Source organism: Prionailurus bengalensis, chromosome D2 (assembly GCF_016509475.1).
Source record: "Prionailurus bengalensis isolate Pbe53 chromosome D2, Fcat_Pben_1.1_paternal_pri, whole genome shotgun sequence".
Taxonomy (NCBI): domain Eukaryota; kingdom Metazoa; phylum Chordata; class Mammalia; order Carnivora; family Felidae; genus Prionailurus; species Prionailurus bengalensis.
Genome location: NC_057351.1, coordinates 10,913,467 through 12,066,899, shown reverse-complemented (window position 1 = coordinate 12,066,899; position 1,153,433 = coordinate 10,913,467). Strand labels below are relative to the sequence as shown.

Sequence of the window (1,153,433 nt, the reverse complement as noted above, 5' to 3'; positions counted from 1 at the left end):
AAATCCCAGTAGTTCAGGATTCAGAGAGCTTCTAGGTTAGCAAGCACATCCACGCCGGAGGGTGATGCACCCCAACTCCATGGAGGGTCCTGTGCTTGGGACCCTCCCAGACCTCCCCCATGTATCTCTTCATCTGGCTGTTCATCTGTATCCTCTATTATATCCTTTAATAAATTTTATAATATCCTAAGTGTTTCCCTGAGTTCTGTGAGTCACTCTAGCAAATGAATCAAACCCAGAGAGGGGGTCATTGCAACTTCCAATCAATAACTGGTTGGTCAGAAGCACAGGTGACAGCCCAGGTTAGCAACTAGCATCTGAAGTATGTCTATGGGATGGGGCAGTCTTGTGGTGCTGAGACCTTAACTGTGTGATCTGATACTGTCTCCAGATAGATAGTGTCAGAATTGAGCTCAGTCAGAGGACACCCAGCTGGTGTTGAAGACTTGCTTATTGTTGAGAAAGCCCCGCACACAACTGGTGACCAGAAGTGCCAAAAGTGAAGTGTTGTGTGTGAGAGGAACACACAGGAAAGAAAGACACAGTCTGGAAGACCTGGCTTTTTCCCTTAGGAAACTTTTTTTTTTAATTTTCTGTTTCAATTTCTGTTTAATGTCTGTTTTTAATTTCTATTTAATATTTGCAGAATCTGGTATTTGAGACTTGGAAAATGGATGTGAAAATGTTGATACTCTGGTTACTTTATTGTTGTGAGCAATAAAGTCCTTTATCTCTGATCCAGTGGTCTCATGTCTTCTGCCAGCATCCGTGAACCTGAAGCAAGGCCAGATCATTGACTTGCAAATAGGGTAAAAATCTGCCATTTTTTACTTCCTGACATCCATCCTTTACTTTTAACCTTTTTGTGACTTTGCATTTAAGGTGAATTTCTTCCATCTTTAACAAAATGCAAGGGGAATCTATGGAATGAGAGACAATATTTTTAAATCATGTAACTGATAAGGGATTAATATCTTAAATATATAAAGAGCTCATATAACTCTACAGCCAAGAAAAAAAAATTTGATTAAAAAATGAGCAGAAGAGAGACATTTTCCCAAAGATAAACAGATAGCCAACGGGTCCATGGAAAGGTGCTCAACATCATCATCAGGGAAATGCAAATCAAAACCACAGCAAGATGTCACCTCACACCTGTCAGAATGGCTTGTATCAGAAAGACAAGAAATAGCAAGTTTTGGCAAGAATGTGGAGAAAAGGCAATGCTTGTGCGCTCTTGGTGGGAATGTAAATTGGTGCAGCCACTATGGAAAAACAGTATGAGGCTTCTCAAAAAATTAGAAATAGAATTACCACATGAGCCAGTAATTCATTTGCTGATTGTATGGCCCTTTGGAATGTCAACTCTTCAAGGAGGACTCTTGCATTTGACTTTCTCTACCAGTGTCTCCTAGCCTTTGTCTTTTGTGCTTTGTGCCCTGCACGTAAGTCCATGAGATCCCGCTCTTTTCTTTTGTTTTTAGCAAATGTCCTCAGGGTGAAATTTGGCTTTAGATGTTAGTATTACTTCTCATAGCTCCTACTTTGAATTAGTTTGGCCTTCTGGTCATGTTTTACTTTATTGCCAGTTCATCCCTGTGTGTGCAGAGATGTTTTTAAATATTTCATCCAGTCTACTAATTGACTTATGTGATTGAATTTCTTTCAACACCCTGCCCTATTAGAAAAACTTCAACATTTCACAGAAGGGAGAGTGAGGTGGATGGAAGAGGACTTCCATCGTCTCATAAACTTCACTAGACAGGCAATTATCTCTCTCTATAAACAAAACCCATCCTGTCAACTTCTCAAAAGTACCTGTTCTATTACCAATGGAGTCAGGATGATCCCCTCTCTTAAAAGTGGCCTCTCTATGGTACTAAATGTTTATAAACATTTTTTTTTTGCATATAGTATGTCATTTGCTTTTTATAATACTCCAGTACTCCCGGTAAAACATGTGAGGCAGAGATTATTCATATCTTACAGCTAGGGAGGCGGAGGCTTGGAGAATAGTTTGTCCAGCATCACACAAGGAATAAGTGATAATGCCGAATTCTGAATTCTCAAGTGCTGGTAATGTGAGATGTGACTTCGATCCTTACAGGAAGTAATTTGTGCAAATATGTCTCCAACTTATTTACTTATTTTTAGTTTAAACGCATTACCTGGTTGATAGAGTTCAAAGGTTTATGATCAATACTATAGCACAGAATGTGCAAACACAGTGTTTCTCCAACTTTGTTGCACACACAGGCCTGTTAATCCTGTTAAAATGCAGATTCTGATTTGTGAGTTCTAGTCTGCCTATGGCTCAGCCTGAGGCTCTGCTGTGTAAGAAGTCCCCAGGTGAGGTGTGGCTATGGGTCCAGGAAGAACTGACCATTCTTGGAGTAGCAGGGGTTCAGCAATGTTTGCAAAAGAGCAGAAGTTACAGCATGAGGGGCAGGAAAGAGTGGTTACAGTGTCCTGGGCTAGCAACCGGGTAACGTTGCCTCTGAGCTTAAAAGAAATGCTTGGCTGCTCTATGCGTGCCCCTCCCACCCTTGTGTCCACCCATCACTGGCCCATGAATGAGGCAGCAGCTCCCTCCTGGCCTGATGATAGGGCGCATTGCATGCAAGGGCAATGAAAACACCTACATCAACTCAACCAACCAACCAACCAACAAGAAGGCACTTGCAGGATGCTAGAATTTGAAGTGACCATAGAGGTTTTTCGTTTTCTGTATGTATTGAAATCTAGCTCAGAGAGGTAACGAAAGCTGCCTGCAGTCCCATAGCACAGCCGGGACCCGGGTCAGCTTGCTCTAATTCCAGTTTGTCTCTGCCATAGCACACCGCTTCTCCAGGCGGCCGTGATGGTTCGAGTGGGGGCAGGCCCCTTAATTTCTCGGCCTCAGTATCCTCATCTGTGAAGTGTGAGAGCTAGACCTGATCCCTAGAGTCCACTACCTCTAATTCTTTGAAAGTCGTGTCTCCTTTGATTTCCCAGATTAGAAGAGAAGAAGAAATGGGTCCCCCTCCTTTCGACCAAAGGCAATTAACCCAAGCACACAGTGGTGTTTAAAATAAAATTTCAAGTGGGAATGTACTCTTTCTGCTCTTAGAAGCGAGTTTCTGATTCTAAGACTCTATCAAGTGAGAAAATTGCATTGCCTTTTGCCTCATAGCACTGTCTTATTTTCAGCTGAGCTGCCTTAAGGACTAAATTACAGGAGGGACTTGGAACCTAGCTTATCTCTGTGACTGAGAAAACAACAAAAACTCATCATCCTGTCCCTTTATTATCATCCAATCCCCCAGGAGGGAACTTTAATAGCTCCTCAGTTGTGGTCTTTCTATATCTTCTCCACTGCCTGGCTTTTTATTTTGTTCAGACTCTCAGGGTCCATTATGAGGGATTGGGAAAGAGATACAGTGTAATGGGTCTTTAAAAAGATGCATTTGAAGATTTCTTTCTGATAAAGGAAATAAAAATTCCTAGGGATTATATGATTTTTTGAGAAAGCAAGCATATTTTGTATGAACATTCAGAAAAAACAAATTGCATTACTCAACACCCCATACAAAATAAAGAAAATGACAATAGAACAGGAAAATTTCAGGCTTTCTGCCAAAGAAAAGCAACCAGCCTTTTAGTATATTCAGTAGATCCATAGAACCTGATTAAATGCAGACTAACAATAACTATTTTTTGAATCTCTGCTGGTAAAGGTTGGTCCCACCACTAGGCTGTGTCCCGAACATGGGACCTCACCTCTGCAAACACGCTTGAGCAGGACATTAGCAACGAAGCCTCCCAAGTTTCCTGACCAGACCTCTCTCCTGTGTTCCAGATCACAAGCTGAGTCTGACTATTGGACATGTCTTAAGATGAATTCACCATCTTCCCCGCTCCTTCCCCATACCCGCCCCTGTCCTTCCTCTGTTGTCTCAAGGAATAGTACATATACCCACTGACCAAATCAGGAACTAGGAAGGAATCTACATTCCTTTCTCTCTCTTCCTCTGTCTCCACTTAATCCATTAAAATATCTTCTTCTACTTTCCAAATGTCTCCCAGAGCCATCCCGATTGTCACTGTCCCGGCTGCCCCTTGGCTGCTGGAATGATTTTTCTTTTTTTTTTTTTTTCAACGTTTATTTATTTTTTGGGACAGAGAGAGACAGAGCATGAACGGGGGAGGGGCAGAGAGAGAGAGGGAGACACAGAATCGGAAACAGGCTCCAGGCTCTGAGCCATCAGCCCAGAGCCCGACGCGGGGCTCAAACTCACGGACCGCGAGATCGTGACCTGGCTGAAGTCGGACGCCTAACCGACTGCGCCACCCAGGTGCCCCTGGAATGATTTTTCTAACAGAATGTTCCAGTTATGATCCCCCGGGCAAAATCTCCAGGGGGTCTTCCTGACTTACAGAACAAATCTGCACTGTCCAGTGCAAGACGCCACCTCAGGTTTGGACCAGCCCATGTGCCCACGTGTCCAGTTGTATTTCCTGCTCTGCCCCACACTGTCACCTCACATCAGATTCTCATGCTCAGGGCTCTCTACCAGGGCTCCATACCTTTGCCGGCGTTGTTCTCTCTTCCTAACCACCGACTTCAGCTTCTGTACCTGGGAAACTCCTGCTCATCTTTCACACCTCAGCTCAAACCCAGCCTCCTCTGAAAAGTCTGCCTTGTCTCACCTGAATCCTGTCTTCCCGTACACCTGCATGTTTGCATATATTTCCATTACAACTATTGAATTATTGTACTGCAGCCCTTCTGTTGTGTGATTCTCTCCCCTGCAGTCTGTGAGCTCCTTGGAAGATAGCAATTTGTGTTGTTCTTGGTATCACCAGCACGTACCGTGGTCCTTGATACTTAGAACAGACTCAAAAAATAGTTGCTGAATAAAGAAGTGAACTTTTTGACCTGCCTTGTCCAAATTGTTTGGCTAAGCCAGAGGTGATTCAAAGACAATTTCTGTCTTGTTATACTGGAGTATTCTTAAACTGGAGTGGCCCAGGGAGGTGGGTCATCCAAGAACAAGAGTTGAACCTCCTTTCCCCAAGCACATGTTTGGCAAATTCTTTTGCCTTGGGTTTCCTTATGCTCTCTTGGGGAGAATCACTAGACTAAATTCAAGAATTGCATCAGAGGATATTTGACCAACCTGGATCAGAATCAACCAGCTAAAATGAGATAGACTCAAAGGGCTAAGAAGTTTGAAATCAGGCAGATATATATTTGAATCCTAACTGCAGTATTTACTACCTGTGCACTGATTTACTCATTGATTTGACAATCATTCCTTTTAATGGTCTACTTACATGCCAGAGGCTGTCCTAGATCCTGGGAATAATGAAGTCTAATATTACTGACACACTTTGCATGTGCCTAGCATGCCCTTGACATGTGGTCAATATTATCAGTACATTCTTTACTAGTTTTGACATCTAAAATTCAGACACTGACACCCTAAGGGATGAAAAATATGTCAACATGGCATTTAAATGTGGTATTTGGTATGGCACTAAATACATACAGTTTTTGAGGAATTATTCCGTCACCCAAGTTCCATCAAAATTATAAAACATGCAAAAGTCTTGGCTCACCTCTTTCACTTCCTCCTTGTTCCCTTCTAGCACAGTGCTCGCCCTTTATCTCATATCCTACATTCCCACCCACCATAGCATTCTCATTTTCCAGAAGTTTAAATTAAATCAGACTACCTAGAGCCTAATCTCAAATTCACCAAATCCATCTTGAACGTTGCCTGAATGAAATAAATGGGTGTTTGCGAACAGTCCATCAACCCTGTGTATCATCCAGCGTCCCAGCCCCTACGGGAGAATGCCCTCCTGGGGCTAACCTGGATTGAGTGGATTTTGAGGGGCAAGTCTGGCCAGGAGAGGGTCTCTTCCTTAGAGATTCAGATTTGCCAAAATGGAGAATAGGGGAAGTGGAGTCGGATGGAAGGCAGGGAGTCCAAAGGCATTGCCCAAACAAGGGCAAGGAACTGAGGCAGATACCAAGGGTTGGAGAAATAATCCAGGGTGTGAAGGAGCCGTGGACTTGAGTCTAGTGCCTGGTGGACTGAGCAAACGGGATGTGACCTCCAGGAATGCACGAGACAGGGCTGCTGCTGCCCCGGTGCTTTCTGAGCTGTGATGTGAAGGTAATCTGCAGAAACAACATCTACATCCTAAATGGTCCTCCAGTTAGTGGACTATTTGGGACATAAATTTTTGAGCAGATGGAATTCTGATATTCCTTGCCTTCTGAAATTTCAGGAGGACACATATCCTTCCCCTCTCTACCCTTCCTACATACACACAAAGACTGATGGTCAAGAGGTTAAATAAACATTATTGAGACAGTGCTGCCTCTAGGAAGAATGATCTGCCTGAAAGATATACAGAGGTATATGAGATATAGTCTATGGCCGTACCACCCTCAACGCACCAATCTCGTCTGATATGCAAGATACAGTGTTACAGTATTAAAAAAAAGAAGTTGCATACGGTTCATGTAGCTTAATCCTATCTTAAGTTTTGAAAAAATAATACTCAGGTTATGTGAATACGCATACAAAACTCTGAGAAGGTTCCACACGAATCTGTCAACACTAATTGTTCGTAGGGTTAGGGAAAAGCATTCCATTTATAAATGTACATTTATAAAAAACAAACAAATTGAAATACCCCAAAGCACTGTTGAATAGCTGTGTCTGCACCCCACCCCCCTGTCCTGTTTCACTTCCGTGGGGGACTCCGAAGCTTGGGCAACTCAAGAAAACTGTAAACATCATCATCAACAGAAAAGAGGATGTGGGCTGATGCACTAACAAATGTGGAACATGCCAAGGTTTCCTGTTGTTTTACGTCTGTTCTTAACAATAAGTAACAATAATTGTATTGGATTTTATCTTGTATAATTTTACCCACACGGCTTTCTGGTTCTGTGACAAAAAGACCTAGGTGTCTTAACTGACGGTAAGTTCAATAGAAACCAGCTGTAGGCGGACAAAAAAAAAAATCAAATGCAAAATTAAGCTGGATTAATGGATGTGATGTTTGGTTCTTGATGGTGTATTGTTCTCTGAGCTGGTGAGAGCACAGCTCGAGCGATACAAGCTATCATTTATTATAAATGTAACATGTGCCCATGGTAAAAAACAAACAGTTCAAAACTCTATGAAACAAATCGTTGAAGTTCCCGCATCTTTCCACCCCCTACCTATTCCCCACGGTTCTCTGATAGGAACAGTTTGGAGTGTTTTCTTCTAAATGCAAAACATTTTATAGACATATATAATTTTCTTCCACAAAAGCCATCACTTTTGAAAATTGCCTTTCGTTTCTAAATCACAGACATCAAAATTGAGAGATTCAGCCTCCTACACACGGACATTTGTCCATGTCTAAAGGGTAGATTCACAAAAATACAATTTCTGGGTCAAAGCGTATATTTATAATTTTTGATAAGTACTAATAAATCCTTTCCAAAAAGGTTGCATGGAATTCACATTTTAGAAACCTGTACACACACACACACACACACACACACACACACACACGAGTGTGTTCAGAAAAACAGTTAAGAGGGTAATATGACATAGCCGTTGAATGTATGGGTTTTGTAATAATCCACTTCATGTTTGAGCTGTGTGACCTTGAACGAGTTCTACAACCTACAATCACAGCCCCTTTCCTCCTGGGTGGATGAGCAGATTTAATGGACACTTTCTATAACAAGATTACCACAGTGTTTATCACATCAGGAGCCCTTAATAGATACTATTAATGTGGGAAAATCTGGAAAATAAGTGTCACTAGATAATAGAAACAAACTTTCTGTGTGTTGCTTATTGTCTTAAAATATTTGAAATGTGATCATGTGGAATCAGATTAGACATCTTCTCTACAGCTCCAGAAGACAGACAGGGCTACTAATGGGTAGAGACGACCTCACTTTTCCCAAAAATAAGATGAGTTCAGAGGCCCATAGATTATTCCATTTGGTGGGCCTATGTAAGAAAAAAGAACACAAAATTATGAATGCACAATTTGGTACAAAGTCTTTGAAAGGCCATACAAGCAAAGATCTCTCTGAAATTTAAGATTCAGTGAATCTACTTTTCGATAAGTCACTTTTGAGGTGGTGAGTCTTCTGCGACTAGAAAATTATTTTCAAGTCGTACCAGCCATCCCATAGGTCTAGAAATAATTCAGGTAAGCAAGTCAAAATTTTTTTCTTTATGGTATTCTCCAGTTGATTCCTATAGTGGGTGGGAGCTGGAGTAGCTAACATCGAATAGATCTGAAATTCCTCAGTTTCTATGAATCTAGAAGTTATTACCCTATATAAAAATGGCCTAAATGTATGTATTCAGAAAAAGAAAGAACAAGTAATTCACAATGTTAGTTATTATCTTATACAATCAGTACGAAATCAGAGTTAAGTTTTTTTGGGGAAGCAAGGATTGTGTGATTGCAGTGAAACAGGAGATTGGAAAGGGGACTGGGCAGGCCCAAGAAAAGATGACAGGAGGAGACAATGGAAGGAGGAAACCAGGAAGGGAGGAAATGAGTAAGGTTGGAATATCATTGGCAGGCTATTTGGATTCTTGAAGAGAACGTGATTCTTGAGCCATGGGATTTTTCGTTAGCTTGAGGCGAGAGAATGGCTGGTGAGAGTTAAGGCAGTTGACCTCAAAGAAGCCTCGATGAGAAGCCTGTGAGAATGGACACATGCCTTCTCGCTGTGGTTCTGTCGCTGGTTAGTTGATCTCAACCAGATCCCAAGAGTGCCTGGTAGTGTTTAACAGCAGTCCTGGGTTCAACTTCTGTTTCTGACAACCGTTAGTGATACCAGTCCTGGGTTCAACTTCTGTTTCTGACAACCGTTAGTGATACCATCTTGGGCAAGTCACTTAATTTCTCTAAGCCACAGGTTTTCCCTCTGTGAAAGGGGATAGTTATACTTACTTTGGACATAGGTTTTTGTGATATTTAAATTAGGTAGCATCTGAAACATTTTCAATAGTTCCTGACACAAAGCAATTAATATATGTTGACTGTATTTATTGATTTTTTAAAAATTATGGACACCTACCAGATACTGTTTTTTTTTTTTTTTTTTTTTTTTTTTTTGTATCAGGTGTAATTGGTATTCCAAACAGTATAAGATAAGTCCTCTAGGGGCGCCTGGGTGGCGCAGTTGGTTAAGCGTCCGACTTCAGCCAGGTCACGATCTCGCGGTCCGTGAGTTCTAGCCCCGCGTCAGGCTCTGGGCTGATGCCTCAGAGCCTGGAGCCTGCTTCCGATTCTGTGTCTCCCTCTCTCTCTGCCCCTCCCCCGTTCATGCTCTGTCTCTCTCTGTCCCAAAAATAAATAAACGTTGAAAAAAAAAAAAAAGATAAGTCCTCTAGGAGTATATAATCCAGTGAGTAAAATTATATATTATTATTTGCCATTCAAAGCAGTATTTGTTAGTTACATATTAACAAAGCAGTATTTGTTAGTTACATTCTAAAGGTTATTTAGAATGCAGAGGTGACTCACTTCGGGCTTCAATTAGCAAGCGTTGTGTTAGAGGAGAAGGCATTTTGGATGAGTCTCCCAAAAGGGGCAGAATTTTAAAATTGAAACTTGTAAGATATATTGAAAGAGCTACCATTGATAGATACTGAACCAGTACAAATTATTGAGGCAACAGGGAAATACACAGGTAATTTTAATTGTAATTTTTTAAAGTTTATTTATTTTGAGAGAGAGTGAGAGAGTGCAAACAGGGAGGGGCAGAGAGAGAGCGAGAAAGAATCCCAAGCAGGCTCCATGCTGACATCTCAGAACCAATGTGGGGCTCAGTATCACGAACTGTGAGATCATGACCTGAGCCGAAATGAAGTGTTGGGTGCCTAACTGACTGAAGCACCCAGGCACCCCCAGAAAGTTTTCTTATGCCCCTTGTAAGCCTCCCTCCTCACCCTAGCTTGCATTTTCTGGAATTTTATGTAAATGGAATGGCTGAGCTATATGTAGGCATATGTTTAATTTTTTAAGAAACTATCAAACTGTTTTCCAAAGTGGTTGTACCATTTGATATTCCCACTGACAACATAGGAGAACTCTAATTCCTCCATGTTCTTGCCAACACTTGACATGTTCAGATTTCTTAATTTTAGATATTTTTATGGGTGAAGTGGTATCTCATCATGCTATGTGTGTGTGTGTGTGTGTGTGTGTGTGTGTGTGTGTGTGTGTTTAAGTAGGCTTCACACACAGTGTGGAGCCCAATGTGGGGCTTGAACTCATGACCCTGAGATGAAGACCTGAGCTGAGATCAAGAGTTGGATGCTTAACCAACTGAGCCACCAGGTGCCCCATCACAGTTTTAATTTGCATCTTTCTAGTGACCACTGATGTTGAGCATTCTTTCATGTGCTTGGTTGCCATTAGTATTTGATGAATTATCTGTTCAAGTCTTTTGTCCATCTTTTCACTGAGTTGATCATTTTCTTACTGTTGCACTGAGTTGTTAATATACTTTTGGATATAAGTTTTGATTCAATATATGATTTGTAAATGCTTTTACTATTTTTCCATACTACTGAGTTCAATCTCTTAATATTTTGTTGAGGATTTTTGCATCTGTGTTAATTAGGGAAATTGGACTGTAGGTTTATTTCTTTTTTTCTTGTTTTGTTCTTGTTTGTTTCTTTTGGTTTGGTTTGTTTTGCCTGGATTTGGTACCAAGATAATTCTGGCTTCATAAATGAATTCATAAAATGAAATGTTCCTCTCTCTTCCATTTTCTGGAAGAGATTGTGTAGGATTGGAGTTATTTCATCTTTAAATTTTGTTAGAATTGTCCAATAAAGCCAGCAAGGCCTGGAGATTTCTGAAGATGATTTATTTTTTGCACATTGATCTTATATCCTGCAGCACTGATAAATCCATTTATTAGTCTAGTAGCTTTTTTGAAGAACCCACTGAATTTTCTACATTTTATTCTGTAATAATTATTATAATAATAATTATTATATTTATATTATAATTATTATTATAATATAATAATTATTATTATAGAACTTATTCTATACTAATATAATAATATACTAATATAATAATATACTAATATAATATACTAATTTACTAAAATATATATAATATATATAATATATTCATTCATTATATATAATATATATATTATTATATTATATTATATTATTATATATATTATTATATTATATTATATTATATATGTTATAATGTATAATATATATAATATATAATTAATATATATAATATAATATATATAATATATAATTAATATATATAATATATACAATATATATAATAATATACTAATATAATAATATACTAATATATACTAATATAATAATCCTAGAATAATAATGATTTATCATAGAAATGAAATAAAGAGTTTTATTTCTTCTTTCCTAATTTGGATGACTTTTTTTCTTCTTGACTGATTGCCCTGGCTAGAATTGGTAGTACAATATTAAAAAAATTTTTTTAACGTTTATTTATTATTGAAGACAGAGCATGAGCATGGGGGGGGCAGAGAGAGGGGGAGACCCAGAATCTGAAGCAGGCTCCAGGCTCTGAGCTGTCAGCACAGAGCCTGATGTGGGGCTTGAACCCACAGACTGTGAGATCGTGACCTGAGCTGAAGTCAGACGCTTAACCGACTGAGCCACCCAGGAGCCCTGGTAGTACAATATTGAATAGAAGTTGTGATATCAGATACACCTGTTATGGTCCTGACTCGTTTTTGTTTTTAAGGAGAAAGCATTCAAGTTTTTAATAGTAAATTTTATGTTAGCTATAGTTTTTCTGTTCTTTTTTTTTTAATATGCCCTTAATTAGCTTCAGGAAGTTTCTTTATAATCTATTTTGCTAAGAGTTTTATCAGTAATGGATGTTGGATTTTGTCAAATGCTTTTTCGTATCTATTGAGATAATCATGTGGTTCCCCTTTTTGAGTCTGTTAATATGGCAATAAATCTATCTGTTTTTATAATCCAGCAATTCCACTTCTGGGTGTTTATCTAAAGAAAATGAAAGCACCGATTTGAAAAGATATGTGCACCCTTGTGTTCATTACAGCATTATTTCCAACAGCCAAGATACGGAAGCCACCTAAGTGTCTACTATAGATAAATGGACAAAGAAGATGTGATACATATATTTTTAACAATGGAATATTATTCAGCCATGAGAAAGAATGAAATCTTTCCATTTGTGACAACATGGATGGACCTAGTGGTATTATGCTAAGTGAAATAAATCAGACAGAGAAAGATACATACCATATGATTTCACTTACATGTGGAATCTAAAATCCAAGCAAATGAACAAACAAAACAGAAACAGAGTCATAAATATAGGGAACAAATGGGTGGTTGCCAGAATGGAAGGGGGGAGCATATACGTAAAATAGGTGTACAGGATTAAGAGGTATTAACATCAGTTTTCAAATAAACAAGTCACAGGATATAAAGTATATGGTCAATAATATTGTAATAATTTGGTATGTTGACAGATGATCAACTAGACTTAGCATGATGATCATTTCACAATGTATATAAATGTGGAATCAGAATGTGGTACCCCTGAAACTAATATAATATAGTCTGTCAACTACACTTCAATTAAAACAATAAAAATTGATTGATTTTTGAATATTCAAACCACTCCTGAATTCCTGGAATAAATCCCACTTGATCATAATGGATCCAATTTGCTAAAATTTTGTTGAGAGTTTTTGCATTTATTTTCATGAGAGATACTGATCCATTGCTTCCTTATACTATTTTTGTCTACCTTTGGTATCAGACTAATACTGGTCTCATAGCATGAGTTGGAAAGCAGTCCTTTCTCTTTAGTTTCCTGGAATTCTTTCTTAAAAGATATTGATTTTGATAAAATTTACCACAGAAGGCATGTTGCCCAGAAGAGATTTTATGTGTGTTTGGGGTGGAGTGGGTGGGAGAAGTTTTAAACTACCAATTGAGTTTCTTTAATAGATACACAGCTATTCAGAATTTTTATTTCTTCTTGAATGAGCTTTGATAGTTTGTGTCATTAAAGGAATTTTTTGATTTCATTTAAGCTATTGAATTTATTGGCATATAGTTGTTAGTAATATTCACATATTATTCTTTTAATATCTATAGAATCTTGAATGATGTCACTTCTTTCATTCCTGATATAGATAATTTGCATTCTTTTTTTTTCTTTTACAATCAGTGTGGCTTTAAGTGTATCAATTTTATTGATATCTTTTGGTTTCGGTGTAGGCTTACTGATTTTATAAATTTTCCTCTACTGGGTTTCTGTTTTACATGTTTTCTCAATTTCTACTTTGATCTTTATTATTTCCTTCTTTTGTTTACTTTGGGTTTACTCTGATTTTTTTTTCTAGTTTTTTAAGGTGGAAGCTTGAGGTCATTAATGTAAGATAGTTCTTTTCTTTCTTTTAAATTTTTAAAATGTATTATTTATTTTTGAGACAGAGAGAGACAGAGCATGAGCAGGAGAGGGGCAGAGAGAGAGGGAGACACAGAATCTGAAGCAGGCTCCAGGCTCTGAGCTGTCAGCACAGAGCCCGATGCAGGGCTCGAACTCACGGACCGTGAGATCATGACCTGAGCCAAAGTTGGACGCTTAACCAACTGAGCCACCCAGGCGCCCCAGATCATTCTTTTCTAATATAAGCACTTAGGACTACTAATTTTCCCTTAAGGACTGTTTCAGTGGCACCCCAAAACTTCTGATCTATTGTGTTTTCATTTTCATTTAGTTAAAAAAATACTTTCTAATATCTCTTTTCATTTCTCTTTTGATTTTTTGGGTTACCTAGATGTTACTTAATTTCCAAATATCTGGGGATTTTCTAGAGATCTTTTGTTTACCCATGTCTAATTTAATTCTATTGTGGTCTGAAAGCATACTTTGTAAGACTTGTATCCTTTTAAATTTATTGAGAGTTGTTTTATGGCCATGAATATGATCAATCTCACTGCTCATGCTGGTTTTCCATAATCCCCAAGTTTCACAGATGTAGCCTGTTCCCACTGTGTGAACAGTGCGTTTCATTAGAAGAAAGGAACACTGAACTTGGGGATTCATGACTTTTATAGCAAGAAGCAGCAAGACTGCTCTTTGTTTATGGGTAGACATTACCTCATCTGTCAAGGTTGCCCATTGCAAATACAACCTCGAGAAATGGCCTTGATAAACTGCTGCCAGGGTCCTACAATTTTGGCATACCTGTAAGAATATGTAGGCATCCTAAGGACCCCGGTGGATCACCCCTCCAACGATGTCACTGAAACTCTTTTCATTCTTTTGGATTATTTTTTTTCTCTCTGTATTTTGGATAGTTTCTATTTCCATGCTTTCAAATTCACTAATCTTTTCTTTTGCAATGTCTAATCTGCACTTAATCCCACAGTGTATTCTTCATCTCAGATATTGTAGTCTTCATGTCTAAAAGTTTCACTTAGGTCTTTTAAAAATATCTTCCATGTTTCTATTTAACTTTAAATTTTTAAAAAATGTTTGTTTCTTTTTGAAGGAAAGAGAGAGACAGAGCATGAGCAGGGGAGGGGCAGAGAGAGAGGAAGACACAGAATCCCAAGCAGGCTCCAGGCTCTGAGCTGTCAGCACAGAGCCCAGCATGGGGCTGGAACTCACAAGCCACCCAGGTGCCCCTCTTTAACTTCTTGAATATACAGAACATAGTAGTAATAACTGTTTTAATGTCCTTGTCTGGTACCTAATTTGTGTGTCAGCCCTGGGTCAGTTTTGATTGATTGTTATTCTCATTATCATGGATGATATTTTTCTCTTTCACCTGAGGGAATCTTTGATCGCTTGCCAGATTGTGGTTTTTACATTGTTGGGTGCTGGATATTTTTGTATTCCTATAAATCTTCCTGAGCTTTTGTTCTGCGATGTAGTTCAGTTACTTGGAAACAGTTCAGTCACTTGGTAACAGTTTATCTCTTTGGGTCTTGCTTTTGTGATTTTTATGACTGTTTGATGATTTGCTAGTCTGGGTTAGAGTCATGCTCATTCTAGGAGTAGCCAAGGAATAATTAGTTCCACAGTACTGACACAAGTCATTCCCAAGTACTCTACTCTGCTCCACTGCTCTGTGAATTATGAGTCTCTGCCGTCCGGTGGTTGGAGCAGACACTCGCCTGGCCCTGTGTGAATGCTGCGCAGTCTTCCCCTTACTCCTCTGAGATGGCTGTCTCAGTATATCATTTAGTGTAGGGGTAATTTCCCCCCAACTTCTGAATACTCCATCTGATGCCCCGTGAATTGTGAGGTTTTCCACTCTGGCTAAGGAAAACAGGAACGACTCAGGCCCTTTATGAATTCCAAGGACCATTGTTTCTGGGTCTTTTGGCTGCTTCTTTCCTTGGCCTCAGGTATTTTTCTCCCATGCATTCACTGATCGGACTAGAGGGACAGTCTCTGGAAATCTCCAGGGTTCTCTCTTTTTGCAGCTCTCTCCTCTTCTGTAATTGGGTCTTGCAAAATCTAGCCACCTTGGTCTCTCTGAACTCCCAGCCTAGTGAGACCATTGAACTATGCGTGGGTCCCCTTTTATTGTATTGCACCTTAGAATCTACCTCTAGGCAATAAACTGGGGAAATCACAGTTTTCATGTTTTTTTTTTTTTAATTTCCTTCCATCATCCTCCTTCTTTGCCTGATGACCAATGTCTTGAAAATCTTTGTTTCATAGATATTTTTTCCCTTGATTTTGGTTGTTTCAGGAAGGATGGTAAATCTGGCTTTTATTCCATCTCATCTGCAATCTGAGGTTCCCCAGTTAATTTTTTTAAGACTAAGATGACAGTTTTTATCATTGTCGATACAGTTTCTAATTGTTAAAGTTTAGTGGCAAACTTGTTCAGAGAGTATGACTTTAATGCAAAATATAAGCTTAAAATCTTAAATTTAAATCCAGGCAAATTAGTTCAGTCACTGTTTCCAAGAGTGCTTATTCCTTCAACAAATATTTGAGCACCTACTAAGTAGCAGACATCCTTCCAGTTGCTGGTAATTCCGGCCGTGAGCAAGGCAAAACTTCTGCTCTCATGGAGTTCATGTTCTTTCTAGTGAGTATGTTTCACAAAATGTTAATGCAGCATATATGCTACTTTGTCAAAGTCTTTTTGCAAAAAGCTCAAAATAATAAAAGTAAGTGGTGTAAAAATTCTGAGGAACAATGATAAATCTGAGCATAGTTTCAGCCTGAAACATGTGAAGAAACTAAAAGCTTTTGAATCACAAACTGCTATGGAGCGTCTGTGGGCAACTTTTATTCAATTTGGACATGAACTTCAGAAGGCACGTTTCCTGCCTATCAGCTCACATCTAGTATCCCAGTGTCTGGATTACAGTAAGCGCTTAATAAATACTCGGTGAAAAAAAATTTCAACCTGCTTGTCCCAAAGGACCTCACCTCGGTTCCTCCAGGGCAGAACCGATAGGGAACAGCTAACCAGAACCACAGGAATGAAAAGGCTTCTGTGCAACATATCAAGGCGAGTTTTAAGTGTAACATGAAGCTGGCTGCTCGTCCTCCATTGTCAGTTCTTTTAAATTTATGACTGGCAGCTGAGAGCTGATACTTCCCGCCTTTGGTTCGGTTCCTGACATTTTAACACGGTTGATCCAAGTCCCCGGCCTTGATTTCCCCCAGGTGAGGGCGGGTAGAAGAAAACGAGGGGACGCTGTAGCTTTTAAACTTTACTTTTCAGGCGTGTATGTGCGTGTTATCTATGGAAATACGTGGAAAACGTGAATATGCAAATGATACGTGGAAAACTTGGATGCGTTGGAGGTGGTCAGGGATCCCGACCATGGGTGCCCCCGGCCCGGCGGGCCCGCGTACGCCCACCCCTCCTCCCCTCCGCCCCGTAACCGGCTCAGGCGCCCGCAACCGAGCCCGCCGCCAGGCAGAAGGGTAAGTGGGAGGCGTGGGCTGGTGCATGCAGGCTCCGCTCGCGGCCAAGGAGGTTTGCTGCAGCCGCGCGATTGGGGACCCCCAGCCGCCCCGCGTCCCAGCCCGCCAGCACGTGCTCGGCGCAGCGGGGGCGGGGGCAGAGGCGGGGGCGGGCGGAGGGCGGGGCGGGGGCGCGGCCCGGCGGCCACGTGACGGGCGGCGCGGGTATTAAGCGGCGCGGCAGCTGCTCGCGGCTCGAGCTGGTGCTTCGCCCGCGACCCAGCGTCTAGGCGTGCCGCCCCGAGAGGAGCCGCGCGAAGGTCACCCCGCGCCCGCCAGTCCGCCGCCCGCGCCTCTGCCGAGCTCCGCGCGCCCGCCGGCCCCGCCGCGTCTCCGCCCGCCCGCCCGTCCGTCAGTCCGTCCGTCAGTCCGCGCGCGCCCCGCCGCAGCCCCGGCCCCCCGAGCGCCATGAACCAGATAGAGCCCGGCGTGCAGTACAACTACGTCTACGAAGATGACGAGTACATGATCCAGGAGGAGGAGTGGGACCGCGACCTGCTCCTCGATCCGGCCTGGGAGAAGCAGCAGAGGAAGGTCAGCAAGGGCCCCGTGCCCGCCGTCTGCGGGCTCGGCCCGCGCGTCCGTGTGTCCCGGTCCCCCCGCGGGCTCGCCCACTGCGTGCACCTGCGAGTGGGCGCGTGGTGCAGGTGTTGTGTTGTCCCGTGTCATCGTAGCCCGCGTGCCCCGTGAGGAAGGAGAACACGTCCAGGGACGGGCACGAACCCGGGCGCCCTGTGTGTGTGAGCGCGCGCGCGAGTGTGCGTGTGTGTGTGTGTGTGTGTGCGCGCGCGTGTGTAAGTAACTGAAGAGTCACAAAACGAAAAACGTTAAAAGGGGAACAGTGTGTGTGTTTCTGCTTTAACCACTGTCAGACCAGAACCTGAAAGTCTCAGGTCGGTCTGCTCCTGACCCCTGGAGTCTGTGACCTTCGCCGCAAGAGTTATACTAACCTGCACCACTGTGTTCATTTGCCCCCAGCCCATCTCTCCTCAAATAAAAATGTCAAGTGAACATCAGCGTCAATGGGATAGTCACAGGGCTGCCCGAAGAGTAGATTTGCAAATCATTTCTTAAGTGTTTGGGGCTCCTAAGAGAGGGATGCTGTGTGGACACTAGACATCCACCAATGAAGTAATAATTATTTCACGCTCTATTTGTGGTTCATTGAGGTAAGCACACAGGGACGAGGGAGTCAGCCAACTCTGAAAGCTCCCAGCCCAACTTGGTTGGCGCTGTGGGGGCCCAGTGGAATATTCCACTATTTCAAGGTTTCTTCTTGATCCCCTTGGCTGGAACACGTAGAGAATGTTCACCAGGAGGCTAAACCCACCTCCTGTTTGACTGGGCACAGAGCCTGGTGGGGTCAGGCATGCCATGGCAGACCTGCGAACCCAACTTTATGATGACAGTGTCATGACAAAAGCAAAGTGCCCTACACTCCCCCCTCCCCTATTTTTCTGGGGGTGGAGCAAAGTGGATTTCCCTTCTAAGGACCTGCTTTGACATGAATAACCTCTGTTGACCATATGTGTGCATAGGAAGTGTAGCTGCCACTGTGAGTGAGTGTGCTGTATTACTTGGTGAATTAGTGTACGACCGTGGGAAACACGTACATCTGTACTTTCTCTCCCAGTGAGCAGTGTTAGCGAAGGATCTCTCCTGGAAGGATCTCTCCCTATTTGGATAATTGTCAAATAGCCAAGCATTGTTTTTATATCAAGATTCCTATTTGGTCGTCTACCCTCTCTGGTAAAAATACATTTAGTGTTACTACTTTAAACCTCAAATTTGGCTATATTTCACCCTCCACGTTAGTTTCCTAAGACTTCCACTATCCCCCCCTTTCTTGGAAACCAGAGAATTGGAAGTGATAAATATAAAGGAAAATAAAATTTCAAATCTTCTACAATTTTTAAATGACATTGTGAGGGAAAACACATGGATTATGAACGTGTCATCTGGACTAGGTGATGCATTGTCAAACAGAAGTTCAAAAGTGACTTTAATTTTTAGCATGAGTGTTTCCCTTTAAAAAATTTCCCCAAAGTTTTGATTGGTACATTTTCATGGTCATGGGTTTTTGTTTTTTGTTTTTTTTTTTTGTATGGGAAACAGTAAATAGCTAAGGAATGGGGCAGATAGTCTGCCCATCATTTTTAGGAATAATAGTCTGATCACAATGGTGTTTGCTTTTGTTTTTTAGTTTTGGATAGAGCTGATGTCAGTTTCCAAAAGCCACATTGACATATATCTCTTGTCATATTTTTTTTAATGCATTCACAATATTTTTTGATATAATGGCATTGTTGTAATTTTTGTTTTAAGTTTGGGATACCTGCATGAATATAATATGATAATTGGATAGCCCTTGACATACATTATTATACTTCCTGATCCCAATTCAAAAGAATGCTAAGTTTAAAGTGAGAATTTATTTTTATTTTTATTTTTAAGCTAAATCTGAGCTCACACACAGATCTTGCGGGTGTGAGTGGGGAATCCACTGCATTAGGACACAGGTCTGGACAGATCCAGAAGAGAACTCTGTTTCTACTTTTGGTATAGAACCTACTCAGGTCAATAAAATAATATCGAGCTGTGAGCTCAGTGTAGCCAGAGCAGTGGCCTCTATTTATGTCGTATGAGACAAACTGTTGGAACAGGACAAGGGTAAAATGCCATTGTTTCTATTGTGGGCTACCTTCTCCACACTTGCCATTTCAGAGATATGCTGGGTATGAGATCTGTCAACAGATGCTGGTAACACACGATGACGTGTGTAGCGTTATAATGGATGCGGTGCCTAATTATATCCACGGTTCAGAGAGTCTCATGGGCTGTGGTAATCCTTGCTCCCTGGTGTGGAATTCCTTGCTACAGGAGGACTTAACAAAAGTAGAGTGCTTGTTTCTTTCTTTCTTTTTTTTTTTTTTTTGATGATTTTTACAAATTTTGGTAAGAAACATATAAAATTGACCATCTTAAGCATGTTTCAGTGTGCAGTTCATCGGAGTTAAGAATATCCACATTGTTGTGTTATGCAACCAATCTTCTGAACTCTTTTCATCTTCCAAGACTAAACTCTGGATACCCATTAAAGAATAAGTTTGCATTCTCCCCTCTCCCCAGCCCCTGGCAACCACTGGTCTACTTTCTGTCTCTAAGAATTTAACTCCGCTAGGGACCTCATATAGGTAGAATCATAACAGTATTTGTCCTTTTGAGTCTGGCTCATTTCACTTAGCATAATGTTCACAAGGTTCACCCGTGTTACGGGCTGTGCCAGAATTTCCTTCCTTTTTAAGGCTGACCGATATTCCGCTGTATGTATCTTCCACGTTTGGTTTACTTATCTGCAGGTGGACACTTGGACTGCTTTTGTCTATTGTGAATAATGTTGGCATAAACATGGGTGTACAAATACCTTTTCATGACCCTGCTTTCAATTTTGCTGGTTTTATACCCAGAAATGAAATTTCTGGATCATGTGGTAGTTCCATTTTCAATTTTTTTGAGGAAGTGTAGTGTTTTTTCCAAAAAGAGGCAATTTAGAAGACACTGAATTTAGCATAAGTATGTGCAGGCATTTCGAAGGGCTCCCTTTCTCTTTCAGGGGTGTTTAGTAACAGGGGTAGGGATATACATATTCATGTAAGTTAGGCTGTCTTCAGTGGACTTTTGAAACTCCTAGAGCTTTGGTATTTAGAAGCAAGCTTCTCTTGGAACCAAGGAACACATTCAACCTTCAGTTCAACGGAAGCCTAATCAGGAGGTGACTTGTGAGAACAGCAATGCTGAATATGTGTGCTATCTCTGTGAGCTTGGGGCGCTGTCCTTCACTCTGGGAGCCTCGCACAGGCCTTTTAAGGAAATGACTATGTGTTTTGAAGTATAAAGGGTCCCTACATCCTTAATTTGTTTATGGCTAGAGGACGGATAAACTTTTGTACCAGTCGTTGGGAGAATAAGAGAGTGGTTCATTTATTCTGTATTCGGAACTCTCACTGGTTTTAATCATTCTGGAGAGAAAGTCAAGTTGTTTTGCATGTCTGTAATTTAGAGGGTCCGATTCACCATTCACCCTGGAGCAAGTCTGCCACCCAGGCCAAAGTGTCGCCGTGTCAGCTCAGGCAGCATGGACGGACATGTGTGGGAGCAGCTGCCCACAGGGTCCAGGTTAAACAGAGAGCCCAGGGACCTGAGAGTTCTGTGTTCTGAGGAGAGCAGCTGCTGGTTAAGGGCACAAGGTGAAGGCTGCTGGTTAAGGGGCGCTGCATGTTGCAGTCTGCCTCTGCCTGATTATTTCCCTGGAGAAAAGGCACTGTGTGTTCCAACAAGGTGAATGGTTAATGAAACGCTTGTGAACTTTCTCAGATTGATGAGACCTAGAGGAATCCCAGTGCTCCCTGGTACTCTCCGACCGCGATCAAGTCCCTAAGCCTTCAAGTTTCTGTTTCTTTATCTAGAAAATAAAGACGTGAGACATTTCTCACCTCGTCATGCTTTTCAAGATCCAGTGGTTAAATCAGTTTACGTTGAAGGGGCTTTAGACACTATACATGTTCAAATGTTATTACCTTCATGTGGCAAATATTTGTTTTAGCAACTGGTGTAATGGTGGTTAGCTGTGCAGTAGGTCTGCACTTGGACTGCTAGGGGACAATGAAGCACAGATTTGTTCCTTAGTGACTTTACTGTACTTTTGTTTTTTTATTGCGGAGAAATATATATAATACAAAATTTACCATTTTAACCATTAAAATGTTTTTTAGTGGTTATTTTTGAGAGAGGGAGACAGAGAGAGACAGAGCACACATGGGGGAGGAGCAGAGAGAGAGAGAGAGAGAGACAGAACCCAAAGCAGGCTCCAGGCTCTGAGCTGTCAGCACAGAGCCTGACATGGGGCTTGAACTCACGAACCATGAGGTCACGACCTGAGCTAAAGTTGGTCACTTAACTGACTAAGCGACTCAGTTGCCCCTTAACCATTTTTAGGGGTACGATTCAGTGACATGAATACATTCACATGGCCATGCAGCCATCATCCCCATCCATCTGAACTTTTCCAGCATCCCAAACTGAAACTCTGTGCCCACTAAACACTAATTTCCCATCATCCCCCTCCCCTGATATACATTTTTTTTTAAGTTTATTCGTTTATTTTGAGAGAGAATGAGGGTGTAAGGGAGGGGCAAAGAGAGAGGGAGACAAAGAATCCGAAGCAGGCTCCAGGCTCTGAGCTGTCAGCACAGAGCCTGACTCGGGGCTCGAACTCACAGACCACGAGATCATGACCTGAGCCAAAGTTGGATGCTTAACCAACTGAGCCACCCAGGCACCCCTTGGTGTACTTTTAAAGAGTGGATTTACACACTTGAACGCTTAGAAAATAAGACGTTGTTTAACATTAAGTGCCAGAGCTCATTGTGTAAAGAACAAAAATTATGGGAGGTCAAATCAGGAAAGTCATCGTGGGTGAGAATAATGAGGAAGTAGCTTTGTAAAGGAGTAGGACTTGGGCCAGGCCATAATTTAAGTAGTAACTAAGTATCAGCTGGGTGGCCAGTCACCCTTTTGTGCTATGAAAGCACCCTCACCCTTTTATTTCCTGGACCCCCCTCACCACCCTCTGACAAAGGGCTAAGGGAACAAGCTTAGAGAGTGAGAGCCTGAAAGGAGAAAGTGGCCAATGTGACCAGCCTAGGACACCCAGCTCCATATTCTTGGATGCGTCTGCTGCTTCTGATGTGCTTGAGGGAGCAGGAAGAGACAGGCTTAGCTAAAGCTCAGGATGCAGGTTGAACTTCAGAGAGAAGAGAGAGAGGGCCAGCTTACAGGGGACCCAGGCTGCAGGTGATGGAGCTCCAAGGGGCCGTGCTTGAAGAAGCCGACTGTTGGCGGAATGAATCGGATGCAGGAGGACCTGAGGCCAGGAGACCCAGGCAGAAGCCTGAGATGAGACCCGCAGGGTAGAGTGGCCAGGTTTAGATCTAGGGGCTGGTAGGAGAAATGGCGAGGAAGGCATCAATTTGAGAGTGGTCAGGAGGGATTATAGAAGTATTAAATGGCCCTGTGCTGTTCCACGGGAGGCTGCTGTATAAATCCAGTTAAGCAGACATGATCCCGCCGTCAGAGCTCCTGGACTGGAAAGTCAAGACCATGGTATTGACAAGGAACAAGCAAACTGATGAGGAGAATCGGTTTACCTGCCAGGAGATAGAAAGTGGCATATTTACAGGGCATGTCATCCAGGGCAGGGGTGTGAGCTCCAGGACTGTGGGGCAAGTCATGTGTTCCCGAGGCCATCCATCACTTGAAGGGAGGGCTGGACTTCTAAGGGGCCTCTGATGTCCAGAGAAGGATGCCGATGGGTAGGCGTGGAAAGGCAGAATCTAGTATGAGCACCAAGACACCTCTGACCCCGGAGGGACGGTTGTTCTAAATACACACTTGGTTCGAGTGGTAAGGCAGAAAAGTCACTTTTTGTCTTCAGACCCTCCCCGAGACGCTGGGGCCCCACACCTTCAGCCAAGTTCACCAGGGAAGAAACTTGAACTCAAAAGAAGATTCTACAAGGGTGTGGGAGGACGGATATAATTCTTAGCTGGGAAACTTAATGAACGTGGCTTCAGAAAGCTGTCAGAAAGCTGCAGTCAGTGGCTGCAGCTGGGAGACACCTACAGAAAAGGCACAGTCCCCGAGTGGGCGGGGGAGCCACCATGATGAGCAGAGGAGTCGGTACGGAATACGTTGGAGGACAGTCAGAATTGTACCGCTGTTTCCCTGGGAACGGTACTAATTCTTCCAGAAAGAACAGAGAGCAAAGATTAGGGGGAGCGTTTGCTAACTGCTGTGCTAGACAAATTCCAAAGGAAGGAAAATCTTGAGCGCAAGGGATTGGTCTTTCCAAAGAAGTCTGGGGGAACATTTTCTACACAAACGCACATCTGGGGGCACGCACCTGTCCCCCTCCCCGCAATTTTCCAGATCGGAAACGTTCTTTGCTTTTTTGTTTTTTGTTTTTTTTTTTTATCTGCCGCCCTACTGAACAGCAAAATCTAAACGGACCACAGGCACGGTCATTCTTTCTTTCATTCGTTGGACGTTTTTCGTGTCCAGGGATAGAGAATTGAGTTGACACCACCTTAGGCCTTAAGGAACTTACAGCCCAGTTCAAGAGACAGAAAGGTCAGTGCGAAGCGCACAGGAAGGACACCCCATTCCACTAGGCTGGTGAAAGAAAGGAGAGAATATTTCCCGAATGTCCCACCTGGGCGGTTTCCTGTCATGGTGAACGGAAACATCTTCCTCCGTGTCACCCAGGCGGGATCCTGGGAGTTATCCTTGGTGCCTCCCTCCCTGTCAACTCTGGTGGAGCCCATCTGCTGAAGTCCTCTGGACCCTGCCCCTTCCTCCTGTTATATACGTTAAGGTCTTCAGAGCTTCTGTGTTTCCTGCCTCGATTAGGGTGGTGGCCTCCTGTGCTGTCACCCTCTCATAGCTCATGCTTCTCTGCAGGCTTTTCTCCATGATCCTGGCAGGAATGATCTTTACAGAACACAAGCCTGGTCATGGTATTTCCTGCTTAAAGTTCCTCTGTGGTTTTTTTTAATTGCCATCAGGAGAGAATTTGAACCCCATGCCGTGGTTTGTGAGGCCAGGTCTCACCTAGCCTCTGTCTACTATTCCATTTCTCCCCCACAGGTTCAAGGTCCAACCCTGCAAAGTGGTATTCACCCCTTTGCCTTATACCCAGCCCCTACGTCCTCTGCTCATTCTGGAGTTCCTCCTCCATCAGGCCCCTCCTCCAGGAGGCTAGCCTTCTAGAACATGGGTCACCTGGTAGTGTTTTGGTCTCCCTCTGAGGGCTGTGGGCAGACACTCTCTGGTTCCCAGAGCCCTGCACTGAGCCTGCTCAGACTCGGAACTCATTTGCGGAATGAAAAAAGTTATGAGTTCTATTTCCAAAAGGCATTTAGTACAATTAAAATTTTTAAATGTAATAATTAACAACCTAGTTTTGCAGTCTTTATAACTCCTTGAGCTATCTATGTATTAACTCCAAATCATGCTTACTGTCTAGTGCTTTTAAAAAATATTTTCTTGGGGCGCCTGGGTGACTTAGTTAAGCATCCGACTTCGGCTCAGGTCATGATCTCACAGTTCATGAGTTCAAGCCCTGCATGGGGCTCTATGCTGACAGCTCAGAGCCTGGAGCCTGCTTCAGATTCTGTGTCTCCCTCTCTCCTTCTGCCCCTCCCCTGTTCATGTTCTGTCTCTCAAAAATAAATGTTAAAAAAAATATTTTCTTAAAGTGTTTTTCTCAAGTCCTCAACATGATGGAGTTGTCTGACTTAATCCTTAGTCTAAGATTGAGCCTTCAAAGACAAGCTGCTTAATTTAAAAATAATTGGAATTTAGAGATTTTTGGAATTAAACTTTCATACATGCAGATTTATTTAAATTATAATGTGTCACCATCTTAATGAACAAAGTTTCTGGTAACCTAAATTTGATTTGAAATGACCAGTTTTATTTTCCAGATTGAAAATCTTTACCCACTTAATAAAGAAAATTACAAATTCACTTATGATTCAGATAAGTATAATTTAAATGTGTGTTTTTGTGGTAAAACCAATTTTTTTGGAAAATGTGCTGTACTTCCCAGTAGAACTGGATAAGAGAGAATAGATGTGGGTGATTCTGAAGAATATATGTGTCCAGGAAAGGACAGGCCAAGTTCAAGACTAAGACATTAGCATGACTTTGGGTTGTCTTGCTTTGTTTGTTTCTTTTTGCTAGCAGGTAAATTTGTTAGTTATAATCCCTATAATCTATAAATAGATTCTTAATAGTATGTGACAACCTTTTCATTAAAAGGCATGCTATCTTGGAAAAATCTCCTTTTTTAGTGATTGTGAGGACCAAATGGACAAAGAGGTGAATATACACTTATTTGGGGGCAAATGAGACCTATATTGAATATGAACCTGTGATTGAGTCTTATATAGACAATTATAATTGAGACTGGCAAACCAAGAAATCCTACCTTTTACAGTCGTAAGGAATCTTTAAGTTATTTCATGATAGTCAAATAAGATGTGAAAGTAGTATTTATTAAAGTTTATTTATTTATTTTGAGAGAGCGAGAGAGAGCATGAGAGAGGGAGAGAGAGAATCCCAAGCAGACTCCAGACTGTCAGCACAGAGCTTGACACGGGGCTCAATCTCATGAACCATGAGATCATGACCTGAGCCAAGAGTTGGACGTTTAACCTACTGAGCCACTGCTCCATGAAAATAATTATTTAGAAGTTACAAATGTCATTGCTCTTTATTAGAATTTTGAGTTATTTTACACGTATTAGGATGAGCGTATGAAATTCTCGACATTGACCACTTCGACTTCCAAAAATTGCAATTTCTTCTGTTCAGCCCAGTAAAACTATGTTACCACTATGTCCCGTTGTATTTGAGATCCTTGACCAATACCATGCAATAGCCAAACCATAAAACTGAATTCTAATCATTTCTAGCCTTATCTCTAATGCCTTTGGTGTTCATTTAGGGAAGTAAAGGGATCGTTGGGTTTCATAGAAGGTAAAAATGGAAGGTTTGGATCAAGAGCTTGATATTCAATGGAAATATCAAGGAGAAAGGTCAAGCCTGGAGGTTTAGGTGTAGCAGTTATCTGCTCCTAGGCAATGGTTGAAACTATGGGGAGGGGAACATGGGAGAAATCCGGAGAAGACAAGAGGACTCTAGATGGGGGGTGCCTGGGTGGCTCAATCAGTTAAGCATCCGACTTTAGCTCAGGTCACGATCTCATGGTTTGTGGGTTTGAGCCCTGCGTTGGGCTCTGTGCTGATAGCTCAGAGCCTGGAGCCTGTTTTGGATTCTGTGTCTCCTCCTCTCTCTGCCCCTCCCCGACTCACACTCTGTCTTTCTCTCTTTCAAAAAATAAATAAACATTAAAAAAAAAAAAGGGCTCTAGAGGAAGCAGTGTCATTGCCTGCACCTGGGAGCATTGCTCCTCTGCATGAAGATGGGGACACATCAGAGGACTTGGAACAACTCGAACTGTCACAACGTCTTTGATTTTCTTCCTGGAGAAATCTCACCTTGGTATTCCAATGGAGCTTCGCCAGTCTGAATGTGGCATTTGAATTGATTTAGTTGCTGGAAGAGAAACGCAGGGATTTGGCACCGTGGGATGGGATATCTTTTAGCCGATGAGCTGAGTTATGCTTTCAAAGGAGGTGAAAAGCTGTAAGAAATTATTTATGGTGATGTGCTCAGGTCTGTGGCATGAAACGCTTACTGCAGTTGAAATGGCCAGTGGTAGGCTTTCCTGAGGAAGACTATACTAAAATGTCATGAGGATTGCTGAAGACAGTAGAATTTGTTTCATCTTCTACTAAAGGTAGAATTTAACCCCCAGATAGGTTTCCTTTTTTTCTATGTTATCATTTATATAATTAAGGGAGTGGAATGAATTGTTGTCCTCATTTAGATATTTGGTCTTAAGGATTTTAGAAAATATTATTAGTATTTGGGGTTGGGAGAGTATTGGTCAAGAAAATGATGATGGATGTATTCAGAATTGTAATCAGTTTAGAGGTCACCCACAGAGGATAATATTTTTCTATTTTGAAACACATTTTTGAGAGGAGGCAGGGGTGAGAGGGTGAGCGTCAGATTGGGCTGGGATGTGGGGAGAGATTTGTTGGAAAAAGGCAAGGCATGCTTTTTACATTTTGCAAACTGTGTAATTTCTGTCCTATTATTGGAAATTTATGAAATAGGAAGTGGCTGATTATTTTATCGCATACTTCGATCTATTCTGTTAAATTTTGAAACAGAAGAATATTTACAAAAAAAAAATTTGTTTTCAGTATAACACCAAAACAAAAAGAATTCCAAGACAGTAAAAGTGATACTTTAGTATGTGAAAGATTAAGAAAAAGGGTGGGGAAGGGATTTGGTCTGTTATCCTTAGTATCCCAAACTATTCACTGTGCAGGGCAGAGCAGTTATTTATTGAGAATTACTAGGCGCTGTTTTAACCATAGATATTATTTTATTAAATCTTCACAACAACCTTGAGAACGGAGTATTATTATTCTCCTTTTTTTCAGCCAGGGAGGTTAAGTGACTTGTCCAAGGGTTGTTGAGGGTGGGGAAGTGTAGCCAGAAAACACACACACACACAGAATTCTAGATTACAAAGATACAGTCCTGTCTCACAATGAGAGCTTTGTCAAATGCAGAGATGCTGATATTTTATGGCATATTCTGGTCCACCAGGGACGGAGCTGAGTTTTAGAGCCATACTGCTTAACTCTGAAGACTGTGCTTTGAACTACTAATCGTTTTCTGCGGTTTTTCAATTGCTTTGTACTCAGACTTATCACCTACAACTCTGAGTAGAATCCTGGGATTCTGTATTCCTAATTTCTCACTTACCAATAACCTGTTGCCTTTGTGGAAGGCTGTGTGTGCCTGTGAATTTTTCGTTCCACAATGTGTACAACTGGGAGCGTCTGATGAAATGAGAGAACTGAGTTTTAGGGCATGGTAAATACTGTCATTCAGGGTTTTTTCTCCAGGTCAGGCTGTGTAGCAATTGCTTCGTCCAACAGAGATACCTACAGGAGGAGAAAAGGCACCACAGGGAAAGCTAACAAAACCCTCTCAGATGGAGTTTAGTAGGACACGCCATTAAGGGCATCCCTTTGGAGTTAACTGCTGGTCTGACTCAGTTCCAAAAGAAGCCAGAGTTCATGATGCCTAAGAACTCGAGTCAGCTCTCTTTTGGAACCAGCCAACGAGACTCCAGGAGGCAAGAGCACAGATAAGTTCTCCCCGTGCAGGTGTGCTGTCTTAGTGCAGGAACGCTCTCTAAGATTTGGGTCCCACCAGGATTCAGCATGAATGTGACATCGCAGTGCCAAGGACTCTCTTTATATTAAAAAAAAATTGCTGGGGCTCTTGGGTGGCTCAGTTGGTTAAGCATCTGACTCTTGGTTTAGGCTCAGGTCATTATCTCAGTTTGAGTTTGAGCCCTGTATTGGGCTCTATGCTGACAGTGGGGGGCCTGCTTGGGATTCTCTCCTCTCTTTGCCCCTTCCTGGCTTGTTCTCTCTCTCTCTCTCTCTCTCTCTCTCTCTCTCTCTCTCTCTCTCTCTCTCTCAAAAAAAAAAAAAGATTAATTTAAAAAAAATTAAAAGAATTCTGCTTTTCTTTAACTTCACATTATGGAAAGTTTCAAACATACACAAAAGCAGGGAGAATGCAGAATATAGTGAATCCTTCTGAACCCAACTGGCCAAGGAAAACCTGTTTCGTGGATAGGGGATGTCTGATTCTTCCCCCCCCCCCCCCAGCTTTATGGAGGTGTAATTGATTGACAGATAAAAATTATAGATATTTAAAGTGTACAGGATGTTTTGATATATGCATACATTGTGAAATGGTTACCAGGGATGTCCACCTCTAAAAGGGAAACAGTTTTTATGTTCAACAAGTGTTTTATTCTGTAAAAAATTTTTGAAAGATTCAGCACAAAGCAGAACTTTGAAGGAGGTCATTTGTCACCTGCCCCCTTTAATCTTTTTTTTTTTAAGTTTATTTACTTATTTTGAGGGACAGAGAGAGTGAGGGGGAGCGGGGCAGAGAGAGAGGAAGACAGAATCCCAAGCAGGCTTCGCACTTTTCAGCATGGAGACTGATGTGGGGTTTGAATCCATGAACCGTGAGATCATGGCCTGAGCCGAAACCAAGTTGGACACTTAACCGACTATGCCACCCAGGCGCCCCTCACCTTCTTCCTTTAAACGAAAGATTCCCAAGACCTGCCTTTCCAGACATCACCCGCGTTTTAAAGGTAACCTTTCTAGGATGATAATCCCGTTGTCTAATTCCAGGAGGAACCCTCAGCATAGATTTCAGGCTGACAAGAGAAGAGGCTGGCATGGTGTGAGGCGTTTTGGGCAGAGGCAAAGTCTCTTAGCATCCTGTAAATGTGAATGGTTCACTGCTACGAGTTTGTGCCCGTGTGTCTGTACTGATAGGGTGTGTGCTGTGTCTAAGGAGTCTCTCTCGCCTCCTGCTGCAAACTGATCTGATAAAGTGACCCTATAACCTCTTTCAGGGTTATTGGTCTAGTTCCCTCTTAGTTCGTATGACCTCTGCTTTCACCGCGTTGGACGGTGAGCTTGGATCAGAGACAGGAGGTGGGAAAGATGTCTGAGGATGCTGAATTTGATACATCTGTGTCTTTATTTCCTCCACCACCCCCAGAGTACAGCCGGAGGAAGGAGAGAAGAGACATTTAAAGGGTTCTTGGGGAAAGGTTATTTTTAGGGGCAGTCTTGCCAAGACTGCTTCCGGGGATTTTATTTAGACCTAGATAAGGCCCTTGCCTGCTTACATGTGTGCATATCTAGGGGAGTCCTGGAAGTGATGGGGGGGGGGTGGCTGCATGCATGCCAAGTCCCAGGCTACCTCACTCTGTGCAAAAACTCACTTTTATTTATTTTATATCCCTCCCCCCCAGCTTTACTGAGATATAATTAACATAACATGGGAATGCAAGCTGGTGCAGCCACTCTGGAAAACAGTATGGAGGTTCCTCAAAAAATTAAAAATAGAACTACCCTATGACCCAACAATCGCACTACTAGGTATTTATCCAAGGGATACAGGTGTGCTGTTTCGAAGGGACACATGCACCCCCATGTTTATAGCAGCACTATCAACAATAGCTAAAGTATGGAAGGAGCCCAAATGTCCATCGATGGATGAATGGATAAAGAAGATGTGGTATATATATACAATGGAGTATTACTCGGCAGTCAAAAAGAATGAAATCTTGCCATTTGCAACTACGTGGATGGAACTGGAGGGTATTATGCTAAGTGAAATTAGTCAGTCAGAGAAAGACAAAAATCATATGACTTCACTCATATGAGGACTTTAAGAGAAAACAGATGAACATAAGGGAAGGGAGGCAAAAATAATATAAAAACAGGCAGGGGCACAAAACAGAAGAGACTCCTATAAATATGGAGAACAAACTGAGGGTTACTGGAGGGGGATGGGCTAAATGGGTAAGGGGCACTAAGGAATCTACTCCTGAAATTGTTGCACTGTATGCTAACTAATTTGGATGTAAATTAAAAAAAAATAAAAAATAAAAATAAATACAGTACAATTAAAAAAAAAACATAACAACATTGTATAAATTTAAGGTGTATGACGTGGTGTTCATTTCTTAGAGCCTCTGTTCTTCATGAAGGGATTTGACGAAAAGGTGGAGTAAGAGGTAGGAAGCCCACATCCAAGTCTGCCCAGAAAGGTCCCACTGGGGGCTGTAGCAATAACCACGTTTCCTCGGACTCTCAGAAGTGGTCCAGGCTAGATGCAAACTCTGAGGTCCCTGTGTTCCGAGGACATACACGTAGCAACCTCAGAGCATTAAAATAATGTTGAGACCCAAGTAATGTATATATAGGATAGCAATGCCTTTTCTCAAAATACAGGCCTATTTCTGAACTTTAAAAAATGCAGATATTGGCGAAGTGAGATTTCTTACGTTTTGAACAGATTTAAATACCAGAGTCTAGTAATTTCCAAATCTTTTAATTCATGTATCTTTTAGAAGGCCAAGCCTTCCAGAGAGCCATGGGGGTGGAGCCCTGTGTGTTGAGGGACACGGGGCCACTGACCCCCCACGGTGGGTCAGGCTCCCCTCTGAAATGCATGCCACCATGTGCTTTTGGTATTTGATATGTTATCTTTATGGTTTCATCAATAGTGTGTAGATTCACACTTCAGACATTTTGATATTAATATGTGCTGTGCTTTAAGAATGCTTATTTTGTGAGTCTGAAAAACGAAGGGTCACACGTTATTTAAATAGGTAGCGCGGTCACCAAAGTCAAATTCTATCTATCTTTGTTCTTCAGACAGTTTAAATTTTATATATTTATGTTTATATTTGAAAACATATATATATATATGTAAACTCTGGGAGTGCAGCGATGATAATAAATACATTTACTGTGTGATAAAATCATGCTTCCTGTAAAAATTCCCCGTGTTTCTATAATCAGACACAGGTGGGGCTGTCACTGGCGGAGTCCTTTAAGGACTTGGTAAGGAGGCCGGAAAAATCCTGTCAGAAATACCTGCTGTGTGACAGTGGGTTGTGTTGCTGTGACTGGCATCTGGGTAACTGGATATTATGGACTCCAAAGGATTTCTGTTCTGCGATCCTAGAACTTGGACAGCGCGTACCTTCTCCATCAGGGTTTTGAAATGTGATGTCGAAATAGGGATTTTAATATGAAACTTAAAAAAAAAAAAATCCTGGAGGAGCCCTCCGTTGGTTAACTTCAGAAATCTGGGGTTGCTTAATTATATGCAATTTAGGCAGTTTTTCTTTTTCAGGGAGAAATCTGGAGGATTAATGAAGTAAAGCTAGCTTAACGTAATTACAGATAACCAGGATGAAGACCAAAGAATCTAGGCTAACACGTTGTATATACTTCCCCGAGTTACTTTTTTAAGATACATTTCTGCATAAGTCATACACGTTCCCTACAGAAAATATGGATAAGAAATTTTTAAAAGTCACAATCTAGAGAAAACTGGTGTTAACATTTTGCCATATCGTCTACTAGAACACTTTATGCTATAGTATGGAAGCATATGTTTATGAATTTTGTATCATAGTATGTAATTGTCTGAAATGGCTCACGATATGGAGGCTTCATCATATATTTTTGTGAACACTGTCCACTCAGCATGAGCCCTAGGCAAGAACTTTTTGAAGGAGGAAATCGGAGCCTGGTTCCCTCAGGACGGAGTGAGCAGGAACTTTGGAAATGGCCGGCTCCCCTGTTTTTACCCCTTCTGCTAACCAGAGGTTTCCCCGTGTGGAGAGGAATCCTGTAGACGTACCTGATGGGGACTGTTTCTAGTTTAGGATTGCGCTCTGGCCCCAAACACCAATGCAGAGCATGTGGTGTCTTACGGAGAGCTGTTTCGTTCTAAATGAGCGCTTTAATCCCTTATGAGGCAGCCATTTATTTGGGTCCCTGAAAGTAGTAACATTACGGTGAACTGTTCCTTCAGTTCCCTGGATGGGCCGAGGAGGGAAACATCAGTTTGCTTTTCTAAAGAAAAGCCTTGCATTCATCCTCAGGAACAGAATAATAAAAGTATAATAAATGTTGCTGTTGCCTAAAACCAAGCAACAGTTGGGTTTGCCCTGTCACTGAGCCACATCTTGCACATAATTACCCAGGCTGCAAGGGAACAAGTTATTTTGGGAAGCATAGCTCAGGATCAATCATATGTAAGGCTGTTTGTTGGGAGCTGTAGATGCTTGCTTACCAGAAAGTCCTCAAAGGAATTCTCCACATAGCTCATGCCAGCTTGGGGGAGGCAGGTGTGACCCCAGAGAACTCCCAGCCAGGGGCTAAGTCAGGCTCCTGGCCCGGGAATTGCTCTGTCTTGGCTGACCAGGCACCTGAGAGCTTTCATGTGGTTCTTTGAGCTTACCCCCACCTCCTTTATTTAAAAAACAAAAAAAAAAAAACACACACAAAAAAAACAAAAAACCTTTTAGAGCAAGAATGACTGAGACTCTGATATTGAAGATACTTGATCTGATTAGTTTAACACATGCTTCCAGCCCTAGAATAGTTTGGGTAGAATCTGCGTATTTCTAACCTCTGCCTTTTTCCATTCAACAGTTAAAACGGGGGAGTTTCACCAAGATCATTTACTAACGGTCCTTTAGAAGAGCTAGGACTTTTTTTAAATAAAAGGTTTTAAAAATAAGTTTTATAAATTTTTATATAAAAATTTTGTTTCCAAAAAATTCAAAACAATTTTTTTTTTTGTTTCAAAACACGGAGAATTGGTGGAGCAGAGACGTGTCTGATGTTCTTGCTTGTTACTTTACGTACTTTGCCGATAATAGGAATGTAGAGATGAGTAACTGTAGCTGAGAAATGAAAATCAAGAGCATGAGTAATAAAGACTCCTGTAAGTGGTGATAAAATGTTTGTGGGAAATTTTCTTGAGCAGGGAGGAAATTAACAGATGGAAATACTTTAGCTTCTAGATAAATGTAAGATCTTTATGAAACAGGGAAACGTGCTAAATAATTCAACCCAAATTTAGTATTATTTATGGTGATTCGTATGAGAGGGAACATGGGGACACGTATTAGACTTTAAATGGAGGCTTTGACATGGAAAAGGAATCCAGTAAGCTGAGACTTAGGACAGTTGTCATTTTCACGGGACAAGGGAAGCGTACCGTCACTTAAGATCAGCAAAGGATAGACTTCGATTCCGCAGATCATTCTTGTCTTCACTGAAATCAATAACATTTTGATCGGAATAACGAATATTTTAGCGTGTTTGAGGGTTGACCTGTCTTTAGAAAATGGACCCTAAAGCCTGAAGTATGAAAAGACAGTTCTTAAATAAAGGTAAAAAGCGTGACTCTCACACAAACATAGAAGCGAATGCATGTTGGGGCGCCTGGGTGGCGCAGTCGGTTGAGCGTCCGACTTCAGCCAGGTCACGATCTCGCGGTCCGGGAGTTCGAGCCCCGCGTCAGGCTCTGGGCTGATGGCTCGGAGCCTGGAGCCTGCTTCCGATTCTGTGTCTCCCTCTCTCTCTGCCCCTCCCCCGTTCATGCTCTGTCTCTCTCTGTCCCAAAAATAAATAAATGTTGAAAAAAAATTAAAAAAAAAAAGTGCATGTTAAAGATGTTATTTAACTCATTAAAGAAAAATGAAGAGGAGTTAACAAGCAGTTCAAGAGAAAATCCAAAGAAGAGGCACATTTATTGGTTAGGAATAGTGACATGAACGTCCACAGGGCAGGAGACGTTTTTCTATGGGAGGAAGGAGGATGGTCCCTGTACAGAACAGAATGCCTTTCTTGTCTATAGGCAAGAATGATTTGATTGCTCTCCTTTATCTATGATTTAGGAGTTGGACAATAGCATAGGAGGGGTGCTGTAGACAAGGCACAGGTTTCCTATTGAAGCCTAGACTTTTCCCGATACAAAGTAGCCTTATTAGTTGTCCTTACCCCTTTCCAAATTCGTAACTTTAATCTGTCCCGTCCTTTTCTGGAAGTTGTGGAGGAGAGTCCACATACTGGAGAGGCCATTCCTCAAGCCGGAATCAGTCTGGGCTAGATTTGGCTTTGTGAAAAAACCTAAAAACCATTTTTTTTTTTTTTCCTGTTAGCAGCCTTCGGGCTTTACAGAACCTTTCTTTCTGTATTCTGAACAGCCCAGGACCTAAATGGAAGTCAGTCTTAGGAGCCTGGTGACTGAAGCCCAAAATTCACGGTTCAGAATTTCTGATGAAAACCAGACATGGGTGGAACTCTCTTTCCAAGTGCTGGGAGAGCCATCTTTAACCTACCCACTTAAAGGATCATCCATTAGCCTGATTCTATTTTCGGATACCCTCAGCCATGAGGTTGTCTTTTATTTTTTACAAGGGTTTTTTTTTTTTCCTTCTTTTTTTGGCAAGGTTACAGAGTCTCTTTTAACATTTAAGGATTCCGTAATGAAGTTTGACACGATAATTTTTTAAAAACCTGGAACTTGAACAGATAGCAGATTTTAAACTCCTCAGTCTTTTTTATTTTTTCAGTAAAAAAAAATCTGACTGCTTTCGTCTTTACTAACTGTCCCAGAAAGTCTGGCAAATGAGATCCTATTGAGCAAATACTGAGTGCTAGTATGTTCCAGCCACCTGTCAGGAGCACAAAGCAAAGACCCCCGCTTATAAGTGTATCACTTACACCAGCATTTTATTTTATTTTAATTTTTTAAATATAATTTATTGTCCAGTTGGCTAACATACAGTGTATACAGTTGCTCTTGGTTTTGGGGGTAGATTCCCTTGATTCATCACTTACATACGACACCCAGTGCTCCTCCCAACAAGTGCCCTCCTCAATGCCCATCCCCCATTTTCCCCTCTCCCCCGACCCCCCATCAACCCTCAGTCTGATCTCTGTATTTAAAGAGTCTCTTACGGTTTGCCTCCCTCCCTCTCTGTTTGTAACTATTTTTTTACGTGGTGTGCCACGTCAGGTATTTCTGACAGTATTTTTTCTGCTTTCCCACCAGGTCCTTAAAGGACTCTGATAGTGACAGCCCCCCTTGAGTTGTTCGTAGGCTACCCTACCCCCCAATTTGAGATTGCCAGACATCCTAACTTTGATAGAAGAGACCACCGAACACTGCTTGCTGACAGAACTTGGGGGGGGGGGGGTGGGCAGTGAATCATCAGTGGAAAAAGACTTCTTCTTTTTTCCCCAGTTACTTTGTCTTTGAGTAATTAAATTTGTATTTCTGAGTATCCCTGGGATTCAAGTTAAAAACAGTATTTTGGGGGCACCTGGGTGGCTCAGTCGGTTAAGCGCCTGACTCTTGGTATCAGCTCAGGTCATGATCTTATGGTTGGTGAGTTCCAGCCCTGAGTCAGGCACAGAACCTTCTTGGGATTCTCTCTCCCTCTCTCTCTCTGCCCCTCCCCTGCTTGCTCTTTCTCTCTCTCAAAATAAATAAATATTAAAAAAAAAAAAAAAAGCAGTGTTTGGTACTGTTGAGCTTCCAGCTTACTTATGACTGGAATTGTCACCATTTCAAGTGTTGAAAATTCAAATAAGTGCTAGTCCTCTCTGTGTGAATCCAGGTATGCCTGGTGGGTGTTGGGTTCTGTGGGTGATACAGAGGTAAGACAGGATTACTGTGGTCGTTTGGTGTAGGCTTGCAGGCATATGAAAGTCTGAGAAATCAGGGTGTGTCTGCCATTTGCAATGGGATGAAATGGGATTTGCCTTTTTTTTTTTTTAGAGGGAAAGTGATTCATCTTTATTTCAAGGATTTGCCTTTTTATAAGAGTTAATTTTTAAAAACTTTTTAAATGTTTATTTACTTTTGAGAGAGGAGCAGGCAGAGGCAGGGAGAGAGGGAGACACAGAATCCGAAACAGCCTCCAGGTCCGAGCTGTCAGCACAGAGCCCGACGTGGGGCTTGAACTCGTGAACAGTGAGATTGTGACCTGAGCCAAAGTCGGACGCTCCACCGACTGAGCCACCCAGGTGCCCCTTACAAGACTTAAATTTTACGGGCGCCTGGGTGGCGCAGTCGGTTAAGCGTCCGACTTCAGCCAGGTCACGATCTCGCGGTCTGGGAGTTCGAGCCCCGCGTCAGGCTCTGGGCTGATGGCTCAGAGCCTGGAGCCTGTTTCCGATTCTGTGTCTCCCTCTCTCTCTGCCCCTCCCCCGTTCATGTTCTGTCTCTCTCTGTCCCAAAAATAAATAAACGTTGAAAAAAAAAATTTAAAAAAAAAAAGACTTAAATTTCAAGACTCTTTATACTTAGTGTATTTGGAACCAAGTCCTGATGCAAATGTAGCCCTTTATATTAATTGTCTCTTGGGAATACATTAAAAAAAAATTACACAGGCATAATATTTTTTCCTGCTATCAGCCAGAATTAATGTTCTGAACACCTTGTGCCTTGAGGGAGTGAAGAGATGCGAACGATGTTCTTTGTTCTCTGACCAGTGGTGTGAGTACTTGTGGAAAACCCGGAAAAGATGAAGACCTGACATCTTTCCGGCTTCTTGGATCCCAGACCTTCTCGCCTCCCTTTTCTGTCTGTATTACTGTAACAGTTTATGAACTGTGCTAAGCAACAGCTTGTTTATGCTTAGTTATTGGAGGTGGAATATCTCTTATGCTCAAGTAGACTGAGATCGTGACTGTAGGCTGTCTGTTTTTCTATGCAATGGTTTAATTCCCTTTTAAATTAAACCCCAAAGCACCTCAGCTCTCTCTGAATTATTGCCATCACTGAGTGCTGTTCTTTTGTGTTTCTACATTTGTGACATATCTTGCGTTCTCTTTAATTCATCACGCATCACAGTCAACTCGTTGAATTAGGTCAACGGTGCATTCCTTAGGGGAAGAAACAAGCCCCAGGAGAGAGGAGCCGACTTGCCCACACCAGATGCTGAGCCGGTCACAGAGCTAGGCTTCAGATTTTAGGGCTGCTGTTCTTCAGCGACTGCTGACCTTAGCTGTTGCACGCTGTGTTATCTAGCAGGATCTTGGAGCTCTAAGCTGAGGACTGCCCACTGTGTGCTTAGGTCCCTGGTTAACATTAGGGCTCCGTCTTGCAATTGGTTGTAGCACAGGCAGGATCCTTACAACTAACCCTTTAATGCTTACGTACTTCTTTCTCTGGTTACATTTTTTTGTAATGTTGTGTGAGTATGATGTCGTGTGGCAACCTCGAAGGTTTGGGATTTTTTTCAAGATCAGATGATTATGCTGACCAGTCAATATTGTGAGTGACTTCTGGGTCCACAGCACTTCCTTAAATGTTTTCCAGGATGGTTATATGTCTGAATATTTAAATGTAAGGCTATGTTGCTGATTTCTGGTGTGATTCTGGAGTGGCCCATCGTATGGATCGCCAAGCGCATGTCCTCACGTGGTGTGTGGACTGGAATCTCTCTCTTGGCTGAGGGGATGGTGAAGCTTCGTGGTGAACCAGAACATTCTGCCTCTGCAAGCCACAAGGGGCAGGAATTTCTGCCCTCTCTGTCAGTGGGCTCCCTGCTCTTTGTGAGGGTACTGTCTCCTTTTTAAACACTAAAGCTGAAATCACGTTTACTCCAGAGGAACAGCTCTGACCTCCTCTCCTGCATTAACCAGAGATTTTATAAATCTGTGCAGCTTTCTAGATGCTCCCCACCCCTTACTTTTCAAATATTAAAACACACACACACACACACACACACACACACACACACACACAAGTGATTAGAAGAAATCTTGGCAAATTGGGAGTCTATGGAGTGGAAAAGAACACACCATTAAAGTGATTATTGTAAATAGAAAAATAAATGGAGCATTTTTAGAAAAATCAACTTAAACCACAGAGTGGTTTCCGGTAGGTGTACATGAGAGTGTGTTCAGAACCAGTGCAGTAGGTAACGCTGGCTGACTGGCTTTCACAGTTCTTCTCTTCCTGATAACTTTTTCAACAATTTCATAGAGTTGATCGTGACAATTATCCCGTGTTTTTATAGCTGGGAAAGTGTCAGGGCATGAAGGACAAACAGTTACATGGAGTCAGAGTCAGAAATAGAATCTGAGTTCTGAGCCATGACTGCAGGCTGGGCCGGGCTTGACCTCCGCCTCTCCTGGGACCCACTGTCCCCGCTTACCTGGGGCCAATTCGTCCCACCCCACAGGATGCGGGCCAGGATGGACACAGCAAGCCTCCCGGTGTCTCCACTCGCTGGGGAAAGCAAGCTATGGGCAATCTCAAAGTCACAGAGCGCTTTGACAATGCCCCAAACTGATTTGGATCTGACAACAGTACTGTTTCATAATTGGTGGGCTTGAAAGCTAAGACCTTTCTACCCCCTGAGCCTCATGCAGTGGGCCTCTGCCCAAATGTCCCAGCCCTTAGCGGGCCCTGTTCTGTTTCATTCAGAAAAATCCCATAAGCTTTTCTGAGTACCCGTTTCAGGAAATGTGATCTGAAATGAGTATTTTATGGCATTATCATCATCAGTTAAAGCTAGTTTAACAAGCGTGAAGGAAATGTATAGGTGTTGTCTTGCCATATTTTTGTTTAGTAAATTGAACAGTTAGTCTTACAGGAGGCAGGCCACACCTAGAACCAAATTGCTGAAAGAATTAATAATTAACTGATAGCATGAAATAGACTGCTATTCAGACAACTATGTCAGACTCAAGGTGGATTTTTTTCCTTTGGTCCTTATCTGGGTAATAATCTCTTCCAGGTAGAGATATGAACTTGTGTTATGTCAATAACCGTAGTTATTACGCATCTTGATTAAAAGACCTTCCCTTTTTCTCTGTGGAAAAGTCTACAATATAGGTGTTTGTGTCTATAGGCTTAATTCATTGAAAAAGAAACCAAATGCAAATGTATAGCCTTCAGTAACACAGGCTTATCTCAGCATTTCATGTAGTACTTTTTTTTGTCATTTAGCACAATGTGCTGATTGGCATAGGATTTGTCTTTGAGAAAGACAGTGGTCAGTCTTACAGTTCTTGTGGACTAACTAGGGGCTTTGCCGGTACATTCTTCATGAAGAAGGAGTGGTCTCGCCCACTGCTGAATGGGACCGACAGTTCTTGGTAACAGCTACTCCTGGGAAACTCCTTCAACAGATATTGTTCTCAGCCACCATGTTTCAGGGGTTAACGAACATTTTCTGGGTCTCTCGATTACGTTTCAGAATATAACAGAGGAGGGACTGCTGATAGTTTGAATATCCTTCAGGCTTTCTGTGTGAAACCTCCTCCTAACAAGCCATGGGAACACAGCCTTCACCTCTGGGCCCTTCTCCTTTGCACCCTGTTTCTGAAGAGTTTTTATGCCATGGCCAGGGCAGGTCTGTATTCAGGAAGATCAGTCTGTGCCCCCAAGACTGCCCATCCTGGCCGGTGCCTCACAGGTGGTGATTCCTTCTCTTTTGGGAAGAGATGCTGATATTTGCTCCTGTTGTCTCAGGAATATACATGTCGAGACAGTGCTTTCCACTGCCTTCCCGCCTTTTCCTTTTGTTTTCATGTGAGCTTCTTTGGAAGGCGGTAAGGACTTCAAATACTATCAGCCTTTCCTTTCTGGAGATACAGATCTTCCTTGACTTCTGATGGGGTTACATTTGGATAAACCCATTGTAAGTTGAAAATACCGTAAGTCAAAAATGCATTCTCTACAGCTAACTTCCTGAACATCATAGCTCAGCCCACCTGACTTTCAGCGTGCTCAGAACACTTCTGTTAGCCTGCGGTTGAGCAAGAGCTTCTAACACCACGCCTGTTTTATAACAGAGTGTTGACTGTCATGTAGTTGAATACCGTACCAAAAGTGAGCGACAGAAGGGCCATGTATATGGGTGCAGAATGTTGGTAAGTGTATCAGTTGTTTACCCTCGTGGTCCTGTCGCTGGCAAGGAGCTGCTGTCCCTGACCAGCATCACAAGAGAGGACCCAGCACATAGCACAACCCTGGGGAAAGCTACAGATCCAAAATTCCAAGTATGGTTTCTACTGAATGCGAATGGCTTTTATGCCGATAGGAAGTCAAAAATTAGAAGTCGGACCATCGTAAGTCAGGAACATCTGTAGATGGTTCTGTGGTTTCCTGTCTGGTTATCTTTGGATTTCCCTGAAAGTTTTTTTTCCACATGCCTGTCTTTGAGCTGCAGAAAGCATTGGTACTTATCGCTAGGTGTAGAGGCGTGGGGAATGAGCTGTTCTCCAGGAGGGAGGTAGAGGAAGCAGGAGAGGAGGTTGGAGAACCTCACCTGTGACTGAGCAGTTTCTGGGTTGAGCTGTGACCTGTGGAGACTGTGGCCTGTTTCCTTGTTGGACTCTGTCTAGTTCATAGAGCATCGTTTTTCCTAAGAAAGGACATCTGGCTTGGTAGTCTGGTTTGACCCAAGGAGCCTGCCTCAAAAACCGTGTGGACCTACCCTCATTCCACGCTAGTCCTCCCAAGATTTAGTTCCCACAGACTTTAAAGATGTGCGTTGCTATCAGCCAGCAAGACAAGCCACAAAGAAGCCTTCGGGTAAGATGTATGGAGGTTTGCTCTGGCTGTTGTTGCTCTGTCTCCTCCATAATTAGCAGGCTTTTCCGAGAAACCGAGGACGATTGGAAATGCATTAAGAACAGTCTCTATAGACCGTGGTAATTAAAACTGTAAATAGAATGAAAATTAAATGTTCTAACAAAGCTTAAAATTCCTTTTCAGAGTGCACTGGCCTCTTTGCAAGCTATTATCTCAGAGCTGTTGGGGTCCTTTCTTCACATTCCAATTGGTTAGTTACCACCTTTATTGGCTCCTTGGAATGCTCATTAAAGATAGGGACCCTTCATTAGACTTAACTAAATAAATTGACCTTTTCGGTTAGATTCATTCTCTGGATTTGCACAAAGGAATAATTACCTCTGGGAAATTACCTTCCCTGTTATGTATACCTATAAAAAGGTAGGATCAAACAGACCTCCACAGTGTTGCATAGAGGGGTCAGGAAGCTTGCACGGATTTCATGAGCAGCTTTGGGGTTCTATCCGGGAGTGTTTCTGATACTTTTATTATGAAAGGACTTAAATCATGTGGTAACAGGATAAGGTAATTTTCACCAGCAGTAGTTGCTCATTTTAAGTTGAATCTGAACAAAAACAACTCTATAAATATTTTAGGTCATGATATTTTTTGCCTGTCAATTCAATTTTTAAAAATCATGACCTACAACAGACACATGAAAAGATGCTCAATGTCACTCCTCATCAGGAAAATACAAATCAAAGCCACACTGAGATACCACCTCACATTGGTCAGAGTGGCTAAAATGAACAAATCAGGAGACTATAGATGCTGGCAAGGATGTGGAGAAACGGGAACCCTCTTGTACTCTTGGTGGGAATGCAAACTGGTGCAGCCGCTGTGGAAAACAGTGTGGGGGTTCCTCAAAAAATTAAAAACAGATCTACCCTACGACCCAGCAATAGCACTACTAGGAATTTATCCAAAGGATACAGGAGTGCTGATGCATAGGGGCACATGTACCCCACTGTTTATAGCAGCACTTTCAACAATAGCCAAATCATGGAAAGAGCCCAAATGTCCATCGATGGATGAATGGATAAGGAAGATGTGGTTTATATGTACAATGGACTACTATTTGGCAATGAGAAAGAATGAAATCGTGCCATTTGCAACAACATAGATATGGAACTGGAGGGTATTATGCTAAGTGAAGTAAGTCAGTCAGAGAAAGACAGATGTCATATGTTTTCACTCATATGTGGAATTTGAGAAACTTAACTGAAGACCATAGGAGAAGGAAAGGGGAAAAATAGTGTCAAACAGAGAGGGAGGCAAACCATAAGAGACTTTTAAATACAGAGATCAGACTGAGGGTTGATTGGGGTGGGGGGAAAGGGGAAAATGGGTGATGAGGATTGAGGAGGGCACTTGCTGGGAGGAGCACTAGGTGTTGTATTAAGCAATGAATCACGGGAATCTACCCCCAAAACCAAGAGCACACTGTATACACTGTATGTTAGCCAATTTGACAAAATATTATATTTAAAAAAATCATGGCCTGTTTTCTTGTGCCTGTCCCAACAGGTTAGATATATGATTAATCTCAGTATTGTGAGTTAAAAAAAAAAAAAGAACCAAAACCCAAACCATGTTTAAAGTAGTTTTTCTTGCTGAAAATGGGGCCTGGGATGTGTTTTACTGAAGGATAACTGTCTGGAAACAGCTTAACTGTCCATCCACAGGGAGCTAGTTACATAAAGTATGGTATATGCACTACAGGGAAATACTATGCAGCCATGAAAAGGAATGATCTGTACTGATGCAGAATGACCCCTAGGTTATATTTTTTAAGTGGGTAACAAAAAAATCCAGGTAGAGAACAATGCGTACACTCTGATTTGTATTAAAGGGACAAAAAACGATGTGTGTATCTGTCTCTATATCTGTCGAAGATCATTGAGGAGATACACAAACGAATGTGTGTGTTCCCTCTGGGGAAGAAAGCTGGGTGGTTGGGAGTAGGAAGAAAGGGATGCTTTTCACTTCATACCCTTTTGTACCACTTGAGGTTTTTTTTAAGGTTTTTTAATTTATTTTGAAAGAGAGCAAGTGCACACGCGCAAGTGAGGGAGGGGCAGAGAGGGAGAGGGAAAATCCCAAGCAGGCTCTGCACAGACAGCACAGAGCCCGATGCGGGGCTTGAACCCATGAACCGTGAGATCATGACCCGAGCCAAAGTTGGATGCTTGACCGACTGAGCCACCCAGGTGCCCCTACGTGAAGTTTGAACCGAAGAAATTCATTACCTATTCAAAAAGTAAATAGACAGGGGTGCCAGGGTGGCTCGGTTGGTTAAGTGTCCGACTTGGGCTCAAGTCATGATCTCATGGTTTGTGAGTTTGCATCCTGCATCAGGCTCTGAGCCTGCTTCGGATTCTGTCTCCCTCTCTCTCTGCCCCTCCCCCGACTCATGCTCGCTCTCTCTCTCTCTCTCTCTCTCTCTCTCTCTCAAAAATAAATAAACTTAAACTAATCACTTCTCGGCCTTTTGGCTAAGATCAAGTGTGAAAAAAAAGTAAATAGATAAACTAATATTGAAATAAATAAATGATGGACTCTTTGTAACAATCTTAGTTTCAAACACCAAAGTTGGGTTATCTAGAGTAACTGTCCCATAGAGCTTTCCATGATGCTGGAAATGTTCCGTATGGGCACCATCCAGCTCAGTAGCCACCAGCCACATGTGGCTTTTGAGCACTTGAAAAGTGGCTGTGCCCAGCAAGAAGTTGCCGTGGCTGAGGTCAGAGAGATTGTTGCCTGTTTTCCCCTCTAGGGTTTTGATGGCTTCCTGTCTCACATTTAGGTCTTTCATCCATCTTGGGTTTATTTTTGTCTGTGATGTAAGAAAGTGGTCTAGTTTCATTCTTCTGCCTGTTGCTGTCCAGTTCTCCCAGCGCCGTTTGCTAAAGAGATGGTCTTTTTTCTGTTGGATACTCTTTCCTGCTTTGTCAAAGATTAGTAACCAAGAGCACACTGTATACACTGTATGTTAGCTAACTTGACAATAAATTATGTTTTAAAAAAATAAGGAAAAGAGAAGTGGCTTGTGCAACTGAGGAACTAAAATTTTAATTTCTTTTAATTTTTATTAATTTACACTTAAATAGCTACCCATGGCTAGTGGCTGCCCCATCGACTGGGGATAGATCTAGAGTATATGGTTTCAAGTTGTTCTTCTGTTTAAAGCTGACTAAAGTTTAGATGTGTTTTGGGAGACCTAATTATTACTGTAGGCTCTCCGAGTAAAATGAATTCTTCTAAGTCCAAGAAGACGCCTACATTTTTGCCCTTGAACTTAATGCCATCACATATTTGTTGAAAAAAGTGACAATCAGGTTTTTAAATCTTCTTTATTACTCAGGAAAATCATTTTTATGGAAACTATGTCTTTTTGTGGCGTTGCATGAAAGCTATTTATTTTTTAGGTATTCATTTTGTCATCTAGAACACAGACCCTATCTGCGTGTCTCCCCACAGAGTAACGTGCCGGGCATTTTGTTCTTGAGCCCCACAGCTGTTGTGAGACAAGGGGACAGTTTGCATTCTTAGCCAGCAGCTGCCAGAAGCACTTCTAAAATGGTTTTGGCAGGAAATCGTGCACAAGTGGAAGCCAAGTTAAATGCGGCTTGAAAAATAAACAGAATGACTTTGGATGTCACTTCATATATAGTCCATCTTTCCACTGAAGATTGTCTTTGTAATTTGTTAACCTGACTAGGCTGTATCTAATGGTCTTTGAGATGCAGGGTCTAGCTCAGGGCCTGAAATATGCCAGCCAGTAGGAAGTTATTGTTACTATTACTGTTATCATTATTTTTAATGACTGACTCTACTGCAAATCTGTTTAATTAATTTAGTTACTGGCTTAACATTGTTGTGCATTCAGGATAAGCTAGATGTAGGTAATTAGTGGTTATGGGTCCCCTCCTCTCTTCTCCTTTCTGCGACACAATACCGCCCACCCTCTGCTCTAAAGTAAGACATTATGAACATTCCTGAAACATTATTTATTCATCCGTTCTGCAAGCAAGCTTATTTTTGTTGCATGCAGGGAATAAGCACACACTAATGTAGTCTGTATTTCCTACAAAGTAAGAGGTTTTCGGAAGGCATAGGTGTGAACATGGTACCTTTTTTTAAAGTCCATTTATTTTGAGAGAAAGAGCACAAGTGGGAGAGGGGCAGAGAGAGAGAGAGAGAGAGAGAGAAAATCCCAGGCAGGTTCCATGCTGTCAGTATAGAGCCAGACACAGGGTTTGATCCCATAAAATGTGAGATCATGATCTGAGCTGAGATTGAGTCGGATGCTCATCCTCCTGAGCCACCCCAATGCCCCTGAACATGGTACCTGTTTGTTTGTTTTTTTTAAATGTTTATTTTTGAGAAAGAGACAGAGTGCGCAGGGAAGAGGCAGAGAGAGATAGAGAGAGGGAGACACAGAATCTGAAGCAGGCTCCAGGCTCTGAGCTGTCAGCACAGAGCCCGACACAGGGCTCGAACTGACCAACCGTGAGATCATGACCTGAGCTGAAGTCGGATGCTTAACCAGCTGAGCCACCCTGGCGGCCCTGGACGTGGTACTGTTTTAAACAGAAGGCACAAATTCCTCAGGCTGGCATATCAAATAAATGATTTTCTTTTGTCCCTAAAGGGGAAACTAACAAAATCTTACTTTAGTCTTTCAAGTCGTTCTTTCCACCAAATTCTCCCCAAAGGAGTTCCAGCCTCTTAGACTCCCCAGAGTGCATACGATGTCAAGTGTTGTCTGCATGGAGGGGGGCTGACCGCTGATGGGTCTGTGCCCAGCAGTGTCTGGTTCTCGTTGCAGACCTTCACGGCCTGGTGTAATTCCCACCTAAGGAAAGCTGGCACCCAGATTGAGAACATCGAGGAGGACTTCAGGAATGGCCTTAAACTCATGCTGCTTTTGGAAGTCATCTCAGGTTGGTCCTGGATATTGCATAGCCGTCCTACCCGAATCCCGTGCGTCCGCGTGTGAGCACTAGATATGCGTCTAGTTAGAGATGACTGTATCAGAAATTCCCTTTGAACCTGGCTGGGCAAGAACATGGTATTATTAGCAAAGAAAACCTTTCCAAAGAGCAGTCTGCCTGGACTTCTTTTTCTGCCCTGCATAAGGAGTAAATTCTGCTTAAAACTGACTAATTAAAATCATGTTTGTACCGCCCACCTCGAAACAAAATAAAAGAAAAAAAGTGACGTTTATGTGACTACCCACCAAGCTGCCCTCTCTACTCTTAGCCCAGCTAGCGCATCTCCCAAATGTTGTCGTTCATGCAGCCAGCCGGTGTATGTGTTGGCGTAACTCGGAAAACATGAGCTCAGATCCCAGAGGGGTTGTGTTTTGCCCTGAATTTCAGTTGGCTGGATTAGAGTTTGGATGAGAGGAGGGATCACCCTTGAAGAAGTGTGACTGGGAGGGCGATGGCAAGTCTGCCCCGATCCATATATCTTCATAATCAGGTGTCTCAGCCCTGGCAGCCACCGCGGTGATTTGGACTAGGCTCTCCTGACTTCCTCTAATAGCTAGTCGGCGGCTCCAGACGCTCCCAGGATACCAACCAGCTTTTCTCCGTTCTCCTTTGTAAGTTGGCTCGTATGTGGACCAAACTGGAGTCTCCCGGCAGATCTGAAAAGCATATGGCTCCACATCAGTCCATTGGTCTTGAAAGTTTTTTTGGTCCGTGTTCCTCTACACTGTGATTTACAGAAGCCAGAGACCCATCAGAAATAGTCAGATACCGTGCTTTCCATGTAAGGAAGCACCGACTCTGAATGTTGGCATCTTGGTTCCACGTCAAGGAATTAGTTTCTCTGTGCCTACGCTCTTCTTCTTTCATCTGACAGGGGAAAGGCTGCCGAAACCTGACCGAGGAAAAATGCGATTCCACAAAATTGCTAATGTCAACAAAGCCTTGGATTACATAGCCAGCAAAGGCGTGAAACTGGTGTCCATCGGGGCTGAAGGTAAATGAGGTGTGAGAAGAATAACCTTGGCTGCCACACTGATCTCACAGTGGGGGGCAGGTGTGCCTGCTGCCGGATGGATTCTTCCCTCCCTCCCTTCTGTTGCTTGTGTCTGCTTCACGTCAGGCTCTCTGGTAGGCTCTGGTGTCTAGAGATGAGAATAAAAGGTAGCATGAATGGGAGACCAGGCTCCGAGGTTATCCGTAAAGACGAGAGTCAAATATAATGCTGTCTTCTTCAAACCGATTATCGGCATGAGAAAGACCTTAACCTTCCCAGTCACTCTTAAAAAGAACTAATTAATAGGAGGAAAGTGACCTCTTCATTCTCTGGGACATTGGGAACCCTGGAGAGTTTGGTAGGAGCGGAGACTCCCCTGCTTCTTAGTTTACACAACTGAATCCTGTGAACCTGCCACCTGGGGACCACTGGAAGGATCGGGGTCTAAAGAACAGCCTGTGTTCTGTGTATCTGATGACTTAGAACCCTAGCCCATCTAGTCTTTACACTTTGGAAACTCTTGGGTTGTTTTTGGTGATTATGCATTCGCAAGATTTGTGCGTATGATTAACTCAGAATTCATTTAATCTAGAGACATTTGGTTATGAATACTGTATTTATAACTAGACACGCTGCCACACTTACAAAAACCTCAACTGGTCTTTCTGCGTATGGATGTAGTTTCCGATAGCTCGGGAGTCAAAGCTTAGGGGAAACGTACAAGTTATAGGAGAAGTTTATGCACCGGTTATGTTATCACGACACTAATTTGTTGTTGTGTGTTCTCACCTAAAGAAATTGTGGATGGCAACGTGAAAATGACGCTGGGTATGATCTGGACCATCATCCTTCGCTTTGCTATTCAGGATATTTCAGTTGAAGGTAAGAGACATGGTTGAAGATCTGATGGTAATAAAATACTTGGAGTGATTGTGTAAATTGAGTTCATAAAGTCAAATTTGAATAGGGCTTTTAAGCTGGAAGTGCCATTTACATGATTTAAGGAAAGATATGGGAGTTGGGTTTTCACAGGTTTTATATTTGTATGGGAAAAGACCCCAGCAATACTGTTTCATTCACGGGGGTGGAGTCATTTGGGGAAAAGATGAGCACGTGTTCAGAACAGAAGTCGCTCTTTAAAATGAGCATTTTTTTTGAGCTTCTAATTGCTTATTATACTAGTAGGTTCACAACTAGAGCAGTGCTGTTAAGACTTAAAGCTGAAACACTTTTTTTCAGGTGCAAAAAAACAGTTGCAACCTGAGTTCATTCATTCACCCTCCCTCCTTCCCTCCCTTCCTCCCTTCCTCCTTTCACTGTCTGTTTCTGTCTTTCTGTCCCTCTTTCTGTCTTTCTGTTAACAAAATCTCTATTGTTATTGTATCTTTCGGCCCAACAACTGTTCTGTCACTATAATAGAATCGTAATCCTTGGCGTTCCACCGAAGATGAAAATCTTTAGTCTTTTACGCCCACTGTACTCCTAAATATTTTGATGAATTCAGCACTGTTGAAAAGTGTCAAATTGACATTCTCAAAATTAGAACTTGGCCTGTTTAGGCTTCACATCACAAAATGTATAGCCGCAGAACATATTTAAATAAGGCGGCGTGAATTGTCCAGCCAGTCAGCATCCTGTCATTTGTCACCTGACAGGTAACCAGGTACCTGCATGGTGAGGGGGGCGTTGTTTATAATTCTGCCCAGGATGGAGTCCCTGTTGACGCTGGTTTTTCAGATGACGTCAGTTGCTAATCAACCAACAAACACTAAAAAACCACTAATTTATCTACTGCTGGACCAGATGGCCTGAAGCCTATGGTATTTACCCTTAAGGAGTTTCTTACCCACTTAGATTATTCCCGTCTGGCACTGAAGCCCCACTTGTGTCATCTAAAAATCCAAGTAAGATATGATGTATTAAAATCTCAATAATTCAGGCTCAGAAATGACAGCCAGCTTGAATTAATAAACAGCCTGAATTTGAAAACTTCCATAAATGTACTTTTATTCAAGCACATTTCTTTCATTCCGGCGAAAATAACAAAATGCTTCTTAAAAGTTCTCACTGTATTAAGAGGCGGTAACTCGTAATAACTTTACCAATTTTGTGTACTTCCAGATATACATATTTAAACAGTTAAACCCACCTTAAAGAACAAATATGAATTTTTTGGTTTTACTATTTTAAAAATGTTTACTTATTTTGAGAGAGAAAGAGAGAGTGTGAGCAGGGGAAGAATAGAGAGAGAGAAAGAGAGAGAGAGAGAGAGAGAGAGAGAGAGACAAGCAGGCTCTATGCTCAGTGCAGAGCCCAGTGTGGGACTTCATCTAACTAGGAGATTATGACCTGAGCTGAAATCAAGAGTCAGACACTTAACTGACTGAGCCACCCAGGTGCCCCTATTTTTATTTATTTTTATTTTCTTTTACTTTTTTAATGTTTGTTTGTTTTTAAGAGAGAGATGGCACATGAGCAGGGGAGGGGCAACGAGAGAGACGGAGACACAGAATCCAGAGCAGGCTCCATTCTCTGAGGTGTGAGATCATGACCTGAGCCGAAGTCGGATACTTAACCGACTGAGCCACCCAGGTGCCCCAGTGACTGGCAAATTTAAATTTCCATAGCAGTTGTGAGATTTTATTCATCTACTTTACCTCTGTTTGCCTTGCTAGCCTGTTTCATTTAAACTTTGTAATGTACAGTACATTATTTCCTCCTGGCGTACTTTTTCTTATTAGTTCTATTGGCCAGGACCACTAGATAGGGAGTTTTCCTTTGACACCAAAGCAGGAGACCTTCTTTGGCAGAGGTTTCTGTAATGACAGCCAGCATCTGTACAGCATCTGTACCAATTAATATTTGAATGAGGTCTTAGAACTTTCAGTTGCTTTTCCAAACAAGAATTTTCTAGAGAAGAGATGTGAACAGGAATCATTGAAGTTATTCCATAGCACATGAAATTTTGGGAGTGTGTTTATTTAAACTGGGTTATAGGTCAAAAGGAAGTCAGAACTAGAATGGATAATTTAAATAAATAATTATGGAATACTTATTTTGATATTAAAAAAATAAACTTCAACTCTAACTGAAATGGGAGGCCAAGTTCCAGTGTTAGTCAAGAGTCCGTGTGTTTACAGGGGTTTTCTAAACTGTTAACACTTAAATACAGACAGAATCCTAGATTTTAGGAGCGGGTTTGAGGAACTGTTTGGATATACGTAACTTTGGGTTCTCCAAGAAGCAAGTGCCAGGTGGGTATTAGATGCTGTCTTAGTCTGCTCAAAAACACCATAGACTGAGTGGCTTGAACAGCAGAAATTTATTTTCTCATGGTTGTGGAGGCTAGAAGTCCAAGATCAGGGTGCCACTGTGGTCAGTTTTTGATAAGGACCTTCATTTTGGCTTGTAGATGACCACCGTCTTGCTATGTCCTGTATCTCTTCTTATAAGGGTGCTAATCCCATCATGGGAGCCCCACCCTCGTGACCTTATCTAACCCTAATTGCCTCCCAAAGGCTCCCTATCTAAATAAGGTCAGGGCTTTAACATCAGAATTTTAGGGGGATAGAAACATTTAGTCCAGAACAGACATGCAGGAGATTTGGGGGGGAGGGGGTGGAGGGGAATGCCTGTGAAGAACAGGAAATGGCCAGTGCGCTTGGCCAAAACCCATGCTGGAGAAGAGAAGGGAAGGCTTGGGGGAGAAGAGTCTTACCTGCAATGTGGTCCTTAGGTCTGTTCACAGGCTGGCGGGGAGCCCCTATGCCTCAGTTGCTCTTAGAGGAGCCCCACATGCACAGGATGGCCCAGTTCTAGGGCCCCTCCCTCGCTCAGTCTTTGGCTGGAGCAGCTGAGGAAGTATGGCCTCTGGGGAGTGAGGGGTGGATTCAGAGTGCCACCTGGGACCTCTGTGAGCTGCCCTGTGCTCCCAGCAGCAGGACATCGGAGCCTCACAACTTCATGGCTACCACAGGGGGGTGGTGTTGTTTCCACTTGGTCAGAACTCAGGTGGCCAAACCTGAAATGCACTAATGAAAGCCTTTCAGTATTATAAAAATCACTGGGTAAGGGAGTAAATCTGAGACACTGTGGCCTCTAGTGAATTCCATTTACCCAGGATTCCAAATGGTAAGTGAATTGAAGGACAGGTTAGTGAAGTCATAAACTACACACAGATTTTAAAGTTTCCTTTAAAAATGGTAAATTGGGGCGCCTGGGTGGCGCAGTCGGTTAAGCGTCCAACTTCAGCCAGGTCACGATCTCGTGGTCCGTGAGTTCGAGCCCCGCGTCGGGCTCTGGGCTGATGGCTCAGAGCCTGGAGCCTGTTTCCGATTCTGTGTCTCCCTCTCTCTCTGCCCCTCCCCCGTTCATGCTCTGTCTCTCTCTGTCCCAAAAATAAATAAACGTTGAAAAAAAAAATTTTTTTTAAATGGTAAATTGCCCAAATCCCTGAAGTCTGGTTGTTTGATACTTGTGGTATCATAACTTGCAGTTGCTCCTACATTGTCCTTTTCAGGTCTCTCTTTTTATTGTTTAAAGTTTATTGTATTTATTTTGAGAGAGGGAATGAGGGAGGGGCAGAGAGGGAGAGAGAATCCCAAGCAGGCCCCACGCTATCAGCATGGAGTCCAACGCGGGGCTCGAACTCATGAACCGTGAGATCATGACTTGAGCCAAAAATCAAGAGTCAGATGCTTGACTGACTGAGCCACCCAGGTGCCCCTCCTCTGCAAGTCTCTTAAGTGTCATCACAAGGCAGTCCCTGGGCACAGGGTTCTGGCTCCCGCCCTTCTACAGAGACCACAGGAAGAGAGGATGTGTTTGATGGTTGCCCACCCCCCCCCCCAAGGACGTCTCCTTTTAGAAAGTGACTGGGAGTTGGGTGCATTAAGTAGTGAGTATTTCCACGCGGACACTTTTTCCTGGCTGTCATTACAGAAACCTCTGCCAAAGAAGGTCTCCTGCTTTGGTGTCAAAGGAAAACCGCTCCTTATAGAAATGTGAACATTCAGAACTTCCACACCAGGTAAGCAGCCAGGGCCCTAGGTTCTTACATTCTTACTGGGATCCTTAGATGGCAGGGAGGACAGTGGTTCCTTATACTGGTGTCTTCCTGCTCCTGTCTGAGCCATGTTTTATGTATGTAGAGGAACCGAGGCCATAGAATCTCTAATGCTTAAGATCTCTCTGGGGGTGGGGGGGGGTGTGTCTGATTAAGGTTTGAGGCATTGGTAGAACAGCTTGGTATTGATAAGTGAATACCTTGCAGCACCTGAATGGGGCTTCACAGTTTGGGGGTGTAGGACTGCACCTCACCGTTGCCTTCACCTGGTGTTGGGAGGAGGTGGAAGGCGGGGCTTCTCGGTGAGAAGGCCACGGAGGCAAAATGCGTGTTCCCACAATGGATCGTCTGCACACTGATGCCTCCCTGTGTTCGACGGGGAAAGACGCTTCATCGGCCAACTTCGTATGCTGGGATTCGAGAGAAGTAGAACACTCACATTTGCAGAATGACAGGAACCTGGAGAAATGAAAGCTAAATGCCATTCGAGAGCACGGTTTTGTCACGTGCTTCAGTATTCTACCTCATGCAGGTCTTCTGTCATTGCTATCTGTGGGTAGACGAGCTGTCTGTATTGTCGCCCTTTATACCGTGGGTTACCTATGAATATAAACGAGTCCCCAGCCACTGTGGGTAATCAGAGAAGTGAAAGGTGAGGATGAGCCACAGGGGAAAATCGGGGAGGTTCTTCTGGGGAGACAAGTATCAGTAGAGTGTCTACCAAGCGTCAGGCACCGAGCCTTGAGGGGCAGAGGTGGGAAAGAGGACTTCCTGTCCCTGTAACACGCAGTCTGGAGGGCATGAGGAGCCACCAAGGGCTGAGACCTTCTGCCAGCATAAAAGTCAACCAGTTCCAGACTGGCTTTTCATTGACCTTCTTGCTTTCCTCCTTGGGCCCAAGATTGGCCCAGGCACTTCAGCTGTGTTGCCCCTGGGGCTTCCCTCCTGCCCTGCCTCCCCTTCCTTCCCTGGAGGAACAGAACTCCAGCTCCCAGCCCTCAGTGAACCCTTGGTCATCGCTGGGAGGCTCACCGCCCTAGGTTGTCTGAAGAATGGTTAGCGCAGGTGTCTCTGGGGAAACAGACTGGAAGCCCAGGCCCTCCTTGCTAAGTCCCTCAGGTGCTCGCTTGTCTTTGCCTTTTTAAAAACATGTAAAGAACCTTATGGGGAAAGACATGGGAGTACCTGGGAGCTCATGGTGACTTTTCAAGTATACTAAGAATCTTGGAGAGAAGTATGTCGTGGACATTTCGGGGTAGACATCCTCATGTGTGTTTATTGGGTAGACCCTGGCACTTGGATCCACATGGGAGACTTGGAGGAGAGGGAGGAGGGGTTTAGGATGGAGGGCACTGAACCGGGAGGAGAGCAAGACACAGTAGAGGGGCGTCTTCCTTCTCGTCACTGCCGGGTCTCCCAGCCCAGAACCAGAGTGGGCTGGCAGGACGGGGAAGAGTCCTGGGCCCGAAGCTATAAATGAAGAAGAACCGAGGACCCTAGAAACACCCCGGAAAGAAGATTGGTGTTCAAGGAAGGGACCACAGTATACTGGGTTGGGTAGGGAGGGAGGTACATGGGGCCTTTGGTGCATTAAGTCAGACAGAAGGGCGTTAGGGGCCATGCGTCCCAAATTTCGGGGCTCCATCTGACCCAGGACTGACCCTTGCTGCTGCTTTTTCTCCATTAACACGTGTTCCTGTTCTTCCTGACCATCATGCAGCTGGAAAGACGGCCTCGGACTCTGTGCGCTCATCCACAGACACCGGCCTGACCTCATTGACTACTCAAAGCTTAACAAGGTCATTGTGGGGACCTGGCATGCAGCGTCCCACCCCCCCGCCCCTCAGCATGTTGTCCTGAAATGAGCACATCAGCACTGAACTCACACGAACACCCAGGCTGCCACCAGCATCGTGTCCCCAGCTAGCCTTGCACGTAGTGCAAATGGGAAGGGGAGCCAGGAAAATCCTCTTATTAGCGATTAATTAATTATTAATATTAAATCATGAAGATGGGACAAGACCCAGAGCCACATCAGCCTTTTGGCCCAAATTAAGATATGTTCGTCCATTTGGCTTGATTTACTTTGAAGGTTTTTAGAGATGTGTCTCAGAGATTTTACACTCCCAGATTGTAAATATGAGAAGTGAAACATCTATGGTTTGGGGTAAAGAAGGGTTCAAATACCCTAGGCCTTCCTTTCAAATTCCCTTTACCTTTTCTGCAGGGTTGAGCTGCAGACATTCTCACTCAGAATTGGTTAATTTCTCACACAAGGGACACTCCATAATCATCTTGCCATTGACCGAAGGTATTAGCCGTAGCCTCGGAAAAGGGTTTCTGTCGTTCAGTTTTGCTCTCTTTAGAAACTTCAGCTGAGGAAATTTTAATTCTCTGTTTAAGCTTAAGCTTCAGTTCGCTTAAGTTTCTATTAGCATCAGAATCCTTTCTTTAACAGTGGTTTAAAAACGTGAATCTGTGACAGAGAAAAGAATGCCAGGCCCCTTCTAAACCTGGCGGTAGGTAGTCCTGCTGCCCTAGACTTAACGATGTGTGAAGATCGAGGGCTAGAGGCATTGCCTGCCCCGAAGATGCTCCCCCAAGCGATGGTTACGGCCCAGTTCCTCCCAGTTGCTGGTGTGCTTCGTGGCCTTCACGTTGAGTCACGTGTTTTGCTGTGGAACTGTTCCTGCTGCATGCTGCCCTCACCTGTGTGGTGCACACGGTCATGGGAAGAGTGTCCTGGCTTTTGCCACCTTATTACTTTTTTGCAATTATTATTATTTTAATGGTTGTTTATGTTGTTGTTTGTTTTAAAAAAAATTTTTTTTAACATTTATTTATTTTTGAGACACAGAGAGACAGAGCATGAACGGGGGAGGGTCAGAGAGAGGGAGACACAGAATCCGAAGCAGGCTCCAGGTTCTGAGCTGTCAGCACAGAGCCCGATGTGGGGCTTGAACTCACGGACCGCGAGATCATGACCTGAGCTGAAGTCGGACACTTAACCGACTGAGCCACCTAGGTGCTCCTAATGGTTGCTTATTTTTGAGAGAAAGAGGGCGCCAGCAGGGGAGGGGCAGAGAGAGAGGGAGACATAGAGTCCAAAGTAGGGTCTAGGCTCCGAGCTGCCAGCACAGAGGCCGATGTGGGGCTTAAAGTCACGGGCCGTGAGATCATGACCTGAGCCGGAGTCCGACACTTAACTGACTGAGCCACTCAGGTGCCCCTGGCACCTTTTTAGCTGTCACCTGCTCACCGCCTCCCTCCCGGCCTGTCTCCGATGACAGTTACTCCTGAGAAATTTACTTGTACCGTAACGGAAGGTTGCCTGAGTGCCTCAGCTTTTCAAACACATTCTCTTATTCTGGAGTTATTTTGAAAAGTTTCAGACTTGGAGATAGTGTATATTTTTTTCAGTGAATCTCCATCTTGTTTGCAAAATGAAGCGATTGTTCTAGATCGAACGAGTTTCATTAGCAATTTACGGTGGTCGATTTTTATTACCAATGGTCCACAGACCTGTGGTAATTTGCCATGTCTGATGAGTGAAAAATGATAGCAATTAACAGTAGCAGTTAATACTTACACAGCTCTAGATTAGAGTCGGTTATAAATAAATACGTATATTTATTATACACATACGTATGTATTAATATGTAGGTTGCACATGCATAGATATCACACATATATTCATACATGTACTAATATGTATATTGTGTATATATATTATTTTGTGTATGTTACATATACATGCATAGTCATTCAGTACAATGCACAGTAAAATATAATGCACTGATGAAGTAGGTACTATTATTATCCCAGTTTTATAGATGAAGGAAGTAATGGAATTCAGAAATCTGCCCAAGGTCACATGGCCAGTAGCTGAGCCAAGAAAATACTTAACTGCCACATTTTCTCTCTCTCAATCACAGTATAAATGAGGTAGTTTTCACAGAGTTGCAGAATCATTGTTGTAATTTTTTTGAGAGCGAAAGAGAGAGAGTGTGCAAGTGAGTGAGGGGCAGAGAGAGAAATGGGGCTTACACGATGTATGACTTGAACTCACGAACTGTGAGATCAGGACCTGAGCTGATGTCAGGTGGTTAATGGCTGAGCCACCAAGGCGCCCCATGATTCTATTTTTAATACTGAAATTTTTCTTACGTGTTTAAAACAAAAAGAAAGATACTTTTACTCAGCGATTTGGCTTTATAAATAGATGCATAAAATACACAGGTAAGACTTCCCTTGATGATAAGGCTGCTTTTAATGAAATGATGATATGCTTTGTTAAAACATTTACTGGAAAAAATGTTTTGCCTGAAATATATATATACTCTGTGAGGCCAGGAAGCTTAGTTGGGTTTCTTTGCTGAGCCTCGCGAATGTGTTTTTGAAGGCTGCCCTTCTAAAACTGCTTCAGCATATGAAACTCATTCTACTCCTGTAAGCCGTTGCAGTTTCTAAAATGTTTAAATGGCTTTGATGTTAAAATGCATTCGAGCGATCCCAGGACTAACACTACTTTTCAGTTTGATTTTCTATCTTACCTACCCCCATCCCATTTAAGGTTCCTAATACTCTCTTAAGTGGATCAAAACAAGAAGTGTTAAATAAGTCCTTAAATTTTTCTGTGTTTCAGATATACACCTCTGGTTAAATTTATTTTGTTATGTTATAAATTAACACACACACACATATAATTTAACCGATCTTACTGTGAAGGTAAATGTAATCTTAAGAACAAAAATTTCTTCACAGTTTTCATAATTTTAGTCTTTAGCTTCCCAGAAGCATACTTTTTTCAAATTTTTTAATGTTTATTTATTTTGATTATTTATTTTGAGACACAGAGAGCGTGAGTGGGGGAGGGGCAGAGAGAGAGGGAGACAAAGAATCCAAAGCAGGCTCCAGGCTCTGAGCTGTCAGCACAGAGCCCAACACGGAGCTCCAACCCACAGACCGTGAGATCAGGACCTGAGCCAAAGTAGGACACTTAAGCGACTAGGCCACCCAGGTGCCCCTAGAAGCATAATTTTTGCTCTTGGTAGCCATCTTGGTAGCCATCTTGCTAAAGGGTAGCCACCCTTGCTTCTTTAGGGATCCAGATGTTTCACCGGCCACCATGTTTTCGTCCTCTTTACCCCTCAGCTTTCTTACATCTAAAACAAAGGTGTTAGACATTCTCCATGATGCCCTTCCAGATCTGGAAAATGTACGTTTCATGATTTCTTCTGGAATCATTTAAATGTTATCAGTAGAGTTGAAAATAAGCTTGGAGGTCTTCAGGCTTCTTTCTGGTCCGTGAGAGAATATCTGTCAACTTTTCTGTCTACAAAGCAGTTGGCCTCTTCATTTGGCTCACATCTTATGATTTGCAGTGTGCATGGCTCGTGTGGCTTTCACATCATTTTTGGTTTTTCTCTAAATGTTTGGAGGGATTGGGAAAAGATAAGAAGGAATATTACTTAGACTCTCATGGTTATGTGGTGGGCATGCGAAAGTCTCCTCTGAAAAGTAAGGTATGTAAAAAACATTACTCGTAACCCCTGTCCAAAAGATACTTTCAAAAACTGGCTATGCTGTGTTTCACACAGGATGACCCAATAGGAAATATTAACCTGGCCATGGAAATTGCAGAGAAACACCTGGATATTCCCAAAATGCTGGATGCTGAAGGTAAGAGGAAAATTGTGTTTACCGACTCACATAAAATCCGTGGACTGTGCATGCTATGGCCACGTGTGGGGGTTTGTAAAACTTTATAGCCAAGTTACATCTGGAGTACTTAAGAATCCGAGGAAGTTTCTGTCCTTGGCCACAGGAGGGTTAAGGGAATTTTCCTTGTACCTGGCTCTTGAATTCTTTTTAAAAATCCTGCTCAAAACCACGTAGCAAAACTATAGTGAAAATAATTTGATAAAAGGTTCAGCTTTGGCAAAGAAAAGGCAGAATGCTTTGCTTTGTGATTTGCTTTGTGATTTTTATTTTTGTAACAACACATCGTTATTTCTCTTAACAATGGAGACAAGTTTAGCAAAGAAATCTTGTGAAGTGTCAGGACTTCACAAGGGAAAAAAAAATCCAGCCAGAAGAAGTTGCAGAATCGAAATACACAATACTGAATGTTCAGCCATCAGTGTGCCTCTCAAGCTTCCACGTTTCATTTTGGGTCTAAATTACATTTAGTTAGATCTGAAAGAAGCTAACTTTCTCAGCAGTTTTTCAGCTGAGCACCATTCATGCTGGGGACTGGTTTCCAGTAACTTCTGTGCTCTCTGCATGTGATGAATTTGTGTGCATTGTACCTATGGCACACCATTGAAAGGACAGATATGTGGAGACCATCCATTCAATTCACTTGTTTGTGATTCTCTTCTCACTCAACAGACGTGTATCGAGTGCCCACTGTGTGCAGGACCCTGCTAGGTCCTGCAGGAGATCACGAGGTGTGGAAGGCAGGGTCTTACCCTCAAGGAACTTCTATTACTATGTTTGTTGTTGATACTATTCTTCCCTGATGGTCCATTTCTTCCCCTAATTGACATGGTTGGGGGAAAGCAAAGAACTTGATTAGAGGCAATTGTCAATCTTCTGATCCTCCTTTTTTTTTGGTGATTGCATTTTGAATTCTAAACCAGGTGGCTTGAAACAAAGCAAATGTATTCTTTCATGGTTCTGTAGGCTATAAGTCTGGAATCGAGCCGTTGGAAGCCTCATGGTTCTTGCAAAATCTGGAGAAGAGGTGTCTTCCTTCCTCTTCCAGCTTCAAGAAGCCCCAGGCATTCCTTGGCTTATGGTATCATCCATCACTCCAACCTCTGACTTTGTCCTTACATGACCACCTTCTGTCCATGTCTGTCTCTCTATCTCTTTCCCTCTTCTTATAAGGACACCAGTCATATTGGGTTAAGGATCTTCCCTACCCCAGCATGACCTCATCTTAACTTGAGTATATTAGTGAAGGCCTACTTACAAACAAGGTCACATTCTCAGCTACTGGGGGTGGGAGTTAGGACTTCAGTATATCTTTTTGAGGGACACAGTGCAACTCAAAACAGTGATCTTTGAAGTAGGGTTCTAATTTTACCCACTTATTTGAGCATTTAAAGAAATGTTTATTCATTTCGAGAGAAAGAGTGTGTGTGTGCGTGAATGGGAAGGGGAGAGAGAGAGAGAGAGGAAGAGAGAGAGAGAATCTCAAGCAGGTTCCATGCTCAGTGCAGAGCCTGACACAGGGCTCAATCTCATGAACCTCAAGATCATGACCTGAGCCAAAATTAAGAGTCAGATGCTCAGCCGACTGAGCTACCCAGGCGCCCTTTAATTTAATCATTTTATCAAACACCCACATTATTGGGTGTTAACACTTGAATATACTCCTCCGAATCTGTGTACGGTTTTCAAAAGCTCTTTAGAGAGAGAAAGTAATAAAATAATGAAGTAGCAATGGAGAACAGTTGCTTTTCCTTTTTGTCTGTCTGTCCTCTCTAAGCCAAGTTTACATTTGTGCGATATCTCCTTGGACCTTTCCATAGAGTAAATAACTACCCAGAGTTTACCCACTTGAGTTAATAGCTAGAATACTAAAGGGAGGAAAAAACAGGAGACATTTAGCTAATTAATGCCTCCTTAATACACTGCAGTTGAGGGTGAGTTCAGGGTCACCATCATTATTCCTCTGGCATGCTGACATGCTTCTTAGTCGGTAGATTTTCCCCCTTCGTTTCTGAGTCCTGGTCTGGGCGTGTATCCATCCTATGTATCCTTCCAGGCCAGTGAGATGTCCTGGTACGCCTTCATTTCCTCCTCCCTTGTGATGCATCTTGGTCTATTCCTTTTCTTTTCCTTTCCTTTCAAATGGTTCAGAAAAAGGCTTACATACTATATTATTTTCTTTGTAATTTCTCACAGGAATCTTCTAGCAGCGTCGTGAACTTGACTGCCTTGAGTGTGGGGCATGTTGTGATATGACTGCCCAACAGGTCCCGGGCTATGTGACTGACCCTTTGTCCTTGCTACCTGCGCTCAGACTTCTCACCACCACAGCACTGTATTAGCATGTCCCTGTTTTGGCCACAGCACGTGCTGGCCGCCTCCTCTCAGAACGCCCACCCCTCTGGTGAAGGCTTGCCTTCCTGCCTGCTGCTGCTGACCTCACTTCCTGTCATTTGTGTTGGTCTCCGGACCCTATGTGGGGATTTTCCAGTGGCTACTTGGGTCTCTCTCCCGTGAACAGGTTACCTGTAACAAACACTGGGGAAACTTTTCTAATCTTACCCGTCTTCCCTGCTTTTAAAACATTCTGGAAGTTGTTTCGCTATTTTCCTCACAAACCTTTCCTTAAGGTGAGCACCAGGCTTCGATTCGTGGGTGCGTATGTTCTGTGTGGATCTTGGTTGACCATGGGGCCCTCCTTGCGTACCGCGGTGGAGAGTCTCTGGGAATGTGCTGTTGTGTGCATTCTGTGGAATCCTGGAGTTCTGATTCTGGCTGTGGATGTGACTTCCTTGCCAGTCTAGGGGTCTTCTGCACTAGCCGTGTTCTTCTCTTTGGCAATTCTCAGAAGTATACAGAGAGTAACGACTTCTTTGATTAGAGCCAAAGTTTTGACAACGTAAGTGTGTGGGGGTGAGGGGGGGAAGATTCATTGCTTTGGCTTCTCTGAGGCCGCACTTGGCAAAGCCCGTGGGTACTAGAACATCCGAGTAGTTAACCTTCTTTTCTCCACACAGATTTAGTATACACTGCCAGACCCGATGAGAGAGCCATAATGACTTATGTTTCCTGTTACTATCATGCTTTTGCTGGTGCACAGAAGGTGAGGATGTAAAACATGAGTCACCACTCACCCTTCACCTTCTGTGTCTTAATTTTTTTTTTTTCCCAATCATTTTTCTCTTTCCCCCTCTCCTCTGAGTAAGGAGACCTGTCTGGTTCTGAGAAGGCAGTCATTTGTCTTTTTTTAGTCTAGTTTTCTTTGAAACTTCCTTTCTGTCCATGCAGTAGTATGCTGTTCGTGTTTGTTTTCCAGAAGACTCCATACTGTTACACAACCCCCGCATCCTTTCTATTAATACCCTCTGAAAACCCAATGACTAGGTTTTCACCCTTAGGGAATTACAAGGTATCTTTTTTTTTTTTTTTTTCTTCAACTTCATTTTGTCCAGTGACGGAACGGAGTTTACAGGTAAAAAGCAATTCAGAAAAAAAAAAAAAAAAATGGTGTTGCCAAGGTGAAGGAAGAAAGGATGTGTGTTCACACGGTTCTGTTTTCTCTCTTCCTGTTGGTTATTTCGGCAGCTAATGCAAACGCTAGCAAGAGTCACAATAAGTACACGCCGCGTATATCCTTCTCTTTAGATGTTTTGTTACCCATGGTGATTTCTGTAAATGGCAAGGTAAGTACGCGCAGAAGGCATTAAAAGCCATGCCCTCTCCGGTGAACATCCTCCTTACAGGATCCAGAAAGCCAGCAGTTACAAAGGTGGGGTGGGAAGGTGGCAGGAGAGATGGGGCCTCGGAGCGCTGCCCGGATTCACAGCATCTTGCGAGGTCACATGCGTCGCTCAGAGCGAAAGCGGCAGATGACCCGATGTGGTCAAAAGATGAGCGGACGTGGGCCTCACACGTCATTAGGAAGTGATAGCAAGCCTTGAGGTGCAGCACCCAGTCCCCCCCAGTTAATGCCTCACCTGTACTTTTACAAGCTCATCACGGGGCAGGGGAGGAGGAAAGGCCCTCCGTTGGATTGTTTTAAAGCCATGCCGGTCCAAGTCGTTCTGTTCACAAACCACGTCAGGGCTGGAGAGCCTTCCTGAGCGCCGGCACTGTGGGCCCGAGAAACACACAGAAAATGGATCAGTGTAAACCAATTTGTTCTTCCCTTTGTTCACCCTGGTTTCTACTCTTCATCTGTGTGTGTGTTTGTTCTCTGTGTTATTTTTCCCTCCCTTCAGACATTGTGAACACTCCCAAGCCCGATGAAAGAGCTATCATGACATACGTTTCCTGCTTCTACCATGCGTTTGCGGGCGCGGAGCAGGTATTCAACACGTGTCGATCTGGGCTGCTGTTCTGCATCGGTTTTAGTTGTGTGTGTGTGTGTGCGCGTGTGTGTGTATGCGCGTGCGCCTACCTGGGCGTGCATTTGTACGCTTCACATCTTACCCTGGAATCCTTCTAAGTGTTTTGTAATGACCTAATATGGCAAGTTCCAAACTGGGAATTGTTTTTGGTAATAGCTTTAACTTTAGACAGTTCCTGAAGGTTTTAAAAATTTTTTTTTTATCTTTCCTCCTTTTTAAAAAACAATTTTTTTTTAATCGTTTATTCAATTTTGAGAGACAGAGACAGAGTGCAAGCTGGGGGAGGGGCAGAGAGAGAGGGAGACACAGAATCTGAAGCAGGCTCCGGGCTCCCAGCTGTCAGCACAGAGCCTGATGCACGGCTCGAACCCACGGACCGTGAGATCACAACCTGAGCCGAAGTCAGACGCTTAACCGACTGACCCACCCAGGCGCTCCTATCTTTCCTTCCTTCTAAGCTCCTGATTTTATTTCATTAGTAAATTGTGGGAAACATTTGTGCTTTAGGAAAAAACAGGTGCCTTGAAAATGGCGCCACGTTCATTGAACAGTGAAGGGGACATTTGTTGAGGAGAGACGAGCACCTTGCTGGTGTCCCTTATTCTCCTCTGCCTAGAGACTGCCTTCACTGCTCAGTGATCGGTTCTGACATCCTTCAAGACTAATCTTAATTGAAATAGCAAAAGGATAGTAAGGCTAAAACCTCAGAAAAATCCACATTTCTTAAGACACACGTTGTGGGTGATGGTCCCTCAGCTACCTCCATATGCACCTGTCTCTTGCCCCTTCACCTGTCTCTGCTTGGAGAAAACCGATGGATTGGGGTGACAACATAGTATTGTTTTCTGTGATTTCTTTATGACTGTCACCAGCACATGATGCTAACTGCAGATGGGCCCTATGGCGGGCTTTAGAGGCAAGGCTTTGGGACAGATTGGGGGGCCGGGGGGGCAACTTGGCTCTTCTTGATTCATCACATGGTCGTGGTTCGGGGCACTTTGCCACTCCTGGCCCAAGTGCCCCTCCACAAAGTGATGGCCGAGAATTACGTACACCTCAACCACTTCTCATGTACATTAAACAAATCTCGCTCTGTGGAAGGATCCCACCTAGCAAGATCCACATATTTATTTTAGGACAAGAGGTCTTCTGTTAATTCGGTGCAATGCCAATATATATTCAGGAACCAATTATTTTTTGCTTTGATTTCCAAAGGCTGATGGTATTTAGAGAGTTCTCACCCCACTGTCAGGAGGTCAGTAGAGTACTCGGGTGGACATTCAGGGACGGGAGAATTTGGCTTCCTTGACCCATTTATTTCTGTCACTAACTTGCTTGCTGTTTTACGAAGCTTCTGTTTTAGACTAATGGTATCTCCCCGTTACTCCCCACAGTACATTCAGCCTGCCGTGTAAGTCTGTGTAACAAAAGGTGTGAAACGATCCATAGTGTTAAACAGCCATACCCTCAGCCTTCCTCCACCCTAACTTTGAATCTGCACTGTTTACAGCACGCCATCACCTCATCCCCTCTCCTGCCCTCTCACGCTCCGTTCTGTGCATGCGCCTCCCTGTCACAGAGCTGTCCTGTTTACCTATTGTGTTTTACAGGCCGAGACAGCAGCTAACAGGATATGTAAGGTTCTTGCTGTGAATCAAGAGAATGAGAGGCTGATGGAAGAATATGAGAGGCTAGCAAGTGAGGTAAAGGAAGCGGGTGACCGGCAGTCCTGTCCATTCCCACCCAGAGGGTGAGGCACGGAGGGTGAACCCCGACTGTCAGTGTTGCCTTTCTTTGCATTTTTCATCTCAGATGGAATCAAAAGTAGGGAGCTACACTCGATCTCAGAGGTGGTTCGTCTCGTAACAACTTACTTACTGGCCCAAAAGCAATCCTGATGGGCTTCCCAGCCACCCCGAGGCATAGCGGTCGTTTGTGTGTTTTAAGAAGGGGGGGTGTGTGATGCCATTCTCAGCTCTGCACCCCCAGGGTCGGACGCCCCCCGACGACTCACTTGCCTTACTTGTTTTTTCTCCCTGCTTCATTGGTTACTGACCTCACATAGGGTACCCTGTGTTATTCAGAAGCCCTGCTCGACACAGTGACCGAGCATCGTAGGAACTGTTGTGAGACGAGGCTCAGCCTTGTGTTGTCTATGAAAACCTAGAGGGAAACGTGGGGGAGACAGGGCCCTCCATCCAACGTGCTTGCACATGAGTTTCCACGATGCCTCCTGCAGCTCTTCAGCCAGATTCTCGGTTACAAAAGCACTTTCCACGTCGTTCTTCTTTCTGTTCTGATTTTGACCGAAGTAGCAACTTGCACAACCTCGTCCTGCCGCGACGTGGCTTCTCCCATACAAGGGACGGGCTGAGTGCCGTGCACGGCCACATACCCCTCTGGCTTGATCTCCGTGACAGTGACGCATTATCACAGACCAAATCATTTTCGCTCTGACTGAATTTAGCTGATACGTGGTCCGTCCTGGCAAAAGTGTCGGGATCCTGGGAAGCAGTCTTCCAAAGGAGTGTTCATGGTAATCCCGCCGGATGGTGCCGAGTTTCTATTTCCCTCCTGCTGCGATGGGAAAATGCAGTTTGTCAGCAGTGTTTAACCCCAGCAGCCCACTTCAGGCACCACCAGGATCACAGGACAGATACTCCTCAGCAATTACATCCTTCCTTTTCTCCCCTGGTCCTTTGTTTATCCTCCTCAGACCCTTAGACTGCCGGTGTATCACCGTTTTAACTAGCTTTCATTCTCACCTGCTGTCATTTTCCGAGTGATCATAAATGCAAATTATTAGTGGCCTTTCAGCTTGTCAGCAATTTAAGAGAAGGGGCTATATCACTTCATGCTTAGAAGTTCACTACCATTTTCACTTCGACCATGTGGGTTTCCTTGAAAGCTAGATAACAAATCAAAATATACATTGGTGGGGAGTCGGTCCCAGATTGACAGTCCATTTCTCTGGTGAATAGCTGCATTAGATTTGAGCTTATTCAAAAGAGAGTTACATTTTTAAGCCAAACCCAAGTCTTTGCTGATTTTCCATTTCATCCTGTCAGGTTTTTGTTTTTCATTTGAAAGCTCCATCCAGCATTTGTCTGCTAATGTCCGGTCCCCGAATTTCCTGTTAACGTCCCATTTTTGTGAAAACATGACTCGTGCTGACTCTAAGTTTCCGACCCGTGTGTGGCATCGTTGGGGTGATCGCCAGTGGCCATGGTGGGAGGGACATGGAAGTTTTCATTCATGCCGCTGTGCATTGGGGTGCCGTTTTATTTTCTCCTCTCGGTCGAGAGTTACTGTATTCGTAGTCTGTAATTTTAGGAACGTTAGGTGAATCCCTGCCAATTGTTAGGTGCTTCTGTTTTTTTGTTTTTGTTTTTGTTTTTTAACGGGGGGCAGTTTGCTGGTGTTTTCAGCAGCGTTTCTGTGTTTTGGGAGCAGCTGTTGGAATGGATTCGTCGCACGATCCCCTGGCTGGAGAACCGGACCCCTGAGAAGGCCATGCACGCCATGCAGCAGAAGCTGGAGGACTTCCGGGACTATCGGCGCAAGCACAAGCCGCCCAAGGTGCAGGAGAAGTGCCAGCTGGAGATCAACTTCAACACGCTGCAGACCAAGCTTCGGATCAGCAACCGGCCCGCCTTCATGCCCTCCGAGGGCAAGATGGTGTCGGTGAGCGCCGGGCCGGGTTCCCCCTTTTGTTCAGGGAGCCTGTTCTCTGATGGGCCGCCCACAAGGCCGCCTTGACTTCTCCAGTCCTTGCAGCTACCAGATACAACTTTGGCCCTGTAACCCCTTCCTTCCAGATGTCTCCTCCCCACCAGCATGCAGGTCTCTACCCCTCACTGCTCCAGGTGCGGGGCCTTGCCAAGAGCAGCCTCTACCGCCCTCCTCCCCTCCCTGCCCTCCTGCGACCTGGCCTCGTCTTCCCAGGCCTCCTAGCATCTACATCTCGTTCCCTCTCTTCCCTGTTCTTACGACCCGGCACCTTCCCGGGGCTGGTGCTACATGCGTATCCCTCCCTGCACCTTGGCTTCTCGGCTCCGCTGAGTCACTCACACCAGCACACGGGGGACTGGAAAATCCCAGACACCACCGCCTTCGCTGCCTCCCTGTAGCCCAGGCCTGCCCTCGGCTCTCCTCGCAGCAGGCAATCCAGAGGGAGCTGTCAGTGGCAGCCCTTCTCCCCTCCTCGCTGCTTCTTTACTCCTTCTGCCCTTCACCACGCGGCCACCTGGCGTGTCCCCTCCTGAGACCGTTCCTGTGCAGCTCAGCGGCGTCCGTGGTGACATGCTGGTTGTCACTTTTATTTTCATACTCTCTGCTGCTTCGACCCCATTCACCACACCTCCTCCTTGACACTCTTTCCGCCCTGTTTCCTTCCCACTCCATCCAGGGCTCGGCTCAGAGCTCGGCCGCCTCCTGCCCCCTGCCCCGGGGTCCATGGGAGGACGTCTCTCGGGGGTGGGGCTGACCCTCTTCTCCACCTCCGTACTCCCACGCGATCTCCCCCTCAGCACCTGAACGCCGTTGCCTCCCAAGCTGTCCATCTCGAGCTTTGATTCCTCCCCGACATCCAGGTTCACGTACCCGCATGGACGTCTCAGAGCACTTTCAAAGCTGACCTGTCCCCGAGCCCCTCTGTGGCGTACTGTCTTAGCAGATGGCATCACGACCCCCTGAGTTACTGATGCCCCAAACCCAGGCCTCATCCTGGACTCTTCCTGTCTGTCACCTTCTCTCAGGCAGTTGTTCAGCAGTCCCACCGGCTCTGCGTCCAGGTTCCAGATTGTATCTTGTCCGTGCCCTGGCCTGCACCTGCACAGCCATGCTGTCTGCTAAGCCACCTCTCTCTCTTCTAGGGCCCCCCGTGGTCCTCCTCTCCCTGGCCCCTAACATTCACTTTCGGCACAGCAGCTGCTGGGCTCTTTTCAGAATGTAAACCAGGATGTGTCTCTACTTAAAACGCTCCAGTGACTTCCTAGAATATTTCAGCTAAGGTCCAGATTATATTATATATAATATATAAGCCTATATTATAGGATCCCATGTGATCTGACTCTCTTCCCACCCAGCTGATCCCCACTCCATGTTGTGTCATGTGCCCTTGGTGCTGTTCCCTGCACACAGGGCCATCCCCGCTTCAGGCATCAGTGCTGACTCCCACCTCTTCATGTGACTGGCTTTTTCTGTCATTGAGATCTTGACTAAAATGCCACCTCCTTGGATGTGTCTTCTCCAAGTGACCTACCTGAAGGAACACTGCCCCCCCCCACTAGTCTCTCAGCATCCCTCAACCCCATTTTGTTTTTTACCTCACAGCCGATCACTTAATTATAGTTGTCCCTTGCACAACACAAGTTTGAACCAAACAGATCACATGGATTTTTTTTTCCAGTAAATACAGGACGGTACTGTAAACGTAGTTTCTTTTATCTTTTTTTTTCTTTTTTTAATGTTTATTTTTGAGAGAGAGAGAGCACACACAAGTGGGGGAGGGAAGAGAGAGCAGGAGACACAAAATCTGAAGCAGGCTCCAAGCTCTGAGCTGTCGACACCGAGCCCTACATGGGGCTTGAACTCACGAACTGCGAGATCTTTACCTGAGCCAAAGTCGGAAGCCTAACCGACGGAGCCACCCAGGTGTCCCTCCTTTTGATTTTCTTATAACATTTTCTTTAGTGTGCTCTATGGTAAGAATATAGTATATAACCCATATGACATACAAAATATGTGTTAATCAGCTGTTGATGTTACCAATAGGCCTTTGGTCAACAGTAGGCTATTGATGGTTAAGTTTTGGGGAAGTCGAAGTTTATACGTTGGTTTTCACCTGTGCAGGAGGTTGGTGCTCCTGTGTTGTTGTTCAAGGGTTAACCGCACTCACTTATTCTTTCCTTCCCGACAATCATGAAAGCTACTTGGGGCAGGGAACTTCACAGGTGTTGCTTACTCTTGTACAGAAGTTTCTCCCTAGTGCCTGGCACGCAGGTGTTGTCCAGGAAATGATTGTTGGCGGCTGGCTGGCTGATTGAGCACAGTCACTGAGTAGTAGTCAATTTGAATTGAGTCACCCCGCGGCTTCATGTTTTTCTAGCCAGAAAATTCAAGCCCTGTAAGCCTCTGTCCACATCTGGACGAGTGTCGGGCATTTACTGGCTGATACGAACAACCATATGGGTTGTAAAAGGCCCTGGTGAGAACGAAGACGTTTAAAAGCCAAAGCAGTTGAACAGTTAGTTATTTGGGGATAGGGAGGGCGGGTAGCAAGGGGAAGAAAACGCTGTCGGACTCGTAGCAGAGGGGATTTTATAGAGGATCTCAGAACGTAACCTGCGTTTTCATCCTCGAATGCCCCCAGGATATCGCCGGCGCCTGGCAGAGGCTGGAGCAGGCGGAGAAGGGCTACGAGGAATGGCTACTCAACGAGATTCGGAGGCTGGAACGCGTGGAGCACCTGGCGGAGAAGTTCAAGCAGAAGGCTTCGACGCATGAAACGTGGGCTTATGGCAAGTACACTAGCCTGGGGTTGGGTTTGTCAGCACCGGACAGGGCCACACCGTGCGGTCTCTGCTAACCCTGTCCCTAATGCCGGTGACCCTGTGGGCAGGTGTCCTCACCTCGCCCCACCCTGCTGTCCCAGTACTAAATTTCTTCGGGAGGTGGGCGTGAAGGCGTATTTTCTAGTTGAGCAGATAATGTGCTTTTTCACAAAATGGCACTCAAAAATGCATTCTTCCCACGCTTCCTTATGTAAGTCCCGGCCTCCTTCTGTCTTCCCCCACTTTCTTTCTGTTTGATCCATAAGTATCTGTTTATTCCCTGTCGGTCAGACAGCCCTGGCCCAGATACTGGCTCCTGCCACAAAGCAACATAATTTCCCATTTAGAAGATCTGCTTGGAAGGAGGAATGCCCGCGATCGTTTTCTATGGTCTTAGCTTCCTGATTTCACTGGATTCATCTATTTTCAGCCCTTGCAAATCTTTCCACAGCCATGACACCATGATCATAATTTTGCTGAGGTAGAGGAACAAAACCTTCTCCCCATAATCTATTTGGAGAAAGGTCAGGGAGGTTCCCCTCACCCTTTGGTTCCTTTGGCTTTAGTGTCGTTTGATGGTTGATGTCGCACAGCACGATGGTTGGAGGCGTGGGCCTGGAGGCAGGGAGGTGGGAGGCCCAGCTCAGACACTTCCCAGCTGTGCCCTTTGGATGAGCTCCCGACCTATCAGTGCCTCAGTGTCCTCTTCAAAGTGGAAGGGCAATGATACCTCCAACACAGGCCTTTGATTTAATGACGATTTAATGAGTCCACATTATAAAGTATTTAAATCGGTATCTGGTGCCTAGTAAGTGCTATGTTGTCACCGTTAAATATATGAACATTTGCTTTCCATTTGTAGCTGTATAGAATTAAATCCGTTAGAAAGGTTTTGTCTTATTTATTTATTTTGAGAGAGACAGAGACAGCGTGAGTGGAGAAGGGGCAGAGAGAGAGGGAGAGAGAGAGTCCCAAGCAGGCTCTGTGCTGTCGGCACAGAGCCCGATGTGGGGGGCTCGAACTCATGACACTGCAAGATCGTGACCTGAGCTGAAACCAAGAGTCGGATGCTTAATTGACTGAGCCACCCAGGCGCCCCTGGAATTAAATTCTTAAAGGTCATCAACTGGGGAATAAATGTGGGTCCGGTTATAACTGCAGCAGTTGCTTGACTTAAGAAATACTTGTGGGGAAATAGGTGGAGGTTCAAAGAGAAAAGCTTCTCATACTATTAGGAAGGAAACCACAGGTTATATTTAACCAGAGAAAATGAGGCTCTTAAGCATTAAGAAGTGGGGTCAAGGTTGAACCCGAGGGTGGGCCAGTAGAGTACAAGTGTGTCCAACTATCCCAGGTAACTCTTGAGCGCTAATCATCGCTAACTTAACCGAGCATCACGATGCACAATCAGTTACTTGTTACTCAGGGTTATGGAGAATGTGGCCCTGTTAGTGTGGACTCCACATGCTTCCCCTCTCTATGTGTAGACATGAGCTTTTAGAACACAGAGGGGCTCGGGCAGCAGCATTAGCACAGCTACAGCCTGGAAACCGATTGAAACAGCACCTCTGTGTCTTCGGTCCCGTCATTCTCGGTCCTTCTCTTGGTTCTTTGGAGTCATAAGGATCGCCGAGAACTTTGCAGGTGCAAGGAAGCCGATGCGTGACATCAGAGTAGTCATATCCCCTTATGCAACCTTTGCAGGCAAAGAGCAGATCTTGCTGCAGAAGGACTATGAGTCGGCCACGCTGACCGAGGTCCGGGCCATGCTGCGGAAACACGAGGCGTTCGAGAGCGACCTGGCGGCGCACCAGGACCGGGTGGAGCAGATAGCGGCCATCGCGCAGGAGCTCAAGTACGTGCTGTGCGTGCTGTGCGTAGGCGCGCTGCTCGCGTGCAGCGGTGCGGCTCCGCCGGGGCCAGGGGCGCGCTGGGAGGATTCCACCAACAGCTTCCCCCGGGGGTTCCTTCCTTGTGCTCAGTTTAGGGGGAACGAAGCTGGAGGCCTCTGTGTTTTTAAACAGATAAACAGGCTTCCCCTGGGGTTCCCTGGCTGCGCCGGATCCCGGTGCCCTCCCGGCCCCTTCCGCAGGCGGCTCTGCTTCTCAGAGGAGGGAAGTGAGTGGGGGGCGCGGCAGGTCCAGACACCGAGACAAAACAAATCCCTGCCTTACCTCCCTGCCTTACCTCGGAGGAGGAGACGTGATGGCCCCGCTTTTTCTTTGTCGACACATAAGTGCTTTCTCATTGCCATGCTTTCTGTTTTATGGGAGGGACCCAGCCTGATTTAAGTCTCGAGGCCCACGTGCTCCCGGGTGCAGCGTCTGTCTGTGGCCGCCCTCTGGGGGAGACCCCTTCCTGTAGTCTTTCTAAGCCTTTTTGGTTTTTAATTTTTTTTTTTAAGTTTATTTCCAGAGAGACAGAGACAATGTGAGTGGGTGAGGGGCAGAGAGAGGGGGAGAAAGAGAGAGAATCCCAAGCGGGCTCCACACTGTCAGCACAGAGCCCCATAGGGGGCTTGAACTCATTGACCATGAGATCATGACCTGAGCTGAAGTCAAGAGTCAGACACTTCACCGACTGAGCCACCCAGGTGCCACGAGGGGGGAGGGTCTTTAAAGAGGTCTTGGAAAGGGGCACTTCTGTGGCTCTGTGAGTTGAGCCTCCAACTCTTGATTTCGGGTCAGGTCATGATCTCGCGGTGTGTGAGTTGCAGCCCCGATTCGGCCTCTACGCTGCCAGTACAGAGCCTGCTTGGGATTCTCTCTCTGTCCTCTCTCTGCCCCTCCCCACTCACGTGTTCTCTCTCTCTCTCTCTCTCAAGAATAAACTTGAAAAACAAAAAAGTAAATACACTAACTCTCTTGATTAATAAAATATTTCATTCCCTACTCCCGTCCCACTGATACAGTTGCAGAAGTTTGAGTGCCTAAAATCACATAATGATAACTGTCACAAAATTTTTAAAAACATATAATAAACATTTACTACCTTACATTTTTATGACTTCCGTGTTCCTCACAACTCGTTAATTACCAGCGACGGCCTCTTTTAAGAGTATCCTACTGTTTTTTTAGCCTTGGTAAATAAACTTAATTATTTGTGATCTTCATAATCCAATTTGTACACTGTATTTGTGGTCTTGACGTGATCTTCTTATGGTTCTCGAAGATTGGGTGCATGGCTGCTTGTTAACAATTACAATTAAAATAAGGGATGAAAGGAACTCAAGCTATTTAATGCCCTTTAACCACTCCTGTGAGTCATTTGGAATGCTTTTAAGTGTTGCCCATAACATTTAAGTAGTAATTTTGTATCATTATTCCTGGTATCCCCAGTGACTGTTTCTCCACATGGTCAAAAGAGGCAGCACATATAAAATTTAAATCTGCATTCTTCTTTTTTTTGTTAATTTTTTTTAAAAGTTTACTTTTGAGAGAGAGAGAGAGAAGAGTGCAAGTGGGAAGGGGCGGAGAGAAAGGGAGACAGAGGATCCAAAGCAGGCTCCGCACTGACATTGGAGAACCCCATGCGGGGCTTGAACTCATGAACCGTGAGATCATAACCTGAGCCCAAGTGAGACACTTAACAGACTGAACCATCCAGGTGCCCTCGTGTTCATTTTAGTGTATTGCTTCTTTGTCCTTTTTACCTTTCCTAAAATAATAAAGTGTTTGTGCAGCTCTCAAAGTGTGCACAGTTATGCAAACCCCTCACTCCTTGAGAGCAGGTATGTATGGAACTCTTACGAATGAATTAGAAAAAGGAGAAATGTATATACCCCTTAAAGGTAATTATGGAGAAGTGAGCATTGGTGTCTCCATCATGGGATCTGTAGGATTCAGTGTTTCGGTTTTTGTTCTCGAAGCCTTTATTCTCTTTAATATTTGCACTTTGAAGAGCCATAGCCTTTTCCCTTTGTATTCAAGGCTGTGCAAATTGGTGGTGCATTTTGGGGTTTTTTGGGTTATAGCAAAGAACACAAGAAGTTAAGTCTGTCTCAGACTGGTGACGTGTATGTGTATGTAAAAGGCTGCTTGTAAGAGCTGGACAAGCTTTACCCACTGAAAAGAACACTCAGGTCACAACCACATGCATTCGGTGGCAGAGGCAATAACATTCAATAAGGACAAGTTAATATTATTTAAGAGGAAAAGAAAAGCACAGGGTGAACAACCATTGCCTTAAGGTCAGAGAAGAAATAAACAAGCTTAAGTCTCAGGGAAATGAATTTGGCTGGAGGGGAGGGATTTTCCTTAAAGCTGTCTTATCTTGGACTGTTCATGACAGAGGAGTCCGCTAAAGGTGTCTTTAAACCTCTGTGAATCAAATTTTTATCTTAACTGAAAGGGTGATTACATTTTATACATCATTCCAACTTTTTATCCCCAGCAATACTAGGTTAACCTTCTAGTTTGAAATTTGTTTTAATGCTAAGTTCAGGGGCGCCTGGGTGGCTCAGTTGTTCAAGTGTCCAGCTTTGGCTCAGGTCATGGTCTTGCGGTTCATGGGTTCAAGCCCCGTGTCAGGCTCTGTGCTGACAGCTCAGAGCCTGGAGCCTACTTCCGATTCTGTGTCTCCCTCTCTCTCTGCCCCTCTGCTCACACACTGTCTCCCCCTCCTCTGCTCACACACACACTCTCTCTTTCTCTCAAAAAACCAAAAAACATTAATCCTAAGTTCAAATTACTTCACCTTACAAAGGAGAGGGGGTTGGTGAGGAAGAATAGTTATTTAGCAAGAAGTCATTTTGTTCTTACTGTCACACGGGTGGCATTAGACAAGTCAGAACTTCTGTCTGGAAGAGGAAGGGCTGTGTTCTGCTAGTTTTTCAAAGTGCTCGCAATGCTAGATAAAGTCACAGCGCCCCTTCTGGACTCGGTGCTCCATCCCAGCAGCAAGGCCTGTGCCCTTTGAGGGGAGCCAAGGACACAATGGGGTGCAAGCTGATACCTCCCTCCCCCTTGACTCACTTTGGTGTTCCAGTCACTGTGGCTTCAGGCGGCCCACAGGACTGTCCTCCAGGTCAGATGGTTGGCTTCATTTACAGGTACATCGCCACTTAAAAATAATACTCTGGGGGCCTGGCCAAGAAAACCAAGGGAGAATGGAGTTAGCTTGGGGCATTGGGAAGACAGCATTTCTGTCTATTCAGAAAACTGTTTGACCAGCAAGAGTTTTACTAATTTTTCTTGTAGTCCGTCGAAGAGTAATGATCCTGTTTGCAGTGGTGGCAGTTAATAAAACCCCAAAATACTCTGCCATTTTTCTATCAGATCTTTGATATTTAAAAAAAAAAAAAAATCTGTTTATTTTGAGCCCATGTCCATTTTCCTCATAGCATCAGGGAAAGTTAATCTTTGTTTTCGCTTCTAACAGTGAACTGGACTACCATGATGCCGTGAATGTCAATGATCGGTGCCAGAAAATCTGTGACCAGTGGGACAGATTGGGAACGCTTACTCAGAAGAGGAGAGAAGCCTTGGAGGTGACGCCTGTTGACATGAAATCTTTTCTTAGAAGCTCTTAAGATCCTGTTTTTGTTTTTCCGTGGCGTGATGTGTGTAAAACACAACAGGTTGTCTCATGAAAGGAGCCACCACAGAGAATATGAAAAATAGGAGAAAGTGGGAAATGTATAGTTGGCTTTGTACTGTATTTATCCATATAGCAGTGAAGCGTGCTTTTTTTTTCCCCCCGGGGAGGCATACTTTCTATTTCCAGTGAAGCATTGGTTGTTTTTGTTTTTTGTTTTTTCAGTGAAGCATACTTTTGAAATAAAAAGAAAAATCCAGGGGTAATAAGATTATGGTATAAACCCATTTTGTATCAGGTAGTGATTATAGTGAATTTCCAAAGGGCCTTCTCTAAAGAGTAAATTGAGCTGTGATGCAGTCAGGAAATCAGGAAGAACTTCACTTGCAGGTGGGCAAAGGGAAAATGGCAACAAATGTGGGAGGATAAAGGGAAATGAAACAGATCCAGGATGAACTTGGCCTTATGCAAGTAGAAGAGTTGGATAAGCAACAGGAAGTGGCTGGTAGGTGGCTGTGCCCCGTTGTCTCTCCCCACGGAAGACGCACACGTACGCTGCCAAGGAAGGAAGCAGTGACCAGTTTTCTGAGTCTGATGAAACTTTTATTATTATTATTTTTTAACATTTTTTAATGTGTATTTTTGACCGACAGAGCATGAGTGAGGGAGGGGCAGAGAGAGAGGGAGACACAGAACCTGAAGCAGTCTCCAGGCTCTGAGCTGCCAGCACAGAGCCCGATGCGGGGCTCGAACCCATGAACTGTGAGATCATGACCTGAGCCAAAGTCAGACGCTCAACCGACTGAGCCACCCAGGCGCCCCTGATGAAAATTTTATAATATGTGATATCAAGCTTCCTAGATGCCAAATGACTGTTAGCATATCCATCTAAAGAAAGGAAGGTTGAGGGAAGAACCATCAGGCAAACAGAGACCCCTCCAAGATTTTAGGGCAGGAGGGAAAAATGAATAACTATGGAACATCTCTAGAGAGGGTATGCTTGTTTTCCCTGTCTGCCTCCATCATCTCTGTCAGATGAAACAGTTACAGTGTTCTCTGTGGCTCGAAGCCAGGTGCTTCCCCATGCCCAGAAGGGCAAAGAAGATCTCTGTATTAAATCCCGAATGAAGATTTGAGGACATTAAATTGTAGTTCTTCTCTCGTCTTCACTTAGGCAGGTGACTTCTGGGAAAGGCGTGCATCTTCTCTGCACACCGTTGTGTATAAAATGAGGAAGATGCCCTGAATGTTCTGGTTAACATCATTAGGGAATCAGATCTAACCTTAAAGGTACTGCTTTAGCTGAAAGCAAGTTACTATATCCCCCATACGGATTCTCAGTTTTCAAAAAAAAGTAGCACTTAGCAGAGCATTCTTTCGAAACAAGGCTGCACTGGCTGTTATTCAATCCTTTTTTGATTCGGAAGGCACTTCAGAGACCCGCAGGGCTCAGGCTCCTCCTTGGACGTTGGCTAATCTTTGGGATGCACGAGCTAGTGGTGAGAGCGTGTTGCGATGAACACGATGTCAGAGGAGAGTTTATTGTCCTGGAATGCATGTTTGTGTCTTCGGAGAATAGTTTTTATCAATCTACGATAACACTCCTATTTCACTGATCTCCAGAGAACTGAGAAATTGCTAGAAACCATCGATCAGCTTCACCTGGAGTTTGCCAAGAGAGCTGCCCCTTTCAACAATTGGATGGAAGGAGCTATGGAGGATCTGCAGGACATGTTTATTGTGCACAGCATCGAGGAGATCCAGGTAACTGAACCCCCTCTCCCCCAAGCCCCCAGACTCCTGCTGTACTAGAAATGAACTGCAATTTTGAAAACTTAGAATTCTTTTTTGTTTCGTTTCTTCTTCTTTCTTCTTTTGTTTTTGTTTTTTGTTGTTTGTTTTTGTTTGTTTTTGTTTATTTTTTTCCCCCTGAGGAAAATGTAGCTAGGAAGCCAAAATTACCCCTTGATCTTTAGCTTAAAAATGGGTATACTGCTATTGGCTGCAGCTAAATTCATATCAATCAGACAATGGCGAATACATCTAAAAGGGCCTGTTTTTAAAACATACTGTGGAATCATCGAGCAAAATAGACCTGTACGCTCTTGGGAGGTATCCACGGAAAGTTGTGAGTTTATTGGCTGCTGCGTTAAGTACTTTCTTATTTTTTTTTTTTAACATTTATGTATTTTTGAGAGAGAGAGAGGGAGAGAAAGAGTGTGAGCCGGAGGGGGGCAGAGAGAGAGGGAGACACAGAATCCGAAGCAGGCTCCAGGCTCTGAGCTGTCAGCACAGAGCCCGACGCGGGGCTCGAACTCACAGACCGCGAGATCATGACCTGAGCTGAAGTCAGACCCTTAACTGATTGAGCCACCCAGTCGCCCCAAGTACTTTGCAAATATATCCACGCGACTGTTTATTAAGATCTGTATACTTTTGCTGGGTCATAAAGCAAAAGAAACCATGAAGCAGCACCTCCTGTCTCCCACAGACCAAAATGTTCTGCTTCTGATTTCTCCTGGAACTTCAGAGTTTGTAAATAAGACTTTTCAGGAGTCACGTGAGGGAGGAGAGTTACTCTCAAGGACCCAGTTTATTGAGAGACCAGTGTACCATGAACTTGATGTGCAATGGAATAGAAAGGGAAATACTTCCAAATTCTTCTTTCTGTAAAATAGTCATCAAAAAGAATCCAAATATAAAGAACGCTAAAGGTTGGGATCTGGACCCACCTCTCCCCACTCAGGAGCGTTCTAGAGTGTTCTATTTGCACCTGGGTGGAGGGGGAAAGAAATTACTTTGTTGAACATTGCGTTTTTTGCATGAGCTCTGAAGCAGAGGTTAGCAACCTGAAATCCTTTATTTTTGGAATAAGTGAGATTTCTAAGTGTCGTGGAAGCTCTACCTGATGCATGAAGCAGTTTCTTTGTTTAGTGAAAGGTCACTCTACATTGCAGCGCCTGAAGCGACCGTTAGCATGGCAGACAGTGGTTTCCATGGCACCTACAGACACCAGAACCAAGGGGCTGAGGTCTTACACCTTAGGGCCAGAGGAGAGGCTTTTTTTTTTTTTCTTTGAGAGACAGTGTGAGTGGGGGAGGGGCAGGGAGAGAGGGAGAGAGAGAATCCCGAGCAGGCTCCACACTGTCAGCACAGAGCCTGATGCGGGGCTCGAATGTGTGAAAAGAGATCATGACCTGAGCTGAAACCAAGAGCTGGGTGCTCAACTGGCTGAGCCACCCAGGCATCCCCATGGAGGTTTTTAAAGACATAGAGGAACAAATTGGTTTTTGCCACCTTTTCTTTTTGAGAGATTATTTCCTGGTGGTCTTTTTTTTTTTTTTAATTTTTTTTTTTTTAATGTTTATTTATTTTTGAGACAGAGAGAGACAGAGCATGAACGGGGGAGGGGCAGAGAGAGAGGGAGACACAGAATCGGAAGCAGGCTCCAGGCTCTGAGCCATCAGCCCAGAGCCCGACACAGGGCTCGGACTCACGGACTGCGAGATCATGACCTGAGCTGAAGTCGGACACTTAACCGACTGAACCACCCAGGCGTCCCTCCTGGTGGTCTTTAAATAAAAAGACAGCAAATGTTATGTTCTCTTGTTGGACTGCAGAGGTTAGGAAGGGCAGCTAAGTTCTGTTTGTCAGTGGAGGGTAAGACCTAAATAGTAGCTGGGGAAGCAGAAGTGATGGCTCAGCTGGTTAAGCATCCCACTTCAGCTCAGGTCATGATCTCGTGGTTTGTGAGTTCGAGCCCTGCATCAGGCTCTGTGCTGACAGCTCAGAGCCTGGAGCCTGCTTCAGGTTCTGTATCTCCCTTTCTCTCTGCCCCTGTCCCACTCATCTTCTGTCTGTCTCTCTCTCAAAAATAAATAGACATTCAATAAAATAAAAAATTGTGAACGCAAACATGATTTTTGTTTAAAAAGAAAATGATGGTTTTTTTTTTTTTTTTTTTAAGACTTTGGATTACTAGCCATCACTTCATCATCCTGGTGTCTTTTTTCCATTTCTGAGGAACTACCGTGCACAAAATAGCATCTTTAAAACATCCAGAATTTGTTTCCCCGCAGAGATTCCTGCAATTAAAAAGGGCATTTGCACGTGTGCGCAAGGGAACGTCGCAGCCTGTAACATTCACGCTGTAAGAACGTTTTCCCCGCTTTTGTCTCCGGGTTAGAGTCTGATCACTGCCCATGAGCAGTTCAAGGCCACGCTGCCCGAGGCGGACGGTGAGCGGCAGTCCATCATGGCCATCCAGAACGAGGTGGAGAAGGTGATCCAGAGCTACAGCATCAGAATCAGTTCCAGCAATCCCTACAGCACTGTGACCGTGGATGAGCTGCGGGCCAAGTGGGACAAGGTAGGTGACTGAGGACCGGCTGTGGGGCAGGGTGGGCACTCCGGAAGCCGAGGCTGAGGGAAGAGGTAAAAACTTGGGGGAACCAGAGTGACTGATTTGCATCACGATTGGGGTTTTCCTTTGCCCCGAATGTCACAGATGTGTTTGAAGGTAAACTGAGGCACAGTAAAAATTTAAGAGTTTATTTGAGCCAAAATCGATTCGAATCCTGCAAACATCCCATCCGGCAGCTACAAAGGAGCTCTGGGGAGCTGTACGAAGTGAAAGACTTTTGAGGGCAGAGGGGAGCGGGAACAAGGAGGTTATACTAGGTGAAAAAAACTGGTTGGTTATTGCAAGGTTACTTTCCTTCAGGGGATGGTGGGGGTCTGTCTGTCAGCCGATGACCTCACTAGTGCGGGTCAGGTGATTGACCAGTTTAAGATTCCATTCCTGGGCAACCTGAAACTGTAATTGAGTTCTCCAGTTGGTGACATGGGGCTTAGCCTAAGTAACTCCATTTTGGGCTAGTTGTCTTGTTTCTAGCAGATGAAATAAGTTAAACTCTTAAATGCCACTCGGCAGTCTTAGGTTTGTAAGGAAAGAAAGCAGAAATGTTTTTCTTTAAGGAAAATCTTACAAGATGTTGGCAAAATCAGTACAGGCCAGGATGCTAATACCATAAGGGAAACCATTTTTAAAACCCCAGCTGGAAATTGGGTGCACTCGAGCTTGCCTACCGTAAGAGAACTTCATTAAAGAATTTTTAGAATGTGGGGTAGACATTTCCCAAATGTGTGTGAAATTTTAAATGCAGAAAAATTGCTCAGAAAACTAGGGAGGGAAAGTATTCCTGCTAACTTGCAGCCCTTTAGATTTTGGGAAACTGTCCACAGATTTAATTATAGTCCAAATGGGATCATTTGAGCCTTTTTGTCTTACTCTTAAGAAAGATTGATTTTCACGGTTTAAACGATAGCCCAGCTATCTGTGTGTGCCACTACGTGGCCTCCAAGGAATAATTCCACCAAGTGGATCTGAGGTGGCTTCGTACAAAAACACGCGTACGACAATTGTATAATTATCAACAGTGCAAAAGAGGAGAAAAACAGGTGTGGAAAGGAGAGCGTTTATCTGGGAGACAGGGACTGACTTCACATTTAGCTGCGGCCTTCTGACAGCCGACACGGAAAGGGAAACATGTTGAGCTAAGCAGTTCCCCTGAAGAGAAGGGAAATCTGTCATTTCTTCAAGTGGGGCAAACATTTCTCCCAGCGCGAAGTTAAAAAGCAAATTGGACACATGGATTTTTGTGAAAGGGACATTATGAATGGTAACGTCTGTGGGAGCAGTTTTGCAGAAGACCCAAAAAAGACTTCTGAGGTAGCTCCTTTGTGGATTCACAGAGAACTCATGTTATATGAGAATGTCTGTGATTTCTACTGTGATCAAGTCACAGTACTGCTAAATACTACTGTGGATTTGCTGCCCACATTTGTAATCGAAGGAAACACTAACTTTCAATTAGAGATAGTGAAAATAAAGATGTCCGCTCTCCCTCAGTCAAGTTCACAAATCCTCTGCAGGGAGCCCCTGGCTGGAGGAATGTCCGTGTCCCTAATGCAGATGCACCCAGGTTTTCAGCAGGCACTGGGGGGGTCATCAGGACTAGACTCCGCCCTCTCTGTTTCCACCCCTCCGCTCTCTCTGTTTCCACCCCTCCGCTCTGGACTATCAGCACATATCTCCGTCACTCCTGTTGGAAGAAAGCTGGTGTCTTATCCCTGTTGCCCTTGGTCCCTGACAGGTGAAGCAGCTTGTGCCCATCCGGGATCAGTCCCTGCAGGAGGAGCTGGCCCGTCAGCATGCCAACGAGCGTCTGCGTCGCCAGTTTGCTGCACAGGCCAATGCCATCGGGCCGTGGATCCAGAACAAGATGGAGGTAGTGTGGCGCCCTTCACAGAGAGCTTTTCCCCATCCTCAGAATTAGTCCCCGAGTTGACCCAACGATGACACCTCTTCTGCTCCCGGTTGCTCCACTCAGGGCTGTGAGGGCCCTTCCTGTCATGCTGGGCTTTGCTCTTTTGGGCCCCTGAGCTTTTGTGGCCTGTGGACACTGGTGCAGTGTGGGGGGGGGCACACTAACGGGGACCAGGCTGTTCTTGCTGCCATTCGTTCATTGTGTCATTAAAAAGGATGATGGGGCTCTTTCTCAGTGTTTAGCTTCTACGGGACCTAGATTTTAAACCATCCATCCCTAAGGAGGACATGTGAAGAGTCACAAAGATTGCATTTTCAAGGGCACCTGGGTGGCTCAGTCGGTTAAGTGTCCAGCTCTTGGTTCGGACAGATCACGATCACATGGTTTCATGAGTTCGAGCCCTGCCTTGGGAGCCTGCTTGGGATTCTCTCTCACTCCCTCTCTACCTGCCCCTTCCGGATTCATGCTACCTCTGTCTCTCTCAAAATAAATAAACTTAAATTTAAAAAAAAAAAAAAAATAAAGCAGATATTTTGCATTTTCAGAACATTTAAGGAAAAGTGATCTTTGAATGACACTGATTTCTGGGTTCATTTTATCCCTGAGAACAGCCAAGAGACATATATTGCCCTTCTTGTGTTTCTCCCAACCTCCCTATGGTGGTAAATTGTTACCTTCTTTCTTAAAGGGAGAACATATAAAACTGTAAGAAATTCTTTTGACTCTCCAGTGGTCTTACATCTGTCCACAGCTCGTTTCATGAAGAACATCACACCGCTGCCTCCAGAACAGGGCAGCGCTGACCCAGGCAGGCTTCCGTCTTTGGTGGAAGGAGGCTGAGCTAATGCTCACCCCTCTTCCTGCTTTGCTCTTTCGGCTCTCGGTTGATTTTTCCCCACCCTGTAGATGAATCATAACCAGAGCTGCTTTCACACTGTGGTCCTGCCCCGTTTCCCACCCCACCTGAGAAAATCCCGTGACTCTGGCTGCAGCTGAATGCCAGCATGGCGTCTGCAGCAGCATCAGGGACTGGGACTCCCACATGGTCATCGTAGAGGCCCACTCACCCGTTTCTTCCCTCCGCTTGCCTCCGTCAGGAGATTGCCCGGAGCTCCATCCAGATCACAGGAGCCCTGGAAGACCAGATGAACCAGCTGAAGCAGTATGAGCACAACATCATCAACTACAAGAACAACATCGACAAGCTAGAGGGAGACCATCAGCTCATCCAGGAGGCCCTGGTCTTTGACAACAAGCACACCAATTACACCATGGAGGTACAGCGGCCACACAGGCGGGGGTCGCTGTGGCTTTTAGTTGTGACCATCTCACCTTCTCTTGGGGTGTTTCCCCCCCCCCACCCACAGTTGTCTGTGTCTGTTCCTGTGAAGTTCTGCACGGCGGAAGTTAGGGATCTTCAGGCCTTCCCCATCACTCTATGTGAAAAAGCTTTGTGAACTAGATCAAGCACTATAAAATTGTTGGTTTCCACTGTCACCACCACCATCACCATCATCATCATCATCATCATCATCATGACAATGAATCCAGTGCACTGCTTTGAAAGCTAAAACATATGGTTAACGTTGCTACCAGTTTGGCTCAATTTCCTGTCCTTGGAGTGAGCAGGTGCAATCCAGGGCCCTTCCTGCTATTTGGTAAATGGAAAGATATTTGTAATGACAAATAGACTCTGTATTGTATGTTTTGTTTACGAAGTGCCAGTCACCACCGTTAGAACCCCCACTCTCACTTCTGAGCACTTCCTACTACAGAGTCTTAGGAAGAGTGAAAAATTAGAATGGAATAATGAAAGTTTTGTAAGCCCTACTTACCTCCCTTTGAGTCTGCTCTCCGGCTATGAAAATGAGGAGGCAAGATTGATGGGCTGATAAGACCCAGGGCTGATCATTTCCTTTTTGCTTTGGTAGCACATTCGTGTTGGGTGGGAGGTGCTGCTGACGACCATCGCCAGAACCATCAATGAAGTGGAGACCCAGATCCTGACGAGAGACGCGAAAGGCATCACCCAGGAGCAGATGAATGAGTTCAGGGCCTCCTTCAACCACTTTGACAGGGTACGTCTACCTCTCCTTGTAGTTACTCGAAAAGCAATACTGGGGACGTTAAAAAGTGCATTTGAAATAATATTCGTGCTATTAGTTTAAGTGTTAATGCCCAACAGATATTACAGGGAAACCAGATAATTAATGCCAAATGAAAACAGCCACCAAAGATGATGTGCTAGGCTCTGACGTTGTCCAAGGTGATTCGAAGTCAAGGTTCACATGTGCCTTTATGCAGACCACCTGACGGATGCCTTTGTAGTTGATGGCAAAGCTAGATTTGTTCCAAGTAAAAGTGTATCCTTGATGAGATGTGGTTGTTGGACTTAGATCTTTTCTAAAGACTCAAAGACAACATTCTGAGATACTTTTCCTAAGTAACTACTTAGATAAAGCGCCTAATGAAAACTTAACCTACCATTTTGACACATAAAACTTAATTGGTTTGCTTGTTTTAATTTTTTTTAATTAATAAAACTGACTCACGACATGTTTTAAGGAAAATGCACCAACAGAATGATGATCATTTGCATGGTACAGGCATATAAAAAGTTAAGTGCTGTTTCTAAAATATTACCTGGTATTTTATTTGAATAATAGCGAGTAAAACCAATTATAATTTTTTAAGGTTTATCCATTTATTTAGAGAGAGAAAGTGTGGGTCAGGGAGGAACAGAGAGAGGGAGAAAGAGAGAGAGCGAATGCATGTGGGGATGGGACAGAGAAGGAGAGAGAGAGGATCCCAAGCAGGCTCTGTGCTGTCAGCATGGACATTGACAGTGGCTGGAACCCACAAACTGTGAGATCATGACTTGAGTGAAAAGTCTGACGCTTAGCTGACTGAGCCACCCAGGTGCCCCTAAAACCAAGTCTTTATAAGAAAATTCCCAGTTTGCTTATCGTAATGGCTAAAAGAGACTTCTAAGGCCACATTTCGTTTGGTAAAAATCCCGTAAAAAAGGATATCCCAGTACTCTGAACAGGACTCTGTGTATGCTTTACAGTTTTCAGTAGATGGTTCTTAAAAATGCCTCTGGGCTATGCACCTGTCAAAGAGTTCAGACTGTAGACCTGTGATCGGGGCCTGAGGCATAATAAAGAGTGAAATACAGAGATGAGTACAGAAGTTAGCATGTTGTGAGCGCTGCTTTATTGCGTAGGAACATGTTCCACCGCTGACCCGATCCATACATTCAAGTGCATGTCAGGGATCGCTGTCCCCGCACAAACCCAGCCGGGCTCCTTGGAGGACCTCTCTCCCTCACTGGGGCCACCTCACAGGAAAAAGCACATTTATTTGAATCCAAGATAACGAGATGGTCTTTTGCAACTAAAGTCCAAAGGAGGGCAACACAGGATGTGCCAAGTTTTTTTTCTTTTAAGGTTTATTTGTTTTTGAGAGAGAGAGAGAGAGAGAGAGAGAGAGAGAGAGAGAGAGAGAGAGAGAGAGACAGCATGAGCAGGGGAGGGGCAGAGAGAGAGAGAGAGGCTCCATCCAGGCTCTGAGCTGTCAGCACACAGCCCGTCGCGGAGCTGGAACTCCCAAACGGCGAGATCGCGACCCGAGCTGAAGTCGCACACCTAACCGACTGAGCCACACAGGCGCCCCAGGACCTGCCAAGTTCAAAAGTTCGTGTAAATGTTAAGAAGTGTATGTCCTGGGGGGAACGACGTTTGCTTGAACTTAGTGGGGAGAGGTGTCAGGAATGTGGATCCACTTTGCTGAGTCCTCTCATCGAATAGTAAGGGTTAGGAATGGCAGAGGACCCAGCGGATGTGCCCTGAGGGAATTCTTGCGGGGCTTTCAGAGCACAGACGTAACCTGCTCGTGGCTGTGCTTCAGAAAAACGTGCCTGGCGGCAGTGGCTACGATGGACTGGACTGGATGGCAGGGGGCGGGGAGTGGAGGCACAGACCGGAGGCTTTTGGAGAAGGGAGAGGAGAGGAACGGGAGTTCCTGGGCGGGGGCATAGCAGAGGTACAAGTGAGGATGAGAGGGCAGAGCTGAGATTCGCTGAGACAGAAATCGGGGAGGACGTGACCACAGGATTGGGGGGCGGAGGAGAGAGAGAGATTACAAATAACGTGGATATTCTAAGCCTGGAGGGCATGAGAACAGGAGGGCCGTGCAAGTGGAGTGAGCATTATGTGAAGAGGTGCCCTGGCCAGCTGGCAACCCAGCGAGGGTTCAGGGCTGAGCCCTGCAGGGGTCCCCACGTGCTGGTGTTTGTGGCAGGGCAGCCTGGAGAGCAGGAAGAGGGAAGGGCCCAGACTGTGGGGAATTAACTGTGTGTGAAGGAGGCAGAGGAACCAGAGAAAGAGAACTCAGGAAAGTCAGCCTGAAATAAGTGTCAGTGAGGTAGGAAAGCATTGCACTAGCGGATGTCCCCAGGAGGGCAGGTCAGTGACTGAGCCCCAGGCACAGGCATGAGAACAGACACGTGCAGTTTCCATCCATAGGAAAACAGAACTTGCCATTCGCTTCTGGGACGGGCCATTTCATGGGCAAGTGAAAACATCAAAAAATAACCTTAAAGGCGTTTTCTTATTTTTAGGTTCATAATGATGCTGAGCCTTAGCTGTCTCCTCAATACTTGCAAGAAAATCTTCAGCACGGCACACACTTCCTATCACATCCAGGGCTTTGTGGCGACACCTGGGTATCTGTAGAGTTGAGGGCACTGTTTGTCCTGACCCGGCCTTTTCTCGGCTGTGACAGCCGTCGTCCCCTTGGGCCTTCTTGCACGCTGCTCTGGACAGACGCCCACTGCATTTCTGAGCATGGCTGTCTGATGCGTGGGAGGGCCGCTCCATCCTGGCCCACGAGCCAGAGAGTGATTTGGGGGTTGCTGTGCCATTGTGGGAGTTCCTAGGAATGCTGGTGTCTTCCGGGAGCTTCACAAAGAGGACTTCCTGGGGCCATGAGAGCGTGATCATTTCTCTGGACCATTAGTGATCTGTCATCAGTAGGTGGCAGTAGTTAGTTCCTGACCGGGCCATTCTCTTGGCACTAGGTGGTTTTTTTCCTGCTGCTTTCTTGCATGTGTAATCTCCTTTAATTTTTGTCTGGTGGTTATCCCCCTTTCCTCTTTTTTCCTTTTTTTTTTTTTTTTTTTTTTTTTTTGTAATTTTATTTTGAGACCGAGAGAATGAGCAGGGGCGGGGGGCGGACAGAGAGAGAGAGGGACAGAGGATCCGAAGCGGGCTGACCAGAGAGAGCCCGACATAGGGCTCAAACTCCCCGAACCAGGAGATCATGACCTGGGCCGAAGTCAGACACTCCGCCAACTGAGCCACCCAGGCATCGCCCTCCTTTTTCCTTTTTAAGAAACTGTTTTGTAACATTCCCGTGTTAGCCCCATCCCCTGATAAATAGAGTGACCTTTACAGTCTCTTCGGCAGGGCTCAACATGGCCCTTCTCTTACTGGATTCTTATTTGATTTGTCCCTAATGTTCAGCTTCTCTGTTCATTTTCTTTGTTGGCAGAGGAAGAATGGCCTGATGGATCATGAAGATTTCCGAGCCTGCTTGATTTCCATGGGTTATGATTTGGTAAGACAGAAGTGAAAATTTTACTAAGATTTGATATTTTATTGGCTTTGGACTTCTAGGAGGTGACTCACTTAAATCATGATGGCACACTTGGGATCAGTGCACTTTCATCATATAGGGTATTTTTGAAGGCTTGCCTGCTGCTGTATAGAAAGAATTTCACAGAGCCAGAATATGTGTGTTTATTCAGGAATTGGTCAGATTTTGATTTTCTAATAAAAGAAGAGAACATGAAGTTTTCTGATGATTTTTTTTTTATTCTTTAAAGTTTTTTTTTTTTTAAGTTTATTTATTTGAGGTGGGGGGGAGGAGTTGAAGGAGAGCATGAGCAGGGGAGGGGCAGAGAGAGAGGGAGATGGGGAATCCCAAGCAGGCTCCACACTGTCAACACAGAGCCCAGCATGGGGCTGGATCTCATGAACCGTTAGAAGGAGGTGAGATGGAGACCTGAGCTGAAATCAAGAGTCGGATGCTTAACCAACTGAGCCACCCAGGCACCCCTTCTGATGATTTCACATGTTGAGATGTAATTCATATACTGTACAGTTTATCCTTTATAAAGTGTATACACTTGAATGGTATTTAGTAGCCTGATGATTTTCAAAGTGCTTTTCCCACTAATATCTTAGAAGGTAAAAACTTTTTTAGTAATAAATCAGCTAAGAAAATCTTACATTTACAGTATACCCCGGCTTCTCTATTACCCGTCAATGTGGATTTTGAACATGAGCTACTTTGGTTCTTCTCAGACCCTTAAAATAAAAATCGTGAGAGCCACGTTCTGAACTGCCTTCCATTTAGCAATGTTACTCTTGTTGATTGATTGGAGTCCGAGAAAAGGCCCATCTCTCTTTCTCTCTGAATTCCTCTTCTGGAAATATGTTAAGGCCTGAAGGCTACATGGGTCAGAGGGAGGAAGGAATTCTGACCTTCAGCAGCTTCTGGCCTGATGCTACAGCAACTTGTAACATCATTTCATGGCAATAAACTTAAGTCGCTATTTAAATTTTCAGACGCTAAGGAATTTGCATGTCGGGAGGTAAAAGGGCCTCATCGAGGGTTGTGTCCCGTTGAATTACATGTTTCTTTGCAACCTTGCCTCAGGGCGAAGCTGAATTTGCCCGCATCATGACCCTGGTGGATCCCAATGGACAGGGCACCGTCACCTTCCAGTCCTTCATCGACTTCATGACTAGAGAGACGGCGGACACGGACACGGCCGAGCAGGTCATTGCCTCCTTCCGGATCCTGGCTTCTGATAAGGTCTGCAGTGACAGATTTCCTTCTGCTTTTGTGGTAGTCCGTGCATTGATCTGGTAAAACAAGAAACAGCGTTGCCAAGTAAAAACCATTTTGATATTTTGTATCACATCAGCATTGAAATCAAAAAGCAGCAAGTAAACCTAACAATGTCAAACACAGAACAGAGAAAACACAGACATTCTGTTCTTGGCACTTTGTGTGGGCCTCACCGTGAATTTGACAGAAGGAACCAAGTGCATATTCTGTAGAGTTTTTTTCTGTGCTTCACTGGTTAAATGCCATTTTACATTCTGGGTCAGTAGATGCCCCACAAATCAGATACCGTGGAACCGGGAACCTTTTCTTAAGGATCAGTGACCTCAACTTTGTGCCCAACCACGGGAGCAAAGTTAAATATAGCCATTCGGTCATTTAAAATATTGGCAGGCTTTTCGTTATGTGTGGGCTAGAAATGAAGTAGGAGTTTAATTGCATGTTCAAGATTTTTGAATCTCATTCCCCAAACAATAACATCTCAGTATGTATAAATTCAATGTGGGACATGATTCTTTTACTCTGTGTTCTGGCTGAGAAGGAAGAGGAATTTAGGGTGTTAAAACATCAGCATGGCTATGCTTATTACCTTAAAACATCAGATAAGTTAAACTATCCTGAAAACAATAATGTTTATTTTAAATTTCATCCTGTTCTCATGCGAGTGGGGGTAGAGGGAGAGGAGGTAATAAAGCAAAGCTCATCTAATGCACCCACCCCATAAGAAACCTACTATAAGTTATAGTGTATTTGCTATTTATTTTTTTGACTCTCACCAACCAGTCTGGTTTTTTAAATTTTTTTTTAATGTTTATTTATTTTTGAGAAAGAGAGAGTGTGTGAGCAGGGGAGGGGCAGAGAGAGAGGGACACACAGAATCCAAAGCAGGCTCTAGGCTCCAAGGTGTCAGCATAGAACCCGGTGCGGGACTTGAACTCACAAACTGTGAGATCACAACCTGAGCTGAAGTCAGACACTTAACCAACTGAGCCACCCAGCTGCCCCCAGCCAGTCTGTTTTACTAGAATTATGCTGTTTGCTGTTGGACATTTGACATTTGCCAAAAAAAAAAAGAAAAGAAAAGAAAAACAAATCCATTGCTAATGTGAATTTTATTTTGCTTTAGAAAGAGGTTTTCTCCAGTGGCAAAGTTAGCTTTTTAATAAACTGAGTAGGAAAATGACTCCATTTCCTAAAAACACAATCACATACGTTAAAAAAAAGAAAACGTTGATCACGTTAAGTAACCATCCCTATATTCTCATCAGTGTATGATATAAAGCAACTGTCCCTTTATCTTTCCAGTGTGAATCTTAGGCTGTAGTATTTTCCCCTTGCATTATGGCTCATTTTGAGAAATACCGGTGATAGTCCTCCCTCTGCCTTTATGAAGCGTATTACGATTTCCTGCTGGCCACAAGACAAATCACCTTGCACATACGCTCTCGGGAGTGAAACGCAGCCTTCCGTCCATTGTCTGCTACCGCCCCTGTTAGACCCCCCGACTTCGATCCTTTGTTTAAATCCAACAGATGCAGGCGATGTGTAAGTATCAACGCCACTGACATTCCTGTGTTTTCTGCCGCTGATCTTAACCGACACTTGTGTGTTTTTTTTCCAGCCGTACATCCTGGCAGAAGAGCTCCGTCGAGAGCTGCCACCAGATCAGGCCCAGTACTGCATCAAGAGGATGCCCGCCTACTCCGGGCCAGGCAGCGTGCCCGGCGCCCTGGATTACACCGCGTTCTCCTCCGCCCTGTATGGGGAGAGTGATCTGTGATGCTGGGGCCATGTAACCACTGATCCCATCAGAACGCAATAAAAGCTGAAGTCACAGTTGGTTTCTTGGAACCTTTGACAAGCTTTATTAAGTTAGGAGAGAGAGAAAGAAACACTTTGCAGCTCAGTGATTGGCAGCAGTGTAACTTGGCTGAGATTAAGTTTCTGCAGTGTATGAGGTAGCGTGCTTTGGAAGTAGGTTTCTTTATTTCTGGATTTTTAGGTAAATACAAGGAGATAGCAGGTTTTTCTTGTTTTCTTTGATAAAGCAAAGCAAATTACTTGTGTAGTATGAAATTAGGAGGCCCCCGGGACAGAAGAAAAGTAAAAAATGGGAAATTACAAAATAACCCAGGATTCAAGATCGGGGGGGAACAAAATCACCAATTAGGTAAACGTTTGATACTTTAAAAAATATTCTTCATATTTAACGTGTTTACGTGATTATCCCTAGGGGAATATATTTGGGCTATTAGCGTTTTACTTTACTGCTCATCCAAAGATTAGGTTTATTTGAATTTAATACTGTCCAGGGAACAAAAACAAACTACTCGAAAGATCTCTAGTACTGAAAATTTTTTAAGTAGAGATTATAGTCAGTTCTTCATTATTTAGGATTATGTAGTCAATTAGTGGGTCTCAATGCCTTACAATCGTCCAAACTAGGGACCTCCTCAGGAAATACGAGAGTCAGTTTAATTGCCAGAGAGGAAGAAAAAAAAGCACTAGATAAAATGAGTTTTTAAGGATTATTTATTGAGTCCAGGTTTCTGTGCTTTTTCTAGAGCTTGTGAGTACAGGTCCTCCATCCGTAAGTGCTCGGTTTTTAAACAAGTGTCTGTGGTAGCAGTTCATAACCGGGGACAGGTCAGAGACTAGAACCCTTCCAGCTCTCCAGGCCGAACTGCCTTACGCCTCTGGTTTTACGACCTGGGAAGAAGGAGTTCTTAGGAAAAAGTAGGAAAGGCCTAACTCTCAACAGGGGCAGAGGTAAGTTCTTGCATTGCAGAAGCTTTACATATCTTCGGGTAAATGCATTCTGCGCAGCAGGTGTTTCCGTGAGCCCGTGGTGTGCATCCACCACCGGGATTAGATGTTACGTCCTGACGGGTTGGGAGTCTGGCACTGTCTGCATCTGAAGCCTCCTCACAGAGGACACCCCGTCGTGTGCCCAGTACCGCCTTGGTTTTGTCAATGTTCATCCATTTTTCTGCTTGCGCTGCGGTGTGCTGTCACCCCCCCTCTGCTCCTTCCCTCTTGTTGATAGCTTCTAGAGAATAAAGCAGGAATTCTTTTTGTATCTCGGTCCTCAACGATCAGGAAATGAATTATAAACAAGCAACAACAGTTGCAAACAGCAGTTAAAGTGTTACTAGAAAAGCAGTAATGTGCTCATTACCTACAGTCTGTTTCCTCAGATTTTTTATAGACTTCCATCAACAGAAACATGGTATTTTCCATTCATAACTGTCTGGTAACTTAACACTTTTACGGCATTGGCCCATTTAGAACCTTCAGCCTTTATAAATTTAATTGGATGGGCTTCGTTTTCGTAGGTAGCTGGTAGTTTGCAAATTCCTGAAATATCTGAGTCCATGAGTTTAATCCCAGACACCTTTGGGGTCATGTTTTTTTTTTGTTTTTTTTTTTTTTTAAATTTTTTTTTTCAACGTTTATTTATTTTTGGGACAGAGAGAGACAGAGCATGAACGGGGGAGGGGCAGAGAGAGAGGGAGACACAGAATCAGAAACAGGCTCCAGGCTCTGAGCCATCAGCCCAGAGCCTGACGCGGGGCTCGAACTCCCGGACCGCGAGATCGTGACCTGGCTGAAGTCGGACGCTTAACCGACTGCGCCACCCAGGCGCCCCCTTTGGGGTCATGTTTAAGTGAACTCTGAGTCCCTATTTTATTTCAACCAGGTGCTATATTCCAGCCATAAACATTATGGAAAAACTGGGGAGGCGTTTTGCCTTCGAGGCTACCAGGGGATTTGTGGTGTTTTAGGATGGGAATAGGTAGCTCATCTACCTAAAATTTTAATTTCTTTATAACATTCAGGCAAGAGAATGGATCAGCACTGTATGCAAAGAAAGAAAGAAAAGAAATAAACTCTGAAAAACACTCACTAAACATATTTATACTCTTCATTTCAGAAGTTATTTTTATTCCTGAAGCTGAATTATCAATTAAACTTCATTTGGAAAAGGAAAAGAAAAGAATCCCTGTTTTTTATCACTCCAAACAATAACCCGTTTCTTTGGTTGACCACAAACTTCATCACTTAAAATCTCCATCATATTTTAAAACCCTTGTTTGAGTTCGTATTTGTCTGCCTTGAAGAGTCAGAGATGGGCTTTTTGGGTAGAGGGTGAATTTGAGATGAAGAATTTAAGGTTGACCCAGTTAGAGATGAGTGGACCAGGAAACTAAATGGATTAGGAAGGAGTTTTTACCTAGGAGCTCACTTTCAGAAAGCTAATAGGTATTTTTAAAATGTGTGCATATCCAGCTTTCACCCCAGAGTTTCAAGAAGGTCCAGGTTAAGACCTGGACATCCTTATGTTTTTAAAAGCTCCTTGGAGGATTCTCATAACGCTTAATTGAAAACCGCTGGATTAGGGGTAAAGGAAAGGATTGTTAGAATTAAAAAGTCTAAAAAATTAAAGAAGCTCTTAGTGGAAAGGTAAACAGTAGGACAAATATAAATGGCCAAACTCCGGCACGGTCTGGTTGCTGACCTAGAAATGCCTGGCAATGACTTCGTTTTAGATGGATACATTTGGCTTGGGATTCTCTCCTGCTGTGTACCTGACTCATGTAGGTTCATGGAATACGCTGGAGATGACCTCCCTACAGTCCTTAAGTGAAAGGACACGAATCTAAATGATACAAAGTTAGAGGCTTGAACTTTAAGGCGAAGTTGCCAGTTGTCAACAAGCTGACAAAAGTTCACCCATAGTTTCCCTGGATTGTTTGACAGGAAGACACTGTGTCCTTGAGCGTTCTTTAATACCCAGGGGCCTGTGCAGTGATGATCCTGTCCTGTGTGGGGCATTTTCATGCTCTATACAGAACCAGCATCGAAGGAGACAGGTTTTATTTCCCTTTTACATTTATTAACAACTCAATACTTAAGAAACTGACAGACCATCATTCATTTCAAACCGGGAGCTGGAGGCGGTGGTGATTTGTCAGTGGGGATCTCTGGCCAAGGATTCCCCAGGGCCTTCAAGTCTTTCTGAAGTTATCCCCACAGCAGTGCAGACATCCCCACTGATAAACATAGGAGGAGAAGAAATGCCTGGGGGTCCACCAAGGTACACGTTGCAAATCCTTTTTCATGGCCAGGAAACCACAGTGGCAAACACACCGATAAAAAGTCACGGTGCGTCCTTACATTACCAGAGATGGAGAAGGATTTGCTATAGAAACAGTCGTTGTTAAGAGAAAGAGACTTTTTGAATACTTGGTATGAACAACAAAATGGGATTATGGTCAGCATTTAAGTGTGTAATTTCAAAATCACCTGGGTGCCCAGTGGCCAAAACCAAGCATGCCAGCCCTCATCAAAATTACCTCCCCGCTCCGGGGCGTACCGTCTGCTCCAGGCCCCTTCTTGGTGCTCAGAGCCCTTGTGCTGCCTTAAAATTCAAAGGTCCTGTCCGTGCAGCATTGCTGGGGACATTTCCTTCCCCTGACCTGTTTTTTTCCTCAACATGTCCCACTCTTGTGCCTCCGCTCCAGATGTATGTGAGGTTCACCAAGGATGCTTTTTTAAAATAACCGATGCCGGGGGGCACCTGGGTGGCTCAGTCACTTAAGCGTCCGACTTCAGCTCGGGTCACAATCTCGCGGTCGAGCCCCGCGTCGGGCTCTGGGCTGATGGCTCAGAGCCTGGAGCCTGCTTCCGATTCTGTGTCTCCCTCTCTCTCTGCCCCTCCCCCGTTCATGCTCTGTCTCTCTCTGTCTCAAAAAGAAATAAACTTAGGGGCGCCTGGGTGGCACAGTTGGTTAAGCGTCCGACTTCAGCTCAGGTCACGATCTCACGGTCGAGCCCCGCGTCGGGCTCTGGGCTGATGGCTCAGAGCCTGGAGCCTGCTTCCGATTCTGTGTCTCCCTCTCTCTCTGACCCTCCCCCGTTCATGCTCTGTCTCTCTCTGTCTCAAAAAGAAATAAACTTAAAAAAAAGTTAAAAAAAATAAACATTTAAAAATAACTGATGCCAGATCCCACCCTAGGCCGCCCAGATCAGAGTTCTGATAGCGGTGGAGGTGGGAGAATCCAGTCCTCTGAACCACTGTTTCCCCTCGATCCATCTAATGTATGTATGCTTGAGGCTGAGAACCACTGCTTTCTCTGGGCCTCAGGACTCTGTGCTCTGCTCGGGTGATGGTCGCCAATGGGATAGGCAAACAAATACAGGGAAATCGATGCGTTAATGTCCGTGAGTGCCCGTAGGGGACCAGCCTTCCCTCTGGCCACTGTTCCCACAGGCACCTCGTACCCACCCATCCCTGAGCAGTGTTATTTCCAAAACCTCAACGATTCTAACAATTGGGTCAAGTGTCTCAGAGGTTGGGGAGGGTCTTTGCTCTTCTCCAGGTGGGGCAAATCCAATCATCCTTCCGGGTCTCTCTCCTCCTTTGTGAGGTGTTCCCTGGGCTAGCCTTAATCTCCTCTACATCCGGAGCTTATTCCTGCTCCCGCTTTGAGTCTGTCACATAGTGCCCTGGGGTGGTGCTGTGCTGAGGTCACCGAAGGGCAGGGACTTGTCTTCCCCGTGCAACCTTTAGCACAGGACCCGGCACAGGGCAGGTAGTAAGCACTGAATGAACAGTTTTGCATGGTTTCGCGAGTTTCCGTGTCATGGAATAGCATGCACAGGAATGAGAAAAGGTGGAACTAATCAGGCCGGAGAGGGGCAGGAAAGAACTCAAACTGATCAGTGACTTCGAGTAGCAGCCTTCCAGCACAAGTCCCTGTGCGTGTGAAGATGTCCAAGTACTTCGTGGACATGGGCGCCTTTAATGCATTTCTGGATCTTCAGCTTCCCAGATGTCCTCTTTCCTGACATCACAGGGTCTCCTTTGTCACTTTTGCTTGTAGGACTCTCCTTCTCCCACTTCTCAAAAGGAAAGCACACCCCTCACCTATTCGAAATCTAAGGTGCACCGACCTAAGGTGTAAAAATCTCCAGGGCTCCAAACAACGGGATCATTTGAACCGTTATTTGGGTGTGCTTAGTCAAGTTGCCATACTCCCAGCTGTAAAACTTTTTACCTTTTCTTGTCTTAGTCATTGCTCTGCTGAAGGTGAACTGGGGCTTCAGGCATAGAACACGCTGGCCCTTGTGGGGACTTTCTGAAATCAGATACGTGTATCGTAAAGTATGGGCAGTGCCAGTAACGCCGGATTTCACTTACAGACCTCCCCTCTTCCACTCCTCAGTTACTGCCAAAAGAATGAAGTACTCATGAGGGAGACTGGAGATGGAAAATCAGAGCATCAGTAAGAAAGATTAACCATCTAAATGGCACTTTTGGGGGTCCTGTATTTAAAACACAAGCGACTCTTTTCAGCTACTCTCTAGACCAATCCTTAGAATGAGCTCGCTGGTTTAGAAAAACACCACCCAACAACCAAAGCAGCACAGGTCGGTACAGGAGAGCTTTCTGACTTTTCACATTTCACCAGACAAAATCTGCGGTAAATTTTTACGTGACTTCTTTGAGATTTGGTATGCATGACACAAGAAGCTATTTAAGACATATTTATCCAGGCATCTAAAATATTCCAGTTACAGTCCTGAACTTAATTCATCTTATAAAATGTTTAATATATACTATTTCATGTTAGAAAAAAAATCCAATTTATACTAGATATGAGACCAATTGACTTTGACCAGTCTATATTTACTCTCATTAATCACTCTGAAAAAGTTTGATCAGTGTGTCTAACAAAATTAATGGAATTACTTAATTTTAGACATGATTTGTGTTTATTTCCAAACACCAGAGTTCGGTATGCATATGCGCACACGTGTGCCAAAGGAGTAACATTCCTTTTAGCATCCCCTCTGCTTTATGAATAACCTAAGACTGTAGCTGCATATTATATTGCATAAGTAAATGAGAAAAATTTACAGAATGAAAATGTTCTACTACATTGCTGTTCTACAACAGCATTTTAATCTTAACTGCTTCTACAAGATTTGTTGCATCATTTGTCTCTCGGTAGTTTTTATTCTATTCCTCAAAATATGTTAACAGTTTACTTGAATTGAAAAATAAAGTCACATTTTTTTTTTAATGACAGAAAGGAAGACTCATTGAGTTAACCGTTTAGCGTGATTTTGGTAATTAGGTTGCATGGGAGACATTTTCCATTTTTTAAATTATCTCAATCTGCAGCTCCAGTGTTTTGATGAAAATATAATTAAAGCACGTAGTAATAGAAATGCATTTTTTACAAAAGATTATTGGCAAAGGTGTGTTAAGCGAGTTCCCCCAACACTTCCTGAGTGTAATGGACTGAACAAGGAGTCCTGAGGAAAGAGACAGCAGGCATTACCAACAGTCAGTTGTTAAGTCCGAGGGGTGGAACAGCCACAGCTTAGAAGACATCTGGGTCCTTGTTTGACAGATCTGTGCCTGTGACATGGGCTCCTCACCTCAAGACTGCCATGGAAGGAGACACTTGGATAGTTGACCCTTGAACATACGGGTTTGAACTGCATGGATCCGTTTACATGCAGGGTGTTTATATATATATATATGAGCAGAACTGAGCAGAACTAGAAATGTATTTTCCTTATGATTTTCTTAATAACACCTTATTTTCTCTGACTTACTTTATTGTAAGAATACAGTATATAATGCATGTAACATACAAATACGTGTTAATAGACAGTTATCAGTAAAATTCCAGTCAGCAGTTAGCTACTAGTAGTTAAGTTTGCAGGGAATCAAAAGTTATATGTGGACTCTTAGCTGCGAGGGGGGTTGGCACTCTTAACCGCCACGTTGTTCAAGGGTCAACTGTGTATGCTTTAAGCCACTGTATTTAGTGTCTCAGTTTTAGCAGCCTAGCCTTACCCCAAATAATAACATTATGAACTTTTACAAAAATATTTACTGGGGAGAGCACAAGCAGGGGAGGGGCAAAGAGAGGGGGAGAGAGGATGGGAAGTGGGCTTTGGGCTGACAGGCTGACAACAGCAAGCCCAATGTGGGGCTCGAACTCACAAACCAGGAGATCATGACCTGAGCTCGAGTCACATGCTCGACTGACTGAGCCACCCAGATGCCCCAATAACATCATGAACTTTGACAGCTTCCTGACCTGGTTGCACACCTGTGTTAAATATAGCTATATATATATATATATATACAATAGTATACATACATATACTGTATTAATATACTTACTAATATCTTTCATATTATGGTATTTTAGATTGTCCTAAACGCTTCCACTTTTTTTTCCCTGTCAACTCATTTTTATAGACGTTTCATAATCGAAGATAGTGACATTTTGTACCAAACTCAACACATCTATTCATTCATTCAATCCATTCATTCATTCATTTGCAACCACTGCATATAATTTAATTTGAAGCACAATTTTCAGACATTCTTTGTTTTCATATGCTTTAGTCCTCTTTTTTTTTAATTTTTTTTCAACGTTTTTTATTTATTTTTGGGACAGAGAGAGACAGAGCATGAATGGGGGAGGGGCAGAGAGAGAAGGAGACACAGAACCGGAAACAGGCTCCAGGCTCCGAGCCATCAGCCCAGAGCCCGACGCGGGGCTCGAACTCACAGACCGCGAGATCGTGACCTGGCTGAAGTCGGACGCCCAACCGACTGCGCCACCCAGGCGCCCCTTTAGTCCTCTGTTTTATATACAGTTTCGCCATTCAGCACCCCTCTGACTCTTTGCCATCAGAGTGAATGTCAGCAATTTTGCCGACACAGAATACTTCTATCTCTGGGGGTAAGGTTCTTTGTCTTCTTCCTGTCCCCACTCATCCATTTCTTCTCTTTAAAATAATTTCTGTCCTCTTTTGAGAACATTGTTTGATCAACAGAGACCACGTGATATGGCTCTTGAAGGAGAAGCATGTTAAATGTCTTACCTTCCACCTGGACCTTCCATTATGACATCACTTTCTTACAAGAAGATTCACAGATGGCATCAGGGGGGAAAGGCTCCTGCTCAGCCTTGCCCCCCGCCTTGCCATTTTATGTTTCTGGTCCCTGATCACCACAGCGTTTGGGATGCCGGTTATATGGGGATGTCAAACCATGTACAACTTGGCTGGCCACTCCTGATGCCCTCTTGCCACTGCAGTGCTTCTGAGCCCAAGAAATCAGCCACAGGGTGTTAAGGCTAATGCCTGTTCCCTCCTTCTGCTGCAGTGGGCCTCCAGGGTCTGGGGTCCACACAGCAGTACCAGACTTAGCTCTCTCCCCCTTCCAGCTGAGGGGTCTGTTAGGATTCCTCCAGAAGCTCACATGCTGAATGAGTCTACATGCCCGAATCTCCCAGTGGGCAGTTCTGTGTGTACCAAGTTGTTGCTATGGAATTAAACTTGTATTGCCTCTTCTTCCTATATCCCACGGCCCCCAAACGGTTATAAAACTAACTGTTCATCGCCTCACTTACTTTTGATAATCACGGAAAGCTGTGGGGTAGCGTCTTGAGAGGCAGCTGGGGTTTGTGAGGCCGAGCAAACCTGACTGCAGGCCGCAGGCATATCCCCTTAGCTGTGCCGGCCCTGTTGTCAACTCTACCTTGTCTGCCATAACTATTAAAATATAGGATCTCCTGGGGCGCCTGGGTGGCTCAGTTAAGTGTACAACTTCAGCTCAGGTCACGATCTCACAGTTCATGGGTTCGAGCCCCACGTTGGGCTCTGTGCTGACGGCTCAGAGCCTGGAGCCTGCTTCAGATTCTGTGTGTGTGTGTCTCTCTCTCTCTCTGTCCCTCCTCCACTCATGCTCTCTCTCTCTCTCTCAAGAATAAATAAAAATTTTTAAAAATTAAAAAAGTCAGGAATATCCTATCACATTCCCTCCTGAGAAACATATTTTGGGAAATACCGGCTTAAACATATAAACAGGATTTCAGGAAATTATGGGCCCAGCGATAATCTCATCCAGATTCCTTCCTTTCATAGAAATGAGGCTCAGAGAAGAAATGTGATAGCCACGATCACAGCTCCTCACAGCATTCCCCTTGAATTCACTATGATCCTCATTCTATAGAAACCTGAGACCACCTTGGCTAAGTGACTATGATCACCCAGCTAGCAGAGTTGGGACTTCCAGAACTGTTCTTACCTGTTACCCTAAGATGAATTTTGAAGGTAGGCAATTCTAAGTCTTATTCTAATACCACACATAGGCCACATTCCATTTCCTTCCACGGTGTAGACTGTAGGAGCCATTCTTCAATATATCAAAAATCGACACTTTTCCACTTAGGGGCTGGGTGTCTGAATCAACCCAATTCTGTTCTATACATGAAATGTTCCATCCCGAATGGTTCAGGAGAAAATAAGATATTAAATGGAAATATGCATAAAATTTGCAAAACCAAATGAATCCCCAGCCTGCTGGAGTATTTATTTAAGCAATAAACATATAAGAAGCGACTATTTGTTTGCTTCAGATGTATGAAAGCCCTGAAGACTCCGGATTTAAACGTAAAACACTGAATTTACATTTAAGATTTATATTTATGTCCTAACATATGTACTCATTCAATATTATGATGAGGTTAGAAATGAAACAGGTTATTATAGTCTGCAGACAAGGGACAAACCAAATCTTTCATTAAAAGCCCAGTACCCAATGAGATCAACTGAATTAGAAATTCTTTATTCCCGGGGCACCTGGGTGGCTCTGTCGGTTAAGCGCCCGACTTGGGCTCAGGTCATGATCTCACGGTTCATGGGTTTGAGCCCCACATCAGGTTCTCTGCTGTCCGCATGGAGCCTGCTTTGGATCCTCTGTCCCCCTCTTTCTCTGCCCTTCCCTTGTTTGTGCTCTCTCTCTCTCAAAAATAAACATTAAAAAAAATTTTTTTTAAAAGAAATTCTTTATCTAACATGACATAATGAAGCACAATGACGGGAAAACAAAATAAAACAAAACATGATCATCTGAATTGATACAGAAAGAGAATACCATAGGGGTGGTGCCTGGATGGCTCAGTCAGTTGAGCGTCCGGCTCCTGATTTCAGCTCAGGTCATGATATCACGGTTCCTGAGTTTGAGCCCCACATCAGGCTCTGTGCTGATAATGCAGAGCCTGCTTAGGATTCTCTGTCCCCTCTCTCTCTGTTCCTATTCCGCTTACATGCTCTCTCTCTCAAAATAGAGAAACTTAAAAAAAATTAAAAGAAAAAGAAAAAATATGGTAACATTCAACACCCTTCCATGATAAAAATGCTCAGTAAATAGTAGGTACTCCCTCAAGATGATAAAGACCACACGAAATACAGAAATACAAAAAAAAACCTCACAGCTAACATCACATTCAATGGTGAAAGGCTGAAAGCTTTTTCTCCAAGATCAGGAACAAGGCAAAGATGCCTGCTTTCACCACTTCTATTCAACAGAGTACTGGAAATTCTAGCCAGAGCAATTAGGCAAGAATAACAAGTAAAAGACATCTAAACTGGAAAGAAAGTAAAAGGGTCTCCATTCATAGATGGTACGATCTTATATATAGAAAACCCTAAAGAATTCACACACAAAAAATTTAGATCCAATAAATGAATACAGTGAGGATTCAAATATAAAATCAACACTCCCGAATCAGTTGTATTTCTATACATTTGCGGTGAACAATCTAACAAGGAACTAGTGAAAATGACTTCATTTACGATAGCATTAAGCAGAACAAAATACTTAGGAATAGACTGAATCAAGGAGGTTAAAGACTTGCACACTGAAAACTACCAGACGTTTCCGTGAGTTGAAGAAGACCTAAATAAATGGAAAGATATCCCACATCCGTGAACTGGAATATTGTTAAATGTCAATACTCCCCAAAGCAATGTACAGATTCAATGCAATCTGTATTAAAATCCCAATGGCCGTTGAAAAAAAAAAATTAAAAAAAAAAAATCCCAATGGCATTTTTACAGAAACAGAAAAACTCACCCTAAAATTCATATGAGATCTCAAGGAATCTCAAATAGCCAAACTATCTGAAGAAAAAAAGAACAAAGTTGAAAGATTCACACTTCTTCATTTCAAAACTTACTGCAAAGCTAAACAGTGTGGTGCTGGCATAAGGAGAGACATATAGGCCAATGGAATAAACTACAGAACCCAAGAATAAACCCTGACATGTATGGTCAATTGATTTTTGACAAGGGTGCCAAGACCATTCAATAGGGAAAGAACAGTCTTTTCAACAAATGGTGGTGGGAAAATTTGGATTCCACATGCAAAAAATAAATTTGGACCCTTATGTTACACCATATGCAAACATTAACTCAAAATGAATGAGAGACCTAATCTTAACTACAACTACAAAAATCTTGGGAGAAAACATAGGGAACGTAGTGGGAAATGTTTATGACATTAGATTTAGCAATGATGTAGTGGGTATGACACCAAGAGCACAGTTCACAAAATGAAAAAATAGATGGATTGGACTTCAACGAAACTAAGGGCTTTTGTGCCTCAAGGGACACCATCGAGAGAGTGAAAAGACACCCCACAGAATGTAAGAAAATCTTCACAAATCGTGTATCTGGAAAGGGGTTGATATCTAGAATACATAAGTAACTCCAATACAACAAAAAATAAATGACCCCATTCAAAAATAGACAAAGGATTTAAGCAGATATTCCTCCAAACAAGATATACAATGGCCAATAAACACAGGAAAATTGCTGGACATCACTAATCATTAGGGAAATGCAAATCGAAACTGCAAAGAGATATCATGTCATTCCTATTGAGATACCTTTTATCAGTAAAATGAAAAAGTGACAAGTGTTGGCAAAGATGCAGAGAAATTGGAACCCTTGCACGTTGCTGGTCGGAATGTAAAACACTACAGTCACTACAGAAAATAGCTGAGCAGTTCCTCAAGAAGCAATACGTAGAGTTACCAAATGATCCGGCAATTCCAGGTCCTAAGTTTATACACAAAGGATTGAAAGCAGGGGCTGGAGCAAATCCTCGTATGCTAATGTTCATTGTAGCATTATTCACAACGGCTAAAAGGTGGAAACAATCCAAGGGTCCATGAATGAATGGATAGGTAAACAGTATGTGGCATATTCATAAGATGGAATACTATTCAGCCTTAAAAAGGAATGAAGCTCTGATGTATGCTACACATGAGTGAACCATGAAAACATCATGCTGAGATGACTCATGTACAAAAGGACAAATGTTATATAATTCCAATTCTGTGAGGTACCTAAAGTAGTCAAATTCATAGAGACAGAAAGTAGATTATAGGTTACCAGGGACTGGGGCTTAATTGTTACAAAGTTGCCATTTGGGGTGGTGAAAAAGTTTTGGAAATGGATCACGGGGATGGTTGCACAATACTGTGATTGCAATGAATGCCACTAAATTGTATACTTAAAAAAGGTTAAAATGGCAAATTTATGTTATATATTATACCACAATTAAAAAAATTAATAATGTGGGACACCTGGGTGGCTCAGTGAGTTAAACGTTTGACTTCAGCTCAGGTCATGATCTCATGGTTCATGGGTTTGAGCCCCACATCGGGCTCTGTGCTGACAGCTCGAAGCTCGGAGCCTGGAGCCTGCTTCGGATTCTGTGTCTCCCTCTCTCTCTGCCCCTCCCCCGCCCCATGCTCTGTCTGTCTCTCTCTCTCCCTCTTTCTTTCAAAAATAAATAAACATTAAAAAATTAAAAAAAATTTAATAATGTAATACACCAAAACCCATTGAATTGTACACCTTAGATGAGTGAATTGCATGGTATGTGAATTATATCTCAGTAGAGCTGTTAGAAAGAAAGACAACACAGCAAACAATTTTGAGGGGAAAAAGCTGTGATTCAAGAATTTCACAGGCAATCAGTCAGTTGTTCAAGCATATGAGCAGTAGAAAGACAAGTTACATATGGCAGAGTTTATAACATCTACGATCTATGTGTCCTTCAAACAATTACTTGCGACCAAGGAATACCCTTTCCAAAGAAGCTGTCTTGGGCCTCTTTTAGAAGAGCCCTATCCCATCCACGAAGGCTCTACTGTCATAACCTAAGCACCTTCCAAAGGCCCCACATCCCACCACCATCACATTGGGCATTAGAATTTCAACATACGAATTCATGTGAGGTGTAGGCATGGCGTAAACATGCATTTTTTTAAAATGTTTTATTTATTTTTGAGAGAGACAGAGACAGAATGCAAGTGGGTTAGGGGCAGAAAGAGAGGGAGACACAGAATTCGAAGCAGGCTCCAGGCTGTGAGCTGTTAGCACAGAGCCCAACGTGGGGCTCGAACTCACGGACCGTGAGATCATGACCTGAGCTGAAGTCGGACGCTCAACTGACTGAGCCACCCAGGTGCCCCATAAACTTTCAGCCCATAAGCACCAATTTTTTACATTGTAGTCCAAACCCATCTCCTTCCTTCAATCCTTCTCAGTTCTTTATATTTTGAATGAACTTCCTCCTTTTCTCTAGTCGGTAGCTTTTCATTTGTACTTCCCTTATTCAATTTCTGCTTTGTCTTCCTCATTTATTATCTCTCTTTGATCTTTGGGGTAGAAATCCTGTTTTGAACATCTCCGCATCCCCCGCAAAGCACCTGACACATTACTTATCTAGTTCAGGTAGTTAATTAGTACTTGTTTTATTGACTTTCTAAAGCTCTGATGTCAATATTTTTAAATTTTATTTGAGAGAGAGAAGAGAAAAAAAAAAAACCTCAAGCAGGCTCCATACTGAGCCCCTGAGGCAGGACTCGAACCCAGGGCCCTGGGATCATAATCTGAGATGAAATCAAGAGTTGGACGCTCAACCGACTGAGCCACCCAGGTACCCTTCTGATGTCAATATCAATTATACATTTTGATAATCTGAATAATGCCATGGGTTTCAATTTACTTGAAATTAAATTAGTCCCTAATAAAAACATGCCAAGATTTAACATACTACAGAATTAACCCTGCACTGTAAATTAATAGCGTTTGACCAATGGAATAAGTAATTGGTGATTAAACATTTACTTGAAGAAAAACATACATTATGTAACTTTAATGTCTTCAGGCAATATTTCATTTTTGAGAGCTATCCAAATTAATGGCTTTAATAAGGACTTTATATCAAGGTCCTTAATACCAACCGGCCATCCAAGTATAAAAGGTTTGTCAGATATTATTAGAAGTGCTTGATACTTACACATGGGTATTCTTAATGGTATACCGGTATATTTATGTCCCACTTTAAGTAGAAAGAGCTTACATGTCCCAGTATGGTTGTCTGTCCCCGGAGAAGAACTAGCTGGCCACCCAGGCAACAGCCAGATGACTCTGAAGGCTAGTGGTCTCAAATCCTGATAGCCTGAGGCATGGATCTCCTACTAGTATAGAAACCCACTACACCAGAAACGGTTAAAGATCCCATTAGCCAGTCGGACATTCCTGCGTCCCTTCTCTGTGCCTCCATTCCTAAGCAATATTCAGCTTCACCCAGTGCCCACATTTTCTGAGGAACACAGTGTTTCTTTACCAGGATTAGTACCTTTCATTGAATTACAGTCAGCTTGATCTGGGGATTATTTTGCTTTATTTAATATTAACCTTGTGAGATTTATCTTACCATTGGAAAATGAAAGAATCCTATCTCCAATTTTAGAGAATGATTACAACTTTTAAGTATATCCTTGTAAAAACAAAATAAACAAACTCCTCTCTCTTTTATAGTCTGCTGTGAAATTTGAGCTAGCAGTGTTTACGTGATAAGATCTGAAAAATGGTGACGGCCATATGTCTCCAGTAATTTATTCTTTTTAAAAAAGATTTTATGTTTTATCTATTTTTATTTTTAATATTTAGTTATTTCTGAGAGAGAGAGTGTGTGTGTGCACACACGCGTGCACCAGTGGGGGAGGGGCAGAGAGAAAGGGAGACACAGAATCGGAAGCAGGTTCCAGGTTCTGGGCTGGCAGCACAGAGCCCGACATGGGGCTCAAACTCACGAACCGTGAGATCATGACCTGAGCCGAAGTCGGACCCTTAACCGACTGACCCACCCAGATGGCCCTTAAGGTTTTATTTTTATGTAATCTCTACACCCAATGTGAGGCTCAAACCTACAACCCTGAGATCAAGAATCGCATGCTCTACCGGCTGAGCCAGCCAGGCGCTCCCCAGTAATTTCTTCTTGCAAACATTTATTCACTTGCCACTGTGTGCCAGTAATTAGACGTTGCTGTAGATGTAGTTGAGACCAAGCCAGAAAAAGTCTGTACATGAATAAGACTTTCTTAAACGGAATAAAAGACTAAATACACAAGGCAAAAGGACAGGCAGAGTAGTAGGCAAGGTGCCTGACCTACCAGACCTCAGGAAGGTCTTGTACTAACACCTTGGGGAGGCCGTATGTCGAACATCCTTTGAACATGAAATTTTTGTCTCGCCCCGAATATCTCCCATTGAAAACGTAGCAGAGTAAAATCCCACGGTTTCAGGAATATGAATGGCATTTATTTAACTACTAAGAGAGCAGCAATGTTTTGTAAGCTCATGCTATATTGTAAAGGAGGGCCAGGGATTCTGTGTAACAGCTGACATTACAAGCGATTCGGGATGTCCACTTTTCTGGGGGAGAGGGCTCTTGCATGAACCGCTCAAAGGAAAGTCTTAGCTTAGTGACAAAGTGCGTGAGTGCTGAAACCAGTTTTCCAGGTTTGAGGACCAGCTGCCAAGTACTGAAAATGTGACCTTGGGTTTAACTCTTGCCTCTTCTTCCTTTTCCTTTTCATTTAGGTTAATCAGTAAAGAGTGCAGGTGCAGAAGGAACAAAGAAATCTGTAACTGGTCGTGATCAACTACATGTAAACAGGACTGCAGTCTCATCAGCCAACTCCTCTTTCCCTTGTTTTTTTTTCATCCTAAAACAAGGATAATAAGAGCACCATGGCACTAATCTTGCTTTATAATGATATAATTGATTATCATTTTTCCTACATTCTAGGCAGCAGCACCTGGGTCTGTCTCATTATTTTAGCTCCAGTGTCTGGCCAGTGTCAATAAATATTTGCTAACCAAAAGAACAAATAATAATGACAACAATTCACAGGATTTAAACAGATTTTTAAATGCCATACACCGAGAGTTCTTATTTTTTTTTTTAATATCTCTGAATTATGTCCCAAATACCGTAGAAATTCTAGATTTCACCCTGATTATCTTACTTGGACCTTGCCTCCCTGCCGCCCAGGCAAAGCCAGAAAACAATGTTTCAAATCATCCTTATTTTATTTTTAATTTTTTTTAATGTTTATTTTTGAGACAGAGAGAGACAGACAGACAGAATGCAAACCAGGGAGGGGCAGAGAGAGAGAGGGAGTCACAGAATCCAAAGGAGGCTCCAAGCTCTGAGCTGTCAGCACAGAGCCTGATGAAGGGCTTGAACTCACGAACCGTAAGATCATGACCTGAGCCAAAGTTGGATGCTCAACCAACTGAACCACCCAGATGCCCCCCCCCACCCCATCCCTATTTGAAAATTTGCCCATTAAAGGAAACCAAAACCAAAATAATGGCTTAGATTGCTGAAATCTAAAAAAAAAATTTTTTTATGTTTATTTTTGAGGGAGAGACGGAGACAGAGTGCAAGCAGGGGAGGGGCAGAGAGGGAGGGAGACACAGAATCTGAAGCAGGCTGCAGGTTCTGAGCTGTCAGCACAGAGCCCCATGCAGGGCTCAAATCCATGAACCAGGAGATCATGACCTGAGCTGAAGTCAGATGCTCAACCGACTGAGCCACACAGGGGCCTCTAGATTGTTGAAATTTTTAAGCACTGAATCTTAACCAGTTTCCTTTTGTAGTTATGAAAAAACAACTTGTTCTGGGGTGCCTGGGTAGCTCAGACCGTTAAGCATCTGACTCTGGGTTTTGGCTCAGGTCATGATCTCACCGTTCGTGAGTTTGAGCCCGAGTCAGGCTTGTGCCGACAGCTCAGAGCCTGCTTGGAATTCTGTCTCCCTCTCGCTCTCTGCCCCTCGCCCACTCTCTATCTCTCTCAAAAATAAATAAACGTCAAGTTTATTTATTTTTGAGAGAGAGAGAGAGAGAGAGAGAGAGAGAGAGCACAAGCAGGGGAAGGGCAGAGAGAGAGGGAGGCACAGAATCTGAAGCAGGCTCCAGGCTCTGAGTTGTCAGCACAGAGCCTGACTTGGGGCTTGAACCCCAGGAACCGTGAGATCATGACCTGAGCTGAAGTCAGACACGCAACCGACTAAGCCACCCAGGCATCCCTGAAGTTATTTTACTGTCATCAATAGCCCTGAGGAGGCCTCGCTTTTCTCCTGCACTGAGAGAATTAGCATCTCTCTCTAGGCCTTGACACCTGGGGAAATCAGTTGGCTCAGTCTCTGCCGCCTGCTCCACTGACTGCAAAAACAGCCTTAATTATCCAAGGCAGTTCACCCTTGACCTGCCTAATTATGCCAGCACCTGTATGCAGACATCACTTAACTAAAATGCAAACCATGGGCTTGATCTAGTAACATCGGTAAGACTAGCTCTCGTGTGTTGAACTCTTCAGTTCTTATGAGCAAACTCTTATTTTAATTTTCATGCTTATAAAATAGGATGCATATATTTGTTCCTCTTTTAAAGAGGCAGAAATTAAGGAAAAAGGAAGCACCCAAGGGCTCACACAACTAGAGAGCAGTAGAGTGGGGCCCCCAGCAGCCCAACACCAGCATCCGACACTGTAAGTTATGCGTTAGACAAAACTTAATTCCAAACACTGAAAATATCATCATTCAGAAGACAGAGAGGAGAACATTTATAAATTTAATTGCAAGGATATTTAAAACTTTTTAAGAAAACCCAAAGCGTGGAGGGGGTTGCTCTAAATCTGCTTTGAGTTGGATTTTTGGTTTTGGGTTTTTGGGGAGCTGTCGGTTTGTTTTGATTTGGTTTGATTTTGCCTATGAGTACCAATATTTTTGTTTAATAAACAGGAATGTGGTATTTAATCTACTTAAGATGATGAGCTGAGAGCTAAACTTTTAGCTAACTGCTAAACTTTTACTTTTATCAATGAGATAGAAGGGAAAGTGACCTGATAAACACTTTGTAAAGTCTTATCTTTGAATTCTAGAAATTTCTTTTTTTTTTTTTTAACATTTATTCATTTTCGAGAGTGAGAGAGACAGAGCATGAGGGGGTGAGGGACACAGAGAGAGGGAGACACAGAATCCGAAGCGGGCTCCAGGCTCCGAGCTGTCAGCACAGGGCCTGACGCGGGGCCTGAACTCATGGACTGTGAGAACAAGACCTGAGCTGAAGTCAGATGCTTAACCGACTGAGCCACCCAGGTGCCCCTGAATTCTAGAAATTTCTATTCTAGACATGAAGGGGAATCAGAAGTAATTTTTATTTATTTATTTATTTATTTATTTATTTATTTATCTATCTTATTTTTTTTTTCTTACTTTATTCACAGTTTCCAATTTATGATGAAAGAAAGAGGGAGTAGTACCTATTCTTTTTTTTTTTTTTTTTTTCAACATTTATTTATTTTTGGGACAGAGAGAGACAGAGCATGAACGGGGGAGGGGCAGAGAGAGAGGGAGACACAGAATCGGAAACAGGCTCCAGGCTCTGAGCCATCAGCCCAGAGCCTGACGCGGGGCTCAAACTCACGGGCCGCGAGATCGTGACCTGGCTGAAGTCGGACGCTTAACCGACTGCGCCACCCAGGCGCCCCGAGTAGTACCTATTCTTGATCAGTTGTCCTAGCCAGTCAGAGAGAAGTGGGTGCTCTCAGAGCACGCCAGAAATAATTTTTAAACTGAAAAGTTAATTAAGAACAAATTCTTGGGGCGCCTGGGCGGCTCAGTTGGTTGAGCATCCAACTTCGGCTCAGGTCATGATCTCGCAGTTTGTGAGTTTGAGCCCTGCGTCAGGCTCTGTGCGGATGCCTCGGAGCCTGGAGCCTGCTTCAGAGTCTGTGTCTCCCCCTCTCTCTGCCCCTCCCCTGCTCATGCTCTGTCTCTCACTGTCTCTCAATAATAAATAAATGTTAAAAAAACTTAAAAAAACTTAAAAAAACTTCAGGTTTCGTTTATATTCTTTTTTACTTCCCTGTACTTGGTGACAAGACTGTATATCACAGACTCAGTAAATGCAGCTCAATTAGTGCAATCCGTGTCAGTAATCAAAGTGCTTGTTGACCTCTGTGCCTCTGAGGATGGGTCAAAATCTTGAGATTATGAAAGGATTTGAGGGAGGGAGGACAAAGTCAGGGATCTTCTGGGGAAAGCCGATGATCACCTTGACCACACCCCAGGGCAAGCAATACCTTGCTCCAGAACTGGCTCTCAGTTTACAGTCTCAGGACTCTCGACTGGCAGGACACCAATGCAATCTAATGGGGTTGACATACACTATCAAGCCCATAGAATAACGTATAAAGCTGGAATACAGTTTACCCCTGGTGTACGGTTAGATTTGGATATACAGCTTCACCAATCAGAACTTCTTTCTCTGTAAGACAAACCCACTGGGAAAGAAGCCCAAAACTACCAAGGGGAAGTTTGGAGCCTTACCTCTACATAATGGGTATGATGGATGAGCTTAATGAGAGTCGCGGTGAAGATGGGGGGTGGGCTAGCAGACTGTCATCAGAATAAGACAATAGGTTCTTTTCTACGGAGACAGAGAAATTGAGGCTTTGCCTTGGTGGTCTCACCTCATCTAAAGATGTATTTGTATCAGTTTCTTAGGCTTGCTCTAACAAAGTACCACATAATTGGGGGGTGGCGGTTAAAACAACTAAACTATTGTGTGCCCGTCCTGGAAACTACAAGTCTAAAACCAAGGTGTCAGCAGGCTATGCCAACCTCAGCTTTTGCTGTCACATGGCTGTTTTTTCTCTTGTGTGTTTCTCTCCTCTTCTAATAAGGACACCAGTCACATTGGGCTAAGTGTCCCTTCCACTTGGACCTCATCTTAACTTGCCATATGTGCACCAAGCCTATTTCCAAGTAAGTTCATATTCTGAAGTGTTAGCGTTTAGAGGACTTCAACATTTGTGTTGGGGGACACAGGTCAACCCCTGACGGTATCCTTGGAACTTTTCTTAAAGTTGTGTGAGTTTCTGTACTAGTAATTCACTGCCCCTTTAGTCTAATTTGTTACCCCTTTAAGACTAAGAGAACACGGGGGGCGCCTGGGTGGCGCAGTCGGTTAAGCGTCCGACTTCAGCCAGGTCACGATCTCATGGTCCGGGAGTTCAAGCCCCGCGTCAGGCTCTGGGCTGATGGCTCAGAGCCTGGAGCCTGTTTCCGATTCTGTGTCTCCCTCTCTCTCTGCCCCTCCCCCATTCATGTTCTGCCTCTCTCTGTCCCAAAAATAAATAAACGTTGAAAAAAAAAAAGAATTAAAAAAAAAAAAGACTAAGAGAACACTGGATCTGGTCAGTTTTAGCTGACAAAGCAAGTATCTGATGACTTGTTAAAAATACACACTTGATACACAATTCCTGCAATTTCTAAGACAGAGGATACTAAGTAACTAGGTACCTAAAAGATTATTTTTCAAGGGACTCATCAACAAACTGACAAGGGGAATAATTTAAAACTAGCCCTTACAATCTTAACAAGATCTTCAGCTGTTCAGGGCCATCCTATCCCGCCCACACTCTCCTTTGTTCCATTCACTCCCCACCCCCTCCGATTTTCCCATCTCCAAGTATGACCATTGTTGGTAAAGATGCTATACACATTGTTATAATTTTTACATTAAAAAAATTGAGGTATAATTACACACAGTAAAATGAGAAGGGCAGGCAAACTTGTACTTTAAAAAAAAGCTTTGTGAACTTCACAATTTGGTCTCACTTTTATTTTTCTAGATTCATTTGCTTTGCTCCCATCTACCAGGCTCTTCCTTACAGAGCCGTCCTTTATTTTCAAATTCTCTCAAGTACTGTGTTCCACCCAGGGAGTTTGTCCCAACAGGAATGGCCTTACCTGGCACACACTTCTTACTCTTCAAGACTCAGTTCCTTGAAGCTTCCCCCCAACAGCTTTAGAATACTGCAGCTCTTTTGTATCCATACATGGTTCTCTTTTTTTCCTGCTCAATTTAGTTTTAAGTAGGTTGTGAGTTCCTTCTCCAAGATGGAAGCATTTCTTTGCATGCCCAATGCATGATACATAATAAGTGCTCAATAAAATTTCACTGTCAATAAGTGACAATTAACATGCCTATACGTACTTTACAGATTTCACAGCGCGTTCACACTATCTCATTTTCTCCCTACTACAACCTTATAAAATAGCAAAACCTATCATTTCATGCTTAGAGAGTGTAGAGTGGTGTTGCCTCAGATTAATTATTTTGCCCAGCGCCAGTCAGTAGCAAAACGTGACTGGTACTTCGTCTTCTGACTCCACGGTCCTGTCTCTTGACACCAAAACACGTTGAAAACCATCGTCAACTTCGCACTACGACCTAAACTTGGAGAGGTCACTCTGGCCGCGCTTCTGGATATGGGGCTTGGAGACGAGCAAAGCCTCCTCTGGGCTCTAACCAAACACTGACCGCCTGGGATCCTGAACTACATCTCCCAGAGAACCCTGGGGAGAACCCTCAGGTGATTGGTTCAAACAGATCAGCCAATACAGCCGTGACGTGCTCGTACAGACCAATCACGGGCTGGAAGGGGCGGGACCTCCCACGCAGAGGCTAGATTGAGCTGAGAAACTAACTGCGTTGTAATGTGTCCCACAGCCCGAGGCGGCTGAGAGCTTCGGTCCCGCGTCTCGGACGCCACGTTGTCCTCCTCTTCGGTTTCGGTCCCGGCCTCGGGCCGCCCGTGTCTGGCCGCCAGCCCCGCGCGGAGGACAAGCCGGGTGACCGCGAAGAAAGCACGTGCTCGAGCGTTGTAGCGGCCGAGGGCGCGCGTATCATCCCCGCGCCGCGACCAGGTCCTGCGGGGGCACCTCCCGCGCGGCGTGCGGTGCGCGCAAGGCCCGGGGCGCGGCGGGCTCCAGGGCCCTTGGCGCTCCCAGCGACTGGGGCCTCAGGCAGGCTCCCGGGCGCTGGCTGGCGTTGCTCTTGGCCGTCTCCTGTGCAGAGCGCGACTTCCCGGCTTTGCCGCTGGCCTGAGGAGGAGGAGGAGACTCGGCGGCATGTCACCCGCGCTGCCAGAGCTGACGCCTTCCGGTAACGTTGCCACCCGGTCTCAGCGGTTCAGTTGTTTATTGACTCCTGCTGTGGGCTCCTAATCCCTAGGGTGATTCTCCTCCCCAATTGGAGACGCGCGACCAGGTTTCCCCGCGGGCGGGCGGGCGGGCGGCACCTTTGAACCTGCGGAGCAGCCCTGAGGTCCCACGTTGTTCTGCTTGGTTCCTTCCACACCTGTACCCCTCGCTCCTCAGACAGACCATCAGCAGCCGCGAAGCACCTCCCTGTCCCCGCGTCCTGTCCCTGAAACACGCTCTTAAAATGTCAAAGTAAGGAAACTTTTGCAGCTTGGTGCACCATATTCCAGCAGGGCGCTTTGGAAGTTTTGCAGGAGTTAACGTTCTTGTTCAGTACTTTTTGAGCATGTGCTCATCCAAAAGAAGTCCATGTGCTGAGACAGAGAGCAAACCCAGAGAACTATTTGAAACTGCAGCCGAACGTTTCTTTTCCACATCAGGGTTAGAGCAAACTCCAGTGTGCACAGAATTGTCACTGTGTAAAAAAGCAGATAGAAGGTCTTGATGGGAAGTAGTAATCGCAGCTGATGGTGATGCTGGGGGCTCTGAGATTAACTTTGAGAAAAAAACTAGCTCAAGAACTGAAAATAATTTCAGCTTTATAATGAGCTCTGGGTCTCTAAGGTCGTCCCTGGTTAAAATTTGTGGTCAAATCTACCCATGAAAACATGTGAGCTATGAGGTAGGCAATGTAGCAAGAAGAGAACCAGTGATAAGGACAGAACAGGAGCTGCCTGTGACAGAAAGAGGGTGTTCATCTTGGGCAGGGGTGAATACTGAAGTCCTAACGCAGAAGGAAATTTATCACAGGTGAGCTAGTGAGCCTGTTGACTCTGGGGTTCTGATGTGGGTGTTGAAACCAGTGGAAATGTAACTGAGAAACATTTTGTCACTGATGCTGTCAAATAAGATGTACAGAGGCCTATGTTACAGCTCTTTAAATAATATCTCTGCTTCATGACTTTTTTTTTTATTAAAATTTTTTTAACGTTTATTTATATTTGAAGGAGAGAGAGACAGAGTGTGAGTCGGAGAAGGGCAGAGAGAGAGGAGACACAGAATCCAAAGCAGGCTCCAGGCTCTGAGCTGTCCGCAGAGTCTGACCCCCAGGGCTCGAACTCAACACGAGAGCATAACCTGAGCCATAACCTGAGCCGAAGTTGGGCGCCCAACTGACTGAACCACCCAGGCGCCCCTCTCTGCTTCATGACTTCTTACTTTCCCCCTTCCCATTTAATTACAAAAGGAAATACGTGCATTCCCTTTCATCTAAATGTATCAACAGCAGAAGGCCTCAGCTAAATGGAGGAAGTGCAGAAACTCGATATTTCTGTTTCCACTGTGAGAGATGTTGGGGAGAATGTGCCCTGTTAAGAACCTGACTAGTCAGGAGTAAAATGTACAGGATGTTCTGTGCATAATGAACCGAACGCAGATAAGCACGAGTGTATTTTGGTTATTGTTGTTCTTCAGGGAAGATCTCAATGACCGTTTATCCTTGCAAGGGAAAGGAGAATTCTTTTTTTTATTTAAAAAAAAAATTTTTTTTTTTCAACGTTTATTTATTTTTGGGACAGAGACAGAGCATGAACGGGGGAGGGGCAGAGAGAGAGGGAGACACAGAATCGGAAACAGGCTCCAGGCTCTGAGCCATCAGCCCAGAGCCCGACGCAGGGCTCGAACTCACGGACCGGGAGATCGTGACCTGGCTGAAGTCGGACGCTTAACCGACTGTGCCACCCAGGCGCCCCAAGGAGAATTCTTAAAGTGACTTTTAACCCTTACGAGAAGGTTCTGGAGGGCAAGGTGATTAGAAGCCAGTGAAAGATAATCCTCTACTGGAAAAGCATGAGGATTACAAAAGATAAGAACAGTGAACACTTAAACCCGCAAATCTGGGAGGAAGACCTCTTCAGGTTCTCTCCAGAATGGCTGTCTGTGTTCCAGCAAGCATACTTGAGGGTTCAGATTTTCTTTGACGTTATCCAGTCTTATAATTATTGCTCATCTATTGAGTGTAAATAAGTATCATCTTTTTTTTTTTTTTTAATGTTTGTTTACTTTTGAGAGAGAGAGAAAGAAAGAGACAGAGAGTGAGCAGGAGATGGGCAGAGAGAGAGGGAGACACAGAATCCAAAGCAGGCTCCAGGCTCTGAGCTGTCAGCACAGAGCTGGACGTGGGGTTCGAACCCACGAATTGTGAGATCATGACCTGAGCCAAAGTCGGACGCCCAACTGACTGAGCCACCCAGGCACCCCTAAGCTTGTTTTAATTCACATCTAATCGCTAATAAGCTTGAGCATTTCTTCAATAGTTGTTGAGTATTATTTTATCCTTCCTTGACTTGACTATTCACATCTTTGTCAGAGTTCCTTGTATGTTATAGATGTTAGTCCCTTTCAGTTTTAGACATTACCGAACCTTCCTCCAATCCGTAATCTGTTATTTTTGTCTATGGTGACTTTCATTTAATAAGAATCCTTAGTTTTTATGGAATCAAATTCATCATTTTTAAAAATATTATAGGTTGGGCTTTTGAGCCTGAAGTCATTCCCTATTCTAAGTAATGAAGATAGCCTATATTTTATTTTTCCTTATGCGAATATAGTTTTATGGTAGACTATTTAGTGGGCCAAGTAAACTCTACTTTTTCAAAGTTAATTCAGCTTTTTTTCTGGGCTTTTAGTTTTCCACATAAATTATGGAATATGTCAAGTTTCTCATAGAAAATCATGTTTTGTTTAGTTAAAAAAAAAAACTTTGATCTCTTGCGTATATGAAGACTCCTTTAACAAGATCTCAGAGTTTGTATATGTGGGGGGCAAGGTTGTTTTATGGTAAATAGTAAACTGACTTAAAGACCAAGAACAGTTTGTGTATTTCTGGATTAAAAAGTGAATACAGTAGGGACCCCGTGGAAGAATGCTTAGACTTTTTATGAAGATGGGAGGAGGAGTAGAGGCACACTCTGTGGTCAGATCTGCAGTGAGTGGAGAAGTGCTCCCTCCCTAGGTGGAGAGAGAAGGAAAATGGAGTGAGCCAAGCCGTAAGAGGGTTTTGAGGCAGAGGCGGGTGAATTTTGGAGCTCCCAACAGAAGACTTCTTTGGGCAGGATTAGGTAGAATCCCCTACAGAGGGAAAAGGACTTGAAGCTAAAAGCAAGCAGGTTTGGGACAGCAGATACGGGACATGTTGAGGGCCGCCAGGAAAAGATGAACCAAGGAGGAGGCTCAACAGGGAATTTTCAGGGACTCCCATAAGTGTAGTTCTGTGGCTTTTCAGTAGTTCTTAGAAACCTCCTCCCCCTGTCTTTTTCCGCTTTCAGTTTTGAAAGTCAGATTTTCACTTTCTTTAAAGCAGGTGTGAAGAAATCCCTGCGGGATGAGATCGAAGCCCTTCTGCGGGAGAGGATTATGGTGCTGGATGGAGGGATGGGCACCATGATCCAGCGGCATAAGCTAAGTGAAGAAGACTTCCGAGGTCACGAATTTAAAGATCATGCCAGGCCACTGAAAGGCAACAATGACATTTTAAGTGTAACTCAACCCAATGTCATTTACCAAATCCATAAGGTCAAGTATCCCCAGGGTCTTCTGTGTTCATTTGATTATTCTGTAAGTCGTTTCGTGTACGGAGGGCAGACCACTGTCCCCTGTGTCTGGAGGGGACAGAGGAAAGAGGTGGTTTGTTCACAAAGAAGGCTTGTTGGACACCAGATAAAGGTCATGCGCTGTGATGAGCATTCAGGATAAGGAGTTCAGAAAGGTAGTTTTTCTACCTTCGAGGCATTTAAAGTCCAGTGAGAAACCACAAAGATCCTGGACAAATTGGGGTATTCACATATGCTATCCTACTTAAGTCACCACAACAGCCCTGATGAAGTGAAATCAAAGGTAGTTATTCTTATTTTGTAGATTTGGAAGTTGAGCCTGACAGAGGTTAAGGAACTTATCTGACATTAGGGAGCCTCCCTGACTTGAAATCCCATCCCCTTTCATTCCATTTTTCTGTGTCCAATAAAAATGGTTAGTCAACATAAAGAGATCAGGAGGAGGTAACTGGGTATGATACATTTTTATAACTTATAATTAAACACAGAACGAAATTGTTTTATAGATTATCATAGGAATTACACAGAACTGTGACTAGAAGAGGTATTAAGATGATCAAATCTGTTTGATCAAATCTGTTTTCCTGGTCTGGATTCAGTTAGAAGGGCAAAGCGTATTTACCAGTTAAGCGAGAGAGTTTTATTTTCTGGAGAGGGGCATTGTTACAGGTGTTTCAAGCTCTTCTTAAAAAAAAAAAAAATGTCTAAACAAGTGATTAAGTGTTCCAGTGAGTATGGAAGGGATCATTTTATTGCATGGTCAAGACTTTTTTCTAGGTAAGGTGAAGGATAGCATTCATTTGAAGAAAATGCCTTTCCTTTGCTCATAATGGGAATTCTAGGTACCAGAAGATTTAGAATTGGTCCTTGAAAAGGTGTTGGTTCTGCAGGAAGAATGGTACCTAAGTTTTTCTGCTTGGCCTTGAGGCTGTGTAGTTAAATCCCGTCAACTACAGGAATGCCTTCATGGGTATGAATTGCTTGTTATGGTTACAAATACAGTTCTTATAATGCAACTGATAAGATCATATGAACTACCATGCCATGTAGCTTCGTCATATTGTTCGTGTGGATTATCATTAGATTATCAGCTTCTGCAGGACAGGGATTGATGCCTGTTTTTCATTGCCAAATCCCTACTGCCTAGAGCATCTCACACGTAGTAAGTACTCAGTAAATATTTGTTACAGAAAGAATCCTTGCCGTCTGTATTAGGTAGGCATCTAGATAGAACTACAAGGTACCCACAATAGGCACATGAAGCAAAAATGGCTGTAAATACAATAAAGTGTAGGTGGGTGTCCCATTTCTGGGGGTGCATTTTCTAGCTAGAGTTCTTCGAGTGCAGAGAACCTACCACATTTTTGGATGAAGAAAGGAAACACTGGGTTGTTTTCACACTTGGCTGTTTCTAGTGGCGTTAGTGACCACGGATCAGATCCCCTGATGGCTAATTTTAATGGAATGTCTCGGTTATGTTTGTAGTGTAGGTGCCCGACCCAGAAGCTTCTGTGATTGTAATGCAAGTGCCTGACATGAAGCTTTTGGCTGCCAAGATACCCATTTCAAAGACATCCATCTCATATTTAACGTACTACAGCTACTGACTAAACACTTAGATAAGAAACCAGGCTGTTCCCACCCATGAAGTTCTGCTTTTAGAGAGTCCTGGGTGACCCAGACAGCCAGCTATTTGACCCCATTTTTCCCCTTTCCACAGCCTGATTCCCACTCATGTCTTAAATTTGGCAATAAAGAGTGAAACTGCGAAACCCCAGGCACCCCATCCCTATAGCCCGGAAGAGGCAGAACCCCATGCCTGTGCTTCCCCCCCCCACCCCCCACCCCATGTGCCCCTCACCCCTTGCAGTGTGGCCCTGGGCATGCCTGTACCCTCCAGGACTTGGGAGTAATATACCTTTTTCTCCCCAAAGTGCCCTGTGGTTGTTGCTGAGATGTGTTTTGCGGTTATAAGAACCACAATGGCTGGTGTGGCCACAACTTAGGTTCTGCCCAGGGAAAGTTTGTGGGAGCTGGCCACGAGGACTACCCTGCCTTAAGTATCACTGTCACAAAACAGAATTCAGCACCTCTGTTAGCCTCTACAAATGCTCTCCTTAAAGTCCTTTAGTCTTTTTTTTTTTTTAATTTTTTTTTAACGTTTATTTATTTTTGAGACAGAGAGAGACAGAGCATGAACGGGGGAGGGGCAGAGAGAGAGGGAGACACAGAATCGGAAACAGGCTCCAGGCTCTGAGCCATCAGCCCAGAGCCCGACGCGGGGCTTGAACTCACGGACCGCGAGATCGTGACCTGAGCCGAAGTCGGACGCTTAACCGACTGTGCCACCCAGGTGCCCCAAAGTCCTTTAGTCTTGACAGCTTTCTCCAGGAGAAGAGTGAGGAGCAGGGACATTATGCAGCTTGCCCCTGATCACATGATTTCTGTCTAGGGCCCTTGAGTGGGATTCTGAGCCAGGAAAAAAGGTGTAGAGAGAGGATGAAGAGCCAGAAGAAACACTTTTTACACTGTGTACAATGGACATTTTCAGATCCACACACAATTGGAGAAAGCTGCGAAGTTAGAAAACTTTTCCCCCTAATTGTAAAGGCAGTACATGTTTATTGCTTAAAAGAAGAAGTAGCTAGAAAATAGAAAACCATAAAAGAGAAAATCAAAACCAGGACACATCAACACCAATAAATAATTGCTAGTCACATATTTTAATTTATATTTTAATCTAGTTTTTTTATACTGGGATTACTTTATACTGTTTTATAATTTGGATTTTTTTTATCTGTATACATGAGCATTAAATGTTCTTAAACATGGTGTAAGAACTTCATAATATATTCTGTGTATATGTTACTAATGAATTTATTTATTCCTAGGCATTAATGTTGTTTCCAATTTTTCTTGCTCTTTTTTGAAAAATTAAATACAATTTGCTCTTATAAAACAAAACCCGTAGGTAAGAATAAATTTGCTTTGACCACTACTCCAAATTTCTATTTTTTCTCCTGACCTAACCACTTACATTAGTTAGTGTGTGTCTTTCCAGATCACTTTGTTATGCATTTATATGTATGTATATATGTGTGTACATACATGTATGTGTATGCATACATATCGGTAGAAAATTCATACTGCTTGTGTACGTGTATGTTTTAAACTTCATGATGTCATACTTTACACATCAGTCAATTTTTGTTTCTACTCAGTGATACTTTTTGGAGATTTTTCCATGTCGGTATATGCAGATACAATGTTTTTTAGCTGCCACAAAGCATGTTATAAAGTGGATTAATTCTAGCTTATTTAGTTTTTCCCAACCGGTGGATATTTAGGATGTTTGTAACTTATAAATAGGTAAATCTTGGTTTTCATTTCCTAGCTGTTCTGCAAACAGTGTTGATCAGTTTGGGAAGGGTTGTGTTTACTCAGTACTGGGAAGTCAGGGGAGCTGAGAGATTCTCGAGTGTTCATCAGATTGAGGTTGAGAAGGTGTTGTCCAAAGAGTGAAGTGCGGAAGGTAGGTTGAGGACAGGTTGATGCTGAGACCCTCAGGCTTCTGCAGGAGTGTAGTTCTGGCTCAGAGGGACCGGGAAACTGGGGTGGAGACAGCTCCCGGCAGAACTGGGATCTCATAGTGTGGTTGTCAGTGGGAGCCAGCTTGTGCTCAGGCCGGAGAGTGCTGTTCGGGCCAGAACTCGATGCTTGTGTTTTCATACAGCCACTGTGAAGAGTTAGATTCTAGTCTAGGGAGGAAACTGGAGTCTAAGGAACTTGATTCAGTTCGTACAACTTAGTATGTGAACTGTCAGTTCAGGGTCTGAGTTTGTTTAGAGCGCATTCCTTTCTATGACATCCTTATGTCTTTTTGTACCTCTAGCCTCTGGTGTAGTGCCGGCCGCTTAGTAAGTGGTCCCAGGGTGTCTGGTGGTGGTGCCAGTGGAAAGTCCTATTTGTTGCTGGGGGACAGGGGTTCTCAAACTCACAGCATTGACATCACTGTCTCCTGTTGCAGGATTACTTGCTGGCTGGAGCGGATATCATTGAAACGAACACTTTCAGCAGCACTAATGTCGCCCAAGCTGACTATGGCCTCGAACATTTGGTAAGAACTCCATTGTGCCTCAAGTCTGAGACATTTCTGCGCGTTTGCTGCCTTGGTGGTAGTTGCTAGTGAGAAAACCACCAGAAGCGCGGAGTCCAGCCAGTGCCTAGATGCCTACTTTTCGTGGTCAGACTTGGAAAACAGTTTGAATCTCTTCTGCTTCTGAACATGGCAGACCGTTCATTTTGTAACTGGTTTCTTTTATGGGCACGTAATCAAATAAAAATGATACTTATAGTGGCTGCTGATAAAGGCATAATGATTGGCTGTGTGTGCAGTTTGGGGAGGCCTTTTCATGTACTGGGTGGTAGATTTGATTTTCTTTTTTTTTAGTTGTGGGGAAACACGCGTAACCTAAAATTGATGATCTTAGCCATTTTGAGCACGCACTTCGGTGACGTTAAGTACGTTCATGGTGCGCAGGCATCACACCTCCCATCTCTAGACTCTGGTCATCTTGTGGAGCGAAACTCCGTAACCCCCGTTACCCTCAGGAACTCCCCGTTCTCCTGCCACCCCCCTACATCCCGGAAACCACCACTGTACTTTCTTTATGAATTTGACTCCTCTAGGTGCGTGACGTGAGTAGAATCATAGTGTTTGTCCTTTTACAACTGGCTTATTTCACTCAGTATAATGTTTTCCAAGTTCACTCATGCCGTAGCCTATGTCAGAATTTCCTTCCTTTTTAAGGCCAGATCATGCTCCATATTGTGTGTTCGTTCATTTGTTGGGAACACTTGGGTTGCTCCCACCTTTCAGTTATTGTGAACAATGCTACTACTACGTACCCACGATCTCCTTGCTTCCCTGCTTTTGTTTCCTGAGATTCTGTACGCAGAAGGGGAATTGCTTGCTTCATACGGTAATTGTGTGTTTCATTTTTTGAGAAACCACCATGCTGTTTCCCACAGTGGATGCACCATTTTGTATTCCCACCTACAGTGCACGAGGGTTCTGAGTTTTCTACGGCTCTGTCGACACTTGTTAGCTTCTGTTTTTGGGGTTTTTGAGTTTTGTTTTATGAAAGTAGCCATCCTCATGGGTGTGGGGTGGAGATCTGGTTTCTTTTGATCAACATGATGCCCCTTTTCCAAATTTTATAAAATGTGGATGATGGGAATACGTAGTAGATGCCTTCATTCCCCTTTTTGCGTGGGATTTTTCCAGACACATTCCTCTGTTTTCATGCAGGAAGTCCTGGTGCGCCAATACTGATTTTTCTCATGATGTTTTGTGAGATCTTGTGTCTTTTGGGTTATCAAGGGAAAATGATGAGTTTCGTGTGATTATTGGGCAGGAGTTGGCCAACTTTTTCTGTAAAGGGCCAGTTAAGTAGATATTTTAGGCTTCGTTGGTCATATACAGCAACTCCTCAACTCTGCCATTATAGTGCAAAGGCAGCAATAGACAACATGCAAATGAATGAGCTTGACTGTATTCTAGTAACATTTTATTTATAAAACAGGCTCAGGCTAGATTTGCCCCAGGGGCTATAGTTTGCCACCCCGTATTTTAGGATATTCTGGCTTCGTAATTACTAACTCTGCGGATACATGGCACATAGGATCTTAGAAGGGACCCTGAAGACCACAAGTCTAGGACTTTCTAACCTGTGAAGCGGTGTCTGTGAACCCCTTTGAGGAGGCCTATGAACTTCTTTAAATTGAGGTTTGTGCATACTTTTTATTTCCCAGTGAGAGGGTTCATGGCCCTTTACGAAATTCTAAAGAGGTTAGTGATCTGTAGAAAGTTGGGAACCATTGAGTTCAGCCACCATCCAGTGAAGGAAGTCACGGCCGGAGACACTGCAACAGGAGCGGGCCACACAGGCTCTTGGGACAACCGGTCCTCCAACCCAGGCCTCCTGTCTTTTCCCATCACCATGCTTTTCGCTGATTCGCAGAGTATGTAACTTCATCATCTTACTCGTTGACATACCACATGTCCAGGCATTGCCCTTTTTATCATTTAGCTTATAGTTTAGGGGAAGAAGCTAAAACCAGGTCTCAAAGACTCTTGTCTTTCCTGCTGTCCTCACAGCTGGGGCAGCTGATAGGTCTTCTTGGCGAAGATTTCATTCAGAGCTTCTGTTAATTCCCTCTGTACTTCCTTACTGAATAAAACTGGGTTTTTGAAGGTCAGGAGTTCTTACTCGTATGGGAGGAAAAGAAGAACGAGCTGACGTTTGCGTTTGATCTGCTAGGCCTACCGGATGAACAAGTGTTCTGCGGCAGTGGCCAGGAAAGCAGCCGAGGAGGTGTCTCTCCAGACAGGTAAGGAACGTCATCCTCCCGGGTTCACGGAGATGCTTCCTTTGAGATTCTGAGTTACAAGGTGCTGTCTTTACGGCCCTTTTCCCCCTGTGACCATCAGCCTGCTGGCCATGCCACAGACGCTGTTTTGTACCTGTGTGCAAGTTACTCTCTGCCCTTCCCTAAGAAGCCGCTCAGTGTCTCTCTGGATTTATTCCATGCCCATGGGCTCAGGCTTGACGCTGTGTTTGCTTTACTGGGGGTTACAGCTTACCTTTGTAGCTAGGACCGTAGCTTCCTTGCGTATTTGCAGCTAAAACGAGTTTTCTCCCTTTGGAAGCATGTCATTAGGTAGTTAAGGTGACAGCTGACTGGTTATCATGGTTAACATTAAGATACCTGATCTTATCCCTTTAAAGCTACCTCATCTCCATGACTGGCTTATTTAGGTAAAGAGATACTGCCTTTTGAGCATTTTCTGCTTCATACCACTGATGTCCTTAAAGGCTTTGTGCTGCACACCCAGGAGTGTGGCATTAGATTTAGTCTTGCTGGGACTTGAAAAGTGGCTCCCTGAAATAACTAACCTTCTGGCTGGCTGCCATTCACATGACTTGGGCGCCAGCTGGTGGGGAGGCTTTGAGGGAGGGAGAGGAATAGAAGAAATATGTGGAGCCCCTAAAGATTTGGAAATGTAAGATTATTGCCAACAGGAGAAAATATAAAGCAGAATTGTTAGGAAGTTAGACACAGCATACTAATGAAGACTGAAGCAATTCACGGGAGCTCTGCTTCTGAGAGATAATGCTTAAATCCAGGGGCACGCACAGACTGTCAGCCCGACAGGGTCGCAGGTCAGAGAATGTTAAACACGCTGAAGCGGGGAAAGAGAAGGACCTTTTTCTTATGTCCTCATTATTGTTCAGCTTTGGGAAAGGTAACCTGTTCATAGATTGGGTTATCCACTGGTCAGTGGTCTTCTCCAGTTAAATGATACAGCATAACCCAGGTTACTGAGTGGTTACTGTCACCAAAGGCAAGGGGCAGTGCACCCCTTTCTCGGGCTTCTGTCATGACATGTAAATGGACATAACATTGGAGGCTCTTTTAGAAGCACCTGGACTCTAGCCTGGAGGAAAAGTTATTAAAGGATTACTAAAAGAGTGGTTAAGATTTGATCTCTCATACTTCAATTTAGGCTTTATAATTGTTAATCCTGACTTAATATCCTCCCACAGTGACGGGCCTGAAGCCCAATGCTGGAGAGCATTTCAAGTTGAGTGTTTCCATGAGGAGCTCTCACAGATTCTGTGTCAAGTTCAGGACCTTTGAGATTTCTTAAGAATAAGGGGAGATGATTTATCCAAACACGGCTGTGGTGATAGAAGAGGGGTTACTCACTGAAACACTTTGAAGCCAGATATGCAAGGATTCAGAGTCTTTTGGGTTGGCTTGGCAACAATATGTGCACATCCCCTGTGGCTCATCGTTTTCCTGGTGGGGGCCGCGATAACCAAACGCATGTTTGCAGTAAAATCTATGAATTGTCTCACTAAGTGCGATAAAGACTATAAATAGCCCCTTGTGGTTCAGGAGAGGTCACATCATGTTTTGTCGTCAAATGAATTAAGAACAGAATTTGTGCTTTTGTGCTTTTGTCTTGTAGAGTTGTAGATAAGGGGTTATAGACGTGTGTTGGAGGGAAAAATCTTAGAGCCTGTCGATTCACAACACAAAGTTCAGCCTGTTTAGAGATTTTACGCTTGTTTTTCTTTTCCCAAAGGAATCAAGAGGTTTGTGGCAGGAGCCCTGGGTCCAACTAATAAGACCCTCTCTGTGTCCCCATCTGTGGAAAAACCAGATTACAGGAACATTAGTGAGTATTTCTGGTATATAATCTTTGACCTGCCAGTATGTCTGTGTTTCAGTGATCCTAAAATCTGTAAAATGGGACGAGTAACAGGATCTTCCTCAGGGTTATTGTGACTTAATTGACATAAAGGGCTTACAGTGATCCCTGGAATGTAGTTAACCTCTAAACAAAGAGCTCTTGTTTTTATTACTGTCATCATCATCATTATTATTGTTACTGAGTTTGTTTTCAAATGTACATGGTATTGTGTTGGTGCTTCTTTATCTGCTGAGGAAATAAAACCAATCAAAAAAAAAAAAAAGCTTTAAACGGAACATTTGGGTAGGTATGGACACCAGGCCTTGGTCTATTACAGAATAACTCACTGAATCTCCGTTTCATGTCAGAAAGCAGCCCAAACCATATGAACATACTAGTACTGTCGACATTATAAACTAGCATATATAAACACTTACATTGAGATTTTATGAAAAATCTGTAGATCTAGGTCAACTTCTTAAACATCAAGACAATAAAAAAACAAAAAGAATGAAATTTAGCTGAATAATACTGATACTCTGTATGGTAAAGAATTTTGTATAGATAACAAGTTCAGGCAAGTATAGTTTGTAGGCTTTTGGTTCTAGAACTTTCCATGTAGTGATACCATGCTGCTTCACCAGGGATTGCTCTCTCATACTGGGCTTATGCCTGGCGATGCCCTCTTTGGTCTAACATGACAGCAAGGGGCTGAGTTCTCCTTTCTCTTGTGCTGTATACAGCAAGCATAAAGGTACTGTTGAGGTTTCTCTCGGGAATGTCCAAGCTTCTTTCTTGTTTGGTTGGGAGGTGAATGGGGAGAGGGATGACCTCTCAGACAGACATGGACAACTCAAGATGTTTCTAACAGAAATCTTACGCAACAGTGATTGAATTGAACACTTTGGTTACAGGCTGAACCTGCCCTTCAGGCAGGTTTCCTCTCTGGCAGAGTTGGTGTCAGAGGGCAGGAGTGAAGTCCACGGGACTGTGGCCTCTCACCAAGGCAAGTGTGAGGGAACGGGACGAGGCCTGCGATGTCTCCATGTCAGTGTGATATGTTTCTATAGCTGTCCCTCACACTCATCCCTTAACTGTCTGATTAAAACCACCTCTGGAATGAATGATCCACTCTAAAGATGTTGGAAGTAAGGTACGGGGCTCAAGAGACTGTATGCCTGCCTACTCACTCACTCATTCTCAGCTCGTATGTGGTGTTTAGTAGGAGCAACTGTGTTCGGTTTACAGGTGTAATTTCCACCACGGCCCTATTCCTTTATTTGGTTTCTCACAAAAGGTGATGTTGTCCTTAAATTAAGCATCATGAACCAGCAATAGTTACTTGACGGTGCAGGCCTGAACACATGTCCTGGCCACCGAGAGGATTTTGATGACTGAGTCCTGGATGTGATTTATTTATTCTTTTTTGCAGCATTTGACGAGCTTGTTGAAGCATACAAAGAGCAGGCCCAGGGGCTCCTGGATGGTGGGGTTGATATCTTACTCATTGAAACTATTTTTGACACTGCGAACGCCAAGGTGAGTTAAGGGAGATGAAAGGGACGGTGAGTGGGGTGGGGCTGTGATGATCGCCCAGTGTGGCGAGAAGACCGTCACAGCCATTGTCAAAGTTAGATAGAAGTCTTCTGTTCCATTCTGTTCTTGAACATTTCTAATTGCGGCCAGTGGAATGAGAAAAATTTCAAAAGGTTATCTTGTGAAGTTTCAAAAAAAATTTTTTTTTAATTATGAAAGTAAATATTTATAGGTACAGCTACTAGGTACATGTATGCAGATGTAGTAAATACACACACATGGTTCTAAATGTGAATGATACGTAAAAATATGGAGTGAAAAGCAATATCCTTCCTTCTCTTCCCTGGGATGCAGGTTTTTCCTGGACAGCCACTGTTAACCAGTGTGGGGGCCTGGTAGAGATGCTGTGCAGGTGTAGAAAGTGTGATAACATTCTTTAGATTATCGCGGGACTGGTTTCCCCCGTGATGCATCTGGGATTTTTTTTTTTTTGATAAAGTTTTTTGAGATTTATTTATTTCGTTAGGAGGGAGAGTGAGTGTGTGTGTGCATGAGCAGGGGAGGGGGAGAGAGAGAGAGAATGTGGAGCCCGATGCGGGACTTGATCTCACGACTGAGATCATGACCTAAGCTGAAGTCAAGAGTCAGATGCTCAACCGAAATCAAGAGTCAGTGAGATGCTGGCTGAGTCACCCAGGCACCTCTGGAATTTATTTTGGGGCGAGGAATGTGGTAGAGATGTACCTAGTAGTCTTTTTCTCTAAGGTGTACCTAGTTTTTTCTTAACATCGTCTGTTAAATAACCTGTTAGTTCCCAGTGATAGGAATCATGTGGAATGTCACCCAGACCATCCTAAATTCAGAAGCGCATCTGGGTAGAATCTGTTCCAGTAATCTGTCAGATGTCACGCTCCCATCCTGCTATTTTCTGTACATTATCATTAAAATATGTCTGAGTGACTGGTAGGCTTTTATTCACCTCCTTCCCGGAACCTCTGTTTTTCCCTCAGAATTTTCCTGGCTATTCTTACACATATATTTTCCATGAGATCTTTAGAATCAACTTGCCTAGTTCTGAAAAAAAAAAAAGAAAAAAGAAATTCTCACACTGTCGATTTAGTAACCTTTTATGCCAGAGAACCTCACCATCACAATGAAGATCTACGTTGAGTACATGTTGCATTCTGATTTCCGAAAATTATGAAAATGTAAACCTCTTAGAATCAAGAGATGTAATGATGAAAAGAAGAAGATCAGTTCCCTGGAACTTAATAAAACATGGGAGTGTACACAGTAACTTGGGATTTGTACCTTTACAGCACATTCCAAGCTCACACTCTTTTGCGGTGATGCACACTGTTAGTTTCTGTACCTACTGTGGATATATGACGGTGTGGAAGGTGGAGGCATTCTTATGTATTTAATTATGTAATTAAAAAAATTTAATGTTTATTTTTGAGAAAGAGAAAACGAACAAGTGGGGGAGGGGCAGAGAAAGAGGGAGACACAGAATCGGAAGCAGGCTCCAGGCTCTGAGCTGTCAGCACAGAGCCCGATGCAGGGCTCGAACTCACAAACCATGAGATCATGACCTGAGCCGAAGTTGGACGCTTACCCGACTGAGCCACCCGAGCACCCCGTTCTTCTTTATTTTTAATTTTGATTAGGAGAAGGAAGAAAGTGTAGCTCTTAAGCTCCTCTTTGGAGGGAATATCTGTTCGTAGGTAAACTCTGAGCCAGCATTTGTTTTGTTTTAATGTGTACAGTGTTATACTTGAGAAACGTGTGTCGGGATTGCACCTTGCAGGGCGGACATGCTTCTTCCCCAGAGATTGCGACGTTTATCTTACCTAGCAGGGTTTTGGAAAAGGGAGACTTCTGATGAGCCAGTTAGACTGACCGGGGACACAGTCTCTCAGAAATAAAGATGTTCTTCTTTTTACCCCCAACAGGCAGCCTTGTTCGCACTCCAGCAACTTTTTGAAGAGGAGTATTCCCCCCGACCTATCTTTGTAAGTTCTAAAATTTGCATGATGTATCGTGCCTTTTATTAATACTGTCATCTTGAGGGCAGGGTTTTGCCTTTCCTTGCCCAGGACAACTATCTTTAGTGTCTTTTAGCCTCCTCTGTTCACCTTCCTCCTACCACCAGCTCTAGACCAGTAGCATTCTGGAAATGCTAAGAAAATGAACCTAGAAGTGGTTGGCAGAAGCAGACCATTCCAAGGAAGCATGGCCGAATTGGTCCCCTGGAGTCCAGGGCTTAGGGACTCCTCCTGAGGAGTGGACTTGCATGCTGACTGACAGGGCCAGTGCTGACGACACCAGCCTGGAGTAGGCAGACCCACGGGAGAGGCCGAAGGCTGATGGTGGGAATAGAATAGAATGAAATCAAGGGGTGTTGGATGAACCAGCTATGTATCAGCCAGGACAGCCAGAGGTCTCTGGGAAGGCCTTCTGCTGTGGGACCGGATGTGTGAACTCAGAAGCTTTGTTGGTCACTGGGTTTGCCTCAGTGACTTTCCCTGTTTTTTTGTTTTTATGGCTTACTAGCTCCTCCCCACAGTCACTTTACCCACGTCCTTTCTGACCACGATGGTAAGTGATTCCTTTTGTTAGAGCTCCACGGTTCCCTTCCTCGTGAAAGAACAAAGTCAGCGTGCTCATTTTATTTCACGTTTGTGACCATATTCTTAATTTGAGCCTCTGTCGTTGACGGAGTTTACTTTGTTAATTCAGATTTCAGGGACAATTATCGATAAAAGTGGGCGAACTCTTTCTGGACAGACGGGAGAGGCATTTGTCATCAGTGTGTCTCATGCAGACCCACTCTGGTAAGTGCTCATTCTTTCCTTGACCCCATTCCTTTTAGGGGTATCTTTTTGGATGGCTACAGAATGGGGCCTGGGAGGGGACTGGTCCTGCGTATTTCCACTGAAAAGCTTGCATGGGACGTTGGCTCTCTGGGAAGTACATTCAGACTTTTCCGACGGGCGTCAGAAGACCACTGTCGGAATGGGTCAGTTGGAGGGGCTGGGCTCGTATCTCCTGGATCGGGCAGATGGTTGCCTGTTTGGCTGTAAGCGTGCCCCTCACAGTTTCAGGCTGTGCTTGGCGCAGTCCTAATTCTGCAAAACTATTACCAGCGCTTACGTTGGTAGGACAGGGCTTTGCAAGGTGTTTTCTCCCCCCAGCTTAGGGAGCAGACGGAAGCAGTTCAGTGTGGGATCAGATGGGAATTCTCTAGCTCAGATTTTTATCTTTAAATAAAGTTAACCTGGCTTTTACGTTCTATTTTAAACTATCTCCCTATTTTTCTTATCAAAATGTTTTAAATTACATACCACAAGTGAAATGGAACCTCCCAGAATATATACTCTTTTCACCTGTGCCTTTTTTCCACACATGCCCTGTTCTTCCTGCCTGGAAGCTGTGCCTGCCGCCTTCTCTCTCTCTCTCTCTCTCTCTCTCTCTCTCTCTCTCTCTCTCTCTCTCTCTCTCCCCCTCTCTCCCTCTCCCCATCTCCCCCCCCCCCCCCCCAAACTCTGCTGACTCCTTGTTAGCCTTTACGAATCATCTCCAGAGTCCTCTCCAGGGAACTTTCCCTCTCTGATTAGCTCAGGTTGATGTTTTCAGAGCATTCTGTTTACTTTTATTATAGTCTCTGCCATAAAAATAATAGTAATAGACATTTATTGAGAGTTTTCTGTTTTAAGTGCTTTCTGTGAGTTATTTCTTTTAATTCTAGCAGCACCACCTTGAGGTAGGCACTGCTGTTTGTGTCCTCATTTTAATGAGACTGGAACAGAGACTCAGAGGCTGTAAGTCAGTAGGTGATCTAGGGATAGGAGCAGCTTTTAGCGACTGTGGTTCCACATTTCATCAATTATTTTCTTGTTTTATTCATGTTTTAATGTTTCTAATTTCATGACACGTCTTACAGTTGAGTTAATGTGGCAGTGTGATTTCTTAAAAGCTGCTATTAATTTAGAGTGCATTGTTATACAATTGATTGGGACTGATAGTTAAGAAAGTAACTGTATTGAACTTGACTGTGATTGATTGAACAGCTCATGAGCTTTTCCGGAGCAGTCTCTTAATCATCTGCACATCTCTCATGCTTAATAGAGTCCTTGGTGTGTAGAATGGATGCAGTAAATGTTCAACCGAAAAACTGAAGGATAGGAAAATGTAGGGGTCTCTGAAGACAAACTTTATCTAGCTTACTTTGGAATTTTTTGTCTTTCCTTAAATATTTAAAAACCTTTTTTTAAAAATGTTCATATATTTTTGAGGGAGCGAGCGAGCAGGGGAGGGGCAGAGAGAGAGGGAGACAGAGAATCGAAGCAAGCTCTGAGCTGTCAGCACAGAGCCCGACGCAGGGCTGAAACTCGCAAACCGTGAGATCATGACCTGAGCAGAAGTCGGATGCTCAACCAGCAAGCCACCCAAGTGCCCCTGTATTTCCTCAGATATTTTTGAGTATTATTCTATTGCTCTTTTCCCCATCCCCTTTACTCTTAATCATGATCTGGTCGCATCCCTCGATACGTAGGTGAAACCCCTACATTGGCCCGGGTGTCATCTTGGTCTTTGTTTTGCTGACCGTTCTCAGAGGACACACTTAGAGGGCGTTCTCCCTGCCCCTGCCTCACCTGCAGGAATCCAAGGAGGATATTTTTATGGAGTTTCGAAGATACATATTTCTCTTCCTTCAGCAAACATGCAGTTAATTCTGACTTTCGACCCACTCAGCGGTTACTTTTTTTTTTTCCATTGTTACCCTATAATTCTTTCTGTGTCTTCAACGTCCATCTATAGCCCACTCACAGAGAGAATAGATCTGGTCTCCAATTTGTTATGAATCGTACAGACCGAAGGGGCGGATGGACAGGTAGAAAGCAGCCCAGGAATTGGAGAGTTTTATCAGATCCTGTTTGTATTGTTCTGGGTTTGGAACTCTGAGTGGTACCCAGCAGTTTGCTTTCTGGTTCAGGACTAAGAGTTGATCTCAGTATTGAGGAGGCTGGTTGACAAATCTATGAGACTTTTTAAAATACACACACCTATACCTGTGTGTATATAAGCAGATAGTATGTTATAAGGTGACTGTAAGAAACCGTTGCTTGCTGATTTTGATCATCACAAACTGTACATGTGTTAACAAAGTACAGTGGGACAGTGTCTTTGTATCATTATTACTATTAATTATTAATTCATTGAGCATTAATGGAAACCCTGTGCCCCGGAATACAGGCAAATGTGAAACAGTCCACAGTAGGAGAAATTCGTAAGTAAATTAAAATATAAAATGTCAACTGCTCTACAAAAGTATGAACAAAAATCTTGCAGTAGATGGGTTGGAGTGATGGTGTTCTCGTGGGATTCAAGGACAGCTTTGTAGAGAAGGTGACGTTGGAACTAATTTTTATTTTTATTTATTTTTTAATTTTTTAATGTTTTTTAATTTATTTTTGAGAGACAGAGTGTGAGCAGGGGAGGGGCAGAGAGAGAGAGAAAGACACAGGATCTGAAGAGGCTCCAGGCTCTGAGCTGTCAGCACAGAGCCCGACATAGGGCTCAAACTCACGAGCCGGCAGATCATGACCTGAGTCGAAGTCAGATGCTTAACCGACTGAGCCACCCAGGCGCCTCTGGAACTAATTTTTAAAGCCTGGGTCAGAGTTGGCCTGGCAGAGGCATATGGAAGTATCAGAATGAGCAAATAGCAATATAAAGACTATTTTTCTGAAACATTTTCATGTATCTTATTTTACTTTAACATTCCTGGGATCCAGATTGCTAGTTAGGCATAACTTCCTCACGCAGCAAATGAGGAACTGGAGCCACCTAACTGTTGAAGAGAGGAGTTAGGATTGGAATGAAGTTTAGAAAAAGTCCAAGGTCCTTTCTTTTTATTTATTTATTTTTTAAAGTTTATTTATTTGTTTTGAGAGAGAGAGTGCACAGTGGTGGAGGGGCAGAGAGAGAGAGAGAGAGAGAGGAGAGAGAATCCTAAGCAGACTCCATGCGCAGTGCAGAGCCCAACGAGGGGCTTGATCTCATGATCAGGAGAACATGACCTGAGCCAGAATCAAAATTTGGACATTTAACTGCCTGAGCCACCCAGGCGCACCAGGCGCCCCAGGCTGGGGTCCTTTCTAATGATAATGTGGTGATGTAAAACATTTTAGTTTATTACCTGGTGTTGAGTGTGGATGACGTAGCATAAGATTAAAAATAGATTAAGAGTGTTCCAAGTGGAGCTGTGTTCAAGGGTTGTGACTTAGCCGGTGCGTAGGACCTAGCAATCTTTTTTTTTTTTTTAAGGTACAGTTGACTTAAGATATTATATTAGTTTCAGGTGGATAACATAGTGGTTTGACATTTGTGTACATTGTAAGACGATCACCACAGTAAATCCACCATGCAAAGTTGACATATATTACCAACTGTATTTCCCAAGCCTTGCATTCCATCCCAGTGACTTATTCTTTTATAACTGGAAGTTTGTGCTCTTCGATCTCCTGCACCCAAGTCACCACCCCCCACCCCCAAGCCCCTCCCTTCTGGCAGCTCTCAGTCTGTTCTGCATTTGTGAGTCTGGGTTTTGTTTGGTTTGGTTTTTAAGTTCTGTGTGTAAGCCAAATCATGTAATATTTGTCTTTCTCTGACTTATTTCACTTAACATGATACCCCCAAGATCCATCCACATTGCTACAAATGGCAAGATTTCATTCTTTTTTATGGCTGAATAATATTCGTGTGTGTGTGTGTGTGTGTGTGTGTGTGTGTGTGTGTGACATCTATCCATTCATCCATTGATGGACACTTAGTTGTTTTCATATCTTGGCAATAGTAAACAATGTTGCAATGAACATAGGGATACATACATTTTTTTTGAATGAGTGTTTTTATTTTCTTTGGATAGATACCTGGTGGTAGAACTGCTGGATCATAGGGTAGCTCTAGTTTTAACTTTTTGAGGAACTTCCATGCTGTTTTCCACAGTGGCTGAACCAGTTTATATTCCCACCAACAGTGCACAGGGGTTCCCCTTTCTCCACATCCTTGACAACACTTGTTATTTCTTGTCTTTTTGATATTGTCCATTCTGATTGGTGTGAGGTGGTATCTATTTGTGGGTTTGATTTGTATTTCCCTGATGATGAGTCAGTCGTGTTGAGCATCTTTTCATGTGTCTGTTGGTTATCTGGTTGTCTTCTTTGGAAAAGTATTCAGATCTTCCCATCTTCTAATTGGATGTCTTTCATTGTATTATTGAGTTGTATGAGTTCTTTATATATTTTGGATATTAACCCCTTATCAGATAGATAATTTGCTCATTATCCTTGCTCAGGGGCCATGTTAATGTTCTCTGTATCATTCCAGTTTTAGTATATGTGCTGCCAAAGTGAGCACCAGGTATACGATTTACAGGTACCTTCTCCCGTCCTGTAGGTGCCTTTTTGTTGTGTTGACGGTTTCCTTCACTGTGCGGAAGCTTTACAGTCCGATGTAGTCTCAATTGTTTACTTTCTTTTTTTGTTTCCCTTGACTTTTCAATCTGATCCAAAAACCAACAAACAAACAAAAAACACCGCTAAGTACTCCATTGTGTATATAAACCACAGTTTCTTTATCCATTCATCAGTTGATGGACATTTAGGCTCTTTCCATAATTTGGCTGTTGTTGAGAGTGCTGCTATAAACATTGGGGTACAAGTGCCCCTATGCATCAGTACTCCTGTATCCCTTGGGTAAATTCCTAGCAGTGCTATTGCTGGGTCATAGGGTAGGTCTATTTTTAATTTTCTGAGGAACCTCCACACTGTTTTCCAGAGTGGCTGCACCAATTTTTACTCCCACCAACAGTGCAAGAGGGTTCCTGTTTCTCCACATCCTCGCCAGCATCTATAGTCTTGTTATTTGTTCATTTTGGCCACTCTGACTGGCATGAGGTGATATCTGAGTGTGTTTTTGACACAATGGAGTACTACGTGGCAATGAGAAAGAATGAAATATGGCCCTTTGTAGCAACATGGATGGAACTGGAGAGTGTGATGCTAAGTGAAATAAGCCATACAGAGAAAGACAGATACCATATGGTTTCACTCTTATGTGGATCCTGAGAAACTTAACAGAAACCCCTGGGGAGGAGAAGGAAAAAAAAAAAAAAAAGAGGTTAGAGTGGAAGAGAGCCAAAGCATAAGAGACTCTTAAAAACTGAGAGCAAACTGAGGGTTGATGGGGGGTGGGAGGGAGGGGAGGATGGGTGATGGGTATTGAGGAGGGCACCTTTTGGGATGAGCACTGGGTGTTGTATGTAAACCAATTTGACAATAAACTTCATATATTGAAAAAATAAACAACAAAACAAAACACCACTAAGTTTGATGTCAAGGAGCTTACTGCCTATGTTTTCTTTCAGGAGTTTTATGGTTTCAGGTCTTACATGCAAGTCTTTTTTTTTTTTTATGTTTATTTTATTTATTTTGAGAGATAGAGAGTGTGTGTGAGCAGGGGAAGGACAGAGAGAGAGAGGAGGGAGAGAATCCCAAACAGGCTTTGCACTGTCAGCACAGAGCCTGATGCGGAGCTCAATCTCACAAACCATGAGATCATGACCTGAGCCAAAATTGAGAGTAGGGTGCTTAAATAACTAACTGAGCCACCCAGACACCCCTTACATGCAAGTCTTTAATCCATTTTGATTGATTTTTGTGTATGGTATAAGAAAGTGGTTCAAGGTCATTCTTTTGCTTGTGGCTGTCCAGTTTTCCCAACACAATTTATTGAAGAGACTGTTCTTCTCTTGGATACTGAGAGCAAACTGAGGGTTGATGGGGGGTGGGGGAGACGGGAAAGTGGGTGATGGGCATGGAGGAGGGCACCTGCTGGGATGAGCACTGAGTGTTGTATGGAAACCAATTTGACAATAAATTATGTTAAAAAAAAAAAAAAAGAAGAGACTGTCCTTTCCCAAGTGCATATTCTTGCCCCATTTGTTGTAAATTAATTGACCATGTATGCATGGGTTTATTTTTTTCTATTGATTTGTATGTCTGTTTCTATGCCAATACCATACTGTTTTGATTACTCTAAGTTTGTAGTATAATTTGAAATCAGGGCATGTGATATCTCTGGGTTCGTATTTCTTTCTCAAGATTGCTTTGACTTCTGAGGGTCTTTTGTGGCTCCATAAAAATTTTAGTATTATTTGTTAGTTCTATGATAAATGCCATTGGAATTTTGATAGGGATTGTCCTGAATCTGTAGATTGCTTTGGGTACTGTGGACATTTTAACAATATTCTTTCATTTCATGAGCATGGATATTTTTCCATTTCTTTGTGTCATCTTCAGTTTTTTTCATCAGCATCTTATAGTTTTCAATGTACAGTTCTTTCATCCTCTTGGTTAAATTTATTCCTAGGTATTTTGTTTTTTGATGTAATGTGTGCGATGGTTTTCTTAATTTCTCTTTCCAATAGTTTTAGTGTATAGAAATGCAACATTTTTTATATTAATTTTGTATCTTGCAACTTTACTTAATTAATTTATTAGTTCTAGCGGTTTTTGGGGGGGAGTCCTTAGAGTTTTCTACATATAGTATCCTATCATCTGCAAATAGTGAGTTTTACTTCTTTCCAATTTGGATGCTTTTTATTTCTTTTTGCCTAGTTTCTGTGGCTAAGACTTCTGATACTGTGTTGAATAAAAGTGGAGATGTTTCTGACTCTGTGTCTCCCTCTCTCTCTGCCCCTCCCCCGTTCATGCTCTGTCTCTCTCTGTCCCAAAAATAAATAAAAATGTTGAAAAAAAAAATTTAAAAAAAAAGGGGCGCCTGGGTGGCGCAGTCGGTTAAGCGTCCGACTTCAGCCAGGTCACGATCTCGCGGTCTGTGAGTTCGAGCCCCGCGTCAGGCTCTGGGCTGATGGCTCACAGCCTGGAGCCTGTTTCTGATTCTGTGTCTCCCTCTCTCTCTGCCCCTCCCCCGTTCATGCTCTGTCTCTCTCTGTCCCAAAAATAAATAAAAATGTTGAAAAAAAAATTTAAAAAAAAAAAGTGGAGAGAGTGGGCGTCCTTGTCTTGTTCCTGATCTTAAGGAAAAGCTTTAGCTTTTCACTGTTGAGAATGCTGTTAGCTATAGGTTTGCTGTATATGGTTTTTATAATGTTGAGGTATGTTCCCTCTGTACTCACTTTGTTGAGAGTTTTTATCGTCAGTGGATGTTGAAATTTGTCAGTTGCTTTATCTGTTGAGATCATAGGATTTTTATTTTTCATTCTGTGCATGTGGTATATTCCATTGGCTGACTTGCAGATGTTGGACCATCCTTGCATCCCTGGGATAAATCCCACTTGATCATGGTGTGTGATCCTTTTAATGTAGTGCTGAATTCTGTTTGCTAATATTTTGTTAAGGATTTTTGCATCTTTGTTCATCAGGGATATTGGCCTGTCATTTTCTTTTTTGGGGGTGTCCTTGCCTGGTTTTGGGTATCAGGGTAATGCCTCGTAAAGTAAGTTTAGAAGCATTTCCTTCTCTTCAATTTTTGGAAGAGTTTGAGAAGGATAGATATTAAATCTTCTTTGGATGTTTTGGTACAGTTTACTAGTTAGGCCTTCTGGTCCTGGACTTTTATGCTTCAGTCTCCAAACTAGGACAATAATTGGTCTGTTGAGATCTTCTATTTCTTCGTGATTCAGTCTTGGAAGATTGTAAGTTTCTGGGAATTTATCCATTTCTTGTAGGTTCAATTTACTGGCATATAATTGTTCATAATAGTCTCTTATGACTTTTTTGTATTTCTTTGTTATCACTTGTACTTCTCTGCTCTCACTTCTGATTTATTTGAGTCTTCTCCTTTTTTCTTAGGTAGTTTAAAGTTTTGTCAATTGCATTTATCTTTTTAAAAAACCAGCTCTTCGTTCCATTGATCTTTTCTATTTGTCTTTTTAGCCTCTATTTCATTTATTTTTACTCTGAACTTTATTATTCCCTTCCTTTTGCTAACTTTGGGCTTCGTTTATTCTTCTTATTCTAGTTCCTCTGGTGTAAAGTTAAATTACTCATTTGAGATTTCTCTTGTTTTTTTGAGGTTGACCTCTGTTGCTCTGAACTTTCCTCTTATAACTGCTTTAGCTGCATCCCACAGATGTTGGTGTGTCATATTTCTCTTTTCATTCGTCTCTGTAGCTTTTTAATTTCTCCTTTGATTTCTTCTATGACACAGTAGTTGTTCAGTAACATGTTTAATCTTCACATATTTGTAGTTTTTCCAGTTTTCTTCCTGTAATTGATTTCTAGTTTTATATCATTGTGGTTGAAAAAGATGCTTGACACGATTTCAGTCTTCAATTTTTTGAGACTCATTTTGTAGCCTGACATGTGTTCTAGAGGATGTTCCATGTATACTTGAGAAGAACCTGTTTTCTGCTTTTGGGTGGAATGTTCTGTATATATCATTGTTAAGTCTATTGGTCTCATGTATCATATTAAGGCTTCCTTATGGATTTCCTGTCTGGATGATCATCATTGATGGAAGTGGTATGTTACAGTCCTGTATTGTTGTATTGCTGTCAATTTCTCCCTTTAGGTCTGTCAATAATTGTTTTATGTTTTTTGTTGCTTCTGTGTTGGGTGCATATGTATTTATTGTTGAATTTTAAGATTTTGTTATCTTTTAATTACCATTCCTTTATCTGATATGTGTTTTGCAAATACTTTCTCCCAGTCTGTGGCTTGTCTTCCCATGATAGCGTCCTCTGCTTAGCAGAAGTTAATTGTTAATTGTAGTAAAGTCTAGCTTGTCAGTTTTTTCTTTCATTGATCTTCCTTTCAGTGTTGCCAAACTGACGACCACCTAAGTCTTCTGTGTTATCTTTTTTTCTTTCTTTCAAGTTTTAATTTAAATTCCGGTTAGTTAACATACAGTGTAATATTAGTTTCAGGCTGTGTTATCTTCATATATATCTTTATATCTTTAATAGTTTTGTAGTTTATATTTAAGTGTGATCCATTTCGAGTTAATTTTGGTGAAAGTTGTAAGATCTTTGTGTCCTTGAATTCTTTCAAATATGGATGTCTCATCTTTCCAGGACCATTTGTTGAAAAGGAAGTCCTTTCTCCATTGGTTTGCCTTTGCTCCTTCATCAAAGATCACTTGGCTGTATTTGTGTGGTTCTTTTTCTGGACTCTCTTTTTCATTCCATTGATTTATTTGTCTCTTCTTTCACTGATACCATTGATTACCTTCGCTTGTAGTGAGTCTTGAAGCCAGGTAGTGTCAGTCCTTCCATTTTGTTCTTCTAATTCAGTATTGCACTAGTTATTCTGGGTTGTTCACCTGTCCATGTGAACTTCAGAATCAGTTGATTTGTAAAATAACTGGCTAGGATTTTCATTGGGATTGTGTGAATGAATATATAAATTATATATTATAAATAGGGATGAATTGGTATCTTAACAATACTGAGTCTTCCTATTCATGTACATGGAATATCTCTCCACCTATTTAGATTTGCTTTGATCTCTTTATTCCAAGGTTTGTAGTTTTCCTCATGTAGATCTTGTACGTATTTTGTTAGAATTACACCCAGGTATTTCATTTGTTTTCGTGCTGACGTAAATGGTGTTGTGTTTTAATTTCTTTTTTTTTTATGTTTATCTTTATTTTTGAGACAGAGAGAGACAGAGCATGAGCAGGGGAGAGGCAGAGAGAGAGGGAAACAGAATCAGAAGCAGGCTCTGGGCTCTGAGCTGTCAGCACAGAGCCCGATGCGGGGCTTGAACTCGTCAACTACGAGATCATGACCCGAGCCGAAGTCAGACGCTCAACCGACTGAGCCACCCAGGCGCCCTGTGTTTTTAATTTCTAATATCAGTTGCTCATTGCTGGTATATAGATAAACAGTTGAATTTTGTATATTAACCTTATATTTTGTGACCTTGCTATATATAATTACGTATTGATACCAGGAGTTTTTAGTTGATTCTTTGGGATTTTCTACGTCGACAATCTTATCTGTGAACAAAGACAAAGTCTTCCTTCCCAATCTGTATACATTTAATTTCCTTCTCTTCTTGCATTAGCTACGACTTGCAGTACGATGTTGAGTAGGAGATGAAAATGGACATCCTTTGTTTTGTTCCTGATATTAGGGGGATATTAGTTTTACATCATTAAGTATGATGTTAGCTATAGCTCTTTTGTAAATGTTCTTTATCAAGTTGAGGAAGTTTCCCTCTGTTCTTAGTTTCCTGAGAGTTTTTATCATGAATGGGTATCGTGTGTGTTTGTTACATAAACTTTTTTCGGGGGGTGGTAATTTCAGATTTATAGAAAAGTTGCAAAGATAGCAGAGAGAATTTCTATATACTCTGCATCTAGTTTTCCTGAATGTTACTATCTTACATAGCTATGGTCCTTTGGTCAAAACTAAGAATAGTATTGCTATTAACTAAAATCCAGACTTTATTTATCTTTCAAGTGTTTCCACTAATGCCCCCTTTTCTGCCTTAAGATCTAATCTAGTATATACCGCATTGCACTTAGGAATCATAGCAAAAGAAAAAAAAAGTGAAATATGAAAAACTAAAAGATCTCCTAGACTAGTAGCTTCATAGTTAATTTCTGAATTCCTGAAGGCCTTAGGGGCCCCCGCTGAGAGTGGGATTGGTGGGATTACTTGTTAGAGCAGCTCTGCTTAGATCTGTGTTATTTGAGTCCACAGTAAGTTTCATTTGCAAAATGAAACTTCATTTTATAGTGAAGAAATTAGCTTAATTTATAAGAGGACAAATTATAAGTCCAAGGTCACCTTGCAAGTCGGTTATAGAACAAAGACTAATGAATCTTGGTCTTCTGCACTCCCACAGTGGCTTCTATGTGTCATTAATGTGCCTTCTACCTCCATAATTGTCCTTTTTCTTTCTCTTATGTGTTGATTTCAGATCAGATGTTTATTAGCAGTGGTAGTTTGCAGGCATTTCTGCTTCACAGGATACCATTAACCAAACTGTGAACTTATTCGAGGAGATATCCGAGGCAGGGTCCTTTAGCTGTAACATCACCTGACGTGGGAGACGTAGACAGAAACATTCAGTGCTTCTGGGGACTTTGGTGAAATGGCTTTGTTTATATCTGAATGGAGGTGCTAAAGCTGAAGTGGAGATTTATTATCTGCTTGGTTTTAGATATAGTCCTTTCTTTATTGTGACTCTTTTTTAAAAAAAAAATTTTTTTTTAACGTTTATTTATTTTTGAGACAGAGAGGGACAGAGCATGAACAGGGGAGGGGCAGAGAGAGAGAGGGAGACACAGAATCGGAAACAGGCTCCAGGCTCCGAGCCATCGGCCCAGAGCCCGACGCGGGGCTCGAACTCACGGACCGCGAGATCGTGACCTGAGTCGAAGTCGGACGCTTAACTGACTGATCCACCCAGGCGCCCCTATCGTGACTTTTTCTATATGAAGATATTTTGTGTGCAAGATGATGCTCCTAATATCTTTTTGTTTTTACAGCATTGGATTAAACTGTGCTCTGGGTGCAGCTGAAATGAGACCTTTTATTGAAACAATTGGGAAATGTACAACAGCCTATGTCCTCTGTTACCCCAATGCAGGTGTGTATTTCTAGGGAGTTGCACCTGAGGAAATCCAAATACACAAGACAGGGATAGGTAGGGTTAAAAGAGTTTATTTTGCAGGTCTTGGTATATAGTTGACATTCAGTGGGAATCTTCTAAATGAAAATACAGTGGGTCTAGACCACTGTTTCCCTCTAGACTTGAAGGAACAGTTTGACTCAGCCTGAAAGCCTCGGAATTGGACAGAACTTTGGGGGATGAATCCCAGGTACATAGCCGAGCAGAGCCTTGCTTTTGGTGACAGTGCTGGCCGAGTGAATGTGGCCAAAGAGAGGAGTGCAAGAAAAAGAGGAGAGGGAGCCCTCCTGTCCATTCCGCTGTATTAACAAGCTGTGTGTTAGATTATTCCTTTCTAAAAGTTAGCTCTTCTAGTTTACTATATGTAAGAAATTTTAAGATATTTATAGGCAGTTCTCAAACTATCCAATTAGAAACTGGTAACCCATTTTGGATTAACCAGATTTCCTGGTGAATGTTTTTGAGCATTTCCTTAGCTCCTTAGGGGTAGACATCATTTTCCAGCTTTCTTTCCCAAAATATATACATTTTAATGCTTAATAAATTTTCTTTCCCACCAGGAGAAGAAAACTAGAAGGGGATAATAAATAAAACAGGAAATTGGTTAATTAGATGCTAAAGTTTTACTGGAAACTTTTATTTGGAAAAATTTATTTGAGAGGTGATTGGTTGTGTTTTTTTTTTAATTTTATAGCCGGTGCTCTCATCAATTCAAAGGATATGTAGTACTCTCCTAACCCCCGCCCCCAAGCAGCTAGCTGACGAGATTGAGTTTCCTTCGCGGGAAGGGGCTGGGGTGGTGACTCTTCTTTCAGATGGAAGAGAAATAGTCTCTGTTTATTTGCCTCTGTGGTTTTTTGGGGGGCGGGGGTGTGATACCTTTTCATTTACTGTGTTCATTATTAAGAATTATAGTTTGATTTTGCAAACAATCATCATATAATTATAAACTTTTCTCACTTTTAAACCTAAAGCCTTCGGCGACATTAGTCTGCACGTCAAGGCGATTTTCAATAACGCTTGTGATCTGCTTTCCTAGGTCTTCCCAACACTTTCGGTGACTACGACGAAACTCCGCACATGATGGCCGTGCAACTAAAGGTTAACGATTCTCTTTTCCTTCAGTTCTTAAGAGATAGAGAAATGAAATCTTAGATTTACAGTATCTAGAGAATATTTAGAAAACTTAAAATTTTCTCCTAAAGCAATCCCAGTGTATGTATAACAAAAGCTGAACTACTCTGGGTGCCTGGGTGGTTCATTCTGTTAAGTGTCCGACTCTTGATTTTGGCTCAGGTCATGATCTCACAGTTCATGGGATTGAGCCCTGCATTGGGCTCTGTGCTGACAGCATGGGACCTGCTTGGGATTCTCGGGCTCCCTCTCTCTCTCGCCCCTCCCCTGCTGTCTCTCTCTCTCTCTCTCTCTTTAAAAAAATTTTTGTTTTTTAATTTTTATTTCTTTTTGAGAGAGAGCATGAGCTGTCAGCACAGAGCCCGACGTGGGGCTCAAACTCACAAACCACAAGACTGTGACCTGAGCCGCAGTCGGACGCTTAACCGACTGAGCCACCCAGGCGCCCCTCTCTCTCTCTCAAAATAAATAAATATTAAAAACAACCAAACCAAAAAAGGCTTAACTACTCTGAATTAAGGTGGTGGAGGCAGAGGGAGGGGCTTGACGGCAGCATTTTTCTTCCCATCAGGCACTGGTGTCTGTTGCAAAATTCCCAGTCAGGTCCAACCCGAACTACTTGAAACTAGGCTGTTCTCTGCAACGCCCTCACGTGGTGGCTCCCCTCCCCCACTTTGCCTCAAGCATACTGTTGGGGAGCATTGATGTCTTCTTGCTCCCTGTTGTCACAAGGATACCTTCTTGCCCACATACCTCCCACCTTTGAATCCCAGGTCTTGGGACCGTACCACCCACTAACTCCTGGGTCTCTTTTCCTCATTCCTTGAAGTTTTAGCTTCTGGCTCATTAACATTCTCTCCTAAATGATTTCTGACTTAATTCTTGAGACTTCAAGACCTTTCTAGTAGGTGATCTTTCCAGTTCTCCGACTTGTCAGTTCCTTGACTTCCTGTTTCAGTTACTGTCCTTCCCTAACTAGCTTGTGGTTAAATTCTACACCACACTGTCCAGTATGCAGCCACTGCCGTGTGCCGAGAGCTTGAGATGTGACTGAGGAGCTGAATTTTTAATTCTTTAAAATTTTAAATTAATTAAAAAAATTTTAAATGTTGATTCATTTTTGAGAGAGAGACAGAGCACGAGTGGGGGGTGGTGCAGAGAGAGAGAGGGAGACACAGAATGCGAAGCAGGCTCCAGGCTCCGAGCTGTCAGCACAGAGCCCCACGTGGGGCTCGGACTCCCCAGCTGTGAGATCGTGACCTGAGCCAAAGTCGGATGCTTAACTGACTGAGCCACCCAGGCACCCCCATAAAATTTTAAATTAATTTAAATGTAAAAGCTGGTATGTACTTTATGTGTTATTTGATGTGCTATCCAGCTCATCATGTGATTCCACTCAGCATATAGGTAAAAAAAAAAAAAAGGTCTTTATTATGTCCAAGTAGGCAAATGGTTACATCTTACATTTTAAATGGTATAAAGGATTTCATAGTTATCTGAGTTATGTTCCCTGCTTTAAACCTATCTAAGGCATGTGAAAGCTTTGTATCTTGGATTATGTTTAACCCTCTTTTTAGTGAAACGTTCATTTATGAAATGTAGATCTCTTTTCCGCTGAAGGGGTGGTGGTGAATTTTGAATTCAGATGGACTCTGAAACTGTTTCTTTTCCTAAATGCAGGGCTTTGCTGTGGATGGCTTGGTCAATATAGTTGGTGGGTGCTGTGGTACGACACCAGATCATATCAGGTGGTAATCATTTCTAAGTATTTTACCTTTTGTTGTGGGATGAATTGTGTCCCCACCCCCCAAAATTCATATGTTGAAGTCCCAACCTCCCAGTTCCTTTGAAGTGACTGTATTTGGAGATAGGATCTTCAAAGAGATGATTCAGGTGAAATGAGATCATATGGGTTGGCCCTAATCCAATATAACTGGTGTCTTTGTAAGAAGGGATAAGGACACAGTTTCACAGAGGAAGGGACCCTGTGAGCACATAGGGAGAAGAAGACATCTGTGAGCCAGAGAGGCGACCAGCTCTGCCAACACCTTCTTCTCAGACTTTTAGCTTCTAGAACTTCGAGAAAAAAATTTCTGCCATTTCAGCTACTCAGTCTGTGGTATTTCATTATGGCAGCCCCAGCAAACTAAGATACCTTTATACTGTGACAAATTTCAAAAACAAAAGAAGATTAATAAAATGAATCCCCATGTGCCTGTCACAGAGTTTCCATAATTTTCAGTATTTTGCTTTTCTTTTTTTTATCTATTTCCCAATTTTTTCCCCTTAGAACATTGTAAAGCAAATTCCATCACGATATTCTATCCATAAATACCTGACTAATATTTGGAAAGTCAAGGAAGGACAGCTCATATTTCCTGTGGGCAAACACACATCCCCATTAGTTCTCTCATGGAAGGAAAAGATGACAAGACAACCAAGCTCCTTGAGGTCAAGAGAAGTCGCCTGGTCATTGGCCTAACCCGTGTTGTTGAGCGAGCATCTGAGGGACAGGGTGTGAAGGAGAGCATGTGTTCAAGTCCTTGCCAGTGTGTGGCTTAAAGAGGCTTGCAGTTCAGTGAGATAGGATACAGTTTAGGACTGTTTGTAACTTGCTTTTTCCCTAGAGTGACGGTCGATTTTGAGCCAGTCATCCCACTGTGCTGAGTCTGTGCACATGATATGTCCACTGTTCTGATGTATCTAACATTTCACTCTTTTTGTTGGCTTCTGTGATAGACTCTGTTAAGAACCTATATAATTTTTATTTTTATTTATTTATTTGTTTTTAATGTTTGTATTTATTTTTGAGATAGAGTGAGACAGAGCATTGAGCAGGGGAGGGGCAGAGAAAGAGGGAGACACAGAATCCAAAGCAGGCTCCAGGCTCAGAGCTGTTAGCACAGAGCCTGACGTGGAGCTCGAACTCTCAACCATGAGATCATGACCTGAGCCGAAGTTGGACGCTCATCCTACTGAGCCACCCAGGCATCCCAAGAGCCTCTGTTATTTTTTTTTTATTTTTTTTTTAAATGTTTTTATTTATTTTTGAGAGAGAGACAGAGCATGAGCAGGGGACAGGCAGAGAGAGAGGGAGGCACAGAATCTGAAGCAGGCTCCAGGCTCCGAGCTGTCAGCATAGAGCCCAACATGGGGCTTGAACCACGAACTGTGAGATGACCCGAGCCGAAGTCGGACGCTTAACTGCTTAACTGACTGAGGCACCCAGGTGCCCCGAGCCTATGTAATTTTTAAAACATCTTTTAAATAATATCTTAAAGCTATCAGTAGTTGAATATAGTATATCTTTCGGCTTCCTTTTGTTTTTAAAGTTATCCTCTCCTTTTTAAAAAGAGTTGTTTTGTTTTTATTCATTTATTTTTTAAAGTTTTATTTAGAGAGCATGAACAGGGGAGGGGCAAGAGAGAGGGGGAGATAGAGAATCCCAAGCAGGCTCCACACTGTCAGCGTGGAGCCTGATGTGGGGCTCAAACTCATGAACTGTGAGATCATGACCTGAGCCAAAGACAGATGCTCAACCGACAGAGTCACCCAGGCACCCTGAAAGAGAGTTGTTTTAAAAATACCTGTGGGGTGGGCCGCCTGGGAGGCTCAGTCAGTTAAGCGTCCAACTTCAGCTTAGGTCAGGATCTCACAGTCTGTGAGTTTGAGTCCCACATCAGGCTCTGTGCTGACAGCTAGGAACCTGGAGCCTGTTTCAGATTCTGTGTCTCCCTCTGTCTCTTCCCCGTTCGCACTCTGTCTCTGTCTCTCTCTCAAAAATAACATTAAAAAAAAAATACCTGTGTGATTGTGTGCATATACATGTAGGCGTATATGTTTCTATCTCTGTCTACTCACCTCTGTGTGTGTGTGTGTGTGTGTGTGTGCACGCACACGCTCTCCTGCTGCTTCTCCTGGGGCATCTGCATACTAATCTAGGTCAGCAGAGTGAGCAGTTCATACAGGTCCTGATAAATTTAGTGGAGTAGCCTGATTTTTCCAAGTTGATCTAAGACATGATTTACTACAGCCAATAAGGTTAAGAAGTGTGTGCACAATCAAAGCAAATTTTTGAGAGTAATTATTTTTGGGGTTTTAAGTGATTTCTTACTATATGCCCTCCCTACTGTGTGCCTATGCTTAGAGAAAACAGACCTAAAACACAGGCCTGCACTCGTGGCTCCCCGTCTGCTGTGTGCTCCTCCTCTACGAGGAAGCCTTTTTTCTGTCAAACTACCAGGAAGCAAGCACATGGTTCATGGACGGAAGGCCCCATGTGGGTTTGGGAAAGGAAGGAGGGGATTTGCTGTTGGCATCTGCATAAACCATCCCATCCGTCTCTCAGTTTGTATCTCTGAGCGCAGAAGCTGGTACAGTCAGTGCCCAGCAGACTGGGCAGGTAGAGAGAAGTTCAAGTTTGTACGTTCGTTTTCGGCCTTGCTGAGAGAACTGAAAGGCGTAGCTGCTGCCGCATGTTTGGAATTAGGTACATAATTATGTGCATAATTATGTTAAATAGACTTAATTTCATAGCTGGAAATTAGCTTAATTCAATTTATTTTCTTCTGAATTAATGGATGTAGTGTTTTGTCTTTTAACTCAGGGAAATTGCTGAAGCTGTGAAGAACTGTAAGCCTAGAGTTCCACCTGCCACTGTTTTTGAACAGCATATGTTACTCTCTGGTAAGTGGTGGAGACACGATTGTTAGGATTTCAGAAACCACTTGTGGGTTAATTCCGTACGTTTATTCTGAGCGGTGGTGATACGTGTGCCAAGTAACTTGCTTCTTAGGTCAAGAGGCGTGCGTGTTTTCTGGCATTTAAGTGGCTTCTAGTGGAGAGTAGAGGTGGGAAATGTGCAGAAGGCACAGGTGGTTTGCCCAGGTGGGGTCTCTGCTCAGAATTAGAACTCACACAGTCGCAGCTCTGTTACGCACCGCTTTGAAAACACACTCTCGGCCACAGGCTAACCGTTTGAATCGTCGGATTTGCCGTTAGTTATTGAAAGTTCCAAACCGCCACAAACAGTGGTCTGTAATGACGGCAGCCTCTTCCTAGGAAATCGTTTGCTTCTATGATATTCTTGCCATGATCCTGCATTTGCTGTGTGTTCAGGACTTTACAAAGAGGTGTAGTTACTGTTCTGTTGGGTGCTCATCAGTCCTGTTAGGTGGGCAGCCTCCCTTTTCTGGAATGAGTTTTGATGTTCAAATAAGGAACATCATCAGTAAAGTAGTCCATTATGCCGACTATTAGAGAAATAACTTTAAGTTTTATATTTTCTCCACAATACTAAAATGACATATTCTTAGATGGTATTTTTAAGCAACAACAACAAAAATGTGTGTGTGTGTATGTATTTATAGATATACAGATATATGTATACAATAACAGATTCTTAGAGAATCTGCAAATAGTGCACGTGGGAAATTATGCACCCTAATAACTTAGAATTTAACATTTCTCAAAATTGAAATATGTGTGTTCCTTATGTTCCTCTAAGGAAGTTGAAATAAAATCTAAGGACAGCAAAAGCAGCACCTCCTTTTCTCAATCAGAACATATTTCATAGAATTCATCCCAGTGAGTGAGTGTGAAGTTGGGTTAAAAACCCTCTGCAGTCTTCCTGGCTTTCTGTTCATTTTCCAGAAGACGGAGAGCAGGCCTAGAGGGAGTGGGATTTAGGGGGTGATGGCACACTCCTTACCCCCGAACGTGGCTTCTGCCAGGGAGAGGTGTGGTAGGATAGTTGATTTCATCCTTAGATCTTAAGACTACTGATTGACTTTGCCAAGATTGAAACAAGAGAACCTTTTAGATAGGATTTTTAAAAAGAATTTATGTGGAAGAATCAAAGAAGCCTCTTCTTCCAATTTGAATTTCCAATGCTATTTCTAAATTGCTTTTAAAAATCACCTTCAATCAGATCTTAAAAGAATGACATCCAACACACTCCTTTAAATGGTTCTTTTATAGATTGCAGACGTAAGAAAAATGTAGCTTTTATGTCAGATACCTCACATTGATAATAGTTGAGAAGCACTTTGTATACAATGCTTGTAGGGCGATGACGCAGGGTGCCCCTCAGCATGTAAATGTTGGCACCCCTGTTTGCCTGCCCTGCGAACCTTGGCGTCTGCCTCCGGATCAGGGGTACCCCGAGGTTCACGTGGAGAGTCACTACCAGTGGGAAGAAATCAAGACAGAACTGGGAAGGGATGTCTCCCCAGTCTGTTAACCAGTCTGGAAGACCTTCATAATTACTCATCTTGTATTCATTATTTTCCTCTCCCTGATATCTTGTTCCTTTTCAACCAGTGCTTTGGCAAAGGACGCAAAAGCCATTTTCTCTCATTAACAACAACAGCGATGACTGCAGATGCTAATTTTATGCTTATCAGTATTATCTAGTCTCGTTTTTACAGTATTGCTATGAAATGTATGAAAAAAGTGTGAAAAAACATCCTTTTATGTCTCTCTTTTATAAAATCAGAGGCCACAAAAGAAGCGGCCCTGGTCTGTGTGCTGAAATAGCTGGACGGGGCTTGGAACCCGGGGCTGGCCGTCCCCAGATCCTGCCAGACCCTGTCTCCTCGTGCTTTAAATATCATTAGAACAGAAACAGATAACAGCGTTTTCTGTAACGATAACTTTGCACCGCCTGTTGCTTTTTACCTCGGTTAATGTGTTCCTAATTGTAAAGCTGGTATTTGCCCCTAACGTGGCCCGTACCAGGGGAGATGTTACGTCCCCTTGGCAAATAAGGCAAGAGGTGCAGACAGCCCGAGTTGCATTTCCCAGAGTCCGCTCACGAGTGGAGGGTGTGCCGTGGCGACTCCGGTCTCCCAGGGCTCATCCTGGGTCCTTCCTGGTGACCCAGTCCGACCTTGCTGGTCCCGGGCTCTTGGCCTCTGGGTCAAAGACAGCAGGTAGAGTTCTGAGCACGCTGCTGGGGGGATGAAGGAAGCTTGCCCCGGCTGGCTTCCCGCTGATCTCCAAGTGGCCAGCTGCGAGCAGTCCTTTGGCTCCTGACCTCCCAGCCTTGGCCCCACACTCTTGGTGAAATAGGGGTATGATGATAATTTTTCCTTGTTTATCAAAGCTGGTATGATGCAGTTCCTTCGAAAAATTTTGAACTGAAAAGCCCTGAAATACTTCTTTTGAGAGTTGTGGTTGTAAGTGCAGCTGTAACATACAGCCTTTGTCATGTTTAAAGATTTCTGGGGGAAGAAGGCCGTGGTCCTTCCTCACCCCGCGTTAGGCGTCCTGTGTAGCCAGATGCGCTGTGCCGCCAAAACTTCTTTTCTTTCTCATGAAAGCACTTGTTTTCTGTCTGTCTCATATCATCATGTGAATTTCCAGAAAATTCTCAAAATGCTTCTCCTTTTAAGGTCTAGAGCCCTTCAGGATCGGACCGTACACCAACTTTGTTAACATTGGAGAGCGCTGTAACGTGGCAGGATCCAGGAGGTTTGCTAAACTCATCATGGCAGGAAACTATGAAGTGAGCATCTTAGTAAGACCCTTGAGGCATCTGCCATGTCGTCGGCTAGACGGCGTGTCAGTGAAACCGCTCTGCCTCTGAGAGAGTGATTTGCAGCGCGGTGGGGACTGTGAGGAGAACGGTCATGCGTGTTAGCAGCGGGCTGGGCAGCTGGGAGGGGAGGCTTCGGGAGACCGAAGCCGTTCTTACTAACGTTGATTGAAAAGAACCTCACTGGGGATGTGAAGTGGGGTGAGATGGGAGGGATCCCGGTTCCCACCTTTTCTGTTAATTGTGAGATAAATTTAAAAATTTGAGGGTACTCTTCATTTTGGCTTCTCACAAATCCTTCTAGGGAAAGAGGAAGCCGAGAAAATTCCTATCCACTTCCTCATAACCACATCAACCAAGTGACTCGTAGTGTTTCTGATTCTGCTGGCTCTGGACTGACACAGACAAGCAAACAGAAAAGAAGGACTAGGCCTCTGTCTTGGAAAGTTTACATGATAGTTTAGCCACAGTATTTTCAGGCTCAGTCACCCCGTGCGTAAGCAAAATCTGATCCCAAAACTGCCTCCCCTAAGCATCTGGATAGATTTTTTTTTTCTTATTAAAATCAGAAGTTAAAATTGGAGGAGTTTAGTCTGATTTATCTTATCATCAGCTGTCACTGAGGTTTTGCGTGCTTTAGGAAGTAGGTCTTCCAGAAACCAGTATCAAACCGGACTTAGTTGTACTCACCGAGAAAGGGCCCGTCTGTCATCCTTTGCGGCCCTCCAGCCGAGCCTCTTAGCCGGTTCCTGGCCATCGTGTCAGTCTTTTTCCCTGTGCTCCTGCTGCTGCTCGCTGCCACTGTGTGCTTCTGTCACCCCAGGCCAGAAGCTGCCACAGGGTGACATTTTTTTGCAGATGGGATAAAATCCAAACTCCTTAGGCCACTATTCAGTTCTCTCCATGCAGGCACCAGACCTCCCTCATACCCTGGTCTGTCATTCGAATACTCCAGGAGGCTTGCTTCTGCCCTGCCCCTCCCTCCCCCATGCCGTGCCTTTTTTTTTTTTTACATGTCTGTTCCCCTCTAAAATCCTCATGAGCCTTTGTGGTTCTATGGCGTTCTTCCATTGGCCATGTTTCTATTTATGTTTTGATTCTTAGGGTCATTCTGTAGCATCCCTTTCAGCCCTCAGATTTGACAGATTTGACACGGAGAACAGAGGGCGTTTTAGGAAGATGTAAGCAGATGGGGGTAACAGTGTCTAGCATTTAGGGGCGCCTGGGTGCCCCAGTCGGTTTAGTCTGACTTCAGCTCAGGTCATGATCTCACGGTTCGTGAGTTCGAGCCCTGCATCGGGCTCTGTGCTGACAGCTCGGAGCCTGGAGCCTGCTTTGGATTCTGTGTCTCCCTCTCTCTCTGCCCCTCCCCCGCTTGTGCGCACTTTCTCTGTCTCTCAAAAATAAACAAACATTAAAAAAATTTTTTTTTAAATAGTGTCTAGCATTTAGTAAGGTCTTACTATGGGCCAGTCGTGGTGCTCAGCACTTTACGTCACTGTTGAACCCACACAGACCTGTGAGATGGGTATTATTATTATCCCCATCTTACCGATGGGCCTTTGGGGCAAGTTAAACTACTTGCCTGTTGTTTTCCGTCAAGTAAGTGATAGACCCCCAGTGTTCTCTGCTGTCTCTGCCTAGAGTCCACAGGACGAGGAGGTGGTGGAGGCTGGAATGGGATCAGTAGGGGTGACTCCTTATTTGATTCTAATTTCCCTTGAAGTAATGATCCCTCAAGGCTTTGCGGTTTGCTGGGAAGAGCACTGGCCTAAAAGAAACCCCAGTGCTGAGTGTTGCTCACCTTGTACACATGACTTCATCATAGTGAGCCCGTGTGGGAGACTCGGACCTCCACGCTCTCACTCCATGACTCTTCTGGAATAGAGAGGCGGGGTGTTGGCATCTCTGCTGTCCAACTCTCTTGATCGCCAGTCTTGCCAGGTTGCCCCCGTCTCCTCTCTGCTTCCCCCAGTCTGTCCCCCAGGGGCCAGCCGAAGACTCTCCCTCTCGGGTGGCTTCCTCCATTTCAGTCCGCAGAGACCTGGCCCTTCCCTGCTGCTCGTGCAGCCTCGGCGCTGGACTCACCCCAAGTGGGGCAGCACTGCCAGCTGTTCTGTGGGCCGGTGTCGTCCGCCCCCGGCCAGGTGCAAGCCCTTCCAGGATAGGGATGGGGACGCGTGCTGGAAAACACTTTTTGGTTTTGATTTTGAATTTTGTTGTCGTCTTTTTCCCGTGTAACCTTGGGTCATCACGAATGGTCTTTCCTCGGGCAATGCCAGAGGCTCCCATGTCTGCTCTATCATAGTGATGGCTTGACAGTTTCTATGTGGCTTGCTTAAGCCAGGGAAAAATTAGGACAACATCAGAAGCTACCGTTGATTTTATCCTTACTTATTTTACTGTGTTATGAAGTGGACTGTGAAGACCCAAAATAAACTCTGTTTTATCAATTAGCATTTATAGAACGTGTATATTTTGCCCAGCATTGTTCAGAGGAGAGCAGGAAAGCAGGACCTTTCTAGAGTCCTAAACACTTAACGCTCTATTTTGAGGAATAAGCTGATACTCCTGAAATCACGAGGACAGGATGATGTCGTAAACCATGCCATAATGATCACAGCTGTCACAGAAGTTGGGAGGCGGCAGAGCGTTGTGGAATAAGCAGTGTTTCCCACCTGAAGGATGTTCTCTGGAACACTGATCCTACAAGATATTCCTTAAATGGTCGTAAATGGGAAATGCCGCGTATTATATCCTGTTCTTGGATATTTGCAGTGCGTAATAGTGTATTACAGGATTTGAAAAGCCTTCCAGTATAAAAATCTGCTGAGTTTTATTTAACTCCTATTTCATGTAACTCTTACCAATAGCCGGCAACATGCTTTGCATGTCTTGGCAAACACTGAAGAGTAACAGAAGTTTTGGATGGTGTCTCTGAGGACTTCTTTTGGAGGAGATGGGGCTTGAGCTGGGTCCTAAACGGTATAGAAGGGAAGGAGATTGTATTTCTTTTAAAAAAAAATTTTTTTTTCAACGTTTATTTATTTTTGGGATAGAGAGAGACAGAGCATGAACGGGGGAAGGGCAGAGAGAGAGGGAGACACAGAATCAGAAACAGGCTCCAGGCTCTGAGCCATCAGCCCAGAGCCCGACGCGGGGCTCGAACTCACAGACCGCAAGATCGTGACCTGGCTGAAGACGGACGCTTAACCGACTGCGCCACCCAGGCGCCCCAAGGAGATTGTATTTCAAACAGGGGGACAATGTGACCTGTGACTCGGAAGTGGAAAAGACGTGGCTGGGTGAAGGGAACCAGGAGGGGAGGAATGGGGAGTTCAGTTAGGTAAGAAGACAGGGCCAGGTCACGGCGGGCCTGGGACACCAGGCTGGGGAGTGTAGCTTCTCTATGGCAGGAAAAACAGCGCCTTGGTGGATTCCGAGTGATGAAATGATGTGATGGAGGAGATGTTAAAGAAGGGTCAGTCGTCCGTCTGTGATGATTGGTGGGAGGAGAGCGGGCCCAGGGTTGGGGTGGCTGGCCAGTCTAGTCTGATTTGGAAGGACTGCCGGGAAGGTAGGGATGACTTTGGCCTGCCTTCTCTCGGGTCGCCCTCTCCTAATGCTGCCTCCTCTGGCATTCTTTCCTCAGGAAGCTCTGAGCATTGCCAAAGTGCAGGTGGAAATGGGAGCCCAGGTGTTGGATATCAACATGGATGATGGGATGCTGGATGGTACAAGTGCAATGACCAGATTTTGCAACTTTATTGCTTCTGAGCCTGACATTGCCAAGGTTGTACAAAATGTTTATTCCCCAAGGGAGTTCACCTGCCCTCACTCTGTCACTCATTTAACCTCGTCAATTGTCCCATGGGTCTGTCCTCTCATACACTGGTTTTCTGGTTTCTTACGGTGAACACCCAACAGTTTCTGATTGTCAGTTTCTCCTTTAATGGCAGCCTTTTGATATAAACCAGAGAGAGCTGTGACCTCAGCTCGGCTGTTTCCAAGGCTTCTGGAATTACTCACAAGAATTGAGTTTCCTCTGATGTCTGGATGGCCTAGGAACCTGCTTACCGTGTCTCCGAAGGATGCAATTACCCGCTTTTACCAAGTCATGGGTTCCATTTCTAACACAGGGCCGCTCAGCCAGTTCTTCTTTATTGCAGGAAGAAGAGACCCGTTTGGGCTTATCAGAGTAAACAAAATTATAGAACAAGATTAAATTGAAGCATTCTATGTGAGCTTTTACATTTGTTCTTTAAAAGATGAAAGTTAATTGTGTCCAGTTTTAAAAATATTTTTTAGATGGATTCTAAAATCTTTAAAAATTTTACTTCATTTTCTACCATTGAATTTGTGGTGAGAAGTGATTTGTGAAGTTCTTCTTAAAGGAAACTTCCTAGTGCTTTGAGGGACGAGGCTGTCTGCCTTTCATTAGGCCCATGGCAAACGCTTAAGTTAGACATCTTGTGGTAAGCAGTGAATTACATCGACCCGTCTTTCATTTGTGTCTTAAAACTCCTCAGTCAAAAGCCCTGTCACTCCTCTGGGAGTAAATATTTTGAGAATTTAAGGTGCGGAGAAACCAAATGACTTGTTCCAAGTCCATCAGAATGAGAGGGGGAGCAGCTTTTTATCTGCTGAGCGGTGGGAAGGGGGCCCTACTGGGGTCGGAAGACTCTCCTCACGGTCCCAGGCAAGTCCGCTGACTGTTGACCCGCGTTTCTTTCCGCTGCTTTGTCTGACTCGTGACTCGTGAACATAGGAGTGCCTCAACAAGGAACAGCCTTAACTAACCGAAGACCTTATGAATCACTGTTCTGATTTCTCCAGTAACTTTGTCTTGATCTCTCCTGGTTTTGACCTCCTACCACAATTTACTTGAGACCAAATTATGAACAACTGGGGTCGAGCATAAAAACGTGTGACTAGCCCATGTTTACCAGCACAGCTGGGACACCAAACTTAGCCAGCGGTTTAGAACGTGGGCCTGGTATCGTCACTGGTGCCTGACCCCTTTCCTAGCAAACCTGTCATTGCCAGTGTGGTAAGAAAGAGCAGAGTCAATGGCTCCCTCGTTCCATCATGCTCTGCTTTGGAAGAGTGGCCTACGGACGAGCCGACTGCCCTGAGAACCTTCCCTGCGTCCTCCCGCCCTGCTCTCTCTCTGCCCTAGGTGGGGCGAGGTGCCTCCGAGACATGCTGCTCACCTGCCCCCGCGTTACGCACACTTCATGGCACTGTGTGTCAAGTCGTTTATCTTAACAAGCTTGGGGAAGCCCGGGAGCCTCCTGCTCCATCAGTGCCCCCCAGTCTAGCACAGGGCCTGACGTGGGCGTCACTTTAAGTAATGGAGCTTAGATCAGCTGCCCTCTTTCATTTCTTTGCTTGAAGCTAGTCCTGCCTTGGAACCCTTACTTACTTTTACTTTTCCTGGAACAGAGGCATGAATGCACAGAGACTGTTAAAAATGAACCCGTTCTCATCTGTGCGTTCCAGTTTTGTCCTTTATTTTAGTTATATGCTTTTATTAAATATTACATCTTTTCCTTTCTAATAGTAAAACGCTTCTACTTCTAAAACTCTTCTAGACACCCCTGCCCCCAGTCAGGAAATTGATTTTCTTTTCTTTCTCTTTTTAAAAAAAATTTTAATGTTTATTTATTTGTGAGAATGAGTCAGGGTGTAAGCATGGGAGGGGACGGAGAAAGAGGGAGACACAGAATCCGAAGCAGGCTCCAGGCTCTGAACTGTCATTGCAGAGCCCGATGTGGGGCTCAGACTCAAGGACCATAAGATCATGACCTGAACTGAAGTCAGATGCTTAACCGACTGAGCCACCCGGGCACCCCAAGAACTTGATTTTCTAAAGGGAAGATTGAATTTGAATAACTTGGCTGGAAGGCTGTTCCCAAGGGTGTACAAGGCTGAGCATTAACCCCAGAGTCAGATCAGGGATGTTCTGAATCCTGTTGGAGATTTAGTTTAGGCACTCGAAAGTGTAACCTGGAAATGAAGCCGGTGAGCTGACCTCAGTGGTTTCGTTCCAGTGGTTAGTCGTGATCTTTGATTTATAAATTTCTGGTTCCTACGTGGGGTCTCTTGTAAGACTGGAATTACTCCCAAGTATTTTGGGCTTTAAGAATGAGTACCTTAAAATCCTCTTTCTTCTACACTACTATTATTTGTTTGTTGTTTTCCTAAATAAGAAATAAGGAATATTTGGGAGCCCTTGGGTGGGAGTTTGTAGTGACTTGTAATTTTTCTGTGACTTTTCTTGCCCTTCTGTTCTCAGGTGCCCTTGTGCATCGACTCCTCCAATTTTGCTGTGATTGAAGCCGGGCTGAAATGCTGCCAAGGGAAGTGCATTGTCAATAGCATTAGCCTGAAGGAGGGCGAGGGCGACTTCCTGGAGAAGGCTAGAAAGATTAAGAAGTTTGGAGCTGCTGTGGTGGTCATGGCGTTTGATGAAGAAGGGCAGGTGAGTGAGGACTTTTGACTGAGCTCCATCGCGTTACACGGGCTAGACCAAGCAGCAGAAGATAGTAGAGTCCAGAACACCATAAGTACCATGTGGGTGTGCACGGGTAGATACACACGTCATGCACGTGTACAGATACTCGTCGCTACAAATAGGAAAATCTGATATATTCTGAAGTCATTGTATCAGTTGAGGAAAGTATTATTCAGTGAATGCTATTAGACCGACTGGCTGTGCGTTTGGAAGAAAATAAAGTAGAGCCCTGTTTCCCACCGTATCCTAAAATGCAGCCTACGTCAGTTAACGATCTTAACGGAAAAAACAAAATTCTGAGGAGTATATGGGCAATTACCCATCTAAACTTGGGAAGCCAGGAGGAAAATTAATAGAGGTATCCACCTGAAAATGTTTAACTTTCTGGGGTGAAGGACATGGTACCATCTGCAACATGAGTGGTAGCAGTGGGTTAACATCCCCAACATGCAGCATTTCTGTAAATTGGAAAATAAAACACCCAAATCAAGCCAAAAGAAGTCTAGACAAAGGAAGTGAAAAGCAGTTTATAGAAAAAGAAAAGCAAAGAGCTAATAAATCTAGGAGAAGATACTATACTTTGTAATGATTAAGGAAATAAAAAATGAAGCATTAATAGGATATTTATTTTTTTAATCAAAGAGAAAAATCTCTTTTGCACTCTTCTGGATTACTTGAATTTTTCTCCTAGTGAAAACATATCTTTTGGACAAAATCAGTAACACTTTAGTCACAAGCAATTTTACTCTAAAACTACAAAAAGCAGAGAAAGGAAAGAAAATGGACATATAATTCCACTACTCGTCAGTCATACAAAATAAGAAGTCAGTGTGTCCCGATCTGAAACCACGCCTACCCTCCAGTTAACTGGCGTTTTTTTCCTCAGCTTATACAGGCGTACATGTATCCACATAAGTCTTGTTTTATTAAATAAAACCGGGATCATGTTGTCAAATGGCTCCTCTCGTCATGTCCCTGCCACGGTATCAGGGAGGGGCAGTGGGAAACTTGAAACATAATGTCAGGCGAGCAAAGGGTGTGCAGTGATTATGTTGTATTGATGCTTTATACCTCAAGTGACTTTTAGAACCATTTTTGTGTCTCTTCAGTATTTTTTAAAAACAATGAAAAAAAATTCCATCCCTTGTGAGTCAGCCCCCCTCCCCCACCCGACCCCAGGAATGTCATAATAGGTCGATACGTGAAGGTACGTGTTCAGGCTCCTCGTGGTGTTATGGTCGGAGAAACTGGCAAAGAGTCTGACAGTCCATGAATAGCGGATGCCGCACAGAGCACTGCGTACCGGCTAAACAGGAAGAGGTGTGGAACCAGGTCTACAATATATCGAAAAATGGGGAAAAAAGGCAGCATGATCCCGGTTTTATTTAATAAAACAAGACTTACGTGGATACATGTGTGTCTGTATAAGCTGAGGGAAAAAAATGCCAGTTAACTGGAGGGTAGGCGTGGTTTCAGATCGGGGCACACTGACTTCTTATTTTGTATGACTGACGAGTAGTGGAATTATATGCCCTTTTTCTTTCCTTTCTCTGCTTTTTGTAGTTTTAGAGTAAAATTGTTTGTAACTAAAGTGTTACTGATTTTGTCCAAAAGATATGTTTTCACTAGGAGAAAAATTCAAATAATCCAGAAGAGTGCAAAAGAGATGATTTTGGTAATGGACATGTATCGAACCTTGACTCCTACCAAGCAGGCATGCTACGCATGTTAAATCAGCTTTTTGCCCCAGCATAGAAGTGTTGGCTACGTTTTATTATTTTTTTCGTATTCCACGTGAGGAAACCAAAGCGCTTGAGTCCCTGTTGTCACACAGGTGGCTGGTGCTAGGATTTGAGCCCGGATCTGGTATCATTCACCGGCCTCTTTGCTAAATGGTCGGGTGAAAGAACCCAGGGTAAGGCTATCCGGGGAAGAGTTGGCTGTTTTACAAAAAGCCACCTCAGAAAGTCCTTCTGAAGAGGAAACACATTAAAAACCTGAACTAAACGAGAAAGCCATGGGACCATTTAGGGAAAGAGGAGAAGTTCTCGAGAATTAAACATTTTATATAAGTGAATTTACACCTGCCGTTCTGGAACCTTCCCCCGACTCGGCAGAATATTGGCATCTTCCTGTCTTGGTAAATACGAGTTATAAGTCCGTCTCTGATGGTTGCGTTAGATTCCAGGATTGTGTGTTTTCCTTAGTCTGATATTGAATGACATTACAGTTGTTTCTAATTTTTTAGTGAAAGGAACGTGGCCGGCAAATTCCCGAATTCATTCAGCTATTTCCTCTGGGAAATGGTTGTCCTCGGATGTGCGGATGTTTAACATTTGGACACGTACCGTTAAGTCATCCTTTTGCAAAGTTGTTATCCAGGCCTCTTCCCCTGCCAGTTCAGTGTGGTGAGACCTTCTGGCATTGTTTTTATTTTTACCTAAGATGTCTATGTAGGTAGTTACAGAGGCAACTACCGCTGTGTGGGTTTTTCTAAAACCCAGAAGCCTCCAGCCCTCTAGCCCCCCAGCGGCAACCATGTCAGCTTTTATCTGAGACTCACAGCAGTTCCCTCCTTGTCTTCAAATCCCAGTTTTAGGTATTATTTATTGCCTCTCTATAGTGGGGATGAGTTTGGCGTTTTTACTATCCTCTGTACCCCCACTTCACACATCTTTACTTGTATCCCCCCCCCCATCCTCCCACTACGGTTAATTTTAGTCGTGACTATTTTCGGTGCTCACATCACTAAGCAACGTACAAGCCCAGACATGTGGTCGTATGCGACAGTTCCTTTTCTTTCCTGCACCCTGTTTGCTTTCCGTGAAATCAGTACTTTCCGTCTGCTTTGTTTCTCATACAGTTTATTTTCAAAATATCCTCTAGTTGTGTAAATTTCCAGTATCCAGTGTATCCAAACACAGTCAGAAGGTGGTCATTTAAATTTATTGAGGAATGCTGTCTTCAGGTCTTCTGACACAGTCTGGGAAGGTCGTAGTCTGACTGACAGCTGGCCCTGTGAAGCGTCCCTCGCCGTCCTCCTGGGTATTCCTCTTACTCCTCCCTTAGATTTTTAGATCTCCTAATTGCCTCATTCTTTTTTTTTTTTAATTAAGACTTTTTTTTTTTTTTTTTTAATTTTTTTTTCAACGTTTATTTATTTTTGGGACAGAAAGAGACAGAGCATGAACGGGGGAGGGGCAGAGAGAGAGGGAGACACAGAATCGGAAACAGGCTCCAGGCTCTGAGCCATCAGCCCAGAGCCCGACGCGGGGCTCGAACTCAGGGACCGCGAGATCGTGACCTGGCTGAAGTCAGACGCTTAACGACTGCGCCACCCAGGCGCCCCAATTAAGACTTTTTTTAATGTTTATTTATTTTTGAGAGAGAGAGAGAGAGAGAGAGCGAGCAGGAGAGGGGCAGAAAAAGAGGGAGACACAGAATCCAAAGCAGGCTCCAGGCACGGAGCTGTAAGGACAGAGCCCGATGCGGGGCTCTAACTCACAGACTGGGAGATCATGACCTGAGCCGAAGTTGGACGTTCAACCGACTGAGCCACCTGGGTGCCCCTGCCTCATTCTTGGTTTGAGCTCTCCTGTGGTGAAGTGCATTCTCTGTCACCTTCCTAAGAAAGAAAACATGGCGGTAAAATTTTTTAAACCGTATGTGTCTGAAAATGGTTATATTCTACTTTTATACTAATTGACAGTTGGACGGGGGTATAGGATAGAAGCTTGAAATTCTTTCCCCTTTGCTTTGAAAACATGGTCTTCTGGGGCGCCTGGGTGGCGCAGTCGGTTAAGCGTCCGACTTCAGCCAGGTCACGATCTCGCGGTCCGTGAGTTCGAGCCCCGCGTCAGGCTCTGGGCTGATGGCTCAGAGCCTGGAGCCTGTTTCGGATTCTGTGTCTCCCTCTCTCTCTGCCCCTCCCCCGTTCATGCTCTGTCTCTCTCTGTCCCAAAAATAAATAAACGTTGAAAAAAAAAAATTAAAAAAAAAAAAAAAAAAAAGAAAACATGGTCTTCTGGTTTCCACTAGGGCTGTTCTAACCCTTCGTTCTTTATTGTGAAACCTATTTATTTTCCTACTTTCTGGATGCTTCTTGGATCTTCTCTGTCCATGGTGTTCTGAAATCTCTTGATGATGAGTCATCTCTCATGGGGTGCACCCAGTGGTCTCTTTTGATTTGGGAAACTTGAGGCCACAGTTGCAGCAAGTTTTCTTGAATGTTTTTATCTTCTCTTTTCGCACATGTGGTGTTCAGATATTGCATGTTTTGGAAAGATTGCCTAATTTTCTTTTCTTTCCTGTTTTTTTCAGCCCTAGCATTTTGCTGTGCTCAGTGTGAGATTTCTACACCTGTATTTATTCTCCAGACTCTCTATTGAGTCTTATTTCTAGGAGCTTTTTTTCTTTTTGTTATCTAAGTGTTCTGTAAGAAATTGGTATAGACATCTGTTATTAGTTGATGGAGGCAGATACTGGCTTTAATTCTTTCAAGTGCATCTTGAGGCCCTGGTGTGTGCCAGGCCCTAGGAAGATAGCAGGGCATAAAACCTAGTCCCTGTCCTTGTGCAATGTGTATTTTTAGGGTGCACAAGGAGTAAGAAATAAAAACACAGGTCACACACACCGTTCAACATAAACATGTTGCATGTACAGTACTTGGGAATAATTTGTACATAGGTGGGATTTAAAGCAGGGAGACTGTGTCTCCAAAGGAATGACTGTAGAGCAGAAGTCCCAGGACCAAGTGCATCTTGGAGCTGCAGTGCTCAAGGCTGGGGAGAGGAGGAGACCCCATGAGAAGAGTTCGAGGAGGAACAGCCTGTTTGTAGGAGAGGAACCAGAAGACGGGTTTCACTGGGAAGCCAAGTGAAGAACAAGCAAGAAGGGCCCGATGAGCTATTTTAAAGAGCTGTGGTTAGATCAAGTAGGATGAGACAAAGAATTTGTCACTGGATTTAGAACTGGGGTAGTTGATGATCTTGCTGTACTGTTTCCAAGGAGATGAAAGCTTAATTGGAGTGGGTTCAAGAGAGAATAGGAGAATTGGAGGCAGCAGGTGTAAACAACCTTTTTTGAGGAGTTTTGCTTTAAAGGGGAACAGAGGAATAGTGTGGAAACCAGAGATGGGTAGGGGGTTAAGAAAGGGCGCACGCGTGTGTGTGTGTAGACGGATAATGTGATGATATGTCTTTGCAAGCCGATGGGATTGATCTGGTAGAGAAAGAGAGAAGAATTAATGCACCAGGGAAAGGGGGTGTTTGCTAGCTCTGTGACCTTGTAAGTGGGGAGGGCCGGCAATCAGTGTGCAGGTTGGGGGGGGGGGTGGCCGTGTGCTCACACTGCGGGAGCGAAGTTGGAAGCGTGCAGATCCAGAGGCACGCTGGGCGGTGTTCTGGGGCGGGTCTGTAACTGCTTGTGTTTTCTCAGTGAAGCAGGCAGCAAGGTCAGCTCAGAATGGGAATGCAGTGTCGTGTGCTTTGCCAGCAGTGTGTCTGTGTGTAGCCAGCAGTGTTTGTAGCCAGTCTGTGTGTAGCCAGCAGCCTCCATGGAGAAGGGGTCTCTGCCGGGGCTTTTAAAAACCATGCACAGGGGCGCCTGGGTGGCGCAGTCGGTTAAGCGTCCGACTTCAGCCAGGTCACGATCTCGCGGTCCGTGAGTTCGAGCCCCGCGTCGGGCTCTGGGCTGATGGCTCAGAGCCTGGAGCCAGTTTCCGATTCTGTGTCTCCCTCTCTCTCTGCCCCTCCCCCGTTCATGCTCTGTCTCTCTCTGTCCCAAAAATAAATAAACGTTGAAAAAACCATGCACAGCCCTGGACTCCACCCTTTCGGTTCCTGGCTTGTGTGGTCTGGGGTGAGACCTGGGCTAAGTAATTTTTAAAAATTTTAAATTCCAGTACAGTTAACATACGGTGTTACATTCGTGTTAGATGTACCATGTAGTGATTCGGCAATTCCGTACATCACCCTGTGCGCCTCGCCTCGAGTGCCCTCCTTAATCCCCATCACCTGTTTCACCCGTCTCCCCACCCACCTCCCTTCTGGTAACCGTCGGCGTGTTCCCTGTAGTTAACAAGAGTCTGTTTCTTGCTTAGCCTGTCCCTCTCTTGTTTTCCTTCCTTGGCTCATTTGTTTTGTTTCTTAAATCTGGCTTCAGGAATTTTGAGGCCTTAGAGGTGATGTGTATACTGTGATTGGAAACCAGCAACGTGTATCTCGGTCCTCGTAGCACCCACCTGGGGGTAGCTGTCCTCCCATGTTAGAGTGAGTCAAGGTCAGATGGTTAGGACGTGCTGGAGCCAAGTTCGGATCCCTGATCTGCCAGTTTGAATACTGATGCGTGTTTCCAAGTCCTGTGTAACTTACCCCATGCCTTGTCCGTTCGCATTGCACAGTGTTCGGTCTGGTCTGAGAACGAGCTTTCCCAATGTAGATTTGAATGTGACTAGAAGTAAAAAGCAAGTGTAGGGAAAGAATCGTTTTAATCTAGTTACGAAAGAATGCAGATTAGAGCAATATTAAGGTAATGTTTTATCTGTACTAAGTCAGTAAAAGTAAACTTAAAAATGATCAAAGCCCATGCTGGTGCAGCAGTAGAAACAGAAAGCCTTATTCATCCTAGAGCATAGTATCAGGCTGGGACGGTCCTTTTGAAAGATGCCGTAATGCCTGCCAAGACATATAAAAATGTTCATACCCTTTGAGCTAATGATCTCATTTCTGGGAAATTATCCCAATAGAAGAATTCGGCAGCATTAAGAACACTATATACGCAAAGATTTTTCACCAGCTTTGTTGAAGAAAAAGACACGTAAATGCCCAACTGGAGAGAAATCTTTAGCTTAGATTACATCATTCTGTTGGGATATTATTCAGAGTATTCAAATATTAATTACGAAGATTATGGCAGGGTGACAGTGCTTATAAAATGTAAATAAAAACATAAAACCAAAAATTATTTAGACACTGTATACATGACAGCATAAAAACTACATTTAATAAAGATCAGAAGAAAATGCTGTAAAGGAAAATAATTGTTACTATAAGGCAGTAGAACTAAAGATTCCTTTTAAATACTGCTTTCCCTATTTAAAAATAATTTTTCTGTATGATTGTAGACATATATGTTTACTGAAGAATTATAAGAAATTACAAAGAACAACACAAAAAAATTCACGTATTTGCAAAGCTCAGAAGCCAACAATACAGATATTTTGGTTATTCTAAAGGCATGTCTTCTGTCAGTGAATTCTCCTCACACTCTTGGGTGTAGAAACAGTTAAGAACCAAGATTTGCTTTGCTTGGATGACATGGTTGCTTCTAAGGAGAAAGCCGTTCTCTTAAATATTTGTTTTAGAGAGAGAGAGAGAGAGAGAGAACGAGAGAGGCAGAGAGAGGGGGAGACAGAATCCCACGCAGGCTCTGCACCATCAGCACAGAGCCCGACGTGGGGCTCGAACCCCCATGAGATCATGACCTGAGCTGAAATCAAGAGTTGACGCTTAACCAACTGAGCCACCCAGACGCCCCGAAAGCCTCTCTCTTAAATGGAAAAACTGTTGGAACTGAACAGAGGGGGGATCTCACACCTGCTTTTGTTGCAGTATCTGGCTGCCGTCTTCGGTTTATGTTTGTGATTCATGTTGCACTGAAAACTGCGAGGTCAATGTCAGATGTGGCTGAGGGGGCTCTGGCCCTGAGACTTCTGGAGTAAAAGGCAAATAAGGAAGCGTTTCTTTGTCTTTTGCTGATGTTCATAGTTTTGATTGCCTGTTATTTTAACTCCTTTATCCTTGAAATTTCTATGGGAAAATAATGTTATTACTACTACTAGATTTAATTTTCCTTTTCTAATTGAAATGATTATTTTGATAGAATAATTTTTGATAATGTGAGGTTTCTTAGAAATATAATTATCACCTAAAAGGATGGGCTTATATCATTTTTGTTTGCATGTGTGCAAACTAATTTAAAAGGATCAGTATCCTATAAATGCATCCGTTATATTCACATTTTCCTCTGTTAAATGATTTGAAAATAATTTTCCAACTTATGGAGAAATAAAGCCCCATTGGGATATTGATTAAAATTTAACCCTAACCTAGAGTATGATGATATCTTAGCAATATTCCTAGTTGTCATTTAGGAGCATAGGATGTCTTTCCAGTTATTATTAATGAGGTTTTATAGTTTTTCTTAAATAGAGAATTTCGGGAACCTTCCTAGGTGTTTTGTGTCACTTTGTTGTTGTGTTGTGATTGGCTTATTTTTTCCTTTCGTAAAATTTCTCCTTTGGTAATGATCTTTTAGATTTTTATTTCATGACAGCTTCTCTGTTGAATTTAGATAAATTGATACCGTTTTTCGGTTGAATGTCTTGTATTTTCCAGGAAGCTATGCGCCATGGTATCGTAAATGGTTCTAGGAAAGGGAAGTAATAGTGAGTTCTCAGTTTTCCCTTTATTTTTACCTTGCTGAAGGTAGTTGACCCACGCCTAGGAGCTCATTCTCAACGTTTTCTCCTCTGATCCTCTCCGAGCTTTGTTAACATCCTACAAGTATTTCTGCATTTCAGAGGCCTCCTATTCAGTGGCTATGGAGAGGTCGCCACTGCCCAGTTAAACTTACGTGATTGGATATTTCTGTTCTTGGGCCTTTCCTTCTCAGGTGGACTATAGGTCTGAAGTCCTTGCAAAGACTTCTCCAGATTGCTTTTGGAGGCGGGAGTTCATGACAGGGATGTGAGGAACAGAAGGCCTCCACGCCTCTCTTGGTCCCCAGGCCTCCACGGAGCCTGGGATGCTCGTTACCTCACAGGAGTAACAGCACAGCTGGGGGACCTCCAGCTCAGGCTCTGGCTTCCCAGCGCGCCTGGCTTTCCTCTTTGTGACGGAGAAGATTTGAATGGGGTCGCTTGGCCCCAGCTAGGAAATGGTGCTGCTTCACCTGGGCCTTAGCATTGGCCTTGCAGAGTACAGTTTTCCAGCATGTGGCTTCTATCTGTAGTTTCTGGAGAAAAGCCACGGGCAGGCGTTGGATCATGATGATGACTACACAAATGAGTCTGGCCTCTGATTTCCTCATCTGCTGTGTCCCCAGTGGTCACATCTGAGACCCTGTCCTCCCTAGTGTTAGCATACTGTGGAGATTGTCTCTGTGTCTCATTGCCCTGTCTCCCATCTTGTCCATTTCCCCTTCAAAGTCTGAGTCCCTGGCATCCAGATTTTCTGCCTTGAGCATGAGCTGTGCCAGGGGCACCCCTCCCTCCCTTCAGGCGAGGGGTGAACCAGGGGCCCTCCAGGTTGGCCTTGCATTTCCAGCGACCCCAGTGCACTCCTCCACCGTGGGCAGGGTCTCCCCGTCTTCACCCCTGGCCTTCACTTCTGCCCTCGTGATGCTGGGTTTCCTAACACCTGCCCGTGGCTGCCTGTGTCCGTCCGCACATTTGCCACCATGCAGAATCCACTCAGAAGGCTTCTGAACTAAGCCCACGCCCTCTGTGGTTTTGGAAAGCCAGAGTGTTTTTCCTTGTAAACTTCTTTCTTCAGGTTTCTTCCTTCTGACTCATCGGTGCCCTGCTGATGGTGGCACCCATGTCCCTATCACTTCTGGTTTGGATTTTGTGGCAGCGGGATGGGCCTCCTGCTCATTCTTAACTAAAGCATCTGCCTACTGATGGCTGTCTGGCTTTCTGCAGCCTAAGAGTAAATCGGGTAGATGGCGAGATCATAAATGGCCTTTATTCCTTCCTTCTCGACCCTGAGATTTGTGGACTCATCCCTGAGGTTTTCTCATCGTTTGACCTGAAAAGGTGCTGCTTCACCGATCCAGGACCCCAGCTTGGCTTTACAGGAGAATTGCCAGGGGCTTCTAAAGATATCGTTGCTTAGCTCTCTTCTCAAGGTCCTGATCTAACCGGTCTAGGGGGAGGTCCAGGTATTAGAAGACAGACAAGGAGCCCCACAGATGACAATGTGTGACCAGAGTGTAGAACCCTTGCGAACAGAGGGAGGCTCCCATTCTCTTCTTTCCCTGGACCTCTCTTCTGGATCCTGTGAGATCCTCTGGCATGACTGCAGCTTGCTAGCGTGTTAATCTCCTAACCCTGGTTGAGGAACATGACAGAAAAAATCCTGGCGAATCTAACGTGATATGACTTGCTTCTGGCAAAGGTCTGCACACCGAGCCTCTGTTCATTATGAGATTCATTTGTTTATTCAATGGCCGGGAGTTGAGTGTCTGTTAATGTGACGGGACTATTCCAGGTGCTACAGGAACAGTTTGACAAGGATGTATCCTTACGAGGCTGAGAGTTGGTGATTCTGTTCTGGCCCGAATAACAAATTCCTACCCTGTGTGGACCCTCCTGCTTGTTCCGTGGGCAACGCTGCCTGCTGGCACACGGCTGGGCTTCCCTGCTTGCCTGCGCACGACACCCTAAGCCCTCCACACTTGGCCACGTGTCATTCGTGGCTCAGAGAAGTGAGCAGGACCTGGATCTCTTGACCTGCCAGTCAAACTAGGCTGTAAGAGACACTGGCAGTGCTGGTAGCCCCAGGCCCCTCTGCCTCCTCTTTTAAGGAGCTTGGGTGGGCCATGAACCTAGAAGCTAGAACCCTTATTGGGCTCACTGGTGAAGGGTGAACCAAAGTCCAAGACTAAAGCCAGCCCTGGATGGCCTGCTCCTGACTGCTTTCTCCAGGCCTACATCTTGGCCTTAACCTTGTCACTCTAACTGAAGGAGTAAGTTGTTGAAGAAATTCATTTAGGGAAGAAGAGAGCTTGCCACCTTCCCTAAAGCCTGGAGTGGTGGGGCCACAGAGCCCACTCCTGTCTCCCTTTCCCTTGGCCCTTGGTGCTGCTGAGTCATGGGGGCACTGAACCAGCTGAGGTGACATCTAACCCCACCAGCTGCAGGACGCAGGGAAAGATTGGAAACCAAAGGGAACAGTTGAAAGAATACCAAAGTAGGCAAGCTATTGAAAGCCTGGATCTAAGGGTGAGTTCTTTGTGTAATTCCCGGCCGTGCCTTTTCTGGGGGGTGGGGCCTCTCTAAGTACGCTCATCTGTGTGCTCACCTGGAGAGCTTACTCTCTGGAGGTCAGGATACTTAGTGCCCACGTCTAGGCAAGGGCGCCCTCCCTCAAAATAGCTTGTAGACTCAACACGTAGTTCAGTGGTGTTGGCCGTTTGTCAGTAACATTTTGCACACAGAATTGTGTGTGGCTTATTTTTTTGGATTGTCATGATAGCAAGTGTTCAGTTTTTCTTCAGAGCAGATTTGATTTTTTATGCAAGAAATCACTTGGGGCACCTGGGTGGCTCAGTCAGTTGAATGTCCAACTCTTGTTTTGGCTCAGGTCACGATCTCACTGTTTGTGGGTTTGAGCCCTGCCTTGGGCTGTGTGCTGAAAGTGTGGAGCCTGCTTGGGGTTCTCTCTCTTCCTCCCTCTCTCCCTCCCTCCCTCTCTCTCTCTCTCTCTCTCTCTCTGCCCCTCCCCCACTCACACTGTCTCTCAAAAATAAATATTTTAAAAATATTTAAAATAACTCAGAATGTAATTTGTTGAATAAGCCCTGTGTTGAGGCTGTAAATTTGGTCTGAAGATAGTCTCCATCACAAAGTTCAGAAGGGCTTTGAGTAAAAGCAGTGTTGATTCAGTAAACGGTATCGAGCACATACTTTGGCAGGCACAGCTCTAGGCACAGGGGATACAGCAGGACTGGTGTTCTGGCTCAACAAGTTAATAAATAATAAAACATAAGAATAGTAAGTTGCCAAATAAATACAATTTCTAGAAAGAGGTGCCACGAGGGGGATGGGATGGGGGAAACAGGCAGGGTGGCAGAGGGGACGGTAAGGAAGGCCAAACTGGGAAGAGCTGTCTGGGCTGAGACGTGTGTGATGCGAAGCACAGAGCCATGTCCCTGTGTGTCCCCGGCAGTGGCAGCAGTGCATTTCGCTCTAACGTAGAAGCTTGGCAGGTGTCCAGACCATCAGAGGAGCAGGGGGAAGAGTCGAGTAGATGAGAGCAAACGTTAGGAAATAAACCCGGAGATGTGAGCCCTGGCTGTAAGGCTTGAGGGGCAGCAGCTGGGAGTTTTGAGTCTTGCTGGAATCTGTTCCTTGCTTTCTAGTGTCACCGTTCTGAAGAGTAATATGGATTCTATTTACATTTATGATTTAAGGCACACATTAATTAGCCAGTGCATGGGGGGTGGGGAAGAAGGTGGGGATTCTTGGATCTTTGTGGAGTACTGGAGCAGGAAAATGCCAGAAACCTTCAGAAGTGTTGCCTGGGTGATGAGTTAAGGTGCTGCAGGCAGATCTCCACAGGAGGGACGCTGACTCGTTAATTTGTTCCTCAGCAGCGTTTGAGTTTTTACCGTGTGTGTATTTTTTAAGAAGCTTATTTATTAGTATACCACATGCGTGTGTGTGAGATTTTATTTTCACGGACTCAGTGTAGCTGTTGTGCTGGCGACAGTCTGTAAAACCCAAGCATTGGTACCCAAGTGCCTTCGACAAGTGAAATGTGCTTCTGTTTTCATAGATAACACTTCATTTTTCTATCTCAAATTACGTCTTTTCCTCCCGTCCCCAGGCGACAGAAACGGATGCCAAAATCAGAGTGTGCATCCGGGCCTACCATCTACTTGTGAAAAAACTGGGCTTTAATCCAAATGACATCATCTTTGACCCTAATATCCTCACGATTGGTACTGGGATGGAAGAACATAACCTGTATGCTGTTAATTTTATCCATGCCACAAAAATCATTAAAGTAAGTATGGATGTTTTCTCTTTCCTCCCCAAGACATCACTCACATTTATCCCATGGCTCCAGTGAGTAGTTTGAGCTACGTGATTATTGGCTGGGAATGTCGACATTTTACTCTTAGGTAGTAAATTGGTTTTCGGAAATTTAGGGGCCTTTTTAATTTTTCACGTATGTGTTTTACACTATGGAGTATAACATACCTACTGGAGAAAATATATAAAAGGTACAGAGTATAACAAATAAATATGAATCACGTAGTAGTTTTTACATAGGTCATGAAATAGAACGTGCCTCGTGCTCCCATGACCCTCCCTTTCAGATTACGCTCTCATTCTGAATTCTATGATGTAACCATCATCCTGAATTTCATGATACCACTTTGTTGCTTTTCTTTGGAATTTTATCGCTTCTGTACAGTCTGTATTTGCAAATTGACCCACTTGGTAAAATTTATTCGTGACCCCAGAATCAGCACTCACGGTACTTTTGCAGTCGTTCACGGACATGCCCGTGTGCAGAGAGGTGAAAAATGCAAGCGGCCCCACCTCCACGTTCCCAGATGAGGTCAACAAGGACATACTCCCCTGCTTTTCTCAGCTATCATCCTGCAAACAGGCGTCCGTTTCGTGGTCTATTTAAGTGCTGTGTTTTTCACATTTTTGAGCATTTTCTTGGTAACTTCTTTCCCTGTTTCAATGGCCCCCGAGTATAGTGCTGCAGTGGCATCTAATGTGCCTGAGTGTGGGAAGGCTGGACATGCTTTGCAGAGAAAATACTTGCATTAGGTAAGCTTTGTTTAGATGGGACTTGTAGTGCTGTTGGCTGTGAGCTCAGTGTTCGTGAATCAATACTATACGTTAAACAAGATGTCTTTACACAAACACACGTAAGACAAGTTTATATATTGATGAGTAGATGAAAATTGTGTGACCGGAGGTTCACGGGAACAGAACTCTACTTTTCCCTCGGAGCAGTGATTCCGATATTCCTGGATTCATTGTTCACGGTGACTTTATGGAACAAAACTACCACAAATAATCAACTGTGTACCCAGTGCTTTGCCTAGTTTTGAGCTTAATATAAGAACCTTGGGGCCGCTGGGTGGCTCAGTTGGTTAAGTGTCCGACTCTTGATTTTGGCTCAGCTGACAATCTCGTAGTTTGTGAGATTGAGCAAGGAGCCTGCTTGGGATTCTCTCCTTCTCTCTCTCTCTCTCTCTGTCTCTCCCTAGTTTGCACACGTGCTCTCTCTCAAAAAATAAACTTTAGGGGAGCCTGGGTGGCTCAGTCAGTTAAGTGTCCGACTTTGGCTCAGGTCACGCTCTATCTCACAGTTCATTGAGTTCAAGCCCCACATTGGGCTATGTGCTGACAGCACGGAGCCTGGAGCCTGCTTCGAGTTCTGTGTCTCTTCCTCTTTCTCTGCCCCTCCCCCATCCCTTCTCACATTCTGTCTCTCTCCTCCCCCCCAAAAATAAATAAACATTAAAAAAAAAACCTTTAAATAGAATCTTAAGATTTGTATGTCTCTTTTCCTTACCCAGACTTACTTAAAAGATTCTTCTATGTTGTCATTATACTTTGTTCATTTTTATTGATGTATAATATTTTATTGTGTAACTGTTCCACAATCAACTGTTCTGCTGTTGATAGACATTTGGTTTGTTTCCAGTTTTTGGACCATATAAGCAGTGCTGCTGCGAACATTCTTGTACGTGTAACTTGGGTGCACGTGCATGAGTTTCTTTATAGCATACACCCAGAAGTGGGGTGCTTGGGTCACAGCAGTAGATAAGGCGAGCTGTCTCCCTAAGTGCTTGAGCTGGTGTGTACTTTGACCAACGTAAGGAGGGGTTCCTATTGTTTCACATGCATGCTCATGCTTGATATTGTCATCACGTGTGCTGGGAGCCTCAGTTTCACGTTGTGGTATAATCAGCCAAGTTTATGGTGAACTAGGGAGTTGGTTGATTTAGGCTACAGAAGCCTTCGAGTGAATGACAGACTACTCTGTCTCTCTCTGTGTTTTCTGTCTCTGATTGTTTCTTTTCTCTGTGATTTATTTGGCAAGTATTTTATGGCACACTCACCATGTGTTGTGGCCCCATCCGGCTCCCTGTAGAGATGAAACGGATACAGCAGAATCTTTTATCTTCCCATAGGGGATTAGAGCGTAGGAGGAAAGACCGTCTATATGAAAGAGCTCCTGCAATGTCGTGGTAGGGCAAGTTGAGTCTACGTCTGGCTCCAAGTAGCTCTGAATTACTCCGAACTTCACGTTTTTTACTTTCCGCTCTTGTATATGTAGCTTGAGGAGTGTGATTGCTACTTTTGGCAAAATAGGGTAATCTTTTCACCTGTTAAATTTTTTGCTAGGAAACATTACCTGGAGCCAGAGTAAGTGGAGGTCTCTCCAACTTGTCCTTCTCCTTCCGCGGAATGGAAGCCATTCGAGAAGCAATGCATGGGGTTTTCCTTTACCATGCCATCAAGGTACAGTACAACACCTGTTTGCACTTGGAGCCAGTTTTTAATCGGGGCAGGGGTTTGCAGATGTGGGGACAGACTCACGCAGCTGGCCTGCTGCAGCTTCTGTGGCTAACGTTTTATCTGTGCTTTATACATCGTCTGTGGCTGCTTTCATGGTACAGTAACAGAGCTGAGTAGTTGTGATGGACACCGTGGTCTCAAATATTTTCTACAGAAAACGTTTGCTGACCTCTGAATTTCCCTGGAAATTCTCATTTTTTTTTTTTTTCTTTGTATTGCCCTTAGTTTGGTATGGACATGGGGATAGTGAATGCCGGAAGCCTCCCTGTCTATGATGATATCCATAAGGAGCTCCTCCAGCTCTGTGAAGATCTCATCTGGAATAAAGACCCCGAGGCCACTGAGAAGCTCTTACGCTATGCGCAGGTAGAGACAAAAGTGTTCTGACAGATGGCTTTTCCTGTCTGAGCTCGTCACTCAGGTTCATTAGACCATCGTAGACTAGAAGCAAGTGTCTAATCCAGTCTTTGGATCACTTAATTTCTACAGAGAGTTCCAGAGAAGGTGTCTTAGTTAAGGGTAAGGAAGCAGAAGCAGGCCATACCCAGCCTGCTTCAGTGTTCTGAATTTAGGCTTCTGTACATTTATTTTAAAATGTACAATTAGGGGCACATGGGTGGCTCAGTCAGTTGAGTGCCCGGCTCAGGTCATGATCCCAGGGTTGTGGGATCGAGCCCTACATCAGGCTCTGCACTGAGCTTGGATTGTGCTTGAGCTTCTCTCTCTCTCTCTCTCTCTCTCTCTCTCTTTCTCTCTTTCTTTTTCACTCTCTCTCTGTCCCTCTCCCCTATTTGTGCTCTGTCTCTAAAAAAAATTTTTTTTAATTTTTTTAAAAAATCAAAAAAATGGTGTATTTGTAAAAAAAAAATAAATAAATGGTAAAATTAGTTTTTTCTCATACCAAAGTCACACATGTTAATTCTAGAAAATTTACAAAATACAGATAAACAAAAGAGGAAAATAAAAATCAGAATCCTACCATCCAAAGTTAACCACTGTTGAGATTTTGTTATAACTTTCTAGTCACGTTTCCATTTTATGAGATATTTTTCTTCCTTGTAATTTAAATTAGCTATTTTGGATTTTCCTGTGCGGCTGTGTTATTTCTGGGTTCCCACTGTGACACGTTTATGTCTGTGTGCCTGTTGATACTAGGGTCTGGTCCACCTGTGGCAGCGTTCTGCATTTGAGGGCTTGTGGTCTGTTCACCTCTGATCTATAGACATGAGAATAATTAGAGTGAGTCTGAAAATCAGTTCCTTGTTTCCCCTTATTATGTGTCAGGCAGTCCTGGGTACATTAAGTATGTGTCATGGGTGTGGCTTCCTACAGTTCTAAGAAAGATGAGATCTTTACCTCAAAAAAACTTGCTCATTTATTTCTGAAAGTGAAGGCAAAGGAGGACGTTAATGTCACAAAGCACGTTGTGAAGGTGGTAGAGTGCTCTCGCGGATGTTGTCTCCCTCGTTAACGTTTTCTGTGTTAAAATCTGAATTTAACTCTGGCAGAGATGCTCACTTTGAGCTTCCATCGAAGAGTGAGTACTAAAGAGCTCTGGAGGAAGGCTAGGAAGGTTCAGGGTTAACTGCCTCCATGTCAGCTTACAGGTGACAAGACTTAAGTTTCTGAAATTGCTGTGGGCTCATTGAAGCTCACGGCGTTCAGACTGTGTGCCAGTGAGCACAGGCTCCTCCTTCCCGTTCCTTAAACACATTTCCGATTTCTCTCGTGGGCCAAGGCCAGGATGGATCCGGTCTTGATTACCGCAAATATAATCAAGTTGTGCTTCTCACCTCATTGCATACGAAACAGTCTCTGGATCGCCCCCACCCCCCCTTTCCAGGACTGTTTCTGCTCATCTAGACAGAGTGCTTAGCCCTTTAATAGTCTTCAGACATCAAGAACCTGAGTGTGGAACGCTATTCAATTTTCTTCCGAGCCTGTCTTCCGCTGAGTGGGGAGACCTGTCCGTTAGTAACTCGGGGTTCCGGTGAAGCCAAAAGGGCATCCGAGTTTCTATAACCATGAAGTTATACCAGAGTGTTCTCACCCACACAGTGATGTGCTGTTTCAGTTTTTCCTTCACTGTCCAGATGAGCCAGCTCTCACGGAGGATAGGTGGGAATCCTTGTGTGTAAGGCTGTTGTCATTTAAGGTTTTGTTGACTTTGTAGGTGATGTCAGTCCTTCTTTTCCATCTGTGTTTTAGAGTTTGCTTACAGATTTTTGTTTCTGTGTATCCTGCTGAGCTGTAAAGAGGTTTTGCCCCTGGGGCACAGCCAAACTGAGGGAGATCTTAATAGCAATTGCAAGAGCTTAACAATCCATCATGTAAGAAATTTCCTCCCTCTTAATGTAGCCACAAGGACTTACTACAAGCCATTGACCCGTCTGTCAAGTAGGCTGTCTACCTTCAAGGTGACTTCTGTTACCATTAAGGGAATTAATAACCAAAACAGGTATACTTTAATAAGTCCCACGAGTTGCCAGCTCTGTAGCGATTTCTCAGGATGTACCAAGTGCAAATGGAGCATAAAAAGCAGTGATATTAAGGGGCAAGTAAAGGTTGAAGATTTTTTTTTTTTGTAAGAAAATGATTATCTCTTTTTGTTATTAAACGATGCAGCCTGCACCCAAGTCCCTGTGTGATACCTTGTTGAACAGGTGGAAAGCATCTTCTCTCTGATCTCCCTAAGCTCTCTAATCCCACTTTGGGGGAGTTAATGGGTTTGTTGAAAAATAATTCTTTTAATCGGGTGCAGACTGACCTGTGATGAATAAATTATTTTTGGTAATGACATCTGGAGATGGCATGGTACCATGTGATCTTTGAGCAGTTTCCTTACCAAGCAGTACCCTAATGGAGGTCATGACCCCTTTGGGCTGGAAGGATCTCTGTTCTGAACATAGTCATTCCTGAATGACCTTGGATTGTGAGACTGTCTTGATACTTTTCTGTGAAAAGAGTTATCTGATCCTTCATCTAGCCTTCATCTTCCTCATTGCCATTGGAGGTCGCCTTCTTCTCTGTCTTCCTCTGGAGCAGTTTACTCCCCTTGATTCCAGAAACGAAGCAGCAATCACCGTGAAGACCCTGTGACACAGAAGCTCCCCTAGAGCGGTAGATATGGATATAAGGAACAGCCAGATGGACATGACAGTTGATTGGTCGCTTTACTTGGTAGCTTTGTATTTGCCGAGCTTCCACAGTGGGTCTTGTGTGTGTTTCACCTGTGAGGCATTCTGTGTTTCGCTCGTGGTGAACATCCTGTTGAGTAACTAGTTGGAGAGCAAGGTGGACTCCGCGTGGCGTGTTGTGCTTCTGAAATAGCCGCCCTCCAGTGTCCCTCTTGCTTGAAGCACTGATTTTCTGCAGCACGTTCATTGGGTGGGGTAGTTTTCATTTGCTGCAGCCGCCAGCACTTTGGTGAAATCCTCACTGGCCTTCCCTGTGTCCTCATTGGCCTCTGTTTGTAATCACGTTCTGTCTGGGCCCCTCCCCACCACGTAAGTGCCGCACACCGTGGGGTTTCTGTGGACACACCAGGTCCTTGTTCCAAGAGTGTTTGCAACACTGCCCTGTTTTCACTCCTCCAAGTCCACCCCGCAGGCAGGAATTGTCTGATGGCTCATAGAGCAAATGGGGTGTTCTGTGTGTCAGGTGACATGAATGTGAGCTTTAGCGGGGCTTTGTCTTTTCTCTTTCTGTTTCTTTCTGCAGTGCCACACAGCTCTGGTTTTGTGGGTTTTGCCATCGTCGTGGCTGGACGGTATGACTTCGTATGCCTCTGCCACATTTTCTGGATCTATCCACCAGCGGACATTTAGTTTGCTTCCGTGTCTCGGCTCCCGTGACTCATGCTGCAAACTATTCTTTTTAAATCGCCATCTTTAGTTTTTCCGATAGGTGAGGAGACCCTTGTGCCATCGTTACTGCAGTGAGCACCCCAGCCCTGCAGTTCTGGGGTTCTCCCAGGTCCTTCCGTCTCTGCTTACACATGGTCTGTCGCTTAATGTCTTTGTGTTTGTCTTCTTCCTTCCTGTTACCAACATTGTAGTCCAGGCCTTTATCCCGGACTGTTAAAACCTCCCCCTTCTGGGCTTCTCTTAAAAATACTGCTTCGTTATTCTGCAGCTTCAGAACTTTGAATTTTGTCCTGCGCCCCCACCCCTTACCCCTGCCCCACAGTTGCCTGTGAGGTTAAATCCAGGCTCCATCACATGGATTTCTGGTGCTCCGTGACTTGGCCTCTACTGTCGTGTATAAACACTGCTGCAGAAATTCTGGTTTTGTTCAGCATTAAACCACTCAGCCAGTATTTACTGAACTCTCGTTCTGTGCTGTGTACCTCACTGAGCCTGGAGGATCCAAGTAGTAAGAGAGACGTGCTCTGCGGTTGAGTGAGACGCACAGAAAGGCACAGCACAGGTGTAATCCAGCGCAGTGAGTGCGGGACGCCGTGAGAATGCATAGGAGGGACACTGAACCTGAAGGCGTACAGGTGGTCAGGGGAGGCCTGGAAGCTAGAGAGGAGCGAGCCGGCGGGCGAGGATTTGGTGTTGGAGTGCGGTGCTGGTGGTCCCCCGGGGAGGGGCATTTGCATGTAGCGGGTGGGGGGCTGGCCCATAGGTGGGTGCTGAGTGAATGCGTGTCAGGTGAATGACTGTGAAGGCCCAGGGGCAAGGGAGATGATGGGGAGTGTGAGGAGCTGCAGTGTTTGGGTAGCTGGGCTCGCTGGGCCGCTGGGCCGGCGGGGCAGAAGACGCAGCCGATGCGGTCAGGGGGAGAAAGCCAGATTGGCGCGTGGCACGGCCCGGAGCGGAGCCGTGGCCAGAGGTCCTTGGCCTAGAAAGGGAATATATCCCTTGGCCTAGAAAGGGAATATATCCCTGGAAGAATAGGACACCTACAGTGAATTTTTTCACGGGGGTGGGGGGCAGGTGGGGAACGGGGAGGGGTGCTTCGTGATTTGCATTTTAGACAGGCCCCTCTGGTTCCAGTGCAGAAGGTACACTGGGGTCGGGGCGGCTGTGGGCTGCAGAGACCAACTCACGGCTCGGACCTTGGAAGCGCGGAAGCACGGCGGGGAGAAATTAAAAAAAAATTTTTTTTTAATTATTATTTCTGAGACAGAGCATGAGTGGGGGAGGGGCAGAGAGACAGGGAGACAGAGAATCTGAGGCAGGCTCCAGGCTCCGAGCTGTCAGCACAGAGCCCGACACGCGGCTTGAACTCACGAACCGTGAGATCACGACCTGAGCCGAAGTCGGTCGCTCAACCTACTGAGCCACCCAGGCGCCCGGCAGGGAGAAATTTTGAGGGCTTGGTGAGTGACTGAAAGAGAGGAAGGGATGAATGTTCACAAATGTACTTAGATTTTTGGTGTGGGCAAGTGATGCCACCACTTGAGATGGAGAAACAGATAAGGCCACGCAATTCACCTCATGGACCACGGTCATTGCGCTTTTTGTCCCTTTGCCGAATCTGTCCGTTTCCTCAAAGTCTCTCTCCCCCCGGGTTTGTGGTGACGACTCATTCCTCGAAACCCTGGGTCTGGTTTGTAGCACGTAGTTGTCTGGATCATCTACTCATCCAGCCCCTGGCACGTGCTTTCTCTGCTGGCTCCCCTTCCGCCTCCTTACAATGTGGTGGGGTCCTTGGGAGCGTGGGCCGTGTCTTGCACCCCTTGGGTGTGCCCGCGTCCTGGGTGCTGTGTGACTCGGCACATGACGGCCTCTCCACACGTATTTGTGGGTAGTGATGCTCCACGTGGAGGCCTTCGGAGGCCCAGCACATGTGGGAACAGCTTCTCTTTCTGCCTGGCCATACTTCGTTTGAAATTGCTCTCTTAGGAAAGGAGGAACGGAGCCTCATTTTGTCCTTCCACCACAAGCTTAAATCCTAAAACACCTCTCCTTGTCTCTGTCCTTCCCTCAAACATTAATTGAGATCTTAATTCATGCTGGACACTCAACTAGGCACCAGCGATATAAAAGTAGAATAAGCCATAGTTTTCTGCTGTGAGGGCTTGTTGTACCCACTCTCTGTCCTAATTTCAACTCAGACTCATGGCAAAGGAGGGAAGAAAGTCGTCCAGACTGACGAGTGGAGGAACGGCCCTATTGAAGAACGCCTCGAGTATGCCCTTGTGAAGGTGAGCTGTGGGAGCACGGGGTGAGTGAGAACAGGCTGGCTGGTGGAGCCTTGCGGTGGTTGCTGGAGGGGAGATTCCCTAGACCACTCCTGAGCAGTTTGGACACTGTCCCCCTCCACGAAGCACAGTTGGCGGTGTCTAGAGGTAGTTTTGGTCGTCACAGTAGGGGGTGGGAGGTGTTCCTGGCATCCAGTGGCCGGGGATCCCGTAAACCTCCTCTAGTGCACAGGACGGGCCCGCGTGACAGAGAATTATTCAGCCCAGAATGTCCGTACTGCCAAGGTCGGGAAATGCTGTTCTAGACCAAGTTGCCGTCATTTGATCCACGAGCAAGTCCTGGATCTTCTGCTGATAATTTGGACTTCAGACAACATAAGCTCTTGGCTTCGGTGTCCTCGTTTGTGGTCCGGAGAACTTCCGAGTTCTCTTTTTGGCTCTCGAATTTAACTTTCAACCCCTTGACACTTTTTTGAGTGGTTTGGAATCACTGAGCCACATTCAGGTTGTGGAATCACTGAGCCACATTCAAGGGACCTTGAACTGGGGACACCGAGGATTAGGGCTTGATCAATGAAGGCTGGGTGAGTGAGCAGAGGCTTTGTGGGTTTGGACTTCGCCTACGGGTCCTGCCCACTGTCATTCCTCCCCAGCCCCAGAACTTTACCTTGACAACACACACTGCTTCCACAGGAGGTCATTAGTAAGGCATACTCTGCTAAACGTTCAGGTAGGACGCAGTGTATTTTATGATGAATTTGGACTTTACTCACAGTATTCCTTCTTTCACTTCTGCATACTTTTAGGGAGTGCTTACCTTGTATCAGTAAAGCCAGCTGAGCACTTGACATAGGTTATTTCATTTAATTCTCAAAACTAACCACATGAGGCAGGTACTGTGTGACAGTTTAGGAAACTGAGGCTTGATAAATTGCTGAGATTAGTGAGCCAGGATTTGAACCCGCGTACTCTAATTCCAAAACCTGTACTCGTAAGCATTTCTATGATTCATTCTTTATTGACTGGCCTTAGGCCAATTTTTAATGTGATTTTTATCCTAACTTTTTTTTTTTAATAGGGTATCGAAAAACATATTATTGAGGATACTGAAGAAGCCAGGTTAAACCAGGAAAAATATCCCCGGCCTCTGAATATAATTGAAGGGCCTCTCATGAACGGCATGAAAGTTGTCGGTGACCTTTTTGGAGCTGGAAAAATGTTTCTGCCTCAGGTTGGCAAAAGATGGGGGGTGGTTTTCACAATTGAAAGAAAAAGACTTTGTCTTTTAGTAAATAGTAAGTTCGGGTAGATTTCTCAAGTTTGAAGTTTGACAAGAGCTCGTGGGCACTGAGATGTGGTCATTCTTTCTGTAAATGTCCTACGAGTGACGTCCGGGAAGTCCGTCTTCAGGGCGATGTGCAGGCTAGAGGTTAGAGGTCATCTGGAAATCCTTTACTTTGTGAGGAGGAAGTGCCACCACATCTTACTCCCAGCACCTATCTGCTCTTCCCCCAAATTAAAATAAAACCCCTGCTTCATGTAAAGTTAATAACGTCAGCATTTGATTTGACCAGCCAGTATTCATTTTGAAGGATGCGTTTAGAATAGTGATAAACATTAAATTTTATGTTTCGAGAAAACCAGAACTCTTATTTTGATTTATAGGGGATACTAACCATATCAGTTAACAAAACGTCTGTGGGGCCATCAGGGTTGGGGCTGCGAGTCATACGGAACAAGGCCCTTTTTGGTTTTTCTAATTACTCTTCCTGTATTTAACTAAATGCCCACTTTCTTTCATAACATTCACCCTTTCTCTAACAGCTTTTTTTGTTGTATGATTAACATACAATGAAGTGCATGTTTGTGGAGGAGACAGTGTGAAAAGTGTTCACACATATGCACCAGCCAAACTACCACCACACACGAGACGAGGAACGATTTGTGGTCCGGTCTTCATCTCCTCCAGCCTGTGACAGTTCCTCAGTCTTTGTTTTTCATGACGTTGACTTACTTTTAACTTTGCATTTTTAAGGTGACATTAGACAGACACACTGCAAACGTACCCTGAAAAATGGCTTGTATATCCCTCCCCCAGCTTCTTCCCCAACGGTAAACATTTTTCCTTGACCTGAGTGCAGTTAACAGCGGTGTAATGCTGTTAAATAAAGACCTTGCTCAGATTTAACCAGATTTTTTTTTTTTAATGTTTGTTTATTTTTGAGAGAGAGAGAGGAGGCAGAGCATGAGCTGGGGAGGGGCAGACAAAGAGAGGGAGACACAGAATCCAGAGCAGGCTCCAGGCTCCAGGCTCCAAGCTCCGAGCTGTCAGCACACAGAGCCCGACACGGGGCTCCAACCCACCAACCTCGAGATCGTGACCTGAGCTGAAGTCAGATGCTTAACTGGCTGAACCACTCAGCTGCCCCAGATTTCACCAGTTTTCCCACTACTGTTTTCTTTTTATTCCAGGATCCCACACTGCTCTTATCCTGGTCTCTCTGACAGCTCCTCAGTCTTTCCTTATGACCTTGATTTTTGAAGAGTGCAGCACAGTTTTTATATAGCTGCCACTCAGTTTGGGTTTGTCTGATGTTTGCTCATTTTTGGCAAGCATAAGAGTGATGCTGTGCCCTTCTCAGTGGATCCTATGAGGAGGCCAAGAATGTTGCTGTGTCTCATTACTGGTTATATTAACCTTGATCATTTGGCTAATGGTGTCTGCTGGGTTTCTGCTCTGAGAATTCACTTGGAGACGGTGCATCGTACTCCCACCCATGAATATTAGCATACGTTGATGGATTCTGTAAAAGGCCCCGTTCTTGCTTCAGCATAAGCCTTAATTATAAGTGAATTGTAGTGCTGGGGAGCAAGACGGGAAGGCTGAGAAGGGGCTCTGGTGAGTGGAAAAGGGCACACAGAACTTGGAGAAGTGATGGGCGGCCTTCTAGGCTGAGAAACAATAGTGTGCAGAGAGGTTCAGAGGACAGGAATCGCAGCACGGGGGTCCTAGCCTTGTTTTCCTTCTGTGCCTCATTCATTGTCATTCTCCACGAGGAACTCATTCCTCATCCTGTCTGCTGTCAAAAGTGGACTCCGGTGTGGCTGACCCGAGGCCGAAGCTTGCGTTCTTCATTTATGCTAAATTAAGAGGCTACAAGGGGCCAGTAGCAACCGTTCGGGGGGTTTGGTAAAAGATGGTGGACTCTGTGTATTTTTCCTAGGTTATAAAGTCAGCTCGAGTCATGAAGAAGGCCGTTGGCCACCTTATTCCTTTCATGGAAAAAGAAAGAGAAGAAAATAAAACGCATGCTGGCATAGAAGAAGAGGAGGCAAGTCATTTGTCCAGGCCGGTGGGCCCTGGGAGGAATTGGCCTCAGAGACGGTTACTGCGTTGGGGTAGGGACCACGGGGCTTGGCTGTGCCTGTCACTGATTGATAAAATAGAGCCGTGATCTCTTTTACCAGATATCAGAATACCCTGGGATTTTCCTCTGAATGTGGCTCTCTGAATTTTTAATATGAGCGTAGTTTTCCAAACCGAGCCCGTGATTTCAAAACAAAACCACTCTGTTTATCTGTTGACCGTTCACAAGGCTCCTACTGTGTGCCAGATGCTGTGCTAGACACCGTAGCTGTAGAGATCGGTCCCTCCCCTTGAGGTAACTGAGTCAGGATTGGCTTTGGAAAACCTCTTCACTGATTTTTCTCTGTATACTGGTAATGTCCTTGGCACTGTTTCCGGATCCAATTTAAATCTTGTTGGCTGTGCCGCCAGAGTCAGTCATGAAGCTTTGACCTTGTTCAGCTCCCCGAGAAGCTCAGCCAGCTTTGGCCCGTGGGATTCTGAATCCTTAAATTGGTGTGAGCTTGTGAATGGCTCCGACAGACCTCCCACTTGCCTTGTGTGCCTTTTCCTTTTCTTTTTAAAAATTAACTAATTAATTGAGGGAGGGGTTGCTGGCAGGGCTTAGGACAATGGTATTGAAGAAACAAAAGATAATTAAATGCTGTTGAGATGGTGGTTCAGATTCTGATGAGGCTTCTCCCTCTGTTCCCCGCCTCTCCCTTTTCTGCTCACAATAAATATTTCTCAGACGGTGTTTTTGCAGTTTAAGATCTGTCGTTCAGCTATGGGACCGTGTTGGATTCGAACTTAAACTGTTCTTCGAGGTGATGGAACCCATGCTTGAAGTTCCCTGAGCTCCCCTGCTAGGCAGGCTGCCTTGGAACTGCTCGGGGGCACAGCTTTCTACTTGCGGAGCATGTGATGTGGGTTCTGGGTCAGTCTCTGGGGTTGTCTTTGTTGTATTAGAGTGCTTTCTGTGGCAACACTTGTCTGCTTCTAGAGATTTAAGTTGGTCTGTGCTAAGTGACCACAGCAGCGCTCAGCTGCTTGGTTTGCTCCCCAGGACCCCTACCAGGGCACCATCGTGTTGGCCACCGTGAAAGGGGACGTGCACGACATAGGCAAGAACATAGTTGGCGTTGTCCTTGGCTGCAATAATTTCAGGTGAGTCAAGACCCACCTCTCTCATCCCCTTTCTTATTCAAAAATTAAAGCATTTGGAGCAATGATTCTGTATTGGTTGGGAGGGGTAGGGTCCAGCCGTGGATGTTGGAGGTTATTTTTAATTTCTGTTTCCTGACTGTTTTCACACTTCCACATTGAACACACCTTTTCAAATGAAATAAATGAGTAAGTTTGTCACCTGTTAATCTGGTTGAAAAGGACAAAAGGAACAGTAAAAACTATTCAAGCCAGATCAGAACAACCAAGAGGCTTCTTGAGAATTGACCTTGGGCCGGAGGCTCTAATTACTAGAACACTGGGCTCCTGCCTGCAGCCCGTGGCCTAGAGCGGGTTCTCTTTTTCTCCTCAGTAAACGATGGCAGTCTTAGAGCGGAGATCTTAGAGCTGAGACTTTGGCTAAATGGGGTTTTATAAGAAGGCTTTGACTGTACAATTCTCTCCTTCCTCTGCTTAGAACAGCACTGTGCATGCCTCTTGGAAATGATGAAGCTAGATTTTGGAATGTACAGAAGTAAAATCTCTTGCTGATGTGTCTCTTTATAGTGGATAAATATTCAGCACTAAGTTATTTCCATGTGAGAGCTGATGACCTATAGTAAGTGTATGTTTTGCTCAGATTTCAACATATCTTTATGATCCAACGCCTAATACAACTAATGCCTTCTCTGGTCCATGTCCAACCACAGTCCCTGTGAGTCATGGACTTCCTTCCAACGTACTCTGTCCTCTCTGAAGAAGAGAGCCAGGCCTGTGGCGCAGCCGTGGCCCCTCACGGGTCGCTCCGGCTGTCCTGTGACAGTTACCCTTCCAGCCCCTCCCTCCTTTCAACTTGGTTAACCATCTCTGTATTCGAGGCCAATTTAATGCAACCAAGAAGCCCTCAGGCAGGCTGGAGTCAAGGAACGAGAACGGTGTCAGGATGGCACTTTTGCCCCTTTCTTCACAGACATTTCTGTTTTCTGCCCACTCACTGTCAGAACACTTAGTACTGTCTCCCAGTCTTGCAAATGAGGAATTTGGGGATGTATTTATTCTTTTTTAAAAGGTAAATACATTGGAGGTGTTGTCATGAGATTTCAACTATAGAGTAAGTATTTGGATAAGGGGTTTCCTTCCTGAAATCTACAAGATATCTCTGCTCTGGTCTCACCTTTTCAAACCTGATGTCGTTGGTTTCTGTTTGCATTCATCATAATTAGTCAGCATTGAATTCAGCTTACAAATGTTTATAGATCGTCTGCTATAGACCACACATTGCACTAGAGACACCAAAATGATTTAGTTGACTTCTCTCAAGAAACTCAAGAAATTTACTATTTATGAGGCTAAATAGCCAGGTACCTATACAGTTGTGATTGTGGTCCAGAAACTATTGAAAAAAAGCAGCTTGTAGGTAAACTTCTTAAAGCAAATCTTGAGATATTTATTGTCATGAGTTTATAATTTTTTATTTTCAGAAAATGGATAAGTAGCCAAAAGAATCACACTAGGAATGTTTTTTCCTCCAGTTAAAGACGTTTTAAGAGGCCGGGGAGAACTGTGGCATTTCTCCAGGGTGCTGCTCCAGCTGAATGTCAGCATCTGTGAAACCTGCTTATTAAACCCGAGGCTTTCCTCCAGCACATCCAGTTCCTCTGTCCTGTGCATTGAAGGGGTGCTTGTCTTTGCTCATAAGTCTAACTGGAGAAACATCTGCTAGTGAAACTGTAATTATTCCTTTTATAAAAACATGAGTGAACATACAAACCTTTTCTATCACGACAGACGCCCTCTTGGGTCTTGTGTCTCTTAACACGTGGCCCCCTGATCAGTTTAATTTTATGGTGTTAGCTAGTAGGCAAGTGCCCCCCGCCATCTACCTTATGTAGTTAAATGTATACTTTTGCTGAGCCTCCAGGTTCTAGGCTGGATCTGGAGTGAACCACGCAGCTAGTGAGTGAGTCTAGCAAACCATCCAGAACCGAATCTTAAGGCAGCTTTCTAGTTCCAGGCTCATTGTCATCGATGCAGAAAATCTCATAAGGTGGTAAGGATTTTTTTCTTTTTGAAGGGAAAAGAAGTCAAGAGGACTAAAGATGATAGTTCTGTCCAGACAGAGAACATTTTTATGGGGATGATGCATTAGATTCTGTGATCTAGTAGAACATGTAAATTTGAGAATTTGAATAGACCTGAGGGATAGATCCACCAAGAGGCCACTAATACCTAACATTTGGTTACCACTTCACAAATGAGCTAGTGCTTTTACATCACTGATTTTTCTGTTTTCTGTCTTCTTTTCCTGATGGCTTTCTTTTCCTTTCTTTTCTTCCTTCCTTCCTTATGGTTTTGATCCTGTTCTGCCTGCTTCAATTATTGTCTTTCTCATTTTACAGACGAGGAAACTGAGGCTTAGAGAAGTTCAGGAGTTTCTTCATGGTCACACAGCCAGCAAGTGGCAAGCCATATACTCAGGGCTTCTGATTCCAAAAGGGAGGACTCTGCTCTCTCAGTTTATCTTCCACTATTGATTATAAAGTTAAACAACTTTAATGTTTAATGTTAACATTCTAGTTAAATTCCTCTTAAGTAATATAAAGTATTTAAAAATGTTTTTTGATCAGATAGTACCTGAAAATGGATTTTAAATAGGCTCCTTAATAATTTTTATATAAAAAGAAAATGTGGGAGCACCTGGGTGGCTCATTTGGTTGAGTGTCTGACTCTTGATTTCGGCTCAGGTCATGATCTCACGATTTGTGGGTTCAAGCCCTGCATCAGGCTCTGCGCTGACAGCATGGAGCCTGCTTGGGAGTCTGTCTCTCCCTCTCTCTTTGCCCCTCCCTGCTTGTGCTCCCTCTTTCAAAATAAACAAACATTTTTAAAAAATGCACACTGGTAAAGCACAGGTAAACACACACTGTAAACACAGTTAATGCACATTGTTTGTGTAAGAAAAAGTAGGATATGCCAGCAGAAAATTTAAAATTAGATATCCTATATTTGGGTGCCTGGATCGGTCAGTCGGTTAAGTGTCCAACTTCGGCTCAGGTCATGATCTCATGGTTCCTGACTTTGAGCCTCACGTTGGGCTCTGTGCTAGCTGTGTTAGCACAGGTCAGAGCCTGGAGCCTGCTTTGGATTTTGTGTGTCCCCCCTCCCCCCAGCCTGCCCCTCCCCTGCTTGTGCACTGTCTCACTCCGTCTCTCAAAAATAAATAAATGTTAAAAAAAATTAAACATAAAATAAAATTAGATATCCTATATCTAGTACTTTAAAAATATGGATCTGGCGAATCAGATAATAATAACAGAGGCCTGTTTATATTTAACCAGTTGTTGCTAATCTGTCTAGTATGAGTAAAAATTAAGCAATATACAGATGGCTATAAATGAAATACTTTCAAACTGAATAATATTAGAGTGTTCAGTTGAGTGAGAAAAATGACTAAGTCAAGGGCAGACTAGTCCAGTCCTATGCTCCACACATGCCCACTAGATAATTATTCAGAGATTTTCAAGCTGATATGTATATATAGGTGTGGGGGGGTGTTACACAGTTTTCCTGGTTTATTGAGATGTAATTGACCTAAAACATTGTATAAGTTTAAGGTGTACAACGTATTGGTTTGGTACACTTACATACTGCAGTGTGATTACTGCCATAGTGTTAGCCAACAGCACTTTCACTTCATATAGTTACCGTTTCTGTTTTTATGGTGACAGCATTTCATCCACATCCTGGCCAACACTTGTTACCACGCGGCTTTCTGATAACAGCCATTCTAGCACATTTGAGGTGATATCATTTTGGGTTTGATTGGCATTTCCCGGATGATGAGTGATGCTGAGCGTCTTCTGATCTACGCTGCTGGCCCTTCAGATGTCTTCTTTGGAAAAATAGCTATTCGGTTCCTCTGCCCAACTTGTTATATTTGAAAGGGAGACTTTCCAGAATTTGTCTCATTCATTGTTTTAAAAAAGGAGAAATGGAAACAGACACTGTCAGCACCGCGTAAGCACAGATTGGAGACTTTGGCTGGGGACTGCAGAGTGGTTGGGTGCTTCCATCTAGTGGTAGCGTGTGTGAATTGCAGGATCAGAGACAAATGTCATCTTCAGTTCTCTTCAAGAGACAGCAAATGTGAAGCATTTGATGATGGATGCAGGTGCATGGCTTTGATTTTCCTTTTTAATTTCTGTAGAGAGTAAAAGGGACTTCTTATCTATTATAATATCGTATGTATTCTCATCTAGTATTGGATGCCTTTGCTAAAGCATCGAGTGCAGCTTACATTTTTTTTTTCTGAATTAAAAGCCCAAAGTAAATGCTTGTGTTTAAAGCTCTCTTATAAACACTTTGGAAAGAGGATTCCTAAAATCAGCATTTTCCCATAACATTAATTTTTTATTCTCTGTAGTCTCTCCTGTGGCATAATATAAGAATGTGGATTAGAAGAGGCCTGTGGACATGGGCACATGGCTTCAATTGAAGAAACCAGGGGAAACCAGGGGGAATGGAGATGTATGTGGGGGAAACAGGAAGTTGCAGTAAAGCAGAGGGACAGTGGAAAGGGATGGCGGGAAGAATGGCAGCAGCCATAGAAGGCCCCCCCTCCCCCCCCAACTCTTCAGGTCATTTCCTTCAGCTGAAGTTCCCCAGGGCCAGCTGGTTCATCATTCTGGACCTTTAGTGCCAGTCTCTGTGTAGACTACCCTCTTTTTTCCTTCATTGAGCTAATACCTACTTACTTTTTTCAAGATTCAGCCCAGGTATCCCCCCTCCTCGGATGCTTCTAATGGTCATCAGTTTAGGTGACAACACTCCACGAATGTCACACGGTATGCATATTCCGAACCTGCCAATACTTTCTCAGCCCAGATGTGTGGGGAACATCCCTTTTCCCTTGAGGGTGGGGCTGGGGGCGGCCTCTGTCTGGGCTTGCTTGTCCCTGATGGTGAGCAACCACCTCTATGCATCTCAGGGCTGTAAGTATTACTCTCTGTGCCTGGAAGGTCAGGAAGTACGCCCCCGATGAATGATCTGTTTGACTGTTTCCCAGTATTCTTAAGACAGGCTAATAAATTGGAAGTTGAACTTGTGTCCCAGTCGCCTCGCCCACTGTTTTCAGAACTCTTCTTTCCTCACTCGTCATGGGTTTTCTCTCTTTTGCTGATTTTTTCTTCTCTGTGCGACCCCCAAATAGGGAAGTGCTCCAGGGCTCAGGCTTTGGACCTCTTCTGTGTCCTGCCACCCACAGTGGTGCTTCTCAGACTGTCATGTGTCTTCCCCTCCCCTGGGGGTCTTGTTAAAAGACCCGATGAAAGTAGGTCTGGACCCAAGGCTCTGAGTTTCCAGGGGGCACATCCAGGCCAACAAGGCCCGGGACGGCCTTATCTCATCCAGTCTCGTGACTTTCTAACACCTTGGTGCCAGGTGCCAGGTTCTGTCTCCAGCATGGACCCCTCACCAGAACTCCAGACTCACGTATCCAGTCGGCTACCTGAGAGCTCCATTTGGATATCTAAAGAAATCTCAAACCTGGTATTTTGAAAATTTCACTAGTTGCCCCCCTTAAGATGCCCTCTCTGACCTCTGTGCCTACAGTTTCCCCCTTTCCACATTTCTGTCCAGCCACAGGGTCTCCTCAATGTCCTCAAACAAAGCAAGCATGTGTAAGATGTTCCCGAAGGACACACTGCTTAAAACAAGAAAAAGGAATGAGAGCAAGTTGATTCTCGCCATCAGACTGATGATTTGTAATTGAATTTTGAAAATACCATATGACGTTGAACACAGCTTTGAAATGTATGCCGTCTTGTCTCGATTTAAAAAGCAGTACGCTATTGTACTTAATTTTGTATGCAACAGTCTATATTTAGTCCTAGTTTAACAAAAGGTGTAGTTACCAGCCTTTCCTAATTTGCTAAAAACAAAAACGTGGCGTCATCTCACTGTTGTTAGGACCTGCCGTCCCACATCAGTAAAACGCAGAGCATTTACTCTCTGCTGGGTTAGTGCCGACAAAGCTGAGCGTAGTTACCGTTGATTTGAAATTGTCTTGCTTTTTACTGGGGATTCATATGGGCCAGTTTTTTTCTTTTCTTTTCTTTTCAAGTAACGATGGGAGCAAGCTAGAAAGTGAGTATAAAAAGATACATAGTGAGAAGCAAGACTCCTTCCTGTCAGGCATCCCCTCTGACCAGATGATGGTGTGTCCAGTAGTAGTTCGTTGATTTTCTTTTTTTTTAAATACTTTGCCTGTTTTATTAAAAAAATTTTTTTTAAATGTTTATTTTTGAGGGAGACAGAGTGCAAGTAAAGGAGGGGCAGAGAGAGAGGGTGACACAGGATCTGAAGCAGGCTCCAGGCTCTGAGCTGTCGGCACAGAGCCCGACATGGGGCTCGAACTCACGAACTGTGAGATCATGACCTGAGCTGAAGTCAGATGCTTAACCAACTGAGCCATCCAGGTGCCCCCAATTATTTTGCCTATTTTAATTGTTGACATTATGAAAGAGGTGAAAATCATGCTGTGAAATGCATACTCATGATGAAATTAAATTGTAAAAATGACCACCATGATGGGTGCTTTCTAAATCTCGAATAGAGGAGTCGTACATGGAACGTTGTCCAGGGTGGGAATCCTCTTGAGTTCAGAAAGCGCCTCCTCTATCAATTGGAGCCCCTCCAGTCTTACTGTGTTCCCACAAAGCGGGCCCCTGCACTTCTGCTCCGTGCCCGCCCTCCATCTTGTATGTGGCCCTCAAGCCCTCGGGTCAGCTTTTCCTTTGAGTCTCTTACCCTGTCTCCCTCAGTGATTTGCTCCCTGGTTCTGTCTCCCTCTCCCGTGACTCAGTAACCAGATTCTCATATTGTCCGCTTTCCGTGAGCAGGAACCGACCTTCCTGATGGTCCTTCACATTGGCTTCCAGCTAGTCTCTCCTGTTCAGTAGGTGTTTACTGAGTGAACTTGCCCAGTGTTTTTATTGGCCTCAATGGCCAAGAGAATGGGTTTTGGTGTCAGATCGTGGTTCTTGTCCCAAATCTAGTGCTAATTAGTTGTGTGGACAAAGTTGCTTAATGTCTCTGGGCCCTTCTTCAGTAAAATGGAACCCATGGTGGTACTTGCCTCCTGGAGCCGCTTTGAAGGTAGAATGGGATTGATGATGCAAAAAGCTCAGCATGGTGGAGACGGCCCACGTGTCCACTGACCGGCGAGCGAATAGGCAGAACGTGTGTGTCCATTGTGCTAAGTGCAATAAGCCAGATATAAGGACAAATGATGTATGAGTCCACTTACACAAATGTCTAGAGTTGGCAGATTCACAGGGACCACTGGGAATGGGGAACTGTTGCCAGATGATTAGAGTTGCTATTTGGGGAGATGACCGGGTATTGTGATGGTTGCACAGCACTGTGACTGACTCTGATTAGGGCCGCTGAATTTTAAACTTAATCGTTAGAAGGGCACATGGTATTTTATGTATTTTACTAGAGCTTAAAAAAAATAATAACGTAGGGGTACCTGGGTGGCTCAGTCGGTTAAGCATCTGACTCTTGATCTCGGCTCAGGTCATGATCTCACAGTCCATGAGTTCAAACTCTGCACTGGGTTCTGTGCTGATGGTGTGGAGCCTGCTTGGGATTCTCTCTCCTTCTCGGTGCCCCTCACCAGCTTGTTGTCTCTCTCTCTCTCTCTCTCTCTCTCTCTCAACATAAATAAATAAACTTAAAAAAATAATGTAGTATGCCAAAAATAACTGAACCATGTATTTTGAATGGGTGAGTTTTATGCTGTATGAATTGTATGTCAATAAAGCTGCTTTAAAAATCTTAGCCTGGCACCCGGCCTGTGGCAAGTACCTAATAAATGGTAGTTGTAGTTGTCATTGTCCACCCTTAGTGAGTCACTGTGATTCCAATTTCCATTAGAGGGGTATTTGATGGCTAAGTAAGGCTTTGTCTCTCTTGGCTTCTCCCCAACTTTCTCACCTCTCATTTCTGTACCTCAGAGTTATTGATTTAGGGGTCATGACTCCCTGCGACAAGATACTGAAGGCTGCCGTCGAGCACAAAGCAGGTACTGTGCCTCAGACTTCTGGGCCCTCCGAGTGTCCTTTCCCCCGTGTCTGTCTGTCAGTAAGTGGTGATGCCCCAGCCTATCCAACAGGTGCCAGCTCCTGGGGGGGGTGGGGGCCTGCTTTCATTGTCATTGATGGTGGGGGTCGAATCAGTGAATAGGTGACTTTGAAACTCCTTGCAGCTTGGAAGATGGGGAATGAAATGGGCTTCTTATTACAGGGTTGCATTAGATTTTTTCCTCCACATCTCATCGTTTCATCGTTTTTAATGTTTCTTCAGACACCGTGACACGTCCAAGTCTGGGAAATCATGAACAATGTATTTTATTTGCATGGCTTCCCCCAACTGTGGAAAGTACACTGTTGTAACGTTAAGTTACAAATCCCATTTATTATGCAAAGCAAACAAATAGTAAATCGAAGCTCCCCAGTCAGGAGAGACGTCTTAGAATTAGAAATGGGGAGTCGATGTTAGTTAGGTCTCACGGTCTTTATTACAGAGTTGCTAAAATGAGTCTTCCATACTTCTCTGCTTTTGTCTCATCTTCATCCTCACTGTCCTTTCTTCTTTTTTGAAATACTAGATATAATAGGCCTGTCAGGACTCATCACTCCTTCCCTGGATGAAATGATTTTTGTTGCCAAGGAAATGGAGAGGTTGGCTATAAAGATTCCGTTGTTGATTGGAGGGGCGACCACATCGAGGTAAGTCATGCTAATGAGCTCCTTGCTGTCCTTTAAATTCATTTAAATGCCAGTGTTTACAAACAGTGATGAAACCTGGGTTGTTTTTTATTATGCTTAGCTCATCGGCTCCTTGTTCTATAAGCTCACGAGCTTTCAGTCTTCACTTGGACCAGAGCCTGGGCCAGGACACTTCTGCAGCACGCTGTAGGAAACTTCCTCTGTGATCTCCCCGCCCTTTGCCTTTTTTGGGATTCCTTTGGCTTGTCATTGTCTTTTCCTTAATCCTCTCCCCTCCCATTCAGTTCCTGAGATTTCTGTTAAACTCTCCTCTTGAAATCAAGCCAGGTGGAGAAGGTGTATTTTTTGGCACAAAGACATTTCTTGAACTTTAGCCCACTCTCTGTCTTGAAGCAGGTGTCTGATTGAGTAATTACAGGTTCCCTTGAAGAAACTCCAACCTGGAAATAGTTGAGGCAGAAGGCCAGCCTAGCAAGAACGAATCAGAGAATCACCTTGGGAAGTTGTTTCCGAAAGGGGGAACCTTTTGAGAACCTTTGGATTAAACAGTTTAAAGAGGAGAAAGTTCTAAGTTGGTCACATGGCCATTACAGAGTTTGTCAGATTTTTTCCTGAGGGTCATGATCATAATGATGTTTGGGGGGAAATATGTTAATTATGGGCACTGTTAGACTTTTTATGACATATTCTTTATGCCCCATACTGTTTACTTTGGCAGGGAATAATGCCCAGGGGGAACACTGAACTTGATCCTACACTAGAAATGACTGTGCACTAAGCCGGGTTTTCCAGAAAAACAGAATCTGTAGGTTGTGTATATATATTTTCTTTATGTAGATTTTATATATCACTTTGTATTATATTATTAATATAATACGTACACAGAGAGATGTATTTTAAGAAATTGGCTCATGTGATTGGGGGGCCTGGGAAGACTGACATCTGCAGGGCAGGCCAGAGGGCTGGAGTCCAGGCAAGAGCAGATGTTGCAGTCTTGATTCCAAAGGCTACATGGAGGCAGAATTCCTTCTTTCTCAGAGGACGTGAGTCTTTCCTCTTAAGGTCTTCAATTGATTGGACGAGGCCCACCCACATTGTGGAGCATAATCTGCTTCACTCCAAGTTTGCTGACTTTTTTTTTTAAGTCTATTTTTATTTATTTTGAAATAAGTAAGTGGGGGAGAGGCAGAGAGAAAGGGTGAGAGAGAAAGAATCCCAAGCAGGCTCTGCACTGTCAGCCCAGAGCCTGATGTGGGGCTTGAACCCACAAACTGTGAGATCATGATCTGAGCCAAAACCAAGAGTCAGACACTTAACTGACTGAGCCACCCAGGCACCCCAAAGCCTGCTGGTTTAAATGTTAATCACATCTAAGAATCATCTTTACAGAAACATCTAGATTGGTGTATGACCAAAAACTAGATCATGTGGCCTGGCCAAATTGACACATAAAGTTAACCATCCTCCCATTTATAATCTGAATGGATTATTTTCACAAGTAGTAACAGTGTTATATGTCATCTATTCACTAAGTACTTTTCATGCTTGAAGGACTTAATAAGGTGGCTGTTGTCGCTCACCTTGGAAAGCTGAGTTTGTTTTTCCCACCAAGGACTTACCCACTAGGATGTGTGGCAGATTATTCTCCAGGCATGTGACCAACCGTTGATAGCTGGAGTTTCAATGAGCATAGTCTTGGGTAATTGATTATTTTAACGTGAATATTCATTAGCTTAGTAAAGAGAATGATAAGAGAACTCACAGACCTTTATGAGCATGAAATGCTTTTGGGATCATGGTTGTAAAACAGAATAAATAAATATTTAAAGAAGCAGATGTAACGAAACGTATTATGAGCTAGGTAAATGTGATGTGCAAATTGGAACATTACAAAATAGTCCATTCTGTTATATCTCTTACCAAGTAAAAGCCACCAGATTAAAGAGGTTTTAAAAAAAAAAAAAATATCCAGAGGCAACATAACTACTTTCCTAAGATCCATCATAAGCAGAATTAGCCATCAGTGCCTCCTCACAGTTATAAGCTGGGATATCAAGTCAGAATTCATCAGATTGGAAGTCACCCACTGTCTCTCTGTGCGGTTGCACAGTTTCTGTTCTCGGGGTCTGGGGAAGGGCGCTGGGACAGCTGGGTCCCCTGACCTGCCAGAGTTCCTTCTTCTCTTTACAAGGTCTGCCTTCTCTGGTTCTGTTCTCTTCCATGCCTGTTGCTGTTTCCAGGAAATTACTTGGAAAATAAAAGCTAGTGGCAGTCCTGCCAGATAACCATTCCCTTCTCCATTGCGGTGCCAGAAACGCCTGTGCAGAATAGATTTCCTGTGCAATCTCTCCGAGCCTGGTGTAACCCTCCCCCCTTCTGACTCCGTTCTAAAGTAGTGACAGTGGGTGAGGCCTCACTTAACGGTGCTTAATCAGGCCCTCATATTTGAGTAAGCCCTTTGACTGAAATGTAGCAGGCATACAGAAAAGTGCACAGATCACAGATACACAACTTGATGAACGTTTACAGAAATGAACCCCCGGTAATATTGCACTCTGGGAACTTTGCTGGGTGCCCCCACCCAGTCATCCTTTACGACAGAAGTAACCACTGCCCTGTCACCGTAGGTTGGTTCTGCCCGCGTTTCGGCTTCATATAAATGGAGTCCTGTGGCGTGTACTGTCTTGTGTGCAGTGTTCTACCTGGGAGGCCCAAAGCAGCGGTTACAGTGGTTGCTGTTCCATTGTGGTGCAATATTCCGTCGTATAATACACTGTGGCTTAGTCATCCATGTGACTGTTGGCGGGTATTCGGTTTTTCCAGTTTGGGGCTGTTTGGAAGAATGCCACTTGCTGGGTCATACGCACGTGATCATTGGCGTTAGACGTTGCTGGGTAGTTTTCCAAAGGGATCATATTAATTTACACTCCCACCGGCAATTATGAGAGTTCCAGTTATTCCACACCTTTTTCAATTTTATCCATTTTAGTAGGTATGTAATAACATCTTGGTATGGTTTTCCTTTGTATTTTCTTGCTGATTAATGATGCTGAGTACCTTTTCATGTGTATGTTGGCTGTTAATCTTGTTTTTGGCTGTAAGTTGGCTTTTTTGTTGGCTGTAAGTCTTTTTTTTTTTTTTTTTAATTGGGTATTCTGCCTCTTTTCTTACTGACTTATACATGTTTTTTGTTTATATTGGACGCAAGCCCTTTATTAGAAATATATATTGCAAGTGGATTCTTCCATTATGGCTTGCCTTTTGCTATCTTAGTTGTATTTTTAAATAACAAAGTTTTTAATTTTCATGAAGTCTGATTTATCAGTCTCTTCCTTTACAGTTAGTGCTTTTTGCATCTCTGTAAGATGCCGTCTACTCCTGGGAGAGTCAGCTTTGCTAGAAGGCGTTCAGAGTTTGAATGTCTCAGAAGCCCTCTGAGAGCCCTTATTATTGCCTCCTGTAGACCTGTTGAGAGCTCAGCAGTGTTCGGTTTTTTCCTTTGCTAACTGTTATTTGAGCAGATGGCAGCTCAGGACTTCCAAGTTGTCATGAAAGATGATAAGGAGGTAGAACTCCATGGCTCTTCCAGATCTCAGTGGCCTGTGGTGGCGTGATAGAATTAGAATTGTACTCCCAAGACATTCACAGTGAGCCTTAAGGCTGTCTGATGGATCCTTGGAGAAGCCAAAAGGACTGTACCGATTAGGGGTCATGTGGGCACGGAAATAGGCCCAGAGTTCCCTTTTGAACCCGTAGCTGTAAGAGAATGGAAAACCGAACGTTCTCCTGTCTGTAATGCGTATGGTTTTGTATCACAAACTGGAATGGCAATCTGGCCCTGTTAGCTACATACCTTCTCAAAGACACAAGTGTGGCAGTTAGCTTTTCTAAGTGGTTTAGAGCCAATAACTGCAAAGTGTCTTTTTCAGTTATTTTTTGTGAGTAATGGAGAATTCAGAAGGAATTCAGTGCCCAGAAATAGAGGTAATTTTCTGAACTTAAATATTTTTTAATTGTTAGGAGGGAAGATGCTGAGTGATATAACTGTACTGTTTTCCTCTTTGAGTTGGCTGCAGGGAAGTTCGAAGCTCAGGCCTGGGTGGTGTAGGATTTCAGGGACCCGACTTCTCCGTCTGACCCACTGCTCAGTGTTCGTGCCTTTATTTCCTCTCTCGTTTTTCTCACCAAATTCTAAGGTTTTATTTCTTATTTATTTGTGTGTGTGTATGTGTGTGTGTGTGTGTGTGTGTGATGCTGCATTTAGGTAAAACATTTTAATTCTGGAAGGATAAGGCATGAAATAAATGCTTGGAGTACTTGTTCTTTTTCAGTGCTTTTCAAAAAGACCTTCTAAAGTTAACCCTGTCGTGCCCATTTGGCAAGTATGGGAGGCGACTAACTGGGTCCCCGGCATTGGGGAATGACTTAGCAGAGCCAGATTTGAGACTGAGCCTCAGGGGGCTAGCCCCGTGTTGTTGGTTTGTAGGAGGGCAGGAGGGATTCCAACATTATATATCTTTTCAGACTTCAGACAGAAGTCTGCCTCCAACTGGAGAGGGCCGCATAAATGGAAGCTTAGGAGAAAGTAGAATCAATATCATACCGTTTTATAAGGAAACCAAAAGTACTCTTGATGGCCAAGCAAGCACAGATTTAATGGCTGTCCTCATTTGGCTTTGTCATTTTTTTATGCTGGAAAGCAACACTTTGCTTTTATGTGGTGGTGGTAGTGTTTTTAAAAAGTGGAACCCATTAGTTTCTTCTTGGTACCCTTGTCCAGAGATCACCAGTGTGAGAATGGCCGGAATTGCACAGAGAACGCTTGGATGCTTAATAAATACTAACTATGTTGACTTGAAGGTTTAAAACTGTACTGGTTCTCTTTAAGAGAAATGTCAACTAAGTCACATTAGGCTTAGTGTTTCCTAGAGGAACTCCATGCAGAATATACATTGAGGTACATTTGTGTGCTTGAAGAACTGATCACCTAAAGAAGAGGAAGCAAACATAGTCTCACTTATATTCTGTTGTCAAACTGGAAGTAGTTTCTTCTTTAAAATTTCCTGGGGCGCCTGGGTGGCTCAGTCAGTTGAGCATCTGACTTCAGCGCAGGTCATGATCTTGCGGTTTGTGGGTTCGATCCCTACATCGGTCTCTGTGCTGACAGCTCAGAGCTTGGAGCCTATTTCAGATTCCATGTCTCCCTCTCTCTGCCCATCTCCTGCTTGCGTGTGTGCTCTCTCTCTCTCAAAAATAAACATTAAAAAACAATTTTTTTTAAATTAAAAAAACAAAAGTATTCCTACTATTTGAAAATCTACCCCTGGCGTGCCTGGGCAGCTCAGTAGGTTAAGCGTTCAACTTTGTCTCAGGCCCATGAGTTCAAGCCCTGCGTCGGGCTCTGTGCTGACAGCTCAGAGCCTGGAGCCTGTTTCAGATTCTGTGTCTCCCTCTCTCTCTGACCCTCCCCCATTCATGCTCTCTCTCTGTCTCAAAAATAAATAAACATTAAAAAAAAAACTTAAAAAAAAGAAAATCTTCCCTTTGTAGAATACCAAAGATATTTTCAAATCTTTGGTCCCTGGGCATGCAGCGGACACAAAACACTCCCTCGGGACGCAGTGGAGTTGGCGTGGCTGCTTCAGGACTACGGTCTGGTTCTCCCTGCTGCTCTGCGCCCCAGCGCCCGACTCTGGAAGAGTCTCTTGCACTCAGTGGCTTAAGCCTGCACTTCCATTTGATGGCTCACTTCCTGTGACTTCCGGCTTCTGTCCCTTGCTTCCTGTCTGTGTGTGGAGATACTTGCACAAAGGGGACAGGTGAAATGTCAGTCTTGTCTGTCTCACCGCAAATGAATTTTTAGTCATCCCTCAGAAGTCTATTAAAAACACGCACATACATCAGTCTTCTCATATCCTCTTGGTTTTAAAAATTTCCTCAGTAGTCCACGCTTACTATTAGAACACATCAGACACTTCAGAGGAACGTAAAGTAAAATTTATTCTCTCCCTTCCCGTTCTCCGTTCCACCTCCAGCCGCTGTGTAACCAGTGTTGACATCTGATGTGTATCTGGTTTTGGGTAAATGTACGGAAACTCCTATGTAAGGTTGGAGGGTTAGGGTGGGTTGAGGGTGGTAGTGTGGTTTTTAAAACACAAACGTACTGTTTGGTATTTTGTTGTTTCCCCACATAGTAGCATAGTCTGGACATTCTTCCCAAATGAAATGCATTTGGGCCGAGGGGGAGAATGTGAAAGCATCTGACGCGGGGAGGAGCTGCCTTGGGGGCGAACGTGGGTCCAGCAAAGACCGACAGGGATGGCCCCCTCCCTGCCCGTCCTGGGGGAAGTATGGCTGCCGCCCTTGACGCGGCACTGCGGCCTGTGCTCAGGGCCCTGGTTTAACCGCAGTCGGGAGGGCACGCGGGTCCATCCTCACCCCTCACGTAGTGGGCCGTGTTCTGTGAGGAAAGAGCGGGTGTGTACCCTGTGCGGTAAGACTGAGTCTCCAGAGACGGCTTACCGCGTACTTCAGTCAGGTCGTCTCAAGGACTGAAGCGTGTTCCTCACCGCTGATGTTCCCGAGTCTGGCAGGAGGGGTTTGGGGCCGAGCCGACGTTAGTAGAAGACTGTTGCTGCTTATGCCTCTCGGTTCCTTCGTGCCAAATTTATTCAGGGTCCGGGGCCCCTTATTACAAGTGCGAGGTGGGGTCAGGGCTGAAGAGCGTGGCCGGTGCGTCCTGGGCCCGCCGCCTTGGGTCTGGTTTCCCGGGCGCCCTGGCTGCCACCCCAGCTCATTTGGGGGAGGAAACGCAGTCTGACCTGTATGGCAGCCAAGGGCAGTCACCTGGGCTGGTGAGCTCCCTCGGTTCAGGCAGGCTGATAATGAGTGCGGCGTCACGGTCTCATTCCCAAGGGCAGAGAGCTGAGGACAGGGTCTTCCGTGTTTTGTCAGATTTCTCGTAGCCTGAGCCGACAGACCCATGTCTTCTCCCCTTGGATTCCCCGTCTTAGGGTGGGGAGGAAGTCAGTCTTGTTTTACGAGGGACACGTGAAGTTCGTTCTCTGGAAAGCACCCTGTGGAAACACGTTGTCTCTGATGGTTCCAAATGGGGGTCATGTGGGAGCTGTCAGCACTGATGGATATGTTTTTCTTTCTGACCCCTCTTTTTAGAACCCACACGGCAGTTAAAATAGCTCCAAGATACAGTGCGCCTGTCATCCACGTCCTGGACGCGTCCAAGAGTGTGGTGGTGGTAAGTGTGGGGCCTTCCATTATTTCCGCTACGTAAGGAGAGGAGAAAAGATTGTGTTCTGAATAAGGGGTATTTCCCAAGACGGTCTTTTATTTTTGTCCAGTTCTACTAAAATATGTGAAAGAATGTGCGAGAGCTTGTTAGGATGGTGTCACTGTGGTCGTCTGCACTGCTGGAGGGGGGCCAGGTGAGTGTGTCCTGTGCCTTCAGAGACCGCGTCCGAGTCACCGAGAAGCCCTGCCAGGATCCCTGTGACCTCGACACCAACCCAGAGGGAGAGAGATTTCAGCCACTTAACGTATATTTACAAGTGTGAACATACATTGTCTTAACTCCATGCCAAGGCTAGAAGGAATGTGGGATTTTTTAAACGACCTGTTTCCAGATAGAAAGACATTTAATCTGGAATGGGCCGGTTGGCCCTACCCAAAGAGAGAACGTTCTCTAGATGTTCACAATCCAGAATAATAGATTCTTCTTCTCGGTGAATGTAATAAACCACTTTCCTGAGTGGTCTTTTAGGTTTTTCTCTGTCACTGAAGCCTAATGTCCTCTCTCGTTACATGTTTCGTTATTTTCATTGACTAAGAGGACATAATAGCTGGAGGGAATCTGAACGACCATGTGGTCCAGTGGTTTCCAAGTTTGTTTTAGTGACAGAAAGCTTGTCTTCCAGCGATGTCTTACTTGGAAGCTCAGTACAGTATGAGTTAGAGCAGCCCCTCCTATCCGTCACCCCACACCTAGTTCTTGAAAGAGCACAATTTGAAAATTGCTAGTCTATGGGGGCGCCTGGGTTGGTTGAGTATCTGACTCGCTTTCGGCTCAGGTCGTGATCTCACAGTTTGAACTCGAGCCCCACGTCAGGCTCTGTGCTGACAGTGTGGAGCCTGCTTGGGATTCTCTCTCTGCCCCTCCCCCGCTCATGCTGTCTCTGTCTCTCTCATGTAAATAAATAAAAACTTAAAAAAACACAACCAAACCCGCTAATCTAGTCCAGCCTTCACATTTGTAGGCGAGGAGGGTTACCAAGGAGGGTCTGGGGATTTGTGAAACTATCAGGTGACATGGTGCAGCCCGAAGCTCGGGTGGCCACATTGCCTGAACTGTTTTCCAAAGACATCCTTCCAGATCTGTGAATTTATTTATATGGAGGTTGTACAATAATTGCTAACTTTATTAAAAATCGACAGTGTGCCAGACACTGTGGTGAGTGCTTTCCCTGGATTTTTAATTTAATCTCCATGAAGCAGATACTCTCATTATCCATGTTTAGAGTAGAGGAAACAGGCACAGAGAGGTTAGCACCTGTCTTGAGGCCACACGTCCATCAAGCGGTAGGGTAGGGCGTGAAGGCCGGTGGTCTTACTCTCTGCTGCACGAAATGTGCTCCCATTAATGTTCAGTGATTCTTATTAAAAAGAATACAATCATTGGCTCCCAGGCGGCTGAGTCTGTTGAGCATCCAGCCTTTTTTTTTTTTTAAGAGAATTATTGTTGTTTAGTTTCTATTTTTAAATTGTTATAAACTTTAATTATTTAATAATTAGCGTGAATAATTTAATATTCATGCATCCTCTTCTGTGAACTGTCAAATCTTACTGACCTCCTTATGGATATTTATAAACACTCTATATACATGACTCTGTACTTTTAATACTGTATGCTTCTTTTGTAGAAAGAGTTTTCTTTTTCTTTTTCTTTTTATTTCTGTTTTGAATTTACATCCAAACTAGTTAGCATAGAGTGCAACAATGATTTCAGGATTAGATTCCTTAATGCCCCTTACCCAATTAGCCCAGCCCCTCCCACAACCCCTCCAATAACCCTCTGTTTGTTCTCCATATTTAAGAGTCTCTTATGTTTTGTCCCTCTCCCTGTTTTTATAATATTTTTCTTCCCTTCCCTTATGTTCATCTGTTCTGGAGCATCCAACTCTTGATTTCGGCTCAGGTCATGATCTCGGGGTCGTGGGATTCAGCCCCATGTTGGGCTCTGAGCTGGGCCTGGAATAAGATATATTCTCTCTCACTCTCTTGCTTTCTCTCTCCCCTCCTTCCCCCTGCCCCTCCTCTGCTTGCACTTTCTCTCTCTCAAAAAAGAAAAAAAAAAAGATACGGTTAAATCAGACTGGAATCATAAAGTCACATTTTTATTTACTCTTGACGTAAACTAATGTGTAAATAAAGTAGGTGTCTCCAAGTTAGTTTCAGGACAGTTTTTGTATTTTATATTTGAATTGTGCTTCATAAGGAGCTTGTATGGAGTTCATAGTTGACTAACCAGTGGACCTCTTTTTAAGGCTTGTTGCTATTTTCAAATGCTAATGAATGACCGAACATTTCTCATATGGAGACCAGGCCCTTGGCCCTTTTCAAGTACATGGTGCTAGCATTGCATCAGGGGAGGACTTTGGCTGGGAGGAACCAGCCTCTGGATTCCATTTTGAGTTCCCTCCTTCGCTGTCTAGAAGAGCTAAGCAGTAAGGGCCGAGCTGAGAGCCAGAAGATGAGCACGGCACTGGTGCTCCTTATGGGTCCGTCCAGCTGGACCGCCAGCAGTGGTTAGTGCTTCTTGGGTCCAGAGAAGTGGCCGCCTTCTGAAATTACTCAGACATAAGTCCAACAGTAAGTTGTTTGGGTTGTTGCTAGTGACGCTTTTCAGGATCAGTGGTGCAGTTTGTTTAGGCTGATTGTTGGTTCTGTGTCTTCGGGCTCGGCTGTGAGACACGTGCCAGCAGCCTGTGCTCTGGGTCACTGGCGCAGGTGTTTGAAAGATTCCCAAACATGGCAACGACCTGGTAGTTGGAGCTTTAGACCTCAGGATGCCCCTGCTTTCTTTCCTTTCTTCTTTTTTTTTTTTTAAATTTATTTTTGAGAGAGTGCAAGCGGGGGAGGGGCAGAGAGAGGGGGGCCGAGGATCCGAAGCGGGCTGTGCAGCAGTGAACCCGATGTGGGGCTTGAACCCACACACCGTGAAATCATGACCTGAGCCAAAGTCAGACGCTCAACCGATTGAGCCACCCAGGTGCCCCTTCTTTCTTTTTAAATAAACGAGGTGCCAGTATTTAGTCCTTTCTAAATTATAAAATATATTTTCAACTTATTCCCTCTCATTCACTGCTATTGTCACCAAGAACAAAGAATAAAAGGAGGAAGAGAGAAACTGTGCTGTGTCCAAATGGTTGGCATGAAGACACGTGACTGGGCTGTGGTTTTATGGTGGAAAGATCATGAAGATTAGCCTGTATAATTGACCACGGACTTGTTTCCATCAAGCAAGTCAGACTGGGCATGGAGGGACTGGCTTGTCCCTTTGGCTCTGGGAACAGGGGGCCCCCCAGGGTGTGTTCCGTCTTCCCAATAGTCGCTGTGGCAGCGTATGGTTAAGTTCTTTGGATGTTTAGAAAAGCAGGCTTTTGCCTTCTCAGAGTCTAAAACCTAGCAGAATGCAATATTTTAAACAATATTTTAAGACACTGGTTGCATGTACTTTGGGGAGCTGTGGAGTAGGCATCCCTTTGCTGTTTTCATTGAGCTCTGCTGGTTTTCCTAAACGGGGACTCCATTGAGCCGAGGTTAATGTAAGGCTGGGAGGTACCCTGTGGTGTGAACACCATTCAGGAGCCTGTTTTTAGGCTCACCGCAAGGGTCTTTTCTGATTAGGTTCCTTAAGAAAGTGGTCTGGCTTTGTACTAACTCTTCGGGGATTGGATTGCTGGTAGAGATGCTTAGAAAAGTCACACAGAATCATAGACACTTAAAGCCGGTGGGTCCTTGAGCCATCGTCCGGCCTGCCTTGCTCAGTTTCACTTCATGGTTCTCGGCTTCCCTGCCCTCGTGTGTGTGTGTGTGTGTGTGTGTGTGTGGGTGGGTGGGTGGGGGGGTGGCAGAAGTCCAGCTGGAGGCGCAGGGGTGGGGCGGTGCCTCGTCGTGAAGTGATCGTGATCAGGAGCAGCCATTTCTTGTTTTTGAGCTTTGGTTTTGGCTCTACTTCCACCAGCTTGGTAATGCTGGTCACAAATAATATTTTGCAGATCCTAGCTTTACAGTTTACCGAGTAGCCTCGTATTTGTCAGATGACGGGTTTCTGTTTTTTCTTAGCCAGTCATAGTTGACTGTGAAGATTAGCCTCATTCCTTCAGCAAGCGTTTAGTGAGGAGGCGCCCTGCACGTGCCAGGCACAGAACTAGAAACCAGGGACACGGAGTGGTTAAGGCGCAGCCCTGCCCTCAAAGGGTATGTCCTCTAGTGAGGCAAGGAGGTACGTAGACAGGTACTAAAAGCCTGAGGTAAATGCAGTGATGAAGACGTGAACCGGGTATCTTTGAAACACTGAAGAGAGGCGCCTAGCTAGTGTGCTGTGTGGGTCCCCAAGACCACGCTCCCCTTCAGTGATTTGCCAGAAGGACTCACAGAACTCAGAAACACTGTTATAATCATGGCAGATGGCCACGAGTCAGCAAAGGATGTAAAGGGTGGAATCCAAGCAGGACCAGGCACCAGCTTCCTGGTGTCCTCTCCTAGCGGAGTCACGTGGCCAGTGCTTAATTCTTCCACCAGTGATGAGTGTACGGGGGGCATTGCCAACCAGGGAGGCTCTCTTGAGCCTTAGTGTCCAGGGCTTCTGTTGGGAGTCAGTCACGTAGCAGTGCTTTAATGACCTGACTGACCTTAGTAACCAGAGCCTTAGTTACTCCAGAGGTCAGACGGATACAACATGAACAAGGGGGCCCCCTTCGTCCCTGGTCACGTTGTTAGTTAGCATAGACCATCCAGGGTGGCCCAGGGCTCCATGTAGACGAAGTGTCTCATCAGGCAGGACATTTCAAGGGCTTAGAGCTTATCTCTCAGGAACCATGAAGGGCTTTCTTTTGAATGTGTGAGATTTGGACATCCTAGGTCCTCCGAGGCAGCTCTTAACTGCACACCCTGGCAGGAGTTCACGAAGCTGGTGAAGGGAGAGGGGATGACGTTGACAAGGGAAGCTTCCTGAAGGAGGTGTTGGCAGCACTGACCAGTGTTGTCCATATTTTATTTATCTCCTTTTGCTCCTCTGTGGTTCTTGAACTTTGATCTTGCGTTTTCAGTGCTCTCAGCTATTAGATGAGAATCTCAAGGATGAATATTTTGAGGAGATCTTAGAAGAATATGAAGAGATCAGACAGGACCATTACGAGTCTCTCAGGGTAAGTGACAAATACCTGCTAGTTTGGGTATTAAACCGATCCTGCATTTTTTTTTAAAAATGTGACTTCATTGTTTAAAGGAGGGCAACAGGTTTAGCATCATTTTAGAGAAGCCTTGTTTTCATGTTCAGATCAGAATTCTCTGGTGTCTAAGTTCCTGATAACTTGGGGTTATACTAAAATTAATTTCATTTATTCCACCAAACATTTATTGGGTACACAGTAGGTGTTAGGTGCTGTGCTAGACAGCAGAGCTATGAGAATGAATAAAACATATGCAGCGGGAGAACGGGAACTGAAGCAGCGTATAGAAAATGACTCCCACGGATCCTCGTTCTTGAAATAATGGAAGAAAATGACATTAGAGGGGACCGTTGTCCGCCTCTCTCCCTGACTGCCCAGCACGGACTGTGCAGAGCAGTGTCTCAACAACTGCCCTTCTCTAGATAAGCTTCAGGGGTTCCTTGGAAAGGAGGCATAATCACTCTTTAGAAGTCACTGGAATATTTCTTCCCGGTTCATCTGCCTGTTGGGCCTTGTGCGTAGAGGGGTGCATTTGGGGGGTGGCGAGGCAAGCGAAACGAGACAACAAACAGCAGGAAGAAAAGAGGTGTTTGTGAGATGGTGACCAGCCCAAGATACTGTGGCTGGCGTTCCGCCTCTTAGGTTTGCTCACAGTTGAAAATTTCTTAGTTTTGCCCTCTGGTCCAGGGGGCGGTCAGCGGCAGGCCAGATAAGCCTGGCCTCAGGTATTCTAGAAGCACCGGCAGGACACCGCTCTGAGAAGGGCACGGGTCAGCTTTGTATCCACCTATCAATATTTAATGGATATTTATTGAATCTTTACTCTCCATTGTTCTGGTGCTGATGTGAAGCCCTCACATTGGGTGGAAAAGGAGGAACTTTTCAGGATATGAATTTTCATTAATGAAAGCATTTGTGGGTTTTTTTTTTTCCCTTTTCCTTTTTTAAATAAAACTCATGCACTAGCTTTTCAGACCTACTTTCATAGTAGCAGCTGAAAAACTAAGAGTCTCTGACTAAATAACTTCTCTTTTTTCATAGGAGAGAAGATACTTAACGTTAAGTCAGGCTAGAAAAAACGGTTTCCATATGGACTGGCTGTCGGAGGCTCCTCCAGGTCTGTTTGACTGTCAGTTGGAGAAAGGCTGTGGGTGATAATGTGACTGGAGAGACGTTTGCATTCAGCTGTCTGGGAATCAGGCAGCTGGAGATGCTTTATCGTGTCTAATAATGGTGATGAAGGACATTGATGATTGAAAATGAAAGGAAACAGGTACCATTTATGGAGGACCAAACTATGTCCTGAGACCGCTTGGAGTGTCTGAGTGCTTGACACAACCCCGTAGTGAATGTGCTGTTATCCCCGCTTAAATGTGAAAACCCCGAATTTCGGGTAAGAGCCTGAAAGGTTATTGGGTTCTATCCCTGGTCTGCCCCTTCTAACCCACACTCCCTCCTCTGTGCTGTGCTCAATTTTCACCCCCCCTCCCCGCCCCCCAAGCCTGACGCAGGTTCTGGGTGGTATAGTCACTGAGCGGCCTGGGTCACAGGCCAGGCCCCAGGGCCGATGTGTAGTTCTGAGATTGAAGATGCCCTCACACTGAACAGACCTTTAGAACATTCCGGCAAAGCTGGAGCTCCTGTTTCTTGTTTGCTCTCTCCCATTCCCTCTCTGAATGCTTCCCTCTTTCTGTTTCTTTTATTTATTTTTTTTTTTTTCCCCTTATTTCTAGCCAGCTCTCTTGCCTGATAGAGGTGTTCACGAGGGAGTAAAATCTGGAGGATGTTTGACACGCTCAGAGAGGCATGAGATACACACGCACAGCCCAGACAGGGTGAACAGGGGTTGTATTCATTGAATCTGTATCTCCAAGGTAATACCTCAGATCCGCTCTCCTTGCTCACAACATCTGTGTTCCGCGCCTCCTTGGCTGACTTGAGAGCATTAAATTGGAAATGTAGGTGAGCTCGGTTCTGATTTCAGTCCTGCTGAGCCCGCTGTGGTTTAGTAGGAGGAATGCCACGTCAGGAGTCAGGAGGCCTGGTTCTCACCCCAGTTTGCCTCCCGGCTGCAAATCACTGACCTTGAGCATCCTGCATCCATGTTCGACCTCTTCTGATGTGTAAGAAGGAGTCACCCTGTGAAAGGTTGTAAGGATAAGAAAAGATAAACCTTCGAAAAATGTAAATAACTAGTCTATTATTTTCTCTTTACCTTTCACTGTGAAATTAGAAAAGTCTCATAAGGGAAGTCCATTTTAACCAAGTCAAACATCCAGACACAGTTCAGTGGGGACGTTCCTCTGAAGGCCCACGGTGCCAGGCAGCAGTCGAACGGCCACTTGTCCCCAGTGCGGGGCCTCTGTGAGGCTCTGGACCTGCTGCTTGAGAAGATCAAGGCGCTGACGTACAGCCCTCAGAAGTGTTTTTGAGGACACCCCAGTCTTAGACTAGTTGCAGGAAGTCAGGAAAGGGAGACAGAAGGGTTCTGTCAAGGTCGTTGGCAGTAAAATTCAAGACTGACATCCCTCAGTGACTGTGACAGGGCATTTCTCCCTGCCTTTCTAGGCAAGAGGAGACATTCATCAGGAGGAAATCTGTAGTTTCTTTTATCCGTCAAACGAAGCAACATACTGGAATATGATGAAGAAGTGATTATTCTCAATAGTAAAAACACGACCAGGAACAAATGAGAAAGAGCTCCTGCGAACATGTGTGAAAAGATAGCGATTTCCAGGCAAGACTAAGCAGCAGCTCGCGCTTTTCCTGTACTCCTGCCTCACGTCCGCCTCTTACTATCTGACGAGACAAAAGTGCTCTTGGGACTTCGGTCCCAAGCACCTGAGATGGGCAGGATGGTGTAAGTTCTCTGACCCTATTTACAGACCAGGAAACTGAGGGCCAGGAAGCTCGTGTGTGGGCATCACTTCCGACTCCGGCCCGACCCCGCTGACCCCGCTGCAGGCAGGGTGCCGGCGTGCTGCTCTTCTTCATTCCTCGTCATTATTTAACTCGGGTCCTGTTTTACACTCACGGGGTGTGAAGCACAATATGTCGAACACCCACGAATACCGCCAGCCACCTCAGAAATAACCTGGTGCCCATTTTAAAAACAAAGCAATGCCGGGGCGCCTGGGCGGCTCAGTTGGTTAAGCGTCAGCTCTTGATTTCAGCTCAGGTCATGGTTTCACGGTTCATGGGTTCGAGCCCCATGTGGGGCTCTGCACTGACCGTGTGGAGCCTGCTTCAATCCTCTGTCTCTCTCTCTGCCTCTCCCTTGCTCGTGTGCTCTATTTCTCAAAAATAAACATTAAAAAAACCAGTACATAAGTGGTTGAAGCTGCTTGTGTGCCCCTCCCTCCCCTGTACAATCCTGAATTTGATGCCTTGTTTCTGTGCATGTCCTTATACTTTGCCCATATACATATGTATCAGTGGGAAGTAGAGATTGCTGATTCTTATTTTCACACCTCTGGTAAGTGGTTTACCTTATGTGTCTCTCTACAGTGGCATTTACTTTAGTATTGTCTCCATCTGTACAAGTGAAGAGAAACCCAAGTCTTTTCTCTTTGACCAAAGGGCAGAGGGAAGAATTTTTAAGGGCTGGTGTAGACAGCTGTCTGGGAAGGGTAGTTTTATTTAAGATTTACTGCAAAATTTACAGTTCCCCTCCTTGTAAAGCAGCTCCTGTGGGTGACTGCGGGGAGAGAGAGCGTGGGGCCCCCGGAGCAGTACAGAGCTGGCCCAGGAGGCATGGCACAGACCCCTGCCGTGCACGTTAGGCGCTTAGCCGCAGGCTGCGGCATCCGTGTGACATCACTACTTCACTTTTACAGTGAAGCCCACGTTTCTTGGGACTCGGGTCTTTGAAGACTACGATCTGTGGAAGCTGGTGGCCTACATCGACTGGAAGCCTTTCTTTGATGTCTGGCAGCTCCGTGGCAAGTACCCGAATCGGAACTTTCCCAAGATATTTAAGGACAAAACTGTAGGTTCGTTCAGCAGACCCTTCCTTTCTGCACTGATACTCCAGACACAGTGTTGGGACTTTGAAGGGGAGAACAGGTGGAGAGCCGAGAGTTCAGATGCTGTGGGAGATGGTTTCTCGTTGTGGTCTAACGTGTGGGGTGTTGTTTACCTCTTCGGTGGCTTGAAGCTGCTAGATGGGTCTTTATGGACTGTAGTTGGCATTTCATTGATCTCTTCTTTAATAAGCCAGGCTCTTTGTTGGGCCCCGGGAATAAACACACCCCTGCCTTCTGGGATGTGGCCAGTAGCTGGCATAGCCGACGGCGATGGGTGGTTCTCACATGGCATGCCGAGCTCCTGCCGTGGGGCTGAGCCCAGGGCTTCTGTGGACCCAAGATGAGACAGACCTCAGACTGAAAGGTCAGGGGAAGCTTCCTGGGGGAGGTGGTGTTTGAACTGCTTTTGGAAGAGCACATGGGAGTTACTGAGGCTGGGACTGGGGATGTGAGACAGCACTGGAGAAGAGGACGTCCCAGGCAGAGGAGACAGGACGGAAAGGCACAGTCACAGGTGCCCATTTGGGGAAATGCCAGGAGTCTCTTGCGCCTGGAGCACTGGTCAGGGGAGGGGATTTGGGGCGATCAGCAAGAGAAGTGGGGGTGAGTGGAGTTGTAGCCCCACCCCTAGAACCTGCCCCCAAAGGCCTGGGTTCACGGTGCCAAGCCAGTCAAAGGATCAGGAAAGAGCCCGATGAGAGCAAGGTGGCAGGTGGCCTCCTGGAAGTGTGGGGTCAGGGCAGTCCCCACTGTACGGGGGACAACCTGTGGGAGGCCCCTGAGCTGGGGCTGTCTGTGTGTGGTGCTGAAGCCACTTAAGAGGGCCTGGGCCACACTTGCCTCTGCAACCTGTCCCACATCCCCAGAGGCCCCTGGGAGGTCGGTGGGGTGATGGGCACACGAGCAAGGTCGGCGAGGAAGGGTCTGGGCTGCCCTGTCTGGTGACTGTGCTGGGAGCCACACGTTAGGCTCTCTGCCTCTTGCCGCCTGGAGGCATGTCAGTGGTTTGTGCTGGGGAGACAGGCGGGGCATGTGGTCAGCAGGAGCCACCAGCCCCCTGCCGCTCCCCTTAAGTCTTGATCCTCACAGGCAGCAGTGCAGTATTTGAGGGGAAAGGAGGGTGACCAGAGACGATGGCTCAGGAGGGGTGGTGGCTTTAGAAAGAAGTGGTTTTCGCTGACGATCATTGGCACTTTTAGGTGAATTCTTAACGGTGTTTTCCTAATAGGTGAAGAGGCCAGAAAAGTCTATGATGATGCCCAAACCATGCTGAAGGCGCTGATTGGTCAAAAGAAGCTCCGAGCCAGGGGCGTGGTTGGGTTCTGGCCAGCGCAGAGCGTGGGAGACGACATCCACCTGTACGCGGAGGGTGTGGAGCCCCAGGCTGCAGAGCCCATCGCCACCTTCCACGGGCTCAGGCAGCAGGTACAGAGCCGCACTGACCACCCCGCTGCTGCTGCTTTCGTGGAAGCACTGAAAAAGCGTAAATAAGAATTAAATAAGTCTGAGCTTTGTGCAAATGACAGGGCTGCCCCAGCTCCCCCCCAAATGACCATGCACAGGCCCGAGGCCAAGGCGTTTGTGAGGACGATGGAGAGAAGCAGCCAGTGTGGGTGGAGAGGCTGGCCCCTCGGGCACCGGCGGGACTCATGGGTGAGAAACACAGCCATTGCCTCGGTCGTCACACACAGACACACATCTTGTTCCAAAACCTGGGTTTGCAGGCATGCGTGTTATTTAAAACAGGCTGGGGGCTCCCTTTCTGAAGGGGAAGACGGGTGGGGACAAACATTTGCTGCATGTCTGGGCGGTGCCAGGTGCTCTAGAGGTGCTGGACGGCCCATCGTGTTTCACATCCACATGGTCTTGCTGTGGGCAGTCCGCATCCCCCCCGCCCCCCCGCCTTGCTGCGGGCAGTCTGCGACCCCTGCCTGCCCTGCTGTGGGCAGTTCGTGTCACCCCCCCACCTGCCATGCTGCGGGCAGTCCGCATCCCCCCTCTGCCCTGCTGTGGGCAGTCCGCGTCCTCCCCCTGCCTTGCCGTGGGCAGTCTGCATCCCCCTTCCTGCCCTGCTGTGAGCAGTTTGTGTCCCCCCCCCGCCCCCAGGTGCCTTGCTGTGGACAGTTCACGTGCCCCCCACCTGCCTTGCTGTGGGCAGTCCGCATCCCCCCCTGCCTTCCTGTGGGCAGTCCGTGTCCCCCCGCACCCGCCTTGCTGCGGGCAGTCCACATCTCCATCCTGCAGGGGCAGGAACGGAGGCCGATGGGATGGAGCTAAGTGCGTAGCATCCAGAGCGTGAACCCGGCCTGTGCGCACTGGCTTCCCTCGGCACTGCCACTTCTCATGCTCACCCTGTGACAGTACAGATGTCCTGTGCGTGTCCCATAGCTGCTACAAAATACAGTTGTTCCCATCCAGAATTGGAACCAGGATGCACCAGGGTCGTTAACAAAGGGTTGCGGTGAATTACCCTGTGTCACTACCGTTTCGGGTCGTTCAGAAGCAGAGCAGTGTTACTGCTTTTAATCATCACCGCAATGTGTTTCATAACGATAGTGTTTTAACGGTCACCGCATCTGAAGGGCTTCTTAAACTCGGGACGTGAAATGATGCCACGATAGGATCACCAAAGGCAGCTGTACCATTCCTGTGTGCACGGGGTGCCAACACCATAGGCCACAAGGCAGCAGGCTCCACGTTCCCGCCCCTGCTCGCTAGGGAGCTGGTCGCTTGGCTTTCTCGGGTGTGATTCGGCTCGAAGGCCTCCGCCCGGTTTCTCATCCTTCAGGTCCTGCGTCCTCTGATCTCTTGTTACGTCCAACCATTCATGTCCTAACCAGGCAGGATGTGTCAGGGCGTTTAGTGTAATGACTTCTCAATGTGCATTTAGTACCCATTCCGATAGCTCTTTCTTCCAGTGCTCCGGAAGATTCTGGCTGCTCTGGGAGTCTTCTGTCTCAGTGGCTCTGGTGGCTGTCTCTTCTTAAGTGCTGTGGGGCTCTATGACCTGTCTCCTCTTGTGGGGCCGGGAAGCTTTGTGTCTCCCTCTGGCTTTTGTTAGCAGAGAATGTACAGCTGGAAAGCCGCTTCTCCCCGCATAGCCGTCCCCGTCCCAGAGCTTGGTGACATTTCCACAGGCTGTTATCAAACACCTTCTGGCCTGCAACCGTTTAACCACTTCCTGCCCAGCGTCGGTGAAGCTGTGCTTGTTTCCAGGGCCAGCAAGCAAGTGAGCCCTGTAGCTTCTGGTGCCGCCCACCGAGTCCCTGACTGGTCCTGTGCCCTACGGCAGTCAGGGGTATACAGTGCGGTGCCGGACCCCGCACCTGCCGCCGTCTGACCCTGGGCTACCGGTCACGCTCTGTCTGCCTCAGCTTCCTGGCTGTGAAATGGAGCTGGTGGCATCACGTATTTCCTTCACACGGTTGTTGACAGCCTTAAATCAGTGAATTCCTGTAAAGCACCAGCCAGGAGTGTAGTGAGCACTCAGTAAATAGCAGTTTCATTGTTTACCTTCTCCGTAAGTATTTGTGGATTGTGAAATGTGTTTGAGACCTGATTTGTCAGTGGGGTGAGAGGCGAGACTCTCAGAAGCCGGTCCGGCTCAGTGCTCAGTTTGGTTCCAGGCTGGCCCAGGTGCGTCCTCGGCCATCTCCTGAGCCACTGCCACGGTGGGCGGTACGTGGCCCTTGGCTGGTGGCCGGGAGCTTGTCGAGCTGCGTCCGTCAACGTGAAGTAGAGGCTTGTGCATTTGGTGGGTCCCTTTTGGATGCCGCTTCAGGGTCTAGTGTTGATCTGGAATTGGAAACACTTGTGGGGAAATTTTTTCTGATATGAATGCTTGAGGTTCCAGTTTCTAGCACGGTGCCTGGAGGCATTCGGGAAATGTTTGGTCCACGTGTGAGTGAGCAGATTCAGTGGTTTCTTGACCGTATGTCATGTCCTGTCTTGTGCTTTTTCAAAATCTAATTTCATTTGTTTATTCAACAACTATTTGTCGAATACTCACTTTGTATCATGCCCTCTTCTAAGTGCTGGGGGTGTAACCGTGAACAAGACAGACACCCCTGTTTGAAGCTTAGGGCCATCTGCAGAGACCAGACTGCTGTCCCGTGCTAATCACCCATCTGGCCACTGGTTGCTTTTCAGGCCGAGAAGGACGCCGCCAGCACAGACCCCTACTACTGCCTCTCGGACTTCATCGCGCCGCTGCACTCGGGCGTCCGCGACTTCCTGGGCCTGTTCGCCGTTGCCTGCTTCGGGGTGGAGGAGCTGAGCAGGGCCTATGAGCGGGAGTGTGACGACTACAGCAGCATCATGGTCAAGGCCCTGGGAGACCGGCTGGCTGAGGTAGTGCCACAGCGCTGGGTGGGGTGGGGAGCCCCAGTTCCGTGCCGTCGTTTGTAGCCGTCCTCGGACCTGTGACCTCTTTGCTGCGGTTCTTGTCTCTCCCGAGGAGCCTGAAAGATTCAGAACCGCTTCCTGTGTCAGGGCCCCTCGCTGTCACGTTGGCATCCTCTGTGGCTTCCCCATCTTCCTGTGCGTGGTGGGGTCACCTGAGCCATGCAGAGGTCCCCTTCTCTTCCCGAGGCTGACGGCGGAGGACCTGGAAGCAGTAACTGGCTTCTCCTCGTGGCCCCTGTCCGCTGTAGACCATCAGGGAAGTGTTTCAGTTCAAGGGCCTGGAGTCCTTGGACCGTTGAATATGATACGTCAGAGCCCAGGCTGAGGCCAAGGCCGGCCACAGAGCAGCCAGTGAAACGACAGGCGAGCCGAGAGCCCAGCCCGTCCGCTCTTGCCTGCTCCGTCCTGGTGGCGGTGCAGGGGGTGGGGGGAGGGGGAGGGGGGCACCGGGGGGCCCCGACGTGGGGGTCCCCCGCCTCCGCCCAAGCACGCCTCTCCCTGGCTGCAGGCCTTTGCGGAGGAGCTCCACGAGAGGGTCCGCCGGGAGCTGTGGGCCTACCACAGCCACGAGCAGCTGGACGCCGCCGACCTGCGCAGGCTGCGCTACGAGGGCATCCGCCCGGCTCCTGGCTACCCCAGCCAGCCCGACCACACCGAGAAGCTCACCATGTGGAAACTGGCCGACGTGGAGCGCTGCACGGGTACGTGCCTGGAGCTGGCGAGCGCCGTCCCTCGCCGCCAAGGACACGGGTGTGCGGTCACCCCCGTGACGCACAAATCTGGAAACACAGAACCCCGTCCTTTCTCACTTCCAGCTGTGTGTCATAGTATTTTATGTCCATATCATTATGCCACAGTCCTTAAACGTTTTTTTAATGTTTATTTATTTTTGAAAGACAGAGAGAGAGAGAACAAGTTGGGGAGGGACAGAGAGAGAGGAGACACAGAATCCGCAGCAGGCTCCAGGCTGTCAGCACAGAGCCCAGCATGGGGCCCAAACCCATGAACTACGAGATTTTGACCTGAGCTGAAGTCAGACACTCAATCGACTGAGCCGCCCAGGCGCCCCGCTCCCCCATCTTTAGGTCGATCACTTTCAGTTGCTTTCTCTCCACCGAGGACAGAGAATTTAGCTCGTCATACTCCCCCTGCATCCCTCCTGCCCTGTTTCCTGTCACAGGACCGTCACTGTTGTTGTCTCCAGTAGCGACCTGCGTGACCTTTAGTACCATAGTCCACACCACCTCCTCCTCCTCCTCCCATCGCTCACAGACTGTGTCTCTGGACACTGGTCTTGCAATAGGCCCAACCCGCCGCTCAGCTCTTTCCTCTCTTGGCTTTCACTCTTTATTGACACAATTCACAGTTTCAGTGGAATTAATCAGTAATCAGAAGCATGCCATCAGTGCCGATGAAGTGACAGGAACGTAGGTTTAGGTGAGGGACGGAGGCATTTGGATGTGGGTTGGCAGGAATGGCATGGACTCCCGGAGCCATAACATATGGATTTGAGTCCTTCCCTGCCATCAGCTACCTGCTGATCTCTGGCAGAGCATTTCCCCTCTGCCGCTCTGTTCCCCGTCCGTGAGATGCATGGCTTAGAGGACGTGGACAGCCCTGGTGTTCCCCCGGAGTTCCCAGCTCCTAGGAAGCGTCTCTTCTGAGTCCTGCCATGGGCTCATTCTCAGCGTGTGGCTGTCCAGGAGCCTGGGGTTCAGATGGAGCGTTCCTCGCGGGGTTGGGGCTCCTCGTCTGGGAGCCCAGGTGGAGGAGCAGACAGAGGCCTCTGTAGTCGATCCTGGAAGATTGAGGGGGGCGGGGTACATCCACTTGGCAGGAATTGCCACATATTTCATGCTGTGTCATGTGTCCCCCTGGAAGGCATGAGCTCACTTCCATTCACGTGTTCAGCAAGAATGGCTGATAACTTGCACGGGGCACTGAGGCAGTGACCGTGTTTCCCACATTGCTCTCTCTAGGCATCAGGTTAACAGAATCTTTAGCGATGACACCTGCTTCAGCAGTATCTGGCCTCTACTTCTCCAATTTGAAGTCCAAATACTTTGCAGTGGGGAAAATTTCCAAGGACCAGGTGAGTTAGCTGTTCCATTGTGTATGGCTTCCCTAGATGCCGGTCCTGTTTTAAATGGAACCGTGGAACTGGTTTTATTTCACGTGGGAATGAGAATACTAAGGGGAGAAAGTGCGACGAAATTTACTCCAGTCAACGTCTTAAATTGTTTCAGCCCATTACCCCGATTCTCGCCCTCCCACTTACACATAGACACCCCCATGCCCAGCACTCATACCCACAGTCCAGCCAGCCTCCAAGCACCACATACGCACTGCATGTTGTTTTCTGCCCAGAGAATAAGGCGACTCGGTGAACAGATAGATCTCCATCCCCGTTGAACTCCGGAGATTGCTATTAAGACAAGAAATGGAAGGCATTTAATGTTTCTTGGCAAATCCCCTGGAAACTTCACTTCAGAAGGTCTTATTGTTGTGGTTTGATACGCTGCTTTTAATCTTTTGCAGATTGAGGATTATGCTTTGAGGAAGAACATGTCTGTGGCTGACGTTGAGAAATGGCTGGGACCCATCTTGGGATACGATACAGAGTAACTTCTATTTAGAAATCCTTTTTTGCACTTGATCCTCACGGAAATACAATCTAGAGTGCCTTTAAAAACAACAGTAGCAACAGACAAGCGGGTCTCAGGTCTCTGTCCTGTGACATTTGTTCTGCCTCAGGGTTCGGAAGATTGACTGGTGGGACCGTGTGGAGGATCAGGGCCTTCCTGTGTCCTTGGGAAACCAGGGTCTTTTCCGGAGACCTTGACTGAGGAGCAGTAAGCCGGTGTCTCCGGTGGTGTCCCTGGTCTTTCAGGGACAAGGATAAGCTGGAGATTAGAGGTCTTTTGCATTTCAAAGCAAGGCAGTTTGCTTGTTTCATTTTTACTTTGGGTTGAGAAGGCCTCTTATTTTTTTCTTTCTCTTGCTCTCTTAGAAAAGAGCCTGAAGCTTAGCTGAATAGAGAAATGTATAGAAGAATGTGACCCCGGGGCAAAATCACGCTGTGTGAAGTGGGGTGTTTTAATCTAGAAGGGTGCAGCGATGAACTGACAGGGAACGCAGTGCGACCCTGTGCTCTATCAGGAAGACCCCATCTTCGAAAGTCGTGATTACCGTGGGTGCAGAGTCCCCTTGGCAGGAGGCCGTTGACTAGCCCGTTTGCCCCTGTGTGGCCAAATATGGTGGGTTCTCCTACCATTTCCGTCTTCTAATCCCTCATTCCCTTGCCCCGAGGGGGAAGAGGAGATAGGGAGAGAGCGGGGCTGCTGAGGGTCCTAACATCTCAGAGCTGTTTTCTGGAGCGGAGCAGGCTTCCTGGCCCAGGCGTCCTGGGTGGAGTTGGATGGGTGAAGAGCATTGTGATCCCACTCAGTCTGTCTGCACTAACCCAGCTGCAGGTTCCTGCAGTGTAGACCTGGCCCCCCAGGGCTGCTTGCTGAACGGTAGCCTCTGTAGGGTTCAGGGGGTAGTGCCCCGAGCTCGGCACGCAGTGAGTCTTCCTGGAAAGGGTGGCAGACTGACGGGGGTGGAAAGACACTGGGGAGTGCGGGTGGTGATGGCGGTGCTGACTGCACGAGAGGCCCTTTCTGGGATTAGAACCCCGTTTACACTGCGGCTGGGACAGAGAGCCTGCCTCCCGGGTCCTGTGAACCTTGGTACCCATTTTCTGTGTGACGGCCACCTCCCTTGCTCTCGGGGGGTGAGCCGGCCCCGCTTCCCAAAGCAGCTCCGTCAGAAGTGCATTCAAGGACCTTGGAGGTGAAGGGGGAACCGTAGGAAACGAGACCCCCATGCGTGTGCAGCGTGCACACGCGGACGCACAGAGCCGCCCCCCTGTCAGCCGTCCCGGGCCCACGAGGCAAAAACAGCCATGGACTTTACGTGCACTTACTTGGTCTCTTGAGTGAGCATGGGACTCGGTTTCCCCAGGCACTTAGCTGGAGGACTTACTTTCGGTTCCATAGCAGGTGTGTCATTCTTGGTACATTCTTCTGTGAGAAACAAGACCTCCTCCGGGTAGTTGAGTGTATTTTGTCAGAGTTAGAGTTGTTAAGTCTGATTTCATTCAATATTTGCCATCTCTTCCCTCAGCTAGTTATGTGGTAGAATGGCTTCCTTTTTTGTTGTTGTTGTTGTTGCTGTTAAGTTTATTTATTTATTTCGAGAGAGAGAGGGTGAGTGAGTGTGAGCGAGGAAGGCCGAGAGCATGACCCAAGCTGAAAGACGCTTAACCGACTGCCCTTAGAATGGCTTCCTTAAATGTACTGTTTATATAATCCCATGACGGATGCCTTTTTTCCTAGAGACAGAAACAATTGGTGCGAGTTCGAGTGCCTGTAGGTTCGTGAAAGAATATAAGCTACAAGTTGAAAACCCCTCCCTTCATAAATGTCAGGCGACTTCGAAGGCAGGGAGGTGGCCGTTCTGAATGCGGGGTCTTTTCCGTGTCGGTGCCTGCATGTCCAGAACCTCTTGTCACCATCTGTGGGCGTCGTCATTTCACTGAGGATCCCACCTTATTTTTCCCTCTAAAGAGGCCCTTGCTTGGAATCTTCCCCTCTCTCTGCTGCACTGAGGAGTCTGGTTTGTCAGGTGGTGGTTGAGAGCAGGTTTATGAAACCCCACTTCCTCCTTTGAGATATTCTCCGACATCCTGTCTACATTTATGGTTGACTTCACATAGAGAGTAGTCCGCCTTCTTTCTGGTTCTCTCTGGTATGCGTTCGACATATGGTGTCTCCCACCTTCTCCCCGCTTCTCTCCTGAATCCAGTGAGGTTAGGTTTTTACCTGCCTCTCCTGGCATCAGTGACCTCTCGGGTCAGACCCAGTGGCCTTCCCAGTGATTCTCATCCCTGTGGGCTTGAACAATACAGACCACTTCCTTCAACACCCTCCTTTCCCTGCTTCCCCCCTTGACACCACTCTCTGATTCTCCTTCTGTGTCCCTGATCACTTCTCAGCCATTTTCCTAGTTTTTCTTCCTCTGCCCATTTAAACCCTGGTGTCCTCAAGGGCCAGTCATCAGCGACCTTCTTCGCCGGTATAGTTTCAGTGGACGACCTCACGGACTCAGTATCTCCATCTAAGCTTGTCCTGCGGAGCACAGCATACATCCCACAGCCCCTTCCAGGAGGGCATACAGACACCTCAGACCCAGAGTGTCTCACCTCCTCACAAATGGTGAGATTCAGTCATGAACAATAGTGCTGTCGCTCCAGCAAGAGCCCTCACAGTCAGCCCATATCGCCTTTGGCTTAGACTGTAGCAGGTATCTGAAAAGTTAGCACACAAAAGACGCCGAGCCTACTTTAGTGGGGATGGTGGTAGAGATATCTCGGGAAGGCGATGCTTAGACGAAGGCCTGATCTGGGACCTGTGGGATAAAGGTGGAGACGCAAGGTAGGAACAAGTGAAGAGCCGTCTTTGTTTGTGAACAGGAATATTAATGCGGTATAGGTATCACATCTCTCCAGACTGGTCTATAGGTTCAATGCCATTTCCAACAGAAATTACAGTAGTGGTTTTGTCACATGGGACAGGCAGATATTTAAATTTATGTGGAAAAAGCAAAGCACTCAGAATGACTGGATGCTTCTAAACGGGAAGCAGAGTTTATGAGGTAGTGAGTTTTGTCGTATGTGGTGCCGAGATGGGCATGCTGAGCAGTGCCGTGAAATACGGAGCCTGGAAAATAACCCTTCTGTGTGTTGACCTTCGAGACAAGGCAGTGGTGGCTGGGCGCATAAGAGACGGGCAGGATGACTCCATCTGTGGCGCAGAGCTGTGCCTACCGTATGGGAAGAGCGAAATTTGATTTCTGCCTCATGTGTTGTTTAACAACCAATTCCAAATATATTAAGGTCTTAAATACAAAAAAAAAAAAAAATAGCGTTTACACGAGCAAACCTTAGGGCAGGAAAGAATCCCCTGAGACATAAAGGACTAATCACAAAAGAGAAGATGATTGTATCAACTTTTTAAAATAAAGACTTACATTAAGCTGATAAACCACTTAAAGTAGGGAAAAGACAAGTCCTGACTAGAGGTGTTTATAATACAATTAATTGACAAAGGATTAGCAAACAGAATATATGGAGGGTGCCTATTTAAGAAACAAACCCAACAGAAAATTAGACGGAAAAGGCATTTCACAGAAGAGGAAGTACACATGGCTTATAAATAAGTAGAAGGATGTTCCACAGCAATGGAGATCAGGGAAATACGAATTAAGACCACAGCAAGATCCTGTTTTGCATCCATAACATTTGCAGAACTTGAGCTTGACAGGACCAGGTGCCAGAGAAGTTCTGTGAGAGCTCGCATGGTGTGAGCGCGTGAACACCTCTGCCTCCCAGAGTTGAACCCTTGCATGCCCTAGGATCTGGCTTATGGCTCGGACTGCCCCTTGGAGATCCAACAAACTCTTACCTGTCCCAGGAGGTGTGTGCAAGAGTGTTCATAGTAACACCTTTGTGGTGGTCAGTAACCAAAAACACCAAAACGTCCATCTGTCTGTAGGAGAATGGTTAAGTAAACTAGGTATAGTCACGCTAAAGGGTATTGTTCAGTAGTAAAAACGGGTGAACTGCAGCTGTACCTGACAATCAGAGTGAATCTCAGGAAATATTACCAAAAAAAAAAAAAAAAAAAAAAAAAAAAGCAAGCTCCAGGAGACCATATATGCTATGATGCTATTTTTATTGAGCTCAAAACCAAGCAAAACCAAAGAGTGTATTGTCTAAGCACAGGTAAACAGTAAAACTATGTTGTAAATGAAGAAAAAACAAAATTCAGCAGAGTAATTAACCCTGAGAGAGGGAAGCCGAGCAGATCTCAGAGGGACACATCGCTGGATGCAGGTTGTTAGTCAGATTCTGGTTCTTGGGTTGTATGGTAGTCGATGGCTGTTTGTGATATTCTTTATAATGTAACAGTTTTATATTTGTGAAATGTATTTAATGCATGTATTAAGTGTATTATAAAATAATAAAGACAAAATAATAAAAATCTGGAATGGTGACTTTTTACATAATACTGCGTATTTGTTAAAGCTGTTTTTTCAGAAAGGAAGGACCTTTCGGCCAGAGTGAACAGCCATGCAGAGGCAGGGGCGGAGGGGGTTTATGTGCACGCAGTGGTGCCGTGGGGCAAGGGCCAGCGTGGCTTCCCATGGCGGGCTTTGGTGAACAAGTGCACGGCAGCATCATTTGCTGTGGCACAGGATGGAGGGCGGGGGAAACAAATTTGACATTGAACACAGGCACTTGGATGCGTGCCTTTGGAATTTAGGAAGACTGGCCTTAGGATTGGGAGGCTTTGGTATGGAGGTGGAGTTCAGGCTGCAATCGTGGACGGGCAGCTTGTGGAGAATGTGAGGAACCCGAGATAGGGCTGGACCCCAGGACCAGGAGCCACAGGTACAGCTGTGGCATTTTAGGGGCTGCAGGGACCATTGGGGGACCGTGTTGGGTTGATGATTGAATGGGAGGTGAGGAAGCTCTCTGTTATTTAAAGAACATTGGGTGTTGAGTTTGATAAGTTGTTTATAGATTTTAGATACTAACCCTTTATCAGAGATGTCATTCGCAAATATCTTCTTCCATTCCATAGGCTGCCTTTTAGTTTTGTTGATTGTTTCCTTTGCTGTGCAGATGCTTTTTATTTTGATGAAGTCCCAGTAGTTTGTTTTGCTTTTTTTTTTTTTTTCCCCCACATACCTCAGGAGACATACTTCTTACTAAAGAAGTTGCTCCGGCCGAGGTCAAAGAGGTTGCTGCTGTGTTCTCCTCTAGGCTTTTGATGGTTTCCTGCCTCACATTTAGGTCTTTCATCCATTTTGGATTAATTTTTGCATATGGTGTGAGAAAGTGATCCAGTTTCATTCTTCTGCATGTTGCTCTCCAGTTTTCCCAGCACCACTTGTTGAAACTCAACACCCAAAAAACAAATAATCCAGCTAAGAAATGGGTAGAAGACATGCATAGACATTTTTCCAAAGAAGACCTACAGATGGCTAACAGACACATGAAAAGTTGCTGAACATCACCCATCATCAGGAAAGTACAGATCAAAACCATGATGAGATACCACCTCACACCTGTCAGAATGGCTAAAATTAACAACACAAGAAACAACAGGTTTGGCAAGGATGTGGAAAAAGGGGAACCCTCTTGCACTGTTGGTGAGAATGCAAACTGGTGCAGCCACTCTGGAAAACAGTATGGAGGTTCCGCAAAAAGTTAAAAAAAAGGATTACCTATGATCCAGCAATTGCAGTACTAGGTGTTTACCCAAAGGATACAAAAATATTATTTCAAAGGGACACATGCACCCCGACGTTTATGCAGCCTTATTAACAGTAGTCAAATTGTGGAAGGAGCCCAGATTTCCATTGACTGATGAGTAGATAAAGAAGATGTGTATAATGAAATCTTGCCATTTGCAACGACATGGATGGAGCTAGAGTGTATTATGCTAAGCAGAATAAGTCAGAGAAAGGTGAATTACCATATGATTTCACTCATGTGGAATTTAAGAAAGGAACCAGTGAACATAGGGGCAAAAAAGGCAAACCATAAAAGATACTCTTAACTACACAGAATAAACTGAGGGGCCTTGGGTGGGGGGATGGGCCAAATGGGGGATGGACATTAAGGAGGACACTTATTGGGATGAGTACTGGGTGTCATATTTAAGGGATGAATCACTGAATTCTACTCTTGAACTAATATTACACTATATATTAACTAACTGGAATTTAAATAAAAACTTGAAACAAAAAACTAGATTGGAGCAGAAGAAAGAATGGAGATAGTATTTTGATATAGAAAAGGGCTTTCATGCCAAGGGGAAAATACAAATTAAGAGGGTTATAGATAGTGCAGAAGTAAGAAAATACCTATCTTTTAACCTAAGTCCAGAGAGACTTCCATCTCACAGCCCCCCACATTTCAAACCTGGGCGTTGTCCCTGCCCTCTCTTTTTCTGAACCTTCACATCTAGTTGGTTGCCGTACCCTGATGATTTTACCCACTAAATACCTCTCAGTCCCTCTCTCCTCCCCTGCCCAGGCTAAGATTCTTATTTCTCCTCTGGACTCAGAACACCAAGAGGGTATCCTGGACTCGAACAGCTGTTACCATGAGCTCTCGGAACCTTTATGCCCACCTGGCCCTGTTCCCCAGATCAATATGTCCCCCTCGCCAAGGATATGTCCAAGCTCCTTACACACTTTCGATAATCATCTCCTGCATGCCCTGTAGGAGGTATCTTCTTACGTGGTCTCCTCCCCCTGACATAACTGCCCCCCCCCCCGCCCCACTCCATCCATGGGCTTCAGGAAAGCTTTCAACCCTCCCTGCTGCAAAGCTACATGACCCCTCTTCCTTCCTGCAGTAGCACTGTGCGTATTTCCCACTGCTGTCATGGTGACAGAATAATCTATGTCCCCATTAGGCTGTGATTCTTAAAGGGCAGGTTGGAATCCTTGTTCATCTTGGTATTAGTGTGTCTCACTAGAGCTTGGTTCCTGATACGTGCTCAGTAAAGGTTGGCTTGAGTTGACGAGCAGACTCTCTCAGGGGGACAGTGTTTTGCAGGGAGAGCATTCTGTGAAGCTCCATGGGGGCGGGGTTCAAGGCTCACTGCCTGGGCTCCGAACCCCCAGAACCTAGCCCAGCACCGGCCGTGTGGTTCCCTACATGGAGTGTTCTAAGTGAGCAGAGGGAGAACCGTGGTGATTTTCTCTTGCTCAGGAGACTGGGACATAAACAGTCTAGTACCCTCCACACCCACCTTCAGGATTTCGTCATAGCAGAAACAGCCCTGCTGATGCTCTCTTTACTGACCCTTGAAGACAGCACATGGGCAGCCTGCAGAAAAGTCACCTCACTTCAAGCTCACGTCATGGCCACACGTCAACTGTACGTGTTGTCCAATTACAGAACACAGGGTATATTAGAATTCCATATGTGTGTGTCTAAAAAAATGCTAGTATGTGCAGTGAAAATACCTAGAAGGTTATACAAGAAATTCTTAAGTGGTTACTTTTGGGGAATGGGACTGGGGGGCCAGCGGGGAGGGACTCAGGGTTTGGGTATTTCTCATTCTTTCTACACGGCTTCAGTTTTATAACAAGCATCTATTGTTACCCTTTTAAAAAAAGACGAGCGTGGCAACAAAGCCGGCTTGAAATAGATGTGATTTTGAATAATCTGAAAAGTTAGGATTTCAATCAATTCAGCCCTAGACGTGGTCCCATTTCTCAACACATGGAATATCTCATTCCATTTACATACTCCCTTCAAACTGTGAGTTTCAAAGATATCTTTTGCCTCATTCTTTGCTTTTAAGTATTATTACAGCCTTTTGGAGACTCACAAAACAAGTGATTTTCTGTAATTATTGCCTAGAAAAGGGTTGGATCAAATGATTTTTGAGAACCTTAAGATTAGATGTTGCACGAAATGGAAGAAACAAAAACCAGACAGATTGATGAATGATGTTTATCACAGTCTCTGCTTTCCGTGATGCAATACATAAGTCAGCCTGTAGAGTGTGAAGCTGTTGGCAGCCGAGGAAGGAACTTTGAACTTTTTACAATCCTGTTTGTTCTTTTACCCAGAGGGAAACTCAGAAGAGAGAAAAGTGACATTGCCTTCTGAATTATCTGAAGGAATTTCAATGCTCACCCATCTATAATCACGTGGGATTGTTTATTTTATTATAGAAGACCCATGTATTTTGTGCATGTTTTCAGTGAAAACCTGGGAAATCCATTTATCTTGGTGGATAGTGCTAAATATCATTAATGAAACACAGTTTTCCCTGATGTGATAGATTGTTTTTCAACTGTGTTGAAATGAGCACATCAAAAAAATCTGAGGAATTTCAGTGAGGGGCTCCTGGGTGATGCAGTCAGTTAAGTGTCCAGCTTCAGCTCAGGTTATGAACTCGTGGTTTTTGAGTTCGAGCCCCCATTGGGCTCTGTGCTGACAGCTCAGAGCCTGGAGTCTGCTTTAGATTCTGTCTCCCTCTCTCTGACCCTCCCCCACTCATGCTCTGTCTGTCTCTCAAAAATAAATAAACTTTAAAAAAAAAAAAAAAAGAATGTCAGTGGAAAATACCCGAGTGTCAGAAATGCTCGGTTATTTTTTTAAATACTGCAACTCTTTTGAGAAAAGGGAGTAGTTAGCGCCAAGTCCTGTTTCAATGGCGTGTCTCCTCTAAAACTGTTCAGTCATCATCGGTTTTCTCCGTGCATTGCCGTGGGCAGGCTGTAACAGATCTGCTCAAACTGCTCAGGAAGTTGAAGCTAAGTGAGAGTTTGGTCATTAGCAGAGCCAGTGTTGTTTCCTGCTTTGCAGAATCCCATTTCCCCCACAATGTGCCATCAAGTTAATTAAGTTTTGAATACAGTTAGGGATCAAATGTCAACGAGTGAATATATTCCGTCCCACCCCCAAATTGGTGAGTTATAATGGAAGGGGGTTGGTACAGTTAGAAGTTGGGTCCCTCTCAGCTTGGCATAGGGATGGGTTTGGGTACAATTCTCTTCTATAATTAGAAAAATGATCAGTAAATGGAAAATATTCATGTTTCCCACTCTGTGCCTTATTACCCACCAGACTAGATGAGTTGAGAGAAGAACCCTATGAAAACTTACGAGCCCTCCATCTGTCTGCTGTAATTGACCATCATGAAGAAAACAGGCAAAAACAAACCTTTATCAGAAAGTTGGAGGCAAGGAGGCATGGTACCTATTCTGTTTGCTGAGCTACTCAAGGAAGAAGAGTATTTGCAATAGTTAATGCCAGAACCAAACATTTAGAAATTCTGTCAGGCATGTAGTGGGAACTTAAATATTTCTTGGATGGATGAAATCGTATTAAAAGCTCAAACATCAAGAAACCAGCTAGAAAGGGAGATAAATCAAAGAAAGACAAATAGCATATGATACCATTTGTATGTGGAATTAAAAACAAAGAAATGATACGTGACATGATAAAGGTACGAGCTGAGCTACTGTAAAAATCCTACTATAACATATAAATGTATCAAGCCACACATGGTGGGTCTTAGACTTCCACAGTGTTACATGTCAGTTATAGCTCAATAATAATAATCGTAGCTAGGACTCCCTGGAGCTTTTCCAGACACAGAGGTTTGCTGCACCTGTTCAAGGCAGGGAGACAATTGGGCAGAAACAAAACTGATGCATCCACCGGTGGCCTTTCCAAAATCTACTACTCCGTGATCACTGATCTCCATCACGATGAGTCACAAGTATTGCAATATTCCTGCAGTGCCTTCTGAATCATCAAAGACTTGTTAAAATTCAGTATGACTTCAGTATTAAGTACACTTTAGTGCGAATTACTATATTTGAAGGTTGGCCACCCAAGTGTGAGAAGTGTGATCCTTCTCCCTTAACCAGAATAGACTAAGAAGAATTCTTCCCCCATCGTGTCAGATAACAAGAGTATCTTCTTCTGCTATCACTGTGTGGCAAAAGAGCCAAGCCTGACGTTGTTTAGCCCAGAGAAAGGGTTGCTGAAGTGAAGGAGGTTCATCAGGGTGTATGAAAAGATGCAGAAGAAATGTGGTTACAGAGTGAGGGAGTGTGTCGTGACAAGGATGTCAGCACATCCCCTGGAAGCTGAAGGGGCTGGTGCATGGCAAGGTTGAGTCATTTAGTGCCGTTGGCATTGAGGAGGGAGGAAGATGCTAATTTGGGATGGTTTGTATCAGATTGGCAAAAGTAGCTGACTCTTAAGAAAGAGTAATTAATGGGTTTTGTTTAGTGAAAAGTTTATTAGCTTTGGATGCCACCTTTAAGTCTGTGCTCAGTGTGTAGGGTTGGAGCGGATGTGGAAAGGTGATATTTCTGGATGTGGGAAGCGAGGGTAGAACTTTCAAAGAGTTGGATAATGGAAGGAGCAAACATTTGTGGGCATATTTGGGAGGGGGCAGGGAAGAGGTAGGAAAGAATAATGACGGCCCAAACAATGGGGAGAGAGCACAAGGGACTTTACCCAAATATTTTCTTACCAGCATTAGAGGGATAAAGCCTGCCCTCTATAGGGAAAAAAAAAGTGGGTGAGGCTGTGTTGCTAATCGCTTTGATGTGAATACAGTCATTTCTATCACTCCTTTCAGATAAAAATATGAAAAACTTCTATTATTTTATAGATGTGATTGGTACCTGGCTCTCAGGGCCCTGCTAAGATTTGCAGCCATTTACGTGTACCTTTTTCTTCTCTCACGAGCTCCAACAGTGCTTACGATCTTACAGAGAGGAGGTGCTGGCTGGGCAAGTGACCTCTCTTTTGCTTTGGCTGAGATCCCCAAGAGGGGAAATGTATACTGTGAGATGACATTTATGCATTCACGCGTATTCATTCAATTCATCCGTTTATATGCTCATTCATGAGTTTATGTATTGGGCGAGGTCCTGTTCTGGGCATCATGTACAACAGTAGCAAGTGAGTCAGACTCCCTGGGCTCGGGGAGAGTAACATTGTCTGCAGAGTTTGTAGCAAGTGGACTCCCTCCAGTACCTTGTGTCATTCGCATCTTAAACTCAGAATCTCCACTGCAGATTTAAAAACTGGGGAGCCATCCGTCTCCTGTCTTCGTCTCAAGGGCACGGCTTGGAGGAGTATTGCATCACCCATGTAGGTTTCAGGCCTCTTTCCCAAGATTTTCCTGGTGCTTCTGAGTGCAACTGCTGGCCGTTAGGAAACTTTGACCTTGGGGCACCTGGGTGGCTCAGTCGGTTGAGTCCGACTCTTGGTTTCAGCTCAGGTCGTCATCTTGCGGTTGGTGAGATCGAGCCCCGCATCGGGCTCTGCACTGACAGCTCTCTCTCTGCCCCTCGCCTGCTCATGCTCTTTCTCTCTCTCTCTAAAACAAAAATAATAAATAAACTTAAAAAAAAAAAAGGCGGGGGGAACTTTGACCTTTTGCTTTGTCCCCTTACCACCCCCAGTTTTAGACCTCATCGAGTAAGCTTGGTTGCCTTTCTAGCTTAACCCAGCTAGAAACCAGTATGCCATGTAGTGCTGTTGAAAACACGGGTGCATTCCCCGGTGACCTGGTTCTGAACATTAATGTCCTTGTTGCTATGCCAGAACCGGGCACGATAAGTGCATGTGGGCACGGCCAAGCGGCCTCCTCCTGTGTTTTAGAGGGACGGGCCTGTGACCAGCCACGAGCACAAATGCAGCTCAGCGAATACAGATCCAAGACCAGCTGTCAGGCTTCCCTCCTCCTCATCACACCACGGCCTCCGGGGAACAAAAGTGCCCAGACATCTCCCCCCAAAGATTAACAAACTGTGCTTCCCAAGAGTATTTAATGATAAACATCTGCCTTCCAAAGAGAAACCACTTATTTAACCAACTGCTCTTTAGAGATTAATGACGCAGCCTGCCTTCCTGCCATCGCTCTCAACCACGATTCCCTTTTTTGTCCTCCTCTTTGTCTTTCCTAAAAATTTGCTTTCTGAGCCTCGGTGCAGAGGAGGTTGCAATTGCACAGTAACGTAAATTTTAAAAAGCCCCTGCCTTACTTTACAACATCTTTTTGGTTCTGCCATGAAAGCGTATTTATGGTGAGTAAAATCTGTAGAACCCTGGTTTATCACGCTAAACCACTCTGCCCTCAAAGATAAACGCTCTTAACCAGCAGATCCCCTTCTGTGATGAACGCCAGCCTCAGTTCACGTGTCTTGGCCCTTCATCGGTCACTCGTGTGTGGCTCTTCTGAGATTACATACTGCTTTGTCACTGTATTTACATCACAGGCTGTATGTATTGTCTCCCCAATTAGATTGTGGGGTATTTGAAAGGACAAAACTCTCTCTTCTGCTTTCTTTGTGTGTTTGGAAACTTTGAAGAGAGCAGGTGTTTGTTAATGAATAATCCCCCCAAGATGACCAGTGGTATGAGCGGACTTGGGTTGGACTTTGTCTTCTCAGTGGATAGATGTGTGATGAATTACAGTGTATATTCCGTGTTGCTTCATAAATACCTCCCCCACCCCCACCCCTGCCAACTCATGCTTCCAACAACTACTAGCTTGGGGGTGACTTTGGTCAAGTTACACGACCTCTCCAAGCTGCAGCTTCTCCATCGATAAAACGACCATGATGCCAGTGCAAGAACTTGAATGTGGTACTCTCCAGAAAGCATCCAGCTGTATGGGATGTGCCAGAAGGCCCTGAATGCCCATTAATCACGATCTCTGGAGAGTAGAGATCCTGTCTTCCTGCCATATTCCCAGCAAGCAGAATACGTAGAGGGACACGTTGTTCAGCACTCAAGGTCAGAGGCCCCGGGGGTGGTCAGTGTGAAGCATCTCCTTTGCAACGAAGAGTGTGTGGATGGCAGGCCTTGATCTCCTTGGAACACGGGCTGTGCCAGGAGGGAGAGGCCAGAGGCCGCTGCTGGGGTAGTCGCTGCGCCATCAAAGCTGTCTGCTTGCCGATCTCAGAGCAGGTGCCTCATGCGGTAGGCTGTTCCCAGACCCCCTGGACATAAGCTCCCCCAGTGCACCTGTGTCCTGATGGCTGTCTCTGTGTCTTGTCTTCGTCTCTCTGGACCAACACCTGCCTGTGGCTGAGCGTCTGCTGGGATGTGGTGGCACACTTAGCACAGTGCCTCGCTTCAAAGAAAAGAATCTTCACTAACTGAAGAGTGATGGTGTAGACCCTTGGGGGAGGTTTAATTTTCTCACTTTTTCACCACGCTACCAAAATAATGGATGCAACACCACATCACACCTACCTCATTTACAGACAATGTGTATAAATCTAATTATGAATGCTAGTGGCCCAGGAGGAATTCAGGGAGGAGAGACCTGACTGTGGTAAGACTGGAAGATTTCCAGAAGGAGCCATAAATATTACAGACGAGCCAACTGGGTGCAAACCAAGGCCATGCTGGGAATTGAGATCTGGGTTTTGCGAAATGTCTTCTAACTGCAGCATCACATTTGTGTATATTAACCTTCCCTATAGAGGAGTTTTATTTTAATTTTGACTGGATTCATTCCTGAGCAGAGTCATAAGTGGGCAACTTATTTTGCTTCTACATTATAGACAACATTCGTGTTAGGGGATTGACATCTACAGATGGGTTACTCTGGTCGTCGGGAGAGTTACACGAGATTTAGTGAAATCCAACCCACAGCTGGAAAAGCACCTCCAACACACTGAGCTATATCTGTATTTTAAAAGCCCTTTTAAAAATAAGTAGTATTCAGGGGTGCCTGGTCAGTTAAGCATCCAGCTTCACTCAGGTCATGATCTCACAGTTCATAAGTTCGAGCCCTGCGTTGGGCTCTGTGCTGACAGCTCAGAGCCTGGAGCCTGCTTCAAATTCTGTGCCTCCCTCTCTCTCTGTGTGACCCTCCCCTGTGTTTATGCATGCGCGGTCTCCCTCTCGCTCTCTCTCTGTCTCTCAAAAATTAACATTAAAAAGTAGTATTTTTTTTTATTATAAAACTTGTTCATTGCAAAAAGCATGTTAGCTATATAAAAGTATACAGAGGAAAACGATTCATGATTTAGCTACTAGTAATGTTTCATGACATTTCCTTCTGTTGTCTTTCTTCTTTCTTTCCATCCATGTGTGAGTAGGCGGAATAATGGCCCCTAAAGACAGCTGTGTTCTATGGCAAAAGGGTGGATGTTACCTTCTGTGGTGAAGGATGACATCAAATTAAGAATCTCGAAATGGGGAGATTATCCTGCATAGTCCAGTGGGGCCGAAATGCAGTCATAGGTGTCCTTAGATGAGGGAAGCAGGGAGAGATGTGATGCAGAACAAGGCAAAGTCACCAGTGAAGCAAAATGCCACTGGCCTTGAAGATGGAGAAAAGGACCGTGAGCCAAGGAATGCAGGCAGCTTCTAGAAGCTCCAGAAGCCAGGAAATGGATTCTCCCCTAGAGCCTCTGGAGAGACCCCAGCATCTGACACCTTGATTCTGGCTCAGTGATACTGATTCCTGATTTCTGACCCACACAACTGTAAGAAACTATGACTTAGTAGATACCAAATTTATGGTAATTTGTTATAGCAATAATAGGAATGAATACACCATAAATCTTGACAGTTTTTGTACCTATTAACCTACTTACCGCATACCTTTTTTAATACAATTTATGTTATATATGTATACAAATACGTATATAACAATAGATACAATATACATTATGTATGCTATGTGTTAATATGTTTTGTATATATTGTATATATTCATGTATGCATTATTTATTGTGATAAAATATATAAGACACAAAATTTACCATTTATTTATTTTTTTTTTAATTTTTTTTTTCAACGTTTTTTTATTTATTTTTGGGACAGAGAGAGACAGAGCATGAACGGGGGAGGGGCAGAGAGAGAGGGAGACACAGAATCAGAAACAGGCTCCAGGCTCCGAGCCCCCAGCCCAGAGCCTGACGCGGGGCTCGAACTCACGGACCGCGAGATCATGACCTGGCTGAAGTCAGACGCTTAACTGACTGCGCCACCCAGGCACCCCCAAAATTTACCATTTAAATGTACAGCCCAATGGCATGAAGTACATTAATGTTGTGCAACCACACCCCCATCTATCTCCAGAAGTTTTTCATCTTCCACAGCTGAAACTCTCTCATTTTTTTTAAAAAAATTTTTTTTTCAACGTTTATTTATTTTTGGGACAGAGACAGACAGAGCATGAACGGGCGAGGGGCAGAGAGAGAGGGAGACACAGAATCGGAAACAGGCTCCAGGCTCTGAGCCATCAGCCCAGAGCCCGACGCGGGGCTCGAACTCACGGACCGCGAGATCGTGACCTGGCTGAAGTCGGACGCTTAACCGACTGCGCCACCCAGGTGCCCCATCCTCATTAAACACTAACTCCCCACTCCCCCTCCCCTGCCCCCCCCCCCCAGCCCCTGACAGCCACTGGTCTACTTTCTGTGTTTATTGATTTGACTCCTCTAGGGGCCTCATAGATTTGTAACTCTATGATATTCATCCATTTGTGATCGGCATTTCACGTAATGTCTTCAGGAGTCATTCATTTTGTAGCATGTGTGAAGCATTTCCTTCCTGATTAAGGCTGGATAATATTCCACTGTACTGATAGACCACATTTTGTTTATCCGTTCATTTGTCAACAGACACTCGGGTTGCTTCCACATTTTGGCCATTTTGAATAATACTAACAATATAGATGTACAAATATCTGTTTACATTCCTGCTTTCATTTCTTCTGGGTACATACCCGGGAATGGAATTGCTGAATCATGTGGTAATTCTGTGTCTAGTTTTTTGAGGAACCTCCATACTGTTTTCCACAGTGGCTGCACCAGTTTACATTGTAATCAACAGAGCACAAGATAGTTTCTCCATCTCTTTGCCAACATTTGCTATTTTCTTATTTTTTCTGTAACTGCCATCCTAATGGTGGTTTATACACATATATTTTTATATTACCTTTTTTTCCCACTCAGTTTTCTATCAGAGCCTTCAAAGATATTTTTGAGGCTTTATGACAATCTATTCTAACTGTGTACTATAATTTATATAACTATTCCTCCTTGTGGAACATTACGCCGTTTCTAATTTTTTGCCATTTAGATTACAAAAGTGTGAGCCTAATTGAGCACTAAACCTTTGCTCACGTCTCTGAGAAGATCCTACGAATGAATTACTCAAGGGAGCATCACATTGAAAACTATTGGTGTGTTTAACAAAATTACTTTCCAAAAGGATGTTCCGATCAGCAGACCATGAGAGTACTGAGTAACCCATTTTTAAAATGTATTTTTTTAGGTGCAGAGTATTTCTACAATACAGATACAGATAAGACTACCTGTGGACTTGAACAATCATACTAGCAGAATCAACTTGTTTATTTGGGGGCAGAAGGCTCAGTTTTCAGTGTTGGAATGTTGAATTTAAAGACAGACCTGGTTTTCCCCCTTAGAATTCTGAAGTGAGAGAAGTACCATATGAAAAAAAGGCTGTTGCTAGAAGAAAATACATAATTTGCAAGCAAGTCATAAGACCTGAGCTCTGTTCTGGCTCAGCCACTGAAAAACCACGTGACTTTGGCAAGTCATTAAAACATCTGGGTTTCGGATGGTTCATTTACGTGTGAGTGGGTTCAGTCCTCACATTTCTTTAAGTATCATATATAATTATGGGTTGTGAGCTCATATCTGGTGGAGTTTTATCTGCTGGAGTCCTTTAGGCTTCGGTTAAAGATGTGTCCCTCTAACTAGTTCTTTCCTTCAGGCATACCAAGGGTATTATCAGCCTGAAATGACTTTTGTATGTGAATCTTGCAACGTAGAAATCCCTACACAAATGTAGTACAAATGTGTGCAAACATAGGATAGAAAAGGTCCATGGACAAACTCTCAAGGTAGTATTGATTTTGAAGACACTTAGACTTGAAGCACAGGATTAAACCAGAAAGCTCTCTTGTTACCTTGCATTGCTGACAGGCCATATTCTTAATTCACGCTTTTACTGGGGACGTCAGCCTGGAGGGTCTGACTCTTGTTGAGAACTTCTGCTGCATTTTCCTACCATGGGTCTAAGTCTTTATTTGTTTATTTTTTTGTCCTAACATGGCTATTAAAATGATAGCTGCTTGGCCATATAGGGGCCAAGGATAGTCCCCCCGCCGACCAAATGTGCCATTTCGATAAATTGATGATTTTAAATTAAGTTACTTAAGAAACAGCCGGTGCAGAAAGGACTCTGAGCCCCCTTTGTCTCCAGAAAGCAGGAAATAAATTTCCCACGGAAAAGGCACTTTCCCTAAAACTGGAAGATAAAAAGACATCCTAATTACTAGAGGCAGGGAATTCAGAGTAGAGACGGCTGTATAAACAAGTCTTGTTACTTTGATTACTTCCCCTGCCCAAATTCTAGGATTCCTTAGTAATTAAAGCACCTGAAGTAAGTCTTCTTTGTCCTACAGTTCTTCACAGATTTATTGTCTGTCTGTCTGTCTGTCTGTCTAAAAAGTATAAAAACTGTCAGCCTCAGTCATTTCTTTAGGTCTCGTGGGCTGCCATGTGCACTTAATTAATCTTTGGGTTTTTTCCTCCTGTTAATGTCTCGTGTCAATTTAATTTTTAGATGAGCTGGAAAAGTCTTGAAGGATAGAGAAAAAGTCTTCCTTCCCCAACAGCTGTCAAGTCCAGCAGAATTCATGAGAGCTGTTGGAACTTCTGCTTTTTGGTTTTGTTTCTGGCTTTTCCCTTAAGGATTTCCCTTACTTTCTTGCCTGTTTAGTTATATATTTATTTATTACTTTTTTCTCTCTTTTTAAAAATCTACATCCAAGTCGGTTAGCATATAGTGCAGTAATGACTCAGGAGTGGAATCCAGTGATCTACCCCCTACATATAACACTCAGTGGTCATCCCAACAAGTGTCCTCCTTGCTGCCCCTTGTCCATTTAGCCCATCCCTCCCCGCCCAACACCCCGGCGGCAACCCTCAGTTCTCCGTATTTAAGAGTCTCTTGTGTTTTGTCCCCCTCCCTGTTTTTATATTATTTTTGCTTCCCGTCCCTTATGTTCACCTGTTTTGTATCTTAAATTTAGTTGTATATTTAAAAGGATGTTTATTATATTGTGTGCAACATTTCCAGGCGGGAAGATTCTCAGTTATTGTAATCTACCTTATTGCCAGAAATAGAAGTCGGCTGTTCTATGATTCTGTGGGTGTTAACCACTTTCTCCCATTTAGCTAATTTGGATATTTACCTTATTTCAACTTTATGAATTGAGTGTTGAATCCGTCCATCATGAATCCATGATGCGTTGGAACAATCCTGACTCAGTTCTCTTGGAAGCATCTTAGTAAGAGACTGCCTGAATGCCCTAGAAGAGCTGAAAGCTGAGAACTTTAACTTCGATCTGAACTTAGCATAAAGCGATGCAATTGTCCTCCCTCAAACATTTCAGCCAGTGTCACAATATTGGCCATCAAGGTCACTTTTGTTTCAGTGCTAAGCAAGCATGTGTACTGTGTTGGGAAGGAACGAATAGCATTGTGCATCAGCAAAGTCCAGTCAGTGGTTAAGCTAAGGAGACCCGAGTTTCCTCTGTGGCCAGCACTGGGGGAGGTCTGATTGCACTTTGGATTCAGAATACTCTTGGGTTTCTTAGACTCTGGGGATGGAGGCACCTCAAAAATGTAAAAGATGGGCTACTAGTCGGCCTACAGATTATTGAGCCACTAATTGGAAAAATAAAGAATAAGTGACTATGTTTCTATCTAGATTCGGTAGAGTAGTTCACACCAAACTCTATTTTTTCTCTTCCACCGATTTTCTCATTTAAGAAATGGAAATTTTATTCTGGAATATCTCAAACTTAACACAGAAGTGGAATGAATAGTGTAATGACCCCATTGTCATCATCACCCAGTGTTAGGAGCTGAATTGTGTTCCCTCCAAATTCATATGTTCGGAGACATGACCGCAGAATATGAATGTAATTGCAGAAAGGTCCTTTAAAGAAGTGAGTAAACTAAAATGAAATCATACAGGTGGTCTTTAATCCAATATGGTGGTGTCCTTATAAAAGAGGAGATTAAGACAGAGACAATTCATGCACAGAAGAGTGGCCATGTGAGGACACAGGGAGAAGGTGACCACCTGCAAGCCAAGAAAAGAGTCCTCAGAAGAAACAGAACTCGTTGACACCTTGATCTCAGACTTGTAGCCACTGGAACTATGAGGAATTAAATTTCTGAGGTTAATCCATGTTACTTAGTTATGGCCTCTCTAGCAAACTAACGTGCTCAACTTCAACAATTGTTAAAACATGGCTAATCTTTCCTTATCTAACTTCATCTAACATGGACTCCATATTGTAACAAGTCCCAGACATTATTTCATCTGTAAATTTTTTAGTATGTACCTCTACAAGGACTCCCCCCCCCCCCACAAAAACATGACCACATGGAAATGCAAACAGGTGCAGCCACTCTGGAAAACAGTATGGAGGTTCCTCAAAAAATTAAAAATAGAACTACCCTACGACCCAGCCATTGCACTGCTAGGTATTTATCCAAGGGATACAGGTGTGCTGTGTTGAAGGGGCACGTGCACCCGATGTTTATAGCAGCACTGTTGACAATAGCCGCAGTATGGAAAGAGCCCAAATGTCCATCAACGGATGAATGGATAAAGAAGATGTGGTATATATATACAATGGAATATTACTCGGCAATCAAAAAGAATGAAATCTTGCCATTTGCAACTACGTGGATGGAACTAGAGGGTATTATGCTAAGCGAAATTAGTTATAGAAAGACAATTATATGACTTTGCTCATATGAGGACTTTAAGATAGAAAACAGATGAACATAAGGGAAGCAAAAATAATACAAAAATGGGGACAAAACAGAAGAGACTCTTAAATATAGAGAACAAACAGTTGCTGGAGGGGTTGTGGGAGGGGAGATGGGCTAAATGCGTGAGGAGCTTAAGGAATCTACTCCTGAAATCATTGTTGCACCATGTGCTAACTAACTCAGATGTACATTATAAAAAGTAAATAAATTATAGAGAAAAAAAATGACCACAACACCATTATGACACCTAAAATTTAAGAATACCCTAATATCCAGTTGGTATTTACATTTTCCTGATTATCTCGTGCTATTTATATTCTTATGGTTTGTTGAATTGGGATACAGATAAGGCCCATATGTTGTAATTGACTTAATGACTCTGAAATCTTTATTGATTCTCCCTCGTTTTCTTGTGTATTTTTATTGTAATTTTCTTTGAAGAAAGGAACATGTTTGTCTTACAGATTTTCCTTGGTCTAGATTTGGTCTTCGTCCCCATACTACTGTTCATCGTGTTCCTCTGTTCCTTTTGTTTCATGTAAATTGTCAGAATCCCTGTGTATTTGAAGATTTTGTTTGTTGTAGTGTTGCACAACCACCGAATGGGTGGTGTTGGGAATGTCCATCAGGAGGGATATCATGTCTGGAGTCTCTCTTTTTTGTGACGTTACCTGCCATTGATGACCAGCGTCTAGATCTTTTCATTCATTAGGAGCTACAAAAGGGTGATAGTCTCATTCCGTCAGCTCATTATCTCAGCTCAAGTACTAATGCAGATAGAAACTTGTTCTCTTCAATTATTTGGTTACAGTGCAGATAATATAGAAACAGCAAAAATAGATACTTCTTTTACCTTATTTGTCATATTTCAAATGTTTCCAGTCTCCAAAGTTGACCAATGAGGCTTGTTTGAGGGCACTATGAACTAACTCATAGACACTAACGTATTTGAAATGATTTCCTCCATTTCATTTATTGTTTTATTTTGCTGTTCAGATTTTCTTACCTTTGACCAGTGTGGTATTACTCATTCATTCCTGAGTCCCTGTGATAGAAGTATAGTGATCTTTAGTAGTGTCCTTGCTCTTGTGTGATCCAGGCTTATCTTCTACATCTCCTTCCCCTTAGAATCAGCCACTTCTCAAAAATCCCTTTTAGCGGGAAATCGTGTTTAGAAACCACAATCTTGGCTCAGGGGTGCTGATCACTACTGGGTTGATGCATTGATTCTTGCTTTATTCAGTGGGAAGAGCAAGGAAATATGATTTTTAAAAGTCTTTCCATTGAAACACAACTTAGATGCAAAAATGGCACAAATCTTAAGCATGCAGCTTAGAGAATTGTTACAAATGTATACACCAGTGTAACCATTATTCAAATCCAGGCACAGTAGATCTACAAGCATCCGAGGAGCCTTCCTTTCATTCCTCCCCAGTTACTGTCACTCCCAAATGTACACATTCTAAGTTCTAGCACCATGAATTATTTTTTGTATATAAATGGAATGCTAGTGCGTGGGCTCTGCATTATATTTCTGAGGTTAAAGCATGGTGTGTGTCATAGTCGTTTTTGTTTTTCATTGATGTATGCTATTGTTTGAATATACTACAATTTGTTCTTTCTACGGGTTGGTAGACATTTGGGTTGTTTCCAGGTTTTACTGTTACAGTGAAGCTTCTGTGAACATTTTTGTGCCTGCCTTTTGGTGCGCATATGCGCTCATTTACATTGGGTATATTCCTAAGAGTAGTTAGAGGGTATTTTCGGCTTTCGTGATCGTTCCAAAAGCATCTTTCAAAGTAATTGTACCAGTTTACACCCCCACGCAGTTTATGAGTTCCAGTCGGTCCATTTAGTAGTCACTCTGGGTTGTAGGGTGACTGACTGACGGACCCTGACTTCTAGCTGCCAGTGTCATCATCTGTCTCCGCTGCGGGACTTTCTCTGAAGGCTGGGGCCTGCTGCGCCCATGCAGATAGAATCCCGGAAATACTCTAAGGTTACTGCCTGCAGGAGTCGCGCTAAACCCATAATTGACAGCAGTTGGTGTATAACTCCTCAGTTCCCTCACTCCTCAAGTAGGATAACTCTGAGGTGAGTGTTCTACAGTGTCTCTCAGAGTTCCCATGGGATTAAGCTTCAGTTACCCCCGGTGGGATGTGATCCCAAATAAATTACCTGCCCTTGAAACCTTGTCTCAGCATCAGCCTTTGGGGGAGCTCAAATACTGGTCTTCCACATCCTTGTCACTCTTGTACTGCCAGGCCTTTAAAATTTTAGCCATTTCGTGTATGATGGTACTATGACATTGTGACTTCAATTTGCTTTAGCGTTATGACCATTGATGTTGAGAATCTTTTCATATTCATGATTTTATTTAAGATCATTTCCTCAGCACCCGTAAGTGAAGTTGTTCTTTAGTTTTCTTCTTAAAACAATCTTTATCAGAATTTTGTATCCCTGTGGCTCAGTTGGTTGAGCGTCTGACTCTTGATTTCAGCTCAGGTTGTGATCTCAGGGTTGTGGGATGGAGCCCCATGTGCTTTAGATTCTCTCTCTCTCTCACACACACACACACCCTCTCTCTCTCTCTGCCCCTTCTCCAGTTCACACACTCTCTCAACCTCTCTCTGTAAAATAAATACATTTTAAAAATCACATTAAAAATTTTTGTGTCTATATTATTCTTGCTTCATAAAACAAATTTGGTTTCTGTTCTACAATAATTTAAGTCTAATTGGGAATATTTGAATTTTGAAAGCTTGGTGGACATACCCTGAGAAACCACCTATGTTTGGTTTCTTTATGTTGTGTGTGTGTGCATGCATGTGTATGTGAATAACCATTTTATTTTTTCTATGATAGGTAATCTATTAAGACTTTCTGTATTTACTGGGACCAATTTTTTCAAATTGAAAATTATCCTTTAAAAATTATCCTTTTCATCTAGTTTTGTTTTTTAAGTTTACTTATTTATTTTGAGAGAGAGAAAGAGCACGAACAGGAGAGGGCAGAGAGAGGTTGCAGAGAGAGAGGGAGGAGAAAGAATCCCAAGCAGGCTCCACACCATCAGCATGGAGCCCGACGTGGGGCTGGAACTCACAAACTGGGAAATCATGACCTGAGCTGAAATCAAGAGACAGTTGCTGAACAGACTGAGCCACCCAGATGCCCCTCATCTAGGTTTTAAAATTATTTGTAGAGAGTTGTGCAAAGTAGTCTCATAGGTTTTTCCTTACTTCTTTCTCCTTGTTGGTTATTCCCATTTGTCACAGATACTTTGATATATTTATGTTCTATTACTTTTTGTCTTGATCAGCTTAGCTAGTGTTTTGCCTATTTTGTTGAGTCAGCTTTTTGATTTGTTATTTCTGTTGGTTTTCTGTTTTTTAAATCATTAAGTTTTGTTTGTATATTTCTTCTGTCTTCCACTTTCTTTGGTTTTTCTTTTTTACTTGGGTGTTTAATTCATTTTATTTTAAAATACTTACTGGTATGACATTTAATGCTCTGATAACTGCTTTAGTTTTATCCCACAGATTATGATATATACTGTTCTTATTATTGTTATTTAAAAAGAATTTTGCTATTTAACTTTATGTTTCACCTTTTACCCAAAAATTAATAGCATTTTTTGCTTGTGACCTAAACTCTGACTAGTATTCTTGACTATTCCATGAACACTTGAAATGGATGTGTACCCCTTATTAGTAGAGTTCAGAGTTAGGTATATATCTATAAAATCTATCTTGTTGATTGTGTTGCTTAAGTTTTCTATAGTTTTACTGATTTTTTAATCCATTTGATTGGTCTTGGACTGACAGAAGTAAACTAAATTTTCCTATTGTTATTTTATTTCTGTCATTTTTTACTTGCATCTCCTTTGTGAAAATTCTTGCCAAGCATTTGATACATATAACTAATAGTTATTATGTCTTATTACTATGAGTAGTTTTCAAGCTAATGTGGTACTGCCTGCCATAACTGTAAACATACAGATTAATAGAATAGAATTGAGAGTTCAGAAATAAACCTGAACACTTACAGTCAGTTGATTTTCAAGGAGGGTGCTAAGACATTCAGTGGGGGAAAGAATAGTCTCTTCAACACACGGTACCGGGACAAGTGGATATCTTCAAGCAAAACAGTGAAGTTGAAAAACCCCTACTGCACACCATATGCATAAATTAACCCAAGATGTATCAAAAGACTATTTTTTTTTCAACGTTTTTTTATTTATTTATTTTTTTTGGGACAGAGAGAGACAGAGCATGAACGGGGGAGGGGCAGAGAGAGAGGGAGACACAGAATCGGAAACAGGCTCCAGGCTCTGAGCCATCAGCCCAGAGCCCGACGCGGGGCTCGAACTCACAGATCGCGAGATCGTGACCTGGCTGAAGTCGGACGCTTAACCGACTGCGCCACCCAGGCGCCCCCAAAAGACTATTTTTTAAAAGACCATGTGAAAGTGTTAGAAGAGAAAAGGCATAAATCCTTACAACCTTGGATTAGGGAATGTTACTTAGACATGACATCAAAGGACAAGCACAAAAGGAAAAAAAAACAAGTAAATTTAACAAAATAAGCATTTAAAACTTGTCTGCCTTAAAGGATACCATCAAGAGAATGAAAAGACACCCCACAGAATGGGAAAATTTCTTATAAATCATAGATCTGATAAGGGAGTTGCATGTACAATGTAGAAAGACAATTACAACTCAATAATAAAAGAGCAAATAACCCGGGTGGCTCAGTCGGTTAAGCGTCCGACTTGGGCTCATGTCATTATCTCGCGGTTCATGAGTTCAAGCCCCGCATTGGGCTCTGTGCTGACAGCTCAGAGCCTGGAGCCTGTTTCAGATTCTGTGTCTCCCTCTCTCTCTCTGACCCTCCCCCGTTCATGCTCTGTCTCTCTCTGTCTCAAAAATAAATAAACGTTAAAAAAAATTTTTAAAAAGCAAATAACCCAATTTAAGTGTTGGCAAAATATTTGAATAAGCAATTCTCCAACAAAGATATACACATGGGCAACAAGCACATGAAGAGATGCCCAGCATCATTAGCCATTAGAGAAATGCAAATCAAAAGGCACAATGAGATGCTACTTCATATTTACTGGGATGGCGATCCTCAAAAAGACAAATAAAATGAGACAAACTGTAAAATTCCTAGAAGAAAATATGGAAGAAAATCTCCTGGACATTGGCCTTGCTAATGACTTCTTGGAAATGACACCAAAAACACAGGCAACAGAAGCTAAACCAGACAATTGGGACTACATCAAACTAAAAGCTTCTGCACAGCAAAGGAAACAATCAACAAAATGAAAAGGCAGGCTACAGCATGGGAGAAAGTATTTGCAAACATATAGCTGATAAAGGGTACATTTCCAAAATATATAAGAAACACCTACAACTCAATAGCAAAATAACCAACTCATTTTCAAAATGGACAAAGTACTTGAATAAACATTCCTACAAAGAAATTGAAGCATGCTACTGTAAGATTCTTGTGTTATTTGGGAAATGATATGATATTGCTTGAAGGTGGATGGATAAAATAAGGTGTGTACTGTAAACCCTAAAGTAAACGCTAACACAACAAGGAGTTACAGCTAGTAAGACAACAAAGGAGATAAAATTGAATAATAAAAAATCCTCAGTGAAAGAAAGACATAAAAAGAGTAAAAAGGGCAACGAACAGATGGAACATACAAAAAATAATAGCTGTATGGAAGATTTAAATCAAAGCATATCAGTAATTACATTAAATATAAATTGTATAAATATCCAATTCTCATGCAGAGATTATCAGATTGGAAAAAACAGCAATACCCAGCTGCATGCTGCCAACAAGAAACCCATTGTAAATGTGAAGAAGCAATTCAGTTAAAACCAGACCTGTGCAACCACAATTGCCATCTTTAAAGAATCTCCTCTTCATCTGATTATTATTATTATTATTTTCTTTTACGGAGAGGGCACATGAGCAAGGGATGGGGCAGATAGAGAATCTTTTTTTTTTTTTAATGTCTTTTTATTTTAGAGAGAGAGAGCGTGAGTGGGGCGGGGGAGTGGGGAGGAACAGAGAGAGAGGGAAACACAGAATCTGAAGCAGGCTCCAGACTCTGAGCTGTCAGCCCAGAGCCCAGCGTGAGGCTTGAACTCACAAACTGTGAAATCATGACCTGAGCTGAAGTTGGATGCTTGGCCAACTGAGCCACCTAGGCACGCTGAGAGAGAATCTTAAGCAGCCTCTGTACGGAGTATGGACTTGGGGCAATGCAGGGCTCCATCCCATGACCCTGGGATCATGACCTGAGCCAGAATCAAGAGTTGGACGCTCAACCGACCGAGCCACTCAGGCGCCCCTTCATAATCTTATTTTTAAATCTTGTACTATATGCCTCTTTATTAATCTTTTCTCAAATGAGGCAAGCTATACATGTTAAAATATTTATGAGTGATAGGATGAAATATATAGCCTTCACTTATTTTGAAAAGGAAGAAAGGCTAAGTGTCAATAAAATGAAACTGAAGAAAATAAAACAATAGAATACATCCAAAGAATGTGGAAGGAGAGAGAACATAAAAAATAAGAGCAGAAATCAATAATAATTTTAAAAATTACATTAGAAATCATCAATAAAACCAAAATTTTGTCCTAATAAAGTAGTTACTAATAAAGTAGTTACATCTCTGTTGAGATTAATGAAGAAAAAAATAGTAATGTTAGGAAAGAAAAAAGTTATATAACTACAGATCCAACCAAAATTAAAATAAGGAATATATGAACAGGTTTATGCTGATAAATTTGGAAGCTTAGATAAGCTAGACAAGTTCATAGGAAAATATGACCTACTGAAATCGTCTCAAAACAGAAACAGAAAGCCTGAATGACCCAATATCTATAAAGAAATTGAGATAGTAGCTTTAAATTTTTCACACAAAGAAAACACCAAAACCAGAGGACTTTTACAGGTAAATTCTGGCAATTTTTCAAAGAACAAATCATTCTAATCTTAGAAATATTCTTCCAGAGAATAATAAAAGATCAAATAGTCCTCAGTTTTTTCTATGACCTTTGCTTAATCTTGATGGCAAAACCAGACATTCTGTTGAGCAGAAGAACCAGGCATAGAAGAACAAGGGTTTGATGATTCCATTTATATGACGTTCAGGAGTAGGCTGAAAGTAATCTCTGGTGATGGACTTGAGAGCTGTGTTGTCTATGGTGACTGGGATTGACCAGAAGAGGGCACAAGGGCAATTTCTGGAATAATACAAGTGGTTTTTTGTTTTTGTTTTGTTTTTTTGTTTGTTTTTTTTTTGTATCTTGGTTAGACTGTAGATTTATCAAACCTCAATGAATTGCACATCTAACATGTCTGCATTGCACTTCATGCAAATTGTACCTCAGGGGAGAAAGAAATTTAACGAATACTGAACTCTAGTTAGTAGGCTTGCTTTTTGTGGTGGTCTTGGCTAACAGTTCTAAAACTAGTTTTATTCCCAGCAAAGGAAACAAACCATCAGCAAAATGAAAAGGCAACCTACAGAATGGGGAAAAAAAAATATTTGCAAACCACCTCTTTGATAAAGGGTTAAATATACAAGGAATTCATACACCTCACTAGCAAAAAACCAAACACCCCAACTTAAGAAATGGGCGACAGATCTGAAGATGTTTCCCAAGAAAACATACAGATAGAGATACATGAAAAAGTGGTCAATAACACTAACCATCAGGAAAAACAAAACAAAAGAACCACTAACCATCAGGGACATTCAGGTCAAAACCACAATGAGATATCACTTCACACCTGTTAGGATGTCCATTAGCAAAAAGAGAAGAGATAGCAAACGGTGGTGAGATTGCTAAGTGACATAAGCCAGACAGAGAAAGACAAATTCTGCACGGTATCACTTATGTGTGGAGTCTTACAAAAACAAGTCAAACTCATAGAAACATAGAGTGGAATGGTGGGCAGTGGGGGTAAAGGGGAGAGGTTGATAAAAGGGTACAAACTTTCAGTTATAACACGAATGAGGTCTGAGGATCTAATCTATAACATGGTGACTATAGTTGATACTAGTGTATTGTATAATTGAAATTTGCTACAAGAGAGAACTTAACTATTCTCACCAAAAACAAACAAAAAACCTGCTAAAAAACCTAAAAAAAAAAAAAAAAACCCCAAAAAGCAAATATGTGAGGTGCAGATGTGTTAATTGTGGGATTGTGGGAATTCTTTCATAATGTATACGTCTATCAAATGATCACATGTACACTCACAATATATTATAGTTCTGTCAATTACACCTCAAAAAAGCTGGAAGAACACTCCTTTTATTAATAAAATGCATGTTTCTCCCGCTGGAGAAAGCAGTCACAAATATGGAAAGGAGGAGAGTTTATTGCCAAAGCCAGCACTCTGGTTTCTCTTTTTCAATCTGAATTTTATTTTATTTAATTCATTTACTTATTTAATTTTTTTTAATGTATGTATGTTTGTTTGTTTGTTTATTTTGAGAGAGAGAGAGTACGAGCAGGGGAAGGGCAGAAAGAGAGAGAGACACACAGAATCTGAAGTATGCTCCAGGCTCTGAGCTGTCGGCCCAGAGCCCGTCACAGGGCTTGAACCCATGAACTGCAACATCATGACCTCAGCCAAAGTCGGACATTCAACCGACTGAGCCACCCAGGCATCCCTCAATCTGAATTTTTTAAAAATGTCCCAGAATTTGGAAACATTTTGGATAAATGAAAATTCATCATAAAATCAGGAACTTGATAGTTACAACTTTTGATATGTGTTGATTGTAGCTCAGGGTTATTCTAAGACCACATCTCAGATATCTGATAGATTTTGCTTTGTTTTGGCATTTCCAAAGAAAATTCCTTTTAAAAATTATATCCTGTAAAAAAAAAAAATCCCTTCCTTTCTCTCTGCCCTTCCCCTGCTCACACTCTCTCTCTCTCAAAAATAAACATTAAAAAAAAGAAAAAAAAATCTTTTGGGCAAAAAGATACAGTGGCTTTTAAAAATGCAGTTAACTGTTGAACAACAAAGGTTTGAACTGCACAGGCCCATTTATATGTGGATTTTTTTTCGATTTTTCCTTATGGTTTTCTTAATAACATTGTCTTTTCTGTAGTTCACATTAATGTGAGAATACCGTATATAATCCATGTAACATACAAAATATGTGTTGTTTATGTTATTAAGAGCATAAGCTATTAAGAGTAGGCTATTAGTAAAGTTTCGGGAGAGTCAAAAGTTATATGACTGCACCAGGGTGGGAGTTCTGTTCCCCTAACCCCCACGTTGTCCCAGTGTCGACTGTATGGGTGCAGGACACGAGGAATTTCCTGTCAAAAGTAGGCAACATCCTTGGTGAAGCCTGAGTTGTCTGGTGTTTCTACTTCAAGCCTCTTAGCTACATTTCTGGTCCTGTAGAACAAGAGCAGATTCCAGAAAAGTAATTTTTCTTCTTTTGTAGAAACTTCTTTATCTGGCAGAGAACGGTAACTCATCAAACCTGCATCAGAAAGCTACTTTTCAGCTCTCAGTCAATATGACCAACATTAGGCATCCATCAAATGAAGGATTGCGAGCAATAACCTTAAAAAATCCTGCCGGGCGACTAGTTATTGATTCTGTGTTCAGCCTGATGGATGAATGCGTAAAGGCAACAAGTGACTGCAGAAAGCACAGAGCTGGCCGCCTGCCTACTCTGGCAGGCCCTCTGGCGAGGGAGCACCGTCTTTGGCTTTACCAGAAACATGGTTCCGTCGTCATGATCAATGAGAATTCGATCCTACCCGGAGGTCTGCTCTTCCTCACCTTGCCTTGGAATTTTCAGAACAGCCCAGAGAACAATTTACAATAAAACTTGATTACCTTCCCCCAGGCTGGTTGCATGGTTGAGACTGTTTGTGGGGGATGGGATTTGAGACTGAATACCAAGAAGAAAAAAAAAAAAAAAAATCGGTGTGTTAACAGTATGAAGGAGCTTGGAGGAAGGGCTTAATTTATTTTGGAGATTAAATTCATTTCAGGAACTTTAAAAGCATTGATTCATATTAAGCTAATAAATGTGCTAATTACAGTTTAATCGTTTCACCTCATTAAGCCACGACCACAAGACCTCTCATTAGTCATACCACCTTAGTGGGTAAGAATGATTTCATGTGTTTTCCAAGGACTCCTGGGGTCAGGCAGCTGGCGTATGGCTGAGCTGCCCTTGAACAGAATCGGAAAGTAAGTGATCTCTCTGACGGCATCCTTCTCCCAAAGCCCGCTTTGACAGACTGTCAATGCCCTTAGGTTTTCCGCCTTAACACGTCTGAAAGCTTTCCCTGACCAGTTGCCTTAAGAAGGATCAACGAAGGGAACTGTGCTTTATTATGGCCCTTGGAACTTGTATATGGCACTTGCAACGGTTTATTTAGGTTTCTATCCCTACCAGACTGTAACTTCTAGTCAATAAGCTTTTATTGAATGCATGAATGTATGTCCAAATGTATAAAAATGACTTATAAAATTGCCTGTTTGAAAGTAAAAGTAATTAAAATTTAATGAACTAGATGGTCAGCTCCTGCTCGGCAAAGAGTAGGTCTTATTTAATCCCAAAGGACAACACGATATCTGGCCCCAAATTGTTGCTTCTCATAAATAATAATGAAAAAGTGATAATCTCTTAACCTCAAAGCAGCAAGTTCTAATGGGAGAATTCTTTTTTTTTTTTTTTTTTTTAGTTCTTTTTAATGTTTATTTTTGAGGGAAAGACAGAGTGTGAGTGGGGGAGTGGCAGAGAGAAAGGGAGACACAGAAGCTAAAGCAGGCTTCAGGCTCCGAGCTGTCAGCACAGAGCTCCATGCAGGGCTCAAACTCATGAACCATTGAGCTGAAGTTGGACGCTCAACCAGCTGAGCCACCCAGGTGCCTGTCTAATGGGAGAATTCTGATCTTGGATGAGAGCAGACTTGGATTGGCATCTCTCCAGGTGACCCTTGGAATCATGTGTCTCCTTCTGACACCCCCAAAGGGGGAAATGCTTGTGTGAACAACTCCCTTTGACTCAGACCCACCAGAACCACAGCAAACAGCTGCCTGACAGTATTTGAGTTGGCAGTCACTGGACGTGTTCAGGGAGCATCAGCATGTGTCAAAGTTGGGGGCCAGAGTCCCTGCTTTGAGAGGATTACGTGATCCCTGAGTTTCTGTGGCTCATGAACCTAGTTACTGCATCATTCACGGAGCGACAACAGGGAACGGTCATTACCTCTTAACGAGGGCTCAGCATTACCGGAGAAGCATGAGAATGTTTTCCAACACTGAGTGTGAAATGCTTGTTGCTGCTAGCTGGGATGCTCCAGCACATAAATCAATTCCTGAGTTAATTAGTCAGCGTCTGCTGAACACCTTGAAAATGGAAAGAGCCATATAACAAAAGTTATATAACAACTCTCCAGCTGCATCCTGTCCCCCCCGCCCCCCAAGTCTTTGGAATAACTTTGTTCTGACGATTCATCTTTGCCTGTCTCCGAAATTGTGAACAAACAGATTAAGGTAAACAATTAACAAGAAAACATTTCGAAACCTCTCCTCTGCTAGAGGATGTAATTTGGCTGAGTGTTGTATATTTACTTGAGCTGATTGAAAGAGGGAAAAGAAAAATCATCTAGCACCATGCAAATCAGCCAGTGAAGTGTCGAGAGGGTGTGATATTTTTACAAAACAGTCCAGCTGGCTTACACTGTTGGTTTAGGAAAAAAACGTTCTATCATTTTCATTCCTAAGTTTAAGGTTTGTTTTGGAGATGGAAGGAAACTTCACGACTTGCTCTTGTTCCTGGCTAATGCTGACATGGAAACAGTGGGACGAAGAGAGAAATGGATGGGTGACAAAGGTACATCGAGAGACTTGTGTCTCATGGGTGAGGGAAAGAGAGTTTGGTGGTGAACAGTCCCACTTCTTCCCCCACGCCCCCCAAATCCTGTGATAATGAAGCATTTTGTGCGTCTGCGGTAGAATTTAAACTCATAATGCGACTTGGTACTGTGAGGAAAAAAATAACGTCCGTCCTGGTTTAAAAATTTAGTCTTCTCTGGTCATTTGGTTGTGCCCAGCTTCTCTTGACTAAAAAGGCTCAGCCTCGCAGATATGTTTTCTCTCACTTTCCATCTCAAAGGTGGTATTTGGGGACGCCTGGGTGGCTCAGTCGGTTGGGTGTGCAACTCTTGATTGTGGCTCAGGTCATGATCTCACGGTTCGGGAGTTTGAGCCCCAAGTTGGGCTCCGTGCTGGGTGTGGGGCCTGCTTGGAATTCTTTCTGCTCTCTCTGCCCCTCCCCCGCCTTAGAATAAATAAACATTTTTAAACAAAAGGAAAAAATAAAGATGGTATGTGGAATGGACTGAAGCTTACACACATCTTGCTCGCGTGGTGGGGAATTGGTGGGATGCTTAGCAGTGCTCTGATCTTCAGGGGTGACCTCTCTTGTCCATCCGGAAGCTGCTCGCCTTGCTAGGGTTGGCAGCTGAAGCTTCTGTCTGGTTGGGGCTCAGTCTAGACCAAAGCCGGGCTGTGACTCCCACTGGGCTGGGCCCCCATGGTGGCCCTGGAGAGCCACCACATCACTGCTACTGTGACCTCTGGTTCTCTCCCACCCTTCAGACTCAGTCACTGGGGGTCTTGTATTTTGAAGGAGTGCAAAATACCCCAGGATGTGCCTCTTTGGCCTAAGGATTATCTTGAGTCGGTTATTTTTAAGGAACAGCAGACATAGGAAAATCTCTAAAAAGGGAGTAGAAGTTACCATGTTGTGAGGGACATTAACATTTATAATGGAAGTCTCTGTTTGTAAAGTTGTCTTTCTCTCTCTGTCAGGCAGAAGAGAATAACTAAATCTCCGGAAACTTTTGTCAATGGAGAAGGAACTTAAATCTGCACAACAACCATACCCTGGCCACCCTGCTTTGCCTGGTCACCTCCCATAACCTGCCTTCCTCTACCCCTAACACCTTCTTTTGTCTCTAACTGGAGACGGTATTTAAGGTGGTGGCTTGGGCCACTTTGGGGAGTTACATGTTGTTAAACTTCTGTTTGTTTTTGTCCTGTTAATCTGTCTTATTTGGGGGTGGGTGGGTGTAGTGATGGTGTCACAGCCTAGAAACCCAGATGGGCAGAGGGAAAATTATTTTTCTTCCCCTCCAGTATACCCCATTTGAACTGAGGGAAGCTGTCAAGATGTGCCCAAAGCCTGCTCACCTGACCATCCTCTGTGGCCAAGTTCACTTTGAGTGGCAGCATCCTGGGTTGGTACAGGGAAGCCTATTATTGTGATCTTCTTCCAGAGCCCTAGATGAGGAGAGAGGAAGACACACCTTTCCTCTTCTTTCTATGGCCCCTCAGAGTGGAAAAGAGGGATTTAAATTTGTCTGTCCTCCTCTTTTGGTTACTATATGAGTGCCCTAGGGCTGCCATAACAAAGCACCACAAAGTGGGTGGTCTAAACAATGGAAATGTATTGTCTTTCAGTTGTGGGGCTGGGAGTCTGAAATCAAGGTATTGATAGGGTGGGTTCTTTCTGAGGGCTGTGCGAGAAGACTCTGTCCCAGACCTGTCTCCTTGACTTGTTGATGGCCATCTTTATGTTCATAGGCATTCTGCCTGTATAGCCGTGTCCAAATTTCCCCTTTTTATAAGGACGCCAGTCATGTTGGATTAGGGTCCACCCTAATGACTTCATTTCAGCTTCATTACCGCTGCAAAGACCTACCTTCAAATAAGATCACATTCTGAGGTACTGGGGTTTAGGATTTCAACATATCAATTTGAGAGGGGAACACATTTCAACATATAGTCATATTCTGACTCTACCATGGAGGAACCCCGGTCATGGTATTCTCTCCATGAAGTGGTTGTTATGGGCAAGTGGGTTACCTCTTCTTCATTGTGTGGATGCCTCTATGACCTGAATCACTCAGGCTTGATAGTTAATATTCCAACGGAGGAGAGAAAGGTGTTTAATCTTTTATTAAAGCTGCAGCCTTATTGCAAGACTATTACTGCCTTTGTAGTTAATCCTACTTTACATGTCAAAAGCTGAGTAGTAAGCTGTATTTATCTTTATACTCTTTCTGTGACATGTTTAATCTTCCCCATAAACATCCCCTCCTCCCAATTTGTGCCTTCCCCTAGGAAAATGGATGCCCCAGACCAACTAGGACGAAGGTCATGCAATGAGAAAGGTAAAAATATCAAATATTACTAAGTTTTAAAATATTATCCCCATTCCAATACATTGATGGATGAAGCCAGTATCCTTTGGAAGGAAGTTTGCCAAGCTGATTTTTAATCAAGTATTTATTGAAACCCATGGATCTTGATTGAAGAGAGAATCTGGTGTTCAGTTTGTAAATATGAAATTGGAAAAAAAAAAAATGTAATGCAGGGGAGGAATTGATTCCAGAAGCTGAAGAGGTAAGCTCAACTTAAGACAAAATGTTAAAAGCAAACATAGATGGAACATGAGGTGTTTGTAAGTCTTGATCCCTTTTCTCCCCTCCCCCTCCTTCCTTGATTTTCCTCTCCTAGCCCCTTCTCTCTCTTTAATTTTCCTTCTGCAGAGCCTGTCTGCATGCCCTACAGCTGGGGACGGAACATTTAGTACTGGGATTAACTGCATATGAGCTGAAAGAGCTTTTACGCATTGCTGCAGAGCTAACTAAAATTTGTGTTGCTTTTGGTTTCCGTTTTAATTTTAAAAATATTAAGTGCACCACTGGGGGCACCTGGCTGGTTGAGTCCGTGGAGCGTGCGACTCTCGGTCTCAGGGTTGTGAGTTCCAGCCCTACGCTGGGTGTAGAGATCACTTAAAAATAAAATCTTAAGAGGCGCCTGGGTGGCTCAGTCGGTTAAGCGTCCGACTTCGGCTCAGGTCATGATCTCACGGTCCGTGAGTTCGAGCCCCGAATCGGGCTCTGTGCTGACAGGTCAGAGCCTGGAGCCTGCTTCAGATTCTGTGTCTCCCTCTCTCTCTGACCCTCTCCCATTCATGCTCTGTCTCTCTCTGTCTCAAAAATAAATAAGCATTAAAAAAAATTTTTAAAAATAAATAAAAATAAAATATTAAAAAAAATATAATATTTCACCATCCAGAGAAAACTGTTTCTCCTAATATCCCTTTTACTCCTATTTTAATACAACGCATTTCGTTTTTCTATAACATGCTATTGACATACCCGTATACATAAATATTTCTGTGATATTGTAAGCTTGGGCCGCATACCAGATAGATCTCCTGATTCCCCACTTCTCATTCACTTTCCTATGCGACAGCATAATTGACATCATAATCACTTTTAATATTTGCATCATGTCTCAACACACTGATTTCTTCTCACTTACCATTTTTCTCTGTGGCACAATTTGAGAGTATCTAGTTCGGCAGTTTAATGATGACAGCCTTCCTCGAACATCTTGGGTTTTATCCTCCCACCCCCATTGAGTTGGTGGCTTAGGACATATTCCTTGCAGTGGGATTCTGGGGTCAATAATTATAAACACTCCCCTGGCTTCTGATAATTAATTTAATTGGGAAACGAATACTGAATTTTACAAAGAAATGGTCATGCAGATAAAATCGCACCCATATTGCCGGTTTTGCAATGGCAGACCAGCTATCCTGAATCACGTTCCTGCTATATACACCTAGCCTTCCAAGTACATGTTTGCTAAATGTGTCCTTGGCTTTGGAGAGCTACAGTATTATGCCTGAGGGCAGGATTTCTGCTCTACTTCTGCTCCCTTTCAGTCCCTGGGACATTCATTCTTAGCCGGCTGGGAACTCTGATAAATGCATCCAGCCGGATTCTGGCCGCGTGAGGTGGAGTTTGGGAGGAGAGGTGGTGTCTCTAGTGTACTCGTGTCTTTTTCCAGAATATTTCTGTAGGCGGAAGGAGTAGGTAGTGTTGTCAAGGCCTGAGAAACAGGACGCAGCTGCTTCTCAGAGCTCTGTGAGGAGACTGGAGGTTCACTTGTGAGCTGCTGTCTTTCCTCTTTCAGACGAAGCCAGAGTTGAGATATCTCACTAATGGAGTTCTCTGGAGAAACAGAGGTTGCCTTTCATGCTGCAGCCTGCTGCCGACTCTTAGATACTTGCAGCAGCTGGCAGGGCTGCTGACAAACATGTCCAGAGATAGGTTTGAAAGAGAAGGGAGATAGAAATGACTCTTCCTTGCCGCCCTTCCTTCCTTCCTTCCTCCCTTCCTTCCTCCCTCCCTCCCGCCCTCCCTCCCTTCCATCCTCCCTCCCCCACTCCCTTCTTCCTTCCTTCCTTCCTTCCTTCCTTCCTTCCTTCCTCCCTCCCTCCCTCCCTCCCTTCCTTCCATCCTCCCTCCCCCACTCCCTTCTTCCTTCCTTCCTTCCTTCCTTCCTTCCTTCCTTCCTCCCTCCCTCCCTCCCCCACTCCTTCCTTCCTTCCTTCCTTCCTTCCTTCCTTCCTCCCTCCCTCCCTCCCTCCCTCCTGCCCTCCCTCCCTTCCTTCCATCCTCCCTCCCCCACTCCCTTCTTCCTTCCTTCCTTCCTTCCTTCCTCCCTCCCTCCCTCCCCCACTCCCTCCTTCCTTCCTTCCTTCCTTCCTCCCTCCCTCCCTCCCTCCCTCCCTTCCTTCCTCCCTCCCTCCCTCCCTTCCTCCCTCCCCCACTCCCTTCTTCCTTCCTTCCTTCCTTCCTTCCTCCCTCCCACCCTCCCTCCCTTCCTTCCATCCTCCCTCCCCCACTCCCTTCTTCCTTCCTTCCTTCCTTCCTTCCTTCCTCCCTCCCTCCCTCCCCCACTCCTTCCTTCCTTCCTTCCTTCCTTCCTCCCTCCCTCCCTCCCTCCTGCCCTCCCTCCCTTCCTTCCATCCTCCCTCCCCCACTCCCTTCTTCCTTCCTTCCTTCCTCCCTCCCTCCCTCCCCCACTCCCTCCTTCCTTCCTTCCTTCCTTCCTCCCTCCCTCCCTCCCTCCCTCCCTTCCTTCCTCCCTCCCTCCCTCCCTTCCTCCCTCCCCCACTCCCTTCTTCCTTCCTTCCTTCCTTCCTTCCTCCCTCCCACCCTCCCTCCCTTCCTTCCATCCTCCCTCCCCCACTCCCTTCTTCCTTCCTTCCTTCCTGCCTGCCTGCCTGCCTTCCTTCCTTCCTTCCTTCCTTTCTATTTTATTGTTCTCCTTTTTTAAGCATTAAAACACTCAGAACATTTTCCTTCATGGGAAGAGCCAATTCTACGCTGCACACTTGAGAACAAGACACGTAGCTCCATTACAACGAGCAGTGGGAAAATTCCAGCTTCTAGGCCCCTCCCCAAAGCTGGATGCAGGCGGCTCCCCCCCCCCCCCCCGCCACCCCAGACTTTCCCAGCTGAGATGGACTGAACCCGGAAGCCGGCATGGAGCCAGCAAGTGATGAAGCCAGGTGCTTGGTCTCACAGTATGACACCTGCTTTGTAATCAGCTGTGGAAGGAGAATGCTGTTGTTCATCTTGAAGTGATAGGTGATGAGGCTGGGCTTGGCTCTATTAAAGAAGCAGCAGTGTCTTATTCCAGAAGTGATTCCAGGTTGGATGGGCATGGCCACATCCCCCGGGTATACTATAAACCCTATGGAAATAGGCTTAGAACAGTGCACATAGGAAGCACCTGATAAAAATGAGGCACAATGGAATACTACTCAACAATAAAAATAAACTGCTAATACATGCTGCCTCATGGAGAAGTCTTCAAAACGTTATGCTAAGAGGAAAAAAAAGCCACACAGGAAAAACGACGTTACATGAGATTTCCAAAAAAGGAAAAGATATAAAGATAAAATCCTATCAATGAGGACCTCAGGCTGGGATGGGAAGATTGAATACGAATGGCCATGACAACTTTTTCAGGTGTTGGAAATGTTCTAGAACTGGATGCTTCTCAATGGTACTGATGTTGCAGCATTCTGTACATTGATTAAGAACAATTGTAGTGCAATCCAAAAAGATATATGCATTCCTATGCTTACTGCAGCATTATTTGTAATAGCCAAGATATGGAAGCAGCCCAAACGTCCACCAGTAGATGGATGGATAAAGAAGATGTGGTATATATACATATGTACCATTATATATATAATATATATATAATATTCCATATATATTATATATAATATATATATTATTCCATATATATTATATATAATATATATATATTCCATATATATATTATATGTATATATATATATACACACACACATACACACACAATGGAATGTTATTCAGCCATAAAAATGATATCTTGCTATTTGCAACAACATGGATGGAGCTAGAGGGGATAATGCTAAGTGAGATAAACTAGACAGAAAAAGACAAATACTGTATGATTTCCCTTATGTGCGGAATCTGAAAACCAAAACAAACAAGCAAACAGAAAAAACAGACTCTGGAATACAGAGAACAAACTGGTGGTTGCCAGAAGGAAGGTGGGGGATGGGGAATGGGCGAAAGAGGAGAAGGGGATTGGGAAGCATAAATTTCCAGTTACAAAATAATTAAGTAACGGAGATTAAACATACAGCATATGGATCATAGTCAATAATAGTATAACGCATGGTGACAGATGGTGACAACACTCACCGTGCTGAGCACTGCGTAATGTATAGACTTGATCACCATGTTGAACACCTAAAACTACTATAACATTGTATGTCGACCATACTTCAATAGTAAATTTTTAGAAATTGTAGTGTACGATTAGAATCAGTGTATTTTTATGGAATGTACATGATACTTCAATAAAGCATCACAGAAACTAAAAAGAAAAAAGCAAACTTAAAATTCTCGAAGGAACGAAGGAGGGTGTCACATCCATAAAACTGTTGATCATGAAGTGAGGACACGTGACTTTGAAGAAAGCCTATTTGGATACCTGGAAAACAGCACAATTTTGCAAAAGCAATGTATTTTTCATTGGCAACACTGGAAGTCAGAGTATGGGGAAGGAATATGTATAAAGTGCCGAGGCAAAGAATGTGAGCTGTAATTCTATCTCTGGCCAAATAATCACTTAAGAGTTGGAGTAACTGGCATTTTATGTCATATAAGGTCTTTATAAAGTTGTCACCCATAGATTTTGTATGGTTGTATTCCAGTTAGCAGATAGGAGAGTCCAGCAGCAAGACGTGTTATACAAGGTGTAACAGTGGGAACATGTAAGTAAAGTGTACTTTTTAAAAAAGTTTATTTATTTTGAGAGAGAGAGTGCAAGCAAGGGAGGGGGGCAGAGAGAGAGGGAGAGAGAGAATCCCAAGCAGGTTCCATGCTCAGCGTGGAGCCGGATGCAGGTCTCTTAATGCAGGGCTTGATCTCATGACTGTGAGACGATGATGTGAGCCAAAATCAAGAGGTGGACGCTTAACCAACCGAGTCACCCAGGCACCACTGTACTTTTGTTTCAAATTCAGCCTTATATTAGAAAGATAGACCTCAGTTTGCAGGTTATGCATGTAGTGTGTAGAGATGAAACAAGAGAAAAAGTGTGTTAAGGATCCTGGTTTATCCTGGGGGAGACTGTTGAACTACATAAAACTACCATGTTCTGCAAATAAGAAATGACCCAATATTGGCAATTTTACATGGTTCAACCAAATCAGTACTGATTTACTCTTTAAAAGTATCCACAAAAAGAATAGAAATGGAATAGATATTCAAATCAATAGAGGGAGAAAGGGGGTATTTAAAAAAAAAATAAGCAGGGATGTTGAAGATCCTTTGGGTTGGAGCCATGCCTGGCTGACTTCAGGACCCCCACTTTCACCATGGGGTGCTAGGAGCCCACCCTAGTGGTCCATGCTGGGTGCTGCAACTTCCTCCCTTCTGACCAGAAATGTATGAACAGTGCAGATTGAGAAGCTGATACACATTCTAGCCTCTAGGAGACCTTCTGGTTCTCAACTCTCTGCTCTCTAAGGGGTGGAAACTCAAACCCGCGTTAGGGATGAAATGGGATCTGTGGTCATGGACCCCTCCCACCCCCATACAATAGGTGGAACTTCTAGTTAGAGGTGCTGAGGGACTCTCAGCCTCTGTCCTGTGCTCTCGGGTGGCTCTGTCTCACAGCCAGTGCTCTGAACAGGTAGAAACAGTCTCTGGTTTGGGAGGAGGGGGCCCTCTAGGCTCCCACCCCCAGCCCAAACAAGGAAGGCCAAATGGAGGCCAGGGTGAGGTCTAGAGAAAAGAGACCCAGGGTGCTGCTGAGGAGGCTTCTGCTCTAGACTAAAAGGGGCTCAAGGGGCTCACCCCATGTTCATTAGCTGGGGCTCTCCAGAGAACCAGAGCCAAGGGGGGATGCAGAGGGAAGAGGGAGAGTCTGAAATTGACTGTAGGGAATTGGCCTGCTTGACCATGGAAGGTGGCAAGTCCGCAGTCTACAGGCTGGAGACCCAGGGAAGCATTCATGCTTGCAGCTGAAGGCTGAAAGCCATCTGGAGGCAGAAGTTCTTCTCCTTCAGGGACCTCTTCTTTGATTGAATGACCTACCTTCATGATAGAGGGGGATCCGCTTAACTCAAAATCTGCCCACTTAAATGTTAATCTCACCTGAAAAAAATACCTTCATAGTGACATCTACACTCATGGCTGACCAAATGTCTGGGAACCGTGGTCTAGCCGAGTTGATACATAAAATCGCCTTAAGGTTGGGGCCAGCTCCTCCAGGGACAGGGCAGCTGGAGACTCCACATGTTCCTTGTGACTTTGGGGCTGTGGCAGATGAGAAGATGAGATCCCATGCTTCTGAGTCCTGCTTGGGGGTCCTTATGTGAATACCAAGTACACATGACTCTGCCTCCCTACTCCCTCCCTCACTGCCTTTTCTGAAATAACATGGGAAATGTTCTCTAACCCTGTTGGTATTAGGAGGTAGTTTGGTGATGTGTAAAGTCCACAGGATTTGGAGACAGGCAGGCGGACCTGGCTTCAAATCCAAGCTCCACCATTTATCAGTCATTGTAGGGCCTTGAGTAAGTAACCAAACCTCTCAGAGAATCAGGTTCTTGAAAATAAATCGAGAAGTTCTAGTGAGATAATGTGGGTAGGCCATGGCAAATAATAGGCAATCAACAAGAACTGGCCTCGCCACTCATCTGTAAGGCAAGAATAGGGGAGCTCTCACAGGCCCAAGCGGGGGGACATGAAGATTATTTGGCTGCTTTAAAGCAAAAGATAACAAATGGAATTGTTAACTCAGGTTATATAAACACTGGTCTTTGGCAATGAATACAATTTCTTGGATACTTTCCTTCTGATGGTCTGTGTTTCCATGGGATGTGTACATTAGACACCAGAAAGACTTTGAACGGAGACTTCCAGGTTTATAGGCAAGCTCTGCCTGGAGCTGGCAGTGTAGTCTCAGCTGAGCCATTTCACTCTTTGTGGGGACATCTGTAAAGACGGGATTGGGCCTTGGTCTTAATTTCCTTTTCAGCTGTAATATTCCATGATTCTGCATGCCAGTGTTTGTGTTCTAAGATGTACAATAAGGTGTGCCATTTTATAGTTGGCCTCAAGCTGTGTTTAGGAGAGTTACAGTGCGATGTGACTCAGCCATGGGACTGCATAGCTTACAGGTGGAACATCAATCATTCCCAGGAGCAGATGCCTGGGTTTTAATGAATTTTGCCTCTTAGTTCTCTTTTTTTGTATATTGGCACCCTGTTTTCTCCCTAACTACTTTTAGTCTGGACATATTCAGAGTCTAGATTCTATTGACACAAGGTATACATTCTGAAGTCTTTAGAAATTAATTTTTCAGCTTGTTTGGAACTTCTGAATGCTAAACTGTTGTTTTTTTTAATCTTGCAGAGTACTTTCCTTCCTTCCCAAAAAACCTTTTCAAATTTTTTAAAGTTTATTTATTTTGAGAGAGAGAGAGAGAGAGCATGAGCAGGGGAGGAGCAGAGAGGGAGAGAGAGAGAGAGAGAGAGAGAGAGAGAGAGAGAGAATCCAAAGCAGGCTCCACACTGTCAGTGCTGAGCCTGACGTGGGGCTCAGACTCACGAACCATGAGATCATGATCTGAGCTGAAATCAAGAGTCAGATGTTTAACCGACTGAGCCTCCTAGGTACCCGTTAAACCTTTTCGATTTTTCATTTGAAAACATAAATTCAAAATTATGAAGAACAGGGTATTTTCTTGGAGGGAAGATACCATGTGTCTAATCTTGTTTTCTACAAGGTTAAAATTCATGGGAATTTGTCTGAGATGTCTCTGCTTTTAAAGTAGCCAGGACTCAGCCTTGATGTCCTGTGGTTTGAGTGGGCTCCATCTGGTAGTGCCACGTTAGGGCAGGTTGTCTGAGAGAAGGATGTGTCCGTGGTTTGAAGGAGAAACTCTCCCTATGCTACTACTGCTCATGTGCTATGCTTCTAAGACACAATCCCTAGGCCACAGAATGAGAAGCATGGACACTTAAATCCATGGGTAAATGAGGTGTAGACTCACAGTTGGATCTATTTCTTCTTTTTTTCTATACTTTATTCCCTCTAAAAAAATACTGAGCTAGTACCCAGAACACATGACTTCCAGTTTGTACCCTGCTTCTAACTGACTGCGTGGCCTTTAGGATGTCACTCAACTTCTCTAGACATTAGTTTCCTCATGTGTGAATTAGAACAATGGAGTAAATTGGGAACAGCAAATACACTATGCGCACATTACCAGTCACCCAACTCATGCAGGGAGCAGACATCACTAATCAATTGTAGCACTGCCAGCTACATAATGGTTAATTGATCAGCATGGAAAAGGGCATCTGTGTGTTGTCCTTGCATGAAATGTTATCTAAGGTCTGTGAAGGCAGTTTGTTTGAAATGTCAGAGAGTGGAATAGGTTGTCAGTGGGCCAGACTCTCATCTACCTAGAATTAGGAAAGTTGTACTTGAAGTAAGGGGGAGTGGCTAAAATGACCTTCAAACTACCCAACATGTCTCTAATCCTGTAGCAATTGAACTCAACCAAGACAACATCTATTAAACATCTACTTTGATAGAACCCTCTGCAAGTGACAGTGGGGTGCAAAGACAGTTCCTGGCCTCAAAAAAGTCAACTAGAGGAAGCAGGTAGAATGGTCTAAGCATGAATAGCCCTATAAGCAATGTGTGGGAAGTGTTTTCTTGCCCAGTTGTGAATGCTTTAAATACAAAATCTTGTTTAGTCCTCTCAACGACTATGAAAGGAGGTGTTTTTATTATCCCTGTTTTTCAGGAGGAGGAAACTGAGACCCAGCGAGATTCAGAAAACTCCCTAAAGTCACACAACTAGTTAGTAGCAAGCTGGGACTAAAACTCAGGTTCTCAGGCTCCGGAAGGGGATTCTAAGGAGATTAGGCTCATTGTTAGAGAGGGCAACATCTGCCTCAGGAGATGAGAATGATTTTAATAGGCGAGGAAGAGAGTAGGGCCTTTCAGGCTGAAGGAATGGAACCAGCATTGGGTAGAGTCATGGAAGGGCAAGGAGAGCTCCAGAGCCAGCACTGACCACGTGCTCATGTTCTGTTTACCAACACTCCTGAGCAGATGCGAGTCCCCTGCTTGAGTGTAGGGTCAGTAACGTCGGTTCTGTGATGGCTGGTGCAATAAATTGTCAGTGCGTGCGGTGGGTGATGAGGTCGGAGGTACCACTCCTGTAGGACTAAGAAGACCCGTGATTGGCTGACCTGACTTAAGGGTGATAATTCAGGCATTAATGTGATGAGGGCAAGTGGGGTAGGAGGCTGGTAGAGTTGTCTGGGTCAGAGGAAAGGAGGAGACCCCAGATAAAGAAAGTATCTGTGGGACTGAGGGAAGGGTACTGACTTTTAGGGGGAGCCAGTGAGTGTGGATGGGCAACCTGAAGACTGCTCTTCATGGTCTGGGTGATGGAGATGATGGGACACACACATACGCATGTGGATGTGCACCCACACTCACACTTGTCTGTCCTGGTCTGACACTGTCGTCAAAATCATTCAATGGCTAAGTGAATTATGCCTTAGGGCAATGAGATTTGACTGCATAATATAGTGGCTCGTCAGATTCACTACATAGAAAGTGGATCCAACCAAATATGACCCTCCAGTTATTGAGTTATTGAAGCAGATAGCATGTAAAGGGAGGTAGATATGCACAAAAACAAAGCTGGAGGGTATTGCGAACCAGGTATCCCTTCTAGAAGGTGCAGACTGTTGCCTCTGATCCCAGAGTTATTGATCTCAAACAGTGCATTTCCAAAGCATTAGGGAAATATTCTGTCTGCACACACAGTCAAGGCCAGGAAGCAGTGACATGGTGCAGAGATAAAGGTGATGTGAGAAACTGTCAGAATCAGCATCAGGAGCACAGAAAACCTATGGGCTCGGCAGGTCCAGCCCAGTCACCACGACGAAGTCTGGGTGCTTGTCATGGGGAAGCTGCAACCAGGGCCTAGGAGCGGGTTCCTTGCTGGGACTGGTTTTCTCTGACAATAACCTGATGAGGTGGTCAGATGGGCGTGACATGGATAGGAAGTTCTTGCTCCCTTACTTATCGGCTTTGACTTTGGCATGAGCCAAACCCTGGGAGCCTCCATTTCTTCATCTATGACAAGGACATGAAGGATCGTTCCTTGTAAGTGGTGCAATTAGCACATAGTTAGTGCTCAGGAAACATGAGCCATGGTCGTCTAAGCATTAGACTCATTTAGAATTCTCCTGTGTCTACGTAGATTCTGTGCTTTAGATCTCAGACGATTCCAGGTAGACTTTTTATCCATCAGATTTTGGTTTATTTACAGTCGATTCTGGCAGGAGTCTTAGAAGTCATTTACTCTAACCTCCAGAAAGAATTCAGAGTATAATGCGTGTGCTTTCATTTGTATTTCTTACACCAAGCAAAGCCTCCCCACTGGGAGTAGATGTGTGACCCATACAGAAATCAAACCAACAGCAAGTCCCAACCAGGCGGCAGGTGGACAGTTTTCAAAGCGGCTGCTCACGCAAAGGTGGGTGGCTGTGGTAAGCACAGGGGGCTCTGTGGGGCGCAGGCCTTCTGAGTCATGGGGAGACTTTCCAGTAACATTCAGGCTGCTGTTTATTACCAGTGAGATCTGGGGCAGGAGAGGGAGGGGGTGGGAGCCAGCAGAGAGAAAAAGAGATCTTTTACTCCCCCAGCAGAAACAAGTTTGCAGCACAAACATTGAAGATGGGCCACGCCGCCTTCTCCCCCTCCTCCTCCGCCTCCTCCTCCTCCTCCTCCTCCTCCTCCTTTTAAAGTTTCATCCATTTATTTTGACAGAGAGATAGAGCTGGGAGGAACAGAGAGAGAATCTCAAGCAGACTCCACATGGTCAGTGCAGAGCCCAACGTGGAGCTCGATCCCACGACCGTGAGATCATGACCTGAGCTGAAGCCAAGAGTCAGACACTCAACCGACTGAGCCACCCAGTCACCCCGAGCCATGCCTTCTTGAAATCTAGGATTTTGACAAAAATTTGCAGCAGATAGGAGCAGGTGGAGCCAGAGCGATGGAGGTAATGATGAAAATTCTAGATGTAGCTTGAAGACCTTCACCTGTTAGGCTCTATTTGCTGGCCTGTTCTAATGCATCCATCACAGCAGGTTTGGGCGTGTCCCCACTGGTGGCTGGAGGGAGCTAGCCCCAGGGTGGGCAGGCACTATGGGCCACACAGGAAGGGAGGACAGCAGCTTCCCCCCCTCTGTCTCCCTTCCTCTGTATCTGCTAGAACAGTTCATGGCTACCAGTCTCCAGCTCATTTCCCAGACGGGCAGGGGTCCAGCCCCCACCCCGGCCTGGGTGGTTGGGTCCCTGAACTTCTTGGCCAGGTTTCGCGAGCGGCTGGTGCACAGGGTCTGAGCCCTGCTCCCAGCGGTTCCTGCTGCGATGTGGACAGAACTTTCCGGCTTCCGACCCTTGTCTTCTGAGGCATTGACTCCCTGCTGCCGCCTGTCATGTGTCTGCCCTTGGTAGGGCAGGTCCGGGTGTGATTGTCGGTTAGCTGCCGCCCTTGGATTCACTGATGGCAGCTGTCCACCCTGTGTGACAAGGAGGCCCTCCGTGTTCAGGTTGGTGCCCTCCACCTAGCTCTGTCTGGTTCGTCCCCCTCCTCCACTGAGAAATCCCTATCTCCTCTTCTGAATTACTGACCTGGAGCCTGAGAATTTTCTGCAGTTTATACCTTCGCTCTGTGATTTGTGGGGCCCAGCACAAAATGAAAATGCGGAGTCCCTTGTTCAAAAATTCTGAAACATTTCAGGATGGAGAAAACAGCAGTAAACCGAGCACGGGGCCTTTCTCAGCTCCCCGTCCACAAAGCCAGCCCTGGCCTCACTGAACGAGGTGTGACACAGCCGAGGCCAGGGGGCTCATTCAGAGCTGGTGCTGGGCCTACAAAAGGGACCTGTCCCTGTCCTGGGCGGTGGGACAGAATTGGGTCCCACACTGTGGTCGTCTGTTCTCTACCATTGCATGTTGTATATGTGACTGTGCACTTAGGAAAACTTTATTAAATGATACACTGCTCGTTTTATAGTGGGGGGGGGGCTGTCCTTAGTAAATAGCTTTTACTATTGTTGTCACTCTAAGTCCTATTTTGAAGAACCTCTTCAGGTACTGTTACAGTGAAAAGTCTAAATTGAGTGACTCTGGATGAAGTTGTACCTGAGTTTCTGTTGCGGACGGCCAGCTTGGTGAGTGGCCACCCAAATTCTCGAATAAGACAGAAGGAGCTTGGCCAGATGGATAGCAGTGACCACCTGAGGAGTTTGACCAGGTCACTCGTGATCCTTGTATATACCTTGGATTAATCCAGACCTGGCTTTGGCAAGCAAAACAAAAACAAAGCAAACGGGATCATACTGACTCAGTCAGCGGATGTTCTGTTCATCTAGATAAGTCTCTCCATCAGGTGTTCTAGGGCTTTGAGGGGGACCAAGATGCAGTTCTGGCCCCCAATCTCTATCCCAGTTGGGGTAGAGATTGCGGTGTGATACCGCTGGGTTAAGGGGTGGTTTGGCCCTGTGTTCCCGAGAAGTCCAGCTCATGCCGGCTGCGGGAGGCTGCGTAGTGGTGGGATGAGCGAGGTGCCCAGGGTGGACCGCAGCAACCCTGGGCGGCCAGAGACATTGTCTTCAGTGGGTCTCGACGGTGTCGGGTCTGAGTCTGGGCTCTGGGGTTGCTGGCCTCTAGCAACGCACGCATCTTTTCTGAGATTCTGGTTCCTCATCCACAAGATGGAGAACTCATCTCCCTCACACAGTTGTCAGGATGAGATGCTGAACATGAAAGCACTTTGGAGCCACGTAATCCTCCATAAATGGCAGGTGTGAGTGCTGGCATGATCTCCCTCCTCCCCGTTCTGTAGCTCTTCCTTCCAATCCGACACACCATCCTTCCCACGTGCTCAGCTCTCGTAATTCTTTGGGAATCTTCTCCAGACCTTTCCCTTCTTGGGAAGAACCTATTTCTCATCTCTCCTCCAAACTTCAACTAGTCGGCAAAGAGTGGAGAATCAGATAAACTAATTTACGTTAAAGTGTGCATTAGTCTGCTAGTGTTGTCGGGATAGAATACCACAGACCAGGAGGCTGAAACAACAGCTACTTGTTTTCTCATGGTTACGGAGGCTGGATGTCCAAGATCAAGCTGCTGACAGGGTTAGTGTCCTCGGAGGCCCCTCTCCTTGGGGTGCAGATGGCTGCCCTCACATACTCTTTTCTCTGTGCTGGTGTGTCCCTGGCATCTCTTGTGTGGCCACATTTCCTCTTCTCGTGAGGATGTCAGCCGGGTGGACTGAGGCCCACCATATGATATCATTTAACCTTAATTGCCCCTCTAAAGGTCCCTTCTCAAAACACGGCCACATTCTGAGCTTCTGGAGGTTAGAGCTTCATCATAAGAATTCTGGGAAACACAATTCAGCCCATAACAAAGTGTTAAGGATCAATGATCTCCTTCTAAAGCGCCTTGCATTCATGAAGAGGATGCTGAAGGAGGAATCATAAAGGAAGATTCTAGCATCTCATGACCAGTTGGGTGTGGTGGGGGGTGGGTTTCTGGCCGCGGATTTTCTTATCACCCTTCACAGACCAATATATAGGCAGCCACCTGCTCTGTCCGTGAACACAGCTGACGCCGAGTAGATGGACCGCATTTCATTTTCTTCCTGGATTCCAGCGAAATATGCCACTGTCACCTCCCCGCCTCTAAGGAACACCAGTATTTTTTAAATAGTTCCTTGAATAGCAGCTGTTTCAGCCCTGCCTGGAGGATTGAGCCGTCAGCCTTGCCAACTGTTGAGTACTACAGGGAGAGGCGTTCTGTGACTCTGAGAAAGGAAGAACTCCAGAGTGCCCCCTGGCAGGGCACAGCCGCGAAACAGCCACTTTTCACAGTCACGAAGCCGGCCCTGCTCCAGCCGCAGCAAGTGCTAGAGAGAAATTACTCGCTGTGGTTTTGGGGGGAAGCAACAGAGGGGATTTGTTTCTTTTTTTTCTTTTTTCTTTTTGTTTTTTTTTTTTAGCTTTCTGCAGAAACAGCAGGGTTCTTGCCGTGGGTCATTCAGAGACTCGGCGCACTAGAATCTGGATACGTTGTTGGCAGAAAATAGCAAGCTGAGCCCAGCGGCTACCACTGTCCTTTTTAGGGGGTGTTAGGAAGTCCACCTGTTCCCCCAAAGAGATGGGACTTCTTCACATATCTATGACTCCCCCTTTCATTATCCCCTTGCTTGTAGAAAATGGGTATGAGTGAGTGAGTGTGTGTGTGTGTGTGTGTGTGTGTGTGTGTGTGCATGCGTGCATACACAGGCACGTTTGAATTCAGAGATCTGCTGGAGCTTTTAGAAACAAAATACTCAACAAATGCAAAATAATTTTATCTTGCTAATCAGAAAGGATGTCCTTAGCCCTTGTTAATGTGGGAGGAATGCCCTTTCATGGCTACATACACACACACACACACACACACACACACACACAGCTAATTTTATGCACTAAGAAATTCATGAAATATTCTCCAGCCTCTCTGTCCTTCTTTCACAGAAAATGTGATGCTCGCTGTGGCCTCCAGGCCATCGTCATAAGCATTGCTTTCTCTAGTTTCATCCAGCTCTCAAGCTATCATCCAAAGCCTGTTGTCTGTTTCCATTTGCAGCACTCCGGCAGCCTGCTAGGGGCTGGCCCAGAATCCATAACTAACTGTAGTCTTTGCCAGTAGGAGTCACCGGCTGAATTCCCCGGTCAGACAAGACCTGGGGAAGCTTCTCCATCTGCCTGCAGTGGGGATCGGCCCTGTGCTGGCAGAATGGTGGCAGTTCAGAGAAGACTGGGGCCAGGCAGCTTTCCCCTAGGACGTGATCTGTAGTCATTTGCCAAGAAGCTTCCCTTGCCGTACTGAGCTGCAGCTGTCTGGAACAAAGGAGTAGAGACAAGGTACATTCTCGGGGATAAAGAAGGTCACCACCTTCAGCAAAGATAAATAGGGGATGAGAAAAGGTACAGAAAAGCTAAGGGGAAAGTAAGATTCCATCACCCAAGAGGCAGAAAGGAAGCAAAGGTCTCCTGGTTCCTGGATTGAAATAGGAAGTAGATGGTGAGAGCAGACTGAACTAGGTCTGCATGGGCCGAGTCCCACGGTGGTTGGTGACAAAGAGCCCCAGTGTTCAAGCGACAGGTTAGTTTCTTGTGCGTGTGGCTTGTTGCTAGTAGATCAGCCAGAAGCTCTGTCTCTTGTGATCATCCAGGAACTGGGCCCATGGAGGCTCCGTCTTGACTTCTAGGCAAGGAGATGAGAACATGTGTTAAGTTTCTATTGAGCGCTGGGTCTTTAAGCTCCCTCACCAAATAGACACGTGACACATGTGACTGTCACATGTCACTACTAAGGTGACAGCTGGCTCACACCTAACTTCCAATCTTACCATGCTTAGAAGGAGAACAAGAGGGGCATCTGGGTGGTGCAGTTGGTTACGCATCCAAATTTGGCTCAGGTTATGATCTCGCAGTTGGTGGGTTCGAGCCCCACATGAGGCTCTGTGCTGACAGCTCGGAGCCCAGAGGCCACGTCAGATTCTGTGTCTCCTTCTCTCTATGCCCTTCCCCGACTCATGTTCTAGCTCTCAAAAATAAATAAATATTAAAAGAAGGAGAACCAGAAATTCGGGTGAATAGCACTAATGATGACCGTAGCAAGCATCAGAGAATGAGAGGAGGACAGAGGGAGACACAGTGAGTGGGAACCAGGATCACACGCATCAGCGGAGCTGGGTGGGCTCTGGGTAGGGACACCTGCACGTATCACGGAGGGCAGAAGTCTGGCAGGCAAGTGGTGTTACCATGTTCCTACACATGGAGTCTTGAGGTCAATATAACCTTGCTCCTTTCAGCTGCTACATTGCCATGAGGGGACACACACACACACACACACACACACACACACACACACAGCCATGAAATCTCATCAGCTGAGTAAATTCACCTTTACCCATTCTCTTTGTGTTTTCCACCTAGGACACCAGTTCAACTATGTCAGAACTTTTCACAATGTCCTATTTGTCTTGTCTCTTCTGTCTCTTTCTGTCTTTTTGTCTCTCTTTTGTCCCTCTATTTTTTTTCTTGCTTAGCTTCCAGTGTACATATTTTCTTTTCTGCTGTATCTAATCTGACACTAAACCCATCCAAAGTGGTCTTGATTTCAGTCGTGTTATTTTTCCACACTAGAATTTCCATTTGGTTCATCTTTTCTAGTTTTTAGTAGTAATTTCTTGTTACCCACCGAAATATTTCATATTGTCTTTTCTTTCTCAAACATATTTGTCATGGTTGTTTTGAAGTTTGTGTCTGTTTTATTATCTGGACCTGTTGTGGGTCTGTTTCTGTGGTCTATTTTTGTCTCCATTTTTCATCATGTTTTATCTTTCTGTGCACCAAATTCTCTTCTAATGAGTGCCAGATATTGTATATGAACATCTGCAGAGAGAATTTGAGGCTTTTAATGCTGTGATATTCTTCCAGAGAGGATGCACTTTTGCTTCTGGCAGGCATCTGGGCTACAAACACTCCTAATTCCAAGTTGCCTTAATTCAATCAAGGATTTAGATTATTTGAAATTGAGCTTCAGACCCTGAGGGGGCTGGTCTGTTGGTTCACACTTATTTCAAAGGCAACTGATAGCCTAGGGTATTTTCCTGGGCTCCCCTCCCCAGCAGTCTCTGAAACCCATAGTGTCTCTGTCTCTCTCTGTCTCTTTCTGTTTCGTATTGAAGTATAGCTCGCAAAACGTTATGTTAGTTTCAGATGTACAACATAGTGATTCGACAACTCTATAGGTTACGCTATTATGATATCATTGACTGTATTCCCTATGCTATAACTTTTATTCCCATGACTTATTCATCCAACTGGAAGCCTGTGTCTTCCCACCCCTCTTCACCCATGTTTGCCCATCCCTCCCCAGCCCCCTCCCCTCTGCCAACCATCGATTCGTTCTCTGTATTTGTAGGTCTGATTCTGCTTTTTGTTTGCTTTTCAGATTCCACCTATAAACGAAATGACGTGTGGAGAACGCTGCTCAGTGTTGCACGCTCTCAGCTTCCACCTGCAGAATTTACCAACGCCTCTAGGGGCAAGTGGTCCCAGATGCCAGACTCACCCCTGGGCCTCCTTTCTTCCTTAGAACTGTGATTCCTCGCTGCTTCGGTGGCTCTCTGATGCCTCCCAACAGATGTAGTTCTAGTTGCACCAGCCTTGCTCGCTGTTCTTGGGGGAAGAACCACTTCCAGAAGTGGAAATTTGGGAGGTGACATTTGGACCAAGACCTGAGTGAGAAAAGGCTGGCATCGTCAGGACCCGGGATCTGGGGAAGAGTGCTAAGGCCAGGAGATATCAAGAACAATAACTTGCAGTGAATGAAAACGTGGCTATCTGTGTCCAAGGAGTAGAAGGCCATTGTGGGTGAGGATCAGTAAATGAGGAGGAGAACGGTAGGGTGAGAGGCCAGCTAGGTAGCCGGGGGCCAGACCATGTGGGTACTGGAGGTCATGGAAAGGAACACAGGCCCTTCCCTTAAAGAAGATTCAGAGGGATGTGGACACATGTGTTTGTGGAAAGGGCTCCTTCTTCTTGGAACTGGCATCGTAGAGTGGCTCATGGATTGTGTTCAGTTCCCAAACACTTGCAATAAATGATCCAGTGGTCCTACTTGTAGATCTGGAAACCAACCAGAATTCCTAAGTTTTTGGCTTATTCACAAACCAGGCAGTTTCCCTCCATCAGAGCACATTGCTAGAGGGAGCAAATGGGAATAAACTCAGAAATGCCATTCGTTGGCAGATAGTAGCTGCTGGAATGCTAGGGAAATGGCCAGTTGATTGGATGCTTTTCCATCCTCCTTTTTTCTTTTCCTTCTTCCTCCTTCTTTCTCTCCATTACCTGTTGCTTCCATGCCGTCCAGTGTGCCATCCAAAGTCCCCACAATGTCCAGGCCTTCCAGAAAACTCAAGCTATGCCTCCTGTTCCCTGAGCTTTATGACTCCATTTACTGATGGACCTCTCTGCCTTGGAAGGTAAGAAATACACATTGAGTAAGTGTGTGACTGAGTGTCTAGGTAAAGCAATTCACAAAAAGGTCTAACTATACTTGACTGTCTCTGGACAGCACAGTTTACCTAAATGAACTTATTATTTCTAGATGATGTATTAGAGCTGATTTTGAGCAGGATTTCAACATAGTTTTCTTTCCTTAAGAAACCTTCCAGGGAATAGAATGCCTGTTCTCAGCCCAAAACCCCGACAAGTTATCTCCGTTCCTCTCTCACTGTTTGGAAGTGTCTCGGCACCTCGCGAAACTTAGGGGACAGAGGTTACTGCTTCTGGGGACACGCCTTGGTGTGGGAAGGAAGGTACTAAAACATTCAAAAATGGAAGTCATGTCTCCATGAATTTGAGGGACTCACATTGTTTTCAGCTCATAGGAACTTGAAATCAAGGACTCAGAGTCCTACTTGTAGATTGAAGATGTTATCCTTGGTTCTGAAGTTTTGGTGTTTTCAGAAACCAGGGAGCTTAGCTACAGAACCTCCTGCAATACGTACCTGGCGGGCCGAATGTGAAAGAGAGAACCTGTGTCCTAAAGTTCCTGCTCCTGTTTAGCCGGTGACACTTAGCAGGGTCGATCTCCTTCTATACTCTTGAGGATCTTAATTTCATATGGTCATATGATTGGTCTGAATCCAGGAATGGATGGCTGCAGGAGTTTTCCACCAAAAAATATCTCTGAAAGAGTGAGGGGGGATAAAGGACAAGAAAAACATCTCTGTTTATATTAACATTTTCTCAAATGGCATTATCTAATAATGTGTCCTTCGGGCTCATCCCACCCATAGTCAAGATTTCTGGGTCTGTGAATGCATCTTGTGCAGGAAATTCCATCCATTCCATTTAAGGGGGTACAGCATGCCCTGTCATGCTCAGCTAGGTGTTTCCTGCCTCCCCTATTTGACTGATGATGTGCCCTTGATACAGCTGTGTGTGTGATCCACTGTCCTTTCTGGAAGCGCTAACTCGTTCTCACTCCAGAGCCCTTCGTAGAAGACATGTCTACTTGTTTCGTTGTTTCCTGCGACATGTCCGATGAGCTGAGCAGCGTTCTGATCGTGTCATTCCAAACTTACCAGGAAGTTATCTCCATACTGAGCTCTTTGACAAGAGAATTCGGTGACAGCAGTATGCAAGAACAACAGCTCTGGGCTCCAGAAATGGCGCTGTTTTCCTTCCCCATAGCCTCAGCTCAGGCAGTTAGGCTCACAGATGGCAGCACAACAGAGGGCCCTCCTGGGGACATTCTTAAATCTGATTCTAGAATCAATACACATAGCACAGGAAGTGCCTGCAAGCAAATGCCTTGCATCCATGAGGATGAGGCTCTGTTCCCCGCCTGACCTGCGTCATCGGAACATGGCCCGTCCATCTGAGCAGAGCTAGGTGAGAAGCGTCTCATGGGAAGGAAGTGAGCAGTGGATGAGGCAAAGTGATTTACTTGAGGTTACTTCACAAATCAGTGCCAGACTTTCCTAAGAGAACCTAACCTCCTCTTCCCCAAGCTCAAGACATGGAAGCCTGCTGCTAGCCAGCACGAAGGGTCTGAGGGGCCAAGAATTGATTCACTGGTACATTGAGTGACTCTTTTGGGAGGGAGGTAGGGGCATCTCTCATGCCAGGAATTGAGAACACAGCTGCCGACAAGCTGATGTGGCCCCGTTGTCACAGAACTTTCATTCTATGGGGAAAGACAGACAATAAATAAAAAACGGACACACAAACAACGTTGTGATCAGTACTGCGAAGGAACCCCACAAGATGAGGCTCGAGAGTTTCAGAGAGTGGTCAGGAGGTGCCTCTGAGGAAGGAACATTCAGGACTCCAAGATCAAAGGAAGAGCTGGAGCCAGCCAAGCACAGGTCAGAGAAGTAGGGGAACAGCTTGGCATGCTCCAGAAACTGTCACAATATCAGCGAGCCTGACAGTGTGGGGAGCAAAGGGCAGAGTGGCAAAAGATGAATGGAGACAAGGGAGCTGCCAGCCTGGATTCTATAACAGGTTAGGGGCTTTGATTTTACTCTGGGCACCCACAGAGGCTAGTGAAGCTTTCCAAGCAGGAGTGGCTGGCCACAAGTTGATTTGTCCCTTTAAAAGACCATTCTGGATACATGTGGAAAACTTAGACTTTGAGGGGCCAGAGTGGCAACGGGAACTTCTTGCATCACCGAGAGATGGCGGGGGTGTGGTGGACCAGGTGGTGGGCCATGGGGTGGCGGGAGTGGGCAGAGTCTTGTTATATTTTGGGTGTAGAATTGGCAGGACATCCAGATGGTGGGCTGTTCGGTGGGCAGGATGAGAGGATGGAGGAGCCCAGGGTGTTACCTAGATTCTTGGCATCAGCAACCGTCTGAATCGAGAGAGATAGCAGAGGCCACTCTCAAGGCGGGGAAGACGCGGGGAGGGACGGGTTTGCATCTCCTCTCCAAACGCACAGGTGAAGAAAGCTGTTGAATGTATACATTTGGCGCTGAGAGGCGTTGTCTGGGTTGAAGATAACAATGTGAGAGTCATCGAGATGTAAACGGTATTTAAGGAAATTGGAATCAACTAGACTGCCAGGGAAGAAAGTGTAGCGAGAAAGCAGACACGAACCTGTAGCAAGTCAGAGTTTCAATGTCTTACAGGGGAAGGGAAGCCCATGGGGTGACTAAGCATAGTCTGTTCATTTCCTGTTGTACTGTAAGCAGCACCACAGACATGGTGGAAAGGCATGTGAATGGGAGAAAATATTTGCAAGCCACAAATCTGGTAAGGGGTTCACATCCAAAATGTACAAGGACTCATACAACTCAATAGCAGAGAGAGAGAGAGAGAGAGAGAGAGAGAGAGAGAAAGACCCAAATGATCCAATTAAAAAATGAGCAGAGGAACTGAAGAGGCATTTTTCAGAAGAAAACCTACAAAGGGTCCAGGAAAAGATGCTCAACATCCACGATCGCCGGGGAAACACAGATCGAAACCACAATGAGGTATCACCTCTCACCTGTTAGCACGGCTGTCATAAAAAGACAAGAGGCAACAAGCGTTGGCAAGGGTGTGGAAGGAAGGGAACCTCGTGCACTGGTGGTGGGAATGTGAATTGGTGCAGCCACTATGGAAAACAGTATGGAGGATCCTCGACAAATTAAAAATAGCACTACCATATGGTCCAGCTCTGGGACAAGCCATGTGCCAATGTGACTATGCCAGGTGGAGAGGACCTGGCGAACAGAGCCTCTGAGGTTTGAGAAACTGTAAGAAGGCCAGTATAAGTAAGGGGAATTAGAGAGAGAGAGAGAGAGAGAGAGAGAGAGAGAGAGAGAGAGAGAGAGAGAGAGAGAACGAGGAGATAAGGTCAAAATGAGAGGTTTTCCAGATCACACAGGACCAAGTAGGCCATGATAACGATTTACCCAGGGTGTGATGTGAATTCCATGGGGTTTTTGAGGAGTAAAATACAACTTGTGATTTTTAAATTAAATTTTGAAATTTTGAAATGATTTCAGATTTACAGAGGGATCGTGAGGATAGTAGAGAGAATTCCTGTGCGCTCTCTGCTGGTGTTCAGCCCAGCTTGCTCCTAACGTTGGGGTAATTAAGAGGCACACAGGCATTGCCGTGGTATTGGGACACGGTGATCCAAGGGATAGTTTCATGGAGGACCCCACTAAGTACAGGTCAGGATTTGCAGGTCGATTCCCAAACTACCGTCACCCACTGATCCTTAGTTGGCCCAAATTCCCAACAGGAAGGGGCACATTGCTCAGCTGTGTCTACCCCACCTGCCTTTCTCAGGGACTTTGTGGTCAGAACTCTCTTCCTACACTCCAAGATGCCAAGGTTTCAGAAAAGGAAAATTTTTTCCTGAATCATCAGGATTCTCTGGTTGGTGGCGCCTTGTAAGTAAGAGGTGTCATTCTACTCCGCACTTTTCCTCTTCTGTGCCCAATGCCTCCCTGGGATTCTGGACACGATTCCTTCTTCCTTCTCTGTCTCCTCCCTTCCTCCCGTCCTCCCTCTCTCCTTCCTTCCTTCTTTCCTTCCATCTTCCCTTCCTTCCTTCCTTCCTTCCTTCCTTCCTTCCTTCCTTCCTCCTTTCCTCCCTTCCTCCCTTCCTCCCTTCCTCTCTCCCTCTCTCCCCCGCTCCTTCCTTTCTTCATTCCTGGGATTCACATGCTCATTGGGATTTTCTCTGCCATCTGCCGTTGTGGGTGAGCAGGAGTGAGCACCCACCCAGCCACTTGTCCGGCTGCCCCACCTTGCTGGCAAACAGGGCCCCTCATGGCACACTGGTGAGGAGAGGTCACGGTGACCACAGGAAGAATTTCATCTTCTAGCATCATCCCCCATCTCACAGCTTGGATCAGTTGCATGCTTTGCTTTCCTGGCTTTTGTCAATCACAAACTTCGAGGGCTCTGTTTCTGGTAGAAGAGGGGGAGGCAGTGGAGGCCGGGAGAAAGACACCCTGCATTCCACAAATATAAAAACGTAAAAATATCTCTCCTCAAGACAGAGTGATAAGAAACTGCAAAACCTGGCGGCAGAATTCCTTTTAGGGAGGAAACGGTTTTTAGCACAGCAGTGTGATAAACCTTTCGGCCTGTGAAATGATAGCTGTCAGAGGTGGCTTGGGTGGGTCAAGGGAGCTGCAAGACATTTGAATACCTCTGAGCGAGGGTTTCAGAGAGCTGGTGGCAGGGAGATAGGGGACATCCAGGGAGAAAGAAGGGCCAAGAACCAACGCAGGATGCTGGCACCTGGGGAGAAGGGGCCACTCATGGTGGGAACAGCTGAAGAGCTCTGAAGGGCAGGGATGTCTAAGGCTCTACTCTACACGATCTGCTAAACTGGCTGACAGTGTAAACACCTGCCCTAACTCCCAGAGTCCTCAGCAAAGTCCACCATGTAAATGGTGTGGGTTGTAAATCAAGGAAAGGGGCTGCTTTTGCTCTCTGCTTCCTCTGTAAAGTTCTCTGCGTGCCATTTTCCTGGTCCTGAGAAAGAGGAGAAGGTCAGCACGCTGATTTGTATCATGCCCCCCAGTGTCTCACTTCTGTGGTAATTCTTCCCATATTAATTGTTTTAATGTTTATTTATTTCTGAAAGAGACAGCATGAGCCGGGGAGTGGCAGAGAGAGAGGGGGACAGAAGATCCCAAGCAGGTTCCGAGATGACAGAAGTGAGCCCGATACAGGGCTCAAACCTGCAAACTGTGAGATTATGACCAGAGCCAAAGTTGGATGCTCAACTGACTGAGACAGGTGCCCCCCATTAACTTATTTTTAATTTTTTAGGTTTGTTTATTTATTTTAAGAGACAGAGACAGCATGAGTGGGGGAGGGGCAGAGAGAGCAGGAGAGAGAGAACCTCAAGCAGGCTCTGCACTGCCAGCACAGAACCAGCTGTGGGGCTGGAACTCAGGAAACCATGAGATCATGACCTGAACTGAAACCAAGCGTCAGAAGCTTAACTGACTGAACCACCCAGGTGCCCCATCCCCCTTTTAATTTTAAGATAAGAGCTTTGCCCTTACAGGAGGAAAGCCTACCGTTTCAGGTTGCCATTATTTTTTATATCATTTGGTAAAGAAAGAGTTCAAGCTTCGTCGGTGAGTATAAAATCAGTAAGTTTTATGATCTCATAGTCAGATCTACCAGAGAGCCCCAGGAAAGGGAGAAGGGCTTAGACGTTAGTGATGATTTTCCATCACAACAATCCAGTTAGATAGGAGAAGTGGGAGTCGGGGCAGCGGCTTGGTTCAAAAGAATGAAAATGAGAAATGGATTTTGAGCTGAGTTTAATGAGACTGCTGCAAAGGTTGGCTTTAGGTCTAGGCTAACTTGACATTTTAAGGAAAAAAAATATCTGGGAAGAGAATCAGCAGCAAAGTAGATGTTGGTAGTACTAGATTCTAGGGGGCGGGGGTGGGGGCACCACTAGGGAGATCAAAGACAGACTACAGAAAGTTAGGATGTTTGGTGGCCATTGGCCAGTAAATAACAAAAGAGGAGGAAACTACAACTAATCTGATTGTAAATTCCGTGTGGAATGAATTAATGCTTCAAAGATCACTGGGGAGGGGTGTGGGCAGGATGATGATAAATTAGTAAATTAGGAAGGTTTGCCTCCAGGTTTGCCTATGGTGGCTCCAGAGAAAATCCTTACCCTTTGTGGGCAGGGGGAGCTGGCCTTGACTTCCTGAGACGGAGTCCTCTGGGAATGGGCTACAATACCTTGAGGGCTCAAGAAAGAGATTCCTATTGCTTTTAATTCCTTTCCCTCTGGAATTTCCAGCAGCTGTGGAAGCAGGGACTGTGATAGGATAGCTTTGTTTTTAAAAATGAGATTTAGATTTAGCTCCAACTCCTGCTTATCAGGATTTTGAGTAATTCAATCTCAATCATGCATTTTGGAGGAGGGGAGGGAAGGAGGTGGGTGGGGAGGGTGACCACCTCCTAAGATCATTCAAGAGTTCTTAGGGTTGGAGATAAATGCTTTCCAGAAAATCTGAAGGGAGACCGTATTAGTTTCTTGTGACTGCTCTAACAAATTAACCCAAACTCGGTGGCTTCAGACAAAAGAAATGTAGTCTCTTACTGTCCTTGTGGCCAGAAGATGTAAAGCAAGGTTGTTGGCAGGGCCACATTCCCTCTGAAGGCTCTAGGGGAGAATCCTTCCTTGCTTTGTCCAGCTTCTGGTGACTGTGGTGTGTGTTCCTTGACGTTTTTTGGCTTGTGATTGCATTGGTTCATCTCTCCCTCTGTCTTCACATCACCTTCTCTGTGACTTCTCTTCTCTGTCTTATTTTCTGTATCTCTCATGACGATATTTATGATGGTGATTAGTGCCCACCAAGATAATCCAGGCTTGTTGCCTCATCCCAAGATCCTTAACCACACCCTCAAAGATCCTTTTTCCAATTAAGGTAACACTCAGAGTTTCTAGGGATTTGAGATGCGTATTTCCTGGGGAGCCACTCTTCAGCCTGCCCCAAGGACCTTCTGGTTTTCAGTCTGCTTTTGCATAATTGAAATGCCACATTGCCCTGGGGCATATGGTTCTTACTAAAGCTGGGGCTCAGAGACCTCTCAAGGAGGCTCCCAAGCCTTGATGTTTGGCCATCTCAGGTCTCTTGAGGCAAGAAAATTCTACTCTATCCCCTACTCAGTCTCAAAGATCTTTCTGTGGACCCTAGACGTGTTGTTGCAAGCCCAGTCTCCATCCTCCAGCCAGCTTACTCCCAAAAAAGAACAGACTGCCAAACAAATTGACTGTTGTCCAGCCACAGACACACAATCTAGAGGTTGTGGGGGTTTCTGGGGTCAGCCAAGAAAGATGTGAGCTAGGAAGTGACAGTAAAGGTTGGGTTATGGAAAGGCCAAAAGACATAGCAATGATGTGTTGGCCTATGGGTCCTTGAGGGTGTGGAAAACAAGCCAGCATGGAGAGTAATTACTTACAACAGATGGATGGGAGCAATGGAAGGAAGTTCATAATGATCATAGTAATCAATAGTAATAATAATAGCACCCAGCAGGTGTGGACTATTAATTATGACTATACATTATGCTAAGCACTTTACAGGCAGGTACTTTGTTCGTCATCAAAACTTCCCATTTTATAGAAGAGAAAACTAAGACTTAGCAAGACTGGGTAATTTAGTCAAGGTCATCTAGTTAATAAGGCAGGACCAGGATGGCCATTTAGGTTTGTTTAATTCCATAGACTGTACTTGGCTAAGTATAAAGAAAACTGCTTTCCTGTGAAAGCCATTGCTTTGTTCAGAACATATAGCTGAGCAAGCCAAGCACTTTCCTTACTGTTTGGATGGTTTCTGAGTGCCTAGGAAGCCCTGTAATGATGTGATATGGACACAACTCATTCACATTCTGCACCGAAGCTCTGACCTTACCGCTTTTCTGTCCAGAGTTCAAGCTCCTGTGGACAAACAATCAAATCTCCCAACTCACTGAGGAAAGGAGAAACCCACACATACAGAGCTTCTAGAAAATGCTACTGACTCTGTAAGCATCCCTTTCCCTATCAGTATGAGAGTCTAAAGGTCCTCTTATGGCAGAATAAAATAATTGTGCTAAGACTAATACTTAGTCTTAATAAAGATGTAATAAAATGTGATAAAGAAATACATTTATTGGGAAATTACTCACCAGCATCCTATGGCTGAAGTTCTGGAACATATCAACATTTTGTGGTTTTGTCTCTGACGTGCTCCTGTAAAAGATCATGTGGCAGACCTGAGCTTCGAGCTCCTACTTTAACTTTAGTTGTTAGAAAATGCTTTTATTACAGAGTAAAGGGAGGAGTGAGCCTTCACAAATCACAATCAAGGCACAAGACCTCCAGGGTCCTCACCAAGTCCTACAAGGAAGGCCCTGGATGGTGCTCTTGGCCCCAGCGTCCATGGACCCTGTGTAAAACAGGACCTGCAAGCTGTGTCCCTCCTTTGCTCTGTTTTTCTTCAGGGCACTCCTCTCTTCTGAGCCTAGCACAGAGCCTGGCACATAGTGCCCACTACAATCTTGTTGACTAAATAAATGAAGGAAAGGATAATTAACATATATTCACTCTTCATGCTAAAGAGGATCCAGGTTGTGCTGGTGTTTCTTCAGAGAAACACCAGCGTGGACTCATCCTCCACCAGAGAAGACAGAGAAATGGAGCAAGTACTGAATTCTCCAGTCCCGGGGACGACTTTTGCTTAAGTGACCTAGAAAATTGAGATCAGACTCTGTTTTGACCCAAATAGAACAAGAACTGCTTCAAATTACTTCCTCATTTTGTCAGTGACAGCCACGCCCCAGTTTGCTGAGATAAATTAGATTTTATCCCAATGCTGTCGTGGATCGCTGCCTAACTAATGATAAGTAAATGAAGTTTCCAATTTATCTCTTTTAAAAATGAGTCCAACTTACCAATTTTTTAAAACTTAAGACTATGATTTACATGCGGAGTTCTTCAGGTACTCCAAACAGATAACTCTTTATAGGCACCAAATTCTTTCAACAAAGAGCTTTTGTTTTAGGGCTTATATAATCCTATTTATACACTATATGCTTTGTCTAAGTATCAAAAGAGCTCCTGGTCTTTGCTTATTTGTTGTATATGTGATTTAAGGTCTGCCCCTTCCTTATTTGGATGATATTTTTCTTAGTTTTATTTAAAAAGAAGACGTTTGTCTTATGTCCTCACCTGAGTCACCTCCTTAGCAGCTATTTCTTTCTACCTCATGCTCTATTCCTAAAAGAATAGACAACAATAAAATACAACATTCAAAAAATTAACTGGAGAGATCTTTTATGTTCACAGATAGGAAGACACTATTGTTAAGATGTCACTTCTTCCTTGATTCCATGTAATTTTAATCAAAATCCCAACGAGTTCTTTCATGGATATAGACAAACTGATTCTATGGTTTATGTGAAAAGCTAAAAGACCCAGAACAACCAACACAATCCTGAAAAAGAAGACAAAGCTAGAAGGCTGCCTGTTGGACATCAAGACTTACTATAAAGCCACAGTCATTTGGACAGCATGATACTGGTGAAGGAACAGACCGTTGGATCAGTGGAACAGAATAGAGAGCCCAGTAATAGACCACACAAATGTTGTCAACTTATCATTGACATAGGAGCAAGGGCATTGCAATGGAGAAAAGATATTTCAACAAATAGCACATGACCATATGCAAAAATACACACACACACACACACACACACACACAAAGCCTACCCATAGACTGTCCAGCTTCCATAGAAATTAACTCAGAATACATCTTGGACTTGATACATAATGCAAAATGAAAAAAGTTCAAGAAGACAACATAGGAAAGAAATCGAGTGACCTTGGGTTTGGCGATGAGCTTTTAGATATGCCAAAAACGTGGGGTGCCTAGGTGGCTCTGTCAGTTAAGCATCCGACTTCATCTCAGGTCATGATCTCATGGTCCGTGAGTTCGAGCCCTGCATCGGGTCTGTGCTGACAGCTCAGAGCCTGGAGCCTGCTTCGGATTCTGTGTCTCCCTCTCTCTCTGCCCCTCCCTCACTCACGCTCGGTCTCTGTCTCTCTCAAAAATAAATAAAGATTAAAAAAAAATCTTTAGATATGCCAAAAACGTGATCCGCAGAAGAAAAACGTTGGTAAATTGGGCTTTATTCAAATTAAAAAAAAAAAAAACAACTTTCCTATAAGAGATACTGTCAAGGGAATGAAAAGAGAAGACCCAGCCTGGGAGAAAATACTTGCAAAAATGACTCGTATCCAAGATATACAAAGAAATCTTAAAACTCAACAATAAGAAAACAAAAACCCAAGTTACAAAAACAATGGGCAGAATATCTGGACACCTCACCGAAGAAGATTCACAGATGGCAAATAAGCATATGAAAAGCTGCTCAACATTATTCGTCATTAGGGAATTGCAAATTAAAACAAGATACTATTGCACACTTACTAAAATGGCCAAACTCCAAAAAGCTGACAATACCAAATACTGAAGTCTTTCTTAATGTGTATTTAGAATATATTGTTTCTCAGAATAATTGTGTATCCTTGCAAGAGAGGAACCAGAGAGGATATTTGCACCACAAAACTAACCAATAAGGTTACTCAAGAATAAGAGAGAATTCTTACATCTCAGTAGGAAAAAGAAAGCAAACCAATATAGAGAACTGGGCAAAAACCATAATAATGTATTTTATCTAAGAAGAACCACATGTGGCCAATAGACACATAAAAAGATGCTAAGCCCCCAGGAGATTGCAAAGCCTGTGCACAAGTAGAACCCTATTTGATACCCATGTGATTATAAAAGTTAAGAAGTCTGACAATGCTAAGTATTAGTGATAACATGGTCATTGGGATCTCGCATATAATGCCAGTGGGAAAAGAAAGTAGCGACTGCTTTGTAAAATAATTTGGCATTATCATGTCCATTTCAATATTTGCACATTGGCAATTCCACTGTAGGTAAATATCCACCAGACCTTTTAGTGCTTGTGCATTAAGACGCACATGCGAGACTGTTCGTGGGAGTCTTGTTCTATACAGTAAAACAATGCAAACAACCGATGTCCTTCAACAAGAGAATAAATTGTGGTATATATGCACACAACGGACTATCACAGCACAGTGAAAAATAGATTAGCTCCAGCCACGTGAGACAACTTGGATGAATTTTAACTACACTTGTTAAGTAGCAAGCAAAATCAAACAGTGTATTGGTGGACAGACATATAGATGGGGTAAAACACAAAAAAGGAAAAAGGCTAAGAATGATAAACACAAAACCTAAGGTGTTAACTTGCTGCAGGAAGCAAGAGGGGAAGTGGGATAGTAGATGAGCATATGGGTGCGTGCGTGTCATTGGGAAATTTTTAAGTCTTTGGTGAGGTTGGCTTGGCAGTTTGTTATATAATAAAAATAAATCTGAAAGCAAGAGGGGTTATGTAAGGACCAGTGATGATTATGCATCAGGAGCCAAGGAAGACACTTGGTACAGGGCCATGCACTTAAGGAGCAAAACTAAACAAAACAAAAAGCTCGTTGATCACTTGTGTGATAACAAAGACACAATGTCCAGCCTACTCGTGGGAATAAGAGCTGCACTTGGGGACAGCCGAGGGGTAGGTGACAGTATTCCAGGGGGAATCCTTTCTCCTCCTCAGAGGGTCTCTTTGAGCCCCAGGATCCCCTCACTTACCCCCACCGGGCCCAGTTCTCTGTCCTAGCCTCCCCGTGTCCGCAGGTCGGTAGACCTGCTGGCCCATTGCCCCCGTGCCCACAGTTCTCCTCATCACATATTTGTCATATTTTCATTCTGTTTCCACTCCCAAATTTATATGATTTTGCTTTTGCCTCCAACGTGTACTAATTATTGTAATTTGAAGAGTGAACCACAACAAAGCAAAGTGGTGGAGGCAGAGGACGAGGGATTAAACATGCCAACCAAAGTGTGCTGACCCCCCTGCATCACCCCATGCATCTCGCCTTTGCACCTTGAAGAGAATAATAACTGGTGCTTCGGGGTGCCTGGGTGGCTCAGTCGGTTAAGCATCCCACTTCAGCTCAGGTCATGATCTCATGGTTGGTGGGTTTGAGCCTCGCGTCGGGCTCTGTGCTGACAGTTCAGAGCCTGGAGCCTGCTTTGGATTCTGTGTCTCTCTCTCTCTGCCCGCCCCCCCCCCCCCCTCGCCGCTTGTGCTTGTGGGCTCTCTCTCTCAAAAGTAAATAAACATTAAAAAAGAGAGAGAGACAGAGTAACTGTTGTTGGTAGCAAATCGCACAAAACAAGGAATCTGGACATGGGCATTTCCAGATGGTGTTGATGCACTGGTTCAACCAAGTCAGGACCCTGGATCAGCACCCGAGTTGCTCTTGGCTTTCCCTTGCCGGGTGCCAGAGGGCAGCGGTAATGCCCAGCACCGTTGCCTCGAGTGGCGACATCAAGCAGAAAGGAGGAGGGCTTCTCCTCACATGGCTTCCTCCTCATGTCAGGGAGGGCTGTCTTTCCCACCACCCCTCATTGCACCGTGTTCCTGCAGGTGTCATGATTCTGAACCAGATCACATGCTTACTTCAAAGTAGCAAAGAGGGGATAGGATTTCCATGATTCCTGTGGTTCAGTCGTGATCCCCTTGTGCCGAGCACAGAGCCACCCTCCACCTGCACACAACTGGGGTTCAGGGAGGCAGGACTGAGGAGGACATGGCAGTCAAGAAGGTAAAGAATGGTGCCTGTCCCCCTATCGGTCTCTTGTGTACTTCAGAGTTGGTACCGCAGGGGTGACAACAACGCTGTACGTCCACTAACACTTCTCAGTTTGCAAAGTGTTAGCGTACATTGTTTCACTGATTCTCACCATGAGCGGGAGAGATAGGAGAGCCGTTCTTTGTCTTTCACAGAGAGGGGGACTGAGGATCGTAGGTGGTGAGTGATTCACCCATGATCTTGCAGCTTCTGGAAATAGAACAAGGGTTTCCGACACTGGCGTCCAGCGTCTTCCACTATCTTCTCCATGGGGACGTGGCAGGGTAACTGACAACCCACGGATGTGGCTGGACTGTGAGTTCCCTATGAATTTCCTCTAGGAGCCAATGATGCCCCACGTGTGCCCAGCAGATGTCGCGTGATGGGTGCTGGTTTGGGGACAGGCAGTTGCGGAGAAGGAGTGGGTGGGCAAACAGCATTTTTACACAGACACATCTTGTGCAAAGTAAGCGATGCCAGAGCAGAGGATGAGGTCCCGCAACAGAGGAGCAGATGTGTGAAGGCTGTGTTCAGCCCACGTGGTAGGCAAGAGCTCCAAAAAGCGTCCCTGCAGTCCAACTTGCTGTCAGCATCAGCATCAGCGCCTAGCCTCCTCTTAGTGATTTAAACCAAGAAAGATAGAGGTGATGGCTTTCAGGAAGCACTTGGGAACATGCACCGAGGACAAGAAAAGCATCCGGTTACTCTGAAGCCGAGGACCCGAGGCCATGAGATCCCACAGGTGCTCCTAGCTCCGCCCCTAGGAATCCGCCAGAAGCTTCTCCAATGACGCGTGCTCAGGACAGGCAGGGGACTGTCTTCCCTGGAAGAGTAATTTGGAAATACATGTCAAGAGGTATAAGAATGTTAAGACCATTTAAACCATAGAGAGCCCTCTTGAAACATCATATTAAGGAAATAGCTAAAAGGGAGGAAAGTGGAGGCTGGAGGGGTGGAAAGTGGATACCTATGTTGTTATACATATAGTTTTTCTACATATGTTAAGAGAAAAGTTGGAAGCAAACACTCAACAGCAGGAAATAACCATATGATCTACTCAGTGGTACCCAGGCAGCTGTTAAAAAGCATAATTGTAAAATTTAGGTTTATTCAAGAAAAATATTTATTGAATGCTTGCAGTATGCCAGACCCTGAAACAGTGAACCAAGCACACTGGGTCCCCTGCTTCTGCTCGTTTCTGCTGTGGTGTGCATGGCACAGAAGGGCAGATACAGCAAGAAAAAGAACTGGAGGTTCGGAATTCAGGGGAAAATACAGAAAAGAAAGATCGTAAGTACAACATGGTCCTCTCTATGCGATGTATGTTCCAAGTCTGTGAACAAAGACCGGGAGGAAACAAGGAAAAAAATACATGGCCGATAGAATGATGTGATTGTGAACAAGTTATTTCCTTTATTGTTCCAATGCTTTCAATGCAACACTACAAAAAAAAAATCTAAATGGGAACACAAATTATCTGGTATTTTTAGCATTCAGTCTGGTGTTTCAGAAGAAATGTGTTTATCCAATTGTGTAGAAGTCAAAGAGAAACTGTAATAAAAACGTCTCTGAGGAAGGAAGGAAAGAAGTGTCTGGTTTTAAAAAGACCCTCTTTTGTTCGTACTTGTCTCTAGGTCCCAGGCCCATGAGAATCAGGCAAAAGATCTAAAATGCCCTTCTGACCTAAATTCTGATTTGCTTGGGCAAATCAGAACCTTCATAATCTTACCACCACAGTGGACCAGTGACATCCAGTAAAGGCACGTTCTCTGAACAACTGCAAAACCAGCAAGCATTTGGTGGCCCCCTGTAGCCAGCTACAACGTTGAAGTTGCAAGTCTAATTGTAAATACGGAAACTGTGTTTTCATGCATGTTGCCTGCGTGCCAGCCGCCCAGCCCTCTAGACACAGATGGCCTCAGGTATCGAAGGGTTATAATGTGTTTCTTTAAAATATCTTCCCCCCCCCCCCCTTCTTGTTTTCTAGATCCAGCAAGCATCTGTTTCAGGTTTCAGGCATTTGGGGTCATGAAGGAATCCACAGCACTTTGGGTAAAGAAGCCCTTTTTGGCTGCTCTCTTTCTACCATCTGCTCCTTCTGTTCCGGCTACTTGGAATCCCACCTGCTGCTTCACTTGCTGTGTCGTTTGTCTTCAGGTCCTGCCCCGGGCTCTTCTGTGCCATTGCCCTGCGCTGCAGAACAGATGCTGTCTTGGAGCAGGCTGCATTTTTGTGAGCTGCAAGATGGTCCTTGCAGGTGTCTGGTGCATGAATTTCCAGCTTGCCAAATGCTTTGAGATAGGAAGCTAAAAATACACATGTGCGTGTGTGTGTGTGTGTGTGTGTGATTCTTCTTTGTGATTATGAGCAGCAAGGAAAAAGTGACAAGGGGATAAAGGCTGTGGATGGCTGCATTGTCATCATCATCATCATCATCAAATAATATTCAGTAAGCTTCTTCTATATGGCTGATGTTAAGGGCAACTGTTGTCATTGTTGGACAAACGCTGTCAGTCACTGGCATCCCAGTTGACACACTGCAACAAGAATCACTGTGAGAAAGAAAGGAAGGGAATCTTCTACTAGATTTACCAAATCAATAGCAAGTGAACAAGTGTCCGCTCTCACAGCTGGGAGACCACTACAAAAAAAGGCCGAGCAGATTTCCAACAGGAGAGGCTAGGGAGCAGATTTTTCGGGATGTTGTGTTTCGATTGCTTCCTCTCTCTCACTTCTTTTTTTTTTTCAACGTTTATTTTATTTTTTGGGGGACAGAGAGAGACAGAGCATGAACGGGGGAGGGGCAGAGAGATAGGGAGACACAGAATCGGAAACAGGCTCCAGGCTCTGAGCCATCAGCCCAGAGCCCGACGCAGGGCTCGAACTCCCGGACTGCGAGATCGTGACCTGGCTGAAGTCGGACGCTTAACCGACTGCGCCACCCAGGCGCCCCCTCTCTCTCACTTCTTAAAGAGCATTGGAGGTTGTTTTGCAAAGGTGAGTGATATTTTTGGTGGAGAGACAGTGGCAATAAAGGAGGCAGGGATCCTTAGGTACGGAACTGGCTCTTCCACCGGGAGAATTTCCTCGGGAAAATTAATTTAGCCCCATGTGGGGAATTTAAAATTTCTTCGTCTAAAAATCGAGAAGGTTGGACGGGGTGGTGCCCTGCTTGTTTTAACACGGACATGCCACGTCAATTTATGGAATTTGAGAGAGCCTTTTGGTCTAACTCTGGCTCTCGGGCTGGAATATTCATGCACGGTGCTCTGTTCCGCAGTGGAGTGTCATATACTGTGAGCCTCTGGCTTTGTTCTTATGGGAAGTCAAGAGCAGTGAATAGTATTGGGTTGTCCCAGCACTAAGCTTTCTCAGTCTTTGATCACAGAGAGGACTCTGGATCCTACTCGTACTCCTTGCAAAGAACTCTTCCTTCTGAATTGCTGCAGATCTCATAATTTCCAATAGCCTGTCAGTAGGTATGATTTCTGTGGCAACACATCATACCGTCGGCACCCCTTTTTGTCCACGGAGCTCTCCCATCCTGTGGCTTTTCTGATGCTTTTTCCGCAGAAGCAGACATTTCTCAACCTTCTGCCCTTGGCCTTCTTTCCTCCTTTCCTCATTGTCTCTGTAAGTGAGATTATCCACTCCTGCAACTTCGGCTGCTGTCTTTGTGCATTTCTTCCCCAGAACCCATCTATCTGTGCCTCTGACCACTTTCTGGAATTCTCAGTATCTAACTGCCTGGTAACCATTTCACCCAGATGTCCTGCCCATGCATTGGGTTCAACATATTTGAAATGGACCTCATCAAGTCCTCAAATCGGTCCCGGTTCCTAACCAGTGTTCCCCAGGCATTGTGTCCAAATTCCAAAGGCATCTGTCAATTACCCTTGGTGCCTACCTTCCCCTCAGGCCCCACAACCAATTTGGCCTCTGTAGTGTCTTGGCAAGCCTCTAACCTTCTGGACTTTCTGCATACTCACTTAGCTGTGTATCTGCAGCTCTCACCTTCAGTGTCAGTATCGTAACATCCTTCAAGTTTATGGAGAAAGTGTTGCCTATACTGCCTTTATCAACCTCTTCCTCCTGTCAGTTTCTTAATTGAAATATAATTCACACACCATAAAATTCATCTGTTTAAAGTATACAGTTCAGTGCTTTTTAGTACATTCACAAGGTTGTACAACCATCACCCCTATCTAATTTCAGAACATTTTCATCAACCCGACAAGAAACCATGAACCCTCCAGCAGTTACTCCCTTCTTTCCTTTTCCCAGCTTTTGGCAAACACCCATCTACTTTCTGTCTCTATGGATTTACCCATTCTGGACATTTCACATAAATGCATGGATACAATATGTGGTCCCTGTGAGTGGCTTCTTTTACTTAACACAATGTCATCAAGGTTCTTCTGTGTTGTAGCATGCATTGGGACTTCATTTCTATATTATAGGTGAATAATAACTCCATTGCATGGATATACCATATTGTGTTTATCCTTCTGTTCATTGATGGACATTTGGGTTGTTTCCATCTTTTGAATATTCTGAATAATGCTGCTATAAATATTTGTCTGAACACTTGTTTTCAACTCTCTTGGCTCTCTTGGATATATACCTAGAGTAGGAGTAGAATTGCTGAGTCTACGTTCGACTTTTTGAGAAACTTCCAACTGTTTACCAAACTGGCTGTACTATTTTACATTCTCACCATCAATGATGAGGGTTCTAATTTCTCTACATTCTGCCAATACTTGTTAATGTCTTTTTCGTTCTAGCCATCCCAGTGGATGTGCATTGGTATCTTATTGGGGTTTTGATTTGCTTTTCCCTAATGACTAACAATGTTGAGTATGTTTTCATAGGATCATTGGCTTTTTAGGTATCTACTTTGGGATAATGTCTAATCAAATTGCCCATTTTTTCCATTAACTATTTTTTGTAAGTACAATGTTTATCTTATATTTTTGTTGGTTTTTCTTTTTTCATTGATACATAACTGACATTTAACATTATATTAACTTCAAAGGTACAATGTAATGATTTTGTTGTTTGTATATATAATGAAGTGATCACTGCAATAAATTTAGTTAGCTCCATTACCGCACACAGTTACATTTTTTTCTTATGATGAGAATTTTTAAGATCTGTCTTAGCAACTTTCAGATATACAGCACATTATTAACTATAGTCACCATGCTGTACGTTATATACCCATATACATATGTTACATACATACCAGTATTTACACCTGTTTTATTCTGGATCATTTTTAAAAATATAAATTCAGGTTTAATGATTTTTCTCCCTCTGCTGTATCCAATAGCCCATCAAAAAAATTCTTCATATCTGATATTATGCTTTCCATTTCTGGCATTTCTATTTGACTTTTTAAAAATAGGGGCGCCTGGGTGGCTCAGTCGGTTAAGTGTCCGACTTCTGCTCAGGTCATGATCTCACATGTTGTGAGTTCGAGCCCCGCATCGGGCTCTGTGCTGACAGCTCGGAGCCTGGAGCCCGCTTCGGATTCTGTGTCTCCCTCTCTCTCTGCTCCTTCCTTGCTCACACTCTGTCTCTCTCTCTCAACAAACAAACAAACAAACAAACAAACATTGAAAATAGTTTCTGTCTCTCTGCTTACATTAAGTTCATGCACTGGTCCATCTTTTTTTTATTAGATCCTTTAACATTTACATCACAGTTATTTTCAAGTCCCTGTTCCTGTTATAACATCTGGATCATCTCTGAATCTGATTCTGTTTATTACTTGGTCTCTTGACCATGGGTTGTGTTTTCTTTGCTTTTCTATGTGTCTTGTAATTTGTTATTGAATGATGGGCATCATTGATAGAACAGTAGAGACTTGTGTAAGCAGTATTTACATCTGGAAATAGAAACTCTAGTTCATTTGTTAGGGTGTGTGTGTGGGGGTGGGGGGTGGGAATGAGTCAATCTAGTTGAGCAAGATTTGAGTTTCCTTGCTGTTTGTTACCCTCAGTGTACCTTGGCTCCATATTCCTTCAGGGTTGGGCTGCCAGAGGGTTTTCCTCAGTGTTCTCACTCCACTTTCAGCCTTCAGCTATCTTTGCACATCTAAGCAAATGTGGATTCTCTCTCCACATTCATTCCTCTTCTCCATTGGTAAACTGTTACTGTTGATTACTCGGTACTGAATTTATTAGGAAGGGATAGAGAGGTTCTCATGGTCCTATTGGTCCAACTTCAGTTTTAGGCTTAAGGTTTTTGCTTCTTGTGAGAAGAACGTCTGGGGAAGCAGATGATGTTTTGTGACTGGCCGCTAAAGGCAGCAGTCACCTGCCACACACCTGTGTCAATGAGAAGAGCTCTCTCAGGTCCCCTGCCCTGCCACCTTCAGTCTTTCATGTGAGTGCCATGTGTAGGTTCATGGAAAAGTCTTGGGATGAGTGCAAATTTTCTGTGTGTCTGGGGCTCCCAGTTCCAAACTGATGGACTAGCCACATGTGGCCTTAAGGAATTTGTTCACTTTTTAGCTGATGTCTATTCCTCCTCCTCCTCCTCCTCCTCCTCCTCCTCCTTCTCCTTCCCCTTCCCCTCCCTCTCTTCCCCCCCCCCCCCTTCTCCTTTTTCTTCTTTTTAAGTAAGCTCCACTCCCAGCATGGGGCTTAAAGTCATGACCCTGAGATCAAAAGTTGGATGCTCTATTGACTGAGCCAGCTGGGCTCCCCTTAGCTGATTTCTTACCCACTTCTATCACAGCCTCTTTTTTGACCCATGTTCCTCCAATTATGTCCCAATATCCTTGGAGGGGCTTTGCCTTGAAACTGCAGCTCTCTGTCGGGTTCAAGACAAGTTAGGATTTTGTAGACTATCCTGCTTTTTCTCCTTGTTGGGATCAGAGCAACATTCTCCTGGAGCTTTGCACAACATAGATAAGGAAAGGACTCCCAGACTCATCTCCTTTTGTCTTCTCCTCTTTGCGTCTCTTTGCCTCTTCTCCTCTAAGCCTTACGTTAGCACAACATTCTGTGCTGCTGATACAATGCCATGCCATTTCCTCTGCCAAGGATATCTTGTCCTATCATTACCTTTTGCTTTTATTATTTATTTATTGTTGTTTTATTCAAATTTTTTTTATAAATTTTTTTTTCAACGTTTATTTATTTTTGGGACAGAGAGAGACAGAGCATGAACGGGGGAGGGGCAGAGAGAGGGAGACACAGAATCGGAAACAGGCTCCAGGCTCTGAGCCATCAGCCCAGAGCCTGATGCGGGGCTCGAACTCACGGACCGCGAGATGGTGACCTGGCTGACGTCAGACGCTTAACTGACTGTGCCACCCAGGCGCCCCAATTTTTAAATTAAAAACAAATATTTTAAAAGGCTTGCTACTGAAGGCAGACACCCCTTGCTCCTTCTCTCTCCTCTGAGCCCCCTTTCTCAGAAAGAAACACTTTAAATGACACTGCTGGATGATTATTTCTGGATTTTTTTAGTTTTAGATAACATCAATTTATATTCCTCTTCCACCCTTCCCGCCTCACCCCCACCCCAAACATCCACCTGTTTGGTCCTCCTACTCCAACTTCCAAAAATATTTGCCTATATAATAATTTTGGTAAGATCAATATTTAGAGTTTACTTTAATATGACCTTTGAAATGGTATTCCAAACTGAGCCATGGAGTAAACTGTAATCATTTTAACTTTCCTGAAAAATCTTCTGCTTCCTCTAGAGTAATGAATTGTCTTAATTGCTTATTTGCTTAGTTTGTGTACTAATCTGGTACTGGTCATTAATTCAACCCCAAGCTCTGTGTTAATGTCTCCGTTTTCTTCTCCATACATTTGGATGCAGCCAGGTCTTTTATCAATTTCATCTTCTTTCTCATGTGGTTCAGCTTGACCCGACTGGCTGTGTTCTGTGCTTGGTGCCTCATTGATCTTGCTTGAGTCTTGCTTCTCTGTCAGTCAACCTCTTGAATTCCATTTCCTCTGCCATTTTTTTTTTTTCTCTTTTGGTTTATTTCATTGTTTTGATGGAGAATATACTCAGATTGCTTCCTCAGGTAATTATAGTTTCTAAGGTTTTTGTCATGTAAATTAAAGGTAGTAAAGCTACCTTTGAAAAAACTACCTTTACCTTGTCAGAGTGATCATTTGATTGGATGTAGTGCTCTACCTTGACGATAAGGCTCCTTTCAAAAGCTTAAAACATTGTGACATTAGTTTCTGGTGCCATTTTGATCTCTGCTTCATTGTTTGTCTTTGGTATTCCGAAATTTTATGACATTATCCTGGGCACTTCTCGGGCCCTTTCAAATGGAAATTCATGTCATTTGGTTGTAAGAAATTATATTCTTTTATTGACAGTTTCTTCCCTTTTCTCTCTTCCTCTCTGACTTACTCTTTGGGTGTTAGACCTCCTAAATTGGTACTTCAAATTTCTTATCATTTCTCTCTTAAAATGCATCTCTCTTTCTGTTTCATTTTCTGAGAAAATGCTTCAATTTTATTTTTCATTGCTTCTGCTTAATTTCTCATTTTTGCTCTCATGTTTTTAATTTCCAAGAGTTTTTTTTAATTCTCTGAATATTCCTTTTTGAAAAAGCATCTTGTTTTTGGTTAGTGGAGTAAAATCCTCTTTCTGATAAAGAAATATTTTTGAATTTTCTTCTTATATAGACTTTGTTTCCTCCAAGTTCTTTTTTTTACTATTTAAAATTTTTTTTTGGATTCTTGCACCTATTTTAGAACTTTTCTTAAATGTCTGGTGATGCTTAGTTGTCTGTTCATATTTCAGAGTGGGATGTTAAGAAGACTATTGGAAGCTCTGAGTTTGTTGATGGGGCATGAGGAATTTTGGGATTCGCTGCAGGGAATGTAGCTGGCTGCTGCATTGGAAAACTCTGCCAGTAGGCATTAATTCTTTCAGAGCTGTCCAGATTCCCCAAAGGTCTTCCAATCTCCCACCTCCCGGCATGCTGAGAGCCGAATTGGGGAAGAAGGCTGGGGATTTCAGCATCTGTAAATAGATGTTCACTTAATCCCCTTGGTTTCAGTATGGCACTTCACCCCCAGCTGGGCCTGCAATCACTAAAGTAGGGACCCTTTTCAGAATAAGCCCTTAGTCTTTAATTGGGCTGGGAAGGGCCATCTACTCATTTGTATGGAGGCAGTTGGTGGAGTAGGTCTCGGGCTCTCCTTTGTAAACAGTTCAGCACCATTTTACTTGGTCTTGGTTCTCTATCAGTCAGCCTGTTGTGATCCCTGTGTCCCATGCCGATCTTTTTCTTTTTTTGATTTATTTCATTGTTTTGATGGTGAATATACTCAAATGATATTTACACTGTCCCTACACACACACACACACACACACACACACGCACACACGCACACACGCACACACGCACATCTTCCATAATTCCTCCTATGTGCTTCCATGAGATCACAGTGCTCTCTGCAGGTAGTTCCTTTATCCATCCATTCAGTAAATATTTACTGAGCACCTACTATGGGGCCCATGAGGGCACTAAGGTTACAGCATTGAATTAAGTATGCAGCCTTCACGGAACTTTCATTCTAGGGGGTGAACCAAACAACATGAAGGTAAACATACAAACGAACATGATAATTTCAAGTAATGGTAAGTATTATGAAGAAAATAAAACAGGGTACCAAATAGACGTGGGGTGGGAATGGTAGGACCCTTTTATAATGGGTCTAAGCTGTATTTTCTGAGGTGGTTAATTCATTCTCAGTTTGAGAGTGTGCAAAGTAATCAGGGTCCTCATTTAGAGCCTAGAGGCAGATGGATAGTTGAGAGAAGGGTTTGAAGATCTGGAGGAATGTTTTGACCACAGACTATAATTCCCCAAGGGCCCTGGTGGGGGAGGTGGGGAGGGAGGTTGGGTAGGTGAGAAGGGCAGAGGACCAGCAGTGCAGAAGCAGGAGTCAGGTGATGCTGAGAGGAAGGTTTGAGCTGCTTGTGGTGGCTGAGGCGAGCAGGGGGGAAGGGTCCCATGGGGTAGTTCTGCTGACATTTTTAAACGGAAGGTGAGGCAGACATTCACGCTAGAGCCCAGTGTATTTGGCCATGGTTTGTATTGGGATCACCAGCCTCCACTGGAGTCCTCAGGTGGGGACTCAAAAGCAAGCACGTGGGGCTGCACTGTCTTCTTTGAGGGGTTCTCATGAATGTGTGTGGGAGCAAAGGTGGGTCCCCATTATTCGTTATGACTGGTGATAAGGCCTTTGGGAGGCAGAGGTTTGGGGAAGAATATTCTGAAAATTCCAGATTGTGAGAAAGCATCTGTGACCCTTTGGTGTCCTTCTCTCCTCTGTGACTGTCTTTCTGGCCTGGTCGGTCACACTAGTTAGATGATCTCTTGCCCAACATCCTTGAATGGAGACACACAGGGCTGTCAGTGTCAGGAACACCTGGCCAGCCTCTCCTGTGGACGTCACCCTGCTCTGTCCTTTGTCCTCTCCCCTGCCCCTTGCTGACAGGACTGTGCTCACGAGTTTTGGCAAAGCTGGCAGAGAGAATCGCTTTGTGTCATGCTGCTGTTGAGATGGCTTCTGTATAGGGTGGCCTTTTGTCTCCTTGGCTGTGGCCCTTTTGATAGGTCAGTGTCCTCATTTCCCCCATGAGTTTGAGGGTCACTGACATTCTGTGTCACTCAGTGACTTCACATGCCGCCAGAAGGGAAATGGGGTCAGGCACTCTATGTTTGCTCTGATGTCAGGGTTGCCCTTTTACCCCCAGAGCACTTTGTGGAAGGATGGACTTTTCTCCAGACTCGCAGCGGAGGAAGAAAGGAGGGACACCCTACCAGTTAAATAAAAAGCCTCAAAAAGCTCCATAAATTCAACACCAAGAGTGAACCCTGATGTGAAAACTATGGGTTCTGGGCAATGATGATGCGTCAACGTAGGTTCGTTGATGGTGATGCACGTGCCGCTCTGGTGGGAGCCATTCATAATGGGGGAGGCCGTGCATGTGTCGGGGCAGGGGGTGTATGGGAACTCTCTGTACCTTCCTCTCTTTTTTGGTGAACCCAAACTGCTCTCAAAAAATAAAGTCTTTAAAAAAAATAAAGCGCTGTGAATTCCCAAAGCAGGATTTTAAAAACATGGTTTAAATTATAGGACGAAATAAGGTTACCTGACCCATGTGCCTAGAAAATTCGACTGACTTCTAAAGAGCTTTGTTTTTATTACCTCATTTGCAAGCCAATTAGCCTGGGCAGGGTCCTGGATGTGCCTTGCTGCCCAGAATGCGTGGGGACTGTTGGTTTAGCGCAGGCTGAGGCTCATTGGCTGTGGTTTCCCCCCAGGCTCTCCCCAGCCACCAGATGGACACTGTGCAGGCGTCCAGTTCTTATTATCTCTGTCGTTACCCCGAAGACAGAGGAAACCAGGGGGCCCAGGGGTCCAGGCAGGGTCAAGGCAGTGGGTGAGCCTGGGTATACTTCTTTCTCTCCATTCCCACTTGGGGATTCTTTTTGAGAGCAAGGAGGTTGGGGTTTCTCTGCACCATGTCACCTCTTGGCCTGTCTCCCCATTACTTTGTGAGGCCAGTGGGATTCCTGATTGTTGACTTGTGTCGGCAAAGCCTGTTCAGAGAGCTGAGTCTGAACCAAGACTCTGCTTACCAACTTGCTATGTTAGTGGCTAAATCACCAGAATTCTGGGCATCCGTTTTCCTCTCTGTACAGTTGGGGGAACTTTCAGAGCCTTACAGCTCCAAATATTCTGTAGTTCTAATGGTTTTCTGGATGTCCATAGGTGATGCACGCTTCTTTTTGCCCTTTACTGGCAGGAGCTGAGGCTTTTATTGATTTGGTTTGGTCTGAGGAGAAAGGAACCCCAGGCACTCATATTCTCCTCATTAATTTTTCATGTTTCACAGGCAGCTCTTACTTCTCCCACCAGGAAAGGCTGAGCAGTGGACCATCTGTAGCTTTTGAGCAGCAGCTATAAGCTGAGCTCCCTCACCTAATGGTCACTGAGTCCCAGTGGGTGACTGGGGGTGGAGGCACAATGCTTCCCTTCTGTCTTCTCGGAGGTAGTGTGGCTGAGAGAAACTGGGGAAGGAGAACAGAGACACAGGGGAGAGGCAGGGCGGGGTGGGTGGGGGAAGAGAGAGCAGAGGGGTGGCTTGAATAATTGAATGGCAGTTGCCCTCCCCACAACGAAGCCACACCTGCCCTCCCTGGGCCCAGAGGATGGTGGTCATTTCCCAGCCAACAGCGGCTGGAGCCCAGGGTGGTCCAGTGGCTCTCTCCAAGTAAGAAACGGCAGCATTGCAACTTGAATTCCTACTGGTTTCTTCCCTGAAGCAGAGCTGGCTTCTGTCACCAGGGTACGTTTTGACCTTTCCAAATCGTCACTGAAGATAGTACTGTGTGTGACTGTTTGCTACTGGAGGACTCTTTTTCTCTTATCAGGGAAGTTCTGTGCGTCATGTTCCACAGGGCTATGGAGACCTGGTTGGCCTGGGGCACACAGACATGGGTGACCACAGCGCCCTCTGCACACTGTGTTAAAGCACACATCACAGTATTGGGAATTGCTTGTGTTGAATTCCTTCCCCCTGGATTCTGAATGCTCTGAAGAGAGGTCTTCCTTACTTGTCTGGTTCCTGGGATCTCATCCAGAGACAGACACACAGGAAGTGCCCATCAAATAGTTGTCCAGTGGCTGGGAAATAAATATGACCCTGGCTCGTATCTTCCCCTGGGGGTCCTGAGCTCTGGCATTTGGACTGAATGGTTACGGTTTATGGAAGCAGATTCTGTAGACTGGCATCAGGGAATAAAGGGGGTCAGCCGAATTAAAGTCTTTCCGTGTATTAAATGCCCTGGCTTCATTTCCAGGCTTTTTGATGTAGCTGGGAAAATCCACATTGAAATTCAAAATGATCTCCTTGGAGATCATCTAATGCAATTCCCTCATTCTCTTAAACAAGGAGATTCAGAGAAAATAAATTTATCAAGTTCTCCATTGGTAAGCACCCCTCCTAACTGCCTATTAGAAATCCTGCTTTGCAGTCCTATATTTTGACCAAATTATCTCGACTCCCTGTTTATTCACTTCTTCTAAGAATAGAAATGGCATGGAATTTAAAGAACAGAAATTGGAAAACTAGCGTAGTAAATGCATGGTAAGGAGAATATTTAGGTGGCTTGCTTCAGGATGCAGATACTTATCTTTGTCTTGTTCATTGGCTATCCACAAAGGACTTATTTATAGATGTATTTTCTGGAAAGGACAAAGGAGACCAAAGTCTATATTCTCATATCTCTTCCTTTCTTTCTCTTATGCTTAAGCTTTCCTGGGGGAGTTTTTTGTTTGTTTGCTTGGTTAAGTTTGCTATGTCTATTTTGAAACATAGAAAGTAAGCTAATCCTCTCTGTCTTTTCTCCATTCTTGCCCAGGCTGTGTCTCTGTTCCCAGGTGAAGACTGGCTCTTGAGCTACGTTCTTGGCGGCCTTCCCTTCTTCCTCTGATCACCAGTGAGGACACTGAGGAGGAAGAAGAGGAGAGCAAAGAGGAGGAGGAGGAAAAAGAAGAGAAAGACAAGAAAATCAAGCAGGGTCCAAGTCAGGAAATGAGCCAGCCAGGCTGCCATTGACATCGTGGTGAACGCGGGTGAAACCCTCTGGAGGTGTGCACTGACAGCCGCATACTACGGGGGCCTTAAAGTTAATAATCCTGGACCAAAGGACATTTTTTTCCCGGCAAAGGACCGTGGCCTACCTTCTGCAGATACCCACCAACTTGACCTCCTTTTTCTCCTTCTGTGAAGGACTGCGGGAAACTTCATCATGGCCCTGCGTCTGGCGACAGCACCCTCAAAGGAACTGCCGAACTTCAGAATCCAGGAGGACTTGACAGATAAGCTCTCCAGGGGGCTTGGGGATCTGACTCCACCATGATTACTCAGGCCAGTATTAAAGCTGATACTTACTGAATCCTTTCCCTTACTAACCCTTTAACCCTTATGATATCCCCACTTCACAAATGAGGAAACTGAGCCAAAGTCCCCACAGCTGGCAAATCTGATGTGGCTCTATCACAGCCATTTGCTAGGGTGCATGCCTGGCCCCCCATGGTAAGAGGGTTAGTTCTAGTGGCTGCTGTCTGGTGGACCCCAAACCCCCTTTCTCTCCCTCATTGGCTAGCCCTGGCCTGCTCCCTAGTGCCTGTCCTGATTCCCTCTCAAATCCTTGCTCTTTCCTCCAGCCACAGAGTTTCAGCAACCTGGGGCTATGGGTAGCAGGTTGGAACAGTTTCCTTCAGGAAGGGACTGAGGTTCCTTAACCCCGCTTAGCAGTCGTGCGGTGTTGGTCTTGATCTTCTGACACCGAAGCTATCCCCTCAGAATGCCTGGGCCCATATAACGTATCTCTCAGCGAGGCCCCGAAGACATTCTCTCACCAAAGCAAGCGCTGGGGCTGGCCCAGCCTTGTGGTTCTTGCTTTGGCTTCAGGATGCACTTTGGCAAAAACCGTCAGGGACCTTTGAGGAACAAAGTTTATTACTCACAGATCATTACACGGTGCATCCGAGGGCCGCACAACAGAGTAGAGAGAGGGGATGGGCCTGGAATTCTGAGGATAGGGTGTCTTGGGTTTCTTGGGTTCACTCTTTCTTGGATCATTTAAGGCCTAAGAGTGGGAATTAAGGCACTGGCAGGAGAAGCGGAGTCACTCAAACTGTCATATGTAGCTTACCCGGAACCTTCTGAAAGAGGGGACTTTATGGGTTGTGGTGGCCTCATTCCTTATCTGGCTGTTTGGCCAGTAGCTGTGTCTTACAGCTGGCCATGTGTTTATTGGAGGTGGATGTCTTTGCCGTGGCTATCTCGGCAATCAAAAGCTTCACGTCAGGCGCGTACATCACAATCAGAAAGCTTGATGTCGTGCCTACGCTGCACGTATTTTTATCATTTATTTTTGATCAAATATTGTGTCCCGCTAGAGACTCAACACACTGCTCGTGTGTAAGGTGGCTTTTTGCTGATGGAGAAAGTGGGAGCATGAGAGGTGGGGGAGGTGAGGGCTGTGCGGTCTCCTGCCTGCCTGTCTCTGGCGCTTTCTCTCCCAGGGACAGACTGAGCTCTGGAGGGACACCTCCTACTCGCTTCCAGCCAGAACGGCAAAGAGGAGCCCTCCGTCCACCACGGACCCCCGAGTTGGAGACAGAAATTCATTTTTTAGCCTAACTGGACGACTGGTCTTAGTTTCTACTTTTTTTTTTTTTTTTTTTAATTTTTAAATTGTTTATTTATTTTTGAGAGAGAGAGAGCCAGAGCGTGAGTGGGGGAGGGGCAGAGAGCGATGGAGACCCAGAATCTGAAACAGGTTCCAGGCTCTGAGCTGTGAGCACAGACCCTGATGTGGGGTTCGAACTCACCTCGAACTCACGAGATCATGACCTAAGCCAAAGTCGGAGGCTTAACCAACTGAGCCACCCAAGTGCCCCTGGGTGCCCCGGTTTCTACTTTTTAATCTCTTGATGGTTTCGGAATGTTCCTTTCTCTTTCTGCAGCCCTGAAATGCCATGCCATTCTTTAACGTCAAATTGAACCAGTGCACAATAGAATATTTCTTACCATTTGGGTACACATCAGCTCTGAGGGGTAATTTTACGGCTATGCTTTCTGACCAGACATTAGTAATATTCTGAAGCAAAAAGCATAAAAGAGAGCTGTTGCCATTGAGACACTAAATATGCATAAACACATTTTTAGAAGCCAGTGATTTTGTTTCAGGCTTTTGGGAAGGCTGGCTTGTTATTTTCTGATTGTAACACAATGGAGGACTAGGTCTGAAATTATATAAGAATGCCTCAGGAGCGTCGTGCCTATGTTATCTGCGTTTTTAATGCCATTACGAGGACTTATCATAAAGATTCGAATTTCTGTCACAATTGAGTTTCCAGTCTTCTCTTGAGTTCAAATCTTTATCTCATGTCTTCCTTAATGTAAATAGTAGTGCTCGGAAAGAAAACACGACACACGATGTTTCACACATAGGACGCTGGTTAGTTCAGCTCTGAGGGGCAGGTAGCATGTCGTCCTGTGCACAGCTCTGTCTCGGCTCTATTTTTATTTTTATTTAAAAAAAAATTTTTTTTTAACGTTTATTTATTTTTGAGACAGAGAGAGACAGCATGAACGGGGGAGGGTCAGGGAGAGAGGGACACACAGAATCCGAAACAGGCTCCAGGCTCTGAGCCATCAGCCCAGAGCCTGACGCGGGGCTTGAACTCATGAACCGCGAGTTCATGACCTGAGCCGAAGTCGGACGCTTAACCGACTGAGCCACCCGGGTGCCCCTCGGCTCTATTTTTAAATAAAAAATACCTTTTTCTGTAAGAAGGAAAAGGTACCCGGTGAATATTTGTTTAATGATTAAATAAATGAACGAATGGATGAATACAGTGATGCTGATATGTACCAGTAAATAAGTCACTTAGTCATGAAGCATATTTTTGAGCATCTGCCCATCCCCCCTCGCTAGGATGAGGCCAGAGTTTTGTCTCATGTGTTCACAGGTACATCCCAAGTGCCGAGCACAGTGTCTGGCCCATAGAAGGCACTCAGTAAATATATATATATATATATATTTAAGTCGGACGCTTAACTGACTGAGCCACCCAGGTGCCCCAAAAAATGTTTATTTATTTTGAGAGAGAGAGAGAGGCAGAGTGTGAGTGGAGGAGGGGCAGAGAGATAGAGAGACAGAATCTGAGCTGTTAGCACAGGGCTCTAATGGGGCTTGAACCCATGAACTGTGAGATCATGATCTGAGCTGAAGTCAGACGCTTAACTGACTGAGCCACCCAGGTGCCCCAGTATTTCTTGAACAATTAGTGAATCTGAGGCTGTCACCCCAGACCACCCTCCCTCATCTCAGCCAGCTGGTTCCTAAATGTATAATTTTGGTCTCAAAGGGAATTGGGAGAAATATTTCAGGTGTGTTAAAGGATCAGAGCAGGGTGCTTGCTGTTCCTGGTGCCGTGACACGAATGTCTGTCCATGGGAGCTCATGCTCGAAATGTACGGAAGGCAGCTGCAGACAGCAGCCTGAGCTTATTCATGTTTAAGGATTCTTCCAGATGACTTCTAACTTGTTTACAGTTTCCGACCAGTGATTTTGCACTTTCTGATTCCTCAAAATCGTCAGTTCTGGTGACTGCAAGGGCTCCAACGGATACTTGGCCACCCACGTTCCAAGCAGCGTTCTTTACAGTAGCCAAAAAGCGGAAGCAGCCCTGGTGTCCACCGACGGATGGAGGGGTAAACGGTGGTATTCACTGTAGTACGGCCATACCCTGAAAAATTCTTCAGCCTCAAAAAGGAAGGGAATTCTGACACAGAGAGCCTAGGTGCTGAGAGCCCCAGATGAGCCCAGCTTTCCAGACGACTCTACCACAGCCCTAGACACGTGATGGAAACCATCCTGGACCCTCCTGAACAGGCCCCCTGCCAAGTGAGTAGCACTGAGAGACCCCCTGGAACAGGAGAGTTGCCTGCTGAGCCCTTGCTGAATTCCTGACCCACATGGCTGTGAGATACAGTAAAATGGCAGTTGTTGTGTTAAGTCACTAGATTTCGGGCAGTTACATTGCGGTAGATGACAGCTTTGCCACTCAAAGTAGCTTCGCTTTTGGAGATTATCTGCTGTCGTTTAAGCTAACAAGGGTCAATTAACTAGGGAAATTCTCCTGCAAGGCTGCTCTGAGTCTTAAGAAATCTCTGGGTGGCTAGATTTCCTCTATCTAAGCCAAGTGAGCACCATTGCAGTTACCAGGACAATTGAGAAAACCCTACCCTTTCTGCTGCTACTGGCCATGCATTTGGGGGTGGTCACAGCCTACTGACGCGGGACCGCACCTTTGCTAGTGGAAAGACCTGAGCAATAACACTAATGGAACTGAAGAAAAAAAAAAAAGAAAGACATGGAATAAAATTCCTCTTGTATCTTGAAAAAAAATTAAGCTCCCGAACCATTTTGTTGTGGTGTTTTGGTTCTTGTTTAATCAGAGTAATGTGTTTGTATGTTTCAAAGAAATTCAAGTGCTAAAGGAAGGCATTCAATAAAAAGCATCTCCATCGCCATTGTAGCGCCATGTTGAATAGACATGGTGTGAGTGGGCACACTTGTGTTGTTCCTGGTCTTAGAGGGAAAGCTTTCAACCTTCCTCCATTTAATATGTTAGCTGTGGCTTTATTATATTGAGGTGTTTTTTGAGAGTTTTTATCATGAAAAAATATTGGATTTTGTGAAATGCTTTGTCTGCCTCTATTGAGCTGACCATATGATTTTTGTCTCTCATTCTATTAATGGGTGTTATCACATTTGTTGATTTGCGTGTGTTGAATCTTCGTTGCATCCCAGGGATAAATCCCACTTGATCATGGCGGATGATCCTTTTAATGTGCTGTTGAATTTGGTTTGTTAGTATTTTGTTGAGAATGTTTGCATCTATGTTGATTAGGGATATTGGCCCATAGTTTTCTTTTCTTGCACTGTCCTTGTCAAGCTTTGGTATCAAGGTAATGCTGGCTTCATTAAATCAGTTCAGAAGTGTTCCCTCCTCTTCAATTTTTGGAAAGAGTTTGAGAAGAATTGGTGTTACTTCTTCTTTAAATGTTTGGTGGAATTAATCTGTGAAGCCATTTGATCCTGGAATTTTCCCTGTTGGAAGGTTCTTCCTTACTGACTCAATCTCCTACTTATTATTGATCCGTTCAGATTTTATATTTCTTCATGATTCAGACATGGTAGAAATATCCATGTCTCTAGATATTTATCCACTTCTTCTAGATTGTCAAATTGTCGGCATATAATTTTTTATAAATCTCTTATAATCCTTTGTATGTTTTGTGGTACCACTTATAATGTCTCCTCTTTCATTGATAACTTTGAGTCCCCTCTCTTTTTTCTTGGTAAGTCTAGCTAAAGGTTTGTAAATTTTGTTTATGTCTTCAAAAAAGAACATCACTGCGTTTTCTTGATCTTGTCAATTGTTTTTTCTATTCTCTATTTCATTTATTTCTGTTCTAATCTCTCTTCTACTAACTTTGTGCTTAGTTTGTTCTTGTTTTTCCTGGTTCCTTGGGTGCTAAAGTTAGGCGGTTTATTTGATATTTTTCTTTCCATTATTTGTTCAGGAGTGTATTCTCCACATATGTGTGAACTTTCCAGTCTTCCTCCTATTATTGATTTTTAGTGTCATACCATTGTGTTCAGAAAAGTTACCTGGTATGATTTCAATATTTTTAAATTTGCTGACTCTTTTGGTAACCGAATACAGTATATGAATGTATATATTAAGGTAATGTATGAATAAATGTAACTTAATATTCTCTTATTATGGAGAGGTCCATTTAGTCTAAAGTGTAGTTCAAGTCCAATGTTTATTTATTGGTTTTCTGTCTGGATAATTTATGCATTATTGAAAGTGGGGTATTGAAACCCCTGCCATTATTGTATCATGGTCTCTTACTCTCTTCAGGTCTGTTAGTATTTGCTTAATATAATTAGGTGCTCCGATGTTGGTTCCATATAGTTTTATATTTAATTTTTATATCATCTTGATGAATCGGCCCCTTTAACCTCAGAATTATCTTGTCTCATACTACCATTTTTGACTTAAAGTCAGTTTTGTCTTATAGAAGTATAGCTACCTCTGTTCTCTTTTGCATTCCATTTGCATGGAATATCTCTTTCCATCTTTTCTTTTTGAGCCTATGTGTGTCCTTGAAGTTTAAGGGTGCCGCTTATAAGCAGCATATAGTTGAGTCTTCTGTGTGAGTATGTGTGTGTATTTTCTCTATGTTGTTTTAAAAAATACCTATTCCTCCACTGTGGGTTTTTTTTTTTTTCTTTTTTAAGTAGTCTTCATGCCCAGCATGGAGCTCAGTGCAGGGCTTGAACTCATGACCCCGAGATCAAGACCTGAGCTGAGATCAAGAGTCAGATGCTTAACTGCCTGAGCCACCCAGGTGCCCTGCCCTATGCCTTTTGATTGGAAAATTTCATCCATTTATACTAAAAGTAATTATTGGTAGGTAACGACGTACTATTGCTATCTTGTTCATTGTTTTGTAGTTGTTTTGTTCCTTGCTTCCTCTTTTGCCATCTTACTTTGTGAATTGATTTTTCTGTAGTCATAGACTTTGATTCCTCTATCTTGTGTATATCTACTATAGGTTTTTGTTTTGTGGTTACCCTGTGGCTTGCTCGAAACATCTCATAGATGTGATATTCAATTTTAAGCTGATAACAGTTTAATTTTGATCACATACCAAAACTCTATCCTTTGGGGTGCTTGGGTGACTCAGTGAGTTAAGTGTCCAACTCTTGATTTTGGCTCAAGTCATGGTCTCACAGTTGTGAGACTGAGCCCCACATCAGGCTCTGCACTGGGCATGGAGTGTGCTTAAGGTTCTTTCTCTCCCTCTCTGTCTGCCCCTCCCCCACTCATGCATACTCTCTCTCGAAAAACATTTTTAAATATAATTTATTGTCAAGGGGCCCTTGGGTGGCCCAGGCAGTTAAGCCTCCGACTTTGGCTCAGGTCATGATCTCACGGTTTGTGGGTTCAAGCCCTGCATCAGGCTCTGTGCTGACAGCTCAGAGCCTGGAGCCTGCTTCGGATTCTGTGTCTCCCTCTCTCTCTGCCTCTCCCCCACTTGTGCTCTGTCTCTGTCTCTCTCTCAAAAATAAATAAAATGTTAAAAAAAATTTTTTTTAATATAATTTATTGGCAAGTTAGCTAACATAGAGTATATACAGTGTGCTCTTGACTTCGGGAATAGATTCCCATGATTCATTGCTTGCATACAACACCCAGTGCTCCTCCCAGCAAGTGCCCTCCTCAATGCCCATCACCCTTTTTCCCTCCCCTCCCCTCCCTATCAACCCCCAGTTTGTTCTCTGTATTTAAGTCTCTTATGTTTTGCCTCCCTCTCTGTTTGAAACTATTTTTTTCCTTTCTCTTCTCCCATGGTCTTCTGTTAAGTTTCTCAAATTCCACATGTGAGTGAAAACATATGATATCTTTCTTTCTCTGACTGATTTATTTCACTTAGCATAATATCCTCCAGTTCCATCCATGTTGTTGTAAATGGCAAGATTTCATTCTTTTTCATTGCCAAGTAGTATTCCATTGTGTGTGTGTGTGTGTGTGTGTGTGTGTGTGTGTGTGTGTGTATCACATCTTTACCCATTCATCAGTTGACAGACATTTGGGCTCTTTCCATAATTTGACTATTGTTGATAGTGCTGTTATAAATGTTGGGGTACATGTACCCCTATGAATCAGTAATCCTGTATCTTTTGGATAAATTCTTAGTAATGCTATTGCTGAGTTGTAAGGTAATTCTGTTTTTAATTTTTTGAGGAACCTCCACACTGTTTTCCAGAGTGGCTGCACCAGTTTGCATTCCCAACAGTGCAAGAGGGTTCCTGTTTCTCCACATCCTCTCTAGCATCTGTTGTTTCCTGAGTTGTTAATTTTAGCCACTCTGACTGGTGTGAGGTGGTATCTCAATGTGGTTTTGATTTGTAGTTCCCTGATGATGAGCAGTGTTGAGCATCTTTTCATGTGTCTGTTGGCCACCTGGGTGTCTTCTTTGGAAAAGTGTCTATTCATGTCTTTTGCCCATTTCTTCACTGGATTATTTGTTTTTCAGGTGTTGAGTTTGGTTAAGTTCTTTATAGATTTGGGATACTATTTATCCCATATGTCATTTGCAAATATCTCCTCCCATTCTGTTGGTTGTCTTTTAGTTTTGTTGATTATTTCCTTTGCAGTGCAGAAGATTTTTATCTTGATGAGGTCCCAATAGTTCGTTTTTGCTTTTATTTCCATTGCCTTCAGAGACATGTCAAGTAAGAAGTTGCTGCAGCTGAAGTCAAAGAGGTTGTTGCCTGTTTTCTCCTCTAGGGTTTTGATGCTTTCCTGTCTCACATTTAGGTCTTTCATCCATCTTGAATTTATTTTTGTATGTGGTGTGAGAAAGTGGTCCAGTTTCATCTTCTGCCTGTTGCTGTCCAGCTCTCCCAGCACCATTTGCTAAAGAGACTGTCGTTTTTCCATTGGATACTCTTTCCTGCTTTGTCAAAGATTAATTGGCCATACATTTGTGGGTCCAATTCTGGGTTCTCTATTCTGTTCCATTGGCTTATGTGTCTGTTGAGTTTTCCATGTAGAGTATCCTGTCATCCGTAAAAAGCGGAAGTTTGACTTCTTTGCCAGTTTGGTTGCTTTTTATTTCCTTTTGTTGTCCGATTGCTGAGGCTAGGGTTTCCAACACTATGTTAAACAACAGCGGTGAGAGTGGACATCCCTGTCATGTTACTGATCTCAGGTAGAAAGCTCTCAGTTTTTAAAAATTAAAAAAACCCTATCCTTTGATTCCCTCACCCCCATGCTTTGTTTTTCATATGTAAATTTATATCTTTTTATATTGTGTAAACATTAGTAAATTTTTGTAGTTATAATTTTTTTGTTTGTTTCAGGTGTACAATGTAATGATTTGATATTTGTATACATTGCAAAATGACCACTGCAATAAATCTGGTCAATATCCATCACCATACACAGTTACATATTTTTCCCCTTGTAATGAGAACTTTCAAGGTCCACTCTCCTAGCTACTTTGAAATATACAATATGGGGGGCACCTGGGTGGCTTAGTCGGTTAAACATCTGACTTCAGCTCAGGTCAGGATCTCACAGCTCGTGAGTTTGAGCCCTGTGTCAGGCTTTGTGCTGATGGCCCAGAGCCCGGAGCCTGATTCAGATTCTGTGTCTCTGTCTCTGTCTGTTCCCCACCTCTACTCATGCTGTGTGTGTGTGTGTGTGTGTCTCTGTCTCTCAAAAATAAATAAAAAACATTAAAAAACTTTTTTTTAAAAATGAAATATGTAATATGGTATTATTAACTACAGTCAGTCTGCTATACATTATTTTGTACTTTTGACTCCCTTTACCCATTTTGCCCTCCTCGGGAGCCAGGGCAAGTAGCAAGGGCTGAGGTCAACTGCAGGCTCCCTGGCATCTTCAGGGACCCTGGATATTGGTGTGAATGGCCACGTGTGCTAGTTCTCAGCATGGGTGCATGGCAGTGGAGGCCGGTGTCAGGAGTCAGGCTGGGGGCATGCAGGTGCACAGCTGAAGGGGCTGTCCGCAGGTGAGCCTAGCGCTACAGGCCCGCGACAGGAGACGGGGCCAGACCCGGGCCCGCCAGGACTACGGGGGCCCTGGCTGTTGGTGTGTCCTCTGTGACCGAAGGCTCTCTCCATGGGTGTGCACACGGCAGTGGAGGCCTGGGTTGGGCATCACCGGGAACCTCCATTACTTCCATCGTGTGTCTGCTGTTGTCGGCTGCTGCTTTTCTTCCTCGCTCCTAGCCGTCTCTGTTCATCCGAGCTTTGCTTGTCCAGGTGGAGTGAAATCAAAGCAGGACCTTTGCGCTGTGCCCCAAAAGGCTAGAGAAGCTCAGCAGTCACCCCGCTCCCCCTTTCCTGGTGAGGGGAATTCTTTCCAGCTGGAGAGGTTCCTCTTGGTTCGGGGTAATGTTGGCTTTGGGGAGGGGATGATGCAGGCGAAAGGAGGCTGTCTTCTCTTCATGTGCGGTTATTCTTTTGTTCCATTGTGTTGCTGAAGTCTCTTAAGTGGACTCCAGAGCTGTCTCAGAGCTGTTTTCACTCAGGGGCGGCTCTCTAATTATTGACCTTTGTGGGGGGTCAGAGGCTGGGGTCTCCAACTCCATCATCTTGGTGACGTCACCCCCTGCCCCCCAATCCACTCTTGAGTTTGGAGCCTTGACGGTTGGAGCTCCCCTACTGGCATCCCCTGCACTCTTCCCCAATGCAACTTCTGGACAGTACCTTCCTCCACTCTTTTTTTTTTTAAACTATTAAAATATTCCACGTATGTACCATATTCTAGAATTTGTCAGATTTATAAAAAATCTTAATAGCTTACTTTTCCCATTTCTTGCACTGTTTAGGGTTTAATTCCATTTGTATCTCTTCCCCCCGCCCCTCCTCAGGTGAACAGGATTTGGAAAGAAAAGAGCAGTAGTCATGTATGTTCCATTTGCTCATCATCTTGAACCTAAAACAAATAATACACTTTTGGATGTTGTCTTGGTTGAACCCAGGAGCCAGCATATTAGAGCTGTTTATTCTGGGTTTGGGATAGCTAGTTAGCATTATTCAGGTCCCCACCAAGGAAGGAGAAGTTGAAAAGGTTCATGGAAGCAGAAAGAAAGCAGTTACTATAGATTATAATTATTGTACTATGAAGGCAGTATTGCAGATAGGAAGGAAGTAAATATTTAAGTAGAATACATATATCTATGTACACCATATACCTTCGAGTCTATATATAAATAAGTAGGTGATATATACATTTGATTATTGCTAGCTTTTAGCATGTAAGTTTAGGAAGGCAGGAGTTTTTGTGTCTGTTGTTCATTATTCTATCCCCAGTGCCTGTTATGAATTAGGTGCTCAGTTAACACTGATGCATAAGTGAACTTACACACACACACATACACACACACACACACACACAGCCATTGCTGCTCTGGCTTGTTGCCAAGAAGTATTATATATATAGAAATTCAAATCTATGGGAACATTTAGCGTTTGATAGGCTTTCCTTCTTCTTGCCAAACCATAACTGTGTACGGTTGGAAATGGTATTTCCACTCATTCTTTGGAAAGTTGTCTTCATTTCTAAACTGTTTCATCATCTAAGTTAATTCTCCCTTTCTACACCGTGTGCATACTTTCAATTTTATGAGCAGGTTGAAGATAAATTTCAAGGATGTTAATGACTATGTTTTGAGGATATAAAGCAGGAGAGCACTGAAATTTTCTTTGTACAGTTTTTAATGCTTGAGGATCCTTAGCAATTTAACAATGACTATTTAAGCAGAATGTAGAAAGTCATGTAGATGTTTTGGATGTAGTAATGCGATAATTGTGGGTATTAGTAATACAAGTTTATTTTTTATTTTTTATTTTTTTTGAAATTTAGTAATACAAGTTTATATGCAACACCAATATTTGTTAAACATTTTGTGATTAATTATGTTCATCCCCTTCGGGTCAGTCCTGTGAGCAATATACGTGACTAAGTATTGCTAATCCTCATAACATTCTTGGGAGCTAAATGCTATAGCCTGAAGGTAACACATGTCTCAGATATTAACTGATTTTGCCATTAAAGACAAAGGCTAAGAAGTCAGGAAAATGGGAGATTATGGTTCAAATATTATGAATTGCTCTGAAAGTACGTGAAATTCTGCACAGTCCGTTTTGTCCAGCAGCCATGCTGTATCTTTTCTAAGCTTTTAGCTTTTCTTTCTTTTTTTTTTTTTTTTTTAATTTTGGGACAGAGAGAGACAGAGCATGAACGGGGGAGGGGCAGAGAGAGGGAGACACAGAATCGGAAACAGGCTTCAGGCTCTGAGCCATCAGCCCAGAGCCCGATGCGGGGCTCGAACCCACGGACCGCGAGCTCGTGACCTGAGCCGAAGTCGGACGCTTAACCGACTGCGCCACCCAGGCGCCCCTAGCTTTTCTTTCAAGGCAAAGTCAAGCTAGGTTTTGTTCCCCGCCTTCAGGCAGTGAAGCTCAGCCTCTTTGAGGACAGGGTGCCCGTGCTCAGTTTTAAACAACACGGAGATCTGGCACTTTCTGAAAGCCAAGAGAAAAGAGGGAAAGGCGGAAGTGAGTTCCACCCTTAAATTCCTACTTTAATGCCAAGGCACTTCTTTTTTTTTAAAAAAAATTATTTATTTTGGCGAGAATTCAGGTGGGGGAGGGGCAGAGAGAGGGGGACCCAGGATCCAAAGTGGGCTCTGCTCTGACAGGCTGACTGCAGTGAGCCTGATGTGGGGCTTGAACTCAGGAACTGCGAGATCATGACCTGAGCTGAAGTCGGATGCTCAGCCAGTCGGATGCTCAACCGACTGAGCCACCCAGGTGGCCCCCAAAGGGCCTTCTGAGGGCTCAAGCAGAGAATGAAGAATAAGAATCGGAAATGCTATGGGGAGAAGACAAGAGCTGGATGAGCAGGAAGGAGCTGGTCCCTGTCCCTGATCTCTCTAGTTTCCCTAGTTTCCCAGCACGTTGCTTCTACATCTTCTTACTCCTTGCCCCCGCCCCCCCCAGCCCCCTGCCATCCCCTCCATCTTTACAGGATCCCTCGGCAACAGGAAAGGGAAGGCAGGGTGGGAGTACCGGTGAGCGCTGAGGCACCACAGTAGGGGAGGCAGAAGAGGAAGGCTTGGTTCTTACTCAAACTATTCAGTTCCTTCTCTCTCTGCTCCTTTTACTGGTCCGTTTCACTTTGCACACCACCGGTTTTTGCCAATACAGCCCCAGAGACTCTTTAATACAGCATTAAGAATCCAGTTACAGGGGCGCCTGGGTGGCCCAGTCGGTTGAGCGTCCGACTTCGGCTCAGGTCACGAGCTCGCGGTCCGGGAGTTCGAGCCCCGCGTCGGGCTCTGTGCTGACCGCTCAGAGCCTGGAGCCTGTTTCAGATTCTGTGTCTCCCTCTCTCTCTGACCTTCCCCCGTTCATGCTCTGTCTCTCTCTGTCTCAAGAATAAATAAACGTTAAAAAAAATTTTTTTTAAAAAAAGAATCCAGTTACCAAAAAAACATCCCGTTACTAAAAGCGAATTGGTCGGTGCAAAGCAGGTATATCAGATAGAGAGGGTGCTCGGTCTCCAGCTACCGGAGCATGATGAGCAGAAAAAGTGGAAATGCCACGGGGCTGCCCTGACATCCAGTATCCGTCACGCGATGATCCTTGTCCCAGTGGTGAGCGGCAGAATTAGACAGAACAACTTGACGTAGCCAGTCAGGATGAGAGAAGCCCTTTTGAGATTAGGAACCCACAAGGCAAAGAGATAAAACTACAAATAGAACATGCTTCACACACAGTAACTGTGGCCTTTGTGCGTAAGCGGTGGGGCTGTGGCTTAAGTGTTGGCATTTATTGTTAATATTTCTAAAAATGGCATAATCTAGAGTCAGAAAGCAACTGTGCATGTCTGAAATGAATAATGAAGACATGAAATCACTCCTAAGAGGACAGCAGCCCACTGATTAGCATACTAAGTGCAACATTTTCTAATTCTATGTGAGATACACATCTTAGATTATTTTTAAAACTATTTCTCACATAATCTTACAATGATCCTGTAAAGTAGGAAGGAAATTCTTCACACCCTCATTTGACCAGTGGGTCAGCTAAGGGCCCTGCCCTGGTCAGCCGACAACTGTTTCTGTCTTCGGCACCAACAATCGCCTGCTCACCCAGTGATTCTGAGTCATTTAAAGTTTGTGCCTCCCATGTCCGGGCAATATCTCTCACTTCTTTTCAGATATCCCACTTTTCTCTTCCATATTCCCTAGATCCTCACCAGTGTAGTATGGAGTCCCCTAGCTGAGCCCACTTGCTTCCTACTGCCTTCCCCCAACCCAACCTCAATTTCACACCACCTTCATGCCTCCTGATGCCAACATCATTTTCCCATGTCCCTGCAGTGCCTGGCCCATGGCAGGTATTGGATGAACCCTTGGGGCACAGACTCCTTCCACACTCTATTGAGACTCCCTGGTCTGGCTAACTAGTTCTCTGTGCGTGGTCCATCCCCGGGGTCTCCCAGAACCCCACGCTGGCTCCCACCCATGCTCCCGTAGGGGGCTCCTGATCCAGAAGGTGCTCTGCATTTCCCCTTTCCCGACTGGCAGTTTCCCTAACAGTCCAGGGCCAGCCTACCATCTGCCCCATGGCGGATGCCATGGGCTCTCCCTTTCCCTCATTCCTCTGAATGGTGCATCACTGTGGAGCCTTCTTGCAAACTGTCTTACTGGTATCACTGTCCTTCGGTTGCAATTTTGTGACACCAGCTAGATGCTAAATCACTCGAGGGAAAGGACCAACCCTCTCTTCTCCAGAACACTTATTTATTCATAACTGTGCTTTAGCACATTCTCAACACTTCTCGTCATCCAGGGCAGGGGAATAGGACTCAGGTCTCCAATTCTCTCTCCACAAACCCATTGTTCTGGAAGTTACAGCACTTATGCCCTAATTCTCTATTTTCTATGTTCAGCCAGACAACTTGGCAGACAGTTCTATTAGTCAAGGAAAGTCAGAATTGTATCGTTTCACTGGAGACCAGATAAAACCACTTGCCTTTAGTTCTTTTTTTTTTAATATGAAATTTGTTGTCAAATTGGTTTCCATACAACACCCAGTGCTCATCCCAACAGGTGCCCTCCTCAATGCCATCACCCACTTTCCCCTCCCTCCCACCCCCCATCAACCCTCAGTTTATTCTCAGTTTTTAAGAGTCTGTTATGGTTTGCCTCCTTCCCTCTCTGTAACTTTTTTTTCCCCTTCCCCTCTCCCATGGTCTTCTGTTAAGTTTCTCAGGATCCACATAAGAGTGAAAACATATGGTATTTGTCTTTCTCTGTATGACTTATTTCACTTAGCATAACACTCTCCAGTTCCATCCACGTTGCTGCAAATGGCCAGATTTCATTCTTTCTCATTGCCAACTAGTAGTCCATTGTATATATAAACCATTTCTTTTTTATCCATTCGTCAGTTGATGGACATTTAGGCTCTTTCCATCATTTGGCTGTTGTTGAAAGTGCTGTTATAAACATTGGGGTACAAGTGCCCCTATGCATCAGCACTCCTGTATCCCTTGGGTAAATTCCCAGCAGCGCTATTCCTGGGTCATAGGGTAGATCTATATTTAGTTTTTTGAGGCACCTCCACACTGTTTTCCAGAGCGGCTGCACCAATTTGCCTTCCCACCAACAGTGCAAGAGGGTTCCCGTTTCTCCTCATCCTCTCCAGCATCTATAGTCTCCTGATTTGCTCATTTTAGCCACTCTGACTGGCATGAGGTGATATCTCAGTGTGGTTTTGAATATAACCAATTTGACCACATTTTGAAAAAGTGATTATTTACATTCAAAATCACTTCATATACTTGTAGCGATTTGAGTTTTTGTTTTTTTAAGAAATTGACAGATGGGAATATTTTTCTCTCATTCTGTGATTAAAAAAAACAATCGAATGTTAGTATTGTCTACTTTCTAGATAGGATAGTCTGAAAGTTGAGGTAATCTGGCCTGGCTTTATGTTATAATTCATATTTTCATTTCAGTGCATGTGGAATATTTTTGAATACTTACGGAGTCACACAGTTCCATAGTTAGCTCTTTGGTATATAAATAGAACACTATCTTAAAAATAATTGTAACTGGGTGACTAATCTAACAGAGAGGTAGAACGACTTCTTGTTCACCCAAGTTGATTTCTCTGAGTTTCAGGGGCCATGGCCAAGGGCAGCCTCCTCACCACGTTTCTCGTCACCCCACGTTTCTTTTGCCCAGCTTCCCACACCCGGGCCCTGGACCATTCTTGTGAAGATCCAATCCAGTTTCTGTTTCTAACTAACCTGCATGAATGGTTCTGCCCCTCCTCTATCAGGATTCATAATGAAGACTGTGAGGTGGGGACCTGAGTGACACCAGGGGCCCCAGAGGAAACCAGCTTCTTCCATGTGTGGCGACTCCTCCCTATACTCCTCACTTTTTTTCCTCCCAACCTCGGAGCATTCCATGGAGTAGCTTTGGCTGACCCCACCCCGGCCATGTTGTCCACCCTCTGACAAGGTATCCAGTGCAGTAGTAGGCACCCAGTAAGTTCCGGGCTAAGTGGTTGGAGCCAGGCACCCTACTGAAGAGGTCCCAGCTGATGACTGAATGTCTAGGTTGTCTCTGACCTTGATGGTCAGATCATTGTGCTTTCTCTCTTCCAGAAGGCTGGGTCTTAGGAGTCAGCTTCCATAGCCTCCTGGTGATCCCAGCTCCTGGTTATTCCTGCCAGCACCATCCTGCTGGCAGCAGGCCACCATACCTGGGCCCATGTCCTAAGTTATGACAAGGGTGGGAGTGAACCTATGAATGATGACAATAGTGACAATTCCATGTATTGAGTATCAGTGATATGCCAAGACATTGTGTTAGTGCCCGTGAAATGCTTTCTCATTTAATCCTCACAATGCCCTCATGAGGTAAGAATTTCCCCCTCCCTTTTGCAATTGAGGAAACAGAGTCAGTAAGTATAGGTGACTTGCAAGGATATATAACGAGTAAGGGCAAGTTGGAATTCAAATCCAGGACCACGCTTAGTGGTCAAGCTCACACGCTTAACTATTAAGACATGTTGACTTCCAACAGGATTTCGGATTTTCTTTCCTTCCCACGATTCCTTTTTTTTTTAGACTTACAGGGTAAAACGTGTGAATCACACAAGCATGAATTTATTGTTCATTTGCATTATATCTTTGTCCAGATTAGGGTAGTTCTTTTTTTTTTTTAATTGTTATTTATTTATTTTTATTTCCGAGGCCTCTGGTTCAGTGCTGTGCGTGTACTGGGTCCACAGTAGATAGGGACTGACTAATTAACGGTAGAGCCATGTTTCCTAAATGTAGAGATACTAGAGATGGTAGGACCCAGCTCAGACTTTGTCCCAGAATCCAGTACCACTGGTAAAACCAAGTCCTTGACGGGGCGTCCGCCTCTGTGCACTTGGTGACGCGTGTACCTGGTGCCTACAAGTAGCCGGGCTCCCAGTGACTGCCCTTCATGTGCTGACGTCTAGCCCTGTATAAACAGTTCTTTTTTAGAACACGTTCTTAATTCCTACACCCTTTGGTTTATCACTAGTTTCTTGAGAAAGTAATCTGTCTGCATTCTCCAGTCATAGGATGATGATTCAGGCCAGGGATCTGGGCCATTTTCCGGGCAGTAGCTGGACTCCTGGCCTCGTCCTGTGAGGACCAGAGCCAGCACACCACAGAGAGGTGCTCCTTCCACCCTCTGCTACTGATGCCAAGCCTTCTGCTCCCTTCCGCCTGCCCACTCATGCCTCTGTGGTTGCCAGAGCAACCATAAAAATATTACTCCACATGCTCTTGGAACAAAATGTCAGTGCACTTTACTATTGTTTTAATTTAAAAACCGAAGTGTGAAAATAACTCCAGCCTGGAAGAAATTCCCTGTCTGGCAGACAACTCCCTTTGGAAATCAGAGATACAAAATTAGGATGAAGAACTCAAGAGTAACAGCAATACTTAGTTTATTAAAAGGACCCACACTCCTATGTCTAGTGCAATAGTCAATGTGCAATAAATGCTTGTTCAGTGAGTGAATGACCCACACTCCTACGTCTAGTGCAATGGTCAGTGTGCAGTAAATGCTTGTTCAGTGAGTGAATGAATGAGTGGAGAATGTGGCAAACTTTGGTGAAAATTTTAGGGAAAAAGTATTTGAAATTTAAAGTAAAAGTGCTAATCCCCGGATGCTATTATATATTTCAGGATGGTAGGTAGAATCCACCAAGAACCTGAGAATGTGACTTTATTTGAACATAGAATCTTTGCGGATGTAATTAGTTAGAGATGTCACAGTGAATTGTTCTGGTTTTAAGGTAGACCCTAAATCCAATGCCCTTATAAGAAGAGAGGACACCAAGATATCTATATACAGAGAGGAAGGCCATATGAATATCATGTCAAGAGAAGCGGAGATTTGAGCTTTGCTGCCATGAGCCAAGGAACACCAACAGGAACTGGGAAATGCAAGGATGGATTCTTTTCTAGAGACTTTGGAGGGAGCATGGCCTGCTGGCACCTTGATTTCATACTTCTGGCCTCCAGAACTGGGTGAGAATACATTTCTGTTGTTTAGGACACCCAGTTTGATATAATTTGCTATGCAACCCTTAGAAACTAATACAGTGGGATAGATGAGATTAATATTGATGTTTCCTTATTTACTTAGTAGTCAGAGAGCATGTCATGAACTCCCAAGGTGTGTGGAAAAGTGAACTTAGCATAATTATCATGGTAAAGAAAGATAATCTCTTCTCTACCTATTTTCTGTTCTTTGGTACACCTTTTCTCCATACATTTATAGTTGCTCAGTGATACAGATGTAATAGGAAGAAAAACAATGGGAAGTTTTGGCTGACTGGCTAAGGAGGAAGGTGGGATAGTAAGGGAGAGGATCTTATAGGTCATCAAGATTGTGCCTCTGGAGCCTAGTCTGGATAATCAATTTCTTGGCATGAGAAAGTGAGAAGAACTTAGAGTTCTTTTGGTTGGTCCCAAAGAGGACAAGGGTCTTGAAAAAAACAGAGAAAAGGTGACGTATAAAGATGTCAAGGGAGAGAGAGTGGGGAAAAAAGGTGAGGAGACAGAGAAGAGGTGAGGAGAGAAATGGAGGGGAGAGACAGAGTGGAAGAGGTGAAAGAAGGGAGGAGAGAGGAGAAAGTCCTTGGGGGCAGGGGATGGGGGTTGAGGAGAGAGAGAAAGAAAAAGGAGGTGGGAAAAAGGGAGAGGAAGAGGAGTTAGAATGAAAGGTAATTTTATCCAATCTGCCTTTTAATTGGAATGTTTAGACCATTTATATTTAATGCATTTAGTGACTTGTTTTTAAATCACCATCTTGCTATTTGTATTGTTTGTCCCATTTGTTCTTTCTGCTTTCCTCTTTTTTGCCTTCCTTCCTCTGGATCAGTCAAGGTTTTTTTTTTTGTTTGTTTGTTTTTTCCTTTTCTTTTCTTTTCTTTTTTTTTTTTTTTTTTTTTCCTTTTGAAAGAGAGCAAGTGGGGGAGAGGGGCAGAGGAAGAGAAAGAGGGAGAATCCCAACCAGGCTCATGCTCAGCATGGATCCCCACATGGGGCTCCATACTATGACCCTGGGATCGTGACCTGAGCAAAAATCAAGAGTCAGATGCTTAACTGATTGAGCCACCCAGGTGCCCCAGGAATTTTTATTATTGTATTTTGTGTCTTTTTTTTTTTTTTTTGGTATATTAGCTATACCTCTGTTTTACTCATTTATTTTCTGTGGTACCTTTACAATTAAAAAGATAAATCTTTAACTTTCACAGTTCAGACTGCAAATAATATCACACCACTTCATATCTAGGGTAGGAACCTTGTATACTTCCATTTCCCCCTCCCATCCATTGTGCTACTGTTGTCAAACATTTTACATAACATTATAACATGTATTATAAACTTCACAACACATGGTTATTAGTTTTGCTTTTAAATAGTTTACCACCTAAAGAAATTTAACAATGAGAACGATAAGAAAAAAATGTGTCTTATTATACAAAAAGATCATATCATGTTACTTTCTTGCTTAAAACCTTTCAACAGTTTCCTCTTGTGCCTTGAATTAAATCTAAACTTAACATGTCCCAGAGCTTAAATCTAGCTAGGGGGAAGGAATGTGTTTTTAGCTGGTTCCATGTTCATTTCATGAAAAGTTCTCAAGAAATGATAGCTAGCCTTATTATTATTATTATTATTATTATTATTATTATGATGATGATGATGATTTTAGAGAGCCAGCACAAGCAGGGGGGAGGGGCAGAGAGAGAGAGAGAGAGAGAGAGAGAGAGAATCTCAAGCAGGCTCCATGCTCAGTGTGGAACTTGCCCCAGGGCTTGATCCCATGAACCATGATATCATGACCTGAGCCACAATCAAGAGTCAGACACCTAACTGTGCCACTCAGGCACCCCAACTAGTTTCATCATTAATTTAATTTCTGTCTCAGTGTAATTTACATAGCCCCAAAGAGGAGTCAACTAACCTAGCTATAAAAGCTCCTTTCTCTCCTTCCCTTCCCTTCCCTTCCCTTCCCTTCCCTTCCCTTCCCTTCCCTTCCCTTCCCTTCTCTTCCCTTTCTTCTCCAGCCCCTTCCCCATCTCATTGGCCATACTCTGCCACCTAGTCACAAAGGATTTTTGTTACAGAATATAACCTTTTGGATTTGTCATGTATCTCTTACATTTACCTTATGTTTTTACTAAGATATTTTGAAAATATGAGATTTCTGCTCTAGTTATTTGCTCTTTTGTCAAAGACTGCTTTCTTCACTGTCAGTGCTCTACATTCTGATGGGAGGGACAGGCTTGTTCTCTTCTTCAGAACACTGAATTTAATTGTACTGTGATTACTGTTACACTGGGTTTCTCAGCACCCATTTCTCTTAACACTTTGGTAAACTGTCTGGCAGGTTTCCTTTTCTTGTGGTCTCTAAAATGACTGGTTTTGGGGGGTGCCTGGGTGGCTCAGTCAGTCAAGCATCCGACTCCTGATTTTCACTCAGGTCATGATCTCATGATGGGATAGAGCCTGCTGTCAGCACAGAGCCTGCTTGGGATTCTCTCTCTCCCTCTCTCTCTCTGCCTCTCACAGCTTGCACTTTGTCTCTCTCAAAACAAATAAATAAACATCAAAAAAATAAAATGACTGGTTCTTATCCCCAAACTCATCTATATCTGCGCGTGGGCTATTGAAGTTCTCCATTATTGCTAACTCACCTAATTTGACATTTCCCCAGGGCTGCTAGCTTTCCCTGCTCAGTCTTGTGGCTGCACTCCTGACATGGTATCACTCCTCATGGTTCTACTTTGTCCCTGTCCCTATCTTTCTCTGTCTTTCTGGCCCTTCTGACTCACCTGCTGAACAGAAGAACACAAATCTTGACACAGAAGACCTCCTCTTCCCAAGTAGCCTCCCCATACTACCATTGCAGGAGAGCTCTTTGTTCACTTAGTAGTTCATTCATTGCTTCTTTCAATCAATGTCCACTGACTCCCTCCTATGGACCAGGCACTGGGAATGAGAGTGCTCTGCGTGCAATGAATTAGGTCAGTCTCAGCGACCTATTGGCTTCTTACGGCTGATAAGTGTTCTAATTAAGAGACTTGGATAAGGAAGTTTGGGCTAGGTCCTTTCCTGATTGTACTGATGACGCTACATGGTAATGATGGGGTTACCTCAAGATTTTTCAGCTCTCACATCAGTCGTCCAACTGGTCCTTGTTTTCCCCAGTACTGCCTGCCCCTCCTTCCCCCGGTGCTTAATGGGCACATTGTTATCAAACAGAAGACACTCTCTTCTTTCAGGTAGAGCTCAAACACAGTGGAGCCAATACTCCTCATGCCGCCTCAAACTCTCTACTTGGACACTTCAGTTCTGTAATATGGTTTGATAATTTGCTCCCTTTATTTCCTTCATTCTTTTCTCTTTTAACTACTATGAGCTAGATGCCATATCGCCTAGATTGAGACCCCAGGTTTTTCCTCTTTCTCTCCTTTGTTTCAATTCTGTCTTTTTATTCCACTTCCAGGAAAGCCCCTCAGTTTTAACATATAACACTTGGTTGAACTTTTAATTTTGGTTAACATTTGAATTGCTAGGAATTCTTATGTGTTTTCTTATTATTCCTTTTGCATAGGCACTTGTTCTTGTTTTATGGGCATGATACCCTAAAATGAGTGATGATATTCCTTGTTACTCTTGTTATTATTTAGCTTTATTCTACACCTTGTATTTTTTGTATCTTGAGGTCATTTTTCCTGTTTTTGCTGGTTTCTTTTTTTCTCAAGGTAGTGGCTTTCCTAAAACATCTGCTTTATCCTTGCCTTTATATTCTTATCTAGCATTAATGTATAGTGTACATTAGGGGTCAAGCCCAAGCTGCGGTAACACAGAAGTTCCCAAACTACAACCGCCTAAACCAAATAGAGGTTTGTTTATTTCTCTCAGAGAGGAGAGGGGTCCCAATTGGTGAGGGGCTCCACTCTAAGGGTCAGTAGAGCCCAGCCAAAGGTGACAGCAGCAGTTAGTAGCGCTGCGGGTTTGGGGAGGTGTGGTAGAGGGAGGAGATAGAGAATAGAGAGCCAGGACATAACAAAAATCTCTGACACAGGATAGAGGGAAGATGAGTAGGGTTGGTGGCAATTACAGACATAGGTGGGAGCAACCCCTGGCCAGTGCATGATTTAGGGACAAAGTTCCTGTGCCTGGGGTGGGACCTGACAAAGGTCAGGCAGACTCTCAGTCTAGAAAGAGACAAGGAGTCAGAATAGGACCCAGGGCAGAGCCTGAGGTGCTGTGCCCAGAGGGACTTAGAACCTTCTCGATTAAAAGTTTGCTTCAGACTGTGAGGCCACAGCTGCAGGGTTTCTTGCCTTAGGCTCTGTGATGGGGCTGAATGTTTGTGTCCTGCCCAAAATTCATATCTGAAATCCTAACCCCCAAGGTGATGGTGTTAGGAGGTGGGGCTTTGGGGACGTGATTAGGTCATGAGGGTGGATGGAGCCCATAAGGGATTAGTACCCTTATGTAAGAGACCTCAGATAGCTTGCTCATTCCTTCTGCCACATGAGGACACAGTAAGACAATGATCGTCTGCAGACCAAGTAGAGGGTGCTCAGAGATCTGCCAGTGCCTTGACCTTAGACTTCTTAGCCTCCTGAACTATGAGAGAGAAATGTTTGTTGCTTAAGCCACTCATTCTCTGGTATTTTTGTTGTAGTGTGGCAGCCCAAATGGACTAAGACAGGCTCAGACTGATTTAGGGACAGAGGGGAGAGACCCAGCATATGTATAGGATCAAGTGACTCCTTCTGTGGTTGCCTAAATAATAGGCTTTTGTTGTTGACGCTCTGGATTGACTTTCAGTGTTTGGAAACAAGAAGGGTCTGGTTTTTTTCCTAAGATATTTTATACTGAACAGACTAAGATTTGTGAACAAATAATTAAAATGCATTTTGGGGTGATTCCAAATCAATGCCTGGGTGATTCCATCAGTTAAGCATCTGACTCTTGATCTCAGCTCAGATCTTGATCTCAGGGTGATAACATCAAGTCCCATGTTGGGCTCTATGCTGGGCCTGAAGCCTGCTTTAAAAAAATGAAAAATATAAAAAATGAAAAAAAAAATACAATTTAAAGATATACGAATTTGTAGAAACTGAAAATGAAATATAAAATGAAGCCAGAGGAAGAAGACTGGACATTTTTTGCATATACTTTTAAAAGAACAATAGGGGCGCCTGGGTGGCGCAGTCGGTTAAGCGTCGGGCTTCAGCCAGGTCACGATCTCGCGGTCCGGGAGTTTGAGCCCCGCGTCGGGCTCTGGGCTGATGATGGCTCAGAGCCTGGAGCCTGTTTCCGATTCTGTGTCTCCCTCTCTCTCTGGCCCTCCCCCGTTCATGCTCTGTCTCTCTCTGTCACAAAAATAAAAAATAAAATAAAATAAAAAAATAAATTGAAAAAAATTGAAAAAATTGAAAAAAAATTGAAAAAAAATTGAAAAAAAAAATAAAATAAAAAATAAAAGAACAATATAGTAATTTCCATATATGGAAAACCAGAAAAAACATAAAAGGAAAACTAATTGACTAAGCAAAATACTTTATAGGATATGGAATATAAGAGTAATATGGGGCTGAAAGTAGGGCAGTTTATAAGGAGAACCATGAAGAAATACTTCCATTTAGTAGGCAAAATGTTCATAGAGCAAAGTTCATAGAGGAAAATTTAAAAAGACTAAATGTCTTAGTAATAAAATATATAAATGAAAGATTTTTGTTCATTAAACAGACATAGAAATCTGATCTTAAATGATACCTACAGGGTGGAGGCATTTAAAAACAATTTCGTATCCATCCATGTATTCATCTCTATTGGAGTAACACTATGTGATTTGACTTTGGAGGTATGAATTGAATCTAAGACTAAGGGGAAAAAAATCTGGGGCATCCGTGTCCACAAGTTTTGCTTATTGACAATTTTATGTATGGGGAAGCATTGGTTTTTAGAGAATTTGTGGAGAAGTTTGAACACTAACAAAAACAGTAAGTTGCCTATTTACAAAAAGAATAATCCAGATGTCTTCAGACTGACAGACACAACCTCCATATCAAGAAAGAAGCTGGAAGAAAATAATTGTGAAACCTTTTGATGAATATTTGAACAAGAGCAGTAGTAAACAGCATGGCTTTGCGAAGAACAAATCCTGTCAGACTAAATTAATCTCCTCCTATGACAGAATGACAAGTCTCTGGTTTGAGGGAGAGGTAAGAGATATTCACTATCATGACTTCAGCAAGGATTTTGATTTCTGCTTGGGAAGCAAGTAAATAGGTTAATTCCAGGCAATGGTGACTAGTTAAGAAGGAAATAGGACAGAATATCGAGAAGAGAGGTCAGGGGGGTTTCTTGGAGAGGATGCTTGAGCAATCACAAGGAGCCAGGCATGCAGCGGTCCAAGGGGGAGAGCCCCATGGAGCGAGCAGCTGGTGGGTGACCTTGCCCTCTTTGGTGGGTAGAAAGAAGTCCAGTGGGGTTGAACTGTAGTGAACAAAGGCGGAATATGGATGACAAGGGGGCTCAGAAGAAACAGAGGATGCAGGACCTTGAGGGTGGGGGATAGAGGGTACGGATTTTATTTAAGGGCAGTGGGAAGAGGTTTGGAGATTGTAAGCAAGGAATAACATCCATTTTACTTTTGTAAAGGGTCCCCTTGGCTGCTGTGTGGGGTGACAAGAGTGGGTGACAGGGGAAGTAGAGAGAGGTGACAGAAGGAGAGCAGAGGGCGAAGCCTTGGACTAGGATGCTGGTTGTGGGCATAGTTCAGAGGGCCAGATCTGGAACACAGTTAGAGGTAGGACTTGCCATGGATAACACATGGGGAGTGAGAAAAGAGAGTTGACCCAAGGGTTATGCCTGGGTCTTTGGCTTGATCAACCGTGCACCACCATTAGCCCAGATGGGAGAAGACTCAAGAAGGAGTGGTTTGGGGCAGAAATTTGGGGAATTGTTAGTTCTGTTAGGGATATGTCGTATCTGACTGTCTGCGCTCCATCCACATGGTAGTTGGATACTCCCACCAACTACTCTGGAGCTCAAGCAGCACGGTTAGTGGTGGAGACAGACCGTTTATAAGTCACAGCATAGAGATGATATTGAGATGACCTCATTTGGATTCTCAGGATTTCTCTGTGAGGTAGCTCTACCCAGCAGCAATAGGTGAGTGGTGGGTATGTAGTGGTCCAGGTGTGACCAGATGTGTCTGTAGAACCCAAAGTCCAGGCAGAACAAGAGCAATAGGAGGACAGGTTACATCAATAAGAGGGATTCCAGAGGCTCCTGGGTGGCTCATTTGGGTAGGCATCCGACTCTTGATTTCGGTTCAGATCACGATCTCAGGGTTCATGGGTTCGAGCCTTGCATTGGGCTGCACATTGAAGGCACAGAGCCTGCTTGGGATTCTCTCTCTTCCTCTCTCTGCCCCTCCCCTGCTCGCTCTCTCACACCCTCTCTCTCAAAATGGATAAATGAACATAAAGAGAGAGAGAGAGAGGGCTCCAGGGCCAATCTCTGTCCCACGAGCATAGCTTTACCAGATTTAGCAAATAAAAATATTGCATGGGACAATCTTATACTAACACATTGATTTGTTATTTATCTGAAATTAAAATGTAATTGGATGTTCTGTATTTTATTTGGCAACCCTAGTTGAACATCTAAAAGAGTCTGAAGCCTTCCATATATCTTCCTCTTTCTCCATCACATACGTCCCCCCCACAGTAGTGCTACTTTTTAGTACGTTGGGTTATAATGCTGTAAACCTCTTTCCCCTCTTGGACTTTGTGTGTTTCCTTCTACAACCTTGTACAACCCTTATACTGGAAGACCAGAGCTAAGTAAAGGACATTCTAACATTCATCTTTTGCTTGTTTGTTTTTTTGTTTGTTTGTTTTCTCCTGTTCCATGAATAAAATCTCAGGCCCCTAATGGGGGCCCCTCTTGTCACTTTTAGTCATAAGATCAGTCTTGGTTCAATACCAGAATGTTTAGGCCAGTTTTATAGTCATGACTTTAAACTTCATCTCCTCTCTTGGAGCTTAGGAGCATCTGGCAGGGAATCCTAAAGGTGGGGATGATGGGGTCCGCTTCTCTCTTATTTTCCTACCTTATCCCTGTCCTTCTCCCCTCTCTCCTCCTCCAGGCTTGGAAAGTGTCACTGAGAGGGAGAAAGAACTGGAAGGAAGCATGAGTAAAGTTACTCCCATTTGGCAGATCCTTAAAGGTGATTCTTTCTCTCTGAGATGCCTTCAGGGGTTTTTCAGAGGGCCCACCCCGCCTTCCCTCTGCTCCCTATAAGCAGCCATGCCCCTCCCCACTTCCCCCTCCCCTCCTAGTTTATGCTTCCATCTCTAGTCTCTGTGCTGTGGTCGTCTTGCCCTGGTGGGAAGTCCTCTTGGGTCCGGTGCCCTTAAAAAACAACAACAACAAAAAACCCTAACTTGCAGGAAAATGCCTCTGATTGTGCTAAATGCATCAGGCTGCTGGTGTGGCCTTGTCCCTTCCCCAGGGGAAGCCTCTCACTATTTGCCTTTCTCAGGCCGGAATCAGATATGAATCTCTAGGGGACCCACATCACACTTTCTGTATCCCCTCATTGGCTTTGAGTGAGGGATGCACCTGTCCTCTCCTCCCCCCCCAGACAGGGCGATAGATCCAGGATTTTGGCAGCACTCCACCTTCTCCAAAGACATCAGATCTCTCAGCCACTTCAGACTCGACCCTTTTATATCCACAAGCACTAAGGGCTTCAAGGTCAGTTTCCAGCACCTTCTCTGCAAGTCCTACATGGGTGTTCTGGATCTCCTCTTTATTATGTGGGAGTCTTTGCCACTTATTTTGTTGCTTTTGGCTTGGGTGCCTTAGCTGAAGTGGTAGGTGAAAGATTATCGTCTTACCATCTTTTGTTATATTTGTTTCTTTAGCCCCTAGTTCTGTGCCTAGTGTAGAGTAGACACCCAACAACTGTTTTTCGAACCAATTAATTATTAATACGAAACTACAGTTAGGAAAGGAGGTTGGCAATTCCCAATCCAGACAATCCATTAGTCTAGCACATGCAATTCCCTGAACCCTGAGATTTCACAATCGAAATGAGATGGGACATGAGGGAATTCAGAGTGTCCGCTCAATTCCTGGCTCCCCTAAGCACAATATGAAAGAACATTAGTGACGGGCTCTTATGTAATGCGTTGGGCCATTTCAGTTGAAGTGGATCTTACGATGGTGCCACCACTTTTCAGCTTCTTAGGTCCACCCCTGAGACCTCTCCTTCTGCCTTGGTCCTTCCTGTATTCCTCAATCACGAGGACCACTCTTTCTGTGTTCACTGATCCCCCAAATCTGGATGACACCTTCTTACCATTCAGCTTACAAATCACTTCCTCCCTATCATCCTCACAAGCCTGCCCGCCCCCACCACCCCCAACTCTTCATCCTAAGTACCTGTCACAGCACTTACCTTTGTGCATTGTGTACCCCTGGAAGCTACAGAAAGGCCAGCACTGTCTCATTCACTCTGCATTCCAAGAAGAGAGCGCAGAACAAGGCAGTAAGGAATAATGAATAAGTGAGTGAATGAATGAATGAATGAATGGGCACTAGAATATCAGTTGTAAAGCCTCCTAGGTTGGGTTTCACAGTGGATCTCTCCTGGCCTATAGCCTTCAGCTCTTGTCATACCCCAACATATGTCAAAGGGAGGGTGTTGGCTTGGGCAACCTCATCCTTTATGACTCCCATTGGTGGCACAGTGCACCGGCTAACTCAAGTTTAAGTAGAGAATTGTGCCCAAGTATCACATCACAGAGCTTGATCAATTATTTTCATCTTGAGGTCCATAGATCCTTTTCTCAAACTCATATTCCTTAGTTTCACCATCTTTAGAAATGTCACCGTGATCATGGCATCCAATGGCAAATTAAAAAATGTAATTCTGTTTGTATCATAACACTGTTACTCAGTTAGTATGTAGTTGAGCACTGTAGAAGTCAGTGTTCAAATTCTTCTGGACTTTCTACTCTTCCAAAAGTATTACAGCATTGGATGAGCATGTCACCTTCTCTTTTCCCAGCACCACCTGTGCCCCCAGACAAATGGATCTCTTATTGTCAAATCAAGTTGAAGCTAGAATATGGTAAGCACTTGTAGCTTAAAAAAATCAGTATGTTTTGTGTAGAAGAAGTTTAGTATGTGTGACATACTAAACTGAATATTAGCAAAATAGCAAGAGGCTATTTTGGTGAATTACATATTAATTTTCTTAGGTTTATGGTGAATGCCTGAAGTATTTCCATTTGGGAACTAAGCAAATGGATGTCTTGATTTGATGACATAAAATATATTTCTTAAGGGATTGAGGACGTTCTTGAGACCACCCTCTTAACCATAAAGTTGTAAAAGTATGTACTTATCTCACACATAAAGACAATTATAAGGAGGTTGAGGCCAAATATATTGGTTGTCTACCCAATGTTCATGTTCATATACTTTCTTACCAACGGATCCATGATTTTGTAGAGGCTGTAATATAACCAGCTAAAACCTGTATTTCATAGCCTCTCATATAAAGAAAGACCACATTCTGGTCAATGAGATAGAAATGAAGGTTATTTGTGGGGATTCTAGGAAAACTCCTTACAGGGTGGGTTAACTCATATGGCCTGTGCCCTTTGTCCCACCATACACCCCTTACTCCCATTTGGAATGGTGCTACAGCAGCCATTTGCGACAATGAGGCTTGACTCCGTGACCTAAGGATGATGGAGCTGAAACATACAAGGACGACAGCACACTGATAACATCACAGGAGCCACTGCACCAGTTTTGGATTGCCCAGTTTTAGATTTGTTAGTTTCAGGCATGTTACATGAGAGAAACAATCCCCTGTGTTGCTTAATCTCCTGATTTTTAGGTCTTTGTTCCTTGTAACCAAAAACATTCTAAAAGACAGTGGCATATTTGTGGGAATGTAGTTCATCTACCAAAGAAACTCTTTACATATAAATAAGCATGACAAAATTAGAAAAATTTTTATTTTTGAAGTTGTTGCACTGAACATACCATCTGATTGATTGTATTTCAGAGAATATAAGTAATTTTAGTTCTAAATTTAAATCACGTACACACACACACACTCTTCAGTGACTGTGTCCATATTCCAGGCATTGTGTTCTGCAAATTATATTCATTATCTCACATGATGTTCACAGTAAGCCTGTGAGGTAGTATTATTATGATGCTCATCTTATACGTGGGGACACAGAAGTTTAGACTATCAAGTAACTTCATAGTAAGTGGCAAAGAAAGGCCTGGAACTGAGTTTGTTTAGCCTCAAAGCCCACACTTATGATTGCTACCTTGTCCTATTTCCTGGGACGTGAACAGACGAGCACGAGCCCCTTTGTTGGAGACAGTCACCAGCTCAACAGCAAGGGTGATGGAATACAGGATGCCTGTGTGTGTGTGTGTGTGTGTGTGTGTGTGTGTGTGTGTGTATGAAATCCATGAAGTTGTACCTCTGGGCAAAATTCAACAGATAAAGATACTCAGATGATTCCTAACACCCCAGAAGTTGGCATGCATAGAGCACGGAGATTCAGGTTAGATGTTAAAGTGTGTAGCCAACTAGGCTTAGTTTAAACCAGACTGAGCGTGTTAGGGCCTTTTCCTGAAAACAACGGTGGGCGTTCCCTCTTGGAATGGGGCAGGATACATAACCATGTTTACTGCCTCCCTGGCCTCATTGCCCACCACTCCCCCGCTCTTTTGCTCTATGTACTACACGGCCCTTCTTGCCATCCTACAAACAAGGCAGCTCACCTCAAAGCTTTGGCACACACCAGTCCTTCTGCATGGAATGCTCAGCCTCTAGAAAGCCACGAGGCACATTTCTTCACTTGACTCAAGTCACTGCCATGTGACTATACCAGCCTTCCCTTGACCACTTTATCTGCAAAATGGTCTCTTCTGTCACTCTCTGTCTCCTTATCTTGCTTTATATTTCTTCATAGCATTGAATGTATCTGACATCTAGATTTATTTATTTAGATCGATCCCCTTCCTTAGAAGAAGCCCCAAGATCACGGACCTTATGCATTATTCACTAAGACAAGGCCTGCTCCAGTAAGTATTTGTTGAATGAATGAATTAATGAATGAATGAGTGAAGAGTGAGTTCAAAGAACCTGCTCATGTGTTGTGTTATTACATGAAAACTTGGAAGACATTAGGGAGATTGGTCCTATTTGGGGGTAGATTCTAGATTCACAAAGGTTTCTGGGTTACTTTTGTGTTGTGAGCACATCAAGGTGGTTAGTACCTTGCAACTCATGAATGACCTCCGTGTAGGGGAAGAGATAGAAGGAAGAATGGTGTTTCCAAATTTTCTCAAAAGGAAAATAAAGCTGGAAAATTGTGTACAAAGTGGTAGCAGTGACCTGCAGTCTATGACCATGGAGAATAGAGATTCTTAATTACTACATGTGAAGAATGAGCACAATAAGAAGTAGAAGCCTCTAGATGGTTGTTAGTGCATTTGGGGATACTATCCTTAGACATGTGACTAGAATCCTGGACAATATGGGATGAAGGGCCGTGATTCACAGAAGGGAGTTACCATCTCTTGCCAGGGTAATCCAAAGCTCAGAAGTGGGCTTTGAATTACTCCTTGGAGAATGGAACAGATCTTGACAAGATTTTGTGGCGCTAGGCAGCAGAAGAAACAGCAAAAGAAAAGGCATGATTGCTTAATGCCCATATTTTATCTGAAGAACAGTAGCTTGGTTTGGGACCAACACCAGAGAGTACTCGAAAGTAAATATTGGAGGGGCGCCTGGGTGGCGCAGTCGGTTAAGCGTCCGACTTCAGCCAGGTCACGATCTCGCGGTCCGTGAGTTCGAGCCCCGCGTCGGGCTCTGGGCTGATGGCTCGGAGCCTGGAGCCTGTTTCCGATTCTGTGTCTCCCTCTCTCTCTGCCCCTCCCCCGTTCATGCTCTGTCTCTCTCTGTCCCAAAAATAAATAAACGTTGAAAAAAAAAATTAAAAAAAAAAAAAAAGAAAGTAAATATTGGAAAGGAATCTGGAAGGCTTTATCATGGAGACCCTCAAACACCAGACTGAGGGGTTTGAATGTAATATGGTAGGTATCTGGAAGTCATTCTTCAATGGCTCCAATTCCTACTGTGCAAGGAAGTGGCTAGTGGTAAGTATTGTTGTAGGAGGTTATTCTGGTAGAGTCTGGAAGATGGCTCACGGTAAAAAGAACAAAACCCAGGAAGACTAGTTAAAAAGTTAGTGAAATAATTGGGGACCTAAGACAAGAATCAGAAAGATGTCTCTTGACCCAGGAAAGGACACTGATGTTAGGTGGCGAAGGTCAGGGAGTGTCTTAGTCTGCTCTGGCTGCCATAACAAAATCCCACAAACTGAGCAGGCTGCCTAACCAATAAAATTTTATTTCTCAAGGTTCTGGAGGTGCTCCCAAGGTAGGTTTCATTCTAAGGGCTCTTTTGGCTTTTAGGTAGCTGCTATCTCACTGTGTGCCCACAGGACCTCTGTATTCTCCTTTCCTCTTTTTATAAGGGCATTAATCCCATCATGGGACCCCCCCCTCTCTCATGACTGTATCCAAACTTCATCACCTCCCAAAGGCCCCACCTCCAATACTGTCATATTCGGGGTTAGGCTTCAATGAATAAATTTGGGATCCCACAAACATTCAGTCTATAGTAGGGAGGAATCAAAGAGGATGATTAGCTTTTGGATCCTAGTTTTGGTACAATAGGCATAGGCAAACCAGGAGGAAGACCCGCCTTAGGGAGTATATGACAGCCATAATGACTACTTGTGCAGGCACTGAGGCAGTTTGTGGTGGAGAGGTCTCTGGGGAGCCCATGGCTCCTCAGGAACCCTTTTTCAGCAGAGAAGGGCTCAATTAGCAAACTTTTAGTCATGTAAGGTCAACCCCCCTCATGGTGTCAGGGGCTCTGCTGACCCCAAGAGATAGATCGTGTTCACTTTTATCATCTGTATGCAGTTTGGTCTTGACCCTGGATAGCAGAATACTAATTATAGTTTGCGGCTTCCAAATGGTAAGCTCAACTTAGGGAACTGATACGATAGTGACGAATAACTTTCAAGTCTTGAAAAACTGATCTCCCCTAAGAACCCAAACTACAGGCCAGGACACAAGTTGGATTTTATTTCTGATCACATAGTAATCCCTGTTTCCTTTTCCAGAACTCATTTGGCATCCCATGAGCTCACAGGACCCCTAGGGTTGGTATGAAATCAGGAATAAATCTCCAGGGGCTGCCAGGACCTTTTTTAGTTTGTGTTAGTCTAGACTCTTCTGTGGTTTCTATGCTGGGTGGGGGAGGGCCAATGGCATGGAGCAGTGACAAAGATCTAAGGTTTGGAGACCCCTGACCCTGGCCTCACCACTCAGCAGCTGGATGATCTCAGTCTTTACTTAGCTTTTCTAAGTCTTGCTATAAGTCTAGTCTGCTATAAAGATGGAAAGAAACAATAAAATTAAGTGCCTGGAGCACTTGCTCTGGGAGTAAATGCTCAGTGAATGAGCCTTTGTCATCATCACCATCAATCACCATGACCATGGCCATCACCATTACTATCATCATTTTGATGCCATTCCTGACCACCTTGCATCAATGCAGACCCAGAGATTCAGGCTATGCCCTCCAAGGATTTGCTGGAGTTTGTTTTTAGTTCAGGTCTACATCAGAACTGTACTATTTTAGGATACATGTACTAAAGATGGAAATACAGTGGACATTTTCTAAACTTTTCTTTGTCAACTTCTGAAACAGGATAGGAAGAGATGCTGTGAAAACCTCCTTATTCCCAATTGAAATTGGGAATCTGAGTTGATAAGCAGTAGGCTCACCCTTCAGATCCTGGGTCCTCTCCAGCCCAATTTCATCATGATCTAATGACAATAGCAGAGGCTTTCCCCTCAGCATTAGGGTCTTTAATTTATAACTGAAAGAAGCTGAACTAAAATGATAACACTGAGTATTTTAGCTCATTTTCTGTAGAAATCTTCAGCAAGAAGTTACTTTTTCTAATGCTCATGTATATCATTGGTGAGTTTAGTAAGTTGTGCATGTAAATGAAAAATCTCATTACTTGTCTTAATTTTTTCTTCTTTAAGGATGTCTAGAGTTCTGCCTAGGGAATAGTGGGCTACACTGGCCCACTCTGAGTTGATGATTGTAGAAAAATTCTAATTGAAAACAAAACAGGAAGTGATGGTTTCCCCCCTCACTTGCAGGATATAATATTGATCATAAAGTAAAACACCATTCAGATATGGACTAAAACATATGGAGATAACATCCTCTCAATGATTTTATAATCAATAAAGTCCTAAAATGGAGTGTTATGGGAAACAGGTATGTTTCTACAGAGTACAAAGATTACAATAAAGCAATATTAAGATGACAAATTTCAGTAACAAAAAGCAAAAAAAAATTATATGTAATATTGATATAAAAAAAGAAACATTTTCGTAAGAACTACAAGAACCAGGGGGAACCTGAGTGGCTCTGTCAGTTAAGTGTCCAAATCTTTTTTTTTTTTTAATTTTTTAATCTTTATTTATTTTTTGAGAGAGAGAGACAGTGTGTGAGCAGGGGAGGGGCAGAGAGAGAGGGAGACACGGAATCCGAAGCAGGCTCCAGGCCCTGAGCTGTCAGCCCAAAGCCCGACTCAGGGCTCAAACTCACGAACCGTGAGATCATGACCTGAGCCGAAGTCGGACGCTCAACCGACTGAGCCACCCAGACGCTGCAAGTGTCCAACTGTTGATTTCAGCTCAGGTCATGATCCCAGGGTCGTGGGACTGAGCCCCACCCACGTGGGGCTCCGTGCTGAGCATGGAGCCTGCTTAGGATTAACTTTCTCTCTCCCTCGCCCCTCTCCCCTCTCCCCCGCTCACTTCTCTCTCTCTCTCAAATAAAAATAAATAAAGCACTATAAAAACCAGAGATATTAAGTGTTGGATGCTTATGGAATTTCTAAATAGACAAAATCTTTTTTTCTATTTTATGAAGTATAATTTTGTGCCTGTGAAAATATGTACGAGCTACCCCCAATAGCTTAAGTCTACAATAAGAATTAAAGACATTGAACGTAAATTTTAAGCTGTAACCAAAATAGTTCCTTCTCTCAATTAAAATTATGTTCAAAATGGAGATAAGTTCGCATTCTATCATGCCATGATACTTCCAGTCAAAATCAATTTTTCTTGCCATGGTTGTTCACCAGAAGAAACTAGGAAATCATATCCGAACTAAACAAACTGAACCCGTCAGCTTTTTTAGTTTTAATTTACATTCCAGTTAGCTATCATACAGTGTTATATTAGTTTCAGGTGGCCACTTTAGTGATTCAGCACTTGCATACATCACCCTGTGCTTGTCACAACAAGTGCACTCCTTAATCCCCATCACCTGTTTTACCCATCCCCCTACCCACCTCCTCTCTGGTGACCCATCAGTTTGTTCTCTGTAGTTAAGAGTCTGTTTCTTGGTTTGCCTCTCTTGTTTTTTTTCTCTATGATCATTTGTTTTGCTTCTTAAATTCCACACATGAATGAGATCGTATGATCTGACTGACTTAATTCACTTAGCATAATACTCTCTAGCTCCATCCATGTCAATGCAAACGGTAAGATTTCATTTTTTCATGACTGAATTATATTCCATTATATATATGTATATATACCATATATATACACCATTATATATATACATATATATATGTATATATACACACACACCACATCTTCTTTATCCATTCATCAGTCAGTGGACATTTGGGCTCTTTCCATAATTTGTATTATAGATGATGTTGCTATAAACATTGGGGTGCATTTATCCCTTTGGATTAGTGTTTTTGTATTCTTTGGGTAAATACCTGGGTAACCCAATTGCTGGATTATAGGGTGGTTCTATTTTTAACTTTTTGAGGAAACTTCACACCGTTTTCCACAGTGGCTGCACCAGTTTGCATTCCCACCAACAGTGCAAGAGGGTTCCTTTTTCTCCACATCCTCGCCAACACCTGCTATTTCTTGTGTTGTTGGTTTTAGCCATTCTGACAGGTGTGAGGTGTTATCTCATTGTAGTTTTGATTTGCATTTCCCTGATGATCAGTGGTGGTAAGCATCTTCTCATGTGTTGAAACAGTTTTAAAAAATATTTCAAAAATTCCCCTAGCTTTTAGTAACTTATTAGTGTTCTTGTGAAAATCATCTAAATTTTTATAATTACGAAATACAGAAAACATATCAGAGTACCAAAAATAGTATTCATGCATATACTTATCACCAATATTAGATCACATGCTATATTTCCTTTAGTTCTTTAAAAAATGAATATTATGATCAAACATGTTTTTATACTTCTAGTACAGATTAGAGATCTATAAACCTCATAGTATTGTATTTTTATGTTCAAGTCCACACAAATGTATGTTTTACAAAATTTCTCTGCTCGATTTGCTACTGAAGACTTACAATATGGTGAATATTAAGTACTCAGGCCATTTAACATGCTATCACTTGAGAGAATTAAAGAAGTAAATATAACTCTTGGTAGAAAAATGTATAGCTTAGCTAATATGCCAAAACGTAAAACCAGTGAGTTAGAGTTTTTATATTTTACCTACTATGTGGGTAGAATGGAGTAATTCTCAAACATACAATGTGCATGTTCAATTAAGAAATGGTCTATGTAGGCATAGTTATGCATAAAATACAGAAAAATTCAATTTTATGTCATAAATTTGGAAGATCAAACTATTTAATGTGAAATTATGAGCCAATTTCAGAGTATAGTCATCCTTCATGGAGGACTTTTACCTTTAGTGAGGACTCTGCTCATTTAGAGATTCCTAGGAGTAAAAATACACATAAATCGTAATGGTTTAAGATTTAGTTGTCGTGGATCACTGTACAAGAATATGTCAAGCACTTTAGGTGACTAGTATCATTGAACATAACAGAACATTCCTACTCTTACAGGGGAGGGAGAATATTTATCACACCTGTTCTTTTTGGTATTCATTTTACTAGAAACAGGCAAAACCAGCTTAGCAAGTATAAAGTTGAGGAGAGCTGAAAATAAGATGTACGCTGCATAGAACTTGCTGGTAGGTTTTAGTAGCTCATTCGATGCCGCAAAATGTGTAATGTTAGGTAAACTGATGCAAAACCTTAATTTTACTGTTCTTTAATCTTTGTAGGACTGACGTTTGGAAACTTCGCGTATGCTTATTAAGTATCTTAGGTAGCTGCGGTGGGCTAGGGACAAGAGATTAGTGCTTCTTGTCCACATCGTCTCAGACACCCTGCATTTTGTTAAGTCACAGCCCTTTGTCAAATGGCGACGTGGTGAGCTATTGGGTGGATTTGTGCGAGGTAAAGATATTGTGATATATGGTGAGGTGTTCAGATGTTCTGAATTTCTTCAGAAATAAATGGGTACCAAAGTCTATTTAGCTCATCAGCGATTCAAGTTTATTTGATCCCCCCCTTTCCTGCAGTTCCTAGTCGAATCAGAGTTTATACTCTGTTGTCTGCCTCGCACTACAGGTGTCTGCCATAGGCACTCCCCACATACTCGCGGAATGAATTTGTTCCAGTTCTGTGCACCGCGCACTTTGTACGGATGGCCTGTGAAAAGCAAGGTACACCGAGACTAGATATTGCAGAATCCCCTTGTCGGTCAGAAGTAGAGGAAATCCAAGTTTTAAAATACCCTGTGTTGGGTGACTTAATTTTCGATTACCCACTCCGTGCGTCCAGCTGAAAGATGATTCTTGCGCGCCGTCCGGGGTGCCGCGCGAGTTACCGCCGCAGCCCCCTCCGGGAGGAGAGAACGCTGAGCCCCGGGTTTCACCGAAGGTCAGAGGGGCGGGCGGACCCGCGGAGGTGGAAGGCTGCGCGCTCCTCGGTGCTCGGGGCCCCGATACCCAGGGCAGCCAGTAAGCGGCGCTGGGCCTCGGGTTTGGCGGGCCCGAGCGGCGGGCTGCGGATTACCTGCAGCAGAGGGGAGCCGGCGAGCTCCTCCCCGCCCGCCGCCCCCACTCCCCGCCCCCACCGCGGCACCAGCCGGGGCTCCGCGGGCTGGGCGCACTCGCTCGGAGGAGCCGGGGCCGAGCAGTCGGCCGCCGCGGGCAGGGAGCGCGGGGCCGGCGCGGCTGGGCTGCGGGGTCGCCCTCCTCCCGCACAGTGCGGCGCAGGGAGGCTCCCGCCTCGGCCGCCCCCGCCCGCGCCTCCTCCTCCGCTCTGCAGGCGGGGACCGCCCGGCGCTCGCACCCGGCCGCCGCGGCCCCCTCCGCCCCCGGCTCCGGGCGGCGCAGCGGCAGCGGCGGCAGCAGCAGCAGCGGCGGCGGCGGGAGGCAGCGCGAGGGGCCGCCGCCGGGCTCCGCGGGGCTCGGGAGCCAGCCCCGGCGAGAAGGCGCGGAGCCATGGCCGATGGGGGCGAGGGCGAGGACGAGATCCAGTTCCTGCGAACTGTAAGCGGCACGCAGCCCGCGTTTCCCCCGGGGGCCGGGGCCGGGCAGAGCGGCGGGGGCGCGCGGGCGGGGCGGGGTGCCCCCGGGGCCCCGGGGGAGCCGTGTGGGGGCGACCGGAGGGAAGGGTGCGTGTCCGTGCGCGCGTGGGGGAAGCCGGGGCCGGAGCGCGGCGGGAGCGCTGAGAGCGGGCGGGAGGCGCGCAGCCTCCGGTCCCGGGGCGCCGAGGACCGGCGCCTCGCAGCCGCCGGAGTCCCGGAGGAGGGCCCGTCCGGCCTGACCCGTGGCGGGGCTTGCGCCTTCCGGATCGCCGCTGGGGGTGGTTGGTGGTGCGGGCCGGGGGGCCTGTGGGGCCCCGGGACGAGGGCTGTCGCCGGAATTCCGCCGCGGCGCGGTTTCCCCGGCTTGCGGGCTGGACCCGCGCGCTGTCGCGCAACCCCGGGACTCGCCTACTTGGCGTAGAGCGCGCCGCGGTCGGCTGGTCCCGGAGGAGGTGCGGGACGCGGCCCCCTCCCCCCCCCAATCTCCCCCAAGTCAGGGTGCTGCGGAGGGGAGGAGGAATCGCCCCGGTGGTCACCGAGGTTCCCTGGCACGCGGGCCACGGTGCTGCGACCGTTTGCAGAACGTGGAAGGGATGGGAAGCGAGTGTGTGTGTGTGTGTGTGTGTGTGCGCGCGCGCACGCGGGGGTGGCGGGGACATTGTGAACGTGTCGTTCTCTCAATGCTGGCTTATTGACTGCCTAGTGCAGCAAAGTGTGAGCGCGTGTGCGTGTGTAAGGGCAGGGTGACTGCCCGGAATTTCCACACTGGGTGGCAGCAGGGAAAGGTTGGCTCCACACTGATAGAATGTTTTTTCTCCTTAAGTACCTCCTGGCGCTGCTCCTTCCCCTCGCTGATTTGTTCGAACGCTGCAGATACTTCCCAGGCTGAGGCATTGCTCACCTCAGAGCTGGGACTGGAGAGCCTCTTGGCAAAAGAAAATGCCGTAACTTCGCGGTAGGAATAACCTAGTTAGCATTTGCAGCACCCTTTCTTCCGTCGTTCCTTTCCCGGCACTTGTTTCCTCCCCTCCGAAAGATTTTTCCTTCCAGGATTCCCCCCCACCCCCGCCCGAGGACTGCAGCTTCTGCTTCTTTTCCTCAACGGTGCAAAAGAGATCACTTCCCAATTACCTGCACGGTCACGAAAATCATAGATTTAAATTTTGAAATATTAGCCAGACAGTAACTTTTAGGTGTGAAAATAGTGTAGATGATGTATACAGGAGCAGAACAAGTGAAAATGGTCAGTTTGTTCAGGAACGTTGTAAGTGGCCATTTTTTTTTTTCTTTTGGTCTTCTAATTTTTGAAGGCATTTATTTTTTCCTTAATATTTACGGTGGGGGTGGAAAGCCTTTGTAAAGGATAAGATCCAGGGTCGGCCTCAAATGGGGAATGATCTGAGCTAACGGCTACACGTTATGCACCATTATATATGCTGTTGGAAGTACAACTGGCCCACGACTGGACTCTGAAGAGCCTGTAGACTAAATCCTTGCTCGTGGGGAATGTTTCAAGCCTACTCATAACACAGTTTTTTTTTTTTTAAGTGAAAAACTGTCCATAAGGTTTAAAAAAAATGAATAAAAGACACATGGAAATAAATATGTTTCTCCAAACCACAACATCTTTCGTTCAAGTGGACAAAGCATTATTTCCTGTGTAATTTTTAAATTGTTTTGTTTTTCAAACCCCATAAGGGTTAAAATCAGCTAGAAAAATTTGGAAGGCTTCACACATTCAAGGGCTTCCTGCAGGCTTAAATGTTAAGCCACGCTGGTGGACGTGGTGTTATCAGAATACTTAATAGAGACCGGGGTAACGTGCGTGCTGATGGGGTTCTGCACATATAAAGTAATGTTAACTCCGTGCCACTCAACAGCTGCCTTTCAGCTGGTGCGACACCTTTGATAAGTGGGTCCTGTGTAGAGATTTGGCAGTCCTAGGCTGGGATTTTTCTTTTAATAAAACATCCGTAGGTTGTGCTGATGATAAATGACCTTGAAGGAGGTGGCACAGTGGAGCAGGGGAATATTTTTGGTGTCGCTTAACGTTTAAAAGGAAAACATGCCGGTTCCTCTAAATTTTACAATTTTACGTGGGAATTCTCCAGTCCTTTACCACCAACTCCACTGCCTTCTGCCCTTGCTCCTTTCCATTTTATTCTCTTAACCTGAGACTGTGTTAATGATTCAGAGATGGTAATGGAGTTATTAACGGAGAGAATGTAGTTCTTACCGTAAATTCATCTCTCTCTCTCTCTCTCTCTCTCTTTTTTTCCCCCCAGGGCATTTCTCTGTTGTGTGCAATCTTCTCATTATGAGTTATTTCTCCTTCTCCTTCTGGTTTTTTTTTTTTTTAATTTTTTTTTTCAACGTTTATTTATTTATTTGGGACAGAGAGAGACAGAGTATGAACGGGGGAGGGGCAGAGAGAGAGGGAGACACAGAATCGGAAACAGGCTCCAGGCTCCGAGCCATCAGCCCAGAGCCTGACGCGGGGCTCGAACTCACGGACCGCGAGATCGTGACCTGGCTGAAGTCGGACGCCTAACCGACTGCGCCACCCAGGCGCCCCTTCTCCTTCTGTTTTAAAGGAAATGGCCCAGAGAGGGTTAATAATCTGTATATTAGATGAAACAGTTATAGATCACAGTTGAAGCTATTGTGTTTAAAAAAAAAAAAAACGAATATCAGTCATTAGGAGACCTTAATTGTGTAGTTGATCATTTCATATATGTGATTAGAGCACCTTAAGTATTATCTTGGATTCTTATTTAAACACTGTGGCTCATTGACACATCCTTGGCATCCTTCTGTCCACAGAAAGCTTGATTTCTTTTTCTTCTTCTAGAAGACATCGGTGATCACTGTTAAGGGAAGCAAAGGTGAACTTTTTAATGAACTGTGTCCATGAGTTATGTCCACTGCTGTGAATTAATTCGTCATTTGTGAAGGGGAGTTTTGTGACTGGTTAGCCTGTGCCAGGCTTTATCGTTATGCAGTTGTGAGTTTGCTGACATTTCTTGCAAGTGGTTATGTGGATGAACGATCATCTTTGATTCAGTGACTCCCCCACCAGCTGGAAGCTTGCCCACTCTGATGTGTTTATCTTGGAGAGAAAGTGAGAATGTGGACGGGTAAACCCTGGATGTGCTAAGGACCTAATCCTATCATAAAATAAGCCTTCAGCCCGTGATGGATTTGTTCAGTGTCCTATCCAAACATGCCTGTGATTTGGAATGGGTGGTTTATTTTATTTTAAAATTCTCAGTGAACTGTAATTTGGTACTAAAACCACGGATCTTTTTAGTAACACTCCTCTTATTTTCCTAGCAATCATAAAATTTTATAGAGGGAATTTCTTGACTTCAAGAAAGCCATGATGGAAGATGACCTTGGTCAGGGGTTAATTTTCCCAAGTACTTTGCTTTTCCTTCCTGTGTGTCGGAAAGTTCAGTTACTCTTTTTTGTGTTTATGCGTAGATCGAGATTGAAAACTTAATCCAAGCTGCAGACATTATTCCTATGGGGGTGTTTTGGCTTTCCTCCGGCCTTCCTTTGCAGAATGAGCAATTTAACTGTAGATTTCTTTGCAGGACGTGTACATCTTGGAGATAATAATAAGAATTTTAGAAAGTACTCCGCAATTAATAGTAAGAATCCTAAAGTATCAGTTCCAGCACCCAACAGTGTGAAGTAGATTGAGCCGGAATGTTTAGCCTCGTTTGTGGAGGTACAGGAAGGTTAATTGTACAAAGTCAGTGACTCAACAGTGCGGAACTAAGACTGAAATTCAGATTTTAGGCTAATGTCCTTTCCAGGAGAGAAAGGCTGCATATCAGCGGTTCAAGTAGGTTTCAGTGCTCCAGCAGACAGGGTACCCAGTGGCTTTTGTCAGCTGTAGGAATGTCATGGAGTACAAAGGAAAAGACTCTGAGTGGGCCGTGGGAATTTGCACCTTTTGTTCACTTGATAACGAAGGCATGACGATAGATGTGCACTGTGGTATTTTGTCAAGGGACTGATAGAAAGTGCACCCAGGCTTACATAATCAGACTTTTTTTTTTTTTAAATTTGTGTGTACACATTCACAGGAAGGGCAGGATCTGAAACAATTAGGGCACTAATTTATTTGACATTCAGTCTTATTTGTACTTGGGCTTTAGGTAAGTGTTTTTTTTATCAAGGCTGAATTAGCCGAGAGAAGATTACAACTTCTGGGACTGTCCTTGGAGACAGGAGGAAGGCACACATTTGGCTCCTGAAACTGTGACATTACGGGAATTTTATTAATTCAGAAAAACATTTGTTGAGCACCTTCCGCGTGCAGGGCGTGATATTCAGCGTGAAGGAAGCATCCAGAATACGGAGAGATGTGGTTTGCAATTATAATTGCAAAGAAGCGACTTAGAGGCTGGCGTGAAATCAGAAGGGAAGAAAACACATGTAAAAATTCTAGGATATTAGGGTAGGAGGAGACCTTTAGAAAACGACATCTCGTCTACCCCCCTTCCCCCCCCCCCCCCCCCCCCCCGCGGTCATTTAAATAAGGATTAAAGCTCAGAGAGCTGAGGTGCTTTGGCCTAGTGTCCTACTCCAAATTAGGGGCTGTCTTGGTTCATGCTGTTATAACGAGACCATACAGTGGGGGAGGGGGGCTTAAGCAGATATTAATGGCCACGGTTCTGGAGGTTGGGGAGTCCAAGATCCAGGTGCAGGCAGCTGCCACGTGTGACCTCTTCCTGGTTTGCAGCTGGCCGTCTTGCCGTGTCCTCACAGGGCTGAGAGAGAAAAATCTTCTGCCCTGTGCGTCTTCTTAGCAGGACGCTCACTCCATTCCTGAGGGTCCTAGCCTCCTGCCCTAATGACCTGCTAAAGGCCCCACTTCCTGATGCCGTCCCATTTGGAGTTGGCATTTCCCCGTATGAAATTTAGGGGGTTGCAAACATTCGGTCCCTAGCAGTGGCGGAGAGTCGAGCCAGGTGCGGGAAAATCTCTGCGGAACGGTCAGGGAGCTGGTTTTCAGCACGCCATCCTCCACCCACGTGTCCTGTCGTATCCTTCTCTTTCCCCTTCACAGGGTTCCCTGTCCACATCCACCCCCGGCCTTCCAGCCACTGACAAGGACGCTGCTTTCCTTTTCTCTGAAGCTGCCGTTTCTCGCCCGTCCTAGACCTTGGCCCCTGGCCCCTGGTGCCGGGCGGGAGTCCGCACATACCCCTCCTTTCCCTGCCTCCCTCTCCGCTGTTCTTCTGGTCCACCTTGACGCACTCGGATTTCTCCCGCCCTAAAGTTTCTCCATTTAGCCGCTCAGCTCTTCCAAATGTGGGCTCCACCCACAGCTGGTCTCTGCCTCTCCTTGCAATTGCTACCTAGCTGCTTTTACCCCGAAAAACCGCTGAGCTGGATGTTTCCAGGAGCCCCCTCCATGCCCAATCGAGATGCGCCCCTCCGCCCCTGTTCCTGTAGTCTCCACGCGCTCTGCTAGACTCACCCTCCCTCCCGAAGTTCCTGTGTGCACTTTTGGAGACCTGGCACATTCGGAGTCATTTTGATATATATTTCTGATCAGGCTGGATCTTTGGAATAATAGAGTTTGAAAAGACTTCACGATGACCTCATCCAACTCTGAGAGCCAGAGCAATTATAGGAACTTTGTCAAAGTCACTCCTTCCTGCAGGAGAAACCCACCTCAGAACTGACCGTGCTCTGCCCCTCGCTGCCAGCTCTCCCGTCCTGAGCTCATGTGTATTCAGCCCCCTAAGTGGCTCTTCCTCCAGTGGCTCTGTGTCGGCCAGTGGCACTGCCATTTTGAGCTCTTAGAAACACCAGTGTGGTCCTAACCTTCATAGACCTGCTCTGAGGTCTTTCTCCAACAGTTACCTAGCTTATGTACTTGGGGAATTTTTTTTTTAATTTCCCTTATGGCATAAAGATAATATTAGGCATCTCGGGGATTTTTGAAGATCATGTGATAGAATTTATGTGCAAACCCTATTCCACTGCCTGGCTCATGTAGGCACTCCATGCATTTGTTGAGTTCTTTTCTCTTCTCTTCCTGTATCTTGTCATCATCTCCTGGGGTGTTTTCCTTGGCATCTGGCTCAGATTTAGATTTCTTTCACACCCCAGTACTTGTTGTGACCCTTCATTGTCCCTCTACCCCACCAGCCAATAGCAACCCACCTTGAATTCTCCTGCCATTTGAATCCTCCTAAAACCCGGTGCCCGTGACGCCACTCCCCGGTTCCACGTTCCTGTCACATGCGGTCTAGTTGCTCTGCCTGGTTCATGACCTTCTATAATCTGATTTTTGACACCTTACTTAAGTTCCCCATCCTCTTGGAGCCCTTGGGTCACTCCAGCCAATTGTGATTTTACCTTTCTCGAACCATCTCTCGAGTGTCCCTGTTCCACACATTCTATCACTTACGTGTGGCCCTAATTTTGCTCCCCTGAGGCTCTGTGGGGGGGTTTGTGACTGTTGGGGGCATTCATTTCCCATGATGCTTAGCGCAAAGGACAGGTTTGAGAGGAATCGTGGAAATGGAGGACCAGGACAAGAGAAGAGTTCCTCCCTCTCTCCTCCTCCTAATAGTTGTGAAGATCCCGTGAAGGTGTTCGAATGCAGAAAGAAGTTATCTGTGATGAGAGAAGTAGACAAACATCGTGGGGATGGGAGAGTGTTAGTAAGATCCCTCCTATGGGCAGAAGAGTAGGAGGTTAGGGCAGGTGTGTGGGTGAGACAGACGAGGTGATGGTGGGCTGTGGGAGGGCTGCGGGGGCTCCTGGGCCATCAGGGGAGGGCATTTGGTGCTAGACATGTGAGGAGCATTCCAGAGAGGGAAGTTACCGAGACAACTGACCTAAGGAGAGAACGAGACTAAATGGAGGCCTGAGTGAGTCTGAGTGAGAGACACTGGGTCCCTGTCAGAATTTGCATTTCAAACGAGATGCTTCTAGATGGTGAGGTGACTCTCAGGGCGTCACGGGCGCTTCTGGTGGGGCAGTTGTGTCCACTTATTTTCATCTCTGTGAATCACGGGAAGAATATTGGAACATGAATGATTGTGTGACTTTGAGGGTGGAGGTGTCCTATGGAAATTCTTCTGGGAAAGGTCAAGTGGGGACTTGGCTCTGAGGGGCCCTCTAAGGTTGCCGTGTTAGGAGTTCCTGGGGTCAGCCAAACTCAAATCATTTATAAGGATGAGTATAACAAAAAAAACCTTACCCTTTTGGGGCACTTGGGTGGCTCAGTCGGTTAAGCTTCCAACTCTTGATTTTGGCTCAGGTCATGATCTCATGGTTTGTGAGATCGAGCCCTGCGTCGGGCTCTGTGATGACAGTGTCCAGCCTGCTTGGGAATCTCTCTCTCCTTCTCCGTCTGCCCCTCCCCTGCTTGCTCTCTCTCCCTCAAAATAAGTATTAATAATAATAAAAAACACCTTACCCTTGTGCTGGAAGTACATACTTTCAGTGACTTTTGAGGTCCTTGGAAATTCCCATCCTGGTAGATCACAGGGTCAGTGACTAAACTCCTAGTGAACCTCCTTTTTAATCTGCTCTCCTGGCTTAGTGAGAACTTCTCTAGCTTCCTGTTCTTACTTGGGTTAGTGAACAACTGAGCATAGTTCTGGGGTTTCCTAAAACATTACAGTTGGCCTCAAAGCCCAGATGGGAGGTATATTTCCTGGTTCCTGTGGCCCAATGAAAGTTCTGTAGTGATGTTATTTTGCAATTAAACAGAAATCTGAAGTTTTCCACTCACTAGGAGTGTCCAGAGGACCTGCGTGTCGTTGCCTCTGGGCTCGTTAACCAGGCAGAGTTGTCAACAGAGTGAGGGACCAAGAGAGAGCCAGGGCCACCGAGTGCCCCGGTGAGACCTCCGCTAGGTGGCTGTGCACAGCCACTGACCGTTGCCGGCTGGAGAGGAGGATTTGCCAGTTTACCTGAAGAAAACCTTAAGTCTAGCTGGGGAGCCAGGCGAATGCAGGGCAAAGTGAGGAACACCGCGGAAAGGGCTCTAGGAACTCACAGGGCCGTGGGGCCTTGTTGGGTCCGAGGGGGGCTGAGGCAGGAGTCACCCAGGGGGCGCCATGAGCACACACTTGTTCACAAGGACGCACACTTATTCATGTGTGTCGGAAGGTCACGTGTGGCTGGCCAGTGAGGGTCACGGGTCCCACATCGTCATCAGCACATCAGGAAGAGCAACCGAGTGTGGTCCACTTAATGTTTCCTTCCACAGCAAACAGTGTTTTCCCCTGTGAATCTCTGTGATTTGAAAAATTCTCTGCACACGTGTTCCCCTTCTAACGAAATTTTTAATTATTTCATTTCTCTCTGAATTTAGAATCTGACTCATAATGGTCACATGAACCCGTGAATTTTACTTGTGTTTTAACACGTAACCAAAGATATAATACATAAACCAAAGATATAAACCAAAGATACGTATATGGTACCTATAAAAGATATGTTTTTGGAGGACAAAAAAAGAAAAATACGGGACAACTCAAATCCTTGAGTGTTGAGTAAATCAGGACATTGTTAAAGTCAGTACTAAATGTCACACTGAGTTTATAGCCATTCAAAGTTGTGTTCGCTTGCTTCCCACAGCAGGTTTCTGATTATCAAATTAAAAGGAATTATGATTTAACGTCTTTGAGATTTCGGTGGAGTTTGTATTTCTTTCACATTCAAAGAAATTTTCGTTAAGAAATTTTGGTCTCACACACACATACACACGTATAATGCACTCACACGAGAGCAAGATAGTATTCCATATATACTTTTTCACGGGTGGCTTTCAGGGGTGGCTTTTTTATTTTTTAATGTTTATTTATTTTTGAGAGAGGGAGAGGGAGCGAAGGGGAGGGGCAGAGAGAGAAGGAAGACCCAGAATCTGAAGCAGGCTCCAGGCTCCGAGCTGTAGGCACAGAGCCGGACGTGGGGCTCCAACCCACAAATCGCGAGATCGTGACCCGAGCCAGAGTCGGATGCTCAACCGACTGAGCCACCCAGGGGCCCCACTCCATATTTCTTTTTTTACCAAATTTTGACCCCAAAGTGAAATTCTGTTAAATTAGTTTGGGGTGGCAGTGAAATGTTGTTCTCTGTTCCTGCTTCTCATACTTGAATGTCTCGTTTTTGTTCTTTGAACGCAGTAAGCGACAGGGCCCACGGGTGAGCCGTCTGTGAGAGATGCCATTTTGATGGGGGCAGGGCCAGAGACAAACCAGCATCATCCCATGTGTCTTTTGAGGTTGTCTGGGGGAATTCTTAGGGACATCTGGACAATTCTAGAGACTGACGGAAGTCACTTGAAGTATGGTGGCAGCCCTGAAGGGCCATCATCTCTCTGGTGTGGTCAGGAGACCGGGGCTATTTTACAGAATTATCTACCTACCGCTGTTGGTGACTTAATTTCTCGTAGGTATATTCGTAGTCACTGTCCAGAATGTCTGCTCTGGGTATTTCACTTTTATCTCCTCATGAAATCCATACAAAATCCCTCAGAGGCAGGTACAAAGAAGTTCAGTCACTGGCCCCCTATTGCCAGACACAGGCTGTGGAGCTAGGGTTTCAGGCCCAGGCAGGTGGCTCTAGAACCTGCACACTTAAAGACTGTATGGGGTCCCTTTCGGCTGGAGATTAATTTGTTTTAAAACCAGAGGGAAGCTTGATGCCTTGCTTTTCTCTGTGGGAATGTACTTTATAATATCGAGTGTGAATTTCTTAAACTACCAGTGCCTCACAGGGTACGTGCCACATGAGAGGCCCTCCTTAGATGTTTGTGGAATCGAAGTGACTGGATTCTGTGAGACAATATGTTGATAATATGTTGACGATAAATACAGAATAGAGCAGTCATGTGCAAAGTTGACTAGGCCGTCCTAACTCAAGAGGCACACATCGGAAACTGAGTTTGTTCACGGTATAATAATACCAGGTACGTGGGAGACACTTGGCAGGCACAAGCCAGTCCCGTAGAGCTGAGGTGTCGAAACAGCGGAACTTTGTACACGTCACCTGGGGACCGGTAGGCTCGTGGTCCTGGAGGGTTGTGCTCTGTGTAAATTCAGAGGAGACAAAAGGTGAAGAGTGGTGATTGTAGCCATAATGGGAGGGCTCAAAGGCCACCTCCGTGAGGTGGGGTAAATTGCCACGAAAGTAGGTTTGGTTTTATCTAAGACGTGAAAAAAACACACAAAGGGCAGCATCCAGAATGTAGAACAATGTGTTAGGCAGGAGCCGAAGCTCAAAATGCCCCATGATCTCTGAAAATGCCCCCGTCCCGATTCCTCTTTAGGGTTTCTGAAAGTTTGGGTTCATTTTATTTTTGGAACAGTGGACATTTGGGGGAATAGGCTGAGGGATGAAAATACATATCGAAGCGCCTTTTTGAAAGGAGAGAATATTTTAAAGAACTGCCCTTCAGGGGCATGTACAGTTATGAGCCTATAGAGCAGAACATATTTTCTTTTCTTTCAGAGAAGAGCATGATGGAAGGGTGATTGAGGCACCTGAAAAAGTTAGCAGACGCCCACACGCATGCTCGCACGTCTTTACTGGATTTAATCCCCGATGGCGTTTTATTTTTTTCCTTATTCTCTCTTAGCGTATCCCTTCCATCCCTTCTGGTCCGGGACACATCTGTCATGATTTGTCTTCACGGACAAGGCTCCCGGTTGGGAGTTTTGCTCAGCTTACAGGTTCTGGCTTGTAGGTTCCATGAAACATCAGGAGAACGTTTCTTCCCGAGTCACAGACAAAATGAAAAGCTGAGCTGAATGCTTTCTGATTGATGGCTGTCAAGGAAGCCGGAAGCATCCAATTCTTCTGCTGTCCTCTCTGTGACAGTAAAGGGGGCCACTGTGTCCCGAAGACGGGGTATCATTATGGAGTATTAAGGTCCCACGACTGCGGCTGCGGAGAACAGCATCCTTCAGGAAAGCCTGCAAAATTGGCCCAACCTAAGTCCTTTGCACACACATGAGGATACACGAACTGCAAAGGAGAAGAGAGAGTTGTGGTTTTAGCTCTTCCTTCTCCTGTTTACTGTCTTGTCTCTCCCACCCCGCCTCCCCTGCAAGACCGCTTTGGTACGTACGTATGTATGTAGTTACTTATTTGAGATATAATTGACCCATAGCATTATATTAGTTTCAGGTGTACAACATGATGATCAGCACGGTAAGTCTAGTTAACGTCATCCCCACGCATAGTCACAAAATATTTGTTTCTCCAGATGAGAAATTTTAAGATCTTCTTTCTTAGCAGCTTTCAAATATGCAATACGGAATTATTGTCTGTAGTCACCATGCTGTACCTCACATTTCCAAGGCTTAATTATTTTGTGACTGGAAGTTTGCACCTGTTGACCCCCTTCACCCATTTTGCCCCCCCCCCCCCCCCCCCGCCCAGCCCCCAGCTCTGGCGACCACCCATCTGTTCTGTGTATTTGTGAGTTTTTGTTGTGTTCTTGTTTTCAGAGTCTACATACAAGTGAGATGAGACAGTATTTGTTTTTGTCTGGCTTATCTCACTTGGTGTCATGCCCTCGAGGGCCATCTATGCTGTCACAAGGGGCAAGATTTCATTCTTTTTTATGCCCGAGTAACAGTCCATGGTGTGTAAATGTATACCACGTTTTCTTTCTCCACTCATCCTTCTGTGGACACTTACGTGGCTCCCATGTCTTGGCTGTTGTGGTAATACTGTCGTGGACGTGGAGGGTGCAGGTCTCTTTTGGAATTCGTGTTTTCCTTTCATTCAGTTAAATACCTAGAAGCGGATCCTGTGATAGTTTCTATTTATAATTCCTTGAGGACCCTCCATACTGTTCTGTGTAGTGGCCGCCCAAACTTACATCCCTGTTAATAGGGCACGAGGGCTCCCTTTTCCCTGCATCCTGGTGAACGCTTGTTACTTTTGATCCTTTTGATAATAGCCATTCTGACAGGTGTGAAGTGATAGCTCGTGGTGGCTGCGACCTGTATTTTCTTCTGGTTCATTTTGAAATATTTGTTGACCACCTACTATGTGCCGAGCACCATGCTAGGTGCTGGGACTCAAATCTCTCTGGGCCTGTTCTGCTTCAAGGAGTTTATTGTATCTCTGGTGGGTGGGATGGGGAATAAAGAAACAGCAAATGTCCTACCGTGGATCAGATGCAAGAAGGAGATAACTGCTACGAGCCAGGATGTTAAGGAGGGAAGGATGTGTGTCTGATAATTATGGTTGCCTAAGGCTTCCTGGAGGAGGCATTTATGGTCACAGTGTTTTCAGACTCAAAAGGAACGTCAGGTCCAGCTTAAGGATTTTCTAGTGGAGGAAAATGAAAGTTCCTCAAGAGTTTTGGCTCAGACAGGATAGCCACCATTCATTCATTCAATTCCCCCAGCAATCCATTACGTCCGCAGGGCAGTTGACTGCTTTCATGCAGATCAGAAGATAGATGTAGGGCGGTGACTTGCTCAAGGGCAGCGAGTGAGGACATGATGTGGGTGGTGAGCCCAGGGTCTTTGTGGCACTAGACCCCGTTGTTGTCTTTCCTTCTCTCCCTCCTCCTCCTGTCCTTGCCTTCTTTCTTTCCTTCCAACAGTTGGGAAGAGTTGGGCAGGACTGTGGATATGGCCGATGAAAAAAGAACTGCGGGTGTCCTGTCCGCCTCATTCTCCTATTTGGGTCATCTCTGCCTCTCCTTGGTCTTTTGAGCTATTTTACAATTCCTTAAGTTGTGGGAAACACAGAGCAGTGATTCCTGAGTGTTTGGTTGTCGATCACGGAAAATGCAAAGTGTCTGGTGGAACGTGGGCACTCGGCAGTTTTGCACATTGCTAGCAAGTTCAGGTTCATTTTTCTGGAGGACTTTGATATGCACACGTCCTTCGGATTCTCCTTTGAACCTGCTCTCTTGTCATACTGGTCCTTTATTGCTTAGGAATTCAGTAAAACCTCAGACGTGCGTTCATTTTATGTTTGCTTAAGAGTCGTGTTTTTACCTCTTTAAAAGAAATCTTTGATGTCATCAGTGCCTTTTAAAGATGGGTAGAGAGGGAGGGAGCTAAAACATAAGAGACTCTTAAGAACTGAGAACAAACTGAGGGCTGATGGGGGGTGGGAGGGAGGGGAAAGTGGGTGTGGGCATTGAGGAGGGCACCTGTTGGGATGAGCACTGGGTGTTGTATGGAAACCAATCTGACAATAAATTTCATATTAAAACAAAATAAAGATGGGTAGATTTTGATGAGTTGGGTGAGGCGGGTGGGTAGACAGGATCCCAGGTGAATCGGAACGCGAGTGGAGGCAGGGTGTGGGTTTTCTCTGTCTTCCCCATCCCCGATGCATTTTTACTCCTGTCTGCCCTGCTCCGTGTCCAGGAGGCTCCTGTTCTCCCCGGGCACTGGGAACACGCTCCTCCCTTGCTGCCTCCGGCCCAGGGCTGGTAACAGCTCCCCACCATTGCTGGCCCCGCTCTGTTGGACCCTGTCACCCTCCCTAGCGACTCCTTGCTCCTTTCATTAAACACCTTACAGTGGAACCTTCTGGAGGGGTCGTCTCTTTTCTTGCAGGACCCTGGACTGTATAGCCAGGAGACACATGGGGCCATGGCCGGTGAAGAGACTGTGTGAGAGTGTGGGCTGTGGTAATCCCAGAAGGCTGGAGAGCCTTGACACCAGCAGGGGCAGGGATTTATCCCGAATTGGGAAGGTCAGAAGTGCCTCTGAAGTTATTCTTCTGTTTTCTTTTTCTTTCTTTTTTTTTTTTTACCCCCTCTCTGGGGAGGGAACTGGGTCAGAGCCTCTGTTAGGAAGATTAATACGGCGGCAATTTATAAGATGAATTGGCGTATGGAGAGATCAGATGGAGACTGCAGGTCGGAAGCCTGTTAGGGGACGGTCGCCGTGGAGTTGGCGTAAGATAATTCGGCCCAAATTTGTGTGCTGGCTGTGGGAACGCAACGGAGGGGAGAGGTTTAAGAGATGCTGTGGAAGAAGGAGAGGAAGAAAAGGAGGAGCTTAGGAGACTCAGCGACACGTGGCCCAAGTGAAGGTTTCAGGGGAGGGCTGTGGGGTTAAGTGCGGACATACTGATTTAGAGGTACGTTGTGGACTACCTTGCGTCCTCCCCGAAGTGATGCACCGGAGTCCTAACCGGTGACTCAGAGCGCGATCTTATTTGGAGACACGGTCAGTTAAAATAAGGTCGTTAGGGTCGGCCCTAATCCAAGGTGATTGGTGTCCTTATAGAAGGGAAGTGTGGGCTCAGACACGTACAGAAGGAAGATGATGTGAAGATACACAGGGAGAGTGCCGTGTGTGGACAGGACTGGAGCCGTGTTCCCGCAAGCCAAGGGATGCCCGAGGCCCTCAGAAGGACCCAACCCTGCTGACTCTCTGATCTCGGGCATCTGGCCCGCGAGACGACAGATACTGAACCACCCAGTTGTGGCTCTTTGCCGCGGCGGCCCCAGGAAGCGAATAGTGGGCAACACTGGAAATGTGCATTTAGCGTTTGAAGAGGATGCGCCGGAGGGGGCAGATTTCGACGCCGTTGGCCTGACAGCAAAGGCGGGCAGATGGTGGTGTCCCATCAGGAGCACGAAGGGCGCCTGGTAGCGGAGGCTTGATGCGGTCTCTCCGAGGAAGGTGAAAACAGATGCCGGGTGCAGGAGAGAGGTGAGGGTGGCCGGAGCTGAGGAAGACGGTGCGGATGGACATTTTCATCCCGTACGTTGGTGATGAGGAGGAGGAGGGATGGGGGGTGGGAGCCTGGCGGGGGGTGGGGAGAGGACGGGAGCTTGGAAGAAGTCATTACTTTTTTCTCATGGGCGAGACCATAATCTAAGTTAAGGAGGATGAGGGATAGTTGCTGGAGCAAGACTGTAGGTGCTGGGCAGGAGAGCGGCCGCCCTCCCCCTGCTGCCGTAACCGGGCACACGGGGACACTGATGCATCATCCCCTTATTGCAAATGCTTCATCACTGCTTTACCTAATTCGAGAGCACACGCTCTTTTCATTTGGTTTTAGGTTAGCTTTGCACAATTGCATTTTCAGCCGGGGACCTTTTGGTACGCGGTTGAAGTCAGAGCTTTGTTGGCTCTAAACTGGGCGTGTTTCGTTTGGATGTTGCATGGCGTCATCGGTGACGGAATGAGCCACCTGGGCTTGAAGCAGGCCTATCTCAGTGGGGTGTGTAGAAGTCCCCAGTGCTGGTGTTTTTCTCTTTCCTTTTTTTCCCCTTTAGCTGCTGACTCAAAAAGATTACAGGGTTTGTATAGGTATTTACAAATAATTTTTTAGCGAATGGACAGCCTAGGAGTATATTAAAACAATTCTCTGACAGTTCGGATCAGGGGAACGTGTTGAAATACCGTAGGAAACAAAAGGATTCTGCTGCTCGCAACTGCCCTTGGCTCTCCTAGTATGATAAATAGCTTAGCCGGCTCAACAAACTTCAGTAATTTTTCAGAAAATTAAGCAATTTACACTTTTGAGATATTTTAATTTCCATAAAAATTACATTTGTATGTAATTGGCACTCTACGGCAGATATAATTTGTAGCTTGCAAAACTCTGTGTTTTGTTGTAAATCTAAGTAGTAAATGCATATAGCATTTAAGCGTGCACATCCCAATTTGTCTCATACTTGAACACCAGGGATATAAAAGTAAAAACTGTCAGCAGATGTCTGTGCTTAACAACAAAGAATGTATCTTAATCTCTTTATTGCCCTCAATCACTGCCTGCAACACTTTCTTAAAAGGAAGCTGCTTTTGAGATGACGATTATCGTAGGATCTGCCCCACTAACCAAAGCACAGGCTCGCCACCATGCATCGATACAGAATTAAGATAAAAGTATGTCACCTTTTGCCGCTATTAAATGAGATACATCTGACCTTGTTTAATGTACATAGGTATGTATGTGTAATAAATATGTATGTGTAATAAATATGACATGCCACATATCAAACAAAGTTATACACTTTGCAACTTTTTAAGAACCTCTTCAATCAGTAATGTACTAGGTGAAGAATTCAGACACGTCATCTGTCTTTTTGGTCTTGCTGGGATGTGCCTGGGGTGCCAGCATTTGCTGCACAAACAAGTTCAAAGACTCTACCTTTCCATGTGCCAGGATTAAATTTTAGAACGAGCCCAGACTCAGACGTAGCAAGCCACGCATACCCAGTTCTCACTCCTTTCTTAGGAAATGAAACCACTCCGGGTGCCTGGGTGGCTCAGTCGGTTAGGCATCCAACTTCGGCTCAGGTCATGATCTCATGGTTCATGGGTGCGAACCCCGTGTCAGGTTCTGTGCTGACAGCTCGGAGCCTGGAGCCTGCTTCAGATTCTGTGTGTCTCTTTCAGCCCTTCCTCTGCTCGCTTGTGTGCGTTCTCTCTCTCTCTCTCTCTCTCTCTCTCTCTCTCTCTCTCTTCCCCTCTCAAAAATAAATATTTTTAAAAAGTTATAAAAAAGAAAAGAAAATGCAACCACTCTTGTGCAAATGTAAAAGAGGGTTTGGGCATGCCATGGGGGGCAAAGAGGAGCTGGACCAAATGATCTAGAGGCTTCTTCCTGTTGTCCCTGGGACTCTGTTGTCATTTCAGCTGGTTGCAGTGCTTATGGATGCTGATCCAGAGAGAAGGGGAGATGAGGACGATGGTAACACTCAAGCACAAACTAGAAGGTGGGAGGGAGGTAGCCACCCAACATTTTTATTTTAAAGTGGTAAGAAACTGCCATATCTACCGTGAGTAGAGCATTTTCTAGTTTTAGTCCTGCCAAGGACATTTTCTGCAGAACAAAATCTTGAATTTTGGATTGGCAGGATCGGCAGAGCAAGAAACAGGGCATAAGTTATATCAAAAAGAAATATTGTTCCGGAACGGCCCAAAGCGAGGACTGATGTCAGTAGGGAGTGGCACCAGTGATCCTATAAATCACGCAGGGGTCATGCAGTCACACAGGAGGGAACAGAGAGACATTTGTCCCTTCCCTCTACAGATGGGCAGCTTGAAGCCCAGAGTTCTGGAAGAGGGGGCATGTATAGAGATAACCCTGATGACTCAGGTTATAGAAATGGGTTTAAAATCTCAGCGTTAACAATGGTGATGCTGTTGCCCTCTGCTGTGAATAATGGAGCAAACTAGAATCTGACTAAAATGGAGTCTGGTGAATAAATCAAGGAGAAGGGCTTGCAGATCTTTGCATAAGAGAGAAAATGAGTAATGGAACCCTCTTTTGCTTATTCAGGCCATCAGAAGTCAACATAATTTAATAGTACAACTTCCAAGATGGGGGCCAATATTGTGGATAAATGGAGTCTATTTTTTAAGGTTAGATAAATCCAGCCTATTTTTATGGGCAGAGGAAAATTATTGCTGACGTGATTTGATAAGGTTCTTCTGTGCCATAAACTGAACTACTGAGAACATAACAGTTTTTCACATGAAGTAGAGAGAAGAAAAACTACTTAAATTTTCACATGAAGTAGAGAGAAGAAAAACTACGTAAATTATAGGAGACTAAGGCTGTGTTTATATTTGGGCGCTGAATTAATATGTTTTGGGGCACTCATTTAACTACACGATTGGCTTTGGGTTCCTTCAGTTCCTTATGAATGCCATAAATATCGGATTGACCATTTTTTAGGTTGATGTTTTCACTGAATGGTGATATTATGAATATACTGGGTGGGAGGGACCATGATTATTTATGTGTGTGTGTTCCTGTTTTCAGCAAGGATGTATTCACTAGCTTCTATGTATCAGGAATTTGTGGGGTGCTGGGGGTTACCCTAGAGCTTCTTTCTTCATTTGTATTTTCAAATCGTTTTTATAGAGTCACTAATAAACCTCCTAAATAGCAAAGGGCTGAGGCTAGAACCCAATGCACCAACCTAGTAAGATTTCCCTCTAAGTCTGTGTCACGTCAGTTTTGTATTAGAATCATCCGGTCTGCATTTTCCCATTTTGTCCAAGGGGAGATTAACAAGGATTATCACATGCTGGCTGAAAACCCTCGTATTTGTAACAGTGGAAAGAGAAAGTATGTGTAAATTTATATATTACTATTGTTATTATTATTGTATTCTTAGCGTTTCTAAATACCTGTTATGTATCTGCCAGGCGTTCTGCTTGACTCCATGGATATAATGAGATATATAAGACATAGTTCTTGCCTGTAGGCATCTTTTCCTAAGACTGATTTATTGGCTTTCCCCAGACTCTTTTTCCTGTTGAATTTTTCTTAAGTAAATAAAAAAAAAAAAAACAACTTAAATTCACAGTGTAATTAGATTATACCTATAGTAAAGCACGTAAGTTTTGTTAAGTTGGTTTAGTGCATTTTTTTATTTGTTTTTAACATTTTTTAAAGTATAGTTGACCCACAGTATTATGTTAGTTTCAGGTCTACAACTCAGAGCTTTGACAAGTTTATACGTTATGCTATGTTTACCACAAGAGTTAACTGCCATCTGTCCCATTATGTTGCTGTTGCAATTGGCCATAAGTCTTAAGTGCACAGCTTGATGAATTTTTTTCAGTATGAACACACCTGTGTAACTACCACTCAGACCGATCTGTAGAATGTTGTGTGCAATTAGAAACCTCTCTCACCCCCCCTCCCGATGGTTACCGCCTCTCCAAAGGTAACCACTGTTGTAACTTTTAGCAAAATAGATTAGTTCTGCCTGTTTTTGCATTTTATGTAAAATGGAATGTTACAACATGTGGTCTTCTGTGTCTGGTTTCTTTGCTTAATATTATGTCTGTGGGATGCGTCCATGTTGTATTGAATGGTGGCTCATTATTGTCATCGTTTTATGCCACAGTTGACTGAATCATTTGGTTGATAGATACCGGCTTATTTCCAGTTGTTACTGTTATGAATAGAGCTGGTATTATGAAAAATGCTGGTGTTCTCAAATGTTGAATGATCACCTGAAATACAGGTATGTGTACATTTCTCTTAGATGTGCACCAATGAGTGGAATTGCTTACTGGGGATACTTGAGGCTCAGGCTCTGAACACTTAACCAAAGTGGTTTCACCAGTCAATGCTCCCACCAACAGGACTTAGTCAATGTTAGTTTTTCTAATAAAAATTAATCCCTATGGCGTATATCATTGTGATTTTAATTTGCATTTCATGATAACTCATAACACCGGACATCTTTTTGTATCTTTAATGGCCATTTGGATATTCCCTTGTGAAGTACCTATTCAAATGTTAACCCATTTTTTTTTTTAACGTTTATTTATTTTTGAGACAGAGAGAGACAGAGCATGAACGGGGGAGGGTCAGAGAGAGGGAGACACAGAATCCGAAACGGGCTCCAGGCTCTGAGCTGTCAGCACAGAGCCCGACGCGGGGCTCGAACTCACGGACCGCAAGATCATGACCTGAGCCGAAGTCGGCCGCTTAACCGACTGAGCCACCCAGGTGCCCCATGTTAACCCATTTTTAAATAAAATTACCATTTTCTCATTAATTTGTTGACTGTTGTATAAGCTGCCTGTGTCAGGCCTTTTGTCAGGTCTATTGCAGATACCTTTTCCAGCATGGCTGCTTTCCCCCTCTTTTATGGGCATTTTGTTGTGGTAGTTGAACGGTAGTTTTTCCTTTCAGTGAATTTCAAGTGATCAGGTTTTTCGTTCATGATGTGTTCATGTTATACCTTGTTTAAGAAATCTTTGCCTACCCAAAGGCCCCAGAGATTTTCTTCCGTGTTTTCTTCTGGAGTTTTATTATTTTAACATTGACCTTGAAGTCTATAATCCATGTAGAATTGATTTTCCATTATAGCTTGAGGTAGAGTTCAGTTTCCCCGCCACACCGCCATGGGTGTCCACTCGATCCAGCACCAGTCATTACAAAGACCACCTTCCCCCCACTTTTTTGCTCTAATCCTGTGACTTTTAACTTGGGCCAGTTTTATATTGACTTGTTATGCGTTGGTGTTAGTCCTCTGACTTTGTTCTAATTCCTCTTTCATTTCAGTTTAAATTTTGGAATCGGCTTGTGAATTCCAACAAAATAAACTGCTGGGACTTTTAATGAGATGACATTGAGTCTATAGACTAATTTGGAAAGAACTGGTATCTTCACGGTATTAAGTCTTAAATTTCTCTCAGGGATAGTACTTAGTTTACTATGAGAGGCTTTTTGGATCAGATATATTCCTACGTTCGTGAAACTTACTGATGTTAATGTAAATGGTATCATTTAAAAATTATTTTCTAGAACCTAAAGAATATAGTTACCTTTACATATTGACCTTGTATCCAGCAACCCTGCCAAGTTTACTTATTAATTCTAATAGACTACCTGTTGATTCTTTTGGATTTTCTCTGTACCCAATTATGTCATCTGTGCCTAATGACCATTTTATTTTTTGCTTCTCCATTTTATTTCTTGTTCTTGTCCCATTGTACTGGCCAGGACCTCAGTAAATGACAGCTGTAAGGCATGATGGCAGATCTTTGATCCTTTTCCCCAATTTCTGAGGAAACTTAGAGAATTTCATCAACTATGATTGCTGTAGTTTGGTAAGAGGTTTTGTTGTGTTTTATTTTTTTGAGAGAGAGGGAGAGAGCGAGTGAGAGTGCAAGTGGGGGAGGGGCTGAGAGAGAGGGAGACGACAGAATGTGAAGCGGGCTCCAGGCTCCGAGCTGTCAGCACAGAGCCCAATGCGGGAGTCAAACCACGAGTCCAGAGATCATGACCTGAGCCAGAGTTGGATGCTCAACTGAGCCACCCAGGCGCCCCCATATTTTCCTTCTTTTAGATTAATCATGATTGATTTGTAATTATCTTGGTATGTTAAAATCATATTTAACTTTCAGCAGATGAAACCCAATCTTTGAAATGTAGAGATCCATGGTGAATATATATCAATCGAGGATCGTCTGGACTGGGACCAGAGAAGGCAGGGGCAGAGTGGAAAGTAAGGTGGCGGGGCAGTGATCGTCTCCCTGTGTGTGGCCAAGTTCAGAGGTTCCCAGTGGTGGCGGCAACGGTGTCCATCGGGAAGTTGGCTATAATCAAGTATTTATTAACACTAGCTTGAGAGTTATATGTTCTTTTATTGCTCTTTTGGTGTTTATGGTAGAGATTATAGCATACATTCTTATTAGTATCTACCGTAAATGAGAACTTTTCTATTGTACTGGACAAAAATAGTGCTGTAAAGACCCCATAACATTTTAACTTCATTTACCCCCTCCTGATTTTTTGTGCTATTGTAGTCATGTATTTTAATTCTCTCTCTCTCTCTCTCTCTCTCTATATATATATATATATATATGTATATATATATACATATATATATACATGTATATATATATAAACTCCACAAGACATTTTTTGTTCTTTTAATAGTACTCATTTAGATTGATTTGTATATTAGGCTGCCTTGTATCTCACTTTCCTTCTTGAATCACCATGTTAAATCTGGGATCGTTATTCTTCTATCTGAAGAACTCCCTTAGGATTTTTTTTTTTTAAATCATAGGTCTATGCAAAATAAATTCTCAGTTTTTGTTTGAAAGCATCTGTATTTCTCCTTGTCTGAGAATAGAATTGGCAGTTGTTGGTGGCTCTTTTTTTTTTTTTTCTCAGCATTTGTAGCTTCTGTTTCTGTTTGAAAGGTCAGCTGTAAGTCTTATTTTTTTCTTTTCTTAATGTTTGTTTATTTATTTATTTTTTTTTTTAAATTTTTTTTTTTTTTCAACGTTTATTTATTTTTGGGACAGAGAGAGACAGAGCATGAACGGGGGAGGGGCAGAGAGAGAGGGAGACACAGAATCGGAAACAGGCTCCAGGCTCTGAGCCATCAGCCCAGAGCCTGACGCGGGGCTCGAACTCACGGACCGCGAGATCGTGACCTGGCTGAAGTCGGACGCTTAACCGACAGCGCCACCCAGGCGCCCCAATGTTTGTTTATTTTTGAGAGAGAGAGACAAAGAACATGAGCTGGGGAGGGGCAGAGAGAGAGAGGGGGACACAGAATCCAAAGCAGACTCCAGGCTCTGAGCTGTCAGCACAGAGCCCCACGGGGGGCTCCCAACTCACCAACTGTGAGATCATGACCTGAGCTGAAGTCAGACACTCAGCCAACTGAGTCACCCAGGTACCTCTGGTTTTATTTTCAAAGATGATATTTGCTTTCTGTTTATTCCTGTTCGGGATTTGTGAAGTATCTCAAATTTGTGGCTTGATATTTTTCATCCATCTTGGCTAGTATTTCTTCAAATATTGCTTCTGCCTCATTTTCTCTCTTCCCTCTTCTTTTGGACTCCAATTACATGTATATTTCTCCTTTTCCCTAAATCTGTTTTATATTCTTGTTATGTTTTTACTTTTTTTCCTCTTTGTACTTCAATCTGGATATTGTCTTCTGACCTTTCTACCAGTTCCTAAATGTCTTTTGCTTTGTCTAGTCAAGCTGGTGAGCCTATGTACTGAATTCTTAAATTTGCAGTTATTTTATTTTTTACTAATAAGATTTTGCCTTGATTCATTTCCTACATGCTTACTTTCTTGTCATAGTCTTCCTCTTTTTATCTGTTTTCAAAAATATGTATCACAGCAGTTTCCTAATAGATAATTCCAATGTTGATATCACTTGTAGATTTGTTTTTATTGTCTTTTGGTTTTTCTCTTGGTTTTTATTCATTTGGTCTCAGTTTGTGGCAGCCATGCATTTTTTTTTTTTTTTGACAGCTGGGCATTATGTAAGGAAAATTGTAGAGGTGTGGGTGATGTTCTCTTTTTCCACATGTATTATTCCACAGAATATTCCCTATTCTTCCATAGATATATTAGTATCTGGGAGGTAGGTAGAGTACGGGCACATCCCGTTAATCTACCTGAGGTTTGTTTGTTTCCAGATTGCTTATATTTATAAGTATCACTCTTCCAGAGTCTTATCTGAATGCCTGAAAAATTCTGACCTGCAGAGACTGGGCTAGTGGTTGGGATCCCACGTACCAATAGGCAAAATTTGTGCCTTGGCCAAAATACTAGTTTTATAGGTCACGATCTATGGACATGGCTTAAGAACAGTTGAGGGTGCTATTGTTACACAAACTCTGTTGAAATCTATTACGGTAGACAGGACTATGTTCACTGTCCACTGTCCCTTACCATTGTGGCTGTTTACGTAAGTGAATTCTCTGTCTTATTCTCCAGTTCCATATTTTCACAGGTGGATGGATGCTTCCCATTTGTTAATTCAGTGTCATCCAACCTATATTCTTATTAGGATTACATTTGTCCTGAGTTCTGCAAAAATGGGTTTGGGTATGGGAATTTCTTTAAGAAAGTCCTACTCTGTTATGATTGAAGCGAATGTTTAAATGAATTCTTGTTCACCAAAATCCATTTTTACTATGAGCTTAAGTAGTTTCACTGCCTTTGTTTTCTGGCTTTTGATGCATAAAACGAAATTTGTGGGTGTGTCGGTGGCTTAGTCGGTTAAGCATCTGACTTCAGCTCAGGTCATGAGCTCATGGTTCATGGATTCGAGTCCCGCATCAGGGAAGCACAAGGCTTGCTTTGGGTGAACATGAGCCCTGCTTTGGGTGAGCCTCTGCTTCTCTCTCTCTCTCTCTCTCTCTCTCTCTCTCTCTCTCATTCTCTGCCCCTTGCTTACTTTCTCTCTCTCTCTCTCAAAAAAAAAAAAAATCTGTTGCTGTTTTTAGAATCTCCCTCTACTGTGGCCTTTAACTGACCTTGTCTTCCAACCTGCTCCTAGGTGAGCCAGTTGAGAAAAAATATATACAATGGAGACATTGTACCGGGGCAAAAATCTCTTCTAGCTCTTAAACTTTGGCATAATCATGGCAACCCCAGGAGAAGTGCCTTTTTTTGAAAAGAGTTTATTTTTTTTTTAAGTTTATTTATTTATTTGGGGAGGGTTGCGGGGGGTGGGGGGAGAATCCCGAGGACACTCTGTGCCATTGGCGCCGAGCCTGACATGGGGCTCAGACCCACAAACTGAGGTCATGACCTGAGCCCAAACCAAGAGTTGGATGCTCAACTGACTAAGCCACCCAGGCGCCCCTCTGAAAAGAGTTGATTAAAGTAAGAAAAGTTTAATGATGGATGGGGATAAATGGTCCTTTAGAACATTGTGATCTTGAACTGCTGATATTTTGTAAATGGAATTAAAAATCTTGTCTTTAGAGGTTGCTCTGGAAGAGTGTTAGTGAATGTATTCTAGGTCCTCAAAACCTTGATGTAATATATTTGCAGCTTATCCTTGTTACCCATCGTTTACTGATGATCTGGCTGTCTTTTGTGAGACGGGGAAAAGTGAGGGGAAAGACAAGAAAACCACTCAGATGTTTAGCCATAAAATTTAAAGGGAGTGATTTTAAAAGGCTGATTGATTTTCTCATGTGTATTGGTACATAAACTTACTGTTTATGGGATTTAATCATTCTTGAAATTATTTGTGTCTAGAATAAGTAATACACTTCGAAGTGGGTGCAGCAAGTTGGACATTTATAACTTGCACGATGGGTACACAGTGGACTTTTGTACTGGACTTAATTATTAATGTTTGTCATCTGGATGGCTAAAAGTAGTCCACAGAAATCGGGAATGTTTATATAACATTTAACTTAAGAGAGAAATATTTCCCAAGGAAAATCCGTGATGATGCTTTTTGTCAGTCACTGCTGTTGCCTTTCACAGTTTTTTTTTTTTTTTTTTGAACTTAAGAAAGTACTGAATTATCAGGAGTGAATAATTTTCTTCAAGTATTTTGACAGAGTCCAGTTCTTTCTTGTAAATAGTGTTAGCCAAGAGTTTGGACAGTTATTTATTTATTATTATTTTTTTAAATATATTTTTTAATGTTTATTTTTGGGAGGGAGGGAGGGAGACAGAGTGTGAGCAGGGAAGGAGCCTTAGAGAGAAGGAGACACAGAATCGGAAGCAGGCTCCAGGCTCCGAGCTGTCAGCACAGAGCCCGATGCGGGGCTCGAACTCACGAATCGCGAGATCATGACCTGAGCCGAAGTCGGACGTCCAACCGACTGAGCCTCCCAGGTGCTTTTGTACTTTTGAATGTTTTATGTCGCATACTGACCTGAAGCAGAGTAGGCCGCACATCCTGTTCACAGTCGGTCAAGAGCAAATCACCCGAGGGAATTAGAAGCAGTGAGATACGCGGGCCCTGCTGTCAGGGACCCTCCGATGTGGGGGAGGGAAAGCTGGCCACTTAACTGTGTTAAGCGGGTATTATCGATGCCGAGAGAACCGTGCAGCTTTTGAGGTCGGGTGGAGTTTGGGACGTTCTTCTTCGCATCAGTCGGGATGGGCTTCCTGACATCCTCGATGAGCAGATAGGGTGAGGGAGAGACCGGTGAGGGGGCACTGCCAGCCGGGGAACAGAGGCGAGGAGGCGTGAGGCGTGACCAGCTGGCGCCCGGCAGCCAGGGCTTCTGAGTATTCCCATCAGTGCGCCAGCTGGCGGGAGGGGAGCACGGGCCAGCAGGAATGCTTGGACGTTTGCTGCCGTCAGCTTAGAAAAAAAAATTTTTTTTTGTAATATTTACTTTGTTTTTGAAAGAGAGAGGGTGAGCAGGGGACAGGTAGAGGGGGAGGGGGACGGAGGATCTGAGGATCCCTGCTGTCAGCACAGAGCCCGATGCGGGGCTCGAACTCACAAACTGTGGGATCATGACCTGAGCCGAATGAAGTTGGACGCTTGACCGACTGAGCCACCCGGGCAGCCCAGGCTGGTGTCAGTTTTGAAGCTGCGTGCTGTAAGCATGGAATGTATTTGGAGACTTGTATTTACTCTTAACAACCGTTTGGGGTTTTAGTCTTCTCTTGCATTGTATGTCAGAGCATTTCAATATAAAAATATATTTTTTAAGTTTATTTATTTTGAGAGAGAGAGAGGTGCTCCTTAATATAAAAATAATTTAAAATACTCAGCAGGTAGTTTAACTGGTGCTCCAGGAAGATGTAGCGTGTTCACTCTGTGACCTTTTATGACCTCCACCCCCTTGCACTGCTATAGACATCTGGGGCCTGGGGAAGAGGCTTTACAAATAGGAAGGTGGGGCAGTTAAGGAGTTAAAGACTAAACCACAATGTCATTTGAAGGAATTTGGATTTCATCTTGGAGTATTTAATTGATTGACTGTAGAACAAACATTTACCAAATATCTAATTTGTGGTAGGTGTTGACAGTACAAATATGGCTCCTGCTTTGGGTGGGCCCCTACCTTGAGCGAGTGAGTCAGACCGTGATAAGTGGATTAATCCAGCTACAACATGGAACATGGGTGGTAAGAGTGGGTCACGGCCAGAGAAGAGCTTCAGTGAGAGAACTTTCAGTTGGAGGCCCAGGAAGCAAGTTAGTGGCATGGTCTGTATTCAGGATAATCATTAGAATGATTGCTGTCCAATATGGCAGCCAGTCACCACACATGGCTGTTGAACACTTGAAACATGGCTAGTGGGAACTGAGATGTGTTGTAAAGTGTAAAACACACACCAGGTATCAAAGACTTAGTGGGGCCAAAAAAAAAAAAAAAAAAAGAAAAGAAAAAGTAAAATATTAATACTTTTGCAAAAGTGATTGCATGTTGAAAGAATACTTTGGACATATTAGATTATATAAAGTATACAGTTAAAGTTAACTTCACCTTTTTATTTTCACCTTAAAAAAATTTTTTTTTAACGTTCATTTTTGAGAGACAGAACGTGAGTGGGGGAGGAGCAGAGAGAGGGGGAGACACAGAATTGGAAGCAGGCTCCAGGCTCTGAGCTGTCAGCATAGAGCCCCACGCGGGGCTTGAACCCACCAACCGTGAAATCATGACCTGAGCCGAAGTTGGATGCTTAACCGACTGAGCCACCCAGGCGCCCCATCAAATATCTCATTTTATTTAAAAAAATTTTTTTTTCTCAACGTTTATTTATTTCTGGGACAGAGAGAGACAGAGCATGAACGGGGGAGGGGCAGAGAGAGAGGGAGACACAGAATCGGAAACAGGCTCCAGGCTCCGAGCCGTCAGCCCAGAGCCTGACGCAGGGCTCGAACTCACGGACCGCGAGATCGTGACCTGGCTGAAGTCGGACGCTTAACCGACTGCGCCACCCAGGCACCCCAAATATCTCATTTTAAACGTAAAGGACATCGAGGGACACAAACAGCTTAGATGCACTGTCCAAAGTCTTGTGGCTGCTCCTCATTCCTTCGGGTGTAATTCGTGCAAGCATCGCCCAGTGCCCGTTGCGTGTCAGGCAGAGTGTAGGACAGTTACCCAGACTTCTTGTCCAGGGCTCTCCTTTTATGTTCTTTTAGTTACGTAACTTAGAGGCATCGGCCTGCCTGTCATCTGTATGAGGAGCTCGAAGAGTGAGAGAATCACTTGATAGCAACCTGTGTCTTCTCCCTGAACATGCGAGCATTTGATCAGTTGCAAAATATGGAGAAAATAGTTTGTCCTCCAAAGATGAAGCTCTTGTGAATTTTAGGTTTGCAGCTTTCTTTTTTCATGTTTATTTTTGAGAGAGAAAGAGAGAGAGAGAGGTAGGGAACAGAGAGAGGGGAGACAGAGGATCTGAAGCAGGCTCTGGGCTAAGAGCAGAGAGCCCAAAGCGGGGCTGAAACTCACGAACTGTGAGATCATGACCTGAGCCATTCAGACGCTTAACTGACTGCGCCACCCAGGTGCCCCTTTTCACCTTTAAAAAAAAAATGTGGCTGTAAGACAACTTAAAATCATACGTGTGGCTTGCGTTACATTTTTCAGACAGTGCTGCCCGGAGCTATGTGATAGTCTCGAGACCAGGAAGAATGGGTGGGTCCTTGGGGAGGCAGATGTAGCAGTGATAGGACACAGATGAGGCTCCTTTAAACCACAGGGGCCTCGAGCAGGATTCACCGTTGGGTCATTTGCATGCATCCCGTGTCACCTGCTCCTTTTCCCATAACCTGTTTCAGATGGTCTGTGTTGCCCCAACTTCTCGCTGCTCAGATGTATTTATGCTGTCGCCCGATGACTAGTCAGTCGCTCACCGTGGGTATAAGGCGTATTCAAATGCAGCATCGGCTGGGACCGGTGTGGAACCAAGGCGCGCACCTTCTGTGTCCTGTGTAGAGTCTGGCCCGTGCCTGGTCACTGAGGATTGGGGAATTAAGTCTTTCAGAGATGACTCAAGAGGTTTTACCCTTGAGATGTGACTAGAGATGTGAATAGAGATGTGGTTGTCTTAATAGAGGTTGCAGGTGATGGTGATGAGTCCTTGACTTCACAGCTGTAGCGTAGCTGGAGTTGTGTGGCTGGGCCTTGGGGGAGGGGTCGGGGTCGATACCACGGTTTGGGAGCCCTGTCCATAGAATGGCGTGTGGGAGTCCCTCCGTTGTTAGAGGATTAGAGCCTCAAGAACTGGACCCGCCCTGGGGCGCCTGGGTGGCTCATTTGGTTAACCACCTGATTCTTGATTTCATTTCAGGTCATGATCTCAACAGTGGTGAGATGGAGCCCTGTTTCAGGCTCTGCACAGACAGCACAGAGCCTGCTTGGGATTCTCTCTCTCCCTTTGCCCCTCCCCTGCTTGCGCGCGTGCGCTCTCTCTCTCTCTCTCAAAAATAAATATTTTTTTAAAAGCTTAGGAAATGGGGTGCCTGGGTGGATCAGTAGGTTAAGCGTTTGACTTCGGCTCATGTCATAATCTCGCAGTTTGTGGGTTTCGAGCCCCACGTCGGGCTCTGTGCTGACGGCTCAGAGCCTGGACCCTGTTTCAGATTCTGTGTCTCCCTCTCTCTCTCTGCTCCTCCCCTGCTTGTGCTCTGTTTCTCTCTTAAAAATAAATAAATTACAACAAAACAAAACAAAAATACATTGTTTAAAAAAAAAAAACAACTGGACCCTCCCTGATTTAGGTTGCATGCTTAGATGTCGGCACTGTGATCGTAAAATCTGAGGCTCTAAGCAAAATTGTGGAAAGCCTGTTTCATGGTTCTGCTTCTTCAGGGTTTTCCACCTTTTCTGACCTTTTTTTTTTTTCCCCCCTACCTTCGAAAGAGGGTAAAATGTGAGAAGCAAGTTTGTGGGAAAGGAGGTCAACAAAAGTTCTGAGCCACAGATGTGATGTGTCTCCATTGGCATTGGTCCAGGAAGCTCTGGTTTATTCCTTACTCCCTGTGTGTAAGTTATAAAGGGACAACCTGGACCTCTGAGAGGTCTCTCCCTGTGTACATACCCATATACACACACAGATGCGTCTCCATATGTACATGCACCTACCTACCTACATACATACATATGTCTGTGTCCAAATGCACTTGAAGTTACCAGATAAAATTCCTCGTGACAGTTTAGAACTTTCTTGATGAGTTTATGCTAAGATGTGTTACATATGCCACACTTAGGTTGCATGTATGCCCCACACGTCTCTCGCCATACTGTTGCACCCCCAGTGACCCATGCAGATCGAAGGATGGTTTTGTTGGTGATTATCTGGAAACTTGCACTTCCTACTGGCTTCCCTTGCTTACAGCGGTAGGAGACCGCCACCCAAGGGCTAAAGGCACAAAACCGTTACTCCTAAAAAATCGGCCTTGCCTTCTCCCAGTGCAGCTGTTCCTTTCCTGGCTGCCATCACTGGACTCTTGTTTTCTTTTAAATACTCCCTGGAAGGCAGGACTTGTCAGGGCCTTCATGAAGGGAAAAACCAACAGCTACAAAAGTCACTGAATGCTTGACGGGGAGGAAGAAGTGGAGACAAAAACTGACTGGAGGTGAAGCTTTCTGGCCCCATCACACACTGTCTCTGAGGTCACCAGCTGGAATGCTGCTTGCATTCCAGAACCTGAGATCAGGTTCTCAGAAGCTTTAATTGTTTAACATGGTGGCTAATGTTGTCGAGCACTTAGTAGGGGGCCGGTCCTGTTGTGAGCAGAGTTAGCTCATTTTCTCCTCCTGTGACCACGTGAGGTCTGTACTGTTATTGTCTCCATTTTAATGGAGGCACAGGGAGATTAAATCACGCGGCTCGTCATTTTGAGCCAGCACTCAGAGCCTGCATTTCCCAGTCCACTTTAAAACAAAAGGTATGATGGGGCGCCTGGGTGGCGCAGTCGGTTGAGTGTCCAACTTCAGCCAGGTCACGATCTCGCGGTCCGTGAGTTCGAGCCCCATGTTGGGCTCTGGGCTGACGGCTCAGAGCCTGGAGCCTGTTTCCGATTCTGTGTCTCCCTCTCTCTCTGCCCCTCCCCCGTTCATGCTCTGTCTCTCTCTGTCCCAAAAATAAATAAACGTTGAAAAAAAAAATTAAAACAAAAGGTATGTTGTAGGGGCCATCTGTGAGCTAAGATGCCATCTTTCTAGTGGTCTGGAAGTGGAGTATTAAAAATGTTATTGTCGGGGTGTCTTTGTATGTTAATTTGTGGGTGCCATTTTTATGCACGGCCCCATTATCTTGTGGAATTAAAACCCTCGTGTTATGTTTCTTCAAGTATGAAGAAAATTACATAGGTATCATCTGTATGATATATATAATATATATAGATATATCATATTTGTCTATCCGTAGTAAAACCTTGGATTGCAAGTAACTTGTTCTGCGAGCGTTCCACAAGACGAGCAAACATTTCTAATAAATTTTAACTTGATAAATGAGTGACGTCTTGCAATATGAGTAGTGCGTGATGCCCGGTGTCCCATGATCCCAACGGAGCCGATGGTTCTTGAAATCCGCTCTGACGGATGAGTGCTTCGGTTTACAAGCATGTTTCTGGGACGCATTATGCCCGCAGCCGAGGTTTCACCGTACATATCGCATGCATCTAGTACCCAGGAGAGACTTGCCTCTTCCAGCTGCCCCCTCCTGCAATCTGTAGTGATACCAAGTTCTTAGTACTAGAGGGTTAACCGCCGAGAGCTCCGATAAGCAGATGCGTGTGGGCCTGTTTCTTCTCTACGGAAAGAGTGTCAGATTGGACCCTGCTATTGTTACGGTTCATTATTTGAGGACTAAAATAAGAAGGGAAATAAAGGGCAAGTTTATAATTGATTCGGTTCACATGTGAAAGGCGTGAGAGTCCAGCCACACCTGCATTGTCCGGTGACCTTGATTCTTGTGTCTCCTTGACGTCCTTATAAAATACTAGAGAAACCGCAGGAAGCATGAGTTAAAATCTAGCTGTTCTATGAAGTGAAGACTGGATGTTTCCACAGGTTACCGCATGACTTACCTTCTGTAGCCACTTGTGCTTTTTCCTGTGAGTGTTTACAATGTTCTGTGGGGATCAGAACGCGAATTTGGGAGGCAGCATGTCTGTGTCTTGCTGGGAAAAAAGCAAGGGGGCTGGCACACTGTTTATAAACATTCACAGCTCTTCCCTTTCGTAAACAACAAACAAAATATTTTTGAACCACACTCCATGATTTCCCTGCCAAAAACGTTTAGAGGCAGGAATGCTTTATTTACTCACCGCCCCTGCTGTAGTACGGCTCACCACTCTCCAGGACAGCTGCCTGAAAGATTACTGGTGGCCAAACGCTTTCTCTCAGCATTAGTCACCTTGAACTTCCCTGGTGGAGATGGGACCGTCTATTTAGGCCTCAAAACCCAGTGTATGTCTTATACACAGGGCATCTCAGTGTGGACTGGCCACGTTTCATGTGCCCACTAGCCACATGAGATGGGTCGTATGGGATAGTGCAGCTCTACGCAGAGATTATCTCACTCTCCAGCCTGGTTTCCTTTGCTTCCCACGCTCCTCCCACTACCCAGACGTGAATGCCTCAGGAGTCTGGTCTTCCCTCATGCGCACACACTTTCTCCCCTTTGACCATCTCATCTGCTGCCGGCCCCCCGCACACAGCATCGAGGATGCTATCTCAGTGGGCCAGGGTGCTCCGTTGTTGCCTCCAGTTCGGCTTGTCCAAAGTCAAAAGCTGGCTTCTCTCCTTTCGTCTGTTTTCCTGGCCTCTAATGTTGCCTCTGATTTTATAAAGCAGTAAGAGAACAATCAGGCCACATAAGCAGACTGAATACTCAGAAGCCAAGGGCTGAGGGCATCGTGGAAATTGAATGGCACTTACAAGAAAGCCCAACATACTGAATGATGTGCATAATTCTTACGGGCAGCAAGGTGACGAGGTATATATAGCTATTCGCGAACATTAAGGTGGTGATTGCTTTTCTTCATGGGCAGAGCAAGCATGTTGGGAGCAAATGGGCAAGCGGGGGAGGGAGTGGCTCACGACCCTCTCTTTGGAACCTCCTTGCTGCCGGTGGAGTGGGGAGGGGGGTTGTGGTTGATGCCCTGCTTTCGTCAGTCCACGTCCTGGGAGCTGGTCTCGCCATTTTTGGTCACTCTTCCCAGTTTTAGTGCTTAGGGACTAGTGTTTTGCTTTTCATCAGGCACTTCTGGGATAAAAGAAAATTAAATTAAGAGCTGATCTGGGGTTCATGATAAGGTGAAATTAAGTGCTGGCTTCACCTGCTGCACCCACGCAGGAGGCCGGGGCTGACTTGCTCACAGGCCCTGACCTCTGAGAGCCCGGAATAACCTTGTCACCGGAGCTGTAGCCCCCAAATGCTGAATAGTGACAGGAGAGCTCGGGGTTAATGTGGCCTTTTTATTACTCTGTATTTTAAAAGTAGGTATTTCCCTGAGTTATCTTTCAGTCAAAACTATTCAAGGGTGCTATCGTCATTTTGAGCATGATTTGTAAAATTTGAAGTGAAATTTTAGTTTCTCTACAAGCTCGTGTAGTAGAGAACATCTAATTCATGCCATTTTTTTAAAAAGTTTATTTTTGAGAAAGTGTGCATGCACATGGGGAAGGGGGGGGAGAGAGAGAGAGAGAGAGAGAGAGAGAGAGAGAATATCAATCCCAAGCAGGCTCCACACTTCCAGTGCAGAGCCCGATGCGGGGCTTGAACCCATGAACCACGAGATCGTGACCTGAGCCAAAACCAAGAGTTAGATGCCCAACCGAGTAAGCCACCCAGGTGCCCCTATAGCAGTGTAATAGTGAGCTCTAGGGATATTTGAATACTGTTTACAGTGGCATTTCCACCCCCTCCTCATGTAACTATTTTATAAAACGTTCGGCCATCTCAGCTGGGGGAAGGAAACTCTCACATGGTGGAAAAGACAAGGGTTCAATTCCTGCTTCCACTGTTGGAAAAGTGACTTTCATCTCTCCGAGTCCCTTACCTTTTGCATCAAGTAAAATCTGCCTCAGAAGATAAAATTCTTAACTTGCTCAATAAACGTTAATATCCTCTCTGCTCTTCCTGGGGGCTGGAGGGGGCAGAAGGAAGCCACAGGATGTACAATAGCTGTACTTTGGAAATGGTGTAATTGTGTGTGTGTGTGTGTGTGTGTGTGTGTGTGTTTAAGCAGATTGCTTTTCTGACATCACGAGCCAGGAGTGTTTGGAGGGAAATGCTCTGTTACTTGATTTCAGGTGGGGGCAGTGTGAGGCTGATGGGCTCCTGGGGACTTGACGGGAGAGAACATCAGAGGGCAGGCTGCTGTGTAGACAGGGGCAGGAAGAGCGTAAGGTCCCTCAGACACTTGAAGGCGTGCTCTGTTTCTTTCCGTGGTAGCCTGCCAGGGTGGCCGTAACAAAGGACCACAGGCTGAGGGGCCTAAACAAGTGTCCCACGATTCTGGAGACTGGAAGGCCAAGATCAAGGTGTTGGGACGTCTGGCTTCCCCAGCAGTATCTCTGCTCTGCTTGTCGAGGGCTGACTTCTCACGGCCTCTTTGCACAGTCTTTCCTCCGTGTGTCTGCGGCCTAATTTTCTCTTCTTATAAGGGCACCAGGCAGATTGGATTCGGGCCACCCTAACGGCCTCAGTTTACCTTAATTACCCCATCACAGATTTTGTGTCCAAATACGGTCGCAATGCTGGTAGGTAGGGCTTCAGTGTATACATTTTTGCGGAGGACACAGTTTAGTCCATAACACTTCCCATCTTAGCGACCAAGTTTTGTTTTTTTTTTTTTTTAAACTCTTCTGTGTTCTGGATTCATCCTTTCCGCCTTCCCCTCTGTCACCTTTATCTTACTAAGGCTCCCTCGGTGGGGAAGGTGGGGAGCCGACCTCAGTTTCAGCCGGGGCTTGCTCATTGGCCATCCTGCAGCGTCCTCGGTATTGAGGATGGCAGGCGGCAGGGGGTGGCCAGGAGCTCTGGTCGGGGCACGTCGCTTGGCTCTGTGAGGCTGGGAATGCTGGGGCCTCGGGAGGACAGGTCACGGGCATTGCTGTGGTTTGAGTGTGTCAAGATACAGGGCCTCCGTTCTCTCGCCGCCGTGGACCCTCGTTGGCCGAAAGCCGTAGACATGATGCTTTTCACTTGGATAGAGCTGATGACAGCAGACGAGTTGACGCTCAGCCTGGAGGACCGTGGATCACCTGTGTCGTGTGTGGACGTGTACCTGCACCTCTCAGATGGCAGTGCTAGGCGTGCTGTGGCGTGAGTGCTTCTCTCTCCAGAGGGCACAGTGCATTTGCACGGCCACTGGCCATGAGAAAAGTTCTCAACTTGCACTGGCGAAAGATGGGGGGGAGGGACTTCCACGTTAAAGCTTTAATTTCCCTGCAGGAGGGACTGTTGTAGGAACAACTTACGGATTGCCAACCGGTTGCTGTTACTTTCTAGTAGCACCTGAACTAGCACCTGGGCCGAGAGAAGAATGTACTGACTTAGCTTCATTCACTGGGCTTGGCTTTTGCGGGGTGTATTTGTAGGAGAGCGTACCCTTTCACTTACTGTCTTGCTTCAGGCGCAATCCTAGGCTTAGGATACACTGCTTTTTTGGCTTCTGTCCTTCCTTCTCTTCCCCTCCTCTCCCTCCTTCCCCACCTTTTTTTTTTTTTTTTAAACGTTGCTAACGTGATTACCTACCTGTGATGAATCATCCGGTTTTATAGTCTAGCAAAGTCAGGATAAAAAATGTAAATGTTTTTGTCTAAACAGAGATGCAAAGTGTGAGGACTGTAGTGAGTAATGACTCACGCTTTAAGTACCGTGTGTGGATGCAGATTTATTCCTAATACCAGATGCACCAGGACACGTTTTTTTCCCCCCTTCAGCCCACAGAGATGTCAAGAAGCAGAAAATGGGGTTCACACATTTTTTGCGTACAGGGGTGAAACCGGCCAGATCTCACCACATTCTCCGATTTGAGATGTTGACAGAATTGATGTCCCTCTCTGGGTCCGGCTGGCCATCTTCCATTTCTCTTCTCATATTCCTCATACCACCGTGGGGCTTGGACGTGTTTCTGAAATGAGCCTTAATAAAAATTTGAGATCTCCATTCAGCTCTCTGTGGTTTTCATCTCAGAGATTCTTCTCGGGGCACCTGGGTGGCCCTGGGTCGAGTGACCGACTTCGGCTCAGGTCATGATCTCACGGTTCATGAGTTCCAGCCCCGCGTCGGCTCTGTGCTGACAGCTTGGAGCCTGGAGCCTGCTTCGGATTCTCTCTCTCTCTCTCTCTCTCTCTCTCTCTCTCTCTCTGCCCCTCCCCTACTCACACTCTCTCTCTCAAAAATAAACATTAAAGAACAATTACAAAAAAGGAAATTCTTCGCATTATTTAGAATAGAGAAAACACGCTGGACCGCTTTAAAGAGACAGTATTCCCTGCCCTTATTCCTCTGTGAATGCTGCTTTAAGTCACTGGTATGTGCCATCCATTTGGCATCTGCTGACACCAGGGGAGAACTGTGTCCAGTGATACCTTCACATCTAGAAGTGCAATGATGGCCACATTTGCTATTTCTGTCTTTCAGAGAATGCTGGAAATTGATGTAACTAGATGGCAGATGTGATGCTCCCTGAATTTACTCCTCCCAATCCCAGATCGCTTGGGACTAGTTACCTACAGAGACTAGTTACCTACAGAGACGTGCCTGGGATACGTACATTCATGGGTTGGCGGCCTTTGGGGTTTGGTCAAGATGTGGACGGTTAGCGAGGTCCTCCTGGCCACCACCACACTCTTTGTGACCACGACTCATAATAAGTCTCGATGGCTGGTCGGGAGAGATGGGAAGCAAGCTCTCTCTTTTCCTTCTTGTACTTTCCTTGCAAGAGTGGATCCTGTTGGACACACGTGCAAACATATATGACGTGTCTGCTAGGTGCTGGGCAACAGGACATAAATGCTTTTCGTGACCTGTCATCGCAAACACCTGTGCCGTATGAGACCAAACAGAAACAAGAACAAAACCGGGGGTGTGGATGTTGTCCCTGACTTTTCTCAGCTAGTATCATTCCGTGATTTGGGGACCTGTTACTTCGTCAAAGAATAAAACTGGGAACTCACAAATGAGTCTGCGTTGGTTTTATGTTGCAGAAAATACTGAAGGGGTGACGTCACTTTTCTACCCATCAGGTTAATTCTTTCTAGCCTTGTTCCTGTGGTAGGTGGTATTTTCCCCGTAGTACTTGATGTGTTTAGATGAAGCTGTCGTGTGAAGGACACGTTACGTGCGAAAGAGGTGGCAGGTCAGTATTGTGAGACACAGCATTGTATTGGATTTCAGTTAAGTGTTTGTATTATTTATGAAGCCAAAATAACCCTTTCTTGACTGAGTTTTTACTCTAATGGGAAAAACGCTTTAGCTCGTTAATAGCAGCCAAACCTGTATGGTTGCACGAAACTGACTCCCTGATTCTCGGATTAAACTCGTAGAGAGTCACCGTCTACTTTCTCGACCTTTTCACTGCTGAGTGCTCCCTTTGAAGTATTTCAGACCTCAGGAGGCATCTGCTCAGTCCGTCCTTTTCTTCTGCCTCCATATTAGCCTGTTCCTGATACGGACTGGCTTTATTCCATCACTGATCTCAGACTAGTGTTTCTTAGGTGTAAATGAAGAAAGCTAACATTTTGGTAGGCATGTCTCAGAATAAGCAGAATCCTTTCTTCCTATCCATCAGATTTTTATGTGCATTTCCAAAGAAGATAGTGGTTGTTAGAATAACCATCTCTTTTCTCTTGAATGCTTTTATTGTTGGAAATCATTTTTTGTTCAGCCCAGTTTACATTTGTCACTAAAAGGTAGTGAATCACTAAGAGGTAACCTAAAGCCACGTGATTTTTAAGAGCTGAGCTCCTGAGCATGAATTAAAACTACAATGTATCATGTCAGGTTTATGTATGACCTCACATTTTATCACCAAAATCTCTCAAAGGATACAACAAAATCCACACTAGCTTTGGCAAATGAATATTACATATTAGTTTCAGAAATAGGGGAAGATAAATAGGCTACAGTCTAGAAAAATAATTCACATGCCTTAACTATTCCCAGTGTATCCCATGTGATAGTGAAATGCATAATACAAACATAAAACTTAAGTTGGTAAGACTATATAATGAATTAAAAAAAAATTTTTTTTTTTTTACTTCTTTTTGAGAGACAGAGAGAGACAGAGCATGAATGAAGGAGGAGCAGAGAGAGGGGGAAACACAGAATCCAAAGCAGACGCCAGGCTCTGATCTGTCAGCACAGAGCCCGATGTGGGGCTTGAACCCACGAGCTATGAGATCATGACCTGAGCTGAAGTCGGATGCTTAACCGACTGATCCACTAAGGTGCCCCTATAATGAATTTTTAATTAATCCCTGGCACTTCAGAAGATTACTCTTTTTTAAAAAAATAATAGAGAGAGAGAGAGAGAGAGAGAGAGAGAGAGAAAGAAAAGAAAGAGAACGCTGTCCATGCTGTCAGCACAGAGCCCAACTCGGGGCTCCGTCTCACAAACTGTGACATCATGACCTGAGCCGAAATCAAGAGTCAGGTGCTTAACCCACTGAGCCACCCAGGTGCCCCCAGAAGATTACTCTTAATCAGGTGGTTTGCGGAGATAAGTTTATAAGGTTGGTGTGCTAGATAGGAAAATCGCACCCCCCACCAATATCCTGTCCTAATCTCTGGAACCTGTGAATGTTCCCGTACAGGCCACAGGGATTTAGCAGGTGTGATTCAATTAGGGATCTCTCGATGGGAAGATTATCCTGGATTATTTGGGTGGGTCCAACATTATTACAGGGTTCTGAGAAGAGGGAGGCAGGAAGCGGGGGAGATGCTACGCCACTGGCTTTGAAGCTGGAGGAAGGACGCCACCCAACAGATGGGTGCTCAGAATTTTAAGAAAGAATACAGCCTGGCCAACCCAGTTTAGACTTCCAACCTCCAGAACCGCGTGATAAATTTTAAACTTTAAAGACAACAAAGGGCACAGGGTGTGGCAAGGGTATCTGAAATAAAATTTATAAATCTAATCAGTTTGCCTTTGCAAAGGGAAGCCTTGGCTTCAACTACGAGACTTGGATTACGTAAGCCAGAGTTGGGCACTGCATATTTCTAGAATTTGGTCTTCAAATGGAATCCTATAAATACTCCCAAGTATGTACCGCATACTTCCTCCGCGGCTGCCTCCGTGGGACCGTGCAGCGCTCTTCCAACAAAGCTGATCCAGACGTTACAGGACGGCCACCCTCTGCGTGTCGGAAAAGCGTAACATTTTACTGGGCCCTTGTCTGAAATCACTCTGTAGCCAAAAAGTGCCACACAAAAAAGGGTTATTTTTCATAATTTTAGCTGACCGCAGGTACCACTGACATCTCCTTCTCACTAAAGGGAAACAAATGCCCCCGAGGCACGCCGTAGTGCCTCCCCCTTAGCCTGGTATCTGGAGATCGAGGACTAACAGTGTTCCATCCGCAAGGGGGATTTGCTTTGCTTCTTCGAGGCTTTGGGAAGCATTAACCAGCCACCGCCAAACAGTGCTCCTGGCTGCGGAGAGGTTCCAGGCAAAGGAGATCAACCAGAGAACGAGATGGCATACAATAGGCTTGTTATGAACTACTCATTGTGTGGCTCAACTTGGCTCAGGCAAGAGGAACCAGCAAGTGATAAGGCTATCAGCTGGTGATACGGGAAGGTAGACTTATGGTTGACCTTGAACTCTGGACATTGCATGCAGGAAGGACAGCATGAGCCCTGAGAAAACTGGGTTTCCCTTGAATTGTTCTTTTTTTAAAAAAAATTTTTTTTTCAACGTTTTTTAATTTATTTTTGGGACAGAGAGAGACAGAGCATGAACGGGGGAGGGGCAGAGAGAGAGGGAGACACAGAATCGGAAACAGGCTCCCGGCTCCGAGCCATCAGCCCAGAGCCTGACGCGGGGCTCGAACTCACGGACCGTGAGATCGTGACCTGGCTGAAGTCGGACGCCCAACCGACTGCGCCACCCAGGCGCCCCTCCCTTGAATTGTTCCACTGGTTTCCCTTTTTTCATGCAGAAGTCTGCGTCTTTGAATAAATTATTGTGACAAGTTGGACTTCTACCCTGTCACAGGAAGATGGTAAAGGTCACGGCCCCCTGCGATCCTGAAAATTGTTTTGTGTTTTCATTGACCTTCACAGTGTTGGATTTATGGGAAGGGGGAATAAAAACTGGATTTGACAGTCTCTTCCTTCAACAGAAGGGACATGCCTTTGAGTTTATGACATTAAACAATGCCCTATTTCAAATACTTTCCATGGGAGAAAGAGTGCCCTTCGCTGTTTGACTACCAGTCTGGGAAATCTCTCCTTGGACTTGTTTTGTTAGGGATTAAGTCACGTGCAACTCTCTCCTCCCTCTTTTGCCATTGTACTCAAGATAATCCTGCTTCCTCCCTATGTGATTTTTTTTTTTTTTTTTTTTGTAAACCAGAAATTAACACTTCTAGTTCACGGTTTCTATGAGAGTAGTTTCTTTACAGCACCTTGTGGAAGATAACAAGATTTAAAACTTAAAGTCTTGGGACTACATAGTTCTCAGTTCTCATTTCCCTGAGCAGCTTTGCTTTCTGGCAAACGGGATATACATTGGTGTTCTATTATTCTAACCGTGGTAATGGTATTTGGGAGTAGTATTGACTCTTAGGCTGGTTACTCTATCATCGGGAACCTGCTTCAGAAAAGAAAATATGGAGATCCTTAACTATAAAATTAAGTAACTATAAAATTACTTGGACTAGAGATGCACATTCCAGAAGAGTACTGAGTGAGCTCTCTGGCAAGTTTGGAACATGTCTTCTGTGACCTAGACGCTAGAGGGCAACAGCTCGTGCCCCCTTTCAATCTGTGGGGGTGTGTTCCGGAAAGCCTTTCTCCTAACAAATCTCTAATTAGGAGTCCTCCACCCCCAAGGAGCTGGAATGGAGGCCTGTCCCACCATCGGCTGTGGGAGGAGAGCCCCAAGTGAAAGCTGTCCAGTCATACTTGTGATTTTAGTCTATTTTTGTCTAGCCTGTTTGTTCAAAACCTTACTAAAATTGGGATAGACTAATGGCCCTCTCTTAAAATTGGATTGATTTTAGCTTGAATATATGTTTTCTTTTCTTTCTCAACTTCTGGATGGCTCCTATTCCAACTGGTATGATTCAAGTATTCCAGTGCAGTCAAGGATCCAAACTATGTCCCTTAGGTAGATAAATAAATAGAGAGTGGAACTCTTTAGAGCTGCCAGACTGACCTTTTCCATCAGCGCTAAACCCTGAAAAAGAGTACAGAGATTTAAAGCCTTGAGTTAAAAGGGGAAGAGATTGAGCTATTTGCGTTAAGGAATCCAGAACTCTCTATCTTGTTGGGTTCTTCATTCTTACGTATCAATTCATTTTCCTTCTGCTCAGCCGGCACGCTTATTAGCATTGAACACAAGACCCCTTGGGACCCCAGGAAAGCACACCCACAAGATCCCAGGTCCCCGGAAGCAGGGTCCCTCTGCCCCATTTCTGAACCAAGCTCTCAGGCCTTGGCAGTGGCCGGAGCTGTCCCCAGGGCTGGGAGCCGCAAGGGTCTTTTGGCTCACCATCTCCATGACAGCCTGCTTCACGGCATGCTTCTCCTGCAGAACTCGCTGGGGTTTCTCCATTTGGTTGGTGAGGAAGCCTGTCTTCCTCTCGAAAAAGCCCTTGGCTTCCTCGGCTGTCTGCTCCCCATCGATGAGCACGTGTTCTGCATCATGTAGCTTCCTGGGGACACATGTAGAGCTTGTCAGTGGGGCGAGTCATTCTTACCTCTCTTGCTTGTGTTGGTCGCGTTCAGACGGTCCTGGGCTTCCATATGGTTGGTCTGTACCACCTTGAGCTGGGTGGCGGGCACGGGCAAAGTCTCCACTTCCTGGTCCACTGGGTTCTTGAACATTTCTAGCTGTGGTGGGTTTCTCTTGGTGATGATCACTGACTGTGAATTTTTAATAAGGAAGTGAACCCCAGATGACAGAACTGATTTTCTTTTATGGGGTGACTGTTGAGATCTCTTCTGTTACTTAAATCAGGTTAAATAAGAAAGAATTATGTTTTGGTAAGTCTGGCCTCTGGGTCTCTGGTATATTCACGATTTCTACTTAAAACCTGTTTCTCTTTCTCAGGGATCCTGGTGACACCACCCTCTACTCTAAGAGATTGAAAAGATGAGACAAAAGGAAAGTATCTTTCATAATACAATCAAAGCAACTTTCATTTTTGTCGGCAGGTAGGATATGGGTTTTAGGTAAAATACAAGTGGATGATGGGCATTAAGGAGGTCACTTGTTAGGATGAGCACTGAGTGTTATATATAAGTGATGAATCACTAAATTCTCCTGAAACCGTTACTACACTATATGTTAACTAACTTGGATTTTTTTTAATGTTTATCTTAGTTTTGAGAGAGAGAGACAGAGAAAGAGAGGGAGAGAGAGAGATTGACAGAGCGTGAGTGACAGAGGGGCAGAGAGAGAGGGAGACGCGGAATCCAAAGCAGGCTCCAGGCTCTGAGCCATCAGCACAGAGCCCGATGTGGGGTTCGAACTCACGAACTGCAAGATCATGACCTGAGCCGAAGTTGGACACTTAACTGATGGAGCCACCCAGGTGCCCCTAACTTGGATTTAATTTAAAAAAAAAAAAGAAAAAATATATAATTCGTATATGTATATATGTAAATTGATATATATATAAATTTATATATGTAAGATTTACATATATATAATTTATATATGTAAGATTTACATATATATAATTTATATATGTATAATTTATATGTAAATTTATACATATATAAATTACATATATATATATATATATATATATATATGTATGTATAAGACTCCATCTTACTCCTGGGAATTTATTTTTTTTAACCAAGTATGTACTCCATGTACATCTGTTAGCAGTGATGTTAGTGATCATCACTTGGGCTGGAGACCTGGAGAAACGCAGCCTTACATTCTGTGGTATCTTGGCTGGCAAATGCCCCCAGGCCCATTGGCATTGGTGTTGCTCTGGTTTTGTTGATGCACATTTGTATTTTAGAAAAATAGATTGGGTCATGAATTTCCAAGTGAATTTCCTTTTCCATTTTCTTTCTTAAAATGCACGCATTAAAATTTTTGTACTTCAGATAAAAATCAAGATCAGCTCTGATGGTCTCTTTGGCTCCCTCTTCATTTCCCATAGGAATGGTAAAAATTTAATTATTCATGCATGAAAATGGCATTTGAGACCTTGAAAATGGAGACTATTTGGAAGGGAAAGTCACTTGTGGCATAAGAGCTCTGAACACAGAAGAGGGGTGAGTGGTGTAACCTTGACCATAGGAGAAGTCCAGGAGACCCGGAATGGACCCTGCTCACTAGTCAGCAGGGCCCGAGATAGCCTCTCCCTCCTGCACATCGCCGCCCCTGAGTCACATGCCCTGTGCCGCACGACACGTGATGCAGAAGGGATCCGACGGCCACCAGGGTTCCTTGCCTGCATGGACTCTGAGTCCCGTTACCCATCTGATAAATGAGAAAATAGTGTGGGTGTTAAGGAACAAAGAACTCAGAATATGCAATACCAGTATAAAGACCGTATTTAGGTTAACTCAGCCCAGCTGGTCCACAGACATTGCCGTTCTCTCCACATTCCAGCACCACAGATGGCCAGTCAGCCTCAATGGCTTCCTCTCCAGCCCTGTGCCATCGGTTACGGGATGAGTCCAAGGACAGGGGCATAACGTGTAAGGACAAATGATAAGTTAATACTCCTACTCTGTTTCACATCCCCTGTCAATAGGATCAATAGGATCTTTTGTTCTGATAAACATTGTGTTTTGAAACATATTTAGGTGTTTATTGGGGGGAGCAATGAAAGAAAGAAGAGGTGAGTATTTAGTGCCGCTCATTATTCTGAGTATTTAATTCTTCCCAAAATACTATAATGTAAGTGCTGTTATTTTTTCTGTTTTACAAATATGGAAACTGAGGCAGAGAGGATTTTTTTTTTTTTTTTTGTAACTTTCCCCAGGTGAAGCAGCCAATTAGAAGCAGAGCTGGCCTCAGAGCCCAGCCCCTAAGCTCAAGTGCAATCCGCTTCTGCCCCGTCTCAGCCTCAGTTCCTGGGGTTAGGGTAGCTGCACATCCATACTTTCCTCCCTGGGCCTCCCACCTGCCCTCGCTACCAGCTTAGGTGAGAAATGGGGTCGTTTCCATTTTCCTTGGGTCCCCATTGGGATCAAGTGTGGAGCTTTTTCAAGGAATGCTTTCTGAAAAAAACCAGGGGCAGGGAGAGGATATGAAATGAGGAAAAGGAAAACGGAAAAGCAGAGAAGGAAATAGATGAGCTTGAGGAGAATGAATTTCTTTCCCTCATCCTGACATTCAGCACTGCGCGTCTCCTGCACACGCCTGGGCTTTCGAGGAGTTTCCCCGATCGATCTAGAATGTAAGTAGGCAGTTGCTGGGTGAACAGAAGCCACAGCAAGAAAGGCATTGTGTACCTGGAATTCTTGGGGTTTTTGAGTCAGCCACTGATTCTTCTCTTTTTGAGTGTGGGGGCTCTTTGGTGTCCCTCTGAAGTTATCCCGGCCCCTGAGGACAGAAGATAGTTCCTCACGTGGCCCTGCCCCACCTCTTCCCTCCCTGCTGCACTGACCTCTTGGTCACCCCTTCCATCCCATCCATCCAGACCCCGTAGTGTCCCCTTCCCCCAGAACCCATTCTCTGTCCTGCCTGGTCTGTCCAGAGGGGACTGTCCCCATGGCTTATGTCTGCCACCGCCCCTCCTAAGCCGACAGAAGGCTCTCCTGGGGGCTGCTAACTCATTGCTGCGTGACGGTGCTTCCTTTCAGGGTCCAGAAGCTTCTCTTTTGGTGTCTGGCCGATTGCCTAATGGCCTGTTGTCTGCGGTTCAGCTCTCTCCCTTTCGGCTCACTGGCGTGACTTCCGGGTCCGTGGCTCAGTGAATAAGCAAGTTCAGACGCTTGGCTCTGGCCACTTTGTTCTTGTAGACTCATCCCCTTATTGCCTCCAGGAAAATAACCTGCTGGATTCGACTTAAGACAAACCAGTAGGACCTCCCAAACAAAACTCTGTTTCTTTAGGGTCGATGCGACAATACGTGGTCCCAACATTAGCAAGGGAAGCTGTCTCATTTCTATTTTTTTCTTCTTTTGGCTCATCAATTACATATTTATTGAGCACTTACTAGGCTCTGTAGAGGTTGAAGGCAAACATACGGACACAGCGTGCGAGAGAATTCCTGCTCCTATAATGTTTTCAGTCTTGGTTAAAGCACGTATACACAGGGGGCCTGAATGGCTCAGTCGGTTAAGCATCCGACTTTGGCGCAGGTCATGATCTCGTGGTCCATGAGTTCAAGCCCCGTGTCAGGCTGTGTGCTGACAACTCAGGGCCTGGAGCCTGTTTCGGATTCTGTGACTCCCTCTCTCTCTGCCCCTCCCCTGGTCACAGTCTGTGTCTCTACCAAAAATAAACATTAAAAATTAAAGCACATCTACACAGAAGGGGCTAGTTAATAGTATAAGGTAAGTGCCAAATGGGCCTCCAGACTGGTTTATAAATACCACAGTCCTTTATTTGTACGGAAGCAAAAGCAATGCCCCATCGTTAATAGAGGAGTTACTGTCCTACACACCCAGGAAGCTCTTAAAGAACTATACAAGAGGCACTTTTCATGTGTTTTTCACTACTTCTGTTTTTTTCACTTCGTTAGTAGCCTGGGGCTGTGGTGAGCCCCCAGAGATAGGATTGAGGCCGGTTGGTGGGGAACGGGACAGCAGGCAGGGAGAATACCCAGAGAGCACACGGAACAGGAGCGGGAATAGATCAGTGTACCCAGAGTCGAGGGTTCGTTTAGGGCCGAAGGTGGTGCTTTCTCGCCTGAGAAACACCCAGAAAGGTCAAAAACAGATTTCTGTCCCCAAACCCCACCCTGCGTGCACACACATACACACACACCAACAGTCCTTCCTCCGTCCGTGCGTCTTCCTTCCAGATACAAATACAAGTATGTGCACTGCTCATTTAGGAAAGTAGTTACCACACGCAGGGCATTGACCTGACCTCCACACAACCAGGCAGACTCTGGCCTGGGCCTCAGGGCCTGAAGCGAGTGATGTGAGGAGACAGGGGACAGCGGAGAACCCAGTCGGGTGTTGGTGCTGGGGTGCCCTAACTGCTCCCGTGTGGCTCTTGGCTGTGGGCCTCGTTTTGGCCCGCAGCTTGCTTGGGTTCCTTCCGGGCCAGGTGTACCATTCTCCCTGTCAGTCCGTGAGCACCCATCGGCACGCCGGCCCCGTTGACCTCTGTGTTGTTTGCAACCAGGAGCTCTGGTCTGGTTGTCCGTCTGTGGTCACCCAGGCCTTTCGTGGCCTACATCATCCCGGTGAGGATCCTCCACAGGTTCCCCATCTCTTGTGGCTGTAACGGGACCTTTAGTGCCCGTGCCCTAGGTCTGCTCCTCGTCACTTCTCACCTGGATCCGGACAGGGCTCCCTATCTCCAGCCCATCTCCCACCCTTGTTGCTTGCAGTAGGACCTGGAGGGGCCACAGTGACCTCTCATCCCTGGCAGGTGCCTGCCTGAGGCTTGGCCCGTGGGGATTTGTGTCCGTCTTGCGTTACATCTGGTGCTTGGAACTCCCCTCACCTGCGGTCTCCAGCTGTGCTAGCCCTGCGGTGGGGTGGGGGGGGGGCGGGTTGCATCATGCTCTGGGCCATTTTCTTCTGTTCCACCAAACTGCATACCTTTTCCCCCCCGCTGCCCCGAGTCTTCCTAGGTGATTGGTGGGATATTTCGGGCTCATAAGTACCTTCGAGGGTCCTCCTTCGTTTCCTCGTTGTTCCTGCCTTGGTTCGAGCATGCCTGGTTTCTCACTGGGGCTCCTGTGACGGCCTTTTCATTCAGGCTCCTCCGGTGAGGTCTCTTCCCTCCGCCACCCCCTCCTGCCTGCCCCCGGGTCCCCCCCAAAACTGCCCTGTTCACACACCCCACTGCTTTCCCCAACCTAGAAGGCAGCCAGTGCTTTCTCCCTTCAGTCTCCTCTTTGCTCCTTCCAGGTGATGTTCTAGGGCCGTGAGTTCACCAACATTGTTGTTTACGTGTGCTGTGCCTTTCACAGCTTCGTGGCTTTGCAGGTGCCGTTGCCTCTCCCTCCTTTCTTTGCCAGGCAAATTCTGCTGGTTTGTCAGCCGTCTTTCTCCTCTCAACACTTCAGGATGCCGTGCACAACTTGATCGCGTGTTGAACCACAGACGGTGCTTCGGTTGTCTGTGAATGCACCTCTTTCTCTGCCGGGACCCCAGCATCTTGGAGGGTGGGGACGGCGTCTCCTCTAGCGTGAGCCCCGAGTTTCTAAGCACAGCGCTGGCGCACGGCAGGCCCTCTATACATGCTTACTGTTGTAGGATGGATTCTCAAGCAGACTAACCTGTGCCCTGATGGTGACGACTGTCAAGATCTCACCACATTCTCTCCTCTGTGGAGGCCCCGTCAGGAGTGTCACAATACGCTGAGAGTTGCGGGCACTCTGGCCAACTGGGGGGAAATGGTGCAGAAGGGCCTTCTGGAACCTTCCAAGTAAGATGTCAGAGAAAGGTTGCTGCTCCCTCCGTGTGGGTCATCCCTTCTCCCGCGAGAAGGTTGCCAGTCTGGCGCACATGGTTGGGGGGAGTGGAGCGGAACCCCGCGCTAGCTCAGAGGCTTGGGGAAGGCTCTGGGGTTTATCAGGCACCTGCTATGCTCTAGACTTTAGATGACTGAGCTACATTGTTAATAAACACTGTGTCCTCATGGAGCTTAGATTCTGGTGGGGGAGACACAATGAAAGAGAAACATATTACGTGAATTGCATGGTATGTTAGAAGGTACTGAGGCGCCTGGGTGGCTCAGTCGGTTAAGCATCTGACTTTGGCTCAGGTCATGATCTCGCGGTTCATGAGTTTGAGCCCTGCGTCGGGCTCTGTGCTGACAGCTCAGAGCCCGGAGCTTGCTTTGGATTCTGTGTCTCCCTCTCTCTCTGCCCCTCCCCCGCTTGTGCTCTGTCTCTCTCTATCAAAAAAATAAATAAAATGTTAAAAAAAAAATTAAAAAAAAAAAAGGTACTGTGGGGAAAAAATGAGAAGTAGACCAGGATAAGGGGGCTGAAGGAGGGAATAAGTAGGATTTTAAATAGGCGACAGTCAGGATGGGGCTGCTTTAGATGGTGCCGCTTGGGCAGACTTGGGGGAGGTGAGGCTGTTTGTCCCGGGTCGTCCCGGCGGAAGGGGCAGCCACGCACGGAGACCCAGGTGGGGGTGTGCCCGGGGAGTCTGAGGAGGAGCAGGAGAGCAGGGCAGAGGACCCGGCTTCTGGCTGGCAGCGATCAGGGAATCCCTGCGGGGCTCTGAGCAGAGGGATGACTCCTCTGGCTGCTGTGTTGAGAACAGAGCAGGGGAGGTGAGGCGGTGAGGAACACCAGCTGCCCCAGAGCCGCTCCCGCTGTGCCCCAGGGTCCTGCCGGGCTTGTCCCTGGTGGCAGCAGGTGGAAATGATGCCGAGGGGCAGGACTCGGTGCACTGGGAATCTGGAGGCGGTGCAGGATTTCCTGGTGGTTCCCATGGGCGCTGTGAGAGGAGACGAGGGCTCAGGGTCTCTGAGGTTCTGGCGGGCGGCTGGAGCAGGTGTGGCCAGGAGGTTGGTTCTGGATACGTGGACGTTTTCCACCCCTGCCGGGGAGTCACGTGGAACAGCTCGGAGGTGGTTAGTTCGGGGGTCCAGGAGAGAGGTCTGCAGATACAGACTTGCTCTTGGGGACAAGGATTTCTCAGCACGGGGTATGTAAGGCGTCCCTTCCCCAAATGTGTGGAGGTGAAATCGGAATAAGACATCTGAGAATATGTGGGAAAAATGGGGTTGGAGGACTCACGTCAGGAGTGAACCAGAGGAGTCATATGAACATTCTTATGTTTCTTTATATTATTAAAGTTGTTTTTAATTTTTATATTTTTTATTAAGAAAACAAGTGTTTTTAAATGTTCAGTTTTGAGAGACAGAGCACGAGCGGGGAAGAGGCAGAGAGGGAGGGAGACACAGAATCGGAAGCAGGTCCAGGCTCCGAGCTGTCAGCACAGAGCCCGACGCAGGGCTTGAACTCATGAACCATGAGATCATGACCTGAGCTGAAGTTGGACGCTCAACCGACTGAGCCACCCAGGCGCTCCTATTAAAATATTTTTTAATGTTTGTTTATTTTTGAGACAGAGAGCACGTGTGTGAATGGGAGGGGGCACATTATGGAATGATATCAAAATGTCAGTGTCAAGGGACCTGACCACACAGTGCTCTGTCCTTCTTAACTTAGAGGTCATGGGTGCTGTGCTGTAAATCCCCCGTTATGATTCCTTGCTTATTAGAAAGCATTCCCTGCAATTGTAGTTTATCTGAGATGCTTATAAACTCACCTTGCCCTGTTACAGGTGATGCGTGCCTCGTTCTGATTTCTGGCTCAGAGCTTGTGGCTTCCCTCCCTGATGTCCTGTTCCTGAGGCACAGTCAGTCTCTGTTATAGTTGTAGAGATGCAGAGGGGAGTGGGGCTTGGGGTGGAAGACACTTCAGTCTGAACTTGACCGTCCTTAGCCTTTTCTTGTGGCTTCCCTGGAGCCATCCCTGGAAAACCTCTCCTCTGCTAGGCTGCTTTACCTCCTGGCAAAAAGGTTCGAGCCCAGAACTCCCAGTTTCTCTCATTTCCCCCGTGGGAGTGTTTCAGACTGACTTGCTGGATGGTGCTATAAACCTCAGTGCAGCTGCCTTATACATACCCAAATTTTGCATAACCGGGACACCGAACACTAATCATCAGGTTCCATTAGGATTACTCACCTAAGCAGCACCCCTGGGGAGGCCCGGGAATCTGCATCATAAGACCACACCCAGGGGAGGTATTCCAAGGGCCCGGTGTCCCCTAGTCCTCTTTCCCGCCCAGGTTCTGAGCAAACTGAGAAGAAAAACAATGACTAGGACAAAAGGGAGGTCAAAATGTCATTTCTTCCCTAATAGAGGCTTGGCTGGAGGATGTCAGTTAAGTCAGCCCGCCTAGAGGCTTGCTGATTGAATTCTTGGAATGAGGCTTCTTTGCCTGGAGGCCCCAGCAGACCCTCCCTTGGGGCAGAGGCCTGGAGCCCCACAGAACCTCACAGGCTGCAGAAGTTCACTTCCAGCGAGAGAAGGGGGCCCGGCTGGGCTGAGCTGAGCAGGGTGGGCGATTCTCCCAGATCTGTCAGTCTGAGAAGTTACTTCTTCCAGCAGGAACATAGGTAGAGGAGAGACCGGGAGTCCAGGAGCGTGCTGGCGGTGGGGTGGGGGGAAGTCCCTCCTCTTGGCAGTCAGGAGTGAGAAAAGCCTTCTCCCTCCAAATGCCCCAGGTGATTTGCAGGATCTGGAAAATCTAGGAAGCCTGTCCTAGGATTCCTACAATATTGTCTCTGGTCTCTGATTTTTCTCTGGAATGCTTCACTTTTATGCTTTCAGGATCTCTGAGCTAACTCAGTTTCTGTGTTTTGGGGTGATGGCTCCCAAGTGCAGCTACGGTGTGCACCCCATGGTGGTTAGATGGGGACCTGCCTCACTGGGTCATCCATCGCCAGTGGCCATGCTGGTGATGCTGTTGTTTCACACAGACCTGAGCAAACGGGTTTAATTTTGGAATCACCAAAAAGTTTTTGGCTTGTGAGTACTTGCCTGTATGTATGGAACAGAATAATCAGGGGAAAACCTAACTCTCTTTCTCTATAAACTATATATATATATATATATATATATATATATATATATATACACACACACACATATACATATATATATGTATATGTGTATATATATATACATATATATACGTGTATATATACGTATATATATATATGTGTGTGTATATATATATATACACACTTGCATTTTAAAATAATTATAGATTCACAGGGGTTGCAAAAATGTGCAGGGAAGTGCCACATGCCCCTCTATTTTTTTAAAATTTTTAGAAAGGAAAAATATATTTTTTTAAGCTGGCAAAAAATACATGCAGTGAAATTCAAAAGAACATGCAGTAACATTCAGGCATGGTTTTACTCAGAAACTGGACTCGAAAAGGAAGACATTTTGTTTTGCATTGATTTTTGTCTGCGATGTTAACTGTATGTTTTGGAAAAATCTGCAAGCAGCATCTGATACCTGTGCTTCACACCCCCCGAACGACCACCACGCCTGTGGATTCTCCAGAAGGGCCTTTGTGGCGGGCCCGGTCAGAGGGGGCAGCAGACAGGATCTCCTGCCTGCAGCAGGGGTGAAACTCATTTAAAAACTATGCGCAAGAGGGGTGCCTGGGTGGCTCAGGTGGTTAAGCACCTGACTCTTGATTTTGGCTCAGGTCATGATCTATCTCAAGGTTTGTGGGTTCAAGCCCCCCGTTGGGCTCTGCACTGACAGTGTGGAGCCTGCTTGGGATTCTCTCTCTCTCTCTCTCTCTCTCTCTCTCTCTCTCTCTGCTCCTCTCCCATGCTCTCTCTCAAAAAAAAGAAACCAACAACAACCACAACAAAACGTGCTAGGGCAGGTGGGGGAATAGGGAAAGCTAGATGATTACTAGCCTACCACTATTTTTTGGGGAAGGTTACCTCCCGGAGGACTTCTGCTTTAAATGTCATCTTCGTGGCCTTTATGGGGCATATGACCCAGCTTTGAGCTCCAGGGGAATTGCGCAATATTACAGGTTCCAGAGTTTGGCTCTAAGATACATACGTGGTCAGCTGCCCCCCTTTGCTAAGCTGAGAAAGTCTAGTCCCCCTGCCGTGCTTTCCATGGGTAGGAATGTTGGAGACCCCGTATCCTGTATTTCTTTTCCTTCTAGAGATGGAGAGCCCTAGAACTAAGTGTCCTGTGCTCGCTAATGCTTCTCAAACTTAAGCATGCATTGGAATCTTCTGCAGGGCTTGTTAAAATGTCTGGGGTACATTTCTAGCAAGTTCCCAGGTGATGCTGCTGCTGCTGGTCTGGGGACCCACTTTGTGAAGCGCTGCTGTAGACAAAGCCTACAAATTCAGTGCACCCCAGGCACACACCTTCTACCTTCTGTCGCTCTGGGTCTTTGCTGCCCTTCCTTCCTCCCTTCCGTGTGGTGCTCAGGAACCTCCTGGTATGTGCAATCTAACTTTCTGTTTTTATTAATTTGAACTGAGATTCCGTGTCAGCACATCTTTACGTTACTGCTGCTGGGCCATCGGTTCTGATGCTCCGTTTGTTATGTGGTCTCTCCCACAACCTCCTGGGGGAACTCTTGTGAGTCTCCCTTCATTGAGACTAGAGTTGGGTGGCTTTATCGAGGTCCAATGAGATCGCGGGTCTCAAATTCACAGCCTCTGTGAACAGTGCTGGGCCCGCTGTTCTCCCTGTAGCTATCATTAAAAAGCACCATTCAACCGGGTATATTTGAAGGTCTAATTGGCTTTATTAAATGATTCATGAGTCGAGCAGCATCCCATTTTGCAAGTAAAGGAGAGCTCCGAGGAGTTGTAAGTTGTACAGAATGGAGGGTTTTGTAAGAAGGAGGGTGGGGAAAGAAAGTATTTGCAAAAGAAAAGACTTGTTCCAGGACAAGTAGCTTTCCCTTAGCAGGAAGGGCAAGGGGTGTTATCATGCAGATGACCTCATCGTCTTCTAGGGGATGGACAGGGACCCTGTGGCCAACCCATCGGTGCTAATTGGAAATTTCCAGACTGACCTTAAGATTTTGTTTCTGGGGGAGGTTGAAACTGCAGTTAGATTAGGTATTAAGCCCTGGTTTGGGGACTTGGCCTAAGGGACACCATTTTGGGTCTGGGGTTTTCTTCTCAGAGGAGCCCTGGGAAGTCCTTACCTGGAGCATTTGCATCCTGTGTGAGGAATTGGAGGGTGGAGTGTGTGACTGAATATTTACTGTGAACGTGCATTTGGTGAAATTTCTGACACTGTTATGTCAGGCTGCTACAGGGAACAAATTTGGTTAGATGGACATTCACGGCACTGTCCTTGTTGAATCAGTTGTAGGACTGTCTATTCCAGCTGTTAATATGTTGCTGTCCTTTCTGTCAAAAGTAGCAGAGAATGGAGGAGAAGTTATTCTATTTATTTCTGAGAGGAAATGATTATATCTCACTCCTTGCTGGTGACTTCCCACACATAATGCCTTCCACGCATGACAGAGACTTTCAGTGGTCCTGGCCAGTGGCCACTGCTGTGAGGATGTGGCCTGTCAGGCAGTTCTTGAGGGAAAGTAAAAATCTGAAGTCCTGTGTGTGAAGGGTGCTTCAGGGTAGGACTTGGAAATCCAGTGGAAAACATCAGGTAGGAGACCCTGCCACCTTTGGGATTCCCTTTCGCGGTGCTCACTTTTGCCTCTCCATACGGGGTCACAGAAAACTCATGAATTCGAGGTCCTGTAAACCTGCTTGGTCTGTGCCCTGATTCTGTCCCATGAGAGCTCTTCTGTGGGCTGTTGGGTGAGTCGTGGGGTCAGATGTCTCAGCCTATAAAACTGGGATGATAAAATGTAACTCATGCCACGGTAAGGTCCACGGAAACAGGCACCATGTTTGTTGGTCCCCCGGTGGCATCCCCCTGTCCCACCTAGCGGCCATCAGATGGACACCTCATCGGTCATTCTGCCAGGGGGTCGCGGGCAGGGGCGGGCCCCAGTGGCTGGTCGGGAGGATTAAGTGAAGTATGAGGAAAACAAGGGTCCCTCTCACTAATTATTTCCTCTTCTTCTCCATCTCTACCCTTTTTGGTTCCTTTAAAAATTTTGTTTACCTCCGCTAATATTTTTTGCCACGCTTATGCCTTAGGCAAGCAGAGGTCCAACCCACCTCTTTTACCTAAACTACACCATTTAAAAAAAATTAGTTGATGGCTCAGTCCTTCCAGGCAAATTTCTAGGATTCAGGGACTTAATGTTTTCTTCCTCTGACAACAAACGCTCACCTTTCCAGCCCACGTGTAACAGTCAGCATAGTTTTACGTTTCTGGGGGGGGGGGGGGGGTTCACGTTTGTTTGATTTATTTCCCTATGAGGATGCGAACCTCTTAGGAATGGGGCCCATGATTGTTTCATGACACGTAGCTGACTTTTAAAATAACAGTTGAGTTTCTGGCTCATGTTTAGTTTATGCTTCTTTGTGTAATTTGCTGTCATTCTTGTGTTTAGCTGGTTTATCCTTAATCCTGTATCTTGGTTGTTTGCTTTTTTATCCCTTAAGTGCCCTAAGTCGCGGAGGCTTGGCGTTACATAAATATTTGTTAAATAAGCTTCCTAGAATCTTACCAGGGCTGTGTTCACATATCCCAGCAGTATGCTGCTTCTCACATGTGCTGGGCACTTTCTGCGTCACCGACCCAATACTCGGTAGGATGGAGAACCAGGCTCTGCTCTTGGGGTGTTAAGAATTCCTAAGGTTCAGCTTTTATAAGCCTGGAAAGGGAACTTTCCCCGCTCCCTCTGGTAGTAGGACCTTGCTGGTTCCTCTGTTACAGGACTCTGTCCCATGGTCATTTAAGGATGTGCCTGATGCTTGGAAGTTAGGATCTTGTTGTACTAATGCGTCTACTGGCACCTTGCGTAGGTAGTTGCCCGTCTAGAGGAGGGCACTTCCTGAATGTTTGTGGAGTGGAATTGAAACTTCCGTGGAACGGGGTAGAGAAACACGCAGCACACTTGGGAGGAAAGGAGATAACCGGAACTTTGCAGGCAGAGGAATAGACAGAGCTAGAAGGTGGAATTCAGTAGGCTAACACCTGTTGGCTGGTAGAGTGCTGAATTTCAGTCCCTTTTATTTCGACATCTCAGAGTGCATTATTTTTAAAGATCCCACGAGGATAAACACTTGTTAAAAATACAGTATTGAGGGGCGCCTGGTTGGCTCCGTCGGTGGAGCGTCTGACTTCGGCTCATGATCTCATGGTCTGTGAGTTCGAGCCCCGCGTCGGGCTCTGTGCTGACTGCTCAGAGCCTGGAGCCTGCTTCTGATTCCGTGTCTCCCTCTCTCTGCCCCTCCCCCACTTGCACTCTGTCTCAAAAATAAACAAACATTAAAAAATTAAAAAAAAACCAAAAATATAGTATTGACATTCTGGTTCACCCTTCTTTTTTTTTTTTAATTTTTTTTTTTCAACATTTATTTATTTTTGGGACAGAGAGAGACAGAGCATGAACGGGGGAGGGGCAGAGAGAGAGGGAGACACAGAATCGGAAACAGGCTCCAGGCTCTGAGCCATCAGCCCAGAGCCCGACGCGGGGCTCGAACTCACGGACCGCGAGATCGTGACCTGGCTGAAGTCGGACGCTTAACCGACTGCGCCACCCAGGCGCCCCCTGGTTCACCCTTCTTTGATGAAGTGAGGGAAATGGAAAGCTCGGGAGGGCTCTCAGCTCGGCAGAACAGCTAGCCTTGGCAGGACACCTGCTCTGTGTCATTTCTTGTTGCAGACAGGCACAACCATTTGCTTCTTCCTCTCGAGGCCGTTTGCTCAACCAACACGCGGTCAGCCGGGCACCTTTTTGTGGAGGGAGGAGAGACTTTTATCTCACAAGTAGAGTATTTAAAGAAATACAGATGTCCCCGCGAAACCTCATAATCCAGCTGATCTCAATTCCCATCTAAATTGTACAGAAGTGATTCTTTTTTGGTGAGACATTTTTCACAGGAGTGTGGAGAGAGGGAGAAAAGTCAAGAGGCCGGGGTCCCCCAAGACAGACCTGGTCTATTCACTTTGACTAGGATGGAGCTAGGTTCTAACAGTTCTTTCCTCTTTACTGTGTTTACAGTTTCTTATCAAAAATATTGTCAAATTTGATCTGTAAAACATGATTTCTCTTTAAAATTTTAACCTCTGCAGATGACATTTCCCTGAAAAGTATTTTTTTAAATTTATTTTTATGTTTGTTTATTTTTGAGAGAGTGAGAGAGAGAGAGAGAGAGAGAGAGAGAGAGAGGGAGACAGAGTGTGAGCGGGGGAGGGGCAGAGAGAGGGAGACACAGAATCCAAAGCAGGCTCCAGGCTCTGAGCTGTCAGCACAGAGCCCGAGGCAGGGCTGGAACCCATGAGCCGCAAGATCATGACCTGAGCCGTAGTCGGACATTTAACAAACTGAGCCACTCAGGCGCCCCTCACTGAAAAGTATTTGAATAACAGAAGATGTTCTACCACGTGAAGGTTTTTGAAATGACATCTGTACCTTTCACGTGTGATCCTGAATTCTAGAAGTTTCTATCATAGAATGTAAAAGTGTCAAGTGTTTGAGTTTGGACACTGCAGGTCTGTTAGAGCTTGTAAAAAAAAATTACTTTTTTATTTTTTTATTTATTTTTTTAACGTTTATTTATCTTTGAGACAGAGACAGAGCATGAATGGGGGAGGGTCAGAGAGAGAGAGAGACACAGAATGCGAAACAGGCTCCAGGCTCTGAGCGGTCAGCACAGAGCCCGACGCGGGGCTTGAACTCACGGACCGTGAGATGGTGACCTGAACCAAAGTCGGACGCTTAACCGACTGAGCCAGGCGCCCCCCCCCCCCAAATTTTAAAAGCTGCCACTCTTCTTTTTTAATTATTATTTTTAAAAATTTTATTTTTAATTTTTTAAAATTTACATCCAAATTTGTTAGCGTATAATGCAACGATTTCAGGAGTAGATTCCTTTGTGCCCCTTACCCATTTAGCCCACCCCCCTCCCACAACCCTTCCAGTAACCCTCAGTTTGTTCTCCATATTTATGAGTCTCTTCTGTTTTGTCCCCCTCCCTGTTTTTATATTATTTTTGTTTCCCTTCCCTTATGTTCATCTGTTTTGTCTCTTAAAGTCCTCATATGAGTGAAGTCATATGATTTTTGTCTTTCTCTGACTAATTTCACTTAGCATAATACCCTCCAGTTCCATCCATGTAGTTAGGAATGGCAAGATTTCCTTCTTTTTTGATTGCCGAGTAATACTCCATTGTATATATACACACCACATCTTTATCCATTCATCCATCGATGGACATTTGGGCTCTTTCTGTACTTTGGCTATTGTTGATAGAGCCACTCTTCTTCTACATCACTGGAAAATCCTTTTAGAAACCCTGCTTTTAAGGGAAAAACACCTGAGGGTAGATAGAACAGGATTCCACTGAGAGATGCCAGTTTAGGGGAGTAATCGGGGTGAGGGCCGGTCTGCCCTAGAGGGTAACAGCCCATGCTCTGGAGCCAGACTTCCTGGAACCCGCACTGTGGCCTTGAGCAAGTTGCTTGGCCTCTCTGTGCTTTGGTAGCCTCTTACTGTAGAAAGTGGGCACTCAGGAATGGTGTTTGCCCTCAAGGGTTGTCTGGAGGATTATTGGAGCTGATGCCGATCCTTGGGGTTTCTCGGTTTATACGTGCTTAATATCCATGGGGACTAGCGATTGAGGCACGATGTACATATTATGTCTTATGCAATATTAATAGATTATTGTACATGCCTAACATCCATGGGGCTGATAATTAATATGCCAGTTTTACATGACATGTTTTATGTAATGGTAATAGGGATTTCGTACATGCCTTGCTACGGGGGAAATGAAGATGTTGGGCAAGCACGGTACGAGAATATGCAATATTTGAATTATGAAAGTTGTGGGGTTAGTTTCTGGTATTAGCAAGGAATAGTGTAAAAAGAATTTCAGCTTTGGGTGCTGAGGGTCGGGCTGTTGCTTCTTCCTTGAAGTCTTAGGGAGGGCATCTATTCTCCTTTTTTGGTTTACAAGACCAAGGTATTTTATACACTACAAGGACTCTTCGTTTGAAGAGGCGGTAGGGGTCCTCGGAAGGTAGTGACTGAATGTGTATTCAGCTGTGGGCTCTTTGGTGGCCAAGATCATCCAGGAAAGCAGCAAGGGTAAGGTAGTCACCACCAAGTGGTAGTAGGTGGGGAGGGTGCCCAGACTTGGAGGTCTAAATTCGAAGGGGTTGGGAAGGAAAGGAGGGCCAGCAGGGAAGGCCAGTGAGGACTCTGGAGCGGCTGGCAGCCCTGTCCTCTTGAGGTCCGTCCGCTTCCCTGGCACGGTCCACTGTGCAGGAAGCTGGGTTCTCTAACACATGCGGAAACCCTCCAGAGCCCCCAGCTCAGCCCCACCTTAGCGCGAAGGAAGACTCCCCGTGGTGGGTTAAAAAAGCATGGAAAGTGTTGTGGAGGCTTTCTTTAGGAAATGGGATAGATTTTGTTTTTTCCTTGTGAGGACGAAAGCGTTCTTTTTGGTTTTTTTTTTTTTAAATTTTTTTTTTTCAACGTTTATTTATTTTTGGGACAGAGAGAGACAGAGCATGAACGGGGGAGGGGCAGAGAGAGAGGGAGACACAGAATCGGAAACTGGCTCCAGGCTCTGAGCCATCAGACCAGAGCCTGACGCGGGGCTCGAACTCCCGGACCGCGAGATCGTGACCTGGCTGAAGTCGGACGCTTAACCTACTGTGCCACCCAGGCGCCCCGAAAGCGTTCTTTTTAGAAACGAAGTTGATTTTGTAGTACCTACTCCTAAAGACAAAGGTTCATTTTCCCACAGAAAACCTGAAGCCCCAAACATCAGAACTGGGCTTTGATGACCATCAGAGGTGTGAAGTCTCCTGGCGAGAACCAACTTCCAGGCCTTCACGCTTCCAAAGGTGTGAAATGTTACTCTTCAAAAGCTGTAAAGATAACTTAATAACATCTGAAACTTGCTCCATAGGTTTTTTTTGTTTGTTTTGTTTGTTTTTTGTTTTTATCCTAGTCCGTAGATAGGAAGGTGGAATGAATGGGATATTGATGTTAACCTGTTGCCCTTTTTAGTTTCAGCGTATCAATTAGTTCTGTACTTGGAACAAAACCTGTCTTGTGTTTTCTCGCCTATAGCTGAAAAGTGGAAGAATGAGTGGGCCTAGAAGAAAAGAGGAGAAAACTCTCATTTTGATAGGGTCAAAAGATGATTTCAGTTGATCTTAAAGTCTGCAACTAGGATATCAAAACCTGAATACCTTCTGTTGAAGAATTCGGATTCTTGCCTAGTGACTTCGTAAGCCTTCTGGGTTGACCCTCGCAAGAATCTGCAAAGACAGGTCAGGTGTGATCGTGGTCCTGGTTTCGTAGGGGAAGCTGAGCCCGGCTAAGTGACCCACCCAACAACCCACCCGCTTTGCATGGACTTGTCACTCAGGGAGAGAGGAGGCAGGTAGGTGGGGAGATATGTTCCAGCACTTTCTTCCCTGGGGACCTGTTCCAAGTCAGGCTTTGGAGAGTGGCAGCCGGCCAGAGCACCCCGCCTGTACTCTGGGAGTCTGGTCTGGTGGAGCAGGCAGACATAATGGGAGACCTTCTGATCTCGTGAAGGTGTGAGCAGATGGTCTGTAGTCCTAGACCATCGAGGCACACATCCGTGTGTGTGAGTCCGGGAAGAGCCGGGTCACGGGAGTCTGCATCTTGAAGGGTAAATAAAAGCTTCTCAAAGAAGGAGATGCTTAAGAAGGAAGAGAGAGTAGCACATGTAAAAGTGGACAGAGAAAATGTAGAACATGAGGTATTGATTGGGCAGGATGGAGGAGTTAGGTCGGGTTCATATCGCAGGAGACCCTCTCTGTTGCACTGAGGGATTTTGACCGACTTCTCCAGGCAGGGGAGGTCAGTGGAGGTTTGTAAATAGAGGAGAAACATCAGGTTGTGTTATTAGGAAGATAAATACGGTAGCACCGGTGGAGGATGGACAGGGTGGGTGGAGGGATTTGTTTTTCTATTCGATTCTCTACCTAAATTGTGTGTGTTTGGATTTCTGCACTGAGGTTAAGGAAGGCTTCATGCTGAGGCTGAGATAGTGGACATCCTCAGGGAGAGCTGGGGTCTGTGACTGATGGGCTATCGTTTCCATCAGTTTTCATTTTTCCAAATTTTTGTTTAAATTCTGGTTAGTTAACATACAGTGCAATACTGGTTTCAGGAGTAGAATTTAATGATTCATTACTTTCATATAACACCCAGTGCTCATCACAAGTGCCCTCCTTAATGCCCATCACCCATTGAGCCCATTCCCTACCCACTTCCCTCCATCAGCCTTCAGTTTGTTCCCTGTTGTTAAGAGTCTCTGATGATTTGTTTCCTTCTCTCTCTTTTTCTCTTCCCATTTGTTTGCTGTTTTGTTTCTTAAATTCCGTATGAGTGATATCATATGGTATTTTCCTTTCTCTGACTTATTTTGCTTAGCATAATACATTCTAGCTCCATCCATGTCATTGCAAATGGCAAGATTTCATTCTTTTTGATCAGCAAGTAATATTCCATTGTGTATGTGTGTGTGTGTGTATCATCTTTTTTTTCAATATTCTTTTTTATTCTAATTTTATTTTTTAAATTTCAATCCAAATTAGTTAGCATCTAGTGCAACAATGATTTCAGGAGTAGATTTCTTAATGCCCCTTACCCATTTAGCCCATCCCCCCTCCCACAACCCCTCCAGTAACCCTCTGTTCTCCATATTTAAGTCTCTTATGTTTTGTCCCCTTCCCTGTTTTTATATGATTTTTGTTTCCCTTCCCTCATGTTCATCTGTTTTATATCTTAAAGTCCTCATATGAGTGAAGTCATATGATTTTTGTCTTTCTCTGACTAATTTTGCTTAGCATAATACCCTCTAGTTCCATCCACGTAGTTGCAAATGGCATGATTTCATTCTTTTTGATTGCCGAGTAATACTCCATTGTATAAAGATACCACATCTTCTTTATCCATTCATCCGTCGATGGACATTTGGGCTCTTTCCATACTTCGGCTATTGTCAGTAGTGCTGCTATAAACATGGGGGTGCATGTGTCCCTTCAAAACAGCACACCTGTATCCCTTGGATAAATACCTAGTAGTGCAATTGCTGGGTCATAGGGTAGTTCTATTTTTAGTTTTTTGAGGAACCTCCATACTGTTTTCCAGAGGGGCTGTACCAGCTTGCATTCCCACCATCAGTGCAAAAAGCATCCTCTCTCTCCGCATCCTCGCCAACATCTCTTGTTGCCTGAGTTGTTAATATGAGCCATTCTGACAGGTGTGAGGTGGTATCTCATTGTGGTTTTGATTTGTATTTGCCTGATGATGAGTGATGTTGAGCATTTTTTCATGTGTCGGTTGGCCATCTGGATGTCTTCTTTGGAGAAGTGTCTATTCATGTCTTTTACCCATTTCTTCACTGGATTATTTGTTTTTTGGGTGTTGAGTTTGATAAATTCTTTACAGATTTTGAATACTAACCCTTTATCTGATACGTCGTTTGCAAATATCTTCTCCCATTCTGTCAGTTGCCTTTTAGTTTTGCTGATTGTTTCCTTTGCTGTGCAGAAGCTTTTTATTTTGATGAGGTCCCAATAGTTCATTTTTGCTTTTGTTTCCCTTGCCTCTGGAGATGTGTTGAGTAAGAAGTTGCTGCGGCCAAGGTTAAAGAGGTTTTGCCTGCTTTCTCCTCAAGGACTTCGATGGCTTCCTGTCTTACATTTAGGTCTTTCATCCATTAAAAAAAATTTTTTTTTACTTTTTTTTTTTTTTTCCTCTGAGAGAGAGACAGAGCACAAGTGGGGGAGGGGCACAGAGGGAGAGGCAGGAAGACACAGAATCTGAAGCAGGCTCCAGGGTCTGAGCTGTCAGCACAGAGCCCGACACGGGGCTCGAACTCACAAACTGCGAGATCATGACCTGAGCTGAAGTCAGGTGCTTAACCAGCTGAGCCACCCAGGTGCCCCTAGGTCTTTCATCCATTTTGAGTTTATTTTTGTGTACCGTGGAAGAAAGTGGTCCGGGTTCATTCTTCCATATGTTGCTGTCCAGTTTTCCCAGCTGAAGAGACTACTTGCTGAAGAGACTGTCTTTATTCCATTGGAGATTCTTTCCTGCTTTGTCAAAGAGTAGTTGGCCATACATTTATGGGTCCATTTCTGGGTTCTCTCTTCTGTTCCACTGATCTGACTGTCTGGTTTTGTGCCATATCGCATCTTCTTTATCCATGCATCAGTTGATGGACATTTGGGCTCTTTTCATGGTTTGGCCATTGTTGACAGAGCTGCTATAAACATCCAAATCTGTATTTTTGTATCCTTTGGGTAAATACCTAGTAGTGCAATTTCTGGATCATAGGGTATTTCTATTTTTAACTTTTTGAGGAACCTCTGTACCGTTTTCCAGCATGGCTGTACAAGTTCGCATTCCCACCAACAGTGTAAGAGGGTTCTCCTTTCTCCGTATGCTCGCCAACACCTGCTGTTTCCTGAATTGTTAATTTTAGCCACTGACAGTTTTCAACCTTTGTGATTTTCCAGCACACACACAAATACCTGCAAATAACTCTTTCTCCTATTTCTAAAGAATTTAGGGGAATGTGCACACATGTAGGTACATTTCAAAGGGGAGTTGATTGGAATTTATCACCCCCCTCCCCTCCCTTTTTTTAAAAGAAATTTCTTGAATTAGATTCCCAGGTGCATGTGAAACTACGGTGGGGAACTGCCACCATGGAGGAAGATAGTTCTTCCTACTGACTTAACACAAAGTGCTTTTCCACATTGTGGGAGCCACATAATGGAAGCCACAGACATTTCCCAGATGGAGCAAAGCGATTGCTGTTTTCATCATTCAGTAATTTGTTTCAGCTACATACTGGATGCTGTGCTGGTCCCTGGGGAAGCAAAAATAAAATTATTCATGGTCACTGCCTCCAAGGGACAGGCTCATTAGTCAAAAATACTTAGCCTGTAGTCAAATTAATAGGTTAGAAAGTAGAATGGAGGTTGCCAGGGGCTGGGGGAGGAGAAAATGGGGAGTTTGTTTAATGGGCGGAGTTTCAGTTCTGCAAGATGATAAGGGTGCCTGAGGTTGGTTGCACAACAGTGTGGGTATACTTAACACGACTGAACTGTATACTTAGAAGGGGTAAAGAAGGTAAGTTTAATAAGGTGTGGATTTTAACCACAGTTAAAACTAAAATGCTTTTGTGTGTATGTGTGCATGTAGCTTAATTAGTTTCAAAGCTGGTTTTGACTATGTTGGCTAGGAGTATTTCAGAAAGACTTAGTGTCTTCACTTCTTCAATGAGAAAACTTTATGGGGCGCCTGGATGGCTCACTTGGGGTAAGTGGCCGACTTCGGCTCAGGTCATGATCTCACGGTCTGTGAGTTCGAGCCCCGTGTTGGGCTCTGTGCTGACAGCTCAGAGCCTGGAGCCTGCTTTGGATTCTGTGTCTCCCTCTCTTTCTCTGTCCCTCCCCTGCTCACGCTGTGTCTCTCTCTGTCTCTCAAGCACTGAATAAATGTTAAAATATATGTATATGTATATACATACATATATATATATACATATATACATATATATATATATATATATATATATATATATATATATATAATTAGAAAACTTTGTCCCCGAGACCTGGAGTGCCTACATCACTATCACATGGCCAAATGAAAGGAGAAAGATTAAAATTTTTTTATAAGAAAAAAATTTTAAAACGCTAACAAAAGATATTCCCTATAGATATCCCAATAGATATTCCCTAACCCTTCTTGAGAGAATGTTGGTGTGTATGTCTGTGCCTCTTATACTATGTATAAACATACTTTATTTTATTGGTCTCCTTTTGAACACCATCTCATAACTCACCCTTTTTACTTCACGGTAGGTGGTGAATTTTTTCTAAGTCCTAAACCTTCCTCTACTGTATGATTTCTTTATTTTTTTTGTTTTAGAGAGCACGAGTTGGGGAGAGGGGTGGAAGGAAAGCAAGAGGGAGAATCTTAAGCAGACTGTATACTCAGTGAGTAGCCTGACACAGGGTTCGATTCCATGATGTTGTTTTTGTGACCTGAGCCAAAATCAATAGTCGGATGCTCACCCCACTGAGCTACCCAGGTGCCCTTCTACTGCGTGATTTTTAAAGCCCGTATAAGATGCCATAATAAAATGTATTTAGCCAATTATTTAAACATTTAACATTTTAGGTTGTTTGTATAGTTTGCTAGTACAAAGCATGATAGGATGAGCTTCCTTTTATATAAATATTCAGAATACTTCTATGCAAGTGGCGTTGTCGGGTCAAAGGGATGCTATATTTCTAAGGATTGTTTTCTTCTCTATTAACATTATTGAAGTAGTTATGGCTGAATACTTAAAGGAGGTTAAGTTAATTTTTTGGACCTAATTCATGTGAAAAAGAAAAAAAAACTTTTATAAAAAATGAATTTGGAATGACATTGTTCTAACTAGTTACAAAGTTTATTTCTAGTGTGGGTACTATGGGTCGAATTATGTGGCCCCAAAATGCACATGTTGAAGTTCTAACACCCGATACCTCAGAATGTGACTGTTTGGAGACGGAGCCTTTAAAGAGGCAGTTAAGTTAGAATGAAGTCATTAGAGTGGGTCCTAATCCAATACGACTGGTGTCCTTGTAGGAAGAGATTAAGATACAGACACAGAGAGGGGCACATGGGTGGCTCAGTCCCTTAAGCGTCTGACTTTGCCTCAGGTCATGATCTCATGGTCCATGAGTTCGAGCCCTGTGTCGGGCTCTGTGCTGACAGCTCCGAGCCTGGAACCTCCTTCGGATTCTGTGTCTCCCTCTCTCTCTGCCCATCTCCTGCTTGCACTCTGTCTCTCTCTCTCAAAAAAAAAAAAAAAAAAAAATTAAAAATGTAAAAAAAGATACAGAGAGAGGACCATGTGAAAGCATGGGATGAAGACTGCCATCTGCAAACCAAGAAAAGAGGCCTCGGCAGAAACCAGTCCTCTTGACACTTTCATCCCCAGCTTCTGACCCAGGACGTAAATCGTTTTTGCCACGTAAGCACGCAGCGTGCACCACTTTGCTGCGGCGGCCCTCGCGAGCCAAGACGGTGGCTGCTTGTTGCCATCACATGCTGCACACGTGCGTCGCGGTGCACCTGAGTGAACGCAGTGTGCTGGGCTGGTCGGAACGGACCGGACTCCAGGTGTCCAGAGATGCACCTACAGGTGGTGTGTCGAAGGGGCCATCCAGGCTCCAGCGGGTCCCTCCCTCTCCAAGGATGACCAGTTTGTTGAGGGGGGTCCACATGCATTCGATGAGTGGAAGGAAAGGCTATGTTGGCCTCTGTGGGTGTGAGGCTATTCTGTTCGTGTCTTATTGGTTGAAGTCGGGGTGAGAAAAATGGACTGTACTCCGTGAAGGTCCTGCAATTTGTGACCCTTGGGCACCAGAGCCACCTGGAGGAAAGCCCCATTCGCCTGGATCTCTGAAATCTGTCTGTTGGAACCACCTCTTTGCACTGGATCTCATCTGTGATCACTATTCTTTTTCCATTCATAGTTTTGGGTTTAGTTCGTAGCATGTATGCTATTAAGTGATAAATGATTTCTCCTAACACGGGTTATCCAAGGACTGAGAAGTCCCCTCTCTCTGAGAGTGCAAGCGAATGCTTTAGGCTAACTACCCAGGTGCTTGTTCTTAAAAGCAGAGGTAATACAGTGTGGTATTTATTTTTATGATCTCTGGAGTCAGACCACTTGGTTTGGACTCTTGTGTCGTCTATTCACTTTGTATCCTTTAGCAGATTTACCAGCTTCTCTGTCCCTCCGTTTCCTCATCTATAAAATGGTTTAATAGTTTTTTAATCACAGGGGCATTGGGAGGATTAATGGGGTGATTTTTCTGTGGTCCGTGTTACATTGCCTGACACACAGTAAAAGGCTGATAATCGTTGGTTACTATTATCCTATTGTTTAAACATCCCATCAGAAAGTACCTTAGGAAGTGCACTTTGAGTTCCAACAATCCCGGACTACTTAGCTCCACGTAAGCGTGTGTCCGAAATCTAGTAGATTTGCCGTAGCTGAGTCATCTTTAAGATGCAGTCGTTAGGAGTCTGAAAAGAGACAGCGTGCGCACAGTGTTGAACACGTGCCTGGAATCTTCTCAGTGCGCAATAAATGGAGGCGGTAAATGTGCAGCGTGGAGTCACGAGGCGGGTCTGGGTTTGATTTGGGTCCACCTCTTCCCCTAAGTAGCTTTGTGACCGGTGAGTCCCTTAAGCTCTTCGAGGCTCATTGGTCTCCTCATTGGTAAAGTGTAAATAGTAGAGCCTACCTTATTAGGTCTATTTGAAGCTAAATGTGCTTCATGGAGCTTTGTATTAATGTTTTTGCTGTTAGCATTGCTGTTTTCCCTGATCTGGCTCTCTACGTATATTCTAGCTAAGGAGGGATAAGGGCCTTCCAAAATGGAGTTCTGAGTGGCCGTGACAACCGTCTGTGTGGTGCATCTGTGGCCCTGCTGGTTGCCAGGTGATCTGGAGATCTGCGAGGCGTTCTTTCCCTTCATGCCTTGCGCATCCCTCCTGGGGCTGTGGGCTCCATCCAAGAAGATGACCTTTCTAGGTGGGAGGGCAGCTCTGCAGGTGAAGAAAAAGGAAGGGCTTCCTTCTCCTGTTAGAACCCACAGATCTGTTAGAACTGCAGGTGTGAACTGCAGGGCGTGTGTGTGTGTGCGTGCGTGTGTGCACATTCAGTTAGACCACTAACACACATGGGTGGTATGGAGAAGGCGTGGGACCAACTTATAAGGGTCAGAAGAGGAAAATCTCTGAGAGGTGAGGCTCATACAATTTGCAAAGTCCAGACAAACCCACAAACGCCATCCTTTTGGGGTTGTATTTAGGTCAAGGAGAGACATGAAAGGATTACTCGGGCCTCTGGTGAAACAAGGAAAAGAAGATAGCAAATGTTTGAGTACCAGCTTCATGCCAAGTGTTGTGGCTGGCATGTTACAAATATTCTCTACTTCAGTTTAAGAGTAACTGAAGCTTAAATACTCAACTCCTTTTTTTTTTTTTTTTTTTTTTTTTTTTGCTTCTGTCATCTCCTTGGTCAAGGAAGGCTGTAAAAACTTACTTGTAAGAGAATTGAAGCCCAGGAAAGACAAAGAGAAAGTAAACTCCAAATAAGTTGCTTTCCTGATCCAGACCAATTACCTACTAGGATTTTTTCCACAATTTGTAGGGAAGGTTGCTGAACCCCTGTCATTTGTCACTGAGGTGCTGTAGAAAAAGGAGAGGTCGTGGAGGACCGAGAATGGAATCTTACACACTTCAGATTGGGGTTTTTGATGTTAGTTTCAGATGAAGTTCTGGCTTGATCGTCAAATACGGTAAAACCGTGGATTGCGAGTAACTTGTTCTGCGAGGGCTCCACAAGAAGAGTGAACATTTCTAATCAATTGTAACTTGATAAACGAGCGATGTCTTGCGATACGAGTGTACGTGACACCAAGTATCACATGATCACAACTGAGCCAGTGTTTCTTCTCTCTCTCTGTCTCTCTGTCTCTGTGGGATTATGGGTAGTCGTCTCCCATGCTCGGATGCCTGGTCTCAGGCTGTGGTGTTTGGCAGAAATCAGAGATTTTTCAGAATGTTGAAAGGTGCCCACGACTGATACTAGTGTATTTTTGGTCACTTCAAAGCACCTATGGACAGTCCTTTTTCTGTTCCAGACAAGAGTGAGCTTACAAATGCTTGCTTCATTCTGGGTCAGGCTGCCTGCAGGTAGAGACCCTTTCCTCTGCCACACTATTGCCGGTTACATGAAATACAGTGTATGACAAGAGTTTATTAATACTACACTGTAGTCGACATCCATGTGAGCGTATGCAATGGCCTCCATGCAGAAAAAGATTCCACTGAGCGAATAGATAGCAGCGATTCCATTAGTGATAGTGAAGGTCGTCCTACACAATAACCCTCCTCTCTCTTGTCTCCTTCACACCAGCCATGAAACTTTTTGAAGGTAAGTGCAGGTTAATTTGTTTTTTTCTTTATATTTTGTATTTTCTTTGTTATTTTGTATTATATTACAGTATTGTAATCATTTTTATGTGAAGATCTTTGGGTTGTGGAACAAATCATCTGAGTTTCCATTATTTCTTATGGGGAAATTCGCTTTGATATCCAAGTGCTTTGGATTATAAGCATGTTTCCGGAACGAATTATACTCGCAAACTAAGGTTTTCTTGGATGCGTTCTGTGTGAAAGGGAAGCAGTAACCACCAGAGTCCCTCATGGGTTCACGTTCAAGCCACCATAGCGGGTGACCTCGTTGGATTCCTAAATATCACTACGCTGGAAACTGTTTTAACTGTGTGATATATAGATTCAGACATGGTGTCCTTGATAAAGTGTCTCTTGGTATCTTTGTGGGAAAAGGAGTGAGGCATAGGACAAAGTGTAATGGATGATGGCTCATGAATGTGGAGACAAAGCTAGTTCAGTGGCTGTTTTCTCAAAGTGCTAGTTGGTGAGTTGGGGTCCCCCCCTTCCCGCCCCGAGGGAAGCCTGCCTTAGTAGCTTTGGGGTTCAACTGTTCATCAGTGCTGTGAATGATGATAGGCTTCCCAGACCTGTGGAAAATTTGGTGTGAGTTAATGGGAGCTGCCAGAAAAATGGCATTGCACTTGAAGGTCAGGGATGCTGATGGGAATGATCCATCCAGGAGGGAGGTAATTCAGAGGAGAGGGGCACACTTTGAGCAGTGAAGTAGCTTCCCATACACTTCACTGATTTGAAATGAAAAGTGGGTTCCTAAATAAGGAAAGACTTAAGAGAATCATGACCTTTCCTTTTGCAAAAGCTGAAAGGGGATGTGCACAAAGTGACGGCCGGTGTTGGATGAATAAAGGCTTACTCAGCAAATTCTCTGATCCTCATTAAAAGACAGGAGAAGCACTTAGCTAGCTTTCTCGTAGGCATGCCGCCTGATTTTTGTTCGGGATTGCACAAGTACTCATTTTGTCATTGCATACAAGTTGAAGCTATGTGTAAATGTGCTATCGCTTTCTCAAATAATTTTTATTGGAAGTTAACACTTTTTCTCCTTAAACATTTTTAAAAAATGAAAACCTTTATATGTAAGGGCTAACGTGAATTTTCCAGAGACCCAGAGATAGAAAGACATTTATATCTTCTTTGAAGTTAATTAATGAACAGGTGTCCATGCCCTGGCAGTTGGGAATGATGTAGCTCTGTTAAACGTTGTCTTGTAATTTGTGTGTGTGCCTTTTATTTTATTTAAAAAAAATTTAATGTTTACTTTATTTTTGGGAGAGAGAATGAGCAGGGAGACAGAGGCAGAATCCAAAGCAGGCTCCGGGCTCTGAGCTGTCAGCACAGAGCCCGACGCGGGGCCCGAACTCATGAACCGTGTGACCTGAGCCGAAGTTGGACACTTAACCGACTGAGCCACCCAGGTGCCCTTATCCTATTATTCTTGAAGAACCCTATAAAGGTTGTCAAGTGAGATACTGCTCGATAGCTGGGGACTTCTGTTTTACAGATGAAGGACAATTACAGTAGTGAGTGGTGAGTGACATTCAGGAAATAAGCTGGAGTCTGGTCATTGGTATATGGCCCATTTTGTGATAACCCAAACCTGTCAGCGACCTTGTGTTTGGAAATTTGGAGAAAATACTAACTTCTAGATTGTTCAAATTGGAATCGGAGAAAATATCGGAATCAGAGAAAATATTAGCTTCTAGATTGTTAAAATCAGAAGGAGTTGGAGAGGTTCGTTATAGCTTGTCACTCAATTCAGGGGCCACTTCTGTGGTGTCCTCACAGTTGACCAGCATGCTTGGTTACCTTCAGGAACAGGCAGCTCACTGCATGTGTTTTCTACCGCTGTTGTAAGAAATCACCACAAATCTGGTGGCTGAAAAACACACACGTATTTACTGTCCTGCTGGTTTGGGATTCAGAGGTCTGGGATGGGTCTCACTGGGCTAAAATCAAGGTGATGGTAGGGCTGCCTTCTTTGGAAGGTCCTGGGAGAGAATCTCTTTTTCCTGCCTTTCCAGCTTCTGTGGATTGCCTGCATTCCTTGGCCCCATTCCATCTTCACATCCAGTAACGGCGAGCTGAATCCCGCAGTCCATCATTCTGACTCTTAGATCTGCTTTCCTCTTCCACTTTTCAAGGACCCTTGTTGGGGCGCCTGGGTGACTCAGTGGGTTAAGCGTCCGACTCTTGGTTTCTGCTCCGGTCATGATCTCACGGTTCGTGAGGGCGATCCCTGCCTCAATGCAGAGCCTGTTTGGGATTTTCTCTCTCTCTCTCTCTCTCTCTCTCTCTCTCTCTCTCTCTCTCTCTCTCTCTCTGCTGCTCCCCAGCTTGCTCCTGTCTCTCTCTTAAAAAATAAACTTAAAAAAAAATTAAAAATAAAGGACCCTTGTGATTACATTGGGTCCACTCAGATAACCTAGGATGATTTCATTTTGAGGTGTGCTGATGAATAGCCTTAATCCCACCTGCATCCGTGATTCTCCCTTGCCAGGTAAGGCAGCCTGTTCCCAGGTTCTGGGGATTCCACTGTGGGCTTCTTTGGTGGCTGGCCCTTTGCCTGCCATACTCACTGTCTTCTGAGCTAGTCCGTATTGTTGTCTTCTGGTTCTGATTTTGGGAACACCTATGTGCTGACTTAGGACAAGGACTTCTATTTATGCAACAGATGAATTTTTGTAAGTAGAATCAGGAGGGGCACCTGGGTGGCTCAGTCAATTTGGTGTCAGACTCTTGATTTTGGCTCAGGTCAGCATCTCCCGGTTTGTGAGATCGAGCCCCAGGTTGGGCTCTGCACTGATAGCATGGAGCCTGCTTGGGATTCTCTCGCTCCCTCAGTCTCTGCTCCTCCCTTGCTCTTTCTCTGTCTCTCTCAAAATAAATAAATCAACTTAAAAAAAAAGTAGAATAAGCAAACCTGGGAAATCTTCAACCTTGAGCAAACCCACAGCATTGAATGCCGAGACTGAGAAAAAACTACGGTGGAAATTTAATTCATAGGGAGTAGGGTCTTGTGAGTGAGGTAATTTCTTGGTGTTTCCCAGACACAGGAGAAACTACGAATCTTGAACGAGGAGCACAGAAAAATCTGTAAAACTTTGGGCTGGTGACTTCATCTTAATTGCACTGCTTTACTTAGCTGAGGTTGGAAAGGTTTTTTTTTTTAAAAAATGTTTATTCTTGAGAGAGGGAGAGAAAGAGAGAGGCAGAGTACGAGCAGGGAGGGGCAAAGAGAGGGGGAAACAGAATCTGAAGCAGGCTCCAGGCTCCGAGCTGAGCCATCATCATAGAGCCCGACGCGGGGCTCAAACTGACGAACCGCGAGGTCATGACCCGAGCCCAAGTTGGCCACGTAAATGGACTGAGCCACTCAGGCGCCTCTGAAAAGGTGTTTTTAAGGTGACTGCCACCAGACCCGGGGGTCGGTTAGTTGTGAGTGATTGTAGGGCACTCTTGGACAGTTCTGACTTTGTTAGAGATTCGAATCTGCTGAGCCATGTGAACTTGGTCTGCTCTCGGTGACTCCCAGCCACAGGGGAAATCACGAAGCAAAGTGATGACTTCATAAAGCCTGTTTAAAAAAACAAGACAAAAATCCCCAAACTTGTAGGTCCTGTGATACTGCTTCATTCTGTTCACGTGGTAATTACAACAGCCGACTAACCCTTTCAGGTGTTCTAGTGTGGTGGGAATGGCTTCATTTGGGGGACATTAAAATGTAATCATAGACTGAAAAGAGACTAATTAAGCAATGATATGGAAGTGTTAGCAACACTGTTCTTACATTAAGTTTGTCAAGTGGCAGGTAGAAAGTTATCAAACCGAAGGAGAAATTGGTTTAGACAGTTTTTCCCACTAAGGCCCTTAGTGAAAAGCAAAATAAACATGTACTAAGTGGAATTTTGCCTTTTCCTTTGGTGCTTCTTTTGGTTGGTCAAGAAGAGACCTTTGTTACTGGTAAATTAAAACCCCTCTTTTCTTTTCTTTTTTTTTTTTTTTAATTTTTTTTTTTCAACGTTTATTTATTTTTGGGACAGAGAGAGACAGAGCATGAACGGGGGAGGGGCAGAGAGAGAGGGAGACACAGAATCGGAAACTGGCTCCAGGCTCTGAGCCATCAGCCCAGAGCCTGACGCGGGGCTCGAACTCACGGACCGCGAGATGGTGACCTGGCTGAAGTCGGATGCCCAACTGACTGCGCCACCCAGGCGCCCCAAAACCCCTCTTTTCAAAAGGTCACCTTCTCTAATGAACAGAACAAAGTGAACGTTGGCAGAAAGCACGTGGCAGCCATGGGGGTCTGCCACTCCCCTCCCCACTGCAAAAGAGTAGGTGGCGACACAGTGTTCAGCAGCTGGACCTTCCTATGTGCTGTAGGTCATGGCCGGCCCACTCTCTCGCTGGCCCGCTTCCACCCAAGGACTGAGTCTGGCAGAGGGAGACCAGGGCTGGGCTGTTCCTGCCCCACGGAGGACTCTTCTAATGGATAGGCTTTGCTGTCCTTCCTCTACCCCCCGGCCTCCTTCCTTCTCTGCCCCACTCGCTCCCCTTTCACAGGTGTCAGATCTGCATCTGGGTCTGAATGTTCTCCCTGCCTTGTCCCGCTTCATATCCCCTTTGTCCTTCATGGGTGTCTCCCCAGAAAATTGCTTGTATGTCTAAATCTTCCTTGGTGTCTGTTCTTTGGAGGACCTGCAGTGTTACACATGTAAAGAATCAGTGAATGAAATATAAGGTCACTTGAGGATGATGTTGAATTTTCCTTGCCAAGCTTGGGGTACGGTTGACCCAACTCCTCCGGGTCTGCCCGAGACCTTTTGGGTTTTAGCACTGAAAGTCCCATGTTTTGTGAACCTTATCCTGGGTAAGCCTTGACGGTTGTCCACCCCAGTTGTGGGTGCACATGTATCTACTGATTGACATTTCCAGTCTTTTCCCCCAAGGGTTTGGAGTAACTCTCAGTCAAGGACTTACATAAGTTAATGTTAAAAAATTTATAGAATCAGGATGAAGCAAAGGAGGAAGCAAATGTCTTACCATAAGCACTGATCTATTTTGGGGAAACACTGTTTTTCTTGGCATTAAATTTTTAAAGGAATTTCTCACATGGGGCTTCATATAAGGACAATGAGTAATGTAAACATTGTCCTTCTCAGTAATTCTTCAGTAAATCAAAAAATGTTTTTCACATGGTCCTTTCTTCTAGGGTTCTTTTCCAAAACCAAGGGTATGACATTTAGGTGTGCCTTGCACAAATGTTGATTCGTGTTGATTTTATGAAGTTCTGGGCTAATGAAGTGTAAGTATACAGTGTTCTGTTCATCTGGAGTTATCCGAAGGAAAAACTTAGAATTTAGGAGGAGTAGTTGCATAGATGGTCTTATACCTTAGAAAAGTAGCTCTCAGAGAAGAAGCAACGGGCTCAAAATTTGCTCCTACTAAATATATCTGGGTAATGCCCTTAAAATTGACTATAAATGACAAACGCAATAGCAGAATGGTTAAAAACAAATACCTGATTTAGGTAGAAACGGGCTTTTTGTTTTTGTCAGTGCATAAGACCACAGAATGTTGAGAGGATGATTTATGGAGTGCAAGGTAAAAGGTATGGAAGTTTAACGACCACAGCATTGACTCATGCAATGAATCTTGGTTGGATTCTTGTCAGGGTACTGGAGGTATACCAGTGGACACAATCTCTTCTCACGTGGAGCCTGTATCCTGGTGGTGGTGGGGGGATGTATGTCAGATGGCAAAAAGTTCTCTGGAGAAAAATAAAGCAAGGAGGGAAGTTTTCAATGGGATCCTTGGGGAAGGCCACATGAAGGAGGTACTGGGAGCACTGGGTACTTAGGAGAAGACCTGGGAGCAAGCCAGATGACCAGGTCTTGCTCTCTGCTTCGTCACATGTTCTGAGGAGAGCCATCTCACCGTGTGATGAAGACACTCAAGCGGTCGTAGAGGGGCCGTGTGAAGAGGAACCAGGGTCTTCTACCAACAACCAGCACTATGTGAGTGAGTCATCTCGGCAGCACATCCTCCTGCTTCAGCCAGTCCCTTCAGATGACTGCGGCTTTGGATGGCAGATCGATAGCAACCTGATGAGAGACCCTGAGCCAGAACTATCGCCTAAGGTGTTTTTAACTCCTGATTCACAGATACCATGCTTTACGCCACTTAGTGTGGGGTTAATTTATTATATACTCATGGATAGCTAATGTGGATGGGCTTACAAACAGGCTGGACACTTCAGAGGACAGAATCTATGAACTTGAAGACGGATCAAGAAAAGTCAAACCATGGGGCACTTGGGTGACTCTGTCGGTTAAGTGTCTGACTTCGGCTCAGGTCATGATCTCACCGTTCGTGGGTTTGAGCCCCACGTTGGGCTGTATGCTGACAGCTTAGAGCCTGGAGTCTGCTTTGGATTCTGTGTCTCCCTCTCTCTCTGCTCCTCCCCCCACTCACACTCTGTCTCTCTCTCTCAAAAATAAACATTGAAAAAAATTAGAAAAGTCAAACCAGAATGTAAAAAATGAGAAGAATTGGAGAAACAGAACCAAATTAAAGAACAATACATCCGAGGTAATGTGGGGCAAATATCAAATACATGCAGTTGGGTTCGCAGAAGGAAAAGAGATAAACGTACGAGAGAAATGTGTTTAAAAATTATCGGTAAGGACTTTACAAGATGAATGAAAGACAACAAACCTTAGATCCAAGAATTTGAGAACTCCAAGCAGGATAATTACATAGAAAAACATATGTAGGCACATAGTAGTCAAATTGTTGAGAACCGAAGGTAAAGAGAAAAATTTTGAGAGAGTGCAGAGGAAACAGAACTGTTTCGGAGGAATAAAAGTTTAGTGATGTCTGCCTTCTCATAAACTATCCCAGTCAGAGGACACCTGAGTGCGATCTTTAAAGTACTGAAAGACAGAAAAAAAGTCAGCCTAGATGTTTTACCTAGACAAAAAGCTTTCAGAAATGAAGATAAAATAAAGACCTTTTCAGACCAGACAATCTGAGCAAACTCATTATCGAGAGACTAAGAGTATATGAGATCTTAGATGAAGTTCATCAGGCAGATGGAAAATAATAACAGATGGAAGATCTACTGAGGAGTGAAGAGTGCTAGAAATGGTAACAATGTGGACAAATAAAAACAGACCTTTTTCTCTAATTTTTGATCTCCTTAAATAATAATTGGCTGCCTAAAGAAAAGTGTATTGGGGAGCTTATAACATGTAGAAGTAAAACGTGTAACGACAATAGCACAAAGGGCAGGAGGGTGCAAACACAAGTAGGCTGTACCTTATGTGAAGTGGAATAATATAGACAGTGATGTTAACAATGTATATTATAGGGGTGCCTGGGTGGCTCAGTCGGTTGAGCGACTGACTTCAGCTCAGGTCATGATCTCGCGGTTTGTGAGTTCGAGCCCTGTGTCGGGCTCTGTGCTGACAGCTGGGAGTCTGGAGCCTGCTTGGGATTCTGTGTCTCCCTCTCTCTGCCTCTCCCCTGCTTGTTCTCTCTCTCTCTAAAAAAATACATAAACATTAAAAAAATGCATATTATAAACTCTGGCGCAATAACAAACAAATTAAGGGATATAGTTAATAGCTAATTCATAGAGGAAAAAGTAAGAATTATCAATAAGAAAACCAGGAAAGGAGAAAAAAGAAGAGAGATAAAACAAGTAAAAAAATGAGTAGCAAAGTGGTAAATATACATTGAGCATATTGATAATTACATGTAGTATAAATAAATACCTCAAAGGCAGAGGTTGTTAGAATGGATAAAAAGCAAGAACCCAACTATATGCTTTCCATGGGAAGCCCACTTTAAATATAACGATACAGATAAGTATTGAAAAAATACTCAAACACTAATTAAACGAAAATTGGAATTCTAGATAAATCTTCATCTAGATTCTAGATAAAGAAGAATTACAAGGGATAAAGAATGATATTACATGATAAAGGCATCAATTCATCAAAAAGACAATTTTAAGTGTACATTCATCTAATAGAACTTCATATGAAGGAAAAACTGATAGTCTTGAAAAGATAAATTGACAAAATCACAATTACAGTTGCATAGTTCAACTCTCCTATCTCTGTAATAAACAGGAAAAATTGAAAATCAGTAAGGATATAGAAAATTTCAACAGCATTTTCCATTCACAACATACATAGAACACTCCAACCACTCAATAGTACTTTGTAAATTTTTTTAATGTCTATTTTTGAGAGAGAGAGACACAGAGCATGATTGGGGGAGGGGCAGAGAGAGTGGGAGACACAGAATCTGAGGCAGGCCCCAGGCTCAGAGCTGTCAGCACAGAGCCTGAGGCAGGGCTCAAACTCACAAGCCATGAAATCATGACCTGAGCCAAAGTTAAATGCTTAACCAGTTGAGGCACCCAGGCTCAATAGTACTTTTCATGGATATTCATCAAGGGTGACCATATTCTGGACCATTAAAAAATTCAAATTTAAGAGGATTGAGATCCCAAAGTAGTTCCTCTATTCAAAATAGAACTAAACTAAAAATGAATACAATAAAAGTATCTATAAGATATCCAATATTTGGAATTAAATAACTTTTTTTTTAAACCCATAAAGAAGAAATGACAAGGGAAATTAGAAAATATGAAAAAACTTTTTTTAAATGTTTATTACTGAGAGACAGAGCATGAGCATGGGGGGGGGGGGGGAGAGGGGTAGACACAAAATCTGAAGCAGGCTCCAGGCTCTGAGCTGTTAGCACAGAGCCTGATGAAGGGCTCGAGCTCACAAACTGTGAGATCATGATCTGAGCTGAAGTTGGATGCTTAACTGACCTAGGCACCCAGAAAATATTTTTAACTGAATAAAAATCAAACAATAAAACTTCCAAATCATTTTAAAATAAGACAACAAAGGAAGTAAGTAGAGATGGGACAAATAAAAAACATATGGAAAGATGGTGTATTTAAACCCAAATATATCAGTAATTATATTAAATGAAAAATTTCTAAAATTGCCAATTGAAAGATAAGGATTGCCAGCCTGGATAAACAAATGAAACTCAAGTCTGTACTATTTACAAGAGACATATTTACAACAGAAAGACACAAATATAAGTGGAATACTGACTACAGCTATATTATGTAAACACTATTTTAAAGATAGGTGGTATAATACAAGGTGAAGCAAATGTTAAGGCACAAAACATTAGTAGAGCTAGGGAGACCTTTTATAATGATAGAAGATTCATTTAATAGTTCTAAACTTGTATGTAACTGATAACATAGACATAAAAAATATAAAGTTAAAATTGGCAGAACTTTGAAGAGTAGTTACCAAATCGACAATCATAGCAGAGTTTAACATATCTCTCTTAATAACTGCTAAATAAACAGACAAAAGTTAGTAGCAATAAAGATGTGAACAATGATAGCAGAATTGACTCAAATGGTACCATGAAAAAACATTTCCATAGTACCAGGAAAAATATTTCCTGTAGATTTTTGTCAGTACTCCTTAGCAGATGGAGTCTGTTCCTTTTTATTCTCAGTGTTTCAGAAGTTTTTTTTTTTTTTTTTTTGTGAATGGATATTGAATTTTATCAAATATTTTCTCATCATCTCTGAGATGTTATAGTTTTTTATCTTTATCCTGTTAATGTGATGAATAGTACTGATTCTTGAATGTTAAACCAAGCTTGCATTCCTAAAATAAACCCAACTTGTTTGTTATGTGTTATGATTTTTATATATTGCTGATTTTGGCTCGTTCACATTCTGCTTAGTAATTTTGCTCATGACTGAGATTAAGCTGTAGCTTTTAGCTTTTCTTTCTTGTAATGTCCTTGTGGGTTTTGGAGGGAGTTTAGAGAACATTCGCTTAGCTCTTAAGGTTGAAGGTCTGATTCAGTTTACCAGCGAAAGTGCTTGCGCATGTATAGAGAGACATGTAAGAATTTTTGTAGCAGAGTTCTGTGGGTAAGTTGTGGTTTTGCTACACAATATTATAGTGTATATCAAAGACAACTAACTACAACTGGAGACAACAAAATGGAACATGATATGTTGAGTGAAAGAAGCCAGATTTAAAGAATGTGTAGTATAGGTTGCTATTTTTAGATTTAAAAATTAGCAAAAATAAACTAGTGTCAGAGATACATGCTTAGATGTTAAGAGTATAGAGAGAAGCAAGAAAAGGAAGTGAGATTATGCTTCCATTCGTAGAGAAAGATGAGGGATCGTCCTCAAGTTGGGTCATGATGGAATTTTGGGAGTAATATTTTATTTCCTGACCTGGATTGTGATTTCAAGCGTGTTTCATTGGGGGCTACGTATTTGTTTTGTTACTTTTTTTGCCTGTTTAAAGTGCCTTGAAAAGGTACAAGTCAATTCATGTTACTCCTGTGCATGAAACCTGCACAGGCCTCCACACACCCAGAGAAAAAAACCCTTGCAAGTCCTTGCAGTGGCCTGTGACGCATAACAGAGCCTGGTCCCCTTGATACCTGTGGGTACTCCTCTCTTCCTGGCCTTCCCCTCTCACACAGCTTCAGCCACCCTGATTCCTTGGTGTCACTCCCCAACAGGCCAGGCCCGGACCTGCCTCAGGGTCATGTTAATGGCATACTCCATCTGAACCATCGCCCTCACTTTCCACAAGGCTCTTCCATACTTCCTGCAGGTCTGGACTCAGCCATGACCTTCTGAGTGAGGCCACCACTGTAATTTCTTCGGTAACTGGAACTCATTCCTCTCCCCGCATACTTTCCCTGGCTCCCTTCCCTGATGATCTTTTTTCTAAGTATCCTCCTTATCTAATCCATTATGTTTTACTTATTTTGCTTATTGTTCATCTTCTTCATTAGCCCAACAGAGCCACGAAGGTGGGATTTTTATGGTTTATCTCTACTGAACCCCCAGTATCTATGCACATGAAATATGTGCTAAAGAATATCATTGAATGCAAACATAGGTGAGATTAATGAATTTGGAGTTCAGAGCAATGGTCTGCGCTGGAGCTACACGTTAGGTCATTAGGCTGGATGGAGGGCACCAAGAAGGGGTGAAAAAGACTGGAGGATTAAGGACAGAATCCAGGGAATTGAGGATCTAACAAAGGACTGGAGGAAAAGTAGGAGAATGTGACATTTTGAAAACCTACTGAAGAAAATCTTTCAGGGAGGATGTGACTGATAATAGTAGCCACATATTAGCCAAGTTTCCTGAGCCCTTTAAATATCATTCGTTTCATAAATATTCATTCGTAAATATTATTCCTCCTAACAATAGCTTTTATGAGATAGATACTGTCATTCCCATTTTAAAGAGAATGAAAGTGAGATGTGGCGAGATTAACTGATTTATCCAAGGTCACCAGGAAGTAAGTGGGGATCTAAGATTTGAACTCAGGAAGTCTGGCTCCTAACCAGTTTGCCGTGCTACCTGTCAATTAGGTTAAATGCTGCTGATCTTGTAAGGTGGTGATTGGGAATTGGACTTATCACTCTGCAGCTTATTAATGACCTTGACCTAGGGTCATGGGGTAAACTTCTGATGCCAGTGGTGTAGGAACAAATGGAAGGAGGGGAATTGAGTGTGGATAACTCCTTAAAAAATTCGGCTCTGGGGTGCCTGGGTGGCTCAGTCGGTTAAGTATCCTATTCTTGATTTTGGCTCAGGTGATGATCTTACAGTTCATGAGTTTGAGTCCCATGTTGAGCTCTGGGCTGACAGCATGGAGCCTGCTTGGGATTTTCTCACTCCCTCTCTCTCTCTCCCTCTTCTGCTCATGCTCTCTCTCAAACATTTCAAAAAATAAAACAATAAAAAAATTTGGCTGTGAAGGAAAGGAGAAAACGGAATGATAGCTGGATTGGGAAGCAGGGTCCGAGCGTTTTAATGTGGGAGGAACAAAAGCACAGGACTATGTTCATGTAGAGGATCCACCTGAGAAGGAATATATGATGGTGCAGGAGAGAGGGGAGAGCAGTGTCCTTGAATAGGAGAAAGGAAGGGACGGGACCTTGTGTTTCTAGCTAAGGGTTGGCCTTACCTAGGAGCTAAGACAATCATCCATGTAAACAGGAGAGAAGGCAGAGAATATGGGCACAGTTGCACTTAGGTGGGTGAATGGCTGGGAGTTTGTGCAATTTTTCTGATTGCTTCTGCTTTCGTGGGGAGATAGGAGGCACGAGCTTCCACTGACAGTGAGGACTGGGGGAGAAGTTGAGTTTCAAGAAGAGAGGAAAAATGAAATACCCCAGACTGTTGTGAGATTGAAGAGGGAAAGGTCCAGGCATTCCCTGTGGTCCCACTTAATTTAGGGTTCAGGTGGAGTTGGGCCATTAACCACGGTGGTTTTCTCAGTCAATGTGGAGAGAAGGAAGGGATGACAGGGGATGAGTGTGTTGTGTCAGATGTGCCCTGATGTTTGTGCCCTGATGGTTTGTACTTAACCTGAATGAGGAGGGACGAGAGGACTTTGGAGGAATAGAGATGGGTTTGGGAGGCAGGGGGCTGGTGGCAGGATCAGGGGTTGTAGGGTTAAGGGTATCAGACAAGTCCTCCAGGCAAAGGACTGGCAAGAATGTGAGGGAGATGCTTAAACGTCGGCTTCTGGGGCACCTGGGTGGCTCAGTTGGTTAAGCGTCCCACTTCGGCTCAGGTCACGATCTGACACTTTGTGGGTTCGAGCCCTGCATCAGGCTTTGTGCTGATGGCTTGGAACCTGGAGCCTGCTTCCGATTCTGTGTCTCTCTCTCTCTCTCTCTCTCTTCCCCTCCGTTGCATGCTCTTTCTCTCTCTCTCAAGAACAAATAAACATTAAAAAAAAAGAAAAACAGTGAGCTTCAGGAAGAATTAACCTTAGTAAGGTCTGGGGCATGACCTTAGTTACGAGGGTTGGACATCTGGTGGAGAACCAGATCCTTGGAAGAGAAGACGTTGTGGGCCATTTGCTTAGATGTACCATGAGGCCATTGGTTTAAAATGCATTTCCATGACTGCTTTTCTTACTTGAGATTTGATAGGCATTAGTGGAGAATTTGTTGAGTCTGATGAGGACCAGAATATTTTGCTTGCAACCAGTTGAAAGAAGAGGTACAATGAACCCTCTTATAGAAATGGAGATGCCTAATGTGCACACCCATTCAGAATGCCTTCATTTTTAATGTTTTTATTTATTTTTGAGAGAGAGTGAGCGAGCGAGCGCAGGGGAGGGGCAGAGAGAGAGGGAGACACAGAATCCAAAGCAGGCTCCAGGCTCTGAGATGTCAGCCCAGAGCCCGACGTGGGGCTCGAACTCAAGAACCACGAGATCCTGACCTGAGTGGAAGTTGAACACTTAGCGGACTGAGCCATGCAGGTGGCCTTTATTGTAATGTAGGCACGAGAAGAAAACGTGTGGAGTTGTGTGTATCTCAGCCTTTTAATACTGTACGTTCAGGCTTGGACTGCCTCTCACAGGGCAAGTAGACTTTCCTCAGTTGTGTGTGGGGAGTGAGTAGGGGGGACCCCCTGTGTAGGCAGTGATCGTCCATTAGTCAGGAAAGGCGAGAAGGGATGTGCTCTGTTGGTCATCCACATTTCCATTTGCAGCTGTTGGGGGCGCTTCCTGGGATTGACTTGTGCACGATCCCTCCGTGGCTTGGACAGAGTCAGCACTTGGGATGCACGAAGGGTATTGGGCTGCTTCTGGGATACCATGGTGGCGGAGGCCTAGGAGGTTCCTGGCTCAGAATACTGCTCTGGATGCCATTGTGCCCCCCTCTGGTTTGGCGGGCCCTGAGCCAGTCCGACCCTGCTGTGGGCACCCTCCCTTGGAGGAACCAACAACTGATTTTTGGTGTCGAGTTGTTTTTCAACAGGGCGATCTGACGTTCTCTTCATAAAGGGTGATGTTCTCTTTATAATGATGTTCTCTTTATAATTTTACCCGGGGTAAAATAGAATTTAATACTTTCAAAGCAAGCGGTCGAGGGGCCGTCAACATTTTTGATCTGTCCTAATGTATACAATCATAAATAGCTGTAAGAAAGTGTCAGGGACTGGAGCGCTTGGGTGGCTCAGTCAGTTAAGCGTCCAGCTTTGGCTCAGGTCATGATCTCACGGTTCATGAGTTTGCATCCCGCATCAGGTTCTCTGCTGTCAGCACAGAGCCTGCTTCAGATCATCTATCTGTCCCTGCCCACCCACTCCTCCGCGTCTCCCCTGCTTGTGCTCACTCTCCGTCTCTCTCAAAAATAAATATTAAGAAAAAGCGTCAGGGTCAAGTGTTCTGTTTGTTAACTCCTTTCACCCTTGAAACGCTTTGTTGTTGTTTTCATTCCCATTCTGCAGGTGGGAAAACTGAGTCACGGAGCCAGAAAGTGGCAGGGCTGGGCTTCAAAGCCAGATCGTTGGCCTCTAATCTCTTTGCCCTACTTGCCATCCTGTGCTGTCCTGTGTTCTCACGGCGGCAGGAAACCGGGAAATGATGGAGCACAACCAAGCCAGCAACTTGAAAGTGGAGGCTGAGTCCAGAAAACCAACGACCTGGATCCCTTTTAGTGAACAAGTCAGCCGTCTGTAACATATCTGGTGTGCGAGCTCTCAGAGCTGGATGACTCATGCCGTCGATGCCTTATGTAAGGTTACTCAGTTCCTTTAGTTTATTTTCAGGTGTCTTCAAGAAATCTTAGCAACGGCAACCAAAGATGGGTAGCATCACTTTTGATTTATCTTTTCCATACAATAGCGTGAGGCAAGTAAAAAAAAAAAAAGTTCCTATAATAGAATTTCATGGCGGGGGGGGGGTGCAGTTTTCCCGATATTGTTCTGGGACATTCCAGTCTACGCTCTGACTTCTATCAGGTTCTTCTTGCTGCTTGTGTTTTATGTCAAGTTTTGACATATGACTAATCGAGCCTCCTTAACTTTGATGGCTTTGTCTCTTGTCTCTTGTCCAGCCTTCCATTTCATACATCACATCCCTTTGGATCCCTCAAAGGGTCTTTGCCGTGACCAGCGAAGTCTTTCAAGTTGATAACCGTGCGGCAGAGAGAAAGGGCAGGGCCTCCCCCGTGGAGGTGGATACGCAGGCATGTTGGCTTGTGGCCCCTCCTCCACTTGGTCACAGGGTCCTGGGGAAGGAGGGAAAGCTGCCCCCCCCGCCCCCCCCCGCCGGCCCGAGGGACAGGGAGCAGAAGTCCCCAGTCAGTTCATGTTCCTGTGCTGCCTGCTGGTTCTTGGGAGAGAAAGACGTGTACGATTGCCTTCCGTAACTTGGGTGTGCGTGACAAACTACCCTTCTGTCTTGACCCAATGGTCAACTTTGCCAACTGAATTTCATTAACGGTCTCTGCCGCACTAACGAAGTAGGAGCAGTCGTCTGCTACGTGCTCAGAATGCAGCTTCCATGTAAAGACAGTAACGTGGAGAATGCTCTCGCTACGGTACAGAGGCTGTTGGAAAGCTATCGAGTGGAGGGCAGGATGGTGGAAGGTGCTAAATAACCTTGGCTCATTCTTACTGTGAACGGTCCCGTCTCCTCTTTCCTGTCGTCACCTGGGCTGTGTGACAGCGTGCGTGCTGGGCAGGAGGGCTTCCAAGAGCTCCAGACGATGAAGGGCCAGATCAAACCTTTCTCTCTTGCCTTTCCCCGCCATCTAGGCCGTGAGACTCCCAACAAGCTTATAAGGAGCACACCCTGCTTCCTGCAGCAGGGGCTCCGGAGGCTTGGCATGTTGCACAGTGGTGATCATTTAGAATGTGTACTCAATGCCTTGGAACTCTCGAGAGCAGACTGTGTGTGGGAGGGACAAGTACTGAACGGGGGCGGAAGGTTTGCCCGTTCTAATGCACCACGGTGCAAAAGCCAAGTTCTTAGTACATCAGAGGTTATAGAGTGGAAATTAAAAAAGAATACTGGAGGAAATATTGTAGATCCCTCTAGCCGCTGGTCTCCAACTTACCCTTCATGAGCCTGTACTAGGGACCTTGCAAAATTTTACTTTGCCTTGCGAGTCACCAACTGATACAATTGTGTGTGTGTGCGTGCACACCCATTGTAACCATTAATTTCACTTCCCTTAATGAAAGATTCTCTGCCAGTGGTGTCGGTCTGAGTCAGCAAGAGTGGGAAGCATCACTTACCCTGTCATTGTCTAGCAGCTCGTTGCATGCGTTTGTTCTGCTGGGCTGACCTCGAATTCTCCAGCTCTGAAATAATTTGCTAGAGAGCGGGCTCTGGGCTGCCAGACAGTGTAAATATTAAGGCTTTTAGTGTCTAATGTGAGAATGTCCTTGCCACTGCTAATCTTTTCCTGGTGAAGAGGAAGAACAGGTGTGACCCTTGGGTTGTGGGTCGTTGAGGGTTGTCAAGAACGTCAAGGGTTTTATGAGGTTGCAATCAATGTAATTTTCAGTACATTGGCAGCGAATGATGTTTAGTAAAGGGCAGTCACTTTGAAAAATGGGTTGTCTTTGAAGGCGATGCTTCTCTTTATCCGTAGAGAATAAATTGAGATGTGCCGTGTGGTCTCCATTCAAATAAGTTTGAAAGACCAAAGGAAGAGAATTCCCTGCCTTTAACTGTCAGCTTTGGATGGATTTTAAGTAGTTTGTTTTGTAAAGGAAAATCTCCCCCTTAACTATCCGTAAGTTTCCATGAGCAGAAATTGATTTTTAAACTTTTTATTGTGAAATACGGTGTCCACACGTCTAGGAACAGTTAAATAAAGAAGCCAGCGCTTGTATAATCCCGACCCAACATAGGACCCTGTCAACACCACAGAAACTTGAGTGTGCTTTGCCCCTTCCAGGATAACCTGACCTTTTTGATAATCGTTTATTTGCTGTGCTTTCTAGTTATATCACTCTTAAACGCCGGTGTTTTTGTTCTTGTTCATCTCATTTTGCTGGAGAGATCTATTGTCTGGGAGATGAGAGACTTATTTACTTATTGCTTGTTTACTTGTTTACTTGTTTTTTCCCCTGGCCTTTCCCCCTCCAGTCCAAGATGGTTTTTTCATTTAGAGTCTCTGGGATTATTTTCTTAGATGTGGAAGAAAAAAAAAAAGAGATTTGGTTAGATTAGCAGTTTTGTAGTTTGTTGTTGTTTTTAGGTCACATGATGTTGTTTCTGAAACTGTGATAGAGAAGCAAATAAATTAATCTTATGTAAGCTTAGATTTATAAAACTTAGTCATTATAACATCCATAAGTGAGAACACGTGAGTGGTTGGCAGTATTTAATGTGTTAAATTTGTAATCTGGAGGTCCTCTATTTTGAAATGTTTATTTGTTTTTGAGAGAGAGAGAGAGAGAGAATGAATGAGTGAGGGAGAAGCAGAGAGAGAGGGAGACACAGAATCTGAAGCAAGCTCCAGGCTCCAAGCTGTCAGCACAGAGCCCGATGTGGGGCTTGAACTCACAAGCCGTGAGATCATGACCTGAGCTGAAGTCGGATGCTTTACCGACTGAGCCCTCCAGGCACCCCTCGAAGTCCCCTATTTGGAATTAATCCCATAATCCCATGCATAAGGTGTGTAAAGCTGAGTGTGTAATAGCCAATAAGCACATGAAAAGATATTTAACGTCACTAGTTACTAGGGAAATGCAAATCAAAACCACCCTGAGGTACTACTCCATACCTCCTAGGATGACTGTAACAAAAAACACAAGTGTTGGTAAGAATGTGAAGAAATTGGGACCCTCCTACACTGCTGGTCACCATGTACGATCCTTCAGTTAGTTGCTTTGGAAAACAGCCTGGCATTCCTTAAATGGTCACACCTAGAGTTGTCATATGACCCAACAGTTCTCCTTTTAGCTGTATACCCAAGCCAAAGGAGAACATATATGCCCACACAAAAACTTGTACACAAATGGTAATCACAGCATTATTCACAACAGCCCCCCGAAAGTAGGAACAAGGCAAGTATCTATCAACTGACATATGGGTAGACAAGACGTATGCACACAATGGATTATGATGTGGTTGTGAGAAGAAAGCCCGTATGATGCATGCTGGGACGTGATGGCTCTTGAATACGGAGTGAAAGAAGTCAGACGCTCAAGACCACATGTTGTGTGGTTCCATGCATATGAAGTATCCAGAATAGGCACATCTTTAGAGACAGAAAGTAGATTAGTGGGTGCCAGGGGCTGAGAGTGCTGGGAAGATTTGGAGGGTGCCACCTAAAGGGTGTAGGATTTCTTTTTGGGGTGGTGAAAATATTCTTTTTTAAAAAAAATTTATTTTTGGGGCGCCTGGGTGGCGCAGTCGGTTAAGCGTCTGACTTCAGCCAGGTCACGATCTCGCGGTCCAGGAGTTCGAGCCCCGCGTCAGGCTCTGGGCTGATGGCTCAGAGCCTGGAGCCTGTTTCGGATTCTGTGTCTCCCTCTCTCTCTGCCCCTCCCCCGTTCATGCTCTGTCTCTCTCTGTCCCAAAAATAAATAAACGTTGAAAAAAAAAATAAAAAAAATAAATAAAAAAATTTATTTTTGAGAGAGCAAGCAGGGGAGGGGTGGGAGGGCGCAGAGAGAGAATCCCAAGCAGACTCTGCCCTGTCAGTGCTGAGCCTGACCTGGGGCTTGACCCCACGAACCGTTAGGTCGTGACCTGAGCCGACATCACGAGTTGGCCACTCAACCGACTGAACCACCCAGGCACCCCTGGGAGTGGTGACAGTATTCTGAAATAGATTGTGGTGGTGGCTGCACAAGTCTGTGGGTATACGGAAAAGCCCTCAGCTGTATATTGCAAATGGATGAATTGTGTGGCAAATGAATCCTCACTCAATAAAGCCATTGTGAGAAAGTTAAATATGCAAAAGCGAGCTAATGATCTTGCATGATACACAGCAGGGGGTAGAAAAAGGACTCTGTTCCTGAGAGAAAAATACCATGATAAAATCTCTGTGAGCACCGTGTGATCAGTTATCCAGTCAGATACAGGATACCTTTCTATACTGACCATGACTTGGAGTCCTCTCATCCGGTATTCCTAGTGACTTTGTTTCCATTATCACGGGACATTGCATTTTCCTAACATTTATATTCATTCTTTTTTTTTTAAATGAATGCCAAGACTGAAATGCATTAACGGTTTCCAGTAATTTCACCAATGCTATGATACTTCGTTTTGTCAGTATGAGGATGTTAACAACACGGCATTGCTGGGAGGCACTGCTTGGGCAAGTGATGGCCCAACATGTGTGGACAGAGATGTGTGCAAGTTCAAACTCAAGAACGAGAAGGCGGGGTGCCTGGGTGGCTCAGTCGGTTAAGCGTCTGACTTTAGCTCAGATCATGATCTCACAGTCTGTGAGTTCGAGCCCTGCGTTGGGCTCTATGCTGACAGCTCGGAGCCTGGAGCCAGCTTCAGATTCTGTGTTTCCCTCTCTCTCTCTGCTTGTGTGCGTGCTCTCTCTCAAGAATAAATAAAACAGACAAAAAAGAACGAGAAGGTGATTTTTATATGTAAGTGAGGTTTATTCAAAAGCTGAACACAAAGTTGATGACGGAGGACAGTATACAGTGGAATGCATATATTTCTTTAGCTTCGAAACCTATCAGGAAAAGAAATCAGAATCAAATGTCATGGCACCCTGAAGCACTATTGTGGTACATAGTTTGTAAACCACAATCACTAGATAATATTTTTCAGTTCTCTGATTTTGCTTTTTAGTTCCCACCTGAATATCTATTGACCTCCATCCAAAGGACTCCTTGGATTGATTTTTTTTTTTTTACTATGTGCCAATTGAGTAGAATAATCATTTGTGCTTGATTATTTGCATGGTCAAGTTTAACATTATTTTTAGTGGTATTGCATGACAGAAACTTTTTAAAAAATGAGCACATGCAAATTTATTATTAAGCCAGTTATCACAGGTTAGATTTTGATTAACTGTTCTCCACACTGCTCTGTTAAACTGAATTTTCTCTGAAAAAAACTGAAAACACTGATGTCCCATCGGAGGGCATCTGAAAACCCCCAGCACAGAAGCCATTTATGTACAGCTTTGTATTCTCATAGGAGACAAGGGAGGCTGTTCGAGATGATCTCGTCCAACTTTCTATTTCCAAACAAACAGTTTGAAATTAGGAACTTCTAGTTGGTGGCATTTCTTGGTGAAGTCTATGGGGTAATAAATGTTAAGAGATTTGAATTCAAGGCGTATTAAAACATTTTAAATAGAAAGCTCTGGAAACCCATGGAATTTCTGGGTCCAGACCATGTCTGTGGCCATGGAAGTAGCTTAATTATTATCAGGTCGCTTTGAACTGTTGTAGCTGAGTTGACTCGCTTTGGACCATCGGATATCTTTGGATTATCTGCATAAAAGCATCCATAGTATCAGGGTTTCGCCTCACCTTTCCCAGCCTCTCTGTGTCCCCTAGATATACAGAGCCAGTCTGAGTCAGCTTTTTCCCTATCAGCAGCTGCAGGTTAAGGAACGCACCTGTTCTGTTTTTATACTCCTTTGTAGAAATATATTGCAATTTTTAAACACATTTTCCTGTTGGTAGACACTTAGACTGTTTCCCTTCTAAAAATTTCTGCTTACAAAACAGTTCTGCAAGGCACAATCTTGTCCGTGTCTCATTGTGTACAGTGTGAGAACATCTTCCAGACATAAATTACGAATGGGTTGGCTGAGAAATAGAGCATACACCTATTTTATTTCTGTTTATTGTCTGACTGTGCCTTCTAGAATTTCTGGTACCATGGTGAATGAAACAGTGTTGGTGGATGTCCTTTTCCTGTTCCTGACTTTGAGGGGATTTCTGATGTTTCACCATTAAGATGTTTGGTGTGGGTTTTTGGTAGACCTCTTTGTCAGGTAAAACAAATTCTCTTATTCCTTGTTTGGAAAGATTTTTTTAAGATTATAAGTGGTGGATGAGTTTTATCAGATACCTTTTTGGCCAACTTTGCTTTAATCCAGTCTCCAAGATGTTTCAAATGGGGCATCCTTCCAGTTTCCTAGTGTCTCCTATTTATGGGCTAATCTGGGGACCTCCAGTGACTTAAATTGAGCCTCTGTGTCTTGGGGAGGAGTCCTATAACTTTCAGTTAGCCACAGTCTGCCAGGAACCCCTGCTCTCCCATTCCCCTAAAGTGTTTGTGGGATTTACCAACAGATTCTTCCTTAAAACCAGCCAGTCAGATGTAGTCTTAAGCTTCTCAGTGGAGGGGTGCCTGGGTGGGTCAATCAGTTAAGCATCTGACTCAGGTCATGAGCTTCTGTTTTTTGAGTTCAAGCCCTGCATTGGGCTTTCTGCTGTCAGCACAGAGCCCGCTTCAGTTCCTCTGTCCCCCTCTCTCTCTGCCCCTCCCCAGATTGTTCTCTCTCTCTCTCTCTCTCTCTCTCTCAAACAAAGATAAACATTAAAAAAAAATTAAAAACATAAAAGAAGCTTCGCATTGGAGACACCTTCTGACCAGGTAGGGGCCCCACACTGCACTGGTGAGTTGGGTCCTGCCCTCAGTCTTTAGGGTATAGGGTGACCTCAACCTCCAGGGGAGGTGTGCACCCTAAGGGGTCTGAGCGCCCCTTTCCTCTATTTGTTGCATTTTTGGGCATTTGGACAGTTTATCAGGTGTTTGTATGAAACCAAAGTGCCAGTATCTGTTATTTATGGACAAAACGGGAAATGCTGTAAATTTCATGACACTTTATGTCCAGTGTCCTATTTGCTCTAAAGGAAAGTCGAGAAAGGCTGGCAGCTGGAGCTGTGAGTTAAGAAAATGACCTCCTGTTCCATTTATCTTAGGTAAATGTGAATAGCATCTCTGGGCGTGGAGCCCAGGGAGGGAAGCGATCTGGTAGGATTAAGGCGACCACTCGGTGACGTGGAGTATTCCACAGACGCGTGGAGGACAGAGGAGTGCAACACCATTGCTGGTGGCATTGCTAGAGCGAGCTGCAGCCGAGGGGAGCACACCCATATCTTGGGGGCAAAGAGATTTTGCAAGCTGGGGTCTTTGATCTCATCTGCTCAGTGAGCTCAAGGTCAGATGCACGGAAGGGGCTCTGACCCCCAGAGCGCAGTGCATTGCTCCCTGTTGATGGCTTATATTATTGTATTTTCTCCTCTCCCTGTGTCACTGGAAGCTGTGAATGGGGAGAGCCCGTCAGGCTTGTCCCGCCTGGTCGTCTCCAGGACAGGGGGAGACCACTGCTGCGGGTGATGTCTGCTGCCTCTCCTCGCTCCCTGCTGCGGGAGACCCCCGTCAGCGCCAGGTGGCTTGAGACTACATTCCTTCTTGTTTCAGTACCTCCTTGGCATTCTTAAATTTAACGTTCGCAGTTTGTCTTTGGTGAGTAACTCCTAAAGTCTGTGGCAGCACGTTTGTAGATGTGCCGAGGCACAAACATTTCCCTCTTGTTGGGTGGTTCTGATTTGATGGTGCAGAAGTGGAATGACTCTGCAAAACGTAAAATCAGGCCATTCCGTTCAAGTTCTCCGGTGGCTTCCCATGGCAGCCAGGGTCGACCCCAAGCTCCCTCCCAGGGACTCATACCCCAGCCTCAGGGTCCTGCCTGGCCCACCAGCTTTCTATAAACCTCACTTTGGAGGGTTTTGCTTCTGAACGCAGACGTCCGCAGCTCTTCCTTGGAAGAGATTCCTTTACCATTGTACGTAGCTGCTTTGTACCAGCGAGTTTATGCCTCTGGTCACCCCCTAGCCCTCTCCATAGTGGTTCAGGATGGAAACAGGAAAGCCCAGCTTCCCGTTGAGGCAGAACGAACACTCTGGAGTTCCCATGTGGAATCAGGAACTTTGGCTGCAGCAGCCTTCTTAGCTTGGCTTCCCTCTGCTCCCGGATCCCATCCCCAAACCCCTACCAGCTTCCTGGGAGCATTTCCCTACTGCCCCCCTGCATACAACTCTTCCTCCAAGAGTTGGATCCATGGGAATCCAACCAAAGACCCAAGTTTAGTAGCCTGTCTCCAACCACTCTTGGGGAAATGGAATTAAAAACTCAATCTTCAAAAAAATCTTAAAAAAAAAAAAAAAAAGTAAATGTTCTTCCAGTCCAGAAATCCTCTCTGCAAAGGTAGTAGAGAAAAAAAGCATTTTATTATTGAATATGCATTAAGCCGGAATGTGATTACACGTGGGCAATCTGCTAAACAATAAAGACGAAGAAATCTCACTTTCGTATATGGTGACGTAGACCCAGCCCATGGCATGCGTGGTCTCAAGACAGACAATAACTAGTCCCCAGGTAAGACGACGTAACCTCACCATTTATTATACACAGTTCATTCCAAATTTACCTGGCCATTGGGGTGATCATCAGTATTAACTGGTTTTAGAAAAAGAGAAAGTTTATTTTTCCTATCTTTTAAAAGAAATGTTAATGTTTATTTTTGAGAGAGCGAGAGCAGGAGCCAGAGAGCCTGAGTGGGGGAGGAGCAGAGAGAGGGAGATACAGCATCTGAAGCAGGCTCCAGGCTGAGAGATGTCAGCACAGAGCCTGACGCAGGTCTGGCTCGAACCCAGGACCCGTGAGATCATGACCTGAGCTGAAGTCCGACACTCAACACACTGAGCCACCCAGGTGCCCCTGTTTTTCCTGTCTTTAGGACAGGAGGTAATTTTGCAACTGGAGCCAGGTGCAGCCCACGAAGTGAGGCTCCTCCCCTCCTCCAGAGACTGGGACGTGGGGGTGCTCCCTCCCTTGGATGTTTATGTTCTGAAGAGATGGTTCTCAGGTCCTTGAGAAAGACCCATGTGGGTCACGTAGCTGGTAGAGCCTTTAATTAGCTGTAAAATAACTTACATAGATTTCAAAGAGACAAGAAAAAATCTACAATCACTAATTTTCTAAAGCAAATACTCAAAGGGTAGGTGGCACATCACTTCCCATATTGTAACTGTGGGAATTAAGCTTATTTCAAATTACTTGGTCTTCCATCATGTTTCAGTCCTAGCTGCCTTAGAAGCTGTCATATACCTTATGTTACTTTCTTCACAGCTTTCTGAATGTGATATTTGACACATACACGATAGTATATGTAACACCTTGCTAAGTTACAAAGCCTAGTAATAAAGTGAATACTTGTGACCCTAGCACCTGGCTTGAGAACTAAACCATGGGTGTCCTGTTCTACCCTTTTTATTCCCCTCCAGAGACTTCCTAACCTGAATTTTATGTTCATTTTTTCCTTCCTTGTATCACATGTTGCATGTTTCCCTAACGGAAAGTTCTAAACGAAACCACTAACTTAGCTCTGCTTAGTTTCACACTTTAAGAAAAAGGGGGTGGTGCACAGGTACCTGGGTGGCTCAGTCAGTTAGGTGTCTGACTCTTTGTTTCAGCTCAGGTCACGATCTCATAGTTTCATGGGATCGAACACACATCGGGCTCTGCACTGACAGTGAGGAGCCTGTTTGGGATTCTCTGTCTCCCCTCCTTCTGTCCCTCCCCAACCTGTACCATCTCTCTCTCTCTCTCTAAATAAATAAATACATTAGTAAGTAAGTAAGTAAATAAAACTGAAAAAGGCACCCTGTGGGTTGTTTTTGGGGACTAGACTTTCACAGTTAGCGTTGTGTTTCTTTTTTATTTTTATTTTTAACGTTTATTCATTTTCGAGAGAGAGAGCACAAGCAGGGGAAGGGCCGAGAGAGACAGAGACACAGAATCCGAAGCAGGTTCCAGGCTCTGAGCTGTCAGCACAGAGCCCGACGTGGGGCTTGAACTCATGAACCATGAGATCATGACCTGAGCCGAAGTTGGACGCTCAACCGACTGAGCCACCCAGGCGCTCCTATTAAAATATTTTTTAATGTTTGTTTATTTTTGAGACAGAGAGAGACAGAGCATGAATGGGGGAGGGTCAGAGAGAGAGGGAGACACAGAATCCGAAGCAGGTTCCAGGCTCTGAGCTGTCAGCACAGAGCCTGACATGGGGCTCAAACTCACGAACCGTGAGATCATGACCTGAGCAGAAGTCGGACGCTTAACTGACCGAGCCACCCAGGCGCCCCATCAGTTAGCATTGTGTTTCTGACACTCAGCTTATTTTTGCCCGAAGCACGTACATTCATTTTTGCTACAATCTGATACTTGGTGATGTGCACATTTAAGCACTTACATATCCATTCTCCTGTCTGTGGGCAAATGGGTAGTTTTCCTCTTCGGTGAAAATCTATGAACATTCTTGTGTCTCCTGGCACTGTAATCCGGAGTTACTGATGTGCACTAGGGTTGAAATACTAGGCACCTGTTTTTATTTTCCTTACAGCACAGATGCCTCTGAAGATACCTTGTTCATCTGTTTGTTTCCCTGTTTATCGTCCGTCTCCTTCTCTCCTGTTCCAGTGTGAGCTGTCAGAGAGTCCTCTGTGTGTACACATTGGGTCTAGATCTGCTGTACATGGGAACACCAGTGGGCCAAATCCTGAATAGTGGTTTTTCCTAAAAAGACCCTCCAGAGAATACCAACTCTCCGTTTTGGTGATGGCAGCGAGGAACAAAAATGAGGGACACTAGGACACTGATGGTTGCTAGCCTGAAAATACAAGTTTTAAGGGAGAAATTATATGCCTTGGCTGTATCTTTGAGTGTAGGGGTTTCTGACCGTCAAGATCTATTATTAAAGTTTGAAAGGGTTTTCTCTTCCAGCTGCCACTGTGTTGGAGTAAACAATCATGGTTAAGGCATTGAGGTCTCGGTCAACAGAGCAATAATGTAAGTATTGGTAAGAGTGTTAGGTTACAGTTTGCCAAGAGGTGGGTATGCTGATAATAGATACTGACTGAAGAGGGGTTTCGGGTTAGCATCCGTTTGGATAACAGATGTGATATGTGGTGCTCTCTTGGGTGTAATGAAAACAGAATCAGGTGCTGAATTTCTCTTGAAAAGCCATCTTTTCAGAAGGAGTGGAAAGACTTCATCAGATGGCAGGGTTTGGAAATTTAGGGAGATGTCCAAGTAGGATTTAAAATCTTCGTGGATTTCCCTATTTTTAACCCCACCTTCTAATCTGGTGGGTGGTATCTATGGACTGTGAGAAAGCTGTCTGAGGAGCACAGCCGTTTTGCAAAGAGGTGCTCCTGGAGTCAGCGTGCGGTTTGTGTCTTTGAGAAGGTTGTTCAGTTGACACAGGAATGCGTGAGAAAACCGTTCCAGGAGTCACTGACACGGCCCTCCTGGGAACCCACTTCAAATATGCAGATAACATGGCGGCCGCATTCCTGGAGGAAACCATTCCCACCGCGGGAAGGGTCCTAGGATTGGTTCCTTCTCAGAGCACTTGGCTGCATTGGCAGCTCTTTTCCCTGACTCGTTCATTGGTGACAGCTTAAATCCTTTTAGAACCCCTTTTCTTTCTTAACCAGTTTCTCTCCACTAGTAAAAATACTTCTTAGGAGTTGGGCTGTTTTGAATTGTCATTTTGCCAGGTTTTTTTTTTTTTTTTTTTTTTTTCCCTTTCACTCAGAGAATGTGTGAATCTATTTCCAGAATGCATTGCCCTCATTTACTCTAGTGGTTTAATTTTTGAATTTTAAACTACAGATGCATCCTCCTGTTGAATCTTTGAACAAAGAGACGGTAGTTTGCGGACCTACCTTCTTTTGGAGTGTTTGTTTTGTTTTGTTTGTTTGTTTTTTGCAGTTAAAATCTAGAATAATCACCCGTTTATAATTAGGTTATTAAACATAACACTTAGCAAAAATCTAAATTTACCCTTAATCTTATGCCAGCTTTAAAATTTGGTGGGGGGGGGGGCTGTAAATTCCCTTTATTCTGGACTGGGGATGACTAATGCCTAAACAAATCTCTTAGTCAGAGTCTTGGGGGTCAAGCAGACAACTTGGAAATAGGGATTTTAAATTCCAGGAAACTCCTTTTACCTAAAAAAGAATACTGAGTGCCAGAAAAGATCAAGGATACCATGCTGAATTATATATTTACATAAGAGGCATTGAGAGATCTTTCTTTTTGATTAAAAACTGAAAGGGCTTTTAACGCATTTTTAGCGTAGCTTAATTATTTTTTTTTAAATTTTTTTTTGACATTTATTTATTTTTGAGACAGAGAGAGAGCATGAACGGGGGAGGGGCAGAGAGAGAGGGAGACACAGAATCGGAAGCAGGCTCCAGGCTCTGAGCCATCAGCCCAGAGCCCGACGCGGGGCTCGAACTCACGGGCCGCGAGATCGTGACCTGAGCCGAAGTCGGACGCTCAACCGACTGAGCCACCCAGGCGCCCCAAGCGTAACTTAATTATTAAACAAACAAGCACCTCGTCAGTCTTGCGAATTTTGATACATTTCCCTTTTTCTGTTACCTCAAGAGGGAAGGGGGTCTGTAGCTGTTCTCGTTAGCATTAGCAGTATCCAGTGAAATCCAGCATTTCAAGCGGGCAGTGGTGGGACATACACACAGTGACCTGCTGCTGAGGGCATTCTTTCTTCCCTCTTTGCAGCTGAACTTTTCCTCCTCACTGATCAACTTCCTCCTGCACAAGTGATGAGCCTCTTACACCTTCAGCATTTTGAACGTGTCTAGGGGCAGCCATGCGACGTTGAGATTCCTTCGGTGATCGCATTTTCAAATTTTATTGTAGTTGCTGCCTCTTATGTCATGCATAATGTAAAAATAAACTCCTCGACACGAGGAGCCATCTCTTAACCACCTGTACATTCTCCGCTGGTTTATCTGGCACGTAGTCCTTGTGCCCTATTTGCTGAGCTGAATGTTTTGCAATCTTGGAGTGCTGTGGCTGTCAGAGAATCAGTTTTAACTGAATACGGCAAGACCGAACATGCGGTCAGTTATTGCAGAGTCGTCTTATATTGGGAGAGTAACCGAGTAAGGCATGTTGGCCAGTTACAGTGGTGTTTTCTTTTCCTTTTTTTTAATGCGATTTGACTTAACAAAATTTTAAATATTCTATGAAAAAATATTTAATGCTTGTTTTTGAGAGCATGTGTGCACATGCGTGCATGAGGAGGGGAGGGGCAGAGAGGGAGGGAGACACAGAATTGGAAGCAGGCTCTGGGCTCTGAGCTGTCAGCACAGAGCGTGACACGGGGCTCGAACCCACAAACCTTGAGATCATGATCTGACCCTAAGTTGGATGCTTTGCTTAACCAACTGAGCCACCCAAGCGCACCTCAGTGGTGCTTTCTTTTTTTTAATTTTTTTTTCCCAACGTTTTTATTTATTTTTGGGGCAGAGAGAGACAGAGCATGAACGGGGGAGGGGCAGAGAGAGAGGGAGACACAGAGTCGGAAACAGGTTCCAGGCTCTGAGCCATCAGCCCAGAGCCTGACGCGGGGCTCGAACTCACGGACCGCGAGATCGTGACCTGGCTGAAGTCGGACGCTTAACCGACTGCGCCACCCAGGCGCCCCTAGTGGTGCTTTCTTAAAAAGACTTCTGCTACCTTGACTTGACCTTGGTCTCTTTACAGTACTCCTGTTTGGTTTCATTCAGGACAGACTTTAGATATTTATTTTTGAGAGAAAGTGCATGAGCAGTGGGGGGGGCGGGGAGAGAGAGAGACAGTGGGACAGAGGATGTGAAGCAGGCTCTGGGCTAACAGCAGTAAGCCCAATGCGGGGCTCAAACTCACAAGCTGTGAGATCACGACCTGAGCCGAGATGGACGCTCAACCAACTGAGCCACCCAGGTGCCCCAAGGACAGACTTAACCCAGCCACTGGGCTTGTTAACTGTAATTATCTGAAAATTGGATGGCACAGTAGTTCTCTTGTGAACCGTGTTCTATGAGCTGTGGGACAACATGGGTGTGTAAATGGGCTTTGGCTGAAGTGTTCAGGGTCTAATAAACATGAGACTGTGGGATAAATAATTTGAAAAACCCCACCTTTCCTTTCTGATCTCCTTTTCTTTGGGAAATTGCTTTTCGTCTGTCTCTGTACGCGATGATCGTGTGGGTATTCTATCTCTACGCAGAAGTGTATTAGAAAAGACAGCGTGGTGTAAGGGGAAGAACATGAGTTTTGAACCCATGCGGGCTTGTGTTTGAATCTAGGTTCTGGCTGCGTGATCCTTGGACAAATTACTCTGAGCTTCATTTCTTTATATAAAATGGTATGAGTTATATCTACCTTGTAGGATTGTTACACTGATGAGAGAGGATGAATGAAGTGACTGGCACACAGTAGGTATGAAATGGTAGTAGTTACTTTTATCGACATTGGAATTGCCCTGCCCTTTAAGATTGCCTAGATAAGATTTGGTCCCACCTCTATCCAGAGGCTTGAATTCCAAGAACCTCCCATCCTGTGACCTCACATCATCATGACATTGCTCGTTGGAGGTCAAACCATGGTCCAACACGAAATCAAATGCTCTCTTTCTCTGTATGCTTTTAAATATGAGCGTGTCAGGAGGCCACTGTTACAGAAGGAGAGATACAGTAACAATCAAGAGCACGGGCTCTAAAGTAAGACACATCTTGTTCAAGTTCCAACTTGCTACTTCCCCTGTATCGGGAAAGTGATTCAATGTCTCTAAGCCCTGGGAAAGGTGAGTACCCTGCCTGAAATGTTGTGAATTCTTCAGGTTCTTACATTTATGCACTTATTGCTGGCTCCAAGCTCTAGCTTCTTCCAGATTGGGTTTCTCTTTCTAGTAGACAAATCTAGTAGAGACGCTGTTCAAAGCATCAGTGGAGTGTTCAGAGAGTCCGATGTACTGGGAGATAGTACGTCACAAACTAAGGCGATAATTGTTTCCAGATGTGGTTGAGGGTGCATTGTTAGATCTGGGGAGTTTATTCAAAAGGTGCCTTTTGCATTATTTTCTATGCCTATATGTACCCTTGAAATATTTGAAACTTAAGAAAGAAATTTAAAGGAGGAAGGATAGGTGTGTAATTAGTACGTGATACGGCTAGCTAGGTTTAGAGATATTTTGGTGAGATTTAGCAGTTAGGTCCCCCCAAACATACTTGCCAATGAAGTGCTCTCAGCAAATAAAGTAACTGACTCATTACGGAAGTTCATTTTATAAAGTTCACCATAGGCAACACTCTCTGTGGAGAGTACAAGTAGCAGGGTCCTGTTAGATCTCATTAAGAGTGAGATATGGGATTTCTTATTCTCCTTCAGAATGCAAAGAAGCTCACCCCACATCTGTTACAGACAGCCACAGTGTCCTGGATTAATTTAACTTTTGACCTCTCCATGAATTTGATGGGAGCAACAAGATAGCTCATAACTGGTCTTTGGTGATCATATTACTTTGTTTTCTGGTGAAATGAAACCCAGGCTCCCTCAGCGAAGTAGTAAAGTGGGGCCCCCCCTGGGAATTTTTATGGAGAGGAAGATCGACACCAGTATTTTCAAATGTAAGAGACAATGCCATCATGATTCACGTGCTGGCCTGTTTTCCACTCAAGAAAGCTCGTTAGTGGGGTTTTGAGGACTTAACGTGTGCTAGGCCCAGTGGCTAAGTATTCTCTGTACATCCTTGCTTATGACAGCCTTGTGAGGTTATGTTCTTTCATTATTTTCCTTTGTTCCTCACCGTTCCCAGGGCTTAGAGACACTGAATCACTTTCCCCATACAGGGGAAGTAGCAAGTTGGAACTTGAAGGTGTGTCTTACTTTAGAGCCCAGTGCTCTTGATGGTTACTGTATCTCTCCTTCTGTAACAGTGGCCTCCTGACACGCTCATATTTAATAGCATATAGAGAAAGAGAGCATTTGATTTCGTGTTGGACCATAGTTTGACCTCCTGTGAGCAATGTCATGATGATGTGAGGTCGCAGGATGGGAGGAATTCAAGCCTCTGGATAGAGGTGGGGCCAAACCTTTTATTTTTGTGTCTTCGAGCAATTAACACTAGCATGTGGAAAGCCCCTGAATATAGGTTAAGGCAGGTAATTTTCTTGGACTTGTAGTTTGAAAGGTTATTTATTTATTCATTTATTTAATGGCATGGTTCACACAACTGCCTTCTTTTCTATGAAAGAAAACACTACAGGTAGAACTTAGGCTAATGGAAATATTAAACCTATGGTACATTTGACTGATTTTTGATAATATATCTGGGGAATTTGAAAATGCGGGGATGAAGCTCTTGAGTGTTTCAATGGGAAGGTTCTAGAAATCCTTCTAGATTTCATGTCTGGAGGCATTAGTAGAAAATCCCACAGATTTTGGCTTCAGAGGCTTTGAATTTGCTTTTGATTGTCAGGGATCCACTTCCCATACTGCTGGAAGAAGAAAATTCTGATTTGCTGGCATGAGAGTCCAGGGTTTAAGTCACAGTGCTTTCAGTTTGGCTCTGATTACTTCTTTTAGATCTCAGGGTCATGATTTTGAAGGTGAAATTTCACAAATAAACAGGAATCGCAGGAGAAAATAGATTGGGTTGATTAGTTTTCCTCTTGAGTTTTACTTCTGATTAATTTTAGATCTAGGCATAATGATGATGCTGTCAGGAAAATAGTTTTAGGGGCCATTTAATTTTGCATTAGGATTGTACTGTGCTTGATTTTTAATTTTAAGCTTAGTATCAAGACATTAGTATTCACATGCCGTTTTGCAATTCCCAGAATTGTCCAGAGACCAAAGTGTACTTCTTCTTCTGAAAGACATTATTGCTTAAAAACTGGGTCTCTGCCTGTTCCAGTGATGGATATATCAGAGTGGAGAAATGACCTTAACAGAGGGAGCCGCCTAGACTTTTGGTATGTTGACTGTAAAGAAAATGACTTTCAGTAATGCATAGGGCCCCTCTCAAAATGCTCTATGAATGGCTACTTCTAAATGTTACTTAGAAGTAACAAACGAAACGTGTGTCCTGTTACAATGGATCTTTAAGCAGGGTAGTATATGGTTGCAGAGTTCATTCAGAAAGACCTGATTTCAAATTCTTCTACTCTTGCAATCTTTCTGTATTTCCTTGCAAACCCCTATTTTCTCATCTGCTAAGTGAGCATATAAATAGTTTCAAAAATATCCAAGTTTATGGATGTTTAGCTCAGTGTGGGATCATTATTGTTACTGATATTGTATTGTTGCTTATGATAATCGAAGTGTCAAGGCGATTGCTGATGGAGCAGGGCAAGGGCCTTGTAACTGATGCCCTTTGGGAACTTTGGGCTAAGTGTGGAGTCCGAGGTTTTTAAGCAACGGGACATGACCTGTACTGATCTAGCATGTATTTATGAAAGACCTTTACAATAGTCACCGTGCTGGGTGCTGGATCACATTTGCTTTTTAAACAGGTGATTCAAGGGGCACCTGGTTGGCTCAGTCGGTTAAGCATCCGGCTTTGGCTCAGGTCATGAACTCACAGTTCATGAGTTCGAGCCCCGTGTCGGGCTCTGTGCTGACAGCTCAGAGCCTGGAACCTGCTTCGGATTCTGTGTCTCCCTCTCTCTCTGCCCCTCCTCGGCTCGCACTCTTCTCTCTCTCTCTCTCAAAAATAAACATTAAAAAAAAAGGTGATTCAAGGGATGCCTGGGTGGCTCAGTCTGTTAAGTATCTGGCTCTTTGGTTTTGGCTTAGATGGTGATCTCACAGTTGCTTTGTGGGTTCCAGCCCCGTGTTGGGCTCCACGCTGGCTGCATGGGGCCTGCTTGTGATTCTGTCTCTCCCCTTCTCTCTCTGCCTCTCTCTCAAAATAAATAAACTTAAAAAAAACTTAAAAGGTGATTCAAGGTACAGACGCAGAGAGACTAGAAATAGAATGCTTAGGATGATATTGTGTGGATGCCAGTGGGAGATGATGAAGGCTTAGACAAAGAGTTGATGGATGACAGAGTATTTAGAGCAAAAATGGAAGTGAGGCAGATGAATTGGTCTGAGGAATGCTAGGATGGGAGAAGAATGAATTAGGGATGAATAAAGTGTTGGTACTTGGGCGAACGATGACTTTACTAATGGAGAGGCGACATACAGGAGAATAGAAATAAGTTGATAAGAGTTGGGAAAGGAGACCGTGTCTGTCTTTCCTAGGACTTCTTTAATTGAAATCTAAATTTTTTAAAAATAACGATGGGTCTTTATTACCCATCATTTTTCTGACAGTTCAAATTAGGTAATAATATTTCTATCAAATAACTCTTGTGCACTGTTGCAGTATATTTGGTTGGATAATGAATTTAATGTTGAGTCAGCTGGCATGAAACAGTTCTAGATAGGACGAGGGATGTGTATGCAGAGCATATTTTTTGTGTAGTTCTTGAAGGTTATAAACTACACCTCAATAAATGTCTTTTAGTTTTTCAATAAGTTTGCAGGCAACCTGCGAAACCATTTTTAGGCCACGGGTAGAAAATGAACATCGTAAATTTAGATGATGCTTCTTTGAGTTGTTACATATTTTTTCATTTAAATCACCCCAAGGCTGTGTTTGTATTAGAAATAAAAATGTAGTCTTCTGTAGGAATTCTGTGGGCTGTGGAGTGGTGTTTCAATTCTGCAAAGGACAGATTAAAATAATGTGTCTCTTAAAGTTTTCTGGGTTGGTACTTATTACTTTCAAAAAGTTTCATTCTTCAGGGAAGTAGATTTAAAGGGTGGATGACCCTGGGAAGCACCTTTGTCATAAATTAATAAATGCGATTTAAGGAGAGGAGGACCACACGCACACATTTACACACACACACACACACACACACACACACACACACACACACACACACCAAAAAAACTGCAGCCTGGGAGAAGGGCTTTGGGTTGCATTGCTGTCGCCAGATAACGTTGGTAACCTCCAATTATAGCCCCCAAAGGGAAGAGGTCACAGGAGCTGTGGATTATGGATGGTGCTCTTTTCTCTGCAAATCTGATTCTCGGCTTCTCTGCACCTTTGGTTTCTGAGAGCGCCTCGTGGGGCTGGCTTGTTCCTTCGTTGTTACTCTCCAGGGACACAAATAAAAGTGCTCACCTACTGATCAGTGAGTGATGCATCGCCTCTCTGAACAAAGTATTACTGGTGGGGCAGTCTGAGATCTGGAGATGTGCAGTGATTTGATGATGAAAATTTCCAGCTGTTCTGCGATGAGGTTGTCCCCCTGGACCCTGTGAAGATCTGTGGGCTAGGAAAGTTAGGTGCAGCTTATTTATTTGTTTTTGTTTTTTTTTTTTAAGACAAAGACAAGTGTCCGTGCTGCACTAGTTTCCAGAGTGTTTAGCGTGAATCTACAACTAAGAAAATACAGTGTATGGCTTTTTATACAATTACTTGACTTTTTTTTTGTTTGGATTTAGGATCTAAAATTTTTATTTTTATTGAGGTATAATTGACATGCAACATTTTATTAGCTTCAGGCGTACAATAAAATGTTTTGATACTTGTATAGATTGTGAAACCATCACCATGGTAAGTCTGGTTAGCATCTGTCACATACACAGTTACAGATTTTTTTTCTTTTTTTTAAATGTTCAATTTATTGTTGAGAGAGAGGGCACGAGTGGCAGCGGGGGAGGGACAGAGAGAGAGGGGGAACAGAGGATCTGAAGTGGGCTTTGAGCTATCGGCACAGAGCCCAATGTGGGGCTCCAACTCACAAACTGTGTGATCATGACCTGAGCCAAAGTCGAATGCTTAACCAACTGAGCCACCCTGGTGCCCCAGAAGTTTTTTTCTTGCGGTGGGAACCTTCAAGATCCACTCTGTTAGCAACTTCCAGTGTGGATTACAGTATTACGTTGTGCAGTGCGTTACCATTCCCAGGATGGATTTTATAATTGGAAGTTGGTACCTCTGCATCCCCTTCACCTGTCTCGTCTACCCCCGACCCTCCACCTCTCACAACCACCATCTGTGTTCTGTGTCTACGAGCTTAGCTTTTCTGTTTGTTTGTTTTTAGATTCCACGTGGAAGTTATTTTCCGTTTCTGATTGGCCAGTAGAACACTGTTAAACTGCTTACCCAGCTTTCTGAAGATAAAGTAGGATTTAAGCAAAAGAATTCAGTAGTGACCTTTGTGGATTTGGACCTTCTTTGTCTTCCTAAGAGGTTTTATAGACTGCAGTGGGTATAACATACGTGGTTTAAAGTATATTATACTTGTATATATTTTTGCTTTTACTCTCTCCCCATTGGTTTCAAGAGTGAAATAGGATTTTTATTTTATTTTCTAAATGTTTATTTTTGAGAGAGAGAGAGAACAAGGGAGGGGCAGAGAGAGATGGGGACAGAGGATCCCAAGCAGGCTCCGTGCTGCCAGCGCAGAGCCCGATGTGGGGCTTGAACTCGTGAACCATGAGATCATGACCTGAGCTGAAGGCAGACGCTCAACCGACTGAGCCATCCAGGTGCTGCAAGAGTGAAATAGGAGGGGCGCCTGGGTGGCACAGTCGGTTAAGCGTCCGACTTCAGCCAGGTCACGATCTCGCGGTCCGTGAGTTCGAGCCCTGCGTCGGGCTCTGGGCTGATGGCTCGGAGCCTGGAGCCTGTTTCCGATTCTGTGTCTCCCTCTCTCTCTGCCCCTCCCCCGTTCATGCTCTGTCTCTCTCTCCCAAAAATAAATAAACGTTGAAAAAAAAATTAAAAAAAAAAAAGAGTGAAATAGGATTTTTAAACGTGTGTGAGTCCCTCTATAACAAGCTCCCATTCTTGTCAGCGGTGAAGATGGATGTGTGCTTCATCACTCTTCATCCTTTCCTCCTGCTTTTGAGAAGTCTCAGGTGCCCCTGGGGCCACTTGGCATTTCATGCCTCAGGGGTCTTTAGGTCTTTGGGGATTAACTTTGGGCAGCGGTCGTCTCTTTCTTTCCTCAGATGAAACTCCCTGATAAAAGAGGGGACCTGAACTAAATCAACACATGAAACTGATAGGCAGGCAGTGGGTTACGAAACTAAAGACAGAGACCAGAATTTGATTTAGGGGGAAGAATAGATGGTTTGATTTGAAACAGAAGGTGGATGTTTGTGGTTTCGTATTGGAAGAGAGCTTAGCGAGTTTTATTTTTCATGTTTACTTGTTTTAAATTTTTAACGTTTATTCATTTTTGAGAGAGGGGGAGAGACAGAGCATGAGTGGGGAGGGGCAGAGAGAGAGGGAGACACAGAATCTGAAGCAGGCTCCAGGCTCGGAGCTGTGGGCACAGAGCCCGACGCGGGGCTCGAACTCAGGAACCGTGAGATCATGAGCGGAGCCGAAGTCGGACGCTTAACCAGCTGAGCCCCCCACGCGCCCCTTAGTGAGTTTTTACTAAGTAAAGTAACTGTCCACCTGCATGTTCCTGTGGTTTCTATGTAAATGATTTAGTAATTCAGGAGCGTGTGCACGGCTGAGTATTTAACGGTCCTTCATGCAGTTCTAGATCTGATTGGGAGGAATAGGAAGGGTTAGTGTTGCTACTACTCTGCAGGGAGAGTGGAGGTTGAATTCTGAGTGTCTAGAAATTATAAAAGTTTGCCATGACCACGACATTGAGGGCAGCAACACAGGCATAAACTAATGCTCTCGTCCAGTCCCCTTGCCACTTGACCAGCCGTTTGCTTATGTGGCACTCCTCTGCCCCTGGGGGCCGGTAGGGATCTTCATAGCCCTGATGGTGCCCTGTCACCTCTCCCAGCTGGGCCTTTACATGACTGCTCGTTCTGCCCAGCCTCACATCTGTCTGTTTCGGCTTTTCACCTGCAGGTGTCTGGTTGGACACTTAGGCCTCTGGGTTGGAGAGACCTGCCCTGGTCCTTTACTTAGCGGTGTGGGTCCTGTGTTCTCACAGCGTCTGGGGCACCCCTGCTGCATCCCTGAGCATCGTGTCACAGGTTTATCAAAATGTGTTCTTTGGGACCCTCCTTCCCCCACTGGTGGTACTTTCCACAAAATCTGTGGTCAGAAAGTTCTGGAATGGATGGTAATGATGTTTGCACAGCATTGTGAATGTACTTAAGGCCAGTGAACTGTGCACTAAAAAAATGCTTACAATTATAAATTTTACCAAACAAAAAAGAAAGAAGTCTGGGAGAATAACTCATTTACACTCACTTCCTGGAGATTTTGCATTAAAGAATCTGAGAAGTCTTAGGGCACCTGGGTGGCTGAGTAGTTTGAGAGTCCAACGTGGGCTCAGGTCATGATCTTGCCATTCATGAGTTCGAGCCCCGCATCTGGCTCGCTGCTGTCAGCACAGACCCTGCTTCGGATCCTCTGTCCCCCTCTGTCTGCCCCTCCTCTGCTTGTGCTTTCTCAAAAATAAACATTAAAAAAATATGAGAAGTCTTTTTTTTAAAAAATTCTTATTCATTTTTGAGAGAGAGAACATGAGCAGGAGAGGGGCAGAGAGAGAGAGAGAGAGAGAGAGAGAGAGAGAGAGAGAGAGAGAATCCCAAGCAAGCTCTGTGCTGTTCTCACAGATCCCAGTGTGGGGCTTGGGCTCATAAATCACAAGATCATGACCTGAGCTGAAGTTGGACCCTCAACTGACTGAACCACTCAGGCATCCCAGAATATGATAAGTCTTAAAAACCTGTTTAACTTTGCTTGACTCAGTGTTCCCAATGCTGAGATTTTTTTTTTTTCAACGTTTATTTATTTTTGGGACAGAGAGAGACAGAGCATGAACGGGGGAGGGGCAGAGAGAGAGGGAGACACAGAATCGGAAACAGGCTCCAGGCTCTGAGCCATCAGCCCAGAGCCCGACGCGGGGCTCGAACTCACGGACCGCGAGATCGTGACCTGGCTGAAGTCGGACGCTTAACCGACTGCGCCACCCAGGTGCCCCACTGAGATATTTTTTTTAAAAAAGCGCCATTACCTGTTAATGTCTGCAAATTGATATTGTCATTAATATTATTAATTTTAATATTGATATTAAAATGCATTTTCCCGCTTAACTGTGGCTCTCCCACACTATTTGGTGATCTTCCTGAGAGTATGGGCAGGACCACTTTTGTAGTCCTAGAATAGAGGCCAGAATAAGCCTTCAATAAGTATATTGTCTATTCAACTATATTGTATATTCAATTCAGTAAGTATGTTCAACCAGTACACTGACGTATAGAGTGCAGTGGGGTCATGAAAGGAAGGTGGAGGTCTAGACCACTGTCACGTTTACGGTGTGGGTTCCGTGACCCCTTGGACTCTGACCGATTTCTTCACGTATGAAATGCAAGTGAAAAACACTGTATGAAGATTATGAGCGTTTGTGCACTTTGAGTATCTGGCATCGAAGGTAAACGGATGGTAGTCGGTTTCCTCTCCCCGTGGAAACTTAAATCATCATAAAGTACTTATAGACGAAGTGGTTCAGGTGTTCAGGATGAGATTCCTTCCCGTTGTGGGGAGTCAGGGAAGGTTGTATGGTCGTGGGGGGCTCAGGGATTGGCGGAGTTTGGACTGTGGAGATAAAGGGAGGAGACATTAAAGAGAACAAGAGTCAATGTATGGAGAGGAGAGAATGGAACACTCATGGACTCTTGAGAAAAATGTGTCACTTGCACATTATATCCCTCCCAGATACTCTTTCTCCCTCACTCTTAAGGAGGAAATTAGTGATGTTTCTTTCTTTAGACCTGCATCTATCAAGACCGCACAGTTTTGCCTTAGTTTCCTTTGTCTCCCTTTTTTCTTGTCCTCCTGCTCCTAAAAGTGCCTCGGCGTTTGCTTTCTCAACCTTCAGCGGGTAGCATTTTGGTATGCTGTGTCTTTGTCAAAAATATTGTCTACTAACAGCTGAACTCATAGGCTGTGAGCTCTTTTAGGGCAATAATCATATTCTTTTTCATCCCTTCAGTGCTTAGAATGGTGCTCAACCCAGAGTAGTTAGGGACTAAATGATTGCCACCTGAATGCATGAACGAATGAATGAATGAAGAAAGAAAGAATGGATCTAGCTCTGTGTGTCTGAGACAGGCTCAGGATCTCTCATGAGTTTATGTGAAGTGCTAGGCGGTAGCCAGAATTGGAGAACAAGGCCTTTCTTTCAGACTTGATGTGATCGGACAGAGCAGCATGCTTGCGATACATAATATATGGTCCAGGTTACTCACTGTTGTTAGAAAGGCGTGAGCCGAATTGAGAAAAGAGAAGTGGAAGCTAATCGGTAGTCATGTTAGGTCCAGGACAGGGCGTGGTCTGTGGGGACCGCACCTAGGGAGGAACAGTGATCAGTAGACAGGAGAGTTCTGTGCAATGTGTGAATTGCTTTTATGACAAATACACATACATATATTAAAAAAAATTTTTTTTAATGTTTATTTTTGAGAGAGACAGAACATGAGCAGGGGAGGGGCAGAGAGAGAGGGAGACACAGAAATTGAAGCAGACTCCAGGCTCTGAGCTGTCAGCACAGAGCCTGACGCAGGGCTCGAACCCACGAGCTGTGAGATCATGACCTGAGCCAAAGTTGGACGCCCAGCTGACTGAGCCATCCAGGGGCCCCAATACACTTACATTTTCATGGCCCTTGTGATTTGGCTCATTAAACACTTCATTGTGTACTCTGCAAGGAGCTGGGCATCAGAGGGATACAAAGACCTTATAATAGATTGATCCTTGGGGAAATTTTCAATTTTATAGAGAAAACATACACATTTGAGCTAGCTTTTAAGGCCCAAATCAATCACCATCTCATCCATAACCTCATCCCCAATGAACACACAAGCTTATGAAATTATTAATGTGAGTTGGAAACTTAATTCTGTGTCCTATTATTTACTAATTGCTTCCTATGTGGGGATTAGTTTTATTTTCCTCTCCAGAATGAATATTAGAGGCCAGGGACCATGCCTTACTAATGGGAATGATGAATACACCATGTTAATAGAATAATTTTACAGGATCCTAAAGTGTCTAACAATCAGTACTTGACAAACACATACTGTATTAGTAGCAGAGTATATTATCTTACCAATGAAGAATACCTTAGTATTATGATAAAGCCATTCCATTTATAAAACAAGTTGATTATTCATATTGATTGCATTCGAGTCTGGACTGTGTACACAATAATATATTTTATAAACAAAAGCTTGTCAGTTTTTCAACCAAATATCAAAATAGTTCACTTTTATCATGGTCTTCAACTGCATTTTCTTCCCTATTTTCTTTAATATTGTTTGTAATTCTTAAGTTGTACTGTATGAAGTGATGCTCTTTTCTACTTGGTTAACCAGATTTTGCCACCCTGAAAGACAATGAAATCTTTTCTTTCCCTCTGATCTGAGTCCTTGTTTTGAACTTGAGACAAGTGTTTGTGATTTTTTTTTTTTTAATGGAAGGGATGTTTGAGAGTGTAGCCCTGAGTGTCTGAATATATCTTCATCCTGTTGTTAATGGAGTTGTCCATTTTACTAATGTCTACTGACAGCCTGTCATTGATCTTTATAGTTCTTTTCTGGGAAGGTAAGATTTTACAAGCTCAAGGTGATTGGACTATACTTGGGATTTCCACCACCTCCCTGCCTCCCCAGTAGATGATAAAGCAAAACAAGAAACTAAGAATTGATTCTGAAAACTGGTAAGAGAAAGAATTATTCTTTGTAACAATTATAAACCATTATAATTTATGTGTTATTAATTATTTGTGCAGGTAGAAACATAATAACACTCCAGGGGACTGATTCACATTCCTGGATGTTAGACTCGTCATGGGGTTTTTGCTTATTTAAAGTTTCATTGCCCAGTGTAGTTGTTTCTATAGAAGCATTTGTGAAATCCTATAATTTAAACTTGCTTAGTCGATAACTAAGTTACACATTGAACGGAGTGTTGTATTAAGAGATTCCGGGGGTTGGGGCACCTGGGTGGCTCAGTTGGGTAAGCATCCAGCTTCGGCTCAGGTCGTGATCTCACGAGCTTGAGCCCTGGGCATCAGAGCCTGGAGCCCGCTTCAGATTTTGTGTCTCCCTCTCTCTCTGCCCCTCCCCCATTCATGGCCTGTCTCTTTCTGTCTTTCAAAAATAAATAAACGTTGGGGCACCTGGGTGGCTCAGTCGGTTAAGCGTCCGACTTCGGCTCAGGTCATGATCTCACGGTCTGTGAGTTCGAGCCCCACATCGGGCTCTGTGCTGACCGCTCAGAGCCTGGAGCCTGTTTCAAATTCTGTGTCTCCCTCTCTCTCTGACCCTCCCCCGTTCATGCTCTTTCTCTCTCTGTCTCAAAAATAAATAAACGTTAAAAAAATACAAAAATAAATAAACGTTAAAAAATTAAAAAATAAAAAGTAAATTTAAAAAAATTTCAAAAAAGATTCTGGGGAACACCTGGGCAGCTCAGTCAGTTAAATATCTGACTCTTGATTTTGGCTCAGGTCATGATTTCGTGATTTGTGGGATCGAGCCCCGAATTGGGATTCTCTCTCTCCGTTTCTATCCCCCTCTCCCAAAATTAATAGAGAAATTTTAAAAACAAAAGAGATCCTGATAATTGTAGATTAGGAATCACCTGTTTGAGCTGTGGACTATGCAAGCAAATATCATGGATAAAAAGAGTAAGTGTCTGAAAACAGCGTGTGACCAGATGAAATTGTGGTTGTACCTCCATTAGGATTTTACTTGTTGTTACAAACCAGATGAATTTGAAGCATCTTCAGAGGCATTGGAGAAGCTTTGGCTATTTTGTTCTTCCTTAGTATCCTACCGTGTTTGAACTGGTTTTCTGAACTGGTATATAGCTTCCTTTGGGAGGATGAGGTGTGGAAGCAGGTCACCCTGCTTATTCTTTTTGTGGATCATTTATGAGTCTGGCATTGGTAACTAAATACAGTCTGTTAATACGGAATAATCATGCCGTCACGTAATTACGTAATTCATCCAAGAGATCTTTATTGGACTTCCTGTGTGTCTGGTAACACTCCCCCTCCCCCACTGCCACAAATAACCTTAACCTCTGTCATCAGGGAGCTTTAAAAAAGGCTAAATAGAGAGGGACGCCTGGGTGGCGCAGTCGGTTAAGTGTCCGACTTCAGCCAGGTCACGATCTCGCGGTCCGGGAGTTCGAGCCCCGTGTCAGGCTCTGGGCTGATGGCTCGGAGCCTGGAGCCTGTTTCCGATTCTGTGTCTCCCTCTCTCTCTGCCCCTCCCCCGTTCATGCTCTGTCTCTCTCCCAAAAATAAATAAACGTTGAAAAAATTAAAAAAAAAAAAGGCTAAATAGAGAGAATTAGGCATGTGATGACCAAAACCCTCTTTGAATTTAACAAACATAAGTAACTTAAACTTCACAAATATCTGATGGCCACAAGCATGTTAATGAACATTAGTGAGCATTAATGAACATCAGCCAGCCTTTTCTGATCATAAGTTGCTGTTGTTTTCCTTTAATAAAATGCTTGGGTTGCAGGAAAAAAATGTTTGTTGAGTAGTCGAATTTTACTAGGGAGTGAAATCACACATTGTAAAAAAATGCCACCATAACCATTCTCAAATATTTGAAATGTTCAAGTGCCACGATTCGCGATTATCCAAGGATCCTAACCATCTGAATGATGCACAGCATGGATGACTTAATGTTTTTCATATTTAAATCAATGGCATCCTTAGTTGCCTTTATTACAAAAATGTCTTAAATGTACTTGGCCCCAGCCTTAACCTTTTAGCTGGGTATGGTACTTGGATTGTGTTAAGTATGGCTTAAAAGTCACTTCACCATTTCAAATACATAACCTCACAAAGACAGAATTCTTTGAAATCCTTGTTTTATTTTTTTTACTGAAAAGAAGAAGAAAAAAGGAAGGTAAGAAGGAAGGAAACACCAGCGTTTGATGCCCCTCTGTTTTACAGACTCATAGTCTTAAAGACGTAGGAACACCAATAGGCTAATTTTCTGGACCAGAATATGCCAGCGAGCAGGCTTCACTTGGAGTAGAGGTGTTTCCGGTCAGCAGTTCTTAAAGTGCTTCTTTTTTTAATGCTAAGAAATTATTGAGCATTTTGAAGAGCTTCTGTTTATGTGAATTGCACTTATCAAAATATTAAATTTATTAACTTGTAACTTTTTTAATCATTTAAAACAATTATATTAACATAAGTAATGTCTTTTTTTTTTAAATGTTTATTGTAAGTGTGAGTGCACCTACGAGTGAGGGAGGGGCAGAGAAGAGGGGGAGAGAAAGAATCTTAAGCAGTAGATTCCACACTCAGTGCGGAGCCCTACGTGAGGCTCGATCCCACAACCGTGAGATCGTGACCTGAGCTGAAATCAAGAGTCGGATGCTCAACGGATTGAGCCACCCAGGCGCTCCAGTAACATATTTCTTTTTTGTTTTTTTAATTTTTTTAATGTTTATTTGTTTTTTTTGGGGGGGGAGAGAGAGAGAGAGACAAAGCATGAGTGGGGGAGGGGCAGAGAGAGAGGGAGACACAGAATTGAAAGCAGGCTCCAGGCTCTGAGCTGTCAGCACAGAGCCTGTCCACTTCGGGGCTTGAACCCACAAACCTCGAGATGATGATGTGAGCTGAAGTCAGATACCTAACCGACTGGAGCCGCCCAGGAGCCTCATCCTAGTAATGTATTTCTTAATGAAATATTAAAAAAAATAGTGGGAAGAATAACACTGTAGATTTTTGCTCATTTCTAATGTTTGGCTTCAGAGAAGACAGCTGGATTCTTCTATCTGCTTTTGTATTCAGTCTCCTGTGGTGTGTTCCTTAAGGTAGTTACTTGCTGGAAGTATTTGAAGAAAATACAGCCTCACGTACATATGTGGTTGGAAAAGAGAGGACTTGTGGAGTCCTGGGGCCCCTCTAGCGGTCCTCGGATCACATGTTGGGAAACCATGATTCTCACCTACGAATTGTTGAATCTTTACGCTGTCTGGTACTTAATTTGACCAAAGATTGCCACCATTAAAGGCTCCGGGATTGGTGTATCAATAGAACATCATGAATCCATTTAATATTTAGTAGATCTCTGGGGGTAGCTTAGGCTAGAATTCCAGAATACCCTTTTTATTCACATACCTATCAAAGAGGGAGTTAGGCGTGTCCTCAGTGTAACTCTGGGGTCCTTTTAAATTAGAGAAACAGGAATATTGAAAAGCAGAAGAATACTCACCCTGCTGTGTAGTGCAACAGTGTTTCAGGAAGATGGTTATGCCAGTTGGAAAAATAAAGCATAGGGGCTCCTGGGTGGCTCAGTTGGTTGAGCGTCCAACTCTTGCTTTTGGCTCAGGTCATGATCTCATGGTCGTGGGATCGAGCCCTGCATCTGGCTCCATGATGAACGTAGAGCCTGCTTTAGGGATTCCCTCTCTCTCCCTCTCCCGTGCTCGCTCTCTCTCTCTCTCTCTCTCTCTCTCTCAAATAAAAAATAAAGTGCAATGAATATCTCATTATCTAAAACATCTGTAGGTAGAGTTACAGTTTTCTCTGGGAGTCTAATCCGGCTGTTACAGGGGGTGGCTGAGACGTGGTTTTAGAATACCCAAGGAGCAGAGGCTTCATCAGGCATAAAGGTTACTTATTTCTCCAGCTGCTACTTCAGTAGAAACGAGGACCAGGCAGAAATGCTTCATCTCCTTTACCCAGAGGTAAATCCAGTGGTATTTGATATTCTTATCTACACATTGTGTTTGATAGAAGTAGAGATTGAACAACAGCAGACTCTGGCCCGAGATAGGTTCCTCTTTCAGCTTTTCGAATGGGAACACACAGGCACCCATACCAACTACCGATGTTGGGAGCCCCCAGGGACTTCTAAGTACTTTCAACCCCCCACCTATGCTCAGAGTTAACCAGTGGTTCCTTCTTTTCAGACACCTAAGGGATATGCCGTACCACACTTCCAACAACAGCATCTCCTTAGAAGTTGCAAAGGATCACAGCTGCAAACTGCCCCCCACCCTTGCCCCTGCCTAGTGTTTTCCAGAATCCACAAGGTGTACGTGGGCAAATGCCAGACGCCTTGGGTCTCCCTTAGGAGTTGAGGACGTAAACACTGCAGGTTTTATGACTGTACTTCACTTGATACTTAAGTAATTCTCTTGAATTCCTTTTTTCGTTCTTTTTAAAGCACTTTTTACCCAAGGAAACCCCGTTCTCAAAGTCAGATTCGTGAGTGGTGGTTGGCGAATAGGTCTTTCCTTCTGAAAACCAGAGACAGAAGAGGGAGCTGAGGACAGACTATTGGCTTGTTAGCTGCTGAGTGTATCAGCTTACCGCACAGATTTGGTTCACATTTGAGAGGTCAGGAGTTTGGTATAGGCTTCAGCCACTGGATGTGAAATATAGCCGTTTGTCTGTGTGCACATTGATAGATTGAAACATGGAGGAGGCCAGCTAAGGGGCTGTACTAGCCTGTCACCTGCTCGCCAGGTTGCTGAGGGAGGCAGGTGGGGGTGGGGGTCTGCCTCTGCCCCTTGCAGGATCCGAAAAATAACTTTATAGGAATGTCCTGGAGTGAATCAGATTCACTGTCTCAAATTCAGAAAGCTCGAAAAACTGAGGAATCCCATTAGAGCATGGACTTGTTATTAACTGATGCAGAGAAATGTTGCCATCGACCGGGCTGGAGTTTTGCAAACCCCATGATTCCTTGGTTCATCAGACAATAATTTTAGGCTCTTGGGGTATAGTGTGAACAAGACACCATTGTGTTGGGTGTGTTGGGAGGGAGGCAGGGTGAGGGAGCAGACACAGGCCACAAATAAATACAAGACTGAGAAAGCGATCAGATAATGATGCATGCTGTGCAGAAGGTGACCTTGGGAGGCTGTGGCGGCAAATGGCCTGATCGGTGGCCCACAGCGCACTGGCCAGCCCTTCTGGCAGTTAAACCAACGGGTGCTTGGTGAGGTTGGAATCAAAGACCCCTGGGATTCTCTCCCTTTTTGACAGAAAGGCTGTCTGTCATCAGGTTCATAAAGACAATCTAGTTCATGCCAAAGCGCTCTAAGTTGATTTTGCTTATCTTTGTTTATAGCTTTCTTCTACTTTGCATGCGAACTCTCAGAAGGCAATTCCTCACCCCCCCTGCCCCACCACCTTCCCCCACCCCCCGTCCAGAATCCTCTGAGCTCTGTCTAGCTGCTGTCTATACCCCATGTGCCGGTTGTGAGGTATTGAAAATCATGGAATCATCTGGCCCTGTGTAGAAAGGTATTTTAGAGAATTATTTGCGGTGTTCGTGTTTTCAGGTCTCACGTCACTTACTGCTCATTTTGCTTTTTATTCCTGGAATGAACGTACTGATGGGGAGGGCGGACACTAAGGGGAAGCCGGAGATGGTTGAAAATCAGTAACATTATGGCAATGAATTTGTTTTCAGGAGAACATCTTAGGGATGGATTATTAACAAATTCATGTGCACATTCCTGCTGAATAGAGCGGAGACTTCTTGAAATGGATCAGAATCTCTTTGCTTTTGACTCACTTCATTTGAAAGCCCTGTAGAAACAGATCTGTGAATTATACATTTTTGAGACTGTCAAAAATGGGATTTTCTTAAGGTTGGGGTAACCTGTGAACTGCCTGTCCCCAAATTACTTAATATTGTTAATGTATTTTAATTAATATTCTTTCATTTATTATTCAAACTTCAGAATGGGAACCTGAGGGTGATCTTAATGCCCCACCTACCACACAAGAGTGAGTTTCCCTTGGGGGCCCCGGTTGGCTTGTCATGAGCATGTGTTTTTATGGGGCCTGCCCACTCCATCCTGGGGACTTAGCTTCTTAGGGACAGGTTCCAGTCCCCTCACTACCTCACCTAGAACACCTGGATGTTTTGCCATCTTCCCCTTGATTCTCTGATCTAATTTGTGAGCAGTCTTTTGAAAACTATTAGACAACACCAGCAATAAAAACAGATACTTTCTGCATGAATGCTTTTGGAGGCAGAAAGATGAGCCCATTAAGCATTTTGTTTTCCGATTCACATGAAACATTTGTACACATGGATGGTCTTTTTGAAATTTGTGATTTGCTGTTGTGGTTAATGATATTTAGACTGAAGTCTCTCAGGGAGGGAGCCCAGATTTTGAAATTATTTGGAAAGTCTTCTTGTGAAATTAGCCATATAGTGAAATTAGCGATATGTTATAAAATCAGTGCACAGAGTGGACTTTTGAGACGCACATACAATCTAACCATGTGTGTGTATTTATTTTTAGACATTGTTCCATCGCTGAGTCATGTGATGTGTATTTAAGAGAACAGTAATTCCATGGAGCACTTACATTTCATGTTGCCCATTGGGCAGAAGAGAGCGTTGATGATTCCAGTTACAGATCACACTGCAGTGTGGAAGGTCTCCATGAGCTTAGAGCATTTGCTACCTCACATATCCTCCAGTTTGGAGTTGAGAGCATAAAAACATCAGGGCGTACCGATTAGGTTCTAGAGCTTTAGGTCCGATCTCTGGATAGCAAGACAGCGAGAAAATGCGTAGTCACCAGAGACTGTCCTTGGCATGAAATTGCTTGAGATGAAGCTAGATGTCTTTATTTGGGTTTGAACAAAAACATTCAGAAAAGTAACGAAGCAACAAAGGAACTTAACACACAAAACTAACCTTGTCCTTGCACACTGACTCTTAACACTTAGCATTCTAAGATCGTCCAAGGAAGCTATAACCAAAGCCTTTCTATTCGATTTCCAAAGCCTGCTGTGTTGCATATTTGATGAAACAGACTGCAGATATCTGCAGTGGTGTTTGGGGGAATCCCTGCTGGCAGCTTTAGGAGTCTGTCCTTCTGGAGATTTCCAGGGGGTGGACCCTCTACCTGCAGAATAGGAGAGAGAAGCATGATGATTAACCATCACATAAGTAGGCACCACAATGATGTGTGAACCCTCAGAATTTCCCATCTTCACGTAAAATTCCATGTAGGGTTAGAGTAGGGACCTCCCATCCAACAGAATTGTGGTCCAGCTTTTTGTTTTCTGTTTTTTTCCCAGAGGAACAAAGACTGCTTTAGCAGTTTGTCTCCGGTGAGGACAGTTTTGCTGAGTAATATCTCTGGGCACGATGGTGAGGATCCTTTTGTTTGCTCTAACTTTTCGACTGGATGGATTATGATAGCTTGATCCCTCTTACCTGGAAGACCAGGAGTAAGCAGTGCGGTCTGTCAGTAGTTGTTTTCTGTAAATTAGGGCATTATTGAAGCCCTGTGATGGTTTGCATGTAAGGAGCCCATGGTGATTTCTTTTTGAAAGCTGGGATTTTGTTTGTTTTGTTTTTGTTTGTGCTTTTGAAAGCTGTGATTCTAAGTACAGGATGACTTTCTTTCTCTCAAAACAAAACACAGAAACAAACAGCAAGAATAGTTCCTCATTTTCCTGGATACCCATCCAGCCAAAGGGAACCGAATTTGATTGGGATACTGACCTCAGGAGACCAGGAGTCCCAGGGTTGTGGCAGGCTGCAGCCAATGGCAGCACGGGCTGTCTTGGGAAAGGTCCGATGTTCCCTCCGTTGACCTGTCGGTGGTCCGTGTGGCTCCCGCCTGGGAGGAAGGGAACGTGGCCAGCTACCACACAGAGGGTGGATGTTAGCCCTCTGTGTCAGCGCTGTCCTTCTCAGGTTCCTGGGCATGACTCGTGAAATATTTCATTAGGGATGAAGCTTTAAGCAAAATGGCTTTGATCTTGATAGATTTCCAGGACGTCTCTGCATCGTCTTTTCTTCTTCAGCCTTTCTGGGGGTGGACTGTCAGCGCCTTACGAGGATGGAGGTGGAATGTGTATTGCATAATACTTGCATGTCGTTATGGGGGAAACCTAACATGGGAGAATTTAAAATCTTTAGATTTCATTGACCTGTTTTTGCTGATTTTGTAAACTGACTGCCATTAGGTTTGCCCCCCTTTCCGATGTTGAATGCTCTATATCTAGCTATAGATTTAGTTTGCTGGTTAAAAGGAATTTTGCCTTTTGGTATTTTAGGATGTTAATCTGGATATACTGGGAGTTTGTAAGCCTTTCCAATTCTTTCCCCACCGTGGTGTCCATGCGATTGGAAAAAACTTGGCTGTTGATGATTCCGTTTTTGTTTTATTCTTTAGTCTTCCAAAAAGAACAGAGGTGATTAAATGTCTCATTTGAGATATTTTACTGTAGGAAAATTTTTTTTTTTTTTAAATCTTTGGGTCTTCCATAATGGGAATGGGAATTTTGAGTACCTTGGATATGCCATGGTGATTTCTCTTTTCTTTTGATGATGATAGGCTGAGCTGTTTGTTATTCATAAAATATTAAATTGTTATTAAATTATAGTTAGCATGAACATGTATTCATCACTTTCTAAATGTCATCTAATCAAATTTCTAATTTAATTTCCCCCCACACACCGAAAGATCATTTTGTTTTTGTCTTGGCTGCTTATGATACAAATAGGCTTCTGTGTGTGATTGCTTTTTTACCAGGCGAAATATACTTCTAATTTCTTACCGGTTTTTTAGAGTAAATATGGGTGGAATGTTCCTTTTACATTTCCAAATGCATAATGTAATTGAAATAATGTGAGCAAAAAAATGATAAAGGAGATCTGCCTGGAAATACTTGTACCATTTTTACCCAGGTAGCTTTTTGGTGTTTGGATAATTCACGTACTCTAGGCATGAATATGCTTTTTAGTGAAAATTGTCAGAGTGGATACTACTTAAAACCCTACCATTGGTGAACTGTTAGACACCGCTTAAAATTTTTATCACTAAAAATTGCTCTAAAGTTAGCTTTAGGTATTTAGGTATAGTTTGGACATTCCCCCCCCCCCCCCCTTTATTCATTTGCTGAGTGCTTAATGTGTTAAGTCATTACTCTAGGTGCTGGGGTTAGACTGAATGGTGAACAAAATAGACAAACGCCCTTCTCATGGGAAGCTTCCCTTGGAAGACAGGAAGATGCCCACAATAAACAAAATAAGCGAACCAGATAATGGAAGACCGGGATATCGCTTTGAAGAAGAAAAACAACACAGTAATGAGAGACAGAACAGTAGAGAGTTTGGGGGTAAGAGGAGGAGGGTGTCCTAGGTTGATCGTTGGTTGATTTTTATGGATGTGCTATTTGGGTTGAGTCATGAGTGATGAAAACGAGCCAGCCCTGACAGTATCTAGGGGAAGAGCCTTCCACACAGAGAAGCAGCAAGTGCCAGGCTCTTAGGTGGGAAGAAGCTTGGCAGGTTGGAGGGCACTGTGGTACAAGCAGATCCAGGGTGTAAAGTTGGGGGGGTGGCAGGGCTCACTGGTGGTCTCAGTCTCAGGCAGGTGGTTGGGGATGTCAATGGCTAACAGAAGACTGGTGGGATAATTCTAAAATGTGACTAATACTGGGGTGCCTGGGTGGCTCAGTCGGTCAAGCGTCCGGCTCTTGATTTCGGCTCAGGTTGTGATCTCATGGTTTGTGAGTTTGAGCCCCATGTCGGGCTCTGGACTGACAGAGTGGAGCCTGCTTGGGATTCTCCCTCTCCCTCTCCCTCTCTCCCTCTCCCTCTCCCTCTCTCCCTCTCCCTCTCCCCCTCTCCCTCTCCCTCTCCCTCTCCCTCCCTCTCCCTCAAAATAATATAAGTAAATTAAAAAAAATGTGACTGAATAGAAACAACTAGAAAGTTTCAATTTAGTTGGAGTATATACTTTCGTTAAACTGTATATTTCTGGGTGGCTCAGTCAGTTAAGCAGCCAGCTTTGGCTCAGGTCATGATCTCATGGTTTGTGAGTTCCAGCCCTGTGTCGGCCTGTGTGCTGACAGCTCAGAGCCTGGAGTCTGCCTTGAATTCTGTTTCTCCCTCTCTCTCTCTGCCTCTCCCCCCCCCCCCAATAAATAAACATTAAAAAAAAATTTAAAAACCCTATATATTTCATTTCTTTTCACCCTCAGACCTATGTGGGTTTTTTTTTTTTCAATCTTTGCAATAAATACTTGTTAAGGATACAAGAAAGAAATTAAAAAAATATCTCTGGCTATAGAAAATTTTTCCAAAAACCCTTGAGTAAGTACATGTGACTTACAGGCAGGTGTTGAACTTCTGTGTGGAGGGGTCGGGTGAAGACACAGCTGATGTAAAACACAAAACCTGCCTTAAAAGTGGTTCTGGAACACAGAGTAGCGTCAGGGCATGTGTGGGGGAGGAGGAGTAGACACAGAAGGAGGTGCGCGTGTGGGTGCTGGAAGAGGAGGGGACATCGGTGGCACCGGCGACTTTAATCTGTACTCTTGCCTAGTTGTGGCATGTCTCGGAGGTTCCTGGCGGGCGGGGCGGGGGGCGTCGGCGGCTATTGGGTATGATGGAGAGGAGAGTGAGGCCAGATGGGCCGACTGTTCTTGAAAATAGGTTGTCCTCGTAAGAAAAAAAAGTTTTCTTAAAAACAGTTTTAAAATACTCTGCCCTAGAATGTCCATCTTTGTCATGAAGTAATAACCATATGAGTGAAGCAGAGAACCATGTTGATGGAGGTCGAGGACTTTTCTCATTTCTAACCATGCATTTGGCCGCATGTTTACAACTCACTAAAACCGTCCTGTGGATGACCAGCTACTTCCAGGGAAAACACGGGAGTGATGGAAACATCTGGGTTTTATCTCCCTTCCGTGGACTCATTTTCCTTACTTGGTGTTAGAAACCTCTGGAGCTCAGTGCCCTAGGTAAGCTGCCAGTTGATATTTTTGGCTGTTAGCCCCTTGCACTGTCCGAATAATATCAGATCTTACCCGGGGAAAATCTCTAAGACTCCTCTGGAACTTCTCATTCAAAGTCTGCTTTCATCAGGGTTTCTCTCTAATCACGCGGTGCAGTGGTTTAGAAAAGGCTGCGGTAGATTCATCTGTCCCTCCCTCCTTGCTTCGCAGTTTTTATATTGTACAAATCAGTAGCGTTGTGCTTTGCTTCCCAGAGCTGATGATCACAGAGCTTGGTTTCCATGCTTTTGCGTCTGGGTTTCTCTGCTTTGCTCCCGTGAGGTTAAACGCACTTGGCATTCTTTTCCACATCGTGAGTCCTGTACCTTGGCTACCTTTGCCTCCATATCAACGGCTACTAAGCAGCAGGCTGGCTGGGCTGGGCCCTTCCAAGTATGGAGACCTTAGAAAAGAGCATAGCAGGTTCATCAAAGTCTGAGTTAAATGGTCTCTCTGCCCCTCGCCACTAGTATTTGGGCATAATTAAAGCACTGTTTAATTTGTTCCGGGAGAAGAGATCTCGTTCCTCTTTAAGTTCAAGTATAGCTATAAAAGATGCATTTAATCAGCAGGCTCTTTCACTAGACTTCGGATTTTGTTTGCTGTTGGGTAGGTGAAACTCCTTTTGCTCCCCAGGCACGGATCCAGACACACAGCTTTCCGTCGTTAACCTAGCGTCCATCATGGGAACCAGGTTTAACCAGTTTGGGGTTAGCACCTGTGACAAGCCTTATTTAAGTGATCACCGGTGAGATCTAGTGGCTTCTAGGTCTCCAGTGGGTGCTGGAAGAGGAGGGGGACATATGTGGCACTGGCGATTTTAATCTGTACTCTTGCATAGTTGTGGCATGTCTTGGAGGTTCCTGGCGGGCGGGGCCGGGTGGGGGTGGTAGCTGTTGGGTATGATGGAGAGGAGGGTGAGGCCAGATGGGCAGACTTTTCTTGAAAATAGGTTGTCCTCGTAAGAAAAAAAGTTTTCTTAAAAAAAAGTTTTAAAATACTGTGCACCCTGCCAGCGTGCACAGGAAGCAAAAAGAGATGATGAGTTTTACAACTGCTTTCCTCTTAAATAACCGAATTTGAATTCTCTTTTTAAAGAGGAAAGCCACTGCTGCAATGAGTCTAACATCCTCATAAAGCCAGTGAAGCGAAAATAGAAAACTTTGATTAGGAGGGGTAACAAGAGATGTGAAACACAAATGCTTTCGGAAATTTACCCAGTCTTCCTTTGCCCTGGAGATGTTTTTGGCAAGACCAGTTTTATCGACTCAGGCTCTTTAAGTACTCACTGCACATAGAATGTTGGGGCAGGAGAGATTGCTGCGTCATCTAGGTGGTAAGTGTGACTTCGGGGCCCCAGGGAGGTTCCCAAGGAATCCACATTTCCCCTTTCTGGGATGGCCGTTTGCATCATGCCATGCTGTTTACACAGCATGATAGGTAGACTGGGGTGCCTGGGTGGCTCAGCCGGCTCAGGTCATGATCTCACAGTTTGTGGGTTCGGGCCCCGCATCCGGTTCCCTGCTGTCGCTGCAGAGCCCGCTTCAGATCCTCTGTTCCCCTCTCCATCCCTCCCCCACTTGCGTTCTCTCTCTCTCTCTCTCTCTCTCTCTCTCAAAAATAAATACACATTGAAAAAAAAAAGGTAGACTTATAGCCTAGGTAAGATTGTTCTCTGTGTTCAAGTACTGGGGGAATCAGATGTCAGAGACCTGCTTAGTGGGCTGTTGGCTGCTTGTTGGGAATCAAAGCAATCCTATTGCCCACTTAATCCTCACCGTAACTCTCTTAAGGTTATTACTACTACTAAGGTGTTGTTGGCCCAACTTTTCAGACGAGGTTCAAGAAGACGAACTTGACACCCGGTGCCTTGTTATAGACGTTACAGGTTCAACTAATGACTCTCTACTTAGCAGCTATGTGTCCCTAGCTGGGGTTCCAAGCGGTTCTGAGAATAAAAAAGGAAGCCTTAACACACTTTGCTGGTGTCTGTCTTGCTTCATGGCTCACTGCTCCCCCCTGGGGTTTGGGCCTAAAGACACTTGGTTTGAGGCCTGGCACTCTTTCTTATCGGCCCTGTGTCCCGGGCACATGACTGAATCTCTCCAAACCTGAGTGGCCTCCTTTGTGAAACAAGAATGGAGAATGGTGGCAGAAGAGAACCCTTCGCACTGGGTTGTGGTGAGTTATAGGAGGTATGTGTAGGATGGGGTCCTGCACAGAGTCAGCTCCCCACGACGGTTAGCTCGTAATGTTATTGTGGTTACTTCATTGAGAAAACACCGAGTGGTAGTCCAGAAGTTGCAGGAGAGAAAAGCAAGGTCAGGTGGTAGTCGTCCTCCTCAGGAGTTACTGGTCTCGTTCTCTGTGCCTTAAATTTTGCACATCGACAGGCTGGGACGTGCCATCCACACAGACTCCTTGTCTGTATAGAAACACAGACACTTTTTATGCATGTTTCTTTTTGTTTTGTTCTAAGTTTGTCTTTAAATTCCAGTTAGTTAACCTACAGTTTATATAGGCATACAACATACAGTTGTATGTATATATAACATATATATACAACATATAACATACAGTTTTATATAAGGTTTAGTTTACAATTATAGGTTACATTTATAACGTTTACAGTATAGTTTCAGGCATACAATACAGAGATTCAACACTTCCATAACCATACCACACCTGGTGCTCATCTCAAGCTCACTCCCTGGTCTCTTTCACCTATTTCACCCTTCCCCCCACCTCCCTTCTGGTACCATCAGTTCTCTATGGCCAAGAGTCTGTTTCTTGGTTTGTCTCTTTCTTTTTTTTCCCCTTTGGTCACTTGTTTTATTTCTTAAATTCCACATGGGTGAAATCATGTAATATGTGTCTTTCCTTCTCTGACTTGTTTCACTTAGCATTATACTCTCTGGCTCCGCCCATCCATGCTGTTGCAATGAGCAAAATTTCATTCTTTTTGATGGCTGAGTGATTTTCCATTGTGTATGCGTACCACATCTTCTTTATCCATTCGTCAGCCAATGGACCCTTGGGCTGTTTCTGTAATTTGGCTCTTGTAGATAATATGCATGATTCTTTTTTTTTTTTAATTTTAATGTTTATTTTTGAGAGAGAGAGAGGCATGATATGAGTGGGGGAGGGGCAGAGAGAGAGACACACACACAGAATCTGAAGCAGGCTTCAGGTTCTCAAGCTGTCAGCACAGAGCCCAATGCAGGGCTCGAACCCACAAACCACGAGATCATGACCTGAGCCAAAGTTGGATGCTTAACTGACTGAGCCACCCAGGTGCCCTGATAATATACATTATTCCTAATTGCTGTGTAGGCATTAGAAAATTGGACAGACTCACTGAAAGAGTCTACCTTCGTGATAAAAGATTAACATAGTTAATTTTTAAGACAGCATTCCAAGGATACTTAATTATGGTAGAGTATTCATGAGAATTTAAAAAAAGTGTTTCATTTTTGGGACACCTGCGTGACTCAGTTGGTTAAGTGTTCGACTCTTTCAGCTCAGATCATGATCTCATGGTTCGTGAGTTCAAGCCCTGCATTGGGCTCTGTGCTGACAGTGTGGGGCCTGCTTGGGATTCTCTTTCTCCCTCTCTCTCTGCCCCTCCCCCACTTTCTTTCTCTCTTTCTCTCAAAATAAATAAAAATTAAAAAACGTTTCATTTTTCTTCATTCAATATAGTTTAATATTTAAGCAGAAGATATTTAATGGGTTAGACCATGAGTGGTACCTTTATAATAAAGCAGCGTGGCTCGGAGTTGTCCTTGAGTATTTTGAGTTTTAATCTGCCCTGAGGTTAGTGGTAGTATTAAAAAATCATAAACAACCACTATATTCTTGCTTAAATCAAGTTGGGTCATAATTTGTGAGCTGGTTTCTGGCCAGCTCTGAGGCATCACCTTTAGTCACTTGTTCCTAAACGAGGTTCCCTTTGAACCGAACTTGGAGTTCAGATGCATCTACTCTCTCTCTCGGTGTTGATCTTTCATACTTGTGAACCTGCCTTCCTCATCACCCTCCTGTTGCACCTACCCCTGTCCTCAGCCTGTGCTGACCTCACTGCCCCATTTGGGGTTCACCTCCCCACCTCCTTCTATGATAGCACCTGAGAGAATGAACTGTAGTCACCTACTTAGTTCTGTATTTTAACTTTAGACTAAATCTGAAATTTATTAATCTCATGCTCTTTCTAAAATATACCTGTTGCTTTTAGCAGTCAGCAAAGGGGAGGATGCACTTAGTTTGTGCTAAATAGTTAGGAGTAATCTCATAATGGAGCTGTTCTAGACCAGGCTGTTAGAAATACCCCAACAATGATACAGGATCACGATTGAGCAGCATTGGTGAAATCCTTTGATGACTTATGAGGGAAAGGTAATCTTTGTGATGGCTTCCACTTTAAAAAGAACCAAGTGACTGACTTACCTAAGTTAATCAATGAAGGCTAAAGAAACAATTAGTTAAGGTTTTCTCTTTGCAACATTTATTAACAAATATTTTCCTCCAGGTTTTAAGTGTATGATCATGAGTCAATCTTTATGATTGCAAAACCTTAGTCTTATTAATAATACATCACTTCTAAATGAATCGTGTGCTTCTGCATAGCTTTTGAATATGTAAGTCTTAGAATACTCCTAATCTGAAGGCTCCTATTTTTCTGTTTATTTAAAAAATGTTACGTCTTGCATTACATTTTATAGATAGGTTGTTTAGCATATATTCTCTGCATACCACATTCAATCTGGATAGTGTCCTCTAGGGCACCTTAACTGTATGCTATAGTTCTTGAATTTTTAATGTACTTTTCAGAAATACTTTTTTTCCCCTCTTTATTTTCCTTATGGTGGACCTTAAAATAGCAAATGGTTGCTCTGGAATCTGCTGTTATGCATGCCAGTCTGCTGGAAGCGTTCCAGGTTTATCTTCTAGTTTGGCCTTCAGAACATTTTGTATTTCTTTAGAGTCGTGCCCGTAACCATGTATGATTTCTCCCTTTCAGCATGTCTCTCTACACCTGCCTACTTGTATAGGCACATGCTTGTATGTGCATCTATAATACATTTGGAAATTGGCTGTCTTGTACTTCATGTGGTAGACCTAATGGAACCATTCATGTGAATTCTTTTGGAATCTAAACGTACCGTTCTTAATGCCTCTGGCACACTTTATATATAATTTTGAACGCCTTTGAAAAGAGCCTTAAGATCAAAGTTGCTGTTCTATCATGTCCTAAACCACAGAGCAGTTCCAAAGTAGACAGCTGACTTTATCGTGTCGTGACCAATTCAGAAGGACCTGGGCAAAGACATTGGCGGCAAGAGAGCAGAGAAATACTCTGTCACTGACAGTAGAACAAATATTTTGAAGCTAAGAGTATTTCTGATTCCAGGCAGAGTGCCCTGCTAACTAAGACAGTCCTAGCCAGCACAACATCTGTTGGGTTCCAGATTCATCCTGGTCTTTCCCCTGTATTCCTCATTTAGAGACAAAAGGGCTTCTTAATAGGACCTCTTTCCTATCTTGACAGCAGTAATTTGGAAAGCCCGTAGCTGGTCTTCTCCGTCTGCCGTCTGTAGCGTTAATCACTGTCAGTGTTAGGCGCATTGTAGATACGATAGGTTGGAGAGTTAATTTTTAAATTATAATAATTTCCTGTGCACTCAGACAAATGGCGAATGTTATTTCAATCACATTCAGCTTGTAAAGTTTGCTCAGCTAATATTGTCTAACTTCAATGGACAGTGGTTCCTACTTTAAAATATACTATTATATATAAACATTTATGGTCCTTACAAGAATCACAGAAACGGCTGTGAGGTGATTTTATTGGAATCTGTCCCTTAGTTGGACTGAGCACTGTTTGAAATAAGTAAACCCTAGGTTTTGTGACATGCAAGTCTTATTATCTAAAAAACCAGACAGAGGCCCAGCAAAAAAAGAGAACTACAGGCCAATATCCCTGATTATCCCTGATGAATATGGATGCAAAAATACTCAATGAGATACTAGCAAATCGAATTCAACAGCATATAAAAAGAATTATTCACCATGATCAATTCATTCCTGGGCTGCATTCCTGGGATTCATTCCTGGGCTGCAGGGCTGGTTCAACATTCGCAAATCAATCAGTGTGATACATCACATTAATAAAAGAAAAGATAAGAACCATATGATCCTGTCAATCGATGCAGAAAAAAACATTTGACAAAATTGAGCATCCTTTCTTAATAAAAACCCTCGAGAAAGTCGGGATAGAAGGAACATACTTAAACATCATAAAAGCTGTTTATGAAAAGCCCACAGCTAATATCATCCTCAATGGGGAAAAACTGAGAGCTTTCCCCCTGAAATCAGGAACATGACAGGGATGTCCACTCTCACCGCTGTTGTTTAACATAGTGTTGGAAGTCCTAGCATCAGCAATCAGACAACAAAAGTAAATCAAAGGCATCAAAATTGGCAACGATGAAGTCAAGCTTTTACTTTTTGCAGATGACATGATATCACACATGGAAAACCTGAAAGATTCCACCAAAGTCTGCTAGAACTGATACATGAATTCAGCAAAGCCACAGGATACAAAATTAATGTTCAGAAATCAGTTGCATTCTTTTTTTTTTTTAATTTTTTTTTCAACGTTTATTTATTTTTGGGACAGAGAGAGACAGAGCATGAACGGGGGAGGGGCAGAGAGAGAGGGAGACACAGAATCGGAAACAGGCTCCAGGCTCCGAGCCATCAGCCCAGAGCCCGACGCAGGGCTCGAACTCACGGACCGCGAGATCGTGACCTGGCTGAAGTTGGACGCTTAACCGACTGCGCCACCCAGGCGCCCCAAGAAATCAGTTGCATTCTTATACACTAATAATGAAGCAACAGAAGGACAAACTGATCCCATTCACAATTGCACCAAGAACCATAAAATACATAGGAATAAACCTAACCAAAGATGTAAAAGATCTGTATGCTGAAAACTATAGAAAGCTTCTGAAGGAAATTGAAGAAGATTTAAAGAAATGGAAAGACATTCCCTGCTCATGGATTGGAAAAATAAATATTGTCAAAATGTCAATCCTACCCAAAGCTATCTACACATTCAATGCAATCCCAATCAAAATTTCACCAGCGTTCTTCTCAAAGCTAGAACAAGCAATCCTAAAATTTGTATGGAACCACAAAAGGCCCCGAATAGCCAAAGTAATTTTGAAGAAGAAGACCAAAGCAGGAGGCATCACAATCCCAGACTTTAGCCTCTGCTACAAAGCTGTCATCATCAAGACAGCATGGTATTGGCACAAAAACAGACACATAGACCAATGGAATAGAATAGAAACCCCAGAACTAGACCCACAAAAGTATGGCCAACTAATCTTTGACAAAGCAGGAAAGAATATCCAATGGAAAAAAGACAGTCTCTTTAACAAATGGTGCTGGGAGAGCTGGACAGCAACATGCAGAAGGTTGAAACTAGACCACTTTCTTACACCATTCACAAAAATAAACTCAAAATGGATGAAGGACCTGAATGTGAGACAGGAAACCATCAAAACCCTAGAGGACAAAGCAGGAAAAAACCTCTCTGACCTCAGCCGCAGCAATTTCTTACTTGAAACATCTCCAAAGACAAGGGAATTAAATGCAAAAATGAACTGTTGGGACGTCATGAAGATAAAAAGCTTCTGCACAGCAAAGGAAACAATCAACAAAACTAAAAGGCAACCAACAGGATGGGAACAGATATTTACAAATGACATATTGGACAAAGGGCTAGTATCCAAAATCTATAAAGAGCTCCCCAAACTCCACACCCAAAAAACAAATAATCCACTGAAGAAATGGGCAGAAGACATGAATGGACACTTCTCTAAAGAAGACATCCAGATGGCCAACAGGCACATGAAAAGATGCTCAACGTTGCTCCTCATCAGGGAAATACAAATCAAAACCACACTCAGATATCACCTCACGCCAGTCAGAGTGGCTAAAATGAATAAATCAGGAGAGTATAGATGCTGGAGAGGATGTGGAGAAACGGGAACCCTCTTGCACTGTTGGTGGGAATGCAAACTGGTGCAGCCGCTCTGGAAAACAGTGTGGAGGTTCCTCAGAAAATTAAAAACAGATCTACCCTATGACCCAGCAATGGCACTGCTTGGAATTTACCCAAGGGATACAGGAGTGCTGATGCATAGGGGCACTTGTACCCCAATGTTGATAGCAGCACTCTCAACAATAGCCAAACTATGGAAAGAGCCCAAATGTCCATCAACTGATGAATGGATAAAGAAATTATGGTTTATATACACAATGGAATACTACGTGCCAATGAGAAAGAATGAAATCTGGCCTTTTGTAGCAACATGGATGGAACTGGAGAGTGTGATGCTAAGTGAAATAAGTCATGCAGAGAAAGACAGATACCGTATTTTTTCACTCTTATGTGGATCCTGAGAAACCTAACAGAAGACCATGGGGGAGGGGAAGGGAAAAAAGAAAAGGTTAGAGAGGGAGGGAGGCAAACCATAAGAGACTCTTAAATACTGAGAACAAATTGAGGACTGATGGGGGGTGGGAGGGAGGGGAGGGTGGGTGATGGGTATTGAGGAGGGGGCACCTGTTGGGATGAGCACCGGGTGTTGTATGGAAACCAATTTGACAATATCATATTAAAAAAAATAAAAATAAAAACCAAACTTTAATATCAGATTTATTTTATAGTCTTACTTTAATAATTTCCATTGGCTGTCCAATTTACCCAATTTGTGATCAAACTGTTAGTACTTTGTGTACCTGGAGAACCATGTGTTTTTTAAAGAGTATAAGTCTTTAACATTGCAGGGTGTTGCCTTTTGCTGGGATCTCAGTGAAAATATCCACATTTGATGCAGTTGGTCGCAAACCCTTAATTTGCCTTGGACTGCCCTGTGTCTGGTGAAGATGTTCTTGAAGTTGGTACGAAAGCTTAGTAAAAGGTTCAAGAGCACAGTGGTTCAGGAAACTGTGTCTGACACAAGTTAATACTGGGAGGACACGTGTCAGACGTTTCATTAATACGGGAGGAAATAATATCTTGGTATTTACTGAGATTACCGGGGCTTTTCCCAGATGAACTAACTGGATCTTTTCATAAATAAATCGTCTTTAGTATATGTTATGCTGTCCTTCAAAATAATATCTCCTCATCAACCTCATAACGCATGGATCCTGGTTTTGGTGACTGTTAAGAGTATTTCTTTGCTCTCCTACTGGTAGTATCTTTTGCGTGTGTCCTTCTGAATTGGCCACTATGTAATAAACTCAGCTGCCTGCTTTGGAATTGCTCTGTCATTTTGGGACATGATGCGAATAGCAGATTGGATCTTAAAATTCTTTCCAAAATGATCAAGCTTTAGATATTTAAAATAACGTCACAGATACGTAAATTATGAACACTAGCAATACATTGACATTATGTGAGCACACCCCCCAGCTTAAGAACCATTGCCAGCTTCAATCGTTTCTGGGATCTTTTTCCTGATAGAAATTCTCATTTCCCAGTAGATAATCTCTATCCTTATTTTTTTTCTCGTTTTCTTGCTTTCCCATGTAAAGAAAAAAAATTTTTTTTTAACGTTTATTTACTTTTGAGACAGAGTGGGGGAGGGGCAGAGAGAGAGGGAGACAGAGTATCCAAAACAGGCTCCAGGCTCCAAGCTGCTAGCACAGAGCCCGTCATGGGGCTCCAAGCGGGGCTCCAACTCAGGAGCCTGGAGATTATGACCTGAGCCGAAGTTGGATGCTCAACCTACTGAGTCACCCAGGTGCCCGGCTTTCCCGTTTTTTAAAAACACACACCAGTGTGTTATTTGCTTGTTTCTGAGCTTGAAAAATGATTTCCCTTGCCATCAATGTATTCTACTGCAACTTGTTAATGTCACTGAACATTATGTTTCTCACTGATTCACACCAGTGCTGGTAGCTGTAGATCATTTATTTGTGCAAGTGTACCGTATTTCACTTTGTAAATAAATAACCATTTATGCAAACTATTATTGGTCATTAGACTCTTCCCTTAAGATTATTATTTTTTTTTAATAGCTTCTAGGAACAGGCTTGTAAATGTCTCCTGAAGTACACGTGCCGGAATTTCTTCAAGATTTACACGGAGGAAGGAACTTACTGGGTTGTAGGGTATGTGTTCGTGTTCACGAGATCATGCCAAGTTGTTTTCCAGCATCCTCTCTTGCCAGGGAAGTGTAAGAATTTGACTTGCTGTATGTCTTTGCCGTACTTGACATTGTCAGACATTAGTTTTTGCCAAGATGAGGGATGTAAAATGAAATCTCACGGTGGCTTTAATTACCATTTCTTTGATTCATCATGTGCTTGAATATCTCTTCGCATGGCTATTGGCTGTTGGTCTTTCTCCTTCCAGCACGGACGTCTTATTTGTCTTTTCAGCTGTAATTTTTCTTACTTTCTTTGCATATTCAGTTCTTTGTTGGTCACATGTGCCATCAACCGTGTCTTTTCCATTCTTCTTTCTGGAGTTTTATAGTGAACAGGTGTTCTTAATTCTTACAGTAGGAGAATTTGTCTAGTTTTCTTCATAGTTAGGACTCTTCTGTGTTTGAAGAAACCCTTCTCTCCTCCAGGGTCATGGTTTTGTTTTTGTTTTAATTTCCTTCTGAAAATCTCAGCATTTTCCTTTCTAACCTTTGGGTTCTATTTATTTATTTATTTATTTATTTATTTATTTATTATTTATTTATTTATTTATTTTTCAATATATGAAGTTTATTGTGAAACTGGTTTCCATACAACACCCAGTGCTCATCCCAAAAGGTGCCTTCCTCAATACCCATCACCCACCCTCTCCTCCCTCCCACCCCCCATCAACCCTCAGTTTGTTCTCAGTTTTTAACAGTCTCTTATGCTTTGGCTCTCTTCCACTCTAACCTCTTTTTTTTTTTCCCCTTCCCCTCCCGCATGGGTTTCTGTTAAGTTTCTCAGGATCCACATAAGAGTGAAACCATATGGTATCTGTCTTTCTCTGTATGGCTTATTTCACTTAGCATAACACTCTCCAGTTCCATCCACGTTGCTACAAAGGGCCATATTTCATTCTTTCTCATTGCCACGTAGTACTCCATTGTGTATATAAACCACAATTTTTTTATCCATTCATCAGTTGATGGACATTTAGGTTCTTTCCATCATTTGGCTATTGTTGAGAGTGCTGCTATAAACATTGGGGTACAAGTGCCCCTGTGCATCAGTACTCCTGTATCCCTTGGGTAAAATTAAAAATAGACCTACCCTATGACCCAGCAATAGCACTGCTAGGAATTTACCCAAGGGATACCTTTGGGTTCTTAATAACCACTTAATGTAGGGCATATAGTGTGAGGTGCATACCCAAGGTTTTTAAAAATGTACACAAATGATTGTCCTCGTACTGTTTATTTACTAGGCTATCTTTGCCAATTGCTACCTTTGTTGTACGTATGTTTCTGAGTTCTGTGTCCTGTAGATTTGTCTGTCCCTCTGCTAACACTCTCTTGCCTAAATGACAATAGCTATTGTAATAAAATTGATATCTTTTAGGGCAATCTTGCTCTTCTTCTCCAAGAGTGTCCTGATTAGCAAGTTTTATCTCTGCCATGTGACAGGTCACAGTGACACAGAAACAGCACTGGGACATCTACATTGCTTTTACTCACTTTCAGAAATAATTTCAAATAGTCGAGAGATATACTTGTAGAGCTTGTTGGTCCAAAGATTCACTAAAACTGCCGTCTGCTGATAAGGTTAATCACACTGTGACTCAGCTTTTCCTATTGTAGTTTTTACAGGCAAGCTTGAAGATTTGTCAAGACATTCAGAAGCTGGTATTAGATTCTACTTGTGATCCCCCAGGGATATCTTTTAGGAGCCCTTCAGAATCCTGCAGGACAGTCCTCTAGAAGGGGGAAAGAGGAGGAACAGCTAATATATAGTGGAATCTATGAACTTTAGCTACTCCATTAAGCCCTTTGTCTGTATTATTTCATTTCCCTTCCCAGCACCTCTGTCCTGGGATCATACCTCTTGTCCTACGGCTGAGAGCACAGACTTGGAGGGTTAAGGAACTGCGGGGAAGTCCCATGGCTAACAGGTGTCTGAGTAGGGCTCCGTTCCCCTTGTGTTCCCACCCGGAACCCACATGCGTCTCACTCACGCCACCTGCCCAGCAGCACCTGGGCACTGCCGACCGGGCTCTGGGATGCGACAGAGAGGGATGTACAGAGTTGGGCTGCGTCCTGTGACTGTTCTCGCCGAGCTCCACACTGGCACTGGGTGTTGCTTGACCGACCAAGAGGAAGCAAAGAGAATCAAAAGGGTCATCGTGCCCTCTGTGAGCCTGGCGGGCAGAACAAGGTGCCAGAGTGGCCCTGGCTTTCTGACCAAATTTCAGGTCTGTGGTGCCGAGCGATGAGGCTTTGACTGTGGGTCTGCGGATGACGGGAGGTCCAACCTCCTTAACCTCGTCCTTGTCGTCCGCGATGGGCACGGTCCAGTGCAAGGGCAGGTCAGGATGCCTGATGGGCGAAGGCTGGTGGGGAGATAGTCTGGGACAGTGGCCAGATGGTGAACGCTGCATTTTGGTCCCCAGGTCTGCAAAGCGAGGCTCCTGGGGGGCAGAGGGGCGGGCACCGCACTGGTGGTGACCGATGGTGGATTCCAGGCTGCCTGTCCCCAGTTTCGGCTGCCCTCCTTCCCCTTTCAGTGGGAGACCCTGGGCTGCTGTGCAGCCTGTGTTTCCCAGTTTTCTCTGTTTGGACCTTGCTTTCTCTGTTGGCTCTCTGGTAACTGACCCTCTGGCCACTTCATTTGTGATACGCCACATGACTGAATGTCGCTCTGAGACTTTGCTGACTTTTGATCTTTCAGAGCGACCTCTGTTTTTATGCTTTGTCTTTCTGGTCAGCTCAGATAACGAATAATAATAATAATAATAATGATAATATAATAGTTACATTATTATTATTATAATCATCATCTCTGGTCAGCGCAGGTCATTATTATTATGATATGCTAACCCTCACCGAGCAGATCCAGGCACTGCTGTAGGTGCACTGTCTCATCTAATCCTTAAAACAGCTCAAGTGAGAGGTTCCAATGATTCTTTCCATTTTAAGTCCTTTGCTCAAGGTCAAGCTTCTGGGTGAGTGGGGGAGCCAGGATTTGAACTGAGGGAGCACTTTGACCTGTAAGCGTCCCTCAAGAGACCAGCAGACGTCAGAATGGCCCAGGGTGTGTCGGGTGATGGGGCAGCGCTGGGGACCCCCAAGACTCAAGTTCACGCGGGTTGGCTGTGGCGCGTGTCAGCTAGGAATAAAGTGGGACATGGGGTACCGAACCAGCCAGCCCACCAGCCTCCGTGTCCTGGGGAAACAGCCACTGCACAACGGCTGCTCCAGGGAATCGCAGGTCCGCTAAACGTGCCGGATGAATGCAGAGTAGGTTCTGTGTGCAAAGGGTTAAGAAAGTACATGACAGGGTTTAGAAAAAGAGAAGGCTTAGCGGTGACATAATTTTATTCAAATTTGCAGTTCCTGGTAACAGCCGACTCGTTGTGGGGCGCTAATCCAGAAGGACTAGGAGCTTGGCAGTGGAGACGGGGACACAGTAAATTGAATTGCAGTTGGGTGCAGGCAGCCATGGTGTGGCCCAGCAAACTTGGTCTTACATTTCTTCTAAAATTATCGGGGCGCCCGGGCGGCTCGGTCGGTTAAGCGTCCGACTTCGGCTCAGGTCATGATCTCACGGTCCGTGAGTTCGAGCCCCGTGTCAGGCTCTGTGCTGACGGCTCAGAGCCTGGAGCCTGCTTCGGATTCTGTGTCTCCCTCTCTCTCTGCCCCTCCCCCGTTCATGCTCTCTCTCTGTTTCAAAAATAAATAAACGTTGAAAAAAATTTTTTGAAAAAATAAAATTATGAAATACCAGGTGCATATGAAAGAACGCAGGTTATGTATGTATAGAGTATGTGGCTTAAACATAAAATACAACTCCCTGGGGCTTCTGCCTGGCCCCATCCTAGGCTCACCTCCCTCTCCTGGAAACTGCTGCCCTCTTGCCCTTAGTTTCTCCTTCACTTTGTGTCCTTGATTTTTACCACAGGATTCACAACATACTCCTAAATAGCATATTTTTAGATTTGCTTGCTTCTGAATTTTATAAAAACGGTATCCCGTGCCATCACACATATATTCTCTAGTGACTGGAACTGTGCTATTCTGCCGTGTGAACATACACAGTGTGATTGGTTCTGGATTTGGAGTTTGGATCCTGGCGGGATCAAGGGACCCTCACAGAAGCCGGGAAGATTTGAAAGGTAGGCAGGGACCAGACATGTAGGCATTGCGGACCAGTGTAAGCGGTGTAGGTTGATTTCTAAATATAGCGAGATTCCATCAAGGTGTTCTAGGTAGGGACCTGAATATGACAGAACTTGTAATGAATAACCTCATATTTATATTTTAGGATATGCCACTTATCTGAGGGAACAGCCAGGAAAACGGATAACTCTGGCATGGTGTGATATGTGAAAACATTAGCGGGACAGCCGGACCGCCATTCCCTTTACCGGGCTCTTGCTTTGCTGGTGGCAAGGCACCGCTCTTCTCTGCCAAGATCCTGACTCTGGTCCTTCTGGATCAACCACTATATCACAAGTCGGTGGTGTGGGAGTTGCAGATTCGAATGAAGTTATAAGGCTCCACTAATCCCTGTCTTTTTCAAAAGCGTATCATCCCCAGTTTTGTAACCCTTTGCACGCGGGACCTCCGTGGCATCCATCTGTATATTTGATAGTGGAATCCTAGAGCGAGCCCTGGTAAAAAGTTTGGTGGAGGGTAAAGACCCTGGGAAGGGACTTGAGGAAGGTCAGTTGGAGGACGAGAGCCAGGAACAGGAGAGAAGAATTGAGGAGAAGCTGGAATTTGCCGTGTGTGAAGGAGGCAGTGGTAGTGACCGGCAGGATCACTGTGGGGGTGACAACTCCCAGTGGATCCACCAGTTAGGGGGCCACCCGTGACCTTTGATGGCAGTTTTAGGAAAGATGAGGGTGTAGAAACCACCAAGTACCTAATGAAGGAAAGTGTATTTAAATGTTAGTATGGCATATTCAGGTTACGAGAAGGAGAGAATTTCCAGATAGGAAAGATAAGGAACATACCTAGACATGAGTTTTGGGGACTCTTCTAAAGTCACCTTAGAAGGAAAGTCAAATGTCAGTTAAAATTTAGGCTAACGGAGAAAGACAGGGATGGGCTTCCCAAATGTGGATACAGTGTGGTCTCATCCTTTGTTCCATTTAGAGACTCCCCTTGGCTAAAATACCAGTGACATGGGACAGGGGTGGAAGAGAAGGGAGGGTTTTCCTCTGCAAATGAGGGCAGCTGGTACTCATTAGATTCTCCATGATCCCTTTGAGGTCCTCTGATGACTGAAGACCCAGCTTCGTGTTGCCTGTTGCTTTTCTGGGAAAGTCCATGGTTAGAACTCTCCAATCCCATTTACTTAAGGGAAGGAGGCTCCAAACACTATAAGATCTTATAGTGAATTGACTGGGCTTCATGACCAATCCTTCCCACGTAACTTGTTGCTTTAGGAAGCCACCTGTGTCCCTGTACCCTTCTGGGAGTTACCTGTGCTGGTGTTGATGCCTAATCCTCGAAGGGGGTGTGCTGGGAACCAAAGTGGCGGAACATCAGAGTCACTGCGGCAGACTGGGCTGGCACCAGCCCGTGGGGCCTGTGGGGGCACCCTGCCTCCCCCAGAAGAGCTTATTTCCCAAGCCTCAGAAGGGCTGTGGAGAAGGGTGGTGGGTGCAGAGCCGGGGGAGGGGGCCAGAGTGAGGAGGAGACTGAAGAATGAATTCTCTCACTGCCGTCTTGGGAGGACACGTGGCTCCTGCCCTTTCTCCCGATGATGAGATGAGAAGATGCTGACTAAGCTTTCTCTGCTCTAGATGATGCAAGTTTTCTCAGGTTATGGAATATAATTTACAAGAAAAGAAGGACTTTCCAGGAACCATTAATTTAATCAAGAGTGTGTTTTTTTCAGAGGCTTACGTAATTTGTTTTCTGTTAAATAATAGATGTAATTGTATGACTTAGAAGTTCTTGGCAGAATAGATCGCCTTTGACAAAAATAATACATAGTGTGCTCATATTCAAAAGTTAGGTCATGATTGACTCCAACTATCGCTGAAGTGCCATTTGGGGTAGGTGGTAGTCCATAAATGATCTGGGAGATGGGGCGCCTGGGTGGCTCAGTCATTTAAGCATCCGACTCTTGATTTCGGCTTAGGTCATGATTTCACGGTTTGTGCAGCCAAGCCCCACATAGGGCTCTGTGCTGAAAGCTCAGAGCATGCTTGGGATTCTCTGTGTCAGACCTTCCCCTGCTCTCTCTCTCCCAAAATAAATACATAAATAGAAAACCCCAATGATCTGGGATGTTCACTGATTGTTTATATTTTTTATTAAAAGTGTGCAGAGCCTCCCATAGTCTCCCTGAAAGCAGGGCCAGTTTCTTTTTCAGTTGAGTTGAAGGCTCTCTTTCCTGTCTTTGTATTAAAAAAAAAAAAAACAAAAACAAACAACAACAACAACAAAAAACAGTCCCAAGCATCACTGTTCTGTAGGTACAATTAGCATAACATATTTAGATTTCGGCATGTTTTTTCAGATTTACTTTAGTTAGGTGTTGTGCTCAGTTATAGGCTGGATCTTTGTGTCCTTCTCAAAATTCATAGATGGAAGCCTTATTCCTAAGCTGATGGGGTTAGGAGGTGGGGTCTTGGGGAGGTGATCAGGTCGCGAGGGCGGAGCCCTCCCGAATGGGATGCGTGTCCTGAGAAGAGCCCCCAGAGGGCTCACTGTGCTCCCTGCCATGTGAGGACAGAGTGAGAAGTCAGCAGTCTGCAACCTGCCAGAGGTGTTCATTTTCACCAGAACCCTACTCTGCTGTGCCCTTACCTCAGACGGCGACCTCTACAGCTGTGAGGGGCAAATGCCTGCCGTCTACAAGCCACTCAGTCTGTGGCACTTCAGTGTAGCAGCCCCAAGCAGACTAAGAAATGCTCCCTAGGCCTAAAGCAGAACTCCTTGCCTTTCCAGAACAAGGAAATCCACAGATTCCCCGTTACCAGCCCCTTCACCTTTGGGTCTCAGTCCCTCTCTGTCTTCATGCTGTCGGTCCTACAACTCACGGCAGACCTCCAGGCTCATACTAGGGGCGGGGGGGCGGGGGGGGATTCAACGGTGGAGAAGACGGATCCCCTCCCTCTGGAGCCTCACGGTCTGGTTGGGAAGGTCAGTGATGGCACGTGGCTGCGTGTGCTCAGGAGAAAGCGAGTGTAAGTTCCCAGGCAGTTGTCAGGATTGGTTTCTCTGGGGACCGTGAGACTCGTGTGGTTACCACGCGGCTCCAAGGCTACAGAAAACCAAAGAAGCATAAGCGTTTGCTCCTTCTGCTGCCGGTCTGTTTACCGTAGTCGGAACGCAGCACGGCTTTCTGGCAGCTCTACAGGACAGCGTTCCGTTTACCTGAAGTGCCTACGCTCGGAAAACCACAGAACGTGTTCCCTTAGGGGCCTGGTGAAGGGGCTGTTGTATTGCCACAATCTATCTCTGGGTCCTTGGGTCCTTGGGTCAGGGGTCTGAGGGCCGGGGCTCCAGGACCTCCTGGGTCTGCAACCCGGGAGCCGTTATCCAGCACCCCAAGAAATGTAAAGCCCTCTTTGGGTAAATGATGCATCGTGATTCATGAGAGGAGGTCTTGTCCTGCAGGGCTTTGGAGTTGGGAACTAGGAAGACCCCTTTCTCTCTCTCCTTCTCTTTCTCTGTGTGCAATTTCCAGACGCAATTACTGCCTGTGGCAAACTCTTCCCATTAGTACAGATAGTCCACTTGGAGCTATTTTAATGCAAGCATTGTGGTTATGTTCGCCTCTTTTATAATCTACGGTTGCATATGCGAGAACAAATATGTGGTCCTCTCAGATCCTTAAGATAGCGACGAGAAGTCTGGATTCTAGCGCCCAAGCCCTTGTGGCGGCATCTAGTTTTAGCTTAAGTGGATCAAACTGAACACGTGAATCTGGATATTGAAGTTGCTTAAACTTTTTTTTGACTTTTAATGTGTCCATGATCCTGAATTTTTGGTCTGGTGCTTTGACTTCTGTTTGTCTCTTTTTCCCACTTGGGATTTACCAAGATCGAAAGGCGTATTCTGGGTGACAATTCTGGGCATCCCTTCTAACAGAAGGACAGAAACATATAAGATCTAGTTGTTTAACAGGGCACATCACCGTGCCTGAAGTGTACGGGCTGTCCTTCCCCATACTTCCCCAGAAATCCCATTGTCTTGATTTACTGTCGAAACTAGAGAAAGCCTTTAAAAAACAATAATCATTTGCTTCTCCCTGTGGTTGTATCACCGAAGCCTGCAGTTAAGTTTTCAGCATCTGGATGTATTTTTGTCAAACAGCGGCAGTGCTAATAGGCTGCAGAGGACGCAGCCCGCACTGTGGCTGAGCCTCGTTCCAATGCAGCACTTTGGGCTGTGGTCTGTGCTGGCTGATGAAGGGAACCCGAGGAAAGGAGACCCGCTTTCTGCCACTTCCAACAGCCAGAGGCGGAGCTCACTGCCGCCTTGCCTAAGGAAGCCTGACTCCTTGCTAAGTTTGCAAAGGAAAATCAGTGGGAGCCTGAATTCCAGTCGGCGATATAGGAGGAATGGAGTGGTAAGGATAGGATAGAGACTGCAACTGTGACAGTGCTCTCTTGGCAAAGGCAGGTGGCAGAAAGGCACAATCGTCTGTGGACCAATAGACAGGGATTGTTTTAGGAACAGCAGGTCCTCCCCAGACCCAGAGGGTCCTCCCCAGAGCAGGGATTGCTCCTACTTGGTTTTTTAGTTGCAGTTTGCTTTTCTGTTATGTCCACAAAAAATCTTCAAGCCCTTTGCTCCGTAGTGTTACGCATACTTGTAAACAATCTCCCTTCATACTTGGATGTAACTTCTTCTTCTCATTGCACTGATCAGTAAAGCCATGTCACCCAGCCAGCAGCCTTAGCTGTGTCTCTCAGTCCTTAGGCCTTGAGCAGCTAGTTTGAGATGAGAAAACTGACAGCGATCTGGTCTCACGGACTGTTCTCAGTGAAGGAATGTAATAATAAATGCCTGCTGTAATTTTGCTGTGCAGGGTTAGGGAATGAGCATGCTTCAGCTGTAAATAGGTTTCCCCAAAGGATGTTTGCTAGCATTTATTTATAAATGTAGGTCAAAAAGAAGGGAACTGAGTGAGGGACTCCTCAGCTGGGGCAACTCTGGGAGGCTCTATGATAAAAAGGGAAATTGACACGGGCCCCCTCTATTCCGACAATTTCTCAAGCCCACAATCGCTGGTCTGCTATTTATCTCTGTTTAAATAGGAAAAGATGGCATCTGTGGTGAGTTTCACTCTGTGGCGCAGGTTAAGTGTTTAACCGGAGAAGGTACTAGATCATACAACATGCAGCATCCTGCTCAGTGGCACAGGCTGGGAGTCCTGCAGCCCTTACCAGAGTGTGACCTGTCTCAGCCTCGATATGTGTATAAATTGGACATAATCATTCTGATCTAACTGTTGGGATTGTTAACCGAGAAGATACATGTAAAGCTCTTAGCCCTGAGCCTGGCATCTGTGTTCACTAAATGTGAGCCGTCATCATTATGTTATTTAGAATGGATTCTTACGTGACTTTATTTGGGGAGTCCAACATTGCAGTCTGGTTGAGTAAACTCAATATTATTAAGTTCCTTGGATTTTTTTTAACAGGATTTTTGTTTTATGTCTTTTTTTTTTTTTAAATTGCGGTCATAAACACATAGGATTAAAATTTCCATCTTCACCAATTTTTATAACTTTAAAAAAATGTCTATTTATTCTTGAGAGAGACGGAGCATGAGCAGGGAGGGGCAGAGAGAGAGGGAGACACAGAATCCGAAGCAGGCTCCAGGCTCCGAGCTGTCAGTACAGAGCCTGATGCGGAGCTTGAACACACAAACCGTGAGATCATGACCTGAGCCGAAGTCTGATGCTTAACTGACTGAGCCCCCCAGGCACCCCTCCATCTTCACCATTATTAAGTGTCTAGTTCATTCGTGTTCAGTATATTCACATTGTTGTGCAGACACATCTCTAGAACGTCTTCATCTTGCAAAACTGAAACTCAATAACCATGAAAGCCCTAATTCTTTATTTTCTCTTCCCCCCAGCTCGTGGAAACCGCCTTTATACTTTCTGTGGCTATGATTTTAATGACATTAGAGACTTCCTATGGGTGGAATAATGTAGTATTTGCCCTTTTGAGACTGGCTTATTTTGCTTAGCATAATGTCTGCAGGGCCTCCCTAAATGTAGCATGTGACAGGATTTCCTTCTTTTTTGAGGCCACATGATATTCCATTGTGTGTATAAACCACATTCTCTCTATTTATTTGTTGATGGATATTTGGGTTGCTTCCATACTTGTATAGTGAATAATATACTACAGTGAATGTAGGTGTGCAAATATCTTTTCAAGATCCTGCTTTGAAATTTTTTTTGGTTAGTTACTTAGAAGTGGAATTGCTGAATCATATGGTAATTCTATTTTTAATTCACTGAGGACCCTCCATGCCATTTTTCCATAATGGCGGCACCATTATGGCAGCACCAGCGGTCCACAGGGTTCCAACTTCCTCATATCCTCACCAACACTTGTTATTTTCTATTCTTCTGATAGGGCCCATCCTGATGCGTGTGAGGTGGTATTTCTTCGTGGTCTTGATTTGCTTTCTCCTGTGATTAGTGGTGGTGAGCATCTTTACATATCCTTGTTGACCATTTTCATATCTTCTTTGGAGAATTGTCTGCTCAAGTCCTCGGCCCATTTTAAAATTTTATTTTTATTTTTAAATTTTTGTTTAATTATTTTTTTCAAACTTTATTTAAATCTGAGCTAGTTTGCATACAGTGTGTAATGGTTTCAGGAGTAGAATTTTGTGATTCATCAGGTAAATGTAACAAGTGCCTTCCTTAAATTTTAAATCGGATTATTATTATGTTGAGATGTGTAAGCTACTTATATATTCTAGATGTTATCCTCTTACATGATACGTGATTTGCAAATATTTTATCCCATGACATAGGTTGTCTCCACAGTCTGTTGATTTTTTTTTTAATGTTTGTTTGTTTTTGAGAGAGATTGCGCACCAATGGGAGGAAGGGCAGAGAGAGAGAGGGAGACACAGAATCTGAAGCAGAGAATCTGAAGCAGGCTCCAGGCTCTGAGCTGTCAGTACAGAGCCCAACTTGGGGCTCAAATTCACGAACAATGAGATCATGACTTGAGCCGAAGTTGGACACTTAACCGACTGAGCCACCCAGGTGTCCCGATTGATTCCTTTGGTGTGGAGAAGTTTTAAAGTCTGATATAGTCCCTTTTATCTGTTTATCCCCCCTTGGGCTGCCTGTGCTTCTGGTATCCTATCCAAGAAATCATGGCTAAATACTATGTCCCTAAGCTTTCCTCCTGTTTTCTTCTAGGAGATTTTTTTAGTTTTAGGTCTTCAGTTTCGGTCTTTAATCCATTTTCAGTTAATTTTGTATACAGTGTAAGGCGGGGGCCTGCTTCCTTCTTCTGCATGGGGTTGTCCAGGTTTTCCGACACCATTTGTCGTCCTTTTCCCATGGTGTGGTCTTGGCATTCTTGTGGATAATTGTTTGGCCGTATGGGCAAAGGTTATCTTCTGGACTCCGTTCTGTCTCGCTGGTCTTGAGGCCAGTCCCTCACCGTCTTCGTTACTCCTGCATTTGTAGTAGGTTTTGAAATCAGGAAGTGTGGGGCCTCCAACTTCATTCTTCCTTTTGCAAGCTCGTCCTGAAATGATCTCAAGGGGGCCGGTGAGATTCCATATGAATTTTTGGATGTTTTTCTGTTTCTGCAAAGACTGTTATTGGAATATTGATAGGGATTTCATTGAATCTTGACCACCTTAGGTTTTATCAGACAAAACTTGTCTTGGCAAGAAAACTGAGTTGTCGGTTACAAAACATTTCTTTGGCTGTAGGGTGGCCTGTGTGGCTGAGTTTGAGTTCTGATTGAGGCCAGATGACAGAAAAGAGCAGCAGCATCAAACCAGGCAGACCTGTCTGTATCCAAATGGTTTCTCTCCCTAATTGATGAAAAAACTTTTTTAGCAACTTTTTGATTTAATGATAAAGGCAGTGAGCATTTATTATTCTTTTTTTTTTAATGTTTGTTTATTTTTGAGAGAGAGAGAGAGAGAGGGAGAGGGGAAGGGGCAGAGAGAGAGGGAGACAGAGAATCTGAAGCAGGCTCCACGCTACCAGCTCAAAGCCTGTCGTGGGGCTTGAACCCACATATCAGAGATCATGACTTGAGTCAAAGTCAGACACTCAACTGACTAAGCCGCCCAGGCACCCCAGAGCATTTATTATTCTTGCTGACAAATATGTTTTATGTGAAAAACTCTCAGTTAACTTACTTCGAAGAGCAAATGACTGATGGAAATGTTTTATAGAGGAAAAGGTAGATGATAGTTTTCTCTTGTTGTTGCTGTTGTTACTGTTACTTGCTGAATAATATTTTCCACATTGTTGGGTCACATCTCTTCAGGGAGACGAGGTGGGTTTTGTGTATGTAAGGCCCGTGTCTTTGAAAAAATTTTTGAATTTCTTCCATGGTCTCATCCCAACACCCACAGTGAGATAGGCAGAACAGAAGCTTCTAGAAAATATTCGGTGTGGGGAGGGAGACAAGACTCGTAGGATTTGGGTGATGTGTCTAAGACCTAGTGGCCCTGAGGGGCAGAGCCAAGACTTGACCCATGCTCCGTGATCCCACGCCTGTCATTTCAGATGGTGTTTGGTGAGTTTAGTTAGTAATCTCAAATTCTGCGAACTCCCTTACATAACGGAAACGATAACAGAAACATGCATTTGACTACTAGGCTGATTAATTAGCCTTTGGACAGTGCTTTTACATGGAGGTCAAAAGCTCATGGGAGATGTTAATCGTTTTAAAATCTAACAAAGCGAAGAGGCCAGAGGGCAGTAATTTCACCTCCCAAGAACCAGAGACATGAGACTTTTAAACATAACTTACTAAAAGCCAATTTTCTTGATTTTTGTTTTACTCCACTTAAATGTGCTTCTTCAAATTAGGAATAACCACATAGCCATTGATAATGCATTACCTGTAACAGTATTCTAGATATGACATGTCGTTAATTTATTCTATGTTATTTAGAACCCAAACATAATGGTAAAGCAGACATGACCATTAAGTACCCTCTCAAATCCAAACGCTGTGGATACCATGATACCTGTTTGGAGCTTCTCTCAAAATGACCTTTTTCTGCCTTTGAAAAAGATCTTGAATGGTTTTGAGAGGCTTCTAACTGGTTCACATCATCACTGTGACATATTAAAATGATTTATTTAAGGGGAATTCATTGCTCCCCCCCTCCCCCCAAAGATCAGTACCCTTACTCCCTCTGGCACTAGAGGTTCAGTATTGCATTCTGGGGAAGGTGTGGTTGTAAATTATAGATGAATTTGGATCTCATTTTTATATAACTCATTTCTTTTTAAAAACTCTGAGTACTTTGTGGAAATGATATGCACATTTTCTACTGGTGTCAAACTGAGAAGTCCTTATAAAGAGGCACAAAGTTGTTATAAAACTCTACGACAAAATTCTAGGCATCAGGACTTTGACCAAATTCAAGACGGATATATTTGTGACATCTCTGTCATGTTCTTCCTCACTGCGTTTCTAGTAATTTAATAAAAAACTCGAATGAAGGGGACGTTGTCTTTCTCTTGAGTCAAACATTGCCTCATAACTGCTGTTCCATCTTTAACTTCTCCTTTTTTTCCTCAAAACTTTGAGGAAGCAGGATCCTTTTGATGTCTTTGAGCACTTGCCATTGATTGAGCCCTTGAAAAGAAATTCTGCTTGGAAATGTCTTTCTTCTGCATTCCCCAGCATTTCCTTTGCATAAATGCATTTAATTTCTTCTTCTCTTGACCTTGATGTAGTTGCTGGCAGAATACAGATATGATTTCATAGTTCTTTGGCATTCACTGGTTTCCTTTTCTTATCCTAGACACCCTGGCAGGGCTGGCTAGGACCTGGAATAGAAATCCAGAGAAGAGGGTGCCTGGGTGGCTCAGTTGGTTGAGTGTCTGACTTCTGCTCAGGTCATGATCTCGCAGTTCATGAGTTTGGGCCCTGCATTGGGGTCTGTGCTGACAGCTCAGAGCCTGGAGCCTGCTTCCGATTCTGTGTCTCCCTCTCTCTCTCTGCCCCTTCTCCACTTGTGCTTTGTCTCTTTCTTGGTCTTTCTCTCTTTCTCTCTCAAAAATAAACATTAAAAAAAAATAAAAAAAGATCCAGAGAAGAAAAGAGATTCTGTGGTGATGATTGCAGCTCTTTCAGGCACAAAATCAAGGTCATTAATGAATTGATTATTCCGAAGTACTTTATGGAACCCCACTGTGTACTGTCTGTGAATGAGACATGGCACTGTAGTGCTAATCGTCTAGTCCTGAGATTCTTGCACAGGAGAGGTACCTCTGGAAGCATCGAATGCTGATGGCAAGTTTGGGGTGGGGGGTAAGGGGTGGCTGGCTGAGCTAGAAAGGTACCGGCAGGGCCCATGGCATTAGGTGGGCAGGTGCTGAGGTCAGAGAGTTAAGGAGATCAGTACTGATCACTGATGCAGACCCCATCCCCTGGCCCAGAGGCCAGCCTGCGCTCATCTTCCGGGTTGATATAGGGAGAGAGCAGGGCCCCCAGAATCAAGCTGTTGCTGGAGAGAAGGCTGACAAGGCATCTTTGCCCCTTGGGTCTAAGAGCCGGGAGTCTGGATCGGTGTTAGCGGCTGGTTTGCAGATGTCACGGTTGTCCCCGTTTGATGCTTTCCTTGATACAATGAGAGGCGGCAGAGGACTGGTGGGAAGAGCGGGGAACCCTGCTCCCTTGAGAATCCTCTGAACCCCAATTTCTTCCCGGGGAAAGTGGGGCTCTTCTCGGCGGGCGCATAATGAGGTGATGTTTGCACAAGGGCCTCAACCTAGAGCCTCGTACCTTTCCCATGGTCAGAAAGCGTTTACTGAATCTGAACTGTGAATAGATATTTTAACATGTACCCTGACTCTTTGAACTTTTTTTAAAAGCTTATTTATTTATTTAGAGGAGAGAGAGAGCATGAGCAAGGGAAGGGCAGAGAGAGAGGGAGAGAGAGAATCCTAAGCAGACTCCATGCCACCAGCACAGACCTCGATGTGGGGCTTGATCTCACCATGAGATCATGACCTGAGCCGAAACCAGGAGTCAGACGTTTAACCAGCTGAGCCACCCAAGTGCCCCAAACTCTTTGAACTCTTAAGCCATTACTCAAGCTGTTAGATTCATGCATGTAGGTATATTTTCTTGTTATTTTTCCGATATGTTTGTTTGTACTACAGAATTTGAACTTGCTTACTGTATAAATTTTGGAAACTACAGGAAAATCAATTAAAAACCTCAGTTATTCAAATTAATTGAATTTGAAATAAACATGAAATCACCCAACATTGTGGCACTTAGAAGAGCCAGTATTGGGATTGAAATCTCTCTCATTGGTTTCCTTTAGTGTTTTCTCTCCGTAATTGGAATGTACTCTCCTGTCTTTTGCACACACAAATCCATATATTGAGGCAATCCTGAATAAGTGCTTAAAAATACCAGATTTGGCACCAAATGGGACCTACCTTCTGGTGCAAGTCTACTATTAGTAATCGCATAACCTTGGGTTAGCCATTTGACCTCTTCGTAGTTGTTTACTCACCTGTGAGAGACCCAGTATTGCCCACCTCATTGTGTAGATTGGAGGAATAAATGAATTAGGCTCTGTGAAGGGCTTAGCATAAGACCCAGGAAATAGCGAGCCATCAGTAAATATGAACTGTGCTGCTTAATAATTATTGAGTAGTGAATATTAATGAGGAAATAAGACAGTTCTTTAGGAAAAGTCCTTCATAATTTTAGTCTTCAAATACCTCATTATTATATTTTTTCTTTTAATGTTTTATTTATTTTTGAGACAGGGCGAGACAGAGCATGAACAGGGGAGGGTCAGAGAGAGGGAGACACAGAATCTGAAACAGGCTCCAGGCTCTGAGCTGTCAGCACAGAGCCTGACGCGGGGCTCAAACTCATGGACCGCGAGATCATGACCTGAGTCGAAGTCGGATGCTTAACCGACTGAGCCACCCAGGCACCCCAAGTACCTCATTATTTAATAGTACCCACTTGTCTGGCAGGTTGTGGAAATCCTTGGATACTGAAAGGCATCTGTTCATTTCTTTTCCAATCTCAAGAATCACCTTTTTTCAAGGGCACCATAGAAGTGTTTTTTTTCATAATGCAAAGGTCATGATAAGCTAAGAAATCATTAATTACAAGTGTCAAATAAATGTCAGCTTAAGGAACAACTGAATATATTACGGTTTAAGAATACTTACTGACATGGACTTTTGGTAGGCTACTAATGTTCTAATAACATTATTTTTACTGGCATTTTATTTATTAAAAAAATTTTTTTTTCTTTAGTGTTTTTATTTATTTTTGAGACAGAGAGAGACAGAGTATGAGCAGGGGAGGGGCAGAGAGAGAGGGAGACACAGAATCTGAAGCAGGCTCCGGGCTCTGAGCTGTCAGCACAGAGCCCGACGTGAAGCTCGAACTCACAGACTGTGAGATCATGATCTGAGCTGAAGTCGGACACTTAACCGACTGAGCCACCCAGGTGCCCCTATTTATTTTTTAATGTTTATTTATTTTCGAGAGACAGAGCATGAGCAGGGGAGGGGCAGAGAGAGATGGCTACACAGAATCCTAAGCAGGCTCCAGAGTCTAAGCTGTCAGCATAGAGCCTGATGTGGGGCTCGAACCACGAACCGTGTGATCATGACCTGAGCCGAAGTTGGACACTTAGCCGACTGAGCCAATTCTAGACTTAGAAATGAACTCCTGCTTTCTGTTTAAGGATTATTTGCTCTTTTTAGTATTTTAAAAGGTTTTACCTGGTGTGCCTGGGTGACTTAAGTCAATTTAGTAGTCATTTAATCCATATTCTCATAATTTGAACCTGGGGCTCAACTGTCTAAACTTGAGTGGTGTCCCTGTAATTTCATTCCTGCATCTTAGTTGGAGAAGACCCTTTAGCGTTGAGTGAAAGGATGGAGGAGACCTCTGTTCCAGATTAGACCATAGATGATGTGACAAAGCTGTCTCAACAGCAAATGGTGTGAGTTGGAGGGCAGAAGATATCCTTGGGTTGAAAAAAGGGAAAACTGGCTAATTGCATTGTGAAGAACTTACTTTTGATTGGCAGGCAAAGCTGCATCGATAGTATTTCACAGAACAATTTCAGGCCTTTTTATGATCACTTGACTGTTTAAGAGCTCATCCTTTTTTTTTTTTCTTCAATGTTTATTTTTATTATTTATTTTGAGAGAGAGTGAGCATGAGTGCAAGCAGGGGAGGGGCAGGGGGTGGGGAGGGGAAGAGAGAAAGAGAGAGAGGGGGGGGGCAGTGAGAGGGGGTGGGGGGGAAGACTCCCAAGCAGTCTCCATGCTGTCAGCTCAGAGCCTGATGTGGGACTCGATCTCATAAGCCGTGAGATCATGACCTGAGCTGAAATCAAGAGTCAGACACTTAACTGACTGAGCCCCCCAGGCACTCTGCTCAACCTTTTTTATGGCAGTCAGTCTTAAGGAAACTTATGAACCACTTTGATTAAAATTCAGTGAGGGGGTGCCTGGGTGGCTCAGTCAGTTGAGTGTCTGACTTCGGCTCAGGTCATGATCTCACAGTTTGTGAGTTTGAGCCCCGCATCAGGCTCTGTGCTGACAGCTTGGAGCCTGGAGCCTGCTTTGGATTCTGTGTCTCCTTCTCTCTCTGCCCCTCCCTAGCTCACACTCTGTATCTCAAGAGTAAATAAACGTTACAAAAAAAATTCAGTGAGGGATAATTAAACATCTTTTCCACCCGATTCTGCTATTGCGGAGATGTTTACATAGGTTTGAATCTGATTCTGTTTTGTAGCGTAAAAGGTAAATAGTTCGCCTTGGTCTGATCGAGAGTATGTCTTCCTTCCTGTCAGCCTGGGCAACTTCTATGTATTCATTTTTAAGATCCAGGTTTTATTTTTAGTGAAATCTTCACTGGTTACTGTAGTCCCCACTTAACATATTTTACCTTCAGATTTGTCCATTTTTTTCAAAGATTTTAAAAAGTAATGAAATATGTTAAGCATACAAAATAGTGTCAAGACTGTTAAAACCAACACTCATGTACCCACTCCCCAGATTAAGGAGATGATTCACAGCTACGGTTGAAATTTACCATGCACTCCTGCCAGATAACGTTCCCTCCTGCCTTCGCAGAGGAAGCCCTTCTCCTAAATTTGATGTTTATCATTCACATGCATGTTTTCCTTACGTATCCATACATTAGCAATATATGGCATTTTGCATGTTTTAAAACATGATAAAATGATATATTTTTTGTATTCTTTTGTAATGTGCTTTTTCTGTTTAATATTGTTGGGAGATTTTTCCAGATTGGTCCAGATATTCCACCTCACTGATTTGTCATTGTGTGGTATTTCTGCATTGTAAGCACATTGCATATATATCACAATTTATTCATCCATTCGCCTGTCTTTGTGTATTTATATTGTTTTCAAGTGTTTTCCTTTTTTCTTCTTGAGACACCGTTCCAGTGAACATCCTTCACGTTTCCTTGGACACAGGTAGAGAGATTCTCTAGGGCATAAGCCCAGTGCAGGAATTACTAAATTTGAGCTTGTGAGTTTTCAGCTTTTCTAGCTGTTTACAAGTTGTTGTCCTGAATGGTTATGCTAATTACTCCCCCATTTATGGTGAATAAGAAAGAATTCCTGATTCTTCACATCTTTGCCCAAAGTTTCTATTACCAGACTTTTAATGATTTTGCCAATCTGAAGGGGTATAATAAAGTTATCTTGAAGTTTTAAATTTATATTTTCCTGACTCTTAGTGACTTCACACATCTTTCTGTATATTTATTTGACGTTGGGTTCCTTCCTTGAGTTTCCCATTTATATTCTTTGTCCATTTACCGTTGGGTTGTTTTCCTTGGTTTATTTCATGCTGTGGATATAAACATTTTTTCTTCCATATTTTGACTGTTTTCTCTCAGTTTCTGGCTTGTCTTTTAACATGGTATCTTTTGATGTATAGACTTTTGCACTTTGAATAAGTCAGGATTCTCAGCCTTTTTATGGTTTGTGTTCTTTTATCTAAGAAATTCTTCTTATCCTTGAATTCATGAAATTTTCTCCTGGGTTCGTTTTTTTTTTTTTTTTTAAGTTTCTATGTGTTGCTTATCACAATTACTCATTTAATTCACCTGGAATTTGTTTTAAAGTTTATTTTTTTTCCCGTAGTAATGATTTATTGCTGTTCACCTTTACCCCAATTATTGATACTTCAGCTCTGGTATATTTCAAGTTTCCATCTACTTATGGGTCTTATTTTGTCCTTCCAAGGCTGTTCCGATTCTTTGCCATTGTCACATTGTCTTAACTATGGTTTTATAATAAGTCCTTTCTTTATCTTTTCATTTTTAACACGTTCTTAACTATTCTGGGTACTTTGCATTTTGATATGGATTTAAGAATCAGGTTGTCAAGGTCTATGAAATATACTGTTGACATTTTAATTAGAATGACATTGAATTTATGGGTCAACTTGGGAACAGTTTTCATCTTTAAAATATTGACCTTTCCTATCCATAAAAATGGTCTCTCTCTCTCCATTTATTTTGTTTCCCTTTAATGTATATCTATCAGGTTTTATAATTCTCTTCATAAAGCCTCATATGTCTTTGGTCACTTTGATTCTTAGATACTTATTATATGTTTTCTTGCTCTTGGAACTTTTAAAGATTCCATTTACATGTTCTGTTTGTTCTAGGTGTGTATGAAGTAAATTGAGTTTTTTTGTCAACTGATGTGATACTAGCCTCTTTGCTGAACTCTTACTCAAATATTTTGAAGATTCTGTAGTCAATTATATTGTCTGTGAACAGTGTGTTTTGTAATTCTCATATATATTTTTTCTTGTCTCATTGCATAGCTTAGATCTTTGGCACAGAGTTCAGTACAAGTGGTATAAAGTGGGTGTTAACTATGATGCTTGCTATAGGATTTTTATAACATTTTCTCAAGTTGAGAAATTCTCATCCATCCCGCTTTCACTAAGAGTTTTTTTTTAATTGATACTGAATTTTTTAAGTACTTTTTTTTTTTTTTACTTTTATTGATTGACCATACTTTTCTGTCTCTTAATCAAGTCTTACCTCTGTATTCCCTAATTATATAACTACCTAGCCATATTGAGGCCAAGTCTTTTCTTTATGAAAAGGACTGGGCTATTTTTATCCCAACCAGGAAAATGAACAAACATAATTAATCAAGCAGGTTTCTGAAAGTACCTTTGTGTAGGTGTGGGCACATCGCAGAACTGATGTGGACGGGAGGGGATGTCTTCTTGTGGAAATGAGAATGGTAGGGGTTGAGTGGAGGGCTTGTGGAAATGAGAATGGTAGGGGTTGAGTGGAGGGCTGGAAGAAGGGGTGAACTTTTAGACTTGCAGTTGGGGGAACAGGAAATAAAATGAACAGTAGCACACAGCTAAGGTTAAAATTACCTTTTAGTAGCGCTACTCAGCAGTTCTCTGAATTTTTTTTAAAAGTTTTTTTTTTTTTCAACGTTTATTTATTTTGGGGACAGAGAGACAGAGCATGAACGGGGGAGGGGCAGAGAGAGAGGGAGACACAGAATCGGAAACAGGCTCCAGGCTCTGAGCCATCAGCCCAGAGCCTGACGCGGGGCTCAAACTCAGACCGCGAGATCGTGACCTGATCCAAAACCAAGAGTCAGACCCTTAACTGATTGAGCCACCCAGGTGCCCCATAATCTTTGCATTTTAAAGGACATAGATTTATAATCTTTATTAAGGATGTTTGGGTACATTTTTGACTTATATTTTTGTGGAGGGTGGTCTTTTTCCTTAGAATTCTTTGTGTGTTAGTTTGTATCCCTTTCATATTTATAAATAAGAAGAAACAAAGATTTCATTTTTTCAAATAGCCTTCTGCTCTGAGAGGTGTCAAAAAAATGCCGGGCACCCGGGTGGCTCAGTCAGTTAAGTGTCTGACTCTTGGTTTCAGCTCAGGTCACAATCTCGTGGTTTCATGAGTTCAAGCCCCATATCAAGCTCTGCACTGACAGCACGGAGTCTGCTTGGGATTCTCTCTCCCCTCCCCCCTTTTTTTTTAATTAAAAAAATGTTTATTTATTTTAGAGAGAAACAGAGGATGAAAAGGGGAGAGGCAGATAGAGAGAAGGAGACACAGAACCTGATGCAGGCTCCAGACTCTGAGCTGTCAGCACAGAGCCAGATGCGGGGCTCGAACTCATGAACCGTGAGATCATGACCTGAGCGGAAATCAGAAGCTTAACTGACTGAGCCACCCAGGTGCCCCACCCCCCACCTTGCTGCCCCTCCCCTACTCTCACTATCTCTGTCTCTCTCAAAATAAATAAGTAAACTTAAAAAACTTTTTTTTTAAGTGTGAAAAGGTTTTCAACTTGGAGGATGGATTTGTTTGTTCCTGGTGTTTTGGAAAGAATCAGTGTCCAGAATTTATTTTGTCATCCACAATTTTTAGGTTCTTGAAAAACTAGAAAAGGATTCAGAAAGTCACCATGGAAGGAATGTTTTTTTTGGAAATATGTTTGCTTTTTTACTGTGAAGTGATAGTTCATTTATGACTTAAGGAAGATTTTCAACAATTTGAAGGATTATAGTGTAACCAAATTGGCCAGGTTTTCCATATTTACAGTAAGAATTTAACAAACTTAATTAAATTTCAGGCCAGTGCCATAACTGTTAGATTAATCCAATTAGGGTTAATCCAGTTAACTTGACAAGTGCCAACTTCGTGCCAGATAGTTTGCAGGGTCCTGCAGAGCATATAAAATGAAAGTCTGACATGGCTTTTGACTTCAAGGCCATTTTACTTTCGTCATAGAGACAAGATATTGTTGGATTGGGGCGCCTGGGTGGCGCAGTCGGTTGAGCGTCCAACTTCAGCCAGGTCACGATCTCGCGGTCCGGGAGTTCGAGCCCCGCGTCGGGCTCTGGGCTGATGGCTCAGAGCCTGGAGCCTGTTTCCGATTCTGTGTCTCTCTCTCTCTCTCTCTCTCTGCCCCTCCCCCGTTCATGCTCTGTCTCTCTCTGTCCCAAAAATAAATAAACGTTGAAAAAAAAAATTAAAAAAAAAAAAAGATATTGTTGGATTAAAAATAATACTCTGGAACAGCATAGGGTTTTATTAAGTTTTAGGCTTCTTTCAACCCTCGATCTATGAAAAATAATATGTCTGTAGACATCTCTGATGCATGGAAAAAAACTGTATAGAAGAGTTTCCTAGTAAAAATGAAATGATATATCCATATTTCCATTATAGTAATTAGATTCAAAAATCTGCTAATTTGAATGTATTTCCGAAATTTATATTCACGAACTGATTTTTGTTTATTGCAATAAATATTTTTTAAGTTTATTTATGTATTTTGAGAGAGAGAGTGGGCGTGGGTGCGAGCAAGTGGGGGAGGGGCAGAGAGAGAGAGGGAGAGAGGAAATCCCAAGTAGGCTCCACACTGTTGGTGCAGAGCTAGATGCGGAACTCCAACCCATGAACCATGAGGCCATGATCTGAGCCCAAAGTCAGATGCTTGACCAACTGAGCCACCCAGGCACCCCACAGTAAATATTTCTATAGCACTCATTCTGTATCTGTACTAAGTGCCTTACAACTGATAACTCATTTAACCTGTCAGAGGAACCATAGGTCTGTGGCTGTCCTCTCTCTTTTAAATATAAAGAAACCAGAGAGGTGAAGTAACTTGCCCAAGGTCACAGAGCGAATGTACGTACCGCAGAGCTAGGATTGGAATCCCAGTAGTGGGGCTCCACTGTGCCTCTTTACTTTAGTTTCTTCTGTTTTATTCTTTACCTCCTATTCATGTTGTTATCCTTTAGTGAATGAAGTGATACTCCTCGGAAAAGAAGTGGGAAACTTGAAAGTTTGGGGGGATTACTTTTGCTCTTCTGGACATCTTTTTAATAGTTGCCAGTATGTTGACGCTGTAGGTTTATAACTCTTCCATCCCTCACAAAAACATGCCATAGAAATCAGCGAGTACATTTTATTATATAATGATAATATCAGTTTTGAGTGCTTATTTCTCTGAAGTTGGTTCAAAGGAACCTTGATTTTTCCCATCAGTAGCTGAAGTTATATGTGCCGTGACCATCTCTTTGAGCTTTTACTCTCTGAGCCTGATTGCTTAGGGGTCTTGGCCGATAAGGAATGTGGTGATGGGGCTGGGATGGCAGCCACTAAGGACTGTGACTCTGTCAGTGTGTCATTTATATGAGAGTAATCACTGTAAGCTTCCCAATCTAGTTATTTCTGTCCCTCCTGCCATTCCTTCCCACCTAGATTTTAATGATCCAGGATAGCATTTGTGGGAAGATGATAATTTTAATGATAAACATCACAGTATCATCTTCTTGAGTTATGTTTTTAAATTTTTTTTTCAACATATATTTATTTTTGGGACAGAGAGAGACAGAGCATGAACGGGCGAGGGGCAGAGAGAGAGGGAGACACAGAATCGGAAACAGGCTCCAGGCTCTGAGCCATCAGCCCAGAGCCCGACGCGGGGCTCGAACTCACGGACCGCGAGATCATGACCTGGCTGAAGTCAGACGCTTAACCGACTGCGCCACCCAGGCGCCCCGAGTTATGTTTTTAAAAGACGTCTGTTTCGGCGCGCCTGGGTGGCGCAGTCGGTCGAGCGTCCGACTTCGGCTCAGCTCATGATCTCGCGGTCTGTGGGTTCGAGCCCCGCGTCGGGCTCTGCGCTGGCAGCTCAGAGCCCGGAGCCTGCTTCGGATTCTGTGTCTCTCTCTCTCTCTGCCTCTCCCCACTCATGCTCTGTCTCTCTCTCTCTCTCTGTCAAAAATAAATTAACATTAAAAAAAATAAAGAAATAAATAAAAGAAGTGGGTTTCAGCCAGGGATTGAAAATGACTGGCCCAAGACATGTTGGACTTGAGGCTGTCATAGCCTTGCCTGCCAGGCACTGAAGGAAAGAACAAAACCAACCCGACTTGATGCCTGTTTACTTCTGCTCTCTATTAGTGTCCCTTTGAGGTCCTGGCACTGCCCTGGCTATTCCTCAAGGCCTAGTTTTATGGGGAGAACTGGTCTTGACAGCTGTCATTTCACCTCCTCCTAACAGTTTTGGACAGATATGTTGATTTGTAGCATCAGATGAGATGCACACCTAAGACAAAAATAGCTTTGTGATTCTTGCTGTGAAATCTCGTTTGTGTTTTTCTGGCTGTTCTAGGGACATTGCAAGCAGACGTTTGCAAGTAGATGTTCTTTTCCTAAAAGCTTGGTGCACTAGGTATGAAATTAATGGTTGGTTGGTGGGTTCATTGTTGATGGGAATCCAGGCCAGTGCCTTCCATAAACTAGCATCAGTATCCTCCTCACCTAGCCCCCCACCCTGTTCTTCATCTTCATCACTGAGGTTTCAAGGAAGGTCCCTTTGCATGTGGAATTCTCAGTGGAAGGTAGGCCTTGGAAGCTGCTGATGTCTCTCCTCCATTAGCTGTGTGACTCTGGCATTGAACTGTGGGAAAGCTTTATCTGATAAGCCTGTGGTTGCTAACACAATCTGGCAGGTGATGGGCTGAGAGAGAGTATATTCAGAATTTGTTTGATGAGCACCATTTGGTTCTTTCCAAACTATTTCATCTCATCTATGGATTTGCTGACTTACCTGCCAGATGACAGAAAGACGGGCAATCACGACTTGGCTGGATTTTCTCAGAGAAGGCAGCTCCCAATGAGTGTGAGCGGAAGCTATAAAACATCGATAATACACAAGTTGGGGAAGTAAGCCTGACCTACACAGAAACTCTTATGGTTCTTGTGAATCCTATACACAAGGAGAGCTTTTCATTTTCACGTCATCAAAATCCTGGATTTCCTTATAAACTTCGCTTTATAAAATTTTCCTCAAGATAGACGCGTGCGTGATGTGACGGATACGTTTTTGTGTCTGATACTCGGTTCTCATCTCTTTGTCACTCATTTCTACTTTCAAGACTTCCTCCCACCAGGTTTCGATTCTGAGCATTTCCACATCAGGAGCAGGTTTGATGGGCTCTAAGCATGATTTAAATTTTACCCTGGTCCCTTTCCTTTCTTTGAAGATGACACATGGAGTTTCCTTTAAAAAAAGTTTCCTTTGAAAAAGAACTTGTTGACTGAAAACTTGTTGACTGAACAGTATTCATTCAGAAATTTTGAAGATGGGTGATGACATCTTTTAAGTGCTGCTTCTGCTGAAATTTTCTTCTCTGAAATGTGGGGAAGGCAGGAGGGTGGCAGGCGGGTGAGGAGGGCCACATTGTGAATGCTCAGCCCTCCTTGATGAAATGTCTACTACAGGACCGACTTTTTAAAGTAAAATAATGAAAGTTTTCTTTAAAGAAAGCTTTTCAGGGGTGCCTGAGTGGCCCTTGGTTTTGGATCAGGTCATGAACTCAGTGTTTGTGAGTTCGAGCCCCAGGTGGAGTTTTGTGCTGACAGCGTGGAGCCTGCTTGGGATTCTCTCTCCCTCCCTCCCTCCCCCCCTTTCTGTCCTCCCCCCACCTCTCAAAATAAATAAATAAACTTAAAAAAAAAAGAACTTGTAGTTAAAAAAAGAAAGCTTTTCATCACCCTTTCATGCTAATACACCAACTACATTTGCATGTGTGTTTAATTATAGTCTATATAGCTACAGTAATAGATGTATTTTCATATATTGACTTGTACACTTAATATCGTGTCATACTATTATGTTCCTCCCATGATTTAAATTCTCAATAAGATTGTATCCCTTAGGCGTGCCTTAACTTAGGAAATTATTCCCCTATTGTGAGCTATTTAGATCACGTACGTTCTGTAGCTGTTTCAAACAAGGAAAATTAGTTTATTCAGAAAACGCTTGTCCAAGCAGCCATCCGTCTACTGTTGGACGCTTTCCTGGGCATATTGTATATTTATGGAAGAAGCCAAATATTTGAAAGATCAGTGGTGATGAAGTTGCCGGTGGGATAGCTCTTCTGGGAAAAGTTGTTTTTGTGAAGTATTTTGTTAGTTTGCCTAACTCCATATAATGCCTATTTTTTCTAAATTTTCCTAAGATGAACCACAGAAAAAAATTCATTTATCCACTGGTAGGATGCAAGACTTTAAAAGGTTTCCATCCACAGGGTGCCTGGGTGGCTCAGTCGGTTAAGTGTCCAACTTCAGCTCAGGTCATGATCTCGTGATTCACGAGTTCGAGTCCTGCATCGGGTAGCCTGCTTTGGATTCTGTGTTCTCCTTCTCTCTCTGCCCCTCTCCTGCTCATGCTCTGTCTCCTTCAAAGATGAATAAACATTGAAAAAAATTTTTAAAGGTTTCCATCCTTTTTGACTTTGTACATAATTACAAATCTATAGTAGCATATTAATTTTTCTTATTTTGCAACTTAGGATCTTTGAAAATAGTTGAGGTATATGAGGTTCTAGAAAGATTTTAAGGATTCAGATTTGCTCAGTGAGGCTCATGTGGCCATAGCCAACTGTAACACCTGGGATGGGCTGACACTAAGTTAACCAGTGAGAATCATGGGGAAAAGCTCACACACTACTAGGGCATGAATGCTCTATTGCAACCAGCACGAGGGCAACATATACGTGCATTTTGTAATGATTTTTATCTTGGCAGATGAAGATATGTGTAGAGTAGCTAAACCTTTCAGAGTTATCTCTGACAACCACTGAGCCTGTGACGAAAAACGGGTTTGGAGTTTGCTGCCTCCACAGTGTCCTACTGTTTTGTTTTTGTTTTTTGTTTTTTGTTTTTTTATTCAACGTTTATTTATTTTTGGGACAGAGAGAGACAGAGCATGAACGGGGGAGGGGCAGAGAGAGAGGGAGACACAGAATCGGAAACAGGCTCCAGGCTCTGAGCCATCAGCCCAGAGCCTGACGCGGAGCTCGAACTCACGGACCGCGAGATGGTGACCTGGCTGAAGTCGGACGCTTAACCGACTGCGCCACCCAGGCGCCCCAATGTGTCCTACTGTTTTGATTACTGCTGCTTTGTAATATAACTTGAAATCCGGAATTGTGATGCCTCCAACTTTGTTTTTCTTTTTTGAGGTTGCTTTGGCTATTTAGGGTCTTAAGGTGTTCCATACAAATTTGGATTCTTTGTTCTAGCTCTGTGAAAAAAGCTGCTGGTATTTTGATAGGGATTGCATTGAATATGTAGATTGCTTTTGGTAGAATGGACATTTTAACCATATTTGCTCTTCTAATCCATGAACATGGGATGCATTTCCATTTCTTTGTATCTTTTTTTTTTAAATTTTTTTTTTCAACGTTTTTTATTTATTTTTGGGACAGAGAGAGACAGAGCATGAATGGGGGAGGGGCAGAGAGAGAGGGAGACACAGAATCGGAAACAGGCTCCAGGCTCCGAGCCATCAGCCCAGAGCCTGACGCGGGGCTCAAACTCACGGACCGCGAGATCGTGACCTGGCTGAAGTCGGACGCTTAACCGACTGCGCCACCCAGGCGCCCCTCTTTGTATCTTTAAAACATTTTTTTTAATGTTATTTAGTTTTGAGAGAGAGGGAAAGAGAGAGAGAGAGAGAGAGAGACAGAGAGACAGAGAGACAGAGAGACAGAGAGACAAAGTGACTGGGGGAGAGGCAGAGAGAGAGGGAGACACAGAATCCAAAACAGGCTCCAGGCTCTAAGCTGTCAGCACAGAGCCCGATGAGGGGCTGGAACCCATGAACTGCGAGTTCATGACCTGAGCCAAAGTCGGATGCTTAACGGACTGAGCCACCCAGGTGCCTAGCTCTTTATTCTTGAATGCTCCTAAAACCTCCCCTCAGGTCTAGAGGTCAAATTGATATGCCTAGCCCCGGCTGATTTCTGATATTGAGCGTGTGTGGGTCTGGGGTTGACCTTGGACTGAGTCAGCATTTCCCCTTGATCCTCCTGTGCAGGTGTGACCCTGTTTTTTCCTTGTCTCCACCATGATATGGGGCAAATAGACTTCTGTTCCCCCTGGGTTTGCATTCCTGGGTGCAGAGAGGTTGTGCTGACAGCCAGAGCTGTGAGGAAGGAGGGAACTGCTCCCCCCCACTTCTGAAAGCAGGCTCTAGGGTCCGTAGTTCCATTCTCTTCCTCCAGGAGGCAGGACGAGGGCACCTGGGCCAAAGGTGGGAGTAATTGCTCAGAGATGGGTAACTACTTAATTGATGTGTTTTTTGTTTTTTTGTTTTGTTTTAATTTGCAGTGCTGTTCTCTCTTGGCAGCTCTTATGTGTTGTCATGGATATCTCTGTCGGAAGTTGTGGGAGAGCAAATGAAGCCTAGTGAGTTGGCTCTCGTCACAACAGAGGTGTACCTGCTGGGAGGTGGGTCTGATCCAGCTCAGTGTTCCCTCTCAGCCATGGCCCTGGATACTGCTGGGGCCCTCCGATGGCATTCCTGGATGAAGACACAGATGTGGATGAATGTGCATTTCTTCCCTGTTGGAACAGGGTGGAGAAACTCTCAACTTTAGCCCCAGTTTCAGGCATGCAGTGCCGTCCCATGGCATGGACTCCAGAGCTTGGGCCACGCCCACACTTTTATTTGATCATATCTATCCAACCAATCAGTTTGCTTGGTGATGATGGTAATGATGCTACAGTTTGTAGGGATTGGTTATGATCTTTGAGTCATGCTTTCTGGCATGATGATGTTTTCATTTGTACCCCAGATAATCCTGATAGTTTTTCAGAGTTCATATTCTTTCAGGCAAGGAGATGAAGCCTAGACATAGGCTTGCAAGAATTCTCCTTGCTAGTCGGTGATCCATTTGGGATGAAAACCTGGTTTTCCCTGTACCAAGTCTAGTGCTCTTTTCTACCATTGTATCGATTCTTAAACCAAATCACTGAATCATTTGCTTTGGGGAAGGCATTTTTCATTGCATTGGATTTATTCTTTGCTTTATCATTTATCCATTTGACAGGTCTCTGAACCATGACTGGCCCACTTTTAAGAAATATCAACAGTGCCATGCTTGATTTACCTGAATGCCAAAGCGCTTTCAGTGTGTAGTGAATAATTGTGGTGTGTGTTTAAGGGTTATTCTTAATATCCTTATTAAGGATACTCACCCCCTCAATTTCACTCCAGCTAGAATGATTTATTGCACCTGAGGAAGGATGATAAGTAGGATACCCACTTGAGGGAAGTGTCACCTTTTTTGTGGGACATACTTAGGATAAAATTGATGATCGAAACAAATGAAGTTAATTAGATGAGGGAAATTAAATTGATAAATAAGATATTTGCAGTCAGATTTGCACAGAGCTATGAAGATATCTACAAATTTTATGATAGTGCCACGTTAAGTCCATTTGGCAGGTGACCAAGCATTAAAATAAATTGCAGACACCTGTCTTGTTTCTGCCTGCTCCTTGCAGTGTTTTTTCTTGCATTGTTGTTTACAAAGAAGTTTCTTTGAAAAAAGTTCAAAAAATATTAAAAATGATAACAGAAAAAAACTAAGCTCACTATGAACCCTATAATCCAGAGAGAAGTACCTCCATGTTTTTTTTATACTATGCATATTAATTTTTTTCTCAATTAAAACTGCATTGTGGACATGTTTCCTCGCTAGGTGTTAATAAAATCAGTTACCCACCAACACTTTTTTTTTTTTTATGTCTTTTTTATTTAAAAAAATTTTTTTTCAACGTTTATTTATTTTTGGGACAGAGAGAGACAGAGCATGAACGGGGGAGGGGCAGAGAGAGAGGGAGACACAGAATCGGAAACAGGCTCCAGGCTCTGAGCCATCAGCCCAGAGCCCGACGCGGGGCTCGAACTCACGGACCGCGAGATTGTGACCTGGCTGAAGTCGGACGCTTAACCGACTGCGCCACCCAGGTGCCCCTCAACACTTTCAATGAACATTTAGGTTTATAAATAATGTTACAGGGAATATCCTGTTACATGTACCTTATTAAATTTTTAAGAAAATTTCTAGAAATAGCATTGCCAGACCAGTATGCACATTTAAAAATTTTTTTGAAACATCATGCCAAAAAAAGGAACCTTGATGTGCGGTCCCAGCCAGGTAAAATAATGCTCATTTTCCTTTGTTTTACCCACCATTGGCTATTATTACTCCTTTTCATTTGGCAGCCTGATAGGCTACAAAAGAAACCAAAGCTTGATTGGTTTATTTCCATAGTTTTGTATTTCGGTAGTGAGGTTGGGCCCTCTCTATTGTTGAGAGTATTGCTTCTTTTGTGAATGTTCCACTTAGTATTCTTTACCCAGTGTTTCTGTTGAGAAACTCTTCAGCGTGTAGAGCTGTTTATATGACAATATTCATCCTCAGTGAATCATATATGACTGCTCTTCCCAGTTTGTAATTTACCTTTAATTGGACTTATGGTGCTGAACTTTTGTTGTATTACTGTGTAGTCACGTTTTTATCTTGTCTTTCTACCTTTTCTTAAAATACTTTGTCTTTTCTCCAAGTTTTAGGACTTACATCTTCAATCCATCTGAAATTTATTCGGGGGAAGCTTGAGGTAGAGCTTTATTTTGTTTCCAGATCATTAGTTAGCTGATTGTCCCAATCATCATCTCATTGATTTTCACTGCTTTCATGTCTATGCACAAACTTATAAACTTTTTTCATATTTCTTTAATTAAGTTAACTTTATATTCTGTTTCAGTATGCAGGAGTAGAGCTAGCTTCATTCAAGACAGTTCTTTTTTCCAGTATGGTGTTTGGTTCTTTCTTCTTGCTTTCTCATTAATTTAATCATCCAGATGAACTTTAAGAATAAAAATATTTGGGGCTCCTGGGTGGCTCAGTCAGTTGAGTATCTGGTTCTGGATTCTGGCTCTGGATTTTGGCTCAAGTCATGATCCCAGGGTTGTGGGGATTGAGCTCCACACTCTTTCTCTCTCTCTCTCTCTCTCTCGCTCGCTCTCTCTCTCTCTCTCTCTCTCTGCCCCTCTATCCCTTCGTGCGTTCTTTCTCTAAAAGTAAATAAATAAATAAAATACTCATTGAATATATTCCCAAAATAAATGTGAGAACTATACTTGGAATTAGACAGTGTTCTTATACTAGAGGCATCTTGGAGCACATGCCTAGCTAGCAGTTTGAAAATGACTTTAGAACTTGGCAAGAGCTTGCGGTTCTTGAGCAGGGAAAAAGAAAATGGCCCAAGGACCGTGCTCTTCACATGAGATGATATCAGCCTGGGGAAGGTGAGGATCCATGCGGTTTAAGTTCTTTCTCTTCTGTCAACAAGAAATGGCGACCGAATTCTGACACCCATGGTACTTTCGTTTGGTCCAAGAATTGAGCCGGCAGTCCGTGGGTAAAGCAACCTTAATTTTTTTTTCCCCCACAATCATTTGAGAAACTTCCCAGGAGGAAAATCTGTAGCGTTGGCAAGATCTGAGTGAAATACTGCTTTCTCCTTGTAAGGGTGCACATGAAAAGGTAGTATCTCCCATTCATCAGCCTTCAGTGTCAGGGTCTGATTGGTTTCCTAGGCATTCTTAAGTCAGTGCTTGAAAAAGAACATCACGCTTAAAGAAAGGTCTGCTAAGTAATTGCAATTAAGCTAACACCTCTAGTAAGTTACTATCTTGTCAGATCTTCCAACTGCACTTTCTTTCACCTCCTTTTAGGTCCTACTGTTTGTGAAGTTACTGTGAATCCTTTAGTATTTTTTAGCTGCCCTGTCTGACTTTTTTTTTTTAAACACTTTTAGTTTTAAAATATGTTCTAGGTGTTTTGCGTGTAATGTGTAAAAATTTAACTAGAAGTTCATAGATGAGACAACTATTTCTTACTGTCATTCTTTTTCCTTTAGGATTACAATATTGTTGCCAGTTAAAATTTTTTCGTATAAATGAAATCAAAACCAGAGAGAGAAAATATGGTAGAATTTAAATTTGGGAAATGAAATAGCAAAGGCTCAGCTCAACCTCAGCCTCACAATTATTTTTGATATTTCATAAGCCTACAAGTCAGAAGCATTTTTGGTACAGAAAACCAACACGTATTTTAGAATCTCGCAGAATCCTAACTTTGCAGGTTCTAAGCTCTTTAAATATTGATTAGCAGCAGTGGTATGACTCTGGGTTTTTACACCTTGTTTTTAGGACGTTGATTTCTTATTTATCATTCTTCCTTTTCTAAAACAAATTGAGATGCTCTACATGAGGATTCTTTTTTATTGGTAGTCCTGGAATCATATGGAGTATTTTTCTTCATGTAGTTATGTGTGTAAATTTCCCTGTATTGTTTCCTGTTTCCTTTATATTCTCCTTCTAACTGGGTGTTTTGGCTCAGTGGTAATCATTTTAAACACATCAAAATACTTTTATGGGATTCGCACAAAAATGGGTAAGAAGGGAGGAAACAGACTAGGTTTTGAAGACCAGCGGATGCCAGTTTATTAGTCTTATAACCTTGGAAAGTTGTTATATTCTCATCTGTCTACTGAAGTCCTGTGTTGCCAAAGTTTCATATTTTTTTTAAAAATTTTTTTTTCAACGTTTATTTATTTTTTGGGACAGAGAGAGACAGAGCATGAACGGGGGAGGGGCAGAGAGAGGGGGAGACACAGAATCGGAAACAGGCTCCAGGCTCTGAGCCATCAGCCCAGAGCCTGACGCGGGGCTCCAACTCCCGGACCGCGAGATCGTGACCTGGCTGAAGTTGGACGCTTAACCGACTGCGCCACCCAGGCGCCCCTAAAGTTTCATATTTTAATAGATTAACATTTTAGTAGAAGTATGGACGGAATGTTACAGATTATTCATTGAAAGCTGTCCACATATTTTCTATTAAAATCTCGTAATTATATCATTAAAATTGTATTAGTTCGCAAAGTTTAAGGAATTACAAACACAGAACTGTATAATGCCATCTCATGCCAGTGTTACGGACACTTTGGTTTATGTAAGTTAATACATCAATATTTGAAGTTTAGATGACCATGAATAAATGCACGTAGTGAGGGGTACCTGAGTGGCTCAGTCAGTAAGGTGTCCGCCTGTTTGATTTTGGCTCTGGTTATGATCTTACAGTTCGTGAGTTCAAGCCCCACATTGGGCTCTGTACTGACAGCATGGAGCCTGCTTGGGATTCTGTCTCCCTCTCTCCCTGCCCCTCCCCACTTGTGCTCTTTGTCTCTCTCTCAAAAATACATAGAAATTAAGAAAAAGAAAAAGAAAAAGAAAAAACTATGTAGCTAAAGAAGGAACATGTTATATCATTCTCAATATAAATCCTGTAATAAAATATGGAATGAAAAATATTTGTCCAATAATATCAAATATTAGAGCCTCTTGCCTTCAAATTTAACTTCAGTTCTGGTTTTTGAAGACTTTTCTGATTCACAGATGAATTTTAGATTCCATTTGACTGTCTGAGTTTGTAATCCTATTTCTCCTATATATCTGTTTCAGTAGGTACATTAAATGCCAGTCATACTCAGCCTTCAATATTAGATTTTAAAAGAAAAATTTCTATGTTTTAGTAAAAAAATCAATAAAATAATAAAATACCTTAGGAACCTAAAATAAAACCTAGAAAAATGAAGATTCTTAGCCTTATGTTGGGTGCTAAATGATTGTATCTTTCAAAAACTGTAATGTATTCAATACATTATATAGATAGTGCAATTTAAAACATTCAACGTAAGGACACCTGGCTGGCTCAGTCAGTAGAGCATGCAACCCTTGATCTCAGGGTCATGAGTTCGAGCCCCACGTTGGGCATGGAGCCTACTTAAAATAAAAATTTAAAAAAAAATCATTCAGTATAGGGCCCAGTGTACCACATACTCATGAATGGTTAGCGCAGTGCCCTGGGCATTGTAGGTATTCAGTTGATGTTTTCGTAAGTGAAGGACTATTCCCCAAATCTTTCCTGCCCCTCAGGAGTACCTAGAATTCCAACTCCAGGACTGCATAGTATTTGGTTTCTAATAAAAAGTAGAGCTGTGATACATTGGGGGCCAGGCTGATGAGAAAAGACCTTCTGCACTCTGCCCAAGGAGAGGCTAGGGGTGGCTTTCCCCATGGGGACCTTGACTTCCAGGTCACTGAGCCTCCCGGGTGGAGCAGTGGTCTCCAAAAGGGAGGTGAGGTTGGCCCCCCCGTCTGTCACAGTTCTGACATGTGGAATTTACTTGGTCTTTCTTTCAAAGACATCCCTTATGATCCTTTGCTCTGTGTAATGCTAGTTCTGGTGACATTATTATAATAATTTCTTTTCCTTCTGGTGACCCGAGCTTCAGGCGGCTTGTTTATCTACTTGTCCTCTTTATGTTCGAATCCAGAAGACTTTTTTTTTATTGTTGCTGAAGAACATGGGTGGGAGGTGAGATGTACCTGTACCCCAATGTTTATAGCAACGCTTTCTACAATAGCCAAATTATGGAAAGAGCCTAAATGTCCATCAACTGGTGAATGGATAAAGAAGATGTGGTTTATATATACAATGGAATGCTACTTGGCAATGAGAAAGAATGAAATCATGCCATTTGTAGCAACATGGATGAAACTTGAGGGTATTATGCTGAGTGAAATAAGTCAGTCAGAGAAAGACAGAAATCATAGGTTTTCACTCGTGTGGATCCTGAGAAACTTAACAGAAGAACATGGGGGAAGGGAAGGGGAAAAAATTGTTACAAACAGAGAGGGAGGGAGGCCAACTCCTCCCTTCATTTTTAAGAGACGAGACTCTTAAATACACAGAACAAACTGAGGGTTTACGGGGGGTGGGGGAGAGGGGAAAATGGGTGATGGGCATTGAGGAGGGAACTTGCTGGGATGAGCACTGGGTGTTGTATGTAAGCGATGAGCCACAGGACTCTACCCCAAAAACCAAGAGCACACTGTATACACTGTATGTTAGCCAACTTGACAATAAATTATATCAAAAAAAAGAAAATAGCCATAGGAATATCTGGGCAAGTTTAGTTTGGATAGCAACTGTTTCCAGGGACTTTCGGTAGTGGCTAGAAGTAGAGACTGGGGACAGAGGGCCTGACTGAATCCTGGCTGCATCCCGCATACACAACCCTGGGCTTGTAACTTCTCTGTGCCTCCGTTTTGTCCTCTGTCAGGTGGGGGAAACAGCAGCACCTCGTGCCCAGGATTGCACACAGAGTACTTAAGCAGAGGCTGGTACCCCCTAAGAATCAGCTCAGTGAATGTTAGTGGGCGTGCCAACGGCAAGGTGTCATGCTGGCTCCAAGCCAAGAGGTTTGTGCCCTGTGATTAAATGGGAGCCATGACTGCTGACCCCCATCCCCTGTGCGCCCCCGAGGGGACCTCCGCGTCTTCCCCTGCACCCTGGGTCCCCACTAGGAGAGAGCAGTGATTTGTACTTAGGATTTGTGGTCTGCATTTGTAGGCTTTGCTGTATTTGTTTTGCCCAAAGGGCTATTGCTGTGGTTTCAGAATGTGAAATAATAGATAATGGGGACAAGGGGATTAATGGCAAGATTTAAAATCACTTAGTGACTAATATCATGGTGGCCTAGGAGATCTGTATCTCCTAGCTCGTGGTGGGGCCACTATCCTATTAACATTTCTAAGCTATTTAGAAATCGGCTGGATGCTTTTTGTTCACGTTCATTTTTCATCTTTGCTCTTCCATTCAGGAAATACCAGGAGGGTGTAATAATTCCTTGTCATTTCTGGAAGGATAAATCAGATTATAGATTATTAAGGGTCGTTTTTCATCTTGACGGTGGATAAACATTAAGAAGAATCCTTGCTGAATGGAAACTGATGGATTATGATCACAGGATTAACGAGACCACTCAAAATATTTCAGTGCTCAGCGATTGTTTTCTAGCATTACTGGAGGTGGATTCAGGAATATTGTGAGTATGTACTGATTATTGAACACCTACTATCTCACCTAAATTTCCCAGAGTAGGTGTTTTATACTTGTGGGAATGCAGGCTAGGAGAGGTGGAATAACTGACTCAGGATGTAATGGATTTCAACTCCTAACTTCACGTTCTTTCTTCCATACTTTGCAAATCAAGGCTCTTGATACAATTGACTGCTTCCCATAAACATTGTTTCTAACTTCAATAAAATCTAGCCTTCCATAGGAGCCCATTCACTGTGGCGAATTTGGCATTTGAGTCCTAGAGGCCAGTGTTGAGCTACAGGGATTAAATTCAATAATGTACAGAAAGTATCCAGGGGGCACCTGCCACATAGTCCCAGTGCTCTATCTTTACCCTGGTCTCTAGCATTGGGAGAGGCTCCTGTGGGACCTTTTGAGGTCTGCTGGAATGCAGCTGCCAAGAAAGCAAGCTGGGGCGTCAGACAGACCTGGGTCTGGGTATGGTATGCTATAACTTTGGGCTGGAGACCACTTGGGGATGCTTTCGGTTGCAAGTAAGAGACTCTTATTTCTGATTGCCTTCCACCAAAGGGGGTTTATTAACTTAAGTCTAGAGGTAGAGCCTGTCCAGAACTGGATGCTCCAGGAGATCCATCTCTCTGCTCTGCTACATCGGATGTTAATCCGTCTATTAACTCATAGCACAATGGCGGAAGGACTTGAAGTCATGCTGTGCAGATGTGGCACTGTCCAGAGGAAGAAAACACGCTATTTCTTCTGGGAGCCCTTTCCTAGTAGAGAGGAATATTTTTCCAGAAGCCCGGCTTCTCTTGTGTCTCAGTAACTAGAGGTTGGTCCGATGCCCATTTCTGAAATAAATTGCTCACCAAGTAAAAATAACCTCTGCAGCTCAGAGTGGGGTGGGTCCCCTTGGAGCACAGTGCTTTGTGGGGGAGGAGTGGGTAACTGCACAAAGCTAAGATCCCGTTAGACAGGAAGGAGGGAGGGGATGCTGATCTGCTAAGTCTCGATTTCCTCATGTGTGAATGAGGGAGGCTAACCTTTACCTCACATGGTTGTCAAGTGAGACCAGCATCAGAACAAGGGATTACCATGAATTTGAAGGTGCGGGAGACCAGGGCCGCCCTCCAGCCTCTACTTAGTCTTGTTTACTGAAAGCTGTGCAATTTTAAATAATCTTGGGCTCTCCTTTTTTTAAAAAAAATTTTAACATTTTATTTATTATTATTATTATTATTTTTTTTTTTTTGAGAGAGAGAGAGAGCACAAGCAGGGGAGGGGCAGAGGGAGAGGGAGACACAGAATCCAAAGCAGGCTCCAGGCTCTGAGCTGTCAGCACAGAGTCCCAGGCGGGGTTCAAACCCATGAATGCAAGATCATGACCTGAATCCAAGTTGGATGCTCAACCAGCTGAACCACCCAGGTGCCCTGGGCTCTCCTTTTTAAAAACTTTCTCAACAGCTATCTTTTGAGAGCCTGCCATGTGGCAGGCATTGTGCATGGAACCACACAGGACTTACCTGCTGTGTGTGTGTGTGTGTGTGTGTGTGTGTGTGTGTGTGTGTGTATGTGTGTACTATTAGCTATGACTATGTGTTACATTGTCTGTATGATGGTTAGTGAATACCTATCATGTCCTACCCTCTGTCACACACGCATCGTATGTATCATCCACGGTCCTCACACCTGCTTCTCAGAGCAGGTGTTTTACAATTGAGGAAATGCATGTGGGGATGTCAAGCTTGTATCATCAGGCGCTGGTTGGGGAACCACCTGAGGGGTCAAAACTACTCATTGTTTTGAAGCAGTCCTGGAAGTTCAAGTCTGCCTGGCTCTCCATTAATAGACATTGGAGATCTGTTTGCTTACCTTGAGAGCGGGTGGCTGAAGTATCTCACACATTTATATCCCTTGAAATGTATTGCTTTTCTGTTAACTTATTATTATGGTTAGTAAAAGACTTGAATGAAAACATGGATTTGGTGAAACGCCGCACCAGCTCATCTTCACTTTTGTGTATTTAAGATATTAAATTTAGCCTCTGCAATATGCCAGAAGCAGAGTGATTTTTCCGCAGAAAGTAGTCCGTGTTAGTAATAATGATTTGATTGACTTTGTTTTGGTCACAAGCATGACATTTCTAACACAGCAGACTTTCCAGGAATTAAGATCTTAGGGAAAGAATTGGTTTTAAAAAGCGAAGGGCATAAGACTATTGGGAGATTTCAGGACCTCTCAGACATTCTGCTGATAGTGCCTGTATTTAATTTAGTCACATGTACTGCCAGCTTTCCAAGAAGATTCTTCTAATATTTGCTTTATTCAGCACATATTCAGAAGTAGAGTTAGTAACTGGTTTCTTAACCTGTTTCTGGATTAAGGCACATTTAAAGCATCTGTCTGATTTAACAAGGAAGGAGGTGTTTCTGTCTCTTTATCACGTGTCTCACTGAAGTGACATTGTCCAAGCAGTGGTCGGCACAGACATGAATTTTATTTTCCATGCCAGAGGGCCAGTATCAGCCCTGGGCCTAGGGGGAATGTTGCATTGATGTTTTCCATTTTGTCAATGGCATCATAGTCTTTCAATGGGATGGGTGGTGACCCTCCTCTTTTCTTTTTCTTTCTTTCTTTCTTTCTTTCTTTCTTTCTTTCTTTCTTTCTCTCTTTCTCTCTTTCTTTCTCTCTTTTTTTCCTTTCTTTCTCTTTCTTTTTTCCTTTCTATTTCTTTTCTATTTTCTTTTCTTTTCTTTTCTTTTCTCTTTTCTTTCTTCTTTCAACAAATGTTTCTACTGTAAGGAACAGCTTTGTCCAGAATAGATGATGTGAGAGGTTTGAGAATAACCGTTAGCAGATACTATGGACAGAGGAAGCCAGTGGGCTTTGGAAAGACCTGTATTATTCCAGGAATATTGCATTTGTGTGATGTTTTCTGTCCTCTTTCAGATGTATGAAAATGGAGGTGTGGGGCCGGTGTTGGGGATATGTTGGTGCATAATAAGTTGGTGTGTAATTAGTAGGCTAGAGAGAAGCTGTCCATAGTATGTCTTCAACCATACTCTAAACTTGTTGGGTTGCCACAGTCCTAGCTTTTTGCTGTTACTGTCCCTTTTTTCCTTGGAGTTTTGGTAGCACACTGGAAAGAAATGTCTCTCTTCTTCCTTGAAGTTTTCAGTCTTTATTTAGGGTTTTGACAGTAGCTGTGATGTAGGTAGAGCCAAGCTGGGGAAAATGTTTTCATAGCCCAGTAGCAGCAGCATTTTCCAACCCCACACTTAACGTTTCTTCTTCATTGTACCATTTTAAGGGTACATGTGAGAGCAGGCTTGCCCTAAGTTAATTGTGCTTTTCTAAAAATGAGGTGCATCCCCAAGCTTCCGTTTGAACAGTGGCCCTTGCCTGTCATAGAGCAGTTTGAGCCCTAAAGGTAACATGTAGCCTGAACGTGAGTGCTGGGGACTCATGTGAGCCCGTTACCAACGCTCTGTGTGGCTCTGTGATAGGCAGAAGTCACCAGTGTTGCTAAGGTAAGGCATAAAATCAATTTCAGTTACTAATGAGATGAAAGGTCTCTGATAGCCTGGTTAGCCTTTTAGCTGTAGGCATATTTGGTCAGTTAAATGCACTCTGGTATGTCAAATAACAAAATTTTCTTCTTTCCTGATTTTTTTTTAGGGTACGTGATAAAGGGGAGAAATAACTGGTTGTGGGTCATAGAAAACCCTGGGCAAAAAGGACGCCTGGGTTTTCTTCTGTTACCCAAAAACATTTGATGGGGCCACGGGTTGGCCTCCATTGTTCTGTCATCAGGCAGATTCGTGCACATCAAAAATTCGGAGACCAGGTGATGTGTGATTACTGACATGAAGGACAGCAACAGAAACACAAAGATCTTTTGTGTGTGTGTGTGTGTGTATGCTTGTGGAGTTTCGTCTTCTTGTTGAAAGGCAAGACCACTTTTTCAGGTGACAGTGCCCACAGTGGGCCAACTGATTCATTTTCCCACAATTTCTCCATTATCGTTAGTTCATCATTCTTGGCGTCCTACTGGAGACATGAATTCATAAAATGGAATCTAACCTAACATGGGCAAGTCTTATCTTGTGCAATGAGGTAATAATAATAGTGATAATTAGAAAAAAATGCTTATATTAGTGACACTAAAATTTGTTTAGTTTATTATGTCCAAGCATTGTTCTAAGGTCTTTACATATATTAATCGTCCTATGAGTTACTATTATTGTCACCATTTTACAGATGAGAAGACTGAGACCCAGCAAAGTTAAGAATTTTGTGCACGCTCTTGTAGTCGGCAGAGAGGGTTTCAAACATTGTCTCTCCGTGTCAGATTCCCTACTCTTAACCACTGGGCTGTGTTTCCTAAGGTTAGATTTTGTTTGAGTCTTTTCAGAAGGTGGTAATGTTTCAGTCACTGTGAGCAGGCCCAGCCAATAGACTCCATTTTCTTGCTTGGGTTCCAAAGACCTTGGGAAAAACAAGAGGAGAGGGGGAGAGACTATGACATCACATTTATTACTGATTGGGTGGCCCATTCTTCTTGTGGGCAGCGTGTTCCCAAGAGGAGGAAAGGCCAGAACTGAGTCCTGAGTGCACCAATCGGCTAGGTTAGGAGGGGACACAAAGAGGCTCGAGAGGATCCTTCCTAATGGAAACAGGGGTGGTAAGAAGGGTCTCCCTTCTGCCCTCAGAGTTAGGAGTCGAGCAAGTCTGGAATCTAGCAGAAAGTTAACAGTACCGGTAGAGGGGTTGCTGTGATGTCGAGTAATACTTTTGTGGTTTGGTGAAAAAAATTGCACGATGGTATAAATATAGGTGGAATCCTCCTGAGCTCGTATTAAATTGCTGCATATTTCACCTCTCCCTGATTTCTGGAACTACAAGTGTATCCCTCTGGACCCATGTCCTTTCATTTCCTCTGTGGTCCTTGAAGTGCTTTGTCTTTTCCCTTCTGTTTTCAAAGGCATTGCCTACCTGTTTTTTCTTACCGACAACGTGACCAGTTCTTGGGCTTTAGAAGGCATTACTGTCTTAGTGAATGTTAGGATATAAATAGTAATTCTATTCATTTGGAAAAACACCTTAGCTCTCGAGGCACTGTAGAGAACTCAGGAAGCAGCATCTAAATAGATGGTTGTGAGAGAGAACTTAATAGATCATTAGACTTTAACTTGTTCCCCGTTGTCATAACCATTTAGGAGTGTTTAAAACTCCAGTGCTACTTTGCAGTATCGACAAGAAGGGATTCGCGGTGAGATCTGTGTTTCTTCAGAGTGACAAGACAGTGTAGGAGGCCAGATATTAATTTTGTAGGGTGCCCTCTAGAATGGAGTGGGGGAGGCGTGTATGTCACATGGCATTTAATAATAATTATGTGTAAACAGTGAGGACTGACTTGTACTGTCCAGAACTTCTATAAAATGTTTTCTAAAATGCATCGCAGCCATTCTCTCCCTTTTCATGGTTTTCAAATGCTGTTTGGTGTGGAGCTTGAACGAGAAGCCTGCAGTGATATGAGGGAGGCGGGGGAAAAAAGAACAGTGATAGCTAACATTTATTGCATTTGACAGCGTGCCACGGACTGCTAACCACCTTAATCATTGCTTCCTTGAATTCCAGGAGGCATTTACCCTGCTGCAGATGCAGAATCTCGGGCTTGCAGTAGTGAAGTTAGCTCTGCACGGGCCTGCAGGTGATTGGGGGTAATGCTGTAAGCTGGGCTCAGTCGTGAGCATGCTAGGATTTCATCGGGGTGTTGAATCTGCCTGCATTCTGGTGCTCCAGCACACTGGGTCTAGCATGCCTGCCTGGGGCTGGGGAGGTGGTGTTTTATGCCAGTTAGTTCAGAGAGAGAAAGAGAGACAGAGGGAGACACAGAATCGGAAGCAGGCCCAGGCTCTGAGCTATCAGCACAGAGCCCGACGCAGGGCTCCAACTCATGAACTGTGAGATCATGACCTGGGCTAAAGTCGGACGCCCGGCCGACTGAGCCACCCAGGCGTCCCCATTTAGTTCACTTCTTAAGATTCATGTGCTGAGAGGTTTTTGCTCTAGCTTGGTGGTCAAAACACATTGAAGTAAAAACCAAAAGGCTTTGGACTGAAATTCACCGTGCTCCTAATGTCGACTAACGTGGCTCAGTGCACCTTGGTGGGTTCTAGCTGTGACGAGATTCCCCCACCACCCCTGCATCTGCTCCCAGGGCACTGAAGGGTATTGAAGATCAGCTGCCCCCAGCACCATCCCTGTTGGCCCCTGTAGAAAAACTCCAGCCTACAAAGGCATTCTTGTTCTTTTTAGGAGGAGGGAGGGAGGGAGAATCACAAGCAGGCTCCACACTCAGCATGGAGCCCAACGTGGGGCTTGATCCCATGACTTTGGGATCATGACCTGAGCCCAAATCAAGAGTCAGATGCTCAACCAGCTGAGCCACCCAGGCGTACCAGAAGACATCCTTCCTTTTTTTTTGTTTTGTTTTAAGTTTTTAAGCTTATTTATTTTGAGAGAGAGTGAGAGAGCTTGCACGTGCACGCAGGGAAAGGGCAGAGAAGGAGGGAGACAGAATCCCGAGCAGACTCCGTGCTGTCAGCTCAAAGCCTGATAGGAGCTCAATCGCACAACCGTGAGATCATGACCTGAGCCGAGATCAAGAGTCAGAAGCTTAACTGAGCCACCCAGGTGCTCCCTTCCTTTTTGTATTTCAAAAATTTTTTTAACATGTTTATTTTTGAGACACAGAGAGAGCACTAGCAGGGGAGAGGCAGAGAGAGAGAGGGACAGAGATAGAGACATAGAATTTGAAGTAGGCTCCAAGCTCCTAGCTATCAGCACAGAGCCTGACGTGGGGCTCAAACTCATGAACTGTGAGATCATGACCTGAGCCAAGAGCCAAAGTCGGACACTTAACTGACTGGAGCCACCCAGGCAACCCTCCCTTCCTTTTTTACTTTTTTTTTTAATGTTTATTTATTTTTGAGACAGAGAGAGACAGAGCATGAATGGGGGAGGGGCAGAGAGAGAGGGAGACACAGAATCGGAAGCAGGCTCCAGGCTCCGAGCCATCAGCCCAGAGCCTGACGCGTGGCTCGAACTCACGAACTGTGAGATCGTGACCTGAGTTGAAGTCGGACGCTCAACTGACTGGGCCACCCAGGCGCCCCACCCTTCCTTTTTTAAATAGAACTCTGCCGTCTGCCTCAACCATGTCCTCCAGATGCTTTTCTCTATGTCATGATATCTTGTTAATCTGAAAGGTGAATAAAATGGTGAAATACTACATTACCCTAAGAAAACTACAATTAATTATGAAAAGCAACTATCTTTTATTTATACTGGGGGAACCACTGAATGGAAAAAAAAAACCAAATTGTGGCTAACATAAACAGAGAGGGAAAATCAGCCAAGTTTTAGTTTCAATACGTGTAAAAATATATATTTCTAATATTATCCCTAAGGCTACTTGACTTATTTAAAAGAGGATGTTGACTTAAACCTCTCTTCTATATGATATGAGTTTGAGACTTGTTATCAAGTCATTTAATGCCAAATAGCTTTAGAAAAGGACAAAACCAGCCAACAATCACTTGACTAATAAGTCTCAAAATTATGTTAATTTTTTTCCAAATGGAGGTATTTTGAAAAATTGTCCTTGAAAGTGGAGACAAATTCAGTTTTTAAAAACATGTCTGTCGACAGCTCTTTCTGCCCATGCGTGCTGTCCTGGTGCTATAATAAAATCACCTTTTTACACCAAAAAAACCCAAAACAAACAAAAAAACAAAACAAAACAAAAAAAACCCTGAAAAGAAACAAACAAACAAATAAAATGCCTGTCTGTTAACCAACTGTAGATTTGTTCTGCTCCTTGATAGATGGCTTAATAGAAGTCAGTTGTATAGTGGGATGTTTTTGTTTTTAAAATGATATTCCTAAAATTATGACTAGTTGTAATTTAAAGTATACTTTTCCTTACATACAAGTTAAATCTGGTGAATTTCAGAAGAACATGATTTTAGCGTAACGAGTGAGGATTATGAGATTTGTTTACATAGCTGATTGTTTTGTCTGTAGCAGCTTTATATCAAAGAAAAAGGTCAACTATATATTTTTATTTTTTGCATCTGTTTCTTCCTGGTTTAAAAAAATTTTTTTTAATGTTTATTTATTATTGAGAGACAGAGAGAGGAGAAGACAAAGAATCCGAAGCAGGCTCCAGGCTCTGAGCTGTCAGCACAGAGCCCGACGTGGGGCTCGAACTCACAAACCATGAGATCATGACCTGAGCCGAAGTCGGATGTTTAACCAACTGAGCCACCCAGGCCCTGTTTTGTTTTGTTTTGTTTTGTTTTGTTTTGTTTTTTAAGCCAGTTAAATGCCTTGCTGAGTAGAGGTGTATAAAGCAAATTAGAGCTTTCTAAAAGTTCATCCACAAATTTAGTTGATGCTGATGATATGTATGTGAATCTATGATGGAGAGCCCAGACTTAGCAGTTCACATGGCTCGTTAAAATATGTATCTACCTCTTCTGTATTGTTTTACTGACATGAATTTCTCCCAAGGCCGAAACTTGGTTAATCTCCGCATAACCCACTACATGGTTATGAATACAGAAGATGCTTTTTCATGTTCCCCAACGAAGGGGATTGTATATGGTGCTAGAAGACTCCGCAGTCGGGCACTCAGGACCTGACCGGCTTCTGGGAGGTTTATGTCTGCAACACTGCGGTTATGGCTTACGTAGGTCATTGTGTGTTGTCCAGCCTTTCCACCTGCCCACGCCCTCCCACCCAATCTTACACTGCTTTGTTTTTTATGTTTTATTTTTTTATTTAAAAATTTAATGTTTATTTTTGAGAGAGACAGAGAGAGAGAGAGAGAACATATGCGAGAGGGAATGGGGGGGAGCAGAGAGAGAGGAGACACAGAATCTGAAGCAGGCTCCAGGCTCTGAGCTGTCAGCACAGAGCCTGACGCAGGGCTCAAACTTGTGAACTGCAAGATGATGACCTGAGCCCAAGTCGGATGCTTAACTGACTGAGCCACCCAGGTGCCCCTACTTTGTTTTTTAAAAGAGATGCCATAAATACTTATTTTCTTTGCCGTGGATTAGGGTGGTGAAGGACAAATCACTTAGCATCTCTAGGCCTCGCATGGGATTTTGCTCTGAGGGGATGAGGACGCCTGTTTTCCCCACTAGATGCCAAATAACATGAGGCCTTTTCACTTCTGACCCAGTGTTCTGTAGCTTGTTTCTAATTAATTACAGTTTTTCTAATTTTAGGTAGGTAGCACCTTCTGTATGCTACGTGATGCCTATCTGTTCAGGCTGGTGTAACAGATTACCACAGGCTTATAAGCCCCACAATTTATTTCTCACAGTTCTGGAGGCTGGAAGTCAGAGATCAAGGTGCCCGCACGGTCGAGTGAGGGCCGTCTTGGGGGGTCACAGAGTTCTCACTCTGTCCTCACATAGGGGAAGGGCTAGGGAACTTTGTGGGGTCTCTGTTTTTTTAAAGTTTATTTATTTTTGAGAGAGACAGAAAGAGCATGAACAGGGGACGGGCAGAGAGAGATGGAGAGAGAGAATCCCAAGCAAGCTCCATGCTGCCAGCACAGAGCTCAATAATACGGGGCTCGATCCCGTGAATTGGGAGATTGTGACCTGAGCCGAGACCAAGAGTTGGCCTCTCAACAGACTTAGTCACCCAGGCGCCCCTGTGGGGTCTCTTTTATAAGGGCACTAAACCCATTCATGAGGACTTCATGTTCATGACCTAAGGCCCCACCTTGCACACCATCACTTGAGTGTTAGGATTCCAATGTGTGAATATTGGGAGACCTGAACATTCAGACCCTAGCACATTATAAAATGTGAATGGAGAAGAGAAAGTTTTGGATGCCAGGATGATAGGAAATTTTGCTTGAATGTATTTCAAGACCGAAGGCATTTTTGTTCACTGTAGCATCCATAGGACGTTTCAGATAAGCCCTGCGTAACTGATATTTTTATGAGCTTTGCATAGCAGGATAGGATATTGAGAGAGAAATCTGGGAAGCCTATAGGAAAAGGATGTGCAGATTGAAGAAACACCAGTTTGTTGTTAGGCAAGGCATATTTGTTTAGAGGAAGTACTCTGAGATAATTCCTGTATTTCCATGAGTATTGTAAATTCCCCTTTGGTAAGGGTCTCCAATTTTCATGCCCAAAAGCTTTAAATTCTGAGAACACATTGCTGAATTGGAACCTGGACTATTCTTAGAGGCTTGCAGATTGCTTTATCCATCTCAACTTCCTCTTTATGAAACCTTAAGCCCATCAGTTGAACAGAATTTTTTGTTCTTTTGGAGAGAGAGGTTTATGGTGTAAATAATCATTTTAGGTATTTAGGTAGCTTTTTATTTTTCTCTTGGTCTTATCCAGTAATTTTGTATTAGTTACTGATGGACCCCTTCTTGGTGACCTTTTATACTCTATTTCCATTGGGTGAATTTCTGATTAACATTTACTGTATTTTTATGCATGTATCGTGGCTAGAAATGGGCCTGTGCATATATCAGTCAAGTGTAGTGGCTTTTTGTCTTGCCATTCCCAGCTTGGTATTCTTACATTTATTTATTATTTTTGTTTGTTTGCTTATGCATTCCTTGGAGTGTTCCTTAGGAAGGATATGCCCTTTTAATATATCTCATTTAGGAATTCTGAGAATCAAAGCTTCAGTTTATTTATTTATTTATTTATTTTTATTAAAAAATTTTTTTTTAAACATTTATTCATTTTTGAGAGACAGAAAGAGACAGAGTATGAGTGGGGAAGGGGCAGAGAGAGAGGGAGACACAGAATCTGAAACAGGCTCCAGGCTCTGAGCTGTCAGCACAGAGCCCCATGCAGGGCTTGAACTCACTGACCATGAGATCATGACCTGAGCCAAAGTCGGACGCTCAACCGACTGGAGCCACCCAGGCGCCCCTCAAAGCTTCAATTTAAATACATGACACAGTTCCTTCTCTATTCACTAGCAAGCAGAGCTGAGATGATGAAGTGAAGCTATTTATTGCCTGGTTATCAAACATTTGGAAGTTTTGGGTTTGTCCACTGCCGTTGCAACATTGATTTGTTCCCCAAGCGTATGTGAAGACAGCAACGTTTTGATCATTCATATCATCTAAGTAACGAGAGATCTAAGAGAAGGATAGATCATTGAGATGCTTTCCCATCATCCCTTAGGGCTAGACACCGTGATCATTAAAATAGTTTTTAGGGCAAAGGTGAGGGTAAAGATGTGCCATCATTTAATAGGCAAATGCTAACTTTCAGCATGTCATGTGTATGTATATTTGAGGAAAGCGTTTCAAACAAACCTTGGTGTTCACTCCATACTTTATCCCACTATTGTTTTGCATTTTGAGTAGGAATTTTATCAAACCTGCATTCACTCCCGCATATTCTGAGTGAATATGGCATGTCTCCTTGCACAAACCTCTCTCTTCCCTTCCGCGGTGTTCTGTCATCCGTTAGCTTTTCATATTAAGAATAAAACACCAAAGGGGCGCCTGGGTGGCTCAGTTGGTTAAGCGGCCGACTTCCGCTCAGGGCATGATCTCGCGGTCCGTGAGTTCGAGCCCCGCGTCGGGCTCTGCGCTGACAGCTCATCCTGTTTCGGATTCTGTGTCTCCCTCTCTCTCTGACCCTCCCCCATTCATGCTCTGTCTCTGTCTCAAAAATAAATAAACGTTAAAAAAATAAATAAATAAATAAACGTTAAAAAAAAGAATAAAAAACCAAAAACGTGATTTACAAATTGGAAAGGTTTAGTCCTAATGACCAGTTGATGGCTTTCATTAGCCCTGATACAAGGATGTCCCCTCCATGTCTCAGACACTTAGGACTTGCTGTTTCGGCTCACCTCCCATTCACTTGTAGTGGTTATTATAAGATAATAGGTCAGTGCAAGACATTGAAATTTTGTTTTGATTTTTTTACTTGCATCGTTATCATTTTTTTTTTTCTTGCAAAGTTCCAGGAAAGAATTAGGAATTTAGGAAAAATGCACGTGGGGCACATATTTAAAGAGCTAGAATAGAGTCTAGGAAACCAAGCGAAAGTTACAGGATGAACATCAACTTAGTAAAAGCCTTAGGTATCCACAAGTTTGTTGTGACATTTTAGTTTGCAGAGGAGGAAAGTTAGGTCTAGGAAGATTAAATAGTTTATCCAAGATTGTAAAAGATAGTTATTGGTAAAGAAAGAAAGTCTGAAGTTCTTCTGAGTGTTAAGAATAAGTAACAAAAAGTTCTGAAGATAGCAGGCAGTAGGCTCTTTATCCTTTGAGCAGTAAACCAGAGAAAAAGAACTTACGCTGAATTTAAGTAATTTAATATGGAGTTTTTGACGGTAGAAGTTTTTACTAATAGAATGTGGTGCTTTGAGATATTGTAATAGAAAATGTGTTTGGTACGGTTCTTTCCTGAAGGGTGGGAGGGAAATGATTGGAGGTCTCGTCAGTATCCTTTATTTATTGTCGTGCTCTCTGAAGGTCCCATAATTCAGCAAAGGAAAATATTGATAATCAGATACTGAGAATTCTAACCTTTCCCTTGGTCCCCTGGCCTTGGCCTCTTTCTCCACTATGCGAAGCCAAGATGAGGTCTGTGGAACCATCCACGAGACCAGTGGTCCTGGAGTTCTGTTCTTTTCATCTGTAGGTGCCTGGTATGTCCAGGTTAATAATAGACCTGCGACTCACTTCAGATCTAGAAGAGATTCACAGTTGACCTTTTGCAGTTAATGGTTTGACTTTGTTTTGAAGTGGATAATGACGTGGTCTATAGCATATTTACCAGCATTTGTAAGCGGGTTGTGAAACACAGCAGAAAAGGGCACTAAACCAATCAGGGTGACTTGGGAGCATTCAGGTGAATGATCCCTCTACCTGGGTCCACTCAGCCTCAGCGCTTTTCCCAATCAGACTCTCTTCTTGCCTTCTCTTTCAAGTAGACACATACAAACTTAAAAATACCATAGTTTGAAAGATGGGTCAACTTTTGCCTATAAATGGAAATGTGTGTATTTTTGCTGCTGTTGTTCTTTTGAAAAATGCTTCTGAACCTATGCATTTGGGCGTGCCCAGGTTTTGACGGTCCTGGAGCAGTGCACTTGAGCCAGGCTCGTGATTTTTCTTTCTTAACAGTTGCTGCACTCTGTAACATGTACACCAAGAAAGCATCTCGTTTTTTCATCGGCAGTTTACCCTGCAAGATTGCAAAGACTCTGAGGAATAATTAAGATTTAAATATTCCCAGCAGGGAGGGAGGGAGCTTGGATAAAGAAAATCTTTTTCTTTCTCTTTCAGGATTGTATCGTGAGAGGAGATCATTTGGTTTGCTCATTAAGACTGCCATTAATGCTTAAGCACAACAGAAAGTCATAGGCTTTTGCTGTATGTAGTTGTTTTCTTCTGGATTTAGTTCTCCAGTGTCCTAAAATCATTGAATGCTAGATGTTTTGAAAGGTTTGGAAGTTCTCCTGCTGTTAAGAGGTCACCGCTGTCATGTTACTATGAAGGGTAAGGGATCAAGAAAATAGAGAACATAGATTCTTACAGAGGAGCAGTAACCTTATGGAAATCACTTTAGTACAAGGTCCCGTGGACATTTCCTACAGAAAATGACCTCCTTTCATTGAAAAGGTTTGAGGTTTGAGGTTCTGTGAATTTGAAGTTCTAATGTCGCCAGTACTGGAGGGATTTACTCAAGTTGCTGGTGGAACTCTTTTGGATGTATGTGGGGAAACCCAACTCCTATTGGTACCAAGAAATAAATAAAGGAGGGTGTGTGGCTGACTCGTGTGATTGGAAGGTCCAGGGCAGGTCTCAGTTCACACATGGCCATTTCCAGGGACCCGAGTGATGCTATTAGGACAAGTCGCCTTGGTTCTTGGCTGTGTTTTCTTTAGTATCGGTTTCACATTCAGAGAGGTTTTCCCTCTGACACGGCCGGATGGTCACCAGCAGCTCCAGGCACGCGTTCTACTAACTTGGAAAGAAAGAGAGAGCTTTTCCTTCCTGATAATTCATTGCCGTGATTGAGTCTCATTGCACCAACCTGGGTCATGTCACTAGGATGGAAGCGAGTGGTCACAAGTGGGCCCCTCAGAGGCGTGGGAGTGCATAATTCATTTTACCCAGATCACCTAGACTGAGAGTCTGGGAGGAGAAGTTTGCTCCAGAGAGGAATATCAAGGTATCTCCCCAGAAGGGGCAGCGACTACTGGGCTATCCAGATGACAGATGGCCACTCCCTTCTGCTTTAAATGTACCGCCCTTTGCATTCATGTGCAAGGTAGTGTTTGAAAATTTAGAAGAAAAAATAACCTTTCCATGTTTAGTGCTTCCAGTCTGATTCCACTAGTTCAAGGGGGGGGGCGGGGCTCCCTCCTTGAAAGCCATCCATAGTGAAGCTTTGGAAGTATGCATTTTTTAACTTTATTTATTTTGAGAGAGAGGGAGGGAAGGAGGGACAGTCCTGAGCAGGCTCCACACCATCAGTGCAGAGCCCCGACGTGGGGTTTCGAACCCACGAACCGTGAGATGGTGACCTGAGCTGAAACCAAGAGTCAGACACTTAACCGACTGAGCCACCCAGGTGTCCCATATTTTAAACAGTTTTTATTTTTATTTATTTATTAAAAAAAATTTTTTTTTCAACGTTTATTTATTTTTGGGACAGAGAGAGACAGAGCATGAACGGGGGAGGGGCAGAGAGAGAGGGAGACACAGAATCGGAAACAGGCTCCAGGCTCTGAGCCATCAGCCCAGAGCCTGACGCGGGGCTCGAACTCCCGGACTTCGAGATCGTGACCTGGCTGAAGTCGGACGCTTAACCGACTGCGCCACCAAGGCGCCACTAAACAGTTTTTAAATAATTCATTATTTTTAGGTTTTATCACCACTAAAGATAATTTATGTATGTTTTATGACGGGGCCATTTAGATACCCTTTTGGTTCTGTTGGAATGCTTCTCTTTGAACTTTGGAGCTTGGAGAGGGCACAGCTCACCATGCACCGAGGAGCAGCACGGGGCAGTTTCTACATGGGCTTCTGAAGGCAAACACGCTCCTGTTAATGTGGAAGTAAAATTCAGCTGTATTCGCGTACCTGTCAGGAGTGTGGAACAGTAAGGATATAGGCTCCGTTAGCACATGCAGGGAGAGGTTCATTTCCATTAAAACATATAAATAGATGGAGGCCACAGACCGTCCAGAAACCAGACTTGTACAAATCGAGGCTCAGGTTTGAAGTCAAATTGAGGAGTTTTAAGTACTGTGTCGAAGTGGGAGGGAAGACTCAACCAAGAGAATATTGAGAAAGCACGGGGCTGGTTGGACATCGAGCTGATCTTGGATTCTGGATTGGGAAATCCCTGTTTGCTTTCTTCTCGGGGTCTAAACAGGTGTGTCCGTCAACACTGTTGACCATTTGCTTTAATTTTGGAAGCAGCTTTAATCGGAAGTCACATCACACCCGGAGTGTTTTAGTCTGTTTTCCTTCTTTGCCTGCTGTTCTGTCCCTCCAGTTGGCCCCTGTCTGTGCCAGCAGCATTACTGAATTATCTGGACCTTGCCAGTGCTGTTCGTTTTCAGGCGGTTATAATCACTTTCTGGACACCAGTGTTGTTTATGAAGTATTTGAATCCTCGAGAAGAACATTAATGAAAGTAATTGAACCTCACTTTTTTTTTCGGCATGGTTGTGTATAGCTTTTGGCTTATTATATTAGATTTGGTTTTTGCTCAGAAATAGGATTATACATGATAATTATTTTTTATTTTTTAAACATGTCTTTTGGTGTTTTATTAATTTTTGGGAGAGAGAGAGAGAGAGGGAGAGAGAGCGAGTGCGAATGGGGGAGGAGCAGAGAGAGAGGGAGACATAGATCCCGAAGCAGGCTCCAGGCTCTGAGCTGTCAGCATAGAGCCGGACACGGGGCTTGAATTCATGAACCATGAGATCATGACCTGAGCCGAAGTCAGATGCTTACCCAACTAAGCCGCACAGGTACCCTGATAATTCTTACTTTTTAAATGCTATTTGTTTTTAATCGTTTGTTTCCATGATTTAATGACCACTGTTTTTTTTTTTAATTTTTTTTAACATTTATTTATTTTTGAGACAGAGAGAGAGCATGAACAGGGGAGGGTCAGAGAAAGAGGGAGACACAGAATCTGAAACAGGCTCCAGGCTCTGAGCTGTCAGCAAAGAGCCTGATGCAGGGCTCAAACCCACAGACCGCTAGATCATGACCTGAGCTGAAGTTGGACGCTTAACCAACTAAGCCACCCAGGCACCCCTAATGACCACTGGTTTAATTTGTTGATTCAGCCAAGCCATGGAAAATTTAAAATATTTGATTGCCAATTTCAGTGGGAGATGAACTGTGAGATCATGACCTGAGCCGAGATCAAGAGTCAGACACTCAACTGACTGAGCCACCCAGATGCCCTGGAAGAGAAAAATCTTTAAATGATTCACAATTTGTCATAAATAGTTCCACAAAATGTTTTTTTCTGATTTTTCTGTGAGATTTCTTGAGAAGAAGGGAAAAGAAAAAGCCCTCAAAACTATTAAACAGTGCAGGAAGAATAAAGCATTTGGGCTTCTGGAAAAAAAAATAATGGTTTCTTTAAAATGAGCTTTTTAGGTACAGGTTCACTTTTCTTGTCATTTCCATCTGCCATGGAGTTTTAAATTACACAGACTTTCATATTCAGAGTGCCCACTCTTCCTGTCCTGCCCATTTATTGTGGAAGGGCCCCTGTGAGGGGCAATCTTTGAAGAAAGAGGTTGTTACAATAACTACTAGGTGAAGGAAACATTAGAAATGGAGCCCACTCAGATGTCACAGACCTTCAAGGTGCTGCTGGGTTGGAAGCTTCATTATTTTCTGTTGCACAAGAGACTTCCTCTTTTCAGAGCTGATTAGGAAAAGGGACTCACATAACAGCTTAATAAGCTGTCCTTGCTGGCCATTGTAGATAAGTCACAAGCGTGCTGCACCATGGGAAGAACACACAAAGGAGAAACATTTTGTAGAACAGACTGTGCCACGGGGTGTTGGGGTAGCAGGAGAGAGGTGGATAGAACCTTCTGGTGATGGAGGGGAGAAAAGATAGTTTCAAGAAGAGAGCCTGCTGCTGGTTATGCTAACAGCAAAAGTAAAAGGCAGAGTCCAAGATATCTTAGGTGGGTCTTAGAGTTGACAACTTAAACTGTGATTGACCCACAGAGGGGCAGAGCAAAGGATTCAGAGGTTTCTGTAACCTTGAACTGTCAACTAGAAATCATGATGCTTTGGGTTGTTGCAGAATGATTAGATTAGCACCAAGATGATACATAATTTGGAAAATCCGTTTATTTCAAAAGAGAAATACTGCTTCAGGTTGTATTTCAGTTATTGTTTGGCTAAATCATCTTTTGCCAAGACACCTTCAACATGAACTGGGGGGGACGGTATTTTCTTGGTTTTTATTTTTCCTCATCAGTAATAATCCAAAGAATCCCAGGCAGGAAATTCTTTTTCCTTATTCACATGAAATTTATTTTTTGCTTGTAATATGCCCTTGACACCTTTTGATTGCTAGAAAGGGCAGAAAAGGATGTTTTAATATATCTATATTTGCTCTAAGGAGCATGCAAAGCAAGAAGGAATGAACCCAATTTTCATGATAAAGAGACTTAAGAAACTAGTCAAGAGACCATCTAAAAAATTCCATTTGGACTTTAATTTTTTAAAAAATATTTTGTAATGTTATTTTTTTTGAGAGAGAGAAGAAGAGGGAGGGAGAGAGAGAGAGAGAAAGAGAAAGAAAAAGAGAAAGAGAAAGTTGGGGAGGGGCAGAAAGTGAGGGAGAGAGAATCCCAAGCCGGCTCTGCACCGTCAGCTCTGAGCCTGACGCAGGGCTCCAACTCATGAACCGTGAGATCATGACTTGAGCTGAAGTCAGACTCTTAACCCACTGAGCCACCCAGGAGCCCCCCCCTTCCCCCAATTTGGATTTTTAAAAGACATACAAAGGCGGTAGACATCGAACGTCGTCTTAGGCAAGTTTTTTAACCTAAATATTTAAAAAAGGTGTTGAATTGAGCATTTTTGATAGTTTTTGATTGAGCATCCTTGACAGGATATCAGAAACCAGCGAAGCTTTAAGTGCCAGGTACCTGTAGATGAAAGTATTGGGGAATACCTTTGGCAGGTTCATAATTTCTTTGTCCAAGCCAAGTGTGGTATTTGTATTCCTCATAATATGGTTTTAATTTGTTAAGCTTTTTTTTTTTTCTCTTAACACCGCGGTCTTTCATGGATGATATTGACCCAGACTAAGCTCTTACAGGTGATCAGATCTCACCGCTAGTTGGTTTGCCACACTGCTAAAACTGTGCGTGACCTTGTTCATGACCTGTGTTGCTTGTCTGAGTTACCAGTTATGTGGATGTTAGTAATAACCAAGTGTTATATAGTACTTCCCAGTTTACAAAGGGCTTCATGTGTTTAATTTTATCTTTATGATAATCGTTGCAATATAGCAAGGGTAGGTTTTTTTTTTTTGTATGAATAAGATAAATTGAGTCTCATTGAAGGGAATTATTCTAAGATTAAGTAGCTAGAAAGTGAGAGATTTGGTATTTCTTGGTATTTTAACTTATCTCGACTGGACTTTTGTTGATATTTATTTTTTTAATGTTTATTTATTTTTGAGATAGAAAGAACACGAGCAGGGAAAGGGCAGAGAGAGAGGGAGACACAGAATCCGAAGCAGGCTCCAGGCTCTGAGTTGTCAGCACAGAGCCTGACGCGGGGCTCGAACTCACAAACCGTGAGATCATGACCTGAGCTGAAGTCAGACGCTTAACTGACCGAGCCACTCAGGCACCCCTGATTTTTATTTTTATTTTTTAATTTTTATTTAATTTTTTTAACATTTATTTTTGAGAGATAGAGACAGAGCACGAATGGGGGAGGCACAGGGAGAGAGGGAGACACCCAATCTGAAGCAGGCTCTCAGCTGTGCTGACAGCTCAGAGCCTGACATGGGGCTTGAACCCATGAACCATGAGATCATGACCTGAGCCAAAGTCGGATGCATAACTGACTGAGCCACCCAGGTGCCCCTGATTTTTATTTTTTATTGACACCTTTTTATTCTATCACTTATTGAGAAAATCTGTAATATTCCAGGTATGATGTGGCAAGAATAAGGCATCGTCCTTGCCCTTGAAGAGTGTAGTCTAGGAAAAGAGAGGCATAGGCCCTTTTGGTGTGATGGATGCTGTGAATCACGGTCCCAGTGAGGACTTCCGTCAGTCTACTTCAAGATTTACATTGTAGTTTATATCTTGACCCTGTGGAGGTACGTTTTTTTTTAAAGATATTTTTTAATGTTTATTTTTGAGAGAGAGAGACAGAGCATGAGCAGGGGAGGGGCAGAGGGAGAGAGGGAGACACAGAATCTGAGGCAGGCTCCACGCTTTGAGAAAGCTGTCCGCACAGAGCCCGACACAGGGCTCGAACCCACAAACCGTGAGATCATGCCCTGAGCCGAAGTCAGACGCTCAACTGACTGAGCCACCCAGGTGCCCCTAGTTTTGTTTTTTGTTTTTTTTTAATAGGCGAATGTAGCAGCCTTTCCAGCATGCCTCAAGTAGTATTGGGATGAATTAAACTGGATAGCAGGTGTGGAAGGGCTCTACAGAAGTCTATTACACGTGCAGCAGGCCGGGACTACACTCGCAGGTGGCTCACCCCTTTCTGCTCCTCTTCTGTCCTCTTCTTGTTTGGTCATGATGCCCGAGTACAGGTATGCTCCAGTGTAATCACACACCTACCTGTTCTGCCTTCTGTCTCCCCAGTGGACTCTGAGTGCTTTGAGGTTGCTGGCTGCATTGTCAGGATGTTTAACTCCACCTTTGCCCCTGCCTGAGGCCATGACCTCTCCACCTGTGCTCTCGACACGTGGACGTGCGCCTGTGTCCCCTCTCCCCACAAGCTTTTTCCTCTGTTGGGTGTTTTCAGGACTATTCCCACCGTCCTACAAACAGCTGATAATAGAGTTTTCAAACATGTCAACAGTACCTCTCCTAGAACTTTCTCGTAGATATATATCATCGTGGCCTGGCTTCATTCAGACAAATGTCATCACAGAGCTTTTCCCTATATGGCCGTATAAAATATCAACTCCCGTTATATCTTTGTCCTCGCCTGCTTTGTTGTATTCACATCATTTCCCCGACATTACTGACGGACTGCAGGAGTTTTGTCTGTTTTGATCACCTCTCTCCACAGTGCCCAGAAGAATGCCAGAAATATTATAGGAGCCCCAAATATTTCCTTCCTTTATTCCATATTCCCTTTCTGCTGCTGTACCATTTGCTGCTCCCCCCCTTTTTAAAAAAAAAAAATTCAGTTTATTTATTTTGAGAAAAGGAGAGACAGAGCAAGCAGGGGAGCAGCAGAGGAAAGAGAGAGAGAATCCCAAGATGGTAATCTTTAGCCTTTTTCTCACTTGGTGCTTGACTTCCACTTTGCAACTCACTTATCCTGCTGAGTCCTGGTGTTCCTCCTCCCCTATAGCCCATGGCCCTGATTCCCTAGGATTCTCTCAAATTCCATCTTCCCACCCTCCTCATGTTCCCCTCTCAAGCTCCTGGTGTTGGCGAGCCCCAGGATTAGGGGTTCATGTTTAAATTTTTTTTTTAACATTTATTCATTTTTGAAAGGCAGAGAGAGACAGAGCGTGAATGGGGGAGGGGCAGAGAGAGAGGGAGACACAGAATCCAAAGCAGGCTCCAGGCTCCAAGGTGACAGCACAGAGCCTGACGCGGGGCTCGAACCCACGAACCACAAGATCATGACCTGAGCCCAAGTCAGTTGCTTAACTGACTGAGCCACCCGGGCGCCCCTAGCGTCAGGGTCTTTAAATACCTTGTCATACAGGTGACTCTGAAGTGTTTATCTTCAGCTGTCACATAGGACCTGACTTCCAGACTCCTTTCTCCAGCTGCCTGCTTGAAGTCTCATCTGGATAAAGGTCTTCCCAAACCCAATGTGTCCAAAGTTGACTTGACACCCGTGTTCCCTGCCGTCTGGCAGGCTTTCCCCCAGCATTCCCTGGTCAGGCCTAGAAGCTTGTAATTGTTCTTTTCACCGTCTCCATCCCACTTTCTGTCGACGCTACCTTCTTATATTCTGACCGTGGCCACTTCCCACCGTTTACACAGGCAGCACCCTGACCCAGGACGCCATCCTCTTTCGCTTCAGCTTCAGTAATAACTCTCAACTGGTAGTGCTGCTCCCAGCATGGAAGCTGGAGTGCTTCTTTTCAAGCGAAATGAGCCCTGTCACTCCCCGGATCACAGCCCTCCATGGTCCCCGTGCTGCTCGGACTGAACACCGAAGCCCTTCCCATGGCCGGCAAGGCCCTCTGGGTGCTCCGCCTGGTCCCTGTGCTCGTGTCCTCCTCTGTACCCACCGGCCCCCTTGCTCTTCCTGAGCTCACCAAACCCTTTCCCATTGCAGACTTGTTGTATTTGCTGCCCTGGAATCTCTGCCTCGAATATGTCACGAGCTAACTTGCAACTGTCTGATCTTGGTTCAGTGTCCTCTCAGCAGAGAGGCCGATCCCGACCCCCTCCGTTACTCAGGGTGTCAATCCCTGTCCTTCTGTGTTCTTGGCTCTTATCACTGCCTGGTGTTCACTTTTGTGACGGCTCATCTGCTGATTATTCCCTGAGGAGCGTAAGCTTTGCAGGTACAAGAACTTGTTCTGTCTTGTTGACAGAAGCCTGTCTTGAGTGAGTGAACTTAATCCTTACAAAAATAGAAAGGATGAAGCAACAAGTATTTTTTTACGTTTATGTATTTATTTTGAGAGCTGGAGACAGCATAAATGGGGGAGGGGCATAGAGAGAGAGAGAGAGAGAGAGGACCCCAAGCAGATTCCATGCTCAGTGCAGAGCCCAATGTGGGACTGGAACCCACAAAGTGCGAAATCATGACCTGAGCTGAAACCAAGAGTTGGACGCTCAGTCGACTGAGCCACCCAGGTGCCCCTGACGCAACAATTATTAATTAATAATCTTCTATATTCTGAGTACTCTGTCCTGGGTAGTTTGTAAATATATTTTTGATTAACTTAATGTCTCGCAACAGCCATCTAAGGTGGGTGTTCACTTCATAGATGAAAATACTAGTCACCATGACTAGTAAAGAGAGCTGGTAACTGGCATTTAAACTCTGAGTTTATTTATTTAAAAAAATTTTTAAGTTCACTTATTTATTTTGAGAGAGCAGAAGCAGGGTAGGGGTGGGGGGTGGGGAGAGAATCCCAAGCAGGCTCTGCACTGTCAGCTACCCAGGCGCCCCTAAACTCTGAGTTTAGCCCAAAAGTAATGCTCCCCCCACTTACATTTTTTATTATTCTAAATTAAATTGTGTGTTTCGGACAACTTATTATAACTGCCATTCGGTAATGTTATTGTTTGCACCTCACAGATGAAAACCATTGAGGATGAAGGGTAGTGAATCGCCGGGAGCCGTGCAACCAAGAAGTGCTCTGGACAAGGGCTTCCCAGCCTGGGCGTCTGATTAGGGCTCCAACGGGCTCTTATTGTGCAGCTGGTGTCTGTGACAGGCATTTTGTGTGTCTCCCTTTATCCAGGGAGCATTTGTTTGCCACCTCTCATGCTTGACCCTTTGTAAACTGGCATTTGCGAGTTCAGTGCTAAGCTTCCGAAATCTAGCCCGAAAACTTACATCATGAATTTGCTTCGTGTGCACGTTAACCTTTTGCCGATCGGTATGATGCTTGTGTAGACAGCGTGAAAACAACACTGGGGCTGACGTTTGCTACTTCATGCGTACTCAGTCTCTACAGCACGGACGTACTGGACTCTTACCGGGAAGAGGTTCATGCTCAGGTTGAATTTACTGGATCGTTGATTCATTCCCAGGTCAACAAAGAGCTCTCAGCTGAGATATTCACTGATTGCAAGAAAAGTGAGATAAATTACTGGAAGCCTATGAAAATAGAGAGGTCTGGGGGCCTGCTACGCTGGATGGTAATCTCTGTTTTCATTAAAGACTTACATTTATTATAGTCAGCAAGAACAGAATTTAATAGGTTTGCCAATTACCGACATAAATCGGAGGCTGAAACTGTCAACTACTATTTCACTGTTTTCCAAAAGGAATCTATAAATCTGTAGAAAAATGTGATACCTATACATTTTGCACTATGAGCCCTTGTATAAACGTGCAGGTGGCGAGGTCCATATCAAACAAAACATATCTCAGAAACAAGATTGAGATAGTTTCTATGAATCGTATTATTACATGTTCCGTGATTTTGCTAAAAACTGTCTTGTTTACTCTCCTCTGGGTGGTTTACGTTCAATATATCTGTCCGGCCTGCTGTTAGCTTTTTTTTGATCAGTCTGGAAAATTTGTTCTGGGTTGTGCAGTACAGGAAGAATGCACTTACTGGAGGTCATAGAAATGTGTGTGTAACACCTAAAGAGGGAGGGAGGGAAGGACAGAGAGAGAGGGAGAGCAAGTGATTGCATGCTCACAAGAATGCATAGTGTCTGAAATTTCCTTATCTTGAAATAGTATATTTGTTATTATATAAGATATAATTACTATATATACATATATGTGTATATGTATGTATATGTGTGTATATATATGTATGTGTGTGTATATAATATATTATATATATATATATATATATATATATATATATATATATATATATAGTGGGCATGTAGATTCAGATCTTAAAATTGCCCCTGAAATTACTTCTCCATCTTTTGGTATTCTTCCTTAGTGTTGGGATTATTAGTACCCAGTAGTTGTCTGTCCAGGGTCTTAATGTGGTTTATACAATCCGAGTCTAGTGTGGATCTGTGAGAATCTATACCACTTGCTCACTGTGGCCTCTTCCATTCTTCAGAGAAGAGAAGGTAGACTTTGAATATTCTAAAATATGCACGCAATCTCAACCAGTATATTATGCATGATGTGTACCTATATTTATACTTCTATGTGGGTCTCATCTGCTCTGTATAGATACTAAATATTTCAGACCAGTAGGACTGAATAAATATATTTAATTTTTCATAGAGGCATAACGTCTCATCAATGGCTTGTACAGTAGGTAGAACACTCTGGTATAATTGCAGAATGAATCCTAAGGGGTCAGCTCGTGGGGCGCTCTCTTTGGTCTCTTAATACTTGATGCTTCAGCACCAGCCAGGTGACAGGGAGACATTATTAAGTGCTAAATTACTCTGCTTGTCTCCGTGTTTGATTTTTCCTGTTTTAGGTGCAAATAGGGGCTCTCGTTTCTTTAATAGGTCTTTCTTTTATTGTGTTCCACCAAACCCATGTATAGGTGTGACAGAGGATAACATTCTTACACTTAGCACACATATTAAGATGCATTTTAACAGGGATCTTTCTATATGTGGCAATCTTCAATGCCAAGGAGAAGTTTCAGATCATTTCAGAGCTGAGAACGTAGGCTTCGACTTTATGCATGCTATTTTCTAAGTGGAAAAGAGAAACAGATACATTTCTGTTGACGTTACTGTTGGTGAATATATCTGTCAAACCCAGTCTGTCTCTGGCATGAAACAGACATTGAGAATGTCTGAAATATGTTGCCTTTCCAGATCTAATTTTTTACTTCCAAGTCAGCCTTCTTATGATAAACGTTAAATTAAATGCTAAATTTTTGTGAGCGGTTTCTACTGTTAGGATTCTACATATATGACCTCATATATTTTCCAGGCCATGTTAGACCCTCTTTAATTTCCTTTATCTTTTTTTAATTCCAATTTTTGTTCTATCACAGCTCTGGAAATATTTCAGAGATTTATTTTCAAAGATCTATAACAGAAACAAAGAAATTTCCTTTACCGCATGGTTTCTCAGAAACTCTTATTCTTCTAGGTGATATTCGTAAGGGTAGTTTCAGTGTTCCTCCCCCCCCCCCCCACACACATTTTGAAACAAAATTTCACCAGAGAATAGAGGGGATACGTCCTATCAGGATACTGGAATGGATTTTTCATGTGGTCTTAGGGGTGAATAGGTCCTGACTTACCTCAGTCCTTCTGTAGTTGGGATCTGATTGATGATAGGATTGTATCTGTGTCCATAAATTATTGGTGAGGTGTTCTTGTTGTGCTGTTTAGTATATCAGCCCGTGTGTGTGTGTGTGTGTGTGTGTGTGTGTGTGTGTGTGTGTGTTTCCTCTAGTAATTCAGCAGGTCTAATATTCCGTGACCCACCTTGTGCGAGGAGGGAGTGTAGTAGATGGAGCAGTCACCAGGAGGGAGGGAGTGTATCCCCTACCTGTTGAGACTCGCTTATGCAGGGCGATAATAAAAATCAGGCCAACTTTTGCTGGGTTTCATTACAGTGTTGCAGCTCCCTATAGAGAGTACTGCCTTCTTCTCTGCTCCTGGGGCAGACTGTGCCTGTGACCTTCCCCATCTTGGTTTGCCACTGGTGCTATTTCTTTTTTAAAATTTTTGAGGAAGAGAAATATATATATATATATATATATATATATATATATATATATATATAGGGAGGGAGGGAGGGAGGGAGGGAGGGAGGGAGGGAGGGAGGGAGAAAGGGAGAATCCCAAGCGGGGTCCGTGTTGACAGACAGATCTGTCCCTGTGTAGGGGCTTGATCTCATGAACCGTGAGATCATGACCTGAGCTGAAAGCAAGAGCTGGATGCTTAACCAACTGAGCCACCAGGTGCCCTGCTCCTACTTCTTACTCCCTCTGCTGGGTGTTAGGATAATGTGGAAACTGAGGCCAGTGATAATTGAAGAGGAAGGGACTCTACTGAGTCCTAAGCCAACAAATTTATTTTGTCATGTATTTTGATGAGTTCCAGAGGACATGGCAAATGTCAGTACATTATTTTTTTTCTACGGTAGCCCAGAAAAAGTGTTAAACTAGTATTATTCCATCTCCGATGTGGAAGTTAAGCGGGTCCATTTTCCTCTTTTGTCCTCCTGGCTTCTACTTTGTTCTTTTCTCTGTCCTTTCTTAAAAATCTAATGGGGCGCCTGGGTGGCGCAGTCGGTTAAGCGTCCGACTTCAGCCAGGTCACGATCTCGCGGTCCGTGAGTTCGAGCCCCGCGTCGGGCTCTGGGCTGGTGGCTCAGAGCCTGGAGCCTGTTTCCGATTCTGTGTCTCCCTCTCTCTCTGCCCCTCCCCCGTTCATGCTCTGTCTCTCTCTGTCCCAAAAATAAATAAACGTTGAAAAAAAAAATTAAAAAAAAAATCTATTGAGCAGCATTACTTTAGACTGCCCTTTCTTAGTCTCACTTCTGACTATTGACTGGCTTTTAATTACTTGTTAATGATACATCCAGCCTTCTTTCTCCTCTCACCGCTTCCTGCTACTCCTCCATTCAAACTGTTACTCTCAATACGTTTTTCATTTGGTTTTGTTTCTAACACAGTTCAGTCTGCGTATAATAACTTTGTTCAGTTTACCGATAGCCACATCATCGGACGTATATATTTTTTAAAGTTTATTTATTTTGAGAGAGCGCACAAGCAGGGGAGGGGCAGAGAGAGAGGGAGAGAGAGTCCCAAGCAGGTTCTGCACTGTCCGTGCAGAGCCCGACACGGGGCCTGAACCGAAATCAAGAGTCAGGAGCTCAGCTGACTGAGCCACCCAGGCATCTCCAGACATATTTGATAAAAGGGAAATTGGAGGATTAGGTTCAGTTTCTTGGTAGATTCCTTCCCTTGCCCAGCCAGACTCTTGGTGCGATGATTTTACATCGGTACATGCAGAAGTTTGAGGATAGGCTTTCGAGTCAGGCGGACCCAGATTTTGGCCCCATTCCACCACACCCCAGGGTGGGTAACCGCGGGCAGGCGATTTACCGTCAGGATGCCTTTTTCTTATCCGTAAAGTAGCTGCCTTAATAGCACTTACTCATCCTCAGGAGCATAATAATAGTACTTAACTCCTAGAGCTCTTCCTTTTCTCATTGGTTGACTGTGTTCTGAGCCAGATGCTGTGCTCTGTGATGAGTAGAAGTTGCTAAGTAGAACTGACATATGCCTTGCCTTGATGCGTCACTGAGGAATTGCGCGGTACCTGGGATGTAGGTGCTTCACGGTCGTTAGGTGCCCCTCGGGAAGAGGTAGGTAATAGATGGTAGTTCCTTTTCCTTTTGAAGGCATAGAAAGAATCCATTCTTTCTTTTATTCTTCAGATATCCTTTATGAATGCCTACTATGTGCTGGGCCCTGGGGGTCAGTATAAACAAGGTAGGCAGAAGACAATGAGCAAGAAAACAGTTAAATAAGACAATCGCGGAACATGAGTCGTGTGCCTGGGGGTTGGGTGGGAAGGGACGGAGAGGACTCTAAGGTAAGACCTCACTAATGGGAAGGAGCAGGCTTTGTGAAGGTCTGGAGGAAGAACATTTCTGCAAAGGGAAAAACAAGCAAGGCAGAACAGGGCTTTTCATGTCCGAGAAATAGAAGGGAGACGTGTGGCTGGATTGTAATGAGCAACGTGGAGAAAGACATGAGAGAGAGTTGTAGAGGTGGAGAAAATCGAGGGTGCAGGGCGTGAGATCATGAGAATGGGTTGACTTGTGTAAGGCCTGGGTGGTGGGAGGGCAGGTTGAAGGAACACAGGAGTTAGCAGAAGGAAGTTAGATGTCTGCTTTTAATTATTTTGATGGACAGTGCTACTTTCGGAGATGAGAAACAATGGGGGATGGCAAAAACCGGGGGGGGGTGGATTTAAGAAAGATTTACGTTTTGGGTATGCTAAATTCCAAGGGGCACATAGACCTATTGCAGTGTGCTCATTATTTGTGACTGTTCCTAAGGGTAAAGGCTTACCTATGCCTTGTTTGATGCTTCTGTTGGTTTCTGCGGCATTTAAGAAAGGCATTCAAGAGCTCTGTAGATGATTCCAGCTTTTATTTTTGCTAAGTCATAGTTCGTAGGAGGCTGAAACTTCGTGTCATCAAGGCTTGCTGATGGCCTGTGAGACCAGCAGAGTCTCCATTGGTTACAACAGTGCAGGTCCTGGAGACACTGGATGGTTTCCTTAGAGCTTACTGGTGCACCAGATTTACTCCGCACCGATGGCCGGCCTGCTGTAGTGTATCAGGATGAAAAAGGTAAAGTTCCTCTCCGATAGCAGTGTTTATTTCTACCGAACTAGGACCAGAAAGGCATCGGTGACATATTTATATATTCAGAGGAAACATTCTGCCTTGCGACTTCTGTTTGCATAGTACCCCTAGTGACTCGGAGATGAAGAAAAGGTCTCATGTCTTGACTGTCTCCAGTATCTGGGTGTTTCTGTCCAGCTCTCCTTCAGCTGACATTACCCAGGCACATGCTAACGCCGCCCTCACGGCTCATCAGCTCTGACGTGCCGTTTGATGTATGCACTTTGGCCCGACAGTCATTAGCACTGAGCAACAGACGACTTCTGTGATAGGTCAAAGAGACGAGAAACAAAGCGTCACTGTCATCTTGCATAAAACCACACACGCAGCCTGAACAGTTAAGGATGCTAACAAGGTATCTGTTAGTTTCCTCTACCAAAAAAAGAAAAAGAAAAAAAAAAAAAAAGAGGAAGCTAGCGATAATTTATGCGGTAAGAGTGTACAAAGTATGCTTCATTTCTGTCTTTGAATTTCTACAAGAGCGGAATTCTCTTTTCTCTGTTTCATCTTTTCCATGGAACCATAAAGTGTGAGTGCTGGAAGGGGCCTTGAAGGACATTCGGTTCATTTACCCGTAAGGAACGGAGGATCGCATAGTCATTCTGCAGTGCCAAAGCGCTCCTGTTGCTGCAAATTAAACTATTACTCGGGAGAAGAGATTTTTCCCAAAGCTTCTGAAGCATTGAGTCATTGGTGCTTCCCATGCCTCATTGGGTTTTGACACACCCTCACGTTCTGCGTGTGTGAGAGATTGTGGGTCTTTAGTTTTGCTTCAGTGACTTCAGTTTTAGTACAAAGCGTATGTCTTGTGGCCAGGAATCCGTAACTAGTCGCGTATGGAATCTGGCGTCCTTCAGGAGAATTCGATGTGATGGCTCCTCTCTTTTTCCAAGACTTGTGACCATTTTACTGATGTCCAGCTCAGTGTGGCCCCTTGAGATCGCCATGTTTGCTCCTGAATCGCACGATAGGCCCCACAGAAGAGAGTTTTTCCAGCACACGTGGGCCGTTGATGACCTCGTTCCGAAGAGCCTACCTCAACCCATTCCTTGCGGCCGAATACCTTGGTTTCCCATCTTCTTGCCTCTTCTGTCGAATGTGATGGTTGGTGCCATTTCTCATTCAGGATTCTGGTGCTGTTATGCACATTATTATGCGTGTGTTCTCAGAGGAATAAATAAGGTTCTTCTCTGGGGAATTTATTTAGGAATGGAGCTGCCAGGTTGCAAGGCATGTGTTTCCAACATCAGTGCCAAATTGTTTCCTAAAATGGTTTTTAACGGTTTATTCTCCCACCAGACACGTATAAGAGTTCCCATTTTTCTACATCGTTGCCATCACTTGGTTGAACCTCTTGTCCTGTAATTCACCATTTGTATTTCATCTTCTGAAAGGCTATTCGTGTTTTGGGCCTATTTTTCTCTTTTTTTTCCCCTCAGTGATTTTTAGAAGTCCTTTATGTGTGAATTTGTTTCTAGTATGAATTTCCAAAGTCTTCTTATAGTTTTGGGGTTGTTGTTTTTACTTTTATTGAATAGAGGTTCTTAATTTTAATAAAGTTGCGTTTCTTAATGTCTTCTTTTGTGTTATTTTTGTCTTGCTTGAGAAATCCTCATTTATTATAAAATTATACTGATATTCACCTGTATTTTCTTCTTGAAGTCTTAAAGTTTGCCTTCACAATTTAAATCTTAAATCTTGGGGCGCCTGGGTGGCTCAATGGGGTAAGCATCCAACTCTTGATTTCAGCTCGGGTCGTGATCTCACAATTTGCGGGATCGAGGGTCGCGTTGGGCTCTGTGCTGACTGCGCGGAGCCTGCCTGCTGTTCTCTTTCCTCCCACCTGTGCCCCTTCCCTGCTCACACTCTCTCATAAAAAAATAAACTTAAAAAAAGAAATCTTTAGGGGCGCCTGGGTGGCGCAGTCGGTTAAGCGTCCGACTTCAGTCAGGTCACGATCTCACGGTCCGTGAGTTCGAGCCCCGCGTCAGGCTCTGGGCTGACGGCTCGGAGCCTGGAGCCTGTTTCCGATTCTGTGTCTCCCTCTCTCTCTGCCCCTCCCCCGTTCATGCTCTGTCTCTCTCTGTCCCAAAAATAAATAAAAATGTTAAAAAAAAAAAAAAGAAATCTTTAAATCTTACAACTGATTTTTTTTTTGTGTATGACATGATACAGGAATCCAATTTAGTTTTTTAAATAAATTATGTATTTATCTAGGCTTCTCGTCACTCTTATGTTACCACTCTAGCCCTTCTCTAATAAAAGTGCATTATTTTGTATTCTACATTTTCAGTTGCAAAGAATTATTTTCCGATTAACTTAAGTATTTATGATTATGTTTAGTGTTGCGTAAAGGGCGGGAGCCATCTAACTGATCAACAGGGAGGGGTTATTAATGGAAAAAATGGCCCATTTTCACTCAGCATATTTTCGTGGTTTATATCAGAATAAAAAGCAACATACTAGGTTTTCAACAACTTTTACTGCCTTCCTAGAGTACCAATTTATTGCGGAGCATGCTTTTAATTGATTATTACTTCATATTATTATAATTTTATTATTATTTGTTACCAAATTCCACACTCAACATTTCTTAGAGCCCTTCGTCTTTATTTTGCATCTTTGCAGTAATATGTCACTCAGCAGTTATTGGTAGAACTGGGTTCTTCATAGAGTGTCTTCCCTGGATGGGTTTTCTGTTGTGAGCTCCAGCTGAAGACTCGATGTTAGGATCAGTGTCTCCTCAGGTGAGATCTTAAATGTTGATTAAGGAACGAAGATTGCTCTTCATTCCTGACACTGAGGTGGTCGTGTGCCTTGCCAGCCCATCCATGTTTTTTTTTTTAAAATTTTTTTTTAACGTTTATTTATTTTTGAGACAGAGAGAGACAGAGCATGAACAGGGGAGGGTCAGAGAGAGGGAGACACAGAATCCGAAACAGGCTCCAGGCTCTGAGCTGTCAGCACAGAGCCCAACGCGGGGCTCGAACTCACGGACCGCGAGATCGTGACCTGAGCCGAAGCCACTCAACCGACTGAGCCACCCAGGAGCCCTAGCCCATCCATGTTTTAGAAGTGTTGCTCTATGAGTAGTGGATTTCAGATGCTTTCTTCACTGATATGCTTTTCTTTTCAAAGTTTTTTTTTGATGTTTACTTATTTTTGAGAGAGAGAGAGAGAGATACAGCGAGACAGAGACAGAGTGCAAGCCTGCAGAGAGAGAGGGAGACGCAGAATCCGAAGCAGGCTCCAGGCTCTAAGCTGTCAGCACGGGGCCCGATGCGGGGCTTGAACTCACGAACTCTCTGATCATGCCCTGAGCGGAAGGTGGATGCACGACCGACTGAGCCACCCAGGCGCCCCATTGATATGCTTTTCTAGCAGGTATTACCTGGCATTCTCCAAGAGAGTTGCACCTCCTGGTAAACATCATCTTGCCCTCTTTCTTAAAGATTATGATTTTTTGGGGCAATAATCTTGTTTACACCAGGCCTGGAGCTCACCCGAAGGCCCTCTACAGTGATCACAGAGATAGACCTTGTCTCAAGTGCAAATTTGCTCCCTGTTTCTCAATTAAAACCTTTCCACACAGACGAAGGGCACGGAGTTTCTCTGTCATATGAATTCTTTTTTTTTTTTTTTAAAGATTTTTAAAATCTTTATCTATTTGAGAGAGCATGCGCACAAGCAGGAGAGGGGCAGAAAGAGGGTAGGGTGGGGGTGAGCAGAGGATCTGAAGCGGGCTCTGTGCTGAGAGCAGAGAGTCTGATGCGGGGCCCAAACTCACAAACTTGTGAGATCATGACCTGAGCCGAAGTCGGATGCTCAGTCGATTGAGCCACCCGGGCACCCCGTCTATCATAGGAATTCTTTAGTGTGAAAAAAGGCTAGCCTTCTGGCTGAAATATTCCCTGTAATCATTATATTCATACAGTTTTTCCCTCTGTGTGGATTCTCTGATGTCCATAGAGATAATCTACTCTGGGTGAGGGCTCTTCCTTATTCACTGCATTTACAACATTGCTCTCCAGTGTGAACTCTCCGATGTTATCTAGGGACAGAGCATGCATTAAAGGCTTTCCCACAGAAAGAAGGTACTCAGTGTGTCTTTTTTTTTTTTAAACAAGTGTGGATTAAAAAAATGTACTCTTAAGGGCTGAATGATGACTGAAGGCTCTTATACTAAGAATATAGTCATAGGGTGTTTCTCCATTCGAATTTCCAGATGGGCATAAAGGTTAAATCTGTGGCGGGGGACCCTTCACTTTATTTATAGGGTTTCTCTCCAGTGTGATGATTTTTTTTTTTTTTCGGTTGTACAGCTATAATTTATTCAATAGTAGCTTTCTGGTTTCTTTTCCTACAATCTGTCAGCAAATTCTGCCAATTCTACCTTGCAAATATACTATGTTCAAGTTGCTATGTCTTTAGTAGGTTCTCAATTAAACATAGGTGGCCTGGGCTTTGCATCCTTGTGATAGGCACCATTTCTGTTGGCATGGCTTAGTTAAACGGCATCCGTACCCCAACATAATGGTTCAGATTTCATTTACCACGATAGCTTATGAGTAACTGTGTCAAATACAGACGTCACTGCTCACTCTTCGGTGTACGAATCCCCATCAGATAGGTAGCAGACGCACAGCATGATCAGTGACCAGTCACGTGGCTTCTTCCCGAGTCCGTGGGGATCGGTCACCACCCGTGTGTTCTTCGTGCTCTGCAAAGACCGTAGGCGTGCAGGTGCGTTAGTTACGTCCTCGTCTCCCTGTCATCAAGGCACGGGACATTTCGCGAACACGGGTGAGTGGGAATTGGCTAACGGAAATGGAGGCGCGGTAAAGAAACGAAAAGTGGGGAGACTGGGAATGAAATCCGCATCGAACAGAAGAGGAGTTGTAGATGCTGAGTCTGAGTGTGGGAGTGCAGACACAGCTGCCACTTGAGAAACCGTGGATGTGCAGCCAGAGGGACCGAGCGGAGGCGAGCTTATCGCCACAAATGAGGAATGTGGTTGTGACACAGAGGATGAAGATTGTTGCCGAGGAAGTAACACTGGCAAAGAAATTCACATTAGAGGAACTCTCAGAGATATTCTAGAGCCCTGAAGATGCTGGAGAATGAGCCAAATGTAGGAGTGCGACAGTTTGCTGAGACATAGAGGGGGGTGCTTGTCCCACAGGGAAAATTACATAACCAGCAGGATAAGGCAGGCTCCGTTCAGACTGCTCCTGATGAGCGTTTTACAAAGAACAAAAATACTTTAATTCTCAGTGTTCTTCATGTTTAAAATTATAGGGAGCTAAATATTTTACTGTTTTTTTTTTTTTTCCATTTCTCTGTACTTTTATAACTGGTAGAGTTTTTAATGTTTGGACCAAAATTTTCAAAGGTACAATCGTAAATAGTTTCCCCAAAGATTTGCTTTGCACAGTCATTTTTCTGGTCGTACCATTGTGTGAACTGAGGACTATCTGTATTTTTTAAACAAATGACTGTAAACTCAGTGCAAGACCAGAAATATGGGCTTCTTTTTTTTTTTTTTTAATCGTCTCAGCTCGTTTGCTCTGATAACCACATATTTGCTGTAAGAAAAACCAATAGTATAGATAGCATTTTATTTAGCCAATTGCCAGAAAAGCTAGAAGTGATGATGACGTCAAGGAGACAGACCAGTGACCGCTTATCACAGTTCCCGGAACATAGGAAGCACTCGATAAATGTAACATGTATCTAGAATTTGCTCACTTCCGTCCACCTCCACTGCTACACCTTGGTCTGGATCACCTTCATCTCCCTGAATGGCTGAAGTCACTCCCCTTAGATCCTTCTGTTTCTTTCTTGCCTCCCTGTGGTCTGCATTTAGTACAGGACCCAGTGGCCCCCATTCCCTTAGTAGAAGCTAAAGTTCAGACACAAGGCTCAAGGTCTCTCAAGGTGTGGCCCCACCCACTACCTCCCACCATCTTCCCCCTGACTACTCTGCTTCAGCCCCAAGGACATCCCCCTGACTACTCTGCTCCAGCCAGAAGGATGTCCTCTGTTTCCTTGAACATGCTGGGTTCAAGGTCTTTCGTGGTGTGGCCCCACCCAGTACCTCCCACCATCTTCCGGCCACAAGGCCATCCTCTGTTTCCCTGAGCATGCTGGGTGTTCAATGAACATGGCTTTCATTGTCCATCCCCCCAGGCAGTGCTCCTCCCTAAGATAGCCACGCGTCCATTCTCCTTCCCTGCTTCAAGTCTTTGCTCAGAATTCATCCCCTCAACAATACCTGACAGTTGTGTTCATATCTTTATGCTTCCCACCCATAGCAACACTCCTGATCCCCCTTACACAGTTCCATTTTTTTTTTTTTCCCCATGGAACTTTTTACCTTTAACACGATTGACAGATTGACTGTGCTTTTGTTTATTGTCCCTCTTCCCCTGCCAAAAGGTAAGCCTAATGAGTGCAGGGATCTTGGATTTATTCAATGATTTATCTCAAGCGCTTAGGGGATATCCTATCACATATATCCTCGGTAAATATTTATTCAGTGACGAATGAATGTTTGAAAGAAGCTATTGATGTTGTTTGGTAATTATTTCCGCACTCTTGGCAGCATTTGTTAGAGAAATCATGTCTTATTTACTCATCACAGAATTGCCTGGAATGCAGCATTCTGGTGCTGGCTCCACCCCCACCCTTCATCCCTGCCTGCCCCAAATGATCTCTGTTCTTTTTTTTTTTATTAAAAAAATTTTTTTTTAAATGTTTGTTTATTTTTGAGAGAAGAGAGACAGAGCACGAGCAGGGGAGGGGCAGAGAGAGAGAGGGAGACACAGAATCGGAAGCAGGCTCCAGGCTCTGAGCTGTCAGCCCAGAGCCTGACACAGGGTTTGAACTCACAAACTGTGAGATCATGACCTGCGCCGAAGTCGGACACCTAACCGACTGAGCCACCCAGGCGCCCCGAATAATCTCTGTTCTAAAGAGTTGTCAGGTCACAGGAAGACTACAAGAGCATTTAATAAAAGGAATTCAATCCAGCATATACTTATGAGGCATTCACTGTGTCTACATTGGCTGATGCGATTGCCTCTGTTTTCATTAAAGAAGTTATTTGATTGGACACCTGGTTTCTATGAAATTCAGTCTGCCCTGCTTGACCGTAGGATACAAGGCATGTAGTCTTTTGAGTTGGAGCCAGTTGTGGAAAAATTATTAAGACATAACTGAAAAACAAAGACAAGTTACAGAAGGTCTAGACCTGGATAAACATTTCAAGATGACAAGCATTGTTAGCATCTAAGGAAAACACCTGGTGTGATGTGAGGGACTTTTTAATGACCAGTGTTGTGAAGAACATTTTTTTGACTTTTCAAGGGCGCAGTATGTTTGATTTGCTTAGATTGTATATGAAAAGAGTTGTAATTGAAGTTTTATTATGTTTATTTGGAAATAGGGAAATTAGGGACTGGACTGCTTTTTTTTTTTTTTAAATCCAGTGATCTTGGGGCGCCTGGGTGGCTCAGTCGGTTAAGCATCCGACTTCGGCTCAGGTCATGATCTCATGGTCTGTGAGTTCGAGCCCCGCGTCGGGCTCTGTGCTGACAGCTCAGCACCTGGAGCCCATTTCAGATTCTGTGTCTCCCTCTCTCTCTGCCCCTCCCCTGTTCATGCTCTGTCTCTCTCTGTCTCAAAAAGAAATAAACGTTAAAAAAAAATTAAAAAAAAAATACAGTGATCTCATTGGGTTTTATATCGATGCTACGAATGCTTATGATACATTAACATTTGTAACAGTTATAGTAGGATCAGCAGTTTTCCTCAAATATTGCCCTTTTTCCTGGCTGAATATAACCAGAAAATCACCTAATGGAATCCTGTAATGCTGTCTTTAATTGGAAGGGTAGGATCTTACCTTGGCAATTCTAAAAAGCATCCCTATTTGTCAGCATGGTAGCACTTATTCATGAGCTAGTATAAAGTGGATTAAAATGATCATTTATTGAGTATATGTTCCCAGTGCAGTGTTAGATGCTGTAATTTAATAATTACATAAGTGAATGCATAATGACAACTAAAGGGAATACAGTGGTATAGGAGCCCAAAACAAAGGAAGTGACATAGCCTGGTGGGTCGGGGAAGGCTCACCTCAGGAGTGGGTGCTTGAGTTAAGTAAGATTTGAAAGATAAATGTGTCTTAACTAGAGAGAGATAAAGGGTTTAATAGCATGTGCAAACTCCTGTAGGAATGAAGGAAGGTTGGCTGGAGGAAGTGTTGGGCTGGCACTCTTCTGTGCAGCGTGGAGCCTTGCACACTGAAAGAGTCTTTTGGTGTTTTTCCTTAGAGCAGCGGGAGGCCATTAATAGATTTGAAGCCAGGAAACATTACAGTTGGTTGATGGTTGTGTCCTCAAGTTGAAGCGCCGTTGGATGGGAATTTGCAGTGTGGAAAGCTATTCAGTGGGTTTTGAGGATGACTAACCAAGATGGTAGCTGGTGTGGTGAGAAATGGGTGGATTTGACGTAGAATCCATAGGACTTGGGGATTGTAAGCTGGATATCACTCTCACAGAAGCGCCATTTATCTTCATGAAGTTCATGAAGTTGCTCCTAGAATATTTGTTTTTTACAGTTTCATATTTTCAAAATTTGTGAAAAAAGAGGAGTAGTTTTGTTTCTTCAAGTTTGTTTTATATAAAATGGGAAATGGTGTCAGTTCAAGTGTTTCCAGGAACAGGCATGATACTTGTATCTCATTATTATGCTAGACATTCATGGTTAATGAACAGACTTTGAAATTTTAAAAAATGAAATGATAGAATATGAGCAGAATGCACTTTTGTAGTGTTTTGATTATGGAAGATGAGTTGCTGTGAGTTGAATCAAAATTTGTTGCACTAAGTCCTAGGAATGAGACATGGGAACTCAGAAAACCAAAAATACCCAAAGGCAAATACTTAAGGAGGATTTTAGTTGTTATGGGCTCGGGCAGGAAAAGTGATGGTCACAGTGTGCATTTAGGCACTCGGGTACACCAACGGCACATGCAGCTAAAAGGTAAAGGTCAGTGATGAGAGTTAGGAGCCTGGACCTCAGGACCAGGTAGCAAAGACTAATTCCGAAGCCTTATGACACAAGAGACACCCTTTCACTATAGCCTTATTGTTCTGTTACCTTAGCAGTATTAACTTTCTAGATCCCATCAGTATTAGGCTGTGCTTGGTTTGTTCTTGGAAAAGAAAATGGATTGTGTGTGTGTGTGTGTGTGCGCGCGCGCGCGTGTGTGTACCTATATCCTTACGCACACATGTATGTGTCAATAAAAACCAGATTTACTGCACATGGGTTATAATAAATAAAAAATAAAGCTACTTATTAAGACTTCTCAAATGCATAGTCAGTAGGCTCTCAAACCACAGTGGTTCTGGAGAAAAATTATGCTTTGAGATGAATGATGGGTAAGTTAAAGGGAACTGGCAGGTATTTATGAATTGGTCTTTGGTCCATCCATGCTCAGTATATTTTCCTTTCTGCCAGAAAGGAACCCTGTGCTTACTGGAATATAAAATGGAAACAGCTGCCAGGTAAACTGGAAAAAGCCTCAAAAGTCAGGCTAGGTTCTGTCATTCAAAGTGGAACCGTGATCTAACGTTGTAGCAACAGCCTCTCTCCTTGGTGGGGTGGCCGAACTCTTTTGAACTTAAGGTTGCTTCGTGGCCAGGCACTCCATCCCAGTGTTAAGGCGCTAGGTGGAAGGGAAACTTTGCATGAGTGAGTTAGTTTTATACACTTAGTAGGGTAGTTCATATATTATTTAAGTTGGTTCCTTTCCCTGATATTTTGGTATGGACCACATATTAATGAGCACCTTCACATGTACTCTCATTTCTGGTTCTGTCCAAAGTATATGTACTTGTTTTAATATTCATCTGTTATTGATTGCCTTCAAGCTCTTCTAAGAGACTACTCACATGTCTCCTGGGAGTTATATGCCTTCTGGGACCCGTTTGGGATCCTAATTCCTCGGATCCACTAGTTAGAAATATAGGTTCAGCCTCACCCAAGACCGATAGAACCGGAATCTGCATTTCAGCAAGACTCACAGGTGATAAGATGTGCATCAAAGATTGAGAGGTACTTTTTTAGATAATGATTGTAGTAAAAAAAACCAATTGAGCCTCTAGAAGCAACATGGGGCTGAGGACTTTTAGATTCAGATCAGTTAGGTTTAATGATCAGTTCCTAGAACTAGGTATGATCAGCCCTCTGTCAGCAACAAGTTATTTTGAACCTCATTGTCTTCATCTGTGTATTTGTGGATAATCTTTATATAATGAGATGTGGAGAATAAGTAAGTTAATGCCAGGGCTGACATAGACTGTTCTTCTTGGTAAATATGGTGTGCCTTCTTTTCTTGTGTGGCTTACTGAATAGCACTATTATTCTCACCTATACCTTTCCATTTTCTTATTCTCATTCCCAAAGTGTCTTTAATGAGTGCATCAAAGTAATTATTTACTAAATGGTACTTAGATAGACTCCAACTTCCGAAGGAGCCCATTTTACCCAAGAGTGCAGTTTGCATGCTGAAGTTAGTTCCAGCGGGTGTGAGTGGGACCAGATAGCAAAAGGCTATGGGGATTTGGCAAGGCACTGAGCACATCAGCACAATTCAGGTCTTTGTTATTACACTGCCTCTTTGGAAAGCACAATATATCTTTGATTTTGCAGATTATATAACCAACAGAAACACTTCATTATTTTTATTATAGCCATGCTGAGCATGAATTAATATTCAGATGTACTCATTATATGAAAATAATGCTATTTTTTTTAGCAGATGACTTTTAAGTTGTAACAATTGAATGTTCACTGGAAATTAATGGGCACCTGGAGGGATAGTCGGGAGGAAATTATTAAGAAATTGGACTTTGCCTGTGACTAGAGCTGTAGGCCAGTCATTAGATATTGCTTCACCATATAGGAAATAAAGCAAATGCCTAGGATTATGAAGGCTTTAAATGCAAATTAGAGTTGTACTTTTCCAATCGATACAGCAGATTCTTTGGGTTAACCCAAATGGCTTGTCTTCTGCTTTTGAATTTTTATCACAGCTCGTCACCCCCCGCTCTGCCATTTTTCCCGGGTGAGGGTCTTCTAGGATATACTTGTTTGTTCCTTTTCTCGGACTCTAATTAAAAGGGTCAGTGAGTATATCCTTTTACTACTCTGTTAAGTGTCTTGTTGCCTTGTGTTTGAAGCGTCAAAATGTAAGTGGTTGGACTTGTTAGCTATTTGCTACCTAGAACTTGTTAAGGTGAGATATTTTGTTTAAAAATGACAGTGGTATCAGGCACCTGGGTGGCATAGTTGGTTAAGCGTCCAACCCTTGATTTCAGCTCAGGTCATGATCTTACGGTTTGTGAGATCAAGCCCCGCATCAGGCTCTGTACCGACAGTGCAGAACTTGCTTGGAATTCTCTCTCTCCCTCTCTCTCCCTCTGTCTCCCTCTCTCCGCCCCCCTCCTCCTCCTCCTCCTCTACCCCACTCCCCTACTCAAGATCTCACTCTGTCTCAAAATAAATAATCTTAAAAAAATGACGATGGTATCTCCCATTTATTGTCTATTTAGTGCCTTTTGCAGGTCAGTCATGGTGTGACTCCATTACCTTATCATCTTAGAGATGCAATACTTTGTCTAGGATCTTCTAACCTGTGCATGGCAGAGCTGAGATGGGAATCCAGTCATGGCTAATTCTCAGGCCTGTGTTTCTTGCAGTCCTCATGTTGCCTACACGGAGGCATCCCATTTACCGTCTTCCCCCTTGTATAACTTGTCCTGTAAGGCTGCTTAGTTAATTGGAAGCCAGTGTTGGGTTTCACAGGACTGAACTAGCAAATCCTCTCTCTGCCCATTTCTAAGCAACCAAGGGTCCTTTCGAACGTGGACAAGTAGCCGGTGTGTGGATGAACTGGGGTGACTTTCTGGGTTGGTCCGTTCTTGACCTGTTTTCCTCTGCTGGTTTTGGAGTGATGTGTGTGCCTGCTGTTGGAACCCATGTCGTTCTTGATGATTCGTGATGTCCTAGGCGTGTGTCAGGAAATTTCTTTGTAATTTGGATGATTAAAGCGGCGTGTAAGAGTGCTAACGTGGAAATTTTGTATTTTACCTTTCCTCATGTGGGTTGCCTCTGGAGATCAGCAATGAGAGTGAGAGAACTGTTGGCTGAGTTGAGTGGCTGCACCCTCTTTCTCCTGCCACCCCATTACCTTTTTTGACAAGTAGACATTCTCTAGGGATTGACTACTTTTTTTTACAAGTAGACATTCTCTAGGGATTGACTCGTGGGTCTTTTTGGCGAGTTGTTGTTCCCTTTGTCTCTGCTTTTTAATATGCACTAAAGTAATAGTGTCCAAGATGAGAGTTAGACCGCCTCGTCATGTCAGATCTCTAACTTTTTCTCCTTTTTCTCTTTTTGCAGGACGATGAAGTGGTCCTACAGTGCACCGCGACCATCCACAAAGAACAACAGAAACTGTGCTTGGCAGCGGAAGGGTTTGGCAACAGACTTTGCTTCCTGGAGTCTACTTCGAATTCCAAGGTGGGATAAAGCCCTGGGAGGCTGTTCAGATATTGGGGTTTTACTCATGGCAGTCAAGTTATTGACGGGCCCTCTATAATTGCCTGTGGAGCAGAATAAACGAGAGGGGGTGTGGAAGATGTTTTGACTCTTCACGAAGCAAGTTTCTAGCTGGACCCCCACTCTTTGTAAGGAAGTCAGATAGGATTGTTGGCAAGAATCAAACAAAGCCCTTGCCCCCGTCGTGGTGTTTATATCCTCGTGGATAAGTAAACAAGTAAATAAGTGGTGTGATTTCAGAACGAAGCGCTATGGAGAAAGCGGAGTGATAGGGTAGAGATTAATGGGGCAGGGACTCGCCCTTTCACAAAGGGTGTTTGGGGCAGGCTTGCTGAGGCAGTGACATTTGAGGAGTTTGGAGTGAAGTGAGAGAGTAAGCAGTACTAAGTACTCTGAAACATTCCAGAAAGAGGAACCAGGTGATGCAGGGGCCCCTGGTTAGGAAGAGGAGTTGTCACTGGGGCCCGGTCTTGGAAGGCCTTCCAGGCCACAGCCAGGAGCTGAGGTTTCTTCCTGGGATGAAGGGAGGCCATTGGAGCAGGTGAGTGATGCGATCTGATGTAGACGTTGCCAAGATCGTCCTGGGTCTCGTGGGGTTTGGAGGGTGTTGAGAGAGCAAGCATGGAAGCAGGGAGATGGTTGGAAGGTGTCTGTGGAAGTCTGGACACGAGCTGCTGGGTCTTCGGACCACGGCAATGGTGGGGGATCTGGAGGGGGAGATTGAGAACTTGCTTTCAGGACTCGCACCATGTGCTGAAAGATTAGATTGTGTCGAATGAGGGAAAGAGGAAATGAAGATGTCTCGTGGGTGGGAAGTCAACCAGAAATTGGTCAGTGTAGTCGTTTTTTGCGTAGTACTTCCTGACGTCCAGAACCCTTTGACGGGCAGTCTTACTCCATTGTTGTGGTAAGAGTGTGCATGGCTGTTGCTGTCAAATTCACTGCACAGGGGAGGATTTGGAAAGCTAACAGAGGCCAGGTCCCATGCCTAAGATGCTCGCCGGGCCTTGACACAACAGTGTCAGGAACGATTCTTCCATGCTTTGACCTTGGCCATTTGACTTCAAATGCTTCATTCTTTCCTTTATACCACAGCACTTCTCTGGTGAAATAATTATAATTCTGTGAAATGATACTGAGCACTGTGTACACATGATTCATTTATAATAATAATAATAAATTACAATTATTATAATAATATAATTAAATTATAATTGACTTATAATAATTCAATGTTAGTAACTTTACTACCATTTTAATAGTCGGTGGCAAAACGTGATCATGATGCATTTTATAGCTCTCCATAGATTTATTTACTTATTTTTAAATGTTTATTTATTTATTTTTGAGAAAGAGAGAGTGAGCAGGGGAGGGGCGGAGAGAGAGGGAGACAGAATCCTAAGCAGGCTCCATGCTGTCAACACAGAACTGGATGCGGGACTTGAACTCATGAACCATGACACCATGACCTGAGCTGAAACCAAGAGTTGGATGCTTAACCGACTGAGCCACCCAGGTGCCCCTGTTACTTAGATCTGTTTTAATTTTACAAGTGTTTATTCAGCATTCTCTTTGTATTAATGACTGTGACACTTGTCAGTCGTGAAAAATGGTCTTCTTAAAAAGAAAATATTAAGCATTTTAATATTTTTTTTTCCCCAACGTTTATTTATTTTTGGGACAGAGAGAGACAGAGCATGAACGGGGGAGGGGCAGAGAGAGAGGGAGACACAGAATCGGAAACAGGCTCCAGGCTCCGAGCCATCAGCCCAGAGCCTGACGCGGGGCTCAAACTCCCGGACCGCGAGATCGTGACCTGGCTGAAGTCGGACGCTTAACCGACTGTGCCACCCAGGCGCCCCAAGCATTTTAACATTTAGGATGTTCCCTGTGGTTTCTGCTATTTTGTAGTGGCTGGAACCAGGCACACCATTTAGTTAGCTGGTTCTTGATTTTTCCCTTGTGTGGAACACAGTACTGGCTATTGTTTTCTTGTTCCTTTAACGTAAGAGCTGGTTTCCAGCACTAAAAATGAATGCTTCCTACTCGGTAGTGGGCATCTCATGTGGCAGTCAGGGCACTAATCCATGTAAACTGGTTACTTCCTCGGAGGCATGCTTAACTATCTCATTGTTAACTGATGACCTAGTGAACTGACCGCCTGAACCTTTTTTTGTTGTCATTTTGTTTTATTCTTCGCTCGTGTATTTGAAAATTTGCCTGAAGGATGAGATACTGAGGTTGTTCATCAAGCATAGAATGAAGTAGCAGTTGAAGTCCAATAAACCAATTTGAACTTTTTTCTTTAACTTCTTTTTTTTTATCTTTCTTAATGTTTATTTATTTTTGACAGAGAGAGAGAGAGAGAGAGAGAGAGAGAGAGAGAGAGAAAGAGAGAAACAGAATGTAAGCAGGGGAGGGGCAGAGAGAGGGAGACACAGAATCCGAAGCAGGCCTAGGCTCTGAGCTGTCAGCACAGAGCCTGATGCGGGGCTCAAGCTTACACGCGGTGAGATCATGATCTGAACCAAGGTCAGATACTAAGCCAACTGAGCCACCCAGGCGCCCCTTAAGTTCTTACAACATAAGTACAGTCTTACTTGAAAACCTGCTACAATGTCAGGTTTTTGTTTTGTTTTTTTTCCCCCATGTTTCCATTTGCCTTTGTTCTCGTATATCCTTCCTGTACTTTTCTGCCTGCTGAAATCCTGCTTGTCTTTCAAGAGCTATTTCAAATAGTCTTTATTCTGGGATGCTTTTTCCCAAGTTCCTGAATTCTCTTCTCTGTGCTTCTTAAGTGCTTTGTTTACACTTCGGTTTTGTTGCCCAGTGGGATTCGTTCTGTATAATATCTGCACCACTTTCTCTCCCTGACTATATCCATATGTATGTATGCTCCCAGACACATAGACCAGCTTCTGAATTCCCTGAGGACCAGAGCGTATTGGTTTATTTTCTTAACTCTTACTGCTCGGTAACGAGCACAGTGCCTTGACCTAGTAAGTGATCCACAAAACTTAGTGGACCATTAAGTTTGAGGGGAGACCGCTGATCTTAGGCCAATTATATTTTTTATAGACTTTTAACTTTCAGTAATAACGGAGTCAAAGCTCTGGATCTCCGTTCGTGTTTAAAGTATGTAAGCCTGGGTACAGATGTGGTTTGTGCAGATGTATCTGGTTTTGACTTTTCACTGGTGGAAAATGGGAGATGGTCCTTTTTCCCCCTCTCGAGTTTGTTGTCTCCTGTATTGATTATAAAAGTGGAGAGAACAAAGTTATCATTGGCAGTGAGCAAGGAGTCAGTCACTGTAAATTATATATGCGTTCCTGGAAATGATCCCAGAAATGTCTTAAGCTGCAGAATCTTTTTTTTTTTTTTTCAACGTTTATTTATTTTTGGGACAGAGAGAGACAAAGCATGAACGGGGGAGGGGCAGAGAGAGAGGGAGACACAGAATCGGAAACAGGCTCCAGGCTCTGAGCCATCAGCCCAGAGACCGACGCGGGGCTCGAACTCACGGACCGCGAGATCGTGACCTGGCTGAAGTCGGACGCTTAACCGACTGCGCCACCCAGGCGCCCCAAGCTGCAGAATCTTTTAATCAAAGACAGGGCTCTCTTTTCCAGAAGACTGTTTCATGCTGCTAGGATATCTCTCCATGCTGATTTCTGCCTGAGAGAGAATGGCTCGGAACTGCAGCATAGGTTTTCCTGAAGAGCATGCAAACGTCAGATCTGATGCTACCGCAGTTTAGTCATTCCTAAATTAGAATCACGGATATTTACTGCACATTCTTTATATGAATGACTTTTCATTTTCTTTGTTTTACGATTGAGGAGTCAGGCTTTTGCTTTTAGGAACCCAGTCACTTTGAGATAGACCCACCTGCCCTCATTCAGTTTGAGGGCAAATGAGAAGCTCTCAGAGAGGCAGAGGGTTTCATCTCTGCGAGTCTTTACGTAAAAGTAGGCAGAGCTTGGAAGAGAGCAGAACTTCACGTACACACGCAACACAGTGACACGTTACTAGGTGACACGTTATCCCCACGTATGTGTTGGGACATGAATGACAGGAAGTGGAGGAAAGACAGCACCATTTCTGTCGTGTCCAAAAATCAGTTACAAGTACTCATGGAGAGCATAGTGGGCCAGTGTGGAAACAGCAGCCGAAACCAAGAGGGAGCGAAGGAGATATGGTAAGAACGGGTGTTTCTGGAGCAATCTTGGCCCATGACTTTGGAAGCTAATCTAGTAAAACCCCTTCCAGATAGGCCTTATGTTTTTTTTGATAAATATTTTTTTACTGTTTGTTTATTTTTGAGAGACAGGGAAAGACAAGGCACAAGCAGGGAGAGGTAGAAAGAGAGGGAGACCCGGAATCCAAAGCAGGTTCCAGGCTCCAAGCTGTCACCACAGAGCCCGATGCAGGGCTTGAACTCATGGACTGTGAGTTCATGACCTGAGCCGAAGTCGGATGCTTCACCGACTGAGCACCCGGGCACCCTCAGACAAGCCTTCCTTTGAGAATAAGCTTTTGAGAATCAAATATGGATTGAGCAGGGTGATAGGGGCAAAGAACAGACAGGGATCAGGTAAAAGGGAGGGAGGGAAACAGAGCCACCAGATCTCAGAAAAGAAAGGCTGTGTTTTAAATACCGGGTAAAAACAGAAGAACAAGTTGCCTAGAGCCGTGCCGCTAGAGAAGCTCACCCATTCTCCTTTTGTCCAAAGAAGCTCCTTCCAGACTTATCTGTTTTTCTGAAATGTTTCTGTTACCTGTAGCCATAATTCTGCTCCTGGTTGGTGTCTCTCTTTTTATTATATATTTATAAATATATAAAAATATTTCTATATGTTATTTATTTCATATATGTTCTTTTATATAGTTATTTTTATATTTAATATAGAAATATATGATACATTGATATATACTATATTCATATATTTAAATATATAAATATTTACATATAAATTATTTTATGTATAAATTGTATATAAATTACATTATTATACATATATGCATAAATGTATATTGCACATATATATTATTTATTTATTTATTTATTTTTAAATTTTTTTTCTCGTTTTTATTTATTTTTGGGACAGAGAGAGACAGAGCATGAATGGGGGAGGGGCAGAGAGAGAGGGAGACACAGAATCGGAAACAGGCTCCAGGCTCCGAGCCATCAGCCCAGAGCCTGATGCAGGGCTCGAACTCCTGGACCGCGAGATCGTGACCTGGCTGAAGTCGGACGCTTAACCGACTGCGCCACCCAGGCGCCCCTGCACATATATATTATATGTGTAATTATACCATTTATGTCATGTACATAAAATTATGCTATATGTAAAACAGTTATATATACACATAATTATATAAATTACATGTAATTTATGTATTTATATATTTATATAAAGATACATGTTATATACATATAACTAAACTTTATATAAAACCATATGTGTGTGTATATATATATAATTATGTGTAATTTATAGTAATGGGTGGAGTAATCTAGTTTATATTTATTTAGATAGTTATTTGAAGTTACCTTTTATATATTTTATATATATATATATATATGCTTTTATATGTTAAAGAGACAGAATAAAGAGCAGAATAATTTTAAGTCAGGTCCACCAGACTTAAAACTGTTACATGATGTTTCAAAATGAACTAAAGAAATTCAGAGACAACAGCATAGATTATAAACTCAGAAAAAAGGTGAGTAGAGAAGAGAAAGATTTGAAAAGAGCTGAAAGATCACAGGACCGAATTGTAAATCACAGACACACTAACTTGAGGAAAGGACACCAGAGCGTATAAACCCATGGTAATGCCTTAAGAGTAACAGAAGAGGGAAAAGTGAAAACCTGTTAAAAAAACAAAACAAAACCCCAAAACTAGAGGAAAGAGATGAAAGCACCTGAGAGGCTTCCAGGTTCTTGTCCGGCACGTAAGATGCTTGGAAGTTGCCACTCTGTCCTAACAATAAGTAAAAAGCTGGGCAAACTGAAAAACCAACAACCCTTCTTAGATCTGTGAGGCAGTGAGGTCACAGGGCAAACTTCTGCCCCCAAATCGGAGAGAGCGACAGGCAGGTGCACATAATCACAGCTCACGTGAGCAGTGACCTCTAAGGAACCGGTGCCTGATGGGACAACCTGAACTGAACTGATGAATCGCCGGGGGCTCCGCGTGGACCGCTCTAAGCATTGGAAAATCCCGGGGCCCCACACTTTTGGGAGTGTTCCCTCCTGGGGCTCCCCCCGGTTCTCACAGTGAATATTGGAGGAAAATGCCCTGGTGCTTCTGCCAGGGAGAGGGAAAAAGAACCGTTTTGAGATATTCCAGAGGATTATGTTTTTAACAAGATATGCCCTCTGGAGAACCTGTTTTACCGGAACTCTACCTGCTGCAATTATGTCAGTGACTGACCTACCCAGGGGAAAGGAAATTCCCGACTCCAGCCCCCCTTAGCCATCCCGTGCCACCTAAGAGGGGGGAATACTGAGAAACTTGTGAAATTCACAGTCCAGAAGAACAGGCTCACTGAAAGACTGAGACCTAATAACAGAACCAGAAAACACTTGCTCTTCCCGTACCTTACCAGCACGTTACTAAAGGCCTGTTTACAGCAGTTCCCTTTACCCAGTACCTCATGTGTGGCTATCAAGAACAAACAAACAAACAAACAAAAAACCCAAGTACTGAAAGGCAGTAAACACATTTGGAAGGGACAGAACAGGGATCAGAACCAGACTCCGATATGGCAGCAGTGTTGGAATTACCAGACCAGGAATTTAAAACAACTGTGATTACTATGGTAAAGGCTCCAGTTCATAAAATAGACAGCCTGCAAGAACAGATGGGCAATGCAAGCAGAGAGATGGCATTCAAAGACAGAAAAAAAGAAACGCTGGAGCAGAAAAACACTGACGGAAATTAAGAATGCCTTTGATGGGCTTATTATTAGACTGGACTCGGCTGAGCAAAGAATCTGTGAGTTTGAGGCTATCTCCATAGAAACCTCCAAAACTGAAAAGCAAAGAAAAAAGTTGGATTGGAAAAAAACAGGACAGGGGCGCCTGGGTGGCTCAGTGAGTTGAGCATTCAACTTCTCTTCAGGTCATGATCTCAGTTTGTGAGTTCGAGCCCCGCATTGGGCTCTGTGCTGACAGCTTGGAGCCTGGAGTCTGCTTCAGATTGTGTGTCTCTTCTCTCTCTCTCTCTCTCTCTCTCTCTCTCTCTCTCTCTCTGCCCCTGCTGCTGTCTGTCTCTGTCTCTGAAAAATAAATAAACGTTAAAAAAAAAAAAAAGAACAGGACAGAATACCCAAAAACTGTAGGACAACTACCAAAAAATTCTAGAACCATGATGAAAGGAATAGAAGAAATATTTGAAATAATAATGACTGAGAATTTCTGCAAGTTATTCTACAATATCTAACCACAGGTCCAAGAAGTTAAGGCAACGCCAAGAAGAGTGAATGCAAAAACCCCACTACACGTAGGCATATCATTTTCAAGGTACAGAAAATTAAAGATAAAGAAAACATCCTGAAAGAAGCCAGAGGAAGAAACACTTTATACCTGTAAAAGGGCAAAGATAAGAATTGCATCCAATTTTTTGGAAACTATGCAAGAAAGAAGGGAATAAAGTGAAATATTTAAAATGTTGGGAGGGAAAAGCTATCAACCTAGAATTCTGTATCCTGCAAAATTGCCCTTTAGAAGTGAAGAAGAAATGACTTTCTCAGACAAAAATTGAAGAAATTTTTTGCCAGTAGACCTGGCTTATAGGAAACACTGAAAGAAATTCTTCAGCAAGAAGGAAGCTCAGAAACTTGAGTTTATATAAAGGAAGGAAGGAAGCATTGGTGAAGGTAAAATTAAAGTTTTTTTTATTTTTCTTATTCTTAATTGATACAATAGATAAAAGTTTGTTCAAAATAGTAACAGCAACACTGTATTTGCCTATGTATGCTTATGTGTAAGTGAAATGAATAATAGCATTTCTACAAAGGATGAGGAATGAATTAGGATTGTTTTGTTAAAAGGTACTTTCACTATCCATGGAATAGCAAATATAATGTTATTTGAAAGTGGACTCAGATTGGTTGTAAATGTATATTGCAAACTCTAAGAAAACCACTTTAAAAAAGTAAAAAGAAAAAAAAGAAGGGGGGGAATGCCTGGGTGGCTCAGTTGGTTGAGCATTTGACTTTTACTTTCAGCTCATGTCATGATCCCAAAGTCATGGGATTGAGCCCCATGTTGGGTTCTGCACTGAGCGTGGAGCCAGCTTAAGATTCTCTCTCTCTCTTTCTGTCTCTCTGTCTCTCTGTCTGTCTGTCTGTCTGTCTCTCTCTCTCTCTCTCTCTCACCCCTCCCATGCCCCTCTCCTCTGCTCACACTCTCTGTCTAAAAAAGAAAAAAAGTATAACTTATATGTGAAGAATGGAGAGAAAATAAAATCATATGAAATATTCAATTAAAGTCACCAAAGGCAGAAAAAGAATGGAAGACAAAAGTAGAGCAAAGAATAAGGGCAACAAATAGAAAACAGAAACAAATATGTAGATCTTAATCCAACTGTGTCAAGAAATACTTTGAACATCAATGGTCTGAATGCACGAATTAAAAGACTGAGATTGTCAGAGTGGATCAAAGATGACACCCAACTATTTCTTGCCTGCAAGAAACCCACCTTAAATATAAAGACACATAGATTAAAAGTAAGTGGATGGAGAAAGCTATATCATGCTAAAAATAATTGAAAAAGTAGGAATAGCAGCCTTTTGGGTAAGGAAAATTATCAGGGGAAAGAAGGGCATTATATGATTAGAAAGGAATCAATTTTCTAAGAAGACATAACAATCCTTAACATGTATGCGTGTAACAACAGAGCATCAAAGTATGTGAGGAAGAAACTAATAGAACTACAAGGAAAAATAGATGAATCCACTGTAATAGTTGGAGACTTCTGTCCTCCTTTATCAGAAATGGGGAGATCCAAAAGGCAGAAAATTAGTAAGGGCATAGTTGAACCACACAACACTATCCATCAACTGGATGTCATGGGTATGTATGGAATACTTTATCCAACGGTAGCAGAATGCATATATTTCTCAAGCTCATATGGACCCATTGACCAAGATAGACCATATTCTGGGCCATAACGTACAACTTAACAAATTTAAAAGAACAGAGATCATGCAATGTCTGATCTTAGACAACAAGCGAATTAAAACAGAAAGGTTGAAAATCTCAGAATACTTGGAGATTAAGTAACACCTTTAAATAACACTTGGTTAATAAATCTTAAGATAAATTTAAAAATATTTTGAACTAAATTAAAATGAAAACACAACTTACCAAATTTGTGGGATGCAGCAAAAGCAATGTTTAGAAATTTAAAGAAATTTAAAGGACTGGGTGCATCTATTAAAAAAGAGGAAGATCTAAAATCAATAATCTAAACTTCCATGAAAGAGAAGAACAAGTTAAATCCAAAGTAAGTGTAAGAAAAGAAATGAAAAGAATTAGAGCAGAAATCAATAAAATTGAAAACAGAAAATCAAAATCAATTTTAAAAAGCTATATTTATTGAACAGAGCAATAAAATTAGTAAGTTTCTAGCCAGGCTAATTAAGAAAAAAGGAGAATACAAATTACAAATATCAAAAATAAGAGACATCACTATAGATCCCACAGACATTAAATAGATAATAAACAATACTATAATTATCTGCCCCAAAATTTGATATATTGGGGGAATCGACAAATCCCTTGAAAGACACAATCTGCCAAAATTCACACAAGAAGATATAGACTTATATCTTCTTGATATAGAAGAAGATTCACACAAGAAGATATAGACTTATATCTTCTGAATAGGCTTATAGGTATTAAATTGAATCAACAATTAATAAATTTCCATACTAAAAGCAGCAGGCCCAGATGAATGGTGAATTTAAATCATTTAAACCATCAAGCATTTAAAGAAGAAACTAGACCAGTTAACTATAATCTCTTTCAGAAGCAAACGAAATATTTCCTAACTCATTCTCTGAGGCCAAAATTATTCTAAAATCAAAACCAAACACATTACTAGGGAAAAAAACCCTGAAGGTAAATACCTCTCATAAACAAATGCAAAAATCCTTAACAAAATATTATCAAATTGAATCCAACAGCGTATAAAAAGAATTATATGCTATCACCACATAGTATTTATCCCAGTTGAGAAAGGCTGGTTCAGGTTCAAAAATCAACTCGTATAATTTATCACATCAACTGAGAAAAAATGAAAAGTCATACAATCATATTAATAGGCTCAGGAATAGCCTTTGACAAAACCCAACACCTATTCATGATAAAAACTCTCAGTAAACAGGAATAGAGGGAAACTTTCTCAACTTCCCAAGAACTATGTATAGAAAACCTATAGCTAACATCTTAATAGTGAGAAAGCTGAAGTTTTCCCACTAAGATCAGTAACAAGCCAAAGATGTCCCCTCTCACCCCTGATTTTCAACATTATCCTGGAAGTCCTAGCCAATGCAATAAGACAAGAAAGATAAAAAAGGCATACAGCTGGGGAAGGAAGAAATAAAACTGCAGATGATCTTTTCATCTATGTAGAAAATCTGAAAGAATCAACTAAAACCTTCTAGTGTTAATAAATTATAGCAAGGTTGCAGGTTACAATTCTAATATACAAAACTCAGTCGCTTTCCTATGTACCATCAGTGAACAAGTAGAATTTGAAATTTAAACACAATACCATTTATATTAGAATGCAAAAAAAAAAAAAAAGAAAAAAAGAAAAAACCCTAGGTATAAACCTAACAAAATACCATAAGATCCAAAATAAAAACTCAGATGAAAGATATCAAGGAAGAACTAAATAAATGGGGAGATATTCTATGTTCATGAATAGGAAGACTCAATGTTATCAAAATGTTAGTTCTGTCTAACTTGATTTATAGATTTAGTGCAATCCCTATCAGAATCCTAGCATGTTATTTTGCAGATATTGCCAAACTGTTTTGAAGTTTATTTGGAGAGGCAAAAGACCCAGAATAGCATAATATTGAAGGAGAAAACAAAGTTTCCTTATAAAGCCACAATGTTAAAGACAGTGTGGTATTGGTGAAAGAATATACCAGTAGATCAGTGGAACAGAAGAGAGGGTCCAGGAGTAGACTTATAAACATAGTCAACTGATTTTTGACAAAGGAGCAAAAGTAATACAATGGAGGGAAAATAGTCTTTCCCAATAAGAGGTGCTGGAATAACTGGACATCTTAATTAAAAAAAAAAAAAGTAAATCTAGACAGAGACATTATACTCTTCACAAAAATTAACTCAAAATGGATCACAGATTTTAAAATGTAAAACTACAAAATCCTAGAAAATGACATAGTAGAAAACCTAGGGAACGTTGGGTATGGTGATGCCTTTTTCATATAACACCAAAAGCACAACCCATAAAAGAGTAAATTGGTAAGCTGGACTTCATTAAAGTTAGAAACATGTGGTCTGAGGAAAAATAGTGTCATAAGAATGAGAAGATAAGCCTCAGACTGGGAGAAAAAACTTGCAAAAGACACATCTGATGAAGGATTGTTACCTAAAATATCGAAAGAACTCCTAAAAGTCAGAACTAAGAAAGCAAACAAATGGATTAAAAAATGGGCCGAACACCTTAACGGACTCCTCACCAAAGAAGATATCCACATAACAAATAAGCACATGAAAAATTGCTCCAAATGATATGTCATCAGGGCAGTGACAATGAAAACAATGGGGTACCACTAACTCTATTAGATTGGCCAGATTCCAGAACACTGACACCACCAAATGATGGTGGGGATGTGGAGCAACGGGGATTCTCATTTCTGGTTGGTGACGATGGTGAATGATTCAGCCATGTTGAAAGACAGGTTGGCAGTTTCTTACCAAACTAATTATGACCTTACCATGATCCAGGAATGGTACTCCTTGGTATTTTACCCAAAGGAGTTGAAAACTTAACGGCCATGCAAAAAGTTGCACATGGATGTTTATAGAAACTTTATTCATCATTGCCAAAACTTGGAAGCAGTCAAGGTGTGCTTCAGTAAATGAACAGTATAAACTGTGGTATATACAGATGATGGAATAGTATTCATCACTAAAAGAAAATGAACTCTCAAGCCACAAAAGGACATGGTGGAAACTTAAATGCATATTACTGAGTGAAAGAAGCCAATATGAAAACCTACATACTGTAGGATTCCTGCTATATGACATTCTGGAAAAGAGAAAGCTCTAGAGCCAGTGCAAAGTTCAGTAGTTGCTGCCAAGGGTTGGGAAGGAAGAGAGGGATGGATAGGTGGAGCATGGAGAATTTTTAAGACAGCAAAACTATTCTGTATGATAGTATAGTGATGAATATATGTCATTATACATTTGTCAAAATTCATAAAATTCACAGCACCGAGAGTGGAACCTAGTGTAAACTATGGACTTTGGATGATTAGATGCATCAGTGTGGTTTCATCTGTCATAACAAATGTCCCAAGCACTGTGGTGGGGGATGTTAATAATGGGGGAGGCTATGCAGGCAGAGAGTGTATGGGCAAATCTTTGTACCTTTCATTCAGTTTTGCTGTGAACCTAAATCTGCTGTAAAAAAAATTGTCTATTCAAAAAAGCACAACAGAACATCTTAGAAGAATGTCTAATGTACTAAAAGATCCTGGCAAATACCAAAACTCAGGAATGCTTGCTTGAAACTGCACGTTGCAAATCATGGTGCATACTTTGGAAAATCAATTTCTTTGTTGTTCAAGACAGATATTCTCATAAAGTATATTAATTAAAGGTAAAGAAGAAAAAATCTGTTGAATCCAGGCAAAAGGATAAGTCACTTTTAAAGGAAAGGAGGTCACGTGTCATCAGATTTGTTAACACCAATGCTTAAGAAACTCAAGGAAAGGAAATAGGAGTCAAGGATTCCAGCCAAACTGACTTTTTGTGGAAAAGCTATAAACAAACTGCTATGAATATGGAAAAAATTAGGGATATTGTTTCCATGAGCCCTTCCTTAGGAATTTACTGGAGAATGAGCTCCAGTAGATACTCCGGCATGAGGACTGGTTGTGAGCAAGCAACGTGCTCAAGAAGCAACTCAAGAAGCCGAGACTCCAGATGATTTGAAGGAGAGAGCATCACATGTAGTGGTCCCATGCTTGACACTGTGAAGTTGGTATACGACCAAAACACGGGAGAAAAATGGGGAGACTTTATAAAAATTATATTAAACTTCCATATCAATAGCTGTAAGTGGACTTAACCTATTGAAATAAGAAGAACTTAAGATTTTCAGGTTGATTAACATAGCCAAATATGACATTTTGTATACTAAAACAGAGATAAAGAAAGTACAGATAAAAGGTTGGACAGGGGTATACTAAGAAGCACAAGTAAAAATAAAGTGACTTTCTCAACTCTGACCAGGTGTAATTGACACCAAAAACCTTGAAAAGAGACAAAGAAGGCTGTCTAACCAATGTTAAGGGGTATGCTTCACAATGAAGACGAAGTAGGTGTATGCACCCAGTAACAGAAACCACTTCCTGAAACCAGAAACTACAGGTGCCAAGAGGAAAGAGAAACTCAGTACTAAGAGGAGATATGACACACTTCAAGTGGAAAAAATAAGTAAAATGCTTCGTATAAAAGGTCGATGAGGTCGACCTTATAAAGACTTGTCAAAATCTAAACCTCAGAGAGTATACATTTTAAAAAATTTTATTTATTTTTGAGAGAGAGAGAGAGAGAGCACGCACGAGCACGAGTGGAGGAGGGGCAGAGAGAGACGGAGAGAGAGAGTCCCAAGCAGACTTTGCATTGTGGGTGCGCAGCCCAGTGCAGGGCTCCATCCCACGAATCCTGAGATGATGATCTGAGCCAAAGTGGGATGCTTGACTGACTGAGCCACCCAGGTGTCCCGAGAGTATACATTCTCAAAAGGTTCACATAAAACAGTAAAGTATATTGGGGTGCCTGGGTGGCTCAGTCTGTTAAGCATCCGACTTCTTCTCAGGTCATGATCTCATGGTCCATGAGTTCGAGCCCCATGTCGGGCTCTGTGCTGGACAGCTCGGAGCCTGGAGCCTGCTTCAGATTCTGTCTCCCGGTCTCTCTCAGCCCCTCTCCTGCTCATTCTCTGTCTCTGTCTCTCTCTCAAAAAATAAATAAACATTAAAAAAATTAAAAAAAAAACACTAAAGAATATTGACCATATCTTAGGTCACATAAAGAGAACCACAGTGAATTGCAAAGAGCAGCAGTAATACAAACATGACTCTACAGAAATAAAACCAGAAGTAATTTTTCAAAGAAAAAGACAAATCCCCACAAAGTCCCTTCTACCGAAGAGTTAAAAAGCCACACTATTAAATAAATGTTGAGTGAAGGTAGGAGCCTCAAATAAAAATTGAAGAATTTCTTGAACATAGTGAAAATGAATACATGATATTGTGACATGTAGAATATGTGAGACACAGCTGAGGAAGTTCTGAGGATAAGAATTTTAGCATTAAATCTATAAATTAATGAAAATGAAAGAAAAGAAACCCACAAACGACTTCAACAACCACCTAAAAACTAGAAAATAAAGTAAGCAAAAGAAAGTGATAGGATGCAATTAACAGAGTAAGAAGGAAATGGATGAGTTAATTTAAAAATTGGTTCTTTGAAAAAATCAACAGGCAAACCGCTAATTAATCCAATCAATACAAAGAAAAAAAGCACAAATATTCAAATATTAAAAGTTACATAAAGGAAGGAGGGGGATAATGATCAAAACAGAGGAAATTAAATCATAAGAGACCAGTTGCTCAATTATATGCAGGTGGATTTGAAAATCTTCATGAAATGAATCATTTTCTAGGAAAAAATTAAATTTAGCACAGAAAGTCTGAGCAGACTAATTATTGAATAAAATAAGGCAGTAAAAGAATTTCCTGACAAGAAATGCGCCGAGTCAGATAATCCCTACTTACCTATACTACTTAAATTATTCCAAAACATAAGAAAAGAAAGAAAACTTCCCATTTATTTCAAGTAAGTATAACACGGATTCCAAAATCTTAAAAAATTATTTTGGAAAACAGTGGATCAATTTCACTTACGAATATTGATACAGAAATCTGAAATAAAATATTTTTTTAAAGAAACCAATGTTGGGACACCTACGTGGCTCAGTCAGCTAAGCGTCTGACTTTGGCTCAGGTCATGATCTTGCAGTCTGTGGGTTCGGGCCCTGCATGAGGCTCTGTGCTGACAGCTCAGGGCCTGGAACCTGTTTTGGATTCTGTGTCTCCCTCTCTCTCTCTGCCCCTCCTCCACTCACACTCTGTATCTCTCTCTTTCTCTCAAAAATAAATAAACATTAAAAAAACAATAAAAAAATAAAGAAACCAATGTTGCATTAAAATGTGCATTATAAATAACCCAGTGGTTTATTCTAGGAATGCAAGAGTGGCTCAGTACCCTCCCCCCCCCAAAAAAAAATCATTAATAATATTCTTCATGTCAGTTGTCCTAAGGAGAAAAATCCTTTGGATATCTCTGAAGATAGGGAAAAGTCATTAACAAAATTCAGTGTATGTTTCAGAAATTTATAAAGTAAGAATTGATGGATAGCTCACAAACATTATTTACAAACACTTGTGCACATACACAGACTTCAATTAAAAAGTGAGCACTTTATTTACAGGGAAATGCTCATGATCAGAATTAGGTATAAGTTAAAGAAGGATGGTCAGTATCTCCCTTGTGCAAGCGTGTATTGTAGGTTTGAGCCGATGTAATTAGACATAGAAACTTAAGTTTGGATAGGAAGAGATCATTGCCGATGATTGGTGGTAGTCTAAGAATTGCAAGAGAACCAGTGGAAAAACTGCAAGATGGGTGAGGAGAGAAATCCATAAAATAGCTGGTCATAAAATGAAGGTATCAATAGCCTCTCTATATATTGACCCGTTCGAAAGTATACTGAAGCATATACGTACATGTCTGGAGTGATACCTCATATGCACATGCAATCTACACATGTGTGAATACAAATTCAACTTTACCTTAAGTTAGAAAAGGGATCAGTAATAGTTTGGGGCCAGCGTTTTATCAATAAAGTCTCCCAAAAGGGAAAATTCGTTAAAAAAAAAAGATTCTTGGCAGGCCTGTGTGGCTCAGTTGGTTGATTGTCCGACCTTGGCTCAGGATGTGATCTTGTGGTTTACAAGTTCAAGACCCACGTCGGGCTCTGTGCTGACAGCTCAGAGCCTGGAGCCTGATTCAGATTCTGTGTCTCCCTCTCTCACTCTCTGCCCTTCCCTGACTCATGCTCTTTCTCTCTCTCAAATAAATAAATAAACATTAAAAAAATTAAAAAGAATTCTTATATAATGATCTTATTGCTACAAGCTTAGTTTTCTGGTGTTACTTTTTGTGGACTCAGGAGAGAGAGAAGAATTTTTAAAATCTGTTTCAGCCTAACACTTCAGTGATTCTGGATTTCCAAGACTGGTCCATATCTACTGCATGTATAAAACAACACTGTTTGTTTTTATCAGGCTTCCAAAAAGCAAGTTGAGCCTTGTAGATAGAACAATATCAAGAGCTCTTTCCATTTCTTCCAATTTCTGTGGCATCACTTTAATTAACAGTATTTCTTCCCTTAATGGAACATGATAGAGCAATATTTTATCTTCAGTGACTTCTCATTCCAGGATATTATTCACCATCATAAATAATGCATTAGGATATTAATGATGCATAATAGTTGTGATATTCCAGATGAACTACTCTTCTTATTCAAGTGAGAAATTTTGAATAATAAAAATGTCAGTATGGAATAAATTCTGGATGATGTAAGAAAGATTCACTTTAAAAATAAAGTTTATGAAATATTTAAAAAAATTTTTTTATATGTAGTTATTTTTGAGACAAACAGAGCATGAGTTGGGGAGGGGCAGAGAGAGAGAGGGAGACACAGAATCCGAAACAGGCTCCAGGCTCTGAGCTGTCAGCACAGAGCCCGACGCGGGGCTTGAACCCACCAACCGTGAAATCATGACCTGAGCCGAAGTCGGACGCCCAACTGACTGAGCCAGCCAGGCACCCCAAGTTTGTGAAATATTTTAAACATGGTAGTTTGTCAATGTGTTTCTTTTAAAATTAATTGAAGTAATACAATTAACACAAGAATTCTCCCTTAATACAAGAATTAAGGGAAAATAAATATTAGCATTATTGTTTTTTTGTTCTATTTACTTTATTGTGATTTTCATAAAATTTTATTTTGGGCAAAAGGAAGGAAAAAGGCCAGTGTGGTTGGGAAGGAATATACATGACCAGTAGTCATACTTGTTTCTCAGAATCATCCTGCTTTGGTCATATAATCATTTCTTTGCCAACACTTTAAGAGGAAAACAAAGTAGATGGTAGGTGTGGCAGAAGGGAAACATCCTCATTTTGAACATCCAGTTTATAAAGAATGAACGGTCAACGATCGCATACTTACACAAAGTTTTGCTAGAACAGAAACATTAGGAGAAGATGCCTAACAGTTTTTGGCAGATCATGGCCAGAGGGGAACTATCTGTTAACTTATAATTTGTAAGTTGTGTGGAAATAGTTATTCTTAGTGTCTCACATATACATTGATGCTGCCCAGTTAGGAAAGGGTGGTGATACAAAAGGACAAAGATAATGTAATTGAAATCCCTCAAGGAGGTAACATGCTAGGGGATACGTGAATAATACAGTAGTGATGCATTGTCTTATGAGGTAAAGACTCATTCTGGGAATATTTGTAAGCTTTTAAACAATTCTCATTATAGTAAAAAATTCCCATTATGTTTTTAAAAATTTATTTAAAAAATGTTTAATGTTTATTTGTTTTTGAGAGAGAGGGAGAGGGAGAGGATGAGTGGGGGAGGAGCAGAGAGAGAGAGAGGGAGACACGAATCTGAAGCAGGTTCCAGACTCTGAGCTGTCAGCACAGAGCCCGCCGCGGGGCCTGAACTCATAGTCCATGAGATCGTGATCTGAGCCGAAGTCGGATGCTCAACTGACTGAGCCATCCGAGCGTCCCCCATTGTGTTTCTTGAAATGAAATGAAAACTTGAGAACATATGGACATCTAACACTGGAAAACAGTCTAAAATCTGGGAGAGATATTCACTAATTATAAGGTAGATGGAACCTGTTGGATAAAAACCTACCTGGAGTTCATGTCTGACACACACAGGTTCACTGCAAACACCGTAGAAAGGTGGGCAGATGCTGTAATCCACCTAAGGAGCCTGTGTGCCTTTGCTCAAGGGGCTGTGCTCACAAGGAAAGTGAAAAGCAATGTTGTGTCCCCTCCAATGACTCCATCACCAAATTCACACTCCTGGCCAAATGGTGTGGGTGTTGGTAGACACGAAGCTGGTGATGACCCATTGCCTTCTTAGTCCTCACGAATAAAGTACCGAAGGCATATGCAGAAGAGGGGAACAGCACGAGCAGACACAGAGCTGAATGAAATGAATGCCTGTGAAGAAACTGGAAACTGCAGTAGGGTCTTGTACACTGTTTTTACCTTCTAGATCTGAAAGTCTGGTTTAGCCATCACTGGAGTGAACACAACTGTAGCAGATGATGATCTCCCCTAGGTGTTGACCCACTTTTTCTGTAAAAAGCCAAAGAGTAAATACTTTAGGCTTTGTGGGTTAAAGGATTTTCTTACATCTACTCACCCATGACACTGTAGCGCAAGAACAGCCATAGACAGTATATAACATGGTTGTGTTCCATAAAAACTATACTGACGGGCACTTAAGTTCGAGTTTCTATTAATTTTGTGTCACAAAATGTTATTCTTGTGATTTCTTTTTCAACCATTAGAAAATATTGAAGCCACTTTTTGCTCAAGGGCTGTGCAGAAACAAAAACAGAGCCACATCTGGTCCATGGCCTGTAGCGTGTCTATGCCTGATATAACACACGGAAAATATTATATTCCTAACGGAGAAGCTACAACAAATACAACAGGGGTGACAATCAAAGATATGATGGAAGAAAAATGTTCTGTCTGCAGGTTAAATGTCCTCGCACTATCCTACAATTTGGAAAGGGAGTGGTTCTGGCTGGGAGCATGAGCGAAGTTTTATGAAGGCAGAGGCATGGAGTGTGAGTGGACTTCTTGACAGATGGTGATGAAGAGTTAATGAGTATGTTTGACATATGAATAAGGGAACAAAGGAGTAAAATAGGAGTATCCATAAATACAGTGTGATGTGGAAAGAAACATTTCACAAGGAGGATGAGGACAAAGGAAGAGGAGGAGAGGCATTTGTCTGTGAAGAAGAATTCCTAAGTGTTTTTGCGGGGGTTGAGGCAGGCCTTCAAATGCCAAGTGACCTGTGCAACTGTATTTGAAAGATAAAGACCGCTCCTGAAAGCTGTAGAACAATGGACTGTGTTATTCCAAGCTTTGCTACTATCAGAGGCAATCAAAGCCAGACACTGGTTAACATGATAAGGACAGATTTTAATCAGTAACCTACTACTGCAGTGGGGAAGGAGGTCCAGTGGGAACTGAACTCAATTTTGATTTGTGCAGAGGCCACTTGGTCTGTTACAGGAAGAATGAGGGGGTAAGGAAGGGGGGAAGATGAGGGCTTGGTAGAGTAAAGGGAAGTGAAAAATAATGAACGAATGGTCAAGGTAAATGCTATTTAGTCCAGCTGTATCTACTAGCTGGCAGTTATTGAAGTTAGGATTCTCTTCTGGGGAGACAGGGGAACAGAGGCCCTGTCCTTCCTGATGATTACATTTCAAGGAATGGCTTTCAGGTTTTCAAGAAAGGCACTCTTGAGTTGCGGGAGATATAGGTATATCCCAAAGGGACAGAGGAAGGATTCACAGTTGTAAAGGCTTTTCAGTAAATGCTCTGAGAAAGGGTAGTAGGTCCTAGTGCCAGGTGTCGACTAGAGCAAAATATAAATTCTTTTGGGAGTCTTGAGCTTGCTCAGACAGGCTGTTTAAGGGTGGCAAGGGTCATCCTAGGGGTATTGCCTTGAGCTACTAGAAACTGTGTTAGTGATTAAGTCTTCCAGTGTGGAGGGGAGAGGATGGACAAAATCATTTTTGTTGAGAGTGTAGTTTTTATAGGCCAGTGTTGAGGCCTAGTCGAAAAGAGGGTTCTGAGGGGCCTGTAAGAGTTTGGCCAAGGAGCAACTCTTTGTCACTACTCACCGATGTGTATATTCAGACATGTATAACCTTCCCTGGAGGCATGAACGAGCCTGACTGAGTTTACTGGAAGAAGGCATGCCCTTGTGTATGCTTAGTTCGCTCTGCTCCTGGAACACCCTTGCTCAATGCTTCCCTTGAAGGAAGCCTTTTCATCCTTTAGGCCACTGTCCAAATAGGTCTTCCTTTGTAACACTTTCCTGCGTTTCTGATGCACCCTCCTCCTCCCTGCAAAAGTAACTCTCTCCTCTCATGCTCTCTCCTCTTCCCCTCTTTTCCCCCCATCCTCCTCTCCTTCTTTCTCTGTCAAGCAAAATGAATTCCTTCTACTGTACCTCTTGCTGCTAAATCACATGTCTCTGTACATTTACTTTTTCAAATTACTGTGAAATAATAATCATTAAAACACCTTCAGGCAGAGAGTATCTCCTTTATCTTGTGTTTCAGGCACATAACACATCTCTGAAGGAAGTAGATGATCAATGAATGGTAGTTGATTTTTACTGATTCTGTTCTTTCCTTTGGACCAATGGCTTAAATAATATTGATGTATCTATTTTGACAGTTCACCAGTTTGTTTGGCTTTTTTAGTCCTGCTGTACCTTCTAAAGAATGCATAGACTCTGTCCTCCTGACTTAAGGAATTAATTTAATGGCTTTGATTTACCAGGGTAAATATTCATACTTGTGACTATAATAAAGCTTAATCCTGTACAGATTGATAATGGATTTGGTACAGTGCATTGCAGGAATAATTAATTTACTACTTTATGTGAAGAATGAATCTTTGAGCATCTTTGCTCATACAAAGAGCATCTTTGTCAGCATGCTCATACGTAATTAAAAAATATAAATTGTTGTTGACAAAGTTGATACAGAATGAAATGCTAGGATTTTTTTTTTTTTTTGCCAGAATAACTATCTTGGCATAGAAATTTTTTTATTTCACATATTGTTTTATAGTAAGTGATAAAGAACTTGAGATTATATTTCTATTTATTTTGTTTAAATTATAGGTCAGGCAATATTACTTATAAAATGCTTAGCATGTATTTTACTATTAAAATATCCTCTTTCTTGAAAAATGTAATCAGGCTCCCACTGGAGGGGAAGAAAAGAAACCTAAAATAGCCAGAGAACAACATAAGAGATTTATTTATTTTTTCTTCTCTTTTGTTTTGTTTTGTTTTCTTTTCTTTTGAGAGCATGAGTGGGGGAGAGGGGCAGAGGGAGAAAGAGAGAGACTCTTAATCCACGCTGCATGTGGACAGAGCCTGATGCAGGGATTGATCCCATGACTCCGGGATCATGACCTCAGCCAGAAGTCAACTGACTGAGGCACCCAAGTGCCCCATAAGAGATTTATTTAATCAGATGTACTGTGAATCAGTTAGTAATAGTGGCAGGTTCTATAGAACATCAAATAAGGGAAAGACCAGTATAAGCTGGCTTGTCAGGAAAGATTTCAGAACGGAGATACACTAGAAGCAGGCCCTAGTGTGGTTGTAGGGCTTGGATTGGTGATGAATATATTTGTGTCCTGTGCAGAAAGGGAAGAATACTGAGCTATGAATGAACTTGAAGATGGTCAAGAAGGGGAGAACAAGGACAACAAGGAGAGTGCTAACAAGAGGACAGGCTAGTTCAGAGTTAAAAGGCCAAGGGAGGAGAGCATTTTTGGTGGGAACAAAGTGACAAACCATATCAAGTGTAGCTGAGGGGCAGAGCAATGGGAAAATCCAACGGGTATGCATAGAACACCTTTGGAGAACTTCAAGTCGTTTAAATGTTGCGCTGAAATTGAAAAACATGTTCATGAAGGAGGCAAGTAAGCACATGAAAAGATGATCAACACCATTAGTTATTAGGGTAGTGCCTATTAAAACCACAGTGGTGTACCACTGCACAACCAGTAAAATGGCTGAAATTGAATGGACACATAATACCAAAAGTTGATGATACCAAGAGCAGTTTTCTCCTTCCAGTGTGGATGACAATGCAAAATGGCACATTTAGGAAGCAGGTTGGCAATTTTAAAGCGTAAATTTATGTACCGTTCCCAGCTATTTATCTGAGTTGTATACCCACGTTTCTGCCCAAACTCTTAGACTCCTATGTTTGGAGCGGTGTTATTTATAAACAACCCAAATCTCCACGAACTGATAAAGCATTACCATTTAGCAATACAAAGAATAGAACTTTTAATGTCTGCAACAACACAGGTGCATCTCAAGAGCATTAAGTGTCAGAAGCAAGACACTAAAGACTACATACTGAATGATTCCACTCATATGAAATTATAGGAAGACAAAGCTTCTGTGACAAAAAGCAGATCAGTGGTTGGCAAGGGCTGGAGGAAGGAGGTGGGAATTTATTACGGAGACATGAAGACATTTTTATTCCATGAAATATATGGAAATGATTTTTTTTTATGGTTGAGGTCACAGTTACATGGATGTAGACAAGTATTGAGCTCATTAAATTGTATACTTGGAAGTGGCAAATTTTATTGCACTAAATTATATCTCAGTAAAGCTGGTGTTTTAAAAATCCAAAAAGGCAAAGCCATGAAGCCAGATAAGTATATATTTGATTGCATTAAAATTAAAGACTACTGCATGTCAACAGAAGCCATTTAGAAAAAAGCCTCAGATGGTAGAGATTATTTTTAACATGTTTATATAAAACTGGTAAGACACTACTATTCAGAGTATATAAGGAACTCCTACCAATTAATAAAGAAGAAACAATATTCAAGTACAAAAATGTTCAAAAGGTTTGAAGAAGTAGTTCATGGAAAAGAAAACTCAGATTGCTTCCAAATATTTAAAAAGATGCTGAAGATCATAATCAGGGATGTACAAATTAAGAACATTCCAGTTCTTGTGCATGAAATTGGCAAAAGTTGGTAAAGTTTAGCAGTGTCAAATGCTGGAAAAGATACGGATCAGTGGAAATTTTCATATAATCCTGTTAGGAGTATAAATGGACACAACCACTTTGGAGAGCAATTTTACAACTAGTTATTTTAGACCTTTTTGTATTAATTAAAATAATTATACCGACATTAGACCTAAATGTTGGTTTAAGATGATACTATCTAGGACCTGGCAAATACACTCCAAGAAATATACCTGGCCTAGACCAACTCTTGCACATAGCCTCATGAAAATGTGTATACATACATGTTCATTTCAACATTTTTCTAATAACAAAAGCAATCAAAAGACCACCATTCACCTGTTAAAATGGTGAAATTCAAACCCCGAAAACACCAAATGCTGGCAAGGATGTGAAGCAACAGGAATTCTCATTCGTTATGGGTGAAGATGCAAAATGAAAGAGCCAATTTGGAGGACAATTTGTCAGATTCTTGTAAAACGAAACATCCTCTTAACCATACAATCGAGCAGTTGTGCTCCACGGTATTTACCCAGATGAGCTGAAAATTTATATCCACATGAAAACCTGCACACAGATGTTTGTAGTGGCTTTATTCATCGTTACGAAACCTGGAAGCAATTCAGTTGTCAGTAGATGAGTAGATATACAAACTGTAGTCCATCCAGAAAATGGAATATTAGCACTAAAAAGAAAGGAGGTATCGAGCCATGAAAAGACATGGAAACCTTACAGACCTATTACTAAGTGGAAAAGCCAATCTGAAAAGGTTACACACTGTAAGATTCAAACTAGATGACATTCTGCAAATGGCGCAACTGTGGAGGTCATCAAGTTAGTGGTTGCCAAGGTGTTAGGAAACTAGGATGAATAGTTGGAGCACAGAGGATGCTCTGTATGATGCTGTAATGGTGGATCCATGTCACTGGATATTTTTCAAAACCCATGGAATATACAGCAGCAATAGCGAATTCCAATGTAAACTGTGCACTCTGAATGATAACGATATGTCAGTGTGGATTCACCAATTGTAGCAAATGGACAACTGTGGTGTGGGGAGGTTGTCTGTGTTGGTAGGGATGGGGGGTGGAGGGCCATATGGGAACCTTTAGTACTTGCTGATCCATTTTTTGTGAACCTGAAACTGCTCAAAAAAATTTATTTTAAAAACATACAAACAAAAGGTCTCAGTAGGGAAATTGTCAGTAGGGAAATTGATAATTAAATAGTAGTATATTTAAACGACTTTATATATCTATATAAGTATATATATATGTATATGCATATATGTATATATATGTATATATGTATATATATGTGTATATATATGTATATATATATGTATATATGTATTAATGTGTATATATATATATATACACACACAGTGAAACTATAAACCTAAATACCAACAAAAATAAACCCCAAGAACATAATGTTGAGCAAAAATGAAAATCAAATTGCAGATAGAGACCCAGAAGAGGATGCCATTTATTCATGTCATGTTACTATATGATAAACGAGTCTGTAATTAGTATTAGAAAATAGACATATGTAGTAAAATTCTAAAAAAAATGCACTTGAATAATAAACACTAAGTTCAGCCGAATGGTTAGTCCTTCTTCAGGGGAACAAGCAGAATAAAATCAGGGCTGGATTCCTAGCTGGCTTTAACTGTGTATATAATAATTTATTTTTTAGCTGGTTATTGCAACATGGGTGTTTATTATAGTACTTTTTACTATTTTGTACTTCTGAAGTTCTTCATTTGAAAATAGCTTATGGAAGATGATACTTGATTTGTAGCTAGAACATTTTTTTTTAAGTTTTTATTTAAATTCCAGTTAGGTAACATACAGTATAATATTAGTTTTAGGTGTACAATATAGTGATTCAACACTTCTGTGCAACACCGTGTGCTCATCACAGCAAGCACACTTCTTAGTCCCCATTGTCTATTTAACCATCCCCCCACCTGTCTGCCCTCTGGTGACCATCACTTTGTTCTCTGTAGTCGAGTCTGTTTCTTGGTTTGCCTCTCTTTTTTCCCCTTTGCTCATTTGTTCTTTTTCTTAAATTCCACATATGAGTGAAATCATATCATATTTGTCTTTCTCTGGCTGACTTATTACACTTAGCATAATACTGTCTAGCTCCATTCACATCATGGAAAGATTTCATTCTTTTTTTTATGGTTGAATAATATTCCCGTGTGTGTGTGTGTGTGTGTGTGTGTGTGTGTGTGTGTGTCTTTATCTTTTCTTTTTTATCCATTCATCAGTCAGTGGACGCTTGGGCTGTTTCCATAATTTGGCTCTTGTTGCTAATGCTGCTGTAAACATTGGGGTACATATATCCTTTGAATTAGGATTTTTGTGTTCTTTGGTAAACACCTAGTAGTGCAATTGCTTGATCACGGGGTAGTTCTGTTTTTAACTTTTGAGGAACCTCCGTATTGTGTTCCATAGTGGCTGTACCAGTTTACATTCCCACCAACAGTACAAGAGGGTTCTCCTTTGCCCACCTCCTTGCCAACACCTGTTCTTGTATTGTTGATTTTAGCCATTCTGACAGGTGTAAGGTGATATCTCATTATAGTTTTGATTTGCGTTTCCCTGATGATAAGTGATGTTGGGCATCTTTTCATGTGTCTGTTGACTATTGCCATCTCTGTGTCCTCTTTGGAAAATGTCTTCATGTTTTCTGCCTGTTTTTTTAATTGAATTATTAGAACATTTAAAAAATAAACGGTAAACCCTCAAGTAATTAATCTGGGAAGTTTCGATGTTATGAATAATAACTTTTTGCCTTTTTACATTTACATTTTAAAGGTTATGCCTTAAGGGGTACCTGGGTGGCTCAGTTAGTTAAATGCCTGACTTTGGCTCAGGTCATGATTAATTTGCGGTCCGTGAGTTTGAGCCCCACATCAGGCTCTGTGCCGACAGCTCAGAGCCTGGAGCCTGCTTCAGGTTCTGTGTCTCCCTCTCTGTCTGCTCCTCCCCCACTCACACTCTGTCTCTCTGAAAAATAAAATAAAATTGTAAAAAAAAAAAGGTTATGCCTTAAAAGCCTCCAGTAGAAGTTGATTTACTGGAAATTAATTGTAATTGAGGGTTTAGTATTGGGGTAAGATAGTCAACTTGGTGAATAGAAATACAGGGATGGACAAGAGCTAAGGATATTTGCACTAAAGAACCATACTGCAACTGTTAGTTTTGCCAGACTACTGCTTGGACTTAGTGTTCAGGCCACTAATAACTAAAGTTTACCACCAGTCTTTTAGTTCATAAGCTTCAATTTGCATAAAACATATGACCTAAAATAAGGTTCCAGATTTCATCCAGTCTCTTGTAGTCCTGGAGTTGTTGACTGTGCATAGGATTCTTTTCTAATTTTCCCAGATGTAGCTTCTTAATATATTTAAGATCTATGATTTTAGGGAGCTATTACCAATTAGTTGTACCTGAAGTGAAACTGATTTGCCCTCCTGGGTTAATCAAAATAGGCTAAATTATGCTTAATGAGAAAAAAAAAACCAGGAACCCCCAAATCTCAGTGGCTTTCTGTACATGGAGGGTTTAATTCACACACATGTTACATGTCCAACACTGATTAGAGGGCTCTTCTCCAGATGGTCGCTCAGGAACCCCAGGTAACTAACACTTCACATCTAGAATGACTTCATTTGTCAAAGTAAAGTAGTAGGAGAGAAGAGTGTGGAGAACTAACTTCCTTTTCTTGGTGGGGGGCGGGATTTGGTCCCAAGAAGACACACATCATCTCTGCTTATAGCTAATTGCTCAGACCTAAGGGTCTGACACAATTACAAGGGAGCCGGGAAATTTGAGGGATCTCATGTCTGTTCAGTAAGTATTAGGTATTTCTGTCACTTGGGATTACTTGAAGAGGAGTAGGCTTACTGTGTTTAGAAGGGCTCAGTCAAAAGGAACTGCATTGAAATTGCTGGGTTGTAAGTAGTTCTGTTTTTAATTTTATGAGGAACCTCCAAATTATTCTCCAGAGTGACTGCAGCAGTTTGCATTCCCACCAACAGTGCAAGAGGGTTTCCCTTTCTTTGCATCCTTGCCAACATCTGTTGTTTCTTGTGTTGTTAATTTTAGCCATTCTATAGGTGTGAGGTGGTATCCCATCATAGTTTTGATTTGTGTTTCCCTGATGATAAAAAATATGTATATATACACAATGGAATATTACTAAGCCATCAAAAAGAATGAAGTCTTGCTGTTTGCAACCATGTGGATGGGACTAGAGTATACTATGCTAAGCAAAATAAGTCAGTCAAGAGAAAGACAGATGCCATATGATTTCATTCATATGTGGAATTTAAGAAACAAAACAGATGAACATATGGGAGAGGAGAAAAGAGGGAGTGAAACAAACCATAAGAGACTCTTATTTTTTATTTTAAATTTTTTTTAACGTTTATTTATTTTTGAGACAGAGAGAGACAGAGCATGACCAGGGGAGGGGCAGAGAGAGAGGGAGACACAGAATCTGAAACGGGCTCCAGGCTCTGAGCTGTCAGCACAGAGCCCGACGCGGGGCTCCAACTCATGGATCATGAGATCATGACCTGAGCCGAAGTCAGACACTTAACTGACTGAGCCACCCAGGTGCCCCCATAAGAGACTCTTAAAGATAGAGAACAAACTGTGGGTTGCTGGAGGGAGGTGGTAGGGGATGGGCTAGATGAGTGATGGGTTTTAAGTAGGGCCCTTGTTATGATAGGCACTGGGTGTTGTAGGTAACTGATGAATTGCTGAATTCTGTTCCTGAAACAAATGTTGTACTGTATGTTAACTAACTAGAATTTAAAAAAATTTTGGAGAAAAAGGAACTGCATCGGATGAAGATCAGGACAGAATATAACATGGTGTTGTATATAATATAATTTAGGGAATTTAGAATAATGAACACTTAAAAATTTACCTGGGTCAGTCATTTCATTTTATAAATGAATAAAATAAATCCTAGTCACTTGCTCAAGATCACATAGATAGTGGCAGTGTTGGGACTAAGTTGAAAAAGAAACCAAACTGTCTTAATATATATAGACAATATTATTATCTAAAGGGAAAATATAAGAGAATCTCTAGATTAATTAGGACAAGTAAGATCATTCAGCAAAGTTGCTGGATATATGATAAATATATAGTAACGTTACTATATTCTAGCAATAACAAAATAGAAAATGCATTAGAAAATGTGAATGCATTATTCACAAAAGGCCATATTTCATTCTTTCTCATTGCCAAGTAGTATTCCATTGTATATATAAACCACAGTTTCTTTATCCATTCGTCAGTTGATGGACATTTAGGCTCTTTCCATCATTTGGCTATTGTTGAAAGTGCTGCTATAAATATTGGGGTACAAGTGCCCCTATGCATCAGCACTCCTGTATCCCTTGGGTAAATTCCTAGCAGTGCTATTGCTGGGTCATAAGGTTGATCTAGTTTTAATTTTTTGAGGAGCCTCCACACTGTTTTCCAGAGCGGCTGCACCAGTTTGCATTCCCACCAACAGTGCAAGAGGGTTCCCGTTTCTCCACGTCCTCTCCAGCATCTATAGTCTCCTGTTTTGTTCATTTTAGCCACTCTGACTGGCATGAGGTGATATCTCTGTGGTTTTGATTTGTATTTCCCTGATAAGGAGCGACATTGAGCATTTTTTCATGTGCCTGTTGGCGAAATCACTGGAAAGGACATCTGGATGTCTTCTTTAGAGAAGTGTCTATTCATGTCTTCTGCCCATTCCTTCACTGGATTATTTGTTTTTTGGGTGTGGAGTTTGGGGAGTTCTTTATAGATTTTGGATACTAGCCCTTTGTCCGATCTGTCATTTGCAAATATCTTTTCCCATTCTGTCTGTTGCCTTTTTGTTTTGTTGATTGTTTCCTTTGCTGTGCAGAAGCTTTTTATCTTCATGAAGTCCCAATAGTTCATTTTTACATTTAATTCCCTTGTCTTTGGAGATGTTTCAAGTAAGAAATTGCTGCGGCTGAGGTCAGAGAGGTTTTTTCCTGCTTTGTCCTCTAGGGTTTTGATGGTTTCCTGTCTCACATTCAGGTCCTTCATCCATTTTGAGTTTATTTTTGTGAATGTTGTAAGAAAGTGGTCCAACGTGGATGGAACTGGGGAGTGTGATGCTAAGTGAAATAAGCCATACAGAGAAAGACAGATACCATATGTTTTCACTCTTATGTGGATCCTGAGAAACTTAACAGAAGACCATGGGGGAGGGGAAGGGGAAAAAAAGAGAGAGGGAGGGAGCCAAACCATAAGAGACTCTTAAAAACTGAGAATAAACTGAGGATTGATGGGGGGTGGGAGGGAGAGGAAAGTGGGGGAAGGGCATTGAGGAGGGCACCTTTTGGGATGAGCACTGGGTGTTGTATGGAAACCAATTTGACAATAAATTTCATATTAAAATAAATAACCTATGATTTAAAAGTCTCAAAAAAAAAGACAAAAGTTATTCACAGTAACACCAGAAATAATAAGACATATGAAAGCAAATGTTACAAGGATGTTTGAGACCTCTGGTGAAAATGTCATTCTTATCGACAGATGTGAGGGAAGAACAGAATAAAAAAGATTGTATTCTTTAGGCAAACACGTAGATCATCATAGAAATTGTTAACAACACTTATAAATAAAACATATGTAAAGATGTTAGAGATTTGTAGAGAATGATTACCTCATCATTGAATATGTATTGTCAGTGTTAGGCTAGTATTTTGAAAAAGGAAATCATTTTTTTAGGATGTGTTAACCTGAATATGATGTTTTAGAACTGCATAATCCTTTGTATGTAGTCTTTATTTGCTAGCATTATATCAATCAAAAAAAATAACCAGAGGATATGAAAATGATTAAAAGAAAATAGACTCTACTAATAGGTCTCATAGAAAAAGAGATAGAAGTTTTGAGTGTGCCTTGTTTGTCCAAGAAAATCAACTTATTAGCATTAAAAATACGAAGTGGTATTTATACTTCTGTGGCACTTATAAGGTTTGTGGCCATGGACAATTATTAGCACAAGTCCTGTTTCTCAATGTCTTCAGCTGTGAAGTAATTGTCCTTCCCTTATGCTATTATTATAATGACTATATGAAATAAATTAAAAGTGCTTTGAACAGTGTGCTTTTTAAGTGTGCAGTAAATGTAACCAGTGGTTTGTAGCAACTATTTTTATTTCTCTTACTGAGATGCTAATTGTTTTCCATTATTGCATAAAATGAAATGTGCATATATTCTAAAAATTAGTTTGGATAGATTTACTGAACGCTTTATCATAAAGTTAGTTAAGAGTCAAAACAACCCCTGTAACCCGTATTGTAGATTTTATTATTTTTCAAAGTAACAAAGTATGTCTTGGATAGTTGCGAAATCACTGGAAAGGACATCCTTTCCCCCTTTAAAATTTCATCTGTGTTCTGTGACTTTTTGAACAGTTTGTTAGTTAATTCAAGAAACATTGGTTGAGCATTTAATAAGTTTTAGACTCTAAGGATATGGGGTGCCTGGGTGGCTCAGTCGGTTGAGCGTCCGACTTTGGCTCAGGTCATGATCTCACAGCTCATGAGGTTTTTTTTTTTGTTTTTTTTTTTTAATTTTTTTTTTCAACGTTTTATTTTTATTTTTGGGACAGAGAGAGACAGAGCATGAACAGGGGAGGGGCAGAGAGAGAGGGAGACACAGAATCGGAAACAGGCTCCAGGCTCTGAGCCATCAGCCCAGAGCCTGACGCGGGGCTCGAACTCACGGACCGTGAGATCGTGACCTGGCTGAAGTCGGACGCTTAACCGACTGCGCCACCCAGGCGCCCCTCACAGCTCATGAGTTTGAGCCCCACGTCGGGATCTGTGCTGACAGCTCGGAGCCTGGAGCTGGCTTTGGATTCTGTGTCTCCCTCTCTCTGCCTCTAACCCACTTGCATTCTGTCTCTGTCTCAAAAATAAACATAAAAAAATTTTTTGTTTAGAATCTAAGGATAAAGTTGTGAATCGCTTAACATGAAAACAGCATCCCTTTAACATGAAGACAACAGGATCCTTACTGTTGTTGAGCTTTTATGATTGCTATGGGGATGGGAGGTAAATATTTGTTTACATATGGTAAGTGCTATCCAGGGTCCAGAATAAGATACCAATGGAGCCTATAGGAAGGTCATCTTGCTCAATCTTAGCATTTTGGATAAACTGATGCCTAAGTCAAGCCCTAAAGAATACAGGAGCTTCTTTGGGGAAGAACCTATAGATTAGTAGACCATGGCTGTACAGAAAGCTTCTTATAGCCACACAGAGGGTAGGTCAGCCCCTCAGAAGGGAATAAAACTTACTCACGTTTTAGTTGTCTTTCGGTGTGCACTTTTTGGCAAACACAGAAATTTCTCATAAATATGGAGCTTACCTACTATGTAAGATGCACTTTAAATTTTATTCATTTGTTTGTTTGTTTGTTTGTTTGTTTATGAGTGCAAGCAGGGGAGGGGCAGAGAGAGGGGGACAGAGGATCTGAAGCCGGGCTCTGTGCTGGCAGGCTGACAGCAGCAAGCCCGATGTGGGGCTCAAACTCGCAAACTGAGAGATCATGACCTGAGCTGGAGTCGGGTTCAATTGACTGAGCCACCTAGGTGCCCCTGAGGATGCACTTTTAAGGTTTAAATAAGCTTTTTATATATTTGGAAAGATTTTTGAATGGAGTTGACTTTTGAGAATGGTTTTTAAAATATTGACATTTTATATCCATTGAATATATTACATTTCATTATTATTTACTCAGTGAGTTGACTGCTTGCATTGAGTGATTTTTATTTATGATGAATAAAGATAAATTGGTAATAGGTTAATAAACAATAAGTAGTTTAACATGAACAAGTTGATACATTTACTATGGTATGTTGATGGTTTTTCTTATATATCTAAGGGTAAAAAATGATCAGCCCTGAGTTCTAAAAAATTGTGTTTCATTTCATGTTTAAATTGTTTTGTTCATTTTTGGTTTAGAGATCCTCTCGAGTAATTTTCCATCAGTGTTAATGAGAATAGTATTGGCAGTTTCCAGGCTTATCATGGTAAAGCAATAGAGGTTTTTAGAAATATCCTTAGTACTTTTTCTAACTGTTTAATATTTGATGAGTAAATGGTGCGTCTAGTTAAAATATAAAAATTATTTCCCTTAATTGGATCAAATTGATGGCCCAGTAATGATTAAATTGCCTAATGGGCTGATGGTTAGAAAAGCTTACTTTATGGGGCACCCAGGTGGCTCAGTTCGTTAAGCGTCTGACTTTGGCTCAGGTCATGATCTCCTGGTTCATGAGTCTGAGCCCCGCATTGGGCTCTGTGCTGACAGTTCAGAGCCTGGAGCCTGCTTCGGATGTGTGTCTCCCCTTCTCTCTGCCCCTCCCCTGCACATGCTGTGTCTCTCTCTGTTTCTCAATAATAAATAAACATTAAAACAAAAGTTTTCTTTTTTTTAAAGAAAAGCTTAGTTTATGAAGGGGGATTTCTAAGTGCAATATACATTGATATTGCTTTGGAGTAGGAGGCACATAGGTTGGAAATAGAGTGTATTTTAAGTTCAGTTAAAGAAAAAGAATGTGAGAGAACTTCTTAAAATATGAAGCCCTATCTAATATCAAAAGCTTTTAGGACTTTAAAGGCATTGTAGTTCTATATTTGATGTCCATTTATTGAGAAAATGGGGCATGACTGAAAATACTATGAATTCAGAAACACTACTACCTATTTAAGTAAAATGTCTTATTGGATTAAGCAAATACATTTTGATTTTTTTAATGTTTATTTATTTTCTGAGAGAGAGTGAGAGTGAGCAGGTGAGAGACAGATAAAGAGGGAGACACAGAACCCAAAGCAGGCTCCAAGAGCAAAGCTGTCAGCACAGCTGGAACCCATGAACCACGAGATCATGACCTGAGCCAAAGTCAGATGCTTAACTGACTGAGCCACCCAGGAGCCCCTAAGCAAATACATTTTAAAATAGCATATGCAGTTGCAAATATGTGTGTATGTATTTACACACATACCTATACATATGTATACAAAGACATACATTTTAAAATGTGTAAATTATTCAGTATACAGACAGTGCTTTTAGAATGTTTGGTGCTTTTCCTGATTTCTTCCTGTAATCCATAATATTTGGCTTGCAGATTGGTAACCACTGAATTATGTGTTGGGAATTTCAGGGGGAATTCCTAGAGCATGGAGTCTGTGAGAAGAGTTAGTGAAATAATATTAATGAATGTGAGTCACTCTTTCTCTCTCTCTCTCTTTCTCTCTCTCTCACTGTGTGTGTCTCTCTTTCTTGACAAGGGAGTGGCCTAAATAAAATGCTTTATAAATTGTACTTGAAGTGTTGTGAATAAAAATGGAGTGAAGGATGTCAAAATAAGGCAGGGAGGATTACTTCTTGTAGTGTTATGTATAAGGTAGTGAAAAACTGATTTGCATTGACATATATGGAAAGGGGTCCAAAAATTTGGAGAGAAAGCCATAGCAGGCCTTGGTGATGATATATTTCACATTGCCAGTAAAAGTCTTGTAACATTGAGATTAAGTTCCTGAAACATGGGTATTTTGGATAACTTAAAGAGACATTGAGGTTTTGGGCTATCAGCATTTCCTTTTTTTTTTTTAAGTTTATTTATTTTAAGAGAGCAAGAGAGCATTCAGGGAGGAGCAGAGAGAGAGAGACGGAGAGAGAGAATCCCAAGTAGGCTCTGCAATGTCAGCGCCGAGCCCAGTGTGGGGCTCGAACCTGTGATCCATACGATCATGACCTGAGCTGAAATCAAGAGTCAGCTGCCCAACTGACCGAGTCACCCAGGCTTCCCTGGGCTATCTATATTTCTACTAGTTATTGAAAGTTAGTAATTTAGAATGTATAATTAACATCATGTAGGATTTGGAGGTACCATAGTTTCTAGAATATTTTAAACACTGTAATGTAATATTTTAATATTCTTTATTGGCTAAAATTTCCACAAAAATTATCTAATATGAAGAAACTTAATTGAGATATTTTAGTATATGTCATAACTTTGTATCAAAAGGAAAAAAAAAACAGTGCCATGAAATTCATACAGTGTGGTTTGTGTTTAAAATAAATTCCTAAAACTCATTCATTCTATAAATACTTTGAGTTACCTACCTCCTATATTCCAAGCAGTGTCCAAAATCATGGAGACAGGGTAGTGATTGAGACAGAGTTCATCATCTCATGGATCTTTCATTTTAGTGGACAAAGACAATAATTTTGTTACATTGGTGATACACGCTATAGAGAATGTGAAAATAGGTAAGGTGATAGTAAATGACACGATAGTTCCATTAGATTGGTTTGATTGTAAAGGCCTGTCTGATTGCTGAGTCACAAGAAGGAGCGAGCCATCGGATGTGTGGAGGAAGGACCAGTGTAGGCAGACAGAAGAGACGGTGTGAACACTCTCAGTTGGGGATGAGCGTGGACAGTTCAAGAAAGAGGCTGACATGGTTGGAGTCTAGCACATGAGGGTGTTGAGACGAGATGAGATCAGAGAGATAGGCAGGGGCCAAATCATCAAGGGCCTTGCAAACTAGAGTAAGAGATTTGGTTTGTATTTTAAGTTCAGTGGAAAGCCATCCGACGGTTGTGAACAAGCGTGTTACGTGATTTCTGTTTCTAATTTTTGTGCTGGTTGCTGCAGGGAGAGGAGATGGGAGAGGACAAGAGAGGACAGTAGCTTGAACTGGGGTGGTAGTAAAGTCAATCAAAGTGGCTGAATTCAGGTTCTTTGCCAGATGGAGGGCAAGAGCGGAATTAAAGCTTTTGGATTTGAGTGTATTGTTGAGATGAGGAAGGTTGGTGGAGAGCACTGAGAAAGGAAGGTATTAATATTGAATTCTATTCTGAGGAAGGTTGGTGGAGAGCACCGAGAAAGGAAGGTATTAATATTGAATTCTATTTTGACTGTCCAGGTTTGTGACATCTGAGTAGGGATGTCAAATATGTGGCTTAATGTTAGCCTGGAGTACCATGGAGACGTCAGGTTCAGCGACATAGACTTGAGAGTCATTGGGTGGTGTCACAGTCACAGGTTTGGGTAAGAATCACCAGGGGAATTTGCAGTTATAGAAGACAAGGGGTCTCCAATCAAGCACTTCCTGCATTTAGAGGTTATGCATGGGGGAGCATGACTCAGCAAAGGTGACAATTCTTTTGTCTTCCAAGAATATCAGAATCTTTCTTAGAATCCTTATTGTCCGAAAAACTGGAAGAATGGGCTGGGTTTAATATTTCAGAAGGCGTATCAGAGATTATAAAATGTGCACACTTCATCTGGTTGCATTTAAGTGGTAAAAGTTGAAAAGTACAGGATGAGCCCCAAAATGAAATCATACTTTTGGAAACTATTTAACAGATGATTGTATTTGGGAAAAGTAAGGAATGTGAAAGGAACAAAATAGTTGTCAAAAGTACGAACGATGAAAGCAAAGATATAATTATAGTCATATTTCTTTTGTGGGAGAGGAACAAAAAATGAAACTAATGGAAAACTCCATCCCAGAAATAGAAATACTTGAGAGGGAGAAGAAGATTGATTTGTAAAGAAAAGGAGGGTAAAGAACAAAGAAGACAAAGCCAGGAGGCTCTTGCATGGATTTAAATAATTAGAGGGAAAGGCTGAACTTAATCCTTGTGCTCTGCCTTAACAAACTGCAGGAATAGGTAAGACATTAGTGTGTTTTAACACAGAGTGATGACTTCCATAAAGGTCAAAACCACCATCCTCCATGTGTACAACAGCCTACCTACTGAAAAGCAAGGTTAAGGTGGCTGTTTGACTTAAAGACTTCAGTGCACTGGTAAAACCCCGGAGGAATAACTATTTCAAACAGTTTAAAAGTATTTTCAGTAGAATCAAGTCCCTGGGGAGTATAAAGTGATGGCTTGGTTCCGAAGAAGTTGAGAGCAATGTAGTACCTTTAAATTCTAATAACCTCAGTTTTGAAGCTAGTTTTTAGTTTTAAAAAAGTACTCTGATCAAAATAACACCAGCATTCCTCACAGAGCTAGAACAAACAATCCTAAAATTTGTGTGGAACCAGAAAAGACCCCAAATAGCCAAAGCGATCTTGAAAAAGAAAAGCAAAGCAGGAGGCATCACAATCCCAGACTGCAAGCTATACTACAAAGCTGAAATCATCAAGACAGTATGGTACGGGCATAAGAACAGACACTCAGATCAATGGGACAGAATAGAGAACCCAGAAATGGACCCACAAACGTATGGCCGACTCATCTTTGACAAAGCAGGAAAGAATATCCAATGGAATAAAGACAGTCTCCTCAGCAGGTGGTGCTGGGAAAACTGGACAGCGACATGCAGAAGAATGAATCTGGACCACTTTCTTACACCATACCCAAAAATAAACTCAAAATGGATGAAAGACCTAAATGTGAGACAGGAAGCCATCAAAATCCTCAAGGAGAAAGCAGGCAAAAACATCTTTGATCTTGGCCGCAGCAACTTCTTACTCGACACGTCTCTGGAGGCAAGGGAAACAAGAGCAAAAATGAACTACTGGGACCTCATCAAAATAAAAACCTTCTGCACAGTGAAGGAAACAACCAGCAAAACTAAAAGGCAACCAACAGAATAGGAGAAGATATTTGCAAACAACATATCAGATAAAGGGTTAGTATTCAAAATCTATCAAGAACTTATCAAACTCAACACCCAAAAAACAAATAATCCAGTGAAGAAATGGGCAAAACACATGAATAGACACTTCTCCAAAGAAGACATCCAGATGGCCAACCGACACATGAAGAAATGCTCCACATCACTCATCATCAGGGAACTACAAATCAAAACCACAATGAGATACCACCTGACACTAGTCAGAATGGCTAACATTAACAACTCAGGCAACAACAGATGCTGGCGAGGATGCAGAGAAAGAGGATCTCTTTTGCATTGCTGGTGAGAATGCAAGCTGCTGCCACCACTCTGTAAAACAGTATGGAGGTTCCTCGAAAAACTAAAAATAGAACTACCCTACGACCCAGCAATTGCACTACTAGGCATTTATCCACGGGATACAAGTATGCTGTCTCAAAGGGGCACATGCACCCCAATGTTTATAGCAGCAGTATCAACAATAGCCAAAGTATGGAAAGAGCCCAAATGTCCATCGATGGATGAATGGATAAAGAAGAAGTGGTATATATATATAATGGAGTATTACTCGGCAATCAAAAAGAATGAAATGTTGCCATTTGCAACTACACAGATGGAACTGGAGGGTATGATGCTAAGTGAAATTCGTCAGTCAGAGAAAGACAAAAATCATATGACTTCACTCATATGAGGACTTTAAGATACAAAACAGATGAACATAAGGGAAGGGAAACAAAAATAATATAAAAACAGGGAGGGGGACAAAACTGAAGAGACTCATAAATATGGAGAACAAACAGAGGGTTACTGGAGGGGTTGTGGGAGGGGGAATGAGCTAAATGGGTAAGGGGCACTAAGGCATCTACTCCTGAAATCATTGTTGCACTATACGCTAACTAATTTGGATGTAAATTTTAAAAAATAAAAAATAAAGCTAAAACAAAAAATAAATAAAAAATATTCTGGAACTCATGGTGAGAATTTCAGTGTGAAGAGAGTATTCAGAAGCTATTGGGACCACTCAAGTATAAATTTAGCAATTGCTTCCTTTCGAAAGGCAGAGATTTTTCTTTATATATATATTTTTTTATATATTACAATGATGCTACTAATGCATTTAAGTCATTCATTTCTTCAGGAGCAAGCTGTATCATTTCCTTAACCAATCAGAGTATTCTTTGCGGTAATCATTCATCCATCCCTTGACCTTGGGCACACGTTCCCTTATCAACTCTGCCACCCTCTGGACACAGGCTTAGTGCTGGGTGCTGGCATAGAAGCATGAAGAGGAGAATCCTGATCTCAGGAGCTCATGGTTTCTTACAGTGGCCTAATGGTTCCAAGATATCATAGAGGATTCACACTCCTTTGAAGTTGTGTCCTCAGTTATGACTGTGTGCTTTTTTTCCATCAGATTAACAGTGAGGTCTGTGATCAAAAAGAAAAAAAAAAAAAGGAGTAATAATGGTTGACCTAGGCTCTCAAATAATACTGTGTAACTGGGAGACCTAGTGTCGTTCTTGGTTTTGTTTTCTTCTTAAGGAATCGAAATTCTTAGCCTTCACCTTGACATCATTAGTTCCTTTGTATTTGCTTTGGGGTTTCCATCAGCCCGAGAGGCCAGTGCCACTGCAGCAACATAACAGGGTGAATGAGGCTAATTTATATATATATATATATGAAAAAAATTATTTTGTGACATTCACTATTCTCTTGTTTTTGTACCATAGGTGAACCTCTGATTGTTAAACTGTTCAATGTTTATATGAATGCACTTAGAGGTATTTTTCCTGATTAAAATTATGACTGCTTAAAGTACAATTCTTAGAGGGTTTTTTTTTTATTTGCATAGATCTACATAGATTTTGCTCTAACCTCAGGATTAGTCTTGGCTTAAATTCTTAAAATGCTATCGCCTTTTCTGTTTCCCCCTCTTTATTCGGCTGCTGGAACTGAGAATTCCCATTGATCAGAGTGGTTTTATCCTAATGTGGCTCCTAGAAGGTGACCTTCTGCTAGAGAGAAGGAGGATGATGAAACTCGCCCAAATTTGAGTGTGGAAGAAGGAAAGCGTAAGATGTGAGCCACAGAAGGTTCATAATAAAGAGAAGGAGAGGTACAAAATAAGGTCATTAGGCTGGGGTCTGTGAGCATGCAGCGTCCTTCAGAACTGCAGTGGAAAATTCTCAGCCCTGCGATGACACTTGGGTGTGGTGGAGTTCTGGGCCAGAAGAGATTTTCTGAGGCACCCGTGATTCTTTTCCCACTTCCATTAGTTCACAGTCATAAACAGTACTGGCTGGATCTAAGTATAGTATCCCTGAGTGGTGAGTTACACCATCTGCTAATAAAAAGTTTTACTCTTTGACATGTTCTGCTAAGTTTTGATTGTGGGTTGTGAATGTTTAATGTCCTCCTAGGGGCTTTTAGGAGAATATGTTTTCACAGCACATGTGGTGCCATTATCCTGTGAACCAAACTAATGGGTTTTAATTACGCCAAGGCTGTGGATCCTGGGGCTGCTGACAAATCCATAATGTGTTTGAAAATTGCTAGGATGGAAAGCACAGACCAAAGATTTAACCCGGAACAATGTCTGGAAAATAATTTCCTTTGCAGAGATGCTGCCTATTATTTTTATTTCTCAAGTTGAAGAATATGGTTGACTCAGGCGGCATTCACATCTACATGGTGGGGGAAGAAAGGGGATTCTCTGGATTTCGGGAGACCCAGATTGTAGGCCAGGCTTTTCACTTCACTTTCTGTTTGGGTCTGAACAAGTCACTTGACATTAAGTACTTCGTGGAGCCTTGGCTGTAACACAGGTAAGAGCTGTAACCTAGGGACTTCCTGAAGACTATTGACGGAACCCAATAATTCAGTAATTCACGGACAAACAGTGGAAATTTGAGAAAGCACCTCGGTGTTTGTTTTGGGCAAGGGGGTTTAAGTGAAAACAAACAGAGTCGTTAAGGGTTCTCTGCCTGGTTGGGACTCTGGTTGATTTTGTTAATATTTTCCCCTTTGATTACTATAACAGCCCTCTCATATTCTGTATTCCCTTAGTCTGTTAAACATGGCTGCCTGGAGGGGTGTAGGTTGCGCCTTGTTTTGCATCCCATTTGACATATATGTAATTTTGGCCTTTATCTGATCTCTCAGTTCTAAGGATGGGAGAGGATGAAACATTACCCTTGTTGCTGAAGTACTGAATAGAGCTCTGTTCTGCTACAAACTTTTCAGCGGTCATATATGTTTGCTGCCTGTCATGGGTTGCTAACAACTCACAAAACAGAGGTCTTGGAGGCCGACTTAGGCAAAACACTTCTATCCTAATTTTCCTGGTAATGCTCCTATAATTTGTCATGGGATTGTTATACTGATGGTAGGGAATTAATTGGTGCCAGCAGGGCTATATGTTGACTTTTCCATTTTTAAAAAAATACTTCTAAACTTTCTGCAGAGTCCCAGCCTAGCTCCCTCGGTGCTGACAGGGCATCATGCCATCCATGAGGTCTATTGAGTTTTCTGCCTGCCAGTCCTAGGTGTAACTGAGTCTTTGTAACTGTCTTATAATAATTGAAGTGAATTTAATGGAAAAGTACTCATTAAATGTTTTTGGAATTGAATTGATAAGGACTCTGTTCCCTAAGGGGAAGGGAGGGGGTATGCTGTAAGTGTTACAGGAAATGTGGATGTTGTGTCATATGGCTTTGATTTAAATATATGCTAACTTTGTACTGACCAGTCGATTGCCTTACATGCTTTAAACACCAATAAATAGAATCAAATAATTAACGGATTAAAAAAAAACCCTATAATCTCAATTAAAATTCTACTTGGAGCCTGAAGAAAAGACCTCTGCTTTTCTCTACCTTATACGTAGCTGAGAGCTTCCACCATTGAATACATACTTCTTATCTCTGTAAAACTCAAGCCTGCAGATATTTAGAATTTGTAGTTTCTTGTCCTCTCAAAAGAGATATGCATATTGTTTATAGCATACTGTTTGTTAAAGAATTCAAGACAAAATGTTGTGGTAAAGCTATTGCAGGAACTCTATTTAATATGGATGGTAGAAAAGATATTACCAGTCACCATGGGAAACAATTTGTAATCTTCATAATTCCAGAACTTGCCAAGTAGTTGATATGTGCTAAAAAAGTTAAGTAGCCCTCTCTGCTAAGATCAGAGCTTCCTTGTTACAATTAGAAATGTTCTTATTTAGGATTTTTCCCTCGTATTTTTAAACAGTACTGATTTCTTAGTAATGAGGTTGGTATTTTCTTCTAGAATTTTCTTAGTTTCTTATGTTTCTCATCTTTATGGAATTAATTTTGATATGAGATGGGAGAGTTTTGTATTGTATTTTTTTCTTTGAATAGGCAGTATAATTGCCTGGTACAGAATTTAGAAGATACAGTGACAGTCTCCTTCCTACCTCTGAGTATCACTATATTAAAGTTCCCGAGAGTTTAATTATTTAGTAATTAAAAATATTATGTAGTCATTTGAAAATGGCTCTGTGGTTGTCCTTTTAAATTTTATTTTTATTTTTTATTTTTATTAAGTTTCTTTTATTTATTTTGAGAGAGACAGAGGCAACGTGAGTGGGGAAGGAGCAGAGAGGGAGGGAGGGAGAATCCCAAGCAGGTTCTACTCTGTCAGCACGGTGTCCAGTTCAGGGCTTGATCTCACAAAACATGAGATCATGACTTGAGCCCAAATCAAGACTCGAACACTCAACCGACTGAGCCATCCAGGTGCCCCTAAATTTTATTTTTAGAAGAAAACTTGTGTTTATGTGACCTGAAAACTTTATGCATTCATGGTATCAAATACACGTATGTACCTAATCCTTGCTTTTTCCCACCAGACATATAAATTAGGATAGTATTTGCAGTCATAGGGAGTGTAGAGGTTTTGTCCAGTTTTTAAAGCTGCCTCAGGGATGATTCGGATACATTTGGTGTGTGCTCTACTTTATATGACTGACATATTGCTTGAGAACATAGACTCCCGAAGCCGACTCCATGTATCTTTTATCCAGCTAGATATTCATACCCCATGGCCATGTTTTCTGTGTGTGTGTAAACCTTATGCGAGGGGTAAGAGATCTGTGTTTAGGGAAAATCTTGACTTAACAGAGTGTTAGTGGTGTGGGAGGGATATAGATTGTGCCAGTTCTATCTCTGTACCTATAATGGACCTCACTTTACAATACAGTTCTGAGTACAATATAATCCCTTTATAAGAAGTAGCTACAAGTGCATTACATGGATGAGTCGCACTTTCAAAACATGCCCTCTCTCCTGCTTTGGCAGCGTTCATTCCTTACGGGGAAGATAATACGATGTTGAGGAAGGCATGGTGGACTGGAGGTCAGGAGACTTGGACTTGCCTCCACCCTCTTTGCATTTTGGGCACATCCCTTCATCAACTTATTTTCTTAGGTGTAAAATGCCAGTGATCGTTCATTTTCCTCATCCATCACAATTGTTTTGAGCATCACATAAAGTACCTAAAGTACGTTGACAATACGTACAGGACCGCACAGATGTAAATTGCTGTTAGGGAAAGAGGAAAACTCCACTCTGCTGCGTATGTGTTCTGTCACTTGGGCTTTCTGATTCCAAGGCTATTTATTATTAGATCATTCTGTGCATCCCCAAGGTCATTTGGCTATCATCTTAGGGCTTCTTCCATTTCTATGTGTGGGGAACAGACCACGAAAGCAAAACCCAATTTTACTATTTGGTTTGCTGTGTGCCAAAACGTAAAATTTAAGACCTAGAAGTGTCCAGAATACATTGAGTACTGCTGCTAATCAATATGAGAATGACAAATACCCTAATAGAAAAAAAAAAAAAAGATGCACAGGAATAGGGGTTTCATAGAACGGGAAGTACAGATGAACCATGATACTACGAACACATTATCAGCCGTATTAATAACTGGGGACCTGAAAATTAAAAGCACAGTAACGTACCATTTTACAGATTGGCAGTATCATTGTGGGCAAGAATTTGGAGTGGCAGGAATTTTCGCCCACTGCTGGCAGGAATGTATACGGGAAAACTGTAACTAGTAAACTCGAATATGTAGGAACACTGTAATTTATTTCACTCTTAGGTACATACTTCAGGAAAATGTGTGAGCACAAGGAAGCACATATAAGAATATCTGTTGTAGTATTGTTGATATGAAAATAATTGGAAATAGCATCAGAGTAAACAAATTGAGCTATAGTTATAAGCAGATTAGAGCAATAAAAAATGGATGAACAACATGTATTGCCATCAACATGGATGGATCCCCAAAATGTACTATTGCACCACCAAAAAATTATGAAAGAATATATAATACATGTTTTTAATTATTTAAAGCACAAATGCCAGCAACCAAATTTAAACAATATATTGTGTAGGTTACAGAAATTTGTGATAATCTTATTAAAAAAAGCAAGGGAATGCTATTGGGTAAAGGTACACAGGGACCTCGAAAATCACTCATAATGTGTATTTTGTTTTTTAGTTTTTTTATTTCAGAGAGACACAGACAGCATGAGTGGGGGGCGGGGGAGAGAGAAGGAGAGAGAGAATCCCAAGCAGGTTCAGTGCTGCCAGAGCAGAGCCCCACACAAGGCTCAAACTCACGAAACCATGAGATCATGACCTGAGCCAAAACCAGATTCAGCCGCTTAACCAACTGAGTCACCCAGGCGCCCCACTCATAATGTGTATTTGAACCTACTTGATGGATTCATGGGTTGGGTATTTATTTTATTTAAAACATATTTCTTTACATATGTTCTTTTGAGGATATGCTACTTATTCAGTAAAACTATGAGGGCCTAGAAGATAATGGTGGGAGTCTAGTCTGCAGACTTTGGCCATAGAGGAAATGTTAGCAATAAATAAAAAATTTTCTTGACTATTTTACTAATGCTGCCCTCATAAATGGAGGAGCAAGTGTGTGGATGAAGACACTAATGACTCACAATTAAACCGAGGCAAGAAACTTAAAATATTTATAAGACTGGACTATGGAGTAGTCAGTTATAATCACCTATAGTAGTGGATAGGATTAAAAGCCATTTTACTGATTTTCTGGTCATCTGTTTACATCTATCAAGACTAAAATGTGGGCCTTCTGAGTTCTAACACATTGTTTCCTCTGTATCCATCATGCCTAAATATGATGATTCATTACAATAAAAATATATAATTTAATGAGTGGAGAGGTAATTTTGACTTCTTTGAGATATACGGTTTTACCCCAACACTTTCATTAACTTGAACCTAAGAAAATAGCAATCCTTTGGGAGCCATGTTGAGTTGAATTTCTCTATAGTTTTTTCCTTATGATAAGATACCATTTGTCTACTGTACTTGAATCCAGCCAGTAGTTTCTTTTCTACCTTAAAAGCTTTAAAATAGGGGCGCCTGGGTGGCTCAGTTAAGCGTTTGACTTCAGTTCAGGTCATGATCTCACAGTTAGTGAGTTAGAGCCCCATGTTAGGCTCTGTGCTGACAGCTCAGAGCCCGGAACCTGCTTCAGATTCTGTGTCTCCCTCTTTCTCTACCCCCTCCCCTGCTCATGTTGTGTCTCGCTGTGTCTCAAAAAATAACTAATAAAAAAATTTTTTAAGCTTTAGACTAATAACATTATTATTACTTGCTGCATCACGTGGTATATCGGGAGTTCTGTATTCTTTCACTTAGTGTTTACATCGTGAGGAAGCATCCGAAGTTCAGAGGGTTTTGGTGATTTACCCAAGATCCCACAGTAGCTGAGTTGAAGAGCTAGAATTCTAATCCATTTCTAACTACAACACAATGAATTGTCTTTAGCAGGAACTAAATGGTCAACTCAACAGTGAATGTATCTTCTGTTCTTCAGTGGAAAAGCAATGTGGAATGCTGGTCTAGATTTTCATAGTGTAATGGTGACAAGGTCACATGGAACAGAGGTAGAACTTCCACAGAAATTCTGAAATTGCAGTCATGAATATGTTCAATATGGTTTTAGTTTGTGTGTATATTTATTGGTTTATTTACTTATAGAACTTTGTCATCTACCTTATTTATTAAGCTCATTTGTCCTTTGTTCCTGTTTTCCATCTGGGAGCATTCTGTCAAATTTCATGGCTCCTGAAATATTGCGTGCTTTAACCCTAGAGTCTGCTTTGTTCCTTCTGATATTTATACACATTCTGAGAACTCCTGATCCCAGTACTATATACAGTGTAATACCACATTATATATTATATGTAATATATAATATTTGTAAAATAATATATGTATAATGTAATATAAATAGATATATTTGCAAGTTATATTTGTACTATTAATAGTTACGTTGAAGTATGAGCCTTCTGTCAGCTGTACTGTCTGCTCAGTATTTTTTGTCCCTTATTGTGGTCTGTAGAATAATAGACTTTTACTACTATCTCTGGTAGTGGTCTCCACTCTAAAATGTTGCCTCTGGGAGGTACAGGCAATTCAGTGAGTGTGGGAAGATAATATAACATGTTTTTGTATTATTTTTATTCAAAAACAAGAAAGAAACCAGATTTTATCAACAAACATGGCACAGTTTGAAAGTCTTGCAAGATTAATCCTGAAGATGAACAAGAGTTCCACAGTTAGGATTTGTTTGATTTTAGTGAATCATAACACAGTATCAGTTTAGTAGTTACCTATCTTATACGAGTTCCTAGATGAATTGGCTTAATAAATCTAGGGAAGCAAAAATAAGATAAAAACAGAGAGGGAGGGATGCCTGGGTGACTCAGTCGGCTAAGTGTCCAACTTTGGCTCAGGTTGTGATCTCACTGCTTGTGAGTTCGAGCCCTGCATTGGGCTCTGTGCAGTCAGCTCAGAGCCTGGAGCCTGCTTCGGATTCTGTGTCTCCCTGTCTTTCTGCCCCTCCCCCGCTCATGCTCTGTCTCTCTCTGTCTCTCTCAAAAATAAACGTTAAAAAAATTAAAGAAAAAAACAGGGAGACAAACCATAAGAGACTCCTTAAATACAGGGAAGGTGGGTGGGGCATGGGCGAACTGGGGGATGGGCATTCAGAAGGGCACTTGTTGGGATGAGCACTGGGCATTCTATGTGATGAATCACTAAATTCTATTCCTGAAATCATTAATAAAATAAATAAATGTCAGATGCTTACAGCAGCAACAGGCACAGAGTAGGGGCCAGCTGAGTATTAGCCATGATGATTATTTATTATAATTACTATTAAATATTCTAGTTCTATCTAAATTAGCTCAAAAAGTGAACAGTTGTCGTTTTGATATTCTGTAGAATACAAATTGAAAACTATCCTCGCAATGTAGGCACAAATAAAAAGATGAAAATAAGAGTTGGTATTTTCACTTCCACCAACTCTTTAGCTTCCACAAACGCTTTGCCAGCTAGCTGCATTATGAAGTAAAACAACAGTAATTAGATCTGATAAGAAAACGGTCAAAAACACTCAAGTCTATCAGAACATTTATTTTAATTACAAATCTTATCCTGTGGTTTACTTGTTCCTTGAGCCATATAAACTAGTCAGAGTGTATAGTCATCAGAGTGAGACTTTTCAGAACTGAACTATTTATTTAAAGATTTTTTTAATGTTTATTTTTGAGAGAGAGAGAGAGAGAGAGAGAGAGCGAGAGAGAGAGCACACGCAAGTGAGAGAGGGGCAGAGAGAAAGGGAGAGAGAGAATCTGAAGCAGGCTCCAGGCTCCGAGCTGTCAGCACAGAGCCCAAAACAGGTCCTGAACCCACAGACTGCGAGTTCATGACCTGAGCCAAAGTCAGACAAACTTCAACTGACTGAGCCACCCAGGCACTCCTCTTTTTCAGCTTTAAAAGCCTTTAAACAAATTACTTTTGAGATTAAACTTCACTTGAAACCAGCCTTTCATAGTATTGTATTACAAATTTTTAATCCATGATTTAAAAAACCATGAACCATATTCAGCCGTAATTTGTTCTGTTCAAGTAAAGTAAGTTATAGAAAATGTTTTAGCTTGATTTGTAATATTTTATAATGTATATTAGTACTGGAGTTCAGATGTATGATGAAAACAGTATTTTAATACGTTCTGTTTTGTAATTTATGTTCAAAATATTTGCTTATGGAGTTTGTGGTAGGCTCCATTGATGCCACAGGTACCTGGGTCCTTATCCCTGTAACCTGTAAAGGCATTATATGGCAAAGGGGATTTTACAGATGTGGCTAAACTGAGCATCTTGACATGAGGAGATTGTCCTGGATTAGTTGGGTAAGTTCTGATTGGAATTAGAAGTATCCTTTTTTTTTTTTTTCAATGTTTATTTTTATTTTTTTGGGACAGAGAGAGACAGAGCATGAACGGGGGAGGGGCAGAGAGAGAGGGAGACACAGAATCAGAAGCAGGCTCCAGGCTCCGAGCCATCAGCCCAGAGCCTGACGCGGGGCTCAAACTCACGGACCGCGAGATCGTGACCTGGCTGAAGTCGGACGCTTAACCGACTGCGCCACCCAGGCGCCCCTAGGAGTATCCTTCTAAGAGGGAGGGTCAGAGAGATTTGACTACGGAATGGGAGAAGAGGTTGTGGTGAATGAAGATTGGTATTGGAAGGATATGCTTTGAAGGTGAAGTCAAGGAATACAGGTGATGTGTAGCCCCCGAAAAAGGCAGGGAACCCTCCCTTCGGCGCCAGGAATACAACGTTGCTCATATGTTTTTGTTTTTGTTTTTTTTTAATGTTTAGTTTTGAGAGAGAGAAAGAGCACGAGCAGGGAAAGGGTGCAGGGAGAGAGAGAGGCAGAATCTGAAGCAGACTCCAGGTTCAGAGCTGTCAGTACAGAGCCTGATGCAGCTCGAACTCATGAACTGTGAGATCATGACCTGAGCTGAAGTCAGATGCTTAACTGACTGAGCCACCCAGGCACCCCCACCGTTGCTCGGATCTTGATGTTAGCCTAATGAAACAGATTTCAGGCTTCTGACCTCTATAGCTGGAAGAGGATAAGTTTGTGTTGCTACTGAATTCGTAGTACTTGGTTAAGCAACATTAGGGAAGTCATCCAGGGTATACAGTGAGAGAGGTTTGGAGACCAGTAATCTCTACTCCAGTTTCCAACTTGATGAAATGCTCTTGCTTGAGGTTACAGAAATTAGGTGTTTTACACCCTCGCGTTTTAATTCATTTTTCTTCCTTCAATGGCCTCATATTGTTGATTTTTATGAGATCCCGATATTCCACTTTTAACACAATTTTCAGAAGTTCTTTTGAGAGGTGTCTGGGTGGCTCAGTTGGTTGAGCATCCAACTCTTGATTTCAGCTCAGGTCATGATCCTGAGGTAGTGGGATCGAACCCTGCATCTGGCTCTGTGCTGAGTGTGAAGTCGGCTTAAGATTCTCTCCCTCTCTCCTCCTGAACTTTTTTAAAAAGTTTAGTTCTTTTGAAAGATGATAATGAATAATTTAATAGGAAAAACCAAATTTAAAAATCAAATTGAGAAAGCAAAAATGTATTTCATATTTCAGCATGAATTTTCAAAGGCAAAAATATGTTCAAACAGGCATCCTGGAAAAATAAATCGTAGTTTAAGGAGCTGAGTTTTTACACTGTTTTTTGAAATGTGTTCATGGCTAAAGTTATATATGTAAAAAGGAGTGCTAGCTTTGCGGGTGCTCAGATTCCCAATTTGAATTTGAGTATTCTGTGATAATTGAATTGTTAGTCTATTGAGCATGCATCAATTCAGTGTGAGCTGTTTAAGTTGGTTAGTGTTTCAGGCGTATCATAGACTGGAAAGGTTTGAGTAGTTTCACGCTTAAAGATGAGAATGTTTTCTTCAACAGAGATGGAGACTTTCCTCAAGTCCTGATAAATTATGTGCTTACTTTTCACTGGTGATTATGGCCTGGTGCTCTGCAGGAAATGAGATCAGTCTAACGAAGATGTATTTCAGCAGGCACCGAAAACTTAACTAGATCATTCATTCTTTAAGCAATTATGGGTATAAACATAAAGTGTGGTTAATGGGGGTGAAATTAATATAAACTGGGATTAGCTTGTAGAAAATAGATGGATGGTTATTTTAATGGACGTTTTTATCATTAAATCTTTTTACTAGGAGTAAACGTGTCCTCATTCGTTCAATTTTATTATGTCATTTGCCAAACAAAAGATTTACAAGTGTGTAATTTTATCACCAAAGAATTTACTTCTGTAAAGATCCAACAAATTTTTCAGGTTAGTAACCTACCTATGAATGGAGTAGGTGTGTATGAATCCATCTAATTTCCTGCAATAAAGCGTCCTGAAATAACGTAATTAAATTCTGTGCAGAAAATGTTGATTTTTTTAAGTGTTCTTCAATCTTAAAAACATTATTTTTAAAATCAGCATGGGGTCGCCTGGGTGGCGCAGTCGGTTAAGCGTCCGACTTCAGCCAGGTCACGATCTCGCAGTCCAGTCCGTGAGTTCGAGCCCCGTGTCAGGCTCTGGGCTGATGGCTCAGAGCCTGGAGCCTGTTTCCGATTCTGTGTCTCCCTCTCTCTCTGCCCCTCCCCCGTTCATGCTCTGTCTCTCTCTGTCCCAAAAATAAATAAACGTTGAAAAAAAAATTAAAAAAAATAAAATAAAATAAAATCAGCATGAATTAGAATTTTTAAGGCTTCACAGAAATGTTAGATTTTGCATTGTTTTAACATATTTACCTTGGAAAGATCACATCTACCTTATTTAAAAATCTTTAGTTAAAAATTTAAAAGTAATATAATTTAAAAATATTTCTAGGGCTTATTTATAATTTTTTTCCAGTGGTTCATTTGCAATGAGATGGTATATGTTTCACAGAATTGTTTTTCTTTAATGGGCCTTGCCCATGGAGCACAGACAGTACTATTCAGACTTTTCAACAATATATATCACAAGTAAAGCATAGTGGAGGGTAAGGAAGTCTCTAGGTTACCAAAAAGTGAGAAAAGATGTGTTGCATACAAATATGCATCATACAAGGCAGTTTGAGTCAGAAGGAGATGCTGCACGGACGTACTACTTGAGCTTGGCATTGAAGAATGAGTAGAAATTGGACAAAGGACAAAGATGGGAATAGGAAATAGGTTTATGAAGAGTAGAGAGTTATCCAATGTAGCCCAATCATAGTAAGCATTAAATATAGGCTGGAAACTTAGGTTGGATCTAGAATATGGACACCAGGCAGGGAGCTTGGATGTAATTTACTAGGCAGTGGGATTTACCCCCTAGTTGTATTGAGGTTGTAATTGACAAATTAAAATTGTATATATTTAAGGTATAAAATATATACGTATAAAAAATGTATATATACACATATATATCTCACATATATGCACACACACGTACACACACACATTGTGAAATAATTACCACAGTCAAGCTGTTTAACACGTCTCTCACCTCTCACAGTTAAAATTGTTTTTTATGTGGTGTGAACCCTTAAGATGAACTCTCAGCAAATTTCAAACAGGCAATACAGTATTGTTAGTAGCAGTTACTGTGCTATACATTAGATCTGCAGAATTACTCATCTTGCAAAACTGAAATGTGGTGCCCCTTGACCAAGAGCTCCCCATTTCCCCCTTTTCCCTAGCCCCCAGCCACAGTCATTCTGCTACATGCTTCTGTGGGTTTGACGATTAGAGATTTTACCCGTAAATGAAATCATGCAGTGTTTGTCTGAATCCAACTGATTTCACGTGACACAATGCCAGGTTCACTGATGTTGTCACAAACCACAGGATTTCCTTCCCTTAAAAAAAATATTTTATCAAAATTATTTTTGATAGAGAGTGAGAGTGCACGAGCAAGTGGGGAAGAGGCAGAGAGAGAGAGAGAGAGAGAGAGAGAGAGAGAGAGAGAGAATCCCAAGCAGGCTCCAAGCTGTCACTGCAGAGTCCAATGTGGGGCTCAAACCCACAAACCGTGAGATCGTGACCTGCGTGGAAACCAAGAGTTGGACACTTAACCGACTGAGCCACCCAGGTGCTTCCCTTTTTTTTAAAGGCTGAATAATATCCCTCTGTTATTCCTCTGTTTGTATTTTATATATTATTAATTTTTTATTCAAGTATAATTTATAATATCCATCCCAATAATAATATTCTATTTTGTGTGTGTGTATGTATATACATCATATTTTCCTTGAAAAGTATACAGGGAATGGTTACTTTGATTTTTTGTCATTTTATTTTTTGTTTTATGCCTCCTCTTTTTTGTTGTTGTTTTTGTTCTTTTGTTCCTTAGTCATTTCCTTCTTTTGTGTAAAATGGTTAGTATGCCATTTTGAAACCTCTTTTGCTTATTTTTTGCTATGTATTTGTTTTTTAATTTTTTTTTAATGTTTATTTATTTTTGAGACAGAGACAGAGCATGAACGGGGGAGGGTCAGAGAGAGAGGGAGACACAGAATCTGAAACAGGCTCCAGGCTCTGAGCGTTCAGCACAGAGCCCGACGTGGGGTTCGAACTCACGGACCACGAGATCATGACCTGAGCCGAAGTCGGACGCTCAACCGACTGAGCCACCCAGGCGCCCCTGCTGTGTATTTTTTGAGTCATGTTCTTAGTAGTTACTCTAGGAATTGAAATATGCATTATTTTAATTTATTGTAACTCATCGATGTAACTTCACAACATACTTAAGGTTAATACTAATTTAATTCCAATAAAATAAAGAAACTTTGTTTCACATAGCTCCATTCTTTTTGTACTATTTTAAAATCATATATGAGTGTTGTAAATCCAATTATACAGTTTTATAACTGTTTTTTATAAGCTTATGTCTTTTTCCACCTTTATTGAGGTATAATTGACATAACACTGTTGTGTAAATTTAAGGTGTACAGGATGTTGATTTGATACACTTATATATTGCCAAAAGATTGCCACCGTAGCATTACCTAACACCTGCATCACATCACATAATTACCCTTACGTTTTTGTGGTGAGAACATTTAAGATCGTCTCTCTTAGCAACTTCCAAGTATATAATGCAGCATTATTAACTATAATCACTGTGCTGTAGATTCGAGCCTCAGAATTTATTCATCTTAAACTGGAAGTTTGTACTCATTGATCAGTGTATTATCTTTTCCCCACCCCCTTGTCCCTGATAAGCACCATTCTGGTCTCTGAGTTTGGCTTTTTTAGATTCGACATATAAGTGATACGCCGTATTTGTCTTTGTTTGACTTAGCTCACTTAGCATAAGGCCTCAGGTTCAATCCGTGTTGTTGCAAATGGCAGGATTTCCTTCTTTCTTACGGCTGAATAATGCTCCATTGTGTCTGCCCCACATCTTCCTTATCCATCCATTCATCGATAAACACTTAGATTGTCCCCATATCTTAAATATCTTGATAAATGCTGCAATGAATATGGGAGTGCAGATCCTGTTTTCATTTCTGTTGCGTATACACCCAGAAGTGGAATTGCTGGATTGTAGGGGATTTCTATTTTTAATTTTTTGAGAAATCTCCATACTCTTTTTCATAGTGGCTGCACCAATTTATGTTTCCATCACATGTAAACATATTCCCTTTTCTCCACAATGTTGCCAATATTTGTTATTTCCTGTCTTCTTCATAATAACCATTCTATCAGGTGTAAGGTGATATCTCATTATGGTTTTTATTTGCATTTTCCTGACAGTGATGTAGAACACCTCTTTATGTACCTTTTGGCCATTTGAATGTGTTCTTTGGAAAAGTATTCAAGTCCTCTTACCCATTTTTCTTAAAATTTTTTTTCAATGTTTATATTTATTTTTGAGACAGAGCATGAACGGGGGAGGGGCAGAGAGAGAGGGGGACACAGAATCCGAAGCAGGCTCCAGGCCCTGAGCCGTCAGCCCAGAGCCCGACGCGGGGCTTGAACTTGTCACCCGTAGGATCGTGACCTGAGTCGAAGTCGGCGCTTAACCGACTGAGCCACCCAGGTGCCCCTCGTCCATTTTTAAATTGGATTGTTTGTTTGCTGTTGAGTTGTATGCGTTCTTCATACATTTTGGGTATAAATCCCTTATCATAAATGTTTTGTCTTTTCATTTTGTTGATGGTTTCCTTTGATGTGTAGAAGCATTTTAGTTTGATGTAGCCCCATTTATTTTTACTTTTGTTGCCTTTGCTTCTGGTGTCAAATCCAAAATCTCATCACCAAGACTGATGTCAGGTTTTCTTCTAGGAGTATTCTGGTCTCAGGTCTTGCCTTCATGGATTTAATACATTTTGAGTTAGTTTTTGTGTGTGGTGCAAGAGGGTGGTCCAGTTACATTCTTTTACATGTGGCCATCTGATTTTCCCTATATAGCTTATTGTTTACCCATTGTATGTTCTTGGCTCCGTTGCTGTAAAGTAATTGACCATATATGCATAGGCTTATTTCTGGGTCTCTGTTCCATTCTATTGACCTACGTGCCTTTTTTTTTTTTTAATGCCAATCCTGTCCTGCTTTGATTAGTACCTTTGTCATCTAGTTTGAAATCAGGAAGCACGATGCCTCTAGCTTTGTTATTCTTTCTCCAGATTGCTTTGGCTTTTTGGGGTCTTTTGTGGTTCCATACAAATTTTACAATTGTTTGCTCTCTTTCTGTGAAAAATGCCATTGGAATTGTGCGCCCAACGTGGGATTGGATCCCACAACCCGTGAGATCATGATCTGAGTGGAAACCAAGAATCAGATGCTTAAACGACTGAGCCACCCAGTTGCCCCAGAAGAACACATTCTGATTTCCCCATTTCAAGGTTGTGTTACTTTTCTGCGTTTGGCTTTTCTTTTTTTAGGAACTTGCCTGGACTAAATCTGGGTAATATGTCTCCTCCGTGGTGTTTTAACACTGATGTCAGTGCTCAAATTTTTCTTTTCATTCTTATTTTTATTTCAGCCTGGATTCCTGTAGGTTGCCCTGTTCGTGTGTAGCATTGAGTGAGGGCAATGGTTGCACATGCATACTTTGAACAGTAAGGTTTCTGTCCTCAGCACGTGGACTTGTGTGGGGTGGAGAAGTGCGTGCGAAGTTCAGGCCATTTGAACCCTGCTTCAGATTTACTTTCTGCTGGGTCCTTTGTGTCTCTTTGTGCGCGCACTACTCAGGGTTAGCCAGGAGTCTCTGAAGAGCTTGGGACTATTTTGCATGCTGGCAACCTCACTCAGGAATGTATGGAGTCAGACTAGAAGGGCTGTTGGGTCTTCCTGGAAAGGGTCACTTTTACAGACAACGTAGGGTATGTGACATCTGCTCCAAATCAGATGAGCTCCCTTCTGTGATGTGGCACAGCTTCTCGTCCTTACAGAGGACAGATGCTTGGGCCACACATTATTTTTGTTTTAGTTATCAGTGTATACTTGCTATCGTGACAATGCCACATGCTTTCTACATATGTGATGAACATATATGTATTTTGCTAATCCTTAAGAATATCTCTTTGGTGCAAAGTGAAACTTTGCTCCAAAATAATTTATGGCGACTTTCTTCTCGGGCTTGTATATTCATCCATTTACTTATGTAACTCCAGCTGTAAACTCTGAATTTAGTGGGGACCCTAGAGTTTTTCAATGGATTTCTCAAATTGGAGCCCAACTTCCTGGAACATCATCGTGTATTTATAGGACTAGAAACTATATGCTTTAAATTCAAATAACATAGTGGGCCATTACCTAGAGTCTGGAGAGTTAGGCTTTGATAAAGATTGTGACTGATAGGTGTTTGACTTAGCAGTGTTTAGAAGTAGGGGGCTATATCCAGTGAACCCTTAACAGCATGTATGGTTTTTTTTTTTTTTTTAAATTTTTTTTTTCTTTGAACGTTTTTTTATTTATTTTTGAGACAGAGAGAGACACAGCATGAACGGGGGAGGGGCAGAGAGAGAGGGAGACACAGAATCGGAAGCAGGCTCCAGGCTCTGAGCCATCAGCCCAGAGCCCGACGCGGGGCTCGAACTCGCAGACCGCGAGATCATGACCTGAGCTGAAGTCGGATGCTTAACCGACTGAGCCACCCAGGCGCCCCCAGCATGTATGGTTTTTAAGATACCTTCATATTGAATCTTAATTCATAGCGGAAATCTCTCTTTTGGTTTCTTTTTGAGTGTTTTGCTTTCAAAATATCATGTACTTGTGTTCTGCCCAACTATGGCTCCCACTCAAGATGTGAGAGCAGATTCGACCTGAGATCATATTCCTGGGTGTTATTAGAATGGGAGAGGTAATGTGTGATGGAATGTCAAACTAGTGTACCTCTCCATTTGCACTGACGCCTTTGAGTCATCTGAATGTTAAAGCAATTGTACAAATAAGATAGGTTGGTGTATCTACTTAATATTGTGTTTAAAGGACATTGTATAAAAAGATATGTGCCAGTGGGTGAAATGAACACGCGAGCAAATCATATGAAACCCTATGAAGTCACTCGGGATTTTCGTGATAAACTGCTGAATTGGTAGAGCTATGGCTCTTTGTAGTGGTGATTTACACTAATTACCAGTCATTTAAACCTCCTAAAAGATCCTTCTCCACCTGGACCCATGTTGTCAAGAACGCCAAGTGGAGGGGCGCCTGGGTGGCTCAGTCGGTTAAGCGTCCGACTTCAGCTCAGGTCACGATCTCGCGGTCCGCGAGTTCGAGCCCCGCGTCGGGCTCTGCGCTGATAGCTCGGAGCCTGGAGCCTGCTTCCGATTCTGTGTCTCCCTCTCTCTCTGCCCCTCCCTCATTCATGCTCTGTCTCTCTCTGTCTCAAAAATAAATAAACGTTAAAAAAAAAAATTTAAAAAAAAAAAAAAAAAAGAACGCCAAGTGGAATGGCTTGAGTTTTTCTGAAGAGATTCAAAGCCTTTAGACCCCGGGAAACCCAGACATAATCAGTTTTATCTGTTACGATCGCATTTAGCCTTGTCTGTTACAAAGCTGAAAATGAGTTTACATAGGATAAATGTTTCTTTCTCTAAGGCAGTTTCATGTTAATCTTTGGTGCAAAGTGGGATGAAGGGAAAAAGAATATGACAAGAAAAACTACCCAGACCTGTGAACTCTCATAGAAAGGTGTGAAAGTCTTGTAATAACCACATTGCCAGGCTGGGGATATAGTGAAGTGTTATGATTGGAGTTTTGAAGACATATAAAGAGGAAAAAGTGAACCAGGATTTTTCTTATATCCTGCTTGATAATACCTTTTACAGTACTTCATGTAAGTCAATGGGATACAACACCATAATTTTATTGGAATGGTGGAATATGTAAACATTTTAAAGAATATTATTCCCCATCTGGTAGGTGAAATTTTGTCTGTTTCCTGTTTCTACTTGGCAGCTTAAAAAAAAAAAACAACTTTATTTTTTGGAGAAGATACATTTTGGTACCTCCATAGTTCATGGAGAAGTTGACCCTCCGTGGTTACAGTCCCTTGCCAAAGGCCACTCAGCAGATGGGTAGCTGAGCAAAAACAAATCTGTCTCAACTTCAGACCATCTGCTCCACTCTAAAATATACTGTCTTCACATTTCTTGATAGAACATTGGTTCTTCTCTTAATTTACATCTCTGCGATTCTGAGCTTTCTATCTGATTTAGGTTTTTCTTAAATTAGGCAGATAAAAATGATATTTTATTGGCACTTTTCGGTTTATAATGCACTGATTTTCTTATTTGAACCTCAGAACAATTCTCTGAAATATGAAAAGCATTTTGCCACTTACACAGATGGGAGAGCTCAGACTGATTTACCTACAGTCCCTTGGCTAGCTACGCCCTGGGTCTGAGCGCCATGTCCTCTGATACACTGTCTTGCTCTTTTTCTTATGCTGTCAAACTGCCATGAGCTAACATCTCATTGATTTTCAAAATACATTTTGTGATATCTGAGTTACCCCACAGGTTATGTGGAGCACACTTGGAAGTCACTGCATAAAGGTGAAGCAACTGTCTTTGTATCAGAAGCACTGAAACAGAAGCAAAAGTAGAGATCTGTCATTTGGGCTATGACTACCTACATCCCTGTAGGCAGAAACACTTGGAACCAGAGGTTGAGGTCAACTCATTGAACAGTGAACACTGTGTGTTGTAAGCTACCACATCAGGCTGGTCAAGCGGTGGCTGGGAGGGTGAGGGTCCAAGTTGAGTAACCGTGTTACATGGCAGAGAACTTGAACCAGTCTTCAGAAGGAATATGATACATGTAGATTCTCTAGCAGTCTGGGAGGAGCCTATATGGATAGGCTCATAGACAATGATCTCTAAGACATATTAGTAATTTAAAATACGTAATTTGGACAAAGGGAGCCCGTTAATGGGAAAAGCCATTCTGTACGCTTCTATGTGAGCATATGTGTAAGTGCACAACAAAAGACCTGGAAAGGGGCACAGCCAGAAGGCCATCAAGCTCCATGTGATGACACCTGGGAGGAAGGATAAGGGAGAATGAGTATAATTAAATTTGGGAAGAGAGAGCTTTCAGTTTTTTAGTATTGTTTGAATTTTCAATAAGGAAAATGTTTTCATATGTAATTCTATTTATGTGTGATTCAAAAACATGAAATAGTTTTCATAGGTGGAGACCTGGAAATGGATATTTTAGGCTAAAGGAGGAAAAGCATGAGCAGAGGTATGAGGATGCTAAAATGGAGTGATTAAGGGGTTCCTGGGTGGCTCAGTCATTTAAAGCGTTCGACCTCGGCTCAGGTCACGATCTCACGGCTCGTGAGTTCCACGCCTGCATCAGGCTCTGTGCTGACAGTTCAGAGCCTGGAGTCTGCTTCAGATTCTGTGTCTCCCTCTCTCTGCCGCTCCCCTGCTCACGCTCTGTCTCTTTCAAAAATAAATAATAAAACCTTAAATTTTTTTTTTTTAAATGGAGTGGTTAGTTGCTATGCAGTTTTTATACAGTGATAAGAGATGAGCTGTGACTTACGTAGTCCCAAATAACTGGTTGCAGTTCAGTTAAGGTAATGGCATGTTTCAATAGGTTTTTTAAGTGGGTTAGGCAGATACATCTGTGGAAGCCAAGTGGTTTGATGGGTACCTCAGTTGGAAACCTAATTGATTTCACACAGACTCTCCAGTGCCAACAAAGCCAGATGCTGTATGTGGTTATTCTGGAGAATTTTCTTCCCTTAAGGCCAGGTAGCTGTTAGGCAGAGGAGAACAGTGACCAATTTGTATTTTAAAAAGAAGAAAAGATACCCAACCATGCTGCTAGCTTAAGGTTTGTTATTCTTGTGAACGTACACATATCCTCATCGAATTGGGGTTGTCTCTACGTGAAGAGTATTGCTAACCTTTCGCCTGCCCGCTTGGGGTACTGTTCTGGGCAGCCCAGGTAGACATTCAGACAGAAGCACTTTCTCTGAGTTGATTTCGCATGGAAAAGAAATGTGTGTGTGATGTGTAAGAGGTAGACAGACGTACATGCTGTGCTGTCCTCCTTAGTGTTACATTCTGACGTGGTCTCTTTCGAAGTCCTTATAATGGAAAGCATACAACATAAGGGTGGCTTCCACGATTTAGGAGCACACTCATTGTAAGGACAGCAGAGTCCCTTGTTTCAAAATATTTACTTACTTTGGGGAGAACGCAAGTCGGGGAGGGGCAGAGGTGGGGGCAGAGGATCCAAAGTGGGCTCCGTGCTGACAGCAGCGAGCCCGACGCGGGGCTCCAGCTCAGGAACCACGAGATCATGACCAGAGCTGAAGTTGGATGGTCAACCGACTGAGCCACCCAGGTCCCCTGTGAAGTTTTCTCATATTGCAGTTTGAAAACTCAGATTTCTTGGTAACAGGACTTTAAAAAATAAGAGATGGAGGACAAGATGATAGCTTGCAGGTGTTTGTAGGTTGAGACTCTCACGCCTGAGGTTTCTAGAACATAATACTTTATTTCTTGTGCCTCCTGTTAGGAGTCACTTTGATTTCCAGCCATTTAGTTGGTTTGTAACTAAAGAACAAGACCCTTTATTTTTCACTGACTTAACTTTATTTTTGGGAAGTGGGAACAAAGGCTTAACATAAATACCATGTTATGGTTTAGCTATTATAAAACATTCAAGGTTATTTGAAGAAACATTCATCTACATTAAGGAATACTTTTGGTGGTTCACTTAAATTTTCTTTTTACATTTATTTATTTTTGAGGGACACAGAGAGATAGAGCACAAGCGGGGGAGGGGCAGAGAGAGAAGGGAAGACACAGAAACAGAAGCAGGCTCCAGGCTCTGAGCTGTCAGCACAGAGCCCGACGCGGGGCTCAAACTCACAAACCGCGAGATCATGACCTGAACTGAAGTCGGATGCTTAACTGACCGAGCCACCCAGGCGCCCCTTGGTGGTTCACAAGTTTGGGCACCTGGGTGGCTCAGTCAGTTAAGCAGCCAGCTTCGCTCAGGTCATGATCTCACGGCTTGTGGGTTCGAGCCCCGCATCAGCCTCTGCGATGACAATGCAGAGCCTGCATGGGATTCTCTCTCTCCCTACCTCCCTCTCTGCCTCTCTTCCACTCACACTCTCTTTCTCTGTCTCAAAATAAAATAAACTTTAAAAAATAAAAATAAAAGATAACAAGTTATAGTAATGACTCTGTTGCGCAAAATAACCAGATGATTTTTCCTCAGAACGAAACAAACATGATACTACAGAGCTTTGATTTGTATCGTTTCACATTTTTGCGAAAGGGGTAAACAATATTTTCTTCTCAGCTTTTCTATTACATCTATGTGTATTTTGAGGAGGAGAGGGGCAAAGAGAGAGAGAGAGGGAGAAGAGAAAGATGGGTCGGAAGAAAGTGGGTTGAGTCTGAGAGAGAACTACTTTTGTGGATTGTCTGTTCCTTACTCCTGCTAACTCCTACTGTCTAGAAAAACGTGTGTAACAGGCATGTCATGCTGTGGCAAGATGAAGTTAGTGTGGCAAGATGAACACATTCCAAATTCATGTTTTTTTCAAGGGTCTTTAAAATAAATGCAAGCTGTTGTAGTGATCCATACTTTTAACATTTTGATCAAATGAAGCATGAAACAATTTAATAAATACATCCAGTGTATAAACTTTTGAATGTTACCAGAAACTACCTTTTCTTGAAAATACTAGAACATTTTGGATATTATGAACAGGTGCATAATTAATGATTTTTTAAGTGTCTTTATTTTGAGAGAGAGAGCATGAGTGGGGTAGAGAGGGAGGGGGGGGGAGAGAGAGAGAGAGAGAGAGAGAGAGAGAGAGAGAGAGAGAGAGATAGGGAGGGAGAGAGAGAGAATCCCAAGTAGGGATTCTCTGACTGTGCAGAACCTGATGCAGGGCTTGAACTCACACTATGAGATCATGACATGAGATGAAGTCAGACACGTAGCCGATGGAGCCACCCAGGCACCCCTGATTTGTGATTTCAAACACTGTTTCTCCAAAGCAGACTCCACCCAAGAGTCAGCTTTAAGACATGAGTGGTACTCCTGAGTGCCACAGAGAGAAAGGACAGTAATCAAAACTAATGACCATGGCTCCCTTATTTTGAGCTCTTGTTCTGTTCTTGACGTTGTGATAAGCCTTTTTACTTACTTCTGTTTCACAGGAACTCCATGGGGATGGTGTAGTTGTTATAATTCCTAAACCATTTTCCAGGGAAGGAAACCAAAGATTAGAAAAGTTAGCAGCTAGTAAGTAGTGAGGCCAGGATTATTGCTTAGGTGACTGTGTATAGAATCCAAGCTCTTAACTGTTTTAATATAGTCATTCTAAAGCAACTAATGGATGTGGGTCTGAAATCAGTCCAATGGTACATTGGGAACAGTTCTTGTAGATTCCTGAGAGCTACGTGTTACATATTTAGGAATTTTATGAGCTGATTTATAAACTTTGACTTCGAGATCAGCAATTATTAAAGTATTTGTGTCACAGAAATGGGCAAATGCTACCCATCAAGGCATTTTTCCCCCCGAGAAATTGGTTTACTAGCACACCATTTAATAACATGGTAGTCTACCCGCCATGTTGGTATAGCTTCCAACCTCTCACAATTAAATGGATAGGAATGGAATAAATGCTTTGAGTAACAGATTTTTTCCCCCATTGGCCTTTGTCTTGGTCCGATAAATTGCAGTTAATATAGTTAGAGCCGAGAAAGTTAAATTTAAAAGAATTTTTCCTAATGTCATAGTAAAAGAGAAGTTCTTGCCTAGGCTCTAGTCTTTCATCTGGGGGTTTTGGAAAGGGAGCCCTTGTCCAGCTGACTGCAGACTGTGAAAGCAGTAGCTATGCCCAGATCTGGGTGTTTGCTTTGATGACTACTTGAGGTAGTCTGAGAAGGAATGGAAGGAAATTTGGGGGCGTCAGAAGCCCTGAATAGGAGAATAGAGGAATCCAACGAAGGGAATTTCATTGAAAAAATAAAGAACAGTTGGGATGAGCACTGGGTGTTGTATGGAAACCAATTTGACAATAAATTTCATATTAAACAAAGAAAAAATAAAGAACAGGGCTATGTGGGTGACTCAGTTAAGCATCTGACTCTTGATTTCAGCTCAGGCCATGATCTCACAGTTCACGGGATTGAGCCCCATGTCAGGCTCTAGGCAAATGGTGTGGAGCCTGCTTGGGATTCTCTTTCTCTCACTCTCTCTCTACCCTTCCCCTACTGTGTCTTTCTCTTTCTCAAAAATGAATACATAATCTTAAAAGAAGATAAGTAATAGGGAGGCCTGGGTGGCTCAGTTGGTTTGGTGTCCAACTTTGGCTCAGGTCATGATCTCACGGTTCATGAGTTGGAGCCCCTCATTGGGCTCTCTGCTGTGAGTGCAGACCCCACTTTGGATCCTCTGTTTCTCTTTCTCTCTCTCTGCCTCTCTCTCTCTCTCTCTCTCTCTCTCAAAAATAGATTAACATTAAAAAAAAAAAAAGATTTAGGGAGGAAGGAAGGAAAGATAGATAGATACATACATACATATATACATACATGGGTGCCAGGAAGGTTTGTGGGGTATGAGTAACCTTAGTGACCAAGATTATATGTTCATTTCATCCACAAAAGAATTTTAATTCTGGAACCCTGGTTCTCCATTTTCCTTGAAACCATCAAGTATCATTCTCTGATGATAAGAATCATTTTAATGGTAGTGATTCAATTTAATAAATATTTAGACATGAAAAATTGTAATTTTGATTCATTACATCAAGTTAGAATTGTCTTCCTAATGTTCGTTTTGTGAAGAAGACATTGTGTCACTTGCATGTACTGTGTAATGTATTCATAATGGTCTTCTGTTAGGAAAATCCTCCTTTGAGCCTCTTTCCAGACCCTGTTGGATTGCCCACTGGATCCTGCTTATCTAAAGCAAAAAGCATTCATGAACGATAATATACTTGCTCCTGATTGGGATAGTTGTGTCTAACTCACCAGTCAGTTCTTACCCTGTTTTCTTCACCACCTTGATAGTTAACCTTTTGGGATTTTCACAATTTATGGAGTTATTGATTGGAGTGGAAGTTTTAAAGGAAGGAAAGAGAAAGGGAAAATACACAGTCCCCACCCCACTCCAAGACAGAGCAGAAGTCAAATTGCCACGTCTCTGGTTAGAGGCCAAATACATATCCAACTTGAGTAAAACAAAGTAACTATCTTTTTTCTGGATGAAGAGAAGCCTGTGTAAATGGCTATTTTGTACCAATTCAGTTTTATATTTATTAACTTGGATAGTTTGAAGCAAGTAGTATTCTGTGGTTTGTGTTTTTTATCAGCTGACTGCTCGGTAGGTTAGGAGAATGCTTGGAAGTCCAAGAAATCAGGATTTTTAATACTGCCTTGAAAAACTTAGTTATTGTGACTTTGGAAAAGTAACCTAACGTCTCTGTTTTTTTATCCGCATAACAATAGTAATCATCCTTACCATGGATGACCACACAGGTTTCTGATAAAGCTCTGAGTGCAGTGCCTAAGTGAGTAGGCACTCGGTACACCGTGGCTGTTGTTATCCATAAATTAAAATGTGGATTAAGTGTGAGCAGATTAGATAATGTATTTCAGTGATTGAGGAGCTGATAATAGAGAATTTATAAGTAATCTTTTTTTTTATGAAAGAAACTGAAGTTTAATAAAGTAAATTGGGTCCGACTGCTTGATGATGATGACGACAATGACAATGAAGATGATGACAACGGCTTCTCTCCCTCTTTCCACACAGAATGTTCCCCCAGACCTCTCCATCTGCACTTTTGTGCTGGAACAGTCTCTCTCTGTCCGGGCCCTACAGGAGATGCTGGCTAACACAGTGGAGAAATCAGAAGGGGCAAGTACTTAATTTATGTATACTTACGGTATTTTAATGAATGGTTTCTTTCATAGGTATTGGATATCTTCTTTTTGCTAAAATAAGCCAATGTGTTTTACTTGTGATTTCCTTAAGTTTGACTTCCTGCTTTATCCAGCAGTCCTGTGATGTCTTAACGTAAAAAAAAAAAAAATCCAACCTCAAGATGATGTGTGCCATTGAACCTCATGCTTATGTCTGTGGTTTAAAACAGAATCTTTCTTTTAGCATTTGTGTGTTTTCGTACATTTTCAGAGCTGTTATTGTTACCATTTTAATTAGTTGCTTTATGCATGGCTATTTGTCACTAATCTTCATGTCATTTTCAAATGCCCCTAACCATGTTGACTATGTTCCAAGCTTCTTTATGGCAAGTAAAATTTCATGGCACTCCTCTATACTTTAAGAAATAAAATTAGGGTGATAGGGCTTTAGTCGGAGTTTTGCAAGAAGCTAATAATTTTCTTCTGAATATTGGAATTCTTATTCTGTCCCCTAATGAAGACATTTTTCTTTGTAGCATATTTGGCAATTTAAATTTTTTTTCCATGCTATAACTTGCTACGACTGATTTCTGCACTGCTTTCAATTCTTAACCAATTCATTAAAGTTTAAAATTAAGCCAGAGGATGGATGGCCAAATTTTGGTTTCTTGTGGTTTTTTTTTTGTTTGTTCATTTATTTCTTTATGGTGCTATAATTACTGCAGTGTATAGTTTAAGAAAGTACACCATTTCCAGGACTGAAACTGAAAATTTTCTCTTGCCATTACTGTTCTGTGTGTTACTGCTATTGTTTTTTTAATCATTGTTCCAGTTTAGATGAGTCAGTTTAGATGAGCCAGTTTAGATGGCACTTTGCTGTGCCAAAGCAAGTCTACAGAAAATGAGTTATGATGTGATGCATTTTCATTAGCCTTGTAATTTTTAAAAATTTAGTATTACACAAAATTGAATTGGTTTGTGCATCAATTCTAAATTTGTTTTAAATGTTAATAGTATACCAGTAACTATGGAGGAGAAGCTTTAGTGATTTGTATTTGATGGTAGAATAAAAACTTACTTTACAAAAGGTCCAAGTATATTTATGTGTGTTTTAACTTTTTTGAGTTCATTTTTGGTTACAAAAGTTTGAAATTACTGTATTAAACTATATAAAGTTTTTTTTTTTTTAAATTCTGCTCTTTATTGCAAAGGTTTTAAAATAGGCTTACAGAGGAGTAAACCATTTCTCAGTTCAGCTAGGTTTGTTTCTACCTGGAATAACCTCTTCTGATTTTTAAACAGCACTGAAGCATGTCAGCTTTGAAATTCAAGACTATTTTTAAAAGGAAAAATCATTTTTCTTTTGCCTCAGCATCTAGGAAAGTATATTTTTATATTTTTACTTATATATTATATATGTAGTATATTATCTTTTTACTTATATTTGTAGATACCAGCTTATATATATTGTATATAATTAATTATATGTATAATTAATATAATATAGTATAGTATATTTTTACTTATCTTTGTAGATACCAGCTTATGATGAAAGGGTCATAACTTTAAATTTTATGTTGCTAAACTCACTTTTCTAAATTTAACATATTTGAAACGATGTCTTATCCCTCCCAAATCATGGGGTTAGACTAGGTTAGCTCTAAATTTTCTGCGTGTATAGGAAGTACTGGGACTACCATTTTAGAAGTTATGTTTTTAAGATATTTATTAGAATTTCTGTACCCCCACCTAATCATTTTATTTAGCTGTATTTTATTTTGAATTGTTCCCCCTCTGCAGGTTTCTCTCTGTTTCTAAGGTAGCAATTTATGTGATTTGTGAAACACCATGTTTTAAAGATCAGCATAGGGGCGCCTGGGTGGCTCAGTCGGTTAAGCGTCCGACTTCGGCTCAGGTCATGATCTCGTGGTCTGTGAGTTCGAGTCCCACGTCGGGCTCTGTGCTGATGGCTCAGAGCCTGGAACCTGTTTCAGATTCTGTGTCTCCCTCTCTCTCTGACCCTCCCCCATTCATGCTCTGTCTCTCTCTGTCTCAAAAATAAATAAACATTAAAAAAAATTAAAAAAAAAAAAGATCAGCATAGCTGCCATAAGGTGTTAATTCAAAAGTATAAATTGAGAAAAATTTGCTATAGGAAAGGGACCCATTTCATTGACCTGAGTGTCAATTTTAGATGAGCAACTTCTAGGAGGAAACCACTGTCCTCCCCTCAAGGGGATCCTATATTTTGTAGGAAGAAAGACTCTTCCAGACCACAGAGAAGTTTTGATGATACCCTGAAGTGATACTCAGAATGTTTAACAAGTAATTTGGCACAGGTATCATTTTATCAGAGTGGGCCTCAGCTATAATGCTAGAGGCTAAGTCCTGGAGAGACTTGGGCATGGTCCCAGTGATTTGGGGGTATTCTGAGATAGCCCTGGAATTTTCAGAGTTAGGGAACACTCAGGATTTGGTACCATGACTATTTACCAAGAAAGATAGAAATTCTCCATGTTATCAACCATCTAATGATAATAATACAAGCTAAATGGCATGTCTGATCACATTTGATAGGTGGATGTTTCTGGCACTTGTAGGAATCAAGTCTTTTGGATTCCAAGGGTACCCGTAGCCTCATAACTAACTAGTTCTACTTCGAATTCGTTATAGGAATCTATGGCAAATCCTTTTGTCAAGCAAATTATCATCTCCAGCTTCATAAACTGTGCAGATTTGCTTAAGGAAAGACCCACTGCTACCAGGAGGAAGTATGTCAACAGAGTAATGCTGATTTTTCTCATAATCAACAGAGCCTTGTTCTTCTTCTAAAAAATAATTCTTTCTAAATTCCTTATGTGATTCAGTAAATTGCATAATACCATTTAATGTCCAAAATGCTGTCATACGCACATAGCAATCTGAACACACTTGCAGATAAGGAAAAAAATTTCCATCTAAAGCCATCCTTTTTCATTTTTGCTCATGTTCTTGAATCTCTCTGAATAAATGCCTGGTTCTCATAAAGCTTCAGGAAACTAGCAAGAAATTCCCAACATCATTTGTGCCAAAGCAAGTCATGAAAATTACTGATAGCAAAAGGGTATGTGTGAGATGAAACAGGGCAAAAATATTACCTAACTTGTGAAGTTTTTATTCCACAGAGTTGCTTATTGTGACTATTCGTAAAAGAAGTAACATTTTTGTGGCACAAGAGCATTCTGAGGGATTTTATCTAAAGGGATTTTCTGAAGTATCTGTTTAATAAAAAAAAATGTGTAGTAAGACAGATCTAGATCATGTATTTATCCATTGACTCTCATTCAGCTTTTTATTCTTATTCAAAGCATATCGATATTAAATAAACTAAGACCTGTTGATCTGAGTAGCTGCTCATAGAGCCTTTAACATTTTGAGGGTGGAGATAAAATATGTAACACAAGAAAAGGAAAATGATCGCTGGAGCAGTGCCCATCCCTGGGCTTCTGTACATGTACATCCTCGCTTCTGTTGCTCCTTCTGTCCTTCTCCTGGGTCTATAACTTGTCTGTTTGTGAATCCACATCTGTCAATGTCTTCTCACAGTTCAGATTTATTTTGCAGGCTGGTGGTATATAGCACAGGGCCAGTAGCAGGGCTTTATAGAATTAGAGAAATATTTGAGAATACGAGCTCCGCTACGTATTCTTCTGTGGCTTTGGGGAAGGTAAGTCTTTGCCATCAGGTTTGGTGGTTATTACATTATGGTGCGTGTAGACTGCTTAGCGTACATTTAACAGTGGCTGTTGATATTCTTTTACTTATTCTTTTTCTCATCCCTGTATACTCCCTTGGGAGAACTGGTACTAATTTCTTACTGCCTTTTCCCTGGACTTGGCCTATTCTTTGCAATCGTGGTTAGTCTGGCTCTGGGTCCCTCTTCCTCCGACATTCCAACCCCCCAAGTTCTGCCAGTATACTGATGGCACAATTATGTTAAACTGTAGAGACTGTGATAGCATTCCCTATGTGTGTTGTGGTTAGTACAGTTTAATGAGTTAGGTGATCTTACACTTTTCGCTATGTTATTATGCCGTTGTTAATTCACAAACATTTTTAATGAATACTTTCTCCATACAGTTGTACTTGTTTAATGTATACTTTAAGGATTCCATTTCACAGGAGAACAGACAGGAACTTTCCATATAGAATAGTGGAAAGAGAAAAAAAAAACAAACAAACACAAAAAACAACTAAGAACAACCCCGAGATGATCTTACCAGTCAAAGGTTTAAAGTAGTTATTACAACTATGTTCAATGAAATAGAAGTTTCAAATACTTAACATTGAAGAATTATTCAAAGGAACCAACTGGAATGTCCAGACCTGAAAACCACAATATCTGAAAAGATCATCTGGCTAGCATGTGGAGGGGCTGGGGTACAAATCTCTATCCTTTGGGCTCTGAAGTCTATGCTTTTAAGCTCTTTACTATGGAATATCCATGTAATAAGAGCAGTGGCAGAGCCCGAGGTGGCATCACTGTTAAATCAGCGGGAAGAAGAAAGATGGACCCCATGGAAGGCTCTGGGAAGATAAGAGTCTGAGAGATGAGGAGAACCGGGAGAAAACAGTCGCAGAAGCCACGTATATTGGTTTCTGTGGCTGCGGTGACAAATTACCACGCACCGGATGGCTGGAGACACCGTAAATTTATTCCAGTTCTTGAGGTCACACATCTACATTTATTCTCAGCGGGCGGCAGTCAAGGTGTCGGCAGGACTTGAGTCCCTGTAGGACTCTGGGGAAGAATCTGTTTCCTTGCCTTTTCTAGTTCACGTTTTTCATCTGTGGCCAATCCTCTGTCTTTAAAACCAGCCACGTATATCATGTAACATACTTACAGATTCTGGGGATTAGGACGTGGATGTCTTTGGGGTACCATTATTCAGCCTGCTACTTCTGTGATGTCGTTGGAAGATGTTGTTGACAAGATCAGATGAAAATCAGAGAAATCGAGTTGGATAAGGACTGAAAAATATCCTTTTTTGCAAACCGATCAGTGTCAATTTCAGTCTATCTTATATATACGTACCAATTCATATTTAAGACATATTTAAAATATTTAAGACATATTTAAAAGACTATATTCTCTGAAGAGTTTTTTGAGTTTTTAAGATTAATTGGGCATTCCAAAAGTGGATCTTAATGTTTCTTTTATATCCTTATTCTTGTATTTTGGTATATGCTCAGTGCACTGCATATAAAAGACTTATTTTTTCAAACTATCGGGCAGGTCAGAAATTAAAAGAGCTCATGTTGTGTCCACCCTGGTTGAGTTTTATTTCCATATTGATTTTTTTCCTTTTGCTTTCCTCTTCATTAAAGTGGTTTAGGATAGTGTGGTGGAAAGATGAAGGGTTAACAAACCATGCTTATGGTTCATATGAGATAGGTTGTGTTCTGTACATTTTTAAAAATGAGTTTCTCAGATTGCTAAGCTAGTGACTCATTGGAAAAAAAGTGAAGTTGACTTAAACCCTTGATGTTCATTAATTTTTAAATATGTTACTGCTCTGCATGTCCTAAGTCTTTATTAAAACACAGAATGAAATGGATGATTAGTATTACACTTTTAAATAGTGTCATGGCAGTAGATGCTGAAGAGACCAGATCCAAAGACTGGACCAAGATACTTTTCAGTAAAGAAAAATAATACCACACTCACAATTTTTATTTTTCTTATTTTTAATTTTTTTAATGTTTATTTGTTTTTGAGAGAGAGAGAGAGAGAGACAGAGTGTGAGCAGGAGGGTGGGGGGAAGCTGACAGAGGGAGACATAGAATCCAAAGCAGGTTCCAGGCTCTGAGCTGTCAGCACAGAGCCTGACACGGGGCTCAAACTCACAGACTGCAAAATCATGACCTGAGCCGAAGTCGGACTCTTAAACAGCTGAGCCATCCAGGCGCCCCACAATTTTTATTTTTGCTTCAGCATGATGCCTGCCTGGAATATGGTAGGGAATAAATAAATTTTATAAATATAGATAAATATATATGTCTTCATTTGTTTATTTACTTGCTTGATTAATGGTATGTTAAAAGTAACTTCTTTGACATTAGCTATAGCAACTTCTTTCTAGATATGTCTCCTGAGGCTAGGGAAGCAAAAGTGAAACTAAACTGTCGGGACTACATCAAAATAAAAAGCTTCTGCACAGCAAAGGAAACAATCAACAAAACTTAAAGGCAAGCTATGGAAATGGAAAAGATATTTGCAAATGCCATATCCAGTAAAGGGCTAGTTTCCAAAATGTATAAAGAAGTTATATGACTCCACACCTAAAAAACAAATAATCCAATTAAAAAATGGGCAGAAGACATGAACAGACATTTCTCCAAAGAATACATACAGATGGCTAAATGTATAAAAGATGAAAAGGTAATCACCATCATTTATCATCAGAGAAATGCTAACCAAAACCACAATGAGATATATCACCTCACACCTGTCAGAATGGCTAAAATCAAAAACTCAAGAAACAAGTGTTGGCAAGAATGTGGAACAAAAGGAACCCTTGTGTACCTGCTGGTGGGAATACCAACTGGTATAGCCAGTAAGGAAAATAGTGTGGAGATTCTTTCAAAAGTTAAAAATAGATCTACCTGTTATCCAGCAATCACACTACTGGGTATGTACCCAAAGAATGCAAAAACACTAATTCAAAGGGATACATGCACCCCTCTGTGTTTGTAGCAACATTATTTACAGTAGCCAAGATATGGAAACAGTCTAAGTGTCCATCAATACATGAATAGATAAAGACGATGTGATACATACACACACACTCACACACACACAAACAGTGTGGTGGAAAGATGAAGGGTTAACAAACCATGCTTGGGATTCATATGATATAGATTGTGTTCTGTACATTGTGTGTGTATGTGTGTGTGTGTGTGTGTGTGTGTGTGTGTGTGTAAAGGAATATTATTTAGCCATAAAAAAGAATGAAATCTTGCCATTACAGTGACAGGGATGGAGCCTAGAGCCAAATAAGAAGACATGCAGATGGCCAACAAGCACATGGAAAGAGGCTCAACATCACTGGTCATTCAGGAAATACAAATAATCAAAACCACAATGAGATACCATTGCATGCCCGTTAAGATGTCCACCATCAAAAAGACAAGAGATCACAAACGCTGGTGAAAATGTGGAGAAAAGGAAATTCTTGTATGCTGTTGGCGGGATTGTAACTTGGTGCAACCACTGTGGAAGAAAGTGTGGAGAGTCCTCTAAAGATAGAACTACCATATGATTTAGCAGTTCACCTTCTGAGAATATATCCAAAGGTAAAAAACATAATAACTTGAAAAGATATCGGCACCCATTTTCACTGCAGCATTATCTACAACAGCCAAGACATGAAAACAACCTAAGTAAGCATCCATTGATGGATGAATAGGTAAAGAAGTTGTGGTACGTGTGAGTGTGTGTGTATGTGTATAGTAGAATATTATTCATCCATAAAAAAGAATGAAATCTTGCCATTTGCAACAGCATGGATGGAAGTTGAGGACGTTAAGTGAGATAAGTCAGACAGAGACAAATACTGTATGACTCACTCATATGTGGAATCTACAAAAACAAAATAAAAACACAGTCATCGAAAAAGATCAGACTTGTGTTTTCCAGAGATGGGATGAGGGAGAACTGGAGGAAGGTGGTCAAAAGATAACAATTTCCGGGGAGTCCTGGGGAGCTTAATTGGTTGAATCCAACTCTTGATTTCAGATTAGGTCATGATCTCACGATTGTGAGTTCAGACCCAAAGTTGGGCTTCTTGTTGGGCTCACTGCTGGGCATGGAGCCTGCCTAGAGATTCTCTTTCTCCCTTTCACTCTGCCCTTCCCCTGCTCACGCACACACGCTCTCTTTCTCTCTTAAAAAATTACATTTTTGGGGCCATCACCACATATACACGTACACACAACACATATATACATACACACACCACACACACAGACACCCACACACAATTTCTAGTGATAAGATAAATAGGTCCTGGGGCTGTAATGTGCCGTATGGTGACTAGTTAACTGTGCAACTATGGTGTATAGGAAAGTTGTTAAGAGAGTAAATCCTAAGGGTTGTCATCACACAGAAATTTTTTTTTCTTTTTTTACTTTCTTTTGTTATTGTATCTATGTTGAGGTGATGAATGCTAACTAAACTTATTGCAATAACCATTTCATAATTTGTGTAAATCAAACCATTGTGCTGAACACCTAAAACTTCTACTACAGTGATGTATATCAATTAATATCTCAATAAAGCCAGGAAGGGGGAAAATGTAATTAGTGCCTGCCCATGCATGCAATATAAAAATACACTTAAAATTTTTTTGGATGTTTATTTATTTTTGAGACAAAACACAAGTGGGGGAAGGACAGAGAGAGAGGGAGACACAGAATTTGAAGCAGGCTCCAGGCTCTGAACTGTCAGCACAGAGCCTGACATAGGGCTTGAACTCATGACCCGTGAGATCACGATCTGAGCTGAAGCCGGACGCTTAACTGACTGAGCCACCCAGGTGCCCCCAAATACACTTAAATTTAAGTTAAAATTTAAATTGCAGCACCATGTCAACCTTTTATTCTCATAACAGTAATATAGAAGAGTATTGAGTGCGAATATTCTCTTCATAACCCTCCTTTGCCCTGAAGATCACTTTGCTCTAAGATTGGTTTATAGCCATCTGGAATGTCACGTATAAATATATTTTTCCATAAACTGGATCACATTACAGACTATTGTGTCACCTTTTACAACTGAATCATATATGGTTTTGAAAAAAATGACACACCAAAAAAATGACACACGGGCCTATGGTCCAGTTGTAATTGATCAGGGCTCTGGCTCAGGTTTTCTGTTGTTCTCTCCCTTTGTTGTCTCTGTTTGCTTGGTTCTTAGATTAGTTTCCCTTGGGATTACAACACGGCTGTAGCGATTTCAGACATGATATCTCTAACATCTTCCTTAGGCAGGCAAATGAGCTGGCTTTCTGTATTTTTGTGTATGACAATGAAGAAACCTCCCAGTAGACTTTCTCTCATGCACATTGCTGCATGCTTATGACTGTGGTATTTATTGGGGAACTGTGGTCAGCACAACTGGTTCCAAGCATAGGGAGGGAGAGAAGAAAGGTACATCCTATAAAATTAGGTTCTGTTTTTGGAAGAAGGAAGACAATCACATGTGTAAATAAACATTGGATAATTTCTAACGTTGTTTGCTACAGCACATGGCAGACACGGAGTTAGCATCCTTATGGCTTCATTGGAAATATTTACTTATAGTTGAGGTTCTCCAGAATCTAGAGCCAAGCAAGTTAAATCTTTATCTAGGAAAAGAGATCAAAGTCTATGCTTCATTTGTATCCAGAGGTCAGAAATGGAAAAGCCATACCCTTTTCTGCCCAACTGATTCACGCTGTATTCATTCCATGAAAGGGTAATGAGTTGCTGTCAGGAGTTCTGGGCTGCAGATTCCGAGATAAATAAGAATGACTCTTTGCTCTCGAGAAATTTAGTGATCTAATAGTGACGAGAACATTTTCTCAATGAGTACAGAGGAAGGAGCCTCTACTCCCTTTTCCAGCACTGTTCCCCTATACATAATCCTATATTACACCATAAATGGCTGATGTCCTCAACAGGTAAAAACTGTGGAAAGCTTAGTGGATTGGTCTGTTTATATTGAAGACAATTTGTTGTTATTATTTGCATTGAAACTTCAATTCCCAAATAGCTACTATAACTTAACATTTTCTTTCAAGCGGCTGACTTCTTTTTATCTTGCTGTCTGGGAACATCCATTTGTTCGGGAACAAATACTGTTTGGGGAATGGAGTTATAATGCAAATAAATGAACAAATCACCAGCTTTTTGTGGTCATTAGCCAGCATCTTGTCTAAAGCCTCTGTACATAGCCATGTACCTGTCTTTTATCTGTGAACTTGGTGCAGTGATTTAAAAGATGAATATGATTATAATCTAAAGGGCTGAGCCACAATTATTTATCTGTCACTTTTGTGAATGTGGATGTTTGTGGTTAAAATGTGCATCTTTTTTCTGTAGACATTTTCTGTTCTACTGTCTTTCTGTATCAAGAAAGACTACTTTCTACTCCAAAGCTAAGGATACTACATATTTCTATGTATTTGAATGATGTGGTTTCCAAAGACTCCAGCATCAAACTCAATAAGGAGGCCAATTTAATCCACATATAATTGAATCACAGTGGCTCAGTTCTGCACTGTTTTAGATTATGAATCTTGAATGTATAGATTATTTTATTTGATTACTCTCATTCAATTTGGGCATCTTCCTCAATTTTTTGTGCGTTTAAAAGTTTAAAAATATTTTTCACATGGAAACATGTGATAGCAGATGAATCAGATAATAAATTCACAGGACAAACTATTCCTGAATTGACCAGCGATTTAAAGGTATTCATAAACTATCAAGCCAACTCTCCCTTAGTTTTTATTCTCTTAAAGTTCAACCTTATTTTCTTAAAACATTCTAGTCTAATTTGATAGAATACTTCTTTCTCTCACTGCTCCTTATCAGACTATACTGCCTGTTCCTCTCCTCATTCCATAGCTAATTCTTTTCCTTCCCTTGCTTGAGTGTTCTCCAAAGAACTGTTATCTTTTGACATACTATATACTTCTGTTTTTTTCTTTTCCTTTCTTTTCTCTTTTCTTTTCTTTTTTTAAAATTTATACCCATGTTAGTTAACATACAGTGTAGTCTTGGCTTCAGGAGTAGAATCCAATGATTCATCTCACATATGACACCCACTGCTCATCCCAACAAGTGCCCTCCTAAATCCCCATCCCCCATTTAGCCCATCCCCCCACCCTTCACTCCCTTCACTCCCTTCAACCCTCAGTTTGTTCTCTGTATTTAAGAGTCGCTTATGGTTTGTTCCCCTCTCTGTTTTTATCTTAATGTTTCCTACCCTTCCCCTACGATCATCTGTTGTGTGTCTTAAATTACACATGAGTGAAATCATGGGATATCGGTCTTTGTGTGGCTCGTTTCACTTTTATTTTCATTTCTATTGTTTTTCAAGACCACCTGTCCCTACTAGATAGTAAACCCCATTGGTCTGTTGTGTTCACTTGCTCTATCATTAACACCTAGGATGCGTGTTACGAACCAGATGTTCAGGAATATTGCCAGCTTGAGGAAGGGCAAGATAGACTTTGTAAACCAAAAATTAGGGGGCTAAAAATTAAGTGCCAAAAATTCTGTTCTTGCAGCTATTGTAATGGTTTTGAACAAAAGGTAGGACTTTTGCCTGTGAGGTCCCGCCTTTTGTCCCCTTGCCCCTCTCTGTTGTGGAAGAAAAGGGATGTTTTCAGAAGGGAAAATGAGAAAATAACCTTTGGAGTCAGGTACCCACACATTCTTGTTGGCCTGGCACAATCCAGGTTAAGCTCTCTTGTCACCACTCACTTTCTGCTAGTTCCCCTTTTTCCTGTCCACAGTGCCTCAGTCCGGGTGGGACGTTATATGGCCATCCCCAGGCATGGTGCCTTTGTGAACCAGATAGAAGGTCTAGAACCTTTCACCAGATGAAAATACAGATAAAATGTGTGCATACAAAATCTCTCACATAGTTTCAGATTTGAGGATTTAAATTTTTTTAATGTTTATTTTTGAGAGACAGAGAGACACAGAGCCCAAGCAGGGGAGGGGCAGAGAGAGGGAGACACAGAAGCCGAAGCAGGCTCCAGGCTCTGAGCTGTCAGCACAGAACCCAACGTGGGGCTCAAAGTCATGAGCTGCGAGATCATGACCTGAGCCGAAGTTGGACACTCAACCGACTGAGCCATCCAGGCACTCCCTCAGATTTAAAGATTTAGAAGGAGGCCAAGTGGCTCGCCTGAGTTGCAGCCACATACTCTCATAAGCTGTCTTTTGTTGTGATGGTGGTGATGGTTTTGTTTTTATTTTTGTTTTTTTGAGGGTGGGAGGGGTAGAGGGAGAGAGAGAGAGAGAGGGACTCTTAATCAGGCTCCACACTGAGCATGGAGACTGACACAGGGCTTGATCTCATGACCGTGACATCATGACCTGAGCCAAAATCCAGAGTTGGATGGTTAGCTGACTGAGCCACCCAGACGCCCCAGAAGCTGCCCTCGTTTGCAGCTAATCTCAGAGCTGTGGGAGAAAGACAAAGACCAGTGGGACCTGAGGATTTGAGAGATCAGGTGGAACGTTTAAGCCAGGTCTGGGGGTACAACCAGATTATGCTCATGTGGCTTCTCAGGTCATGGTGAAGCCAGTATCTCCAAGACTGTGTGGAGCCATGGGAGAGTTCTCTACTGGACCAGAAACCCTCATAAATGCCCCTAGACCATTCACAAAGCGTCAAGAGAAGCACCCAAGGGTGTGCAGTATGGGCTCCATATTGTAGTGCACTGATTCCCATAGTTCTGGAGAAAGTGTGCCTGGTGAGAGACAGGAGGAACATATTGTAAACACTGCATTTTCTCGCATGAGAGAAAAGTGTCCTGACGAGATTAGACCATGCAAAGAGAAAGAGAAATGGTAGGTAAGTAACAGAAGGAGCCACAGTGAGCCAGGAAAATTGACTACTTTGTAAGCTGGGATCGGTTGCCTTTGCTTACTCTATGGATGAGTAACTATGGTCCAGGCTCTCTGCAGAGTAGATGGTGAGAGAGAGCCTGAGGAGCTAGGATTGTTTCTTGCAGGACAGGATGTGAGTGGAATGTGTGAATTGCAAACACCCAGCAAATGCTTTTTTAGGGAGTGTAGGGATAAAAACCAGGTTTCAGGGTCAAAGATTAAAACAGGATTGTCTGCACCCACCCCGTGACCTGGAAATTTCGTCTTGTTTCTTACGGTTTACACGATAGAAGTATTAGTGTGTATGGCAATTATACGAGTAGGGAAATGAATTATGCCATTTATTCATTCACGAGCTCTGGTTGCTATACTTCCAGGATGGTTTTGAGGTGGATGCTACGAGATACTTAAATATGGCCGATTGGTTGGTAGTTTCCCCACAAGGAGTTTTTGGTTCCTCTGAGCATTGAGTAGGAAGGAGTCTGTGCCCTTGAATGGATCAAGCCAATAAGTAGGTCACCCTCATGCTGCTTTGTCAAGGATTGCTTTCACTATGTCCTCTTTCTAGTCCTTTAACTTGCTTATCAATGTTGTACAACGGTCCCCTGCCCGGACCGCTCCTAATGTAATTGTTACCATGTGACCTTGGTGTTTGTGAAGGAATGTAAGGCTCCAGTTTTCCTTTCTTTCTGCCCTTAGTTCTTCATTCTGTCCATTTTCTATCCAAACCGGACTCGCTCTCTGAATATGCTCTATTTTCCGCAGACACCTGTTCTTTTTTTTTTTTTAATGTTTTATTTACTTTTGGCAGAGAGCACATGGGCAGGGGAGGGGCAGAGAGAGAGGGAGCAGAGGATCTGAAGCAGGCTGTACCCTGACAGCAGCGAGCCCAGCATGGGGCTCGAACTCGCGAACCGTGAGATCATGACCTGAGGCGAAGTCGGACACTCAACCAACTGAGCCACCCAGGTGCCGCCTGCAGATACCTGTTCTCATGTACTTAGCATACACATGCCTCCACGTACAGTCCTGGGCCTTTCACCCCACCCTTCTATGCACACGTTCAAGGTGTCATCCTCCTTGAGCCCTCTCTTAATCCTCCCAGCCAGAAGTAATATTTCTCTCCGCGGGGTCCCCTATCACTGGGCTTTCGTGTTTTCTTACATTGCTCTCCTTTTAGATTACATAGTAAATATTTAGTGTGTGTTATTTACAATTTATATACACACAATATGGTTTCATGTCTGAAATGTTTGTATTTCACTTATTTTTTTAATTTTTTTTTCATGCTTTTTTAATTTTTTTTAAATTTTTTTTTTTAACATTTATTTATTTTTGAGACAGAGAGAGAGAGAGAGAGAGCATGAACAGGGGAGGGTCAGAGAAAGAGGGAGACACAGGATCTGAAACAGGCTCCAGGCTCTGAGCTGTCAGCAAAGAGCCCGACGCGGGGCTCGAACCCACGGACCGCGAGATCATGACCTGAGCCGAAGTCGGATGCTTAACCAACTGAGCCACCCAGGCACCCCTCATGTTTATTTTTGAGAGAGAGAGAGAGAGAGAGAGAGAGAGAGAGAGAGAGCAAGCAGGGGAGGGGCAGAGAGAGAGGGAGACACAGAATCTGAAGCAGGCCCAGGCTCTGAGCTGTCAGCACAGAGCCTGACGCGGGGCTTGAACTCACAAGCTGTGAGATCAGATCTGAGCCGAAGCTGGAAGCTTAACCGACTGAGCCACCCAGGCACCCCCTCCCCCACCTTTTAAAATAATTTTTCTTTATTTTTTTTTATGTTTATTTATTTTTGAGAAGCAGAGAGAGACAGAGCGCGTGTGGGGGAGGGGCAGAGAAAGAGGGAGACACAGGATCTGAAACAGGCTCCAGGCTCTGAGCTGTCAGCAAAGAGCCCGGCGCGGGGCTCGAACCCACGGACCGCGAGATCATGACCTGAGCCGAAGTCGGACGCTTAACCGACTGAGCCACCCAGGCACCCCTCATGTTTATTTTTGAGAGAGAGAGAGAGAGAAAGAGAGAGAGAGAGCGAGCGAGCAGGGGAGGGGTAGAGAGAGAGGGAGACACAGAATCTGAAGCAGGCCCCAGGCTCTGAGCTGTCAGCACAGAGCCTGACGCGGGGCTTGAACTCACAAGCTGTGAGATCAGATCTGAGCCAAAGCTGGAAGCTTAACCGACTGAGCCACCCAGGCACCCCCTCCCCCACCTTTTAAAATAATTTTTCTTTATTTTTTTTTATGTTTATTTATTTTTGAGAAGCAGAGAGAGACAGAGCGCGTGTGGGGGAGGGGCAGAGAGAGAGGGAGGCACAGAATCTAAAGTGGGCTCCAGGCTCTGGGTTGTCAGCACAGAGTCCGATACAGGGCTTGAACCCACAAACTGTGAGAAATGACCTGAGCTGAATTTTGCTGCCTAACCGAATGAGCCACCCAGGCGCCCCTCTCTTGTTTTTTTATAGAGCAGTTTTAGGTATAGAGGAAACCGTTGAGAAAGTGTTCATACTCTTTGCCCCCAATTCATCTATTATTACTGTCTTGCATTCATGTGGTACATTTGGTATAATTCATGAGCCACTGCTGATGCACCACGATCTCTCAGGGCCCAGAGTTTACTTGACGCTTCACTCTTCATGCTGTACATTCTGTGGGTTTTGACAGATGTATGATGTCATGTATGTACCACGATTATGTCATACAGAATGGTTTTACTGCCCTAAAAACCCCCTGTGCTTCCCTCCCTCCCCCAGCCACTGGAAACCACTGATATGTACTGTCTCCATAGTTTTGCCTTTTCCATGATTTTGATTAGTTGGACTCATACGGTACCTAGTCTTTTCATACTAGCAATATGCGTTTAACACTCTTCTGTGTCTGCTCCCAGCTTGATAACTCATTTCTTTTTATTGCTGCATAATATTCCATTTTGTGGGTGTCCAGCAATTTATCCACACACCTATTGAAGAACATCGTGGTTGCTTCCAAGTTTTGTCGACGACGTATAAAGTTGCCGTAAATCTCGGGCTCCACTTTCCATGTAGGCATGAGTTTTAAACTCCTCTGGGTAAATACTAAGGAACGTGATTTCTGGATCATAATGTTAGCATGTGTTTCTCGTAGCATCCACCTCAAATCCATCCTGGAAGAAACCCTATGTTTCTTTTTTGTAAGAGACTCTCTTCCAACGTGGCTGTACCATGCTGCATTCCGAGTAACAGTGAATGAGAGTTCCTGTTGCTGTCCCTCCTCGTTGGCCTTTGCTCTTGTCAGTTTTTGGATTTTAGGCATTCTAATAGATGTGCGGTGGTATCTCATTATCACTTCAATTTGCAATTCCCCGATGGCATATGATGTTGGGCGTCTTTTCCTGTGGTTGTCGCCGTATATCTTTTTTGATGAGGTGCCTGTGAGATCTTTTGCTAAGTTTTCAAGTGGGCTGTTTGTTTTCCTATTGTTGAGTTTTAAGAGTTCTTTGTATATTCCAGTGCTTGATGGTGTATGTATCTTGTGAAGATTTTCTCCCATTTGTGGCTCGTCTTTCCATTTGGCTAACAGTATCTTTCACAGAGCAAAAGATTTCATTTTAATGAAGCCCATCTTAGCTTTTTTTCCCCCCATGGATCAGGCTTTGGTGTTGTTGTCTAAATAGTCATGGTCAAACCCCAGGTCAGGCAGATTTTTGCCCGTGTTGCCTTTTAGGGGTTTTATTGTCTTATGTTTTATATTTAAGTCTGTGATACACTTTGAATTAATTTTTCCCAAGAGTTTAAGGTGTGCATCTAGATTCATTGTTCCAGCATTATTTGGTGAAAAGAACATCTTTTTTCCATTGAATTACCTTTGTACCTTTGTCAAAGATCAATTGACTATGTATGTATGAGTCTGTTTCTGGGCCTTCTGTTCTGTTCTAGTGATCTGTTTGTTCTTTAGCCAGTCCTATATTGTCTTAATCGCTATCAGTTTAGAGTAAGTCTTGATGTTGGGTCGTGTCAGGCTTCTCAATGTTTCTCTTTCAATGTCTCGTTGGCTCTTGTGGGCTTTTTTCGCATTCCCGTAAAAGCTTTAGAATCAGTTTGTCAGTACCCACAAAATAACTTGTTGGGATTTTGATGGGAATTGCATTGAATTGTTTTGTTAAAATCAGGGCATCCCTCTTTGCATCCCTCACTTTTTTTTTATAATAAATGGATCTGGAATTTATTTATGAGCTTATTGTTACATGGAGCTTATTATTACTCAGTGTAGATTCATCTGGAATTTACTTAAATTAGTATGGAAGTTGATTTTTTTCCCCCTGTAGCTAAGCAAAACTTCCATCATTGTTCATGACTGATGATTCCCTTTTTTATTGATTGTGAAGCCTTTTTAGTCATACATTAAATTCATACATTCCCAAATGTGTTACTCTGAATTATGTATTTTGTCATACATGTCTGTCCGTTATTATGCCCAAACAGCACCGATTTGATCACTGTATTTTGGAAATGTTTTAATATTTAATAGGACTAGTTTCACCTCACTACTTTCTTCCCCTCAAAAATTGTTCATACTCTTCTTAATTATTTATTTTCCCAAATGAATGTACTTGTGGCATTTAACTGAACATTATAATTCTCATAAGAACCTACCTGGAAGAGAGCCACTCTATTATTTCTTAGCACCTATCTTGTTTAAATCATGTTAATATTAAAGTTTATGCAAGAGTCATTTTGACATATTCTGGCTTCGAGAAAGTAGGTGTTCCTAAGGATGTGGACAAATTCAGAAAGCAATTTAAACAGTATTACAGGAACTGTTCCTTTTCTAAAATGGGAATAATTCAGAAGCAGTAAATCTTAGTCCTCTATTATCTAGTTTAAATTTTAGAAGAAAAACAAATTAAACTTCAAGTAGGTTTTCTAAACTCTTTCCTGGAATTAAGTTAAATGTGTTAGTGTAGGAAATTGCTAAGTTTACTGTATTGTGTTAAGTCCGTTTCATTGTTTCACAGACTCCCCAGAATGTGAAGCTTCTGCCTGATTAATACAAAAATCAGAATAAAGCCAGGAAATTTGACTAAAGTGTAATACAGTGAATTTTACTGGATTTTTGTGACTTCATTTGCTTAACTAAATTTATGATGAATTTTTTTTGCCCTTAAACTAACGGTAGAAAGGACTTCAGGGTCTCGTGTGGTTTAAAATACAAATCATGGGGTGCCTGGGTGATTCAGTCGGTTAAGCGTCTGACTTCGGCTCAGGTCATGATCTCACGGGGGTCCATGAGTACGAGCCCCGCGTCGGGCTCTGTGCTGACGGCTCGGAGCCTGGAGCCTGCTTCGGATTCTGTGTCTCCCTCTCTCTCTGCCCCTAACCCACTCGCATTCGGTCTCTCAAAAGTAAATAAACATTAAAAATTTTTTTTAATTAAAAAAAATTAAATACAAGTCACATTCCATATTGAACTGTGGAGACATACTTCTTTTTTATTTATAACTTATATACGTATGATTTATATATGTATAATTTATTTTTTATTTATTTATAATTTCCTTAACATTAGCACCACATCTATTTGTTCTAATTTAATACTTTGTATTTTCCATTTTAATATTATGTGGCTTGCTCCTGAGAGCGTTTAAGTAAACACCTCAGTTTGAGGTCCAGCAAATCTGCAGTTCTATTATTTATTTATTTATTTATTTAACATTTATTTATTTTTGAGACAGAGAGAGGCAAAGCATGAACAGGGGAGGGGCAGAGAGAGAGGGACACATAGAATCTGAAAAGGGCCCCAGGCTCTGAGCCGTCAGCACAGAGCCCGACGTGGGGCTCGAACTCACAGACGGTGAGATCATGACCTGAGCGGAAGTCGGACGCTTAACCGACTGAGCCCCCCAGCCCCCCATGCAATTCTATTATTTATAAATATGTATGAAAATTAAAAAGAAAAGAAAAGAAAAAAAATCCTTTCTGTTGAGACTAATATTTATAGGAGAGAAAGTGAGTATAAATATAATATAAAATATAAAAATATAAATATAAAAATACCTAGTACAGGTAGTAGGTTCTTAATGATATTAGTTTCTTTCCCCTCCTGCTGCCAAGGGATGAGCTCATTGCTTGTTGAGATGTGATTGACCTACCTATATGCCGATATTTAATAAAAGCATATAATGTGGCTTTCTTTTAATTCCTTATTAAATGGCAGTCTGGTAACTTATTCAATTAATAACTAGGCACCAAGGAATCCATGTTTTGTGTGGGGAGGCAGAGGAAGGAAACATGTAAGCCAAAACAAAGCAGTTTTAATTTATTTTGAATCTTCTATTGTTTGCGTGAGGTCTTGTTGAAAAATGAGAGAAAATTTCATTAGTTCCCTTTCCAAGTTGCAGTAGACCACTAATTGCTCCTTCAGCTGTTGAATAGATATGCAAATTGTGATATATTCATACAAAAGGGTGTTACAAAGCCAGGAAAATGAATTAATTCCTACTACCCACGACAGTGTGATGAGTTTTACAAACTTAATGTCCACTAAGAGAACATAGTCTATATTTTCAAAATAAGAAAAGTAAAACTTGGGTGCCTGGCTGGCTCAGTCGGTTAAGCGTCGAAGTCTTGATCTCAGCTCAGGTCATGATCTCACACGTTCCTGAGATCAAGCCCTGTATCTCACACCACTTGACAGTGTGGAGCCTGCTTGGGATTCTCTGTCTCCCCCTTTCTCTTCCCCCACCCTGCTCATCCTCTCTCTCTCTCTCTCTCTCTCTCTCAAAAATAAAGTAAGTAGGGGCCCCTGGGTGGCACAGTCTGTTAAGCGTCCGACTTCAGCCAGGTCACGATCTCGCAGTCCGTGAGTTCGAGCCCCGCATCAGGCTCTGGGCTGATGGCTCAGAGCCTGGAGCCTGTTTCCGATTCTGTGTCTCCCTCTCTCTCTGCCCCTCCCCCATTCATGCTCTGTTTCTCTCTGTCCCCCCCAAAAAAATAAATAAACGTTGAAAAAAAATAAAAAAAAAATAAGTAAATATTTAAATTAATAGTGATAGAATAATTGCTATCTTTGGGGAGGGTGTGAAGGAAGTTTCTAGGTCATGGTCGTGTCCTCTGTTTAGATCTGGAGCTGAGTACATGGGCTCATTTACTCAGTAAAATTTCAGCAAACTCTATACTCATGGCTTGCATATTTTTCTGAACTGAATATATTCATTATTCAATATATTCAGAATTCAGTATATTCTGAAATGAATATATTCATTAAAAACATGGCCTCTCCAAATCATAATTTGCTTTAAAAAATCTAGATGACTTCATCGTGTTTTGAATGCTGGAACACAGTGTGCGAATTTTCATGTCCCTGCTCCCCTATTCCAATCTTAATAATAAACAGCCTGTGTGGTAGAGAATTATTTGTAGGGTAGAGAATTTCTTTTTCACTTTTCTCTAATTTATTACTCAAAAAAATTTAACAGCAGGGTAGTGGATTGTCGGCATGCATTAAAGATTTTGATTGTTTGTGTTATGCCTGGATATTAAAAATTCTTCGGGCACCTGGGTGGCTCAGTCAGTTAAGTGTCAGACTTCAGTTCAGGTCATGATCTCATGGTTCTTGAGTTTGAGCCCCGTATTGGGCTCTGTGCTGACAGCTCGGAGCCTAGAGCCTGCTTTGGATTCTGTGTCTCCCTCTCTACCCCTCCCCTGCTTGCTCTCTCTCTCTCTCTCTCTCTCTCTCTGTCAACAATAAACAAACACTGTAAATGTATCTATGCAAAAAACCAAACATGCTTTGAACAAGTGATACTAAATAACATGTTTGATGTTATAGGTACATTTTTCTTTCTCTTATCTTGATGTTAACATATTATACTGGGCTGCACTTAACTAACAAATAGGCTGTTGAGTCAGATTCTTGATTTCAGCTTGGGCCATGATCTCATGGTTCCTGGGTTTGAGCCCTTTATTGGGCTCTGTGCTGACAGTGCAGAGCCTGCCTGGGATTCTCTCTGTCTGTCTGTCTGTCTGTCTCTCTCTCTCTGCCTCTCTCCCACTTGTACACCGGTGCACTCTCTTTCTCTGTCTCTCAAAAGGAATAAACTTGAAGAAATAGGCTGTTGAGCAATTTCAAATTGAATGCAGAATAAAAATTTGAGACAAGGAAAAAAAAAGATGATGTAACTTGAATATGGTGTACCAAGTAGTGGCATGAGAGTGTGGGGCTTTGCCTTTAGAGACACAATGTCAAGGTCAAGTTCCATTGTTTAATAACTAAGTGACATTTTTTCATTGTGGAGGATTTGTAACACCTTTATATGTCATTTGTATCTTCTATATAAAATGCAGATAAGAAGATTACATGTAAAACATTTAGTTCAAAGCCTGGCACATAGTAACTGCTTAATATGTGACTTACAGATTTAATGATAATAAAATTCTTCACCTTACACAGTAAGGCTTAACTCAACCAATTTGAATTTTTTTTCAACGTTTATTTATTTTTGTAACAGAGAGAGACAGAGCATGAACGGGGGAGGGGCAGAGAGAGAGGGAGACACAGAATCGGAAACAGGCTCCAGGCTCTGAGCCATCAGCCCAGAGCCTGACGCGGGGCTCGAACTCCCGGACCGCGAGATCGTGACCTGGCTGAAGTCGGACGCTTAACCGACTGCGCCACCCAGGCGCCCCATTAACTCAAGCAATTTGAAAGAAATAACCAAAATTCATATTTTATAAACAATTTATATATCCTGAAAGTATTAATTAAAATATGAATACAAAGAGATGTCATATGAATATTTCATCTTTCATATAATGATACAATTTAGAATTAATTGCTTTTATACTATATTTTTAACTTCTGTCCTTTGCTAAATCAACTTGGAATTTAAACTACTCTTTTATTTTCCTTAATGGCAGTTTTGTTTTCTTTGAAAAATGAGGTTGCCATTTTTTTTAGTCTTATTATGATAGAATACTTAATGTAATTTTCTAGAGATGTTAATATATTTATTTTCTCTAATGTAGTTTCTGCACATTTTTAAAATCCCAAATATTTGGATAATAAATGATTAGAATAAATGTTCATTTGTCTTATATGCTTTATGGATTTGGTAATTATTTAAACTATAAAATTAATCAAGGTTATTGTGAACTTTATATTTCCCTTCCTCAATTATCTCCACAGAAATCATTCTCCTCTTCACCTTTTGCAGGCATTTAATGAAATGGTTCTTGTTAACATTAGTAAGAGATGTGTCATGAAATCGCTCTGCCTTGCTTATGCATAATTACAACTTTATTGCCGTTTAGTCTTTTAAATCTGTGGGCCATTTGTCTTGTCTTTTGTGTTGATGTGATAATTCACCTCCAGCACATGCTGTTGCTAAGCCTTTCTTTGGGTATTGGGATACTGAGTTTGTTATATTGCTACTAATTCTTGCTACTTTTAAGAAATTGTTTCTCCTTGTAACTATAGATCAGTAGAGAGCTTCTATTACTAACGTTAGTTACTGACTTTTGATTACAAGTTCTTTCTTCTAGAAAAATCCTACAACACTTTATCTTTGCAGTGATGCAAATGCGTGTGTGTGTGTGTGTGTGTGTGTGTGTGTGTGTGAGAGAGAGAGAGAGAGAGAGAGAGAGAGAGAGAGAGAGAGAGAATGTTTAACATTTAGAAGTGAAAATGATGGATTAATAAACTGTCTTTGCTCATCAACGGAGTCATTGCAAATATGGCATATTTTGTTTTCCCGACAACTATTTAAAGGAAATCATTTCACATTTTCTTGAATTACTGCTCTTGAAAGAGAACAAATACAAGGATTTGTCCTTGGGAGGTAGAAAAGTAAATGGTAACTATATTACAACTAGTCACGATTAAATTGTTTCCCTCTGCCCCAGTATCTGAAGAAACAAAGTCATCCCGTTGTAAATAAGTTAAAGTTTAAAATGAGGACTTGAACTTTATATCACAGCCAAGTATCTTAAAAATTTAGAGTGAAAACCAGGTCTTTCCATTCAGTAAGTTGTTCTCAAAAAGCAATTGTGTGTTTTTAAAACTTGTAACAGATTTTTCAGAGGACTAAATAAATTATTAAATAAACCAAAATGCTGTCTTGTAAGTAGCCTCCTGGGGCTTCAAAACAATTCCACCTGTGTACTTAAGTTGATATTTTTATATCACTGTCTAATATTTTAAAAATAACCACTGTGTGTTACATTTGTGCACATTTCCTTCCACAAGCTTGCTTACTAAGGGATGCAGATTCCTGGCCATGGCCCAAGATTTCTGCCTAACTAGCCTTAGATCTTCCCCAATTAATGAGTTGCCTAAGGAAAAAAGTTACAAATAAACTTAGTGTATGAAGAGTCTGAAACAAACCTCAAGTCTCACAAGATACCAATCATAGGTGTTATATTGGGGGGGTGGGTTTTGCAAACAACTCTGAGACTTAAAGTTGACTTTTATTTTTTTTTTCTGATTGATTTGCTAGGAACCGAGGGCATTGTAGAGACAGACAGTCTTTGTTGACATATGGGTTTTTTTTTTTAATTCTATTTTATACTTTGGAATATAATTTTATTCACTGATATTTTTAAGGAATCTCATAATGATTATGAGACTAACATGCATTCATTAATAAATGCAATAAAAAAATTTGATGCTGATACAATTTCAGGATTTTTTGGCAAGGCATGCCTTTTGTTATATTGTGACATTTTATACAATGTGAGGAAGATTGGGGTAAGAGAAAGTTTACTTTTATTTCATGAGAGATTTTTATGGTTAGATGCTGTATTTCTAAATTGACCGCTATATTTCTATTTTCATTAAATAGATACTTACAGTTAGAGGAGAAGACTGGTCCCTAAATCTGGAAGCCTATTAGGTTTGAGAATCAGATCAGTGTTCATATTTGGTTTTGAATATGTTGGATTGTTATGATTTCGTGTACCTGGTGCTTTTCCAGCTTAATAACTTTAAAAATTCCGATTAGTAAGTTAATTGACTTTTTCTGGTTTGTTTGAGATTAAATGTTATTAATTACAATTTGAGTACTTTCATTTTCCATTAGAAATGGAAGATTTTGGTGCAGGGACCATTTATTTATATGACAGTAATTGAAACTTTGCCAGGCATTTATTTGTTTGCTTGTTATTTATTTTGGCTTTTTCTTTCCCCAGCAAGTTGATGTGGAAAAATGGGTATGTGTTTCCATGTATTTACAAAGAAACTGTGATCTTAAACAAGTGCATGTTTCCTATTGCCTCTAATCTTTCTGTCTTGCTTCCGAGTGTGGCTTGTACTATGAGTATTCAAACTAACTGCTATCTTGTAATGAACACATATTGTACTGGTCTCTACGTAGAACCTTACGAAGTTTTGGTTTTGCTTCGTCTGAAATGAGGTAGATTGGAAAACTCTCCCTACCTAGAAGTATATGCTTTCTATATAATTTGTAATTATGATAGGCTTCTGATCAACAGGAATCAGAATTGTTTATCTCTTATCCAACAAATCTCGACTACTTACTCTTAAAGCCCTCCTGCTTAGCTCTTATGTTTTCCATGCTCTATAGACATAGTCTGTTATCTGTATTAATGGAATCTTTAAAAGTACAGGTGTTGTCAGTATTGTGAGGAAAGATGCAGGTGACAGGGTTCTGGAGGCAAAGTCTGGACCAACATTGTGACAAATCATGTAAGGTGGCCATGTTACTACTCCGATGTCACTTTCCTCATCTGCTGAAAGGAGAGAAGAATCCTTACAGTCCTGAACACCCTGAATACCTTTAATTCTGAATGGAAATTAGAGTCTCACCAACACTTTTTTTCCCGAGCATGCAAAACAGGGAAGCATGTTTTATTATTTTTGTTGTATTATTTTGTTTTTATTTGCTTTGTGACTTAATATATTGACTTAAAATTTTTTTTTTAATATTTGTTTATTTTTGAGAGAGAGAGAGACAGAGCAAGAGCAGGGGAGGGGCAGAGAGAGAGGGAGACACAGAATCCGAAGCAGGCTCCAGGCTCCGAGCTGTCAGCCCAGAGCCCGATGTGGGGCTTGAACTCATGAAGCCTGAGATCATGACCTGAGCCGAAGTCAGAACCTTAACCGACTGAGCCACCCAGGCGCCCCAAATATTGACTTTTAAAGATTGGCTTGACCGATGGCTTCATTCTATATTTATTATTTTCCCTGATCCTGGGATATGAGTCTCTTGATATTCACAATATTTTTGAGCATTTTGCTACCTGATTTTCAGTAGCCTTTCAGTGGTGTTTCTACCAGTGAAACGAATGCATGTTCACTTGGCTTTTTGTGAATCTTGGCTCTTTTTCACTTACTGCATCCCTTTATATTGATGGAAAGCTTTTTTGTGTTTTTTAATTGCCATTTCCATGATGATGATACCCATATAATTTTGAGACCTGCTACTTCTATATTATATTTCTGGCGAGAATGTAAACTCATCATCTGTCTCTTCGTAGCTAAACGATTACTAATTCTGTTCAACTTTTTTGTTGTTGTTGTTTTGAAATTTCATGTCTTCTGTGCCTATAGTTAGAGTTCTGGTCCAAGCTTTACACTCTTCTTGTCTTGGGAATAAAGGCCTGTCTCTACGAACATGTTGGTCGTCTTTTGGTGGCTCCCTGCCAATGTCCGCTGTCCTAAAATGAGTCTGTCTTTTCTCATTTTGGTGCCCCTTTACTTCCATTAGTCAACTTAGGTGCTGTACCCAGAGATCACTTTTTCTTGAACCAACCAGTCAAGCCACTTTCAAATCTGGAAATAGAATTCATGAACAAATGGGAACCCTCTTTTCCTTTGTCTGTAAGTGTTTCCCTCTCTTCCTCCCTGTGTCTGGTTACTCTTGACCTACCTCACCGTGTGGCTTTTCTTTCTCTCATTTTCGTAACAATTTCACATCTCAGACTTCATTCTTATCAAGTTTATTCGTAAATCTTCGCAGTTGAGGTTGCTTTCTGGGTCTGAGAAAGAAAAGGAAGTAACATTGAGCTGAAAATCATGCAGTTCAGCTTTGCGAGTAACTAGCTTTATAACCTTATGTAGGCTATCTGTCGACTGTTATCTCCTCATCTATAGGATTAGAATCTGGACCAGTCCTTTCTTGTTCTAAGATAGTACCATTATATTAACAATAAAACATTGATGCTGAAATATGCTGCCATCTAGATATCATATAATGAAAATTCCTCCTGGCATGTTTTGAGGAAACTGGTAATCATTATGAGTATATGACTCGGTAAATTTTTGGTTTGAGCTCTTCCTTTCTTTGAAGACTCATGTAGTTCAAATCTTACATATTTTCCATTAGAAGTTTGAAATTCGACTGTAACCGGTACCTTGAAGGGTAACAGAAAAGCAGTTTAACCCCCTGCCTACCCACCTGCTCTATGGGGCCTCTACTCCTTTGTCCCATTCCTTAAATTAGGATGGGTCCCATGACCTCTCTTATATTCAGACAGTAAGAACCCCTCCCCCAGTCATTTCAAGTCACAAAAGGCTCATTTTGGTAACCAAATCATGCAATCCTATGTAATTGGGGTGGGGGGGTCTGAAGTTAATGTAGGTTGACCTGTGTTGGAGCTCGGGCCACCCCAGGCTGGAACCCAGGAGGGGAGGGGGGAAGGGGTGAGAAGCTGCCTCTTACTTCGCTCTGCCAGGGTCCTCACACCCTTGCCCGTTGCCCAGCGCTCCTGCCCCTGTCAGGGTGCAGCAGGAACATGGAAGAAGAGGGAAGTTGGCAGGAAGTCTTTTTTAAAAAAAATTTTAATGTTTATTTTTGTGAGAGAGAGCGAGTGAGCTAGCAGGGGAGGGGCAGAGAGAGGGAGACACAGAATCCAAAGCAGGCTCCAGGCTCTGAGCCGTCCGCACAGAGCCCGACCCGGGGCTCCGACCCACAAACTGCGAGATTATGACCTGAGCCAAAGTCGGATGCTTAACTGCTTAACCAACCGAGCCACCCACGTGCCCCTGGCAGGAAGTCTTTCTTGATGACAGTGACCTTCATTGGGCTTGTCAGGTGTTAAGGTGAGCACTCTCTGGGGCACTTGGGACGGTTTTCTGGGGAATGCCCGTCACCAGAAATCTGACCTATGGTTCTCTTGCCTCAGCCAATGATCCCCCAGCTGGTCGGTGGTGACGACTGCCTTGTCCCAAGGCCTCTTGGGGGCATTACGGACATCCCCAGGCCAGCTCTTTCTGGAGCAGCCTGTCTCTAACAGCAAGCCCCCTCCTTGCCCTCTGCTGCCACGGCCTGCCTAGCCCGTCCCTTCGTCTTCATCTCCAGGCACAGTCGGACACCGGTCTCTTGTGTCCCACCTCCTGGGGGACACAGGTGTCCCCGAAGCCACTCTCTCTGGGCTTGAGGTGAGGGCAGGCTTGGGTGGGCAAGAGCAGGACTCAGAAGCTCCCAAAACCTCCTTCCACGAACCATCTTTTTGCTCCCCGACCGCTTCTGGAAGACCAGAGCTGGGGGTCAGCCAAGGGCAGCAGGCCGATTTTCAGCCGCCCCTTTTGGTGGTATAACAGTAAGTTTGGAATGTGGTACTCTTTGCCATCACTTTGTTCTGAGACAGGCGTCCCATTTTAACAGTTATACTTACTAGGGGCGCCTGGGTGGCGCAGTCGGTTAAGCGTCCGACTTCAGCCAGGTCACGATCTCGCGGTCCGTGAGTTCGAGCCCCGCGTCGGGCTCTGGGCTGATGGCTCAGAGCCTGGAGCCTGTTTCCGATTCTGTGACTCCCTCTCTCTCTGCCCCTCCCCCGTTCATGCTCTGTCTCTCTCTGTCCCAAAAATAAATAAACGTTGAAAAAAAAATTAAAAAAAAAAAAAAAGGTTGGGACGCCTGGGTGGTGCAGTCGGTTAAGCGTCGGACTTCAGCCAGGTCACGATCTCACGGTCCGTGAGTTCGAGCCCCGCGTCGGGCTCTGGGCTGATGGCTCAGAGCCTGGAGCCTGTTTCCGATTCTGTGACTCCCTCTCTCTCTGCCCCTCCCCCGTTCATGCTCTGTCTCTCTCTGTCCCAAAAATAAATAAAACGTTGAAAAAAAAAATTAAAAAAAAAAAACAGTTATACTTACTTAACTACACAGGGCATTTACCAACCGCAGATTAAGACCTTTAGGAGCCCTGTAAAATTTACATATATATGGAAAGGCAAATGGCTCCTTTGTAAATTTTCTGATAGTATAATTCCGGATAGCTTCATCAAAGGTCAATCAGTCTTAATCAGTCTCTTCCTCCCCCCTTCCCGCCCTTCCTCTCTCCACTGGTTTCCCAGTGTCTCTTTGAGCATCTTTGAGTATTTTGCATTTAATCATAAGCCCATTGAGTAATCAAATGTCGCTCTTCACACACGAAGGGAGAATAACATTGGTGGGTCTGGAGTAGCAGGTGATAGATTGCCTGTTATTTCTGTCTACTGCACCCCAGCCTTCTGGCACCCCTCACCCATAGCATCGGCCTCTGGCGTGGTGCCTGGGGTTGCAGGCCTCTAGCGTGGTAGCCTCGTGCGTGGGGTTGGGTGGAGCTGGAACAAAGGGATGGAAAACAGTGTGATATTTGTCAGATGTGGAGCAGTGTCTGTAGTCCGAATGAGGTCTCGTACACATACTTGCTCTTTTCAGGAATACGTTGATGCTGTTGTAATTGGTAAGATACAAAATTCTTTCAAATGTTCCTAACTGAATAGCAGTTTAAAAACAGTAATGTGTTTTCATGTGCATGTACTGCCATGTGAGGGCCTGTGAAATGCTTTCATGTTTTCAAGGTTCATACGTGTTTGAAATGGTTTGGAAAAAAATAGAATGTTCTATACTTTGATATACACAATTAAAAAAATTTTTTTAACGTTAATTCATTTTTGAGAGACAGAGAGAGATTATGAGCTGGGGAGGGGCAGAGAGAGAGAGAGAGGGAGGCACAGAATCTGAAGCAGGCTCCAGGCTCTGAGCTGTCAGCACAGAGTCCGACATGGGGTTTGAACTCGTGAACCATGAGCTCATGACCTGAGCCAAAGTCAGACACCCTGGTATACATAATTTTTTATATGTAGGTGGTGATCTGAGTATAGGTGAGGCTTTATGTATCTTCGGGTCATTATGATCCATATGTTTTGTGCAGAGATCAATTTGTTGGTTTTGATTTAGAGAAATTTTTTTCACGAGACAAGCTACAAAAAGAGGAAAGCCCTAAATAGCTCTTTTACTTCATATTTTAGGCGTTCATGCAGCTCAGTGATTTATAAACCTGTGTCAGCGAGCCAAAATGGGAGGATTTATGGTAGCCTTTCAGAAGCATTTATTTTTCTTTGCCCTTCAAAAGAAGAAGTGGATAATTACACACACATATATTGTCAAATTCATGACACTCAAAAGAAAAGGCAGTTCATGTAAATCCTTTCTGTACAGAATTGTCAATCGGTTGAAAATGACAACAGTGATGACCAATCTGCCCCCCAAATATAGTGAATTATTTAAAAGATATGAGCATGCACCTGTAACCAGGTAGTTATTATTATGAGCCATGTGAGAGCATAGCCACAGGCTCAGTGATTACAGGTATCACTGCTCCTTCATGGTAATGAAAGCTGTGCCCCTTTTAGATGATCTCTGGGCCTGCAGTCAACATGCCTGTCAATCAGTTCAGTTTTGGATATTTTCAGTGGAGAATCCCTAGAAAGTTAAGTATTTACATACAGTATTTTTATCATAAGAGAAATAGTTGAGGGTTTTGTTATTACAAATATGCATACATATATCCTATTAGATAGTATATATTGATATACACTTGGACCTTGGAGTTGTTACTTTTAAACTTCTTTTGGTCCCTCAAATATATTGGGAACATTATTAATTTAAAATAACCACCAACATGGATGGACCTAGAGGGAATTATGATAAGTGAAGTCAGACAGAGAAAGATAAATACCAGGTCATTTCACTTACATGTAGAATCTAAAAAACAAATGAAGAAACAAAAAAAACAGAAACAGACTCATACATACAACAAACTAGTGGTCGCCAGAGGGAACGTGGCGGTGGGGCGGGGGCGATGGTCAAAATGGGTGAAGCGGATTAAGAGGTACACACTTCCAGTTATAAAATAAGCCACCGAGATGAAAAGTACAGCATAGGGAATATAGTCAATAATATTGTCATAATGTTTGGTGACTGCACTTACAGTGGGGAGCTTTACGTAATCTATACATTGGTGAAGCAATGTCATACACCTGAAACTAATAAAACATTGCCTGTCACTTATACTTCAGTTAAACAGATAGTCACCAATAACCTCAAGTCTTTGGTGGTGAGAGGTCTTTTTCTTTTTTCAACATCGTGAAATTTACCAGATGTATATCCCCACTTGCAAAGTAGAGGTTACCAGTTGGGGGATTATGGAGAAATCCTAGCATCTTGCTACATGCAAGAGAAAAGATGGCAAATAAGAAATTCAGTGGATAGCCTGTGTGCAAAGTAGGACTTTTCCTGCCCTCGGTGGAAACTTCATTTTAAAAGGTCCTCCTGCATCAAAATTTTGCCCTAGCCTTTCAGATTGTTGGATTGGATGATTCTTTTTAGTGACAAGCCCCCAAATGTTTATTTTGTGCTAATTCCAGATCTATATAATTTTTGAGAAGATTATTTCAGTAAAGGTTCTTTTAAAACTCTAAGGTCCATGTATAGAAGTATTACATTTTTAAATCAGTTGTCATTTCATAAAACTGAAATAACAGCTTGTTTTAGTTTATTTTATTTAAAATTTTTTAATTTTTATTTTTGAGAGAGAAGGAGAGAGGGAGAGAGAGAACGCAAGCAGGGAAGGGGCACAGAGAGAGGGAGACACAGAATCTGAAGGAGGCTCCAGGCTCTGAGCTGTCAGCACAGAGCCCGACATGGGGCTTGAACTCACAAACTTGTGAGATCATGACCTGAAATGAAGTCTGATGCTTAACCGACTGAGCTACCCAGGCACCACTGAAATAACAGTTTAAAAAATTCAAAGTTGAACTGAAAGGCCTAGCTATGGTAGAGGAGCTTTTTCGGTCTCCTGAATCACGGTTTCTTTCTTTATACCAGCAATGGATTGAGTGTAATTATGCATTCTCTTGATGTCCCGTGTTTGATTACAATTTTCCTAAAGGAGGATTGCTATTTGATTTGTTTTCCTACTCATAATAATTTGCATATGCCAAGAAAGCCCTTCAGGTCTCTCAGCTGTGCCAGATCAAATGACATAAACTTACAGACCAAAGACTATTCTGCTTCCGTTTGCCATCCATTGGCCCCCCTCATGGCCATCTATCTGTGAGTTACAGCTCAAGGATGTCTAATTCTCTTCCTGGTTCATGTGAACGTAGCGTAATGGGGGCTCTGCCTCCAGCTCTTGCTCACGTTTGAAGCTTCATCGGACCTACCAATTCGGAAGTCATTTACACTAACCCTTGAACACTGGGTTACTGCCACTTGCCCTTTACCCTAAAGAACTAAAATCTCCCCCTTGTGTTTCATCCTCCACCAGTTTCTTCTAGACAGAAAGCAGCGTCAATTCACCTTGGTGCCTGGACTCTTCCTTCGTTTATAGTCCTCTGTTTCTGTATCTTGTCTAATAGAATTTTAGCTTTTATCTAATGACCTTTGCATGAGGGAAATAAATAATTCTTTCAGTAAAGTGGAAGCATAAGGTGATACTCTCTAACCTAAATCAAGCCTATTCTCTTCAATATTTATCTTTAGGCATGAGTTTCTTCTTTTAATCATGTCAGCACCTTTTAAAGGATTTTGTTACTCTTTTTTCTGTTGCTTTTTATCATATCTAGGCAGTGTTTACATTGAGATTAAATTGCATATATATCCTTTTTGTTTTAATGTATCTTGCTTGCTTTTTCATTCCCCAGTGATCCCCTTTGAACTTGTCATAATGTTATCACTTGGTTATCAGTTGTGCTTGAGCCAAACGGACCAACCGGTGGTTTGCACAGAAGGTTAATGTCAGTAATGCCACAAGTAATCTTTCATGTTTTTGATTATCTTTTGGTAATGTGTGTCTGGTACATGAGCTGTTCTTTCTCATGCTGCAGATGGATATTTTGGCCTTTGCTAATTTTCAGTATTTGTTCTCTTTTATCCTATATCAGGATTACTCTCCCCAGTGACTTGCCCTTCTTGTAGTTAAGACACTACTTAGGAATTGTAAATAGCAGCCCTCTGTTCTGACTCTCCTGACCGTTCTTTTCTCTATTTATTACAGTTCTGATGTAGTTTAACCTAGAAAACAGAAAATCAGCCTGAGAACATTTCTCAAGGAAAAATCTCCGAAACTGAGCTCAATTAAAAAAAAAAAAAAAAAAAAAACCAAAAACTCATGAATAAAGTATCTGTTATAAGCTATGATCTGTACCAAAAGTTTGGAATTGTGTTTTTCTTTTAATTAAGGCTTTAAAAAGGATTTTTCCTAATTCCTCATCTAGTGATATTTACATCACTAGAGATCTCATAATAGGATCTGATTGGCCAGTTTCATCATGGAAAATAAATTTTCTGATGTCATTTACCATTGATATCACTTACAAAATTGTAACCAAACAGCCTATATTTTTAAAGCTAAGAATGAAATGGTTCTTTACACATTTTCCTTAAATTTTTGATATTAAAGAGTCACCTGTCCGTCTCACTCAGAACAGCATGCAACTCTTGATCGGGGTTGTGAGTTTGAGTCCCATGTTGGGTGTACAGATTACTTAAAAACAACATTAAAAAATATAATATTAAAAATGAAAAAAAAACCCGAAAGTAGAGTTTCCATTTAGTAACATGTAAATTACTATGCATGTATGTTTCAGGAAAATAACTGTGGTATTTACAAATACTATGTTAGATAACTTCCCCTTGCTGTTGTCTTTAAAATGAATGTGAACGTGTGTATCTTTTCTCTTTAGGACTTAAACACTGTGACAGCTAAATTTAACCCTACGTTTGGAAATATATTGTTATTTTTCCTTCTTAGCTCTTTGGCATCTGTGAACCTCTTCTAAGAGGAGGCAGTCAAATTTTATGGGTCTAAAGAAAAATGAAGAAATGTATGTACAAATTAGGTTTTGCAGAAGTAAAATGAGCTATTATATATGCAAATCATAAGAAGAGAAATGTTTTAAGGGAAAAAGAGAAAAGTTTTTGTGGTTTTTCTTTGAAATACACATCTCGGAATATGTAGTATCTAGAACCTGCTTATTGTTGTTTGCATGACCTGTAAACAGCTTATCGCAGCCTCTTAATTTACAATCCACCTTACCTGTTTCTAATCCACTATCTTTACTAAACTTTGTTGGGTTGCTGTTTTATATCACTGCATTTTTATGCAAGAGATAAAAAAAAGTTATAAAGCATTTTTGAGTATCATTTTCAGAATATACCTTTGGTTCTTTTGGTGCTTAGTGGCTATGTTATAAATCGAATCATGCATTAAAGTACAGCAGCATGTTTTCACAGAAGTAGGAAAAACTGATATAAAGACAATTTCAAAGAGTTTTGCCTGCTACAGCTTTCCTCTAGCATGCAGTTGATACTAAGTTTTCTTGTGATCTCACAGTGAGGGTGGTAGTTTTTTTATTGTTCACATTAACTCTATTTTGAGCAGTGGAATCTTTATAAATAAGAGATATTTTTAAGAAGTCTTTGCAAAAATGTATAACATTTTCTCTCTTTTCCTTCTGCCCCTACAGAAATTCATGATGAAGGTAAGACATTGGATCATCTGGTCTATATGTAATACTTGATGCGTTTTAAATTTGGTTACATGGATTTGTTTTTTAATTCGTGGCACTTTTCTTCACATTGTCAAGTTTTTAAAAATTAAATCAAACTTTGGAACTTGTAAATTTAAATAAATCACACATTTAAATTTGACGTCTTAATGAACAACGTTTGACATTTTAGGTCATATTGTACGACATTAAGTTTTATTTAGCCGATGTTAGGAATTTCTCCTATCAAAACTTATTTTTTTCACAGCTTTCCATTTAGAATTTTCACTCTGGGGATCATATTGGCTGTTTTGCTTTTAAAGCTGTCTTGCATGAATACAATATGAAATTTATACTCTGGGAAATTGGAAGAGGCACCATGAAGCTGCTACAGGAGAAGTGAAAATAATTTAACCCCTTTTCATTTCTTAACCAAATTACAAAAGTGGAAAGATCTTAAAAGACAAGTTGAAAGGGGAGAGAAAAATACATGAAGGATGAACAATACATGTTATTGAAGGAAATATGAAGAAGAAGAGCAGAATGTCATTCTTTCGAGATATAAACTAGAAGTTTTTTGTTTTCTTTTTATGTACCTACCATTTTTTCTCATATAGCATTCATGAAATTTAGTTTTTATTTGAAAAGCCAAGAAACAATGTGTAGAGAAATTTATTGTATTCACTCAGTGAAGGCTTAATATAATTTAAAAATCCAAAAGAATGTCATTTCTTTTTAAATTTATTTTTAATATTTACTTAATTTTGAGAGAGAGAGAGACAGGGTGTGAGTGGGTGAGGGGCAGAGAGAGGGGAGACACAGAATCCCAAGCAGGCTCCAGGCTCCGAGCTGTCAGCACAGAGCCCGATGTGGGGCTCAAACCCCACTGTGAGATCACGACCTGACCTTGAGATCACTTAACCAACTGCACCACTCAGGCACCCCAAAAGAATGTCATTTCAAAAGATATAAACTATGAAACCTATTAAGTCATAATTCTGGATGTAGATTTAAAAGGTCGCATGGAAGAAAAGGAAGCAAAGTGTCCATGGTAGAGTGTCTCTTGAGTCTATGTCTGTCATTCATATTTTCCAAAACTCTGTACTATGAGTGTTGTGGGGTCCCCACAACTGGACCTATTCATTAACGTTAAGAATTTGACAGTTGGGGTGTCAGAGCAGATGACTTCTTTGAAGCCATCTATCATCAAGGACACAAAACATTTCCCTAAATTTCAAATAACGGAAGATACTATTATAACCTTAACATTGGGAAGAGAGGACATTAACCACTTAATTAAACATCATGAAACAAGCATTGTAGTTGGGAAATGGTATAAATAGCAGCAAAACATGAGTATGTCCTCTCCTTGCAGATATGAATACGTACCTAATGAAATGGGGTTTGAAAAATTCAGTTTTTCTTGCCAAATCTGCATTTACACTGCTCTTTTTTCCATCTTGCCGTTTTATCATACCAGTCTCTTATCCAATGTCATATCTACTTCCCCTTGGAAGAGGATGAATGGGATGGTTACCTTAAACTTCTCTTTCAAGCGTTTTCATGAGAGCAGGTTCATAGAAAACTCAGTGCAAACAGAAAGATGATGTAGAGTGGAGGAGGGCACGTGTGGGGAGCACTGCGTGTAGGAGACGAGTAGTGACCAGACAAGTTCTACTTCTGAAACCAATATTGCACGGTACGTTAACTACCTAAAATGTAACTTAAAAAAAATAAAGATGATGTAGAATCAATTCAAACCAAGTAGCATACCTGGAATGATTTGATTAGGGTCTAATTCCCTTTAACTGCAAAGCCAGAAGCCCGATGGCTTATTTTTGTACCTGCAGTGGATGATCCAGAGAGGTTAGAATCTAAGCAGAGGGTATATGTGTGAAGTTATAGCAATTTAAGCCACTTAAACGGGAAAAGATGCCGAATTTTCTTTAGCTTTCGTCTTCCAATCATGATTTGCTTTGGGTTTCATACCTGGACAGGCATTGTTTAACCTCCTAGAACCAGACAGATGTTTCCTTGTGGTGAGAGCCCATTTCTACTCTTGGCGCAGTGGTTGGTTCATAGACCTTCGGTCTGCTTCCCCAGGAGACCTTTAGGTTAAGACACCCATCAGAGATACACCATCCAATGCGAAATGGCCATCTTGACAGCATTCAACTGGCTTCGTCAGACACACTTACTCTGCACTGAAGACAGATTTCTCATCAGTTATTATAATCATCTTGTGAATCTATTATGTGATTCCCTATTAAAGAAGGCAGGGCTGTGAGTGTCTGTGTCCTGCTGCTGGGGACCCGTAGGTTGACCGGAATACCAGGCCCCCCAATTCTGTGTGATTCCTCTTTGATCTTGTGCCGTTCACATTTGCATTTTTTAGGTCATTGTCAGATGATTTAAAAATTTAAGCATGGAGATATTTTTCCATTTTTCTCCCTCGAACACCTCATTTCCCAAATTTGACTGTTAGGATTTGAAGGTAAACTTAAAAGCTTCTTTGCTTAAATATCTGAGCACAATGAAAGAAGTTCTCTAATACAAATTTCTTGTTCTTCTCTGTTGTTTCATATTTTGGCATGCACTCAAGGATCACCTGCAGTAATAAATTTCTTTTAAGATTTCATTGTTTTACTTCTAACATGGCATGTTATGTCATAGCAGTCAAGGAATACAGAAAAATGCTGTGGTCTGACTCATTACAAAAACAACCTTTTTGCATAATAAGGGCCTGGAATGATGATGTCCTACATTTATTAACATAGCATTTTTATACAGAAAAAAATAGAAAAACAGAAAACTTAAAGTATTTAGATATTACACAGTTAGTAAATTAGATAGTGTTAAAGAGTAATAATAGGGGAGACATGCTAATAAGCCAATATATAATACAAACACATATTTAAAGAACACAGAGCCAAAACAACAACAACAACAACACCAAAACAACAGAAACACAGTGCCAGTAATTTTTTGTGTGTATAAACCTCTTCAGTATCTTAGTCATTGCTATTATGATTTTATGTTTCATGCTTTTCTGCTCTTATACATCAAATGTAGTTACAATGATCCAATTTGTCCCTCTTCCCACAGAGGGTAGCATGAATAAATTATACCCCGTGATGGCATATTGTTCTAAATAAATGTAAACATAGAAGCATGTACACCAAAGCTTTTACTTACAATATGGGTCCCCTAATTGGACATCTTTAGTAAGATCCTGGCAAGCCAGAAGCATAGGAATGCCTAATAATACTAAATTGATATTAAGATAATTTGTATAAAACTTGAAGTGAGGCTGGTTTAGAACACATACAGCAGTGTTGATTAGATTTTGTTTGAATGTACTCTGGACTCTTTTATCCACTTATAGCTCATGAGGTCATGTTTTTTACACTGTTGTGGAACATTAACCGTGTCAGTCATTTCAGGGATAATGGGCCCAAACCCACACACAGAACTGAAAACATGCTTTCTTTGTTTTTGTTTTTGTTTAATTTTAGAGAGAGAGAGAGAGAGAGAGCACGAATAGGGGGAGAGAAGTAGAGAGAGAGAGAGCACGAATAGGGGAAGAGAAGTAAAGGGAGAGAGAGAGAGAATCTCCATGCTGAGTGTGGAGTCAGACATGGGGCTCAATCCCGTGACCCTGGGATCATGACCAGAGCCAAAGTCAAGAGTCCGGTACCCAACTGACTGAGCCACACAGGCGCCCCTGAAAACATGTTTTTAGCTGATATTTTCAGAAAGTCAAATTTTACCTTTTAATACCTGATGGTTAGCTCTCCAACATCAGAAGTACTGAGAGAGTTTGGAAATGATAGTTGTTGATGTTTTTGTTATTTTTTCCACCTAAAATGGCAGTAGCACCTTAACATAGACCCTCATCGTCTACAGGAGACCACAGTAGTCTAGTGGGAGCCGATTTCCAGATCCTGGTTCTGCTGGGGGGGCCCATGAAGGGCTGATGACCAGCAGCTCACTAAATACATCACAGACTCAACCAACCTTAGAGGCAGGGCTAGGGTACCAGCAGCTGCATTTTCAGGGACAGGTAGAACCTAAGTCATTCTTGGAAATGTATTCAAGGACTTGTAAGTTCCAGGTAATATTTTTATGAAAAGGATCTGATGATAATGCATCCCATAGTTGGAGGCATTAAGAATCATACAAAGAATTAGCTCCTTAAAAAAAAAAGCTTTAAGGTTTATTTAGTTTTGAGAGCACAAGAGAGAGACAGAGCGCGAGCAGGGGAGGGGCAGGGAGAGAGGGAGACACAGAATCTGATGCAGGCTACAGGCTCTGAGCTGTCAGCACAGAGCCTGATGCGGGACCTGAACTCACTGACTGCGAGATCATGACCTGAGCCGAAGTTGGATGCTTAACGGGCTAAGCCACCTAGGCACCCCCCCAAAGAAGTAACTCTCAAACTTGTTTTCTTTGTTATTAGTGTGCAAATATTTGAAGGAAACTACGTGGGATCCAATATATAGTTGTTGAGTAAATGAATAATTAGAGCTTTCAGTTCTTATTGAAAATAAGAAAATATGATGCGTGATACCCTTGGCATTAAGTGCACTGTGCCTCTCAGACAGTAGTCTTCCAACACATAGGACAGAGTGTTTCTTTCGTGCGATACTTACTGGAGAATTAGCAGGACTAGTTAGAGTATAGATGGCTTTCGTGGGAACTAAAAGTCTATTTGTCTCACATAAAATGCCATTTTTCTACTTCTTTTCTAAATTGGTACAATTGAAAGCAATGCTTACTTTGCCCATGTGTCAGAGTCTAAAACACGGTTACTAGGTTAACTTCAAAAACCACTAAGATTATTTTTTTCCTGTGTATGTTCTTGAAAGGGGGCCAGCCTTGAACTACATTAGCTTGATTGACTCTTAACCTAGTTGGTCCTGGCGGGATTCCCAAAGCATAATATGGTTATACAGCTGAGTCCTTATAGGTTTAGGTTTGGGAGGCTAAAGGGAAAATGGACCTTTGTTCTGGGGTCCTGATACATCACCCAGCAGTGATGATCTTTTTCTCATTGAAATTCTCAAGGGAGGTCCAACAGTCTACCTGAAGCACAGTGTTGTAGAGTGTTGAAGGAAGAACTCTAGAACTGGCTAGTATTCGGTATAGCCGCTTCATAAAGTACCAGAAGTTCCCAAAAGCAGAGGAAGTCCCTAAATATTTGTTCACTTAAATTAAAGCAAGGACCAGGCCAAATTTAACAAAAATAATGACACAACTAACCAAATCAAAAAACAAAATAAAAAAACACAGAACCAAGGTACCTCTTTGAATCAATGTCACATACATAATTGTTTTCATATGTTTGTTGAATGAACAATTATCCAATATATGCTCAAGTGTGGAAATGACACATTTTTTTTTTCTGATTTAGAGGCAATTGGAGTAGTACCATTTAAAATGACACATTAGAGGGGTGCCTAGCTGGCTCTTTCTGAAGAGAATGCCACTCTTGATCTCGGGGTCGTGAGTTCAAGCCCTATATTGGGGATAGAGATGACTTAAATAAATATAAAAAATAAAATGAGACATGAGAGAAAAAGTAGTGTGGACCATGTGACAGAAATTGCATTCACTTTGTGTTAATTGTGCTCTCTTAAGTAACAAAGTTAATTTAGTGTGGGTTATTTGCATACTTTTTCAGTTCTATTAAAACTAAATCTGCAGCATAAATTTGTATTTAAGTGGTGAGGAAATCTATAGTGTAAAATCTATAATTGCCTAGTTGTATAAAATCTGTAATTGGAATATCTCCCTTAACCAATTTGAACATTTACATATATGTGTGTGTGTGTGTGCACGCGCGCGTGTGTGTGTGTGTGTATATTATATATAAGTGAACTAAAGCAAAGTGTTAGAGTAAAAGGATCATTTGCCACTTATGGGTTAAATCTAAGGCCTTATCGTTCATTTTTAAAAAGTCTTATTTTGATTGGTGTGACTGTTACTCAAGGTCAGTTGTATTTTGTGGCTGTGGAACCTGTGTGTGGTATGAAAAGGTAAGCTCCTATCAGAGTGATCCACATCAGGCAAGGTGAATAAAATGGTTCTTGGCGACACGAATCAAACATTATTTTAAAAGAAATGAATACTTTTCAAAGAGTGCCTAGTTCTGAGAAGGAATATGAGTTTGCAAAGTAGATTTTTCCCTTTTGCTCTCAGTGTATGAAAAAAGCGATTCTCCTTTTTTTAAAGCAGGTTTTCTTATTTGAATCCCTTTCAAGACCTGTTTTAAGAATGGTTCTGAGGTCTTTTGAGCATAACATGTAAAGAAAAAAAGTTATCCTAAGGAGTTGTACGGAACAGTAGGAAGCGGGTATCTTTTGAGTGAAAAGAGCTATAATAGTATAATATATTAACGTACTTTCTTGGGGCACCTGGGTGGCTCAGTTGGTTAAGCATCCAACTCTTGATCTTGGCTGAGGCCATGATCTCATGGTTCATGAGATCAAGCCCCGCAATGGACTGTGCCTTGACAGCATGGAGCCTGCTTTGGATTCTCTCTCTCTCCCCCTCCCCCACTTGTGCACATTCTGTCTCTTTCTCTAAGTAAATAAATAAACTTTAAAAAAGATACTAATGTACTTTCTTCACTTCTTAAAGTATAAATAAGTCAGTATCCTCACTCCTTATCCTAGAAGCTTTCCCAGTGATTTGTAAGTATGCTAAAATTTGAGAAGCATTTCTCTATTTCATATTAAAAAATTTGGACTCTTAAAAAAAAACAGTTGGAAGGCATGAAACAATTTCAAACCTGTAGATGATTTGATCCATTCTGTGCTTTAGGAATTCTCTTTCATTGAACAGATATTTATTTAGTCCTTATTGTGTGCCAGGCACTTTGCCAGCAACCTGGGGTACAGTGGGTGACCAAGGTACCGTAGTCCCTACCTAGTGCAGCTCACAGTGTAATGGGAAATAGAGACAATAAATAACTATAAATAAGTAATTACAAATTCTGGTAAGTACTTACAGTTACCAAAATCAAGTTCATTCTTCAAGAACTAGATCAACTGTCAGACTCTCAGTAGAGATTTTTCTTGGTAGCCTTATTCCAACTTAAACATTCTTATCACAGCACTTTGCTTACTTTTATTTTATTCCTTCCTATTAAATGTTTCCTTGATAGCAAGAGAGTATTTTATTGACGTAGTTAAGTTTACTCTTTTTTCTTTTTTTTTTCTTGTCGACCCTTTCTTCTTTCTATGTAGACTGCTCAAGGTGGTGGTCATCGAACACTCCTGTACGGACATGCCATATTGCTACGCCATTCCTATAGTGGCATGGTGAGTACACATTTTGATTTCATCTCTTACAGGGCTCATTTAGATATACATCAGCAGGAAGTGTTGGTAATAGCATTTCATTGATGGTATTAATAAATTGGGATGGATGCATTCTTTAATACCTTTGTACCTTACTTATTTCATCTCATTTAAAAAATGAGAGTTAGGGGCGCCTGGGTGGCGCAGTCGGTTAAGCATCCGACTTCAGCCAGGTCACGATCTCGAGGTCCGTGAGTTCGAGCCGCGCGTCAGGCTCTGGGCTGATGGCTCAGAGCCTGGAGCCTGTTTCCGATTCTGTCTCCCTCTCTCTCTGCCCCTCCCCTGTTCATGCTCTGTCTCTCTCTGTCCCAAAAATAAATAAACGTTGAAAAAAAAAATTTTTAAAAATGAGAGTTAGCTTAGATGATCTGTAAAGTCCTTCAATTCTATCATTTACGACTCCTATTTCTTATTATCTTAATTTTTGATAGACTGGTTTTAAGAAGACAGAGGTGTAAGAGTCAAATAAATATTTCTCATTTCTGTTTTTGTTTTAAACAGTTCATTTATTAGAAAATTAAATTTTATAATTAAAGAAATTAAACAGTTCATTTATTAGAAAATTACTGAAGGATAACATTGAAAAAGTCTATATCCACAGTGTTATCCATATAGGTGTAGATACTCATATACATATCTGTCTATCTAGATACATACTTGATATACTTCTATACATATCTATCTGTCTATCTAGATATATACTTGATATACTTCTATATACTTTTATGTTATATAATATGCATTATTATTTTATATATTTTGTAAAATGCATAAAAGTTTTATCCTACTCTTGTAAAAGCTTTATTAGGTTGTAAAAGCAATACATATTTATTTTATAAGACTTGGAAATTACAGATGACACAATTCTTCATGATCATGTTAATGGGAGAAGAATGTGTAGGGACTTTAAAAAAATTTAATCCTTTCTGTTCTTATTAATTTTTTACATAATTGAGATCTTACTATATAACCAAATTTATATCCTGATTTTCTAAACATATTATTGTAGCATAAACATTTTCCACATTATTTAAATTCTTCATCAATATAATTTTCATGAATACATGATGGTCCAACATTTAGAAGTATAATATAATTGATTGTTTCTTTCATGAAGAAAATCTGTTTTAGAGATTTACATAATTCTGATATTATGTAAATCACTTCAGAACAGGTGACCAAGCATAGCCTCAATATCAGTACCCAAAAACATATAAAAAATTGTCAGTCAGGGCACGTGGGTGGCTCAGTTGGTTAAGCGTCAAATCATGATCTCACAGTTCATTGTGTTTGAGCCCTGCACTGACAGCGCAGAACCTTCTTAGGATTCTCTCTCTCTGCCTCTCTCTGCCCCTCCCTGCTCATGCTCTTTTTCTCTCTCTCTCAAAATAAACTTAAAATTTTGAGTCTTATTCATGATTACCGGTGTGAAAATCTGACCTAAAGTTCTGGTGAATGGAATTCAAAAGTATAGGAAGAGAAGTATAGGAAAACTATAGATACCATTTTAATGATGACTTAATAATATCATTTCTATTAATGTGCTACATCATATAAATAGGCCAGATAAGAAAAATTGTGATCATCTTAACAGGTATTGAAAAAGGTTTTGGGGCGCCTGGGTGGCGCAGTCGGTTAAGCGTCCGACTTCAGCCAGGTCACGATCTCGCGGTCTGCGAGTTCGAGCCCCGCGTCGGGCTCTGGGCTGATGGCTCAGAGCCTGGAGCCTGTTTCCGATTCTGTCTCCCTCTCTCTCTGCCCCTCCCCTGTTCATGCTCTGTCTCTCTCTGTCCCAAAAATAAATAAACGTTGAAAAAAAAAAAAAAAAAAGAAAAAGGTTTTAATAAAACTCGACACCCATTTCTAATAAAAACTAAGCATTGATGATTTATTTCTCAGTGATAAAATATAAACATCAATTCAATCACCAACATCAATCTTAACTGTCAAACACTAAGGTGGTTCTTGACAAAACCAAGTCAAACAAATAAACAAAACCAAAAGTACATTAACATGGTTCTGGATCTCTTGGCTAACACAGCAATATAAGGAATAAAATTTAGGAAAATACTCTAGTAAAGTGGCTGGATACTAGATAAATACATAAATACAACCTATTTGCATACAGCCATCATGCATTAAAACTTCATGGGAAGAATTCTATTCCAGAACTTGGTCAGTCAATCTGGGTTCAGACTCACTTTCTCAAGTGTGCTAGGTACTGTTTTAGGTGCTGGGTATAGTAGTGAATAAGATCATATCCTTGTCCTCATGGAACTTAATGAAAATTTAGTGGAATAATTATATTACCTACCTCATAGTTGCTGTGAATATTATTGGAAGAGAGAATTTATGGTAATATTTATAGTACCCAGTACTGTAATTATTGCAGGATGTAACAGAAGACTTTAATAAGATAAAGGAAGACACTTAATATATTTAGAGCTAAAGTCTGTGAACCTCAGGTATCACCGTGGGCAGCCTTTCTCAAGGTGAAACTCACAGTCCTACACTGGCTCAGAACATTTTTGAGGACCCTCAAAGCAACTTTTCTATAATTTTGGGAGCCAGTGTTTTGTAGACAAAAGGCAGAATTGGAATCTCCATGTTAATTTCATTTTACATCCCCATGGCACTGACTTCCACTTAATGTGCCGGCACATCTGTCCCAATTGATTCACTTCCCGCCTCTTCACAGTTACTGACTCCCAATGAGGTGGGTGGATCCTATTTCACGGAAGGAATTTTCTAGGCTTTGCCTTATTTGTTCGGTAACTCTGAGAGGTCTGGACTTGCTCCATCCCCAGAATCGTCTCTGAGTACTCTTTGCAGGGCTCCTGGTCTTACTGGCAGTGTGCTTGTTACATAGATGATAGTGTATCTTGACCTTATACTACGTTCATCCTTGTGTCCTCATTCTTATACCAGTTTGCAAGATTTCTGAGGTTGGGGTACGGTTCAGGAAGGTGGACTGAAAAATTATGCTAGACTTTATGTTCAAGCATATACAGTTAGGGAAACTTAAGGAGGGGGGGAGATGGAAGGAGATGGAAGGAGATGATGGTGTTGCAAGAGTTCAGTTACTCATAGGGAATCACACACATGTATACACGTGATAGAACCTCACTTCAGGGAGGTGACATGCTGCACACCAAAATGAATTCAGATGAATTTCAGAGAGTGAAAATTTTATTTTATTTAAAAAAAATTTTTTTAATGTTTGTTCGTTCATTCATTCATTCATTCATTCATTCATTCTTTTGAGAGAGAGAAGTAGGGAGACAAGGGCAGGGAGAGAGGGAGACACAGAATCCGAAGCGGGCTCCAGGCTCTGAGCTGTCAGCACAGAGTCCGACGCGGGGCTCGAACCCACGAACCTTGAGATCAGGAGCTGAGCCAAAGTCGGACGCTCAACCGACTGAGCCACCTAGGTTCCCCGAGAGTTAAAATTTCAAAAATGAAACCAGAACTAGAAGATGAGAGTGAATAGTTTTCAAATTTCTGTTTGGGAGAAAGATTTCTGTCAGATCAGGTTGTACTTTTGCTTATGATCATGAATATCACATGAAGGGAGATGTACAAACATATCCCCAGTTATGTGTTTTCTTTTACTGACAGAACACATTTCCTAAGTCTTTTCGTGAGGAGAAAAAGGACTGCTTCTCCCTTAGAGCATTGCTCCTAATGAATGCCATATGAGTGTTGTTTGCCCTCACAATGAAAAATCGGGGCCGTGCACAGAAGCATCCAGATGTGAAGGAGAAGACTGATAGAGCAGAGATAGACTGATGATAGCAAATGACGCGTCAGAATTAAACTCCCACAGGACCGTAAATGTTTAGCAACAACTACTGACTCTGTGTCTTTCAGTACCTGTGCTGTCTGTCCACCTCCCGGTCTTCAACTGATAAACTGGCCTTTGATGTTGGCTTGCAAGAGGACACAACAGGTGAGCGCCTTGGGCCCCATTGAGGCCGTGCTCAGAGAGAGCATGGCAGGGATTGGACTGGGAGAAGTTGTAAGCCGTGGAGATCCATTAGATAAATGTTCTTATGGATGGAGTCAAGAAAAAAACGAATGACTTTCTAAGGAAGATTTTTAGTAGAAGGAGGAAGTGTATATTGTTTCTACTGGTTGGTCGTTCCCCCATAATTAAACATTCTTCTTAGGGATTTGGATACAAATACAATATTTACTACCTTTTAAGTCTAAAAAATGTAGCATGCTTCATGTCAAGATTCCAACAAAAAGGTCAAAAATGAAAGTCTGCCTCATTTCTCCGTCCATAGGGCTACATATCTGTCCAAATACACATATATTTTTATATTTTGAAACAGAAAATGCATACATTAACACAATTTACCCTTGGAGAGAATCAGAGTAGGAGAACATAGACTCTGTTGGTGTTTCTGTTCTCAGTGCTGTGAGGACTTTACGCTTTATATGCCTCTGTACAATTTGATTATCTTATCTTTTACAATGAGCATGCATTAAAAATTAAAAAAAATTAAAATTAAATTAAAAATAAGCCAATTATAACTTTATGGAATTAAATGAAAAATTGGAATGAAAAATAAAAATAAAGACCAAGTAGAAAACAAAGGAAGGAAACAGACCAAGTCTTATTGAGTACTTTCTTTCAGGGGAGGGATCAAGCTATCCCCTCACACCTCTCCCCTTTCCTCCTTTTTAAATAATTCCCCAGGGGCACCTGCATGGCTCAGTCAGTTAAGCCACTGACTCTTGATTTCAGCTCAGGTCATGATCTCACAGTTTGTGGGTTTGAGCCCCACATTGGGCTCTGCGTGGACAGTGTGGAGCCTGCTTAGGATTCTCTTGCTCACTCTCTCTCTCCCCTCTCCCCCTCAAAATAAATAAATAAAATAAATTTTAAAAAATAAAATAAAATACCACCTTCTAAAATTTTCACAGACAACCAGTGGATAAAGATAAATATTCACCAACCTAATTAACTTTTCATAGACCAACACATCACCACGCATGACAGATTCCAGAACCCCAGGCACCAAAACGAGGAATATTACTTTTATTTTTAGAAGCTTGATCATTTCTCTGCATTTTTGCTAGTTTTGAAATGTTTCCTCATTTTAATTTACTTCAGCAACATTGACATGAAAAAGTCTTTAGTTCTGTCTCTCTCAGAAAGGGTCAAAGACATGTACGATCTAGAATTTGTTTTCATACACTGAGATGATTATATAATCGTCAAAACAACAAAATAAGGCAGTCCCTTTGCCAGTGTGTGATCCCTTTATGGTGTACTGTGTTCCCGTAGCTTTTTACATCATCTGAATTGCTGAATTATTATATTTATTGCTTGTTGCCTGCCTGCCTTGTGAGAATTAAACTCACAAGGCAGATAACTTTTCATTCCTTGTTTACTGTGTATCCCCAACTTCTAAAGCAGTGATTCACAGAGTGTGGTTGCTTTATAAACATTTGAGTGAATGAATGAAAAACTCCCTGCAACCCTAAAAATGTGAATTGAGTGAATAAAGATAAAGAACGCTGCAAGGTGACATTCAAGTAAGACTGTGGTCCATATAAGGAAAGCACCTCAGGGCACATGACATGTTGGCTGTAAGAATGCTTAAGAAGTGGTATTTGATGATTAATTTACACATTTATGCAAAGTGAATTTTTATTTAGTGCCTACAATATGCTAGTAGCAGCTGGGGAAACCCCGGTGAACAAAAACACAAAGCCCCTGCTGTTACGGAACTTATTCTGGCATTGGGGAATTGGTGAAGAAGAAAAAATAAGTGTTCTGAAAAATAATAAAGCTGGTCAAAGGGGCAGAATGAGTATGAGATAACAGAGATCACTAAAACCCTACTTCAATTTTGGATAGAACTTAGATTTAGATTCTAAAAGGAACTTTAAACACGTTGAAGGATTGTTTGCTTAAGTTTATATTTTGGCTAATGGGACTGAAGAATGGATTGATGTGTGGCTCAGGAGGCTTATGCTTGACTTGTTCTGGAAGAAATTATTTGAGTTAATGTGTACCCAGATATTTTTAAGATGTATCCTTCTATAGTAGGATTCTCTTATATTTTATCCTTAGATAAGTAGAAACTACCACATTTGAAAATAAAAAATAAGGGGCTCCTGGGTGGCTCAGTTGGTTAAGCATCCAACTTCTGCTCAAGTCCTGATCTCATGATTCGTGAGTTCAAGCCCCACATCGGGCTCTGTGCTGACAGCTCAGGGCTTGCAGCCTGCTTCGGATTCTGTGTCTCCCTCTCTTTCTGTTCCTCCTGTGCTCACTCTGTCTCAACCTCTCTCTCAAAAATAAATATTAAAAATTTTTTTAAAAAGTAAAATAAAAAAGAAAACAAGGCACAGGATAGTAACATTTCAGTGACAACACTTTGCATCTACTTTTAATTAGCATCCCCCCAAAGTACAGAGCTTTTAAAATGCTGTAATGCAACTGTCACATTACAAACACCAAGTCCTTTTGAAAATCATGTGCCAGAAAACTAGAGGTTATTACAGAGAGCAAGGAACATGTGATTATAGAAGGAATGCAGTAAGACCAGCATGATTGGCAGATTTGACCATATGGTAATGTAAATAAATACCTTGTAAGCAATTCTCAGTGTGGGGGGCGGCGGGGTGGGGAGGGAGACACCAAACTTCCCAAAATGTCACAACCGGGTTCCATTGCATTTGACCATGTCTTTACCCTAAGCTAATTTGGCCTCGGTCTTTGGAGTTCCGTGGTCTACCAGATGAACTTGCAGTAAACTGCAAGTGAACTTTCAAACTTCTGAAAGCTGGGTGAGAAGAACCATTTTATTTATTTATCGGGAGACCGACTTGAAGACTTATTTTATGAAAGACTCTTTCATTTTGGAGGCGCTGGCAGACAAAATCGCTTTTAAAATAAGAGGCATCTCTTCGTGTTTCCCCTTTCCAATCATCCTGCAGGTGAGGCTTGTTGGTGGACTATTCATCCTGCCTCCAAGCAGAGGTCGGAAGGAGAAAAGGTGCGCGTTGGAGATGACCTCATCCTAGTCAGTGTGTCCTCTGAGAGGTACCTGGTAAGTGTGGCAGGAGGGGTCGGGTGTTGGGTGTTGGGTCCATGAAGTTTTCACCGTAAACCCAAGACTGCAAATTCCCTAACGAAATTGCTTAGAGACAAGGCTGTATCTCTCTTTGATGAGTTATAAATAACTTTAAGTAAGGGGATAATGTGACCTGTGTGCAAGTGTGGCTTCCTGGGTTTATTTAGACAGGCTTCCCTTGTGCCCTTAGTTTGTGTGTTCATGATACTGACAGCACCTGTTCTCAGGTTATTTTATTAATGACATGCAAATGCAGTTTAATCAGGAATTCAAAATTCCACGGACTTTATTTTGTGCCCACCGAAGGCTGTGTTAAGGGGATTGTGATTACCTATTTTGACATGTACGAAAGCAAATTAGTACATGAGGAACTTGTGCCATGTTGACAAAGGAGAAATAGATGAAATAAAAACCAGTTCCGGTCTCTCATTGACACGGCATGGTTTCAGAGGGTGGGGGTTAGAAATGGGAGTGTGAAAAAAGAAGTTTGTATTGTATCATTGAAGGTGTATTTTATTTTTGTGGCGAGGCCGTTATATATTTAATTTAACTTACTTAGTAAATTGTATTTTTGCTGCACCCAAGTTTTCAGAAGAGTGAAATCAATGGAAGTGTGAAGGATGCCAGTGCAAAGTATTCTTTTTATTTTGAGGTTGAAAAAGGAACGCAACAGAGGCACCTGGCTGGCTTAGTCGGTGCGCCATGTGGCTCTTGATCTTGGGGTTTGTGAGTTCGAGCCCCGCGCTAGCTGTAGGGATTACTTAAATAAATAAATAAATCTTAAAAAAAAAAGTAAGTATAAATTATAAACTTTCCATGAATATTTACATAAAAAACTTCCAAACATCACAGTGGATGATGATAGAAATAAAAATCAGAAATGGAACATTGTAGCAGTTAAGCAGACACTGATTTATAGAAAGTGTATTCCCGCTGCCATAAATGAAAAGAAACTCTTTTTGCGCAGTCGATTTAAGATCAAGAAGGTAGCTGGTGCCCCTTGCTCTGGGAACATGGAAATAGGGTGGGTTTGGGCTGTTGGGAGTCAGATTGTGCTTATCAACACATTTCGTTCCAGTTTTGAGACGTATCTCGGAAGAACGGTTTTGTTTCACTTGCTGTGTGGAAAGAGGTAATGATAAAGACCAGGAAATGATGGAACAGTGATGGTCTAACTCACAGGACTGTTACGTTAAGTGGAACATCTAATGTTGAACAGCCAAAGGGAGGCCTGGAGTGTTTCTCTCCTTTTGTCTCTTGACCAGTGTGGGTGGAAGCGGGCACCATCCATGCTTCTGGGATAATACAGACATGTCAGCTTGTCAAAGAAGCATTTATTAAGCCCTTGCTGTATGCACATGCTGTGTCTGTGAAGGTGCTGTACATCTTGATCAGGAGATAGATCTTTGGAGTTGTAATTTTACTTGGAAACCAGTAGCAGCTAAAAATAATCATTGCATGCTTTTAAATGTATACATATCTTATTTTGATTTGGACATAACTGTGCATGTTTTTGCTGTACAATTTGTACTTCCCACGACATAGCAGAGTTTACCTGGTGGGATGCCATTATTAGGTACTGAAGGAGTAGAAAACTCAGACTCTCACTGGGGACAATGCTTCTAGCATCCTTTCTGCCACTAATTCCCTGAACTCCCTGAATTCTGGCTTTCCCACTAGCAAAATGCTGGTGCTTATATTTAACACAAGTTTACTAGGATGAACCAATCAGATAATGAATGTGAATAAGGTATGATTTCAAAAGCCCTTAGACGAATAGTATCAATAACCATAATGCATGAGGTTCACCTTCTCTTGCCTTTAGAAATAAATCTCATGATAAATGAAATTCACGAATTATTTTCCAGCTACAGTTTAGCCAATTCACCCAGGTTCCTTTTCTGGTATGCTTTTAGCGAGCTACAAACAGTGGTCACCTGGACTGTTCAGATTTCGCTTTTGTTTGGGCACGAAGTCAGTGCTTTTAGTGTTCATCTCTGTGTACCTAGCGTGTCGTAAAAACTGCAGGAAAGACCAAGGGCACACTGCACCTGGTTTCTGCCCTCAAAGCATTAGTGGAAGAAGTGAACCAAATACACAAGGAACTGTAGAAGAGTATTGTAAGGCAGTAAGTATGTGTTACAGTTTGGGTTTTGGGTATAGGGCATAGGGATGGTTAATTATTTCACACTCTTGCTGTCGTTGATTACAAGAATCTGGAGAAAGTGTGATAAGGGTAAATAGTGAGGGAGCAAAAGGATTTTGGAATAGCAGCAGCTGGAATAACCCGTATACTGCACCTAAATAACTAAAAATGGGCTCTGTGTATAAATATCTGTTTATTAGTGTAGGGTCTGGTAAGTATGAGCCTGGGCCAATCATGGAACTTCTTAAAACCCTCACTTTCCTCACCTGCAATATGGTGATAATAAAGAACGTAATTCACAGGGGTGTTAAAAAGATGAAATTCTTTGATCCAAACCAGAGAGTTGCTTAGTGAGTTACTATCACTGTTTACTTGGGAGATTTGTCCTTGTGGAGAATGGCTAACGACGCTGCAGATACTTAACCAGAAGAAGAAGAAGTCGGGAAGGCAGGAGTAAAGGGGGTAATATAGCTGATTTTAAATAGAGGTCTACCGTGGAAAGCCAGGTGCACATTCTGAGAAGTTGCTGATGTGTTTAAAAGTAAATAATTTAATAACTTTGGCTGAAAACACATTCGTTGAAAATACCTACTTAAAATAAACTTTTCCAGCCATTGATTTTATAACTTTCTAGTCATTAGTGCCTGTGGACCTTTGATCTAGTTTTCCTCCACTAACAGAGATGGTTAAGCTGCATTGGGCTTTAGGTACTCTAATAAAGCTTACAACTGCTGGGGTGCTAATGGGTAAAATTGACTTTACATGATTGATTTTCACCCTGTCCTCTGCAGCCGTGCCCCGTGGACAGAAGAGGGCGCTGTGTTGGACACCAAGCAGCCCAGGCTGTGCCCTCTACTCCGTATGTTGCTTCTCTGCACATGATTTCCAAGGAATAAGGGGCCTTATTTCTAGAAATAAGTTGTTGCAAACCGCTCATCCAAATATGGTCTTTTCTCACCTTGCTGTTTCATATTCTCATACGGAATGATACCTTCATCCTCTTTTCAGGATATGCAAGAAGAAAAACAAAATCCCTGTGTCCCTATTGGAACTGTTTACTTTTTTTCTTTTAAGAAGAATTGACAAAGCAGCTTAAATATAAGACAGATACACAACTGAAAATAGAGAAAACATGGCCATGTAGGTAGTGCTGACTGTGAATCTATTTCAAACTGAACAAAGTAAAGCATACACAACAACTTTTATTGGTTTAGAAAGACATCAGATCACCCTGGTACACACAGAAGTCTTCAATCCATGGATTGGATTACTTGCATTGGAAACATTGATTTTTTGATTAATTTTTTCTTAATTAGGTCACCTATAGAAACATACAGATTTTTTAAAGATCCATGAAAATGTTGCCATTGTCTGAAAGTAATTAGGCAAAGCTGAACCCCACAATCTAAAGAGTGGTCGGCAGATGCTTAAATAAGGCATTCTCGGGTTCATAAGAATTTCCCCACCATTCCCCTACCCATCTCTGAATTTCTCATAAGAAGTACAAGGTGTTTTGACTACATAAGAAGTTGCTGAATTTCCTCAAGTTGCATAAAATACTGATAACTAAAAAGGACAGCGATCATAAATCTTTTCAAGCTAATTATTTTGCAGCAACCATTTTTATTTACTTTGAGCCTTTTTTCTCTCTCTCTCTCTGTGGCTCCAATGATGGAATCATAGACTATTCCTTTCGGAAAGAGTGTCTATTCTGTGCCCCTCATTTTTTCTCAGACAGAGAAAATGAAGCCCGAGGGGTAATATGTCTTATGTACTTGTGTTTCCTGTCACTGGATGCTAATGTATCCAGAATGTTGCTCACCAGGACCCAGGTGCCTGACACTTAAGAGAGAAATATTTGTGTTGAATGAATGCATCCCATAAGGGTCGAATTCAGATATTCCTAAAAATTTAGGGGCCATAGACCCCTTTGGTAATCTGATGAAGCTTATTGACCGCTTGTCATCAATATTTTAAAATACATGAAACATATACATAGGATTACAAGGAAAACTAGACGTTGTCTAAGTGGAGTTTTGGTTAAGAACTCCCATAGGGGAGTGTGGGTGGCTCAGTCGGTTAAATGTCCAACTTCAGCTCAGGTCATGATCTCATGGTTTATAGGTTTGAGCCCCATGTTGGGCTCTGTACTGACAGCTCAGAACCTGGAGCCTGCTTCAGATTCTGTGTCTCCCTTGCTCTCTGCCCCTCCCCTACTCAGGCTCTGTCTGTGTCTCTCTCTCTCAAAAATAAGTAAATATTAAAAAAAAAAAAAAGAACTCCCATAAGATGATTTATAATATCCTCTCTTACTTCTGAGATTTTGTGATTCTATCATACAATGTCCTCTTACTCAAAACACCGTTTTGGGGCCAGCAGCCTTGGTTGGCCCCTCCACACTTCCTGGGTTCAAATATGCATGTTTGGACAAGATCCTCAGCTGACTCCTGTGTGTATTCGATCTGAAGAGTCACTAACACAAAGGTCACGGTGACATGAAGGAGCGGAGGAGGCCCCAGGCCCCTCCACTTTTGCTGGTGGGTTGATGCTACTGTAAGCATATAAATTCTAGAATAGTTACATGTTTCAGCCTAAGGCCAACTTTGCTTTCAACCTCTGACAACATCTGTTTTGCTTTAAGGACAACTCGTCTTAGTTTCAGTAATTGCAACTCTTACTGCTTTCTGAATATTTCATCCGACAGGTCTGACGATGTTGTGTGTCTTTAGATTTCCCTTAGCTGTTTAGGCAGCAAAATTAATTAGAGACATCCAGAATAATTATGCCCAGAGAATATTTTCTTGAGAAGAGTGGGCATTATTAAGTAAGTTTATGTGCTGCAATACGACCTTAAGGACATTTTTTGGACTTTATTCAGCAGATTGAAACTTTCATATTTTTATGGTCCTCTCGTATGTATTATTTATCTTTAGGTTTAGATAGGATTTGAAAATTACGTCTTAACCCTCCTCCCCACCCCCATTATTTTTCACTACAGCAGCTCCTTACTATTATTTTTTTAATGCTTATTTTATTTTTGAAAGAGAGAGAGAGAGAGAGACAGAGACAGAGAATGTGGGGGATGGGCAGAGAGAGAGGGAGACACAGAATCTGAAGCGGGCTCCAGGATCTGAGCTATCAGCATAGAGCCCCACACCGGGCTCGAACTCATGAACTGCGAGATCATGACCTGAGCTGAAGTCGGATGCTTAACCTACTGAGCCACCCAGGTGCCCCTAGCACTCCTTAATTTTTTTAAAATTTTTTTAATGTTTATTTATTTTTGACGGGGGGGGGGGTGTATGAGTGGGGGAGGGGCAGAGAGAGAGAGGGAGACACAGAATCTGAAGCAGGTTCCTGGCTCTGAGCTGTCAGCACAGAGCCCGATGCGGGGCTCGAACCCACAGACCATGAGATCATGACCTGAGCTGAAGTTGGATGCTTAACCGACTGAGCCACCCAGGTGCCCCCAGCAGCTCCTTATTGTCTGAAGCATAAGGTGCTCCCATGTTCTGGTACCTGTTTATCTGCTGATCCATTATCTCACTGTATTACTAAGTATATGGTCTCAGCCCCCAACATGGAACTCTCTGCTGTATCCTGTGTTCCCATATGTCTGTCCCTTTGGGTACCCCCGTCTCTGTGTCATAACATTCCCCTTATCAGAGCCTCTTAGAGGAACAAAGAGGTCCAGGCCACTTCCATTTATGAGGTTTCTGGCATATTAAAAATGAAAACCTCCAAACTGGCTTACAAAATGTAAATTGTTTCATAGAAAATGTTGGCATGTTTTAAATATTTACTTTAGCACATTAACCTTACTAATATACATACCCGCATCCGATGTATGTACAAACTTACTCGCAGACAGCATCTCTAAACCCAGAAATGTGAGGCCCAGACCAAGCAGTCCTACTGGCCCCTCACGCTCTCATCCCATGTGGAATGCCTTCTCTCTTGTGCCAGTGCTGTCTGTCCTCAAGGCTCAGTGCAGCGAGCTCTGTTCCGGTTACGTTGGCCAAGGTGCTGTCTCGTTTCAATTCCTGGACCGCTTCAATTACAGTTCACCTAACATTGAAACGTATATTTATTTTACCTTAAAGTATTACCTCAAAATATGCACGTACTTTACCTTCCCTTCCGTGTTACAAGTGTACTTAGGGTACAGCATGTGACCTACTGATATTTAACACAGTGCTTGATACGTAGCGTATTCAGTGAAACGTGATGTGTTGACAGACGACGATAATTTATCATCATATGGTGTGAGCTTTCACTTCAATTCAAATAAAGATATAGGCATTGGTATTTTGAGTCATCTTCTCATGGTTTGGTAAAATCCACATGGATGTGTGTGTGTGTGTGTGTGTGTGTGTGTGTGTGTGCGCGCGCTGTTACTTTGACTCAGGTCATTGAAATGGGAATATTCATAGAGTAACTTCAGATTTTTTTTTTTGTTTGATGCTACTTTGATTTTAAAGGTTTGGGTGACTTCTTCACATTCTTGCTTAGTGAACAATGCTGCTTGATATGAGGTATACAGTTGTGAACCTGTGTCTAATAGCTTATGAGATGGGGAAAGAAAATACACGGAACAGTTACATCACTGTGACTGCTCTGAAGGAAAATATGGCTTCCTTAGTTATGGAAGCAGAGCATGTACGAATTTATCTGTAAGTAGTTAAAGGAGTCTCATATTGGGGAAGAAATTCAATAACGAATGTCCACTGGGATTTGGTGTCCAAAGGACAGGCTGAGGTGACAAGGTTGTAAAAAGGCAGATGGTGAGCCAAGACGAGAAGATCAGAGCAAGTTATTGCTAAGTATGATGCATCGACAGGGAAACTTTGAATCTTGTTGATTGGAAAGATTATTGATAAGATGACCACCTAAGTGTCAAATGTCAAAATTTTCTTTGATTTTGTTCCCAAGAGAAAGATAGTGACTTACCTGTTTTTGCCGGTGACTTGAGAGTCTGTTTAGGATATTCAATGCCCCGTGGAGCACGGGAACGCCCCGTGACTGCTTCGTGATTGTCCTTCATTTAACGAAGAGGGTCAGATTTCTGGGAAAAATTTGGCACAATTAAAGACCTTAAAGGCTTAGGCTGTCATCAGCATTGGAAAAGTGTTGCAGAAACATTACAGGAGTATTGGTGATGTTTACCCGAAATGACTCTAAGGAAAAAGTGGTTGTTCTATGTGTGTTTGAAAATCTAGAATCAGCCAAGTAGTGATCAGTAAAATGAGCAAGGTTACTCATAATTTTGTTTTTCTTTACTAATTATTTGAAAACTCATATATTATGACTCTTCAGTGGGAAATGCGATATTATTTTAGTACATTTCTGTTTTTAAGAAGGGAAATCTGAAATTTGTAGTATCTGAATTTTGGAGGAAATGGAGTGTGCTGGTTAGCTACCTATTAGGAAATATTGCCACTTACTGGCTGCCATATCAAATTGCAGATTAAAGTTCTCCAAGGACCCTGTGAAAGTCCCTTAGAATTTACCTATTTCACCGTCCAAAAACTGTCACAGTGTGATATGTAGAAAACTTAATTATAATTTCGATGGTGAGTGACCGCTCTCTGTCAAGTTTTGTCCATCAGTGAACTGCAAAGCAAAATGGTCTGTTTTAATGCATGAATTGATTTTAGTAGTTTTGTGTGTGTGTTTCTGATTAGTGGCTTCTGTTAGTCACTCTTAGAATGAAGCTCAAAAATACCTAAAGTCAAATAGGAGCTCTAACTTTTTTTTTCCTACTAGTCTCTTAATGCCTGAGTGACAGGATCGAAATAGATGTTCTCAGTGGACATTCCCAAATCGGCAGTGTTAAGTTCGAGCTTCCGGAAGCCCTTACGTAGTAAGACTTTCGAAAAGCCTGAAGAGATGCCCTCTTTTGCCTCTCCCACAGCATTTGTCTTACGGCAATGGCAGCTTACACGTGGATGCCGCTTTCCAGCAGACTCTCTGGAGCGTGGCCCCAATCAGCTCAGGAAGTGAAGCCGCCCAAGGTAAAAACAACAACAACAACAACAACAAAAAACTCCACTTCAATTAGAGGGCTTGTCCTTGATCCATGGTTGACAGTCATCCCTGGAATTGTGATAATGAGCAGATTGTTAATCAGGGCATTTTGTGTCAAAATATTCTGGAATGCAGATACGTGACATTTAAGAATCTTGTTTCGATTGCTGTTTAAAAGTGAAGTTTGTGTTAAGATTGATTTTCTTTTTTTTGTGCTGCCACCTTTCACTTATTTGTGTGTGCTGTATGTGCTTGCTCTCTAGGTGTTGTTTTCTCCAGTGTTTTGGCCTCAGAGTATTGTTCAGTGAGGCTAATAGGGAGGCTTCTCACCTTCCAGGGTTGGGGGGCTTAGAGCCAGACCACGGCAGTGTTTATGCGTCAGGTTAATCTCTGCATCTGTTCTGATCATCCTCGTTTACATAGGTTCAGATCTGAGCCTCTCCATGTTTGTATGCGGAACGGAGGCTTTTCTGGGATCGAGGTCATGTTTTCTAGCAGGAACATCACGGACAGTGGGACTTGGGAACCCTGCGCTCAGAGGCGGCAGGCAGATTTTGGCTAGATACTTAAGCCTCACTGAACTTCTGTTTCTCTGTCTGTGCAAATAGAAGATTGGACCAGATGATCTGCCTGGCTATCGGCATCTGACCACGACAGTTCAAATGTGCCTGAATTTCAATCCTTACAGGGTATCTAATTGGTGGTGACGTCCTCAGGTTGTTGCATGGACACATGGATGAATGCCTCACTGTCCCTTCGGGAGAACACGGTGAAGAGCAGCGGAGGTTGGTACCAAGCTGGTGTATCTGAGTCTTGCCTTGATGCAATTTTTATTTTTTAATTTATTATTTTAAAAAGTTTTTTTTTAACATTTATTTATTTTTGAGAGACAGAGTGAGACAGAACACAAGCAAGGAAGGGGCAAAGAAATGGGACATAGAATCCGAAGCAGGTTGTAGACTCTGAGCTGTCAGCACAGAGCCTGATGGGGGGCTTGAACTTACAAACCATGAGATCATGACCTGAGCTGAAGTTGGACGCTCAACCGACTGAGCCGCCCAGGCGCCCCCTTGTACAGTTTTCAAATTAAGACCCTTCGCTTAATAGAAAATGGGCCACTAACACTCCTCTGTCCACTGAAGCAATCCATGTGTTGGCCTCTATAGAAGTTTTTTTCTTATGTTTTATTTTTTATTACCTATTGGTAGAATTGCTGAAAATTTTGATATAAATAAAACATGGTCAGAAGTATGGACTAAAATACACTGAGTGGGAGGAGTGAACACATTAAACTACTTAAAGCTTCATTACGTGTTCCTTACTTTTGATTTCTTTCTGGCATGTTTAGTCTCAAATTCAGTTTTAAAGTCAGAGTTCTCAAATTGCACAAAAGTTTGGGACCTTTTCCTATTACTTCCCACTTACTGACATACATGATAAAATCGACCACTCTCCCTAATATTTTATGTGATTATAACACCTCTCTGATGGTAATATTTGTTGGTACTGGGCTGAGACTGAAGTCCTCTGGGGAGTCACTGGGGAAAGTGCATAAATAATCCAAAACCATAGAATATTTAGGATGGTTTGAATGTCGTGCTTTGCTTTATGAATTAATGGATCCATAGTGAGTTGAACACACATTTATGAGAGTACTATGAGAGAAGACGTTGTGTGGATGGTTTATTATGTGTTTTTAAGTCTTTGGACATTTCTCATAATATGAACCTATATAGTGAGGCGACTATTATTTAATACATGTTCAGTTTTGTAACTTTGATATAGAGAACATTTAGAAAGTTAACACTCACTTTTTCTTTTTAGTTTATTTATTGGGAAAGAGAGAGAGGGGTGGGGAGGGAGAGAGAGCAACTTGGGGAGGGGCAGAGAGAAAGAGAATCCCAAGCAGGCTGCCCAAAGCTGGTGCAGAGCCCTACACAGGGCTCGATCCCACCATCCACAAGATCATGACCTGAGCCGAAATCGAGAGTCAGATGCTCAACCAACTGAGGCACCCAGGCACGCTGAAAGTTAATACTCATTTAACTAGCTGTTTAACCTTGGGAGAAGTCACTTTGAGGCCTCGGTTGTAGTTGTACCTCTCTTACCAGGAAGACCTGGCTTATGGTGAAGAGTGGCATGCACAGCCTGGAAAATTCCCTAAATGAAAAATGCCACTGGTAGTAAGTTGGGAAGAAGATGTTGATGGTGTTGATAGGGTTTGTCTACAAGATGAGAGGGAATTCAAAAGGCACTTGGTTTGAGGAATTAATTCCAAACAGAAGAAAACACAGAAGACTCAAAGGGATGTATTGTGGAAATAGCTGCTCTTCCAGAGTGACCGGGAGCAGGATGGAATCGGAGGTACAGACCAGACAAGAGAGAGCAGTGTGGTCAGCTTTTGAAGGATCCTTGGTATCATTACCATGGGCTCGTTTTTACTCTGAGGTAGTTAGGAAGGAGGGTGGGGTGGGGGTGAAATGGTCAGGTCTCTTGTAAAGGAATAGTAGGTCTTAACGGGCAGGAGAAGGTTGGGTCACCCATGAGGAGAGTCCAAATCAGGGAAACCAGGAGAAGGCTGTTGTAGGCACTCGTGCAAGAGGAAGGGAGAAGCTTTACCTGGAGGGTGGCCATCAGAATGGAGAGCTCTATCTGGAACAGAGACATTTTAGGTCACGTTGACTGGTTTAGAGATAAACCAGTGTGGAGCATGAGGGAGTGTATCTGATCCAGGGTGTCCTGCTGTTTCTGGCTGGAGTAAAGAGAGATGGTGGTAAAGATTATTAGGAGACATTCAGTTTTCATAGTAAGGCTTGAGTAAAGTTTGGATACTGGTAACTACAGAGGGTCCGTGGGACATTAAGCAGGAAGTTGGAATTTTTGAGTCATTTACTTAGAGCTTGACCTGAATGTAAAGTCCAAGTGCCCAGGGGATAGTTGAAGGAATGAGGGTCCTACATAGGGAGGGCAGAGCTGGAATTAGGGGGATGTGTTGATCAGTTTGGGGCATTGCTTTAAAAAGGCCGCAAAGCCTTGGAATAGGCCTCTCCTCCAGAGAGGAGGCCAAGGATGGTATCCCAGAGCACGCTGACATTTGGGATGTGGACAGACAAAGAAGAGTCTGCATGGTAGCCAGGTAGAGAACCAGGGAGGCTAGTCATGGAAGCCAAGGGAAGATTGGGAGGCAGGTGTGTTAAATGCGGTGATATGTTTATATAAACTTAGGAGCAAAAAGAGGTCCTGTCCTAGTCATTGGGGAATTTATTCTCTGATTTGTTAAAGGAAGCACTTAGAGCAAGTGATGCTTCTTAGAGCCCTTCTATTGTTTCTACAGACACGAGAGATTGGTAGTTAAGCCTCTGGAGCTACACACACCTGGGTTTGGGCCTCACCTCTGCCACTTCCTAATTGGGTGACTTGTGCAGGTGACTTAATTTCTTTAAGAATTGCTTTTCTCCACTGTGAAATGCAGCTTAAGTATGAGCTGGGAAGATTCAGTGGGACAATGCGTGGAAAATACTTGATGCGCAATAAGAGATCAGCAGATTTCGCTGTCGCTGTCATTATTATTTAGATGGAAGAGCAGGATTTAGTCAGATATGGGAGAATCTGAGGGACCCTGGGCATGTGGATGAAAGCTTACTAGAGCATAGGCTTTGGAAGAAGCGAGGCTAAACTATATCGAGAAAAATCCTCTGTTCTTTGAATTGAATGGAGTAGGTGTGGGTGAGGAAGGACTCCTGATTCTTGCTAAGGTTCAGAAGCCAGAAATGGATGAGCAGAGTTTTTGTTTGAATAGTTGAATATTTTCATCCTCCGATGAGAATATTCAGTGGCAGAGAGACCCCAGAGTTCCTCAGCTAAGCTCACTGGCAATGACTACAGTTTTCCAGTTCTCCTGGACACTAGAGAACCTGTAGGTTAAATAGGTGTGTGTTTGTTTTTTTATTTAAGTTTATTTATTTATTTGAGAGAGACTGAGACAGCACAATGGGGGAGGGGCAGAGAGTGGGAGACAGAATCTGAAGCAGGCTCCAGGCCCCGAGCCGTCAGCACAGAGCCCGACGCGGGGCTCGAACTCACAAACCGCGAGATCATGACCTGAGCCAAAGTCGGCCGCTCAACGGACTGAGCCACCCACGCGCCCCTAAATAGGTGTTTTCTTGAGCGGGGCATTTATAGGGTGGGTTTTCTACTGATTGTGTAGGTAGCTGGTTATTACTGCAGGGAAAACTAGCGGGCATTTCAAAGATATTTTATTATTGTTCTGGATCTGCTGTCCCATTGCATACATGTTGACATCTGTCCTTTCTCATATCATTCTTGAGTTAATGTTGTTAATGTCTGTGTCAAATTACTCTCAATATGTATTCAGTTCAGCAAATCACTGCTCTTTCTAGGGAGTGATGTCAGTAAGAACACATCCGTTTGTGCCCTGTGCACAGTATGTTTATGCGGGTGAAATTAGATTTAAAGAGATGTCAGATCATGGCTTGAGGGAGAAAATGAGTCAGAAATAGGCAGCAACAACCTAAGGGGTGTTGCTTAAGGAAGGATAGTTAGACTTGTCTTGATGAAATAGTGAGATTGGGCATTTAGTTGCATGTCACAAGAAAAATGATTTCTTAAATTTTACATTCGCACTGCACTCAAGTCTTGTTACTATCATTGTGTCGAAATGTCTTTATCCCCCTTTGTTCTGACCCGGAGTCATTTCAGTCTCTTCAGTGACCCAGGGGGCGGGGGGCGGGGGGCAAAGGGCAACTCAGTCTGGAGACAGTAGCTCTTTAATTGATTTGAATCTCTGCTGGGGGAGAAACGCATCATGATAACCGAAGAATATATATTTTGATTCGCTTAAAAAAAAAGAAGTGGAAATAATTTGATTTTTGGACAGCCACTTGAAACCTGGAGGAATTCTAGGGAAATATGTGAAAGAATTCTTTTACCTCACAGCTCTGTGCCATACTTGTGATCTGCTTACGCTCAGTACTCGCGTCACGTTGTGAAAGTCAAAGAACTAAGGTCAAACCAGATTTGTCATAAGAAGTGGAAGTAAGGAGATGGCCAGAAGCGACATTTACTTTCGAGTAATTTAGGAACGCGTCGGTCATCAGTGCCTTGTTCCCGAATGGATACGTCGTCCTGCCTGTGCCCCAATCCGTTGACGGTTGTTGAATAGACACAGCTATAATTATAGCAATTGAACATGCAGTTTGGGGATGGGTTCTGTAATACCAGAGACCAATGGAGTTATCTTTAGTTTCCTCTTCACATTTAGGCTTGTATGTGGAAGTAATTACCTAGGCATTCTCATGAGGGTATTAATAAAAACTCTTAGAACGAAGAGCAGACAGTGGCCCATACAGTTAAGTGGAACTGAATGGTGGACTGAGCTCCTACTCAAGCTAAACTAAATTCATAGGTTTTCTTCATTCTTCTTGCTCATCTTATGTTTATGGATTGAATTCTGACATTACTCATGAAATATAGCATCACGATAGTTTTATTTTAAATTTCTTTAAAAAAGATTGTTTTGTTTATTTTTTGAGAGAGAGAGAGAGTGTGTGTGTGTGAGTGAGGGAAGGGCAGGGAGAGAGGGAGACACAGAACCCGAAGCAGGCTCCAGGCTCCAAGCTGTCAGTACAGAGCCTGACTCAGGGCTTGAACTCATGAACCCTGAGATCATAACCTGAGCCCAAGTTGGGGGCTTAACCGACTGAGCCACCTAGGTGCCCCTTAAATTTCTTGAGATTTTTCCAGGAAGACCCTGTGGTTCTAAAGTCACAGGTATGCGAGTTGTCTAAATAACAGTAAAAATATAATCTATAGAGGTTGTGAGCATTTGGGCCAAAGGGGGATACTTTGAGTATCAGCTTTAAATTGTAATTTTTTAGTTCTGACCCAGACTCTTTAGATAGTGAGAATATATTAAGGAGAGACGGGGATTTGTCAGAGCAATATCGTGTTTTAATTATTTACTTAAAAATAAGCTTTCATTCTGGAAGCTTGAAATCTGATTATCAGTTTTCATTTTGAGCATGACATATTTTACATGGGGAGTATTTTCTGTCCTAGATTCTATCACTGGATTGCATCCTATTCAGTCCATTTTTATGTGAAGTGTAATAAAATATCAGCGAAGGCATTTCCTTTATGTGCACATACACTTACTTATGCATGAAATACGCACAATCTGAATTAAGTATGCCATACTTTGAAGTATTCTAATACTTAAATTCTTAATTCTTAATACTTAATACTTAATACTTAATTCTAATTTTAGAATTTTCTTTGAGTTTTATTTACTTTGAGAGAGAGAGAGAGAGAGAGCATGAGCACAGGAGGGGCAGAGAGAGGGAGAGAGAGAGTCCCGAGTAGGCTCCACACTGTCATTGCAGAGCCCAACATGGGGCTCTGACTCCTAGACCATGAGATCATGACCTGAGCTGAAATCAGGAGTCAGACGCTGACTGAGCCACCCACGTGCTTAAGTTAGTGAATTTTAAAGTGGAAAAATTGGGGGAATATTATTGGGAATTATTATTTGGGATCTCTGACTTGGATACCGGTTATTAGAGGAACGTTTTTTGAAAAGCACCATTTGTATGTTAAAACCGGTTATGCTGTGTCGTTCATGGGTAGTTTTATTCATTCAGTAACGATTTGTGGAATGACTATCATGTTCTGGGTGCTGGGGTTATAGCAGTGTATAAAAAGATGCGATGTCTCTTTTCTCAAGGAGGTTACATTCTAGTGGGGATATGAGGCAACGAAACCATAAATGCACTTATTTCTAAATGCACCCACATACGCATACACCCACAGATAATATAAAAGGTGATGAGAAGGGCTTTGGAGAAAAATAAAGGAGACAAAGGAGCGGAGAGGGTTTGTGTTTGTGTGTGTGTTCGAGGGAGGGAGAGAGGGAAGAAGGGCGGGAGAGAGGGAGAGAGGGAGAGAGTGGGAGGGAGAGCTTGATCCGCAGAGAGAGGTGGTTCTGTTTCTGTTTTATCAGGCATTACTGTTGCGTATGCTTGCTCTGTCTTCCTACTTGCCAGTGGAGGACAATTAAGTTATTGTTTCTGACAGTATCTGGAAATAAATGCTGCATTTGCTTTCCAGCATGTGACTCAGCAGGCAAAAGCTGTGCCATATGTATGCATGACAATATTTTTTGCCTCCTTGCCCCTTTTGTGATATTTTGGTGATTTAATGAGCTTTAGTTGTAAATAATTGATAAGAAGTGAGATGGGTTCGATACCGTGAATTAAGTGTCTCGCAGTCTGGTTTGGAAAGAGATGCATGGTTTATGTCTGTGTACACAATCGGATGACTAATATCCTTGCCGGGTTGGTACGCCCTCGGTCACCACCTCGGAGGAAGCTTATAAAGCTGCCTTCTGTGCTCCTAAATGTTCAAAGAGATAAAGTTATCTGATGAGGGCTTCTCAGGCACCTGTTCCCCTTCACGACCCGTATGTACCTTGGCAGCCTGGCTATGGGAGCTGGATGGCTTTGCTAAGCAGTTTTGATGAAAGAGTAAACACATATCGGGAGAGCTATTTTCTCTTCTGTGCCTCTTCTCCCTTGAGAGAGGTTCACTCTTTTCCCCAAATTTAAACTCCCTGCAGACTGCAGACAGCACAGGGCCTTATTTCAGCCTGCCCTCATTTAGCAGCCTGACTCGGTCTATAACCCACATGCTCAAGGAATGACGGGGCTAGAATGCACTATTTGAAAAAGTATAGGTCTTGAAGGCAAAAGATTAAAAATATTCACAGGAATTGAAACGATTGGATTTCAGGAAAAATTAAAAACAACAACAACAATAATTGAAGTGTTCTATACACTTAAGTGAATTAAAAAAGAGACAATAGAATTAAAAAAAATCAACATTAAAAAAGAAATATCCTCAGGGGTGCCTGGGTGACTCAGTGGGTTAAGCATCTGACTTTGGCTCAGGTCATGAGTTCGAGCCCTGCATCGGGCTCTGTGCTGACAGCTCAGAGCCTGGAGCCTGCTTCGGATTCTGTGTCTCCCTCTCTCTCTGCCCCTCCTCTGCTCATGCTGTCTCAAAAATAAATTAAACAAAACATTAAAAAAATACTCCAGTTAAAGAAATTGTGGTTTATATACACAATGGAGTACTACATGGCAATGAGAACAAAATATGGCCCTTTGTAGCAACGTGGATGGAACTGGAGAGTGTGATGCTAAGTGAAATAAGCCGTACAGAGCAAGACAGATACCGTATGTTTTCACTCTTATGTGGATCCTGAGAAACTTAACAGAAACCCATGGAGGAGGGGAAGAAAAAAAAAAAAAAGAGGTTAGAGTGCAAGAGAGCCAAAGCATAAGAGACTCTTAAAAACTGAGAACAAACTGAAGGTTGATGGGGGGGTGGGAGGGAGGGGAGGGTGGGTGATGGGTATTGAGGAGGGCACCTGTTGGGACGAGCACTGGGTGTTGTATGGAAACCAATTTGACAACAAATTTCATATATTGAAAAAATAAAAATAAAAAAATACTCCAGTTATTTTCTCGATGAAATTCAAGACGATTTTTCACTTGGCCCTGTTTTGTTTCTTCACTTAATCTGAATGTTAGCAGTATCTTTCAAGAAAAAAAGAAAGAAAGAAGGAAAGAAAGGAAAGCTTCTCCTTTTTCACTTCCAGATGACTTTGTGGTTGTATTTTGGGTGGAGTGAAAGGTAAGAGCAGCGACATATTTTTGCTGTTTTCCTGCTCTAGTCCTATTTACATGCTTCTCTATAGTATCTATGCTGTTTTTAATTTGCGGTGATTCATGTGCATTTATTCTGATGTATCCTCTCAAAACATCCCTGTTTTCTCTTGGACAGCAACTTGAATAGACATATCGTCACAGACTCAGCCCCCAAGTGGAGACATAATGTTACTCTCAACACCGGGTAGATGTGTACTTCTTGAGGTCACTGTTGCTGTGTAGACACTTTTGGCAGTTTGCTTTAGCACCTGCGGCCGAGGCAAACGCCCTCATAGGCATGGAGGAGACTGCAGCCAACGCCCAAATTCTACTGTGAAAAATGCGTAAACTCCAACACTTAGGATTTTATTCTGAAATCACCTTTTAATCCTGGGCCTGCTTTTCAGTCCCTTCCACTCAATGCCATGAATGCTTATTAAGGGACTTGTATGTTGTTGGCATTTGAATGAGAGCCAGCCTGTGTCTTTAAGGAATTCACTGTCTGGTGAGATCTCAATACTACATTCAGGAAGAAGTGAGTGTTAATCTGGGAAAGGCCAACACAGTCTTTTAAAAAATTGCATCGTAGAAAGCATCTCTTACCATTCTGCCCTTGGAGGAAGGTTAGCAGTCTTCCTCAAGGAAGGAAGGAATCTCTCTCCATCTCTGATTTTGAAGCAATAAGCTTGTTAGCCTGTACGAGCTAGTCAAACATTCTTCTCTTTGCACTAATCGGTTTGAATCTGCTATTCGGTATCAACTGTCAGTAGAAGCTCTGTGTGAGTAATTTTTTGGTGAACCTAATTATTTTGCAGAGGATTCATAGAAGAAGCCTCAGTCTCCAGGGTCTGGTAATACATTAACACAGCTGAACTTAATTTGGTTGAGGCCATGCTGGTGGTGGGACTGTCTTTAACTGCCCCATACAAATAATGACGCTCGTCACATACTGCCATTTATTATCTTTATTGGCGATCGGTGTCTCCTATTGTTCGTCTCTTCTATTTACTTTTCAGCCAGGGTAGCATCCTGCATTCTTGTACACCTTTTAGATAGTGCCATGTATGTGGGCATCTGCACACAAATGCTTATTCTTTTGCATTTGTGAAAGAAATAAATGGAGAAAAAACAAGTCGTGTGCTTTGGGTTGTTTAAGGAGAGCAGTGGGGTGCCTGCATTGACTCCCACTCTGGCTAACTCAGCAGGGTCAGAGGTCCCCCACTTGTGTTATTTTGGTGACTCTTGAAAGACTGTTACCTGCTTTGCTTTGGGGAGGGGAAGAAAAGGTGTCTTAACTAAACCAGCTTGCCAACCTGAATGAGCAGAATACTGTTTCGGGGCCTGGGAGTCCCACATCCTTGGCTCAGTCTTCTCTACCGGAAGCACCTTGACTTCAAATCAGTCCATGGAAGGGGTCCCCGTTCTTGTAGCGGGCATCTGAGCCTTGAAAACCATGATTTTCAAAACATAATTGGGTGGTTGTGGGTATCTTTGACAATCTGATGCACATTACAGATTCTTCCTAGAAAATTCACACACTTGCCAATGTGGAAAGATTTTGTCTGTGGGGTGATTTCTGTGATGTTAATTTTTTTTTGAAGTATGTTCCCTTATTCTTCCCCACATAAGCAATCAGTGGTGCCTGTGTTTTTTTTCCCCCAAAGGGGAGGTTTGTGACTTCCCAGAAAGCTTAAGCTTTGTACAAGGCACTTCGCTTTCTGACTTGTATTCCCTAAAGACTAAGTTCAAGGAAGTTGTTGTGCTTTAGTGTCTTAGAAGGGAGAGAGATTGTTTCTGAAAGAAAAGAAAATGAGAAGGGATTTTTCAACTTAAAAGACATTTGGATGAAGCAAATGGATGCCCAAGGGGGAATAATAATAATAATAATAATAATAATAAATAGCCTTGGCCCAAACCTCACACTTGACACAAAAAAAGAACTCCAAGTGGATCAAAGACAGAAATGTAAGACATAAAACCATGAAACTTTCAGAAAAAATAGAAAAAAAATCTTGAGGATCATGGACTTTTAAAAGTTAACATTGAAACCACAACTTCATGAAAAGAAAACATTGATAAACTGGACCTCATCGAAATGAGAAACTTTGTGTTCGTTCTATAAATGCCCATGTGGAGAAGATGAAAAGACACGTTCTAGAGGGGCAGAAAATATTGGCAGGTCCTAATTCCAATGAAGGACTAACATCTAAAAATACATAAAGAACTCTCAAAGCTTGGCAGTAAAAAACAAAAAAACAACAACAACAAAACAACGTCATTAAAAAATGGGCAAAATACAAGAGCTGCTATTTCACGAAGAGGGCATATAGATTGCAAGTAAGCTCATGAGAAAATGTATAGCATCATTAGTCATTGTGGTAAATGACTAATAATCATTAGGCATCATCAATATACAGATTGACCAAAACCAACAAAAATATTGATAGCCAAGTGCTGGTGAGGATGCAGAGAAACTGAACCACTCATAAATGGCTTGCAGAGTGGTACCCCTATTCTGGAAAACATTTTGACACTTGCTTTAAAAACTAAGCATACACTACCACGTGACCTAGCAATTTGACCCCTGGGAGTTTATCCCAAAGAAATGAAAACTGTATTCACACACACACACACACACACACACACACACACACACGTGTGTGTATATATACACATATATATGTGTATATATATGTATGTATGTACACATATATATATATTTACATACAGTATTGTGTATAAATGTAATATACAGAAATATTTAGTGTGAAGTAGCTTTTTTGTAACAGCCAAAAACTGGAATCACCCCAAATGTCCTTCAGCTCATGAATTACTGAACCATCAGTGGTATAACCATAGCAGAGAATATTACTCAGCAATTAAGAGCAGTGCCCTGTCAATATAGCAACTTGCATGAATCTTCAGGCAATTATGCTGAGTGAAAAATATCAATCCAAGCATCTTACATACTCTAAGATTCCATTTTTATAACATTTTTGAAATGTTGAAGCTTAGAAATGGAAGGGAGTGGTTGTCCAGAGTTAGGGAAGCGAGAGTGGGGAGAGAGAAGGAAGAGCATGTAGTTACAAAACGGAATATGAGGATTCTTTGTGGCACAGGACCTTCCCACTGATGAGGATCAGGAACTAACACAAATGACAACATGGTGTAGAATGTAATAAAAGCAGAACTGGGTAAATATAAGATTGGGGATTGTATCAAAGCCAATATATATATATTTTAAAATTTTTTAATGTTTATTTTTGAGAAAGAAAGAGACAGAGCGTGAGCTGGGGAGGGGGAGAAGAAGGAGACACAGAATCTGAAGCAGGCTCCAGGCTCCGAGCTGTCAGCACAGAGCCCGATGTGGGGCTCAAACTCACGAATGTTGAGATCATGAGATCATGAGCTGAAGTCAGACGCTTAACCAGTGGAGCCACCCCGGCACCCCTCAAAGCCAATATTCTTGATGAGAGACTTCTATATTTTTAAAAACATTATTGTTAGGAGAAACTAGACAAGTTCAAGAACAAAATGTTCAGAAATACTTTTCTCTATTCTTTCAACGGCATGTGAATCTACAGTTATCTTCCAGCAAAGTTTTTTTCACCCATCCCCTCATCCATATCCCGTCTGGCAAGCACCAATTTGTTCTCTGTATTTAAGAGTCAGTCTTGTGTGTGTGTGTGTGTGTGTGTGTGTGTGTGTGTGTGTGTGTGTGTGTCTTTGTTCATTTGTTTTGTTTCTTAAAGTGTGTGTGTTTGTCTCTCTTTTCTTTGTTCATTTGTTTTGTTTCTTAAAGTCTATACGAGTGAAATCATATGGTATTTGTTTTTCTCTGACTGACTTATTTCTCTTAGCATAAAACACTCTATCCATCACATGGTTAGAAATGACAAGATTTCTTTTTTAAGGTTGAGTAAGATTCCATTGTGTATATGTATCGCATCTTTATTCATTCATCTGTGGATGAACAATCACAGATGCTTCAGGATCTTGGCTATCATAAATAATCCTGCAATAAACAGAGAGGTACATATATCAGTTCAAATTATATTTTGGGTTTTTTTTTTTTTTGTAAATACCAAGTAGTGGAATTACTGGACCATATGATAATTTTATTTTTAACTTCTTGAGGCACCTTCATACTGTTTTCTACAGTTACTGAATCAGTTTGCAACATCACACAAGGGTTCCTTTTACCCTGTATCCTCACCAACACTTGTCATTTCTTGTCTTTTTTGGTTCTAGCCCTTCTGACAGGTGTATGGTGATATGTGATTGTGGTCTTGATTTGCATTCCCATGCTGATGAGTGATGTTGAGCATCTTTTCATGTGTCTGTTGGCCATTTGTATATTGTCTTCGGAAAAATATGTGTTTACTTCCTCTGCCTATTTTTTAATTGGATTGTTTGTGGTTTTTTTGGTGTTGAGTTGTACAAGTTCTTTAAATATTTTAGATAGTAACCCCTTATCAGATATATCATTTGCAAATATCTTTTCCCATTTAGTAGGTTGCCTTTGTCATTTTGTTGATGATTCCTTTCACCGTGTGAAAGGTTTTTATTTTGATATAGACCCAATAGTTTAATTTTACTTTGGCTTCCCTTGCCTTAGGAGACATATGTAGAAAAATGTTTCTTTGGTTGGTGTCAATGAAATTACTGCCTATGTTTTCTTCTAGGATTTTGATGGTTTCAGGTCTTAGATTTATGGCTTTTTAAAATTTTTTTTTCAAGTTTATTTATTTATTTTGAGAGAGACAGAGACAGCATGAGTAGGGGAGGGGCAGAGAGAGAGGGAAAGGGAGAGACAGAATCTTAAGCAGGCTCCACACCATCAGTGCACAGCCCGATGTGGGGCTCGAACTCATGAAACCGTGAGATCATGATCTGAACTGAAACTGAGGGTCAGATGCTTAACTGACTGAGCCACCCAGGTGCCCCTTACATTTATGTCTTTATTCCATTTTGAGTTTGCTTTTGTGTATGGTATAAGAAAGTGGTCTAGTTTCATTCTTCTGCATGTTGTTGTCCCATTTTTCCAGCAGCATTTGTTAAAGAGACTGTATTTTTCCCATTGGATATTCTTTTCTGCTTTGTCACAGATTAATTGACCATATAATTGCAGGATCATTTCTGGGTTTTTTATTGTTTTGTTGATCGATGGGTTTGTTTTTGTGCCAGTACCATACTGTTTTGATTACTACAGCATTGTGATGTAACTTGAAATCTGGGATTGTGATACCTCCAGCTTTGTTCTTTTTCCAGATTGCTTTGGCTATTCAGGGTCGTTTGTGGTTCCATACACATTTTAGGATGGTTTGTTCTTGTTCTGTGTTGGTGTTTTTTTTTTTTTTAATTTTTTTTTTTAACGTTTATTTATTTTTGAGACAGGGAGAGACAGAGCATGAACGGGGGAGGGTCACAGAGAGAGGGAGACACAGAATCTGAAACAGGCTCCAGGCTCTGAGCTGTCAGCACAGAGCCTGACGCGGGGCTCGAACTCACGGACCGTGAGATTATGACCTGAGCTGAAGCCGGACGCTTAACTGACTGAGCCACCCAGGCGCCCCTGTGTTGGTGTTTTGATAGCAATTGCATTGAGTCTGTAGATTGCTTTGGGTAGTGTGGGCATTTTAACAATATTTGTTCTCCTAGTCCATGAGGATGGAATATCTTTCCATTTGTCTGTGTCATCATAAATTGCTATCATCATTGTTTTATTGTTTTCAGAGTATAATTCTTTCACTCTTTTGGTATTTTATTATTTTTGGTATGATTTAAAAATTTTTTTAATGTTTACTTACTTTTGAGAGAGAGGGAGACAGAGCACAAGTTGGGGGGCAGTGCAGAGAGAGAGAGAGGGAGACTCAGAATCTGAAACAGGCTCCAGACTCCGAGCTGTCAGCACAGAGCCCAACACGGGGCTCCAACTCATGAACCGTGAGATCGTGACCTGAGCCAAAGTTGGAGGCTTAATCGACTGAGCCACCCAGGTGCCCCTATTTTTGGTATAATTTAAATGGGATTGTTAATTTCTCTTTTTGTTTCTTTATTATTAGTGTATAGAAATGCAACATGGGGCGCCTCCGTGGTTCACAGTCACTTAAGCGACTGACTCTTGATTTCAGTTCAGGTCATGATTTTAGTCATGGGATGGAGCCCTGCTTCGGGCTTCTCAGTGAGCATGGAGCCTGCTTGGGGCTCTCTCTGCCTCTTCCCTTCTCCCCCTCTCCTCTGCTTACATATGTGCTCTCTCTCTAAAATTTAAAAAAAAATGGAAAAAAAGGAAAATATTTCTGTATGTCAATTTTGTATCCTGTGACTTCGTTGAATTCATTTATCAGTTCTAGTGGCTTTTTTTTTTTAATGGAATCTTTAGTTTGATGCATCGTGTCTTTTGAAAATAGTTCTACCTCTTTCTTACCAATTTGGATGCCTTTTATTTCTTTTTCTTGACTGATTGCTGCAGCTAAGACTTTCAGTACTATATCGAATAAAAATGATGAGAATGTGCATCCTTGTCTTGTTCTTCATCTAGGAGAAAAAGATCTTAGTTTTTCCCCATCAAGTATGATGTCAGCTGTGGGTTTTTTATATATGGTCTTTATTATGTTGAGGTGTGTTTCCTCCATATCTACTTCATTGAGTTTTTATCGTGGATGTTGTACTTTGTTAGATACTTTTTCTGCATCTGTTGTGCTGACCATATGGCTTTTATCCTTTCACTTCTTAATGTGATGGATCATATTGATTGATTTGTAAATATTGAATCACCCTTGGCATTTTTGGATTAAATCCCACTTGTTCATGGTGAATGAATTTTTAAATGTGTTGTTGAATTTGACTTGCTACTATTTTGTTGATGATTTTTGCATCTATGTTCATCAGAGATATTGTTATCCTTTAGTTTTCTTCCTTTGTTTTTCTTTGTAGTGTCTTTGTCTGGATTTGGTAGGAGGGTAATGCTGACCTTTTAGAAGGAATTTGGAAGCTTTCCTTCGTCTGCTATTTTTTTTGGAATAGTTTGAGAAGAACAGATATCAACTCTCCTTTGAATGTTTGGTAGAAGTTACCTGTGAAGCAATCTGGTCCTAGACTTTTGTTGGTTTGGAGGGTTTTTTTTAATTTTTTGTTTTTTTAATTTTTTTTAAGTTTATTTATTTTGAGAGAGAGAGAGGAAGTAAGCAGGGAAGAAGCAGACAGAGAGGGAGAAAGAGAATCTCAAGGAGACTCTGTGCTGACAGCACAGAGCGTGATGTGGGGCTTGAACTCACAAACCGTGAGATCATGACCTGAGCTGAAACCAAGACTTGCACGCTTAACTGATTGAACCACCCAGGTGCCCCAGTTTGGAGTTTTTTTAATTACTGATTTCAATTTTGTTGCTGATAATTGTGGTCTGTTCAAAATTTCTATTTGTTCCTAATTCAGTTTTGGAGGGTTGTAGGTTTCTAGGAATTTATCCACTTTTTCTAGGTTGTGCAGCTTGTTGTCTTACAGTTTTTTAATAATGTTTTCTTATAATCAAATGATTATATTTGATTATATTGAATAAATGAATATATTTGATTATATATTTCTGTGGTGTTAGTTCAAAACAAATTTTGAAGACATCTGCAGAGACTGGGGAGGGAGTATTTTTACTGGGTTCCACTTTCAGGATGACCAGCCGTCTACTACCTGATAGCTTTCTACTTCCCATTTTGTCTTAGCTCATAAGGAGATGGCAAGAAGTCAGAGGGGAATGGCTCTGGGTTTTTTTTTCACTTTGGCAAAATGTCATGCCTCTCCAGTGAATAGAAATCAGTAGCCCTCAGGCTGGAAGGGAGCATGTGTGTACAGGAGATCTAACAAGTGAACCGGTCTTACCCCATGTCTGAAATTGCTGCACCACTCTAGCAAGAATAATGAGCTCTTGAATTCCCCATTGGCCGGATGGACTCAAAGTTGAAAATAATTGTATTTTAAAGAAAATTTTTAAAAGTGAAATTGGTAATAATAGTAGATAGGTTGTTTCAAACCAAGGTCCTCCTGAGAAAAACTAAAAAAGGTAAACCATCCCCTAAAATCTGTTTGAAGATAACTCAGAGCAAAAAAAAAAAAAAAAAAAAAAAAAAAGCAGTCAAAATGTGAGGGCCAGTGTCCCAAAATACAAGGAGACCAGAGAACTGAGTTTATAGCATTTGGAGCAACCTCGTCTCTCCAGGGGGTTTCAGTGGCTGAGGAGCAGGGCTGTGGGAAGAATCAGAGTAGAGGAGGATGAAAGCCCCAAGACCCTCCGCCCACCCCCGTCCCCCCCCACTGAGGAGAGGCACTTTCAGAGGTATAGGTATAGCTTCCAGAGCTGTGCCCTTGAAGGTGAACCAGAAATAGACCAGCCCTCACAAGTATTCAAGACTCAGCCTCAAATAATATTAGTTGCTATTTGGATTAAGATGATGTGAGATTGCTGGTAACCCTAGATCATTTTACCTGCCAGAAGCAAAAAAAAGTACATCTTTTGGGAGAAAGTGACACATAGAACTCAAATGACCTCTATAATTTTACATAACGTCTGATAGTGAAAATTAAACTAGCTCTTTTGTCTCCACCCCAGCTGGTAGACTACAGTGAATTTCTGGTACTGACTACTCAGAGTTAGCAGGTCATACAAGTTAAGAGCTTAGTTCTGTACAAAACTACCCTTATCTCAGACTCTAGACACAAATTGGGGGTGGTATCCTCACATCACCTGTGCTTCTAACCAACTGGCTACAAATTTGAGGGTTCCCCTCAGCCAACTCCTTTAGATTCAGGAAATCAAGAAAATGCTATAATTATTATTGCACGATTTTTTTTTTTTTTTTTTTTTTACAATACCCGGGATTCGTTGTCTCATCCCCTCTGAAGAATGAAGAAGTGGACACAGAATAAAATGAGCAGCAGGCAAATGTTTATTCGCGTATGAGATCAGAAAGTAAGAACAGTAGGAAAGCTCTCTTTACGTGGTGTGGGGGGAGGGGGGGCATTCAAAAGTGAATGCTCGTGACTGCAGGCAAAGGTCTTTGTTTAATAAGGTTCTGGTTAGTCCCTTCCATTCCCCCTTGTTCCTTCAGAGGTTCTACCCTTATTGGCTAGGTACCTCTAAATGCCTAGTCATTCCCTTTTGATTGGCTCATTTCCATTGTATGAGGGGTGGTCTATGGCCATACCGTTCCTTGTGGGTCATATGTTTTATGAGGGACTGCTTATTTTTAATTAGGTCTCTTGTCAAATTCTTGAGGGAAACCTGAGAGGGGTGGGTGGTGTCTATTGCATTTTTAGGAGGACCCTTACACCCGAGGGGGTTTGCTGTGGTCACGCTCCCAGCATTGTTCTAAAATATGTGTTTTCCCCCCAGGGATGTCAGGTCCTAACCTTTCCCTCTCTATTTTATCCTGTCTTTCCCTATCATATTATGATGCCAGTCCTATTGTAAAGCATACACATGATACCAGCCAGCTAAAGGGATGCGTAAGGTGAGGTCTGGGAGGGCATGATTGCACAGCTGCTCTGCCCTTTCTCTATGGGTCAACATATCTAAAATTGATGTGTCCACTGTCCAGGAATCTCCACTAGGCTTTGGTTCCAAAGTGTTTTTATCAGGGTTTTATTATGTAGCAATGATTGATTAAATATTCGATGGCATGATTGAATTCAGTCTCCAGCACCTGTCACTCCCCACAGGGGTCAGGCTGGATTCATCCTCCAGCTTTTCGTCCTCTCATTGGTCTTTCCAGCATGGCCAACCCCACAGTGAAGCTATTGAGGGGCTGCTATGAGTGCACTTGGTAGCCTAAATTGAGTTGTAATCTGAGGGGCTCATGAATAACAAAGCCACTTCTGTCACTTGGGAAATTCCAGGGGTTTAGGGTCTCTCTCCTAGGAACAGGGACATAGGTCAGCCAAATTCTTTGTTATACACAACACAGGTGTATAAGATGGGAGTTGACCAAGGTGCGAGAGCAAACACACACTGTAGAAAAAGGCACACGGTTCGTGGATACATAGATAATAGAATGATCACAAATAGAATTTAAACTATTTACAGGCACCTGGGTGGCTCCGTTGGTTAAGTGTCCAACTTTGGCTAAGGTCATGATCTCACAGTTCGTGAATTCAAGCCTTGCGTCAGGCTCTGTGCTGACAGCTCAGACCCTGGAGCCTGTTTCAGATTCTGTCTTCCTCTCTCTCTGCCCCTCTTCCGCTTACACTCTGCCTCTCTCTTTCAAAAATAAAATAAACATTAAATATTTTAAAAAATGAAATAAAATATTTATGATTATTATGGCCTAAGAATTAAAAGAGAAGATGAAGAAATTTGGTAGAGAACTGAAAACTATAAAAAGGGATCCTTTAGGCATTCCAAAAATGAAAATTAACTGATATTAGACACTCATAGATGGATTTAACATCAGCTTAGAAGTAGCTGAAAAGATGGGGCGCCTGGGTGGCGCAGTCGGTTAAGCGTCCGACTTCAGCCAGGTCACGATCTCGCGGTCCGGGAGTTCGAGCCCCGCGTCGGGCTCTGGGCTGATGGCTCGGAGCCTGGAGCCTGTTTCCGATTCTGTGTCTCCCTCTCTCTCTGCCCCTCCCCCATTCATGCTCTGTCTCTCTCTGTCCCAAAAATAAATAAACGTTGAAAAAAAAATTAAAAAAAAAAAAGAAGTAGCTGAAAAGAGAATTAGTGAATTGGAAATCAGGTCAGAAGAATCCAGACTGAAACACTGATGGCTAAAAGACTAGGAAATATATAAGAGAATAAGAAATAGATAGGAAATAAAGAATGTTCTCTCATACATGTAATTGGAGTCCCAAAATAAAAGGGCATAAAAGGGAAGGGCAACAGGAGAAGGTGAGAGGGAGACAGAGGAAGAAGAAGAGAGCTTACAAATACACAGTGCACAGGCAGTATTTAATACAACTTGCTTAAGGATTCTCCACAACTGATTAGGTATGTTAAGCCACGTTTTTTTTTTTTAATATATATTTTAAAAGTTTATTTTATTTTGAGAGAGAGAGAGAGGCAGAGAGAGGGGGGAGAGGAAGACTCTCAAACAGGCTCTGTACCGTCAGTGCAGAGGCTGATGTTGGGCTCAAACTCTAGAACCATGAGATCATGACTTGAGCTGAAACCAAGAGTTAGCCGCTCAACTGGCTAAGCCACCCAGCCTCCCCTCAGCCACAGGTTTAAGAAGGACTGTGAACCCTAAGTAAGACAGATAAAAAGTAAAAATACTTAGGACGACAAAAGTAAAACTGCTGGAAAGTAAACGCAAATTGAAAAACTTTTTAAAAATGTAGAAAAAAGGTATAGTACCTTTGAAGTGACAACAGCAAGATTTACAGCTCACTTCATATAAGAAACATTCAGAGACGTTGGATAGAAACGTAAAAGTGCTGAAAGAAAGTGACTACCCGCCTGACAACCATTTTATCTAGTAAAATGGTGATTTTTTAAAAAAAAGACTGAGCGAGGGGCGCCTGGGGTGGCACAGTCGGTTAAGCGTCCAACTTCAGCCAGGTCACGATCTCGCGGTCCGGGAGTTCGAGCCCCGCGTCGGGCTCTGGGCTGATGGCTCGGAGCCTGGAGCCTGTTTCCGATTCTGTGTCTCCCTCTCTCTCTGCCCCTCCCCCGTTCAAGCTCTGTCTCTCTCTGTCCCAAAAATAAATAAATGTTGAAAAAAAAATTAAAAAAAAAAAAAGACTGAGCGAAGGGAATTCGTTATCAGTAGACCCACAGTCAAGGACATATTATTAAATGGTGTCCTTCAAGTAGAAGAAAATTATCTCAGAAACAATTTTGGAGATACAGAAAGGGAGAAAAAAAGAGCAGAAGGAAGGCAAATATGAGGAAAACTTATAAAGACCATCAGTTAAGCAAAATGTTGATGATGCCAGCTATATATAAATCTTGGATTTAAAAACTATAGTGAACAAAATTCATTGTAATAGTAGCACACAAGTCAGGAGAATAGAACTAAATGACAATTCTCGTGTTGTCTGGGAAGTAGTAAAATTAGTAATTAAATAATTGTTTTTAATTTTTTTTTCACATTTTATTTATTTTTGAGAGAAATAGAGACAGAGCGCAAATGGGGGAGGGGCAGAGAGAGAAGGAGACACTGAATCCAAAGCAGGCTCCAGGCTCTAAGCTGTCAGCACAGAACCTGATGCCGGGCTTGAACCCATGAACTGTGACATCATGACCTGAGCCGAAGTCAGTTGCTTAACCGACTGAGCCACCCAGGCGCCCCATAATTAAATAATTTTTAATAAGCAAGAACACCTATTGTAATCTTTATAGTAATCACGGAAAACATAGTAAAAGAATGTAAAATATTAAAGAGAAGCTAGAATGACAATAATGAAAAAATGTTTAACTCAAAAGAAAGGAGGAAAATTTTGAAGGAGAGGACAAATAGAAGATTGAATTCTGAGGTGGCCCCTAAGATTCCTGCCCTCCTGCTGTATACACTCTGTAATATCCCCTCCTTTTTTGTGTGTGTGGTGGGACTATGAATATGGTGGGCTTTACTCCCATGCTGAGGTTACATTGTATAAAAACCTGGAAAATGTGTTGCAAATATATTTTCTCAATGGGCTGACCTTGACTTAATCAAAGGATGGATTTTCCTCGGTGGGCCTGACCTAATCAGGTGAGTCTTTAATGGAAGGGACTGAGCCCTGTTGAAGTCAGCGATTAAAAGTGTGAAAAAAAAAAAATTCTCCTGTCAGCCTTGAACAAGTAAGCTGAGATATTGTGAGAGGGTTGATGGAGCTGGCCATGTGCCCAGGATCTAAGGGCAGACTTTAGTTGTTGAAAGAAATGGAGACCTGGCAAGAAAATGGACCTTGGTCATACAGCTGCGAGTAACGACTTTTACCAACCAACCACCAGGGAGCTTAGATGGAGGCTCAGATGGAGGAGCATGCAACTCTTGATCTCGGGGTTGTGAGTTTGAGCCCCACGTTGGACATAGAGATTACTAAAAGAAATAAAATAAAATCTTACGATATAGAGAGACAGAGAGAGAGAGAGAGAGAGAGAGAGAGAGAGAGAGAGAGAATACCCTGAGCTGCAGGCAAGAATACAGCTCCAGCCGACATTTTCGTTTCAGCCTGTGAGGCCCTGAGCTGGAAACCCAGCTATGCTTCCCCCAGACTTCCAGCCTGCAGACCACGGGATTGATAAATGCATATTGTTTTCAACTAGTAAGTCCGTGGTCAGTTGTTACACAATAATAGGAAACAAAGAATTCCTGAATAGTATCATTTTAGGAATGAGGATCACAAAAGAAAAGAAAGACAAGCAGATATTGAAAATAATTATTCTTTTTGTAATTCAGATATAAGACAGCTGTATTGCTCATACTTCACTGATCAAACTCAAGTGTTTGGGGATGAGTCATGTGCTCTGAAACCCTGAATTTATCTGTAATTACCTTGTGAAGAAGAAGAATCACTCACAATGTAGATGTTAGTTCCAGACTTAGTAATGTGACTCAGGGTTGGGGCACCCTGGTGGCTCAGTCTGTTAACTGCTTTCAGAGTTAAGTAATATGACTTCAGCTCAGGTCATGATCTTGCAGTTTGTGAGTTCGAGCCCCGCATGGGGCTCTGTGCTGACAGCTCAGAGCCTGGAGCCTGCTTCCGATTCTGTGTCTCCCTCTCTCTCTGCCCCTCCCTCCCTCACGTACTGTCTTTCAAAAACAAGCACGCGGTAACAAAAGTTAAATGAAAAAGAAATGTGATTCAAGATAGTGTGGATTTTCTCTCAATTCCTTATTTTGTTGTTTAATTTTATGTGTCAACTTGACTGGGCCACAGAGTGCACAGATATTTGGTCACACATTATTCTGGGTGTTTCTGTGAGGGTTTTTGGGGATGAGTTTAATTTTTTTTTAAATTTTTTTTTAACATTTATTTATTTTTGAGACAGAGAGACAGAGCATGAACGGGGGAGGGTCAGAGAGAGGGAGACACAGCAGGCTCCAGGCTCTGAGCTGTCAGCACAGAGCCCGACGCAGGGCTTGAGCTCACGGACCGTGAGATCATGACCTGAATCCAAGTTGGATGCTTAACCGACTGAGCCACCCAGGCGCCCCAAGTTTAATATTTAAGTTGATAGACTGAGTGAAGCAGAAAACTGAACTATCAGGTCTTCTTGGGCCTTGAACCTGGCACTCTCTGGAGTGGAACTATGCAGTTGGCTCTCCTCATTCTCAGCCCTTTGGACATGGACTAGAACTTATACCATACAGCTCTCCTGGGTTTCCAGCTACCAGCTGTAGATCCCTGGGCTTGGCAGCTCGAGCCAACTCCTCATATAAAAATTCTTTCTACATAATTAGATATTTATAATATTCTATTTATTTTCATACTAATGGTTACTATATCACATTTATTTATTATGCATGTGTTATATATAAGCATAATATATATAAAAATAAGCCCTATGTATATATTAGGAGTTATCTATATCCTGTTGGTTCTTTTTCTCTGAAGAACCCTAACACAGTGATGAAAATCTCCAGACCTCAGATTTCATCTAGCTGGCTCTCTCAGAGGTTAAAATTGCCAATAATGTGGGCAGGATCTTTTAGATCAGGCTTTGTAAACTATGGTGTGTGGGTCAAATCCAGCCCACTGCTGGAGTGCCCAGGTGACTCAGTTGGTTGAGAGTCCGACTCTTGATTTCAGCTCAGGTCATGATCTCATGGTTCATGAGTTTGAGCCCCACATTGGGCTCTGCACTGACAGTACAGAGCCTACTTGGGAGTCTCTCTCTCTCTGTTCCTCCCCTGCTCTTTCTCTCAAAATAAATAAAACTGGAAAAAGAAAACCCAGCCCCTTGCCTGTTCTTCTAAATAAAATTTTATTGGAACATAGACATGCACATTTTTTGACATATTACCCATACTGCTTTCAGAGTTAAGTAATATGAAAGAAACCTTAAGACCCATTTACCCCCAAGTATTTACAGTCTAGCCCTTTACAGAAAAGTTTGCCAGACCCTGTTCTAGAATTCCTTTTGATGGTGGAAAGTGAATGTGTCAGATGGGCTGTCAGCCCCAGCAGTCCTGGGAATCCTGTGTGGAGAGCCAAAGTTAGGATGCCAGAGTGGGTGCCTTCAGAAGTAGATCTTTGTGGGGCACCTGGGGGGCTCAGTCAGCTAAGCATCCGACTCTTGACTTAGCTCATGTCACGATCTCAAAGTTCATGGGTTTGAGCCTCACATTGGACTCTGTGCCCATAGCACGGAGCCTGCTTGGGGTTCTCTCTCTCCCTCTCCCTCTCTCTCTCTGCCTCTCCTCTACTCTGTTTCTCAAAATAAAAAAAAAAGTAGGTTTTTGCAAGAGGGAGAAGGTAGCTAGGGCAAAAAAAAGCATCTCTTTGATCTGCGTAATGTATATTTGATTTTCAGAGCTTGACTTTTCTATAGGATCCTACAGCAGATGCCAAAAAAAGTCCTACAGAGTTGTTTGTGAATTTCTTTGCTTCTTATCTTGTTCTGAGCAGTTTCATAACTTAGGACTTATTATACCTTTGCATATAAACCAGTATATGGTCCTACGGCAGTTCAATTCAACAAGCAATATTGAGTCTTTAACACCTTACTTAGAAACAGTAAACACAGTGCCATATTCCTCGTCTTCCTGCAAACCCCCAGAGCTACATTTGCTGGGCAAAGGCTCCTCCATGATGTCTAGGTGGGTTCTGTCTTTCATTCCTTTCTCACCAACCCAATGACCCTTAGCTTCATTTTGCATGTGAAGACAGGAGGCACAGAGAAGTTCAGTGACTTTGCATCCTCACACAAGTTCACACAAAGAAGAGACGTCTTCAGAAAGAGAGCGATTTGTCAACTTCTCGGGGCCTTGTCATACACGTGAGCTAGTGACTGTGATGTCACCGAGTGAAGACGCTCCGGGACAGCGCTCACAGGGAGAAAAAGTAGTTTCCTTGTAGGGTGAAGCCTTCTCTTTACCGCGTAGAATCTTTTACTGATCGTGTTTTACGATTCTATGCTAAAGTCCACTGATTGGAATTATGTATCTTATAAAATCCTTATAAATAAATGCCAATATATGCCAAACTGTTACACAGTGCAGAACTTGGAGGGGCTGTGCTTTTATTACTGTGCTAATGCTCGTTTTTTTCCGGGCCTCGGATGGACCCATCCTGGCTGTCAAAGGGCGTGCGTTCTACTGAGAAAGAAATGGTCCAACAGTTGAGATTAGACTTACATTGTATTTTATCGCTGAAAACACAAAAATAGCTGACTACTTTTATTTCAGTGACACTGTGATACTACTGATGAAAAGTGGAATTGATGACATAATAGGGAAAGTTTGTACTTATTACAAGAATAACCTTACAGGGCCTCTCCAGGCAGTTTTATGTGATCAACCTGAAATATGAGCTCCTTAATGAAGCGTGTTATACTGGGAGATAATGTGTTATGTAGGCATAGCTTGCAGTGTGCAGCCTGGAATTTTTCAAAGTATTGTCAAATAAGGCACACACTGTCGGTTATTAGGTGCACATTTTCTTTTAATGTTTATTTATTTTTGAAAGAGAGAGGGAGAGAGAGAGACAGAGCATGAGCAGGGGAGGGGCAGAGAGAGAGAGGGAGACACAGAATCCAAAGCAGGCTCCAGGCTCTGAACTGTCCGCACAGAGCCTGATGCGCGGCTCGAACCCACAAACTGTGAGATCATGACCTGAGCTGAAGTCAGACACTTAACTAATTGACTGAGCCACCCAGACGCCCCTGTTAGGTGCACTAAAAATTCATAGTCAGTGAAATTACAGTGACTTTGAAGTTTTTTTAAAGACTTTTTAAAATGTTTTATTTATTTGAGAGAGAGAGAGAGAAAGAGAGAGAGAGAAAGAATACGAGCAGGGGAGGGGCAGAGAGAGAGGGAGACAGAATCCACAAAGCGAGCTCCAGGCTCTGAGCTATCAGAACAGAGCCTGACGCAGGGCTTGAACCTGTGAACCACAAGATCATGACCTGAGCTGAAGTTGGACGCTTAACCGACTGAGCCACCCAGGCACCCTGAGTGACTTGGAGTTTTACTGAATCATGAGGTGGAAGATTCTTTGGAAAAAAAAAAAAATTCTGTTACAAGGGATACCAATGGCCAGTTATCTTAACACATGTTTTTCTTATCAGCTGTAACATTGTTTTGGTTCATTGCAAAGATAGTCTTTCAGTGAACAGAGAGTTGCACAAGCACCTTGTTGTTTCATATCCGCATGACCTTCCCTTGCATTTTCGTGTCATTGACGCTGTTTGCATTGAAATCTCATGTGATGCTGACTGAGCCCATAGGTGCTGTTGCTATAGGTCTGTTCGCTTTCTTAGAGAATCTTTCTCTTTTCTTAGTCTTCCTGTTGACAGAAACACTTGCTATGAAGATGATCATTTAGTTGTATGAGTTTAAATATGGTCTCTAATACCATTTGGTAAACTTGTGGATCTTTAAACTTGATACTTGAGACATATTGCAGGGAAAAGGGATGATCGCTTCATAGAACAGGTGGATTTCTCCAAGTGGACCAGTTTTTAAATAAGTTTACATGTCCTTAGTGTCATTTATGATTGACTGAGATCCTTACTACATTTAGGATTTTGATATTGTAAGGTTACTTTTCAGTCTGAAATAGCCAATGCCTACTTGATATGACAACCAGTGACATTCAGCACTTGGCATGTATTTATATGGCAGACTCTGTATAAAAGCGAAGATTTCCCCAGTTGTCATTGAAGAATTGCAGGTCATTGGATTTTCTACACTTGCTGATGAATCATTTAAAAAAAATAGAAATAATGAAAGGCAAGAAGTCCCTTCAGGAGACAAATATCCAGAAAGGAGGTTCCAACTTTCCTTTTGACTTTATATTTGTGTTTTAAGTGTTAATTTCCCCCCAAATTAAAATATCATTAGATTTCTACTTATACAAATAATAAAAGGTCATTGTTAAATTCAGTTAATAAAGGAAAAGTGATGAGAGTAAAACATTTGAAGGATAATTCTTCCTATACCTTGTTATATATGATATATACAATTGTGCGTAAACATTACTTAATACTGTTTTTATCTTCGAGTACATTTTAGTTTCAAGCTTAGTTCCTACATAACTTTTATTATGTGATTAACATTACTGTTTTGGTGTTCATTATTCAAGAACTTTCTCCATGTTCATATAGATAATACCTCTGCATAGATACGTATATACATACATACATGCAATAGATTTATTATGATTTATTGTTGTACAGAAAATTTATATCATTTGCTTTCTTGCATTTTACTTATCTTAAAAATACATCATAGAATCCCTTCTTTATTTTCTGTTGGTTTAATTTGTTCACTATTTAATTTCTTCAGACAACTCTTAAGGTTTTTGTTTTTTTTTTTGGTCATTACTTCTTTAATAATCAGGGGATTTCAGGCCTAAATTTTTCAAAGTTTACCTGTGAATCATAGATTTGTTCTGAAGTACTCTTGTCCTCATTACATCCTAGATAAGGTCTAATTTCTATTTCCTCTCTGACCCATGAATTATTTATAAGAGTTACTGAGTTTTCCAAGTTGTTAGATTTTAAAAATCTTTTTAGTATTTATTTCCAATTTTCGTTGGTTATAACTAGAAAATAGGATGAGTACATGGCTTTACTTTTAAAAAAATCTCATAAAGGTTTTTTTTATGGCCAAGTACAAGATCTTTATTAAAGGTCGTGATTGAGTTAAAAATCTGTGTATCTATATACATATATATACACATTACATCTATATTTTATTATTTGTTATTTTTAAGTATATATCCAGAGATGCTGATTTGAGAATTGTCTATGCGTTGGAGTTTGTAAAGCTTTTCAGATTATTCTAGTATACAACCGAGGCCAAGAATCACTGCCCTAATAAAATAATGATTCTAGTCCAGTGATTCTCAGAATGTGGACCAGTTGCATCAATGTCACCTGGGAACTTATTAGAAATACAAATTCTTCTCCTTACCATAGATCTACTAAATCGGGAACTTGGGGGTAGCAACAGATTGGTTCCAGCAATCTGTATTTTAAAAAGCCTGCAATATAATTCTAATACTACAGATTGAGAGCCACTAATCTAAACCAGTAGCTTGACAGTGGGGATGGTTTTGTCCCCCAGAAGACATTTTGGTAATATCTTGGGAAAATTTTTGGTTGTTACAACTGGGGAGGGGGAGTAGAAGAGACAAGTACTATTGGCATTTGGTTGGTAGGGTCCAGGAATCAGTGAATATCCTAAGTGCACTGGACAGCCACCCACAGCAAAGGATTAGCTGGCCCAACATGTCAATAGTGCTGCTGTGTAGAAACTGATCTGAACCATGATTTCCACACTTTAGCTTCTGATTACCACCAGTTGGAGAACTTTTAAAAATCCTGACTCCAGGGGCGCCTGGGTGACTCAGTCAGTTAATCATCTGACTCTTGATCTTGATTCAGGTCACCGTCTCACAGTCTGTGAGTTTGAGCCCCATATCAGGCTCTGCACTTACAGTGTGGAGCCTGCTTGGGATTCCTGTCTCTCCTTCTCTCTCCCCCTCCCCAGCTACTGCACTCCCTCTCTCTCTTTCTCTCTCTGTCAAAATAAAAATAAACTTAAAAAAAAAATCCGGACACCAGATTTGGTTTAATTGGTCATTGGTGAGGGCATAGCATCATGTTTTAAAAAGCTATCCACATAATTGTATCTGCAGCCATGATTGAAAATCCTTGCTATGACACTGTTTGTAGGTATACCTAAAACTCTTACGATAGATGGATCAAGGTGATTCTAAACCTACTGATCAATTTTAATATTAAAAAGGTAGACCAAGTAGTCATTATTACCACCTGATGTGATGTATTAGGAAGTATAAAACACTAGACCTAGAAATCCAACGACCATTTTAGAAGTACATGTCAACACTATGAGCATGTCATCAGAAAAATCCAGAATGTAGAAACTCCAAGACAAATGGTACAGATTTTTGTCAAGAGATAATGCCAACAAGGAAAAAAGAAGGGAAAACTGTTAGTAATAGAAATTTAAGATATTTAACCAATTTGTGCATCTTGTTTGTATCTTGATTTGAAAGAGCAACAGAAAAAGAAAACATTTTTGAGAAAATGGAAAATATGAACAGAATGGATATTTCATAAAAGCAGATTTTACATAGGAGTGTGTGTGTGTGTGTGTGTGTGTCTGTATATCTACATATCTATATCTACATATGTATGTATGTATTTTGGGGGGGGAGTTGTATGTGAATGGGTTACTAGAGGTTATAGGTAAAACAAGGCTGGCCCTGTGTTGATTGTTGTTGACCCTGTGTGCTGGGCATATTGAGATTTATCATAATACTTTCTCTACTTTTGTGTCTATTTGAAAATTTCCACAATAAAAACAATGAGAAGGAATATCTCAGTAAGTGAGAAGAAAAGTAGGTGAGAATGGTGTTAGAAAAACTGTCAAGAAGGGGCACCTGGGTGGCTCAGTCGGTTAAGCGTCCGACTTCAGCCAGGTCACGATCTCGCGGTCCGTGGGTTTGAGCCCCGCGTTGGGCTCTGTGCTGACAGCTCAGAGCCTGGAGCCTGTTTCCGATTCTGTGTCTCCCTCTCTCTGACCCTCCCCCGTTCATGCTCTGTCTCTCTCTGTCTCAAAAATAAATAAACGTTAAAAAAAAATTAAAAAAAAAAACTGTCAAGATATAGGTATTTCTCCAGTGTAAAAAACCATCAATAGTCCATTGGATTTTGGACCACGGATGGCATATGATGGCCTTAGCAAATGTGTTTCATTGGAGAGGTGGATCAGGAAGCAAGTGGAGGCACAGAGATCTGACAGGAGGTGATCCATGAGACAGATATGGGGGCAAGCAGGAGAGGAGGTATGGTCAATGGTCTTATTATGTTTGAGACAGGACAGGGTTATGTGTGTTTGAATGATTGCAAACATTCAGTAGACAGAGAGAGTGCGTCTCAAGGAAGAAACAAGGAGCACATATAAGCATTGGTTTCCTTAAAACCATCTAAACAGGTTGGCACAGAGCTCAAGTTGGATAACATATGTAAATTACCTAGCATTACTTCTGTCATAATTATCGTTATGAGAGCTTTGGAATTTGGGTGTGTGTGATGTGCATTCAAAGATAATTCTCTCCTTCTGTGTGAGACTTTTTTGGTTGATGTTTATATTTTTGGTGATACTTTTCTATCTTTAGAAATTTTGCAGATTGTTATAATAAAACATTAAAATTAATGTGTTCTTATATTTCTTTACAGTGTTTGATGTATCTAGAACAGAATATAAACTGCAAATAATTATATGCATGTGTTGAAATAATAAGATATTAAACTACACATAAACTCATAGCTGAGTACTTTTATGGACCTAAGTTAAATAAGTAAGGTGAATGTGTTCACTGGAGGAGAGGGAGAGAGAGCGAGAGTGAGAGAGGAGGAGAGGTGGGCTGGGGAGAGGGAGGGGGAATAAATGGGAGTAGAGGGAGAAAATGATGTCAGAATATGTTTAAGTTAAATGTTTATTCAGGGCAAACTTAAATTGATCACTTACTGTTACTTTTGTTATTTTTATTTCCAGCTGTATTGTCTCGTGCCAGAAAGTATGACCTTATCCAAAGGCTTTCCCTTGGCTTTTTTTCTTGTAATTGCCTTGAGAAAATAGAGTCCAAGAATGACACTTGTTGAAACTGGGCTTTTTTTTTCTTTTTTTAACCAGAACTGTTCACTATGAAGGCGGTGCTGTATCTGTCCATGCACGTTCCCTGTGGAGACTAGAGACACTAAGAGTTGCGTAAGTAGAAGCCGTAAATACAGCCGAGTGCTCCAAGTGTACAAAATCCTGTGGACCTGTGCTTTTATGGAAAATACTCATGCTAACTACAGTAAACAAGCAAATGAAACACTGAGGAAGTGGTGGAGAGTTTCTACTCTTTCCCGTCTGCCTACCTTTCTTTGGCTTTCTTTGGCCTAAATTCACCAGGCAGTACACAATAATTCTATATAGTCTGCTCTTGTCTTTAGCCTTATTTGTTTTGGTGACATCATGTCATCTCAGTCTGTGAATCTCCTGGCAGAAGGTGCTCCTAGGAGAGGGTGACATAAGGTTTGGAAACAGGACAGATGGTTTGCGAGCGTGTTACACATTTCAGGTCTCATGGACTCTGGATTTAACCTTCTAAAGGCACATGTAAAACAGGAAACTTGAACTTGAACGGGAGTACAGGGTTCTTACTGTCAGTCACTGCCTTTATTTACAGACATCTTGATAGCTGAGTGAGAAATTTGGACTGTAATACAAAGTCACTGTGTATTTGTTTTTTATTGAAACAAATATATATATATATATATACACACACACATATATATATATAGGTATATATTCTAGACATATATATATATATATATATATATATATATATATATATATATAGGTATATAGGTATATATATATATAGGTATATCTTCTTTTTTTCCCTTTCTGGTGACTTCAAAAAGTTGTTCAGAGATTGACTTTCAGTTCCTTTATATAAATTCAATATTGATGATAAAGGTGTCATTTTGAACTATTTTAAATAGAATATTAGTCAGATTTTTTTTTAATGATTGGAAGGTTCAGTCCTTTGCCTAAAAAGTGCTAAGTTTTCATGTATTTTTTCCCTATTTTATTATACTTTGGAAATTATTGATTTAAGATTATAGCTTCCATGGAGGGGTATAGGGAACTGTCTTGGTATAGAGTAACTACCTTTGAAGACCTAATATTTTGAGATTAATGCTTATCTAATGATGATTAAGATAGTTTAGTAGTCTTGAAGTGCCTGGGTGGCTCAGGTGGTTATGCCTCTGACTCTTGGTTTCAGCTCAGGTCATGATCTCACGGCTCATGAGTTCGAGCCCTGCATCAGGCTCCATGCTGGCAATACAGAGACTGCTTGGGATTCTCTCTCTTTTCCTCTCTCTCTGCCCCTTTATGTATGCTCTCACTCTCTCTTAAACTTAATAAAGAAACTTTCATAATAATAACAAAAGATAGTTTGGTGATCTTTAGTTGTTTTTTCTTATATATCCTATACATTAATTTTGAAAAAATTTGAAAATGTATCCTTGAACATTGTAAGTTTTGACATAGACAGTTTCTACTGTCAGTTTAAATAGATGTGTAGAATATAACTTATAGTGTGTTATAAGTAGGGACGTCTTAAAACAAAATGGGCATACCATTTTTTTAAAGTATCTTATTGATTACAAATACTGATGTGATTTAATACCCATCTTTGTTTATTGAAAACACTTGAACATAGTCTTTATTAACAGTAAAAATTATTTAAAAAATTATTAAATCATTATTTTTGTTACTCTGTCATGACCATTTTTTTTATCCCAGTCATATTTTTTTTATGATTGAAAGACTTTTTTTTTTAACTCATGCTATCATACACCTATGCAACAAAAATATGTATGTAAATTAAATTGATTTTTGATATTTCTTTTCTTTAAATGTTTGTTTATTTTGAGAGAGAGAGAGTATGCAAGCAGGGGAGGGCAGAGAGAGAGAGAGAGAGAGAGAGAGAGAGAGAGAATCTCAAGCAGGCTCCTGATGTGGGGCTCGAACCCACGAACCATGAGATCATGACCTGAGCTGAAACCAAGAGTCAGATGCTTAACCCACTGAGCCACCCAGGTGTCCCTTATTTTTTACATTACTTATGATAGTAAGTCTAAAACTTCAAAAAGTTCTTCTCTATTAACCTCATTAATTATTAATTAACTGAGGATATGTTTCTTCTAAATAAATACCTACTCGATGAAACCCACCTAAATATTAAAGCTTTTGGTAAATATTGAAATTCAATGTAAAATTTTATTCGAAATGCATCTCTTAATGAGATGGAAAAAGGAGTGTCATCCTCATAAAACAAAGGGAGAGAGACTGAGCTTTCATGTGCTTTATAGGTTTTTCAGAGAATTTAGGGAAAGAGATTTTAAATATGTGTATGTATTTCCTTTACTTTGTGTTTTATAAAAATGCAGCTTAATTAGAGAAGTGAAATAGTTGATAGAAATGAAGCTTAGAGAGGTGGCATTGCCATTGGAAAACAGATTCCAGATGGGTTTTCAAATTCGTAGATATCCGTACCCTTCGTGATTGTGTGCTTAAAGAAATGGAATTTTTTTTTTTTTTTTGAGCAAACGAGGCCCTAAATCTGTCTCATTTTATAGATTAAACAAAACAGAAAACAAAAGGAAGGATGTGAATTCCTGAAAACCAGACAGGGCTTCCTTTTTACATTGTCAGCCTTGTACTTGATGAACTGTAATTACATAATTCCAGATCGTTCTGGACATCTGGTCTGGATTCTGTGTCTCTACTGTTGCCGAATGTTTGAAGTTTGAAATGGGAAGCGTGGGCTTTGTTTTTAACTTTGAATTCGGATGACTGATAATGTAGAAGGAGCCTGGTCTTGTGGTCAGCCAGAGGTGAAAGGGGGCGCTTCCGAGCCTCAGGTATGCGGCTGTGCGGATTGTTTGAGAGTCCAAATGGCAGCAAGGGGTGCCTGACGCCAGAAGGCAGAGCAAGTAGCTTTTCAACCACTTAAAAGATGGAAGAGAGATGTTTTTTTTTGTACCGTGTGACCCTCGATTTATACCATGTCATCTTCTTGTCGACAGTAGGAAAGCAGGTTCACTTGGAATGAATGTCATTATGTTAAAGTGTTTCTTCACGTTCTGTTGGATTTTTGAACTACTTTAACTTCACTGTTAATGTGACCGCATTTAGTTTCCGTGCCTTATTGCGTACCTTGGCCATGCAAATACTCATTTTTTCTTTGTACTTAGGAAATGAGAGTCAACGATTCTCCTTATGCGTATAATGGAATTTTGCACCCAAAAGTCATTATTATGTTACAATATTTGGGGTGTTCTTTTTTTTCCTCTATAGAAGAACGTCTCCAACTATGTATTTGTTGTAATTTATACAGCCTAGTACTTAGGTATTTTGTATCACATACTCAGTAATGTTGTCATAAGTTTTTCAGTATCATGAACATTTTAATAAGGTAAGTTTCAGTTTTGGGAGTTAAATAAGATGGAACACACTTTGCTGTATTTTACCCCAACGTGAAGTTGTAGGAACATTGTAAGTACGATATGTGCTGGTTTCTGTAGTGGGAATGATCACTGCAGTGAAAAAATATGCCTTATGTGTCCTTCACATTTACCTTTCTTGTATGTCACAAAAACCCCACAAAAATCAAAGATGGATGTGTTGTGAGGAATGACCAAATACTCCCCATTCCTTTGAAGTCATTTCAGGTAAATGTAGATAAGACATAGGGAACAGGTTTCTGCTATGTTACCATAGGAAATTGCTTTAATGTTACTCTTCCTATTTTCAGTTTTTACTAAATATTGTCTTGCCCCCTTGATTCTCGTAGGTTTTCCTCTTTCCTTCTGGGCCATGGGCATTGCAGGCCAGCTAATTTGAGTGGCTTTAAGCTAAAGAAAATGTGCTTAGATTTTACAGAGTTTTGCCAGTGATTGTCCCAGTTCATTCCATCCCTGACATAATCCTCTTGGTGACTTGAAAGGAGTGCTTGTAAATATGTGCCCTAGTCAGTAGATTCGCACATAATATCCAGAATACCTTCTACAAGTTCTGTTGCAGAGGATTACTTTGTCAAAATTTGGGACTATTTTGAAAATGATTTTTTTATGGTAATTAAGATGAGTCATTGCTTAGAAAAGCATTCAGATGCTTCTTCAAATAATGGAAATGAATATTAAAAATAATTGTGTTTTCCAAAGCATCTGCCAAGGATATACTTAATTTTATAAGAAGGGAATGAACAGAGCTGGTCTATTTACCAGACTAGAAATGATTTAATATTCTGTTGTTGGTAACCGAACTTTAATTGCATTTAAAAAAAATGTTTATTTTTGAGAGTCAGAACATGAGAGGGGGAGGGGCAGAGAGAGAGAGAGGGAGACACAGAATCTGAAGCAGGCTCCAGGGTCCGAGCTCTCAGCACAGAGCCCAGCGCAGGGCTTAAACTCACAGCTGTGAGATGGTGACCTGAGCGGAAGTCGGACACTTAACCGACTGAGCCACCCAGGCGCCCCTAATTTCATTTTTAACAATACTGTGTTATTAGTAGGATTTGTTGGTACATGGTTATTAATTTAGTTGGTGGATTGTCCAAATTCTCTTTATAAACAAATCCGTGTAATAATGACCTTATCACAATATCTTTCTACTGTTAGTTTTCCCTGCCAATATTTGAAGCCAAAAATCTAGGTTAGAAAAAACAGCATAAAATCGACTTAGAGTTTACTAAGATTGGCAAATTTGAAAAAAGTATTCTCAATTTGTAGAATAGGAAAAAACCTTATAATTTTTGGTGACCTTTGTAATGACCCTATATTAAAGTAAGCTTATTGATTAATTCAATCATATAGAAATCCTTCATTTCTGTAATTTTTATCTTTTCAATTTAATACATAGTGATAAAAAGCTTCCAGTGTAATTGTCTTTATAAATCATTATCTCTGTTTCTTTTGTTTTCTTTTTTCCATTGACATGGGAAGCTTCATGACATACATTTTATGTATATATGTATGTATTTTAATGTTTTTATTTATTTTGCTTTTGAAAGAGAGGGAGAGTACTAGCAGGGTAGGGGCAGAGAGAGAGGGAGAAACAGAATCCGAAGCAGGTTCTGGGCTCTGAGCTGTCAGCACGGAACCCAACATGGGGCTCAAACTCGTGAACCGCAAGATCACGATCCGAGCCGAAGTCGGACGCTCAACCAACTGAGCCACCCAGGCGCCCCACAGACATTCTTTTTAGAGTTACATTTTTTCTCTTTATAAAGTACATGACGGTATCCCCTTTATGTTTTTTGCCTTAAGTTCTAACTTGTTTAATAGCAACTTTACCATCACTATCTCCTTTTGAATTTATATGCATGGTAATTGCTGTCGTCCGTTTACTTTTAGTTCTTTAAAACATTATTTGATTGTCAGCATACTCTTGTCAATGATAAGACACTGTCTTCCTTTGCACATCACCGAATTCACTGAACCTCTTGCGTATCAGAGCCTCGTTTCCCTACCTGACTTTCGTGAGTCCAAGGTTCAGATACACACGACTCAGCTGACACAGCACTGTGCCAAACAAGGATGGTCTGCATCTTGAGTTTTCTTTTCGACCCTGCCTGAAAGTTATTTCGGAAAGCAGGTTTTAACGATCATAACTTTGCTTTTTACCTTTTTTTCTGCAACCTTCGTTTGCCTGTTCCGATTATTGTGTTTTGCTTTTTTCTCTCTTGACCCTTTTAGAATTCTTTTCTCGGTTTGTCCTTTTTGCTGATGAGTTTTTAGTGATATAACTGTTTCACATTATTAAAATCCAATGCCTAGGAATAGGTTTCCTTTTTCAGGTATGTGCTTTGTATATATGAGCTCCAATTAATCAGACTTAAGCGTTGACTAAATTACCACTGTTTTTCAAGTCTGTGCGAATCCAACCAAAGTTTTATTTTTCCAACAAAAGTTTTTGAGCTAGCGAATCTAAAGTATTATTTAAACTTAAAATTTCTATCATAATTTCTGTATCTGTGACTCACGATTAGATGTTAACTTGGAACATAAGTCCTTAGTCATCTTTACATAAAGTAGTAGGTAGTGTGGTTGGTGTTCTATTTACTTAATAGTGAAGTCCTAGAGTTAAATTTCACTCCTATTTACTTTTAGGTATGTAACATTGACTGTTAGTTAATCATTCTGGATAACCATTTTGTTATTTGTGTAATGAAATTAATACCACCAACATCCTAAGAGTTTTGAGAACATTAGGCAATATATTCAAAGCAAATTTCAATGTCCGACACGTACATTTTAATCGCTTTTTCTCCTGTGATTGTGGATGCTGTTGGATCAAGTCTTAACTGTGTTTGTCAGGTGGAGTGGAAGCCACATAAGATGGGGCCAGCCCTTCCGACTACGCCATGTCACAACAGGAAAGTACCTGAGTCTCATGGAAGACAAAAGCCTTCTACTCATGGACAAAGAAAAGGCTGATGTAAAGTCAACAGCATTTACCTTCCGGTCTTCCAAGGTAAGACAGAAAATTTAATTTCGGGTTACGTGTCAGTATATTCCCATCACATTTCTTTCAGTGTTAGAAATGCAAAAAAAGAAATGATGTAAGAACATTTTACATGTCTTTCTAAATTTCCAGTTCCTCTTCTGTCCATTCCTTTCAGTAAAGCTCTGGTCACGTGTCTCACCTGGTTTATAGTTCTTTGGTTGTTTACATAAAACGCATTCATCGGGCTTGTTTGTTTTCTTAGACTTAGGCACAGTTAGCACAAACCTCGTGCTGTTGTCAAATAACAGTATGATGGTAAAACACATCAAAACTTTTTCCTCAAAGACACATTTATTTACACATCTTCTCTTCTATGCGGATCTTTCTTCTTATGTCTTTTGAATCATTTGTAGGAACAAGACGTCCTAGAAAACTCTTTAGATCTCTAATGAGAATCCCTTTGAACCAGGTGATGAGTAAAATAGAAAAAAAATACATGTGCATCAAAGTCAAGGTGGAATGCTGGTGCTCCAGCACAACTGGGCCCCTCAGTACCTCATGGCTGGTCCCCAACTGATCAGCCCCACAATGCAATGGATTCCCAGTCATGGTTCAGCAAAAGAGCAAATGTCCTGAACAGTGAGGAGTCTCAGGAATGGGTGAAAAATCACATGTTCAATTGACCAATGCCGAGCACCTATTGTATTCATTTTTATCATATATTTCTGTCCTTCAGTGAATGAAGGATGAAACTTGAGCATAATGGTAGGAATGGGGCTGATTACTGGTTAGTTTTGTTGCAGACATGTAGAACCTGATGCCCCTGTTGTAGCTGGGAGAGACAGCAGTGTAGATAGCTATTCCGTGTGCTGAAAAATAGACAAAACTGCTAAACCTGAATGGGCAGTCTCAGACAGGACCCGAGTCTGTGTATTTGTTGTATGGGCCCCACAAAGGGCTCTGAAAACTGTGTCTTGTGGACCTCTGGTGGACAGTTGCTCCTTGTCTCTGTAGTTGGGAAGCACAGTTGATCTCATTGTGAATGAGCTTGGTGTTGAGGGCTTCTTCCTCAAGCCTAACTCAGCAGAAGAGGGGAAGGGTGCTGGTTTATCCACTGATCACACCACAGTCAGAAAAAGACAAAAAATCAGCTCACTAAAGAGGGATCAGTTATCTGATGGTAGAAGCTCTTTTAAGTAAAAAAAGGCGGTACCTATTACAGTGACATACAGCTTTATTGTAGAAAATGAGAAAAACTAAAGGGAACACATGACATGCTAGCAAAACCTAATTTAGCAAAATAAAATCCCAGAGAAGTAGAAGAACCTGAGCAGTCATATCGCAGTGAAAGACACTGGAAAAGTTTTCCACACTGTAGCATTTGCAAAGCAAAAATCGAACAAAAATTAGAGGCAAAAGAGAAAAAGTGAAAAAGAGGCGCGCTGATTGCCTCCCATAACACATAAGGGCAAAGAATATTTTTTTTAATTTTTTTTTTCAACATTTATTTATTTTTTGGGACAGAGAGAGACAGAGCATGAACGGGGGAGGGGCAGAGAGAGAGGGAGACACAGAATCGGAAACAGGCTCCAGGCTCTGAGCCATCAGCCCAGACCCCGACGCGGGGCTCGAACTCACGGACCGAGAGATCGTGACCTGGCTGAAGTCGGACGCTTAACCGACTGCGCCACCCAGGCGCCCCAAAGAATATTTTTTTTAATTGAAAAATCAGGTAATGGAAGTATAAGATATTTAACAGGGAAAAGGCAAACACTAAAGTATAATGAAATTTACTAAAATAAGGTGGTGGAAAAGAGGGAATTTGGTGAAAAAAAAAAAAGAGGAAAATACTACCATTCTTATTGTGCACAGACCAGTCCAGTAGAAAGAGGACAAGGCAGGGGCACTTGGATGGCTCAGTTGGGTAGGCATCCAGCTTCAGATCAAGTCATGATTTCACGGTTCATGAGTTGGAGCCCCACATAGGCTCTCTGCTGACAGCAGAGAGCCTGCTCTGGATCCTCTGTCCCCTTGTCTTTCTCTGCCTCTCCCCAGCATCGCACACACACTCTCTCTCTCTCTGAAAAATGAATAGACACTTAAAAAAATTAAAAAAAGAAAGAGGACAAGGCAAAAAGAATAGGCTGTGCATAGCCACAGAAACCCACAGTCAACAAAGACCATAGGCCATGTAGCAAACAATTAGAAAACAAATAAATGTAAAAATAGAAAATCTAAAATGTTGACAGGTGGAGACTCGGTGTATTTGCCTTATCATTACATAAAGATGGGCTAAAATTACAATTTAAAACAATTTCATATTGGATCATGAAGTATAAATAATGCTGACATAATGAGACACTTCTAGAACAATTTTATCTGGAAAGTTTGTAAATTACGAGATGGTTAATTGAATACCAAGAAAATACAAACCAGAACAAAGCAGGATGTCTGATTTAATATCAGATGAGGAGAAATTCAGGCAATGAAAGCGTTGAGTGAAAAAAAGAAGGATACTTCCTAGTATCAAAGAGCAGAATTCACTGAGGATGTAAACAGTTACCAAATCTTTATACCAAATAAAATGACATAGTATTAATATTCAGTAAGCAAAACCTATAGGAGATACAAGAGGAAATAAAGAGAAAAACCACTGGTAGGATACATGAAGTCTGTAATTTAATTGTTTTTAGTGGGGGGATTGTTTTACTGAAATAAAATAGAACCTGTGAAGGTAAGTTTCATCATTCTTTGTTATGGCAAAAGCTTGGAAAAGACTCAGATATTCAACAAATATAGTTGATAGGTAAGTGGTATTAGCTCTTAGAATATACAGATCTGGAAAAATATCCATCATAATATTGTTGAGTTAAAATAAAAAGCAAATCGTAATGTAACTTTAAAAAATTATTTATTTATTTATTTTTACTTAAAGAAATCCTTGGGGTGCCTGAGTGGCTCACTTGTTTAGGCATCTGACTTCGGCTCAGGTCATGATCTCGCAGTTCATGAGTTCGAGCCCCATGTTGGGCTCTGTGCTGACAGCTCAGAGCCTACATTCTGCTTTGGATTCTGTGGCTGTCTCTCTCCCTGCCCCTCCCCTGCTCACACTCTGTTTTCTCACTCCTTCAAAAATAAATAAACATTAAAAAAATGAAAAAGTAATTAAAATCTATGATGAAAATTGTTGTGCATTTACATGATAAAGAAGCATTGAATTTACAACCAACTAAAACAGAATAAAAAGTCTTTAATTATAGATGAAATTATTTTTAAAATAAAGTATTTTTTATATTGTCAAGATTTTAGAGAAAATAGTGTAAATTGATTCTCTCATCCCTGTGTTCATTTCTACATTTGAACATGGCCCCTGGTCTTTGAAATAAAGACACTTAAAGGTGTATATATGATGGAATACTAACCTCAAATAAGGCTGCCATTGAGATTAATGATTATGGATCAAATGGCAGAAATAGAAAGAACAAAACATTTTCGGGATGTAGTTTTTATTATGTCATTTTTACTTGGAATTTTTTATTCTTAGTTCAAAAAATTTTTAAGATGTTTTAAAACATGCACACTTGTGCAATGAAAATAAGTATAACAGCTAATAACTTATTATATGCCAAGTAGTGTACTAAGCACCTTAAGTGAATTATCTTGTTTAATCCTAGATCAAGCCTATGAAGCTTAGATACTTTTTTCATTTTCATTTTTCATTTTAATTTTTTAATTAATGTCTTATTTAGAGAGAGAGAGAGCAAGAGCAGGGGAGAGGGGGTAGGGGGAGAGGGGCAGGGGGAAAGATAGAGAGCATCTCTCTTGGGGGAGTTGATCCCAAGACCCTGAGATCACGACCTGAGCTGAAATCAAGAACCTGATGCTCAATCAACTGAGCCACCCAGGAACCCCATTATTTTTAATCTTCATTATGCAGATGGGAACCAGTGGCTTGGGTGAGTTGTGTGACAGCTCCAGATTTTGGATGCAAATACTAAAACTAAAACCCTCTTTAATAAGAAAATTAAAGATATAATAATAATAATAATAATAATAATAATAATAATAATGGCAGGTAGAAAATATATGTTGCTCACTTGGAATAGTCTGACTATTATGGTTGTTTAGGGATTGATTAAATACCTAAAATATAAAAACAAAGTAGAGAATTTTTTTTCTTATCAAAATAGTTATGCAAAGTTATGGAGATGGATTTTGTATCTAATCAGGATTAAATTCAAAATAAACTTTTTCAGTTACCTTTTTTCAACAATGTTTGATAGCATAATAGAAAATAATGCCAACTCTAATTTTACAGAAAATAGAGAAATTCAGTAATAGTTTTTATGCTGATTCTTTCTAGTGGCAATCTGCACAAGAATGAGCTCACTGAAACCTTTTGTGGTTAAGATAAGGTGTAGCAGTCAATGTTCAACCAGAGAAGCGGAGCCAGCGTGAGACATGTGTATATTAAGGGATTTTTATTATGTGGATTTGCTTTATGAGATTGTGAGGGCTGGCCAAGTAAGCCTAGAGTTTGTAACGCAAGTGGCTGGAAAGAAAGGTCATGATTGGGATGGAACGCCATGGGCCCTAGCTGCTTAGGGAAAGCCTAAGCCTTCTTTAAAGGGTTCGCCTGATTGACTGTCACTCACCCATAGTATTTGTTCACAGTCAATTCAATACAGACTTTAGTTACATCTGCAAGATCGTCTCACCTTTGCCATAGAACATAATCTGATCACAAGTGCTATCCCATCATACACACTGGCCCAGCCCACCCTCAAGGGGTGGGGTTTATCCAAGATATTAGAGGACTTCTAAGGCACTGTGACCTTGTTTGCCGCGAGGGAAACCCCTCAAAGATCCTTCCAGCACAAGAAATGTTTTAAGGCCTTTCTCTCTACAAACACACCCACCAGTGTATCTTCGTGAGATTTCTAAACAAACGCCAGGGACAAAGAAAGCTATGTATTTTTTATACACCTGCCTTGGATGGACCGAGCTTGGCCTGGCATATCGGTTCCAGTAATTTCTCTGACCCCGTTACATTTTTAGATTCACATTTTTCAGTGACCAACCCTTTTATGTTTAAGTATGGCACCATATAAAAGCAAAAGGGTATATATATATTTTGACGTTGAGCTTTTAGTTTTCCTAAGTTTAACGATTATTTAACGGAGAACTGGCTATTACAAAAACAAACACACCGTCCTCTAAGGATAAAGGCCTTTTTTTTTTCCTTCCTATCAGCCACTTGGTAGAATAATTTGGATCGATTTAAGGATGGTGTAATTGGAAGAATCTCACTGAACTACCTGGTTCATATAATGAGAACATAATCCTGCATGACTAGCTTAAATTTCTTAATGGGCCTCATTTGGTATATGTAATGCCTGTATATCACTTCATATGGACAGTTGATCACAAATAGTTTTGGCCTTACTAGTCAATTTCATATGCCCAATGCCAAAATGTCACTTAATATTTTTCACGCTGATCTTTTTTACTTCTAAAACTCTTTTGGTATTCATCAGGAAATCACGTTTTCTAAGGATTCGTAAGTGGAATTATTTGAATGTTAGACTTGGGAATAGTTTCTGAAGGGGTATGCGATTTTTTTCCCCCAAAATTCATTTATTAATTTAGTAAATCTTTGTTGAGAATCTAGGATTTGCAGGGACTGTTCTGCTCCTGGGATATGGGCCACTGAGGTGAAGGAACCAGACTTATGATTCATGCCCTTGAAAAACTAATTAATAGTCAATGGGAAAGAAGGCAGTTGAGAAGTAATTTCAGTGAAGTGCCAGTATCTCTGTCTGGTTGAAGTATTGTGAGTTATGGTTGTCCATGAATCACAAGAGAAAATGTCCAAAAGATCAACTAACAGTAAAAATAGAATCCTTTTCAATAACTCTAGACTGTGTCAAAAAAGTTGTTTTCTTTCTGAGCATTTTTTTATGGTCCTCAGATCTCAAGATTATTCTTTATAGGATGGAAAATTAGACTATTTAAAAATGTATGGATATTAATGAATGCTAAAATAATAGGATCTAAACACTTCCTCAATTAAATGCAGAAGGTATGAGAATTAAATCTTTATCTAGTCTCTTGAGGAAAGTTTTTACCTAATGGCAAAGTACTTATTATGTCAGAGTGCTTTTAAAAGCATTCTGATATTGGGGTGCCTGGGTAGCTCAGTTGATTGAGCACCCACCATTGGCCTAGGTCATGATCTCACGGTTCATGAGTTTGAACCCCACATGAGGCTCGCTGCAGTCAGCCTGTCAGTGTAGAGCCACAGAGCCTGCTTTGAATCCTCTGTCCCCCTCTCTCTCCCCTGTCCCTGCTTGTGTTCTCCCCAAAATAAATAAATATTTAAAACATACATACATACATACATACATAAATAAATGCAATCTGATCTTGAGATTGGAAAATTTCTACTGACCTGCTTTCAACTTCATTGTCTCCTTAGTAATTCCAATTTGATGTTAAGCTGATCCAATTAATTTTATATTTCAGTTATTGTTTTCATTTTGCTATTACATTTCATTTTATGTAGTTTATATTTCTTCACCTGAGAGTCCCATCATTTTATTCATTATGCATATATTTTCCTTTATGTCACTGAACATATTTTATATTTACAATGGTCACTTTGAAGAGTTTGTCTGCTGGGTTGCCTGGGTGGCTCAGTAGGTTGAGCATCTGAGTCTTGATTTCGACTCAGGTCAAGATCTCACAGTGGTGGGGTCGAGCCCTGCATTGGGCTCCCGCGCTGAGCGGGGAGCCTGCTTAAGATTCTCTCTCTCTCCCTCTGCCTCCTTCCCCCTAAAATAAATTAACAAAAAATAAAGTCCTTGTCTGCTAATTGTAAGGGCTATCTGTGCATCATTTCTCTTCCCTATCGTTATTCTGTTTTCTTTGGTATGGGTCACAGTGGTTTTGTTTTCTTAATTTAGTATGATCACTTTTTCTTGTGTTTCACATATACTAATTTTTGACAGTATCTATTGGGTATTAGAAATGGTAGGTTATAGAGACTCTGAATTTTGTTAAGGTTTTTTTCCCCCCCTGAAGAGTGATTTTAGTTTCAGCAGGCGGTTAACCCTGTTGGACTGAAACTCCAGTTTTGTTCTCTGTTTTGCAGTGGGCAGTTGCTTGTATTTTTGCACAGTTACGTCAGCTTTCATCTGCTTTTATTCCGCAGGGCATAGTTTAGTGGTCAGCAAGAATTTGGGTGAATTTTATAAGCAGACTTTGCAGATACCTTTTCACTACAGGATTTAGCTCATCTAATTTTCCAGCTACTTGTGAGCCTTATGGTGTGTTCTCTGATATCTCAAGCCAGTAAGGCAGCAGATTCCTTCTGCATGAGCCGCAAGCAGATTGGGCAGGGTATGTCCCAAGGCAAAAGGCAGCCTTTAAAGTTTATTTATTTTTGAGAGAGAGAGAGAGAGAGAGAGAGAGAGAGAGAGAGAGAATCCCAAGAAGGCTCTATGCTCTCAGCATGGAGCCCTATGCGGGACTGCCCTACACAGGGCTTGATCTCAATTGTGAGATCATGAAGCCCTATGCGGGACTGCCCTACACAGGACTTGATCTCAATTGTGAGATCATGACCTGGGCCAAAATCAAGGGTCAGATGCTTAATCAGAGGAGCCACCCAGGCATCCCAAAAGGCAGCTTTAAAAAAATCACATGGGCACTATTTTTCTTTAGAGAGAAAAATATTCTCCGATTTCTCCCTGCTTTTGATCCCTCTTAAGGATCTTCAGATAGATTCTGGAAAGTATGTCTTCTAAATTTTACAATTGTTCTCTCTGGGAGGAGTAGTCTAACTCCACTACTCTATCATTTCCCAAAGCCAGAATAATTAAAAAAAAAATAACATGTGTTGAGTGAATGCAGAGTATTAGTAAAATTATTACTTGTCTAACCTGGATACCTTATTTCTAGTAAAACAGGCTAGTTTTATGTTAGGTGCTTTTAGTAGCTGTCATATTCTTGACTCATGTTTTGCCTCTGCTTATAGTTGTTCAAAGCATCTGGATTATTTTTACCTGAATTTCTCCTTCCCCCTAAGTCTGAGTTACAGAAAATGACAGGAAATATAAGAAAGAAGGAGCATGAATGGCCTTTATTCTTTCATACAGCAAATAATCACTTGACTTTTTTCTAATGTTATTTTAGCCATTCTTGCCTGACCTGAGGCTCAGAGATAGTCACTAAGACACTCTACATGACGTACCATGGTTAAAACTAATTCAGAGAGAGATGTGAACTATTTAATAAAAAGCAAACAAAGCATAACTTTACAATTAGTAATTGTGACTTCTCAAAACACAATCCACAGTCTGTAAAAGTAGGCTACCAACTAACTCCCTTGGATAAAAAACAAAAAACAAAACAACAAGAAAAAACAAGAAAGTTAGAATGTTAGAGGCTCATTGTTTTATTTTGAGGAGATAATTACATTGTTATATTTTCCCCTAGAATTTAATTTTCCCATTGATAGGGTTGGAGCAAGTAGATTAGTAGTTTATCTTGTTTGATAGAATGAAATTGGAATAGCTTAATTATCTGTTTTATTGCAGATTCTTGGAATAGTGTTTCAAGTTATTTGCATAATGGTTAAATCAACTTAACATATAATTGTATTCATTTTCTTACATGACCTTGACCTTTTGTATTAAGAATTTCAATTCATTTTAATTTCCAATTGTTGGAGTGTTCATAATCATCTTAGAGTTATTAGTATTAGTACAATGTGCAGATCACATGAAAAAATCTTATTAGAACTTTGTTTTGAATTATTTTTATTTGAAGTATTCCTTTCTGCATAACAGCCATAAAGGTTACTCCAACCTAATGTTCAAAAACATTTGTGTAACTATTAGTAATTTTCAACTAATTGTGTAACTGTTACCTCAAACTAGTCTCCAAAAACATTTGTGTAACTATTTTGAAAGTTGAACAAGGAAAGGCATAGATGAAAGTTAAATTCATCAACAAAAGTTAGACCAAAGAGAAGAATAAGGAACGACAAAAGGAGATCCAGCAACCAAAAGAGGATTAGATTATTTTGCTGTTATTTTAAGGACTAGACAGAACTTCAAGACCTCACATGTGCCTGAAGACCAGAATTCAGCATGGGAGGGAAAACTGAAAGGACATGGTGAAGAAGGAAGCATTAAAAGAAATAGGGACTTGTATATTTAGTTGGTGTCAGAGGATCGGCTGTTCCTTCATGGCACAGGGCGCTTACCCACGTAGCCCTACAGGAGTGAATACTTCCATGGTCCACGTTGGAAGTGGCCCTTGGGGAAACTGAATTATAGCTTTGATCAGTTCAAAAGAAGCCATCACTGGTATTAACATCCTCAGCAATATCCGTGTCAGCATTATCAATACCATTTTCATGGTCAGAATCATTAAAATTTAGGTAAGTGTTTATTTTATCCCAGGAACTGGGCTGAAAACTTTACATGCATTAGCTCGTGCTGTCTGATACTGTGGTGCGGGGGAGATACTTTTGTTGTCTTTCTTTACAGATGAGAAACCCAAGGCTTATAATGTTTAAGTTATCCTAAGGTCACAGAGGTAGTAAGTAGCAGAGATTGAACTCAAAACAGGATTTTCTGTTCTTCTAAATATATGCTGTTAACCATCAATGATGAAAAAATAGTCTGGAAAGAACATGAAGCCTAAGCTACTAATTTTAAGATCTCTGGTTTGGAGTTTGCCATTAAGCAATATAAAATGTTATAGCCAAAATAATGTTCTATTATTATGAATAATTCAGGGTATGTTTATCTTTATAACTTCCTACTTCAATTTTCAGTACAGCTTGAACTGCTGGAATGGAATATTTGACCATTAGTATTTTAAAGGATGTCAGAGGGCTGAATATTTCAAGGGACATATTTACAGTAAGGCAAAGTTCTTTCAATATAAACTAGTATTTTTACAACATTTGCTTATCTTCTTTTTTTTTTTCTCTCTCTCTCTCTCTCTCTCCTTAGGAAAAATTGGATGTAGGGGTGAGAAAAGAAGTCGATGGCATGGGAACATCAGAAATAAAATATGGAGACTCAGTATGCTATATTCAACATATAAATACGGGCCTGTGGCTTACTTACCAGTCTGTGGATGTGAAATCAGTGAGAATGGGATCCATACAACGTAAGGTAAGATTACATAAAAACGCGATTTATAGCCATCGTTTTTTGTGACGATAAAACACCAACAGAAAGTAAGAGGTAGCTAACACTGTGGGCCACCTGCAAAACACTATTTACATGCAAAAGGTCAAATCCCACCGTAATAATCTCTTTGGTTTTTGTGGGGTGAACAATGCCAGATGTTACATAACGACTTTAAATATCAAGTGAAGAAATACACTCTTTTCTGGATTCTAGCGTAGTCTACCTACTTCACTCTGTTCTCCCTGTTTCTGCCTGAGTTGTATTTCTAGAAAGCAGGAGAGCTCATACACTGTTACAGTTTAGTCCTCTGCTGACAGTCTGTTTCTCATAAGACAAGTACTATACTTCTTGGTAGTGATATGATACCCTTCCTGACCTGCCTCTTATCTCATCCGTGCCCCATTCACCTATTCATTGTCCAATCTCTGGGCATCGTCTTTGGTTTTCTCAGCCCACCAGTTGTACCACATTCCTTGTTTCTCAAAGAATCATGGCTTTGAAAAAAAAAACGTCAATTCAGATCCTCTACCCATTTTTTGAATCAGATTATATTTTTGTTGTTGTTGCTATTGCTTTGTATGAGTTCTTTATGTATACAGGATATTAATCCCTTGTCAGTTATATGATTTGCGAATACCTTCTTCCATCCAGAAGGTGACTTTCATTTTGTACACATGAAATTGATATGCTATGGTTGTCAACTATACTTCAATAAAAAGCCAACAAACACACACAATGTGGGTTATACACAACTGTGCTTTTGCAAACACAGTTGACCCTTGAGCGACATGGGACTAGGGGCACCAACCCACAGTCAAAGTCTGTGTTTAACTTTTGACTCCCCCTAAAACTTTACTTAGTAGCCTACTGTTGATGGGAAGGTTCACCAATAACATAAATAATTAACATATTTTGTGTGTTATATGTATTATATACTGTATTCTTACAATAAAATAAGCTAGAGAAAAGAAAATATTAAGAAAATCCTAAGACACAACATATTTACAGTACTGTACTGTATTTATTGAAAAAAAGCCATGTGTAAGCGGACCTGCGTAGCTCAAACCTATGTTGTTCAAGCGTCAACTACGGTTGGAATGCCCTTTAAAACTTTTTTTCTCCACCCAATTTCTATCTGTCCTGCAGGGGTTAAGTTTAAAGATTTTAAAAGTTCTTCTTGAAAGTCTCAGTTTATCTCCTGTGCCTTCCTTTATGTTTTCATAGTATTTATGTATAACTTAGTAAATTTTATATGTAGTCCTGTGCTATTTCATTTACTAGGGTACCTCTCCCTTCCCCTCCTCTCCCTTCCTCTATCCACCCCTCCCCTCTCCTCTCTCCTCCTCTCCCCTCCCCTATCCTCTTCTCTCTCTGTCTTTCTGTCCTTCCTCTCACCCTCCAGCTCTCCATCCCACACTATTTGTGAGCTCCTTTAGTACTATAGTACTAAATTGTTCATATGGCATAATTTTACACAGAACCAAATAACACCACAAATATTATTTCTACCGATGTGAGATGTTGGAAAGACTGTAGTGGGGCAGAAATCTTTATTTCCAATAGACTTACTAATCATAACATATCTACATTCCAGAATGGATTTTTTTAGGGTTATTGTGATCTCTTTGGAGTGACCAGTGAGGTTGGAGGCTGATTCTGCTTTGATTGAGTTGGGCTTAAGTCATCTCTCTCCTAACTTAGAGCTTTGGATGGAAAGCCAGGGACAACTCTCTTGTAGACCCATATGATCTTTGTGATGAGATCATCTCTTGTCTTTGAGGTCTTTGAGCGAGGCTCATAAATTTAAATGCATTTATTCATATGCATATGTGTATGTATACATATAGACACACACAAACACACACACAGACACATCAGTAATACCATTCTTGTACCTAATAAATAATGAGAATTCCATTATATCATCTAATATCCTGTTTGTATTCATATTTCTTCTCTTGTCCCAGAATGTCTTTTATATCTCATTTCATATCAGGATCCAATCAATGTTCATGCATTTTTTTGTACTTCCTCTCTTGTTTTTATCATTGACTAAGAACCTAGGCCAGTTGTAGAATGTCCCGTGTTCTAAATGTCTCTGAATTATTTTTTCCCATTGCCTTTGTCCCTTGTAATTGCCATAAATTTGAAATACGGTCTGGGGCTATGCTGTCCAAGTCAGCAGTTCTTAGCCACATGTGGCTATTTGGTACTTGAATGTGGCTAGAGCTACAGGAACTGAATTTTTCGTTTTGATTTTAATTAATTTAAATTTAAAAGCTTATGCTTAATTAAGTTATTAGAGAATTTTTGTGCATGTTTGGAATAGCTTAGGTATGTGGATGTGCTCTTCCAACTGTAAATGTCATCAATTCTAAAACAAATCAAGTGTTTTCACTAACAGTTTGGTATCTAAATCAGGATAGTCTAAGTATCCTGGATTTTGAAGGCAAAGAAGAATGTTAAATACTTCGTGAACAGGTTTGTTCTGTTTATTACGTATTGACATAATATTTTGGATACATTGGGGTAAATCAAATATATAATTAAAATTTTACTTTAAAAAAAACTCTTAATGTGGGTTCTTGAAAACTCAAAGCTACAGATTTTAGGAACACTTTCTGCCACCCCTCCCCCCCTCCCCCATGCTTCCTTCTAATTACTACTACTCTTAAGGATAAATACTACACTGCTTGTGATACTGGAGATGAGTTTTATGCAGGGCTTTTTATTTTAATTTATAATAGTGATTTTACCGGATTTGCTCCACTGCATCCTGTATTATTTATACCACAACATTCACCAGAAAGGTTAAAGTTCAAAATATGATTGCACAAATCATCAGGAACAGAGTGAATGAAGCAAAATTCTTAACTCAGATATTACTTTCTAAGAGTTCTAGTCTAGTATCAGATTTTCCTTGTACCTTTTCTTAACAGTTGAATATGATATAGGGTTATGGGAAAAATATGGGTAGAAATGATAACATGTAGACACATTTTTGTAAAGACAGAAATAAGTTTCCATCAGGAAATCAGTAGAAACTTCAGGTATTATTTTTCCATTCTAAATACTTAAGTGGTAAATGCAAAAAAAAAGTGTTCGTATATATAAGTATATGTATAAGTATGTATATAAGTATATATATATATATAATATTAAAAAAGTATATACCACTTGAATGAGTTATTATAAATCATGCAACTCAAGGGGCACCTGGGTGGCCCAGTCAGGTAAGCATCCACTTCTTGATTTTGGCTCAGGTCACGATGCGACAGTTTGTGAGTTCGAGTCCCGCCTCCGACTCTGTGCTGATAACATGGAGCCTGCTTGGGACTCTGTCTCCCTCTCTCTCTGTCTACCCCTCCCCCACTTGCTCTCTCTCTCAAAATAAATAAAAATAAACTTAAAAAAAAAACACCTCAGAGCATAGTTTTCATTATAAATCTGAATAGTTGCGCATAAAACCATGTCTGGCTCACTGTAAGTACGAACCGTTATTGTTATGGCTCACCTTTGAAGTGTGCATCTTCTTAGATGGAGATGTTTAGAACGGAGATGGTGGGAGTAATGGCAGGGTTCTTTTGCATTTGTACAGGCTATTATGCATCATGAAGGTCACATGGATGACGGCTTAAATCTCTCTAGATCTCAGCATGAAGAATCACGGACCGCACGAGTCATCCGGAGCACTGTCTTCCTTTTCAATAGATTTATAAGGTACGTTTCCTTTTGTTGTGGTAGTTTGATGTTTTATCTCAACTTCTTTATTGGCTTTACAAATACACAAGTCTAAAATACACTACAGTGGTAAACCTACAATTTGGTGGGTTGGCAATACGGGAGCTAGGTGGTTTTATGTCTTTATTTTAAATACACTTTTAAAAAGGGAATGTAATTTTATTTTTTTTTTTAATTTGAGAGACGGCATGCGAGCAAGTGGGGGAGGGGAGGGGCAGAGAGAGAGAGAGAGGGAGAGAGAGAGAGAATCCCAGGCAGGTCCTGTACTGTCAATGGCAGAGCCCAACACAGAGCTCGATCCCACAAACCATGAGATCATGACCTGAGCCACCCAGGTGCCCGTGCAATGTGATTTTAGAAATTGTGTGTGTAACTTGTGTTTGATAGCTACAGGTTAGGATTATTCTATAACATACCCTTGTTCTGGACCTGTTTATATTCCTTTCACACTGAGGGTGATGAAGCCTACATACTTTGTGAGTTTTGATTCTTACAGTAACTAAGTTTCATAGCTTCTAATGGAAACAGTTATATATCTTCAAACTAAATCAAGCTTTTGCTCAGAGTGTTTTCTGTAACATTATACCAATATACAGTCTGGCTTGTGATGGGTATCATACATCTCTTTAAACTTGCCAATTTGAGGGGCATCTGGGTTGCTCGGCTGGTTAAGTGTGTGACTTTTGGTTTCGACTCAGGTCATGATCTCATGGTTTGTGGGTTCGAGCCCTACATCAGGCTCTACACTATGCCTGGGATTCTCTCTCTCCCTCTGCCCTTTCCCTGCTTGCTTGCTTGTGCTCTCTCTCAAAATAAACAAACATTTAAAAAAAGAAAATAGAGGCACCTGAGTGGCTCAGGCAGTTAAGCGTCCAACTTTGGCTCAGGTCATGATCTCACTGTTCATGAGTTTGATCCCTGCATCAGGCTCTGTGCTGACAGCTCAGAGCCTGAAGCCTGCTTTGGATTCTGTGTCTCCCTCTCCTCTGCCCCTCCCCTGCTTGTGCTCTGCCTCTCTCTCTCTCTCTCTCTCTCTCAAAAATGAAAAACATTAAAAAATTTTTTAAGAAGAAAATAATTTTTTTTTTAAATTTTTTTTTCAACTTTTTTATTTTATTTTTGGGACAGAGAGAGACAGAGAGCATGAACGGGGGAGGGGCAGAGAGAGAGGGAGACACAGAATCGGAAGCAGGCTCCAGGCTCTTAGCCATCAGCCCAGAGCCTGACGCGGGGCTCGAACTCACAGACCGCGAGATCGTGACCTGGCTGAAGTCGGACGCTTAACCGACTGCGCCACCCAGGCGCCCCAAGAAGAAAATAATTTTTAAAAAATAAGTAAACTTGCCACTTTGATGGAAAAGTTTATGTATGTATATACACACGTGTATGTATATACATATATGTGTATGTATTTACAATAATTTTTAAGTTGAATTTATTCAAGGATTGTGAAAATAGGTATATTTCATGTTTGTTGACCATGTATTTTTTTAAAGGTTCAGTCCTCTTTTTTCTTAATTTTTAAAAAATGTTTATTTAGTTTTGAGAGAGAGAGAGCATGAGCAGGGGAGGGTCAGAGAGAGAGGGAGACACAGATTCCAAAGCAGGCTCCAGGCTCTGAGCTGTCAGCACAAAGCCCGACATGGGGCTTGAATGCATGAACTGAGAGATCATGATCTGAGAATTCAGAGGCTCAACTGACTGAGCTACCCAGCACCCCCTGTTGACCATATTTCTCTTTCTTTCTTTCTTTCTTTCTTTCTTTCTTTCTTTCTTTTTAATTTTTTTAACGTTTATTTATTTTTGAGACAGAGCATGAACAGGGGAGGGTCAGAGAGAGAGGGAGACACAGAATTTGAAACAGGCTCCAGGCTCTGAGCGGTCAGCACAGAGCCCGACGCAGGGCTCGAACTCACAGACCGTGAGATAATGACCTGAGCTGAAGTCAGACGCTTAGCCGACTGAGCCACCCAGGCGCCCCTTTTTAATTTCTCTTTGTGATTTACCCATTAGTTAATTACTTAATTATTTTAATATTATTTAATTCATCACATTCATGTATTTTTTATATATGTGGGTTTTACTTATATGCTCATTAGTATTTGCTGAACCTTTAGACTTCCTGAATTTGTACAGTTCTTAAATATATCTCAGAAACTTTGGAATGTTTTACATAATTACAGAATGTTATACAGGGTACATTATTTTAAGTAAAATAATTTGATTCTTCTGTAATATTCATGAAAGCACTAAAATTCTTTAAGATCTCCAGGTCTTTATAATATTGGCACCTGTGTGCTTTCCAAAGTAAATTATTTTTAAGTATTCATTTTATTAATGTAGATTTATTTACTATTAAGAACCTCATTTTTAAAAATGCAAGGACAGACTTCTCTTTTTCACTGCTTACAGTGGAGGTCAAGGCCATTTAATGTATCTTCATTTTTGTGTCTTACGCAGTTTATTTTCTGTGACCCTTCTGTTCCTTGTTTTCCAGGTCAGGATAGCGGTGGTGGTGATGGTAGAAGGGTGTGTGTGTGTGTGTGTGTGTGTGTGTGTGTGTGTGTGTGTTTGTATTTGTGTCGTGAGAGGGATTCTATTCTTCTGGAATGTACATAATACATATAAAGCTTTCTTTTCCTTTAGGTATATTAATGAATGTATTCTTTTTTTATTAAAAAAACTTAGCGTTTATTTTTGAGAGATAGAGACAAAGCATGAGCAAGGGAGAGGCAGGGAGACACAGAATCGGAAACAGGCTCCAGGCTCTGAGCCATCAGCCCAGAGCCCGATGCGGGGCTCGAACTCACGGACCGCGAGATCGTGACCTGGCTGAAGTCGGGCGCTTAACCGACTGCGCCTCCCAGGCGCCCCAATGTTTTATCTATTTTTGAGACAGGGAGAGACAGAGCATGAACAGGGGAGGGTCAGAGAGAGGGAGACACAGAATCCGAAACAGGCTCCAGGCTCTGAGCCATCAGCACAGAGCCCAATGCGGGGCTCGAACCCACGAACATGAGATCATGACCTGAGCCGAAGTTGGACGCTTAACTGACTAAGCCACCCAGAAGCCCCATGTTAATGATGTATTCTTAAAGGAAATTATATAAGGGAGGAATCTGTGGTAGTAATATTGTTTAATCTTCAAATTAACAAAATATAGATATGAATTTAAGGCTTTATGGTTTCTCTGGCATAGTATAATTCTACTACCTTTGGATTTCCCCAGTTATTTTTTTCCCTTCATTTTTTTGTTATTGATAAATTAAGATGGTAAATGTCTTTGTAGAGATGGAAGTTATAAACCTTAACATAATTAACAATTTTAGGGTCTTGGATTGTATTTGTCTGACAGGAGGCTTCTGGAAAGTAATTAAATGGTTAAATTTCTGATAGTGAATATATTCAACTTAATAACCTAAAAGCTGACATTTATTATTGCTCCTTTTTAGGTTTAAAAATGTAGATGTTATATTTGAATCACCTTTGAATTTCATTTACTTCAGTATGATGAAGTTGAGTTTCACTTTATTATCAATATATTTATGATTCAACTAAAGTTTAATAGGACAACGGGTTTAGAACAGGAATACTTCATTGCATATACATTTTTATTTTAAAAGAGGAGAAATAATTTTCTTATGACAAGTTATTTCTATTACTTTTTGGGCATAGAAAGACTTATCGAGATGATAAAACTAGGTAATAGATAAGGCTGAAGTCAGCTCTTCAAAGATTATTTGTAATCCTTATATAATTGATGATACATTTTAAATTATATTTTTGAGCATTGTAAATTTAAAGAAAAGCTAATTCTCTTACGAGGCTCTTATTGTTTTTAAAATGTGAAGTCTAAAATACATAGCTAGCTAGAAACGTTTCCTTGTAATAACATATTGCCATTTGATTTGGCTTATGCAGAGAGCAGGAAAGGAAGTATAATATTGTATGCATTAAATTTTGTCTTGACTAATATGAATATTACTATACCAACTATAGTACAGGCATTCTCACATTCTTTTATGGTGTCTGTTGTGTCTTTTTAAAAATAAACTTATTTTGGAAAGATGTGGTTTACAAATAGTATATTTTAAAGTTCTTTCCAGATACATTCAGAACTAGGAATTTTAAAAGTCTGAATGTCAGGAAGCTTAACAAATTAACCCATTTATATGCCAGTACTATGTTTTTCTTCAAAGCTTAGAAAATGCAATGTTTCTTAATCCGATTTTAAATACTTTTTTTTCAGATAAAAGCATTTTAATTTCTTGTTTTCTGATTAATAAGAAAATTTTTTAAGTTAAAATCATTGGGATATATTTTTAAACAGGCAGAAATTTACAAAATGACAGCGAGGGTCAGTGATGTAGCAGGTAAAAGTTCCCTCTCTAAAAACAAAAAGTAGAACAATTAAAGCCCAGAGTTATGAATCTGGGAAGTTGCATCTTAGACCTTGAAGTATGTGGTGATTTAAAATGTGTATCAGTTAGTTTCTAAATATTGGGACCATTGGCTTTGTAGGAATTGGTTCTTGAGCCCTTCAGTGTTTTGTCTAGACTAGTTTCTCTTGATACTGGTGTTTTTTTTTTAAGTTTTCATTCATTTTGAGATAGAAATTATGAATGAGAGAGGGGCAGAGAGAGAGAGAGAGAGAGAGAGAGAGAGAGAGAGAATCACAAGCAGGCTCTGCACTGAGCAGGCTCTACACTGTCAGCATAGAGCCTGATGCGGGGCTCGAGCTCACAAACCGTGAGATCATGACCTGAGCCGAAGTCGGACACTTAACCCTATTTTTTAGGGCGCCCCTATATTTTATTTTTTAAACATATATTTATTTACTTTCTGGGAGAACACAAGCAGGGGAAGGGCAGATAGAGGGGGACAGAGGATCCAAAGTGGGCTCTGTGCTGACAGCAGAGAGCCCAATGTGGGACTCGAACTCAGGAACCCTGAGATCATGACCTGAGCTGAAGTCAGACATTCAACCAACTGAGCCACCCAGGCACCCCACCCCCACCCCCAATACTGGTGTATTTAATATAGCATCATATATAGTTGGCGAAATTTAGAATTTTTTATTGGAATATATTAATTATTGCTGTTTGAGGAAAACTAGGACCTTTCTTATGGGTTCCTTTTACAGGGGTGTGGGGGGAGAGGGTAAAGCTTTAACTCATCCGTGGTCTAAAAAACAGTAAGATTGCAGATCGCTGATGTCGAGAAATGTTTGCTGTGTATTTTAGGGGCCTTGATGCGCTCAGCAAAAAAGTGAAGGCTTCCACAGTAGACCTCCCTATAGAATCTGTGAGTCTGAGTCTGCAGGACCTGATTGGTTACTTCCATCCCCCCGACGAGCACTTAGAGCATGAAGACAAACAGAACAGATTACGGGCTCTAAAGAACCGTCAGAATCTCTTCCAGGAAGAGGTGAGTTTCCACCAACATTCATTTCCTTTATGCTGCTGTCTTCAGAAAACCGCTGCCCTGGGGGGAGATTCTCTGACAAGGTTTGCATTTGGAGTTGGATGAGCAGGTAAACAGTGGCATAAGGGAACCGGGCCTTGGAGGAACCCTGCGATCATTTTGGTGTCTCTGTCAGCGAGTGCTAATTTGAAACAGTGAAACTCTTCACTCCCCTGGCAAAGGCATTTTATTTTACTGTCGGCTCAGCCTTCTGCACTGATCATTCACTGCACTGCAGTTCGCTTCCTGTTTGTTACAGACACACAGTATCTCAAAGTGTCCGAAGGAACACAGGCTTTGAAAAGCTGGAGGGTTTTTAGACTCGTCAGCAGGTTCTCAAGGCTCTTGGGAGGTGCCTGGTCCCCAGGAAGCCTGGTGTTGAGAGAGAGAAACTACCCAGGGGAGGTCAGGCCGCCTATGGAGAGACAGAGCTCCAGCCTCTCTGCTTGGACAGAGCAGATGCACTTCTTACTTTTACATGGACTGAATTTTCGCGTGTGATTTTATTTCACGCACCTTCCAGTAAAAAAGGAGTTCACGTGCCATATTTTATAGACAGAATTACAGAAGGACCAAGCGATACGTCTAATGCTCCTTTGAAAAGAGTGTCGGAATTACTGCCATAGAGAAGAATTTCGGTGGGAGGATGGCAGAGGTGAGCTGGAAAATGCCACCGGCTCAGTCCGTGCTCCCCTTCCTCTGAGTGCCCCCCGTGTGTGGAATAATGAATGTTTCAGAGTAAAAGTGTCGAAGAAAGAAAGGTTAGAGAATATTGACGAGTACCCACAATCCCTACCTCTACCTTTTTCTAGTTTGAAAACTGTTTCCTAATTTGCCATCAACAGCCTTGGAAATTAACATTAATTTTTGAGGACTTTTTAGTGTGTATACAAAAAAAAAAAAAGGTGGGTCTAGAGGCTGTAGTGGTATGAAAGCACGGAGACCTGTGAACGTGAGCCAGTGACAACATGGGCTAGTTTGATGGGACATTTTCTTTTTTTCTTTTTAAGTTTAGAAAGTTTTTACTTATTTATTTTTGAGAGAGAGGCAGAGAGAGCAGGGAAGGGGCAGAGAGAGAGGGACAGAGAGAGAATCCCAAGCAGGCTCGGCACTGTCAGAGCAGAGCCCGATGCGAGGCGCGAACTCACAAACCGTGAGATCGTGACCTGAGCCGAGACCAAGAGCCGGATACTTAACCAACTGAGCCACCCAGGGGCCCCTGTTGAGACCTTTTCATCCTGCATCTGCCAAAATATTAGACCATGCTGAAATACTGGGCTATGAAAAATCGAAGGATTGATTTTGGATTTTTTTTTCAATTTCTCACCTAAGACAATCCGGACGGGAACCGACAAATGTACTTAGGGCCGTGGTCCCTCTTACAACTCTGTGTGAAGTAGGTTCCCTTGATTAATCAACTCTTCCTTTTGTGTGTTTTGCCTCATTTTGGCAACCTTGATCTAGAAATACTAATAAAAGCTTAATTTCAAATTTAGATAGCATCTTTTTTTTAAGTTTATTTATTTATTTTGAGAGAGACAGAGATGGCACAAGTGACAGAGGGGCAGAGAGAGAGGGAGACAGAATCCCAAGCAGGGCTTTGCTTGGAGCACAGAGCCCGGTGAGGAGCTCGAACCCAGAAAACCATGACATCATGACCTGAGCCAAAACCAAGAGTCAGACGCTCAACCTGCTGAGCCCTCCAGGAGCCCCAGATTTAGAGAGCATCTTGCACAGTGGTATAACACATTTTTGATTTGCTTCAAAGCTATCTTTTCATGAGCTTGTCTTTATTCATTTATTAGATCTTTAGCTTAATATTAAAAATGGTGATGACAGTGCCTACCCTAAGAACTAGGATTCATTCATGCTGTTACAGGGGAGGAAAAGAAATATTTTTCCTCCACTCATCTCAGGTTTGTTGGTCGAGGCCCTGCAGATCAGAGTGACAAAAGACAGCTATATAAGAGAAAACACGTGGAGGTTTATTAACTGGTGAACCCTGCATATCCATGGAGCACTCTGTGATGAGCAACTCAAAGGAGTGGTTAGAACTTGGGCTTGTACAGCCTCCTAACAAAAGGACAGTAAGTTTGTAGAAACCGAAGAGACAAAGGAAAGGAATTTTGAGCGTCTGGGGCAGCAAGTTGTGGGAAGGTAAATACAGACGGAAACTAATGGAAGGTGAGGGTGAGTTAGTAAAGTTTCTTAGGTAGATTCCTCTGTGAAGCCTCTGGGCTGATAAGCGTTGGGCATTGTTTCTTGTGATTAAACATCTCCCGCCCTTCCTGGTGGAGAAGAAAAAGAGAATGTTTTCTTAGTTGCCTTCAGCTCAAAATAATTCTTATGCTAGGGACACCTGAGTGGCTCAGTCGGTTAGGTGACGTACTCTTGATTTTGGCTCAGGTTCATGAGTTCAAGCCCCATATCAGGCTCTGTGCCAGTGTAGGGATTCCAGTGGTTGGGATTCTGTCTCCCTCTTTCTGTCCCCCTCCCCCACTTGGTCTCTGTCTCTCAACATAAATAAAAATCAACTTAAAAAAATAATCCTTGGGGTGCCTGGTTGGCTTAGTTGGTTAAGTGTCCAACTTGGGCTCGGATCATGGTCTCGCAGTTACTGAGTTCGAGTCCCACGTTGAGCTCTGTGCGGACAGCTCAGAGCCTGGAGCTTCGGATTCTGGGTCTCCCTTTCTCTCTGCCCGTCCTCCTCCTGTGCTCGCTTGCTCTCTCGTTCTCTCTCAAAAATAAATAAACGTTAAAAAGTTAAAAAAAAATAATCCTTATGTCAACGTGGAATATTTTTTAGTGAACCTCTTTGTTTACTCATGGTAGAATACAGTTGTGATCAATTCCTTAATCTAGCAGTAAACCTTGCCCGTGCAAATATGAAGCACATATTTTGATTTTGTTCTTCTGCTTCTGAGAACAGCCCGCAGGATTTAGAAGCCACTTGCATTACTTCAAGAACGTTTTATTTCCCATGCAAATGTGTTTCTTCCTGTCATGTAAATACATGGCCTCAATTTTCTTTATGATTAACAGGCTTACTTCAAGCCAGGCATTTTTTTTTTTTTAATTAATCAACTGAGCATCATTTCTCATCTGTGAGCAGCATCGCTGTTTCTCAGGGTAATTCTTGTTAACTTTCCAGGGCATGATCAACCTCGTGCTCGAGTGCATCGACAGGCTGCATGTCTATAGCAGTGCGGCGCATTTCGCGGACGTGGCGGGGAGAGAAGGAGGCGAGGCTTGGAAGTCGATTCTGAATTCTCTCTATGAGTTGCTAGGTAAGACGTCTGATGGTTTTCGAGGCAGCCAACGCACGCCCGTGTAGAACGATCCCATAAGTTTTATGACCTGCTTCTTAATCGAGGCTCAATGTGTTTCCTGTTGTTGCACTAAATCCTAGTGATGTTTGGTATTTACATCCATCCCTGAATGTGTACCGTGCCCAGAGCAATAGATTTGTCTTCAGCATGTGGAGGGGAGACGTCAAGGGTGTAATTTGGGGGGTGAGGGGCCCCTGCATATATTTGTCAGCATATGCAGGAGATATTTCCTTTGTGATTCTGAAGTTAGTCCCCCAAGACTCCTCTTTCTCCCTCACCAGAGTCTCGTCAAGGACCTTCATCTTCCTTCCGTCCTTTTGAGATTTGTGTTTGCAACTTACATTTTTTTTAATTGTTTTTTTAACATTTATTTATTTTTGAGAGAGAGAGAGAGACAGATTGCAAGCCGGGGAGAGGGAGACACAGAAACCAAAGCAGGCTCTAGGCTCCGAGCTGTCAGCACAGAGCCTGATGCGGGGCTCGAACTCATGAACCATGAGGTCATGACCTGAGCCGAAGTCAGATGCTTAATTGACTGAGCCACCCAGGCTCTCCATGCGTTTGCAGCTTCTAAGTGTGCTTGACGTATGTTAAGCAACACTTGTGGTTTAGGAGCATTCCTGTCAACTGTATGCAAACATACGTCCTTATTGGTTTTGGTCTGGGCTATTCCAATAGCTTCTCCATGTCTGTTGTCATGAACTATGAACTTGGAAGCTACTGAGCTGGCCTCGAATTAAGATAAAGAAGGATAGTTTGTTTCTCAAAGCAATGGACGAAGCCAAAATATCAGCATCTGGGGGCCAGTTCCCCAAACCCCACTTCTCAACAGGATAATATGAAGGGGACATTTGACATGCAGTGCGTTGAGTTACCGGTAAGGGATTGTGACTCCCAGTCAGTCATGTTGGAAATACGCTTGCCTGCCCTTTGCTTTGGGTGGAGACACCATCTCTCTCTTCCAAGGCTGCTTGCTACAAACATCTGTGAAAAGATGGCCCAAAATAAAGGTTTCAGTGGCTCATTCGCGAGACACGCAAGAGCAGGAGACCTGCGAAGAATTACCTCCCTCTCCACTCACCCTCACCCCCCACAATCCCACAGTCATCTGGTGAACTGTAGCTACTCGTCTCTTCCGTTGAGAAAATTCTCAGCTTCTCCCCTCGTTCCAGAAGGCCGAGTTTAACTTGCTTTGCCTGGTACTTGAGGCCCCGGTGAACCCTTTTAGGCTTGCCCTTGACTCTGTCCTTCCCCTTTCTCTGGCCATACCCACTTTCTCAGTATCCTGGCCACATCCACGCTTCAGGGACATTTTTCTACTCTCACCTTTCCCCAAATTCCTGTATATTCTTTGAGGCCCAGTTCACGTGTGACTTTTTTGAAGTTAATCTTGACATTTTTTTCTAAGTTTCAAGCATGATTGAACAGTTCCCTCGCCCTCTCTCTCTCCCTCTGTCTCTGCTTTCTTGGAACTCAGTATTTACTTGTTTGTAGCACTTACCACATTAGTTACAAATGCGACCATGATCTCCAGGGCAAGAAGGGCACCTTTTCTGATTTGGCCATCTCTGTCATCGTGTCTGGCACATGGCAGATACTCAGTAAATGTTGACTAATGAAACAAATCGAGTTTTGATACAGTAGGAAAGTGTGTGCGCTAAGTGGAGAAAAGAAGTCTCAAGGCATTTTTTTTCAGCAAAAAATGGGAAAGTTGTCAAAATATTTAGATATTATCTATAATCTAATTGAAACTCGCTAAAATTTAATAATACTATTTAGCAAATAGAATTCTCGTGCCTGTTCCCTTCAGGTGGCCTGTTTTCTTTGCCATAACAGTTAAACACATACGGTTTGGTATTTTCAGAATAAGGGGTAATGCTGGCTAGCGTGTCTTTGAACAGGACCCAGGATATTGAGGCTTCCTAGGATTGTGGATTTATTATTTTTGGGAGACAGAGAGAGACACAGCATGATCAGGGGAGGGGAAGAGAGAGAGGGAGACACAGAATCCGAAGCAGGCTCCAGGTTCTGAGCCGTCAGCCCGGAGCCTGACGCGGGGCTTGAACTCCTGCACCACGAGATCATGACCTGAGCCGGAGTTGGACGCTTAACCGACTGAGCCACCCAGGCGCCCCCTGGGTTGATTATTTTACCCACGAAATCATTAGGGTAAGGATTTTATGGTGCCCAAACCCCTTGCAAAGTATTTCTTTGTCAGTGCAGAAATTAGAGCACGACTTTCTGCATTTGGTAGAGTCTGGAGTATGGTAGTGGTTTTGCTACCACAGTTTGACCTCTTCACTGGGTACAACGCTGGCTTTGTTTCTGTGACAAACTAGGTGTTGAGGGTGAAGAGGGGTCTAGACCTCTGTGTGTGTTTGAGGGTAGAAAGGGTTATGTGCAGAAAGGGTGCTATTGCAGACAAATCTAGGTGATGCACATCTTACTTACAGTTTCACATCAGCTCTCTCCATAGTCTGTTAGTTTTCTCTTTTCACTGTGTCCATGCGTTCCTGTATCCATAAGTAATACAGATGGACAGAGAGAAATATAATGCATTTTTCTAAAATCATAGAAAAAGCATCATCCGGCAAAGTCGACATTGCAGTTTTATCCTTTTGGGCCACATATCCCTCAAGCCTGTCTTCCTTTTACTTGACAGAGTTCATTGGGGATTAAGTTGGATTCTTTTAGAACCTACTGAAGGAGTAGTAATAAACTCTACAAAATGCTGGGTGGGAGCACACTCTTCGTCGGAAGTGGTTTTATGACTTAATTTTTTTTTTAATTTATTAAAAAAGTTTTTAATGGTTATTATTGAGAGAGAGAGAGTCAGAGTGTGAGCAGGGGCGGGGCAGAGAGAGGGGGAGACACAGAATCCGAAGCAGGCTCCAGGCTCTGAGCTGTCAGCACAGAGCCCGACGCGGGGCTCGAACCCACGAACTGTGAGATCATGACCTGAGTCAAAGTCGGATGCTTAACCGACTGTGCCACCCAGGCGCCCCTGACTCCATTTTTCACGGGAACATGGCTGAAGATCTGACTTTTACGTGACTTACCTACTCAGAGAGGAAGGGGAGAAGCAGTTGTTGTAGGTGGAATGATGCATCTCTTAGGATGTGTCCACGTGCGGATTACGGCCTCTGGTGCACACAGCAGAGGTCGTTCATTGGCTCCCAGAGCTGGAGGTCTACCAGCGGGTGTGAATCAGTGGCTTTATCATTGCATCCAGAACCAGTTTCTTTATGTGTGTTGTGCCTTCCGCAGCAGGGTCTGCTCCCCCCAGTGCTGGCTGCCCTCGTGTGGCCTCAGCCGCCTGCTGTCCTCTCACAGTGCTGCACAAGTGGTCTCTGACATGGAACAAACGAAAGAGGGCCGCTGTTGGAAACTGTCCCTTAGGAAAGAGCATGCCGTTTCTTAACCCCTTGCAAATCACCCCTTTCATCTCAGTAGACACGTCTGTAGCTCTTCCTGCAAGGGAAATAAGGAATGTCACCAGCATTTCACTGGGACTGCTCACGTCAGAAACTGGGGCCAAGCCCATGGACTGCCCGGCTGCCATGCAGAAGTGAGCATTGCAGAGTTGAAGTGTCCAGCTCAAATGTTAACGTGTACACTTCACTCATCCAAAAGGTTTTACGGACTGAATTCTAATCTGAGTGCTTTTGTCCACCACCTAGCACCATGTGCAGATGGGGTTGGCGCTCAATAAATAGTTGTTCGAATTATTTAATAAATGTATTCGAGATTCCCACGGGGTGTAGGTTTCCCTGTAACAGATTAGATGTGGCCATCAAGTTGGTTCATTACACATCACTGAACCCGTCATTCTGTTACCATCGTGTCTTTTTCTTGAAAAACCAAAGCTCTAATCTTTAATCCATAGGCAACAGCCTCTGAGGAAATGACCCTTCTTTTAGCCCAGAAGAGTCTCAGAACTACAGCTCTACCACTTACATGACCTTGGACAGATTACTAAAGCCGAGCTCAGTTTCTTCATCTTCACTGCCCACTCTAGAGTGCCTCCTTTTTAGGGTCATTGTGCAATTCCATGAGTTGATGTAAAGTACTCGGGAAAATACCAGGCACATAGTGAGTGACGTCTATTGTTATTGTAAATATTATCTGTAAAATGGCGATACTAATTCCCCTCATAAGATTGTTGGATGGCTTACCTGTTGTAATGTGTGCAAAGGCTCAGCTCTCCCTCTTCTTCTCATTAGTCCTGTTTTTTTTCTTTTCTTTTCTTTAGGATACATTTATCACCATCCTCTTTGTCATCAATGTAGTAAAACTTTCTTCTTCAACTTGTTTCTGTTCTTGTTTTTGCCTTTTAACTATGCCTTGGAAAAGAAACGTCACTTGCAACGATTGGCTATAACAAGGGAAGTTCTGGATCTTGAAAATACAGAAGACGCAGAAGATACAGCATGATGCTTATGGTAGCTACACAGTGGCTCTTGATTTCCTCATCAGAAAATGGAGGAAATAAAGTGTTCTTCATAGTTCCCTCCAGGCCGAAAATAATTTTCTATTCCATTTTTCTACCCGTTCTCTGAATACAGTCATGCCCAGCTCTTACATCTGTATCTTCCACATCTGGTGCATAGCTGATATTCAGTAAATACTTGAGATCATGCTGATAGCTGGATGCTGTATGATTTCTCTCCGCCCATCTTCATGGGAGACATCAGGGAATCCTTGCACGTTTCCTTCATGAATTGCCATTGACTTTCAGATACTTGGTATTCACCTTTCCCATTCCAGTCTTTGGAGCCCCATGGCTGGGGTGTCTGCCTTCTCACCTGAGACCTCACTCACTTTGTCCCTGCTCCCTGAGCATTTGGTCCTTCCAATGCTTGCCTCCTATCCACTTCTATACTTTCAGAATGTTAGACTTAGTTTATTTATATCAGAGGTTTGATAGGCAGTAAATATTATCTATGTTATAGATTAATATGGAGACATGAAGTATACATTTCTTAAATGTATGTATCTGTTTCCTTAATTATTTACATCCCATTTGATTAAGAAATGATTTGAGGGAGCTATGACTTAAAATTGATGTAATTAGAATTCTCTAAAACTCACATCTAAAGGAAGTTAACAGTATAGTAATCGTGTATGTCGTAAGGTAATACACACTGATTTCAGACATGTGCATGTTTTTGTGGCTTTTAAACTAATTTTTTCTTGCAACAAGAGATATAAGTTCTGAATATACTTTTCCAATACACACACACACGTTCTTTTTTTTTTTTTTAATGTTTAGTTTTGAGAGAGACTGAGACAGAACACGAGCAGGGGAGGGGCAGAGAGAGAGGGAGACACAGAATCCGAAGCAGGCTCCAGGCTCCAAGCTGTCAGCACAGAGCCCGACATGGGGCTCAAACTCACAAACTGCAAGATCATGACCTGAGCCAAAGTCAGATGCTCAACTGACTGAGCCACCCAGGCACCCCTCTCTCTCTCTTTTTTAATCTCTCTCTCCAGGGAAGCTTCTTTTTCCATTTGTTTTTCCCAAGTGTTTTGTTTTTTTTAATTTTTTTTTTCAACGTTTATTTATTTTTGCGACAGAGAGAGACAGAGCATGAACGGGGGAGGGGCAGAGAGAGAGGGAGACACAGAATCGGAAACAGGCTCCAGGCTCCGAGCCATCAGCCCAGAGCCCGACGCGGGGCTCGAACTCTCAGACCGCGAGATCATGACCTGGCTGAAGTCGGACGCTTAACCTACTGCGCCACCCAGGCGCCCCTTTCCCAAGTGTTTTGAATCTCTTTCCTTTTACAGTCTTCTGAAGAGGCGTCCTCTGTAACAGAGACTGTGTCGTGTTGGGAAAACGTGGACTTTGAGTCCAATGGACCTGCATTTGAATAAGATTCTCATCCGTTCAGAAAGATTAATTGAATACCTGTTATGGGAGATGCCCTAATCTGGGCAGTGAGGGACACCTATGACCAGGATCCAATCCCTGCTCTCATGGAGTTAATGGTTGAGTAAGAGACAGAGTAAATAATAAAGCTAGCCTAGCCATGGTGCTGTGCAGCTACTGACTTTGCTGCCTTGACCATCCCAATACGTGTTGTTGTCAAATCCTATTAGTAAGTGATTAATAAAAGACTGATAAACTTGACTACGCAAAAATCAAAATGTTTATGGTGAATGATATAATTACAAAATAGAAAAAAAAAACAGGTGGGGATTTTATAAAATATGCCACCTGTGTGAAAGACAAAGGCCCAGTTCCTATCATGTGTAGAGCTTTCATAAATCCATAAGGAAAGGACATACCGCTTAATAGAAAAACAGACAAAAGATGGGGACAGGTAGTTGCCAGAGCAATAAATAAAATAATAAAAGATATTCAACATGACAAATAACTGCAAATGAAAATGATAAAGATCATTTTTCACTTAGGAGATGAGCACAGATAAACAATTTGATAATACTCATTATTGGGGGAAATGTTGGGTAGTGTGTTTCTTTCTGGTGGGGGTGCAAATTGATGGAATTTAAAAAACCAAACAAACTCTGGTTGGCAGTATACATAAAACTTTAAATGTATTTCCTTTTACTCTAGAAATTCTACTTTAAGAAATGTATTCTAGAGATATATTTGTACAAGTGTGGAAAGGAGGTCCACTGCAAAATTGTTTATAAATTGCATAAAATTGAGAGCAATTTTTCTATCAACAGGGGATTGGTTCCATAAGTAATAGTGTAGTACTGTGTTATTGAAAATTGAGATAAACGTATCATCAGGAAAACCGTATAAAATACGCCAGATGGCTGTTCTTTTTTAGCATGGCCATCTAGGATATGGTATTGAGTGAAAAAAAGCGAGATGCTTGCTGTAGTAAGAATAAGATTACTGTATTAACATTAAGATTCCAACTGCCTTGCATTAGAGATATGTAGAGAAAGATACATTCTTGTACACACTGGACACTTAAGGAAGGATGCACAGAGAAGGGCTAGGTGGCCGCTTCTCAGGAGACAGGACTTCTGCTTTCCTGCGTGTTCCATTGGATATTTATTCTATTTACACACATTACTTTTATAACTGAAAAGAGTCGTTAATGTAAATGGCACAGTCCTACACAACTGAGGATGAAAGGGAAAGCTAGTAAATTAATTCCAGTCGAGTGAAGAAACAGACTATTTACGTTAGTGCGTGCGTCTAAAGGGGCTCTCTCTCTTTTTTTTTAATGTTTATTTTTGAGAGAGCGTGAGTGGGGGAGGGGCAGAGAGGGGCAGAGAGAGGACAACACAGACTCAGAAGGAGGCTCCAGGCTCCGAGCTGTCAGCACAGAGCCCGATGCGGGGCTTGAACCCATAAACCGTGAGATCATGACCTGAGCTGAAGTTGGACGTTTAACCAACTGAGCCACCCAGAGCACCCAGAGACTCTCTTTCTTTTTTAATGTTTATTTATTTTTAAGAGAGAGAGGGAGACAGAGCACAAGTGTGGGAGGGGCAGAGAGAGAGGGAGACGCAGAATCCGAAGCAGGCTCCAGACTCTGAGCTGTCAGCACAGAGCCCGACATGGGGCTTGAACTCACGAACCGCGAAATCATGACCTGAGTCGAAGTCAGATGCCCAACCGACTGAGCCACCCAGGCGCCCAAGAGGCTCTTTTTCAATATACACATGGTAGGTTCTCTGGTGGGTGTTCGGGGTACACAGAGCGATGAGAGATTTTGTGGTTTAACTGTCCCTTTGACTACTCTTGATTTTCTGTTTTTGTTGTCATGAACACTGATTCCATGATTAGAAAAAAATATATAATCTCATGTTGACTTAAGAACCATCTGCTGCCAGTAATTTTCACTGAAGTCAGTGTAATCAGAAGATAAGTAGCCGTCTATATGTGAGTGGATACTTCAGTGTGGCTGTGAAAGCCTCAGATCTGTAGCAGTATCTGGAGGTGATAAGATATTTACATCTCAGTGTTCTTTTTTTTTTTTAAGTTCATTTATTTATTTTGAGAGAGAGAGAGAGAGAGAGTGAGCGAGCGAGCAAACAGAGGCTGGGTGGGCAGAGGGAGACAGAGGGGGAGACCAAGCAGGCTCTGTACTGTCAGCGTAGATCCCAATGCGGGGTTTGAACTCACGAACCCTGAGATCTTGACCTGAGCCGAAACCAAGAGTCAGACTGACTGAGCCACCCAGGTGCCCCTCACTGTCCTTCTTTACCCAGGTATCAGGAAGTGTGGCCCAAGTGTCATTAACTCCAAGTCTGTTAAGCTTCCTTCCCATGCTTCCAGCTAGGTAGACACTAGGTCCCGTCGTAGACTTTGGTGTGAAATAAGCCACCTTCTTTTTCTTCAGCAGGTTTATTTAGCATGGAGAGAGCAGGTGGGAATGATAATCTATAACAGTTTTAAAATTTGACACACATACTTAATACGCGTTGCAGGTGGAGAACGACAGGGGCAGACTGATGAGCCCGCCTCCTGGAGGGGGTGGAGTGTTCCGGAAACACCAATATTCATAGTTTGAAAGCATTGCCATGGCTGGCTTTCATACGTCTTTTCTGAAATCCACACAATTAATCTGCAGGAGGCTTGCAAGCCAGGACGATTTTCTAAAGACGTTTGAGAAATGGCTCTTTGGCACACCCTCCCAATGAATACTCATTTAACGAAGGTTCAAAGTATGAAACAAAGAGGATAGGCTGCAGCCCGTTTAGGGAGGCAGAAGTTACCAGCTTTTCAAAGCCTTTAACACTTGGAAAGGGCACAGAGATCAAGGATTTTGGCACACCCAGAGCATTTTCCCGGTGTCGTAATGAGGCAGATCTTCCCAAATGTCGTAAAACACTGGCGGAAGGTAGTCAAGAGTTGGAAAAGGAGAGCATCGGTTTCAAACATGCTCATACTGGGTAGTATTCTGGCATCTGTGCATACGGGTGCTCCTGTGTCATCCTCCAGGAAATCCTGAAAGACATTTTATAAACGACATTTTCTACCCTGTAATAATCGCGTGTCTATGAAATGGCAATGAGAAGTCCATTGCCGTTTTTAATGGAAATTCATTTTGCAACCTATTTTGTGAGATACTTACTTGTTTTTTCTTAAAAAAATTTTTTTTAATGTTCATTGTATTTTTGAGGGAGAGAGAGCGAGCGAGCGAGCAGGAGTGGGGGAAGAGCAGAGAGAGGGAGAGAGAAAGAGCGAGACACAGAATCCGAAACAGGCTCCAGGCTCTGAGCCGTTGGCACGGAGCTTGACTCGGGGCTCGGACTCACAAACTGCGAGATCACGACCTGAGCAGAAGTCAGAGCTTAGCTGACTGAGCCTCTCAGGCACCCCGAGATACTTTCTAATCTGTTGATGTTGACCGAGACCCCTCCTCCTAATCTCTTCTAGAGCAGGGGTTCAGGCAGAAAGAGACTGGTGGGGAGCAGCATCGACTGGCCCTGAGCGTGGACTCTGGAACGGAAATTGCCTGTGAGGCATTGGCCCCAGTATGAGCTGTGCCAGCAGGAACACACGGCTGTCTCCCCTCTCCGTGTCTTCCGCCAGCCAGCTGTTCGGCTGCCTCCTGATGAGGGTAGAGAGGGAGGAGAGAACATAGCCTAGTTTTTCTTGGTGGTGTGGCTGCCCGATCTCTGGCTCTGGCCAGAAGGTTAAAGCTGTCCTCCTTGGTGGGGGGGGAGTGGAACAGCTGGCAGGGGGTGGGAGCTGCCTTTCTCTGGGGGGCATGTCAGATGCCTTTAGCCAAGGCCCTGCTCACGGGACAGGACAGCTGCAACTCTGTTCTCAGGTGGCTGTTTGCGGCTCCTTGCTCGGCCATGCGTGTCTAGTAGCCTGCCTCCAGCCTCTTTCTCCTGAAGTCTTCCTGCTGCTCCTGATGGCTGTACTGAGTAGACTCAGAATGAGTCCACAGAGATGCTCTTCCCCCAGGATCCATGAGAAGTGCTCACGCATTCTTGGCCCAACACAGTCATCGAGACCCATCCACGCAAAACACTGGGTCAGTGCCTCTCCCACCTCGTCCACTTCCTAGGCAGGCGGTCCTCAAACCTGAGTTCGCACGGTCCCCCAATGGCAGGGATGCCTCCTTAGGCTCTCCAAGAAGTTTCTGTGGCACAGCACTCTGAGATTTGTCAACGGCATTCTCGAGTTTTTGTGTGTTTGTGTATTTTTGTTTTTTAGGCTTTTCAGGATTTAGGAGCAACCACTTGTTAATCTGAAAATTTTAAATATCTTTGTGGATTCTAGTTCTTTGGTCCCTCGTTTGCCTATGTTATTAACCGTTCACTTGGTATTTCCATACTTTGCATGTAAGCTCCAAAAGAGAACCTCATTTGATTTCCTGCTATATCTCTTACTCCCAGAACAGCGCCCGATGCAAAGTAGGTAATCACTGTTTGTTCAGTAAATTTTAAAAGTGAGAGCACTCTTGGAAGATCTTTGCATCTTAACCTGTCTGTAGTTTTCTGATTCTCCAAGTATTTTGAGAAGTTGAGTCTTAGAGTTTAAAGACACTAAAGCATGGGGACACAGCGATGTTACAAAACGAATAAGAGATGCAGAATGGAGTCTCTTTGACATCAATCATTTTTCGGTGGATGGCCAATATTACTTGCATTTCATATTCTGGCTGCATAAAAGTTGAGAGGTTTAGTTAGTTATTCAACATGAAAAAATGTGATAAAAGAAAAAAAGGTAGAAACTACGTTTAAAACATAACCACCCATTTTAGCATATAACCTTTTCAAAATATTTCTTTGGGCACCTGGGTGGCTCAGTCGGTTGAGCGTTCGACTCTTGATTTCAGCTCAGGTCATGACCTCCCGGTCGTGAGATCGAGTCCTGCGTTGGGCATGGAGCCTGCTTTGGATTCTCCCTCTCTTTCTCCCTCGACCCCTCCCCCATTCATGTTCGCTCTTGCTCTCTCTCTCTCTTTCTTTTTCTCTAAAATTAAAAAAAATTAGGAGCTCGGTTGGCTAAGCGTCAGACTTCGGCTCGGGTCACGATCTCACGGTGTGTGAGTTCGAGCCCTGTATCAGGCTCTGTGCTGACAGCACCAAGCCTACTTTGGTGTCTCTCTCCCTCTCTTTCTGCCCCTCCCCAACTCGTGCTTTCGCTCTGTCTCAAAAATAAATAAAAACATCAAAAAAATTAAAGATAAATAAAAACATTTCTGTGAATCTCTATAACATTATACACATATAAAACACCTCACACACCCACATGCACACACATACAATAATAGCATGATGTGTTCACACCCATGCACATCCCGCATCACTGTGACATCAGTTGTGGCCCTCTGCTCCTGAAGGCTTAGGTAGCTCAGTCCAAATTCCAATTTTGGGGATTGAGACAAGCTCAAGGCTTCGGTCTGATGTCTCTACGTTTTGGGGGATTATTTGGATACGTTGTTTTCCATTTCATGCTTCTTCATTATCATCTGTTGTCTCTCCAGGGTTATGTAGTACCTTGGCGTGCTGAACTTCACCTCCTTACAGGTGCATGCAAACTGCCATTCGTATTGACCGTTTGTGATTGTTTTGGGATGGAAGTTGTTGTGACTCCAGAGGGAGTCCTTGTGAAGGAAAACGTCACGGAGCATGATCCTTTCTTCCTCCTGGCTCCATTCATGTTCCTTTCTGTTTTAAAATAAGAAAATGTCCCCTTTGGATGCAGGATAGCAGTCCTACCCTTATCAATGTTCCTTAAGGTCTCTGTTTTCTGTCTCAGGAACTTATCAGGATATAGTTCTCAAAGAAGCAGCTCTCATTTTCCAAGAAATATTCTGAAAAAAACACCATTTTTCCATGCTTTGCACATACTTATACATGTATACATATACATTGAATATACGCACTTCTCAAAAATGAGATCATACGACCAATATTCTATAGCATTTGTTTGCACCTGTCTTCTGTATTGGGGCATCTCTTCTTGGCAGTAGCTGTAACCCTTCACCAGGTTTTAGTGGACATATACTACCCTACTGAAGGGTAGGGTAGTGCACCCTCAGACTGTTTCCAGTATTTTGCTCTTATAAACTGTATCATGACGAACTTTCCTATAATTCTCAGCACGGCTTTCAATTACTTTGGAAACTCACTTAACTGATTTCTTCTTAACTAACTTGCTGAACTGTAAGATTTTACCCTCCGTTTATCTGTAAGCCATGTTACATACCTGCACACATGCACCTACCCACACACTGATAATGTTCAGGAGGCACTTGATTTTATGGAGTTTAATTGTTTTCATTAGAAATATATATATTTTTTCAGTCTATTGAGATCTTCACATTTCATCTTGGACTTATTGACAGACATCCTAACACATTTCTGTCTCATTGGAGGAATGAACCCCTACTTGAGTTAATGTTGCTAATGCATTGCTGAATATGATTTGGAAATACTATCCTTATAGAAGATATTTGGATTTGTATTTGTAATTAAAAGTTCCCTCTAGTTTTCTTATATGCATACTTTCCTTGTTGGGTCTTGATATCAAAGTTATACTGTCTTTATAAAATAATTAGGGAGGCTTCCTTAGTTTCTTTAAAATAGTGTAGTTTAGGAATCACTTTTTTTCTTGAATACAGAAAAAAGTTTTTGGTCTTTGACATACTTCTCAATATCAATCATGCTTTATTTTTCAATTTAGATTTTTCTTCTTTGGGTCAGTTTTGGTGGGAAAAAAGTATACATATGCATAATTGGAAACCATTCTTTTTCCTAGATGTTTCAGAGTTCTGGTACAGAGATACAGTGACTGTGTTTATAATTCCTGTTTATTCTTAATTTTTTTCTTTTTCCTTCATGATTAAAGCAGTTGATATTTAGCTTATATTCAAAAAAAATTCCTGGCAGTGCCTGGGTGGCTCAGTCGGTTAAGTGTCTGACTTTGGCTCAGGTCCTGATCTCATGGTTCATGAGTTCGAGCCCTGCATCAGGCTCTGTGCTGACAGCTCGGAGCCTGGAGCCTGCTTCGGATTCTGTGTCTCCCTCTCACTCTGCCTCTCCCCTGCTCACGCTCTGTCTCAAAAATAAATAATCATTAAAAAAAAAATCTTGATGTTGTGGATTAATTTTACCATTTTAATTTATTACATAGATCACATTTTCTATTTCTAATATTCTTTTTGGCTATTTATTTCTTTTTCCTATTTTACTTATATTTTTTGATGTTCTCTCTTACATTTTGAAAGGCTGTTTAATTAACACGTTTCACCCTGCTGCTTACCAGTGGCAGTGGTTAATTTTTGAGTACAGTTTTGACCATAGACCACTGATTTTATTAGGTAACATTTCTGTTTTTGCTATTTACTAGATATTCTGTAATTGTGGTATTGATTTGTTACTGACTCAAAAATTATCAATGAGAGAGTTTAAATTATTAAGTGGCTGAGTTTTATTTTTGTTTCTACTTTTCTTACTAATTTCTAGTTTTGTTACGTTGTTGTCAATGGGCTGTACCAACATGGGATATGCCATTTCTGTTTGCAGTAAATGTTTTTAAGTTTACTTATTTACTTTGAGAGAGTGTGAGCAGGACAAGGGTGGAGAGAGAGGGAGAGAGAGAGAATCCCCACCGTCGCCAGTGCAGAGCCTGATGCAGGGCTCAAACTCACGAACCGTGAGATCAGACCTGAGCCCACATCTGACACTTAACCGACTGAGCCACGCAGGTGCCCTGTGTGTGCAGCAAATTTAATGAAGGTTTTTTTCTGTGTGTGGCTTTATGATTTTCTTTGATGTTTCATGGTTTATTAAAAGGGCTGATTTTTATGTTGTAGCTTCTTCAAGAATCACCTTATCTCTAACATCTGTCTTTTAAAGAAAACATTTACTATCTTCAGGTTTAAAAACCAGAGGTAAAATTAAAAGAGTGAGTTAAATTTTAAACAAATGAGACTCTGTAAAGATTCAGAAACCTTACCCTATACCCTCCCTCAGTGGCTGTTGTTGTAAGTCATGAACAGATATCCTAATGGGTTAAAATTAGAAATCCTGCTGAGCACATTGGACTCCTTACTTTCTATGACACCTCATCCTTGACACTTGTCCCTGGCACTTGTCACTTGTGTGTGTGTGTGTGTGTGTGTGTGTGTGTGTGTGTGTGTGTTGGCTCTTGCTGGGCCTCTGGTCCCAGAGCGAGAGAGGAGTCTAAGTAATTAAGCGCATCATTGTTTACTCTTTGTGCAAATGTCCTGCGGCTCTGTGCACAGAGCTCTTCTCCTTTGCTCCTTTGCTGTCACTGTTTCTTTTCTTACTCTCAGGTCAGGTACCAACTTTTAGTTTATGTGACAGAAGTCTAACATTAATTATGCTCTGTCACCACAGGGGCTCTGAAACTTGTGTTCTTCAGACTGCTTCCTGGCACTAGCAGAGTTTAAATAGTGATTGTTGGGGCGCCTGGGTGGCTCGGTCGGTTAAGCGGCCGACTTCGGCTCAGGTCATGATCTCACGGACCGTGAGTTCGAGCCCCGCGTCGGGCTCTGTGCTGACAGCTCAGAGCCTGGAGCCTGTTTCAGATTCTGTGTCTCCCTCTCTCTCTGCCCCTCCCCTGGTCATGCTCTGTCTCTCTCTGTCTCAAAAATAAATAAACGTTAAAAAAAAAATAAATAAATAGTGATTGTTTTCTTATGGCGACATCTTTTTCCCATTAAATGTCCTATTCTGTCACCATCTCACCGACCCTTTGTAGACAACTGTAGTTTCTGAACAATCTCATGAATTAACCTAAAATATTCACCAGATTTGCTTTGAAAGAATGGCATGATTTTGAATCATTGGAAGTTTTAAATGGATTATGTACATTGGATTGAAGGAGATCCTCAAGGTCGCGTAGGAGTTTCATAGAAGATGGTTTCTTTTGTCAAAGGTGTGTCAGAAACAGTAGGTTAAACACAGTTAGGACAGGCGATTTGACGGCATGTCAGAATCCTTCAAATGCACGGTGGTGAATCTTTTTTAAAGGAGAAGTGGAGATACAGGGGGAAAGCAGAAGGTTTCAGACTTACTAGTCATCTACCCTCCCATCCTTTTCTCCAGTAACTTTTTAATTAATTGTATCTGTCTATGTCCCTATTACAGTTACCGAGTTGTATCTCCTAGTATTTTGTGCTCCATTTTCAGGAAAACTGGTGTGCTCTTAACTTCTTCATTATAGAGGTGAGAATGTTGAGCTCTAGGGAAATTAAATGATTTAATCTCCTGGCTAATTAAATGCAAAGAGTATTAGAGCCCAGGTGAGGCAACTCCCAGGACACTGGTTTTTCCATTATCCTTTATTATTTCCTCCCAATATGAAATGTAACTTTCTTCAAGATGTAGTCTTTCTAATGAGCTGTGTTTTGTTTCAGTCCCTATTAATAAATATCAATTCTTTTAAAAAAATATCTGTTTTGTCCATGTAGGTGTGTCTATATATTTATGTTTTAAGCCAAAGCATTTTCTTCTTGATCCACCATTTTAGGGCCACTAGCAACTTCCCTTGCATTTTAACCTGGAAAATCACATAACTGTGAAGTCTGCCCTTTTTCTCTTGCAGCGGCTCTAATTAGAGGAAATCGTAAAAACTGTGCCCAATTTTCTGGCTCCCTGGACTGGTTGATCAGCCGATTGGAAAGACTGGAAGCTTCTTCTGGTATGTTTTCTGATTATCTCCTTGTCATGATATATCATTCCTATTTTCTCCTGTTTTATGTCCTTTAAGACATAAAAGAAAATTGAAGATAAAAACAGAGCATCGGGTGCAATGTGTTTTCCTTTTAATAGGTTGAAGGTTTTACTTATTGATAAAATGGGTTTTTTTTAAAAGTTTATTTATTTTGAGAGAGAGAGAGAAAGAGAGAGTCAGCAGCAACAGCCAGGGAGGGGCAGAGAGAGAGGGAAAAAGAGAATCCCCAAATAGGCTCTGTGCTGTCAGCACACAGAACCCAGCGTGGGGCTCGATCTCGTGACCATCAGATCGTGACCTGAGCTGACATCAAGAGTCGGACACTTAACCAGCTGAAACACCCAGGTGCTCCAGTCGTTGGTATTTTTCTTAGTTATTTCTGAAAAGCAATTTTACGATATCTTGTTCATTTACATTAAAAAAAAAAAGAAGCCCTGAAAGCTTCTAAAGAGCCAGAATTCTCATTCTTTTTCAAATCATTCATTCCAAATGTACTGCACAAACAAACAAACAAAAAGGTGGTTTGGAACTTCTATTTTTGGCTTGTGTTCAAAGGATTATTTGGACAGATTTGGAAAAAAAATTAGTTTTCCAAATCACACAGCATAATATTTTATTTTAAAATGTTTCAGTGGGGGCGCCTGGGTGGCTCAGTCGGTTGAGTGTTTGACTTTGGCTCGGGTCATGATCTCACTATTCGTGAGTTCAAGCCCCGCATCGGGCTCTATGCTGACAGCTCGGAGCCTGGAGCCTGCTTTGGATTCTGTGTCTCCCTCTCTCTCTGCCCCTCCCTAATCTCTCTCTCTCTCTCTCTCTCTCAAATAAATAAACTTAAAAAAAATTTTAATGTTTCAGTAGATACTAATAAACTGTCTATATAATCATAAAATAGTTATAAGCACTCAACCTGATTTCTCCCTCTCTAACATAGTAAGTATGTTATTCTTATTTTGATGTTGTAGAAACTTAACTCTGATAACCAGCGCTTCCTGAACTTATCCAACACCACAGTTTGTATCAGCAACACCCCAGACTGAAATTGGTTGCTTCTTCCTCTCTCTGCACAGTATTTTATTAGCGGCCCTTCTATAGCACTGATGCCCCTTTACGTTGCTTATTTTTTTTCTCTCAGTCTCCTACACTAGCAATGAACTCCTTGAAGCTGTAGACACGATTTCATTCATCTTTGGGTTTACCATCCAATCTGACACCTAGTAGATGTTTGACAGTTTTTATTAAACAAGTGAAGAAATGAATGGACGAATGGATGTTTGGATTCACTTAAGAAGATACCTGAAACAGTTTCATGACTCTTGCATGAGTAAGACCCACTCAAGGATAGGTTTGTTTGTTGGAATGGAATGAATCGAAGAACAGATGATTGTGGTCAAAGGGGGTAATTTTCAGTCTCCGAGTGAAGTTTTAATGATGAAGATGTAGGAGGAACAGACATTTGAGTCACAGACTTTGAGTTTTAAGGCATTGCTGGCTTCTTGGGTGGCAGGTATAAAGAAGGAGGTTGTTGAGCTAAAGTAGGTGCAAGAATCGTCAATGAGAGTTTTCATGGTATCACAGCACCAATGGCATGACTGTGGACCAAGACAGAATATATCTTGAATAAGGAGAAAACTGAATAACTCTCAGGAGTATGATCAATTGATGGTTAACAAGGTGATGGCATATTTTTGGGGGCCCCTGGGTGGCTCAGTTGGTTGAGCATCTGACTTTGGCTCAGGTCATGACCTCGCAGTTGACAGGTTCGAGCCCCGCATCGGGTTCTGTGCTGACAGCTCAGAGCCTGGAGCCTGCTTCAGATTCTGCGTCTCCCTCTCTCTGCCCCTCCCCCACTCATGCTCTGTCTCGATCTCAAAAATAAATAAACACTAAAAAAAAAAAAAAGGTGATGGCATGATTGCATAAATGGATAGGTTCTTGGGTCAACATGTCCAGAATTGTTGGCAATCTTCAGTCGATACATAAAGGTATGCTGACCCCTTTTTCTAGCCATGGGGAGGATCTGGAAAGAGAGAGAGCCCAGCAACCTTCAGGACAGTATTAATGCTCAGGTCATGATCTCACAGTTCATGAGTTTGAGTCCTGCATCAGGCTATGCGCTCACAGTGTGGAGCCTGCTTGGGATTCCCCCTCTCTCTGTCTCTCTCTCTCTCTCTCTCTCTCTCTCTCTCACAAAATAAATAAAGAAGCTTTTAAAACACACACACACACACCCACACCCACACACACGCACAGAAAAAAAAGTGCTCAGCAAAAAAGGAGAGAGACAAGGAAAGAACAGAATGGAGCATCCTTTAAACTGAGCTAAGTAGAGCCCAGTGTCTGGAGTCTTCTGTTTGGTTGTTTATAGGCACATTCCCACTGGATGCAAATCACTATTTGCTGTTGTCTTTGTCCAGTCCAGCTGTTGGTCACAGGCATTTCCACTTCACGTAGAAGCCCCCATGCTCTCAGAAAGCACAGTGAAAGTCAGGAGTAGGAAGGACCCTTGGAAAATGCTGAACCTAACATGTCACCTTAAAGGAAAGGAAATTGAGGGGTGCCTGGGTGGCTCCGTCGGCTGAGCGTCTGACTTTGGCTCAGGTCGTGATCATGGTTCACGGTTTAGAGCCCTGTGTTGGGGTCTCTGCTGACAGCTCAGAGCCTGGAGCCTGCTTCAGATTCTGTGTCTCCCTTTCTCTCTACCCCTCCCCCACTTGCTCTCTCTGTCTCTCAAAAGTGAATAAATATTAAAAAAAAAAAATGCTCTCTCCCTCTATCTCTCCCTCTCTTTCAAAAATAAACATCAAAAAAATTAAGGGAAAGGAAATTGAGGCATAGAACATTTAAATGAATGATTGGAGATACTAGAATTAATTGTTACAGCAAAGATGAAACCCTAGCTCATAATCATACGTCAGACTTGAAGTATGTTCACTATGCTTTGTAGCCTCCTAGTTTGTACATCTCTGAAATATTTTTCACTAAACCAAATTTTCTCTACTGTCCTTACAGTTATACTTTTAATGAACTACTTTTTTTCTTAGAGGAGGTACAATGTTGCTTAGTTTTTAGAGACAGTAACAGTAACGATATGCATATCATTAGATCGTATCATATACACACATGCATAAGATACATTTATTTCATCCTTTCGTAACTGTTTCCTGAGTGCTCATATATGCATCATCTTACTCTCGGAGACTGCTGAACATGATCACCTCAGCTGATCTGTTTCCAGCTGCACTGCTGGTCTCTGTGTCTGTATGTGAACAGTAGAGCAGAGCGAGGGGTAACCCTAGGAACTTCAGGTTTCCTTTAGAAGAGGTCAGTGGACAGGGGTGCCTGGGCGGCCCAGTTGGTTGAGGGTCCAACTTTTCATTTTGGCTCAGGTCATGATCCCAGCGTCGTGGGATCAAGCCCCGTGTTGGGTTCCATGTTGAGAGTGGAGCCTGCTTAGGATTCTCTCTCCCACTCTGGCCCCGCCACCTCCCCAGAGCTCATGTGTGAGCATGCTCTCTCTCCTCTCTCTCTCTTTCTCCAAAAAAGGGGGAAAAAAAGTCCAGTGGACAAAAGTCAAATTGGTACAGACTTAAATGGAAATCTGATGAAGATCTGGAAAGGCCAGCCAAAGGTTGTGTTAGTGAAGTACCTTTGTCTGGTGCCACCAGACGCAGACCTTGAGAAAAGGACTGGAGGTTTATTTGGGAAGGGAGGTCACCGTGAGACTTGGTAGAGAAGGGGTCAGAGAGGGTGTGTTGACAAGCGAGTTACCACCATGTGTAGCTGGAGCTTTTCCCTTGGGGAATTCTGGGAAACTGAGCCGTACAGTTCTCCCACCTGAGGGCTGAGACAAGGTGTTTACAACCAACTTTTCTCTGTCACTGAGCAGTGCTGCTCCCAGGGGGCGTTAATTCTGTGGCTTTTCCAGCTGCCGCTGTGATCAGAGCAAATCCTCAAGCAAAGAAATGCAGAACTTGGCTGCTGGAATTTCACTGAATGCAGAGCGTGAGGGTTTGATCCGGGCCCTGGCAGTGTCTGCTCCCCAGCCAACCACTATTTATCTCCTTATATGTTAGCAAGGCTCAGAAAGAGCGGTGGACACAACCTCTTGTACACATTGTGCGTCATCAAAAGTTGACTAGTATCTCTAGTGCCTAAGGCTCTATCGGAGCATCGGTAAGAACAGCCACTATGAGTTTCTTCAGAGAACAAGAGATAAAGTAGTCCTTTCCCCAGGCTTCATGTGTGACTATGTCTCTGGGCCAAATTTAATTGAAAAGACAAAAGATTTGCACGAGCAAGTCCAGTTGATTGAGTTGATGTATTTCTGAAGGCTGGGTTCTCCTTAGGATGTTCTTAGCACTTGGAATGCTATTTGGGAACTTCAAGGAATAGTTGACTGAAATGGTCTGCCGGTCAGGGGGCTGCATAGTTTCTCTGAGTCTTACTTTTGTACAGTGTATCCCACAGATAGCTTTGCAGGGATGAAAGTGGTCTTCTTTGAGATTCCTGCCCATTGTTCTCCACTCTGAGTAAGTCCCATGAAGGAAGGTTCCTCTGGGTTTCAGCAGAAGAAGGAATCTTTCAGGGGTCTTGATCACGTACCATACAGCATGTGGTACCTAGGAATATGATAGTTTATTTTTTTAAGCTTATTTATTTATTTTGAGAGAGAGCGAGCTCGAGCATGTCAGCACAAGTGGAGGAGGGGCGCAGAGAGAAGGAGAGAGAGAATCCCAAGCGGGCTCCGTGCTGTCAGCGCAGAGCCCAACATGGGGCTCTATCTCAGGATCATGACCTGAGCCGAAATCAAGAGTCGGATACTTAATGGGCTGAGCCATCCAGGCATCCCGAAATACAATAGTTTAAAGCTTCCAAAGATGTCACAATTATTTCTTGGAGAGCATAAGCTCATCATTTCTCAAAGGGAAAAATGTGTAACCTGTGAATAATCTGTCCCAGAATCTTGTGTACCAGGGTCCTCCCCCTAAACACGTACTTAGGTATGACCAATCGAGTTAGAAAATTCAGGAGGTCACAGGATATTGTACTCCACTGTTGGCAATGCAGAAATCATAGCTAACCTTTTGGAATGATACCAACCGTTTAGGCAACACTTAATGATATCACCGAAAGGGACGGTTTTCCAGGAGGTAGCTTTGAAGAAGGCAACTTCAGCCGTTGGTCGATTCAGATCTTTCAATTGTGCAGAAAGCCAGCTATGGGTATAGCTGGGACATTGTGCACCTGACTCTTATAAGAAACATCAAATCAGAATCACCATGATATTGCAGACTGTGTAAAGACAACCTTTTGTGATAGCTGTTGGGGTCGGTCCCCATTGACCCTGCCACTCCTTCATAACTTATTCATTCATTTACTTCTGTGGCTTCGTCTAGAGCTCATTATAATGACTGGTGTTTTTAATAATGACCTGGGTCATTACAATATGTAAAATCGTGTTTGATGCCAATGGGTCATTTAAGACAGGGAAACTGAGTGTACATTTCCAAAGATATTCACTCAATGTTTGAAATAACGTATTAGCGGTTAAAGGTTACTAATTTAATAGTTAGCTAAGTCCCTGGTCAGAAATTACTCCTTTTTGAAGGATGCTGGAAACGTCCACATACAGCCTTCCTGCTTCCTTTCCCAGCAAAGCATTAAGTTATGGCTGGAAAGAAAAGGAGGACAGAGAGCAGAGAATCTAGATTTGGAGGGCTTTTTTTTTTAATCTATTTTACCAGCATTGTGAAAAGTGGGGGGAAAGTCCCTCAAAGTAAGGTCCAAATGAAACAGAACATTCCTTTCTGAATGAGACAGGCGATCAAAGTTGCTGGGTTACCCAGAATTTCTATCCGTTTCAGAATGCGTTTCTAAAAGCCTGTGTGTGGGATCGATGGCAAATTGTGTTTTCAGAAAATGGTTTTTTAGAGATGGAAAAAAAAAAATCTTCAACTGTCTCACATTTGGGAAGAACACTGTAGTGCTTTGTGGCATAGCGCTGATTGATTTTATTATCTCTTCCCACTTATGCTCATTTAACCATATGACTCATTTCTGGCACCTGGTGTTTTAGTTTGAAGGAGGCTGGAAGGGACCGGCCTCAGGATTTCATAGACAGGTGGGGTCTGGTGGCCTTGTTCCCGGGTGGTGGCTCTCCAGGTTGTGCAACGGATCTGCAATCCTCTCCTGTGTTTTGACACTAAATAGGAAGTTCGGATTCACGGTGGGCTTTTAATTCTTAGATCTGTTTGCCATGCTTAATTTACCTTTTTGGTCTGTTTGACAATTCTGCCTCAGTGGTCCATGAACGTGTGTTGTCCTCGGAGCGTCAGCTTCTCAGATAGGTCCTGTGGCGGGGAGTATCAAAGGCAGGCTCAGTCTTTGTCACCCGGTCTGTTTAAGGAGTGGGGAGAAGGAGAGCCTCGGTCCAAGAGTCACAGGTGCCATAGTGCTGCTCACTCCGTTTCTGCCAACATGGCGGGGATGCCGGCCAGGGCTTTCCACCGCAGAGAGGAGTGTAACTTAACAGAGATCATCTCCCCAGACTCTGACTAACCAGCCTCCTAAGGATTTGGGTAAGGAAGGTATGAAAGATTGAAAGCCCAAAGTCAAAGTCAGTTGGTACCTATATTGGACACTTGCCTGCCCTTGGGGGTGTCTATTGCTCTCCCAACATTCCATACTGACCCCAGTGGCCAGCAAAGGGCAAGGAATTGTCCTAAGGCGATGGGGAGAGGGGTTTATAAGTGAAGCTTGCCCACATCTGTCCTGTGGACGTGCTCTCTCTCCAGTCTACATCCCCCCATCCAGCCTCCCACCAATTCATGAGAGCTTTTGTCCCCTGGGGTGTTTTTGGACAGTTCCTGGAATCCACACTCCCATCCTGCTTCCTTAGATCCCCCGGGGTTGCTGTGCACGTAGGAGCATTGGCCCCTTTTGCTGATGTTATTTCTTCCCACACACAGCTGGTTAGATGCCATCCTCTAAATGTCTGCTTAGCTGGAGGAAGAGAAGAGGAGTCTAATCTCAGAGAAACTATGTTTTCTGGGAAGGGCTCGCTTGAGGAAAACCTCTTATTAAAAGCAAAATCACAGCCAGTGATTTCTGCCTTTGACCTTGACTGTTTCTTGTCCTGTCTGGGTACTAAACTTATGTTTTACTGTCATGGACAAAAGTGAAGGTTCAGCTCGTATGTGCTGCTACCAACAGATGGCTGCTTAATGCCAGTGTCTGCTCTGATAGGGTTTCGTTCCTACCATGCTGGATATTAAATACTTTTAGCATCATCTTTGGTGAAATAATTGTGCTGTGTCACTTGCTTTCCGTCATGCTTGAAGTCCGGGGACCCTATCATGGCTTAAGGACTTCATCTGGAACTGAGTTCATTAAAGTTTTTTTGCATTGTGTATGACTTAGCTCAGTTTTCTCAAGTCAGCATGCCTCTTGATTGAATCAAGCTTTTTGTTTTAGTGCCTTGGCTTCTAAGGTGGGTTCTACTCACTCGGGCATGGTAGTCAAAAGAAAGAAGCCAGTCACTACCCACCTGAGGGGTTTATCTTCAGTGTCAAGGCAGGATGCATCACAGGTGTCCTCCCTTAGCGTTGATGTGATACAGGAAACGTTATCTTGATGGGCCGTGAGCTCAGCCGCCTGGGTGCCCGCCGGAGGCAGCTGCACTGGAGAAGGGAAGTGGTGTTAGGTCTCAGGGTATAGTTGATGCAGTGGGAACAGCTCAGGCTGTCTCATGCCTCTGGTCTCCTAAATGGGTTTCCTACCATTTCATCAGCAAAGACAGGGTTGAGTGCTCACTTTGGCATCACACAAACTAAACGTAGAAAGATACAGAGAAGATTAGCGTGGCGCCTGTGCAAGGGTGACGTGCAAATTCATGATGCATTCCATATTTTTATGGGTTAAATGGGCAATGGGCATTAAGGAGGGCACTTTTGGGGATGAGCGCTGGGGTATCATTTGTAAGAGTCAAATGACTGTGTCCTACTCCATAAGCCATGACAATTCTGTATGGCAGCTAACTTGAATTTAAGTTAAGGGGCGCCTGCGTGGCTCAGTCAGTTGAGCGTCTGACTTCAGCTCAGGTCATGATCTCAGGGTTCATGAGTTCGAGCCCCACGTCAGGCCCTGTGCTGACAGCTCAGAGCCTGGAGCCCGCTTCAGATTCTTTGTGTGTGTGTGTCTCAAAATAAGTAAATATTAAATTCAAAACAAAACAAAAACAAAAAATAGGGTTGAACTCTGCCAAGACTACCTCATCGGAAATGGCAGCTCACTTTTTAATCACCTCTTGTTTTCCACTTACTTTTATACTGTGTTAAGGAGAAGCAGAGCACTTTTAAGATTGATTACATGGATGGATTCTGAAATGGACTGCTTAAGTTCCAAGCCCAGCTTCATCCTTTACAGCTGCATGACTCTAAAACCCTTTGTGCCTCATATTTTTGCCTGTAAAATGGACATTGCCCAAAGGACTGTTAGTCAACACATTTCATTGCGTTAAGTGAATAGAAATGTCACAATAAGAACCTAACGCCTTTTTTTTTAAATAAGTAGCAGTTGTTAATAACTACAAGATTATTTGCGTTCTCTTAAAAGAGCATTTGCATTATAGAAACAAACTAGACAGGTGTTCTATGTTCGGCAATAAAACTAGGGAAAACTGTTGAAAAGTCCAGATGAAAAGTGTGCCTCCAGCATGCCCCACGGGTTGCTGTGGGATTGGGGGGGGCAGTTAGAAATTTGATGCCAAATGTGTACATGAACGTACTCTGTGCACCATGCAAAGACCTTCAGCCAAGAGCTTCTTATAAAAAAAAAAAAAAAAAAACTTGTGCAAACCAATGAAACATACAAGGAGTCAAGTGATAAAAGATGTGCTAGATCATACGCTGGATTCTTTGGATCAGACAAGATCTGAAACTAGAGAGCCTGACTGATGTGTGACCACAGGCAGTGTCAAAGCTCCCTGATAAAACTGCACAATTCAGTTTAGAGAAATAAGGCTTTTTTGTTCTGGTTTTGTTTTTTCCCATGTTGAGATGGCTCCGACTCAGTGTGAAGAATTGGCAGGTGGAAAAACTTAATATTAGCAAGCACTTACCTTTTTTTTTTTTTAACGTTTATTTATTTTTGAGACAGAGAGAGACAGAGCATGAACGGGGAAGGTCAGAGAGAGGGAGACACAGAATCTGAAACAGGCTCCAGGCTCTGAGCTGTCAGCACAGAGCCTGACGTGGGGCTCGAACTCACGGACCGCGAGATCATGACCTGAGCCAAAGTCGGCCACTTAACCGACTGAGCCACCCAGGTGCCCCATCAAGCACTTACCTTTACTGTACCAGATGGTGTTCTGAGCCCCTTAAGTATGTTAACTCATGGGCCGCCTGGGTGGCTCGGTCCGTTGTGTCCAACTCTTGGTTTCATCTCAGGTCATGGGTCTCAGGGCTGTGGGATTGAGCCCCATGTCGGGCCATGTACTGAGCAGGGGGCCTGCTTGAGATCCTTTCTCTCTCTCTCTCTCTCTCTCTCTTTCTCTTCCTCCTTCACTCCCTCCCTCTCCCTCTGTCCCTCTCCCCTGCTCACATTCTCTCTCTCAAAAGAAAATAATAAATATATTAAGTCTCTAAATCCCCACAATAACTCTATGAGGTGGATAGCCTCAGTATTCCCATTTCACAGATGGGGAAATGAGACACAGTGCAGCTATTTTTTCAAGGTCATACAGTGTGGAAGCAGCCAAGGCAGAACTCAAACTTTGGCCTTCTGGCTCTGAACTTCATCCCCTCTATCCCTTCACGATATATGCTGCTCAGGTGCAGGGAAGCAAAGGACTGAGTGTGCCCTGCTGTGTTCTTCCAAGGTCATGAGGGAGAATATCTCCTGCATGTAAACAGGTAAGCTCTACTGACCTACGTCCTAGAGTGTCTGAGCTGCGAGTGACTTCTGGAGTATTCCACCCCAGCCAGCCCCTCTTGGCCATCACAGCACCGTGTCTCCCCTCTCTCTCGTTTGTTCTCTTGAACCACACTACGTAATGCAGGTTTAGACACACATGATTTAAAATACTAGTCTTGGGGCACCTGGGTTTCCATCACTTGAGCACCCGACTTCAGCTCAGGTCATGACCTCGCTCGTGGTTCATGAGTTCGAGCCCCACATCAGGCTCACTGCTCTCAGCACAAAGTTTGCTTCAGATCCTCTGTCCACCTCTCTCTCTGCCCCCACCCCTGCTTACGTTCTCTCTCTCTCTCTTTCTCTCTCTCTCTCATTCTGTCCCTCCCTCAAAAGTAAGTAAACATTGGGGCGCCCGGGTGGCTCAGTCGGTTAAGCGTCCGACTTCAGCCCAGGTCACGATCTCGCGGTCCGTGAGTTCGAGCCCCGCGTCAGGCTCTGGGCTGATGCCTCAGAGCCTGGAGCCTGTTTCCGATTCTGTGTCTCCCTCTCTCTCTGCCCCTCCCCCGTTCATGCTCTGTCTCTTTCTGTCTCAAAAATAAATAAACATTTAGAAAAAAAAAGTAAGTAAACATTAAAAAAATGTTACTCTTCACCACATGGCAAAGTACGTTCACGTCTTTGGGGAGTATTTTCTGATGTTTTCAGGCTTGGAGCAAGTTGCTCAGTTTCTAAAATTGCATCCATCTTTAAATGCATCTCAAGGTGGACTCTTCTCTGCACATACTGTTTCACGTCAGGACCACAGACCATTCTGCACATAATGCCCTGTGAGAAATTGGTGCGTCTTGGGGCGCCTGGCTGGCTCAGTCGGTAGAGCGTGTGACTGTGAAGTTCAAGCCCCACATTTGGTGTAGAGATTACTTTTAAAAACATCTTTAAAAATAAATAAATAACTAAATAGGATTTGTAAGTTTTGTTAAACAATGTGAAACTTTTCTCTTCCCCCTCTTCCACACGGACCAAGTACCAGAATTAGGTTATTCTGTGCACATTTATTTCTTTTGTGCTTATTGGAAATGATGCCCCTGGGTTGTCGTCGTCTTCTTCTTCTTCTTCTTCTTCTTCTTCTTCTTCTTCTTCTTCTTTTTACGTTTATTCATCTTTGAGAGAGACAGAGCGTCAGCGGGGGAAGGGCAGAGAGAGGGAGAGGGAGACACAGAATCTGAAGTAGACTCTAGGCTCCACACTGTCAGCATAGAGCCTGACGCAGGACTCAGACTCACAAACTACGAGATCATGACTTGAGCTGAAGTCGGACGCTTAACCGACTGAGCCACCCAGGTGCCCCAACCCCTGAGTTGTGTTCGTACAGCAGGAGACCTCCCCCCACCCAATTGTATAGAGATACAGTTGATACATTGTGGTGTAACTTTAAGGTATACAGCACGATGGTTTGGCTTAGGTGATTGTGAAATTTGTACTCCAAACAGTCAGTTAGTTTGCATCCATCATCATATATATATATATAATATATAATATATATATATATAATATATATTATATATTACATATATATTATATTATATATATAATATATATGTAATATATAATATATATATGTATAATTTTTTTTAAGTAAAAGGAACTGAACCCAAAAGAACTCCCCTTGTGATGAAAACTCTTAGGATTTGCCCTCTTACCCACTACCCTGTGTAGCACAGGGCAGAGTTGGCTTATCCTCAGCACGTGGTAGCTTATGCGACCAGTGCACACCGATCTTTATCCGATCCTCTGCCGCCACTCCTTGCCTCTGGAAATCACAGGTCTGATCTCTTTTCCTGTGGGGTTTTTGGGTTTTTTGTTGTTGTTGGTGTTTGTTTTTGTTTTAGTTTGAGATCAGACAGTAGTTGTCTTTCTCTGGCTGACTTACTTCACTCAGCGTAATCTTCTTTATCCCCTCATCCATCAGTGGACACTCAGGTTGTTTCTGTGTCTCAACTCCTGTAAATAATGCTGCTGTGAATGTGGGGGTGCAGATGTCTTTTTGAGTTAGTGTTTTCATTTTCTTGGGGTGTATTCTCAGAAGTGGAATTACTGCATCAGGTAGTGGTTCCATTTTTAATTTTTTGAAGGTCCTCCATCCGGTTTTCCAATAGCAGCTGTACCAGTTTACAACCCCAGCAACGGTGCATGAGGGTTCTGTTTTCTTCACATCCACCCAGCATTTGTTGCCTCTTGCCTTTTTGATGACGGTCACTCTAATGGGCGGGAGGTGATATCTCATTGAGGGTTTGATTTACTTCTCCCTGATGACTAGCGATGTTGAGCATCTCTTTATGTATCTGTTGGCCATTCATTTATCTTCTTTGGGAAAGTTGTCTATTTGGGTCTTTTGCCCATTTTACTTTTTGTTTTATGTATTTTTTATAAGTTTTTTTTTAATGTTTATTCATTTTTCAGAGACAGAGAGACAGAGCATGAGTGTGGGAGGGGCAGAGAGAGAGGGAGACACAGAATCCGAAGCAGCCTCCAGGCTGTGAGCTGTCAGCACAGAGCCTGACGCGGGGCTCGAACTCACAAGCTGTGAGATCATGACCTGAGCCGAAGTCGGACGCTCAACCAACTGAGCCACCCAGAAGCCCCACTTTTGCCCATTTTAATTGGATTGTTTTTTTTTCTCCCTAATGGGTTCTTTGTATATTTTGGATATATACCCTTTATTAGATACACGGTTTACAATTTTTCCCCATTTTGTAAGTTGTCTTCTTTTTTTAAACATTATTGATGGTTTCTTTTGTTGCGCAGAAGCTTTTTAGTTTGGTTTAGTCACACTTGTTTATTTTTTATTCTGTTGCTTATGCTTTAGGTATCATATCTGGAAGATCATTACCAATTCGTGGGGCAAGAAGTTCTTTTCTAGGAATTTCCTGGTTTCATTTGAGTTAAGTCCTTAATTCATTTTGAGTTAATTTTTGTGAGTGTTGTAGAGTAGGGGTCTAGTTTCATTGTTTCACTTGTGAATATCCAATTTCTCTAGCACCATTTCTTGAAAAGACTGCCTTTTAAAAATTTATACAAAGCTTAGGCAGATGCTATGATCATTTTACATTTCTGCCCAAAATAATAGTTCTCAATAAATATTTGCTGCTTTGAGGTGTCTTTTTGAAGAGCTCATTAATCTGTGTTTCTCTTGCCCTGGAGGATTTATTTTAAAAGTACTCAGATGTATGTATCTTTGAACATTTTATTTAAAGGCCTTTAGAGCAATTAATTGCATCTGCCAGTATGTTTGTAGGGACTAATATTTCACAGAGAGGCACACCTTTCTTGTTTCTTGAACACTATAATGAGCACATTGTGTGGCCAAGGGAATATTTCTTTATTTATTTTGAGAGAAAAAAAAAAAAGAGAGAAACAAACAGCAGTGGAGGGGCAGAGAAAGAGAGAGAATCCCAGCAGGCTTCATACTGTCAGCCAGAACCTGATGCAGCGGCTCAAATTCAGGAGCCGTTAAGATCATGACCTGGGCCAAAAATCAAGAGCTGGACGCTAAGGGGCTCCTGAGTAGGTCAGTTGGGTCACGATCTCACAGTTTCTGGGTTCGAGCCTTGCGTCAGTGTGGAGCCTGCTTGAGATTCTCTCTCTCCCCCTCCTCTCTCTGCCCTTCCCCTCCCCGGGCTCTTTCTCTCTCTCAAAAGAAATAAACTTTAAAAAAAAAAAAAAAAAGGAGTGGGACGAGTGAGTTTAGGGCACTGTGATGAGATGTCATTTGTATTACCTCAGTGGATTCCCAGGTACTTTGTGAGGTCAGTTCCATTATAATTTCCATTTTACCAAAGTCCTCATTGGTAGCTAGGAAGCTAAGAGGTATGATCTTTGCAAGGCCAAAGGAAAGTAATGCAGCCAGGACTGAAGTTTCGCGGTCTGGAAAGTTCATAAGAGCGGGAATGACGTCAAGTTTTGTCCCGCTTTTTACTCCTATCTAGAACCTCACACAGCAGATAGCCCATTTAATGAACTAAGTGATAATTGAACAAATAAATGGGGGGGAAACACCCAACAGTAACCAGCAAGATAAGAATATCTTCAAATTATTTGTGATTCATGTCTGGTGCTCAGCACTCTGTGGGTTTTGAGATATAGCAATTTATACAATTATTTTGCTAATGCATTCCTGATATTCTGCCCTTCTGTATATGAGTAACGATGTGGTGTACCTTTATCTTCACGAACTTCCACTTTTATTTTCCTAATTTTGTCAAATTGTGTTATATTTCAATCCTTGTCCCTTTTTCTCTCCCTTCTCAACTTCATGTTAGCTCAAGATTTAATGAGCTTATTTTCTTCTGAAGCCTCAAAACCATTATAAAACTTTGAAGTGTAGAAAATGATGTGTTTTCTCAACTTGGCTTGAGGCCGCATCTCTTGGCATTGTTATTTTCAAGACATGATATTTTCAGATTAAAAAAAAAAACTTTAATGTTTATTTTTGAGAGGGACACAGAGTATGAGTCAGGGAGGAGCAGAGAGAGAGGGAGACACAAGAGTATGAAGCAGGCTCCAGGCTCTGAGCTGTCAGCCCAGAGCCGGACGTGGGCTCAAAGTCACAAACCGGGAGATCATGACCTGAGCTGAAGTCAGAAGCTTAACTGAGCCACTCAGGCACCCACCCCCTGCCCATGCCTCTATATATTTTCATATTGAAATCAACTCGGTCCATTTTTTTTTTTGGAGGGGGGTGAGATATGGAAACCCTATTTAGTGTTTTTCCTTTACAAGTTAGTGCTGTGTTATAGAAAGAAAGCAAAACGTACATTGCTTCTTTTGTCCCTTTCTATTTGCTTACAAAAGTTAAAAAGCACATTCATCAGTTTGTCTCACCCTGAAACTCAAATAGTTTCTTGACTTCAAGTTTGTACCCATTTTATTTATTATTATTTAATTCTTTTAATGTTTATTTATTTTTGAGAGACAGAGAGAGACTGCGTGAGCGGGGAGGGGCAGAGAAAGAGGGAGACACAGAATCGGAAGCAGGTTCTAGGCTCTGAGAACAACGAGATCATGACCTGAGCCGAAGTTGGACGCTTAGCTAAGCCACCCAGGTGCCCCAATTATTATTATTTTTTTATGTTTACTTATTTTTGAGAGGGAGAGACAGAGCAGAGGAGGGGCAGAGAGAGAGGGAGACACAGAATCTGAAGCAGGCTCCAGGCTCCGAGCCGTCAGCACAGAGCCTGACACGGGGCTCGAACCCACGAACTGTGAGATCATGACCTGAGCTGAAGTCTGACGCTTAACTGACTGAGCCCACCCAGGTGCTCCAAGTTTATACTCATTTTCAACAAACCACAGATGACTCTTACTTCTCTCAGTGCTTCAATCTGTGACATGCAGAATTCACTGTTAACATTAAGAAAGATGTGTTGTAATTATGGTCTGTTTTTATTGGTTGCTCACCTCCTGCTATTTGTTCGGCACGGGCCTAACACTGATTAGGGAGAGCAAACTAACCTCTCCACTGGCTCAAACTAGAAGTTTCTGCTACTTCTAGGTCCACATTCATGCCCAACCACCAAAGAAGGACAGCTTGGTTGCAGTACATGATTATATCACTCATTGGCAGTTCCGTTTAAATGAATGGAACAAGGGATGCCTGGGTGGCTCAGTCGGTTAGGCCTCTGACTTCGGCTCAGGTCATGATCTCATGGTCCGTGGGTTCGAGCCCCACGTCGGGCTCTGTGCTGTCAGCTCAGGGCCTGGAGCCTGCTTCCGATTCTGTCTCTTTCTCTCTTTCTCCACCCCTCCCCTGCCCATGCACTGTCTCTCTCTGTCTCTCAAGAATAAATAAACCTTAAAAAACAATTAAATGAGTGGAACAGAATAACAGAGACATGCCTTTACAGGACTCCCTCAAGTGCACGGGCCCAGGAACAAGTTAATATGTTTGTACATAACTCAGATTCTTTCTCTTCTGGCCTCACCTTTGGTATGTTGCAAAACTCCTCCCAAACTACTTAGACCTTCTGTCAACATGGAGCTAGCTGAACTTTTCTTCTGCCTTCTCCAACCGCTGCCCACTTTATTTTCATGTGTTTTTCTTTTTCATAATCTTAATACCCAGAGAAGGGGTTCCTGTCAAAGGAGTGCTTTCTGCCTTTTTGAACATTGATTAGACAGTAAGTCTACTTGGTGTAATCTTTCATGGTATTTTTGGCTCAGCAATCCTGTTGTCCCCAGAATGTAGAGCTGTCTTACAGTTCTGTCTTTGCCCTAGTTGTGTCTGCCTATCTTTCCCTCAGTGTCTAACAGACCAGTCTAATTTCCCCTGGATTTCCTAGTTTAACTGTTTTATTTTAAAATCTAGCATCAATTTCATTTCTTCATGCTGATCAATAAATATATTCCCTGAACTTTGCTTGTGATCAGTGTTGACCATTCAGTATTTCCCTACCTTTCCCTGATTTAAAGTTTTTCATCTCTGTTTCAAAAGAAGCATATTTATAATGTTTCCTTGATGATCCTTTTTCTAAATTTCATTTCTCATTTATGTTATTTTGTTGCAACCATAAAATAATTGCAGATGCTTATATAGCTTTCTAAAAGCTTTCCATGTGTTACTCCTTAAAACAGTCCCCCACCTCCTCCCTCCAGAGTGGGTACCATTATTCTAATTCTATTTCAGAGATGGGGGCTCTGGGTAGCTCCTGGGAAGCTCAGGCGGTTAAGCATCCAACTTCAGCTCAGGTCATGATCTCATGGTTTGTGAGTTCGAGCCCTGTGTCGGGCTCTGTGCTGACAGCTCAGAGCCTGGAGCCTGCTTCGGATTCTGTGTCCCCCTCTGTCTCTGTCCCTCTCCTACTCGTACTCGGTGGCTATCTCTCAAAAATAAAAATAAAAAGTAAAAAGTTAAAAGTTAAAAAAGAAAGAAAGAAAGAAAGAAATGGTGACTCTGGAACACAGAGAGGTTAAGTAACTTGCCTAAAAATTTGCCAGGACTCAACTGTGGCACATTGGCTGGAGTCCATGGTTATAACCACTATGTAATATGACAGGATAATAGTAATACCTCTTACTATTATAATTCTTCATTAAGCCTAGTAAATATCCAGTGCTCCAGTCCCCTTATCAAAGGATAACAGTCCATAACATACGTCGTTACTGCATGCAGGAACAGTCTCCTGTAACCCCTATAGACAGCTCTGGCTTGTGTGTTTCATGTTCTGTGTTGCCATGTTATTTCCCAGTGTCTTTCCCCCACGTCTTTTTACTTGAGTCACTTTGTTTACATTTAATTATCCAAGGTGGAAAATACAACTTCCCTTATTTCCATTTGCCCTCATTGAGCCTTGGGGATATTACTAATAAGGTCTGACCAAAAAGTTACGAAGGATTTTTTGGGGCACCTGGGTGGCTCAGTTGGTGAAGCAACCGACTTCAGCTCAGGTCATGATCTCGCCATTTCTGAGTTCAAGCCCTGCGTCGGGCTGTCTGCTGATAGCTCAGAGCCTGGAGCCGGTTTCAGATTCTGTGCCTCCCTCTCTCTCTCTGCCCCTTCCCCACTCCTGCTTTGTCTTGCTCTCTCAAAAAGAAATAAACATTAAAAAAATTTTTTTAAATGTTACAGAGAATTTTAACTCCTAGGTAGGGAAAAAAATAGAAAAGCAACCTATGATTTGAATAATGTGGAATCTGTGGTTTCTCTAATCGTGACTGTTGCTGACCCTGCAAGTGGATATCGCAGTTCTGTGTGCGTTACCTGCGCTGTGTCCCCAGTGTTTCTGTCACTGAGGGACAGTCTGATTCATACTGATTAGCACCCAGGTTGAAGCCTTCTCTTTGCTCGCCTCTTAGACTAAGAGGCTTCGTGTAGAAATTGTCAGGTGAGGCCATGTGCTCTGTCAGAAAGCTGTCCGGGATCCTTACCCATGCGTAGAGCAGAGATGTAAAAGAGAAGTCCTTTCCCAAAGCTGAATAGTGCCCACATGTGCAGTGAGAACTAGGTTCCCTCTAAACCCACATACGCCTCGGTGTTCTGAGATTATAATTTTTATTTTCGCAAAACACGCGTGACTGTGATTGAGAAAACACTTTCTGTAGAGGGCGTGTCGGCATCGTCTCTCCATTCTTCACTGGTCTTCCTTGCCCCACACCAGCCCCCTGTGCCTGAGCGGCTGCCGGTCTGGTTCTGTATATATTTTGCTCAAATGTGCAAGACTTACCATGAACTCGTGCCTACCGAGGATGGGGCGAGATCCCTAGGCTCGATTCTTCCTGGTATGTGAAGTCAGGCCAAATATAGCACTTCTGTTCCGTGGTTTGTTTCCGTACAGACGCTCAACAAGTTTTGTTCAACCTTGGACCACCCTGCACATGACCCATTGTAGCACTCGGATGCTTCCAGTACCATGAGGTTATTTCCAGACATTTTATTACACCCTCAGAGATCTTTCTTTCTCATGAACCCTATAAAGAAAAGTTACAGCCACAAAAGTTTTAAGGCAAATAGCTAAATATTTCATGTATATTACATATAGGACTTACACCATTAATTTTGAATTTTGTGTATGACCCCCACAGAAATAGACTAAAGCCCACAAAAATTCTTGTTAGTCAGTAAGTCACAATTTTCCCTGTTGAAATTAAAGCACAAGTAAAGTAATCCTGGAACTGAGAAATCTACATTTTCCATCTGTGTTCCATCATCTGTCTTCCCTACCTTAAAAAATGTATTTTAATATTAAAGTTTCCAGATGTAAAATATGCCAAAGTAGCTATTTTATATACTCTTCACAATAATGACTCTTGTTTTATACATATATATATATATATATACACACATATATATATATATATATATACACACACACACACACACACACACACACACACACACACACACACCTAGCATAGGCTTATTTAGTTTAAACTGAAGGTATATACTAATAGTCCGTTTATATTCATTCACTTATTCAGTTGGCAAACATGAGATGGGGCTCCCTGGGCCAGAGTGTGATGGGTGGCCAGGAAGCAGATTTCAACACATGTCTGCTCTCCAGAGCTCGTTCTCCAGTGGGAGATTGAAATGAGCATAAATAGTTTTAATACAGTGTGATCAATCCTACAAAGAAAGAATAATTCATTCTAGGGTGTTGGTAAAATCCCACTGAATGAGGTGACTTTCTGACTTTGCAAGATGATTCCCATTTTGCAGCCCCAGAAGAAGGGGAGTGTATTTTAGTCTTGAGGATAACATGTGAAAACATGGAAGGTGGAGCAGAGCCGACAGGCTCCCCCTGAGCCTGACAGGCCTTGATTGCCAATGATCTTACTGCCTAGAACAGTGCCTGGTAGCTACAAAATAAATGTTTATAACGTGCAAATGTACTGTAAATATATGAGCACCTAAGCATATTTATAGTATGCACTTTGAAGTAAGAGTGTACTTGAACCGTCCTTTGTAGGAGGAGTTGGTAGGAGTTGAGGCAGTAGAGGAGGGTTGGGTCATCGAGGGAAGGAGCTGGCATACAGGGGAATGGGCTTTGACCTTAGATGGAACTGGAAGCCAGAAATTCAGAAATGACGGAATTTTTTAGCTTGGACTTAGACTTGGCTTTTAGAATGGGCCGTGGACCAGAGAAGCAGTTACATGTATAGATACAAAAACGGTATTGTATATTCAGTTTGGGAAGAGTTGAGTTGGAGGCACGCGGAGACCATTCTGGATGAAATGTCCACGAGATGATTAGGAAGTGGTACTTGAAGTCAACTGGGAATAGTTAACCTGAGTTCTTGTTGCCCCTCACTAAGCCATACCATACATAGCCCTTACATAAACTCTTATAATTCGGGTGCTCTGTGGGAAAGGGTAGGTTTGTTTATGCTTATTCTAAATTTATGAAATGAGGGACACCTGGGTGGCTCAGTCGGTTAAGCGTCCAACTTCAGTTCAGGTCATGATCTCACAGTTTGGAGTTCAAGCCCTGCATCGGGCTCAGTGCTGACATAACATATTTGACATAGTTGCAGTCATAATGCATATCCCATTGGGTGTCTACTCTTGCAAGTTTACATTATGTGTTATGTATTTTGCATGTTCTTAAAATTTTCACTAAAATCATTTCTGTAAACTTACTAAAACTTACAAATTCAGATTGCTTTTTCTTATTAGTTTGCATATGTGTATCTTTGACAATGTATTGTATATTCTGGTAATATGGTTATGATCTACCAAGCTTTAAATTTTTTCCTTGAGAATCTGGCAATAAGTGTTATGCACTGTTCCCATTTCTGGGTCTTATTCAGTGTGTTTAGAATTCAGTCGTCAAATCATCTTTAGGAAAGTGTTGCCATTATAATATTTGTTAAGCCTTGTTCCTCTGTCTCTTTTTTCCAGACATATATTGGCATGATTTACATATACACCCAATAGAGTCCTTATAGCTGGTCTCTTTTTTTTTTGAAAATGAATCTTTTGCTATTTCCAAATTGTTATCTTTTAGGAATTTCTTACCACAAAAAATAAAATTTTTTATTTTTACTTCATAAAACATTTGCTGTTAATTCCAACAGTTGAAAATAAAAGTCGTTTCCTCTGACCTTTCACTATCAGACTTGAGGTAGTCAGTCCTTTTCGACTAAGTAGATTATTTGTTGGATATGATATAGCAGCATTAAAGAAACATATTTGATTGAATGTTAAGCCCCAAACTCTGGAAGCCTTCTATTAAAGTCTGCAGAATATGAGAAGAATCAGATTTATTTTCGTGTGGCCATTCCTGCCTTTTGTGATATGTGCTGTGCATTTTCAGACTCTAGTCTTAAATCTTTTCTCATATATTCAAGGTTTTTAATGCTGTTGGTTTTCACGTGTATTTACTGACAAAGAGAATTTATTTTTCTTGGTCTTTTACTTGCCAGTAAATATATGATGCTCTATGGATCGTAGGGCTCTGACTTTGCAGCCTCAGCTCTACCTCTTTACTGCAAAAGCAGCCATTGAGGAAATGTGAATAGATGAGTGTGGAGACACAGCACAACTTTCTTTTTTTTTTTTAATTTTTTTTAATGTTTATTTATTTTTGAGAGAGACAGAGTGCGAACAGGGAAGGGGCAGAGAGAGAGGGAGACACAGAATCTGAAGCAAGCTCCAGGCTCTGAGCTGTCAGCACAGAGCCTGACACGGGGCTTGAACTTCCAAGCTGCGAGGTCATGACCAGAGCTGAAGTCGGATGCTTAACTGAATGAGCCCATTTGCAAATACGGGCAGCTGCCATGGGTTCTGCAGTAATAGGTAACAGGGAACAAAGACGTCAGGCTAAAATATGACCAATCTGCTAAAAACGCTCTTCCCTCTCTATTATTTTAGTTTATTTTAGCTCAGAATGAATAAGTTTTATTGCTCCATTTTTGATATCAGAAACTTTCAATTTAAGTACCCTTACAGAAACATCTTCTTTAACTACCCATCAGCTTGTATTATTTTCTCCTATCTTGGATTTTTAACTGGCATGGATTGTTGGAACACAGAAGTCGATTTCGAACTACACCAAAAAATGAACTCATATTTGGGTATTTTTTTTTAACTGAACATACATTCATACCTCAACAAATTAAGTCATTAGTGTAGAAATTAGCATTGATAGCCCTTGTCCGATAATGGATTGGGGTTTGGATCAAGTATAAGTTGTGACAGCCACGTTCTAACCATTACTTCCACATTCTGCCATTTGTAAGCCTGCGTGCTTTTCTTTTCCAAGAAAGTGAACTCCGCTGGAGATGTATACACCTTTCTGCGGATTTCCCTTGGGCCCTTCGTGACACCTTGTATCTCTCAGATCACATTTTCTCAGTGTTCTATCTAATTACTACAGGTGGCCTGCACTCTCATTAGCGACAAAGCAAGCTTGCTCGGAAACCATGAATACGTATGTACACATTCAGCTTTCCAAATTCACACGAAACATTCCGATCCAAAACTTATTTTCTATTCTCTTTCTTCAATTTTAAGATAAGAAAGGGTAAATTCCATTTTATCTTCTCTGATGGCTAACACTTTAAAATACCGACATCCTGGGACGCCTGGGTGGCGCAGTCGGTTAAGCGTCCGACTTCAGCCAGGTCACGATCTCGCGGTCCGTGAGTTCGAGCCCCGCGTCAGGCTCTGGGCTGATGGCTCGGAGCCTGGAGCCTGTTTCCGATTCTGTGTCTCCCTCTCTCTCTGCCCCTCCCCCGTTCATGCTCTGTCTCTCTCTGTCCCAAAAATAAATAAAAACGTTGAAAAAAAAATTAAAAAAAAATAAATAAATAAAATAAAATACCGACATCCTTAACCAGGTTTTGTATGGCGTATAGTTCTCTGTATTTTTGTATGCTGTTGTTTTTGCAAACTAAGAAACGTTTTCTGCCATTTACCTCCGGGGGAATGTAATGATCTGTGTGGGTTGGAATGCATTGTTGTAGGGTTATATTTTCAATGCGGAGAAACTTCATAAGCTGGTCCTAACCTACCATCTACGTGTACTGTCCTCTACTTGCTCTGTACTCCAGGCACCCCAGGTATGCCCACCATTCAAGAATTCACCCAGCCTTGTACCACCTTAACCTTCCTGTCTGGAAAATGGTCATGAAGGTGTTCTCTGAGGCTCGACTTAAGGATGCTTTCTTTTGTACCTCCCCAGGCAGAGTTACCTGCTTACTCTGCTAACACTGGCTTTTCCTCATTAAACTAGGACTTCATCATCTTCAGTGATCAGTCCCCTGTCACAAACATCACCTGTCCCTTATCACAGTGCCTTGTGACAAGCACATTGAGTGCGTAATAGTTACATTTTGCAGAATGAACACATGAAGGAAAGGCAAGACACTGATCATCGCAGACTCTTTAATCATATTTTCTTTCTTGATTTTCTCTTTAGGTATTCTTGAAGTTTTGCACTGTGTGTTAGTAGAAAGTCCAGAAGCCCTAAATATTATCAAAGAAGGACACATTAAATCCATAATCTCCCTTTTAGACAAGCATGGAAGAAACCACAAGGTAAGGGAAGCATTTTACTGCCATGAATGAACTCTGGCAGACTTTTAAATACATTTTTAAAATAAGAGAACTTATAGAAGGCGTTTCAAGTGATTCATGAGTATTTTTCATTTCTTAATTGCAATCATAATATTATTTAGCGCTTTTTTTTTTTTTTAGCACCAATGGGGCACCGTGCAATTCTCAGTTGGTATGTAAGAGAAACTTGTAAAGTCCACTTGTGAGTGGACTCATGGCTGCCATGCTCAAACGGCTGGGTCAGAGGGAATGTGTTTGTGTTCACAAAGAGTGCTGGGATACTTGAATCTGAGAAGGGACTTAGCTGGACGTGATTGCTCTTTTTCAGGTTCTGGACGTCTTGTGCTCTCTCTGCGTCTGCCATGGAGTAGCGGTCCGTTCCAACCAGCATCTCATCTGCGACAATCTGCTGCCGGGAAGAGACCTACTTCTGCAGACACGTCTTGTAAACCACGTTAGCAGGTAGATTCACAAGGACAACGTCACCAAATAGGCGGCATAACAGAGCGATTCATGTTCTGGCTCTATAGCTAAGGCATCCTACGGTCCGTTTGTTTTATTAGGATATTTTACGTATTCCCCCAGCGAATAGTGCAGTTTTTTCTATCAGTCAGATGGTATAATAATCATAATCATAATCATAATCATAATCATAATCATAATAGGTGAACCAAGCAGAATATGCATTTATCCCAAAGATGTAAGCTTTCATTCACTCTCATGGTTCTCACTGATGTCCTCAGGAGCAGGCTGGCCTTTATACAGGGACAGAGTTGTATATACTTACGTTTTGTGCTTTCTTAGAATATGAACAAAAGCACTACACTTCAATACCAGGGTTGAAGTGGCCACTGTGTATAATAAAAAAGTTGAATCGGGATGTCCAACATATGATAAATACCATAAAAAAAAAATAAAGCTGCGTTTTTGGTTAGACATTCCCTCCAGGGTTATCACACATCCCTTGACTGCTGTATGCCAGCAGTCCATGGACTATTCCATGGACTTTCTGTGTATTCCACACCGTGTTTGTACTAGGTTCAACTAGTCCAGTGGGGTACCATTGTGTGCATTTCGTAGATTAAAATGTTGAACTGGAAATGGAGCTCAAGTCTAACTCTGGAGACTGAGCTTTTAAACACTGAGACATGCTGCCTTTCTTATACGAAGTATTATAATAATAATAATAATAATACAGATTACAATTAAGAAAATAGTATGTGTGATATTAATAATTTTGATATACTGTATCTAGCAGCTATCTGGGAACTATCCCCCACCTTACCCTGTTTGAAACAAAAATGTAGGGTTTGTTGTATATTTCTATATTGTGTTTTTTAACACAAGTGATTTAAGAACTTCCTGAGTGGCTGTTTGTATAATAGACGTGCTGTTATTGAGAGGTATTTCCTGAGATTGTCGCTAATCTTTACCGTTCACATAGGTTCTAAGTCCCTCAGGAAGCAGAATTAAATGCAACTCCCTAGAAATTCCTCTGCCCTCAGCGAGGCATAGAGAACAACAAAGCTGATTATCACTCTGGTTCCTTTACCAACAACATGGCTTGCTTCAGCCTCGTTCCCTATCTGACACAGAGCTTAGTTAGGGAAAATGTCTAAGTGTCCTGAATTAATAATGCCATGGATCCAAAAGGCCTGTGATACTGAGTTTCCCATCTTGAACATGATCAGTGATATGAAATATGCAGAAGAGCAATGAAGAAACAATAATCTTAGACTCCTGAGCGATATTTCCAAGTAATCCGAAAAGCAAACACCAGTTACCGACTGTTAACTCTAAGGCTGGCTGTCACCGCCTACCGCATCAGTGACTTAGTAATTTTGTAGTACTGAAGGAAAACATATATTTAATATATTGCATCTTGGAGAAAGGTTTGTCCGGAGTTTCTCATGTGCTGTTTGTCTCTCTTTAAAAGCATGAGACCCAATATTTTTCTGGGCGTCAGTGAAGGGTCCGCCCAGTATAAGAAGTGGTACTATGAACTGATGGTGGATCATACGGAGCCGTTCGTGACTGCCGAAGCCACTCACCTGAGGGTGGGCTGGGCGTCCACCGAAGGGTACTCTCCCTACCCTGGAGGCGGTGAGGAGTGGGGTGGCAATGGAGTTGGAGATGACCTCTTTTCCTACGGATTTGATGGCCTTCACCTGTGGTCAGGTCAGCACCCTCTGTGTCTTCCCCCCGCATCCGCATGAGAAATCTGTTGCCCTTGCTCTGTGTTTCCAAAAGCTATCGGTGCTGTGTGTATAATCAAATACGTTTATTATTCAGAAATTTAACATGGAGGGGTGCCTGGGAGTGGCTCAAGCGGTTAAGCGTCCGACTTCGGCTCAGGTCAAGATCTTAGGGTTTGTGGGTTTGAGCCCCGTACCAGGTTCCATGCTGACAGCTCGGAGCCTGGAGCCTGCTTCGGATTCTGTGTGTCTCTCTGTCTCTGCCCCTCCCCCATTCACAGCCTCTCTCTGTGTCTCAAAAATGAATAAACGTTAAAAAAAATTAAAAAGAAAAAGAAATTTAACATGGAAACAATGAGTGAGAACGTTAAATAAAAGTCACGGGGAGAGAAAGAAAACTCTTACAATTATAGTACATTTCCGAAAGACTGTACTGTTGATGAACAGTATGTTAGAAAAGTGGCGTTTTGAGTCACACATCAAGTGCAAAAAAGAAAAAAAAAAACAAATGTATGTGTTTCCTACTCGCTTTAGCAGGTGTGTGCAAAGCTTCAGCTTCTAATACAAAAGCCAAAGAACAGATCCCAGAAAATAATTGGGAGAAAGAGACTAAGTTCTACCTCCTGGTAAATAATTTTATGTCAGGAATCCATCATCTGTGAAGTGTATTGTGAGGAGTCGGTTTATTTTTATTATTTTATTTATTTATTTTTAGCATTTATTTATTTATTTATTTATTTATTTATTTATTTATTAAAAAAATTTTTTTTTCAACGCTTATTTATTTTTGGGACAGAGAGAGACAGAGCATGGACGGGGGAGGGGCAGAGAGAGAGGGAGACACAGAATCGGAAGCAGGCTCCAGGCTCCGAGCCATCAGCCCAGAGCCCGACGCGGGGCTCGAACTCACGGACCGCGAGATCGTGACCTGGCTGAAGTCGGACGCTTAACCGACTGCGCCACCCAGGCGCCCCAGCATTTATTTATTTTTGAGAGAGAAAGAAAGAGCATGAGCGGGGAGGGGCAGGGAGCAAATGTGGGACAGAGGATCTGAAGTTGACTCCGGGCTGAGAGCAGAGAGCCCAATGTGGGACTCAAACTCATGAACTGTGAGATTGTGACCTGAGCCAAAGTCAGAAGTTTAATAGACTGAACCAGCCAGGTGCCCCAAGGAGTCAGTTTATAATCAAATGACACTTTGTGTGGAACTGTTTAAAAATAAATATATAGTTCATTTCACCAGCTGTCAACCTGAACTTGGATGGTTGAGTGTACATTAAAAATGATATTCATTTATTAATGCTTTAGAGTTCTAATCGCTTATAAAAACTTAAAAGTTGAATTAAATCTAAGAGTTTATGGTAATGGGTTTGTGAATCAAAGCACTTTGTGCAGCTGTAGTTTGTCATGAATACTTAACTGATTTTTTCCTTTATTCAGTGCCAGTAGCTTAGTAGTCTGGAAGACCTGATGCTGCATTTCAGATATTTTTTGGGGGGGAGTCTTTAAGATTTAGTATAAAATTAATACATGATCAAAAACTCAAATAGTACAGAAGTGAAAAGTCCCTAATATCTCCTTCCCTTCACATCTACTTCCTAAAGGCGTCCCCCGTTAAATTTTGAAATACCTTTCTGAATTTCTCTATTTATAAACAAGCATATGTCTATAAGTGGCAGGCATGATTATTTTCAGGACACCACATTTAGGAGTGCAAAAATATAACTGAAGAAAAAGAACATCTTAAGCAACAACAAAGAAAAAAATAACATCTTAGTCTTTGAGTACTAGTTATATCAAGTGGCAGAAAATATTTGTCAATGCAAGGCAAATGCAGGCATTTCAGGGTTCTCTCTGTCAAGTAAGGAGCTTGGCTGAGATTTTTCATCCTAACATGGGGGCCTGTAGTTGGGGCCCGGGGAGCAGTGCGCCTGTCTTAACACGCAGTGGATTGTTCTGGCCCGACTGTAGTCAGAGCTTCTGTTCCTGTAGTATGCTTTTCCGGCTGACCACACGAAGGCAATGACCACTAAGTTCAGAAGGCCGAACAAACATAAAATAGGGGTAATGTCTCTCTCATAATACATTTTCACTCTCACCCTTCCGTTTTCCTATCTTCTCTCTTTACTTCCTGGTATGCTTCCACATGACTTGGGTACTCGGGTGAATGAATGAAACGTGTTAACTTGGTTTTCCCAGTACACAGAGATTAGGGGAGAGGGGAGATTACTCTGATAAAACAATGCTGAATTGGTTCTAATTATTTTAGCCGTATAATGCCACCTTACCATTTTCATTTTTGCATTTAGCTTGAAGCTTTTTCTTTCAACACACAAAAAGAACCCAGTGCTCGTGGAATTGACCTGTAATGCATTATACTTTTTATTATGCAGTCTCTGTTAAATAAAGCAGCAGCAACAACAACAACAAAAATATTCAGTGCACCTGTGAACATACATCACTGAAAGGAGGATAGGTTGTGGAAGTTCAGGAGAAAATCATTTGAAGCTTTGTATCAGGAGAAAACATTCAATTGCTTTTTAAATTTTTTTTTTCAACATTTATTTATTTTTGGGACAGAGAGAGACAGAGCATGAATGGGGGAGGGGCAGAGAGAGAGGGAGACACAGAATCAGAAACAGGCTCCAGGCTCTGAGCCATCAGCCCAGAGCCTGACGCGGGGCTCGAACTCACGGGCCGCGAGATCGTGACCTGGCTGAAGTCGGACGCTTAACCAACTGCGCCACCCAGGCGCCCCTTCAATTGCTTTTTAAATGGCAAGGAAGTACGCACTGTGTCTTGCCTGTAGTTGAAAGGTGTGGGCTTTTTTCAGCTACTGGGATCTGTCAGTCAACAACAAAAAGAAATAAAAGGCATCCACCTTAGTAAGGAAGAAGTCCAACTTTCCCTGTTTGCCGATGACATAATACTATATATAGAAAACCTGAAACATTCCACCAGAAAAAATACTAGGACTGATACATGAATTAAGTAAAGTCACAGGATACAAAATCAATGTGCAGAAATCTGTTGCATTTCTGCACACCAATAATGAAGCCGCAGAAAGAGAAATGAAGAAAACAGTCCCATTTACAATTGCACCAAAAGCAGTAAGATAAAGCTAACCAAAGAAATAAAAGACCTGTACTCTGCAAACTGTAAAAAATATGAAATAAATTTAAGATGACACAAATGGAGAGACATTCTATGCTCATGGAATGGAAGAGCGGATATTGTTAAAATATCTGTGCAACCCAAAGCAATCGCATTCGGTGATATCTCTATCAAACTACCAATAGCATTTTTTCCACAGAACTAGAAGAAAAAAAATCCTGGCATGTGTATGGAATCAGGAAAGACTCCAAATTGCCAAAACCATCGTGGAAAAGCAAAGCAAAGCTGGAGATACCACAGTTCCAGACTTCAAGCCATATTACAAAACTGTAGTGATCAAAACTATATGGTACTGGCACGAAAATAGACACATAGATCAGTGGAACAGAAGAGAACACCCAGAAATAAACCCATAATTATATGGTCACTTAATCTTCAACAAAGCAGGGAAGAATATGCAATGGGAAAAAGCCTCTTCAACAAATAGTGTTGGGAAAACCACACAGCTACGTGCAAAAGAGTGAAACTAAACCACTTTCTTTCACCAGACACAAAATAAATTCAAGATGGGTTAACGAACTACATGTGAAACTTGACACATCAAAAATCCTAGAAGAGAGCACAGGCAGAAATTTCTCTGACACCAGCCATATTAAATGCTTCCTTTTTTAATTTTTTTTTAACATTTATTCATCTTTGAGAGACAGAGAGAGACAGAGTGTAAGTGGGGGAGGAGCAGAGAGAGAGGGGAGACACAGAATCCGAAGCAGGCTCCAGGCTCTGAGCCATTAGCACAGAGCCTGATGTGGGACCTGAACTCACTAACTGCGAGATCATGACCTGAGCCGAAGTCGGATGCTTAACCGACTGAGCCACCCAGGCGTCCTTTAAATGCTTTCTTAATTTTAAATTCAGAGCCAACAAAGACAAAACTAAATCAGTCGGCTTCTGACTGATTTATTAAGGTCAGAGTCATTCAGATCATTTTCTTGGGGTTACGCTCCTGTTCTTTTTAATAGTGAAAGTAGAATTAAATCTGTGATTTCTGGTATAGAGCATGTTCTCTACCACTCAACTTTCTGTAATTAAAGACTGGTGATGTTTTCTGGAATGAGAATCGGGCTCATCAGCAAAAGTTTGGAGCTGTGTCTTCACTTATTCTTTTCCAATTTAAACTTTGCACAGAGTTGCTACATTCTGTGAACGCAGAGCTGGATTTTCGGCATCCAAGTCCCACGTGTTTGTAAGGGAGGGCCAAAAGTGAGATGAGTCGCAGAGCATTTAAATACAGAAGTGTGGAGGAATGTCATAGAAGAGTGGAGGAGAAAGATGGGTACAGATTTCTAATCCAGGACCGGTAAATCACACTGCTGCTGTCTTCCTTTGTGGCTAATGCGGAGGACAGGAATGTAGTTCTAATATGGATATGCTAGGTTTGCTTACACGAAACCTGAAAATGCTTCCCAGTGGATTCAACAGTGTGAGTGCCATTTAAATTGTGGACCTCAGGTTGTGCACTAGTGATCCTCTCTATCTTTCCTTTTTGTTTCAGGCATCACAAGAGGGTTTGCCATGGTGACTTTTAGTCCTCAGCATTAGCATAATAATATCCCTCAGTCTGAGCAGTATATTTGGTGTATAGTAAATATCTGTGTAATAACATTTCACCTTGATGCAAAGAAGGGTATAGATCTTTTGACGTGAGTTACATTGCTTTTATATGATGTTTTTAAAAACCTCCCTTGGGGCACCTGGGCGGCTCAGTTGGTTAAGCATCCAGCTTCGGTTCAGATCATGATCTCACAGTTTGGGAGTTCAAGCCCTGCATCGGGCTCTGTGCTGACATCTTGGAGCCTGGAGCCTGCTTTGGATTCTGTGTCTCCCTCTCTCTCTGCCCCTCCCGTGCTCACGCTCTCTCTCTGTCACTCTCTTTCAAAAATAAATAAACATTGAAAAGCTCTCTTTATTTAGGGAATTCTAAAAGTACCACTTGATAATGAATTTATTGCTTGCAGATTTGATTACTGTTAAAAGTCAAAACTTACACAAAATTTAAAAAGTCTATGTCTTCTGCCAGTGGCATTTCAGATATGCTGCTGGTAAAAAATTTGGCATGCTGGAAATTCAAAAAAGGTCTTATAAAAATGCAAATCTTGTATCATGACATCTATTTTTGTCTTTGCTCAAATTGGGAAATTTTGTATGCATTTGTGAGCATGTGTATTTGAGAAAGCCTCACCTTCTTGTCTGCCTGTGTGCCCACGGAGACTAATTAGCAAAGGAGTTTTGACATAGTCAAGAATGAGCGTAGGCCACAGGTTGGCTGGGGCAGGAAATGACGTTTATCAAATAATCATTTCACGCCTCAACTTGCATCCTGCTGTATTTAGGAAGCCAACCAAGATCTTGTGTGAAATCAATTATAAAAACAAACCAGTTGGCATATGCTTGCCTCTCAGCAAACAGTGCACGAATGAACACATTTTCTGCTTTCATTATCCTTATATACTTTTATTTTATAAAACAAAGGGGATTTAATATTTGGCAAGGGGACTGACATGCAAGTCCTGGTGTTCTTTTAAACCATTGATTTAATCATTATTACAACTCTGCAAGGTTATGGCATTTGGCTTTATAAGAAATCAGGGTCTACAGAGGTTATGTAATGGGCTGATGGTCGTACAGATGGTAGTTTGTAAAACATCTTTTTGAACTCAGATCTCTCCCTGGAGCTTTTTCTCTGACATCATCACGTTATCAGCTCCGAGATGATTTGTGCATCAAATGCCATCCAGCTCCACGCAGAATTCTCTGCATATGAGGAGGCCCATTTTATAGTAAAGATAGCAGCATGGCTCCCCACAAAAAGCAACAGCCTTTGGACAAAAGATTTAATATATAACGTTAATATGCATTCAAGACTTACTCTCTTCCAGTATTGTGCATTGATTTGTCACTACCGATTCAGATCTTTGGCTCTGAAGATGATGCTGTGAGGAAAAAAAAAAAAAAGTCACCTCTGTTACTGTTTTTCCTCCATAGGTTGTATTGCACGTACTGTAAGCTCACCGAATCAACATCTCTTGAGAACCGATGATGTCATCAGTTGCTGTTTAGATCTGAGCGCCCCAAGCATCTCATTCCGAATTAACGGGCAACCTGTTCAAGGAATGTTTGAGAATTTCAACATCGATGGCCTCTTCTTTCCAGTTGTTAGTTTCTCTGCAGGAATAAAGTTAGTACTTCTGTGTGTTTTTTGGTCTGTGTCCCTTTTGACTTCTCATTCTTTCACAGAAGACTCTGTACTGCCATCACCCACGCTTCCCTAACCTTCTCTCTCTCACCCCCGGGGCATCTGTCCCCGGGGCATGTTGCTAGTGCCTTGGAAGAAGAGGTAAGATTCACCCCAGAGGGGCATCTCGAGGGGCTGAATGCTCTGTCCACCTGTTCTGCCATTTAGACGGAGCCATCTGCTCAACCTCTCCCAAATAGTGTTCTGGAATATTTCAAGCCAATTTAAGTTTACTTTTTATTTAATAAAGGAAAATGAACTATATTATGTAAGAAAGTACCACTTATTTCCTTATATTTATTTTCATCAGTTTTTCTTTTCTTGTCATCATCTTCCCCCACCCTACTCCAAACCCCCTCATTCTACAGAAACTAAATGGATTTTTTTTTGTTCATCAGGTTGAGATACCTCCTCTGTGTTACCCTCTACCTGTTACACTTGTAAATTATCTGCCTGTGATCAGCTGGGTCAAGGTGGTTTCTTCTAACTTTCTGCCTTCTTGCTATTACCAGATGGAAAGAGATAAATGATAGTTCTTTGGAGTTCTACAAAGAAAACTTTAACAAGCGTCGGTCTGTTGTGATAAGGGGCCACGTTGTCACCTATTAATATATGCATATAGCTAACTAATGAGAATGGCTCCCTTATTACGACTGGCCATCGACTTATTCTGGTTATTCTTTCCATTTGAATTCTATCCACGTGAATAATTCATGGTTACAGAAGCACCATATTGAAGAGGGGACAGAGAAAGCATGAATTATTAGCTATCCACGCACCAGTGACCTTTGCTGGTGTATTCATACAAATTGTATTTCTTTTTATAATTTTTAAAATTTAAAAATTTTAGTTTTAAAATTTTAGTTGTCCTCATTTTTTGCTCTTTGCTTTTTATTTTACTTACTAATTTATTATTCCTGTTATTTGTGGCCTATAACTGAAGCAGAGAAATTAGAAAAAAAATTGCAAGGAAAAGGAAATTTTGATTTTCCTTTTTTTTTTTTTAATTAATGTTTATTTATTTTTGAGAGAAAGAGAGACAAAGCATAAGCAGGGGAGGGGCAGAGAGACAGAGGGAGACACAGAATCTGAAGCAGGTTCCAGGCTCTGAGCTGTCAGCACAGAGCCGGATGCAGGGCTCGAACTCATCAACTTTGAGATCATGACCTGGACCAAAGTCGGATGCTTACCTGACTGAGCCACCCAGGCACCCCTGATTTTATTTTGTAAGCTGAGCACCCCATCATTTAGCTATGTTTCGAAAAGTGTTGTTCAATGGAAGTTGGATTAAATTATTTCTGATATAATCATTTCGATGTATAAAAGATTTTAGTAAGACTTTTTTGTCGTCGAATAAGAAATAAGGTTACCTTCTTTCTTTTACAAATGAAATATCATTTGAGTTCCCTTTAAGGAATTTCACTGAGAAGTTGGACACTGGAAAGTGACTTTTTTTTTTTTTTTTAAATCAGACCTCACCCAGTCCTGTAATTGAAAATACATAGATATTTAAATAATGTCTCCTCTTTCTCAGTCTACTGTTTTGGCCCCTTGAGACATTCAGTGACCCATTACTGTGTACAGGCATTTCATTCCCAAAGGAGTCTGTTGTGTGTGATTTTGCTGTTTCTCCAGTGAATGATAGTTTTCCCTGACCCAGCAACATCATTTAATCCATTTTTTCCTCTGATCCCATTTTATCTTTTGTGCTTAGAGGCTCTTAGACTCTATGGCACCCACATTATGGCTTGGGGGAAAAGTGTGGTGTCTGATAAAGTTAATTTTGTGCTGAGAATTTACTCTTCGTCTTTTGTTGATGAGGTGATTTGCTATACACCAGAGCTGTCACTGACCCTGGCCTGCATCCTTTTTAGGGTACGCTTTCTGCTTGGGGGGAGACATGGAGAATTTAAATTCCTTCCTCCACCTGGGTATGCTCCTTGTTATGAAGCTGTTCTCCCAAAAGAGAAGTTGAAAGTGGAACACAGCAGAGAATACAAGCAAGAAAGAACTTACACCCGAGACCTGCTGGGCCCCACGGTTTCCCTGACGCAGGCCGCCTTCACACCAATCCCTGTGGATACCAGCCAGGTATGCGGAGCAGGCGTAATGGCGGCCACTGGTACCGCCACACTGTTGTACTGTTCTCATGTGCCATGGTTTTCTGACGGTTTTACCCGCAACCCTCAGGAATGCACCTGACAGTCCTACGATTCATGTGTATAATTGAAGCACATTTCATAAAAACAATGCTTACCTTTACCACTTCTTCTCATCTCTTTTCTGTTTGATTTGATTCTATTTTTTTTAAGGGTGGTCTCAAGCCACTACATTGATTTCCTGATGCGCTAATGTGGGTCACACCTGGAGGTAATGGATGCTAATTTTAGGGTGTAGTTTTTTAAAATTTCTCCTCCCATCTCGATACACTATTATTTTAAAGCAATTTTTAAAGCAATTTTTCTTAGGACAAGATTGAGATTGTGGGCTTTGGAGTGAGTCATAGCATCCAGGGTCAAATGCTTTCTTTGGGACCTTGAGGAAGTTACTCCCCTCGTCGATTAGGATCCTAAGGGTATGGTTAATAAATAACACATTAGCACAATACTTTGCAAACAGGCACCCAAGAAATATTAGCCTTCATTCTTGCTTTTCTGTTTCATAGATGTGTACATATCCCGACACAGACAATGAATTAACTAAATATGGCTCTATCTTGACACTGAAGTAACTTCAATAAGGTCGGTTAGATATTCAAAGTTTGTATTACTTTCGAAGATCCAAGGGATTGCTTCTAGCTCCTGAAGTAGAATCAATACCAGGCCTCAGAGGGTCCAGTTGTTTGGCGAACGCTTGCTTAGCTCCTGGCATCCTCTTTTCTGTCTCGTCATGCTGAATTTTTATATTATTTAGTAAAAGGAGCAAGCTTTGTTCATGCCTAAAACTTCCTGTGTGTCGTTTCTGGCTGCATGGTGGCAGGATAGGTGTGGTGCTTCCAAAGTGTGGTAGTAAACACGATTAGGAGGATGGAACTGGGCCGGGAGGGACGGTTGGATTCTGCGGTGAGAACACATTGAGGATTTCCCGAGACCTAGAGTATCTCTACCGTTGTGGGGACAGGGAGCAGTGACAGCCTGCATTTCTGGGGCAACTGCCTCATCAGCGAACGTTGTGGGCAATCGCCTGCCCTCTGTTTGTGGAGGGGACTGGCTGTGGGGTGACACGTAAGTGCGTCACCAGACGTGAGCAACCAAGCCCTCGCCTTGAAAACCATTCGTGTTCTTTGTGAAGAGGTCATTAAACTTTCTCTTTTTAAAATATTTACTTTTGATAGAGAAAGTGGGGGAAGGGGAGAGAATGGGAGACAGAGGATCTGAAGCAGGCGCTGTGCTGATAGCCAAGGGCCCAGTGGGGGCTTGAACTCATGAAACGTGAGGTGATGATCTCAGCTGAAGGGTGCTTAACTGACTGAGCCACCCAGGCACCCCTAAACTCCCTCATTTTTTTTTTTTAATTTTTTTTTCAACGTTTATTTATTTTTGGGACAGAGAGAGACAGAGCATGAACGGGGGAGGGGCAGAGAGAGAGGGAGACACAGAATCGGAAACAGGCTCCAGGCTCCGAGCCATCAGCCCAGAGCCTGACGCGGGGCTCGAACTCCCGGACAGCGAGATCGTGACCCGGCTGAAGTCGGACACTCAACCGACTGCGCCACCCAGGCGCCCCTAAACTCCCTCATTTTAATGAGAGCATGTAAAGATAGTTTTCCCTTAGAAGCTCATACTTGGAAACCAATGAGAGTGGTAGAGTAGAGTTAAGGGAAAACATACGTCACTACAATCAGATATTTACAGACTCAGAGAGCCTATGGATTATCCTTTGGCCACTGAATCGCCTTCATTCTGGCCTATGGGGAATGGCCAGGTTGGTTTAAGAACTTTGAGGTGATTTCTCTTTTAAGTGATGCACACTTTGGTAGCTATATCCCACGCCCATGAAGGCATCTTTCTTAATGCTGACTGCCCCCACCAACACTCTCTTTTCCTTCTTCCCAACTTTTCATATATTCCCTTGGAAACATAAGCTGTCCCACCCAAAGTCTCCAAATTACCTAAAAAATGTTTAGCTGTACCTAATTATATTTTAATAACTACATTAGAATGTTTAGAACCTCGTTATATTAGTTTTGATGGTTTATGATGATTTTATTTGGTTCAGCTCACTGTGAGGATAGTTAGCACTGTTTTATTGCATTTGTTTCTGATGTCTTTCTTTCTTTCTTTCTCTCTCTCTCTCTCTCTCTTTCTCTCTCTCTCCCTCTCTTTCCTTTCTTTTCTTGTAATTTTAGATTGTGTTACCTCCTCACCTGGAGAGAATAAGAGAAAAACTGGCAGAGAATATCCATGAACTCTGGGTTATGAATAAAATTGAACTTGGCTGGCAGTATGGTCCAGTAAGTAATTTTGAAATTTATTTTCAGATTTGTTAATACATCTTTCTGACAACCTAACTTTTTCTCACTCATCCTGCTATGTGGCAACATGAATCGATTAGATTGATTTTTCCCCTTACATATTAGTTTTTGTCCAGTTTTTCATTACGAGAGGGGACAACATTATTGGTCTGTCTGTTGAAGGATGGCTTGGTTGCATAGACCATTGAAAAGTTGTCATTCTTTAGGCTGTAAGTTATATTTTTAAATCAAGGTTAACATATACAGACAATAAGCATTGATTTCTAAGCCACTTGGAAAAAAAAAAACCTCATTGAAATTGAGAGTGAAAGCTGAAAATGAAAAGAAATCAGTCATTTTTCTTTTCCCCTCCCTGGTGTTTTATTTCTTTTGGTCTTAACTGTGTGTAGCAGTCAGTACGGAGCCTGTGGGCAGAGGGTCATAGTTGATTTCATAGGTGGAAAATAGGCTGAGATGCAATGATTGAATATATTTCCAACTTCGTATTTAAAGATCTCCGTTTATAGTTTGTCAGTAAAATTTAGATTTAGGAGAAAAAGCACTTCCTATGCGATTCCATGTATCCTAGACTTATTTTTAGCAGGACTGTGACAATACTTTTATTTGTATAATGTTATTAGTCTAAATATCCCAATGATTGTACTTTCTCATATTTGACTGAATATAGAAATGGGTGTATTCATTCTGTCGTAATTTATCGCATTGAGCTTTATTTTTTTAATTTTTTTTAATAATTTTTTTAACGTTTATGTATTTTTGAGACAGAGAGAGACAAAGCATGAATGGGGGAGGGGCAGAGAGAGAGGGAGACACAGAATCGGAAGCAGCCTCCAGGCTCCGAGTCGGCAGCCCAGAGCCCGACGCGGGGCTCGAACTCACAGACCGCGAGATCGTGACCTGAGCTGAAGTCGGACGCTTAACCGACTGAGCCACCCAGGCGCCCCTATCGCATTGAGCTTTAAATAAAGAACATTTAGGATTAGCGTTAGTGGTGATAGCGCATGATACCCCATGTTAGCAGTAATACTGTAAGATACTCTACTTACTTCCTCACATTTATGTATTATTTAGATAAATGCATTTTCACTTTCCATTTTCACATACAATCTCACAGGTTCCTGGATTAAATTTTCACAACAGTGCGCTGGGCTATGTGTTATTTCAGTTTTACGGGTGATGATGTCTCCTCTGAGAGTCCTCACAGAGGGAAGGGCCTTGAGAGCAGTCACAGGGATCGTCAGGAGCTAGGACTGGGATCCAGATTTTCTAGCTTCTAGTCTGGAACTGTTTGCGCTGTAAGATCTGCCGAGGCTCTTAACAGTCCCTGAGGTAGGAGGTGGTGAGTTTCACAACCGTGTGCCTGGCAGTGGGGAAGGAGAGACATGATTGCAAGACGTGTTTTGGAGTTCAAGTATCGGATATGGATAAGAGAGGGAGGGAAGTCTGGGCAGATTTTTGGTTTTAGCTTGGACCTTTGAGAGGACAGTAGTGTTATTCTCTGGTATAGATAATAGAGGGGAAGAGGACATAACATGAATGGGGAGTAGAGTATCAGGACTTGGACACATGCACTTCCACTTTTATGTTTAGAATTCATGTAAAATCCTGTGATTCTAGATTTCATTTCCAGAGTCACACATTTAGTCAAGTACATACTGTATATGCTTTTGCCTAAGTCCTGTTCATTTGTAAAGATCACTAGGAAGAAAAAAACAATATGTTATTTTTAACATAGTGATGCCTGAAGAGTTTTTTAAAAAAATCTTTGCTCACGTTCGCACACTTTTTATGTGGCATTTCTAGAACCTGGTAATTATTCCCATGGAGTAATTTGTACCCTAACAGCATATGACTGTCATCTATTGCTACCAGGGACCAATGCCCGTGTCACTTGGGTCTCCAAGAAGATTTAAAAAAAAAGTATTTAGTAATGTAAGGATCTAGAATAGATTTCTTACTAATCGATTCCTAAAGTCTTGAATTTTGTTTACTCTTATTGCTAATATACACTTTTAAGGATTAATGCGAAAAGTGCCTCTATTAGGCTGATTTTGTTAAGGTGAAGGAATGATTTGTGTTATCCGGAGGTTGTAGCGGGTGAGATCAACAACTGGAACCATCTCAAAGATCAGTCATGCTGCTGATTGACGTCTCCAGTCCGCTTGGCTCTAAACACATAAAATGACTATACGTGAAAACTAAATCATCACTGCACCTTCTTGCATAGAATTCATTTCACTTTACAAAACATTTGTTAAGTGCCTGTCACGTGTCAGGCATGTTCTAGGTGCTGGGAATACAGCAAAGAACAAAAGAGAACAAAATCCCTGTTTCTTTGGTCTTACTTTCTAGTGCCAGGAGATAGACAATACAGTAAAGTATCCGGTCCGGCAGACCAGGATTTGTTAGCAGGTGGAATTTGTTATGGAAGAAAAAGAAAGTGTAGTGTGAGCGGGCAGATGGCCGCATTGGGAAGGTGGATAGGATAAATCTGGTTGAGAAAATAAGATTTAAACAAATGCAGGAGGGGGCTGAGGGGGCGAGCTGTGGGTGTCCGGGTAGAGCAGGCATGGGACCTGGGGCCAGGAACTGTGACAAACAGAACAGGGGGCCCAGAGAACGCCAAGTTTTACCACTGACCTCAAACATTAATGTGCCAGGGGTGTTCCAGGGCGAATTTGCTAGGGTGATGAGCTGGGGCTTCCTTCTTGCTTTCCCCCTCCACTTTCCCCCTCCACTTTCCCCCTCCACTTTCCCCCTCCACTTTCCCCTCTACTTTCCACCACACAGATGGCTTGCCGTTGCTAGTGTCTGATATTGGAGACTCTTACATGAGGATTTTCTGCCCTGTTTCAGGTTAGAGATGACAATAAGAGACAGCATCCGTGTCTGGTGGAGTTCTCCAAGCTACCGGAGCAGGAACGCAATTACAATTTACAGATGTCGCTTGAGACCCTGAAGTGAGTTTGTTAACTTTTCCTGTTTTCCTATCTGCCTTACGTGGAACAAACAAGGTATCGATATAGTTTATAATTCAGCGTTGAAGTTAGAACTTTTCACAATGCACAGGTGGATTGGATCAATATTTGTTGGGAATTAGACTTTGACCTTGTCATTTTATGTCTTTATAAAGTATTTCCCAAAGAGCATCCTACACATGGGTGTTACGGAACACAAGGGCTCTGTGATCAGATATAGTGCTGCTCAGAGTATGGGCCATGGACCAGGTCAGTCACAAATTGTTACTGATTTGTGACAAGATAAGAAAAGCTACTAACAATAAGTGTTTAGAAACTTTTATACCATTTCAAGGGAGCAATTTTATGTCTTACTGAATAATTTATAAACAGTAATTTATAAATAATTTACAAAATGTAAGCTTGTATTTTATGTCTTCATTTAAAAAATTTAATTTTCTCGGGGTACCTGGGTGGCTCAGTCAGTTCAGCGTCCGACTCTTGATTTCGGCTCAGGTCATAATTTCATGGCTTGTGAGTTCGAGCCACATTCAAGCACTGCATCAGGGTCTGAACTGACAGAACAGAGCCTGCTTGGGATTCATTCTCTCTCTCTCTCTCTCTCTCTCCTTTTCAAAATACATACATACCTACATACATACATTTTAAATTAAAAAAACACATGGTTTTCTCTGACAAGTTTTTTTGTATTTTATCAGAGAATCAGACCACTACAGGCTAGAAATTAAAGAAAATTGGCCCTTCATCACAGATAGTTCGAGAAACACTGCTCTAACACATTTTAAAGATGCTGAGTTAAAATAATTAAATAAGTTTTTATTTTTTACTGATGGATTTTCCAGTACTATGAATCTTTAAATTGGGGTGGAATCCATTTATATTTCTCCATATTATTGAGCTATACCGTCTTTTTTTCAGAGGATACCTCAGGACCATTTGCCACACTTTGAGAAAGGCTACTGTAGACTGTTTGCATGCCATCTTAAAAAAAATTTAATGTTTATTCATTTTTGGGAGACAGAGAGCGAGTGATGGAGGGGAAGAGAGAGAGAGGGAGACACCAAATCTGAAGCCTGAAGCAGGCTCCAGGCTCTGAGCTGTCAGCACAGAGCCCAATGCAGGGCTCCAACCCATGAACCATGAGATCATGGCCTGAGCTGAAGTCGGACACTTAACTGACTGAGTCACCCAGGCGCCCCTTGCATGTCATCTTTAACGGCAGATGTGCTTTTCAGTGACTCTGCCAATTGCTGTCATGAAATGTGCCACTTAACCATTGCAAACGAAAGAATGAGGTGGTATAAAATAAAGGAGGGAGAATAATGTTACATTTTAATACAGCAAAGTTCAGAAAATATTTTTGAAAGCACTATCATGTTTCTTTTATTCCTTTTCTGTCCTTGATGACCTTCTAGGACTACATTTGTTCAAATGGGTCACTTATTCTAATTCATGCTTATAGTAGGCTTATACGCTGCGTCCGTTTTTATTTGTTTCAGTTTTGTTAAGGGTAAGGAGTTACTTCCGTGGAACCGATTTTACCAAGGATTCAGAACATAAAACTTAACCACCTTGTCACACTCTAGGTTTCGCGTTCAAGTATATTTCTTCAAAGATGTGATAGTAATTAACATTATGGAAACTACATATTGGGCATAGAATGAGTTTAGGTTCTACTATTGATTTAAAAAGAAAGGGAAATATATATAAATCAAGTAAGTTGAGAACCTACCAAAGATAAAAATTCGCAGCGTGTGCCAGTGATAAAGAATGCATAATGCATGGCTGTGACCTGTGTACCCCGTGTTTGGGATGCCCTGCCTTCCTTTGTGTTCTTGATGAGAGGCTTGTACATTTCAATAAGTAATTCACAGCAGCTCACCATTTGCCCATCTTTGACAACAAAATGTTTTATTGAAAGGTCATGGTCGAAGATAATTTAGTTAAATTTGCAGTACACTCCCTATAATTTTAGTGATTGGCAACTCGGCCAGCTATTGCAAAGGGCGAATCCTGGGAAGCAGTGAGGTGGAGAAATCTCTGTATTTGCATTTAGTGTGTTGAGTTTGACTGCATGTAATCTGATCTCATTCCTAAGAGCCATTGGTGGCTGGTTTGATTAATCATCAGAGTGCATGTACCATGGTGCTGTTGCCCATGGTGAATGCTAATGACCTTTTTCATGAGCCAATTCTCAATAGTTTATGGTTTTACAATGAGCTGATTTAATCTATTTCTTTAAAAACTTTTTTTTGAGTGTGTTTATTTATTTTTGAGTGAGAGAGATACAGAATGTGAGCTGGGGAGGGGCAGAGAGAGAGGGAGACACAGAATCTGAAGCAGGCTCCAGGCCCCGAGCTGTCGGCACAGAGCCCAACACCAGGGCTCAAACTCGCAAACTGCGAGCCCATAAACCGCAAGATCATGACCTGAGCCGAAGTCAGATGCTTAACTGACTGAGCCACCCAGGTGCCCCTAACCTATTTCTTTAAAAATTTACCTTAGCACCGGAAGAGACCCCACCTCTCCAAAGTTTGGCCCAATCTCAGTAGTTTAGAGAAAGCACAGTAGTTTCTTCCTGTATTTTCTTTAGTCCTTTGTTTGAAAGTCTCCAGAGCAAAGAAGGAGAGAACAACTTTGACTTTGGTTGGTATAGGTTCAAGCACTTGCTGTTCTAAAGGAATCTTAGATTTTTCTGAACCTTAGATTTTCTTCCCTCATTGAAATGGGGGTCATAGTGAATCTACCTTGTGGAACTGTGGGGACTAAATCGTAGAATACTGATGAAGCCTTGAGCACTACATGTCTGACACGCCATAAGAATATCATGGGGGTGATTAACACTTTATTCATTTGAATTCTGAGAAGTGCCAAGTAACAGAGAAGCAAAAGATTACTCCAGCATATCCCTTATTTGGGGTTAAAGGGTTATTTTAAGTGAATTTGAATTTTGGATGCTCTTCTGTGAATTTTTTGTTGTTGTTGTGCCAATTGTTGAGAAAAGACAACGTCAGATTTGATAGTCGTCTGTGTACTGTAGAGTTCTGCAGACTTCTGGCACCTTCTCTCAGGACGGCACAGTGGTTACAGCATGCCTGCCAAGCCCTGTCCCCAATTTAACCAGTGTTCCTAAAATCTTAGTTTCTGATTTATTCCCAGTATTTTCTGAATTCCAGATATTAAATTTTTTTTAAGCTTATGTATTTATTTTGAGAGACAGAGATGCATGGGTCGGGGACAGGTAGAGAGAGAGGGAGAGAGAGAATCCCAAGCAGGCTCTGCACCATCAGCATGGAGCCCGATGTGGAACTTGAGCCCATGAAACCGTGAGATCATGACCTGAGCCAAAACCACCAATCAGATGCTAAACTGACCAAGTCACCCAGGCACCCCGATCTTAATTATTGAATAAATGACTTATGTTTGGGAAGTGAAAGTTATAATGATTTTTAGTCAACATAGTGTATACTTGCATAGAATCTTTCTTTGGAAGGGGCGCCTGGGTGGCTCAGTTGGTTAAGCGGCCGACTTCGGCTCAGGTCATGATCTCGTGGTCCGTGAGTTCGAGCCCCGCGTCCGGCTCTGTGCTGACAGCTCAGAGCCTGGAGCCTGTTTCAGATTCTGTGTCTCCCTCTCTCTGACCCTCCCCCATTCATGCTCTGTCTCTGTCTCAAAAATAAACGTTAAAAAATTTTTTTAAAAATAAAAAAAAAAGAATCTTTCTTTGGAAGTTAATAAAAATTGAGGAAGACTATGACAGTGTTTTTTCTTCCTGTCAAGTAGTTTTTTCCTTAAAATGATTTTTGGGAAATGTGATTTGTTTGCATATGTATGTAGGGAGGGATGAGATGAGGAATCGGGACACAGGGACACCAAGGGGAGCAATATGGAACCAGGGGAGAAAAGTAGCAGTTAAGAGAAGAGGAGTGATTTTTGTTTAAAAGAGCATGTTTCCTGGGCGCCTGGGTGGCTCAGTCAGTTAAGCATCCGACTTCAGCTCAGGTCATGATCTTGTGGTTTTTGAGTTTGAGCCCCGCATTGGGCTCTGTGCTGACAGCTCAGAGCCTGGAGCCTGCTTCGGATTCTGTGTCTCCCTCTCTCTCTGCCCCTCCCCCACTTGTGCTCTGTCTCTCTCTGTCTATCAAACATAAATAAAATGTAAAAGAGCAGGTTTCCCTTCTAGTTTTGTATCTTATTTTAGTTCAGTCTCTTGCTGGCAACAGTTTTCCCCATCTCTAAATATTGTGACTCTTCTTACCGTTTATTTATTTATATTTGAGAGAGAGGGAGCACAAGCAGACAGAGACAGAGAAGGAGGCACAGAATCCGAAGGAGGCTCCAGGCTCCAAGCTGTCAGCACAGAGCCCAACATAGGGCTCGAACGCACGAAGCGTGGGATCATGACCTGAGCTGAAGTCAGACCTCAACCGACTAAGCCACCCAGGTGCCCCTAAATATTGTGATTCTTTCTGTTCAGTCCTGGGCTCAGTCTTCTCTCTGTTGCAAAGTCTTCGGGCATTCTCCTCCCAGTAGATACCACACAGGTGCGGACAACTCCCTAGATGTACATCTGTACCCCGGACACCTGCCCTGTGTGTCTCCCGTTCTTCAATTGATATTTTCCCTGTTTGCGTCTGAGGCGCCTTGACCTACAGACTTTCGTCCCCTGTGAGTGGCATCTCCACTCATCCTGCTGCATAGACTAGAAGCTTAGGAGTCATCCTGGACTCCTCCTTTTGTTTGATCCCTGCATCCAACCCATCATCAGGTCCTCCCAAGTGTATCTCCAGTCTTTCCCCTTCCCCGATTTCCACAGCACTCCTCTCAGTCTGAGCCATCATCACGTGTCACCTAGACTGTCACGGGAATCTCCTCACTGCCCCCCCCCCCCACTTGGCTTCTTCCAATTCATTCTGTGCACAGCAGCAGGTCTCGGCTGCCCGGATGCAGTCATATACATGTTGCTTAGAACTGTTCGGTGGCTCCCCACTGCACTTAATCAAATGTCCCAGCCTCATGGGTCTGTATAAGCCCTGGGCGATCTGACACCTCCCACTTCTCAGTGTACCTAATTCCTGCCCTTGTTCCAGCCCCGTGGTTTCTTCCCTCCACTGATTCACATTTTGTCCTGCCTCCTCTATGCCGTTCCTTTGGCCTGGAAAGTTCTTTGCCTTACTCCTAGATAGGCCCCTCCCTACCCATTCCTCACCGTTAGGCTTAAATGTACTTCCTCGATGAGACCTTCCCCATGACCTCCCCACTCTCTCTTAAAACACCTTGTAGTATTTTTTATAGCTCTCAACACAATTTTTAGTATTACTTTCTGAGTTATTTAATACGTTAATATTTACTATTGGACCGGAAGCTCTATGAAGGTAGGGGCCGTGATGTTTTGTTTTGTTTCGTTTTCATTCACCATCATAATACCCGGTTCCAACAAAGCATCCAGCACAGAAAATTTACTCTGTTGCCAAATTGCTTGGATATTGCAGGTGTACCTCAAACTTTGTGATGTGTTTAACCCCTCCAATCTCAGGCTTTTAAAAAGCGTTCTTCCCCTCGAATGGTGAAGCGCCCCCGTAACACACACCAGCTATCTCAGAGTCGCTTCCGAAGCTTCTCTTTCCCCTCACCCAGGGCCTTCTAATGATCCTCTAATCCATCCACTTAATTCTTTTCTTCCATCGCTAATGATGCGATTAGCCCTCCAGCCCCTCCCGTGCTACCGGCGTCTCGTACCACATTAACCTAAGCTACCGTTATTAAGCATCTGAAAGTGGCATGCACTCCCCACGGGTCCAGCGGAAATGTATACATTCTCCTCTCTTCTCCTTCCGTGCTTGGTAGCCAGCTGGTCGTTTCTGAACACTTAGGTCTCCACATCATTCTCCCAATTTACATTCTTTTTTTTTTTAATGTTTATTTATTTTGAGAGTGAGAGAGAGGATGATGAGCAAAGAGAGAGGGAGACACAGAATCCAAAGCAGGCTCCAGACTCTGAGCTGTCAGCACAGAGCCCGACGGGGGGGGGGGGGGGGGGGGGGGGGGGCTCAAACCCATGAACCGTGAGATCATCACATGAGCTGAAGTCGAGGCCCAACTGACTGAGCCACCCGGGCACCCCCACAATTGACATTCTTTTAAAGCAGCTTTCCACCGATCTTTAGATGAAGACAGTGCCTTAATTTGTATAAAAGTCTACAAAGTCTGGCCTCCCGTCTAACCAGCTTCATCCTATGGGAGGGCTACTCTCTCTCTGTCTTGCCATCACACTAGCCTTTTCTGACTCACCTGTTTGCATATTTCTTTCCAGCACAGGGCTTTCTATGTGTCCTCTTCCTGGGAGGTTCCTCTCTGGGCCCTCTTCTCATCCCTTACATCTCCGATCGCTCCCTCAGGAAACATTTGCGGTTTCAGTAAACATTCCCTGGCGCAGTAAGGCCCCCTTTCATGGACACACGCCCCTTCTGTATCTCTCAGCGTAGACACTTCCTCTCCTGGTTTGTGTAATCACAGGATGGCCTCTCCACCAGACCTGCATTTCTTGGGGGCGGGCTTCTCATTTACCCACCATTTTTCAGACTTAACCCAGAACCTGGTAAATGTTCTTTGAATGAGTGAAGCAGTGAATAGGCAATAAAGCTCAGTCTCTAACCAGGCTTTTCCATACCAAGTGCTCGTCATCTGCAGGGTGCCTCGTGTTCCCTCCGTGGCTCTATGCCAGTCTGTTTACCTGTTTCCCGTGGCTGTCTGCTGTAAGTACTACAGTGCCCCATGGACCAGTTTCGGCTGTTTAACCTAGTAGTATTTACTGAAGACATGTGCAAGTTACTGCAGATATCTGCGGTTACTAAGACAGAGACAGGGAACCTACCGTCGGGTAGTCTGTTTCTGCCCCGTTATTCTCTGCCGTGGACTAGGACACCTAGCCTCGCCCAGGCTTCCCTGGGCACGCTTTGTAGTGTGCTCATCTCTCCTCATTCCTCAGCAGACTCTTTTTTTTTTTTTTTTTTAATATTTTGATAATGCATTCCAATATAATCCTTTTATTTGTTTTTAAATGTTTATTATTTTGAGGGAGAGTGTGAGCGGGGGAGGGGGAGGGGAGGGGGCACAGAGGATCTGAATTGGGCTCTGCGCTGACAGGAGCGAGCCCAGTGTGGGACTCAAACTCAGGAACCATGAGATCATGACCTGAGCCAAAGTCAGATGCTCAATTGACTGAGTCACCCAGGTGCCCCTACTCCTCAGCAGACTTTTAAACGTCTTAAACATGTGAGTTAAACAGCATTAAACCAGATACAGTGGTTTTAATACAGATAATACAGAGACCAATTCAAAGAACTTGGGGTGGTTGATAATTTCACTAAATAGATTTTTTAAATGATTTGTTGCTCTCATTTTAAAACCTCCTTGGATTAGGTATAGAATTCTTAGATATAAAGCCAAAACACATGATCAATAAATTGCATTTTATATACAGCAAAACCTTTGGTACTTCAGAAGAAACTGTGAAGAAACTTCTGACGAGAAAAGCCACAGACTGGGAGAAAATACTTATATGTCATATAAATTATGTCATGTCATACATATCATACATTATATTTGTAGACTTTGTAGAAAATAAGGGGAAGTCCTGCTAAAGGATTTGTATTCAGAATATATAAAGAGTTCTTACAACTCAACAATAAGAGTACATACAGCCCAATTAAAAATAAACAAAGCATTTGAGCGTGTATTTTACCAAAGAAGATCTATGAATGACCAGCAAGCACATTTATAGAATGCTTAACATCATAGCTCATTAGGAAAATGCAAGTGAAATCATAATGAAATACTTCACACACATTCGAAGGGCTATGACATAAAAGACAGACTGGAAAACCCCCATTAATTTACCAAACAACCTAGCAATTCTACTCCTACACATGTAACTAAGAGAAATGAAACCTTATATCCATGGAAAGACTTTTGTATGAAGGTCTGCAGAAGCATCTTCATAGAAGCATTATATGTAATAGTCAAAAGGTTGAAACCATGCAGATGTTCATAAACTTATGAATGGAGAGACAAAATGTGATGTAGCCCCACAATGGGATACTTTTCAGCAATAAAAGGAGAAAAGCTACAGATAAACATTATAACATTCATAAACCTAAAAAACATTAATCTGAGTCAAAAAAGCCTGGCACAAAAGATCCTAATTTATATGATTCTTTAAAAAAATTTTTTTTTAACGTTTATTTATCATTGAGAGACAGAGAGAGACAGAGCATGAGTATGGGAGGGGCAGAGAGAGGAGGAGACGCAGAATGTGAAGCGGGTTCCAGGCTCCGAGCTGTCAGCACAGAGCCCGACGCGGGCTTGAACTCACAAACTGCGAGATCATGACCTGAGCCAAAGTCAGACGCCCAGCCGACTGAGCCACCCAGGCGCCCCCGTATGATTCTTCTTATAGATAATTTTTAGAAAAGGCAGATCTACGGAGACGGAATATAGATTAGTGGTTGCCTGGGGGAGGTGGGGTCGGAGTGAGGAATGAGTCAAACAGGCATGAGGAACTTGGTGAGATGAGATATTCTAAAACTGGATTGTAGTGATGGTCATACAACTTTGCAGGTTTATGAAAACAGTAATAAATTAACCTTTTCTAGGTACATTTCTGACCTGACAGCTTCTAATTCTATCTTTCTGAGCATAATCCTCAGTAACCTGTCTGTTGTCCATCCACCTAAGTGTGAGTCCCTCAGTGTGGCATTCAAGGCCCTCACTTAATGTACAGTCAAGTTCTCCATTCATTGTAATCAGAAGATTTCTCAGTGGGTGTGCCCTCAAAGATCGAATTGTCAGAGTTTAAGATAGATCCTAATATTATTGTCACCTTGAGTTCCCTCAGAGCTGGGTCTGGCATCCTCCTGATGGTTTCATAGCTTTATACGTATCTCATTGGACACAGGACACTGAATTGTAATTAACAATTGCTGTAGTCCCCACTGACCAGTAAGCTTATCCCCAGAATTGAGGACAGGGCCTGCCACTAGTGATGTTCAGGAGATATTTATTGAATAGTTAAATGAATGAAGGAATAATGACAAAAAACTTCCTGTCCTATGGACACTGATTGAATACGTGTAACCCATGTTTGTTCTCTGAGTGTGTTTTCTATTCTTCTATTAATGATCAGTCTCATTTTTTAAAATTGTTTTTAAGTTTATTTATTTTTGAGAGACAGACAGAGAGAGTGAGTGGGGGAGGGACAGAGAGAGACAGAGAGACAGAATCCCAAGCAGGCTCCATACTGTCAGCACAGAGCCCGATGTGTGGCTTGAACTCACAAACTGTGAGATCATGACCTGAGCCGAAACCAAGAGTCAGACGCTTAACTGACTGAGCCGCCCAGGTGCCCCATGCTCGATCTCATTTTAATTGGCACATTCTCTAGGTAATTTTTATAGCTTCAGTCAGTTCTTGATCTGTCCATACTTATGCAGGTTAACACTTGAAGGGTAACTTCACAGGATCATCTGAATTTCACCACGTTTAACCTAAAATTTAACTTGGTGACAGTTGATGTGTAAATATACATAGCTGTACCTATCTATGCCATCTATCTATCTCCAGATTTTCATTTTTAAGATGTTGTGGAGGATAAGTGTGAATGAATTGTAGATGTTTACCACATCCCTTCTTGAACTGACTAGAACCTAGAAATTCTGTAATTCAAAAAGGATTAGCCATTGTCTCTTATTCTGTTGGGATAGGAGAAACCACTCATTGTCATGGCTACTAAAGGCGCATTGTCCCATATAAACCTGGGGGACTTTAAAGGTTGAGTTCTACATGTGAATGGTAAGGATATTTCTCAGGAAAAGCAATGATAGGTCATTCAGGGGAGGAAAAGATAGAGTATCTTAAAAAAAAAATTGGATAAACCCTTCCTGGCAAACAGGGACCCCTGATAGACATTTGCAAACAAGATTTTTTTTCTAGATAGAAAGTTCAGTAAAGGATTAAAAACATATGGGCATTTGTGTCTACTAAAGGTTGCGTTTCAAACCAGTGGTAAAAGGTGAATTATTTGGTAAATATTTTATGAAGAATTAGGTATCCATCTGGAAAAAAAAATAAAGTTAAGCTCTGCCTGAAGCTAATAGACCCCCCTGACCCATCACCCCCACACAGGAAAGCATGGACATTTTTCTTCAAATGACTTTACAAATGGGGTATCTCTAAGTGCCACATAAAATTCAGAAGCTATAAGAAAAGATGGTAAGTTTCAGTTATATAAAAACATATTTGAGATTCTGCATATAAATAGCACTAAATAAAGGAAAAAGACAGACTAGAGAAAAACATTTGCAACTCCTATCTCAGACATAGGAAGAGCTTCTAAAATGCAATAAAAAACCCAAATCTAATGGAAAAGTGAACAAATAATATTTTCAAAGAAAAAAAAAGTACAGGTACTCTTAAGAATATGAAAACAGCACTCAGATACACTTAGAATATGAAAAATACAGGAGCGCCTGGCTGGCTCTGCTGGTAGAGCATATGACTGTTGGTCTTGGGGTTGTAAGTTTGAGCACCATGTTGGGTGTAGAGGTTACTTAAAAGTATAATCTTAAAAAAGCAAATCAAAATGGTAATGAGATACCCTTTTAACCTACTAATTGGCAAATCATAAGCGGTTTGGTAACTGTGTATGGGAAACAGGCGATGTTGTAGACTGCTGGTGGGAATGTAAGTTAGTAGCGACTCTATAGACATTTGATAATATTTATGAATCCTTATTTTATCTGGTTTATTTTGAGAGCTAGAGAGAGAACCAGTGGAGGAGGGGGAGAGAGAGAGGGGGACAGAGGATCTGGAGCAGGCTCTGCACTGAAAGCAGAGAGCCTTACGTGGGGCTCAAACCCACGAGCTGTGAGATCATGACCTGAGCCGCAGTTGGATGCTCAACTGACTGAGCCACCCAGGAGTCCTATAAATCTTTAAAATGCATATACCCTGTGACTCAGTAATCCCATGTCTAGGAATTTTTAACCTACAGATGAAGGATACAGTACATGTACTAAATGTATGAGGTTGTTCATTGTGGCATTGTTTGTAATAACAAAAGACTAGGTATGAACAGAGAACTGGGTAAAAACATTCTGATACATCCAACTAATGGAGAACTTCAAAGTTGTTGAAAAATAAGCCAGCTTTATATGAAAGAACCGTATATCAAAGTTATAGTGCCAAGTCAAGATAGAAAATTGCAGAGAACTATACTCATTGTGTAAAAGGGAACAAAGAAACAATACACATGCACACACACACACACACACATACACACACCCATACATGTGTGTTAGAGACTGCACAGACTAGAGCAGGATATTCAAGAATTGGAAGCAATCAGTGCCTTTAGGGAAAGAAACAGGACCACAGGGAGGGGTTTGGAGAAAGACATACTATTCACTTGTTTTTTTGTAATGTTTCAATTTTCAATGTCTTACTCATTACTCAAAACTAAATACTTTATAAGCGTTTTTCCTTTGCATTAACAATTTCTTGTCTGCTTTCAAGGTTGACTGCCCTACCTTATTCCCATCCGCTATTGTGTTGGGTTATTCCAGACATAGAGAGGGAGTTCTTACAGCTCATCTCTGGTTTTGTTTTCCAGGACTTTGTTGGCATTAGGATGTCATGTGGGAATAGCAGATGAACATGCTGAAGAAAAGGTGAAAAAAATGAAGCTGCCCAAGAAGTAAGTTGAATGTCTAAACAATATTAGTCTATGCATCAATTTAGTGCACCCAAATAACTCTTTTTTTAATTGTATTTAAATCCAAGTTAGTTATCAAATAGTGTAGTAACAGTTTTCAGGAGTAGAATTTAGTGATTCATCACTTACATATAACACCCAATGCTCGTCTCAACAAGTGCCTGCCTAATGCCCATCCCCCATTTAGCCCATCCCCCTACCCAGCAGCCCTCAGTTTATTCTCTGTATTTAAGAATCTCTTATGTTTTATCCCCCTTCCTGTTTTTATATTATTTTTGCTTCCCTTCCCCTATGTTCATCTGTTTGGCTTCTTAAATTCCACATATGAGTAAAATCATGTATCTGTCTTTCTCTGACTTACTTCGCTTAGCATAATAGCCTCTAGTTCCTTTCATGTTATTGCAAATAGCAATATTTCATTTTTTTAAATCACTGAGTAATATTCCATTGTATACATACCATATATACACATTGTTTTTAACCATTCACCAGATGATGGACATATGAGCTCTTTCCATTATTTAGCTATGGTTGATAGCTATAAACATTGGGGTGATGTGCCCCTTTGATTTAGCATTTAAAAAATTTTTTCTTTAATATTTATTTGCTTTTGAGAGAGAGAGAGAGAGACAGAGTGCAAGCGGGGGAGGGAGGGGCAGAGAGAGAGACACAGAATCCGAAGCAGGTTCCAGGCCCTGAGCTGTCAGCACAGAGCCCAACGCGGGGTTCGAGCCCATGAACTGTGAGATCATGACCTGAGCTGAAGTCAGATGCCTAATCGACTGACCCACCCAGGCGCCCCTTGAATCAGCATTTTTGTATCCTCTGGATAAATACCAAGCAGTGCAATTTCTGGGTAGTAAGGTAGCTCTATTTTTAATTTTTTGAGGAACCTCCATGCTGTTTTCCAGAGTGGCCGCACCAGTTTATATTCCCATCAGCAGTGCAAAAGTGTTCCCCTTTCAACTCAGCCTCACCCACATCTGTTGTTTCCTGAGTTGTTAAGTTTAGCCGTTCTGACAGCATCCAGATAACTCCTGATGGATACCTGGGTGACTTCCTCAGTAAGGAAACAAAGCTCAGGAAATATTTGGGAGTATGTTATAAAAAGTATGTTATTTTCTCTGTGTGTAGGTGTGCGTGTATACACCTGTGCCTATATTCCTAACTGTTTATCTGTGGTTTTCTACTTTCTACAAAAAATATTCGTATAATTTAACTTGGTTTTTACTAAAAGAATATATATTTTTTAAAATTTTTTTTAAGGTTTATTCATTTTTCAGAGACAGAGAGAAAGAGTGGGAGTGGAGGTGGGGCAGAAAGAGAGGGAGACATGGAATCTGAAACAGGCTCCAGGCTCTGAGCTGTCCACACAGAGCCCGATGCAGGGCTCAAACTCATGGACCGTGAGATCATGACCTGAGCCGAAGTTGGACGCTTAACCGACTGTAACACCCAGGTGCCCCATTAAAAGAATATATTTTAGAAATAGTTATAACGTTGGCATTATTATCGACATTTTATGATGAGAATCTGAGACTATGAATGCTATAGGGGTGATTTTACCTGCTGGGCTACAGCCTCTATTCCGTGATCCTGTTTAACTTCTCTAAACCTCACCTTTCTCAGCTATTAACAGGTGATACCTTCTTCATAAGGATATTTGGGTATTAAGTGAGGAAGTGTTAAAGAAATGATTGCTATATCCTGTTATTGTTTTTGCTTTATTTCAGTTTCCAGGAGGTACACACATTGTAGATAGGAGGTCTGGAAATGTGTTCAGTAATATCATGAAGATTAAAGCAAAGCAGCCACCCCGTAATCTCCATCAGTCACCCTGGCTTTGTGTTACCCCAGATAAACACAAAATCAAAATAGAAATAGTGTGGGAAGCCTGAGTGACTCAGTGGGTTAAGCATCTGACTCTTGATTTCTGCTCAGGTTGTGATCCCAGGGTGGTGGGATGGAGCCCGTGTTGTGCTCCACTCTGAGCTTGGAGCCTGCTTAAGGTGCTGTCTCTCTGCTTTTGCCCCTTTCCCCTGCTTGCACGCTCTCTTCCTTAAACAAACAAACAAGCAAACAAATAAATAAATAATTTTTTTTAAAAGGGGGATAAAAAGAAGGAACATCAGGCGAGTCATGTTGCTGATGTCACGCTTGTACCCGGCATTTTAGAAACTAGGAGCATTGTGGGGCGCCTGGGTGGCGCAGTCGGTTAAGCGTCCGACTTCAGCCAGGTCACGATCTCGCGGTCCGTGAGTTCGAGCCCTGAGTCGGGCTCTGGGCAGATGGCTCAGAGCCTGGAGCCTGTTTCCGAATCTGTGTCTCCCTCTCTCTCTGCCCCTTGCCCGTTCATGCTCTGTCTGTCTCTGTCCCAAAAATAAATAAACGTTGAAAAAAAAAGTTTAAAAAAAATAAAGAAAAAAAAAAAGAAACTAGGAGCATTGTAATAAACAAAGCCCCAGCCCTTATTGAGTGTACATCTACAGAAGTCTGTTCCTCTTCTGTTAGGTTTATTCCTATGTGTCTCATCTATCTTAGATATTAAGGATTTCTTTCTTTTTGTCGTTGCACATGATCTCTAAACGATATTTTAAAAGATATCAATCTAGCAATATTACTAAATTTATTGTTAACAAATAACTCTGCAGATTCTTGGCGTTTTCCATGTAATAATAATATTACCTGATATTGAGGGCAGTTTGTTTTCTTCCTTTCCAATATGCCTACTGTTTTTTCTTGTGTCATTTCATTGGCTATATTGAATATCTCAGGTGATAGTAGCTTATAGTGTCTCATTCCTGAATCTTAAAAAAAAAGAAAAAAAAACTTTGGGTTTTAAGTACCTTGTAGATTATTAATGGATCCCATTATTATTATTATTGTTTATTTGAGAGAAAGAGAGAGAGAGTGCTAGTGGGGAAGGAGCAGAGAGAGAGGGAGAGAGAGAAGCCTAAGCAGGCTCAGCACTGTCAGTGCAGAGCCCGATGCAGGGGTGAATTCTGGGAACCATGATATCATGACCTGAGCCAAAATCAAGAGTCGGATGCTCAATTGACTGAGCCACTCAGGCACCCCTTATCCCTCCTTTTAATCAACAAATTAGACATTCATACAGAAACGAGAGCATCTTTGTGGAGGTTTCCGGATTTTGCACCTTACTCCAAGAGACCCAGCAGGAATCTCACTCACCAGTTCAAATGGTAGGAGACAGACAGACCCCAAAGAAACCTTAGAACCTGATTAACAGGTGCAACTGCCCAGATCCCTCTTGTGGCTGTTTGGGCAAGAATTGGGTGAGTGCTGCACTGAGCAGACTCTCACCCACTACAGAGAGCTTGCAGAAATCTAGCCCTTCAAAAGGGAGATTCCGATACACCATTGAAGAAGAAAGGAAAAGGAGGGGTGCCTGGGTGGCTCAGTTGGTTAAGCGGTTAAGTGTCCGACTATGGCTCAGGTCATGATCTCATAGTTCATGAGTTCGAGCCCCATGTCAGGCTCTGTGCTGACAGCTCAGACCCTGGAGCCTGCTTTGGAGTCTATGTCTCCCTCACTCTCTGCCTCTCCTCTACTCATGCTCTGCCTCTGTCTCTCTGCCTCTCTCTTTTTCTCTCTCTCTCTCTTTCTCTCAAAAATAAATAAACATTAAAATAAAAAGAAAGGAAAAAGGAAAAAATGAGTTTAGTCATGGTGAAGTGGTAGGAGAAATTTTCTGGACACTGCCCTACCTCCAAGAAGGTGCCTTTTGGGACTGATTTATCTAGTGAAGGTGACCTGTCCCACAGGAAAAGAGGAAGATGGTGAGAGAGGACCCAGCTTCCCCAGCTGGCAAGATGCAGCTTGAGATACCCATTTCCGTCCATCAGCACCCAGTGTACTAATGTGGGAGCTTAGTGGGTAGAAGCTTAGGGAGGATTTGGGGAAAGAGGAAGATAATATTTGCAGACATTGAATCTGGTCAGCAGAAAGTCCATCTAGAAGCCTTTGGGAATGACATGCCCTACCCCATCTCCCTACCCAGGCCATGGGCCTCCCCAGCTCACTAAGTGCTAAACCCATACTTCTCCCCCACTCTGCTGCTGGCTTTGTGAGTGTGCTCCCAGGTAACTCCAGGAGACAGGGAGTATGCTCAGAGAACAGGCCACACATGGTGGGCAGGGAAGTAACCATAAACTTGAAATATGACACTCCCCTCTGCAAATCAAAAAAAGAGGTTTCTAATTACCCGCCTGGCCAACTCTATGAACCAGAGAAGACACAAGAGCTGGTTAAGAGGGTCTTGGCAATTTCAAATGCAAAAGCAAAAATGCATACCTATAAGCAATGTGAAAAATCAAGAAGTGTAGAGTCACAAAAGGAAAATAATTCTCCAGCAACCAAGCTCAAAGACATAGAGTATTAGGAGCTGATAAAGAATTTAAAGTCACCGCTCTGAAGAAATTCAGCACGTTAAGAGGAAACTCAGAAAGGCAATCCGGTGAAATCAGGAGTAACGTTAATAAACAAAAGGAGATCTTTACCAAGGCAATTGAGATTCTAAAAAAGAACTAAAGGGAAATACTAGACCTGAATAAGTCAGGGAATGAGATTAAGAATGCAGAGGAGAAAATCTGTCACAAGGCAGACCAGGAGTAAGAAGGACACGTGGCTTGGAGGACATGAACATAGAATTAATATAGTTAGAAGAAGAGCGGGACCTGAGTTTAAAAAGAGTGAAGAAAGCCTAAGAGACCTCTCAGATTCTATCAGAAAAGCAAATATCTGAATGATCAGGCTCCAGAAGGAGAAGGGAAGGTGAAGGGGACAAAGTTTATTTAAAGAAATAATAGCCAAGAACTTCCCAAACCTGGAGAATGACTTGGATGTACAAGTCCATGAAACTAATAGCACATGCTATTATCTGGGTGTAAAAAGACCCTCTCCAAGACACATTAAAAAAAAAATTTTTTTAACGTTTATTCATTTTTGAGAGACAGAGCACCAGTGGGGGAGGGGCAGAGAGAGGGAGACACAGAATCCGAAGCAGGCTCCAGGCTGTGAGCTGTCAGCACAGAGCCTGATTCGGGGCTCGAACCCACGAACCGCAAGATCATGACCTGAGCCGAAGTCAGATGCTCAACCGACTGAGCCACTCAGGTGCCCCTCCAAGACACATCTTAATGAAACTGTCAAAAATCAACCATAAAGAAGGAATCTTGAAGCCAAGGAAAAAAGAAAGTAACTGACAAAGGAAGCCCCATTAGGCTACCTGCTGATTTCTCAACAGAAACTCTGACAGGCCAGGAAAGCGTGGAATGATGTATTGAAAGCATTGAAAGATAAAAATTGCCGGCCAGGAATATGCTGTATGGCAAAGGTATCCTTCAGATACGAAAGAGAAATAAAGGCTTTCCCAGACAAAAGCTGAGGGAGTTTACTGTCTCTAGACTGGCGTTACAAGAGATGCTGAAAGGAATTCTTTGTGCCGAAATGGGAAGACGCTATCCCAGAAACATAGGCTGTGAAAGCTCACAGCACGCTGGTCATGGGAAAGAACAGTCACACTTAGAGAACTGTAACTCTACATTCGGATGGTGTGTTAACCATGCAACCATAGTATGAAAGTCAAAGGAGACGAGTAATAAGAACTATAGCTGCTATAAATTGTTAACAAATGCAGGACACAAAAGGAGATAAATTATAACATCAGTAATATGTAATGGGGAGTAAAGGTGGAGCCTTTTTAGGTGTTCAAAGATAAGTTGCTATCAGCCTAAAATGGACTGTTTTATCTGTAAGATGTTTTATTGTAATTCACAAGGTAACCACCAAGCAGAGACCTTGAGTGGATCCTCAAAAGACAAAGGGAAACAGAACATACCTCCATGGAGTATAACCAATTACAGAAGTAGGCATAAACAGAGCCGGGGGGGGGGGGGGGGGGGGGGGGGGGGGGGGGGGGACAATGGAAATGCAAAAGGACCAGAAGGCAATGAATAAGATGGCATTACTAAGTCCTTACATATCAATAATTACTCTAAATGTACATTGATTGAATTTACCCATCAAAAGGCACAGAGTGGCTGAATGGGGAAAAAACGTAACTCCTACAGGCTGCCTACAAGAGACTCATTTCAGATTTAAGGATGCACACAGACTCAAGTGTCATTTGCATTACATGCTACATTTCCTCTTCGAAAATAGGCCATTTGAGTGTGAGTGTTTTCTGATACATAATACACACCATTTCACTAAAAATCCTTAAGGACTTTTGTAGAATGTGTGATTCATGGTAGTTCTTTTCTCCCTTTCTCCTTATTCCTCCGCAGAACAAACAAGCAGACAGCTGAAGAGTGTAACACATTATATTATCGTCAATTCTTAAATTCACAAATCTTTGTACATTTATTGTAAAGTGAAGCTCTGGACCCACTGCATAGTTTGATGAACATAGAGTCCATTTACTGTAGGAATAAAGAAAAAACGCAGTAGAAATAATCCACTCGGAGAGTTTATGATTGCCGATTTCTAATATGCCCGAGTAATCGAGATTTAAAAGCAAAACTATAGGTTTACTTTATATTTATTTATTAAAAAATTTTTAACTGTTTTATAGAAAGAGATTGCCGATTTCTAATATGCCCGAGTAATCGAGATTTAAAAGCAAAACTATAGGTTTACTTTATATTTATTTATTAAAAAATTTTTAACTTTTTTATAGAAAGAGAGAGAGTGACAGAGTGGGAGTGGGAGAGGGACACAGAGAGAGGGAGACAGAACCTGAAGCAGGCTCCAGGCTCTGAGCTGTCAGCACAGAGCCTGATGTGGGGCTCAAACTCATGAACCGTAAGATCATGACCTGAGTCGAAGTCGGATGCTTAACTGACTGAGCTACCCAGGTGCCCCCAAAACTATAGGTTTAAGTGAAAAGAAAATCCTTGTCTAAATACCAATGCCATTTATTAAAACTTTTCTTTAGCACTCATGTGTGTTAATAAATCAGCACAGAACATAGGACCAGGAACTGGTTGTCTGACTGTATCACTGGGAACAATAGGTAATGTTGAATTATGAATTGGTAGTGTTTAGATTGTCTGAGCGGTCTTTAAATCCAGTGACAAATCCCTTCCATACCCCACTACCTTCTTACCACTAATGCTAATGAAGCCCCTGGTGGTGATGGGAAATGGAGGGGTAAGTGGTGTCTCAGGCATATTGAGCCACATAAAAGGCTAAGAATGATAATCTAAGGCTAAGAATGCATGTATATAGATACAAATGACTTCTTGAGATGAAGGCTTGGATGCTGAATGTGTGGACCCATGACATAGTACATGTACCAAATTCAGTTTGTGTAAATAGTTACCTAAGTGAAAGGCAGTGTTACAAATACCATTGGATTTTTTCTGTCATGGTGAGGCACTGTGATCACGAAAAAACAAAACCGGTTTATAGACTTCTTTTCTGTGTAAGGAGTAAATTTCACAAACCACAAATCAAAAAATGCGCTAGCGTGCAATGTTCTTTATTTTCTCTGATCAGGTTTAATCTTGCATTCAAGCCCAATGGGCCTTGCACCAGAATGAAGCTTAGTATTAGAAACTTAATCCTAGTCTTTTCAGGGAAAACTCTGTTAAAATCGTTGTTTTCTGTGTTTATTCTCACCTTTAAATTTTTGATTGAAATGTCATATTCTCAAAGTGGTTTTTCTTGACATCTTAAAAAAGATCAAATAGTTCCCTATGTAAAATTGTACTTTTCCCCATGTCCCCTCTTCTACTTTATTTTTCCCCATAGCACTTACATCTTCTAACATACTATTGTTTCACACTTTGTTTACTGCCTACTTGCATCCGAATATAATTCCTATAGACTTTTTTGTCCATATTGTTCAGTGATATATCATTAGTTCTTGGAATAGGGCCTAAAACATTCTACCGCCAAATGAATATTTGTTGTTGAATTTGAATTGAAGGTCTACCCTCCTCTTACTCCCAGGACCACCTGTGTTTAGGACACTCACCCAGTGGGGAGCGAACACTGGATCCATCGTCCACCTCATTTGACTGTGCTGCCAGGACTGATTTATGTCAAAGAAAACCAGAGCTGGACAGGAGTTAAAACCGTAAAGGCAAATTGTATTCAGGAACTTTTGCAAATAGGGAAGAGAGACCTATGTATGGAACTGGACTCCATTCTGAATACAACAGTGATAAGTGGGGATTTATAACCAAGGAGCAGCAGGGCTGCAGGTCAGTAGATAGAAAATTACTTAGGAAGACACATCAAGAAGGGGGATTCTGCAAGATGAACTTGATAGGATTCTTGCTGAAGGCAGATCAGGTGATGGGATAACAAGGTAGGGGATGAGGGATGCCATCCGATAGGAAGGTTGGAGGATTTTCCTTAAACTGATTGATCAGTAGGATTCTTGCTAAAATGGAACTAATCGGAACATGACAGAGCCCAAGGTCAGAGTCCTAGACAGAAAGAGGATTCAGAGGAGCCTGACTCGAGTTTGGTCTGAGTGTCTTTGTCTTTTGTCTTCATTCACCTCTGCTGGCATCTTATGGGGTGCCTGTTTTCTGCACTGGTCTTGGTAATGAGTCCACACAGTGGGTTTCTCCTTCTCATTTCTGTGAGTCCTCCAGGTCACTGCTCTTCTTTTTGCCTCTTCATTGCTAGAAACCTGAGAATATTCTCTCTGGCAACTTGGGGATTGCAGTCAGTTGGTGGAGGGAGGTGGGAGACTTGGCTGGCTGCCATATCTGTTTTTCTGTAGTCGTGCTGCACGATGAAGGGCTTGGGTATGAGAGATTCTAGGACCTGGCCACTATCCTTGGTACACTCTGGGGACAAGACAGAAGTTCACTTTGGCCGCGGGATCTACCTGGTCTCTTCCTGGGTGGGGGTTGGAGAACTCTGGCTTCCCTCTAAATCCTCCTGTTCTTCTAGGCTCTGTGGAACCTATTTGCGCAGGGCGTAAGAAGTCTTTATCGGGTCTTCCTTCTGTCCCAAGGCATCTGGGCCTTGCTCTTTTGATACTCAAAAACCTAACTTTTACTGTCAGAAGGCCTTTATCTAAAAGACTATGGTCTCTGCAGTGAATTTTCAAAGTCTATTTTAAAAATCCAAACCAAGAATGGCTTTCTTTGGTCTCTCTCTTGAGATGACCCCTTCTTGGGGCACTGGATACCTTGTGGTTTTGTTTCAAAGGGGCTTTGGGGTAGGGGAAGGCCTTGGAGTAAAAAGAAATTGATAAAAGGGAGTTGGGTGGTGGGGGCAGGTCTCCAGGGCACTTCATCATATCACCTTTACTTAAAAACAAAGAAGTGAAGTAATAGAAGAAACCTATCCCTTGTCCATTTCCCTCCTAATTTGTACATTGAAATTAATTCTCCTGTATTTGTGCTCTGGAGGAGTTTTGAATTCTCTTTCTGTTCTTTCTGTGAAAATGTCAGCCCAGTATGCATTTTTAGTAGATGTGCTTCCAGCAAAAACTTGTCCTGAATATCTCTGATGTGCAGTCATCTGAGATTTTCCCATTTGTTCCAAGGTACTTGAAGGGCGGATTTGGTTTTGAAATTTACACCTCACATCCACTGAACTTGGACATAATCTTTTCATGTTTACTGTGCATCTTTCACAGCATAATGACTTCCAAGCTTCATTTAACCTGATTCATCCTAAACAAGGAAGCTTGAGAGGTGGGAGAGGCTAGAAAAAAAAAAAAAAAAAGAAAAGGTTTTTCTCTTTAGTGTTTTTGGAATTCTGCCATGTTTTTGATGCCACCACTTTAATTGCCCCCTTAGTGATATTATACTGAGCACTTTATTCAGAGGCTTATTTAGAATACCTGCTTCAGAAAAATGCGGGTCAGGTGGGAATGAAGCCCAAAGTGAAATTGCTATTTCACGTGACAACTCATCAGTGGGGTCAAGTGCTGTCATTTTTTGTTTACATCTTCGATAATTTGGTGCAGATGACACTGGCAGTTTGCCAGTTTTGTTTCATTTTTGTTTTATTTCTCCAGGCACAAGGGTGTTTTAGAAAAGAAACTGAAGCCCTATACACGTAGTTTATTAATCTCACTGTTTTCTTTTTTAAATTACTGGATTTTATGCCACGTCAAAATAAATTAACTGAGAGATAATAACTACAAAAGAATTTTGATACCTTGGAAGGTCAGTATATTGAATGTATTTATTTAATTCCATATATATTCCTCATCGGCTGCATTTCAGGATGATTGATGGAACAGGGACTTTGCATATAAAAGTAAAGGAAGTAAAACGATACCTACCAACCATACTGCAGGAGAAAGAGATCTATTGACTGATTCTGGCAGAATTTTCCCAGGAAGGTCAAAAAGGGGGAATGTAACACATCAACATCAACATCTTTAACATGAGATATTTTGTATTTGATGCATATGATGATGTATTTTGAATTAATAGAATTACTATTGATACAACCTTTCCCTATTATTTGAGCTACAAAATTCTACTCCCCAAGAATTATAATGGTAATCTTTCTTTCCTTTATTTCTTTTAAATTTCTGGAAATTAATCTGAAACTTTACTTGAAACCACTTAGTTTCCAGTTTACATGCTTTTCCAGGAAAAGCTTTGCTTTTTGTTCTTTTTCAACCACGAGAAGAGAATATTTCATATAAGCAGTTGGTTGATCTTTATGTACCTACTAAAACTACATTAATAAGGTGAAATGGACGGTATTTACCAAAGTTCATTTATTCTCCTTTAAAAAAAAATCCTATTTTTATATAATGATTCGATTCTTACTTTCTCAACGTGTACTCCAAACAAAAATAGTTTTAAAAATCATTGTGATACTACTAATTCATATTGGTTAAGCATTCATGATGTCACCATTTTTGTTAAGTCTGTGAATTTCAAAAATATCTGTATTTGTTTTTACTATAGGTGATTTGAAGTACAACAGTATGGAAGTAAGGGTCAGGGGGAATGGGAGTCAGTAACTTTAATTTCGATGGGATTATTAGCCATTTAAAAGAATCACTTTATTATTTTTTTTAATGTTTATTTATTTTTAAGAGAGAAAGCATGCACAGGAAGGGCAGAGGGAGAGAGAGACAGACAGAGAATCTGAAGCAGGCTCCACATAGAGAGTCAGGTATCGCGAGATCATGACCTGAGCCAAAGTCGGATGCTTAACCGACTGAGCCATCCAGGTGCCTCTAAAAGAATCTCTTGAAGCTTCAAATCCTTTCTTGCACAGGGTTATGAAGAAAAGTAAAATAAATTATAGTCTACATCTGAAAATGAGCATAAACCAATTATTGTGCCATGTTAAATCAACGGATGCAAATACATCTCCAAGGGTTTTCATTATGATCACAGATTGAAGCCAGTCTAGTAGATATTCCTTGTAGGAAGAGGAAATTTTAGAAGATAAACACTTATGTCACATATTATCCAGCTTTATACATTAGTAGAATTTATCTATAATTTTTGACATGGAAGGACCTCCTTCCCATCTTCCACCTTTCAAACATCCCTCCCCATTCCGTACGAGATATTGCTGGAAAGCCTACCATTAGAATTGGTTGTCAGGGGAAGGATTTTTTTCACTTCACATGCACATACCCCTCATTAAGATGGCTTAGGCTCTAATCGATTTTTCATAGATTAGTTTCCAAACTGTATCCGGTATGTCTCCTGTCTGACAGTTAGGAGGTCTCAGGGCCATTACAAAATGGGAGGAGAAAGACTTGTGTGCTGTTATGCTACCTCCTGCTGGGCGATGGTGGGGAAGCCAGGAGGAGGGTGTCAAGCAGAGGTGGGAAGACTGGGCGATAGAGAAGACTGAGTTCTTGATCACTGATTCTAACACTGCCTCCAGCTAGTCACGTTAAACTTGGAAATTAAACTGTGCTAGCTTGATCATATGTTGGTACTTGGAAAATAAACTCTGTTAGCTTGATCATCTGTTGGTACGTTGGAAATCTATTAGGAGCTCTTTCTCGAAGAAAATATTTTTGAATGAGTGGCACCTGGCTGGCTCAGTCAGACGAGCATGTGACTGTGGATCTGAGGGTTGTGAGCGCAAGCCCCTCGTTGAGTGTAGAGAAAATCTTTAAATGTACATATTTTCTGAAAAAAAGAACTTGTATGTAGACTGTGCTTCTAGTTTACAGATTTATCTATTTATAACCAGAATTCTATAACATACAATGATTTGTATGAGTGGTTAAAAAATCCCATGTGATTTCTTTATACAAAAAAAAGACAGGAAAAAAAAATATTGTTAATTACCTAAACCTGCAGAGTGCTGATTTAAAACAGAATGAAATTTCTTGTCTATACTTATAGCTCGTGACTATAAATTGAATGACATAAGGCAGGAATTAACCTTAACTGTAACAGTTGCCAGACCAATCTAATCCACTTAAACAAAACAAAACAAAATATTTCTCATACTTTTGTCTATAGGTAAATGACTTATAAAATACTAGAGGTCTCCTAAGGAAATAGAAGTAACTAAGGCAAAGTCAACTGTATTCAACCTTAAAATTATTTATTGCTGTAACACATCAATTCATTCAACATATTTTTATTGAATGCTTACCATGTATCTGGTACTATTCTCCGTTTGACAGATAGTGAGGAATACGGCAGTCAAACTCTCTGCTCCAAAGAAGGTTGCCTGCTAATTCTGAAAGCCATAGCCCAGAATACTTAAAAGAAAAATGACGACATAGTTTTATCTCAAAGAGCATTTTCTCATGTTCTAATAATTTTTTTTTTAACTTGGTATAGTTAGCTGGTTTTCTTTGTACAAAGGAGAATCTTTGAGATGAAGCCGCATGTACTGGGGTGCCTGGGTGCCTCGGTCTGTTAAGCATCCAACTTTGGCTCAGGTCATGATCTTGCAGTTCATGGGTTTGAGCCCCGCATGGGGTCTGTGCTGACAGCTCAGATCCTGGAGCCTGCTTCGGATTCTGTGTCTCCTCTGTCTCTGCCCCTCCCCACTCATGCTCTGTGTCTCCCTCTCAAAGATAAACAAACATTAAATAAAAATGATGCATGTACCTTTATATTCAATATATAAAGTTAATTCTTGCAAACACTACAGATCATCAAAAGGCTGCTTATCTGCCATGCCCTGTTTCAAGTATAAAGACAGTTAGAAAAATGGATTAGAAACAGATCCTGACCTCAAGGCATAGTTGATTATAGGGTTATAGGGAATAGAACAATGACAGAAGAATGGCAGGGAGGCAGCTATAAAATAGGCTTTGTTCAAATCTCAGTAGTTAAAAAAGAGAATGAGGCAGCTGTGTGTGTGTCTGTACAGAGAAGTAGGGCAGTATTATTGCCCTAATACGTGCATGTTTAAATTTTTATATTTTCGGGGCGCCTGGGTGGCTCAGTCGGTTAGGCGTCCAACTTCAGCTCAGGTCGCGATTTCGCGATCTCGCGGTCCCTGAGTTCCAGCCCCGCCTCGGGCTCTGGGCTGATGGCTCAGAGCCTGGAGCCTGCTTCCGATTCTGTGTCTCCCTCTCTCTCTCTGCTCCTCCCCCGTTCATGCTCTGTCTCTCTCTCTGTCTCAAAAATAAATAAACATTAAAAAAAATTAAAAAAAATAAAATTTTTATATTTTCAATTTTATATTTCTTCTGAAACATGAAAACTTATGCTTGTTTTAGTACTTTCTTTCCATTTCAGAGTATGGAAGTAGTCTCTGATAAGAATTCCCTAAAATCCAGGCCTTCCTAATATTTTAGATGATTATGCACCTGGGATTTCCTACTCTCTGTCTTATCCAGAGGCTTCCTAAATTATATAACCAGGGAAGTCAAGAAGGGGGAATGAATTCATAAATGCATTAAAATCTCCCTATGCAATAATGAACAGCTAGTATCTGAAAGGACCCACAGGTTTATTAAATAAATATATGAATTTAATATAACATTTGAAAATTGAAGAAAATATAAACGGGAAATCTATCACATGTTTTCATTGGTAACCAGTATTTTCGTTAATACTATAAAAAAGCCTCAAATATTAGGAACTCAGAAACACTAAGTCCTTCTCAACTTTGAGAGATAGGTAAGGTGTCTTATTTTAGTTTTATTGACATAAAAATGAAAACAAAGATCGCGTGGCCTTTGTGCCTAATGAGTTATTAGCGTGCATGAAGGGCTCCAGGCTTGCTGACCGACCGGCCAGCGGTCCCCAGTGTGGTGTCTGGAATCATTAGAAGTGGGTGGGGCCATAAAAAGACCCTTAGAGGGATTTCTAAGCCTGGACTTGTTTTTGAAAGGCCAATTACATATCTCTTTTGTGTTGCTTTGTAGTTACCAGCTGACAAGTGGGTATAAGCCTGCCCCGATGGACCTGAGCTTCATTAAACTCACGCCGTCTCAGGAAGCGATGGTGGACAAGCTGGCGGAGAACGCTCACAACGTGTGGGCCCGGGATCGAATCCGGCAGGGCTGGACTTACGGCATCCAGCAGGTACGTGGGCGTTGAGCTTTACGGCACGTGGGCTGCGATTTACGGCAGCAACAGGTACGTGGGAATTTAGCTTCATGGCGTGGGGGCTGAGATTTACCTAAGTGGTCATCAGCATGATTCCCAACAGGAGGGATTAAATAATGACCATTTTGAAACTCATATACATTTCTTAATGTGACTGTGCACCAAGGCCCCTCTTCAATGCTCGACTCAAGAAATCAGATGACCATAGCTCTGAGTGTTGCCGTGAGGCACTCAGTGAATGTTAACCAGAACAGAGATTTATAAGGCAGTTTTGTGGCATTTGTCTCTCTGAGGTTGTGTTTAAGGAAAAACCTTTGACACAATGAGAAGATGGGGATAAGATAATAATAAAAGAGGTCCACAATTCCTTATTCGAATCCCCTGGGGCCAGATGAATTCCAGAATCGAGATTTTTTTTGGGTTTCTGGGACGTTGATGTGGTGACATATTACGTGTTACTTAGCACTCCCAGCAGGGCAGCAAAATGCTGCTACTAATTGTTCAGCACAGCGTAGGCATGATAATACCAGGAGGGATAAATAAAGACTATAAACAGGCTCGCATCAATTCAGATCGTGTTTTACCACCAACCGAGTTTTTGTTAAACTTTGGTAAAAACTGAGTTTTCAGGGCTTTATGGATTTCAGAGCCATGGATCTCCATTAATGGGTGGCCCCCGTGGGAGTGACTGTCATTGAGTACATATTGGAATAAACATGGCAGAGGGGTGAAGAGCAAATTTTAGCTTTACCTCCTTGTCACCATGTGGCCTTGGGAAGGCTACTTAAATTCTCTGTGCCACTGAGAATTTAAGGCTACTTAAATTCTTAAATTCTCTGCGCCACTGTTTTCCTCATCAGTAAGTGATTTAACTTCATTATATAACTTCTGTCTGAGAAAGGCTGATAACAGTGCCTGCCTTCTAACGCACACAGAGAACAGTTTGCTATTATATTAGGTGCCATTCACCACGCCCAGACGTTTACATGTATTCTTTTTAACTCGCAACAACAGTTATGTGAGGGAGAATGGTTTTTATTCCCGGTTCACGTGTGTACAGGGGGCCTTATTGAGAGCACTGCGCTCAGTGCTGCACAGCTAGCAGGTGGCAGACACAGCTTGGGATCAAGGCTTCTGACTCCAGAGCCAAAAATTCTTCACTTCCTTGTTCCTTGTTGCCTCCAGCCAGCTCGTTTTGGGGCTGCCGTGACTTAAAAATTTTTCGGGAATAAAATGGATTCTTACTTATAGGCTTAGACTGTGGTTTGATATACAGCCTCAGTGTTGACTTGAAAAAATGAATTTCCCAAATCCTTCTAAGCTGGTGACTTTTTGCCATTGGGAAGGCTAAAGAAAACTTGAATAGCCTTGAGTGGCCTCATAAAATATAGGTTTATATTGAATTAAGCTGGCTATAACAGAGGAGAATGTCGGCACTAAATCTGCTTAAGCATTTTGTGTGTGAGAGAGAGAGAGACAGAGAGAGAGAGACAGAGAGACCCTGATTCTTACACCCCAGAGGGCTAAGGGGTCCACACTGGCTCTCTGCAAAAGGAGGGCTTACTTGCCTTGAAGGCCACATGGCGGTGTCAGACAAACCAGGATTTCCCTGATGTCCGTCTCTTCCTCGAGGGATGTTCTTTCCTGTTCATGCATTTCCTCCTACACGCCTAAGGCTCTGTTTGAGCTGGCCAGAGCTCTCATTGAAATCCTTTCCCCATTCCCTCTCCCAGCTCCCACCCCTTCCCTCCACCGAATTCCCCACTGACATAACTCATGTTTGCTGGATTATTTGAACAAGCATTGTCTTGAATTTTCCATCACCTTCTTGTTAGCGTAATCTAGTTCAGACCTATAGTGAAAGTCCTTGAAAACAGCTTCATTGAATTACCTCTTCTCTGTCTGACTCTAGCACAGCTGGTCTCAAACCTGAGTGTGTGTGGAATCCCCTGGGGAGCTCCTGTGAACACTCAGAATCTTAGGACGTCTCTAGAGAGGATGATTCATTGAAGGCTTCAGAATTTCTGTAGAAAGTTTGGGGACAAAAACCATGTTGAAAAACAGGGGTGCTGGGTGGTGCATCTCACAGCTGGGCTGGCAGTGTAGGCGCTCTGTTTACACTGCTGGTTTATTTGGGGGTGGCTTTGGAGTGGTGCCCCCCACCAAGCAACCTAGGTGCTCTTGACCCTAATGGAGCAGGTATTGGTACGAATTTGCTAGAGCGAGGGGAGAAGAAAGTAGGAAAGGCTTTCCTTGCTCCTACCCACCCAGAACAGACCCACCACAGAACTCATTTTTCTCGAGAAGGTTTGGGAGGAATCACAGCCTCCTAATTCTTCATCATGCTGGGGTTATAGTGAGAGTTGAGTATGCTGCCCGAAATATGGAGAGTCTGACAAAAACTGCAGCAGAATCTCAGTGAGTGGATGGAAGGGAGTAATTTCTTTGCCAGGACGGTAGGATAGCCCACTTTCTGGCTTTACTGATACCGGTTTCGTCACATTTTTCAACTTGGAGGCTCTTTTGTAACAGCCAAATTGTGAGTTTTATAGTTCTTTCAGTATTTCTGTTATTAACCGGTCTCACAGGTTAATGGAGTCACTTGAGTGCATATTTTTCAAGCTAGTTGAGTTCATAGAATGGCTGCCTATATCACACTGAATTTTTCTGAGAAAGGGACCACAGCCTTATGTTGTTTGTAGACCGATGTCACTGAGAGGTGACCAGTGATCATTTGACTCTTCTTGGAACAAAGACTTATCAGTCAACCGTGCAAGGAAATGCTGCGTGCTCCAAATTAGCCCATTGCCCTGTGACCCCAGCAGATGAAAGATGGTTACAGAGATCCTTCCAGTTGGCTTTTGTTACTGCTGTTTTTACTTTCTGTTACTGCTTTGAATGGATGCAGTTATTCATTGGATTGAATCTTTTGTATTGATAGTGGTTCAGTAACTTACCTGAGAAGACAAAGAAGGTGGGGGAGAGGCAGCTTTTAACTCAGGGACTTTACTTTTCTGTTGTATCTGGTGGCTGTCTCATTTCCAAAATGATTGCTTCAGCACTGCTTTGATGACCAACACCTTTTCTCTTCCCGTAGGATGTAAAGAACAGAAGAAACCCTCGCCTGGTTCCCTACACCCTTCTAGATGACCGCACCAAGAAGTCCAACAAGGACAGCCTCCGTGAGGCCGTGCGCACGCTGCTGGGATATGGCTACCATCTGGAGGCGCCAGATCAAGATCACGGTATTTGGGTTTTCCTTTCTTCCTCTTGGGTTGCAAAATTGTGTAGTAGTTCTTTAAAGCCAAATAATTGACTGAAAGGGGGGGAACGTACGAGATGGAGTCCTTCAGGATGTAATTTAGTTTGTAATTTAGGCCAGTAGTTGGAGCATTTTTTTCCCTGAGGACACGAAGGATTAGGCTCATCTCTCAGTAGAATGTCTTAGGACCACAGTGATTCTGCAAGGGGAAGAAATGGGTTTACCTTCCCAGAGAGTCTGAGGTTAATTAACCCTGCGATTGCCCCTGTTTCCATCCCACAGGCTTTCCTTCAGCTCTCCTTGTTTAGTTTGTGGGAGTAAACCCATAGCTACTGTCTTCGGAACCTTCATTATTTTTACTCATACCTATAGACGCTATTCATTAATGAGTGCAACATTTTGCTTTAAGGTGAGCACATTAGAGTAAGCACTCAAAGAAATATGTGTTGAAGAAATAGATTTCAGAGGTTTTATAAAGAACACATTCCCCTTAAATAATACCTTTTAAGAATACGGTTTAAAATGATTAGTTCCTTAAAGCTTTGCCTGAAGTCTGAGTTGGTGTGAATATCCTTATTTTAAAATTGGCAGAAATGAAGTAAACTGTGCGTTTCCTTATAGTGGCTATATTTTTTGGTAGAAAGTTTTTAAAAATGCATCCTAAATATTCTCTGATGACTACTATTTTCAGTGTAATAGCTGTGCAAAGATGTCCAGACCATAAATAGTAATAATAGCTAATGATTTTACAGTGCTTATCAGGTACAGCAAATGTTTCTAAGACCTTAGGCAATTACTTACTCCTCACAGTAGTAATCCTGTGTGGATGGTTTCTCCCACATCCTGGCCAAGAATTGGTAGTGAATCTTTCTGATTTTAACCATTCTGATAGGTACAAAATAGGATCTTATTAATAGTTTTAATTCTCATTTTCCTCAGAGTAATAGTGTTGAAATTTTTTCTTGCACTTATGGGCCACTGGGATAAGTGTTTTTTCAAATCTATATCCATTTTTAAAAATTGGGTTGTTTTGTCTTTTTATTGAATTGTAACTATATGTCATTGTAAATATTTGTACATACATGTAGCTTTTCTGGATATGGAGACTGTGTCAGATATTGGAAATAACTCCTCCCAGGACCTGAGTTGTGCTTCCATTTTCTCAGTGAAATCTTTCAAAGAGCAGAACATTCTTAATTTTGATGAGGTCCATTTATGATTTTCCCTTCATGGTTATATGTTGAAATCTTGAATAGGTTGAAATCTTGGCCTGTGCAAAAACAAATATTTTCTCTGGTGCTTTCTTCCGGAAGTTTTATGATTGTAACGTTTTCATTTAGGTCTATAATCTGAATTGATTGAGTGTTATTTGTGATGGGAGACTAAGGTCGAGGTTCATTTTTGTCCAGATCGATCTTCAGCTGTCTCAGCACCGTCGGTTACAACAAATTACCCTTTCCCATTAAGTCAGCTTGCCACCTTAGTCAAATCTCTATTGACCATTGTGTTCTATTCATCCATATGTCTGTCTTTAAGTCAGTGCCACACTGCTATCTTTGTTATTACCACCTTATAACAAATCTTAACATCAGGTAGGGTAGGTCCTCTAACTTCTTCTTTAAGAGGTTTTTCGGGCTCCTTTTTTTCCTTTGCATTTCTTTATAAATTTTAGATTCCAGTTGTCAATTTGGTTTTGTTGGGATATAGTTGGCTTTATAGGTCAGTTAGGGGAGAATTGACATTTTAATAATATTTAGTCTATCAGTTCATGAACGAGACCTATCCTTCCATTTATGTTGGTCCTCTCTAGTTTATCTACTACTTTCAGAGTAGAGGGATTGCCCATTATTTTTAGAGGTATCTGATATTTTGGAAACTATTATAAATGAAATTAATTTTCATTCATCTCATCTTCCAGTTGAAAGATGAATATGTTGAATATGAGAAACACAAATGTTATGTATATGTTGATATTACATCCTGTGGTCTGGCAGAATTTATCTTACTTTTTTTTCTTTCTTTCTTTCTTTCTTTCTCTCTCTCTTTCTTTCTTTCTTTCAGGATTTTCTACCTTAACCATGAGGTCTCCCCCCAACGCCCCCAAAAGTTTTACTTTTTCCTTTATAATTATCATGCCTTTTTGTCTTTTGACTTATTGAACTGGGAAAGAATTACAATGTTTAATAAAGTGGCAAGGGAGATTATCCTGCCTTATTCCCAGTCGTAAGGGAAGAATTTTTATTGTTTCATCATGAAGTATGATGTTAACTGCTCTTATCACCACGAAGAAGTTCTCTTCTCTTCCTAGTTTTCTGGGAGCTTTTATCATGAATGGGATATTAAATTTTACCAAATAATTTTTTTGCCATTTATTGAGAAGATTATATATTCTTCTCCTTTATTCTGAAAATTCTGTGAATAACACTGATTTTTGAATGTTAAAACAAGGTTGCATTTCTAATACAACTCTGCTTAGTCAAGGTGTGTTATCCATCTTTATATATACCTGGATTCTCTTTGCTATTCTATGAAGGATTTTTATATCTAATTTCATAAGCAATACTGGTATGTCATTTCCTTTTCTTGCAACATCTCTTTGTCAGCTTTCGTTATGAGGGTAATCCTGGCTTTGTGATACAAAGTAGGAAATGTTCCCACTGTTCTCTGCATTTGAGATAGTTTTGTATTATGTTTTACTGAAATGTATAGAATTTATCATTAAAACCATCTGGACCTATGGTTTTATATTTTAGGAAAGGTATTTGATCATGAATTCAAATGTCTTTAATAGCTATGGGAGATACTTAGATTTTGTTTCTTCTTATGTCAGTTTTGATAAGTTATGTTTTTTTCAGTAAGTTAGTCAATTCACAAATTTCATGAATTCAGCAAATTCATTTAAGTTGCCGTATTTATTGGCATAAAATTGTTCTAATGTCCCTTATTATTCCTTTAATGTTTGGAGGGTCTGTAGTGCCACTTCTTTCCATTTTTGGTATTCACAGTTTATGTTTCTCTTTTTCTGTCATGGTCAGTCTTAGGGAGGTACTGACTTTACAAACCTTTCAAAGAGTGAATCAATCTTAAATGTATTTTTTGGAGGTTAAACTTTTTGACATTTGCTTATTTTCCCACATCACCAATCTTGGATTATTATGAGTCACTTGTCACAATTATGAGTGGCTTTGCATCACGTCTCCTCAGAAAGATGGCACTGTTGAATGACTGTGACGTCCTGTGGACAACTTCATTCTTTGATCAGTGTTAGAGCTCCTGGTTTCACAGCCCCGTGAGCCCCCTTTGAAGTGATCTATTAAATGTAATTAAAAAATATTTTTGATGTTTATTTATTTTTTGAGAGAGACAGAGAGACAGAGAGACAGAGCATGAGCAGGGGAGGGGCAGAGAGAAGGGGAGACCCAGAATCTGAAGCAGGCTCCAGGCTCTGAGCTGTCAGCACAGAGACCAACATGGGACTTGAACCCACGGACCTGAGCTGAAGTCAGACACTTAACCCACTGGGCTACCCAGGTGCCCCTAAGTGTAATTTTTAATGAACAACTAGGTATATCAGGCATCTAAATTTTTACTAATAACATAGCACTATGTTAACTAGACTTGTAGTGATCATTTTGCAATATATATAAATATTAGATCATTCTGTTGTAATATGAAAATAATACAATGGTATATATCAGTTACCTTAATAAAAAATAGACAAATAGGCAATATATGTAAATAGTAAGGGAAACTGCATTGATTTAAAAACACATGAAGATGTTTCAGATCTCCCTGATCATTAGAGAAATGCAAAATAAAATATTTATAGGTTTATATCCTACAAATTAAAATAATTAGAAAGCTATATGATACCATGTGTTGACATGGATGTGACACAATGGGAACCCTGTGCATCTCAGTTGAAAGTATAACTTGGCAAATTTGTTGCGTGAAAAGCTTGTATTATGTAGAAACCATGATTATGACCCAGCAAATGACACACTTGGGTGTAGAAACACTCATGTGTAGGTCTAGACACAGGTGTGGAGGAATGTGTTTATTATAGCACTATTTGTGATTGTGAAAGCTGAAAGTATCCTAGATAAAAATAATAGAAATGTTAAAACCTAGCATGCAGCAATTCAGAAGCAGTGATCATGAAGTACGGAATAGAGCAGGGATGTAATACAATTAATATAATTTCTGAGTACCTTACTGCTTACAAAAACACAAACCTGTCCAAGGCAAAACAGCATACACATTGGAGTGATGTCAGTGGTGGACACGGAGTGAGGAAATGCATTTCAGGATCACGGATTAGGGAAAAGGAAAAAAGTAATAGAGGAGACTTACACAGTCCAACAGAAAAATATAAATGACATGAATAGTGTAGTGTCTTAGCTCCCCAACACATCCACATCCACACACACACACACACACACACACACACACACACACACCATAAAGTAAAACAAAGCACCAGATTAGACAACACTCTGGCGCATGGGAGCTGGTTAAAAATATCATGGTACATTCATACAATGGAATATTATGAAGTTCTTAAATATAATGAAGTGCCGATAGGAAGCAATCTCAGATGTATCATATTAAGGTAAAGTAGCAAAGTTCTGAGCTCTGTGAAGAACATGGTACTATTTGCATTATAAAAAAGAACATATGTAAATGCTTGCATATGCACAGTCTGACTCTGGAAAGACACAGAAAACAATGGTAACAGTGATTGCTTCCAGGAAAGATAACCAGATAGCTGACAGACAGCTGTGGGAGGGGAGATTTACATTTTGCCGCATATCATTTTAAAAAAAATTTTGTACTCTATTTGCATTACCCATTCAAACAAACAAAAGAAATGCACTGTTTAAAAAACTATATATGGTTAGTATCCAAGAGGGGGAGTCCGTTTTACCCTGTACAAGATGTGCAGTATATGCCACAAAAAAATAATCAGTGATGATTATATTTTAAAGACATTATCAGTCAAGGGCATAGTCTGTGTCAGTTCCATCTGTTGTATTCACTTTTACGGATAACTTTTTTTGGATACTGCATAAGATGTTATCTTTATGACATATAGTTTTACACTATTTACAACCATAATATAATTTTATCTTCTTAACACCCTTGTGAGGCAATGTATTGTTACCTTACAGTTACCTACTTTCTTGTGACTTATGTGAATTTCAAGGAGAAAGGGAAGGAGTTCATGTTTCTAAAATCCATGTTTGGGTTTCATGTTACTTCCATATTTCAAGTCATCTTCATGTCCACTTGACTCTAATACATAGTTATTGAACATCTACTCTGCCCAGGTCTGGGATTCAAAAATGAATAAAACAGTTTTTGCCCACAGGTAGCTCTCAGGGTAGTCAAGGAAGATAGACTGAATTGTCCACACTACTATATGGTGTAAGTGTTAACGCTCAAGTATCATAGCACAGAGGGTTTAACTCAGCTTAGTGATGTCAGAGCAGTCTTCATAGAAGAAGTGTATTTGTTATCTATTGCTGTGTAACAAATGTCCCCCTAAAATTTAACGATGCAGCGAACATTTGTTATCTCTGTGGTTAGGAATTTGTGAGTGGGTTAGTCAGATAGTTCTGGATCATGGCCTTTTTTTGAGGTTGCTGTCGAGTTGGTCAGGGCTACAGTCATCTGAAGACTTCAGTGGGGCTGGAAGATTTGCTTCTAAGAGCTCATTTGCATAATTATTGGCCAAAGGACTCAGTTTCTCCCTGGCTGTTGGCCAGAGACCTAAGTTCCTTGCCAGCAGACCTCCTCAGAGAGATGCTTGAGTGTTTTCACAGAGCAGATGACTTCCCCCTGCATGGATAAGACATAGCATGACAGGGAGACCTCAATGCCCATTACATTTACTTCTATCGTATTGTTTGTTAGATGTGAGTCACTTAAAGAGCCTGCACTCAAGCCCACACTTTTTGAAAGGAAATATGGCAAAATATTTGTAGACATGTTTTAAAACCACCTACTTTACCTACTTAAAAGTAGGCAAAGCAAGGGTAATATTTAGAAGGATGCATAGGAATCAACCAAGTCCCGTGTATTCCAGGCCAAGAGTATGGTATGTAGAAGAGCCTGGGGCCACAAAAGAGCATTACACATGGGGACTTCAGTGTTGCATAGCTGAATTTCGAGTTTGAGAAGTGGCAGGAAATGAAGTAGAGGAGGCAGAGATTGAAAAAAAAAGATTTTTCTATTAAAAAAAAATAAGTGACTCTTGGGAGAATGGGTTGAATGTGAACAAAAGTGGAGGTGAGGACAACAGTTGGGCGGCTGCACAAGTGATGTTGAGGAGTATTGACGGCCCGAGCTTAGGCAATACTGTGAATAGAGACAATAGGGCAGAATCATTTGACATTTAGAAGTAGAATCAGCAGAAGGACAAAGCGGGTGGCAGGGATGGTTTCTGGGTCGGTAGATGCCAAGTACATCCACATTCACAGGGAACACAGGATTCAGAGCAAATAGAGGTGGGATTTTGGGGGAGATTCCAAGTTTAATTGTAAACACTTTGAGTTTGAAATGCCTGAGAGACACTAGACACTACCACGACTCAGTTCTGGATATAAACGTAAAGCTGAGGCTACCGCAAGAGAGGAAGAAAGGACTAAAGATTAAATATTTCTTTTTTTTTTAAAGGGAGGCAATTGGACATTTTTATATGCTAAGGGAAAGGACCAGCAGAAAGTGGGAGGTTGAAAATAAAGGAGAAGAGCTGGATCAAGTGTAGTCTCTGCAAGGGTTGGGGTGAAACCAGAGCACGGATGGAGGGACCAATCTAATATAATAGGGAGAACACCTGCTCCCCTAAATTTAGTGTGAAAGAGGTAAGGATTAAAGAGAAGGTAGAAACCTATGTTCATGGAAAATTAGGATGAAACACAGGGAATTCTTGTTTTGTGCTTACTGTTTTCTGTTGAAATAGAAAATGAGCTTATTTGCTAAGGGGCAAGAGTGAGAAAGGGCTGGACTGTGTCAGAAGACTTGCAGAGAACAATGAAGATTTGCTGGAGGTAGAATTCTAGGCTGGCTTTTTCTTTTTCCCTCAGCACTATGTATATGGCCTCCCGTTGCCTTCTGGCCCCCATGTTTTCTGATGCGACACTGGCTGTTACTCTTATTGAAGATCCTTGCATGTGATGTGTTTCTTCTCTCGGTGCTTTCAAGACTTTTTGTCTTTCAGTAATTTGATTATGATGTGCCTAGTTTAGATTTCTTTGAGTTTATCCTACTTAGATCTTGTAGAGCTTCTCAGAACTGTAAATGAATGTCATCAAATTTGAAGAGTGGTCAGTGTTTCTTTAAATATTCTTTCTGCCCTATTCCTCTCTTCTCTTGCTGAAATGCCCATTAGACCTGGGTTGTCACACTTGATTGTATCCCAAGGGTCTCTGAGGCTGTTTATTTTTCTTCATTCCTTTCCCATGCTGTTTTCCATACTTGATAATCTTGGTGGATCTATCCTTAAATTCTTTGATTATGTCTTCTGCTAGTTTAAACCTACAGTTGAGTCCCTCTAGTGGATTTTAACTTCACTTATTTTACTTTTCAGGAATTTCTGTTTTTTTGGTTTTTTTTTTTTAATAATCTCTGTCTCTTTATTGATAGGTTCTTTTTGGTGAGGCATTGTTCTCATAATTTCCTTTTGTTCTTCAGACATGGTTTCTTTTAGTTCTTTGGACATATTTAAATGAGCTAATTTATGGGGTGCGTAGGTGGCTCAGTTGATTAAAGCATCTGACCTTGGCTCAGGTCATGATCTCATAGTTCATAGATTTGAGACCCGTGTCGGGCTCTGTGCTGACAGCTCAGAGCCTGGAGCCTGCTTCAGATTCTTTGTCTGCCTCTTTCTCTCTCTGCCCCTCCCCTGATTGCTCTCTCTTTCTCCTCTCTCAGAAATAAACATAAAAAAAATTAAAAAAAAATAATAAAATAAAATAGCTAATTTAAAATCTTTGTCTAATAATCCAGTATCTGGGCTTTCTCAGGGACAATTTCTGACTCCTTTATTGTCCCTGTAGGAGACATACTTCCTTGTCTGTTTGCATGTCTCCCTATTTTTGTTGAGAATCAGATATTTTAAATAACATAATATAGCAACTCTGGAATCTCCCCTCCCCCATGGTTTGTTATTGTACCTGTAATTGTCGTTTGTTTGTTCATCGGCTTTCTTAACTAGCCTTGTATATTTTGTTTTCTTTGTCATTTGTAGTCCCAGGAGCCTCTGTTTCATTAGCCTCATGGTCAGCTAGTGATTGGACAGAGACTTTCCCAAATGCTTGGCGCTTACAAGTCTCCCAGTCTTTGTTGAGGGAGGGGCTCTGTGTGCATGTTGAGACATAACTCCAACATGCACACATTAGCCTTCACTTACCGCTTGTGTGGAACCTGAAGGTGTCCCAGAGGTCAAAACTTAGGACCTTCTCAGGTCTTTCTGAACACGAACACACACACACACACACACACACATACACACACACACACACACACAGAGCCCTGGGTGTGAGTGTGGCTTTCTGGATTCCCAGGATTACACTGGAAGTTTTCACAACCTACTAAGGACGTCTCATTCCTCAGCTCTTCTTCTGAAATTTTCGGTCAGCGTGTTGGTTGCCTCACTGTTATTGCCACGTCACGCAGCTGCAGTGTTAAAAAATTGCCTCTGATTATTTTCAACAAATGCCTTTTGGGAAATGATGGTTTGCATTGGGCCAACAAAGTCAGACCAGATAAAGATAAGCCTTGCAGTGGGATTTTCTGACAAACTACTGTGAAGGGAAAATAATGACAGTTATCTGTGAATTGGGCTTTGGAGGGTTTCCAGCTCCATTCTGTTCCCTCTAGAAGCTTCTAGGTTACTGATTTACACTGTAATTGAGAGGCTGTTGATTTCCACTGTGCCACATACCTAGCAAGAAGGGGATATCACTAACATAAGTTAAAATACCAGTAAGCCTGGGCGCCTGGGTGGCTCAGTCGGTTAAGCGTTCGACTTCAGCTCAGGTCACGATCTCACAGACCGTGAGTTCGAGCCCCGCGTCGAGCTCTGGGCTGATGGCTCAGAGTCTGGAGCCTGTTTCCGGTTCTGTGTCTCCCTCTCTGTCTGCCCCTCCCCCGTTCGTGCTCTGTCTCTCTCTGTCTCAAAAATAAACGTAAAAAAAAAAAAATTAAAAACAAACAAACAAAAATTACGAGTAAGCCTGCTGCTGTCCTTACAAACTTTCATCCATTTTGATTGAGTAACACTACCCAGATTTTTGCCAGACTTTGGTTAATTTCCAGAGCTCTGAAAAAAACTTGATTTGGACGGTTTTTTCCAGTGTTGTCACTGCTTTTATGGAAGAGGATTTTTAGAGATCGTTACTCGGCCATTCCTGCTGATGTCACACAGCAATAAAGATGAGACATAGCTGTTTTGTGGGATGGAAAAGAGAGCTAGCTGAAAACAGATGAAACAATTGCAGAGAAACATTAATGATCCAGTTGAGATTGGAGACTATGAGGTGGTAGTGGTGCCTGCCAATCTCTTGTTTGCCAGCAAGGTCAACAGAGCACGTATAGATGTTGAGAAGAATGAAGAACCCGAAACCAGACAAAGATTGGGGTGAACGGCAAATAAGAAGAGAAATAGGGCCAGGAAACCTAGAAACCTATGCAGATAGGGGCACCTGGGTGGCTCAGTCGGTTGAGTGCCCGATTTCAGCTCAGGTCATGATGTCACAGCTCATGAGTTCGAGTCCCACGCCAGGCTCTGTGCTGACAGCTTGGAGCCTGGAGCCTGCTTCAGATTCTGTGTCTCCTTCTCTCTCTGCTCCTCCCCTGCTCACACTCTGTCTCTCTCTCTCTCTCTCTCAAAAATAAATAATAAAACATTCAAAAAAATGTAGAAAGTTATGCAGATAAGGAAGGGAAGCCCAGGAAGAAGTTAATGTGTTTAAAAAGTGAATATGTTTGCAAAGGAAATGAGAAAACCAGGAGGAAAAAGTGGTGATCAGAGGATGGTGTGGTTTCTGAACATTAGGAATTTAGAGAGAACCGTTGATCGTTGATGGACAAGGTTGTCCCCCTGAAGTTACATGAGCAAGGAACAGTGAGGCTAGGATAGTACACTCCGCGGTGGAGGCTGAGACCCTGTTTCCTGCTCACCAGTGTGTCCCAGTGCCCAACAGCATGCCTGCTTCATAGTAGGGATTCGACTGATCTTTATAGAAAATACCTAAGACAGATTTGTTTTCTAATTGAAGGAATCAATAAGGGGAGAAAATGACATCTGAGTTAGGTGTTGAAGGGATCAAAATGTCCACAAGTAGAGAGTAGGTGCGACAGGGCATTTCTGCCAGAGGGAAAGCGTATCGGATATAACCATGCATAGAAAGAGTTGACGGATGATTGGTAGTCTAGTTAGGCTAAATCAGAGGGTATAAGTAGGTAGAAAACACTGTTGGTCGCAGGTGAAGGATTAGGACAAAATATGGAATATCTTGAAAGTCCAGATTAAAAAAAAAAAATGTGGGTAGATGTGTGCAAGGAGTTCCAGCCCCAGGAAGTTTTAAAGCAAAAGCTTGATGTGTGATCACAATTTACAATAGCAATGTAACTATGGCAACAGTGGGAAGGAACAGATTGGAGGGGGAGAGTGCTCAGAGATAGAGAGACCAGTTGGGAGGCTTTGGAAAATTTGTGATGTTCAGAACAAGGGTGGGGGAAATGGAAATTAAAAGATAGATGGGAGAGATTGTGTGGAATAAAGCAAAATAAAACTGGTGATCACTGAGATAAGATTAAAAACGTAACTGGCTATATACTGCCCTAGCTGGTATTAAAAAAAAAAAAGTTAAGGGCATAAAAATTTAGATAAAATGGAATCTAACCCTATGCAGTTTTTTATTTAAGTTTATTTACTTATTGTGAGAGAGACTGAGAGCGCTCATGAGTGGGGCAGGGGCAGAAAGAGAGCAGCAGAAATTATCCCACGCGGGTTCCATGATGTCAGCGCACAGCCTGAAGCATGGCTGGATCCCAGGAGCCATGAGGTCATGACCTGATTCCAAGTCACACGCTTAACCGACTGAGCCACCCAGGTGCCCCTAACCCTATGTAATTAAATCAGGGCTACAATTTATTTTCCACTCATCAGCAGAACGCTTACGTATTCCAGATTGAATATGAACTCAGTGGTGTCTTTGGAGTATTGTTCTACAATAACATTTTAAAACATTTGAAAAACTAAGTTATTCTTATTGCAAGGTTTTATCAAGGTTTAAATTGTTTGATTAAACATAATACCAGGAGGCTACAAGGATGACTGGTTAATCTCAATCATTTTAGAAGTTATTATATGAGCACACTTGAAGGATTTTAGGTACATGTGAACATTTTAAAGACACTAGCCTGCCTGCCTTCATAGCATATGGTAAATAACTTACATTTTCAATACATAATTAGACCTTGACTGCCCTCTAGCGTAAGAATCTTCAAAAAGTACAGTTTGGAGTACAGCACGTATGGGTGCTTAGGCTCCGTTTGATCAGTCACTGCTGTGTGGCCTCTCTGTGCTAGGATCTGTGGGGTACTGGGAACACAGGATTTTCCCAGACCTTACCCTTTATCTTGAGGTCGCTTGTTAAAGGCATAATCCCTTAATTTCTTCTTCTCTGGGTATCGCTATTCTTGGTAAAATTCGCTGGGAATACATCTGCTCACTGCGCCTGTTTTTAATACCAATTATCATTATGTTCATTGTGACAATATAAGAAAATCACATATACACACTTACATGAGCTAGAATTACCTACCAAGCTTCTACGAATGTCGAGTGTTGAACATGAAGGAAAGCATAAGAATTGTGTATTTGGAGGAACGCTCTTTGCCTTTGAGACTGGTGCTTGCCCATTGGATATTTGCCTGGATTCCTGTGTCCAGGGCTTGGAATAGTCTTTGTTCCTAGATTCAATTTCGCAGGCCCGTGAAGAGCATCCTTTGTGTCCAGGTGATCGATGCCCCAGAATATGCAAAAGAAATTTCTTGCAGATTGCCTGGATCTTTTTTCTTTAAACTTCTGTAGATCCAGATTTTCATTAAATATTGGAATTTCGTCAAGAAACAGAATGCTGAACCATCGCTTCAATAAACCCTGGTTGTCAGCTGCCCTACACTAATGTGAGAAATACCGAATAGGAGCTATGGATCACACAGGCATTCAGAGGAAGATCCATGGAGGTTACAAGTCCCGTGCATAATGGTGTCTGTGAATAGCATGTGTGTTTCCATTTCAGATTGAGTCTCATCGGGGAAGTGTAGGTGCAGTAGCTAAGGTCAGGGGAAATAAAATACCAGGACTAAGAAATTCTGCATTGTTACCGTGATTGCCACGTATTTTCCATATACTGTTCCCTATTTTCACTACCTGTACTAGCGGAAAGGATTCAGTGTTATTACCAAGGGTAATTTGTAGTGGGCTTTTAAGGAAATTATCTGTTATAGTTTTTATATCAAATTTGCCTTCCAACCTATTTAAGCTGATAAGAAAATTTGTTTTCATTCCTTGATTATACAGTGTGCATATGAGTGTGGTCCAATGTCCTGGAAACATAAAAAGGAAAAAAGAACGTGTGAGTTTTCTAGTAGCTTAGTTTTCTAAAGAATGGAATATTTTATGCTTAGAAAATTGGGAGTTTATTTGTGCATACTGGAACATAATGTATGATTTTATTTGAAAATATGACATAACGAAAAATAAGGATAACTACGGGATGGCTTTTTTGTTTCATGAAAATTAATTTCCAAATGTTTGTATGGATCATGGCTCATGTTCTGTATGTCTTAGATTAGTTCAGGGAGGGTTGTAACCGCGATTTAAGGAAGTCATGGATCAGTATGCTGTTTCTTCAGGAAATACTAAGTCTGAAAATCTGACTTCCATCTTTTTAGTACTGCAATATTTAGAACTATTTTCTTTTCTTATTTTTTTTTAAGTAGGCTCCACACCCAGTGTGGGGCTTGAACTCACAACCTCGAGATCAAGAGTCACGTGCTGTACCGAATGAGCCAGACAGGTGCCCATAGAACTAGTTTCTTTATAGCAGTAACTGCCTTCAAGTGTAAAATCTGATGATTTTTTTTTCCCTCAAAAAGTAGTTTGCTGTCCTGTCTTTCAAAAACCATTGTTACTAAGTAACAGACATGAGAATTTTTTATCTTTCACCATAGAGATGTTTCTCTCTCATTCAGTCTCCTGTCCACCCCCAACTTGAATGCATTAGAAGCAAACATTTTCCTCTTCAGAGGATTTTGTACGTGCAGTGTCCTCCATATGTTATTTTAAATGTCTGACTTTTAAACTCTATTAATGCATTTATTCTTCAGTAAGATGTTTGAATGTAGTGCATGACGTGTGTGTGCACGTGTGTGTGTGTGCACATGTGAGGGCACATACGTAAGCACTCGTGTAAGGTCGCATTTCGAATTTGAGACTCTCGCTGCTGGAGGCACGACCCTTGCTTGGAGCCAACAAAGTCGTTAGGTATATGCGTATGGGTGTGTTTGTGGGGAAAAGATGAAACAACAAAGCATTGCTCATTCAGAAACTTAAAAAGCTTTTGAAAGCTTTGTCAATAGATACAGTTCACCTCTATGTCCTGCAATCGATGAAAATATCTTAGTCCATTGTCTCTTTATGCCAGTCTTATCTTCAGTAGACGGTCTAGCTGTGTGTTTACTGGTGCCCTTTAAAGCTTATGTGGATCATGTTTATGGTTGTTGTTTGTTCCTATCAAATCCGTGGCTAAGCTGGTATTAAACTTCTGTTATTTACGATGTCTTTCCTGACTCTTAAGAGGACAATAGATGAGCACCTGGGTGGCTCAGTCCATTAAGTGTCTGACTTTGGCTCAGGTCATGGCCTCAGGGTTCATGGGTTTGAGCCCTGTGTCAAGCTCTGTGATGACAGATCAGAGCCTGGAGCCTGCTTCAGATTCTGTGTCTCCCTTTCTCTCTACCCCTCCCTTGCTCTCTCTCTCTCTCTCCAAAATAAGTAAATACATAAACATTAAAAAAAAAAAAAAAGAACAGGTGAGAACAACTACTTAAGCAGTACCTACTGACTGCCAGCTACTGGAGGCAGGGTGGAAAGAACACAGGCTGCAGCATTAGGCGGCTCCGGAATTCTGCCATTTGTCACTTGTGTGACTTTGGTCAACGTCACTTAAATGTCGTCTTCTATCTAACCCAGGTCTTAGCTGAGCTGATGGTTTATCCTTTGACTTATCAGTTCAGTGGACCCTTGTCTCCATGCCCCATTGATTTCCTAGGGACTTATGTTTTCATGGCTGTCCTGTACTCCTGGCATTTTCAATCTATGTGTATCTTATTTTTACACACACACACACACACACACACATATATAGATATAGACATAGATATATAGATATAGGTATATAGATAGATATATCTAAATACATATATATATATATATATATATATATATATATGAAGTATATATATGTATATATTTGCCCCACTGATCCTGATGTTGGACTTGACCCTTTTGTTTCCCCTCAAAACTTAAACACAGCATTTGTATGTGTAGCACATTATGATGAAAATGTGAGATACTGGAAGAGTTTTGTCCTTAACCATCTTGTCTGGGAAATCTGTCAATGGTTACCCTTCTGTGCCATTTATCTCTTTACCTTGCGGCTTTCTCTCTGTCTTCCTCACCTCCTGGCAGCTTCTTCCTTCTCTCACATCCACAAGCGTCTACTCATTTCTTGTGCACAGCAGTTCAGATCTCTTTTATTGGCTTCTTTCCAGCCATGTCGTCAAGTTCATCTCAGATTCTGTTGGCAAACCACCAAGAGGCTGGTAGGTGTTTTTCCTGCAGAAAGATAATTCCCTGCTGAACAGGGGCTGAGGGAGGAAGCATCACCCACCTTGCAGTGTAACTGAGGTTTGATAACCCATCTCTCCATTGGAAGCCCCTTGTCTTTTCCCCTTCTCGAAGCTGGTTCCTTGTGACAGTGGCCGATCATATGTATAAAAACACTTCATACAATGTGAACCAGAGTAAGAGAGATGGTATTATTACCAACTTCACGGTAAGTTTAGTTACTGATGTTGTGTGGTGTCCTGTCTCCTCTTGCAATGTCCTATCCAGTGGTCACCGGAATCTCTTTCCATTCACAGCTGCCCGAGCCGAAGTGTGTAGCGGCACCGGGGAGAGGTTCCGAATCTTCCGCGCGGAGAAAACCTATGCCGTCAAGGCAGGAAGGTGGTATTTTGAATTTGAGGCTGTCACTGCTGGAGACATGAGAGTCGGATGGAGCAGGCCAGGTTGTCAACCTGACCAAGAGCTGGGCTCAGACGAACGTGCCTTTGCTTTTGATGGCTTCAAGGTGAGCAGACATTGCTGAGCACCAGACACCGAAATTTGTAGGCTCCGGGTATTGTAGGCTGCTGTGTCCCAGGCATCTACATACTGTGTGTGTGTGTGTGTGTGTGTGTGTGTGTGTGTGTGTGTGTGTGAGAGAGAGAGAGAGAGAGAGAGAGAGAGAGAGAGAGAGAGATTTCCACTGCCATTCCTTTGGGTAGGGCAGTAAAATCAGAACTTTCTGGAGCACCCACTTAGGAGAAATAGTTCCCAAGAAAATTTTGTCCTTGTAATCTCAAAACATTTCCCCCACAGGGAAATTCAAGAAGTAACACATTGCTACCCAAAAAATGAATCATCCTTATCTATCAGAAGTGTTAAAATGCATATGCTAATTAAAAATACATATACTTTGGAGCACCTGGGTGGCTCAGTGGGATAAGCTTCTGACTCTAGATTTCAGCTCAGGTCGTCATCTCACAGTTCATGAGCTCCAGCCCCGTATCAGGTTCTGTGCTGATGGCTGGAGCCTGCTTGGGATTCTCTCTCTCCCTGTCTCTGCCCCTGCTTGCACTCGCTCTCCCTCTCTCCCCCAAATAAATAAACATTAAAAAAAAACCTATTAAAAATGCATACACTTTGACTTAGCAATTCCATAGAAGAAATTTATCAATGATAGGTAAACACATTTAATAGCCACAAGAATGCTGGAGACTGTTGTTTATAATGACAAAAAGTTTTCATTTTCAGCATTATTAGTAATATTTCTTAAGGTGGATGGAAGCTGGTCAGGTGCTTATTTTATTATTTACTTACACATTATATAAATGTTTAAAGATTATTTTATGTACATAAATTATTTAAAAATAAAAAAATAATATGTATATGAACCTAGCCACAATAGAATGGTAGTCATTTTTTGATTGATAAAATTATAGAAATTTTAGTCTTTTCTATTCTGTGATTTTCTTCCATGAATTTACATTCCTTTCATATGAAGGGGAAAAGCTATTTTTAATTAAAAGGAAAGTTAGAGTAAATAAGCAATCATGAGGAGATTTGACATTTGAGTACTGAGGTAGGCATGAGTGGGACAGCATTTCTAGGCTAGAAATTAATAATGTGTCTTCCAGGGGACAACAGACCCACTTTGTTGTGAAACACCACATTTCCTGAACCTGTTTCTTATTTCAGATAGAAAATCTAACACTTATTGAAAGCTAACACTTTCTGAAATAAAGTTTTTAAAAGTAGAGTGTATTATACTTGAAAATAATCATATCATTACTTTACATTGGTGACTATACCCCCTGACATATCAGTTTGCAATGAAGGCGATGATTGTGGGGAAAATGGGACTTATCTGACAAAATAATTCATGTAACTAATTTTGATCCCATAAATCATTGGAATGTACTTATAGATTCATAAGTCACATTTATCAAAAATGTGTTTGAATTGTATTTATAATGTGAAATTTCGCCTCTGTATACAAAACATTGTTGGCACATTTAATTTTCGGTGTATTATTTCAGTAAACATCCTAAGAATATTTTTAGGTTTGATTTGGAGCTTTTGAAGTTTTAGTATATCTTGAAATGCTTCAAGATGTCTGTTTTGTTAAAGTATCCATGCCATTGGTTCCAAGGAATGGAATTTTATTTTGAAGTAGACGAAAACTAGAATGTCATTTTCAGTGATAAATTCTCAGCTTTATTCTCTACTCATAATTCTTTGCATTTTGGAGGAATGGAGAAAAACAACCCAAATCCTGAGAAGCATTCATTTTAGTGAGAAAAAATAACCTCTAAAGACACAGAGGTTTGTTTGTTTGTTTGTTTTAAACAGAAAGTGTGTCGGGTTTGATTTTTAAAGTCATCGTTCCTCAAAGTAATGACATTGCATTTGGGTTGTTCTCCAAGATTCCATAGCATACAGTGTTAGTCAAAGGGACGTAGAATTCCCAGGCCCCTCCACATCGCTTAGGGTGTGTGACCCGCTGGTGCGTGGGGTGGCACTGAGCCCTTCCTCCTGCTGTGTTACTAGAAGAAGCTGCTGCGAGTCGTACCAGTAGTGGTGGGTGGGTGCTGTTCTCCCGGCTTTGTCTGTGACAAGAGACTCTTCTGTCCCTTAGGCCCAGCGGTGGCACCAGGGCAACGAACACTATGGGCGCTCTTGGCAAGCGGGCGATGTTGTGGGATGCATGGTGGACATGACGGAGCACACCATGATGTTCACACTGAATGGCGAAATCCTTCTGGATGACTCGGGCTCAGAACTGGCGTTCAAGGACTTCGATGTTGGCGATGGTAAGTGGCCTTCGGGTTCGCAGCACAGCGAAGCCAATTGTTCTAACGTTTCATAAGCAGCCATCTTCGACGGTGAGTGAGCAGATGAGTTGCAGCTGTAAATTGCCAGGGTACCATATGGCTTATTTGATCAGACACCCTTGAAATTACTTTAGCAGAAACACTACCTCTCCTGCTTAGGTAGGATTTCAATAAGACAGAAATGGCTTTTATGCATGTGAATCAGAAAATAAATGGCAGGCAAAAGGATAGTTTTCCACAAACGTTAAATTTTCATTTAGAACTTCCCTGTTTAATCAGCTGCTTATAGCTTCTTTCTGTTCATTCATTTCACAAAAGTGTAATGAGGACCTGCCACATGTCAGTCCCTCCGCTGGATGCTGAGATGACAAAGATTAATAAAACGCTGTCCTATTTTTATGTAGATTACAGTATACCAGGGAAGTCAATACTGGAATAATTTCTGTTCAGTGGGGAAGCTCTGAATTGAAGAAACGCAGAATGTTCCATGGAAGCACAGTGCAGGGCTTTGAGGTGACCTTGAGCAAGGTTGTGAAGGAAAAGTGAAAGCCCTTTGGAAATAAATGAAAAATTCATTCTTCAGAGCTGCCCTTCCAGGAAGTTGGCCACTGGCCGCATGGGGTTATTTGAATTCACGTTAATTTAAATGAAATAAAGTTACAATTGAGTTTCCCAGAGGCATTTGCTCCATTTCAAGTACTCAGTACCCCCCTGTGGCTAATTGGTGCCTCTCCTGAACAGCTCAGACTTAGAGCCTTTACATCATCACAGAAAGTTCTTTTGGATAGTGTTGCTCTAGAGCATGTAAGCAAGACAGTACTTAACAAAATACTATACAAATATCTCATTTTAAAATGAGTAAACACATTTTTCTTTCAAAATGGCTTTGGGATATAACTTATTATTTGAATATATATATATATATATATATATATATATAGTCATGGATTTTAAGAGATATGCCTCAGTCGGTATTTTTAGTATTTATAAACCAGTCCCTGATCCTCAAAAGTTATCCAGTTCATTCCTTGATTTAAACTCTATATTCATTCATTCAACAAGCTTTTAATTAAAAAAAAACCAAAACCTTTTTTTAATGTTTATTTATTTTTGAAAGAGAGAGAGAGAGACACAGAGTGTGACAGGGGAAGAGGCAGAGAAAGAGGGAGACACAGAATCCAAAGCAGGCTCCGGGCTCTGAGCTGTCAGCACAGAGCCTGATGCTGGGCTCAAACTCATGAACCGTGAGATTATGACCTGAGCCGAAGTCAGATGCTTAACCGAATGACCCACCCAGGTGCCCCTTAAATTTTTTTTAATGTTTAGTTATTTTTTTTGAGGGGGGAGAGGCAGAGAGAGAGATAGGCAGAGAGAGAGAGAGAGACACAGAATCCAAAGCAGGCTTCAGGCTCCAGGCTCTGAGCTGTCAGCACAGAGCCCAATGCGGGGCTCAAACCCATGAACTGCGAGATCGTGACCTGAGCCGAAGTCTGACGCTTAACTGACGGCCACCCAGACACCCCATCATTCAACAAGCTTTGATCAGGCACGTCCATCATTTCTCAAACACAGATTTGTAAAAGTAAGAGGAATCTTATTATTTTATAACTTAATTTCTGTTTTGCACACGTGTATCTCTGGATGGAGAAACTGGTACTCTACCGACCCATCACCCATCTCCTTTTCTCTGGGATTATGTTTATGACTGCTAATGTATCTGGGGGCCAGGTGGGAGAGGGGCTTCTTCTGTGTTCTGTGTCTGTACTGGCCAGTACCATGGGTATGACCTGAGATTTTATTGTTTAATTGGTTGCTATTTAATAATTGTTGCATACTATGCCTTCCTTCATTGGAAGTAAATGCCTCTTTGAGTTCTTTTGTTAAATTTATGCCACGTAAATCTATGTGTAATGTTAGAGTTATAAACCATGTGGAATGCTCATCCATACTGTTTAAGCATGTAACAAATGTTCATGCCACAGCACCGTTGCAAAGACCAGTCACCATCGTGGTGATGAACTGGACTGAGTGAGTCTGGCTGGCACAGTCATGTAAACAGCATTTTTGATTTTACACCTCATAGCATTTCAAATTTTTTTTAAATGACTTGAACCCTATATTGGTACGTCTTCTGTAGAGTTAATACAACATTCTGATGGATTATCTGGAAAATTTATGGTGCATATTGTTGGGCTTTTGTTGGAGGTGTTGGGGAGGTATCTTTTGGTCTCTAAAGCATGTTGTAAGTTTCATGTAGCCATGATCATTAACGATTAACATTAACAATTAGCAAGTGGTCATAATTCTAGACTTTCTTCCATAAAATGGAGTTTTATGCCTATGACTTTAAAATACTTTTTAGAGTGGAATTTTCCATTTCTCTCTCAATTATCTTTACATAGCTTACTAAAAAAATAGGAAATTCGATGGGTATGCTCTGGGTATAACTATAACGGGAGACCCTGAGATGGGCTCCTTAATTGACCCACCATGACTAAGAGATAGCCCTTGAGACAACCAGGGTTCAAAAGAGCAAGTTTGAAAAACCATTTATTTAGTTCAACAGATTTTTTTAGCACAGGAATATGTTGTAGTTGCTAAAGCACTACGGAGGCCATCCTTGGATCCTGTCTACTCAGAAGGATAGAGGAGGGGAACTCTAACATGTGCAGGGCGTCCCCAAGCATTCCTCTTCATCAGGCATCATTAGATGTATATGTAATTCTCCCCGTGTGTATGCAGTTAACCCATCAGGAGTCATTTTTATCACAAACCATGTTGTGTATAGTGTGAATGTTGATATTCACGCTTTTACACACAGAGTTCCGGTAGCCAGACACCTGCCCCTTTGCAAGAACCTGAAAGGAGTTTTGACTAATCCAGTCCATCTTCGTAAAGCCAGAGATTATTATCCCATATCAACTTTAGGACTCAAGCTTTTTTTTTTTTGAGTAATCATTTTTTATATGGAGTGCATATGCTTCCTCTTGATATACTTCCTCAAGAGCCTAGTGGAGGTGATTCTTACCATGTTAGGTAGGGGACAAGAACAGGGCTAGTAGAAATTTGAAATATATGTATTTATATTATTTATATATTTATAATTTAGGTTTATGATTTATAATTAATATATGTTATATTATACAATATATAATACATTACATGTATATATAATTTATATAACACATAATATATTTATAACTTATATTTATGTTATATATTACAAATACATATAATTTATATTATTTGTATATTATTAATACGTATTTTTTCATTTATCTTACCACATAGTTCTTTTGATTGCCTTAATAATCACTATATATGTATCTAAGCTCTCTGTCTCTGTACCAATAAGGAGGAATTAGGATAATGGTAAAACATGCCAAAACAAGCATGGCACAGATATAAAGGCAGGTTGTAAGAAGAATGTAAACCTAAAACACTTACAAAATCTTTCAGCACTTTAGCAGCCGTGGTACCTTCCTGCACTAAGAAGTCTGTTGTCATAAATGGTTTTCGAACTTGTGATATGGCAAGAAATGAAATTGGAAATGATGAGAATGAGAATAAAGGGAACAACAAATCTATCATTATTTGCCGATAATACAGTTACTTGTCAGACAGTAATAGGAATCATTTAGTAAGGTAGCTAAATTTCCATGCTAGATGCAAATGTGAAACTGAATTAAAAAGAAGATACCATTTACAGTAACATCAGGTATTTTCAGTAACTAATTTTCACTCTAACCTAAGGTGTACAATACCTTTACAGAGAAAAATCACTGAGCTTTATTGAGAGATTAACTGTATTAAGAGATTTATCATATATAGTCAGCTGATCTTTGACAAGGATACCAAGACTACATAATGGGGAAAGGTTAGCATCTTCAATAACAAGTGCTGGGAAGACTGGATATTCACATGTAAAAAATAAAATTGGATCCTTCATCCAATTCTGGACCATACACAAAATGTTCTTGTGGCTATACACAGAATGATATTGGACCAGACACAAAATCAACTCAAAATGGACTAAAGACTTAACTCTAGGACCTGAAACTGTAAAATTCCAAGAAGAAACATATGGGAATAGGTATTTGGCAGTGGCCTTGGCAATGATTTTTTTTGGATATGATACCAAAAGCAGTAAAAAAAAAATGGATAAATGGAGTTATATCAAATTAAAAACCTTTTGCACAAGAAAGGATGCCATCAACACAATGAAAAGGCAACTTATGCAATGGGAAAAACATATTTTCAAGCTGTATATCTGATAAATGGTAATTTTTTTAATTTATAAGAAGCACCTGCAACTCATTGGCAAAAACAACAACAAATGACCCTTTTAAAAAATGGACAAAGGAACATAATAGATATTTCTCCAAAGAAGACATACAAATGGCCCTCAGTCATATGAAAAGGTGCTCAACATCACTAATCACCATGGAAATGCAAATCAAAACCAGAGTGAGATATCACTTCATACCTATGAGCAAAAAAACTAAAGATAGCAAATGTTGGTGAGGGTGTGGAGAAAAGGAAACCCTCATGCACTGTTGGTGAGAAGGTCCACTGGTACAGTCACTATAGAAAACTATATGGGGATTCTTCAAAAAATTAAAAATAGAACTGTGTCATCCAGCAATCTTCCTTCTGGGTATTTATCCAAAGGAATTGAAATTAGGATCTCAAAGAGATCTCTGCAATCCCACATTCATTGAAGGATTATTCACAATAGGCAAGGTAAGGAAACAACCTAAGTGTTGACAGATAAATGAAGAAAATGTGAAATGTACATGCAATGGAGTATTATTCAGCCTTAAAAAAGATGTAAATTCTGCCATTTGTGACAACATGGATACCTGGAGGACATTATACTAAGTGAAATAAGCCAGATACAGAAGGACAGATCCTAAGTACTACATGATACCATTTACATGATGAATCCAAAATAGTCAAACTCCTAGAAACAGAGAGTGGAATGGTGGCTGCCAGGGGCTAGGGAAAGGGAGAAATGGGGAAGTGTTAGCCAAAGGATAGAGACTTCCAGTTATACAAGATGAGTACGTCCTAGAGAGCTTCTTCCTTTAGTTAACTATAGGCCTGAATTATATGCCTAAAACTTTGCAAAGAAGGTAGGTCTTATGTTAAGTGTTCTTACCTCACACCACACACATGCGCGCGCATGCACACACACACACACACGTTGATGATGATGATGATAAAAATAAGAGAGCAGGAGGAAGCTTTTGGAGATGACTGATATGTCTGTGGCATAGATTGTGATGATTTCATGGATGTATACTTATCTCAAAACTCATCAAATTGTGTACATTAAGTATGTATAGCCTTTGATATATCAATCATACCTTAGTAAAGTAGTTTTAAAAAGAGATTTATTACTGAATAAATGAGAGCTGTATTATGTTCATGGAGGAGACAACAGCCTTAAGGTATTAATTCTTCAAAAATGATGTATGGATTCAATCCAAACATCATGCTTCATTCATCAAAGTCTCAACAAGTTTTTCACGGAGCTTGACATGATGTTTCCCAAATGTATATAGAAGAATAAAGGGTTCCAGTATCTATATCATCATGATAAAGAAGAGCAAGGATAGGGTGTATGTCCTACTATATTTATTTTAAAGGATAAAATAAATATGGATTTATTTTGAAGCTATCATCATTGAGACAGAGTAGTATTAGTGCAGGGATAAGCAAGTTAATCAGTAGAGTATAATAGAGATGACAGAACACGAGCACATGTATGGAACCTTCTATTTATTTTATTTTTATTTTATTTTATTTTATTTTATTTTATTTTATTTTATTTTATTTTATTTTATTATTTTATTTTAACATTTATTTTTGAGACAGAGAGCACGAGCAGGGGAGGGGCAGCGAAAGAGGGAGACACAGAATCTGAAGTAGATTCCAGGCTCCGAGCTGTCAGCACAGAGTCCATCGTGGGGCTCGAACTCGCAGATCGCGAGGTCATGACCTGAGCCCAAGTTGGATGCTCAACCGACTGAGCCACCCGGGCACCTAAACTTTGTATGGAGCCTTCTAATGTGATGGGTGGAATGTCACAACGGTGGGGAAAGGAAGATTGTGAAAAAGGGGATCTGATGGAAAAGATGAGATCAGAGAATTTCCTCACACCATATATGTGACAGCCAGCCCCAAATGGATTGAGGTCTTAAATGCCAAAAGGAAAACTTTGCACTCCTAGTAGGAAATACAGACAAATCTTCTAGACTATGGGGATAGGAAACCTTTCCTTTAGAGTAGAACAAACAAATATAAATAAAAACCAGTGACTATAAATGACTGGTAAATCTGTACAAATTTAAGAACTTTCATTAAAGGAACAATAAGAAAACCTTAAAGAAAATGGAAACACAATTTATTAGTGGGGTAGAGAGACTCAAATGCAATGTAAACAGCTGAAAAAAATGTTAGTATTAAGAGAACATGAAGAACTGAAATCTTTTAAAAAAAAAAAAGATGAAAAGCCATGAGTTGACATCTCATAGAGGAAATTCAGGTGGACAATAAACATTTGAGGAAATGTTTGTTATTATTAATGATCAGGGAACTGAAACCCCATAATTAGATGCTATTTTATGTCTGTTTTCTCTTGACAGTACACATTGGTGCCCTTGCTGAAAAAAAATAAAAGTTTGACAGAATCACTGCAAGTTGAGTATTTACATACCCATGACCCAGAAATTCTATTCCAGTTGTCCCAGTGACATTTATACATGTCTACAGCAGGGAACATGAACAAGAATGTGCATAGGAACACTGCTCACAGTAGCCAAAGCCAGGGACCCATCAGGTGTGCACCTGTAGGAGAGTGGATGAGTAACCTGGGAAACTGTAGTGATAGATGACAAGAGGAATATTTCAAGGAACGAAGTAAGTCATGAAAGAGAACTATGGCAGGCAAAGACAGTGCCCCGCAAAGACGTCCATGTTCTACTCCCTAAAACCTCTCAATAGATTACCTTGCCTGGAAAAAGGGATTTTACAGAAGTGATTAAGGTAAGAATCTTAAGATTGGAGGATTATCCTCGATTATCTGGGTGGCTCCAATGTAATCACTTGAAGGTTTTTGAAGAGGGAGGCAGAAGTTGGGGGTGGGCAGGAAAGAGAGAAAGAGTGAAGAGATTTGAAGATCTTGGCTCTGAAGAAGGAGTAAAGAGCCAGGCATCAGGGGCAGTAGGAAGCCTCTAGAAGCTAGAAAGGGCAGGGAACAGATTCTCCCCCAGAGTCTGGAGTCCCCAGAATGAACACAAGCCCTGTGGACAGTTTGTAGCCCAGTTAAAATCCACTTTGGACTTCTGGTCTTCAGAAATATAAGCTAATACTTAATTGGTTTTATTTTAAGCCACTAAATTTGTCGTGTTTTGTTAAAAAAGCAATCGGAAATGAATACAAGAATAATATAGCATGTTACCATTTTTAGTAAAATTTTAAGCAACCAAAACTTTCTAAGTCTATTTTAAAAGTACATATAAAGAAAATAACAGAGTGATAATTTTAGGATTTAAGGTGATAATGGTTTCCTCAGGTGGAGGGAGGCAGGGAGATGGGAACATCAGCATGATATGGTTGATGTAGGCTATTGTTAAGGCTTTAGTTTCTCCATTGGGCAGTGGGTTAGCAGACACTTATTACAGTATTTTTTTGAATGTTTATTTATTTTTGAGAGAGAGACACACACAGAGCACGAGCTGCGGAGGTGCAGAGAGAGACAGAGACACAGAATCTGAAGCAGGCTCCAGGCTCTGAGCGTCAGCCCAGGGCCCGACGCAGAGCTTGAACCCATGAACCACGAGATCATGACCTGAGCCGAAGTCAGACTCTTAACCGACTAAGCCACCCACGCACCCCACTTAATTACAGTGTTTTAAAAAGTCCAACTAAAGAAGCAAAAGCGGGTCATGACAAGAGTGCGTCAAGAACAACAGTTTGTAATTAATCCACCTTCCACTTCTGTGCACTTGAGATTCTTAAAGAAATACGAGATTCATGAGCATGTCCATAGAGCTTTGGGGAATGACCTAGTAGAGGGAGAAATGGATGGTAAAAGTCTGAGAGACAATATTAACTGAAATGAAGTTCCTGATAAGGTGAAGAGGGGTGTGATCTCCAGCACAAGAAATCAGGAAGAATCTTTCTTTTTACAGCAGAGAAACTATGGGTATGAGTATAAGGAATAGTAATGGCCTGTGTCTGAAGAGTGTGGTGCCTGTGTTTATGGGGGGGCCCTCTGGGCAAAATGAATGGCTTCATGTTTCCCACAGCCCCAACTTTTGTTCTCTGTTTTTTCCATCTTCTTCAGCTTTCTCGTATTTGATCGCCTTGTGTCCCACATGTTACCTTGGTCCCTCTTGTTGCTTCCTTCTCTGGAATCCTGTCTCGGGGAGAGGTCTCCCTGTCCACATTCCAACATAACATCTACACAAGAGAATTCTTTTGAAAAGATTTCTGAATTCTAATGGTGCACCAGCCCTTTTGGGGAGGTGCATCTCATTGGAATCTCTTCTCCCAGTCTGCAGTTATGATGAGGTAGTGGGAATGGTCTTCAGTGGCCATGTTCTTTCCCTTCAGTGTTTTCCATCCTTAGGGTCAATCTGAGGCCACCTCAGGGAGGGAAGAGCCCTTCATCGAATACCTGTAGCCGTTCCAGGCCTCAGGGAGGAATGACGTTTTCCTCCGTAAGCTTTTGGATTGGGTTTATCTCTTGCTTTTTGGTGTCAGCAGAATGCAAAATCTCAAAGGCTGAGATCTGTTTATTAGCCTAGAGAAAAGAAGCCAGGAAGACTACTAACCAATGGCTTTTTCTCTAGGTCTCTGGAGGGACTGAAGGAAATCTTGTGGTTCACACATTATCTAACCAAGTGCCCCAATTAAAAAAAACAGAATCTGGGGCGCCTGGGTGGCGCAGTCGGTTAAGCGTCCGGCTTCAGCCAGGTCACGATCTCGCAGTCCGTGAGTCCGAGCCCCGCGTCGGGCTCTGGGCTGATGGCTCAGAGCCTGGAGCCTGTTTCCGATTCTGTGTCTCCCTCTCTCTCTGCCCCTCCCCTGTTCATGCTCTGTCTCTCTCTGTCCCAAAAATAAATAAACATTGAAAAAAAAATTAAAAAAAAAAAAAAAACAGAATCTTAGTCCCAAGTACCAGCTCCTCGCAAATTGTACTTTTATTTTGCTCTTTGCCCTCTTCCCTGCCTTATGAGGATATTTTATTACTTAAAGCACACTCATAGGGCAAATTTCCATAGGTCAAAAACTAATCATCACTAATTTCAATAGGAAAAATAAGGGTGCATCCCCGAGCCTCCCAATTAAAGCTCGTTTAGACTTAAGAAATACCAGATGCCCCTAAAATTATGTCAGTATTGAACATGGTTATGCCCTAACTTAAAAGACATTCCCTCCTTTATTCGTTCTCTGATTTGGTTGTTTATGGCTCTCAGTCTTTCTCTTAACTCTCAAGTAGTATAAACTTCAGATTCCCTCACAAAATACAAATGTAAAGAAAAATGTAAATGTAAGAAAATAAGGGGCACCTGGGTGGCTCAGGTGGTTAAGGATCTGACTCTTGATTTCTGCTCAGGTCATGATCTCATGGTTCCTGAGTTTGAGCCCTGCCTCAGGCCCTGCACTGGCAGTGGGGAGCCTGCTTGGGATCCTCTCTCTCCCTCTCTCTCTTTAAAAATAAATAAACTTAAAAAAAAAAGAAAAAGGAAAGAAAAACAAAATAGTGACAGTAAAGCAAAAAAGAAAATAGACAAAGGTACGTTGGTGAAAACATGGGAATAGTATGACGTTTACCTGGCACATTGAGGTCACAGGGACGATGGTGCACAGAATTTTCTGGAAACATAATGTGTGTCCCACACTTCTTTCAAGAATGCATGCAGTATGAGCCAGTTCTTACTACTATGAAGATGAATGCACATCTTCTGCTGGGGCTTGCTATCTCCCGAAGTGTGTGAAAAATCAGTTTTGCTTCCTTACACAAAAAGAAGAAAAAATGCCTTGTGAGAGTATTAAATGAAATTCCTCCTAGAAGTCAGATTCTTCTAATCCACAGATTCCTTCAGGGTCCCTTGGGACTCAGCAGGCACGGCTTCAGAGAAGATGTGTCTGCTGGTGAATACAGCATTCTGAATGCAACCACGTCTGTGTCCCTGTTATGGACTGAATTGTGCCTCACCCCCATCCAAATTCATATGTTGAGCCCTTAACCCCCTAATGTGACTATATTTGGGCCTTTAAAATAATAATTAAGGGGCACCTTGGTGACTCAGTCGGTCAAGCATCAGACTTTGGCTCAGGTCATGATCTCATGGTTTGTGAGTTTGAGCCCTGCACCGGGCTCTGCACTGACAGCTCAGATCCTGGAGCTTACTTCAGACTCTATGTCTCCCTCTCTCTCTGCCCTTCCCCCACTCGCAGTCTGTGTGTGTGTCTCTCTCTTTCTCTTAAAAACAAACAAAACATTTAAAAAAATTTAATATTTAAAAAAAAATAAAGAACTAATTAAGGTTAGATGAGGTCATAAGGGTCAGGCCCTACTCCACGATGACTGGTCCTTATAAGAAAACAAGGAGACGGCGGGGGCAGCGGGGGGGGGGGGGGTGGTGCCCATGCACAGAGGAAAGGCCATGGATGGTGGCCATCCGCAAGCCAAGGAGAGAGACCTCAGGAGAAACCAGACCTGCGGACACCTTGATCTTGGACTTGTGAGAATCAGTTTCTGTTGTTTAAGCCGCCTAGTCCGTGCTATTTTGTTATGGCAGCCCCAACAAACTTCTACGCTGCCCCCCTCTACATGTAGCCCCTGCTCACCTAGTACCACTCTTGATTTACTCCTGAGTGCCGAGCCTCCTGTTATCCATAGTTTGAAGACCTCATCGTACCCTTAATTTAAAGCAAGTAAGAGTCATTTAAAGTCTTGCCATATGGTGAAAGAGCAGTTATTTTGTCAGATTACCTGCATTTTACAAAGTTGGCTGTAGGTGCCTATCTTGTGTTGTGTAAGTGGCTCATCACACTGGAGCTTTTTCAACCTCGTCGGCTCTTCTGTAACTAAATATCAGTTCGGAGTCCTCGGGGTCTGCATCTGTAATCATTATAATCAAATCCAGAAGTGAGGCTTTCCATGTCATATCTGCCACCTGGGAGGACAGTGAGCAGAATTCCTGGTGCTGAGTCTGCATGGGGTTTAGACTCGTTTAGACTAAAGAAATATTGTCGGAAGCAAAAGAGAAGACTATTGTCGGAATTGAAATAATCACATAGCTTTCGGTTGAGAAGACCTCTAAGGAGAGGGAAGGAAAACTTTCCATTACTGATGATACCATGCTACCTTTAAAAAAGAGGAAGAATATAGAACTGTTGGACTGTACTTACAATATTTTCACACAGTGGAAATATTACAACAGATTAACTGCTCAGTGGAATCATGTGGCTCATTAAGAAGATTTTCAACATGACACAAGAGTACAAGGATTGCACCATCCCAGATCCCAGCCTTCTGGCTCCCCCATAAGTCCTTTCTGTCACTAGTGTCACTCTGAAAAACCTGCCATTGATAACAGACCTGAGATGCATGTCTGTTATCAGACCTGGGACAGTAACTTACGAAGGATCTCCCTGATTAAAAATCAGTACTCATGGGTAGAAGTCAGGACTTTGAGTCACTGCCGTGGGGCCGTCCAAACAGCCAAAGAATTGTGTTGGGACATTGGATATTTGGAGTGAAGATAAAAGCATCAGTTATAAAGTGGTGGACAAATTCTAGAGTATGAAGATGTCAGGAACTAGCATAATTGGTTTCATAGTTTTGTCTAGAATCAGGAAAGAGAGATCCTCGAATTCTCTGGACGTGTCCAGGAATAAAACTCTTCACTGTGCGCTACATTAACAAATGAGGAGAATGTTTATTTTGATTGCCTAGCGTTAAATTTCAGATGATCTAATTTCTGTCTTTTGAGTTTACATGACTATTTTCTGTACATGTTATATGGGGCATCGGGAAATGATTGGTGAGCTCAGTGAAAACCGAACTCTCCTTAAACTGGGCAGTTAATTGACAGTGACATTGTATACATTGGTGAAGAGGGACACTTGCTAGTATTCAGGGTCAAAAATAAAATTCCTAATGACCTTGATGATCCAAAGTGAACCAAGAACCAGGAAGAAAGTATGGGGGTGTCCCTTTTATGCCAAAGCTGATATTACGAAGTCTGCACACTAAAGAGCTTAAAACATAGTAAATTCCCTATGGAATTTTAGTGTATTTGTTAATACACTTATTTGTTAATTCATTTTCCAAGCCAACGTGGAATAGAAGCGGCAGATTTCATGTCTGAAGCCCTGGATTCTAGACCCAGTTCTGAAAATAATAATTCTTGTGTGACGTTGGGCACATGGCTTCTCTGTTTTCATTTCCCTAAAATAAAAAGCTCTGACTGGAAGTTATCGGTTTATGCCCCTTCCAGTTCTTAAGATCCCAGAAATCTAAGGCAAGTGTGTCTTGTTTTTATTTTGCCCTCCCTCCTGCATTCTTGATTCAAGTTCTCACTTCCCATTTTACTCGCTGTAGGGCCTGAGACAAATGTTTTAACGTCTTACTTGGTTCCTTATCTTGAAAAATGGGGTTAATATTTAATAATAAATGGAAAAGTGTTTATATATTACCTGGCACATACTAAGGTGCTATTAAGTGTTATCCTTTCTTCTGACCAAATAATTCAAACTCACATTTTGGTGTAATGTCGGCCATTTTTACTGGTTTTGGCCATTTGGTTAGGTTATAAATGAGGATCCGTATCTGTAGTCCAGAAATTTCAAAGTCTGAAACCATATGTTCTTACAACAAGCTGGTATGCTTGTGATCTGCTTTATCTTCTTTCATTTTAGCCCCCGCCACAGATTTCACGCCTGCGTCACACCCCCACATCCTTGTGACTGCCAGTGCCTTGGTGGACATGCACACTCATCACACACCCCTCTGCTCCGGCGCAGGGTGGCTCGTCAACGGAGAAAGTTAAAATTTGCTGAAGCCATCTGTCTTTTGTTGGAGGAAACAGTTGAACCATACGTCGTAGCTGCTGTTTTAACAAATTTACAAATGGTTAGGGTGGGTCTGGCTCAGCCCCAGGAAACCAGTTGGACTCATGGGTACTAATTTAAGATCCCCGGCCAGGAAGAAAAGTTCCCTTAGATATCATGAGGCTTTGTTACTCGCAAGATGTCAGTTAAGGTGACTGGAATAGAAGATTGGGAACATAAAACATAGGAAGGTAGGACCAAACTTTACATCTGCCTGAGTGTGTGCTGGCATATGTAACTGCGTGGACGTCTGTTTTATTGTGTTGGGATATTTGTGTGTTCAGCTTATTTCAAACTAACAAAGAACTGAACCTCAATCATCATGTTTTGCTATGGGCAGTTATTAAGAGTGATGTCATTTATCAACCCATCTTGTTTAATTTATGGCAAGCATTCAGTCAGTCTTGATTGCGTTTGTCATTTCCTGACATTATATTATGTATGATATTATATCATATCATATCATATCATATCATATCATATCATATCATATCATATATATGTTATATATACTTTGAATTATATACTTTGTGTGTGTATATGTGTTTGTGTGCATAGTTGTATCTATATGTATATAAATGTATACTTTATAGATATAGATATAACTATTTACTTGTTATGCCTACACAAAGGTAAGCTCCAGAGGGTTAGGGACTCTTTCCAGTCTGCTCACAGCTATATCTCCAGCCAAGAACAGATCTTGGCACATGCCAGGTATTCATTAAATATTTGCTGAATGGTAAGACCTGGTACTAAATGGAGACAGGGTTGAATAGTGACTTAGAGCAGGGGTTGGCATACTAAGGCCTGAGATCCAGCCTGCCACCTGTTTCTGTAAATAAAGTTTTATTGGAATACAGTCATGCTTATTTATATACTGTCTATGGCCACTTTTACACTTCAACTGAGGTTTGAGTAGTTTGGCCCACAAAACCTAATATCTCTTCTCTCTGCTTATTTATGGCCCTGGCTTAAAGTGTGGATCGTAGGATCTGGCAGGCCTGGGTTTCCTTTCCGGCCACCCAGTTGTGAGCAAGTGATTTCAGCTAAAATGTGGGTTGCCTTGTCTAGAAAGTGGTAACGATTCCTGTCTCACCAAATGGTTGTTCGTGTTCAGTGAGATGCACATCAGATAAACACTCAGGGAACATTAGTCACTACTAGGGAGCCTCGTGTGATGGCCATGTCATCCATTGTCTTCACCTTTATTTACGGTGCCCTTTGCCAAGTACTGGCCAACTGGAAGTGACTGAGCTCTGGCCCTTTTGTCCCGTGACCAAAAAGTACCTGTAGTTTTCTTCCACTCTTTGTTCTCTGATGTCATTGCCGTCTAGTTGTTCTTGCTGTATGTATACTAATGTAAAAACATACAATTTATAGAAATACTGGTTCTTATTATCACAGAAGTTACTAAAACTCCATCTTCAGAAGTCACAGTATGATTTAATTTTTATTCAGTTCAGCTTCATCTAAATTAAAAAGAAAAAAAAAATTTCTAATTCTGGATATACTTTCTTAATACCTTCCTTTAAAGAGGACTAAGATAGCAAAGTAGTAAAAATATCATCTACAAGTCTACATCTACCATAAATTAATGAAAAATTATATCTGTTTATTAAAAAGTAACAAATTCTTGTCAAATATTTGGAAAATACAAAGAAGTGTAACAAAAATGGCTAAAAGCTGTATATATCCCCACTACCCAGAGAGAAATTTGGCTTTCATGTATTTTTTTCCCCATTTAAAGCATTGATATGGAAAAATAAATTTCCACAGCCACCTTTTTAACTTAATATTATATATGTTGTTCCAAGATATAAAAACATTTTACGTAGCTTGAAAAAAAATTTTTTTAAGTTTATTTAATTTTGAGAGAGAGAGAGAGAGAGACAGAGCACAAGCAGGGGAGGGGCAGAAAAAAAGGGAGACACAGAATCCGAAGCAGGATCCAGGCTCGGAGCTGTCAGCACAGAGCCCGATGCGGGGGCTTGAACCCACAGACTGTGAGATCATGACCTGAACTGAAGTTGGATGCTTAACCACCTGAGCCACCCAGGTGCCCCAAATATGGCTTTTGATTTTTTTTAGCCAACTTTACATTTTGAGAAATAGCCTTTCAGAAAAGGGCAAGAATAGTGCAATGGACACCTGTTTACCCTTCACATGAATCACCACGTGTTATTATTTCCCCGTTTGGTTTTCTTCTCTCCCTACAGTTTCCTCTTGATGACTCCTGTACATACTTAACTTTGTGTATGTATCAAAATTATCCATTCTCTTATTATGAGTAGTTTCTTTAACCTTTTCTTTTTTTTCCAATTTAATTTTGTTCACCGAGCATCCATGTTTTAAGCACTGCTCATAGAGGATCTCATTTTTAAAACTGGAATCTATGGCGGGAGGGGGCGGTGCCTGGTGGCTCAGTCGCCTAAGCATCCAACTTCAGCATAGGTCGTGAACTCACGGTTTGTGAGTTTGAGACCCGTGTCAACCTCTGTGCTGACAGCTCAGAGCCTGGAGCCTGCTTCGGATTCTGTGTCTCCCTCTCTCTCTGCCCCTCCCACACTCACATTCTATCTCTCAAAAATAAACAAACTTAAAAAAAAAAAACGAAACCTGTAATCTATGGGGTAGACGTTATAGAAGAAAGGATTAAAGTTTAGAGAATTTAAGTAACCCGTCAAAGGGCAAATAGCTGAGAAGTACTGGAACTAAGATTTTAATGCAGGTCTCTCAGACTTGAAACTGTGATCTAAGTCATTTCCTAGTATCTAGGCCTGTCTACCATCTTAGGTGAGAACTCCTCTAAGAAACATTCCTGAATTTTCTCTCTCTCCTTTTCCTCTGCTCTTAGCACCCCATCTCCAGAGATGGGTCGAGAGGTATGATGTCTTTCCTTGTCTTCCCACCTCATTAGGCTGTGAGAACCTTTAGGCTGATGTCTGTGTGTCAGTGAGCTATTGTCCCCAGTTTCTAGAACATGGTAGCTGCTCATAAATATTTATTGGATAAGGAAATGAATGGTTGAAAGTGTCTTAATGCACATTACTAAATTGCTCTACATAAATCTTGGACCAGTTTAATTTTATTGGCAAGATTTCCGGTAACTCACTGGACACTCACCAGCATTGAGACTTTGCGCTTTAGCAGGCTGCCCTTGTTGTTGGACCATCCACACTACCCACACGATTGTACACGTTTCTGTATGAGGAAGATGTAGGTATATTCCAGTTTTCCAGTTTATTAAATGAATAGTTTATTTTCACAAAATCTGTCAGTTGTTTTTATAGTAAAATGCATATTCATTGAAGAAAATCTGTTGAGAGACAGAAAAAGAACAAAGAGTGTTAAAAATTCCACCATTTTATAACATTTTGTTAAGGTTTATTTGTTTTGATAGAGGGGGAGGGAGAGGGGCAGAGAAAGAGGCAGAGAGAGAATCCAAAGCAGGCTCCACACTGTCAGCCTGGAGCCCAAGATGGGGCTCGATCCCAGGAACCATGGGATCATGACCTGAGCCGAGATCAAGAGTTGGACACCCAACCGACTGAGCCACCCAGGTGCCCCTCTATAACTTCTTTTAATTAAAAAACTTCTAGGGGCGCCTGGGTGGCGCAGTCGGTTAAGCGTCTGACTTCAGCCAGGTCACGATCTCGCGGTCCGTGAGTTTGAGCCCCACATTGGGCTCTGGGCTGATGGCTCAGAGCCTGGAGCCTGCTTCCGATTCTGTGTCTCCCTCTCTCTCTGCCCCTCCCCCATTCATGCTCTGTCTCTCTCTGTCCCAAAAATAAATAAACGTTGGAAAAAAAAAATTTAAAAAAAACACAAAACTTCTAATGCTTTCCCATCTATTTTTAAAATAATTTTTTACTGTTTATTATTTTTGAGAGAGAGACAGAGACAGAGAGAGCATGAGTGGGGAAGGGGCAGAGAGAGAGAGAGGGAGACACAGAATCCCAAGCAGGCTCCAGGCTCTGAGCTGTCAGCACAGAGTCCAACATGGGGCTTGAACCCGGGAAACCATGAGATCATGACCTGAGCCGAAATCAGATGCCCAACCAAGTGAGCCACCCAGGCGCCCCTTGCCTTTCCATCTTTAAAAACTAATCATATGCTATATCTTTCTTTCTTAAAATAATATGTACTATGAATATTTTTGTATATAATAATCATTTGAAAACCAGATTCGAAAGCTAAATAGTATTACATATCAATGGAAAAACATATTTAGTGTGCAAAATATTTTCTGTGATCATAAATGTAGCCATAGTGAACAGTTTGGGACATAAATCGTTGTGTGCAACCCTAGTTACTTGGTTTTTTAAATGAAAAGATTTCCTGGGGCTCCTGGGTGGCTCAGTCAGTTGAGCATCTGGCTCTTGATTTTGGCTCAGGTCATGATCTCACGTTTTGTGGGATCATGTCCCGAATTGGGCTTCCCACTGACAGCATAGGGCCTGCTTAGGTTTCTCCCTCCCTCTCTCTGCCCCTCCCCTGCTCGTGCTCTCTCTCTCTCTCTCTCTCTCTCTCTGTCTCAAAATGAATAAAATGAACTTAAAAAAATAAATGAAAATATTGCAAACATGCGGAAAAGTTGAGATATTAATATAACGAACACCCAGAGATCTATGTGGGTATTTATAACTTCACTTATAGGGTAGGGATTCCTTCTACATATAATGTGGCTAGAAAGACATGCGTATTTACAATCGGAGATGTTTCTGTCTTGGTATCCCCCAGTTTATGTCGAATGGATGTTAGATGTGCCAGTTTGTGCAAATGTATTTCAACCTGTCTCAGATCGATTGTATTTCTGCATTTTCTTTGATTCCTTTCTAGACACTTATTGAAAACAATTTCCCTTGACTGACACTTCAAGAGCTGTCACAGCTGTACGCACAGCTGTGGGCTTTAGTTTTAACTAGAAACTCATCATTCACGCTTCCTTGAACACAGCTGGATGTGTTCTTGCTTCCTGGCCGGCAACACTGTTATGCAACTGTTTATTTGAGTATATATTGATGAATACAAACTGCGTGAAATCATTATGAATGATAGGATGTAATTTTTATTGTCTTGTGCTATTTTGAGGATTATATATTGCTTTTATATTCACTAATTAAAAAAAATTAATGTTTATTTTTGAGAGAGAGAGAGAGAGAGAGAGAGAGAGAGAGAATGAGTGGGGGAGGGGCAGAGAGGGAGGGAGACACAGAACCCCAAGCAGGCTCCAGGCTCTGAGCTGTCAGCACAGACCTGATGCAGGGCTTGAATTCACAAGTCATGAGATCATGACTTGAACCAAAGATGGATGCTTAGCAATCTGAGCAACCCAGGGGCCCCTACATTGGCTAATTTTAACGGAGGAAGAAGCGTAAGTCATCATGGTAGACAGTTGCTGGCTTATTCGTAGGATCCACTGCTTCTTTGATCTGTAAGTTACATCATCCTCTGCTCTGTAGTCTCCTTTCCAGTACTGACCTTGTTTATTATGCTACTTGAATTTCTGTGTAAAATACTATAGAAGGAAAGGAAGAGTACCTAAGCAGCCCCCCAACACTGAAAATGATCATCACAGCCCTTTGCTAAAGACCGTTGTTTCCAAAGAATTCAAAAAAACAATTAACAATGTTAATATGTTTTCCCCTGTTTATTCAGTAGCAGGAAGATGTACTAACCTTGCAACTCATTAGATTAGCTGATGAAATATTTTGGTTTTCCCCCGTCGCTTATTGCTGTTGCTTTTGATTTCGTTTCTTGTTTACTTTAACTTACATTTTGAATTTCATGTCTTAATTATTTGGGTTAGGTGTGGATTGCCCTGCTTAATCTGTAATGGCAGTGACATCAAAGGGTAAGGGACAGATGGAGGAGTTTCAGTGGGATTTTTACCAACTAAATCTGAAAATTTATTTACTTATTTATTTATTTTTATTTTTATTTTCTACACTTAGGTGTAGTGTACCCCAGAAAAAAGGGGGGACACAGTTTTCTTCATAGATCAAAATCAGCTACAAGCAAATGAAAACCTTTAAAAATGTTGCTTCCCAGGGGTACCTGGGTGGCTCAGTCGGTTAAGCGTCCGACTTCAGCCAAGGTCACGATCTCATGGTTCATGAGTCCGAGCCCAGCGTCGGGCTCTGTGCTGACAGCTCAGAGCCTGGAGCCTGCTTCGGATTCTGTCTCCCTCTCTCTCTGCCACGCCCCCGCTCGCACGCACATGCTCTCTCACTCTCAAAAATAAACATTAAAAAAAGATTTAAGGGGTGCCTGGGTGGCGCAGTCTGACTTTGGCTCAGGTCATGATCTCACGGTTTGTGGGTTCAAGCCCTGTGTTGGGCTCTGTGCTGACAGCTTGGAGCCTGGAGCCTGCTTCAGATTCTGTGTCTCCCTCTCTCTCTGCCCCTCCCCCCTGTCTCTCTCTCTCTCTCTCTCTCTCTCAAAAATAAATATCAAAAAAATTTTTTTAATTTGTTGCTTCCAATCCTTTTTCCCTTGAGTTATGTGCAAAGAAATCTGTGGCTTAGGCTGTGTTTGGTAGTTGCACGTTTTCAAGTGCTTGTGCTAGATCGAAGGACAAACCCACTTGGGCGTTTCCCTCCTTCTCACCTTCCTTCTGAGAGAGTCCCGTGCACTCCTGAGCTAAGAGGCCGTGTGTTGGCGACATCCTTCCATTGCTGTACACCCTAAGATCCCTGGAGGACGAGGGGCTGCTGAGCACCTAACCTTCTTCACAGGAGTCCAGGGTAAAAGAAGAGCCTTATCTAGGGGCCACGTTCAGTGAACCATGAGCAAACACTGGTCTTTTGACCCTTACATGTAATACTTAATAACAGTGGTCTCTCTCTCCAACTACTGTTTTACTTTATGCCGACGACTCTCTCAGAGACGAGAGTTCCAGAGCGGTGCTTTTGGAAATTCCAAACAGACAGGCTCTTATACCAATGATACGGAACGTTTTGCTTTTTTCTTTTCTTCCCAGGATTCATTCCTGTCTGTAGCCTTGGAGTGGCTCAGGTGGGCAGGATGAACTTTGGAAAGGATGTCAGCACCTTGAAATATTTCACCATCTGTGGCTTACAAGAGGGTTACGAACCGTTTGCTGTGAACACAAACAGGGATATTACCATGTGGCTAAGCAAGAGGCTTCCTCAGTTTCTCCAGGTCCCTTCAAACCATGAGCATATCGAGGTTTGCTTTTTCTTTAGAATTCATACCGTTGCCAAAAGCCAGGGGTGGAATGTCTTTACACTTGGGAACTCCCACTTGGACAATTATTGCCACTTACTTAGAAAGGTGGCCCTACTGTGTTACACAGTAATGGAGTCTGAGCACAGCACGAGGCTCTGATTATAGGTACTTTATGAGCACCTGATTAGACTGATTAACAATAATTAATTCTGTTTTTATATAAGCAACACCAGGCTCAGTCTGAATGAATGTAATTTTAACATGAATTTTCCAAACTATCTTTTGAGTTAGAAACAACAGATGAACATGGGGGAAGGGAAGGAAAAATAAGATAAAAACGGAGAGGGAGGCAAACCATAGAGACTCTTTTTTATGAAAAATTTTTTGTTTTAATATTTATTTTTGAGCAGAGAGAGAGAGAGAGTGGGTGAGCGCATGAATGAGGGAGGAGCAGAGAGAGACAGAGACACAGAATCCCAGGCAGGCTCCAGGTTCTGACCTTTGAGCACAGAGCCTGACTCGGGGCTCAAACCCACAAGCCATGAGATCATGACCTGAGCCGAAGTCGGATGCTTAAGCGACTAAGCCACCCAAGCACTCCAAACCATAAGAGACTCTTAAATAAAGAGAACAGACTGAGGGTTGTTGGAGGGGCAGTGGTGGGGGGACGGGCTAAATAGGTGATGGGCATTAAGGAGGGCATTTGCTGGGATGAGCAGTGGGTGTCATATGTAAGTGATGAATCACTGAATTCTATTCCTGAAATCATTATTACACTACATGTTAACTAAATTGAATTAAAAAGAGAAAAAGGCAGAGCTATGAGTCTATCTGGAACACAGTACTCCCTGTGTTTAATCTCGCCATTTACAAAATTATGCCAAGTGTGGGCCGTGTTTGGGGTTTTAAAGACGTGATGTGTGTTAGCAATCTTTAGCATCAGGAGGTTGACTGTGTTGATTCGAATTTGAGCTATCACTTCTTCATTCGCTAGGTGACCAGAATAGACGGCACCATCGACAGTTCTCCGTGTTTAAAAGTCACCCAGAAGTCCTTTGGCGCTCAGAACAGCACTGCCGACATCATGTTCTATCGCCTGAGCATGCCAATCGAGTGTGCCGAGGTTTTCTCCAAGACGGTGGCAGGCGGGCTCCCAGGCGCAGGCCTCTTTGGGCCCAAGAATGATCTGGAGGATTACGATGCAGATTCTGACTTTGAGGTTCTAATGAAGACAGCTCATGGCCATCTGGTGCCAGACCGTGTTGACAAAGACAAGGAAGCCACAAAACCAGAGTTTAATAACCACAAAGACTATGCTCAGGAAAAGCCCTCTCGTCTGAAACAAAGGTCATTGATACGTGGAACATAATTTCAAATATGCAGTTATTTTGTGGGGAGGAGTACAGAGCGAGGGATTTCCCAGGGTCCATTTGTCCTTCCCTCTCCTTCTCCTTTACGCATAAAGGATTGGACAGGAGACAGGAACGCAACCTGTTTGTCATCGAATTTGTTACCACAGACATAATCTATCCCAGAAGTTACTTATTTAAGGCACTTTTTGTATCGTGGTGAGAAACACCTAACAAAATCTACCGTTTAAACCATTTTTTAAGTGTATGGTTGCATAGTGTTAAGCATGTTCACATAGTCATGAAACAGGTCTTCAGAACTTTCTCAGCTTGCAAAATTGAAACTCTGTACCCATTAGACAACTCTCCTTTTCCACCTCCCCCTAGCCTCTTGTAATCCCCATTCTCCTTTTTATTTCTATGAATTTGACCACTTTATAAATGTGGATTCATACTGTGTTTTTCTCTTCTGTGTGGGATTGGCTTAACTCGGCCTAATATCCTCAAGGTTCATCCATGTCACTGCACGTGCCAGAATTTCCTTCCTTTGTAAGGCTGAGTAATACCCCACTCTGTATGTACGTATTTTGCTTATCCATCTGTCCGTTGATGGACATTGGGGTTGATTCTTCCTCTTAGCTATTGTGATAGTGCCCATGTGAACGGCGTGTGCACATGTATTTTTGAGGCCCTGCTTTAAATTACTTTTGATACATACCCAGAAGTGTGGTTGCTGCTAGTTCTGTGTTTAAGTTTGTGAGGAACCTTCATGCTGTTTCCCACAGCTGCTGCGCCATTTTACATTCCCACCAACACTGCACGAGGGTTCAATTTCTCCACATTCTCGTCAACTTGTTACTTTCTGTCTTTTTGATGATGGCCCTCCTAATGGCTGTGAATTAGTGTCTTGTGGTTTTGGTTTGCATTTTCCTGATGTTCAGTGATCTTGAACATCTTTTCATATACTTCTAGGCCACTTGTATATCATCTTTGGAGAAACGTCTTTTCAGGTTCTTTGCCCATTTTTTTTTATTGGGTTATTTGCTTCTTTGTTTTTGAGTTGTAGGATTTCTTTAGATACTCTGGATATTAACCCCTTGTATATAATTTACAAGTATTTTCTCCAAAGAGGTTTTAAGATGTTTATATTTACGTTCTTGGTTGAAACTTAAAGTATTCTTTCTAAATAGTATTTTTTATAGACACAAGGCAAGTTATTTTAGCATCCTTTTTTGCACTAAATCTTAATTTCTCCAGATCAGCGTGATTGACACTGTAGTTCAGATAATTATTTGTTGTGAGAGTCTGCCATGTTAATTGAAGGATATTTAGTCACATCCCTGGCCTCCACCCCCTAAATGCCAGTGGCACACCCCCACCCCCAATGTGTCAACTAAAAGTATCTCCAGCTGGGAGATAAAGGCATAGTTTAGGGAACAAAAATAGCCCTGGTTGTGAACCACTCTACTAAATTGATGATATGCACATGTTTTAAGTAGGCAGAGATTTTTAATGTTGCTGATCCCCAGTCCTGTACTATATTTCAGATTTTTGCTTAGAAGAACAAAGCCAGATTATAGCACGAGCCATTCTGCAAGGCTCACGGAAGATGTCCTTGCAGATGATCGGGATGATTATGACTACTTGATGCAAACGTCCACGGTATGAGGTTGAAGCTTTTGTCACTTATTTCTCAGTTATTGTGTGTTTCATGTCAAAGAGTTCCTTTTCATTCATCCTCTGTAGCCGACTTATTTTAAAATAAATCTTTGCTTCTATTTTGGGGACTGAAAGTTGAAGAAAATACAGGTATATTCTGAGGTGTATTATGTGGTAAGAGAAGTGTTTTAGGCAAAATAACTTTATGACATGCTTAATCCTGATTTTGCTGTCGTGTTTCCTGGGAAAATTTTAATTTCCACTTAATTCTTCCAAGTGCATATAATTTCCTTCATCTTAGTGATATATCTAAAGGAAGATCATTTATCATACTTTGTTGGAGGTCATGTTTTGCTCTCTGCCAATTCATGTTTAAACCAGGGTGCCTGGCTGACTCGGTAGATGGAGCATGCCACTCTTGGTCTCAGGGTGGTGAGTTCAAGCCCCATGTTAAGTGTAGAGCCTACTTACTAAATAAATAAAAATTTAAAAATTAAAAGAAAATAGGGGAACCTGAATGGTTCGTTCAGTTAAGTGTCTAACTTTGGCTCAGGTCATGATATTGCAGTTCATGAGTTCGAGCCCCGTGTCCAGCTCTGTGCTGATAGTGCAGAGCCTGGTTGGGATTCTCCCTTCCTCTCATTCTGTGCCCCTCCCCCACTCGCACGCATGTGCGTGCAGTCTCTCTCAAATAAATAAATAAAACTTTAAAAATAAATAAACAAACAAACAAACAAACAATGCTTCAAAAAACAAATTTTTCAAAACAACTTTTCGTAAAACACCAAATGGGAAAAAAATGTATAATTACATCCCTTGTAGAGTGCCACCATGTTTGAGCTAGATTTTTACATATTAAATCTGAGCTATTTCAAAGTGATTTTTTTAAATATTTATTTTGATAGAGAGAAAGAGAGAGAGATTTGGGGGGAGGGGAGGAGAGCGAGGAAGAGAGAGAATCCCAAGCATGTTCCACGCTTTCAGCACAGAGCCCGACCTGGGGCTCAGTCTTCTGAATCGTGAGATCATGACCTGAGCCGAAATCAAGAGTTGGATGCTTAATCAGCTGAGCTACACGGGCGCCCCTCAAAGTGATTTTAAGGTGTCAAAGTATTATTGATAGGAAAGGCAAAGCATATTCAAAAAGGTGGGTGACAGGTATAAAACACTAGCATAAATTAGTGTGCTTGTATAAGTTTCCAGAATTTGAAGTTTATCTGCCTGAATGGATTGGTGATTTTGTTACATAAATATGCTATGTATGTGCACATACAGTTGTACCCATATTTTAGGAGTATAAAAGACCTCAAATTATTTAGTGTGTTTGCTCCGACAAGGTCATTTCTCTTCTTCCCATTATTTCTGATTTCCTTTCCATTATCTCTGCTTTAAGACTTATCTTCTTCCAGTGTCCGCTCTTTGTTCTTGTTATATTTTAATTAGGCCGAATGATTTTAAACAAAGAAATGCAGTCAGGCAATTCAAAGGCATTGCGTATCAAAGTTTTGTTTCTTTTTAACTTTGCCAACATTTGCTTTTGCTGTCTTGACAGTACTATTACTCAGTGAGAATCTTTCCCGGCCAAGAACCTGCTAACGTCTGGGTGGGCTGGATTACATCAGATTTCCATCAGTATGATACAGGCTTTGACTTGGACAGAGTTCGTACAGTAACCGTTACTCTAGGAGATGAAAAGGGAAAAGTACATGAAAGGTCGGTTTTTCTCAATTTTTTTTTCCTATGTGAATGACATCTGATAAACATGTTGATAAACCTAGGTGTTTTTTTGTTTTTTTGGGTTTTTCCCCCCTTGGATTTCCTGTCCAGGATCATGTTGTATTTATAGGAACAATATCATGAAACCGTTCATGTCAGTGTCCGTTTTGTTATGCATACAAGCCAGTAAGGAATCTGAATACATTAAAAGTGAAAAACATTATAAAGTAAGAGCAGTGCATCCTTTGTGGCTAATAGTCTACATTCCTTCAGGTGACCTCGTACGTGACTAACAGCTTGGGTTGCCAGTACTAAGCCTTTGTTTGAGGGATTAGAGATGGGTGGATGCGAGGCTTTTATGGTCTGAAATGTATCTTTGGGAACGGTTTATGCGGTGGGGAGAAAACTGTGGAGACAGTGTGGGCTAGTAGTTTAGACCAGGTGGACGCATTTTAACTCAGACTGAGGAGAAGTGGGTTCTTTCCTCAGCTTTGCCATTGACTCGCTGTGTGGCTTTGGGTAAGTCAGTTACACTTTCTGTGCCATCCTTTTTTCATTTGTAAAACAAACCAAACTCAAACCAAACCTTCAAAAAAGTGAAGAAGGCTATCTTCCTTGTGGAATAAGACAAGAGAAGATCTGGCCATTTGCATCTGTCTTTTGTGCCCATGCATCCTCTCCGATCTGCTGTGACAGGTGTCATAGAGGGAGTCCGCCATAATGTTGCTTTTCTTATATACCTGCATCATCATTTTTGGTGACCAGAAGCTCACTCTCCTGCCTTCGGGTTGTAACACTTAAAACTGTGGAACTTAGCCCTTGAGACCATGGGCCAAGCCAGAATGTCCAGGAAAGAAAGAGTGCTTTCTTTACAACAGTACGGGAGCCCCATACCCACCTGTCTCTGGGAACATTCTTGAAGGACCCATTTGATTTTCAAAGATGGCAACGGTACAAGGAAATAACCCAACAGAGGGACGGGATACCTGGATAGATGATCTTAGTGTAAGAAATAGAGGGCAGGGAAGGGTTGTTGAATGTTTTGTAAGGAGTGCAAAGAAACACAGCCAACCTGATTATTCCAAAACTGATTTTTATCTCAGCCTTCTTTTTCTTTTCTTCCTACTTGCCTGCCTTTGACTTTTTTTTTTTTTTTTGCTAGTTTCATTAACATTTTCACTCTGCTGTGGCAGAGAAAGGGAAGGAGGCAAAACTCAAGTCACTTTAGGTTTATTACCATCTCTGGGAAAGGTTTCGGTGGGGGTGAAACTCAGGTGGTTGTTTGTTGTTAACGTCAGTGATGTTATGCATATTCTAGCTAATTCTTTCTCTCGTAACAGATCACCAGGAATTGTCCACAAAGGGGCATAATGTTAGCCAAATTTTAAATATGTTGAATCACTGATGGCTCAGGTAGAATTTGCCTAAGGACTTTGATAGTGTTCAGAAATGACTGCTTCTCATCTCAGAACAAGTGATTAAAAAAAAAAAAACATGAGAATGAGGAGAATGAAAATTGCAAATTTGGATGATTATTAGTTAAACTTTTTTGAACCTCAGAACAAGGTCCAGTTTGGTTTGAGTTTTTGGAGGGGAAGGCGCAGGTCAGTTTTTACTTGTTTCCGACTTGTTGACCTGTCTCCATTAGGTGCAAAATTTAGAAACGTGTAAGACCGGATTGAGAATATCCACGACGTCAGTGGAGTTTTTGCTCCGAATCACAGAATCGGCCCATTGTGCACCTCTCCCATTACAGCATGAGCTTGTTGCTTGCACAGCATAATTTAGGTTTAGTTTGCAAGACTTTCTATTGTATCTGTGGTCGTACAAAGATAAAAATGTGTTTTGTTTTTTGTTTTTTGTGTTTTTTTTTTTTTTTTTTTTGAAATCCAGCATCAAACGCAGCAACTGCTATATGGTGTGCGCGGGCGAGAGCATGAGCCCAGGGCAAGGACGCAACAATAATGGCCTGGAGATCGGGTGCGTGGTGGATGCTGCCAGTGGGCTTCTCACGTTCACCGCCAACGGCAAGGAGCTGAGCACCTACTACCAGGTCCGTGGGCAGGGATGGTGGCGTGCTTCTGGGAAGAAAGCGTTTTGTCCCCATGCACAAAAAGCACATTCTAGAAGATCGAAAAATACCTTAGAAAAGAGACGAAAATGAAAACCGAAATGAGCCTAATTGGGCCTTTTTAATTCTCTTTGAATAATAACATTGCCCTTCGGGGGAAACAGTACAGGCCTCCAAAAATGTTCGCATAATAACGAAATGAAATACCCTGAATATTTGTTGAAAGAGGAGATCCAGCTGAAAGAACACAAAAGTGTCTGGGCCCCTTTTGTCAAGTGTTCCTTGGTCATTATAAAGAAAATATTTTTTCTTGATGTTCCTTCTTTGACTAATACTTCCAAATTCATTTCTTTATCTAAGGTGGAGCCAAGTACAAAGTTATTTCCTGCAGCTTTTGCCCAAGCTACAAGTCCCAATGTTTTCCAGTTTGAGCTGGGAAGAATCAAGGTAAGAAAGATTCATTGCTGGTATTCTGTTTGGGGTCTTCCTGTTAGGGAATAGCAGCTACTTCTCCTTAAATAAATTCAGTATTTTTTTTTTTTTAGCAGCAATGTTAGTGACAGAAGTGACTCTTTTAAAAAAAGGTAGGCCATGCTTGAAAGTTCTATAATTTCCTTCAGGTGGCTAGGGCCATGTTAATTTATTAGAAAGGGTTTGTGCCACAATTTAAATTACTTATTAAATATTCTGTAAGAAGAAGAACAAAAAAGGCTTTCTCTGTGGTCATCAAAAATATATTACTCAGTGAAACTAGGCTTATTTGGAACAAAAATGCCAAATAACATACCACTTGATTATCTGGAACTCACAGGTGAGCTAGTAAATGGGCTTAACGACACGAAACTGGTACGTTGTGGTAAGTGCTAGAATAGTGCACATATAGAATACTCCAGGAACAAATGGAAGAACAAGGTGGAGGTTGGAGGGGGATGGATCGGGTAAAGCAAAGAGAAGAGGAGACATTTAGGTTGACTCATAACTGTTGAATAAGAGATCTCAGAATACACTTAGTAGGAGAGGACATCCTAGGCCGAGGAAGGGCAAGAGAAAGCAAAAATATCTGAGTCAAAGTGCTGAAGGTTAAAGAATTCAATATGGCTGTAACAAAAGGTGACTTCCAGGATGTGGCTGGAGATTAACATTGATAGAAGGTGGACTGAAGCCAACCTGGAAAGGCCTCGAGTGCCTCTCTAAGAGGTTGGTACCTACTGTATAGGCAGTGTTGATCCCATTGGAAACTCGAAGCTGGGGACTGAGCATAAGCAAACCTGTTTTGGAAAAATACATTGGCAGTAATGTGGAGGTGGCAATGTGGAGAAGTATCCGTTCTCACAAGAATGAGAAGAGGCAGTAGTGCTGAGTTATTGATGATTTGATGCCATCCGCATGGGAGATGATGAGAGCCTGAGAAGTCATGTTGGAGAGAGAGAGGGGTAAATGAGAAGATGTTTTAGAGGAGAAATGAATAGAATTTGACAGTGAATTGGACAGATAGTATTCGTTGATGAATTGGATTCAGGTACTCAAGGAGAATGAAGAATCAAGGATTAAATTAATTTTTTGAGTTTGGACAAACTGAGGGATGCTAAGACAACAAGCGGAAGAGCTTGCTGAAATTCAGGAAAAGGAACTGAATTGAATTTTGCTGTTGTACAAGTTGAGATGCCAGGTACACGTCGGGGCGGAGTGCGGTGGGAGGTTTTACGGTGCTGGCTCGGTGACTTTGGACATGCTCCTTAAACTGTGTGAGCTAAATGTCTACCTTTGTAAAATGAGATGCTCAGCAACCATAGAAAGGCAAACATCATATGGATGAAAGGAATCCATGACTCCTGTTGCTTAGGAGGGCTTCTGACCTTGCCAGAAGAATTTGGGCAAAGGGATGGATGAAGCTATACAATAGTGAATTCAAGGTTGAAAATTAGAGAAAGACAGCAAATTTGGATGAATAAATATATAGACAGAAAGATCAATTGATCGATTGATCTGGCCTCCAGCTCTTCCTCAGACTTGCCAGGCAGACTTCCTCCTTGGGTCCTTTGCATTGACTGTCCCTTCTGCATGGAAGGGACGTCACCTTCTCAGCCGTACCCATTATGATCATCCTCCTTATTATTGCTGCCCTGCATTCTGCTTCCTCTCTCCTGGGTCCCCACCGTGACCTCTTTTGTCATATGCTATTTAATTTGCTTTTTGACTTTGTCTACTTTATGTTTCCAGTTAAAAAAAAAAAAATGGAAGCTGGATGAGAGGAGGGGTTTTGTGTGTTTTGTTCACTCAGGGCCCAAAGCAGTATCTGGCTTTCCTCCCCGCCCTCTCCATTATCAGAAGAGAATAGGAAGGTAGCTGGAGGATGAGATAGTCTGAAAGTACGCAGTAGACAAGACTTTATGGGAGAGGGAGACACTGAAGGTAATGGGAGAGGTGAGAGCGTTGTTTCCATATGGCCCATGACGGGCAGGCAGAGGGGGTGTCAGGGTCATGAGTGAATGAATAAGCTTCGGCCAAGTAGAGACCTGTGTTGCCCTGAGACCAGACTGAAGGCACTAGGAAGGCTGAAGGTGATCCATACTGAAGCTGGAGCAGCGTGAAGAACAATTAGATTGTGTTAATGTCTGATGAACTCTGTTGTCTTGTGTGATGGTGCTGTTTGTCTGTTGAGCTGTCTCCGGTATAGAACTGGCTGCTGAAACCTGACAAACCTGACTTGTGAGTGAGGGAGCCAGTGAGTGAGCACTTGAAGGATAAGGTGGGCGACAGAGGACAGACCAGGAGAGAGAGCCAAGTGCGTGCAACTCTTCCTGGAGTTTGGTAGCACAGACAGCCGCAGGCTTGCCGGATTTGGCGAGGGCCCAGCTTGGTAAAAAAAATACGCAGATTACGTGGTTCCACTTGGTTGTAGCTGCATTCTCAGCGTACCAGGGAGTGTTTGCGAAAGAAATCTAGCTCCCCAAGCCTGTTTGCCAGCCCTGAAGTTTTAGGTATGTTCTCTCAGGATATTTTTGCCTCTTGACCTTTCAGGAGCCATTCATCCCAAGTTCTGTTATTTCTTGTATTAACGTTGTCGGACACAGAGGGTATCTCGCTTCCAGGATCTCTTTCCTGTGCAGAACTGTGGTCATTAAGTTATTAACCCCACGGATTGTTACAAATTAGTTCTTTTTCTGCTCCCTAGAATGTGATGCCTCTCTCCGCGGGATTATTCAAGAGTGAGCACAAAAACCCTGTGCCACAGTGTCCCCCGCGTCTCCACGTGCAGTTTCTGTCCCACGTCCTGTGGAGCAGAATGCCCAACCAGTTCCTGAAGGTAGATGTGTCTCGAATAAGTGAGCGCCAAGGCTGGCTGGTGCAGTGTTTGGATCCTCTGCAGTTCATGTCTCTCCATATCCCGGAGGAGAACAGGTCAGCCCTGTGTGCCCTTTACCGTCTGATTAGGACCCTTTGAATTAGACCATTGGCCGGGGGCTCAGGTGTGCTGCTGGGGAAAGAAAATGAAGCTTAAAAATATCTTATTTCTGGGGTGCCTGGGTGGCTCAGTCGGTGAAATGTCCCACTTCAGCTCAGGTCATGATCTCCTGGTTCGTGAGTTCGAGCCCCGCATCAGGCTGTGTGCTGACAGCTCAAAGCCTGGGGCCTGCTTTAGATTCTGTGTGTCCCTCTCTCTCTGCCCCTTTCCTACTCATGCTCTTTCTCTCTCTCTTCCTCAAAAATAAATAAACATTAAATAAATAAGTAAATAAATAAACTCTCACTGTAGATCATGAAGAGTTTGCGTCATTTTCCCAAAATGTATGAAATACAAATGCACAAAAAAGAGTCACTAGAACCAGATATGCAGGCAAGGTGAGGACAGGAAAATAACAAAGCCCAGGGCGAGACTGGAACGGGGTCACTCACACCACATCATTCTGTGTGGTTGGTAAAGTCCCACAGTGGCTTCAGGCTTCCTAGAAGCCAAAGAAAAATCTGATGAGTTCCCAAATTCAGAATAACAAAGGGATGTGCCAACTAGTGGCTGAGTAGAAGCTTTTTCTCATGCCCCAGTGACATGGCCAATAATTAATACTTAACAATTTGGGATGGCACTACATATATGTTAGTTCTCTGGTTCCTTCGTGACACATATCACTGTTCATAATTTACCTACTTTTTGGTTAAGATTTCCCTCCTCAGCTAGATGGTCAGCTCCCTCAGGGCAGGAATTGTGTCGATGTTGTTCACCATCGTATCACCAGTGCACAGTGCTTCATCCATAGTAGACCCTCTGTGTAATATTTGATGTATAAAAGAATGATACTGACTTATGAAAAATATTTCTCCATTGAGGACTGTTAAAGAGTGTAAGGTATTATATTAGCTTTTAATGCAATAACACCCCCACGTCTCAGTGGCTTGTGAACAGGCGTGAATCTTTTGCTCACGTTACGCGAGGTTGTTGGTCCGCTGTAGCTCTGCTCCAGGCTGTGGTGGGCTATGAGTGCAGACTTCCTCCTTCTTACCCTGAGACCCAAATTGATGGGGCAGCTCCGATCTGGGACATACAGTTTCCACGGCCAATGGTGGATGTACAGGAGGGTTAACAGACACTTCAGGTCTCTTAGAACTTCTTTTTGCTTGTGGCAGATGTTACATTCACTCACATTTTATTTATTTTATTTATGACTTGCCTAAGCAAGTCATATAGTTAAGCCCAAGCTAAGTAGGGCAGATCAGACTACCCCATATACAGGACAGACGGAAGAAGAGGGAGCATATTTACCAACAACAGTATGGCGTGTGCTAAGGAGGTGTTATATTTTATATTTAAACAGATAAAATAATGTCCTTGTAACAGATAGAATAACAAGTTATTTCTTTTGCTATCCTCCCAAGTAAATCCATAGCTTATTAAAGTATGAATATTGCTATAAGGAGTTGGTGTGGAAAGACAGATTAAAGTAGTTGAGGTATATGCTTTGGTTTGCCCTGACCTAAGTGTAGAGTCATGAGATGGAGACTATAGATCCTTCCAGAATTCTCTTATTCATTCATTCCAGACATATATTAGTTCTCATTGTGTCCCTGGCATTGGATACTAAATGGTATACAAAACAGATGGGACCCTTACCTTAAAAGATTTCATGGTCTAGTCGGGAAGAGAGGTGGTTTAAAGGAAGTAACAGGGTGCCCTAAAGTGAATAATAGGAGGTGGGTTGGAAGGGGCAGTAGCTAATATAAATTGTGGAGTCCTTAGTTGTTTTTTCTAGAAACTGGCAGTCTGAGAGAAATTAGATGGTAGGCTAAGTTGTGCTCTTCACTAAGAAGCTAGAATGCAGAGGTTCTGTGTTGCTACAGTGAACAGGTTTATATATTTTGACCATCAGCCCGGCTCATAGTCTTCTTGAGAGCCTGGAGGGCCTAGGTAAGACATGGGAATCATTGTCCGCTATACTTTGAGAGAGAAGGCCTGCTCAGTTATACCTTCCCAAGAATTGGGTGCTAGCAGCCGGGCCCCACAGTTGTGTGGTTTCCTGGAGGCCTAGGTGAGTCATCATTTGCTTTGAGTTTCCGACTCAGAATGCTTCTGATGCTGAGATTTGGGCGGTAGGGTCTGGAATAATTTTGCACCATCAAGCCACAGTGGCTTTTCATAGAATACCTGTGACCCGGGAAGCATAGACACAGTGGATGGGCATGGACAGGATGATCGAGTATGAAGGACGGTGACAGAGCTTAACAACAAATAATCACAAGTAATTACTCAGCTTCTACTGTGTATGAGGTTAACTGCTAGACGAATATTAATGAAGTCATATAATAACCCGTGTTCTGATGAGTTTATATTATAGTCACCAAGGACACTTTTCTAGATGAATGAGTCATTCCTTTTATTGTGAATATATCAAGTTTCTACTTTTAATTCTACAGTGTCACCCATGAGCAATCTTAATAATTTAAATAAATAGTGTAGAAACATTAGCACATCGAAAGGAATTACGTCCTCTTAAAATTGACTTCATTTTGAAAGGAATGGCTTTACTTTAGGCATATTCTGGCCATTTTAAGTTTTTTATGGGTTGGAAGGGCATGATACATTCTAGAAGCAAAATGGCCCAGCGTAGACTCAGCTTCCCAGTAGAAACTTTGCTACGTGAAATACCACAAATAGTATTTTTTTCACAAGCCATACATGCCCGATGGAAACCAGGGCTGCACTGGCCTAAGTCTGGGGCCGTGAGGGATGTGTAAGGAGGTACATCACTTCAGAAGCATTAGTCCTCCATTTCTCTTACTTCCGACTGGTCAGGCGAATCACTAATCATAGGTCAGAGACAGGGACAACTTAGCCTAAGGAAAAGGTCTCTGGCTTTCTGGGGCAGCCTAGCCACGTTGGAAAAGGAGATTCAAGATTTTCTAAGGAGTGGCCAAATTCTGAAAGGAAAGGAGACACGGGTGCAGATCGAGACTCAGTGTCTACAAGAGGTGCCCCAAACCTGAGGGTGATTGATGGAGGATGAGGCAGCTTCAACCACTAGTGGTTAGAAATTTCCCACGTAAAATTGCATACGGAGGAAAACTTGTAGAATACCTAGTACTGACGGAGAAAAAAAAATACACCATCATGAAACCTGTCATAGAAAATCGGGAACAAAAATATGTTTCCGTAACTTTTTGAAATTTATGAGGTACTTCGATCTCTCCTGTGATGCAGAGTTTTTAGAACTTTTCCCCACCTGACCTTGCTACCACTGTCCTCCTTTGTACAGATCTGTTGACATACTGGAGCTGACAGAGCAGGAAGAGCTGCTGAAGTTCCACTACCACACGCTCCGGCTTTACTCCGCCGTCTGCGCCCTCGGGAACCACCGGGTGGCGCATGCGTTGTGCAGCCACGTGGACGAACCCCAGCTGCTCTACGCCATCGAGAACAAGTACATGCCCGGTTTGCTGCGGGCCGGCTACTATGACCTGCTGATTGACATCCACCTGAGCTCCTACGCCACTGCCAGGCTCATGATGAACAGTGAGTTCATCGTGCCCATGACGGAGGAGACCAAGAGCATCACCCTCTTCCCTGATGAGAACAAAAAGCATGGCCTCCCGGGGATTGGCCTCAGCACCTCCCTCAGGCCACGGATACAGTTTTCTTCCCCCAGTTTTGTGAGCATCAATAACGACTGCTACCAATACAGTCCAGAGTTCCCGCTGGACATCCTGAAGGCCAAAACCATTCAGATGCTGACAGAAGCTGTTAAAGAGGGCAGCCTGCATGCCCGGGACCCCGTGGGGGGCACCACTGAATTTCTCTTTGTACCTCTCATCAAGCTTTTCTATACTCTGCTCATCATGGGGATCTTCCACAATGAGGACTTAAAACACATCTTGCAGCTGATAGAGCCCAGTGTGTTCAAGGAAGCCGCCACTCCGGAAGAAGACACTGAGGCTCTGGAGAAAGAGCCCTCCATGGAAGACTCCAAGCCAGAAGGAGCTGGAGAAGAAGAAGCCAAAGGGGGTAAGAGGCCCAAGGAAGGACTGCTCCAAATGAAACTGCCTGAGCCAGTTAAATTGCAGGTAATCAGAAAACAAAACAAAATGAAAAAACAACAACAACAAAATTTTTTTTAGTGAATTTCAGGGTTACTAACTATTACGGTATTGATATTTGCCTTTGTCTCTTTTCCTCTTGGTGGTGGGGGAGGGGTGTGTGTGTATTTTTGTGTTCGTGTATAATGATCGTTTTTCATAAAATTAACCAACTTCCTGTTGTGTTTTGGGATGTGCCAGTATAATTTTCTTGCATTTAGAATGGAATTCATGAATGGGGCGCCTGGGTGTCTCAGTCAGTTAAGCGTCCGACTTCAGCTCAGGTCATAATCTCATGGTTTGTGGGTTCCAGCCCTGCACTGGGCTCTATGCTGACATCTCAGAGCCTGGAGCCTGCTTTGTATTCTGTGTCTCGCTCTCTCTCTGTCTCTGTCTCTGTCTCTCTCAAAAATAAATAAGCATTTAAAAAAATTAGAATGCAATTCATGAATTTTCCAATGGTGTCAGTTGACAATAGTTGATAAGAAATACATTTAGTGATTTGAGTGTGTGTGTCTAGCACTTTTTCTCCTCCTCTTCATTAGCAATTTCTCTTTCCTCTTATTTCTGCAGATGCATTCCACCAACCATTTGTTGGAACGCCTGAAACAGAAGGGACCCCTTACCCCCTTCCTACCCTGCCCCCACTCTCACTAGCCATAGAACACTTTGTTACCAGTAGGTGTGCCCATTCTCACACAGCAAGATTTTGCTTCCTGCATGTATGTTTCTAAGGAATTAAAGACATTGCCTGTTTCTTGTGCTTATCAAGATGTCTGAAAGATCCTTTCTTAACATGTCTTCAGTCCGTAAGAGTCCATTTGATGTTTGCATCATTGACAGGCTCTTTTACTTTTCAGTCCTCAGTCAACATTGATTGAGGTCTTCCTTTGAGCCAGACGTGTGGTTCTGGGTGGAGGAAAAACTTGCCAGCTGTACCTTCCAGACATTCACAGTCTCTAAGGGAAATATACATGTATTTATCTATTTCTGTTAAAATATTTTATTGATAATTGCATTGAATGATCTGAAGGAAAAGAATGAATTACTAGAAAAAAGACAATCTCAACTGGATTACCGTGAGAAAGGTGAGGGAGTCCTCTGTGAGATGGTGACTTTTAATTGGAGTTCAGATGGATGAGCTGGAGTCCAGTAGATGTAAAGAAGGAGTAGGAAGAGTGTTCTAGGAGCTTTTAGCACAGAGCACAACAAAGGTTCTGAGGCAGAAAAAGGCCATTTAACCTAATTAGCTAAGGAAAGAGGGTGAGATAGGCAGGAGGCAGGTAACATAGAATCCAGGCATTTGACAGACTTTAGATGTTATCCTGAGTTCATTTAAAACCATTAAATAATTTTAACTTTTTTTAATGTTTATTTATTTTGAAAGAGAGAGACAGAGCATGAGCAGGGGAGGGGCAGAGAGAGAGGGAGACACAGAATCAGAAGCAGGCTCCAGGCTCTGAGCCGTCAGCACAGAGCCTGATGCTGGGCTTGAACCCGCGAGGGAGATCATGACCTGAGCTGAAGTTGAATGCTCAACCAACTGAGCTACCCAGGCGGCCCAACCATTGAATAATTTTAACAAGGGAATTTGATTCGAAAAATTTAATTGTAGCTGCTGTGATGAAAACTGATAAGGAGAAGAGCGAGTCCTCCAGAGTCCACTCAGTTGAGAGGCTGTCACGCTGGTCCAGACCCAAGGGGACGGGGCTTGCACTGGGGTGGGGTGAAGGAGATGAAGAGGGGAGTGGAGGCTAGGGTTACCTCAGAGCTGGCATTGGCAGAAATGTCCCTGTTGTGGTTTTAAAGTTCCCTTTAACACTGCTTTGTATTTATGTCACAATTGGTATTAAGTATATTTAAATGCTTTCTGAAACATGGGCAGAGTGTTCTCTTGTAGGCATATTTCTACCAACATATTCTCTCAGTTAAAAATCCTTTTAGCTGAGGTGCCTGGGTGGCTAGTTGGTTAGGCATCTGACTTTGGGTTTCATCTCAGGTCTTGATCTTGCACTTTATGTGTTCAAGCCCTGTGTCGGGCTTCACACAGCGTAGAGCCTGCTTGGGATTCCCTGTCTCTCTCCCTCTCTCTCCGTCCTTACCTTGCTTGTGCCGTCTTTCTCTTTCTCTCCAAATAAATAAATACGCTTAAATCCTTTTGACTTCCGGTTGGAGAATACCCAACTCGGCATTTAATGAATGAACAGTGAAACCACTTAATTAATTTACATGCAGAGTCTGGAGGTGCAGAGTTCTAGAATTAGTATAGGAGCTCAATAATGTCCTCAGGAAGCCAGATCTTAATATTTTCCTGTGCTCCTCAGTCTGCGGTTTTCATCCTAAAGTGAAACAATCATGTCACTCATTACCCAGTTAAACCCAATTTGAAAAGAGAGTGTTCTAGTCTGTTATTATTGGTGTGAAATGTTTCCCACAAGACTCCTCACTGAGTTCGCCTTATATATCTCATTTGCCATAGCCCCAGTAGCTGCCGAGGAGGCCAGGGCAGTAAGTGTCCACCAACGGGGCATGCATTTACCCTTTTAAGCTTAGAAAAATTGTAGGTTTTATCCCCTGGGACCAAGCACAGTGCTGCCTGCACAGAATCAGAATTCTGTTCATAGAAGAGTTGATACTAAGCGTGTCTGCCACAGGTACACATTAACTACTTAAGATTCCTGAATTCACCCCTGATGTCTTGTTCATCATCTTTTCAGATGTGTCTGCTGCTCCAGTACCTCTGTGACTGCCAGGTCCGACACCGGATAGAAGCCATCGTGGCCTTTTCAGATGACTTTGTAGCCAAGCTCCAAGACAATCAACGCTTCCGTTACAATGAAGTTATGCAAGCTTTAAACATGTCGGCCGCGCTCACTGCCAGGAAGACAAAGGAATTTCGATCCCCACCTCAGGAACAGGTACAAGAATGAAATGGAAATTCTTCCCTTTTTACTTTGGGCTTTAGTTCATTCAGGATCCGTACATCGTGAAATTACAGTATAAATGACAAATGTTTTTTTTTTTTTTTTCCCCTGTTCTCCTTAAACTGGCCAAGTGGATTTAGTAATTCTTAGTTTCACCAAAGGAAAAGAAAAATCTTCTCAGTTTAAACAAATGAGAGATTTATTGAAAGGTATCATGTGTACCATAGACTCTTCGAGGAGACCTGTGTGCCAGACTCTGAAGTTCTACATGTAGAGACAGTACCCAGGGGCTCCTGGGTGGCTCAGTCGGTTAAGTGTCTGACTTCGACTCAGGTCGTGAGGTCACAGTGGTTTTGAGCCTCACGTCGGGCTCCGTGCTGACAGCTCAGAGCCGGGAACCTGCCTCGGATTCTGTGTCTCCCTGTCTCTCTGCTCATACTCTGTCTGTCTGCCTCTCTCTCAAAAATAAGTAAACATTAAAAAAATTAATTAAAAAAAGAAACCATATCCAACCACAAGTGGATCTTCTTTGGCTGACCTGGCACCACCCAGTGAAAAAGAACCCTTCACTTCTGTGACTCAATGTCAGACCTTTTCTGTTTGGTCTCTCCTGAAAGACCAAGTGTCACTACTGCTGCCAGGCTTGCTGAGAGATTGATCACCTGTTTATGATATCCAAACCCAGATCTGCCTAGGTACAGCAGAATCAAGGGCACATGCCTGAACTAAACAATTAGCTGGTCTAGAATCTACTTCCAGATGGGATGCACACTATCTTCAGTATCTTACCCTGACCTTTTCTCTATGTATCAAGATATTTCCAAATGAAAATGTTTGTGGACTAATTGAAGAATTTATGTTTTCTCACCAGAATGCAGTTTCTTTGAGGGAAGGGACATGGAATTTTGTTTATTGCCACAAATAGCATTTATGGAGCAGAAAACAAGACCAGGCTCCCCCAAATCCACTCCATTCGTTAAACCGCTATTGGGAGCTCCTGCTTCTAGAAAAATGGAGTACGTGTGCCTTTCCCTGTTCTTCTAAGTACAACTGTCACCCTGGAAATTACATAAAAGACAACATACAAAGACTCTGAAAGATAGAAAACAGGAGACTGACTATGGAACTTGGGACTTGAGAAACAACATGGTGGCGAGTCCCCTGGATTTTCTTTTCCCCTCATCTATGCCAGACTTGGAGCTAAAGAAGCTGGCGACCCAGAAATGCTGATGGGCACCGACAGGAAAAGCCCCGACAAAAGCCTTCTTTGTCCAGCCAGAAGACCAAGCAAACCATCTCTCTAGCAAAACTGAAAGCTTTTAGGTACTAACCGTACTACATCAGCCAAACACCAGTCCAAACTGCCCCACCCAGCGAAGACTGAGTGGGAGCCTAGCCTGCCACCCTCATCAGGCTGTAATGAGGTGCCCCGGCTGGAACTGTGAGGAGCTGAGACTTTTCCCAGCTGGGTGGTAATGAGGCTTGCATCTTCCAAAGTGTCAGGAGAGGCTAGGGAGGGAGAAGTACCAAGGCACTCTTGCCCTTTCCAGCCGGGGTTGTGTGGGTACAGGTCTAGGGGGAACTGGTCTCCCAAACTGCCCAGTGGGAACAAGACCTTCTTTCCTCAAGTGCTCGTGGAGGCCGAGTGGGGAAATGGTCTTCCGCTCCCACCTGGAAGTAACAAGGAACAGGGCAGGTTAAACTCTTCTCCTGCTAGCTACTGTCAGAAGAAGCCGGAAATTTAAGATCGAGAAGTCTCATAGTACCAAAATGCCCAGGTTTCAGTTAAAAAAAAAAAAAAAAAATCACTCATCATATCAAGAACCAAGAAAACCTTGAATGAAAAAAGACAATCACTAGATACCAACTCGGATGATCTCCAGCTCATGAAGATTTCAGTTTCTCTGACAAGGCTTTTAAATTTTTTTTTTCAACGTTTTTTTATTTATTTTTGGGACAGAGCGAGACAGAGCATGAACGGGGGAGGGGCAGAGAGAGAGGAAGACACAGAATCGGAAACAGGCTCCAGGCTCTGAGCCATCAGCCCAGAGCCCGACGCGGGGCTCGAACCCACGGACCGTGAGATCGTGACCTGGCTGAAGTCGGACGCTTAACCGACTGCGCCACACAGGCGCCCCTCTGACAAGGCTTTTAAAGCAGCCATCATAAAGCTTCCAAATGGAAAAAAAAAAAAAGTCTTCACAAAGAAAGAAAGATAGGAACAAGAACCAAATGGAAATTTTAGAAATGAAAAATAGCCAAAATAAAGAAACCTTTAATGGATACACTGAACAGCAGAAAGGAGACAGAGAAAAGAATCATTGAACTAAAGAGGGAATAATAAGAATCACCTACCCAGTCTGAAGAACAGAAAACAAACTGGAAAAGAAAATAAAGCTTTAAGAACCAGTGAAAATATAACAAAACATCAAACGTTTGTGACACTGGAGTCCTAGGAATAGGAGAAAGAGGGGGAACTGAAAAAAAAAAATCTTGGAAAAAATAAAAGTTGAAACTTTTCAAGTTTGGCAAAAGATACAAAGAAAAAGACTCAAGGGGCACCTGGGTGGCCCAGCTGGTTACGTGTCTGACTCTTGATTTCAGCTCAGGTTGTGATTTCAAGTTTGTGAGTTTGTGAGTTCAAGCCTTGAGTCGGGCTCTGTGCTGTGAGCGCAGAGCCTGCTTGGGATTCTCTCTCTCTGCCCATCCCCCACTATTTGTCTTTCTCAAAAATAAATAAAGAAACTTAGAGAGAGAGAGAGAGAGAGAGAGAGAGAGAGAGAGAGAGACTCAAGAAGCTGAATAAACCCTAAACAGAATACCCAAAGATATCTAAATCAAGATATACCATAGTCCAACTTCTGAAAACGAGAGACACAGAAAAAAATCTCACAAGCAGTGAGAAAGAAATGACACCTAGAGGGAAAAAACAATGTGAGTGACCGAGATTTCAGATCACAAATCATGTAGGCCAGATGGAGGCAGCACACTGGTTTTCAACTGAAAAAAAGACTGAAAACCCAGAACTCTATAGGCAATGAAAATATCCTTCAGGAATGCAGGGGAAATCAAGACATTCTCAAATGGAGGCAAAGAATGAGATTTGGACTACAGCAGGCCAACCCTGAAGGAAAGCCTAAATGAAGTCCTTTAAATGGAGAGAAAATGACAATAGAAGAAAATTTGGAAAATCAGGAATGAAGAAAGAACAATGGAAGGTATTAAAATAGGAATAAATACAATGTATCTTCCCTTTTCTTTTGGGTTCTCTGTTTTTAAAAATTTTTTTAATGTTTATTTATTTATTTATTTATTTAATTATTTATTTATTATTTATTTATTTATTTTTTGAGAGACAGACAGACATGAGCCGGGGAAGGGGCACAGAGAGAGGGAGACACAGAATCTGAAGCAGGTTCCAGGCTCCGAGCTGTCAGCCCAGAGCTCGACATGGGGCCCGAATCCAAGAACTGTGAGATTATGACCTGAGCTGAAGTTGGACGCTTAACCGACTGAGCCACCCAGGCCCCCCAAGTTTCTCTCTCTTTTTTTAAAAATGTTTATTTTTGAGAGAGAGAGGGAAACAGAGGATCTGAAGTAGGCCCTGCGCTGACAGTACAGAGCCTGATGAGGGGCTCAGACTCGCAAACTATGAGATCATGACCTGAGCCAAAACCAAAAGTTGGACGCTTAACCAACTGAGCCACCCAGGCGCCCCTCCTTTTGAGTTTTCTAAATTGTATTTGATGGATGAAGCAAAAATGATAAAGCTCTCTGCTGTGTTCTAGATGTATTTATACGTAATATTTAAGACATTTGTATTTTAAATGAAGGAGGATAAGGGGTATAAAAGGGAGATGAGTTTTCTGTGCTTCAAACTGGTAAAATGTTGATGCCAGTAGGCTGTGATGAATTATGTACGTATATTGTTATATCCAGAGCAACCACTAAAAAAAACTATGCATAGAGATATACTAAAAAAAATGCCAGGGATAATTCAAAACGAGATCCTAAAAATAGTTCAAGGAACCCACAGCAAGTTGGGAAAAATAAAGCAGAACAAACAAAAAACACGAAATTACAGACTTAACTCATATCAATAAAGGCTTGAACATTACTTCAATGAAAAGAGATTGGCCGAGTGGATTATATAAAACTTGGCCTAACCATCTGCTGTTAGGTTACGTCTATGAGATGTTTCTCTGATGAGGTATTTCTAGGAGCAGTTTATGTCACATAGAATGATGTAGATAGGTTGAAAGTGAAAGGTTGAAAAAAGATATATTATGAAACACTGAAAGAAAGTAAGAGCGACTCTATCAGAGTAAAGAAATTACCAGAGGCAGACAGGAACATTACACAATGCTATAAGAACCTACCAAGAAGGCAAATGCACAGGTACTGCCTACAGCCGAAAAATATGTGAAGTCCACACAGAACCGAAAGAAGTAGATAAATACACAATGATAGTTGGAGACCTCAGCACTCCTCTTTCAGTAATCGTTAGAAAAGCTAGGCAAAAGTCAGCAAGAACATAGGAAAATGCGACTCTGTCATCACCAAACAGGGTCTTTGGATATTTGTATAACACTCCACCCAACAACATCATACATATTTTTTTTTCAAGTGTCCATGAAACATTCTCAAAGATGGACTGTATCCTGGGCCTTAAACAGCCTAAACGGATTTAAAAGCGTTTAAATTTTTTCATACAGAGTCTTTTTCCTGACCACGGTAGAGTCAACTTAGAAATCAATAAAAGACAGAAAACAGAAAAATCTCCAAATACTTGGAAACTAAACAACACAATTGTAAATAACTCATAGTGTAAGGAGGAAGTCTTAAGGAAAATTTAAAAATCATTCAACTGAGGGGCGCCTGGGTGGCTCCGTTGGTTAAGTGTCTGACTTCGGCTCAGGTCATGATCTCGCAGTTCATGAGTTGGGCTCTGTGCTGACAGCTCAGAGTCTGGAGCCTGCTTGGGATTCTGTGTATCCCCTCCTTCTCTGACCCTCCCCCTCTTGCTCTCTCTCTCTCTCTCTCTCTCTCTCAGATAAATAATAAAACATTAAAAAAATGTTTAAATCAATGAACTGAAAAAAATGAAAGTAATCCCATATCAAAATTTATGAGAACAGCTAACACAGTGCTGAGAGGATAATTTATGACATTAAATATTTACATTTAAAAAGAGAAAAACACTCAGTAATCTCAGTTGACATCACAAGCATTTGGGAAAAAAAAAAAGAGTAGGGATGCCTGTGTGGTCCAGTTGGTTGAGTGTCCGACTTTGGCTCAGGTCATGATCCTGTGGTTCGTGAGTTTGAGCCCCACGTCGGGCTGACTCCAGTTCAGAGCCTGGAGCCTGCTTCAGATTCTGGGTCTCCCTCTCTCTCTCCCCTTCCCCCAACACCCTCTCAAAAATAAATAAACATTAAAATTTTTTTTTAAAAAAGAGTGAAATAATCCCAAAGCAAGCAGAAGGAAGGCAATAACATAAAGGCAGAAATCAATGAAAATGAAAACAGGACAACAATTGAAAAAAAACTAATGAATCCAAAAACTGGTTATTTAAAAATATCAACAAAATCTACAAAACACTGAAAAGACTGACAAAGGTAAAAGACACAAATTATCAGAAATGAAATGAGGGATCACTACAGACCCTGAAGACATCAGAAAGATCATATAGGAATATATGCATGCATTCTGTGTGATTCCATTTATGTAATGTTCTTGAAATGACAGTAATACAGAAATGGATAACAGTCAATTAGTGATTGACAGGAATAAGGGATGAGGAGCAAATAGGAGGGAAGTGGATGTGGTTATAATGGTATAGCAGGAAGGATCCTTGAGGTGCTAGAATTGTTCTCTATCTTAACTATCAATGTCAGTCTCCTGGTTGTGATTCTGTACTACTGTTTTGTAAGATGTTACCTTTGGGGGGATTGAGTAAAGGGTATATGTTATCTCTTTGTGTTATTTCTTAAAATAGCATAGGAATCTACAGTTCTCTCCAAATAAATGTTAAACAAAAAATTCATGTAAAAAATTCTAAAAAGAAAACAGTTGTTTCTTCGGGGGAATTTGTGAAACAGCAACATTCCTTTCTTTTCTTCGTTCAGAAGGGTAATAGTTCTATGTCTGAAGCTAAAACCAATTGAGGATTGTTTCTTGAATTTGGTTAATTGAACTATTAATGTTATTAAAAAGCAAGTTATCCATTATATTACTTTTCTATCGTATTTAGAATTTTTTTGCCTTTGCTACTATATCCTTCTCGAAAAAAATTCTTTAAAATATTCAGTAAAGTTTAGAAATTAGCTAGAAAGAAGGAAATCTAGGAAAAGCACAATAAAATATTTTTAAAAATAACATTTAGATTTTAGTTGATTTAAGAACCCTAAGTATACAAGGGTCTAACATATTGTGGATTTGAAAAAGAGGAAGCAAATTATATAACTATGTTGCAACAAGCGAGGCTTTGAATAGTTCTATTTATTTTGTGGTATTTGTTATACTGAGTGATAATGACTTTTCATCTTTTGGACTGCAGTTTATGAATATTCAAAGATTGAACATCTTTGGTGTTTATGATCTTTGCTGTGTCTTTCCTGATTTCACTTTTCTTTTACTCTTGTTCTTCCTCTTTCTTGTTTGTCCAAACTTTCAGATCAATATGCTTCTCAATTTTAAGGATGACAAAAGTGAATGTCCATGTCCTGAAGAAATCCGAGACCAGCTCTTAGATTTTCACGAAGATTTGATGACACATTGTGGTAATGTCTTCGTGACTTACAACTCTTTTTAAATGTGTTATTGATTGATTAATTGATAATTGACATACCACCACTATATAATTTTAGAATATACGGTGTGATGGTTTGATTTGCATATCTTATGAAATGATTGCCATAATAGGTTCTGCTAAGCTTCCATCTTCTCATATAGATGCATTAAAAGTTTAGAAGGAAGAATAATGGGAAAAATTTTTTTCCTTGTGATGAAAACTCTCAGGATTTACCTTCTTAACAATTTTCCTGTATTTCATACAACAGGTTTAGCTATAGTCATCATGCTGTATATTGCATACCTAGTACTTATTTAACCTATAACTGGGAGTTTGTACCTTTTGACCAGTTGCCTTCAATTCCTCTCTCCCCACTCCCCACTTCTGATAACGAGTCTGCTTTCTTTTTCTCTGAGTTTGTTGTTTGCTTATGTGTTTGTTTTGGTTTTTAGGTTTTATACATAAGTGAGATCATACAATATTTCTCTTTTTCTGTCTGGCTTATTTCTCTTAACATAATGCCTTCATGTTCTGTCTTTGTTATCACAGATGGCAGTATTTCCCGGTTTTCTGGCTAAATAATATTCCATAGTATGTATATACCACAACTTCTTTATCCATTCATTTCCAGATGGACACTTACATTGTTTCCATGTCTTGGCTATCGTAAACACTGCTCCTATGAGCATGGAGGTGCAGATTCTTTTTCCAAATTAGTGTTTTTGTTTCATTTGGATATGTTTTAAGAAGTGGGTTACTGGATCATATGGTAGTTCTATTTTTAAAATTTTGTGAGGATCCTCTATACTGTTTTCCACAATAGCTGTACCAATTTACAATTCATCAGCAGTGTGCAAGGTGTTCTGTTCTCCACATGCTCACCAGCATTTTGTTAATCTTTTGCCTTTTCAGTGGTGGCCATTCTAATAGGTGTGAGGTGCTTTGCTACCTGATTATGGTTTTGATTTACTTCTAATGACCAGTGATGATGTTGAGCATCTTTTCATGTACCATTTGGCCTTTCATATGTCTTTTTTGGAGCTGAAGAAACGTCTATTCAAGTCCTTTGCCCATTTTTTGATTGAGTTGGGTTTTTTTTGTTTTGTTTGCTATTGAGTTATAGAAGTTCTTTATATGTTTTGGGTATCAACTCCTTATCAGATATATAGTTTGAAAACATTTTTCCCCATTCTGTAGGTTGTCTTTTCACTTGGTTAGTAGTTAATTTGATGTAGTCCCATGTGTTTATTTTTGATATTGTTGCTTGTGGTTTAGGTGTTATATCCAAAAAATTATTACTGAGACCCATATCAAGGAGCTTTGTTGCTATGTTTTTTTTCTAGAAGTTTCATGATTTGGGGTCAAACATTTAAGTCTTTAATCCATTTGTAGTTAATTTTCATGAGTGGTTAAGATATGGGTCCAGTTTCATTCTTTTAAATGTGAATATCTGATTTTCCCAGCACCATTTATTGAAGACTGTCTTTTTTTCCATTGGGTATTCTTGGCACCCCTGTCAACTAACAGTAAACCATGTATGCTTGGGTTAATTTCCAGGCTCTCGATTCTTTTCCATTTATCTATTTGTTCATTTTTATGCCAGTTCCATGCTGTTTTGATGACTCTAGTGAAATCAGGAAGTGTGATACTTCTTGATTTACCCTTCTTTCTCAGAATTTCTTTGGCTATTGGAGGATTTTGTGATTTCATATAAATTTTAGAAAGGTTTTTTTTCTACTTCTGTAAAAAATGCCTTTGAAATCTTGAGAGGGATTGCATTGAATCTAAGATAGCTTCTGATAATATTACCATTTCAACAATATTCTTCCAAATCCATTAACAGAAGATACCTTGCCAGTATTTGTGCCTTCTTCTTTTCACCAATGTATTGTAATTTTCAGCATAGAAATCTTTTGCCTCCTTAGTTAAACCTCTTCCTAAGTATTTTATTGTTCTTGATGCTATTGTAAATGGGAATGATGTTTTTAAATTTCTTTTTCAAAAATTTCATTTTCGGTTTATAGAAACACTACATATTGTTGTCCTGCAACTTTAGTGAATTCAATGATTAGATCAAACAGTTTTTTTTGGTTGAATCTTTAGGATTTTCTATATAAAAATCATGTTGTCTGCAAATAGAAACCATTTCATTTATTCCTTTCCAATTCATGTACCTTTTATTTCTTTTTCTTCCCTAATTGTTCTAGCTAGGACTTTCAGTACTGTGTTGAATAGGAATGGTGAGAGTGGGTAACTTTGTTCTGTTCCTAATCTTAGAGGGAACATTTTTAATATTTCACCATTGAGAAATAAAAGCTATGGGTTTGTCATATTGGCCTTTGTTATGTTGAGATATATTTCTTCTGTGCCTAATTTGTTAAGAGTTTTTATCATGAATGCATGTTAAATTTGGTTGAGTGTTCTTTCCAACATGCCTACAGAAATGATCATATGATTCTTTTCTTTCATTCTATTATTGTGGTGTATCACGTTGATTGTTTTGCATATGTTGAACTATCCTTGAATCCCAGGGATAAATCATGCTTGATCATGGAGAATGGTCCTTTAAATATGCTGTTGAATTCAATTTCCTGGTATTGAGAAATTTTGCATCTCTATTTGTCAGGGATAATGTCTTGTGGCTTTCTTTTCTGGTAGTGTTCTTTGCAGTTTTGGTGTCAGGATAATGCTGGCCTAGTAAAATGAGTTTGGGAGTGTTTCCTCCTTTTTGATTTCTTTGGAAGAGTTTAAGAATTGCTGTTAATTCTTCTTTAAATGTTTGGTAAAATTCACCAGTAAAGCCTTTCTTCATTGTGAGATATTTGAGTACGGATTCATTTTCCTTAAATTGCTCTATTCAGAGTTTCCATTTCTGTCTTGGTAAGGTGTATGTTTCTAAGAACTTTTCCATTTCTTCTAGGTTGTCCACTTTGTTTGCTTATAATCTTCATCGTAACCTTTTATAATCTTTAGAATTTCTGTGGTATCTTTTTCATTTTTTCATTTACAGTGTCTCCTTTATCATTTATATTGTTGTTAACTTTAGTCCTGTTTCCTCCCCCCGGCCTTGGTTAGTCTACCTAAACGTTTGTCAATTTTGTTGGGTTTTTTTAAAGAAATAACTTTTATTTTGGTTAATCTTTTCTATTGTTTTTTGATCTATACGTCATTTATTTCTTCTCTAATCGTTAATATTTCCTTTCTTCTGCTAACTTTAGGCTCTGTTCATTCCTCTTTTTCTCGTTCCTTAAGGTTACACCGGTTTATTTGGGATCTTTCTTGCTTCTTAATGTAAGCACTTACGTATTGCTATGAACTTCCCTCATAGAACTGCTTTAGTTGCCCCCATAAATTCTGGCATGTTGTGTTTCCAGTTTTATTTGTCTCATTAAATTTATTTCCCCTTTAACTTATTCTTGGATTCATTGGTTATTCAAGAGAATGCTGTTTAATTTCCCTGTGTTCATTAATTTTCCAGGTTTCCCCCTGTCATTGATTTCTGATTTCATGCCTTGTGGTCAGAGAAGATAACCAGTATAATCAGCCCTCTTGAATTTACTAAGACTTGTTTTATGGCCTAGCATGTATTCTATCCTAGAAAATGTTCCATGTGCACTTGAGAAGAATGTGTATTCTGCTGTTGTTTAGTAGGATGTTTTCTATATGTCCTCTATGTCATTTGATCTGTACTGTTGTTAAAATCCATGCTTTCCGTATTGATTCTGTCCTGGATGATCTATTCATTGTAGAGAGTGGGGTATTAAAGTCCCCACCTATTATTGTATTACTCCTTATTTCCCCATTTAGTTTTGTTTTTATTTTTGTTTTTGTTTTTTACCTTTTCCTTTATACATTTAAGTACTCCAGTGTTGGGTGCATAAATATTTATAGTTGTTATATCTTATTGATGTATTGACCTCTTTATCATTATTTAATGACCCTCTTTGCCTCATTTTACCATTTTTAGTTTAAAGTCTCTTTTATCTGATGAATGTATAGCTTCCTGTGGTATTTTATTTTGGTTTGATTATGTTTTGGTGGGAGTTGTTGGGTTTTTTTAATTATTATTATTATTATTATTATCATTATTATTATTTTTAGTTATTTGTTTGAAATGCCATTTTTCATCCCTTTCACTCTTGGTCTTTGTCTTTTTTTTTTTTTTTTAATTTTTTTTTTTTCAACGTTTTTTTTTTTTTTTTTTTTTTGGGACAGAGAGAGACAAAGCATGAACGGGGGAGGGGCAGAGAGAGAGGGAGACACAGAATCGGAAACAGGCTCCAGGCTCCGAGCCATCAGCCCAGAGCCTGATGCGGGGCTCGAACTCACGGACCGCGAGATCGTGACCTGGCTGAAGTCAGACGCTTAACCGACTGCGCCACCCAGGCGCCCCTTGGTCTTTGTCTTTAAGGTTAAAGTGAATCTCTTATGGGCAGCATATGGTTGGATCTTATTTTTATTCAGCTATTCTGGGTCTTTTGGTTGGAGAATTTTATACATTTACATTTAAAGTAATTATATTGCAAATAAGGACTTACTATTACTATTTCATTATTTTTTTGGGTTGTTTTGTAAATCAACTTTTCCTTTTTATGTATCCTGCTGTATTTTGTGTTTTTGTGTTGATATCTTTTGTTATAAGTATGCTTGCCTTTTTTCTTGTGTTCTTTTGTATAATTATTATAAAATTTTCCCTTGTGGTTACCATGAGGTTTATGTAAAATACCGTAAAGTTATAACAACATATTTTAATTCATTAAAAAAAGCTAATTTTAAAGAAGAATCATGAGTTATGCACCACTATTACCTTACTGTAAAATCTCATTTTGATTATATGCTTACCATTACTGGTAATATTTATGCTACCTTTTTGTGTTTTTATGATCTTAATTAGAGTTTTTTGACTTCCATTCAAAGAACTCCCTCTGACATTCCCTATAAGGCAGATTTGGTGGTAATGAACTTCCTTAGCTTTTGTTTATTGGGGAAAGTGTCTATCCCTCCTCTTTTTCTGAAGGACAGTGTTGCTGGGTGTGGAATTCTTGGCCGATAGTTATTTTCTTTCAGTGTTTTGAATAAGTGGTCCCTTTCTCTCCTGTCCTGACAAGTTTCTGTTGAGAAATTTGCCAGTGTTCTTATGGGAGATCCCTTTTACATAACTTCTCCCTTTTGCTGCTTTTAAAATTCTTTTCTTGCCTTTGCTTTTTGACATTTTAATCATAATGTGTCTCAGTGTAGCCTTCTACAGGTTCAACACCTTTGGGGTCTTTTGGGCCACATGGATCTGCATGTCCATTTCTCTCCCCATTTGGGAACTTTTCAGCCATTATTTAAATATACTTTCTGGCCCTTGTGTTTTCTCCTTTTGGAATTCCCACAATGTGAATATTGTTTCTTTCCATTTTGTCCCATAAATCTCATAGGTTTTCTTCACACTGCATGATTTCAATCGACCTGTTATTCAGGTTTTTGATTCTTCTTCTGGATATTGAGTCTACTTTTGAAACTCTCAAATTCTTCAGTTACTGTATTTTTCAACTCTAGGATTTCTGTTTATTCATTTTAATGATTACTGTTTCCTTGTCAAACTTCTTGTTTTGAACTGTTTTCCTAATTTTGTTGAGCCGTCAATGTGTATTTTTCATACACATGTACTGATACCAAAGTTAATATAAATGTAAATAGGCTCAGAAATATACATGATGCCTGTTAGGAGTCCATATAAGAATATTTACTATGCCAAAATGGTTAACTGACCCTGTGTGGGAAGTCATAAAAAGTAGAGAGATCACAAAGGCTTTAGTACTAAGCAGGAGATAACCAACATCTTATTTTTATTTTTTCTTTTTTCTTCAGTGGCAGGGAATGGGAAGGGGGGATTGGGACATGTAACTAGATGCTTCTGGCAAAGAGATAAGAGTTAGGTTGATTTAGTCTAAAGATATTTGATCACAAATAGTTGTATTTAAATCAGTTGTGGGGCACTTTTTAGGACTGGCCTAAGAAATGTGGCATATATCTTTTGAAATTAATTGATGCTTAAGGAAATCCTTTGTTAAGTTACATGTCAGTAGCCCAAATCTATTAAGGGAGCTTTCCCCACCTTTCATTCTAAGAACTTTTAAAATAGAATTGACTTGTTCTCAACATGTGGTGCTTTTTCCCTTTAAGCAGTGATACAAACAAACTGTCCCAGTGAAAGAGAATTAATTAGTCATTTATTAGTCATTTGTTAAGTGATATATAGCACCAGTGGCATTATTTTTATTTTAGTTTAGTGAAGAGAATACAAGCATCACCTTGCATATTAATTTAACTTATGAATGAAGAAGACTAAATGAGTGCCAGAAAAGTTATACTATATATCTGTTATAAACAAAGGGATGCTCTAAAATGATAGGATTATTGCTTAAGACGTAAAGCATTTCGCTGGGTTAGGATAGCTAATTATGCCTACCATCTTTTCTCTCAATTTGTTAAAATACCACTGTGATTTTTAGAGGCAACTGAGGTGGCTGACAGTTCAGGAGATTTTCTTGGGAGGGCAAAGCTGTAAGTTTGTGCAGATAGCACCTGAAGTCAGACATGCCTGAGGGTCAGCCTAAGGGTCAGACTAAATAGCAGAATTGATCTGGACTCTTAAGAGTGTTTTTTTTTTTTTTTTTGTTCTCTGTCTCATTTTATAATTTGTCTCAGCTGCTAATAGCCCTGAGCCCATTGGAACAGGAGAAAAAGAGAAAGGAGGACGTAGAGGCCAGTGTGTGGATTTTACCTGAGAGCTAGTAAAAGAGTGCTTAACTCTGTCTTGTCAAATGTTCTTGACATGACAGCATTGCTTTAAGCTATGCGTGGGTAAGTTGCAAAACCAGAGCATTTTTCTCCTAAATGTATTTCTTTCAAACACATTTTTCTTTTCTTCGTTCTCTTTGCTTTTCTCACACCAGGAATTGAGCTGGATGAAGATGGTTCTCTTGATGGAAACAGTGACTTAACAATTAGAGGACGCCTGTTGTCCTTGGTAGAAAAGGTGACATACCTGAAGAAGAAACAAGCCGAAAAACCAGTTGAGAGTGGCTCCAAGAAGTCCTGTAAGCAGTATGGAAGGAAACTGGCAAAGCAACCCACCTACTGACATTTATTTCTCCTTTGAGCTAACATACTAGATGAGCCAGTGAGAAAATTGAGTTTGCAGCTTCTCAGAATCAGATTCTTTTTCTTAAAGTTTATTTACTAATTTTGAGAGGAAGAGAGAGACAGAGAGCAGGGGAGGGGCAGAGAGAAGGACAGATGATCTGAAGCAGGCTCCAGGATAACAGCAGAGAACCCAATGCGGGGCTCGAACTCACGAACTGTGAGATCATGACCTGAGCTGATCTGAGCTGAAGTCAGGTGCCTTAACCAACTGAGCCCCCCGGGCACTGCTAAGAATCACATTCTCAAGTAGATGTCTATGACCGCCAGAAGTAGATAGGAGCATCCAACTGTATTTGTAGGAACAGATGGAGAGGTAGCAGTATTATAAAGATGGATGGGCTCCCTAGAGGACCAAAAATTTAGGTATTTGATCAGGGACTATCAAGAGAAGGTACAAAGTGGGTAATTTAGCTTTCATGTGTAAATATTATGCTATTGACTTTCAAATGTTCTTGCACCAAATTAAGCTTTTTTGTTAAAGTTTAGATAGTATCTGTAACTATATTTTGGTTCTGTGATATTTCCTGAACCGTTACGCGTTTCTGATGTATTTTTATCCTATTTAACTGAAGAGTAACAGCCTATACTCAGAAAATGAATAAGCACACTGGGGCTGTGAGTCTCAGGCATGGCACTCGCCCAGGAGGGGTTCAAGTAGCGGGTTGATGAGATCCTTCTTACTCGCTACCTCATATCGAAGTCTCTGTTCATTCTGTGAGGCAGCACTGGTTTATGAACAGTTTATACTGAAAGAAGAGAAATAAACTCATGAAGATTTTAGTTGTTTTTCGTTTCCAATAACTTACAGTGAAAATCCTTCATCCATACAACTACTTCTAAATGTACTGTTCAGTGTCACACGCAGATCTGAATCATACCTTCTTCCAAATAAGAGTTCAAGATTTCCTATGAAACACTTTTTGTTATTATCTGGTTTATGGTTCTGACGTGCTAAAATTATCAGCCTGGTTTTGAGACATGTGGAAGTATACTGGCTATTTATCTACATTTTCTGTTTGGTTAAAATTGGTAGGTTTTGTTTTTCCTTTACTTCCTGTGTAGATTAAAGCAGGTAAAACAGCTTCTTTTGAAAATCTGCCAGTGTGTTAATGGTAGGAATTGAGTACCTCTTTGTGTCTCAGTTGGTCGCATCTTTCTACTTAGCTTTGACATTTTTATTATTTATTTTTAGGAGGTTTGGAAGTTCTATTGCTTTTGTCTGTATTACACTGTATGTTACATTGCAAATTTACATTAGAATAACTTTTCACTTGACTACAGCTTTACAATCAAATCCTTTGAAGACATTTTAACTGACAATTAGGGATCCAAATTATAGTCAAAATATAATTATATGAGGTCACTATTACAAATGGCTCAAATGAGGAGATAGAAAAATAGTTCCTTGAGTGCACATGACTGACTTTATAAGGATGTATGGTGATGTCACGTCTGGGAGGAAAATAATGCAACAAAGGAAATAAAAGTGGAAGTAATAGTTCATATTGATTACCCTATGGATTGCCAACAATAGTTTTGAAAAAGTGGCCATAGTTCTGAAACAGCTTAAATTCTTTAATTATAAGAATGAGTGTTAAGGAAAAGCTTGTGTGTTTTTGCCTTTTCATGTTCATAACTCATTTTTATTGACATATATATATATGACATATATATATGACTGACATATATATATATATATATATATATTATATATATAGCGTTTAAATGAAGTTTTTCTTCAAAGAATGTTCCTAGCCTTTTCATTTCTGGTATTAGGCTGGGGCTATGAGAGGTACAGCTGAAATGCCCAACTCATTTGTCTTCTCTCGTTTGTTTGTTTTTTTTTCCTTTTAAAAAATATCCGTAATGACTGTGCAGCCACTCTTCAGCAGTTGATTTCTGAGACCATGGTCCGATGGGCGCAAGAGTCTGTCATTGAAGACCCTGAACTGGTGAGGGCCATGTTTGTGTTGCTCCATCGACAGTACGATGGCATTGGGGGTCTGGTCCGGGCTCTGCCAAAGACCTACACTATAAATGGTGTCTCCGTGGAGGATACCATCAACCTGCTGGCATCTCTCGGTCAGATTCGTTCTCTGCTGAGTGTAAGAATGGGCAAAGAAGAAGAGAAGCTTATGATTCGTGGATTAGGGTAATTTATTTAACTACTACAACCTCTGTCTTATAAATGTCTTCCTTCTAATGGTTTATTCCAGTAGGTGCACTGTACGTTTATTAATATAGATACACTGCTTAGATTACAGGCACACCGCATCGTATTGTGCCTTGCTTTATTGCACTTTGCAGGTAGTGTGTTTTTCACAAACGGAAAGTTTATGACCACCTTGCATCGAGCAAGTCTATGGGCACCTTTTTTTTTTTTTTAACATCATTTGCTCACTTTGTGTCTCTTTGTGTCACGTTTTGGCAATTCTCACAATATTTCAGGCTTTGTTATTATTATTATATTTGTTATGATGGCCTGTGATCAGTGGTTACGACTCACCGAAAGCTCAGGAAATGTTAGTATTTTCAGCAATAAAGTATTTTTTAATTGAGGTACATATGCTGTTTTGTAAAACATAATTTTCCTATGCTTTTAATCGACCATAGCATATTATAAACATAACTGTTGTATGCACTGGGAAACCAAAAAATTTATTTGATTTGCTTTATTGCAATATTTTGCTTTATTGCAGTGATCTGGAACCAAATCTGCAATATTTGTGAGATACACCTGTAATATGATTATTAAATGAGATTGTTGCTTTTCTAGAAATTATATTTTACAGCTCACTAGAAAAACGACTGATTTTACAACTAGATGCTAAGGTGGCAATGATACAGCACATATCTTAGAGGGTTTTTTAAATTAATTTTTCAGTAATGTACAATCATATATAAAAATACAGGTTAATAAAAACACATTAAACTCTGTGGGGAGACAAACACTCACCACAGGAATGAGGAATTTTGTCTGTATTTACTGGGCCTTGAAAAAAGAATGGGGAGAGAATTCAACATTATAGGTGCGCTTTGTGTGAATTTGGGGATTAACGTTTATACCTCATGTGTAGCCTAAGGATCCCAAAACTGAGAACATAAAAATTGGCCTCAAATCACTGTGAAATTTTGAAGGAAAAACCTAAATACTACCAGTGGTTAACTTACAATCGAAAATTGCAAAGTACATAAGGAAACAGTCTGCCTTAAGCAAGGGTCTGCAGATACAATACTGGTGGAGTCAGAACACCTATTTCAAAACTTCAGATAATACAGTGCCAGAAAGAGAACATAAAGTTACTGTATTTAAAATGGTAAAAATACAAAGGATAAATCAATTCTCCAAAAATAAATCATGGAAAAATGTCCATGAAAATTTGAAAAGGATCCAAAGATCTCTCTCTGCCCTCCCCTGCTTGCACTCTTGTCTTTCTCCCTCTATCTCAGAAATAAATAAACATTAAAAAAATAAAGAAAAATTATTTAAAAAAGAGGGGAGGTGTGCCTGGATGGCTCAGTCAGGTTAGCTTCCAACTTCGGCTCAGATCTGATCTCACAGCTTATGAGTTCAAGTCCCATATCAGTCTCTGTGCTGACAGCTAAGAACCTGGAGCCTGCTTCAGATTCTGTCTCCCTCTCTCTCTGCCCCGCCCCCTCTCTCTCAAAAATAAACAAAGAATAAAAGAAAATATAAAAAGGAAAAGATCAAAAGAGAACTTCTAGAAATGAAAAATACATTAAATGACATTAAAAACAGTGAATTGGTTAAATTAGGAAAGATATAGCTGAAGAGAAAATTGGTAAGTGGGATCATAGATCTGAGGAAATTACTTAGTACTGTAGCACTGAGAGGTAAAGATAAGAAAATGCAAAAGAGCAGTTTTGAGACCTAGAGGATAGTATAAGAAGGTCTACAATATGGTGAACAGGATTTCTGGAAAAGACAGAATAGATAATCTAGAAAATGGGGACATTTGAAGAGCTAGCTGTTGGCTTGAGTTTTTCAGAATCAATGAAGAACACAAGTTCACAGATTATCCTCAAGTACAGGTAGTTCCATATACCCACCTGGATAGAATGTAGGGAAACTGCATAAAACCAGTGATAGACTATCTTAAAACTAAGCTGAAAGAAAAGCCAGAATACTTACCAAAAACAGAAGAAAACAAAAACAAACAATGACAACAACAACAGCAACAAAAAAACAGTATTTGGAATTCTCAATGGCAAAACTAAAGATCATTACTCAATGAGAAACCATAGTCAAAATTCTGACAGAAAATAACCATCAATTTACAATGTGTTACTCAGTTGAGAATTCTTCACAATGAACTTGTGCTTCAAGGAGATTTGGAGATCAGAGTTTATAGCCCATATTTAAGAGTGAGGGCAATACAAAGATATTTCAGAATATTTACTTACAGTTCCTCATCGAAAGACCTTCTAAAGGCTGTGCATTAGAGAAAAGGAAATGGAATTCAGAGAGAAAGAATGAGAAGCAGTAAGTTTTATTGAGTGTGTAACTGATGTATACATGCGTAAATATAGGAATCACTCACAAGATTGCATAATTCTGGAATATGAAAATACAAAAATAAAAGTTTAAGCTTTATCACATTTGCAAGAATAATATCTAAACATTGGATGTAGAAATTGAATGTAAAATGTTGAAAAGTGATAGAGAATACAAACATTCTGCCAAAACAGTTAACCTAGTTAGAGAAATATTAAAGAGGAGAATGAAAATAACTACTGACATGGATAAAATAGGGTATAAAGAAACAATAAAAGGGTTAAAGAAACCTAGAGTTCTTAAAACAAAACAAAACAAAACACTAATGGAATGGAATGACTACTGTTTTCTTTGACCTAAAAAATAACATTGTGGGTAGAAAAATTATAGAAAGACTCAGATTGTGTAGTATTATTTACGTGCGTTCTAAGTTCAGAACATGATACTGTATATTGGTCTTGGAACTATCAAGTATTTGAAATCATTAAAATAACGCTGGAAGGTTCTATTCCAAAATCATTATCACGGCACACTAAAAATAAGTATACTAACAGGACAAAAGAAGGAGAACAGAAAAACCGAAACAACAAAAGCAAATTCGATGGTCCTTGTAATCATATGAACATGAATCTTATTTTTTGATCGTTTATTTATTTATTTATTTTGAGAGCGAAAGAGACAACGTGTGAATGGGAGGGGCTGAGAGGGGGAGGCAGAATCCCAAGCAGGCTCCCAACTCAGCACAGAGCCCAACATGGGGCTCAGTCTCACAACCGTGAGATCACGACCTGAGCTGAAATCAAGAGTTGGACGCTCAACTGACTGAGACACCCAGGTGCCCCTGAATCTTGTTTTGAATACTAATACTTATATCTAACCCAAAAGGGCCTTGCACATAAATGATCTTACTTAACCAAATGAAAAAGGAAGCCTTCTAGGAAATGAACTCTTTCTTGTCAAATGAACATATAGTGATAATATATGCTGTTAACACATAAATCAGTAGTGATAAAACAAAATATTTCTGAAACAAAAAGTTACGTCTTTGTGGTATGAGACATACTTCTCACGGGACACGTTTAATGAGTGACAACCTGCCTACTGATTGGTAGAATTATAAATCCACTCAATTTACTTGGAACTAAAGGCAAACAAGAGTTTTCAATTAAATATTTTCCAAAGTTCGGTCATGCAAAACGATTTCAATTAATGAAAGAACACAGCCTGTGATTGATTACAAGTGTGGTTTGAAAATGGAAGGTTCTCCTGCTACATGTGTTGCTGTCTTCCGTGAAGGAAAAGGAGTCCTTTCTTTACCCCATATGTTCTTGCACGGAATAGATCTGGCCTATTTTAGTCTTTGGCCCCCACGTCATTTTTGTGAGTTGTGCTATCTAAAGACTCTTGTTATTGAAGATGAACTAAACCCAACTAAAAGTGAAAAACTAGGAGCACTTGAGTGGTTCAGTTGGTTAAGTGTCGAACTCTTGATTTCGGCTCAGGTTGCAATCTCACGGTTCGTGGGTTCAAGCCCCACGTCGGGCTCTGCGCTGAGAGCACAGAGCCTGCTTGGGATTCTCTCCCTCTCTCTCTGCCCCTGTCTCACTTGCTCTCTAGCTCTCTCAAAATAAACATTAAAAAACAAAAGTGAAAAACTAAAACTAAAAAAAAAAAAAAAGGCAAAAGAAAATCATTATACAAGATTCATACTATTTCATTGTCTTGATATGCCTGGAGTACCTATAAGTTAGCATATGACTAAATCAAGAGGTGCGTGAGTCAAAGGAGATCAGATATGAAGGGAAAGTTTGTTTCCCTGCAGGCTGTGCAATATAATTTTCTTGTTACATCCATGACAGGAGTGTTTTGTAGAAAAAATCATATTGGTTTAATTTACGTTCAAATAAAAATCAAGAGTTATTTATTTTTAATGTCTACTAAACATTAATATCCTTAGGAATGCCTTTACATACATATTATAAAAATATGTAATGGAATAGTAATAATGGGAAACATTTTGGATATCATCTGCTGCTTTTTTTTTTTTTTCCAAATTGTCCATTTTAATTTGCTGGATTTAGATTAGTTGAACCTGGCCTTGATGTGTATTCAGTTTCTCTTTGAGAATATGTTTCCTTTAAAAAAGCATTTCTCTGGAATGATAACACAAAATGTTATTAAACATACAAATATTGAATATAGTGTGAAAAATAACCTACATGAAAAGCATAGATGTTTTTATATCAATAATTTATATGGGAATTTTCATAGAAACATGGTATAACAGTGACTCATTTCTATACTAAAGAAGGTTGAACAGATGTTTGGATATATATAAAATTAGGAATAAGTGTCCAAAAGTATATTTCATATAGATGAATGTTTACATATTTAGTACCTTTCTTGTAATGGAAAAAAAATAGATAACTTGTATACTATTTTTGAGAGGCTATCATTATTTTTTGAGGAAAACTCAATTAATTATGCTTATTAGCTTTTGCTTTTATTAACTTTAATCATGATTGTGCTTACTTTTTTGTTCATGCCAGGAATTATTTCCAAAAGATTTATCAGGACCTCAGATAAATTGTCATTTAAATTTTTCTCTGACCTTTGTGCTCCCCTCCCCCCTACCTATATTGTCCTTTCTAGGGATATCATGAATAATAAAGTATTTTACCAGCACCCTAATCTCATGAGGGCACTTGGGATGCACGAGACGGTGATGGAGGTCATGGTGAATGTCCTTGGAGGTGGAGAGTCCAAGGTAAAGGAAAACCTTTGATTCTTAAGATGCGAAGAAATATGACTCCTGAGGGCATCCATTACATATTCTTAATGAGGATTTCTTAAATCTTCTTAGGAGGACTATTTTTTAAAGAATAGCTTTCGAAAAAAAACCATAATAAAAACCTTATAGATTGAGAATTGAATATGCTAGTTATTTTTTTCCTTTGATATTGGCAACAGTTTCTATCTTATACCGTGTAATTTTCTGTCTCCTAAACTATTCCCATTTAGTGGTTATTTAGAAACTTTAAACGTTAATACTATGCTAACTTTTCAAAATTCTGAATTATAAATTAATGTCCATTACATAAAAAGTCCAAAATACAAAACATGTTCTTCAGACCCAGACATTCCCCTTGATTTAGACAACAGTGAGTTCCACTAAATTCCTGATCCAGGCCACGTTTTGAAGATGGTGCTCTGGAGTATTTGTTTTAAGACTATAAAGTTAATTTTTTAAGTGATTCAAAATTAAAATAAAGTTCTTTAAAACCAAATGAACAAGAGTAATAAAACAGGCAACTTCATGTGAATCAGTGTAATTTCATGACCTACAATTTGCAAAATATATTTCAGTATTTTTGGAAATGTTAAGATATATTCTTCAAAATATGGAAAGGAGTCCATATTTCTCATGTTCAGTTAGACAGACTTACAAAGATATTTATAAAGTATTCTGTTAGGGAGGGACTCAAGGGATTCATCTGGGGTATATTAGAACAAGATTTGGCCCTCAGGGGAGATGTATTTGATGGGATCTAGCATGCAGACCTTCTGGTCAAGGGGCTCATCACAGTGACAAGTCGGGCAAATCAGGGAAGGTGTGAATCCTGGAAACTTAAAAACAACAACAATAACACCTATGGTAAGAACGCCCTTCTGTGGTTCCAGGTAGTGGAACTTTTCACAAGTGGTCTCATTGAACTTTCCCTATGTTACCTCAAGTAAGTATTATCATTCATTTTAATCCAGTTTTACAGAACTGAATCATTGAGACGGAATATCATCCCGAGGAAGCACAGCTAACGGGTAGTCAGGACTCACAACTGAGTCTGCCTGAATGCTGACTAGGTTTGTGCTGCCTGTAGATTAGTTCCAGATCAATTCATTGATGATAATGAGGTTTATAAATTAGTGCTGGGCTTGTTCTTCAATGGCTCAAAGACTAGGTGAGTTAAAGTCGAGACAAATGATGGTCTTCAGTCTCGAAGGCTTGGCACCCATGGGCACCCATGGAATGACAGTGTGATTGGATCTCAGCTTCTGAACTCAGTTTTCTGAAGACCATTGGCTCTCACCGCTAACTAAATGCTCTTTATGTAGGAAATCACTTTTCCCAAGATGGTGGCCAACTGTTGCCGTTTTCTTTGTTACTTCTGTCGTATAAGTCGGCAGAATCAAAAAGCTATGTTTGACCATCTCAGCTATTTATTGGAGAACAGCAGTGTTGGTCTTGGTAAGTAAATTCGTGGCTTTTATTTCATCTTTAAGATAAAAAGAATATATTACAGTTAAAAATTAAACTTTAATGGAAATTAATTTTAGATTAGTGCAGTATGTGTTGTATTTAGAAATGAAATTTTGAGGGAAAGTATGTTTTTATATAGCCTTCATGGTTGCCGCACAATCTGGGTTTTGTCTCAACGTTGTTTGAATTAACAGCCTCACCAGCAATGAGAGGTTCAACACCCCTGGATGTGGCAGCCGCATCAGTGATGGATAATAATGAACTGGCCTTAGCTCTGCGTGAGCCAGATTTGGAAAAGGTAAGCAACATCCACACCCCTGTGTGTGTGTGATGCTTGTTTGTAGTTGTTTCTCAAGATTATTTAAATATAACTGTAATGGAGTCATAGTTACATTGATACAGTCACATCTATTGCGTACTATAAACATGTTACATATATTACCTATAGCATATAATTGTAAATTACAAAGAACAAGAAACTTGAGATAAAGTGTTTCCTCTGATCACATGCATTTTTCTCTGGAAAGGGAATGAACAAAAAGTATCTGTTGTTACTTTTGTTTTAGTCATACAGTTTCAATTTCTTCCAAGGTTGTTTTAACATCCCAGAGTACATTTCGTATCCTATAGACATATATTCCAGGGCAAGGCATCCGTGACATATTAAGACCTTGCACTGTAACCAAGCACTTGAAACCCCATACACGTTTGCCGGAACATAGATAAGTCCCCCCCCCCCCCAGTGTTGTCGTTGTGATTGCACTCTAAGTAGTCTCCCCGGTCCCTCCCTTGCTCCCCTATTTAGCAGCCAGAGTGAGCCTCCTGAAAGGATCTTATTAATCCTGTCTACAATTCTTCCAGAGACTTCCTGCCTCGCTTCAAGTAAAGGCATTGTGATAGCTTCTGACCCATCTGATTTCGCATATCCGTCTTATCTCATTTCCTGCAATTCTCCTCATCTTTTCTGTTTGCTCCAGCCACGCCAATTGCGTTCCTGCCTCAGGGACCCTGTGCTCACTGCTCCCTCCATCTGCAGTATTCTTCTGCCTTATGTCTTCCTGGCTCTTTTCCTGACACCCTTCCACTCACTCCAAGTCACCTTTTAGTCTAGCCCTTCATGCTCATGCCATTTAAGATTGAAACCTCTTCTCTGTTTCCTTTCTTGTCTTTGCTGCTTTCTTTCCAACAGTTGAAAAAAAAACACATTTGTAGGGGCACCTGGGTGGCTCGGTCAGTTGAGCATCCAACTCTTGATTTCAGCTCAGGTCAGTGATCCCAGGGTCTGAAACGCCCAGAGTCTAAGAGACCCCCAAAAACGAACCACCAGAGTCCAGAGTCAAAGCTAAGCAGCAAGGGTCATTTATTGCAGGTTCGAACCTGGACCTCTGCGCCCCCGTTGCCGGTGACGCCAAGAGGCCCTGAGAGAGGTTTTTACACCCCTTTTATAGACAGGTACAAACAAGTCATGGGGAAATCAGGAATTTTCCACAGTTACAGAGCTGCAATTGGTTGGTGTTTAAAGTTGGACACTTAACAGTATTCGATTGGTTCCTGCCTTTAGGTCAGACCACAACCGGGGGTACGGGTATCACAATGATTGATCAGGAACACATGGATGTGCCAAGCAACAATGATTGATCAGGAGTACACGGATGTGCCAAGTAACAATGGTTGATCAAGAATATACGGATGTGCCAGGCAATAATGATTGATCAGGAATACATGGGCGCACCAAGCAATTGTACAGAAGCGGAACAAGCTGGTTAAGCTTGGTTAGGTTTCAGTTTCCCATAACTTAAGCTTTTAAGTTTCAATTTTCTCAGGCCTCTCAGGTCCTGGGATCGAGCCCCACGTCAGACTCCACACGGAGCGTGGAAACTGCTTAACATTCTCTCTCTCTCCCTCTGCCCTTCTCCCCTGCTCACTCTCTCTCTCCAAAGGAAAACAAAAACCACACAACAAAAACATATTTGTATATTATAGAGATGAATACACATTTTCATATTATTTATATTTCTGTAAATACAGTTTAATATTTATAGTCTAAAATCATATTTTAAAGCAAATATATTTTACTAAAATCTGTATGTTTGCATATTTTTAGAAACCAACTCCTTACCATAGCAATAAGGTTAGTGAGTCGTGCACGCTCTCTCATTTTTTTGTTTTTTTTTTATTTTTAAAAAATATTTTTTAATGTTTATTTATTTTTGAGAGATAGAGGACAAGCAGGGGAGGGGCAGAGAGAGGGAGACACAGAATCGGAAGCAGGCTTCAGGATCTAAGCTGTCAGCACAGAGCCCGACATGGGGCTCGAACCCATGAACTGTGAGCTCATGACCTGAGCTGAAGTTGGGTGCTTAATCGACTGAGCCACCCAGGCGTCCCTAAAATCTTTTTATCTACACACGCATTAAATTGGCTACTATTTAAAAAGTTGACCATACCAAATGTTGTGGAAGATACAGAGCACCTGGAACTCTTACCTGTTGCTGTTGAGATGAACAATGGTAGAGTCAGTTTGGAAAGCAGGTTGGCAGTTTCTTCACAAATTAAATGTATCCCTGTCCTAAACGCACACCTAGCCCTCTCACTCATAGGTACTTGCTCATTAGAAATAGGAATGTATGTCCACACAAAGGTGTGGACATTGCTGACAACATTGTTCATCTTAGCCAAAAACTAGAGACCATGTCCATCAGGTGATGAATGGATAAGGAAGCACAGACTATTTCCATATGCGGTGGAAGGCTGTTATGAAGCAAAGGGAAGGAATGAAGTCTTGACATGTGTTGCAATGTAAATGACTCTAAAAATCATTATTCTGAGTGAAATAAGCCAGGCACAGAACGACATACATATCTTTATATACATATATATACAATTATATACTTATATGCATTTATACATTTACATACTATATATATGTGTGTGTATATATATATATATATATATACACACACACACACACACACATGCATGTACATTATATCTTTATACATGGATTGCATGTTCTAGAATAGACCAGTTAATTTGTAGTGACACCAAGCAGATTGTCAAGGCATCCACATGCAGGGAGGGATGGATGGGTCCTGAAGAGTGATGGAAATGTTCTATTTTTTTCTTAAGTTTATTTATTTATTTTGAGAAAGAAAGCGGGAGAGGCAGAGAGAGGGAGAGACAGAATCTCAAGCAGGTTCCATGCTCTCAGCACAGAGCCCAACATAGGGCTCGAACTCACAAACTGTGAAATCATGACCTGAGCTGAGATCAAGAGTTGGATGCTCAACCAACTGAGCCCCACAGGCTCCCTGTGATAGAAATGTTCTGCATCTTGACTGTGCTGTGTTTTTACCAATGCATAAATCTCTCAAAGATCACTGAACTTATACTTTAAATAGATGAGTTTGTTGTACATAAATTATACTTAAATTTGGTACAAAATATTTTTAGCTAGATTGTTTATTTCTTTTTCAAGCCGATTTAACTTGATCTGGGTTAATTTGATAAGTTGCTTGACTGGCAGTCTACTGCCATTGATAATAACACAGGGATTTCTTTTAAAACTGGACCAGTTATGAAATTTGCCAAGGATCAACATTCACTTAAAACAGTAATTTAAAAGGCAACGATAAGCAGAAAATTCAATGTGTTAAAATCAGTAATACTAAAAGGTAGGTAATACTTGCTCAAATTTTATAGAGAGTGAAACCATGGCTCAGAAGGATCCAGTAAATAATGCAGAAAAGATTTGAACCCAAGGTATTTGAATACAAACTTAAATTGATAATACCATGTTGAAAGTGAATTCACTTTTCTAAATGTCACTGTATCTCAGATGGGTCTTTCAGTATCTCCGATGGATTCAGGTTTTATACTGGGTGAGGGGTCTTTAGACATTTTTAAAGTTTATCAAATATATCATAATATATATATATATGTGATTTATATATAATGTATAATACATATGATATATAATATAAATGTGTATATATATATGTATATATATATACACATATATATGCACACACAATTTTTTAAACATAAGTTCTACATCCAATTTGGGGCTTATCTCACAACTGCGAGATCAGGAATTGCATGGTTTACCGACTGAGCCAGCCAGGTGGCACAAATATGTTTATAGATAAAAGTCTCAAATTAAATGATGTGAAACTTAGGAACATTTTCTTTCATAGAGTTGATTTATAAATATTTTTATGATGATAGCACTTTGTTATGATTTATAAATATTTCTTAATTCTAAGGTTTTGCTAAAGAGAGTTCATGTGTTGTCATGAGGTTAAAAACAACTTGCAGGGGCACCTGGGTGGTCACTCGGTTAAGCTGCCTACTCTTGATTTCGGCTTAGGTCATTAGGTCACAGTTCATGAGGTCGAACACCGAGTTGGGCTCTGCACTGGCCGCTCGGAGCCTTCTTGGGATTCTCTCTCCTCTCTCTGCCCCTCCTCCCCCAAAATAAATAAACAAACATTTAAAAAAACAAAAACTTGTAAAACCACATTCTTTTTTTTTTTTAACTGTTTTATTCTCTTTTGAGAGAGAGAGAGAAACAGAGCACCAGCAGGGGAGGCACAGAGAGAGGGAGACACAGAATCTGAAACAGGCTCCAGGCTCTGAGCTGTCAGCACAGAGCCCAATGCACGGCTGGAACCCATGAACCGTGAGATCATGACCTGAACTGAAGTCAGATGCTTAACCGACTGAGCCACCCAGGCACCCCAAAACCACATTTGTTTTAAACTGTCCTTTGAGAATATCATTTATTATGTATCGTATTAGCATCTAATGACTTCCGACCCACAGGATAACACATTTGCTTATCCTTGTTTGTAGGTAGTTCGATATTTGGCTGGTTGTGGACTGCAGAGTTGCCCGATGCTGGTATCTAAGGGTTACCCAGATATTGGGTGGAATCCAGTTGAAGGAGAGAGATACCTTGACTTTCTCCGATTTGCTGTCTTCTGTAATGGTAAGACTAATTGATTTGGGTCTTTTTTGGTCATGATTAAAACTGCATAAAAATAGATGCATAAAATAATAATATATCCTAGAATTTTCGTCTAAGAAGCAAATATTAGTAAAGAAAAAGTTAGTAAAATATTTTATAATCAGTAGTTTGTTCACAGTAATAATTTAATTTCTAATATTTTTTTGAATGCGATGGTTTTATTATTAAACTAACATTTTTAGGCAGTTACAAGTTCTTGTAAATTTGAATAATTGGGTCCTAATTAATAGGTAGGCTTATGGCTTCATTTCCTATAATGAATTAACAAGGGTGAAAAAACTATGCATCTGTAATGCTTTTTACTTCCAAATTTTAAGTACAAGAAGCTTTCTGAGTCTTGTGTACATAAAACTAGTGATTTAAGTCGAATTCTAGCTTTATTAGTGACTATGTCCTTTGGTTTTAGTGATTTTTCTTTAAATCTAAATGAACTAATATAACATCTCTTGGCTCAGAATGTCCATGTAACCAATGTTTGTTTGTTCTTGTTCCTCATTTGATTTTAGGGGAGAGCGTGGAAGAGAATGCTAATGTTGTGGTGAGGTTGCTCATCCGGAGGCCTGAGTGTTTCGGTCCTGCTTTGAGAGGGGAAGGTGGGAACGGTCTTCTTGCAGCAATGGAAGAAGCCATAAAAATAGCCGAGGATCCCTCTCGAGATGGTCCCTCACCAACTAGCGGATCCAGTAAAACACTGTAGGTCTAATATATATACTCTTAGGAGCAAATTATACTCCTTGTCTTGAAATTTTACAAAATATGATTTGTATTCTGTCAATTGCAATAGAATCCTCTGGTACCCATGATTTCTGCCCTTGAAAATCCAATGTGTTAGACTTGGAAGAACGGATGCAGGGTGCCTGGGTGGCTCCATTGGTTAAGCATCCGACTTTGGCTCAGGTCATGATCTCAGAGTTTGTGACTTCGAGCCCTGCATCAGGCTCTGTGCTGACAGCTCAGAGCCTCGAGCCTGCTTTGCATTCTGCCTCCCTCTCTCTGCCCCTCCCCCATTCACACTTGTTCTCTCTCAAAAATAAACAAACATTTAAAAAAATTAATGAAAAAAGAAGAATGGATGGAATTTGCTGTGGGAATAGCTTGAATAAAGAGAAAATAAGGAAGATGGGGTGAATGTAGCAGGGAGAAGTTTAGGTTGTTTGGAGGAGATGTATTTTGTGAATTTTTTCCCGGGGGGGTAGGGTGGTATGGCAAAGCGAGTCATTACAAACCATGGCAGACAAGATTCTGAAATTGTAGTAGGGTTTGGTGGGAAGCTAGCTGGAATGAGTTTTCAAGATAATAGTAAGAAATTAAGACCTTTAGCAAGAGAATGGGGGACTTAACTGGCATAGTGGTAAAGCCCAGAAAAGGGGGCGTTGTCATTCTGAGGAGCAAAATGCTTGATTAAGTACAATGGCTGATATGGGAGGCAGTAGCTACCTTACATTTCTACATAGTAGACATTATTAATACTTGATTCCAGCAACGGACATGAGTCAACCCAGGCATGTTGCTTCACAGTTTTTATCTGTGGCGGTGAGTGTCCTGCTAACAGATCCTACTCCCATGCTACTGACCCCCCTGGAAAAGATAGAATGTAGGGCTTACTGGAGGCAAATTTCCAAGCAGAGTAGTCCTGCAGACCCTCATTCTTGTATACACAGACTAGGCCTAGATGTCTATGTCAAGTCCAAGGTGGTTTCAGACTGGGAGTCTTCCCAGATCATGTTACATGTTTATCAATTAGCCACAGAGGAGCTAGGTGGCCCTCAGTTTCTCTAAGTAGTGGAAAATATATCAAGAGATCTCTGGCCCAGGACCACACTAGTGAGTGGGCACACAGCGCCCTGGGAGCAGCATTGCATGCCAAGAGGATGTGGTCAACAAGGCCTTGCTGTTACCCTGCAGACTGCTAGGTCCAGCTGAGCCACCTACCAAGGGAGGGGTGAATGATGTGATCTTCCAAGGCCATCTAGATTGGTCCCTCATTAGCAAGATAATGAAGTCTTTGTTTTTCTCACAGAGATGGGGAGGGAGGCATGTTGGATTATTTGGGAGTGGCTGGGTGGGGTAGAGTACATGGTAAAGAGATAGTAAGTGAAAGATAACACATTTCTAAGTACTTTTTCTGAGCCGAGCACTGTCCTAGGTGCTTTACATTTGCTATCTTATAGGACAGATCTTTGTCACCTTTTTTGTAGATGTAAGCTATTTATAAAAGTCTTCTAAACAGCACCTGGCTGGCTCAGTCCATTAAGCTTCCCACTCTTGGTTTCAGCTTAGATCTCACAGCTCATGATGTCACAGTTTGTGAGTTTGGGCCCCATATTGGACTCTGTGAGGACAGTGCAGAGCCTGTTTGGGATTCTTTCTCACTCTCCTTCTCTTTCTGCCCCTCCCCTGCTTGTATGCGCTCGCTCTCTCTCTCTCTCTCTCTCTCTCTCTCTCTCTGTAGATAAATAAATAAATAAGCTTAAAAAAAAGTAAGTTTAAACTTACCAAGTCTTTCCATTAGTTATTTTCTTTGTTAAAACAAAGGTTGTCTGCCTCTAGAAATAAGCAGATTCCAACAAATTAGCAATTCTTTTTTTCGTTTGAGGGATTCTCAGTATTAAAGTTCCCACAAATGTATTCTTGGTGTCTGGTCTTTAACTCGTTGTTACTTGCCTTTAAAAATGTCAAGCTACAAATTAATCACATACATGAAAAGTAGCAGAAGAGGCAGGATGAATTACCTTGGGGATCCCTTTTCTCCAAGAAGTATGTAATAAACATGAAGTGTCATTTTATCATCATGTTTCCTTTGCTTTCTGTTTCTTTTGAACAATCTACAAAAGTGAGACAGAAGAGGAGGAGGATGACACTATCCACATGGGGAATGCCATCATGACGTTTTATGCGGCTTTGATTGACCTCTTAGGACGCTGTGCTCCTGAAATGCATGTAAGTGCTTTGGGGCCCAAGAACAGCGATCCTGGCTTATCCGTCTATGTGAAGAATCCACAGGGCCACCTGGCTGGCTCAGTCGGTCAAGTGTCCGACTCTTGGTTTTGACTCAGGTCATGATCTCACGGTTCATGATTTCGAGCCCTGCGTTGGGCTCTGTGCTGGAAGCAGGGAGCCTGCTTGGGATTCTCTCTCTCTCCCTTCCCCACTCACGCTTGTCTCTGTCTCTCCCAAAATAAATAAATAAAAACAGAAAACAATCCATAGCCGGCAAACATCATAACGGCATCCAAAACCAATAATCTCCACGCTCCATTAAAAATAATAGCAGCCGCCTAATTGCTGAACAAGTGTTTATTTAGTTGGAAATGCCTTGGTTGTAAAATTAGTAATGAGATTTCAGTACAAGTCATTAGTGGAATAGCCAGTTACATCTATATCTCTCAAACGCATTCAGCCTCCCTGTACTTGAAGAAGAAAAGAATACATTTTTCCTATAAATTTCCTCTGCTAATTTAGTGCATGCAGAGAGAGAGAGAGCAACAGCTCCCAACAAGAGTCATTTTCTTGGTGCGCAGTATCTCGTCTCTGAGGGAGCTGCCATATGCCCGTCACTGGTTTAGGGGAAAGTGGGAGTGCGGGTGGTTACAGAGATGGAAACAGCTATTCAGGCTCTATGGATTGGCGTTTTCTAAAATGTTCTGACGGAGAAGAAATTAGAAGTCTCCTGGAATGGTACTTACTTTTACTCCGTAATACATTCAGATGTTTTGTACTTTATTTTACCCTAACCGGCTTTGTTTTATTCTGTCGTATTCATTTTAAAAGTGCTAGCTTTTAAAGGCTCATAAAATTAGCTTCATGGCCTGGGAATGGGAAAGACCACAGAGATCGAAACACAGTGAACAGTGCTGGGGCATATGTCAGATACACGTCTAAACTGAAAAGCCCATGGGACTGTTGCTTACAAATCACATCTTTCTACATATGCTTAGGATCTGTGGGGGTTTTGTGCGTTTTTTTTCGTGTTGTGTTTTATTTTTCTCTACTTCTTTTTTCTTTTTCTTTTTGTTTTTTTTGTTTTTTCGTTTTTTGTTTTGGTCTCCTTCTCTCATGGCTGTAGGTTAAAACCTTCATGTTTTCTTGGGGCACCTGGGCGGCTCAGTCGGTTCAGCGTCCAACTTTGGCTCAGGTCATGATCTTGCGGTTCCTGAGTTCAAGTCCTGCATCCGGCTCTCTACTGAGAGCTCGGATCCTGTGTCTCTCTCTCTCTCTCTGCCCGTAACCCCCACCCTCACACTCGGTCTCTCTCGAAAATAAACATTAAGAAAAATAAAATCAGAGAAAGCCTTTAAAAGAAAAAAAAAAAACTTTCATGTTTTCTTGACATAACTTTTTGTTGTGAACAGAGAGGAATCCCAGCGTGGAGAAATGTCAGAATGTTAGAAGGACTTGGAGCCTGTTTGTATGCTGGAGGTGATTGCATACAAAAAACTTCATGCTCCCAGTATCTGTTCTTTTCTCAGTTGACATGAAAGATCAAAGGAACCAGGAAATTATGCCAATAAATGGAAATTTTGTGCTCTATTAAACTAGGAGGAAAAAAAACAAGCGACTCAGTAAGGCGCTAAAGTTGGCACTTCTGAAATTTATTCATCTTCTGTATCGATTGGTTGAAGACCTCCTATGTGACAGAGATTGTACTTGTATTTCTCACCTTGTGGGGAAGGAAACAGGTGCCCCCCCCCATCCCCCACTCCGAAAGCCTGTGGTCTGTTCCAGAGCCTTGCTGAGGTTCTTGACATATCGTATCCAGTCTTTACAGGTCGTCCATTAGCCAGTGACAGCCTCAAAAACCTGTTATGATTCATATTCACGTTTCCCCCACTATATCCTAAACCCTTCCTTGGGAGAAATCAGTATGGAATATGGATAAGGATACAATTACATTTTCATCCCAAAGCAAGAAAGAGGCTAAATCAGTCATAAATATTACTATGTGTTCTGGGTCCAAAGATAATGATTTCATTGTATTTATTCATGTTACAATAGGTATTTATATGTAATTTTGCAAGGTAAGCCTTTGTAGCCTTATCAGATTTTCAGTGTATTTTAGTACCCTGCAGAGGATAAAAACTACTGTTTTGATGGTTAAACCAGTGGGCCTATGCTGTAGTACATGATTTGGCGTATGCTGATGTCAGCACTACTGTGTGGACGAGTAAATATCTGTCTCTAAGCCTAAAATAACAAATTCTGTGAGAGGTCTAAGTTTATACGTATAATTAATTAGCAGAAAATTATTTTAGATGGGGAGACCCATTCTTCAGATTTTCTGGATGGAATTGTAACACTGATTTCATGAAGTTGTTCTAACGTTCCTTTGTTTTCCTTCATGTAGTTGATTCATGCTGGTAAGGGGGAAGCCATCAGAATCCGGTCAATTCTGAGATCCCTAATTCCACTGGGAGATTTGGTGGGAGTAATCAGCATTGCTTTTCAGATGCCAACGATAGCCAAAGGTAAGGCCAGCTTCTTTGTAATTCAGTGGGGCACTGGAGGACATGATGTTTTAAATGCTACCATCAGCACTCGACATTCCCCCCAACACCTCGCCCCCAGTCCCCACTGCCATGCAGCATAGTTACTGGGTTTACGTTTCTTCAAGAAAAGTAAGAAAACTTGGGGCACCTGATTGGCTTAGTGGGTTCGGCGTCTGACTCTTGATTTCGGCTGAGGTCATGACCTCACGGTTTATGGGATAGAGCCCTGCATCGGGTTCTGCGCTGGCAGCATGGAGCCTGCTTGGGATTCTCTCTCTCCCTCTCTCTCTCTCTCTCTCTCTCTCTCTGCCTCTTGCTGGCTCTCCCTGTCAAAATTAATAAATAAACATTAAAAAAAGTTAAAAAGGGAAAAGCTATAAAGTACATCTTTTTCATTGAATTAAGAAAAAGCTCTATTGCCATATTCTTCTACACAGACATTTACAAACACACGTATATAAATGAAAAAGATGTTACTATTTTGTAAAGTATTTTCCAGCCTCATTGTTTTTAAACGGCTGTTTTCCATGAGATTTTTGTACATGACATTTCAGACAGTTTGTACCTCATCTAATTTCTTTCCACTTTTTTTTTGGTTTTTTTTTTTTGTTTTTTTGGGGGTTTTTCATGGTTTTTTTTGGCCCTCATTCTTCTCTTTCTTGCCTGCAATTCCTTTCTTCACTCTTTTAGATAGTTTTCATTGTCATTTCCTTATAATATTTTTTTTTCCCCAGAAATGACCATAGCTTCTGACTTAGACATTTATAAATTCCCAGTGTGTTGAAAGAAGTGTTCTTACCAAGACAAAGGAGAGAATTAAAAAAGTTTTTTTTACCATTTTGATGAAATGTTTATTGCCGTTGTACAGTATGTCATTTTGGTTTAGCAACTGCTTGTGATTAGTTTTTAATATTAACCCAAAAGCATGGAAAATAAAGGTATAACCTACTCTGTACATAAACCTTTGTCCAACAGCTGTGGCCCCTCCCCTGGGGCCAGATTGGGTTGGGGAACAGGGAGGGCTCAGGCATTGCTGGATGAAGCACAGATGCCTCACAGTTTGGGTGGTTTACACACACACCGATCCCCCGCAGTGCCCCCAAGCCACAGCAGAAATAGCGCATGGTGTTGGCCCGAGGCCAATTCCCTGTTGGTGGTTCACTCTGCCTACCATGGAGAAAAAGATTTAAGAGTTATTGAAGATTTGGAGCTCTCGGGTGGCTCAGTTGTTTAAGCATCCAACTCTTGATTTCATCACAGGTCGTGATCTCACTGTTCGTGAGTTCAAGCCCCACATTGGGCTCTCTGCCGACAGCACAGAGCCTGCTTGGGATTCTCTGTCTTACTGTCTCTCTGCCCCTCCCCTGCTCGTTCTCGTTCTCTCTCTCTCTCTCTCTCTCAAAATAAATAAATAAACATTTTTTTAAAAGTTATTCAAGACCACTAAGGGACAAATTAGATTCCAAATTATACTTAGATTTCCTTTTTCCAGTTTCAATTTTGTTCAGTTTTCAATTTTTTATTGGATATTCTTACATATGTCATTTTTACATAAACTTCTAATTTTAGAAGGAAGTGTAGTCTAGAATGAAGGGACCACTGTGTAACTGAACGTGACTTACCCTCCTAGCCAGCCTTCTGATGAAGAGAAAGTAGTTTCATATGTGCCCAGCTTATAAACCCAGATCTTCCAGCCATAAGAGTTGAATATTCTTTGTGATTTTTGAGAAAGCATGGACTGAATAATTGTCTGGCTTTTCATCTTCTCCACTTGAGGCAACTTCTTTTTTTTTGTATACATACAGACTGTTCTCACCTGCCTTCTTTCCACTTCTCTTTCTAACTCATGTTCATTTACTTAAGTACATTGTCCTTTCTTTTCCCTATATTTTGAGGCATAAAATTGGTGCTGTCAGAAGAAAGATAATAATACCAGTGTTACCCAGATAAGGAAAGAGAGAAGTGCTACATTTTTAGATAAAATCAGTTATCATGAAAAACCAAGAACATAACCCCTAAGAATATCCAGATGTCTCATTCAGAATTCCCCCAAAGTATATATCATTTTGCTCTAGTTATCTGCCATTAGCCTTCAAGATTTTTCAAGGTGGTTTCTTTCCTGTTCTATTTAGTTGTGCTGTAATGATATTTGGTGGTGTTTTCCTTTATAAATATGCACTATATTTTCTACCTTGGGGTTCAAAGGATTTTTTTGTGAACTCTCACAATCACGATGAAAGTTAATTTTTAAAACCCAATCCATTGGTTATTATTAAATTTCTACTTTTTTATTACCACTTTCCTTTCATGGAAAATATATACAGAAAACTGTATGTTTTTATTTTGAGTGGTACGCATTTAAGTCAACTTTAAAAGCTAAACTTTTAGCTGTACTTTTCTGTATGTTTCCGTGACAAGTCAGTTGCCCATTTAAGCATCACCCATTATCAACAATAATTGTTACTGTATGTTATATATTTAGGATGTGAAGTTTGCCTCTAATGATTAGTTCTTCCTCCCTTAGTGATGGCTGAGGCCTTTCTCAGAAATTTTTTATCATACATCTTTTAGAACTACAGCATGGCCCAGAATAATAATGAAAGAGGGAGGGGTTCAGAAAACTTGAGGGACAAACACACAGTCTCAAAAGTTGATATTCATGGTTTGTGAGATCGAGCCCCACATCAGGCTCTGCGCTGACAGCATGGAGCCTGCTTGGGATTCTCTCTCTCTCTCTCTCTCTCTCTCTCTCTCTCTCTCTCTCTGTCTTTCTGCCCCTTCCTGGTGCGCTCTCTCCGCCCCCCCCCCCCTCAAAATAAATAAATAAATTTTAAAAAGTTCATGTTCAGTCCCTGCAGCACTTGGCCCCAGCAGATTTGGACAGACTATCTAAGGCAATAATTGTAATTGTAGGCAGATGAATATTGCAGGGACCACAAAGTAAGGCCAGTATACATGGCCTTCCTTCTTCTAGTTCAAAAGCCAGAAATTTGACAGGAGGCAGTCTGTCAGCTTTATTGTCTCCACTGTGTTTGAGGAGATGGTAAAAGTGAAACAGCAACTGTAGCAACTCGATGAGTCTTGAATCCCAGGTATGTGTAGCTGTAACATTCCTTAACATGAATGTCTACCTGATTGAGTGTTTAAAACACAGATCTTATTTTAGGATCAGCAGGTTGCTTAACACTTCATTAGTCACGACTGTATATTAAAATCTTAGAATCTTAGGGCACCTGGGTGGCTCCATTGGTTAAGCATCTGACTTCAGCTCAGGTCATGATCTCACAGTTCGTGAGTTCGAGCCCCGTGTCGGGCTCTGTGCTGACAGCTCAGAGCCTGGAGCCTGCTTCGGATTCTGTGTCTCCCTCTCTCTCTCTGACCCTCCCCTGCACATGTTCTGTCTGTCTGTCTCTCAAAAATAAATAAACATTAAAAGAATTTTTTAAAAAAATCATAGAATCTTATAAATTTGAATTCTCTATCATGCAGTTTTTAGGAGAATTAAACCGGACTGGAATTTCATATAGATTTTTAATTAAAAAATATAACATACTGATTTAACATTAAGGATTAAATCAGTTTTGGTTGGATTTGAAAGCTGATTTTCTTGGTTTAAATCTAACTTTGCCAGTTACTAGGTGTACAACCCTGGGCAAGTTATTTAACTTCCTTAAAGGTCAGTGGTCATCTGTTAAATGTAGCTAAGAATACCAGCCTCACAGTGTGCTTGTGAAAATTGTTATCGAATGGTGTCTGTAACTTTCCTGGCACAGCGCCTAACACCACAAACAAGCTGTTATTCCCATTATTTTAATGATAGGAAGGAAAGTAGTGGGTATATGGGTATTATTATCATTTAATAAGGAATGGAAGCTATTTGGTATTAGCCTTTAATATAATGTCCCTGAAAACATTGTTACTTGTTTATTGTCACGATTCAGATATGAAATCCATTCATTAATTACGAATGAAAACAAACAAGTTGTGACTTTATTTTTTCAGGATGATTGTGGTCAGGTAACCTCTTCCCTGGATCCTTCTTTTTTCAACATTGTATCAATATTAATGATTCTGTGATAGTCTTTGTAGATTCTCATAGTGTATTATCAGTAGCAGGATGTTATTTGGCATAATTACCACATGGCCAAACAGGAAACAGATCTGTCCTCCAGTTTTTTAAATTGGCACATAATCCCCTAATTCCATATCTCTGTGATTCCCAATGTGTGGATCTATGGAATTCTAATGAGATTCCCTGATCTATACAAGCATCAAATAGTGACTATTAATAGAGAAAATAATCTGATTCTCAAATATGTCTTAAGTGTTGTTAAATGCTATTATGATTCATGAAACGTATTTCATTTGACAGTCCAACTGATTCATAGAGTTGCATCATTTTGTCCAAGCCATAAATATGTAAATGAACCATGATTATCACATAGGGATGCATGAGTGTTATTAGTGTTTAAAAGAGGCTCTCAGGGATGCATGAGTGTTATTAGTGTTTTTGAAAACACTGATTTTTTGAAAACAGTGAAACTTTGCAGTTTAACTTCTTATGGTATTTACTAGTTTTCACAATGTAGATTTGGGATGCCTTTTTGTTTCTTTTGCATTGTCTAGCATAATGCTGTGTATTGAATCAAATACGCAGCTAACAAACGGATATGCCCAAATCACATTTCGAATGACCTTGAATTTACATTGCCCTGTGGTAATTCTTAGGCCAGTTCCTAGCACTTGCCTGTGGGTAAAGGACAAAAAAAACATTCAACTGATAATTTTACTTGAATGTGAGAAGGCTGGAGAGAAGCCATTTGTAATCTGTCCATTAACAACAACATGTTACCTTCTGTCTTTTAGATGGGAATGTGGTGGAGCCTGACATGTCTGCGGGGTTTTGCCCAGATCACAAGGCAGCCATGGTTTTGTTCCTTGACAGGGTCTATGGCATTGAGGTTCAAGATTTCCTCCTCCATCTTCTCGAGGTTGGCTTTCTGCCTGATCTCCGGGCTGCTGCTTCTTTAGATACGGTAATGATTTTAACAATGAACATTCTCAATTCCTGACATTTCCTCCTCTGGCCTGTTCTCCATAGATGTATTCATTCGTTTATGTATTGTCACCAAATGTCTAGTCAGTACCAATTATATTTTTAGGCAGGCAGTGGGTAAACATAAAATAGACTGTATCCTAAGGAATTCATTGAACAGTGGAGAGCACTTACAACCTCAGGATTAAGATAAGAATTCTGATCAGGTACCACGGAAGATAGGAAGTTCATTTAACCCTAATTTGGGAGGTTGGCTGAAACAATCATGCTTCTCGATGAAAGCAGTTACAGTATTAAGAATATTTAATGGACACTGTTGAGTTGTGCCAATAACAGTATCATCCTTATAATACTTATAAAGATACTGTATTATAATATAATATCATCATTATAACATAATGTCATCATTAGAATATAGTATCATCATTGTAATATAATGTCATCTTATCATCATTGCAATACAGTATCATTATAACATAATATCATCATTATAATATCATCATTATAATATAATATCATCATTACAATATAATATCATCATTATAATATAATATCATCATTATAATATTTAAAGCATAGATAAGGCTGTAATATTCCCTGTGCCTCCTGTGGCCCGCACTGAGAATCTGTCATTCCTGGTGTAAATACTCTCCTGTTTGAAGCATTGTAGAGTAAGCTGAAGCTCTAAATGTCATTTCGATAGTTATAATACCTCCTTTTCTCAATTAAGTGGGTCTTTTTGATTCCAGAGAAAACCAGATCTTGAGGTGGTAACAGCTTTTTCATGAAAGTCTTGAGAGGAGACTCCTAAAAATACACTGAATTTTCTTTTTTCTTTGTTGGGGGTGTTCACATGTAATTCTGAACCTAATAGGATAGTCGAGAACACAAGAAGACAATGAACCTTTGACTGTCGATTCCGATAGACGGGAGCAAAACTGTAAACGTTATTAAGTAGAATTATGGAAGAATTTTTGAACATGAGATTTGTTATGGGAATAAGCTTCTTTCTCTTTTTCCTCCCCTAGTAAAGTACTCACATTCTTGGATATCATTAGTGTCTTCAACTCACACTCATCCTACCATTGATATTTTATTATAGAATGTGAGCCTCTTGGGCTTCTTGGGGAGGTAGAGATCACTATTGACATCACTTCATTTTTATCTATTTGTGAGCAATCGAAAGTTGATTGTTACTAGTGGTAAAAAAAAAATCACATGGACCACATTTAAAGGTATAACTGAGGAATACATCTTCACTTTTCATATACTGGAACACCTTGGATTGCAAGTAACTTGTTCTATGAGTGTTCTGCAAGATGAGCAAACATTTCTAATGAGTTTTAACTTGATCAGTGAGCGATGTCTTCTAATACGAGTCGCACATGACGCCAGACGTCACAGGATTCCAACTGAACCAATGGGTCTTGAAATTTGGTTTGATATATGAGTGCTTTGGATTACAAGCATGTTTCCAGAATGAATTATGCTCACAAACCCAGGTTTCACTGTATTTGTCATTTTCTAGATAATGAAATTACATGTCAACATGTTCATCCCTTTGAGAGTTGTCTACTGCCAAACACAAATGACTTTCTACTCTCACGATTTCTTTTTAGGCTGCTTTGAGTGCCACAGACATGGCCCTGGCCCTCAATCGGTACCTCTGCACAGCCGTGTTGCCTTTATTAACAAGATGTGCCCCTCTTTTCGCGGGCACAGAACACCATGCTTCTCTCATTGACTCGTTACTGCACACTGTGTACAGACTTTCGAAGGGCTGCTCACTTACCAAAGCTCAGCGGGATTCCATAGAAGTTTGTTTGCTCTCTATTTGTGGGTAAGTGGGAAGCCAACTCCGAATCCAGTTTCTTCTCCTTTAAGGAAGAGCATTTACTATATGGCCCTTGACAAATAGTTATGAATTTTGGAAACAATTTCTGTATCAAAAAATTAATTCACTTTAGGTAGTCCCCTGTACCCAAGGTCTGAGTCTTATCAGAGCACCCATGCACCTCTTCAAGTTCTGGAGTGTCCCTCCAAGCCTCTCTAGGGTATCTGGCCATTGGATATAATGCTGGATCAATTTTACTATTCTGGATGTTGGTGGGTAGGGTGACTGTGTGAGGAGTCTCTGGCCGCCGTAGTGTAAGATTAATAGATTCTCCCCTTTTGACTATGTGTGATGATTTTAACTCCTCTTCCAGAAGAGAAAAGAAAAAAGAGACTTCATAAATATAGAAAATGATATAGTATAATATTATAGCATTACTTATGTGTGGCAATCATGAAGGCTGACTTTATTTCCTCCAGCCTAGAAAACCACTTCCTGTAAATGGAAGTGTTCAAATGTCTTACTGTGAAAACCAGAGCATACCTTCTCCTTTTGGAGCTCTGACAGCTAACATGACAATTTCTCAAGCCCCCTAGCTGGGGTGATGGCTCCTTTCTGATTTCAAGAGTGGGTGAAAGCACATGGCTCGGCAGTCCACTGATGAAGAAAAGTTTGCACTCACAGTAAAGTGTATGTATGGCTTAGAAGCCAGATGGGACTGAAGGAGGTGAAAAATTAGGAGGTTCTGTCTGTAGCCCCACTGGCCCTCAAATTCTGTAAAAATGAAATCAAAATACCTACCTCATAGAGTTTATCTAAATATTAAACAAGGTGAAACATTCAGGATGACCCCACATAGTAGACGTTCACTGTATGTTGATTTTTGTTCCCTTCCACCTCTGGCAAAATTTGTCTCAGCCTTTTTTTCTCCCTCCTGTTGGGATACTTCTTCTTTTTGCTTCTAATTCAGTCACTGAAGACCATTCCCACCCAGTAGAGTGGAGAAAGAAGTATTTCTGGAGGAAGGGTCTCAGGAAGCATTAGGGTCTGCCACTGTGAATGGTGGGAAAGTGAAGGAGGAGAAAAGAGGGCCATCTCTAAGGAATGCTCTTCAGATCTAGGGAGTAGAGATGAGTTGGGATGTAACCTTTTATATAGTTGTGTAGCCTTTTGTTGATCTTTGGATTGGGGCACCTAATTAACCACCATCTGAAGAGAGGTTCTTGGCATATATAATTTAGTCTAATGAACTATTTACTTAGTTTAGACACATTTCCCTTCATTATTTAAATGAACTTTGTTCCACCAGCCAATTGAGACCTTCTATGATGCAGCACTTGCTCCGAAGATTAGTGTTTGATGTCCCATTATTAAATGAACATGCGAAGATGCCTCTTAAGGTAAGGATAGGAAATGTTTGCAGTTAGTTGATTACTGAGTCCTCTGACTTTGCTTCTCTTACAATATGCACAGCTCTTAGAAACGCCATGTTTGATTTTTGACGAGGAAATTTTCTTCCAATTCTTGAAAAGGGACATATAAATTTGAGAAATGTGTATATCACAATAAAATAAGTAATAAAAGATCATAGAATTTTCAAGATTGATTTCCTTTAGGTGAATGGAAATAGAAATCACTGGGAAAAAAGATGGGCAACAAGGAAACGATGCACTAAGGTATCGTTAAGTCTGGAAAACATGGTGGTAGATATGGCCTAAGATCTTAGCAACCTCAAGGGATAAAGAGCAGGCTTTTGAAACATTTTCTAAGTTGGTAATTTCATGACAGTTTCCAAGTGTAATTTCATAGAGTTCAAAGACAACTTCTGTATGTAGTTAGAGTTTGTCACCAAGTATGGAAAAATCACTGATACTTTCTCTGCCCAGCTTCATTATTCTGTTCATGAATGATCTAGTCTCATAGTGTCTTACTGACCTGGGAATGTTTTTCTGTCATCTAGTATCTCAGTCAAGACTTAGCATTAGAATATTCGATGTGTCCTAGTACATCTAATAGCATGGTCTATGGGTGGAGGTCATAGTCACGTAATGGACTGTTTTATAGGGAACCACTCTGCACTGTCATCTGGTAAGCATCGTTTTTCTTTGTGGCCACCCAGTAAGAGTGGTGGAAAAAGAAGTTTGAGATATTAATACGTCTATTTTTGAACTGCTGTTACTCTGACCATCCCTAGATATTTAGCAAATACAATCTTTCTCCATGAAAAATTGATTTTGGTTTAATAAATTTATATAAATTAATTAATTATGTAAAATAAATTGTATCCTTGCCCCAAATCCCATTTTTACAGTTTTTATCATCTAGAGACCCTTTGCCATGCAAAATTTTCTTGATATAAATGAGCTGGAAGGTACCTGAAAAAAGAGACAGTATTACTTTATGTGATAAACTCTTTTACCTTATAGATATTTCCAAGTTAATCCAAACACATTAGATCTCAATATTTCATCATTTGAGATTTCTAAATTGTATGTGTGTGTATTTTGTAATTGAAGGGGAGACCATAATAGAAGTATCTCTGTAGTAAGAGATGTCATTTTTGTTTGTTTTTTAAGTTTTTTTATTTTTAAAAAATATTTTGTAATGTTTATTTTATTTTATTTTTTTTTTTTGAGAGATAGAGCACAAGCAGGGGAGGGGCAGAGAGAGAGGAAGACACAGAATCCGAAGTAGGCTCCAGGCTCCTAGCTGTCAGCCCAGAGCCCGATGCAGGGCTTGAACTCATAGGCCATGAGATCATGACCTGAACCAAAGTCGGACTCTTAACCGACTGAGCCACCCAGGCACCCCTTAAGTTTTTTTTTAGAAAGAGAGAGCGCATGCAGGAGAGGGGCAGAGGGAGACACAGAGAATCTTAAGGATGCTCCATACCCAGCATTGAGCCCACTACAGGGCTCGATCCCATGACCCTAGGATCATGACCTGAGCCGAAATTAAGAGTTGGCCGCTCATCCAACTGAGCCACCCAGGTGCCCCAACATGTAGTTTGTTTTAATAACAATAATCCTTATCAATCTGTTTCCCTTCTTAGTTACAGAAAAGAGTCCAAAAACTTATTGTTGATTCATAAAGATCATTTCATTAATTCAGCAAGTAGTTATAAATATTTGTTAGTTTATAGATCAAAAATGAACTATCCAAAGAGCTACCAAATAATTTGAAGATTCTATCCTTGTCTTTAAATTCAGTTTAGTCCTAAACAAACAAAATATGCATAGATGAAAATGTAAGAAGCAACACAGATACTCAGAAAGATAATACATTGCATCCATAACCACCAGAGAAATATAGATAAGGAGATTACTCAAATGGAGTAGTTTGGGATGTTCAAGCTTAAAGCAAAGCCTGAAGTGTGGTGATGAAGGATTGGCAAAAGGAAGCAAAAATATTGAGAGGTAGATTTCCCTTAGAATGTACATTTCTGGTGCTGTATCCTAGAGATATTTACTTGTGCCTCTGGGTTACCCTGAGGTCAATCCTGTCACTAAGTGTAGATGTGCACATCCAGGGGATGGTGATTCATGAAACTGTGAGTAAATGATACCATCTAATAGATAGGACTCAAGGATACATTAGTAACCAAACACTCTCATAAAGACTACTGTTCTAGATGGTTTGTTCGTAAGCCTGGGTATTTGGTCCTCATACTGTGATTAGTGTTAGATTTTAAAGAGGCATAGTATAGTATTCTCCAGAAGAATTCATAGGAGATTGAGCAGTTTTGACCTTATTACTTGGCCTTTGGGTCAAGTCACATGGGTGGAAATGGGAAAAATCCAAATGGTACCTTTAAGTCATCACTTTTATAATTAATTGTTTCCTCACATAGTTGCTGACAAATCATTATGAAAGATGCTGGAAATATTACTGCCTGCCTGGAGGGTGGGGGAACTTCGGAGCTGCCTCAGAAGAAGAACTTCATTTATCAAGAAAGTTGTTTTGGGGCATTTTTGACGCCCTGTCTCAAAAGGTGATTCAATATTTTGTGGGCTTTGTGTGACAAAATAATTTAAAAGTTGTAAATATTCCTAGTAGAATATCATCTTTACTTATTAAGACTTGTGTAGGTTTTTTTTTTCGTTTTTCTAACATAAAACATATTTTGAGAACGTAATTGATATCGAGTTTTCATAATTATTATGGTAGCATGGTCCTTGTGACCATAACACCATCAGAATTTAAAATGGCTAAGCATTTTAGGAAATTATGAACATGGTTGAGTTTTGGTGCATTTAAAAAAAATGTTTATTTTTGAGAGAGAGAGAGAGAAAGAGAGCGCGCGCACAAGCACGGGAGGGGCAGAGAGAGAGGGAGACAGAGGGTCCAAAGTGGGCTCTGTACTGAGACCCGAGAGCCTTATGCAGAACTCAGACTCACAGACCGTGAGATCATGACCTGAGCTGAAATCAAGAATTGGCCACTTAACCGACTGAGCCACCCAGGCGCTCCAAGTTTTGGTGCATTTGGACTTACCTGGACTCAAACCCTCCCTAGTCACCCTGATCTTAAAACCTGACAAAATCTTATCACATATAAAAATATGCAGCCTCATAAAATTATAATATTCCAGTGGCCTTCCTGACTTTTCCCACTTTGCTGCTATGGAAATTAAAGTCCCTCCATTCAGTGTTGCTTTCTATATGTGACATTCCCTAACACTTGGCATATTTATAACGGATAGTTCAGATATTTTCAGAAGGCTGGAAGGGGATAGTATTTTGGAGAAAAATCAGAACAGCATGCTTTGTATGCTTCTGCTAAAATTATTAATCGAAATCAGCTTGAATTCCCAGGTGGACATTATTAGACAACCAGAGCAGGATATCCAGAAGTTTGCTACATAATAGAGTCAAGTTCATCTGTGATTACAGTTGGAAGCTACATCTTGATGCTTTCTGTTACCGAATTACAAATGTTGAAGGTATTTTTAGAGGAACTTACAGCATTAATTTAAAATTGAACACTTGAAGTGAGATAATTTTTAAATAATTATTATTTTCTACTTTTTGAAACATCTATAAATACTGGGGTGCCTGGGTGACTCAGTCAGTTGAGCGTCCAACTTCAGCTCAGGTCATGATCTCACAGTTTGCGAGTTCGAGCCCCACATGGAGCTCTCTGCTGTCAGTGTAGAGCCCGTTTCAGATCCTCTGCACCCCCTCTCTCTGCACCTCCCCTGCTCACACTCTCTCTCTCAAAATAATAACAATAATAATAAACTTTAAAAAATTAAAAATTCATAAATACAAATTTAATTAGTTATGTGATTAATATACAAATACCTCTTCCCAGAAATTTTTACTCTGCATATTCCCTATAGAATTTCTTTCTTGGTTTAGAATTTTATTTTTCATACCTTTGTATATGATACAGATCAGTTAAAATTTCTTACTCTCTGGAATGTTCCTTTATTTTTCAAGTATAGCCTTTATAATATGGTATGGCAGTATTCTATAGTTATGCTATTCATCTACTGAATTTATGTTTCAGTTGTAAAGACATGTTATACATTTAGAATATCCGAGTATATTTCATTTCAAATATTGGAGAAAACCTCTTAGAGAAGCAGAGTTTTTATTCTTCTTAAGCAGCAACTCAGTAACTCTGACTTCAGCCTGTCTCATGTTTGATGGGATTTCAGGCTACATATACTTTCCATTTGCTAGAGAAAGAGTCTGCGAGGGAGTTACGTTAGCCTGGGGGTAATTCCGATCTTTTCTGACAGCGCTGTGCCAGCCACAGCGATCATTCTGACAACTTTTGCTCAACAGTAACCCAGGCTTTTGGTGTTTTGTTTTGGTCCTCCATTTCTTCCCAGAAATATGAACAAGAACTTTTCAAACTGGCACTGCCTTGCCTGAGTGCCGTTGCGGGAGCTTTGCCTCCAGACTACATGGAGTCAAATTATGTCAGTATGATGGAAAAACAGTCATCAATGGATTCTGAAGGGAACTTTAACCCACAACCTGTTGATACCTCAAAGTATGGACTCTTTCTATTGCAGCAGATTTTTATTGTAAATGATGTGTGAAGTCTGAAATTGAATAAGGTACTAATGTGAACTTTCTCTAATCCATGCCCCCTTTGAATTGGTATCCTTTTGGTAGGGGTCCCTTTACTTGACAGAATGAACAGTGGTGATAATAATGATCATACACGTGTCAGAAGTAGATAACGATGTACCTTCTAGGCTACGTCACATAACCCGGATTCTGTGTGTGTGACCACATGATAGTATCTACAGTAATGAGAATCAAGAAAGGATATCAGCTATATTTGTAGCTGAAAATTTACCCCAAGTATTTATTAATTGCAGCCAGCCTCTGTAGCGCATCTTTGACTGGGGGTGATCCCGGCAGGGCAGAGCTGTTCTGTCAGCTGCAGAGAGTCACCGCTACATGTCAGCAACGTCTAAGGGGTAGCACCTGGTGTTCAGCATCATAAAGCACAGCATGAGATTCCAGGGAATATCAAATGAGAATATTTGTGGAAAATGTAGCATGCTGTTAGAATGCAACGTGACAGCCTTAACCACAGATCAAATGTTCCGTCACATAAAACTGCTTACCCATACTTAGTTGCGTAAATTGTTTTTACAAATGGGATGTCTCAGTACTTCAGGTGTTTGGAGTCTCAGCATTTTTGTTGTTACTGTCTTTGAGTAGGACCATGGTTTCCCATTTGCGAGGAAAGCTGACTCTTCATGCCACATTATCTTATCGATTCCTTGGTGACTCCGCAAGATTATGGTGTTAGCAAGGCAGTCAGTGGTAGTTCTCATCCACGGCATCCGAATTTGCTTGGGAGTTCAACTTTCAGGCTTCTGGGTGGCCCCCCAGCTGGTTTAGCTTCCATAACAGATCAAAAATTCAACCCAAGTGGTATGCCATTAGTTTGATAATGCCTTAAATTTGCATGTTTGGTATTTGATGACAGTCCCGTGAGAAAAGACTCTACCCCCCAGTATTTGGCTTATGTGATTGATCCTTTGTTTCTCTTCCAATGTAAGTAAACCAAAATATCACATATTCAGTTCCTACATGGGTAAGTTTGTGGTTTGCTAACGTGATATAATCCACGATTTTAAAATAACATCAGAACATGTGGTGGTCTTGGTGTTGATTAATTAGATCTAACTGATTAACAGCTGTCGGGCATGTGTATTCATTTACCTAGGCTTACCCCTTTGGGGCCTTCTTACCAGAGTAGGTTTACTTAGTGATATCAATCATTGCTACATCTTTGTGATCTTTATATATTGTTTCTTAAGTATTTCTGGGTCATATAGTTCAATTCCTGACTGATAACATTGTTGCACAAGAACAGTAAACCATCTCACTATGCTAGGTTTTATTTAGAAGTCAGTTATCAATGGTAGTTGTGTTAATAAGTTATATGCATGAGTGAATGGAATTATATATATATTTGATTTTCCATTCATTGATCTATTTGATATTCCCAAGTCTCATAGTTGGACTTGGTCATCAGTTGCATGCACTTATCATCTGTTGAAGAGATCAAATATTAATTAAATATGAAAGGAATCGAGAATAAATGTTATCAAGATCACAGAGCATGAGTAGCTACTTTTCGCTATAGTCCATATTAATAGTAGAATGTTATATGTAGACCATAAAATTTAAAATCATTAACACATCTCTAGTTGTATGACATTAATTTAAAACTTTAGTACATTGAAAAAGTGTCACCGGTCAGATTTCAGGAGATCTTTTACCTACTTATAGTTGTTGCAGAAGAGACTTAAGTCAAAAAGGGAGAATAACTTAAAAGAATGAATATGGAAGGGAAGTATGTCTTTAAGCTCATTAAATCTAACCATATCTTGATTCAGGTTTAAAAAAATTTTTTTTGTATGATTGATTATCCTCGTCTTGCAATATATTTTAATTATATTATATATAATTTTTAATATATACAACTTCTATGAAGACATAATAAGTTATGAATTAATACAAGATGAGCAGATAAGAACATTACCGGCTTGATTTATATATTATTCCTGCACTAGGGAAAAGCAATACTATGTTAAAATGATTTTTTAACAGTTATGCATCAAGTGGGATTTAAGCAATCATAAGCTGTGAGTAAATTACTGGTATGATTTCCCATAAATCCTGTAAAAATCAAGCTTTTTTTCTTTATTTTTCTCATAGCATTACAATTCCTGAGAAGTTGGAATACTTCATTAACAAATATGCTGAACATTCTCATGACAAATGGTCAATGGACAAGGTAAAAGCCAGAGTATCACATTCTCATTCAGTACTGAATTTACCCAATGAGTGGCCACCACCCAAATATTTCTGACCATGACTATTTTCTATCTTAAAGTGAGAGCTGTATCTAGATTAAGAAAGAATATTTAATTATGATTTGCTAATACATTATTTGGTTCTGCCATTAATACGTGTAATCCAATGAGAATATTTGTTTATCAAAAGCACAGTTTTAGGAATAAAAATTCTATTAGTGAAATAATAAATACAGTTTCTAAACACATATTGTTTGTGAGATAATCATCATCAGGGTCTTTAGGAAGAAAAGGTGACTGTAGGTCAGAAATCTTTTAAAGAAACTTTTGCTTCAAGAGTAATTTTATATTAGAGAAATCTTGAAATTATTAATCGGAAATAGTGATTGTTTATACCTTCCAGTCTTCTGTAATAGGTCTTACTGCTAAGTAGATCTGCAGGTGGCTAAAAATAAACTGCATGGCAAGTTGACATATTTTATTTGGATTGTCAGAAAAATGCAAGCTGATGAGTTAAGTGACACATGTCCTACGTATCATGAAATTCTCTAAAAGGAACCTTATGGCTGTGTAGTCACATTATGTTGAGCCTGGTTAAACTTGAGAGATGTGAAATAGATTTGTCAGAGAAATTGAGCTGAGATGATGCAGGAATCTAAAATAAGCATGTACTGTTGGCGAAGTGAAAATCAAACATCAAAGGTTCCAAGGTGTTTGTGTTTATGGAGCAGCTCTGTATCATCCTGTTAGACTTTATATTAAATTTCAGTTCTTGCCTTCGCCAATCAGTCCCTTTCTCCTAAGAAACCCTCTTTTTGTTTTGATGAATGTGTGGTTCTTTGTTCACTAATTTATTTACTAGGTGAGTCAGTCCGAGATAAGTGTCTGTTTTATGTAAAGACTCTATTAGGTACCGAGCTGGTGGTGATGGAGAGGAAATTTACAAGAAGGCTGTCCTGAGCTATTGCAGTCTAGTTACTCAGATTCCATGGGCAGATATGAAATGAGATAGGGAAACGGTGACACATACAGAACTGCAAGGGCAAAATCATGTGGAACGAACCTGTTGAGAGTTAATTGAATACTGGAGTGGACCAAACAGTTAGCATTATTCAGAGAAGCTTCCCAATAAAAACAGCACACTCCAGTTTTCCTGCTTGAACGAGCATTTCGCATACACATCTCAGATGGAGGGTCCCGAGATGTCGCAGAATCAACATCATGGGGGCCGCGCACCCCGTAGTTTGCTCAGCGGGGGAGTGCTTACTGACATAACTATAGACCTGGATCTGTTCAGGGTGTGTTTAATCTTTGGATAGAAAGATTTGTTCTCGGTAATTATTCAAAATAATATTGGTTAGGATGGAAATCTTTATACTGACTTATGCTGGGTGGAATTCAAACCTTAGCCCATATCTTGATTTATTTTTATTTTACTAGTACACACTTCAACACATACATACCTACATTCTCAAAAATTAATGCATGTAAAATAATTTTGATTTTTTTTAAGTTGGCAAATGGATGGATTTATGGAGAAATATATTCAGACTCGTCTAAAGTTCAGCCATTAATGAAGCCATATAAACTATTATCTGAAAAGGTGAGGTTTCTTTCTTTCTTGTTATACAGTTTCAATTTATTTTGAATTTTTTTCTTTATTATGTAATTTCTTATTAAGATGTTTTCTTTACATATGCTTTTTAATTTTTTTTTCAACGTTTATTTATTTTTGGGGGGACAGAGACAGAGCATGAACGGGGGAGGGGCAGAGAGAGAGGGAGACACAGAATCGGAAACAGGCTCCAGGCTCTGAGCCATCAGCCCAGAGCCTGACGCGGGGCTCGAACTCACGGACCGCGAGATCGTGACCTGGCTGAAGTCGGACGCTTAACCGACTGTGCCACCCAGGCGCCCCTACATATGCTTTTTAAAAAACCTTTATTTAAAGGTTGCCATTTTTAATTTTAATCTTTTGTCTTTTTTTCTCTATTCCTATTTCTATCAGCATTTAATAGGTTCTTCTCTACTTAATATTCTTCTGTTCCTTTTTGATATTTTTTCCTCCCCAATATTTTTAAGGTCTTTAGAAAATATTCTTACGTGCTAAGGAGTTTCTTGATGAGGGATAAAGAAGTAATATTTACAATGATTATTACTTATAATTTTTCATGTATTTTACTTCTTTGGGGGGGGGGAATCAATATCTTGACAAATGAAGTGAAAAGGACTTTTTTAGCTTGGTGCTTACGGAGGAAGAGTTTTTCTCATCTGTGTTTTCAGATGGTAGAAAAGCCTGCGCTCATGGTTCATATAATCTGGCACTGTCTCTCCTTTTTTAGTTTCTATCTAAAGTATCAGAAGCTGGGAAACTGAAGAAAACTAACCTCCAATGAAATAATAAGCTGAAATCCCTCTTTGTAGCATTAGCCAACTTAGATCTCAGCTCACCCTGTACTTCTCAGAATTTCTACTTTCCTTTTTCATTTCTAAATAAATAATGCCAGTCTTCTTTTTTTTAAAGTGAAGTGAAGGTAGTCTATTTCAGATTTTTTATTTGGATTCCATGCACCTCCCCTTTTTTTTTTTCTCTTCCTTTTTGTCTCTAGGAAAAAGAAATTTATCGCTGGCCAATCAAAGAATCTTTAAAAACCATGCTGGCGTGGGGTTGGAGGGTTGAGAGAACACGGGAGGGAGACAGCATGGCCCTCTACAACCGTTCTCGTCGTATTTCTCAGACAAGCCAGGTAAGAACACATCGGTGAATGCACAGCTTATGTTGTTTCACAATCATTTGAATCTTTTATTTAATTAGTGGGTTTTCCAAAACAAATAATTGGAAAATTATGAAGACTAACAGAATGTTTAGAAGAGGAAAAACCCTATTTCTTTTTAAGTGAATTAAGTCTTGGTTAAAACTGGACTTTAGGGGCACCTGGGTGGCTCGGTCGGTTAAGCATCTGACTTCGGCTCAGGTCATGATCTCACAGTCCATGAGTTTGAGCCCCACATCGGGCTCTGTGCTGACAGCTCAGAGCCTGGAGCCTGTTTCAGATTCTGTGTCTCCCTCTCTCTCTGCCCCTCCCCTGATCATGCTCTGTCTCTCTCTGTCTCAAAAATAAATAATAAAAAATGTTAAAAAAAAAAGATTAAAAAAAAACAACTGGAGTTTATCAGGTGATGCTTCTCCTGGTTAGTCTCTAAAGGAGTGCCCAGTGGTGAGGTCTTGACGTTTTACTGATGAAGCCTTATGTACAGTGAGATTGTCTGCAGAGTTTTCTTCTCCTTTCGAGAAAGAACCAAAGGTTGGTTTCTTAGGGAACAGTGGGATCGTCAGACAGTGATCCCGATCTAGAACCCACACGAATGGTCCACACAGTGAGCTTGACCACCTGTCCGCTTTTCAAAGGCAATATATGCAACCATAAAGGCAGAGCAAGAATTCAGAGAGGGGCACCTGCGTGGCTCAGTCGGTTAAGCATCCTACTTCAGCTCTGGTCATGATCTCATGGTTCATGAGTTCAAGACCCGCATCAGGCTCCGTGCTGACCGTGCAGAACCTGCTATGGATTCTCTATCTCCCTCTCTCTCTGCACCTCCCCTGCTCACACCCTCTCTCTCTCTCAAAAATAAATAAATAGACATAAAAAAAAAAAAGAATTCAGAGAGCACCTTGCTAGTGAGTCACATCAAGGAAATCCAATGAACTTAGCAAGGTGCTGGCTGTGGGGCATCAGTGCTCAAGATGCTGCACAGCCTCAGCCTGAAGAACCTGGAGTTCAAGGTGGGGAGCAAATGCTAACTATTACCTGTGGCCCTTTCATCCCTCCTGGGAGCCAAACCTGTCATTTCCCTTTTCCAGACTGCTAGGGCTACTGTGTTCGGTTCGCACAAAATATCATGGGTATTATTGCCTTTTTTTTTTTAAAGAAAATAAGGGCATTCATAGCATGCGTTTCCCATGTTTCATATTTGAGATAGATTGAGTTCTGATTTGGGCATGTTGTACATTAAATTCTCTTAAGTAAGTATCATGTGGGTGGAAGCCGTAAAAGCATACCTTACCTTTTTATCATGTACGCACACATTTCTGACTCGGTTACATTTTGTTTTAATCTGTTTCAGCACATACTGAGCACAAACCCTCCGGTAGATGATAGGAACATGAAGATGATAAGGGCCAAAGACTCACAATGTGGTGTCAGAGACGGGCAGGTTAGACCTACTTCAATGTAGTACAGGCAGTTTTCGACTCGTGGTGTGTACCAGGTGGTGCAGAGTGCAGAGGGTGGAATTATTCTTTTTTCCCCTCTAAATTGGACAGGAAATCCAAAAAAATTACTCTCTAATGGGGGTGATTTAAGCTGTGCCCAGAACAAGAAGGTAGATTCTCCCACTGCCCATAGCAGCAAGATTGTGTCCCCTGACTTAAAATTGTATGTGTTGTATTTATTCCCTGTCTTCCTTACTCCTTGCTTATCTCGTAATATTGTTCTCTGGGGACTTTAAGCTCTCGATAGATTCTATCAACTGAGACTCATAGAACCATGTCTTAGGTCTTACCGGTTTTAGAGGGATGTCGTACATGTGTGACATATGATGTGCGTTGTTATGTCTCCTATGTGATTTCAGTATGCCAGAGGCACAGTGCATAGATGAAGGACGAAATATCTGGAGGTAGACTGAGACTTTTTATTTTTATTTATTTTTATTTTATTTATTTATTTTTTTCTTATGAAATTTATTGACAAATTGGTTTCCATACAACACCCAGTGCTCATCCCAAAAGGTGCCCTCCTCAATACCCATCACCCACCCTCTCCTCCCTCCCACCCCCCATCAACCCTCAGTCTGTTCTCAGTTTTTAACAGTGACTGAGACTTTTTAGAAATGTACCATCAGGCATGTTACTTGGTCTGTTTGAGTAAATGTTAACACCCCCATTTTTTTTTCTTTTTAGTAAATGATAACTCTTATTGTTACTGCTATTATTTAAATATTTTTAATGCCAGAGAGCATTTCATGGTAGATAAGAGTGTTTTTGCGTTTGTAGTGCTTTGACCTATTAGTAGTAAAGAAAGAATATTTCTCTCAGTATCAGAAATGGAGAGCAAATTCCAGTCGATGCCACCAATATATTTATAATCTTATCATTGCTTTTATTCAAAGATTCTTTAAGCAGAAGGCAACATTACTTGAAATGTTAAAATATATTATTCCTTAATCACTAATCTTGTAGTTCTATCATCTTTTTCAGGTATCATCTTGCCAAGCTTTTTAATGTCTTTTCTTTTCTCTCCATTGCTGGTTTCCCATAAAGCTTATAAAGATATTTTCTATTATGCAATAGATAGGCTCTTCTGGATAAATTAAGGAACGCTTTTTATAGCATCAGTTTATAGTAAGGAATATAAATGGGTGAATTGAGAGAGGTCACTTGTCGATGTGATTTTGGAGCTGAATTGTCTCAGCTTCCTTTCACGTGGGGCTCAGCTCTCCCTCTGCAAGGCAGAAGCAGCCTGGATTTAACTGAGCGAGGTCTGGCATAGCCCGCCTACGTTGAAATCCTGGCCTTACCACCAGGTAGCTGTGTGAGCTCGGCAAACTGGTTAACTTCTCTGTGTTACGGTTTTCTCATCTTTAAAATGAAGCAAATGAAGCATCTATTTTAAAAGATTATTCTGAGGGCTCATGAGTCACTTAAAAGAGTAACTGGCCTATATTTCAATAAATATTATACTTAATTATTACCATTATTATTTTATGTGGATCAATAACAATTTTAATGTTTTTTGTTTGCTTTGAACACCACAGGAAGACATGAGTCCTGATTTTAGGAAATTTACTGCTCCATTAGGGTTTTGTAATTTGCATATGCAAGATACCATAAGGGCTTGGGCGTGGCCAATAACAACTTAATAGGATATAGAATATATAGAAGTGCAGATAGGAAAAAGTGAGGAGATACTGATTAGAGAGGGGGCCTAAGTAGGCCTCTTGGCAAAGACAGCATGGAAGGAGGGCGTTTCTGACAATTTCAGGCACATTCCACAAGTTCTTAACAATTACTTACTTGTCCCCAAATTGCAAGTTCCTATTTTTCTGTTTTTCAGTATTGCAAATATAGGATATAAACTATTCAAACAAATGAAAAATAATTTTATAACCTGGGATGAAGAGAGAGATGGGAATGAAACTTTTGGAAAGTGTGACCACCTAGAACTAAAATGCAGGCTAGGACAAAACCAAATTTCATTCATTCCTTCAACGGATTCTTTATTGAGCACCTATTGTGTTCCAGTCATTATTCTTAGCTTTTCAGGCAGATCAGTGGACAAAATAGACAAAGCTTTGTGCTCTCATGGAGATTACATTCTTGTAGGGAAAGTAAGCAGCAGATATGAGGAAATTATGTACTACGTAAAAATATGATTCATACTACAGAAACAAGAAAACAGCATGGAAAGGCAGACTGGGAGTGCAGAGGGAAGGGGTTGGATAACATTTGTGGATGAGTTGCAGTTTTATACACGGTTGTCAGAGTGGATTTCACTGAGAAGACGAATAGAGATTTGAAAAAGGTGAGGGAATTACACAGAGTTGGGGGAAGAATGTCCCAAGGAGTGCAGCAGCAGTAAGTTGGGAGTGACGCCTGATACGTATCAGGGAGATGAAGGAAGTGTGTGTATATATTGGTGCTGAGTGAGTTGGAGCTGGGTAGCCAGGAGAAAGGTGGGGGTGTCTCAGAAATCAGATCACATGGAATGTTGGGAAAAATTTTGAGAAATTAGTGAAGTTCTTTGGACTCTGACAGAATTACTTTCAAAACTTGATGCTGCCATTTTCTATGACTTTTGAAATAATTCTTTTGAAATTTTCTTCTCCTTTTGAAATGGTGAAAAGTGACCTCTACCTTTTAGAGTTGTTCTAAAGAACAAAAGACATAATCTGCCTGCCTTGCGCATAACCATGCACGTGGTGGCCGTTACTGTTGCTAAAACCACTGGAGTTAATTACATTAATGTTCAAGCCCCTCGTTCAGAAATGGCGCATGTTTTGGGCAACTTGAAATTATAGCAGCCTTGGCCGCTCTTTTGATTTCTCTGTATATGAAGGAGAGAAATAGGTAATGAAAAATATAAATAGAATCTGTCCCTGACCAAACAGGCATCAACTTCACATTCTTTAACCCAGCCTCAGTAACTTAATCTAAAGCTAAAAGGATAAATAGTTAGACATAGTCCAAGAGGGTATGAAATACTGAGAATTTTATTTTAGGAACAAATAAAGTTATTGATACCAACTCCATTTTATTCATTTAACCAATTTCCAGAGAGTCTAATATTGTTTGTTTATCAGTTTTAAGACATAGGTTTGCCATCATGTCTGTGAGATTAGGAATCACTTTATCATTGTAGTGTTGGCGAAGTCTGGCTTGTGCCACAGCCTCTAGGAACATTACCACCAATAAGGCTCAGCCCATGCCCACAGATTTTTCCCATACAGTGGAAGAGTTTAGAGAATAACAAAATAAATATTTTGGAAATTCAGTTCTGACAACAGAGTGGAGAATGAATTAGAGAAGGAGGGTATGGAAGACAGAAAGACAGATTCCTTGGGAGGACACCATAGACATCCCTCAAAACAAGACAAATATTAAATATCTGAATTAGAATGGAGAGAGTGGAGATGGAGGGAAGTGGACGTATCCCAGAGGGATTTTTAAAGTAGAAAAGACAGAGTTCTGTGACTGCCTGATATATGATTGCAGAGGAGGAGGAGTAATCAAAGGTGGTCACCATGGATCCGGGCTGGACTGCCAGGTGGATGTTTATATTAGGAAAGGTAGGGAGCACTGAGATGGCTACTTGCTCAGAGATGGCAAGGAGGGAACAATGAATTTGATTATAGATGTTGTGTTAGGCAGAATTACGGCTTTCAGAGATGATCCCCAGTAGCTGGAATCTGTGGAAATGTGACTTTACTTGGGCTTGGCCAGTGTGATCAAGGCTTAAGACCTTGAGATGGGGGAGATTATACTGAATTATCAGTGAGTCCAGTATAATCTCAAGAATCCTTAAGAGTGGAATAACTCTTTGGGCTTTGGGTAAGGGAAATGTGACTTCCAAAAAATGGCCAAAGAGATGCAGTGTTGCTGGCTTTGAAGATGGAGGAAAGGGGCCATGAGCCAACATATGTGGGAGATCTTCAGGTAATGGATAGAAGAGTTGCCAAAGAAGGAATCTGAGGAAATGGAGTCAAGAGAAGTTGAGCACAGAGACAGGAGGGTGGTTGCCTGGAGTTCATGAAATGAAGGGCTGGAGAGCAGTGATTCCTGGTGTCAAATCTAGATGGACTGGCTTGATGGCAGCTGGAAAGAAGCCTTGTGTAGCAGCTTGGAGACTGATAACATTTGAGAGGACAGTTATATTAGATTTGTGGGGAAAGAAATACACTGCAACATGTTGAGGCCATAAGAGGTGATAGGGAGAGAGAAGTGGCCAAGGCATCAGATAGCTTGAATTGGAATCCTGCCAGCTCAGATTTTTAGCTCTTATTCTTCCTCATGCAAACAGTAATTATTCAAAGAGGGCAATATTTATCAATGTCTCAATGGGCCAAATGTGAAGATAAAATACAACCAACTCTTCCAAAGTACACCATACAGTAGCCAATTAGAGTCTGTAAGAAACTGAAGAATACAGCGAGCCTTTGACTAAGGTAATGTTTCAGAATCCTGGATACAGGGGCACCTGGGTGATTCAGTTGGTTGAGCTTCCAACTCTTGATTTTGGCTCAGGTCACGATCTCACAGTTTGTGGGATCGAGCCCCATGTTGGGCTCCATGCTGCCAGCATGGAACCTGCTTGGGATTCTCTCTCTTTCTCCCCATCTCCACTCATGTTTTCTGTCTCTCCAAATGAATAAGTAGGGGTACCTGGATGGTCAGTCGGGTAAGCATTTGACTTCAATTCTGGTCATGATGTTGCTGCTCATGGGTCAGGCTCTATGCTGACAGCTCAGAACCTGGAGCCTGCTTTGGGTTCTTTGTCTCCCTGTCTCTTTCTGCCCCTCCCTGACTCTCACTCTGTCTCTCAAAAATAAATAAACATTACAACAAATGAACAAACAAACATAAAGAAAAAAAAGAATCTTGGATCCATTGCACAATATGTTGAATTATGACCATTAGTTTTTGGGAGGGGCAATTCCTGAAATGTTGGGATGTATTATTCAGTCATAAACTGAAATTATCAGATACCCAAATACAATTTAATTTATATGCTCGTGAAGTATGTACGTACAGATACTTGCCAGTTTCATCTGAGGAAACATTATGTTTGGAAGTTTACTTGTCCTGTATTTCTAAAATTTGTCTTAAGTCTCTCTCCCCTGGGTTTTTTAATTAAACTCTATCATTTTCACATAAATTATTTAGGTTTCTGTTGATGCTGCGCATGGTTATAGCCCCCGAGCCATTGATATGAGCAATGTCACACTGTCCAGAGACCTGCACGTAAGTATTACTTTTTTAAAGTATTCTGAAAATTCCATTTTTAAAAAGCATATTGTAACACTTTCCTGCATACATTTCTCTTCATGAATTGCTTGAATATGTTGATCATATAAAGGGTCCATGGAATTTATAGATTATGGACCCTAGCTTTTTAATGCTCTGAAAGTTGATACAACTTTTTCTAGGATGCGTCTTCCAGATAACATATTTTCCTTAGAGATAATGTGCATTAAAAAAATCCTACTATAATTGAATAGCTATGAGTGAGAAGAGAATAAATCAGGAATTAGAAATGCTCTGCTCAAGGGTAACTTCAGTTACCCAGTAAAGAATATGAAATTTAAGTCATTTATCCAGGGAAACGGGTAGGATTTTGCCTGCTGCATCCATAGTTGTATCTGTTCACCTTTGTGCCTAAGGAATGTACTTTGAAATGGCTGATTGGAGCAAACGAAAATTTGTTGCCTTGGAACAGAAATTGATAGGTCAGTATCCTGATCAAACAGCGATATTGACATTATTAGTATTATTCCACGAGAAATAAATTTATAAAGACAAACCCTATGTAGTAGGTCATGTCAGTTATGTTAAATTGTTTGACTTGCCCGTTGTCTTTGCTCCCGTATGGATGCCTTAAGAATGAGATAGTAATCTTGAAACTCAAAAGGGAAAAGAGAATCTTAGAGGCAATCTTACCAAAAAGTTAATGGTCACAAAAAGGTTAATGTGGCTTGTCCAAGTCTCTCCCTGAGTGTGGGGTAGGCATTGAATCTAGACTTTCCATCTAAGCTTCTTTGCATTCATTGTTTAATAAGATTTAGATTGCCTTTTAAAGCTTTGGAAATTGCAATAAGAACCTGCAAATAAATAGATTTTTTTTTTGTTAAAGTCCATAGCTAATTTGAAGTTTCATTATTGAATTAATAAAACCTTTGTCTTTAGACATTACAAATAACCAGACAAAAACCATTACAAATAACAATAATCATTCCCATCAAATCATCTCTGCTGTTTACTACCGCACAATTCCACAGATTGTTTCTGGGTTTCACATGTTGAATCTGGGTTTCAGATTCCAAGTAAGATCATTGTGTTTGATAATCTTGAGATAGTTTAGCCTGGACACACTATGATTTATTAATTTAAAGCATGTTTTGATATTACCTATTGGCAAGTGAGGTCTTTTTCTACCCATTAAATTATAACTTATTTTCTAAATGTTTCATTCACTTAAGGCTATGGCAGAAATGATGGCTGAAAACTACCATAATATATGGGCAAAGAAAAAGAAAATGGAGCTGGAGTCCAAAGGTAATGTTTTGCAAAAATCCTGATTAAAAAACAGAGTGCAACTCTGTGAATATATGATATGGATAAAACCATCTTTTTAAAATAAGAGCTTATTACACCTTTATTTTCTTAGAATGGTTCAGATACGCCTATAACAGTTGCAGGGTGGGAATTTTATAATTTCCTGCCTGTGAGTGTACATTTCTTCATGTCTGGGAATTCTGCGACTCTCTTACCCATTTTAGCATGTAGATATCAATATGCCTCATCCAAACATTCGAGGTGTTCTGTGAATTCCTTACACTTCTCCCCCTGACTTCTATCCCTAACTTAAATACTTCTCTCATGTCATCCCTTCCCCATTTCCATCTCAACCCCTCTGCTTTGTCCAGTCTAGTTATGTTCTTATCTCTTATATGCTTTTGCTTGGTCTTTGCTGCTGTTATTCTTAAATACTAAAATGACATAATATTCTCGTAGTTGTTTCTCAGATGTTCTCTTAACTTACTTGCATGTTTTCTGCAATTTGATGCATCCTACATGGATGGGTGATCTCTTTCATTGTTATTTATTCACTCCTGGTCTGTAAACATACGTGTGTGTGTGTGTGTGTGTGTGTGTATGTGTGTGTGTGTGTTCACGCATGTGCTCTCTCTACAATTACTTCCTAGAGGGACTTCTTTCCCCCGGTGAAGCAATAATTGTCTCCAGGTCAGGGCCCCAACTTCTGTTACTCTTATAATTCTTACTGTATAGTTCTAGGCATCAGGAAACTCTCTGTTTCTTATTTATTGGCCTAGGTAAAAATATATGGGAGATAGTTTTGAAGGGTGGGGATATTTCATGGTGGAAAGTACAGCTGGGGTCTTGAAGGATGGTAGCAACACCACACACTCGTGATCAGACTAGTCTTTGTCTTAAGTCGTGATCAGACTAGCCGTGATCAGACTAGTACAAGTGAGAATCCATCGCAGAAATGAACAGAGAGGATCCCTTACACCAAAATTGCCTATTCCAAAGTTTGACTCAGGGCTAGGCCTGTTTTTCTAGAACCATTTTATAAATGTTTGTTAAATGAATGAGCACTTGTCTGGCTGACAGATAGTTGAGCAGATGGATGGCTGGCTAGCTGAGCCATAGAGGCATTGAGTTTTCCTTAGTGAAGTTCTTGAAGGGGCATCGTCCACATGAATAGTAAACAAAATGCCTATTTCCTGCGTAAGCAGATAGCATGAAAAATGTCAACTCTCAGGGTGCCTGGGTGGCTCGGTCAGTTAAGTGTCTGAGTAGGCTCAGGTCGTGACCTCACGGTTCACGAGTTTGAGCCCCGCGAGGGGCTCTGCGCTGACAGCTTTGAGCCGGGAGCCTGCTTCGGATTCTGTCTCCCTCTCTCTCTGCCCCTCCCCTGCTCACGCGCTGTCTTTCTCAAAAATAAATAGACATTTAAAAAGTCTAGTCTCTCTTTTTCCAAGTATGTTTTAGTCACTGTGGCTTGGCCATTCAGTGTCCTACGGTCAGTGTTTTCTTTGAAGTAGGCCACCTGTTAATGAGACGTCCCAACCCCTGCATCCCGTGTGTATGGGTCCAGATTCATACTTTGTAGTTGGGAGACCGGCATGGTCGCAGCAGGCTAGATGGTGAGGTGGTGGTATTAGTCCTCAAAACCTTAATCCTTCTTCTTCCTCCACGCGTGCTTCCCCTTTTGAAAGAAAAAGGGAGTGGCTTAGGGTCAGAACAGCAGTCCAGTAGGAAAGGTGTTAGAATATGCAGCCCTGGCTTCTTTGGGTTTTGAAACGAGCAAAAAGCAAGAAATGAGTCTTAGAAAGAAGACGGGCCAGAGGCTGTGGACAGTTTTTGGAAGGAAACTACTTGTGTCTTTTCACAAATTTGTTCTCTCACCCAGGGACTTTGACACCAACTTGTGTGCTGACAACTCTGCTTCACTTCTGAGTTCTGGGCTGGCGTGTGGGAGGTACCAGTAACCTCCCTCGCTTGGTGCCCGTGGTGTGTGTGTGCGTGTGCGCGCGTGCGTGTGTGTGTGTGTGTGTGTGTGTGTGTGTGTGTGTGTATGTGTGGGGGGAGGGCAGAAAGGAGAGAGGGAGGGAGGGAGAAACACCAGGAGTGAAGTATAGGAAGTAAGGAACAAGGAAACAACTATAAACAGAAAGTCATTTAGAGTCACACACCTAAAAGCTGCATACCTCAGTTTCTACCCCGTCCTGGGCTCGTTACTTTCTCTCCCTCCCATAATAACCTATTGGTGTCTGCCCCCCAAATCATTGTGGTTGCCAAATTAGTATATTTACTAGAAATAAAGGACTAAACGCAAAAACAGCAGATGATAGCAGGATGATCAAATTAGACGTTTGATCTACACATTTTTTTCATAAAACATCTCCACAGATCTCTGCTGATGGCAGAAGTCAAATTTGATCCTTGTGTGCTTAATATCGTATTCTGTATCCTTCTTGCTTTTCACAAAATACCGGTTTCTGTTGTCTTCTGATTATTCTGTATTATACTTGATACTATGAGTACTAAAGTATAAAATGACTGATGGCTCCTTAAAATGCTTAGCATTTGTTGGCTTTGTAGCTGTGGTCTGTCCCTTTGCATTTATGATCGTATAGTGTCACCTAATGGTCAGAAAGCTCAGTGCGTGATCACATTTTTGTAGATGGCGCTCTCAGTCCAGGCAAACTCCAGGCAGACATGGCATTTTCTCCTTTGCCTTTTTGTTTGCTTTTTTTGTGTGTAGGGCAAATTCAGTAGGATTGTTTTAGTAGCTCCCGGCCACATCATATTGGACACTGATATTATAGGCTCTGTGTTGCACCAACGTTCAAACCAAATATTAATTTTTAAGTATTTTTTTTCTGGAATTTCCATAGTAGTTGCGTTTCAGGGAATTTCAGGATTCCGTTCCAAAAATATTCCCATACGTGTCTTATAAGGTTGAAATCTGGGGTACACCATGCTAGTCACACTGATGCTGATCGTGAGATCTCTACATCTGGAATTACCAGGGCATTTCCTGAAACTTTTATAACTTTTACAAAAATTTTTACAAAATCTCTACTTTTATTAATACTTTGTTTATTATTAGTTTTTTAAAGTTTAAATATTTTCTAGAATTTTTAAATCTAGAAGGTTACTCTTTGATATTTTTCACCAAAATAGGTTAACCGGAAACCTAGGTGCCTGCCACAATTTTTAGTCAGTCACTTACGTATGTTACTCTTATGAGATGTTTAAGAGAGAGCAGCTTTGAACTTAGCAACCCAAGTATGGGTTTTGCGTAGAATATATGGCTATAAAGTACTGTTTGATCTGGGAGGCTTACTAAAAATTCCATATTTAAGACACTTTTTTTCTCCTCTCTCTGTGAAGTGGAAAGTGAAGCTTAGCCCTTACAATTGCCTTATAATTTCACTAGCTCGAGCTGTGCAAGTTTTAGTGTGTATTTACATGCTCCACATCCAGAGTTCATTTGAATGGAGAGGGTAATACGGCTTCTTCTCCCTTCTTCTGTGATTGCAGGTGTTATCGGCCCTGGATGTCACAAATGTCTACGCGTCCCTGTGTTTTTTTGTTTGTTTTTAATGTGTGTGTGTGTGTGTTTTTAATATGAGAGGGATAGAACGCATGAGCAGGGAAGGGGCAGAGAGAGAATCCCCAGCAGGCTCCATGCCTAGTGTGGAGCCTGACGTGGGGCTCAGTCCCACGACCCTGGGATCATGACCTGAGCTGAAACTAGAGTTGGATGCTCAACCAACTGAAGCACCCAGGTGCCCCATTAATTGCCTCTTAGAAGACATATGTACAGTGTTTCTTTGAACAGGTTTGCTAAATTAATTGGAACATAAAAGGTGCTGGAGAGTCAAGAGCCATATATGATTTATGTATACTCCATGTATAACTAGAAGATACCAGAAGTTCTGTAGTGTGGTCCTATTATGCACGTCACTCTGTCATATTTCAGATTATTTGCTAATCGCGATGCTGTGTTCTTGTCTTGACATGCTCTTAGGAGGTGGAAACCATCCCCTGCTGGTACCCTATGATACACTGACAGCCAAAGAGAAAGCCAAGGATAGGGAAAAAGCACAGGACATCCTCAAGTTCTTACAGATCAATGGATATGCTGTATCCAGGTAAAAGCACACGTACCAGTATATACCCTTGTTATAAAGACTGACCGTTTAAATATCCCCATCATATTTAATGTTGCAAATGATTCAGGACCCATTTAAATCTTAGTGCTACTATTTAGTATGTTCAAAATAAACACATCAGAAACATAAATGCCCTTGACTGTTTACCACCTACCTGATTCCTTTCACTACTTAGGTTAAATCCCATCCATCATTTAGGCAAAAATTGGGGGCAGAAATGACCCACCGTTTCTCTAAAGTGACTCTTTTTTTTTTTTTTGCATAGTAATAGAGTTACTCACTACAGTTTTATATCATATGCCAAGTATTCCTTACAAATTAAATCTCACTTTTGCCTGTAGCTACAAGAATATTAGGTAATGTTCCATATTTGTATATATCATTTATACTTTTTAAGCAAAATTTTACCTTCCAGTAGTCTGTGTAGAAACTGATTTCCATGTTTCATTTTTGCTGCTCTAGGGGATTCAAGGACCTGGAATTGGACACACCTTCCATTGAGAAACGATTTGCCTATAGTTTCCTTCAGCAACTCATTCGCTATGTGGATGAAGCCCATCAGTATATCCTGGAGTTTGGTAGGTACCTACATCAGGGTGTAGAACAGCACAGTCTCCTGGGCTGTTTATGGTCTGTTCCCTGGTGGTATAAACACTTTCTATCCAACCTAGTACTAAACAGAATCTAGCAGTCGGTAGGCAAACACATTTTTAGGGATGGCATAATTTACAGAACTTAAAAAAAACCGAACACACCATTCTTTTCTCCTTACAATGTTTATTGGCATTGATTTTTTTATTTTGAAAGACACGTTGGATGGATATCCCAATCTAAGGTACAGTTAAATCTTCCCTTTTGAAATTAATTGCCCTGCTCTTGAAAAAACGGAAACTCTGTGCATCCCCAAACTTTCCAGGCAATGTGAAGCCCTCAAGTTTATCCTGTGGAGGGATACACATTTATAGTAGAATGTCTGCAATGCAGAACCCTTTACTTAGGGTCCTGTTAGAGTAAAATGAAAGACCTCCTCCCCCCACGTGGCCCACCAAGTATGAAAAGAATTCCTCGTTTTAACTCTTAGATTCAGATTTTCAAGACAGCCTCCTCCCACTTCTGTTATTTCATGATTGTCCTGAGTACCATTGACTTGAAATTCAAGTTGTTAGTTACCCAGCTTCATGTCGGGTCGTCTTCCAGCCACCAGTTGGCATTAAGATAGAAGGAAGTAGAATCTGGCCCCTTTGGAAGAAGAGAGTGTTCTGGTGGTTATCTTTTCAATTTCTTTTTCATGCTTTTTTTTTTTCTGTTTTCATTTTTGTTTTTTAATCCTCATTCTTTCTCCTTTTCAATACTTTCCCCCAGCCCGTCATCCTCGCCTTAGCAATAAACACATCCTCAACAAACCCATCCTGACGAAGGAGTCTTCTTTACTACTGTTTTCTTAGAATTTAGGACTTAGTTTTTGGCACAGTGTCAGATTAAAGTTCATAGAAATTTGAGCTCTGGAATTTACTTGTTCCTGGTCTCCCGTTTCCCAAATGCGATTAAAGATTTTCCAGTTGAGTGTCCTTCTCTTAAAGAACTTCCCCTCTCCATCTGTTCTTTATCTGCAGTGTGGATGCTGTGCCTTGGCACTCTTCTTAACTACCTTTTTTCACAAGAGCCAACCGTGCAAACTAATTTACAGTATGTAATCTTTTTGTAGGTCCTGCAATGATTTTTTAAATTTTTTTAATGATTTTTTTAATATGATTTATGAATCATTCTGAAAAGTAGCCACATTAGTCTCAGTTAATGAAATTTGATCCAAAAAACAAAAATGAAGCTATGGTGAATTTTTAAAGCTCTTATGCATGCAAATTAAATATTGAAATTTCTCAGGCACATTTAAGTGTATCCGAGATGAGTGGCAACTCAAGTTTACTCTTCTTTTTGGCAAGAGAGAAGAGAGAAAGCAAAATCAAGGGATTAAGGAAAAAAAACTTTTAAAAAAAATTTTTTTTAACATTTATTTATTTTTGAGACAGAGAGAGACAGAGCATGAACAGGGGAGGGGCAGAGAGAGAGGGAGACACAGAATCCGAAACAGGCTCCAGACTCTGAGCTGTCAGCACAGAGCCCGACGCGGGGCTCGAACTCACAGACCGTGAGATCTTGACCTGAGCCAAAGTCGGATGCTTAACCGACCGAGCCACCCAGGCACCCCAAGGAAAAAAAAAACTTTTTAAGCTCGACATGGATAACAGAAACAGAAATTCAGAGGGTAAAATGTGTTTGGGTTTTCTCCCCACTGTGTTCAAGTTTCTGAATAAAGAAGTGTTTGTGCAGAGGGAGTGTTAAGAACCTTACTTTAAATTCACCCAGTTAGGGCACTTCTTTATTTCCACAGGATAAAGGGTGTGGGCAGAAAGTGAGGCTAGATCCATAGAAAGCCCAAGAAATTAAGGTGTTGTTTTACCCAAGAAATTAAGGAGCCGAGGTCACAGGCTCCTTTTTCAGACGGCTGTGACAGAGAAAATTCAAGAATTCTGTTAGAGGAGCAGAGTTGGGACCCTTTACATTTATTTTAATTGCCAGTTTTCATTGTCACTGCAAGGAAAACTTCTAGATGTCTTCTTTTGTCTTTAAATTTACTGCCTTTGCAACACATTGGAGGCTAATGGCCGTAGTAAGAATATGCATATGCCTTTTTCTGATTTTTGTATTCCATCTAGACCACAGTTCTCTCCATCAGCATTTTGCGCAGAGGCATTTTTGTTAAAATGTGTAATGTAAATGCATAATGTAAAAAGGGAAGATATTTCCAATCTAATTCCTTGAACTGTTAACGTATTTTGTGATGTGCAGAATTCCGTCTAGACGTAGCTTATATGGGAAAGTCCCCTACGTGGATCCAGCCACTTGGCACAATATTCTTGAGAGTAATATTCTTAATGTAAAAGTGATGCCTGCGAGTGTACAAAAGCCGTGCTTTTCTTTTATTCATTCGCTGGAAAGAGCATTGTTCTGATACTACAAAATACTACCTCAATTTCCTAAAAGTCATCCCAAACTTAATGTTTCAGATTTTACAAAATCTGTCTCAAATTGCTTTTATTTCTATTTGCAAAAGAACTTTTTTCAAGCAACAGTCAGTTTGCTTCTTACACAATAAGAAATCCCTGCTTACAAATGTTACTAAAACTGTATATCCAGTTGTGGATATATTTTGCTCTCCCGTGTGTCTGCATATCATCCTGGTTATTAGAGTTGATGTCACCTCCTGTGGATGCGTGAAGGAGGCACAGAAGGGCCACTTCAAAGCCCAGTGCATTCGGTCGATCAGTTCTTAACCTTTTGAGCCATGGGGAAAACTCGGGTGTCTTTGCTTTGCTCATGGAAATTATCTTGTGACATAAGTGAACTTCTTTACTCCTGAGCAGAATGTTAATTTGCCAACCGAATATTACGGTCGTGGTCCTCCCGCTCATCCCAGGCTGGCTTCCTGCAATTTTTCACTTGGCATATTAATATTGTAACTTCTAGTCCCAGCAAGAAGCAACTATTTTTATTAGAGGCTCACCAATCTAACAATCTAACCAATTTTTGTTTACTGAGTTTATACTCACTGTTGTCATCCCTGGCGAGCTTCTTTCTTACTGAAAGAAGATGCGGGGTTTTTATGTGACTCTATTCCACTTTTCCCGCTACGTGTCAAGAAGCTTGTAAAGCTACGCCAGCGTGTGTGTAGGCTGTCCTCGATAGATTTTTTTATTACGATTTGGGTACTTTTGAAAATCCCTTATAAAAAATTGTCATACTGCTGAATGAAGTTAGCCTTGATATTTCGGATGGGTTTCTATGTTCGCTTTCCTGGGATGACACGTTCAGCGATGTTACAGTGATGTGTTCTACATGTTGCTTTTTGGGTGGAAGCTCTTGTAATGTTTCAAGTAAACAAAACATGTTCAACAACTCTTCATTTCTACAGATGGTGGCAGCAGAAGCAAGGCGGAACATTTTCCTTACGAGCAAGAAATCAAGTTCTTTGCTAAAGTACAGTATACACTCCATCTTGTTTTTCACTCCCTGTGTTTGTCGACCGAATATACCCTTTAGATCTTTGCCTCTTTACGGAGCGTACTGGTCTACCAGTGTGAGTTCTACTACAAGTAAATATTTTGTGGCACAGGAATAAGTGCATGAGTCATGTAGGATGAATTTGCGCCCAGAATACCCGGTCTTATTTTCACTCCCTGCTCTTCCTGCCGTAATTCACAAATCACTTCAATCTGTAGGAATCAAAGTTCTCCTTGCTGGGCTTTATCAAATGACAAAGAGGAAAAATAATCTACTTCTTCAGTTTGGTTGTTAGGATTTAAAAATGTACGAGCATTTCTTTTATAAAGGGGAAAAGAATTCATTTATAAATTATAAATTCAGGAAGTTGTACATGATAAGAAGCTTTACTGTGTAAGCTTTATTGTGGGACTCGCGTCTTACTGTTTACAGCAGAGGAAGCTGAGGATCAGAGAGGGTGAATTGTTTATATGTAAAGTCTACCCAAATAGCGCTCTTCATTCCATTTAAGACGAATTTATCAAGAGTTTGCCCTAGGCCGTGAACATTCATGACTTCCTTTCAGCCAGACTTCCTGTCTCCAATCAGGAGACAAAGTGTTGCAGATTCTCCTCATTGGGTCCATTCACTGGCATAGCATGTGCTGCGTGTGTCCAGTCTCTGTCAGGGGTTAGACTACGCCCCGGGGATTCCTGTCGCGAAGACAGAATATGCCCTTGGGAAGCGTTCCTGTTCATACGATGTTGCACTTAGCCTGAGGACGTAATGCTTTCTGTCAATTTATTTTCGAAGTCCTTGCATTTGCTGGTTCCTAGAGATCATTTGCAAAATGGCTTGTTGTTTTGATTGATTCATGTTTGGCCTCTTTTATATGTTTTCAGATTTGTGCCCTTTACTGTAAGGGAGATTTCTCTCGTCTTTTCTTTCCACTCAGTATAGCACTCAAAATCCGTATCAAGCATCCCAAGTTTATCCTGGGATGCGTGTTGTTAGTTATCTATCATACTGCATTGTAATCCCCCCCCCCTTGATAGCCAATTATTACAAATGCTGTACCCATGGCCTCTAATCATACATTTAAAATACATTCTTGTATTGCCCTGTGTACCCCTAGTGATTTTGTTTGCAGACGCCTAATGTGGTTTAATTTCCTCTGAGTCTGTAATCCATTCATTCACATATTTATTGAGTAGCTATTATGTGCCAATCAAAATCCAGGCAATGTCACAAGTTTCAAGGAAGATCACAAAAAATTTGTATGTTGCTGTTATATATAAATATGCCATATACCACATTGTAGGAAAAATGTAGTTAGACAGACTTGAGTCTAAATACTGATAATGCCAGTTATTTTTTTTTCATTTATTTATTTAACAAATATTTATCTAGCGCTTGCTGTAGGTCCCATAAAGTCCTAAGTACTGGTGACCCAGGGGTAAACAAAGCAGAGCAAAGAGTTGTTCTAGAAGCCAGGAGAGCACAGTAATGGGAAACAGACCCAGAAATGTGTATTGTTCTTGTGTATTTTATCGACTCTTATGGAGAAAGACTAATTCAGAATCACACGTATTAAATGCAAAATTGCAAATGATGTTCTAAGACCAGAGAATATGGGGATTTTACCTAGTTGAGGAGATCAGTAGACGGTTATCTGATGAAGCACTGAGCTGAGGTCTGCAGGAAGAGTGGAGTGGACGGGTTACGGGGTGTGGGAAGAGCATTTCAGACATAGGGAATGGCATGTGCAGAGCCTTGTGATGTGAGCACACAGGGCAAAGAAGAGGAATTCGCCAAAGGGCAGCAGGATTAGCATGCGGGAAAGGCCAGGCGGCTCTGAGAGAGGCCAGGTGAGAACACTGTGGAGGTAGGTAAGCGGCAGTGTGACTTTGAGTAGGTCACTCACTTTCTGCACCTCAGTTTAATACCTGTAAAACGGATGATGACGCTTGCCACACAGAGTAGTTACTAGGAGCAGTGAATTGACAGTGTGGAGTTGCAGTTCTCACACACAGGCACGCACGCACGTGTGCACACACACACACCCTCCAACCCCCCCCCCCCCCCCCCCGGGACTAGAGATAGCAGGGTAAGATTTGAGAGAGGCATACTCTAAAATCGTGCCAACTGGCAGGGCTATGGATACTGGGGGACCTGCTGCAGGTGGACGGAAGTCTGGCTGCCCCAGAGTCTCCGTCCACCATGTAGATCTGTTTTCTTTTCCTTTCTTTCAGGTTGTGCTTCCTTTAATTGATCAGTATTTCAAAAACCATCGTTTATACTTCTTATCTGCAGCAAGCAGACCCCTCTGTTCTGGAGGACATGCGTCAAACAAGGAGAAAGAAATGGTGACGAGGTAAAGAGCTACACAAAATAAAGACTCTTGTTGAGCGAAGTGTATTTGCATTTGAGGAAGAGCATCTGGGGACCTTGAGGTGGGAGCATGCAGTGTCTACCCGGCTTCCCTGACCCTTGCCCCTTGGGATCAAACACGGAGGAGGATGCTCTCTACAAGTTAATACGTGTGTTCTAAACGTTGAGTTTTCTTCCATTTTGCTGCTAAATATCATGCTGAATAGAAGGAATAAGACCCCCATCACAGAATCCACAGAGTCATCACCACATTAGTATTTGTGATAAATGGTGCTTTTTCTAAAATTTTTTTTTAACGTTTATTCATTCTTGCTAGAGAGAGAACGCGAGTAGGGGAGGGGCAGAGAGAGGGAGACACAGAATCCGAAGCAGGCTCCAGGCTCTGAGCTGTCAGCACAGAGCCCCATGTGGGGCTCAAACCCACGGAACCATGAAATCACGACCTAAGCCAAAATCAGACACTTAACCAACTGAGCTACCCAGGTGCCCCAATAATTGGTGCTTTTAACATTACTTCCTCTAAGATTTCTGAGTCTACTATATTTGCCACAATTTTGAAAAATAAAGGAGTTTTTCTGGAGGGCAAAATCCCATTTACAGAAATCAAATTTTTCAACGTTTGTGTGTAAATAATGACCTATCTTGGAAGAAAATGACGTAAAAATATGTACCTTTCTGAAGATTTGCACCACTCAAGTTGGCAATTTAGCAATGCTTTCTCATTTCTGTTTAAACCCAAGTATTCCTCATAGATTCATTTGTGATTCTGCTGGGTATTTCAAGTCTGATTTTTCAAAATATGCCAAAATTTAGTACATATGTGATCGATTACAGAGCAAATCTATTTCTGTATTATCAAATTACACAGGAGTCCATACCAAGCTTCTAGATTGTATTTGAAAGAAGTTTCTATAAAAATGAGTAACCGAGATAAAGCAGGTACAAGCTTTCCTTGGACTTGACTTTAATGATATGAGATGTCATGTGATGTAAGATTGCAACCGCGTTAAAAATGGCCCCAAACTTCTTCAAATAATAGTCTTCCTGTGAAGTTGTTATAACCGATTATAGTTAAAGTAACAGAGAATCCATCCAGTGACGCACTTTGTTTCCACCACCTTTGTTACCAGAAAAAAGGGGGTGAGGGGCTACTTTCCAAGGTATGAATCTCCTCCTGACTTTGGAGTGGTCTTCTTTCCGCTTTCCCTGGGAAAGAGAGGTCCGGCTCTCTGCATTTCACTAGTGCCCTAATCAGCTTCACAGGCCCACCATCCCCTGTGGCTAGAAAATGCCAAGGCATCAAGTTACCTTTCAATCCCAGAGAGCCCAGGCTATTGCAGTCTCCTCACCCCCACCCCCTTCCCCCATCAGAGTAGGATTTTGTAACAGCAGCTTTGTTCCCAGAGTTGGTAACTTGGGTATCAGTCAATTATGTAAACCAAGAGAAATACAATCAAAGAATATAGGAAAGAATACAAATAAAAGTATGCAAATTCTATTCTCCCCCCCCCCCCCATCATGTTTGTATCTCCATTCCATTTTCATTCTTACTCTGAGAGCTGTTCACTGACCACAGAGGTAACTAATTTTCCTTTGCCCACTGCCCCTCATAGAAGAAATTGGAAGAGCATCGCTATTCTGTGCGAGCCTCAGTTGATGTGGTTTGGGGGCCTGAGACGCCCCCTGTTTATTAACGCCTCGCCAGAAGGTTTTCTGTAATTTCATCTTCAGATTTTCTCCACCTCAGGCAACAAGGACCGGCACATTTTATTTCTCCCGTTACCATTTCCAAAAGAGAAATGGTCTCACATTCCAACATATAAGAATGAGATGCACACTGATAGAAGTACCTTATTTCATCACAGCCCTTGAGTACCAAACATAGGTAGATTTTAGCCTCAGAAAAATTCTGGGATGAAAAATGAATAAAGTTAATGATAAAGAAATTACGGCACATGGAAAATGCTGTCTGGCCATTAACATGATGGATGCAAATATATCACATCTTAGGACAATGGTTATTTAAAAAGTAAAAATATATATATATTTATTTAAATAATATGGATCAAGATCTTTAAAAAAAACCTCTAAATTTGGATGTGTAGAAGAATATTGGTAGGGAAGAAACTTGATTTTAATAGTTGTTTCCCTTGGGTAGCATAGTAGAGGTGTTTTTCTTACCATTTTTATATATTTTTAAAGTGGAAAAAGTCTTACTTTTCTGATCATAAATCTATGTCTTAAAACAACCCAAATCACCGTCACACTAACAAAAACCAACTACAAATTTTTAGACATGTTACAATGGGATCACTAAAATTTTATAAATGTGATTTCTTACCACTTCAGTTAAATATTACTTTGGCAGGGAAAATAGGTTAAAAAGAAAAAAGGATCAAATACAAAGAAAAAAACCCCACTGTCCCTGCTACTGTGAATAAGAAGTCATGCCTTCACACCCATGTCGAACACTGCAGGAGTAGTTTTAATTCGTATTTAACAGTTGCATGTAGCAGTACGGCATGGGTCTAAATTAACCTCCACATTTAAGAATGGGTTGTCGCCATTAGATGTTTGGATACTTCTTGGCACTAGAAATCATATGGCGAGCATGTACTGTGTCTAAAGTCAGCACCATCATGTCTGTGGAAAAGAGTAAGGTGTGCTCTCTGCTCTCTGTGAGCGTAGCTGGCACTACCTGAGTATGTGGGTAAAAATATAATTCTAGTAGAAGAAAGCCATGCAGTGCTGTGGGATTCAAGGACAAGGAAGACCACATTGGGTGGGTATGGACAGGCTAGAGATATACAGAAGACACGATAATTCAGAATTGACTGTCAAGAATCTGTAGGTTGTAGATTAAGAAGGGGGACTATTTTCTACGTGTCGATAACGTATAGAGTGTAGAACATAGCAATTTAGGGTAAGTGTGGGTGACATAGATTCATTTGATAGAACCCTGTCATTGATATTAACTGCTGGAACAAGGCACCTTCTTCCTTTTTTCTTTTCAATTTTTATAATTAATCTTTTTTACTTAATTCCTGAGCCCTATGAAGCCATTGGGATAAAGGGCAGTCTGGCCACAAAAGTGGGATTGAGAAGTGTGAGCTTGCTAAGAGGCCATGACAGCAATGCAGGCTGTCGTGAGGGAAGGGCTACCTTAAAGAGGTGGTTCTCCCCACAGATCCATTCAGCACGCGTTTCTGAATGCCCGCCATGCCGTGTATAAGGTGCTGTCCCAGGACTGAGGATGATACACACACACACACATGACGATGCAGTCCCAATTAAGTGCACTTAAAAGTGCATCTGAGTACCTGCATACATGTAGCGCTAACCACTTAACAACTTGTGACGAGTGCAATGGAAACATATATGAAGTACTGGGAATACGGAGGAGATGTACGTGGAGAGAGGGGTTGGATGTGGGAAGCACGGACGAGAGAACATCACAGACCTTGGCAGTGGGTCATATGGCAGGCCCCCACGGTGCTGGAGTTTCAGTGCTGAGTGGTTGGAACAATATTGCTGGCAACGGTAAAAAAAAGAAATGACGGAGACCTGGTTTTGAGAAGAAGGGGTTCAGTTTGGTTAGGTAATTACTGAAGCATGGCAGGTTATTCAGCCGGAAATGGCATATTTGGAGATTATCTGTACCCATGTTATGCTCACAGTTCTGGAAGCAGATGAAGGGAGAGTAGACAGAGAAGCAAAAAGGTCTGAATTCCAAACCTTAGAGACTCATTACATCTGAAGGGTTTTCAGAAATGGTTCTTTGAAGAACACTGAGGATGATTTATTAGAGAAGAAGGGGAAACATATCGCCGTAAAACAGAACTGAGAGTTTCCCAGATTGAAGTAGTCAGTGATGCCAAGTACCATAGGCAGCTTTCCAGGACCGAGATTGAAAAAGTATTATTTGATTTACTGATCAGCAAGCACCGAGAATTTCTAGGGAGTGTTTCTGTAGAGCAGTGAGACATCAAAGCCAAGGAATTGTAGGTGCGTTATGAATTCTTTTTCTTAATTATTTTACTGTTTATTTTTGAGAGAGAGTGTGTGCATGTGTGAACAAGCGAGCGTGGTGGGGCAGAGAGAGACGGAGACACAGAATCCAAAGCAGGCTCCAGGCTCTGAGTGATCAGCGCAGAGCAGAACCCGATACAGGGCTCGAACTCACAGACCCTGAGATCATGACCTGAGCCAAAGTTGGATGCTTGACCCACTGAGCCACCCAGGCGCCCCAATGAATTATAATTTCTTAAGAATGTTAGTAATGGAGGGATATACATACAGAAAGAGAAGACAGTATTATGTAGAATATTTTTAGAGAAACTATAGGCCAAAGCTTATAGTAATAAAACCTTATAGTTGATATACAAACTCCACTCTAAAAGTGGATGATAGCACAGGAAGAGAAATAGATACAGTTTGTCCTTTGTGAGAACCTGGTTTTCTACATATCTACATATTTCTATTTCTACATATCGGCTACTGATTAGGAACAACCAAAGTTAAGAAGCATTGCTATTTTAAGAAGTCATTTTTTTTCAAACAGGTTCTCAGACATTCACTATAATCCAACAGAATCGGACACAGAATAATGCTGTGTTTTTCATCCCAGGAAAATGTCCTAGGTCTGGATGAATTGGGTTCAAACATGATCCTAGCATTACAAATTCAACATCATCTCAGAATGTTTCACACTGATACGACAGAGTCTCAGTTCGTAAGAAGTAAAACGAGATCACTTAAAACAGGTTGATAAACATACAGGGATCCAAAATACGTACGACTCTGACAAGCGCTCAGTCTTTAGAGATGGAGACAGATGGTCATTGAATTAGCATAAGGCTCAGTGGGTCAGAGCACCTGGAGAACGTTGCCTATTTTATTATCTCTTTTTTTGTTTACATTATAACACAGAGACAGTGCAGCTCAGGAGGCTAATATCTCATTTTAAATATAATATCTGCTTGAATAGATCATTGTTTTAAAAACTTTTAGCACTGCTAGGAGACGACTCAAGACCTCAAATTCCCTGAGAGATTTGCCGATGCTTGTTCTCTCGGAAAAGCTGTACGATACCCTTTATAGTTATTTTTCATTAATACATTATTCTGCATTGTTACAGAAATGAGAGATGATAGCCAAAACTTACTGTTAAAAAAGTCAGTGTCACAGACGTGATTCTCCGTCTCCTTTCTCCAGTCCTGCCGTGAGCTCGTGACTCCATTTTTTTTCCATGACATCGTCCATATCCCCAGTCTTGGGGAGGGCATGTCTACACACTGTGTTTATGGGAGAGCTTTGCGAGACAGAATGGGGCACTCAGGATCTAGCTGGGACAGTCAAGCTGGGTGTGGGTGGTGTGGTACACATGGGTCATCAAGGCTAGAGCTTCCATCAAGTTCTGGCTACGCAGAGCCTCTATCTGAGAGCTCAGAAGTGTTTGGGTAGATGTGAAAATAGTATCATTTGCAATATGGAAGGTTACATGTCATGGTAGAGATTTGCACATGACCCCTAGGAGAGGCTGGAAGGAACCCTTTCAGCTTGGACTGGGAGTGGTGAAGGAGCACTGGGTGTTAGCAAAGGCTTGTTGGAGTAGACATGTCTGTTGCTGAATCCTGAGGGATGGATAGAAGGGAGTATAGCAGGGAAGGGAGTGAAGGGTATTCCTGAGAAGACCTGGAAGGAGCCCGCCAGACTGCAGCCTGGGGACAAGCTGGGACAATGGCAGGTCTTTCCCAGGTTCTGATGTGAGAGTTAGTACATATCAGTGCTGTCCTGCTGAATGCAGGCCACCCTTATTTGGGATCTCCCACTGCCGATCCCCAGGAACACAGTGGCTCCGAAACTCGCTCTGGAGGAGATAAGAAATAGGCTTACGTCAAGCATTAGCATGAAGAGCCCTTGAACTTACTGCATCTGCAACATTTTTCTGAGTGATTATCAGTTGTTCAAATTCTATCTCTACCTCACTGTGTTCAAATTCACTGGATGCTTTGGTGTATATGGAAGGGGTATGCTCACGGTTGGAAAGAAGGAAAGTTCAAATGATAAACATACTAAACCTTAAAGTGACATTTCATGCCCCAAGTGCCATACTTCTGATTTTAAATAATAATGCATAACAACAACAAAAATTCTAGAATTTCAGTGGTGCATTTGGGCAGATAAAATTTTAAGCGTTTTCCTTGTGCTATTTGAGTAGTCATATTCTTAAGGGGTTCATATAGATTGCTTTTATATTAATTAGCTTTGCTTTCAAATTTTTTTTGGTTTCTTTACTTATAATATGTGCTTTTTTAACCATGTTTGTTAAAGATATGCACTCAAAGATTCTTTCTTTAATACCTCTACTCCACATTCTGCTCAGAAAATTGATTCTTTCTGCGTGACATCATGTTGCTTTTTTCCTGCTCATATATCAGCTGTTTATTTTTCTTTTTTTTCTTCTTTTTTTTAATTTTATTTTAATTTCTCCCTGTCTTTTCTATCTTCCCTCCCCCTTCCCCCCTTTCTCTTTTGTTTTTCTTTTGTCTTCAGCCTATTCTGCAAACTTGGAGTTCTTGTCAGGCATAGGATTTCACTATTTGGTAAGGAGACCCTTGCAACCAATACTAGCATGGCCATCACTTGGTTTTCTTTGCCAATTTTGCACTGTGTTGTGTGCTGCTATGTTGCATGAATGCATGTTTGCATGGCTGCATGCATGGTTGTCATAGGCCAAGATAAGGTCCTCGAGGTCGTTTGTAAGTAGCATTCTCTATGGTGAAATTGAAGACTGTAACTTTTTTATGCTGGTCCAAAGCACATTTGAAAATCAAAAGGTTGTATTATGAAAGAGAAAATGAATGGACATGGCGGCTTCTGCCATCTTTTGTTTCGGAGGGGTGAAGTGCAACTGGGCCCTTGAATTCATTTGTCTGTTTCTGATAGATTAAAGAATGAGCTGTCATAAGTCAGAAAAAAATTTTTAACTGCACTTCTTCTTCTTCTTCTTCTTCTTTTTTTTTTTTTTTAATGCTCTTGACTACAGATTTGCATGTTGACTGCATTCCAGACATTGGAGCTTCATGGTAGAGGCAGTGAGGCAAGGACCTCACGTGGCAGAAGTGACTTTTCTAGCATCACCCACCCCATAGTTAGCTTTTGTTTGTGTCTGAGAATTCGCGTGACTGAAGTCCACACACCGCGCACCTGCTTTTGGACAGCCATGCAGGGCGGTCACCCACATGCCACAGATTCTCCTTGCCGTGGGGCTTTAGGACTCCAGAGCAGCTGGCAGAATTTGTGTTTTCATTTCCTGCATCTGCTTTTGTAAAGCACGAAAGCAAACTTTAGCTCTGTGCACTGTCGGTTTTGAGACAGTGTTGGGGTGATTTTAGTAACGAAATATTTAGTGTACTGATACAGATGTAAGTTCAGTTCCATTCACAGGAAACGCTAAGGGTTAAGTCATTTCTATATAAGACACAGTGAATATTTTTTAAAGTTTATTATTTATTTTGAAAGAGAGAGAGAGAGAGAGAATCCCAAGCAGGGTCTGCACAGTCAACACAAAGCCCAACACAGGGCTCAAACTTAGGAATCGTGAGATCATGACCCAAGCTGAAACTAAGAGTCAGACGCCTAACCAACTGAGCCTCCCAGGCGCCCCTGTATTTCATTTAAATTGCCTGAGTTTTTGCATTCCTATTTAAGTTGTGCCACATCATTGGGCAAAATCTCTTCAAAGTAATTTCTAGTTGACTGATTTTTGTTTGACTTTTCCTCAACATAGAAAAATTTGTATGAACATTGTGCAGACAGAATTGTTAGAAACTCTTCAACTTTCTCGTAATAACAGTGGATTCAAGTGTCCTCCATTTGTGTTCCAAGAGTGCTGTCTTATTCTGTATCGCTCTGATGGGGACCCCTTTTCTCAAGAGCAGTGTTTGCATTCTTACTGATGAGCATGGTAATATTTCCGTTGTGCTGTTTCTAAGTTCTTACTGTAAATTCTTGGCTTCTTAGTTTATATTTCACTATAATTTCTTTTAAAAATTTTCTGAGGTGTTCCATATATGGAGCAAAGTACACAAATCTTGAAGACAGCTTGATGATACAGTTTGTTGAAATTTTCCATCCACGCATACATGTCCATTTGCTCAGATCAAGACATAAAACATTTCCAGCACCCCAGAAGCCTCCCTTGTGCCATTTCCGGTTTATAACCTCTGCAAAGGCACTACATACAGACTTCTTTTACTGTGGATAAATTTTGCCTGTTCTTTAACCTCCTGTGTTTCTTAAGGGACTAGTAATTGAAGATAAATGCATTGATGAAACTTGTACTACCTCTCCATGGAGACAAGCCAGACTTTAACATTCATGCCATCCCTACATGATGCTGATACTCCATTTAGGCGTTGTATTTTAAATCCTGTAGCCTTTAAATACTATTATTTTTATTTTTAACAGGAATTTACTGGAGAGCTACTTTACCTCAAAAGCGTACTTGTGTGTGTCTTCTTTATATTATTCTAGCGTCTCTTGTTTTCAGGGTTTCAAATTTGTTTTGGCATTTGCCTATACAATAATACGAACTTCAGGAGGCCTTTGTTAATCAAACATTTTCTAATACAGTCTTGTCAAGTTATTAGAATCTTTAAGTCTTATCCATATCACGTTTACACATGACAGTTACAACCTGGCTTTAGACTCTAGTAGGTTGTCCCAGAAAAATAGTGGGCTTCAAATCGGAAAACCTAGATATAAATGCTTTATTTGTAACTAGACCAGCTGAATGATTTGGATGAGAGACTTGATTTCTCTGAACCTTTGTTTTTGTTTTTGTTTTTCCATTTAAAAAGAAAAAATTAACGTTTGTTTATTTTTGAGACAGAGACAGAGCGTGAGCAGGGGAGGGGCAGAGACAGAGGGAGACACAGAATCTGAAACAGGCTCCAGGCTCTGAGCTGTCAGCACAGAGCCCGACGCGGGGCTCAAACCCACAAACTGTGAGATCTTGACCTAAGCCAAAGTCAGCTGCTTAACCAACTGAGCCACCCAGGCACCCCATGTTTTTCCATTTTTAAACTGGGTCACAATAAATACTAATCTTAGAGATCAGTTGCGCATAGCTGATCGAATATAAGATAATGAACATTGAAGGATTATGTAAACTGCAGTCTTAACAGCTTTCAAACCTAAGGGATTCCTAGGGGAACCTAGAGGACTTAGCTCTTTAAAGTACATGCATAATTAAGCCTTTATAATTTACCCATTTCCAGAATGAAGTCGAAGTGGTATATCAACTATTTATTTTTGATATATCCGTTCTGCCATTGTGGATTTCCCTAAAGAGAGAGACCTAATGTACACACACACACACACACACACACACACACACACACACACAAATACATACATAGTGGTCCTTTATAGTCATATTATCTGTGATTTTTTCCTTTCTCCCTTCTCTAACATACCATTTTTTTTCCAAATTCTGATAGACAATACACTGATGATCAAAGTGGTTTTTACTGTACTGCTTTAAATTTACAAACTGTTTATGACTTAAGCTAAGGACAGATTAAGACAGTTAAAAGTTGAGGTTGACAAAGGAATGCCCGGGCTTTGTGTCTTAGGAGCGATGACCAGAAGTAAAGATTTAGAAAGACACACCCTCAACATGTCAGGAAGGTGCGATTGGAGACACAAGGGGAATATTCATACCAAGAGACAAAATATTCGTCGTGGTGGTAGTGATTGTGGTGAGTTCAGGATCTGATGAGTAAGGGACTCTTTATTCCAAGCTGGCTGCCAAATTAAATTCTTGTTATGCTTCCAGACTTCATCTGTAGTTGAAGGACTTTTCTGATTAATTGAAGATTCCCCACATTTGGACTTCTATATTTGTGTATGTCTTTTATCGACTTAAAAATGCATTCTCTACATTGAGGCACACTATTTAAGAACTAAAGAGACCATCAGTACAAAACGTTTTATGCTTCATATATTTTTTTGAGGCATTTAAACCGTTTCATTTTATATTTGAAAAAGCTAAGTCTTTTAAAAGCAGAAACAGGCCCTATTCCCCACAGAACAGTAGTTCTGATGAATCCATTAGAATGCTTTATGGAAAAATATAACAGTGAAGAAATTAGTATCTTCATTATACATATATATATATAGGCCTATATATGTATAGGCTTCCTGTTTGAATTCTGACATCCTCGTTAGTGATTATAAGTTGGTGTACTCTTGTATTTAAGAAAATTGGTTAGGACATGGACGGGACCCAGGCAAGTTGAGAAGTGATGGGAATCCCATTTGCCGTTTTCAAGGATCCATTGGCAACTAATGAAATATTGCTTTTTAATCCCACCATTTTTGCTCACTTTTGCTAAGTGGAAGTTCCGATTACAAATGCCAACGATGGTAGAAAATACATAAGCCCTCCTGCTACAGCCTGTTTAAGCCTTTTGGTCAGTTGGAAAGGAAGCAGAATCTGGTAACTAAGCCTCCAACAGGGACAGCCGTGGTGCCACAGGTGTATGCAAATCAGGACTTCACAAGGGCTTTATTTTTATATGTGAAATAAATAATAATAAAATATAATCTAATGCCTTAATAGCATTCATTTGATGCATTCATTCAATATTTATTTTTAATTTTTATTAAAAATTTTTTTAATGTTTAATTATTTTTGAGAGAGACAGGGACAGAGAATGAGCAGGGGAGGGGCAGAGAGAGGGAGACACAGAATCGGCAACAGGCTCCAGGCTCTGACAGCTCAGAGCCTGACGCGGGGCTCGAACTCATGAACCAGGAGATCACGACCTGAGCCGAAGTCAGACACTTAACTGACCGAGCCCCGCCAGCCACTCCATCAATCAACATTTATTGTGCTCTGCTGTGTGGGGTCATCCTTTCAGGGTGTGAGAATAGGAAAATGAAGATTTCTGCACTTCTCCACTGTGACCATCGGAGGCCGGTCCAGGCATCGGTCATCTGTCCTCTTGGAACAAACTGACCATTCTCCCTGAATCCCCTCTTGCTCTTCCAGAGTGTTCTCCACAGCAGTTGGATCTTCCCACAATCCTGTCTTTCCTATCACTCTCCTGCAGGTTCAGTGGCTTCCCTTTTCTTGAGAAGAAAATTTCTGAATCTGGCCACATTAGTGTTTCATAGACTATCCCCTAAGTACCCCTCCATCCACCTTCCCTGCCATGTTCTGGCCTGCTGTCTATGCTTCAGCTTAAGTGGCCTTCTCTCTGCTTCTTAAAAGTACCATATCCCTTTCTGTGCAGGGTCTTTCCACCTGCTGTAATTGCCTACTAGAATGGGGTCCCCAGACCTAAGTCTCCTCTCCAGTCCTTCACACTCAGTGGAGTAAACTGCACACCTCACCCTTCAGATTTCAACCCAAATATTACATACTCTGTCAGGAAAACCTTCCCCAACCTCCCTGATTTTAGTCCCTCCCCCTACTCTTAGAACATTCTGTTCACTCGAGTACCTGTCCTCCATGATGTCCCCAGAGTCACATCCCTGTCTGGCACAAATCTCTCGGCTCACTGGGGGCTTGTTGTATCTGAAGCCTGGCACATAGTAGGTCTTTTATCCATGTCAGGTGACTGAAGGAATGAACCAACTAGATCTTGCCTTTAGGAAGCCTACATTCCGAAAGAGAAGAGCAGACACTTAGAACAAAGAGATAAGGGCTCTTGATTTGGAATTTTCTTACGTTGAGAATAACTGAAACTTTACCTTTTTTTTTTTGGCTTATGAGATGATTAAGAAAAATGCATCCAATTATCCCACATTTCATTAGAATCACATATATATATTTTTTTATTTCTTAAGGTGTCCAAGAAACCACTTAGGGCACTTACACTGAAGTGGAAGTAATGCATAATTAATGACTATTCAAACAAGATCATTAAACCGAGCCAACCGTGATCCTTTCACCTAGAGGAACTATGTGAGAAGGCACAAAATAGTTATCATTCGAAGGCCTTTTCTACTTTCACACTTTCTGATAAATTGTTCACGTATTAGTGAGATAGCAGATTGTCCAGAGAGCTGGAGAGTTTCCTAATCTGATAGCAGAGACATTTTTGGGAATGCCTGGAATCAAGCAAACACTCCAAAATTGAGCATAGTACTCCAGAATTTCTTCTGGTTTGTCCTCAGTGACCCTAGAACCCAACGTGGCACGTCTTTAATTTGACTCCAGTATTAGCCGCAGGGATATTAAATAGGGTAAGTATTGCCACATATTTTTTTTTTTTTTAATTTTTTTTTAACGTTTATTTATTTTTGAGACAGAGAGAGACAGAGCATGAATGGGGGAGGGTCAGAGAGAGAGGGAGACACAGAATCTGAAACAGGCTCCAGGCTCCGAGCGGTCAGCACAGAGCCCGTCGCGGGGCTCGAACTCACAGACCGCGAGATCGTGACTTGAGCCGAGGTCGGCCACTTAACCGACTGAGCCACCCAGGCGCCCCAGTATTGTCACATATTTAAAAGAAGCAGTAGTTCTTGTTAAAATGTTGGGTTTTCTCCCCCCAGGAAGAGATGCCTGATTTAAACTGCCGTGTAAATCTTAATGTTATGTTTGCAGAGTTTCAGTAGTAAAGTGATACAGTAGATTCTACCAGTTGGTATCTCTCCCTGATTAACAAATTAATGTGTTAAATTTACGTTGACCCATCTGTTATCTCCCCACCCCCAAAACCCATTCGTGTTTAAAATGAGGGCTGCTATCTTGTATCAGGAGATATTAGAAAACTAGTACATGTACGTATTATCCCTAAGAAGGTTCAGATCATGCTTGTGTTTAATGGGACACATAATGAAAGGAAAATTACTTAAAGCACTCAGGGTCTCTGAGGATAGTGCATATCTGAAAATTGGACATGTCATTATGCTGGGAATTTAATAGTCCACTTATGTGCAATGTGCTGCTTTTGCTGAGTATTGTTGAAATCACTAAAATATTGTTAAGGTCTTTCCCTAGAGTAACAGTTCTGTTGTTTCTTGACAGTATACATAGCAAAGGCAAGAGTTTCCTGGATTTAACTTGTTTTATGAGCTATGTAAAAAATAACGCATTTCTTGTGAAGAAATAGGTGAGAAACGACAGAATTAGAGACCTATCATGAAAATAGTATCAGAAAATAGTATTAGAGTGATAACAGATATTTCTTTCCTTTGAACATACCACTTTGAGAGAATGTACTTACTTCGGGGTAAATAAATAGAATATGTAATTATCTAAAATATATTTTCAGTTTAACTAAAACTTCTCACTAGGTTAAAGTTTCAATAATTTTATTCTGTTCAGTGTCACAGACTTTGGAAGTAATGAAGTTATTGGCCCTTTTCAGTCTCTTTTTATCCCCTTTTAATTTTGAGAGAAATTTGTGCTTCTAGCATAGTTTTATTTCACATTATTAATGAGGATTCTGCCAAGATTAATCGTTTCTTCAAAGGAGCGAACGCAATGAGGTATTGTGTCAAGAGCCATGGGAGACAAGTGAGGATGAAGAAAAAAAATTAGAAAGTCTGTCACTGCTTTCCCAGTGACTCGAAACATCACATTACAGAACAGAAGCAGGACATCACACGTCAGATTTTGAATAACATTGAAAACTCGTGATTTACAGGAACCTTATATTAAAAACCACAAAACAAATTGAGATTAAGATACAAAAGGAATATTTTGACTCTAACGTCTTTTAACTTTGTTGTTTTTATTTAGAGAGTTGTCATGTTTTATGAGTTGGTACAATCATTGTAAAAACCAAACGCTTGCTGTCTCTTGCTGTCAGATTCAGGGATAGGTTATGATTTTAATTATGTACCTTTCATGCTTACGCACTGATGGGAACACACAACCTCAGAGACACGTAGGCAACTAACTCATGGGTGTTTCCTTAAGGGTTGGTCAGTTATGTTTAAGACAAGGGAAGCAGTTTGGACCTTGAAAGAGCATAAGCTGGAAAGTATCAAACTTTTGGTTTTTATTCTAGTCCGAGTAGTGAAGAAATTACATGTAGTTAAATACATGAAAATACAATCATCGCTTTAGAATGTTATCATCTTACTCCACTGTCACTAGCCTTTCCTGTCCTTACCGATAGTGTGATTGACATTTCTGGTGATGGCGATCCAGAGAGCCTTCAGAAGGGCGGGGTGCACGGGGTTCTTATATTATTTAAAGTTCTTGCTACATGCTTTATCTCTTCAAAACTAATCATAAGCTAGGCCGCTACCCCTGCTGGTATAATTGATGCTTTTGCTTGGTCTGCCCAACAAGATGTTGAAGATTCAATTTGTACTTTTTCTACATTCCTTAGGGGCCTCCCCCTACCGTTTTTTTTTTTTTTTTACACGGAGATGTTTCCATTCAAAGTTATACTGCATCTAATGTGGAGTATACCAAAATGTGACGATTCCCAGAGCTTATGGTGGGTTACTCTACAATCACAGAAATCTCCCATACGCCCTATGCATTTTCCTCTGACCCCCAGAACTTGTCTGGCCACTGGTACTAATTCCTATTCTTCACAGCCCACAAGATTTAACCGAATACCTGCTGTTTGCCGGACACTATTCTCGGGGCTGGCCTACACCAGGAAGAGAAATCCCGCCTCACGAGTTCATAATGAATGGAGGTTTACCATACCCCAGCCATTTCTTTGGAGAAGGCTCAAAGTACAAACACTGGTCCTCTATACGAGGAGACAGCAGACTGGAAGGGAAAGGGAAAAAGAGCTGAGTTTTAGGACAAAGAGTGAGGGGCCAGCCTCTCTGACTTGGGGCTAACTAATAACTTCCATTAGAGTCTCACACGTTGCCTTGTGTCCCCTCTCCCTCCTGGGCCTTCTCTTTCTCATTTTCTGGGCCGTCTCCTCCTTATCTTTCACACTTCCAAACATTGGAGGCCCTGAGACCTTTTTTTTCTTCTGTATTTATGCACATGCTGGCCAATTTCATTCAGGCCCATGATTTTTCAAAGTATCTGTATGCTTATGGGGCCCAAATGTGTAGCTCCAACCCAGCTGTGTTCTCTGCACTCCAGATGTGTGCACCGGCAGCCTATTCTGCTTCTCTACCTGACATTAATAGGCCCATCACGCTGAACCTACCTGAAGCAGATTGAGCTGCCCCCAGCTCCCTCATCCCGCTCCTGTCTTGTGCTCTCTCTACATCAGTAAATCTTACCACCGTTCACCCAATTGCTCATACAAGTGCTCACCCAATTTTGGAGTTGTCCCTGATTCCTATCCGTCTCATTTCACGTTCAGTCCATAAGCGAAGGCTTAAAATGAATTCTTAACTTCTTCACTGCTGGTATCCTAATGCAAATTCAGTGTCATTGACTGTAGCAGCTTCCTAACCACTTGCACTCTTGCCCTTCCAGAGTTTCACACAGTGTGAATTAGTCCTTTTAAAATAGAAACCAGAACCCTTCCTGTTCAAAACCTAAAGATATTTACTGTTGCACCTGAAAAAAAAAAAAAATCAGACTTCTTGCTCTAATTGCAAAACCTGGCCAGTCCCCTCCTCTCTACCTCATACCCCCCTTCTTTCCCCTGAATCTTGATCACACATCAGCCACCTTCACTGCCTTACGTGGAACACCAGCTTCATTTTCTGCCTCAGAGCCTTTGCACGTGCTGTTCCCTCTGTCTGGGCCCTTCTCCCAGATATAGGCATGATTTGTTCATTCAAATCTCTGCTCAAATGCCACCTTCTTAGAGCCTTGTGACCACTCACCTTATTACCCTACCCAGTTGCTCTTATCCCTATTCTCTGATATATGTATGTGTGTGTGTGTAACTATATATATATAGTTATATAATTAATATATATAAATATATAGTTTTTACTGTAGCCTGGTATTAGGTTCATATTGATTTTTTTCTTAATATTTTATTAACTGTGTCCTCCATTAAAATGCAAGTACCATGAGAACTCTGTTTCACTTATAACTGGAAGTTTCAGAATGCCTGGTATTTGACATGTATTTATTGAGTGAATGAATAATTAAATGAGTAATACTTCCATGGGCTGCAGTGAAAGCCCTACGAATCAATAGACAGGGACATAACAAATTCTGCCTTTCTGCTGATTTTGTCTTCATTATTACCAGAAATCCTGAGAATCAAAGCACGAGATGAATGGGACATTTTATCAAAGAACTCAGTCTAGCAATGAACAACTTAGTTTTCTTTTTTCTTATGTATATCATATCACTAAACTGTCTTATCCAGATTCTAAGGCAGTTGTTAATTTTCATATAAAGATTTTTTTTTTTTTGCCAAAAGAATGTAACATACTCAAATGTTATTAAAAATGTACATATAGACCTCAGGACCCGGGAAATGACTCTATGTATTATAAATAGGGAACTATAAAATGAGGAAGCAATAATGGCAAGCTGTATTGTGAGTGGCCAAATTACTTTGTAACTTTGGATTCATCATTTTATTTATTTGCTATTATGTATCTTCATCACAAAGTCAAATAGGTACAGTAATTCATCATTCCTATTTCTGTACTTTCTGATAAAATACACAGTTAAAATGGGTGAATGTCATCTTTCAAGAAAAGCCATCCCCATTTCAAATATCTGAGAAGGGTAGGATTTAACTTCCTCAGCTTCTGATGCTTATTTACGTGATAGTTTGGTGGCTCGTTTTCACCGAAGGCCAAAAACACTTGGGCAAAATAATTCATCCGAATGCAGTTGAATGGAATAAGAAAGCAGAGACGCTTGGGTAATTGCAAAGGAATTCAATTTATTTATGGGACTTTTAGCCCATCTCGTTTCATAAAGGATATGAGCTGATTTTAAAAAGTTGCTACACATTATGACTTAGGAGGAAGATGAGCCAATATGGGGAGGTGAATATATTTGAAGAGTTCAGTTAAAACACTTCAGCCTGGCACAGTGCTTTGAATGCTTCTTGAGTATGTCAGCTATTTGATGAAACATGCTTTATTGCTTTTCTACTTACATTTGCATAACCACTTTCGAGCAGAAAAACCGCATGATTTTGAACTTGATTATCAAAAAATCTTGTTAATTGAGTTACTGTCGGGTTGTACTGTTGACTAATTTTTGGTACACAAATATTACCAGAAAAGGTCTCTGAGAAATCCTCCGGGCAATTTATATAGCATTTTGTTTGCTCTTTAGGAAATGATGCCACATCAATTGTCAACTGTCTTCATATTTTGGGTCAGACTTTGGATGCAAGGTAAATGGATACGTTTTTGTCTAAGTGAGCATAGTAGTGCTACACTTAAAAGAATGTTAAGACATTCCTTGTCTCTTGATTTCAGTGTTTGGAATTGTAATAAACACTTGTGGGTGAAAACGTATTTTGTAAATTACTAATAAATGGCATTCTGTTATTTTTGTGATCATATATATATATATATATATATATATATATATCGTTATTTAAATTTCAAGCAATGTCTGTAGCAGCTAGGTATGTAACTGAAGGTTGAAGCGGGAATGTATCATGTCCAGTAAAGATGATGGTAAGCTGCAACTTCAGAGGTCTCGGTAGCTTCGAGGTGTGGTAACTTGTGTTCCACACTTGTGGTAACGTTTAGCTTTATAAGGACATGAGCTTTATTCTTATTTTACAGATGAGCGAAGTGAAGCTTAAGATTGCATAGTAAGTGTGGGAGTAGGCCAGTTCCCAAGTCTGTGTACTTTCTACTCTGCCCTCCCAGCCACAGGACTGGAAACCCAATCGTTTGCCTAAATACCAAATCCGTGTATCTCGCAGGATTGATTCAGCCTTTAAGTCATACATTTATTTCACGTATTATCCAGGATAGATCTAAATAAAAATTCCTCCTACAGAGAATATCCCATGATACTCTCGGGTTCTTTATCTTTGCCTTTAAAATTTTACTCGAGGTGTTTTGTATAATAAATGAAAAAAGTAGATGCTATTAGATCCCTTCATTTCCTACTAGAAATAGTGGCATTTGGGGGTCACTTCTGTACAAAGTTCAGCCTTTAGAGGCTCATTTAGCTCATGGCTATACTTCACTCCTAAAACATTTACATCATTTAATGACTTGGTGTAGCAGGGATTCAACGTTTCTTTCACAGCCGTTGCCTCAGAAACCGTTTCGGTTGTGTTGGATTTGGGGATTAGCTGGCTCAAAACCTGTGTTTTGCTCATTATGAAACAAATACTCAAAATTGCTAGAAAATACAGAGCATGAGCGCTGCCTCTTGATCTGGGCCCTCATTAAGTTGACGGTGAAGACATTTGGGAAAGGTTATGCATTCGCAGAGCAATATATTACTGTAAATTCAAGTACGTTGAAAAAGTTTATTGAGGGTGAATTAAAGTAATTGGCTGAGTGAAAGTCACGGATAAGTAACCAAAGTAGAAGCATGTGTTATTTCTATTCCACTTGGTCCTTTTGCAAGGTGTCTGTTCTCCCTTCTCTAATTGCTAGGACTGTCATGAAGACTGGCCTGGAGAGTGTTAAAAGTGCGCTCAGAACGTTTCTGGACAATGCGGCGGAGGATCTGGAGAAGACGATGGAGAATCTCAAGCAGGGCCAGTTCACGCACACCCGAAACCAACCCAAAGGTGTTACTCAGATTATCAATTATACCACGGTGGCTCTGTTGCCAATGCTGTCATCATTATTTGAGCATATTGGCCAGCATCAGTTCGGAGAAGATCTAATATGTATGTAAACCTATTACTTAGACTTTCACTATCTAATAGTACAATGAGAAATTGTAAAAGCCCCATCAAGCGCTGCTTATCCATTGAAATGCACTCTTTTTTTTTGCCCCCAGAACATTCGGTTGACATTTGAGTTACAGAAACCATTCTTAGAGAGGTAGATCACTGAATCACATGCGTTCACAGAAGGGACCAGGAAGGTAGTGGTGGTGGGCAGTCATTTCCACCTTGTTCAAGTGCAGGTTCCAAATTTTGCTGCTTCTCTGTTCCCTCTTTCCATGGAATTTTTCTAATGCAGTTTGATCACGGGATGTGCAACATTGTTTTCCAATTACGTCTGAGTCAGTGCACATTGTTCTACAAGCTGTAATTCTGACAAAGTCCGTGGCTAAACAATTGGCCTACTACAGTGGCTCACACGCTTTCTATTTGTAGGTTTTGGTCTGTTTTTATGGATTTAATCGGCTATTTTTGCATAGATTTCCATAATTGTTAAAAATATCCACAGAATGCTAATAGCAATGCGAAACACAATGATACGTGACCTGTCCCAATTTCCGACTCTCCTACTGATGTTGAGCGTGAGAGATGTAAGGCCTTGTTAAGTGGGTCTTAATGACATGCCTACTCAGACTCTCCACCTTGTAGGTCTCCCAGTGAAGTACGGCTGTGTGTGAAAACCACTGTGTTACTCAGTGGATAACACAGCCGCTATTTCGCGGCACATGTCCTTGAACCATTGTAGGAGCACTGCAGTGCAGTGTGGACACGGAACCAGGTCCGGAGGACAAGGATGATTTCTCCATTCATGTCATGGTACATTCTCCAGGAAATACTAGAAGAGTTGGGATTAGAAATCCAAGGTTCTTAGATTTTCTTCCTTGCCTTTTAAACATGCCTTATCGGATCATAGATCACCTATAAGGTTTTATTTTAGTTTCTGGCTTCTCTATAAGATTGGCTTCCCCATGCCTCGAATGTCAGGTCAAAAACAAGTCACTCACCACCTCCTCCAGCACTGTCATTATTGTTCACTTAGGTGTTAAAATCAAAGACACAGTCTTTATATACCTTCAAAACAGGAGACACAATCTGCCTGATGTTCCCAAATATTCTTGTGCTTAATTTTATTCTTGAAATCCTTTTTTCTTCCATCTACAGAAAAATTATTTTTAAAATGTTCCTGAGAATGTTCCGAATAATTATAGTCCATTCCATAGAATGCTTTCAGCTCCTTAAAGAAACAAATTTTGTTTGAGAAATAATTTTTTATTTCATTTTACATATGTGTTTGTTCTAATTTTGCTTTAAAAACAATTTTTTTTAATGTCTATTTATTTTTGAGAGAGAGAGACACAGAGCATGAGCAGGGGTAGGGCAGAGACAGAGGGAGACACAGACTCTGAAGCAGGCCCCAGGCTCCAAGCTGTCAGCACAGAGCCCGACGTGGGGCTCAAACTCACGAACTGCGAGATCATGACCTGAGCTGAAGTCGGACATTTAACCGACTGAGCCAACCAGGCACCCCTAATTTTGATTTTTTTAAAAAAATGCTAAAACATAAGTATGCCCTCAATATGGAATTTTGGTTTTATTCTAAAATTTCTTACGACAGTGTATAAATAACAAGTGTTTTTGTTCTGTTTTTATTTTTCCTTAGTGGAAGATGTACAGGTGTCATGTTATAGAATTCTGACTAGCTTATATGCTTTGGGAACCAGCAAAAGTATTTATGTGGAAAGGTAAGATTTTAAAACTAACTTTGTGTCAATATCTGTTTCCGGTGTTACAACCATTTATTTCAAGTCTTTGCTTTATCATTTTTTCCTTAGTTACACACTAAACAACGAGATCAACATCTTGAATTCCTTGGAAGTAATTGAACAATCTTTAAGCTAAATTTGAATTGATACAATAAAAGTCGATCAAGTTATGTAAAAAAAAAAAAAGTAAAGCAATAATGGTAAAGACCATATTCAATGTAAAGATTAAACAGAGCATTTATGAGTCCAGTTTATGAAGGAATCTGCTAGAAGAGTTCCTCATATGTATCTGAAAAGCAAATTAAGCATGAATATAGGCAGTTATTAAAACCAGCTTTCTTTTTCATGTTTTCGCATTCAAGATGAAGAGATCTTCAGATGATGTGGACAGGTCAAGTTCAGGTGTCCCACTGAATTTTAAAATAAGAGGTCACTCGCAACTTCAGTAAAAAGATTTCTGTGAAAAAGAGAAGAAAAAGACGGCAGTTTTTTTAAAGGCTAGACTAAAGAAAATGACATTCGGCGAGAAGACTGATGAAATAAATCAGTGAAAGGATATCCTAATGGAATAATACTGAAAAGTTGTAAATTCTCCCCCAGTTAATCTACTACGATGCAGTTTCAAGCAGAAATTTGGGTTTTGGGGTGCCTGGATGGCTCAGTCAGTTAAGCATCTGACTTCCTCTCAGGTCATGATCTCATGGTTCATGAGTTCAAGCCCTGCATCGGGCTGTGTGCTGACAGCTCGGAGCCTGGAGCCTGCTTCGGATTCTGTGTCTCCCTCTCTCTGCCCCTCCTCTACTCGCATTCTGTCTCTTTCTCTCTCAAAAATAAACATTTAAAAAAAGTTTTTCTTTCTTAAAATTTTTTAAGAAATTTGTTTTTTATTGAAATTTGGGAAATTCATTTGAAAGTTCATTTGAAAGAATGACTCACAAGACTAGCCAATAAAATTTTGAGAGAGGAAAAGGTAATGTGAGAGTACTCACTCATCTGGCCTACCAACTGTTAAAACTTACAAAGCATCAATACGTAGGGGTGCCTGTTGGCTTCGTCAGTTAAGGGTCTGACTCTGGGTTGTGATGTCACCACTCCCGAGATTGAGCTGACAGTGCAGAGCCTGCGTGGGAGTCTGTCTCTCCCTCTCTCTCTGCTCCTCCCCTGCTCATGCTGTCTCTCTCTCTCTCTCTCTCTCTCTCTCAAGATAAATATATTTTTAAAAATAATAAAAAATAAAGCATCAATAATTAAAATAGGGTGGCAACTACATAGAGCCAGAACAATTAATCCATAAAGAGGACAACTGAGTTCACTCTGAATATTTTTTACCTGTATTTTCTTTAACACATATTTTATTAACTTTATTTTTTTTTATTTTGAGAGAGAGAAAGAAACAGAGCACACAAGCAGGGAAGGGGTAGAGGGAGAGGAAGAGAGAATCCAAGCAGGCTATGTGCTGCCAGCGCAGAGACTGATAGGGAGCTCAAATCGCAGACCATGAGATCTTAACCTGAGCCAAAGTCAAGAGCTGGACGCTTAACCGACTGAACCACCCAGGCGCCCCTACCTATATTTTCAGTTAATCTCTTTTCATATGATTTTTAGGGCTTCAAATATTTTATACTGAGGGAGTTTTATAATTTATTGTTACCTCATTTTTGAAAAATGAATGTTTTTTTCATTTCCATAAATAATGTTAATCTCTGTTCATAGTTTTCTATTTATTTATGTATATATATTTAAATATATATAAAATCTATATATATTTAATTTTATTTGTTTCAGTTATAGTTATAGTTTAGTTATAGTCTCAGTTTGGTTATAGTTCAGTTTAGTTATTTATTTTAGTTACAGATTAAAGAATAGGCATATATTAAAGGATCATGATAACATCTCACTGTCTTTCCAGAAAATTGATTCACTTGACACTGTCAAGTTTAACAAGAAAAGCCTTGTTTCCTCACATTTTCCTCATTTCTGATTATTATTCTTTTTACTATTTAAAAATACAATAGTTAAAAAATGGAATCCAATGTTAATTTTAAAAAAAAAATTTTTTTTTAATGTTTATTTATTTTTGAGACAGAGAGAGACAGAGCATGAGCAGGGAAGGGGCAGAGAGAGAGAGGGAAACACAGAATCAGAAGCAGGCCCCAGGCTCTGAGCCATCAGCACAGAGCCTGATGCGGGGCTGGAACTCGTCAACTGCCAAGATGGTGACCTGAGGTGAAGTCGGACGCTTAACCGACTGAGCCACCCAGGCGTCCCTCCAATGCTAATTTCAAATGCACTTCCGTAACTCCCACTTCTCAGCCATTGTTTTGTGTTTACTCTGCCATTTTTCTTTATTTTATGAATTGCCTTTCATATCTCTCGTCCATTTTTCTATTAATGCGTTATTTTACTGATTAGTAATGAATTTTATCTATTAAAACCATTTTATTTATAGCAAATATTAATCTCTTGCCTGTTCTTTTTCCCATCTTTGTGACTTATAGCATTTTTATAACTTTATAGTGCTTCTATATGAAACTATGTAAAGATAATATCTTATGACCTGGGAATTTTTTTTTATAGAATCTGTCAATTTCTTCATGTGTGTTTATTCTTCTTAGTTTAATATTTTTAGAAAAGTGATACCACACTCATAACAGCTAGAAGTTAAAATATTTATCTCTGGGGCACTTGAGTGGCTCAGTCTGTTGAGCCTCCGACTTCAGCTCAGGTCATGATCTCGCAGTTAGTGAGTTCGAGCCCCGGATCAGGCTCTGTGCTGGCAGCTCAGAGCCTGGAGCCTGCTTCGGATCCTGTGTCTCCCTCTCTCTGACCCTCCCCCGTTCATGCTCTGTCTCTCTCTGTCTCAAAAATAAATAAACGTTAAAAAAAAAAAAACTTATTCTTTTAGGTTTTTCATTCTTTTTGCTGTTTACATTTAGCTTTTTAATCCTTTACTCATTCAATAAAAATTTAGTAAGCACCAGGTTCTGTGATAACAACCGTAATAAGCAAGATAGATCCCTACTCTCAAAGACCTTAGACCTAATGAGGAACAAAAAACAAAACAAGTAAAGTGAAGAATGTAATATTGGCAGCTTATCATGGGTCAGTAAGCACACAATAAAGAGAATGACATGGGGTGTTCGGAAATGTATGTTTTAGAACGTTTGGCAACGCAGAACTTTCCTCCATTCGACAGAAAGCAGATAGTAGGTAAGTCAGGTGTAAATAGGTGTGTGTCTCCTGGCTTCCATTTTTCTGAATGAAATATGCCTCAGCCAAGTGATGGTTCAGAAAAGAAATGTAAGAAGTTCGAGGAAAGTAGTGAATGTCCAGAATGATCATCTCTGGAGTAAGGGGAATTTACTGGAAATGAATCTGAATTTCATGTTTCTTTTTAGGTGTTATGTAGAATTCAAATTAAAATTTTAAAACCATCCTCCATGTGGCAAGTATTTATCTTTAAGTGAAATGTCGTTGACATACAATGTTATATTAGTTTCAGGTGCACAGCTTAGTGACCGGACAGTTCCCTATATTACACCATGCTGACCACTCTGAGGGTAGTTACCATCTGTCGCAGCACAACATTATTACAATATTATTGACTGTATTCCTTGTGCTGCACTTTTCATCTCTGTGATCTATTTTATATCTAGAAGTTTATTCCTCTTGATCTCCTTTACCTATTTCACCCATCCCCCAACCTCCTCCCAAAGGAATGATTTATTAAATATTTCTTTTATCTACTGATTTAAAATAAGACCTTCATTCTATACTGTGGTATAGATTAAATAGGTTATATTTCTAGAATCTCTATTTTGTTCTGTTATTTGACTTTTTAAATAATTAGATCGGTACCATGTAGCCTGAACTGTTAGTACTTTATGATACATTGTAGTATCTGGTAATCCAAACTCTCTCATAACCTCAGCAGTGCTCTCATTGTTACTCTTTTTACCTCTGGTTTTTCCTTGATAAACTTTGGGAGTCTTTTGTTAGGATCTAAAAAAGATACATTTTTTTTTTTTATTTTTCTTGCAGTTATAAAGTCATTTGGGGAGAGTATAAAAATGAAAATTGGGAGGGGTGCCTGGTGGCTCAGTCAGTTGAGCGTCCAACTTCAGCTCAGGTCATGATCTCGCGGTCCGTGAGTTCGAGCCCCAGCTTGGAGCCTGGAGCCTGGAGCCTGGTTCGGATTCTGTGTCTCCCTCTCTCTGCACCTCCCCCTCTCACACTCTGTCTCTCTCTCTTAAAAATAAATAAACATTAAAAAAAAATTGTAATGAAAATTGGAAGATGAGTAAAAGATATCTTGGAAAAAATGAAAGAGTGTCACTGTACTAAGAAAAATGTAGGTATCTTAATAAGCATCATATAAAAAACCTGCTATTTCCAAAATACAAATACTCACAGTTGGTCTGAGAATTACTAATTGAATCAAAATTTTAAAGTAAATTATTAAATAGTTCACATGTATTATTAATAAAATAAAAGGACTTGTCCAGTCAGATGTAAGAGAATTCATTACTTTGGGGTCATATATGAAACATTTTAGGCTATTAAATTCTTAAATAAGTATATTCTCATTATTTTCAAACTTTTATTGAACTCCTATTATGTGTCAGAAATTTTGCAATTCTTCATCCCAGTTTTTAGGTAAGGAAAGCAAAACAGAAAGAATGAGTAATTTTCCTAAAGTGATGCAAGTATCAGGAATAAGTTTGGGACTCAGGTCTGTCTGAATCAAAGCCTGTTCCCTTTGTGATTTCTTGCTGTCCTAAATTATTTTTAGTAATAAAATGTTATTCAGTGTTTGAATTAAACTCTGTGTTATTGAGTTATTCAGTGTCATTCTAGGAAGAGGTATTTTCTCCTAGCTGACTAAATGTCTAGTCATTTTTAATTAAAATATTAAACTATTAGGCGTTGTTAATTTTATGTAGTCATATATTTTTCCATTAGGAATTTAAAGCTACCAAAGAGAATTGTATGATCTTTTCTTAATTAGATAGATTTTATGGACTTTTCAAGTAAAATATTTATGTGAAGTAATTTCAGGAGGTCATAATATGCTGAAGTAACTCATATTGTCCTACATTTAATAAACATGTGCCAGCGAATCCTTGGATTATGTAGGTAGCTAAGGGAAAGAGAGAATTTTTTTTTTAACGTTTATTTATTTTTGAGACAGAGAGAGAGACAGAGCATGAATGGGGGAGGGTCAGAGAGAGGGAGACACAGAATCTGAAACAGGCTCCAGGCTCTGAGCTGTCAGCACAGAGCCCGACGCGGGGCTCGAACTCACGGACCGCGAGATCATGACCAAGCTGAAGTCGGCCACTCAACCAACTGAGCCACCCAAGCGCCCCAGGAAAGTGAGAATTTATGTCACTGGCAGGGGAAGCCATGGGTCATGAACTGCCCTGAATCAATTGATCCCAGAATGATTCCTTAAACCTCTTCCTTTCCTTAAAAACGATGAATCAATTTTATGTGTTATTAATAGTTTTTGGTATATATTATGTCTTAATATTTCATAGCTACCTTGAAATTACTTAGTAAATTTTCAGAAAATTATATTAGTGTGTTGGTATCACTACTTTTTTTTTTAATGTTTATTAGTGCATTTATTCACCTAATAAGAATTCTTCCTCAGTAGGTCATTATGTTTAAAAAAAGAAGAAGATGTAAAGAAAGGAAGCAAAGCAAAAGAAATGTCCAGACTCATGGGGGGGATTTGACAGGGTTTTTCTTGTTATTTTGGTCTATAATGTTTTAACTTATTTTTTAATGTTTTATGTATTTTTTTAAATGTCTCAAAAATATGGATGTATTCATTTTTGAGAGAGAGACAGAGCACAAGCAGGGGAGGGGCAGAGAGAGAGGGAGACACAGAATCAGAAGCAGGCTCCAGGCTCTGAGGGGTCAGCACAGAGCCCGATGCAGGGGTGGAGCTCACAAACCATGAGATCGTGATCTGAGCTGAAATCAGACACTTAACTGGCTGAGCCACCCAAATGCCCCAGTGTTTTATTTATTTTAGAGAGACAGAGACCACAAGCAGGGAGGGGCAGAGAGAGAGGGTCCAGAGGATTTGGAGCGGGCTCTGAGCTGACAGCAGCAAGCCTGATGCAGGGCTCAAACCCATGAACTGTGAGATCATGACCTGAGCCAAAGTCAGATGCTCCCCCAACTGAGCCACCCACGCACCCCTTAACTTCTTTTTAAACTAACGGATAATTTAGCTGTTTTTAAATGGTGGAGACTTTGCTATTGAAAGCAGATGATGTTTCGCAATGTAGAAATTGGATTTGGGGGTTACTTTTATTATTTGCGTGATTATTATCCCTCTAATGTTAGTTTTTTTGTTTTTAATTTTTTTTAATGTTTTTTATTTTTATTTTTGAGACAGAGAGAGACAGAGCATGAGCAGGGGAGGGGCAGAGAGAGAGGGAGGCACAGAACCCGAAGCAGGTTCCAGGCTCTGAGCTGTCAGCACAGAGCCTGACGTGGGGCTCGAACTCATGGACTGTGACATCATGATCTGAGCCAAAGTCGGTCGCTTAACTGACTGAGCCACCCAGGCGCCCCTCTAATGTTAGTTTTAAACTTGTTGCCTTTAGTGTAACTTCTTCATTCACTTGGAAGACCTAAAAAACAAACATTTTGCACTTGTAGGCAACGCTCTGCGTTAGGAGAATGTCTTGCTGCTTTTGCTGGTGCCTTTCCTGTCGCATTTTTGGAAACTCATCTCGACAAACATAACATCTACTCTATCTACAATACCAAGTCATCGCGAGAAAGAGCAGGTAATGCAGAAGAAGCATGTTCAGTATTTGAGATATGACCTTGAAACGTAATGACATCTACTGTATTTTCCTACAGTGATTTTTTTCATGGACCATTTCAATTTATTATCTCCAATGCTATTTGTTTTTAAATGTTATGATTTGGAATTCTCTGGAATGTTATATACTATCCCCATAGTGTCTCTACAAGAAAAGTCGTTTAATTTCTTCAAATTAGCCCTCCTAAGAATAAGACAAAATAATTGGCAGAAATGGAAGTAAATGGGTCAGTCTGATTTCTGATTCAGTTCTCTCTCATAGGTACAGCGAGTAGAGGGTGTTACTCATTATATTTATGGATTTGTACCCTTCAGATTGGTTTTGTTTTGTTTTGTTTGGGTTCACCAGATGTGTCTGTCTTCTTGGGACAGATTTATTCCATGTGATTTTTTTCTCACAGTTTAGTCCAATTTTTATCATTTAAAAAACTTATAAATCTGAAACACAATCAGTGACTCAAATTTGAATCTGACCTTAGCATGTGTATTCTTTTTTTTTGTTTTTTTTTAACATTTATTTATTTTTGAGACAGAGAGAGACAGAGCATGAATGGGGGAGGGTCAGAGAGAGGGAGACACAGAATCGGAAACAGGCTCCAGGCTCTGAGCTGTCAGCACAGAGCCCGACGTGGGGCTCGAACTCACGGACCGCGAGATCATGACCTGAGCCGAAGTCGGCCGCTCAGCCGACTGAGCCACCCAAGCGCCCCTTAGCATGTGTATTCTTAAGATTTTTATGTACATCTGTATGCGTACTAGGTATCTATAAACAGTCATGCCCCGCATCGTCTTTCCCTCGGGAAAATCTATTTTTCTGGGTTGCTGGTTCATTTTTCCCACTGTCCCAGTTGAAAAGCTTTTAGGACCATTGCTGATGATTTCAAGGATCGGTCTGTGAGAACCTGTTAGAATTATTTACTAGGATTTGAAATGAGTTGGATGACCAATAGTTAACATAGCAGAAATGACTTATTTCTCCAATCAGCCATTGAAAGCGATCAAAACAGAGTTCTCAAGGCTTAAACATTATGTAGGTGTCCTCTCATATTACTTTGTTTGATTTCTTCTAAGTCTGATACCGTATACTGCATTTCATTTGCTTTCCAGTAGCCCTAAAGAGTTCTCAAAACTTAGGCAAGAACTATTTGTTGTCCACAAGTGCATCCCTCTCTGTTAATGAGATCATTTCTCTGTGTAACTCCTCTTTTGAGGGGATCTGCTGGTTATACTTGTTTTATAATGCCTTTTATCAAGTAAGGAATCTCTTAAAAACTTGAATCGTCATTATTTAATTTGCCCATTTTATAATTCTGATTTCCTATAACAGAGGAAGCTAAGGCAAAATATGTTGAATGTGAGTTAGCAATATTTCTCTGCATAATTGCCACAATATATTTGTAAATAGTAAAACATGGTTGAATTTGAGCTACTAGGCTTCTGTGTAAACCTGTTTTACTAAGTTGTCTTAGTTAGGATTTTTGACTGATTAATCCTTTTGCTGTGAATCCAGAATGAAGCAGATTTGTTATTTATTGCAGAAAAGGAAACACACAGAGCAGATAATTTACCTGCTTTTGTTTCTGTAACACATCATTTGCATAACAAAGTAAAGGAATTGAAGGATCCCCTTTCATTCAGGTTTTAGCCATCCCACAAGTAATTGTTTGCAACATACACTGAGGGAAATGGGGGAGATTTGACACAAGAAAGTATTAGACTTGGATTCTTTCTTTCAGGGGGGTTTTAGTTGCAGTACGGGAGAGACCAGTAGATACATGTGATAGAATTCAGAATAAAGAACACTAAGGACACAAAAATGCAGTGTTCATTGAGGATACCAGAACGGCTTAACTGAGTTGGTTCAAGAGGAATCTTGAAGGGCCCTTGGATGGCTCAGTCAGTTAAGTGTCTGACTTTGGCTCAGGTCATGATCTCATGGTTGGTGAGTTCAAGCCCTGCATCAGGCTCTCTGCTAACAGCTCTGAGCCTGGAGCCTGCTTTGGATTCTGTGTCTCCCTCTCTCTCTGCCCTTACCCCACTCGTGGTCAGTCTCTCTCTCTCTCTTTCTCTCTCTCACTCTCTCTCAAAAATAAACACTTAAAAATTTTTTTTTAAAAAGTTCTTCAAGGAGAAAATAGCCAGTAAAGGAGCCTGACAAAGTTCAGGAGGGAGTCCGGAAAGACTGAATACATTGAGATTAAGGAAAAGGGAATCTGGTCAATGATGGGAAATGCCACTGTAACGGTTAGCCACGTAAGGGTTTGTGAAAAGGGGCGATCAGTTAAGTGGTGGGAAGCACTTTATGGAAAGTTAACTTTATAGAAAGCATTTATGGAAAGTTAAACAATCCAGGGGAGATTCGAAGCATCGCAGCAGGCTGGTGGGGAGGAGGCACTACAGAGTATAATTATATGTTGTATGTTATATATATAATGCATATATATTATGCTGTGTACAGAGCATATATAAGTGGCTCAGCATAGGGCCTAAGCATGGCCTCTGTAGTGGGGCATTGAGAACACAGGCCGAGCCCTGAACAGGGACCTCAGAGCTCCTTGCTCTGAAAATAGGTGATGGTCGCAGAAGGATAGACCACACAGAAGGCCTGTAGGCAGAGACCTTTGATATTCTGGTTTGCTCTGAAGTAGAAGAAATGGTCATTTTCTGATCTTAAAGGAGTAAGGCGTGGTGGTAAGATAGGAACTTGGGGAAAAGAGAGAACTTTGGATATAGCTGCCACCAGTAAAGAGAGGGAGCCGGTGGAAGGCCCGCCGGGTCTTGCCGAGCTCTGAAGCCCAGAGCGAGATGGCTGCTTGTGGCTGCCATACACAGTGGAAGTGTGGCCGTCCTCGTAAGTCCGTCCTTTCACTGAATGCGGTTCACTCTTACGTGTGTTTCTCCAGCTCTGAATTTGCCAACTAACGTGGAGGATGTGTGCCCAAATATACCGTCTTTGGAGAAACTCATGGAAGAAATTGTGGAATTAGCTGAGTCCGGCATTCGCTACACACAGATGCCACACGTCATGGAAGTCATACTGCCCATGCTTTGCAGCTACATGTCTCGTTGGTGGGAGCACGGACCTGAAAATAATCCAGAAAGGGCTGAAATGTGCTGTACCGCCCTGAACTCCGAGCACATGAACACGCTCTTGGGGAATATATTGAAAATCATATATAATAACCTGGGAATTGATGAGGGAGCCTGGATGAAGAGGTTAGCAGGTAAGAATTGGAGAGAGACGCATCACGTGAATTTGTTTCATTTCCAAAAGTCTTTGAAATAACAGAAGACTAGGGACACCTGACCGGCTTGGTCAGTAAAGCATTCGGCCCTTGATCCTCGCAGGTCATGAGTTTGAGCCCCACGTTAGGTGTAGAGATTTCCTAAGTAAAAGAACGTTTTAAAATGAAAAGAAATACAGAACTACTAGAATTTTCCTATCTTGGGCCTCATTAATATTTTCTTCTGTGCTCAAAAAATCTTTAAAAATATTGTTTCTGTCACGCTGTTCTTTAAATAATAAAAAAAAAAATGTAGATTTGATCAGGCATCAGGTGACTTGTCATATTGATACAACTTTTAAATAAGTAAACATTTTCCTGATTGGACGGTCTCTGTAAGACTGATCAGGAAGTGCAGCAGCAAAAACTAATGGTTCTGTAGACAGAGACGAAAATAAAACTGGATTTTGAAACAACCCCCTTTTAGCGATTCATCTTATCAGGAGTGGGGAGAGGATAACCAAAACAGAATCAAGAATTTACATTTGTCTGTCTTTGCACCTCCCACCTCGGACAATGTGGACCAGCTTCAAGGATGGACAAGATGGGTGTTTAAAAAATTCAGAAATAAATAAATGACCTGTGCAGTCTGAGTCTCCCACTGGGACAAGGCTGGGGAAGCCAACGTGGGATGGCTGTATGTAGGCTCGTGATTATTCAGTGGTGCCTCTCCTTGTAAAGAAAGAGCCAGAAGAATGTTTTCCATTTGGGGATTTTTTCTTCTTTTTGTGAAAATAATTGATTTCCAAAGTGAATGAACATTTTTCCCCCATTCCAAATTAGCTGCCAATTAAAAAAAAAAAAACAAGAAAGCACATCAAATTCAATTCAGTAATCATTTTTGAACAGCAACTGTGTAATTAGGTTTGGGACTAGAAAAACGCCTGAGGCATGGGCTGAATCCTGAAAGAAGCCTTGTGCTGGGGGAGGGGAGGCGGGCGGGGCGAAATCATGCTACAGTTGTAATTATAATCTGTCTTCTTTTTAATGCCTGTTGATGCAGAACAGAATATTAATGTCTGTCTTCAAACAGTATTTTCACAGCCCATTATAAATAAAGTGAAACCTCAGCTCCTGAAAACTCATTTCTTGCCATTAATGGAGAAACTCAAGAAAAAAGCAGCGATGGTGGTGTCGGAGGAGGACCATCTGAAAGCTGAGGCCAGGGGGGATATGTCCGAGGCAGAGCTTCTCATTCTCGATGAGTTCACCACTCTGGCCAGAGATCTGTACGCCTTCTACCCGCTCTTGATTAGATTTGTGGACTATAACAGGTACACTGTTCCCAAGGGATTCATTTCTCCAATTCAGTCATGACCTTGCTGGGTTCATGTGTCCTGATGAATGGCTTCATTCGCTCGGTGATGAGCTGGTGCGTGATTGTGACCTAACCAAATGTGTATAAGACAAGGTGATTTTCACCAAGCATCTCGAGATGACAAAGGGGGATCTCATTAGTAGTCTGCCTTCTGCAAAAGTTAGCAGTTTGATAGTTACAGTGTTTAAATTGCTTTAAGTGTAAAACAGATGTACTCAAGTGGCCAGCTAGGGCCTCTGTGGACAGCACACTTGCCCTTAGTTTGCTTGGTTTGAAATTTAACTTAACGGGTGATTTTTTTTTTTAAGTTTATTTATTGTGAGAGCGAGAGAGAGAAAACAGCATGAGTAGGGGAGGGAGAAAGAGAATCCCAGCTCAGAGACCAATGTGGGGGAGCAATGTGGCTCAAGTAATGAGATCATTAGTTGAGCCAAAATCAAGGGTCGGATGGGTAACCAGCTAAGCCCCTCAGGCGCCCCTGAGTGGGTGATTTAAAAAAAGAAAATCAAGTGGAAGGAATAACTGAGACACCACTTTATTTATATGTGATCCAGGGCAAAGTGGCTAAAAGAACCTAACCCAGAAGCAGAGGACCTTTTCCGCATGGTGGCCGAAGTGTTCATCTACTGGTCAAAATCCCACGTAAGTAGAAAAATATTGCTTCCGGTTTGGTTTATTTTAAGGACTTTCAAGTTTTCTTTTTTGTTTGTTTGTTTTCTTTTTTTTTTTAATGTTTGTTTATTTTTGAGAGAGGGGTAGACAGAGTACAAGCTAGGGAGGGGCAGAGAGAGAGAGGGAGATACAGAATCCGAAGCAGGCTCCAGGCTCTGAGCTGTCCGCACAGAGCCCGACGTGGGGCTCACTCGAACTCACAGACCGCGAGATCGTGACCTGAGCCGAAGTTGGACGCTCAACCGACTGAGCCACCCAGGCGCCCCAGGGCTTTCAAGTTTTCAACTAATTTTCCAGTCCCTTTAGTAAATGCCTGTGACGGTGTTTCTCAAGCTAGCCTCCTAGGTATCCCTTAACTGGTGTGGAGACAGGACACATTCCCCGTGGTAGTTTGAAGCACTATAAACCTTCATTTGGAGTTTGGTAATTTGTATTAAAAAAAAATTACTGAGGGGTTTTTAGTTGCACTCCATAAATGCTTTTTTCTGTTTGCCTCTAAATCTTAGGGTAACGGGGACACAGGGACGTGGCATTTTCTCCTCTAGGCTTCCCTCCTGTAGGTGTTTTGCTGAGCCCCCAGGAGCACGCGTGATGCCTAGTTTGAGAAATGCTAGGATGGACTTGTGTTTTTCACTCACAAGATACATTTGTTTACTTGTTAAAGATACTACTTCTTTACATTTGTTTCACACACTCTTGTTTCTACAGGAGTTTAGTTTCACGTACACGTTAGAATAAAATACAGTCCCTGCTCGGAATCCTGTTGAAAAGAAATTATAAAGTACATCTTTAGTGAATATTTTCACTATTTTGTATGCTGCAAGTGGAACTATATGTTTTTCAGTCTGAAAAAGGTTTTTTTTTTTTTTTTTTTTTTTAATTTTTTTTTTCAACGTTTATTTATTTTTGGGACAGAGAGAGACAGAGCATGAACGGGGGAGGGGCAGAGAGAGAGGGAGACACAGAATCGGAAACAGGCTCCAGGCTCCGAGCCATCAGCCCAGAGCCCGACGCGGGGCTCGAACCCACGGACCGTGAGATCGTGACCTGGCTGAAGTCGGATGCTTAACCGACTGCGCCACCCAGGCGCCCCTGAAAAAGGTTTTAATAATAAGAACTCGAGAGCATTCTATAATTATTTTGAATAACTCGCAGAAAATGGGTTAAGTGAACATTTATTATTGTCCCAGATTATTTCAAAATCTTAGAATTTTTGTCTCAGTTATGAATCTGTGGCACTTTGTAAATGTGAGACTCCAAGAAAGGAAATCCTCAACCTCAGTTCCATTCTTTGAGAAAACTTCCTTGTTTATTTCGTCAGATTGTTATCCAAATCCCGTTATTTTGGAAATGTCATATTTTTAAAAAAATAAAAATTTCCCACTTCATGTCTAGAATAATGCATAATATTTGTTGCCTGCCTCTGAGGAGTCTGTCAAACTTGATATCAAAATGTATGTAAAAACATACATCAAAAAATATAAGCACACTGAAATAATATATGAAATAATGGCCTTTTTAATATATGCTTTTGTATTTCACATTGACTTTCATTTTCTGTGGTGCCTAAAATTCATTTAGGTCTTTATGTTCCTCTAGATAAAAAGCAAATGATTTCTCATCCTATGTAACTCATGTTGAGGGGTGCATTAGATGGTTCAGGGTGCTTTTCAAGGAATATTTGAAATCCAGAGCCCAGGACTGAATCACTTAAGAAAACTAAAACCTGCATATTTTCCCTTGAAGAACTGAGACTCTTCAACTTCATTAATCACCAAAATACCAAAAAAAGGCTTCTTTAAATTTATATGCAAGACATAATTTTGGAACAAGTATTTGGAGGAGTATTTATCATCATCAGTAGATTTTTAGATGAATGTCTAATGGTAATTTCAAGAGTAAGAAAAAAATCTGAATATGTACTTTTGAATCTCATGGGATTTTTTTCTTTATTAAAATTTTTTTTTTAATATGTATTTATTTTTGAGAGAGAGAGAGAGACAGAGCATGAGCGGGGTTGGGGCAGAGAGAAAGGGAGACACAGAATCCGAAACAGCTCTAGGCTTCAAACTGTCAGCACAGAGCCCAATGCCGGGCTCGAACTCACGAGTCACGAGATCATGACCTGGGCTGAAGTCGGATGCTTAACTGACTGAGCCACCCAGGCACCCTTTGAATCTCATGGGTATATTTAAAACACAAATCTGTTAGTGTGTGTCATATATATTCTTACCCAAATAATTTAAAGATGAAACTCATGAGCAACCATGTTGTTATGAATAGTAAGATTAGAAGGTTAACGTGAGCCGAAGGAAAGTCGAAGCTTGGTCTTTTCACTGTCCTTCACACAAAATATGTTATTACTCATCAATTGTTAACATTTTGGATGCTTACTAGGAAATTGTTTTATTTGAGTTTTGCTCATCCAAAAGAGGAAGAAGCTGAGGCATCTGGGTGGCTCAGTGGGTTAAGCTTCCGATTTCAGCTCAGGTCATGATCTCACATTTCGTGGGTTTGAGCCCCGCGTTGGGCTCTGTGTTGACAACTCAGAGCCTGGAGCCTGCTTCGGATTCTGTGTCTCCCTGTTTCTCTGTCCCACCCCCGCTTGTGGTCTGTCTCTTTCTCTCTCTCTCAAAAATAAATAAACATTAAAAAAAAAAAAAGAGGAAGAAGGCATGTGCTTAGATTGTTAATTTCTGTTTTAAACCTCTGATTATTTCTACTTTCATTTTGTGTTTGCTTTCTTCACTACCACTCCTCAAACAGTTGACTTTGACTGTGTTCTCACACTCCTGAATTGAACATGAATAAAATAACGTCAATAGTATTTGAAAAAGTAGATAAAATATCTGGCAGAATGGAAAGCCACATCATAGTTGTGCATGCCCCGTGTTTCTTCCAAGAAGCAATCTGTGCCTCTTGCCAGCTACATTGGGATTTGAGTACTGATTCTATCCCTTGGTAGGTGTGTGACTTTGGTGCTTAAAATATTCTGGATCTTAGTGTTCCCGCCTTTGAAACATTACATATTTGTATCTAGTTCCCAGAATTGTTGCCCCACGCCAAGCACTCTCATTATATACATAACAAATATTTGCTCCCTTTCTTATTAAATCTGTATCAAATTACTACTTCTCTTTGTAAAGACTTTTGGGTCCTGTGTAACCTCTTGATTACATGGGCTTCTTATCTGTGTGGTTTTAACTGAAAATTTCTTTGCACCTTCTCAGAATTTCAAAAGAGAAGAGCAGAACTTTGTGGTACAGAATGAAATCAACAATATGTCTTTCCTTATTACGGACACCAAGTCAAAGATGTCGAAGGTATTAGTATAATGCGTTGTACTGTTCTAGAAGATGTCTGAATGTAACTTTCATTTGCTGATTTTCTTTTAGATCTTTTGAGGATGTATAACTGAGATTTTATAGATTTTGTAATATTATTTACCGATTAAACACATATGCATACACACAGTTTTAAGGAAACCTAGGATGTGAGTAGGTATGGTTAGACAGACCCAGAAATGACTTTCATGAAGGAAGAGGTTTTTACTCACAGTTTCCTAGAAACAGAAGGCGTGTCATATGGGGGGGACATGTGGCAAAGCACTGTTGGTCTTGTGGCAGAGGGAACAAGGGGAAAAGGTGGGCAGGAACCTGTATTACGGTTTTTGTGGGACTGGACGGGCAAAGCAGAGTTGGCTAGTTTGCATAATTTCAGTGGTCTCTGGGGTGTAAGGAGTGTCCCTAGTTGGGGTACATAGCCCTGGGGCGATTAGGGCAAGTGGATGGAGGCCCAGGTAAAGGAGGCGGTTGGGGAATATAGGACTCTGGGTTGGTCGGTCAATCTATGAAAGGCATGCTTGCAGGAAAGTCATTTATTATCTGTAGGAAATGACTAGCTTTGGGAGGGGCGATCAAGGATCATCAAGACCCCAAGACATCAAAGTCTCAGAATGAAAAGGCATGCTTAACATACTCACCCACCCACCTGCACACACACACACACACACACACACACACACACACGGACATCAGAATAATTAGCCACATTGTTTAAGAACCACATGGATGGGGCGCCTGGGTGGCTTGGTCGGTTAAGCATCCGACTTCGGCTCAGGTCATGATCTCACGGTCCGTGAGTTCGAGCCCCGCGTCGGGCTCTGGGCTGACAGCTCAGAGCCTGGAGCCTGCTTCGGATTCTGTGTCTCCCTCTCTCTCTGCCCCTCCCCTGTTCATCCTCTGTCTCTCTCTGTCTCAAAAATAAATAAACGTTAAAAAAAAAAAAAAAAAAAGAGAACCACATGGATGGATTCCAGGTTCTCACATAGGAGATATGGGGGGATGCCTCTAAATTTTTGTCTTCTGTGTCACTCATGTTAGGGAGGGGAGGACCTCTCCAAACACTTAAAGATCCATGCCTTTGTTATTTGAATTACCACTAAATAAGAAAATGAACAGATTACAGACACAGAGAGTATGTAACACTGAAAGTATGCTGCCAGATGGCCAGAGATGCAGCATAGTGTGAGTCTGGCCAAGGAAATCAGTCTCTAACTCCGTAAGTTATGGGGTGGCGTTTCCTTGGCAGGGACACCTGTTCCCCTGAACCCTAGGAGTGACTCGTGCCTGTCACCTGCTTTGTTGGTGATCACTGGGACGATTGAATAGCATCCCTCAACGCTCCTAGTCTTTTTTAGGGTTTTAAACGCATGCATTTGTCACGATTACAGAGGAACTAAAAGCTAAGGGTAACTGAAGCTTTGCATGCCTGCAATGTCTGTCCCCAACTACAGTAGGCTATTTGCGTGACCGTGCTCTTGCCACACACGTAAAAGATGAGAACTTTTCTCCCCTCTGGACTGTCAGCAAGCCTGGAGGGTGAGCTGATGCTCTGTCAGGAGATGCTGTGCTAAAAGCACATGTCTCACGGATGTTTTGAGCTGAAAACCATTAGTGAATTTCTCTGCTTTGACAGCATGTTGTCGATATAGGACGCTGTTAACAAAGGCATAGAGAGAGGGCCCAAGGAGTCAGTGTTAAGTTTGGGAGGATGACGGTGATTGTGGTGTATCATGAAACTTGAGATAAACGAAAAGTCGTAAGATCAGAGGTCTGCACACCCTTACAAAGACATCTTCTTCCCTCCTTTTCCTCATTGTAGTCCAGTGATTCTCAAAGCATACGCTCAGTGTGCTGCACATCCTATAAGCCACACTGGGGCATCTGTACACACTGACGAAGAGTAACATTTACTCCCATTTGCAGGGGAAAAAAATGCAAAAATGGATAGAAGCATCTTAATGCCCGCACCCCACCCCCTAAGTTTTCTCAAGCCTTTCAGTCTTTTTACCATATGACTGCTAACGCTGTGAAACAAGATATATAACAAATGACAGCAATATTGATGAAGTACTTAGAAATGAGTGATCATGCTTTCCCTTCTTGTTCTTACGTCTCGTCGTTTTTGTCTATATGTGTGCTTGAGCTTTTGTATCACATACATACCATAAACATTTTTCCTAGAAGTAATGTTTCTAGTTTCTTTTTTAAATGTGTATTTATTAATTTTGAGAGAGAGAGAGAGTGCATGCATGTGTGTGCATGAGCAGGGTTGGGGCAGAGAGAGAAGGAGAGAGAAAATCCCAAGCAGGCTCCACGCTGTCAGCTCAGAGCCCTATGCGGGTCTTGATCTCACAAACCATGAGATCATGACCTGAACTGAGATCAAGAGTCAGACGCTTAACCAAGTAAGCCACCCAGGCTGGTTTAAGACATGATTGTTTCGCCAAAAGAATCATGATGTCTTTGTGTTTCAGCGTTTGCACAGATTTGAGAGTCACTGTGTTGGCCAAAGTAGCATCATAATTCTACTTCCATCATATCATTGAGGTGCTCTGCTAACCCCATATGGCAGGAAGGGCCCAAAAGCAGGATGTAGCAAAGGGATGAGTAACATCTTTCCCAAAAGCTGCGCTGTTCAGGTCTAGTGCCAGGAATGGGTAACAGGAAGGTAGCCGTAGGTCTTACATCTGAAGCTGAAATGGACAGAGACATGTTCCCCCATGCAGAGCTGGGAACAGAAGGATCCAGAAGGCTTCAGGGATTCCTCTGACAAAGCCTCAAACTGTCTGCCTGAGACATCACCATGGCCCATAGATCCACTCCCCTGGAGTGCAGAAGGAGAAAGAAACTCTTTTGAATGGAGATTCAGACCCAAACACAAACCAAACAACATATTGTTATGTATCAGTCTTCAAGCAGACATCCAAACAGGAATGATTGCTATTTGTATGGAGTACCATTTCTTTTTTTTTTTTTAAGTTTATTTATTTTGAGAGAAGAGAGAGAGAGAGAGTAGGACACAGAGAGAGAGAGAGAGAGAGAGGGGGGGGGGGAACCCCAAGCAGGCTCTGCAGCACCAGCATAGAGCCTGATGCAAGGTCAAACCATGAACTATGAGATCATGACCACAGCCCAAATCAAGAGTCAGATGCTCAACCAACTGAACCACCAACACACCCCTGGAGTACCATTTCTAAAATTAGAAGATAATATAGAAAGCGGGTAATTATAGATAAAATATGGAAATATGATTGAAGCCAGCAGACCAATTTGGATTGTGGTAATCTGGGATTGAGGACCTCATTTTGAATTAAAATGTGTGTAGCCCGTCAGGCACAGAGAGGCCAGTGCATATGAAATTGGCCGTAATGCTCTAAGGAGGGGGTGACCACCTGTGTGGGACACGGAAGCCCTGCTGTGCCTTTGTCTGAAGCTTGGGAAGTGGTGTTGTCTACAGCAAGTGCATATTAGTGTACTTCACCCAGTTGTTAACGTGTAGGGTGGTGAATGCTCCCCTCCGGTGAAGCCGGTCTCCTCCTGCCCCCTTCTCTTACTCTTAGCCCTCGGTGACAGCCTGGCCCTGAGCACTCTGGGCCGTAGCCCCTGTGACTTCTTTAAGACCCAACATTCTGCAGGGGCGGGGAACATATTTTATTCACATGGTAACTTGAAAGCTCAATGCAGCGCTTGGTGCATGGTGGCTACTTAATTAATATGGATAAACTAAGATTTGACTTTAAAAAGTTTGAAATTTGGTCCTTAACCTGGGCATGTGTAGGTGTCTTATTTTACTGTTGATTTTCCAGACTCACTGTTGCATTGGTACCAATGTTGCGTCATTGTAATGCCAGCATTGCTGAAGTTTTTAATGGCATGACTTGTTTTAAAAACATATGCAGGGGCGCCTGGGTGGCTCGGTCGGTTCAGCGTCTGACTTTGGCTCAGGTCCTAATCTCGTGGTTGGTGAGTTCGAGCCCCATGTTGCGCTCTGTGCTGGCAGTGGAGCCAGGGTGGGATATTCTCTCTCTCTCTCTCTCTCTCTCTCTCTCTCTCTCTCTCTCTCTTCTGCTCCCTCCCCCACTTGTGCTCCCTTTGTCTCTCAAAATAAATAAATAACCTTAAGAAACAAAAACACCAAAAAAACTCGTATACAGAAAGCATCCATGGGTCTGGGTGTCTCAGTTGGTTGAGCAGCTGACTTCAGCTCAAGTCGTGATCTCACAGTTCCTGCGTTCAAGCCCTGCGTCGGGCTCTGTGCTGACAGCTCAGAGCCTGGAGCCTGCTTTGGATTCTGTGTCTCCCTCTCTCTCTGCCCCTCTCCCGCTCACACTCTGTCTCTCTCTCTCAAAAATAAATAAAGATTATAATTTTTTTTTAAAGAAAGCATCTATTACAAACTCTTGTTAGTTTGTTGATGTGAGAAAAAAATAGTGGGTTTTACCTATTGCGTTATAGAATTCTGTCCTATTTTTTCTTAAGATTTCAGTTCCTGTTGAAATGTAGCACCTGGCCTTATTTATTTAAAGCTAGGCTCACTATCTTTTCCAGCTTTATTAACATACAGTTGGCATATAACAGTGTGCAGTGTCAGGTGAACAAATCAACAACAGATTGACTTGATGCACTTCTGTATTGCAACCTGATTATCACCGTAGCATTGGTTAACATCATGTCATATAATTACCATTTGTTCCTGTGGTGAGGACACTTAAGATCTACTCTCTTAGAAACTTTCAAGTAGACAACACAGGATCATTAGCTACAATCACTCTGCTGTATGTTGGATCCCCAGAACTTATATTTATCTTATAATGGGAGATGTGTCCACTCTGATTAGCATGTCCCTGTTGTCCCCACCTCCCGGCCCCTGGTAACCACCACTCTCCTCTCTGTTTTTATCAGTTTGGCTTTTTCAGATTCCACATATAGGTGGTATCATATGGTATTTGTCTTTCTCTAACTTATCTACTTAGCATAATGCCCTCAGGGTTCATCCGTGTTGTTGCAAAAAAGCAGTCCAGAGTCTGCTTGGGATTCTCTCTCTCCCTTTCTCTCTGCCCCTCCTCTGCTTACATTCTCTCTCACTCTCTCAAAATAAATAAACTTAAAAAAAACTCTTTTGGGACTCCTGGGTGGCTCAGTTAGTTAAGTGGCCGACTTCGGCTCAGGTCATGATCTCATGGTTCAAGCCCCGTGTTGGGCTCTGTGCTGACAGCCCAGAGCCTGGAGCCTGCTTCAGATTCTGTGTTTCTGTCTGTCTCTGCCCCTCCCCTGCTCATACTCTCTTTCTCTCTCAAAAATAAATTTAAAAAAACATTAAAAAAACTCTTTAAAATAAATAATGAGTAAATAATGAAGAGTGAATGAATGAATGAATAGAAAGGAGCAGACCAAGTTTGGCCCCTGCCCTGATGGAGCTCATAGTCTGGTGAGAAAACAGCCAACAAACAAACAAACAAACAAACAAACAAACCCAATTGATAGGGGTGCCTGGGTGGCTCAGTCAGTTGAGCGTCCGACTTCAGCTCAGGTCATGATCTCGTGGTTGACATGTTCGAGCCCCGCATCGGACTCTGTACTGACAGCTCAGAGTCTGGAGCCTGCTTCAGATTCTGTGTCTCCCTCTCTCTCTGCCCCTCCCCTGCTCATGCTCTGTCTCTCTCTGTCTCAAAAATAAATAAACATCAAAAAAATTAAAAAAAAAACCCGATTGATATAGTCATACATAAGCATATTTGATTGTAGATTTCATTTCTTTATAGTGGAAGTGGACTATATCATCACTGGAAGTGTTCAAAGATGTGTTGATTTCTCTTTTCAGTTTATAGATTTCCTGTGGTATACAATGCAAGATTATTATTTGAGCATAAGGAGGAGTTCATTTATCTAAGTGTTTCTCAAAATGGAGCAGTTTATAATTGCCCTTAGTGTTGATTTCAATTAGTCTTATTGTAGGGTCACTTGAATATTTATAAATATCAAACCAGGTATAAGCCCCTTGTGCTTATACAACCATAAAACCAAAAATCTTTACAAGTTAGGGTCAAGAAAACCATAACACCAACAAAATTTAGACATTAATGTATTGTATGATATTGTTTTGCTGAAGCTAAATTACCAGAATTGGATAGAAATATGTTTGCAATCATTTGTATCAATTTGTTTAATTTTTAGGATGTTGGTTCCTCATTTGGATAATTATTTTTATCACTGTGGTTACATTTCCTTCATTTTTAAATGAGCAAAGAGCTCATTTAAAACCACTGATCCATTATTTTTATGAGTTAATTTAATAGCACAAATAATTATTCATAGGGGTTTTTTTCCCACCAAATTTACTGAAAATAATCTCTTATGAATTGGTACAGATAAGAACAGGGTCCATGCAGTAAGTCCATTTCGTTGGAAACTGAATACAATTCTTATTGCTGTGGTTCAAATATTATAGGTTTGATATATCAACATATACTCTCTGTATAATATGTGTCATAGTAAATATATCATATAATATAATTAACAATATATAAGGCACCATTACTTCATGATGACTCAATTATTTTACTACATAATGTGAAAAAATTCTTTTAACAGCATGTTGTGATAGCAACATAGGGAAAGCATATTGTTTGTATGTTAAGTTCTCTTCTGTTTTTTTTCTCAGTAGACCGAAACTATTACAGTATGTCACTGTCATGAAGATATCTGCAGTGTTATTGCTACAAAGAAATTTAACAAGCACAAAGCAGTGGATATGGGACAATTATTTTCGTTTTGACATTAGCATATGCCCTGTTAATAGAAAGCATGACACTTACTACCCAGTGAAAATTAGATTCGGCATTGAAAGTGACCCTGACACATGAACATAAAGTTCAACAAAAGCCCAAAAGAACCCTGAGGTAGCATGGCACTACTCAGATGTGAACAGGCCGTCCAGAGATATAATCCTGAATATTTATGTTATACAAGTTAGTATATTACATCTGTTTGCACTAGAGAGGGGTTAATGCTCTAGGGAGACGTGTTTGAAGACTGCATAAAAGGCTAATATATTTTATAATAGTCTTATATACACTGTGTTCATGTGTGTGAGAGTGAGAGCATGTGTATATTTCAAACCAAGCACCTATCAAACAAAAATAAGCTATATATTCCTTTTTTTTTAACAATAAGATAGGAGTTTATTCATCAGATTCTATGTATGAGTCTTCCTTACTTGTTAAATATGACCCTATACGTTATAATTCTCTTGAGCTTCAGTTTGAACAAACCCACTGCCTGAGAGGCATCGGCAGTTAAACTGAACAGACAGACAAGGTGGCTTGAGAGGAGTGACAGGAACATCTCTAGCTGGTTTGGATCCATAGGAGGAGGTTCTTCTGAAGGCCACGTGGGATTGCATGGATTTCAATTCATCCTGCAGTGACGGCCTTCTTGGGCACAGAGGGATTGCCCCCAGCTCTCCTGCCCTGCCCCCAGCCTTTGGCATGACCCATGAGTTCCAGGAAGGTCCTAGGGGATAGAGATGGGGGATGGGCACCGACTGGAGTTTCTTGGGATTCTTTTTTATTTTTATTTACTTAAAAAAAAATTTTTTTGGGGGCGCCTGGGTGGCGCAGTCGGTTAAGCGTCCGACTTCAGCCAGGTCACGATCTCGCGGTCCGTGAGTTCGAGCCCCGCATCGGGCTCTGGGCTGATGGCTCGGAGCCTGGAGCCTGTTTCCGATTCTGTGTCTCCCTCTCTCTCTGCCCCTCACCTGTTCATGCTCTGTCTCTCTCTGTCCCAAAAATAAATAAACGTTGAAAAAAAAATTTTTTTTAACATTTATTAATTGTTGAGACAGAGAGAGACAGAGCACAAACAAGGAAGGGGCAGAGAGAGAGGAAGACACAGAATCCGAAGCAGGCTCCAGGCTCTGAGCTGTCCTCACAGAGCCCATCGTGGGGCTCAAACCCACGAACTACGAGATCATGACCTGAGCCAAAATCAGGTGCTTAGCTGACTGAGCCACCCAGGCACCCCTAAAATCATTTTTATTATTTATTTTTTGGTTAGATTTCTTTTTTTTAATTTTAACTTATTTTTAAAATTTATATCCAAGTTAGCATATAGTGCAACAATGATTTCAGTAGATTCCTTAATGCCCCTTACCCATTTAGCCCATCCCCCCCTTCCACAAACCCTCCAGTAACCCTCTGTTCTCCATATTTAACAGTCTCTTACGTTTTGTCCCCCTCCCTGTTTTTATATTATTTTTGCTTCCCTTCCCTTGTGTACATTTGTTCTCTGTCTTAAAGTCCTCATATGAGTGAAGTCATATGATATTTGTCTTTCTCTAATTTCGCTTAGCATAATACCCTCTGGTTCCATCCATGTACTTGCAAATGGCAAGATTTCATTCTTTTTGATTGCTGGGTAATATTCCATTGAATATATATACCACATCTTCTTTATCCATTCATCCATCAATAGACATTTGGGCTCTTTACATACTTTGCCTATTGTTGATAGTGCTTCTATAAACAAGGGGATGCATGTGTCCCTTTGAAACAGCATACTTGTATCCCTTGGATAAATGCCTAGTAGTACAATTGCTGGGTGGTAGAGTAGTTCTATTTTTAGTTTTTTGAGGAACCTCCGTACTGTTTCCCAGAGCAGCTGTACCAGTTTGCATTCCCACCAACAGTGCAAAAGAGATCCTCTTTCTCCGCATCCTCACCAACATCTGTTGTTACCTGAGTTGTTAGTGTTAGCCATTCTGACAGGTGTAAGGTGGTATCTCCTTGTGGTTTTGATTTGTATTTGCCTGATGATGAGTGATGTTGAGCATTTTTTCATGTGTCTGTTAGCCATCTGGATGTCTTCTTTCGAGAAGTGTCTATTCATGTCTTTTGCCCATTTCTTCACTGGATTATTTGTTTTTTGGGTGTTGAGTTTGATAAGTTCTTGATAGATTTTGGATACTAACCCTTTATCTGATATGTTGTTTGCAAATATCTTCTCCTATTCCATCAGTTGACTTTTAGTTCTGCTGATTGTTTCTTTCGCTGTGCAGAAGTTTTTATTTTGATGAGGTCCCAATAGTTCATTTTTGCCTTAATTTCCCTTGCCTCTGGAGATGTGTCAAGTAAGAAGTTGCTGCAGCCAAGGTCAAAGAGGTTTATGTCTGCTTTCTCCTTGAGGATTTTGATGGCTTCCTGTCTTACGTTTAGGTCTTTCATTAAACCATATATTCTTAAATTTTTCCTCTTAAGCATTGAAAACTATTAAACATATAATATCAGAAATTACTATGGACTTTTCATATATCCATCTGCTTCTCTAAAATCACAATTTGCATTTTCCTTCTAAAAGCATGTAGAAAGCACACCAGTGAATTGTAATGACCTGGGAATAGGAGAGTAGGACTTAAAATTAGCAAGAGATGCTAAGAAGGAGAGAGGAAAAGTATTCTCAGAAATAGGGACCAAAGAAAAAAGGAAGTTGGAACCACTATCACGTTAGAAGAGCCTCCAATTTTTTTTTTAATTTTGTTTAACGTTTATTTATTTTTGAGAGAGACAGAGACAGAGCATGAGCAGGGAGGGGCAGAGAGAGAGGAAGACACAGAATCCAAAGCAGGCTCCAGGCTCCCAGCTGTCAGCGCAGAGCCTGATGCGGGGCTCGAACCCACAAACTGTGAGATCATGGCCCGAGTAGAGGTCAGACCCTTAACAGACTGAGCCATACAGGCGCCCCAAGGCTCCTAGTTCTGAGTGTGGGAAAAGCAGTCACCGACTCCAAAACTTGTCTTTGTTCCCCAGGCCGCTGTCTCTGATCAGGAAAGGAAGAAGATGAAGCGCAAAGGAGATCGGTACTCCACGCAGACCTCTCTCATTGTGGCAGCTCTGAAGCGGTTACTGCCCATTGGGTTGAACATCTGTGCCCCTGGGGACCAGGAGCTCATTGCTCTGGCCAAAAACCGATTTAGTATGGTAACTTTCCTGTTCATACCGGTGGTAATGATCACTTGACCTCCAGACTCAAATGTTTAGACTCCCTTTTTCTTACTGGTCTGTGTCAGGATTTCATTTCCATTAGCTGTTTTAGTAAGCAGTTTTTCTGTGTATGCAAAGACTGCCCATTTTTTTGGGGGGGGGGGCGCTATTTTTATTTCTAAATTATGTTGATCACCTCCAGGGAATATTCTGAAACCCAGTAGAAAAGATGCAAACAAGTTGCTGGTAGCGGAGAAAAAAATGGATTTCATATGAACTCCTATATAAAATTTGTTATGAAAAATGTATTCAAATTTAGGAGGGATAATTTTTCAGTGTGAGAAGCATCATGGACTGTGCTTACCATGGTTAGATAAGGTGTTGACTTTCTAAGTCAACCAAGTTGACTCTTCGACTTGGCAAGCATCAACATTTCAGTTCTCAAGATTTCTTTATGACCTCTGTTTTTTCTCTTGGTGGCTACCTAGACGCACTTTTTCAAGAATATACAGCGGGATCATTATTTTATATTTATGTAAATGGGAGGACATTTTCTTTTACCCCCATTCCCATGCGGAAGCACCTCTCTGAATATCCAGAATTGGATACCCTGAGATAAGCAAATTGAGGGGACATTGTGTCACCATGGGCTGCACAGATGCAATTCTGGTGGTGGTCATTCTAGTATTTGATTCTCAGGGTATTTCCTTGTTGTTACTGGATCAGAGGGGGGTAGTATTAAATGCCAAAATTACTTTCTGGAGAGTTCAGAGAATGATGGAGATATACCCCTGTTTGATCACAAGGGAGCACACCTCTGCCCCCACTTTTTGTGAACCAGAAATTCCATTCCAGTGAGTCTTAAGACACTTCCTGTAGAGTCGATGTAAGCTGGTACCTTGTTTCCGGTTCACAGCAGTATCAAGAAATAGTCTGAAAAAGAACCCCCCGCATTTGTGGTGTGTTTTGAAACCCTATACGTAGGTTTGGGCAGACATACACTATTTCAAAAGAGGCTGGAGTTACTTCTATTGACTTTTGACAGTTGATGCATTAATGGTAAGACTTCTTTTAGGTAACATTTATTTCTTGACAGAAAGACACTGAGGATGAAGTACGAGATATAATCCGCAGTAATATTCATTTACAAGGCAAGGTAAGCCAAATTTAAGTACATAGTATTTATGAATTTAGTGAATCTCTCTTTAGAATAGTATCACAAGTAATGTCACTTTAGCAATTCAAATAGTGAAAATATATTATTTTAATCAGTCTTTATTCTACTTGCAAAACTCTTGGTATTAAAGACTCTCAAGATAAGTAATGTATTTTATTTACTCTCAAAAGTCAACGTAGATCACCAAAGATTTTTAGACTTTGAAAAAAAATATGTCACCATTTGAAATAAAGGTTGGAAATTTCCTTCATTAGCTGAGTTTGAGGACTTTTGGGACATGGAGATAGGTGTCCATAAGAATTTGAACTTTTTCATCTAGTGCCCAGAAATTAAATATATGTCATTAGAAGTCATTAGTACATAGGAGATATTAAGACTTGCTGTAATAGAAATAGATGAATAAAGAATTTACCTAGGGAGGTAAAGGAAAACATAAATGTGGGTAAAAAAAATTGCTAGAAGTACTTTTTGTACTACTTTGTAGTACAATTATTTGGAAATTTTTCATACTAGGGGATAAATTGTTCATTTGTTTACAGAACCTGTTATGCAACGTAACAAGTCTAGCAATTTGTTATTTTGATTCAGCCTATTTGCTTCTATTCTGGTGTCCCTTCTGGGAAATTTTTTCAATTATGACAGTATCCAAATGTCAACAAATAGTGACCACAGCATAACGTTTGCTTTTCTGGGTATTAAAATGTTTCTTTCCAAGATCAAAACCGTATTCTTCTTTTAACACTTACGAGCACAATATGATAAAGGTGAGACATACCTTTCCAGTATTCACAAGGCACAGACACTGATTTAGAGCCCATTTCGTGTGCACTTTGATGTGTAGGTACTCGTATTATTTAGTAATAACTTGGCCAGAATGGGAGATGAATGCCTTTTAGAGTTCAGTCTCTTCTCAGATTGCAAAACGATTATGAGCATTTTAAAATGTACTAATAAAGCCTCTGCCTGAACCTCAAGGGAAGGGTTTATGCTTCATATATGGGTGTTTGAGGAGATCCTGTAGTCCATGCAAAGGTCTCAGGATCCCCTGGACTCAACACCACACTTTGAGAAACATGGTCTAGGACAACCATTACTGGGTAGAGACAGGAGATGTTCAGTACCTCTAAACGAAGGTTCTATGCTCTTCTCAGGAAATAAATAAAAAAGGATGTCTTGAAGAAGCAGAAGGAAATCCAATTATATTCTAGAAGTTTTTTATAGTAGCACTGAGGGCAATTTATGTTGTGTCTTGGGGAGTCAGAACGAGAGAGGAGAGCAGAGAAGGAAACACATTTATGATCAGCATTTCACTTCCAACTGAATGAGACCTGAAAATAAAGCAGTAATGAATGCATATTCTTTTTGATTTTTCAGTCTATACTTGTTTTGTGAAGAGTCAGGCACATATATTATGGAGACACACAGACTTACAGAAGATGAATTCTTTTATTCCTAGCACCTTCTTGAATGTACTGTCTTGAAATTGTAGGATGGGTCATCCTGGGGCCAAAAGAAGTAACTTTATATGAGAAAGAATAAAGATGCTGCTTATTTTACCAAATATAAGTAAAAAATGTGTATTTCTGTCTGGAAGCACCAGGCACAGTCCTCAAATGAAAAAAGTATGTGGAGGAAAAACATTTTGTTTTATCAAAGGACAGATGGTGTCTACAAGCCATTCAGTGTATAAAATCCTGTGTTTGCCCCTAGATGAGTTATTTTTCACATGTCAAACTATGCTTTCTTGGGCTGGGAGTTGTGAAGTTTTAGATTTGTCCATTTACTTCTGCTTCATTACCCTCAGTCCCCCAGTTTTCATGGAGACTTGAAAGGGGAAGAGAAACATACAGGGATGACTTTGCCTATTTTCAATAATGTAGTTATTCTATATTCTTTTTTTGAAGTAATGTGATCTTTTCCCTATAAAGATGTTTATATTTGTCAATTTCTACGATTTTATGATAATCTTTCTCAAAAACATACAGAATTCAGTTGTATCTCCCACTCAGGAAATTTGACAATTTTAAAAAGACTCCTTTATTATAAGAATATGATTTTATATTCCTCCATTGTTTTATATTTGATATCTTTGTATCAATGAGACTAAACTCAGTTGCAGATTCCCTGTATTTATAGATAAATGAGATCCTGTATCATTGCCTGTAAAAGTAAGTATGTAAATCTTTCAGTATTTGACCGTGAAAGGGGAAGAGAAAGATCACTTTGTCTACTTCCTTGCCTTGATCATATCCTTACATTCTAGGTAAAACTTCACTTGTTCATCCTTACATTCTAGGTAAAACTTCACTTGTTCAGGGGAATCTTAACAGCCACCAGCAGGTTAGGTCCAAGCTCACGATACCTTATCTTTCTCTTGAGTAGCTCTCCTCGCAACTGCACTTATTTAATTTCTGTCTTCCCCACTGGATGGTAAATTTCATGAATACAAGGTCTTTCTCTGTGTTGATCTCTTCATGGTGTTTTGACACTGGGCTACACCCAGTAAAGTAGGTCTTCCCTTCCTTACATCGTAACCTTGTATTTTTGAAACTTTTTTCCTTTTTCATGCAGTTGGAGGATCCTGCTATCAGATGGCAAATGGCTCTTTACAAAGATTTACCAAACAGGACTGAAGATACATCAGATCCAGAGAAGACCGTAGAGAGAGTATTAGATATAGCAAATGTGCTTTTTCATCTTGAGCAGGTTAGATTCAGCATGGATTCCATGGTATTTGCCTTAACCATGTAAAAACATTTCAAAGGTGGTATGTGTTAATTTGTTAGCTATGGGTGGGCCAAAAACATGTGTGTTCAGCTTACTCATTATAAATAATATATGATTCAGGAGTGCTTATACCTAATAAGCAAATTTCCAAGCTTGTAATTTTTGTTCCAATATATAGGTAATATATTTTGAGATATCACGGCCTTTGTTTCATTGTCTTTTCTCAAAATATTTCTTTTTTAAAAATTTTATTGATTTATCTTGAGAGAGAGTATGTGCGTGTGCAAGCAGGGGTGAGGCAGAGAGAGAGGGAGAGAGAGAGAATTCCAAGCAGGCTCCATGCTGTCAGTGTAGAGCCCAAAGCAGTCCTCGATCTCACAACCATTAGATCATGACCTGAGCCAAAATCAAGAGTCAGATGCTTAACTGACTGAGCCCCCCAGGTGCCCCAAAATATTTCTATATTTATACAGATAAATAGGATTATACACTTAATTTTAAGTCATTCTGACAAAAATTTCAGGAGTTACCTGATTTCATGTTCTGTGTATCATTTTTTTATTACTGCTCATAACAACATGTTTGAGATGCTTTCACTAGTTTAATATTTGAATTTTTTTGGTTACTTGCTTCAACTTTCCTTTTATTAGAGATATTTTTGAGTTAATTTTCTCCAAGATCAGCAATAAATATATTTAGATAAGAGCTATGGCATCGATATTAAAACTGTGTGAGAATAGTGGTTTTATATCATTTTTCAGTTGTGTCCTATTTTAAACTACAAAGTTTACTATGTGTTTGATTTCTGTATTCATTACCTTTGTTTAACAATTCTCAAATTGATAGTATTCGAAAAATTATCCATCAGTGGGTTACGTTTTTGTGTAAGGAATCTTCTGGCCTAGGTAAGATATTTGCAATAGAGGGACATTGTCCCTGTGTCTCATGAGGTCCATTCGGCAAAATGACACCAGAGTGAGGGAGTTCAGTGTGAACCCAACAGTGTGATCTGTCACTGGGCTTTCATGGCAACCTTTACCTGATGTGGCAGATCTCACATTTTTACAGTACACATAAAATCATAAAATGGCCTGTGTCATCTCAGGAACTTTGTCACGTAAATGTTTTGCAGAACATCTTAGCATAACAATGACAAAGATTTTTCTTTGATTTCTATTTTATCTTATCTGGTGATCTTTCATCCCTGCCTTGACCAGTTAAGTCACATACAGATATCACCTAACGTAATATCCTTTTAATTTCCTTGTTTGCTTACTTATGTGACCCTCAATCATTAATAACTTCTCCAGTGTCATGCGATCTGTCACTATACCTGATGAGATGTAGCTAGGATACTCTCAAACCATATGGCTATGGACATGTACTCACATTGTGTAACACCACAATATTTATAATGTATAACATATGTAATATACATATGTAATATGTACTATATAATGAACTTAATATTTCCCTCAATATCTCCATGAAATATTAAATAAGTACAAATTATCACTCAACAGAAGACAAAACTTAAGGTAATGAAATTTTAAGTGATATATAAAGTCCTAGAATTGTTTTTCCAGAGTTTATACATATTTAAGAAAGCTATTGGGGAGACTGGTTGGCTCAGTCAGTTAAGCATCTGACTTCGGCTCAGGTCATGATCTCACGGTTCGTGAGTTCATGAGTTCAAGCCCCACGTCGGGCTCTGCACTGACAGCTCAAGCCTGGAGCCTTCTTCAAATTCGGTGTCTCCTTCTCTCTCTGCCCTCCGCCGCTCATGCTCTGTCCGTCTCTCTCTCTCTCTCTTTCTCTCTCTCTCAAAAATAAATAAACATTTAAAAAAAGAAGAAAGAAACACACATTTAAGAAGGCTATTAAATGTCTACCAGAGAGCTATTCCTGGCAGCATTGTTCTACCATAAGGTTTTAACCCTTCCTGGTTTTTATGCATATACCTGGATTTGCTTGAATGAGTATTAGATACATGAAATGAAGCTTATTGAAATCTGATAGTTTTATTATATTCACATATTACGTATTGACACATGTATTCAATCATAATGGATGAAGTCATTTGTAAAGTAGTGAGATTCATTTTCTGAAGCAGTCATTCCTTCCTCGAACATTTTTTGAGTGCACGACCGTATGGCAGCATTATACTTCGCAGGTTCAGGGAATTGAACGTGGTCTGTCTACTCAAGTGAGTCATCCTCTAGTACAGCATGTGGATAGATAAATATATAATAATACAGATGTGCTAGGATACAAAAGGTGCTGAAGAGGCTATAAAAGGAGTCCAGTCTTGATCTAGTTATGAAGTAGGTGATCCCCATAATCTTAAAGGAGAAGTAGGAGTTTTCTAGGAAAAGGTAAAGGGGGTCAGATTTTAGTGAAGGCCAACTATTCTACAGATGGTTAAGAACATGAGTAAAAAGAAATCATCAATTATCAAAGAATAGAAAAGAGCAGAGGATGTACCACAAGAGGAATTCATGCCTTCAATACCTCTATTCTAATGTTTATTTGTAACTCAGTCATAGAGTAGCTTGTGATGAGTATCTTCACCTGCCAAACTCAGTGCATAAACAGCGGGCGCACAGCAAATACTTAATTTATCGTAGGTATCAGCGACCTTTGCAATTATATATTTTGTGCTGTACATCCGGTAACTTTTGTCCATGAGGGTAACCTGTCTCTTGGAATTTCCTAACACATAAACTCGAGCCAAGCTAACACAGCAGCACCTCCCAGCATTTGGACAGTGAGAAGAGAGGTATTAAGCACTTCTCACATATAGTAAAATGCTCTGCCAAGTGATAAGCTTCCTGATGGCAGACACCTTTTCTACCATGGTCACTACCGTATCCTCAGTGCCTCACTATTTCAATGTGTTTGTTGACCATCACCCACACCCATCAGAATACCTTATTCCCAGAAAAAACTACCTCATACAGCCTGAATATCAGAATGGCACTGTAATGCATTGAGTCTAGTTGAACGATACCAGCCTTGATTCACTTAACACAGCCACCAAGAAGAAAATCGAAGTGGACAATTGTCACAAACCGTTTACTGATCCTGTGGAGGGAGGACCATCATGGATATAAATAAGTGCTTTCCAAAGACAAGTTGCTTCATTAAAATTTCTAAACCACTCTAGTCCAGACACTCTTAATGTTTTCTTCAGGCATTATAAAATTCATATTTTGACCCTTTACTGCAAAGGATAATAGACTTTAGATTTATTTTTTTAGCTAATGCAACATTTTTATTTCTTCCAGAAATCTACATCTATGCACCGGAGATATTACAGTCTGGGAAGTACAGTGCTCAATTACCTAGAGACTACTAATTAATTTAGAATTACATGTTGTTTTCTTTTCCTCTCTAATACTTATAATTAATCTCTTTTTCCTCTTGGAGCTCCAAACACCATTAGCTAAATAAATAGCTTGCTTGCCTCATTTACTGCAACTTTGAATTCTCATTTGTCCCTATCTAACAAAATAATAATGTATTTTAACATTTTTGCAAAATTAAATTCTTTTCCTCACTCCTAGTAATGTGTTCCTGAAGCCTTGTCATTTTCTCCCCATCCTGTTATAGTAAGGAATAGTTGAAATTTCGGTAGAATTTTCTATGTCTGCCTCTATTCGTGTTTACTGCTGTAACTCTCATGATAAAATTGGTCGAAATGGATACATAAATAAGAATAGGTTAATTTTTTCGCGTAGGCAGAAAACATGTTTTAGAACCATAACCAGATTCTGAAATGGCTGCAAAATGATTTTATGTAGAATGGTTTTATATTTCTTTGATTTTACAGATGACATAGCTTCTTAAGTACACACTACTGGGGAGATACTCTGTTTTGACTAAAGAAAATACGTAGCATTCAAAACCATTTCCAGTTTAGCATTGGGTGACTTCTAGGACACAGGCTTTCCCATAATAATTCCCATAAATAAATTACTTTGGGAATTGTAATTCCAGACGTTTTTAATGTAAAAGGCACAGCTGTTTAATACGGTATTGTTGAGGGTAAGTCGGAGTTAAACATATTTAATGTTTTGTTTGTATCGTTTTTACCTCAGGTGGAGCACCCACAGAGATCGAAGAAAGCTGTATGGCACAAACTTCTGTCCAAGCAGAGGAAGAGGGCAGTGGTGGCCTGCTTCCGAATGGCTCCTTTATATAATCTGCCAAGGTCAGAATTTTTTTAATGTCGGCAATAGATAAAAGTTCTTTTTTCCCTAGTAAGCTGGAGGAGCATCGCGTCTACCTTAACAGGAGTGCAGTAGTCTGAGAGAAGAATGCAAAACAAGTCTTGGCTCTTTTGTGTAATGCCTGAGCTTGTTTTTCTTTGTTGGGTGATCTCAGAGAACTGTGATGCGCAGTGTAGTTATTCAGTCACTTCTGAATACCGAGGAAGTTGTGCTCACGTATGTAAGGCAGGGTAGGGTAATTAGGAACTCTCTCTTTGGAGTCAGACTGCCTTGATTTGAACCCTGGCATGTCAGCTGATGGCCGCATGACCATTGGTCAAGTTTCTTACCTGACTGTGTTATAGTTTCCTCATTTGTGCCATGATGGGATTTGCCCCATGGAGTAGTTCAGATTATTTAATGGATTGAGGTATAGAGGGTGCTTAGAACCAAATTTAGCACTATTAATGTCCATTGCTGTTTATTATTTCTTGTGGTTTTCGGTCTTGGGGCAAAGAACTGGTATGGATCTAGTTTATGGGAACAGCAGAAAGGTGTTTAACAGTCCCTCAACCTTCTCTTAGAGCTACAGCTGGCACACTCGTTAACAGAGAAACTGGTACATTTGAGTCTGACTCGGTGGCCCAGCTACCATTTCAGCCTCCTTGCAGTTTTTCTAAGAAACTGTGCTCTTTCCTCTCTGAGCTTTGTACAAGTGGCATCGTCCCCACATCTGGTAAACAGGACTCAGCTCAGCTGCGTCTCTTTTTTTGGAATATCTCTGACCAAATCATGCCCTTCAACTCCTTGCAAACGGAACACTTCCTCCTCTTTGTTTCCAGAACACTCTTACAGACCTCTCGTTGTAGGCACGATCCTGTATGGTTGGGCCTAGTTGTCTCTCTGATTCAGACTTTGAGATCCTTTATTTTGGTTCTTTTTTTTTTAAGTTTATTTATTTATTTTGAGAGAGAACATGCACGCTGAGCAGGGGAGGGGCAGAGAGAGAGAGAATCCCAAGCAGTCAGAACTTGTCAGCGTGGAGCCCAATGCGGGGCTGGAACCCATGAACTATGAGATCATGACCTGAGCCGAAAGCAAGAGTCAGTTGCTTAACCGACTGAGCCACCCATGCACCCCTGGACTTTGAGATCCTTTAGAGTTTTATTCAATTTTATATCCTTAGTACCTGGAACACTGACCTTCAGAACATCTTTGAATAAATAAATGAGTCAGGGAATAACAACACAAAATACAAACCCCTCCCCCAACCCTCAAACAAAGCAAACAAAGAAACTTCACACTTTCCCCTTTCAGTGAGACAGCTGGATTCCTTGCCAAGGCACGTTCACTGAGTATAAAATACATTAATTTCCCCCTCGGACCATGTGCTACTTTAAATTCTCTAACTCAGTTATGGTGTCACCAGTTAGTCATTAGAACATTAACCTTGAATCCATAGTTTTACTCCCTTTCTGGTCCGTCCTGTGCAATCATTCTCCAGATTCCATCAGATTTTTCTTAGATCTCTTTTCACATTGCTATCCTTCCTTTTATGGCCACCCCTCCGGCTCACGTGTTTATTGCTTCATACCAGGTTGATGGCAGCAGATTCTGAGGTGATTTCCCTGATGTTATGGAATCTGCTGTTCCACTCTCTCACGTAACCTTCTCAAAATTGTATCCTTTATTGCAGTGGTGCTCAGACCTGGCGCTTTTGGGAAATACATTCAAATTCATTTAAGAAATATCCAAGCCTCAGCCTATTGGATGAGAATTTCTGTGAGGGCTTAGCAAGTGTATCGTTTAAAAGCCGCTCAGGGGGCGCCTGGGTGGCTCAGTCGGTTGAGCATCCGACTTCAGCTCAGGTCACGATCTCACGGTTTGTGAGTTCGAGCCCCGCGTTGGGCTCTGGGCTGATGGCTCAGAGCCTGGAGCCTGCTTCCGATCTGTGTCTCCCTCTCTCTCTGCCCCTCCGCCATTCATGCTCTGTCTCTCTCTGTCTCAAAAATAAATAAACACTAAAAAAAAAAAATTAAAAAAAATAAATAAATAAAAGCCGCTCAGATGATTCTCTTGTACCAATATTGTCGAGCCTGTCCTTTGTCATGTCTGGCCCGTGCACAGGACTTCATGGTGAATTCTATCATTCTAGATGCACTGTCAATTCCTCTCCTTGGTTTTCCAGGCCCTTCATAAACCTATCTAACCATGTGTCTCATGACTCCGTAACTCACCATTAGTTCCATTGGGCTCAGCTTTCTTTCCATCCCATAATGACACGTCTCCTTTTAACACTTCTGATAGTTTCTTATGATGTTCCCTTATGGTCATGACTTTCTCTTATCCTTTCCCATGGTGGTGTCTTATCCATACCTCTCATCGGCCTCATGATGAGTTTACTTATTCTTTTAGTCCTCGCTATTTTTTTTATTTTTTTATTTCTTAGGCCACCGTTTATCATCAGTATTCCAGTATTTAATCTTTGGATGTATACTCTATTAAGTTCATGCAATACGTTTTGTTTTGTCATTCTCAGGGCCTGTATCTAATGTTAACCACTGACTACTTCCTTATTAATCCTTATTCTATTGTTTTGCCAAAGCCACTTGATGTCATACTAGCTACCACTTAATGACCATCCATATACCCCATGTGCTTTACATGGTTTATCTCATTTTAAGTCTCTGCAAACTGAAGTGCAGATGGGGTTTTCCTAGTTTTATCAATGAACAAAAAGTGAATGTTGGTAAAGTGAATAGTTGACCAGCATTATGAAGCTTAGAAATGGCAGAGCCAGAATTTAAATGCAAGTCGGAAGGTGCTACGAGAAGCCTTGCCTTATTTACTACCATGTCTTGCCTGTGCAATCAAGAGTGGGAAGTTGATTTTTATCTTATGTCTTTGAGCGCACCAAGAGTCCAGTGATAAAGCACCTTTCCAATTTATTTAACAAAAAACAAAAACAAAAAAAACTCCTTGTTTGAAATTATGCTTCTTTTTTAGGCACCGGGCCGTTAACCTCTTTCTTCAGGGATATGAAAAGTCTTGGATTGAAACAGAAGAACACTACTTTGAAGATAAGCTGATAGAAGATTTAGCAGTACGTCTTAATGGGGCTATAAGTTCAAAGAGGGCTTGGGTCTGGTGGAGTCACGCTGGCGTGACCAGGTTATCCTATCACAGCGGAGAGAAAGCACCATTGCAGTGTTGGTCCTAGGAAGCTTTCTATTCTTGACTGCTACTGCATTCAGTGTTCAGGGAACATCTTATTCTTCTTACTTCAGAGATCTCATCAGCACCCAGCAATTCCAAATTTCAGGTGAATGATAGAAGTTTATTATAACCAGGCTTTGACTCGATTATTCTTTTAAATTCTTCTGCAGAGCACCTTTAAACACCTTAGAACCTAGCATAGAACTATAAAAGCTGAACCGTATAGAAGTTGTCCACCAAAAATAAGTTGAGGGTTAACAAAAGCCAATGAAAAGTAGCTGGTTTTTAAAAATATATGAGGCAGAGAATGATGGGACTAGACGCAAGAAGAACAGGAAGTCATGGTAAAATGCATTAGATGGAGACTAGATTTTTGGTCCTGCCATTTTGGACAGGTAAAGGTGCTCTCATACTGAGAGGAGAGCAGTCTTCATCTTTTTTTTTAAATCTTTTTTTTTAATGTTTATTTCTTTTGAGGGGCACACTGTGCGAGTGGGGAAGGGGCAGGGAGAGAGAGGAGAGAGACAATCCCAGACAGGCTCCACCCTATCAGCACAGAGCCCCATGTAGGGCTCAAACTCACGAAGCCATGAGATCATGACCTGAGCCAAGATCAAGAGTCAGCTGCTTAACTGACTGAGCCACCCAGGCGCCCCAGTCTTAATGTTTTATAAGTCGCGGACCTGATTAAATATCTGATGAACCAGGGTGCTCAGTTGGTTAAGTGTCCAACTTCAGCTCAGGTCATGATCTCGCGGTTCATGAGTTTGAGCCCTGCATCCTGCTCTGTGCTGACAGCATGGATCCTGGAGCCTGCTTCGGATTCTGTGTGTGTGTGTGTCTCTCTCTCTCTCTGCCCCTCCCCACTCATGCTCGCTTGCTCTCTCTCTCAAAAATAAATAAACCTAAAGTTATTTTTAAAAAATATCTGATGAAAACTATCTTCTCGGGAAAATTTCCAGGCATATGGTCCTCTGGAATTTTGCAGACTAGTTGGAGGTCTCTTGATTCTCAAGTTAAAGACCTCATCTGTAAACATTATTTTTTAACTCCCAACTTATCAGAGAATATTGGATAAACTGATATAATTCATGAAAGCCTGACCCTGACTATCCCTATATATTTTAAATGAATTCTAGTTTGGCTTTAGAACCAAAACAACCAATAGAATTTTGGGTATCTTACAGACGTGTACCCAGTATCTACAATATTAACCTTTAAATCCAAGAAAGAACATCATTTATGTAGAGAGAAAATCAGTCTAAATGGGTAAGGCCTTGGAGATACAAAAGTCATTAAACCATTCAACAGACAGTCAAGATTAACTAACTGTACAGTCAAGTAAAAATGCTTTATAATTTTCCTCATGTTAAAAGTTCTAATAGTACAAAACTATTCTTTGTGAGTTTAAAGTAACTGAAAATAAAAAATGTAGAAGTGGTTCACACATTAACTTTTAGCATTCTTTCCCTGTCATTGCTTGTGTAGGCAAAGACAATGCTATGTTTAATAATCAATTTTCGGTGTTGTGTGGACTAAACTTTTATACTTGGAACAACCTAGGATATTATTGTAATTCTTTATAAATTGAGCCCTCCATAAAGCTGACATCTCTGTACCAAATACACCCCCAGATGTGAATCTGCTTCCAAGAATGGCAGTCAGAATTTGTAAGTGATGTGACTCATCCTTGCCCATAGTGTTTTTTGGTCCAATTATTAAATAACTTTTTTTAAGCTGCATAATTTTGCATTGATTATGTAACCCACACACATATGCACAGTGTATATAAAACACACACGTGCACGCACAATGCCTCTAAAGCATGCGTGCACACGTGTGCGCGCACGCACACAAACACACACACACACACAAACACACATACGCCAGAGCAGGAAGAAAATAGCTTTCCTTTTATTCATTGTTCCTGACCCTCACACTGCTCCTGAGTTTGAGCGAACATTTCATTTCAGTGTGAAATTTTATCAATTTGGTTTTTTTGTAGAAACCTGGAGCAGACCCTCCAGAGGAAGAGGAAGGCACGAAGAGAGTTGATCCCCTCCATCAGCTCATCCTTCTGTTTAGTCGAACAGCTTTAACGGAGAAATGGTATGGTTGGGACGGTTCGTGTGAGCATAGGAAGAACAGATAAAGAAACCCATGTCTCAGTATCCCGTGTGTCACATATTCATGTTTCAATTTCATCTGACTCTTGTTAGGAGAGAGAATTGTTCCAAGATAAGACCAGTCTGCCATACACCTGTGGGCCAACATTCATGCAAGTGCAGGCTTTGATGTCTACCTGTGAGCTCCAGTTTTTCCTAACAACTTAGTCATCAGCGGATTTACTTGATCCTGAATCTTATAAAATGAGTTTTTTCTTCATCGCAAATGGCCTTCATAAATAAAAAAAGGAACCCAAAGCAAATTCCAGTACACAAAAAAATGTGGGCACCCAAATTTCCTGGGTAGATTGTGCAGTGGGTCTTAAGAAACCTTAGAAGGTGGGTGAACCATCATCTCCACAGGAAGTTTCTTTGAGGTCTATTTTGAGGGCATTCTCCATTTTCCTTGGCTTTTGCAGCCTGGTTCATATGAATTCCCCAGAGCCACAAAGGCTGACCCTCTGTGTAGTTAAATAAGCTTTGCACTCAGATGCCCAGTAATCAAAATGGGCTCAGCGTCTGCTCCTCCTAGGGAGCACTACATAGATTCGCTCTTTGGAGGAAACCTTGGAGAGGTTATAAAACATTTATCTGCATCCCTGCCATACAAAAGGAATCCTCCTTTGCCCAAGGCCTCCCTCTGGTTCGTGCAGAAGCCAGAAGATAATTTAATTATCGATCCTTCCCGCCCGAGTCTTTTCAGAGTCTAGATAAATTCATGTGACCTCTATGCATGCCATAATAATGCACATTTCTCCCCCTTAGCCAATGTGATCCATTCTTCTCTCACGATGTCTCTCTCTCTCTCTTATTATTTCCTAACTAACAAAATCATCTCATTCCTAAGCATAGAGCAACCCTCTGTCTGGCCTTGTCAGGTAATGAGGTATTTTCATAAGTGAATTTTTCTGATGGCTGAAGCTTTGAACTGCTGAAATAGCTTTGCAAATATTAGGTAATTTTTAATGGAAACCTTTCTTCATGAATTAATGATTTCCATACGCTGTAAGAAAAGGATTAGTAAACATATTTCTTAATTTTTGAGAATCACTATGACCATTGTATTTTTGGGGCAATATAGTAGCATAAGAATTTGGGGAGTCTTTCCATCCAATGCCAAGTATCGCTTCTGCTGTCAAAGCCCCTACCTCATTTAAATTTGCTTGTTTCAGCTTCTGTAGTTTCAAGAAAATGAAAGCTATACATTGTGTGTAAGTCAATAGACCATTTATTTTGTGAGATTTGAAGGCCTCTTCTGAAAGGTAAGGCGGGACAGGGACAGCCGTGTAGGTCTGAGATCTTTGCTGATTCTACAATATTTCTGAATGATGACTTTGCCTAGGTTTTGTGTTTATTTCATTTTAAAAGGGCATACTGGTTGAAAACTAAAGGTTATTTTACCATGATGGTAGTTCTGCTCATGACAAGCCTCCCACTTAAAAACTCATGTGTTGTTCTTGTTTTTCATAGCAAACTGGAGGAAGATTTTTTATATATGGCTTATGCAGATATTATGGCAAAGGTAAATGAATCCATCTTGACTTTAATGTTTAATTTGAATAAAGAGAAATCACTTTCATCTGACATAAGGATAAAAATCTATGTATTTTGGGGTCTAGATAAAATACTGTTAAATCCTGAAGCCTGAAGAGGCATTAATCTTAATTTTCCACTTGCTGAATGAATCTCTGTTCAAACTTCCTTGACAGGTAACCATTGTTTCCCTGTTCACATTTTATTTACCGGGAGCTAATTTTCCAAACATTCACTCATTCATTCATTCATTCATTCATTCAACAAATATTCACTGGGCATCAAGGTATTGTCGATGACATGGCCAATAAGAAGAAAATGCATACACCCTTCCTGAAGTTGATAGTCTGAGGGAGAGAAAACAAAATGCAAGCAAGTGATCGCAAAAAGCTGTGTCGAGTTCAGTGGTAGCAGAGCTGTTAGTGGTACAGGAGCTGGTTGTGTAGTTGGGAGGCCCGCTTAGTCTAAGGTTTAAGGGAGTCCGTGATTGTCCAGTGACAAGTGGAGCATGTGAAAATAGTAACAGTATTTACTGAGTCTTTGTTTCATTTATATCTCACAGTAGGAGGGTGAATGAATGGGTGAATTAAAAGAGGAGTCAGAGTGTCTGTGAAGCTTCTCACGTGGGCAGTTGGGTAGATGGTGGTACCCGATACTGAGATGGGGAGCCCCGAAGAATTGCGGGCCTGGAGTGAAGAGGAAAGATGACCTATTACATTGTGGACTTGTTAGTTAAAAATGCCTGTGTACTGAGAACAAACTGAGGGTTGATGGGGGGTGGGAGGGAGGGAAAGGTAGGTGATGGGTATTGAGGAAGGCACCTTTTGGGATGAGCACTGGGTGTTGTATGGAAACCAATTTGACAATAAATTTCATATATTGAAAAAAAAATGCCTGTGAGACAGCCACGTGGAGATGTCAGACATGTGATGAGGCATTCGTGCCTGACATTCAGTATATCAGGGATGGCTTATACATACAGATTTGGGATTTACCAGCATTCGAAGGGAATCGAGGTCATAGACATGGATGGTCTTGCCCAGAAAGAGAAGGCGTCTCTTCCCCTCTGTAGAGGGGAAGGCCTGCGGCTGCGCCTCTAAAGACATGGGTTTATGTTTCTCCTTTTATTTATTTATTTATTTATTTATTTATTTATTTATTTATCTATCAATCAATCAACGTTTATTTATTCTTGGGACAGAGAGAGACAGAGCATGAACGAGGGAGGGGCAGAGAGAGAGAGGGAGACACAGAATTGGAAACAGGCTCCAGGCTCCGAGCCATCAGCCCAGAGCCCGACGCGGGGCTCGAACTCACGGACCGCGAGATCGTGACCTGGCTGAAGTCGGACGCTTACCCGACTGCGCCACCCAGGCGCCCCGTGTTTCTCCTTTTAGAAGAAAAGAAACCCGTTATAAAAAAGGCAGGTGGAGAATCTTAAGCATGAGCATATGTAGGAGCTGTGGACCTAAGGGAGTAGTCAACAGGATCATATGCTGCTAGGAATAGGGACGAATAAGGTAAGAATTGAATCTTCTCTAGGATTTATTGCATGGGCATCATGTGACCGTGGTGAGAACAGTTCCAGAAGATTATTGTGAGGGGCCATGGGTGGTGCTAGCACCATATTATGGAGAACTAAGGTAGAGAGAGAGAGAGAGAGAGAGAGAGAGACAGAGTATGAACAGGGGAGGAGCAGCGTTAGGGAGACACGGAATCAGAAGCAGGTTCCAGGCTCCGAGCTGTCAGCACAGAGCTTGATGAGGGGCTCGAACTCACAAATGGTGCAATCGTGACCTGAGTTGAAGTTGGACACTTAACTGACTGAGCCACCCAAGAGCCCCTGACATTTGATGTATTTTTAATTCTTATAATTTTTTAAGTTATTTTGAGAGAGAGAGGGGGGAGGGGCAGAGAGATTGGGAGAGAGAGACAGAATCCCAAGCAGGCTCTGCACTGACAGATGCAGGGATCAAACCCATAAACTGCGAGATCATGACCTGAGCCAAAATCAAGAGTTAGAGGCTTATTTGACTGAGCCACCCAGGCACCCCTAAATTTTATAATTTTTAACATACGTGATCATTTCTTTAATTAGAGTCAGACCATAGTCCAAAGCCAAAATATTTTTAAAGTTCAGCTCTATCATTCAGTGTTAAATAGCTCTTTGCAAGCATGCCGGCCACAAGCTTGTTAAATGTGGTTTCCCTGTGTTTATCTTAGTGGCTAGTTTTGATGATTCATATCAAACTGGAGTCTCTGGAGGTTGCCTTTCTTCATTTTGAAAATCCTCATCCCAGAAACTGAGGTAACCTCTGTGGAAAACAGTATGGAGGCCCCTCAAAAAATTAAAAATAAGGTACTATGATCCAGGAATTATGCTACTAGATATTTACCAAAAAAAATGAAAATAATAATTCAAAGGGATATATGCATCCTTATGTGTATATATAGCAGCATTATTTACAACAGTCAAAGTATGGAAGCAGCCCAAGTGTCCATCGATAGATGATTGGATAAAGAAGATGTGGTGTATATACACAATGGAATATTGTTCAGCCATAAAAGACGGTGAAATCTTGCCATTTGCGACAACATGGATGAAGTTATAGACTATAATCCTAAGTGAAATAAGTCAGACAAAGATAAATACCATATGATTTCACTCATATGTGGAATTTAAGAAACTAAACAAAGAAACAAAGGAAAAAAGAGACAGACAAACCAAGAAACAGACTCTTAACTATAGAAAACAAACTGATGCTTACCAGAGGGGAGGTGGGTGACAGGAATGGGTGAAATGGGTGATGGGGATTAAGGAGTGCACTTATCATGATGAAAAAAAATGGAATAAACAGATGACTATTAGTTCAATCAGCATTATGAAGTACAAATGTAGAGTCACTTTACTCATAATCCCTCTGAAAATTGTGCATGTGCATGTAGGGAATAGTTCAAAGAGAAGACTATTTTTTTAAGTGCTGTGAATTTGCCTATTTTTTGCAGAAAGCAGTATATCTTTAGGCTTTGCTGTTATGGGCATTATGGTCATTATTCCTTTCTATTTTTAGCTATGTGGTTAATAAAAGTATTTTTATTTTTTTATTTTTATTTTTAATTTTTTTAATATGAAATTTATTGTCAAATTGGTTTCCATACAACCCCCAGTACTCATCCCAACAGGTGCCCTCCTCAATGCCCATCACTGACTTTCGCCTCCCTCCTGCCCCCCATCAACCCTCAGTTTATTCTCAGTTTTTAAGAGTCTCCCTCTCTAACTTTTTTTTCCTTCCCCTCCCTCATGGTCTTCTGTTAAGTTTCTCAGGATCCACATAAGAGTGAAAACATATGGTATCTGTCTTTCTCTGAATGGCTTATTTCACTTAGCGTCACACTCTCCAGTTCCATCCACGTTGCTGCAAATGGCCAGATTTCATTCTTTCTCATTGCCACGTAGTATTCCATTGTGTATATAAACCACAATTTCTTTATCCATTCATCAGTTGATGGACATTTAGGCTCTTTCCATAGTTTGGCTATTGTTGAAAGTGCTACTATCAACATTGGGGTACAAGTGCCCCTATGCATCAGCACTCCTGTATCCCTTGGGTAAATTCCAAGCAGTGCTATTGCTGGGTCATAGGGTAGATCTGTTTTTAATTTTTTGAGGAACCTCCACACTGTTTTCCAGAGCGGCTGCACCAGTTTGCATTCCCACCAACAGTGCAAGAGGGTTCCTGTTTCTCCACGTCCTCTCCAGCATCTATAGTCTCCTGATTTGTTCATTTTGGCCACTCTGACTGGCATGAGGTGATATCTCTGTGGTTTTGATTTGTATTTCCCTGATGAGGAGCAACATTGAGCATCTTTTCATGTGCCTGTGGGCATCTGGATGTCTTCTTTAGAGAAGTGTCTATTCATGTCTTCTACCCATTTCTTCACTGGATTATTTGTTTTTCGGGTGTGGAGTTTGGTGAGTTCTTTATAGATTTTGGATACTAGCCCTTTGTCCAATATGTCATTTGCAAATATCTTTTCCCATCCTGTGGGTTGCCTTTTAGTTTTGTTGATTGTTTCCTTTGCAGTGCAGAAGCTTTTTATCTTCATGAGGTCCCAATAGTTCATTTTTGCATTTAATTCCCTTGTCTTTGGAGATGTTTCAAGTAAGAAATTGCTGCGGCTGAGGTCAGAGAGTTTTTTTCCTGCTTTGTCCTCTAGGGTTTTGATGGTTTCCTGTCTCACATTCAGGTCCTTTATCCATTTTGAGTTTATTTTTGTGAATGGTGTAAGAAAGTGGTCTAGTTTCATTCTTCTGCATGTTGCTGTCCAGCTCTCCCAGCATCATTTGTTAAAGAGACTGTCTTTTTTCCATTGGATATTCTTTCCTGCTTTGTCAAAGATTAGTTGGCCATACTTTTGTGGGTCCAGTTCTGGAGTCTCTATTCTATTCCACTGGTCTATGTGTCTGTTTTTGTGCCAATACCATGCTGTCTTGATGATGACAGCTTTGTAGTAGAGGCTAAAGTCTGGGATTGTGATGCCTCCCGCTTTGGTCTTCTCCTTCAATATTACTTTGGCTGTTCAGGGTCTTTTGTGGTTCCACACACATTTTAGGATTGCTTGTTCTAGCTTCGAGAAGAATGCTGGTGCAATTTTGATTGGGATTGCACTGAAATATCAATGATGTAATAACATTGAAAAATAAAAAAATTTAAAAAAATAAAAAAATAAAAAAAAATAAAAGCGTGTCAGAGAATTTCTAGTGCATCCACATTAGCTTACTGTTGCCATCCCCATTGTCGTCATCATGACCACCCCTGCTTGAGTCTCAGAATGCTTCTTTACTACCCAGTCTCTCTCCTCAACAGTCTGAAGCTGTTTCATTCTAATGGGATGCCCCTACCAATTTGAACAAGATAACAATATGGAAGTATCTAGAATGATGCCATCATAAGTTATTCACTCAACAGTGTTTCCACTATTTTGGCTTCAGGCTGAGAAAATCGTTTTCTCGTCCTTCTCTTACTAACATAATAAAATATTTAGGATACTAGTTATGCCCAATGTTCTATCCTTTGTAGGTTAAAATTATCAAAGGCCAGGGTCACTTTCTTAGGAGATTTCTCTCACTTTGATCTCAGTCATTGGCTTTAAAATTTTTTTTTTTTAATTTTTTTTTTCAACGTTTTTATTTATTTTTGGGACAGAGAGAGACAGATCATGAACGGGGGAGGGGCAGAGAGAGAGGGAGACACAGAATCGGAAACAGGCTCCAGGCTCCGAGCCATCAGCCCAGAGCCCGACGCGGGGCTCGAACTCCCGGACCGCGAGATCGTGACCTGGCTGAAGTCGGACGCTTAGCCAACTGCGCCACCCAGGCGCCCCTAAAATTTTTTTGTTTTAATGTTTGTTTGTTTTTGAGACAGAGAGTGGAGGGGAGGGGACGGTTAGAGAGAGAGGGGGAGACACAGAATCTGAAGCAGACTCCAGTCTTTGAGCTAGCAGCACAGTGCCCAACATGGGGCTCGAACTCATGAGCCGTGAGATCATGACCTGAGCTGAAGTCGGACGCTTAACCGACTGAGCCCCCCAGGCACCCCTCACCCATTAGCTTTTAGATTTACATGCATGTTAAAAGTTTCTGGTTTTTGCCTCCTCCATCTTCTGAGGCATGACACAGTCAGAAGGGCAACTTAACAATGTGTGAAATATACTTGCTTTGCAGAAAGAAATTCCCAGCAGATGCTGGCCATGTGAAGTGCCCTACTTACTGCTTATGCATTCTCATCACCAATTGTGAATTTCGATCTGCTTGCTGGAATGGCCCAAAGTATCCTCCAGTTTAGTTTTTTTTTTTTTTTTTTTTTTTTAATTCCAAAGTCCCTTATTCCACACTTCTGCTCCTTTATGTATGGATTTTATTCACTGTTTCCTTCCTGGCATATGGTATCACTCCTTGCCTAGAATTTGTCATTTTGGTGCAGAAAGCTAAATCCTGTGTGTTAGGACCATCTAATAGAACTCTATTTACTTACCCTATATTCACACAGATGCCATTTGCTACTGAAAAATGTATCTTGTATACATGTGAATCCTTTGTTTTCTTCCCAATACATTAAAAAATTGCAGATCTGTTGTAGTTTTCTTGTGGTCTCAGCATACCCTCAATGTATGCAATCAATAGAAGTTCAAAGTCGTTTATAGGTTTGATGTATATTCCAATTTGAGGCTTAATAGGTCCTAAAAATCACAAATTTTAACCTGATTGGAGCAAATCTCACTAAATTTTCATGGAAAGATTTATTAAGTAGCTATTTTACTTAAAAACTTTTGTAAAAAAAAATCTGTCACCTAGAGCTCTAAATTCCTGAAGGAATTCTAAAAGCAAGCATATCCTATGACATTTATAGCTTAAAAGCATATATCATTATAACCTAAAATGACGATTTTTCTGAATATATTCTTGATTTCAAGGGGCACTTGGGTGGCTCAGTCGGTTGAATGTCTGACTCTTGGTGTCGGCCCAAGTCATGATCTCACGGGGTGTGGGTTCGAGCCCTACATTGGGCTCTGGGCTGGCGGTACAGAGCCTGCTTGGGATACCTCTCTCCCTTGCTCTCTGACCCTCCCATGCTCACTTGCACTCTCTCTCTCTCAAAATAAATAAGTAAATAAATAAATAACCTTTTTTTTTTGTAACTTGTTTCTTCTTGCTATTTTTTTTTCTTCTTGCTATTTTTAAAGGTAATAAAACATATAGGAGATAATTTAAAATTATCCATTAGGAGACATTTCATATTAGTGTTCTAATTTGCTTAAATAGTAAACATGCTTGTTACTTGCTAAAATCCCTGTGCTTCACTTCTCTCTTTTTTTTTTAAATTTTTAATGTTTATTTATTTTTGAGAGAGAGACAGAGTGCAAGTGGGGGAGAGGCACAGAGACAAGGAGGTACAGAATCCAAAGCAGGCTCCAGGCTTTGAGCTGTCAGCACAGAGCCCCGCGTGGGGCTCAGACCCACGGGCTGCGAGATCATGATCTGAGCTGAAGTCAAACACTTAACTGACTGAGCCACCCAGGCACCCCATGCTTCACTTCTAATTAATGCAGAAGAGTGAAATATTACATTGGTAATCTTAGAGGGCAGATAGGCCAAAAGTCCTCTGTATTTAACATGAGATACATAGTAGTTATGGATGACCACAGATTTGCCTTGCAGATATGTTTTGCTAAAGTCATCATGGGTTCTTATTTTTAAAATTCCTGGTGAACTGATTACCTGGGAGCCAAGGTGGCATTAGCACCTAGCAGATAATCCCCCACCCTCTGAATAAATAATTCACTTCTTTGTTTCTGGGGGGCAGCACACTACTGAACACCTTTTCCAAAGAGCAAAATTGTCACAGGTCTGTGTGCCCTTTATTTTCTCCTTGGCAAAGCATGTTGTCAGTCTTATTCTGAATTGGAAAGGGTGAGAGTCAATATTTGTTGAATGAACAACAGAATATTATTGTGTGGGTAGGAGGATCACATTCTATGCCTTCTCTCCCACCCCCTCTTCATCTCTCTACTCAAAATACAGGCAATCATTGAATTGAAAGCATTTTTCTGATTTGTAGCTTATATTTAATTACTTGCCACCATTCACTTCACTGATACACTGAGTGCTTGCCGACCGTAAGGAATCTTTAGAAAGGCTGGAATGATCTAACATTGAAGAACTCAAGGTTTTTCACCTGCCATAGCTATTGGCTAGTGACAGCTTCTTTTGGTCAACCATAATAATAGTAGAAGTTGAGATGTATTAAATGCTTATTATTTTCAGACACTTATTTCTAAGTGGGAAACCATTAGCATATGTTAATTCGTATAATCTTCTCAGGAACCCTGGTCGTCTTTTTCTTATTCCCATCTTAAATATGAGGAAAGGGAGACCCAGAGAGGTAAGGGAACTTGCCCTAAGCTAAACAGCTAATAATTGGCAGCATTAGGATTTGAAGCATACACACTGTGTCCTCACACAATTTATCAAACAAAAATTTTAGCTGTGGGAATTAGATTAAAATGTATGCATGGATGGGGCGCCTGGGTGGCGCAGTCGGTTAAGCGTCCGACTTCAGCCAGGTCACGATCTCGCGGTCCGTGAGTTCGAGCCCCGCGTCAGGCTCTGGGCTGATGGCTCAGAGCCTGGAGCCTGTTTCCGATTCTATGTCTCCCTCTCTCTCTGCCCCTCCCCCGTTCATGCTCTGTCTCTCTCTGTCCCCAAAATAAATAAACGTTGAAAAAAAAAAATGTATGCATGGATTACTGTACCTCCTTTATCATTTCTGGGGAAATAACTCAAAATAATAGAATAGTTTACTTATTTTTCTATTAAAGAGTAATATTAGTAGCAGCTAAAATTTCATTTCCTCTTTTGGATCAATTACAATAAAAATGAATTTAAAGGATTACAAGATGCACTTTGATAATGGACATGTTTTCTGTTAATTTTATTCACAATTATTGCATGTATCTGTATTACTTAAATTGGCAATTTAATATTTTGATTTTGTAAAAGCACAGTATCATTTTCTTGTAGGTCATGAATTCATTGGTCATGCTGTCCACGTTTACTGTATCTGACACATCCATTTAAACAATGTCAATGATAAATTAATACCAGTGATTTGGTGTTCTACACAACATTCTTTTGTACCTCCTGCCTCAACATATTCTAATCCTGCTGACTTTTTTTTAATGTTTTCCATGTATCAGAGTTGTCATGATGAGGAAGATGATGATGGTGAAGAAGAAGTGAAGAGTTTTGAAGTAAGATGGATCTTTCTAGATTTGTCTTTTTTTTTTCTACTTTGAAACATTGTTTCATAGCTTATAACTGACATTTATGTTTCTTGCTTCATGGCTTATTGCAGCTTATTGTGTCAAGGAACTGCATGTCAGAAGCTGGATAGACAGATCTGAGTCCTAACATTTGCTAAAGTTAAGACCAAGGAACGTAGAGTAATGAAATAATCCAATAAAACCCATATGTTCAGAATGAGTGTTCCTGAGAACCTTCCGAGATGAGATCACTTCAAATTGTTCTCATCTCAGTGAATGTTGGGATCTGAAATTTCCAACGGACATGTGAGGAAAATACTCACTGAAGAGCAACATGACATCGAGTTTTTAATTAAACCCTTGGTTTGATATTTTCTTCTGAATTGAAGAACTCCTAAAAGATTCAGCCTCTTTTGACTTCAACCCAATTAGGTCACTCATTTCCTGATCATATGTAGATGGTGGTGCAGAACGCAGTTTGCTTGCATGAGGTAGGAATGCGTATATTCCTAGGGCTACGTTCTATTCTATGATTATTTTCTCAATGTTCTCAGCTTGTAAATATCCAGAAAATTAGAAAGACTGCTCAATATCAGTTAGCCAGAAGGGAAGTCAGTATTATTTTCCCCCTTTATTTAGACTTGACTTTTGTTTTCTATGGAAAAAAAAAAGGAGTTGTTGCTAACCACCCCTTCTCTTTGTTTCTTTTTTTTTTTCTTTTTCTTTTTTTTTTCTTTATAGAATTAAAAAAAAAATGAAGTGGAAAGAAACAGATTACATTATTTGTTTTTTCCTATTACATACCTGGATTTCGAGCCAGAAGTCTGTAAACAGATTAGTAGCCAGCAGTCGGTCCTTAATTACAGTGGTCCCATAAAAAGGTAGAGGTTGAGGGGTGGACAAAGAGTAGTGTCCCTTCCAGAAACAATTCGGTACAGCATCTCTGCAGCATTGAAGTCAATGTGTAGAAAGTACGAAAACTAATCTGAGAATACCCTGTGACTGTTGCTGACTAAGATGCTGTAAGATTAATTTTCCTACATGACACTATAATCTTTTCTAAAGTATGTGTGTTCTGTTCTCAAATCCATCTTTATTGATAAGAAACTGAGGTAAATTCGAATGAGCTCTGAGCAGCAAATAATACTGTTTTTTTCTGAAGTGCACACCATTTATGGTCTATCAGTTGTCTTCCGAGCAATTGTTTATTGCTATTTTGCTTCTTGTCCTCATCCTTCCTTAAGGTCACAGGATCCCAACGCAGCAAGGTAAAACTATATATATATGTGTGTATTTGTCTGGGTCTGAGTTTCGGTTTCTTGTGACATTTACCTTTGTTAGACCCAACATCTTGGATTCTTTTGTAATAAAAGTTCTTGCAATCTTTCTACGAGTTTGTAGCTCCAATGCAATTGGTCCCTTCGGTGCCCGTTCCTTGATGCAGATTTGTTCTTGCCATTCCAATGACTCATAATTGAAATGTTATCCTACATGTGAACCCTGGGCTGCATGCTGGGCTGGGGTCAAAGGCCAGCCGTTTAGCTGATTACCTTTCAGCTAAGGGTCTTTCAGTACAGCATTCTGGCCTCATCCCTCTTGATGTTTCTTGAATAGGAGTCTTGTTACTCGAAAAAAGACACGACAAATGGCATTGCTGATGAGATTGGAAGGAAGCCTGCTTTCCCATTGTGCTCGTAATACCCCTAGTTAGTAATCAGAGAGGCTGTTCCACAATTTTAATGTCTATTTCAGCATTTCATTACAGGGAACAACTTGATGATTACTTCTATCTCTTAATGTTTTGAATAACTGAGCACTTGGAACGTTATCTAACAAAAAAACCCATCTTGATCTAGCATTACAACCATTTTCCTTTGTTATGAACCCTGTTAAGCTTACATATTATTTTCATGACACTAGTTCATAGGAAAATTAATTAGAACATCCCAGGGGAAAAAATACCCATCATGGCTTTAGTTAAAAAAAAATTACTGTTAAAATGAGTTTATAATGTCATGAAGAATCTATTTAGAAGAAACAAATGATAATACTTTAACTCACAGTTATATTTGGAAGAATATATTATTCATACATTATGATCCTTATAAATTTAAAAATTTGAGTTCATACAGCTGTCAGATTTAACTCTAATTGGATGGATATAATATAGTTAATGACATGTAAGATATGACAATAATATATCCTGGGCTTAAGTAGTAGGTAATAATGAGTGTGATACTAAGCTGGTATTTATGTTTTTATCACTGATTATCTCAGGTATAATTCTTGTGAATTATTGAGAGTTGAAAACATGAAGGGACCTCCTAGCAGAAACCAAAGATTTGATTTCCTAGCACTAAAGTTCATGCCCCAAGAGTGTATTGATATCTGTGGGATACGGGTAAATAAGGAAGGTCAGGAATGTGTTGCGGGTTAAGAAAACCATCTTACTTTGAGAGAGGAATACAGTTTCAGGGAGATCTAAAAGCAAATCCGGTTTGGTAAATAGGGTCGAATCTGGTGGTTCCTTATTCAAAAAAGAAAAGTTCCCTATTCAAAACAGAAGTCTAGGAATGGCTAGTGGTGGAATCTGTCTAGGATTCAGGTCAGACCGAAGACAAGAGATCAGGTGAGGCATGGAGCCTGACCTGAGGGAAGAGGTTACGTGCCCTGGACTAAGAATGACTGGCAGGACACTCAAATACTGGTGAAGCCTGGCAATTAACCACAGGAAAGAAGATGTAAACCCCCAGGTATAACTCCCCCCCCTCCCGAAACAGGATTTTAAAGTTGCTTATGATTGCCATTTATTCATGTTCATAACCATAGACAAGATGTGGGAATGTTCACCTCTTAACCAGATTTTTTTACTGTATTTCCATGTGATTCAGGACTGTAATTTATTATATATGCCTAATTTGCATAGCATGCTACTTTTCACAAAATACGTACTCCATGAGTAAGCAATATGAACTCTTACCAGTTTGAAAAAGAGACATGAGAGCAGTTGCCTATGAAGATACTCTTGTCTGAGGTTGACTCTGTGATACTAACAGAACCACTGAACATTGACCAGACAACTGGATTATTACTTTTTCTTTATGAATTTAGTAATCTCCCAGACTTTTTACATTGAAGTGTCTGGTTGTTTAACATCACTTAGAGATAGTCTAAGAGTGGAAGTTTTCATCCAAGATATAATAAATGTGAAAGCTTATTTGGCTGTTTCAATAATTCTTAAAACGAATGATGTTAAACAAATTTGGGAATAACCTAAAGTGTGTGGTAGTTTAATTTTATCCCCATAATTGACTAATTATTAACATTTGGTGTATTTCTACTTAAATTCCTCATCTGTAAGTATTCAGTGAAGATACTGAGAAGAAACTAGGTCTTTTTAAAAGCTGGCATCATAGGGAAAATTTCCACGCAGGGGTGAAGTAAAGTTTAAGAAATGTTAAACACAGGAGGTGGGGACTAAAATGCTGAGTATTTGACAGCTCTTTTCTTTTTCCATCACATGTGTGTTTTGCTGATACGATTATGTTAAAACTTGCTTGATTTAACTTGATAATTCCATTCCCTGCTTCATCAATAATGTACGTAAATATTCTCTTCCTGTAACTATTTAATAATTTTGTTGCATATTTAGTTTATTATATATAGCTCTTTTTAGATTTGGGACTACTTCAATACTAAAACTACACAAAAGGACAGTTAAATCTTAAGAAGAGGCCAAGAGTAACTGAAAGGGAAGAAATGTTTTAGCAATTACTTGAGATGTTTATTACTATAGTTGAACACTTTGTTTAGCTTTGGATTTTTCAAATACCAAAGCAAATAATAATAATAACAAATTAATAATGTTGCAGGTCAAATAACTTCATTTCTCTTGAGCATGATGGGTTTTTTCACCTAGATGAACAAAGCGATTTGGTACCAGAGTAAACCACATTTTTAAACTATGATTTTGCAAAAGACACAGAAACGTCCCCCAGATGGCTGCTGCTTTTCTAATGCTGTTCTCTAAACTCTGAGCATGTGGCATTAAATGCTAATTCACTGGAAGGATTTCTGTAGAATATTAAGGTACTATAATATAGATTTATTTCTTAATAAGACTCCAAATTAATGACAGTGGAGCTTAAGTAAGCCAGAGGAATGGAGCATTAACTTGCCTTCTAAACCATCTTTCTCAAATATTAGGCAAGTTGCATCATCCTTTGGCAAATGCCCAATTTCTAATTCACAGATGAATTCTCTGCTGAGTCCCTGAGGTCCTATTATTCTGTACTATTGATTAAAGAGAATTGCTACTCTCTTAAATGCTAAAAATGCCTATTCCAGAGTTGATATTCTGTATTTAAAAGCTTTAGGATACTAACTTGTATTCTGTCCCAGATGGGCCTCAGGCATAACCAAAATATCATCGTACCTGCTAAAGAATTCAGACCAGTACCCAGCTCATATTCCAAAATATGCATCACTGAGTGTGGAAGAATCCATTTAGGCCCAAATGTCTTTAAGGTCTGATGCTATATAGCTGTACCCAGTGATAAAATTGCCTTTGTCTGGCCCCTCCAATGATCTAATTTTGAATAGAATTCCATTCTTTGGCAATCCTGCAAGAATGAATTGGCTATAAGATGTACCCTCCAGCAGCTATATAATTCGATCTTTGAATGGGTTCATTTAATTCTGTCCGCAGGAACAAAGCAATTTAAATTAGAAGGGTTCCCCAAGTCTTACCAAAGACAACCCTTAAATATAAAAAGTCAAAGATAGAGCTTTGGATCGAGAACATTGAAACAATGGTTCTTTTTATCAGGTAAACTTATAGTTGCTTTGTTTCTTCTGCAGAAGCACCATGGTACCCAAAACGCAGGGTAAAGTGTTGAGTTGCTTTTTGTACTATTGAATCATAGAGAAGGGATAAGGAATTTTGATGGCCACTGTTCTCATGTCTCTGGCCGCATTCCACTAATGGCACTATTATATACTGAAGTCATCGATCTCAAGTAATACCCCCATGTCTTCGCCCAGGTTCCTTGGAAAACAGGGCAAAGAGATTATGTGCTAACACTTTATTGGGGTTGAGGGGTGTTACAATCCCAGGGAAGGTAAGAGTGAGGGCAAAAGAGAATGGATGATCTAAGGAAGGAGAGAGAGCAAATACAAGATAGTGCATTCTTGAGCTGACCACAGCTATTCAACAGTGGTGTCAGATGGCCCTAGAATGACCATATGCATCTTGGAACAGTGCCTAATGGGGACGAAGGATGAGCCCTGGTTCTGTCCCACCTCCTACCTGTTATTGGTTACAGGGGCTTAATTTCTTCATACTTCCTGATGTTAAGCAGATTTTCCATGCACCCTTTGGGGAATCCAAAGCCAGCGTGGGTCCAGCCGTGTTCAGGCACTACAGTCTCTGTATACATGGGCTTGGGGCCTCCTTAGTGGGTAGTAGTGATGACAGGAGCCAGGTTTCATAACCACAGGAATGCTGTGAGCCATTTCTAGGGCCCACTGTCTCAGAAGTATGGCAAATTGCCAAGTCTTGGAGAGAAAGGGGTATGGGGCAGGATGGAGTACAGTCCTGGTAGGAGGAAAGTTCCTAGAAAGCACCGTCCTCTATATTGTATATGGTGACTCGTGCATATTGGGTGTGTGCACCTAAATAGCAAACTGTATGGAATATACATTTACACATATCATTGTGCATTTTTGCTGCACATGACAGTTTGACTTCATGTGCTGGTGTTTTAAAAATAATCTCAGTCGAGGTTTATGCTTGACTGCGTTATGTACAGCAGATGCGTAACAGCAGGATCAGTTGAATGAACCACCTGTATTTGAATCCCAGCTCTACCAGCTACCTGTGTGATCTTAAGCCTCAATTATCCTGTCTATAAAATGGGGCTGATTATAGATTCTATTTCATGGGACTGTGGTGAGGATCAAATTAGTTCATACATATAATACACTCAGAACATTGACTATCACATAACAAACTCTATAGGTATTCGTTGTTACTATTACTTTTAATCAATTCTACCTTCGTATAAAATCAAGCCGGGGAAGCCCTTAGAGAAACTTTCCCAGGAGGGTGAACACAGAACTACACAGGACAGGAGACCTGGGTTCTCATCCAGGTGACCTTCAGGGGTCATATTTAAATTACTCTGTGCCTCAGCTTTTTCTGTTTTGAACTAGATGTTCTCAGGGGTCACACCCAGCTTTAAAAGTGTTGATTTGCTTTTCATGGGTGAGTTCTTTTAATTTTTCAGGGAAATCTCATAATTCATCTAAATGCAAGAATATTGATAGAAGCACGCAAACTTTTGTTACTTTTTCTTCCAATCTTTTGTGGAGGAGTGGAAAAAAAAATAAACTTCATAGTTTTTAGAATAGAAATGCCACATTAAAAATGTTTTGTAGAAAATAGCTTAACTTCTGTACATATATACCTGTCTCTACCTTTTTGGTATTTTTTGTTTGTTTCAAGTTTGTATTTAAATTCTAGTTAGTTGGTATTCAAAGTATCACACAATGATACCTGATACAGTTAGATAAAAAAGGGAAAAGTGTTGAGGGATAATAGGGGTTCAGGGACACATGGAGCCTTCTAAGAATGAGATTAATCCAGAAACCCATGCCTTAGAGTCTTGCTAATTTGCTGGAGTTGGTCAGCCTTACTGATTACGATCAGCTTTCCAGGAGTCCACATTCTATCACATAAATTTCACAGTTCACTATATCAATAAAATAAACATAGTCATCTTCTTTGGGAGAAACAAAAATTCCTGAGGATCTTCGTGAACAGGACAGCATGTGATATAATGATAAAGGTCTTCAGAAATTCAGTATGAGTAATTATTTGAGAACATATACAATAAAGTCCAGATGTACAGGTGACATCTGAAGGTGGCTGAGCACAGGATAAGTACCCAGAGTCTGGAATAACAGAAGGACTGTGTATCCTTAAGACAGTCTCCAGAAAAAGCCCTCTCTCAGCTGAACAGGTAATATTCAAGACTGTATCGAGTACATCTGTTTCTCAAGAGTTGATCTGGGGAAGGATCAGTAATCATTTGTGAAAACTTAGAATTATAGACCCTTAAAACAACTAGCACTGAGAGAAGTCAAAACCCAGATAATGAGTTGTCATGATCCATTCAATGATAAAATGTATTCTAACTTCTCCCTTTTCCCATGAATTTTTCCAACACTCTGGGACCTTCATGATCTAACCATACCTCCATATTATTAGAGACCGCCAATCACCTTATTTTTCTGGTTGTCTCTTTCATCAGGCTAGTGGGACTGCATAGCATTTCCTTCTGTATTCAAGGCACTATTTGATGCTTTTAAGGCTTAAGCAACCAAATGGGTAAATGAACGCTGTTCTAAATCAATTTTGTGCTCAGGACAAACCACATTCCCTCTCATGATAACTTAATCTAACATTGCTAATTTGATACCTTCTGATTTTAGAATTGCTCATTCTCCCCACCCACCTCCCACACCACTTTATATTTTGTTCATGGAGATTTTGTGTGTGTGTGTGTGTGTGAGATGTAGTATACATTTTGCCAACAGGTCCCTGAAATAGATAATTATTTCAATGCGGCTGGGTTTTATTGCTTCAGCATCATAGTGGTTAGTTCTAAATATGCTGAATCCAAGGGAAATAATATTTCAACAAGTATGGGAGTATAAATGCTAAAGGAAGAAGTAAGCCATAATCATACCATATAGCACATCTAAACTTCAGACCTCCAACACATTAACTGAACGACATTTCTCTGTTTTAGTGTTTCTGTCATCTCTGATCATCTATTAGTAAAAAATGTGGCATTTAAAGTTTGCTTTGGGTGAAACCATAATTTTCTTTTTCTTCATTTTTTTTGTTGTTGTTAAAGAGGAAACATTAGAAACTATGCCCATCCTATTGAAAAGCAGAACTTTGGAAGATTATTATACTATTCGATATTCAGCAACAAAGAGAATGGGTAATAAAGGTACAGACAGCAAATGAAATGAGCTAAAAACCACAATTTGAGAATGAGTATTTGTACGTGTATAATTCTTTGACCAGGTACCGAAAATGGACGAAAAGAGACGTCCACGTTGTACTAGCTTTGTAGCTCTTCACATGAAAAGATAGCATTTGTAAAATTTCAGATCAGTTGTACATGCTACCTGACACCACATTGTTTAGTTCTGCAATTCATTCCACACATTTTCTTGAACACCTGTGATGTGCAGGGAACGTTACTGGATCTGTAGTATATGAATCCTTGTGGTTAAAACAGGCAGACAGGTCTCTTAGCCCCTGGTCTCATGGAGATTTTCTTCTAGGAAACTCCATATACATTCATTTACTTTTTAAGAAATTAAATTTAAAATTTATAAATGTGGGGGGCCATTGTTATTAGACAGAGTTATAATCTAAAGTGTTTTCCTAGGACTGCAAGTCGACTCTTTATAAATGTGGCCAACCTACAGTTTCAGAAACTGGAATACTGAACAAAAATAATTGAAGTGTAGAACGTGACTCCCAGCTAGATTTTTGTTTTCCCTTAGTCGGAGTCGGCCTGTTTGTGTTGTAAACCAAAGGGTTACCATCTCACTGCCTTTTGCTCTTGCCCCCATAGTCACCCAATTGAGTCTTCTAAATTTCCTTCTTCTTTTTCTTATAATATTGAGATTCAACATCACCTTGTAGGTTGTGACTACTTTTAAGGTGCCAAATAAGAATAGGTAAGGTTGACATTATGAAATTATGGGAAATATTTATAGAAAGAGTTCAGCTCCTAGAAAACTCAGAACTAGCCTCTACATGCAGCTGAAGAGGAAAACATTATGAAAACCTTTTCAGCAGTTGCTGAATGCTTGGAAGTGCAAAGAGAAAAAACAAAAAAAGGCAAGCCAACTGGGCTTCTGTGGCGTTATGTACTGACTGTAGCTGGGATGTCCACGCGGCCCCAAATGCCCACATAACCGAGGAGGGTCTGTCAGTTTCAGTGTAAAAGTTTTGCTCTCAAAAGGCTGACCTACTTTAAAATATCTTTCATCTCTATCATAGGGATAAACTATTTTCTCCATCAAGAAGCAAGGGGCAGTTGTAATTTTTTTTTTTTTTAAGTTCCATATTTTTCTCCTATAAGACAAGTTGTTGAAGAACTGAATGGATGATTTTTTTCTTCAGGCCTTTCAATTCCTCTCCCCTCCCCCCCATCAAATGCTAAACGCAAGGCACTCTAGGAAAAAATGGAAGAATCTTAATATTTTATTACAAACTTCAGTCATACTAAATGCAGTCATGATGTTGAATACTTTCATTCAATGCCTGCTATTTGATCATGGGTCTGATTTATTACCACTATTGACCTTGAAAAGGTTCATAGCAATCTTCTGAGGAAAACAGCTGGTAATTCCTGGTTGCTCTTGGTAATCAGAACTTTTTGCCTAGGGGAAGATTGAAACTTTGGACCTCCTCCTCCCCTCAACCTTCTTTTGTAACCTTAGAATGAATGATTTAGAGACTGAACTTAAAGTAGAAGGTATAATGTTTATTTAAGACTCAGTGGCCGTTTAGGCAGAATCTGGGATGGGACAGGACGCTACTCTTAAAAAGATGCTTTAAAAAGCTACTTTTAGGGTACTGTTTCCCTGAGTAAAATTCTTTAAAAAGACCTATCTTCAGTTTTCTTAGAAAAACTAATCTGCAGTGAGGTTGAAATGAAATAATTTTCTTTCTTTCCACATAATCCATCATTTTATTGGCTGCAAACTTCCGGGTTTAGCTTTCAAGGTTTTATTTTATTACACTGTGATAAAATTTCCAATGGAGGGATTAAATTACATACCCAGGAAGCACTTCTCAAAGGACAAAGTTCCAGAAAGAAATAATATTAAATATCTTCCGAAGAGAAAGCCTCCAACTCAATCTGACAAAGAAGAAATTCAAGCCTAGAGGTTGACCTGATCCCTCCTTATGAAGTATGGCTTTCCTGCTTCTAGATCAGTATATCTTTTTTAGGTCAGTAGTTTTATCAGATGAATCATCATCTCCCCTGAAGTATTTATTAATATTGAAATTTAGATGCTGTGTGAGAAAAATGAGGGTGATCTCTGCCCAGGGAGTTTTTTTTGTTTTTTTTTTTTTTTTTTAAGAAGGCAATTGAATATTCTCTGTCTCTTGATCCTCTGACCTTCATCCATCAGGCGCGATTTCAGTTACTGCAGAGGATACCAGGATCTAGAATGTATTGTGCAAACTGTTCTGGCAGATCTTCGAGCTGGTCCACCTACTTTTGTAGCACAAACAGCAAAGGGTTTTCTATTTTTTGTTCGTTTGTTTTTTCCCCCCTCAAGAATATACGGCATGCTGCTCTCTTCTGTCTTCTTTGGGTTTTTCCTGATGACTGTCTTCATACATTTTATTGGGTTAGTAGAAGAATCAGTCTTTCTAACTCCCTTGCCTCTTCAGTAGATGAAAACGCTAGGGTGGTTCCTTAGGCCAATAATGTCTTACCGCTGTCTTACTGAAAAAGTCTTCCACGAAAGGAATTGGTTACACTGGGAAGCACAAGTGCAGAGTTCGGGAAGAACGTGAAAGATTGTTGGGTCTAAAAGGAGGGATCAAATGTTGCTGTGACCAATTTTAGACCACACCTGAAGAGCAGGCGAAAGGGTCTTTCAGTTTTTCTGAAACTGTGTTGTAATGACAATATGGTTTTGTGTGTCTGTGTGGTTTTGTTTTCGTTTTGTTCTTGACTTTGCAGGAAGAGGTTTAAACATGAAGGCAACCCTTTTAGATGTTAGCATGGCTATACATATGAAGCAAAGCTGCCTTTTTTTTTCTTTTCTCTGCTTCCATTTAGACCTATCACATAATTTAAGAAAAAAAATAAAACGTTAACCACAGGAGCTCTAACTATAGTGTGAAAAAAAACCCTGATCAATTTTGTTTTCGCAGCACGATATTATCAAAGATTTAAGAAACAAATTTGCCAGCCTCGGCGAGAACTCTCTGGTAACAGCATAAATGTCTGTGTTGGTTGCTTTTGATTTGAAGGTTTCTTTTTTTTTCATTTGTTTGAGCCCATTTCTTCCCCCCCTCCTCCTTTTAGTTTACTTTCTTTTTCATATTCTGTAACTAGCAAGCCTTCATTTTTTAAACCTCTTCCATCTTCCTGTGTCTATTTTCCGTACTTTGGATGGAAAGTTTATGGCAGCAAACTGTCACTCTGGCTACTTCTGCTGCGGCTCTTCCTGCTCTTAGGTCATATATGTTTTGGCCGTTGTGTTTATGGACATGATACTAATTGACCGTTTCATGTCCCATTGACTAAGCTTCTCTACCACGCCATTTGATGGACTCGCTGTCCTAGGGCTCTATGCAACTTCCATTTTGCAACTTATACTGCTTAGTTCCGTCTCAATTCTCCAGCGAACTGGATAGCTCAAGTGAATGATCCTACCAGTCTTGAACTTGCTGTGCCTTTATATTTTATTTTTATTTTCTTCTTTATGTTTTCAGTGGTAGTCTCAGTGGAAAAGAACCAAACCCCAGCCATTGCTCGAGCAGCACCATGCAGTATCGTTTGTTACCACCCGAGAATACAAAATATAAAGGCACATTGCTTCTTTTATTCTTGGGGGGGGTGACCGGGGAGATGCGTATCATAAGTCCGCTACTTAGTTGAAGCCTACCTTTTTTATTCATATCCGCTTTCAATTTCGCTTAAACTCCAACACGTCTCAGTTCATGTTTTCCTGTCATTTAGTGATAACTTGCAACTCGAGCCATTTGCTGAGCAGTATCAAGTTATGGCCATGGCATGGGAGATGATTAAAAACGTGACAGACTTCTGCACAAATGTATCGTTCAGAAAGTGCACGTTTCAGTGATGAAGTTCAGTACTTCAAAACTGTGATACAGGCTTTGGACTAATCAAACAATTAAAATTGAGAAAATCCATCCGGATAAGCCAGTACCAAAAGTATACCAAGAAAAATATAAAGGGCAAAACCGAGAGTTGAATATTGTTAACATCTGTTGAATAACATTGTTGGTGTTGAAATGGTCCATGATGTTGTCATAGAGCCCATACATGAAGAGATGACTGAAAATATGGTCTGTAGAAAGCTGCTGTGCTTCATGACAGCCGCAACATAAATGGTTGGGATTTGTGTTCAGGAAAAAGAAATGGAGAAGCAGAAGCTTCTGTACCAGCAAGCCAGGCTCCATGACCGCGGGGCTGCTGAGATGGTGCTACAGACCATCAGTGCCAGCAAAGGTGAGGCTCGCTGCTCCCCTCACACCCCTTCAGTCTCTCGGAGCACCCCTCTTTAACTCCTCCTGACTTATCTAGTCCCTGAATCTCTTGTTCATCCCTACGTCAGGTGACTTCAGAAATGCAGGCTCTCATTAACCCAGTCCAATGTGGATTTTTTTTTTTTTCAGAATCTTATTCAAATATTTATTTTATTTCTGGTCCTTAAGTTTTGGAAATTCTGTCGTGACACAATAAATCAGGGGTGGGTCAGTGTTTTCTGTGAGAGGCCAGATAGTAAATATTTTCGGCTTTCCTGGCCGTGGGTCTCTTTACAACCCTTCGACTCTGCCATAGTAGCATGGAAGCAGCCAGAGACAATATGTAAACAAGCCGTGTGGCTGAGTTCTAATAAAACTTTATTAAACACCCCTCTCCCAGATCACTAAGGTATTTATTTCTATTATTCTATTATTATTTCTATTTCTGTTATTTTTATTATTGTATTTCTAAGATAAGTAGAGGTGGATAATGTAAAAGTAAAATAGGCTAAGGGTAGACAACTGGTTGGATTTAAATTTTTTATCGTTATTGGGGCACCTGGCTGTCTCAGTCCATAGAGCATGTGACTCTTGATCTCAGGATTATGAGTTTGAGCCCCATGTTGGGTGTAGAGATTACTAAAAATATAAATGAATAAATTTTGTCATTATTATTTGAGTGACTTACTTCAAATTAGGCAGTCATCCTAATAAAGCAATACTATAAACACAGTAAGATAAAAAGTGCTAAAATGAAAATTATAAAAGTTGTTCAAACATAATATGGAGGGGAGAGGGGGTGCCTGGGAGGCTCAGTCAGTTGAGCACCTGACTCTTGATTTTGGCTTAGGTCATGATCCCAAGGTTGTGGGATTGAACCCTGCATTGGAGCCTGCTTGGGATTCATTCATTCATTCATTTCTCTCTCTCTCTCTCTCTCTCTCTCTCTCTCTCTCTCTCTCCTTTTGCCCCTCTCCTCTGCTTATGTGTGCTCTCTCTCAAATTATATATATATACATATATATATATGTATATATATATATATATATATAGAGAGAGAGAGAGAGAGAGAGAGAGAGAGAGGAGAGAAGGAGAGAGAGGAATTTTCCTTAAAATTCTAGGTAGCCCTTATTTTTTCAACATTACTTTAATATGCACAATTAGTTTTAAATCTTGACAGTTTAAGGTGTATTTAAAAATAAGTTGTTTCTGTTTTTTTCTTCAATGTCATCTAGTTTCAATTCTTGGATAAATTCCACAAGATGAGTTAAAACACTGCTGGCAAAATAAGCATTATTACTCGTTCAGTATTTTTTGACTTGTAAGTCAGTCTGTCCTACTCCATTATACAGATTTGTAGTGGGGGGTGATAATAATTTTAAAAGTATACGTTTTGAGACAGAAATGGTAATGAAGTGGGTGAAATGATATAAGGAACGCCATTTTTTATATTTTGAAGGTGATACTGGACCAATGGTAGCGGCGACTTTGAAACTTGGAATTGCAATCTTAAATGGCGGGAACTCCACAGTTCAGCAGGTAAGATCTTGAAGCCATCCACAGAATGTACTCTTCAAACAGAGGGATCCTCTTGTCATCCCAATGAGTTATTTTAGTCATCCTAAAAGCAATATTGGTTGTACAATTTTTCATTTCTGTGTAAATTAATGTCTTTATTTCATGGCCATCAGTCCCAGGATTCAAACATGTAGATAGCACCTTGCCATGTGGGGCACTGACTCTCTTGAGAAGTCCTATCACATGGTGTGCAACCTGCATTTCATGTGAATAGCATAAAATGGTTTGTTTTAATAGTGGGGGGAAAAGTTAATATTCTTACCTCAGGAGCCTAGTTTGGTGATATGTTTTACAGTGTTACGTGTCTTACAAGTTGATTCTCAGGATTTTGTCGTATATTTGGTGAGAAGCCTATATCTTGGTTAACATGGAAACAGAATACACTGTTTAAAATATTTTTTAGTTGTAATTACAGTCTCCCAGGGCATGAAAAAAACCTGTTCCCAGCCAAGTTTTGTAGCTATGCCCCTGTTAAGAAGCTGAATTTTAATGACTTCAACCAGTTACGACAAAGGATATAATTTCTATATCCTACTGAAGGCCAAGGTCTGTGAGTTTGTTAGAATCAGAATGTTTGAGTGATTTAAAAAACTCTCAGAAACAGACTGTCACAGGCTCTGTACTGCACACCCCTGGGGACACTACTCACATGGCCTACAGTTGTGGCCATGAGCTCAGAAAGAATTCTTACGCTAATTGAAGAACAGCAAAACAAAACATGAGTTAAGCAGACTGTATTATTCTAAAACTAACATTGATCTCATATTTTTCTATACTGGCTTCTGTATGAGAAAAAACAGTTTATGAACACGGAACTAATAATTATTCTTTCTTGGGTAAGTTTTGGCAAGGCAGGGAAAGTGCTACCCTGTTGGAAGGAAAGAAGGCTAGTGAAAACCTTGCAATCTTTGACTTCAGGTTTCTGGAAGCCCCAGAAACATGACAGTGGGACAAAGCCCTGTATATGTTCCCAGAAGATCTTTGAGTCTAAGGAAAGCAGAGAAAATTTGAAGGTTGCCTTTTGGGTTGGTGAAGTTTGGGACTAGGTTAAGTTGGCAACCCAGAATAGCTGAAAAATTCGTTTGTACACTTTCCTCAAATTGTGTACTCTATTTTTTTTTCCTCCTGCAAATATAATCATTATATTTTTGGACTGGAGGAGTACATAATGTCATAACTTTTTCTTTTTAATGCCTCTGACAGCTTAGTGAAGCGTCTGGACTCCTCTTGGTTTGACTTTTTTAAATCACAAAGTAAAACTGCACCGTTTCTAAGAGAAACCAAAAATACTGAAATGTGGTTTTCAGAGCATTATAAACACATTTTTTAGCAAATTCATTTGTGCTTCTTTATGAACTCTTTAAATGAAAGATGTAGTACTTGGTCTAATTATTGAGAAGAAATGGTTCGTCCAGGTGATGTGAGATGAAAATCTCTGGAATTTCTATTGGTGACACCGTCAGAGTTACTGCTAATCTGACCTGTGTTTGTTGCTTACATTAATAGTTGAATGGAATGCTAAGTTTCCATCACAACTTCGTGAAAATAACGATGTCTTTTTTCCCCCATCCAATTTACAGATGTCCCGTTTTCATTTCTATAGTAAATGACTACATGATGTGAAAAAAAAGAAAATCTAAAGAAAATCTATTTAATCTATTGAATCTCCCCATAATAGTTAACAAATTCCCCTTGCTTTATGTTTTACTTTAAAAGTTCTTAATGATGTAGCATTTAGATTCAGAAATCCTTGGAGTCAGAAGTAGCCGTGAGAAATCATGTAATATATGCACTTCCTGTCTACCCAGGCCTTTTCTTTTTTTCTGTAAACCTTCAGGTACATATTCTACCGCCCCGCTTTAATTCTCTGAGCTACATTGCTTGTGTTTAAAAGATCCAGGAATTAATAAGTGCTACACGTTTTATTAGACCAGTAAGTTATCACACTCCCCAGAAAATGGCTAGGTGTTTCGTGTTCCTATTTTTATGTATGTGTACATATATACATACATATGCATATACTGTGTGTATGTGTGTGTATGTGTGCGTGTGCACAGCCTTGACGTATTTGGTAGCTGTTAGTCAAATCTTGGGGGGAAAATGACTACCAAAACTTACTGTTCGGCTAAGTCCCGTTCAGACAACACTGGTGATAGCAGTTATTCACATCTATTCAAGATTCAGAGAAGAGTAGTATCTTTGTTTTCTTGAAACCTTTGGTGTGCCTTCTATCATTTTATCATCTTGTATGTACTTCTTGTTTGAAACTTCCAACACTTACTTCATCCACACTGAAAATAGCTGTTTCATTTTAGTATATAATAATAAGTTAAGGGGCACCTGGGTGGCTCAGTTGCTTAAGCGTCTGACTTTGGCCCAGGTCATGATCTCAGGGTTCATGGGTTCAAGCCCCAGGTAGGGCTCTGTGCTGACAGCTCAGAGCCTGGAGCCTGCTTCCGACTCTCTGTCTCCCTCCCTCTGCCCCTCCTCTACTCGTGCTCTGTCTCTGTCTGTCAAAAGGAAATAAATGTTAAAACAAAAAACAAAACAACAGCAACAAGAGTTAGGAGGGTGGAGCCATGTACTGCTTTAGCATTTTTTACGTTTGTGTTTCATCAAAATTTTAGGCACAGAGACTGGACATCATTCTGACAAGAGAAGAGACATTTAGTGGTCAGATGATTGCTACCGTTGCTTGGGTTTAGAGACCATGAAAGTGGAAACTAAATTTCTGTCTTATACACATAGGTCTATAATAGACAAATAATGTCTTATAGACAGTAGCATATGGTAGTCACACCACATGGATTATAATGCCCTTTAAGAAACTCAGCTTTTGGGGCACCTGGATGGCTCAGTCGGTTAAGCAGCCGACTTCCGTTCGGGTCATGATCTCGCGGTCCGTGAGTTCGAGCCCCACGTTGGGCTCTGTGCTGACAGCTCAGAGCCTGGAGCCTGTTTCGGATTCTGTGTCTCCCTCTCTCTCTGACCCTCCCCCGTTCATGCTCTGTCTCTCTCTCTGTCTCAAAAATAAATAAACGTTAAAAAAAAATAAGGAACTCAGCTTTTGTATGGCAATCTCTGACTAGCATCCAGGTGGGCCTTCTTCCCAGTAAACTTGAACTAAGTGTCTACATCTTCACATCCTTAAAGATTGACTAGAAGAGTTGAGAGTATTATTTCCATGGATATTTATGGTGCTTATGATGTTTATGTAAAGCAGCTGTCTTGTTCCAAGCCACCTGTATATACTGCCGACATTGAAACGTGCAGCTATCTCGTTTTGACGTTCCGGTCACCATGTCGTGGTAAAGATGACAGTCGTTTTCGTAGGCACTAATGTTTTAAAGTCTTTATTCCAGAACAAAAAGCATGTTTTTGATGTTTCTTGCTTAACAAAAAATAAGCTTTGTGTTCAGTGGCCGTGTGGTTTGTGTATTTACCCCTAGAAAATGCTTGACTATCTCAAGGAGAAGAAGGACGTGGGTTTCTTTCAGAGCCTTGCCGGCCTGATGCAGTCGTGCAGGTAAGCCCACTCCTTCCTTGTTCCGGCTCTACTAAGTGGTTGTGTCTTTCAAGGTGTTTGTTTGACATTACTGACAGTAATTCTACACAGAATATTTTTTAGTGATTCAGTACACGTCAAAGTAGGACAATTGATGGTGCCTTCTTTCCTGCCTTGTTGTTAGGTGTTAGTAATGTCGTAATTGCTAACTTACTCAGCGTTAGTAACGTCTTTTAATAGTCTTCCCTATTCTTAAATAGGGACCTTGGAGAATTAACGTATATGCTGCACACTTGAAAATGAGCAGTGTGTGCATTTTAAAAGAGAAAAAGGGAAATTCTAATTAGTTTTCTTTGGGAGCTTGTGGACCACTTCTCATTTTCCCTAAACAAATGATCCCTAACCTCATTTGTGGTCGTCATTTTCTATTTTTTGCAGTATTTAAAATCACTCAGACAGCACCTGACAAAGGAATCTGACAGATAGTTAGTGTAATAAGCTATTCCTTCTGGGAAAACATGATTATTGTAATTACATTTCAGTGTGTCTGCTAACATCACAATGTACTCCCAAAGTCGAAACCCATTAATGCCTTCTGTTTGCCTCGCCCACGGATCATTTCATTGCAGGCCCTGGGGAGGGACTGGGCTGCTCCTGGGAAAATATGGTTGGTAGACATTGAATTGGGGTATGTCTTCAGGGTATGTTAATATTTGGTTCACATTTCATGATATAGAACTTGTACACATTTGCTCTCCTGAAGAAAGAAAATTTTCTCGTCCTCTAAGCGTTTTTCTCCCTGCTATTGTAGCGTCCTCGACCTCAATGCATTTGAGCGGCAGAACAAAGCTGAAGGACTTGGAATGGTCACCGAAGAAGGATCAGGTATCAGTCACTTAAACTAAAAGGGTCACCTGTCCCCTCTCCCCCCCTTTCCCGAGATGAGTCAGTTACCAATTATCTTTGCAAAACAGAGAGATGTAGGGTTATTTTTACATGGCCAAAATGCTTATGTGACTCATTTAAAAGTTCACAATCGGGCACTCACTCAAATCATACCCAAAACCCAACTTTCCCAGTTGACTGTTAACTCCTTTTTTGTTCCAGACCTATTATAATTGGCCTTTCCCCTAGTTGGTTACTAGATCAAGATCCCTTAAAAGAGAATCATCTGTGAAATTATAAAGCATATGGATGAACCAAATTAGAGGATATTGGACTTTTTTTGGCCACTTTGGCAAACTGCCAAACCTTCAGGTTCCTTGGTCTCCTTAGGAAAGTGACACTTTGAGATCCTCCGATGGACCACTATTCCGACAGTCTCCTCCCTTATAGCACAGATATCTTTGTATCTCATGGATCCCTATGTCTTCACAAGTCCAAATTTGATGAAAGAAATTAAGGAGTCATTCTTAATGTTAAAATAATTCTGATCACTTAATTTACATGCACACAAATATAATGACTCACATAATCTTAGACTTTTTTCTCTGTAAATAGATGTGTGTATAAACTAGAAGAATTAGCATATACTATAGTGAAAGCAGAAATAACTATTGCTGCACATTCGTTTTTAGTATTAGGAAAAAAATCTTCAATATTTTTTGTCTCGATTTGTTTTTGTTCTTTTGTGTTTGACATTTTTTCAATTAATTTAGTTTCAATGAGGCCCTGTGTGTTGATCTGTTTTTGTTTGTTTGGTCTAGTTTGCAGTGGTCATATTATCAATGCATTAGTTTTGGCACATCGGATCTTTGATAAAACTAATCTTGTTGCAAAAACTAAATTTTTCTTTTTGCAAAAACTAAATTTTATCCTATCTGCCATTTGCAGTCTGCTTACCTTTCTGAAATATTTTAGAATTAACTAATCTCTCTTACTTCTGCATATTTTTGTTTTCACATTAGGTAAAAGGATTAGCTGCATATTTCTTACTGTTTTTTAAGAATTGTCAATGATAGGGGCGCCTGAGTGGCTCAGTTAGTTGGTTAAGCGTCCGACTTCGGCTCACGTCATGATCTCACGGTTCGTGAGTTCGAGCCCCATGTCGGGCTCTGTGCTGAAAACTCAGACCCTGGAGCCTGCTTCAGATTCCTGCCTTCCTATGTCTGTCCCTCCCCCGCTTGCACTCTCTCTCTCTCTCTCTCTCTCTCTCTCTCAAAAGTAAAGAAACCCTGAAAAAAATTAAAAATATCAGTTATACATATTCTAATGCTGCTGCTACACTACAGCTCCTGTGTGCTTTTATTTTCTTGTTGACATTTGAATGTATAGATTCCACCACCCAGAATTAGTCCTACAGTTACCTGTGTAAGCTACTTTTAAGAAAAAATTGCCAGCAGCACTGTAAACTTATTTAAATTTTCTGAAATGAATATCCAGCCCAATCTCTTGATGACTTAGGTTTATGTCAACAGTGAAAACACTGGCCCGAGGGCCCCATCCAGAGAGCTCAGAGCCCCTACAAATCTCAGAGCCCATTACCTGCCTGCCTCTAGAGTCTCCAGGAAGCCTGGGCATCTCCCATTAGCTGTAAAGTGCCTAAAAGGGATGAATTCTCTGTCCAAAGTGGAACTTCCTGTCTCGGAGTTAGAAATCAGTTTCATTTTTCCCTGCAATTATTACCTGATGTTCCAGAGGCTCTGAACACAATTGCATTCATCATTCTTTGCCATTGTTCATATCCGCGCAGGAATAGTGGCTGTGCAAGGTTAGCTTTACAGGGTCTCCTACCCTTCGTCAACCAGCTACGGATTGGAATGACATTCGTGAGTCCCGAATCAGAAATAGCTGGGTGAGAATGACCATTCTGACGTGAGAATTAGTCACATTTGTCAGTAGGAGGTTGATTTGATTTGTTTATTCTTTTTCAACACACACAAATAATTGCCCAAACTGATTAACACGTTTTCTATTGTATTTCCTTACAAACAGCAAGACAAAACCAACATCTCAACTTATTTTTTCCCCGTTTCCTTTTCTTTCACCTGTAAATGTACTGTCCTCCTTTCCTCAGCCATCACACATGAGCGTGGTAATTATTACAAATGATCTGCCTTTTATTTATTTGCTCCTTCATTTGTTTTTAGCTTTGTGTACAGTCTTGACAGTGAAAGTTTTTTTGTGCATTGTTTTCCCTTTGGTAGACTGTTGAACGAATAGATGATTTAATTTCCATCATTATGCATCCTTTTATTTATAGAACTTATATACCAAGCTTTCCTTTTTCTCTCCATGAGGATGTTCAGTTATGAACATATTAGACAAAAAGGGTCAAGAATTTAAGTTACGTTTTCGGATTCATTTCGTTCTGTTTCGTTCGTTTAAAAAAAATTCTGATGGACCCAGTGTTTGCAACTGTCATGTAAACGAATGAACCATAGATGTGTGCAGTGGTCTCTCTGTGGCGTTTCTGTCTCGGACGTTCTGTGGCTTTATGGCTGCACCAATGGGTGCATGGGAAATCAGTGGTGATCCGGGGGCACTGTGTCCTGCTGAGTCTCCTCTTGGCCAGCGGGTTCTGCCAGTTCCCTTCCAATTACTGAGAGATCTACAGAGTTTTTTTCTATTCCTTTGAAAACATCACACATTAAAAACCTTCCTAACGTAAAAACTGTGTTTTCATTCTTGAGACCCAGTTTGAAGAAGCAGTAGCAAACTAATAACAAAGATGGCATTAGTAGTTCAAAGTAGTTTCTAAAAGACATTATGGGCAGTGGTAATAAAAGAGGGATGAGATTTTTGAGGAGTACCTAGAACGTCAGCACGGCTTCAGAGATTAAATTGTGTTTTCTCAGTACACACTCTTGCCTTAATCAGGACGCCTATTAGAACACACGACGGCAATTCATTCACTCTATGAATAATTATACTACCACCCAGATTAAGAATACCTATAGCAACTCTATCTTTTGGCATATTTAAACAATTTCTGTGACATGCCCATTTTTTTACGGGTCTACAGAAGTCAAGAAAAGTTTGTACCCTCATAAGGAGAGGGAAAATCAATCATCCCTCTCAGAATTCATAGAGAAAGCTGAAAACTCCCCATCTGTTAGTGATGTTGTAGCTTTAAAGCCTGAGACCCATGCAGTATAATAAACTCAACACTGAGAAGACAATCGGATGAGTTAAATTTTCTGCATCCCAACCACCTGTCTCTAATAGGCTAAACCTCTTCCTGATGATGATAAAATGGCTGTAAATTATATAGCCATGGAAAATGTCTAACTTAAATGCAACTTTTTGAAACCTACAACCACCAGTAAGGTATTGTCCCCAGTTTATAGGTATGGAGACTGAGGGGTGGAAAGGCTACATGGTTTGTCCAGGATCACACCGTGAAGTGACAGGGTCAAGACTGAAATGCAGGCTCTCTGCCTCCCACTGTTACCAATTTCATGAGCCAGTCCCTTAGCCCCATCTTTTAATACCTTCCGGGGGCTTATTTTGTATTCACCGTATCAGCTTAGGTGGTATTTTTTGCTTCTTATTGCTTTTTACTCTCTTTAAAGACACAAATCTCTTGCCAGTCTTTACATTTACTGTTGAAGTTTTAAAATCACTTTGGAACTTTTATGGTTTTATATGATATTCCTAAACCGGTATTGAGATACCATTAGGAAATATGTGCCTTTTTGAGGTTTGTATATAAGGATTTCATACAATTTAATATTAATTCCTGTTCCTACCATTGTTACTGCCATGAAAGTTTGCCAGTATTTCTGTCCCTTCTTAGTAAATTTCCCCCTTTCCTGCAAAAGCCTGGACTTCCCATCTGTTAAAAAAAAAAACAAAAAAAAAACACAGTTTTCTTTGGCAAGTGTGTTGTTAGACTTGTGATGTGTTCAATGTTGTCTTCTCTGCATAATTTTTTAATCACGTGTTTTCTTTTAACGTATAATGAAGTTCAAAACCAAAAACCTTATGAATATTTAAAATTTCATTCCATCCTTGGATTTTTTTTTTCTCAGAACCATTTAACCTCATTACTAAGTCATTATGAGCTTGAAAGTGCATTTTTTCTTCTTTCCCACTTCTTGGAGTGTTGTAGAAGATACTTCATTTTATTTTTTCATCATTTTGTAGCAACCCTAGACTACATCACCAAGATGAAATTTTGAAGCTGATACAGTCCTCAGAATTTTTTTTTTATTTTTTTGAACATTTTATATAAAACAACTAACATTTCACCTTTCTAAATTTCCATCTGCACTTGGTAATGTGCTGAATTGAGGTTCTTACTCGGGATATTTATACTGACCTCATCAAATTTGTATGAAAATGCAGCAAAAGAATTAATTGTTAATTAGTCAAAATGATAATTTACACAATCTCTAAGCATTGGCTATCCTAATTTTTTGTTAGTATTTTAGTGCTTAATTGTTTACTGTCTATCTCCCACCCCAGATTTGCAAAGTCTGACTCAAGTGTAGTTCAGCTTAGCTCTCAGTTCTGACTACACTGCTCCGCCATTCCTCTGGATCAACCTTCTTTTTGAGGAAAGCATGTGATACTAGTTCATGGCACGAAATAAATTTTCCTAACATCCTTGTACAGTTTTTAAACATTGAAGCACTAATTGAAATTTGAGTGGCTATTTTGTGCTAGACCTTGTCCTAGGCATTGGCGTTCTTTACGGACTCAGTGTTATGTAGATAGACTTGTAAACAAATAACTTCAGAACCCATGAGCTATGTGTTATGAGTGAACTGAGTTGAAGTACTTGTCTGCCAGGCTGATGGGTTAAGTTTCACAACAGAAGTAACATATGGCCTGAAGTAGGCATTTACCTGGTAGATGTGAAAGGCGCTGGATATGCCAATGAAAGGGAACCGCATATGCAAAGCTTAAGATACAAAGCATGACGAAGAACATTACTGACCTAGGGTGGTTGAAGAGACATGAACAGACTAGAGGCTGGAAAGATAGTTGGTGGGAGGCTGTAAAAGGCCTTTTGTGCCATGCCAAAGAATTCATACTTTCTTTCTGAGGCCATGAAGAGCCACTACGTAAGTAACACTTCAGTAGTGTTGTGTGTTGTGTGATGGTGTACCTGGCATTAAGTCCTAACGTACATTGTTCAAGCCAGTAACATTAAAGCGAACAGATTTCTCTTTTCTCAGTAATGCTAGTATGCTAACTAAACACTGAGTCCTCTAACATTAGCAGCATGATTTCCTTCATGGAAGTTGGGGAGCTCTGTGGTTATATCTGATGATAGATTGAGGGGATTTTGAGAGTAGATTTTTCTCAACTGCTGTTAAAGGAGTCCATCTTTTTGTTGGGAGTGTTTTATGATTGGACTGCCGGCAACTGTCGTTGTAGGCAACAGTGTTTAAGATGGGCATTGCAGCCTGAAGGGAGGGAGATCAGTTAGGATGTTGGTTAATGGAATGGATAAAGAACAGTAAGGATTTCAGTTAGAGTAATGGGAGCTCAAAGGCATTAAGACGTTATAAGAGAAATAATCTGAGGATCACATTTGAATGCAAAGGTATGTTTCCCTCCATAACTAACATGTGCTTTAATTCTGTTATCCATGGGACATACCTAATTTATTTCACACATTGGTCATTTTTATTGTCTTGGGATCTGAAATAGGAATGCATTTTATGCACTCATGTCACATTGAGTACATGGAATATGTGGATTATTTATCACACCCCACAGCCCATTGAAAGTCTTTATTTTAGAAACCTAGGTCTTTTGAACCTGTGCCTTCCTATCATTGAAAATTCACTTTTATTCCTATTGTGCTTTGCATGTTTCAAAGCAAATGTACTTGTCTGAGCCAATTTTATTCTCCCAACGACCCTTTGAAAGTAAGGGGGTGAGGAGATCGTTAATTCCCATATCAAAGTGATGCAACAAAGCCTCACGAAGGTGAATTGACTTTCCCAAAGCCACATATCTAGAAAATGGTTTTCTTTGGGTTCTAAAATTGATAAAAAACAAGTAGGAGTTCACAGTTTAACTAACATATAGTACATGTAGTCGGAGGTTGTTAGCCAAAGATCTGATCAGTTACTGATGTGAACTTTGTGATCCAGAAAGACCATTTGGTATTGAAATTACCTTTTTATTGCCTGTCTTTTCCATTAGACTATGAACTTCTTTGAGTTAGGGCTTGTGTCCATTAGTCATAATTATATGCCCAGGATCTCACAAGGTGCCTTCCTTGTAGGAGACACTTAATGAATGTTCATCGAAGTTTATTGGACTCAAATCCTTTACTAGTAAATTGCTATAGGACCTCAGTCAAGCTACTTAATTTCTCAGTTGTATCCCACAAAATGGGATTCATGTCACCTGATTCATAGGATTATTATAAACCTAAAATGAAATGATAAGAAAATATATCTAGCACAATGCCTAGCACACTGTAGTCACTAACTAAATGTTAATTGTGAATCCATTTTAAAAATTGTATCCGTTGTTGGTTGAATAGTAGTATAATTTAAGTGGCCACTTAAACCATTTAAGCAGTGACATTAAAATTACCCACATGGAACCAAATACCTGACTTCTCACTATTTAAAAATATTTTTAGCCTTAATCTTTCAGTTTTGCCATTATACAAAATAGGTATTTGAGTCCTCTAAAGATCACTGAGCAGAACTATTTCTTCCATGGCAGGGGCAGGGGGAAAACACTCTTGAGTTCCATGTCACAAGCTTTTGTAGGGAGTTCTTTGATGCAACCAGTGTTAACATTTCATGCCACTCATCCTTTTAGCTTTCCGTTACTGGGGATATTGCCATGAAAAGACATTACGACAAAGAGCATCTTAGTCTTCTGATCTGTGTGTCCTAAATCAGTTGTTTCTATATATCTACTCGGCATTTCACTTATTGCCTTCATTTTATCAACAATTATTGATAATTCTTAGCAAATAATAACAATTCAACCAAGCTTTGTCTCAAGATAAGGTTATAAATGTCGAGCTAAGACCATGGGTGTTTTAGGTAGTCAATAAAAACAAACACTTAAGCAAACATTATATACTTTTTAATGCCAATTGTGAGTAGAACAGTGGCCTTTAAAAGTGTCTTAACTTGATTAGATTTTTAAAATAGGAATTGATTTTACTGGTACCTTGCACAAATAAGGTCTAATATTATTTCCAAGTGAAATGGAGGTTTTTGAGACTCTTTTGGTCCCTTAAAATTAAGATGGCTTTTTGGAAATAGAAACACTTTTGGTAAATATGTCCAAATGACTGTATTCATCACGTAGGCGTGTTGTTCCCATGTTTATTTGGTGGTGTTGCCACTGCTACTGATAATGTTGACCTCTCCACAATATCTAAAAATGGTCACATCAATTATGAAGAGCTAGTGAGGTAGACAGTGCCCATGTTCCCCTCGTTTCATAGATGAGAAAACTAAGGCACAAAGAACTGTCTCAGCAGCAGCAGCGATATTGAAACAACTCTCCCTATATTACAGTATTAGAAATCATTAGCCCCTTATAATTAAAAATGAAACCCAAGGAATGTCCTTTACAGTATTATTCGACCGTCATGCAGCTATTACAAATAGTAATTTTAAGAACATCAGAGCACTTTCAACTACATTTTACTCCATTTCGTTGTTATTAATCTTAGTTTCCATCTTGCAATGGAATGTCTTTTGCGTACATCACAAAATAGACCGTGCATCCTGTGCCTTCTGCAGACATAAAGCCACCACCCATCTCTGTTACTGTACCACTTACATGCAGCATGGGGAATGGCAGCATTTTAATCAGATAGTAACGTGTTCGTTCAGCAATAGCACCCCAGTTTATACCTCGTTGTCACCTGATGGTAAAGGAAGGCTTGACCCGCCCCCTCCCACGCTCCTCCCCTATTGTTCTGCTGTGTGCAGCATTCCTTTTGTAAGTTAAGTTACTTGTATGTGTTTTGGTATACAGTCGAGAAAATACCGTGCATGCCGACAGTAAATCCTTACGTTATAAATCAGTGTGCATTGCGCAGGGCATTTTCAGGAACACAGGTAGACCGTATGATATTTATTTCCTTGTTAACTTTTCTGAATACTTTCTATCAAGGGTTACTTATTCCACATGGAGTATGTGAACATTGAAAGTACATGGTTTATTGATTCAGTTTTCTAGAGAAAGGCATTTTAGATGGGCTCGCAAGGAAAGAATCAGGAAGACTGTGTAACTCATAATATTATGTTTTAAATATCATTTTAAAGACTCGTCTGATTCAAACAGTTCATGGAAAGATACTAAGTATCATAAGTGAAGAGTTTGGTTTATTAGCCTAGACTCTTCTCCCTTTCTTTCCTATCCCGTCATGAACGGAGACACTGAGGAATGGGCTTATCAGCCATGTACTGAGAGTCAAAGCAATGTGCACTTAAACTTGAATTTGCCACACAACTGATCTATATGCATGGTGATTTTAGTTTGGTCACCAAATATCATATCTTACAGGGAAACCAGTACAGTGATTTTATGTACTTTTTTTAATGTTTATATTAGTTTTCAAAATGGTTTTGCTTCCTAACCCTCCCATTATATGAAGCCTCTCACTTTGAAAGTCACAGACTGCAGACTGGTAAGTCCATCAGCTCTCTGTCATTATAATCATTCATAATTTTAGTTAAAGTAAACACATGGTCATTGCATAGTTTTCTTTCTCGGCCCAAAGTATTTCCAGTCTGAAAAGTTATTATCATTTTTTTTTAAATACATAAGTACATTCATTCACTTGCCAAACGACATTTTTGTGTCATTTTGATTTCTAAGCAACAAATTTAGATTCCAGAACATACACTCATAACGTTGACAGTTTTTCCACCGACACTCTATGCTTTCAAAATCAACTTTCATTTGTGTGGTGCTGTTTTTTCGTTTGTTTCTTTCTGTGTGTTTTTGCTTTCCAAGTAACTTGTGACCAAGATACATTTTGATTAAAATGTAGGTAAAATAGCTGAACCCTTTTCTGAGGTGTTTACCCCACAGATATATTAGTTTTTAATGATTCCGAGTAACTCCTATGGCTATGAGATAACCTTCTTTTCACCTTTTGGTTGGAGTGACTCATACAGCATGAGCCACCAAAGCCTTTCATTTGGTTTGATATGTAGAATTAGGTCTGCTCGCTAGTTCTGTCTCCTCTGAAAGTGAAGTTCCAACTAGTGGCATGTCTGTATCGGACTTCTGAAGTCTTTACTTTTTTAAATCCCTTAGGCAAGCTACCGAGATAGTTAATTGAAATGAATCAAACATTTTCTAGTCATTTACAATTTTCACAAGATCCTTTAATTATCCATTAAATAGAAGAAGCTCCCGGTCCTGTTTTATATATGCAATGAATGCCTTTGCATTGAAATAATTGGTGGTTCTCTGGGAGCAAAGTAGATTTCACCTTGGCATTTGTAAGAGATGTGGACATCATTCCTATACACACCTTACAAACAAACAAACAAACAAAAAAACAAAAACCAAAAAAAGGAAGTTTAAATCGTCAGGTTGTTTCTAAAATGTTGCCAAACCCATGCTGCTACTTTTAACAGAGAGAAATATGAGTTTGAAGATTCAAATGTTCTTTTCTGACAAAGAAAAAGTGCATCTATCTGCCAAGCGCATGATCGTACAAGCTTCAGATAGACGAGTGGCTATGATTTGTGACTGTTTTTGGTTCAGAACGATGCTAGATCAACATGCAAGTTTTCTGGAGGTGGGGAAAGAGAGGGCGGGACCAGCGAGGATAGTTGATCATGTCTGATCTCTGGATTTTCTGCAGGAGAAAAGGTTCTCCAAGATGACGAGTTCACGTGTGACCTCTTCCGTTTCCTCCAGCTGCTTTGTGAGGGACACAACTCAGGTTCGTGAGACCCCAGACTCTATGACGGTACCAAGGAGGAAGTAGTTTGAAGCCAGTAGTGAGAGGGGCCCGCTCACTCCAATTACGCCTTGTCCCTGAGTCCACAAACATTCTAGAGTATTCCTCCGTATGCTCAGTATACCCTGTGACATTTTATGCATTGCATCCCTACCCTCAAAGTCCTTTGCTGGCCGCGCCACTTAATTCCTAACACTTGTTTTTTTGTTAAATCAGGTGAAAAAAGATACGAGGTCTACAGAGAGCTGTATGGGTTTATTCCTTCCTACCCCTTCTCTTTAACTGGGGAATCAACTTCCTAGTATCACTTAGCATAACATATTTCCCTTTGTTGTTTATATAACAAGCTCTCTCCCAGACTTGTGCATCTGTGAAGGTAGGAACTGTTACCTTAATTTTATCTTTGTTTCCCCAGCACTCAGGAACAAATGATTACTGAATGCATAGTTCAATTACTCTTTCCTAAACGGCAAAACTCCTTCCGGGGATGCCCAGGGCTGTAGGGCTAGCAGTCAGGAAACAGACGTCAGCAACCACTTAGACAGAAATTGGAAATTGGTACTCTCTGAAGCACCGAGATGTTTTGGGGGTGCTCCCTTGAAGCACTACTCTTAGCCACAGCAATTTTGCCGGAGGCCTCAGTTGCTTTTGGAGTTATTCGGATAACTCATTCAAAACTTTTGACTCAGCTTTAGTAACTCCTTTTGATCTTCCATAGATTTTCAAAATTATCTGAGAACTCAGACTGGCAATAACACAACTGTCAACATCATCATCTCTACCGTAGACTACCTACTCAGAGTCCAGGTATGTCGGCTTCTCTTAGTGACGAGTGAAGGGGGTTGGTGAGTGGATGTGATGTGGTGGAGCTATTAAACCGACATGTTTTAATGCGTCGTGATTGTTGACCAAACAGAATTTTTTGAGATCTTTTGTCTTTGATCACAATCTTTCACCAAGTTTTAGGGGGGACCTGCCTCTGTTGTCTTTGCCTCCGATCCTGACTCCCACTTTGCTCATGATTTTCTTTCTGTAAGTGGGAATTTTTCCCCCTTATGTTTTTTAGCTTGATGGCACTTTAAATTCATGTCGTTTTGGAAAGTACTTACATACTCTGCTCCTTCTTCTAAAGTTGATAGAGAAATTAGGAAGAATACTTGAAATATTTTTAGGAATGCGAAAGAAAGGCTTTCAAAGTACCCACAATGTACTTACATTTGACAGGTAGTTCTTTTTAGCTGTCCCAATACTTGAATTAATTTTAAAATCCAGCTTAACACTCCATCAGGTAAAAATCTCTGTGATATTGTAGTCATCTTTCACACATTGGTGAAACTGAATCTGAAGGTGTAGGCCTACCTAGGTAATGAGAGCTCTGTACAATTTTTATTTCCCTCATCTTATTTATAAGAGTAACCAGATAGAGTACTTTAAAACCTACATGTTCAAACTTACAGTTTCTCCCTTAATCTTTTGAGTATGTAAAAGCACAACCCTTTTTTTTTTTTTAACTGAGAGCTTCCATTTTTGAAGCAAATACAAGAAATATTGCTGAAAACCTATTTGTGATTTTTAAAATCATGTCTTGAAATCCAGATGCAATTTACATGCTAGACTAAACTGTGTTATTCCTGGGGCCTTTGGTGGCTCAGTCGGTTAAGCGTCTGACTTTGGCTCAGGTCATGATCTCATGGTTGTGAGTTTGAGCCCCACATCAGGCTTTATGCTGTCAGCGCAGAGCCTGCTTCGGATCCTCTGTCCGCCATTCTCTCTGCTTCTCCCATCCGTACTGGTTCTCAGAATAAAATAAATAAACTAAAAAAAAAATAAGTTTTATTATTCCTTTAGCCAACTAAAATTCCTTCCAAATGTAAGTTGTTATTGAAAACATCCTGTTCAGAAAGATTGATCTTGTTTAAGGGCGCCTAGGCGGTTCAGTTGGTTAAGCATCTGACTTCAGCTCAGGTCATGATCCCATGGTTCAAGAGTTCGATCCCCGTATCAGGTTCTGGGCTGACAGTTCAGAGCCTGCAGCCTGCTTTGGATTCTGTGTCTCCCTCTCTCTCTCTGTCCTTCACCTGCTCGTGCTCTGCCTTTCTGTCTCTCTGTCTGTCTCTCAAAAATAAACATTAAAAAAAAATTTAAAAAAAAAGAAGATTGATCTTGTTTAGATGTTTATTTATATCTGTCATATCTGTGTTTGTAAGTAGTCCAACCAGTTTCTTGAGGGGCATTTATAAGAGCAAGGAACATTTTGGAGTTCTCATGAGGAAACGTTAGTGAACTTTGTTGGAAAAAAAAAGGAGGTCAGATGTCTGTAACCCCAAAAACATCCAGGACTTGTCTAATGTTTGTACTTACATAAAATTATATAAAATTAATTTATCTTTGCTCAGTAGATAAATATGCATTAATCTTATGACTCCTTATGTCTGTGAAATTCAAAGGCATCAAAGACAGAGAGTCATTATTTCAAGCTAAGTTTTCTGCTTTTTATCTCTAGCTGTTATCTCTGTCTCGGGAAGACATTGCCACATTTTCTGTTTAGGAAAATCATTGAGAATAGTATTTACTTCACAGATATTTTTGTTTGCTTCCAAATCTTGTTATTTAAAATGATTTCCTATTCTAGATTTCAAAGCCAGGCAGGTCAGTGGTAGCTTTAGAACGTGTCTTAATCCTATCATCCCTCTTTTGCAGGAATCCATTAGTGATTTCTATTGGTATTACTCTGGGAAAGATGTTATCGATGAACAAGGACAACGGAATTTCTCCAAAGCAATTCAAGTAGCAAAACAAGTCTTTAACACGCTCACAGAGTATATTCAGGTAAACATTTAAATATTTCTGCTGTTTCAAGAAAAAAAAGAGTCAACTTGTTACCATTAAATTCCATGGAGAAATGCAATATGCCAATTTTCCTGCCGTCATTCACGTTCGCTATTGACCTTTCACATAGATTCTTAACCAGTGACAATTAAATATCAGGTTGAGGTGTGAATTTATATGGCATGAACTTGCCTTACCATTCGGCAGATTGAGTTATTATTAACTCCTTTCAGGGGTGAACCAGGATGGGGACTCTGTGGTATCTCTAGGGCCTGGTGTATATTAAGCACTCAATAAATATTAAAGAAGGGAGGGAGAAAGGACAGAGCAATAAACTACTCTTTATTGTATTCCAACAAAAATGAGGAAAGGCTTTCATAGAAACCTTATATAAAAGAGAATGTGTTTAAGACTTCACTATGGAAGGAGTCCAAACGTCCATCATCACACAAAGGGATAAAGAAGATGTGGTATATATCAGATATACTACCCGGTAATGAAAAAGAATGAAATCTCACCATTTGCAACAATATGGATGGAACTAGAGGGTATTATGCTAAGTGAAATAAGTCAGAGAAAGATAAATATCATATGATTTCACTCATATGTGGAATTTGAGAAAAACAACAGGTAAACATAGGGGAAGGGAAGGAAAAATAAGATAAAAACAGAGAGGGAGACAAACCATAAAAGACTCTTAAATACAGAGAACAAACTGAGGGTTGCTGGAGGGGGACAGTATGTGGGGGAAAGGGTTAAATGGGTGACAGACATTAAGGGGGGCACTTTTCGGGATGAGCGCTGGTATCCTATGTAAGAGATGAATCACTGGGTTCTACTCTTAGCATATTGTATGTTAACTAACTTGAATTTAGAAAAAAAGAAAAAAGAAAAAAAATTAAAAAAGAAACCATTCAAAAAAGCCAACAGCTTCATTTTAGTACATATGTATGTGTGTGTGAAGGCACATACACACACATACATATAAAATCATATAATAATGTATGTTACAGGTAGAATTCCAATAACCATGAAGAAAATACCTTTTTGGGAGGGTACCTGGGTGGCTCAGTCGGTTGAGCATACGACTTTGGCTCAGGTCATGATCTCAGTTTTGTGGGTTCGAGCCTCGTGTCAGGCTCTGTGCTGACAGCTCAGAGCCTGGAGCCTGCTTCGGATTCTGTGTCTCCTTCTCTCTCTGCCCCTCCCCCACTTTGTCTCACTCTGTTTCTTAAAAATAAATAAATGTTAAAAAAAATTTTTTTTAGATACCTTTTTTTTTTTTTAAACCAATTCATTTTATGTTCTTCTTAGGCTAAATTTCTAGTCTTGACCTACAGATTTTTAAAAGATTTTATAAAATTTGGTTTTTTCAACCAGGGGAAACTTTATTATTATCTAGGGGACCAGTCAGTCATCTTTCCTTTCAGTGTTCTGTCTCCATGGCCAGTTTGACTCTGAATCAGTCAGTCTGTTTGAAGTACCATGTGCCAAGGATAAATCAGGAGGAATAAACTTAGGTTGTGTCATTAGACTAAACGTAATCTTGCGACAGAAAGAAGTTAAGTGAAAATGACAGATGGTACCCCAGAGCCTTGCATGGCTACCGGTGTTTATAGAATGACTGAGTACAAGAACACGGGGGGCCAAGTGAAGCCAACCGAGCTAATGTCGGACACAACCGACTGAGCCACCCAGGCACCCCCAAAAGCAAAATTTTAAATCTGTTTCAGCCCCTCACATTCTCATTACCTTGTCTTCCCTGGCTTCCACTATTGCCTTCATATTCTCATTATTCTCATCCACGCCTAGAAAAGTATCAATACAGCATTCCGTGTCAGTTCTCTTGATTAAAATATAATAGTTATCTGATAACACGAGCAAGCCAAGGGACTTTTTAGGAAGCTAATAAATGGTTTCTAAGTAACATATGGAACTTAAATGCCTTTTAGGTGGAGAGTGAGCGTTTCCTGGTTTCCAATATAGGTGAGATTCCTGAATTTATATAAAACAAGAAGAATCCATTAACCTCTCAGTATGTGCAAAACTGTGTTTTTTAATTGAGCTAGACTTGACAAAACATTAAGTTGGTTTCAGGCATACAACATAATAATTTGGTATCTGTATATATTGCAAAACGATCGCTGCAATAAGTCTGGTTAACATCTGGCACCATGCATAGTCCTAGCATTTCTTTCCTTATGAGGAGAAAATTTAAGATTTACTCTCATAGCAACTTTTGGATATGTAATACAGCATTGTTAACTATTGTCGCCGTGTTGGACATTCCAGTCCCTAGATTTATTTATTTTATAATTGAAGATTTGTACCTCTTGGCTCCCTGGACCCATTTCATGTCTCCCCCCCACCACCACCACCTCTGCCAACTAGCAGTCTGTTCTGTGTGTTTATGAGCATGTTCTTTTGTTTATTTTTACGTTCTACATGTAAATGAGATCATACGTGAATTGCCTTTCTCGGTCTGACTGACTTCACTCAGCGCAATGCCCTCAAGGTCCATCCGTGTTGCAAATGGCAAGTTTCTTTTTTTAATGGCTGAATAATATTCCATTATGTGTGTCTGTGTATGTGTGTGTATCTCATATCACATTTTCTGTCTCCATTCATCCATCAGTAGACACTTAGGTTGTTTCCATATCTTGGCTCTTATAAGTAATGCCGCAGTGGACATAGGATGGCATGTATGTTTTGGAGTTAGTGCTTTCATTTTCTACGGGCAAATACCCAGAAGTGGAATTACTGGATTACCTGGTAATTCTGTTTTAATTTTTTGAGGAAGGTCCGTAGTGTTTTCTGTAGTGACTGCACCAATCCCACTAACAATATACAAGGAGTCTCTTTTCTCGACACCCTTCCCGATGCTTGGTATTTCTTATATTTTTTATAATAGCCGTCCTAAAGGGTGTGAGGTAGTATTGCATTGTGGTTTCTATTTACATTTCCCTGATGATTAATGATGTTGAGCATCTTTTAATGTACCTGCTGGCCATCTGTATGTCTTTTTTAAAAAAATGTTTTTAAAAACATTTTTAATTTTTTTTTTAACATTTATTTATTTTTGAGACAGAGAGAGACAGAGAATGAGTGGGGGAGGGCCAGAGAGAGAGGGAGACACAGAATCTGAAGCAGGCTCCAGGCTCTGAGCTGTCGACATAGAGCCTGATGCGGGGCTCGAACTCATGGACCGTGAGATCGTGACCTGAGCGAAGTCGGACGCTCAACCGACTGAGCCACCCAGGCGCCCCTTAAAAACATTTTTAAATCTGCTCACGTTTTAATCAGGTTATTTTTTACTGTTGTATGAGTTTTTATATATTTTGGTCATTAACCCCTGATTTACATATATTTTCTCCCATTCATTATGTCCTTGCCTTTTCATTTTGTTGATAATTCCCTTTGCTGTGGTGAAGCCGTTTAGCTTGATGTAGTCCCATTTGTTTCTTTTTGCTTTCGTTGCCTTTATATTTGGTGTCAAATCCAGAAAAATTATTGCCACTATTTTTTATTTAAAGAGTTTTATGAATTTCAGGTCTTCCATTCAAGTCTTTAATGCATTTTGACTTAAGTCTTGTATATGGTGTAGGAAGGTAGTCCAATTTCATTCTTCTATAGGTGGCATATGTTGTTTTCGCAACACAATGTATGGAAGAGGTTGTCCTTTCCCATTGTATATTTTGGCTTTTTTATCATAAATTAATTGACCACATATGTGTGGGTTTATTTCTGGGCTCTCTTCTGTTCTCTTGATCTATAGGTCTGTTTTTATGCCAGTACAATCCTGGTTTTATTACTATAGCTTGTAGTATAGTTTGAAACAGGGAGCGTGATGCCCCCTGATTTCACAAGATGGCTTTGGCTAGTCAGGATCTTTTATGGTTCTGTGCAAATTTTAGGATTACTCTCTTTCATGAAAAATGCCACTGGAATTTTGATAGGCATTGCATTGAATCAATAGATTGCTTTGGGTAGTATGGACATTTTAACAATATTAATTCTTTCAATCCATGAGCATGGAATATCTTTGCATCTATTTGTGTCCTATTCACTTTCTTTCATCAACGTATTCTAGTTATCACAGTACAAGTCTTTTACCTGCTTGGTTAAATTTATTCCAAGGTATTTTATTCTTTTGATGCAATTGTAAATGGGATTGTTTCTCTAATTTCTCTTTCTGGTAGTTTATTATTAGTTGATACGAATACAAAATTTCTGTATACTGATTTTGTATCCTGCAGCTTTCCTGAATTGATTTATTAGTTCTAACCATATTTTGGTGGACTATTTAGGATTTTCTATATCCAGTATCCTGTCCCCATGCAAATAGTAATAGTTTTACTTCTTTCTTTTTAATTTGGCTGTCTTTTATTTCTCTTGCATAATTGCTTTGTCTGAGGCTTCCAATACTACATTGAATAAAGATGGTGAGAGTGGGGCACCTGGGTGGCCGGTTGGTTAAGTGTCCAACTCTTGATTTCAGCTCAGGTCATGATCTTGCAGTTCATGAGTTCTAGCCCTACATCAGGCTCAGTGCTGACAGTGCAGAGCCTGCTTGGGATTCTTTCTCTCCCCTCTTTCTCTCTGCCCTTACCTTCCTTATGCTGCCTCTCAAAATAAATAAGCTCAAGAAATTTTTAAAAAGTGGTGAGAATGGGCATTCTTGACTTATTTCTGACCTTAGAAGAAAAGCTTTCTGTTTTTCATCATTAAAAAAATATTTGCTGTGACCTTGTCATCTTTGACCTTTATTAAGGCACATTCCTTCTATACCCACTTTGTTGAGAACTTTTATCATAAGTGGATGTTGAAGTCCATCAAATACTTTTTCTGCATCTGTTTAGATGATCATATGATTTTTATCCTTCATGTTATTAATGTGGTGTATCACATTGAATGATATACAGATGTTCAAACATCCATTGCATCCTGGGAATAAATCCTTCTTCATCACAGTGTATGATCTTTTCAATGTATCGTTGAATTCAAATTGCTTAAATTTGTTGAGGACCTTTGCATCTATGTTCATTGGGGATATTGGCCTGTAATTTTCTTTTCTTGCTGTGTCCCTGTATGGTTATGTTATCAGGGTAATTCTGGCTTCATAAAATGATTTTGGAAGTATTCCTTCCTCTTCTATTTTTTTTGGAAGAGTTTCAGAAAAATTAGTGTTAATTCTTCTTTGAATATTTGGTAGAATTACCAAGGAAGCCATCTGGTCCTGGACTTTCATTTATAGGGAGTTTTCAAATAACTGATTCAATCTCCTTATTGTTAATATGTCTATTCATATTTTATATTTTTTCATGATTTCGTCTTGCAAGGTTGTTTGCTTCTACAGCCATTTTATCCATTTCTTCTAGGTTGTCTGGTTTGTTGGAGAATAATTGTTCATAGTAGGCTTACTGTCTTTTGTATTTCTGGGGTATCAGTTCTAACATCTTCTCTTTCATTTCTTATTTTATGTGAGTCTTCTCTCTTTTCTTCTTAGTAAGTATAGCTAAAGGTGTGCCATTTTGTATATATTTTCAAAGAACCAGTTCTTGTCTCCATTGATCATTTTTATTGTCTTTTTAGTCTCTATTTCATTTATTTTTGCTCTGATCTTTGTTATTTACTTCTACTAACTTTGGGCTTCAGTTGTTCTATTTCTTGTTCAACGAGATGTAAAATTTCGTTGTTTATTTGAGATTTTTCTTGTCTTGAAGTAGGCATCTATCACGATAAATTTCCCCCTTAGAACTACTTTTTCTAGGGGTGCCTGCGTGGGTTAGTCAGTTAAGCATCCTACTCAGTTTTGACTCAGGTCATGATCTCATGGTTGTGAGATCAAGACCCACGTCAGGTTCTGTGCTGACAGTGCAGAGCCTTCTTGGGATTCTCTCTCTCCCTCTCTCTCAGCCCTTCTCCTGCTTGACATCTCTCTTAAAATAAATAAATAAACTTTAAAAAAAGAACTGCTTTTCTTCTGTACTCCGTAATTTTTGTTACTATATTACTATTTTCTATTTTCTAAAGATATTTTTTAATTTATCTCTTATTTATTCATTGGCTCATTGATTTTTCAGAAGCATGTTGTTTAATCTCCACATATTTATGAATTTTCCAGTTCTCTTCTTGTAATTGATTTCTCGTTTCATACCATTGTGGTCAGGAAATATGCTTGAAACATTTCAGTATTCAGTCTTTCTTAAATTTGTTAAGACTTGTTTTGTGACCTAATAAATATATGATCTATCCTGGAGAATTCCATGTACAAGTAAGAAAAATATACATTCTGTTGCTTTTAGAGAGAATTTTTTGTACATATTTGTCAAAGTGGTCTGTTTCAATGTGTTGTTTCAAGCTGATGTTTCCTTATGGATTTTATATATGGGTAATCTATTGATATAAATGTGATATTAAAGTTCCTTACTATTATTATACTGCTGTCTATTTCTTAACTTAAATCTGTTATTATTTTCTCTATTTAATTTTTTTTTTCTTTTCCAACGTTTTTTTTATTTTATTTTTGGGACAGAGAGAGACAGAGCATGAACGGGGGAGGGGCAGAGAGAGAGGGACACAGAATCGGAAACAGGCTCCAGGCTCTGAGCCATCAGCCCAGAGCCTGACGCGGGGCTCGAACTCACGGACCGCGAGATCGTGACCTGGCTGAAGTCGGACGCTTAACCGACTGCGCCACCCAGGCGCCCCAATTATTTTCTCTATTTAGATGTTCCTATGTTGGGTGAATAAATATTTACAAATATTATATCCCCTTGTTGAATTGACCCCTTTATCATTATATAATGACCCTTTTCTCTTTACAGTCTTTGTTTCAAAGTCTGTTTTTCTAATATAGACATAGATACCAAGCTTTCTTTTGGTTTCCATTTGCAAGAAATATCTTTTTCCATCCCGTCATTTTCCATCTGTGTGTCTATATGTCTGAAGTAAGTCTCTTGTAGGCAATATATGAGTGGGTCTTGTTTATTAATCCATTCATCAATTTATGTGCTTTGATTAGATATTTTGATTCAATTATGTGCTTAGATAATTTAGTACATTTACATTTAAAGTAATTGCTGATAGGTATGTAGTGATTGCTATTTCATTCATTGTTTCTTGGCTTTTTAATTTTTTTTTTCTTCTTCTTTTCTTCCTCCTTTGTTTATTGTTGTTTCATGACTTTCTTTAGTGGTATGCTTTGATTCCTTCCTCATTATCTTTTTTACATATTTACTATAGGTTTTGCTGGGTGGTTACCATGAAGCTTACATATAGCAACTTCTATTTATAGCAGTGTATTATCTTTTTTTTTTTTTTTTTTAGTGTTTATATTTGAGAGAGAGAGAGGGAGACACAGAATTCAAAGCAGGTTCCAGGCTCTGAGCTATCAGTACAGAGTTCGATGTAGGGTTCAAACCCACACACCATGAGATCATGACCAGAGTCGAAGTTGGATACTTAACCAACTGAACCACTCAGGTGCCCCAACAGTTTATTATTTTAAGTTTATTTATTTATTTTGAGAGAGAGTGTGCACATGCAAAAGTGGGGGAGGGACAGAGAGTCAGGGAGAGAGAGAGAATTCCAAGCTGTGTCACTGTTGGAGTCACTGTCAATGTGGAGTCCAACACGGGGCTTGAACTCATGAACCACAAGATATGACCTGAGCTGGAGTCAGATGCTTAACTGACTGAGTCACCCAGGCGCCCCATAATAGTCTATTTTAAGTTGATAACAACTTAAGTTTGAGCACATTATGGAGCTCTACATTTTCATTCTCCCCACCCCTCATGCTTTAAGTTCTTGACATCACAATTTACATCTTTTTATCTTGTGTATCCCTTAACTGATTATTGTCATTACAGTTATTTTTACTACTTTTGTCTTTAAAACTTTATACTAGCTTTATAAGCGATTAATCCACGATGTTTGCTCTGTATTTACCTTTACTAGTGAGATTGATACTCGTATATGATTTTTTTTTATTGCTAATTAGCACCCTTTCTTTTCAGCCCAAAGCAGTCCCTTTAACATTTATTGGAAGGCTAGTTTAGTGTTGATTATTTCCTTAAGCTTTTGCTTGTTTGGAAAACTCTTGATCTGTCCTTCAATTCTGGATGACAGCTTGACCAGATAGAGTATTCTTGGTTGAAATTCCTTCTGGTCTGTGAAGTTTCTGCTGAAAAAATTTGCTGATAGTTTGGGAGTTTCCTTTTATGTAACAAGTTGTTATTCTGTTGCTACTTTTAAGAGTCTCTCCTTGGCTTTAACTTTTGACATTTTAATTATAATGTGTCTAGGTCTCTTTGGGCCCTTATTTGGTTACTTTCCCAAGGCTATGGAAGTTACCTGCAATTATTTCTTCAAATAAGTTTTCTGCCCTTTCTCTTCTGCTTCTGGGACCCCTGAGATGCAAATAATATTTGGCCTGCTATTGTCCCAGAAGTCCCTTAAGCTTTCTTCACTCTTTTTCATTCTTTTTCATTTTTGTTATCCTGGAGTTTGCTCCACCTGGTCCCCTGTTGAACGCCTCTTGTGTATTTTTCAGCTGGGTGAGTGTATTCTTCAGCTCTGTGATTTCTGTTTGGAACTTTCTTACATTTTCTTTCTTTGTTGAATTTCTCACTCTGTTTGTCCATTCTTCCCCCTTGATTTTGGGGAGCATCTTTATCACCATTCCTTTGACCACTATATTGTTTCATTAATTTTTTTTTTCTGAGGTTTTAGCTTGTTTTTCATTTGGAATATATTCCTCTGTTTCTTCATTTTTCCTGATTGTGTTGGTTTCTGTGCATCAGGTGAAACAGCCATCCCTCCTAGTCTTGAAGGAATGGCCCCCCCCTTAGGAGATGAACTTTATCGTTCAACCTTACGCTAGCTCTTGGTTGTGTCTCAAACCATTTTAATTGTCCAAGCAGTCTATTCTGTCTGCATAACTTATAGTAGTTGAGGGTGTGCAAGACCAGTCAGTGTCCCAAAGGGGAAGATCTTAGCCCCTGGAGTCAGGCTGATTGGAAGCTAGACCCTCAGGCAGCAGCTTTAAAAAAAAAAAATGCAAATATATACAGTCCTATGGGATTATAAACATAAACCCTGCTGGCCCCAGAGCAAGGCAACCTGGGAGCAAGGCAGTTGTAAAACTCGGGGTACCAGATGAGTGTACGTGTTCCTTTCTGGGAGATACCAGTGAGCTGTAGTGAGGCAGAGGGCGGGGGACACAGTGATGGCATCCTTCAGCCTGTGTTCCCTGAGAATAGCTTCATGGCCCCTAGATGCGTGCGAAACCTGAAGCATGCCCCTAAGGTGAAAGCTCCAGGACTAGCAAGTAGGTGTTTTTCACAGAAGGACTGGAGGTATGTTTCTGTCCACTCTCTGCAGTACTTGGGGGTCATGGCCTGGCCAGAACTGTTTCCCCACTTGCTACGGTCCCAGGGGACCCAGGAACATAAGCCACCCTGCTCCCCAGAGCCTAGTAATCCAGGGGTGTCCCGTGGGAAGCAGGTCACACAAACCAGGTACCCCACATAGAAATTAGGGTGTGAGGCATATATAAGATCTCCCCTCTGAGAGACGCTGGTGCCCTGGAATATGGCAGAAGGAGAATGTGAAGGTAATGCCTGCTTTTCGAGGTCTCTGGAGGGATTTATCGTCAGTCTTTAGTTTGTTAATGGGAAGCCTGCCCCCTCAGGCTGCAGCTGTGCTGAGAAGCTGATAGACCTTTTTCACAGAAGGATTGAGCTCCTGGGTTTGTCCCAGCTTGCTGTGGCGGCTTCTAAGAACTCTTACATCATTGGTTACAGTCCCGTGGACTGTGAGCTTAAGCCTCACTGGCCGCCAGAACCAGGCAATGTAGACTTGTTCCCTGCCAGCAGCCACAAAAATCAGGGCACCAGAGAAGACCATAAACTTCTTTACGTAAGATACCAGTTTGCTGGATGGAGCGAGGGAGAGGGAGAGCACAAAGTGTGTGTTCACTGGCCGTCCTTCCCAGAGAGGAGCTCCATAGGCCCCTGTCCGTGCGCCACACCAGAAACCTGCCCCCAGGCCCCAACACCTGCACAAATGTGTAAGCCTCTTTCTCAGAAAGACGGATGGAGTGCTTGGCTGGCTCAGTCAGTTGTGCGTCTGACTGTTGCTCGCAGCTCAGGCCATGATCTCCGCTTGCATGGATTTGAGCCCTGGGTCAGGCTCTGCGCTGAGAGTGTGGAGCCTGCTTGGGATTCTCTCTCCCTCCCTCTCTCTCTCTGCCTATTCCCTGCTCACACACTCTCTCAAAATAAATAAATAAACATTGGAAAAAAAAATAAAAGAAAGACCAGGGGTGTATTTCTATCTGCTGTCTGTGCGGTACCCTAGGAGTGATGGGTGGTGGTCTGCTAAGAACCGCCTGTGTGATTGTTACAGTCTCAGGGGACCCAGGCTCACAAGTCTACAGATGTGTGCAGAAGCTCCCTTCTGGAGATACTGCTGCTCCCAAGCACAGCAAAGGAAAAACACATAGGCCTCAGTGGCTGGAGTGAGGCGGAGGGGGAATGTAAATACGGCACACGCCAAAAAAAAAAAAAAACAAAAAAAACAAAAGAAAAAAAAAACAGGAGAAGGAGAAGAAAAAGAAAAATGGAGCTGACTGGCTTTAGTCAAGCACTGGGAGAGCATGGAAGAGAGAGCCCACAAAGCGGAGAACAGAGATGGTGCCTGCTGGCATTAGTGAGACAGCGGAAAAACAGGAAGACGGCTCCCAGCAGCCTCCACCCCTGGAGAATATCCCAGCGGGCCCCTGCCCCTCAGACCCACGCTTTAAAATCAGGAAATGCGTCTCTGTCACCTGAAGTCTGGATGCTTTACAAAGGGCACCTTCTGCGCTGGGCGCTGGGGTGGGTGAGTCGACACAAGGGCACTTTATGAGCCTTTCTTTCCTTAAGTTCACCACAGCCCCATAGGTCTGGCATGCGGGAAACCCATTGGTCTTAAAAGCCAGATGTTTGTGGGGCTCGTTTCTCAGGTATTGGTCCTAATTGGGCTGCCCCACGTGGGGTACAATCGCTTTGTTCCTCAGGGAGAACCTCCAGGGTTTGAGATTTCTTCCAGTTGTTGGGTGTCCTACCTGGGGTGGAGTTTGTGACGAGATCGCTCAGACTTTCCTGCCTCCTACCACGTGCTTTCTTTTTCTTTTTTAAATTAAAAAAAAATTTTTTTAATGTTTTAATTTTATTTTTGAAGGGAGAAAGAGAGAGTGTGTGTGTGTTGGGGGGGGGGAGGGACAGAGAGAGAGGGAGACACAGAACCTGAAGCAGGCTCCAGGCTCTGAGCTGTCAGTACAGAGCCCTACGCGGGGCTCGAACTCATGGACCGCGAGATCATGACCTGAACCGAAGTCGGATGCTCAACCAACTGAGCCACCCAGGCGCCCCCTCTTATGTCACATCTTCACAGAACCCCAAACTTCATTCTAATTTGTTCATGTCACAGAGAACATTCTATTTGAGCATTTCAGAGATAAAGTAGCTTGGTTTATTATGGCTTGTTCATTTTTTGATTTCTTATTACTCCTAGTTTACGTGGCATTTTTATATAATTTAATCATTTCTGAATTATATGTTTTAGTAAAAGTTATTTTGTAATACTTCTGGATATACAGAAAAGTTGCAAAGGAAAAGTGGAGAGTGGGGTGCCTGGGTGGCTCAGTTGGTGAAGCGTTCAACTCTTGATCTCCGCTCAGGTCATGATTTCACAATTCATGGGATCGATCCCCGTGTCTGGCTCTGCACTGACAAGGCAGACCCTGCTTGGTATTCTCTCTCTCTCTCTCTCTGCCCCTCCCCTGGTCGCACCCTCTCTCAAAAATAAATACATAAGTAAACATCAAAAAACAAAAATAGAGTCTGCACGTAAGATTCACCTGCCTCTCCCTAACATTGACATTTTATATAACTATGACACATTTATCAAAAACAAGAAATTGAAATCACAGTCTTCTGAACTAAATTATAGACTTTACTGACTTTATCCATTTTTCCATGCATGTCCTTTTTCTGTTCCAGGAGCCAGTCCAAGCCACCCCATTGAATTTAATGAAATATATTTTGAAGAAGCTTGCATTCGCATCATATTTATGACTGTTATTAATACTGGGAATAAAAGCTCATCACTAGCTTCGTGCTTATTTTGGACTCCCTTTTAGATTACACTATTGTATACTGCTTTTGATTCAAATTTTTGCTAACTATAGAGAATTATATAAGAGGGAGATCCAAAACCAATGAAGTCAAAGTAATCATCTATAGGATTTCATTGCAGTTTTAATAAAGGGGAAAGAATAAGAATTGCTTGAATAAGAGGACATTACATTGTCTAAGTTCCTAAATTAGGACCACAAAGTGGTGAGAGAAAAGAAAGTTTTATTTGTTATTGCCAGAAGAAATTCAATCTGCAAGTAAGACCATCTTGCCCTCGGGCAGTCAGCAAAGGTTTTATATGATGCAGACACCGGGTAGATGTGAGAAATAAGACAGTTACGTGGCGGGGTGCCTGGATGGCTCACTGGGTCAAGCATGTGACTTCAGCTCAGGTCGTGATCTTGTGGTTCATGGGTTCGAGCTCCGTGTCAGGCTCTGTGCTGACAGCTTGGAGCCTGGAGCCTGCTTCAGATGCTGTGTCTCTCTCTCTACCCCTCCCCTGTTTTCGCTCTGTCTCTCTCTGTCTCTCAAAAATGAATAAATGTTAAAAAAATTTTTTTTTAAAAAGAAGGTTACGCAGTAAGGGAGGTGCAGGTTCCATCCAGATCGGTTATCATTTCCCGGAAGTGCAAGAGTAAAGGTTGAGCAGGTTCTAGAAAGTTCATTAAGTTTTGTTTGTTTCGGCTTTCGAAGGAAAGATGGGTACCTGGGCCTTCAGTCTCCAGCTCTGTCACATCAAGTTTGCAAAACTAAGTCTTGGTCACCTAGAGCTTGCAGAAGATCTTAGTCCTGTGTCATTTATAAAGATTAAAATAGTAAATACCACATGGAGAAAGTGTCCTGTGGCTTGAGGAAACATCCAGGCTGTTTTCTTGGAAATGGCATTTTAGGGCTCACGTAGTGGCCCCCTGCCCCTTGCACCCTCCCAGGTTTTTGCACCACGAGGCACGATGCAGACACCGACTCGAGCCCCGGTGGAATCCTGAAGACCCGTCGCCTTGAACCCAGAGTTGTAACAGCCAGGACTGAAATACACTGTAAAAGCACTATAGCCCGGTGCCTGAATTTATTTATTGATTATTTTTTAAGTTTATTTATTTATTCTGAGAGAGAGAAAGAGAGAGCAAAAGAGGGGCAGAGAGGAAGAGAGAGAATCCCAAGCAGACGCCGTACTGTCAGCGCAGAGCCTGATGCAGGGCTCAAACTTGTGAACTGTGAGATCATGACCTGAGCTGAAACCAAGTCAGATGCTTAACCAGCTGATCCACCCAGGCGCCCCTGGTCCCTGAATTTATTAACATGCAGGTGAAAATAACCGGGGTCCTCCTCACCACCGTCTCGCACTTAGTTCTCTGGGCCATTTCTTTACCACTCTTTCAATGGGTCTTGTGCACTGGCCGCTCTCAGGTAAGTACAACTCCTTCAGTCACTTTGTCACAGTGATAGCACTGTGGCACACTCAACTCTTACCCTATTTGAAACCTCCCCTCGCCGTCAGGCTGGAAATGCCTCCCATCTGACAGAGGGTGGAGTACGAGAGGTCCGATCTGGGATTTTCTACTGTCGTCCACAGGATTCTTCTCTTCCTTCCTTCCCTCCTTCCCTTCAGCCTCTGGCATCCTCAGGGTCAGAACTGCACAAGAGGAAGAAGGGAAGGAGTGGCGGGGGGGGGGGGGTGCGGGGGGAGGTCTTCCTTCCTCCTTGATTCAGGAGTGCACGGTGGAGCATGGCCTGTGGCATCTCGTGTTCATTCGTGGGCTCAGCCCGCTGACTGCTTCCAGCGCCTGGACACGCCTCTTTGCCCACGCAGTTTCAAATTACTCCCGAGACCCTGTGCGTCCGGTGGCCTCTGTCTGTCTGCCTTGGAACCACATCACTCTTCCAGACAGTCTTGTTGGACAAGATTCCAGTCTCATTGGACGGACGGGAACTCTTCCTCCTTAGTAGCCCATATAAGAAAGACAAATTTTTTTTTTTTGGTCACTTTGTGCCTTTCACATTTTTTTATAAGTTTATTTATTTATTTTGAGAGAGAGGGGGAGAAAAAGCAAGCATGTGAGTCGGGGACAGGCAGAGAGAGAGAATCCCAAAGAGGCTCTGTGCTGTCAGAGCAGGTTATAACCTGAACTGAAATCAAGAGTCGGATGCTTCACCGACTGAGCCACCCAGGTGCCCCTGTGCCTTTCACACTTTCTGGTACCCAGCTTCCGGAGACAGACACCAGGCACGCCGGGTGGCTCTCTTAACGGCTCCTGGCTCGCGGGGTGTGTCTGCCCTTGCAACACAGCAGAGGTGGAAGGGGGAGACGCCCAGCGCGCAGAGAGCTCTCCCAAGTCTCTCCCTTTTCAACTTCGTCCCCTTTATATCCTTAGGGTCGAAAGGTCTATTTAGTCTCCTCTTTGCATGAACTTCGTCTAGCCCCTTGCTTTGGAAATGTGGAGGTACCTGGCACTTACTGTCTTTTACTGTCAGTTTTAGGAGAGAAGAGACGCTGACACAGGACAGAGTTCCGTGTCAACATCTCATCAGCATCTTCATTGTGGGCATCTCCCCTGGTCACTTGATCTAGAGTGAAATCTGAAACATGTTTTAATGTTCTCTCAAATTGAAACTCATTATGAGTCATTTGTCAAAAGGAACGAATGAATTGAAAGTTAAGAAATGTGTGTATGTGTGTGTGTGTGTATATACACACATTTTTTAAAAAAATAAAATCCCTGGGGGCACCTGGGTGGCACAGTCAGTTAAGTGTCCGACTTCAGCTCACGTCATGATCTCACAGTTTGTGAGTTTGAGGCCCGAGTTGGGCTCTGCACTGACAGCTCAGAGCCTGGAGCCTGCTTTGGATTGTGTTTCCCTCTCTCTCTGCCCCTCCCCTGCTTGAGTTCTGTCTCTCTGTCTCTCAAAAATAAATAAATAAATAAATAAATAAATAAATAAATAAATGTGAAAAAAATTTTTAAGAAATAGACAAAATCCCTGTTATTTATTCCCCTGGTTGATGTAGGTATGTTTGCAAAACTTGGTGATTGTAGAATCTTTCTTTGGAAATAAAAATAGAAACTGTCTCCATTCAAGCATTGTGCCTGCTACAACACGTGCTCCCTAGTATCACATGAAGATCACTTCCAAAGTATGAGCTAAGACAGCAAAGTTAGGTTCCGTGTGCCCTGGATTCCGGGTTGGGGAATGCAATGATCAACTAATAATCTTTTAAAATCTCAGTGGTTGTGCGATTGGTAAAATAGCCGTACACTTAACGAAAGCATTGAAGAGGAGTTTTCCTCAATAGGGATGCTTTGTCCAGGTTACTATTTAGCGATAAGAAATAATTGCCTCTTGGGGCGCCTGGGTGGCGCAGTCGGTTAAGCGTCTGACTTCAGCCAGGTCACGATCTCGCGGTCCGTGAGTTCGAGCCCCGCGTCGGGCTCTGGGCTGATGGCTCGGAGCCTGGAGCCTGTTTCCGATTCTGTGTCTCCCTCTCTCTCTGCCCCTCCCCTGCTCATGCTCTGTCTCTCTCTGTCCCAAAAATAAAAAAAAAAAAGAAATAATTGCCTCTTATCTGAAGCTGAATCGCAGACCCTTTTCACACCAGGTATTAAGTCTGATTGCTTTCATCTAATAACCCAAAGACCTGGACCTTACCCTCTTCCTCTAAGTCAAAGAAACTAAAAGCCAGACAAAAATGAAAGAATTCATCATTCTTTTTTTTTTTTCTGTCTATGTTTTATTGTGCATGCAGAAACAGAACATGAATGTCTCTGAGGAACTGTCTTTGGATTTATTACACTAAACATTTCAAAGGAGAATATACTTACCCCCTGAGGGTACTCTGCCATTATCACCACTGTCGATCTTTTATTTGGGTTCCTGTTTTTCCAGATACCATGTTGGTGATATGTAAACGCTAAGTTAATTTTGTTCCTCCCTATTGTTGTAAAGTTGATTTGGCAGTTCGGTTACCCGGGGATGATCGCTGTGTGTCTGTCTCCGGTCCAGGGTCCTTGCACTGGGAATCAGCAGAGCTTGGCCCACAGCAGGCTATGGGACGCAGTTGTGGGCTTCCTTCACGTATTCGCCCACATGCAGATGAAGCTGTCTCAGGTAAACTCTCTTCCCCATCCCAACGCGCAAGGGACGGTAGTCATCTGTATACTCAACCTGCTTTCCTTTGTTTGAATATGATCTTTCTTAGGTCACTTCTTTATATACCTTTCGCTCCATATTTTTAAAAAAAGTTTTCGATAGAATAATTTTATGCAAGCTGAAAATATATGGGAGCCATTATCCAAATTTGAGAACAAAAGATATTAAGGAGTTGACTATAATGGAGAAATAGAATCGTTCCCAAACACTGTCTATTTTACAATCCTTCATAGACCCACTTCTTGGTGATTACTCACTAGAATTCTCCTCCTTCCTCCAGGTAATTGAAAAAGGATTTGTAATCTGCAAATCCCTGGTGAAAGAGAGACAGTTTCCTTGCTGAGTCATTAACAAGCAGCTGTTCTCAACAGATGACGTTCATTCATTAACAGGACATTTAACTTCATGAAAGTCAAAGAGAAAAAGTATCTGAGGACAAGCACATAAAGAATAGACAGATTGTCCACCTGTGTTTTAATGTTAACTTGGGAGTGCATATTGAAAATATCAGCATATTATTTCCTCACTACTGTATTTATTTCATTCGAAGCTAAGAGATACACGAATGGAAAAATTCTCGATATAAATCTTGAGTAAATGTGTCCCTTTGATAGGGTGAACTTTGATGATCTGTCCTGACATCTGATGTACCTGCCTGGATGTGGGTGTTCGCAGGTGTCAGGGGGAGGAAAGAATGATGGAGTTAAGACCAGAAGACATTCGTGTGTCCTGTTAGTGTGTGCCAGCTCCCTTTCCTCCAGCGAAGTGAGGACACTTGGTCTTGCCCCCCGCCCCCCTCCACCGCGGCCTATAAGCAGGAGCGTATTGTCAAAGAGCAACAAAGCCAGGCACCGGTTGAAGCAATGAGGACAGGTTTTAATCAGAAATAACTATCGCAGTAGGGAAAAGAGTCCAGCGTGACCTGAGCTCCACTTGGATTTGTATGGAGGTGACTGGGTATTTTTAAGGGAGATTGAGGGAGTAGGCAGAAGGTCAGTAGAGGCTGTAAGGGAGAAATTGCAAAGGGTTGATCGGTACAGACGCGATGGGGCCAGCTTGTCTGCAGGCTGGCAGTTGCCCTCACACAGATATTGGGAGAGGAGACCCTGCCCCCGGGTGTCAGCTGGCACAGACAGGAGTTTTTTTTGGCAGCCTTGAGTTTTTCCAGGCAGGCCATCTAAGGTGGGCTAGGGTCATGCTAGGGATGCGGCCTTGAGCCATTTAACCCCTATTAGGGTTTTGTTCAGGTCTTTAAAGCTCCAGTTTGGAGTCTAGTTGGGAAGAGGATTCAGAGAAGCTTGGCTAGAGTTTTGTCAACAGCTGGTTATTGGTGACTTCCCCCATATATAAGGGAATAACGTGATTCTTTCATCTAATCACTTACGGCACTTTAGTAAGTAAAGGAAACCAGCAGGAACCAAATTTATACACTCAGAAGAGAGTTCTCGTTCTGGTGTATTTCCATCACTTTATTAACATCTGGTGCTACCTAGTAGTTGTTCAGTTTGTAAACCTAGTCAAGGGGACACTATGTAGAAAGAAATAACCTTATGTAGAGCAAAATCTAAATGATCAAAACGATACCTTGTATAATCTTTTACAAGGAAACAAGGCATAGTTTAAAAGTAAAATTTGATGACCCATAATGTTGTAATGTCAACATAAGTATGTTCTGTGTTGTTTGGACACAGCATACCTTTGTAAAAGAATTTTCCATGGTGAAAAATCAAAGGCAAACATAAACAAAGAAAAAATCCAGAAAATCTTAACCAGAGAAATATCAAGGAGTTTAATAAAACTGGTAGATAAGATACATTATACATTATTCCTGTAGGTGGTACTTGAGTACATTTTTGTTAGATTTATATAAAATAAATCTATGTCCCTATCACTGTTAGGCATGTTTTTCCAGAATAAGTTAATTTTTATAAAACATACAGCATTTCTGTGTAATAAGTTAGGAGGAAAGAAAGACGAGTATAGCCTTCAAGTAAATGAAACCTGTCGAATGCCCAGAGGCGCCTGAGTCTTCCCTGGCCCTGGAGAACCCGCTGCTGCTTTCGTCCTTCTGTGCCCATGTTAGACTCGTTTGTTGTCCTCACACATACTGTAATAAAATGAGATAGAATCAGTAGTAAGTACTAATTCTGAATTGTATCTGTTTACAATACGCTGCATATTTATGCTTGACCTTTCTTTAGTTCTACACTTCTGAAAAGTGTTTACAATTGGCAAAGCACTTCCCTTTGTGAGAACAAGTACAATGTTCTTGCTACATAGTCTTCTCATATTATCTAAAATGCAATGTACACGTTATGTGTTATGTCATGTATTATATGTTATACGTTAATATATATTAATATTTTCAGGATTCCAGTCAAATCGAGCTATTAAAAGAATTAATGGATCTTCAGAAGGATATGGTGGTCATGTTGCTGTCCATGCTAGAAGGTAGTTTTGATTTACATTTTCAAGTTCCCATTAGCCTTCGATTTCAAGGATCAGTATGTGCTTGCTTATGGAGTCAGCGTACTGCAAAGCATAAAATATCAACGCTGAGATGTGACGGATACCTTGGATTTATTGCTGGCTTTATTACTGTTTTCTCAAGGTTATTTTTTAAGAGATATCTTGCATATCTCAGCTTATATAGCTGGGAGATGAAACCAGTGGTAACTTACAGGGACACTTGTCATTTCCTAGTGATACCCTAGAGAACATGCTCTCCAGACATAGTATATATGAAGACGTTATTTGTTTTGTCCATTGGTTTGTAATCCTTGGGCATTACAGGCATGTGGATAAAGCCCGACAGTATAAACCACTGCCTTGAGCTGGCTGCATGGTGACTCCCGTGGGTCCTTCGTGGCCTACAAGAGAAGAAGAGAGGACATCATCCCCCACGGTGGCTGCTGGCGGCAGTCTTGTTCTCCCACGGCATGCCTGTATCAACTCTCGTTCTCTTCTCTCTTTCCAACTTGTCTTGCTTTCCTGCCCCATGTCTCTTCTGGGTCAGGCAGTAAACGTGGTGCTCGAGAGCTTGCGTTCAAGTCCCCGCTTTCCCGCGTGCTAGCAGTGTGACCCTTGCTAGCGCCGGTTCCATCTCCGCTTTCAAGTTCCTTCCTCTGTGACATGGGGGTACCGATAGACCGATGGGCAAAATTGGTGAAATCACGTGAAAATGACCAAACCCACCTAAAACACGTTTGCTGTTGCTACCTCCCCTTTCTTCTTGAACCCCTCCTAATTTTTCTCTCCCTGTTTCTTAGTCCACTGTGCTTTGCATAACTGCACTTTGATTAACTGAGGCAGGAGGTGTGCCTTGTGCTAGGACTTCAAAGATGCCACATTTGCAGAAACCCTTACGTGCCAGCCACTGTATGCCCTCTGAGCACAGGACTCTTTTTACCATGACTTCATATCAAATTTTAGTCTAGAAAATAGTAACGACACTCATAACTGCAGGAGCAGCTGTGACTGCATCCGTGACAACTTAAAATCACCCATTATAATAAACTTTAAAAAATTTTGTTGATGTTTATTTTTGAAGCAGAGAGAGATGCACAGAATGTGAGCAGGGGAGGGGGAGAGAGAGGGAGACACAGAATCCGAAGCAGGCTCCAGGCTCTGAGCTGTCAGCACAGAGCCCAACATGGGGCTTGAACCCATTAACTGTGAGGCCATGACCTGAACCGAAGTCAGGTGCTTAACCGACTGATCCACCCAGATGCCCCAAATTCACCCACTTTAATATACCGGCTACTCATTTAATCCTAATACCAAGGTTATGGCTTTGGTAGTATTACCACTGTTTGGCAGATGAGGAAACCAAGGCACCGAGAGGCTAAGAAATCTGCCCACATTGCTCAGCTTGTAGATGAGCCTGGATTCCACCCTAACGGTGTGGCTCCTGAGCCCACGTTCTCGGCCACGGTGTTTATTGCTGCGCAAATGGACTCAGCAGACCTCACCACGTGTCTTTTTTCTGATGTCTGTCTTTATGTTACATAGCACATTCTGTTCAATGGAGAAAAGCTTTCTGTGACTCTATAATTTAGGATAATATCTAATTTTCTCACGCTTATCAATGATCTTCCATTTTCCTACAATAAATATTCTCGACCATGAAGAAATGCCGGGAGATGCTTTACATTGTAAATCAGAAAGAGCATATAATTTGCTTTCAGAGGATCACGTTGATGTCCTGGCACTCACCCCCAATAATCATGTCACAACGGGCACATTCATTTAGCCTTGCTAAACCTCAGTTTCCTCAATAGTAAAATCAGAATTAATAAAAAGTATCTGCCTCACAAACATATGAACATTAAATCCCATATTTTCTATGAATAGTGATTCTTCAGTCCTAAAATGCTGTCCAAATGCTCATTTTTATTATTAACATGAAACTGGACTTCAGTTTCTGGCTTTAGGATATAAATGTTTCCCCCATTTTCTCTATCCTAAAATATATTGCCTCCTTGATCAATTTGAGGGGGAAAAAAACCCAGCTTTTTTTCAAATCTTGATTTACTCCCGTTAGTCTGACTACTTTGTAAATATGGTTTTGACGTGTTTATGTAATCACTCTTTTAAAGTAGGGTTTACAAATAACCATCCATCGTTTCCTGAGACTTCATGTGGTAGATGATAACCAAGGAGGCGTCCTTGATTCAGATGTCATTTGAGGCTTCTATGGTCATTTCCTCTCCAGACACTGGTTTTATCAGTAATGTTCATTCTGAACACGTGCCATTCTTTACCACCAGGTAATGTTGTCAATGGAACCATTGGCAAACAGATGGTCGATATGCTTGTGGAGTCTTCCAACAACGTGGAGATGATTCTCAAGTTTTTTGACATGTTCTTAAAACTAAAGGATTTGACCTCTTCTGACACATTTAAAGAATACGACCCTGACGGCAAGGGAGTCATTTCCAAGAGGGACTTCCATAAAGCGATGGAGAGCCATAAACACTACACGCAATCAGAAACCGAGTTTCTTCTGTCCTGTGCAGAGACGGATGAAAACGAAACCCTGGACTATGAAGAGTTTGTCAAAAGGTTTCACGAGCCCGCAAAGGACATCGGCTTCAATGTGGCCGTTCTTCTGACCAACCTTTCGGAGCACATGCCCAATGATACGCGACTGCAGACTTTCCTGGAGTTGGCAGAGAGCGTGCTGAATTACTTCCAGCCTTTTCTGGGCCGCATCGAGATCATGGGAAGTGCCAAACGCATCGAGAGGGTGTATTTTGAAATCAGTGAGTCCAGCCGAACCCAGTGGGAGAAGCCCCAGGTCAAGGAGTCCAAAAGGCAGTTCATATTTGACGTGGTCAACGAAGGGGGAGAAAAGGAGAAAATGGAACTTTTTGTCAACTTCTGTGAGGACACCATATTCGAAATGCAGCTGGCAGCGCAGATCTCAGAGTCGGATTTGAATGAGAGGTCAGCGAATAAAGAAGAGAGTGAGAAGGAGAAGCCGGAAGAGCAGGGGCCCAGAATGGGTTTCTTTTCCATCGTGACGGTCAAGTCGGCCCTGTTTGCTCTCAGGTATAATATCTTGACCCTCATGAGAATGCTCAGCCTGAAGAGCCTGAAGAAACAGATGAAAAAAGTGAAGAAGATGACGATGAAGGATATGGTCACGGCCGCCTTTTCGTCCTACTGGAGTATTTTCATGAGCCTCCTGCACTTTGTGGCCAGCGTTTCCAGAGGCTTCTTCCGCATCATTTGCAGCCTGCTGCTTGGGGGGAGCCTAGTAGAAGGAGCAAAAAAGATCCGAGTGGCCGAGCTCTTAGCCAACATGCCAGACCCCACTCAGGATGAGGTGAGAGGGGATGGAGAAGAGGGGGACAGGAGGCCCATGGAGGCCGCCCTGCCCTCGGAAGATCTGACAGACCTGAAGGAACTGACAGAGGAAAGCGACCTTCTTTCGGACATATTTGGCTTGGATCTGAAGAGAGAAGGAGGACAGTACAAACTTATTCCTCATAATCCAAACGCTGGCCTCAGCGACCTAATGAGCAACCCGGTCCCTATCCCTGACGTGCAAGAAAAATTTCAGGTAATTGACTCTCTGGACTTCTCTAGGCATGATAAACGAAGTCTACGTCAGCTTTCGTGCTAGTGCCAGAGTGGTGTTAAATACGCGGGTTGGGTTTCCAAAGGGAAATGGCTCTTGGCAGGCAAAGCTTGCCTTATGATGCTACTTGGCAAATTACTGAATTATCTTAAATTGTCAGGGCGTAAGCTCAAGTCCTCACCCTAATGACAGGAGTCAGCTGGGCAGTCATTCCATCCACAGATATTTTATGAGTCTTTACCAGGTGCCTAATGCCGCTGGGTATCATAGGACATTAAAGGAGATAGAGGATGTGGTCATTGCTTTCAAATTGCCTGAAACAGTTTAGTAGGAAGATATAACCAACACTCATGAAGGAACTAGGAAATTATGAAGTGTTAAATGGTGTGGGCACTAGATAGTAGAGGTCATGTATGTTGACAAAACGGAAACATCACTTTGGTTTGGAGTAGCTCAGTGCACCTTAAGAGGGGGGCACTTAAGTTTGCCTTGAAGGGTGAGTAAGGATCGAGTAGGTGGATGTGGGAGGTGTGAGTGAAGAAGAAGGGGCAAGAGTTTAGACTAGAATGAAGGGTGTGCCTGGCACCTTCATCTCCGTGAAGGCGAGAGGGTATCCTTGGTAGGTTGTGATTTGTCACGGGGTCACGGGGTTCCCTAAACTCACTCAGAGGTGATGTGTAACCCCGATTTCTTTCTCCCCCTTGGCCCATTCAAGGAACAGAAGGTGAAAGAGGAAGAAAAGGAGGAGAAAGAAGAAAGCAAATCTGAACCTGAAAAGGCCGAGTATGTGTAATTTCTGTATATGTGCCTTTGTTTCAGTAAGTCTGATTTACCTGCACTCTCCCTCTCTTTGGGGGACAGTCTGTCTTGCTCCCTGATGAAGTCTGCCATTCTTGAGGTGAAGCTCTGGGGGGAGGACCCCCCCCCCCAGCTGCCACTCCATTTCTTCCTCCTTGTTCCATGAGGATTCTGTTTGTGCATTTCCCTTTCAGCAGAAATGGCTCCAGCGATTCCATGGGATGCTCTCCTCAAGGTCACTCAGTGCTGCAGTTCTGTGCTCAAAATCAGGCAGGACTTCTGTCCTTATGAGCCAAGGAGGAGACAAACGTTCTGAATGCCATTGCCCAGAATCCCAGCAGTGACCATCCCCCCAAAGCATAGCCCCAGAGCCACATGCACAGTGGCGAGTTTATTAGGAACAAAGATCCACAGGGATGCTGATTCAGCATGTCTGGTGTGGAACCCAGAAGTCTTCAGTTTTACCCACACTCCTGCTGCGGGGCACAGTTGCCTTTGTGGCAGTAAGAAAGAAAGAGCTGGGTGTGGAGCCATAAAAATGGGTCACTTCCCCATAACACTGGCTTTCTGTTAATCATGGAAACCTCTGTTAATCATGGAAACCTCTAGCTTTCACCCAGTTTAAATAATTTCATAGGCACACTTTTAAAAATCAACGAAGTAAAATTTTAAGTACCTCTAAGTGCTACTATGCTCACACAGCATTTTTACTTTCCCCTCCATTGTTTTCTTTGGCGTGTTTTCGTGGGCTCTTCCTTACAGTCATCTCTGTTTATTGTCGAAGAAGCCTGCACAGTTGGGTCGGTTATAAAAATGGCCACGTAGATGATTTGTTATAGTGAAATGTAACGTCACAACCGTTGTTTCTGTGGCAATTCTTTCATGTTAAAAATAATGTTAGGGGCGCCTGGGTGGCGCAGTCGGTTAAGCGTCTGACTTCAGCCAGGTCACGATCTCGCGGTCCGTGAGTTCGAGCCCCGCGTCGGGCTCTGGGCTGATGGCTCAGAGCCTGGAGCCTGTTTCCGATTCTGTGTCTCCCTCTCTCTCTGCCCCTCCCCCGTTCATGCTCTGTCTCTCTCTGTCCCAAAAATAAATAAAAAAACGTTGAAAAAAATTAAAAAAAAAAAATAATGTTAGATATATGTCATCCAGGTTGGGGTTATGTTTATGTGACAATGCGTATATATGTTTATATGACTACCCATAAATATGCTTTCATGAAGGATTGGTATTTTGCACCTAGAAGGGGTAGACTGTCAAATTTCAGTACTTCTGATTCCATCATTAATATGTTGACATGCTTTATGTATGTGAACCACCAAATGCATATGCCTCTGATTTTAAGTCCTATTGGCTGGTCAGTGTTAAAACTGAACATTAAAATCACAATTTAAAAATAAGGTTATTGGGAAGTCACAGCAAAAAAAAAAAGTGTCTTCATTGTCATTCTGTTTTCAGTTAAATGTTTTTATTGCACATTTGGAAGGGAATGTGGTACATAGAGCCGTAAAGACACTTCAAACCTGTAAGATGCCCTGTATTTATTTATTTTTTAATTTATTGTCAAGTTAGCTACCATACAGCCTCGTCTTGGCTTCAGGAGTAGATGCCCGTGATTCATCACTTACATACGACACCCAGTGCTCATCCCAACAGGTGCCCTCCTCAGTGCCCATCACCCACCTCCCCTACTCTCTCAGCCCTCCACCCCCACAACCCTCAGTTTGTTCTCTGTCTTTAAGAGTCTCTTGTGGTTTGTCTCCCTCTCTGTTTGTAACTTATTTTTCCTTCCCTTCCCCTATGGTCTTCTGTTCAGTTTCTCAAATTCCACATGTGAGTGAAGTTATATGATACCTGTCTTTCTCTAACTAGTTTATTTCAGGTAGCATAATACCCTCCAGTTCTGCAAATGGCAAGATTTCATTCTTTTTCACTGTTGAGTAGTATCCCATTATATTGGAATACCAAGCAGTGTTCCATACACACACACACACACCATATCTTCTTCATCCATTCATCAGTTGATGGACATTTGGGCTCTTTCCACAATTTGACTATTGTTGATTGTGCTGCTATAAGCATTGGGGTACACGTGCCCGAATGAATTAGCACTCCTGTATCCTTTGGATAAATTCCCAGTAATGCTATTGCTGGGTCATAGGGTAGTTCTGTTTTTCATTTTTTGAGGAACCTCCACACTGTTTTCCAGAGCGGCTGCACCAGTTTGCATTCCCTCCAACAGTGCAAGCGGGTTCCCCTTTCTCCACATCCTTGCCAACATCTATTGTTTCCTGAGTTGTTGTGAGGTGGTATCTCACTGTGGTTTTGGTTTGTATTTCCCTGATGAAGAACGATGCTGAACAAACATCCCTTTAGATTTGAATGTCACAGAATTATCCATCAATGGGAGCCTATGATAGGCAAGGAATCCAACCCCTCATTCTAAAATTCTGGATATTATAATGCACTGGAAGAGAAACTAGTTTTTTTTTTTTAATTTTTTTTTCAACGTTTATTTATTTTTGGGACAGAGAGAGACAGAGCATGAACGGGCGAGGGGCAGAGAGAGAGGGAGACACAGAATCGGAAGCAGGCTCCAGGCTCCGAGCCATCAGCCCAGAGCCCGACGCGGGGCTCGAACTCACGGACTGCAAGATCGTGACCTGGCTGAAGTCGGACGCTTAACCGACTGCGCCACCCAGGCGCCCCGAGAAACTAGTTTTCAACAGCAGTGCTGTGATTTAAATTTTTTGTTAATGTTTATTTATTTTTGAGAGAGAGACAGAATGTGAGTGGGTCAGGGGCAGAGAGAGAGGGAGACACAGAATCCGAAGCAGGCTCCATGCTCCGAGCCGTCAGCACGGAGCCCAACACGGGGCTTGAACCCACAAGCTGCGAGATCATGACCTGAATCGAAGTCAGGCTCAACAGACTGAGCCACCCAGGCGCCCCAAGCGATGCCATGATTTAAATATCCATTTACATAATTTGGCACAAAACCTGTTTATATCTGTAGCTCCTGGATGGCTTGTATTTCATTCATTTGTGTTCACAGGGGAGAAGATGGAGAAAAAGAAGAAAAAGCCAAAGAAGATAAGGGTAAACAGAAGTTGAGGCAGCTCCACACACACAGATATGGAGAGCCAGAAGTTCCCGAGTCGGCATTCTGGAAGAAAATCATCGCATATCAACAGAAACTTCTAGTAAGATGTTTTACAATGAATATTGTTATTGATATATTGTGAGACCCTAATCATTCAGGCCCAGTAAACATTCACCGACCTCTCCTTGGGTGGCAATCAGGGGACGAGTCAGCCCCGCAAGTATGTTTTCTTTGCTCGCCTGAGCGTGTTTATATTTTCTAACAAATGCCTTTGGCCCCCTGCTCCCTGTCCTCAAACCATAACCTCCACCACATCCACCTTCCCTGAAGCCATGTGATTTAGTGACTGCCAGCACAGTGCATCCAGAGTGTTCCCAGTAAGACTTTAGGGCAAGTTAGTAAATACCCCGTGAAGCTCCACTCTGCAGGACGCTGTTCCAGGGTCTGCAGGCCATTAAAGCAAAAACATACCTGAGGGTATAAGTAATTCGGATTGCAGTTCCAGAGCTGGATTCATCGATTTTTCTAGAACATCATCTTTTTATTAAAAATCCAGCTATGAAAGTATTAATGCAACGAGTGAACTCTCCATTGATACTAAGAAGGTCTGTTCAGAATTATTCTTTAAGTAAAAACAAGTAAAAACCAACGAATGAAAAGAGAGAAGGCAGTTCTTTACGTAGTATCCTATGCATTTTGCAGAAATGCTCCCCAAATTAATTAAATGCATGTTCATATTTGAAAAACAAAGAAAGAAGGTATAGTTCTCTATCTTTATTCATATTTACAGAAGATGGCATTCTTAAAAATTTTGGTTGAAAGGCCTTTTTTATATATGTATGTATAATTACAGTATATATGGTTTTTTGAAGAAGAGCATGTAGATTCAACCTCTAAAAGGTACTGACCAATAATATCAGACCTAGAAACGAAGACCAGTGCTGCTCCTAATAAAGCCATTTGAAAGTCAAAATCATATTTAGTGTTTTACAGCCTTTGAGAAATCAAAAGTAGATAAGAAACTCAGTATACTACGGCACTCTGTCTATAAGGGACGTGAATTGTCCTCGGTAATTATGTATTCTAACTGCCTATGTAGAAATAAATATTACGCATTTTTATATAATTTATGCGAACATATATTTTAATTAATAGTTTCAACGATGTTTTCTTCAACTATCTTGCCTTTTCCCTACGTTGTGGGAAAGTGTGTTAAATGTAAATGATTTGTAGATCACTCTGGATAATCGCTGATTCGCTATGTTGTAATAGTTGCCATAGCTGCAGACGTAGCCAGTGTAGATGGTATTGGGCATGAGGTTGAACGGGCCCCAATAACCTGCCATAGCCCTAGTGAATTCCTGAAGACTCTGTTTCACTACAGTTGTGTAGAGCAAGTCAGTGAGGGTTGTCTTCCACCTGTCCGCCATGTTCTCTTATCTCTCTGCAGTCCCATTTTCCTGCTTCTGTTTCCTATATATGACTTTCTCTGTTCACCAGTTTGCATGCACAAGGCTAGTCATGGCCACATCAGGCCACCACAGGCCCCTTGTCCCTCAAGTCTTTGTGACCTCCCAGCTCAGATAAACAAGGTCACTAATTCAGCCTCCGTGACCCGACTCTAGCCTTCCACAAGGACAACCAATGTGACTGGGCCGGTTTGGGTGTGGCAGCCTGCCTTCATCCAATAAGCCACGGCAGTAAAGTCAGGGTCTCGTGTGGGAGATGACACCACCCAAATGGAGTGTGTCATGGAGACCAACAATGGCGCGTGTTGGTCATTTTGACATGACCTATTCTGCTAAAGCCCCTGGCATATCCACTTGGATACCTCGTAGACCTCTCCCACCTAATATTAAAACAAATACTTTATATTTCCTATAGTCTTTTTCCTTAAACCTACTTCCCCTCCTACTTTTTTCCAGCCAGTAAATGGTACCAACCACTTACTGAGTTACTTGGACCCCAAAATCCAGAAGTTACCATCCCTGAGTCCTCTCTCTCTTTCCTGCCTCAAATCCAACCCAGTGGTAATTCTTCCCAGTTCTGTCTTCCAAGTATATCTGGAGTCTGCTCAGTATCACTATCTCCACAGTCCCTTCCTGAGCCAACCCACCACCATCCATAACATCCCTTTCTGCTGTCCTTTGGTAACTCTTAACTAGTCCCCTTGTTTCCACTCTTGCCTCCTATCTGTTTCCCACACAGCGGTGGGAGTAATCTTTCCAGATCATAATCTAGTGGTATCAAGCCCTCTTCAGATCCTCCACTAGATTACCATCCCACCTGGAATAAAATAATAATTCCCACAATAATAATAAGAGTAATAACTAACGTTCCCTCAGTGAACTTACCTAATCCTCAGAGCAAACCTCTGAGAAAGGTTTCTGTCGTTCTGCCCACTTTACAGATGAGAAAAGTGATTCTGCAGGACTGGTTAATTGCTTGTCTACACCTGCAGCGACTGAGTGGTGATGGTGGGCTTCACAGCTGGGCAGCATGGCCCCAGAGGTCATACCCCAACCCACAGCACTGGAAGGGACGTCACAGACTTCTGTCAGAAGCCTGTAAACCTGTGCCCCTCACCTCTCTGACCTCATTCCTTCCCATGCCCTTGTCTCCTCCCTGCTTTTCTCTTACTATCCCTCAAGCACATCGTCACTCCGAACTCAGAACTTTCGTCCCCTTCCACGCACTGTCTCTCTCTGACACATGTGCCCCCCCCCCCAGTTGTTCACTTGACCTCTTCCCTGTGTATTTAGGCCTCTGCTTATACATAACCACCTAAAATAAACCTTCCCTGACCACCTATCTAAAATAGCAGCCCTGTTCCCCAAGCCTGTAACCTGATGGATTTTTCTTCATAGCATTTAGCATCCTCTGAAATTAGATTTTGTTTTGTCTTTCATCTGCGGATGTGTACCTCCTCCGTGGTGGCCCAAACGTACTCCCTCACTGTTGCGTCTACAGCTCCAAGAACGTTACTGGATGCAGAGTAGGCTCTCAAGAAGTAGTTTGGGGCAGATGAATGAATGCTTTAAATCGTCTGCACGTGTCAGTCTCTTCATTCAGTGACCTTAATTTTCATCGTTTTTTTCAGAACTATTTTGCTCGCAACTTTTACAACATGAGAATGTTAGCCTTATTCGTCGCGTTTGCAATCAATTTCATCTTGCTCTTTTATAAGGTACGTACATCTTTATGTTTCAGGAACCAGTACGAAACCACAGATGGGTTGGATTGTGTGTGCAGAATTCACACATTCGCCAATGAGCACATGTAAATCTCTTTCAAGATATGTTTTGATGAAAGGAAAAAACCTAGAGCTCAGGCACATCACTGACGGTCTAGTAAGGCAGGAGCAGACTTGTTCCTCCAAACTAAGCAGGAAATACCTCAACTAAAGAGTGTTTGATGTAGTACAGGGTTTACCCAGTGTCCCTAGCCTGATTTGGCTGCGTACCCCCCTTGGTACCATATCTGGGTGTGGCACACCCTCATTACGTTAAACTCATTTGGTACCTGAGAAGGCAGCCTAGCCATCTGATTTTTCTCCTGCATGCATTAGACTCCTCGTAACTCTTGCTCAGATTAGGAGGTGTTTTAAAGGGTGTGCTCGTTATAGGCCATCAGCTTCCGAAAAGCTATCTTTTTATTTTTAGCCTTTGCTTTTAGTCTTTTCACGGTACCTGAGCCTCATATCTGGCTCTCTGCTGAGAAGGCTGGGTTTCCATTGTTTCTTGTGTGTGCCGGTCCCTTAGAGGGAGTGAACTGACTCTACTTTAAATGGTTTGAATCAGGTCTCCACTTCTTCTGTGGTTGAAGGAAAGGAGCCCCCCACTCGCAGTTCAAGTGGAAATGCCAAAGTTAGCAGCCTGGACAGTGGCTCGCCTAGAATCATCGCGGTTCACTACGTCCTGGAGGAGAGCAGCGGCTACATGGAGCCCACGCTGCGGATCTTAGCCATTCTTCACACGGTCATTTCTTTCTTCTGCATCATCGGCTACTACTGCTTGAAAGTAAGATAGTAAGGCACCAAGGTGTGTGTGTGTGTGTCCGTGTTTGCGCATGTCTTTTGCAGGTTGGACTCCTGGGGGAGCAAACTCTGAGATGGGAATTTCCTGCACAGAGATTATTAGGGAATGTTCCACGAATCAACACCCGTGGGGCAAGGAGAAGAAGCAGAAGACAAAGTGGGGCTGTGGTTCAGATACAACAGGGCACACACACAAGCCTCAGTCCCTGAAGCTGGGATGCCCCTGCAGGGCTGTCTTGGGCTGGGGCACTGGAGCCTGGCCTTCAGAGCTCCATGTTGACCAGTCGTTGACTGCAGGCTGTCCTGGGAAGGGCCTGTGGCCCTGGGCTGTCTTGTTATAGCTCCCTGTCACATATTGGCAATTATTTACATAATGACCCTTTTCATCAAATCTTGGCCCCACAAAAATAACCTACCATGTCCCCTAGCAACGCTCCACTGTTTTAGAGTTATATAATACATCATATGGAACCTATGAGTCATTAGGCACCTACCTAATGCCATCATTGGCAGAAAGACCACAGTTTGTCAACCTTCACCCAGAGAATAATGCAGCTCTATCCCCAGAGCCCTACCAAGAGGATAATATAACTCAAGATGGTCTCCGAATGCCCAGGGCTGCCCATTACCTTTGCAAACCTCTTTATTTTTTCCTAGCGAGACACCTTTTCTTGGTAATGCCTTTATCTCATTGTCTCCTACCTCAGATTGTGAAGCTTCCAGAAGACTTTTGAAAAGCCAGAGCTCAGGGTGAAAGACTAGAATGTAAAATTTTCTTCAGAAATTCTTTTCCCTTCCCTGTCTTTCCTTTGTTTTATTAAGAGGGGACAGGGGAAGTATTCTTGGATTTTTCTAGAACGTCTGCCTCTTTTTTGTATCCGTGCCTTCTGTAAAATCTGTCCATATGAAAAGAGAGCCAATATGTTCTGGAAACATTTTGGCTAGCTGACAAAGATTTTTGCTGATGCTGGAATTAAAATTTATTTCAAAATAGCATATGGGCATGCTGAGTGTGGAATAATTAAAGAGATTTCTCAAATAACACTGCACTTTTTAGAAGCATGCATTTTGGAACATTAGTAACATTGCTGTATTTTATTGTATCCGTTCATGTTTCACATTATAAAGATGTATGTTAAGTATATCATAATAAAAGATATAATACATCTTTTTCTCTTTAATACATAAAAGTGATTTCTTCAGTGTAGTTATCTGTGAACTTCTATGTGTTTAAAAACATATGATTATAAACTATATCTATTCTATCTTCTTTTTTTCCTAAACCTCTAGATGTTTCTTTCTGCCTAAATATAACCAATTCATTTTCACTCAATTTTACCTTCCTGGAAGTAACATGGGAAATACTTCTTTTTCCAGAAGCTGTTTTGTAAAGATAGCAACCACAGGAGATGCCAGTAAATCTAAACTAATTTTAACGTGTTTATTTTTTTCAAATGTAGGTCCCATTGGTTATTTTTAAGCGAGAAAAGGAAGTAGCTCGAAAATTGGAGTTTGATGGGCTTTATATTACAGAACAGCCTTCAGAAGATGATATTAAAGGCCAGTGGGATAGACTCGTAATCAACACACAGTGAGTAAAGAATTATATGAGACATTACTGTGCTCAAAAATTTCAAGACAAAAAACAAACAAACAAACAAACACTTTGCTGGAGTTCCTGCAGATTTGTCACAAGTTTAGCAGAGGTGAATAATAGTTATATTTTCGGCCAAGAAAATCAAAAGACTAAGCACTGTCAGCCTCTTAATGGATGCTATCAATTTTTTTCCCATCTGTGTTCCGAATTCCTTAATCAAAAATGGCTTTGGGTCCATTTCCACAGCCCTGATGGAACTTAACATCCATTACTCAATGTTCAGAGAAGTGTGTAGCTAGAGGGGCATAACCTGCAGTGTGGGGTTATCTCATCCAAAAGACCAGACGAAGCAAAAATGATTCATTAAGGAAAGAGTTGTAGCATTGAAGGCAAAAATATTGAATTTCATACTTTCAATGTATCTAAGTTGTAAACTTTCAGCAGCCCAGCATAAAACTAGTTAAACGTTATGACATGTAAAATATAAGGCAGGGAGACAAATGCTTTTTCTATACATTAATTATTTACCCTTGTGAGATCAAGACCCAGACTCCTAGCAGCTGTTCCAGGTCAATCCATCACAAAAGTAGAACTTGCCACCACTAAAGGTATTAGTGATACACTATTTTTTGAGTAGTTTCTACTACTCTAGTGTGTCAAGTGTGAAATATCTTTTTATTGTGATCAGTTTTGCTTGTTCTTAAGAAGTTAAAATTGCTAATAAGCTGAGTTTTCAAATGAGGATGATGTGTTTGTGCATTAAAAATGTTTACTCTAAATGCTCAATGTTTTATTTGTCAACTCTGGCTGTTAATACTAAGTCAAATTAGATCTGTCCCTTTAGGTGAAGTCCATATTAGTACAGGTGCCACGGTCAGTTTCTTCGAGGATAACGTGGGAATGAGATTTTTTAACTTTATAAGAAAAAAAATGACAGATTTTTAGATATCTTAATTTTTAAAGATAATTGACAGAGAAACGTATGTCATTTGACATGTTACAAATGACATGTGTCAGCATGTAAATAAATACAACAAGCTACTTATTAATAAATATGCTCATATTCTTCCCTGTTAAAATATTAGCCTGGAGTCTTTTTGTGATTTGCATGTATATATTGATATATTAACGCTTACATAATATTTAATGTACCTCTGATATAGGAAAATTATGGGATAAGATGGGACAAAATTGATTATAATTTTTGTGAATGAAACAATATGTGTTTACATATTATTTTAAGTATTTTGTTTATTCCAAACAACATATTGTTATTTATCATTTTTTTAAATGATATTATTTTACTTTTATGCTTTTATATTTTTTAGGTCATTTCCCAACAACTACTGGGACAAATTTGTTAAAAGAAAGGTAATACCTCTCAGAAGGAATGCATTCTCTATTTGTTTCCTAGAGTGCAGTTCAGATTTGAATTTGATATGGCTCGTGTGGAGAATGAAATGCTGAGGTGTGCTTTTATCGGTCTTTTAATGTCATTTCAAAGTGGCAATAGAATTCAGTATGAATTTCAAAAATTGCACGTAAAGAAGAACCCATACTCTGCAGCTATAAAATGAATAATAAGCATTGCTTCATCCACCTGTCCTCTGACTCAGGTGAATAATCGGTGCTCAGTCCGCACAGTAATAGGAATTGGTGAGAATTTTCTCCGAGCTTCTTTGGGTCCCCTGAATTGGCTAACGACCATTTTCTGATAAGACAGCTGTATATCACTGGGGCTGGAATCCTGCTTCACCCTGTAGGAGCAGAGTCGTCGCATGAGAACAAAGGATCGAGTTTTGTTTATTTCACATGAACTTCGGAGATCTTTTTATTTTCATAAAGTTTTATTCTTCTGATGCATACTGCGTCATAGTGTAGTAGAAAGAACAATGATAGGGCATCAGTGATGAACTGTGGCACCTGCTAACTGCTCTGATCTTGAAAGTCAAGGATCTTCTCTGCTCTTCTCACCACATAGCATTTTAATGTCAGATCTCTCTTAATGAAATAATGTATGTACCGGTACTTGTAGATCATGAAATACTATTGCTTTATGTGAAGACTAAAGCGATTCACATAAAGCGTTACATTGTAGCTCCTACTTATTCTTTGAACCTTTCTGATTGCCACCCTGACTCAACTCACCTCCTTAATGAGTTCTAGCTCCAACGGGTACCGTCTGGAGTAGCCAGAAACATCTGCCAGATGAAGTGCTCTTGTTCCCTTTGATTCCGTGTTACTCAGGAGGATTGGCGACCAGCAGATTTTTTGTTAGCAATCTGAGGGGAGATAGAGGGCTTGCACCAAGAACTGAAATCAGGTACACGAGGAAGCACATTGACCTTTTTTAAAAAATCTATTTAATAACAAGACTTTCTAGTTGAGAGAAGTCGTGTGTTTGTAGATTTTATTCTGGCACTAGAGTTTTGTCTCCTGGTGTGACGTGAAATTCTGAGCAGCACTGCCCTCCTGCGTACGAGCACATCCACATTGGGCCAGGGCTTTGAAAGACTTATTTTTAAACAATTTTAAATAGGTAACTTGAACATTTTATTCTCATTAGCTACTTAAGAAAGAAGCTTTGAATTGTTAAAGCACAGATTTCTCTGAAGGAAACTGCATATTCAGAGTCAAATAAATACGTTGTCATTGCAGGGGCGCCTGGGTGGCTCAGTCAGTTAAGCATCCGATTTCAGCTCAGGTCATGATCTTGAGGTTCGTGGGATCAAACCCCATGTGGGGCTCTGCGCTGACAGTGTGGAGCCTGCTTGGGATTCTCTGTCCCCCTCTCCTTTGCTCCTCCCCCCACTCTTGTGCTCCCTTTCTCTCAAATAAATAAACTTAAAAAAGTAAAACTAAACTGTAATTGCAGCAGGGACTATTGGTGGCATTCCTACTATACTTAGTGCTGATTTGTTGTCCTGGGAGTGAGGTGAGAACACAGCCCAGAGGGAACCCCCGTGCAGGCCACCCCAGCCCGTTTTTAGCACCGTGAGAATAACACAGAACAGACCTTTGTGGGTGATGTTCATGGGCTTTTTAACTACGACTTCTCTTTCATGTTTTCATTTACCTCGACTGTATACATTCAGAAGAGGCTTATTTTTATTTTTGCTAATCCCTTCTTCCTTTCCATTAATGTATTTCTTCCTTCGTTCTCTCTCTTCTTTCCCTGGGGAACCCCCTTCCTCCTTTCCCTCACGTGCTCATTTCCTTCTGCAGTCCTCGTCCTCTGCTCTCCTACCTTCTTTTCCTCTTAGTGGCCCATTCTCTCTCCTACTTTTCATTCATTGCTTTTCCCGTTGTCTCCATTTTCATTGTGTGTGGGACTCTCATGGAAGCATTAGGCCAAGAGTGGCTGTGTCACGGGGCTGTGCTTCCTGGGCTCAAGGGAAAGCTGTGGGCCCACGTCTACACCGGTCTGAAAACGGGACAAGTGGGCAAAGCCAGGAAGATGTGGCAGAGGGAGAGGGGGGCCAGGAAGTGGAGGACAGTTGCTCAGAAGGGATTCTGGTGGTGTAAAGGGGTCTATGCAAGGATTGCCCTGAAGACAGGGGGAGGCGACAAGGTTCCAGGGATTACTGAAGGACTGACAGCTTAAGTCAGGAAACTAGGGGAGAGTTGAACGGTTGTAACTGAGAGCCCAGGGAGGATGCTGTCACAAGTGGCCAGCCCATGGCTGGCGATGGTCAGTGCAGATCTTTCCCGAGAGTCAGATCTCGCTTGGTGGTTTCCTTATTTCATCTCTTGCCAAGCTTAGCAAGCTTGGACATGTTATGTTTTCTTATTTTTTTTTTAAATATTTATTTATTTTGTGAGAGAACACAAGCAGGGGAGGAGCAGAGAGAGGAAGAGAGAGAATCCCAAGCAGGCTCCAGGCTGTCAGCACAGAGCTCAGTGAGGGGCTTGGTCTCATGAACCATGAGATCATGCCCTGAGCCAAAACTAAGAGTCGGATGCTCAATAGACTGAGCCACCCAGGTGCCCCAAGGGCATGTTATGTTTTCTAAGACATAACTTCTTTATCTGCAGAATAGGATGCTGATAACATAGTGTGACTTACATAATGTGACAGTCCCTTGAGGGAGAGCAAGTCAAATTTCTTTACATAATTCCTGGCGCAGAGGATGAATTTGGTCAAAGTTCCTTTCATTCCATTTTTTCCACTTCTTATTTCCTTGGCCCCCCCTCTTCCTTTTGCATGCATCCCTCTCTTGACTAAGACATCTTGTTCCTCGGATGGGTATTACATACAGTGCTGTAAGTTTGCTTTGACCTTAAGCATTGCGATCACAGAAGAAGAGCCAGAAATGAGATTTTTAAGTGAACTCGAACATAAGACCAATATATAGTAAGTGTCAAAATAATTAGATGTTTGTATGCGCATGCATACGAGGGGTTACTGAGTGGTTGAGGCCAGTAAAATGTTTTATTTCCTGTGTCCAGGTTATGGATAAATATGGGGAGTTCTATGGCCGGGACAGAATCAGTGAGCTCCTTGGTATGGACAAAGCCGCCCTAGATTTCAGCGATGCCCGGGAAAAGAAGAAGCCAAAGAAAGACAGCTCCCTGTCAGCCGTGTGAGTATTACCTCTTCCCAATGGCTCTAGACCCAACGGAGAAGAAATTAATACAATTCTGAACTTGATAATGCCTCGACTTCCTTTCCCTCAGAGTCTGGGGGAATAGAGATGAGGGAAACAGAGAATGTACCTAAGGGTCTACTTCTATGCTTCTGGGTATTTTTGGGTGTGGAATGATTGGATTTTTTCCTATTATTTTGGAAGGCGACTTTTTTGTTATTTACATAAAGCAAAAATTATGTAAATAAAGATGTATGTTCTTAACTTAATTTGCCTTTTCTATCCCTAAATGCCATTTAAGTCAAACATATACAAAAGCACAATATTTGACTACCTTTTCTGATGCTGTCTGAAAAGAGGTTAATCTTTCTTAGGTTTTGGAAGAGGGCACTATGGAGCCCTTTTTTAGGAAAGTTCAAAGTTCATATTCTTTTATTATAATTCTTGAGTTTTGTTTAAATAGCAAAGACTTCACAAGCCAGAAGTACTATGCTGTCATGCTGTTACTCAGGAATTTAACTTTAAAATGAGGTGTTCCTGGAGCGCCGGGGTGGCTCAGTCGGTTAAGTGTCTGACTTTGGCTCAGGTCATGATCTCATGGTTCATGGGGTTGAGCCCCGTGTTGGGTTCTGGGCTGACAGCTCAGAGCCTGGAGCCTGCTTCGGATTCTGTGTCTCCCTCTCTGTCTCTGCCCCTCCCATGCTCATGCTCTGTCTCTCTCTCTCTCTCTCAAAAATAAACATTAAAAAAAATTTTTTTTAAATGAGGTGTTCCTGATATAGTGCTTTACTGGAATAATAGGTTATAATACAGCTAGAAAGATGTGAATCAGTTGAATTGAATTTGCCTCAGGTTGAATTTCACACACACACAAACACACACATATACATATACTGCAAATATATATTTCATCAACTGTAATTCTGGATTAAGTGTAAAGCATACATGTTTTAAAAAATGTAATTTCTCATTGTAGCCACTTAACGATCTTAGAAGAAACATAAGAGTTACTTTCCCTTAAGAACATGTCCACTTTTCTTGTAAATTTATGGTCTCAGTCAGTTAGGGATGTGACTTTCGAAATACAGATACTTGAGGCTCTGTAGGGTGGTATTATTTTGTGTCAGATAAATATTTTAGCTAGCATTAAAAAAACATGTTGGCTGACCTCATTGGTAATATAGTTTTTTATCTATCTGAAAACTTACTGGAGCTACATGGTTTTTAAAAATAATGTGAACTCAGTTTAAAAGTAGTTAGTTCTATGGACAAATACATGACAGAAACTGTGGATTTAGATCCAAAATATCACCTGGGTACTTTAAGAAAACCCATGTGGTACATAATGAATATATCACTGTATAGAAGATGAAACACCTTGCCAGTGCTTAGGAATTAAGACCTTTATGTTAGAATATCATATAAAAACAAGGACCATAGAGCAGTGCTGAGCTTTCTACTAATATTTTCAGATCTCTGACAAACAGTGTAGAATCAAATTGTTTTACTGAATTATGCTCTTTCCATGGTAATATTTATGATCCTAAAAAGTCTGAAAAAATAGAAGGAAAGTTTAGACTATTTTATAAACAAAAAGGTGTTTTATTTTTACTGTGACCAAAAAGTTTTATTTGTTTTTTTTAAATTTTTTTTCAATGTTTATTTTTGAGAGAGAGAAAGACAGAGTATGATGGGGGAGGGGCAGAGAGAAAGAGACATAGAATCCAAAGCAGGCTCCAGGCTCTGAGCTCAACTCACGAGCCTGATGTGGGGCTCAACTCACGAACTGTGAGATCATGGCCTGAGCCAAAGTTGGACACTCAACCGACTGAGCCACCCAGGTGTCCCTGAACAAATAGTTTTAAATTAGTGGAATTTTCCACTTTTTTACACAGGAAATGTTTGCGAGTTTGACCCCTAGCAAAGTGCCAAGAAATTAATATGGCATTAATACCTTTAAATATGAAGGGGCACCTGGGTGGCTCAGTCATTTGAGTATTCGAATGTTGCTTTCGGCTCAAGTCATGATCCCAGAGTTGTGGGATTGAGCCCCTCATTGGACTCTGTGCTGAGTGTGGAGCCAGCTTAAGATTTTCTCTCTCTCTCTCTCTCAGAAAATTAAAATAAAAAATAAATATGGATAATAAAATTAGAAGAATAAATTTCTAGTAAATAATGTCCATAACTAGGAAAAAGAATTACATATATTGTTCCTTTATTTAAAACATTTACAAAGATCAAATTTTAAAACATTATCTGGTTTGCATATTAATATTATCTTAATGTGAATGTTTGGGTGCAAGGATGATTCATCTATTTGTGCATGTTTTATTTGTCAATCAGATATGTAGGGCTTGTCAAACAAACAGGTGGCCGATTACCTCCTGGGGATAGAATGGCTGCCAGGACCTACAAAACCTGCATCTTTTTCATTTGTGTCTTTATGGGAAAAGAGGAGGGATTTGTATCTCAAAACCATCTAGCAAAACTCTTCAGCTTCTGGCTTACAGTCTGCCCCTGAACCAAGCCCTGTGGCCAGGTGAATGCGTGCCCAGTTGGCCTAGATCAGCTTTGGCCCATCCCTAGGGGTTGGGTCAGCTCCACCCAAACAGGAGTACTGTCGTGATTGGTGAGAAAAGAGTGTCCTACACCACCAAAAGGGTATGCTGCTTCACGATGTTGACAGCAAACTTGTCACCCTAATGTTTGATAGGAATGAAAAATAATAACCATTTTTTAAATAAAGTAAGAAACTGCCATGGGGCATTCAGTCATCCTGATAGAAACACTTATTTTGTTTTAGATTGCTTTCATGGGAAATAATCATGCTCTCATGCAAATTACCCCATTATTTATTTTTTCTCTGGCTTTTTAAATTTAAGATAAAATAGTCTTGGGGTGCCTGGATGGCTCAGTCAGTTGAGCATCTGACTCTTGATTTTGGTTCAGGTCATGATCTCACAGTTTTGCGAGTTTGAGCCCCAAATAGGACTCTGTGTTGACAGCATGGAGCCTTTTTGAGATTCTCCCTCTCTCTCTCTGCCCCTCCTTTCCACACACTCTCTCTCAAAATAAATAAATATACTTTAAAAAACAAAAAGAAAAAAAAATAGCCTTGTATTGAAACCCATTTTAAATATTCACAGAACTTTAAAAAATGATCTCTAGTAACAGAATTGATTCTAGCTCAAAGATAACTTTATTTCCTTAAGATAAAAACTCCTAGGCTAAGGTAAATTAAAACGTAATCTTTGGGGGAGAAGTCTCTAAGAAGTCCATTTTGATTAGCGATTACTGATCCTACCACTTGAAATTTAAGATTGGCCTTCCTAAAAAAAAATGACTAAAGAAATAACGTGTGAAACAGTAAATATAGAGAAGCCCTTTTGAAAAGAATACTCATATTTTATATCCTATCATATCAATTACCTAGAGTATTAGATAGGCTAACAAAGTTATAATTTCTAGCATATGAATCAGTGGGCAGCTCTAAAAAAAAATTAAAGTTAGAAAGTATGTTTTACTATGTATGTATTTAATCTACAAAGATCAGGAATATTTATGCTAAGATTTACTCATCCAGCACATTTATTGAGAGATACTCCATGTATGATACAAGGTGCTTGGTGTTAGGGAGTTTGCAGACTAGGGAGAAAGGCATAAATGTACGTAGATACCTGCACACCCGCAACTACAAAACAAATGGGAAATTGTAGTAAGTCTACAAGGTAATTTGGGAACCAAGGGGAAAAGGTGAATGCCTTCTTGGGTAGAGATTTTTTTTTTTTTAAACAAGAGGAAACACAAACAAGATGAAAGAGCCCTTTCACTGGCAAATTTAGTTGTAAAGTGAATGTGGATGTTTATGCAAGTTTTTATTAGCCTAAGTAAAAATTATTCTGTCAGAATGCAATTACAAATGTATAATGAAAGCGAGGAAACTTGGGATGCACACATGTTGGTTAATGTAGTAGCATAGTTTCCAGAAATCATTCTCACATAACAAGTGGCTTTACCTTATATTGAATGCAGGAAAAGAAAGTGCTAATCTTAAATAATAGAAGTTGCATCTTTGTTTTGTTTTCCAAGATCCCACTAAAAAAGCATTACAGAATTCTGGAACACATCATCCAGATGTTCCAGATTCCCTTGACGTTTTGGATGGAACTAATTTCCTGAGATGGTTGCCAGTTTCATCCCACGGAAAGAATGCCAGCAGGCTCTTGCAAGCCTCCGAGTCTTTGCTTCACATGCATATCCACAAATCCTTTTTTTGTCTTTCCAGACTGAACTCTATTGATGTGAAGTATCAGATGTGGAAACTAGGAGTCGTCTTTACGGACAACGTAAGCCCACTTCATTACCACAAAGTACAGTGCGCTCTGATTAGACAAGTCTGTTGGGATCCGGCAGGCGGACAGTCAGTGATTTAAGGAAGTCAGTCAGACAGCAATTGATTTAATACAGACCATTATCTAAGAATGACCCAAGGAAATATGTGATTAATTAGCCCCCATCTCTCAATCCATTTCTTTCAATAGCTGAAAGATTAACATGAAAATATATTTATTGCAAGAAAAAGAAACGGAGATGAAAATTCACATGTATTTTCATTTAGGTTTTAGTTGGGTAATGAGTTCAAAGTTTCCTAGATGTTAAAATAAATGGAAGTTCTAAATAAATAAAGTTTTAAAACTTTAATTGTGATAAATTTAAGTTTCCCCCAAATTAAGTGCATTAAATTATTGTGGTTTTTGTTCTTGATTGATCCTTCTTTTCTCAAAGAGCCTAATAGCCCAAGTCTATATCCAAATATAATGAAAAAAAATTCACCTGGTACTAAAAGCCACCGACTGTCAGGTCGGACGATCACGTTGTACTACCCTGGCTTGCTCAATAGTTTGACATTTTTGACTCTTAGAATTTTCAGTTTAAAAAATCATTATTATCAATTGTTTTCATGCTCCCATGTGCTCTCTATGGGAAGTTGCTAGGGACAGTCATGAAACTGCTGAATGGATCAACTACAAACGTTTGTCTCCTCCTGCTGGTTCAGAATCCTCCTACCATCCTCACGCACCTCCTGCGAAGGGGCACTTACAAGCAAATCCAAAGGCTTAGTCCTAGACCCTCCTCTGGTTTTGTCTCCCTTGCATATCTCACTTAGTCTCAAAATCACACTCTAATTAGCAGTGACTTTTACAGTGAGTGGTAATTCTGTTCTCCTAAAGACCTGCAACACCCCCCAAATTCTCCTGTCTCTATCCCCACCCCTATCGTACCCAGTCACGGGCCCGGAATACTGGGTCTTTTAGAGAACTCTCCAAAGATCTCAAAAACAAGTCTTTTAAGTATCTTTTAGAATTGTCAACTGTTAATGCCTTCAGCAAATTTCTCTTCTAATAATGGAAGCAACTCCCTCAAATTAAAAGGAAACCACCTCATCTCTAGCACTGATGTTTTCTGTTCAGGTAGCCCGGCCATCTTGGCTTTTGCTAGTTAAGGTCAATCCTCCTTGACCTCCTTATATGCCACAGTACTTGTGTCATGCAGGATACGTATCTTGCTCTAGTCTTCTTGCCTCCAGAGCATTTGGGCGTGGACAGACTTCTTCAGACTTGTTTCTGTTATATTATTCTGATATATTATTCATCCACCTGTAGTTTCATGGCTGTTTGGCCAGCTACTTCTCAACATGTCTTCAGTCCTCAATAGTGTGGTTTCTGTCTGAAACACAGCTAGGCTTACCAGATGAAGTACAGATGAGTTCAAGCCGCGCGTTGGGCTCTGCGCTGACAGCTCAGGGCCTGGAGCCTGCTTCAGATGCTGTCTCTCTCTCTCTCTCTGCCCCTCCTCTGCTTCTGCTGTCTCCCTCAAAACTAACTAAATAAAAAACATTATAAAAAATTTTTAATTAGAGATAACTAAATATTTACATATTATATTTACATTTTTATATAGGTATGTATACATGCCTATACATAAATATAGGTAGTTTTATATCTATAATATAACAATGTACAATATCCATACTTATATATTTATATGTGAGTATATCCCAAATGTTGCATGGAACATACTTAATCTAAAAATTATTTATTCTTTACCTAACGTTTATCTGTAACTGGGCAGCCTGTGTTTTTATTTGTGAAATCCCGCTATCTAAGGACAGCACCTGTGTCGTCTATACATGTATCCTTGGCTCCTCTGATCACCTATATTAGTCTCCTGATTCATCTTGTGTCCACACACTTGTCCTTTCTCCTCAGCCTTTTCATTTCTTAATAGCCTGCTGGGTGTGTCCATCCAAATGTCCTGTGACAAATGCATCTTCTCCTCTCCTCACTCTTTCCTGCTAAACGCAGTCCCCCTGTCCACCATTTCCTCTTTGTGTTAGTGTTTTTGTTCTTCTTGCTACCTATGTCCAGATGACCAGCTTGGACTCCTTTTCCTTCTCCTTCTAATATATACATTCAATTATGTGCCCAATTGGATCCTTTTCCTGCCCTCTGTCATTCTCTGGCCAGTTCCGCTGATAGTCGTGCCTCTTATAACCTCCCCCGTGGGGTTGGCCAGTAGTGTCCTAACGCAATAGCTCTGCCACTTACATCTTCTTTAAGAAAGTAGCTTGACCGGAGTGAGCTCACTTTCCTCATTTGTCAATTTGGGGCTAAGATTGCCTACTTATCAAGAGTCTGGCTAGAATAAAAAGAGAGACTGTATGTGCAAATATACAAGACGGTATTTTCATAAAATGCTGCTTTTCACATACCATTATTCCGTATGATGCTCCAGGGGTTCTCCCCCGCCTGTGGGATGTGCCCATATCCCTTAACTTGGCTTGAAGGCCTTCCAACCCCACCGTACATTTCCAGCCTCATCTTCTGAAACAGAAGCCCACTCTCAAACCAAGCTGTCACTCCTCAGCACATTCTGCGTAGGCTTATCTCGGTGTCTATTTTCAAGTACTGCTTTCTTCCACCTGATGTCTAACCTCAGCCCTGAACTGCCCATAAAGATGATTTATACCACCTCAGCCCCCTTTGTCTTGTTTGTGTTCTCTGTTAAAGCTTAAGATATATTCTAGTCAAAATGAAGTTTTCCTCCCTTTCCCAAAATGGGTAGCTCTTGACTCCAATGGCAAAACATTTCTTATGCTCAAGGACCCTAATGCACAAAGCAAGCATGATCTCAGTATCTTTTATTCTACTTTTTTTATTCTCCTCCCCTCAAAAAGTATATCCACTTTTACATCTAACCTCTGTAAAGCGAATCTCTTACATTGATTATAAACAAGATTCCTACAGATAGTACCAATTGTATTAGGTTTATTATAGCCTTCGGTGACATTAAGTAGTATTTGCATTTTCTCCTAGACTTGTTTTGGCTCACATAAAGTGAGATGCTTGGTTAATAAAATACCGCACGTGATTTCTTACAACTAGTAGGTCTCCACATACACTGATTTAGAGAGTGAGTAAATGAAAAACGAAAGAGGGAAGGACAGTTGGTTGGTTCTTTGATTGAGTGTAGAGCAGGGCTCTCAAGGGGGGAAATTTTGTCCTCCAGGTGACTTTTGGCAATGTCTAGAGACATCTTTGGTGGTCACGGCTGGCATCTGGTGAGTGGAGATCAGGGTCACTGCTGGTCATCCTACGGTGCATCAGACAGCCTCCAAAACAGAGAATTATCCAGTCTAAACTCTCAGTAGTGACAAGGTGAAAACACCTTGCTATCGAGTATTAGGTCAGTAAAATTCTCTCTATAGAAAGATACATAAGAACAGCCTATCTGATATAAAGGAGAGAAAGACATTGAGCCTCTGAGGACAAGCTAAATAACAATAAAATACATAAACCAATATAACTGATTCGAATTAAATAGACAGACTAAGAAGGTAAAGTAAATGAAGTGATTATAATGGAATGAAATCAGAGTAGCTTTGGACAACAGTCACTCCTTCTGGTTTCTGATATGCTTCCCTCTCGTTTGTCTTCTCAGTCTTTCCTCTACCTGGCCTGGTATATGACTATGTCCGTTCTGGGACACTATAACAACTTTTTTTTTGCTGCTCATCTTCTTGACATTGCTATGGGATTCAAGACACTGAGAACCATCTTGTCATCGGTAACTCACAATGGCAAGCAGGTAAAAGTTGATTTTTTTTTGACTCCCTACAAAAAACAAAACAAAACAAAACAAACCACCAAATACACCAATAAAAATAAAACCCAACCTCCAATGGCAACATATAGTTTTAAAGATTTTTGTGAATGGAGGATATGCACTTTTTTTATTTTTTAATTTTTTTTACAAACCATGAGGAATATTGGTTCAAGAGTCCCCTACACCTACATTCAAGTCTTGGCTTGACCGATACACTGTGTGACCTTGGATAACTGATTTAACATTTTTAAATCTCAATTCATTGTGTAAAATGAATACAATAAAAGTACCTACCTTTTAGAGTTTCTGAGAAAATGAAATAAGAACATAAACGTGGAGGTGTTAGCACAGGCCCTGGCACATACAAAACACTGCAGAAAATAGTTAAATTTTTCCTAATATGATATTTACTCCATTTGATACCAGAGGGAACTGAAATGTGTTTCAGAATCCTGATGCACTAGTTACAATAGTAATAAAACACAAGATGCTGCGTTCTTAATTTGATGTGATATTTAAAAATTGGATATCGTGTGGTCTTTTATAATGTTTCATACTTGACAAGGTCATACTCCAAGGACTTACATACTGGCCTAGTTCCAGATGATCAGTTTATGTTTTAATGGAGCCCAGTTGTAATGTGAAAACTTTAATTATTCATAAACTCATTATAGAAGCATATATTTATTGATTCATTCCCTATCACCTGTCTACTGGGAGTAACACATTCTATATTCGTTATTTGGTTTAACAGAGTCCTTCTTTTCCAGAATTTTATAATTCAGCATATTTTTAAATCCATGTCCCCCCAAACACGTGAACTATGTCCATAGTTAAGTTCATATGAACAGTTATCATGATTTTTAGTTTCCTAAATTTCAACATTGTTGTTCTATATGTGACTCTAATTTTTGAATGTGACTATGACATCAGCAAAAAGTGTTTATTCATTCATAGTATTGAGCCCCTGACATATTTAAAGAACTGGAGATTCTGAATCTCTTGTGTATTTTCACACAAAAGGTTTGGCTTGCTTTCAATTCACTTCTAAAATTTTGCGAGGATTATTCCTTCTTTTTGAGATATCAATTTTTGACTTACAGAAATATAGAGAGCTTAATAGTCCTCATAATAAGATGTGCAGAAATTATAGTGGCATTGTACTTCGTTTACAGAAGTGAATTAAGCCCTCTATTCAGATAACATATTTTCTCCAGATAATTGTAAAATTATTTTTGAAGGACTTAATATATGCTGCCACGGTCAGGAACATAGGGATTCATTGTAATTAGAGAAGTAGACACAAAAAATAATGCATTTTAGTGTGTTTAGATTTTCTGTGATACAACCAGAAATATATTTTCACCAACTTGGTGAAATTCTTATTTTCAGCACATACATATTATGATCAATTTGGATGTGAAAGTCAATCAGAGTTTATTCATATTCCAGCTGTAGTATGCATTCATTAACCAATTAAGTATCCAACTTTTGCATAAAACAGTCTGACCACTTGATAAAATAAAGAGCATATGGAAATAAATTTCCCCATGGAGGGGGGTAAGAAAGGTATGGTGTGAGGTATGGATCCCATTACTTTCTAGTCAATAAATCCAGGTATGTGCTCATAGAATTCTCCCCTCCCACACTGATGTTAACATGCCAGTCATATATGCCTTGCATTTCTAATGCATGTTCTGTGTCACGTTGCTTTCCAGCTTGTATTAACTGTTGGCTTGTTAGCTGTTGTTGTATACCTATATACTGTTGTGGCATTCAACTTTTTCCGAAAATTCTACAATAAAAGTGAAGATGGTGACACACCGGATATGAAATGTGATGATATGCTAACGGTAAGTTCATACACTTTGATCTCATACGAGTGAAAAATTCTCCTGCTTCTTCAGTATGAGTGGTTGTGTAGTTACTCTTTAACCTTGCAGAATAGAAAATAGCGTACCCAGTAAAAAGTTGTGTGGCTCTTTAAAGAATCAACAGTTTTCATTCTTTTGCAGAATGTAAAGGACCGTTTCTGCCATTTTTTTACATCTGCTGTACCAGCCTGATAATCAGATTTTTTGCATAAAGGACTTAGAGCTGGAAGGATTAATATAAACGCTTCAGCTGAATTGGTTCATAGATTCCAGGACAGCGGTTAAAATTATTTCCTTGGAGAATATTTTGAACCCTTAGTTATCTGTTTACTTTCATATTAACTGAGATCACCAAAGTCCAAAAATCGATCTTTTACTAGAACTCTTAGGTTTTGCTTAAATATTCAGTATTTTAGCTTAAATTACCTTTTTGGTCTTGGTTTTAAAATCAATGGATGTTCAAGCTTTCATATTGCTCTACCCCTGTTCCTTAACCTGCCCGTCTAATATTGGCGAATAGGAAGTTATTACAGGTGAGATCTTAGATTGGAAATATGTACCTCTAGCTGAAAGGAGATGAATTCTTCATTGAGCACCAAATCAAAATACCTACATAGCTGGGGTTAGTGGTGTAAGAGACCAACAAAGTGACAGTAAAATTACTCTAGAAAAAATAAACATCCCAAAAGAGTAATGAGAGGGAACTACTAATGTTATAAAAACTAATACTTAAGGCAGGTTTTGTACTAGAGAACGATACATGTGTGGGACAGAATAGAGAGTCTAGAAATACATGCAGATACACTTGGAAATTAAAAGTGTGATAAAACGTGGCTTTTGAAATCATGAAATGAAAAAGAATTCAGTAAATGGTATTGGTACCATGGATATGCTTTTGGGGAAATTTTGACAAAAATTGATACCAACCTAGTTCTTTAAATCAAAATAAATTCCGAATGGGACACATATTTTAATGCAAAAAGAAAAGAATAAAAATTATAACAGAATTTGACTTTTGAAATAAACAATTTTTAAATTTTACTTATTTTCTTTAAAAAATTTTTTTTAATGCTTATTTATTTTTGAGACAGAGAGACAGAGCACAAGCAGGGGAGGGGCAGAGAGAGAGGGAGACACAGAATCCAAAGCAAGCTCCAGGCTCTGAGCTGTCAGCACAGATCCTGATGCGAGATGAATCATGGGAGATCATGACCTGAGCCAAAGTCGGAGGCTTAACTGACTGAGCCACCCAGGCGTCCTTGAAATAATAATAATTTTTAAATGGGGAAAGGTCTTTCTAAGTGTGTCATAAAACCTAAGATGCATGGGGTCCTAAACAATTACTTTAAAAGGGAACAACACTAAGCGATGTCTTAAAGACAAATGAAAAACTAGGAAAAATATTAACATAGGGCCAGTGTCCTTAATTTACTAAGTACTTATCACTAGGAAGTAAACCAATAGGAAAAGGAACAATCAGCTCGTGGTAAAATTCAGTCAGCTTACAAATTGACAAAGATTAAAGAAATGCAAATCAAAGCAATCAACTGCCACTTCTTAACTATTAGGTTTGCAGAATATTAAAGTTTGTTAATACCCACAGTTGAATCGATGGAAAAACTGGCACTTTCATGAACACTTGTAGGGAATTCAAATTAAGACAATGACTTTACAGAAAGTTTGCAATATCTGTCACATTTTTCATTGTACTTACCCTTTGACTTGTCAGTTCCACTGATTGTATTGATTTAAATGTTTGTTTACAAATATGCTCCTGTGGGTTTAAGGATACTTGCTACTATCACAAATTGGAAATAATCTAAATTATATCAATAGAGTCCCGATGAAACCAACTATGGCAAATCCATATCATGGAAAAGTAGGTTGTTGTTTAAAAATAAGACAAATCTGCACGTGCTGATATAGAAAGACATACAGATTGCATTTCAGTGGGGAAGGGGGGGGGCAAGATCTTGAACAGTGTTATGGTAAGATCCTGATTGTGTGCACACATACACATGCTAGAATGTACATATTAGATACACTAGAATATGTACACGGTGTTTCTGGAAGAATACATGGGACACTGTTAACAAGGACTACAGATTAGGGAGAGAAGAAACTTACACAGTAAGGGATTCGTCACTGGTAGTGACGTCCCCCAGAGTCACTAAACATGTGACACTTTACGACCAGTAAGGATCCTTCATCTCCTCTTGTGAGAGGTGCCTTTAATACCCGTGTTGCCTCTCTACCCGGTGACTTCAAGATGGGGTAGCAGCTGGCTAGAGGCAGGGAGGGGAGCAGACAGCTGGAGGAGTCGACAAGGCACAAAAGGGAGTCAGTCATTACTAACAGCAGACAGTTGTGACTCCAGGGAGATTCATTTCTCTTCCAGAAGCACCCCCTCCCCCATGGTTCTAAATCTCAAAGTCCACCTTGGTTGAGTCAGAAAGTTTAGCGAGGTGATTCACTGCCAGAGGGTGTGGTGCCTGCTGAATCGCTGAAGATGGCTGGAAAGTCAGGATGACTTCAGGTAGTGCTCTTGAGTTGGCATTGGGAATGGCGGGGCCTCACCTGCCCCCCTCCTACCACAATAAGACCCCTGAAACATCCAGGTGTCTCCTTCTAATGTCATGAGTCATATTTGACCCTATTCAATTATCCTGATAGTATCCTTGGATGACTACATTTCGAACATCACTCTTGGTATGAGTTTCCATTGCTTTTGTAAATTTTCCCAACGAACTTATGAGAGGAATCCAGGCATGGTTTGAACAACAAGTGAGTTAGGAAGACAACGAACTGCCTTTACCTGGTTGGCATGACCCAGTTGCATGGGATGTGTAGGGAAGAGGTAGAGAAGTTTGCCTCACTTTAGGGTGAGGAAATAAGGCTTCTTGATGTTTCGACCATGGCCTCAGGACTGAGCTACAGCCTGGGTTTTGTCCAGTTTAAGGGATTTCTGGACAAAATCCCTACCAGTGAGACTACCTACAACCAGGTCTGTTCTGGGTGTTTCTATCTCTACACATAACGGTAAGCTTTGTACCTTGCCTTTGGGTGGGGTGAGGTTGGGGGCATCATGAGGATGTACCTCAGATGTGTCTTCCTGCAAAAGAGAAAACTCAATTCCAAGCCACAAACAACATCTCAGCTCCCATACTGCTGCCAGGTGGATCAGGCACACAGGAGTCTGTGTAGCTTTGCACATGCTCGTATCCAGCTGATTGTTCTTAAAAACGATCACATCAGAGGCCACATCACCTAGATTTACCTTACAATAGTTGGTCTCAAAACCCCTTTTAATTTGCCTCTTATTAATACTTGTGCAGCAAGGTTTGAACAAGCCAACAACATTTAAAATGTAACTGCTCACTTGTAGTAGTGCTCATTAAAAGTCAAGGCTTAGCAAAACCTAGCAGCTAGCAAGACAGAAGTACGGCGTAGGAAGTGGTCACGCTTAGTATCTTGCGTGTATCTCTCAAAAGAGAATCTTTTGTTTACATCCGTCTCTAACAATTAGTCTTCACAGGGTGAGGTCGAGGATTGTTTGCTTGAGATGGGTTTTCTTCACTCATGCCCTGTTTTCTCGCCAACATCCGAGTTTCCAGTGCCTTCATTGCTTCTGGTAGTTTCCTGGCATATGTAGGAACATTTTAGGTTTTCACAGCGATGTGGTTCACCTGCCAGTGTTTCATGCCTAACAGCAGGTGGCGCTGTAGCTACAGTTTTACAGACTGTGATGCTTCATGCCTGCCTGCCCACCTACCACCTGCCTCCTTCCTTCCTCCCTCCCTCCCCCTCCTTCCTTCTTCCCTCCCTCCCTCCTCCCCCCCTTCCTTCCTCCCCTCCCTTCCTTCCTTCCCTCCCTCCCTTTTCTTTCTTCCTTCCTACACTTTCCTTCCTTTCCTTCTTTACTTATTTATTTAGGATCATGGTGTTTTAAGCCTGAGAATCTAATTAAACCATCAGTATCCTGAGAGAATTTGAACCTCTTCTCCAAGAATGTACAAGGAGAAAGTGCAAAATGATCCAAAGTTCCAAAGCCCCAGGCAAAAAGATGATTGTAGCTAACTAGCCAGGGAGACTGACTTGGCCTATATAAAGACATTCATCTCAAAAGGGGCGGTCCTTTCACCAAGACTCACCAGGGCATCCCTTTATGAACCGCAGCTCAATGAGGCCACCCTCATATCCCAAGTCAGAAACTGCAGGGAAGGTGTCCAGACCTGTTGTTTTTTGGAAAAAACTTACTAGGTGGTTGAGAGAATGAGTTACTCCTAGGGAAGTACAATCCCCAGCTCAGGGTATTGTTCTAAATTACTTATTTTACCCTACCCTCCCAACAAGTAATCTCTGCCAGTCTCTGTCTCTTTCTCTTTCCACTTTTATTTCTCCCCCTATTTTGGGGGGGGGGGTTAGGATAAAGATCTCGTAAAGATCTTCACTACTCTGCCAGAAACTGTCCCTCCTCAGTATTTCCTAAAGCTGTCATAAATAGTGATTAACTCTGGAATGAATCCACTCGGGAGATGAGTGGGTAGGGGAGAAACCATAGAATATTAAATTTGGAGAATAACTGACTGCATATTCCCAGTGTTGGTAGCACCAGGCACCTTCCTTCCTCATGACTCAGATTCTCTGAACAAAGTATATCGGTTTGTGTCCCAGAATTACTGCTTTCCATTCTCCAACTCTTATGTTCAGGTTTAAGCTGCTCCTGTGAAAAGGAAGGTGAATGAGAGATTTTCCATTTTCAGGAGCAGAATGATCATCTGACAACTAAAAGCCTGACAGCCCTACGTAGGTGGATGTTCACCACCCTACCGCATATTCTAGCCACCCACCTGCTATATCTGGGGATAACCAGGTAGTGTAGATTAAGGTTGGGAAAATCAGTATCAAAATCCCACAGGTAAACCTGGAATTTTATACTTTTAAAATCTGGTATCTTACTAAGCCTAAACAATCAAATGCATAAGACTGCCTATCTTTTCAGCATGGCCAGAGTCTATTATTGAAATATGGTGGGAGGCCTTTTGTCAGCATCAGAGCTTTCACAGAATGAAGGTGAGCAGAGAGACGTGGATGTTGCTAGATGGCTGACAGGAGACCTGAGAAGTAGGAGACATTTGCTTTGGTAATTTAGCCTCATTCCATGGTCCTACCTTCAACTGTGCATGTCTAGAAACTAAACATCCTCTTGAGGACAGACTCACATTAACCAGGCTCCTAAGAGTCACATGTATGAGTCAGAACACCAACATCCTACTCATTAAGAGTTCATGCCGCAGGAGAATGCATTCTCTTCCCTAGAGAAAAACTCTATGGGCACCTGGGTGGCTCTGTCAGTTAAGCGTCCAACTTCTGCTCAGGTCATGATCTCGCGATCTGTGAGTTTGAGCCCCGCGTCGGCCTCTGTGCTGACAGCTCAGAGCCTGGAGCCTGCTTCACAGTCGGCGTCTCCCTCTTTCTCTGTCCCTCCCCCGCTCACACTCTCTCTCAAAAATAAATGAACATTACAAAAATGACTTTTCTGGCCTGTGAGAGAGACCCCTTACCTGAGCCCCAGACGGTTCTTGGTTGGGCAGTGACAGAGCCGCCCTCTGATCCTCTTTGTTCACTGTGTGCCAGACTGACAAACCTCCTTCCTGAGTGACCCAGTCGTTATTCGGTTCTGATCACTAGATTCCAGGCATCTGCTCCAGGACACTCTCTGTGTGCTGCATCTATCACTATATTAGCTGTTGAACTATGAGCATTTTGGGGTCAACTTGCTGCCTGTCCTTTGTGCTCTTTGGGGTCATCTGAGAATTTGAGGTTCATGGGCTGAGACAGTGAAGTCTCCATGAGAACACTGATCAGTCATGACTTTTCACTCTTCATTCACCGCCCCCCCTCCGCCCCAGTGATGTGTAAGTTCCTCTCATGTGCTGGACATTATTTTAGGCCCTGATAATACAGCAGTAACCAAAGTCATTCTTCTTGTAATGAAGCCAGTTCAGTGCAGTGAGACAGATCACGAAGCATCAAAATTAGGTAAGTGGTAGGTACAGGTTTGGAATTCAGGAAAGAGACCCAAGGTGTAAACAGAAAAAAATTGTACGTCATTGGCACAGAGATGGTACTTAACTGTGAAAGTGGGGACATTCCTCTAGGAAGAACTGGCCAAGGAGGCTGAGAAAGGATGGCCAGAAATGTAGAAGATGACCAGGGGATTGTGGTGTCTCCCCAAGTGAAGACACTGTGTCAAAGCCTTTGCCCCTTTCGTTAAGGCAGATGGTGGGTAAATGTGTTTTGTACTCATGGATGACATCAGTTGGGTAAGTCGGAGTGTCTGGAGCAGTCTAAGAAGGCCTCATGGAGGAAGGCTTGTTACCTGAGGGTGAAAAGGAATGGGATAAGAAAGGGAAATAATTGTTTAAGATGGGAAGGAAATGCAAACCAAGAACTAGAATAGGGAGTTGTTTATCTGACAGGCGTGGATAGAGTGCAGGGTGGTATTCGGGAGCAGTAGCCCATCAGTGGAGAGGGATGAAGCATCCCTGAATCTGGAGGCCCCGACCTGGATCAGGTCTGCCCTTATCCTGAAAACAGATAAAACACTGACGCTTGAAGCCAGTGGCTCTCAACTGTTGTGATTTTGCCCTCCCGGGGACGCTTGGCAATGTCTGCAGACGTTTTTGGTTATCTACAATGAGGTGCTATTGGCATTGAGTGGGTAGAGGCCAGGGATCCTCCTAAAACATCCTACAATGCACGAGACAGATCCTATCCAAAGAATTATCCGGCCCTAAATGTCAACGGCATTGAGGCTGAGAAACCCTACCCTCTTCTGCAGTGGGCACTTGGAGCTCTCCTTCTAATTGGTTGCTTTAATGTTTCAGATTCTTAACAATGAGCTGTTATTTCCTCCTTGCTTCTCCCCTCTGTCTTCTTTCTTGTACACATTAGAGTAGAAACATTTCAGCATCATATTCCATACATGACGGATGAGGGGATGGCGTTATTGGGTCTGGTGTTTTCCTAGCTTAATTTCTGAGATTCCGTCTTATTAAATATTGAGGTTTTCCTTCCTCTCTCCTATGTCTGTTCTGATCAAAGAAAAAGAAAAAAAGAGCAGTGTGATTAAATATAGCTTTGTGGGCCTTAATGTGATCTTAATTTTTTTTTTTTTAACGTTTATTTTTGAGACAGACAGAGACAGAGCATGAACGGGGGAAGGGCAGAGAGAGAGGGAGACACAGAACCGGAAGCAGGCTCCAGGATCTGAGCCATCAGCCCAGAGCCCGACGCGGGGCTCGAACTCACGGACCGCGAGATCGTGACCTGAGCTGAAGTCGGACGCTTAACCGACTGAGCCACCCAGGCGCCCCAAGGGCCTTAATGTGATCTTAATGGGATTACCTTATGCCAGATGCTAGTGAGGTATTTTTCATCCCCTGCAAAGTGTGACAGAAGGTGCGAGGCAGAGTGTCGTGTCGAGTTTTGTTCAAAGGACAGCAGAGTGTAAGAGCCACGTGTTTGCATCATAATCACAAACACTGAAACAAAAAGAGGCAATGTAGAAGGCAGAGATGGTCAGTTTCCAGAGTGAGGATTAGCAACTACAGAGAGAGCCTCAACTTTGTTCAATGTGCAGATGAGCAGCGTCTCCAGGAAGTAACTGTGTCTGTCTTTTCCAGTGCTACATGTTCCACATGTACGTCGGGGTACGTGCCGGAGGGGGTATCGGCGATGAAATCGAAGACCCAGCAGGCGACGAATATGAGATCTATCGAATCATCTTTGACATCACCTTCTTCTTCTTCGTGATTGTTATTCTCTTGGCCATAATTCAAGGTGAGCATCCTCCTTACTGGAGTTCAAGAGGATCTAGAATTTGAGCCATTTATTGTTCAAGTTAACACTTAAGGGCAGGTCAGAATGTCAAGTACTATCTGTAAAAAGGCAACGAGAACTTTTCTGTTCAGTGTTTCTCCATTAGAAATCTATAGGGGGGGGGGGATCAAAGGGGGCCCTGGTAAAGGGGAAGACGGATACAGATTTCTTTGGACTCTTTTCCCATTACCTAATGGAAAGAGCACTTTCTTCGCTGTGACTTTCTGCCCTGCCACTTATTAACTTTATAATGTTGGGTGGGTGAGCCATTTAACTCCTTTTGAGGGGCGCCTGGGTGGCTCAGTCGGTTAAGCGGCCGACGTCGGCTCAGGTCATGATCTCGCGGTCCGTGAGTTCGAGCCCCGCGTCAGGCTCTGTGCTGACAGCTCAGAGCCTGGAGCCTGCTTCAGATTCTATGTCTCCCTCTCTCTGCCCCTCCTTTGCTCGCACTCTGTCGCTCTCAAAAATAAACATTGGGGCGCCTGGGTGGCTCAGTCAGTTAAGTGTCCGACTTCGGCTCAGGTCACGATCTTGCGGTCCGTGAGTTTGAGCCCCGCGTCGGGCTCTGTGCTGACAGCTCAGAGCCTGGAGCCTGTTTCGGATTCTGTGTCTCCCTCTCTCTCTGACCCTCCCCCATTCATGCTCTGTCTCTTTCTGTCTCAAAAATAAAACATTAAAAAAAATTTTTTAAATAAACATTAAAAATTTTTTAATTTTTTTTTTTTAAAAAGAAGTGATGTACATATGAGTACTCAGCACAGTATCTGATGCCTCATAAAGAATCCTAAGGCTATCATTGTTGAGTACCTGCTATGTGCCTGGCACATGTTATTAACTCATTTTACCTTCATACACCCGTGAAAATAGTGGTGTTATTTACATTTGAAGAAACTGAGCCATAATACGTCTAAGTAACTTGGCCAAAGTGCACAGTCAAGAAGTGTCAGGGCTGGAATCCAAACTCAGGTTTTTGGACCCAGAGCCCTCAGTTGAAACCAGAGAGCCATCAGGGGGCCTGGGTGGCATGGTCGGCTGAGTGTCCAACCCTTGGTTTTGGCTCAGGTCATGGTCTCATGGTTTCCTGAGTTTGAGCTCTATTGGGCTCTGGGCTGACAGCACAGAGCCTGCTTGGGATATTCTCTCTGTCTCTCTGTCTCTGTCTCTCTCTGCTCCTCCCCCACTAATGCTGTCTCTGTCTCTCTCAAAAATAAAGAAGTTAAACTTAAAAAAAAAAAAAAACCAGAGAGCCATATTAACGTACCAGTTCTTCCCTTTACCCTAAGGAAACTTGGAATGTGGTGTTCTTCTCCCTCAGAAAAATCAGTCTTGTTACCTTTTTCTGCTCATACGTTTATCCTGGCTTGAATTAAATGTCTATAAATGTGTTATTATCCTCTAAGCTCTGCAGGCACAAAACGGTACTTTTTGTTTCCAGTAAAGTACATGAACAAGTCGACAAGATTCATAATCCATCCTTTTGTCTTTACTGAGTGTAACAATAACCTATTTTATAAGAGAGCAAACTCATAAAACACTCCGAAAAAGATGTGCAGCCAGTAAGTCACAGGAGGAAAACGAGCTGAGAGGAAACAACGCGGTGCAGTTAGCTCCTGGCTGACACAGTTAATAACAGGCCGGCAAGTTTACTTGTGAGGAACACGTAACGAGAATGAGTGGAGGCAGATTCCCCAGTTCATATGGTAACGTTTGATTTCCAAATCAGTACTTGAAAATGTTATCAGTAGACTTTCCTGCGCTTCGCCACCAGAAATCTCTATTGCTCTTTCTTGGAACAACGTGGCGGCTAACATACCAGGTGCATGTGCCGCGGTAACGAGCGGTTTTTCCTGCCCTGTCACTTCGTTTTGAAACCCCCTTCTCAGGGACGGTGTAAGCACAGTACCCGCTGTGCTTCTGCCCCCCAAGAGATAACGCTGCTGCCCTAGGAGGAGTATCAAGTGTGTGCCCACTCACGACTTCTCCCAACCTGGCTGTACATTTTCTCTTTCCTTGGGAGGACTAACCACAGGGCTGTGAGCTTCATTATTATTCTCTGGTTGATAAAGATTCGAGTGTGTTTTTATTTAACACCAGGTTTAATTATTGATGCTTTTGGAGAGCTAAGAGACCAACAGGAGCAAGTCAAAGAAGACATGGAGGTGAGTCTTGCCGCGTCTGACTCAGCTGTGTTGTTGTTGTTGTGGGCACTCATTTTTCCTACTGTCTTTATCAAAGAATCACGGCCGTGGGAGAAAGTAGGAAAAGGGCATGAGCAACGTGTGGCTTCCCCGGCCCGTTTTCCATCCGCGCAACGCATATCGTGTGGTAGGCAGGAAACATGGCGGACACCAGGGGCGTGCAAACAGTAATGTCTCCTGCTCCCTGAGGAGAACCACCCATTCAGAATGATGGATTCACTGACAAATAAGTAAACAGGAAATTGCAGAGCGGTGTGTTGAACCCTTTATAATAACTCATTGGAGAGATGTATAGTGTAACGTACAGCCTGTGGAAAATCAGAAACGGGTTTTAAGTAAGGTGATGGGGTTTGGCAGTGCATTAGCAACTAACAAGATCAGGGGCAGGGAAGTGGGCTGGGAGCATGTTTTAGGCAGGAGATGGTGAGGCTCTTGCGAAAGACGTCCACCGAAGATGTAGGAACCAGATGGATTCAAGCAGTACTTAGGCGCTGGCATGACAAGCAGCGGGTGATTGTCCATATGCAGAGGTGAGGTGTTTGGAGCAAGCGGGGACGCTACCCAGGTTTCCAGAGTCACAGCGATAAGTAACACAGAGGAGGGGCAGGTTCGTGGGTGAAGCTGCGAAGCATGAGCCTGTTTAGTCAAGACATCAAATGGTATAAAGACCTGTTGCCTTTCTGAATGCGGCCTTCCTGCTGTCCACAGTTGTTGATCAATAAGGCAGGGGGAATTGAATAAATTATCTTAATCATCTTGAGTCCAGGCCCTAGAATCTAAGGCATCATAAATATGCCTCCGATGGCATTAAACAGTTGCTAATTTGCAAGCAGGATGAGCATCTGGAGCCACACGAGGGCAATAACTATCACATTTGCTTGAGTTGATACATGTGAAATTCTCATAATGAAACGGGAGGCCTGCTTCTCCTTAGCTTTTGTGTGCTGGTCCTGCACACCACGGACCTAAGCAGGTGCTCTGAGAGATCTGGTTAGAACAAGCAAGGGGCACAAAGAACAGGCACCTCATTCCTGGAGTAGAAAGTTCTGATGATGAATGTTCATTGGTTAATTCTGCACCCGTGGCGGACCCTCTCTCAGTCATTGATCGAACACCCCACAGCTTGATATTTGATTTGGCTCTCTCCAGATGGGAGTAATCTGGACCTCCCCCCCCCCCCCCCCCCCGGTCATCAGACTTTGTTCCAGTAGGTACCAAGCTGGTGGTTTCAGCTGAGGGCACATTGAGTCCCGTCTACATAACTTGAGTTAATGTCATGAACAAGACTGATGGCTAAGTCTGGGCACTCTCACTTAAGCTGGAGGAAATAAGGAAAAGACAGTGCTTTTCAGCCATCGTGATCCTGTACGCTTTTTCCTACATGTGAACTTGTTGCTGGTACCTATGTCATTTAAACCTCCAGCCAGATATAGTTGTGGCAACAGTTAAATTAGTGTTCATGTGTTTGGCACAGCCTTCTGTCGTGATCTTCTACAAACATCGAGTAAGCATAGCAGCTGCCCCCTAAGTGGTGAGTTGTGTGTTCCTTTGTTTTGCTTTCTGAAATCTGACATGTAAATATTTCCCTTTGTCTTCTAGACCAAATGTTTCATCTGCGGGATAGGCAACGATTACTTCGACACAGTGCCACATGGCTTTGAAACCCACACTTTACAGGAACACAACCTGGCCAATTACCTGTGAGTGTGCCTGACTCAGACTCTCCAGCCCCTCCTTATACCCGCCAGTGAGTGCCCCCTGTTAGCAAGCTTGAGAGGCAGAAGAGACATAGCTTCCTTTTTTTATACTGTTGAACTCAGGCTTCGTCTGTCTCTTTGAGAGAAAGACCCACAGCTAGCGGTCCCCTTGTCCTCAGGAGGTATGTGTATCTGGTATGCGGTGTGGTATCAGACGGGTATGTGATAAGAAAAGAACTTGCAGCCCTTCATGTGAATGATACCTTCTAGAACACGAAATGGAAAGGTGGAAAATGATAAGTGAAATACATCCTCAGCCTCTCAGAGAGCCTTGGCCGTGTTTCCCATTTCAAGAAGGCAGACTCCAGATGCCTCCTAGGGACTCGGGAATCTCCATCTTCATTTTCTGAGGACGTACAGATCTCTTTAGGCCCAATTATCCTCTTTAGGCACTGTGTTCTAACATGATTCAAAGTTGCATTTTTTTTAACACATAGAAATCTGGCTGTTGCTGTAGGACTAGCCCAAGCTGCAGTTTGCTAAAAAATTATTCTTGGTTTCTAACCCAATTTTGCTATCAAACAGAAGAGAGGCAGAGTAGCACTGTAGCAAAAAGAAAAGAAAAAAGCAGGCTTCGGCATTCACAACTGTGGGACATTAGGCAAGTTATTTAAACTTTTTAATCCCTGCTTTTCTAAATGGGGATTGTGATTCCTGCCCCATGAGTGGCTAAGTGCGATCTGACACGAAACCTGATGTACAGCAGCTCCCGAGAGGTATAACTTGATCTGTGCACGCCCACATTGTAGCTACTTTGAAAACGTACTTTTTAAAAATGGTTAAGCTTTTGGTTCCCGTGGTGTCTTTTGCCTTGCAGTTTTGATACGTTTCTCCGCTCTGCCAACAGTGTGCAGTTAGCCCGTAGCCAGATCAGAAGTTATCTGTGAACGCTGACATTTCCATACAACCCATTTCTGATTCGTCTCTCTGTATCTGTAGGTTTTTTCTGATGTATCTCATAAACAAAGATGAAACAGAGCACACGGGACAGGTAGGTAAACAGCGACCATACACTGTCTTCTGAGAGAAGTGACAGAGAATATGGACATGGTGGGGAAAATGTGTGCATTAAACCTGAAGAGTTGGGATTACTTTCAGATATAGTATCTTAACAAAAAATTCCTGTTATCCCAGACGAGCGTGCAAAGATTGCCTTTGTCGAGAAAGTAAAATCGTAAGTTCACATAAAAAATGTAAGCTTTTAATTAGCTAAAAACGCAAGGCTTTGTGTTCTGATAAGTATAATGTCCTTGATTGCTTAATCAGATAGCAGATGGTTTCAGATGAGTTCCAGCCCACAATATTAGGATCAATTAAAAATAATTGTGTATGAAATATCTACGGTTCTCCTTAAGTATTTGAAATTCTCCCTCCACAAATATTCACCTCCGATTGTTAGCAGTTTGAATTTGAAGGATACAATTAATAATTTCCTTAAGAGAACCCATCAAATCATATGCCACAAATAGTGTTTTTAATCATCACTGTATTATGGTCCAGATGAAGATGGATTATTAATAGAAATATGAGGTCTGGTATAGCTAGGCACTCTCTAGATGAATTTGGGCTTTTCGAATCATGTAATTATGTGTACTTACACAGTTACATGGGTATGTGATATATATATATATATATATGCAACAAATGTGTGTTTTTATCTTGTATTTTGTGGTAATGCACAGATCCTGGGGAAACACATGATGTTAATACATTTCCTTTACGTTGACAGGAATCTTATGTCTGGAAGATGTATCAAGAAAGGTGCTGGGAATTCTTCCCAGCAGGGGATTGTTTCCGGAAACAGTATGAAGACCAGCTAAATTAAACTCAGACTCCAGTCACCTCTGAAAACCAAAACATACACATTCACTCTTTCTGTCTGTTTCGGTCTCTGTCTCTCTCTGACTCTCTCTCTCTCTCTGCTCTCTTGGAGACATCCTGCTGAATTTGTGAATTGCCAGCATTATATGCTTTCTGGGAGCAGTGAACTCGGTTTCTGAAGACCCGACTGTGCTTTTCCCCCCCACCTTGTGTATTTTCTTTGAGAATAAAGACTGAAGAATATTCTAGATTCATACACAGACAACACAGGAACTCTGGAAAGGACACCATTTCGGACACTCTCAGTCATAACGCAAATGGACCGATTTCCTTCTGAGACTCCTGGAAGTCCCCTTGAGCTATGGGACAGTCACAGAGACGCGTGACAGCCACACTCATCCGGCCCCTTTATTTCGCCATCCTGAGAGGAACTCTCTAATGGTCACAGAGCACTGTAGCACTTAAGAGATTGCCGTGGACACCACTTACGAAGGGAAATAGTGCCTTACTATATGTGGGTTGAGCTATGCAGAAGATGTGTGCATGAAAAAAAAATCTTTATTTTCTTCATGTCAATCTTTTTTTCCTCAGATTGATTTTGTGTGTGTTTTTTTTTTTTCCTTTATTCTTTTCTCTGGTGGGGGAGGGTGAGAAAAGCAGTTTGCGTGCACCTTTTTAAAAAAAAAAAAGACGGGTGGCCTGTCTCAGGACGAGAGGAGGCTCTTCTCATTCACTAAATTCACATTTACCCTCCCCATGTGATCGTGCTCTTATTTTGGTAATGCTCTGGTGCAACACTGCGACTTTATGAAATCTTTGTATGAAAACACAAAGACTGCAAAAAAAAAATACACTTTCAAAAGAAATAATTCATTGCATGTTCATTATGCAAGTTTAAAAGAACAAAGAAAACCTCCAGAAGCAAGTTGATGAACGTGAGAGACCTTTCATGATAATTCTACTCATAGTAATAAAGTGTCGTGGGCTTAATTGTATATTTGGAGCCAGTGTCATCCACCAACAATGTGATACGTTATGAACTTGACAGTAGTTTTGGGTTTTTCTCTTTCTTTTGGCCACCTGTGATCAGTTGCTGATTAAGGACTTCTCGTCCGGCCATTTTTTTAATATCAAAGCTGAAGCAATATCCATTCAGGGAGTTCATCAGATGCATCAAAAACCACGGGTGATAATTACCAGTCACTCCATTTTGAGTCCTTTTAAATGTAATGCTTATCTTTACAAATAAAAAGACAGATTCAGAATGGAAGCAAGATCATTTTGCAAACATTGGAGCTCTTTTATTACAAGTCTGCTTGTTAATTTTAGAATTGGAAAACTGCTCTGATTAAACTATTTAACTAACTTTCTCACTCTCTTCTTTCTCCATTTCATGTATAGTTGGGAGGCATTATAAAACCTTGAGCTGTTAACTTGAGAGGGGTCTGGGGCAATGCAAACCCTGCCCTATGGCCTTTAATGCCTTTAGATTTCCTTGTGGCCCAGCAAGCTTGCTGCCTTTATGATGACGGAAACTCAGAGTCAGCAGGCAGTTTGAACCACCTAGCCTCACCCCTGCCCTTTCCCTGACTCGGGGACATCAGGAGTTCGTTAAAACCACCAATGACAGAAGGATCACTGTCTCCCAAATCATTTAATTTTTATACAGCTTTCATTCTAGAAGGTTCTTCCTTGCTCAGGACAGTTTTTTCCCCCTGTAATAGTACGGATTCATTTTCTGCCTTCATATGAAAGAGAACTGGTACACTAACTAGCAAGTGGTGTTATTAGATACTCAGACACTAATCGAACATTCGCCGTGTTCCAAGCCCAGGGCTGGGTATCACCTGTCATTTTTCAACTTGTTGACGCAACATGAGAGCTATGGTACCTAGAGTTTGCATTTGTCTTTTGGGATCATTTTTATTTGGGAGAAGGAATAGAGTCAATTCAACCACACCATGGGAATTCCCAAGCCTGCCCAGGGAGGTGATCTTATGTTCTGAGGTGTCTGAATAAAATAAATCAGATCAGCTCCATAAAACATCAAAAAGCATGTTCCCCTTTGCCACAAAACTGCAGAGGAAGCATACAGTGAAAAGGAATACATATTTCTCCAGGACATAAAATCTGATAGATTTGGGTCTTCATGCATAAAGCAAAGTCAGATTTGATATGAAACAACAGTACAGGTGAGAGGTGAGAGAACAAATCCCTAGTCATCTCCTGGCCTGGATTTTGCAGACTTGTTGACTCTCCTAATCACTCCTGGCTTTAGTGCCTGGGAAGGTGACAGTGCTCACAGAGAAACAGAAAAAGGCTGAATTCTGGAAAAAGAGCTTCCTCCACCCTTGAACTTTGGGCATCGGCGTTGGAGGAAGAGTAAGGGAGCAAAGCCAGTCACTTTAGAAAGCCACCCACTGCCCAGCCTTATTGTGGCTGACACTTAGAGGAGATCACCTCTCTATTCCCTTCTCGAGTCCTCAAGAGAAGAGGGGCTTTTATGTATCAGCATTATTAATTCTCCCAGGAAATGTCACATGAATCTCAAACAACGTGGCTCACCCACTTCTCTGATTAAAATCTGGACTGATTGACTCAAACTCAAGAAATGCCATCCCTTTCGAGATTTTGTATTAGACAATCATTCAAACATTCACAAAATAATGTCTGCATATTTCTGTTTTAACACAGACATTTTTCTGCCATTCTTATTTCCCCTCTCTCTGTCTCTCTCTTCCCAGAAATCTCTCTTGATCCTACTCCATTAAATACATTTAGAATCATGGTTGAAGATTTCCAGATGCACTAAATGGTACTTAGTCCTTGGACTGATCGTCATTTTTCTCACATAGAAGAGGCAGTTCTTAGTTCCTCAAAACCTTATTTAAAAGTCATATTGTAATGAAAATTACATTCTTCGCCATTGCAAAGGCATAGCTGTGAAAATGATTTTTTTTTTCACTACGTTGCTTTACTGGGGAAGTGTTCCTGTTTTCTTAAACTCCAATTTTCTGGGTGAATATACCAATATGGCCTCCCTCCCCTTTGCTAAAAAGGGCTTTAGGTGGCCATCAGTGTGGCCAGTGCCTCGTTTACTCAGGACACAGTAAAGGAGAACTTTAAACAAATGTGTTTAGTACATTTACCAAGCATGGAATTCATGTAAACTTGACATGGATACGTTTGGACAGTTAGACATTCTCCAAATTATTTTATAAATATTGTATGGTGAAGAGGATGACCTCCCTATCACCTTACTGGTGATGTTTCTATCCAACATTCTGAAATAGCTGTGACAAAACCTGGAAAATATCATCTCACATTGGTACAAGTGCATGGATGGCACCTGGGTTTTTTAATAGCCATAAATGTAACACATTTTTAATAGTTATTTATTTTGAAAGAGAGCAGGGAAGAGGGAGAGAGAGAATCCCAAGCAGGCTCTGTGCTGTTAGCACGGAACCCAACATGAAGCTCAGTCTCATGAACTGTGAGATCACGACCTGAGCTGGAATAGAGTCGGGTGCTTAACCAACTGAGCCACCCTGCCCCTGATTACACATTTCTCTTTTTTAAGTTTATTTTGAGAGTGTGAGAAAGAGTGTGCATGTGCAGGGGAGGGGCACAGAGAGAGAGAGAGAGAGAGAGAGAGAGAATCCCAAGCAGGCCCCACAATGTCAGCACAGAACCCAATTCCGGGCTCAAACTCACAAACCCTGAGATCATGACCTGAGCCAAAATCAAGAGTCAGATGCCAAACAGACTGAGCCACCCAGGCGCCCCAACACATTTCTTAATAGGACGAGGTCAGAACCCATCATATCATCTAGACTTCTAGTATTCAACTGTGTAGCTAATATGAGTGCTAAACAGCTGAGTAAGTCCTTAAAGTTCCATGTTCCCCAAATGGCAGAGTATTTATAATGTCACAACTCAGTATAGTGAGCAGAAGCACTATTCTCTTCGTATGTATGACATTCAAGGCCTTCTAGAACGTTCGCGCTGGAAAGGATTTAAGCAATCATGTTTCGGATGAGCAATCTAGGCAGGTTAAATGCCTTTGCAGAACTGCCCGGTTCAGTGGGAGAGCTGGAGCTTTCTCTAAAAAGCCAAATTTCTGTTTAAACTTTTTCCTATTGTGGTCAGATTGGCTTGAAAAGTTAACAGGCACTTTATGACCCAGCAGAAATGAAACAGGAAAGCAGGTAGTTACAAAAGCTTTGATGAAATGTCACTGGTACTCACCTTCTGCGCCTTTGATAAGGGGACTTCTGGAAGTGATTATCAAATGAAGAGCTGGTGTCAAAATGCACTATTTCTGAAAAAAACAAACAGCATTTAATCCAAGACAGGAGGTGAAGTTTCATTCACCTCGATATTTTATTTCAGTATCTACCTCACTTCTTGATGGAGTTCTACTGAATGTTTCCTTGGTTTTCCTAATGGTCCATAAGTTACTTAATTGTAGCTAAAAGATCTGGACCCAGTTGTAATATTCATCATGATTAAAATACTTTGGATTCATGGGCACCTGGGTGACTCAGTTGGTTAAGCATGTGATTTCGACTCAGGTCATGATCTCACACTCCATGAGTTTGAGCCCCAAGTCGGGCTCTGCGCTGACAGCTCAGAGCCTGGAGCCTGCTTCGGATTCTGAGTCTCCCTCTCTCTCTGCCCCTCCCCCACTCACACTCTGTCCCTCTCTCTGTCCAAAATAAAAATAAACATTAAAAATTTTTTTAAAAATAATTTGGATTCATATTTTCTTAAACATTTTGGATATCCTCAGTTGAGGAAAGTTTTAGGGAATCAAAGAATCGTACGTGTTAGCACGTCAACAGTGTTTTAATGGCAAAAGTGTTTTAATGGCAAAGGAGCAACGGATTTCCCTGTCTTGTCCACCATCTCCCACACACCCACAGTGTTCCAATTCCTACCACACATCATAAAATTTATTTTTCAAGAAATTTGTGTGATCTATGTGTCCTCCCTTTGCATTAAGTGTGGCTAAATGGGCCTTTCAATTTTTGTCTGTAGAGAAAAAATTTATAGAGACCTGGCTAACATTACTATTATAAAGTGTAATGCTTCTAACATGAACAATACTATATTAACACACAAGTAGAAACACTAGCATTAATAACTTTTTTCAAAAGATCACCAGACCTGGAAGTTATTGTACATTGTAGTTTGAATCACCTGCAGTTTTCAACCTAATTTCCAAAATCGTGTTAACATTAGGTAGACCTAATATTTTATATGCAAATTCAGAAATATAGGAAGATATAATGTCACGAAGAAAAGTAATGGATGATCTTAAGATGTCATATTCTTTACTCGCAGAAAGAGAAATTGGAGATATCTATTTAGCTTTTTATATTAGGACCAAGCTAAGGGCCTTCCTCCCACATAAAATAAAGATGAATAGAGCAGAAGCCTAGGCAAGATATTATATTATAAATAAAAATTCATAGCCAGATAATTGTCATTTTATTCTTTATTTTTATATATACAGAAGAGAAAAAATTACTTAAGCAGTTTTTCACCAGTGAGATAAACTGCTAGAAACTCTTTATCATTTCGTTTGAAGAGTATAAATCGTGAAATGACTGCCTGCATATAAAATGTCATGAAGGCTAAGTTTAGAATGAGCTGTGGAAGAATGCTACACACAAAAAATAATTTATATTCTATACTAGGCATAATGTCAGGAAAGGAACGACATTATTTATGCTGGCTAGTGACTACATGGTATTGTCATAGCCTGGGTTCTCCAGAATGCAGCCGGCAGCAAGGATGGAGGTGATTCTGCTTTATCAGGAGAGCCAAGCAACAAGGGTGAGTCAGGGAAGGATGTGTAGCAATGCAAACTAATGCATGCAGGCAATGGCTGTGCCCCATCACAAGCAAGGAAGAGAAAAAGGTACCACACAGGTGTATCCAGTTGTCATGCTGGGACCTCCCATGACATTCTGTGAAAACAAATTGTATGTTACAATAGTCCAAGGGAAGGAGATAGGGCAGGGAGTGAATCTGTCATTTCTCCTCATCTCTTGTTTCCCACTGGTCAGAATTCACCTCGAGGTGTATCAAGTACCCTTCCATCTGCCAGACTGAATCCTCTGGCCTGTAAGACCCCACCCTGAATATCAGATCCATACACTGTAGTGGGCAGGTGGATCCAAGCTGGCAGGTAGGAAGTGGGGCCGCTTAGCTCGAGTGTGGGAGGGCCCAAGGTGTCAAGAGCAAGAGGTTGGTCAGCCTTTGACCAAGGAGAAAGCAGAACTGTGAGGGCCCAAAAATGTTTTCTGGTGCAGGAGGCTGAGGCAGAACCAAAGGCTGGAGACCCCAGAAGCAAGTAGCATGAAAGAAATCTGAACATGTGCATGAGGTTTGAGTCTGATACAAGTGTCTACCATGTAAGTTTTCATTTGATTCTTGGACACTTGAAATATTTAATAATCAAAAACGAAAGACAAGGAAAAAGTAGCTTCGAGGCGTGGTTAAACATGGCCTCATGCTAACAGGTCACAGAAAAAGAACAAAGCTTTCTTAACATTTACGTTACTTTCATGTTCTCCAACAAGGAGAATGGTTCAGTTAATTATTGAATGAAAGCATAGATGGTCTGCTCATCAAATCTGAAAAATACAAGTCTTTAAGATGTGAGAGGAAAAAGAAACCTTTTTTGTTCCTAAAAGTTAATGACCACTTTTCAGAAGTAATATATAGAGGTATTTCTTTCTAATGGCCTTTTTAAAAAAGGTTTTCTTTGAGAGACAGAGACAGACAGAGACAGACAGAGAGAGAGAGAGAGAGAGAGAGAGGCAGAGAGAATCCCAAGCAGGCTCTGCACTGTTAGCGCGCACACAGCCCAACGCGGGGCTCGATCTCACAAACTGTGAGGTCATGACCTGAGCCGAAATGAAAAGTCGGACGCCTAACTGAGCCACCCAGGCACTCCACTGGATGGCCTTTTAATACTTCTGCCCAACAGTGATTTGGGCAAACTGGGAAGGTGTTACTCCCCTGAGAAGTATTTAAGTAGAGACTATATGGCAATTTTTCAGTCTTCCTAGGAAAGGTTTTCTCAGTATAGGAGCATAAATCATCTGGGAATTGGTAAGTATTTCAGATTCCTCAGCCATGCCCCCAAATATTCTGATTTGGAAGGTCTGATAAGGCCAGGGAGTCTGTATCTCGAATCAGTATCCAGTCTTCACTAATACACAGTACTTGTGGTAAGTGGTTCACTGACTACAGTTTAAGGGAACGTTGCATTAATGATCTTGAAGCCCCTAAGGTCATATGACTATTTGACAAGGACATGATGCGTTGGCCTTCAGTGTGATGTGTTAGAGCACAAACCTGAGAGTCAGGTGATCTGGATTTGAGCCCCAGCTCTAGAACTTACCAGCCATATATATTTGATAAATTTATTAACTTGCATTGATGAATTCATTTAACCTGGCTAAGGCTTGATTACTTTTTCTGATATTAATGGCAGAATTCTGAGGATGAAAGTTTATGCAAAGATTAAGAATTGATAACACGATTCAAAGCAAGGGACTTGACATTATTAACTTGTGCAATGTAACAAAATGAGATTTGTGCAAGAGATAACCACTCCTAAACCTAAAGTTTTCCTAAGACTAAGGGAAATTTTTATCAGTTCAGTGTATTCATAATTGTACAATTCAGTGCCTTAACTTTTGAATAGTTGCCTCGTTGAGCAATCTAGAATGGTGCATTTTCTCTGTAATTCTGATAGTTTAGTTGTTTCTACTTTATTCTCTGTGCTTGTAAAAGAGAATATTTAGATTTTATGTTTATTATCTTTTTTAATTATTTAATGTTTAGTTTTTGAGAAAGAGTGTCAGTGGAGGAGGGGAAGGGAGAGAGGGAGACACAGAAGCTGAAGCAGGCTCCAGGCTCTGAGCTGTTGTGACAGCACAGAGCCTGATGTGGGGCTCTAACTCACACACCACGAGATCATGACCTGAGCTGAAGTCGGACACTCAACAAACTGAGCCACCCAGGCACCTCTCATTTCATGTCTGTTTATAGGATTCCGGTTGTTTCTCTGAGAAAGTACTAAAAGGGTAAGTAATATTAGGTTTCCAGGGAACCTGAGTCCATCCAGGTCCAAGATCAAAAAGCAGTCAATTATTGACCACTTACTTTGAATTTCATTTTTGGCTGTAATACTGGATAAAGGGACCACTAAGGAAAAAGGAATCAGCAAGTCCTTTGTTAAAGGTCATAAGTTGGAAGGAAGGTGAGCAGATGGGAATGATGACCCTGTTTCTTCCCAACCCTGATATAAAAATCAAAAGGCTAAAAGCTGATTAGGAACTAGAGAATAGGGACCATGATTATAAGGACTTTTCCACTTTTGCACATTTGTCATTATTGTTAGCCCTGTCTGCCATTTTGCCAGTTGAAACAAAAATTCTTGTAAAAGTTGGAAATATTTCAAAAAGAATGATAAGTAAAATTGAACATAGCAAAATTTATGGATGTAGCTAAAGCAATAAGTAGAGGCACATTTATAGCTTAAATGCCTGTGTATTTATAAGATTTAAAATCAATTGTGCAGGTTTCTATATTTAGAAATTAGAATAGAAATAAGAAATTAAACCCAAAGTAGAAGAAAGATGTGAGCTGAAATCAATAAAATTAAAAAAAAAAATAAAGAGTAATGAGGCCAACATTGGTTCTTTGAAGGGGATAAAAAAAAAAAAAAAGGTTGATAAATCCATAGCAACACTGTTTAAGCATGAAAAAAGGGGAAGAGAAAAGCATGATTTATTAGTATCAGGAATGAAAGAAAGGATATCACTCTGGATACTGTAGATGTCCATAGGACATTATGTACTATCAACAACTATCTGACAATAAACTTGACACTTTAGTTTTTCTAAAATGAAATGGACAGATTCCTGAAAAACACAACACCATACTGACAAAATAGTTAAAAAATGTAAGTAGCCCTAAATTTACTGAAGTCATTGGATCTGTTATAAAAATTATTCCTTAAAAAGTGGTTGTACTGGTTAATTCTACCCAACTGTGTGTCTTCCTTACTATTTCAAGTGTCCTTTTGTTCTAGTTTCAATTATTCTTGCATAAGAAGAGCCTTTCTATATAGTTCAAAGATGGTCAGCAATGAAGTAACCATGTCCTTGACTTTGTGATTGTTACAGAGGTAGATAGTTGACTAAAGATGGTCCATCAGAAGTAAGCTTGGGACTCTTATTGTATAGTTATGGGACTTGATATGATATATCCCCTTGGCTATGAATCCCCTTGTATCTGAATGACAAGCACTGAGCTCTCACGGTTCAGACAGACATTTTGCTACTGCAAGAGAAGGCAGTCCAAGAATGATGCTGACAGAAGGGGAAGGCAGAAGGAAGAAGCACAGAGAAATGGAGCTATGTTCCTAATACCATCATGAACATCTAGACTACACTGTCATCAGAAGCCTGCCATACATTTCTTCATTTACAGAAAACACTAACATTTTCATTACTGCTTAACCTGGTTTGAACTAATTTTCTGTTCCTTGCAGTAAGAAGTGTTGAACAAATCCTACATTTGGACCATGTTTAAATCACTAAAACTTCAAAATGTTTTAATCTATAATACAGCAAGCCCCCCATCCTCATTTATTATCTTTCCCCAAACTCCCAATTTCTCTAATGCTTTAATTCTTTTCAGATAAGACCTAAATCATTTTCATGAGTTCCAAAAAATAATGCCTATTGGAGTTTTGATTATAATTGTGCTAAAGTTATTGATTATAGAAAATTGACATCCTTATAGTTATCAAACTAGAAACATGTTGGATGTTCAGTTTGTTTATTTTGTCTTCAAACTGAGTGGCTTAAACAGAAATTTATCATGTCAGTTCATTCTGAAATCACACTTCCCCTTAAAGCTGTGAGGGACAGTGCCCTATGCCTGTCCCATGCCTCTCTCACCCAGCTGCCCATGGTTGCTGGCGATCTTTGATATGGCATCACTATGTCAATGCAACTTTAACCTCCACATAGCATTCTCACAGTGTGCATGTCCATATTTCCTTTTTATTATAAGGTCACCTGTCATTCTGGATTAGGGCCCACCCACTATAATGATCTCATTGTAATTTGATTACCTCCTTAAAGGCCCCATCTCGAAAAAAGGCCACATTATGAGGTACTGGGGGCTAGGGTACCAACATATCTTTTGTTATAGGAACACAATTTAACCCATAACAGTCCTGAAATAATGATTTTTGATTTCTTCATCTAGATCAGTATTTCTCAAACTGATCTTCAAGGATATAATTGTTGGTGTCAGTGAATTCTTTATAAAAATTTAAATTTTAATATTTCATTTCAAACTCAATATCAATCAACTATTTAAGATAGTGCTGGTTAACTTCCCTTACTCAAAACAATAGCATCACCTTGTCTAAGTTAACTACATGTTGCCAGGAGTCCAAGGGGGCCTTCGGTGGTTAGTGTTCTGTGCAAAGAGAACCAGAGGAGGAAAGCTGCAGAGAAAGAAAGCTCTGAAGGTGCATGGAGGGTCCCCTCCAGTCTTTAACTGGGTAAGGATCAACAGAGGCCCGTGATGAAAATACCTGAGGTCAGGAAAAGAAACATCTGAAAGAATTTCCTCAGGCTGAAGGCAGAAAAGAGACTCATCAGAAGAGAATGCTTAGAGAGATCGAAAGTATGGCAAGAATTTAAACCAGTGGTGCTGGCTTTTAAAATTTTTCTTCTATGTTTACTTTTGAGAGAGGGAGGGAGGGAGGGAGGGAGGGAGGGAGGGAGAGAGAGAGAGAGAGAGAGAGCGCGCGCGCGCGCAAGCGAGCAAGCGAGCAGGGGAGGAGCAGAGAAAGAGGGAGACAGAGGATCTGAAGTGCGCTGCTCCCAGAGAGTGGAGAGCCTGATGCAGGGCTCAAACCAGGACATCATGACCCGAACCAAAGTCAGACGCTTAACCGGCTCAGTCCCCCATGGGTGCCCCAGTGCTGGCTTTAAACATAGAGAATACCTGGGACAGGAAATGCAAGGGCCCTCCAGAAGCTGAGAATGACCCTGACCAATCGCCAGAAAGGAAATAGGAACGTTAACCTATAGCTGCACAGAAGTAAATTCTGCGGTGTCCTGACTGAGCTTGGAAGTGTATTCCTCCCCAGGGACTCCACAGAGGAAGGCATCCCTGCCAACACCTGGAGTTCAACGTGTGAGACGCAAAGTTTGTTTATTATTTTAATATGAAATTTATTGTCAAATTGGTTATCATACAATACCCAATGCTCATCCCAACAGGTGCCCTCCTCAATGCCCAACACCCACCCTCCCCTCCCTCCAACCTCCCATCAACCCTCAGTTTATTCTGTTTTTAAGAGTCTCTTATGGTTTGGCTACCTCCCTCTCTTTTTTTTTTCCTTCCCCTCCCCCCTGGTCTTCTGCTAAGTTTCTCAGGATCCACATGTGAATGAAAACATATGGTATCTGTCTTTCTCTGTAGGACTTATTTCACTTAGCATAACACTCTCCAGTTCCAGCCATGTTGCTACAAAAGGCCATATTTCATTCTTTCTCATTGCCAAGTAGTATTCCATTGTATATATAAACCACAATTTCTGTGTCCATTCGTCAGTTGATTGACATTTAGGCTCTTTCCATAATTTGGCTATTGTTGAAAGTGCTGCTGTAAACATTGGGGTACAAGTGCCCCTATGCATCAGCACTCCCATATTCCTTGGGTAAATTCCTAGCAGTGCTATTGCTGGGTCACAGGGTAGACCTGTTTTTAATTTTTTGAGGAAACTCCACAGTTTTCCAGAACGGCTGCACCAGTTTACATTCCCACCAACAGTGCAAGAGGGTTCCCGTTTCTCCACGTCCTCTCCAGCATCTATAGTCTCCTGATTTGTTCATTTTAGCCACTCTGACTGGCATGAGGTGATATCTGAGTGTGGTTTTGATTTGTATTTCCCTGATGAGGAGCGACATTGAGCATCTTTTCATGTGCCTGTTGGTCATCCGGATGTCTTCTTTAGAGGAGTGTCTATTCATGTTTTCTGCCCATTTCTTCACTGGATTATTTGTTTTTCGGGTGTGGAGTTTGGTGAGCTCTTTATAGATTTTGGATACTAGCCCTTTGTCCGATATGTCATTTGCAAATATCTTTTCCCATTCTGTTGGTTGCCTTTTAGTTTTGTTGGTTGCTTCCTTTACAGTGCAGAAGATTTTTATCTTCATAAGATCCCAATAGTTCATTTTTGCTTTTAATTCCCTTGCCTTTGGAGATGTGTCAAGTCAGAAATTGCTGAGAGAGGCAAAGTTTAAAATCCCTGAATCAGGGGATGCCAGGACTTCTGACCAACGGAAGTTTGAGGTAATAAATGAGTGTTGTTTAAAATGCCAAATCTGTAGTAATTTGTTCTGATACCAAGAGAAAACAAGTACCAGGAGAGACACAGTAAAGTAATAATACAGTGTCTGAGATGACGAGTAGGTGAGATGGAATTAATGAAAGCTTAGACTATAAAAGAAAAGACTAGTGAACTTGAAGAAATCACAGCAAAAAATACTGAAAGTAAGTCATGGAGAGAGAAGAGACTGAAAATGGGGACTTTATTTAAAAAATGAATAGGGACACCTGGGTGGCTCAGCTGGTTAAGTGTCCAACTTCAGCTCAGGTCATGATCTCGTGGTTTGTGAGTTTGAGCCCCATGTTGGGCTCTGTGCTGATAGCTCGGAGCTTGGAGCCTGCTTTGGATTCTGTGTCTCCCTCTCTCTCTGCCCCTCCCCCACTCATGCTCTGTCTCTCTAAAAAAATAAATAAAATAAAATTTAAAAAAAATTTTAAAAAAAACAGAAAATGAGTAAATCACACAAAAAATACACAATCTCTCTGTAAAAAAATAAATAAAATTAAAAAAAATTTTTTAAAAACAGAAAATGAGTGAAGCACACAAAAAATACACAATCATCTCAATAGATGCAGAAAAACCATTTAGCAAACTCCAATACGGTTTCATGATAAAAACACTTAACAAACAAGAAATAGGAATTTCCTCAACCTGATAACAACATCTTCAAAAACCTCTCAATTAACATCATAATTAGTGGTGGAAGACAGAATGCTTTGCCCCTAATATCAAGAACAAAATTAAAATGTCCATTCTCACCACCATTTCTGTTCAACTTTCTATTAGAGGACCTACCCAGAGAAACTAGGCAAGAAAAAGAAATAAAAGGCAACCAGACTGAAAAGGAAGGAGTAAAACTATCCATATTCACAGTGGCCAAACCTAGGGGATATATGTATGTTTACACACACACACACACATGCACACTTACATCCACATCTACATTTCTATATTTCTACATATTGAAAATGATGAATTCAACTGATATCTCCAACTCCAGTCCAACACCACAGAGTTAATTCTAGAATGTCCCCTGTCATATTTGTAAGTTTTTTGTCCAACAGTTCAAAACCTGGGTCCCTTTATTCTGAATTTATTTGTTAGATTAATAATAATGTGTAACCAATCTTCCATTGCCACACCATCCTCCATTTGGCCACTCTTGTCACTCCACTCAGGCTGGGATATCCCTAGAATGCTGTTCTTTCCTATGCAGCCATCCCCATGTCCACTCACTGCTGCTACGAGGCTGGCTACTTTCCTCCAATCTGGACACCTTTCTCATCCCTCAACAGCCCTCTCTGGTCTGCTCCCACCCCTCCCAACCCCCCAGACTTAACTCTCACTCTCCCATGAAGCTGTCCTCACTTCTTTGGGATTCCTACAGCCCACACAGGGATGCTACCACTGCCCTCTCCTCACCCAGATGCCATACCTAATGGTTCTGAGGCTGAATTATTAAGAAAGGATAGATAGAACAAAGGAAGGAAGGGAAGAAGGTAAGTAGGAAGGAAGGAAATAAGAAGGACTCTGTTACCCAACTATTCCTTACTTTCTTGCCAATTCATCAAGGCTGTTTAATAAAATGAATTTTATGCATTAATGATATCTATAAAGGTGATCACATGCATTCTCTGTAAACCAGAAATTCCCTTACTAGGCATATACTCAACGGTACATATGGGGGAAAACATATACAATAGTTTCCATAGAAGTATAGTCTGTAATATCTAAACGCCGCAGAGAAATGTCCGTCCACAATTAAGTCAATTCTATCTTTAGGTTCTATATTCACACAATGGAATACTACACCCCAATGAAAATGAATGAACTACTGCACACGAATAATATGGATGAATCTCAGTCGAGTGAAAGAAGCTAGATCTGAAAACAATAAACACTGCATGATTCCCAATGGGCAAAAGTAATCTATGGTTTTAAAGTCTACTGGAGGGAAGAAGAGAGGGTTTGTGGCTCAGTGGGAGCACAGCCTGGCTTTGGAAATGCAAGTGGGGTTACAGATGTTGATATGGGTGTTTATTATCCACATGTGTTCCTTTAGGCTAATTAACTATATACTTACTGGACTGTTTTTCTCCATGCATGATAAACTTTAATGAAAATGTTTATTTAAGCCAAAATCGATTTTTATATTTCATTCAGGGTTTTTATTTGTCTTACCAGGAACAGATGGTGACAATGGGTAGCCTACTTCATTGCCAGAAATGAAGTCCCCTCCCTGTACTTACCACTTGACTGAAACATTTTTACAAGGCAAGATGTAATCAGACCTAGGAAACGGTGATTGAACCAGGGGAACTACGTGCAATTTCTCTTAGCGCCGAGTTCCAGGCTGGATGTCTGTCTCCTGGGGGATCACAGACAGAGGACACCAGCAAGGAGCAGCGGCGAAGTCTCCTGCCAAGCGTGTTTGACTCCACCTCCACTTTGCATGCATATACCGTGTTCAGCTCCTCATAAAATTATCGTGCGATCATGGGTGCACCAAGTGGAGACAATTTGACTGCTTAACTGAAGAAGATACATAAATGAACGTGGGACAGGACTTCTCCTTGCTGTGGTGAGCATGGCATACATCACCTATGTTGCACCAATTCTGATTTTTTTCTTTCTCAGTTCATATTTTGAAATTTTTCTGAAGGGTCCTCACTCCTGACTCCTATAGGCACGGTTTCTTTTTCTCCCCGCCTCACCACCGCTTTTAAAAAAGACTGTGATGACTCCCTGATTGTTGAGTACTCTGGGGTTTAATTTATTTGTAAGGATGGGGTTTTGCAGGCACTTTGTTATTATGCTTCCCCCCCTAGTCGTTTTTTAAGCCTATCTTGAATGTAGGCACTACTTTTTGGTTTGGAAAATGAAGGAGGGGCTAAACACCTATTTTCTCCATAGGTGTTAGGATTGGTTTGGTAGATATCCCATTGGATTAGTCATCCAAGTGTCCAAGAAAGGATGTAACTTATTTGTCTTGGTGGCTGCTTCAAGTATTATTATGAAACTCTCATTTCAAACTGTGTGTCACAGTCCTGTTAGTTACAAGCAATAGAGAAGAGGTTTTAAAGATTTGACATTAGGCAGTCCAAGCTGTGAATGTAGGCCTCATTATTCTGTTCATTCATTCGTTCATTTAAGCATCATTCATTTGTTCAGTACATAGTTACTAAATATCTTTATTTGCCAAGCATTAGACTAGGTACTATGAACATGGGGTGAATGAAACTGAATATGATACATTTCCCAACCTTTTAAATCTGTTTTCTCCTCTGTAGAATGAAAATAACAATGTCTGACTTCCTTGCATTGTCAGAAGACTTACATGAGATAAAACATCCAACATTACTGTGTGCCTGAACAATGCTCAGTAAATATTACTCTTTATCATACCTGTTAATAATCTGTATCCATGCTTCAAGCAGGTGGTAAATCAAATGTACTGAATCCTCCTTGCTGTTTTTTGTTGTTTCTATACTTTAAAATACTGAAACATCTAATGTGGTTAGGGTCTCTGATTACATTATAACAATCTTCACAATGAGACTGTCATAAATTGTGTGTGCCTCAGCTTTTCTTGGTATTTAAGAGAAAGTTTATGGTCTTTCTATTCATTTATTATTTTATTGGCTTACTGGAAGCTGATAACCTCTAAAAGTTTCTCCTGTGTTCCTTGATTAAAATTTGTCTTCTATATGATCTGCATCTGATGTTCCCAAGTCAATTATAAAGCATTGTGTATTTTTAAAATTTATCTTTTTAATCCCCTTGATAAGAATTTAAAGAAGTTGATCAGATATATAAACATGTTGGCAGGCTGGTTTTAAGTGGAAGCCTCCTACAGCGTCTCTCTCTCTCTCTCTCTCTCTCTCACACCCCAATCTTACTTTTCCTGTTATTACCAAGCTCAGTCTGCACTTTTTGCCATGCCTTCATTCCAGAACAGCAAATGTGAATCTTCTCAATTATTATTGAAGCAGGAGAGGAAAGTCATAACTTTCTTTTCTTATCCTTAATCATTTTTTTGAGTTACAGCCAAACGGATCTATAGCTTACCGCTAAATCCCTCATTCATACAGACATGCCTTTAGCATAACCCCCTTATCATTATCTTGCGTGCAGCTTCTAAAATAAACTTCTAAATAGCCTTTGTTTCTTAAGGCCTTGACCTTGTCTATCTCTCTCTGGACACATTGTCTTCTGTCTTTACTCCCCATACTATATAAAGATGACTAATCTTACAAATGTTCCTTTCTACTTTCTGTCCTACCTCCAACATTCTGCCTCCACCATACACACCTGCTTCACTCAATCATTCTCTCGCTGGGTCTCCCTTCTGCCTTTCTCTTTCTCCACAGTGTCATCTGGGATATCGACTTTGCTCAAATTCCCATTGTCTCAGAGCAGAAATAGCAAAGACAAATACCATAGCATCTGTTCTCCTCCAGAAATTGTAACGCACTTGCAAGACTTTTAAGGGTTACAGGCTGACTCTTCTAAGGCAAATATCCTACTATCGCATCCTAAGGTCAGGCTCTCTTCCTGAAAACAACCTCAGAATGAGAAATTGCAGCTGATGAAAACTACAAGCACGTGTCTACAGTTTATATAGTTAAATAGCTCACTTTTCTGTGAGCTAGAGGATTGTTGTTTTTCTTCAGGGCAACGCAAAGTGTTCTTTCATTAACTTAGAAGGTGAAGGTCATGTTTTCTCTACAGATCTGAATGTAAACCTCTCCTGTCAGTTATCATGCGTGTGACTTTTAACCAGAGTCTAGTAATTGATTTCTGAAGACACTCTGGCCTTTACATATTTGCCTGCTTTACTTAGTGTAATTTCCTCTTGTTCTTCAAATACATGATTAGCCACAATGTGATAAGTATATAAATCAACTCCCTGCCCTCTGGAATCGTGCACATTTAAATTTAGACTCTAAATTACTTTTGTTACGCCGAAGAAATATAAAAATGCTCTGTCTGAATCACAAGTAAGCCACTTCAGAAGCAGACAACGGTCTCCTTCATTGTCAGAAGAAAATATTTCCCCCAGGACTTTCTGGTTTGTAAGGCAGCATTCTCTCTGTGCCTCCATCATCTCAGGTTTGAAATCATCCCACTCCCTACTCTAAAGGGGATTCAGAATCCGCGGCAGAAGCTTTCCAACCAGCCACGAGCTTCCACTGGACAGTGTCAAGGTGCTTTAAGCAAACTCCTAATGCTTTGGGGAGTGGGGACATCTCATTGCTCCTTGACTTGACTCCATGCCTCCTTCCCCAACTCAACACTCCCCTTAAATGTGTTCTGCGATATGTTCGCGTGCAGGTTCAAATGATTTGAGAGTTTTACAATGTTATTTGAAATAATCGATACACCAAGAGTGTCGTTGAGAATCACTTTTGATGTTCCTTCTAGCCTTTAGTTCAAAATGAGTAGCACCAGATATAGGGTTTGAGAAAGGGCTGTATCCTTTGTGAAATTAGACTGGAAGGAGAATTAAAAGGGCTGATGGTTCACATGCCAATTTGATCTCTAATGCGCTGGTCCCCTCCGCTCCTACTCAGGTGTCTACCAGCTTCAGGCTGCTACTTCTGACAGTGCAGTGCCTGGATTACGCCATCTACCTGGTGCTTCCTGCTCTGGGCTTTTCTGGCTCTGCAGCATGACATGCCTGAGGTTTCTATCACCTACAAGGTTACTCATACACCTCCTACCCCAAGGTGCAACCCGGGAGCCAAGTCCTATGACTGATAGGGAACCACAGTCAATGGATGCACGCTGTCTCCTACTTCCCCGGGGAGGACATTCAGAGTCCTGTGTTGGCAAGATCCTCAGAAAATGCCACAGTGTTGCCAAACCCTGAAATGAGATTCGTGTGTCCGATGCACAGTAAGCAAATCTCTGAAACATCAAGTTTGAAGCAGAGAAAGCTTTATTACTGGAAGGGCAGCCAATGAGAAGGCAGGGGATTGGTCCCAAATCTGCCTTGTCCTGTTGAGCCTAGGAACGCTTTATGTATGATCTGCAATGTACGTGGAGGTTAGGGAAGGACCTGGAAAGGCTTCGAAAGTTCTTGAGATTATAGGCTATTTTTGGCACCCTAGCACTCTCTGGGGGTCCTGGTTTATCACTTGTCAACCTCATGTCTGATATGGGTCTTGCAAGATAGATATTATCAATGGCATCCCAACCCTGGTCCCCGTAATTTACTGCAGGAAAAAGAGCAGAAGGAGAAGATTAATAATTCTTGCAAGGTGGTGGAGAAATGTGCCTGTGTGCAGCACATGAAGTTACTATGGAGAGAGAGCGCAGGAAAGGTTTAAGTGAATGAAGAAACATAGACCCAGGCTCAGTAGGTGGAACGCCTGTGCACCAGAACAGTGGTGAACTTGGCAACATGCCTGTGCATTACCTCTCACTCCATCCTTTTATCCTCACCTTGGTGTCTTACTCTTGTCCCTGGGTTTACATGTCCCGCCAACAGGCAAACTACCTGCCCAGCAGATTTTGTCTCAGTCTTAGCTTATAGAGGAACCGTGCCTAAGACACCAATGGTTTACCCAGTCCAAAAATTGCTCGTTTAGACCAACTGTATACTTTGGACTTCTCTTTCTACCAGTTCTCTTCTTTGGAGAGAAAAGGGAAGAAGGACTCGACTAGCATCGGCACAGAAGGAGCCACGAGACCACCCCGCCACATAGACACGTTAGCGAACAAAAGATTCACCAACTAATCATACTCTCATGAAGGAAAGCAAATCAGTAATTAGGATAAAATCTCCCGAGAGAGTGGGGGGGAAGGGAGGAGAGAAGGGAAAGGACTTTAACAAATGCATATTTAATGACTTAGCAAGATAAGATAATTAGGCATAGTCAACTGAACTGTGGGTAGGAGGGAGGGTGGAAAGCCTGTCACAACTGAGAGATCAAAGCTCATTTATAAAGTAATTAAGTCTCAAGTGCTGTTGTGGCCCAAAGAGATTTAACTTTAAAAAAACAAAAATTTAATCTTTGACTCAACTTTTGAAAAGCTGGTTATGTCTAAGCCTTAAGGCAAGTTAGCCAAGAGAGGTTCAGGTAGAAATCCCCATGGAGTAGGGTGTGGGCACTTGGCAGGAATTGGGCTCTCCCTGAGCTTGCAACCAGGTGGACAAGAAAGTGAACTTGGGGCAGGCTCTCTGCTAGATGTTTGAAATACATTCTCTGTTTATTCCCACAACAACCCCTGGAAGCAGATGGACCTACCTCCACTGCAGAAACAAGCTGGAAGCTGGTTGGATTATTTGAACTCAGTTATGTTTCACTTTAAGACTTGGGTCCCAGGGTGCCCAGCACACGTTGACATCAGCTCAACTTTAATCATTCCTTGCTGAAACAGGAAGAGGATATGAAGGAAGCACTGATGTGTTTTGTATCCTCATGTTCAAATGGCACCGGGTGTATGCAAACTGGGGAGATATTTTTAAGCCCACAGACTGAGGTAGGACTATGGTATCGAGTTTTCTAGAGACAATCATAGATTTTATGGAAAATTAAGGAATTAATGTTCTAGTTTTCTCCCCAGAGCCTTTTGGGTTTATTTTATTTGAGTTTCTGTCAGTTCCTGAGAGATGAATCAAGTCAGAAGCACCAGATATAACGTTTCTGGATCGTTTGTGGACGCGGAAGTGGCAGAAAGCCCCGGGTTCTTTCAACAATTCCGGGCCTGGTCAGCTGGCCATTGCCTGTCAGGCCCTCACCACAGAGGCAGCCTAGCCTGGAGTCTCCAAGGCCATGCAAATGGTGAGCAATGTGGTGGGGAAGCCCCACCAGCATAGATGGTAAGATTCTGACACAGTTATAATATCATTTTAAATTGTAAGTCCTGTTCAGTCACATATTAATCAACGCCATGAGGAAACTATTGATTCAAAAATTTATTACATGGTATATATATTCTGATTGCTATATACACACAGATTAGTATTAATAATAAAAGGAATAATAGTTGGGAGCCTGAATGGCTCAGTTGGCTAAGCTTCTTGGTTTAGGCCAGGTCATGATCTTGCTGTCTTGGGATTCAGCCCCACATGGGGCTCCCTGCTGACAGCGCGGAGCCTGCTTGGGATTCTCTCTCTCCCTCTCTTTCTGCCCACTCTCCCACTTGTGCTCTCTCTCAAAAAATAAATAAATAAATAAACTTAAAAAAAAAAAAAAAGGCACTTTCTGGGGTGCCTGGGGCTCAGTCAGCTGGGCATCTGACTCTTGATTTTGGCTTAGGTCATGCTCTCATGTTTCATGAATTTGAGCCCCGTATCAGGCTCTGTACTGACATCAAGGAGCCTGTGTGGGATTCTCTGTAAACCTCTCTCTCTCTGCTCCTCCCCCAAGTGCTCTCTCTTTCTCGTTCCCTCTCAAAAATAAACAAACATGGGGCGCCTGGGTGGCGCAGTCGGTTAAGCGTCCGACTTCAGCCAGGTCACGATCTCACGGTCCGTGAGTTCGAGCCCCGCGTCAGGCTCTGGGCTGATGGCTCGGAGCCTGGAGCCTGTTTCCGATTCTGTCTCTCCCTCTCTCTCTGCCCCTCCCCCGTTCATGCTCTGTCTCTCTCTGTCCCCAAAATAAATAAATGTTGAAAAAAAATATATTTAAAAATAAACATTAAAAAAACTAAATAAATGAAAGAAATGTCCCTTTCAGTAAATAAATAAGTAAAAAGAATAATAGCTAAAATGTATACAGTGTATACTGTGTGTCAGGTACTACTTCTAAATATATGTATTCTAATATATATATAAAATATATTCTAAATATATACATAATCTCTATATTCTAAATATACATATATATTCTAAATGTATTTACTTAATCTATTTAATTCTCGCAACTCTCTCATCTTCATTTTACAGACAAGGAAATGTAGATAAAAAGAGTTTAGATAACTCAGCAGAGAGTAAGACATCCTGAAAGAGTTCACCATGACAAAGAATACAGAGACCAAGGAACCACCCAATAATGGGATGGTGCTATTATAGAAACCTATAGGAAGGATGCTAGGAAGAGAGTGTGGTATGATTTATACTATCTTGGGGAGCTTGAAGGTTGTCAGTCCAGTGACATCTCAGTAGCTCTTGAAAAATGAAAAGCAACTTTCAAAATAGGACAGGCTGGCCATCGGAAAAAGAGGTCATACAATCTATAGCAGCTCTATTCATTACTGGAAGTAACCAAGATGTCCTCCTGTAGGTGAATGGATAAACAAACCGTGGTACATCCAGACAATGGTATTTAGCAATAAAAGGAAATGAGCTATTCGACCATGAGAAATCATAGAGGAAATTTTAATGCATATTACAAAGTGAAAGAAGCCAATCTGAAAAGACTACATACTGTATGCTTTCAACTATATGGACGTTCTAGAAAAGGCAAACAATGGAGACAGCAAACATTATCAGTGGTTACCAGGGGTTGAGAGGGGGAGAGGAATGAACAGGTGGAGCACAGGGAATTTTGAGGGCTGTGAAAATATTCTGTGTGGAACTGTAATGACGGATACACAACATTATGCATTTGTCAAAACCCGTAGAATGCATAATGTCATAAAGAGTGAACCATAATGTAAACTATGGATTTATATTAATTATTACTATTGGTTCATCAATTGTGATAAATGTACCTCACTAATGCAAGATGTTAATAACAGGGCAAATTGTTGAGGGAACGGAGAAGGGATACAGGGGGAAATATGTACTTTCTGCTTGATTTTCTATAAACCTAAAACTGCTCTTAAAAAATGAACCCTGTTAATAGGGGCACCTGGGTGACTCAGCCAGTTAAGTGTCTGGTGCTTGCTTTCAGCTCAGGTCATGATCTCAAGGTTTGTGGGATCAAGCCCCACATCGAATTCCACGCTGACAGCATGGATCCTGCTTGGGATTCTCTCTCTCTGCCTCTCCCCTGCTTGTTCTCTCTCTCTCTCACTAAGTAAACATTTAAAAAATGAAAAATAAAAAAAAATTAACGCTGTTAATAAAAGAAGAGTGAGGAAAAGAACAAAAAAGCAATACTACAGAGTGTTATGGGAAGAGGGTATCAACTTTTCAGTGTACCTTCAAAAATCTGAATTAAACTTGGGTGAGTAAATGAAATATTAAGCCATGAGTAATTTACAACTTAGTATAAATTAATTATGAGATAATTTTCTTCTCTCTCATTAGCTGGCTTCAAGATGTGGAGAAAAGGAAGATTTCTCTCACTGCAAGTGAAATAAACCTAAACTAGACTCCTTCAAGCAAAAGGAAATGTACTAAGTGTTTACAAAGGTGGTATTTCTGGAGCAGGTGAACAAGTGGTACAAAGGAAGTCATGTTAATGCTTCTCTCTTCTGACTTCTTTCTTCTCTCTCTCTCTATGTGTGTGTGTAGTCCTCTGATTTGATGCAATTTTCTATCAGGTTCTTTCTACTTCGCTATAGTGATAGCCACTAGCAAAACAGGCTAGTATGATTCTTAGTGCTTCTGTTCTCTGAAAACAAAATATCTTCTCTCTGTGCCTACCTACCTCAGTCACAGAAAAGGGGTAGTGGCCCCTCTGGAGTCAGAGCAATCTGTGTCTAGGAGAATGGGATCATTTCTTTTAGTGTAGGCTGCATGTCTAACCCAATGGTGTGGCAAGACGTAGAGCTTTGTGTGGGAGGGAAGTAAGTGAAAGGAAACTGAGAAGCAAGTGAGTTTCTTCTGGCAGAAGAAGGAGGAGCGACTAACAGGTCCAAACTAAACCAGACCAATATAAACAAAAATGGTTTTGAAGAATAAAAATGGAAGCATAGGGATGCCTGGCTGGCTCAGTCTGAACAGTATGTGACTCTTTTTTTTTGGTTTGAGAGAGAACACAAGTGAATGAGGGGCAGAGAGAGACAGAGAGAGAGAGAGAGAGATAGAAGAGGAGAGGAGCTCACTCATGGCTTGTGTTTTGCCCAAAGTGGGACTTGTGCTCACCCGCAGCAGGGCTCGACCTCACAAACTGTGAGATCACGACCTGAACCAAAAATCACATGCTTAACCACTGAGCTGACTGAGCCACCCGGGTGCCCAAAGAACATGTGACTCTTGATTGAGGTCATGAGTTTGAGTCCTCTTTGGGTGCAGGAATTAGTTAAATAAATAAAACTTTAAAAAACAAATGGAAGTGTATTTCAGCCATGACTCTGCCTTGCAAACCATTTATAATGCATCAGTCTGTCCATCTAAGGAATCAGTTTATGAGCAGGATCTTGGGGGCTCCTGGGAAGATGTGAGGCTGGAGAATTAGACTGGCAAATAGTCAGGAACCAAGTAAGGCCCCAAGGATGAAAGACCAAAGGTCACACCACAGGAACCTGCTAGCTCCCCAGCCACTCACTGCTGCTGTGTGCGGAATATCAGTCCCCAGGTGCTTAGTGTTAGGAAGGGGACGGCCCTCTCGCCAGCGCGCCGGAAGAAACCGCAGGGCAACCAATCACCGAGCGCCAGCACAACCCAAGGGAAAGCCCCCAGCGGCTCTCCAGAACAACTGAAGGTCAACCAATTACCAAGCAACAGCACAACAGGCAGCAGAGAAAAGACCCACCCGAGCCCAAACCCGGAACTGCTACAGCTTAAAAACCCTACCCCACCACACCCGGGCGTGACTTTCCTGACTCCCTCCTTGAGTCACGGAACCTCGCCCGGAACCTTAGTTCCCAATAAAGCTTTCAACTGCAAAAATTCTTTTTGACTCTTAACTCCTATCTTTACGCCGCACAACGCCTGACACTAACATTTGGTGCCTAAACCCGGGAGGGAGGTGGTAGCTCGCCTCCCTCGGCTGAACTCCCCCCTCCTCACCAAGCCAGATGCCAACCACCCTACTCTCAAGAGCCTACAGGAGCCGGTAAGTAGGACAGACCCCTCCTTCCCCCCTTCCAACTACGGCTGACACCCACGAGGGACGTCTCGCAAGTCAGTCTCCTCTCCTCCGCACGCCGAAAGGCCCCTTATCGCAACGCGAGGGACGCCTCGCCTTGCCACGCCAGTGGGGAGTAACGAGTCTAAACAGCCTCGATCTCTTACCCCCCTCCAATGTCTGTTAAAAAACTTCCGGCTCCTAGGCTTACAAGGCGAACTCCGTGGTAAAGGACTCGTCCGCCTTTGCACTGTAGTCTGGCCTCAGTACCAATTAGATAATGATCCTCAATGGCCACCTGAGGGGTCTTTACAATACCAAATCTTAACCGATCCGGACAACTTCTGCCATCGGCTGGGAAGACGCTGTGGCCTTTTGGGACCTCAGGTCTCGCCCTCACCTATGTTCCTCCTGCCCCTCTGCATGCGTGCTCCTTGCCGGCCCACAACCCCCCGAGGACCCCACCTCACCAACTTCCCCGCTCTCCAACTCGTTAGAGGATCTAGCCACCCTGCCCACCGGCCCTCGCCCCCCTCCGTACTCCCAACCCCCAGCCGTCCCGCCCTCGCCTCCCATGCCTCCACGATCATCCCGAACTCATGCTCAGGCCCCTCCCAGCGAACAGACCCCAGTGGCCATCGTACCTCTCCGTGAGGTGGCAAGGCCTGAAGGCCTGGTTCACGTTCACGTCCCTTTCTCCCTCCAAGACTTCTCCGCCATTGAAAAGCGGCTAGGGTCATTCTCGCTGACGCCACCCCATACATTAAGGAATTCCAATACCTCGCCCAAGCCCACAGTCTCACAATGACATTCATGTGATCCTCACCTCTACCCTCACCCCTGAGGAGAGGAAGCGCATCCAGGCCGCAGCCAGAGAGCATGCAGACCAAACCCACATGACCGACCCCACTATGCCGGTAGGAGCCGATGCTGTCCCGGCGGCCGATCCCAATTGGAACTACCAACATGCAGGCAATGGTCACCGGCGCCGGGACCAGATGATCCAATGCCTACTAGCAAGCATGGGGGCAACCTCAAACAAATCAGTAAATTTTAACAAACTTCAAGAACTAATACAAGACCCCCACGAAAACCCCGCAGCCTTCCTTAGCCGGCTCACAGAGGCACTTACCCAATATACCAGACTAGACCCTATCACCCCCGCCGGGGCCACAGTATTGGCCACTATTTTATTTCCCAATCAGCCCCTGATATTCAAAGAAAACTAAAAAGGGCCGAAGACAGCCCTCAAACCCCTATGGCCGACCTGGTAAAGATGGCTTTTAAAGTTTTTAATGGCCGAGAGGAAGCTCAAGAACAACAGCGACAGGTCCGTCTCCAACAAAGGGTACAATTACAAACCCAAGCCTTGGTAGCTGCCCTGAGGCCAGCCGCAGTAAAGCCGTCTGGACCACGGCCCCCTCTGCGGCCTTGTTTTAAATGTGGCCAAGAAGGCCATTGGTTTCATCAGTGTCCCCATCCCAAAAAGCCTACCAGCCCATGCCCATTGTGCCAGCAAATGGGCCACTGGAAATCCGATTGTCCTAACCCAAGGGACGAGAGACTCGCAACGCCTCCACGTGGCGAGGCTTCACCCGGATTGGACTCTGCCTTCCAACTCCTGGAGATGGAGGATGACGACTGACGAGGCCCAGACTCAGAAACTCTGGTGATCCACTCTGGGTAAAACTCCAGGTAGTGGGTAATCCATCTCCTTTCTGCTGGACACGGGGGCTACCTATTCCGTCCTGCCGAGCTATTCCGGCCCCACCACGCCGTCCTTGGTTTCTGTCACGGGCATAAATGGCACCCCCTCCATTCCCCCATGCACACCTGTATTCACCTGCTGCCTGGATGGCCTCCACTTCTCCCACTCCTTCCTAGTTATCCCCTCCTGCCCCTTCCCCCTTTGGGCCAAGACATCCTCAGTAAATTAGGAGCCTCTATACATTTACCAGCTATTTGCTCCTCTCCCTCCCTGACTCATCTCCTACTGGCTGTTATCATGGACGACACAGACCACAGCCTTAACCCACACCTGGACCTCCCAATAGACCCAATCGTATGGGATACATCCACCCCAACAATCGCCACCCATCACCAACCTGTCCTCATTAGACTCAAAAATCCATCACAATTCCCGTCTAGACCCCAATACTCAATCTCCCACACCCACCGACTAGGCCTGAAGCCCATCATCGATCGCCTACTCAAGGAGGGCCTCCTAATCCCATGTCATTCCCCCTGCAACACCCCAATCTTGCCTGTAAAAAAGCCAAATGGCTCATACAGACTAGTTCAAGACCTCCGAATAATCAATGAAGCTGTAATTCCCATCCATCCAGTAGTGCCCAACCCATATACCCTCCTCTCCCAAATCCCCCCATCCACGACCCATTTTACAGTGCTTGATCTCCAAGATGCCTTTTTCACCATTCCCTTACATCCTGAGTCCCAATTCCTCTTCGCCTTCACATGGCAAGATCCAGTCACTTCTCTGGCCTGCCAACTCACATGGACGGTACTTCCCCAAGGATTTAATGATAGTCCCCATCTCTTTGGGCAGGCCTTGGCCAGGGATCTCCTCAAAGCCCCACTCTCCAGTCACTGTACTCTACTACAGTACGTAGATGACCTTCTATTATGTGGAACCTCTTTCGACCACACCAAACAAGATACAGTCCAAATCCTAAATTTCCTGGCTAATCTGGGGTATCGAGTCTCCCCACACAAAGCCCAAATCTGTACTAATGCAGTCACATTCCTGGGAGTCTCACTCACACCTACTACCAAGGCCCTAACCCAAGATCACCTCCAAGCCCTCCAAGCCCTCCAGACCCTGTCCTCAACTACCAATGCAGACGAAATCCTCTCCTTCCTGGGTCTAGTAGGCTTCTTCCGACACTGGATCCCTAACTTTGCTATACATGCAGCTCCCCTATACAAAGCAGCCAAAGAAACCCCCCAAGGCCCACTCTCCAGCCCGGGAGTGGTCGCAAGGGCCTTCCAATGCCTGGTCACATCTCTAGCCACTCAACCAGTCCTTTCCCTCCCTAATGTTTCAAAGCCTTTCCTCTTATACACAGATGAGAGGGCTGGAATTGCAACAGGTCTCCTAACCCAACCGTGTGGCCGTAAGTTACAAGCTGTCGCCTACCTTTCTAAACAACTGGACCCTACGATCAGGGGGTGGCAACCCTTCCTTAGAGCACTTGCAGCAGCAGCCACTCTAACCCAAGACGCACTCAAACTCACCCTACATTGCCTCCTAATGGTACTTTCATCGCACCGTCTATCTGATCTCCTTACACATAAGGCCCTGGCACACCTCTCCCCATCACACATACAATTGTTCCATCTGCTCTTTATTGCAAATCCTGAAATATCTCTCCAACTCTCCCCCAGACTCAATCCTGCCACGCCACTTCCACAAATCAACCCCAAAGACACTTCACAGCCACCCTTCCACTCCTGCACTGAACTTATAGATATTCTCTCCAAACCTCCATCTAACTTAAAGGACCTTCCCCTCACTTCCCCTGATCTCACCCTGTTTGTAGACGGCAGCTCACTAGTTGACTGCAAGGGCCACCGACGAGCAGCGTACGCTGTAGTTACATTTTACCAAACTCTAGAGACCTAGACACTACCCACAGGAACCCAGAAGGCTGAACTCACAGCCCTCATGAGGGCTCTCCAATTGTCCCGAAACAAAAGGGTCACAATATACACAGACTCAAAATACGCTTTCCTTATTGCACATACACACTCCCACTTAGGGGAAGAAAGAGGATTCCTCACAACTAAGGGTACCCCCATCATCAACGGGCCACTCATAGCAAAACTCCTTGAGGCCCTCAAACTCCCACAGGAAGTGGCCATTGTCCACTGCAAGGGCCACCAACCCCTAACCACAGAGACAGCTGTAGGAAATCACAAGGCTGACAACACTGCCAGACAAACAGCTCTCTCTCTCTCGACCCAGTTCCTATGGGCATCCTCACCAAAGATACAACTCGTGATTGTACCCCAGATGAACAAAAACAATACATGGCCCATCCCGATGCCCACGCCAACGCAGACTGGATCATGCTGGGCCCCCGACTGGCCCTCCCAAATAGCCTAGTCCCTTCCCTACCAACAAAAATCCACAAAACCCTACACACTGGGCCGGAGGCCACCTTCCGCTTCCTGGAGCCCATTAGGCACCACCCCCACCTATGACAACTGGTCGCCAAAACACACCCACGATGCGCCACACGCGCCACAGTCAGTTCCCAAGGGAGGATGAGGCGCCCAGGCCCCACTCCTCAGATGCGGGCCATCTCCCGGGCGAAGACCGGCAAATAGATTTCACTCACATGCCAAAACACAAAAAATTACGGTATCTCCTTACTATAATTGACACCTTTACAGGGTGGAAAGAAAGAAGTCTTCCCCACCTCATCTGAAGGGGCCTCCACAGTGGCTGAGATCCTACTCAAGGAGGTCATTCCCCGCTTTGGTCCACCGAGAAGGATACAGTCTGACAACGGGCCTGCTTTCATCTCATCAGTCACCCAACAGGTCTCCAAAGGTGTTGCCTGGAAACTCTACATACCATACCACCCCCAGTCCTCGGGTAAGGTTGAAAGGGCCAGTGGCCTCATAAAAGACCATCTCACTAAACTCTCCATAGAGACTTGGCTTTCTTGGCCTCAACTCCTACCTATAGCACTCACCCGACTCCGAGCCGGTCCCCAAGGACCCACAGGCCTCAGCCCACTTGGGCTGAGCAATGGATGATGTCATGCAAGTGTGTATGCCAGAAGAAGGGTTTAAAGGTACTGGTCTACTTGGACATTAATCTTTTGGACACTTGCCGACTTCTGAGAAATGACCAGAAGGGAAGAGAGGCGTTTCACATATGTTAGGGCATTAACGAAAAGATGGATTTAAGAATTAAACCATTCTGTGACTCTTCCAAAACGCAGAAAACTATTCTGAAGTGACTGTCCCAAATGCCTTATGTCAAATAAAGCAGATTGCACTGACGGACATCAGACTTGAAGGAAATGTTTCGAATTTGATATTTAAGAGAGGGTGGCGGGCAGGCGGGGCAAGTAAAGATGGAACCGGTTTAGTAGCAGTAACAGTAAATCATGTTTACATATGAGATTTATAGTCACGGGAGGGAATAAAGTTCTGTTAGATTTCCCTGCTCGCACTTCATGCCAGATGCATTGGTCCATAAAGGATTTGTATCACAGTAGATGGGACAACATTCTGCTCTGAACTAAAAAGTAATTCTTTAGAGACATAACCTGCTTACCAATACCTGTCTTTGATTCATATTTTACTTTGAATAAAGCATGAAAGTGAAGAAAAAAAAAAGGGTCTCGGGCGACCCTTCCTGTTACCCCAACCCCTACCAAAAGATCCTCCTCCTTTGGCTGCCTATCTCCCTTACCTCAGCCTGCTCCAACACCTGATTCGACAGTATGCTGACCTCACTCCACCAGCTCCCATCGATCTCTCCTCTCCCTCACTATCCGTAAACCCAGGAGACTCAGTGCTCCTTCGAGTAAGACAAAAACCAACCCTTGCCCCCCCGGTGGGAGGGTCCCTACACAGTCATACAACCCCCATGGCTGCTAAATTACTGGGCCACACCCTGTGGGTTCACATCTCCGACCTCAAATGGGCCTCCCCTTTACCCCCTATGCCAGAAGAGTCGTGGACCTCCCAACCAACAAACCAACCCTCAAACTAACCCGACAGGCCCCTTCATGATGGACCCTTCCCCTCGGTTTTCCACCTTCACACTCACAATATTACACGAGCTACAACTCTCCCACTCATCCGACCCCATCACCGTCCCCTTATTTCTCTCCTGGGTCTCCGACTGTTGGCTTCAGGGAACTCTCTCCGATTTCTCCCCCGTCGAAATCTCCTTCTTTACCTTTTTACTAACCATACTTATAGATCATGATACTTCCCTTGTTACTCCTTGTTAACATCATCCCCCTTATGCCCTCACAACCCTCCTATAGGTGGGTTTTTTTTTTACCTATCCGAAACTTTCAATGGACACACCTCTATCATACCCTCTACCCCTTGCCCCATTGTTGGGTGCCAAAATCAAGTCACCTTTAAATTCCCCTCTTTCGGGGCGCCTGGGTGGCGCAGTGGGTTAAGCGTCCGACTTCAGCCAGGTCACGATCTCGCGGTCCGGGAGTTCGAGCCCCGCGTCAGGCTCTGGGCTGATGGCTCAGAGCCTGGAGCCTGTTTCCGATTCTGTGTGTCCCTCTCTCTCTGCCCCTCCCCCGTTCATGCTCTGTCTCTGTCCCAAAAAAATAAATAAAACGTTGAAAAAAAATTTTTTTTTAATTCCCCTCTTTCAACACCCTCCAAGCCTCTACGCAGATTACTCCCGCCATTTGCTTTCTATATGACCAAACTGACGAAATATGCTCCCAAACCTCCCCCAACCAATATGGAGGATGCCCCTATCACTATTGTAACATACACTGGCTCAACCTATACTGCTTCACAGGACCAAGGACGGGCCGCTTCTGCTTAAAAAACGGCAACTTTACCCTTACTGTCCCTGATCCATGGGATCCCCGCTGGCAAACCGGAATAAAGGGCAAACTGTATCAGAACGGCCATTTCTCTAACCCCATCTCCTCTTTAACCATCTATCGGACCTATGAGCCCTCTATGTCTCCTTCCCTCTCCAACCTTAAAGATCTTACCCAAGTAATCCCGGACCAAGAAGACCACCTCAACACACAACTACAGACACCCCCTGCACAACACCCCTTCTCATGGCTTACATTAATCAGACAAGGAGCGATCCTGCTTAACCACTCAGGCTTAACCAAGCTGTCACACTGCTTTCTTTGTGCGTCCCTTCAGCGGGATCCAGTAATAGCCGTCCCATTACCCACCGCCTTTCCCAACACCACTAACTCCATCAACCACCCCAGAAGTCAAATCTCCCTGCAGATTCCCATCCTCACTGAGACCCCTCAAAGCAACACGTCTCACCCAATATGCTACTCCTCTCAGGCCTCCCCACCTTGCCCCTCCCCCCTGCCTATGCCTAGCCACGACCCGCCCCCAGGGGGATTCCATTGGTGTAATGGCACAGCTTATAAACAAATGCCCAAGAATGCTTTTATCTGTCTCCCAGTCACCATTATCCCCCAACTCACCCTATAGGGACAGGAAGAACTCCATCAAGTCCTCGAATTCCGTCTCCAAAAACGAGCCGTTTTCCTCCCACTAATGGTCGGACTATCCCTAGCCACGTCCCTCTTGGCCGCCGGGGTTGACACCGGCTCCCTTGCACACTCCATTACCTCCTCCAGGGACCTGTCAGGCTCCAAATCGCAAGAGAAGCCTCAGCAACCGCCCTATCCACCTTACAAAGGCCGATCAACTCCCTAGCACAGGTCACTCTACAAAACCGACGAGACAGCTCTCCTAACAGCAGAAAAAGGGGGAACATGCCTGTTCCCGAGGGAAGAATGTTGCTACTAACTACCTCAATAAATCAGGCTTAGTTGAAACCAATATAGAACCCCTAAAGGAAATCCAAAAAACTCTATCCGCCCGCCCAGGATCCTCAGACCCCCTAACCTCCTGGTGGCAATCACCCCTCTTAACTTGGCTCCTCCCCATAGTCACCCCACTAGCTGCTGTCTGTATAATACTTATGCTCTTACCTTGTTTTCTCCGTTTCGTAGGGAAACGAATTCATGAAGTTTCCCAGGTGGCATTTCACCAGACGGCGGTCCGGCGCCGTTCGCGCATTCCAACCTCAGACCCCACATACTATGGCGCCTCCCTTATATCTGCTGGAAGCAGCCAGATCAGATCCCTCGCCCATTATCACCAATAAGAGGTTGGAATGTTAGGAAGGGGACGGCCCTCTCGCCAGCGCGCCGGAAGAAACCGCAGGGCAACCAATCACCGAGCGCCAGCACGACCCAACGGAGAGCCCCGAGCAGCGCGCGGGAGCAAACTGAAGGGCAACCAATCACCGAGCGCCAGCACAACCCAAGGGAAAGCCCCGAGGCTCTGTAGAATGAATTGAAGGTCAACCAATTACCGAGCAATAGCACATGGCACGAGAGAAAGACCCACCTGAGCCCAAACCCGGAACTGCTACAGCCTAAAAACCCTACCCCACCACACCTGGGCGCGATTTTCCTGACTCCCTCTTTGAGTCACGGAACCTCGCCCGGAACCTTAGTTCCCAATAAAGCCTTAAACTGCAAAAATTCTTTTTGACTCTAACTCCTATCTTTACCCCGCACAACGCCTGACACTAACACGTAGTAAACGGCATCTCTGGTAATTTTTTGTCCAGCAAATATGAATAAAGACAGGAGAGGCAATAGGACCCTGACCTATTTTGTTTTCTTAATCATGCTCAGACCAAACACTGTGCTTCTAATGTGTGCATCATGCTTCAAAACCACTTTTTTGAGGGTCACTCTGACAGAGCAGACAATGGAACCCCTGTTGGTACATAGACCCAATCTCACGGCTTTCACTGTGTGGCTTTTCTGACAGCAACAGAAAAACCCATATTCTCATTTTCCCTCTTGTGTATCTGTAGATTTTCTTGCTGATCCCCAAATCATCGACCAGGCCACAGCTTAGCAAACTAAGAAAGTGAGAAAGTGAGAAAGTGATGGCTGATGGGGTGTCACTTAGCTGCCTTATGGCCCTCAGCAAGTACATGAGGAAAATTGGATGTCCTTTGCCTATTATATTTCTCCAAAGCCTCCCTCTAAGAATCTAGGTTGTAAGATCAAGATAGACAACAAGCTGATGAAAGAATTTTCTTTCCCTGTCATCTTTCATATTTAAGAAGTGCTAGAGATACCTAATTTTGTAAAGGCCAGAACATTCTACAATGATGGAAAATGTCCTATATCTGTGCAATTTAATGTAGTACCCATTGGTCACGTGCGTTTGCTGAGCACCTGAAATGTGTTGAGTGTAAATGAGGAACTGGGTTTTTACATATTTATTTCAATGAACTTGAATTTAGATTCCCATCATCTGTGGCATTTAATAACTCTACTAGAATTATCTATTACTTAGAGGCCAGTGCTATTCAACAGAACTTTCTACAAGGAAGGAAATGTTCCATATCTATATCTGTGCAATTCAGTGTCACATGAACACCTGAACTAGTCACGTGAAATGTGGATAGTGCAAATGAGGAACTGGGTTTTTTAATTTAACTTTATTTCAATCAATTTTAATTTAAATGCTGCAGGTGCCTAGTTTTAGTGGCTACGGAGTTAGCACAGAACTACACTCGGACGCTAACCCCGGCTAAGGGACTCTGCCCCACCCACAGTTCAGCAGTGGTGGTTTCTGTCACTTGACCTTTCCCATCCACCCGCAGCTGATTGGAGCAGGGGTGGTCACGTGCTGCAAGGACAGCCATTCAGGGGCTGCTAGTGATTAGTGAGGCCTGACTCCAAAGATGAGCTGCTCCAATCATATTTCTCTCCACCGAGTTTGGAATGGGGAAATAGTGCATTGGCCCTGGGAGGTGAGCGTGAAGTTCTCGCAGCAGCGTCAGACTCCGGGTCGCCTCTAGGAGCTGTGCGGACACAGCGATCCCAGGGGTCTAACAAGGAAAGCAGCTCCCGCCCCCGCCCGGGAAGAGGGGACAGTGGGGCTGATGTGGTCAGGGGAGAAGCCACCAGGGGTGCTCAGCCGCCTAGAGGGCGAGGCCACATCAGAGAGCTCGTGATGGCTCTCGTCCCATTTCTTTCCCTGAGGCCTGGGTGAATTTCAGCCTGTGTCCCTGGCTTCTCCTGAGATTCCCTTCTTCACGCCTCCTGTCCTGACAACAGACGTCCGAAATATGAGCCAGTGTGAGCGCGACTCTGTTCCCTGTGTCTTAAACCACTTTTAATAAAGTCATGACAATTCTAATAAAAATTGTCAAACACATTCTAGAGATAAGCATCTTATGCACCCCCCAGTAGTAAATACAGTATTCCTGAGCTGGGAGGAAATTTAGGAATCAGGAAGTTCACTCTTGTCATTTTGAACCGTGAGCAAAACTGAGCCATGAACTGCTACCGTCTGAGATCACACGGCTTGTTTCTGACGAAATTTCATGTTAATTTTAGTTCTGGAAGTTTATTCAAACAAACAAACCAACAAAAACCAAAGAAAAATCCTGTCAATGTTTACTTTTAGTGAGACCAAAAATCAAATAGATTGAATATATCAGTTTTAAGCCTAATTGAACTTTTCCCAGCCTTGTTATTTTAAGGAGGTTACAGTCACAGTTACAATCCAAGTTTTGTTGGCGTTTGCCCCGCATGAATATTGTGGGGCCTCTGTTTTCTGTAAACAGCCTCCTCCCACCCAGGTGTCTCTGATCTATGCTCCCTGCGTCCCCGAGATGCTGTCTTCTGCTTCCCGACCACTTGGGGGCGCTGCTTTATCACTGCCTTGTCTGCACACTTAAAGGAGAGTTTTGACCTTTGAGTCAAGGCCGCTGTTTCTGGCCTCTTCCCAAAGCACAGCTGGCCTATTTGAGGTTCCTGATTAACCAAAGCCACGTGGAAGATGCACGTGTCATCAGGGCTTCCCAGTGCCAAGGTGTGGCTGGGCAGGGGCGAGTGAGGCCGGGACCACACCAGGGGGCATGTGTGTGTGAGGGTGGGTGTATGTGCGCTTGAAGATGGGAACCTGTGTTGCTTAATTTGTAGGCAATGAAGGAATGATGAATATTTAAAGTCCTGGGTTTCTGGCCTGAGAAATGCATGCATGTTGGTGCCACCCACCAAGATTGGAAACATCCAGAGAAGAGGGTCAGAACAGGGCAATCTTGGTCTAATTACCTGTGGTGTTTATGCTTTTTTATATTAATGGGCACATGCTTGACTCAAGCTGTGATTTTATACTCACGGTGTCTTCTTTTTTCCCATTAAAGATTGTTTTTTAGGGGCGCCTGGGTGGCTCGGTCTGGTAAGCGCCCGACTTAATTTCAGCTCAGGTCTGATCTCAAGGTTCCTGGGCTCGAGTCCTGAATCGGGCTCTGTGTTGATAGTTTGGAGCCTGCTTGGGATTCTCTCTCTCCCCCCTCTCTCTCTGCCCCTCCCCTGCTTTCTCTCTCTCTCTCTCTTTCCCTCCCAAAGTAAATAAATCAACTTTAAAAAAAAGAGATTTTTAATGATAAAGTAACCCGTACTAATATCTTGTTTTTTTCATAAACATATTTAATATCTTTCATTTACGATTTGTCAGATAAGTCTGGACGCTTTTTGAGGCCACTCATGGGTTTTGAGAATGACATGGGGTGGGTGAAAGAGGTTGCTTACCTTCCTGTCTGCTGAAGGCAGGGGGCGCTTCCAGTGCGTATGATTGCTGAAACACAGTGTGTTTGATTTTGATTAAAGGCTGCCTAGGCTCCAATGGCAACTGGACCTCCTTGCGGCTGCCGCTCGTTCATCAGCGAGCACCTGTGTGAAGCTGCTGTCCCAGCAGCTGTGCTTGGAGACTTAAAACAGACTGACAGCACCTGTTTCCCTGTTTGTATCACGTGGCTGACGGTCCAGGGCGGGAACGACTCCTGATGAACAACTGGGATCCTCGCTGTGATGGAGGCTTATCAAACACTCATTCTTTTTTTTTTTTTTTAATTTTTTTTAATCTTTATTTATTTTTGAGAGACAGAGAGAGAGCATGAGCAGGGGAGGGGCAGAGAGAGAGGGAGACACAGAATCGGAAGCAGGCTCCAGGCTCCAAGCTGTCAGCACAGAGCCCGACGCGGGGCTCGAACTCATGGACCGCGAGATCGTGACCTGAGCCGAAGTCGGACGCTTCACCGACTGAGCCACCCAGGCGCCCCACAAACACTCATTCTTCAGTCATCAGCTGTCCATCCATTACCAGTGCCGGGTAGACCCTGTGCCGCTGAGTCAGTAAGAAAACGCTGTGGTGCCTGCCGTTGTCGGCCTGTCCATCCTGCCTGGGAGTCATTTGGCCCTAGCAGCTTCTTCCTTCTCTCGCTTTTCCTCGGTAGAGATGAATTCAACCGGTGGAGTAGCTGGCTAGCAGTTTAAAATAGGACAATGAATAAAACAAGCATTTGCCCCTTGGGAACTCAGCCAGGGCTCCAGGATTGGACTCTTATCTCCCAGTACCAGATCCTGCCCCAGGTAACCCAGAGACTGTCAGCTTTTCCAGTCCTTTCTGTTCTTTAGTAGCTTGAAGTTTGTTTGCTGTCCCTTTGTTTGAAAGTGAGGAACTATTTATGTAAATTGGCCTCGATCACGTAAAGAAGATTTAATTGGTCACTTAAAGAGTCTAAGCTTTTTCCTCAATTCAGATATTGGAACTGGCTTGCTCTGGTCTGGACCCAAACTGCCTCCTCTTAGGAGTGCTAACTGAAGTGAGGCTAATCCCTTTTTTGCTAGAACCAGGGAGCCAGGTGTTTGGGTCTTTTCCTATTGTGCTCATCCACCCTTAGAGGATTGTGTTGCCTCTTTACTGAGAGATGGAGAAAGGACTAAGATTTTCTTTCCCATTCCTCCCCTGGAGGGCAGAAGAGAAGGAAATAATAGGATTGCATGCTGAAGGGGAAAACACTAATTCTAAGCGATTCCATTAGTTAGCATGGGACTATGTACTTGGACCCTCCAGGAATGGGGGAGACAGGGCTGGGGGTTGGCCGGGAGACTGGGTTCTAGTGAGACTGAGAAGGAAGCAATCTGGGCCCACATTTTAGTTTGGGGATTGGCAGTCTGATAACACTGATTCCTTTTACTTTTCCTGTTTGGAGCTTTGTCTTGTTATTACTTGCCTTTAATTTTGAAGTATTGTTTCTTTCAAAATCTTTATCCAATTTTCCTACATTTTGTTCTTGCATTTCTTCTTTCTTTCTTTTCTTTTCTTTTCTTTTTTTTTTTTTTGAGAAAATGGGCTACATGCCATTTGATCCAGCAATTCCACTTGTAGGAATTTATCCCAAAGAATTGAAAGAGAACTTGCAATTGCCTCCATTTTGACCTTAGTCTGGTACTTTCTAACTGATTAAGGTCTTTCCAGCTTAACTGGGGCAAAAGACCTGGTGGGAACTGAAACTTTCCACTCCAGCAATAAGACTGCCCTGCAGGGCTGACCCCAAAGGACTGACCCCAGACAAAGACTGACCTGACACTTACTAACCACCTGCATGCGCCTGTTACCTACACAATAGAAATTGACTAGAGGCCAAACCGGGAAGTTCCAGCCAAGTTTTCATAGGGGCTCATGCTCAAGCACAAGCGGAACAGCACAAAGGAAAGGACCCTTCCTGCTGGGCCCCAGAACAAAGTCCAGGGAAGGATTTTAAAGACACCGACGCGGGAAGGGAATGACGTCTAAACCTCAAACCAGCAAGGAGAGAGAGAGAGACAGGAAGTTGGGCGCGCAGGCGCAATAAGCAAACCCTGTACCGGGTCTCATTCATTACGTGAAATCTGCACTCCTGGGCGTGCTTGTTAGTATTATAATGAGGGCGAAAGTCAGGGAAAGGTCAGCCCTGGGGTGCACCTCAGAGCAGACTGGTTTGGTTCTGTCTTCGCTGGTCTTGGTGGTGGAGTCGCCTTTTGGTAAACATCCTGCCCCGGGTTCCTGCAAGGCGTGCTACTCTGGCGCTTGGATTCAGGTCTGCGGGAACGCTGCGGTTTTTGGTCAGGATTGAGGGGACCCCTGTCCAGCCCCGGCTTTGTCTCATACCCACCAACCTTTGTCCCACATTCGCCTCATATAGACGTAGAAGTATTTTCAATACTTTGGAGGTAGTCGAAATGCTAGTCCCCTGTCTATCTGATGTGGGGCCCTCAGCGAAAGACCAAGAAAGAATCCTTGAGATATTTTCTGTGCAAAAAAGGTGCTTTATGAGAGCACGGGGACAAAATCCATGGGCAGAAAGAGCTGCACCGGGATTAATGCTTTATCCCAGTAAGGATAACTGATGATATACATTTGAGGAATAACGGATTATATACATTTTACTTGGGGTTAGGGATAGCTGAGTCTCTGAGGAATTCGTGCTTGTTAAAAACAAGGTCTCCAGGAACCTGGAGGGCTAGCTGTTGTTGAGGTTGGTTTCATTGTTGTAGAGTTGAACCTTAGTGGTGAGACCCTTCAGATGTATGTCATTGGGCGTATGTTTGAAAGATGATCTCTGACATATATGGGGGGGGGGGTGGGGGCGGTGTTTATGATTATGGGAGTGAAGTTACACTCACCAGATCAAAAAGGAAGTTCTTGAGGGAGCTGTAGGAGTTAGTCTGCATGCCTGAGGAATCCTGCCTGCAGACTAGGAGCCACAACAACGTCTGGCCTTTGTTCCTTTTTCTCCCATCATTCCCAGCATCGGCCTTTCTGAACTCAGTTCCTTTTCTTGTGTTACTACCACTCAGCTCTCACCTTTTGGATTTTGTCAGCGTCAGGTGACCACAGCTGGTCTGTTTGGGACCCCCAGAGTCAGGTGCTCCTGCTGCTTGGACCCCAGTTGCAGAATAATTAGAAAAGGACACGGAATGTGTATGTTAAGGGCACTCATCTTTGAATTGTTTATAAAAGGAACAAATCGGCCATGACATAAGTGTTTATTAAATGAATATGATTTGCAAAAGTCTGGCATAGCCACACATTGGAATGCTGTGGAGTTGTTTGCCATGACGTCTGTTACTTGCTTTAAAATATTTCGGGGCGCCTGGGTGGCTCAGTCAGTTAAACGTCTGACTTTGACTCAGGTCATGATCTCCCAGTTTGTGAGTTTGAGCCCCGCATGGAGCTCTGTGCTGACAGCTCAGAGCCTGGAGCCTGCTTTGGATTCTGGGTCTCCCTCTCTCTCTGCCCCTCCCCCATTCATGCTCTGTCTCTCTCTGTCTCAAAAATAAATAAACATTAAAACAAAAAAGATTAAAAACATATTTCACCATAGGCAGTGTTTTAAGTTATACCCTATGGGCACGTGGCTGGCTCAGTCAATAGAGCATGTGACTCTTGATCTCGGGGTTGTGAGTTTGAACCGCGAGTTGACTGTAGAGATTATTTAAAAAGATAAAATCTTAATCTGGGTATAGTTATTTATTGTCTCGGAAATTTGAGCTCCTGCACGGGTAGTTAACATTCTTTTTTTTTTTTTAATGTTTATTTATTTTGAGAGATAGAGTTAGAGTGAGCTGGGGGGTGGGGGGACAGACAGAGAGGGAGAGAGAGAGAGAATCCTAAGCAGGATCCATACTGTCAGCCGGCTGTGGGGCTCGAACTCATGAGCAATGACATCGTGGCCTGAGCTAACACCAAGAGTCAGACGCTTAACCAATGGAGACACCCAGGCTACCCCTCACGTTCTGGTTAGGAAGCCCCCAATTGGTGTGACCACAGCCAGGGTTCCTGTCTCCCATTGCTTCTCAGCCCCACAGACTGTGCTAATTACCATAATGATTGTTAGAGGTGGGCCTTATTGGAGGAATCAGTGGTATTTAAGATCATGGGTTGAATTCATTATTTGAAATACTCCCTACCTTTGCCTGAAAAGGGTGCAAGAATTTAGCAAGGCCTGTGGCCCACACCCTAAGGGGTGACACCTTGAGGCTTGATCTTAAGAATCCAGTGGCTGATTGATGCTGGTCTTTCAACAGGGCTCCATTTGGGTCTGGACTCTGGTTTCTGGTTGCTCTAGCTGCCTGAATTATAGGATATACTGTGCTGCCTGACTGAAGCTTTCACTCAAGACTTAACCAACATGAGTTTGCTCCTCGGTGAGTCACAAATAGAAACTTCACACAAAGGAAACTTTATATGCTGCAAATAAGGAGATGGGGGGAATAACTTCGAAAGCCATGACTCCCCAAGCAAGGGTGACTGGGTTCCTCTTCTTTAGGGTTAGGATGAATATTCAGAAAGCAGAGACTTGTCATGGTGTCTAGAAATGGGATAAGGTTGCACATGGACCTTAAGGAAACATACCTATACACACATCGCATGCTGTGTAAATGAGGCTGAGGGTCCTCCTTGGGTGGAGATTTTAGTATCATAATGAGGTAAAGGTAATTGTCGGTCATTCTAGAGGTCACCATGGTCCGTCTGTGCAGATGTGAGTCGGGGGTTGAGCTCAAGCTGTTCTGGGTGGACTGGCCGCCACAGCTCTTCCTCTGGGCAGTCATTATTGCTTGAGTGGTCGTTTCTGTTTCCATCATGGGATATGATGCCCATTGGGCCATTGGGTCCTTTGCCTCAGTTAAGAGAGAAGCTGAGTTAAGAGAGAAGTTAAGAAGAGCTTAAGGAAAAATGTGGTACAAAGGTCAGTGGGCACAAGCAGGGAAGCAGTTAAGGTCAGGTCTTGGGGGTCCACCTCATGGCAAAGTTGGTAAAAACAACAAAAAACCCACAGAGCTGGGCTTTCACATACCTCACCGAACAGATGGCATTGTTTTTCTGTGTGTGTGTGTGTGTGTGTGTGTGTGTGTGTGTGTGGTGTGAATTTCGACTGAGGCTTACTTTCATTTGTGATGGGGAAAAAAATTCACTCTCAATTACCTAAATGTTCTGTGGCTACCATCATCTACCAAAAAAGAACTTGAGATTTATACAAGGTCAGATTGGCTAATCTGACCCCTTTAATAACAATGTAGATTTACATATATTAACATTAAGGTGTTGATGATATAGTGGCGTATGTGTTACTTTTTGCTAGAGAACAGCATCACAGAAGACAGAAGCAATATCTTTTTTATAACCTGCCCTTAGAATTTATACCCTGTCCTTCCTACATAGTCTATTGGTTAAGAAGTCAGCCACCAAGCCTGACCCACATTCAGGGGAAAGAATAAGGCTCTACCTCTTAGTGGGAGAAATGTCAAAGAGATATTTTGAAACAACCACAACGTGGGGAGGGTAAAAGGGGAGCACAGGACATAAATTATAATCCTATTTTGGTGAAAAGAAAAATAATGTGTAAGAATTTTGGAAGAGTATATCCCCAAGGGTAATGTTTGTTATCTCTTTATGTGTTTTCTGAATGTTTAATGCATATGTCTACTTTTATAGTCATGAAAAGGAATAAATGATTGCTATTTTCATTAAACATAAATAAGATATAAATATGTTGTAAAGAATTCAAACAATACAGAGATAGAGTGAAAAGTTGGAAATGCTACCTTTTCCATATACAAAATTCACTGATAGAATTGGTTTTCTTTCAGCTCTCTTCTTGGTTCTCTTGATGCGTTTGTCCATTCTAGAACCATTTTCACAGTGTTTGCAGATCGATAGCTTTATCATGTGCTTTGGTACCTGTTAGACACATCCAGCTGTTTCTCACCTCTCCCTGACTTTGTTCATGCTTTTTCTTCTGCTGGGAATGTCTCCCTTCCTCTCCTTCTAAGCCCCCATTCCTCTCTCTGTCCCTCCTACCCCAATAATATGCCAATATAACCCCCAGGTTTTTAAGCCCTTACATGTGGTCCCTACACATGGCCACAGCCAAGACCCTTCCTTGGCTCTCTCTCTGTATTTCACTTACCTCAGGCAGTTATTCTTTAGACTGTGAATTCTGATCCTCAAATCTTACCTCACACAGTGCCTGAAAGATAGAGTATTTTTTTTTTTAATTTTTTAGAGAGAGAGAGAGAGAGAGGGCACAAGCAGGGGAAGGGCAGAGAGAGAGGGAGAGAGAGAATCCCAAGCAGGTTCTGCACTGTCAGTGCAGGGCTTGAACTCACAAACTGGGAGATCATGAGCTGAAACCGAGAGTCCAGATGCTTGATGGACTGAGCCTCCCAGGTGCCCCGAGACAAAGAGTGTTTAAGAGAATCTCTTTGAGCAATGAATTTTACTTTGGCTTCTATGAAGGAATGGGTCCCTCATTCTCACCAAGAAAGGACCAGGTGGGTGGGAAACCAGAAACAGTGTTATGCAACCTCCCATGATAAACTCAAAAGAGCCCTTTGAGTACCTAAGTAAGAGTTTGCTTTCCTGTGATGATCTAATCTTCTGCAGGACGGCAGAAAACTATATTCAGCACATTTTTCTGCTTTTGCCTCTGTGTCTATATTTAACAGCTGTGGTATATTGCAGGGGGTGTTGATCTTAACCAGAAAGGACATTTACTACCACATAGAAGTACAAGTCCAGAGATAGGTTGATTGCACGGCTCAAGGATGTCCTCAGGAATGCAAGTAGTTTTCTCTGCCTTTACTCTGTCCTCTTAGGTACAGCCTTTGAATGTAGAGACCAAGCGCACAGGCTGCAGCCACACTAGGTGGCACAGCCGTACCCACAATTCCCTGCAAGAAGAGGGTATCCCTTCTAGCTCTCTCTTAGGAGTGAGATTTCTCCAAGTTCCCCCAGGAGGAATTCTCCAGTCACAGAGCCAAGTGTGGTCACATATTCACTCCACAACCAGCTGTGAATAAAGGGAGATGGGATTCCTCTTAGAACGAAGAGGCCACCTGCTAAAGCAGGGGTGGGTTCAGCCTTCCTGAACTGAAGTTGGACACTCAACTGACTGAGTCACCCAGGTGCCCCTCTTTCTCTTTTCTTAAGATGTTGATAATATTATTGCCTACTTCATAGGTCATTGTGAGCATTACATAAAATAATCCATGGAGATTGCTTACACAGTGTTTGGCATATTGTATGTGCTAAAAAATGGTAATGATTACTTTATGCTTTCTAAACATTTATTTCAGGGGTTAAAATGCACAAATTAATATTTTCCTTTCAACGCCATCTGTTTCATAGAATAACCTTGCACTTGGATAAGTTCATCAGGGTAGACTCATGATTAATTCTGCATCTCATTTTGTTTTTAATCTCACCCAGTGCATCATGAACATGAAGTAAATAGTTATTGCACTCCTAATATTGAAATAACACTGTTTTGTGCTCTGTCCACTTTGTCATGAATCTATTATGGTGTAGTTTTCATCAGGCCTCAGCCGGGGAAGCCCTTCCATTGTGCTATCATGTTTCAGTCACTCAGATTTCCATATTGTATTTTTCTTTTGTGGCCAGAAGAAGAAGGTTCCTGAGGTACCAGAGATTAAAAAAAAAAAAAGGCAAAAAGAGAATTTAGGGAATTGTAATGTAGCCATCAGGGTGAAATGAGGGGAAGGACTCATTCACAGGCAACACAGAACATTAAGTCAGTTGGCCCCAAACCAAGGGCACCGAGTCACCCCGGAGGTGTCTCAGGGCTTCGGTGTCATCTTATGGAGGCCGCTCCCATAGATTATATTAAGCTTGGCTGCTGGGTAATTGCGAAAAGGGTTGACTCATCGAATTTAAATGTGACTTTGACAGAGGGCTTCTTCCTAGGCCTTCATTATGAACGGACTTACTTATGAGTACTTTCCCATCACTTGTCTCTGTAGCTTCCTGGGTAACAGCAAATGCCAGAAACTGCACGCTCGCAGGTATAAACCATTGGAAGGAGACAGGGAAGGTAACGTGCAAAGTGTTATCAAGAGCATGGAGCCCGGTCTAATGGCCTGATGTAGAATATGATACAGGTGCCTAAAAGCACCATTGACCGTGGCTTCCACCTTCCCAAGGCCCGGGATTTACTTTTTGGAGCACTGGGCAAAAAAGCCAACACACACACTGCTTCTTCACACCATGGTCAAATAAAAGTGGTCTTGTATGCTGGCTTTCCTCTATGCACAGAGCTTTCCTAGGCCCGTGGAAAGACCTGGAGGGAACAGATTACTTTGCCCTTCGGGACTCCTGCTGGGCATGCTGGTCTTCCCGTGTCCTTATTTTTTGGAGGCTACAGGCCTTCTGGACAAGAGGCAGATAACACCTACCATAGGGAGGAGTAAATGTGATACTGCGCACAGGAGGGCAGGAAGTGGGTTGTCACTTTTGTGTAAACCAAAACACGTGCGCACATGACGCTTGTTTCTGGACTGACCTGTAAGACGCCATTGAAGACAGTTGCTTTCAGGAAGAGTAACTGGGGGTGAGGGGTGGGAGTTCTTTTCTTTTCTTTAAAAAAATATTTTTTTAATGTTTATTTATTTTTGAGAAAGGGGGAGAGAGAGAGAGAGAGAGCGAGCAGGGGAGAGGCAGAGAGAGAGGGAGACACAGAATCCGAAGCAGGCTCCAGGCTCTGAGCGGTCAGCACAGAGCCCAACATGGGGCTCCAACTCACAACCCGTGAGATCACGACCTGAGCCAAAGTCTGACGCTTAACTGACTGAGCCACCCGGGTGTCCTGGCTGTTCTTGTCTTTTCATCTGGCTTTTCAATATGGTTTGGATTGTTTTTGATCATACCCTTTAGTATTTTTATTGGTAGGATTATGGGCCTTTTCATTGTCTTTATACTTTTTTTTAATTTAAAAATAGTTTATAAATGTTACCTTGTAGTGATAAGACAAAAAGACAGATAACAAGTGTGGTGAGGATATGGAGAAACGGGACGCTCATACGTTCCTGGTTGGAATATAAAATGTAAATTTCTAACAAATAGAAATTTATCCAGAAAGTATGTTCCAGATAAATTCAGCCATTCTCTGGGAATTTTCTAGGCTCCTTTAAATCTGGTCAAATTATGTCATAGTTTGGTGTGATTCATTCAGCAAATGTCCTGTGAGCTCCAGGTGTGTGCCAGGCCCTTTGTCCTGGACAAGGACAAGGGAATTTTTAGGATGAAAGTCTGACTTTGATGAGTGTGGGTAGCACCACCAGCTGTGAAGACTACTGGCACCAGAAACGACACTTCCCAGCAACCTCTTTGTCAGTCTCCGGGCACTTCCTTGGGGCAGCCTTTGCCATTTTGAGGAAATAGTGGCTGGTGGACAATGGGTTTCTCTCTTTAGGATGGTGCTGGTCTCCTCCTCTGTCCTCTCCCTGCCAACACCCCTAGTATTTAGCCTGCAGAACCCAATAAGTCTGAATAATTATGAGGGTAAGAGAAGACGCTTCTTTGAAAACTAAACTCAGATACTTTTGACCCGTGCAAAATACAGTCAACATCCTGAGAGAGCCTGATGAAGGGATAATTGATCAGACAGGCGGCACATAGGAAGAACATCTTGTAAACATGAAGGTAGTTCTTATAATCCAGCCCCTTACTCCAATGTTGAGATTGGTCAAAACTTGGTGGGTAGAGTTCATTTTGTCCAATATCATTGAAGCCTGTTCTTTATTTTACCGCCATAAATCTTTATTTATTTATTTATTTATTTAGAGAATGGGAGAGAGAGAAAGTGCAAGTCAGGGAGGGTCAGACAGAGTGGGGGAGAGAGAGAGTCCCAAGCAGGCTTGCACTGTCAGCACAGAGCCGGATACAGGGCTCGAACCCACGAACTGTGAGACCATGACCCAAGCTGAAGTCAGGTGCTCAACTGATTGAGCCACCCAGGTGCTCCTACCACCATAAATCTTTGTACTGTCAGCCCTTTGCCCCTTACTTTCTCCCCTCCCAACTGCTTTATTCAAGACGCTTCACTGGGTTTGGCCATTTCTTACCACCGAACTTAGCTATTGGGGGGGCTGGGGAAGGTGACTTATTTCTCTTGGTCATTGTCTTCAGTTCCATGTCAGCAAGACCGAAAGAACAGTACTTCTTGGGAGAAGTGGGAAGAGAAGAGGTTGGTAAGTGGCAGAATCTCCTTATTTCTGCTCCCCCCAGGTCTGTGGCCATCGCAGTAAGGCTTGCTCAGACTTTTATTGAAAAACAGCAAGGCTTTAGCTCTCAGAAGGCAGAAATGTGCGATGGCGTAGGACAAAAGCACATTGCCAGCTCACTGCATGAAAATCCTGAGCCAGGAATTAAGGAAGTAGAATTTCCCAGCGATAGCCGGGAATCAAAACCAATGAAAATGACTAAAGGAGATTCAGGATATTCCAAGAGCCAAGGATTTAAAGTCAGAAAGATAGAAATAATTTAGTCCTTATTTCAGATGTGAGAAAGTGGAGATTGACAAGGTTAAATGTTTTACAAACAGTCATGTAGCTAGTATCCTGGTGTGAATATTTTGGGTGAAGGTGAGGGTGGCAGGAACCAACAATTTCTACTAAAAAGAATAGGTTTCCTCCAGAATGTCCACTGTGATATCAGGTTCAACTTCTGGTTTTCTACCTTTTCTCCCGTTCTCAGACCATGTAAGTTCTGTGTTGGTTGTTGAAATAGATTGCTCTAATTTCAATTCCTAATACAAAAGGGAGTTTATTTAGTTGAACATGAAGATCCAAACCAGTAATTTCAAGACATAGGGCTCAAGTCAAGATGCCGTTTCCAGTCATCTGCCAACTACTTTGGGTTTTTCTTAGATTTGTCCTAAAGTGAAATTCTATTTCCCTGGAAAGTGACAGAATGAAGGAGTCTTACCACTTCGTAGATCCCTAAGTGGTTGATGACAAACAGATCTCAATCCTTGCTGACTGTGAAAACGTTAATTTTTTTGTCTTTCAATTTTATGGGTTTTATGAATCTTTAGATATTTCGTTGGCTTATTTGAAAGCTCCCTTGCTTGTGGGCTGATTAGACCGGCAGCAAGAATCCCCGAGCTTGCTAACACTGGGGATCTAGCGGTCTATGTCCTCTGTGGGCCCCTGTAGTATACCTCTAGGTATACTCTAAGGAGGAGAGGCTGACCCTGGATCAAAGCAGATCTTCCCTCTGAAGATAGGTTTCTATACTAAAGGGATTTAGATTAATTGGAACTCTTTTACACAGCTAATAGCTATGTGAGTATAAAAATAGAAATACTTTGGAAAACAGTTTGACGGTTACTGATGAAGTATACACTGAGCAATTCTTTCTCATTCAAGAGGAGCATCTCCACACAAACATAAAAACCCCTTAAGTATTTATTAGTTACTTATTGTGCCTTAAGATGTCACCCCAAAACGTAGTGCCTTTTAAGAGCAATAATCCTTCATTTCTCATGGTTGTGGTAGAGCAGGTATTCAGAATCGGCTCAGGTGGTGGGGCTAGGTCATGGGCTTTTAGAAGGTTGCAAGCAGATGTGGACGGGGCTGGAGGACTCACTTCCAAGGAGGCACTCCCAGGGCTGTTGGCTGGGAGGGCCACTTCCGCTCCCTTACTGTGTGGCATGACAGCTGGCTTCTCCAGAGACCAGGCAGAAGCTGCACTGTCTTTTGTAACCTATGCTCAGTCACACTGTCACTTTTACTGTGTTCTGTCGTCATAGGACCAGTTTGGTTCAGGTAGGAGGAGATTGCCTAACACTGTTGGAACCAGCCTCCTTCCTAGGGTACCAGTGTTTACTGAAAGTTTGTTACTAGTAACCCCAAACTGGAAACAACTCAAATGCCCACCAATAAGAGAAAGAATAAACTGATGTATTTTTTGAAGTTTATTTATTTTGAAAGAGACAGTGCATGAGGGGGAGGGCCAGAGAGAGTGAGATGGAGAATCCCCAAGTAGGCTCTGCCCTGTAGAGCCTGATGAGGGGCTTGAACTCACCAAACCATGAGATCGTGAAAACCAAGCTTGAAACCAAGAGTCGGACGCTTAGCCCTCTGAGCCACCCAGGTGCCCCAAGCTGATACTTTTATGTAATGTAGTACATAAAAACTATTCCAACTTGCAGTATAGGTCTCAGACACTAGACCAAAGAGTCTAAACACCGAAGACTGTATAGGATTCCGTTTATATGAAGTTTAAGAACAAGTAAAACTAATCTCTGGTGCTAGAATAGTTATCACCTGAAGAAGTATTGACTGGAAATAAAAATGAAGGAACTTTCTAAGGATGCTTTTTTTTTTTTTAATCTTTTACCAAGGTGGTAGTTAGATAGAAATATTCAGCAAACTTTCTACAACATTGGTACACCTTATATGCTTTGTTGTATGTGTTGGGACTCAGTGAGTTAAAAAAAGAAAAAGAAATAGGAGTTGTTAAAAATCTTATCTCTTTGTGATAGGACTAGGAGATCTGCTTTTTCCCATCCTGACAGTGAGCAGATTGACCTGGGATTCTTGGAATTTAGGGACGTTAGACACCCTGGAAAGCAGAATCTGGTGTTTTAAACTCTTTCAATATTACTTTGAACAATAGACACATAAATGGAAAAGAAACCTGAACACTAGTAATTTTTGGTCCAGTGTTTGAACTTCATCATCTTCAGTCACGCAGAGCCTGCGGTTGGCTTTTGTACCATGTGAATAGACAGGATTCATATTTGAAAACATACTATCAAGAAAAAAGATCTCAGCAGACCATGCAGGATAAGCAAATTTGTATTTGAAAAGTCAGAATATACGAGATCTCTATAAGGCTCAGATCATGTGCCAAAACTCAAGACAAATCAAGGAAATGGAGAGGCAATTTCAGAACATTTCATCTGGAAATGAAGCGAGGGGATGGAGACAAGATGGAAGGGAATAAATCAGAAATGAGAATTTTTCCTTGACTTAAAAGCTGTGTACTCTATAGATTAAAAAATTTCCATCAACTAATCACAGAAGACCAGAGAAGACTTAGAATGGTGATAGAGAATATTGTAAGTTCTAAAGCATACGGAATAGCCCAAGGTAGGACACTTTGCAAAAGATCACAAGTCAGAATAACGGGTTACAACACAAACATAGAAGCCAATAGAGCGATACCTTCAAAGTAGAGTATAGGCCACTGCACATCTATACTTTGGTACCTAGCGAACGGTCAAGAGCCAGTTTGGGGATGGGCAGGGAGAAAGACAGTGTCAGGCATCTAAGTTCTTAGAGTTTGTCTTATACATCATTCTTTCTCAATATGCTGCCCGCGCTAGGTAACAAACTCAAATATGACCTAGGAGTTATCCCCTGAGAAAGGGAAGACATCACAGGGAAATCTTAGGCTGGCAGCTGTGCAGCAGGCCTGGGCGAGCCCCTAGAAGGGCTATGTGATTATGTGACTACCCTGCAAGATAAGTTAATGATAGCCACAGAGAGGAATTAACAATCAGCACTGATTTTATCCAAGAAAACCCTAAAGTATATAAGGGCAAATTACATTATTCTGACTAGATTTGAACAATCCTTTAATCCATGGGTAAAAGTTGTTACCTAGAAATCAGTGTCATTAAATTTGGAAGCTATGGTGAAGGTAGGGAAGAGGCTTGGGTGGCAATCTAAGTTCATGAGAAGTTACAAGAAAAAGCCTACTTAGAATGAGACAAATACCAAAGTAGTAGAGGTTTAAGAATGTTTAATAATGATCCCACTGTGGGGGTGCCTGGGTGGCTCAGTCGGTTAAGCGTCCGACTTCGGCTCAGGTCATGATCTCACGGTTCGTGAGTTTGAGCCCCGCATTGGGCTCTGTGCTGACAGCTCAGAGCCTGGAGCCTGCTTCGGATTCTGTGTCTCCCTCCCTCTCTCTCTCCCCCTCCTCTGCTCATGCTCTGTCTCTCTCTCGTTCTCAAAAATAAATAAAACATTAAAAAAATAATGATTCCACTGTGGATAATGAAGTTTCTAATTTAGTGAAGAGACTATGCATTAATAAGCTACTCCACTTAAAGTTCCCAGGTGATATTTCACTTCAGAGCAGTGATTTAACTTTAAGCTAGGTAGTTTTGGCCAGGGGCTTTTCACTTCAGAGGCACGTTGTAATTTCTCCCTGCAATATTCCTTTCTCCCTGTTGAGCAGGCCAAATTCCAATAAGGAGTCCATGGTTAGGAAAGCAGAAACACCCTAGATCTACAGTAGTGTTGATCACTACTCCTGGAAGATTCTCTGAAGAGTTTCCATGGTCAACTCTATTTAGGAAATCGTGTTTAGCTTCCTTTGGAGGCTAAGGACAATCAGTCTGAGAAGCCCTGCTAGAGAGAATCTGGCAGGTTCTAGGTCAAGGCTTAAGCACCAGGATTTTCTCTTTGGTTGGATCTAGAATTAGCATAGATGTTTTTTTTTTTTTTTTTTTTTTTTTTTTTTTTTTGAGGGAGGGTAGTAACATCAATACTGAGTAGATAACCTACATTCCAGGTGCTCTACTAGAAGACTCTCCTCTTGTAAATCCAAATACTTGAAATAAGCAAATTAGTTTCATTTACAGAACCCCACATACCTGCTTTGTTTTAGTGGGATAAGCCTGGAACTCATATCCCCTTGGTTTTGTCACGGAGAGAGCAGGATGGGACTTTGGAATCCCGTTCTCCCTGCCTGTCTTTTCTTGACTTTTCCCCTCACTTACCATCCAACATTTGTCCGTCCTTGTTGATGGGGCATCTTTCCTGGTGGTTGTTGCTTGGTTTCCTGGTTGTTGTAGCATGCCTGTCACATCGTGGATCTCCACTACGTGTTTGAATTTAGTGGACTCTAGTCATGCTGTAGCTCCTAGCTTGAGCAGCTCCTAGCCAAATGTGGCTATAGTCCCACAAAGTAGGGCTAAGAAATTTAATGAAATTTAGAAACCACTAGTGTATTTCGATAGTCAGAAACTTAATGTTTGGAACAATTTGGCTATGTGAACCTATTTACATACCTATTTGGGTATGTAAACATTCTAAGACCTAAATAATGGTACTTCTGGCTAATGTTTAACCTGCAAATTAAGGTGTACTATAAATATACATGGATGTAAAACTAGAGCTTAAATTAGGTTTTACAGAAGTGATAGGATTTGGATGCATTACATCTATTCATGGTTAAAGTAAATTACATCTATTCATGGTTTCCCAGGTCAACTACAGTTCTACTTAGTGAACAAGTTAACGGCCATCTCCACTGCAATCCAAGACCATTGCCCTTCCCCTTTAGCACAGAAGGTAGTCGGTACTCCCAGCCCTTTTCTCTAGGCATCTATTTTAGCCACATCCCCCAAGCAAGCATCAGGCCAACAGGCAAGCTTTGGAAAACCTTGTCAAGCTGAATCTATGTGCCACTGGAAATTAGTCCTATGGAGGAGCAGAGGGTTTTCAGTAGGAGATGGAGTTCAAAGCAGAATATCTGAAATGACACTAGATCTCAGACTAAAACAGGCATCCCTAATTCCAAATTCATGTTTCTGCCCTCCCAGTTCAAGTTGTGTTGCCTTGGTCCTCATTTGGAGTAGGAGTTTACGAAGCACGGTGGGTGCGTGCTACCTCATGTTTTCGTGAGGCTCAAGCGTGTTATCAGGCATCTAGGATAGTTCCTGTCACGTAAGCATGTAGTGTCCCTGTTGGTTGAATAAGGAAATACACAGTCCGTGCTTAGCAGTTTGAAGTGAGGTTGACTTGCCTACAAAGCGGGTATTTCAGTACCAAGTTTAATGCCTTTTATTTTGCCGAAATATAAAGCAATCTAGAAGTTACTCCCTGAAGACAAACGGGGAAACTTTGTTAACCAGGATTAATTTCAGAAATCCCCCCTGGAGAGATTAGAGACTGCCAGATTATGGCCAACAGTCCTAGGGAGTCCTTGGAGCAGGATGTTTATTTCCCTGGAGAAGTCACCATGCTTTTCTGTTAGTCTTAAGACTGGTTCTGGCTCAAAACTAAGCTTCTTCTGATCAAACTACTTGCGGTTGACAAATCCATGATCAGATGCTTCCTTTTAGTCACTGTTAACAGACACTGGATTTCAGTGTGGGATGATTAGAATAATATCAGGGTCACTTGAGAAGTGGTTAGAAGTGTAAATTCTTAAGCCTCAGCCCAGACCTACTTAAACTCTGGGGGTAGGGCCTATTATGGTTTTTTTAGCAGCCTTCTTTCAGAGAACTTGAGGTCTAGAAGATTTCACACTAGGTCTAGATTAGTTCTGCCTTAGTTTGGTCTTTTGGAAGAGTTTTTTTCCACACCCCCTCTTGAGCTTGAAACCATCTCTGCTATATCTGATGTGTTTAGTTCTTGTATCCACTGCTTAGGTGGTCTATGAGTCTACTGCAACGTTATTCTATTTGGAAGCTGGAAAGGCTGGCTGGAGTCAAAACCTAGGGTATCATTGTTTTTCTTCTACAGTCATGCAAAATAATGCCCCAGGCTGGAGAGAGGAGATACCCAGAGCAGATAGAGGACTTTATTTACAATAGTGCTTTACCTTTCGAATGAGAGGCTGGGCACAGGCTGGTAATGCAATCTAGTTTTATTAACACAACTGGAATAATTCACCTCCGTTTCCTGATAGCCAAGTAGGACACTAACAAGAATCCAAAGATTAGGGTCCCGGAAAGGCCTGCCATCCACAGAGCTTGGGAGTCTATAGGAGAACCTGTAGGATGGACAAGGAAGTTAGCGGATGCCAAAACCAAGTGATACCATAGCCTGAAAAATACGCATGCTCTTTAGCAAAACCAAGCTGGTCAACTGGAGATTCACACTGGTCATATTAGCACGGGATAAGAAGTGGGGATGAGGAAGTAGCTTTGGTTTGACTAGTGGTTCAGGTATGAGGCTTCAAATAGCTAGTTAGGTCTCTTCCCACTCACTTGAGTTTTTGTGGAGCTTCTCTGCAGAGTCCATAGTGGCTTGGAGTAGAATCATGGGACCCTTGCTAGAGATGCTCGCAGTACTGCTGTGAAGATGGAGGTCAGAGCGTCTTCTTCCTGTTGGAGAGAAGACAGCTAGGGATTAGTCAGACTCTTTTGCACACGGAGGGGGTGGGAGTTGGAGAGTTAAGTCCCTCAATATGTACAGCTCCATTCCATGCCTTCAGAAAACCTTGTTAAAAACAGAAACACGGGGCGCCTGGGTGGCGCAGTCGGTTAAACGTCCGACTTCAGCCAGGTCACGATCTCACGGTCTGTGAGTTCGAGCCCCGCGTCAGGCTCTGGGCTGATGGCTCAGAGCCTGGAGCCTGATTCCGATTCTGTGTCTCCCTCTCTCTCTGCCCCTCCCCTGTTCATGCTCTGTCTCTCTCTGTCCCAAAAATAAATAAACGTTGAAAAAAAATTTTAAAAACAGAAACATCGGGGTGCCTACGTGGCTCAGTTGGTTAGGCGTCTGACTCTTGATTTCGGCTCAGGTCATGATCTCACGAAGTTCGAGCCCCACATCAGGTTCAGCCCTGACAGTGCAGAGCCTGCTTGGGATCTTGCTTGTCCTTTCTCTGCCCCCTGCTCTCACTCTCTCCAAGTAAATTAACTTAAAACAATAAGGAAAACACAGAACCTCCTTAAGGTGTTAGATATAAAGTCTTGTCTGAGTTTATATTAACACTGCTACCTCAGTTTCGCCAGAATTTGGTAATAGAGATTAGGATATTAGCCTTTCCCCAAACTGCCATCCTCCTCTAGAAGAGTCATTTGGACAGTAACCTGTTAATACCAACACCCTTTCCTAAGCTACAAAGGTAACTGGTAGCTTATGAATCCCATTTCTTTTTTTTTTTTTAATTTTTTTTCAACATTTATTTATTTTTGGGACAGAGAGACAGAGCATGAACGGGGGTGGGGCAGAGAGAGAGGGAGACACAGAATCGGAAACAGGCTCCAGGCTCCGAGCCATCAGCCCAGAGCCTGACGCGGGGCTCGAACTCACGGACCGCGAGATCGTGACCTGGCTGAAGTCGGACGCTTAACCGACTGCACCACCCAGGCGCCCCATGAATCCCATTTCTTTTTTTTCAATGTTTATTTTTATTTTTTGGGGGACAGAGAGAGACAGAGCATGAACGGAGGAGGGGCAGAGAGAGAGGGAGACACAGAATCAGAAACAGGCTCCAGGCTCCGAGCCACCAGCCCAGAGCCTGACGCGGGGCTCGAACTCACGGACCGTGAGATCGTGACCTGGCTGAAGTCGGACGCTTAACCGACTGCGCCACCCAGGCGCCCCAATGAATCCCATTTCTATTACCAGTTATAGGACTTTGGAAAAGTCCATCTAAGTTTTAGTTTCTTTAGGAGTATACAGAATATTTTTCAAGTTAGATCCTAAGTATTTAATGCAGTATTTCATGACTCTCATTACATTACCAGGAATATATTTTTGCCAGAAGGTGCTCACGAATCCCAAGTAATTCAGGGGCTAGACAGGTAAAAGTTAGTGGACCAGGTAGGAATACAGACATGTAACAAGAGTATTGGCTCTGACCAACTCAAGTAGATACTCTGTCGGCAATCATATGCCACCTATAAATCTTCAGGTCATGTTGCCAGACCTGCCTTCAAGCAGGGGTAAACATCTAGATTTGTGAACTAGCTGGATAACAAGGGTTTTGTTAGACTGAGCCATATGTAGGTCATGAGCCAGTTTGATTCCTGGCTTAATCATAATGTATATGGAAAAAGCAAAGACTGAGAGTTACTGGAGGATTGATAGCTCCTATTTAACAGGCTTGGAATTCTAGGAAGCTGCTTGTCTGTTCTATTGCCTCAAAATACTTGAAGCAGCCTCATTAAGAAAAATCAATCTTCACTTGGAATCATTTGCCCACAGGGCAAAAGAGGTTAGCGGTGGGACTCCAGATTATTTCGAGTTTGTCCTCCAGTATAGACAGTGTGGATACTCACGCCTGGCAACAGGACAGGTTATCCTACAGGAGGAGGTCCCAGCAGGCTGGCAGATGGATACATTACAGTGCAGATACACCTGGGAGCCAACAGAATGGAGATCATGGAGGAGAACCACATCAGAAGTCTTAAAACTTACCTCCCCGGGAAGAGGTTGAAAGAAACTTAACAGCAAATCTGGACACCCCAAGCTAATATCACAATAGCACTGAAGAACTAGAGTCTAGAGGGCAGATGACACTTGTGTCATTGGCATCAGTGATCACTTTGAGGAAGTACCAACAAGCCAAAATCAAAGGGCAGCCTTGGCCAAGGACTGGTGGGATGTGGAAAGGATTCCAAGTTGGCGGTTGGGGAGGGGGCATTCGGAGCCCTGCTGAGGAACACACAGGGCAGAATACACATCATACCGGTCCCCTGAGTGCCCACTTTGCCATGGTGTCCACAAAGCTGAAGGTGAAAATACTGAAGCGCTTGTAGTAAGATGGAAATGGTGTATCCAGGGCCTTCTGGACAGGGATCAGCTGGGTTTGATAGTTGTCTCCAACGTAGGGGCATCTAAGCAAAGATATTCAGCAGTCAGGATGGGCTTCCATGGGGGACCCCAGCACAGGTACACGGAGAAGCCACTTACCCTTTCACCAGAATGGGCCACTGGGACAGACTCTGGGAGTTCTTGCCGGGTGTGGCCCAACAGTTATGGAGGAGCAGCCCCAGGGAGGGGTCTGTTCTGTGGCGGATAGAGACCTCCACATAAATGGGATCCCGAAGTAACTTTACCACTGGGTAGTCACCAATACTGTAGTAGGAGCCATAGTGCTTATCTGCAAGAGGCCAAAGTGGGTTGGAGCACTAAGGACAGAGCTAGAACTCTCTAGATGGCCTGAGACAGACCATCGCCCATATGAGCACCTCTAGCAAGTATCTTGTTACCAATTTGGTCTATTTAAATATTTTTAGTATTTATTTTGAGAGAGAAAGAGTTAGACAGAGCAAGTACACAAGTGGGAGGTGGGGCAGAAAGGGAAGAGAGAATCCCAAGCATGGTTGGGGCCATCAGCCTGGAGCCTGATGCAGGGGGCTGCAAACCAGGAGATCATGACCTGAGCCAAAACCAAGATTTTGATGCTTAACCAACTGAACCACCCAGGTGCCCCAACCAAGTTGGTCTCCTAATGCCAAGAGAAGTAATAAGGCTTTAAGACTGTAGGCTAGCCAGGAGGGTCTCACCTTTGGCAATCTTGAGTTCCAGAGTGAGGGGTCCATGCTGGGTTTTCAGATGGGGTGGTGGCATGGTAAACACCTGAACGCTAAGCGGGAAGGCATTGCTCCTTACAGAGTAGCTGCAGCTAACTCGAAGCCTATGGAAAAACATGATCTTTGTTAGCTCTCGTGGGTGGTAGATGGGCCCCCACCTTTCAGGTTTTAAAGGTTTTTAGGAACCATCATACGCTAGGCATGGGACAAGTTTGTCAACAGGATGGGTATGGTTTTGGAGCTTGTGGGAACTAGATCTTAGCTGGGGAGACTAAGACCTAGACAGGATCAGTGTTTGAGCGTTGGAGATCTAAGAACCAGGCAAGACCTAGATGTGATACTGTGAGAAACATGTGCCTTTTGTAGAGAAGGTAGTCAGGGAAGATCCTGCAGGGAGTGGCTATGAAGGAAGATAAGTAGTAACAGAGGTAAGAGGAGGGAGAGAAACAGCAGAGAACAGAGGCTAGAGTGGGTCCTTCTAGTCTCCTGAGACCACAGTCCAGGGTTGGAAACAGGGAGAGAGAGATGGCATTTCACAGAAGATGGGTTAAGACTGGGAAGTAGGCAGTGTTTCATGCAAGGTCCTACAAATTACCTTCATATCAAGTTTAAGCTATGTCAGGACAAGGAGGAAGCTTTGAGTGTAAAATCTTATCTAAGGTGTTAAGGGATTCTTTTTGCTCCAGGGTGGACTGTGCAGGCAGAAGGGAGAAGGCCAAAATGAACACAAGGAAATCCCGGTCAGTGAAATAGGAGTCCGGGGGAGTTGGAGGCTTAAATGAAGTCAGTGGCAACGATGCAGGGAGATCTGATCCGATATGGTCAGTAAGATCAGACAGCCAAGGCAGTAGATGGGTCTCTGGTCATGACCAGAGGTTCTGTGGATTCAGGGCTTTACCCTAGAATCCTGTTTTATGGAAGGGAAGTCATTCTGGTCCAGCAGGGTGAGGTTAACTCAGACCTTTACCTGAAGATACTGTCACGGGTAATAGAACCATGGCTCCAAGTTCTCACATCTCTAGCTGCCACCAGCTCATTTTCATATACTGCCTGGTCTCCAGTGACCTAGAAGTATGGGCAAAGAAGTGTGGCCATTCCTGCTAGCCAGGTGCCCTTTCACTCAGAATTTGCTCTGATCTAGCAGTCAGCAAGACTACCCCATCATAGGCTGCATTTTCTTCCCCTTGAGCAGAGGCAACAGCAGGTGGATTAACTGACCTGGGACCTTCTCACCTCACTTAGCTCAGCATAAGAGAATAGGGCTTTGAGCACTCCGATGAGGCAGCCAGGAACATGACCACCAAGGTCAGCCAATTTCCCTGCTTGCTTCCCAGGGCAGTGTGGCAAGAAGAACCTGTTACTTGTCCTCGTGTGTGGCTCGGTAGAAGTGCTCCGGCACAATTAGGATCTTAGCTGAACACCCAGGGAAGTTTTCTGCTTTCTCAGCCATGAAGCATTTCTTCTGTCCTAGAGACCATCCTCCGGACCAAGAGGTGGTCAGCTGTATCCTTCCTGGCTAAGAGACTCCACCACTCCTGCCCTGTCACTAGGACATTTCTGACTTTGAGTTAGGAACAGGGCCAAAACTCAGCTGTTCTTACCCATCTCGTGGTGCCACAGGAATTAAATGGAAAAAAGAACAGGGCAAAGGCATGTGTTGCTTTCACAGGGTTACATTCGTGGTCCTTCCCGAAGGCCAAGCGCAGAGAATTTAAGAGCAGTGGGGGTGAGGTCACGTTCCGAGACACGGCGATGGAGAAGTGGCCGTCTTGGGTACAGCGTGAGGTCACTGAGAAATCAGAGTTGCTGTGCTGAAAGCAGGTCCTCCCTCCCGGTATTGAGCCAGCTAGACATTTAGCTACTTTTGATCCCTCCTCCCCGGGAAGCTGCCAGTCCCAGCTAGCGACCTTGCTGCATGTTCAGCTGTCTGAGCCTAATTAAAGCACTGAATGAGCATCCTCAGGAGCCCCTGGGTTTGAATGTTGCCTCCACTACTTGAGCAACTCGAGGCAAAGCATGTAACCTCCTAACTCTAGCTTCCTCTGTACAATGAGACAGAGTACTATTATACCTATCAGTCAGTATTCAGAGCTTAGAATAGAGGGCTGCCTGTACGTGTTTTGCATTAGAAAACCTTAGAGTAGGATTTGGGACACACAGGGAGTCTTGAGAGGAGGCTCTGTGGACACTTAACCTATTTATTCCCAAGGTGGCTCGTAATCTTCAATTTCTGTCAACTGGCTTTTTTGCTTCTGGAGCTCATTGAATATTTTGGTTTCTAGGAGAATTGGCAAGGGAAGGCTGTAGGAAGTGAGCACATAGGGTCAAGTATTCTAGGATGCGTTCATAGCTTATACATTCAACTTCTGGTCATCTTTAAACATTGGTTTTCTGGTGGGGGTAAGGGGGAGGGAAGATCACCCTTCTCTGGGTTTAGTTGCGAGTAATCCAGATTTTAACCGGTTTCAGAGATGCAAGAACTCACCTGTGTTTCCATAGTAACAGGAATTTGCCTCTGATTTGTAGCAGCAACCAAGCTTATTGCAGTCTCCCTGAGTGATGGGTGAAGAAGCACATGGTAGCCTGTCCCACTTTGGGACAGAGTCACACAAGTCAGCGTTTGGAGCTTCTAGTGCTACGTTTTGAAGAGGAGAGGGACTTAAGCTCGATACCAAAGCTTGGTCTTTCGAGAGAAAAAAAAAAAAAGATAATTACAAAGTATCAAAATTTGGGGCACCTGGATGACTCTTTATTTCAGCTCAGTTCATGATCTCCTGGTTTGGAAGTTCGAATCTCACATGAGGCTCTGAGCTGTGCTAGCATGGGACCTGCTTGGAATTCTCTCTCCCCTCTCTGCCCCTACCCCGTTTATGCGGTCTCTAAATCAATAATATGCAACTTAAAAACAACTAAGTATCAAAATTCCCACAGATGCCCCGATGATCAGGGTGGATCCATATTACATACTAGCAATTACATTTCAGGAAGTTAAGTCAATATTAAGTCCCCTGGGAAGAGTCCCCTGAAACTAGTACATTTTGAAAGAAGAGAGTCCCAGCAAGAGCTGTAGGTGCAGTGGGGCCCTTTATGCTTTGCTTCAAGCAAGATATCCTTCCTTCCGTTCTGCTGAGATGCTACTCCATCTTTGAGAGCTAGGAATTACCAGGGGATTGTTCTGAAATGCAGGTTCTGGCACCGTAGGGCTGGTACAGGGACCAGGATCCTGCATTTTCATCAGTGCTATCCCTCTGGATTACATTTTGGGTACAAGGTGGGGTAGAAGAGGGGACTACAGGTTGGAATCCACTAGGACTTTGAGGGAGGGCTCGGAGAGGACAAGGCAAGATTCACCGAAGCCTAGTACGAGTCACATTTCCTGCTAATTCCCCAGCTGAATGATCCAGTTGCCTCCAGCTGAAATGGTGGAGTTCTATTTTCAGGGCACAATTGCTCCTGGAAGGCATCTGCCAGGTGTCCTTGGTAGCTTCAGTTTTCTCCTGAAGCGGCTCAACGTTGAGGAGCTCCAGGTTCTGGGCTAATTCTGGTTTGAATCCCAGCCCCGGCACCCACTGGGAGGGGCCCTTGGCCAAGCTTGCTGCTGGGGGCAGCGATAGATAGCGTGTAAGGCACCGGTTAGGACAAGGGAGGGGACAGCGCTCTCCACAGGGCCTCATGCTGAATAGTTGCTCTAGTGGCGGTTATCCTAAGGGCTGCGTGCGCAGGGCAGCTGGAGGGGAGTCCTTCAGGAGTGGCAGGGGTCACTATCGCTGCACAGAGCGGGTAGAAGAGGCCCAAGAACACATTCCAGGCAGCTCAGCACCACCGAGAACCCGAGAGTTTCCAGCCCTTACCTGGGGGATTCCTAGGACACCTGAGCACCTTGGTGTTGGTAACCCTGCGCCCAGCCGCATCTGTGCCTTCAACTCCGACTATCATGACGTAGTGGGAGTCCTGGGGAGTCACCCTGGATGCTGGGGTGGGGGGCCTCGACGTTCCTGGGGATTGGGTCGTGCTCACCCACTCGGTGACATAGCAGCTGCTGTAAGACGCTTCTAACAGCACGGAGCCCCCCGGGCTCTCCCTTACCCAGGTACCGCAGCCGGAGTTGTTCTGCAGCCTGTGTGGCAGCCCGCGATTGTCTGGGGGGTGAAGGGGAGCAAAAAGCACAGGTGGTCAGTCTCCACACTCACCAGGACGGGGAAAGGACCGCCAACTTTGCCCATTGGACCCTGAGGGGCAGCAGTGAAAAGAGAGAGGGACAAGAGGGGGCTCGGATTCAGAAGAGAAGTTACATTTTAGGGGGTTTGATCTGTAGGAGTACCTGCAGAGGTCACCAAAGGGGGAAAGTGTTAGGAGGGTGAGAGCGTTAAGCCCCGAAGCCGGGGGAGTTGTCCAACTTACCCCAGGCTATGAGTGCAGGAGTCGCTTTCCCGGGGCTCGGGTTTATGGCAAACTGAAGGCTCTGGAGCCCACAATGGAGTTCACCGGGATAATCTGGTACCTGGGGCTTCTGCTGGCCACGCACAGCGAGAGACAAGGGAACACAGAGCAAGAGGGGCTGCAGCAGCCACATGATGCCATCAGGAGCCCCCACTGGCTGCGAGACCTGTACTTAGTTTCCCACGAACCAGAGCTCCCCTTGCCCCGTGAGGTGGCTTTAAATACAGAAGGAAACCGCTGTCAGGTGCACACCTGGGTGACATGCAGGTGAAGCTCCTTTGGAAAGGGTGGCTCTTCAGCCTCATTCACTTTAGGCCAAGGTCTGCAGCTGCATCGTGTTAAACACTGCAATCCAGGCAATTCTGAGCTCAGGAAAAATGTGGTACCTTATAGCTCAAAGAGGCTTCTCCAAGATGGCTCCCGTGTAGCACTTTATTCTAGCAGCTTACTGACTTCAGGAGACCGTCTTCTAGAATTTCGCGTATTTGGGTACGAATCGAGCCCCGCTGCTTATGAGCTATGTGATCTGGGTAAGTTACAACTTTTTGGAATCTCAAGTTTTCTCTTCTGTAAAATGGGAATAATATCTCCTGGTAGGAGTATGCTTGAGGGTTACGTGAGCTATTCTACGTCACGTGTCTGGCACGGTGCTCAGCCAACACTGCTGGGGCCTTGAAAGACCCCCATCACCTTCATGGTTCTAGGCTCTCACAAGAAGTTACTGCACAATTGGAACCTGGCTTAAATCTCAGAAAAACGTAACCTTGATTCAAAAAAAAAAAAAAAAAAAAAAAAAAAAGCTGACTTAAAACCCTTCCCTGGCTCTAAGAGAGAATTCCACCACTGGAGTCTTTTCTTGACAAATTCCAAAAACTGTGTTTGCCATAGTGTCCTATTGGGCTCCCTAATAAGACCTAGGTGAAAATGTGGGTCGTGACATAAATTTCCCAAACAAATTCTGCCTCTTATATGGATATTTTTAAATCTCTTACCATTCGCCTAGGTTTTAGCCATATTTTCATAAATACGTGGGAGTTTGCTATTTGCATGCTTTCCACGTTGGTGTTCTCATCCTTATGAGCTGTGGTTTGCATGATCTGGGCACTGTTTAGGCCCTAGCACCAGACCAGGTTTTAGAGGCATTCTGAGAGCTTGAGGAATGGATGGATATACTCCTCACTGCTGAGGCAAGAACTTGAAAACTGGCTTCTGATCTTCCACCAATTTCCCCCAAATGGTCTTCTGATTCTGTTTAGCCCAATATTTATCATATGGAAACTTTTCCCAGGTCAACAAAAAGTCTCAGCCAAAGCACTGAGAATGCATAACAGGTATCTTTACTTCTCGTCAACTAATGGAGAAGAACAAATATATCTTCCTGGGGAAATTGGGTAACTCATGTAACCATGTGGTAACAGCCAACACTGAGGGAATGCAGAACTCTGCCCTCCTGGGTGGGATGTGGCTTCCTCACCTCCTCTGCACTGGGTTTGGCCACTGGCCTGACACATCCCATTTCCTTACCCACAGGACTTACCTAGTTGGATTCCAGTGGCCTCTTACTTATTTTTTATTGCATCCTGAATGCCTCAGACAGTGTGTACTCAGTGTTGACTGAGTAAAGAATGAATCAACGAATGTGCTTTCAGTAGTGGCCATGGCCTGAGGCTGAACCCCATTGAAAATGTGGCTCAAACTCATAATGTTTAGGTATTTTTCCTTTGAGTAACTATACACGTGATTGCAAGTACAAGAAAGAAGGTGACGTGTGTTATGTCTCGGGCTTAAAGGCCGGTCTCCCCGCTAGACTTATGAAGGCTGTTCTCTAAAGCAGTGAAGGATCGAGGAGGGTTGCTCATTTTGCTAATGCTTGGGAGGCAGTATAGCGTAGTGGTTATTTGGATTTTGGCCGTGAACGAACCTGGGAACAAATGCTACATCATAACTTCCTGGCTCTGTGACCTCTGTCAGCGAGTTGCAACTTTTGCATCTGGGAAGTGAGGATACCTCCCTCACATGGGAGCTATTAGTATGACTGACAGGTATCGTTTCATGAAGCAAGAGAACGCGTGTACAGTGCTTCTGACGAAACTTGCTGCATAATTGTTAGTGGCAGGAGTGTCAACAAGACCAGCGCAGTGCTTGGGAGACACAGGTGAGATGGGAGGCACTGAGAAAGCAGGTGCCATGCAGTGGCCTCCTTGGACTGGGGGCGGGGGGGGGGGGTCTGAGGAACAGCTTATCCTGGGGAGACCTCTAGTCAGGCTCTGTGTTTACACAGTTAACACATGCACATATAAATCTGAAGCCGGGGAAGACATCTGAAAGTCCACCCAGGCTCATACCAGTCACTCTGATGCCACAGGATCAAGGACGCATCCTAGGAGAATATGCCAGCAGGGCTGGGATTAGGTGATTTCATGCTTGCTGCCGTGCTAAATCCCCTGAGGACATGTTCATTCGGCTACACCGCTCAGTTTCAGGAGAGAAAATGCACTGATAGTGTGTGATCCACCTCGAGGAGCCCCACGTTTAACTTGTAAAATAACCTCTCCCCCTATTCTCTCAAAAATACTGCTCTGCTCTTTGAGTTTGGAAGGGCAAGTGCTGTTTTAGGTCAGAATCACTCGATCACTTAGAAATAATTTTAGTGGATTTACATACAGATTACAAATCCCTATAACCTGTAGAGACTTACCGAAAGCCCTGTAATCATTGTACCATTTGTTTGATTCCTATTTTATACGCAGATTGAAGGATCCCTCTTGGGACACCTACCAGGGTACTGGGGAGTCCCACATGGGAGGCTATGTTGCCTGTAATGGTTAATTTCATGTGTCAACTTGATCATGACGTGGAGCTCACATTAGACATTATTTCTGGGTGTGTCCATGAGGGTGTTTCTGGATGGCATTAGCAGTTGAATCCGTGGACTCAGGATGGCTCTCCCGGGGATGGGTTGGCACATCTGTTGTTCTAAAAAGAACGACAGATGAGGAAGGAGGAATCCTCTCCTGTCCAATTCCTGCCTGCATGCTTCAGCTGGGGTACTGCTCTTACCCTGCTCTTCCACTAGAGTTTACACTACTGACTCCCTGGCTTCTCAGGACTTCGGACTCGGGCTGGAGTTATGCCACTGGCTTTCCAAAGGGTCCAGCTTACAGACAGCAACTCATGGGACTTCTCAGCCTTCATAAACACATGAGTCAATTCCTCATGGTAAATCTCCATAGAGATATGTAAACATGCATGCAAATATCTATCACTCTTTCTGTTTCTCTGGAGAACCTTGACAAAGACGCTGCCCATTCCTCATTCGTTGTCTGGCCACGGAGGGGTCTCTGTAAGGGGGGAGGACAGAGTAGTTTCTGACAATGGGGCAAGGCACACTGTACTTTTCAAAGACCTTGTTCAGTCGGGGCATATTTTTTCCTGAACCACCTTTGCATGTTTCCGTTTAAACGAGAGAACAAAGGGAGCACCTGGGTGGCTCAGTTGGTTGAGCATCTGACTTCGGCTTAGGTCATGATCTCATAGTTTGTGAGTTCAAGCCCTGCATCGGGCTCTATGCTGACAGCTCAGAGCCTGGGGCCTGCAGCCTGCTTTGGATTCTGTGTCTCCCTCTCTCTCTGCCCCTCCCCTGCTCACTTTGTCTCTGTCTCTCTCAAAAATAAATAAACATTTAAAAATGTGTTTAAACTAGAGAACAAGGGTACATCTATGCCGTTTACTAATGTTCCCTTTATTGGAATACGGGCACACACAGCGATTTCTCCAGAGAGTGGTTGCATTCTGATAGCACCAGGATTGTTATAAAGCTTATGGCCGTCCCTTGGGATAGGCATTTACCGTGGTTCTCTTGCTGTGACTAGAGTGTGTCTTCCTGACTGGAGGGTGAGGTATATTGGGTAAACAAAGCCCAGGAAACCCTCTCTGAGTCTGATAAGGCAATAATCAAAATTACCCCCAAGTATGGAGGAGCGATTAGGCCATTGTGTGTGCTAATCAGTAATTAGGGAGCAGTGAGGGAGCACCCAGCTGTTCTCGGCATGTGGTGGAAATTAGGACACTTCTCTTCTGAAGGAAGATGGCAAACTGAATTTACTGTAAGTACTTACATGGTTTGTCTTTTCAACAAGCAAGAATGAGATGTAAGCCTGAGTCAGTCGTGAGGTGATGGGTCCCGTTGCTGGGTCTCTCCTTTCAACCTCCTGTCTCCATCCTGGGCCACGCAACCCACCTCCCCTGCACCCACCCTGCTCTGAGGTGGTCTCGCCTCTCCTGCTCCACCATTTCCTTTGCCACCAGAACTGATGGCCACCAGTGGGGAGGATGATCCTTCTCCTCTGACGGGCAGGAAGTCCCAACTGAATAGCTTTTTGGACTTTGAAAGGAACGTCAATACATTGGTGGCTCCTCCCTCTTGAAGTAGAAGGGGAGTTTAAGGAAGGTAGGAGAATAAGTTGCTAAAGAGAGAAAAAGAGCTAAAACTAAGGGCTTCGGGGTGGGGATTCACAGAAAAAGTTGCTGTTTCTGGTCCACACGGGATGTCTATTAAAATGTTGCCTCTCCTCCTCCATTATGCTCACTTCCTTAAGAGCAGGGCACCAGACGTATTGGATTAAAGCCCACACTGATGACCTCATTTTAACTTCATTACCTCCGTAAAGACCCTATCTTCAACACGTCTTTGTTAGGCATAATTCAGCTCAAACACCTTGCAAGCCATTGTCAAGCTGCATCAGTCAAACCGATCTTTGTTTGGGCTTTTTTTTTTTTTTTTTTTTTTGGTTGACATGAGAACTGTGTGCATGTGGATGCCTCTATTTCTTTACTTTTTAAGTTTATTTATTTTGAGAGAGAGAGAGAGAGAGAGAGAGACCATGAGTGGGGGAGGGGCAGAGAGAGAGAGAGAGAGAGAGAGAGAGAGAGAGAGAGAGAGAGAGAATCCCAAGCAGGCTCCACGCCATCAGCACTGAGCCCGGTGCAGAACTCCAACTCATGAACTGTGAGATCAAGACCTGAGCCACAATCAAGAGTTGGATGCTTAACTGACTAAGCCACCCAGGTGCCTCTGTTTCTTGACTTTTATAATTTTCATTTACTTGTTAAAATTCTTTTTAAAAATTCCCAAACGTGCTTTGGCAAAACTAAAGGGATTTTTATTTATTGTTTTATCTGTCTATTTTTTTAAGTTTTAAATTTTATTTCCAGTTAGTTTAACATCCAGTGTAATATTTGTAGCAGGTGTACAATACAGTGATTCAGCACTTCCATACATCATCGGGGACTCATCACAAGTGCCCTCCTTAATCCCCATCACCTACTTTACCCCCCACCCACCTCCCCTCTGGTAATCATCAGTTTATTCTATATAATTAAGAATTGTTTCTTCATTTGTCTCTCTCTCTCTCTCTCTTTCTCCTTTGCTCCTTTGTTTCTTCCACATATGAATGAAGTCATAAGTTATTTGTCTTTCTCTGGCCAGCTGATTTCACTCAGCACGATACTTTCGAGGTCCATCCACGTCATTGCACATGGCAAATGTGATCTGCAAATAATGAGGGTTTGACTTCTTCCTTATCAATTTGGGTGCATCTTATTTCTTTTTGTTGTCTGTCTGCTGTGGCCAGGACTTCCAGTACTGTGTTGAATAACAGTGGTGAGAGTGGACATCCTTGTCTTATTTCTGCCCTTAGGGGAAACGCTCTCAGTTTCTATACTGAGAATACTCATTAAGGATGATGTTAGCTGTGGGTTTTTCATAGATGGCCTTTAATATGTTGAGATATATTCCCTCTAAACCTACTTTGTTGAGGGTTTTTATCATGAATAGTTATTGTACTTTATCAAATGCCCTTTCTGAGTCTATTGAAATGGCCATACGGATCCTCTCCTTTTTCTTATTGACTTGATGTATCACATTGATTTGTGAATACTGAACCACCCTTGCATCCCAGGAAGAAATCCCACCTGATCATGGTGAGTGATTTCCTTAATGTGTTATTGGAATCGGATTGCTAGTGTATCTTTGAAGAGTTTTGCGTCTATGTACATCAGGGATATTGGCCTGTTGTTCTCTTGTTTAGTGGTGTCTTTATCTGGTTTTGGTATCAGGGTAATGCTTGTCTCATAGAATGAATTTAAAGTTTTCCTTCTAAACTAAAAGGATTTTTAAATTCCTTTTTGTTTAGAGGACAGGGATCAGTAATGCACACTGTGGCTGAGTGGTTGGTACTAATTGGATTGTTTTGGTTTAGAGAGCAGGCGGACCTGGTAAGACAGGACGGCTGAGGGATAGAAAATTCAGGAGGAAAGATGCAGGCCACATGGAAGCCAGGCTCACTTTGGTCGTTGCCTTATGCTTGGTAACTCTTGTAGTTCAATGGCTCTCAGCTGACTGGAGTTGATTGGGTAATTAATTTACAAATGTTGTGTCTGATTCTATTGTGTATACTCATGTTTCTTATGTTCTCTCCTCAACCGGGATATAGCCTTGCTTTTCTAACCACATGCCTTTACATACATGGCTTCCTCTTCATGTGATGCATAGGGTCCCCTCTCTGTTGGCCCAATTCCCTATGTTCACTTGGGCAAAGGTTCTCCAAAGACCCGTCCCCGGACCAGCGATGTCAGCCTCGGCTGGGGACTTAACAGAAGTATAAATTCGGGAGCTTTACAACAGACCTGGTGAATCAGAAACTCTGGGGTGGGGACCCACAGAGTTAAGTCGTCTTCCAGGGGGTTCTGACACATACTCAAGCTTGAGGACCAGGGCTTTTGGGTGGTGTTTTTCAAGTCCTCTTTCCCATGAAGCATTTCGTGATCCCCCATCTGGAGGCAATTTCCTCTTGATTTGGTTTCCAGCTGTCTTTGTGTTGCTCTTGGGACAGTTACAATCCAGGACTCTACTTCCCCTCCTGGTTT

At 42.1% G+C, this 1,153,433-nt stretch overlaps 4 protein-coding genes, 1 long non-coding RNA gene, 2 other non-coding genes and 1 pseudogene across 19 annotated transcripts; 4 read left to right on the top strand and 4 right to left on the bottom strand.

Moving 5' to 3' along the window:
* The first annotated feature begins 17,244 nt into the window (after window positions 1-17,244).
* Window positions 17,245-90,076, top strand: ACTN2 (actinin alpha 2). 2 transcript variants are annotated; one of them, XM_043596220.1, is made up of 21 exons: window positions 17,245-17,577; window positions 46,592-46,706; window positions 47,632-47,751; window positions 48,547-48,633; window positions 52,693-52,780; window positions 54,537-54,615; window positions 58,417-58,498; window positions 62,779-62,864; window positions 64,518-64,610; window positions 66,361-66,591; window positions 69,281-69,428; window positions 71,166-71,316; window positions 74,841-74,949; window positions 76,620-76,760; window positions 79,183-79,365; window positions 81,152-81,286; window positions 82,423-82,602; window positions 83,257-83,403; window positions 86,879-86,944; window positions 88,049-88,207; window positions 89,862-90,076. In XM_043596220.1, the coding sequence occupies exons 1-21, from the start codon at window positions 17,452-17,454 to the stop codon at window positions 90,018-90,020; spliced, it is 2,685 nt and encodes an 894-aa protein (XP_043452155.1). In that variant the 5' UTR covers window positions 17,245-17,451; the 3' UTR covers window positions 90,021-90,076. The 2 variants fall into 2 exon arrangements, with proteins under 2 accessions (XP_043452155.1, XP_043452153.1); XM_043596218.1 differs by lacking the exon at window positions 62,779-62,864 and adding an exon at window positions 61,555-61,640 and having other exon boundaries at window positions 17,354-17,577.
* Window positions 90,077-111,951: 21,875 nt separating this feature from the next.
* Window positions 111,952-218,537, top strand: MTR (5-methyltetrahydrofolate-homocysteine methyltransferase). 2 transcript variants are annotated; one of them, XM_043596217.1, is made up of 33 exons: window positions 111,952-112,445; window positions 115,845-116,056; window positions 120,122-120,211; window positions 122,418-122,487; window positions 124,250-124,342; window positions 125,790-125,896; window positions 127,846-127,905; window positions 128,633-128,727; window positions 140,423-140,523; window positions 141,605-141,666; window positions 143,380-143,447; window positions 146,306-146,385; window positions 149,094-149,206; window positions 152,889-153,029; window positions 155,535-155,720; window positions 168,365-168,544; window positions 170,917-171,033; window positions 171,316-171,456; window positions 177,155-177,244; window positions 178,320-178,472; window positions 180,466-180,573; window positions 181,654-181,754; window positions 189,770-189,837; window positions 190,423-190,543; window positions 197,717-197,798; window positions 202,888-202,986; window positions 204,052-204,127; window positions 206,847-207,002; window positions 208,264-208,460; window positions 211,185-211,385; window positions 211,948-212,140; window positions 213,419-213,531; window positions 213,978-218,537. In XM_043596217.1, exons 1-33 carry the CDS (start codon window positions 112,412-112,414, stop codon window positions 214,062-214,064), a joined length of 3,795 nt encoding a protein of 1,264 aa, XP_043452152.1. In that variant the 5' UTR covers window positions 111,952-112,411; the 3' UTR covers window positions 214,065-218,537. The 2 variants fall into 2 exon arrangements, with proteins under 2 accessions (XP_043452152.1, XP_043452151.1); XM_043596216.1 differs by having other exon boundaries at window positions 115,842-116,056.
* LOC122493600 lies at window positions 133,209-133,315 on the bottom strand. The gene has a single exon (XR_006299958.1). It is a non-coding gene; the product is annotated as a U6 spliceosomal RNA (small nuclear RNA).
* A 111,945-nt stretch (window positions 218,538-330,482) lies between the features above and the next one.
* RYR2 (ryanodine receptor 2) lies at window positions 330,483-1,087,406 on the top strand. 11 transcript variants are annotated; one of them, XM_043596204.1, is made up of 107 exons: window positions 330,483-330,636; window positions 536,443-536,562; window positions 599,708-599,812; window positions 623,628-623,648; window positions 633,190-633,204; window positions 640,461-640,535; window positions 644,445-644,523; window positions 647,532-647,644; window positions 655,729-655,828; window positions 656,530-656,626; window positions 686,374-686,448; window positions 692,619-692,775; window positions 702,777-702,941; window positions 706,558-706,679; window positions 711,944-712,127; window positions 715,315-715,450; window positions 731,019-731,114; window positions 753,974-754,092; window positions 754,439-754,572; window positions 756,047-756,288; window positions 762,462-762,654; window positions 764,586-764,802; window positions 767,060-767,164; window positions 770,042-770,145; window positions 781,832-781,915; window positions 796,254-796,413; window positions 799,535-799,682; window positions 814,922-815,130; window positions 817,240-817,414; window positions 837,552-837,760; window positions 838,755-839,107; window positions 840,657-840,771; window positions 842,321-842,481; window positions 844,378-844,537; window positions 844,916-845,002; window positions 847,731-847,957; window positions 851,302-852,106; window positions 854,836-855,036; window positions 861,719-861,824; window positions 868,780-868,923; window positions 870,908-871,181; window positions 876,198-876,312; window positions 877,659-877,791; window positions 877,998-878,101; window positions 882,658-882,793; window positions 883,339-883,525; window positions 885,667-885,772; window positions 888,177-888,297; window positions 893,185-893,354; window positions 894,994-895,214; window positions 896,518-896,608; window positions 899,059-899,199; window positions 901,048-901,211; window positions 903,404-903,482; window positions 905,015-905,104; window positions 906,111-906,248; window positions 912,941-913,018; window positions 914,254-914,329; window positions 918,339-918,462; window positions 918,946-919,061; window positions 922,454-922,518; window positions 924,774-924,895; window positions 931,468-931,517; window positions 942,122-942,182; window positions 943,414-943,652; window positions 945,313-945,394; window positions 952,094-952,224; window positions 955,166-955,486; window positions 956,580-956,820; window positions 957,419-957,506; window positions 960,767-960,859; window positions 970,684-970,854; window positions 971,954-972,013; window positions 974,606-974,740; window positions 978,049-978,084; window positions 978,862-978,974; window positions 981,979-982,075; window positions 984,194-984,297; window positions 985,824-985,875; window positions 994,644-994,697; window positions 995,954-995,977; window positions 1,006,918-1,007,017; window positions 1,008,494-1,008,573; window positions 1,012,062-1,012,138; window positions 1,012,929-1,013,002; window positions 1,021,656-1,021,688; window positions 1,022,880-1,022,960; window positions 1,023,697-1,023,785; window positions 1,025,679-1,025,807; window positions 1,041,989-1,042,093; window positions 1,044,505-1,044,586; window positions 1,046,905-1,048,202; window positions 1,048,936-1,049,003; window positions 1,052,074-1,052,221; window positions 1,055,222-1,055,308; window positions 1,055,922-1,056,140; window positions 1,057,618-1,057,748; window positions 1,059,083-1,059,125; window positions 1,062,204-1,062,337; window positions 1,066,626-1,066,686; window positions 1,070,342-1,070,488; window positions 1,072,225-1,072,359; window positions 1,080,069-1,080,225; window positions 1,082,359-1,082,423; window positions 1,084,062-1,084,162; window positions 1,085,159-1,085,210; window positions 1,085,949-1,087,406. In XM_043596204.1, exons 1-107 carry the CDS (start codon window positions 330,589-330,591, stop codon window positions 1,086,042-1,086,044), a joined length of 14,961 nt encoding a protein of 4,986 aa, XP_043452139.1. In that variant the 5' UTR covers window positions 330,483-330,588; the 3' UTR covers window positions 1,086,045-1,087,406. The 11 variants fall into 11 exon arrangements, with proteins under 11 accessions (XP_043452139.1, XP_043452141.1, XP_043452142.1 ...); XM_043596206.1 differs by lacking the exon at window positions 1,021,656-1,021,688 and adding an exon at window positions 1,015,134-1,015,151; XM_043596207.1 differs by lacking the exon at window positions 623,628-623,648.
* On the bottom strand, window positions 371,399-378,615 carry LOC122493485 (annotated as a pseudogene).
* On the top strand, window positions 738,952-739,058 carry LOC122493589. The gene has a single exon (XR_006299948.1). It is a non-coding gene; the product is annotated as a U6 spliceosomal RNA (small nuclear RNA).
* Window positions 1,078,470-1,105,880, bottom strand: LOC122492694. The gene is made up of 3 exons (XR_006299735.1): window positions 1,105,736-1,105,880; window positions 1,090,289-1,090,361; window positions 1,078,470-1,078,762 (listed from the first exon to the last, which is right to left on the bottom strand). It is a non-coding gene; the product is annotated as an uncharacterized LOC122492694 (long non-coding RNA).
* Window positions 1,105,881-1,138,427: 32,547 nt separating this feature from the next.
* On the bottom strand, window positions 1,138,428-1,146,674 carry ZP4 (zona pellucida glycoprotein 4). Its single transcript, XM_043598162.1, has 11 exons — window positions 1,146,468-1,146,674; window positions 1,145,918-1,146,205; window positions 1,144,552-1,144,749; window positions 1,143,668-1,143,855; window positions 1,143,034-1,143,131; window positions 1,142,040-1,142,170; window positions 1,141,444-1,141,633; window positions 1,141,220-1,141,367; window positions 1,140,810-1,140,888; window positions 1,138,788-1,138,904; window positions 1,138,428-1,138,570 (listed from the first exon to the last, which is right to left on the bottom strand). Exons 1-11 carry the CDS (start codon window positions 1,146,637-1,146,639, stop codon window positions 1,138,467-1,138,469), a joined length of 1,713 nt encoding a protein of 570 aa, XP_043454097.1. The 5' UTR covers window positions 1,146,640-1,146,674; the 3' UTR covers window positions 1,138,428-1,138,466.
* Window positions 1,146,675-1,153,433: the final 6,759 nt, after the last annotated feature.

Coding starts and splice junctions, on each gene's coding strand:
- RYR2 (XM_043596204.1), top strand. CDS start 330,589: ATGGCCGATGGGGGCGAGGGCGAGGACGAGATCCAGTTCCTGCGAACT. Junction 906,249..912,940: donor GTATTTCTCAGACAAGCCAG/GTAAGAACACAT, acceptor TAAATTATTTAG/GTTTCTGTTGATGCTGCGCA. Junction 918,463..918,945: donor AATGGATATGCTGTATCCAG/GTAAAAGCACAC, acceptor TTGCTGCTCTAG/GGGATTCAAGGACCTGGAAT.
- ZP4 (XM_043598162.1), bottom strand. CDS start 1,146,639: ATGTGGCTGCTGCAGCCCCTCTTGCTCTGTGTTCCCTTGTCTCTCGCT. Junction 1,138,905..1,140,809: donor AACCTGTCCTGTTGCCAGGC/GTGAGTATCCAC, acceptor TCTCTCCAACAG/GAAGAAGACGCTCTGACCTC. Junction 1,138,571..1,138,787: donor GAAGCTCCACAAAAACTCAA/GTGAGTGGGAAG, acceptor TCCATCCTACAG/GTTCTCCTATAGACTCCCAA.
- MTR (XM_043596216.1), top strand. CDS start 112,412: ATGTCACCCGCGCTGCCAGAGCTGACGCCTTCCG. Junction 125,897..127,845: donor TTGACACTGCGAACGCCAAG/GTGAGTTAAGGG, acceptor TACCCCCAACAG/GCAGCCTTGTTCGCACTCCA. Junction 189,838..190,422: donor TGCCGTCGAGCACAAAGCAG/GTACTGTGCCTC, acceptor TTGAAATACTAG/ATATAATAGGCCTGTCAGGA.
- ACTN2 (XM_043596220.1), top strand. CDS start 17,452: ATGAACCAGATAGAGCCCGGCGTGCAGTACAACTACGTCTACGAAGAT. Junction 58,499..62,778: donor CAAAATGCTGGATGCTGAAG/GTAAGAGGAAAA, acceptor CCCTCCCTTCAG/ACATTGTGAACACTCCCAAG. Junction 83,404..86,878: donor CCTTCAACCACTTTGACAGG/GTACGTCTACCT, acceptor CTTTGTTGGCAG/AGGAAGAATGGCCTGATGGA.